This window comes from Marmota monax, unplaced genomic scaffold (assembly GCF_021218885.2).
Source record: "Marmota monax isolate L192 unplaced genomic scaffold, Marmota_monax_Labrador192_F-V1.1 WCK01_AAM20220418_F8-fsc00138, whole genome shotgun sequence".
Lineage (NCBI taxonomy): Eukaryota > Metazoa > Chordata > Mammalia > Rodentia > Sciuridae > Marmota > Marmota monax.
In genome coordinates this window covers 1,048,934-2,178,964 of record NW_026692763.1, presented here as the reverse complement: position 1 = coordinate 2,178,964, position 1,130,031 = coordinate 1,048,934, and the positions used below count along the sequence as shown (strand labels likewise).

Sequence of the window (1,130,031 nt, the reverse complement as noted above, 5' to 3'; positions counted from 1 at the left end):
GTTTCACTGCAACTTGCTCCCTCCTTAGGCAGATTGTATTTCATAGTTCACCTGCCCACCTCTCACACCTTCTCTGAGCAAATCATATGTATATTACTGTGGTCTTGGAATGACATGTTTTTAAGCAGTAGGTTTGACATTTCTGGAAACACTTGCTTGAAAAGTGTAATTCCTAGACTCCTCAATGTTTGGCTAAAGCTGGGAAATAGTGTTTCATCAAACACTAGAGAAGGGATCTTTTAAACTGGTCTTTAAAGTAGGTTTTGATCACATAAGCTTGAAGAAACACAAAACGTTTTATAAAGTGTGAAATTCTACCCCTCTAACAATATAATTGCAAAAACTGTTGTATTTCTTTCTTTCAGAGCCAGATGTTTCAAGATCCAATCCCTGAACTGTAATTGAACCCTAATATGAATAGTAGAGTTCATTCATTCATTGATTTCTCAAATATTTATTGAGCAAATACTGTATGCCAAAGCTAGATGCTGGGAAGCAATTCTTTCTTCTGCCAAATCAGAGACTCAATGCAGTTTGTGGTGAGTACCACGGAACAGGTGAGGGTGAGGGAATCCTCATTCAACCTGAGAAGGAGGAAGGGAAGAAAGAAGCTGTCAGGGAAGAAGGAGATTCTGGGCAAAACGATAAACAAGAACAGAAAGTTGCAAGGTTTGAGGGCAAGTACTGCAGATCAGGATTACTATGTGAAGGGAATCACAGTTGTAGAGATATCAACACACAAGCCGAGATCTGGGGGGTTGGGGAGGGGTACACTTGATTTGGAAAGTCACAGATGGATTTTAAACTAATTTGGAAAAACCCTTCTGACAGTAACATAGAGAAAGGAATGGGAGGCCTGAGACCCAGGCTGAGAGACCTGTGAGAAAGATATGATCCAAGGAGAAAGAGGATGATCGGCTGGCTCTCAAGCAACTTGCAGGTGCTACTTGAGATCTAGAATAGGAGAAAGCACAGGCTTAGGTGGAGATGATGAGAATATTCTGCATAAGAGCCAGCAAGTCACTCCAGTCCTGGGAACTCTTCTCCATGCCCCATTTGGTCTAGTCTACCTTATTATGCACAGCAGCTGCAACTCATAAGAAACAAAGCCCCAACTCTGTGCAGAGACCACTCCCCCTTGGGAGTGCTTAATCATTACACTGTGCACATTTACAATAATCCAAATCAAAGGAGCCCCCGGGGACATGTTAACCTCTAATCAAGCATTTCCTTTTCTACCATTTTCACTCTCCTTTGAATCCTCTTTCTGCCCCCTCAGTCCTGCAGCCTCACCTAGTAAGGCCAACTGAAATGTAAATAAACAAGCTTAAGGGCAAGAGAATAATGTGTAACTTGAGCCAGCGCCCTCCCAGGAATCCTCAGGCCTCCCACTTGCATTTGGGGCTTTTTTCCAGGGCTGGAGCATTCTTAGCAGGTACGCTGAGCCTGTGGTTGCAAGTGAAACCCAAAGCTCCAAATCGGGTCACTGCTCACTGGAGGGGAACAGCAGTGCGGGCAGAGGGCCCACATTGTATTTGCCCACAGTTGAATACCTTCATCTGTATCCCAGGAGCCTGGAATCTTGTGACAGGTGTCTCTTTCCTACTCCCCGCCCCCTGGAAAGTCTTGGCTCACACACGAGGGAACTTGGGAAAGGCTTGAAGGTAAAAAGCTTCCTGTTCACATAAGTGAAGTGACAATGACCTGGATTTTTAAAAACAAGACAGAAGCTATTGGATGGCCAGCCTGATTCAATAACCACTTTCTTCAAAAGATTCAGAGGTAATTGAGTCACAGCATAGATCATAAAATTGTAAATGTCTCATTGTCTGGCAGAAACACCCACAGATTCACAAATTTAATTTGCCAAGCATTTTTTGAGCTCCCAAGCTAGTGAAAGGTCTGCTATGCTGGGTACAGGAGGATTGGAAGATGAATGAAAGAGACCTCTCCCTCCTAGACGTCAGAACCTAATAAGGTCACCCAGAACAGAAGCATAACAGAGGGTAAAATGTGTCTGAAGACCAGGGATATGTAATATGCACCATGCTGAACTACACTGGTTGACTCATTTAATCCTCAGAGTAGTCCTATCAGATAGGTAATATCATCATTCCCATTTAGAAAATAAAGAGATTGAGGTTCAATTTCACACAGCTAGCAAGCTCCAAAAGGTCTGATTTCAGAATCCATGTGTTTCACTTTATAATAAAACTGCTTCTCCAGTCATAAATTTAAAAACAAAAACCTGCTTTTGGCACAAAAAGGAAAAAGCAATTATGGTAAGAAGTCAGAGAAAACTTCCCCAATATTGTTAGAACATGAGCTTTATTTAACATTAGGACCAAGTTCAAATCCTGGATCAATCATTTTCCAGCTGTTTTAACTTGTACAGTTTATTTCATTTTTCTGATAATGAAGTGAAATGATATATATGTAATATGTAATACTTGATATATAATAAATCATCACTATTAGTGTGTGTGTGTGTGTGTGTGTGTGTGTGTGTGTGTGTGTGTTTTGCTAAGGATGGAATCCAGGGCCTCATGCATGCTAGGCTTTCTATCATGCTAGAGCTCATGGCAAATGTTCTACCATTGAGCTACACCCCCAGCCCAATTTTTGTTTTTAAGTAGTAATAAGAAGTCTCAAACTGAAAAAAATAATGGATAAAAGAGCATTCCAGGCAGAGGGACCAGCAAGGATAGAGGCACAGAGGAAGGCAGTGAATGGTGGCAGGAATAGAAAACCTGTTGGGAGGAGCAGCAGGCGCCAAAACTATAAAGGAAAGATGGTGCCAGATGATGAAAGGACTGGAGTACCATGCCAAGAGGGGTTTGCTTTATTCTACAGCAAACTGAAAAATTTGCAGAGTCATTTGTGAGGAGGAAGGGTACAGATCACATCTTTTTTTTTTTTTTTTTTTTTTTTTTTAGCAAGAGAATTCCATAGGCTGCCTGGGGCAGGCTTAAGAATGGTTACCATGCAGAAAAGAACTGATTCTGGCAAACTTAGGATGATTGAAAGATGTTTAGAGGTATACAACACACACTGTATTTGAGAGATGTTTAGTTTTTTGGATTAATAAGATTGAGCAATTGCTTGAGTAAGAAGGAAGGAAGAAGTAAAAGATGACTTCACAGGCTTGTAAAGAGGACCAGGTAAGTGACTTTGTCATTATTCAAAACAAGGCCAGCCAGGGAAAAGAAACTAAACAGAAGGGGTTGGGGGTATGTGGAGGAAAAAAATAGTCATTTTTTCCCTAAAAGGTTTGGGACCTTTTAGGTTGGAGATGCCTGAATGAAACCCAGAGGTGGATATATCTAGCAGGCATTTGGAAGTTTATGAAGCCTGTCTCAGGTGAGTTGAACAGGCAAAGAAATATGTAACCATCACAGGTAAGGGCAAGAAGAGAAGCAGAAAGATCCAGCTGACCCCAAATAGTTTCTCTCACAGATCAGAAATTGGAGCAGTGGGGAGTCTTCCTTCAGATTTAGGCTTTGCATCTCTTAAGTCAGTTTAAATGTGATCACATTTATTCATTTATTCAGTACATATGAATTATACTATATTTAGTCAGGCAAAATTCACAGCAGTGAACAGAACAGAAGAAAATTCCTGGGGCTGGGGATAAAGTGGTATGCATGAGGCTCTGGGTTCAATTCCCAGCATCACAAAAAGAGAGAGAAAAAAAAGATCGGGGGGATTCCTTCCTACAGAGAGTTATGATAGAAGGAAAGTGAATGTTTGAAATAAATTGAGTTTTAAGCAGTGATAGGTACTATAGAGAAAAATAAAGCAGAGAAGGGGATTGGGAGAGTATGATGCAATATTCAATAGGATAATGGTGAGGGAAGGACTCACAAAGGACAGGACATTCAAGACCTAGGAGATGAGGAACTAAACCCCAAGGAGAAGAAGAAAACCAAGTGGGAAAGCCTTGAGGGAAGAGTGTGCCTGAAGTGTTGAAGGTTGGGAGGAAATGTACTCTCTGTGTCCAGGGAGGCCAGTGGGAATGGGGTACAGGGGGCAAGATGGGAAGTGGTAGAAGATAGATCACAGAGTAAAGGACTGGGGGTAAGAGTTGTTGCAGATCATTTAGGTCTGTAGACCACAGAAATGGACATTGACTTTTGCAGAGATGTGGCCTGATCTTACTAAGTTTTAAAAGTATCACTTTGGCCTCAGTGATGAATGTAGTCTGTGTTCAGAGGCCAAAGAACCACATAGGAGGTTGTGCAAAAGTTGAACCAAGAAACAAAATGGCTTGGACCAGAATGATAGTAGAGGTGAAGCTGGTGAGAAGTAATTGGATTCGAGGCACATTTTGAAAGTAGAACTGACAGAATTTACTGGTGGTTTGAAGGTGAGAGAAATGGAAAAATCAAGGCTAAATTCTGGATTTGACCTAATCAACTAATGGTAAGGAGAAAGGTGCCATCTACTAGATGAGGAAGATTTGGAGAAGAGTAGGTTGTACAACAATATCAATAGCTCAGTTTTTAGAGAGGTCTATTAGACATCCAAATAGATAGGCAGTTAGACATATAAGTTTGTAGTTCCAGGAGAGATCTGGTTTGAGGATATCAGCTCAAGGGTCCAGGGTGTAATGATTATTAGACCATGAGATGGGATGACCAACAGAGTAAGAAAGTAGGGAGAGTTTCAGAAACACATCAGGAGACCAAATCCTGAATCCTTGGGGGGCATTCAATGAATACAGATGGGGAAAAGGAGGAGGAATGAGCAAAAACAACTGAACAGTGGTCAATAAGTGAAGAAAAGAGAGTGTGAGCTTTCAGGAGCCACACCAAGAATGTGTTTCAAGGAGGGAGGGATCAATTGTGTTAAATGCCTCTCAAAGGGGAAGTAAGATGAGGACTGAATTGGAGCAACCGTTGGGTTTAATAATGCAGAGATTGCTGATGGACTTTCTGAGAGTAGTTTTGGGGAAATGGTGCAGGGAAAACCTGAATGAAATGGGTTCAGAAGAGAATAGAAGATGAAGTGGAATTGGTGAAATAATTCTTTTTAGGAGTCTATAAAGAAGAATAGAAAAAATAGAACAAAGTTGGAAAGGGATATAAGAACGAGAGAGAGGTTTTTGTTTTGGTTTGGTTTGGGTTTTGGTTTTTGGTTTTAAGATGGAAGAAATTACAGGTTGTCCATTATTTCCCGTAATTAAAATGGGAATTGGGGCTGGGGATGTGGCTCAAGCAGTAGCGCGCTCGCCTGGCATGCGTGCGGCCCGGGTTCGATCCTCAGCACCACATACAAACAAAGATGTTGTGTCCGCCGAAAACTAAAAAATAAATATTAAAATTCTCTCTCTCTCTCTCTCTCTCTCTCTCTCTCTCTCTCTCTCTCTCTCTCTCTCTCCCTCCCTCCCTCTCTCTCTCTTTAAAAAAAAATGGGAATGATTAAGTACAGAGAGAAAATTTAGACTAGGAATATAATTCAGAGCACTTGCCTAGCATTCATGAGGCCCTAGGTTCCATACCCAGCACCACAAAAGAGTAAATAACTAAAAACAAGAGAAAATTTGATGATGCATTAGAGAGAAGAGGGAATTGCTACAAAACTTGTCTTTGAGAATGATTAATTGAGAAGGGATGAGCCCTTACAGATCAGTGAAGTGATTAATTTTAGGTAGAAGCACAAACATTCAAATGTGGTCACAAATGGAAAGGTAGAACTTATGGGTACAATCAAGTGGGTATGTAATTCTGGAGCAGTAGGCCACACCTGTAATCCCAGCTATTCTGGAGTCTGATGCAGGAAGATGTCAAGTTAGAAGCCAACCTCAGCAACTTGGTGAGATCCTGTCTCAATATAAAAAATAAAAAGTGTGGGGATATAGTTCAGTGGGAGAACACCTCTGAGTTCAATCCCCAATACTGGAAAAAAAAATGGCTGGGGAAGTATTGAGAGCTGATGGATGTTCTCCACTGAGTGCTTTTATTAATGAATTGGGAAACAAGGCCATTGGCAAAGAGTAAGGATGCTGGAATAGGTGTTGGAGGTTTGAGGAAAGAGAAAGTTATGAAACAATCATCTCAAAGAGTGAGAGAAAGAATGAAGAGGAATAAACGTTTTCAGCCATTGATACTTAATAGGACCCAACAGTTTCCTAACATGTCATCTATACCTGAAAGCTAATGGGACATAGAACAGAGGTTTTGTTTTGTTTTGTTTGTTGAAGAGACTGTCCGATAGCATGAAAAATATGGTTGTGGTTACAGTCCAATGAATTGGGTTCTTCTAAAGGGATGGGAAGCCTCTGAGATGATGAACATAGAGAAGGAAAAGACTATATCATAATTAAAACCTCCATTTCAATTTTTGGTTGGATCTAACTTAGCATTAAAGCCACAAGTGGCCACTCCCTTGGATCACCTGATCAAGAGGAAATCAAATCCCCAAAAACTTGCAGTCCATGAAACTAGTGATGATGAAATCATCTCAGAACCCAAAAAGCAACCATCTGAAAGCAAATATGTCAATCACAGTCTAAGTGATACCACCCCTGTATTTATGTGTGTTTCTGTGATGTTATCTTACTCAATGCTCACAACAACTCAGAGCTGACAGGGCAGCCTGGAAAAGTTCTAGTTTTAAGCTGCCAGTAACCAGCGCATGCAAGGATCACAACAAGACACAGAGCAAAGCTGTGATCTTCAGTTCTATCTGCAAAAGCTCTCCAGAGTTCCTGCCATCATACCTTCTATTTTGTTTAAAAAAATTTTTTTTTTCTGGTGCTAGGGGTTAAACTCAGGACCTTGCATACACTAGATAGTGCTTTACCACTGAACTATACCTCCAGCCCTATTTCACATTTTTGTTAGACCTGGTTTCTAGGGCATAGATATGCTGCTGCCCAATCATGAGGCCAGGGTAGTGATTTGAATCTGTATCTCCAAAAGATTCATTATTAGCCAACACCAAATGGACAACAATTCTAGTCTCATAAGGCAAAGAGTGAGGGAAGCAGGTATCAGACACTTTCAGTATAAGAAAACCTGACTCATTCTAGATTAAATAATACATGGAATTTATTGGCTTATATAACTGAGAGTCCAAAGGAGAAATCTGGGTTCGAGTGTAGCTTTATCCTGTGACTAAATGGTCACCAAGCACATGGTTTCTTTTTGTCCTTGCCTTGCCTTCCACAATGTTCACTTTATTCTGATTCCCCTTGTGATTCCAAGGGGGCTGACAGGAGCTCCCAAAGCCATATGCTTTTTCATTCACATTCAGCAAGAAAACAGAGGATGTCCTTGTCCTAGCAAAATTGCCTAGTTTCTCACAGATTGGAGAAGCTTAGGTCATGTGCCTACTCCTGAACCAATAACTATGGCCAGGGAGACAGAATATGCTGACTGGCTAGTCTTAGGACATAAAGTACATTGCTGGGTCCAGGGATAGAGTCTAATTCCCATAAATGACCTGGATCCACAAATAGAAATCAGAACTGGGTTTGGTGGCTCACAAGCAGGTATCAGATACTTTCAGTATCAGAAAAGTATCTGTTTTTTTTTTTTTTAGCACTTTGTTCATGCTGTAATCTGTAATCCCAGATTATAGCTACCAGATTTTAGCACTTTGTTTATCTATAATCCCAGTGGCTCTGGAGGCTGAAGCAGGAGGATCGAAGGTTCAAAGCCAGCCTCAGCAACTTAGTGAGGCTAGAAGCAACCTAGTGAGAACTTGTCTCAAAATAAAAAAATAAAAAGGGCTGGGGATATGTCTCAGTGGTTAAGCACCCTTGAGTTCAATTCCTAGCATATGTGCGCGTGTGTGCACACACACACAAACACACAAAGACACGCAAATGGAAATCAGAGCCTATGGCAAGGGGGTAATAGAGAATAGAACCACCAATTGATACCAATCTGCCTATCATACAAGCAAAAACAGCAGAATGTTTAGCATGACTTGTTGTCCTGAACTAGGGTTGGTATTAATGTATATGGGACAGAAGGAAGAAGAGGAAGTCCCCTAATGCAGTGAATTGAGAACATGAACAAAGTGTTAATAGCCAACACCTGCATGACACTTTAGAGTTCACAGTATGCTTCTCATGCAGTTTAGCTGACTAAAGGAAAAATTTGTCCTTATTCAGGGTTATTCTGAACCCCCCTTGTTTGGGGAATGTTCCACCTTAGAATCTTGGCAGAAGGCAGAGCCTTCTACCCATTTTACAGGCTGACATAACCAGGGCCTTAACCTGCCAGCACAGGGGCACATGACCTAGGTTTAGCCAAATAGATGAACCCCTGACAGTTGTATTGGGAGCCAGTGATACAAAGAAGCAGAGCTATGGATAATTCGTTCTGACTGGTGGAGTAGAGATGGAAGCAACATATAGTTTCTGGAGCAACAGAGAAAACAGGACACTCAGCTCCCAGTGCCAATGCTGTTGGCAGGACAAGCTGCAGCAGCTGGTACTTTGTGACACAGAGTAGTTTCTTAAATTCTGCCACTTGCTTAAGGGCATTGTTCTTATCTGTGTATAATCTCTTATTTTCCAAACTGTCTTGCAAATCTGTGCATTAACCAATGTCCTTTTGAATTCCATTCATTTTATGCTGAATTGATTCCCATGTTATCATAGTTTGGATCTTATATGTCCCCCTAGGCGTTAAAAGCTTGACCACCAGCCTATGGCACTATTGGGAGTTGATGGAACCTTTAAGAAGTGGGACCTAATGGAAAGAAGTTATGTCATTAGGGAAGTGCCTTTAGCAGGAATATTAGGATAGTGGTCTTTTCCTCTCTGTCTGCTTCCCAGTCACCATGAGCTGAACAGACCTCCTCTGCCACCTGCCCCAGCCATGAAACACTGTGCTGTCATAGGCCCAAAGCAATGGGACCAACACACTATAGATTGAAAATTCCAAAACCATGAGCCAAAATAAATCTTTCCTCCTTTTAAGTTGATTTATCTCAGGTATTTGTCACAAAGACAAAAAACTGACTAACACACATGCCAAAGTTTTCTTTCTTCAATTTCTTCTGCACCCTTCAATTTTCTTCTGTGAACCTTCCTCTTCTAGCTCAGGTATAATTTGTTCCTCTTTGGTGAAGATCATCTCAGTATGGCAAGAGGAGCTCATGCACATGTTAATCCAACCATGAGCTCTAATTATGGCTATGCATCTTGGGTGCTTTATCCACCTGGATATGTTAAAAAACCAGAGAATCTACATCTAAATTCTGAAGTTCAGGGGCTAAGAATGTGGCTCAGCAGTAGAGCACACGCCTAGCACACGTGAGGCCCTGGATTCAATCTTCAGCACCACATAAAATAAATAAAATAAAGATATTGTGTCCAACTACAACTAAAAAATAAATATTAAAAAAATCAATTCTTAACTTCAGTCTTATTCTTTTATAAAGCTTATTCTTATTCTTTTTATGCTTTTTATAAAATATGCAGAATGAGGCTAGGCTTGTGGTTCAGTGGTAGAGCGCTCGCCTAGCATGTGCAAGGCCCTGGCTGCGATCCTTAGCACCACATAAAAATAAATAAATAAAACAAAGGTATTGTGTCCACCTACAACTAAAAATAAATTTTTAAAAAAAATATGCAGTAAAGAGCTGGGGATGTGACTCAGCAGTAGAGCGCTCACCTAGCACGTGTGAGACTCTGGGTTCCATCCTCAGCACCAATAAAAATAAATAAGTGAAATAAAGTATTGTGTCCAGCTACAACTAAAAAATAAATATTTAAAAAATGCAGTAAAAATTCAGCACTTTTTTAGGCCACCAACCTGTGTCCAACACTCACTGTTTGGCAAGGAGACACCTACTAACTCCATCATTGTAACAAAGGAATGCTACCCATTATGTCTTTAAAGTGACATCACTCAGATACTTGGTGATTTGTTGGTAGGCCTACCCTTGGTGGCTTAGATAATTCTACAGGCATTTTTTGTTTTGTGTAAGTGGTGCTGGAGATTGAACCCAGGTTTCTGTGCATGCTAGCAAGTACTCTACCCCTGAGCTACCTCCCCTGTTCTCACAAGTATTCTTACCACGAACATCAATATTTGAACTTCTTGATTTGCACAATTTTGTGGGGGTATTCTGGGTCAAGTATATACTGAGCCATTTTCACAGATCAACTAGGTCCGTTTACAAGAAAAGCCAATATCTTTTTTTTGCGGGGTGGCAGTGCTAGGGATTGACCCCCAAGGCCTGCCTGGCAAGTCTCTACTAAGAGTTGCATCCTCAAACATTAACCTTTTAGTAAATGTATTTTCAACCAGAATCAGTTTCTATGGCTGCAACTTATTGACATAAAACCCTTTGAGTTCAATATTACCATCCTTATTTTACAAGTGAGAATACAGGCTCAGGGAGATTAAGAAACTAGTGCCTAGGACCATTCTATTTTCTAACTTCAAACTGCATACTTTTCAGTATGTGCATTACTTACAGATAAAGAGCAACTGGGACAGGCTCCTTCATTTCCAAAAACAGTCCTTTCCTCTCCCTTTCTGCCTAGGGCCTAAAATGCACTATTAGAGAGGTATTCTTTGGGTCTTGAGGTTTTTTGTTTTGATTTTTTCAATTAAAAGGCAAACACTCCAGGGATCTTGAGGATGTATCTGCTGAAACCTAGGGAGTGAAAGCCTCACTTACCAGAAGACTTGTTTAGCAGGCTGCTTGGGTGCAAAGGCCCAGGAGAATGGAATGAAGCTAGAGTGGACATAGAAAAGGGAGAAATATTGAAAAGGAGGAATCAGGTTGCCAAAGTCAAAGGTACCTGTGTGAAGGGCAGAAAGCAGAACTTACCCCCTATTTCTAAAGAGGATCTTTGGCTCAGCTTTGCATTTGGAAAAAAGAGTGGAACTCTAAGTAGGGGAAACCCCAAGGAAAAATAGATAGCTGGATACTGATGGTTCTCAGCCCTGACTATCCATTTAGCATAACCCAGGGAGTTTTAAAAATACTGGTGTAGTGGGGAATGTGGAATGGCTGCTTATTTGGTACAGTAGCCCCATCCCCTTGTCCTCAAGGGATGCATTCCAAACCCCCAATATATGCCTGAGACTAGTGTCAAGCTGTATATATACTATATATTTTCCTGGGCATACATATCTATAATAAAGTTTAATATACCTATAATAGAGTTTGATTTCCAAATTAGGTCCAGCAAGAGATTACAAAAATAACATAATAAAATAGAACAATTATAATAATATGCTATAATAAAGTTATGTGAATGTGGCATCCCTCTTCCTCTCTCTCTCTCAAAATATTGGTAAGTTTCTTCATGAGCAATGACCACAGTTCCCTGCATTTTGAGGTGCAACAGCAAAACGAACACAATTTTCTTTTTCCTTCCTCACAATGTTATAGATGGAAGCTTAGGGTTTTGTTGTTGTTGTTTTTCATGGGACTAGGGATCAAACCCAAGGCCTCACACATGCTAGGTAAGTGCTCTACCCTGAGTTAGCCATGATTTCCTAGCTCCCAGAAGATTTTTTTCTATGCATCAAGCAGCATCAATTTTTGTTTTCTTTCCTTGCTAATGGGAGAGCTTATACCTTTTCATTAAAAGGAAGCACTTTAAGGCTTCTTTTTAGCTTATTCAAATTGCAAGCATTCTTACTCTTGTGCTTTGAGAGCCATTATTTTTTTTAATATTTAATTTTTAAGTTTTTTTTTTTTTTTTTAGGTGGATGCTATATCTTTATTTTTATGTGGTGCTGAGGATCAAACCTAGTACCTCGTGCATGGTAGGCGAGCACTCTACCACTGAGCCACAACCCCAGCCCCATTGGGGGCCATTATTAAATAAAATAAGGGTCATTTTATCCTAACACTGAAACTGCAACTATGGTTTTGAAATACTCAGAGAAATACTAAGTGACGAACGAGATGGTAGTATATACGGTGTGAATACACTGGACAAAGGGATGATTCAGTGTCAAAGGGATGTGAGATTCCATCACACTACTGTAAATAGTGTACCATTTAAAACCTCTGAATTATTTATTTCTAGAATTTTCCATTTAATATTTTGATATCTTGGTTGACCATGGTAACTGACACTGCAGAATGTGAAACCACAGATAAGGGGAGATTACTATACAGTTTCCTTTTAGGGTGATAAAACTGTTGTGGAACTAGATAAGCCTCCCACAGGATAAGCACAATACTCTACCACGGAACTACACCCCAATCCTTAAGATGGTTAGTATTATATCGTGTAAATTTTGCCTTGAATTGAAAAACAAAGAAACAAACAAAAATACTTGCTGCCCACAGTATGGGCAAAAGAGAGAAAGAGCAATAAAGAGCATAGATGTGGGTAGACATTTTTAGAAATAAAAGGGGATTGGAGGCAGCTCTTGAGAAGCGTGACACTTACGATCTGTAATGGGATCCGTAACTTCCTTCTAGATTGCTCAAGATAACTTCGTGAAGATCTACTGTACTTGACTTTTTAAGACTTCCAGAAATTAGATTTGAGTTTCTTTTGAATGTGTCTCTGTGCTGAGATAAGACTAAATATAGCTTACTTTTGCTTGGATTATATTAATATTTATTTTATAAGTTTGCGAAAGGTTAGACCTAGATTAGAGCAACAGATTCAAATGGGACCAAGTGCTTGCTCTATCACCCAGACAGAGTAAGTAGGTCCAGATCTGAAGACATCTTCCAGTTAAAACTGCAAGAAGTTAGGACTGTGTACTGTTGCCTAAAAGATCTGAAGCACAACTTACACCCTGTAACCAGAGAAGTATTTAGTTACCAGAGATGCAGTGGTAGCCAGTAATTTCAGCCTCCAATTTTGATGAAAATACTTGCCGAGACTGAACTGGCATAAACAAAGCACATTCACACCCAGCCAGCTGGACTCCATCTCAAGAATACAAGCTGAAGTACCAGAAGGTGAGGAGATTGATGCTATTTATGGGAACACTCTGCAGCCATCTCTCTATTACAGGTCTGGATGGAAAATGATGCAAAGGGATTTATAGCCCTAGAGAAAGAAGCTACCAAAATACTGCAAGCCCATGCAAATGCGGACGTTTCCTAGGAGAACCTGAAAGCCAGGGACACAAAATAGGGCAGTGGGTTTGCAAAATGAAAGAAGCAATTGTGAGGAGCAATCACCAACTCATAGACTCAGTAGGAAAGGAAAGCACTCAAAAAAATGAAAGAACAGACAATGAAGCCAGAGAAAATAGGATGAACTGGTGCAACCAGAGATCAGATAGAACTGGTAGAAATTATAGCAAATTTCTACAGGCATAAGAGCTGATGCTTCAGTCAAGTTCTGGATTGCTTCTTCCCAGCCCTGACCCTCACCCCTTATTTTTGTATCCTTCCCAGCACTTGGTTTTGCTCTGTGAGGTCTTCCATCCATGTATTAGTTCATCCAACAGATTTTGATTAAGCACAATCTTTATGCCTGACCCAGGACAAACCTCTGGGCATACAGAAGTGAAGAGAACACAACTAAGGCCAGACTAAGAGACTCAGAGGCTTTAAGCACTAAAAGACTAGGGTGTTGTCTTCTCCAAAGAAAATTCAAAATAATATGTTGTTTTTCCAAGTGATACAAACCCTTACCTATATGCTGAAATCGCTTCTTTCTAAAATTAGGAATTACCAAACTCAGATTTCATTGAAGATGAAATCTTTCACTATTGCTGTGACTCAGCTATGGACACTGCTTGCCTTTAAAAAGCTCACTGGCAGTGGGGGAACGGGGGATGGGGTGGAGGTGGTGGCTGGAGGTGTAGCTCAGTGGTAGAGCACTTGTCTAGTATGCATGAGGCCCTGGGTTCCATTCCCAACACAGGAAAAAAAATGACTTTGTGGACTTATTCACCATATACTTATACACTTGAATTAGAGGTTACTGAACTGAGTTCAAATACTAATGGGATCCAAAGAGTGAACTTTGAGGATAAGGTCAACTTGGGGAGAGACTTGATGGATGGAAGGTCCAGAGAAGAGCTGTATTGGAATGGGCGAAGGCCAAGTTTCTGAGATGGCTTCCAACAGCCAAGAGAATTAAATTTGAAAGCTAAGAAATTGAGAGAGTTTGAAAGCTAAAATCTGAACAATGAAAGAGTTGTTAGAATCAATGATTTACTGAGTAGAGCTGGATTCCAAGAGTGAGGGTTAAGTAGTCAAACGAGAATACAGAAAGAGGGAAGGTGAGCAGGTTAGCAAGGTAGAATTTTGGCCCCTGGGCCCAGCAACATGCTGCTTAATGATAGTACTCCCTTCCCAGCTCCTCAGTGAACCTGAGAGGTTCCTCAGCTAACTTAAATCGAATGGGTTCGTGGATGGTTTGGATAAATTTATAGCTGAGAGATGGAAAAGTTAAGTGAGGTTAGATGTGTCTAGGCTATGTCCCTGGCTTGTGGTTGTCAGTAGATTAAAGAATAAGGATTTCAAGACTTTGGGACTTTTGTACAAGTATAAAAATTTCTTCAAAATCAGGGAGACTACATAGACATTGTTTCACCCTCCTCAAAGAGTACTCTACTTCTTTGGGAACTCCCCTTCCCCATTCCAAAGATAGTTATGGTAGGGTTGCCCAATCATGGCTTCTTCATTTTTCCACTACAGGGTGAACCTAACCCAGCTGGTCTCCACCCTTAATGCTCTGATTGATTCAGAGATAACACATGTCCCAATTTATGATAATCAGAGTTCCCTAGCTGGAAATGCTGCTCAGGTGGACTGTGGATAGATGCCTTAACTTGCAGGAAAACAGGGCTCTAGTTTAGGGGGAACAACTAAGTTGTGAGGACAAAGTCCTTGTGCAGAAAGAAGCAGAGGGGAGAGCTGCAGTGCACAGGAGAGAGATCTGAAGGTGGTTCCAGTCACTCCCCAGGGCAACACCACGTCTACCCTCCATGGTTTGGTTGCAGGAGGCAACATTCTACTGCTTTCTACTTTATTTATTTTGTGTTACTTCAATTTCTGTTCAAAGAGTCCTGTCCTAGGAAAGCCATCAAGAAATATTCCCTGAAGAAAATTGACTGGGAGAATTTATAAAAAGTTGTACAGGGGACTGGGGACATAGCTCAGTGGTAGAGCCCTTGCCTTGAATGTGTAAGGCCCTAGGTTCAATCCTCAGCACCCCCCCCCCAAAAAAAAAGTTGTAAAGTTAAGATCACATACCCAATAGAATGGTTAAAATTCTAAAGACTCTCAGTACTAAATGGTGTGCTGGGCATAGTGGCATAATGGCACATTGGGATTACCCCAGATGCTCGGGAGGCTGAGGCAGGAGGATGGCAAGTTCAAAGCCAGCAGGCGCTAAGCAACTCAGTGAGACCCTGTCTCTAAATAAAATACAAAACAGGGCTGGGGATGTGGCTCAGTGGTTGAGTGTCCCTGAGTTCAATCCCTGGTAATTTGATTAAGCACAATCTTTATGCCTGAGCCAGGACAAACCTCTGGGCATACAGAAGTGAAGAGAACACAACTAAGATCAGACCAAGAGCCTCAGACTATGTCCTGGCTTTGTGGTTGTCAGTGGATTGAAGAATAAGAATTTCAAGACCTTGGGATTTTTGTACAAGTATAAAAATTTCTTCAAAATTTCTACAAGAATGTTCAGGGGGTTGGGGATGTGGCTCAGTGGTAAAGTGTATGTCTAGTATGCAAAAGGCCCTGGGTTCAATCCCCAGCATCCCCAGCTTTATTCAAGAGCCCCAAACTGAAAGGAAACCAAATGAGATTGGCCTTTTTAAAATTGTGTATATCATGCCATGACATAATACTCAGCAATAAAAAAGAAATGACACTGTGATAGATCCCCAAAACATTATGTTGAATCAAAGTAGCCAGACACAAAGGAGTATGTACACTCTGTTTAATTTCACTAATATGAAGTAGAACAGGCAAAACTAACCTGTGGTGATAAAAATTAGGAGGAGAGATGGGGTAATACAAATGTTAATTAGGGTAGCTGTTACATTGATTAACATATTTGCCAAAACTCATCAAATTACTTACTCAAAATCTGCTCATTTTAGTGAGACCCTGTCTCAAAAAAGGACTGGGGATGTAGGTCAGTGATAAAGTGTCCCTGGATTCAATCCCCAATACTGCATTTAAAAAAAGAATATTTGTATACCTATGTTTATAGCAGCATAATTCACAGTGGCCAAAATGTGGAAGCAGCATAACCAATATGATTCTGCAACATGTACACTCAGAAAAATGAGAAATTATATCCCATCTATGTATGATATATCAAAGTCATAAATGCATTCTACTGTCATGTATGACTAATTGAAACAAATAAAACATTTTAAAAAGGTGGAAGCAATAAAAGTGTCTATTGACAGATGAATGAATAAACAAAATGTAGTAGATACATATATTGGAATACTATATACCCCTAACTATTTAGTCCTAAAAAGAAAGAACATTCTAAAGTATGCTACAATAGGAATAAACCTTAAAGGACATTAGGGTAAATAAAAGAATCAAGTCACACACACACACACACACACACACAAACATTATATGTTTCCACTTATAGGAGGTCCCTGGAATAGTTAAATTCATAGACAGAGAGTAGAATAGTGGAGACCAAGGACTGTGGGGCTGGAAATAGGAAGTTATTTCAAGGGTGCTACGTTTCAAAAAGACAAGATTTCTAGAGATGGGTGGTGTGAAAGGTTGCAAAACAATGTGAATGTACTTAATATCACTGAATTATAAACAAAAGTGTTTGAAGACAATAAATTTTAAGTTATATATATTCTACCACCATTGAAGGGAAAAAAAGAGAATATTGAAAAGAAGTTGCCTATTTTCTGCTTTGCCAAGCAGGGACATGGCAAAACAGCAAACCAGCTTCCACTTACTACCACCTGCATTTCATAAATGGAGAGATAATTTTGAAACAAACAAACAAACAATGTAAGAAGGACATACTCTCAGGATAAAAGAATAGTTTTTGCCTCAAATAATGACATTTGGACATGTTCCCCCACATCATTCTTACTGTTTTTTTATTTCACCACAGTTTAATAATAATTTTTTAAATTTTTTTTCAATAATCACTAATTTGGAGATCAGAGTTTGGAACGACTACAGTACAAAGTGGGTTGATGGTACCTTCAAGGATAAAAACCCTGAGCCCACTAAAACATTGTTCTGATCCAATATGATATTTCCTGGACCCCGAAAGCATGCTTTCATACAGGTATAGAAGAAAATCATGTAAACATGTCTCACAAACAGCTATTGGGAGACAGAAGCCCAGAGAGGCCTCCCTACCAGAGCAAGAGCAATGGCTGGGAAATACAACATTCTCATCCTGATGCATTCAAATAGCACACTTGTGGCTCTTTTACCCCTATGTTCTAATGTGCATGCCTTTAATGTGGCATCAGCTTCCCCATCAAGAGCTCTTGCAACTGCGGGTTCCCAGAAGCCAGGAAGTGAAGCAACCCAAGCTAGATGCAACCCCAAAGTTGAGTCTGTGTGGTAATGGCAAGGAAACCAGAAAAGGTAACGAGGAGCATGAGGCTCAGTGCTACAAAGCTTGCTGAGCATGCACAAGAGCCTGGATTCAACTCCCAGCTGGGTAGGGGGAAGAGAGTAAAAAGTAACAAGTATGAGACCATAATGACATTCAAAGTTGATTGCAAGCTTCAATCTTTGCTATGGAGTTCCAGAAAATTCTGAGAGTCTGCACAGTGACTAAGCTTTGTGAGGAACAAGGAGAATGGGCATTGAAATTGGAAATGGTCTAGGAGTTCTCAGGGTCGCTTCATATTCTTTAAGTGGTATTAAAATGCTTTATTAAATTAGCATGGCTCAGTGGTAAAGTGCTTGCCTGACATGTGTGAGATACTGGATTCAATTCTCAGCACCACATATCAATAGATAAAATAAAGGTATATTGACAACTAAAAAAATTTTTTTTTAAAAAGAGACACATTTATAGCATTACAACGCATATATTTAAAAGATAAAAGACTGAATACAAATAAATAATACATTTTTTTTAAAAAAATTAGCATGACAATGTTCCTTAATGTATATCCAAAATGATGTATTAAAAAGAAGCTACAACTGGGGTTGTAGCTCCGTGGCAGAGCACTTGCCTATAAGGCATGAGGCACTGGGTTTGATCCTCAGCACCATATAAAAAAATTTTTTTTTAAAGTATTGTGTCCATCCACAACTAAAAAAAAAAAAAAGAGGAAAAAGAAGAAGGAGGAGGAGGAGCTGGGCACAGTAGTGCACACCTATAATCCCAGTGGCTTCGGAGTCTGAGGCAGGAGGATCACAAGTTCAAAGCCAGCCTCAGCAACTTAGTGAGGCCCTAAGCAAGTTAGGAAGACCTTGTCTCAAAATAAGAGATAAAAAGAACTGGGGTTGTGGCTCAGTGGTTAAGTGCCCCGGGTTCAATGCCCAATATCGAAAAAAAAAAATGCAGGAGGGCAGGGAATCTGATATGTTTAGACATATTTTAAAGACAGTCAACATGCTTTCAGAAAAATGGCAAATAAGTACAAAAACCTTTTTCCCCCCAATGTTGAAGATGGAACACAAGGCATTGCACATGTTAGACAATAATTTTACAATGGAGCTACAGTCTCCAACCCACACAAAACTTTTTTATGCCCCTCCATGGGGATTCCCCTTTCAATGTGCTCACGCTTTTTTTATCCTATGCCAGACTATGTTCCCACAGGGATGCTCTTTTTACTCTTCCTGGGCTCTGACACTGTCACTTGGTCATCTTCATGCACCGACACCTTCTTCATCTGGCTCAGACACTGCACTGAGCCACCACCTCACATGAACATCGTCCTTACCCTGAGCCTCCAACTCTTTGTACTGAAACAATCTTCAACACAGGTACTCTACTCCGATTTTGGTATATGCCCTCTTTGTTCTCCCTAGGTTCTGATACCCTTGCTAGGCCAGATAACCATTTGGATGTTCTTCTCAGTTTGCTTGATGACTTTTCTTCCTTGTTCATATACATGGGTCCTAATTTGTAATATCTCTAATTGTTTTGCCTTAGTTCTAGTTTTTCATGGATTCAAGATAAAATATATTTAATATTAAATAACTTAATATTAAATGATTAAATATATTTCTCCCAATTCCCAGTTTTTTATTCTGGAATAACTTAATTGACTCTTCATCATCAGACAACTTTTCAAAAAAGTTACATGTACCTGACATGAGATAAATCTTTGCATGTTTGATAGTGTTCTTTGATTGCCTTTATACATGAGTGGAAATTTAGTTGGGTATAAAATTGTTGACTCACGCTCATTTCTTCTTTGAACTCTGTAAATAATTCTCTATAATCTCTGGCATGGATCATGGCTGTGAATTAAGTTTGAACCCAGTTTTACCTCTTCCTATTACAAGTGACTTGGGTTTTTTGCCTAGAATTCTGTAAGATTATTCACTTAGTTTGTGAAGTTTAATTACTTCATGTAGCTATATCATATTTTAATGTCTCTATGTTAATTTTTCCTATAACACAGTGTTTCCCTGAAATTTGTAGATTCTACATTTTAGCAAAGAACATCTTTTTCTTTGAATGTGTTTATTCTCCATTTGTTCCGCTTTCTACCTCAGGGATACAATATACATATATTTTAATAAGTATTTTTATATAAAATTATGGTATATTCCTGTTGTGTTTTATTCAGGTGTCATTTCTGTACCTGCAAAATTCTGTAGAGATAAGGGTAATAATTATTATTATAAGTGTGATCCAACTATAAGAATTTTTATGTTCTATCTCAGTTCAGTTCTCAGATACTAAAAACTTTGTAAATGATTTTTATTTGTGTGCATGCATGCGTGTGCTTGGAAATTTGTAGACTGATATAGGAGGCTGAGTAAAACAACATAGTAGCCAATTCATTTTCAGAGTGCCCATACAATAATCAGAACTTTTTTTTTCTTACAGTGCTAGAGATTGCACCCACGGCCTTGTACATGCTAAGCCACATCTTCGGCCCTAGAACTAATTTTTAGTGTTTTTTTGTTTGCTTGCTTTGACAGTACTGGGAATCAAACCCAGAGCTCCCACATGCTAAGCAAGCAACTTATCACTGAGCTACATCCCCTAGAACTAATATTTATTTATTTATTTACTTATTATTATTATGCTGTGGATTTAACTCTGTGGTGCTTTACCACTGAGCTATACCCCCAATCCTTTTTATTTTTTATTTTGAGACAGGGTCTTTACAAGTTTCTTAAGGTTTCATAAGTTTTTTCGGGGGTAGGTGGGTACCAGGGATTGAACCCAGGGATGCTTAACCACTGAGCCACATCCCAGCTCTTTTTAATTTTTTTTATTTTGAGACAGGGTCTCCCTAAGTTGCTTAGGACCTTACTAAGTTGCTGAAGCTGGCTTTGAACTTGTGATCCTCCTGCCTCAGTCTCTCAAGTCACTGGGATTACAGGAGTGTACTATCGTGCCCAGTCCAGGCCTCGTAAATTGTTGAGACTAGCCTTGAACTTGCAATCTTCCTGCCTCAGCCTCTGGGGTCACTGGGATTACAGGTGTGTGCCACCACACCCAGCTTTAATGTTTAACTATACAAGGCAAAGATGTAAGTACTTTATAATTGCTGGCTCATTTAATTATCATGATAACTATATAATAAGTATTATTATACTATTAATAATGAGAAAGGTTAAACCTTAGAAAGGCTCTAAGTTGTATTATTACTAAATGGTAGAGTAGCTTTGGAATCTGAGTTTTTCAAGCCATGTCCACACAACACTGTACTTTCTCTTTCTCATGATAGGGAGTTCTAAGGGTGAAAAAGATGTGTATGCCTCCAAGGGATATTCAAAAGACAAATCTGTTGGTTCCCATGATAATATTATTATTATTATTATTATTATTATTATTATTATTATTATTATTATTTTGTGGTGCTGAGGATTGAACCCAGGGCCTTGTGCATGTGAGGCAAGCACTCTACCAACTGAGCTATATCCCCAGCCCACTCATATTATCTTTTTAAAATATTTTTTAGTTGTAGATGGACATAATACCTTTATTTTATTTTTTGTTTATTTATTTTGTTTTTCTTATTTTTAAGTAATATTTTTAATTTATATGTGACAGCAGAATGTATTACAATCTTATTACATATATAGAGCACAATTTTTCATATCTTTGGTAGTATACATAGTATAGTCACACCAATTTGTGTCTTCATACATGTACTTTGGATAGTAATGATCATCACATTCCACCATCATTAATTACCCCATGCCCGCTTCCTTCCCCTCCAACCCTTCTGCCCTATCTAGAGTTCAGGATGTGGGGGAAAAGGTACACGCATACACTGCTGGTGAGACTGCAAGTTGGTGCAGCCAATATGGAAAGCAGTATGGAGATTTCTTGGAAAATTGGGGATGGAACCACCATTTGACCCATCTGTCCCTCTCTCAATCTATACCCAAAGGATTTAAAAACAGCATACTACAGAAACATAGCCACATCAATGTTTATAGTAGCACAATTCACAATAGCTAAACTGTGGAACCAACCTAGATTCCCTTCAACAGATGAATGGTTAAAAAATGTGACATATATACACAATGGAATATTACTCAGAAATAAAAGAGAATAAAATCATGGCATTTGCAGGTAAATGGATGGAGTTAGAGAAGATAATGCTAAATGAAGTTAGCCAATTCCAAAAAACCAAATGCCAAATGTTTTCTTTGCTTTTATTTTTATGTGGTGCCAGGGATCGAACCCAGTGCCTCACACATGCTAGGAAAGCACTTTACCACTGAGCCACAACCCCGGCCAATATTATATTATCTTTACAGTAATATATGTTAGAATTACAAACTATATAGCCTATAAAACTTTATTATTTAAAAAAATATTCATTTTTTAGTTGTAGTTGGACACAATGACTTAATTTAATTTATTTATTTATATGTGGCGCTGAGGAACCCAGGGCCTCTCACATGCTAGGCGAGCGCTCTACCGCTGAGCCACGACCCCCAACACCTAGCCTATAAAACTTTAAAAAGTAATTTTTAGCCACTGATCACCAGTTTCTTTTTTTCAACCTTAGATCTTTTCACTGAATGTCCCAAAAGGTACTTAAGTACAATATATTTTATTAATGAATAAATTTACTTGTGGTGCTGGGGATTGAGCTCAGGAACACTCTATCACTGAGCTGCATTCCTAGCCCTGTTTCAATTTTTTAAATTTTGAGACAGGATCTTGCTAAATTGCCAAAGACTAACCTTGAACTTGCGGTCCTCTTGCCTCAGCCTCATGAGTCGATTACAGTGTGCCTGACTTCAAGACATATTTATGTACATTTTACAATGTACATGATAAATCATACGTGCCCGTAATGTAGAAATAAATCAATATACTAGGGATTCATGTTCAAGCATTTTTATTAATAAAGTGAGCTTTCAAAAGGGTTTGGAGACCAGTATTTTAGAAAGACAAATCTGAGCCCATGTATGAATTTTTAAAAAAGAGAGAGAAAAGAGAGGGTAGAAAGATGAGGACCTAGGAAGGGAAAGACTAGTCAGTTACTTCTGCAACACAACATTCCAGGCCAGTGGTCAAAAGAGGCTGAATTAGGATAGAGAAATTAATTTTGAATGGAAAGGAACAAATTCAAAAGAATGAGTCAACGAGAAGACAAAAGCAGCAAGCCTTGACAACTAATGGTGTATAGAATGCAAGGAAGTATGTGTGTGTATGTATGTTGTGTATGTATATAAACCAACACATATGTGCATATACATATATCTTAACATGAAATTTAAAAGCAATAGAAATAAATTTGTAATTTAAATTTTTATTTGATTTCACAGAGGTCAAAACATTTTTGTTCCCCATATATTTGAATAAATTCCTCTGTTTTAAAAAATACACGTATATTTTGGTTTAACAAGCTGTGATGCGGTGATTCACAAGTGAGTTTCTAATTTTGGTTTATTTTGAAAATAGGTTTTAGTTGCCATCATAGCTGACAAAGATATTCTTGAAGTTACAAGAACTGAATGTACCAAAAATGCATTACGAAATCCTAATATTCATTTCCATCTAATAATTATGCAAAGTTTTATTGAAATGCAGCCAATGAATTGACTGATATTAAAGAATTATTCTTGCAGGCTAACTGAAAAGTATTGTATATGAGCATCTGGGATATTAATAGGTTAAATTTTTTTTTTTACTTGTAGATGAACACAATATGTTTATTTTATTTATTTGTTTTTATGTGGTGCTGAGGATGAAACCCAGTGCCTCACACATGCTAGGCAAGCGCTCTACCACTGAGCTACAACCCCAGCCCAGGTTAAAATATTTTTTCCTAGTTTTTTAAGCTTTCAGATAAAAGTTCTTCATAAGTAATGATATAGTTATCTCATTTTCTGGAATAAGACAGTTATGGAAACATTTCTAGGAATCCATTTTCAAAATGCTTTCTCAGTAAATATAATTTTTTTGAAAAGCAGTTACTTTTCATTCATTATTGAACTCTGCTATTTCCATAAAGGTACTGACTATATATATTTATTATTTTAAAATCATCAATTTTGTTTTGTTTTGTTTTTGGTGTGTGTGTGTGGTGCTGGGGATTAAATCCAGTGCCTCTGGAATACTAGGTAAGCACTCTAGCACAGAGCCACATCCCTGGACCAGTAGCATAGTTTCTGAAGTCATTTGTCATAACAGAAAAGGTCAGAAATCTTTAGACACTGGTATTTTTACAAGGCAAAAAATGTGTAGTTCATCTTTTCAGTTGACAGTTCTCTTAAGTCCTTTACCCCCAAATGATCTATGAGGCTGTTTGATACAATTGATTTTTATGGTAGCTTCCCATCTCCTAGCACAATATATTCTTCTTTCTTTTTTATCTTTTTGGTGTGGGGTCTTGCATATGCTAAGGATATATACTTAACCACTGAATTACAAACTCAGCCCCTGATTCTGTTATTTAAAGGTCATTTGTGTATGTGTGTGTTTTCTTTTTGTTAGTTTGTTTTTATAAAAATATTCTTAATGACAACCTGCAGCACATTTCTGCAATTCCTCTCAGGAGACTTCTCTTACCCTTGATGACAGTGACTCATGGACAGACAAGGTGACTGCCAGTATCACTCCATTGATTAGAAATCAGTAAAGTTCAATAATTTAAGTGTGTGTGTGTGTGTGTGTGTGTGTGTGTGTGTAAGTTCTAATATATCTTTTGTAGCCCAGGGCTGCATCTTCTGCATATTCAGGGACAAGCACACATTACACCTTTAGAGATCATTGTCCTAAGCACCTCTATGAACCTCTATGATCCTTTCATTCTCCTGCCAGCAAACCCTTGTTATCTTTATTGCCCATGTCTCCATTGATAAAACCCAAACTCTTTTTATTTTTTTGGTACTAGGAATTGAACCCAAGGAGCATTTAACCACTGAGTTACATTACTTTTTTATTTTGAGACAGCATCTCTCTACATTGCCCAGGCTGGTTTTCAAACTTGTGACCCTCCTGCCTCAGCCCCTGAAATGGTTGGGATTACAGGAATGCATCACCAGGCCAAACTCTGTCTTTCTTGATAACACTCCTCTCTCAATTCTCTCCCAAGCACCTCTATGATCCTTTCACTGCCCTGCCAACAAACCTTTGTTATTGCCAGGTATGGTAGTGCATGTCTATAATCCCAGCAACTGGGGAGGCTGAGGCAGGAGGATTGCAAGTTTGAGGTCAGCCTCAGCAATTTAGCGAAGCCCTCAGCAATTTAGTGAGACTCCGTCTCAAAATAAAAAAAAAATTAAAAAGGGCTGATGATGTGGCTCAGTAGTTAAGTAGCCCTGGGTTCAATCTCTGGCACCAAATAAGTAAATAAACCTTGTTATCTATCCATTTTCCATTTATCCTTTGACAAAACCAAACTCTCTTTTTTGATAACACTCCTTCCCCAGTTCTTTCTGCCTCCTCCTTAGCACTGCCCATCCTTCAGACTTGGGGACTGGCTCTGCTCCTGAGTAGAGGGATCAATCTCAGCAATTCATTCTTTGATTTAATTAAGCCAGCCTTTCTGCTGGTTATAGGCTGATCCTAGGATCTTTGCTCCCTGGACAGATTTTCCTGCCTTGTGCCCTCAATTTCTCAGTGTTTGGGGTTGAGTCCCAGGCTAAATAACAATAAAAGCAAACACATCAACGCTTACTCCTTGCCTAATATTGTTCTGAGTGCTTTATATATATGTTCATTTCTTCGATTCCCATAACTCTGTAAGATAATACTATTAATATCCCCATTTTATAGAAACTGAAACTGAAACAGGGGTTAGGTACATAAGGTTCCCAGAGTTACTAAAGTGATGAAGGTAAATAGGTAAATGGGTTTGACTTTTGGTGCTCTAAGTGCAGAGTCTCTAACTCTGGCCTGCCTCATGCCAGCTGGCCATGCCAATTATGGTAGGGGCAGAAAAGCACTTCTAAGCCAAGCAGCTTTCAGCCAACAGCATAGCCAAGTTCAATATGACACAGTGCTGCTCTAGGGTGGATCAGATACTCAAGTTCAAAGACCCTGGCACTGACTGGGAGCTTATGGGAGCCATAGGTGGTTTGAAAGCTAGAGAGAGAAAAACAGAGATTGGTTGATTCCAAAGAAAAAAGACCTGGCAGCCAAGAAATAGGCTGACAGAAAAGATAAATAATAGCTTTTGTGTGTGTGTGGTACTAGGGATTGACCTAAGGAGCCTTTTATCACTGAGCTACATCTCCAGCCCTTTTTATTTTTTATTTTGAGACAGGGTCTTGCTGAGTTGCTTAGGGTCTTGCTATGTCGCTGAGGCTGGCTTTGAACCTGAGATCCTCCTACTTCAGCCTCTCAAGTTGCTAGGATTACAGATGTGTATCACCATACCCAGCAACATGGATGAATTTTGCATCTATTATGCTAAGTGGTGAAAGAGGTCAGATACCAAAAAAACACATATCATGTTATTTAATTTATTTATGTACCAGAGATTGAACCCAGGTGTGCTTAACCATTGAGACACATCCCTAGCCCTTTTTACTTTTTTATTTTGAGACAGGGTCTCGCTGAATTACTTAGGGCCTTGCTAAGTTGCTGAGGCTTTGAACTTTTGATCCTCCTGCCTCAGCCTCCCAAGTCAATGAGATTATATTTGAATATAATGTTTGGAATAAGCAAATCCAGAAAGGAGATTAGTGATTTCCAGAGGTGAGAAGTCTGGAAGAGAACAGGGAGTGACAGCTAAGGGTTTCTTTTGAGGTAATAAAATGTCTGAAATTAGATAACAGTTGCATAATTCTATGAATATATTTAAAAACATGGAATTGTACACTTTAACAGGGCAAATCTTATAATAACTGTATCTCAATAAACCTGTCTTTAAATTTTTTTAATCATGAATATAATAATGTAAATATCACAGACCAGAATTAAAAGGAAAGTGACCACAACACTCAGAGCAACCAAAAGATCTTTATTGCAGCAGTGCAACAGAGGTGAAAAGAGAGAAAGAGAAGAGAGAGAGAGAGAAAGCGCGTGAGACACAGAGAAAGCAAGAGAGAGAGTAAGAGAGAGAGCAAGAGAGAGAGCAAGAGAGAAAGCAAGAGAGAGAGAGAGAGCAAGAGAGAGGGGACTGGCAAGAGGGAGTTTTATAGCCCAAATTTAATGAGGTCTCTGGGTCTGTAAGCTGCCTTGTTGGCACAAGGGGGGTTAAGTGTTCGGCCTTGAAGGGGGGTGGTGGTGGGTGGTTAGTGTTCTGCCTTGAGTGGGGGCTTGGGCGTTTGGGCTTGAAGCAAATAGGTGATAAAGAACCAGACAGAGGGTATGAGTGGCCAGGTCATCCTGCAGCTAACTTTGTTTGGCATGCCCTGCAGACAGCTTACTCAGCCTGTCCTGCACCTAACAAGAATAGCATTATAAGGTGAATAGGATACTAATTAAAATAGACTCTGTATGTTGTAGGATAAGCATCTGAAAATATTTTTTAACACAAGCACCCAAGGAGTAACAGCACAAATAGTAAAAGGAATAAATGACTGTGCTACATTTGCATCTTACTGAGTGTGAGGGTTAGTTTTTTTGTGTCATCCTAACTGAGCTAACAGATGCCCAGATATATGGTAAAACATTATTTGAGAGAATGCTTATGAGGTGCATCTGGAAGACATTAGCATTTGAATCAGGAAACTAAATAAAGAGGACTAGTCCTCACCAATTCTTACTAATTGGGCATCATCCAATCCTATGAAGGATCAAGTAGAACAAAAAGGTGGAAGAAGGGCAAATTTTCTTTTCTTTTCTCTCTCTCTGCTTGAGCTGAGACATTTATCTTCTCATGTCCTGAGCACCAGCTGTCCTGGTTCTCAGGTCTTCAGACAGAATTGTACTACCAGTTTTCCTGGATCTCCAGTTTGCAAATGGCAGATGGTAGCACATCTCAGCCTTCATAACAATGAATTAGTCCCTATAATAAGTTAATAGAAAGACAGACAGATAGGGCTGAGACTGTGGCTCAGTGGTAGAGCGCTTGCCTAGAATGTGTGAGGCACTGGGTTCGATCCTCAGCACCCCATAAAAATAAACAAATAAAATAAAGGCATTGTGTCCATCTACAACTATAAAAATTTTTTTTTTAAAAAAGAAAGACAGGCAGATAGATAGATCCATCCTATTGGTTCTATGTCTCTGGAGAACCCCAGCTGATTTACTGGGCTAGCAATTTGTTCATCCCTATTCCTCAGTATATTAATTTATTACAAGCTTGTTCATATGTTAACATAAAGTCATCCAAGATTTTAAAAATATTTTTAGTTGTTGGTGAACACAATACCTTTATTTTGTTTATTTTTATTTGGTGCTGCGGATCCCACACAGTGCCTCACGTGTGCTAGGCGAGTACTCTACCACTGAGCTACAACCCCAGCCCCTCATCCAAGATTTTATAGCATTATTTTCAAACAAAACATAGGAACCTCTGTAGTGTACAAAAAATATTTTTTTCTAGAATAAGAACAAAATCATACTTTCCAAACTGATGAATTTTATTTCTAACAGTAGAGAAAATATGAATCCCATAGCAATATCATTGATATCTCTATTTCTTTAGCAAAACAAGGCTATAAATCACTCTATTGCTAAAAAGGTATAAATCTATTTGCCAAAGCTGACACAATTTACGCTTGAGGAGAAAGCAAACAAAAGTTCTTTATCTAAGTCTAGGCTCTTGCAAAAATTCAATGGCATACGATGTAAAAAAAAAAAAAAACTGGTTTCTTCTATATTCTCACTCAACAATCACAGATTTCTGTAACCAAATTTTGACCCAATTTTGTTGTAGACACCAGCTGGGTGTCTAATTCAATTCCATTCTGACACTGTCTATCTGGAAAAAATCAGATCCCACAGGTTAAGGGCTCAGCCCCCAACTGCTACCCCTCTCCCACTTCAGATGCAAATCACAAGCCCTAGATTGTTTTACCTGTGTTTCTGACCTAGAAGCCATAAATCAGGATTCTCACAGTCCTCTCCTTAGGCTGGATTAGAGTGACTCACAGAATTTAGGAAAACACTTAGGTTTACTGGTTAATTATAGAGGATATTAGAAAGGATACAAATAAGGCTGGGGGTTTAGGTTGGTGGTAGAGCACTTGACTAGTATGCACAAAGCCTTGGGCTCTATCCCCAGCACAAAACAAAATATGGTGAGCACCACATTAAGATGTGAATAGAACAAGGTACGGGGAAGGGATGAAGAGCTTCCATCCTCTCTCCAAGAACCTCCATATGTTCTTCTACCTGGAAGCTCTCCAAACCCTGTCCTTTTAGATTTTTATGTAGTTGTCTTAATCTATTTTTTTCCCCTCCTACTAAACCCAGGAGCCCTTTATCACAGAGCTACATCACCAGTCTTTTTAAAATTTTCATTATGAGGCAGGGTATCTCTAAGAAATTGCCCAGACTGGCCTTGAACTTGTGGTCCTCCTGCCTCAGCCTCCCAAGTAGCTGGGATTATAGGCATGAGTGATCATGCCTGGTTTATGCAGGATTCTTTACATAGGCATGATTGATTACATCACTGGCCATTAATGATCAACTTAACCTTCAGTCTCTCTCCCCTACCTACTTCCTGGATGTTGGGGACCTGGACTAAAAATTCCCAATGCTTTAATTCTGCCTTGGTCCTTCCTGTGACCAATCTTCATCCTCAAGTTATCTCAGGACTGCTAGTCACCAGTCATTCATTAGCATACAAAAGACACTAAAATTGCTTTGAAGATTCCAAGGATTATAGGAGTTGTGTGCCAGGAAACAGGAAGACCAAATATACATTCCATAATATCACAAAAAGGAAATACTAATAAGTATGCATCCTAGAAGATAGGTCCCTTTACGTAGGAAGGAAATGGCTGATATGCTGAACATAAATTTGCCTTTGGTACTGGGCATTGAACCCAGGGGGGCTTAACCACTGAGCCACATCCCCAGCCATATATATAAATATATATAAAATTATATACATAATTTAGAGACAGGGTCTGAGTTGCTTAGGGCCTCACTAAGTTGCTGAGGCTAGCTTAGAACTCGCAAACCTCCTGCCTCAGCCTCAGAAGCCACTGGGATTACAGGGTGCCCCACTGCACTAGGCTGAATCTGCCTTTGGAATGCGCTCACATATACAAGAGGAAAGGATGCAATGACATTTTATTGTATTCATCATTTTGCAAACCTGTGCTATAGAAAAAGAGATATTTCATTTATAACAATTATTTTGTGAGAAAAATGCACATTAGAGACAATACTGATGGAATCCTAGCCATATGTTTTTTCATTGTGATGCTGGAGATTGACCTCAGGGTCTTAGCAATGAGACAGAAAAGCAATATCCCATAAAATTAAAAACTCGGAGGGGATAATGAGGGCAGATGCACTTCAGGGACCTTAACTCATAGCTTGTTGGCTAGTAAGAGCTTGGTTTGTGTTTTTCCCTACTCACTCACTCACTTAGTCACTCTCAAATTGTCCTCTCAGCTTCAGAAACCAGGACCATCATTAAAGCCAGGAGGTTGCCATGACTCTACAAGGACAAACAACATAAAGGATAAAACTATTGAGGAGTCACCCAAAAAGCAAATTCTCCAGACCCTTAACCTGTTACTCGCACGATCTGTGTTTTCTTCCATTCCCCACCTCTGTGTTCTCTTAACAGCTGCAGCAACTCATCCTCATCCCATGGCAAAGATGATTGATTACCCTTCCTTCAAGGGTTGAGGTGCTTGCACTGGGCATGCAAAGAAAATACCTTAGAAGATGTACCCAAAGCCAATTACAATTCCCAGATCCTGGCCCACTCCTGCAATCTTTATAAAGGAATAAACACTAGCACGCGTCTTTCTTCAGAGATTCAGCCTGATACTCTCAGTTAATGCTGTGTATCCCTTCTGCTCAAGCAAGAGGTCCCAATAAAGAATGGTGTTCCCATTACATCCTGCCTTTATCCGATTCCTCTGACACAGAACATAAAGAAGCCACCAAGCCAGTAATAGCATACCCTAAGCTAGCACCCTACCATTGAGCTACACTACCAACCCAGGTCCTAGTTTAGCAAAGAAGGGGTTGCTCCAAGAATAAAAGGTTGCCCCTGAATGCCAGTCCACACACTGCTTCATTTACAGAAAGCAATTAGCAAACAACTGTGCCCTGACCTTGAATTGGGGTTGACAGTTGCAAATGTGATCCGAGTACCACCACTGAATTGTCTTTTCATCCTGCCATGAGAATAAACGGGCAATGAGAGCAAGATTGCTTTCTACAGGGACACCTGTTAGCTATCATGATACTCCCACAATTTTTTTAAATAAAGGAAGTCATTTATAGTATTTCTTCATTGACATTCATAATGCCTGTAGAGATAGTTCTCTGTTCTTAAATGGATTATCTCAGCTCTGTGTTTACATTCTGGTATTGCCTGAAACTATTACTTCAGGACTGATGGAGTAACAATTTTATAAACTGAGAATGAGAATAAACTAGTAGCATTTGTGTATTAGTTACTCATTGTTGTATAACAGGCAATGTCCAACTTATTGGCTTAAAACAACAAATCTTTATTGTTTCATGGTTTCTGTTGGGCAGGAATGTGAATGCAGGTTAGCTGGGGGACTATGGCTCAGGATGCCTGATGAGGCTATGGTCCACCCATCGGCTAGGGCTGCATTCATCTCAGGACTTGATGGGATATGGATTGAAGATGGATTGGTTTCCAAGCTCACTTGGGATGCTGTCAGAAGGCCTCAGTCATCTTAGCTGTTGGCTGGAGACGTGAGTTCCTTGCCAGAAGGGTCAGGCATCACAAAACACAGCAGCTGGCTTCTCCCAGAGCAAGTGAGTGTGGAGGAAGAGGATGAGCAAGTTGAGCAGGCCACAGTCTTTTTGTAACCTGATCTCAGAGGTGACATCCTCTGCCCTACTTAATTAGTTAGAAATGAGTCATGAGGTCCAGCCCCCATGCAAGGGAGATTACACAAGGGCATTGTGGGAAATTAAAATATTTCACCCTAAATGGATTTCTTGAGCATATTTCTAATTGGTTATTTAGAGAAACTGTATACACTAGTCCGTATCTGAAGCTGTTCTTTTGTAAAAAGAAATTTACATAAGTAAGCAGCAAATAGAGGCAAAGGTTTTTCCCTTTGATACTCCCCTCTTCTGAAGAGGAAAGGTATTTTCATAGGAAGGAGAGATTGGGGGTCTGGCACCTGACCCAGACAGAGGTGACCACAGGTGGCTGTGACCTGGGACTTCCTCTGCATCACAAGACAGCCCTTGCTGGCCTGTACTTTCTCCCACCAACCATCAGCTCCCTTCCCCCAAAAGCCTAAGGCCCTATACCTTTGTTAAGCTCTGCATCAGTTCAGCCAACTTGTCTCTCTTTGAGTTTCACATTCTATGTATGGCTCTTGTGTTTAGGCACATAATAAAATTTGTTCTGTTTTGTTGTCTATTGTCAGTTTATTTGATGGAGGAAAATTATCAAATCTTCAGAGAGAAAATAATAAATGTAAAACTTCCTTACAGCATGAATAGCAGGAAGAGGGGATCCCTTGGGGCTATTTCAGAGGCTATCTGCTACAGATTCCACAGATTTCCTTGGTTGTAACTTTGCCTGGAGCAAGATGCCCTGCAATCCACCGGGTCTTGGTCAGTGAAACTTTCTAAGGGTCCTCCATCTGACAGGGCCTGCATTCTAGATGTTCTGTGATTTAAGTGGGCAAAACTTGGCTGGGAGTGTAGCTCAGTGGGGGAGCACATGTTTAATTATGCATGAGGCCCTGGGTTCAAAATAAAAAACAAACAAAATAAAAAACAAACAATAACAACAAAAAAACCCAGTAGGTAGAACTTGGCTGGCAATGTAGGGTGTTAAAGATTGGTACAAGGTCTAAGTCAGCTGGATCCTGACTGTAAAGTCTGGTGTCCTCAGGTACACACCCATATGGAGTTGGTGGCTTTCTCTCTGCCTCCTGTTGTTTTTCCTTCCAATGGGAGGAACAAAGGTTGCCATACCAGCCCTGGGCTATCTCTGGACTTCATAAGTTTGAGACAGAAAATGAATTTCCTTTTTTTTTTTTTCAAATTTTTTCTGAATTTGCATTTTAAAAAGACATTTGAAGGGTTTTTTGTTTTGTTTTGTTTTGGTTACTCCTGAATCAAATCTGAACTAATGATGTGACTTTCTTAGTTCAACTTCAAATCCTAAATTTATGCAATTTAAATGTAGCTGTGTCATAGCCTGAGCAGCCCCACTCTTGCTACAATGTTTTTCTTGTGGAATGTATTTTTTTAAAAAATATTTTTTTGGTTATGATGTACCTTTATTTATTCACTTATTTATATGTAGTGCTGAGAATTGAACCCAGTGCCTCACACATAGGAGGCAAGCCCTCTACCACTGAGCCACAACCCCAGCCCATTGTGAAAGGTTTGACTCTAAAGTGTAGAGGGAAAGTTAAATGTTACCAGGTTCCCACTGGTATGGGTAAGGACCCAGGATATGCACATGGATAACTGTGTCCAGAATATGGGCAATCTGCAAAGAGCTAGACTCCTATTCTGAACCACAGGGATGGACCAGGGCTAGGTCAGAGCAGGAGCTAATCCTTGGGGTTTTAGCACATGGCAGGATTAACAGGAGGCGGTAGAGCCCCACTAAATTCTCCTGCCATCTCCCTGGGTGCTGCCTAAATCCAAAAGCCTGATAGGTTTAAGGCCTATAGGTCAAATGCCTAACTCAGATCCAGAGAGCAGTCAGGTACCTTTAAGAACAAAGGAGGAGTGGTCGGGGATGAGGAAGTTCAGATAAAAGACAAACAAAGCTTGTCTACTTCTGGAAGAGAAAGGACAGGAACAAAAAATCTGTATAGGGCACCAACGTGGACAGTGTTTGCGTTGTGTGTGCAATGCCAGCCGGAGGCTCTTGGAAAACAAAGGCCCTGCCTGTTTTCCTTTGGAGGCCTCTGATCCATGGTGTCAGTGACTTTCTTTAGTGTCATCCACACCCAGGCTTATGACAGGGCTGCGCTGCCCCCACTTTCCTTTTCACTGCATGCAGGAGCATTTGGGATCTTTGGAGTCAACCAACAACAGCAATGAAGAACCAGGGTATCTACCAGTTTCTTAGGCTCAAAGTATTTCTGTTGCAAAATGCAAGTCCTGGGTTGTGGAAAGGACCGGAATTCACCTTTAGGAACAGGAGTTTGTCAGAAAAAAAATGTGGACTATGGATATTGTTTCAAGAGATTCTGACCTATACCTAATGTGGTCTGAGGATTAAACCTAACTAGAGCCTCAATCATGCTAAGCAAACATTCTACCACTGAACCACATCTCCAGCCCTGACATTTAAATAAACTATTGAGGGCTCACTCCGTTATCTTTAGTCTGTTCTTCCTTAGGTACATGCTGGCTCAAGAATATCTCTAGTTCAAAACCCCATTTCACCATGCCTATTATTTTTTAAATATAGTTCCTAAAATTAGGTAAAGGGACCCTAGTCCAGAAGTGGTCAGTGTGGAGTGGAAGGTCATGGGTCCTCAAGTCAGGCAAGACCTGCCCTGAAACCAATATTTTCACACTGGAGTCTAAAGATTACCAGTAGTTATGGAATGAGGAGGGGGGGAAAATGTTGTAATATGCATTACAAAAGGCAGTTGAGAAACTAAAAATATTGAGGACATCTTAATGGAAAGCAGTTGGGGAGATAGGAAATGTGGTTAACATACTAGATTTTCCTAACAGGAGGTCGATTAATAATCAGAAATGAAGGGGTTTGAGGGCATAGCTCAGAGGCCCTAAGTTAAACCTCCAGCATAGGAAGAAAAAAAAAAGTGTTTTGTTTTGTTTTATTTCAACAAATATTTACCATGTACCAATTACTGTTCTAAGCTTTGGGGATATAGTCACAAAATAAACAAAAGGAAATTACTGCACTTATTATTCTAATAATAAACCTATTGGTTAAAGATAGAGACATCAAAGTGACTACCAGAAGAAACAGTTTAACAGTCTTGAAAGAGTTGCCTGGGGAACAGGTTTAGAAGAGGGGAGACATGGAGAGAAACAACAAGGGGTTGCATCTCCTGGTAAGTTCCACTATGTTATTTGATTTAAATTTTATTTAAGTAATTAACAAAATATTTCACTTTTACTTGCTATATGGCCTTAAAACAGAGTTCTTAAATTCCCTGAACTTCAGTTCTTTAATCTGGAAATCAAAAATAATAATTTCTGTCCTAGAGGTGTTTTTGTTTGTTTTTGCAATGCTGGGATCAAATGCAGGGCCTTGCACATGCAAGGCAAGCATTATGTCACCAACCTACCCACCCCATCTCCTCCAAGACCATTTGTTATAGGAGTACTTGGCATGAAGGAGGCACACAAATGTCAGTCCCTTCCCTTTTCTCTCTCACATAATTTTTACAGATCAGGGTTTTATTTTGTTTTGTTTTTGTACTGGTGATTGAACTCAGAGGCACTCAGTCACATCCCCACCCCTATTTTGTATTTTATTTAGAAACAGGGTCTCATTGAGTTGCATAGTGCCTCCCTTTTGCTGAGGCTGCTTTGAATTTGCGATCCTCCTGCCTCAGCCTCCAGAGCCTCTGTGTGTGCACCACCACACCCAGCCCTGCTGAGGGTCTTAAGGCTGAGACATGAATGACATCAATTATTGGGACTGACCTGAGCAAATCACATGATTTTGCCAGTTTCTATCCATTTGATAAAAAATATGCTCATTTCAAATTTCTCTGTGCAAGAATAACAGGATGTCCATTGGTAAGAACTCTGGAAAAGCTTTGATCTCTTGAAAGAACACTGGCCAGGGCTGGGGATATAGCTCAGTGGTAGAGTACTTGTCTATCATGCAAGAAGCCCTGAGCTTGGTCCCTACCACTGTGAAGAAAACAACCTACCACTGGCCAGATCTTAACATGGTTTGCATTTGGAAAATACTGTACGGTTGTTGATATGTGCTTCTCTCTTGTGGAAAAATAGGGTCATCTGCTGTCCTGATTGTCTTCTTGCGTAGAAGTTTTCACTGTCAGGTATTAATCCTGCAGCACAGGGGGCCTCGTGATGTAAGGGTGAGAACAATCGTGAATTCAAGAGAGAAATCACTGTCTGGAATCAGGTTGTAATTAGTAGAAAAACACTATAGATGTCAACGTGACAGAACAAGGGGGATCCTGAGATCCAAGTTGGCTGGAAAAAGGAAAGTGTATATATATATACACACCTGTGTGTGTTCATACAGATGCAAATACACAGGAGGAGTACCCATGGGTTCTGTAGTGTGTGGGGGGGACAGTGTGGTGCAAGTAATGATATAAATATCTTTTTTTAATATTTATTTTTTAGTTGTAGTGGGGCACAATACCTTTATTTTATTCATTTATTTTTATGTGGTGCTGAGGATTGAACCCAGAGTGCAAGGGGAACACTCTACTGCTAAGCCACTGCCCCAGCCCTTGATGTAAATATCTTAACAAACAATTCTAAAGGGGACCAACCCTGGCTGTTAGTAGTTGCCAATTTCAATGACGCAAATATTGTCACTCTGGCCAATTTCAAGCTACCAAGAGAAGTCACTGATTGTGGAGTTGGGGAAAGACACACAAAATTAGTTCTCATTTTTGGGTATCAGGCAATTCCAGCACACGGCTTGTTACAGATTTCCAGAATCACTTTCTTTCAAAATGGAAAACCTCCCACCTGCTTACTTGTTGTCTGCTTCTAAACATGTGGATATTGCTTTAGATTTTATTCTGGAAACCATCCATATCTCCCAGTTTGTCCATCGTGTTAATGAATCAATCCCCTTTTAGCCCACTGCAGTCTGCTAATCTCTGAAATGAAAGTTTTGCAAAAGAGAGAATTTTTTTTTTTCATGAGGAGGCCAAGTGGGCAGAGACAGGAGAATGGATCTCAAATCTGCCTCCCTGATTTGGGGATATTTTTTGAGCTGAGGCACAGGAAAGGGTGATTGGGGGTTCACTAAGAGTAGATGAAGCAGGTTAAATTTAGTGGGGTTATTTAGGAACTATGAGCAGGAGCTTTATTGAGGTTTGTATTCAGTTTCAATTCCACCCTGATCAGGTGGATTTATTCCTTAGTAAAGTTCATAGCTCGTCACAACTCAGAGGAACTCTGGAACTGTAATCTTGGTGGTGTGTGTTTGTGTGTTTTCCCAAAATCCACACAATGGTTGGCAAGACCATTTGTTTATTCAGAAAGAAGCCAACAGGATGCTACAGACCTGTCGGTGAACCACCCTTCCCATAAAGATTTGGCAGACTCCTGCTGGCCACAGAAAACTTGGCACTCAAGAGGAGGGAGCTCCTCATTTCTGGTGCCCCCACAATTCTGGTATTTTGAAGGTTAAGCAGGTGCCAGGTTTTTAGGCACGAATATGAATCTCTTCCTCATTTCACAGGAAACCCTCTCCTGGTCTCCAGGGGGGCTTCCCTTTGAAACTAGTCATTCACTTTTCCTCTCCCCTGAAATCCTGTATCCCAGGGTCAGTCAGGACCTATGGACCTAATGTGTGTATATTTTGTGTATGGGTTGGGGTAGGGGAGTTCTTCTAGCAAAAAAATATAAAACGACATTCAATGACTAGGGTCAGGATCTTTAGAAGGGGCCTGTGCTAATGAGGGTCCCTGATGCTTCATTAACTTCCAGTCAGTACACCCACCAAAGCCAGATTATACTTAGGAGGAAATTGGAGGTTTTCCTGGTGATGGTAAGTGATGGAATATCCTGTGTTTTTTTCCTTTCAGATGAGGAAGAAGCATTAAGAATCCTGTTTCCACTTGCAAACTCTTGTCTTCAAGACTGATGCTGAAGCCAGGCATGGTGGCACATGCCTGTAATCCCAGTAGCTCAGGAGGCTGAGGCAGGAGGATCACAAGTTCAAAGCCAGCCTCAGCAACTTAGCGAGGCCCTAAGCAACTCAGTGAGACCCTGTCTCTAAATAAAATACAAAATAGGGCTGGGGATGTGGCTCAGTGGTTGAGTGCCCCTGAGTTCAACCCTCAGTACCCTCCCCCTGTCCCCCCCCCCAAAAAAAAAAAGACTGATACTGGAGGGCATCACCCACCTTGTTCAGAGGAAGCCATTTTATTCTGTATTGCTCCTGAAATATCCCGACTCCTCCCTCACTGCTTGGTATAGAAAAGGCCAGTCCGGCCTGGAACAAGCAGAGACCTGCTTCAAGGAAGTATCTTCTCTAACCCCTAGTACCAGAAGCTCTGTGGGCGAGAAGGGACCTCTAGTGGTCAGTCCCAAAGCTCACATCACTGTCAACTTCTACCTATTCTATTCTCTTCAAGGTGTTCTGGCCCTTGGACTCTGGGCTGCAGTTCCAAGAAGTGGAGGAAACTGGGGAAATAAAAACCCAACACAGTTTGTAGCTTGCTTGCAACCTAGAGGCAGGGGGCTTTGGGGAAAAGGACACAGGTTTAATATTTGGTTTGCTGTCTTAGTTTTTTTGTCAGCGTGTGTGTGTGTGTGTGTGTGTGTGTGTTGCTGGGGATTGAACCCAGGGCCTGGCACATGATAGGCAAGTGCTGTACCAGTGAGATACATCCCCAGCCCCTGTCTTAGTTTTATCATCTTTAGCCAAAGACCTGCTAAGCCTTGGTGTCATGGGTACCTTCTAGGTGGATGTGAGGATTAGATTAGAAAGAGCATGTAATAGATACTCAGTAAAATTAATTCTCTCTTGAAGGGCATGTTCACACATCCCTGTAATCCCAGTGGCTCCAGAGGCTGAGACAGGAGGATAACAAATTCAAAGCCGACCTAGCAAGATCCTGTCTCAAAAAAAAAATTTTTTTTTTAAATTTTTAAAAAGGGCTGGGACATGGCTCAGTGGTTAAGCATCCCTGGGCTAAATGTGTGGTACCAATAAAATAAAATGAAATAAATTAGTTCTCTTACTCTTCTCTTCAAGTTAAAATTTCATGGAAGGCAATGAAGGGGGAAGAATATAGGATAGATTAGAGGAACTTTTGTTTTTGATTTAGGTAGGTCATGGAGGGAAAGATGATGTCTTAGTCTATTCAGAATAGGATGGGAGACCATCCCCTAGAAAAATACACATGTGTGTGTACACACACACACACACATTTTTCTTAAAGTTTTAGCAGTTTTCTTGATGTTCTAAGAAACCAAATTAAGAAACTCTGAAATAAGACATTTTGGGAAAAAATGCAGGAGGGTGGCCAATAATTTTGCATCGATTTTGATCCCTGCTCTGCAACTAAAAAGCTATGTCCCTTGGACAAATCCCTTTACCTCTCTACACTTCATCTCCTCAGCTGTTTTAAAAAAAATCAAGGGTTAGGCTGATGCAGAATTGACAGACACAAGACAGAATGCTAAGTTAAAATTTGAATCTCAGGAAAACAATCATTTTTAAAATATAACAATGTGCCAAATATTGGCTTTCTCATGAATTCGCACATCAGTAGTTGCACAAGACATATTTGTTCTAAAAAATTATTTATTAGTTAATAGAGTGTCCTGTGTTTTTCCTTGTTAAATCTTGCAACCATAGACAGGTGGCAACTCACATTTTATATGTGTGTTCAGGGACTCCAACACAGGGCCTTGCACATGCTAACACATACTTTATCACTGAGTCATACCGCCATCAGCAAATCATGTCTTAATTTAAGGTCTAAGATTTTTGGTGATGAAAGAATCCTAAGATGAGAACAATGGCACATGCCTGTAATCCCAGTGGCTTGGGAGACTGAGGCAGGAGGATTACAAGTTCAAAGCCAACCTCAGCAACTTAACGAGGCCCTAAGCAAAATAAAAATTAGCACATCTTAGCAAGCACCAAAAAAACAAGAACAAAACAAAACAAAAAACCCTAAAACACTTTTTAAAACAATATTTACATAAAGGAAACCAAAAAATCCAATGCTTTTGTGTACTGTGCTATGATACAGTGCTTTACTACACAAATGGGTTGCAGGATTTCTGTGCATTGTAAACATAAACAGCATGGAAAAGGTTAAATAGCTGTATTCAGATTGTAAGATCTAGTCAGACTTGCTGTGTATATCATAATGTTAAATGAAAAGAACTCCCCTTTGTATTATAGTCATGCGGTCTTATGTGTGATAAATAGTTGAATAATTTGTAAAATAATAATAATAATAATATATTTTTAAAAGGCTGGGGATGTGATTCAGTGGTTAAGCATCTCTGGGTTCAATCCCTAGTTCACCCCCTGCCCCCCAAAAAAGAATCCTGATATGTGGTGGTTAGTGGTGGGCAACGATGTGGATAGAGGATCATTGATCACTGTTTAGCTGAGCTCCTGTGACTACCTTTAAGAAGTTTAGTGGACATTATGTTGGATTCTGGGTCAAAAAAGGCAACACACTGTGGGCCCTACATTGGTCCAAAAACCATTGTATCAACCCTAGCTAAGACCTCCAAGTTTCTAGCTTTTCTGTCACTCTAAAACCTTCAATGGCATTGCCAGCAATCTGATCAGACAGCTCTGCTGGACTGCAACCCTCTCGCCATTCACTGAGTTGTTGTCTTTTTTACATCAAAGTTAGTCACAGTGATGTGAAGACCAGGCTGGAAGACCCATAGACGGCCTTGCCCAGTACTCGGCTGCACCACCTGTCAGGCCTCTCCTACATTTTGGCTGCTTGTATCTCTCTCCTACTTTTCACTCCCATGGAGTCTCTACAGGGTGGACCTGAGCATACATTCCCTTCCTGCAGAAGGGCATTCAGCTTGCACCTCTACTTTTTTTTTTTTTGCACCTCTACTTTATCCTGCCCAATTTCCTGTTCCTTTCTTCCTTCCTGCCTGCCTCTTAAGTACCTATCATGCATTAGGCACTGTGCTAGATACAATCCCCTTTTTCACCTTTATCACACCAATCAAACGCCTAGTCCCGTAGCCAGGTGGCTTGTTAAAGGTAAGATTCCCAAAACTCATCAAAATGAATGAAGGAAAGGTATCTAGAGATTTCCTCAGGTGATTCTAGTTTTGGAGCTGGGTCCCGAACCCAGAGCCTTGCAAATGCTAAGAGCGCACTCTAGCGCTAAGGTATACCCTCAGCCCCCTGTGATTCTTATACTTACCTGAGTCAGAAAATCATGGCTGCCAGTTCCTAGACTCCTTTTTCTATTACCTTTCCAGAAATGCCTGGGCCTAGAGAATATGGAGTAGATGAGTCTCTATTTCTGGAATTTTCAGATTTAATGCTGTCCTTCCTTCCCCATCCTCCAGGGCCTAAGCTACTTATGGAAGCTGCAGAGCGTTGAACTCTGTTTTGTTTATTTTTGCGGTGCTAAGGATTAAAACTAGGGCCTTGTGAATACTAGGGAAGCACTCTGCCACTGAGTTACACCCCAGCCCTGAACTTTATTAATATTCAAACCAGCCAAATTACTTGGGCTTAATGGTTAACTACTAGGCTTAGCTAATTATGGAAAAAATAATTTCTCCCTTCTGTCAGCTATAGGAAAGAGGAATGTTCCAGGAATGTATATGACCTTGGACAGTAATATCATTTCTTTGGTTCTCCAAAAGGGGCGCCATGCTACCATTTTTCTTATTGGAAATCCTTCCTCAGCACCTGAGGGTACTCTATAAGGTACTCCAGGATCATTTTAGTGAATTTCCATTCTAGAATATAAGACCATTGAAGTTCCAGAGTTTTGCTTTCCTCATCTATTTCTCATAGTATTTACTTAATGTTGTGGATAGCAGTGAACACCATTTATCATAGCTTGGTAGAGTTTTTATAATTTTCCTCAGATGGCAATAGAGTGACTTAAGAAACCATCATTTCCTAATCTAAAACAAAGCCACCATATTGGTTTTAATGAGACTGGTATCCCCAATACTTAGAATAGTTGGCACATAGTAGATACTCAATAAATATCTGCTAAATACATTTCCCCAACATTTTAATTATAAAAAATATCAAACATCCAGAAGAGTTGAAAGACTAGTACAACAAAGATCTAGATACTCCTATCTGGATTCAGTAAACGTTAGTTAACATTTGTTATACTTATTTTGTGTATGCATGTGCATTAATTAATTAATTAATTTATTTATTTATTTATGGATGCTAGAGATAGAACCCAAGGTCTACCACTGAGCTAGATCCCCACTCCCAGTTTTGCTAGGTCATTTCAAAGTCAATTGTACTCATCATGACACTTAACCCCTAAATATTTTAGCAGGCATCTCCTGAGAATTAGGACATTCTCCTAAATAACTTCAATAACATTATTACACCTACAAATACTTAACCATTATATCATCTAATATCCGGTTGTAGAAATTGTTGTTGATAACCTACCCACACCCCCTTGGCCTACACAGAGGTTACCTGCAAACAATTCTCATATAATAAGTAACTTCCTGTATCTTTTTCTAGCATTCTTGGTTCTGGCTTGAGAGAGTACACTGTCCCTCAGAGGGCAAGCTGAAGGTGCTGGGGAGTCAACACCCCAAGGCTAGAAAGAAGTTGTTGGATAAATACCCAAGCTCCCTTCCATCATGAGTTGATCGTGAGATGTGTTCTACAGAACACGTCAAAGGCTCCATATTGAGAATTGCTGACAGCACTAATTTGTTCATTAACACATCCTTTATTAGTTTTCCTCCCTTCTCTATCTTCTTACTTACTATGCTTCCTGAGATCACCTTTAAATATACTATCTGCACCCAAAGCTTTGTCTCAGGTTCTGCTTTGGAGGAACCAAGAACAAAGACATCTGTCCATGGCCAAATTCATTTTTTTTTTAATATTTTTTTAAGTTGTTGATAGTCCTTTATTTATTTATTCATACGTGGTGCAGAGAAAGGAACCCAGTGCCTCACACATGCCAGACAAGTGTGCTACCGCTGAGCCCCAGACCCCAGCCTGCCAAATTCATTTTTAAATGACAATAATAAAACACACTGCTCTTGGATCTATATAGAAGCAAACTCAATACCTGCTTTAATGGGAGCTTGGCCCCAGCCAACAGGAGTTGCTCTCAGTGATAATCCTTACTTGAGAAATGTCATAGTGAGGCTGTGCTTATTTATTATGCCCTACCCGCCTATCATAATAATATTAAGAATAATAATAAATAGTTACTACTTAATAAGAGCTTATTGTGAAGCGGTTTTACATGTTCCATTTCATTTACTCCTCACAGTGACTCTGTAGGGAGGGAACTATTATTATCACCATTGTATTGATGAAGCTGAAGCTCATAGAGAAGCTCATAACTTTTTGAAGTCTCACAGCTAGTAAGAATCAGATCTCTGGTGCGCTTATCTAATGTATTAAAATGTGTGAATAAACATAAATATTCTTCTATTTTTTAATAAATGGAAACAATAGTATTTGGCAGATTATATTTGCATTGGTAATAATATCACAAACATATGTATTTTTATCAGCAAAATAAGTTATCCCCAATTACTAATTCTTAAAAGTATAATGTAAGGATTACCCAATCAGGTGAAAGCCTCAAGGAGCTAAAACTATCCTTGGCTTGGCACAGCTTATACATTGTGCCCAGGTTACCCATGTAAGTAATACTTTTCCAACATTATTTAAGTTGTGTGGAATTTTCCAGTATGTTGTCTGTTGCAAAAGTCAAACCTCTCCTAGGACTTGTCCCATCACAACCCCCAGGCTATCAGATTGTCAAAGCATAGTCATCCCACTTGATTATGAGTTCGGCAAGATGTGCTACAAAGTTTTGCACAAGTTCAGGCTTCCTTGAAACAATACACCCGTGTTAGCAATATCCTGCCCCACCTAGAAACCTAGGTACACAGAAGAACTTAGATCTTAAGAAGATGTCTTTTCCAATTACTGTCTTCGCTAAGCATCCATAAAGAGAGACAGACTTTGAACTCCACTTATCTAATTTATTTGACCCTACTGTCATAAAATGTTTAAATTCAAGGATTATAAAGGCTAGTAACAGGGAAAGAATTCAGGGTTCCGGGGCAGAGGATCAGTCAGGCAAGAAAATCAACTTTTCAGTGCTCAGCCGGTAAGTGGTAAGCCTGTCTTGAAGAACAGATAGAGAGACAAGTGAGGGAAATTCATTTTGCAAAACTGGTGTCTTAGCGGAGTTTAAGGAAAGCTATGGTATCAATTCTCCCCTTTCGTGGGGGGGGTGGAGAAGATCTGCCAAGAAGCCCACACTTCCAGGTTTTATTGAGTACTTGTAGTGGAGAGTGAGAAAGCTCTATTAATGACCAAATTCTGAAATCATCACTATTATAACAGTGTGATAGAAATATATTTGACAAAATTTTTAAATTACAAAAGAATCAATATTAGTAATAATCATATATTATTATTAAAAGATTAATACAGACCTGCCAGTCAGAAAGGGATTGCCAGGCAGGGATAAAACTTGTTCCTGTCAGGACAAGCCTGGGACTGGGGAGGATCTATGATACCCAAAGTAGTCCTGGGTACTTTCCAGTTTTTGACAGCTAATTGTCAGGTCAAGGGGGAAAAAGTCTAAATTGCTTAAGTTAATGGAGTAGCTAGGGATTGAAAAGGATTAACAGCAGCTTTTAAAGGAAGAGAATATTCATCTAGGCATAAGGGTGCTTAAGAATATGGTCTTGGGAGTCCTGGGTTTGAATCTTGATTTTGACGTTTATTATTTGGGGGAATCTTGAACAAAAATGCATCTTTTCTCTAAACCTTTAGAAACTACCACAAGATGGTGGTGGTTGTGTACTTGATTGTGATTAAGGAATGTATGTGAAGTGTTTAGCACAGTGTCCATTGCATGGATGACCTTCCATATGTGTTTTTACTAATAGTAGTACTCTTTCTTTCTTCTTTCCTTCCTTCCTTTCTTTGCTTTCTTTCTCTCTCTTTCTTTTTGTAATGCTGGGGGTTGAACCCTGGGACTTGCATTTGCTAGTGCTTTACCATTGAGCTACATTCCTAGTACTATTAAGGCTGTAGCTCAATGGTAAAGTGTAGTAGTACTATTTTTAAAAAATATATTTATTTTTTAGTTGTAGTTGGACATAATACCTTTATTTATTTATTTTTATGTGGTGCTGAGGATCGAATCCAGGGCCTCGCATGTGCTAGGCGAGTGCTCCACCGCTGAGCCACAACCCCAGCCCTGTAGTAGTACTATTGAAGTAATGGATACATATATTTTTCCCAGATGGAAAAAGAAAACATTTTAGGGAGAAGAATGCAGGAGCAAATGCACAGAAAAAGGGAAAAAAAGGAGACCTTGATTATTTATTAATTTTAGTCCATACTGGGTTAAGAGGGAAAAGTATTTAGAGGGGAGCTGCAAAGACATTAACATCATTTAAAACTATAGGCACCATTTTTTCAATTGAATCCTTTCTGACCATGCACATTCAAGTCCTTAGGATTTGGAATGGTTTTAAGAACTCTCTAGGAAGCTGGGCATGGTGGTGCATGCCTTGAATCCCAGCAGTTCAGGAGGCTGAGGCAGAAAGATGTCAAGTTCAAAGCCAGCCTCAGCAATCTAGTGAGGCCCTGAGCAATTTAGAGAGACCTTGTCTCAAACGTTGTTTTTTTTTTAAAGAGAGAGAGAATTTTTTTTTTTAAATATTTATTTATTTTTTTTAGTTTTTGGTGGACACAACATCTTTGTTTGTATGTGGTGCTGAGGATCGAACCCGGGCCGCACGCATGCCAGGTGAGCGCGCTACCACTTGAGCCACATCCCCAGCCCCAAACAAACTTTTAAAATAAAATTTTAAAAGGACTTGGGATGTGGCTCAGTGGTTAAGCACCCCTGGATTCAATCCCCAGTACTAAATAAATAAATAAATAAAAATACAAAATACAAAGGGCTGGGGATGTGGCTCAATGGTTAAGTGCTCTGGGTTCAATTCTCAGTACCGAAGAAACAGAACAAAACTCCTTTTGTCCAGAGAACAAAATGATCAAAGATAATCAAGAAAGTCTTTCAAAACAAGTTACTTTGTTTAGTAAGGCCCATCTGAGAATGAAGGAAATTTCATTTCTCTTTCTGTTAAAATGTTGTTCTGTCAATTTCTCTAGGGAAGATTGGTTTTTATTTTCCCCCAGGGCTGCCCCATATCTTATGGCCTATTTCCTTGTGGTTTTCCTTTTGTTGCCTGAAAAAATTTTTTTCTTAGTACTAAAAGTACTTTGAACTTAATCAGAACAGAGTTGTTTAATTAAAAACTAAAAGTAGTACCGTTATAGTTGGGATGACTCATCTGGGACTCTATTTTAAATGCCTCGTAGACAGGAAGAAGGTTCATAAACTCATTGTAGACCAAAGTACAGAACCAACTGCATTCTTTTCCCATAGCAGATCCGACCTGAGTTCATTAAGGATGGCACAGAAAAGCAGCAGTCTAATGCAAGTGTACATATTACTCCTCACAACAATTTTATTTTTGCCACGAGAGATAACAAGTAAGTTAATATTCTCTTTGGCTTCTTTTTCGATAAAGAAAAATTTCAGATTAAAAACCTGATGGATGGACATTGAGTACATCCTTGAATTCCAATTTGGAATGTACACAGTTGGTATGACTCAGTACAAATGACAGACAACATAATAAAAAATTAAGTGGAAAAATATTGGTTTTGTGGTTTTGATAGTACAAGACAAGGCGAAGTACCTTATTCTCTCCAGAGTTAGGGCTGAACTGTTCCTACATTTTAATGCATTTCAGTAATCTCATTTGAACATACGGGAGAGTCTTTTCTGCAATTTTCTTCCACCCCCAACTGGAAATAGCTTCTTCCATCTCTGGATTTTAAAAGAAGTACATAATCATGGTACTAGAAATGAGGCAAGGGGCTCAGTGGTAGAGTACTTAGTATGTGTATGGCCCTGGCTTCAATTCCAAATGCCAAAAAATTAAAAATAAATTAGGTACTCTATAAAAGAATAAAGAAGGGCTTCAAATGTAACTTAGTGGGAGAGTGCTTGCCTAGCATGTCCAAAGTCATGAATTCAATCCCTAGCATTGCCAAAAAAAAAAAAAAGTAAAAATTCCCTGAAATCCCATTATCCAGAGGTAACCATTCAACATTTTGATAGTAAGCCACAATCCCATTATTTTTACCAAAGGCTTATGCTTTTTAAAAGACAAATTGGGGTGGGGGCTTTAGCTCATCGTAAGAATGCTTGCCCTGGATTCAATCCAAAATAAAAAGGACAATATTTACAGAATATATTAACATATATTATGGGGGGGCAGGATTATGGCAGTTAAAATTCTAACTTTTGTTATTTGCTTCTGAACTAGGAAAATCAAAGCTGAAATTCACAATTATTGCTACATAACGAAGGGATTTCTAAAAATTAGAGCTGGAGGGGAAAAACAAGTGCTATATATATCCTGATCACCCACCCCAGAAAAAACTTGTCTATACCACAAATCATTACTATTTAAACATCTTTTTATTTTATTCACTGCCAAAACAGTGTCAAAACATTAGAAATGCAAGACCAAATTTGTCTATAATCTCATTATGTGATCAGAAAAGCAGTTTCAAGCCGTTTTCTGCTACTATGCATATTCAATTTTGATACACTTGTGGTAATTATCAGAGATTTAATGCATATTCTGCCTTTTCACCTAATGTTATGCCTTAAATAATTTTCCACTTTGCTATAGTGCTTTTTCCTTTTTATTTCCCTATTTCCACTCCCTTACTTTCCTACTGCTAGCCCCTGAATTAAATGAATTAAGTCTGGTAAGTACGTCTCTGATTTTTTTTCTCTACTTTAAAAAATCCTAGTCAATATATGTAAGATTTCTTCCCAAGCTTTTCCCCATAAATATATAGATTACATATATGTATCTATATACACACACGATGAGTATATATTTATTTATATATACATATATATGTATACAGGATCATTTGGGGATTATTCTGTACATTCTGGTTTTTAATTCAGTGGTTCTTAAATGTCATTGCACATTAGAATTACCTGGAGTGAGGGGCTTTAAAAAAGCCCAATGCCTGGGGAATGAAATTGAACAAATTAATATTGTTATATTGTGTGCATGTTTAAATATGTAATAGTGAATCCTACTATTAGGTATAATTAATATGCACAAATTAAAACATCTGGAAAAATATTTATTTTTAAAAAAGTAAAAAATAAAATTTGAAAGTCCATTGCCCAGCCTATACTCATGTCAATCGGTCGGCTGTCTGGTGATGAAAGTCTGGCATAAGGACTTTACAAAAAATCTCCAGGTGAGCCAGGCATGGTGATGCATGCCTGTAATCGCAAGAGGATCACAAGTTCAAGGCCAGTTAGGGCAACTTAGCAAGACCCTGTCTCAAAGTAAAAAAAAACAAAAAATATTAAAGGGGGCTGGAGATATAGCTCCCAGTGGTAAGGTGCTTTGCTTAGCATGTTGAGGCCCTGGATTCCAAGTAACACACACACACACACACACACACACACAGAGCTGAAGGTGATTTCAAAGTGCAGCAAAATTTGGTGACCACCATGTTTTGTTGTTGTTTTTTGTGGTGCTGGGGATTGAACCCAGGGCCTTATGCATGCAAGGCAAGCACTCTACCAACTGAGCTCTACCCCCAGCCCAACCACCATTTTTAATCATTTTCTTTTTAATGAATAATACATTATGAATCTATTCCTTGTAAAGTCACATCGATCAATAGGACTATTTTTAATGGTTGAGAGGATATTTTGTTGCACTGATATAACTTAATTTATTTAACCAATCCCCTATTGATGAATATTCTAGGTTGTTCACTCGGCATACCTTAATATGTATCTTCCTATACTCCCAGGTAGTTCTGTTTTAACTGTGAATGGTAAAGCGGAGAACTATGTTCTGGATACTCAACGTGGCTTCCAAGCATCTCTGGAGTGTGTTGTTCAAAACCACACAAGAGACGAAGAACTTCTCTGGTACAGAGAAGATGGGAGAGTGGACTTGAAACCTGGAAACAATATCAACTCCAGTTCTGTCTGTGTCTCCTCCATCAGTGAAAATGACCATGGAGTCAATTTTACCTGCAAGCTGCAGAGGGATCAGACGGTGTCTGTCTCAGTGGTACTGAATGTTACTTGTGAGTGAAGGGAAAAGAATCAATCAATCTAAGTGACTGCACTACATTAAATGGTAGTTGAAATCTAGGTCTTGATTTTGCCAAATGGTCCAATTTATGCCCCCACAACAAAGCATTAGAGTGCCTACTTCCCCACACTCTCACCAGCACTGAGTATCTGCTGGTCTCCTTTGAAATATTCTTTTAATTTTTTCAGTTAAGAATGTATTGGCTATTCGTGTTTCTTTTCTATGAAATGCCTGCTTATATCCTTTAACCATTTTTCTATTGGAATATTTGCATTCTTTCTCTTTCATTCTTTTTTTTTAGATGTAAATGAACACAATACCTTTATTTTATTTATTTACTTAATTTTCTATGTGGTGCTGAAGATCAAACCCAGTGCCCCACACATGCTAGGCAAGTGCTCTACCACTGAGCTACAACCACAGCCCCATCATTAATTTTTTTGTTATTAATTTTTATAACATAAAACCTTTGCCAATTAGGATGGTAAGTATTGCTCCTATTTATTTATTTGATACTGGGGATTGAAGCCAAGGGTGCTCTATCAGTGATATATATCACTAGTCATTTTGTTATTTTTTAATTTTAGACAGGGTCTTACTAAGTTGCTGAGGCTGGCCTCAAACTTGAGATTCTCCTGTCCCAGCCTCCCAAGTCACTGGGATTACGGGCATGTAATACTGTGTCTGGCTGCTACATGTTTTTAATATATTTTATAACTTTTTTGTCATATTGAACATTTTCACATTTATATATTTAAAATTACCAATCCTTCTTTGTTGTTTTTTTTTTAATGTTTATTTTTTAGTTGGACACAATATCCTTATTTATGTATTTTTATGTGGTGCTAAGGATTGAACCCAGGGCCTCGCATGTGCTATGCAAGCACTCTACAGCTGAGCCACAACCCCAGCTCCCTCTTTGTTGGTTTTTAGCTTTTGTTTTGTGTTTAAAAATACCTTTACTGGGGATCATTTAATATCACTTTAAAATCCAAAAAGTGCTGGGTTGGGGATGCAGCTCAGTGGCAGTGTTCCATCCCCAGCACTGCAAAACAAAACCAGAAAATGTGAAGCTCTTCAATGGTTGAATATCCCATTGTTGGAACTAAATACAAAGTTTAGGGGAACAATCCAGTGATACTATATAGGCACTTGTACTCCTTACATCAGTGGAAAGCTGGTTCTACCAGGGGAGGTGTGGTTGGGATTGTGAAGCACCATGTAGAGTAGGACAATGGTGTGAAGTGGGTGTGGTAAGGTTTGGTAGAAGAAGCTCTCAATTTGCAACATAGTAATAAAAGTCAAGCTTACTTGATCCAATGAGCTCAACCAACTTTTCTGTGATCCCAAATACATGAGTGGAGAAAATGCTGAGTAATTTAGCTCCAGAAAATTCTGACATCCTGCAGTTTGAGTTTCCTGAGTGAATCATTTGTGGGTTCCCAAGCTTTGTTTTTTATTTTTTTATTTGCAAAGAATTGATAAGATGTGATTTTTTTTTTTTTTTTGGTGGTGGTTCAGGGGATCAAATTCATGGCCTCACTCACACTAGCAAAATGTAACTTTTAGCAAGCTATGTCTTGGTTACTTTGATAAAGAAGCCAAGGCTATCAGAGGATATTGGTGGTTTTGTAATTCAGCCTATGAAATGATAGATGAGAAAACTGAGGCCCAGATTGGGGCCCCAAATCACAGTGGGCACTGAGAACAGTAATATGAATCCCCAGGCTCCTAATTTAGTGCTTTCCACATGGTACCTTCTTAAGGGAGACATGGCAACAATGTCAATAATATGATTTGGTGGCTTCAAGAAATTGTTTTTCGTTTTCCAGCCTCAAATTTCTTTTAAAATCATCTTTATAACAACCTTTAAATATCATTGTTCCTACACATACATGTAACCAACTGGTCAATGATTCATAGTGACAATAACTGACACAGACTCATCAACCAATAAACCAAAATGAGTTTATAAATGTGACAAGAATATTATGTACTCTCTAAAGGAAGTATTATTAGTGTTGTTAATAGCCAAGCAAGAACTAAGTGGGGGCTGGAGTGTAGCACAGTGGTACAGCACGTGTTCAGCATGTGTGAAGTCCTGGGTTCAATCTCCAGCACCAAAAGTAAAACAAACAAACAAACAACAGCAACAACAACAACAACAACAAAAAAACCCAGTTGATTGGAGCCTGGATAATATGCTATTTGGAGAAGAGTATAGAAAAACATTTTCTTTAATTTGCTGTTGCACAAAGTATAAATTGATAATCTCTCTTTTGCAATATCTATCAAAATTTAAAGTATGCCTACCCTGTGATATAACATTTCTCCTTTTAGACATTAACTGTGGATAAAAGCATGTACATGTGCATACAAAGACATGTGTAAGGATACTTTTATTGTAGTATTATTTACCATTTTTAAATGAAACCATCTAATGCCCGTCAAACTAAAATAAAATAGTCATGTTTTATACTACAGCACTATAAAAGCAGTGAGCTAGGGTTTTTTTGTTTTTGTTTTTGTTTTTTGTGGATCATTGTGAGTATGTCTCAAAAACATGCAAGTTATTAAGAGAATTAAGTCTTTTATGTAAATGTTTCCCATGCTCCTAAAAATACATTTTTCTCCTATGGGGACACTATATGTGTAGAAAATTATTTTTTAAAAAATTATCTGGAAAGATTTATCCCAAATTCATAGCAGTGGATATCTCTGGGGAGTCAGAAAGGGACCAGACCAGAGTCAAAGAGGATTTTAGATTTATTTGAAATGCACTGATTTTTTTTTTAAAGGGAACATTTCTGCATAGATGACATGCTTAAACATTGGGGCTTAAATTAAAAGAAATAACTAATGGGATCTGTCCACAAATGAAACTGTCCTATTTAGTAGTTGTGTTCACTATTCCAGCAGCTTCCTACATATCTGAATGCCATATAACATTCTTGTTGGATATGGATATAGAACTCAAGCTCATTCCAAAGAGCAACAAAATGTCATTCTTCTGAGAAAGTTATTAATAGTGCAGCCTACTCAGGGTCTAATTATTCAGTGTGCAGATTATACAAGCTCCTTTTTTCTTCTCCATGTCTACCTCCTTCCTACTGCCCACTCTTTAACCATTTTATTAATCTTTTGCACCTTTGCCAGAAAATGCAAGGGACACAGAAAAGAGGGGAATGTTAGCTCAGCTGTTTCTCCCGCTGGACGTTGGAAAACTTTGGTGGAGGGTGAGGATTGGAATTATTTGTTAAAGATACAGTAAATGTGTTGGACTATCTATGGGTCTACAACTGTTCTTATGGAAGGAGTAAGGAGTAACCTACACAGAGGGATGAGAGGGACTCACTAACCTTCCATTGATGCCAGAGCTGCTGGGATCAGAATACCTTCTGGGAGGAGGGCCTTATTTCTAGAGGATCATTGAGGAAATGCAAACACACATTGGAAAATATGTGGCTATAGCCAAGTGCAGTGGTGCATGTTTATAATCCCAGCAGCTCTGGAGGCTGAGGCAGGAGGATTGTAAGTTCAAAGGCAGCCTCAGCAACTTAGTGAGGCCCTAAATAGCTTACCAAGTCCCTGTCTCAAAATAAAAAATAAAAAGGGCTGGGGATGTGGCTAAATGGTTAAGTGTCCTTGGGTTCAATCCCTGGTACAATAAATATCTAATTGGCCAGGAAAAATGTAGCTAGATAAAATGCAAAAATAAGACGGTGTGAGTAGCCTTCAGAACTACCACCACCACAATAATAATAGTAGCTAGCATTGCAGTAAATTCTTCACAGGGATTATCTCGTTCAACCTTCACAGCAACTTATGAGCTAGGTATTATCATCCCATTTTTTTTTTTAGATAAGGAAACTGAGACCTTAATAGTTGAATAACTATCTCAAAGTCACAAGTAAATGGTGTAGATGGAGTTAGGGCTAACAAACACTAATGCCTGTCTTCTTAGTATTACGTTGTTTCATCCAATACTAGCACAGCTTAGTTTATTATATTTACCCTCAGAGAGCACAGACCCAAGGCTTATAATCTTAAATTATTACAAATTGTCCAGTCAGGACAGACTCATTAGCATATACACCATGTTTATAATTGCATACTGTTTCATCATTTGTCTTCTCCACACTAAATGTTCTAGGAGGTTTAGAACTTAAGTGTGTTGTTTACCATTGTATCTTTATTTCCTAGCCCATGCTGAGCACAAAGTAGGAACTCAATACATTTCTGAATGACTACAAGAGAAAGGCTGGAGGAAGACCTTGAACATGGATAAACTACTGCTTATGTTCTAATTAAACTTAAATGCTTGAATCTTGCAGTTCCTCCTCTCCTAAGTGGAAATGACTTCCAAACAGTTGAAGAAGACAGCAATGTGAACTTGGTTTGCAATGTGAAATCCAACCCCCAGGCTCAAATGATGTGGTACAAAAACAATAACATCCTGACTTTAGAGAAAAACCATCACCAAATCCAACAGACAAGCGAGTCTCTTCAGCTGTCCATCAGCAAAGTCAAGAAATCTGACAATGGAACCTACAGCTGTATTGCAAATTCACCTCTGAAAATGGAGACCTTGGACTTTCACCTGATTGTTAAAGGTAACTCTCTTTTTAAGCAATATCCAGCATGGTGAAAAACTCATAATAGAGTCTCAGTAAATAACTTTGGCGGGGCTGGGATTGTGGCTCAGCGGTAGAGCGCTCACCTAGCACAGGAGAGGCCCTGGGTTCAATCCTCAGCACCACATAAAAATTAATTAATTAATTAATAATATTGTATCCAACTACAACTAAAAAATAAATATCTTTTAAAAAATATTTTTGATGACAACAAATGATGAATCTGGGAAATCTAGGATTTTCTTTGGAGAAATATCCCTATCCAAGGAATTGCCCATTAAGAATTCCAGTCAGTCCTTTTAGGGGAATTATGCCCTTCCATACCAGAAGGTCCTTGCTAGAACCAAATGTAGAAAGCAATTCTGATTGGCTTTTTTTTTTTTTAGGGCAGGGGGAGTACCAGGATTGGACTCAGGAGTACTTGACCACTGAGTCGCACCCCCAGCCCTATTTAGTATTTTATTTAGAGACAGGGTCTCATTGAGTTGCTTAGTGTCTTGCTTTTGCTGAGGCTGGCTTTGAATTCATGATCCTTCTGCTTCAACCTCCCAAACTGCTGGAATTACAGGCGTGTGTCACCATGCTGGCTGATGGACTTTAAGGGAAGAGAACTTCCACAAATTGTCTTGGGCAGCAAGGTGAGACACACTGATCTTTGAGTTCCCAGCCTAATGACAAACAGAAGAGAAGTCAGAAACACTCAGAAGAAAGATGCTGATTATCTAGTTATTTTTTTTTAAATGGATTTCTAAAACCACTCCTCACTCTTAAATCCAAACCTATACGTTTGTCAGCAGAGGGAATGGGAAAAAATGAAGGCAAAAAAAAAACTCTTTCTCTTGGATTTATGTTTCATCTACCAAGATTTTTGTTATTAATGTTGTTGCCAGGGATTGAACCCAGGGGTGCTTAATCAGTGAGCCACATCCCCAACTCTTTTTAATTTTTTTTTATTTAGAGACAGGGTCTCACTCAGTTGCTTAGGGCCTCAGTAAGTTTCTGAATCTGGCTTTGAACTTTCGATCCTCCTGCCTCAGCCTCCTGAGCTGCTGGGATTATAGGCATGTGCCACTGCATCCAGTTATAGCTACTCAGGTTTATCACCCCTGCAATAACAGAGAACAAATGAAGCTCCAAATATTTTTCCCTCCTCATATTTCTTGCTCAAACCAAAAGAGAAAGGCGAGATACCTAATGTAGCAGATGCAGAAAATGCTCATGCACACGTTCTCTGGTCTCAGGCCAGTATGCAAGAAGCAGCCAAACATGCTAAGGCTCCTAAATCTTGTTAGAACATTATTCACTTTGTCATTTGCTTCCTTGTACCTACTCATTGCTACTGTTGCCAGTTCCCAGGAAGCCAACTTGAACCCCTGCCAGAAATGATGGACCGATGTACCCAGTACTGATGTATTCTTATTTCCTCTTGTGGCCCAGCAGGGGTGGTCAGGACATGAAGGGAGCGGCTGATGGGAAGAGTTGCTGTTGGTTGACTGCCCATCATTGTGACTGCTCAGCAATTTGTCCTGCAGAGCAGTGACAGTATGCCTAGGGACTGCTTGCTTTAAAAACCAGACTCACAAATATTCTAGATACCCATAGGAGAGAAACCTTGGAAGGGTTTTTTATTAAGGCACATAGGGTTTGGCTTGAAACTTGTGGCTTTTTACCTCCCCAGGGCCACATAAGCAGTGTAGTATGGGTCTCATACCATGTCATCCTATCTGGCTGTAAGACCACACTTGAAAGCTAGGGAATGATATCATTCCTTTTTGTTAAAAAGAAATTGTAATTTCTCTATGCCACAGGGGGAAAAAATATATATATCCCATACAGCTTGTGTGGCAATCAGCAAATTGCCTTTCGGGTGGGCAGAAACTTGTTTTGGGTGGAGCTCTTCCAAACCAACTTGTTTTTCTTATTTCTTCTTGCTTTGTTACTTCCCTGGCTGTTGGCTGCCTTTATAACACAAGCCCTCTGCTGCTGGTGCCGAGGCTCAGTGCCAAGTTTTCCACGAGGCTCTCCCAGCTTCATTGCTCAGTGGGGTAGTTTCTAAATGAAGCCATGCAAAGCCAGAAATGACATCACAGAGCTGTGTTGTGTGTGTGTGTGTGTGTGTGTTTGTGTGGTGCTGGCAATCAAATCCAGGGCCTTGCACATGCTAGGCAGGCACTCTACTGCTAAACTACATCCTCACCCCCACCCTTTTTTTTTTCTTTAATTTTTAGTTTTTGAGTCAGGGTCTCATACATTGCTCAAATTGACCTGGAACTTGGGATCCTCCTGCCTCCAGCTCCCAAGTAGCTGGGATTACAGGCATGTGCCACCATGCTCAGCATCAGGAAGTCTTTCTTGAGCCCATGTGCTGAAATTATTTTACCACAATGGATGCGAGAGGTAGAGATACCAAGTCTGGTTACAAAGGAGAGCATAAAAGCAGAACAAGAGGAGAGATGCAGTTATGTTTGTCAAAATCATTTCCAACAGAAACTTAGAATCCACGGGCTCAGATGGTTTTCAGCTTGTTTGTGGAATGGAAGCTGTTACATGTGGCTTCATTTTATTCATCCTGGTAGAAAAATTATTCCAACCTGTGACTGAATTCTGATTTCCTAATCATATCATCTTTGCTTCCCCTTTATTTTGACATCTTTCCTTGCCACCAAAGTGGAGGGGTCCTTAAGTAAGGTAAAGCCCCTTAGTGTGTCCCAGAGCTAGCTCTTACAGAGCCAGAACTTTCTAGAAGAAGACCCACTGAACGCAGTTTCTCCAGAGGCTGATAAGACCCACACCTTCATAAGAATAATTTTTTAGGAACGAAAAATTTTAAGAACAGTTAAGAGAGGGAAGAAATGAAGGATACTTAATCCATTTGCTCCCCAAAATTATTCTGCATAGGAGCTGGGCAAATAATAGGAAGAAAATGAATTAAAAGGCAATTGATTAATGCATTATACAGGTATGGGGGAATAAACTCTATTTAATAATATTAAGGCACATAGGGTTTGGCTTTGAGATTAGATTTATCTTAAAGTTGCCTGTTCTCCTCCTCCCACCTTTCTCCCTTTGTATGCTGTCACGACCCTATTCCTTTTATAATGCTTATCTCAGTCTGTTTCCCCTCTTTAGAATATGAGCACCATGAAGGCAGGAACTTCCATCTCTGCTCCATTCTATCTTAGCACCTCACATACATTAGACACTCAGTAAATATTTGCTGATTACACCTCAATCCACAAACTCAATTGTACAATCAATGGCATAGTCTATATTTTTTAATTCCTAAAATTTTATCTAAGCCATGATCAGAGCCCATTCCCTTCCTTGGATGGCATTGGAATTTGGGGACTTAGACAGAGTCACTTAAAAACTTTTGTGGCCAGGCATGGTGGCAGGGCACATGCCTGTAATCCCAGCTGCTCAGGAGGCTGAGGCAGGATGATCACAAGTTCAAGACCAGCCTCAGCAATTTAATGAAGCTCTGAGCAACTTAGCAAAACCCTATCTCAAAATGAAAAATGAAATGGGCTAGGGATGTGGGTCAGTGTTAAGTGCTCCTAGTTCAATCTGTGACCCATGGTACCAAAAAGGCAAAAAAAAAAAAAAAAAAACCCTTTGTTTTGACCCTAAACACTTCTACTTTGAAGCACTTCATTCCCCTCTCATATCAAACATATTAAAACAAAGCACATTAAGAGTATTTTTTTGCCATAAACATTTTGAAAGGAGCTCTATAACTTGAATACATTTTGAAGTTTGTTATAAATAAGTTATTAATTTCATCCTTGAAATTGAAACATTGATATTTAACAGTTGGGTTATAGTTAGCACAGGGTTACATTTTATTTTAGTTTACTAATTTTGATATTTTCTTTTTATGCTTTGGAGACCATGCTTTATCCCCCATCTCACCTCCAGATTGTGAATATTTTCAAAGGCTTTTGGAAAGCTTTCAAACACAGGCATCATGCCTGTCTGATGAGAGAAATAACTCTGTTATTACCTGGAGCTCAGATAATAAGGGAATGGAATGAGAGGGGGGGAGGGGGAGGGAGAGAGAGAAAATCTTTGCTAAAGTTGGAAAGGCTTAGAGTTCTATTTCCCTAGAGGCACCATGCAGTCATTTTCTATAATGTCTTGACACCTCTTTAGGCTACTCTCACAGTACAGGTATAATTGTCCCTAGTACTCCCAGGGCCCATAGACTTCTCTCTCTTTCCTTCTCCAGAAAGTTCTGCACTCTTTATCTTCTTACTCACAAAGCCTTCTTCCCCTTCTTTCCTGCTCTGAGATACCACCTAAAATTTTTTTTGTTTTGTTTTTCAAAAGCCAGAAAAAATTATTAACTTCAGCCTACTTCTTTCTTTAGGGCAGAAATTGTGGATGAAGAAAGCACAAAGTGATCTGACTGCTTGCTTTGGGGGAGCTAGTCATATTATAATAAATTATTCTTTTATAAAGGAATGAATTCATAAACCTGTCTCTGCCATTTATTAGTTCTGTGACTTTGGAACTGATCTCTCAAAGCCCTTGCTTCCTTGTCTGTAAAATGGTACTTATCTACCTTTTGGCATTGTTGGGAAGATTTAATTAAGAAGATGATATATAAAAATGCAAGAGACAATGACTGGGACTTACATATCAGAAGCATACAATTGTTCATTTTTCTTCCCTGTGTTTGCATTTCTGACAGATAAAGCTGTGGTGGTACCAATAGAACCCATTATTGCTGCATGTGTTGTGATCTTTCTGACACTGTGCTTTGGACTGCTTGCTAGACGACAAAGAATAATGAAGGTATCTAAGAATTCTGAGCTATTGGGGCAACAAGTCATCTAAAGGGCTGGGGTGTGACTCAGTGGCAGAGTGGGTTCTCTGTATGCATGAGACCCTGGGTTCGATCCCCAGCACTACACACCCACACAAAGAATCACCTAAATAATGCCAGAAAACTGGCTATATAAATGACTTGAGTTATAACAAATTTTGTCTGGTCCTCTTATGGTAAGATCTAAAATGAAGTTGCTCAAAGGAATAAATATTGTAAATATATATACATATGTGTGTGTGTTTACAATGAATATTGCTTCACAAAGAATAGAAGTACATATGGACAAGGCCTGAATGAAAATAGCTGTGGTGTTAGGGGTAAGGAATTGGTAGGCGATTTTGAGTTGATTTTTCTTCCTTTTAAATTTCCCTTTATTGTTGCTATGGTGTCTGAGGTACAGTAAGTAAACACAAGGAGGAACATCTGCTCTGGGTTCAGAGATCTACGTGCTTACCTCTTAAGTACAGTCACATGCTTCAGCTGGAGTGGGCTGGGGTTGGAATTGTCAAATGGTTAACCTCATTGCTTAGCATGATTCAGAGTATGTGCATGCATAAGTTAATGCATGCATTTGATTCTGCCAGTTAATTCAGTGCCAAAGAAGGGCTGATATGGCGGAAAGTCCTCTGCTGAACTCACCAGTCAGCAAGGGGCATTCTCTTTGCAATACATAACTAAGTGTTATTCAGGGCAATAATGTCTCCCAAGAAGAAATTCACCCCACCCTTTGTACCAATCCAGAGCAATTTGATATCTATATATGAAATACCTGACTGTTTAGGGGTCCTGAAAACATCCTGATGAAAAGTTGCATCTTTTTGAAATTCAATAAAAACTATTTAAGTGACCAAAGAAATGAGACCTCAGCCAGTGCAGAGGTGGCTGTATTTCCACAGCACCTGTCCCTAGGCTTTCTTGATGTATTAAAAATACTTATCCATGGGCCTCAGAAAAGCAGGAAAACTCATTGCTCTTGTGTTTGCTTTCAGCTTTGCATAAAAGAGAAAGACCCTCACACAGAAACAGCTTTGTAAGTACTCTGGACTGGGGTTATTTCCGGAAGCAGTGGGCAGCAGCGGTACATTATTAAGCCATTCCAGGCAAAATCCTCCAGAGATGGGTGATATACGAAGGTGAAGGGGTTGGGGTGTGGGGGGAATAGAACGTGCAGGAAAATCTGCCTCCACTTTACAGTAAGACAGATTGAAAGGTTGCCTAGAACCAAGAACACCTTTGGGTCTTACACCTACTCTCTAAGCAAGTTTGGCCAATAGTTTTGCAACTGTATTGCCAAACGAAGCAAATGACTGAGAGGACCTGCCCTGCGGGGAGCCACTGACTGCTGTAGTACTGCTTCACAACCAGGTCAGGAGCTACATTCTTCACCCTAATTATTACCTTTCTTTGGAGCTCCTTTAGTCTCTTGGCTCCACGCATGTGAAGTGGGCAGTGGGGTAACAAGAATAAAAGCCTCCTTCAGAGAGGATGGATTTTGTTTTGAATTTTTTTTTTGTGTGTTGCTAAGATCATCATTATAATTAATTTCTTGGTTCATTTCAGATGAGAACACTGAGATGCCATCGAATAGAGGAAGAGTTGTGCATCAGGACCTCCTCAATTTATGTAGTCCCATCTGTATTTATTGCTATTATTAAATTCACTCCTGTCAAATTGTCAGAGGTTATGATGAAGTGTTTCATTAATCACTTAACAGTAGTTGTTATGACTAATTTGATATACTTATGGGACAATTTTATGGAGAGAGCTGTTCAGAATGAAAAGTAAGATTTCGTTAAGTTTTCTCCTTAAAGTGTATGTGAATTAATTATTTGTTCCGATTAGATTGACAACCATCTACTATTTGATTTGTATTTTTTTCAGGTACGATATTAACAGGCATTTGGAGTTCCCAAATCAGTCCAATTACCAAAAAATAAAAATAAATATGAGGGAACAGCGTAGAGTGATCTTTTTTTTTTCTAAATTACTAGGAAAGTACATAAAAAATGCAAATTATCACTTACTTTCACTGTCATTTTATAAAAGAAATGTCTTAGGACTAAAGAAAGATTATAATCTCAGAACATAAGACAGTCCTCCAAGTGGAATAAATTTAATATTATGAAAAATTCAGCATATGTTCTTATTTTTCTCTTCTCACCGTGGTTGACATGGTCACAAAATTGATGAGCTCTATGAGGAAATGAATGTGTGAAGAGCAAGGGAGGGAGCTGGCCAGTGTGTTCCAAGCATCTTTTGATTCTTTTTCCATGGTCCTTTGCATAGATCTAGGTGTATTAATTATGAATCAGCCTGTACTTTTCTCATACATATCAACTTCAAGTTGCAGCTTGCTTAAAATTTATCAGTCTCCCCCACCCCCACCCCCATCCTTTTTTCATAAGAATCTAGGCTTCTCTTTCCCATACAACTGGCTTGAACTGATGAAGAGGCAATGCTGGCCAGAATCACCTTTGGTATCTTTGTGTGCTCCACCTCTACTTTAGGGGAAAAAACTTTTTTTTTCTTTCCTTTCTTTTTTTAAGTGTTAGGGATCAAACCCAAAGCCTCACATATGCTAGGCAAGTGCCCTACCACTGAGCTACACCCCCAGCCTGAAAAAAAATAAGTTTTCATCTAATGTTGCAGTAGCTAAATGTGCCGCAATGAGAGAGAAGAGAGGGGAGCAGGGAGATCTGCTGTCAGGCAAGTGGTAGAAAGGCTCTTACTGACATAGAATCAAAAAGAAGAAATGAGCAGAATATATGAAATCTCAACAGACTTGTTTCTAAAAAGAACAGACACAAATCTTGTGAAGCTCTCTTTGCTTCCTTGGAAACATCAGCATGGATTAGACAGATTCTGTGGCTTACAGATTGCTATTTCTTTCTGGAGCCCTGAGCAGGGTTTTGTGGGGAAGCCTCAAGATCAAATCCCTCTTTGGGATTTCTTAAAATAAAATTTGGAAGCCCCATGAAAATGCTGTAAAGATAAAGTGGGAGGATTGTGAAAAATCTGAAAGCTTAAATGACGTAGTAGAAGAAGCCTGGAGACTGTAAAGAAAAAGAAGAAGAGGAAAAATAAAGAAAGATCTAAGGCAATAACAGGTTGGGATAGTTTTAAAAGAAAAGGAAATAGAAAAATTTACATATCAAAATGGACTTGGAAGCAGGAAACCAGAGTTGCAGTCTTTGTTGTCTTGTGCAAGCCCTTTTCCCAACTTTGGACCTTTAGAAAATGAGGAGGTTGAATTAGGAGAGACTTAAAGGACACATCAGGCTTGACAATTCTAAGATTCTCCAAAGATGCCTACATAGTGTAGTTAAATGCGGGCAAGAGTTGGCAAGAAAGACTGAAAATGTAATACCTTTGCCCCACCTAGCAGAATTATGAATCAGCTTTGTTCTAGATCATGTAACAATCCTTGAGAATTACAGGTCATCAGTAAAGAGTTTCTTCACCTGTATAAAATCCAATGGCCTTGTACATTGGCACTGACAGGGAACATTAACTTGTTTTAAGAGAGCAGAGCAATATCATAAATGACCATTACATTTCCTTTCACCTTTCAGTTTATTAAAAAACAGAGCTTGTATTAAAAATTATGTCTATTGTTAAAAATCAAAAGTGAACCTGCCTTAGAAGGACATGAAATTCCAGAACTCAAAAGAGGACCCCACAGCCTTTCCCCAGTGTTTTCTCTACCCTCTTTAAAGTACCTGAAATTCCAATATTTATGCCCTGGTTTTGATCATTGGACAAGTCCAGGGGAAAAGTGACAAGATCAGTGGCCCCTCTCTCAATCTTTCCACTAATAAGGACACATTATTATTTCTTCTCCTTTTTGGGCCCCAGATTTTTTCTTTTATTTTGGTACTGAGGATCAAACCCAAGGCCTCAAGCAAGTTCTCTGCCAATGAACTACCACTCTCAGGTCTTACTAAGTTGTTTAGGGCCTTACTTAGTTGCTGAATCTAGCCTCAAACTTGGGATCCTCCTGCCTCCGCCTCCAGTGTTGCTGGTGTTACAGGCATGTGCCACTGTGCCTGGCTGCACATATGATTTTTTAAGAGAAGACAGCAATCTGAATTTAATGCATAGATCTCCTAATTTAAAATTTGTTGGTGTTATTTGTTTGCTTTAGTCCTGAATATCAAGGAGTAGAGGAATCCTAGACATATGTGCCCTTTTCAGCCAGGTAGATTATAACCCAGTGTCCACTGGATTTTCATTCTCTCATGGAGATTTTTGTGAAACTGCTGTTATGATTTTCACTCATTGCCTCCTGTTCCCCACAGCTCAAGCATGATCCTGAAAAACTAAGTTACAGGACAGTTAGTATAGTGTGCCCAGGATTTTATCTACATCATTGCATCCCATAAACAACCCTATGAAGAAGTCAGGATTGTCCCAACTTCGAAGATGAGGACACTTAGGCTCAGAATGCTTAACTAACATAAAGACAGTGACTAAGCTGGGGTTCACACCCAAGCTGATTTAAAGCCTAGGGGCTGAAGCAGGGGAGGGGATATCACAGAAGGGGCAAAGGTTGTGTAATAAAGAGAAACCTCACCTCTTTCCTAATATGCCAAGAGTGAGGTCATATCAATTCTACTTCTAATGACCCGTAGAGAATTTATTTAAGTAAGTAAAGGGAATTTATAATAACCTTGGTCGGAGAGCCTTTGGGAAATGTTTCGACGTTCCTTGATATAGTTTGCTATATCTAGGGGTGTTGCAGAACTGAAGTTAAGAATTGCTGCCTTAAATAGAGGCTTCTCCTCCTGATGATGATAATCATCACGTATCACTATTTGTCACAGGGTTTGCAGAGATCATTTCTCATCCTTGCAACAACGCTGAAAGGTGGGTGTTGAAATTTCCATTTTACAGGTGAGCATATTGAGGATTAGAGAAGCAGGATGACTTATTCAAAGTCACACAATGAGCATAAGATGGAGCTGGGAGTCAAACTTGGGGCAGTCTGACCCCACAGTCCATGTTCTTCCTTCTATACGACATGATCTTGGGCAAAGGAGTGAGGACAAAGGTACTCAAGTCACAGAAAGGATATTACCCCTTTAGGGCCTGGAGATGGTGGCTGAGACATTTATATCAGTTACTGGAAATCTTTGTGCTCTTCATATATTCCGGTCCCCTTGTCATTAGGTAATGCATGGTACTCATTATCATCAAGGGGCTATGGATAGAATTAATGGTGCCACTTACAGATAAAGCAAAGCAGAACGGGTGCATGTTCTTTTAAGTTCTTTCTCCCCCTAACATGGGAATTGTGGAGGATGTCAAAGCATCTGTCAGTGTGGAGTTCTGAACAACTACGCGGAACAGAGCTTCCTGCTCACATGTAAATGAGAAACAGAACTGTAAGGAAAGAACTGAATGAAGAAAATAGAGAGGAGAGGCGGTTCAACAATAACACAGGTTTACTTAGGATAAGCCTTTGGTGGGTTTGGGGGTCCCAGCAAAGGCTGGAATTGGTCTTCTGTTATAGCCTAGGGAAGTTGGGAGGGGTTTCCTAGGGCAATGAGGGAGTGGGGGAATTTTTGCAGTTAGGCCATAGCTAGGGGCTTGTCAGGGAAGGGCCTTTGTGGTTGTTACCTTTATTCTCTGTGGTGGTCACTGTTCCATGTCAAACAAGGTGTTTCTCAAGATTCCAGTTTCAGATAACAATTTCCTTTCTTGTGAAATGATGGAGTATTGTCTGTGGTTTAGGTCAGGCTGAGTCAGAGTTATTGTGGGGTGACTTGTTCTAAGACGGAGGATAGGTTTCAAAATGGTATTGCCTGTGTCAATTTTTCACTAACAAGAACCTCATGTTAAATCACTGGATTTTTAGAGATAATTTGTTACTGTAGCATAACTTAGCTTATTTTGACTAATGCAAGTATTATTACAGTAAGAATTCAACGGGAGCTGGGGGTATAGCCTAGTGGTAGAGCACTTGCTTAGCATGCTCAGAATCCTGGGTTCAATTCCCAACACCAAATAAAAACAAAAGAAAAGTAGAATTCAGGAGAAACATTCATTTAGTTTGATAAAATAATGTTTAATTTCAGAGGCAAGTTTCTTAATAACCTCATCCCTCTCACCCTGTCATATAAAATGCTGAATAACCTGCAACCAAAGCATGTTTTTCTCTTTGAATAGATTTACATCTATTGACAACACATCTTAGAAGAGATAGGGCAGCAATATGCAAGCCTGAATAAAATTAAGTAATTTGTCTCATTTTATCCAAAAAAAAAAAAAAAAACCCAAATGATACTCAATCTCATGCCATTGACTATAGAAAACAAAATATATACATTAATCACAATGTCTTTGAGCTCAGGTATTTTTTTTCTCAAGTTTGTCTCTGCAACAACATCATGGCTCATTTTCATTTACTTAATACTGGAAAACATGGAGAACTCTATTATGAATTCACCAAAAATTGAGTTCTCAGAGAATTTATGTATGTATATATATAAAGTGTGTATATATATATAAAGTACATATTATGTAATCATATATGCATTTATTAAAATATATATATTAAATATACAACATATATATTATGCAAGATATATATTATATGTATGTATACACATATATGCATTTTTATTATATATAAACACATATAAAAAACATTGGAGATCTAGAGCTCCTGCCAACAGATTCCTGGAGTACTGCTGTGGAAAATCATGATTTATTTGTTCTTATTTCTTCTGGCACTCTTTTTTTTGTGGGGGGTGGGTAACCAGAGAGAACTCAACCACTAATCCACAACCCAGCCATATTTTATACCTTATTTAGAGACAGGTTCTCACTGAGTTGCTAAGTGCCTCCCCGTTGCTAAAATTGGCTTTGAACACGTCATCCTCCTGCCTTAGCCTCCTGAGCCACTGGGATTACAGGTGGGTGCCACTATAGTCGGCAGGAGGATGACATGTTCAAAGCCAGCTTCTGTCACTTTTGATAGCAACTGTAGTGTTAGCCCCTGTTTGAATACATTAATACTAATAACCTCTTACATCATCATGTTACCTTATAGTTTATAAAGCATTTTTATACTTATCTTTTTTATTCATAAAGCCACTCTGTGAGATACATAGTGCTGTCATTTCTTATGATTTGTGACTGAAGATACTAAAGTTCAGAAAATTTAAGTGATTAAGCTATCCCACATAACCACTACTTGTTTCTACTGGATACTGTTAGGAATCATCAAAACTGAGTTCTCTGAGTTACCAGAGGTATTGTGGCATCACATGAGAATAGTTACATTCACATAAGCACTTGCTTTAAGTTGTCCTAAGCACTTTAAATATAACTCACTAAATCCTTGTAACAGTCACAGAACAAGGGTCCTATTTTTATTACGCTCCTTTTAAAGGGAAGAAAACTGAGGCACCAGGGATTTAAGTCATGCGACCCAGGTCTTGTAGCTTATTAGTGGTTGAAGCAAGATCTGGACTCTTGGGTCCTTAATCATTAGACTGTCTCTTACGTTAAGAATGAAGCTGCAGGGCTGGGGTTGTGGCTCAGTGGTAGAGCGCTTGCCTAGTATGTGTGAAGCACTGGGTTCGATCCTCAGCACCACATATAAATAAATAAATAAATAAATGTCCATCAACAACTTAAAAATACACACACACACACACACATACACAAAGATGGGCACAGTGGCACATGCCTGTAATCCCAGAGGCTTAGGAGGCTGAGGCAGGAGGACGGTGAGTTCAAAGCCAGCCTCAGCAACGGCAAGGCATTAAGCAACTCAGTGAGACCCTGTCTCTAAATAAAATATAAAGTAGGGCTGGGGATGTGGCTCAGTGGTTGAGTGCCCCTGAGTTCAATCTCCAGTACAAAAAAAAAAATGAACATTATAAGGTACTTCCTACATACCAGAACATATGCAGAGAATAAGCGAACACCCACTGTTGACACATTTAACATTTGGATTCAAATAAAAAGCAGATATAGAAAGACAGAGAGGGAGAGGAGAATAAGGTGGAGGCAGAGAGAGATTAACCTGAAGTACCCATGGTGAGGCCTGACATTTTATTTAAAGAACGCCAGCCCTGAAGTGAACATGAAGAGGGAGGGTGCGAGATCAGCTACCCTGCCCAATTCTAATTCCCTCCAGCTTTCTAAGTATGAGCATCTTGTGAACTGAGGATGAATCTAGTGTTCAAGATTTTGCATTTCTGGGCGGAGGTGGGGATATGGCTTAGTGGTAGACTACTTGCCTAGCACGCATGAGGCCCTAGGTTTGATTGCCTAGCACTGCAGGAAGGAAAGAAAGGAGAAGGAGAGAGGAAGGAAGGAAGGATTTACAACTCCTTCATTTTTGTTCTAAGCCAAAGAAACAAGCAAGAGCCAGCTAAAGCAAGAGCCAGCTCTACTGTACTTACGAAAAGAAGGTTCTTGGGTCTCTGAAGATACCTTCTGCTATAGTTTTGCTCATAAATGTCTCCCCCTCACCAAAGTCATGTATTAAAAGGTGTGGTCCCCAGCCTGCTATGCTATTGGAAGGTGGGGGGGAAACTTTGAGAGGTGGGGCCCAGTGGAAGGTCTTCGGTCACTGGGGTTGTGCTTTCAAAGGGGACTATGGGACACCAGTTTCCTCCTCTTGCTCTTTTGCTTCTTGGCCATCATGAGGTGAGCAGTTCCTCCCCCACCCCCCCACCGCCACATGCTTCCCCATGGTCTCCTGTGCTGCCTCAGACCTATAGCAATAGGACCAAACCACCATGGACTGAAAAACTCTGAACCTGGGAGCTGAAATAAACCTTTTCCCTTATTAGGCTGATTATATCCAGTAGTTGGTCACGATGATGGAAAAGCTGATTAACACACCTTCCTGGGACATTTCCAAGGAAATTTTAACTGCAATCAATTTTTGCTTGACTTTGGAACCTAATGCTTGAGTAAGCCACAGTTCAAATTTGTCTTGGAACACAGACAGTGTTGAAGTGGGTAGTCAGATTCCTATAGTTTGTCATACTACCCTGCTGTGTATATTCAACACTGCTCCTGGAAAAATTGTAGATAACCAGACATACATGAAGCTGCCTGATATATATATATATATATATATATATATATATATATATATATATATATACCCAGTTACTTTGAAAAACTTGTTTCTCATCCTGGCTTAGTCACTAAATTAACTGCTCAGCTCTAGGAAATCATATAATCTTTTATAGACTCAAAACTCTGGTATCAGAGCAGAAGATAATCTGTAAGATCCTGGGAGCCTTCCTATTATATGATTGACATTAAAAAATAAATTTACATGCCAGGTGCAATGGTGCATGCTTATAATCCTAGCAATTCAGGAGGTTGAGGCAGGACGATCACAAGTTCAAGGCCAGCCTCAACAACTTTAGTCTCAAAATAAAAATTATAAAAAGGACTTGGGATGTAGCTCAGTGGTAGAGTGCCCCTGGGTTGAGTCCCCAGTGCTGCTGAAACAATAGCAACAACACACACACACACGTGCATACACACAGGCACATTTAGAATAATTAAATCATTCTTAGGAGATTTTACTACTTCCTTGAGTGTCATTGTACAAACAGTATGTATCTTTTGAAACAAATTCTCAGACCAAAACAGATAATTTTTTACTTCAGCTGTTCTTTGTAGATTTTACAAGCAGTTCAAGGGCATGATTAAACAATTCCACCAAAGATGATATAAACTTTGTTGCCACTAAAGAATCATAGCCTTGAATTCCTAAAATGATTTTATAGTTATGGTACTTCATAAAAGTGTTTAATAACAAACTCAGCTCACTTGGAAATCACCAGTCTAAAGGACTTTGCTCCAATTTGAGATGTGGGTCATATTTGCTTTGAAGAAAATATTTAATGATTTATTAACAGGTTAAATTTCTGCTACCAATTCATGATCTCTTTTGATCACTCTAAATGTAAGGATAAAACTTTTTTTGGGGGGGGGGGTTGGGGATGTGGCTCAAGCGGTAGCGCGCTCGCCTGGCATGCGTGCGGCCCAGGTTTGATCCTCAGCACTACATACAAACAAAGATGTTGTGTCCGCCGAAAACTAAAAAATAAATATTAAAAAATTCTCTCTCTCTCTCTCTCAAAAAAAAAAGCTTTTTAAAATTCCATTAGTGCTATTAATCATCTAATTGATGCTTCTGACATTGAGTCCTTGATGAGTGACCATCATTATTTTCTACGTTCATTCTACAAATTAAAATGGGCCAATGTGAAAACCTAACAGCTGGAAGCATACATGCCTAAGAAAAATATCATGAGAATGTTCCATTTGTCAAAGACTATAATAAAAGCCCCCAAGAAACCTAAACCATCCACAAATGGTTGCTTTTTGATAAATAAGAAAATGACATATAAAAGCATTCAGCAATTCATAAAACTGTAGGCTCATTATTAAAACCAGAATGTCTAGAGTATTCGAGTTTCAAAGTACCTTCAATCATATTATATTTTTTGGTCCTCAGGCTTAGAAAACTTAAGTGCTTAGTCTCTGAACTCAGATTACCTGGGTTTATGTCTTTCATAATATGCACTCAATATACTTTAGCTATTATAGCTAATATTATTATCCACTTCACTTTTAGAAGAAGAAACGGAGACTCAGAGATTAAATGACTGTACCCATCTACAAATAGTAGAGTTAGGACTTAAAGCCATGTCCAGTGGACTTCAAACTCTGGTCTCTTTTGCTAACTCCGTGCTGCCTTTCTCATTTAATGTAAGAAATCAGAATTTCTTCTCCACTACCACCACCCCTCTTTCTCTCTCTGTTTCTTCCTTTCATTGTGCTGGGGATTAAATCCAGGGCCTCCTATGGTAGTGAGCATTCTGCTTCTGAGATACACTCCTAGATGCAATCAGATTTTCTAAATGAGGGCTTTTAGGGAACAACAAAAAAATTTCAATCCTAAAAAAAGAGAGACCCATGTTTTCATCCACTTTCAGGGTGAGATGCATGTTATCTCTTTTTCAGTTTTCATTTGGGCTATAAATATGTTCTGTTTTACTTCTGTCCAATGAATCATTCTTGGAATAAGGAAGAAAGAAAATTAAGTGAAAGAAAAATAAGGTGAGAATCAAAAACAGAAACTGGATAAGAAAATAGAACAAAAGGTATGCACTGGAAAAGGTGGGATGCAGTCACCAACTTCTGTATACTACCTTTATTTTTGAAAAATTTTTATGCATTGTCTTAAGAAAAAGACAAAAAGAATACCATAATTGTTTTACTTAAGTATTTGATTCAGATAGTAAAAAGTGTAGTTCACAAACAAAAGAAGAATTAAAGAAAGCTCTGGTTTTAAAGCTAAGTAGAGCCAGCCTAACAGCATTCCTAAGAGAAAAGCAGGACCCATGTTCTCCGATGGCATATAATTATTATTTTCTCTCAGGTCCAATTTCTCCTTTTAAGTGTCTGTCATTTGTCCTATTTGTTTATTTTTGGAAATACTGGGGATTGGACTCAGGGGAGGGGGAGGCTTTACCCCTAAGCCTTGTTATTTTTTATTTTGAGACAGGGTCTTCCTAAGTTGCCCAGGCTGGTCTCAAATTTATGATTGTCCTGCCTCAACATCCCAAGTCACTGGGATTACAGGTGTGGGCCACCCCACCTGGCTGCCCTTCTTTTTCTTTTATCTTCAACTTTTCTGTAGGTTAACAAAATTCAGGTCTTAGTGACTGTGGGTCATGGTTTCATCAGGGTGATTAGTACAATTGGGCTACCAGAGAAGCCCAATCAGAAGCCCAATCAGAACATCCTTCTAACCAGATCCCCACAGTGTTGAGGATCAGTGCCTCGTTGTTATATTTCACAGAGCCTCCTTTCTCCCTGGCAGAAGGAAAGAAAAATAGAGGAAGTTTCCCTGTATCTTTCAGATAACATTTCAACTTCTCAGTGGACATGGTTGATCCTCCAACCATGGCCTCTGCCCTCTCTTTAGTCCATGCTATGTTCAAGTTTGCAGTTTTCAGAGACTTGCTACTTTAAGATTCTTGCATAAGCCATTATCTCTGAGTAGGATTCCTTTTTCCCAACTATATCACTTGACAAATTCCTAATCGTGCAGAACTTGGGTGATCTGTCATCTTCTAGGAACCTCTCGAGTCTGACTTAGAAAAACCATTCTCCATGTTCCACATCACACCATGCAAATCTCCACCCCAGCACAACAGTTAGGGTTGGGGTGAACTATGTCCCAAATAGATCCCATATTTATCCAGCTTTTTCCTTTACTGCTGCCTTCTCGATCCACATCACCATTCACTCTTGCCTGCTCAAATTATTGTCTCCTAAGACGACTCCTCACATTCCTTTCTCTTTTTAGTCCATCATTTACACATGCAGTCCTACTGATCTTTTAAGAAGAAATAGTAAATATACACAAAAATATAGATAATATATAGGTATAATGAATAGAACGAACACCCATGCCCCCAACACCAGCTTATGAAATAAAAAACTTCAAATACCTTTGAAATTCATAATGTCTGCTCTCCAAAGGTAAATACTAACTATGCTGACTTTTGTGTTTAACATTCTTTTGTTTTTTATTCTTCACCCCCTGGTACTAGGGATCGAACCCAGGGGCACTGTACCCTTGAGCTCCTTCCCCAGACCTTTCCATTTTTTATTTTGAGACAGGGTCTCCCTAAATTGCTGAAACTGGCCTTGAAACTTGAAATCCTCCTGCCTCAGCCTCCAGACTCTCTGGAATTATAGGTGTGCGCCACCGTGGCTGGCTTTCCTGTTTGTTTTTTGTTTTTGTTTTGTTTCAATGCTGGAGATTCCTTGTTTTACTTATTTTTTAAATTATTTTTACCATTTTTGTTCATAACTCTAAGCAATATATGATTCAAGTTTGCTTGTTTTTGAATTCTGAAAAATAGTAGCATGCTATTTGCTTTGCCATTTTCTTTTTGCACTAAAAACATTGTTTCTGTACTTACCGTGTAGATTTTCAATTTTTTGTCGTATTCTATGCAATCACCAACAATGCTAAAATAGTATTGCCCATAACGCCTAATATATGTAAGTAAGAATTTTTCTAGAGAAGCACCATCCAATAGAATTTACTATGATGATAAAAATATTCCATATCTATGCTGTTCAATGTAGTAGCCATATGTGGATATTGAGCACCTGGAATGTGACTCCTCCAACTGAAAAACTTTATTTATTTATTTTTTAAAAATATTTATGTTTTATTTATAGGAGAACACAATACCTTTATCTTATTTTTATGTGGTGCTGAGGATCAAACCAGTGCCTCACACATGCTAGGCAAGGTCTTTACCCCTGAGCCACAACGCAGCCCATTTTTTTTTATAAATTTTTTAATATATTTATTTTTTAGTTTTTAGGTGGACACAATATCTTTATTTTATTTTTATGTGGTGCTGAGAATCGAACCCATGCCTCACGCATGCAAGGCGAGTGCGCTACCATTTGAGCCATATCCCCAGCCCATTATTTTTTAAATTTTTATTTATTTTGGTACTAGGGGTTGAACCCAGAGCCTTGCACATGCTAGGCATAATACCCTACTACTGAGCTATACCCTCAACCTAAATTTTTATTTTTATTTATCATTATTATTATTATTTTAGCATTGGGGATTGAACCCAGAGGTGATTTATCACTGAGCTACATCTCTAATCCTTTTTATTTATTTATTTATTTTTTTTTAGAAAGAGAGAGAGAGAGAATTTTAATATTTATTTTTTAGTTTTCGGCGGACACAACATCTCTGTTTGTATGTGGTGCTGAGGATCGAACCCGGGCCACACGCATGCCAGGCGAGCGCGCTACCGCTTGAGCCACATCCCCAACCCTTTTTTATTTTTTATTTTGAGACAGGGTTTTGCTAAGTTGATGAGGATCTCACTAAGATACTGAGGCTGGCCTCAAACCTGTGATCTCCCTGCCTCAGCCTCAAGAGTCATTGGGATTATAGGTGTGCACTACTACACCCAGCACATATAAATTTTTAATTTTATGAATTTAAATGTAAACATTCCTGAGCAGCTAGTGGTCACCATATTGAACAGAGTAGCTCTGGAATATATATCCAAGAATAGAGTGGCTGGGTTACTTCAGCTTTACAAAATAGTCATGCATTACATAAAGATGTTTCAGTCAGTGATGGACCATGTATAAGGCAGTTGTCCTGTAAAGTTATAATGGAGTTGAAAACTTCCTATGGCCTAGTGACCTGTGCCCTGATTCATAGCACAACACCTTACACCATATGTTTGAGGTGAGGCTAGAATAAACAAACCTACTGCTCTGCAAGCCTTATGAAAGTACCCAAAATTACATACAGTACACAATGCTTGATAACAAATAACAATGTTACTCTGACATGGTGGAACAACCAGTAATCTCAACTACTTAGGAGGCTGAGGCAGGAAGATCCCAAGTTCAAGGCCAGCGTCAGCAACTTAGCAAGACCCTGTCTCAAAATTAAAAAATGAAAAGGGCTGAGGATGTAGCTCAATGGTAGAGCACCCCTGGGTTCAGTCTGCAGTACCTCCTGGCCACCTTCCCCCTCCAAAAAAAAAAACCTAGACCATGTTACTGATTTATGTATTTATTGTATTATACAGTTTATATTTTATTTTGAGTCACAGTCTCACTAAGTTTCTCAGGCTGGCCTTATACTGGTGATCCTCCTGCCTCAGCCTCCTGAGTCACTGTGATTGCAAGCTGTGTCACTGCATCAGACCTCAGAGAAGACTTTCATGCCACTTTTACCCCTGGCTAGTCACAATTACATCATCCTGTTTTACTTTTTATACCACTATTTAAAATTATCTGCATGTATTTGTTTATTGTCTGTCTTGCCCACTAGAATGTAAGCACCAGGAGGTTGGGGAACTTGTCTGATTTTCCTGTATATTTCTGTGTCTAATACAGTGCCTGACACAGCAGTTCTTTATGAAACTTTTTTTTTATTCATCAAAAACCAAAAATTAATTTCGTTTATTTCCCTCCTAACTTAAAATTCCTTGAGGTCAGCAACTAAAATCTTACACATTTTTGTATTTCCAGTGTCTAGGACAGTTCATGGCTGAACAGTAGGTGTTCAATAAGCAGTTGAATAAATGAATGGGGAGTAGGGAGAGGGAAATTTCAGAGAAATATAATGCCAACCTATTGCCTTTATGGGCAATAGTGAAATTAAGCGAAAACCTAAATAAATCCTGTAGACTTCATCCACCTCATTTGCTCTTAGTCACCCATTTTAGACCTGTAGATCACATCTCTGACATGTGGGTTATGATGGTAACAACTGATGAAGTTCAACTGCCCATTCACAGACCACAAATTACTTCCTGACTTCCAATTACCTTTCCCCACACCTCAGCCTCCAGTAGCCCCAATCGCTACCCTGAGGGAGGTGGATTTGAGAATTGCTTCATTGTCTCTGTATGTGGCCATATGAATAAATGTACTGTTTCAGTGATGGGCATACTGCATACAGGGCAAAAACAGACCTGGTCTGGTAACAGTATTATTTGAAGCTGGTTCTCTCCCATTTTTCTCTTTGGGGGATTTTGTGTATATGGTAATATCCCTAAGAATAAAGAATATGTACCCTTCAAAGTGCTTCAAGATCTGACTATAACATCTTTTCAGCCTCTTTTCTTTTTTTTAATATTTATTTTTCAGTTTTCGGTGGACACAACATCTTTATTTTATTTTATGTGGTGCTGAGGATGGAACCCAGCACCCTGCGCATGCCAGGCGAGCGCGTTACCACTTGAGCCCCCAGCCCTCAGCCTCTTTTCTCACCTCTCGTACACCTTCTCTCCCCCACCATTTACTCTACACTCCTGTCACACCAGGTTCTAGAGCATTTGGCATTTATGAAAAGGATACAGTCTTAAAACCTTTACATAAAATTTTAGACTTCCACAATGCAGCTAGACACAGTGGCATAAGCTTGTAATCATAGCAACTAGGGAGGCAAGGCAAGAGGATAGCAAATTCAAGGCTAGCGAGGCACTTAACAAGACCCTGTCTCAAAAATTTTTTTAAAAGTCTAAGGATGTAGCTTAGTGGTGAGTGCCCCTGGGTTCAACCTGGCACCAAAATCACCATCATCATCATCATCATCATCAAACACAAAAAACCCAACCCTTCCATGATTCAAGACTATTTTTCCCATAGTAATAAGAATAAATTTGTCAAAAGGAAAATACTATTTTTCTAGTTAAAATGGCTCCTCCATGTGGCAATAGCATAAATAGTTTCTAGTTCACTTCACCACCACCAGTTCTGAAAGTATTCAATTCCTGACAAATGTTAAATGTTGTGAGGGTTTCACATTGCTTCAAATTGTATAGCTATAGTAAGGTGTTATGAGTGGTTTATAATGAACTATTTTAAATTCACATAATTTAAATACACTTGGCTCTCTGTATACATGGGTTCCATTCCCACAGACACCACATCTGCAGGTTGAACCAACTACTGAATGAAAATATTTTTAAAAATGCATCTGTACTGAACATATACAGATGTTTCCCCTTGTCATTATTCCCTAAACAATACACTATGACTATTTACGTGACATTTACATAGTTAGATATCTTAAGTAATCTGGAGATGGGGTCTTGCTAAATTGCCCAGGCTAGCCTCAAGCATGTGATCCTCCTGTCTAAGTCTCCCAAGCAGTTGGAATTACAGCCACCACATATGGCTCTATGTCATTTTGTATAAGGGAATTGAGCATCCTCAGGGGGTCCTGGAACAAATCCCTTGCAGTTACCAATGGATGACTGTACTCACAAAACTGAATCAAACTTTCTCATTGTTCTCAAATCACACCCCAGCCCATTTATGCCTCTGACCGTATATATGCTATTTCCTCTCCCCAAAGTGCTCTGCTGAATTGCCAGCATCTAGAAAACAGTGACCCACAGAAATGTCATATCCAGAGGTAGAAATAATATGGCAGGGATAACAACATCATTCAAGAACAGTGGAGAATGTTTCAACAAAGCCAAAACAACAAACACCTAGATAATTTACAACTAATATCAAATATGTTGAAATATTTAAAATCTGAATCTGAAGCAACCTCTTTGGCCCATGAAGGAGGGAAATAAGGGTTGGGTTAAGGCTGGAGTTTAGGAGCAGCAGGGAAGGTAGAAGTTCTAAAGCTGCTAGTTCACCTGTATTCCGACACCATTCTGGAGAAAAACTGTAGTGAAGGGATGTAAGTTATTTGAGCCCAGGATCCTGTATTTCAAAGCCTTACCAGGTCAGTTTGGCTGTCTTCACTCACTCCAGGGATGAGGGTGAGGGAGCAAATGAGGGTGGAAGGGGAGAGGTAATTCTCCCAAACCCCACCTAAGTCACACTACATCAGAGGTTGAAGAACTCAAATATCCACAGATTAATAAATATAAATGAATGAAGCAAGCTAGATATAAAGAAAATCATGTGGACTCCCTTTGATGTGTTTCTTGTTTTTTGACTTTTGATGGAGAAATGATTAGCACAGGAAAAAGACAATATTTTTAAGAGAAGCCAGTGACCCAGACTTACATACAAAACTTCTTGATGCTAAATGTTGGTTCAAAAAATTTAAATCACCATGCAGGTCAAACAAAAAATCTAGAAGCTGAATTCAGTCCACAAGTTTACTATCAGCTCTGGTGAAATATCAGAAGACTTTCTGACCAATGTATATCTCAAAGTTAGTTGAGACAATACTTAGAAGTTAGTTGAGTTCCACGGAATTGCAAAATGTTTGAATTCTAGCCCAAACTTCCATTCAACTTAAGAAACTGATGTTTTCCACCAAAGTAGAAGCAGTGGACCAACACATGTCAAAGATGAGTGGACAGCAAAGGAGGGACCATAGAATGGAAAAATCTGCCTTAAGACCAGTGCTGTTTACTTTAACTGGGTGGAACCCCATAGAAGTAATAGGCAGAAGACCTACGTGCAATAGCAGATGGTACTGCTTTGTAGGATTTTTTTTTTTTTTTGGACCAGGGATTAAACTCAGGGGCACTTGACCTCTGAGCCACATACTCAGCCCTATTTTGTATTTTATTTAGAGACAGTGTCTCGCTGAGTTGCTTAGCACCTCACTTTTGGTGAGGCTGGCTTTGAATTTACGAACCTCCTGCCTCAGCCAGCCTCCTGAGCTGCTGGGATTATAGGCATGTGACACCACACAAGGCTGCTTTGCAGAATTTTAAAGATTTTTTTCCCTATTGTTATAGGTTTGATACTAGAATTCTGTTCCTAGTTGCTTCATCCTGTGAGGTGTCACTGGGCCCTACAATATCTCTTCCAGCTTGAATTATAGGGATGTGTCCCAAGAAGTCTATCCTTGGCGAAATGTCTTCCTGGGTCCATCTTTGGGGTGGACCCACTGGAAAACCAGTTTTATTCTGTACCTCCTCTCCATGCCCACATGGAGTGAGTGGGTGTGAGTTGCCAGGTAGAAAGCTGGTTAGGAAGGGTGCCACCCTGGCAACAAGAGCAGAGCAGGAGATCTGGCAAAGAGATGATGATATCCATCTCTGGGCATGGGGTGGGGAAATATAATCACGGCATGAAAAGGGTGGCAGTAGTTGTAAAACTGGTCCCTCCCACCTTCTCCCATGATTCCATTTCTTCCTCTTTTCCTGAACTCTGTTAGTAATTGTACCCTCTCTGACATACATTTAACTTCTTATCTGGACTGATTCCTTCCTCACATCAATAGACATAAAATTTTCCTTTCTCCCCAAAGAGCTTCCCTAATATTTATTTCCCTCTCAACTTACTGCACCCCACCTTTCCATTGTCGTTGCCCTCTCTAGAATTGTCTCCAATGCAGCTGCCATATTCAATCTTGACTTTTCCACAGCTCAGTCTCATTCACCATCTTCTCTTTGCCTTTCTAGGATTCCAGGAAAATACCCCTTGCTCTACTCCAGTTTTGTGACTACTCTTTCTTTTTCTTCAGCTATGCTTAAATGTTACTGTTTCCAGAGCTCATGCTAAGCCCTGATTGGGCAGAGCAAGCAGAGCCAGGCTTGGACTGGATTTCCACTCCTGCTCCACACACTCAGCTGGTGCTCTTGTGCCCTGAACACCCTGTGAAACTAATTGTAAGCTGCAGCCCAGAGTACTATCCTTGGTCCTTATCTCTTTCTTGCTCTGACCTCTTTTCCTCTGCAACCTTGTTGACTTTCATGTTTCCATCTCTAACCAATGTGACTTATCTAATCTCTATAGACATTTTTCATGTGTCTGCTGGACTTCTCTTCCTGGATTTCCTGTAGACACTCCAAATTTGCCCTGGCTCAAACTGAATTCAGACCTGCTATTTACATACTCTCAAATAGCCTATTTTTCTGTATTCCCTCTCTTGTTTAAGGAACCCCCCCCACCCCCGTAGTCTTATTCAACTGAAAACTTCAAGATTCTGTCTGCCTCTTCCCTTTCTGCTGTCTAAGGCTTTTGTTAATCTCCCAAGTGCAATACTGGAATAGCCTTTTAACAAGTTTCCCCATTTCTAGAATCTCTCCCGTTCAAATCACCCTCCTCATTGCCAGCAGATTTTTCTTGACACTGATCTAAGCATATTGCTCCTTTGTTTAAAAATCTATTTTGGCTTCTAATTAAACATATGATAAAGTCCAGATGTTCAGGTGTGGCATATAAAACCCTTCATATCCTGACCCAAACCTACTTTTCCAGTCCTACATCTTGCCTCTGATCTCAACATGTTCCTTGTTCTTAACCACATCAGTATGATGCACAGTGGCTTGAACATGATTTTGCCATGTGCTTTAATGTCTCTGTACCTTTGTAGGTGTCTAGAATTCCCTTCTCCAGTCTTTGCCTTGTAAAATCCTATCCACTAGGGATGGAACACAGGACTTCATGCATGTTAAGCGTGCAGTTTATCACAGATCTACACCCCTTAGCCTTGTCACCTCTTCATTCAGGCACCCTGACTCTAATTAACAGCTCACCATTTCTCCAACCATACCATTGGTATTCTAGTAGATTCTCTAAAAGTTGTTTTGCATCTTTTTCACACAACATTATTGAGTTTCTTAAGAGCAAAATTATGTTTTTTTTCATTTATGCTCATATCATCAGCGACTTGCCCAGTTCCTGGTATATGACAGATACTGAATATAATTTTATGATTTTAATTAGGCGGGAAGCTTGAACATCATTTTGTAAAAGGAGTGGTGGTTTCTTTCAGCACAATTTTTAGTGTGTTTCTTTTCTTCAGATACTGAAAGAGTCTCAAGAATGAGACGTTAATGGGCCCCCTTGGAGACAGTTGCTATGTTATATCGCCAAACTCCAGCTCTGTCCCTCTAGGGACATAAAGACTGTGATTTCTCAAATGACTGATTGGTGCCTGAATACGGATTTTTCCAGATATCAGAATTCCTTAAAACCATTGATGATTTTCAATCTACAACCAAGATTATGGTTCCACAGAAGATTCTTATTGTTTTGAATAGCAGAGTTTCCGTGTAAAGGCAAATATATGTGTACTTGTTTTATCTCCTGTGGGTCCCCAAAATCTTGGAAAGCTGCTGAATTATCTTGAAAGCCTGGCGGTGGGGACATCATTTACAGGTTTTGTAGAGAGGCTAGCAAAACAATACTGATGACTGAACCCTTGTCATTCTCTTTAGTACTTGCTGGGTTAAGTGGGAGCCCAGAATGTGTAGTTTTCTTGAAATGAGGAGATGTATATTTGTAGAACCCGTGATAGTAGCTTCTGAGTGGGTGGGAAAGGGATTGGTTCCAACTTCCCTTCAAATACAAGAACTTGGTTCTAACTAGAATCCAAGCAACAAGTTGTCATTGAAAATGCAGTGACTGGTCTGCAAAGGCTGCTTAAGGAAAAGTCTTAAGCCCCAGCCTAATTGTGGGCCCCTCGGTTCCTTCCCACCGCCTCCAGCGCCCGTTCTGGCTTCTCAAAAGGCTTAATGAGGTCATTCCTCGGTGGTAGAATATTCAGGGTGTGGGCGCAGGGTGGAAGCCCTCAGCCTCCCTCCTCCGACTGGGACCGATACCGGGAGGGAGCCCCTGTGGCCAGGAAGGGGAGACCTCAGATGGCCGTTTGTGCTGGCGCCGCCAGGCCTGACGGTGGGCAGTGCCGGCGACTGCGCGGCTGCAAGCAGGGGCCGCAGTAGCCTCTGGACCCACCCGGGTGGGGGCGCCAGCCGCACCGCACGCGTCAGCGAGGCGGCCCCGTCGGCCCTCCCCCGGGCGGGGCCAGCCCCCGAAGGCGCTGACTCAGCAACGCGAGGGGGGAGTTTTGTCCCTCCGCGGACCCCGTTTCTCTGGGCCTCAGCCGCCACCGAGCGGGTTTCCTTTTTCCGGCGCTCCGGGTACAAGAGCCAGGTTGGGCCACCTAAGCAGCTGACCGTGGTGCAGTCCCAGTGCTCACCTGAAGACCCCTCCGAAAACTAACGTTACCCTGCTGGGCAGCGTGGGCACCATGAACAACGCGGGTGAGGCGCAGCTCTTCTCCGCCGAGTGCCTGGCGGAGTCCTCCCTGGGGCTTCCGCTGGACCCGTGAGGCCCGGCGGCGCGTAGGGCCAGAGGGCTGGGACCCGGGGCGATGCAGGGGATGGAGCTTTCCGGGCGGCCCCGAGCGGCCCGGAGAGAGACAGCATCTTGGAGGAGCATTGGGTAAAAGGCTTCCAGGCTTCAGTGGTCACCTCAGGATGCGCTTACAAAGTTAGACCCGGGACGTGGGAGCCTTGGATCAGCCCGTTTGGTGCTAAAAATCCCGTTTGGTCTCCCAACAGGACTGAATTCGGAGAAGGTAGCTGCTCTGATTCAGAAACTGAATTCTGACCCTCAGTTCGTACTCGCCCAAAATGTCGGGACCACCCACGACCTGCTGGACATCTGTCTGAAGAGGGCCACCGTACAGGGGGCTCAGCATGTGTTCCAGCACGTTGTGCCTCAGGAAGGCAAGCCGGTCACCAACCAGAAGAGCTCAGGTAAGGCTTTGAACTTCTTGCATACTTGACTTGACTTTTTTGACAGTGTCCCAATTTGGTGTCTTACTTCAGAATGGTCTTAGCAGGAGAGAAGTTTGCATTGAAAGAACATGAAAGTCCCTAGAGAATAGACACAGGTAAAAGGAGGCCTAACAATTACCTGTGAGACTTGTTTTGGTGATCTGTGACTTCTTCCGTATATTTAGTTTCAGCACTAGAGTGACAAGTTTGGGGTCATCTGTTTGAGCACAGGTCACACTCTATTTTGATATTACCTGATTGCAGCTCCATGTCTTGCAGATGCCTCTGTGCCTTGGTCACAAAACAGACCATGCAAAAATGTTCATGTCCACAATTGCCTAAAAGTGTATATAAATACATGAAATAGAAAACACATAGAAATAGATTTTTAAATAAATTCCTCATAGTTAATGTGCTAATAGGGTCAGTTCTCACCAATAGGTGAGCTCGTAATACAGAAAAAAAAATTCAGTTCTTCTGCTTTGCTTGTTAAAAAAAAATCTTGTTTTACAATCCCACACCACTCAGAAATAATAGCTCCAGTGAAATATTGGTTATCAAGGGATCTACATATGAACATTCTCACAACAAATGGAGAAAATTCTTTTCTCCATCCAGAAAACACTTTTTCTATCTATATTGACGTAAAGCATATTACTGCTTATCTAGAGTCAGTCAAAACTCATAAAATGCACATTTAACTAATACGGGTGTATTTTATTGTATGTAAATTATACCTCAGTAACATTGACTTTTTAATTTTAAGGGAAAAAAATCATGACCTTACAATAATTAATGTTTTGCTGTGGTAGAAAGTGTGTTAGGGTGATGTGTGCTGTCAGGCTACAAATGATCCAGTTAAATGTCACAGTAATCTTACATAGTTTAGCAGAAAGCCTGAAAATATTAATCTGGAACAAGTCAACAGGTCAGGTTTTATACATTGTGTCACTTTTACTTACAAATAGCACATGAACTATGTACTTTGTTTTCACATTTAATAGTTCATCTAGATTCTCTCTACTGGAAACGTGTATATTTATATATATATATATATATATATATATATATATATATATATGGATATATAAGACATTCATGACTTTTGGAAATATGATTTAAATTTTTTTCTTACAAAATTATTCTTGTTCAACATAGAAAATTTGCAAAATACCAACAGGATTTTTTTTTTCTTTTTTTTTTCTCTGTAAATTTATCAGATCTTTATCCTATGTGTATTTTTAGTATGAGTTGATACCTCACACATTTTTAGATAACCTACCTGTTTTTCTCACTTATCCATATAATGTGAATATGGTTTCATATCTGTAAAAAGTTACAACCAAATAGAAGTCAAAGTTTTTTTTCCCTCCAAATTTTCCTTTAGAAAAGAGTGTTAGCTGGGTACAGTGGTGCACACCTGTAATCTCAGAAACTTAGGAGGCTAAGAAAGGAGAATCGAAAGTTCTAAGCCATCCCAGGCAACTTAGCAAGACCTTGTCCCAAAATAAAAAATGAAAGGAGCTGGGATTATAGCTTAGTGGCAGAGTACTTCTAGGTTCAATGCCCAGTATCTATCTCTCTCTCTCTCTCTCTCTCTCTCTCTCTCTCTCTCTCTCTTTTTCTCTTTCACACACACATACACACACACACACACACACACAAAGAGAATTACCCTATATTCAAGTATTCAAAGACTTTCAGGATGTGCACACTATTAATTTATCTTTAAGTGAAGATATTACTCTCATTCCATGCCAGTTTGGGATGCTTAAATAGATCATTTGATTGAATCAGGTTTGGGGTTTCTTTTGTGTGTGTGGTACTGGGGATTGAACCCAGGGGTGCTCTACCACTGATCTACATCCTCATCCCTTTTTGTTTCTTCTTTTGAGACAGGTTTCACTAAGTTGTTTAAGGTTTCACTACATTTCTAAGGCTGACCTCAAGCTTGCTGTTCTCCTGCTTCAGCCTCCCATGTCACTGAGATTACAGGCATGTGCCACTGTGCTTGGCTCTAGTGGTGTTTCTTTTAGGTGATTTGTAATAGTTTTTTTTTTCCAATTTTTTTTTTAGTTGTAGAACACAATACGTATGTATTTTTAAAAGATATTAAACCTTTACACACTTTGACATACGGTAATTGCTACCTGTCTTTTTGTTTTTAGTGTTTCTGCTCTTTGTGATTTAGTCTTAATTGTCCAAATCTTGTCATGGGTGCAGTGCAGTATTGGGAGATATATTTGAAGCAATATAATCTGTGAGCACTCATCATAATTTCTAGTTTTGCTTTCTTGTTTCAGGGCGATGCTGGATCTTTTCTTGTCTGAATGTTATGAGACTTCCATTCATGAAAAAATTTAATATTGAAGAATTTGAGTTTAGTCAATCTTACCTATTTTTCTGGGACAAGGTATGGGACTGATCTTGGAAGATTCTTTTTGTTTTGTTATCAACCTAGGTAGGGACTTCCTCTTCATTTCTTCCTTTTCCAGTTATAGTCTACCCTTTAATTATAGGTGAAACACCATTTATTCTGATTTCCAAAGAATAAAAGTTGACTCTTATTGAAGGGAGAAGTGTGTATGTGTGTGTGTATGTGTGTGTGTGTGTGTAGATATGGTTGGTGCTGTATATCAAATCCAGGACCTCACACATGCTAGGCAAGAGCTGTACTACTGAGCTATACCCCATCCCCCAGAACTGCTTTGGTTGGTAGGTGCCTTCTTATTGCCATTAAATGATAAATTCACTGGCTTATCTTACTACTTCCTATTTCTTTAAGATTTAAAATTGTGTTTTCCATCATTTCTCTTTTTGACTTCTTTAAGTTACTTGATCTTTTTAGGACCTCATTCTCCTTCTTTGGGTAGTACTGAAAAACAATCACGTTATTCCATTTAAAAATCTTTAAATTGTGTATTATATGTGTACATCAGATGTGTTTTGATTGAAGACTCTAAATTTCAGGTTTTATTTTAATATGAGAATGTATGCACAAACATACAATATGTTGGAATAATTATACAAGAAGAGACTTCAAAAAAAAAAAAAGAAGAGACTTCATATATTCTTATGAAACTAGATGCTGATATTTAATTACCAAGTTTAGTGGGGTTTTTTTTCCCCCCTTATTTTTCTATTGGTGCATTATAGTTGTACATAATAGGGACTTTGTTGTTACCTATTCATATATACACAATATAACAATAGAATTTGACAAATATCATTCCCCCAGTATTTCCCCTTCTGTCCCCATCTCCCTCCCTGGATCCCTTTCCTCTACTCTACTGATCTCCCTTCAGTTGTCAACAGACACTACCCCCTACCCTGCCCCAATCTTTTTCTTCCTTTTTCTTCTCTAGCCCAACTTTAGTTTTAAAATACCTATTATGTTGGATCTGTGATAGTTCCATGATTCTTATTGTGTTGATAATGCCAATAAAGTTATTGCTTCTCTCTTTTTAAAATTTTATTTATCTTTCCTTACTCTAGGTTGAACGTTGTTATTTCTTCTTGAATGCTTTTGTGGACACAGCCCAGAAAAAAGAGCCTGAGGATGGGAGGCTAGTGCAGTATTTGCTTATGAATCCTACAAATGATGGTGGGCAATGGGATATGCTTGTCAATATTGTTGGTAAGAGCCTTTCTGTAATGAAACTAAACTAAAACTCAGCCTGATTGAGCTGAGTTGAGCTGAGTTTTAGTGTAGTTAGGAATAGACTGTTTCTTTGATGGTTATATACAAAGAAGAATTCATCTTTAAGAAGAGTATGTAGTTAGATATAAGAATCTTTATTTCACGTTCTCATCTATAAAGTGCCTTTCTTAAATGAGTGATAAGGAGATGGGAATGGTGCGTCAGGAAGAAAAAGGAAATGTTAAATAGAACTAACTTTGCATTAAAAATCTTTTGTCCATTGACATAATAAAAAAAAAACACACACACACATTAAGCTGCAACTGTTTGACAGTGTCAAATGGATAAATCTCTTTGAGCTGGGCATTTTGCAAAGTATGATAGGCAAAAAGAATTAATTCTAAAACAGGTAGATGAATATGTACGTGGAAAATATGATTAATAATAAGCACTAGATTTTCTAGATTAGAACAGCAAAATATAGCCTGTTTTTAAAAGCAATAGAGAGTTTTGACAGAATGTCTAACACTAGAGTATACTTTTACTTTATTGAACACTAAAATTTGTTTACTTTTAGAAAAATATGGCGTTGTCCCTAAGAAATGCTTCCCTGAGTCTCATACAACAGAGGCAAGCAGACGCATGAATGATATTCTGAATCACAAGGTATGACATGTGGAGCAGGGTAGGATTGAGTTTAGTGTACTTACCTTAAAACTTTTCTACCTTACACACACATGTAATCTGAATTACTTGGAAGGCTAGGGCAGATGATGGCAAGTTGGAGACCATACCAAGCAATGGAGCACTTGTCTAGCCTGGGATCAATCCCAAAAACAAAAACAAAAATATCTGGTCATGATGGTGCACACCTGAATCCCACAATTTGGGATACTAAGGCAGGAGGATGACAAGTTCAAGGCTAGCCTGGGCAACTAAGTGAGAACCTGTCTCAAATTTTTTAAAATTACTGCCCCCAACTTTGCCCCTTTTCAGCAGGAAGCAGTTTGGAGATATTGTCATCCCTTTTTCCATGGAAATGGAATGTAGAAATTGACAGTGGGGAAATGTGACAGTGGTCCACTTTATGCTTTGAATATAACCCTTGCTGTTCTGCCACTTCAACTTATTTTTAAAGTGGACATATCTTTCTCTTCCTCTCTCCCAGCTCCTGTCTAATCTCTCCCCCTCCTTAATCTCAGGGAAAATAGGATTACCTTTCTTCCCCATTCTAGGCAAGTTATCTGTCCCTGAGTACACCCTCACCATAGGAATGAAGTAATCCAGATGTTGGGATGCTACCAGAAGATCCCAGAAATAACTATCTCCCAAATTAACAGAGAACATGTGGAATGTAGCCTTTGAGTCACCTCTTTAAAAGCCCCCTGTTCTGTTCTCCTGCCTGTAATCCCAGAGGCTCTGGAGCTTGAGGCAGGAGGATCGCAAGTTCAAAGCCAGCCTCAGTAACTTAGCAAGGTGCTAAGCAACTCAGTAAGACTGTCTCTAAATAAAATACAAAACAGGGCTGGGGATGTGGCTCAGTGGTCGAGTGCCCCTGAGTTCAATCCCCAATACCTCCCGCCCCCCAAAAAAAGTCCCTATTCCTGCTGACAGGCAAGGCAGGAGTCCCTTGTGTTTCTCCTTTGCTGACAAAGCAATACACCTTTTTCCTTTTCCCTGCCAACAAAACAAAACAAAACTTTTTTTTTTAAAGGGCTGGGGATGTGGTTCAGTGATTAAGCACTACTGGCTTCAATCCCTCATACCAAAAGAAAAAAATAAAGCCCCTAACTCATTTTTAAAAAGAGTTGTGGTTATTTCAGTGTACACAGTTTTTAAAAATAATTGAGATTTGGAAAAAAAATTTATATCTTTTATTTCTGTTGATTTTAATATTTTCTTATGGATATTCAGGGGGGAAAGTCTCATGCTCAATATGTGCCTCTTGCTTAGTTCTTATACAGATGGGTTGGGACAGCTTTATTTGCTAGTAAAACCAAAGAGAACTATTTGCAAGACTTCCTTAAAGAGTATGCTGAGTTCTTAGGCTTCCCCAGACCACATTAATATGATTTATCTGCCCACTAAAGATTTGATATAATCACAGTACTTTTTTTTTCTTTTAGTACTGGGAATTAGAGCCTCGCACATGTTAGGCAAATGCTCCACTACTGAGCTACATTCTAGTACCTTTTATCGTTTTATTTTGAGACAGGGTCTTGCGAAATTGCCCAGGCTGGCCTTAAACTTATAATCCTTCTCCCTCAGTCTCCAAAGTAGCTGAGATTAAAGATGTGTGCCACCACACCCAGCTTAAGCTGTTTTTTATTGTGTCAGTTATCTTAATGAATCATTTTTTTCTTCACATAACTCATTTTACAAAGAAAGGTTATAAATCCTATAAGGATGCTGCTCTGCTAGCCAGACATCTTTTTTGAGAATTGGGAATTAAGAGAATCTACTATCCTTGTCTCTGAGGCTAAAATTGGATCTGTCATGGGAAAAAGATGACATTTTAAAATAAATACAGATATTCCCCAATATTAGAAGTAAGCTATTTTCTACTGAGGAAACTGGAAATTCTTATCTAAAGGCTAAATGATCATTAGTAGCATAACTTTGGATTTCATTTTGAGTGTGAGGAAGATCCTCCTTAGCATGCTGTTAAATCTCAGACTCTCCTTTATTTTGGGCATCTCTCAAAATTTAAAGCAACAAAATTGAAAATTATATTGGAAGTTGACACAGCCATTTCATAGTGATTTGACAGAGAAGGTGATTTGAACAACTAATAAAATTCCAAATAAAAATATGTAAGTCTAGTGCCATAATCATTTGTTTCTTGCTTTTTCTAAGGGTGAAAGGCATTATGGAATCATGTTTTTCCCAAGTCCATACAAAGAGTACTGTCAATTATAGTGCAGAAACATCTAGCAGTCTTTGGGAATAATCCATGTCTTATGCAAAGTATTTTTTTGTTTGTTCGTTTGTTTTTGTTGTGTGTTTAAGTAGACTCATTGGGGAAAAACATTTTCTTCTGTACTTTTGCTCTGGTCTTGACCAAGTTATACTTAAAAATAGAACTAGCATTGGTCTTACATTAGGCTTATTCACAGTTTGGGTAACTATTGGAGTACTGAATAAGTTTCTATCATAGATGAGAGAATTCTGTATTCGACTACGGAACCTGGTACACAGTGGAGCAACCAAGGGAGAAATCTCAGCTACACAGGACATCATGATGGAGGAGGTAATAATAATTATCTGGATTTTTATGATTCTTCTAAAGAACTCAGAACATTTGTTAAACTGATTAGAAAGTATAGTCATTACAGTAAATATTTAATTAAATGGAAACTACTTATTTTACACTAAAAAAAATTTGAGATTTAAACTTGATTTTATTTTAGTACAGCTCTTCATTCTTCATTTTTTAAATATTGAACACCTCTGTGAGTTTGGAATTGAGGAAACAAAGATGAGAAAGCCCATTTCTGCTCTTAAGGAGCTCAGTCTCTTGGGGGAAAAAACCACATGAATTATTATAATAAATCCTGTGCTATAAATAAGTCCTATGCTGAAATATGTGAAAAAGGAATTGGTGGTCTTAGAGGAGGAGTGAATAATTCCTTGAGCTCAAGGTACCTAGGGAGATTTTGAAAGAGCAGTAAGAATTTACTAGGTAAATAATAGGGAAGACCATCTCAGGTAAAGGGAATTGTATACCCAGTGGCATGAGATGTGGGGAATCTTGGGTAGGTGCCAGAACTTTTGGGGTTTTGTAGGAATAAAGATGAGGAACTGTTGATGGTTATATCAGTTAAAATAATGTATTTGAAAACTTTTTGAAAAACTTAAAAAGCATCAAATATAAGGTAGTCAAAGTATTTATTGTCAAAGCAGTAAAGAAATTTTATTACTTAACACTGTCCATATCCAGAATGAATATACATGAAACTGAAATTGCTTTGAGAAAAGAACCTTTTTCAGCCATTGGGCCCATTAGTAGACCTCCTTTTAAGACTGTGAAGTTAAAATGGGTTAATTTTTTTTCACTGCAATGGAAAAAAAACTTATCCTTCACTAATGTTTTCCTTTAAATTTTAGAAGAGTAGTTGAAAGCATAGTCTCTGGAGTCAGACTGTGTGAATTTTAGTCTTCTCTTTACCTAAGAGCCATGTCTCCTGGGACTAGTTTCTTAAGCTCTCAGATCTCTGTTCAAGTGTAGTATGTTTAGCCCAGTACTTGACCCAATAGCTTTTTCTTCTTACATTGTCTTTCAATTGAATGAATATGAGGTTTAATTTACCACAAGCATTTAAATTATCTCATATTTGCCTTTCTTCTTAAATGTTCCTATTACAGAAAGATGTCTTCGTGTAGCAAGAAAAAAATAGGCTTTGGAGTTAGATGTACGTGGATTTTAACTCTGATTCTGTTATTTAACAGCCTATGCCCCATCAAAACACCTCTTCTGGTACCCTAGCCCCTCAGTCCCAGTTGATGACCTCTTTGTGCCCAGTGGCACGGGGCTGCCATGGTGCTTGGCAGGATCTGGGTACAGATTCACCCTCCTTCTCTATGATCTTGGGTAGCTCAGTTAATGTGAGATTGAATTTGAGATTTAAGATAGTTTCCTAATTGGGTTTTATGAGGTCGTATAAGGAATTAAATATAAGTATGCAAGGCACACAGCAGGAGTCTAGTAAATACTAGTTCTCTTCTCTTCACTGCTTGGAATGGTATCTCTTGCATAGGGCATATCTCTTACATAATCTTCCATCATTTATGCTTTAAGATAATGGGAGTACAGCAGGCATGAAAGTTCTGCAAACAGTTAGAGAAAGATCCAAGATAATACTTTTTATAGAACATAAGCTTTCTATTGGCTTGGGATATTTGTTTCAATGATCTTTGGACTAATAATGTATTTAAGATTCATGTCCTAATCGTAGGACTAGTGGAAGAGCAAGTGACTGATAAGAATTAAGGCAGATATATTTTACATTTTTTTCTCCTACTACCAAGTCCTGAGCATAGATGTTTTATAGGATTGTTTACGTAATGATTCTCCCCAAACTGTTCACTACAGAATTCTGTGTGGTCGGTTTTTAAATCTTTACAGTTCCCCAAATGACTCTTCTTTATTGAGCCTGACTCTCTGGTAATGAAGAGTCTAGCTTCATTTAAAGCCACAAATTAGTACCTTTGATTTGTTTAGCCTTGTGGGCAAGTCAAAATGATGACTAAATGAACAACCATGAAGCTCAGATTGCTTTGAATGGAATGTTTATGCTGAAGGCATTCTTTCTGAGAGAAGGGCAGATTCTCTGTAGAGGTGATAGACAAGGCAGATCTGTTTTAGAAAAGTGTAGTCACCTCTATTGCAGTATTTTCTCAGTGTGTTCCTTTCCATCTCCAGATCCCTTTAGGATTATTAATGTATACTGTACCAAAACTCCATCTGTTAAAAACAAATCATAAAACAGAGACCAAAAATAATCTTTGTCAGTGCTATGAAGGGTCATTTTGATTTGCTTAGGAAATTGTATAGCAGTGGCTCTTAGCTCTTAAAACAATATTTAGGCCTGACGGTAGTGCACACCTGTAATCCCAGCAACTTGGGAGGCTGAAGCGGGAGGAAGTTCAAGGCAAACCCTTGCAAGTTAGCAAGACTTTCTCAAAATAAAAAATTAGCTGTGTGTGGTGGCACATGCCTCAGAAGACTGAGGCAGGAGGATTACAAATTCAAATCTGCATTTTATTCTAAATTTTTATTTCTAAATGAGGTAAGCATTGTGGGTTTTAAGCTAAGGTTTAATTTTTGCTTCAAGAATATTCACTCTGGGGCTAAGGTTGTGGCTCAGTGGCAGAGAGCTTGCCTAGCATGTATGAGGTGCTGTGTTTGATTCTCAGCACCACATATCAATAAGTAAAATAAAGGTCCATTGACAACTAAAAAAATATTTTAAAAAGAGAAAAAAAATGTTCACTCTGGGGGCCGGGGCTTAAGCTCAGCAGTAGAGTGCTTGCCTTGCACATACATGTGAGGCACTGGGTTTGATCCTCAGCATCACATAAAAATAAATAAACAAAATAAAGGAATTGTGTCCAACTACAACTAAAAAAAAAGTATGTTCATTCTGAATGTTTTGAGAATAGATGGTATAACAGCAGGATAGGAAGCGGGGAGACCAGATAGGAAGTTAATTCTAGTCACATAGATAAGAGGTTATAGTAGTTTGGGTAGGGTTGGTGAGAGTGAGAATGGAGAGAAGTGAATCAATTTCAGGGTGTATTTTGGAAATGAAACTGTCAAGACTTGCTGATGTGTTGAATGTGGAGGACAAGGAAGGTGGAATATCTGGGTAATGTGGCATGGGGATGTCTTGAATATGTGAAAGAATGCTGCTAGGCAGTTAGGGCAGTAGGGAACCAGTGTGTGGAAAAAATAACAAATGTGAATGAGAGAAATAATATTGAAGAGGAAGATTTCGGAGGAGGGAAAGAACGGATATGGTCTATTAAGTAGTGCTTTCAAACTTCAAGGTGCATATGAATCACCTGGGGATCTTATTAAAATGCAGATTGATAGAATAGGTCTGGAGTAGGGGCAGGATAGTGCGCACTTCTGTATCTTTGATTCAAATACTACTCTAGAAGCACTCTCAGGATCATTATTGAACTATTAATTTTCCACATGAGCACATTGCCTTTACCATCACAGAAAGGCATATACCATCTGGGTGTACCTTTACATGTCATTCTCTGTCAAAAATATATTTAATGCCCCAGAAAGTATCTACTTCTCTGTCTTCCTTTATGGGCTTAGGTGGTTTTTGTTTCATTTGTTTTTAAACAGATCCTTGCCCTTTTTTCATTCCCCACCAGGAAGCAGTAGAGAGCAGCCATTTCTTCACCCCTTATTCTCAGTGTATCAGTCATCAAGGTCACTTACTCCTCTCCTGTAGCTGGTTCATTAACCATAGCATTTGATTGAATTGCCTTCAAAATTCTTCGCTTTTCTGTGACCACTGTAGTGTCTTTGTGACTACTCTGTGATCAGTAAGTCATTTCACCTTTAAGCCTAGTCCCTCCATCAGTTTAAAAAAAAATTGGAATAAATGATTTAAGAGCTTTGTAGCTTTGCATTTTATAATAGAAAAACCTAGTATTTTTACAGTGCATCAGACTTTATTGAACTCTCTTAATAACCCAATATTGCCAGTAAAATGAATATTCTAAGATTCTGCACTTCTGTAGTGTTTCTAGCCACTGAAATCTTTTAGTTTTTCCAGTTTTGCTCCCTTATGGGTAGTTTGGTTATTTTTTTAAAATTATTGTTGTTATTATTATTATTTTTATTATTATTATTTTGTAGGCAGATACAATACCATTATTCTAGGTATTTATTTTTATGTGGCTCTAAGGTTCAAACCCAGTGCCTCATATGTGTTAGGCAAGCACTCAACCACTGAGCCATATCCCTAGCCCCTAGTTTGTTTTTTTTGTTATTTTGTTTTTTTTTTTTTTTGGCACCAGGGATTGAACTCAGGGACACTGAACTACCAGCCACGTCTCCAGTCCTATTTTGTGTTTTATTTAGAGACAGGGTCTCACTGAGTTGCTCAGTGCCACACTTTTGCTGAGTCTGGCTTTGAATTTATAATCCTCCTGCCTCAGGCTCCTAAGCCACTTGGATTATAGGCATGTGCCACCTTGCCCAGCTAGTTTGTTTGGGCTATTTTTTTTAATATTTATTTTTTAATTATAGGTGGACACAATACATTTATATTACTTGTTTATTGTTTATTTATTTATTTTTATTTATATATGACAGTGGAATGCATTACAAATTTTTCATATCTCTGGTTGTATATTCAGTATATTCACACCAATTCATGTCTTCATACATGTACTTTGTATAATAATGATGATCACATCCTACCATCATTAATAACCCCATGCTCCCTTCCTTCCCCTCCAACCCCTCTGCTCTATCTAGAGTTTGTCTATTCCTCCCATGTTCCCGTTTCCTATCCCACTATGAATCAGCCTCCTTATATCAAAGAAAACATTCAGCATTGATTTTTTGGGATTGGCTAATTTCGCTTAGCATTATCTTCTCTAACTCCATCCATGATTTTATTCTCTTTTATTGCTGAGTAATATTCCATTGTGTATATATGCCATATTTTTTTTATCCATTCATCTATTGAGGGGCGTCTAGGTTGGTTCCACAGTTTAGGTATTATAAATTGTGCTGCTATTAACATTGATGTGGCTGTGTCCCTGTAGTATGCTGTTTTTAAGTCCTTTGGGTATAGACCAAGGAGAGGGATAGCTAGGTCAAACAGTGGTTCCATTCCCAATTTTCCAAAAAATCTCCATACTGCTTTCCATATTGGCTGCACCAATTTGCAGTCCCACCAGCAATGTATGAGTGTACCTTTTTCCCCACATCCTCGCCAACACTTATTGTTGTTTGTATGCCTAATAGCTGCCATTCTTACTGGAGTGAGATGAAATCTTAGAGTGGTTTTGATTTGCATTTCTCTAATTGCTAATGATGATGAACACTTTTTCACGTACTTGTTTATTTTTATGTGGTGCTGAGGATCAAACCCAGGGCCTCACACATGCTAGGCAAGCACTCTATTGCTGAGCCACAACCCCAGGCCCATAGTTTGGTTATTTTGAAACTAACTTTCAACCTTTCCTCCTTTCTGATCTGCCTAACAAAATAACTCTTAAAGGTTCTCACACTTCTAAGTAGTGGTGACGGACTTTCACCTATTGCATCTTTTTCTTCTCACTTGACTCTCTTGTTTGTCTCCCGGATTTAGTCATGAGTATGGGAATTGACTCAGTCCCAGATTGAAAATTTATTTGTCTTTTTAAATTGGGATCGGTATATCCCCCCAACCCCGCCCCCGTGTTCTGTGTCTTGTGCTTTGCCCTTTCCCTATCCTGATTCAATTATTTATCATCTTAGACTTCCACGAATCATTTAAAATAAATCTCTCTGCTGGAAGAAAATATTTTTAGAGACCATTTCAGTATGGCTCCTTTATAAAATTAGATTTGAGAGTTAAGACCTTTTTCTCTTATTTATATTCTGCCTTCTACAAGATGTATTTAAATAGAAACAGGAATTGCGTTTTTTTCGATACCAAGGGCAGCTTTTCTGATTGGTTTTAAGTTGGTAGAGATTGTTTTTAAATTGATTGTAATTCCTTGATAGAAAGGGATTACATATGCTTAGCCACATAGGACGATTAGTTTAAATTTCCAGTTAAATTAGCAAGAATATAAAATCTTAAAATCAGAAGCCATATGGCCCTAACAGGCAGGTATAGATGCAGTGTATCTCAGCATGGCTTTTCTTGAACCTACCTCCAGTCAAAAGTGCAAGAGAAGGATCTCAGTTAGTCAAAAAAATTAGAAGTTTTTCCAGTAATCTGTGTTTAAAGGAATAATTACAAACATTGACTTCTTCTATTTAATTTTTTTAAAAAATTCAAAATCAGTAAGACCACATTTATAAGCTATATAAATAGATTGGGGAGTTGGGGGGAAAACAGTCAGTTCCCATTTGTCACCGTGCCATATATCTCTCTGCCTTCAGTATTTCAGCATTTTGGAAAGTTCATATTCCCTTAGTTTGCCCACTTTACTCTGTTTTAATACCTTTTTATTAGGTTGGGATTGACACTTTTGATCTGAAATCACAAGTCATACATTCAGTAAATATTCCACATGTACCTGGCACCGTTCTAGGCATTAGGGATTCAATACTGAACAAAACATTAAAATCCCCACCTTTGTGTAATTTACTTCCTAGTAGAGAGAGACAAAATATATAGGAAGAATAATATGCTTATATACTTTCATAAGTGTTATGGAAAAAAACAAAGTAAAGAGCTGGACACTGAGGCACATACTTGTAATCTCAGCACTTGGGAGGCTAAAGCAGGAGGATCACAAATTCGAGGGTAGACTTGGTAATTTGGTAAGGCCCTGACTCAAAATTTAAAAAGAAAGGGGTAACTGGGGATGTACCTCAGTAGTAAAGCATCACTTCACCAAAAAATAAAATTATAAATAAAGGAGAGGAAGATCAAAAGTATTCTGAGATTATGGTCATTCTGTTATTTTATTCAGTTCTCTATATTGACTTGTGTTCAATAGCCAGTATCTTTTGTTTTGTCCTGAATGCCAAGTGCATTTTGTGAGAAGCAGATAACATTCCTGTGTTACCCACTAGAGAGCAGACTTGTATATCTAAAGTGCACTGATGGTTTGTACCATTGAGAATAAGCAATGTTATTTCAGAACAGCAGTTTCTTTTCAAGAAAATGTAGTGCCAGGACCTTGGAGATTCTACTTTAGGAGATTTTTAATCAGAGTTTAGTTAACTAACTATATTTGAGGGTTGGGGATGTCATTCAATGGGGTGGAGTGCTTGCCTAGCATAAGTGAGGCTGTGGGTTCAATCCCTAGAGGGAAAAAAAAGAGTATTGTTATTTGATTCATAGTTAAATATTCCTTCCAACGTGTTATACAAACTGATTTAAATATGAATGTTTGGATAATTTAAAGTTATGGTAAACAAATAATATAAAACAAAGCCACATATTTCAAGTTACAGAGTTTTACCAGAATCTAAGAGGAAGGAATGTCACTCTTATCTTCACGTATATCTTAAATGTATATTTGATAAAATTCAGATTTATAAAGCATATGCAGTAGGGCTAAATGTTGTTTTGCAAAAGGATTCACCATAAAATTCATTAAATAGCAGAAACAAAATGTGAATTCCTCTAATGCTTTTTTTTTCTTTTTTCTTTTTTTTTTTTATTAATGGTGCTAGAGCTAGAACCCAGGGCCTTGTGTACACTAGGCAAGCACTGTACTTCTGAGCTGCTTCCCCAGCCCCTCTGATGCTTTTTTTGAGAGAAGAAGGGGGTAACTTAATACTTTTTACCTAAAGCAGGGAGTCAAATACACAATAAGATACTATGAAAACTATAGTAGAAAACATTCATGTCTATCTTTAAAGTATATTTAAAAGTAAACAGATAGATATTCACTTAGTTCTCTTAATCGTCATTGGGCCTGGCCTTAGATTCCCCCTTCTTTTGGTCAGGTCCTTGATTTACCATCCTTGGATAACTGAGAATTTATCAAAATGGTTTCATGAACATATATACACATATGTATGTGACAATAATTAATAGTTGAAAATACTATTAGTAGTATATAGTATTAGTCTATAAAACCTTCCTACTCTAAATATATTCTAACTATACACCTTCATTGTCACTGACCATAGTTATCAGAGTCAATGTCTTTCTCATAATAGCAGATTCCTAAAGTTCCCATTTGTAGCTTTGGTGCTAAGCAAATACAAAATGACTCTCTGGCCCAAGAGTAACTCAGTCACAGATGCTTATGTGCTACCTTGCCTCTTTCTATATTAGCAACCAATCTGACAGTACAACATTAAAAGAGGTGATTTGTGGACCAGCTGTTCAGGCTTATAAAGCACATAGTAAATCCTAATAAAGGTTCTGTCTTAGAAAACAGAAGATGAAAGGCAAACATAACATCTTTTCTAAGTTAGTAAACATTTAGAATCATAGCCATAAAGAACAAATTGCTGCACTAGGGGGCTGGGGATGTGGCTCAAATGGTAGTATGCTCGTCTGGCATGCGTAAGGCACTGGGTTCTATCCTCAGCACCACATAAAAAATAAAAAAATAAAGATATTGTGTCCACCTAAAACTAAAAAATTAAAAAATTGCTGCACTGGGGTTATGGCTCAGTGGTAGAGCGCTTGCCTGGCATGTGTGAGGCCCTCGGTTCGATCCTCAGCACCACATAAAAATTAAAAAAGAAAAAAAAAGGTATTGTGTCCAACTACAACTGAAAAATAAAAAAGAACAAATTGCTAGCCAGGTACTTTAGTACACACCCGTAATCCCAGCAACTCAGAAGGCTGAGGCAGGAGGCTCTTCAAGTTCGAGGCTAGCCTCAACAACTAAGCAAGACCCTGTCTTAAAATAAAAAATAAGCAGGACTGAGCATATAGCTTAGTGTTAAAGTGTCCCTGGGATTAATCCCCAGTACCAACAAAACATATTGCTTAAACCCACAGCAACGTTGAGTGAATATCACAGATATGTCAGCCAACCAATTGAAGCCAGACACCAAAGAAACTATATGCTCTGTGATTCCATGTATACAAAGTTAAAGAATATGCAAAACTGATTCATGGTTAGCTGGGCATAGTGGTACCTGTAATCCCAGCTGCTATTTGCCCATCCTGGGGAACTTAGTGAGACCCTGTTTAAAAAAAAAAAAAAAAAAGGCTGGAGATATAGAGTATACCTATGTTCAATTTCCAGTACTGAGGGAAAACCTGATCCATGGTTATAGAAACCAAAGTGGGGTTTTTGGGAAAGTTGTAGATTATTTACTGCAAAGGAACCAAGAAGCCCTTTCCTATCTGTTCCATATATTGATTTGAATGATGGTTATAGGGTATATATGTACATTAAAGTTGAATTGAGGGCTGGGGTTGTAGCTCAGTGGTAGAGCTCTTGCCTACCATGTGTGAGGCACTGGGTTCGATTCTCAGCACCACATAAAAATAAATGAAATGTCTAACAACAACTAAAAAATTTTTTTTAAAAATCAAATTGAGCTGTACACTTAAGATTAGTGCACTTTACATAACTACTGAAGATACATTGAAGGAAAAATGTAAGAAATTAAGTCATGGAGTTTGGATTTGTGGGAGATAATGGAGAAGTATTATGGGATTTTTCAATAGGGAAGTGACTTGAAGCAAGTGATGCTTCTAAAATTATTTATCATTATATGTAGAGAATGAACCAGACCTGCTGGGTTTTTTAGTTGTAATTGGACACAATACCTTTATTTTATTTTATTTTTTTAATGTGGTGCAGAGGATCGAACCTAGGGCCTTGTACATGATAGGTGAGCACTCTACTGCTGAGCCACAACCCCAGCCCCCAGATTTGCTTATTTTATCCAGGTCATATATATAGCACTGTGCTAGATGCTAAAAGGAACACAAAATATCCATGATGGGTCCTTATTCTTAAGAAGTTTATATTCTTTTATAGGAGATAAGTTGTATGAAGCCCAGAAAACTATAGTAAGTGGTAAATTCATAGTTTTTGGGTTTTTTTTTTTTTTTTTTTTTTGAAACATCATTGAAATCCAACCTAAAGTTCAAATCCTAATTCTGCCATTTATTGGCTTTGTGACTTCAGGAAAGTTATTTATGTCCCTGAACCTTAGTTTTCTTATCTGTAAAATGGGGATATATTTATTACCTTGGTTGAAAGATGAAACAGCATCATACTACTAGACTGTTTTTTTGGTAGCAGGGATTGAACCCAGAGGTGCTTAACTACTCAGTCATATCCCCAACATTTTAGTTTTTGTTTTTTGTTTGAGACAGGGTCTTGTTAAGTTTCTTAGGGCAAAAAAGTCACAATTAGAGGAAAGCCTCAATGCATAAAGAGAAGGAAATCCGGGCTGGGGATGTGGCTCAAGCGGTAGCGCGCTCGCCTGGCATGCGTGCGGCCTGGGTTCGATCCTCAGCACCACATACAAACAAAGATGTTGTGTCCGCCGAGAACTAAATAAATAAATAAATAAATACTAAAGTTTCTCTCTCTCTCTCTCTCTCTCTCTCTCTCTCTCTCTCTCTCTCTCGACTCTCTGTTTAAAAAAAAAAAAAAAGAGAAGGAAATCCATTATAAATTATTTTGTCACTTAAATTAATCAGTAGAAGAACTACTGAGATCCTATTGGGTATCAATGGTGGGCAGTTTCTTAGCTAAGGAAGTTTAATTTACAGGGCAAGTACTAAGCTCTAAATATTAACATTTCAAAATTATATTGTTCAGAGTGTTTATTTGAGAACTTACTTGTTGGCTGATATCAAATCCAGAATATCAACTTAACAAATTTTGGAGCAGTATTAGATTTCTGGGAAATTTCTGACTTGAATTTAGCCAATTTTTCATGTTTTCCAGGCTTGAGAAAAATGAGAAGGTTAAAAAGTTCTTCCTCTTAGGTTAAAAAAACTTCCTCATAGCCATTGCTCATTCATTTTCCATCCCTCTTCCAGATATTCCGTGTGGTGTGCATCTGTTTGGGTAATCCACCAGAGACATTCACCTGGGAGTATCGAGACAAAGATAAAAATTATCACAAGATTGGCCCCATAACACCCTTGGAGTTTTACAGAGAACATGTCAAGCCGCTCTTCAATATGGAAGATAAGGTTGGATGCTGGCACTGGCAGCCACTGGCTGTTTACTTTCAAATGCCTGTTGACTATATAGAAAGCTTATAAGATTCTCGAGTAAACATGCATGGTCATCAAACTAGATACTAAATAAACTTTTTATTTCCCTTCCTCTGAAGTATTATATGTGCCTAATAAAGTCGGTCATGCTACAGTCTCTCACCTTTCCCCGGTGTTCATCTTCAGAGACTTTTTTGACTGTAGTTCAGCAGTTTAACTCTCACATGCTCCCCTGATTTGGGCTGGGAGTCTTTCTCAGAGGCAAAGACAAAAGGAAAGTGTATTGGATGTTTCTTATGGATTCAGAGCATCTCCATACTGCAAGCCCCTATGGGAACTTCCTTGTTGGAGGAACAGTTGTCCCTTCCTGTCTTCTTGATCTGCCTAGTAACATGACTTAACAGAACCTCCTTGCTTTTTTTGCCTTCTTCGCCTTCTTCCAAGCAAATAACATTGCTGGGTATTGAGCCTGCTTTATAACTGGAAAGCAGGGACCTTAGAGTGATGGACTCGAGTGCATATGGTTTTTCAAATTAGTTTTGGGGCAGTAATTGCCAATAGGAAAAACTAGGAGATGCAGCTCCCAAATGTGTCCCTCACACTAATTAGAATATGTAAGGACTTTTCTCACATGTATTTTGCCATTCTTTTGTTTCTCTTCTACAGTGTGACTGTAGTGCTTATTCTTATAAGTAGAGGTGATGAACTTGATGTACACATGAGTCAAAAGGAGAGATTTATGTTGCTTTACATTCTTGGTTTTGTGCTCTAATCAACGTGTTCTTGATCTCAAAAGATATGTTTCGTGAATGACCCACGGCCCCAGCACAAGTACAACAAACTCTACACGGTAGACTACTTAAGCAATATGGTTGGAGGGAGAAAAACTCTATATAACAACCAGCCTATTGACTTCTTGAAAAAGATGGTTGCTGCTTCCATCAAAGATGGAGAGGTTGGTATTGTTTTTTTTGTCTTCCACATTGGAGTTAAAATGCCTTCTTTTACTACTTCGGTATAATAGGAAAATAGGATCTATGTTGACTTATTTTCTTCCTCTTTTATTTCTAGGCTGTGTGGTTTGGCTGTGATGTTGGAAAACACTTCAATGGCAAGCTGGGCCTCAGTGACATGAATGTGTGAGTGCAGGAAATTTAAAATAGAAAGTTATTTGTGGGTTGTTGCTATTGGAGTCATTCTTGGTACAAAATGACTCTGCTGAGGTTATCCAAAGATTAAGGTTACTCTAAGGGTAGGTCTCTTTCTTTGCATCCTGTACATTTGAGGTCTCATAGCAGAAACTTCATACACTTAACTGGACTATCCCAGGAAATCAAGATCATATTTTAGCAGAAGCCACTGGTCTTTCTAAAAAGTTATTTCATGTAAGAAAGACTTTTGAGAAAAAGTGAACAATTGATTACTGTGTATATCTGCTCAGTGCACTTGGGAATGTAATGAAAGGTTTTTCAGAGCTCTTGGGTGCTAATTGTACCTTTTAAACTGCTTTTCTTATTTTGATGCTTTGTGTATTTTGTTTTTTGACAAGTAGGACTAATTCATGTACATACCTTAAAGCATTTCTTCTGTCCTTTATGAAATTGAAGGCTCATTTGCAGACTAACTCATACAAGATTCCTTGACTGCTAAAATATACCATTTTAGAGTTATTACTTACAAGTAATTGTTACAAGGAAGTTGAGTAAATATCTTGAGGGTTAACAAGAGAAAAGAAATTACTTAAAGAGAAAATTAATGAGTTTTTTTTTGTTTTACTTTTGAAAACGGTCTCCAATATATTTGGCATTGTTTATTTAAATTTAACAGTCAACAGTGGTTTAAATGAATTCATAAATTGGGTGGTTCTGTGAGCCCAAAAGAGAACACTTTGTTAAGACGTTTCTTCAAAAGCTTTTTTTACTTTAAAAAAAATTTTTTTTTCTTGCCAAAATGACATACAAACTGATCTTGTTAACATTTGATATAGGGAATTTATCTTTTTTTTTTTTTTTGGTAGTTTTTAGTTGCCAGTGGACCTTTATTTTATTTATTTATATGTGGTGCTGAGACTCTAACCCAGTGTCTCAAAAATGCTAGGCAAGCGTTCTACCACTCAGTCACAATCCCAGCACCGGGAATTTATCTTTAATTATTGCATATTTTTCTTCATACTCTTGTGATACATTAAGAAGAGAATCCCTTTGAGAGACTAAATTCTGCATATGCCATACTTTGTGTGAAAAACTACAACTTGATAATCCTGTATTTGTTTGGAGCTGTTGAGCCTCTTTGGTTTCTATTTCATTCCCTTTATAGTTGGAAGCCATCATTGTAGTACCTTTATTTTATACTATTATTCTTTTTACAGCTATGACCATGAGTTAGTGTTTGGCGTCTCCTTGAAGAACATGAATAAAGCCGAGAGATTGGTTTTTGGTGAGTCACTTATGACCCACGCCATGGCCTTCACTGCTTTCTCAGAGAAGGTAGGACCCTCAGCATGCCCACTGCAGTGTTTGCACAGATGGAGCCACATTCTTCTGCAGACTGCTTATCCAGCAGAGCTTCATTCATGGTGTATATGATTTCTGTTAAAAGTTAGCTTCCAAGTAAGACATTGTACCTGTGTCACTTGGGGTTTGTAATAAAAATAGGAACTTTCCATGAGAGCAGAATTTGGGTCAGTAGCGAGTAAAAAAGTAACTGCTTTTCTGTAACTTTGAAAGGTCTTGGTGTGAAGAAAGGTCATCAGAGGAACTTAGGAGAAGATAACTGATCTTTTTATAAGGATTTATTTTTATAAACTATTTATTTATATGCAGTGCTGAGACTAACCCAGTGCCTCACTGAATATCCCCTGAATGTGTTCATATCTTCCTTGCATTTGTTAGTCAGTTTTTCTTGTGGTAAGATGTTAATAATAATAATTTGTGGATTCCATGCATATTACTGGATTTATGCAGATCTTGAGGAAATTGGAGTTCAAATTTCAAATAAAGTAGTTCAAATTTGTTATGAAATACTTTGAATAGTAATATTACTATTTCTAGGATACAGTGTTGGAAAAAAACAACCAAAATTTTATCTTTCACAAGTAAGCTCCTTACTTTCAGGCTATAGAATCAATGTTTTACTCCTATACCCAGGGACTGTTTGTTTGTTTGTTTAATCTTTGAGTTATTTTAATTCTTCTAGCCTACCTAGAGTTCTGATTTATTTTGTGTAATCTGTAGGCAAAATTGTGAGTGGGATGGAGTTTTCTCTCTGTAACTTCCTCCCACCTCTTCCAGTTATTTCACTTAATGGTATCCTGCTGACTTCATAGAATGTAGATCCTTGACTCTCTCCCATTTAAAACCTGATCTTAAGGAAATCTTAATTATATTTGTACAAAATAGGGCTTTAACTATTAGAATTCTGAGATAGTCTCAGTTTTACATGAGATTTCACATAGTATGATTTATAAAGTATCCTGAACTAATTAGGCAAATCCTGTGCTGATATTTCCTAATTGTCCTGTAGTTTTCATAAATAAATATAAGGGCTGGCGTTGTGGCTCAGTGGTAGAGTGCTCACCTAGCATGCATGAGGCACTGGGTTTGATCCTCAGCACCACACAAATGTAAAATAAAAATATTGAAAATAAATAAATATGAAAGTTGAGATCTTAATAAACCATGGAGCTTTCTCTTCATCATTACATTCTTTTCAGCTCTGGTTAGTGATATTCTCATACCATGAAACAGAAAAATGTGGGGAGCATAATTGGTATTATCTTTGTAGATCATGAAAAGTTATTTCAGAAGAACAGAAGGTGATTTAAAAATCTTATTACTTCAACTTCATAAAATTCTCACATTTTAATAATAAACAAAATAAAAAGTACAAATTATTGAACCCAGGGATACTTTACCACTGAGGTATACCTTTTTATTTTACATTACTTTGGGGGAGGAGGATAGGGGGCATTGAACCCAGGGGTACTTAACCACTAAGTCACGTCCCTAGCCCTTTTTATTTTTTATTTTGAGACAGGGTCTCCCTGAGTTGCTTAGGGTCTTACTGAATTGCTGAGGCTGACTTTGAACTTGGGATCCTCCTGCCTCAGCTTCCAAAGTTACTGGAATGTGCCACCATACCCAGGCATTTTAATTAATTAATTAATTTTTTAATTTTTTAATTTACTTTTGGTACCAGGGATTGAACCCAAGGGTGCTGAACCACTGAGCCACATCTCCAACCCTTTTTTATATTCTTTTTTTTTAATGTGTTTGGTGGTCACATTTTATTATTATAGTAATTATTATTATTAGTTGTAGATGGATGCAATACCTTTGTTTATTTATTTATTTATTTTTATTTGGCGCTAAGGATCAGACCTAGTGCTTCACACATGCTAGTGCTCTACCACTGAGCTACAATCCCAACCCCCTTTTATATATTCTTATTTAGAGATAGGATCTCACTGAGTTGCTTAGGACCTCCCTAAGTTGCTGAGGCCCTAATTATGGCTTTGAACTCACAATCCTCCTGCCTCAAGCCTCCCAAGCCACTAGAATTACAGGCATGTGCTATTACATCTGTGCCTGACTTTATTTTTTAATTTGAGACAAAATCTTGCTAAGTTGCTTAGAGCCTCCCTGAGTTTCAGAGACTCCCTCCAACTTGAAGACCTTTTGCCGCATCTTTCTAAGTCGCTGGAATTACAGGGGTGCACCACTAGAAGGTCTTTTACTAGCTTTTCCCCATTTTCTTCCAACTTTTTGGGTTTTGTTTGTTATTTTTGTTTTTTGAGGTGATGTCTCACTGTGTTGCCCAGGCTGATCTCAAACCTTGGATTCAACTCGTGGGCTTAAGCAATCCTCCTGCCTTAGCCTCCCAAGTGCTTGGACTAAAGGCATGTGTCATCATGCCAAGCAAAAGGGATTTTAAATAAGGGTGCCATTTTGGCATTAGAAGCAAACAGTGGGAGGAATTTTTCATGAATTAATTATTATAGATAATTTGTTCATATTTATGTTCAGATCTGCTGTATTATAAAATTCAGTGGATTTGTAATTAAACTTTAAAAAGTCCCTTAAGTTAAAATTTTACATTATATAGGGGGCTGATTTTTAAAAAGACAAAGAGGGGCTGGGGGTGTGTCTCAGAGGTAGACCTCTCTCCTAGCATGCATGAGGCACTATGTTCAATCCTCAGCACTTTATTTTAAAAATAAAATAAAGATGTTGTGTCCACCTATAACTAAAAAATAAATATTTTTTAAAAAGGCAAAGAAACCTGTTGTAATTTCCAAGATAATTTCAATTTTCTGTATTTTCTATCCCTGATATTTATATTTTTATTCAGAAATAAAAATCATTAATACTCCACATCATTTTCTTTGAAATTTCTGTTATTTGGTATGGTTCATACTAGTAGTATAAAGTAGAATTTATATGATAACTGAAATTTTATATTGCAATATTTCTTTTCCCCCCACTAAGAGTTTTGACCACTAAAACTAATTTGAAATACATTTTAATAGCAGGCATGGTGGTGCATGCCTATAATCCCAGCAACTTTGCTGGCTGAGGCAGGAGGATCGTAAGTTTAAGGCCAGCCTCAGCAATTTAGCTGGGGGCTAAGCAACTTGGTGAGACCTTGACTCAAAATAAAAAATAAAAAGGGCTAGGGATGTAAATCAGTGGTGAAGTGCACTTGGTTTCAATCCCTGGTGCAACAACAAAAGTAATACAGTAATGCACTTATCTCTAGCTTTACTTCTGCAATATTCTTTCTTGGTTTCTAATTTCATAGAATCCCTATGTAGGAGATGCAGTTATTATCATTCTTGATTTGCAGATCCAAAGAACAACTTAATCTAGGTCATATAAAAATTCATTGGCTAAGTAAAGAAGAATAAGCATTTTCAGACTTATGATAACAAATAAATGACTTTAGGTGATATAGATTTTTTTTAAATATTTTTTTTAGTTGTAGTTGGACACAATACCTTTATTTTATTTATTTTTATGTGGTACTGAGGATTGAACCCAGCGTCTTGCATGTGCTGGCGAGCACTCTACTGCTGAGCCACAACTCCAGCCCCTAGGTGAGATAGATTTTAATGGTGATATTTAAAAGGAAAGTGAAGATGGACTACAATGAGTAAAATTAAAAGCCAAAACAGACATTTAGTATGCCAGCCTCAGAATGTATAGTTTAATGCTGTTAGTGTACTGATAAGAGTGTGTGAAACTTGTGGGTTTCTTTGTTGGCTGAATCTGAGACTGAAAATAATGAAATCTAAGAAAATTGCTAAGAGTAGAGAGTTCAGGTCAGCAAAGCCAAAGGAAACCAAATTCCAGGTAGATAAGACTCATCATGCAGTGATATGCAAGTGGGAGTTGACAGATGAAATCATTAGGAGGTAATACAAGGCTCAGCGCTCTTCTTGTGCTATGAAGATTTAAGTTGTTTTGACATTAGCAAATGTCCTGGGTAAACGTGACAGAGAAAAGTCTTTTCCCAAATGGAGCCTTCCTTTTGTCCTTTTCTCTGTCATTATAATAAAAGCTATAAATATAAGTTATCATGATAAGTATCGCTGTCCCTTTAAGAAGATGAAAACTGAGCTTATTTTATTAAGAAAGATAGAAGAGGGATAACAGTAGAACCACCTGGGTTTTGTTTATGAAAATGATCTTTTTATTTCTGCCTTGCCATTCAATCTCTGTTATATTAAATTCAATATATGTATAACTGAATCAGTAAAAGAACACACTTAAGAGAGTATCGTTACTTGGTTTCTCTAAATAGAAAATCAGGTATTATGATGAGAATATGTTTATTTTGTTTTTTTAAAAACTCTGAACAAGTCTTAGAATTTTTTCTAAAATAAATGCAATGGGATGCCTTTTCAGGGAATTCTGATTGATTAAAAGCAAGAGTCCTTGGCTTCAAATGGTGTTCATTGCTTATAGTATTTTAATAAAAGTAATTTTTATTTTCCTAGCCAAGCAGCATTTTTACATTTATTTTCCGTATAGGAATAGAATGTAAATGAGAAGATAGTATTTATTGCCTTATTAGTTTTATTGTATCTTTATCCCAAGAGATTCAAACTCTACTCTATTGGAGTATCCTTTTAGTGATAGTACAAGAAATGTGGCTCTGATCATGTACATTATAGCTGTGTAGAGCAGGCTGTTTTATTCTGAGTGGCCGCAAAAGAGCTAAAATTGCATGACACTCCCCATCCCTAGGAAGGGAAATCTAGTTTCAGATTTTATACTGTCATCCGCTTTTTTTACAGGATGATCAGGATGGTGTATTCGTGAAATGGAGAGTGGAAAATTCATGGGGTGAAGACCATGGCCACAAAGGTGAGCGTAATATTGAAATACTAACTTCCTGTGATTGAGGTCTGCTCTACTCCACCTATCTGGGTGTAAAGCTACTGTAGTATAGTGGATTTTTTGGTAATTACTCCCATTTGCTAAACTATTATACAGAAAAATAAGAGGATCTGGTTTGCCCCAGGGTTCCTATGACCAAGATGGCATGCTGAACTCCCAGGTTGACTATGAGACCAGTCTGTAATAGCATTTGTTCCAGACATGCTGACTGTGCTAGATTGCTTTGTTACAGAATCTCCTTGGCTGATGAGGAGGCTGAGTGCCCTTTGCTAGGATGCTGGCCATATGGCATTTGGTGCATTTTCATATACTGCACCAGCACTTCAGGAAGAAGCCTTCAAGTGGGAGAATGGGATTATCAGGAAACTTTCTTCAGGCATATTTTAGGACTCCTTGAAACTTGTAAAGCATAAAGAAGAGAAAACACTTCAGCTACCATATGCAACTTTTTTAAAAAATATGTATTTTTTTTTATGGGCACAATATCTTTATTTATTTATGTGATACTGAGGAGGATCGAACCCAGTGCCTCATACATGCAAGGCAGGTGTTCTACCACTGAGCTACAGCCCCAGCCCCAGTCTGCAACTTTTTGATATTGAGAAATCAAAACTGTGGTAGAAGTCATAAATAAAGTATAATAACTAAGCTAAACAAAAAAGGTAATGTATGAGTTGTAGAAAATTTTTAAATATAAATAATAAAAAGAAAAAAATCTTGCCAGGCATGGTAGTGTGCATGTGTATAATCTCAGCCACTTAGGAGACTGAGGCAGGAGGATCATAAATTTGAGGCCAACTGCTGCAACTTAATATCTGTCTCAAAAAAAATAGAAGTGGAAATGTAGCTCATTGATAAAATGGCACTGGGTTTAATCCCCAGTACCATGGGGGAAAAAAAAATTTGGTTTACAGTCTGGCCACTCAGAGATCACTATTGATTAACAGTTTAGGGCATCTACTTTTAAAGATTGTTTTTTAATAGATAAAAGCTTTTTAAAGGAAGTTTTATGCTTTAGTGTTTAGGGTTTCAAACCCGAAGTGGCGGCTACAGTAGTGTATGCACTTGAGCTATTTACTGGTGGTGTTTTATAGCCAGCTCTTTCCCAGAGTCCATATTTCTTATTCTTAGTCGATGGATTCTAGCTGGGAAAGCCACATTAACCACGGTTTACTGGACTAATTAGAAGATTGGGAGGAAATGGGTAGGGAAACCAGAGAAGTGAGATACACAGACACTTGGAAGCAAACTCCAGCATGTATCTTACCCAAGAGAAATCAGCCAGACATTTTCTTTAAAATAAAAGAAAAAGAAAAAAAAAATAGAGATCTTAACTCCGCTTTGCTGTTTTTCTCCTCTGTGTTTAGTATAATGATTTTCCAACCATGTTCTTCAGATCCCTAGGATTTCAAGGTTAAAGGTGGAAGAGGGTGCTTGGAAGTGAGCAGTTGAGGTTTCTGTTGCTCATGTTTGAAACTGCTGTCTTAGAATAGCCTGTTAGCCTGAGTTGTGAACTTGACAGGACTTTATTGTGCTGATTGAGCAGCACAGCACTGATATGATGGCCAAAATCTAAAGGTCATTTAATCTGTCATTCCAAATCTTTTCATCTCCCCATGAAAAGATCATTGGTAGATTTTAGCTAACTGTCCCTGGGAGCTGCTATGAAACTCAGCAGCTCAGTGTTTATGTAAACAAATATAAGTGCTGTTCATGCATTTCTCTTAAGCATCATCAAATAGTTGCATTTACCCCTTCGATGACTTCTGTAATTGTTCTGTGATTATAGTGGTGCTTATTAAATTCACTATTATGAATTAGAGGTGCATTTTTTAAAATATTTTTTAGTTGTAAATGGACACAGTATCATTATATGTATTATATGAATTTATTTTATGTGTTACTGAGGATTGAACACAGAGATTCACATGTGTGAGGCAAGTGCTGTACCTCTGAGCTACAACCCCAGCCCAGAATGCAGCATTCTTTTTTTAATTTAAATTTTTTTTTAGTTGTAGATAGGCACAATATCTTTATTTTTATTTATTTATTTTTATTTATTTATTTTTATATGGTGTTGAGTATAGAACAGACACTTGGAAGCAAACTCCAGCATGTATCTTACCCAAGAGAAATCAGCCAGACATTTTCTTTAAAATAAAAGAAAAAGAAAAAAAAAATAGAGATCTTAACTCCGCTTTGCTGTTTTTCTCAGGGCTCCATGCATGCAAGACAAGCACTCCACCACTGAGCTACAAATTCAGCCCCAGAATGCAGTATTTTTAAAAGTGTGATTTCATATAAGGTGAATTTCATTTTGAGACAAGTACACATTGGTGTATCAGGTAGAGAGGCATTCTAAATCTTTAGCAAAAAAAAAAATTAAAAATAACTCATAGTTAGTGATATCTGTAAATTAATGGTAGTTAAGAAATGAGAAATGAATGCTTATCTTAAATTGGAAAGATTTGATTACTTGTAGTAAACATAAGATACAAGGGAAAGTTGTTTTTCTCTTGCTCCAGATGAACCTCTGTAGCTCCTGTCTCATCTCTGGTCTGATTTGGTACCTATAATTGGGATTGTTTTTGTATAGGTAAGCATCTAGGAAAAGGACTAAAGTTATGGCTTGTTTAGATGAGCCTGGATCTGTCCAGTTGCTTTTTGGGTATTTTCCATCTCTAACAGTCATTGGGTTATAGATAGTAGTAGTACTTATTTAAGAGAAGATAAATACTTTCATAAAGTCAGGAAAGTGCTCTGTGTTTTTTGTAATAGAGATGATTCTGGGCGACTTTGTTGATTTTCTTTTTCTTTACACTTTTTTTGTTTGTTTTTTTGGTACTGAGGATTGAACCCAGGGCCACTGAGGCACATCCTGAGCTCTTTTTATTTTTTACTTTGAGACAGGGTCTTGCTTAATTGTTTAGGTCTTGCTAAGTTGCTGAGGGTGGCCTTGATCTTGCCGATCTCCTGCCTTAGCTTTTCAAGTCACTATAATTACAGACATACACCACCACACCTATCTTATCAATACTTCTTTACTCCTACTCAATGCAAGTTTTGCTTCTTCTGTTGAGAGAACTGGGGTCTTGACCATATACTTCATCTCTAATCCTTCCTAGTGAAATGTGCATTGATCTAGTAAAAATTAAATTAATTTTGTTGTTGTTCTCAAATAACTGAAATACCTGAGATTATACAGAGTAAAGCCAAAAGATAAAAATACCTGAGATTATACAGAGCAAAGCCAAAAGATAAAAAGTTGAACTGAGGTTGGGGGTAGGGATAGTTCATTCAAAGCCAAAATAAATTATCCTCATGTATTTCTTGGTAATGTTCTTTCTGATTTAACAGGAAGGAAGGAAGGAAGGAAAACATGATCTAATTTAATTGGCACACTTGGCCTGACTTTTGGAGAGTGCCTAGTGTGTTATTCTGTTGGTGATGTTTGTTTACCCCAGCAGGGCCCTCCTGTCTGTCATCCTGGTGGGCATTGCCTGGCACAGCTGAGGAGGACCTCTGTTTGTCCTCTCTTAGGAGACATGGCATAAGATTGTCATGCTGGGGTTTTTGTTTCTGTAGATAACATTGTTAACAGTTTGTTACTGTTCTCTTTGGGGTTTCTGCCTGGTAAGATTGATATTTCTGGAAAAAAGCAATGTTGATAATATAAGCTAGAGGTAAATAGAGCAGAGATACCTGAAAAAGTTGCCCTTGCTCTCTGCCTAGTTCTGTCTTGGTTATCCCCATTGGTCATGCTTATGGCCTTTCCTGCCTAGAGACTTATGTAAGTTAAATAATCTGTTTCACAAAATGATGAGAGATTTTTCTGACCAGGAGGGACATTAAAGGAGAAATTAGTTCTTGCCTTGCTATAGCATTTTGGTTAATTTGTGTTGGTAAATTAGAGTATTCATAGTCAGGTGTACCGAAAATTGAATGCTTATTAAGCATGTATGCCAGTAAGGTTTTCATTTCTCCCCTTCTTGATATTTGACTATGCTTTTTTTGTTTGTGTGTGTGTGTGGGGGGGGTGTACTGGGGATTGAACCCAGGGCCTTGTGCATGCAAGGCAAGCACTCTACCAAATGAGCTATATCCCCAGCCCTTGACTATGCACTTTGCACCTTAGTTATGGGTCTTATCAGATATGGATTTCATAGTTAGTTGAGGGAACAAACCTTGGGGTTTATTTTTTATTTGCATTATCTTTCATTTTAAAAAGTTGATACAGGCCAGGCATGGTCATGCATACCTGTATCCCAGCAACTCAGGAAGCTAAGACAGGAAGATCAAAAATTGGAAGCCAACCTTGGTAACTTAGACCCTGTCTTAAAATAAAAAGAGTTAGGAATGTGGCTTAGTGGTAAGCACCTCTGGGTTCAATCCCCAATACCACAAAAAAAGAAAAGAGAAAAAGTTGAATATTTGTAAAAATCTAAGAATTTAAATTAGAGGAAATAACTATTGATTTTTCTCATTCTTAGTCTGAAATTCATCTGAGAAGAATCTTTAGCCAAAATGACCTGCAGGTTCCCTAGCTAATCAGTGGTAGAACTAGAACTATAACTCAGATAGTCTGACACCAGAGCCAGTTTTCTTAATTACAGAACTGTGTTTTCTTTCACCTTGTCTGTTCAAGTCACCCCTAGTCCACTTGTAAGTAAGAAGTCTAATTCATGATATGGGGGGTTAGAAATTCTAAGGGGACGTAAAACTCTGTAAAGGGTGTAGAGACATCATTTGATGATCTGATGTTGGGAGAAAAGGCTCATAGTCCAGCATTCATGGCTGAGAATCTAAATTAGGAGCAGAAAGCATCTTGTGAAGGTCTGTGTCCAACATTATTTGCTCATTATGAGTTAGGCAAGTAAGAAACTGTACGGAGTCACCCAAGACCTCCCCAGTTTTGTTCATGCTCCTTTTAAACAAATTTTTGATGTTTCTGAACTTTCTGTCATGGTCAATTTCAAACATATTCAAAGTAAACAGAAGAGTATTAAGGAGCCCACCCCATGTCCCTATCACCCAGCTTCGGTATTTTTCAACATTCTAGTATATATACGTCAGACTTGTCAATAGTTAACAGATTCTTTGTTGGTCTCTCTAATGACCAGTTTTATTAGGAAATTTTTCTTTTGGGATTGGTTTATTAGTCCTGAGATTATATTCCTGTGGTAAGCCTGATAACAGCAGAATCCGAGTGTGGAATTATCATAACATAATTCATAATGCTTGTTCAGTCTAGTCTCTCTATATGGTGAGTAATAGAACTTTTAAGTGAGAGTAATGTGATAGTATTTTCTAACTCTGTAATGTTCATTAAAAGAGAAATCTTTATCTTTTTAAAATTCTATTCTTAGTTTTCATTTGGAACCAAAATGAATTAATTATTTTACAGCCTAAGAATGTATTTCAGTGGTAGAGCACTTACCTAGCATGTTCAAGGCCCTGGTTTCTATGCCCAACACATTACTTTTGTGTCTTTTAGATGCTTAAACACTTGAAATTATTTCTTTTTGGGGGGTCGGGGGTACCTGGGATTGAACTCAGGGGCACTTGACAACTGAGCCACATCCCTAGCCCTATTTTGTATTTAGAAATAGGATCTCACTGAGTTGCTCAGCACCTCGCTTTTGCTGAGGCTGGCTTTGAATTTGTGTTCCTTCTGCCTCAGCCTCCCAAACTGCTGGGATTACAGGTGTGTGTCACCACACCTGGCTTGAAAGTATTTCTAATTCATATTTTTCATCTTATAAATGTGTGTCTCTGTTCCCAATTTCATTTTAGCAAAATTTCCAGTCTTACTCCTAAAAAGGAATCTCTTGATGATTTTGTTTAGAGACTTTGGCATGTTAGATATTAATCTAGAAAGAAACTTATGTGGCAAATTCATAGTATATCTGAATAAACCAACATATGGCTTTTAATTGCCTCATCAGACAAACTACCACTTGGAAACAGTATGCCCAATGCTTAGCACAAAATTCACCATATTCTTCCTGTAATCTTACGCTGTGAAACCAGGCAAATTATGGAGAGAATTAATATTTAATTCTTGATCATAGATCCTGAATAGTAATTTAACCTTAGTTTCACATTTCTCTATTAGTAACATGGATAGTTACTGTTTCCTTATGAAATCCTACATTTTGTCTCTCTGTAGCCATCAAATGGCATCAAATGTGTAAAAGCATTTTTCAGACTGTAGACTGTCAGACAAATCTTTGGTTTTTCTTTTTCTTTTTTTTTTTTCCTTTTCTTTTTTCCATACTGGGGATTGAACCAGGGGGACTTTACCACTGAGCTACAACTCCAGTCCATTTTTTTTTTTCTTTTGGTACTGAGGATTACACCCAGGGGTACTTAACCACTGAGCCACATCCCCAGCCCTTTTTTAACATTTTATTTAGATACAGGGTCTGGCCGAGTTGCTAAGTGCCTCAATAAGTTGTTGGGGCTGGCTTTGAACTCATGATCCTCCTGTAATCTTGAGCTGCTTGGATTACAGGTATTCACCACTGTGCCCAGACCAGCCCTTTTTATTTTTAATTTTGAGACAGAGTTTCACTAAGTTGCCCAGGCTGGTCTCAGATTTGTGATCCTCCTGCCTTAGCCTCCCTGAGTCACTGGGGTTACAGGGATGCACCATCTTTTCTCACACAAATCTAAAGAGTTAAATGAATATTCTTTATTTCTATCCAAGGTACTCAAGACATACCATTATATAGCATCTTACTTTATAAGAAGATAAAGTTTGCTAATGTAATTGTATTTATTTTTCTGCATGGCATCAAGGTAATCAAGATGTGAATGCAGGTGGTTATATCCATGCTTTATGTGAGGAGACTTGAAACATATTGAGAGGTTTTGGCTTATTTAGGTTGTGCAGGGTCAGGGATCGAATTGGAATTCAGAACTTGCAGCATCCCTAATAGTGTATATGACTTGCAGGTGCAGTTTTGCAGGCCTGTGACCCAGTGACTCCAGAGCTAAGGCAGGAGGTTCATGAATTTGAGGTCAACCTGGATAACTTAGCAAGACCCTGTTTCAAAATGAAATTTTAAAGAAGGACTGGGGATGTAGCTCAATGGTAGAGCACTCCTGGGTTTAATCCCCAGTATCCCCCCACCACCACACACACACGTATATATGACTTATGAAAGATAATCATTTGCTGATCTGCTTGAGGTTCCCTTCTGGCTTCAAGGGCAAGTAATATAAATTATAGGCAATGTTGAGCTGAACTTCCTGAAACAAGTATGAACTGAAAACAGAGATTTTAATATCCTGTAAAGGAGCAATATACAAATTTGTTATGTTGCCTTAGAGAGTTTTCATGTCCCTCCAGGTTTAGGGAAAGTGCTACTACCATTAAACCTGGATAACTGAGTTCTTTGAAATGGATTTTTCATCATCTATCTTTATTAACCAAGTAGCCTACATGCCTCAGGCTAAAAAAAAAAGTACCTATGACTGGGAATGCATCCCTGCTATCCCATATTGGCTATATAATTTTGGTCATGGTCTTTAATCTGTCAGCTTTCTCATTTATAAAACAGGGATAATAATTCTGTCTACTTCAGAGGATTGTGGTGAGTACTATGCCAGGCACATAAGAAGTACTAAAAAATATTAGCTAACATTGCTATTGTTGTTACTATTAGCCATAGGCTAATGAAAGCAAGAGAACAAGAACATCAGGCTCCCTCACCTTTCCCATCTAGAGGAAGGCTTTCTAACTTGTCCTATGGTTCCAGCTTCAGATCTCTAGAAGTCAGGTGCCATTGTGACTGTTGTGCTATATCACCACTCACTGGATGCATACCCTGATACCCTGTAGTGTATACTTAGTTTCGTGAGAGAAAGTGGTAGAGGTGAATAAACCTGATGCTGAGGAAAAACCATTAGCAGTAGCATCAGCTCATATTTATTGATGGGATGCAGGGAAGCGTGCACAGGCCTTGGTGGAATGAATGTCTTTGGCCCTCAGAGGAGTTTATACTTAATCCCTTGGGACATGGGAAGGAAATTTGAAGAGGGCTGTGATGTGACAGAAGTGGCATTCATGGTGTGCTCCTCAGACTGTAAGATATAGGATAAATAGACCGAGAAAAGCAAAGAAGAAGATGATTTTTCCAAGAAGGCAAATGTCAGAGAAAGAGGAAGAACCAGGGAGGGCCCCTCAGTGGGGAGAAAAGTAGAAAGACATTGAAGCTAAGGTTTTTGGAAGGGTGAGGGATGGAGAGAGCACCTTAGAAGCTAGGAGACTTGGTGGTGTCAGGGAAAATGTGGAGAGTGCTGGGACAGAAAGAAACTGAGTCAAGGGAAAAGGGCTTTGGGATTGGATTAGAAAGTGGTTTAGGAAGCTTTGGGAGGGATGGGGGTGCAAGCCCATGTCCTGTTATGCCACATCAGCAGCATTTTAGTACTAAATTCCTTCAAATGCCAAGTAAAGCAGGATCAGGGGAAATTGAGGAGGGGACCATTGAAGCTGTAATCTTGATCCGTGTATGTGAAACATAAGCAGCAGGCATAGGTGTAGAGTAATAGGGGATGAACTGCAGGGAGAGGGTGAGTGACTGGAACCTACGAGTTCTTCAAGGGCGAATTAGCGTTAGAAAGATTAGGGCTTCCAGGTAGGGCTGTGATGTGTTTTGGAAAAGGGTGAGGGAAGGCCAGCCAGAAATATGATAGCAGAAAAGGGCAGTCTTGGCATTTGGAACATGCTTTAGATAGACCAAAGAAGTAAGGCCAAGAAATAATGTGGCATGCCTATAATCGCAGTGGCTTGGGAAGCTGAGACAGGAGGATCGCGAGTTCAAAGCCAGCCTCAGCAACTTAGCTTGGCACTTAATAACTCAGAGAGACCCTCTCTCTAAATAAAATATAAAAAAGGGATGTGGCTCAGTGGTTAAACACTCCAGGGCTCAATCCTTAGTACAAAAAAGAAAAGAAAAAGACATAATATGGCCTGCCATCCATGGAGCTTTTGAATAATGACCAAAAAGCAGGCTTTGCCTGAAACAAATAGGAGTAGTGGTAGTTTGGGGGTCAGAGAGAAGTCATTGAGTTTTGGTGGGAAAAAAGACCCTTGGATGACATCTGAATTTGTGCTTTCCTCACCCTGTCCAATGTCAGAGAGCCTGGCTGAGTCGTGTGAGCTCTCACATTTGTCTGACTCAAGTTCACTGTCCAGAGAACAAAGAAGAAACCAGCCCTGTGATGAACAGGCTTCTTCTGGGCTCCTTAGTAGGGTGCACTTCTCAGGATGGGTACACTTCTGCTGATTGAACTTTGTTGTGGATGATTTTTGTAAAAAATGCAAAACACAGACCAAACAGCCCATTTTCCCTACTGCATTTTCCACTCCATGTTTTTTCTGATGTCTTTACCAGGCAGATAGGACCTTCTCTAGCCTTTGTTTCTGAGAGGGGCCACCAGTAATATCCGGCTGTATGGATATCTCCTCTTTTTATCAGCAAAAGGTTCGAGAACATTAATGTGTCCTCACTCCCGAGCCAGACTTCTGTGTTTACTCTGGAGGAAGAAGCCTCCTCTGAGATCACTGTCCAAATGGCAGTCATAATTGGAAGTGGTTGTTTTGGTTCCCTTCCTCTGGCCATCCTGTTATCCATCCTTCTAAATGCACACACTTAAAACACATGGCATCTCTGATTTAAAGACGAATACCTATAAACAGACCCTATAGAAACTGGGTTTCTGGCTATTGTTTTGTGATTTGTGAGCAGATCCGGTTGGTTCCAAACTATTAGTGCTTATGCTAGATTAAATGCTGTCACCGCAGCCATAACTACCTGACAAGGCTAAGAGCTCTGTTGGAGGAATCTGAGCCCTGTAAAGATTCTAAATTGAAAATTAAGACCTGCGTTGATATGGGCTTTGCTTACTAGCTGTGTGATTTTTAGACAACTAAAACCCACCATGCCTGCCTTAGAGTATTAATGTGAGGATTAAAATCAAAGCAGGGGTGGTATATGTGACATTGCATTGTGAAATGAAAGCTCCCTACAGGGTTTTTTGGGTTTTTTTTTTTCTTTTTTAATGTGTGTGTTTTTTATTTTGTTTCCTGAAGTATAATTATTTTAATAGCTAATACAATTAACATTGTTCTAAAATCAAAATAACAAAGTTTATAGAGAGGAATCTTTTTTCCCTCTGTCACTCTCCTTTCCATTTCCCCACCCCTTCTTTAAGGTTACCATTTCTGTTAGTTTCTGGTGTATCTTTCCTTTTTTTTTGTAAGTGTAAATATATTTTAAAATGTATTATTGCTTTCTTTTCTTCCATGGGGGTAGGATACTTTCTACCCTGCTCTGCATTTTTTTTTTCTCACTTCATTTAACAGTATGTCTTGGAGGCATCTCCTTATCAGTATATTTCCACATTAATACGCTTCCTTGTCTTCCATTGTCTGGATATACCACAGTTTATCTAACCAGTTCCCTTACTATTGGGTTATTTCTGGTCTTTTACTATTACAAACAATATTGCAGTGAGTTATTATGTGTACAATGTTTAAACAGTGTCTGGCCCATTTAAGTGCTGAGGACGTACAGGACGTACAGCTGTCTTTGCACATGGATACATCTTGTGTGCATGCAAGAACTTTGTAACTATAGGACATTGTCCTAGAAATGGCATTGGCACATAATTTAAAAAAAAAAAAATTAGGTATTGGAGATTGAACTCAAGGGCACTCAACCACTGAGCCACATCCCCAGCCCTATATTGTGTTATTTCTTCCACAGATATAGCATACTTTCTATCCTGCTCTGCATTTTTTTTCTCACTTCTTTTAACAGTGTGTCTTGGAGGCATCTCCTTATCAGTATATTTCCACATCAATAAACTTCATTGTCTTCCATTGTCTGTATATACCACAGTTTATCTAACCAGTTCCCTTACTATTGGGTTGTTTCTGGTCTTTAACTATTACAAACAGTATTGCAGTGAGTTAATACGTGTACAGTGTTTAAATAGTGCCTTGTCCAGTTAAGTGCTGAGTATGTACAGCTGTTATTGCACATATTGTAAAGACTCACTGAGTTGCTTAGCGCCTCACTTTTTCAGAGGCTGGCTTTGAATTCATGATTCTCCTGCCTCAGCTTCCAAGCCACTGGGATTACAGGTGTGCACCACCACGCCCGGTGGCATTTAATTTTATATTGAAATTGTCTGTGTTCATAGGTGGGGACTAGACAATGCCAAGGCCTTAGTGAGCCTGTGGGGTTTTTTACTGAGACTATGTTTCACCAGTCGTGGTGGCATATGCCTGTATTTTCAATGACTTGGGAGGCTGAGACAGGAGAATCACAAATTTGAGGCCAGCCTTGGCAACTTAGTGAGACCCTATATCAAAATAAAAAGGGCTGGGGGTGTGGCTCAATGGTAGAAGATCTCTGGGTTCAGACCCAGAAGACCACTCATCCCCCTGCACCCCTGCCACCAAAAAAAAAAAAAAAAAAAAAAAGACTTTTTAATGATTTTTTTTTTACTACTTTTTTTCTTATATTTATATTTTCATAATAATAGTAGAAAAATTGTAAGCATAAAATCAAAGTTGTAAACCAAAAAAGAAGATTGATAAATATGACTTCATAAAAACAATAACCCTTAGTAGGCTAGAAAATGTAAACTAAATTAGAAGGCAGATTATACAGTAGGAAAAAGTGTTTAACCAATATAAATATATAGTGTGCTCTTACTGATCACTGAAAAAGCAAACTCTTCAATTAAAAAGGGGGAGAGATCTCAGACACTTTATAAAAGAAAATTATAGATAGCAAACAAAAAAATTTTTTTAATGTGGAGGAAGAGTTAATTACAAAAATAGTACCCATTTACTTAACCCTAAAATTTTAATTGGTGCTGCACATGGTGGGACATGCCTGTAATCCCAGCAACTGGGAAGGCTGAGACAGGAGGATTCAAAATGTTAGGCCAGCCTGAACAACTTAGTGAAACCCTGTCTCAAAATAAAAAATTAAAAGGGCCAGGGATATGGCTCCATGGTAGGATATGAAGCAGGAGGACTTGTGGTTCTTTGTCTTCATGAATTCAAATGAGATCCATGGACACAAAGGGTGAGAGCAAAAGTAACAGGATTTATTAAAGTAATAGAAAGCAGAGCTCTTGCAAAGGGAGGAGTCATCCCAAGGAGGGTTTCTGAGGGGTGGCTATTGTCTAGGGGTTTATGTTAAAGGTGAGTTAGGTGGCCTTGAAGATCATAAGCTAGAAATTTTAAAAGCAGTAGGTTTTTGAGTCCAATCACATCAGGGCACCTGGTGTCCATGGTGCTTCCTGTCCAATCTGGGTGTTGATCATGTACCACTTCACCTTAGGGATAGGCTTAGGGTTCTGGCCCACACCATCAGACTCCAGTGGAGTCTCTGGTCACAAGCTCACTAGTAAACTCCTTTTTTTTTTTTTTTTTTTTTTTGCAGGAGTTGGGTAGATGGGGGAGCTACCAGGTATTAAACCCAGAGGTGTTTAACCACTGAGCCACATCCCCAGCTGATTTCATTTTGAGACAGGGTCTTGCTAAGTTGCTCAGGGCCTTGTTAAATTGCTGAGGCTGGCTTCAAGTTTGCAGTCCTCCTGCCTCAGCCTCCTGTTTTGCTGAGATTACAGGCTTGCACCACTGCACCAAGTCTAGTAAACACCAGAGAGTGGCCCTTAATCCTGTCTGCTAACATACATGTTTCTATCTCCTGCTTTCAATATCCTTGAGTTCAACTCCCAGTACCGAAAAAAAAAAAAAAAGAATGTGAGATAATTGCCAGTGAGGTTGCCCTGTTTTCCTTTCTGAGACCCTTACTTCAGCCTTGAGTTAGGGCCATGAGGAAGGATTGGCAGTGACTTAATGAAGTAAGTCCATGCTGCTGGACAGATCCACCAGAACAGATCAGATAACTTGGTTTTGTTGCCCTTTTTTAAAATAGCAAAATAATAGTTTGTTAGTGAAGTAAAATACTTCACAAAGTCAACAGAAAATGTAAAATATTTCCAATTAATATATTCATAAATGAAATTTGTAAATTATTTGTCACCTTAATTTAGTCTGAGAGGTTTTTGTGGGGTTTTTTTGGTGGGAAACTAGGGATCAAACCCAAGGGTGCTCTACCACCAATCTACATCTCCAGGCCTTTTTACTTTTTATTTTGAGACAGGGTCTTGCTAAGTTGCCAAGACCTCAAACTTGTGATCCTCCTACTTCAGCCTCCTGAGTCACTGGGATTACTGGTGTGTTGTAGGGGACAGAGGAGGCAGGGCACCGAAGATAGCAGGAAGCAGTTTTATTTGGCTGCAGCCATGTTCAGAAGACACAGCTTTCGCTGTAATCAATAAATCCTCTGAACCGGGAGTTCAGGTAGTTTCAGAACTTTATACCCAGCATGTAAGGGAAGGGGCTCAGAAGTTCATATAAAAGTAGCTTTTTCTTTCACTCTTCTGGGCAAGTTAACCCTTCAAGGACAGCACCTGAGAAGGGAGAGCTTCTTCACTTTCTTTCTTTCCTCCCTCTGCCAGCTGTTACCATGGAGCCCAGTTGGTAACTTCTTTTATTTTAGAAAGTAGACATCTCTGTGAAGCTCCAGCTCAAGGCCAGAGGCCGTGTTAAAGGACCTGTCTTTTTTATAACATTTTGTATTTGCAAACACACTTCTACAAACTACTATACTGGATAAATGCTTGTGAAAAACTAGTAAAGGGGAATTCAGCACCTGGAGTGCTGATTTCTTCCAGGCCAGCCACCAAGTAAAACAAAGCAACAGGAAAATAGGAAGTTTACCTACATTGAACTCTTTTGTAGAGACTCTTTTGCTGATAGTCCTAAAATCAATTATGGTGAAGATTTCTGAGGAAGCTTAGTTAAGATTTTCTGTGGAGAAGGAGGTGCCATTACAGGTGTGCACCACGACAGCTGGCTAATCTCAGATCCCTGGCAGAATTTCAGATAACTTTCCTGGGTAAACTCTTCCTTGCCTTAAGTGAGTCCTTTGGATCTCTTCTTAGTGCACTCACCAGTCCACAGCTTTATCCACAGACACTGTTTTCTAACCTTTGTAGATGGATCCTCCTCTTTCTCTTACAAAATACAAAAACATTGCTAGTTTCTTTGAAAGATTGCTCACTTATTTTATTTCTTTCTTATTGCATGTAATAAGACATTGAAGTTTAAATACAATTTAATTTCACGTTAGTTTCTTTCTTTTTTATTAATTTTTTTAGTTGTAGATGGACACAATATCTTTATTTATTGATTGGTGCTGAGTATCAAACCCAGGGCCTTACACCTGCGAGGCAAGCACTTTGTCCACTAAGCTACAGCCCCAGTCCCTAATTTCACCTTAGTTTCTGAAGTTGACCTTCTTTTTTTTTTTTTTTTAATTTATTTATTTATTTGTAGTTGTAGATGGACAGAATGCCTTTATTTTATTTGCTTATTTTTATGTGGTGCTGAGGATCGAACCCAGTGCCTCACGCATGCTAGGCAATTTCTCTGCCGCTGAGCCACAACCCCAGTGCCTGAAGTTGACCTTCTTTATCCATTATTTATTTGTTTTCCTAAATGTTAACCTGGAGTCTCCCATTTTGCTTTCTTTTCCTTCTTCCTTGTGGAGTTCCTGTTTCTAATGGCTAGAGAGCTCAAGGGCTGGGGCTGCAGCCTTTCTGAAATCAGAATGACCACCAGCACCCTGCCTGATCAGCTGGTCTGCTGCTCTTCCACAGCATTCCTGGCTTTCAGACACATCGATCTTAATCTTCTCAGTCAAACTCGGAGACGCACAATGTCAACAGTTACAGCAGCCACAGTCCATTATCTACTCAGGGTGCAATTACTTGGCAGCCACCTAGACTGTGAGGGTTTTGTGGGCCCCCAAAGAACTCATATCCTGAAGAGAGACACTAATCAAGGCAGGTCCTCTTGGCAGGGACAGTAAAAGGGTGGATTACAAATGATAGGAGTTTTAATTTGTGAGGACTTAATCTGATCTGCTTTGGGACAAGATAGTGTAGATGTACTTATTGTCCATTTTCTCTGGGTATTCTTGAAGATTCATTTGATCTTATGATGATAGTATTGTTATAAAGACACAGAACTTTATTACATGAATCTGCCTGTCCCTTACCTTTCTCACTGCCCAGAGCTACTCTAAAATGTGTTTAGCCTGCAGTGCCATAAGAAGAGGGATGGCCGATGTGTCAGATGGTATAGTGTGGTATTGCACATTCTGGTCTCTTGCTCACTCACAGCCCCTTTTGAGAAGGGAGATGCTGAGTCTCTGAGGAAGCATGCACTTAGGATGCAACAAAAAGTCAGATTGGCCCTTCATCTGACAAAGTGTTGGTTGCTAGAACTGCTTGGCACTGATAGAGGTGATGTTAAGATTCTGACTGACTGATACCAGCAATGCCAGGGACTTTGGGTATATAATCAGGACAAATGACAAGCATTTCTCTCAGACTTCCTGTCTTACCTGTTGAGAGAAAGAGCACTATATAAGGAGGCTGCTCAGCAGGAATAAGGATGTATTCCCTAAGACTTGGTCAGAGCCCTTGAGCAGTTTTTCTTTTTCTTTTTCTTTGGTTCTGGGGATTGAACTCAGGGGCACTCAACTTCAGTCACATCCCCAGCCCTATTTTGTATTTCACTTAGAGACAGGATCTCACTGAGTTGCTTAGGGCCTCGCTTTTGCTGAGGCTAGCTTTGAATTCATGAGCCTCCCTCCTGCCTCAGCCTCCCAAGGCGCTGGGATTACAGGTTGCAGCACCCCACCCGGCTCTTTCTCTTTTCTTTATTGAGGTGCTTGGAATGGAAACCCAAGGCCTCACACTAGCTAGGCCAAGTGCTTTGCCACTGAGCTGTGTCTCAACCCCCTGGCCCCTTGAGTGCTTCTTCGGGGCATTTTCTCTTAAGGGTGAATACATGTGCTAGTCAGGATGAGCTGACTTTGACTTGTGTCGGAGGTTTTTAATTAAAAAAAAAAAAAAAACCTGAACTGGGAAGTGGACCTAGATGACCTTACTAGATTTAAGAGCAACAGTTCCCAAAAGTATATGTTTTTGTTCAGGGAATGTGATTTTTTTTCTAAAAATTATTTATATTAATAGTTTAAAATTATTTTTAAAAATGAATTAATTTTTTTAGTCTTCTAATTTCTGACATGATAAATATTAATAGAAACAACTCACATAAGTAAGTTTTTGGGGTTCTTAATTTTTTTTTCAATATTTATTTTTTAGGTGTAGATGGACACAACATAATACCTTTATTTTTATGTGGTGCTGAGGATTGAACCGGGTCCCGCCCTTGCTAGGCGAGCGCTCTACTGCTGAGCCACAATCCCAGCCCTGGAGTCCTTAATTTTAAGAGTATAAAGGGGTCTGAGGCCAAGAAGTTTGAGAATTGCTACACTTCTCCTGGGAGAGACATTCGTGTCTTTTCTCTTGGTCTTGTGTAGTAGGAAATGAATAGCACAGACCCAGGATTATACAAACACTTTAGAGAAATAAAAATGGTTCTAATGGCTGTAAAGTGTCTACTATAGAGAGATGCCAGATATAGGATGATCGTGGTGGTGGTGGTGGTGACAACAGCGATGATTTCTAGCTCCTGTGAGTCCTTTGATGTGTGTGTACTTGCTTCTGCCGAAGTACATATTTGGGGGGCTCTGTAATTTCCTCCCTGGCCCAGTAGCCCTGTCTTGTTTTCAATATATATACTTTATTCTCACATTAATTTTGCTCTTCACCTTAGCAACGGTGTAGGCAAAGCATTTTTCTGATGCAAGTTTGTTGGAAGTATGTTCCTGGGAGGACTTTGTGTTGTCCTAGTGGAGCCTGAGATACAGGTTAATCTTCCTAATGGGAAGAGGCAGGTTGCTAGGACAGGTACCTGATGATAGCACTTTCTCTCAGGTGAGTTCTCAACTTGGGTGGTTAGTACGGGAACCTCTGTAAAGTGCTGCCCCCACAGAGAAATTCATAAATCCTAGGCCATTACTCAGGAGGGCAGGATCAACAGCTGTCCTGAGTCTTTGAGCACTGCCTGGTTCTCACAGCAGATTTCTTCCCACAAAAGCAAGGACTGGTGATCACTTGACCCACACCCTATCATCTGCAAAAGAATGGCTGCCTGGGGGAACGTGGCCCATCAGGGTGCCAGGAGCAGCTTATTTGGCTGCTCTAGGAGTGTGTGATCAGAGCACAACCAGTGATGCTGAGAGGGCAGGCAGGAACTGAGGTGCTGCCTCCTATGTGAACAAGATGCTTTTCCACCTCCCTCCCAGCCTTCACCATCAGCAAGGCAGCTGAGCAGTGAGTGTCACAGCCCAAGGTCCAAGGCCCCTACCTCACCCGTGTGACCTGGGCACATGATTGAGTTCTCCTGAGCCTCCGTTTCTAATTAGTAAACAGCCATGGCTATTATGTGTACTTCACAAATTGCTAATGAGAAGCTTTTGAATAAAGATTGCAGATGGGAAAGCTGAAAAACATATAGTATTTTGGAAGAGGTGTCTTTGTGGTACCAAAGTGTTTCTGCTCTTTGTTCCACTCTCTGGACTCATGAGCTTCTGTTCTCTTCTCCAGGTTACCTGTGCATGACCGATGAGTGGTTCTCTGAGTATGTCTATGAGGTGGTGGTGGACAGGAAGCACGTCCCTGAAGAGGTGCTGGCTGTGCTAGAGCAGGAGCCCATCATCCTGCCTGCGTGGGACCCTATGGGGGCCTTGGCTGAGTGATACTGCTTTGGTTTTTTCCTCCTCCCTTGGGACCTGCAGTAGCTGCAAAGGACAGATCCAGGGACTGAAGCCAAAGTTACACAGGTGACTGTGTATTCCCACAGGACACAGACTCTTGGATTTCCAGTCTCCTCCAGGAACCTCTTCGGGAAGTGTGCTTTATGCTGAAACAAAATATTCATAAAGAAAAAAAAGGGAAAGATCAGGTCATATTATCTACTCCTCATCTCCAACAGCTCAGGATCTCTTAGCATTTTAATCAGATGTAATTGTCTTAACTCTGTCAAAAAGGTCTTCGGTGGGGCTGGGATGTAGCTCAATGGCAGAGCGCTTGCTCAGCATGAGGCAGGCCCTGGATTCAGTCTCTGGTGCTGGAAGAAGAAAAAAGCCTTCAGTGTCTGTTGTAATAAGACAGGAGATCAGGAGAGGATGAGCAACTGAGGTGTACGGAGAGAAAATGGACCTAATGCTCCTTGATCCTAGTGTAGATTGGGGGAGGGTCACCTAAGATTTGAGCTCTCTAAACTGCATGCTGCCTCACAGATCGCTGTCCTTCCTAGATGGCAGTCACTGAATTCAGTTTCTTCAAGGTGATTTTATGTGCCTCTGATAGCTCAAGAATGGGAGGTTGATCAGGTCCGACATGATTCCTTCCTGTTATTCTGAACTGTGGGGGCGCAGCTCTGCTTGAGTCAGGTTAACCAGAGGCCTGGAGAAAGTGGGTGAGGAACAACCAGTACCTATCATGATCTCAGCTCCCATCATTAGGGGGAGCTCCAGCCAAATGGTTTAGCCTCTGCCTCTGAGTTGGGGGTTGGGTGGGCAGGAAAAGGTGATATTCATTCTTTCTGACAACTAGATGGTGCTGAGAAGCTTTTGAATAAAACACTTTGCTAAATGAGAATAAGTTGGCTTTTTTGATCTAAGAAGTGTTTATTTAGCTACAGTGATAACAACCAGGTGGCTTATGTTCCTCAAAGTGAAAAAACAGCAGGAGTGCTCAGTGCTTTCCTACTTTAGCTCTTCTACAGGATATTTGATCCTTCCCGGCCTCACTGGCTTCTACAAAGGGCTTCCCCTTTTTCCAGATCTGGGGTCCCTACAAGGGGGTGCAGTGAGGCTCTGTTGAGCCCAGCCTTAGAGTAGGCTAGACGGCCACTAGCTTCCACTTCTCTTAAGCAAATGAGCAGAGCCCTCAGGTCAGGACTTCCATCAGTACTTGAGCCTCCTACTATTCTGGCTTCCCAAGAATCTTCCCACCCCAGCAAAGGATATTGTTTGTCATAGCACTTTCCAAGATAAAATTAGATAAAAGCTCAAGGATGGTTTTAGAAAAAAAAAAAAATCTTGAGTTTGCCCCTTCAAAAGGGAAATGATCTAATGTAGAAAGTTGGAAATGCATCAAAGAAGGGATGTGGCTCAGTGGTAGAGCCCTGGAATGCACAAGGCAGTGAGTTCAAGCCCTAGTATGGGGGTGGGAGGTGGGGGAAAAGCTACATAAGACTCAGGAGGCTGAAGCAGGAAGATTGCAAGTTTGATGCCAGCCTCAACAACTTCACAAGACCCTGTCTCAAAATATAACAGACTGGGGATGTAGCTCAGTAGAGCACCCCTGGGTTCAGTCCCCAATACCACAAAAAAATTCATCAAAGAACGTAAAACAAAGAAAGTGATAAATGTATGGATCGACAAAAAGTGACTGTTAGATAAGTCTTATAGGGTTCAATAAAAGATAAAGTAGCAGATAGGGAGTGATAGGCTTAACATTATAAGGCCCTTATGTAATTCAGGAAAATAAATGTTTATTAACTTTAGACTTCTATATGTTAATGTGCATGCTAAAAATGTCTAGATTACTAAGAAGTATGCAGAGGATAACAGCTTCCAAGCAAGAATAGGCAGAATGAAAAAATGTAATCCTTAAGAAGACAGGATAGGGGAAAGAAAAGGCAGGGCAAATAGAATATTCAAAATAAGTCAGAAATAGATTGATGCCAACTACAATATGGATAAACAGATTTTTTTAAAAGACAAATAAACTGGACTTTTAAAAGAAATGTAGCCATATGCTAATAACAAGAGACGTAGACAACCTAGGATATAAAAAAGGATGGAAAAGATCTATCATGCTGGTACTAAAATAAATCTGGTGAAGCGATACTAATAAGCCACAAAATCAGTGCTACTCTGAATAACCAAACAGACTATATGACTCCAGGATATGGCACTTACATGAACTGTAATGTGCATGGCCTCCCTGGAGTTGTACGACTCAGTGGCCCTGGAAAGGCTCTGAAACAAAAGCATTACTGGAGAGAGAATCACTACATAATGATAAGTTTACTTGACTCTCCAGGAAAATGTAAAGATTCTAAATCAGTATACCCCTAATAACAGAGTCTCAAATTATATAAAAAAGACTGACAGCTACATGTAAAAATAAGTAATCCAACATCATAATGGGAGATTTTAACTATTTTACAATTACCAATAGCTCAACCAACCAAACCATCAGATGAGTATGTAATAAAAGATTTAAGCATTTAGTAAGTTTTGACATAATGGACATGTGTAGAACACTACATCTAACAATTGCGCATTCTTTTTGAGCACTTGGGGAACTTTTTGAAAAATTGACCACACACTGGACAGTGAAATCAACTTCAACAAATGTCAAAGGGTCATCATGTGGCTCATACTCCAAACACAGTACCAGTCAGGTGAGAAACCAACATTAAAAACTAGAGTGACTTCTAGCTCCAGGCCCCTTCTCTTCAGAGAAGTCTGTTACAGGCACTTTTGCAATAAAACTGCTGCTTGCTTGCTAAGAAAGTAGAATAAAAGTTAACTAGAGCCAGGCATGATGGCACATGCCTGTAAGGCATGAGGCAGGAGCATTACAAGTTTGAGACCAGCCTCAGCAATTTAGCAAGGCCATAAGCGACTTAGTGAGACCCTGTCTCAAATTTAAAAACTAAAAAGGGCTGGGGATGTGGCTCAGTCTTTAAGTGCCTTGGGGTTCAGTCCATCCTAGTTTAAATGGACTGACTGGAAGTGAGTCTCTGGGTGTGTGCCCTGGAAGGGTGCATCTGCCCTGCGGGTCTCTCTGGGCTCTGCTTCCTGACCCCGTCAGGAGCTGAGCAGCTTTCTTCCGCTGCTGCCTCACTTTGGGCCCAGAGTAACTGAGACCTCTGAAACCATGAATCCCGAATAAACTTTTCCTCCTAAGTTGTTCTAGTCAGGTTAATGAGTCACAGCAACAGCAAAGCTAGATAAAATTCCCCTGTATGTTTAGAAATTAACTTATGGTGCTGGGCATGGTGGTGCACACCTCAGAATCCCAGCTACTCAGGAGGCTGAGATAGGAGGATCCCAAGTTTGAAGCTAGCTTTGGCATTTTAGTGAGACCCTATTCCAATATAAAAAATAAAGACTGGGAGTGTTGTTCAGTGGTAAAACACCCAATGGATTCAATCCCCAGTACAAAGAAAGGAATTAGAATAGCAAAATAAACCTAAAGAAAGATGTGCAGAAATTAAACCCAGAATCAAGAAAGCCAGAATTTGGTTCTAAAAAAAGCAAACTAACAAATCTTTGGGGGAAAGCAAACACAAGGATTGGAAATGAGGCTACCAGAGATGCTGCAGATACCAGAAAAATAGAAGACAGCTGGGGGTGTAGCTCAGTGGTGGAGCACTTGCCTGGCATTCGTGAGACCCTGGGGTTGATCCCCAGCACTGCGGGGGGGGGAAAACAGAAGAAAAGAAGACTCAAACTTTGTCAAAAGTAACAGCAAAGGGAATTTGTTTACAAGACAAATCCACAATCTCATAAAGAACAGGACAGGAGAGCACAAGATTTGAAGGTGAAAAGCACATGTGGGTGTTGAAAGATTTTACCAGAGCTGAAAAGTTGAGTCCTGAGCCAGTGGTGAAGAAAACCAGTGATAAGCTAATTTACATTGTGTAACCGCCCCCCACAAAGCTCAGATGTGACCGCATCAGATAGCTTTACCCCTGGAATTGTGAGGCGGAGGGTTACTGAAGGGCTCCATGTCAGATCCCTCCCCACTCCAGGCAGCTGGGAGACCCCCTTTTCTCCACTCATCCGAACCTTAAAGATTTCTCTGGGGAGAGAAATACTTTTTGGAGATCAGGAGCAGAGGCAAGGGTGTAAGGATCATGAGGGCATTAAGTGAGCATTTACATCCTGAATGTCTGGCCATTTAGAGCTGCTAGAACTGTAACAGGCAAGAAATTGCAAGTCTCTGAGGAATCTTGATGAGCCCAAGAGGAAAGATGTTTAAAAAAGAAAGAAAGAAAAATAACTTAGTGGCTTATAAGCCTGACATAACCTTGATAAAGATAAGTTAAAAAAAAAAAAAGACTGCATACAAATCTTTCCCATAAACATAGGTACAAAGCCCTAAACGGAATCTAGCAATATATAAAAGGTCGTTTTTATAACCAAATACTTAATAGAAGTCATCTTACAAACAAATTTGGGATCCAGTAGGGAGAAACAAAGAACAGTGGGAAAGGATTCTTCCTGAAGATAAAGGGAAAGGAGCCCGAGTTTTGCTGGAGAGCTGTCCTAGAAGTCCTTGCTGGTTTGTGGGTGACAGGTGAGGGGAAAGCCTGAACTTGTCTCCCCTACAGCATCGCCAGGGAGCAGAGTTGATGACTGACATCCAGAAGGTCGGGTCACCTCAGGTCTCCTCTTGAGATGTGGAGAGTCATGCTGACCCTGTGTATCCAGAAGCCAAGACCTGATAATGGGACATGCCTTCAGGATGTGGTTGTGGCCATCTGCTTCCACTGGCCAGTCCTCGATGACCAGCTTCATTCTAGCTTGCTGTCGCAGCACCGGGGCGGCTGCTCTGGAATCCCATTCCTCCTGCAGGGTGTGCTCCATGCTGGCCACGGCGGTGGTCAGTCATTGGTTAAGACAGATTTTTTTAAGGTAATTCCAGATGAGGCCTCGCATTTAGGACAAGTTGTTCAGTACTTCAGTTGCTTCTCATGAAGATGACTCTTCTCCTGGGAGTCTGTGGTATAGATGGATTGAAACTAGCCAGGGTGTTTTTTTTGTTGTTGTTGTTGTTGTTGTTTTTTGTATGTGTGTGTGTGTCTGTGTGTTTTGTTTTGTTTTTGCCCTCCCCACCCTGATTTCAAATTCCAAGTCCTTTACACGTTACTGAAGGAGGAAAATGGGGAAGGAAGGAATGCTCATTGCCTACCAGCTGTAGAATTTGGGACTAGGGTTGTATGAAGGTGGGCAGCCCTCTGCACTCTTCCTTGTACCCATTAATGCTCCTTGCTCTTCCTCTTGTTCGCTCCTCTAGGAAACCTGGTTCAGTAGCACAGTTTGATGGGGATGGGGTGGGCTCTGACAGTTGGTTTTTTGTTTTTGCAGGACTGGGGATTGAACCTATGGCCTCACTCATGCTAGAAAAGTGTTTCATCACTGAGCTACATCCCCAGCTTGGTTTTCACTTTTTTAAAATCAGCTGGCAAGCCTGGTGCAATGGTGCATCCCTATATTCCCCTTGACTCTGTGGGCTGAGGCAGGAGGTTCAAAAGTTCAAGGCCAGGGCTGGGGCTGGGGCTCAGTGGTACAGTGCTCGCCTAGCATGAATGAGGCACTGAGTTCGAGCCTCGGCATCACATAAAAACAAAATAATGTATCCATCTAAAACTAAATAAATAAATATTAAAAAAAAAAAAGTTCAAGACTAGGGCAGGGGCTGGGGCTTAGGGGTAGCGCACTTGCCTGGCATGTGTGAGGCACTGGGTTCGATTCTCAGCACGGCATATAAGTAAATAAAATAAATGTCTATCAACAACTAAAAAAAAAAAATTTGTAAGTTCAAGGCCAGCCTCAGCAACTTAGCGAGGCTCTAAGCAACTTAGTGAGCCTGTCTTGAAATAAAAAATAAAAAGGGCTGGGGTGTGAGCACCCCTGGGCTGAATCCCCAAGTGCCCCAAACAAACAAACAAATAAACTTTCTGGCATGTAGAAGGATAGGACAGCTGTAGCAGAGTGCAGAAAGAGTAGGAAGTGACTTGGAACGGGAGCATCCTGAGCTCAGGGATGTTGCTCAGTAGCAGATTCCTTGCCCGGCACAAAACAAACTACAAAAATCAACTGAGGTATCCCTGTGCTTCACAAGGCAGGGGCCTAATGGGTCACCTGGTCCAAACTTCAAAATTCTGCAAAACCGAAGTCCTGCAAGTTCTACTCCAATATACTCAATGAAGAGCTGCACATCCCCCCACCTGCCCACCTCTCCAGACTCAGCTTACCTCCCCCCTTATTCTCTCTGCCCTGGACAACCACTGTTCTGGCACTTTGCCCTTCACATGTACCAGCCTCACTCTGCCTCCTTGCTGTCTCCTCTATCCAGAGCTCTTTCCTCTGGCTTTTTTTGTTTTTTTCAGATGGTTCAGGTCACCCCAGGTACACTTTACCACTGAACTACTTCTCTACCTCTTTTTTTTTTTCTATTTTAGTTTTGAGACAGTATCTTACTAATTTGCCCAGGCTGGTTTCAAACGTGCAATCCTCCTGCCTCAGCCTCACAAGTAGCTGGGATTCCAAGCATGCACTACCACACCCAGTTTATCTTTTATCCTCAGGTCTTCATTAAGTTGCTGAGTGTCTCATTAAATTGCCAAGGCTAGCCTCAAACTTGTGATCCTCCTATCTCAGCCTCCCAACCAGCTGGGATTCTGGTAATGCGCCACCATGCCTGGACACACCTGTCATTCTCTATCTTGTTACTAGAGTCTGTTTTCTTCACAGCACTTACCGTTTCCTGAAGTTATTATATTTATTTATTTATATGCTTATTGTCTGTTTTCTCCAAAATCAATACTCCCTGTCAGCTTCCCAAGGGCAGGAACTCTGTCTTGCCCACCAGTGTATTCTCGGTGCCTGGCTTGTAGTAAACACGCGGAGGCTGGCTGAGTGAATGTGCCCTACATTCTGACAGCTGTAATCATTTAAAAGTTTATACATAGATCTGAAGACTGCTTCTCTGTAACTGGCTCAGTGGGGACAAGTAGAAGGAGAACAAAGCCCCCGTGGATCTTCATATTTGAATGCCTAACATAAAGGTCTAGATTCCTAGAAGGGAGCTTTGCTCAAGGGGAGTAGAAGAGATGGGGAGAAAAGCCTCCTTGATTTTCTCACTGCATGAGCCCTTCTGGCTTCAAATTGGCTCAACCTGGTGGGAAGAGCACTCCACCTCTCTGAGTCTCAGTCTCCTCTCTACCAGTATTGAAAACCTATTTTTACATCATACTAAGTGAAAACTCATGGCTTAAAAAGGAGGAAAACTAAGTCATTTTTAGTAACATATATAATAAAATACAGCACATAATTCATACAGTAGAGAAAGGACATAAGATCATGCAAATAACTAGGTGTGATGGTGCAGGCCTATAAACTGGGACTCAGGAGGCTGAGGCAGGAGGGTCACAGGTTTGAGGCTAGCCTTAGCAACTTAGTGAGACCTTGTCTCCGAACAAAAAAGACTGGGAATTCCTTTGTCTTATTCATGCAGATATATGAGTCAAATATAATGAAAAATTTTTTTAAAAATATAAAAATTCACTGTGTAATCATGTGAGCAATAAAGCAAAATTGAGGGCTGTAGCTCAGTGGTAGAGTGCCTGCCTTGCTCGCGTGAGGCACTAGGTTCGATTCTCAGCACCACGTAAAAATAAATAAAGATATTGTGTCCAACTACAACTAAAAAATATCAAATAATAATAATAATTTGGAACCCTGTGGATGTGGCTCAGGGGTAAAATGCTTGTCTAGCATGGGTAAGGCTCTGGGTCTTGAGTTTGATCTTTAACACTGGAAAAAAAAAAAAGAATGCACATAGTGTTCCCAGTAGATGCTCAAAAAATGACAACTTTTACTAAAAACCATTTCTGACAAGGTTCTCCAAGCTTCTTCAACATGTCCAGTACTTTGCTAGGCCCTTTGGGGGTTAGAACAATTCCCTGCTCTCCAGCTAAGTGTGTCATTTAGTTGAGAAAATAAGATGTTGAGCTGGGCATGCTGTTGCACACCTGTAATTCCAGCTACTTGGGCGATTGAGGCAGGAGGATTACGACGAGTTCAAGGACAACCTTGATAACTTGGTAAGACCATCTCAAAAATAAAATTTAAAGGGGAGGGAGCCGGACTGGAAATGTAGGTCAGTTGTAGAACACCCCTGGGTTCAATACCTGGCACCACAAATAAAGAAGATGTTGAGAAGGAAGGTGGCTTTAGGAGTGAGGTCTTCAGTCAGTGCCTAAGGGCTGTAAAAGGACTTCAAACTGGAAACATGTTGACTACTTTAACTTCTGACCATCAAAGATGAGGGTGACCAGTTTACCAAAAAGAACTGAGAGGAAATTCCCTAGACACAGAGGCACACGTTATCTCGAAGTCTATGGAGAGAAAGAAGAGCCCAAGAGAGTATTTTATAATCTTCAAGCAGGATACAGAAAAATGGAAATAGAGCCAGGTATGGTGGCGCACACCTGTCATCCCAGCGGCTCTAGAGGCTGACAGGAGGATCGCAAGTTCAAAGTCAGGCTCAGCAACTTAGCAAGGCCCTGTCTCAAAATAAAATGAAAAGGGCTGGGGATGCGGCTTAGTGGTTAAGCACCCTTGGGTTTAATCCGTGGTACAAAAAAAAAAGTCACTGGATGAATGACTTCCGGAGCTGGGAGCAAAGAGTTCTCAAAATAATTCTGTCCCTCTGATCTGATTCTGAGCAGAACACTGGGCTTCACTTCTCTTGGCTCACAGCATCCTTACTAAAAATAAATAAATAAATAAATTTCCTCCTTAAGTGAACAAAACAAAACAAAAGACAATGGGGGGAGCCATTTGACCCCACTGGGGAAGGCAGCGTGACTGTGTGGCATAAAGCAGAGCTGCATTCTGGAATCCTCGGGTCCTTCCCCTCTTTGTAAGAAGCATGGGGCCCTTAGAATGTCTTTTTCCTCTTTCCTTCTTCTATTCTTCCTTCCTTCCTTCCTCTCTTTTTTCTTTTCCTTCCCCCCCTACTTTTTCCCTTCTTTTTTTATGTTTTATAATTTTAAAGAATGCTTCTGGGGGGACTGGAAGTGCAGCTTGGCAGTAGAGCACGAGCTTAGCACACATGAGGCCCTGGGTTCCATCCCCAGCACCAAAAATAAATAAAAAGTGGCTTTTCTGAAAAGTTTTATGGACGTATCACCTACTCATGGCAGATATACTTTTAGTATAAAAGAGGTGACAAATGGGCTCCCTTTCACCCCCCTAGTGTCCTTTCCCACCAAGGTCCCCACTGTTCCCTGTTTCTTCTGCACACAGAGAGCTCTTGGCACAGCTAACAGCCCCCTCTTGCTGTCAACAAATGGGAGTAACCCCTGTTCTGTTCTTTGATTTCCCCCTATTTATCAATAAATCTTGAGGAACTCCCCAAGACAGCCCGTATAAAGCTGCCTATGTAACTGCTGTCTGCTGTGTGGGACTCCATTGCTGATATGGCACCATTTCCTTCCCAGCCCCTAGGAAATGTAGTACCCAGTCTGTTAGGTAGAGTAAGAGGCATCGTCCTGTTCATCATCATTCGACATACTGTGGCATCTGCTGGATGCTGACAGTTGAAGCTCTAAGACATGCTGAGAGGCAGAGCCGGGTCCCTGGGAGGTTCAGAGCCTCATGGGGGACAGGGCAGCTAGAGAGACATCAAAGTGCACTAATGGATCTGTGGACACAGGGCCAGGGGCCCTTCCTGGTACCCTGTGCTTCTGGCTTCACTTCTACACCAAGGTAGAAGATAAGCCTTGTAGAGGTGGCCCTAGCTAAGGGTGCTGACGGCCAGGGGAAGGAATCTCCTGGGAAGAAGGTAAAAATCAAAACCTCTGGTTCAAAGATATTACAGACAGAGCATGGAGTCAGCCTGGGAGGGTAGTGTCCCCCCTGACTTCTCCTTATGTATCAGTGACCTTTCCATACCTGCTGCTTCCCCCTTTTCTCCTCTTTTAGAAACAATTATCCATGAAGTCTGAGCATGGGCAGCAAGTGACTCACATCAACACTAATTTGACACGTATTTCATGATTTTGGACAGTTATTCTGTGTATCTAGATGGGGCAGTGGATAAGGCCAGGGCCACGGCGAAACCTGGCTGTTAGTTATGGGATCACTGAGATGAGGTGCCTGGCATGTGGGGGCAGCTAGAGTCCAGCTGTTAAGAGAATTAGCATTTGCCCAGCGAGTGCTCCTGGAGGGTTTAGGGTGCTGGCCAAGAGTGCTGGGGTGGGTCTTTGTCTTCTTTTATCATATTGACAAGAACAGAGGCAGAATAGACTGAAGGCACCAGGGGCTTCCAGAAGGAGAGGCTTGTTGTCTTGACCTGGCTCCACAGTGGAGCCATTGCTGGGCTTTGAGACTTCCAGGAAGTGGGTTGTCTTGGTGATATGTTGGGGGGTCATAAATATTGAAATGTGTTCCCAACCTCTTCCAGGAAAGACTGCTTATTCTGCCCCTGAGTAGTAGGCTCTAAGCCCCACTGTCCTGAGCTTGAGCTAATGAAGGAAAGAGAAAGTATTGCTACATGCTGATATCTGCCACGGCTCCACCCAGTCACTGGGGTCCGGCCACCAGCTTTGACATCTCCATCACTTTGCTCATACACCAGATCAGCACTAAGCCTTGTGGGTTCCAGTTTGTGTTTCTGGGCTGCATCTGGTCCCTGTGTGCACTGGTCCCCCAACCCTGACTCCCCTCCATACCTGCCACCCATGCTGGTCACAGCCTTAGGTCCTGTCCCAGAAACACAGTTTTCCTTGTGCCTCTTCCATTCAGGGTTCCCACTGCCTGCCATGGTCAGTACAACCCTGTCCCAGACTCCCCAGGTCTTTAAGGACAGGGACGTATGTGGCTTCTGTCATGCTCAGCTGCAGCAGCGTAGGTCAGGAAGGAGCTGCAATGGAGGAGGAGTAGATCATCCCACATGCCTAGGAGTGTAGTCTGTCCATCCAGGTGAGGAGGGGCAGCCCAGTGAAGCTCTGCGGGCCACCAAACAGGGCTCCAGAACCCAGGATGTTGGCAAGGGAGGAAGGCAGGACCCCAGAGGAAAGCAAGGAAGGGTGGCCATGGGGATCAGAAGCATGTTGGGGCAGGTGCTGCATGGGAGGTGAGAGGCAGATCTGTTCAGAGCAAGATGGGGCAGGAGGCTAAGCTGTACCTGTGGGGCAGCCCCTGTGGTACAGGAGGAGAAGACACTTGCTTGAAAGGGGATGGCCACCTGGATCAATTTTGAGCAGACCTGCCAGGGAGGTAACAAGGGACAGGGGAAAGGTGCAGGATGTGGGACTCTGATGTCCTTTTCAGCATGCCCCTCTACCCAGGAGCAAAAGGGGAGGAGACACTCTTGGGAGGTTCCACCCTGGGCCCCAGACCCTGGGAGGAAAGGGCACAGTAGGAGGGGCCACTTATCACCACAGGGAAGGCATAAGCAGGAAAGCCTGGTGTGGCTGGGTGGGAAGGGACAGAGCCTAGAAAGGTCAGGAGTGGTGAGGTCAAGTTATGTGAGAATGTGAACAGTGTTAAAAAGTCATGTCGGGAAAGAAAGAAAAAAAAAAAGGCCATGTCTAGACAGCATAAGGGACAGATGGGGTGGAGACCAGTGTCCTTAGCCAGAAGCAAAGTCATCCCCAATGCCTCCTTCAGCTTTGGTCCACTTGCTCCCCTGTCTGCCCTGCCTCCTCCTTCAAGATGCTGTTATATCCGTGCAGCGCCTGGTCTGCACAGCACTTATGCATTCATTGAAGAAGTGGAAGGATGCAGCAGGTCACTGTGTTCAAATGACTGTTGGAGCAGCCCAGTGCGGAGCCTGTCACCTGCGGACTTGATTAGGACATGAAATACCCAAGCCTGCCCAGGTCCCCAGCCTCAATTTGTTCCCCTGAGCACCAGGCAGTTAGTTCCCCAAGGCATCTTGGTGCTCTGGGAATGCTTTCAAATCTTTGCAGTCCCCTCCCTGGTGTCTAGGTGGCACCAAAACCCTGTGCTGATCCCTCTCCTTGCTGAGCTCCCCACACCTGCAGACAGTTGTCCTTGGTCCTTCCTGGTGCCTGTTCAGCTCAGCTGGGCGCTCTGGGCTTTCTGGGTTTAGTTCCCCCCATGTGCCAAGGGGCTGCAGCTTTCCTGAAACTGCAAACTTGTTATTTTTACTTTGTTTTTGGCTTTGATTTCACTGCAGTATCCCCTGGCCTCCTCCTATTGGGAGAAGTAAGCTGATTGGTTGGTCCCAACCATGACATCTCTGCACAAATCAAGTACTTCATCTGTACTTTAAAATTTTTACATAATTTTAGCAAAAAACTAATATGATAACAGTAAGTTTTTTAAATTAGCAAAACAACATATGCATGTGGTTCAAAAACAATGGGCTCAGGCTGGGGGTGTGACTCAGTGGTAGAGGACTTGCCTAGCACATGTGAGGCACTGGGTTCAATCCTTAGAGCCACATAAAAATAAATAAATAAAATAACAAAGGTGTCCAAAACATTTTAAAGGGGGGGGGGTCTCCTCTTAAAACCCTTGAGATAATTCAACTATTGAAGTAGCCTGATCCTTGTCGAAAACCACGGGCGTTTCTGCAGATCAGCCCGTGTGCTCTCTGTTTGAAAACTGCTTGGAGCTGTAGCTGGTTAACGAAAGGAAAGCGTCTTCCATTCATTCTGCAAGTATTTACTGCGTGCAGCTGCAGGGGGCTCCGAGTTGGCAGAGGAGTTAAGACGAGGAGGCCCCCCCTGGCTGAGCTCACGTCCCATCAGTGGAGCCAAGTGCCGTGAAGTCTTGGGAAAAGAAATGAGGCAGGACTCATCGGGATGGGGATGATGGGGAAGAGTTGGTGGTCAAGAAAAATCGTTCTAAGAGAAAACCTAGACGCTACTTTGGGAGGATTTAGAAGTGGAGCAGCCCCACGCCCCGCAAGATTCAAGAGTAGACACCTCGAGTCCTTCGCTCTGCTCTGCCCGCTACCAGCCCCCCTCGGGTCCCTCGCGGCTGAGGGCACTGCGAGTGAGTGTGATGGGTGGGGGGATGTCCGTCCCCTCCCACGGCTGGGGTTGCATGGGCGCCCCAGACTCTCCCTCTGTCTAAGAGGAGCGCCCAGCTGCGGCTGCGGTGAAACATAAAGTTTATTCGCTTCAAAGTGACGCAAAAAATTCTTAAACAGCTCTTTGGCAGCGGCTATCTAGAGATCAGACCATGTGAGGGGCCGAGAGTACAAATAGTGCGGCGCGGGCGCCGCTGCTCACAGGCATAGCTGCTGCCCTAGTGCCTCGAGGGCGCGAGGGTCGCACCGCCTCCCCAGCGCTGTACCAGCCTCCCCACGCCCAGCCGGCAGGTGGGTCCGCTTTTCTTTTTGCCTCTGATCTCGGTTTCTTTCCAGAACCCCTCCCTTGCCTGGAGCGGAGCCGTCGTGCAGCTGAGCTCTCTGGTCCTGCTGAGGCGCTCCGGGCGGTGCGCGCCTGCCTCCCGCACCCTCCATTCTAACCAAGACAAGTGCCACTCGCAGATACACCCGAGGAGAGGGTAGTGTGGAGCGCGTCTGTGGGCTGCAGGCGCTTTGGAGGGCTTCTTTGTCTATTGCTTGCGGAGGCTCAGCGAGCGCTTGAGCTCAAGCTGGAAGACCAGGTAAAGATGGTCTTTAAAAAGCAAAGTGCTGTCCTGCGCATAGGGAAAAGTTGTAGTTTTAACCCGTGGTTTTATATTTGATCTTTACTTTGCTGCCATCGCGTGCAGGTGGCTTTATGCAAACGCATTTGTGCAGGGAGAGTTCTGGTTGACACAAATGCCCAAATATCTAGAGAAATCTTTGAGTGATACTTAAGTGGGCCGAGTCTCCGTGCGCTTGGTTGGTTTCGCTGGCAGAGCTGGTTGCTGGCTCTGATACTCACAGGCCATTCAGAATTTATAAGAAACTCCAACGGGCTGATCTACATGGCTAAAATGCACAGCCATCAGTTGCTTGAAGAATGTGTACGTTCAAATTTGTTCTGAAAAGGCTCTCAGGAGCTGACGAATGCTAAGGAGCAGATTTCCTTTTGCACTGAGGCTTTTCTTATTGAATTGTTCCTTTTCCAGTTGGAGTTTCTAAAGAATTGGAGAGGGAGAGGATTTCTAAGAGTCAGACATTACAAAAGCTCGTGTGTATGTATTTTTATAATCAATTTTTTTGTCCAGAAAAATGAACCAGGTCAATGGATTATTTATGAGCCTGCTAGCTCTCATCATAGTAAGACGAGATCAAATATTTAATGTGTTTTGCCTTCAGTTACATAGAAAAAATGTCTAAGATGACAACGTTGGGATTTGTGTTTAGTGAAAGGGAGGAGAGCTAGGGGCAGTGATAGTGTCATGGAGTGTAGGAGTGCAAGGAAACACATGGCTTTGACTCTTTGTCCCATAGCTTGCTATTGTGTGGAGATGCTGCTGCCTGAAGACTCCGGGTTTTTGTCCCACAGGAGGGGGGGGGGGTGGAGATGACTGTTCAGTATGGAAGAGAGGCAGGTTTTTCTGTAGCATGTGAAAATGTACCTTTAAAAAAAATATTTTTGCAATGCCAGGGAAGGAATCCAGGACCTCTTGCATGTTAACCACATGCTCTACCACTGAGCTCCACTAAAAGAAGTGGGTTTGTATATCTGAGCTAGAAGTTACACCTCTGAAATGCATTAGATGAATCACCACAATGTGTGGGGATTTTGGATTATTGTGAGAGAGAAAAAAGGAAAAAAAAATGGTTTGCTGGATTGGGTGTAGGTTTTTTTTTTTTCTTTTTTCACTGAATTTACGAGCGGATTGAAACTACTCATTAAATCAAAAGTCCCAGAAATACTCTGGTGATCCACCCAGGACATTTCAGAGATGTAACTACCAGCCCAGCTATTCAAACCCATTTCTTTCCGTTTCCTTATTTACGAAATACACATAGGACATGTAGGAGTGGGGAGAACAGATAATGTTGAAGTTGTAATGGAATCTCCACGGCCTCCAAATTTCCTCTTGGGGAGATTTTCAGGGACATCTGAGCATTTTGATGAAACCTGGAGAGGCATGTGGAGGGTTTCACAAATGGGTGGGGTTACTGGAATGAGGATTGTGGCTCCAGGGGATTAGGAGCATGGGTTGGGCTCTGTCTGGCAGGCTTGCAAAACACCTTGAGTGAATCCACCAAAGAGAAACACAGGTAATTCCAAGAAATTAAACCAGTTCGTGGCAGTAGCCACTTCTTAATACTTGTCAAATAATTTGAGAGCACAGAAAGCAGGACTGCCTGAGGCAAAGTTGCATTTTATTTTGGCATTTTGAATCAACAGGATGTGGTCATGACTTGACTCCTTTCCTAAAGTTGCCTGGATGGCCAAAGGGAAAATGATGCAGTCATTTTTTGGTTGAGAAGGCAACCGGAGCCTTAGTTATTCCCAGTAATAGACCCAGCTCCTCTGGGTCTCATGATCTTCAGCTGCAAATGGCAGGGAGGAACAGGGGGTGCCTATGTAGCGTGATGATATGCTTCAACTCATTCTGCAACTGTGGTCATAATTTCTGTGCTCAGGAAAACGTGAGCTGTCTGGCTCAGAGGCACACACACCTGTAATCCCAGAAACTTAGCGAGGTTGAGGCAGGAGAATCCCAAGTTTGAGGCCAGCTTCAGCAATTTAGGGAGACCCTGCCTCAAAATAAGAAAGAAGGGTGGGTTGTAGCTCAAGGGCAAAGTGCCCCTGGAATTCAATCGCCAGTATAAAGAACAAACAAGGGCTGGGGATGTAGCTCAGTTGCTAGAGTGCTTGTCTCGTGTGCACAAAGCCCTGGGTTGGATCCCCAGCACCACACACACACACACACACACACACAAAAGAAGGAACGAACAAACAAAACAAAATATGAGCTATAATATATGAGCTGTAATAATGGTACAAGAGTGCCCAAGGGCTTGGACTCTACCCAGATGTTGCTATCTAGTTAGGGATGTCTGGAGATCTGCTCAGGTTTGATAAGAAGGCAAAGACTTGTCATACTCTGACATGTGGAAATTAAATACTGTGCCTCAACCATGCCCAGCCAATAGGGGTCCAAGTTCCCAGACTCCCCTAAAACCCTTTGCAAGATGCCTAGGGCGTAGTGCCATAGAAATGGCCTCCACGTGCACAGATTTGGATTGTGCCCATTCTCTGTCCCATTCCCTGAGCTGTCACCAACCAGTCACAGTTCTCTGAGGTCTTCGGTATTTGGTGGCACAGGCATGAGTATGGAGACCAACATTTGATAAAAGCCTCTGTCTCTTCATACTTGAAGCAAGTACTACACACAGATTACCCCTGTTCTTATGGGGAGTCACTGTCTGTGTTCCCAGTGGTAAGAGCACCTTAAGGAAATAAAATTGACATCTTTCTAGGAGAGGTCAGGTTGAAAATACATGAAACTAACCTTTTATTTTGGCATTTTGAATCAACAGGATGTGGTCATGACTTGAGTCCTTTCCTAATGTCACCTGTATGGCCAAAAAGAAAACAGTCATTTTTGGTATACTGTGTATCTAGGGTTGGCACAAGACCCGCCATGGGCCATGTTATTTTTCTACTCTGTGTGCTGCCCCCACCCCAAGTCCTGGGGATTGTACCCAGGGGTGCTCTACCGCTGAGCCATGTCCCTAGCCCTTTGTTTATTTGTTTGGAGATGGGGTCTTGCTAAATTGCCCAGACCTGCTTCAAACTTGTGATCCTCCTGCTTCAGCCCCCCCAAATAGCTGGGATTCCAGGCATATGCCACCACACCCAGCTGGGCTGCATCCCAGAGGTCATTTATGCAGAGATCTGGAGATCTTGTACTGTCTTTAGAAATGCTCTTGCGTGAGTAATGTCTCTGCAGGGTATTCCCTTAAGCCTGACACTCCCCCTCCCCATCTTTTTTTTTAGCTTCTGGTGACTGGAAAGATGAATGCTCATTTACTAAATGTCAACAACATGCTTTTAAACTGAGCAAGTGTCTTCCCAGCCCTGCGCCTAACAAGGTGACAAAATGAGTGGAGATAAAGGCTGCTGTGAGGTGTGAGGCTGTAGGCCCCCTTGTTATTTTCTTCTTTCCTTCAGCTACCCTGGAACCTGGCAGTAGCTCCCTAGCTCCCACCCACCCCTGGACCAAGGGGACTTGTTAATGGGTATTTAAGCCCTTGATTTTTAAACTCACAACAGGACAGACCTCCATTAATCCCAGAAGCCCCTGGACTGCACAACCAGAGATGCACTCCAGAGACACGGAGACATGGAGATGATGTCCCAGGGTCCCCAGGCACGACAAGAGACAGATGGCAAAAGGGAGGGTCTCCTGGGGTCCTGAGAGCCAGTTCTTCATGTAATCATTTGAGGTAGGGAGGGCAGAGGTAAAAGAAGAGTTGTGACAGGCCAGGTGGTGACCTGGAAGAGCACTTCCCAGTGGCTCAGGAAAGAGCCAGCTGGGTGCTCTGGGAGAATCCAGAGCCACAGGTTTGGTGGACACCTGCAGAAGGGCCATCAGTGGGTCTTTGCCACCTAGCATTTTTGTGTGGTCTTTTGGAGCATAGTCAAGGAAAAAAAAAAAAGAGCATTTTATTTCCTTTGTTACTGACCTGCTGAATAAAATAAACTGACTGACTTTCCTCTAAGGGAATTTTCCCTTCCAAGGAGAGGCCTATAATTAGAGAGTGGGAGAGCCAGCAAGATCTTGAAGGTGAAGGGAGGTGACTGGGCGGTGGCTCTCAGGGTACAGGCCTAGAACTTGCCTTTCCTGGCATGGACTCTTTTCTCTCTCCCCACTAGTCCTGGAGCCAGTGCCTTAAAAATGCTAATCAAATTATCTGGCTCTTTCTCTTGTTTTGGAGGAAAAGAGCTGCGTGGAGGGAAAAGGAGGCAAGAGGCTGGGAGGGGAGGGGAGGGGAAGGGAGTAGAGTGGAGAGGAGCGGAGCCATTCTGTGGGACCGCTGGGAGTTTCCAGCACTGGTCCAGGCACTAGAATTATATTTCTCCTCCCACTTATTTATTTGAAGAAATTTTGAACAAAAAAATCAGATAAATCATCCAGTTTCACCAGTTGTTCAGGCAGTTGCTCTAATTATACATATATCTATTTTCGCATATGTAACAGAAAATTTGACATGTTATTTATAATATGTAATTATATATAATTTCCATATTTGTATATATGCATTTTTGCTGAACGTTTGAGAGTTTACAGACGTCCAGTTACTTTACCGCGTGCCTCTCCTAAAAATAAGGACCTCTCTTAAATAATCGTACCCCCATTATCATACCAGGGAAACATCCATACAAAACTGTTATGGAATATACAGGTCAAATTTCCCCTGTTGTCTCAATGGTGTCCTTTTGAGTTTATGGGGTTACTATTTGAGATTGTAAACTGCTAGGCGTCAGAATTATTTCTTGCCTTCCTTTGAGTGCACAGTGGGAACCAGATCAATGCTGTGTAATAAAGAACTGATTTTTTTCCATGAATATTCCCTAACTATGCGACTCACTGTACATTCAGAATTTATTTATTTTTTTGTGGGGGGAGGCATACCAAAGATTGAACCCAGGGCACTTAACCATATTTTATTTTGAGACGGGGTCTCCCTAAATTGCAGAAGCTGGCTTTGAACTTAAGATCCTCAGCCTCCAGAGCCACTGGGATTAAAGGTGTGCATCCTCGCACCCACTACATTTCAGAATTTCTTGACCTAAGAATACAGGCACTTTCTAGCAGTCACGTACAAATCTTCACTCACCTTATAGCTAAAGAGGTGCCATATGGAGTCTCCATGTCACCCCAATTCTGAAGTTCCCCCTCCTCTAGCAGCCACTTTCCCTCCTCTGTCTCCCCACTTCCTTCTCCCTGCAGGACTAAGAAATGTGCCTGGTTTCCCTTTCCTCCTCACCACTTACCTTTTATTTTGTTTTTGGTACTGGGGATTGAAACCAAAGACACTCTACTGCTGAACCACTTCCCTAGTGCCACCCCACCCACCCACCCCCTTTATTTTTTATCATGAAATGTGGTCTAAGTTTCTCAGGCTGGCTCAGATTTGTGATCCTCCTGCCTCAACTTCCCCACCTGCTGGGATTACAGGCATGTGCCACAGTGCCCAGAAAATTAGTTGTGTAATATACTTGTATTGAAGAAACAAAGCTGTGTTTGGAAATGCTCCTATTAATTACACAAATTACACCTTCTAAACATTCTTTTATTATTTTGATAATGTAAGTCACGGCTGGGAGTGTAGCTCATGCATTTGCCTAGCATGAGCAAGGCCCTGGGTTCCATTCCCAGTATGGCAAAAGGGAAGGGGAAAAAAAGTGACATGCCTAATCTTACCATATCACTTTGCATTAAGTTTCCTGTCTCTTTCCCTGTCTTGTCCACATTTAAATATGTTACCAAGACAGAATAAAAGCAGTTTTGTTTTCTGCAACAATTTTTAAGTTAAATAGAATAAGAAAAATTCATGCCATCAATTTCTAAAGCCCTTAACTGGCCTAGATGACACCTTCGAGGAATCTGATAGTTTCTCTGCATCCTTGCCCTTAAATTTAATATTCCTCAAGACCCAGAAAGAAGAGTAATAAATAGATGCTTCTGTCCATTTCATCGCCACCCCTCCCCTGCTGTTTGGTGGGGCTTCATCCTGTGTCCTTCAGCTTTCGCTTTTGATGCCTCCGTTTCTGACAATGGTTTCTGTGGGTAGTAAGTATATTCCAAGAGCCAAAGAACCAAGTCACAAATGAACATTTGGAATCCAGACTGTTGCTGGGTGTGCCTGGCTGGTTCAAAGTCTGAAAGAACAGCCCTGGCTCATTCTTTTATCCTCCGTGCGCCAGTCTTTTCCAGTCCTGAGTCTGTGAAGTCATGGCTGTGGCAGCCCCCCTCCTCCACCATCATCTCCCCATCTCCTGATGGGGGAGGCGGGAGGCACAGGGCCCCTTGGGATGGGACCTGGCCACATTTGACATAGACCCAGGAAGAGGAAGAGTGGTGCCTGGCCCAAAGTTCAGGTCTATGGCATCAAAGAGCATCCTGCTCAGAAAACCAGGAACGGGTCCCTGTGCAGAGCCCTGCTGCACAAATGCCAGGCTTTCAGGCACAAAGATGTGTGACCCAGGCCCCTGTTTCCAGGGGAACACAAAACAAATATACATAGAAGGATAACTGGTGACAGTGCTAATCAACGTTGTGTGGCAAATGAGAAATTATACAGGATCAGGAGAGACATCTTGGGCTGAGGTGTTAAGAGAAAGCTTCATGGAGGAAGCCAAGCCTCAGAGGAAGCTGGGTGGGGGTGTAGAAGGTGTGTTCTAAGGTTCATGGAACCCTGAGTAGTCTGCTGAGGCACTTGTGAAAAGTGCAGATGCTTGCTGGGTGCAGTGGCACATGCCTATAATCCCAGCGGCTCAGGAGGCTGAGACAGGGGATTGCAAATTCAAAGCCAGCCTCAGCAACTTAGTGAAGCCCTGTCTCAAAATATAAAAAGAGCTGGGGATGTGGCTTAGTGGGGATGTGGCTTAAGCACCCCTGGGCTCAACCCCTTGTACCCAAAAAATAAATAAAGGTAAGTGCAGATGCCTGGCACCCCACAGATCTCTTGAGAACAAGACCAGTCTCTGGGAGAAAAGCCGGTGGGCCAGTGATGTGTTGTTTTCAAGTTTTCCAGGTGACCCTAAGCCCCTGATTGACAGGAGCTGCAGGGACCAGTGAGGCCCAATTGACTGGACTGTTAAGTGGAAAGTAGAATGGGTAGCATGTGTGTGGTGGTGGAAATGAAGTGACCCACTGTTGTTTATTGATGCTTTCGTGTACTAGAAGCTAAGTTAAGCATTTATCATACTTTTATAATCCCCACAACAGCCCTGACCAAGTTCAAATATTAACCATCTGCTTTCCAACAGGATGAACTGGAGGCTCAGAGAGATTAAGTGACCTACCCAAAGTCTCACAACCAGTAAGTGGTGGATCTGGGATTTCAGTGCAGATCTGTGAAACAGAAAGGAGAGTTCTGGGTTGTGGACACACAGAACTATCACTGAATGACTCAGGAAGTCAGTTAATCTAGGCTTGGCTATTCATGCTCATTGGAAAAGAATTATTCATGCCCATTTATGCCAAATTCATTTCTTTTTATGAAAGTCTGAATAATCCGTTGTACTTTTTGGCCAGCCTCTCAGTGATCTAGACCCATCATGGACGACTAGTCCTCTAGACTGGACACTCTGTGCAGACAAGCTCAGAGCTCCTATTTTCTCCTCAGCCAGGCAGAGAAAGTTCTGAAAAGATTTTTCTTTCCTCATGGTAACTGGCCCAAATAGCCCTGAGGACTTTACCCTATTTAATTCCTCTCCAAAAAATAAAAAATAAAACTGACTCTCATGAGGAATCCTCTGGAGGAGGTGATGGCTGGGATAGTAGAGTTCATGTCTTTCCTGTATGTCCAAAACACAAGCAGATTTTCTCAAACCCCTTGATCGATAGCCCAAGTCTATTTTGCTTGAAAGGCAAGCCAAGGGCCACCATGACTTGTGACCTGTGATGCCACACACCTTGGAGACAGCAGCCCTCTGACAGGTACAAATGCAGCCTCTGCTTTATCCAGTGGAGCCTGTGATGACGAATCAAGTAAACTCCAAGGTCTTGGGACAGAAACTTCAAGGTAGCACCTGGGAGATTAGTTGAACCTGAGGGCTGCTTTGGAGCTGGAAATATGGGGCATCTCAGCATGCTGCAGCAGGCATGGGGATATGTCCACAGGGCACACGCCACAGCTCTTAGAGGAAGCATGGGCCAGGGCATTGCTTTGCTTGTCCTGCAATCTGCCTGCCTTTCCAGATTTGGCCTTGTACTGTGAATTCCATGAAGGCAGGACTGTGCCTGTTCTGTGGGCGAGCAGCAGGGCTTTGTTGGGTTACTCCTTCTCCGCGGCAGGGGGCCAGGTTCAGCGTTCACTGCGCAGGAGGCATCAGAGCTCTGTAATTCCTATCATCTTTGGATGCCTCGGGAACTTTGGACTCCCTCTGCATAGAGAATGCAAATTGCCACTTGGTTTGATGACCTGTAATTAATCTTATCTCAGTGTTCAACCCATACTTCACGCTGGGGTTTTGTTTTGTTTTGGAAAATGGAAATCCAGTATCCTGAGATGTGAATTCACTTTGCTCTTGACACATGAAGTCAAAGTACAAAATTTCTATAGCGTCCAACAGAAAAACAGTCAACGGGCATTTCCAAGGGGCTAGGTGGTTTTATGACTAATCGTCATAATTACTCCTTCGGTTACTGGTTCCCCTGGCTACAGAGACAGTTGTGTGGAAACAGGAATGGAGATTTGATCACAAATTTAAATAGAATAGAAACAATTCTCCCCCCCACACACACCCCACAAACTCGTGGGAGGGAATAGAGTGAATTAGCCAAGAGGAAGCTGGAGTGTGAAGAGAAAGTTAATCATGACTGTCTTGGGGTCTACTGCACCACGGAGCTGCACACCTCAGGTGTGGAAACCTGGGAGAAGGTCAGGTTGCTGTCCCACACTGCCTTGGGTATTCATGCACCATTCACAGCCTGTCCCCTGCTTCAGCCTGGGGCTATAGTGTCCATTCAAGTTTCAAAGGAAAGCTTTGGGGGCTTTTTCTGGCCCTGGAGAAACTCAAAAGCTACCTGGAGGAGGTCACAGTTATAATTCTGACCTCCTTTGCCATCTTCCTACCCAGCAGGATAAAAATATCTTTTAAAAAAGAAAGCTTTCAAGAGCGCATTCAGAAACCTTCTTATCAACTCGTACTTCTGAATACCTGAGCCAGCCTGCTCTCAACCATTGTTATCTGCTGGTCTGCGTAGAAATGGCCCGTGAGGGTTCAGCAGAATCACAAAACTGGGAAAGGAGTCCTGGCAACACAGCTAGGAAGGAGCCTGTCAACAGGGGCCCAGGCCCGTGTCCTCTGCTCCTGGCCCACCAGATTCACAACTAGGAGTTTGTCTCCTTTAACTGGGAGAAGAAGGGAAATGAAGAAAAGGAGATGTGTGTTTCCTGTTTGGTGGTTTCAAGTGACTCACTTTTTTTTGTATCCCAAATTCTGTGATCAAGGATGGGAGCACAGTAGGAAAACCCCAGAAAGCAAAGCTGAACAGGGAGAGCCCAGTGTTTGGAGACAGGCAGCCTAAAGTCATGGGTTGTCTGAAGGATGCTCTTAACAGGCATGATTTTTCTTATTTTTACCAAGTTAAAAAGTGCTGCGGGGTATTTCAGGAAACTGGCTCAGAACAAATAGAGGAGAGAGTATTATTCTTCCAGGAGCTGCTCATCAGAGTTGTGAAGCAATCAAGATCAGATGCCTTACGGGGCTGAGGACCCTGGAAAACACACATTGCTCTCACCCCCCATCCACCAACCCACATGTGTTTTCCACCCTCCCTGCAGGATGCCCTGAGGGAGAAAATAAATGAAATCTAGAACAAATGGTTTGGCTGCTAAGGAGGGAAGGTAATGAGTCACAGCTGTGACTGAGATGGACCATGTTTCCCCCTTGGGTTTAAATGGGTGGAAAGTGGCAGTGTTGAAGTGGGAAGAAGTTCCTACAGAAAACTTCAGGGGATGGAGGAAGAAAGAGCAAGGCCTGGCAGGCTCTGTCAGCTGAGTGCCACCTGGCCACCTGTGGGGAAGCTCTTGATCCCTGCCATTGGGTCTTCAGGTTCTTCCATGTTTAGTGTGGAAAACATGTCACTGATGTAGGCCAGAGTGAGAACAGAGGCCTTCTCAACACCACCAAAGACTGCCAAGTTCAGGTTTAACTTAGCTATGTATTTAAGAAACCTTGACATCTCATCAATGCTCTCTTAAAAAAAAAAAAAAAAAATCCCTTGGCCTGGGAGAATGAGACAGTGTATGGTTAGTGATTTAGCTCAGTGATACAAAGTGTGTCTAGCATGTTCAAGGCCCTGGGTTCAATTCCAAAAGGAAAGAAAGAAAAAAGGAAGAAAACAGGTTTAGTTGAGGTCCCAAGGACGTGGAGAGAGACTCAGCAGCATGAACACAATGAGGTTTTCTTTCTTTCTTTTTTTTTTTTTTAATTTGTTGTGGTTGTTGGGGTGGAACCCAGAGCCTGCTCATGCTAGGTAAGCAATCTACCACTGAGCACCTCCCCATAATTTTTTGTTTTAAGACAGAGTCTCACTAAATTACCCAGGCTGGCCTCCAACTTGTGAACCTTCTGCCTCAGCCTCCTGAGTAGCTGAGATTACAGGTGTCCACCACCACACCTGGCTTAGAATGAGGTTTTATTTAGATTGCTCTGTCAGAAGTTTATATTCTCCTCCATGGTGTTTGCTCCCTTGAGTCTGGGGTGTGGTAGGTAGGCAAGGGCCAAACAGCTGGATAGGATAGAACGTTTACCCACTTTACACACACACACACACACACACACACACACACACACACACCCTCACTACACAGAGCTGATTTATCTCTCAGTGCTTTAGATATTTTTGGTAACAATAAATCCCTTTAAAATGTTTATTTTCCACTTTACAAATAAAAAAGAAACCAAGGAACACAAAAACCCTAATTACTTTCATCCCTTGGTGTTCATGTCTAATCTTTGCCAATATTTATGTCCATAGTCATCACTGTGAAGTTATTACTTTGTGTTCTAATTTTCAACTGTTTTTGTCTTTTTTTTTTTTTTTAACCAGGGATTGAACCCAGGAGCTTTACTACTGAGCTACATCTGCAGCTGTATCTGCAGCTGTTTTTTGTTTTGTTTTGTTTGTTTTTTTTTTAATTTTGAGACAGGGTTTTGCTAGTTGCTTAGGGCCTTGCTGAGTGGCTGAGGCTGACCTTAAACTTGCAATCCTCCTGTCTCAGCCTCCGAGTTACTGGGATTATAGTTGTGCTCATCTTATCTTCACATTTGTATGTATAGATAAGTCAGAGTCACAGAAAGCCCCAAATAGGTAGGTAGGAGACATACACTTGCCATTTTTAGCCTCTAGCCCATCTCTCACTGTTGGATTTGGAAGGTTGATGTGGGATCTCTGCAGCAGAGATGTGAATAGTGCTTACTGTCCATTTCTACAAAGGTATGATATGATCTAAGGAGAAACATGTTTCAACTTCCAATCTGTTTCAAGAGTTTGAAAGCTCAGGCCTAGAAGAAACCAAGTGAGCTGGGAGGTCTTGGCTGCTTGCAACTTTATAATAGGTCATAGGTGTAAAGTCCAAAAGGGCTCAGATTTCTTTCTACCCACGTTGGCCATCTCAGACCTCAGTCCAGAGGAGAGCAGAGCTGCATCCACTGCACCCTGGCCCCGGGAACTAAAAAAAAGGCCTAGGCCACCCTGGCCCCATGGGGGCACACCAGCCTCAGTGAACTGCATGCTTTTCTCTCTGGCTCTCCAAGTGAGAGGGAGCCTGCCTGCCCTGTCACTGTTGCAGAGTGACTAGGGGCTTGGCCACAAGAGTTGCTGGGTAGGTAGCAAGAAGATGAATGGTGAGCAGTGGAGCTAATTACAGCCTAGTGAGACCTGCAGAGGCATAATGGGAAGGCTGAAGAGCCAAGCACTGTGGACTGAACACCAGAGGCCACAAGGATCTGCTTTCCAGACCTGGGTAAAAGAAGAGTGAAAAAGCCCGCAGCCAAGGATCTCGGGGTATTTCACTAAGTGTGGCCTTTAGCCTCTGTCCTTTGCTCTTTGGCTTTTTAGATCATATCTAAACAAACTATGGGGTGAAATTCTGGCCCCTCAAAGTGAAGCAAGTGCTTTTTCATAAGTAGAGCCTGGGTGAATATTGGTGATATGCTTCTTTTTTTTTTTTTTTGTACCAGGGATTGAACCAAGGCACACTAAACCACTGACCCACATCCCCAGCCCTTTTTTATTTTTTATGTGAAATGGTCTAGCTAAGTTGCTGAGGCTGGCTTTGCACTTGAAATCTGCCTGCCTCAACCTCCAAGCTGCTGGTCTTCCAGGTGTGTGCCACCCTGCCTGGACGGTGATATGCTGTATTTGTTCTGTTGTTTCCTTTCAGGTTTCTTGATTGTGATTTGCTGCCTGTACAGGTTGGAAAATGGAGTTGATTTGATTGACTCTTGTACAGCAAATAGACAGGCTCACATTTAACTGGTGCATTATAATCCCATTTTCTAATGTGTAAGAAATACAGTGCATTAATACCAAAGACAAGCACAAGGCCTAATTTTTTTCTCTCCTTTCTCTCTGTGCCTTTCCAGCAGAGCTCTCAAACCTGCCACCATAAAGCTCTGAGGAGATCCACAAACCCAAACAGCAAGACTCCTTCCGGTCCTTGGCAGATGGGCAGCAGGATTATTTACTAACCTGCAGAATGGAGACCACGCCCTTGAATTCTCAGAAGGTGCTGTCAGCCTGTAAGGATGGAGAGGATTGTCAGAAAAATGGAGTGTTGCAGAAGGGTGTCCCCACCACAGAGGAAAGAGCTGAGTCTGGCCAAAGGTCCAATGGGTACTCTGCAGTTCCGAGCCCTAGCGCAGGAGATGATACTCCTCACTCTATGCCAGCTGCCACCACCACCCTAATGGCAGAGGTTCATCAGGGGGAACGGGAGACCTGGGGCAAGAAGATGGATTTCCTCCTCTCAGTCATTGGTTATGCTGTGGACCTGGGCAATGTCTGGCGTTTTCCCTACATATGCTACCAGAATGGAGGAGGTCAGTATCACAGCCACAAACGGGGTGGGCTGTAGATCCTCACAGGAGGCCAAAGGATAAATCATGTCTTAGCTGCTTCATGTAACTGAGAGGAGCCTGGGAACATGGCTGCTTAGACATTCATGCTAGTCTAAAAGACATATCTCTAGTAAGCCAAAAGCTTAGATCAGCATGTCTGAGGCTTTCTGGATTGAGGATTTGGGCAGGAGCTCTCCCAAACCTGACCTCACAGGTTACTAGCATCATCAGTGTTCCATGTGCCTCCTCATCCTGCATTGTCCAAGCATCGTCCCCGACCAAGCCAAAAGTGAGGGAATGGCCAGCAGCATTATGTCCCGTTTCTTTACTTCTGTGGCATGTTCTTCTTGGAAGTATCTGGAGGGGTCACATCTGCATCAGGAAAAATTGAGAGATTGCTGCAGGGCTTCAGATCCTCCTGGGTCTTTGGGACCTGTGTGAAGTCAGAGAATGACATCAACTTAGCTCCAGAGTCTTACGTTGCCAGTCTGGGTATAAGGCTGAACCCAGCCACAGTATTGCCAACTCCAAATCATGCATGGATATGCTTATGTCTCCGATAAGATTGTTAGATTTTTGAGGACTGAGACCAAATCTGCTTCCTCTTTGTAACTCTAAAGCATCCACAGATATTACCTTGTAGATGATCAAAAATTGTAGCTGAGTTAGATGTGGACATGGGAACCTGGCGGGGAGAGAACAGGAATGGGGCCTCTATGTAGGCATTGGGTTTGTTATCAGAATAGGAAAACAACATGCAAAAATGGGTGTCAAATCAATCAATATTTAGTTTGACAGGAGCTCTGGCAATAGATTTGGGAAGGCAGCTAAAACAAGACTTGGGGATAATTTATTTGTGTCACCCTCACTCCTTCCATGGCCTGACATGAAGCAGTCTAGATTTGCTAGATTTTTTAGGGACTTTTGTCCATGCAGCTGCAAAAGCAGCTGCTTAGGGGCTCGGTCTGGGAGGAGCGGAAGTCATAATCACTTTATCTCTACCTTGGAAAGACTCACCTTTAGCCTGAGCATTAGATAAGGGGCTGGGTCACTGGCGACATTTCCTTTTAAAGCTGATCAAGCAAACCCTTTGGACAAAGGCCACCATGAAAACACAACATGGTTTTTTATTCTCAAGGCAGGTTTACCCAGTGTAATTGCAAGTTATGTGGGACCCTTCTGAGTTGCACTGACCTCAAGGTTTCTAGGAGCAAAGCATTTTATAGAAGGGAAAGTTATCAGGGAAAATCGTAGCTGACTCACCCTTTGTGCTACAACTCAAGCTGCAAGGGAACAATCCCCAACATTTCCAACAGCCTTAAGATGAAGGAAACATCAGTATCAATAGTTATGCAATAGCTCTGTGCTTTCTTTTTTTTTTTTTTCTTTTCTTTTTTTTTATACATTTATTGCAGAGGGGCTGGGGATGTGGCTCAAGCGGTAGCGCGCTCTTCTGGCATGGGTGCTGCCCGGGTTCGATCCTCAGCACCATATACAAAGATGTTGTGTCTGCCGAAAACTAAAATGTAAATAAATATTTAAAAAAATAAATTTATTGCAGATATCTTAAACATTGGCAAACTTTGATAAGGAGAGCTTCTATTTTAATTGACATAATATAGCCACATATTTGTTCTTAATTTTGAAATGAGGTGAGGACCAAAAGCATTATTAAGGACATTTTTGTTTCTAGATGTCTTAATTATGCAAAAACATTATTTTTATATTGTGTTTTCTTATTCTGTGAAAAACTTACCCTTGCAGCCAGGCCCCCAAGAGATGGCTCGTGAGAAATCATTCTGGAATTAATGGATATATAGTCAAATATCAATAAGTATCTGGAAACACTTAGAAGAACAAAATTCTAGTTTTGTGACCATTGATGATGGCATCTGTATAGCTCATTACAGGTGGTCTGTACCCAGGGACCCTGTAATGGTTGCATCAGAATCATTCAAGGAGCTTAACAATCATACATTGCACCCACACCAAACATTCTGCTTCAGGAGATCTGGGTGGGCCCTGAAATCTGGAGGTGAGTTTTTAAGCTCACCGGTGATTGTGATGTGTGGCTGGGTTTAGGAACCTCAGCTCTCCTCAACCCTGTCATCTTACTGAGGAAAACATTGGGGCTCAAAGAGGGGAAGTGGCCCAGGTTTCTCTAGGCAGCCAGAAGTGGAGGTGCTCCCAGTGCCTGCCCTTTTCAACTCCCAACCCAGTGTTCTTTCCATTTACTCCTTCAGCCTCCTCTTGAAACTTCTTTTTAGCTGTGCAGCTCTGTCTATTATTACTTCAGGCAAAGCACCAAGACCAGGGCAGGACAGTGTAGGTCACTCAGCACAGGGTGGCTCTGTGGTCCTCAACATGAGCCTTCTTGTCCAGATCAATTGGATTGTTCTAGGACAGATGTAGTCAGGGAGTGAAATTGTCTTTCATCTGCTTCAGGGGCGTTCCTTCTCCCCTACACCATCATGGCCATTTTCGGGGGAATTCCACTCTTTTACATGGAGCTTGCACTGGGCCAGTACCACCGAAATGGATGCATTTCTATATGGAGGAAAATCTGCCCAATTTTCAAAGGTAACTGAAGGGTTTGCTGAATGGGTCAGTGGGGGCATTTTCATCAATGGGTGGGAGCTGGGAACTTGCTTCTAAAAACACTTAGGTCTCAGCTATATCTGGGAAACAACTTGAGTCATCAAGTTTGTGACTGCTCAAGTGTTATGAAATTGTTAAGAAGAAACAGAACAAATGGCAATTAAAAAGTAAACTGAAATTTAAAAATTTAGGACATCAACAGGGCTCACATGTGTCTTTAAAAACATGAAAGCTTGCACATATACAAGTAAATGGCCACACTGCCACTCTTTCCCAGTCGTTCCCAGCGTTCTTGGGGAATGAAATGGATGACAGTATCTATGTTAACCCCTCACTCAGGCTGTGGGACTCTTGTGCTCTAGCTCAGCCTTTTACTGTTGGGCTGCCCTTTGAACTTGGCCTCTCTTACCCACTTCCCAGGGATCGGCTATGCCATCTGCATCATTGCCTTTTACATTGCCTCCTACTACAACACCATCATGGCCTGGGCGCTCTACTACCTCATCTCCTCCTTCACGGATCAGCTGCCCTGGACCAGCTGCAAGAATTCCTGGAACACTGGCAACTGCACCAACTATTTCTCAGAGGACAATATCACCTGGACACTCCATTCCACATCCCCTGCTGAAGAATTTTACACGTAAGCGTGCGGGAGAGGATGGTCTGTTCAGGCAGGCCACACATCTGGGACTTGGCTTCTTAGAAAGCAGGCAGGAGCCAAGGGCTCTTTACCAATCTCCTGGCCAACTGTCAGGGGTGGAGGAGAGAATTAGAAAGGGGATGGCAGAACCCAAATCTGGCAGGATTTGAAGCTGGGAAACTTTGTTTTGTTGGGAGGGAGTGGGGGGAGTAACGGGGATTGAATTCAGGGGCACTAAACCACTGAGCCACATCCTCAGCCCTATTTTGTATTTTATTTAGAGACAGTGTCTTACTGAGTTGCTTAGTGCCTTGCTTTAGCTGAGGCTGGCTTTGGACTCATGATCCTCCTGTCTCAGCCTTCTGAGCTGCTGGGATTATAGGCGTGCGCCACCACACCCGAAGGAAACTCTGTTTTGAGTGTTGCACGATCCCACCTGCTGCGCCATCTCCTACCTTTCCCATTGTCAGGACAGGCTATTTAACATGTCCAAGCTGATCCCTGCCTTCACTTTCTAAAATCACTCCCCTACACCAAAACTACCCTTCTTCCTGGCTCCTCCTCCTCAGTCAATTGCCATGAAAGCAAAACAACCAGGATCTTCAGTAGTTTGAAACTATTCAAATAGTTTCTGGTTTAATGCATCGACTTCATAAACAGGATCTAACCTTTGGAAGATGATGCTTGGAAAAGATAGCATTATTTTAATGTAGGAATTTCAGGCAGCCCAAAGACAGAACTACTGCCCAGGGTAAGGGAGGGGGCCTGCTACCTACACACACAAATCCTCAGGTACCCAAAAGTCAAGCATATTGGTCAAAGAGGTTTAGGTCCCAGCCACAAAAGGAGAAATCAGGAAGTCTATCTTGGGGCTGAGAACTCTTCCCAGGGACTGTTGGCTGACTGTGTTGCTTGCTCCTTCAGGATCAGCAGGGCCCATCCCAGTCCTTTCTGAGGCTTGGTGAACACTTGGTCTTTCAGTGTAGTGTCCATTTTTCTTGGGCACCTTCTTAGAGGTATCACAACTGGGAGCTCCTGTCACTGTCTAGATACTCACACAGACTTTTTCTTTTATTCTAGGCGCCATGTCTTGCAGATCCACCGGTCTAAGGGACTCCAGGACCTGGGGGGCATCAGCTGGCAGCTTGCCCTCTGCATCATGCTCATCTTCACCATTATCTACTTCAGCATCTGGAAAGGTGTCAAAACTTCTGGCAAGGTGAGAAGGACTCTGGCTGCTTATACATGCATGCAAAGGGGCCCTACAGGGTCTTAAACTCAAAACCCAGTAGCCTGAACAGCTACTGGTCAGGGGATGATCACTGTCTCTTTCAACACCTATTACAGTCCATGGTGTTCTTTTTCTATCACATCTGTTAGAAGATTCTAGAAATGGCCTAGTCCTAAGAACAATTATATATATACCCATGGCCCAATAGTGGCAGTAATTTACTGCAAGTCCACCATGGGCCATGGTAAGTGCCTTTTATCTCCACAGGCTATTTCCTGCTAGACATTGTCGCATTTTACAGCTGTGGCTTAGAGATAGGTAGTACTGGCTAAGCTGAGTCAGATCCCCATCTGCCTGGTTCTGAAGGCAGTGATCTTTCTGCTTCCCACTTTGCCTCCTGAAAATGACAGACAAAACAGAGATAGATTTCCTTTATTGTAGATCTTTAGGAATAAAAGACACTGATACTGGTCTGGGGCTATAGCTCAGCGGTAGAGCACCTGCCTCTCAGTGTGAGGCATTGGATTCGGTCCTCAGCATCAAAATAAATAAATAAAGATATTGTGTCCATCTACAACTTAAGACACTGATACCAACCCATCCCCTTTCCTTGCTTTCTGTGAAATAGGCGATAACAGTGTTCCCACTCTCCTTCCTTCCAGGTGGTATGGGTGACAGCTACCTTCCCTTACATCATACTTTCTATCCTGCTGGTGAGGGGGGCCACCCTCCCTGGAGCCTGGAGGGGTGTCCTCTTCTACTTGAAACCCAACTGGCAGAAACTCCTGGAGACAGGGGTAAGATATTGAGGGAAATAGTGTGTACCTGTCTGTCATCCACTACACAAAACCAGTTCCCCTTCAGTTAAGACAGTAGGGACGACTGAAATTTATTTTCACTATACAAGTCTGCAATAATGCTGTAGAAATACAAGCATGAAAAGTGCAGTTGAGGGCCAGAGTTGTGGCTCAGTGGTAGAGTGCTTGCCTACCATGCATGAGGCACTGGGTTCGATCCCCAGCACCATATACAAATAAACAAATAAAATAAAGGTTAAAAAAAAGTTTTTTAAAAAGTACAGCTGATCTTCGTGGTTGTGCATGCCTGTAATTCCAGTGACTCAGGAAGCTAAGGCAGGAAGCTTGCAAATTCAAGGCTAGCCTCTACAACTTAGTGAGACCGTGTCTCAAAAAATAAGAAGGGTTGAGGATATAAATATAGCTCAGTGGTAAAGCTCCCATGGATTCAGTCACCAGTACCCCCCCAAAAAAAAAAAAAGTAGTACACACCACTGGGTGGTTTTAAACCTAAATGACAATAGGGAAGAGAAGTCACGTGTGTTTGCACTAGGTTGTGTGACCATCCTTGAAATGAGCCTTGAAAGCTGGTCTTTTTACCTTGCACATAGTCATGTGGAATCACTGCTGGTGCCCAGTGTCAGTCTGGGTCTCGCTCTTACCCCGTGCCCTTTCCTCTGCTGTGTTCCAGGTGTGGATCGATGCTGCTGCTCAGATCTTTTTCTCTCTTGGTCCAGGCTTCGGAGTCCTCCTGGCTTTTGCTAGCTACAACAAGTTCAACAACAACTGTTACCAGTGAGTATTTGGGGTGTCCAAGCAAGGCTTGGAAATAGAGTGAGTGAAAGCCAGTCTGGAGGAAGGCTACGAAACCTATGGCTTCAAATTTGGCCAGGCTCTGGCTATGATGACAGTGCCCCTCACAGGTACCATGAGCCTCTGTCCATTCACCTCTGGCCAGAGCATCTGTCCAGGCTACAACTTTACCAGAGGTTGAGAGAGTCCCCAGGCCACTTCTGTTTTGTAAAAATCCCTATATATAAAAATAATAAGAAATTCCACAGCAGGTTTACAAAAATTACAAAGTGCAATTAAATATTTGGGCTTGGTTAATACATTTACCAACAAAATTATAATGTGATAAATTTGTTATATATGTACACAAAAAGTTTACTGATTGAATTTTGTTGTTGTTGTTGTGATACTGGGAGTTGAATCCAGGAGTGTTCTCCCACTGAGCTACATCAGCAGCCCATTTTATTTTTTATTTTGAGACAGGGTCTCACTAAGTTACCCAGGATGACCTTAAACTTGTAATCTTCCCGCCTGAGCTTCCCCAATAGCTGGGATTACAGGTGTGCACCATCACAACTGGCTGATTGGATTTTTTGACCAGCCTAAAATGCTATTAATTTTCATAGAAAAATATTACTTTAGATATTTTAACAAAGCAGGGAATGTTTCACTGATTATCATTATGTGTCACTCATCACCTCTAGACTAGATTTTATTTTAATTCCCATCACCAAGGACAATGTGTAGCAATATATTTGCACAAGTCATTATTATAGAGTTGGGTTTTTTAAAAGATAGGGGCGAGGGTTCACATTTACCCAAAGCAATGTCGCCTTACACTGGGATACCAATCTGAAATTGTACATTGAGGTCTTTTAAAAGTGCCAGGGATCTGGGCACAGTGGGCATACACCTATACTACACCTAGCTACTCAGGAGGCTGAGGCAAGAAGAATGAAAGTTCAAGGTCAGTCTAGACAATTTAGCAAAACCCTTATTAAAAATTTAAAAAGGGCTAGAGGTATAGTTCAGTGTAGAGGGCCTGAACACATGCAAGACCCTGGGGGAAAAAGATATCTCTGTGGCAGCCTGTGACTTCATTTGAAGATAATGTCAAACATCTAAATCTGAGGAATTTTAAAATGTGAGGCCAAAGCCCCCCTCCTGCCCCCTTCTCCAGTCTAGCCCCTGTTCCAGAACAGATATTTCCTGTTTGAAATGGAGAGGTCTGTGCTGTTTCATAGCAGAACCACCTCTTAAAAAACACCTCTGACCTGTTAACTGACCCACCCCACATGTGATGGTCAGGGTATTTGAACTTCAAGCCTGAGAGGCTGGGCTCTGGGGGAATGAGAGGGACCCAGAAAAGTTAGGGGTCCTTTGAGCCAGAGTGGTGTGTCTTGGTGAGACTGGTATGCAGACAGATAATGCTGCACTCCCCACCCCAGAACCGTCTCATGTCCCTTGGGTTTTCCACTCCAGAGATGCCCTGGTGACCAGTTTGGTCAACTGCATGACCAGCTTTGTTTCGGGATTTGTTATCTTCACTGTGCTCGGGTACATGGCTGAGATGAGGAATGAAGATGTATCAGAGGTGGCCAAAGATGCAGGTAGGACCTTGGGTTCTGTCTAGGTTTCTGGTTTCTTTTGAATTGCTTCACTTTGAATCTTTACAAATATCTAACTTTCGAATGGCTCTTTAAAATTTCTAGGACTTGAGAGAAACTTAATGCCTTGGTGATCTTGATCCTTTCTGTGTGTTCAAGGCCACAGGCGATAGAGCAAGTCCCTTGGCACCCAGCACTGGGCCGTTAACACACAATAGGCTTGAAAATATGGCTTGGATGGTGGCTTTGAAACCAGTGGATTTGGGTCCTGTGATGGTCTTATAATGAATGCAGTCTTGTAGGCAAATCAAGTTACTAATCCTTAGAACTTCCCCTTATAGAAAAATGTAGCTGCTGTGGTCATTCTGCTGTAACAGATGTTGGAAACAAGTTGATAGGATCTAGTGGATGGAGTCCCGGGGTTTTCTTGAGAGCATATATGTGTATTTGGCCGGATGCAGTACTCTGGCCAACCCTGTTCCCCAAAAGAGGGCACCCCTAGCTAGCCCCTGAGAGATTGAGAACACGTCCCTCACTCTAATAAAAGTGGCTTTAAAAATGGCAGGAAGTCTTTATTCCATTTTCTACTGTTCTGAAGCTGAAGATATCAGAGGGGCTAAGGGGCTTTAAAAATATCAGTCCTGGCCCTGGAAATAAAACACCAAGTTATTATACAGTGGAAAACTCTTACTCTTATGTGAAGCTTTGCTAGTCTTGGGGTCTTGGTTCTGTTTCCCCACCCCCCATGTTACTTAAGGGCATCCAGTTTTCAAGGTGTGTGCTCCTTCCTCCCTACCTCCCAGGTGACCAGGTAAGATGGTGTGGAGTGTGAGGAAGCACTTGGTACATGGCAAAGCTCAACTCACGTGTCTTATGATGAGAATTGTAGTCAGTGAGTGTCACCCTGTGACATCTTTGTAGGACACATCTCAGCAACCACCTTTCTTTTCTCCTCATCACCCTCAGGACCCAGCCTCCTCTTCATCACATATGCAGAAGCCATAGCCAACATGCCTGCATCCACATTTTTTGCCATCATCTTCTTCCTCATGCTGATCACACTGGGCCTGGACAGCACAGTGAGTAAATGGGGAAGGAAAACAGGCTTTGGGAGGATGAAGAGGAGAAGAGGCCGCTGAACCCATTCCTCCCACCTTGGCCATCCCAGGCAGTGTTAGCTACTCTCACCTTGTGCCCCCCAAGCTCAGCAACAGCACTTACAGCCCCCACTACATTACAGAGTCATTAGTGGGATCATGTGAAGAAAGTGCCTGGCAAAGGAGAAGACTCCACATATGTGAATTTCTTATTGTGTGCTGACCCTGAAGGCCAGGACAAGGTCTCTTCTGTGTCTACCCTGCCCAGCATTTAGCTTAGTGCCTTGGCCTTATTACCATGGAGTGAGACTCAGTTTTGAGTTGGCCTTTCTGATGCAGACCGTCTCCCCAGGAGACCTCACATATTACGTTTCAGTCCTCATATTCTATTTTCTTTCCTGGATGTCCTCAGAAATGGGTTCTAAATACAGTGTAAATAAGGGAAATAGGCTTCCAGGTGTGTTCATGGACCAGTGAGTTGGGGGAACTGGTTATGATCAGCTTGACTGATCACTTAACAATCTTACTCCTCTTCCTGTACACTGCCCTGAAGGCACAGACTTGTCCCAAAACCTCCACAGTGACCATTTGCATGTACCTCTCAGTTTGCAGGCTTGGAGGGTGTGATCACAGCTGTGCTAGATGAGTTTCCACACATCTGGGCCAAGCGCCGGGAGTGGTTTGTGCTTGCTGTGGTGGTTACTTGCTTCATTGGATCCCTGGTCACCCTGACTTTTGTGAGTATCGTGGCCCTCAGCTCTGAGCTGGCAGCAGACAGCTACAAGAAGCTCCAAATCAGGGCACTATGTGGGGGGAGTAGAAGGGGGTATTTTGTTACCACAACTGGGGAGTGGTTCAGGGGTAGGACGTTTGCCTAGATGAGGTCCTGGGTTTGATCTCTAGCACTGAGGGGAAAAAAAAAAATTCACCCAGGAAAAGAAGGAAAGTTATCTGGCAGCATCCATTTGTAGAATCATACATGATATGTTATCCTGAAGCTCTTCACATATTATAATCGATCTAATTACATTTCTAGCTTGGCAAAATATCTGGAGAAAAATTAGGTTGGGTTTGCATTTCCAGTCTATTTCTAATACTTAGGGCTGCTTTCACAGGAATATTGCCCTGTTGTCTTTATTATTTTATTTTATTGGTTGTAGAGAAAAACAATATTTTTATTTATTTGTTTTTATGTGGTGCTGAGGATCAAACCCAGTGCCTCACATGTGTGAGGCAAGCTGGAGGCTGGTGTTTTTTGGGGTGGGGTGTGGTGGGGTGGGATGTTAAAGATTAAACCCAGGGGCACTCTACCACAAAGCTATGTCCCCACTCCTTTTTATTTTTTATTGAGATAGCCTCACTCACTAATTTGCTGAGGCTGACCTCAAACTTGTGATTTTCCTGCCTCAGCATCCCAAGTTGATGGGATTACAGGTATGTACCATCATGCCAGCTGGAAGCTGGTGCTTTACCATGTTGTAATGCCACGTGTCTCTTCTAGAACTTGCAATGGTAAAGCATTGGTAGCTGAGGCTATGGGACAGATTAAGTCCAAGGCGGAAGTTTCCCAGCATTACCCTATGTTCAGAAGCGTATGCAGTCCTGTGCAGTAGGGAGGGGTAGCCTTTAACCAGGTTTGTGGTCCTGCCCCCAGGGAGGGGCCTATGTGGTGAAGCTGCTGGAAGAATATGCCACGGGTCCCGCGGTGCTCACCGTCGTGCTTATAGAAGCAGTGGCTGTGTCTTGGTTCTATGGTAAGATCTTCCTTCAGCCCCCACTACGCTACTCACAGCACAGAGAAGGGCTGATTTCATCAAAGAAGGACAGAAAGGGACAGTTGACAAGGTGTGACCTCCTGATGGATCTGTTAAATAATCTGTTGAGTGCCTTCTCCAGAAGTCCGTCATTCCCTCTGCCCTCTGTACAGCATGTTGCCTGCACCCTTGGGGATAGACATGTTTCCCTTTCTAAGTTTGAATGTTTACCCAGTGGAAGAAGGCTGAGAAATTCATGATCCTGAACCACAACACAGAATTCATGTACAGTGAATTCATTTGCTGAATGCACAATAAATTGCTAAACAGAGTTGTCTCAAATTTAAATTTCTTAAGCGACATCTCCTCCAGAAGCCCTGAGAGTGAGTTTAGGCTGATCTTCTAAGAAAAAGGCAAAGATGCTCTTATTTGCATTATCTACCCTGCTAAGACTCCCAGATCACCCTCCTCTGGTCCTGGGATGGAATTTGATAAAGGGTGGAAGCACCAAGGGTTCAGGGAGTGAGCTGAGATGGGTCTATTGGCAGAGGTCCCAGGAGCCCTGGGATTTTAGGGCACAGTCAAATTGAAATGAAGAACACCAGTTCAGAGATGCCTCTTTAAAATCAAGAAGCTATTATCTCATTCTAAAAAATTTATTTGAATTTCTACTTTCTATGATAATAAAACTGCTTTAGCATTGTAGTGATTACACGTGTTAAGAAGAGAGAAGAGCGTGTTTTGAGTTGCACATGGGTCTGGTCTTTTAAAAAGAAATTCTCTTCCATACTGTACAACCAGAGAAATGAGAAGTTGTTCTCCATTTGTGTTCAATGACTTGAAATACATTCTGCTGTCATGTATAACTAATTAGAACAAAAAAAGAAAGAAAGGAAGGAAGGAAGAAAGAAATCCTTTCTGTAATTCAGAGGACAAAGTTCAAAGTGTATGAATTGCTGCAGACCTGCCTGCCCTAGGATATGCAGGGAGTGCTCAGGGAAGCAGCTGCAAAACACCTTCCGCTTCTCAGTTTTTCCTCTGTCAATGGGAGTTCTCTGTTCTCACTGTGCCAATAACTTTTTATAGAAGAAACTTGATCTTGATCTGGCATATGAATGGGCAATATTGTGGTTTAAAAATTCTCTTGAAAGTTTGCAGTGTATGGTGGAAAGCCTGTCTCTGTCAGGCTGGTTCACCATCCCTAAACAAAATTCAGCATTCTTTTCTACAATACCAGTAAAATCATATTTATACTGAGATCTTAGTATGGGAACCAATGCCAGCTTTCCGTCTTTCCCCAAATGCCTATCAACCTGCTCTATGTAGAAAGAGCTTTGCTTTAAAAATGCAGTTTTGTGACCCTTCATACCAGATTGGTGTCCCTGAGCACCTCTTGGAGAAATTCCAGAACTGCTACACTGTTCAGGATAGGAATTCTTGTCATTCTCAGTGCTGACCCCAGTGACCCTGATTCTCCTTGAGAACAGGAGATAGAAGGACTGTCCCTATCATCTCAATCAGTCTCTTTCTCTTTCGGATGATTTCAGGGATCACTCAGTTTTGCAGTGATGTGAAGGAAATGCTTGGCTTCAGCCCTGGATGGTTTTGGAGGATCTGCTGGGTAGCCATCAGCCCTATGTTTCTCCTGGTGAGTTGTCATTTCTTTTCTTCTTCTTGCCCTGGGGAAATTACCCCCAGACATTTTATTGAAATATAACACATACACAGAAAAGTGTCCAATCGTAAGTATACATTTATGACATATAAAGTTATTTTTTGATGTTCTGGGTTGAACCTAGGACCTCGCACATGGTAGACAAATGTTCTACCACTAAGTTTAGCTACAGTCATTTTTATTTTATTTTGAGGTAAGGTCTTGTTCAGTTGCCCATGCTAGCCTCAAACTTGGAATTCTCCTGCCTCAGCCTCTAAGTAGCTGTAATTATAGGCGAGTAGTACCATGCCTGGCGAACAAATTTATGATGCAGAAGTTTCAGTTGTTTTCAATGAGAGGGTTGCACTGAATCACCTGGCCCTCTGTTACCATAAGAAGTCCTGACATAAATGGGTTATTAATTCATATTCTTACCAGTGCTTCTTTTTTTTTTTTAAAAAAATATTTATTTATTTATTTTAGTTATTGGCGGACACAACATCTTTGTTTGTATGTGGTGCTGAGGATCGAACCCTGGCCGCATGAATGCCAGGCGAGCACGCTAATGCTTGAGCCACATCCCCAGTCCCTTACCAGTGCTTCTTGATAATCTACTTAGACCCTTTCATTTGTTTTTCAAAAGAGGAAGAAGGGGCACACTCACTGAGTTCTTTTCCCCTGCAAAACCCAAGTACCAAATTGGGTGCAGGCTCATTAGTCACAATCCCCGTGATGTTTGCTTTACTCCCCTCTTCCACAGGCAAGTGCTCTAGTGCCCAATTAAGAAGAGGCAAATCTGTCTTCCACTTCTACGTTTACTTAACAGATCCCCTGCTCTGGGCTTTTAAAGGCTGCTTTAGGTAAACAACGAGTAACTTACTAAAAATATTCCCTTTCACTAAAGCCAAGTTACAACAAAAGAAAATATAGTGTATGAGCAAAGAGAGGCTGGGCCACGTGAAGGTTTCTGGAGCTAGAGTTGAGCCCTCCTGGCTGAGTTGGAGTTCACATACCTGACATCAAGAAGAGCCGAGTTCTGGCAGGGTTGGCTCCTAACCAGACCCTCTCTTTCCTTGTTCCCAGATTACCTTCCTGAGGAGCTAGGTCTGGGAACAAAGAGTGTAGAGAATGGTTTGTGATTAACTGGACTCCTGGTTCTGAAGGTCTCCTCCTGGACTTAGGATAACACTGCTCAGAAGATGGATGTGTGTTTAACATCTTCCCATTTTATTACCTGCAGACAAAGAAAAAAAAAGATAAAAATAGATGTTTAACCACACAAATAATTTACATTACTGTCTTCTTTATGACTATGAAATAATAAAATAAAATTAAATCAATTGCAATAACGATTTCTGCACAGTGGTTACTAGGCAAAAACTGATATTTACACTCTCTCTGGAAACCAAACTGAAATAAGAAAACTCATAAACTGGAAATTAGAAGAGCTCTGTGGAATTTTTCTTGGTCAAACTTTTCATGGAATTTTCAAGTGAAAAATGTAATAAGCTGCATTTTTCCTTCTGTAATTTCTTTCACTATGAGGACCTGTGGCAGGCAGGTATCCATTGTTAAGATGCCTCACCGCAGAGGCATCCTTGTTGAAACCGCAGGCTGTGGGAGTTGTATGCAGAAAGCAAAGAGCAGAAGGAACTTAAGCAGGAGGCTGAGTCTTCCTTGGGTTTTGAGAACCTTATTATCTCTCCTGGACACAAGGCACCTGCCATCTGACCAAAAACAATCATTGCGGGGAAAATGGAACAAGGCAGAGAGCAATATGAAGCCCTATGACTGGCAGGTGCTGTGGAGAGGTCACACAGTTCACTCCTGCTGGATGCAGTTTCTTCTCCCTGGCACAGAGCTGCACTAAAGTGGGGACTGTAACTTCTCTCCCTTTAGGGGTAATTGTAGGGATGTTGTAACATCCCACTGCAGGCCCTGAGGTGAGGAGGGATGGTGAGGAAAACTAAGAGAAGCACCTGTCTATCTTATTTGTGCAACTTAGGTACAATTGATAATTCTGTGTGTCAGAGTTTAATCTAGAATATATCTCAACAGTATCTTTAGCATTTATGGTACCAGAATTTGTGTCTATCTGCATGGATATTAAGAGTTTTAATATTTCTTGGACTTTGTTTTTAGTTCATCATTTGCAGTTTTTTGATGAGCCCACCCCAGCTACGACTTTTCCAATATAATTATCCTCACTGGAGTGTCATCCTGGGTTACTGCATAGGAACTTCATCTTTCATCTGCATCCCGACGTATATAACTTATCGGCTGATCATCACTCCAGGGACTTTTAAGGAGGTATGTGTTAGTGTGTATGTGTGGTGTGTGTTCAGTCTGGTAATTGGGGAGAAAAGGATTCTCTTGTTATGCTCTATCAAGAGACAAGTCTATATATTAAAAAATATATGTATACACAACATAAAAAAAAATAAGTCTAGCCAGGTGCAGTGGCACACACCTGTAATCCCAGTGGCTCAGGAGGCAGAGGCAGGAGGATCACATGTTCAAAGCCAGACTTAGCAACTTAGTGAGGCAGTAAACAACTCAGTGAGACCCTGAAGGCTGAGGATGTGGCTCAGGGGTTAAGTGGCCCTAGGTTCAATCCCTGATACCAAAACAAAACAAAAAAGATAAGTCTATATGAAATTCACCAGAAGGCTCTCAACCTTACCTACTTAAATACCTATACTATGGTATTTAAGGCTACCACTCACTATCATCAAAGGCTGCCACTATCATCATAAGGCATCTCCAAAACCCTCAAATACAACAGCAAAAAAGTGACACCTTTGGGTAAAGCTTAGCATGTACTTTGGGTTATATATAGCTTTCTCAACTTATCAATTACTCAGCCTTCTGCTTGCCATTGGGCATGGACAACAGATCTGTGATGTCAGAAGTCACACATAAATTTTTACAATAGTTAATTATCAAGTAATGGTTGTATTTAATTACCCATTTTCTAAAATAATTACATTTTCTGTTTATAACTGCACAGCACTTAGCAAAAGATTCTTTCAATCTTTGAAAAGAAATTAGTGTTTGTATTAGACATTCAAAACTTAAGAATCTGTAGTGTGAAAGTCACATCAACTATAATAGAACATCCTCTGATGAGCTTTCTCCCACATAACTGAATGATCATGACAAGTTGTGATCAATAGCAAACATCCCTAAGGTGGTTTCTTATTCATTGTTATATTTCTTTCTTTTTTTTTTTTTTTTAGTTGTAGTTGGACACAAGACCTTTATTTCACTTGTTTATTTTTGTATGTGGTGCTGAGGATCGAACCCAGGGTCTCGCATGTGCGAGGTGAGCGCTCTACCGCCGAGCCACAACTCCAGCCCCCATTGTTATATTTCTGAAAATTGATTCATAGTACAGAATTCACTGACTTAAAAAGCATATTTGAGGATCTTGATCATAAGAGATGAACTTGCTAATTTCTCCAGAGCATTACTACCTACATAGTGTAGACATCAAAATGTATTTGATTAGCAGACACTGGATATATAATATGGATACTCTATGATTACTATTCATTGAATTAGTGGGGTTGTAGCTCAGTAGTAGAGAGCTTGCCTTGACATATGAAGCATTGATTTCAATCCTCAGCACCACATAAAAATAAATAAGTTGAATAAAGATATTATGTACATCTACAACTAAAAATATCCTTTTAAAGACTCTAAAACACACTGGCTCTGTTAACTACATATCTCTGCTTTCGTTTTAAAAAAATGGCATAAGTTTAAAATATTGTCTTTGGATGGAGGACATATCAGATGTTGAACTGATAAGAACAGATATGATACTTAATCTTAGCTAAAAGACTGCAAAGTGATCACACACAGATTTTTAAGTGGAAGTTAGAAAAAATTACTGTGGGCATTTTTTAGTATAACAGCAATGTGACAAGTACTATTTTAAAAATCATCATACAATAAGAATGTTCCAACAGTTTCATAGTTTTAACTTAAAAATTGTTAACTAACTTGGGGCTGGGGTTGTGGCTCTGTGGTAGAGCACTTGCCTAGAATGTGTGAGGCACTATGTTTGATTCTCAGCACCACATATAATAAATAAAACAAAGGTTCATCAACAACTAATAGTTAAAATTAACTATCCAACAATATCATAGTTTCAGCTACGGCTCATTGTTGATGCCCCCAAGTATTGTACTGTATATCACTAGCCTGAGAAAGATGAGAATTCAAAATATGGTTTCTATTGAATGCCTATTGTTTTTGTACCATAATAAAGTAAAAAATAGTTAAATTGAACCATTGTAAGTGGGGGGCCATCTGTATAAGGTTGGAGCTATGGAGTGAGCTACCACTTACAGGTATAATTGGAGGATATCATACACATTTGAAGCCTCGAAGTCTCAAGGTCATACAGCAACTTAGTTTGTTGTTGCATAAACCCCCAGTAACTTACACAAAGATATTAGAAAATGTTTCCCATGAGTGACACGTTTATGAAAAATGCCAGGAGTGGTCCATTCCTTAGATTAGCTAGTGACCGTCTTGTAGAAGGCCCGGGCCTGCCAAATTTTAAGAGCAACAATAGACTGACAACTAGAATGCTGCCAAAGTCCAGGAAACAAAACTGAGTCTGTGTTATGGGAGACCAGCAGCCAGAGGAAAGCAGAATGTGTGGGTAGGGGTTGGGCAACAAAAGCCAAACATTTTTTTCTTTATAATGATTTTTTCTTTGCTGCCTTTGCCTATGCATGACTTAGTGATCTCTTCTCCCTTAGTACCCCATACCTCGGCATAAGACTGGTTGCCATGATCTACGTCTAGTTGCCAATTAGCAAGGTATAATTGTTTAAGCAGTTATAGTTTATATATGCATCTACAGGAATGGATCATTTCTGGAATTTTGCTTTCAGTGACTTGTCATTCCCTGATAAAGGATATCAGTACATCCCTAGACCTTTTTATTTTATTTTTATTATTTATTTATTTATTTTGGATACTAGGGATTGAACTCAGGGGCACTTAATCACACTGAGCCATATCCTCAGCCCTTTTTGTATTTTTATTTAGAGATAGGGTCTGACTAAGAGGCTGAGGCTGGCCTCAAATTTATGATCTTCTTGCCTCCTTCTCCCAAGTGGCTGTGGTTGTAGGCATTCACCACCTCACCCAGCAACAACTCCTTTTTAAGTACTAGTGTGAGAGTTTAGTACTCAGGTTTTAAGGTCATGAGAAACACAAAATATACAATTCTTTTTTTTTTTTTTTGGTACCATGGATTAAACCCAGGGGCACTTAATCACTGAGCCACATCCCAACCCTTTTGCTGAGTTGCTTAGGGCCTCGAAAAATTGCTGAGGTTGATTTTGAATTTGCGATCCTCCTGCCTCAGTCTCCTGAGTCACTGGGATTACAGGTGTAATCCCAATTACAGTGTACCACCACACCCAGTTTATTTTTTATTTTAAGATAGGATCTCATTATATTACTTAGGACATCCCTAAATTTCTGAGGCTGATCTCAGACTTGTGATCCTCCTGCCTCAGCCTCCCGAGCCACTGGGAATACAAGCATGCATCACTTTGGCTGGCTGGGATTGGAACTCTTTGAATTCCATAGGCCTTGTACCTTAAAGAATAAATTCTCAGAAACAGAAAATCGGGGGGGGGGGGAAAGAGTATTCCTTCCCTTTTCAACCTAAAATAAAAAGGACAGCAAAGCTTTACCTAAAGATCAATAAATCAAAAGATGCTTTCAGATCCAATTTTGTCTGTTTACCAACATACAGACATTTGACCATTAAAGATTTTATGAAGTGACTTAATAAAATTTTTTCTAAGCCTCTGTGTGGTGCTGTTCTCTTTCCACTTCCTTGAGCTGTTTCATATCACTCTGATGCTAAGTTTTACAAGGCAGGTTGTATGTTTTATACCAAGCCCAAGTATATTTCAGCTCTCTCTCAAAGCTTCTGTGTACTCCTGTTGTTTCTATAGTAGAAATTCTCAGCTTCTCTGTGATGAGGACCACTCCATGTAAGACTGCTTTAGAAGTGACTATTTTAAGGCTCACCTCTTTAAATGGCTGTAATTTGTATTCATATGAACTAACCATCACTGCTGTACATTGGATTCATTGAGTCAGTAACATCCTGGCTGTTGCAGTGGTTCCTGAAGGGCTGGCCACTGTGGCTGCAGTGTGCATGCAGGGCATGAGGAAGCCGGCAGACCAAAACTCAGCCCTCACTCTGCTCCTCAAGCCCTGTGTGGCCACAGGGAACCTCCTTTGTCTAGGAAACAGGGATGCTTTGTCCCAAGTCATTCAAAGGCATGTTATAGTTCAGCAGGGGGTCTACTGAAGGTTGGTTTTCTCCCATTATGTTATGATGATGATCTTAACTAGTTTACAGATTATTATAGATCCAGACAATAGATACCATTTTTATGCATATTGAGAATAAAAGGGGATTTTTTTTTTTAAACTTGTGGGTTGAACTAGGTCGTGTGCTCTACTAAACTACATATGGCCAGCCCTTTTTATTTTGAAAGAGTCTCACTAAGTTGTCAAGGCTGGCCTAAAATTTGCCACCCTCCTGCCTCAGCCTTCTGAGTAGCTGGAATTACAGGCATGCACCTACAAGGCTGGGAATTTCCTTCTTAAAAGTCAGTGCCAGGCACAGTGGCACATGCCTGTAATCCCAGCAGCTTGGGAGGCTGAGACAGGATGATCTTGAACTCAAACTCAGCCTCAGCAACTAAGTGAGGCCCTATAGAGCAACTCAGTGAGACCCTCTCTCTAAATAAAACATAAAAAAGGGCTGGGGATGTGAATCAGTGGTTAAGCATCTTTCCAATAAAAAAGAAAAGTCATTGAGACTGTTCCAACTTACTATTAAGTGTTAGTAAAATGCTATTTAAGCTTTAATATTAATGTTGAAATATTTTTGTAATTTTGCTAAATTACAAGACTGTAACATTGTTTTTTCTTCCTAACAGCGCATTATTAAAAGTATCACTCCAGAAACACCAACAGAAATTCCCTGCGGGGACATCCGCTTGAATGCTGTGTAAACACTCCAGAGAGGAAAACACTTCCCAGTTGTTGCCACCTCTAGCTCTGATGAGTCCCACCTTGCCTCTCCCCTCCCCGTGAATTGGTTTCCAGCTGAGCCTGACAACAGAAGGGCTTTCTTCATGGAGACACAGTCCCAAGAGATTACGGTGCCCAGACTCTTATGGCCTCCAGCCATTTCTTTCCATGAATCTCTGGGACATATTACCACGTTAGACTGTGACACAGTTGAAGTAGCCTGTTTTGGACATGTGAGGGTGTGTATGGAGGTGATGAGACCACCCTATCATCAGTTAGGATTAGGTTTAGAATCAAGTCTGTGAAAGTCTACTGTATTTTTTGGGTATTATCATTGTTAGCTGACATCTGCTTCTAAGGACTCCACTGTTCATGAAGTCCTAACCATCTAGGAGAAAACAAAGATTGTCTTGCTAGCCACATATTTTCTGAGTAGTGTAGAACTCTATACCTGGAACCTTCTAGAACCCTCTAACCTATGTGCTGCTGTGGAGTCAGGAAAAGCAGCAGCAGCTAAACTGAAAAACAATGTGTACATTTGAGCATTTGTGTGTGTGTATATTTTTGTGTCTGTGTATTATCTCTATTCCAATACTTTGGGTCCACTACAAGCTATGAATTACCTCTAATTTTCTTACATTAACAAATTCTACCTACTCAATTGTGTGTGTGTTATTATTTGAAGGGTTCAAGTATTACAACATGTTCTGCTACCTTTTCCTTTTCCACTGACACTACGTTAGCCCACGCACCTTTCTTTGGTATTTGCCGCACTTCATTACTGCTCCTCTCTGCGCTCAATCTTCAGGATAATATATTTCATAGGCAAATATGGCCTATGTTGTTAGTTATGGGAACTACTGTGAAGATAGATGTCAACATGTGCACCTTCGATGTTCAACTGATCTTCTGGTTTAAGCTCTGTCTACTTCAAATGACTAAGTTTAACTATCTAGGTTATTTTGTTTTGTGCTGAGAGTGTAAATCCAATTCCCATTTAGCTCTCAGTGTAGAGATCTGACACCCTGAGCTAAATCAAGGGTATCATTAGTCCAGGAGAAACTGGAGAGTCTGGCTAGCTTTAATTGCCTTCCTTCTTTGTCTTTCCCCTTCGTGGTGGCCATTATTGTGAACTCTCCAGATAGTTTCCAACTTTGAGTTTATATAAGGCTGCTTGGGAACCCAACAAGTGAATGATCTTTTGTCCCTTGTAAAGCCCTTAACACAGATAAGTACATTTGGCTTTTGGTGACTTGTGACCAAAAGTAGAGAAGCAAATATTAGCTTGTGGTATGAAATTCCTTTAGCAAAATCTTGAATAAAACCTCGTCAATGACAAAAGAACTTAATCATCTGGCCCACATAACTTCGGTCCCCCATATAAACCAAATTTGATTTTAACAACCTTATAAAAAGCAAGTCTATGTAATAGAAGCTTGGGTTTGTTCCATTACAGATCTTTCTCCCTTGGTTTCCTTCCCTCCACAATCTCTTCTATCTTCCTGTACTCTCCTGACATAATGGTCTTTCAGGGGTCTTTTTGGCAATATATTTTCCTCATAGATGTCAGTTACTGAGAAGTTTCCTAAAATGTTAAGGGAAAAGAGGGATTTAAGAATGTCTATTTACCTACCTTCATTCTTTCATTCCTTCTTTGTGCCTTACTTCTATTCCCTTTGTTTTGTAGTATGCTGAAAAGAGAAGTCCTGTAAGTGGCAGTGTATTAAGTGGTAAACAGCTTTGTAAACGTTAAGACCCTGCTTTGTAAAAATTTTTGGATAAAGATTCTCCACACCCCATATACACTTAAGCATTCTCTCAAGATTACACTTTTTTTAATAAGCACTTTTTCAATTGGAATGAGTTTCACCAAGTCAGGTATTAGGGGAATCTTATATAGGAGCTTCAAACTTCATGAATCTGAAAAAATCCCAAAATATCTGTTTCTTCTACATATTTTACATTTATTGGACTAGTCTTTATTAATAACACTATAAATTTTTAAAGGAAAATTTAAGAGGTGGTAGATTTTAAAATTCTCTTTCAAAGATATTAACACCTAGTGTAGCATCTAAACAAAAAACTGAGGGCTGGGGTTGTGGCTCAGTGGTAGAGTGCTTGCTAGCATGTGTGAGGCACTATGTTCGATTCTCAGCACTACATATAAATAAATAAATATTCATCAACAATTAATAAATATATTTTTAAGAAGTAAAAAATTGAAAATTGAATTGTGAAAGTATTTAACAACTGAAGCTAATTTCTTGTGATTTTACTAGAAAAAATACCCAAGAAAGTGGAAATGGGAGGTGTAGTTTGGTAGTAGAGCATGTGCTTAGCATACTTGATGCCCTGGATCCAATCCCTAGAGCTACACACACACAAACCCCCAAACCCAAAAGCCAACAACCAAGAAATAGACAAGATACAAGACAAAGTCAAGGAGACAATTCAGTTATTAGAGGTTATTTCCTCTATTGATATGCAATTAAGTCTAAATAATTCATCTCTCAACTATAAACTTGGCTAGAATGTATATGAGTTGTAACCTAAATTCATCATTCTGGCTTCTCCCACCTGGAGACAGATGCAAAGACCCTCACAAATCCAAATTCAAATAAAAGGCTCCAGAATCATTAAATAATGGAATCACAAAATAAGGCAAAAATTATTCTGTGAGATTAGTCACTTTCTGAACATTTTATTTTCACAAATCTTGGTAATTTGGTGGTACCAATATACAAATTTAAGTGTACGCATAAATTTCCATTTAACTCTTCCCTCTCCCTTAGAAGGGAGACTATTCTGGTGGAATTAGAATAGCATTTGTTCTGATAAGCAGGAAAGACTGACCTGATGTTTTATTACTTGTATAATTGACTTGGAGATTGCTAACAAAACTAAATATTATGGAACACGATGGCTTAACATTGCTGTTCTCACATGTATCTTAGACAATGCTCAGCCACTCAATGGTACAATTGAAGCTTGGTTCCTTCCTTAGTATATCTGTTGACTCATAAATCAACACTGAGTGATTAAGATATCAGAACTGTCCAGGATGGTTGTCTTCTTTAAACACAGTGGGGGCATTTTTCACTCCTCTTTTCTTTTCCTTTTTTTTCCTTTGTCAGGAAGGGATGAGGAAAAGTAGTAGTAGACTCCTCAGAAAGATTATGCCACCACCTGTCATCCCCGTAAGTAATACAATAAAACCAAAATAGTCCTATGCTAAGTGGGCAGAAGTCATCATGGAGTTCACACATCATCATAGCTGGGATTACAGATGTGTTCCACCATGCCTGGCCTTAGTATATTTTCTTTTTCACCAGTGCTGTGGACTGAATCCAGGGCTTTGCACATGTGCTCTACCTCCAGTCCCTTGTAAAATTTTACGTTGAGACAGAGGCTTAGGTTGGAAATGTGGCTCAGTGGTACAGTACTTGCCTGCAATATGTACAAGGCCTTGGGTTCAATCTCTATTACTATTAAAAAAAGAAGGAGGAGGAGGAAGAGAGAAAAAGAAGGAAGGAGAAGAAGGAAAGAGGAGGGTAGGGAGGAAGAGGAAGGAGGAGAAGAGGAAGGAGGAGAGGAGGAAGAGGAGGAGGAGGAGGAGAGGAGGAGGAGGAGGAGGAGGGGAGGAGGAGGAGGAGGAGGAGGAGGAGGAGGAGGAGGAGGAGGAGGAGGGAGAAGACTTGCAAAGTTGCCCAGTCTTGAACTTGAGATCCTCTTGCCTCAGCCTCTCTAGGAGCTGGGAGTATAGGTATGTGCCATCACACCCAGCCCAAAGAGTTTTTTGTTGGAAATGATTTACAATATATTTCAATTCAAATACTAGATGTAGAGCAATCTTAGCAACACATCATAAAACACACACCATTCTACCACCAATGCCAGTTTTTTTGTTTTCGGGGCTGAGAATGGAACCCATGGCATGCTAAAGGAGTGCTCTACCACTGAAATACACCTCTTCCCTTGAGGATATTTTGATTGTGTGTTAGACATATCAGAAGTTAAGTTTTTTTTTAGTTTTTTTTGGGGGGTATCGGGGATTGAATTTGGGGACATTTAACCACTGAGCCCCAGCCTCAGCCCTATTTTGTATTTTATTTAGAAACAGGGTCTCATTGAGTTGCTCAGCACCTCGCTTTTGCTAAAGCTGGCTTTGAACTCAAGATCTCCTACCTCAGCTTCCCAAGCCACCGGGATTACAGTTGTGCACTACCATGCCTGGCTAGAAGTTAAGTTTTAAAATGCACAAAATACTACTATATTAATTTATGTAGCAGTTTAGTTACGTATGAATATTCCAAGTTGGGTTTTGAGATGTCAGTAACTAATTTCTGCTATGAACTATTACTATAATAACTCAATATCATGATAGATTTGTTCTCATTAAAAAATCCAACTTTTAAGGTTAAAATTAAAATCTTCCTTTTTTTGGAGGGGGGTACCAGGGATTGAACTCAAGGCACATCCCCAAGCCACATCCCAAGCCCTATTTTGTATTTTATCTGGAGACAGGGTTTAATTGAGTTGCTTAGCATCTCACTTTTGCTGAGGCTGGCTTTGAACTTGTGATTCTCCTGCCTCAGGCTCCTGAGCCGCTGGGATTACCAACTTGTGCCATCATGCCTGGCTAATCTTATTCTTTTCTTTTCCTTTTTCTTCCTTCCTTCCTTCCTTCCTTCCTTCCTTTCTTTTTTTTCTGAACCAGAAATTGAACCCAGGGGTGTTTAACCACTGAGCCACATCCCCAGCCCTTTTTATTTTTTATTTTGAGATAGGGTCTCGCTAAATTGCTTAGGGTCTCACTAAATTGCTAGCTTTGAATTTGCGATCCTCCTGCCCTAGCCTCCTGAGTCTCAGGAGTGCACCACTATGCTCAGCTAAAAACTTATTGTATATTGTCAAGATATTTAGACCTTCCTCAAAACAGCACTACAATCATTTGCAAATACTTAGCATCAAAATCACCTCAAATTAGAAATATTAAATTTCAGTAAAACAATAAGCAAGTAAAGAAATTATTACAGGTCTTTGCAATTATAACAATCTATAGTTTATAATGTATTTTAGAATGTGTCATTTCTTTGCTAACCAGAAATCTAGGTCATGGATGTTATACTCTCAGGTTTGCAGATGAAGAGACTGAGACTCAGAGAGGTTGGTTGATTATCCACGTTCACATAGCTGAAAAGCTCATGTTATGGTTTGAATGTGAAGTATCCCCCAAAAGCTCATGTGTGAGACAATGCAAAAAGGTTTAGAGGAGAAATGATTGGGTTACGAGAGCCTTAACCCAATCAGTGATTTAATCACCTACCTAATGGTAACTGAATGTAGGTGGAGTGTGGCTGGAAAGATGGGGCATTGGGTGTATACTTTGGAGAAAAATTTGTATCTGGTGAGTGAAGTGTCTCTCTCTCTGCTTCCTGACCACCACGTGAGCTGCTTCTGTCTGCCATACTCTTTCCCCATGATGTTCTGCCTTACCTGGAGCCTGAGCCTAGAGGAATGGAGCAGGCTTTCAATGAATTAAGACCTCTGAAACCATGAGCCCCTACATAAACCTTTTCTCCTCTACAATTGTGTTGATTGGGTCCTTTAATAATAGCAGTGAAAAAGCTGACTAAAACAGTTCCAGAACAGGACTTATGCCTATTATTTTTTTTTTAATTCCAGGCCAAAGTTGTCTGTACATCTATCTTAAAAGTCAGCACCCAAGGGCTGGGGATATAGCTCAGTTGGTAGAGTGCCTTGCATGCACAGGCCCTGGATTCAATCCCCAGCACCACATACACACACACACACACACACACACACAAACACACACACACACAAGCATCTAGATGGGTATGGTGGCACAAACTTGTAATTTCAGCAAGTCAGGAGCCTGAAGCACAAAGATCAAAAGTTCGAGGCCAGCCTTAGCAGTTTAGTGAGTCTCTGTTTCAAAATAAAAATTAAAGCTGGATGAAATGGTGGAACCTGAGGCAAGAAGATTGCAAGTTCAAAGTCAGCCTCAGCAACTTAGCAAGGCCCTCAGCAACTCAGGGAGACCCTGTCTCAAAATAAAAAGAGCTGGGGTTGCGGCTCATTGGTTAAATTCAATCAGCTACCCCCATAATAAAATTAATAAAATTAAAATTTAAAATGCTGAGGATATAGCTTATAGCTCAGTGGTAAAGCACTCCTGGTTCAATCTCCAGTACTCAAAAAAAAAAAAGCATTCATTGGGGCCATTAATATAGCTAAATGGTAAAGAATTTGCCTAACAAGTGTGAGGTGCTGGATCTGATCCTAGCACAGGGTGAGGTGGGGTTGGGGAGAAACCAGTATCCATAGAAACCTGGAAATTCTAAAATACAAGAATGTTTTTAATTTTATTTATTTATTTATTGGTATGAAGGATTGAACTCGGGGTGCTTAACCACTGAGCCACATCCTCAGCTCTTTTTTATATTTTATTTTGAGACAGGGTCTTGCTAAGTTGCTTAGGGTCTTGCTAAATTTCTGAGGCTGGCTTTGAGCTCACAATCCTCCTGCCTTGGGTTCCTGAGCTGCTGAGATTATAGGCATATGCTACTGTTCTGTCTCATTTTAGAGCATGATGGAGAGGAGGAATAGGAACAGAGGAAGAAACTGATGCTGACATATCATTCTGTGTGTATGTACACACTATAGTTAGTTTAAAAAGATTCCCCAGGTAACATCACCACAGTAAATCTAATCCTTGTACTAGAGTCAGATTAACTGGTTTACAGTGACTTGTATAAAGATGCTTAAAGAGCATGGTAGGGATTCCCAAAATAAAAGAAAAAGGTGGATTATATGAATGGGATAATAAAATGGGGCCCAGAATGAGGCTAACTATCAGACCAAAATGACATTCTCACATATAATTGATAAGCCACAAATCTGATACCAATGTTAAATGTAATATTTAATTATAGAATTCTCTTTGAGGTCTCAGCTCCAGTTTTGGAATACATCTTTAAGAAATAACCCTAGCTGGGCATGGTGGCGCATGCCTGTAATCCCAGAAACTTGGGAGGCTGAAGCAGGAGAATCCCAAGTTCAAAGCCAGTCTCAGCAAAAGTGAGGCACTAAGCAACTCAGTGAGACCCTGTCTCTAAATATAATATAAAATAGGGCTGGGGATGTGGCTCAGTGGTTAAGTGCCCCTAAATTCTATCCCCCATACAAAAAAAAAAAAAGAAGAAGAAGAAGAAAGAAACAACTCTAAGGATCTCAAAATTATTACCAACATTCATTTTCTCTCTATTACATGTTTTTTTGTTGTTGTTGTTTATAATGAGGATCTAACCTAAGGGTGCTGTATCACTGACTACATCCTGAGTCCTTTTATTTATTTATTTGAGACAAGTTGTTGTTAAATTGCTTAGGGTCTCTCTAAATTGCTGAGGCTAGCTTTGAACTTGTGATCCTCCTGCCTCAGCCTTCTGAGCATGCCTAGCTTTTCTATTACATGTTTTTTGTTTCTATGGGGCTAGAAATTGAATCCAGGGCCTTGCACATGCTGGGCAAGCACTCTATCACAGAGCTACATAAAGGGCCTCTATTACATGATTTATTTCATTTAAAAAAATTTTTAGTTGTAAATGAACACAATATCTTTTTATGTATTTATTTTTAGTTGGTGCTGAGGATTGAACCCAGTTCCTCACACATGTGAGGCAAGTGCTCTACAGAGCTACAGCCCTAGCCCTATTATATGATTTGTTATAAATTTTAAAATTCATTAAGTGAGAAGACAGAATAATGTTGAGTCCTAAATTAATAGAAATGATAGTGAATGATAGAATACTGAAATGATATAATAATGTTGAATCCTAAATTAATAGACTTGAATAAATGAAATATATCTTACAACACAAATCCTAAAATTTAAAAATCAGATGTTTCTTGCAAATAAGGACATTTTCCTGCATAACCACAATACAACTATCAAATCAGGAAAAGTAACATTCTTACCTGATTGCCATCTCATGTTCTGACCTCGTTAAATCATGTCCTGTAGGAAAAAGACCCAATCCAGAATCATGTCTGAGTTTCATATCTTTTGTTTCCTCCAGTCTAGAACAATTTCCCAGTCTTTCCTTGACTTTCATCATCTTGATGATTTTAAAGATTACAGGCCAGTTACACTGCAAAATGTCCCTCAATTTGCTTGATGATTGATTCATCAAGATTAGATTCAGGCTGTGTACCTTTGGCAGGGATATCATGGAAATTGTCCTGTGTTATTTCATTACATCCTATCAGCTGGAGCAGTATTTTGATTCGTCCTCATACTGGTGATGTTAACTTTATTTGTTTATTTGTTTGTTGTTATAGTGGTCAAAGTCCTGATATCTTTATTAAGTAAAAATGCTTGTACAAATTGATAAAATAAACATTTTAATTCCAAGGCCATAAAAGACAAGTCATAAAAAAAGAAGTCAAAACTAGCAGATAAACATGGCAAATATTTGACTGAGCTGAAAAAATCAAAGACATTTAAAAATAAAAATTTAAATTTTTCTAAATTAAAATTAGCAGAGAAAGTCTAAAAATTTATTTTTATTAAGCCTAATTGTTAGTGAGGATGTTCTAAAATGATATTCTCATTTTTTGTTGTTGTTGATGAATTTTATTAATTAGTACCTTCTTTTTGGAAAACATTTGGCATTACAATATCATGAGCCATAAAAATATTTGTAGCCTTTGATCCAGTAATTAGATTTCTGGGAATTTATCCTGAGGAAAATTAATCCAAAATATGGAAAAAATTAAATGCCTAAAACAAATTGGGAAACACGAAATGTCTCACAATAAAGGATTGATTAATACATCACGGTTCATCAATTGGATAAAAAAATTACACGGTCATTCATAATTACAGGAATCGAACCCATGCAGATGAAACGGAAAGGTGCTTGTACTTTAATATGAAATAAAAGTGAGTAAAGCTTTGTGTATAAAAAGATATGCTGAGGAGGAAACGAAAGATCAGGATAAATACTCAAATTTTAAGTGGAGCTGGAATGGCAGGATGAGAGGGACTTCTTTCTTTTTAATTAATTTATTTATTTTATAGAATGCATTTTGACATATTGTACAAAAGTGGAGCACAGCTTCTCATTCCTCTGGCTCTACATGGTTCAGAGTCACTCCAGTAGTGTAATCGTACATGTGTATAGAGAAATACTGTCTGTCTATTTCTACCGTCCTTCCCATCCCTGCAATCTCATCCCTCCCCTCACTCCCTTGTACACAAACCAAAGTTCCTTCATTCTTCCCTATTTCCCTGCCCCACTATGGATCAGCATCCACATGTGAGACAAGTGCTCTACCCCTGAGCCATGACCACAGTCCTCTACCCCCCAGCCCTTTTTTGTATTTTGTTTACAGATAGGGTCTTGCAAAGTTGTTGAGGCCCTAACTAAGTTGCTGAGGTTGGCTTTGAATTTGCAATCCTCCTGAGCTCCTGGGATTAAAGGCATGTGCCACTGTGCCCAGCCTCAACATGAGTTTTGGAGGGAACAAACCATATTCAAACCAGAGCACAGAGTCTACATTAGGTAATCTGTAAGGTCATTCCAGTTTTTTAAAAAATACCTTTATTTTTGTGTGGTGCTGAGGATTGAACCCACTGCCTCACACATACTAGGCAAGCACTGTACTACTAAATCACAACCTCAGCCCTCCTTCCAGTTTTAAAATTCTGATTTTAAGAAACACTTGAGGAATATTAAAATAAATCATGCTAAAATAACGAAGAAAACTTTTCTAAATTTTCCCTCATGCCAGTGTTATTGTAAGTGCTGGGCACACAAAATTGGATCTTTGCCCTTGAACAACTGACACACTATCATCATACTATAATGCGGTGATAGCATTAAGCACAGAATGCAAAGGAAACATGGACATGTTGCTGAAACCAAGATGGGTATTAAAAGAGGCCTTGGAGTGGGGTGGGTGAGGTCTGCTCACCAGGGACAAGATAAAAACCCCACAGGAATGACCTCAGTGATCTTCTTCCAGTCACACTCTACCTGCCTATAGCAGTCACCAAGTTAATGTATATCTCTAGATTAATCCTACGATTAGGTTAAGGCTCTCATAATCTGATCATTTCACCTCTGAAAATCTTGCATTGTGTCACACATGAGTTTTTGGGAAACATCTCATATCCAAACCCATAACAAAGTAAGAAAGCACAGTTAGCAGGAGTTAGTACTATGTATTTGGTGTGCCTGGAGTAAGGGTAAACAAGGGCATGGGGAGAAAAATTAAGGTATTTTAAGTCCTTCATATCTTATTTTTAAAACTGACTCAGAGGAACAGCTGTTTACCAATTCATTAAATTTCTTAAGTACATTATCTTGGGCCTCCAATGTTCAAAATAACATATATCTAGCAACAAATTTAATAAATCTCTTATTCAAACTGGTCCAAATAATACATTATCAAATGTATTATAGTAAGTGCATAAGCCATTAGAAATGACTAAGATTAACCAGTTCCTCCAACCCATATATTTAAAAATTTAAGATTACCAAAATGTTTACTGGGAGACATTATACATGCAAAATATATAAACATACTTACAGTCGAGAAAGCGAGCAACTGAGTCTCCACCATCCACAGCAGGAAACAAAATACTGACAATATCCAGAAGCTCAGTGGGTATCCCTTCCATAAATGAATGCTATCTTGACTTTTGTAATCATCATTTCCTTGTTTTTCTTTAGTTTTACTACCTAACCATGCATTTCTATAGAATATAATTGAACCTTTTCCCCCCATACAAACTATGTGAATTGCTTTTTGTCACAAGGCTATGGGACACATCCAAGTTGTCTGTCATATGTGGCTCTAATGAGATCATTGCAGTGTTGGAGACTGTGCATGTGGTGTGGTGAACGTATATATATTTAATTTACTACTGAGTGGATGTTGAGGTTGTGTCCAGTTTGATAAAAAACACTGCTATGAACATTCCTGGTGCATCTGTGGAATATTTGCATTATAAGAAACGTGCAGTGCCAGTTGGGCATGGTGGCACACGCCTATAGTTCCAGCAGCTCAGGAGGCTGAGGCAGGAAGATCATGAGTTCAAAGCCAGCCTCAGCAACATAGCAAGACTCTGTCTGTAAATAAATATAAAAAGGGCTGGGGATATGGTCCAGTGATTCAGCGCCCTTGGGTTCAATCCCTTAGTACCACCCCCCCCCACCAAAAAAAAAAAAAAAAAGAAAAAAAGTTCAGTGCCAATGTTAATAGGTAAAGTCAAACCATCTTCCAAAAAGCTTGTAACAGTTTACCTACCACAACAAATTGCTGCTTCACATCCTCAACATTTGGTATTGTACATTTCTGAGATTCTTGAGGATATATAATCATGTTCCTTGTGATGGGTTTTGTGTTGGTGCTGGGGATTGAAATGAGGGCTTTGTACATGCCAAGTGCACACTCTACTCATTGTAGTTTTAATTTGAACAAATTTTCATTCGCTGCTGGATCCTTTCAATATCCATATGGAAAAAAAAAGTAGGTCCTCTTTTACCACACAGGAAAATTATCTCCAGGTGCCATATGAAAAGTACACAATAGGCCTTTGAAAGAGTGATGTCCAGTATAACTTTCTAGAATAATACAAATGTCCTGTAAATCCACTGTCCTATACAGTAGCCACTAGTTCCATGTGGCTATTGGGCACTAGAAATGTATCTACCACAACCAAGAAACTGAATTATAAAAGATATTTAAATTAACTTCATAAAAGAGATTTCTGTTCATTAAAAGATACCACTGGGCTGGGGATGTGGCTCAAGCGGTAGCACGCTCGCCTGGCATGCGTGCGGCCCGGGTTCGATCCTCAGCACCACATACAAACAAAGATGTTGTGTCCGCCGATAACTAAAAATAAATATTAAAATTCTCTCTCTCTCTCTCTCTCTCTCTCTCTCTCTTAAAAAAAAAAAAAGATACCATTAAGGGCTGGGGTTATGGATCAGTGGTAGAGTACTTGCCTAGCAAGTGTGAGGCATTGGGTTTAAGTCTCAGAACCACATATAAATGAATAAAATAAAAATAAAGCTCCATCAACATCTAAAAAATATTTTTTTAAAAAGATACCAATAAGAGAGTGAAGCTGGATGCAGTGGCACACACCTGTAATGCCCGTGACTCAGGAAAGTAAGGCAGGAGGATTGCAAGTTCACGTCCAGCCTTAGCAAATTTAAGAAATTTAGTGAGACCCTTTTTCAAAATCAAAAATATAAAGGGCTGGGGATACAGCTCAGTGGTAAAGTGATCCTGGGTTTAATCCAAAAAATAAAATATAAAAGACAATGAAAGGCAAGTCAGAGGAAGAAGTTACTTGCAAAGACAAATGACTCATATTCAGAATATTTAAATGACTCATACAGAAAAAAAGAAGTCAGGGCTGTGGCTGTGGCTCAATGGTAGAGGGCACGCATGAGGCCCTGGGTTGGACTTCTAGCACTGTAAAATAAAAACAAACAAAAAACAAACGGCAGATCATCTACCTCTTACCCCTTCCCCCACCCCACCCCCCCAAAAAGGTGTGTGTAGGGCCACAGAACAGATTATTAAAAAAAAATCCAAATGCTAATAAATACATAAGATAGCTATAAGGGAACCACAAAATGAAAACCGGTGAGACCACTGCACCCACTAGGATGGCTAAAGTAAGACATAAAGAGGAACTTTCTTACACTGATGGAGAGTACACTTTAGTACTATTTTGGAAAACTTTTTTTGATAGTATCTACTCTAATAAAGCTGAACATTTGCATATCTTATGCCTCAGCAATTCCATTTCTAGGAATCACCCAAACATATATGTATCTACTGGAAGACAAATACAGAATATTCCTAGAAGCATTACTTATAATAACCTCAAGCAAGAAATAACCCAATGTTCACCAACAACAGAATGGATAAATGCTAAAAAACATGTGAACAAGCAAACTTTTAGTTAAAAGTCAAAGAGAAGCCAGGTGTGGTGGCACAGGCCTATAAGCCCAGCCACTCAGGAGGCTGAGGCAGGAAGACAGCAAGTTTGAGGCCAACCTGGGCAGCTTATTGAGACCCTATCTCAAAATAAATTGAAAGGGGCTAGGGATGCAGCTGGTGCTTATATAACATGGGTGAGGCCCTGGGTTCAATTCCAAGCATTGCAAAAACAAAAACCCAAAGCCAAAGTCAAAGAGAGGCAGATTAGGCTGGAAAAGCATTTAGTAGATCTTCTGTGGTACAAGTAATATTTCTTTCTGAAATGGGTCTGTTCTGTTAAATCCATTAAGCTATATAGTCATGCACTTTTTCTATGCACTAAAGTTTAGGAGAAATAAATAAAATTTAGGAGAAAATCTTTGCAGAATAAGAGAAATTGTTGCCAGCTATTTTTCCATCAGGGAATTAAAACACACACACACACACAAAACCAAAACCAAATAAAACCACCCACCTACACACACACACACACACACACACAAAATTACGTGGGGGAATGAACAGACATTTCTCAAAACAAATTAACAAACAAAAAAGACACACAAATGGCCAAAAAATATTCAACAGCTTTAGCAATCAGGGAAATGCAAGATAAAAACTACACTGAGATTTAAACTCACTCCAATTAGAATGACAATCAAGAAGTGGTGACAGAAGGCATCCCTGTCTTGTTCCAGTTTTAGAGGGAATGTTTCCCATTTTTCTCCATTTAGAATGATGTTGGCCCAGGGCTTAGCATAGATAGCCTTTACAATGTTGAGGTATGTTCCTGTTATCCCTAGTTTTTCTAGCATTTTGAACATGAAGGGATGCTGTATTTTATCATATACTTTATCAGCATCTATTGAGATAATCATATGATTTTTATCTTTGAATCTATTGATGTGATGAATTACATTTATTGATGAATTACATTTATCATTCATTTATGTTGACCCAACCTTGCATTCCTAGGATGAACCCTACTTGATTATGATGCACTATCTTTTTGATATGTTTCTGTATTTGATTTGCCAGAATTTTATTGAGAATTTTTGTATCTATATTCATTAGAGATATTGATCTAAAGTTTTCTTTCTTTGATGTGTCTGTCTGGTTTTGGAATCAGGGTGATACTGGCCTCAGAGAATGTGTTTGGAAGTGTTCCCTCTTTTTCTATTTCATGAAATAGTTTGAAAAGTATTGGTGTTAGTCTTCTTTAATGGTCTTGAAGAACTCAGTTGTGTATCCATCCAGTCCTGGGCTTTTCTTGGTTGATAGGCTTTTGATGGCGTCCTCTATTTCCTTGCTTGAAATTGATCTGTTTAAATTGTGTATTTTCTCCTGATTTAGTTTGGGCATATCATATACCTCTAGAAATTTGTCAATGCTTTCAATATTTTCTATTTTATTGGAGTACAAATCTTCAAAATAATTTCTAAATATCTTCTGTATTTCTATAGTGTCTGTCATAATATTTCCTTTGTCATCACAGATGTTTGAAATTTGAGTTTCTCTCTCCTTCTCTTTGTTAGCATGGCTAATGGTTTATCAATTTTATTTATTTTTTCAGAGAACCACATTTTTGTTTTGTCATTTTTTTCAGTTGTTTATTTTGTTTCAATTTCATTGATTTCAACTCTGATTTTAATTATTTCCTGTCTCCTACTGCTTTGGGGGTTGATTTGTTCTGTTTCTAGGGCTTTGAGATGTAATGTTAGGTCATTTATTTGTTGAAATGAAGGAATGAACTCCATGCAATGAACATTCCTCTTAGAACTACCTTCCTAGTGTCCCTGAGATTTTGATATGTTGTATCAGGGTTCTCATTTAACTCTAATAATTTTTAAATTTCATCCTTGATTTTGCAACCGATTGTTCATTCAATAGCATATTATTCAGTCACCAGGTGTTGGAGTAGCGCTTTTTACAAAAATTTTATCATTGATTTCTAATTTCATTCCATTGTGGTAAGATAGAATGCAGGGCAGATAGTATCTCTACTTTTTTGTATTGACTAAGATTTGCTTTGTGGCATAACATATGGTCTGTTTTAGAGAAGGATCCATGTGCTGCTGAGAAGAAAGTGTATTTGCTTATTGATGGATAATATACTCTATATATGTCAGTTAAGTCTAAGTAATTGATTGTATTATTGAGTTCTATAGTTTCTTTGTTTAGAAAACCTATCTAGTGGTGAAAGAGGTGTGTTAAAGATCCAAAATATTCCACCGGAAATCTCCTAGAACTAATAAATGAATTCAGCAAAGTAGCTGGATATAAAATCAACACCCATAAATCAAAGGCATTTCTGTACATCAGTGACAAATCCACTGAAGAGAAACTAGGAAAACCACCCCAATAGACAATACAATAGACTTTAAAAAAATACTTGGGAATAAAGTTAATGAAAGACCTCTACAATGAAAACTACAACATGCTAAAGAAAGAAATTAAAGGACACCTAAGAAGAGGAAAAGATCTCCCTTATTCTTGGATAGGCAGAATTAATATCAAAATGACCATAAAACCAAAAACACTATACAGATTCAATGCAATCCCAATGAAAATCTCAATGACATTCCTTATAGAAATAGAAGAAGCAATCATGAAATTCATCTGGAAAAATAAGAGACCCAGAATAGCCAAAGCAATCTTTAGCAAGAAGAGTGAAGCTGGTGGCATTACTATTACAGACCTTAAACTATACTACAGAGCAATATTAACAAAAGCAGCATGGTATTGGCACCAAAACAGACTGGAAGACCAATGGTACAGAACAGAGAACACAGATTCTAACCCATATAACTATAGTTGTCTTATATTAGACAAAGGCACCAAAAAACGTTCATTGGAAAAAAGATAGCCTCTTCAACAAATGGTGCTGGGAAAACTGGAAATCCTCATGTAACAAAATGAAATTAAACCTCTATCTCTTACCATGAACAAAACTCAACTTAAAGTGGCTCAAGGACCTAGGAATTAAACCAGAGATAGACCTTGCGCCTAATGGAAGAAAAAATAGGCCCAAATCTCCATCATATCGTATTAGGCCCCAACTTTCTTAACAAGACTCCTATAGCACAAGAATTAATAAATGGGATGGATTCAAACTAAAAAGCTTCTTGTCAGCAAAAGGAACAATCAGTGAGATGAATAGAGAGACTACAGAATAGGAGCAAATCTTTACCACAAGCACATCAGAGCACTAATGCAATGATTATTACAAGATTTAAGAGCCATTAATAATGAGATGGTTATTATGGGACCTGCTCAATCAGGGATTCCTCAATTGTCTGCTTTGCCAAAAACCTGGTATGTTTTAGTTATAGATATTAAAGATTGTTTTTTTTCAATTCCAATTCATCCTGAGGATAGTCCACGTTTTGCATTTACTATCCCTGCACTGAATCATGAAGGTCCTGATCAGAGATATGAATGGAAAGTACTCCCTCAAGGGATGGCTAACAGCCCAACTATGTGTCAAATTTATGTTAACAAAGTAATCCAGCCACTTAGAAATCAAAATCCTGAACTACAAATATTTCACTATATGGATGATGTATTATTAGCACACAAGCTAAAAACACATTGCTAGAATGTTATGCCACACTTACAAACTTATTAAAAAATTATAATCTAGAGATAGCAATAGATAAAGTACAATTAAATTTTCCAATTAATTATTTAGGAGTTCTATTATCCTCAACCATGGTCTGTCCACCAAAAATTCAAATACGAGTAGATCAACTCAAATCACTTAACGACTTTCAAAAGTTATTAGGAGACATAAATTGGATAAGGCCTTATCTAGGTATACCAACAGGAGAGTTGGGACCTTTATTTGATATCCTAAAAGGTCCATCAGATCCAAATTCACCCCGCATGTTAACGCCTGAAGCAAGAAAGGCATTAAAAATCATTGAAACATATATGGAAAATATGCATTTGGATAGAATTGATATAAGTTTGCCTTTATTATTTATTGTACTACCAACAAAAAATATTCCTACAGGAGTATTTTGGCAAGAAGGTCCATTATTATGGATACATTTATCTTATTCTCCTAACACTATTCTTACTAGGTATCCTGAAGCTGTAGGACAATTAATACTCAAAGGAATAAAAGCAGCAAAGGGAGTGTTTGGAATTTCTCCCAATAAAATTATTACTCCATATACTATGAATCAAATTGATGAGTTAGCTAATGAGTTAAATACTTGGGCAATAATCATGTGCAAATCTAATGTTTCATTTGATAACCACTTACCATCTAATCCTTTATTGTCTTTTTGGTCATTGCATCCTGTAATTTTTCCAAAAATGACAAGAAAAACACCAATCATGAATGTTCCAAATATATTCACTGATGGGTCAAATAATGGTACAGCAGCAATAGTTACACCTGATCAAGCTTTTACATTTTTAGTACCCAAACAATCAGCTCAAAATGTAGAGCTTAATGCAGTATTACAAGCTTTTGTGATGTTTAAAGATTCTGTATTTAATTTATTTTCTGATAGTCAGTATATAGTTAATGCTATAGTATCCCTTGAAGATGCTGGTAGGATTTCCCCTTCCTCTACTGTTTTCTCTTTGCTTTCCACTATACAAAGTCTAATCTGGGACAGAAAAGATCCATTCTTTATAGGACATATCAGGGCACATACAGGATTGCCTGGAGCCCTTAGTTTGGGCAATGATTTAGCAGATAAAACTACACATGACATACATATTTTCTCTACACTAGAAGAAGCTATAAATTTTCATAAAAAGTTCCATGTCAATGCTAATACTTTACAAAAGCGTTTTAAAATAACTAAGGAACAAGCTAGACAAATAATAAAACAATGTCAAAATTGTGTGACCTTTTTACCACAAGTTAATCTTGGAGTCAATCCTAGAGGATTGATACCTAACCATATTTGGCAGATGGACGTCACACACTTGCCAGAATTTAGAAAATTAAAATATTTGCATGTTACAGTTGATACTTCTTCTGGATTTTTGATGGGCTCCCTTCATGCCGGAGAAAAAACTAAAGATGTTATAGCTCATTGCTTACAAAATTTTGCCACTGTGGGCATTCCAAAACAGTTAAAAACAGATAATGCCCCTGGTTATACTTCTACCTCTTTTAAACAATTTTGCTCATCATTTGGCATTACTCATATAACAGGAATCCCATACAATCCACAGGGACAAGGCATAGTTGAAAGAGCTCATCAAACTATTAAAATGTACTTATTAAAGCAAAAAGACGGAATTGGGAAGGGGTATATATTCCCCAAAGATAAACTTAAAATAACCCTTTTTACTCTAAACTTTTTAAATTTGGATTCATCAGGACTTAGTGCTGCGGAAAGGCATATGTGTCCAAAAAATGTGCATAAGCCCAAGGTACTTTGGAAGGATATTCTAACAGGACAATGGAAAGGTCCTGACCCAGTAATTGTCTGGAGTCAGGGGTCTGTTTGTGTGTTTCCACAGGGAGAACAGCAGCCGATTTGGATTCCAGAGAGATTAACCAAGGTCCTGACCCAGTGATTGTCTGGAGTCGGGGGTCTGTTTGTGTGTTTCCACAGGGAGAACAGCAGCCAATTTGGATTCCAGAGAGATTAACTAAAGCGATCTCTACAGACCAAAAAGAAGATGATTTGACTCAAGTCCATAACAGCTGATATCCAAAACTCCAGTTTGGCTATCCTTACATCTGCAATAGAACCAGGATGCTTTTTTCAATATCTATTTTATTATTGCCCTTTCCCACATTCTATTTTGTTTTTTGAGCTCATACAGACCTAGGTTAATGTTTTGCTGATCAGTTCTATTTTTTGACTATAGACTTTTTAAACATTGCAATGGAGATTTCACCTGTAAAAAGTTATAAGGCCTTTACTATTAGGTTATGTGTTGTATGTATTATATTATGTGTGCACACTTGTGTTTTGTGTTATATATTTGAATGTACGTATGTCCATATGTCATATATGATGAGCGCTCATGAAAAAATGGATCCAAATATATATATATATATATATATATATATATATATATATATTTATTTATTCACGTGATTTAAATGGTTTAATTTAAATTGGGTAAACAACTGTTGAGGATTGTTTTAATATGTGAACAAAAAAGGAGTTTAACAGATCTGTTTGTTTACTTTCACCTTTCCTTTTCATTATATTTAATAATTCTCTTAAAGATAATGTAAATTGTTAAGAAAATTGTTTTCTTTTAGTGCCTTCTGGAACGTTACATAATTTTTCTTTAGCCATTATTGCCAGAATTCCTATCTTCATCCCAGTGCCAGTGAAGACAATGTAAATTGTTAAGAAAATTGTTTTCTTTTAGTGCCTTCTGGAATGTTACATAATTTTTTCTTTAGCCATTATTGCCAGAATTCCTATCTTCATCCCAGTGCTGGTGAAGACAAAGATAAAACCAATCTACAGCTTCTGCAATAGCCATCACTGAACTGCTTGCAGAACTTTCCTGGACACATTGTGAACTCACCTGTATGCATTGTGAACTATCTGTTAGTGCAGCGACTTGTGGTAGTGTTGGGGTATTTTTGCTGATGATGTCATCGGTGGTACAATTTTTCCAAAAGGAGCCGTCAATTAGCTTGGTGTATCTTCCTCCCTTCTGCTTGTCATGATCGTTCAGCTAAAATTTGGGGGCCAAGAGAGGTGAGGCAAAGAACCTCACCCCCCGCTGGTACAAAGACCTCTCCACAGGTGTGGCTGTATACTGGACAGGTAGTCAGTGATGGGTAAGATCCAATTGCAATGGTACCAACCTAATGGGTAAGGACCATATGTACTATTGGACAACCTAAGGCACGCACGGTCCCTAAGCCACATGCTTGTTGTTTAAACAGAGAGGGGGAGATGTTGAGAGCCACAGCCGAAGGGGCCCCAGCAAACTTCCAGCTGCCGGCTGATGATTGGCTCACAGTGGCCCCAGCAACATCTAGCTGATTGGGTCCTCTGCGGTGATGCTCATTGGAGATGCTCATTGAGCTGTTTTCCCACCCTTTCAGACTGCCAGCTGATGATTGGCTCACAGCGGCCCCAGCAACATCTAGCTGATTGGCTCCTCTGCGGTGATGCTCATTGGGCTGTTTCCCTGCCCTTTCAGTCCACGGAGCTGCTCATTGGGGGACTTTTTTGGCTCCGCCCACACGACCCAGCCAATCGGCCTCAAGAGCAGGAGGATGGGGGGAGGTGGTGAGGCTTGTGGTTGAGAGAGAGGCTTGTGGGAAGCCGGTGGTGGCAGTTGGGGCTCTGAGGGTTTTTCCTGAGGAGCTGTTTTGTTTGGCGTGTGTGGTTCTAAAAATAAAGTTAGTTTCTTTTGACAAGTGGCTCCTGATTGTGCCCAGCCAGACTGCGGCACACTAATCTCTAGGATATATAAAGCACTCAAAAAACTTAACACCGAAAAAAAAAAATAACCCAATCAATAAATGGGCCAAGGAACTGAACAGACACTTCTCAGAAGAGGATATACAATCAAATCAACAAACATATGAAAAAATGTTCAACATCTCTAGCAATTAGAGAAATGAACATCAAAACTACTCTAAGTTTTCATCTCATTCTACTCAGAAAGGTAGCTATCAAGAATACAAACAATAAGTGTTGGTGAGGATGTGGGGAAAAAGGCACACACACTTATACGTTGCTGGTGGGACTGCAAATTGATGCAGTCAATATGGAAAACAGTATGGAGATTCCTTGGAAACCTTGGAGTGGAACCACTATTTGACTTACTTATCCCACTCCTCGGTTTATACCCAAAGGACTTAAAAACAGCATACTACAGGGACACAGCCATATCGATGTTTATAGCAGCATAATTCACAATAGCTAAATTATGGAACCAATCTAGATGCCCTTCAGTAGATGAATGGATAGGGAAACTTTGGTATATATACACAATGGAACATTACTCGCCATTTAAAGAGAATAAAATCATGGCATTTGCAGGTAAATGGATGAAGTTGGAGAATATAATGCTAAGTGAAGCAAGCCAATCCCCCCAAAACAAAGGCCAAATGTTTTCTTTGATATGAGGATGCTGACTCATAGTGGTGATGTGGAGGGGAGCCTGGGAGGAATGGAGGAACTTTAGATAGGGCAAAGCGGAGGGAGGGGAAAGGAGAAGACAAAGGAGTAGGAACAACGGTGGAATGAGTTAGATATCTTTACCCTAAGTACATGTATGAGACATGAATGGTGTGAAAATACTTTGTGTACAACCAGTGACTTGAAAAATTGTGCTCTATATGTGTAATATGAAATGAGTTGCATTCTGCCATCATATATTACAAATTAGAATAAGTAATTTAGTAAAAAAAAGAATGACAAGAATATAAATAACAGCTAGGTGTGGTGGCATACATCTATAATCTCAGTGGCTCGGGAGGCTGAGACAGGAGGATCACGAGTTCAAAGCCAGCCTCAGCAAAAGCGAGGTGCTAAGGAGATCTAGAGAGCAGCCCATTCTGCGTTGGAGTTCCTTATTCACAAAAGCATGGCTCCATAGCCCAACATCAGGGTACATATAGGCTTGAGGCTGCCACCACCACGAGACTGGGATATCGCCACTTCCATCAAGGGTCAACAATAAGAAATTGGTAAGCCCTCATCAAGGTCCCTGTGGGCCTGGCTGCACCAGAGATATCTCTACTAGGGGTGCTAACAGTTATCCTGTTGCTGAGGTAACAGGAAGTCTTAAATGGGGTTGCCTATCTCTTGTTTCTCCTACTAACACCAACTTCTTATGATGACCCTCTCTAGTCACATAATACCTCCATATTCTAACGTCCTACCTTATAAACATCTCATCCAACCCCCTAAACCCCTCTCTACCATTAGAAACTGTAAACATTACGCAAACCTATTGACTATATGGTTGAAGATAACCAAACTCATCATTTCTGATTATAGTGACAAAACTGTAAAAGTAAAAATAGAAGCTAACTGATGGCTGCACGTTGGGTACATTGAGTGCTGTAACATTGATCTCTCCCTTAAAAGTGAGGTATTGGTAAACTGTAGGGACACTATAAGACAATAGGGAAGAAGCTAAAATACCTCAGATCTATACTGCAAGAGAGGAAGACACATAGACATCATGAAAAAACAAGGGAGGAAAGTGCCCCAAACAATACTACCAATAGAATCCACAGATAGCATAGTAGGTAAAATGTCAAGAGAAGGAGTTCAAAATATACAAAACTAAAATGATTTGGGAATTAAAGAAAGAACTAAGTGAGCAGATACAGGCAAAAATTGATCACTCCAACAAAGACATAAGAGCAAATACAGGTTGCAAGAGATTACTTCAAGAAAGAGATAGAGATACTGAAAAAAAAAATAGAAATCCTCAAAATGAAAGAAACAACAAGCCAAATAACAAACTCAATAGACAGCATCACCAACAACTAGATCACTTGGAAGACAGGACATTAGACAATGAAGACAAAATAAACAATGTTGAAAATAAAGTTGACCTCACAGTGAAGATGGTAAGAAACCCTGAAAAAATATTCAAGAATTGTGGGATACCACCAAAGACCAAATTTAAAATCTATTGGGATAGAGGAAGTTTCAGAGATACAAACCAAAGGAATGCACAATCTCTTCAATGAAATAATATCAGAAAATTTCCCAAGCATGAAGAATGAACTGGAAAATCAAATACCAGAGGCCTATAGGACACCAAATGTACAAGATTACAACAGATCGACACCAAAACACATTATAATGAAAATGCCTAGCATACAGAATAAGGATAGAATTTTAAAGGCTGCAAGAGAGAAAAATCAGATTATCTATAAGGGAAGACCAATTCGGATCTCAGCAGATTTTTCAACCCAGACTCTCAAAGCCAGGAGATCCTCAAACAACATATACCAAGCTCTAAAAGATAATGGATGCCAACCAAGAACCTTATATTCAGCAAAATTAAGCTTCAAATTTGATGATGAAATAAAAACCTCCCATGATAAACAGAAGCTAAAAGAATTTACAGCAAGAAAGCCTGCTCTACTAGAACATTCTTGGCAAAATATTCCACAAGGAGGAAATGAAAAACAACCATGAAAATCTTCAAAGGGAAGAACTACCATAAAGGAAAAACAAACCAAAGGAGAAACCAAGTCAAGCTAAATACCAAAAATAAACAAAAATGACTGGTAATACAATTAATGTCTCTTTCAACTCTTTTTGATAAATTTTTATACATAAAAATTTTAACTACAGGGGATGGGGATGTGGCTCAAGTGGTAGTGCGCTTGCCTGGCATGCGTGGGGCCCTAGGTTCGATCCTCAGCACCACATAAAAATAAAATAAAGATGTTGTGGCCACCGAAAACTAAAAAATAAATATTAAAAAAATTCTCTCTTAAAAAAAATGTTAACTACAATATTATCTAATTTTTCAGGTTTTTGTTTATTTTGTATTTTTTTGTTTTCCATTTCTCTTTACAAAGTTACACAAATATTTTCCTTAAAGGTTTTAGCATTTTATATATCTTAATATATAATTAATCTGGTATGTGTATATACATTGTCTGTGATATGAGGTATATTTCTTTCTTATAATTAAAAAAACATTATTCAAGATTAAGGGATGTGGGCTGGGGATGTGGCTCAAGCGGTGGTGTGCTCACCTGGCATGCGCAGGGCACTGGGTTTGATCCTCGGCGCCACATAAAAATAAAATAAAGATGTGTCCACTGAAAACTAAAAAAAATAAATAAATAAAAATGTTTTTAAAAAGATTCAAGGATGAAAAAGATCAATCAGGGTAATAATAAAGTATTTATAAAGGTAAGGGCAAGATCAAGGGAAACCAATAAATTTTGTGAAGCACCTTTTTTTCCCATAGACTTGTAGAGGTAGGAGGTGAAAAAAGAGAGAGCCATTATGAAAACCTTGTAGGAGAAGGCAAACTAACTGAAGTTATTCTCACCCAAAGCATGAAGAAACCAACTCACAGTCTGAGTCTTATAGGGAGGAATAAAGCAACTTGCTCTACTTGTTTATTCTAAGCTCATCCCTTTGGTGTCCCTTTCTGACAGGCCTCAACAATAAACCACATAACAAGGGGACTTATCATGCAGCATATAGCATATGTCTCACCAAAAGGTGAAAGATTATGAGAAAAAAGTCAATATGGCAGCCACTGGTTACATGAGGCTACTAAGTATTTGAAATGTGTCTAGTCTGAGTTGAGGTATGCTATGTGTTAAATAGGCATTATATTCCAAAAAATTACTAGGACAAACAAAATGAACATGAAATATCTTATTAACAATTATTTTCTTTGCAAATTATGTTGGTTATCCATTGGGTTAAATAAAAATACATTAAAATTAATTTCTCTATTTTTTAAAAAATAACAAGGTAACAATCTATATCTTGACTGTATATCCATATATATGTTGTCATTTTTTATATTTGTGTTGTCAAAATTCATATAACTATAAAACTAAATAGGGCAAATTGTACCATGTATAAATTATATCTCAACAAACATGACTTTTGAAAAGAAATCTAGTTCATGAAATATTTTAACAGTATTGGGCACATACTAACTACCTAATAAATAATGACTATTATTATGATTCATTAAAACAACCAGCATCAGGCTGTTTCATAGTAGGGTGGGGAGGGGTAGCATATAGACAAACTTTAGCTTAGGGCAAAGGGGTGGGAGGCGACGGGAGAGGGCATGGGGTTAGAAATTATGGTGGAATGAGATGGACATCATTATCCAAAGTACATGTATGAAGACATGAATGGTATGAATATACTCTGTATACAACCAAAGATATGAAAAGTTGTGCTCTATATGTAATATGAATTATAATTCATTTTGCTGTCATATATAATAATTAAAAAAAAAAAAGCAAGCAAGGTGCTAAGCAGCTCAGTGAGACCCTGTCTCTAATAAAATACATAGGATTGGGGATGAGGCTTAGTGGTCGAGTGTCCCCAAGTTCAATCCCCGGTACCAAAATAAAATAATACAAATAACAAGAGTCAGGCAGTAGCACAGGTCTGTAATCCCAGTGACTCAGGAGGCTAAGACCAAAGGATTTGAAGTTTAAGGCCATCTTAGATCCAAAATAAAAAATAAAAAGGGTTGGGGATATAGTTCAGTGGCAGAGGGCTCCTGGGTTCAATCCCCAGGACCACCAAAACAAATAAACACCTCACAAAACACAATACAAAAAGAATGCAAATAACAATAAATATTGGCAAGGATGTAGGGAAAGACACTTGGTATACTCATGAATATTTTTGGTGAGATTGCAACCATTTTGGAAAATAGTATGGAGATTCCTTAAAAGACTAGAAATGGAACCACTGTATGACCTGGCTAACCCACTCCTTAGTATTTACCCAAAATAACTAAAAGCAGTGTATTACGGTGATACATGCATACCAATGTTTATAGCAGCACAATTCACAATAGCCAAGTTATAGAAGTAACCTGGGTATCTATTAACATACAAATGGATAAAGAAAATGTGGTGTATATATATACATAATGGAGTTTTACTCAGCCATAAAGAATGAAACTGTCATTGTTGGTAAATGGAACTGGAGAACATCATACCAAGTGAAATAAGCCAGGAAAGTCAAGGGTTATGATAGAGTGCTTGCCTTGCACATGTGAGGCACTGGGTTCCATCCTCAGCACCACATAAAAATAAAAGATAGTGTCCAGCTACAAAAAAAAAAAAAAAAAAAAAAAAGCTTAAAAATTAAAAAATACTTAAAAAGTGGAGAGGAATCTTATGAAAATAGAAGGGAAACCAATAAAGAGGGGAGAGAAGGGGAAAGTACTGGGGAAACAAAATATACCAAACTATGCTATGTCCACATATGATTACAATGAATTCTACTTATATAATTATAATGCATTCATTGAAATAATAGGAGATCCATAGAATAGAGCAAGTAGATTGGGAAGGGTAGAGCAGAAAGTGAAGGTCCTGGGGAATGAGAGTGATCTATTATGCCATGTATGAAGGTGGCATAATGAATCCTGGTATTATGTATAATCATAATCACCGATGTAAAAGATACAACAGTATCTAAGTATTCCTTTTGGCAGGGTGGTGGGTACAGAGCATTGAACCCAGGGCACTTACCACTGAACTATAAACCTAGTCCTTTCTATTTTTTTCAGATGATCTCAATAAATTGCTGAGGGTCTTGTTAAATTGCCTGGGCTGGCCTTGAAACTGCAGTCCTCCTGCGTCAGCCTTTTGGGATTACAGGAGTGTGCTACCACACCTGGCATATTCTGATAATTTTGGGCATGGAGTTTCATGAGTGGGACCTTCTATCAAATAAGATTTTTGTAGTTGTTGTTGCAGTCCCAGAAATCTAATTCAAATCAGATCAAGAGAAAAAGAAAAGCATTTAATTATCTTTAAAAAAACACCACAAAATACAAAACCTATACCCACTAGAGCCAGAGATTCAAACCAGTCATCAGGTCTTGGTCCTTCTAACCATCTCTCATTTCCTTTTTAATATGTATTTTTTCAGTTATAGGTGGACACAGTACCTTTATTTGATTATTATTATTTTTATAATTGTTGATGGATCTTTATTTATATGCAGTGCTGAGAATCGAACCCAGTACCTCATGCATGCCAGGTGAGCACTCTACCACTGAGATACAACCCCGGCCTTCATTTCTGCTTTTTTTTGTATCAAGTTTATTCTGTCAGGCAGCCAGCTACTCTCACATTTAACTCCAGACTCACCTCATCTTTAAAGGTAATGCTAGTAGAAAATATGTCTGTAAATTTTAACAATTTCCAGAATTGGCAGGACTTGATTCACATATCCATTCTGGAGGCTATTCTGCCTCATTTGAACTCCATAGTGAAAGGGTGCTTTCCCAAGAGAAAACCAAGGTTTTGCTACCAGAAAAGGGAGGAATGAATGGCAGAGGCAAAAACATCAGTATATTTGGGAAAAGGAGATAGGAAAAACCTCTTTAATTTGCAGTTTCTCACTGATATCATCCAACTAGGTTAGTAAAAGTTATCTGTAGCTTATTCTATCTAAAATGTCCAAGTTGTCTGGTGAAAGTTTCTGAAGTTCTGGGAGAGGAAACCATATTGTCAATACCAAAGTTGAAGATTCTTATCATTTGTGGCTTTCCATTATCTCACCCTAACCTATTTTTTTCCCATACTTAATGCTGCTTCCCTCTTGTGTGTTTGGTGTTGCTAAGGATTGAACCAAGGGCCTTGTACATGCTAGGCAACAGCTCTACCACTTAGTATGACCTTATCATCAAAATCAGTGCTTTTTAGAGATCTGGGCATTGGCTTTCTTGTTGTTTTTCCTTCCTGAATTTTTTAAAAAATATTTTTTTTTTAGCCGTTGATGGGCCTTTATTTTGTTAATTTATTTATATGAGTTGCTGAGAATCAAACCCAGTGCCTCACATATGCTAAGCAAGCGTTCCACCACTGAGCATCAACCCCAGCTCCTCCTTCCTGGTTTTAAAGGTATAATAAAATCTAAAAAAGCAGCATCAGAGATATAAACAGACTTTTCTTAATGAGAAGACCTATTAAAAAACTATTTTCTCCAAAGCATTCATTCTTTCTCCATGAATACTTTACATGTACAATTTCCAATGCTAAGAAGTCTCAAAACTTAGGATAGAAATCCCAGTTTTACTTGTAATAAGATGCACTTAAAAAAAAAAAGAGTATTTAAGATATGTTCAAAAATAGGTCACTTGGTTTTGTTTTGTTTGGTACTGAGGACTAAACCCAGCTGTGCTTTACCACTGAGCTATACCCATAGTCCTTTTTCAATTTTAAAAAAATTTTGAGGTGCTGGGGTTGTGGCTCAGTGGTAGAGCATTCGCCTCACATATGTGAGGCACTAGGTTCGAGCCTTAGCACCACATAAAAATAAATAAAATAAAGGTATTACATCTAACTACAACTAAAAAATAAATATTAAACAAAAAACTAAAACTATTAAAAAATACATTTTTGAGATAAGGTCTTGCAAAGTTGCTGAAGCTGGCCTTGAACCTGTGATCAGTCCTGCCTTAGTCTCCCGAGATGTAGGATTATAGGCATGCACCACTGCACCTTGCCATCTAGATTTTAGGCTAAATGTCTCCATCTTTTCACTCTTAGATAGATGTAATACATATATAATTTATTAACTTCCAAGGTTTCAGAATTACAAAGTAAAGTGATTTTTACTAAACAAAAAGAGGAATTGTGACATAAATGAAATTACTTTAAACATAAAAGCATGAATTAAAAGTACAGGCATATCATTATTTTTATTTTCATTTAGTCAAGTATGTTGTAGGTCAAGAAGTTAAACAAGATGCATGATACATATTTTACACTTTTTTACAAATTTCAGAACATAAAAAGTCACAATTTTCTCTATTATACTTATCAAACTCACATATTTTTATCTAAAATATTTATAAAACAAAACATATCCTGCAACAAAAGCAACATTATTAGGAGAGTTGTTTATTTTTTTTATTTTTATTTTTTTTTAAATATTTATTTTTAGTAGTTGTAGTTGGACATGATAACTTTATTTTATTTATTTATATGTGGTGCTGAGGATCGAACCCAGGGCCTTGCACGTGTGGGGCAAGCGCGCTACCACTGAGCCACAAACCCAGCCCCAGTTGTTTATTTTTTAATAGTTGATATAGAGCCAATTTTCCTCTCTAAGAACCTGGGGGGGGGGGGTTGGTACACACTCATGGTTCTTGCATACAATCAAGAATGTGCTATTAACAAGGAAATATATATATATATATAAATTCAGCTAAACATTCAAGATAAAAAGACTGACTTCTAATTTAAACCTAAATAAAAAAAGTGAATTTTGGATTATGTTTAAAAATACCTTCCCAAGCCACTCCTAATATATTTCTTTATGCCTTTACAAAGCAAATTCCAGGAGTTAACAATGTTTTGTTCTTCCACAGATCTTCCTGTTGGGAGCAGCCATCAATCATCTTCTTTTTCAATATAGGTCTTTGCATTAACCCGTGCCATTTGCCTGGCCAAGTACCTGTCTCTAGCTGACATTACAGTTTCCTCATTGTTCCGCTTTGCAAACTTGCTCATTGCCTCAGGTGGTCTCTCTTGTTCGTTGTCCTGTTCTTGCCTTTCCTCTGTGAGTCTGTGTTTTGCTCCCAGTGGTGTTTCAGAACTAGAGGGTTTGTCTTTTCTTCTTTCTTTGTCCTTTTCCATGTTTCTTATTTTGCTGAATCTTTCATGGTCAAGAAACTCATCTTTTGCCTTAGAATTTGGGCTGCCTTCCCGTCTGTCTCGATTTCTTTCTGAAAGCTGAACACTTACCTCTTGTTTTTCCCTATTTCTGTACTTATCATTATTTTCATATCTTTCCTTCCTTATTTTCATGTGTTCCTTCTTTGTTTTGCTTTTCTCTTCCTTCTCTCCTCCTCTCTCAATGTATCGGTCATGATCATTTTGTTGTTTATCTCTTTCTTGTTCTCTAGAGGAATATTTCTCCCTCTCTCTCCCCCTTTTCCATTCTCTATCGTCTCTTTCTCTCTGATCTCTTCTCCTTGATGCATCTTTTTGTTCATGCCTCTTCCAGTGGGAATCTCTATGACTGGCCTCTCTGTGCCTATGAGAATCCTTTTGTTTTTGGTGGTCACGGTCAGTATAATAATTCTCTTGGTCTCTGGACTGCCTCTCTTGGTGTGGATCTTCCCTCTTCTCATGCCCTCTTGACTTGGAACTTTTGGTGTGGTGTCTGGAACCATGTCCTCTTTCTTCACTAGATGACGGTGAGTGGGATTGATTCCTGTGATGCTTGGAGTAATTCCTAGAGGTCTCTATGACCTTTGGCCTTCGGCAGTTCATTTTGTTTTCTTCAATTTCATCATCCTCACTGCTCTTGGTATCAAAGTCACTGTCTGCATCTGGGTTTTCCTCCTTCTTTACACCAGTCTGGATAATGCATTTCTCCTGTAGTACTCTGTTCTCTGAATTTACTTCATCAGAGTAACCTCTTGATTTCTCTTCCTTTATTCCAGTCCTTTCAAAACTATGTAAAAAAAAATAAATAAATAAAAAAATAAGGTGCACATTATAGAAAGCAAATGAAGCATTCATATTATTTTTCTCAATATTTAAAATCATATCTATTTACTTTATAAACTAGCATGTTCAAACAATTCAGAATATTTTTAATATTTGTAGAAATGAAATAAGAGAAAATCAGCCGTTCTCTCTTGGACTACTAGAATGTTCATAGACAGGGATCTATACAAGTTTTTCATTTTTTTTTTTTTTTTTTTTGCTAAGCCAAGACAAAGACTAATTGGGAAAACTGTTTTGGATCAAAGCCCTATTTTCACAGCATGAAGTTAAAAGTTGTGATTTTTGTTAGATTTTTTCATTTTCTTTCTTTCAAAAAAATAAAGAATAATCCTAGAAGTACATGAAGATAATCTTTTCAAAGCAAATTAGTGGCAAGTCCAATTTATTTTTTATCCAGGGTCTCACTATGTTGCTCAGGTTGGTCTAGAACTTATGGATTCAAGGGATCCTCCTACCTTTCAGTCTCCTATGTGATGGGACTATATACATACATACCACATCTGGTTCCTAAATAATACTAATTAATCTTCCCTGTGATTAAAAGTGCACCAGCAATCTTCATAATGATCATAATAAAATAGAAATATATGAATCTGTCTGTTAAGTCAATACTAAAATTACTTGAATCATCTACATTTTTCCAGCTGATCGTTAACTTAGTGACAGTACTCACACATTCTGTTTTGTTTTTTCTCTTCTCTCAAAGTGCTAGGCATCAAACTCAGGGACACTCTACCACTGAGCTACATCTTCAGCCCTAGAAAGTGCTCTTCTACTAAGCTATATCCCCAATCCTATTTTTAAAATGTTGAGACAGTGTCTCACTAAGTTGCCTTGCAATCCTCCTGCTTCAGTTGCTGGGATTACAAGCGTGTGCCACCTTGCCCAGCTGATTCATTCTTATCACACACACTAACAACAACTTTAGTTCTCTTGGAACTCTAATAGAACTACCTTGACTAAAGAAACTACTACTAATTAGAAATTCAATTATTAAACTCAGAAGTGTACTATGTAAATGACTCAAAACTACACCAGATGAAACTGAGAAGTCATAATGCATTATAACTTCCATTTAAAAGCTAATTCTGCATATATACTTTATTAGACTCATGAACCTCATTTTTTTTTTTTTTTTGGTACTGGGGATTGAACCCAGGGGTGCTTAACCACTGAGCCACATCCCCAGACCTTTTTTTTTTTTTATATACTTTATTAGAGATAGGGTCTCATTGAGTTGTAAGTGATGAGTTGCTGAGACTTGCTTTGAACTTGCAATCCTTCTGCCTCAGCCTCTCAAGCTGCCAGGATTTCAGGAGTGCGCCACCATAACCGGATTCTCATAAATTTTATAATCAAAACCTATCAGTTTGGGGATGACTGGGGATAAATATAATTCTAGCAACACACAGACACAGATCTTCTAAATAGAATGTTTCTTTTCAAGAAAGTCTGCTTATTTACATGTTTAGGACAAATTCTCCTTTCTACCTTCAGCTATATATTTATAGCATAATTACCTTACTATCCCATAATAATACCTTATAATTTTATTTTAAATCCTCCAATCCTTTGCTTTTTAGACCAGCACTGTTTAACAGAAATGTCTGAAGAAATAGCAGTCTATGAGCTATCCAGGATGATAATCATTAGCCAAATACGGCATCTCAATACTTGAAATATGGCCACTGTTATACTGCTACATCAATGTTCATAGCCGCACAATTCACAATTGCTAGACTGTGGAACCAACCCAGACGCCCTTCAATAGATGAATGGATAAAAAAATGTGGCATTCATACACCATGGAGTATTACGCAGCACTAAAAAATGACAAAATCATGGAATTTGCAGGGAAATGGATGGCACTAGAGCAGATTATGCTTAGTGAAGCTAGCCAATCCCTAAAAAACAAATACCAAATGTCTTTTTTGATATAATGTGAGCAACTAAGAACAGAGCAGGGAGGAAGAGCAGGAAGAAAAGATTAACATTAAACAGATACATGAGGTGGCAGAGAAAGGGAGAGAAAAGGGAAATTGCATAGTAATGGAGGGAGACCCTCATTGTTATACAAAATTACATATAAGAGGTTGTGAGGGGAATGGGAAAATAAACAAGGAGAGAAATGAATTACAGTAGATGGGGTAGAGAGAGAAGAAGGGAGGGGAGGGGAGGGGGGATAGTAGAGGATAGGAAAGGTAGCAGAATACAACAGTTACTAATAGGGCATTATGTAAAAATGTGGATGTGTAACCGATGTAATTCTGCAATCTGTATTTGGGGTAAAATTGGGAGTTCATAACCAACTTGAATCTAATGTATGAAATATGATATGTCAAGAGCTTTGTAATGTTTTGAACAACCAATAAAAAAATAAATAAAAAAAAAATAAAGTCAACAAATAAATGACCTAACATCATATCTCAAAGTCCTAGAGAAAGAGGAGTAAGTCAACATCAAAAACAGTAGAAGAAAGGAAATAAAAAAAAAAAAAAAAAGAAATATGGCCACTGTTGATTAAAAGCTTAGATTTCATTTATTTTTAGTTTAAATAGCTACATGTGACTAGTGGTTACGTAACGGACAGTGAAGTGTTAGCTGCTGGCATGTGAATCTTCTGTTTTATGAAGATTGGGTTCTAGTTAAGAAAATAAACCACTTTCCTTTTATAAACTGCTTTACATTTAAATACTATATAAACAGCACATAGAGTGTTGTATGATACCTCATTCATTCCAAATTTCTCCTTAATTCTCACATCAATCCTTGTAAGGCACCAGGGCCATGAGAGAAATCTATATTTTGAGTTTAAAACAAAGAAAACAAAACACCATAACTTGATTTTGCTTATCCTTTAAAATTATTCATAAAACCCATAAAACAGATAATTCAGAAATTTGTACATTAGAAGTTTAATATGTCTTTGGTTTTTATAGAAGCTATACCCACTGCTGCTCCAGTACTAAGATTAGAACCCAGGGGCACTCTACCTCTCAGCCCATTTTCTTTTGAGATAGGGTCTTGCTAAGTTGCTGAGGCTGGCCTCAAACTTGAGATACTCTTGCCTCAGCCTCCTGAGTAGCTAGGATTACACACATACACTATTACATCTGACATGGTTTTATGATAATATTAAATTAAATGACAGAGAATGTTCTGACATAAATTGTAATTATTTTTGTGAACTGCAGAATAAAAATGATCTTGAAGTAAATCTATAGATATTTATATCAAGAAACTGCAAATTCTTAGCTATTCAGTTAGGTCAGTTTGGTGGACAGTATAACATGCAATGCTGTGATACTCTAAGTGTTAAAATGACCCCATAACCAAGATTATTATCAGTATATTCTAATATTCCATTTGCCACCTCTCACCTAGCTTCACGAAAGCTGCATTTAGGTACTTCCTCTTCTCCAACTGCTTGATTTAATAGGTGCCTATAAAATCCACTGAGGTCTTTCTGTTTGGTTACATCCAAACGTGCTAAGGGAAAGCAAAAGACAAAATATAATATTCAACAAGGCATAATGCATTTTCATTTTACATGTGTAGAGTAAATATCACACTGAGATGTGTATGTATTCTGTTCTTCTACATTTGGAGTTGGCAAACTATAGTCTACAGGTCAGATTTGGTCTGTTGCCTATTATTGTTTTTTAGGTACTGGAAACAGAATCCATGGGTATTTAAGAACTAAGCCATGTCCGCTCAGTTCATTTTTATTTGGAAACAGGGTCTTACAATGTTGCCAAGTGTTTCATTAAGTTGCTGAGGCTGGCCTCAAACTTCTGATCCTTCCAAGGTACTGGGATTTACTGCATGTACCACTGCACTGGCTGATACCTATTTTTATAAGTATGTTTTTATTGGAACACAGCCTTCCTATTTGTTTTTGTCCACAGATACTTGGGCAGAGAGAAAGAGTTGCAATAGAGATCAGATAGACAATAAGTCTAAAATACTTACTATTTGATCCTTTATAGAAAGCGTGCTGCTTGGTGGTCTAAATGAACACATAGTACATGCCTAGACACAATTTTATAGATTTGTTTTTTTTCCACTTAAGAGTTGAAGAGCACTTACCAAATACATTATTTGTAAGTATATGTTATACTTAGTTCTTGAGAAATGACCATGAGTAAAAAGCACTAAGGTAGAATACTAAGATATTCTTTAGTCCCTGTACATATCTTCTGTCTTTGATCGCTATTCTTTTTCTAGCTGCTCAGTTGATGCTTCTTAAGTGGTGACTCTAGGTTCTAATCTCAGCAAGTATTAGAGTTCAAAGTTATATTGTTCTGACAAATGTTATGGTGTTACATATACCTTGTAATAAGTGTTTTTGGATTCATGTTCTACTGCAATGACTTATGATGATTACAGTGAGATCAAAATGAGAACTAAGTGAAAAGTCCAGTAGAAATAACAGTTACTAAAGTAGAATTCAACTGTTCTTAGTTAAAAACCTCATGTTTTTTTTTTTAATATATATATTTTTTGTAGTTGTAGATGGACAGAATGCCTTTATTTTATTTGTTTATTTTTTATGTGGTGCTGAGGATTGAACCCAATGCCTCAAGCATTCTAGGCAAGCGTTTTGCCACTGAGCTACAGCCCCAGCCCCCCCAAATCTCATGTTTTATACTACTATACAATACTATATATCTTGAACCTTGAATTCATATACATACATTATGATCACATTATTAAGTCCAAAGTTTGGTGACAGAGCAAATGGCTAACCATAAGGCAGAAATTCTGTTTCCCTCTACCTTTCCCTTTTCCCATTTTACCTTCAAGTGCAGCAGCCTTCTTTTCTCTTTCTTCCTCTTCAGCTCTCTCTTGCAATTTTTTTTTATAAGCAGATGTCACAAATGCCTCTTTATCATCAAATTCTCCCTTTTCCATTTCTCGTTCTCTTTGTATTTTCTTTTCCATTCTTTTTTCCTGTTCCTTTTTTCGGATTTCAACTGCTTTTAGTAAGTTATGAATATATTTTGGCTAATAGAAAAAAACAAGATTACTTAGGAAGGAGTAAAAAATAATTGTTATTATTCTATAACTTTTATCATGAATTCACTAACATTGAAATTGTTAGTCCAAACAGGAATGTCATGTCAAAATTCAATAAAAATCAAGTGCAGCAGAAATAGAAATTTATGTGATTGTGCTTTCAAAATAACAAAACAAACTAAATAAAACACTTTCCCAGTGGTATTTTTTCCATGATAAACTGGTATTCTCTTAATTCAACATATAAATTAATCAGGAAAATTTCTATGAGTTTTTTATATTTACTGGAAAATTATTTAAAACAGCAGCTCCAATATAATTTGATATCTCATTCTACTAATAGATATATTATAAGATGTGAAGATCAATACCCTCTACCCTCAATTTTTTCATACTAAAATTATGATCAGGATATGTGTAAGCAGATGATTCAATTACCAGCTAGGAAGCAAAATAAAATTGAGAAGACAATAAAACATGAGTAAACATGAACAAGGGAATAGCAGCATAATTTTGGTACACAGACTTTTCTCAGGAAAAAAATTCAAAAAAGTATTTGCTGAGGTCATTAAAGCAAAACACAGAATTTACAAAACTGTTAGATAATCCACTCTTAGGATCCTGTTAATAATACTATATATAAAGCTTTCAGGGTTCTAAATTCAAATCTATAATCTAAAAATAGGAGCTCTTCACATACTTCAGATATCAACCTTTGGACTCTAAAATATTATTGCACATACTTTTAATCATCCCTCAGATGATTTTAATCTTAAGATTAAGATACAAAATGCTGGTTGAGGTCAAAGAAAGTTTGATTTCGCTACCAACCTTCCGATCTTTTCCCAAAAGCAATTTGGGATTATTTTCCTCCTTTTTTTTCTGCATTTCATCATAAATACTGTCATATTCATACACAGTAGAATCTTCTGCAAGGGCCTTCTGAATTTCCAGTTTGGTCTTAAAACAAACAAACAAATAAATAAATAAAACTGAATGTTTCAAAAATACAACCCAGCTGATACTTACTGCCAAAATCCTATGGTTTTTAAAAAAATTAAAAGATTAAAAAGATTCATAAATTGAAAATAAATCATAAAAATTCCTTCAATCACAGAAAATATGAACGTAAATTCTGGAGTCAGGCTGAATTTGAATTCTGGCTCTATGCTTATCATTAGGCAAGTATTCTACTACTGAGCTGCATTCCCCATCCTTTTTAAAAAATTCTGAGACAGAGTGTTGCTAAGTTGCCCAGGCTGGCCATGAACTTTGCCCAGCTTATTTAACCTTTTCCTCAATCAAGGAGAGGATAATAATTATACTAACTTCCCAAGTTGTGATAACTTAAACAACATGACAACTAAAATAGAGTCTAACAGAATATTATCCACATCAAAAGGTACAGTAGTCTGGCATGGTGGCGCACACATATAATTGAACCTGGGGCCTTTTGCACGCTAAGCAAGTACTATACTACTGAAGTATACCCTCAGTCTTCACATCACTTTTTTTTTTTCCATACCAGGGACTAAACTCAGAGGTTTTTAAACACTGAACAATATCACAGCCCTTTTTATTTTATCTTTCATTTTGAGACAGGGCCTTGCTAAATTTCTGAAGCTAGCCTTGAACTTGTGTTACTCTTGACACAGCCTTCTGAGTTGCTGGGATTACAGGTGTGCCCCCCACACCTAATTTCATATCACTTTAAAAAAAAGTTTGAGCTGCAAAACAAAATGTTTATAGAGTTTTAAAATATATAATGATAGGAACTATTTCATTAAAAGTTCCTAACATTTAAAAAAGGTTCCAAATATAATATTAAAATGGAGGATATTTGTAATTTATTAATTAGAATATTACTTATAAATAACTTTTTAGAGTATCAGTTATATAAAATCCTCTGCCTTTGCTTATCATGGTCCCTTCTATCTTTAATGTTCTACATGTACTTTCAGGCCACTAAAATCTTACCTAGTTTCAGGGCCAGCTCAACACTACATCTTAAATAAAGGCTTCTTTGAGGACCTTAATACACAATGATATGATCTCTTTCTTTTAAAGTTTGTGGAACATTCTATCTACACTGCAATGTTCAACTCTTTTTTTTTTAATATTTATTTTTTAGTTGCAGTTGGACATAATACCTTTATTTTATTTATTTTTATGTGGTGCTGAGGATCGAACCCAGGGCCTCCCATATGCTAGGTGAGTGCTCTACTGCTGAGCCACAACTCCAGCCCCCCAACTCTTAATAATACACTTAAAAAAATATTTTTTTAGTTGTAGATGGACACATGCCTTTATTTTATTCATTTATTTTTATGTGGTGCTGAAGATCGAACTCAGTGCCTCACACATGCTAGGCAAGCACTCTAACACTGAGCTACAACTCTAACCCTTAATACTACACTTGATGTTATTATTTTCTAGTTGTTTCACAAGTCTGAGCCTTTTGCCCAGTTTATAAATTTCTGAGATAGATTTTACATATTTTAACCCACATTAAAATTTTTTGCAATATGGAACAAAAGAAAAATTCTTTAAAGTGTAAGAGTGATATGGTAGTTATTCAAAAGAATCCACCTAACATTCTTAGGTTTTTACATATCTACATTTACTTTATTACATGTGCTAACTGAAAACCTTTGTTTTCTGGAACACTATTTAAACTTCTCAATTTTAGAAAAGGAATGATTTTCCTATTCAGATGGTAAACTGGCACTGCTCCGTCCTCAAAACAGCCAGGAGAATCCAAAGAAGAAAACATGAAATCTAAAAAATAATAACCACCACCCTTAAAAAAAAAAAAAAAAAGCAGCCAGGCATGGTGGCACACGCCTGTAATCCTAGCACTCAGGAGGCTGAAACAGGAGGATTGCGAGTTCAAAGGCAGCCTCAGCATAAAGAAAGGCGCTAATAAGCAACTCAGCAAGATCCTGTCTCCAAATAAAACACAAAACAGGGCTGGGGATGTGGCTCATTGGTAAGGTACCCCTGAGTTCAATCCCCAATACCAAAAAAACAAACAAACAAAAAAAAAAAACCCCAAAACCCAAAACAACAACAACAACAACAAAAAAAAATCCAGAAAGCCAGGGAAAAGGGAGACTGTAAGTTGGTTGTTTAAACTGTCATGTCTTTGTATATGTGATGAAAAGAGCTGCTAAGGGAGTACTTGAGTAGTTATGTTATTAATTTATGTATCAAAGCAAAATATGAAGAGAAAGCAGAAAAACCCATAATTATAGTGGAAGAATTTAGCATATGCCTCTCAGTAGAAGAACAGACAAAAAAAATCAATATAAATAAATATAGATTAATATAACTAGCCCAATGTATTCATGAACATTTTTCAAACATAAAAGGAATATTTATTTAAAAAAAAAAAAAAAAAACAGGATAGGGGCTGGGGATGAAGTTTTGTAGTATCACACTTCACTAGCATGTGTGAGGCTGAGTTCAATCTCTAGCACCACCATAAAACAAACTATGAAGAAGAAAGATGGCTGAGCACAGTGGTGCACACTTATAATCCCAGAAGGTAGGGAAGCTGAGGAAGGAAGATTATGAGTTCAAACCCAGCCTCAACAACTTGGTAAGACTCTGCCTCTAAATTAAATACAAAAAAAAGGGTTGGGTTGGAGATATAGCTCAGTAGTTAAATGCCCCTGGGTTTAGTTCAATCCCCAGTACCGAGGGGAAAAAAAAAAAAAAAGAAAGAGAGAGAAAGGTTATCTTGCCACTGTTTAATTCTGTTCTACAGCAGCAAAATCTAAGATATACTGGTGGAGAAGCAGAAAAATTAGTAAACCTTCAGGTCTATTTCTATGATTAGTTGTATCATGATAAGGGAAATTTTTTCCCTTTTGAGTTTCAGATTTCTTAATCAGGAACGTGGGTAGGTTTGTGAGAATTTTAAAAGATAATTCTAATTCTTCATTGTGTTTTTCTTTTAAAAATCTACACAGGACATCTGTAATCTATATGAAGCAAACATTTTTATACATTAGAAAAAATGACTCAGCATAAAATTATTTCATTATACACACATAGTGTTTTAGTCTGAGCATCTATGTATCAAAACTGGTCCTTATAAGCTGAAACACACTTCACCAAATGCACTTATTTTACTCATCCACCTTACCTGTTTCATGGCTTGCTTCTTAGCAGCTTCTCTCTGAAGGCTTTCACTCACGGAGGTCTACAAAATAGAAAAATGCTGTCACTGTTTAAACCAATTAAACCAATTTAAAAATTCTTATCCAATATTCTTGTTGGCAACTGGTTTCTTATTTATAGTTAAAAAGGGGAAAGATAGCTGGGTACAGCATGCCTGTAATCCCAGCTATTTGGGAGGCTGAGGCTTTTGAGGCTAGCGTGGGCAACTAAGTGAGATCCTGAAAAAAGGGATATGGATATAGCTCAGTGGTATATATTTTTTTTGGTATTGTTTTTTAACCCCATCCCAAAGTAATGTGAGATAATGAATATGCTAATTTGTTTTACTATAGTTAAGTTTTTAAAAAAATTATCTATATATCCCCTAACAATTTGTTGTTACACCATTAATATACACAATAAAATTTACTTTTTAAAAAAGTATCACTGGGGAGGTGGGGCGCTGAGGTTGTGGCAGAGCGCTCGCCTAGCATATACAAGGCCCTGGGTTCCATCCTTAGCACCACATAAAAATAAATAAATAAAAATAAAGGTATTGTGTTTAACTACAACTAAAAATATATACATATTTTTTTTTTTTTTAAGTATCACTGTGACCAGGAGTGGAAGTATACAACTGTTATTCTCAGCTACCAGGAAGGCAAGGCAGGTGGACTATAAGTTTGCGGCCAGCTGGTCAAGATAAAAAGTAAAGAGGACTGGGGATGTAGTTCAATCCCTAGCAGTGCCAAAAAAGAAGTATCACGTATATAATGTGAATATATTCATTAACACCATATAATGTAAATTTATTAATGAAAACTGAACTACACACTTTCATTGTGTATGAATTGTGAATATATTAATGAACACTAAACCACGGCATGTGAATTTTATCTAAAATATAAAACTACTGATTAATTTAATCTATACCTTCCTCTCAATTTTGCTGTGAATCTAAAACTGCTATAACGCACCCCCCCACACACACACTCTCTCAGCCGTAGGATCATAGGTTTTAGCCTATTGGTTATTTTCAGTTGTAAGTATCAGTAATTGGTGCTCTCCCCGCCATGGCAACAAACAACAAAATACATGTAATTCCAGTTCCCTATAATCACAGAGATAAACTTAATACCCAAAGGTTCCCTATTAAGTGATACAATGTTTTCATTCCTTAGAATATCAATTTAAACATGAAAACTGATAATAATAAATATTTCCAATGTATTTTATAACTCAAATTAACATAAATGAAATATATTTTTCTTGATTCTCCTGCGTAAGTCAGGGAAAACAAGGAACTGAGCAAGAAAAGAAACATATTTCATATATGTGCCTGACAAATAAAACAAAACTAAGATATAAGTGTGATCATATTATTAACCTCTAACTTCAGAGTTTCTACACTGTATACACTAAGAAGTAAGTACAAAATAACGGTCACAAGGCAGACCTGGGGATCTTGGCTGACTTTTAGTCTAACTCTGTTATTCCAGGTATTTTAACTTTTTTCTAGTTCAGTTTCCTCATCTAGTCAAGAGTATTTATCTCACAAGGTCCCCCCCTCCCCCACCTCTTGGTACTGGGGAATGAACTTAGGGCCTTGCCCATGGGTTCATCCCTAGCCCAAGGTTTTTTTGAAGATGAAATGAAATAACATGTAGAAAGCACTTAGTAGCTGACTCAAAGAGTTAGCTATCATTTATATTGCTATTACTACGTTCATGTTTAAGAACATGGGGCTTGGGCTGGGATGTAGCTCTTTGGAAGAGCTCTTGGTCCCCAGCACCACAAAAATCAACAAAAGAAACAAAAACCAAGAAATTTAAAATGACACAGGGCTTCAGAAATGTTCATATTAAATTTGAAGTAAAAAAAAGAAATGCTCACATTAAATTAAGGTTTTTTTTTCCCTTGGAGTATGATTGTTAAAACAAACTGTTGACTGTGGGAAGCCATTCTCTGAAGTGATTTGAGTTACCTCCCTGGCTGGGTGAGAGGTGCTCAAGCAAGCTTTGTCAGAGCCTTCCCCACCCTGTCTCAGGTGCGAGGGCTTGTCCATGCGGTGGTGTGCCTGACCACTGACCTGAAGACCAATCATTGACCCTGACCTTGGAATGCTGCCCCCCTCCATCTTCATTGGACGGAATTTTCCCTTGAATTTTTTTGTTCCCCAATAAAAGCTCACTCCCTGGCGTGTTCCCCCCCACCCTCTCTCTCTGGCCTCTTGTGTTAACCTCACTACCGCATTAGGTGGCTGGAGGCAGGAGCTAGGAGGAGCAGACTCTGAGCTGGGCAAATAAGGTAACTGAGAGTCATGTCTCTTTAATTTAAACTCACCAGTTAATTTCTATGCTTCGAACCTCTATTATGAAGCTAGCATGCTGGACACGTGGCTGAGTTCACCAGAAAAGCATGCAACTATATTCCACTTTGAAATATATTTTTCAGTGTGCTTAATAAAACACAAGGTCCATATCTACTTGAAGTTACATGATATGATCACATTTGCACCTATGAAAATAGGAAAATCTATTTTGTTGACTATTTAAAAGGCTGCCATGTTTCAAGATTCTTTAAGGTTTTATGTTCAGTATATCAATAAATAGGAAATGAGAGATACATACATTACCATAAGAGCTGTGATTTAACTAGAAATGACTTTCTAGAATTGACAAAGAGATTTACTTGGAACTACTCATAAGTAAAAATACACCACCCCCAAAGCATGAGTAGATTATAAAGAACTCTCCTTTGAGGGAGTCTTCTACTTTGCTGCTCTAATAACTACAAGCTTGAATCTGACAGTAAGAACAGGCCAACTGAACAGATATCTATCTGCCTTTAATAGTCACCCTGGTTTGGGGTGAGAGGGGAATACTCATTAAAGCAGTTTTATTTTTTCTAACTTTATTTTAAAATAATTATAAATTTGAAAGAAGTTGCAAAGAAACATATAGGAGGTACTATACTCCCTTTGCCCAACCTCCCCCAATGTCGACAACATGCTTAAATAAAACAGAACATCAATACCAGGAAATTGTGTAGCTTCATGAATCTATGGCCCCAATCAAGATACATATAACTGAACCATTATTGACATGAACGCTTTGTGCTACCCCTTTACAACCATACCCATCCTTCTTCCACCCTCCCTAATTCCTGGCAACCACTAATCTGTTATCTTTGTAATTACATTTCATGAACATTAAACAAATGGAATCATGCAGTACACACCCATTTGAGATTGGCTTTTACAGCGTTATTTTCAAGGAATGCATTTTGATTAGTTTAGAAATCACAAAAAAGTTAATACCACCAAATACCCTAGCCTACAAAACCTAAGGCAAAATAGCCGTTAAAAAAAAAACACACCAAAAAAACCCCAAAAAACCTATGGTTGAATGTGACCACACCACACAATATGATCACTGATTCCAAAATTAGCACACAATTATTTTTATTTTGTCTGAAGACTAGTTCACGGAAAAACTTAAGATGGTAAATGTTCACTAATGGTGCTTTCTCATAAAACCACAAATTATTAGTTTTAAATTCAGAAAGACAAAAACTACTCTCTTTAAGGGCCTTTAATTTTTTGTTTTGTTTCAGTTTATAAACAGGTTCAAAAAGTTCAGTTGCTCACTGAAAGTGCAAAATCTACACAGATATTTTGAAATAGATTTCCTACCAAAAACCTCAGGAAATTACCTTTTCAAAACTCTGGAAATTGCTTGCAAATGTTTTCTGCATCTACTATGTGTATAGTAATTAGATTAAGTGCTACACAAAGCTTAAAATCTAGGGCTGAGGGTTTATGTAGCTCAGTGGTAGAGTATTTGCCTACTCTTCAGCACCCCACGCCACCCCGTTAAAAAAAAAAAAAGTTTACAATCTAGTGGAAAAGAAGGCATTTGGTCAACATTTTAACTTTTGAAAAGTTGGTAGTTTCTACTCATTTTAACTTCCAAGAAGAAATGAATACAAAAAAGAAAACACCTAGCCTATAACACACACGATTATAAGAGTAAAGATGTGGTCATGTATAGGCCCCATAAATTATAAAATTAAGAAAAAAATGTTGCAGGCTGGGGATATAGCTTAGTTGGTAGAGTGCTTGCCTCACATGCACGAGGTCCTGTGTTCAACCCCTAGCACCACAAAAAAAAAAAAAAAAAAAAACCAAACTAAACCAAAACACCCCACTGCAACTGGATTTTCTTGTCTTCCATTGTTCACTGTAGAGAATAAAATTAACCAATGTAATGTTTGTTTCATTTCATTTCGAACTATAGTTAGATTTGGCTTGACTAGATGGAAGATCTTTTTATCTAAAAGGGGGAAAATAAAACCTTTATAATTAGCTCAGACAAATGGAAGGGAAAGTACTTGATTGTGTACCTTTCTTATGTCACCCTACATGTTTAAATGGGTTGTCTTCTGGGTTGTGATGACTACTAAAGAGAAGTAGCCCTGTAATATTATTAGAACTCCTTCACCAAGAAACAGAATAAAATTACAGATACTAGCCCACTATTTATATTATTAAATTACCTTTTTAAGTACTAACTTTTTAACACTGAACAAATATTTAGAAAAAGATTCTGAATTTTTTTCCAGATATCAATCTATCATTCCAAAGCTAATAAAGCACAATAAGCAAAGATTGTTCATGGGTTTCTTTCTAAAATAAGAGGTTTACCTATCCACTTGTCCAAAATAGCTCTTAGCTAAAGAAAAATAGTTCAAGAATCAATCTTTCTGCAGATGGGTTACAGCTACAATTTTCTGTTGTGCTGAGAACTCAGAGATGAGAACTTCCTGTTCTTTTTTTAATTTAAACTTAGGAACAGATCATTTATTAAAGGTCTTATAACTCAACAATCTTTACTATTGGTTTTACTTGCTCCCATTCACAGAACTCCTGTAAATACAAAGCCTGTTTAAGAGTTGTGAAGAGAGGGCTGGGGTTGTAGCTCATTGGTAGAGCACTTGCCTAGCATGTGTGAGGAGGCACTGGATTCAATTCTCATATATAAATAAATGAATTAAAGAAAAGAGGTTCATCAACGTCTAAAAAAATAAATATTAAGGGGCTAGGGCTGTGGCTCAGCGGTAGCACACCTGCCTGGCATGTGTGAGGCACTGGGTTAGATTCTCAGCACTGCATATAAATAAATTAATAAAATAAAGGCCTACCAACAACTAAAAGAAAAAATTAAAAAAAGAGTTATAAAAAGTTATTTTTAATTACATAAGCTCAGACCTAAAACAAACTATAACAGGGGAAAATTAAAAAAAAAACATGGCTATGAACAAAATTTGGAAAAGAAAATATACATCACTATTAACGATATGAAAACTTAAATTTGATAATGATTTAAAAAATGATATTACCCAATACTGGCAAGGTATAATGGAAAGCAAGGATACACTGTGAAGATGTGATAGAATAAATGTTATGAAAATCATTTCATTCAGAAAGGTGTTTTTACTTTTTTTCTTACAGTGCTGGGAACTGAAAATGCAAGGCATGCTATCTACCACTCATCTACATCCCCAGTCTCCAAAGAGTGCTTCAGAATTATTGTAATTATGAAAATTATACTATCCAATTATATTTACACCAAAAGATTTTAATGTGAAGTTTTGAAAAGTTTTAATAGTTCTCCCACTGATAACTCAATTAAGTCCCACATATATTACTGGGTCCTCATTATAAAAGGTAACACCTGGTTTGTTCCACTTTCCTCCAATATCCAAAATTTGAGGTGTTTTGTTTTGGGGTGGTAGTAGGGATCAAACCCAAGGCCTTATGTATGCTAGGCAAACATTCTACCACTGAGCCACACCCCCAGCCCCAAACATTTAGGTTTTGAAGAATATACAAATAACCTAAAACATATTCATTTAAAATAATTCCATAGGAAAACAACAGGTTGACAATTTCTTCCCAATATAATTATATCAAAGAGTATATAATACTAATACACCATATAGTACCTTCATGGAAAAGACAACTGTACATGAGTGCTTTCCTCACATGCACAAGGCCCTGGGTTCAATCCTCAGCAACACACACACACACACACAAAGTTAAATACAAGCCAGGCACAGTGGAGCACACCTGTAATCCCAACAGCTCAGGAGGCTGAGACAGGAGGATTAAGAGTTCAAAGCCAGCCTCAGCAAGAGCAAGACACTAAGCAACTCTAAATAAAATACAAAATAGGGCTGGGGATGTGACTCAGTGGCCGAGTGCCCTCAATTCAATCCCTGGTACCCCTACCCCCACCAAAAAAGTTAAATATAAGTTTGAGTCCTGTCTCAGCAACATAAGACCCACAGTTAAGACTCGGTAAGACCTTGTCTCAAAATAAGAGATGTGGTTCAGTGGTAAAGCACAATCCATGCATATGAATTAACCCAAGAGAAATGAAAACCTATGTCCACAGAAATCCTTTAATACAAAAATGTACATAGTTGTTATTATTATTGGTTCCAGGGATTGAACTCAGGAGTACTCAACCACTGAGCTACATCTCCAGCCCTATTTTGTATTTTAATTAGAGACAGGGTCTCACTGAGTTGTTTAGCACCTTGCTTTTGCTGAGGTTGGTTTTGAACTCATGATCCTCCTGTCTCCACCTCCTGAGCGGCTGAGATTTCAGGTGTCGGCCACAATCATTATTTTTTTGAGGCGACAGAGATGGAATCCAGGGCCTTATTCACTAGGCAAATGCTCTACCTCTGACCTATGCATCTACAGTCCTTCCATTTGACTTTAAAAAGTCTAAAACACAATCCAAGTTACCACCAACATCCTATTGATATACATGATATGAATTAGTCACAAAATAATTATGCTGAAGAAGTCAAATATCACTTCCATCTCAAGTATATATTACATAAACTGAACAAAATGAATAGTATTAAAGAAAGCATACCAGTAGCTGTCTAAAGATTAGAAAAGGAATGAAAAAGGGCAGGAGGGAGGAATTATAATTAGGGGATAAAGAAATTTTGGGGTGTGATGGCCATGTTCATTATCTTTATTGTGACAATGGTTTCATGGTATAAGCTCACATCAAAACTTAGCCAACAGGGGCTGGGGTTGTGGCTCAGCGGTAGACTGCTTACCTAGCATGTGTGCGGCACTGGGTTTGATCCCTAGCACCATATAAAAAAACCAAATAAACAAAATAAAGGTATAGTGTCCATCTACAACTAAAAATATTTTTAAAAAACACAGCCAAATATAATTTTAATAGCAGTATATATATGTCAATTACATTTCAATAAAACTTATTTTTTAAAAGTAAAATAGGCGAGATCTTTCAGGTAGGACTGTGCGTGGCTCCTAGGGTCCTGTGTTCCTTAGGCTGGAATTGTAACTCTGTGGCCTCATATGCCATGCACTAGGATACTAGTGAGGCTCTTCACCCAATCTGGGATCCACTGTTGTAGGCAGTTGGGTCCACATCCTGTTAGTCCTGCCAGACAGGGAGCAGCCAGTGCTGTGTAGGGCCTGGATGGTGGGCTGTGTACCCAACTGCGGTGCCTGGTTCCTGCACTGGGGGTATGGGACCAGGTGGCCTGATGCTTTTCCAACTCCTTCCTATCTAACTTTGATGGTAATTTGTCAAAATGACAAACACAAAGGGAAAGAGGAGAGGAACCCGATGTATGTTCTCTAGGTCTTTTGGAAAACATGGAGTTGTTCTTTGGCCACATATATGCGAATCTACAAGAAGGGTGATATTGTAGACATTAAGGGAATGGGTACTGTTCAAAAAAGAATGCCCCACAAATGTTATCATAGCAAAATTGGGAAAGTCTACAATGTAACCCAGCATGCTGTTGCCACTGTTGTGAATAAGCTAAGGGCAAGGTTCTTGCCAAGAGAATTAATATGAGTATGGAGCATATTAAGCACTCCAGAGCCAAGACAGCTTCCTGAAATGTGTGAAGAAAAATTATCAGAAAAAGAAGGAAGCCAAAGAGAAAACACTGGGTTCAGCTGAAGCGCCAGCCTGTTCTACCCAAAAAAGCACATTTTGTGAGAACAAATGGAAAGGAGCCTGAGCTGCTGGAACCTTTTCCCTATGAATTCATGGCACAATAAATATTAAAAAAGAAAAAAAAAGTAAAATAGGCAAGTGCAGTGGCACACACCTATATAATTCCAGTAATTTCGGAAGAAGTGGGAGTTCAAAGCCAGCTACCTGGTCTCAAAATAAAATATAAAAAGGGTTGGGGATGTGACTCAGTGGTTAAGCACCCTGGGCTGAAATTAAAAAATGATACCAAAATTTAAAAATGATAATATTATGTCAGGTCCTACACTAAAAATAGTGGAGAAAAATGTACCAAACTACTGCTGATAGGCAATCTCAAGTAGTTATTCATATACTTGGAAGGGGAAAAGAAGATTCAACTAGTGACAGACTGACCAACACTGTGGAAAATCAGTTACAAGGGAGCCTCAATGAATTAAACTCAGGAAGACTAGAAGTATGGACACATTCAAAAATAAGCGAAGAGCAAGAATGTGTTAAGCCAAGTAAATATAGAACACAGGTTTAGAGCAAATTCAGAGGTAGGAAGATGATAGCAAATATAAATTTACAGTACAACAGATAAAGAGACTGTGACAGCTAAACAGCAGGGTGAAATTCTGTATATAGAGCAAATTATATATGGAGTGCATATACACTACAGTATAAGGATGATTTTAAGAACAAAAAGCAGGTACCCCAAAATAGGTAAAGCTAGAGTTTGTAGCCAAAAATAGGTCAAAATCAAGGAGACTAGAGAATGAACAAAAGAAGTGAAGCTGTGTACAAGAATAGGGGCCCATATACAATTCTTATCAAAGGAAAGCTGGCTGATCAATCTGTCTTTTTTCCTGGTTGCTCAATAAGAAATGGCTTTTATCCTAACAAAGCACCCTTTCTGAAAATTTTAACCTGTCTCAGTTGATAATATTTAGTGACTTGCTTTACCTATATATTCATTTTCATGTTACAGACCAAAATTCTTGAGAGCAGAGATCTGTCTTATCAGTCTTTTCTTTTTTTTTATATTTATTTTTTAGTTGTAATTGGACACAATACCTTTATCTCACTGTTTAATTTTATGTGGTGCTGAGGATTGAACCCAGGGTCTTGTACATGCGAGGCAAGCGCTCTACCACTGAGCCACAACCCCAGCCCCAGTCTTTTATTTTCTATTGGTAAAATCTAGTATATCATCTTCTAATCATCAGATGCTTGCATGATAACTAAAAGTGTGAAACAATAAAGCCATTAAAAATTATGTTCATTGAAAACCAAATTCTCCATTTTCTGATAACATTTCTGGACCAGTTTACTTCCATTGCCCAGGAACTTTTTGTGTTACCATCTTTCTTCCAAGAGAACATATAATCCCTAAATACAAAACAACTGGTAAATGTTTAAGTTAAATATAATTAGAGCCGGGGCCAGAGGCTGAGATAGGAAGATCACAAGTTCAAAAGCCAGCCTCAGCTACAGTTAGGCACCAAACAACTCAGTGAGACCCTATCTCTAAAAAAAGAAACACACAAAATATTAGGTTGATGGAGGCGGCTGAGGAACTGAGCATGCAAGAACTACCAACCAGGCCTGACAGAGCTGCCTGTCAATCAGCCGGCTCTCCTGGCCAATCCTGGATCTTAGCCAGCTCCCCGGCCCCCACCAATCCCAGTAGGAGAAGGGACTCTAAAAACCCCTTTTCCTGTCCCCAGCCCTCCCTTCCTGCCCTAACCCAATAAATTCCAGTTCCACTCAGCTCTGATACGCTTCTCCTTGGACCTACCCTGTTGGTCTGAGGGTCTCGTGGGGAGTGAAATCTCAAAGCCCCCTTCAGCAGCCTTTTAAATCTGTCTCCTTTTGTTCACCACTGCCTGACCTTACACAAAATAGGGCTGGGGATGTGTTTCAGTGGTTGAGAGTGCTCAGAGTTCAGTCTCTGGTCCTGCCACCCCCCAAAAAAGCATACATACATAAATTAGAAAAGTAAAGTATGCCTCCCAGCCAATCTCATGCATTCAAAGGTCAAATAAATAATTCTTAAAATTAGCCATGTTGAGCTTTCAATTCTTTGGGAATCTTAAGCCAGGTTCCTTCCTCCTAAGATGTTCAACAAGCCAGCACAGGTGGATATGCTAAGGAAACACAATAACTGTTTTCAAAAAAAGAAGAAAAAAACCCTGTGTAGACAGAAGCTGGCTTGTGTAGACGGAGGGAGAGCAGGATAGCAACCCAAAGCTAAAGAACATTGGGCACACTACTTGGGGGGGCAGGATGAGAGCACTTCAGAGATATCTTTCTCCAGTTTCTTCTAAGGCAAAAAAGCAATACCAACCTATCATTGGAGGCAATGTCAGAACAGCTTTCTAGCATGGGTGGGGTGACAGCCCTAATCTATTTGCTCAACAAACTTCCACAGCAAGAACAAACTCCTAATGAAGTGTCCTGAGGGACAAGGTAGATGGAACAAATGGGAAGCCCAGATTGACATTACAGGTTCTCAGCCTTGAGACATTCACCACCATGCCAACACTTAGTTTATTTTATGAGGCTAATATACTTCTAACAGGGGCTGGGGATATAGCTCCACAGTAGAATGCATGCCTAGCATGTGTGAAGTCCTAGGTTCCATCCTCAGCACCACATAAAAATAAATAAATAAGGTATTGTGAAAAAAATTTATACACACACACACACTTTTAACAGTGGTCTACTTCACCTTATTTTAAAAAGGGACTTGTTTTCCTTTTCCTCTTCACCCTCTCCCCTCAACAAAATTACATTGAGTTATCCAGTGCTCTAAGGGAAGAAGATATCTGCCAGAGGATCTAGGAAGTGACTGTCTCCCAAATTAACAAGTGAATCCTAACACATCTTCAGGGTACACCTGGAATGCAGCCTTTGAAGAGCTTCTTTACAATCCCCCTGCTCTTCTGGATAGGCAGAATCACAGCCTCCAGGACAGGAGTCCCCAGTGTCCTTTGGCAGCAAAGCAAAACTTCTTTTTCCTTTTTCTCCAAACTGTGTCCTGAATGTTACTGAATTGGCATCAGGGACAAGGACTGAGCTTTTGGTTACATTTTGACTTCAAACTGTTTTGTTTGCCTATTTGGCATCCATTCATTCATCCCAGGCCCAATAATATTAACTATATTTTCTTTAGACTGGAGGCCCTGGTCTGCACTTCGAAGACAGGGAAAGACAGGTCTCCAAGCTAGCCCAAGAGTCTGCCTTTCGTATGTAATTAACCAACCCAGAAACCATTCCCCGAATTACCACCTCCAGGATTTTAAATTCAGGAAGCAAATTCCTCTGCTCTAATTGCCCAGGGCCAGGTATCAAACAACTAGTGGCTACCTTTAACTCCCAGAGCTCATTGACATTATTCAAATTCGCCAATCCTACAGTTTCTTCTGCTCTGCCCTGACTTTCCCATGGAAAACACAATAAATTAAATAATAATCCTTTTTTCAACGGTATTGAACTCAGCATGTCACCAATCACCTCCATGTATTAAAATCCCATAGACACATTAAGACAATAAAGCTCATTTCATTTAGGAACATAGACATATTTGAAAATTCTACAGCAAGTATTACCAAACTGAATAACTTGATATGTTAAAAATAATACACCCCACTCAAAAATTACTTAAGCCAGAAACGTAGGAATAGTTTAACATTTGAAAATGCATCAATTTGGGGCTGGGGTTGTGGCTCAGTGGTAGAGTGCTTGCCTAGCACATGTGAGGCGCTGGGTTCAATCCTCAGCACCACATAAAAATAAATAAATAAAATAAAGGTATTGTGTCCAACTACAACTAAAAAATATTTTTTAAAAAAGAAAATGAATCAATTTAATAAACTGCATTAATGGACTACAGGAGAAAAAAACACAACTATCTCAACAGACTGAGTAAAGGCCTTTGATACCTTTTTATGATTTATTTTAAAATTGTGAGAAAACTACGAACAGAAGAAAATTTCCTTAACAAACCTACACACTGAAAGTTAAAAACAAACACAAAACTTAACAGAAAAACTTTAGAAGCATTCCATTTTACAAAGACAAGACAGGATACACATGAAGGTTTTGTTCAACATTACTTGAAGACTTCGCTAATAAATGGGTAAAAGAAAAGAAGAGGTATAAATATTAGAAGAGATGGAGACAGATAAACTGTTGTAGTAAATGAGATTAGAAAGACTGTCAGACACAGAATCAACTTTAAAAAATCAATAATATTGCTCTACTTGAACAGTCAATCAGTATATATGCTTGAAAATAAGGTATCACTCTCAATAGTTATAAAAACTATGAAGTATCTAGGAACTCTAAAGATAAAGCATAAGATCTTAAAGAGGTAAAAAATTATCTTATAAAAAATTCTAAATGGAAAAACGTACATTTGTGACTTCTTAAAGATTAATCTAATGTATAAATTCAAGGCAATTCCAATACAAATTTTAGTTAAAGAAAAAAAAAAAAAACTTTAGCAGTTTATTTTTGTTTATTTTATTTTAACCAAGTTTTATCTCCCCTGGAGCGAAATACTGCAATACCAGGTTGATGTGTGGAGTGGTCAGAGCAAGCTCCATTTAATGTATTGTTCTCAGATTGAGGATGTTATCAGATATTAAATGATAAGAACAGATTATTACATTTGATCTTAGCCAAAAGGCCGAGAAGTGATTAGGAGTTTTAATTTTCAAGTTGTTTCTAAACTTACTCTAAAATGTATATGTAACAAAAAAGATCTACAAACACTTCAATTAAGTTTCAAAACAAATATATAGTAAGGGACTCACACAACTAGATAAGATCTACAACTAAGCAGTAATTTTAAAAAACTGGTATTGGCACAGCAACACATAATCCAATAAAAGCTTGGCAGCAAATTCATGGATATATAGGGAAAAGATGAGCCACAAACAAGTAGGGAAAGTATGTAATAGGAAACCCGGTCTAAGAAAAATATTGAATCCCTACCTCACAAACTATATAAAAGTAAACAACACGGATGAAAGACTTCCATGTAAAAGTTATTTTAAACCTAACAGTAAAACAAAGTATGTACATACTCCATGATCCAGAAATCCCACTCTTGTATATATATGCTCAAAGAAAATCTTGCACAGGTTTATATTGGGATATGCATGAGAATGTTTTTTCATAGCATTGCTGTGGTAGAAGGAACCTGAAGGTAATTTACGTGTTTCTCTCAGGGTAAAGATAGAAAATAGAGTGGACGCATATACCATAGTTAAGAAATCAGCTAGGTATGTATATTGTAATGCAGTGTTGACTGAAAAAATGTTATCTATAATAGTATTTACATATATAAAAGCATACACTTAAAAAACATATCTTTTCTAAATGAGATTAAACCAATATTTGTCAATTTTACAAAGTTAATAAAACACAAAGAAATTTAAAAAAGAAAAATATATAAAAACCCACTTGAATCAAATGTATGTAATATGATATGTCAAGAACTATGTAATGTTTTGAACAATAATAAAAATTAAAAAATAAAATAAAAGGATACATTATATCAAGCACATATATCACACATATCATAATATGTTTAAAAGAGATGAAAGAGGGGATCACAGATGAAGAGGAAAATTATTAAAAATTAGCCTGTACAAGCTAATGATTTGTGGGGTTTTTTTTCGGGGGAGTGTGGGTACTGGAGGGTTGAACTCAGGAGTGCTTAACCACTGAACCACATCCCCAGCCCTTTTTGAGATAGGGTCTTGCCAAGTTGCTTAGGCCTTGCTAAATTGCTGAGATTACAGGCATGCACTATCTCTCCCTGGCTTACAAGATAATGATTTGAATATATCTCGAAATGAAAAGTATGACTGACATCTCTCTGCACATATTTCAGAAGTTTACTGCATGAATAGTAGCTTTTTCCTTTATTAAAGCAATACCATAACTTAAGAAAGACAGGTCTATAGACATATAGAACAGAGGGTGTATATGTGAACATTTGTATATAAATGTCATGAAGGATGCAGTTCTGAAATAATAATCTTACCTGTTTTGTGTGATAATTTCTCTGAAATGAAGACATAGCAAAAAATGGGAGAAGCATAAAGGGGAGGTACAAAAGGCAATGTGTATTGCTCTTAAGAGAATACAGTTCTTTAGCACTCAAATATAGTGTAAGACATGGACAGAAGAAAAAAAAAATCAGCACATAGTTTCAATATTCTATGTTACATCAGCCAAAAACTGGTAGAAAATGTTTTTAAAGCTTTAGCAAAAATATATGTATTAGAATTAATGTTATCATTCTAATTATTCTTTAATTCACCAATAAAAGAAAAATCATTAGTTTATTTCAGTTAAAAACAAAAACTTAATTTCAAAAGGAACAACATTAACCATGTTGGTAATAACTGGTACACTTAGAATGAAAAATCAAAGGTTTTCCTTTGATTCCTCCCTACATCAGGCAAATTTTAATGAAATACACTTGGTTAATGTCCCCCTACCTGCCCCCCCTATAAAAAAAAAAAAAAAAAGGAAAGAAAAGCACTAGTTTGGCACCTAATATATATTCACAATGACCAAGTCAGGTGTGCAGCACCCCGAGTACAGACTTTATTAGAGTTCAGTTATAAATACACAATCTCTTGACACTGAAGATGTAGTTCTTACAGATAAAAGCCCAGAGGCAGGAAATGAATCTCCTCCCAAATACTGCTTCTTATCTTTAAAGTAACCTTAAATTATTACTAAAGTAATAAAGTAATTTTCTTTCAGAAAGTGATCTGATCTATTTTATTTTGAGCTTTTGATATATCCAAGAGTAAGATGGGGGATTATTGCATTTTGTCTGGCTACCCACACTAAAGCACAACACACACACACACACAAAAAAAGACTTTTTAAAAATGATTTTTATGGTAAAACTGAAAAAGGCAATATCAAGTCTGTCAGATAAAAGTGTATATTGTTTTGAAAAAATAGAAAACTAATTTACTATTTAATAAATCTGGAAGTAAAGCTTTTACTACCTTCTAATTAGAAAGTTTCTGTTACATAGGATAAGTAAAAAGAGTACAATGAGATTGTATATAAATTGAATAAAATCATAAATAAAAATATAATTATGGATATTAGTGTTTTATTTATGTAATTTTTCTAATATAATGGTTCCTAGATAATCGCCACAACCCAAGTTGGAAACCAAGGTTCTATTAAAAGGTCACAAAAAGGCCAGGCTGGCAACATGACTATCAAATATAGAGTGGGATGAAGACAGCACAGGAAACTTTCATACAATTAACGATTAATGAGGGTAATTACTAAACACAGAGAAGATACCATTATTATTATAGCAATACAGGTGCCATTTATTGCACTTCCACTATGTACCATGCTCTATACTAGAAACTTAAGACATAGGGCTAGGGTTGTGGCTCAGAGGTAGAGTGCTTGCCTAGCATGCATGGGGCACTGAATTCAATCCTCAGCACCACATTAAAAAAACAGTAATAAATAAAGATTGTGTCCACCTATAAATAAAAAATAAATATTAAAAAAAGAAACTTAATTTTTAATTTTTAAAATAAACTATAAGTAGTTGGGTGCAGAGGCCCACACTAGTAATCTCAGCCAACTTGGGAGGATGAAGCAAGAGGATCTCAAGTTCAAAGCCAGCCTTAGTAACTCAGTGAGACCCTAAGCAACTTAGTAAGACTCTGTCTCAAAATAAAAATAAAAAGGGGTGTGGCTCACTAATTAAGTGCCCCTGGGCTCAACCCTCGGTATAAAAAACAACCAAACAAACAAAACTTTAACTAATAATATTAGAGTTGTTTGTTTTTTTTTAATGTGGGAACTGAGACTAATAAGATTTAGACAACTAAACTAGGAAAGCAATACAAAGTTCAAGCTGACAAACTAACACATGCCACAGCTTCCTTCTTCCTAATCTAAACTCTTAAAATGACAGATACATTCATAATCATTCTAGAAAACATGAAGGGATACTCTCAGTGAACTGGATACCTGAAGAAGATAGAAAGCAAGAAATCAAAGTACCCACAGAGGATGAATGATAGAAAAGTTAAGAATGGTTTCTAGGGTACATGTTCTGACTTAAAAAGATTAATTGGCCTCTCACAGTAGCATCCCTATGGGGATCATTACATATTGTCTTCTTTGGAGAAAGCAAGTAACAAATTTAGTTTCTGCCCTTTGTTCAAAGGTGTGAATAAGAAAAATGCCTCAGGGACTGGAGCTGTAGCTCAGTGGTAGAGCACTTGCCTACACTCAGGCATGTGAGGCACTAGGTTCAGATACTCAGCACTACCTAAAAATAAATAAAATAAAGGTGAGAGAGAGAGAGAGAGAAAGAGAGAGAGAGAGATAGATGCCTCAGATGATAGGCTTGGGAACACCCAAGAACTGGAACTTTGTTAAGGCTGCAGTATTACATTAACCAACAATAAATTCCAAGCCTTTCCTATAAGTAGGCAATAAATAGTAACAAATAGAGCTGGCCATAAAATCTTCATCAATGTAAGACCAACAAAATGTGGGATAAAAACTCAAAAACTGGAAGAACTCACACTGTGGAGATAAAACTGTACTGAGATAATATTTAAAGACAGAATTTTGTATCCATAAAAATATCCAATTAGAGCTTTAAAAAGATTATTAAAATAAACAAAAGTCAAAGAATTCTCCCAGAATGCACTGAACAAATAAAAAAAAAGTCAAAACACACACACATATAAACATTTGCTATTCTTTTTTAAAAAAATCTTTTAATTATAGATGGTCACAATATCTTTATTTTGTTTATTTTATTTTTTTAATGTGGTGCTGAGGATCGAACTCAGTGCCTTACAGGTGGGAAGCACTCTGCCACTGAGCCATACCCCCAGCCCACGGTTGCTATTCTTATATATCAGCAATAAATGTTTAGGAAATCTAATAATTTTAAGTGATTCCAAGCATTTGAGCTATTAAGCAGATTAGTTGTATGATTTCCATCGAATTTTAAAACTCTACATCTGCCCATTTCTTCAACTGTAAAGTAAGGTTAATGACACTCTATTTCACTGATTCAAGGGCTAGAGGTATATAGCTCAGTGGCAGAGCACTTGCCTACAATATATGAGTCCAATCCCCAGCACCACAACACCTAAAAACAACCGAACAAAAAACCTAGCATCTTTCACCATTTCTAAAACATGCATTTTTCACATTTAATCTCCAGAAATCAATGATTTCTCCAAAAAAAAAAAAAAAAAAAAATCTGTCATCCAGGAAACAATAACGATGTACTACTATAGGAAAACTTTCCACTGACATAAAGCATCAGTATGAAAACATCCTAGATTTGAAATTTTGACAAAAAATGGCAAATTAAGATGATTATATGACATAATCCATATAAAACATGTAGAGCAATGCCTAACATACAACGAGTACTCAATAAACATTAGCTTTTCTTATCTTGTCCTACCATACATCAAAACAGGTTACAATGCTAGAGCAATTGAAATAAGAATACCTCTCAATCTTATATTGCTGTATACCCCTTTTTGAAAGAGGTATTTGTTGGAGTTGGGGATGTGGTTCAGTGGTAGAGCCTAGCAATGTGTGAGGCACTGGGTTTGATTCTCAGCACCATATAAAAATAAATAAAATAAAGGTATTATGTCCATCTACAACTAAAAAACATTTTTTAAAGAGTTATTTGTTTATGTCCCTTATCTACAATGAAATAAAACCCACTCATACAGATCTTCTACATATAATTAAGAAAATTATATATATACACAAACATAATAAAAGACAGTAAGTCACCAATAGCTTCTACTTTTATGCAAAATCACTATAATCACCAACAATGCTATAAATACAAATGCTGAGTGCAGAATTGGTGACTGAAAAAAAAAAGAAGTAAGACTGATGACAATGGTAAGTTTTCTTATTGGTTATCAACTCTTGGTAAAGTTCTTATCAAAACAAGATAGAATCCTTCCTCAATCTATAAAACATCTCAAATTAGAAGGAAATTTAGCATATGTTTTATCATGAAAAAATATTACTTTTAGGGTTGGGGATATAGCTCAGTTGGTAGAGTGCTTGCCTCACATGCACAAGGCCCTGAGTTCAGTCCCCAGCACCACACACACACACAAAAAAAAAGAAAGAAAGAAAAAATATTAATTCAAAAAAGTATTTTAAAATGTATTTTTATTAAAAATTTCACTTAATAAAAATAAAACACAAAATATACTATGTTATGTGTAAAAAGAACTTGGGTATTAGGTTCATAAATTATAAACAGCTTTTCATCTATATGCACATTCGCAGAGATTTTACCTATATGAATGGAGGGGCATGAGATTCAGAATATCTACCATCTCTGGCCCACATCAAAAATTGGTGCCAATGGCATACTACCCTTAGTGTTTGTAATAAGCAAAAGCCATTCCACAAATTTCTTAATGTCCTTTGGATATAGTAACAACCCCTTTGGAAACTCTTAAGATACATTTTTAAAAAACAAAAAACAAATTCTGACCAACTGATTAAAATTAAATACAGTCCCAACTCCTCAAAATAGGAAGTGTTGTGTAATTTTGCATAATAAAAAACACCCTTCCAGAGACTTCTGGTTTCTTTTTCCAACTAATAAACAAGATTGCCTCTTTGAAGTCTGTCTGATCTTTGCCAATTGCCCAACTAGTCCTTTTTCTATTTCTTCTCAGATTCATTCTTTGAAACTCTTAAAATTCCATTATGAACAAACTGCCCCTCAAAGGAAGCATAATATACTGTTTATAAGCATGGACTTCAGAATCAGGCAGATCTGAGCTCAAAATTTAGCTCCACTAATTTAGTATTCTTTGTATAATATGTGCCAATTAACTCCTTAATACCTTAGTTTCCTTAACTAGAAAATTTCTCCTTTCCCCTTAGCTTCTTCCCTTTTAGTGTAAACATAAACAAAACACCTCTATCCTAAGATAATAACAAAAAGGAAAATTCCAGCAATTCTACCATTCTTTTATTTTTTTTTGGGGGGGGGGGTCACCAGGGATTAAATCCATGGGTGTTTAACCACTGAGGAACTTCCCCAGCCCTTTTTATTTATTTATTCTTTATTTTGAGACAAGACCTTGCTTAGTTGCTGAGGCTGGTCTCAAACTTGCAATACTCCTGCCTCAGCCTCCCAATTCACTGGGATTACAGGCATGCACCACAGTGCTGGTCATTACCATTATTTCTTAAACCATCATTTCATCTCCTCCTCTCCCTTTCATGTCCAATTTTCAAAATGTGACCATTAATAAAATCCAAAAGTTAATGACCAAATAATAAGAAACAAGAAAGGAAGATTATAGAGCTCAAGAAACATTGAGGACTAAAGTAATACCAATAGAACTATTAAATAAATTAGAAACAGCAAGAAACAGAAGACAGAACTTAAATACTAACAAAGGTTTAAGATAATAATGGTTAAAGTAGAAGAAAAATATATATATATATATTAATTTTCCAAACAGCTCTCGTTTACCTTGTTCTACTTTTCCCATGGCCCTTGTCATCTTTCACACTAACCCCTAATTTATTAATTATTTATCATCTTTCCTTTTTCTAATGGAATAAGCCCCACAAAGGCAGTGGCTTTTGTGTGTTTCACTGGCACAGAGAATCAGATCAATAAATAACTGCTGATAGCTGAGAAAGATGGCACACACCTGTAATCAAAGCTACCACACTGAGGGAGGAGGACTGCTAATTTGAGCCTAGTCTCAGCAAGTTAGAAAGACCTAGTCTCAAAGTAAACAGAAAGGGTTGGGGATACAGCTCAATGGTAGAACACCTGTATTCAATCCCTAGGCACCATTAAATAAATATCTGTTGAATGAAAGAATGAATAAATGCATAATGATACAGGAAGACAAACATGATCCTCCAAAAAGAAAACCCAGCAAACAAACCATAAAAAGTATTCTGATGTAAGTTAATTTCTATGAAGTTAAGGAAAAGCTAATAGATAAAAAATGACAATGTATTCCAGGAAAAAGTAATACAAAATTACTAAACCAAAACATCATATTTAACTTAAATGATACAAAGAAAATACATACTCTAGTTGCCTAAGTCAGTAAGTGGAATAAAAGAAACCATTATTTTCATTTCTTCAAGAGAATACTCATGCCAGACAAAATGACTAACACCTACTAAGATTTCAAAATAAATTGTTATTCTAGAAATACCATACCATTCAAGTACGTATTTAAATGATAAAAAGCAACATACAAGGGCTCAGTGGTTCAGCACTTGCCTAGCATGTGTGAGGCTCTGGTTTTGATACTAAACATCACATAAAAACAAAATAAAGGTACTATGTCCACCTACAACTAAAAAGAAAAAAGAAAAAAAGAAACAGATAAGCATTCTTTAACAAATGAGAACTGAGGAAATAATACCCCATAAGCACATGTTGTAAAACTATGAAATTAAGCCCAAGACCTCAGAAATTAAAAGAAATGGCAAAATAACTAGTATAGTGAATCAAATTAAATTAAAAAGTAAATTATCACAATAGATGCTAAAAATCATTAATACTCATTTGTGACTTAAGAAATTCTTAGCAAGCTAGAAAATGTAGCAAAAACAGCAAATATCACATTTAATTATGAAACTTTATAAGCAATTACCATTAAAAGAACATGACAAGAATGTTTGTATCACTGCTTCTATTTATTTCTGTATTATAATTTGCAGCCAACACAATATAATACACACATAAAAGAGGCAAAAGATGGGCTGGGTTGTGGCTCAGCGGTAGAGCACTCGCCTCGCACGTGAGGGACCCTGGGTTCGATCCTCAGCACCACATAAAAAAGTGAAATAAAGGTATTGTGTTCATCTACAACTAAAATAAATAAATAAATAAATAAATATTTTTTTTTAAAAAAAGAGGCAAAAGAAAGAAATAGGAGTATAAGAATTGAAAAAAAGGACAAAAATGCCTTATTTGTAGACAATGACTGTCATAAGAAATTTTTTAAAAAATCAAAGTATTAAAACTATAGATGCTACAATTACCAACACAATATTCATATTCATCAGTAATAATAAGCTAGAAAATTCCCTCATACAATAGCAACAAAAGCTATGAGTATACATAAGTAAAACTAACAAAGAGTATGTCTTATTTTTATGGAAGAAATTATAAAATTTACTAAAAGGTATTTAAAACATCTTAAAGAAATAAATCATCTTTATAAATGGAAATACTAAATTATTTCAGAAAGGTATAAATTTCTGTAATTAATGTATAAATTCAATTCAATTCCAATTGAAACACCAGAGTTTTCCACTATGAAACTGAAAGTGACCCTAAAATTCATTTACATAATAGCCAGGTGTGGCAGAGCATGCCTATAATCCCAACAACTTGGGAAGCTGAGTCAGAACAATCACAAGTTCAAAGCCAGCCTCAGAAACTTAGCAAGGCCCTAAGCCTTGCTAAAACAAAATAAAAAATAATTTACTTAAATATTCCAAGGCAATCTTTATTTGTGATACTAGGGATTGAACCCAGGGGCACTCTTCCACTGAGTTACATCTCCAGCCCTTTTTTATTTTTTGATACAGTCTTCAATTAGGTTGCTGAAGCTGGTCTTGAATTTGCAATCCTCCTGCCTCAGCCTCCAGAGTATCTGGGATTACAGTTGTGTACCACTCTTGTGTGGCTGACTCAAGGCAATTTTAAAGAATAAAGATAAGGCACTACAGTGAAGAGGTCAAGAGAAAACAAGTCAACTGATGGCTTTGTAGGCTAAAATTAATAATTCTGGCCTTGAGTTGGGTATACAGCTCAATGGTAGAGCCCTTTACCAGAAATGTGTGAAGCCCTATGTGAGACCCTGAATTCAAACCCCTGCCAAAAAAAAAAAAAAAAAGATTTTGGTTTTTATCCTAATAATACTGGGGAGTCAATAGTGATTTTTAAAACCAACAAGATTAGGGCTGGGGAATGTGGCTCAAGTGGTAGCATGCTCGCCTAACATGTGTGAGGAACTGGGTTCGATTCTCAGCACCACATAAAATAAAATAAAGACTAAAAAAAAAAAAACCAACAAGATCACTTGATGCAAAAAGGTATAATAGAGGCTTAAAGACAACCTGAAAGTTACTGAAACTTGCAGAGCATTGGACTCTGAAAATTTCCTTCCATAAAAGCAACAACAAGAACAACAAAAAGTTAGATTCAACTTTTTTAGAACTCTTGAAAATTAACCAAAGGCTTACAGTAGTCCATGGGGTACTTATTCAAGAAAAACCACCTGGGGGCTGGGGATATAGCTCAGTAGAGTGCTTGCTTCCTATGCACAAGGCCCTGGGTTCAATCCCCCGCAAAAAAAAAAACAAAACCACCCACCCAAACCAGCTGAACCTTAGTCAGAACAGTGAGTTTTCTGGTGTTTTAATTTGCTCTAGTTCCTAGTTCCATCATCCCTACACCCCACCCAGTGACATGGTAGCCTATAAAATGTCCACCATCATGAAGAAAAACCAGCAGTCTGGCAGCCAGTGCCAAACAGCCTTTTTTTTTTTTTTTAATATTTATTTTTTATTTTTAGGTGGACATAATATCTTTATTTTTTTTTTTTAATTTTTATATGGTGCTGAGGATTGAACCCAGTGCCTCATGCATGCTAGGTGAGTACTCTACCACTGAGCCACAACCTCAGCCCCAAACAGCCTTTTCTTCCTGAATGTGTCTGACAAAAACCGAAAACAACTGGCTAAAGATGTAGCTCCGTGTAGAGCACATGTGTAGCATTAACAAGGTCCTGGGTTTGATCCCTAGCACCAAAATAAACAACATAGACAAGGGCTGCTTAAGGTTGTGAATAACAGTTACAGTAGTTGGGCAAACTACAAGCTATTTAAAAGTTGGGGACTAGAGTGTATTATACAGGGGTCTTTAAAACCTCCAACATATTCCTGAGAATCTTGATGGTCACATGCATACACAGGCCAATGAATATGACCAGGAAAGACCTAAGAGATCTTAAACTCTCATGGCTGACCTTCAGGATCTGCAAGAAGTGTAGGCTAAGGCAGAATAGTAAAATGCTCAGCTGAGAACTGAAGGCATGCTACAACATGTGTATTGTCCATCTCCTGGAAAAGGCCAGGAGACTTATTAGTTCCATGTGTTTAAAGAAATCTCTGTCAACTTGTTAGACAAGCATTGATAGAGCAGAGACTTCAATGGCTGCAGGAAACAAAGAATACAGACTTTACAGATTAGTTTTTTAAAAGTTACTAAACAAAAATGGCCTAAAAATATAGGTCAGTGACAGAAGTGTTTGATTTGCATGTATGGCCTGGGTTTGATCCCCAGCATCCTGAAAATGCAACAAACCCTGAATAGAGGGGAAATTTTTCCAGAGTTGTCACATTATATAACTTTAAACTTCAAATTAAAAAATAAAAAATAAAAAGTATGAAACTTCCAATGAACAAGAACAGACTGTGTTCAAAGAGCTAAAGAAAATCATGATAGGAAGAACTAAAGAAAACAATGTTTCATCAAATAGAGAACACCAATAAAGAGACAGCAATCATAAAAAACAAAACAAAATTCTGGAGTTGAAAAGTATAAGGCTTATGCATTCTATTTCACAACAAAAAAGACTTTAAAAAAAAATCTGACCACATGTCAATATAAGTAAATTTGGCCAAAAGCATATAGATATAATCAAGACTCATAAAGCAACTTTACATATCTAAAAGGACCCAAAATTAATACCACTTCCTTCCTGGGAAATAATAAGAATTTCTACCTCATCTCATCTTCACAATCTGGGTTTTCTTAGCTACTTCTGTAATGCTGTTATCTACTGGGAGAAAAAAATAAGAGGAAAAGAATTCTCTTGCCATCTCTCCCACTCATAAAAGAATTTTATCATTTAGTGCATCCCTTTCTCTCCTTTTGCTTTTTCACTCCTAGACAGCAGGTTAAAAGAATTAATTTTTAGCAAAACTGCACAATTACTTTAAATCCTTTACTGCTTAAGCTGCAATTTAGATTTATTCAGTAGGAATAGTTTAGCAGCATGAGAAAAGTTAAAAAATTCTTAGTCATCATTATAATAACCTAAATTTCCTGACATTTTCAAAAGTAATATGCTTTGTCATGTCTATGTAAAATTATCATTTTATTTGAACTATACCAGACTATCCAGAAAAATAGGAAATTATTTGATTATAACTGATGAAAAACCACAACTAAAACACTTTATTGATTCAGATGTATTATAATGTTCAGAGAGATTAAAATTTAAACTTTTTCTTACCATTAGCAAGCCAACAAGCTTCCAGCTAAAATAAAATTAGCTTTTCATTAGGAAAAACAAACCTATGAAGACCACTTTCTCAAAGGAAAAAAAAAATTAATTTTTTTGCTTTTGGTAGTACTGGGGATTGAACCCAGGAAGACTTTACCACTGAGCTACACCTCAAGACCTTTTTATTCTTTGAGACAGGGCCTTGCTAAATTACTAAGGCTGGTCTTGAACTTGTGATCCTCCTGCCTCAGACTCCCAAGTTACTGGCATTACAGGAGTACACCACCATGTCTGGCTCAAGAAATTTTCCAAAGATTGGACTTAAAGTAGAGAAAGATTAAGAAACAGTGAAAACAATAAATGTATGTAATCCCATAACTTATTAATTCTTCTTAGGGAATATACAATTATGGTTATCTTTTTAAAAAGCAGTCACTCCCTTCTATTGTGTAATCCTATAACTTGTTATTGCTTCTTACTTAGGAAATATACAATTATGGTTACTTTTTTAAAGCAACATTCCCTGCTATTTTCAAAATTATAATCATAAAATAATAAACACAATTTTGAAAAACAAAACTCATACTGCCACTCTAAAGAGAAAATCATTTTCATTTATTATTTTCTACTTATCTAATGCATATAATTTTATACAACTATTCATATTCAATTTTGCATTCTGCTTATTCCATTTTATGTTTTTAAATAGTTACCAACATTCTCTTAGTATGTTTTATGTTAAGTAAATATATTATTCCCGCTTGTATTTTAATATGATTTGGAAACTAAATCCTCCTACTGAAAATCCTTAAAAGTCACCTGAGTTTTTCCTTAAAAAATAATTTGGATGGGTTGGGGCTCTAGCTCAGTGGTAGAGCGTCTGCCTAGCACATGTGAGGCATTGTGGGTTCAATCCTCAGCATTACATAAAAATAAATAAAGATATTGTATCCTTCTACAACTAAAAAAATATATATATTAAAAAAAATTGGAGCCAGGTGTAGTGATACAGATCTATAATCCCATGCTGAGATAGTAGGCTTCCAAGTTCAAGGCCAGCCTGGGCAACTTAATGAAATCTTGTTTCAAAATAAAAATTAAAAAGGACTTGGGGGTGGTAGAACACTTGCCTACTGTGTGCAAGGTTCTAGATTCAACTCCTAGAACAAAACAAACAAAATAAATAATAACAATAATGATAATTTGGGAAATAAAGTATAAAAAAGTAACTGCTTATAGTTTACTGTCTACTATCCTTACATTTTGTTTTTGTTTGGGGACAGGGTCTCCTAGTTGCCTAGGCTGGCCTCAAATTCCCAGGTTCAAGAGAGCCTCTCATTTCAGCTTCCCAGGTAGACTGGAATTATAGACATGTACCACTGTACCTGGCTACCTATGAAAAAAATTTTGTTATTTCATGATGAATTTAACAGCTATACATAATAGATGATATCTGTACTGCTTTACTTAGCCATGCTTTCACTGTTGAAAGTGGATTGATTTAAAATTTTGCAATCTTAAAGAACTCTGAGATACTTTTGAGCATGTATAAATTTTTATATAGATTTCAAAATCTATTTTTGAAAGTATTTTTTTATTATTATTTTATTATTATTAAAAGTATTTGCTATTGCATACAGTGCAAAAAAATGACAGTGCATGCTGTCTTGGTTTACATTTCTTAAACAGTAAGATTAAATATTTGTAATGGTCAGCTGGGCGTGGTGACACACACCTAAAGTTCCAGCTTCTCAGGAGTCTAAGACAGGAGGATTCAAATTTGAGGCCAGCCCAGGCAACTTAGACTTTGCTTCAGAAATAAAGTGAAAAGGGCTGGGGATGTTCAGTGATAGAGCACTTGCCTAGCATATGCTAGGCCCTGTGTTCAATCACCAGTACAGAAAAAGAATAGACAGGGATTTTAGTGTTATTCTTCTAGTATTTAGTGCTTTACATCTTATGAAAATGCTGAAGTTGTAAAAGGACTATACTACAGCTTCTGAGTAAATTCATACATGATTTATGTATGTGTGTGCATAAATATACACACACAAATACACATAAAACTAAGTTCATAAATTTTAGCTGTCCTGTTTAACTTAATATTAATAGTCTCTCTTAAAAAGGTCAGTTTTCTCTGAGAGCAATAATTTTCAGGTTCTAACACATCATATCTTTACAGAGAACATGAATTATTTTGCATAACTGGATCTCAAAAAGTATACTGCTGCCTAGAAATAAACATTTCAATTGGCAAGATTAAAGGGAAAATTCATTATTTTGTCTGAAAAATAAACAAGCATTTATCATAAAATTAACATCAAAAACAAAGTTTCATGTTTAATCTTTCACCCAACATCTAACTATACTTGTCACTAATTTGTAAAATATCTTTTATCACAAGTACTTTTGAGAATAATCATATTCAAGGGCTCAGCAAATTATAGGCCATTGGACACATCAAACCCACTCATTTTTTTGTTATTAGGGGTTTTTTTCTTTTTTTTTATGGTAGTGGGGACTGAACCTAGGGGCCCTCTATCTCTGAGCTACATTCCTGGCCCTTTATTTTTTGAGGGTCTAAGTCACTGAAGTTGGCCTCAAACTTGTGATTCTCCAGCCTCTGTCTCTAGGCTGTGCCCAGCTCCACCTGTTTTTGTACATAATTTTTTTTAAAAAAATGTTTGTTTAGTCTTTTTAGTTGTAGGTGGACACAAGACCTTTATTTTATTTTTATGTGGTGCTGAGGATCGAACCCAGGGCCTCACGCATGCTAGGTGAGCACTCTCTATATCCCCAGCCCTGTAAATAAAATTTTATTAGAATATATTTATTACTCATTTTCAATGTTTACATGTACCTGCCTTTTGATTGTAATCCTGTACATGACTTATGATGTGAAATTTTAACTGGCAGCATTATGTGGACACTCAGAAAGTTTCAGAATTTAGAGCATTCTGAATTTCAGATTAGGGATGCTCAACCTACTTATCTGGCTCTATACAATAAAGACAATTAAACCACCTGAGTAAATAACTTTCCCGATTCTTGGAAGCCAGTCTAGATGTCCAGATCCCAGCTCACACTCTAGTATGGTGAAAAAATGCACGCATAGACTTTTAACACAAAATTTAAAATGCTAAGAGCTGTAAGAAAAATAAAGAGTGTCAAAGAAAGGAAAAATTTTTTTCAGCGGGGAAAATGAAAGCTTACAGGAAGTAACTTTTGAATCAGGTTTTGAAGGATGGCTATAATTTGGACATACAGAGTTGTAAAAACTTATGCTGTGAAAAAAAGCAATCTGACAAAAATTACCACCAGACAGTATACTTTGCACGGAGAAGCAAAAGAAATTGCTAATAAGTATTTTAGGGCTAAAGCATTAAATACAATTAAGTTCAGGAGCTGGGGAGTAAGAGTGATTAGAAGTATTTTAGGAAGATCAATCAGACAATAATATTTAAAATGAATGAGAAATAAGTAATAAAGAAACCATTTATAAAGGTGTTAAAATAATCCGAGAAGTAATAAAGATGATAATCATGGGATTGGAAAAGAAAAGACAGTATGGAGAAACTGGAATAAATACATTAGTATGATAGCAAAACCACTCAAACATTAATGATCACACAGAAGTATCAAAATATTCTTTCTTATTCAGCAGGGGAAAAAACTTTAATTTCCCTTGCCTTTGAACAAAGTGATAATTATTTTTAATTAGTTCTGATTATTTTAAAGGGAAATACTTAAATAATTAAAAGACTACCATTTTCCATTTCAAACTAACCCTGAATATAAACATTTAACAAAAAACAATTCATGTGCTAGGGCCCCCTCTGCTGGACCACTGGAGATAAAATGTGATCTTAAATTGGATCCTTGAGGCAGCTGGGGTTGTAGCTCAGCAGTAGAGCGCTTGGCTCACAAGTGTGGGACCTGGGTTGGATCCCCAGCACCACATAAAAATAAATAAGTGAAATAAAAGGTATTGTGTCCAACTACAACTAAGAAATAAATATTTTTTAAAAATTGGGTATCTTGGGGCTGGGGATGTGGCTCAAGCGGTAGCGCGCTCGCCTGGCATGCGTGCGGCCCGGGTTCGATCCTCAGCACCACATACAAACAAAGATGTTGTGTCCGCCGAAAACTGAACAATAAATATTAAAAAATTCTCTCTCTGTTTAAAAAAAAAAAAAATTGGGTATCTTGTTTCTGCTGAATTGATGAAAATACCAGTTTTGCTTCATAGCAGTTCCTTTCCAGGGATATCAAATATTTTCCTAAAGAAAAAACATTATTTTCCCAATTCCTAGGGAAACCATAAAGAACCTTTCTCTGTATTTTCCAAAGCACTCCTAACTTTATTATTGCTTAAACTGTTGGATTAGTCATGAAAAAATTATTTTAACATACATTCAAACCACAATAATAAAACATACTCAACTAAGCAATTTACTTCTCAGCATGAGAATAAGCTTTATTGATTAAATTGATTTTTTTAAAAATTGATTTTTAAAAAATTTAGTTATCAATGGACCTTAATTTTTAAAAATTTATTTATATGCAGTGCTGAGAATTGAACCCAGTGCCTCACACATACTAGCAAGCACTCTATCACTGAGCTACAACCTCAGCCCCCAAAATGATTTTTTATAGGTAAGTAAAACTATGTAAAACAAGTTTCATAGTCAGTTCATTAAGAACTAAGCTCCCATTTTATGATACTTCTAGTTTGTTAATCTCTATTCTATAAATTGTAGTTACCTATATTTTTAGTTTAGGAAGTCTTCCAAAATACAAGCACTCCTAGTTAAGAGTTAATGATAAAAATTTTTGTGGATACTAAAAAAAAAAAAAAACAACTAAGCTCCCTCGTTGGCTGGTTTCTGACTAGGCTCCACCAGTAGGAGTCGAAGATAGTGTAGTGGAGGGTAGGAGAATGCCAGGGTACTTTTTCCTTTCTCTCTACATAAAACTCAAATTCCCCCATGAGCCTGTTATTTCTAGATAAGTCTAGTTCCCATTTGGTTATGTTCATTCTTGGCCTCTAACACCCATCACCTTCTTGCATCCCTCCATTTATCACTACTTGCTTCTTACTATTGCTAATCCCTGGATTGCCTAGTCATCTTCTATTTGGCATCTCAACTCTTCTATCACCTGTGTAATGCATTCTCTGCATTAAAGTCCCTCTAGGGGAGGGAAGAAAAAAGCTACAACAAATGGCTTAGGTCCTTTTTTGGCTATCGTACCCCACTCACTGTTCAGCTACCATCACCTTCATTTCACAATGCAAAAGAAACAGTAATAACATGAGTAAACACTTTTTAGACCATGTAATCCTGTTCTTCTCAAACTGGGGTACACTGTAATTTGTATTACACAGTATACCAGGTTGAATTAATGTGAAACTACAGGATAAACATGTTCTATCTTTCTGTCATATCCTTGGTAAGTGATTTAAAAATGAGTCAAAGACCTAACTTAAGAGCTAACATTACAAAACTATAGAAGGAAACATAGTTATAAATCTCTGTGACTTTCAATCAGGCAATGGTTTCTTAGATATAATACTAAAGCACTAGCAACCAAAGAGGGGGGAATAAATTGGACTTACTCACAATTTAAATTTTGTCCTTCAAAGTGCATTATCAAGAAATGAAGACAATTCACAGAATGGAGCATATATACTTGCAAATCTTGTGTTTAATAAGGTACTCGTATCTAGAATATATAAAGAACTCTTATAATAAAATAACACTACCCAATTTAAAAATAGGTAAATGATACAAACAGACATTTCTCTTTAAAATTTTTTTTTTATTTTTAGCTGTAGACAATACCTTTATTTATCTTTTGGTGGGGGGTAGTAGTGGGGATTGAACTCACGGGCACTCAACCACTAAGCCACATCCCCAGCCCTATTTTGTGTTTTATTTAGAGACAGGGTCTCACTGAGTTGCTAAATGCACTGCCGTTGCGGAGGCTCCTTTGGATTTGCGATCCTCCTGTCTCCGACTCCCAAGCCACTGGAATTACAGGTGTGCAGTCACCGTACTCAGCTTATTTATCTATTTTTATATAGTGCCAAAGATCAAACCCAGTGCCTCACACATGCTAGGCAAGTGCTCTACCACTGAGTCACAACCCCAGCCCCAGACATTTCTAAAGAACCAAAAATTTCATCAGGAAAAAGGAAATTGAAACCATAATGAGATACCATTTTAGAGCCACTAGAAGTCTATAAAAAAAAAAAAAAAGGGTTGGGGAGGATGTGAAAATGCTGGAACCCTCAATGCTGCTTGATGGAAAATTGAATGGTGTAGCTACTTTGGAAAACAGTCTGGCAATTCTTTAAAAGATAAAATGGTTATCATATAAATTAACAATTCCACATACATACCTGATTACATGTTATAAAGGAAAACACATGTCCACCCAAAAACCTATATACAAACTGCTATACAAATATATATAGCAAATGTTATTTATTTATAATACCCAGCTACTGGAAACAATTAACATGTCCACCAACTGCTGAATGGATTAAAAAATTGTGGTATATACATACAGTGGAGCATTATTCAGTAATTAAAAAAAAAAAAAAGTTGCCTGCATGAGGCCCTGGCTTCCACGCTCACCACTGGGGGGCGGGGGAGAGTAAAGAAGAGGAAAAGAAAAGTTGTGATATAGGGTACAACTTTGAAAACATTATCCTAAGTGGAAGAAGCTGGCCACAAAAGGTGCATAATCCTATTTATATGAAATTTCCAGAATAGGCAAATCCATGGTCATAGAAAGTTGATTAGTAGTGGCCAGGGTTTGGGGATAGGGAGAATGAGGAGTGATCTCAATGGCTCCAAGTTTATTTCTGGGTGATGAAGTATGTTCCAAAATTAGATGGTGGTGGTTGTACAACTTTTAAACACCAGTAAATTGCAGAATTAAAAGGGTGAAGTATATGGTTTGTGGATTTTATCTCAATGATTTTTTTCAGGGGTTGGGGGCAGAAATTGAACTCAGGGGAACTTAACCACTGAGCCACATCCCCAGCCCTTTTAATGTTTTGCTTTTGAAACAAGGTCAAAGCTAAGTTGCTTAAGGCCTCACTAAATTGCTGAGGCTGGCTTTGAAGTCTTTTGATCCTCCAGACTCAGCCTCCCAAGACACTGGGATTACAGGTGTGCACAACCACGCCAGGCTTGATGATATTTTAAAGGGGGAAAAAGACCAGAAAAATCTTGTATAAAGATAAAAAATACAATAAAGGATAAAATGTCTTTCTTATTTTTTAAAAAATATTTTATTTTTTTTAGTTGTACACAATACCTTTATTTTGTTTGTTTTTATGTGGTGCTGAAGATCGAACCCAGGGCCTCGCACGTGCTAGGTGAATGCTCTACTGCTGAGCCACAACCCCAGCCCCAAAATGTGTTTCTTATTAAACTACAAATTGGCTAAACACAACACTATGCAGATGTGCCACAATTTATAGTGTGGTTATCCTGATAAATATCTTAAGTCAAAAATATATTTAATACACCTAACTTGAACATCATAGCTCAGTAACACATTATACTATAGATGGGTTGTTTACTCTCATGATAGTATAGTTGACTGACACCTTTGCCCACCATCACACAAGAAAGCACTGTACAGCTGGCCCAAGGAAAAGATCACAATTCAATGTATGATTTCTACTGAATATTTGTTGCTTCTGAATTTACGATTCATAAAGTCAAAAAATTCTAAGCCAGTGTATATTAACCTCCTCCAAAAAAAAGTTATAAAGGTGTCACAAAGAATAAAGCACACAGGCTACAACTACAAAACTAATCAATTCTTAACCTATATTAAATATTTATTGAAACAAAGTATCTAGAAACAAAAAATTCAAGTTGTAATTAATAACTTTCTAAATATGCTATTTGAAAATAATCTAGCTACCTACACAGATTCAACTAGAAATCTTGACTCATTTCTTATACTCAACTATTCTTAAAGTGTATGAGGAAATAAAAACACAAAAATAGAAGAAAAACTTACATAGCTATTAAAGGGAAAAAATCCATTTTCAGTAAAATGTGATTCTATGACTGCATGGATAATCTCACTGACATACTTAGGAAAAAAGAAACCAGACATAAAAAGAGTACACACTGAATGATTTCCTTTATATGAGATTCTCCAATAGGGAAAACTAGTGATAGAACTCATATAAGCAGTTTCCTGGGGCAAAATGTGGGAAGGTAAACTGACTGAAGAGGGGGCACGGAATTATGTACAAAAAAGAAGCTCTACATCTTGATTAGGGCAAAAACATTTATCAAAATCATTTACCTATATATTTATAATCTACAGATTTTTATTACGTCTAAGTTCAACCTCAATTTTAAAAAGTACGATTCAAATATAGCCAATTTCTTCAAAAGAAGAAAATATCAAATATTTATCTATGCTACTATATAGTTAGTAAAAACTGAAAGAGAAGCTATTTTTCTGCCAGAGCAAAAGGGGTACCAGATGAACTGATGCAAAGGTCTTTTGTTTTAAGAAATATAAAAAATACAGTATTAGGAAAAACAGACATGTAGCTGTTTCTGCTAAAAACTAGGTTTCTCAAAAAAATATTGTTACAGATGCTACAACAGAAAATTTTCATATGATATTATTATTGTAGTACATCAACAATAACTGTATTCACTACTGTAATTTTAACTGTGTAATTAGCTTTAGCAGACACTGAAGAAATAACCACAAAAGTAATACCAGAAAGAACTGTTACTCAGTCATGCTAGCTAGAGCATGGTTAACAAATTAAAAATGTCTTTGCTAATAAACTTTCCAGGAAATGGTAACATGTTAACAACTCATTCCTAGGCTGCTCGACCTGCCATTACTAGGGATTGAACCTGGGGTCACCACCTGCATGCTAAGCTAAGGAAGCATTCTACCTACCAATGAGCTACAGCCCCAGTATCACCTCCTTCTTCTTTTTTTTTTTTTAATTTTGAGACAAAGTCTAAGTTGCCCAGGCTACCTTCAAACTTACAAGCCTCCTGCCTCAGCTTCCCCAGTAGCTTGGATTATAAGTAGATGCCTCTGCACCCAGCTCCTAGGGATTTTAATAGCAATAAGTTTGTTACCTCAATTTTAGTTATCAGAAAAAAAAATTTGTATTAACTCTTAGAGCAAATGAAGTTCACAGCTTTAGGTTATAAAGAAAAAAAAAAAAAAACAAACCTATTAGGTTATAAAGAAAAATGAGTGGAGCTTTTCCCTTTAAACATTCCTTCTGATAATTCCGTAAATTATATTCTAAAATACTATTCACAAATAACAAACGCAAAAACATCTATATCACAAGTTAAGATTTTATAAAATTTCTATTTCCGATATAGGAGTAAAACATAGGTTCCCTTACCTCATCATCATCATCAGAATCATTCCCAAACACTGAAGGTTTTTGCAAAACAGGGCGCAACTGCTGTGTTTTCTTTGGCAAAATAAGCCCATACCTGCATTTTTTTTTTTTTTGAAATAGAAATTACACCATTATCTTTAAATGTCAAAAAATAATACATCCACTACCTCTTCCAGATGAAGTTATCAGGTCAAAATATGTCAAATAGTCTACAAAAACAAACACACTTTTTGATTTTCAGTAACCTCAAAATTCTAATATGCATTACGATTTTACAATTTCTATTCCGATTATCTGTAGACCAGGGCCAAAGTCAAATATCATTTTTGTCAAGGAAGGGAAATAAATGAAAAGTTCAGAAATGCTTCAGATGGTGAAGTGAAAGTAACATAAAAAAAAAACAAAACCTATACACACACACACACACACACATATTAGTGGAAAGCACAGTTCATGTCTGCTAAAAATAAAAAAAAAAGCTAAATTAGCCTCGTGATCTAACAGGAGTCAAGAAAACAACCAGACTTTTTTTCTCCTGCGTACTTCAACAGCTTTTAAGAAGCTATTAAATAATGTAACGCACGAAAAAATTTAGAAATTATTTAACTGAGAAATCCAAATAGCGACGAGCCAAGTTCCCATTACACTTTATTAAGCTCAGTTGCTTTGTCTTGGAGCATCTAAGAGAACCATCCCATCAGATTCAACTCATTTAGTTTCTCACGTGTTGGCCTCTAAGATGCGGAGATCACGGAAACCGCATCGAAAGTTAAGGATTACACATCAAAGGTAAAAACTTTTAAGTACGTACAATATTTCTCTTTTGCGGCAATGTATACACCAATTCCCTAAATGCCTACCCTTTTCTGTGGCTTCTCAGCACAACATTCCTAAAACAAGAAGGGAGGGCGGGAATCAGGACTTGAGCTTCTGCCAAGGAGAACAAGGCCCTCTAAGGAAACCAGGAATTGTCTCTTCTTAGTGCTCCTGAGAGAGCATCCAACCGGGGAGAAACTCAAGCGCGGGGTAGGAAGCAAGACTGAGGGGCCTCAGACCGAGCTTTTGGAAAATAGAAAAGTCTCGCTCTCTGCCCCTCAGCCTAACTTCCTTTATTTCCTCACAAGTTTCTCCCTCAAACTTCGGGCTTCCATCCTGCAAAATGTATGGGGGTGGGGAATCTAGGTTGCAGAGGATTTCTCGCTTTTCCCCGTCTCTATCCCTGACGACACGGCCCCTTCACTTCCAGCGCACTTTGACTCCTCAGCCAAAGACAAAGTCGCCGTAGTTTTTCATTCCCCAGCCTGACCCTAACTCCCGGATCACTCACTGCCTGCCCGGAATCGCCATCTTGCTCCTGTCTCCGCTGAACGTGGCCGGCGACGACGTGACGCTGACGCCGACGCCGTCACGTAAACTCTCGCGCGGTTTTGGGCCGCCCGGAAACGGCTTTGCGGTTGAGTCTATTGAGTCACTTTCGCATTCCTGGGAACTGGACTCAAAGCTGCCTGTTTCTTTTTGGGGCCGACGGCTGCCTCGAAATCAGTGGGAAGAAAGGAAGGACAAAATTCTAGCCCAGTGATTCTCAGCGTGATCATGGAACCAGCAGTATCAGCATCACCAAAGATATTGTTAGAATTACAATTCTCGGTTCCCATCCCAAACAGTGAATCAGAAACTCTGGGGTGGAGCTAAGCATCCAGATTTTCATGAGAGCGCTGGGTAATTCTAAAACTCGAATTTGAAATCCGCTACTCTAGCCCGTGTGTGTGTGTGTGTTTGTGTGTGTTTTGGTTGGTTTTTTTTTTCCCCCTTTCTGAGTGTTAAGATTTAAATGTAACTGGCTCAGGTTAATTAGGCAGAAAATTAAAATATGTATGCTGATAACAGTATTGTTTGTGGTGCCCCTATAGGCATCAAGATCATATGATACTTTTTGTTTTGTTTGTCAAGGAAGAGAAATAAATGAAAAGTTTAGAAATGCTTCAGATGGTGAAATTAAAGTAACATAAAAAAAAAAAACTATACCCACACATATATTAGTGGAAAGCTCAGTTCATGTCTGCTAAAAAAAAAAAAAAAAGGCTAAATTAGCTTCGTGATCTAATAGGAGTCAAGAAAACAACCTTCACAGTCCATCTGTATCCACGCACTTCTGGCTTGTTCCAAACTAGTTTAGGAGGAGCCGAAGAGATAGATCTCAATTACAGAAAGATTGATTTTGAAATCTCCAATCATGGATTTGTATGCTTCCTCTTTTAATTCTGTCAGAAGTTAGGTTAATATTGTGATGTCCTCTTGTGTTAAATTTTACTAAGTGACCCTCAGAGCTAGATTGTAACTCAGTGGCAGAGTGCTTTCTTAGCATGCCTGAGGTCCTGGATTCCATCCCTGTCATTGGGGGAAAAAGTAAGTTTTTATTTATTCCTCTCTTAAGTCTGCTTTGATATATAACTAGCTTTTCTTTCTTTCCTTTTTATTTTCTTTTGACTGGTGATTGAACCCAAGGGTGCTTTACCACTGAGCTACATTCCCACCCCTTTCTATATATATAATTTTTTTTAATTTTTTAGTTGTAGTTGGACGCAATACCTTGATTTTATTTATTTTTTATATGGTGCTGAGGGTCGAATCCAGGGCCTTGCACGACCTAGGTGAGCGTTATACCACTGAGCCACAAACCCCAGCCCTCCTCTTTCTATATTTTGAGATGGGGTCTCACCACGTTTTTGGTTTTGTTTAATTTTTTTTTCCACCACGTTTTTGAGGACCTTGCTAAATTGCTGAGACTGGCCTCAAACTCTTGATTCTCCTACCTCAGCCTCCTTAGTCACTGGGATTATAGGAGTGTGGCACTGCACTTGGCTTGCTAGCTTTCTTTTTAAATTATTTTTATTTATTTATATTTTGCTGTGCTGGGGATCAAATCCAGGGCCTCATGCATTCTAGGCAAGCACTCTACCGTTGAGCCATATCCCTATGCCCACTAACTTTCTTTTGATTAAAGTTAGAATGCCATATTGTTTTCCATCCTTTTACTTTTAACCTATTTTAATCTATTTATATGGTACTTATATTAAAATTGTATTTTAATCTGTTTATATGGTATTTATATTAAAATTGGATCTCTTGTTCTTATCATATAGTTGAGCCTTCCCTTTTTTAATCCATTCTGATAGTTTCTTCCTTTTAAAAGGTGTTTCCAGGCACAGTGGTGGACACTGTAATCTCAGTGACTAGGGAGACTGAGGCAGGAGAATCACAAATTTGAGGGCAGCCTCTGCAATTTAACTAGACCTGTCTCAAAATAATACAGAGGGGTTAGAGATCTGGACAGTGTAAAGAGCTTCTGGGTTCAACCTCCATTACCCCAGCCCCCCAAAAGAGGTGTTTAAAACATTTTCATTGAAGTGATTATTAGTATGGTTGCTATTATTTGTATTTTATTTTTCCCATCTTTCTTCTTTTCTATCCTCCTCTCTCCTCTATTTTGGCCTTCTTTTTGGCTTAATAGAGAAATTTTTATGATTCAGTTTATGATCCAATTTCGTTTGTTGGTTTATTAGACATAATTCTTTGCTTGTCATTTTTATAAAGTGTTGTTTAAGGGCTTCTGAGAGACATCTCAAATTTGTCACAGTCTACCTTCAAGTAAGAACATGCTACTTTAGAGGATGTAGCTCAATGGTAGAGCACTTGCCTAGCATGTTGGGGAGCCTCTGAGTTCCATACCCAGCACCCAAAAAAAAAAAAAAAGTAAAGAAAAATCACTTTATGTACAGCGTAAGAAGCTTACAAAAATATATACTTGTAGTGGACCCAGTTGAGCATGTGACTCAGGAGGCTGAGGCAGGAGGATCGAAAGTTTGAGGCCAGCCTCAGCAACTTAGCAAGACTCTGTCTCAAAAAATAAAAAGGGTTGGGGATGTAGCTCAGTGGTAAAGCCCCTCTGGGTTCAATCCCCAGTATCCCCCCCAAAATTTTTATTTATTTATTTATTTATGGCTCCTTTGTGCTATTGTTCCACATTTTCTTCTGTTATGAATTGCAAAATAAATTATTATTATTTTTTAAAAATAGTCAATTATTTAATTAATTTTAGTACTGGGAATTGAACCCAGTACTACTGAGTTTTATCTCCAGGCCTTTTTATTTTTTTATTTTGGAACAATGTCTTGCTAAGTTGCTGAGGCTGGCCTTGAACTTAGATTCAGTCTTCCCACCTCAGCCTCCCAAGTCCCTGGGATTTTAAGTGTGAACCACCATACTGTTTAAATCTTTTTTAAAAGCAACTTTACTGAGATATAATTCACATACAGTTTACCCATTTAAAGTGTACAAATCAATGGCACATATTCAAGGACTTGTACTGACATCACCACAATCAATTTTAGAATACTTTCAATACCCCCCAAAAGCAAACATGTGCCTGCTGGTCACTTATATTTTCTCCCAAACCCTTCAACCCTAAGCAACCACTAATCTGCTTTATTTCCATAGACTTGAAGTTCTATCAGTTTTTGTATTTTGAAGTTCCATTACTAGATGTATAAATGCTTAAGATTGTCATGTCTTCTTAATTAATTGACTCTTTTCATTATGAAATAATCTTTTTATCATATTAATATTCTTTGCTCTGAAATCTACTTGTGTGATATTATTTTAGCTGCTCCAATTTTCTTTTGATCTTAACTTCAGGAAAAGTGAAAAGATGTATAGGAGTGAAAAATTATTGCAATTTACTACATGGCTAAACCCTAAATAGCTTATATAATCATGTTAATGTAAATACTGAATATTGATCTATTTTAACTTAAATGACAGTGTAATAATGGAAAAACGAAGGGAAGTTATGTGTGTGCATGTGTGTGCACGTATGCTAATAGGAAAACACTAAGAAAGGAGCTAAATCTTTATATTGCATACTGGGAGGCTAATAAATATTTCCTAATTTGGTGGGAAAACAATAGCCACACAGCATGTTATTTAGCAATATGGAGGTCAATGTCAAAACTACAGCCCAAATAGGGGTTGGCACACTTTCTGCATGTAGTCAGATAATAAATATCTAGGGCTTTATGGGTCATATGGTCCTGTAAACTGCTCAACTCTGCCCTTAAAGTAGGAAAGTAGCTATAGACAATATGGGCAAGGCTATTCCAATAGAACTTCATTTGCCATAACAGGCAGCTGGCCAGATTTGGCTATTTACTAACACCTGAGCTAAAAGAATCGAAAGTAGTTGAACTTAGAAGAAAAGAAAATAGGGATGAGGTGGGACTAGGAAATGCTCTGGTCTCAACAGATCTTTGCATAATAGGATGCCTCTTTAAACTGTGAACATGTGTTACTTTGCTTAAAATAAAAAGAATCAATAAAGAGTTAAAAAAAAAAAAAAAAGCCCCTGACAGGACTGTCTGCCTCTTACTTGAAAAGAATGGAGAACTGATTATACAAAATTACTCAGTAGGGAGCCCAATATCCTGGATAATGTGAATTTTTGAATTGCTGTATTGAGTGTATTCTCCCATTGCCTTAGGGATACTGTAATGAACAGCCACTCAGGAACCTCAGCAATTTAGTGAGGCCCTGTTTCAAAATGACTAAAGGGCTGAGGATATAGTTCTGTGGTGGAGCACTCCCTGGATTTAATTCCTAGTACTGAAAAAAAGAGTTGTTGTTCTTCCTTGGCCATGGAAAGCCATGAGTATAAAAGAAAGTGATCTGGAGAGCTCAGACTACACAGTGTCATTTTACTGATATTCTCTGGGGGAAGAGCCAGTACAAAATCCAATTAACCTGCAGCCATGGGGGGTGGGGGTTTGTTCCCCAAAATTATAAAAACAAGAAAACTCAAGACAAGGAAACCCAATAAGACCAGTGATTTCAGTGGTAGGGCAAACTGGCCAATACCAAGAGAGTTAGTGAGCAATGGATCTCAAAAGTGATGATCTACTTATGCCCTGGGTGTCATCTGATGGGAATGTTCAGTGGAACAGGTGACTCACTGAAATGCATTGTAAATACTGGAGCAAACCGTGCTGCAGAGATATAAGCCACCAGATGGCCTTCTGTGTTATTACCCCGGAGCAGCATGGCAGTGGAGATGACCACCTCTGCCACAATGGGAGACAGAGCCAGGGACGGCTGCTGGCATTCCAGGAGCTACCTGCCTTTTTCTTTGTGACTAGACTTAGGCCACATGGCTACTTTTACTTGCAGGGGAAGCTAATTATTATCACTGTGGAAATACTGCAAGGTTCTGTCTTTTGTTTCCAGATATATGTACTTGTGTCTAGGTCAATAATCATAGAAAGAGAGGACTACATAGCGTTTCCCAGCTTGCCAGGCCCTTGGCTCTTGATCTGCCCTTTGCCATGAACATTTCATAACATGTGTTAAGATGTTTTACACAAATGATAAGATTTATTAATGTGGACATTTAAGGGGTAAGAAATTGAAGAAATAAACAAGGGTATTTTTTCCATTATACATCAGTATAAGTCCTGTCCATCAGAAAAACATTAATGATGGACAGTTTCACAGAAATTTTTATCCATATTTCTTTGTGAGCCCTGTGCTTCTAATCCCAACAAGCAACTTGGGAAAGTGTTTTAAAGGTTGAAGAAATGTGAGATTGTTTGCTTGCTTGTTTTTTAAAGATATAATGGGTGATTGCAAAAGTTAGATTTATTTATTGTGTAAACTTGGGTCCAAGATGAAATTTTTAATCAGCTTATGAACAATCATTGGTAAGTTGGATAATATAGAAAATACTTTTTTCCACACAATAATTGCTGATGCCTGTCCATCCATTAACCATTTATGTATTATTAATAAAATTACAAGAATAAAATCATAAAAATCCCATTAACCTAGTCAAAATTTTGAAATATATGTAAATATAAGAAACTGATAAAGCTATGACCAGTGTAATAAATGGATTTAGATATAATCTACATTGAAATTTTTGTCAAGTATAACTAACATTCTTCTCAATTAAAAAAAAATCAGCTCTCTGGGTTGGGATTGTAGCTCAGTGGAAAAGCACTTGCCTAGCATGTGTGAAGCATTGGGTTCAAGTCTCATCACCACATATAAAAATAAATAAAAGGTCCATCAACAACTAAAAAAAAAAAATCAGCTCTTAGTGTTGAAGAATAGTACTTTACTTGAATGATAGTTAAATAAATTCAACCAGTCTGGCTGGTTGGTTACTTAATTTTTAAAAAATACTTATTTTTTATTTGTAGTTGGATGCAATACCTTTATTTTTATGTGGTGCTAAGGATCAAACCCAGAGCCTCCCACATGCTAGGCGAGCACTCTACCACTGAGCCATAAGCCTACCTTGGTTGCTTAATTTTTAAAGTATTTTCTAAAAGACTGATAGTATAATTGTCAGCCTAATAAGAAATTTGGAAAATGTTAATAAAATGTCTGGGGTGCTAGCAAAGACGATGTACTAAAAATCCTTTTTTTTTTTTTTTTTTGAGCAGGCATTGAACCCAGGGGCACTTAAACACTGAGCCACATCCCCAGCTCATTTTACTTTTTTAAATTTTTGAGACAGGAACTGGCTAAGTTGCTGAGGCTAGCCTCAGTTTCCTGAGTTGCTGGGATTTGGGGCATACACCAATGTCCTGGCTCTTTTTAGCTTCTTAACCCACTTCTAAGAATACTAGCTGTTGAGAACTCATTCTTTGTTTTCTCATTTATAAGTTGGAGATAATATCATGATACCTACTTTACAGATTGAGAGGATCAAGTGAGCTAATATGTGAAAATACTTCAAACAGGTTCATGCACCAAAATTTTTATGATATTTGTTACCATTAAGCCAGAGGTCATTTAGTTAATTACCATGATAATGGTTAAAAACAGTATTCTGCAAAATCTTCCCTTCCTCACTGCCTAAAATGCCATTTGTATTCACAGTGAACTCTTAATAAGCTTGTTCTGAAACCATTTGGATGTGTGCTATCAGTTTAATATCTTCAAGAACACTGTTCCTAGAAATGTTGCAAATCTCCTAAAATGCCCTCCTCCAAATATGAAATAGGCTGACAGGTTAAAACAGGGCATGAGATCATCCAAGAGATGAGAACTGGTAATAACACTGCCATCTTATCAGAAAAGGTTAAAAAGAGACCTCCAATCTCCAATTTTAAGATGTTTAGAACATATTACATTTTGTCAACCTAATAAAGAAAATAAAATTTAATTTCCAAAAATTTTATTAAAAATGGAATCTTTCATCAGATATCTTATTGCAAAGATGAAATCTCACAGCATAGCAGTAAAGTTTGCTTTAATAACAAGCTTTAAGCAAAAACAAATTATTTTTGTAGTTCTCAAACTTGAGAGGTTTATGTCATTTAAAAAGAAATGCTATTTTCTTTTTTGCCATGAATCATGGACAAACATTTTTCCACAAGAATTTTTGCTCATTAAAAAAGAAAAGGGGAGGGGGAAGAGGTAGCATTCAATTAAGTCTTTGAAAAATTAGAAAAACAATTTCAAGTCCAGTTCTTAAAATCTTTATTTGGTTCCCTTTTGATGTAAAAACTGCCATTTTTTCCTAAGTTGTCCCTTAAAACATATTAAAAGTAACCACCCAATCATCTGTAGTAGTTTCATGGTATACACAAAGTTCAAATGAAAAGGGAACTTTCAAATATATTCTATGATGTACTAAAATACTTTTGATTATGGCTACATTAACTGGATATTTTTTAGATAAAATTTCTCCTTAGGTAGTACTTCTGGATTTAGAAAATGCTGAGGTAAATGTCTAGGAGCAGAATATGTCTATGTGGCACTTCTTTCCCAGTTGAAAATATTTTATAGTTACACTGAACATGAATGACCAATATATTCTAAATCCAGTACCATTTCCATTAACATTATTTCTTTGGCAAAGGTTCCCCAGGCATTTTTGCATACCTACAGCTGTTAGACTTGGAGGGCAATGGAGGTATAATAGCATTATTAACTTTTTTGCTTAGTTGCATAAGAGCTAAAGAGACGTGTATCCAGTGATACAGAAGTTCAATGACGGTATTACCAAATTTCCATACTTCAATTCGGGAATGACCTGCATCAAGGAAAAAAAAAAAACCCAAGTTAGTGTGACTAGGTTTGTAATTTTATAATTAAAATGATTAAATTCCAATACTATGATTAAAGTTCATTAGATACATTTGGAGTCAAAATCATAGCAAAATCTTACTTAAATATGTAATTACAAGAATATGGATAGATACATTTTGATATATACAGACAAAGGAATACTTCACAGCAACAGTTAACAATTAAAGAAACATTAATAGACAGCTCAATCTCAAAAACATATTGAGCCCAAAAAGTCATAGAATATTATGTAATTTGTATTTAATTTAAGAAGTTTAAAAATCTGTAAAACAGTATTGTTTATAAGTTCACAAGGATGTAGAAAAAAAGAAATCATGCATGAAACTGATAAATACCAAATTCATAATAGTGTAATGAGAAAAGAACAAGATCAGGGAGAGATAGAGAGCATCAACTGTTCCTATGTTTTCTATCTTTAAAACTGACTCAAACATGGCATAAAGTTAAGGTTGGGTATAGAATATAGCTTTGTAATAATTACACAGGTATTAGTCCCTAATTAAAAATTATTTTTAAATATACAGTTACTCTTCACAGATTTTTAAAGTTGTTAAATTGAAAATTATTAAACTGCCATTCATAAAAAATATTTTTTCTAGGAGTCAATAACTAATATTCAGACAGAATGGTCCAGTGGAAAGAGTATGTACTTTAGATTTGAGCAAATCTGGATTCCAATTTTGATTCTACTCCAACTAATTCTGTGACCCTAAGCAGGTCATTTAATTGTTCTAAACCTAAGTTTCTTTTTCTGAAAAATTGGAGTAGTACCTCAGGATTTTTATGAGGATTAATAAGAAAATATATACAAAGATCTATCACAGAGGTATCTCCCACTCCCAGGTCTGTTTTATTTTCATTATTCATAACTCAGTATCTAAACCAATAAATAATTGCTTATTGAATTGAATAAACCATTAAATGTACTTCTAATTAAGAGCTTTAAATATAAGGTCTTCTATCTCATAACTTATCTATAATAATGACAATTACCCATTAGGATTTAAAAACAGAACACTTTATTTCCCTGTCTTCTACCAATACAAAGAACAAGTTTCCCTAAATTAGGTTTAGCTTTCCTATAGTTATGAAGGTACTATTACAACAAAAGTTACAATATATGAAAAGAAAGGGACATAAAATGTGGAAAACATTCACAAGTCTCCATTTTTATCTGAAGCTGACTTTAAAACGTGAGTTCAATTAATTTTCAAAGATTCCTTTTTCACACACACATGCAGGCACTGTCTTTCCTCATTGAATTGTAAGTGTTCAATAAATGTTGAGTTGAAATAACATTACAGAATAATTTAATTTGGTTTTTCAAATACTAAAAAATTTTCCAGATTAGAGCTCAATAACATTAATGACAATTATGAATAAAAACAAAACCAGATGCTAGTCATGAAAGCACATTAAAAATATCTGATACATTTCATTTGATGGGCAATATTAGACCAATCAAAATACATACTTGAAATATTTAGGGTGCATTTGTAATAACTGATCTTTCTTTGTACTAATTAGCTTCTTGGAAACTTTATAAGGTAATGCTACAGGTTTCTAAAGATTACTTTGATCACCTTAATGTTTGAATGTTATGATTAAAGTTCACCGTTTGACACTCCTAAAACCAGTCCTGATTTTTCCAGATAAAACAGCTCTGCTGCTCCCCACAGCTTTATTCTACCTTTCCTGAATCCGCATTAAGAGCTTTGTTCCACCCATGTCGGCCTCATAGTTCAACATCCAAATGAACAGATCCCTGTCTACAGCCATTATGAAGCTTTTTGCTATCTTCATGGTGATTTAAGGACATGCTGATGGGGAGAGAGGTCGCTCCCTTTCACAAGCCCCGGTTGCTTATTTCCTGTCTTATTGTTGCCAGAGACAAAGCTCTGAACCCATTGGGAGGTGGTTCTTGTTTCCTGTCTTTTCCAGAGATTGATGCCTTAACAACGGGCTCTAATGATTCTCTAAGGATGCCTCCTGCGCGCTCCCCCTTGACGGTTGAGCGCTATTGCCCTCTTGTGGTGGTTAGGTGACAGCTCTTTGCATGTTGGCAGAGACAGCTTATTCGCACAAACTTAGAAATTCTTTCACGCAGATATATTACTTTTATTTCTTTTATAATCATAAAAGATTAAGGGAGTTTTTGCTTTTCCTTGGCAAAGATTATAGTAAGTATTTAAAAAATAATTATCTTTTAATTATAGGCGGACACATATCTTTATTTTATTTTTATGTGGTACTGATGATCAAACTCAGTGCTTCATGAGTGCTAGGCAAGCGCTCTAGCCACAATCCCAGCCCCTATAGTAAATATTTTAATACATCCAAGCTGTAAAGATTTCTAGGTCAAACCTTTGAATCTGTTCAGGGATCCATTCAGAAAACTTTTATTATAGTATTTTTGCAGGTTTTAGTTTAATCAAAGTTTTAATTGCATAGGGAATTTATTATGCTGGAAACACTAGGTTATAAAAAGGATGTTTTAAGATTAAAATTCCATTTATGAATTACTGCATTAACACTGGATTAATTAATTTAAATCCTTTGGGGATTATAGACAATTAGCAAAAATGGGCAAAGCAAAAAGAATGAAGTATGTAAGCTTCAGGTTTGAAAGCTAGTTTGTAACTGCTCCTTTCAACTACCAACTAACTCATCAGCAGCAGCTTTTCTTGAATGCTCCTCTCCTTCATCATTAGTTCTTTTAGTTTTAGTTCTTTTATTTGCATTGATTTACATGCCATAAATCACTCAACATTAATGCTGCACTCAATGAGGGGAAGGTCCATACAATAATATATGTGTATGCAAATTTCAATAGTTTTTATGTAGGCAAGGAACTTATGTTTGCCATGGAAGCTGACCACTTAATCTGTTTCTGTTAATTTAATGTGGTCCCAAACCCACTGTATGGTGCTGCCTCCCAGGCTTATCAGGAAAAGAATCAAAGTTAAATGGGGGAGGTAAAAACACATTTTTCTTGAGTTTATCAAAGTTTGGGTAGAAGTTTGTTCCAAGATGAATACTGAATTCTTGCAGGGTACATTAGTTTCATTCCTATTGCAGGCATAATTTCAATAATATCACATGTACTGGCTTTTTTTCCTGAGGTAGCCATAAATCAAAAGTGTCGATTGAAATCAGTGTAATTTATCTTTACAAAAATTCATAGTTTAGCCAGGCACAGTGGTGCATACCTGTGTAATTCCAGCAACTTGGGGAGGTTGAGGCAGGAGGATCATAGCTTCAAGACCAACCTGGGCAACTTAGCAAGATCCTCTCTCAAAACAAAAAAAAATAGAAAGGACTGGGTTATCTCAGTGGTAGAATTCCCCCAGGTTCAATCCCCAGTACCACATGCACACACACAAAATTTAGTTTAATGCAGTGACTTTCAAATTTTTGATGATGTACTTTACTTCTTCAAGTAACAAATGTTGACCACATACCCCAAAATATGATTTAAAAAAATTTGTAGATGGACAGAATGCCTTTATTTTATTTATTTATTTTTATTTTTATGTGGTGCTGGGGATCAAACCCAGTACCTCACACACTCTAGGCAAGCACTCTGCCACCAAGCTACAGCCCCAGCCCCTTGCATATATATTTGTTTGTTTATTTATTTTAATTTGGAGGGAGTACTGGGAATTGAACCTAGGTGTGCTTAGCCATTGAGCCACATCCCCAGCCCTTTTTAAAAATTTGCATTTTGAGACAGTTTCTTAGTAAGTTGCTTAGGGTCTCACTAAGTTGTTGAAGCTGGCCTTGAACTTGCAATCCTCCTGCCTCAGCCCTGAGTTACTAGGATTACAGGCACCACCAATCTGGGGATTGATTCCAGGGCCTTGTAACGTGCTAGGCAGATACTCTACTGCTGAGCTACCTCTACAGCTTTATTTAAAGAATTTTAAAAATAAATATAAATTATACTCTGATGAAATAAAACTATTATGAACAAAAGTCCAATGATATTATGTTTGCATATGATATTATTTTTGCATTTCAAAGATAACATTTTTCAAAATTTTTAGACACTGCCACTTCACTTTGGAGACCACCAACTCAAAATATGAAATAGATAATCCTTTTCTAGATGATTAATGTGCATTCAGTTTTGCTCCCTTCTAAAATCCTACTAAGACTGATGTAAAAAATATCACAAGGATGAGGAGATCAGGAAAAGAGGAACACCAATATTTTGCTCCTACTCCTGTCTTCTCAGAGCCACAACCACCTCCTCTCCCATCCTCACACTATCAGATGATCCTGCTTCCAACTTCATCGTAAAAGCTGAAGCAATAGAAGACAACCTCCACAGTCTCACCAGCACATTTACCCACTTATTCCCTTCTGCACCACTTACTCTATCCTGATCCTGTAATCATAAACCAATTCCTCAATTGGTGCACCAGATGTAAGCAGTTGTACAATTCATTGTCCAAACCAGTACACATTTTTTTTTTTGCGAGGGAGGGGGGGGACCAGAGATTGAACCCAGGGTGCTTAGCCACTGAACTTCATCCCCAGCCCTTTTAAAAATATTTTACTTAGAGGCAGGGTCTTGCTGAGTTACTTAGGGCCTCACTAAGTTGCTGAGGCTGACTTTGAACTTGTAATCCTCTTGCCTCAGCCTCCTGAGCTACTGGGATTACAGGCATGTGCCACTGCACCTGGCCCAAACTGGTACACTTGAGAGAGTACTAAATGAACAGGTCACCAGGACAATGAGCAAGAATTGAAACCGTCTGAAGATAACCAGATTCCACCCTCCCTCATCTGCTTGAAGACATTACTTCAGGAGTTCTGTATCTCCAACATTGTCAACTTCTTGCTTTCCACAGGATTATTCCCAACAGAATCAAACCTGCTGTTATCTCTCTCATTTTCAAAACAAAACTTCTTTGACCCCATTTCTCTTCCCAGTTATTGCACCATTTATTTGTTTCCTTTTGTGGCAAGACATTTTAAAAAGTTGTCTCTACTTAGTCTTCTCTCCTCCTTTTGCAAACCCTCTATTTACCAATGAATCTGAATTTCAGCCTAGAACTTTCTCCAAAATCCCAGATTTATTTATCTATATATTCACATCTCTACTTGGATATCTAATAGACACCTTAAACTCCGCATGTCAAAATCTGCATACTGCCAGGCATGGTGGCACATGCCTGTAATCTTAGTGGCTTGGGAGGCTGAGGCAGGAGGATCAAAAGTTCAAAGCCAGCCTCAGCAAAAGTGAGGTGCTAAGCAACTCAGTGAGACCCTATCTCTAAATAAAATACAAAATAGGGCTGGGGATGTGGCTCAGTGGTTAAGTGACCCTGAGTTCAATGCAGTTACCCCCCATCCCCATGCAAAAAAATATTTGCATATATCATCCTCCCCCACCAAAGCCTGCCTCACCTACAGTGTTCTCCATCACGGTTGATGGCGACTCCTTTCTTCCAAACCATGGAGTCAAGCTTGGCCCCTCTGTTTCTTTCTCATTCCACATCCAAACTGTCAAGATATATTTTGGCTTGAGACTTCTCATAGACACTGTTTAAAATATGATCTTTTCATCATCTCCACTGGTACCATGTCATCTGAATTCCTACAGCAACTCCTCTAATTGTTCTCTCTGATCCCCAAAGTACCTTTTCACTATAGCAGCAGAGTGATCCTTTTGAAACATAGGTCAAGTCATGACATTCCTCTCCTTAAAACCCTACAATGATTCCACTTCTCAATTAAAGTAAAAGACAAGATATTGTGGTAGTTTTTGAGGCCCTAATTGATTTAGCTCCCAATTACCTTCTGACTTCATCTCCTATTTACCTCCTTCTTTTCATTCTGCTCCAGATGCAATGACATCCTTCCTAAGATTTGAACACACTCCTTATTCCTACCTGAGGGCCTTTGCATTGGCTGTGTTCTCTGTCTGGAATATTCTTTCCACAAGTATCTCTATCTAGCTGATTCCCTTACTTTCTTCAAATCTCTGCTTAAATCTCACCTTCCCCTTATACCCAGTCGCAGGAATAGAACACAGGGATGCTCTACCACTGAGCTACATCCTCAGCCCTTTTTATTTTTCATTTTGAGACAGGGTCTTGCTAAGTTGCTGAGGCTGGCCTCAAACTTGTGAACCTCCTGCCTCGGCCTCCAGAGTTGCTATGATTATAGATGTGCACCATGGTGCCTGGTTAAATCTTGCCTTCTTGATGAGGTCTATGTGTCTACTCAAGTTTGCACTGCCTAGCATGCACAAAGCCATGGGGTTGGTTACCAGTACCACAAAAAATTTTTTAAAAACTTTCCTGCTCATGCCTCTTCTCTGCCTTCCACCCATGCACTCCACTGCCTTGCCCTGCTTTTTTTCATCAGCACTTATTTTCTACCTTAGAATATAACTTATTTATCTAGTATGTTGATTATTTATTCTCTACCCTCCTTTTTCAGAATGTAAGTTTCTTGTGAGCAGGGAGGTTGGTCTGTTTTGTTTATTACTATACCTCAAGAGCCTAAAATAGGACTGGCACGTAGTTAGCATTAAAGACTTTTTGTTGAGTAAAGGAGGCAGCAACAAAATTTTGGAAGTGAAAAGCAGAGGAAGGGATGATATCTGATAGCATTCAGGAGAAAAACAGGATTTTATTTTATTTTTATTTAATTATTTAAGTACTGGGGATTGAACCCAGGGGTGCTCTATCACTGAGCTAGATCCCCAAGTTTCTTAGGGTCTTGATAAGTTGCTGAGGCTAACCTCCTACCTCAGCTTCCCAAGGCACTGGGATTACAGGCATGTGCCACCATGCTTGGCAAAACAGGATTTTTTTTTTAAACCTGCTCTTACTTCTTTTCTTTTTTTTAAAACTCTTTTTTCTTAATATTTATTTTTTAGGTGTAGATGGACACAACACAATGCCTTTATTTGTATGTGGTGCTGAGGATCGAACTCGGGTCCTGCCCGTGCTAGAGGAGCACTCTACCACTGAGCCACAGTCCCAGCCCCCAAAACAGGATTTTTAAATCAGCACTATAAAAAAAGCTTCCATCCAATCCTGACCCATAATTCTCAAAATGGTCAGGAGGGTTTGTTGAAGTTGTCCAGGAAAGAGTTAAATCCTTAAAAAATCCTCCCCACATCACCCCTTCCCAACTCTAGAAATTTATTTCTCAGAGGGGATAACATAGAAAGCCTATGAACTGGGGGACACCAGACACAGATAAGAGAGAGAGGACAAGGCTAAAAAACGGGGAGAGTATGAGTATGTATACTGAATACTAAGGTCCTGTAGGCTTCCACATTGTGACAGATTTCCTCTCCAGGCAGCATACTGTAAGAATCTTCTCAAGAGGCTGATCGCCCAAGATAAAGAACCCAGAGATAAAGATGCTGGAGGTTCCCCACAAGGTCCTCTGGATAATCCCAGTGAAACTTAATTAACAACCCCCCACCCTCCACCATCAGAGCGTTCAGCTTTTTCTTTAGTCTCTTCACTCTAAAATATAAACAACACCTGAAGGAAAACCTCTAGCAGGAGACACACAGACCTAAACACTAAAGCAGAAAGAAAGAGGAGGAATGACAGAGAGAAGATAATTTCGAGAAAAAATTATCATTCAGTCCTGAGAAAGATAAGATGAAGCATAAACAAGATGCTGTAGAAACCAATTATATAGAGAACAACCACCTAAGGTAGGGGTGTATCTCAGTGGTAGAGCACTTGCCTAGCACACTTTAGATACTGGAAGCACTGAAAAAAAAAAACACTGAAATTAAAACTTGCAGAAACAGTCTCTTTTCATCATCTTGGAGCCTGTGGAGGCCACTGGGAACAGGACTTCTAAAAGGCAAATATGTCTGGAAGGCTGGTTTGAGGCCATGTTTGCTGGCTATCAGCAGTGTCTCTAGAATCAAAGGAAGTATACAACTCTTCTTAAAATTGAAGGTGTTTATCCCTGAGATGAAACTGAATTCTACTTGGACATGAAATATCCTTATGTGTACAAAACAAACAGTGATTCTTGGCAGCAAACCAAACTAGAGTAATCTGGATAAAGGGAACTTGTACCATTGGAGTATGGAGTATGGTTAGTGCCCAATTCTGAAGTTACCTTCCTGCTAAAGCCATTAGACACAGAATCTGTGTGAAGCTGTACCATTCAAGGATTTAAACTAATGAAAAGTAAATAAAAGTGGATTTGTGCGCTCTCTCTCTCTCTCTCTCTCTATCTCTCTCTCTCTCTCTCTCTCTCTCTCTATATATATATATATATATATATAGTTGTAGTTGGACACAACACCTTTATTTCACTTATTTATTTTTATGTGGTGCTGAGGATCGAACCCAGGGTCTCGCACGTGCAAGGCAAGCGCTCTACTGCTGACCCACAACCCCAGCCCCTGGATTTGTGCTCCTGTAAAAAAAAAAATGCAGAAACAAACAAACAAACAAACAAAAATCAATAGAATTAGAAAACAAGAATTTCTCAGGAATTGAATAAAAAAGACAAAAAGATGGAAAGGTGTGTGTGTGTGTGTGCTGCATGCACTTATTTATTTATTTATTTATTTATTTTGCAGTGCTAGGGATAGAACTCAGGGCCTGATGCATGCTAAGTTAGTGCTCTACCATTGAACTACACCCTAGACAAGAAAGTAGAATTTTTAATACTGAATCTAGGAAATTTAATGGCCAAATAATAAGAATTGCAAAGAAGGCAGGACAGGGCCACCATCATCCCATAGGTTGCCTTTGTGTACATAAGAGAAAGGCAACTATCCTCAGTGAATGCACTCTGGGCACAGCTTGGTGAGCAGAAAAAGATGTGTGAAGGAAAGGACGCGGCTCCTTCAAGCAGACATAGCTTCAAGCAATGGCACATTGTTTATTGAGTGTGAAGATACTCATCCAGGACTTCAGGACCTGAATTTCATGATTGAAAAGACCCAGCAGCAAGATCAACAGATGAAAATAGACAAAAACCAAGTCATATCATTATGAAATTTCACAACCTTAGGGATTAAGAGGTGATCACACAGTTTGGGGGGAAAAAAAAGACCACATGCACAGAATCAGAAATCAGAAAGGCTACAGATTTCTAAACGATAATCTTGAAAGTTAGAAGATAATGGAGCTATTTCTACAAAACATTAAAAGAGTTACTATGTGACCCAACAATTCCACTCCTCACGTATATGCCCAAGAGAACGGAATACATATCCTTACATAAAATTTGTAAACAGATGTTCATAGCAGCATATTCATAGTAGCCCCGAAATGAAAACAACCCACAGATCTATCAACTGAAAAATAGATAAACAGTATATAGTATATCCATATAAGAGATAATTAAGGGCTGGGGTTGTGGGTCAGTGGTAGAGCACTTGCCTAGCATGTGTGAGGCACTGGGTTCAATTCTCAGCACTGTATAATAAAATAAATAAAATAAAGGTCCATTGACAACTAAAAACAGTTCAAAAAAGAGATAACCAAGCCATAAGAAATGAAGTACTGATATGAGCTAGAACAGAAATAGACTTTGAAAGCATACTAAGTGAAAGAAGCCAGACTCAAAAGGCCAAATGTATGATTCCATTTATACAAAATGTTCAGAAGAAGCAAATCCAGAAGACACAGAAGACAGATTAGTGGTTGCCAGGGAACAGAGGGAGAGGAGAAGGGAATGAGCACTACTGGGTATAGAGTTTCTTTTTGGAGTGATGAAAATGTCATAGAATTAGATAGTGGTGATGATTGTGCAACTTTGGGTCTATATTCAAAACCACAAAATTGCATACTTCAAAATGGTGAAATTTATGTTATGTGACTTATATCTCAATTTTTAAAAATGAAAATGGAGTAATGACTTCAAAATCATATTCCCCAGAAAAATGCAAATCATGTATAAGGATTGAATAAAAACATTTCAGACATAAAATGTCTCAAAAATTTACCATGCATGTACTCTTTCTCAGGAAACAACTGTTGGAGATGAACTACTTCAAAACAAAGGAATAAATAAAAAATGATCTACGAGAATGGCAAAGTAAATTCCTCTGATAGTTTCACAATGAATCTCAGGAAGGTAGCTAACAGCTGATCTAATGGTAGGGAAAGACTTCAGATAGAAAAAGAAGTGAGCTCTCTGGAAGAGTTGACTTTGGGGAAAAAATTAAATTGAAACTAAAAATTACCTGCTTAACTGTCGTTATAGAAAATCATACAAATAAAATAAGAAAAGTGATGGAAATTATCAAGAAGTACAGGTCAGGTTCAGTAATCACTCATGTAATTCCAATGACTTGGGAAGCTGAGGCAGGATGATCACAAGTTTGAGACTAGCCTAGGCAATTTAGCAAGATCTTGTCTCAAAAAAATAAAAAATAAAAAGGGGCTGGAGATGTAGCTAAGTGGTAGAGCACCCTTGAGTTCAGTCCCTAGTACTGTGAAAACAAAATAAGACACAGATACACAAAGAAATCTAAGACATTTAAAAATAAAATTATTGGGGCTGGAATTATGGCTCAGTGGTAGAGCAAGGCCCTGGGTTTGATCCTCAGCACCACATATAAATAAATAAATAAACAAACAAACAAATAAATAAGTAAAGGTATTGTGTACAACTACCAAAAAATAAATATTAAAAAATAATAAAAATAAAATAATTTACTTCAGGAAAAATCAACAGTAAAAAATGATCAAAATATAGTACATTGGGCTCAGTGATGCACACCTGTAATCCCAGGGGCTCAGGAGGCTGAGGCAGGAAGATTGCAAGTTCAAGATCAGTCTTAGCAATTTTGTGAGGCCCTGAGCAACTTAGTGAGACTCTGTCTCAAAAAATATAATAAAATAAAAGGTTAGGGATATAGAGCACCTCTGGGTTTAATCCTCAGTACAAAAAGACAAAACAAGATATAGTACAATGCTCAGCTGTAGATAACACTTGCACAAGGAAAATAATACAAACACTGCATTTTAATTTAATCCCAAATTAAATGGTACATTGGGAATATGGGGTAAGAGAATGATGGTATACCAGAAGGAAACCCTCATCTGGGACAACAGGAAATGAATTAGTAAGGTTTAAAATTGGTGACTCAAAAGATAACAATGTGTGAATAATATTAGAAATAGACTTGCAAATACCAGAATAAGCAATAATACCAAAAAGGATTGCCTCTTGGGAGGGGATCTAAGGAGAGTGAGAAGTGATGGACTAGTTGCTTTTAAAATGTTTTACTTTTAAAATGTTTATTTGAACTTTTGAAGTATTTTAATAAAAATATACAATTTAAAAATTGTTTTGCTATAAAAGATTGTTTTAACATCCACTAAAGTGAAAAAAAAGAGGGTTATGTTAAGTAGAAAAATGTTCTCATTAAACTAATTTTAAAAGCTTTTAATCAGATGTCCAAGCAGCAGTGATATTACCTAGACAATTAAAACCATTTTCAGTTGTTCCTCTTAACTTAAAAACTACTGTTGGAAAGCTTCGAAATTTAAAATCAAAAGGAGTGATAAGGAATAGAAAGGTATTTGCTGCTTTAATTTTCTTTCTTTTTTCCTCTGAATAACTTTGAACTAAAAATGGAAGGGCTCTGCATCCATGGGAAATGTGTCAGATAGCTGGGCCCCAGCTCTTTTCCAAACCCCCCAAACTCTTCCTGAATAGTGTATAAGTACATGTCTAATATCTTAGCTAAAAGAACTCTAGAAGAGATTTTGTCTAGGACAAAGGGAATCTTTTCTTCCTAGTAAAGAACCAAGCTACATCTCCAGACTTTTTTTTTTTTTTGAGTCAGGATCTTGCTAAGTTGCTGAGAGGCTGGTCTCAAATTTATAATCTTCCTGCCTCAGCCTCTCAAGTCACTGGGATTACAGGAGTGCACCACTATGCCCAGCAAAGGGATTCTTTTCTAAAACTGAACTGATATTTCCTCTTCCATAGCCTGCAACCGATGAGCAGCCTATAGAGGGCATACCCTGGGCTCTCTGTTAAATCCAGGTCTAGCTGTGATGGCAGCTCTATTCTAACAAGGAAGAGTCAATAATTCCCAAAAGATGCTACCACCCATGATGGTTAGGTTCAAAGAGATGATAGAGAACTGGGATTGAATGTAAGCCAGCATTAGTATATGTTCAAGTTAATAGTGAAGAACAATATTGATATCTTGTCCATTTCACTCTCACCCAGTTTAAAGTATCAGGCACATCCTCAGAGTTCCAGATTGGGGTTCAGTGCTGTATTTCTATTTGTTATTCCTCAATTATTGGTAAGCTGTTGTAAAAAGTTCCTGTCTAATCCTCAGCAGTACAGTGAAAACGAAGGAAAGAGTTGTGTCCGACTTTGAAATGGAGGGGGAGGGAACTAGAACCACCTAATTGCAGTAGCAATTACGGAAAAATCTCCTGGGGAAGGGGAATCTTGGACAAGAGTTAACTAGGACTGGGAGTCCAGCACTCCTTTCCCTAATGGCAAGGAATCCCCCTCCATTGTCCCTTTGGGAGGATCACGGTAGTGTTTTGTTGAAGAAGCCAGTGGGTTTCTTCATAGATGATGATAGCGCTGAGGCTTTGATTGCCTTGGCAGAGGAGGACCCTTGGGACTCCTGTACAAGGGGCAGAGGGCCTGGGAAGCTTCTGGCAAGACCAGTGTCGACATGAGAGTGATTCTAGGCATAATTGCAATGAGGGCTAGTTCTAGGGATAGCCTCTAGGTCTGAGAATATTTCCTGTCAGACTATAATACTCCAAACCTCCTGGAGTGGGGATAGGGGACAGATCTGGGGCACCCTACATAAAGACCAGGTGAGGCTGGCAGCAGAGGTCCAAAGTGGAATGACTTTTGAGAAGGTGGTCAGGTCTTTTACCTAGGACTCCAGGTAAAAGAGACCAACTACTAGAAGTCCCTGAGGCAGAGAGACAGAGGATAGCAGGTTATTGATGTGCTCCTAAATGCCCAGATGCCCAGAAGTGGCCACTGGAGTCACAGGGTATTCCTCAGGGAAGTCAGCAGCATTCATATCCAATGATTTAACCTTGGGAAGCCAGGACTGCTGAACAAACTGCCCACTGCTCCTTCATAGATGACTGCCTCAATCTAAAGTCAGGGCACGACTGCCTAGAGTTTCACCAGAATACCAAATATCCACTTCTCCAACTAGGGTAAAGTGGATTAGAGTTGGCAACAGAAACCCTTAGACAGTATGAGTGTACTACCAGCTTTAATTCTATGCTTTGGATAAAAATCATTAGTTTAGAAAGCTTGGTGGGTGGGTTAGGAGCTCTGCTATGTAGTCTAGCAGTCCCTTCCTTTCCAGGCAGAAATACTGTTGGTGGCATTTCATGCTGGGCGGGGTCATTGAGTAAAGACCTTACTAAAAGCTGCTAGAAGGCCATGTAAACATTGCGCAATAACAGATTGCCCTTCTAAAAGACTCCTCTCCTTCTGGCACAAACAGAAAGACACTCCAGAGCTCCTCTCTCTTCCCCCAAACAGGAAGCTTAGATTTTCCTGATATAATTGCATCTGAAGCAGAGGAACTGGAATGGGGGCGGTGCTATGAACTTTCTCATTGCTGCTGGATTGCGTGATAACACTACAGGCTGGATGGTGGTGGAGCCTATCAGCTGTTGGCTTCTGGGTGAGTGCTGTTCTGTTAACTGCAGTAATTCCTACCACCTGAGGGCACTGTTGGAACGCAGAAAATGGTGGAGAAAGTTGGTACCAAGGCTTCTCAGAATCAGCTAGGATAGTTCAAAGTGGGAGCAAACAGAGAAACAGAAATTTGCATGTGTTCTGACTCAAAGGAATAATATAAGAAAACGCAAGGTAGTTCTTGTAGGCAAATCAGCGGCAGGGCCCAAGGAGATTCTCTTGAGGCATTGGTACATTGCCATAAAAGGTGCCCTTGAGCTCTCCTATAGCTAGCTGGAGATGGGCATATTAAGAGCTGAGAGACTACTCCTGTTAACACCTCTAACGTGGAGACTGGAGAGTTATGCTCCTCTCTGACAGAGGGAATGGATTGGACATTGGTGGGTACCTGAGTCCTTGCCCAAGGAGGGGAACATTACTCTCAGAGGACACAAGGAACCTTAGCAGCAGGAGCTGGTTCTAGGTCAAGGGGTTGGCAGGTTGGTGGGAACCAAATTGGAGTATGGACTCAGGGAGAATATAAACTAGACAAGCTGGTCACACCTGGGGGGAGGTGCTGGGGCTCATGGCAGGTGCTAAATGCATTCCAAAAAGAAGAGCTCAACTAGGTGGGGCTGAGTCTGGGATTTAGACATGCCAGAATCACTGACATAGAAAACATTTCTTCTAGACTTGCCTCTGTGAATAGTAAACAAGTTCAGAATGAATATATAGAAGTATACAATGAATAAGCATTCATTTTTTTAATATTTATTTTTTAGCCGTAGTTAGACACAGCACCTTTATTATATTTATTTATTTTTATGTGGTGCTGAGGATCAAACCCAGTGCCTCACACATGCTAGGCAAGCACTGTACCACTGAGCCACAATCCCAGCCCTCCCTCAGTGTCATTTTGACAATATTCAAGTGGGAAGAGACTCCTCATAGGCATGAATAGTAGGTAATGAGAAGAGCAGTGTCCTCTTGGAGGCTGGTTATTACATTTAACTTTTTTTAAAAATATTTTTTTAGTTGTAGTTGGACACAATGTCTTTATTTTTATGTGGTGCTGAGGATCGAACCCAGGGCCTCACATGGGCTAGGTGAGTGCTCCAAACCTGAACCACAACCCCAGTCCCTAAGCCTTCATCTTTGTTGGTGTTGTTATGGATTCCCATGACTAGCACCTTAGAAGTTACATATCTAACACCTATGAAATTAGAAGCTCCCATGAATGAATTGAATTACAGTGGAAGCACCATTTCAAATAGGAATTCTAAACTTGACTCACATCACTCATGGTCACATTATTTCATGTTAATTTTTATGTGAATCTCAAGTTCTCTCCTATTCTCTAGCACTCCTGAACTGCTAGAAGCATCTCACCTTCCCATGCTAGATGATATCCCTCACATCCATCCACCTGGTTCACTACTCCACCACCCCTGTGCTGTGGATGCCCACAGGCTGAGGAGTGTGGCCATCCTTCCTGGATTGCCTTTTCCCTCCTCTTCTCCTAGGAATCTCTCTGGTTTTGAGCCTCTGAGCCTAATAAATACATTACAGAAACCTCTGATGTGGTCTGGAGTCTACACAGAGAGAAGGAGAAGGGGAAGAGGTGGAGAAGGACAGGGTTAGGGAGTGATTTCTACAGAGCCATTTTCCCAATTAATGATTAACTTTTCATAAGTAACAAAGAGGAAGAAAACTTTACATGCATTTGTGACTGGTTCACTCACATCCATGGCCTGAGTTGTCTGGTGAGGTAATACATATCAGTGGAGGAACAGCATGTATTCACACATTTACTTAGATGTGGCCAAAGAGCTTGTCATCTTCTCCAACCTGAGAGTCTTGCTGCTCTGCAGTCCTGCTGATTCTCTTCCTCAATATAGACTAATGATCTATTATTTTATTCAATTCTTTATTAAAGCTAAAGATACTAACCAGCCTTTTGGCTAAATGTTCCTGTCCTCACTGCAGCCTCTATTCATTTTCTTTTTTTAATTTTTAGTTGTATATGGACACAATATATATCTTTCCTCACATGTTTTAGGCAAGAGCTCTACCACTGAGCTACAACTCCAGCCCATCTTTTCTTTCTTTCATTTCTTTTTTTTTTAAGACAGAGTCTTATCATGTTGCCCAGGCTAGTCTTTACTTCTGGATTCAAGTGACCCTCCTGCCTCAGCCTCCTACATAGTTAGGATGCCTGGCTTTGCTTTTTTTTTTTTTTTAATGAACAATGCACATGTAGTCAATAAGTGAGAGATAGATGCACTTTTGAATTCTCATATGTGTGGAATAGACAGTCTTTGGGAGGGAATATAGTAGATTATAAACAGTATCCCTCCTTTTAGAAAACTTATAGTCATAACTTTTCTCCTAAAAATTCAATTTATGAACTACTTGCTTTACTCTAATAAAAACTGTTAATTACAATATGGTTTATTATTCTTGGCATAGATTTTAAACTGATTAAAGGAAATTTACCTTTGATATATTTATTAATGAGCTGTACGTTGACTTCCACATGGCTAGCAGTTGGATCAAAGGAACAAATACTCTCCACTAAATATTTGTTAATAAACTGTGAACAAAGAACAAAAGAAAAGGAATGGGATCAACAGCAAGTTCACCAGCCCAGTTCACCAGTTTACATAATTCTATTTACAAAAAATTTAAAATGGGTGCAACTAATCTACGGTATTAGAAGTCAAGATCATGGTTACCTTTCCTAGGGTGTATGGGTTGGTGGGTAGAGATTATGGGAAAGGATCCAAAGGAGAGTTTAGGGGATGTCAGTAATGTTCTGTTTCTTTCTCTCATTCATTTTTTTTTTTCAATCAGGGATTGAACCCAGGGTGCTTTACCACTGAGCCACATTCCCAGCCCTTTTTAGTTTTTATTTTGAGACAGGGTCTCACTGAGTTGCTTAGGGTCTCACTAAGTTTCTGAGGGCTGGCTTTGAACTCACAATCCTCCTGCCTTAGTCTCCCAAGCTGATGGGATTACAGGTGTGGGCCATGGCACCCGGCATATTCTGTTTCTTGATGCATCTATTACATGGATGTGTTCATTGTGTGAATAATCTTGCATTTGTATACTTATAAGTTGTGTTATTATGATTTGTACACCCAAATCTGTGCAGGTTATTATTCAATAAAAATAGTGATTTTAAGAAAACGTACAAGTTTATCCTTATCCCAATCTTCTGATTCAGATTCAGATTCAGATTCACTTGCAGGTTCAGATTCCAAATCTGTATGAAAGAATAAGATAACTCCCTTCAGGATGTCATGCACTAGGTTTACGTGGGCTTTCAACTCCTTGGCCTTGCTGTCTTTAGAAGACGTTGTCTCTATCTGAGTATTATGATCGTAGAGCAACAGTGTCACAAAGTCCATGGAACTAAGTAGTTTGAGGCATGCCTGCAGTTCCTGCAGCATGATTCGGAAGAAGATAATTCCTGCTCGTTGGACTTCCCCAACTTTTTCCATCTCTGAAAGAAGAGAATGACATTGATGACATCACACATTGATGTTGAGCCCCATACATTGCTTTTCCCTAGGATTATAAGCCTATTTCAGGGCTGGGGTTGTGGCTCAGCGGTAGAGCACTTGCCTAATATGTGTGAAGCCCTGGGTTCGAGCCTCAGCACCACATATAAATAAATAAAGATATTGTGTCCAACTACAACTAAAAAAAGAAAGCCTATTTCAGTAAACATCATTTTCCTCAGGAAAAAGACCATGTCCCATGTTTTATTTTATTTTATTTTTTTTTGCAGAATTGGAGATTAAACCCAAGGACTCATGCATGTTAGCATGCTAGGCAAGTCCTCTATCACTGTATATCCCCAGATCTTTTCATTTTTTATTTTGAGACAGGATCTCACTAAGTTGCCTTGAACTTGTGATCTTTCTGCCTCAGCCTCCTGAGTCTCTGGGATTAAAGGTATGCATCACCTGGCTCATGTCATATGATTTTAAACTATCTTAGTCTCTCTGTACATGAAATCAAAAGAAATATGGAATTATGCCTGGAAGGAGGCTTTGAGAAAAGGCAAAACCTTGAGTTTCAGAGTTAGACATTTAGTTTTTTAAAAAATATTTTTTAGTTGTCAATGGACCTTTATTTAATTTATTTATATGTGTTGCTGAGGATCAAACCCAGTGCTTCATACACGCTAGGCAAGTGCTCTACCACTGAGCCACAATCCCAGCCCCTAGACCCTTAGTTTTAATGCATTCTTTCTCTCTACTTGTACCATTGTCTCTTTGAGTATCCTTTTCCTCTTTTGTGAGAATGAAGCTAATCCTATTTCCCTGGTGAGCTGTGGGAATTAAATGAAATAACATACAGAAAAATGCTCAGTCTCACTCTTTACACAGAGTGAACACTCAAAGACACGAGTTTTCTTTCTTCTTCTCCTCCTCCTTTATGATGGGGTCTCACTATGTTTCTCAGTCTGGTCTTGAATCTAGGCTCAAATGATCCTTCTGCCTCAGCCTTCCAATTGGCTGGGATTACAAGTGTTTGCCACCACACTTGGCTTTCTTCTCTTTTCTTAACATACTATGTAATGGCTAACAACCTTTCCACTTAATCCCACATAGTGTTATACTAATTCATTCTTGCCGAAGGTTTCCATGCCTCTTTATTGCCCTCCTCTCTAACCTAGTATTATGCTCAGATAGTGAGTGTGAAGTCACAAGAACTGGGTCTAGTCTTGGCTCTGCCACTAGCTTGCTATTGGACCTTAGGCAATATATTTTTGTGAGCTTTAGATCCTGCATCTGTCAAATGAGATGTTCTGATTGGATAATGCTGTGTAATGTCTTGGAAAGAGAACCCAATCCAGCCTTTCCAATTTATTGTTTCCTTTCTTTGAACTTCATTTCCCTCACCTGTAAAATGGGTCCTCACCATTTACTTTATAAGGTTATGGTAAGGATTAAATGAAAAAACACATTTAAAGTGTCAACACATGACAGGGCATTTGATAAAGCTAGTTCCATCTTTCCTTTATGAGTCCTTCCAGTTCTAAAATTGTATACTTCTAACCAAAGATAATGTGATTCCATTCCTTTTGCTTTAACTTATAAACACTACGCTTCAGGCTAAGACTGCATAAGGGAATTCATTTCACCTGGAAAAACCTACATATTGAAACAATTCATTTTAGAAACTTCATCCTTCATCACATTGCCTGTGATTTCCCCCAAACTTAAGATTGCCTGTGATTTCCCCCATGAATCCAGACCTTCATAATACCTAAGACAATGTTTTTCTTTATCTCTCCGGAGAATTCTCCTAGTATTTCATAGCAGGCAGCTTGGATCACCTTCATCATTTTCTGTAGATCTTTATATTCTTGATAGAACAACATCCTGGTCTGGCCAATGTTAACATCAAGGGCTCCCAGAGCCTCTCCTGTTCTCTCACGAAGGGGAATTACTATATGGGTTTCTCCACGGGCAGAGGCCAGAACAACTTCTGAACTGTCTGTACACTTGAAGAGGAAATCTCTGAAGCTAAATCCAAAGAAGTACAAGGATATTAAAATCAGCCTATTCACATCATTCCGCTCAAATATACTGAATTACTCTCTTGTACCCACCTCACTGCCACCATACCAGTCCTGGTTGCTGTTTCATATGCATAGAATGCTGCATCCCTCAATTTCACATGGTTCTGTCCTTCAGTTCAACTCAGCTCAAACGTCCTCTCAGCATGAAAGCCTTCCTTGATTATCTGATCTAACTAAAGTAGTAGCACCGGGACACTCTGCATCATGATGCTCTGCTTCATTATCTTTTGCCTTGTACATGCGAGGCAAGCACTCTACCAACTGAGGTATATCCCCAGCCCCATCTGCTTCATTATCTTTATCATATAGGAAATTAGTCTTATCTGAGGGTATACAGTGTTTTGTTTACTTATCTTGGCCAATATGTATTAGTTGAATGCGGGAAGGAAAGATGAGTGTGTTAGGTCAGGTTCCCTAGAAGCAAAACCTGTGAAAGGATGCTAATGCAAGTAATTTACCAAGGGAGTGCTTTTGGGTAAAACCCATGAGGGACTGAGGGAAGCAGCATAGGGAAGTGGCAGAGGCTAAGTACCAATGTGATTTCAGGTGAAGTCTAGCCTCAGCCTGATCCAAAGGGGTAAGATCTGGGAGGTGAATGTAGTAAAGAACTTGTCCCACCCTGAGGCAAGGGAAGGGTCTCTTGCATCTTTGTGCTCATCAGTCATTGGTTCTAAGCTGCTCTGGGGGTGAGGTAGCGGTTTGTGGTGGAAGAGTTTTCACAAAACTTTTTTTAAAAATATTTTTAGATGGAGATGGACACAATACCTTTATTTTATTCATTTATTTTTATGTGGTGCTGAGGATTGAACCCAGTGCCTTTCGCATATGAGGCAAGTGCTCCACCATTAAGCTACAACCTCAGCCCTTCACAGAATTCATGAGAATACCTCTGGGCAGGTGCTCCAATCACTGGAGGGCACTCCTCCAGGGAAAGTTACAATGTCAAGTGTCGCTTCCTGCAGCAGTATCCACAGAAGCTGGCAAAAGGCATATTGGGCATCTGGGCAGGGTATTCTTTAGCATCTATTTCAGTGAGAGACTGAGATTTTCATGGAAATACAGTGACTGCTTCTTTCTCTAGTGAATCATAGACACATTTTTCTCCATCTGCATTTGATGTTGGGCTTCCATTCCTTTAAATCATTTGTAAAAATGTTAGTTCTTTGTCTAGCCTCAAAAATCACATTTAATAGTTCAGAATATGAATCCAATAATGACAGGTAAAATTAGTCCTTCTGCCCGGTGCTGTGGTGTACGCCTCTAATCCCAGCAGCTCGAGAGGCTGAGATAGGAGTATTTCGAGTTCAAGGCCAGCCCCAGTAATTTAGCGAGGCACTAAGCAACTCAGTGAGGCCCTGTCTCTAAATAAAAATACAAAATTGGGCTGGGGATGTGGTTCACTGGTTGAGTGCCCCTGAGTTCAATTCCCAGTACCAATAAATAGATAGATAAATAAATAAATAAATAAATAAGAAAGAAAAAAAATTAGTCCTGCTATTCCCATTCCTTGCTACTATTAAGCCATCACTTTTTATATTTGTGAAGACCACAGTAACGATGCATCTATCAAACTTTCCAGGCATATTAAGAAAGGCTGTAGGTCAATAGCATTCCTCCAAAGGCATATGCTCTGAGTTCTACACAGAATCCAGAATATGAGTCTAGGTGTTAAAAGGAATCTAGCAAAATGCTTGACTAACATAGGAATAACCATGTGGAAAAAAGCTTGAGACTAAATGAACATTCTGGCATGAGGCCAAATTAAAATTTAATTAACATGTATTTAAATATCAAATTAGCCTACTAGTCTGAGATGGGTTAATGCAGTCAGTCTCTTTTGTAATACATGTGTTCTCAGTTAAGATCTGTTTTGTATCTGTACAGATGAATAATGTTCCTTCCCTTCCATAGGTGACAGTCATTCTAAGTAATGTACAACCGGGGACCTATCTAATTTTCTAACTTTCCCTCTCTTCCCTTTCCTTCTTCCTGTTTTCTTTGAATAAAAAAATACACATTAAAAATATACATTCACAATCTAGCTAACATTAACAGATGAGCTCTAATAAGTGATATGGAGGGATTATTCATAATCATGGGGGATAATGGATACAGTTATTATTCATAATCATTTTTTGTTGAATTCTGTACTTATAAGACAATCAGAAAATAAAATACTGTCCTGCTTTAAAATACACAATTTTGCAATTTTAATCTGGAATACCAACGAAATCTGTTTTAAAAAGCAGTTGATAGAAAAGGAGTTACTATGTCCCAGGGAGTCAAATGTTCTAAAAAAGTTTTCGTTTAAAAGCCAACTGATGGAGAATAGATCAGTGGTTTCCAGGTTTAGGAATGGGTTGAAAGACTGATTTAGGAGTGTTAGAGTTGTTCTGTATCCTATTTGTGCTAATTATTATAAGAATATGTACATTATTAAAACTTGAAGAACTGTAAACAAAACAAATGAGTTTTGGTGTATGTAAATTTTAAAATAATAAATAATGAATGTAATAATAAAGAGTTATAATTTTATAATAATGAGGACTGAATATGCACTAATAAAGGGCAGAAGCTATGTCTTTCAGATCTACTATCATACCACTAGATTGTGTTCTGGCAATAAAGAAAACAGACACATTTCATACCTGAAGACACATGTTTTCCTGAAGGTAATAGGGGGATTTGTGTGGATTTCTGTTAGACCCAGCTTCCCTGTAACCATCATATTGCGTAAAACATAGTCTGAATCCTTGAAAAAAGGAAGAGATTTCATTAGAGTAGTAATTAGACCTCATATTCTCTTTAAAGCTTTTGGGGACCAATAAATGGAGAAAAATTAGGAAGCTGTAGATGACCTCTAGCATTAAGGGCAGTGACATTTTATTTATTATTCAGCCCCTTACATGCCCCCTTTAAAAAATAACTCTTGGGGGCTGGGGATGTGGCTCAAGCGGTAGTGCGCTCGCCTGGCATGCGTGCGGCCCGGGTTCGATCCTCAGCACCACATACAAACAAAGATGTTGTGTCCGCCGATAACTAAAAAATAAATATTAAAATTCTCTCTCTCTTTAAAAAAAAAATAAAATAAAAAAAATAACTCTTGGAATAAAAGAGAAACTTTAATAAGGGGATCCATAGTGGCTGTATGCTGAATTGTTCTTAGAAGATGAACAACAGCTTTGTGAAGTGAAACTTTTTCTTGATTCCACACTCCCTGACCTCAAATGTTCTACCAAACTCTAGATGAAAAATGTTTTCTACATTATACTTAGTGTCTTTGTTTGATTTGCACTGCCAAAACAGAATATCCCAGACTGGATAATTTATAAAGAAGAGAATTTTATTTTTTATAGTTTTGGAGGTTGACATCCAGTATCAAGGTGTCAGCATTTGGTTAAGCTCTTCTTCTGATGGAAGGCTTAGGGTGAGAGAGGGCTAGAGGTCAAACTTGCAGCCTCCAAGTCCTTTAATAATCAGAATTAATCCATTTATGAGGGTGGAGAATCATGACTTAAACACCTTTCATTAAGCCTCACCTCCCTGCACAACAGGAACTTGTGATCCTCCTGCTTCAGCCTCCTGAGATTACAGGTCTGCACTAATATACCAAGAATCCTCTTTTTCTTTCTTTCTTTCTTTTTTAAAAAATTTATTTCTTACATACATGACAATAGTGGAGTGCATTACATTCATAATTATCCATTCACAGCACAATTTTTTGTAACTATGTATATAAAGTATGTTCACACCAAATTATGCCATTATACATAAGCTCTCTTTTTTGCATAAAATTCTTAATACACCTTTATACCACCATTTATCATATCTCTGTTTGTATATAAGGTATGTTGACACCAAATTCACATCTTCAAACATGTTTTTTGTATAATGATGACCCTCTCCTTCCACCATCCTAGCTATTCCCCTTCTCCCTCCTTTTCCCTCCCACCCCTATTCCCTGTCTAGAGGTAATTTTCCTCCCATGCTCTCCCTCCCTACCTCACTTTGAGTCACCCCTCTTATATCAGAGAAAGCATTCGGCATTTGTTTTTTTTGGGATTGGCTAACTTCACTTAGCATAATCTTCTCTAATGCCATCCATTTCCCTGAAAATGCCATGATCTTATTCTTTTTTAGTGCTAAGTAATACAGAATCTTCTTTTAAATTAAACAAACAACTCTCATTAAAGGGGCTGGAGTGGGGGTACAACACTTACCTAGCCTATTATGGGTTTGATCCCCAGCACTGCAAAACAAACAAATAAACAAACAACCCCAAACCTCCATAGAATCACATGTAACTGTTATTTCTTTGTCAAATAGGTGGAAATTTCCCCCCAGTTCATCATTAATAGCTTAATTTTATTTACTTATTTTGCAGCTCTGGGGATTGAAGCCAGGGCTTCAAGCATACTAGGCAAGTGCTCTACCATGAGATACATCCTCAGCCCTTTTTATTTATTTACTCTTTCTTTTGAGACTGGGTTTCTCTAAATTGCCCACGTTGGTCTAAAATCTGTGATCTCTCTGCCTCAGTCTCCTGAGTAGATGGGATCGTAGGTGTATACCACCCTGCCTGGGAACACTCAGTTTTTTGGGTTTTTTTGTACTGGGGATTAAATCTATGGGCACTTTATCACTGAACCATTTTTATTTTTTATTTATCTCACTTAAGTCACTTAGAGCCTTGCTAAATTGTTGAGGTTGGCCTGGAATCTTCAATTTTCCTGCCTCAGTCTCACAAGTTTCTGGGGCTGCAGGTGTGCATGCCTCCATACCTGGCAGCTCTGAGCTATTTTTAACATCAAAATCTAACCATAGCATCTTGTATCTAGGAGAAAATCCTAACTAGAGCCTTAGATAGGCTGATCTGGTCTCTGCCCTGCTGTGACTTCACTCAAACCCTGATTGCTGGTGGACCTCCTCTCACCTCACCTTTCAACATGATCTTCTCTGTTACCATGAAATAGCCCTGGGGATATACCATGACCTTTGAGACTTTGTCCTTGTTGTCACAATTCTGAGATTATACACCACGGAAGCCAAGTTTCTTGATGATTGCTCTGGGCCATTTTGGCCTTTTCCATGGTACCTACATATTATTTTCCTTAAGGTCCTGAATAGGTAATCCTGAATCCTCCCCAGACCTCCACACACTTTGGCCTCACTGGGGAAGTAGCCCATAAGATGGGATAGACTACTCCAGACCCAAGGACACTTCAAGGCTCCCACTTCCACTCCAAATCATCCCCCTCCCAAGAGAAGTTCCAACAATGAGGTATTCTCCACCTCATGGCATGGCTACCCTACCAAGAGCTATGTGATTCTACTTTTCTATGGCCAAGGCTTCATTAGTTTGCCCTAGCCACTGAGGGAGGAAGCCCAGACCTGGTAGGAAGGAAAGGAAAAAAAGAAGCCAGGAGGGAAGGACGATGTCTGTGGTAGGCCAGGCAAAGAATTGGGAGACAATCAAGATGAGGCCACCACGTGATCAGGCACACTGCAGAATCATTTAGCTTTTTTGAAAGGAAGATACCTTTCAATTCATTTTCATCACATAAAAAAATCCTTATGTTAACTGTAAAAATGTAAAGCAAACATCAAGAATTCATCATATTATAGGTGGGGAATGTAGCTCAGTATAAAGCACCTCTGGATTCAATCCCCAGTTCCAGTATATATATATATCTCCACGATTCTAGTGGATATTGCCTATTTGGCCACCAGGACATATCTCAGGATGAGTCAAAAAGTTTTCTTTCTTGGGTTTTCCAAATTGGAGTTTTTTACTAGATGCTTTACTAGGCATCTGACTTGCCTTATGGAGAAAGCCCATCTTTTTCCAGAATGACAAAGCTTACATGCAGAGGGAAGCAAATGTGAGAAGTGGAAAGATAAAGAACATGATTGAGCCCTAATGCTATTGAATGACCTGGGTCTGGTCATGCTGAAAGCCACCTTGATGTCTACCTTTTCTTCATTGGGGTCTCAGTCAATTCTCTCTTTTGTCCAAGGCAGTTTGAGATGGATTTCTGACACTCATAACCAAGGGTCTTGAGTTGGAGTCATAAGAAACAACTTTAGTTAGTCTTAATGGCTGACTAATATGGTTTTTAGATATTAGTAAAACATCAACATCTACTCTGTTACATCAAAGGGGTCTAACACTGCCAAGGCTTGCCTACCTGGTGTGGGCTAGGCTCAACAAAGTATGTAGTGATGGAGATGATATTGGATGTGACATTGAAGAGCCAGCCAATGCCAGTGATCACAATATGAAGGATATGTTCCCGGCTGTGAACGTAGTGGTAGGCAGTGCTAAAGACATTGGCAACACCCTGAAAGATAGAAAATTCAAATGACCTTTTCTTTTTTAAAAGAGTAAAATAAATAATTATTAATGCATCAATTTGATTATCTTAAATTAATGATAATCTACTTTCTACAAATTATTCATCAGTTCTCCAAAGGTAGTGCTCCTGATTCTACTTATAAAAAAAAAAAAAGGATCACAAAGAAATCAAAGATGTATGGGCTGGAGATGTTAGTTCAGTGGTAGAGCACTTGCCTAGCATGCATGAGGCCCTTAGTCTGATTACCAACATCACACACACACACACACACACACACACACACAAACACACACACACAGTATAAAGAGAGACCTACTTAATATTTTATGCTTTGCTTTCTGATAATTACCCAGTGAAATTTATGATATGTACTGGTGGAGAACAGAGTCAGAAGACTCTAAATTAAGAAAAAAAATATTTAAAAGACAAGATTCTAGCCCTGGGCAGATGGGTAGGAACTGTCCTGACCTGATGTCAATACTAATGTTTGCACATGCCTATTGCCATCAAAGCAGCAGTGTAGGATATGCTTGGTTCCAGGGTTTGCAATATGCTACATGACGTTTTCCTATAGGTATAAAGAGACTTTGATCCACAGAGAAGGGAGGGAAATCTACCAAATCCATCTGTGGTCTTGTTGTTGTAGAAAACTCTTAAGAACCACAAATTCTTCAAAGTTATATGCATTTACAAGTTAGGACTTAAGATATCTAAAAGTAACCCAGGACCCTTAATCTCCAAGGGCTAGAGAGTCTACTTATAATTTGTAATTCATTTGTACATGTTCAGTAATAATATGGCTCACCTACTGATAACTTCACAATCCTCCATGTCATTCTCATGTCAGATGAGAATGAATCTTATTATTAAAAAAGATGTCCAGAGAAAAAAAATTCTACCACTTTCTTCAGTTATCCACCTCATAAAGTGGAAAGAGAGAATGAAAAATAATGGTAAATGAACAGAGAGCCAAGGGCTTACAGGGCAACAAATGACAAGGGCAAAGTAAGTTCCTGACTTGCTGCTACATTCTACGGTCCTTGCCTCCATAAAGGATTTGAATTTTCCTTTATTGCAATTTCTATCCCTAAAATTATATCAAAATGCTTTAGAGGGCTGCGGTTATGGCTCAGAGGCAGAGCGCTCGCCTGGCATGTGTGAGTTTCTGGGTTTGATCCTCAGCACCACAGTGGTAGAGTGTTTGCCTAGCATGCACGAGGCACTGGGTTCAATCCCCACTACCACCAGCAAAAAAAAAAAAAAAAAAAGATTTCTAGCCTCACTTGCACAAGGCCCTGGGTTCAATCCCCATGCAACCCCATATATATCTATATATCTATATCTATATCTATATCTATCTATCTATCTATCTATCTATATAAAATATACACACACATACACATATATACATATAATATATAGTGTCTACCTATAACTAAAAAAATAAATATTTTTTTAAAATGCTGTAGTATGCTCCAGTTATTCCATTGTCTTAAAAATGACTTTGTGTGTGTGTGTGAGTGTGTGTGTGTGTGTGTGTGGTCTAACTTGAAAACATGAATATTTAAGAAATATTTTCTTTATTCTTTGTCCTCAAAAATTGTAACACTGAAATCAAGAGCTATTTGGATGCATATCATATTTAGCACATTTTGTAGAAAGAACAAAGGATTAGTTAATAAAACACAAATATACTCCTTTCAAAGTTTCATTCCTATTTTATGGGGTCTTAGTCAGTGATTTAATTGTTGGATTTCTGTTCCACAGCATCAAACTCTATTCCTATGATTAATGCATATAGTCCCCAAAAGGCTGAAGCATAGATGTACAACTGAGACTGAGAGTCCTTTTATAAGTAATGGGGGACCTTTCCAAAGTCTGACAAATATAGGGAATAGGAGCAAGCATGATAATATTGTTTATTAACAAGACTTTACTCTAGTAAAGATTTTCAGGTTTCACTTTTTAAGAAGTATAAAACAAGAGGCCTTTTTAAATATAGGAGAGGCAATCCTACCACTGCTCTTGAAGACTTCTATGACTTACCTGATAGAATCTGATCTCATGAGGTAAGAAGATGTTTATTTTGTGGGGATCTCTAAGTGTGTCAACTGCCAGGACCCCAAAGATCCTCATATATGCATCATGCAGAGGCAGAGCCAGTAATGACCCATTTCGATCATTCTTATTGCGGGAATGGTTCCAGAAGATGATGTTCCCATGGTACTGTACTTGGGGGACATGGACTGGCTTCCCTTCATCCACTACTGAAAAGCTTAAGAAAAGGGACATCAAGATAGGAATAAGACAGGAGGAGGATTTAGTAAATCACTGAGGTAACTAGATCAATTCTCTATCCACAATTATGGGCATTTATATGTAAGGGCACTGGATTCAAATAAGATTACCAGTTTAGAGGGTCTGATTTGAGGGAAGGACTTAAAAGACAATCTTAGATCTTGCCAGAGAAAATATATATAAACTGAATTAAGGAGACATAATTTATTGAGCTGATACCGTGAAACAGAGTCCCTAGGTGGGGAATCATTGCCAAAGAGTAAGCTCTAGAATTAATCAACTAAAACCATTAAAAACTGGAAACATTAGGGGCTGGGGCTGGGGCTCAGCGGTAGCACACTTGTCTGGCATGTGTGAGGCACTGGGTTCGATTCTCAGCACCACATGTTAATAAATAAAATAAAGATCTATCAACAATTAAAAAAATATTAAAAAAAAACTGGAAACATCAGTTCCCACTCTAGAAGCCTGGTAACTTGAGACATTTCTCTCTGGAGCAACTCACTAGGATTTGGAGGTGCTAGTTTGTTGTTGTTGTTGTTTAGGAAGATAAAACCAATCACTTCAAGGAGTTCTCACCTGATTCCTTCCATGTCCCGGTAAAGTACTCTGTTTAGTACGAATGAAGCGTCATCTAGGGTACAAGCCACATTTCTCAGTAGAACAGACCCTCGATCAGGCAGTAGTTCATTTTCTTCTAAGAGGGAAATGTGAGCACTAATCTTCTTATTTCCATGAGTTTCAGCATCCTGTGGCACAACATTTCTGAAAATGTATTTACCAACAGCCACAGAACTCCCCTAATCCCTTCACCACCCAGTTTGTGAACATGGCACCAATAATTTCATTTTATTGAGTACATGATGCAGATACTATCATTCATGGGCAGTGGGGAAAAGGCTGACACCACAAATGACCTCCAAAACTGAGTTTTCATGCGTGGAATAGATTTTTTTTTTCTAAAGCCAACTAAACTGCTTTACTGAAAACAAAATCAAAGCAAAACCAAACCTCTCAAGTCTAATCAAATTAAAGGTTTAAAACTTAAATCCTTTCGAACTATTGTCATATTTTCTGGGCTTCAGTTAAAAGTACTGGTTTTAGAGAGCTGCAGCAAGAAGATGCCTTCATTTCATTCATATCTCTTGGCCATCTAAATATGTGAAATTGAAAAAAAATGCTTCCAAGGAATTATTAACACAATTTACATATTTGATGCCATTTCAGGAAAAGGTTTCTTGGAGCCTGAGGGTTCAGACTTTCTGCATTTACTATTTCTAATTAAAATAATTAAAAATCTCTATAAAAATTAAATTATTAACAGTATTATGTGATAACACACATTGAATATATTCATAAAGTGGGGACATAAGAGACACTTTCCTTGATATTTGTCTCTTCTATTTATTTAGGTTTGTGTTTCATACTTTCTTTTTCTTCTGCTTTTATTCCTTTTTTCCACATATAAGTTATGTGGAGTAATTAACAAATATAAAATAAGATTTTTCTTAGGGTAACACAGATCTCTAAAGCAAGTTGGAGCAATGCCTCCTTTTCTTGAGTGGATTCCTAGTCCTAATTTCACCATTGCCAACAACATGGGAAAATTCAGCCATTCAGGAGATGATTCCAATTGTGTGTGTGTGTGTGTGTGTGTGTGTGTGAAATGTATAAAATGATGATGATGACTGGCCCAGGTCTCCTGTATCACTGGAATCTGGGATATACGTAAAAAATAGCTGTGATGTTTCTGCTTAAGAAAAGTAGCAATCTGGGAGTTTCTGAAGAGGTGCAAGGCTGTGGGCAATGGTTCTACAGGGCCATGTGTTTTAAGTGACAGGATTCTAATAGTCTCAGCTTGCTGCTAGGCAGTACTATGAAATATTGTGTAATGTTGGAATCTACTTTATGATGAGTTTATGGCTTAAATAGTTCTTTTTTATGGATATATAGTTCCCTGGACATCATGTAAGGAAAATATAGCTTGAACTGTTTGCACATCTCTTTTCTGGTGTTTTTTTCCAGTATCAGTCCATTGTCTATTCTTGGCTTATTTATTAGACTTTTAGCACAAATGAAATTAGAAATCCCAAGACTTCTTTTTCATATCTTTTCTTTACACCTTTTTTTCTGCTTCTTTCTTACTCACCACCCATAATCTCAGTGGCATCTCATCTGGGCTTTGGGTCATTTGTAATGTATTAGAATCAAGTGCTCCTTCCACGCAACCATTGGATATCACCCACTGTGAGAAAATTCTTTTCCCCTCCCTTCCTTTTTTTTTTCTTTTTTGTAGTACTAGGGATGGGACACAAGGGTACTCTACCACTGAGCACATCCCCCCCCCCTTTTCTTTTTACATTTTGAGACAGGGTCTTGCTAAGTTGCCCAGGCTGGCCTTGAACTTGCAATCCTCCTGCCTCGGCCTCGCAAATCACTGGGATTACAGGTATGCACCACTGTGCCCAGCTCAGAAATTTTTTCTCTTTTAGATCATTTTAGAAAACATACCTGGAATTAGATAGAGGGGAGTGAAGGACAGGGAGTGGTACAGGGGTAGAAACGATAGTAGAATGAATAGGACGTTATTACCCTATGTTGCATATATGATTACGACCTGTGTAACTGTACATCATGTACACCCAGAAGAATGAGAGGTTATACTCCATTTATGTATGATGTGTCAGAATGCATTCTACTGTTATGAATAACTGATTAGAACAAATAAAAATAAATACATATAAAAAAAGAAAACATACCTGGGTGAGGGTCTTAAAGGTCTCAGTGTATACTGGCTCCACAGACACTCCACTTGTCTCTGCAGCATGTTGGATTTGGTGCAGCCATTTTCGTCTTGCACAATTCCTAAGACCCTCAATATGGCTCCTCTTTAAAGAATTCATCAGAAATTCCACAATACTTTCCATAACTTGATCTTCATTGCCCCTGAGTTCAGATACTACTAATTCTATGTATTTCTGAAATTGTTTTGAAGACAACTTTACTTCATGTCCATGGTATGACTTTGGAAACTGGAAGTGTAGTTTAGCTAAAAGACACAAACGCAAAACCAAGAACTAATCAACAGTGCATTCATCTACTGGGAAAATTTTCTTTCTCCTCTTCAAGCCCAAGCCCTTAACAACTACTCTCTGTGGAAAATCAAGTATATCAAAGGCATCTCTGAGATCAGAGGAATATTTCTCAGGTATTTCCTATACTAAATTTACTAAGACATCTATATCATCTTCTCTTGGTTTTGGTTTGTTTTAATTCTACTCCTTAGCTGGAAAACTCCCAGAGTCTACTTTGATTCCTCCCTACATTTACAATAAACAGCTTAATTTTATCCATTAAAATTATTAAAATTATAATAATTTTATTCTTTGGCAATGTATCTTGTGGCCACTCCTTTCATTTCTATTTTCGTACCCCCACACCAGCTTTTATCACTTTATAATTGACTGGTCAGTACTAAAATACTCAATATGCGTTTGTAAAATTAAATTAAAATGGAGTATGCATTATTCAATTCTCTGGTTCAAAGTCCTGCCATATTTCAATCTAATCTATTTCCAATCAAATCTGCTCCTAATACCATATAGTAGTTATTTGCTCTAGTACCTTCATTCTATTCATGGTCCCTAACCATGCTTTGCATACTTCTGTATCCATACTCTTTAATTTTTTTAATTGTGCAATGATGAATCTACTATCAAACTTGAATATGACCAGTTACTTACATTTTCCACTCTGTTCTGCCCTATTCCATCCTCTCCCTCCACCGTTACCAACCCGAAATTTGGTTTTATCTTTCCCTTCCCTTTTGTTTTTCCAATAGTGTTAGAGTTATACAATAATATATGTGTTACATGAATACTTCTAAACAATATGTGGTTTAGGTTTGACTTTTTAAACTTTAGAAAGAGGTTATCAAGTCATATGCAGTTTTCTGGGACTTGCTTTTTTATCCAACATTATGCAACTGTACCCATCTACATGTTCCTGTAGCTGTGATTCATTTATTTTCATCATTGTACGCCATCACATGAGTGTATTATCATTGATTATTTATTCTCCTGGAGATAGATGTTTAGGTTGTTTTCAATATTTTGTTCTTGGTACTAGCACTTTGAGCATTTTTATACATGTCTTCTGGTTTGTGTTTGCAAATTTTTTTGACATTTCTTATAAGTTAACATTATAAGGTAGCTACCCCTTCCCTTTAAGTATAGTCCTAAGTCTCTCCTTCCTTGTAAAGTCTTCTACTGTGATTTCTCCTTCCCACGAAAGACAATAGCATTTATTCTATGTCATTTATTTGACAATTATCAAATACTACTGGGAACTTATAGTCATTTTATCATATGCAGTGAGCTTCTCATTTCTGTAGTTGGACACTCATTGATTTTTGTTTTTTAGCTTCCACTCATCTTTGTCTTGGTAGTTCTCTCCAGTTTTGCCACCACTCCTCTCCCATTTCAGTTTATGTGTTTGAATTGGATTCTACTCATAGTTCTACAGATTGAGCATGCATCTTAGACTTATGCCTGGGTGGTTGATTTAGTACAAGATTTATGCAGAATCATTAGGAAGAGGACACTTTCTATTTTATTTCTACTGAGTTTGAATGAATATGTGAGGATGGACCTGGTCACCACAAATGGAGAGGTTTTATGACAATGGAGATAAAACAGAAGAGAGCAGGGGCTGGGCTGAAAACAAGAGAAAGAGAAAGAACCAGATACCTAACCTAATGTCATTATTTGAACTCCAAAACCTAGTTGTGTTCTGAAGTAGTTCTGAATATTACCATTGCATGAACAAATTTCTTTTTTTCATTGATGCATTATAATTATACTATTTTGGGATTCTTTATGCCATGTTCATACATGCAAATAACATAGTTTGATTAAATTTCTTTTTTTCTTAAGTGTTTTGGATTGTACTTTCTATTATTTGAACCCAAAGGATCCTAAGTGACAGCCTCCTATTAGGCTTAAAGTGCTTTATGGTCTCCTCCTCCTCCTCCTCCTCCTCCTCCTCCTCATTATTATTATTATTATTATATTCCTTTCTTTTCTTGAGCATTTTGGTTCTAAAGCCACTGGTGGGCCAGAGCAAGGTAAGTAACCCCTCCCGGTCAAGAAGCAGGTCAGGGTATTGGAGTCCAAATGTGTTGAGGAGGTCATCTGTGCAGAGGTGGCTTAGCATGGATTGTCAGAGTGTGAGCAGGGTGCAGAAGGCATGCATATGGAAGGGCAACTTACAACCAATGTGGGTGAAGAGGATAGTTCAACAGAGAGGTGGTTTAGGTTGGGGAACCAAAGCCCCATGTGGATGTTTAATCCTGACCAGAATGAAAAGGACATGCAAATAGAGGGAACAGTGTTAATATAAAATGACCAAGCCACTGGGTGCAAATTTCACAGATCAGCAAAGCCTTTATTCAGCAGTGGAATCATGCATTTGGTGGACCCTCTTTCCTGATGGAATATGAGCCACAGGCCCAAGGAGGAATCTGTGCTTATATATGTTACACTGAGAAATGACTTAATTATTGACAAAGTGTGTCAGTTCAGGCACTCAGGGAACAAGTTGTTTTAGAATTTGAAATTTGCTTTCACTGGGCAATATTTTTACTTGGGGAAGAATAGAAGGTCTGGGGTCAGCATTCAGTACTTATCTCTTTCCCTTCAGGGTCCCATTGTACTGTCACTAGGAAAGGATTTATTTGGGGAAGGATCAATGCTTTGGCTTCTCCCCAGAGACTGCCATTTTAGGCTTGATAGATATCTCCTTCCCAGGGATTGTCTTAACACTGGATGATATTTGCTTCCTTCCCAGGGATTGTCCTGTAACTGGGAACTCCTTGTTATCAGTGTGTTGCCTTCTTCCTCACTCCCTCTTCCCAGGCCACACTATTTTGGGGTTTATAATTTTTCCATATCTTACAGACAGCTTGGCCTGGGGAAATCATAATCTAAACAGGATGAAGCAGATGTCAGTGTGGAAGAGAAGTCCAACATGCAGAACTGGCCCAAGTCCAGCATTGGGAGCCAGAATCTGAATACACTAAATGGACTGAGGAAGGTTTGAAAACTGCCTTGTCATAGAGCATCAGAATCTAAGGAATATCCACATTCCAAGATCACCACTTGGAGAAGGGAATCTTATGTGGAATGTCAACACCCCGAGTGAAGCATGAGGGAAGGGTAGTGTAGTATAGTGTCCTTAAGTGATGTAAGAAAGAAGACATAAAGGGCTGGGGTTGTAGCTCAGTGGTAGAGTGCTTGCTAGCACCTGTGAGACACTGAATTCGATCCTCAGCACCACAAAAAAATAAACAAATAAAGATATTGTGTCCATCTACAATTTTAAAAATATTTAAAAAATGATTTCAAATATACAAGGACATAAGAGCAGGAGAGAGGACAGCAGCAGTGATTGAAGATTCGTTCCATGTAGAACTAATAGACTGATGGGTCAAATAAATAAATATACCCAGGATAACATGAGCCAAAGTAGGGAGCTTCAAAAATGGAAAGGGAGAAAACTAGAATGAATCCTGTTGTGTTAGATTAGACTTGGAGATATTGGTATGAACTCATGATTTTTAATATTAATAGATGAAATAGAAGCACAGGTATGAATGTTTTTGTACACACATGCATGTGCATGTGCAAACACACATACAAACAAATCCCCTCCCTCTGTTCACTAAGAAACGTGGGAGCAGAGACTTCTGAACAATGAGCATATGTAGAATTCAGATTTTGGCTTTTAAATACTACTTCCCATTAAAAGAAACCAGGATTTTCTGAGGAAATGGATTATCCCTCAGTATAAGAGGGATCTAGAAGATGTCAGTATAGTAGAAATCAAGGTAGTGTGTTAAGAATGATGGAAACAATATTGGCAAATGTATACTGTTACATTGTGTACATGTACAAATACATAACAACAAATCCCACAAGTATGTACAACTATAAGGCACCAATTAAAACATGGAAAAAAAAAAGAATGATGGAAACACATTAAAAGAATAGAGGAGCCAGGCATGGTGGTACACTCCTGTAATCCCTGCAACTCAGGAGCCTGAGGCAGGAGGATCCCGAGTTCAAAGCTAGCGAGGCCCTAAGTAACTCAGCAAGATCCTGTCTGTCAAGATCCTGGGGGGAGGGGGGAAGCGTTGGGGTTGTGGCTCAGCGGTAGAGTACTTGCCTATCACCTGCAAGACACTGGGTTCAATCTTCGGCACCACATAAAAATAAATAAATAAAATAAAGGTATTGTGCCCAACTATGACTTAAAAAATTATATATATATAAAGGGGGGGTTGATGTTGTGTGGCTCAGTGGTTAAGCGCCCCTGAGTTCAATCCCCAGTACAAAAAAAAAAAAAAAAAAAACAGAGGAAACTATATGACAGCTCCTTATAAAACTAAAAATATGTACCCTATGGTCCAGAAATTCTACTCCTGTATATTTATTAATAAGAAATAAACACATATATCCACATAAAGATTAGTATAAGATTGTTTGGAGCAGCTTTATTCATAATAGTCAAGAACAAGAAACAACCCAAGTGTTTAGAGACCAGATAAACAAACATGATATATTCATACAGTGGAATACTATTCAGCAATAAATAGAAGCAAAATTCTAATATATGCAACAACCTGTAACCATCTCAAGGAAAATTATGCTGAGTGAAGGAAACCTTACAAAAAAAGAGTATATATTGTATGACTTCATTTTTATGTAGTTTTAGAAGAGTTAAAACTATGGTAGAAAAAAAGAGAAGAGGGGTTGCCTTGGGGATTAGATGGTGGGATTGAATGGGAAAGTTTTTTTGTTCTTGATGCAAGCATGGAGTACTCAGGTCATGTATTTGCCAAAACTCATTGTACACTTAAAATTTATGCATCTAATTTTATGAAAATTTTACCTCAAAAGAAAAAAAGCTTTTAACAAACACTCCAATTAATGATACGCATGCTGGAGTAATTAGTGAGAAGTATATAATATACTTTGAAATGCATAAAAATAACAGAGATAGATGGAAAAATAGATGGAGGCAGATAGATAATAAGAAAGGGTAGTAAAATGGTAATGGTAGAATCCAGGTGGTCTACAGATGCCTCGCCATAAAATTCCTCAGTTTTGCTGAATGTTTGAAATTTTTCCTTATAAAATTTTGGGAGTGGGAAAGGGAAGACACAGGAGTCAGATAAAAGGACTTCCCTTTGTTTAAATTTGGGACAATAGACAAACTCTAGATAGGGCAGAGGGGTTGGAGAGGAAGGGTAGGGAGGCATGGGTTTAGAAATAATGATGGAACATGATGATCATTATTATCCAAAGTACATGTATGAAGACATAAATTTGTGTGAATATACTTTGTATACAACCAGAGATATGAAAATTGTGTTCTATATGTATAATAAGAATTGTAATGCATTTTGCTGTCATATATAAATAAAAATAAATAAATAAATGATTTTTTAAAACTGTATTATGTAAGCCTGAAAAAAAAATATGTTCACCAAGGAGATTCTGCAGAAATAAAGTAACTGTGCACATAACTGAAAAAATAAATAAATTTGGGACAATATTAGCATCAAAACAAATAATGATAGTTTTGGATTATAACCCACTGAATAAAATAGGAAGCCACTATATACTGCTATAAATGAATAAATGAAAAGTTTGACAAAAAATGGAAGGACTACTTACATAGTTTCAAAGCACATTCATAAAGTACTTATTAGTTTCAAAGGGAATAAGAGTGACTTTAGAGTGGAGGGACCTGTTTAGAAAGCATCTCAATAAACTGATCAAAGTTATCAAGGGACTTCTGATATCATTCAACAAAAACAGCATTGATTACACAATATATTTCTGCTGAAGATCAATAACCTGAATTTAAGCAAGAGGAAACATTAGACAAATGTAAATAAAGGACTTCCTAAAAACAAGTCTACAATCTTTCAAAGTGTCAAGGTCATGAAAATCAAGGAACAACGGAGGAGTTTCCTATTGATTCCTTATTCCAGAGTTCTAAAGCAAAGAAATTGTCATTTTACAACACCTACTTGCCCAGTTTTTAGTTTCTTAAAAAAAACAAAACAAAAAAACCACTTTGTGTGCTTTTCAATGAGACTTTTAAATAATGTTCAAGATTTCGGGATAGAGTAGAGGAAAGGGACTACTGGGAGGGAGAAGAGGGAAAGGGGAAATATTGGGAAAGGATACTGGCCAAATTAAATTATTACATTGTGTGTATGTAAGAATATATAACAATGAATCCCACCATTGCATACAAGTATAATGCACCCATAAAAATATGGGGAAAAAAGATTTCTGGAATTTGGTAACAGAATGTATTACCAAAATGTTTTAGTTTAACCAGTTGTTATGGCACATGTGCCTGTAGTTCCAGTTACTCAGGACATTGAGGTAAGCTGGGCACAGTGGTACACTCCTGTAATCCCAGTAACTAAGGATCAAAAGTTCAAAGCCAGCCTTGGCAATTTAGCAAGACCCTGTCTCAAAATAAAAATTAAAAAGGGATGGGATATGGCTCAGTGGTAACGTCTCTGGGTTCAATACTTAGTATCAAAAGAGAGAGAGAGAGAGAGAGAGAATAAAATTCATGTCTTTGGAGTATTGTAAACCTGATAATAAATATTTCTATATATATATATATATATATATATATATATATATATATATATATATATATATATATATATCATCTTTAATTCCTACAGTTCACCAGGGAAGTAGGAATTAGCCTCATTCTCTAAAAAGAGGAAAAGGATACTGAAAGAGACAATAGCACTAATTAGGAAGAGAATGTATTCAAACTAAAGATCTAACTAAAGTCCAAGTGTTTTTATTGTTGTTATGTTTTTGTACTTGGGATTGAGTCCAAGCATACTTTACCACTGAGCAATACCTCCAGTACTTTTTTTATTTTTTATTTTAAGACAGGGTCTCATTTCACTAAATTGCTGAGGCTGGCCATAAATTTGCTATCTCCTGACTCAGCCTCCTGAGTTGCTGCCACAGCACTTGGATAAAACCGAAGTTTTAAGTTTTAATCTTTTCTCAAAGCTTCCTTCCTCTGCGCTGTACCAGGTGTAATTCCATTTCTCTCTTTTGAGTTCATGGCTAAAGAGGCTAAGATTGATCAAATTCATAGGACATGATCATATTTTTCCTGAAAGAAAAAAAGTTTACCATAATATGCTGAGAATCCTATGAAAAATCAATGTGACTGAATATGTATCAACATATTGTCGTAGCAAGAACTTGTCTCAAAAAAGTTTTAGTTTTAAGAGTTAAATGTCTTATTTAAATAGAAATTTAAATATTAAAGCAAATCTTATAATTTAAATAGAAAACGAAAGGACATAGCCAACAGCATTAACAGCTATTCCATGGAAAATAATGGGGTAAGAGTGATCTATTTCATTAAATTCTATGGTATAGACAAGTCACATGTTCTATGGCTTTTTATTTGTGATATTTCTGCTCAAAAGATTAGGCTGTATTAGATAGAAATAAAAAGGGGAGTGCTTGCTTCAGCAGCACATTTACTAAAATTGAACCGATACACAGATTAGCATGGCCCCTGGGCAAGGATGACATGCAAATTCATGAAGCATTCCATATTTTTATTTTATTTACATCTATATTTTAATTAATAATTAATTAATTTTATTGGTTCTTTTTAGTTATACATGGCAATAGAATATACTATGACATAATTACATAAAGCATGGAATTTGTTCTAATTCAGTCCCCAGTATTGCCCCTTCCCCTTCTTTCCTCCCACTCCTTCCCTTCCCCTTTCCTTCCACCCCCTACATTAAAATCTCAATGAGAGAAAAAAAAGAGGGGGGGCAGCAGGGTGTGGTGGCCAGGCCTATAATCCCAGAGGCTCAGGAGGCCAAGGCAGGAGGATCCACTTCAAAGCCAACCTCAGCAAAAGCCAGGTGCTAAGCAACTCAGTGAGGCCCTGTCTCTAAAAATAATACAAAATAGGGCTGGGGAAGGGGCTCAGTGGTCGAGTATCCCTGAGTTCAATCCCCGGTACCCTCTGCCAAAAAAAAAAAAAAAAAAAAGAGGTGGGGAATGACAACCTAAAATTTCAAGTTTCTCTTTCTATATATCAAACTTCCATTTTGAGAGCACCAACAGAAACAATTCTACAAACTTCTAACCCTGTGACTTTATGATATTTAAATCCCAATTTTTAGAGGAGAATTTCAAGTTTAAGGCCAATCTCAGCAACTTAGTGAGGCCTTCAGCAATTTAGCAAGTCTCTTGTCTCAAAATAAAAATAAAAAAGGAGTGTGGATATAGTTTAGTGCCCTTAGGTTCAATCCTCAGTACCAAAAGTTAAAACAAACCTGTTTTTTTTTTTTTTTTGGTACTGGGGCTCTTAACCACGGACTCACATCTCTAGACTTTTTTTTTTTTTTCCCAGAGACAGGGTCTTAATAAATTGCTGATGCTGGCTTTGAATTTGCGATCCTTCTGCCTAAGTCTCCCAAGCCTCTGGGATTATAGGCATGTGTAACCGCACTCAGCAACTCAATTTTTAATCTTGGACACAGAAGAAATAAGAAGAGCGGAACAAAACAATAAACAAACAAAAGAACTGTTTGAAGATTTGCCAATAATTTGTCAGTCAATACTCAAATTTAGAATTTTCTTTCTTTTTAGAGAGTAGAAGCTAACTCTTCTATACTGCCGCCAGGTCAACAGCTATTTCTGACCAAGTGACTATCAATCCGTGTTTATTGAGAATCATTTTGTATAAGTCTGCCCTTAGAGAGAATTAATGGTTATTTATTCATACTTTCAAACATTTTCATTTGGCAGCATATTCTGCCTCCTCATTTCTTTCTCATTTGCTGGGCTTTACATTTTGTGCTTTTATCTATCCCAAGTGCTGTGTTTCAGTTATATGTAATTCCATATAATCCAATATATGGAATTCACTTATAACATTATTTTTAGATCCCTTAATTCTAAAATTCATCATTTCTCTTATGAAGTCACAAAATACATGCATTTTTTATTTTGACCTGAATTTGTACAGTCCCATTGTAAGTGTTATTTCTAATTAAGGATGGAAAATGATATTTCATTTGCAATTGGGAAAAATCCAGTAAAAGGATATTCATTTAAAAAATGGCTAAGATCTTTATTAAAAATTTGATAAGAAAAAATTTTAAAAAATTCATCATGGCTCACTCTTTCACTTTACAAACAAAGAAATTTGAGTCTATGGAGGTTAAGTTACAGGCCCAGGTTCACAGGACCCGTTAGTGAAGACCCAATATTGGAACCCAGCCACCCTAACGGATGTATAGGGTTCTCTGTAGAGTATAGTTCTATGCTATGAAATTCGCCAATCTTATAAGTAGGAACCACCTCATTGTGCTCTTTTTTAATATTTATTTTTTAGTTATAGGTGACACAATATTTTTATGTGATGCTGAGGATCAAACTCAGTGCTTCACACAGGTAGAGTGAGGCTCTATCTCTGAGCCACAACTCCAGCCCTTCATTATGTCTTCTGAAATTTCATTAAGTATGCTATGTAAATAGAAATTTAAATATTAAGGCAAATCTTGTCATTTAAATGGAAAATTAAAGTGCATAGCCAACTCTCTGGGCATAGTCTTAGACAAGCAGTGCAGTGTAATTTAAAGTTTGCAGACTGAAGAGAACATGACAATTGATAAACTTTAGGCACATTTGAAGATCAACAATGTAAGGATGTTTTGGAAAGGGTTGAAGAACTTAAACAGCCCATGCACTATACACTTTAAAGATTGGAAATATGGTATTCAAAAGTCAACAGATAGACCTTTAAAGCCAGTAAAAAGCAAAATCATTTAAACTGGGATCTAATGAAGAAAGGAATTTATCATACTGGAATAAGAATTTTAGTAGGTTTTGATTGGGAAGTAATGATTAGAAGGAGAAAATATAATAAAGGAGAAAAAAAAGTCATTAAGGAGAGGAAGTTAGTAAATTGAAGAGAAATTTGTAAACCAGTCAGACTTGAGAGAATAGTTCAGACCTTGTGAAGACAAAGAGAGAAAAATAAGAGAAATCAGGCAGAACTGTAGCATGGTTTGGATTCTCTTAACCTCAAGGGAGGGTATTCAGGTCCACAGAAGGAATCTATGTAGAATTAAGGTTTTGGACACAGCACTCTGATCCACTTCTGATCATGCTGACAAATACATGAGGGGTCCAATTTCTCTACATTCTTGCCAAGACTTATTTTTCCATTTTTCAAATGATAGCCACATTAATAAGTATGAAGCAGTATCTGATGGTTTTGATTAAATCAATGTTTGGTTTTTAACTGTATATTTGTCATAGTACTGGGAAACTTGAAGCCAAGTTGTGCCACAACTTAAACAAGAACATTCTTATATTTTACCTTTCTTCATACATTCTTTTTCCATTCCCTCCTTGTATGTGTACAAGAGTTCATCAACTTCTCTCAGATCCAGGAAGCCTGAGCCATCACTGTCCCACTTCTGAAAGAGGGCTTCTAGAAGAAGCTCCCGGCGGACTCGGAAAGCCTTTTGTCTAACCTGGGATACAAACAGGTTAACAAGGTACAGAAGACACGATGTTAACTGTGCTAGCTGGCATCCTGTGTTTATACCAAATAATTGCAGTATCTTTTATAAAAACAGCTTATTTGGGGGTTAACCATGATATTAATGGAAAATGCAGTTATTAATTTTAACCTCTTTAGTGTCTTAAGGTTTCACCTTAAGACCAAAACCACTCAGGCATTCTCTGGACTCAAGCATATTACCTTAGAAAGGATACTGTACTTCTTAAGAATCTTGTATTATTCCTTCCCACATCTTCCCTGGTCATTATAAAATACGATAAACATGGGCTGGGGTGGTGGCTCAGTGGTAGAGTGCTTGCCTGGCATATGTGAGGCACTGGGCTCGATTCTCAGCACCGCATATAAATAAATGAATAAAATAAAGGTCCATCAACATCAAAAAAAATTTTTAAATATGATAAACACATGGGATGTTCTCACTGAATTCCTAGGGATATTCTGTAGGGAAAGGGAGTGTTGAAATAACTAAAAAATGGCTGTTTTAAAAATTCTCTTTCTTCCTTTCTTTTTCTTTTGGTACTGGGGATTGAACCCAGGGTCACTTAATCACAGAGCCACATTCCCAGCTCTTTTATTTTTTTATTTTGAGACAGGGTCTTGCTAAAGTAATTAGGGCATCTCCAAGTTGCTGAGGTTGGCCTTGAACTTATGATCCTCCTGCCGCAGACTCTCAAGTTGCTGGGTTTACAGGTGTGTGCCACTGTGCTCTGCCCAAAATTCTTTTCTATATTAATTTTGATGGCATTAATTTTATTTAACTGTATGTTTTTACACTATTTTAATTATATTAATTAGATCATAAATTGAGTTCATATACAGATATATTTAATTGCAAAAAAGAGAGTGAATATATACCTTTTGTTTTAAGTGGTGGGGAATTGCAGTTGAGGAGGCAAAAAGGAAATCAACTCTGGAATCAGGCTGAGAAAACTCATAAGGCTGATGAAATTACTGAATAAGTTTGGTGAAATGAGTCACATGTTTCACATATGAGAACATAAGTTATTTATATTGGATGATGCATATGCATTTATTTACCACCCAAGAAAGTACTAAGTTCCTAGGAAATATGTGTTACTTCAGCGCCCAAGAATAAAAACACATATTCAAGCCATAATCATACCCTTAGGTATGTGCATTTGTAAACGCACTCACAGAGCAGATGGTGCACACGTACATCTTCACACATACACACATTTACTCCTCAAGTTTCAGAGAAGGAAAAAACAAAGCTATATTATAAACCATCTCCTGCCAGGAGTAATCATGTTATTTTAGGGGAATGAATTCTCTGGAGGATGATCTTAGCGCATTCACCAATAAAACAAGATATTTAATGGCTATGCTTATTGAAATAAAATGATAAATTTGGACATACTTTTTTTTTTTAAGGAGAGTGACATGGGGAGCAACTGAAATTGAGAAATTTGCTTATAATAGTGACCTCACTTGTTTCATCGATAAGTAATATTACTCACCTGTTCTAAGGCACTCATTTTCTCTTCTTTTGTTTCAAAATAGCCCCTCTTAAAAAAGGAAATCAGGCTCTCGCTGACACTCAAGGGGGCATCTTCACCAACAAATGTCTCTAGGAGCTGCACAAACTGGAGCAGATTGAAGGAAACTCCATTGAAGGCACTCCTCCCTCTTATTTCCTTGTAAGACTGAATATTTCTGATAATCGGGTGTAGGTCTATGAAGCAGTAAACAGATACCAAGCAGTTAAGTGAATGATTCTCTCAAATCTTATGGAAAATAAATGACTATCTATTGTAACAGACATCTGCTATTGTTTTGATTTGTTTTATTCTGGTGCTGGGAATTGGACCTAAAGCCTAATGCATGCTAAGTTGTGCTCTCCCACTGAACTAAATCCCCAGCTATAATATCTACTATTTTTGCCTGTCAGGAATCTATGCTCCCTTTATGAGGACAGCATCCATCTTTTTTCCTTGGGAAAACATTTCTCCTCCACTGTCAGTTCTGAGGAATCTGGTGGTATTATGCATCCACACCCTTGTTCCATGGATATGTATAAGAGGTCTGGCCAATGATTTATATTGATAGCAATGTAATCCACTACAGGCCAATGAGAATTAGCTCCAGGACTTTCAGGAGAACCATTGGGCAAGAATCATTCTTTTTGTATTCTGATTGCTGAACCAGTAGGATGTAAGTTTAGAGATGCTCTGTGGCCAATTTTCTACAATATGGAGAAAACTGCCTAAAATTGAAAGTGACAGAAAGACATTGAGACAGAGAGACATTGTCTGGTATTGTTGAATCCAGTTGTATCTGAAGACAGTTACATGCTGGACTCCCAAATTAAATAAATTAGTAAATACCACCACTAAAACTCCTCCCACTAAGAATGGTAACTAAGGTATTCATCTTGAAGCTTAATGTTACAACATGAAGTAACATTACATTAAGTAACAAAATGTCAGTCCAGAGACTTATGTTTGATTTATTCATGCATGCCTTAAACCTTCTATATGAGACTTGAAATAACTAAAAACGATCACCCATGCAAATTTTTAAAAAAATATTCTTAGTTGTAGATGAACACAATACCTTTATTTTATTTTTTATATTTATGTGGTATTGAAGATCAAACCCAGTGCCTCACATGTACTAGACAAGCACTGTACCACTGAGCCACAACCATAGCCCCATCCATGCAAGTTTTAAAAAACACTAAAGTAAAACTGACATAAAGACTAGAAAGAAAAATATTAACTTTGGACCATAAGAGCTGACCAATACTTGATTTTCTATTTAGTGAAAATATTATTTCACCAGAATTTTTTAGCATAGTTAAGTCTGTTATTTAGCCCAGGTTTAAATAAGGGAACAATTTGCAGATAGAAAGAAAATAATCTTGATCTAATTAGTTCTACTACTTGTTGATATGACAAGGAAAATATAAAATAGAACTTTAATTAAACATGACTAGAGTACTATTCAAAACAATTATAGTTAAACATGTGATTTGGTGTACACTTGTAATCCCAGCATTTTGGGAGGTTGAAGCATGTTCATAGTCAGCTGCAGCAATTTTGGGAGGCCCTAAGTAACTTAGCAAGACCTTATCTCAAGATAAAAAATTTAAAAATAAAAAAAAGGGTTGGGGATGTGGCTCAGTAGCTAAGCACCCCTGGGTCCAATCCAAAATACCAATACTACCTTTCTTTGAAAGTCTTCAAAAACAAAATAGATTCTCATTTGTCTCATATGTTTGGATGTGGACCTACTAGGAAGAGAAATAGCTGGCATAATTTCTATTGAATTCTAATATCTAACATCTGATTTCTTTTGTATGCTTGTACCATATCTTCAAAGCAGTTATAGGGCCATATAATAGCAAAAAAGTCTATTAATATCATAAGTTTGAAAGCCAAAGAATATTCATTGATAGTAGATGTCACTACCAATAGCATGTCACCATTAGAAACACCCATCTTACATATATTCATATCCATCAGTTCTCAGGAACAAAGCAATGTAAGGATTCTGTTGTGTCTTAGTTAAATCCATTCTTTCTCATGGGATACCACAGTAAATTAAAGTCACCTATGCTTCCTTACTTTCATTGTTAACACATACCTGTAAACTTGGAGTTATTATAGATTAAGTGTGCTTGATCCTCATCTTCAAATTTGACATACTTCCTCCTCCAGTTACAAGCAAAAAAATCACCTATAAAAACACATTTCATAACACAGCCAATTTAAATTCACTTTCACAAAGTTTTTGTCCTAGGTAATACATGAAAATAAGATTAAATAAAAAGTTACCTGACCATGATTTTCCTTCAATTTTGGGGGACTTGGGTTCACAGGATCTGTCTTTCTGAATGTCCTTTCTTGTGGTAGCTAGAAGGTATACAAAAGAAAATTTCTATGAATTGGACATTATGTCTTCTATTACATATCCTAAGGTTAATGAATGGGAAAAATACCTTTCATATAGAACACTAAAAACTCTTGAGTATTTCCTCATATATATTGTGTCATAATCAACCACAATTAAGTCACTTAATAACTTAAATGATTGACAGCAGCTCTGTGGCAAAATCTGTTTGTTGTATCTCAATTTGGCCATGCAATATGAAACATTTCCCAGTTTCCCTTAGAGTGACATATTTCTATATGCCTAAATTGTGACCAATGAGATATGACTAAATATTTGAAATGCAGGGTGGGTTTTTTTTTTTGTTTGAAATATATCTTTTATCTGAAAAAAAAAAAACCAAGACCCATTTTTATAGTTAAAAAAAAATATTAAAAAGTGGTTTCTAAAAAGCCCCATTTAAAATAAAGGGGCTTTTTCCACCTTTTCAAAAAACCCAGTTAAAACATTTCTACATGTAACACTGCTAGATTTCTTCCTTGTTTTTTTTAAAAAAATATTTTTTAGTTTTGGGTGGACACAATATCTTTATTTTACATTTATGTGGTGCTGAGGATCGAACCCAATGCCTCGTGCATGCTAGGCGAGCACTCTGCCACTGAGCCACAATCACAGCCCAATTTCTTCCTTGTTAATGAATTTCTAGTACAAACTAAATTCTTGGTAAGCTGACAATAGAGACATTCTGGTTTGCATTTAATTGATTATTCAAGGTCTAGACTCATGTTGAGTAGCAAAATATGTCTAAGGTTTGCATGACCTGACATGCCAAAAATGATCCTAATTTAAATGATTATTTTTCTGAAAAGACTTTAAAAACCACTTCACAAAACAAGTAGCTGATGTTGTAGGAAAACTGAATCACTACCTGAACTATCTTTTTTACTGGATGTAGGAAGGTCCTCTTGTAGTTCTTCTAATAATTCCTCTTCATACAGTTGCTCCTTTTCTTGTGAAGGGAATTCAATATATTCAGATTCTGCACTTGTTCTAGAGATTCTAACTTCCCTTGATGGTGAAGTTGAGTCTACATCCTCTTGTTTTTCTGGAATTCTCTCTCCATATAGATCGTGCTCTTCTGTGTGTGGTTCTTCTGTTGTTAACTCTGTGTGTGATCCATATTCTGAATATGATGCTTTGTGTGGTCCTTGCCCTGCTGTTGATCCTTTGTGCTGACTTTGTCCTGCTGTTGACCCTCTGCGTGATCCATGTTCTGAAGATGACATTCTACGTGGTCCTTGTCCTGTTATTGATGCTTTGCTCTTCCCTTGTTCAGAAACTGACTCTCTGTGTGACCCTTGTTCTGCAACTGACTCTCTTCTTGGTTCTTGTTCTACCATGGAGCTTCTGCGTAACCCTTGTTGTGTAACTGACTCTCTTCTTGGTTCTTGTTCTACCATGGAGCTTCTGCGTGACCCTTGTTGTGTAACTGACTCTCTTCTTGGTTCTTGTTCTACCATGGAGCTTCTGCGTGACCCTTGTGTAACTGACTCTCTTCTTGGTTCTTGTTCTACCATGGAGCTTCTGCGTGACTCTTGTTGTGTAACTGACTCTCTTCTTGGTTCTTGTTCTACCATGGAGCTTCTGCGTGACCCTTGTCCTTCAATTGACCTTCTGGGTGTTCCCTGTTCTGTCATGGAGCTTCTGCGTGACCCTTGTCCTTCAAGTGACCTTCTGGGTGTTCCCTGTTCTGTCATGGAGCTTCTGCGTGACCCTTGTTCTTCTATTGACCTTCTGGGTGCTCCCTGTTCTATCATGGAGCTTCTGCGTGACCCTTGTCCTTCAATCGAACTTCTGGGTGCTGACCCTTTGTGCTGTCCTTGTCCTTTAATTGATCCTCTGTGTAGTCTCTGTTCTGTCTCTTGTTCTGTAATTGACTCTGGGATATTTTCTTGTTCTGTGTCTGGTTCTTCATAGGATTCTTGTTCTGCAGTTGAAATTCTTTGTGGTCCTTGCTCTGCAGTTGTCTCTCTAAGCTGTTCTGGTAGGCTTGATTTCCTCTGTTCATCAAGTTCTTGTTGGTTTTCTGATAACTGATTTTGAGTTTTGCTGTCATGTTTTTCAGAAAGTAATGCATTCATCCTTAAAAGCACCTTATCAAAGTCTTCATAAATATGTTTCTGATTATCCATGTCTCCCCAGAACTCAAGCAAGTCTATCTCTTCAAATTCAACAAATGGCCCTAATGCAGAAAATAAAACATTTACCTAAAATTGATCTTATATTGTAGAACCAGAGATATTAATGTTTTAAAAGCTGAGCATAGTGATTATATATAGGCTTATTTATTATTCATTATTTTTAATTTTTTTTGGTACCAGGGATTAACCCCAGGGTGTTTAACCACTGAGCCTCAGTACTGACCCTTTTAGTTTCTATTTTGAGACAGGATCTTGCTAAGTTGCTGAAGTTGGCCTTGAACCTGCGATCCTCTTGCCTCACCCTCCAAAATCACTGGACTACAGGTGTATGCCACCATGCCTGGCTAGGCTTATTACTTTAAAATAACATCAGTTGTCTTTTGCTGAAATCCCATAAAAAGCAAAAAAAAAAAATATTCAAAGGAACATTTTAAAATGCTCACTATTATGAATTAAATATCATCCCTTCCTAAAAGGTATAGTTTGAGAAATGAACATATTTTTCTTTTGGTATTTGAAATGTTGCTTAGACTGCCAAAGCAAGTAAAATTTGTCCTCTACATTTGTGGTCCTCCCACGATAAGCATAGCTTAGAGAGCAGGAGGGGAACACATCTTTCCATCTTGATATCTTTTTAGTTTCTGTGATATAAAAATAAAAGCAAGTCTTTATTCATGGCAGTCTTTTAGTGGGGCTATGTTTTTCCAATATTCGCTTTCCTTCTCTTCTTCAATCCTCATTTCTTTTCTTCCACAACTTATGTGGACACCTGATTCAGAATTCTAGGCAAAGGGATTGGTGGGTATCTCAGTGGGAGTGTAGTGGCACCCCCTTCTCCACAGAAAATCTAAGCTTCTCCAGAAATCTTCACCATAATTTATTTTAGGACTCTCAACCAAAGAGTCTCTACAAAAGAGTTCAATGTAGTTAAACTTCCTGTTTTCCTGTTGCTGCATTTAACTTGGCCATTGGCCTGGAAGAGATCAGCACTCTAGGTGCTGAATGCCCCTTTACTAGTTTTCACAAACATTTATCCAGTATAGTAGTTTGTAGAAGTGTGTTTGCAAATGCAAAATGTGATTTAAAAAAAAAAAAGACAGATCCCTTAACAAGTGCTCTGGTCTTGAGTTGGAGCTTCACAGAGATGTCTACATTTCTAAGATAAGTTCCCAATTGGGCTCCATGGTAACAGCTGGCAGGGAGAGGAAAGAAAGGGGAGAAGAAGCTCTCCCCTTCTCAGGCGCTGTCCTTAAAGGGTTAACTTGCCCAGAACAGTGAAAGAAAAAGCTGGGGGGGTATAATGTTCTAAAACTACCTGAACTTGGGGCTCAAGGGGATTGATTGATTACAGTGAAAGCTTTGCCCTCTGAACCTGGCTATAGCTAAATAAACCTGCTTCCTGATCCTATTTGGTGTCTTGCCTGTCTGTCCCTTCCATCAGGACAGCATTTGCTCAGCAGGTACAAGGCCCTGGATTCAATCTTCAGAGCAAAAACAAAACAAAACAAAATGAGCAAAACACTCCAGGGAAAGAATGGATAACATTCACCAGAATCCTGCTGTTAAAAAATATAATAATAGTGGGGCAGGCGGGATGGTGCACACCTGTAATTCCAGCTGCTAGGGAGGCTGAGACAGGAGGATAAAGAGTTTCAAGCCAGCCTCAGCAAGAGCCAGGAGCTAAGCGACTCAGTGAGACCTTGTCCCTAAATAAAATACAAAGTAGGGTTGGGGGTGTGGCTCAGTGGTTGAGTGCCCCCGAGTTTAATTCCTGGTACTAAAAAGAAAGAAAGAAAGAAAAAAGGAGAGAAAGAAAGAAAAAGAAAACCCAACAACAAAAACTTGGTTTTCAGGGGCTGGGGCTGTAGCTCAGTGGTAGAGCGCTTGCCTTGCACATATGAGGCAATGGGTTCGATTCTCAGCACCACATAAAAAATAAATAAATAAAGATTAAAAAAATAATAATGACAAATTCTTAAAAAAAAAAAAAAATCACATACACACAAAAACTTGGTTTTCCAGACTGCAGGAAGTAGAACTCAAACCATAACCAGCTCCTTCAGGATAGTAATTAAGCTATAAAATTGTGATTCCCACAATTTTTAGAAATATTCTATGTATATCACCCATAGATTTTTTTAAGCATTCAAGTAGTAAATCTTCACCCAAATAAAAAATTGATATCATTTGGAAAACCCAGTTATGAAAAGATTTTCTCTTTAAAAATACAAGTAAAACTCAATCCATTTTTGTAGAAATATAAAAAGACTATTTTACCACATAAGTATATGAAAGGTATACAAGTAAAATGCATGGGAGAATAAACTATTTTTCTAGAAATGTTAGCATTTTAAGTTGGGCATTAAAATAGAATAACCAATATCAAATTAATTTCCAAGACATTCAAATTGTCACTAAAGCCTCTTTTTATTTAAATGAATTGAAAATTGAGTTCTAGCTGAGTTCTGACAACATTGAGTACTGTACCATGCTGAAAAATACATCTAGTTGTAATGAGGAGTAAATTTTGTGGGAGAATGAACAAATAAATATAGCCATCAGGACTTAAGGAAGATGTTATGTAAAGGCATTCCACAGGGGTAGAATGATCTTATGCTGTCCTGTCAGTGGACTACGACACTTCAGCTTGAGCGTGCTCCTCCCTCTGAGCGGCACTTACATTGTCTTGGGTTTCCAAGTAAATGCTTACGCCTTCGTTTAAGTCTATCATAGAATGTTTCCAGCAAGGCCAATGTCCTCTGCCGATCCAAAACCCCTACCTAAACAGAAAGATTGTAATTAGTAGTCACAGGAGATTTAAGATTTTTATGTAGAAAGAACAATGACTAATTTTTGGATTGAAAAAATTGAGGATTGAACTTAGGGCTCTCTACCACAGGTCTACATCCTCATCTTAAATTTTATTTTTTTTCAGGGTCTCACTGAATTAACTAGTCTCAGACTCCTGCCTCAGCCTCCTGAGTCCTCAGCCTGTGTGCCTGTAAGAACTGGCTATCAGCACCATTATCATTATCAAGTATGTAAAAGCAGCAGCAGCAAAATTAGGAAAGCTCTATCTTGTCTAGGTGAGGCTTATACTCAACTTCCCCATTCTGTGACATATCAAATACCTTGCACTTAGTAAATGTTAAACAAATATTTATTACTGACTTGTTAATTGCTTGAATTCAACATGATGTTCTGTTCTTATCTAACCTGACTTGAACATGTCATAATTAACAACTCCTCCCTAACTTATTCTTTATTGTATTGTTCTATTTTGAGAAAAAAATAATTGCAGAAAAATATAGAAGATGACAAAGCTAACATCTGTGTTTCCAACATTCAGAAATCATGACTATTTAAAGTACACACAAAAATGTATGTGTACAAAACAGAAATAGTATGTGTATCCTTCTTCTTCTTCATTCTTTTTTTTTGGTACTAAGGATTGAACTCAGAGGCACTCGACCACTGAGCCACATTTCCAGCCTTATTTGTATTTTATTTAGAGACAACTCTCACTGAGTTGCCTTGCCGTTGCTGAGGCTGGCTTTGAACTCGCAATCCTCCTGTCTCAGTCTCCTAAGGCGCTGGGATTACAGACGTGCTACACTGCACCTGGATGTACATGTATCCTTCTTCATATTGCTTTTATTTATTCAACATTGAGATCTAACTTCTGTATATAAAGAAATGTACTTTATTCCTTTTAACTGCTATAGAGTATAATATAATGTGAAAGCACTACAATTTTCTTAACATTCCTCTATTGATGAATATTTAGGTTATTTCCAGTATTTTGATATCAAAATAATGCTGCAACAAATATCCTTATACACATCTTCTTGTGCACATTTGCAAACATTTCTCTAAAGTAAATAAAGTGGAATTAGTGTATTATATAAAATATGCATTTTATTATATAAATTATATATATTATATAAAATATGCATTGCTCCATAAGTGTTCCATACCAATTTACATTCTCACTAACAATGAGAGTATCTATAATTTATCCATATCAATACTGATATTGTTAATTTATGATTTCTCCAATCTCATCAATAAAATGGTAATTTAATATTTTAATTTGTAGTTCCCTAATTATTAGTGAGGTTAAGTATGTTTTCATGTATTTACTATGTATTTATCTTTTAGACTTCTGTGAATAGCTTTTTCTTGTCCATATTCCATTCTTTAGTTGGGAAGAGTTGTCTGTTTCTTATTTATTTGTAAAATTTTGTTGATGCTGCAAATATCTTTCCCCAATCTGTTTCTTATCTTTTAATCTAACTTTTGGTGAATTTAGACATACTAATGCTTTTAACTTTGAGACAGTCAAATAAAGGAATCATCTCCTCTATGGTTTGTGCTTACTTGGTATATCTTTTAGAAAATAATCACTTATGCTGAGGTCAAAAGGTATGCTCTATATTTACTTTGAAAATTTTTAAAATTTTGTTTTCTACATCTGTTTCTGATCATATAAAATTCATTTTTTCTCATGAATAAGGTTGGAATCTTATATTTTTATATAAGATTATATTTTCCCCCAGTATAAAAGGCAATTGTCTCAATATTATTTATTAATTAGTTTTTTTCTCATTAATTTATATTGCTATACTAAATCTCTACATGCTCATGGGTTGGATGACAGGTATAATATTCTGTTTCATTGAATTGTCTATTCCAGCCCCCAAACCAAGCTATTTTAATTAATATAACTTTATTTTAAAAATCAGGGATATTCTCCCAAACTTGTTCTTCATTGTGTATTTGATCTTTTGCTATTTTTGGACCTCTGTTTTTCCCATCTGAATCTTTTTAACTAAACATTCAAAAAAATGGAACATATAAACAGACAAGCACAAAAATCATGTGTATGGTTTTATTAATTAAAAGAAGGTAAACACACCAGGTGCAGTGGTGTACACCTACAATCCCAACTTCTAAGGAGGCTGAGTCAGGAAGATCACAAGGCCAGCCAGGGCAACTCTGTGAGAACCTATCTCAAATCAAAAATAGAAAAGGTTGGGGATGTAGCTCAGTGGTCTAGCACCCCTAAGGTTCTATCCTCAGCACTGCCCCAAATAAATAAATACACACAGGAACTGTTTCTCAAAGAATAACAAACTTTAATTGAGAGCAGGGTTTTGTTCCAAAACTCAAGGGATCTATACTGTATTTCTACTATTACAGCTTGCCACAATATTTTTAAAAAGCCTACAAAGCCTTTTCTTTTTCTGAAATTCATTCTGGCAGGCAATGTCTCAATTAATGCCTAAGAGCAACACACACAAATTAATTTATAAGATAAACACATGCAAATGTGGTAAAGATTGTTTCAAAAATGTAAAAAGGTCCAATCAACATAGTGCCTCTTACTTAGTGGCATGTGGCACAAGTTACAGCAATTTACCTAATTAGTTACAGAATTTACCTAATTCTTAGAACCACTGGACTGCTAAAAATTCACCAACTCCGAATTTTTATGTCCCATACTCTGACACAGATGAGTCTTACCAAGGCATCTAAGGGTACTTCTGATTAATCAAGCCCAATTACCATGATGATCATAATCAATGTAGTGCATATGTGTGATTTCTGTTATATGTCAATACAATCAACTGCATACTAGATTATAATAGAGAAAAGGAGAGCATCTTTTGCTCTAAGGCAAGGCGGTGAAAATATACTGCTGTTCCTGATGGGTAAAGTCAAAACTTCTGTTGGTTCCTGTATACTCTTATAGAGAAAACAACACATAACAGACCAATGGCCAAGAATAAGAGGACTATGTCAATCTAGTCCCATAAGGATTCCACACCTGGAGTGGCTGCTGCAAACAGAATCAGATTAATATTACTGAGATGTATCCCTTCTATGAGGACAAAACAGGAGATTAGGTAAGTGTGACAGGATTACTTTCTCTGTATCCTTTATATATTTTCATATCTAATCTACATGGAATTTTCTATTCCATTTTTTTTAATCTGCTTGTTTCATTTTTACCATTTTGGCAAATGGAAAATTTAGAAGTTTCTATTTGGTCCTTTCTTTCATAATGGTTGTCAGTCCCCAATTTGGAGAACAAATGTGAGGATTCTGTTAGTTGTTGGATGTTGTCTATTCCAAGTAAACACTCAGGGATCAGAAATAACCATTGCTAAGTCCTATAATATAGCCTTGGACCAAAATAGCATTTATCACCTGACATCAATAAGTCCTAGCTTTAATCAACTGACACTTGGAATGTTTGGGGATCTTAGGGCTTAGTGTTAATTTGGAGTCAATTTCTGGTAATTCTTGAAGGTCTGGAGTATTTCCCTTTTCTCAATGTGTATTCATCCTGGTAAATGGATACAAGTCCTTTAAAGATGTAGTATATATACTTGTGGAAGTCTTGTAGACTTTTTTCTCAGGAAACACAGCCTCCCCATCAGACAAAGATTTCTAGATGTATGAACTGACTTCAGTTTGAAGACTAGGTAAGAGGCCAAGACTTTCTATTGTGGCATCTTTCTGGCTTCATATTAGTGAGCCAGTAATAATCACATAGACATTCTAATTCTTAAGGAAACCATGATCACCATGAAAATCCATGTGTGTCTAATCCCCATTCTTCTTTTCTGTAATTCCAGTTATATATTCAGATCTAGAGAAATAACCATAGTGTGAATCCTAGAAAAATTGGATCCCATTAGAAGATGGATTTGGGGATTAGGTCAAAATGCAACTTATCAATAGTATTTGCAAACACTAATTTGACTAGGACACTTTGTTTCTGGTATTTAAGTGTCATGAGTCTTCTGTCATTCTGGAATCCAATCATTTTCCTTGAAATCAGAAGTTCACCTCAGTGGCAGTATCTCTAACCATTAACTATCACAAAACTTTTTAGCAATGCTGTCATTCCCTTCATTAATTTCTTGATTATTTCTTAAGGGAGTGTCATCTGGGCTCTCTTGGGCAATCTGATGGAGGTGCATATGTGGCAGGCAACATATGAGAAATCAACTTTAGCAATCTTTTGATTTTTAAAATTTTTTCTTTCCCTATTGAATGACAAGAAGGTTCTAGCATCTCAATCTCATTGAACCTAGGCCACCTTTGAGTTATGGTTTCATTTAATCTACCAAACAAGCTATTCACAGATACTCAAAATATTACTGCAAAGTAAACCTTCTAAGTATAACCATATTGATTAATTTGAGACAACCCAATATTATATCCATCCTCCTTATTCTGAAAGTACTATAATCAATTCCCAAATACATTCCCCAGATTTCTGCTGTTTTGAATTAGTAAAATAGTGCTGTTCTCTTAGAATACCAGCAATCATTTCTCAAGACAAACTTTGAACTAGTACTCCTGGGGCATACTGAGATCTGACTCCAACATTATTTTTTTTAAAAAAAATATTTTTGGTATGGTAGTTATATGTTTAGATTTTTAAATTATTTGTTCTCTTTAGATATACATGACAGTAGAGTGTATTTTGACATATTATACATCAATGGAGTATAACATTCTAAATATGATCCCATTCTTCTGGCTGTTCATGATATGGAGTTTCACGGGTGGCGTATTCATATATGCACATAGGAAAGTTATGTCCAATGCATTATACTGTCTTTCCTATTCTGATCCCCACTCCCTTTCCTTCCTTCCCCTTTGTCTAATCCACTGAACTTCGATCCCCTCCACACACTTATTGTGTGTTAGTATCCACATATCAGAGAGAACATTCAACCTTTGGGTCTTTGGGGATTGGCTTATTCCACTTGGTATGATAGTCTCCAGATCCATCCATTTACTGGCAATAGTTATTATTTTTTTATGGCTGAGTAATATTCCATTGTATATTTATATCACATTTTCTTTATCCATTCATCTGTTGAAGGGCACCTAGGTTGGTTCCATAGTTCAGCAATTGTGATTGTGCTGCTATAAACATTGAAGTGGCTGTGTCACTGTAGTATGCTGTTTTTAAGTCTTTTGGGTTTAGATGGAGGAGTGGGATAGCTGGGTCAAATGGTGGTTCCATTCCAAGTTTTCTAAGGAATCTCCATACTGCCTTCCATAGTGGTTGCACTGATTTGCAGTGCCACCAACAATGTATGAGTGTGCCTTTCCCCCCCACATCCTTGCCAATACTTATTGTTGCTTGTAAATTTTGATAACTGCCATTCTGACTTACTTGTATTCTTTTTATAAAAATATATTCTAATTTGTTATATATGACAGCAGAATGCAATTCAATTCATATTACACATACAGAGCACAATTTTTCATGTCTCTGGTTGTACACAAAGTAGAGTTACACCATTCATGTCTTCCTACTTGTATTCTTGATAATTACCATTCTGACTAGAATTAGATGGAATCTCAGCACAGTTTTAATTTAAATTTCTCTAATTGCTAGAAAAGTTGAACATTTTTTCATATACTTGTTGATCATTCATATTTCTTCTTTTGTAAAGTGCCTATTCAGTTCCATTGCCCATTTATTGATTGGGGTATTTGTTGTTTTGGTGGTAAGTATTTTGAGTTCTTTATATATCCTGGAGATTAATGCTTTATCTGAGGTACAGGTGGCAAAGATTTTTTTCTCCAATTCTTTAAGGCTCTCTCTTCACATTCTTGATTGTTTTCTTTGCTGTGAAAAAGCTTTTTAATTTGATACCATTCCACTAATTTACTCTTGATTTCACTTCTTGCATTTTAGGAGTCTTGCTGAGGATAGTTTTCCTAGTTTCTCTTTCAGCTGATTCATCATTGATGTATAGAAAGAACACAATTGATTTATGGGGTGTTAATTTTATATCCTGCCACTTTGCTGAATTCCTTTATGAGATCATGTCTTATAAATATAGAATCATGTCATCTGCAAATAGGGATAATTTGAGCTCTTCTTTTCTTACTTGTATCTCTTTCTTTATTTTGCCTAATTGCTCTAAGAGTTTCAAGAACTAATTTGAATAGAAGTGGTGAAAAAGCACATCCCTGTCTTATTCTAATTTTTAGAGAGAATGCTTTCAGTTTTTTTCCATTTAGAATGATGTTGGCCTTGGGTTTAATGTATATAGCTTTTACAATGTTTTTCTAGTATTTTGAACTTCAATGGATGCTATATTTTGTCACATGCTTTTTTTTGCATCTATTAATAATCATGTGATTCTTGTCTTAAGTCTATTGATGTGGTGAATTACATTTGTCGATTTCCTGGTGTTGAACCAAACTTGCATCCCTGGGATGAAACCCACTTGATCATGGTGCACTATCTTTTTAGTGTTTATTTTACTTTATTAGTTGTTGATAAAACTTTATTTTTATTTATTTATATGTGGTGCTGAGAATCAAACCCAGTGCCTCACACATGCTAGGCAAGCACTCTACCACTGAGCCACCACCTCAGCCTCCTTAATGTTTTTTTTTTTGGCAACTCAAGTCAATCCTTATTGAAAACTTCAGTATTAATACATAACAATTCTTGTTACAATAAACATGCTTTAAGAATTTTAAATCTGAGCTCATCTACTCATCAGATTGCATAAAAAATTAAAATAGTATGAATTTACACCTAATTGAACTGATTCAGGATGGATGGTCCATTTCTTTGTATTAACACATAAGTTCAATATAGAGGCAGGGATGCCTTAAACACTGGAAGACACTGCTGACTTAAGCTTAAAAAAATACCAAGGGCTGGGAATATAGCTCAGTTGGTAGAGTGCTTGCCTCACATGCACAGGCCCTGGGTTCAGTCCCCAATATACCAAAAAAAAGAAAAAAAAAAGAAAGAAAAGAAAAGAGAATGGTGTAAAAAAAAAACAGTATTTAAAAATAATTTTTAAAAAGGGGTGCGGGGGACAGTTTCCTATTCAGGTACAGTTCATGAGCTTCCTTGGGGGCCTCTCCTTCAAGTGGCCATCACAGAAACCCTGCTAGGAGCACAGCCTCAGATCTGGCCCAGCTAGTTTATTCTAGTGCCCACTACTCTGCACGAGAACCCATAGTGCCACCCAGCCCAAGGAGCTGCCTGCTGCACCACTCTGGGACATCCCACCCTGCCTGAAGTGCATCAGGACACCCTAGATAGAGATGCCACTCCTCTCCCCGTCCCAACTGACTACACTTTATTTAATCCTGTGGACTAAAATAAGGTTATTCTATAGGTTTTATATTCTTCAGATGAATGGGGAGTGGGGAAAAGAGACAAACCCTCTGAAACATGCAAGACCAACTCTGCAGTTTCTACTAAGGCCACCCCACCCCTTCTGAGTGTCATCTGCAGTGTATTCGAAGGTCAGCCACCTTTCAGAAAGCTCAAGTGGAATAGTAAGCAGCTCAGAGAAAACATACATAAACCTGGGGGATGTGGTAGGCAGCAGAGCTGAAGTCTGCTCTCCCTGAAGCCAATCACACTCCCATACTTTAGAGATCCTCTTAGAAAGCACCAGAGAGAAGGATAGGTGGATGTCCCTCCTGCCGCTGCACCCATGGGAGGTCCTATGCTGTGTGGACAATGCCAGGTCAACAATAATTGGAGCAGCCAATTGTCAGCTGCCAGATGATAAGGTGGCCCAACTAGTCAGAAAATACTGTTTTCAAACGTTCAAAAAGGAGAGGTGATGTTTGGCTTTCCTTTGTAAAGGAGTCCCAGTATTTACACAGCTGGTGTGTGCCACCTTTTTACCACCCACAATGGCACACTCAGCCCATGGGCACACAAAGCCTATGTGGGGACAACACTTTTAATAGGTTTTTGTGGTTTGCCAGTATTTTATTAAGAATGTTTGCATCTATGTTCATCAGGGATATTGGTATGAAATTTTCTTTCCTTGATGCATCTTGGTCTGGTTTTGGTATCAGGGTGATACTAGCTTCATAGAATGAGTTTGGAAAAGTTCTCTCCTTTTCTATTTCATGGAATAATTTGAGGAGGATTGGTGTTAATTCTCTTTTGAAGGTCTGGAAGAACTAGGCTGAGAATCCATTTGATCCTGGGCTTTTCTTTGTTGGTAGGCTTTTGATGGTATCTTCAATTTTATTGCTTGAAATTGATCTGTTTCAATTTTCTATGTCCTCCTGATTCACTTTGGGTAAGTCATATGTCTCTAGAAACTTATCAATGTCTGCAACACTTTCTCTTTTATGGGAGTGTGGTTTTTAAATAGTTTTTGATTATCATCTGTATTTCAGTAGTGTCTATGGTGATATTTCCCTTTTCATTACATATTTTAGTGAATTGAGTTTTTTTCCCTCTTTCTCTTGATTAGCTTGGCTAAGAGTTTATCAATTTTATTTATTTTTCAAAGAACCAACTTTTTGTTTTATTGATTTTTTGAAAATTTGTTTCAATTTCATTGATTTTAATATTTCCTGTCTTCTGCTTTTGGTGTTGATTTGTTCTTTTTCTAGGGCTTTGAGATATACAGTTATGTTATTTATTTAATGGCTTTCTATCCTTTTAACAAATGAGCTCAATGCAATGAACTTTTCTTTTAGAACTGCCTTCATAGTGTCCCAAAGATTTTAATATATTGTGTTGCTATTCTCATTTACCTCTAAGTATTTCTTTTATTTCATCCCTGATTTCCTCTGCTATCTATTGGTAATTCAATAGCATATTGTTTAGTCTCAGGTCTGACTCCAATTTTTAATTTAAAGGCAATGAATATTGTGTAATGGGTCCTGAGGAATATAGGCATCCCCTTGCAAGTCAGTTGCCCCAAGTGAAGTTATTATAAGGCCCACAGGAAAGAAAAGCTAACATTCTCAGATAGGAGAGAAAGGATTGTTCTGCTTCTAGAAGTTGTTGGTTTAGGGAGATTTGTGATTCAGTTCCCTGAGTCCATCAAATATAGCTATTCCAAATCTTAGGGTCCTGCTATTTTCCAAGCAATTTTCCAGTTTTCATATAAGAGACTCAGCAAGTCTATGAATTCAATTACATTTTAATTGTCATGTCAAATTTTTGGGTTGATTTTTCATCTACATCTGTCCCGAAGCTACAAGAAATAGAGATTTTATTTATAATAATCCATGAAAACTTTCTGATTTTCTGACTGCAATTTGGGCTAAGTTTAAAGCCCTAAGCATGTCTACTTGCACGCTAGGAAATCAAACCAGTGCCTTGCATATGCTAAGCACATGCTCTATCACTGAGCTATGCTCCCAGATCTGAGTTTGCCTCCCCTTTCCCTACCGCCATTACTGAGTATTGAACCCAGAAGTGCTTTACCATTGAGCTACATTCCCTGCCTTTTTTATTTTTTGAGACAGAGTCTGACTAAATTGCAGAGACTGGTCTCCAACTTGTGATCTTCCTGGCTTAATCTTCTGAGTTACTGGGGTTATAGGCGTGTTATACTGCACCCAACTCCTGAGCTGAGCTTGTATTTTACTTTCTATAACTTTTCTTTTCTCCTTTAATTTTTTTTTATTTGCACTAGGGTTTGAACCCAGGGGCACTTTACCACTGAGCCACGTTCCCAGTTCTTTTATTTTATTTTGAGACAGATCTCACTTAGTTGCTGAAACTGGCCTTGAATTTATGTTCTTTCTACATCAGCCTCTCAATTAGCTGGGATTACAGTAGTGGACCACCACTTCTGGCTTCTATAACTTTTCTAATGAAATGAGAGGAAGCCCACCCATTGGCAATGCAATGGGTCATCACTATTATAATTATGGTCAAATGAAGCAGTCGCTCTATCTTTTAATCCTTTTCCTTCAATAGGTACTTCAGCTCAAACAACCATCAATGATAATTTTAAAACCTTTTCATTGAGGAGTAATGTATATGTGATGAAGTATAAAAATCCTGAGTATTTAGCTCAATGAATGTTTGCCTATCTGTGTAAATTGCACCATATTTTCATCATGCCAGAAGGCCCCTCCATGGTTTCTCCCAGTGAATAACTATAGCTACTATTTTGATATTTATCACTATAGGTTAGATTGTTCTTAAATGTCATTAAATGGAGTTATACAGTATATGCTTCTTGTATTTTTTCTTTTTTTCCTTTGATAATAAGGGGGAAAAAATCACTGATCTATATTCCCCATCTTTTTTTATTTTGAGACAGGGGCTTGCTTAAGTTGCTTAGGGCCTCATTAAATTGCTGAGGCTGGACTTGAACTTGTGATCCTTTTACCTCAGCCTCCCAAGTTGCTGAGATTACAGACATGCGCCAAAACATCTGGCTTCTTTTGTTCAATATTACATCTATGGATGCCATTCATATTTCACTTGACTGTAATTAATTTTTCATTGCTACATGACAGTTTACTATATGAACATATAACTATTTATTTATTCATCTTGTTATTGATAGACATCTGTATTGCTTTTGGCTATTATAAATAATGCTGCTATGAATATTCTTATCTTTTTTAATCAGCTGTAAATGAAGTATAATTTATGTTCAACAAAATGCACCAATTTTAAGTTCAATGAATTTTGACAATGCATACTACCTATATAGTTACCACAAAGTGAGGATCAGAATATTTTTATCATCTTAGAGCTCCCTTTTGCCTCTTTGCAAAATGTTTCCCATAAAAATGTTTTTTGCAAGAAATAGTGATAATTCTTCCAATAAACATCTGCTATTCTTATTTTAAAAATTATATATATTTGTTTTCCCCTTGGCGAGCACAATAACTGCAGCAACTCAGGAGGTTGAGGCAGGAGGATCACAAGTTCAAGGTCAGCCTCAGCAACTTAGTGAAATGAAACCCTGTCTCAAAATAAAAAATAAAAAGGGCTGAGGGTGTAGCTTAGTGGTAGAGCACCCCTGAGTACAATTCACAGTACCCTAAATTAAAAAAAATCCCTCATAATCATGGCCCCAGGAAATCACTGATCTGCTTTCTATTGCTATGGATTATTTCCCCCTTTTCTATAATTTTATATGATGAAGTTATAGTATATTCTTCTGTGTCTGCCTTCCTTCACAGAGTATAATTTCGAGATCATCAATGTCACTGACTATATCAGTAATTCGTTCCCTAATTCGTTTCCTTTTATTACCTAGTAATATTCCAGTATATGGATATATGAATATGCTACAATTTGTTTATCTTTCCACAAGTCAGTGGATATTTGTGTTGTTTCCATTTTGGAGCTATTATGAATAAAGCTGCTAAGAATATTCATGTACAAGTCTTTTAGTATAATATGTTTTAACTTCTCTCATTTCATTTTTTCTAGGTTTATCTAGGAGTGAAATTGCTGTTGCTGAGACAAATGAAAAGGATATGTTTACTTTTAAAGAAACTACCTTGGGCTGGGGATGTAGCTCAGTGGTAGAACATCTGCTTAGCATGCTTGGGGGCCTGGGTTCAATCACCAGGTAGGAAAGAATTAATGTAAAAAGTAAAGAAGGGAAAATAAAGAAAAAGAAACTGCCAAACTCTTTTCAAAACAGTTGCATCCTTCCTACCAGTAATCTAAAAGAACTATTCTACATCTTTACCAACACTGTGATTCTAGATAGTTTAATTTGTATCACATTATGGATTTAATTTACATTTCTCTGATGAATAATTTTACTGAACATATTTTCATGCAGTTATTGGTTATAAAATATCTTCTTTTCTAATATGTCCATGATATTTTAATTAGTTTACTTCATTATGTTGTAGAAGTTATTTTTATTCATTGGATTATTTTTATGTATTACATGTATTGGTATGTGACATATAAGAACATGTGTGTTCTAGGACTATGTTTAATTGTTCTCCTTCTCTCAGTAAGAGAAAAACTATTTTGGTATCATATTTTGCATTCTTTACTCCATGATTGTTTTTCTTTCTTAACAGCCCAGCATTTGCAATTTAAAGCTCAGGTTTTCCAAACTCTTGTTTCAGCCACTAGTTAAAAACATCCATTTGGGCTGGGGTTGTGCTTCAGTGGAGAGCACTTGCTTCGCATGTGGGGAGCACTGGGTTCAATCTTCAGCACCACATAAATAAATAAAATAAAGGTATTGTGTTCATCTACAACTAAAAGTTTTAAAAAATCCATTCAGAAACTCAACTAATGGCTTTATTCTGGACTCTCTCTACCTTCCCTCCAAGATCATCACAGAAGTAGTGTTTGAATGATGGACAGAAAGGCAAGGAGCACAATCAAACTTTCATTAATTCTATTTGTTTTTAATTCACTATGTTTGTTATGGCACTCGAGTTGGTGTTAAATTGGACAGCGGAGAGCGGTTGTCCTCCAGGCATTTTACCAGGAAATAAAATCTTGACATCATGTTACACAATATTTATTACAAGCTCTGTTAAAGAAGTAATGTAGCCAGGTGTGGTGGCCCATGTCTGTGATCCTAGCAGCTCTGAAGATTGAGGCAGAGGGATCATGAATTCAAAGCCAGCCTCAGCAAAAGTGAGGGGTTAAGCAACTCAGTGAGATCCTGTCTCCAAACAAAATACAAAATAGGGCTGGGGATGTGGCTCAGTGGTCAAGTGTCCTTGAGCTCAATCCCAGTACACTGTTCCCCACCAAGAAAAAAAAAGAAGCAATGTTCAAGGAAATTACCTGAAAGGCATATAAACATTTCAGATTTTATAGAATACATTCCTGACTTAAGCAGGGATCTGAGCACCTATACTGCAATATATTGGTTTCTTTAAGAATTGCTTTTTGGGGGTCTGGGGTTGTGGATCAGTGGTAAAGTGCTTGCCCAGCATGTGTGAGGCACTGGGTTTGATCCTCAGCATCACATAAAAATAAATAAAATAAAGGTATTGTGTCCATCTACAACTAAAAAAATAAAAACAAAAAAGAATTGCTTTTTCTGAATTGCGGTCACTTTCCTATACTTAAGGTGGTTATAAGAAACTACCCTAAGATGTCATTGATTCATTTATTGCAAATTGATCAGAAAAGATATTCACTTTATCATATAGGTCCCTTTAATTACTACCATGAGGAGAAACTCCCAAATTTTGATCCCCAAATTTCTTTACTACTTCTTAGCACCAGTTGGTATTCATACTACAAATGTTGTTGATAGTATGTTTAGTCATGTTTCCTTTTTCACATTTACTGTCCAGGAAGCTTAGATTCAAACTTATAGACAACCCACAACAAATTGTAGGTCTTTATGGCTAAATACAGCTTCATTTAGTATCCTCTCTCTTCCACCATCTCATGAATTTTTTTCTACTATTGTGTGCTTCCTTAAATCCTTTCAGGAATATGGGAATATGAATAATTTTAGACACATTTCAGCAAAATTTTCATCTCATTTTGCAAGTCCATTTGGTCTTCTGTCATACAGATGTCCTCCCAAACTCATTCTTAGAAACACTTTTTCATCCTAATTTGTTATCTATGACAGCAGACTGCATTATAATTCATATTACACATATACAGCACAATTTTTCATATCTATGGTTGTTTACAAAATATATTCACACCATTCATGTCTTCATATATGTACTTATTGTAATGATGTCCACCTCATTCCATGTCTTTTCTACCCCCATGCCCTTTCTCTTCCCCTCCCATCCCTTTGCTCTGTCTAGAGTCCGTCTAACCCTCCCATGCTTCCCCTCCCAACCCCACTATGAATCAGCCTCCTTATATCAGAGAAAACATTCAGCATTTGGTTTTTTGGGATTGGCTAACTTCGCTTAGCATTATATTCTCCAACTCCATCCATTTTCCTTCAAATGCTATGATTTTATTCTCTTTTATTGCTGAGTAATATTCCATTGTGTATATATACCACATTTTCTTTATCCATTCATGACTGAAGGGCATCTAGGTTGGTTCCACAGGAAAACTACCCAATTTACAATAGCCTCAAAGAAAACAACAAAACACAAAAAACAAAAACAAAAATACTTGGGAATCAACCGAACAAAAGAGGTGAAAGACCTCTACAACAAAAACTACAAAATGCTAAAAAAAAAAAAAAATTAAAGAAGACCTTAGAAGATGGAAAGAACTCCCTTGTTTTTGGATAGGCAGAATTAACATTGTCAAAATAACCATACTACCAAAAGTATTATACAGATTTAATGCAATTCCAGTCAAAATCCCAAAGACATTCCTCATAGAAATAGAAAAAGTGGTCATGAAATTAATCTGGAAAAATAAGAGACCCAGAATAGCTAAAGCAATCCTTAGCAAGAAGAGTGAAGCAGGTGGCATCACTGTACCAGAACATAAGCTATACTACACAGCAATCTAACAAAAATAGCATGGTATTGGCACCAAAACAGATGGGTAGACCAATGGTACAGAATAGAGGACACAAAGACTAATCCACATAATTACAGTTATCTTATATTAGACAAAGGCGCCAAAAACTTACATTGGAAAAAAGATAGCCTCTTCAACAAAATGGTGCTGGGAAAACTGGAAATCCATATGTGACAAAATGAAATTAAACTTCTACCTCTCACCATGCACAAAACTCAACTCAAAAGTGAACCAAGGACCTAGGAATTAAACCAGAAACCCTGCGCCTAATAGAAGAAAAAGTAGGCCCAAATCTCCATCATATCAGATTAAGCCCCAACTTTCTTTTTTTTTTAAATTTTTTTTTAGTTGTCGATGGACTTTATTGTCTTTATTTTTATGTGATTCTGAGGATGGAACCCAGTGCCTCACGCATGCTGGGCAAGCACGCTACCACTGAGCCACAACCCCAGCCCCCCAATTTTAATAAGACTCCTATAGTGCAAGAATTAAAATCAAGAATTAATAAATGGGATGGATTCAACCTACAAAGCTTCTTCTCAGCAAAAGAAACATTCAGTAAGGTGAATAGAGAGCCTAAGCTTGGGAGCAAATTTTTACCACTTGTACATCAGATAGAGCACCAATCTCTAGATATATAAAGAACTCAAAAAGCTAAACACCAAAAAAACAAATAACCCAATCGATAAATGGGCCAAGGAACTGAACAGACACTTCTCAGAAGGTGATATACAATCAATTAACAAATATATGGAAAAATGTTCAACATCTCTAGCAATTAGAGAAATACAAATCAAAACTAAAGATTTTATCTCACTCCAGTCAGAATGGCAGCTATTAAGAATGCAAACTACAATAAGTGTTGGTGAGGATGTGGGGAGAAACGCACAACCACACATTGCTGGTGGGTCTGCAAAAGGGTGCAGCCAATAAGGAAAACAGTATGGAGATTCCTTGGAAAACTGGGAATGGAACCACCTTTTGACCCAGCTATCCCACTCCTTGGTTTATACCTAAAGGACTTAAAAACAGCATACTACAGAGACACAGTCACATCAATGTTTACTGCAGCACAATTCACAATAGAAACACTTTTTGATACAAATTCTTCTGTTTTTAAGAACAGTAAAATAAAGTGGTAGGCTTTCTAGCAGCCCTTTTATATAGGAAGTTACCAACAAAGAGCAAAAGCAAAAACAATTTTAATCATCTGGTGATTTAGGAATGGGCAAGAGATACATTTAGAAACAAATGATAAATCCTGAAACTGTAGTTCCACTCTAGCTATGGTTTGCATGTTGGTGCCAGATACAAAAATTGAGAACAATATCTAGAAATTTTTACAGCAATTTGAGAAAGTAACTGATAATAAATCAGATTTGAATCAGATAATAAAAATGAGGATTGTATTTTGTGTGTCCCTCCCCCCAGTAATCCATTTTCATTGATTACATGTTGATATACAATTGAAAATTTAAAACATCATTAACTACAAAGATGTAAAAAACTGGTCCTTCATAACCAATACTGTGAGAAGCAATGGTTTAAAGGCCTTAACCTACCTTCCCAGAGTCACAATATAGAAAGAGGTCAGCAAACATCTGTCTCTGTAAGTCAGCTTTTACGACCTCCCGGAAATCATCTGCACAGTGGCAAAGGTGCTTCAGAAGTTCCTCAAAAATTTCACTTTTAAGGTCTTCAATATGTGAAGAGATGTACTGCAGGGGGGGAAAGAGAGAGAGAGAGAGAGAGAGAGAGAGAGAGAGAGAGAGAGAGAGAGGATAAATGATGACTTAAAACCATGTCCTTTATTTGGATTTTCCAAGGGGTTTGGTTCATATATATGAACTACAAAATTTGCTGCAAAAATGTTCCCATATCATTTTTTTTTGTTTTTTTTCTATATCATTTCTTATCACTTAAAGGTGTTTTTTGTTTGGTTTGGTTTGGTTTGGTTAAACTGGGGATAGAACCTGGGGTACTCTACAACCATGCTACATCTCCAGCCATTATTATTTTTTTTAAATTTTAAATTTTAAAAATTTGAGAGAGGGTCTTGCTAAGTTGCCAAGGCTGGCCTCGAGCTTGTGATCCTCCTGCCTCAGCCTCCTGAGTCACTGAGATCATTATAGATGAACACTACCATATTCAGTACTTAAAAAGTATTTTCATGTGCCACTGTACATGTTGTGCTGCAGAGGGACCAATGTGGTCCCCAACACCACACACCAGTGGGACTAGATATTTTTGGAGCAAATTCACTTTGGGTCACATTGGCATTATATAAGGCAGACTTTCTTCACAGTCAGAAATAGAAGCAATCCTAAAATGTTGCCTGTGGATGAAAAGTTCCAAAATTGAATGGAGCTTTTCTATTGGCATATGGCACGAAAGAGCATGTGAGTCCCAAAGCTGGCTATGTTTAATTATTGTAAAGTATGGGGATTCTGAGTAGTTTTTTATCTTTTGATATTATAGGGTATTCTTTGTCTATGATTTTTTTAAGTGTAGAAACTAAAAATATCTATGTTCTTAGGCCATTTCTCTTCCCTTGTTGAATAGCAATTCCCCAAGAAGTGAGATCTCTAGCTTAGATGTTAAATATATCTGTATTTTTTGTGGGTTTGACAAAAAACTTGTGCCCTTTTGCAGTCCCACATCAGCCTCACCATCTGTGTGTTGCTGCCTGCATTTTTGCCAGTTTGATAGGTCAGGAATGTTATATTCTTGATCCACTTCTCTTCATGAGAGCTAGAAAGTATGCTGGATAGAAAGAAATGATCAAGCGCTGGCAAAATCTCTGAGCAGATGCTTCTTGAAGTGTTAGCCCAGTCAGTGAGTTTCTTCACTGCCCCAAAGACAGAGGTAGACATATTTATACTGCACAACCCTACTTTGGTAGACATAAATGATTGGATCAGGAGAGGACACTTAACATAAGGAATGCCATTCAGATCTTCTTCTCTGGAAATTGAGGACTAGGATTTAGTCAGTTGATCTCTGAGTGGGGCTGGACTTACCAGAGGAAGCAAAACTTTATCTTGACCCTTTTAAGATCTTAGAAAGGCCTGAGAACTAAATTGACATAAGACAAACAGGAGACAAGTCCAAATGTGTAACACAAGTTTTACAGAGCCCTTATAAAGAAATGATGACCTAGGGCTGGGGCTGTAGCTCAGTGGCAGAGTGCTTGCCTAGCATGTGTGAGGCATTGGGTTTGATCCTTAGCACCACATAAAAATAAACAAATAAAATAAAGGCATTCTGTCCATCTACAACTACTAAATAAATAAATGAATAAGTAAAGCATGCTGTTCATCTACAACTACAAAAAATTTTTTAAAAAAGAAATGATGTCTCAAAGAAGTGGCAAAATCTTTGTTTTTATATTTGGTGGAACAAAGGGAGGCAAACATGGAAAAATAACTTATGTAGGGAACAGCATCAGCATTACCTGAGAACTTGTTAGAAATGCAAAATTTTGAGCTTCATCTCAGACTTACTGCATCAGAAACTCTAGGGTTAGAGTCCAGTAATCTGTGTTTTAACAAGCCCCATAGGTGATTCTGATGCATGCTGAAGTTTGAGAACCATTGAACGAGGTGATCTGGGTAATTGGTCCTTTATTGGTTCAATATCCTTAGTTCCTGTTGTTTGACCTTCATTACCTTTTGCTTGAATAGTAGGTATTTTTCTAAATTACTCATATGGTATAATTGTTGGAATAATGGCATTTTCTGTCAATATTGTGGCTCATTCCTTTAATGCTTAAAAAAGTAGATACTAGTTCATGAGAACAATTACCCTGTTTTATATTTAGCATTTGGGGAAAAAAAACTTCAAAGCTATTTGAGTTTCTTGGCCGTGGGAATGCTGTTGAATCAAGAATTAGCTTAAGCCTTTCTCTGGATTTATAACCTATGGGTTTTATGAGTAAACACATTCTAATTGTTCTATAAGGGTGGGCTGTATGACATAAATACTATACCAGTTGCCAACATCAACCACAAATCAAATTCCAATCAAATTCCAAATAGAACCATTACAGTGTCTTGTCAAAACAGGAAAAAAGTGGAAATATGTGGTAGCCTTTGTACTTTTATACTCTCTCAAGTAATGAATCAAAATAGATGCTTGGCTTAACTTAAGAATATAATTAACTACTGCTGTGTGTGGTGGCCTGTAATCCAGCAAATTGGGAAGCTGAGACAGAAAGATTACAAGTTCAAGGCCAACCTCACTAATTCAATGAAACCCTGTCTCAATATAAAAAAAAAAAATAGAAAGGGGTAGGAATGTATCACAGAACTCTTAAACATTTGAACTATACTTAGACAATTTATGGTTATGTACTAGCTCCCAATGTAATGATTTCTGGGTTTTTCCTTTCTGACTTAATATTGAGAACATGGTAAATGTCACATTTAATAGATTGGTAGCTACTATTAAGAGTCTATGGTCTGGGCCATTGAGATCATGTTTATTTAATTGTAGATATACTGAAGAATTGATGAAATAGGTGATATAAGAAGAGTAATAGAAAGCTATGCATGGTGGTGAATGCCTGTAATCCCAGCAACTCAGGAGGCAGAAGCAGGGAGATTCCAAGTTCAAGGCCAGCCTCAACATCTTAGAAACCTGTCTCAAAATAAAAAGTAAAAAGGACTGGGGATGTAGCTCAGTGGTAAAGTGCCCCTGTGTTCAACCGCCAGTCACCCCGCCTCCAAGGGTAATACGAAGAAAACTATGGTTGGAAACTATTTTAGATATTAATGTCCAAACTTCTTGAAATCCTTAGTAGTTTACAAGGAGTCCGCAAACAAAGAGTACAGAATATTCAAGTATACAGAATATATCTACTATCTATCACTGAAGAAATGGTGTGTTCACATAGCCTCTGGGGAGAAAATTAGCTTACTGGTTTCAGAGAAGTAACTTTTAAGAAACAATTATTGGGCTGGGGGTACCAAAAAAAATTAAGGATTAGGGTTGTGCCCTAGTGGTAGAGTGCTTGCCTCATATGTGGGAGGCCCTGGGTTTGATTCTCAGCACCGCATATAAATATGTATAAAATAAAAATCCATCAACAACTAAAAAATATTTTTAAAAAATTAAATGTGGAGCCATTTCAGTTTGAAGGCCTCAGACTGTACAATTTCTATAAAACAATTCTATTGGGAAGTGACCATTTCAGAGTAAACCACCACTCAGTAAGAGAAGAATGGGCTGTCAAGAATCAAAGGATGGCCCTCATTTACTACTGGCCAAGGGATACAATAATTCCTCAATGTGGCAGAATCAAAAGTTAATATCTGAATCTTACTAAATAGGATCTATATTTTTTGCATATGACTATTCTTGAGATGATTATTAATTCAGGAGTGGATCTCAGACTGCCTGAAGTCCAGGCCTACTAAAGGATGTTCCTGAGAAATTGAAAACTGGCCTTCACTTTCTACCATCTCATGATAACAGAAATGTATTAGATTGTTTTCATGTGCTCCTGATGGGCAGACAGATGTGTTGCCTGTATCTCCTCTATGATCAGGTGGGCAATAAGGTCAGGAAAGGATCCAAGAATAGAAAAGTACACTTCTCAGTTAGATTAGCCAACTGCCTCATTTTGCCTGATTTTTCTTGGTTATAACATTAAAAATCCTGAGAAAACTCCCTAGTCCCAGGCAAACCAGGATGGTTTGAAACTCCATAACTTGATCCACTCTGATGGTATAATTCCAATAAGGAACTTTGGGGGACCTTGTTTGGAAGCCTATTGTCTGTATTCTGTCTCACATAATAAACTCTCTCAGTAAGTATCTGTATCCTTTGCCAAAAAGGAAACTTTACAGCCTTTAGCTGTGTCCACAGCCTCAACACCCACTCTACTGGGACAACCGAATTTAATAATCTACATAGAGAGTTCTTCCCCCATGGTATGCATCTGATGGTATTTAGAATATACCACCCCCCAAACTTACCACTTTGACATAAGAATCAACTTGAGTTAATTAACTTAGAAAAATAAACAGCAGGTGCAAGAAGATCACTTTGACCTTCCTTCTGTTTCTGAAAAGCAGAAGATGAAATTCCTATAACTAGTCCAAGGGAAACAACATTCTTATATTCAAGGACAGGAAGTTGTGCCAGAGAGAATTATGTAAAGGCCTTGTTAAAATAACTCTTTATCTTCAGCCCTCCCATGTAATTTAGTTGCTTTGTCACACTTACCATTTTTTTTTCTTTTTGTGGTACTGGGAATTGAACTCAGGGGCACTTAACCACTAAGCCACATCTTCAGCCCTCTTTTTGTATTTTATTTAGCGACAGGGTCTTGCTGAATTGCTTAGGGCCTCACTATGTTGTTGAGGCTGGCTTTGAACTCGTGATCCTCCTGCCTCAGCCTCCTGAGCTGCTGGGATTATAGACATAAGCCACCATGCCCAGCACACTTTCTTTTTTTTTTTCTTTTTTTTTTTTTTTTGAGAGAGAGAGAGAGAGAGAGAGAGAGAGAGAGAGAGAGAGAGAGAGAGAGAGAGAGAGAGAGAGAATTTTTTAATATTTATTTTTTAGTTCTCGGCAGACACAACATCTTTGTATGTGGTGCTGAGGATCGAACCCGGGCCGAATGCATGCCAGGTGAGCACACTACCCAGCCCCCCAGCACACTTTCTATTCTTTGATAATTCAGTATATAAGTCTTCAACTGTCTTTAGATATTCATTTCCTTATGAAGGTTCCCATGCCACATGAAACTTATATATATTTTTCCCTACTGATGTCTTAGGTTAAATCAATTCTCAGGCCCATCAGGGGAAAAAATCCTGAAATGGTAGAGGTAAAATTTTGTCTCCTCTACACACTCATTCATTCTCAATTCTTTTGTTTTATATATATATATATATGTCTTTTGTTATATATATATATATATATATATCTTTTTATATATATATATCATCACAAGATAAAGAATGTGTGTGTGTGTTAAAGATAATTAGGAATGGTGAACACAAATTACAATTTGAGTCAAGATTCTCATAGCTAGAGTAAATACTCCACACATGTGTAGAGAATAATCCTTTATTTATTTAATAGCCCTTGTCTGAAAAAGCCCAACTTTGTAGTAACTTGGAGGCAAGTTAACAGTAGAATAAACTAACAGTGAAGTTTCTATATCAGTGCAAGAATATGCAAGAATATGACCCAGGTCACGTCCAGCTGATCTGATAATTGGCTGTAAAAATAGAAGTGTATCAATCTCTGGAATCCTCAGAGAGGGGAAGGAAGCTCTGTGTTGATAAGACATCAGCTTTCCTCAGCTCCTCATTCTGAGTATTGGAGGGTCTCCCTTACTTCTGTCCATCCACACTCCTCACTCCATGAGTCTTTGTCACAATAAAGGTCTTGTATGTAGTCAACACTGATTTAGAGATTTTTTTAAAAATCCTTTTCCTGCTAGTGCCTGGTGATGCCCTATTCTACAGTGAGCATTTTTTATTTCACCACAAATATAATAACTCTGATTAAGAACTCCATAATACACAGCACCTAGACACTAAGAACCCTGCCTACCATATTAAAAAATTACATCTGTTTGGAAAGTGGGTTCCAAGTTCCAAACAACCAACTAGCAGAAACTTTTTGGGGTGTGGGGCACACAACCATTCATGAGACTGGCATTTAAAAAACCATGTTAATATAACCTTTGTCTTGGGGCTGGGGATGTGGCTCAAGTGGTAGCGCGCTTGCCTGGCATGCGTGCGGCCCAGGTTCAATCCTCAGCACCACATACAAACAAAGATGTTGTGTCCGCTGAGAACTAAAAAATAAATATTAAAAAACTCTCTCTCTATCTCTCTCTTTAAAATATATATATATATATATATATATATATATATATATAACCTTTGTCTTAAAATGTACCAAGACAAATTTAGACATGCTATTCTTTCTTTTAGCCTCCCCCTTGCCCCCTGTACTGGGGATTTACCACTGAACTACATCTACAGTCTTTAATTTTTTTTTCCTTTGAGACAATCTCACTAAGTTGCTAAGGCTGGCCTCAAACTTGCAATCCTCCTGCCTCAGCCTCCCAAGTTGCTAGGATTAAAGGCATAAGTCACAGTGCCCAGTACCTTTTAGCCTTCTCTGAAGCAGATTACTAAGAAATTCTTCATCAAAACAGGGGAATTTGTAAAGCTTAAACAGTCTGGGCAGGAAGTGGGGGTGGAAGGAGTCCTCCTATTTAAAATGTTAACTAAATTGCCAATAATTGCATTAATAATATTTGGATAAAATAAATATATTTGAAAAGGTTTTCTTTCATTGATAAATTAACCAATCAGTCAATGAAATGAAAAGGGTACACTCTCTGTAAGATTAACAGGAATTTCAGAAGGGCTCCATCTGTTCACACCTGTTTACTCCTGAACTGAATACAAGACAATACAGAGATAAATGATCAGAAGCAATTGTATCTCACAGTATCTCCACTGGATGGCACTTGTGTGTAACATTTTGACTTTAAACCCTATTTATCAACACATTTTCTTCCAGTTTCATTAAATGACTGTTGATGAAATAGCCTTAAAGCAAATCTCTTTAAAAGAAGCACAGTGGCATGTGCTGCTAATTCCAGCTACTCAGAGACTGAGGTGAAAGGACTGTGAGTTTGAAGCTAGCCTGGGCAATTTAGCAAGGCCCCTGTCTGGTGGTGGGATGGGATGGGGGTGGAGGGAAGCAAGTGCTCCAAATACTTTTACGTCATGTCATACAGGATGGCCCAATGATTTGTTGGTTGGGTAATTAATATGTTCAATAAATAGTTCTGTGCAAGTTTTGTTTGTTTGTTTGTTTTGTTTGAAACAGGGTCTATCTATGTTGCCTAGGCTGGCCTTGAGCTCAAGCAGTCCTCCTGCCTGTAATTATAAGCATTCACCCAATTTAAGAAATACTCTCTTGTTTTATTTGTTTGTTGGTACTAGGGATTGAACTCAGGGGTGCTCTACATCCCTAGTCTTTTTTATTTTTTTATTTTGAGATAGGGTCTCACTAAGTTTCTCAGGCTAGCCTCAAATTTGTGATCCTCCTGACTCCATCTCCTGAGTAGCTGGGATTATAGTGTGCATCACCATGCCTGTCTTCTTTTAGAATTTTTTGTATCTCTTTACATGTTGTTCCTCTGACTTCCTGAAAAGCTTCCCACCTTTTTTTTTTTTTACATATGTTCATCTCCTTAATTAAGATTCAGCTATCTTATGTTATCTGAAACATCTTGGCCTACCTACTCTATTGGTGCGCCTCTTCTGACATGCTGGTATCTCCTAGTATATCCTTCATTACAATAGCTTGTAATTATTTGCTTATTTGTCTTCATGTACAACTGTAACCACAATACCTGTCATAAATATTAAAAAGTGGAGTCTAAAAAGTTTTAACTGCATTGGTTCAGAGTCAAATGATTGCAAGGTCGAGATTGAGTCTGATGTGGAAGATAAGAATCAATTGTAATCACACGAAAGATGAATTTACATTATCTTGTGATGTCTCCTCATAGGACCTCAAAATAAGATAGGACCCCAATCTTCTACTACAGACTCTTAAAAATATAGGTAAAACACAACTTTAAGCTGAAAGAATAAAAGCAATCTTAGAAATAACAATCATAATACACAAAATTTAAAACTAGGGCTGGGGTTGTGGCTCAGTGGTAGAGAGCTTACCTTGCACGTGCGAGGCCCTGGGTTCGATCCTTAGCACCATATAAAAATAATTAAATGAAATAAAGGCATTGTGTCCAACTACAACTAAAAAATAAATATTAAAAAAAAATTAAAACTAAACAGAGAAATACATACCAAAGAGAAATTTGTACTATCATGTTCATCGAAGCATTATTCACAATAGCCAAGATAGGGAATAAACCTACATATGCATCAACAGATGAATGGATAAGGAAAATATGACATATATACACAATGGAATACTATTAGTTCAGCTTTAGAAGAAGGAAAATCTAGCCAGGCACAATGACACACAACTGTAATCCCAGCAACTCAGGAGGCTGAGATAGAACCACAAGCGCAAGGCCAGTGAAAGAAATTTTGTCATTTGCAACAACAAAAAATGGAGGTGATGAATATGTTAATTAGCTTGATTTAATTATTCTACATTGTATACATATATCCAAATGTCACATTATAGTCCATAAATATATACTTATAATTTCTCAATCAAAATAATATTAATAAAAGCAAGTAAATAAACCCATAGAGGAGTTAAGCAATAGAGGCGAAACAAAAGTTAAAAATGAGAATTAAAGGACTGATTTTAGGAATTCTCCAAGAATACCCATGAGTCAGGATTATTCTAGAAACAGGTATGGCTCAATATTGGGAATTTATTAACATAATATATTACATTCTATCTGAAATTAATATTATCATGATTATCTTAATTCATAAAATAAGGCATTTGGAAATATTTGAAATTGATGTTTTGGTTTTAAAAAACAGTTAATTTAAGCATAGAGGGAAACTCTTAAACTTGGTATTTATCAGAATATTCATCATAAACAAATAGCCAAACAAATATTTGTTAAATAAAAGAATAAATAAATGGATGAAATAAAAGATTGTAGAAAGCCCAGGCATTCTTGGAAAGACTGCATTAGTTCTGGAAATACTTTCATCTTCCCTTCTCTCTTACTCTAATACCAGGAGTGGAAAGAGAAACTGGAAAAGGAAATGTCAACTCTCTAAACTGGAGATTCACAATGAAAACAAATGGTCTCAGGTGGCCAGGAAGAAAGCACCCATACCACAACAGAATAAATAAAAATTAGGGCAGAACCATCCAAACACAAGGAATAGGAAAAAAAAAAAAAGTATGGAAGGATGGCAACTGCCCAAACAACATAGGAAGAAAAGAAAAAGTCAATCTAGAAGAAAATAACTCAAGAAAAAGAAAAAAGTATCACAACTGCTTTAAGCTATAGTACAACTTAATAAGAACACAAATTCAATGTAAGTGAATTTGGATAAGAACTCAAAGACAAGCTGGTAAAACAGCATAATGAAATGAAATGATACAGTTTAAGTACAAGGAACCAAAGAAAGAACCACACAAAATGGAATTACTACTCGGCACAGTGGCATATGCCTGGAATCTCAGAGGATAGGGAGGCTGAGGCAGGAGGATTGCAAGTTCAAAGCCAGCCTCAGCAAAAGTGAGGTGCTAAGCAACTCGGTGAGACCCTGTCTCCAAATAAAATACAAAATAGGGCTGGGGATGTGGAATTACTGACAGAAAAAGTTCAGACCATCATAGTGAATGCAGGTAAAAAAAGAAAGAAATTATTAAAGAATTACTATATATTATTAAAATTACTAGAAATTATTAAAGAATTACTAGATATGAAAAACAACTCTAGTCCCAAATATATATAATTGATTCCCCTGTGTAGACAACCCCAAAAGAGAGCAAAAGATATATTCCAAGGCATAATAAAGAAAAAACATCATGAAATGAAAAAAAATAGAACACCATATTTAAGACACTTTTAATTTTTTATTATTTACTTATATATGTTATTATTGTTATTTATTTTTTGTGTGTGCAGTACTGGGGATTGAACCCAGGAACACTACACCACTGAGCAATATCCCCAACACTTTTTATTTTTTATTTTCAGACAAGATCTTACTGAATTGCTAAAGCTAGACTTGGACTTATAATCTTCCTGCCTCAGCCTCCTAAATAACTAGGATTATAGGCATGTACCACCATCTCCCACAATTGCAACTTTTACCATTTTTATATATATGGTCATTTACTTGAATTATTTTAGAATTAATTTGTGAAGATATGTTTAATTTCAATAATTCCTTTATTTTCACTTCAGTTTCTTTTTCTTTCTTTGGGATAAATTATATACATATATATTTTTTAAATATTTATTTTTTAGTTTTAGGTGGACATAATATCTTTATTTTTTACATTTATGTAGTGCTGAGGATCAAACCCAGCGCCTCATGCATGCTAGGCGAGCACTCTACCACTCAGCCACAACCCCAGCCCCAAAATTATATATATATTTTAGATTTATTTTTTTAGTTGTAGATGGACATAATACCTTTATTTTATTCATTTATTTTTATGTGGTGCTGAGGATTGAACCCAGGATCGAACACGTGCTAGGCAAGTGCTCTACCACTGAGCCACAATCACAGCCCTATATTTTAATATTTATTTTTTAGTTATAGTTGGACACAATACCTTTATTTATTTATTTATTTTATTTGGTGCTGAGGATCGAATTCAGGGCCTTGCATGTGCTAGGCGAGCGCTCTACCACTGAGCCACAACTCCAGCCCCTCACAGTCCTCTTTTTAGTTTTTAAATAAGTGAAAATTTTAATTACTTCTGGTCATCTACATTGCTATATACCTACCTATCTATAGTAATATAGTACATAAAGCAGTTTTGAATGATGGCTGACAATGGTTATTTCTGGGTAAAAAACTTACAGGATTTTCAAATTCTCATCTTTATACTTTTATGTATTGTTTGAATCTTTTTAAATATTTATTTTTTTAGTTGTAGTTGGACACAATACCTTTATTTTATTTATTTTTATGTGGTGCTGAGGATCAAACCCAGGGCCACCCATATGCTAGGTGAGCACTCTACTGCTGAGCCACAACCTGGCCCCATGTTGTTTGAATTCTTAATGGTCATATTTAATTTTTATAAAATGGAATGATTCTTTCATAGGAAAATATGCCAAGGTGGTAAGAATTAATTCTGGGTGATGAGAGTGTGCATATTTGTTGCTTATTTTTGTAATTGTCTATTTTTAAAATCTGTCACCATATCCCATGTTTAAAAGTTTTAAAAAAGCAATTTCTCATCTGAGTACACATATTTACTAGCATCCTGTAAAACTAGATGTCAGATATTCACTCAGTAGTTATTAAAGAGAGTATTTTAAAAATTTCCAACTGGTTGGACTTAATTTTTAAGTTTGTTTATTATTTTCCAGTTTTGTTACATAATGATAAGAGAATATAACTTGTAGGATTTCTACTATTTGGAACATATAATGCTTGGTGACCATTTTTGATAAATTTTGACCAATAAAACTAAAGCAGGGTCACTTCAGGTGGAAATGTAAAATGGTACATCTGCTGTTAAAAAAAAAAATGCTCTGGTAGTTTCTCAAAGATTAAGCATAGGCCTGGGGCTGTAACTCAGCACTTGCCTCACATATGTGAGGCACTGAGTTTGATCCTCAGCACCACATAAAAATAAACAAATAAAAAAGATATTGTGTCCATTTACAACTAAAAAATATTTTTAAAAGATTAAGCATAAAGTTACCATATAATACTGGAATTCTACTCAAGAATATACCTAAGAGAAATGAAAACATGTACTCATGTACAAACTTATGTACATATGTTCATAGCAATATTATTCACAATAGCCAAAAAATGAAAAGTATATAAATTCACTAACCATTGAAAGATAAATAAAAAGTGATATATCCATACAAAGGAATGTTATTATCAACATTTTATTTGGAAATAGAAAGATATGAATCTAGAAAACACTACACATGAACCTAGAAAACACTATAAGAACACATATTGTATCATTCCATTCATATGAAATGTCCAAAATAGGCAAAGCTGTAGTGACAGAAAGTACATTAGTGGTTGTTGAGGACTGGAGATTGGAGGAAAATGGGGAGTGACTATTTTTTTTAATATTTATTTCATAGTTTTCAGTGGACACAACATCTTTATTTTATTTTTATGTGGTGCTGAGGATCGAACCCAGCGCCCCGTGCATGCCAGGCGAGCACCTTACCGCTTGAGCCACATCCCCAGCCCGGGAGTGACTATTAATTGGAATGCAATTTCTTTAGGGGATGATGGGAATATTATAAAACTGATTGTTTAGATGGTTGCATGATTTCGTAAATATACTACAAACCATTTAATTGTACGTTCTCAATGTGTGTAAGGCATTTAATGGCCCTCAAAGATATTAGGTCCTAATTCATGAATTTATAAATGTTATCTTATATTGGAAAAGAGTTTTTGTAGATGTGATTAAATTAAGGGTTTTGAGATTGGAGATTATCCTGAATTATCCAGGTGGGCCCTAAATGTGATCACATATATCCTTAGAAAAAGGAGATTTCTCAGAAAGAAGAGGAGGAGGCAACCTGGCTACAGAGACAGAGATTGGTGATGCTGTCACAAATAATGGAATATCATCTGCTATCAGAAGCAGGAAGGGAGATGGAACAAATTATCAGAGGAAGAGCAGCCCTGCTAATATCTCAATTTTGACCCAAATGATCATGATCTTGGACTTCTTTCTCAGAAATGTGTTCAGAAATGTGAGAGAATATATTTTTGTTGTTTTAAGCCACTAAATTTGTGCTAATTTGTTACAACAGCCATAAAAAACACAGTATGTGACTTTTATTTCAATAAAGCTGTTCCCAAAAGTTTAATATCTCCATAATTATTATACAGTTTTTGTTTATTTAACTTTGCATTTTTAATACAATTTTCTTTTGTATTTTCTGTTACAATGTGCAATAAGTTCATAAAGTTTAAGAGAGTTCTATTTTCTCTACTATCCTGCAATTTAAAATTTTGTAACTTTTTTTAGTACTGGAGGTTGAACCCAGGGGTGCTTTACCAATGAGTTATATCCCTACCTTTTTTTAAAGAGAAAGAGTCTCACTAAATTGCTCAGGCTGGGCTCAAACTTGTGATCTTCCTGCTTTAGCCTCCTGAGTCATTGGGTATATAGACATGTGTCACTGTGCCCAGTTAAACATAACATTCTAACATTTAAAAATATAAAAAATAGTGTTGGTCCCATTAAATTATTTTAAATCTTCAAACTTACTCAATTTTCTTGGTTTGCTTATTTTGTTTATCTGCTATTCATTTAATAATTAAATGAATAGCAAATAAATTAATTTTTTGTTACTTAATATTAGTCATTTTGCTTATAAAGTATATGTAGTTTTCCACCTCCCCAGTTATCAAAAACCACTAATCATCAGATGGACCATTGATTAAAGTCAGATTTTGGGAGTTGGAGAAGAGGGGAAAAATACTATTTCATCAAACACACACACATTGAGCTATAAAATGCATCTTGATTTTAGAAATACTGAAGGAAAACACTCATCTTAGAATTGGAGAAATACTATAGCTTGGATTTCTTTTCTTTCTTTCTTTTCTTTTCTTTTTCTTTTTTCTTTCTTTCTTTTTTTTTTTTTTTTTTTTTTTTTGTTACTGGGTTTGAACCTAGGGGCCCTCTGTCACTGAGTTACATCCCTAGCCCTTTTGATTTTTTTATTTTGAGTCAGGGTCTTACTAAGTTGCCCAGGCTGGTCTGGAACTTGTGATCCTCCTGCCTCAAGTCTCTGGAATTATAGGTGAGCATCACTGAAGCTGGCTGGACTTGGTTTTAGAAGTCTCCAATCACATAGAAGAGTGGAAGAAGTTACATTTTAACATGCTATTGCTAGAAAGACCTCTCTAAATATAAATTGGGAAATAACAACCCAATTTATATTTACAACCTTATTATAATAACAATTCTCTTAAATTTCAAAAAATATTTAATATTACTTTGGCAATTTATGGTTAAAATAAAGGCTTGAGAAGTAAGAAGTCACAGTAGGATTTTTTTCATCTGAATCCAGCAGATTAAATTGCCTTTCTAAAAAATATGAAAAGACAATGTAAAGGTGACAGCTTTGTCACCAGAGGGAAAGGTAACAAGAAACATTGTAGAACTAGGGTTTCTCCCACTTCTAATTTATCCACTGCTTCTCTGCCCATTCCTTTCTCTAATAAATCTGAGAATGACTGAAAAAAATTTTACCTGAAATTGTGATGTGTTATTTGTAGTTGAGTTTATTAAAGTAAAAAGAACATTTTTTTCTGTTTCTGGTTTTGATTTATCCAATACCAAAATGAAAATAGATCATGCATTAAAATATACACATTCTTGAGGAAATTTGTGTTGGAGAGAACACTCTTCCTTCTGGACTTGGGTTTATATGGGCATTCATTTATTTCAATCATCTTGGGGCTAGAGTTGTGTTTCAATGGTAGAGAGCTTGCCTGGTAAATGTGAGGCACTGGGTTCGATCCTCAGCACCACATAAAAGTAAATGAATAAAATAAAAGTATTGTGTCCATCTACAACTAAAAAATATTTTTTAAAAATTTCAATCATCTTGAGGGGCTGGGGTTATGGCTCAGCAGTAAAGCGCTCACCTGGCACGTGCAGGGACCTAGGTTCGATCCTTAGCACCACATATAAATAAATAAAGTTATTGTGTGGACAACTACAACTACAAAAAATAAATATTTTTAAAAAAATTTCAATCATTTAAATTTTGTAAAGTGTTCTACTTTTATTTTCCATTGGAAAGAAGGAAAATAATGATGTAGAGAAAATTTCATTTGGAAAATTAGCTACTTGTAAAAAATAATTTGTTCAATAAACATATTTATTTGACTAGCCATTTTAGGGGGAAAATAAGTTAGATTCTCACTTTATTAAAATAATTTTCAAGTTAATTTTTAAAAGTAAAAAGAGCTAGAAACAAATAGGTAAACATTTAGTTGATTTTGAGAAGGAAGAAACTTTTAAGTATAGAAGCAATGGAAAAGACCTTAAAATGTTCTATGTATTTGTTTGCATAAACATTAACAAAATTTTCTGTAAATTAAAGCCAGGTGTGGTGGTGTACATCGGTAATTCCAGGTATTTGGAAGGCTGAAGCAGGAGGATAACGAGTTGAACACAGCCTGAACAACATAAAAAACAAAAAAAATCTGTAAATCAGAGAACACCATTATTATTATTTTTTTAATTTTTTGATACCAGGGATTGAACTCAGGGGCACTGTGCCCGGCCACTACTTCTTTTAAACAGTAGAAAAAACATATTATTTATTATCATAAATGGTGATGTCTTTAATATATGATGAACATTTCCATTTCCATAAGAAAAATAAGCATCAATAGGTAAGGAGGGAAAAAATATCAATGAACAATTCACAAAAAAGTTTTAACATAGAAAAATATTTAATCTCACCAGTTTAAAAAAAATTTTTTTGAAGTTAAAAGCAAAATGCCATCAAATTGCAGGGGTTTCTTACACTTAGTAATGCTACTGCGGGTAAGAATATGGGTACTTCAAGAACTCTTATATAACTGTGGGGAGAATAATTAGTATAATCAACAGCGTAATTTAACAACAGATACCAAAACCCTGATAATGTTTATTCTTGTTCCATTTCTGGTAATCTAATCCAAAGAAATTACTAAATTACTGGAGCTATGTCAGGCTACCATGTCAGATTATCATGGTCCAGATGGTTTAAACAACTGAACAATTTATTTTCTCACAGTTTTGGGGGCTAGAAAGTCCAAATAAGGTGCCAGTAGAGTTAGTGTTTGGTAAAGACTCTTTTCTTGGATTGCAGATGGCTGCCTTCTTGGTGTGTGCACACATAACCTTTCCTTGGTGCAGAGAAAGAGAGAGAAACAATAACAACAAAACCAAGAAAATTCTGCTGTAGCCAAAGTAGTTAGAAAAGAGTAATCTAGAAAGACCAAAAAAATTTAGACCTACTTTTAAGTAGAGTTTTTCTTCTGAAGACCTATTCTAAAAGAAGTTCTCTAAACAGAATTCGTTAAAAAAAGGAATCTTGTAGTTGGGCATGTAGCTCAGTGGTAGAGCACTTGCCTGGCATGCTCAAGGCCTTTGGTTCAATCCCCATTGCCAGAATTTGGGGGAGGGGGAGAGAATCTTGAAGAACAATGAAAAGAGAAAAAAAAATACAGATAAATACAATAGACTTTCCTTTTTCTCTTGAGTTTTCTAAATTATGGTTAACTATTAAAACAAAAACATTGTCTAATGTGATATACGCATAGGAAATATTTAGGACAATGATACCATAAATGGAAAAGTATAAAAGAACTGAAAAGAAGATAAGGCTTCTATTTTTCACTCGAACTGGTAAAATGTCACTACCAGTAGATCTCTGTGGAACTGAAATAGTTCTGTATCTTAATTTTGGTGGTGGTTATAGAAACACATACAAGTGATAAAATAGCACAGTACTATACATAAACATTGTATCAATATTAATTTCCTGGTTTTGATATTATACTAAAGTCATACAAGATGTAACTTTTGAAAAAACTGGTCAAAGCCCACTATGTACTACTTTTGCAACTTCTTGTAAATCTATGATTTTTTTCATAAAAAAAAGTTCAAGATCGGGCTGGGGATGTGGCTCAAGCGGTAGCGCGCTCGACTGGTATGCGTGCGGCCCGGGTTCCATCCTCAACACCACATACAAACAAAGATGTTTGTTTGTAAAAAAATTAAAAAAAAAGTTCAAGATCATGCTTTAAAGAGTATTAACATAGATAAATGATCAAGAGATGAAGTTAAGTGAAAAAGTAGAACACAGAATTGTATATCAGGCATGACTGAAACTCTATTAGAAAAAAACAAAATTAAACTAAAATCTCATATGTTTCACTATGAATATAATAGACACTATGTGGCACAAGGTCATTTGGAGTCAGTTCAGTCACTTATATCACAGGTGACCTTGAGGAAATTGTTCCATCTTCCTGCCATATTTGCAAAATGAGGATAATAATTTTCGTAAGAATTACTTAAGAAAGTACACATAATATCCTTAGTACAGTCTGTGGCACATAAAAAACATGATTTAAAAAAATCTGAACCATTGTTATTATCCAAAGAAAAATATCACAGTGTTAACAGTGACTATTAGTAGAATCATGGATTTAAATTTTTTTCTTCTTTATCCTTTCCACCTTTAATTTTCTATAATGAGTCTATATTATTTTCTTATTGGGATATAATTCATATATGATAAAATTCATATACTACTCTTATAATTAAAAAAATAGAAAAATTTTCTAAATTGTTCTCTTGTAGGAAAACTAATAAAAGATAATTAGGAAAGTAGCACCAAGAATCACTATTTTGCAAAGTAATTTAAGCTATGGGGATAAAGTGATAAAGCCTCAACTATTCCTGAATTATTTTAATATTATTGTTTGTTCTACATATTTTTGTTTTGAGTCATTTATCTCAATTTTAATTCTGGGATTTCAACTTAAAGAGGTGACTGAATGTTGATGTGGAGAGGAATAAAATCATTAAAAGAAGATTTTTATTACTTACAGCTTCCAAGAGAAGGCATCATGTCATGCCATACAATACCAGAGGGAAATCATCAGGTTTTGTTTAGGAGGCAAAAGCAGGAAGGAGCAAAGGGAAAGCCTAAATAAGAGTCTTTCTGGGGGTTTCTACAGGACATATAAGGCAAAGCAGGGAAAATAGTTTGGAAATTACTAGTTTGAATAATTCTGGCAATCTTTACAGCATAGGAGCCATTCACTAGCTCTTTGGGTTGATTTAGCCCAGGTAACAGCCAATCAGCAGATAGCTCCTGGTAGCTGACTTGGCATGTGAGAATTAGTAAAGAATTAGTGGCTCTGTGCTGGAGGTGTAGGTCAGTTAAAGTGCTTGCCTAGCATGCACAGGGCCCTGGATTCAATCTCCAGCCCCCCCCCACCTTGTCCCATGCACCAAAAAAAAGGAAAAAAGAAAAAAAAGAGAGAGAGAGAGAGAGAAGAAGTTGGTTCATAGTATGGGTTCTACATCACAGTTGAGATATAAGTAACTGGCTATTAGTTTGAACCTGTGACTAATGAATGGCAAAGAGAGAACCTAAGAAAACACAATGAGAATACAACTAAAATAAAAATTTGCCAAATTCTGATTCATACAAAAATGAAGGATTCCAGAAATCCTTCATATAGAACTCTGAAACTGTGTAAGGTGCTTAGTCTTTACCTTCAATGGAGCAAGGGTGAATGGAAAAAGAAAAAGAAAATTATCTTGACTTTGAGACTAACGTCATTAGAGGGGAAAAACAAGGGGAAATAGGAAAACATGAAAAATATATAAACACAGACTATAAAAGACTCAGGATTCTGGTATCATTAAATTGCTTCTTTCACTTATTGCATGAAAATAGAATCCTACTTTCTCAGATATAATATTAAAAGGACTTTGAAACCAAACAACCTAAATACAAATTTCTCAATTTGATTGTGAGACCATGTGCAAGTTATTTAACCTTTCTGAACTCAATGTTTTCATCAATAACAGTAGAAGATTACAAAGAGAGAGAGAGAGAGAGAGAGAGAGAGAGAGAGAGAGAGAGAGAGAGGATGTAAGAGTTGCTGAGCAGATTCCTCAAGTTCATGTATGGAAAATTTAGAACAGTGTCTGGCCCATGAAAATGCTTTGTAAGTTTTAGATCTGATTATTATTTGTATAACTAGATTTTATTGAATATAAGATGAAGGTTTTTCTTGATCTTACCAGAATATGTCAGTGAAAGTTTTTCACATTTTCATATCATGAGTGCCACTGAAATAAATTATGACTTTGCAGAGGGTTAATTTTTTTTTTTTTTTTTTTTGGTAGTACTAGGGATTGAACTTAAGGTCTTTCTACCACAGAGCTACATCCACAGACCTTTTAATTTTTTGAGATAGAGTCTCAACAAGTTGCAGAGGCTAGCCTTGAACCTGTGATCCTTTTGCTCAGCCTCCCAAGTTTCTGGGATTACAGGCATGCACCACTGTGCCTGGCTAGAGGGGTTAAAATATCTTAAAGTGCATCCCTTAAAAACTGATCAAGAGAGATGGGGTTGTGGCTCAGTGGTAGAGTGCTTTCCTAGCATGTATGAAGCACTGGGTTTGATCTTCAGCACCACATAAATGTAAAATAAAGATATTGTGTCCACCTAAAACTTAAAAAAATAAATATTAAAAAAAATGATCAAGGGCTGGGGATATATCTCAGTTGGTAGAGTGCTTGCCTCACATGCACAGGACCCTGGGTTTAATCCCCAGCACCACACACACACACACACAAAAATAAGTTTCTATGATCTTATTTCATTCTAAGTTAATGTATATGTGACAACTAAAAGATAGTTGAAACTAATAGAATGATTCAAACATTAAATAATATAACTTCTTACTTCTGAAAATTCCGTTTTGTTCAATCCTGATTCTACGGAGTCAGTAAAATCCAATTGTTTGCAATGTGATTCTAATTTGGGGATAAAAATGTTTGCTAGTTAGTTTGGTTATAGTTTGGTTATAATATAGTCATATTTTGTACTTATATTCTAGTACTTAAAAGAATGTAAAATTATTTCTTAACTAATATCTACCATAAAGTAAATGATATATAGTTGGGTAGCTTTCCAATTACTACAGGATTATTATTTTTCCTGGCTTTTATTTAACCCAGCAACCCAAACAGTAAAGAGAATAAAGCTAAATTTTTAATAACTGGGTTGAGATAAAGCAAAAACACATATGCACAATCATATAAAGACTATAAAAACATTTGTATTAATTTATGCTAGCATTTATGCTAGGAGAATCTAAATCAAAACACCTCTGTAAATTTCCATTTAAAAATCTTTTTTGGCTTTAATGTTTCTTAAATTAACTAGTAATATGGTTAGTAAAACATTCAAATAATACAAAAATATGAGCAGCAAAACGTGAATATCCTCTTTTCCCTCTAGTCCCCCATCTGCACACTCATTCCTCTCTGTCCCAGAAGTAATCACTGTCACCAACGTGTTACCATCCTTTCAGCAACCCTTCCTATGCATTTCCATATGTGTATGTGTACACGGACATGTATATTTTTTCTCTAAATGAATATGATAATTTTGATCTGCAACTTGCTTTTTCACTTACCACTCATTGTAGATCTTTTCATAAGTAGCTGGAGCTCAGGGGTAAAGTTTGAAATGGAATATGGATTGAGAGTCATCATTGCAGTTACAGATTTGAATAAGAAAACAAAGGGAGTGGGTAGTATATAAAGTGAGTCAAAAGGGAAACTCTGGAAAACAACATTTAAGGTTTAAGCAAAATAAGAACCAAGAGGAAAAATGCAAGAGGTGATCAAAGATAGAAGAAAGACATAAAGAGAAAATGATATCACAAAAGCTAAGCAAAAAGTTTTATGAGTAACAGAGTAGTCAACAATAGTGAATTTGGCAGTTAGTTCAAGTAAACGTTTTTAAACTTCCATTTGATATGTCACTTACGTAATCCTTATTGATCTTACCAAGAGAGGAAAATAATTCTATGAAAGCTCATGATGAATGAACCAACAAACTGGCTTCTTCTCCTACTTCTAACAGTAACTCTTCCTGCCTCTCCTGGACTGGCACAAGGGCACAGGAAAGATTTTTCAGTTATTCTTGGATTTTGTGACTGCTATTTGTATCAATTATTGTGGCCATGAAGACTCATGTAAGCTTATGCATTAAATGCCAATATCCCCATTTCAGACCTTTCTCTAAGCTCCAGAAAATTATGCAAACTAGACTGGCTTCTACCAGTAATAGCTGCTATGAATGTTCATACATATCCTCTGATTGGACTTTGAGTAACTTAAGGAAAGGAAGTATGTCTTTGCTTTCTTTGTCCCCTCACAATATCTGGAACTAAGGAAGGATTTGATAAATATTGAATGAATGGATGGATGATATAGAAAATAAATACTCCAAGAAAGGAGTAGGGGCTGCGATTGTGGCTCAGCGGTAGAGCGCTTGCCTAGCACATGAGAGGCCCTGGGTTCGACCCTCAGCGCCACTAAAAATAAAATAAAGTTATTGTATCCAACTACAACTAAAAAATAAATATTAAAAAAAGAAAGGAGTAAAGAGGAGAAATAATTACTATCAACTGGAGTAGCTTGGAATTTCTCTAATGTTCATCAGCATCCCAATAGTGTTGTCTTTACTCACTCCTTCTGTACCCCCATCCAAAATAAATAAACACAGGAAGTTGTTTCAAGAATTTCTGAAACAAGAGTGGAGATTGAGCTCACAGGAGAATTACAGTTTTGGGATAGGCTGAGAACAGGGAAGAGAAAAAAGGTTGTCACTGACACAAGGTCGAAATAACATTTGGGGACCAGTGATCAAGAGGAAGAGAAGCATATTTCATTTTAAAAAGTGAGAACAGACTTCAAACATTGTCACAATCTATTGTTATCATTGTAACAAGTAGTTAAAAATAAATTGAAATTGAAAAAAAATCAGCTGGATCTAAATTATGTAAATCTCAGGACTCAAAGTCTAGTTCTTTATGTAACAAAGTCATATTTGTGTGTGTATATGTGTGTGTGTGTGTGAGTGTGTGTGTGCGCCTAGTTTCACATAAAGAAATCTTTCCAAAAACAAATGCATCAAATCTATGGTTCTCCATAGGAGTTGTATTGTCCCACTCTCCAGGCACTATGCATGGTGGGAATTTGTGGGAGAGTTTTTGTAATTACAATAATGGAGAGTAGGTGTAGAGGCAGAACCCCTGCAATTTCTGCAAAATTAAGGCTTTCCCCTTCCTGTCAGACATTCAAGTAAGTGAAAAATCTGCTTATAGCAATTTTGAATCTAGAACTCAATTCTATTTTATATATAAACACAGAGTAGAATTTTGCTATCGTCTTTGTTTTTTGGTGCTGGGGATTAAACTGAGGGCCTCATTCATGCTACGCACAAGCTTTACCACTGAGCTACACCCCCAGCCCCTAATTTTGCTGTTTAATTGTCCAAGAATGTAACTACTGTGAAAATTTGAGGGAGGTTTAAATGTAAAATTCATCTTGGAACTTAACTAGGAGTTGTTCACCATTTCAGAGAATTGTGTTATAGGAGCTAACATCTAAATTATGTCTGAACTCTAATACAACACATCTATGTCAGTCTGAATTTGTAGCTCTTCTTGTCATGGGATTCTCTCTCTCTCTCTCTCTCTCTCTCTCTCTCTCTCTCTCTCTCTCTCACACACACACACACACATACACACACAGTTGGATATAATTTTACTTTCCACATATCTAAACACTCATGATAAGTAGGTCTAACTATTGTATTATGTCTTCTAGTGAAGTTGTAACCAAACATTTATATATTGAAATAACAATTATGATATTGTATGTTCCTTTTTAAACTCTCTAAGTATGGCATAGGTTAATAAGGAGATGCAATACAGGGCTGAGATTGTAACTCAGTGATAGAGCACTTGCCTAGCATGTGTTAAGGCACTAGGTTCAATTCTCAGCACCACATATAAGTAAATAAATTCAGTAAAGGTACATCAACTACTAAAAAAAAATTATAAAAGGTGCAATACAGTGGGGCACTGGACTAAAAGAATTGAGAATGATTGATAATTTTTCTATATTGTATGGATAGAACAGAAGAGCATAATTCATCTATAAAAAGTGCTTTCAATAACATCAGTTTTAATATCAATGCTTCATCTGAATTCAGTGCCCTCCCTGCAAAAAAAGAAAAATAAAAATACCATAGTAGCAGGCATACTTACCAAGCTCGAATTCTGGCTTTTGGAAAAATTCATGAAGAACATTTTGAATCTGCAAATCAGAAAAAAAAAAAAGGAAGATAGGAAGGAAGAAAGAAAAAAGGAGACAAAAAAAAAGGTAAGGAAAGGAACAAAGAATTAATCCTCAATTATCACACATATAGTATTTTAGACTAAAAGTCATCTATAGTCTTTCTGTCTTAAGTGTTCTGTAATCTTTCTAACCCAAGGACAGAAATAGCAACAATTCACATTTTGAGAATATGTCAAGGTATATGAAGTGCTTTCATATGCACATCTTCAGTGATTCCCAACTTTTTGTGAGAGAAGAACTGGGATGCTGAGAGTGATACTGTTTTGCTCCCGTACTGGATACATTTCTAGCAATGCTCTAACACTGGGCGTTGTATTCCATGACTAAACACTCAAAGTCACTCCAGATGAATTGGGCTGCACGAAATAACCACACAGAAACAGAGAAATACCTTTTTCTTTGGGTCCTGTGATGGCTCCTCCGACCTTAGGGGTCCGTGGAAAGAGAGAGGAGCATGTGCTGAACCCTTTTATTGGGAAGAAGCCATTCAAATGAGGCAAGGGATAGGATTACAAGGGAACAGGGGAGTGTAGCTCAACTTCTCTGGGTGCCGCCTACTCCTAGGGCCACTCCCAGGGCCACACCTTATTACTTGATGGAGAGAAAAGCCCGAGTCACCAGTGCACTACCGGCACTAAGGTGCCAGACTATACTGATCTTTCAGATCCCCATGATGCATCAGAACTTAAAGGTGCCTGCATTTGGACTGGCTCCCCACAGGGCATGGTGGAGCTAAGACACATTTAGCAACCAGTTTGACCATCCTAAGAATCCTCTATTCTTCCTTATTCTTTGATTATTGAAAATAATTTTTTTTTGAACTGGGGATTGAGTTTAGGGGCACTAGACCACTGAACCACAACCCCAGCCCTATTTTGTATTTTTATTTAGAGACAGGGTCTCACTGAGTTCCTGAGCACCTCACTTTTTTCTGAGGCTGGCTTTGAACTCTCGATCCTCCTGCCTCAGCCTCCCAAGCTGCTGAGATTATAGGTGTGCACTGCAGCACCTGGCTCTTGTTGATCCATTTAAAAAAATAGATTTAATTTTCTTTAGAGAAGTTTTAGGTTTACAGCAAAATTGAGAGAACAGTACAGAGAGTTCCCATATGCTCTCTACCCAACTCCCACTACAGCCTTTCCCACTGTCAACATCCTGCACTAGGATTGTACATTTGTTACAGTTGATGAACCTACATTAATGCATTATTATCGCTCAAAGACCCTAGTTTATATTAGGAGTCACTCTTGGTGTTCTACATTCTATGGGTTTTGACAAATGTATGACAAGTATCCACTATAATAGTACAGAATTGTTTCACTATCCTAAAAATCCTCTGTATTCCACCGATTTATCCTTCCTGCCCGCTCTGACTCCTGGCAACCACTAACCTTTTTACTGTCTTCACGGTTTTTTCCTTTTCTAGAATGTTATGTAGTTAGGATCATCCCATAAGTAGCCTTTTCAGATTGGCTTCTTCCACTTAATGTGATGCACTTAAGTTTCTCCATGTCATTTGTTTGTTTGTTTGTTTGTTTGTTTCAGTACTGGGTATTAAATCCAGGGCCTTGGAAACGCTAGGCAAGTGCTCTACCACTGAGCTACATTCCCAATCCTTCTGATTTTTTATTTTGAGACAGGATTTAGCTAAGTTGACCAGGCTGGCCTTAAAGTTGCAATCCTCCTGCCTCAGACTTCCAAGTCGCTGGAATTACAGACATATGCCACTATGCCTGGCTCTGATCTCCAGAACTTTTAATTTTGCAAACCTGAAACTCTATACTCACTAAATAAAAACACTCTCCTTCACCTTTTCCTAGGCTTTGGCAATTATCATTCTACTTCCTATTTTCTGAATTTAACTACTTCAGATATCTCATGTAAGTGAAATAATTTAGTGTTTGTCTTTTAAGAATATGTTTAGTTTTATAGAAGACTGACAAACTGTCTTTCAGAGTGGCTGTACCATTTTGCATTCCCACCAACAATGAATGACAGTTCTTGCTACTCTACATTCTTGCCAGCGTGGTATCAGTGTTTTGTGTTTTGAATTTTGGCCATTCTAATCTCATTGCTGTTTTATTTTTGAAATTCCTTAATGACATATGATATTTGGCACTGTCTCATAGGTTTATTTAACATATGCATTTTTTTGAAGTATCTATTCAGTGAAGTATCTGTTCAGGACTTTTGCCCATATTTTAACAGGGCTATTCGTTTTTGTATTTTTCAGTTTTAAGAATTCTTTGTATGTGTGTTGGATAATGCTCTTTTATCAGCAATGTTTTTTTTGCTAATATTTCTTGTTGGTGTGTGGCTTGTCTTCCTTGGTCCATTTTCGATCATGCACCTTAAATTGAAATATACTTGGCATTGGATTTAAACAATTTAAACATTTTCAAATCTATCCACATCTAAAAGAAAATACTTATTCTCTAAAATTAAGAGACAAAAGCAGTCACATACACAACAAACAAATAAAATCTCCATTTGTAATGATTAGTTTGTAAACCATTTGTAATGATTAGTTTGTAAACCATTGCCAGAATCATGATTTTAGGAATCTAGCTAGATTTTTTTTAAATGTTTATGAGAAAATTATAGGAATCAGTTCTCATTGACCACATAGGTCAAGATTAATTTACTTCAGCAGTACTGAAATATTGAAGGGAGGTTTCTGGCATCCCACTCAGTATTCTAGCAAGTGCCCTCTTTTCACTCACCCCCAAACCCATTATATACAACCTGCTGTCTTACCACTACGGTAGGAATCATTCCTCTAGGGTCTAGAATCCATTCATCAAATTGTTCCTGCAGAGCCTGTTTCCGCACACTGGCCACCTTGACTTTGATTGTGTTTATGTGGACTCTTTGTTCTCTTTTCTGTGTAACATTCTCCTTCACCTTAGATACTCTGAAGGATGTAGAGATAGAAAACATTAAGACTTTTGGACTTAGTTCAGATTGTTCAAATAACAGAAAACAAGAATCCAGAGTTCCATTTAAACTTTGTACCTCTCTTTTCTCCCTGAAAGTTTTCTTGATGTAAGCAGGCAAGTGAGCCCTTCTTCCTCAGCATACTTTTGCCACATTTGGCAAAAGATCTGAAATTAGTTTGTCAAAAAGACATCTGCACTTATATGTTTACTACTCACACTAGCCAAGTTATGGAATCAACCTCAGTGTCCAACAACAGATGAATGGATAAAGAAAATGTGATACATGAGCACAACAGGATATTACATAGCCTCTAAAATAAAGAAAAGTCTACCCTTTGTGACAACATAAATAAAATTGGAGAATTATGCTAAGTGAAATAAGCCAAGCAGAGAAAACAAACACATCATGTTCTCACTTATACATGGAATATAAAACAATAGAACTCAAAGAAGCAGAGGTTAAGGGCATATGGGGTGAGTGAGGAGAGATAATGGTCAAAGGATGCAAAATTTCAGATAGGAGGAATAAGTTTTCTAAAGAGCCACTGCATGCCAATACAAAGGAAAGTTCATTGAATGGAGTTCATTCCTTAAAACAAGAAAAAGTCAATAAATAAACGACTTAACACTACATCTCAAAGCCCTAGAAAAAGAAGAACAAATCAACACCAAAAGCAGCAGAAGACAGGAAGTAATTAAAATCAGAGCTAAAATCAATGAAATTGAAACAAAAGAAACAATTGAAAAAATTGACAGAACAAAAAGTTGGTTCTTTGGAAAAAAGAAATAAAATTGATAGACCTTAGCCATGCTAACAAAGAGAAGAAGAGAGAAAACTCAAATTACTAACATATGTGATGAAAAAGGAAATATCACAACAGACACTACAGAAATAAGAAGATAATCAGAAATTATTTTGAAAACCTATACTCCAATAAAATAGAAAATATTGAAGGGATCGACAAATTTCTAGAATCATATAATTTGCCCAAATTGAACCAGGATGATACACACAATGTAAACAAGTGACGAGATAGTAGACACCATCAAAAGTCTACCAACCAAGAAAATCCCAGGACCAGACAGATACACAGCCGAGTTCTACAGGACCTTCAAAGAAGAATAATACCAATACTCTCCAATTTATTTCAGGAAATAGAAAAAGAGGCAGAACTTCCAAACTCATTATATGAGGTCAATATCACTCTGATTCCAAAACCAGGCAAAGACACATCAAAGAAAGAAAACTTCAGACCAATATCTCTAATGAACATAGATGCAAAAATTCTCAATAAAATTCTGGCAAATCTAATACAAAAACATATCAAAAAGATCATGCACCATGATCAAGTGGGATTTATCCCAGGGATGCAAGGTTGGTTCAACATATGGAAATCAATAAATTACAATAAATGTAATTCATCACATCAATAGGCTTAAAGATAAGAATCCTATGATCAACTCAATAGATGCAGAAAAATCATTTGACAAAATACAGCACCCCTTTATGTTCAAAACACTAGAAAAACTAGGGATAACAGGAACATATCTCAACATTGTAAAGCCTATCTATGCTAAGCCCCAGGCCAACATCATTCTAACTGGAGAAAAATTGAATGCATTCCCTCTAAAAACTGGAACAATACAGGGATGCCCTCTTTCACCACTTCTATTTAACATAGTTCTTGAAACACTGGCCAGAGCAATTAGACGAAAGAAATTAAAGGGATACACACAGGAAAAGAAGAACTCAAATTGGCACTATTTGCTGATGATATGATTCTATACCTGGAAGACCCTACAAGTTCCAACAGAAAACATCTAGAACTAGTAAATAAATTCAGCAAAGTAGCAGGATATCAAATCAACACCCATAAGTCAAAGGCATTTCTGTATATCAGTGACAAATCTTCAGAAAGGGAAACAAGGAAAACCACCCCATTCTCAATAGCCTCAAAAACAAAAACAAAAAAAAACTTGAGAATCAATTTAACAAAAGATATGAAAGATCTATAAAATGAAACTTAGAACCCTAAAGAAAGAAATCAAAGAAGACCTTAGAAAAAGGAAAGGTATACCTTTCTCTTGGATAGGCAGAATTAATATTATCAAAATGACCATACTTCCAAAAGCATTATACAGATTTAATGAAATTCTGATCAAACTTCCAATGACAAACCTCATAGACATAGAAAAAGAAATCATGAAATTCATCTGGAAAAATAAGAGACCCAGAATAGCTAAAGCAATCCTTAGCAGGAAGAGTGAAGCAGGTGGTATCACTATACTAGAACTTAAACTATACTACAGAGCAATTGTAACAAAAACAGCATGATATTGGCATCAAAACAACTGGTAGACCAATGGTACAGAATAGAGGGCACAGAGTCTAACCCACAAAATTACAGTTATCTTATATTAGAAAAAGGGTGCCTAGAATATGCATTGGAGAAAAGATAGCCTCTTTAACAAATGGAGCTGGAAAAACTGGAAATCCATATGCAACAAAATGAGATTAAATCCCTATTTCTCATCATGCACAAAACTCAACTCAAAATGGATCAAGGACTTAGGAATACAACCAGAGAACCTGTATCTAATAGAAGAAAAAGTAGGCCCTAATCTTCATAATGTGTGATTAGGCCCCAACTTCCTTAATAAGACTCCTGTGGTGCAATAATTAAAATCAAGAATCAATAAATGGGATGGACTCAAACTAAAAAGTTTCTTCTCAGCAAAAGAAACGATCTGTGAGGTGAATAGAGAGCCTACATCTTGGGAGCAAATCTTTACCCCTCGCACATCAGATAGAGCACTAATCTCTGGAGTATATAAAGAACTCAAAAAACTAAACATCAAAAAAATAAATAACCCAATCAATAAATGGGCCAAGGACCTGAACAGACACTTCTCAGAAGATGATGCACAATCAATCAACAAATATATGAAAAAAATGTTCAATATCTCCAGCAATTAGAGAAATGCAAATCAAAACTAAGATTTCATTTCACTCTAGTCAGAATGGCAGATATTTGAAGACAAACAACAATAAGTGTTGGCGAGGATGTGGGGAAAAAGGTACACTCATACACCACTGGTGGGACTGCAAATGGATGCAGCCAATATGGAAAGCAGTATGGAGATTTCTTGGAAAATTGGGAATGAAACCACCATTTGATCCAGCTATCCCTCTCCTCTGTCTATACCCAAAGGACTTAAAAACAGCATACTACAGGAACACAGCCACATCAATGTTTATAGCAGCACAATTCACAACAGCTAAACTATGGAACCAACCAGATGCCCTTCAATAGATGAATAGATTTAAAAAATGTGGCATATATACACAATAAAATATTACTCAGCGATAAAAGAGAATAAAATCATGGCATTTGCAGGTAAATGGATGGAGTTAGAGAAGATAATGCTAAGTGAAGTTAGCCAATCCCAAATAACCAAATGCCAAATGTTTTATTTGCTATAAGGAAGCTGATTCATAGTGGGATAGGGAACGGGAGCATGGGAGGAATAGACGAACTCTAGGTAGGTCAGAGGGGTTGGAGGGAAAGGGAGGGGGTATGGGGTTATTAATGATGGTGGAATGTGATGATCATTATTAGCCAAAGAAAGGTATGAAGACACAAAGTGGTGTGAATATAATATGTATGCAACCAGAGATATGAAAAATTGTGCTCTATATGTGTAATAAGAATTGTAATGCATTCTGCTGTCATGTATAAATAAAAAAAAGATCCACTGCATGCCAATCCATTCAATAATAATAATAATAAATTGTACATTTCAAACTTTCTAAGACTATAGGTTTCAAATGTTCTCATCCCCCCCCCAAAACACCCCAAAACTAGTTAAGCCGGGCATGGTGGCACATGCCTATAATCCATCCCAGCAGCTCAGGAAACTGAGGCAGGAAGATTGTGAGTTCAAAGCCAGCCTCAGCAGCAGTGAGGTGGTAAGCAACTCAGTGAGACACTGTCTCTAAATAAAATACAAAAAAAAGCTGGAGATGTGGCTCAGTTGTCGAGTGCCCCGAGTTCAATTCCTGGTACCTCGGCCCACCCTCCCCCCCAAAAAAGGTAATAGATGTTAATTATCTTGGTTTAATTATTCTACGTGTATTTATAAGTCATAACATCACATTGTGCTCCATAAATATATACAATATAATCATAAATCATCAATTTACAATGTAAAAAAAAAACAGTCCTAGGAGTTGCCCTATATACTATTAGGGCAAGGCTGAAGGTACTCAGGCATTATGGTCACAAGTCTCTTTCTTTCCTGGACATAGAAATCACCCAGGGGATTTTGATCCCAGGGCTTGGGTAGAAACCTGGAAGATGCATTTATAGAAAGCATCCCAGGTCATTCTTATGTCTTGGACTAAAATTTTGAGAAGTCTCTCTCAAAGTATCTTGGCCTATTGCCTGTAACCCGAGGCAAATCTTTGATAGCTTCTGCTCATGCTCTCAGCATGATAGTTACCCTTGTACTCAGCCAGAGATGCATCACCCAGGTTGAGAACAGGGGAATAAATGTGATTTTAATTGTTCCTATGTTAATCATACCTATTAGGACTTAAAAGAAAACCAAACTGTTTTGATTGAAATAAAATCAAATGACTAAGAGTAATAAAAACAGCTGCTAGGTTTAAGTGTGACTTTTTGTCCAACAATGTTTGAGGCAGGTCTTTATCTTTCAAAGAAGAAAGACTAAGACAATCTGACAGATTTTAAAATACAAAAGAATTTTCAGGGACTGGGGTTGTGGCTCAGTGGTAGAGTGCTCATCTAGCATGTGCAAGATGCTGGGTTCAATCCTCAGCACTACATAAAATAGATAAATAAATAAATAAATGAAGGTATTGTGTCCAACTGCAACTAAAAAAATATTTGAAATTTTTTTTTCAGTAAGAACTGGTAAATTGAATGCCTCTAATAATCCAAAAGAAATTATTGAAATTAAAATTATTACTTTAAGCCCATAGAAGGACTTCAGAATTCTCTAGGAAAATAAGCATTCAAAAATAAACTTTGAAGTTTGAAAATAAAAGCATACAAGCAGCTTAATAGTACAGAAGATCCTGTGTCTGTGCTACTGAAAGATTAATTGGTGTTTTAAAGGAAGTGCTAAGTTCCTCTGATGCCACTTCTAAACAGCCAAACTTCCCAGTTCCTTCTGCTTGTCTCTCATTCTGCTCTTCCCCTAATCCTTCTCCCTCTGCTATTTTCTCTTTCTTCCTCTCTCTGCACAGCATTGTCTTCAATTTCCATCTTCATTCCTACATGGCTTTCTATTCTGTACCTCTTACACCCAGATTTTGCTCATTATGCATTCATTAAATTCCTGGCTCATTACACAAACATTTATTAGGTAATATGGACTGTACCATTTTTTAATATTTATTTTTTAGTTGCAGTTTGACACAATACCTTTATTTGTTTATTTTTAGGTGGCGCTGAGGATCGAACCCAGGTCCTCGCACATGCTAGGCAAACACTCTACCGCTGAGCCACAACTCCAGCCCAAACTGTACCATTTTTAACTATGAATTCTGCCATTATTAAGCTTATGGTCCAAGGGCAGAACAGATTAGTAAATAGTACAGTGTAATAAATACTGAGTATTTCTGGATTCTCATGTGATGCAAAAACAATTTCACAAATTGGTTTTCTATCATATTTTCATCTGTCTGAAATATTTTTCTCCTTTTCTTTGCCTGACTAGATCTTCCACATGCTGTAGGTTTCAGCTCAGATATCATTTCTTCCTATTTACTGATGCCCCAATTTAGACACAAAATCTTGTTTTGTGCCTCAGAGCCATTGTACATAAGCTTCCAAATATAATCTTAATGGATTTCAAATTGATTGTGTTACTCATTCAGGAAATGAATAACATTTCTCTTTTGTAGCCTGTATTATTTCATGAGATGTTTATATCAATCAGCAGAATTCTACAGCACCCAAAACTCTGGGCAGTATAGAATAGATATAACTTATAAGCAAATCCTAAATATAACTCTCCACTTAAAGAAACTGGAAGAGAGGAAAATCTACAGTGTGGTAGTTACAAAAATGGTCACAGATTCTTCACATTCCCATATGTATAACTCTGTGTGCAATGCAACTTTGCAGCTCCTCCTATTTCTGCATTCCTTATATCTGTGTTCATGTGACTTATAATAAGCCATTGGCAAACAGGATGCAAGCAGAAAGTTGAAAAGTACTTAACCATTGGGGCTTGTCTTCCTTTATTGAATTTGGGAGGCCTCCCACCATACCTTGGAAATAAGCCTAGCTTAGCCTTCTAGATGATGATCTAGTTACCGCCTTTATTCCTGCAAATAGCCAACCACTAGAAAAATGATCAACGCTATCAACTGCCATCTTACTACAATGTATAAGGGAGTCTAATCAATAACATGTGAAGCAGAGATGAGTCAGGAACTTAGTCCAAAGTTACCTACCCACAAAATCATGGGAAAATAATTGGTATTGCTTTAAGCTACTGTTTGGGGTAATTTTTTTAATGCATGAAAGCTAACTAATAAAACAGTTTACTAAAAAAAAAATGTGTTTTTAAAGAAAGGCACAGTGTAAATATACCTGATTAAAGAGTAGAAGCAAAAATGCTTCCCTACCCTGGTTGTGACAATCCAAATTCTGTCTATACATTTAAGCTGTGCAAGGAAAATCTTTCACTTACAGCAATATTTTCCTAGATTATATCAAAATTGAATGTTGAATTTCCTCAAAACTGGTTCTAACCAGGTTAAGTGGATAACTTGCCATGAACTTTGAGTGACCCCAGTGTACCAGAACATTTTTGGACCTATCTGAAAACTCCTCTTTGAACTGCTAAAAAATGGTACTTGTTTTAATCAATCATGTACAGATCTATGAACAGACTTACTATGACCCACAGTGTGGTAGTTTTAAATTCTTATAACTATCATACAACTCCCTTCCTAACAATTAAAACCCCCTGAATATCTCCTTTCCACAAACTATTCAGTGAATGATCTACTGGTATGTATTCCCTTGCTTGGCAAGTTAATAAACTCATGCCTGCATTTTTTTAAAAGCTCTGGTAGTCTTAGTTTCACAAAGTTAAATTAGATTTCTTGTCATTCTGGGAGCATGCCTATGTTGTTACACACTAAGTATCCCATAGAAAAATCCATATATTACATGTGTCTACTTTGTCATTATACTTAGTTAATTCTCAGTTTCTTTTTGTTTATTCAACATATATCTTACTATAAAATGAGGATCCTGAGAAAACATGCAATGACTTAGGAAAAATCTAAATAACTGGTTAGTCAATGACATTTGAAAAGATAAATACTTAGGCCTATTTGGATTGTTTTTTTAAATGACGAAGAACATTTAGCACAATATCCTCCTTAAAAACTGCTGATTTGGGGCTGGGGATGTGGCTCAAGTGGTAGCGCGCTCGCCTGGTATGCGTGCGGCCCGGGTTCCATCCTCAGCACCACATACAAAGAAAGTCTGCCGAAAACTGAAAAATAAATATTAAAATTCTCTCTCTCTTAAAAAAATACTGATGATTAAATCCCAAGACATAAAAATTAAGTCTTGCTTCAAATTAAGGGAAGTGTGAAAATAAGGTGACTCTCCTATAGTCATCCATCACTCATTAAAACATATCTCATAATAATCTTATATATCTAACTATACCCCCAACTCCAAAATTTAAAAAAGAAAACAACTTGCATTCTGAAAGTAGAAACCAGATTGGAATGGGTTAAATTAATTAATTTAACATATATTTGTTGAGCATCTTCATAAGACATGACATTAGATACTGGGGTAATGAAAATATGATAGACATAGTTCCTGCTTATATGTAGTGGGGGAAAACCATTATAACTGCAATTAGTCCAATAAAAGAGGAACACAGGATTCTCTGAGGAGCATGAAAGGAAGGTACAAACCCAGTTTCACAATAAAGTGCTATCTGTGCTGAACTTTAAATGATTGGTAAGATAAAGAGGAGAGAGGTGAAACAGACAGGAAATGCCATATGTAAAGATGCTGAGGTAGGAAGAAGCATAGGAAGAACTGTTTGAAGAACTGAAATAAATCCCTCATACCTGGAGTGTAGAGGGTGAGGAGAGAGTTAAGATCCAGGCCAGACAAGGAAGTTCTTATGGGCCTCCTTAAGGATTTTGATCTTTATTCTAAAAGTAAAATGGATGTATTAAAAGGTTTTGCATTGGGGAACATGATAAGATTAACCTTTTTAAAAAATCACTCCAGTTACAGACAAAGAATAGACTAAAAGAGGGCAAAAGAAGCTGTAAACATACCAATTCAAAGGCTATTGCATGAGAGGTTAGAGTTGTATCAGTGGTAGAGCACTTGCCTAGAAACTGTGAGGCACTGGGTTCAATTCTCAGCACCACATAAAAGATAAATAAATAAACAAAATAAAGTTATATTTAAAAAAGAAGAAGACTATTGTATGAGTACAGGCGAGAGACAGTAGCCTAGACTAGGATGAAAGCAGTGGGGGAATGTTGGAAAAGAAAAAAAAAGAGAGAGAGAGAAAGGAGCCAAAATTACTGGGACCTAATAATTAAGTAGAAATGAGCAGTGAGGAGGCAGAAGGTATCTAAGGTTGATACCTTGGGTTTTGGCTTAAGGGTCTGGATGGATGACCATATAGACAATGACTTGTTGAATTTAGGTGCTTGTGAAATATCAAGAGCAGATTTTGAATAGATAATTGGACGCACTAGCAGAGAGCTCAAAGAAGATGTTTGTATAAGAGATATAAATCTCTGAGAGGTATCTGATTTGATGGCATAGGACTGAAGTAGGACAGAAGATGTAAAAATCAAGGCAGTTGGATGAAAGGTCTTCAGCCATTAGAAGACAATCTTTAATGAACAAGCAAATTATAACTTCTTTTTGAAGATATCAGTAACTGGACAGTTTAAAAATGAATTAATAGAATTAAATGATAAATCCTAAGAATTTATTGGTATCTTAGAAGGTCTTAGGTGTTTCTACTTTGGATCAACCCCACCTTATCAGGCATTATACCAGGTATCCAGGTTTAGCTAGAGGGAACTTGACTCTGAACTTTACCTCAGTCTCTTGGACATTAGGAATGTTCTATACCACAATTCAACAGTAAGTTGCATGATAGAGTATAGAATATTAGGATATCATCTAAGGAGACCATGGTTTCTCAGTTCATAAGAAGAATAATTTCTAAGTACTTAATAATGGGATAAATACACATATAAGTATCATTTAGAGCCAGAAATGAAACTAGTTGGTGTATATAAATTATTATTGGAGGTTGAACAAAATTAGAAGCTACTTGAATAAAGTCCTACTACATGCTATTATATGTAAGAGTCACTTAAATACTTCAAAAAGTATGTCTCTAATCTATTGACTCACTTTTGGCATAATCTGCTTTACTGGATTAACACAATCTTGATAATTCAATGCAGACTGACAACGTAATTAATATTACCAATATCACCTTTGGAGAAGCACTTGCAGGATTTCCTAGCATAATTTAAGCACAAGGGTTTGGCTTGGTAAAGGGGTGGCAGGTGGTATGAAGAGTGAGCAGACAGCTGTCTAGGAAGCCACTGTCTCCCAGCAACTGAGGAAAACCCTATCAAGGATGAAACATACTTTCTGGCTTGCCAAGTCCTAGTGCTGGCAACTTGTAAGGATGAGTTAGACATTTTTAGCTGTTTTTTTTTTCTATAAATACAAAGTACTTTGAAGTAAATCTTAGAATGTTTTGCAGATAACACATTCCAATAGAAGCCTACACAGTGGATTTTGGCACAGTTTGTATGAGTTTCTGGAACACCATACATGCATTAATCTGCAGAGAATTATAATAAAATTAAGACATGGGTCTCTTCCCCTTTTAATTTTACTTGGTTTTGTGCATCCTTAATATCTAAGCATTTTTACTGACATTCTTCTCTTCTATGTAACTGTGTTAGAGAAAGTAATTCTTTGGAATATCTCTTTATGATTCTTTCTCTTTGTGGATCAAATGTTCCAGTATTAATATGTAAGGCTAATGAAGAGAAGTAACTGGAAATAATGTCCAAAACATATCTTCAGATGCAACATAGATCCTTTAGTGACTACAAAATAGGCAACAGATTCAAGGATCATAGATCACTTCTAAATCATAACTGGGTAGGCATCACATACAAGTTTTTGTTTGGGATCTTTTTAGATCCATTTCCTGGCTCATTTGAATTCTTATTCTAGGATCTTCTGTGTCACAACTGGTGGAGAAAAGAGAGGACATCTATAGTGTAATAGGCCTTATTTCCCCTGGAATAGTTCAAAAGTCTAACATTAATAATCTTCCCTGTTTATTATTTAAATTTTTTTATTTTAAAAAATATTATATAGTAAAATTAAACCTTTTAATGCCTAGTTTTATAATTTTCAACACATATATCAATATATGTAGCCATTATCATAAATAAGCTATACAAGTTTATAATTTTTTTTTTTTGGTACTCAGGATCTAACCTAGGGGCATTTTACTGCTGGGCCATATCCCCAGCCCTCTTTATTTTTTATTTTGAGACACAATCTCACTAAGTTGCTGAAGGCCTCGATAAATTGCTAAGGCTGGCCTCAAACTTGCAATCCTCCTGTCTTGCCTCCTGAGTTGCTGGGATTACAGATGTGCACCACCATGCCCAGTTTGTAATCTTATTTTTAAGAGTAAATATTTCATTATCAATTCACAATCAGGTAGTAAGAATGTTTCAAATACTTATGCCCAAGTACCAGAAGTATCTGTCAGATGGAAAAGATACTAAGAGGAAAGAAAACATGTAGAAAAGCAAATTCTGCAAACTTAATCTACTTTAGAGTTGTGCAAAATTTCATATATAAAGAAATCAACTTTGATTCCATACCTATCTTTTAGGAACCCCAGTGAAAAGTAGTAAATTATATATGGAAACCCTACAAACAGCAGTGATGTTGTATTTTTTAGTTAAGAATCTACCAATATCCAAATAAATAAGAAATGTCTTCTCTATCTATTGTTATAAGACACCAAACAGAGATGAATAAATCCCCTTTTGTCCTGGGAAGCAGACAGACAAAAACTTTGTGATAAAGTAGAGGCAACTTTTAACATTATTAACAGAAGATAAAGTCTTGACAAACCAATACAAATTTTTTATTTTTAAAATTGAATATAAATAAGAAAAATGCTCATTTCTAAAGTGAACTGACCTCTCCAAGGTTCTGTAATGAATTGAGGACAACACAATGATACAGGTCAAAGAATTTTTAAGCAGGACAATTTTACTAAAATTGCTGGATATACAAGCTTTAAGTCTGTAGACATTAGGAGCAGCACATGCTCTTGTAAAGCATCCTAAGAATTTCTGAAAATTCTGCAAGTTCCTGAAACAGTCATCTTGATGACCTATAAATCTTGGATTTTTGTCAGAGAGAGATGAAGCTTAAATCCTAGCAAGCCAGATAAACAAAGCATCTTTGATGAACTCTTCTGTGAAATTCCTACAGGTGTTTCGCCAATAGAAACTAAAGTTCTGAGTCTCAACTGACCCTAAATATTCAAACTCCCAATTCAGGAAACATCAGTGAAATAACATGTCATAAGCCTATAATCCCAGAGGTTCCTGAGGCTGAGGAAGGAGGATCATGAGTTCAAGCCAGTCTCAGCAACTTACTGAGACCCTGTCTGAATATAAAATTAAAAAAAGGGATGAGGATGTGGCTCAATGGATAAGGACCCCAGGTTCAATCCCTGGTACAGAAAAGGAAAACAAACAAACAAACAAACAAAAACACCTAATTCCCTTGTATTATGTCATTGGTTGGCAAGGGATCCTCGCTCATTTGTGTTGTATTCTCATTATAGATACTGATAAATTCCTAGAGTTTTATACGCTGTTGAGATTTACCTATCTAACAAAGAAGGATTTGTCAATATATTGGTTTAGAGGCTTGATACCAGTTTCCAAATTGTATTTCCTTTTATAGAAATAGATCTAAATGCAACCTAATGTATTGCTCTATAAGATCAGATAGTGAGCAGAAATGTTCCTTAAGCTAGTTATTAAATTCAGTGATATTGCTTCCTGCATGCTGCTGGAACTTTTCATTAGTACTAAAACTCCCTTAATTTGGTTTCTCTTGAATTCGGTCTTAAAATTTTAGTATGCATAATAAACTCCTGTAGAATTTGTTTTAAATGCATTCCTATAGGTTCTGATTCAGGAGGTCTGAGTAATAATCCAGAAATATGTACTTTTCTTTTTTTAGTGCTGGGGATGGAACCCAGAGCCCTGTAGGCAGAATCTGAACATTTAACCAAGTACCTAGGTGATTCTGATGTCCTTGGTAGGCAATCACACTCTAAAGAAACTATTGCGCTTGAAAATAAAATTTCATGGGCTGGTGTTGTAGCTCAGTGGTAGAACGCTTGCCTAGCATGTGTGAGTCCCCTCATAAAAATAATAAATAAATGAAATAAAGGCATTGTGTCCATTTACAACTAAAATAAAAAAAAATTCATGCCCACACCCACACATAAAACAAAATAAGAATTTTGTGCATGTATCTCTATGTTCCAGAGTGATATATATATATATACCTAATTACAAAAGAATTATTAGGGGCTAGGGCAATAGTTCAGTGGTAGAACAATTGTCTAGTATATGCAAGACCCCAGGCTCTATTCCTACCCACCCCACCCCCCCCCGAAAAATTATTAAGCTAAAGCTTCTAATTAGTTGTTTATCCTATAGGATGGTCACTAAAACAAGTCACAAAGAATTCTAGGTTCCTTCATAAACGTATAGGGTTCATGACAGAAGGCATTCAAAAGAAAATATGGAGATTTGGGAAGAGGTTCAGAAATTCAAAGTGTACTGCTATCTAGGTCTAGAAGAGATGGGGTAGATATCATATTGACCAGGGGTCAGCAAACCAAATCTGGCCCATTGCCTGTTTTTTATGGCTCAAAAGCTAAGAGTGGTTGTTGTATTTTAAAATAGTTTTTAAAAAATCAAATGAAGAATAATATTTTATGGCATGGAAAGATGATATGAAATTCAAATTTCAGTATCCATAAATAAAGTTTCATTGGAACACAGTCATGCTCGTTTATTTACAGATTGTCTTTCAGTGTTTTTGCACTACAGCAGCAGCATTAAGTAGTTGTGACTCAATTTGCCAAGCAAAAAGCTTTTAACTTTTATGTAATCAAATTTATCATCATTTTTATGGCTTTGAGTCATGGTTTAAAAAAAGAGTTTCTCTGGTATAAAACAATTTAAATCCTGTTTTTTTGTATGGCATCATTTTTCATACACAGATCCTTAGTAGGATATAGTCTAAGGATCAAGAAAAGCTTCTGGTAAATCTTAAATCTCTTTTAGTATTTTCGTTCTCAGTAGGCTTATTGCCATTATTATTTTGGAGTTATTTTATAGAAATCATAGGATAAGGCAAACCAGATAATTATGTCAATGTTGTTAGGAACCAAGATTTCAGTATTAAAAAAAAAAGAAATACAAATGTAAAATCAAGGAAATTATATTAAAATCCTGAAACATTGTATTGTTTTTTTTTTTTGTTGTTGTTGTTGTTGTTTTCTTTGGTGTTGGGGAATTGAACCCAGGGCCTTGTGCTTGCGAGGAAGCACTCTATCAAGAAATGTTGCATTTGATACAATGAAGTTATCAATAGAACTCATTATTTTAAAAGTTATATTTCTTTTTTTTTAATTTTTTAGTTGTAGGTGGACATAATATCTTTATTTTATTTATATGTGGTGCTGAGGAACAAACGCAGTTCCTCACACATGCTAGGCAAGTGCTCTACCACTGTGCTACAACCGCAGTCCCATATTTCTTATCCAGTATTTCAATGAAGGAAGTAGAAAAAATTTAATTGATTTCTTCTGGGATCGATGTAATTGTGTTTAAAAGAGGTAGATTCCTGGGGCTGGGGGTGTGGCTCAAGCGGTAGTGCGCTCGCCTGGTATGTATGCGTCCTGGGTTCGAGCCTCAGCACCACATACAAACAAAGATGTTGTGTCCGCCGAAAGAGTTAGATTCCCATTGTGTTAGCCTTTGGCCTACTGTTGCACTAAAACTGAGTTTTTTTATTCTTACATTATCCAGTCTGCTTCTTTCACATTATCAATGCCCAAACTAGACGTGCTTGCCATTTTCCTTTTACGTGTGTTTGGCAGTTGGGTTCGTGGCCATAGCATTTTTTTTTCCATGTAAGATTAAAAAACAAAAAAATGTAAAAAAATTCACATAGAATAACTATTCCTATTCATTATAGTTGTTCAAAGGAGACTGAAAAAAATATTTCACTTGAAGATTTTTGTCACACTAAAGGAGTTTCTATCCTATTATTATTCTGATTTGGAGTATGTATATACACATATTTTTTTAAAAATAAACTTTATTAAGGTGAAATTTAAATATTATATTTCTTAATCCTGAAGGGCCTTGAAACAATGACAATACAAAATGTATGAGCACTCCCATTCATTTCCTTGGGCTGGGGTTATAGCTCAGTGGTAGAGCGCTTGTGTAGCACATATGAGGTACTTGTTCGACCCTCAGCACCACATATAAATAAATAAAATAAAGGTATTGTGTCCCTCTACAAATAAGTAAAAATTTAAAAATACATTCATTTCCTAAGTTAATTAATAAGTATAATCAGATTGCAATAAAGGTTTTCTCTGGTTTTCTCTCCTCAGGATCCTCAACCCCCCAAGTACACAAGTTGTTCATATAAAAAGTAAACACACGATAACTAGAAGACATTAGAAAAAAGAAGAGCAAATAATGGTCACCGGCACTCAGATTAATAGAAATGTTTTTAAAAGCCTCAATGATTAATACAGTGTGGTACTAGCACATAAAAGGGAAACAGACAAACAGAACAAGAATTGGAAAAATCTAGAAATATACTGTAAAATATGCAGAGGTTTAGACTAAAGGTTCTTCTCAAATTGGTGGGGCAAAGATAAACTATTCCACAATTTTTATTGGGACTGCTAAGTAGTCATTTGAAAAAGGATAAAGTTGGATTCCTACCTTCATATTACACTAGGATATATTCCAAATGGATAATATATAAAATGAAAGTTAAAAGCCTAATAATTCCAGAAAAAACATGGGAGAATTCTTTTAATATTTTGGAATATAACACTGATTCAAAATCTGGATGCCAGAAAAATAAAAATTAAACTCAACTCCACAGGAATAAAAAAAATCATGCATGACAAAAGATAAATGGTAAGTAAAAATTGGGGAAATATTTGTAACTCACATTATACGCTTTTATGTAAAAGGAAGAAAATTAAGAATTCATATTTTATGTGCTAATCTGTGCATAAAGAACTCTATAGAGTTTTAGAAAACTAAAAATAGTAGTTATCTATGGCAGAGGTGGAGTACTAGGTGGATGGAAGATAAGAATGGAAGGAGAATTTTCCACTTTTTATATAATTTGCCTTTTGAACCAGAAGACTATATCACCTATCTGGAAAGTTCAACTTTTAGGTAGTCCCAGATGTCATATAGCTTACTTTTCAGTGCAAGGAGAATAAATAGAGAAATAAACACATACTTAGAGTCCTAGTGAGACAAATCTATGAATACAAAGAACTTTTTATGGACTTTGTTAGTCTTCACAGTGCCTTAAAAAAGTGAGACACTCTTTGAATAACCATAAAATCATTTTTTGAAAGTTCTGTTTATATTAATATTATTGTTCTACTAGATTTTCAATGTAAGGAAATAGAAAATCAATTGAAAATAGTAGAAATTTTACCTGTAGCAAATACTGTCAGGAACATACACCTTCAGTTCTTCTGTGACATCTCTCATCACCCTCTGGTAACCAGACATTTTTGGAGCTTTGATATAAGAAGGATTGTTTCTCATTAAATATTCTCCCAAATAATTAATTGGATCAAACTTGGTTGGAGTATCAGCTTCTGTCAAAATCTTTTTCTTTTCTAATTGCATTAACATTTTTTCCACTCCAGGAACTAAGGTGGGTAGAAGTTTGTCCAGCAAATATGCACGAGTTTTCAGTGTTGTAGTTTCAGTATCAAACCACTGTTGGGCTAAATTATCCTTAGGGAGTTTTTTTTCAGACTTTTTTTCTAGTTCCTTCTTTAGATTATCTTTATCTATTATTTTCTGCTGTATTTTCCGGGCACTCGCCTCCACTCTTTCCAAAATATTTTTCCTCCATGGTTGTTCTAGCTTTGATTTTGGTTTAGTTTCATCTAAAGAAAAAATCACTTTTTCAGGTTTTCTAATCACAACATTCCCTGAGATTTCAGGAATAGCATCCTTTGTTGAACTAGTTGGAATTTCTGGCTGTCTCACCAGCTTTGATTCTAAGAGGGAAAAAAAAAGTGAAATGTAAGAAATATTAGAAATAGTTTTTAAGGGGCTGGGGACATAGCTCAGTTGGTAGAGTGCCTGCCTCACATGCACAAGGCTCTGGGCCCGATCCCCAACACCACAGGAAAAAAAAAAGAAGTAGATTTTAATCAACAAAATTTTAGCATACTATTACAAAAACGTTTTGTACATCCATTTGCCCACATATTGGAACACCATCAGCTGAAAGTGTCAGAAAGTTTGGCAACGGTCATTCAAACCATGAAAACATTTACTATTACTGTTGACTTATTCAGGAGTTAACATCAGCTCTGTAATCTCATTCAGTACTCAACCTGTTTCTATCACTCTTAGTCCATTTTTTTGCACTTGTAATTTATATCATACAATGGCTCTTACAGCTCCAGGCATCACTTCCTCAGAAGAAAAAAATAATTGGGTCTGTGCACGGTGGCGCACACCTGTATTTCCAGCAGCTTGAGCGGCTGAGGCAGGAGGATCTCGAGTTTAAGCCAGCCTCAGCAATATAGGGAGACCCTAGGCAAGTCAGTGAGACCCTGTCTCTAAACAAAATACAATAAAAGGGCTGGGAATGTGGCTCAGTGGTAAGTGTCCCCTGGGTTCAATCTCTGGTACCAATAAATAAATAAATAAATAAATAAATAAATAAATAAATAAATAAAAGAAAAAGAAAAAAATAATTGGGGACAAGAGGGTCTTTCTCCTCTTGAGGATCTGTCTTATTGTTCAAGAGGAGAAGAGCCCAGACTCCCCATTTATTGACAGACTTTATGGTCTGAACATCTAACCCTTCCTCCATAATCGCTGGCAGCAGACTACAGAAAACAGAAACATCCACACAAAAGCAGATAATCTCAAATGCAAATATAATTACACATACAGAAGACTAGAGGAATATTTAAGTAAAACCATCTCCATGGCTAAATTCAACAAATGAAATAACTAATACAAACCTAAGGAATATCATTAATAGAACAAGTGTCAATCTGTTCACTACCATTATAATTCATGTATCTCAGAGCAAAGAAATTAGAAAATATTATGAACATTGTTTTTTTAAAATTAAGAAAACTTGGATGCCTGATGTTCAGATCTTGGTTTCTACTATCATTCTTGAATTAAAAAAGAAAAAACCCAGAGCTTCTTAGAGAAATGGATGATGATTAAGGGATTTAACTGTTTTCAGACACAGCTGAGGTAGCTCTAGCTTTGCTCTTTTAAATTAATGTTTTTGTTGATGTTTATATATATAATGTTTATATATAAAAAACATTAGGATTCATTTTGGCAAGCCTTTTTTATAACTTTATTTTACTTATTTATTTTTTATGTGGTGCTAAGATTTACATGATCCATGTCATTACTGATTTTCAAAAGATATTTGCCATTAAATTTCAGTTTAAAAAACCTGAGAAAGGTTTTACTTGCCTAGGCATAAATTATATGCCTATTTCTGAACCATCCATGAGCATTCTGATTGGACAGATTTGCATCACCATCTATTCCTAGATCTAAAAAGCCAGCATAACCCTCAACTAAACCAAATGGATCAAGGAGGGGAAGGGCTGTTCCCTAAACAAACTGAGTAGACAAAAAAGATATATCACTTAAAGGAAGGAGTCAACAGCGCCAAATGCTGCAGAAAAGTCAAATGATGCAAGAAGTGGAAAGAATACATTTGATTTAGCACTCAGTTGTTTTTCACTAAACAATTTCTGTGTTTAAGAATGGATCCTAAGGACAGCAATATCTGTGGTGAGAATGGAGCCTAGACTACCGTGGGTTGAGGAGGAACTTCAAGGTAAAGTGCACAGTGAATGACTGGACAAATTATTACAAAGAATGTGACTGTGGGGACTGGGGTTGTGGCTCAGTGATAGAGTGATTGCCTAGCATGCATGAAGCACTGAGTTCGATCCCTGGCACCACATAAAAATAAACAAATAAAATAAAGGTATTTTGTCCATCTACAGAAAAGAATGCGACTATGAAAGAAAAGATTAATTTCTTTCTCTTTTTTCTTCTGGTGAGGAAAGATTTCTCTAAAGATGGGGTTGGTTCGACTATATTTAGAGATTTAGAAGCAGGAGGCAAAGTAGAGAGAAAAACAGAAGACACAGGAGAAAAATTAGATGATGATCCTCAGGGTCGAGGAGATATGCAGGAGGTCAAAAATATACAATAGCCTTGGATGAGATGTCTCTTACACTAAACTAAGATGGCATGTAAGTTGAGAGAATTCCATCTCACAGCCTCTATTTTTTTGTGAAATAAAATAAATATCGCTAAAACCAGGAATGGTAGGATCATGAGCTTGATGGGAAAGATACAATTTTGAAATAACTGTTGTGGGTGTGGAAAGGAGCAGACTACAAATATATAAGCATATTTCTAAGCAATGTTCAAAGTATATCAGAGATTAAAGACCATATATTTTCATAGCATCAGCACACAAATTATATGGCATTTTTTCCTAGTATAACTGGGTAGATTGCTCTGAGTTCCTAGGACATTGCCAGCTCAGGCTCTGAACAATATGCTATTGGATAATTTTTTTTCTACATATGATTGCTGAGGTGATTGGAATGGAAGAATTAATGGGAATTTTAAGGTGTTTTTTTTTTTCTGACATGGATAGAGAGATAAAGTAGTTTAAGTTCTTTTTTTTTTCTCTCTTCTTTTTTGAAACTGGGGATCAAACCCAGGGCTTTGCACATTCAAGGCAAGTGCTTTACCACTGAGCTACAACCTAGCCTAGTTTCAGTTCTTTTGAAATATTATCCACTGAAAATATCAGTGCTCAGCCAAATCCCAATAGAATCAGGACAATGTATTGTTGAAGCATTTTGCTTCTGTTACTTGGAAGATACAGAGAAAAACCAGAAATATATCTGAAAATTATTTCTATACTCATTATTTTTAATGTAACCAGAAAGTAGTTATTGAGACATACTTCAATCATTAATAACCCCCCATATATACTGCTACTACAATTAAAGGGTAAGAGACTAGGGACTCCATAACTTTTGAGCAATGGGATTTTTAACATTATTTATTATATTTATTTTTTAGTTGGACACAATATCTTTATTTTATTTATTTATTTTTATGTGGTGTTGAGGATTGAACCCAGGGCCTCACTCGTGTGAGGCGAGCGCTCTACCACTGAGCCACAATCCCAGCCCCAACATTATTTATTATGAAATATTTAAGACACAAAAATATAAGTAGCCATTTATCTAATCCTAGCTTACAAAAAAATTACCTAGATATTAAAGCCTCTCATATATTCCAACTTTGAAAGATGCTATTCTGAGTTTCATGTTTATCGTTTCCATGCATTTGTTTATGTTATTATATCTAAGCAATATAATATTGTTGGTTTTTTTTTGTTGTTTTTTTATTTTGTGGTGCTGGGGATTGAACCCAGGGCCTTGTGCATGCAAGGCAAGCACTCTACTAAGTTATATCCCCAGCCCTGTTCTTATTTTTTAATTTTATAAAAATAATTTTATATCATGTGTATTCTTTAGCCTTTTTTAAAATTAAAATTATGTATGGAAAATTCACCTAATTGATAGATGCATTTTTCACTGTTTCATAATTGTAATTAAATCACTGTACCATAATGTGTTTATTCATTCTCATTTTGATAGTTATTGAGTTGTTTCTAGTTTTGTTTTCACGTTTTACTACAACAGACAATCCTAGTACGAAAATTATTGCATGTATCCTCTTGTGTACATATATGAGTTTCTCTAAAGTGTATTATTAAGATTTTATTTGCAGGGGTGCTATGGTTTGAATGTTTGTTTCTCTTCAAAGTTCATACATTGGGCTGGGGTTGTAGCTCAATGGTAGAGCGCTTGCCTAGCACATATGGGGCACTGCATTTGATTCTCAGCACCACATAAAAATAAATAAACAAAATAAAGATATTGTGTCCATCTACAGCTAAAATTTTTTTTAATTCATACATTGGAACCTAAGACTCAATATGACAGTATTAAGAGGTGAGGGTCTTTGGGGAAGTGATTAAGTCATGAGGGCTCTTCCTTCACCAATGAATTAGTACTCTTATAAAAGCACTGATGGGAAGAATCTAGCCCCTTTTTATTGCCTTCTATCTTTTCTGCCATGTGAGGACATAGCATTCAAGCACCATCTTGGAAGCAGAGACTAAGCCCTCACCAGATACAGAGCCTGCCAGTGCCTTGATCTTAAGACTTCCTAGCTTCAATAACTATGAGCAATCAATTTATTATGTTTATAAATTATTCTGTCTATAGTATTTTATTATAGCAACAGAAATGGACTAAAACATAGGGTCATAGGTATAAGCATTTTCATTAGTTCAATGAGATATTATTAAATTATTTTCTAGAGTGACTGGTACCAATTTAGAAGATCACCAATAAGAGTAAGAATTCCTGTTGTGAAGCAGTAGTTTTTGAAATATGCTTCTTAGGATCTTGAGAAGGAGCTTCAAAGACCATAGGACTGTAAGCAACTTATACCCTTTGTGACCAGAGCACCTGTGCTCCAATTATTGTTCATAATTGGAGAGCATAATAATATTTAATTTGGAAAAAAGATTTTGCTGCCTTAAAATTATCTAAAAACCAAGGCTGGAGTTATGGCTCAGTGGTAGAACAGTAGCCTAGCATGTGTGAGGCCCTGGGTTGGATCCTCAGCACCACATAAAAATAGAAAAATAAAATAAAAGTATTGTGTCTATCTATAATTAAAAAATAAAATATTAAAAAAGTTATCTAAAAACTAAATTAAAAAAATCTAAATTAAAAAAAAATTATTTATTTATTTATTTTTGTGGTGCTGGGGATTGAACCCAGGATCTCGTGCATGTGAGGCAAGAATTCTACCAACTGAGCTATATATCTCAAGCCCCCCTTATTTTTAAGTGTGAAAGAGAACAATTCTTTTAAGTCTACAGGTTCTAATGTACTTGCATTTCTTTTAATCTGTCCAGTACAAACCCAAGGCAGATATTCTTCTGCTGGCTTTAAGTGTTATACTATAGATGTATAGCAACTTAACATCTAAGCATCTGCTATGGTTCATTAGTAAACTCACACATGAACTAGGGCATTTTCTATCTTCATTGCAGCCTGCTCATGCTTCTATAGTGTGCTTGGCCATTATAGGTTGCTAAGCAATAATCCTCGTGCTTGCATTGTTTTCACTAATACAGAGAATGGAAGTAGAAATGTGTTTGGTTACAATTCTAGTCAAACACTTCTCTCCTGGAACCAGCAAACCAAGAAAAGTAAAAGAAGAACAGCAGTCAATAGATCAGGATTCTGAACAAGACTATCTGAAGCTGTCTTTTGACAGGTTGACCTCTAAATGCAAGGATTGCAAATTATGGTACTGACCCAAGGGCAAATTAACTTAGAGGTTTAATTGAATATAGATTCAAACAGGTACAGGGTTTTTCAGTAGGTCTGAGTTTGGACATTCTTAAATTTTTTTACAGATTGACTGATTATTTATTCGTACACTCAATAAATAATTATTGATTTCTTACTACATGCCTGGTGCTATGCTAAGCACTGGAATTCTTTTTCAGGATCAATTTCCTAAATTCTTCCTAGAATTAAAAGCCTATCAAGCTTTCGCCTAACACTAATACCTTCATCTCTCTACCAGTTCACCTTCTACCATACAAAGACCTATTCAGGCCCTAAGGGCATAAGAGCTTTCAACTAAATAAGTAGGTACACAAAAGATTTCCTTGTTCATAATTTGAAAGGTCTAGCCTCAGAAGGAACATTTATCATTTTCTGTACTTAGGGCATGGCCCACTGCTGGGTATAGCCTCAGTGCAAAATCTATTTAAGGACATAAATGGGAATGAATTACAATCCACATTATAATAATCCTTAGCAGGCTCTTTCAAATGTTATATAATGTTAGTGGAACTGACTGCTGATTAAACTAGTGAAAACTGAATCAGAAGAGTCACCCAGCAAGCTGTATGATGTTCCTATTTAAACATGGGCCCTGTCTGAAACTTAGGTACCTTGTCTTTATTATCAGAATTTCTCAACATTTGTACATAATGTAAATGACTGCTATAAAAGAAGGAGGAAAAAAGCACTAATAAATATTATTAGAATTGAAATTCTGGGGCTGGGGATGTGGCTCAAGCGGTAGCGCGCTCGCCTGGCATGCATGCGGCCCGGGTTCGATCCTCAGCACCACATACAAACAAAGATGTTGTGTCTGCCGAAAACTAAAAATAAATATTAAAAATTAAAAAAAAAAAAAGAATTGAAATTCTATTGGTATAGGAAAAGGTAGTTTCTACAAAACTCTGTTAATCTTTTTTTTAAGAGGGAGAGAGAGAGAGAGAGAGAGAGAGAGAAAGAGAATTTTTTAAATATTTATTTTCTTAGTTTTCGGTGGACACAACATCTTTATTTTATTTTTATGTGGTGCTGAGGATCGAACCTAGCGCCCCGCACATGCCAGACAAGCGCACTACCGCTTGAGCCATATCCCCAGCCCTGTTAATCTTTTTTAAAAAAATATTTTTAGTTGCAGATGGACATAATATCTTTATTTATTTATTTTTATATGGTGCTGAGAGTTGAACCCAGTGCCTCACATGTGCTAGGCAAGTGCTCTATCAATGAGCCACAACCCCAGCCCCAAAACTTTGGTAATCTTAGGCTTGTGTAATGAGGATAGAGTTGGGTAAACTGATAATTAAAAAAAAAAAGATTTCTCAAAATGCAACATAAGCTTATAACCTAAAAAGACAAATAACTAGAATAAAAAAAAATGATACACATTTTTCATAACTTTATTTTATTTATTTATTTTTATGGGGTGCTGAGGATTAAATCCAGTGCCTCACTTGTGCTAGGCAAGCACTTTACCAAGAGCCATGGCTGGAGTTTAACCACAGTATTTTTTATGCAAAGAAAAGTATTTGAGTGCAATTTGAGAACTGCTTGGCAAGATAACATCACTTGAATTTTGACAAGTATGTAACAAGGATTATGACACTTTCTTTGACATGTTGAAACTGTCAGTTCAATAGCAGTTCCTCTTCCTACTTCTTTTACATATTTATATATATGTAAATTCATATATTTGTACATAAAGGAAGGATTCAGAATATAAGGTTTAATAGTGGCTGATCACTAAAAAAATAAGTACCTTGCATTACATTTAATATCACAGCACACTGTGATGTTTTTAGTATATATCACATACAAAAACAGTTGATGTGAATAAATCAACAAGCAAAATATACTTCTCTATATACTTTGAAAAGCAATAAGAGAAATTAAAAATATAAGAATAGCAAAGTCTACAAACTCTTGATATTCTCTAAGGAGGCAATAAATTACATGATATAATACATGTATGAAGTTTTGCAGGTGCAAATTTGACCACAGACCACTGAATACCCAATTAAATTTATAACAAATTAATTTGATCACATTTTGTTTGGCATGTTTAGAATGAGTTAATCATTATCCTGGCCTAATAATTAAGATCAAGCCAGAGTATATGTAAGGTGTGTTGGTGGTAAAATGGTGGGATGAGGAGGAAGTAAAATCAGGAGACTAAGAAGTGGAGTCAGGTGGAGGAGAACAGTTAAAGACTTGACAGGAAGAAAACTTTTTAAAGTTTGTGAAGCTGTGAAAATAATACTCAGTTTATAAGAAAGGCAAACTAAGTGTCAGGAAGTTTAGTTCTTAATGCACATGTATTACAATAAGTATTTATAAGAACAAGTAGTAAATAATTGCTCTTAATTGGCTTAAAAGACAGAAAAACACCTCAGAAAAAGCACCTACAAGTTATAACTAGGATCTACACAACAATTAATAGTTTAGAAAATACTTTAATAATTATTATTGTAATTTAGCCTGGTCAAGCCTAACACATACTAAACTCTCATTAACGGTAAGTTGAATTGATGTGAATTTAAATATTGTAAATATTTTCTCTTTGTACAGGGTTTCACTAAATGTCTGGAATTAGATGTTGCTGTAGTGAAAGAGATAAATGTCTTGTCCACTTATTTATTGTCTATTTGATCCTGTAAATTTTCAGTTTGCATGATTATGTGGAATTTAGGTAAAGAATGGAGATAGGAGTCAAACTTTGGATCACACAGAATAAATGTGTGGTCAAGTACAGTACTAAAAAGAATAAACAGGACCAAGAACAGTAATCAGCCCAAATGACTATAATTCATTTTATTTTATTTTTTTTTTAGAGAGAGAGAGAGAGAGAAAATCTTTTTTTGTAGATGGACACAACACAATGCCTTTATTTTTATGTGGTGCTGAGAATTGAACCCAGGTCCCGCCCATACTAGGTGAGTGCTCTACCACTGAGCCACAATCCCAGCTCAATTTTATTTTTATATTAATGGATTATCTACTAGGCATCAGTCAGCTCTCTAGTCTATGTTTTTCTCTTTAATTAAGTAGCATAAGATGCAAAGTCATAAAGTTTCCTCAAAAAATGTTAATAGAGTGTGAAGGGACTATACTTTATTTCCCAAACGCATTTGAACATATCACTGGAATATATTTTTGAAACACAAAATCTTACAGAATGAATCCCCCAATGAAAATTAAATGTTAGTTTTAGATCCTATTGTGTGTGACTAGTTCTCTACCTTGGGATTTTATTTCATCTGTTGCTTCTTCTGCCACATGGTTGCTGGTCTCTGTTGCAGAAACATCTGGTAAACTCTGTGAGCCCTTTGAAAGGAGAATACAAATACCAATTTCAAAATGAGTTGCTTTTCATCAAAGTTGCCTCAACTCTCCTACTTACTTTTTCTAGGATTTAATGTTACATATTAGAAGCAAAGCAGTAATCACAGTCTATTTACTACATTCACAAGATGAAATGTGTTGACTCAACAGGTCATCTTCCTATTGCTAACAGTCATATGCTAGCAACATCATTCCTGTTGTACATTAATCCTTGAATTATACAATATTTTCAACAAACATAATTTGAGAGCATATCATAATGAAATCAGAACTCTGAGAATGCTACTTTAAAAAAACCATATCTTCCATGGTTTGTGGTATAAAGAAAAACATTTCATCTTCACTGAGGAAACTGAAGATCAAGTTTATGAATAATAGTAGCAGAACAGCTTTTTGTGCTCCTGGTGTACTTCAATAATAGGATATTTAAAAACTCATATTAGTCATCTTGATGTAAATTCATATAACTATTTTTTTTCTTTACAGTACTAGGGGTTGAATCCATGCTTGCATATGGCAGGCAAGCATTCCACTCTAGCACTGAGCTACCTTCCCTGATTTTATCTATTTATTATTTATTTATTCGAGACCAGGTCTTTCTAAGTTATTCCAGCCTCAGCCTTCTTAGAATCTGGAATTACAGCAGTGCACCAACCTGCCAGGCCTATAACATTTTAATTGCCTCCTTTTAAATTAAGTGTTCGTCCTCACTATAGTTTTGTGTTTATTTAAACACAAGGTTACTTAAATGATTAACATGGAAATTTCTTCTTCAGCAGGACAGGGAAGTTACCCTAAAAACTGGTATTTCCTGTACTTAGGGTAATAGTTCTGATTTTAGAAAGCAGCCTTTATTTATGTGTAATTTATAATAGCTCTTCACAAATAATTTACCTATCTATGGAAATTTCCTATAACTGAGTAAGTCTGATTAATAGTTAACATGAATTCGCCCTTTTCCATTTGCTATTTTGTTCATCTTTTTGAACACCCACATTTTTTTTCCTTCTTCATAAGAAAATTTTATCCTACTGCACTAAAATCTAATTGTCCATGACAACTCTACCTTAATAGGCTCTGTCTCTTCAGTTGAATCCTCTTTCTTTTCTTTGTTGTCTTTTCCATTTTCCTGAAAAAGGAATAGTGTTAGTAAGTGGTATTCAAAAGCAGCTGGGGATTAAGCTAGCATTTTATACTGTAATATAAAATTTTATTTTAGCTGGGTGTGATGGTGCATGCTTATAATCCCAGCAGCTCAGAAGGCTGAGGCAGGGGGATTGCAAGTTCAAAGTCAGCCTCTTCAACTTAATGAGACCCTAAGCAATTTAGTAAGACCATGCCTCAAAGAGAGAGAGAGAGAGAGAGAGAGAGAGAGAGAGAGAGAGACAGACACTGGGGAGTGTAACTCAGTGGTAAAGTGCCCTAGGTTCCATCTTTAGTATAACAACAACAATAATAATAATAATAACAACAACAAAAATCACATAATGAGCAGATATCATTCAGAATAAAATTAGTTGTGTCAACAAATTCAAACAATTAAGGCACACTATATTATAATTAAGAAAGGCCAACCCACTAAAAACAGGTTACTGTGCTTCAACATTATTTTGAGCCAAGTTTTTTAGCATTTCTGTCAAAACCTGATGCAGAATATTTCGACTAAAAAGAGAAATAATTAAGTGATAGAAATGATATTCTATTTCAATTTTCCCAGGAATGTGGAATTTCAAATCCTCTCATAAATAGTTAGAAACCTAAATAAGGCCAGGAACCTGAGCAGATTTGGCTTCCTCTTGAAATGGTGACTCACTCATCTGGACCACGTAAAAATATCACCAAATTGCATGGAAAAGATCAATATTACCAGATCAATATTAATAACATAACGAGAGAAAGAAAATGTTGATAAACAACAAAAAGTATCCTGGAAGATCAAAATTTTCCTCACCCCTCCCCCACCATTCTATTGACCCGTTGTAAAGTCTCAACTGCTGAATTTTTCAAACTGTACTAGTGTTATTACTTTTCTTACTGACTCAAGCTGTCAGTGCTAGACCAGAGGAAACTCACAGTAACTGACACCATTATCACTTTTTTTTTCAAAACATACTAAGGCAATTTAATTTTTAATGTTATTATCACTTTATTAATTTTTGAAATAATAATCAAGGTAAGGTAAAGTGCACTCTGATGGCTATCTAATCCCTGTGAGAAAGGTAAACGGAATAATGACCTCCTTAAAAAGTTTTTTTTTTTTTTTGTGAGAGAGCGTTCTGGGAGTAATATGATTTCTCTGGTTTACTTATATTTAGGAATTAAAATGTATAATTACCACATCCTCATTTCACTGCAAGTGATCTATAATTTCAATCACAAAAAAAATCACTGCTGTGCCAAAATTCATTGAGTTTGTGTATAAATGGGCTAGGTGCTGTGTAAAGAATAAATTACATTCATGTGGTCTCTGCCTCCAGGGCAGTTACAGTCTAGACTCTCTTTAATTAGAAATAGCATATATATATTCTGGAATATTCATTTTCTATCAATATAACACTTGTTCTAGTTGAATAAATCCAAAGTATTGCCTTTGGAGACAAAAGCTTCCAACACAAAACAGCTCCCTCAAAGTCTATTTTAAGTAGTTCATAAATAATTAACATAGATTTTTGTGGTAGGTTTCAACTATACATTCTTTGCTTATGGTGTCTATCTCTTGGATTTGCTAATAAGCTTCCTTCCTCTTTTTTTTTTTTTTGTTCCTGGAGATTGAACTCAGAAGTACACTACCCCTGAGCTACATCCCCCATCCTTCTTGTTTTGTTTTGAGATAGGCTCTCACTAAATTGCCCAGGCTGGCCTTGAACTTACAATTCTCCTGCCTTAGCCTTGAGTTGCTGGGATTATAGCCATGTACCACCACACCTGGCTTCCATTTCTTCTGTTTTGTTTGTATATGTCTAGATATATTCAACTAAATAACCTTCATTGAATGCCTTCTATTTGCAAGCAGATTAATAAAGGATGATTAAGTAAAGGATGATTAATAAAGGGGTTAATAAAGGATGATTAAAACCTGCCTTTGAAGAGTTCTAAGTTTAGTGATGGAAAACATTTCAATGAACCTGCGAAGTACAAGAATAGAGGTACATACAAAATGTTAAGAAACAAAAAGGAATAAGCAATCATTTTTCTCAGGGCAGTCTGGTAAGTTTTCATGTAGTAGATTTCCAAGATGAATTTTAAAGGACTAATAAGAATTTTGTGTAAGGGAAGGGGGAAGGCTATTTAAAACAGAAGAAACAATACACTCAAGGGTATGAAAGTTCAAAAAAGTATTCATGTTAAAGAGCATAGTTATGTAAAAACAGTGGCAGAAGATGAGGCTAAATAGGTGATTATAGTCAATATGTAAAGAATTACTAGTGAAAAAGGAAAGTGACCATAACACTTGAAGCAACCAACAGATCTTTATTGCAGCAATGCAAACGAGGAGAAAAGGGGGAGTAGAAGGGGGGGAGAGCAAAGAGAGAGAGAGAGAGAGAGAGAGAGAGAGAGAGAGAGAGAAAGAGAAGAGGAGAGGAGAGGAGAGAGGGAGAGAGAGAGCAAAAGTGAGAGAAGAAAGAGAGAGCAAGAGAGAGCAAAAGCAAGAGCAAGAGAGAGGGGCCTGGCAGGAAGGAGTTTTTATAGCCAAAATCTAATGGGGTCTTTGGGTCTGCAAGCTGCCTTGTTGGCATTCAGTGATTGGATCATACAGTAGTTGCTAAGGATGTCATCTTCTGCCTTCAGGCAGATGGGGCAGGAGTCAGATGTGGGTTTTTGTTGCACCAGACCGGTGGGGGTCGGGTGTTCAGCCTTGAGTGGGGTTGAGTGTTCAGACTTGATGCAAACAGGTGATAAAGGACCAGACAGAGGAGGGTTTGATGGCCTGGGTTATCCTGCAGCTAACATTCGTTCAGCCCACCCTGCAGATAACTTAGTTCAGCCTGCCCTGCACCTAACAACTAGTGCTAAATTGAGACGTTTGTACTTTTTTCTGTGCTCTTAAGTGGAGGACAAATGTTACCAAATATTGGTGTTTAGAAAAAGTTAATTCCTGCCAGGCACGATGGCACACGCTGGTAATCCCTGTGGCTCGGGAGGCTGAGACAGGAGGATTGTTAGTTCAAGCCAGCCTCAGCAACGAGGCACTTAGCAACTCAGTGAGACCTAGCAACTCAGTGAGACCCTGTCTCTAAATAAAATACAAAACAGGGCTGGGGATGTTTCTCTGAGTTCCATCCCTGGCATTAAAAAAAAAAAAGTAAACTCCCCCAGCAACATAGAAGATGGGTTGGAAATGTGAAAGACTGAGGAAAACGAGAAGATAAATTTTGCTTCTTAAATGTTGCATTCAAGGTAAATCCAGCCCTTGCTGTAGTATAGAGTTTGCTGGACATTGTCAGTATAACCCAACCATATCCCCTCAGGTTCACCTTTTCAGTACATGCAGATAGACTGCAAGCTCCTGCAATCCTGCTTCAGGATTTTCTCTAAATCCACATGGACAGACAGAAGTGCTTGGAAGCTAATACCTATGAGAAAAGCCCTTAGCCAATGATGGATAAGGAGTTGACCCATGGGTGGGAGATTTCTGAGGTAGATTTTATACTGTTTTCCAGAGTTTCTCAGTGATTAAGCCTCAGCTGCCCACAGTGTAACCTGCCCTATAAAGAATGTTGGGCTTCCTTCACATCTCTATATTACTTTCCTACTCCCTTTACCATTGTTTCTTGAAACCATCTTCCAAATGAACTTGTGTTCAAATCCTTAGGTCAGGATCCTTTCCTAAAACAGATATAATCATTAGGATTGGGGGGCATAATTAAATCTAAGGACTGAAAGAGAAGGAGAAATTAGGGACTTACTGACTGTTTCTTTTCTTTCTTATTCAAAAAGCTGGCTAGATGTGATGCCATTGAATGAAATAAAGAAAAGAGAGAGAAATGGGTTTAAAGAATGATTCAATGAGTTTGTGTTTAGACATTCAAGATACCTACAGGATTGCCTGATGTAGTTTCCAGCAGGAGTCAGAAGGTCACTGAAATGTATTATGATGTATTGGAAGAAAATTATATAGAATTAAGTCCGCTGGAATATGATGGGGGAACTGTCCATTTAGAACACATTACCTTGCACTTTCATTACTCCAAGTAGATAATACTCTGTGTGCTTCACACTCTTACTCATGAGAACCCAGAGTCATTCATTTAGGTTGTTGGCTATGAGACAGAGCTTCTATGGATCTAGTTAAGAACCCTCCATAGTTACTTTCTTCAGATTTGTAACTTGGCAAATTGTAGCATTTGGCATCTTAGTATGCAGGACTGTTAATCATATATGATAGTCAATTGTCCTTGAAGAAGAGGTTTCCCAGTATAAGAGAAAAATAAAAAATCATTCTGATTACTCATTCTAATAGAAGAACTGTGTTTTATTTAACTTTCTTGAGATTCTTGAACACTTGAGCTACAGCTGAATTTGCAGGATGATGCTACTTGGTAGCATTTTGTGGGACTGAGCCCTTCATCCTGTGGGATCTGTATGTAGATAATGCCAGAACCAAACTGAATTGTAGGATACCCAGTTGGTGGCTGCTGGAAAATTGTTTGGAGTGTAGGGAAATAAAAACCCCACTCATCTGTTCATAAAAGTGTTCTGGGTTACATGTGAGAATAGGAAAAACACTTTGGTTTGAAGTCTATGGTGCATCTAAGGTAACTACAGCAACACAAAAACCAAACTCAATTACTGTCAGATTAACACAACTCCACTTACTACTGGCCTGAAAGAAGAGATGTACCTATTTCTCAAAATAAATTATATTTACCTCAGTTCTACTATTTATTTACATATAATGTCCAGCATTTTAACACATTATGAGACTCATTAAAAAGCAAGAGAAAAAATGACCTATTGTCAGAAGATAAAGGCACTGAGTAGAACTAGAGAAATGTTGGAACTATTCAATAGAGACTTTAAAATAACAATGATTAATAATTATATTGATAATTGATTAAAATGTATAAAATGTATAACTAAGGTCTATATTTTTATATATGTATATATATGTGTGTGTGTGTGTATATATATATATATATATATATATATATATATATATATATACACACACACACACATTTTTTTTTTTGGTACTGGGGAGTGAACTCAGAAGTGCTTTACCACTGAGCCATATCCCCATCCCTTTCTATTTCTTTTTTGCTGCAGTCTGGCTGGGCACAATCAGGAGCCACTTGTCAAAAGAAACTAACTTTATTTTTAGAACCACACACGCCAAACAAAACAGCCTCTCAGGAAAAACCCTCAGAGCCTCAACTGCCACCACCGGCTTTCCACAAGCCTCTCTCTCCCACCCCAGCTTCTCTCCACCTCCCACAATCCTCCTGCTCTTGAGGCCGATTGGCTGGGTCACGTGGGCGGAGCCAAAAAAGTCCCCCAATGAGCAGCTCCGTGGTCTGAAAGGGCAGGGAAACAGCCCAATGAGCATCACCGCAGAGGAGCCAATCAGCTAGATGTTGCTGGGGCCGAGGAGCCAATCAGCTAGATGTTGCTGGGGCCGCTGTGAGCCAATCATCAGCCAGCAGCTGGAAGTTTGCTGGCAGCTGGAAGTTTGCTGGGGCCCCTTTGGCTGTGGCTCTCAACACTTTTTATTTTAAGACAGGGTCTCCTTAAGTTGCTGAGAGCCTCACTAAATTGCTGAGGCTGGCTTTGAACTTGCAATCCTCCTGCCTCAGCTTCCTGAGCTGCTGAGATTACAGGCATGCACCAATACGCCTGATATTATTTTTATATAGATATAATTGCAATTATAATATATAATAATATAACTTTTAATCCTGTTAATATAAATATGTAAATATTACAATAGCTATTAAAATAATTACGACTAAATAACTTAGTGGAAAAAAATATAACATCCATAGTTATGTGTTTTCAGCACAGAGATAGAAACCATAAAGAAAAGCCAACTAGAATTATGGATATAAAAATCATGATACTAGCGATGAGGAATTCCTTTGATAGGTTTATTAGTAAACTGGACCCAGCAGAAGAATCAATCGGTGGCTTTGAAATTAGGTCAATTGAAATTATCCATGCCTGAAATCAAATTTGGGGAAAGAATAACAGCACTTAAGAGCTATGGGGCAATCTTAAATAGTTTAACTTACATGTAATTAGAATCCCAGAAGAGAAAAGAGGGTGAGATGAAAGAAGTTTGAAAATAAAATTACTGATAACTTTCCAAATTTATGAAAGATAACAAATCAGCTTCAAAAAGCTTTGAAAATTCCAAGCAGGATAAATACCAAAAAAGCACACGGAGGCATATATACAAAAAAACTGCAGAAATCCGAAGATAAAATATTGAAAATAGCCAGAGAAGTAAGAAACATTACACACAGAAGAACAAAGATAGTAAGGCCAACTAATTTCCCACCAAAAACTACACAGGCCAGAAAACAATAATGACATTGCTAAAATATTAGGGGAAAAAAAGAAGAAAATTCTATACCTAGTAAAAATCTTTCATGAATAAAAGTAAAAAAAAAAAAAGTAAGACAAAGATTTTTTTTTCCAAAAGAACAAAAGAGAGGATTATTACCAGCAAAATTGCACAAGTAAAGTTGAAGGAATTTTTTTAAGACAATATGTGATTAACAGGTGGAAATGTAGATTTACATAAAGAAATGAAGAGTGCTGAAAATGGTATAAATATGGGAAATATATTTTTAATCTTATCAAAAGATAACTGGCTGCCTAAAGCAAAAAATAGTATGCATACATTGTAGAAGATATAATATATGCAGATGTATGTTATTATTTGGCAATTATAGCATAAAGAATGGGAATTAGGTATAATGTTGTAAGTATGTTGTTAAGTGATATAATACGTTAAGTACACTAAGGTAAGTTAAAGATTTACATTGTAGGGCTGGCTCAGCAGTTGAGCGCTCGCCTAGTATGTGCGAGGCCCTGAGTTTGATCCTCAGCACCACATAAAAATAAATTTAAAAAGTTTTTGTATGCAACTACAACTAAAAAATAAATTAAATCTCAAAGCATCTACTAAAATATAGTATGTTTTTGCTTATATCATTATTATATCATAATGATACAAAGAATTTTATCATTATATTAATTTTATAATTTATCATTTTAAGTTTTTTTTACTATATTTTAGTAGAAACAAAGAAATAAAAAACAATCCGTAAGAAGGCAGGGAAAGAAAAAAAGATTATCAAAAACAAATTCATGCATATCAAAAATTACATTAAATGCCACTGGTCTAAACTTTTCAATTATAAATCAGAGATTAGATTTTTTTAAAGATCCAGCTCAGGGGCTGGGATTGTGGCTCAGCGGTAGAACACTCATCTCACACGGGCAGGACCCTGGGTTCCATGCTCAGCACCATGTGAAAAATAAATGAGTGAAATAAAGGTATTGTGAATAAATATTAAAAAAAACAACAACAATAAAAGATCCAGCTCAGTGACATAAGCCTGTAACCCCAGATATTCAGGAAAGTGAGACTGAGGCAAGAAGATCTCTTGAGCCCAGTTGTTTAAGGTCAGCCTGAATAACACAGTGAGAACAGAGAGAGAGAGAGAGAGAGAGACGGAGGGAGGGAGAGAAATACAATAATAATTTTTGTATAAAAATGTATTTTAGGGCTGGAGTTGTGGTTCAGTGGTAGAGCACCTGCTTAGCATGTGTGAGGCACTGGGTTCCATCCTCAGCACCACATAAAAATAAATAAATAAAATAAAGGTATCATGTGCATCTCCAACTTAAAAAATTTCAAAAAAATATACTTTAATTATAAAGAAAAAATATATCATGAACACTTAAAGGAAAGCTGGAGTGGCTATATTAATATCAAAATCAATTTCAGAAAACAGAATATTAACAGAGAGCTTCCATGGCAGTCATAAAATAATCTTTTTTCCTTATGGTCACAAAACAAATATTGGAAAAATAATAACAATAATACTAGTAGTAGTAAAATTTAATACAAAACTTAACTATGTGCGCTGTACAACTATATTGTTAATTGAATTGAGAGCCCTTTTTATTCATGTGAAATAGGGACACTGACTGAGGAAAAGGAAAATAACTGAAATTTGGAATGGAGACATCCATAGCTGATCTAGGAGACACAATCATGAACTCCTTAGTCACTGTGAGCCCCTCTAGACAATAAAAAGTCTGTCTTCTGGTATTTAAGGAGACTAGCTTTCTTTTCATTGAAAACACTGTAATAATCTCCACCAGGGAAGTTGCCTTGCAAGGGGAAGCCCATTTTCCTCAAGACATATCTCAACCATCTCCTACTACTAGAAAATCCATAACTAAAAGTCAGACCTTAAAATGCTCCAGTGAATAAATGCAAAGCCTCACCAGGAAGAAATAGCCTTTATCAAAATAATTTCCCTATTTGCTTATATATTGGCAGAAACCCAGAGAATATGTGTGGGAGTATATTATAAGGAAGTTAAAGCAATAAGGACAGAATACTGGATCGGGCAGAATTTATTGATATGGGTATATTTATCAGCAATTACAATAGATAATGGATTTAATGTGTTAGCCTATACCGCTAGAAGTGTTGCTAACCATTTACTTGATAGGTTCATTGAAACTTGGATTCTATAGTTGCCTGTTGCATGAAATTGAAACACCAGAACTTCCCTGGCATAATGTAGAGAAAAATCCAAAGTCTTGGGGAGATAAACATGCTAGAATGAAATTATCACATATGACCTGCATATCTTCTTCTTTAAGAAGACTTAGATTTACTAAGGCACTGAGAAATACGTTTGCAAGTGGGAGTGCCTGTATCCTGTGTCTGTCTGTGTCTCTCTTTCTTTACTTCTTTCTCTGGGGATTGAACCTGGGCCTCGTGTATGCCAGGGCACCCAAACTGAAGGGAAGGACAAGTGTCTCTGAGGAACACTCAGTTGCTACGGCTGTAACCCTAGCAGTCTTGCCTCACAGCCACATTAGTTCTCTTTCTCTCTGCTATAAATATAGTCCACAAAGATACTGAACATCTTGACCTTTTAAGCAGCATCACTTTGATCCAGTGATAACATTGATGACAGAATGCTAATTGTATCTGAGGAGCAGGAAGTAGTAAGATATTTAATTGTCTTCATGAGTTATATGCAAACAAGAGAGTGGGAGATAAATTCCATTCCTGGTATCAATTTCCTTTTCAGTCAAGTATCAGTTATTGAATTATTGTTTCAGCTCCAAAACCACTCATTTTTATTCTTCTTTGATGCTGGAGCTGAGACTCTGAAAACCATGTTTTTTTTTTTTTTGCCTTGCCAGCTACGTTCTTCTCTACCTCCTGACTGCTTCTTGTAGACTTATAGTTCCTACATGCTTCACCATAGTAATGTTTCTGCATTTTGATAGCAGCATTTCTTTCTGTAGCAATGCCTGAATCCAGCTTGTAGTTTTTCTATCGTTCTTTAGTTTCAATTGACTCAAAGACACCAACATCAGTCAGCCAAGTGCTCTTGTCACAGAAGACTGGGTTCTAGACTCTGGGTTCATGAAGCCCCTCCTCTAAGCTCAAAAGCACCAATACCAGCTGAGGAGTGCCTTCTCCCTAGAGACCTGAGTTTCAGCTATGTGGGAGCACCCTCTAAGTCTTTCCCTTTGCCTTTTTCCCACATCCCTAAAAATAGAGGCAATTGCTACCTCTGTGATATGGGTTTATTTTTGTTGTTGTTGTTTGTTTTGTTTTACCTTTTAGTTGCTTAAGAAATTTATAACTTGATAATAATTGTTTGTTAAATTCTCCTTGAAAATAACTTTATCTTTTGTTTCTTTCTTTCTTTCTTTTTCTTTTTTTTTCTTTTTTTTTTTTTTTTTTTTTTGGTGGGGCTGGGCATCAATACCCAGGGCCTTTGCATATATTAGGTAAGCAATGTACCACTGAGCTACATCCCCAGCCCACTGGTGTATTTTCTATCTCCTGTCTGAACACTGACAGTTATATGGAGTAGGTAAAATTATTAAAATTTAAGAAACATTACAGAAAGGTAGAGGCAACACTTGATAATCACAATCCAGTTACTTTTGGATCTTATATATTCCATCTGTGATATACTAATTTATACTCATAACAAAGCTCAAGTCATTTCAAATGTAAGGGATTAGATTTTCAAGGATAGGACCATAATTTTTATTATTTTTCTTCTTCTTCTCCCACTGCTTTCTCCCTTATATCCCCCACCCTCTTTGAATAAACTTAGCTATGTAAACTGTAGTCATACTTCATTCTGCTTGTGATGAATGAGTTACATATATACTGCTAGATAGTTATCCATACTAGGAATAGCTTTGAAAAATTGGAGTGCTTGGTACTTCTAAGTAAGTCACTCCTGGCCAGAAGCAATATGATCTTCCCAGAGAGCACCCTCAGGTGAGATGTCTGCTCTAGTATGGCCCAGGATTCCACTGGTGGCAAGCACAATAGATCTATGGAACTGTGGCTCAGTGGTAGAGTGCTTGCCTAGCATGTGTGAGGCACTGGGTTCGATTCTCAACACCACATATAAATAAATAAAATAAAGGTCCATTGACAACTAAACAATATAAAAAAAAGAAGTGAGTTGCAGTGCATATTGATGCTCATCATAAACACTGAGCTTTATAGGTACTGGAGGAGTATAAGTTCCAGGTAACCAAGGAGCAGGACTTAGCCTCGGTTGTGGCCAAGAAAGTGGGAAGACCTGACAAATACTTATAGATGGATTCAACTCCCTATTTCTCTTCATATATATTGAATTTCCCCTGTTTATGTCTCATGTCCCCTTTTAGGTATGTCCAAGTTAGCTGCAGAATTATTGCTCTAGTAACAAGGTTATATTCTGTAAATTAGAGATTTCTCACTATTTTGCAACGTATACTTGATATATAAAGTTTGAGTGGATTCTAAATCCAGTCACATTATAAGAGATTATGTTTGCCGATGGGAAAATTTACTTGCAAATATAGAATTGTGGCAAAAACTGTTTAATTTTTTTTATCAACTACGTGTATGAACTGTTTTCATCAACAATGATTACCAAGAATTTGAAGAGACTTGTTCAGGAACTGTATGCAGTGATTTTAGTCATAAAATCCTATATAAAAATGTTGAATTAACAGAAGGAATTTCAGGTTTTTCATCAAAATTTTTAGAAGATTTAATTTGGAGCTTATACAAATTCAATATTTAATATCCTTAATACACTAATTTTATTTTCTCATTAAAAGTATATGATTGGGGCTGGGATTGGGGCTCAGTGGTAGAGTGCTTGCCTAGCATGTGTGGGGCCCTGGGTTCAATCCTCAGCACCAATAAAAATAAAATAAAGATATTGTGTCCAACTACAACTAAAAAAATATATTTAGAAAAAAAAGATGTATTAAAAAAAAAGTATGATATAAGTCGGGTGTGGTGGTGCATGCCTGTAATCCCCGCAGCTCAGGAGGCTGAGGAAAGAGAATCATGAGTTCAAAGCCAGTCTCAGCAAAAGCTGTCTCTAAATAAAATACAAAATAGGGCTGGAGATGTGGCTCAGCGGTTGAGTGCCCCTGAGTTCAATCGCCAGTACCCCAAACACACACCCAAAAAAATATATTATATGGGGCTGGGGCTGTAGCTCAGTGGCAGTGTGCTTGTCTAGCATGTGTGAGGCACTGGGTTCAATCCTTCGTACCACATAAAAATTAACAAAATGAAGGCATGCTGTCCATAAACATCTACCAAAAAATGTTTTTTAAAGTATATGATATAGATGAGCAGTGCTCCTCCAAGCCCGCCAACCACGGTCTCCGGCGCCAGCTATGCCGCGGCCGCTGTCACTATGGCCCATTACAAAGCCGCCGACTCGAAGCGCGAGCAGTTCCGGAGGTACTTGGAGAAGTCGGCGGTGCTGCACACGCTGACCAAAGTGTTGGTAGCCTTATATGAAGAACCAGAGAAACCTAATAGTGCTTTGGATTTTTTAAAGCATCACTTAGGAGCTGCTACCCCAGAAAATCCAGAAATAGAGTTGCTCCGCTTAGAACTGGCAGAAATGAAAGAAAAATATGAAGCTACTGTAGAAGAAAATAAAAAACTGAAAGCAAAGCTTGCTCAGTATGAACCACCTCAGGAGGAGAAGCGTGCTGAATAGGATTCTTCTCAGTTGAAAAGACACTGAAAAAATGGTTTTGTATGACTTGAATAGTTTGTATAGTATATAATCTTTTCTGAACAGATGCTATAAAACTCTTTTAATATGTTAAATTCACACTTCAACTGTTATAAACACATATACTTAGAATCACCAATAAAAACTCAATATAACTTGCTTTGGGTCTTAAAGCAGAAGAATCCAAAGTGAATCCTGAAAAAAAAAAAATTAAACAGCCATCTAATTCATTAAAAGATTTCTATTTATTAGTCTGATTAGGAATAATGGTACTAGTTGTATTTTAGCCAAGGAAGATTAGCATGGAGGTATTCCTTGGTTTAGTTCAGGATATAAGAATAGATAGAATCATTCTCGACAATGAAGATGACAGAGTTTATATTCTCTTTAGGCAACTGGAGAGATCTGTGTGACAAGATGCTTTTGCATGGGTTCCCACGAATCATCTTCTCTTATTTATATAATGCAGAACAAATAACTCTTCTTTGCCACCACTTTGCCTTAGATAACTGTGTGTGTGTCAGTTTAACTCTGACACCACGTTTTCCTTCTATGCAATCATGCCCTATCTGATAATGTTGCCTTGTTTTGCTGTATGCTTTATTGGGTCCTAGTTGCACATTAGCCTGTCTTTCAATTTGATTAATAATGCAGTTACCCTGATTGTAATTTATATAATTTTAAACAGGATCACACTATTACCCTGCCTTACTTAGTTGCTTAGTTGAGCACAGAAGTAATATAAAATTCTGGTTCATGCACAAACTGGAATGAGAAGAGGAATGAGCCATATATCATGGGCAATGTTGGGTATAATTATATAGTGGTTTTTCCCTCAAAGTATTTTTCTAATTTTCAGTTCATTTTATCTTCATTATTCCTGTGAAGTAGGTAGGGCAAGTATGAGGGGAGGTTGGGCACTGAATTTTTAGGCCAAAGACTGATATTACAAAACTATTTGCTAACTACAGAACCTTGGGCACATCAGTTAACTGCTCTTAGATTCACTTTCCTTATCTGTTAATTGAGAAGAATGTCTGTGCTGCCTACCTCACAGGGTTGTTGTGAGGGTCAAATGAGAATGTATGTGAAAGATTTGTAAATGGTAAACCACTATATTCTTGTTTGTTAGTCTTTTTCCTTTTCTTTTGGAAGACTTACAGTCTTTTTGTTTTGTTGTATTAATCACTTATTTTCCTCACTGATAGACTGGCATTTTGAAGAAGTGTTCCTATTTCATGTATTCCATCCCTATTGTTAGAGAACCTGTCTTTATTCAAAACACATCCAAAGCAAGCTGGTTTAACTAGCAAAGACACTGACACCTGCTGAAAACTGACCAGGCCAATTATATGGGCATTTAAATCAGTTGTGTTGACAGCAATGTGGCTGATTTGTCTCTTCTAGTCACAAGTTTGTTTTTGGAGAATGCCAGATACTACTGGAAGAATATTTACTTGGATAGATTTCTCTTCTTCTTTTTGGAGTGCCTTCTACGTGGACAGCAGCAGCTAAGGGCTGGGTGTAATAAAAATGAATGACTTGAAGTAGTTTATAAAACAGGTACATAAACAAGCAGTTGATATGGCAGCAGTCCCTTTGTGGATACAGACAAGAACATTTTTTTTTTTCTGGCAGCAAACCCTCTTGTTTTTTTAGTATTACTATTTATGTCAACAAATTAGTGATACTTTCTTGTACCATCCCTTTGGACAGAATGGCAACATATGGGTTGGATAATCACACCTTAAGTGGAAATGACCTGCTTTTAACTGCTGTACCATCCAGTGATGTTTCAGAATTTGGGGTCAGCCTGGCTTCTGGAGAGCCTCTTCAACATTTCTATCAAGGATTTGGATGAAGACTGTGTATATACTCAATGGATTAGAAAATGGATCTCTTCAGTCCTGCTATACTTCAGCTGACTTATCTATAAAATATAGATTTCACATCTTGCCTACCTCACAAGGTTATTGTTAGGATCAAATTAAATATCATGAATGTAACAAGTGCCTTCAAAACTGCAAAAGAATTACACACAGATCAGGAGGTAATAATGCCAAATGTGTGAGTGCCGCAAAATTGGAAGGGCTGGTTGGTAGACAATATTGGAACAAATTTTAAAATGGTTATCTATCTAGAGTACCCAAATGCTGGGCCCAAACCACAAGTTGAATATCAAATCTTAGAAATGTAGTTATACTAGTTTAGGAAATAAGATTGCCAACAAAATAGTTCCAGTGATGGCCAGTGTGAACTACTTATATTCTGTAGATACTTAAAAAAAAAATCCATTCTGGAAAGGATTAGGGGTAAGAATACTGTGTGGGTCAGTACTGCTCTGTAAGTGCCAGACATTGGAAACTTGAATGCATATAAAGGAAGAACAGCCAATAGGGAAAGGGGATTTGAAAATATAAGGCTGTGCTGTTCAATATGGTTGCTATTAGCTGCATGTGGCAGTTAAAATTAAATAAAAATAATTCAGTTCCTTAGTCACACTGGCAATGGGTCTAGTGCTCAATCCACATGTGGCCAGTGGCTACCATATTGAACAGCAGAAATTCAGAACATTTCTATCATTACAGAAAGTTCTATGGAACAGTTCCATAGAAGGAATAGTTGAGAGAACTTAAGATGTTTAGTGTGGAACAGAGAAGACTGTCTTGGTGGGTTAATGAAGACTGCAGTTTAATATTTGAAGGGCCGTTATGAAAACATTATATTGTGTTCCATTTTAGGCTTCAGAGTATGATTATTGACTTGAATAAGAAAGTTTTAAGCAAAACTCTACCCCAATGGAATGGCTGCCTTTTGAGAAAGTGAGCTCTCCTCCTTTGGAATATAGTCCTAGATGTGCATGAAGTGTACTCTGCCTTCATAATCTGCCTTGGAAAACCACCCCAACCTTTTAAAAACGTGTATGGCTGTACTTTGTTGTCAAATTTCCTTCTAGAGACTGAAAAGCAACAATTCTTGTATTTTTTCTCAAACATTCTTGGTAACCAACAAAAAAAAATAAAGTATATGATATAAAGAAAACATTTTCCTTTTTTTCTTTTTTATCAAGCCCCATATAGTTGTCTCCAAATCCCCTTTAATTTATCCCAGTGTGCTGTACAAATATTATTTCTGTGGATGTCATGATATGAATAAAAGGTTGACAACCATTGTTTTAACCTGTAAATTGATTCTTACCCTGAGCTTCCTCAATGTATTTTGTGAGTATATGAAATATGCAAGAACATTTTTCTGGAAAAAAAGGTCAATAGTTTTCATTAGATTCTCAAAGCTTAAGAATCAGATGATCTGAGGCTTTTCAAGTAATCCTCAAAGAAGTAATGATACAAGGGTTAAATGGACTCCAGAGATACAACCAGCCCTCCAGTACCATGGGTGTAAAGAGTAAAGTTGCTATAAATAGAAAAAGACTTTGGTTTCTTTGGCTCCATCTTTGGAGAATTCTGTTTTGGTCTCTCTTTTCTTAAATTTAACTAGCATTTACTAGTAAGAGGATCCTAGGATCTTTACTCTAATAGTAGCTACCACCTCTTAGATTACCAGGATACCAAGCAAGAATCAGGGTGAAGCCCAGGGAAAAGTAAGTCTAAATGGCACAGCGAGAATAGATTTCAAGTGTTCAGATGTGATATAGCATAGTTCAGAAAGTGGCTATATCGGAATCTATAGCCAAAATCTGAAAGCCAATATCATAAAGAGTGCATTTGCCCATACTGTCTCCTCTGTGTTTCTATAGAAGTTTGTATACATCTAGACTTCTATATGTGTATATATTTCTCCGGGGGTCTAGCAGAGTGACTGAAGCCACAGTACCAGTAAATTATACTGCAATTATTTTTTACTTGTTTTCTCCTGCTCACAGGTTATCAGACTCTGACAGGTAGATAAACATGTATTTTTATCTTAAAGCAGTATCTAGTATATAACACACACTTAAATTTTCTTAATAATAAATTAATAAACATGCACCAATAATTTTTAAATCTTAGTTTCCTTTGATGGTAATATACTAGGAAGAGATATATCCCTTGCAAATTATTAAGCTAACTTCCTGATATAAACTTAATGTGAATTTGGGTATCTTATAATCTAATTTTGACCAGAATCTCATCGTCTTAGATATGTTGAACAAAAATGTTCTATAGTTACCTACAGATGAGACATGTCTTGACCACTAATCTGTTAAAAAAGGTATGAATCATGTCTTTTTGTTCTTTTTATTCCTTTTTTGCTTGAAGCTATTTTCTGCACATAGGGTACATTCAACAAAAGCTGACTGAATTTGGAACAAACTATAGCAAACAGAAAGTTAATTGCATGTAGGGCTTTGCAGTTTATACTTTACTATACATTATCTTACTTGATCATAAGAATCTTATGAGTTATGGTTCCATCTTAGAGATGAAGAAGCTAAAGCTCAAAAAGTTCAAGTCATTTACCTAAGGTTATACAAAGCTGGAACTGGAAATTAGGTCTCCTGACTTCTATGGTAGTGCTCTTTCTCACTCTAAGGTTAATGGAATGAAGCTTCTCACCTTCCAGATGGATTCATCACCCCTCTCTCTCACCCCTACCCTGTGTTGAGGATCAAATTCAGGCCTTGCTAGGCAAGTGCTTCACCATTGAGCTAAATCCCCAGTCCCAGATGAATTTCTCTTTCTTTTTTTTTTTTTTTCAGTACTGGAGATTGAACCCAGGGCACTAAATCACTGAGGATATTCCCAGCCCTTTTTATTTTTTATTTCCAGACAGAATCTCACTAAATTGCCCAATGTGGCCTTGAACTTGTGATTTTCCTGCCTCAGCCTTCTGAATTGCTGGGATTCCAGGTGTGTACCACCACACCCAGTCCCAGTTGAATTTAAAAAAAATTTTTAATTGTAGTTGGACACAATACCTTTTTTTTTTTTTTATGTGGTTCTGAGGGTCAAACCTAGGGCCTCCAACATGCTAGGCAAGCCCTCCACTGCTGAGCCACAACCCCAGCCCCAGTTGAATTTCTTAAGAAAGTGTTAGTACACATAAGTAGATAGTCAGTATTGCCATTCCTAAATCAGTAAAAGAATCAAGATACATTACTAAGACCTATTGCTTTGAGTAATCCTTTTTCTAGAATAATACTTTAGTTTTTAACCACATATCTCATTTATATGAGATCATTTAGCTTTCAACTATATTTCTTGGCTCTGTACAATAGCTTCCTGTTTGGTCTCAAAAGCAGTAGTTCAAAGTTCTTACTTCTGAACCTTGCCTTTTCTTTTCCTGTTTACTACCTCGCTCCAGGAAAAACAGATTGTTTAATCTGTGAACCATACATCTTTGTTTAATTTTGTCTCGCAGGCACTCTTGATCACCACCAGGGGGCAAAAGCCTACCAGCTGGCTTCCCTGCAATACAGCCCATATAGGACTGTGCAGTACAGGGACCCTCAGTGTCTGATTCGTGATGGAACCTCCCTGCTAATTATTTCAACCACAGGGCCCCAGGGAGAGAACAAAGGCTCAGCACAGAGGGCTCTTGTGGCACTTAACTGTACAGCAACCAGAAAGAGCTCATGACAGCCCTGTAAGTTTAAAAGGAGCAGAGATCCAAGAGTGTTTGAGGGACAAACAGGAGGAGGTGGGCTTTAATAACTGCAAACTCCTGAGTGTGTGTGTTTTCAACAGCTTTGATATGTATGGGGGTGTTTACCAGCTCATCCACTCAAATGGAGAAAAAGCTTTGTCAACTCTGTTCAGTGTAAATAACCAGTGGTATTTGCCTTGTGTGATTTCTTTTTAATCTTAATTTTCCATTACATTCTTTGCTTAGGTTCCGTCAACGGTTTATCTTTTAGAAAATTGTTCCTTTAATGCATGTTCAAATATGTAACAACAAATTCTAGTGTTACGTATAATTATAATGTATCAATAAAATCTGGAAAAAATGTTTAAAATTATTCCTTTGAGATTTTTTTTATTCGACATTGTCACTCATTTGACCATAAAACAATGAAATACTGAGACGTAGATGAAAGTTCAACGAGCAAATCCTGTTTAATTGGCAGAATTTCTTCACAGCAGGATGTAAATGGGAAGTAAATAGCAGGTTGGACCTTTACAACTCTGTGAGCCCAGCTTTCTCGGCCTCCAGGCTCACTCACAGCTTCTTCCACCTTAGGAATAATGAATGACTTAATAGAAAACCAAAGAAGCATGAGGGTACCATGAAGTTTTCCTGGGTTTACAAAAGAAAATCTGTCTTACAAAAAATCTCATCATTAAAAAAAAAAAAATGGACAGAAGGGTAAGAAAGCTCAGATTCCCCCGCCCCCCAAAATCCGGGTGAAAGAGGGTAAACTGGTCTCATGGGCTCGCCCAGCCTTATCCACACCCAGTGAAAGCATCTGAAATCCCAAGGAATCCTTTCCCACCGGAAAACGCGCTGGCTTCTGGATTTTCGCCTCGGTTTCTTTTCTCGCAGGTTGGTTAGGCTGTGCGCCCCACCTCATAAAATGGTCGTCTCTTAGGAGTGAGGACTCCGGCGGCCCCCGCCCGGAGACCCCTCAATGGGCTGGTTTCCGTCGACCCCTTCCGCCTACCCCACCCTATTGCACCCCACTCCCCCTCCACTCTGCAGCACCCCGCGCGGTCCCGGCGCTACGAAGGAAACACGCGAGGGGGCGGCGGCCCGGGGCGCACGCACCCGGCCTGCTTCCGGCAACTCAAGGGTTACGACAAGGCGGCGGCGCGCGCCGAGGGGAGAGGCGGTTGCTGACAGGTGGCGCCTGCGCACTGGGAGTGCTCATTGTGCCCCGCAGCTGCCGAACCGCCCGCCAGCCGCCCGTTCGGCGCGTCAGTCTGCGAGAGTACGGTGGTGGGTACGGAGCGTGCGGCCGTTCCCGCGGCCTCCTCTTCCTCTCCGTTCTCCTCACTCCTACCCCGCACCCCTTTCCCTCACCCCGGCTCCGTCACCTTCCCGCCCCCCACACTCAGGACAAGAATGCCCTGTCCGGAACAACCCAGCAGCGCCTAGATGGCTTTGGTCACGGTCCAGCGGTCGCCTACCCCCAGCACCACCTCCAGCCCTTGCGCCTCGGTGAGTCCCTCCCGGCGGTCACTCCGCTTGCTTCTGTCACTGCGGCTCCGCTTTGCCTCAGCGGGTCCCGCCGAACGCCACTGCGCACGCGCCGCGCCTCTTCCCAGGCCTTGGCACTCCGCTGCCGCGAACCCCCAACGCCATCGTCTTAAAGACGAGCAGCTGGAACTATAAGACGTTGATTTTTTTTTTTTTTTGCCCGCATCAACCTGAGCGCCCTGCCCCTCACAGTCCTCTCCCTGAAATCCCCCTTGGCATGCCTTCCTATAGCTTGAGCACTTCCTTTCGGGAATGAGTCATTCTTGCTTTTCACCCTCCCCCTTCTTTACCTCTGTTGCTCTGCTGCAGGGAGGGGACCTGGGGAACTCCTGCGTTGCCCCTTACCCACATCCATATGCTCTTACCCATACCATTTCAGGGACCCGTTCAGTATTTGCACACTGCACACCCTTTTTGGGACTCTCTGGGATGTGTGCATTCCCTCTAGTCACTTGCCTTTTTTCTTGTACTCTGTACTATTCAGCCTTCATTGGACTGCTGAACGGTAGTTACTCGTTGGTTTTTTTCCTTCCGCTAAAAGGTGGCAGTACTTTCCTCTGCTTGGACTTCTTACCTTTATTCAGTGAGGTCTTGAAGCATCTGACGTTGCTTGATGGCCAATGCCAATTCATTTCCATCTTACAGACATTTATGCCTTACACTCATTGCTGATGATCGTTCTTGTTCTTGGTCGTGTTTGAAAGGCTTATTACTTAAGATGCCTATGCCAATAAAGCATTCTTCCAGAAGGAAGATACTCAGTAACCAGCCTTTTCGTGCTGGGCCCGTCTTTGCCTTCGCTCCTTGCCCCACCCCCACTCCTTTACAACTATACTCTTAGGCTTAATTTTTTGAAAATATTTATTAAAAAATAAATATTGCACTGGTGGGCAAAATGGACTTTAAACAAACCAACATCTACATGCTTTAGGGAGAAATAGACTGAATGAAAATATGAACAGGAAAACTATCTTGAACTTCCTATAGAATTGTAATGGTGGATTTAGTAGTATCAAGTTGCAAAGGTATTCAGTAAACAATGTGTAAAAAAAGTTGGGTTAATGTGTGAGGTTTGATAGCTTGAAAATATGTTGGCTTGTGATTTCAATATAGTTTCCTGAATTTCAAAATTCTGTTGTGTATAGTGGTGGTTTCTTGTTTTCTGAGTTTTCTTCTGCATTTTGTAGGATCAAATTGACAATTCTGTCTTAATTCCCAAAGTTATTGTATTTCAGAGGTTAACTTATCTTGTGTTGCTCCAGAGACTAGAACTAGGATCCTTGGGTAGAAGTTCAGGGAGGCAGATTTTCAGTGATTATAAGAAATAATTTTTGCAACAATTTCAAATACTGCCTTGCAAAATAGTGAGTGCTCATTTCTGGAAGTAGTCAAGCAAAGACAAGAGGACCTTTTGCCTGGCAAATTTCTGCAGTGGGAGGCTTTTAAGTCTCTTCCAAGCCTTTAAGATTATGTGATTTGAGAATAATTGTATTTCGCAGCTGGTAAAACATTTTAGGGTCCTCTAAAGACATAACATAAAGATAAAAATTTGGTGTAATTTTTTAAATTTTATTTTAAAAAATATTTTTTAGTTGTAGATGGACACAATACCTTTATTTATTTATTTATTTTTATGTGATGCTGAGGATTGAACCCAGTGCCTCACATGTGCTAGGCAAGTGCTGTACCCCTGAGCTACAAACCCATCCCTGGTGTAAATTATTTTTATGTGTAGTACCTAAGTGTACATTTTGGAAATCCATTCACATACCATCAGACCATCTTAATTCACTCAACTAGTAAATTTTTTTTTTTTGTACCAGGTGTTTAACCAATGAGTCATATCCCCAGGCCTTTTTATTTTATTTTGAGACAAGGTCTCCCTAAATTGTTGAGGTCCTCACTAAGTTGCTGAGGCTGGCCTTGAACTTGCAATTCTCTTGCCTCAGGCTCTTGAGTTTCGTTGGCATTATAGGCCCAATCCACTATGTTCAGCTATTCGTAAACTCTTTATTTAGTTTGTGGTTACCAAACCTAATTTTTGGCAGGGGAAGCAATTGAGGGTTAATAGATGTATACAAATAAACTCACAAATATTATAGTAACTTTATTTGGGGGGGTATTGTTGAAAACAGTTTCTGCTGGACTAATATATTCATTAAGTTATTATCAGATAATATCAGTTTTCTTGAGGTGAATGATGAATATGAAATAAGGGCATATATACTTGATATGACTTTATTAGTCAAACTGGGTTACTTTAGAATCTTGAGGTATGCTAATAGTCACTTTTGACACAGGTAATTATATTGATCATGTGGTAAACTCAGTTGTTAAAACTAAATGACTGATACTTCTATATCTAGTAGCCTGGTTTTTCAGTTTTTTATACAATGTGCAAAGGAATCCTGGCACTGGTGTGGATGACTAACAATCAGCATTGTTAGCATGACTGATAAGCCAGTTATCTTTCCCTTTAAATTGTCTTCCTATTTGACTTCATCCAGAGCTGTGTTCAGCTGAGTTGTCTCGTGGTGCTTGTGCTCCAGTATTTAACTGCTCTCTGACCTGTATATATTTTGCTGTTGTATCTGTTGTTGCATGAATAGGTTGGGTTGTTTTAAAGGAGAGAGAGTACAAAAGAAATCCAGAGAAGCATAATAGGAGATTTAATTTTGTAAGGCTGGAAATTTAATTTTTTAAATTAATTTACTTTAAGCATTCTTTGATACTTTTTTACTGTAGATTATGGGGCATTTTAATATTGTCATCTCATCAGTATTATTTCACTAGGCACTAAACATACTATTGATCACCTAGGTGAGAATGACCATTATACATATTAAGATATAACGTTTAGGGCTGGGGCTATAGCTCAGGGGCAGAGCGCTTGCCTAGCATGCATGAGGCACTGGGTTTGATCTTTAGCACCACATAAAAATAAACAAATAAAATAAAGGCATTCTGTCCATCTACAACTTTTTTAAAAAATTAAAAAAGGATGTAACATTTACCTGTCCATCAAGATCTTAAAAGTCAAGAAAGAAAGAACAAGGTGTAGAAAAGGAGAGTGAGGAGCATGATACCAAATATGCATGAAGAACCAGTTCATACTTCTCAAAAGTATCATCTGAATTCAGATTAAGATAAGTTCACTGAAGTCAGTAGTAGTAAGTGTAATGATATTTAACATTTCTCAGGTTCTCATCTATGCCAGACATCGTGCTAAATGCTTTATGTATGTGGATTAATTCATTTATTCCTCACAATATGCCTAAGGAAAGTTGCTCTTATCCCCATCTTATAGATGAAGAAATTGAGACAACAAGATAATAAGGGATGTGTCTTGAATCATTCAGTCAATGATTGAAGTTGTAATTCAAACCTAAGTTGTAATTCTAACTTTAGAATCTTCCATCTTTTCCTCTTTAGTGATCAGGGAGTATATCATAGTACCTGGCTCTCAAACTGGTTCTTGAAGGATAGGTTGAATTTCTATAGGTCAAGATAGAAGCTGGGAAAAGAGTATTACAGATATATCTCAAGACTTTTAGAGACAGAATAGTACAAAGCATATCTAAAGGAATTAGATCAATTTCAGGAAGGATTTCTTTGGAAAAATAGTAACAGATAAAGGTGAAGAGCTAAGGCTGGGAAGCTTAGGTGTTTGAACTTGAACTTAGAAATTTTGAGCATATATGATTACAGTTGTATTTTAAGAGAATTGATCTAGGAGCTATGAACCAGAGGGATATTAGGAAGAGAGCTCATGAGTGAAATTAGTTTAGTTAGAGGCTGTTATAGCCCAGGTGGGCAATAATATAGGCCTGAACTGGAATTTTGAAGTAGTATAATGGAAAGAAAGGGACAGATACCATGATTATGGGAAAGACTCAAAGGAGTTATGGACTGATTGAATATAGGGGTGGGGGAATCAGAGATGCCAACTGTTGGGATTTATTGTTCTTCCTAGAAACTAGATGTTTCCTAATTAATAGAAGCAATTTAAGAATTCTCTGGGTGGGGGTAGTGGTGGTGTGTAGCTTATGGTAAGAGTGTGTGCATAGCATATGAGTAGCCCTGGGTTCAGTCCCCAAGAACACCACCAACAAATTCTCTCCCTCTATTCTTTTTTTTAAATATCATTGTTTATTAATTTTTTTTATGTGGTGCTGAGGATCTAATCAGTACCTCACACATGCGAGGCAAGCGCTCTGCCACTGAGCTACAGCCCCAGCCCTCTCCCTCTGTTCTTGTATGAATTTCATTTTGGTAATTTGTTTTTGACTTTTACAAATTTTTTATTTTTTATATTTTTATTTTTAATTGACATATAATTTTGCATATTTATGGGTATAGTGTGATTATTTGGAACACATATACAATGAGTAATGATCAAATTAGGATAATTAGCATATATATTACCTCAGAAATTTATTATTTCTTTGTGTTGGGAACATTCAGAATCCTCTCTGCTAGCTATTTTGAAATATACAATGAATTATTGTCAGCCATAATTATCCTACTGTGTTATAGAATATTAAAAGGTATTCCTCATATCCATCTGCACCCCTGTTCCTATTAACCATCATATCCCAATTCCCCTTTCCCAGATTCTGGTAATCACTCTTCTTTCAACTTGCAGGAGATCCACTTTTTAAGTTTCCTTTATATAAGTGAGAACATGACATCTTTGTCTTTCTGTGCTTAACTTATTTTATTTAACATAATGTCTTCAGTTTCATCCTGTTGCTGCAAATGACAGAATTTTATTCTTTTTTTTAGCTGAATAATGTTCTGTTGTGTATATATAACATATTCTTTATTCCTTCATTTATTAACGAACACCTAGGTGGATTCTATATCTTGGCTATTGTGAATAGTGTTGCAATAAATGTTTGTGCAGATATTTCTTCAATATACTGATTTCATTTTCTTTAGATATACACCTAGTAGTGGGATTGCTGGATCATATGACAGATCAGTTGCTAGTTTTTTGAAGAACCTCCTTGCTGGTTTTCCATCATGGCTTCACTACTTTACATTCCCACCAACCGTATATGAGAATTCCCCTTTCTTCACATCCTTGCCAGTAAAAAAAATTATTTTTTTAATGACAAAAATTGTGATTGCGTGTATGATGTACCATATGTCTCAAGTATGTGTACATTTTAGAATAATTAAGTGAAGCTAATGAACATATCCATCACATATATTTATCTTTTTTTGGTGATGAGAACATTTAAATTCTATTTTAGTAATTTTCAAGTGTACAAAACATTATTAATACCTATAGACACCATGCAATGTAATTCATCTCTAGAACTTATTTCTCATAACTTAAACTTCAACTTTTTGGCCAACATTTCCCCCAGTCCTCCAATCTGATATGAATTTTATAAATTGATTCTTGTATTAATCCAAAATCACATCAACAATATAATACTATAATAATCTTTTACTTTTGAGTAGTGCCTTATACTTCACAGAATGTTGTGTGTGGGTGGGTGGGTGGGTGTGTGTGTGATTTAATTCTAGAGCAGCCTTACAATGGACAGGTACCAAGTTTAAAAATACTGAAGATTATAAAACTGTTTGGGTAAGAACCTGCACTAGAATAAGTTTTTTGGTTCCTGGGCACTCTCTTTCCATGTTGTGATAAGACAAACAGCATATGCAATTTCTGATCCTGAGTCTAGTCTGCCAATTGAGTAAAGGAACAAGACGAGATAACAATCAAGAACTCACACTGATTGTAGTTCATTTATATTGCGACATTAACAGCCTAGAGCAGAATCATCTAAGTCTTTACAAATAATTTTTAGGCAATACCCTTATTTGGAACCTACTAGCTGTGAGTTTATATAGAATTCTTGTAAACTTGGATATTTAGTTTCATTACTCTTATAAGATCAACAGCAAATTAGGAATGAAAGATTATATGTACTGCAAAAGGCAGGCTCCTATAATGTTGGGAAATAATAATTGATGGTTTGACAGCAAGGGAGGAAGGAAAAACCATGGCTGGTATAAGGAAAAAAATTGTAATTCTTTGCTACTTAATGTAGGGACAGATGTCTCTCTAGGACCTGGTAGTTCTGAATATCATAAGAAGGCTTATATATTTTTTGATTTAAGCAATCAGGATTGAGTGTAGAATATTTTTAAATAGATGCCCATCTAAGTTTCAGCAGTTTTGGTATTTGGGGGTACATGCTTCACCTGGTTCCAATGGTGGATGCCTGTATTCCCAGCTATTGGAGAAGTTGAAGCAGGAGGATAGAGAGTTTGAGGCTAGCCTGGGCAACCTAGGCAAGTAAGTCTGTGTCTCAAAAAAAAAAAAAAAAAAAAAAAAAAGCATACTTCAATTAGTTGGTAAATTCATTTGCACATATCTTATTTCCTGATGACAAGATATTATCGAGTTATATATGATCAGATTGGCCACATTTCTCTCCCTAACTAGAGAAAATAAAACTAAGGGAAACATGAAATTGATTTCCATGAAGTGTAAAATACTCCAAAGTGATGCTTTTGGTTTTTTTTTTTCAACATTGCTTAAGAAACTTGCATAAACTCAAGGAATAATACAAGACCATTGTAGGAAATTTGGGAATACAGAAAAGAGATATTAAAAAAAAGTTTCATTATATTTTATAAAGATGAAATGCTGCTGTATATATAATTTCATATTTTTTTGAAATTAAACATTGGTATATATCATAGATACTTGGCCCTATCATTTAAATGGCTGCATTGAGTAGTTATTTTATGACTTATTCTAACCACTGTGTTATTGGTGGGAATCTAGCTATTTTCCCGTTCTTTTTTCTATTACAAATTATGTTGCAGTGAACATCATTGGGCATAAATATATATGTATTAGGGGTAATAATGAGTGTAATGCATTCCACTATTGTGTATTTAAAAAAAACTATAATTTAAAATAAATATATATATTGGTGCCCAGGGCCTTATGCATACAAGGCAAGCACTTGAACAATTGAGCTATATCCCCAGTCCTAGGCATAAATATTTGACTGCAGTTTGGAACATTTATTAAGATTTCAAGAAATGCAATTACTGGATCACTTAGAATAAACAGTTTTAAGACTTCTGTTATGTATTTATGCTTTCTGAAAAGATTATTCCAATTAACATTTATTCAAACCAACATAGTGTAAAAATGCTCATTTATCCTGACCTTATTATTGCTGAATATTCTCATTTCACTTTTAATCATTATTAATTTTTGAGAATAGTTTTGTGTTTTATTATTAGGTAGATTGATATTTTTCAGATATTTGTGGGCATTTATGTTAACTTTTAAAAATGGTAAATTTATTGAGGTAAAATTTACAAATTTAAAATGTATCTGTTTAATAAATGTACAATTCAGTGATTTTTAGTAAACTTAGTTATGCAGCTTTTATTTCAACCCTGTATTTCCTTTTTGTGAGCTATTTGTTCATTTTAAAAAATTTTTATAACCTCTTGATATGTTATGAATATTAATTTTTACATTTATTACAATTTTCTTTTTAATTCAATTTTTGTTACTCTTAGGATAAAGTTTCCAATAAAAGTTTTGGTAGTGAGACCTTGAATGAGCTAACCTTGCTTACTTACCTCTTCAGCCTTGTCTTTTCCCAAGTCCCTGCATTGCACACTGCTCACAGTTAAGCTGACATGCCATGCTCCCTTTGGTTTCTAGGCTTTTGCACATGCTGTTCCCTTTACCTGGAACACTTGTCCTTCATCTCTTTACCTAACTAATTCCTACTCATCCTTCAGGTCTCAGCTTAAATGTCACTTCTTCTGGGAAGCTTCCCTGACTCCACCCCCAGACCATGGTAGGTGCTCCTTCTATGTGCACCATAGCACCCTATACTACCCATGGTGGCTCTTATCTCTTTGTTGTACTTGATGGTTGATTGCTTATCTCCTCAGCTAAACTTTAAGTCAAGGATTGGGTCTGTCTGCATATGTTTGTATCCTGAAGGCTCAAAAGTAGTCAAAGGATGGTCCAATGAATATTGTCATATTTAGCAATGTTTTCTTTCTTTTTTTTTACTATTTATTTTTTTAGTTGTAATTGGACACAATACCTTTATATAATTTATTTATTTTTATGTGGTACTGGGGAATGAACCCAGGGCCTTGCACATACTAGGGGAGCGCTCTACCACTGAGCCACAACCCTAGCCCATTTAGCAACGTTTTTTATTTTCACTGTTTTTAAGCATAGAGAAACATCCCAGATGCCCAAAGGATGTGACCACTTTTAAGACTTTTGATACATGCTGCTGTCCTCTAGAAAGGTTGAATCATTTTTCTTTACAACCAGTATATAAAAATAGTTCACTGTACCCTTTTAAGCCCTAAATATCCTCCTCCTCATCTATTTTCTTTATCATAATAATAGTTATTATTTATTAGACACATATTGTATATTAGAAATTGTGCTGAGAGTTTTTTCATATGCTAGGCAAGTACTCTACTACCAAGTAACCTCCTAATCCCCTTAACCAACTATAGTACATTCATTGTTATTAATTTCTACATCACTCCTGTGGGGTATGTATTGTTATTATCTATCTCTCTCTCACTCTCTGATTCTCTTCTGACTCTCTCTCTCTCTTTGTGCTAGAGATTGAACCCAGGGCCTTACACATTTTAAGCACATGCTGTACTAGTGAGTTACATCTCCAGCCCTATTATTTCTATTTTATAAGGAGAATCAAGGCTCAGAGAAGTAAATGAATTGACTAAGGTTATAGGTGTGGAATCTGACTTAAGAATTCCTTCTTTTAACTACTAGTATTTTATTGTTGTTTTAACATATATATATATTTTTAAATTAGAGGTTAACCATTTGTTTTTTTCAAACATTTCCTATTAGCCATGCAAGGAGGCACATGCCTGTAGTCCCAGCTACTGAGACAAGAGGATTACTTGAGTCTACAAGTTCAAGACAAGGCTGGGAAACAAAGAAAAAAGACCCTGTGTCAAAACAAAAGTTTATTATTGTATATTTTATATTCCTTGCTTTGATAATTGTCCTTATGTTTTGCCCAGGGTTCTCTATAGGTGCATATTTTTTTCCATATTGATTTCCTTGTATACTAAAAATATTAACTTTTTGCTGTTATGTTGGAAATTATTTTTCTCTTACTTTAATCATCTGAAATTAATTTGATTGCATTACATTTATTTTAACAACATAGTTCATTTTATGAAGTGATCACTCATTTTTTTTCTAATGATGTGTAACTCTACCTCTGAAATAGTAAATTTGGTAACAAGCTGTGGTATGTTCCATTGAAGTTCTATTGCTATTTGTACAGGGATTTAGTTAATTTAGCATGTATTTCTTACTACTTATTAAATTGCATGGATGGAAATTAAACTTAAACTAGCTTAAATTTTAAAATTTGAATGACTGCCTGGAATGTCCAAAGGAAGAATGCGCCTTTGGCATTCAAAAGGTATCTTTAGGTCTCTGATCTTTTCTTTCTGGCTTTATGTGGGTAGGAGAGTCTAGATTATGATGAGTCTGAAATGACACTGTGCAGCACTGCCTTTTTATGTAGCACCATTAAATATTACCCCTGGTTCCAGAAGCTTATAACTTTACTTTTTTTTTTTTTTTCATTAAGTACCTGCTGTCATGTTGGCTACAACACTGTCTGGCATCTTATAGACTTTCTTGTATTCCTATATTTTATTCATTCATTCAAAAAACCTAGTTGTTGGGCTGGGGATGTGGCTCAAGTGGTAGTGCATTCGCCTGGCATGCGCAGGACATTGGGTTCGATCCTCAGCACCACATAAAAATAAAAAAAAGATGTTGTGTCCACCGAAAACTAAAAAATAAATATTAAAAAAATTAAAAAAACCTAGCTGTTACAGGAAAATTATTTCCGACAGAAAAAAAAAAGATTGTTGATAAGACCCTTTATCTACCTGAAATATTGTAGAGACAAGGTGCACCTGGAAAAGACAGTAAGAATCTTATTCATCAGCAAATATTTAATGAGTGTTATTAGATGCAGGTAATTTCATCAGTTTTCTTTTAGTTCTCAGCTCTAAATTCTTTTCAAATATTTTCACAAACTGCCCTGCATTTTCTTGTTCATCTGAGTAACATAGCTGCTGATCACAGTGCCCCTCATTTTCTTGTTTGTCAAGGGAAGTTCTAGTGAAATGCTCTTGGCTCTGAAATGTAGTGAAAGATCCCCTGGTTCCCTAGATTTCCTAAAGGACAGGGAGAAATATTTAATTTATTGAATGGGAAAGAATATGCTTAGAAATATGCTAGGGAGAGGTAGGACTATGTTCTAGCCCATGTTTTTATGGAGTTTGTTGGATTCAGTTTTTTAAAAAAGTTACTTGATGCTTTTTTGCATTCTTCATCATAGTTTAGTTTGAGGCTATTTATTTATTTATGCTACTACTGGGGCTCCAGCAGCCAGTTAGTCCCTGGCCTCAAGAAATTTAGAGTGGAAGTGAAAAGATTGACATTAAACAAGTATTAAATTTCAGTGTAGTTACCACAGATAGATAAGCCTTGAAGAAGAAAGAGAAGACCAGTAAGAACTTCTGATTGGGCCTTCAAGAGTAAAGGGCCTTATCAGCAGAGGATTAGGGGTGAGTAGCAGGAGGGAGGGAAGCATTCTTAAATATAAACTGAAGGCCCAGGACTAAAAAATGACATCATATAGACTGAAAATCACAAGCAGTATAGTGCTAATGTCACGTAAAATATAGAAAATGGGGCGGAGAAGTAAAAATAATTTCATCTGACTTTTAATATTGTAGCTTTACTTTCACCTTGAATACAGAGTATATATGTTCTTTTGGCTTATCTTTAAAGAGGCTTTGTTAAAATTTGTGAAACCTTAAAGTATAACTTTTAGTAATAGTTATCACATTTTAAGTGTTTGCTGTACAGTATACACTGGATTTAAATAGGCATCACATCTATTTGAAAGAGTACTACATTATTATTGTTCCCGTTTTACAGATGAAGAAAAACTGGTTCTCAGGGAGATGTCTAGATGAATGACAGTGTAATTCAGGTAAGAGTGGCAGAGCTGGGGTTTAAACTTTGGTTGCCACAGTCAGAGAGCAACTATTAGACTAAACTAACTTCTCTGTTTTAGAATTAGAGTCTGAGTTTATGTGTGGTTTGATTCCATTTTTTTTAATAATTTAGCTCATGTTTGCCCTGTTACAGTTTGAATCACTGCAAGTTTGTTGTTTTGCTGCTGGTTCTTTGCTGCTTGAGAAATTCAGTTCAGCATTATATCTTCTCAGATATTGTGGGATGTGATAGGCCATCATTATCGTTGCTTAGAACTTAAAAGTCAGTGGAGAAAACAGCTATAAACTAAGCTTGTGTAATCAAAAACCTAGTATGCTGAGTACAGTAGGAGAGGCACAAACCAAATGTGTAAATGGGAAGACTTTAGTTCTGAGAGGATAACAGAGAAGGAGTATGGAACAGACTAACTAGAAAAGATGGAATTGCAAAATATCTTCATAACTAGGAAAATTAAAGATTATTTAAAAAATTTTTAGATATTAATCCCTTTCATTTCCATTCACAATTGGAAGCCATTTTTTTTCCCCACAGGATGATTTTGTTGTCTAAGACATGGTAGGTACCAAAGCTTCTGTCTTTGGAAATTCTGTTAGTATTTATTACCTTGCTCCTCACCTGTATTTTCTCTCATTTGTAAAGCTTCTCCCACTTAAAGAAAATGAAACAACCACCACCACTACCACCACTACTTCTTTTTTACTGCTGCAGCCAGATAAGGGAATATAAGAAACTACATTTAAGATAAAGGAAGCCATCTCCCTTGCAACTTGATGATTGGAACAATGATTATCCTACTATTCTCAGACACTTATAGAAACTTCAATAATTTAGGAGAGTCCTTTCTTCATGATTAATATATTGCATTATCTCAGGCAAGAATTAAACTACATATCAGCATCTTATAACTATTATCTTAATCTATAAGGAAGTCCATTGATTCTTTTTTTCATTCTAATTTGTTATATATGACAGCAGAATGCATTTCAATTCATATTACACATATAGAGCCCAATTTTTCATATCTCTGGTTGTACACAAAGTAGAGTCACACCATTTGTGCCTTCATACATGTACTGAGAGTAATAATGTTCATCTCATTCCACTGTCTTTTCTACCCCAATACTCCTTTTCCCCTTTGCCCTATCTAGAGTTCATCTAATCCTTCCACACCCCCACCACCATATTATGAATAAGCATCCTTAAATCAGAGAAAACATTCGGCATATGGTTTTTTGGGATTGGCTAACTTCACTTAGCATTATATTCACCAAATCCATCCATTTACTTGCGCATGTCATGATTTTATTATCTCTTAATACTGAATAATATTCCATTTTGTGTGTGTGTGTGTGTGTGTGTGTGTGTGTGTGTGAGTGTATACATATATGGCACATTTTCTTTATTCATCTTCCAAAGGGCATCTAGGCTGGGGTTTCAGAAGGTGATCATGACTTAGAATAAAAATAATAACTACCAATTATTCTAATATAGGCCATGTGAGAATTGGGAAGCCTTAAAAGTATTTTCATTTTTCTCTTCTTTGGCCTTCAAAAATACCTGTGGTCATGTGAAGCAGTCTAGTATAGTATTCAAAAGGGTAGGATCTGGAAAATGCCTGCATCTGAATCCTGGCTTTATAATTTTCTAGTCTTAGACCACTTAACTGCTCTGTGCTTTTTTTTTTTTTTTTTTTTTGGTTCATCTGCAAAATAGGGTTAATAGCAGTACTTCTTTCATGGAAATGTTCTATGCATTAAATAAAAGGATGCATTAAATAAAAGGATGCCCCATGCCTGGGGCACCAAATAAGCCTGCATTCACAAAGTATTAGATATTTTTATAACAATGGTGATTTAGAGTTCCTATTTAGTTATTAAGCAATCTTAAAAATTATAACCCAGATTTGATGGAGAAGATATTTCCTTTATGACAATGTAATTCAAATGGATAACCTATTTGAGAATTTAGTTTGTCTTTAACTTTATTCTTTCTTTAAAAAAATTTTTACTTGATAATGACTTCATTTTTTAAAAAAAATTTTGTAGTTGTATATGGAGAGAATGCCCCTATTTTATTTGTTTATTTTTAAATAACTTTATTTTATTTATTTATTTTTATGTGGTGTTGAGGATCGAACCCAGGGCCTTGATGTTCGAGGCGAGCGCTCTACCGCTCAGCCATAACCCAACCCCATGATTTCATTTTTTTAAGTTAGAAAATATCTGTTCCAGTTCCCAGTCTCCATGGCAAAATATTTTATAATTTTATAATGACTCTGGAATTCCACACAGAACGATTAATGCAACTGTGATCTTTAAAAATTTCCTTCCCAGGGATGGGGTTGTGGCTCATTGATAGAGTGCTTGCTTAGCATGCATGAGGCACTGGGTTCCATCTTTAGCACCACATAAATGTAAAATAAAGATATGTGTCCACCTGAAACTAAAAAATAAATATTTAAAATATTCCTTTCCCTCTGAGTTTATCATTTTAATAGTCCATGCTTAGCAGCATATTAATTTATTGAATATTTGATATATAATAGGACAGATCATTACAAGTGGTCACCTTAATTTGTATAATCAGAGCATAGACTAAATGCATTGGTGTTTTTAATGATTGAGGCCATGAAACATGTGACAAAATAGAACAGAAATTGCCAGATATTTTTTTTAAATATGGAGAATCCAAAGACACTGAATGTATTCATGGGTTTAAATATATCTTTGTACAAGGAAACAATAGGTGAGAAGAATGATCTGTCTAATCCAGCTATTCCAAGCAGTTGGCAGTTGAAATTGAATGCAGCTCTTAGAAGATGCATTTCCAAAGCAACTGAATGAACTCATATGTGATATAACAAGAGGTCTTTGGTTCAGACTTTGGTTGCATTTTGATTACAGTTTTTATTACTGAATCCTATCAGAAAATAGAGACACCATATTTCTTACTATAAAGAGTACTGAAAAAAATTACACTAAGTTTTTTTTGAACACACTATAGTGATTCATCTTCTTTATCTGTTTATACAAACTGTAGCTTTCTCAATTCAGTATTTTTATTACTGATTCTGTGGGTTTCTGTTAAACTTAAAACTGTATTGACTGAAAAGGAAGTCTTAACTAGGCAAAGTGCAGCTAAAACAAAATCCAGGAACTCTAATACTTTCCTATTTCTTTCATGATATACAATCTCGAAAATTAAATCTAGGGCTTTTAGGAGAAAGAAAATAATCTCAGGATATTTCCATTCAAACCCCATTTTTTTGGCATTTTAATCTATAGGATATAGATTATAAAAAATAAAGAGAATTTTTATTAAAAATCTTGAGAAGTCTTTTTGTGTTCTTGAAATTGTCTTACAGAAAATTATAGTTGTGGTTCCAAAATGAAAACTTAAAGACACTAGGATGATTTGGACTTCTTCATTGATGAGCTTGTTCAGAATACAAGTTGGCTGAAGGTTAGAATGTTGGTCTCCAAATTGATCTTTGGTTTCTTTTCAGTTGTCTTTTTTCAGATGACTGAGACACTGAAAGGAAGACTTTGTTTTAACAACTCCTAGGCTTCTACTTTTTTTTTTTTTTTTCACTCATAGTTTTTCTCCCCTCTTAATAGAGTTAAGGAACTCTAATACTTTCATTTGCAAATTTGTTATTCAGTTTCTAGTATGTACATGACTTTATTATTTAAACTGTTAGTATAGTCTACTGTTTTAAAAATAAATTGCCTTATTTTGAATATGTGATTTATAAAATTGGATGGTTGAGGTTCTGTTCTTTATTTATACTGCAGATATGTTGAAGTTTCTCTCCTGATTTTTCTTTCTTTCTTTTTTGTTTGTTTGTTTCTTTTTTTGTTCTTGTGGTGCTGGGGGATAAAACCCAGGGCCTCATACATACTAGGCATATATTATACTACTGTATCCCCAGCCCCCCTGGTTTTTAATCTTTTTATTCTGTACTTTGTGGCTCATATTTCTAAAGTAATCATGGTAATGAGTCTCTAGTTAGAATGGTTATGTGGACTCCAAAGTGAAACTTGTTTTTTAAAAAGATCATCTTGCCTCAGCCTTCCAAAGTGATAATTTATTGTGTATGTTTAGGGTTTACAACCTTAAAGTGGTATCTATCACCAAAGCAAAATATTATAGAATTAGGTCATATATAGATTTAAAGTGAAAGACAAAGGAAAAAATTGAATGGCAGTTGCCTTTGGAAATTATTCAAATAGACAAAAAATGTTATTTGAAAACTTATAGGTCAGTAGTTGAGAAAATGTCCTGTAACATAGTTTTTTTTTTTTCACAGCTATTTCTTAACCCCTAAAATTAAGAAAGTTCTCTTTCTTATTTTTGTTTATTGCCTACTTGATTTATTACCGACTTTGTGAAATAACATTTTGGAAATTAAGAGCAGAATTTCAAGATCGGTAGGCTATGTGACAATGATAATGAAATAATCAAGTTTTTTAATGCTTCTAAATCTTTTTTTTGAGATCATATAAGTTTACTTTTATTCATTTATCAAGATGTTTTGAGTGCACAGTTTGACCCTAAGACTTTTTTTAAAAAAAGTTTTAAAATCTTTCTTATTACTGAAGAATAAAGTGTTTTGTATAGAGACCATCGCTATATACATTTCTGTCTTGCCAAATTCAGACCCAAAAGGAGAGTTTCCCACTCTAGCCAATTTAATAATGATTGTATATCTTTAGTACTCATTCTTTAGGAAGTAGGCTGTACTATAAAATCATGGTTAATTGCTTTTAGGCCTTGGAGCCAGATTCTGGAGTTAAAATCCCAGTTAAAATCTCAGTTCTACCACTTACTAGGTATATGACTTTGAACAAACTAATCTTACTAAGCCTCAGTTTCCTTATCTGTAAAGTGGGGTCAATTTTTTTGTATCAGGGATCAATTTTTTGTATCAGGGACTGAACCCAGGGGCACTTAACCACTGAGCCATATCCCCGCAACCTGCCCCCCCCCCTGTGTGTGTGTGTGTGTGTGTATTTTTTTTTTTTTTTTTTGAGACAACTTGCTAAGTTGCTTAGGGCCTCGCTAAGTTGATGAGGCTGGCTTTGAACTTGAGATTATCCTGCCTCAGCCTTCCAAAGTGATAATTTTATTTTATTTTTTTAATTTTTTATTGTTGGTTGTTCAAAACATTACAAATTTCTTGATATATCATATTTCACACTTTGATTCAAGTGGGTTATGAACTCCCATTTTTACCCCATATACAGATTGCAGAATTACATCAGTTACACATCCATTGATTTACATATTGCCATACTAGTGTCTGTTGTATTCTGCTGCCTTTCCTATCCTCTACTATCCCTCCTCCCCTCCCCTCCCCTCCCCTCTTCTCTCTCTACCCCCTCTACTGTCATTCATTTCTCCCCCTTGTATTATTTTTCCCTTTCCCCTCACTTCCTCTTGTATGTACTTTTGTATAACCCTGAGGGTCTCCTTCCATTTCCATGCAATTTCCCCTTCTCTCTCCCTTTCCCTCCCACCTCTCATCCCTGTTTAATGTTAATCTTCTTCTCCTGCTCTTCGTCCCTACTCTGTTCTTAGTTACTCTCCTTATATCAAAGAAGACATTTGGCATTTGTTTTTTAGGGATTGGCTAGCTTCACTTAGCATAATCTGCTCTAATGCCATCCATTTCCCTGCAAATTCTATGATTTTGTCATTTTTTAATGCAGAGTAATACTCCATTGTGTATAAATGCCACATTTTTTTTATCCATTCATCTATTGAAGGGCATCTAGGTTGGTTCCACAGTCTTGCTATTGTGAATTGAGCTGCTATGACCATCGATGTAGCAGTGTCCCTGTAGCATGCTCTTTTTAGGTCTTTAGGGAATAGACCGAGAAGGGGAATAGCTGGGTCAAATGGTGGCTCCATTCCCAGCTTTCCAAGAAATCTCCATACTGCTTTCCAAATTGGCTGCACCAATCTGCAGTCCCACCAGCAATGTACAAGTGTACCCTTTTCCCCACATCCTCGCCAGCACTTGTTATTGTTTGACTTCATAATGGCTGCCAATCTTACTGGAGATGGTATCTTAGGGTGGTTTTGATTTGCATTTCTCTGACAGCTAGAGATGGTGAGCATTTTTTCATGTACTTGTTGATTGACTGTATGTCCTCTTCTGAGAAGTGTCTGTTCAGGTCCTTGGCCCATTTGTTGATTGGGTTGTTTGTTTTCTTATCGTCTAATTTTTTGAGTTCTTTGTATACTCTGGATATTAGGGCTCTATCTGAAGTGTGAGGAGTAAAGATTTGTTCCCAGGGTGTAGGCTCCCTATTTACCTCTCTTATTGTTTTTTTTGCTGAGAAAAAACTTTTTAGTTTGAGTAAGTCCCATTTGTTGATTCTAGTTATTAACTTTTGTGCTATGGGTGTCCTATTGAGGAATTTGGAGCCCGACCCCACCGTATGTAGATCGTAGCCAACTTTTTCTTCTATCAGACGGCGTGTCTCTGATTTGATAGCAAGCTCCTTGATCCATTTTGAATTCACTTTTGTGCATGGTGAGAGAAAGGGATTCAGTTTCATTTTGTTGCATATGGATTTCCAGTTTTCCCAGCACCATTTGTTGAAGATGCTATCCTTCCTCCATTGCATGCTTTTAGCCCCTTTATCAAATATAAGATAGTTGTAGTTTTGTGGATTGGTTTCTGTGTCCTCTATTCTGTACCATTGGTCCACCCGCCTGTTTTGGTACCAGTACCATGCTGTTTTTGTTACTATTGCTCTGTAGTATAGTTTGAAGTCTGGTATCGCTATACTGCCTGATTCACACTTCCTGCTTAGCATTGTTTTTGCTATTCTGGGTCATTTATTTTTCCATATGAATTTCATGATTGCTTTCTGTATTTCTACAAGAAATGCCGTTGGGATTTTGATTGGCATTGCATTAAACCTATAGAGAACTTTTGGTAATATCGCCATTTTGATGATGTTAGTTCTGCCTATCCATGAACAGGGTATATTTTTCCATCTTCTAAGATCTTCTTCTATTTCTCTCTTTAGGGTTCTGTAGTTTTCATTGTATAAGTCTTTCACCTCTTTTGTTAGGTTGATTCCCAAGTATTTTATTTTTTTTGAAGATATTGTGAATGGAGTGGTTGTCCTCATTTCCATTTCAGAGGATTTGTCGCTGATATACAGGAATGCCTTTGATTTATGCATGTTGATTTTATATCCTGCCACTTTGCTGAATTCATTTACTAGCTCTAGATTGCTCATTCCTTTGGTTTGGAGTTCTGTACCTTCCTGTATCCCAATGACTCTTAAGTTTGGTCTCTTAATGTTATCCCATATTTCTTGGATGTTCTGCTCATGGTTTCTTAACAGTCTTGCTGAGCTGTCTATGTTCTTTTCCAGTTGAAATACTTTGTCTTCATTGTCTGATGTTCTATCTTCTAAGTGTTCTACTCTGCTGGTAGTATTCTCCATTGAGTTTTTAAGTTGGTTTATTGCTTCCTGCATTTCTAGGATTTCTGTTTGTTTGTTTTTTATAACCTCTATTTCCCTGTATAGTTGATCCTTTGCTTCCTGGATTTGTTTGTGTAATTCATTGTCGAAGTGATCTTTCATTGTCTGATTTTGCTGTCTAATGTCTTCCTTGATACTCCAGATCATCTGAAGCATGTATATCCTGAATTCTTTATCTGACATTCCATCTGCTGCAGCTGTTACCTCTTCTAAAGTTGAGTTGACCTGCATTGCTTGTGTTCCTTTCTTTCCTTGTCTTTTCATACTGCTTGCGTTTCTTTCTGCTTGGTGAAACTGTTGTGTTTTTGAAATGTTTTTTTCCCCTATATATTTATATTGCTCTTGTATAGTTGAAAAGTCTCCCTTGCAGGGTCGGGCGGCGGTCTGCCCACCTTGCATGCGCAGGCGGCGGCTCTGCTCTCTCCTTACTCCAATTGGAGTGTCGTGACTACCACGCCGGCAGGTCACTGGGCCTGTTCCGGGCGCGGGCGGCGGCTCTGTTCTGCCCCTACTCTAATTGGGGTGAATTTTAATAACCTATTTTTACAGGATTATTGTTGGGTTTCATGAACGAACTAAGTGAATGCTTAGTACAGTGTCTGACACTGTTGCATAAGGAGTGATTCAGTGATTACTACTGTTATATAGACTTATTTCTGTGCTTTCTACACAGTATTACATGCACTACTTAATTAAAATAAATATATATAATAGCTTGGCTTTAGTGTGTATTTATTATAGGTGATATATTTTGCTCTTTACTAAATTGTGTCAGTATATATTTGAAATATAAGACTTTTCTCAGGTCTGAGAATATAGCTCAATAATAGAGTATGTGTTTAGTATGCACCCAGCCCCCATGTTTAATCCCCAGCACCAAAACAAACAAACAAAAACAACAAAAAAGAAATGTTACTTATAAGAAATGGTACACAGTATACCCTGGATTGAAATTGGTGAAACCATCTTTATAATGATGTGCAATGATGTACATTTGAAGATAGGACTTTTCTTTGTGATTACCTGTAGCTACCATTAAAGTGATCAAAATACATTTTAGATAGAGAGAGATGCATATGAATTCCCATTTTAATACTCAGTGGGTACAACTGAACGATTTTCAAATAATTTGACTCTATTTTTCTATAGAACTGACAAGAAATAGTCTGGCAGTTGAGACAGGTACATCATTTTTTGCTTGCAGTAAGTCTGGTTTTTAGCTGTCCTATACAACAACCACCTTGAAATGCCCCAAAACATCGTTCCTCACCTGTGACATTCTTTTTTGTGTGTGTAAAAAAAGTTTTTGTGAAATTCTGGCTCAGTGACATTGAGTACCAGAATCCTAAACTTTTACCAGGAAAGTACAGTGGTGGTACAAACTTTCTTTGCTAAGATTACAAAATCACAACCCCATTATCTTGTTTGGAGGATTTAGGAGGCTATAGTTTTATGTCTCCTTGTTATTTCTTTATTTTATTTTTGTGGTGCTGGATCTTGCCCAAGCAAACACTCTACCACTGAATAACATCCCGCGCCCCACCTTTCCTTGACACTTCTATGTAAGAATTCTAGGAAATTACTTGGACTTTTGATTACTATTGGAATTCTATAGTTTATTTTATAATATTGCTTTGTAGGGGTTTATAGAATTTCAATTAGAAAATTGACTACTATAACTTCTTTTACTGTTAAAATAATTTTCAGAGTTTGGCTCAAAGGATAAAGCTCAGAATTGCTCTTGGGCAGCTTCTAGAGACCTTTGTTACAGTAAAAACCTTGTTCTACGTCCTTTTTGTTGTAATTGGTGAGTTTCTGGAACACTATGCACTTAAATTGAAACCAGAGTTTCTTTGCTTCTCCTGGCAGGTGGGATCTGCATAAGCTGTAGGCCTCTGCAGCCTAGAACTGTTGCAGCTCTTAATGGCTCACTATGCCCTCAAGTGTTGTAGCAGACCCCAGCAACTTACCCTCAATTTCTTCTCTCTTGGTTCTTGAGAGTTCAAAGAATGAAATCTACAGACAGGATGAATGAGTATAAGAGTAGGATTTATTGAAAAATAGAAACAGGAACAGAACAGTGCCTGGATTTCTGTCTCAGTGTCTAAGGGTTTACATAACACTTGGGTCAATTGCTGTTGGTCCAAACTAATGCTAATCAGGGTCTGAAAAAAGTACCAATGCTATTAGTCCAAAATCATGCAATTAGAATTTATAAAAGTACTAACTAACCCTATTGTCTGAACTTCCATTCAGGTCTCTCCCACTTCCATCTTCTCACCAACTTATCTGCAATGGCAGTTTCCCAACAGGTTGGGATCAGTGGATTCCAGGGCTCCAGCACTGCATGGAGCAGGCTTCTGCAGCAGGTCTCTGCACCATACCCAGGCCACACCTCTTGGGGCGACAGGTTGGCTTGCCCTCCCCTTGCTCACCATTGTGGGGCCTGTAGTGCATTAGCCCGCCATTGTCAACATGGTGGGCTCAGTGCTGTGGTGCAGGGCTTCCTGCTCCTACTCTAACCCACGCAGGCCTCCACTCTGCTCTAAGGACCAGTGGGTCAGCTGCATGTCTTGGTGGCCTGGGAGCTGTGTCTAAATAGACCCATGGGTTCTAGACCAGACTTAAATTGAGGCATAATTCAGAAAGTCACACATTTATGGGCTTAGGCAGTTGATCTAATTAGTAAAGTTGGCCAGAGAACACCTGTGGTAAATTGAAGGCTATGAGTCCTATCTTTAAGGGCTGTCATTTGTGACTCAGTGTAGACACAGTGTTGCCAGAAACTCTTATTATTTTAAGATACACTAGTATTCAGATGATATAAAATCTCCTTATTTTTTTTTAAATGTTGGCAGCTGAATTGGCTGGGAATAATTTTGGCAAAAAGTGACAAAAGACCAAGTTTAAACCACAAGAATCCATGTTCTTTTCTTTCAGTGTGGGGATTAAACATGGGTCTTTACCCATGCTAGGGAAGCTCTCTACCCTCAGCTCTTGCAAGATACAAGTTCATTACCTTTCTGCCATTAATTTGGATTCCCATCTTTATGCTTATTTCCACATAAAAGAAGGGTATTGTATGGGGCTGGAGGTTGTAGCTCAGTGGTAGAGTGCTTGCCTAGCATGTGTGCAGCATTGGCTTCGATCTTTAGCACCACATAAAAATAAACAAATAAAATAAAAGTATTGCATTCATCTACAACTAAAAAAAATTATTAAAGAAGGGTGTTAGAGGTGCAGTGTCAGCAGTGGCTATTTCACCATTCCTAGGAACTAGGTTTCATGGTTCCCTCTAGTTGTAAGAGAGCCTGGGGAAAGCAACTATATGGCTTTCTGTCTTAATCACTGTGTGGTAGCAAGAGTATGTTTGGAAAAGCTATTGTCAAACTCTGTCAATCTTAACAACTAATGCAGTTTTAAAGAACTTGAGAGCCAAATAGAGTATGTCTGTGACCCAGAGTTATCTAATGGGTAGCCTGTTTGTGGACACTGTATTTTTTTTCACATTTCAATTCTCTTGTTACCATTTCTTACTTCATTCAATTTGTTGTTGCCAAGGAACTTGAAAACAGAGTTTAAATACTAGAATAGAAACTTGCTAGCAGTTTAATATTTGACAAGTTTGCTTAATCTTTCTAAGCTTCCCATTCCTCTCTGGAAAATGGGTATATAATATTGCAATACAGCATAGTAGTTAAGTGTTGGTGCTCTGGAATCCGAACTGAACTAAGTTGGAAACCTGTCTCTGCCAAGCAAGTTGCATAATCTGTGTTTCTTCCTCTCTGAAAGGGGGCTACCAGTTGTACTCTAATTCAAAGAGTTTTTATGAAGACCAAATGAGATACAGCAAAGTCGTACCTTAGCAGAGCTCTAAAGTGAGCATATTAGGCAAAAATCAAATCTAGTAAAAATTCCCCTTTAAAAAAATCCCACAAATCACCCATGAGGAATAACGTATGTGATTTTAAGCACATACAGCTCTGTAAATGAGACTGCCTGAACTAGGCTGTCTAGAACTCAGTTTCTCATTATTACTTTGTTACATGCACTTGTTAAGTGGAATGACAGGTAAAATTATATGCACTATAACATTTTTATTCATGTTTATTCTCTACCCATCACATAAAGTCCAGTTAGCATAAATGAAAATTTGATGGAACTCCAGAGTTATGATGAGATGCTTGGCATATAACCTGGCCCTTTTAAATTTTTTAAGTTGTTATTTTTACATAGTACAGCATATGATTTTTGAGGATGAAGAAGTTGAGGTTGTCCAGCCAAATGTTGTGGTCTATACCTGTAATGCTTCTGACTTGTGAGGCTGAGGCAGGAGGATCACAAGTTTGAGTAGCCTTATTAACTTAGTGAGGCCCTAAGCAACTTAGTGAGATCCTGTCTCAAAATAAAAAATGAAAAGGACTAAGGATGTGGCTCAGTGGTAGAACACCTCTGGATTTAATCTATTCAGTCCCCAGAATCAAAAAAAGAAAAAAAGAAAGAAATGGAGGTTATCTAGGGCTCAGATTGGCTTCTAACTATGCAACATGGACCAATGATGTTTTTTTTTCCTTGCCACATCAGTCAAGATTTAAAACTGTGGCCATGTGAATAATGTCACTATTTTAGAGATAAGGATACAGGATAATCAATTGTATTTCAAGTAAAAACTCTGTCTCCAAATTTATTGGCCAAAATTAAAATTATCCCCCAAATATGCTAATTTTATATTTTTCATTATTTGTGAAGTATATCATTCACAAAGAATATTTTGGTTTTTAAATGCAAAAATTCTACTTCCTCTCAAATTTGTGATATAAAGGTTTTTAGAGGACAAAGTGATATTAAGTGGAATGCAAGATGTCAGGAAGCCCTAATGATAAAATTCATCTGGGAGTCATTCATCAAGGATGTTAAACATTACAACTGAAGTTATACCAACCATGAATAGTTTTAGATGGTCTGTTTTACAGTGTTGACAATTGTATCTAATAAGATCTTAAACCACTGATAAAAAGCATTTATTATGTGTTTAATGGTATGATAACCTTAGTATCTCACTCTCTGAATAATATGCATATTCAGTTGCTTGGGTCAGAGGCAAAAATAGAGCTTAAAAATCCCCAGCATCCCCCCATTGGAAAACAAATATGGCCTTCCTTTTCTTAGTACAAATGTTTATTATTAACAACAGGCAGGGGTATACCCTCTGAAAGTTTTTGTGGAGGATCCAGAAATTTTAAGGTGAGAATGACACTGAAACTCTAGAACAATAATATACATTTAATATACTTTTTTTTTTTTTGATAGTACAGGGGATTGTACTTAGGGCACTCTACCATTGAGCTACCGTGACCCCAGTCTTTTTTATTTTTTATTATTTTTTATACTAAGTATTTTATTGTATGTTGTTGCCAGTGTATATAAAATAATTACTCTTGTGAAATAGAAATTCATGAAAATTCAGAGAGGTAGATGTTAAAGACTGAAAAGTAGAAGATTATATTATGGCACATGTGTTATAAGGAAGCTTTTTGTATAGTCTTCAAATTTATCTCTCGAATATTCACTGGTTCTTGAACAGTGGTTTGGGAAACCTCAGTAAGATTCATTTGACTACAAAAAGGAACAGACTTTCTGAGATCTAAAGGGATTTGTACTTGAAGATATTTAGTCAGCAGGGGATCATGTTGAGCATTCTGTGGACAGAATTGTTTCATGTCTGTAGCTGCCTGGGAACCTTCACGCAGTAGAGCTCAGTCTCTAGCTGGAGCTGCTGAAGCAATTTCTTTATAACAGGGACGGGATGGGTCAGAGGGTCGGCAGGTCACTGGTCAGCTGGGCCAGACAACTCTTTTTATTTTTTAGTTTGAGACAGGGTCTCACTAAGTTGCCTAGGCTGGTCTTGAACTTGAGATCTTCCTGCCTCAGCCTCCTGTAGTCACTGGTATTTTAGGTGTGAACCACCACTCCCAGCAATAACATGCTTTGTTCAAGTGCTGTCAAGTGTTTTCTACTGAAAGTGAAGTTGTCTAAACTTGTACCTTACCATGTGTTGCTTGGTATAGGGTTGTCTTGTTTTTAAACAAAGGAGGAAAATCTTGTTTTAAAGTGACTCATGTAGTGACATAGTAGGTTAGTAACGGGGTGGTGTTTCTTTGCTCGATATGAGCACCACAAACAACAGATACTGGTATTTTCCCATAGAATTAACTCTTATATTTGGGATTTGTTGTTGTTGTTTTGTTCTGGGGTCTTAAGGATTGAATCCAGGGCCTTGCCCATATAAATGGGAATTCTTAGGAATTTCTGTGTTACAGGTATTTGGTTCCTTGAGAGTCTTAATAGTAAGAATGATTTTTACTGTTACGTGATATGGAAACTTAAGGCATGGCTTTTATAATATGAGTTATAATCAGCTTATACTTTTAAGTCTTTAAATATCCAGTATCTCTATTACCTGTGATTATTTTTTTCTCCTACTGTCCGTTAAGACCCATTCATCTGTGATTGGATGATTTGTCTTTTTACAGTTAATTAAATTCAACTACTAAGGCTTATTTTATGATTTTAAAAAAATCTTAATACAGCTATGAAACTAGGTCTAATGAAAACTTAATTTTGTCATTTTTGTAGCTATATAGATATTGCCATGATACCTATAAATGGTGTTTGTTAGTTAAAACAAGAACAGGTGTAGTTAATGGGAAGATACCTAGAAATTTATTCTCCTAGTTATAGAAATTAAGAGGTTTTTATAATTTCCTGTAAGAATTTGTATTAAAAATTAAACTCAAGGAGCTGGGGTTGTGGCTCAGAGGTAGAGTGCTCACCTAGCATGCATGAGGCACTGGGTTCAATCCTCAGCACCACACAAAAATAAAATAAAGGTATAGTGTCAACCTATAACTAAAATAAATATTTTTAAAAAATTAAACTTAAGCCAATTTTATAGCAGGGTGTAGAGTATAGTTTTTAGTCAATCATCTAAATCTAAAGTTTGGATAAACTTTTAATGAAAAACTTAGAAATAAGATTGGAAAGCAGTTAAGGTTTTTCAGGGTTGATGCATTATGAAGTTCATTGGTAGTTTTATCTGGGAGAGAAGAATTAGAATTTTTTTTAAAAAAAACTTTTATTACTTTTTATTATATTTATTTTTATGTGGTACTGAGGATCGAAGCCAGTGCCTCACATGTGGTAGGCAAGCAGTGTACCACTGAACTACAACCCCAGCCCAGAATTCGAGTTTTTAAAGGTAAGAAATTTTTTCAAGGCCAGATACTGATGAACAGAATAGCCAATTTGGCTCTGAAACTTAGTTTTTTCTTTTTGTTTATTTGGAAATTTTCAGTTAATTAAGGAGTTATGGATTCTAGGGTAGTACAACTAGGGTAGTTCTTTCAACAGACATAACATATATATTCAAAAGAATATTATCTCATCCCTAAGGAAAACAGATAATGTATTTATGTAAATGATGCAATATTTGCTCACCATCTTTGGAGTTCCTTTTTTTTTCCCCACCTTGCATTCAGTTCTTTTAAATATCTCCAAGGCTAGCAAATCTTCCTTTGAAGATGAATTTGCTTTTTGGAAATGGTAAAAAAAATAATTATATCTATATTACATGAATATTAATTAACCAATCCAAAACATTTTAAATGAGTATTTTTTACATTTCAGGCTCTAGGGATAAAAGAATGTCTAAAAATAATCAATTTCTGCTCTGAGGGCTGTGGGAGAATGATTGATGCATAATCCTGGGGCAGATGGCACATCAAAGGACTGTCCAAGGAATTTGTCAGTAGCCTTATTCACAAAATTAATAATTTTAGTAAAATAAAGAAAGTGAAAATAGGCTTGTTTATAAGTTAGATAATTTTTTAAAAATTATGAACTACTTTAAACAGTTTCCAAGCAGATATTCTAAAAATTTTTCTGGTGGTAGATTATCATGAACTTCCCAAGATGACTATTTGAAGAACATTAATTTTAAAATATGCATTCAATTGTGTTGCACTTTCATTTGTGTATTATTTTATTCAATTTCATTTAATTATTATCTATTTTCTCCTTCAGTTATTCTCAAAACATAGAAAAATAATATAGATTTTGTCTATTTTCCTACCTCTCCTAGATGCCTCTACAACCTCCATTTAAGAAAAAAAAAATTCTGGGCTAAAGAAGATAAGAGTCCCCTTTCATAGCAAATATGAGATAGAGAAAAAGAGATAGTAAAATCTGGGGGGGGGGGCAGGAGATGATAGGGTAACCTTGTAATTTATTATTTAAACCAGAATAATAATATCAAAGAAGTACTAGTAATTATTTTACTGTGCAGCAAGTATTAACTATGATGGGCAGATGAAGTTATCTGACCATCCTTGTAATGGGGATTCTAGAAAACATTATATATGTATATATATTTGAAACAATCTTAAAGTCAACACTAACAGGGGTTGCTTTTTTACAGTGGTTGTGACATACTCATAACAGAGGATGTTCTTATGTAACTATATGAATTTGTAATACTTTGTAACTGAGCAGAGAGCTTATAGCATATTAAATGTGAATTTTTAAAATTTCATACCTCTTAGAAAGTAGTATGCATTAATTGCTATTTTTACCTATGTTAGTTAAGGAATAGATCAGGTTGCTATAAAAAAGAGACTTCAATATACTAAGACATGTTAATTTCTCATGTGGCATTTGCAGAACCATTTCTTTTTAATAAGAGGTCAAAGAACTGCTTAAAAATGGAATGTTTAGACTCTTCAAAACTATATTTTGTTGATTTTCCTGAAAACTTTTATGTTTGCCTTTTTGGCTACTTAAAATCTTTACTTAAAAGTCTGTCCACATCCTATTATCCTTGACACTTTGTATCACAGAAATTGTCACTTAAAGAGTGAAAAGTTTAGAAACTAAATTTATGTTGACGTTTATTGGGTAAATTTTAATATATGACTCTAAAAAATTTCATTTTACTGGTAGCGAAAAATATTTAGAGTTTGTTACATATATATATCTGTATATGCATATTTAGATACACACACACACACACACACACACACTGGATTCAATCCCCAGTACCAAAAAATATATAAATATAAATAAATACACACACACACACATTTTGGTACTGGGGATTGAATCAAGGGACACCTTGCCACTGAGTTACATCCCCGGTCCTTTTTATTTATTTTTTAAATTTTAAGAAAGGATCTCACTAACTTAGGAATCTTGCTAAATTCCTGGGGCTGGCCTCAAACTTTTGATCCTCTTGTCTCAGCCTCCAAAGTTGCTGGAATTACAGGCATATACCATCACATCTGACTCAGTTATATATTTTCATAACCATTTAGCATATATTAGTTATTTATTCCTCTATATTCTCATGGAAATATTATATATATATATATATATATTCACATTCTTTATAGTATTATATTAGGGTTTTGTTTTTGTATAAGACAGTCTTCCACATTAGTCTGAGATCAGGAACCTTTCTTGTTCTTAGTGTCTGAAATATTTGATAAATTGCTATATTTCATAGTATTAAATAGCTTGAGAATGAATATTTAAATGGATAAGCTGAAATTTACATTTGATAAAGAGAAAATTTAAAAGATAAGAATGGGATAACATACAATTAAACTCATGAAAAAATTTGGAATTAGCTAGCAATAAAGTGGATGCATGGCCAGGCACTATAGTGCTTGTCTGAGGCAGGAGGATTGCAAGTTCAGAAGCCAGCCTCAGCAATGATAATGTGCTAAGCAACTCAGTGAGACCCTGTCTTTAAATAAAATACAAAAATAAAAAAAAAAATAGGGCTGGAGATGTGGCTCAGTGGGCAAGTGCCCCTGAGTTCAATCTCCAGTACCTAAAATAAAAAAAAAAAAAAAAAGTGAATGGATGGGGATTGAATGGATTACATATAGAAGAACAGAATGTGTAAGGTATGACAGTTACATCAATTTGTAAAAATACACATGATTTTATTTAGTTGGAGTGAAGAGTGTTTTTTAGGGTAGGAACATCAATGAGAGATGTGACAGAAGAGATATGATTATGCAGAGCCTTATGTGATATGTTAGGAGGTTGAATTATATACAGAAAACCATGAGAAAACATTGAAGAATCTAAGTGGAAGAGTAATATAATCAAATTTTCACTCTAAGAAGATAGCTATCTGAAAATGTATTGGAGGAGAGCCAGATATACTTGCTGCTGTATTGGGACAGGGAGCAGGATGGAGGTTGAGAAGAAAGGTCTAGAATATGGCTTCAGTGTTCTAAGTTTGGCCAGCTTTGTGGAGAGTGCCATTCAGTGAGGCAGAGAATACAAAGGCCAGTTCAGATGGGAGGTGAGCATCTTGAGTTGAGATATATATATATGAAATAGCCAAGAGAAAGCCTCAAGGTAGATAAATAAATCTGTTGCTCAGCAAGGAGATCTTGATTGGAGACAGAGAAAATGATAGAGATTGTTTATTGGGCCTTTTGCTTAAATGTGTCAGGCACAGTGGTAAACACTTTATATATCTATCATTTACTTCTCATGAATTATTATTATTCCCAGTGTATAGATTAGGAAATCAAGATCCAAGATTTCATAGTTAGTGGCAGAGTCACTTGTTCATTCTAAGGACTGGCAGAAGCTATGAGGATATGAATACAGTCACACAGATTGTATAGGGTGAGGCAAGTGGAGAATCAAAGGGAGACTGAGGTGTGAGAGAAGAGTGGACTAAAGATGGATTTTTGGGAAGGGGCCATTTGGGAATCTAATGGAGGAAGAAGATCCTATAATAAGGATGAAAAAGAACATCAAGGGCAGTATTAACAAAATGTGTCCCCAATTCATTTCTCATATAAGATAATGCTTTAAAAGGAAGGGTAAAAGTGTTTATATTCAGTAACTTTGTAACAATGCAGAACCCCATCTTGTAGAGCTACACTTCACATTAATATATTAAATATCTGTGGAATTCTATTGTAAATAAACTTGTTTAATTTTTTTTTTTTTTTTGGTACCAGGGATTGAACCCAAGAGCACTTAATCACTGAGCCACATTCCTAGCCCTTTTTATTTTTTATTTTGTCTCGCTAAGTTACATAGGGCCTTGGCAAGTTGTTGAGGCTGGCTTTGAACTTGTGATCCTGCTGTCTCAGCCTTCCAAGCCACTGGAATTACAGGTGTGTGCCACTGCCCCTATTTAATTTTAATATCAAATTTCCTAAATCTTTTTAATCATGAATGCTTTCTTAGTTCATTCCTGATACTACAGCAAACTACCACAGATTAGATCACTTATAAATAAACCAAATTTATTTCTCACAGTTCTGGAGGCTGGAAAGTTCAAAACAAGGTAACATCAAACAAATTCATTGGTGAGGGCCTTCTTGCTGTGTCCTCAGCAGAGTAACAAAATCTGTATCCTTACACACTGGAAGGGCAGAAGGGATGAAGAGCTCTTTTATTTTATCTTTATTAGAATAAAGTCATTAGGAAAGAAAAGGAAGAGAGGATGATTCATGCAACAACATTTAAGACACATGGAAAGATTAGCTTTGGAGAGGTGGGAAATATTACACTGAGCTCTTAATAGAGTAGTGCCTTAGGAACTTCTTTTCCAAGTAGGATTGTTTTTGATTCTAGTGTTTGTGTTTGGGTCTTTTTATAGTTTTACTGAATCTTCTTATTGTCACATTATCAGCTATCATTTCCTATTGTCATTGTGACCTCCTCTAATAGCTCTTTAGTTTTACTAATCATATCTGCTTCCAGATATGGAAACCAGAAAAAACAATCTTTTCAGGAATTAAGAGTAAATAAACTGGGGCTGGGCTTGTAGCTCAGTGGTAGATCACTTGCCTAGCCTTTGTGAGGCACTGGGTTTGATCCTCAGCACCACATAAAAATAAATAAATAAAATAAAGGTATTATGTCCATCTACAACTAAAAAAGAGTGAATAAACCGAAGATTTCAAAAGCACTCCTCCTGCCTTCCAATGAAAGGAGTTTGTAAGCTTTGGGGCATCTATTTTCTGTACATAGAATGCCCCCTCCCCTGCTTTTTTTCCCTGGTGAGGTGGTAGGGTGAGATTTGCTTTGGAAACTTAAGTTTTTAATTTTATATATTTACTACTGAAAATATTCACTATTTCTACTTTTAATTCTGAAAACTGTTTTCCTCATTTTAAAAAGCTAATTGGAGGGCCTGTGGTTGTAGATCAGTGGTAGAGCACTTGCCTAGCACTTGTGAGGAACTGGGTTCCATCCTTAGCACCACATAAAAGTAAATAAATAAATAAAGATATCGTGTCCATCTACAACTAAAAAAAAAAAGCTAGTTGGAGCAAGGTGCGGTGGCACATGCCTATAATCCCAGTGACTCTGGAGGTTGAGGCAGGAAAATCGCAAATTGGAGGCCAGCCTCAGCAATTTAGCGAGACTCTGTCTCAAAACAAACAAACAACAAAATTGAGGATGTAGTTCAGTGTCAAGGTATCCTTGGATTTAATCCCCAGTACCAAAAAAGTAAAGCTTTTTGGTCGTGGATGTCATTAAGCTTTTATGTTGTTCATACAAAATCTTTTCAGATTTTGAAGATAGGTTTTGATTAGAAGCTAGGAAATGAGCAGGACGTAAAATTCTGAAGTATAGTCATTTTGTGGGGTTTAATTTTTTAATTTTTAAAATTTTTTTGTTGATGGGATCTAGTGCAATCTCTATGTATAGTTTATCTCATTATCTTCACATTGGCTAGTCTGAAAAAACATTCTATGTTGTAAGATTATCTTAGTTTTTATCAAATTACAGTTGAAAACACTTTTTTAAAATTAATACAGTATTTAGTTATAGTGCCCGTAACCTCCCTTGCAGAAGATCATTTAAAGGTTCCTATTCCTTTTGTTATGATGACCAAAAAGTTGCTTCAAAGAGAAAGAAATAAGAACCAACATTTCCTGAGCACTTTCTCTGTGTCAGGCACTATTTCTGAGCTCTTTGTAGGTATGGTTCAGGCCTCACAACATCCCTTTAATGATATGTACTATTATTATCTCTCTTTTGCAGATGAGGAAATTGAGGCACAGATAAGAGGTAGAATAGGATTCAAATCTAGTCGGTCTGATTTCAGAGCCTATTGCCTTAACAGCACATGCCAGAAGTTGGCCTGCTTTTTAATATTTATGTTTTAGTTGTAGTTGAGCACAATACCTTTATTTCACTTATTTATTTTTATGTGGTGCTGAAGATTGAACCCAATGCCTCACGCATGCCAAGCGAGCGTGCTACCACTTGAGCCACATCCCCAGTCCCTGCTTTATCCTTCTTAAAATTGAATCTTGAATTCCATGTTATTTTTGGTGGGTATAAAAAAGAAGAGCTAGGAAATAACAGTTTGTGTGCCCTAACCACCGCCCCCACCGCCCCAGTAGTGGGGATCGAACCATGGACTTGTGCCTGTTAGACAAGTGCTCTACCATTGAGCTACATCCCCAAACACTTTTTTAGAAATTTTCTTTTGAGATAGGATCTTGCTAAATTGTGCTAGCTGACCTTGAATTTGCAATCCTTCTGCCTCAGCTTCCCAGGTAGCTAGGATTATAGACATACACCTGGCCCCTGTTTTGTTTTTTTCCTACCAAAGTTGATGCTTATCCTCTTTTAATCCTTATTAAACAATTCAATAATGACAATATGTAAAATGTACAAAAACTTAAATGCATGCTTCAAGACTTTTATGTTATTAAGTATATTCTATGCTAATAGCTTACTTTTTTTTTTTTTTTTTGGTACCAGGGATTGAACTCAGGGGTGCTTTACCGCTTTACCACGGAGCCACATCCTCAGCTTGTTTTATTTTTTGAGACAGAGTCAGTACTAAGTTTCTTAGGGTCTCACTAAGTTGCTGAGACTGGCCTTGAGCTTGCAATTCTCCCACTCAGCCTCCCAAGCCAGTGGGATTATAGGCATATGTCACAGTGCCTGGCTGCTGATAACTTATTTTATAGCATTAAGTAATTACTGGTCCCAGGTACTATATTGTTATAAAATATCCACAGGACTATTACCGAGTAAAATAGCCCAGAGTAGTACAAGCTGCATAATGTTGAAGAAATAACATTGACCTCATCTAGATTTGCTGTCATTTAACTTTTACCCTGGCCATTCTCTTCATCTTTGTAGTCCTAGCTTTCTCATCTGAGAGATAAGACTTGAATCTCTAAGGTCTTGTTGAGCTATGTACTCTTAGTAAAATGTCTTCAGAACCATGGAATAGAAGTTGATGGAATGCTATAATTGTTTTGTTCTGTGGATTGATGGTAAGTATTGGCAGGCATACAGAACCAGCTGGGAGATAATTCTGTTAATTGACCTCTGCATTTATGGAGTAGAACCTCTGTCCCCACACAGGAAATGTCTTGGAAATGTATTTTTAGATGTTGTTAGTGTTTTATTAAGGATCTGCCCAGAAGCTGTTCAAAGCTTAAATATCTTCTCTAATGAGTTAATATATTACTGACTAAAATTAGATTTTTAGAAACTTGGCTTTAAAATAATTCTTTAAAATGAAACTTTTGGGGGTTGGGGTTGTGGCTCAGTGCTGGAGTGCTTGCCTAGCACATGGGAAGCACTGCATTCGATACCCAGCACCACATAAAAATAAACAAACAAATAAATAAAAGGTATTGTGTCCATCTACAACTAAAATAATTTTTAAAATGGTACAAAGGTGGAACTAAAAAGTGGGAGGTGAGACCCACTTTTTAGTTGAATTTTTTCATTTGAAGGACAAATTAAGATCCAGATTGAGTTTTGGCCTAGGAAACTGACCATGGTTTCTTTTTGGGGGGGGTACTGGGGATTGAACTCAGGGGCACTCGACCACTGAGCCACATCTCCAGCCCTGTTTTGTATTTTCGTAGAGACAGGGTCTTCCTGAGTTGGTTAGTGCCTTGCTGAGTTGCTGAGGCTAGCTTTGAACTTGTGATACTCCTGCTTCTCCCTCCCAAGCTACTGGGATTACAGGCATGCACCACTGCATCGGGTCTGACAGTGATTTCCAATACATGTTCTCTTGTTTGTTTTTCAATTTTATGTAACCAATTATTGTACCTAACAGAACTTTGACAAAAAAAAAATCCTCAGAACCTACTTGAAGCCTATTGAAGGGTATAAAACACAAATACAAAAAACTTAGTAAATATCAAACTTTGCATGTTCTTAGGGGAAGACTTAATATTACAAAAATGCTACCCAAATGAATTTATACCTGCAATGCAATTTCAGTCAGAATCCCACCAGGCTGTCTCTTGGAACTTGAAAAGCTGATTAATTCTAAAATTCATGAGAAAGAGAAAAGATAATAAAATCAGAGAGAAGGGATATTAAAATATATTAAAAATTATAACTAAAGCAGTATATATTAATGAAACAGTTATAGATCTGTAGTTATACAGGGGTTTACTATATGCTGGAGATGGTGTTTTAAATCAGTAGCAATGGGAAAAACTATAATTTCTATGTGGAAAAAAAATAAAGACTGATATGATTTGGATAAGTGTCCACCAGAGGTCTTTGTATTAAAGAATTGGTCTTCAGAGTGGCACTATTGAGAGATAGTCGGACCTTTAAAAGGTGGAACCTATTGGGAGGTATTTATGTCACTGGGACTTGCCATTGAAGGGGATTGTGGGACTCTGGCCAGCTCCATTGCTCTCTTTTTCTTCCTGGCCCTGAGGTGAGCAGTTCTGCTCTACCACATGCTCCCATCACTAGATGCTACCTCACCACGATCCTCCTGCCTCAACTTATTGAGCAGCTGGGAATACAGCATATACCATTGTACATAGGAGGAAAGACCTCAAGTAAGTCTCAGAATACAAAAGCCCTGAAAGAAGGATTGCTAAATTTTTGCTATATTAACACATATTTCTGTCAAAATATGTGTTAATATAGCAAAAAATAACCATAATTACATAAGAAACCAAGCAATAATGAGAAATACTGGCAATAAAGCAAATGTTTAATACTCAGAAAACTCCTATAAATAGTAAGACTATAAAAAACTCATAAAAAGAAACATACTTATAGGAAAAATAAACAAATTCATAGGAGAGGGAATAAAAATGGCCCATAAGAAAACATATTTATCCTCATTAGTAATTAGGGAAATTAAAACAATAAGGTAATATTTTTCATCTATTGATTTAGGAAAAAATACCTCGTGATAATATCTGGTATGATAAAGAGATGGTGTGTGGAAGTATAATAAATTATTTGTGAATATATAAATTAGTTTGGCTACTTTGGAGGGAAATTTGGCATTATTTGTTAAATTTTAAATGTTTTATGATTCATCATTTCCTTTTCTTATCTACTCTTGAAAAAAAAATTTTTAGTCTGTCTCTGAACTTGCAAGCCTCCTACCTCAGTGTTCTGAATAGCGGTGATTATAGGATTGTGTCACTGCACCTGGCTGAAAAACGTTTTTACCTGTGGCACATGCATGTGTTATAAGGACAATAGTTGTAGCATTGTTCATGAGAGCAAAACAAGACAAAAACAAAGAATGACCTAAGTAATGGGAAATATTTAAATAAATTGTGGAGCACTATGCAGTACTTAAGAAGAATGGGGCGGGGTGTGGCTCAGTGGTAGAGTGCTTGCCTAGCCCTGAGTTCGATTCTCAGCACTGCATATAAATAAATAAAAGTCTATTGACAACTAAAAAAATTTTAAAAAAAGAATGGGATAAATTTGTATATACTAACAGAGAAAGATATTCCAACTATACTGAGGAAGAGAACAAATTACAGAACAGTATATACCATACAATACTATGTTTATAAAATATTATTTCCACAGCTGCATAAACATACACAAATCTAAAACTCTGGCTTATAGGTGAAGTTACCTCTGGGGAGGAGGTTGAGCCTGGAGTTAGTGATTAAAGGGAACTTTAGCTTTATTAGTATAGTTAAAATTTTATATAACAAAGTATTATACTGTTTGTTTAAAATCTTTAGTGGGGCAAGGTGTTGTATACCTGTAGTCCCAGCTACTGGGGAGGCTGAGGCAGGAGTATTGCTTGAGCCCAGGAGTTTGAGGCCAGACTGGGCAACAATAGCTAGACTGCTCCCTTCTCTAAAAAATAAAAATAATTAATTAAAAATTGAATAATATGCTGATAGTAAATTTTGGTTGGGAAAAATGATAAAACACTGTGCAATATGAACTCGTTTGTGAACACAGTGGAAACACAGTACAGTGTGAACCCATTTTGCTTAATGTATATTTTTTATATGTACATCTAGAATTATGAGTGGTTTTTCGAACTTGATGAGTTTTTAAATTTTTTTTTAGTTGTAGATGGACAGCATGCCTTTATTTTATTTGTTTATTTTTATGTGGTGCTAAGGGTCAGACCCAGTGCTTCACACATGCTAGTGTGAAGTTCTCTGCCACTGAGCTATAGACCCAGATCACTTAATGTGCTCTTAAAAAAAAAAAAAAAAGTTTTGGTTTTTTTTTTAGTTGTAGATGAATATGATACATTTATTTATTTTTTTGTGATGCTGAAGATTAAACCCAGTGCCTCACATGTGCTAGGCAAGTGCTCTAACATTGAGCTACAACCCCAACCCCCTTGATGTGCTCTTTATATTTTTTAATGTTTCTCTGTAACTAACAGTGAACATATTTATTTAACAGAGGCAAATTGTATTTGCAGTACTGGGGATGGAACCCGGGGATGCTCTACCCCAGAGAGACATCCCAACACTTTTTATTTATTTATTTGAGACAGGGCTCAAAATAAAAATATACTATCATGTATAACCAAAAGAACAAATAAAATTTAAAAATTTTAAAAAACCAAAAGAAATAATATGCAAAATGTATTTGCATACAATTCTTGGGATCAAATATGCATAGTGGAAAATATGGAAAAGTTGAATAGATTGGAAATTGAATGTAGTATGTTAAGATGTAGTAAAAGCACTATAATTAAAATAAAAACAAAAAAGAAGCATCAAGAAGGTAAAACCACCTTTCTGTATGTGATATAAAATACATACTACCTTCAGGAAGTTAAAGAATAAACTATTGCTTTTTTACGTAAGAAGAAATAAGTTGCCAAGACTATGTTCAACTTATGATTCTCCTGCCTGAACTCCCAAGTTGCTAGGATTATAGGTGTGTACCACCACACCAGGCATGGACGCAAATGTTTTGTTTTTTTGTACCAGGGATTAAACCCAAGGACGCTTAACCATTAAGCCACATCCCCAGCCCTTTTTCATATTTCATATTTCATTTTGAGACAGGATCTTGCTGCCTTGGGCCTTGCTAAGTTGCTGAGGCTGGCTTTGAACTCACAATCTGGAAGCAAGTTTTTAAAAGAGAAAACCAAGGGGCATATGATAAATGTTGAACCTCCTTAAGAAGTTCACTTGAATCTTTAAAAAAAAATTTTTTTAAATGTGTCTATGGAACTTTATTTTTATTTATTTATGTGTGGTGCTGAGACTCAAACTTGGTGCCTCAAATATGCTGGGCAAGCACTTTATCACTGAGCTACAACTCTAGCCCCTTCACTTGAAATTTTTTTTAAAGGTGGGGGGGAGAGAAAGAGAGAGAATTTTTTAATATTTATTTTTTTTAGTTTTTTTTCGGCAGACACAACATCTTTGTTTGTATGTGGTGCTGAGGATCGAACCCAGCCCGCATGCATGCCAGGCGAGCGCGCTACTGCTTGAGTCACATCCCCAGCCCCCTTCACTTGAATTTTAATGTTTAAGTTTCTGTTAAAGTTACTCTTAGTCAAGTCTGATATCTATTGATATGTTTTTGGAGAGTGGTGGTAACCCACATGTTGACATAGGCTTTCCTTTTAGGAAATTATCTAATTATAACTGTAATTCACTTTAATATGTTCTATGAAAGCATTGTTGCATTTCTTTTTTATGCATTCCAGTTTCCTATTGGCAATTTTAACAAGTCAAATGGGGTAGTTCATGGATTGATTATGAAAATTTTATCAATCGAAATTACCAGTGTTGTTCTTTTGTACTACGTGGATGTATTAGAGTATAAAATACCTTTAGTTTTTGCAGATTATTAATAAGCGAACAAAAGTAATTTTACTTCTATTCTTAATCACAAATTCATATACTTCAGAGAATGCATGTGTTTCTAAAGACAAGTGAGAGATGGTTTTTCCTCTTAATAACAGTCAATTTTCTGATTCTGTGTGAACACCAACTGAATGTGCTACAATAACTCAATTCTTAAACTAACTACCCAGAGTTAGCATCAAATTCCACATCATTAAAAGCTTGGTTCCACAGGCTGTTTTCAATTCAGTCACCTGTGGTAGGTAGTTTTACCTACTGTGCTAGTTAGTTTTTTGTCACTATTACAAAATATGTGATCTCCAAAGACCTTCAGACCTCTCACCAAGCCCCACCTTTTAAAGCTTCTACTACTTCCCAATAGCACCAGCTAGGGATCAACTCTTTAACAGCTGAGGCTTTGAGGGATACTCAGTATTCAAACCATAGCACCCACCTTTCTCTCTGAATTGACTGTAAAGCAAGGAGTTCTCACAGTCCCCCCCCCCCCATAGGGTTTGATAATTTGCCAGAATCACTCACAGAATTTAGGAAAGCACTTACTTAAATGTTACCAGTTTATTATAAAGATGACAATAACCATATGGAAGAAATGTATATGTATAAGGCAAGGTTTGGGCAGAAGGGCATGGTGTTTCCAATGCCCTCTCTAAGTATGCTGCCCTTCAGCACCTCAGTGTGTTCACCAACCCAGATGCTCTTTGAACCCCTTTTTTAAAGATTTTTGTTAAAATAATTTTTATATTATTTTTTAATTTAGAAGTTTCTTTATATAGGGATGTCTGATTAAATTATTGGCCATTGGTGACTAGCTCTTTCTCTTCCCACAGGTTAGGTGGTGGGGTCGAAAGTTCTAAGCTTCTAATCAAGATGTGATCTTTCTGTTGAACAGCTCCCATCCTGAAGCTATCTAGGGGCCAGCCAAGAGTCACCTCATTAGAACAAAAAATGCTCCTATCATCCTTATCATTCAGGAAATTCCAAGGTTTTTAGGAGCTCTGTGCCAGGAACTGGGGAAAAAAAAAGCCAAATTTCTTTTTATGATTCCACAGCAAGAAAGTTCACTTTTTGGATGAATAGGGTTTGGAAGTGAGTGCCTTTGGTAGAAAAAAGCCAGGTAATAGTGGACCTTCTTTCATAAGTCTCTAAAGATTAAGACTTGGTGAAGTGAAGAAAGGGGAAGAACAGTAAAGGCATGAAAGCCAAAGATACTGGGATAAATGCAGTCATATCTAATATTCTAGATAATAAACCACTTGATAGGAGGAAGAGGGATGTGCTAGATAAGAGAGCTAAGTAGAAAAGGGCCAAGTCCTACAAAACCTTTTATGCATTGGTTAGAAATTGAACTTTAGCCCATATTCTCAAGCTTTAAATTGCATCAAAGCCACTTGGAAAATGTATTTATTGAAGATTAACCCATGAATATGCATTCTTGCAAGCATTTTCAAGTAACTCAGACATAGGAAACACTCCTTTTGGTAATGAAGAGCAATAACAGTTTTATGCACAGAATTATGGTTAACGGCAGGCACCATAGCAGACACCTATAATCCCAGCCTATTGAGTAAGTAGGCTGAAGCAGGAGGATAGAAAGTTCAAGGCCAACCTGAGCAACTTAGTAAGATCCTGTCTCAAACTAAAACAAAATGGGATAGGGTTGTAGCTCAGTGGTAGAGTGCTTGCCTAAGCATATACAAGACCCTGGGTTCAATCACAGCACTACCAAAACCAAACAAACAAAAAAGGAATTATGATTTAGAGTGACTCATTGCAGTTGCCAAGTTCTAGAAATAACAAAGTCTAAGGCACTTGGAGTTGGGATAGAGAGGAAGAAATATATAAAGTGGTAAGAGGATTGATGTGTGATTATGGGAAGTAAGGAAGAGGGAAAATTAGTTAACTCTTGAAGATTGAGCTTGGTTGAGCTAAGTGGATGCCATTAACAAAGTTACAGGAAGTGAAGATGAGTTCAATTGTGCACATGTTATGAATGTAATTCTGTGGACCATACAATCAAATATGTTCCCATTAGACAGTAGGGTATCAGGAGGCCTAGGGATGAATCTTGAAGTATTAAATGAATAAGCTCAAGTTGAAATTCTGAGAGAGATGATCACTGAATGCCAGAACCCTAAGAATCCCATGTTTAAAGGATAAAAGTACAGGAGGAATATGTGACAAGGTGGCTGAATAGGAGCAACCAGAAAGCAATTTGTAGAAGACCAGTAGAGAATAATATGCCAGAAATTTTAGGAAGGATCGAATGGTTCATTTCTGCATTTCTGTCAAATGTAGCTGAAAAGTCCAATAAGATAATGAAAACTGTTTTGAATTGATAATGTGGAAGCCATCAATGACTTTGGCTGGAGTAGTTTTAGTGGAGATGTGCAGCAGAGAGCCTGATTTTAGTAAGTTGAAGAAATTGATTTAATAGTAACTAAATATAGAATATACCTTTCCAGAAATGTTTCTGTGAACAGAAAATGAATTGGCTAATGGAGAAATGCAGGATGAAATGATTGTCTTATATTTGAAGTGTTCAATACTTTTGAAAATGTGTGTACACCAAGGGGAATGAGCCAAGGAGATGGGGTGGAAGAGATAGAAGATAAAAATGAGGGGATAATTGATGAGATCAGTTCCCAGGAACTGAATAAGAAGTTAGTCTGAAATCAATGGATGTGTAACTGAGGTGATTCTGCAATCTGTATACGGGGTAAAAATGGGAGTTCATAACCCACTTGAATCAAAGTGTGAAATATGATATATCAAGAACTATGTAATGTTTTGAACAACCAACAATAAAAATTTAAAAAAAAAAAAAGACGTTAGTCTGAAACTGAAGAAGTTATGCTGGGACAGGAAGAATGTTAATTCATCCTTTGTGATTTAAATTTTCTATTTCCTGTTATGGTTGAATCTTTCTATACAGGGTAACTTTCTCCTTTACTCCTAGAAGAATTTAAAATATATGCTATGTGTTGTTTGTGGGGGGTTTTTGGTTTTGTTTTGCGGTTCTAGGGATAGAATCCAGAAGACCTCAAGCATGCTAGGCAATCATTCTATCAATAAGCTGCATCTGCAGCCCTTTTTTTAAATTTTATTTTGAAACGAGATCTCACTAAATTGCTCAGGCTGGCCTCAATCAGTGATTCTCCTGCCTCAGCCTCTGAGTAGTTGGGATTATAAGCTTGTACCATTGCTTCTGGCCAACCTGTTTTATCAGTGGGTCTGTATAAAGATAAAAGTTCCTATGTATAACTACTATTTATATATTATAGTTTGTCATGTATAATTAAGTTAATATTAATCTATTGCCTTGACTGCTGTAGACATTTGCATACTTCATTCTGAAACATGACAGGAAAATATATCTCTAGTATTTTTTTACAGTTGTTCAGCACATAATAGACTTCCAGTAAAATGAAAACTAAGAGATGATTTGGAAAATATTTTAATTACAAAAATATAAAGGGTGCTGGGTGCAGTGGCACATGCCTATAATTCCAGTGGCTTGGGAAGCTGAGGCAGGAGGATTGCAAGTTCAAAGCCAGCCTCGGCAATTTAGCGAGGCTCTAAGCAACTTGGCAGGATCCTCTCTCAAAATAAAAAAAAGCTGGGGATGTGGTTCAGTGCTTAAGCGTCCCTGGGTTCAGACACTGGTACAAATGTATGTACACACCTACACCCCTATGAGGTACCCATAATTGAGAATTTATATTCCTTGAACTTATTAACTCTACAAATTAATACCAAATTTAATTTTTAATAGGTATCTTTTATAATACCAGAATCCAACTTGTCTTCTCTATGCATAAGAATATATTTAACCATTAAGGAAAAAAAAATCTTTGATTTTAAACTTATAGGTTGGAACATATTTATTAAAAAGCGTGGGGCTGGGGATGTAGCTCAATTATAAGAGTGCATGCATAGCATGCACGAGGCCTTGTGTTTGATTATGATAAATACACACACACAATAAATGAATCAATGAGTGAACGAGTCAAGGAAATAAAAAGCATGTATTATAAAGTTCACTGTGAGAATAGAATGCTACCCTGACTATATAATGGTGGGGGGAGGTCTGATTACCATCTTAAGACCAGTTAAGTATCTTTGATGATTTTGACTTTATTGGATTCATTAAGTAGTGATGACAGTGGGTGAAAGAAACATAGATATCAAAATAGAAATTTGCTAGAAAAAAAGGCATGAACTTCTGGGCACAGTGGTGCATGCCTGTAATCCCAGGGGCTCAGGAGGCTGAGACAGGAGGAGTATGAGATCAAAGCCAGCCTCAGCAAAAGTGGGGTGCTAAGCAATTCAATGAGACCATCTCTAAATAAAATACAAAATAGGGATGGAGATGTAGCTCAGTGATTGAGCACCCCTGAGTTTAATCCCTAGCAACAAAATAAAATAGAATAGGCTATGAACTTTTTAATACTTTATTTTATTTATTTATTCTTATGTGGGGCTAAAGATTGAACCCAGTGCCTCACACACATGCTAGTCAAGTGTGGTACCACTGAGCCACAAACCCAGCCCGGGCTATGGACTTCTTAAAGGCTTTTGGCAAGTGCATCCAATTGCTTTCTAGAAAAGTTGTATTAATTTATACTTCCATCAGTTATAACCATGAGTATGCTCCAAATGTGATTTTCCAGATATTTATAGTTATATTCTATTTTAAGAAAAGCTAACAAGATTGGCATTGTATAGCTATTCAGTTGACAGGCAATGTTGATGGCTGTGTAACACATTCTGTATCTCATGAAGCCTCTAGCTGTTGAGTTCAGTAACCAAACTACTTCCTGTACTTTTTCTTTTTTCTTTTGCAGTTTGAACCCAGGGCCTTGTGTGTGCTAGGCAAATATTCGACCACTGAGTTACACCCCAAGCCTCTATTTCCTGTTCATTTTAAGAAGCCAATTATATAGTTTGATCCTTGATATAGATGTTTAGTTTATTTTTCTTCATGAAGCCTTTAAAAGTTTTAGTTTGTTTTACAATTTTTAGGGGATTTTCAGGTTCTAATTTTGACTCCCAGGTGCACTTTTCATAATTACTGTTGTTAATTAAGTACTGGGGAAAATAGGTGCTGTAGGTAGTTCATAATTCCCTAATTACATTTGGTATAAGAATTTTATATCTCTTTTTCATTAAAAATTATCCTAATTCTTTGGTGGCTGTAAATAATGAAGATTTTCCAAACCTTCTGTAACTGAGGTTTGGAAATCTTCATTATTTCACATGTGTAGATATTGGCAGGGTATCAAGTTCTAGTTTCTAGTCTTTATTTATTTAAAAGGTCTTTAGTCATTTAACATTTTGTTCTTACATTCTTGTGATGATTGGTTTCACACATTTGTATTTGAAGATTTTAATCACAACTTGAAATATATAATAGGCATATAAATACTATTGTGTATCTTTTTTACTACCTTATACATAGTGAAATATATTATTCAGAATTTAATAAGTTATCTTTAGTTTTTAGTATAAAGATTTTTCTGAAAAGAAGGAATTGAGCTGCAGATGAATTGTTAGGATCTTTTGAGTTCAAGGCTTAGTAAAGATACCTGTGGGGCTGGGGCTGTAGCTCACTGGTAGAGAGCTTGCCTAGCCTATGTGAAGCACTGGGTTTGATCTTCAGCACCACATATACATACATACATACATAAATAAATAAATAAATAAATAAATTAAAGGTATTTTGTCTATCTACAGCTAAAAAGAAAATTAAAACAAAACAAAGGGGCTAGGGTTGTAGCTCAGTGGTAGAACACTTGCCTAGCAAGCATGAGGCACTGGGTTCAATCCTCTGGACCACGTAAAAATAAATAAATAAAGTAAAGGTATTGTGTCCATCTACAAATAAAAATATTTAACAAAACAAAACAACAAAACCCCAAACCTTCTGAACTGAGCCATGAACCCCGAGGTATAGCTCTATAACACTGTCACTAATGAGCTTTATAATCCTAAGCAGATCACTCATCTCTGTTTTTATAAAATATCCTACAGGAAAAATTGAATTTATATGAAAGTTTACTCAAATATGAGTTAATGTTATTAGGGAGAAGGAAAAACCTTAGCATTTGGAATTTGAGATGGTAGAGAAATAATTTCCTTGATTGAAATCTAGCACCTAGGATGTTGTAGCACATACCTGTAATCTCAGCAACTCAGGAGGTTGAGGTAGGAGGATCAAAAGTTTGAGGCCAGCCTCAAAGTTGTTCTTACATTCTTGTGATGATTGGTTTCACATCAATGGACATGTAGCTCAGTGGTAATTTGCCCCTGGGTTCAATACTCATTATACACCCACACACAAATTAAAAAATAAATAAATCCAGCACCTATTATTAGAAAGCAGCATGGTATGAAACAAGAATCAGAACTCATTTGCCTACCAGAGCCAGGCAGGAAGCATGAATATGTGAATTGGACATATTAAGATTTAGGGAAATTAATATCACCATTATGTATAGTATTATGTATAATTACAGTGCACCAATAAGGAAGATTTTTTAAATTAAGGGACTGGATTGAATTTGTTACAAATCAGTCTCTCTTGCCTAAAATTTTTAGATTAATTTAAAAAAAAACTGAGCTACAGAGAGAAATTCTGTAGGCAGGATTCTTTTCATGAGCTTTTGGTTTTCACCCTCTGGTTTAAAGAAAAGAATATTGGACTAGAAATGGAAATCCCAGGTCTGCCATTAACTAGCTGAGCACTCTCGGGCAGATTATTCTCTCTTCCAGCGTGCATTCCCTGATCTCTGTGATTTGAATTAAATTTATTGTAATATCCCTTCCATTTTTTTGAGAATTATTTTCCTTTACGTTTAGAATTGACATATATCTTGATGTGGTGCATATCTATAAACCCAGTGACTCAGGTAGGCTGAGGCAGGAAGATCACAAGTTTGAGGCCAACCTGGGCAATTTTGAGAGACCCCATCTCAAAATAAAAAGTAGAAAGGGCTGGGGACGTAACACAGTAGTAGAGTGCGCCTGGGTTCAATCCCTAGGAGTGGGGTGGGGGCCTGACATTCTGGTGGTAACAAACTAATTCACCTGAGTATTTTTTGCCTTACTATTTCACTTCTCAGGCAATTGCTATGTCTTAACCTCTGCTGTTAGCTCAGTAAGGTTAGGACGCAGATGAGGAGACCAAAGAATTCTATGACACTCTGAGGAATTATTATCTTAGTTTTATTTTCAGATTGGCTAGAGAAAGTAACTATGGCTTATGCAAATTTTATTAAGGAGAAACTACAAAAGAGAAAGTAAGGTGTAAAACTATTTTCCACCTTTTAAAATCTAGGAAAAGAAACTTATTCACTGTATAATCCTCTTTTGTTTTAATTATTTCTCACAAAATCCCAGTCAGGGAGGAAGGTAATCTTATCTTCATTTTATAGTTTTGAAGTGGGATGTATCTCAGTGTTTATGAGTTAAATGGACTAAGTTAATAGCAGAATTCTGGATGAAGCCTGGAATTCATGCAGCCTCTTTACAGTATCCAGCCCACTTCTTCCCCCCAGACAGAATGCACTAGTGTACTCTCTCCTCACAGATCACATCTTTTGTGTTTGTCAAGGGATCATTCAAATACCTCTCCTCCACAAAAGCCCTCCCTAATCCTTGAGCAGTAAATAATTTCTTTCTATTGTGTAATTTGTTTTCCTTCCAGTGATAAATTGAAGGCTACTTACAAGTAGAATACATACGATTCATTTTTGTGTACTCTTCAACAGTATTCTACATGTAGCAGGCACCCAACCATGTTAATTAATGGCCTGCTTACCAGATGGATAATAGGCAGATGGGTGAATGAATGAACGAACGAATGATTGAATGACTATGCGGCTCTTTATCCTAGCAGCATGTGCATATGGTATATTAAGTATGTCTTTGATATTAATTTTGCTGTCATTTTTTTCTTTGATTATCAGGAACAAACTTTTGTAACAGTAAACTTTTGAAAATATCCTTGGTCTTTCTAGAACTCTTCCATCTTTAGGTGTTAAAATTTAGTATACCCAAATTTATGTCTTTTTTTTTTTTTTCATTATTGGAGATTGAACTCAGGAACACTTCACTACTGAGTTACATCCTGGCCTTTTTAATTTTTAATTTTATTTTATTTTGTGGTGCTGGGGATTGAACCCAGGGCTTGTGCATTTGAGGCAGGCACTCCACCAACTGAGCTATATCTCTAGCCCAATTTTTTTGAGACAAGTCTTGCTGAATTTCTGAGGTCACCCTTAAACTTCTGCCTCCTAAATTACTGGGATTACAGGCATGTGCCATCATATTTGGCATCCAGCTTAATTTTCATGAGACATGTTTGGAACTTGGAAATACTACATCTTGTTTTGATGATATGATCCAGAAGCCCCAAATGGATAGATGTCATATGCTGTTGGAGCAAATCTAACAAAGAAAAAAGAGTTTATTCTCTTTTTTTTTCAAGTAGTATGTTCTTTCCCTTCCTGTCCCTTTCTCCTTTCTTCCCTCCTTCCTTCCTTATTCCCTCTCTCTTCCCTTCTTTCCTCTCTTCCTCTTTGTTTTCTTCCCTCCCTCAATTTAGTTTGGTTCTGAAAGTATTTGTGAACTTTAAGGATGAGATGTAATTTCTTTTCTACTACCCATTTATTAACAATAGCACCTAGTATGTACTCAATATTGGAGTGGATGAAAAATAAACAGCATATCAGTTGTAACAAGTGGTAGGGAATGTTGATGGTGGGAGGTGGGGGCGTATGTGAGAAATCTTTGTACTTTTTCATAGTTTTGCTGTGAACCTAAAGCTGCTCTAAAAAATAAAAGCTCATTAAAAAAAAAAATAAAAACAGCAGAAAGCACTGTGGCAAAGTAGAAACGCCATGAGCCTCTGCATAAGAAAAACCTGTTTAATACAAATTCTACCTATTATATATATGTTGGATAAATTAGATGACTGAATCCATGTATCCTTATGTGTAATGTGGAAATGATAAAACTTAACCTGTGTAATGGATTTTCAATATTTTTAGTTTAAAATATTTGTCAATATACATTCAGTTTTGTTTGGAGAATGTGGTCATATTTTATTTTTTTTACATTTTTCACCATAGAATTTTAAAATTATGTTCTTCTGGACACATTATTAAAACTAAAATGTACAGCCCAGTACGGTGGTGGTGCACGCCTGTAATCCTAGTGGCCCAGAGGCTGAGACAGGAGGATCATGACGAGTTCAAAGCTAGCCTCAGTAAAAGCAAGGCACCAAGCAACTCATTGAGACCCTGTCTCTAAACAAAATACAAAATAGGGCTGGGATGTGGCTCAGTGGACAAGTGCCCCTCAGTTGTTCAATCCCTGGTATAAAGACAAACACAAAAAAACTAAAATGTACAGACAGATTTAGCTACCAACTTATATATTATTATATATAATATATACTTATAAATTAAATTTATATATTAATATATATTATATATGTATATATGTATAGGCATATATATATATATATATATATATATATGTATAAATATATTTTGGTCCTATAAGTTGAACCCAGAGATGCTTTACCACTGAGCTACATTCCCAGCCCTTTCTTTTTTTTTTTTCTCACTAAGTTGCTCAGAGCCTCACTAAATTGCTGAGGCTGTCTTTGAAATTGAGGTCCTACTGCCTTAGCTTCCCAAATTGCTGGAATTACAGATATGTGCCACCATGCCTGGCTTATAACTTGTGTAATTATGAAAAATAAGAACATCAGATGCTGTTTTTATTAATATATCCTAGGATTGACACCAGAAAATCAATCTTAATCCAGACTTTTTCAATTGTTCACGTTGCTTTGAGGTTGTTTTTCTACCCATCATGATTGATACAGTTCAGAAAATTAAAAATTTGAGATATTGAGTTTCATATTACACTACTGATTTATTATAATTATACCACAGTATTTAGTAGGATACAGGTAAATCTTATTTTATATTCTTTTGTGTATGCTTTACTAATATTTATGACTAATAACTTGTTATAATAGAAGTGTGGAAGAAATAGAAATGCTGAGAAAGGTAGTATGAAAGATTTACCATCCAAAGTTTTTTTTTTATCTTCTATTTATTTCCATTATTTTTTCTTTCAAAAATCTTATTGATTTATTCATTCTAAAAATATATATTGAGCATTTACTATGTGTCACACACTGTGCAAGGCAATAAGTATGCAATGATAAATAAAGCAGACTATTCCTATCTTCATGAAGCATACTCTACCTATATAATGTTAAAGATAGAATTAAACATATTTGCAAATATATAATTTCAAATCATGATAATTCTGGGACTGAAACAAATAGGTAGCAGTACTTAAATTGGATGTTAGGAAAGGCTTCCTTGAAGGAAGTTCTGAAGTATGAATAGAAGCATAATATAGAAAATAGGAAAGCAGTATTCTAAACAAAAGACATGTTCATAGGTCCTAAGGTGGGAGAGAGTGAGTTGCTGAAGGGAAGCCAATGTGGCTGGATCATAATGTACTTGGGCTGAATGAGGAAACTAGAGAAATAGGTAAAGGGCCAGATCGTGTGAGATAGGTCACTGTAGGAAGTTTGGACACCCCACCACCATACCCCATAACACCAAGAGCTATGGAAAAACTTTGAAAGATTTTTAACATGGGAGATGGCTTTGGCTGCTATGTGGAGAACAGACTATAGAAGGTGAGGGTGGAGACAAGTAGGGAAGCTATTCTAGGTGGGAGAAGATACACGGAGATGATAAGAATTGGATAGATTTATGACATATTTTGGAGATAGAATTTGTAACACACACTGATACATTGAATAGGAGGCTCAAGGCAAGAAATAAGTCAAGGACATGTCCAGATGTTTTTGGAGTAAGGATCCCACTGAGTGCAGATACATACCTGAGGTATGTATTTGCATTGTTTCCTGAGATAGAGGATACTAGGTCAGGGCAGGTTGAGGGAGGGAGTGGAAGTTGGAATCAGGAATATGATTTTAACAATAGCTTCAGATAACAAATTTCCAGTGGATATGACAAATAGACAATCTAATATATAAATTTGGAGCTAAGAGAGAAGATTTAGCTAGGGATGTACATTTAGGAGTCATCAGTGAATAGTTAATATTTAGCATTCTAGGACTAGTGAGATCACTTAGAGGGAGTGTATACGTGTGTGAGAGAGAATGCAAAAAGAATTGTGTTTTTGAGTTGTATACATTATAATTAAATTAATTTTATGACCAAGTTAAATGTTATCTGACAATCAGAGATCTCTGCATTTCTGTGTTCTCTTTTCATAGCTCATAAAGACAATAAATAAACCCAACTAATAAAAATTTTTAGTTAACTGTATTAATTTGAAAATCCCATTTAATAAAATATCTTTCTTTAGTATATTTATTAACTTTTCTGGAAACCAGTATTATTTTGAACTCTTCTCTTTAGGACAATATAGATGTTGAAAGTGGAGAAAACCGAACCAAACATAAAAATTCCAAGAACTTTTTTATTATATCAGTTAATCAGTCTGTTACTGATAAAAATTTCTGTTCTTGTCCATAAGCTCTTTTAAAAACAGAATAGAGGGCTGGAGTTGTAGCTCAGTGATAGAGCACTTGCCTAGCGTGTGTGAGGCATTGGGTTCTATCCTTAGTACCAAATAAAAATACATGAATAAAATAAAGGGGGACTGGGGTTGTGGCTCAGCGGTAGAACACTCGCCTAGCACACAGGAGTGCTAGGTTCAATCTTCAGCATCGCATAAAAATAAATAAATAAAATAAAGGTGTTGTGTTCAACTACAGCTAAAGAAATTTTTTAAAAAAGATATCGTGTCCATTTACAACTAAAAAAATGTTAAAAAATAAAAGAATGGAAAGGGGACGGGAACTTTCCTTTGGATTGGGGTTTACAATTAATTTAAATTTGCTTGCTGCAGCTCAGATGTCATACTCATAGTAGAAGTTGATTGATGTTTGCTTTGGTAGGTAAAAGTTCAACTTTTCTTTTGGATATATGGCTTTTTAAAAATATTTCTGCATGCATTCATTTGACCTGTTTCTTTGTAGGCTTTTGTGCTAGTTATATATTTTAAAGCTTTTTTTTTAATTTTAAAAAGCTATATTAAAATTTATTCAACCCAATTTCATTTATCTAGGGTGTTTTTTAGGTAGCCCATAACTAATTATGAACATTTTGTTTTTGTTTGTATGTTGCCTTGCTTTTCTTGTTTCATTAACCTAGTGACTCTAATCTTATCAAAAGTAATTTTTGTATGAAATATGATATGTCAAGAGCTTTGTAATGTTTTGAACAACCAATAAAAAAATGGTTATTGTTGAAAAAAAAAAGTAATTTTTTAAATTTTTATATCTTTCAAGGCTCCAAGTTCAGTCCCCAGCACAACAAAAACAACAACAAAAACCCAGAACTTCTGTCTAACCTGGAACATTTCAGAGTCCTATCACTTTCACCTTATTGTCTAAAAAATACTTTTTAGGCTATGAAGAATATTCACCTGCCACTAGACATCCTCCTTCTTTAGTCTGTGCTACCATGTTAAGAAGAGCACTTACTCCCTTTCCTTCTCCTTTTTTAGCAGGGATATTTGGCTTTTCTTTTTAAATGTAAACTCTTGGCATAGAAACACATACTAATTTTTATTATTACTACTTTGTAGTTTCTTGGATGTGAACCAAGAGTTCATGCTAGTGTTATACTGTATGCCATGGCCAGTGAGGACTAATTGTCATCAATCCTATTATAAGATACTAAAACTTACCTCTATAAACTCTCAAATTTTCAAGGATTAAAGCTGGAATGAATCTAAAATCAACATGTGCAAAATTCAAAAGAAATCATTTTATCCTTCTATAACTTGAAAGCCAGAATAAGCCTGATGTCAGTGTTTTTCTGTTTAAAAAAATCAGTCATATTTATTAAAGTAACTGGTTGAAATAAGTGTCTTGCCTGTGTTTTACTAAGTAATTCATTTCAATACACTATAAAATTTAACTATATTCTCCTGTTGGACATTTGGGTTTCTTTGTCTCTCTTTTTGTCTTTCTCTACACACACACACACACACACACACACACACACACACACACACAGTTCTGTAGGGAATATTTTGTACATAAATCTTTAGGCACTTTTCTGATTATTTCTTTAAAGTTGTGAAATCTGAGAAAAAGGTAATGAGCAAAATAAATAAATAAATGTGTGTGTGTGTATTTTTATTTTCTTTTATTATTATTTTTTTAATGTGGTGCCAAGGATTGAACCCAGTGCCTCACCCTTGCAAGGCAAGCCCTCAACCACTGAGCTACAACCCCAGCCCCAGTGATGAGCATTTTTAAAACTTGATATGATGTTATATTACCTTTCAGGAAAATTTTACTATTTTATGTTCTCAGCCATTAGATATTTGAGTTCTCTCTCTTTTCCTAGCTTTGGAAACATTTAGTCTCTTAAACATTTAGTCTGAAAGATGAAAATTATATCTTGCCTTTTTTTTTTTTGTATTTTGAGTAGGACATGTTTATTTTCTGATTTCTTTTGAATCAAAAAGCACCAGTGTAGAGAGAACAATATATCTTCATTCTACCTTGACATGAGAAGGAATTGCGTGCAAATGGCTATAAGAGAATATATTTTCAAATCTTGCTATTCTAAAAGTTTAGATATAAATTTCAGTTCTGCTATGAATATCTCAAGCCCGACCAGTGTTCAGTAAAATATTAACATTGAGTCTAATGTTTGAGAACATACATTTGCCAGTTCTCTGAAAATACTTGAATACAAATAGAAAATTTAACAATCCTGCTTCGGTGATTTGCTTACAGTCCACCAGTGGACAAAAATGCAAGCAGGATTGCCAGCTGTTCTGCATCTGCAAACATTTGTGCAGAACTAATTTTAATAGCAGATGTTGGAAATATTTAAAACAAAAACAAAAAAATTGTGGCCTCTGCTCTGAGAAAATTGGAGATATCATGTGACTTCTCATATGCCCCATAACCCTGTTAGTCAGAATTTCATTCTTAAAATACCATCTTTTTCTTTCTTTCCTTCTCATGTGAGTTTAGAAATGCTTAAGGAAATCTTAACTTGAAAAGTCTTAGTACTTCTTCAGTTGGCCCCATATGATGTTGTCATGAATAGAGGATTCTTTATCTACAATTAGAGTTCACCCCGAAAGATTCCATTTTGATCTTAGAGGTGTCCAGACCTCATTTGTATTAGCCATCTGAAATAAAGCCTGTTTCTACATTTCATAAAGAAATAAAAGCAATAAGTAATAAAGAGAAATTTTAAGAGAAGATTATTTTTGTTTACCAAGTGGAAAATGAAAACATAATAATACAATAATTTGCTGAATCAATGTTTGATGCCACATTTGGACTTTGGGTTATAATATCTGTATTCCATCTAGGTGTCCAAAGGAGCTTACTCAGGCCTGGATAGATGCCTTTGAGACACTAGTTAGGATCCTTGCTTACATGTCAGAGTTTAATTACATCCGATTCTCTCTGGGACTTGCTTACTATTGAAAGGCTAAATAAATTTTGTTGTTGCTTGATTTTTAAAATTTAAATTTACTTATTTTTTAACTAGGTAATACATTTACAAGGTTCAAAAGTAAAAAAGTTATAAAAGGGTATCTCTGCCCTTTGGTCATCCAGTTTTCTTCATACTAAATGTTGGTTTTCTGTGTCTTTCTAGAAGTGTTGTATGCATAGCCATACATGTGCGTGTGTGTGTGTGTACATGCGTACTCTTTTTTTTACACTAGTGGTAGCATGCTGTATGGAATATTCTGTACCTTATTTTTTCATTTCATTTAGTCTGATTTAGAAATATTTGCATTATTAGGACACAAAAAGCTTTCTTATTTTCATTTATTCCTAGATAGGATTCCATTGTACCAGAATATATTCATCTAATCTCCAGGCTGTTGTTATTACAATAAATGCTATCATGAATAACACTGGGAAAATGTCATTTCACATTATTATGATAAATTCTCAGAAATAGAGTTGCTGGACCGCAGGGATGGTATAGTTCCCCCCCCCATTTATTTATTTATTTATTTTTGGTACTGAGGATTGAACATAGGGGGTGCTTTACCACTGAGCTACACCCCAACCCTTTGAGATAGGGTCTCACTAAGTTGCTCATGGCCTCGCTAAATAGCTGAGGTTGACTTTGAATTTGCCTCTTGAGCTGCTGGGATTATAAGCATGTGCCACCAGCCTGGCTAGTTTTATTTTTAATAGACATAAAGCTAGTGTGGGACCCAAGGGTTCAATCTTAAAAATGAAACCTGAAAAGAGATAAAGGTCATAGTTAGCTGACCAGAGATTCTGATCTGTTTCATTAAATGAGGTGACTTTAAAATAATTTTCTTCAAGGGGCTGGGATTGTAGCTCAGCGGTAGAGTGCTCTTCTAGCATGGGCAAGGTCCTGGGTTCAATCCTCAGCACCACATAAAAATAAATAAAGATATTGTATCCAACTACAACTAAAAAAATAAATATTTAAAAAATAAAATAAAATAATTTTCTTCAAGTAAGTAAAAATAGCAACAAAAATGATAAATGATTACTTTGAATTTGATGGCACTTTAAATTATTTCCTTGTTGCTGTGGATAGTGGAAGGATATTATAATTCTAAAGAAGTTCATTTATTTAATTTCTTATCATTGAAGGATATTATAACTCTTAAGAAAGTTCATTTGTTTAATTTCTTACTATCCTAAATACTGCTGTGTGGATTTTGATTAATGATTGGCATAATGATAATTTAAATTCATTTACAATACACTGGGTATAAACATTTATTGAGTTCTTATTACATAAAGGCATTATCCTTGCCTTTAAGGAACAAATTAAAACTTATAATCTGTGCAAACAATTCAGAAAGGATTCTTTTTATCCTTTAATGTTACATCATAATCTACATTATTTATCTATTTTCCCTTCAATAAGTGGGATGCTTGGCTGGTATCTTTTCCTGTATTTATTTACTCTTTGTCTATTTTCTTAGTGAACAGTCTATCCAAATCTTTTGTCCTTTTTAAAAGTTGATATGCTAATTTCAATATTTGTAAAGATTATATATTCTATATTTCCATATATCTTGTGTTTTGTGAGATATATTTTACAAAATTTCCCCTAGCCTGTAACTTACCTTTTGCTTTCTTTTTTGTTTTTGCAGTATTAGGGATTGACTCAAAGATCGTTCTACCACTGAGCTACATCCCCTGACCTTTTTATTTTCATTTTTTTTTTAAATTTTGAGACAGGATCTCCCTAAATTGCCAAGGCCTACTTTAGCTTGTGATCCTCCTACCTCAGTCTCCCAAGTCACTGAGATCATAGGTGTGCACCAACACATGTGGCTACTTTTTGCATTTTTTTGTTTTTTTCTTAAATATTTTTAGATGTAGATGGAAACAATATCTTTATTTTATTTATTTAGTTTTATGTGGCGCTGAGAATCAAACCCAGTGCCTCACACATGCTAGGTAAGCACCCTACCAATGCGCTACAACCCCAGCCTACTTTTTGCATTCTTAAATATCTTTCAAAGAGCAAGAGTTAAATTAAAAAATATATTTTTTTTAGTTGTTGATGAAATTTTATTTTATTTATTTATTTACATATGGTACTGAGAATCAAACCCAGTGCCTCACACATGCTATGCAAGTGCTCTACCACTGAGCCACAACCCCAGCTCAAAAGTCTTAAAATTTTTGAAATCTGGGCTGGAGTTGTGGCTCAGTGGTAGAGCACTTGCCTAGTATGTGTGAGGCACTGGGTTCTATCCTCAGCACCACATACAAATAAGTTAAATAAAGGTATTTTGTCCATCTACAACTAGAAAAATTTAAAAAATATATTTTTTGAAATTAGTTTTATAATTTTTTCTTTCATAATTTGTTATTGTTTTAGTTAGCTTTTTCACTGCTGAGACTAAAGGACCCAACTAGAATAATTGTGGAGGAGAAAAAGTTTACTTTGAGCTCTTACCGTTTCAGAGGTCTTAATCCATAGAAGGCTGGCTCCATTCCTTAGCGCTGAGGTGAGGCAGAATATCATGGAGAAGTGTGGCAGAGGGAAGCAGCTCACATGGTGATCAGGAAGCAGAGAGAGACTCCACTCAACAGATACAAAATATATATTCCATAGCCCTACCCCCAGTTACCCATTTTCTCCAGCCATACCCCCGTCTCCAGTTATCACTCAGTTAATCTCATCATAAGGAGGGGTTAATTCACTGATTAAGTTAAGGCTCTAACCCAATCATTTCTCCTCCAAACCTTGCATTGTCTCACAGGTGAGCTTTTGGGGGACACCACATCAAAATCATAACAGTTCTTTTTGTGTTTTGTTTTAAAAATCTTTGTATAACCCAATGTCACAAAGATTTTCCCTTATATTTTCTTCTGGAATTTGCATTTATTGTTTTATTAACCCTTTTATAGTTATCACACTAGGTCCTCCCAGTTGAGAAAGCTAGGCTCAGAGAGTTAAAAAGATTGTCCAAGGTCATTTAGCTATAAATTGCCCTCATATCTTCTGATTTTAAATTTTGTGCTTTTTCCACTGTACAAGTCTGTGCATAACAGATTATGTACAGTAGTAAGATCACTATAGTAATAAGCCCCATGATGGCCTAATATATTTTGGGAGTGATTATTTGGTTTCAATTCTAAAGGCCTTTATTTCTCATTTCCTATTAGGATCTATCATTTGTTTAGTACATCAATCAAAGGACTAGTAAGAAAAATGTTAAACTTACTAATCAAAATTTTTTAGTGCCCTCATAAAGAATATTTCCTAATTACTTGGACTTAATAGCAATATGATTTATAAGCTGTAAATATAAGAATGCATGTTGAATGCTTAGCCAACATATATTTATTGAGTGCTTATTTTAAATGCCTGGCATTGCACACAGTTAGTGGATCAACAGTAATGAGTGAATTAGGTAGACTTGATCTTTTTCCTCATGAAACTTGTAGTCTAGAGGAATAGCCTTCAAACTCTTGTGTTTGAAATTCATATTAAAAAATGCATTTTACATTATGATCTGGTATGTGTGTATGGTAGGTGCTCATTCATGTACACATACACACCTATAGCACAATTTTATAAAGCAATTCTCCCTCTTTTATGCATGCAGTGAACTCTGATATTTTCTATTCTATTACGTTAAGAAAGGGAGATACTGAGGGTATAATTCAGTGGTAGAGCACATGTGTGAAGCCCTGGGTTCAACTCCTTGCACAAAACAAAACCCTACATTGCTGCAAACCATTTAATTGATTCTACAAACCGTTAATGGATCATAGCTTGCAGTTTGGAAAAAGCACTCATTTGAGTAGACTTGTTGCTTTCTACAATGTGAGGGAACTTTCCAAGGGGGTGGAATGTTGCCAGAGGTCTTGGTGGGTTAACACAAATGTGGTGTTTACCTCCTTAGGTTCTGGCTACCTAGTGGTAAAGTGGACAGAGAGTATAACCGCATGTTCTTCCCAAGCAACCAAAATGATCAAAGTCTCAAAGGAGGTACTAACTTCCTTAATAATTTGTAACTCTGGAAGCAATACTTCTTTGCTTCTTCTCAAAACTACGTGATCTATTAGAGATTTAGAAGTGGGAAGTAACTAGCTCAGAGAATTCATCATTCATTTTCTCTCCTGCTAAAACATATTTACATACACAGAAAATCTGAAAAACTATTTCAACAAGAAGATTAAAAGGTAACTTTCTTTGCCAGGCATGGTGGTACATGCCTGTAATCCCAGTGAGCCAGGAGACTGAGACAGGAGGATTGCAAGGTCAAGGCCAACTTCAGCAACTTAGCAAGGCCCTAAGCAACTCAGCAAAACCTTGATTCAAAAATAAAAAAATGGGCTGGGGATGTGACTCATAAGTTTAGCACTTTGGGGTTCAATCCCTGGTACAAAATAATAATAGAAACTTTTTAGCTGAAGTGAACTTATATTCTGTTTAGTCTAATTTCTGCTTAAATTGAACCTACAGTTTGGTTTTTTAAAAGTGGACATTTTTGTTTTCTTAATTCCTGTTGGAAGTTTAACTATAATAGTAGGGCAATTTTTACTTTGAATCTTTCTAACCACCTTCCTTTTGATAAATGAACATGAGGTAATAACATTGATCTGAGGTCTTAGTAGAAAATATGATCCCTTCAACAAAGTCCTTGAAACCCTAGCCAGAGCAATTGGGTAAAAGAAAGAAATTAAAGAGATATGAATAGGAAAAGAAGAGCTCTAACTATCCGTATTTGCTGACAACATGATTCTATATTTGGGAGCCCCCCCCAAAAAAAAACTCCTCCAGAAAACTTATAGAATTCATAAACAAATTCAGAAAATAGCAGGATTAACATCCATAAATTCAATTGTATTCCTATATAATAAATATTTGAATCAGCTGAAAGAGAAATTAGGAAAACTATCCCATTCACAATAGCCTAAAAAAAAAGTAAAACAAACAAACAAACAAAAACAAAACTTGGGAATCAATCATACAAAAGAGGTGAAATACCTCTACAATGAAAACCACAGAACACTAAAGAAAGAAATTGAAGAAGACCTTAGAAAATGAAAAGATCTCCCATGTTCTTGGATAGGCAGAATTAATATTGTCAAAATGGCCATGTTACTAAAAGTACTACATAGATTTAATGCAATTCCTATTAAATTGCAATGATATTCTTCATAGAAATAGGAAAAGCAATCATATAAAATTCATTTAGAAAAACAAGAGGCCCAGAATAGCCAAAGCATTCCTTATTGAGAAAAGTAATTCGGGAGGCATCACAATACCAGACCTTAAATTACACTACAGAGCCAAAATAACAAAAATCGCATGTTATTGACACACAAAAAAAGGTTTATGGTGCAAAAACAGGCAAGAAACAGGCAAGAAGACCAATGGAACAGAATGGAAGACCCAGAGACAAACCCACATAAATACAGTTATCTCATTCTAGACAAAGGCACCATAAACTTACATTGGAGAAATGATAGCCTCTTCAACAAATCGTGTTGAGAAACCTGGAAATCCATATATAATACAATGGAATTTAACCCCTCTGTCTCACCCTGCACAAAACTCAACTCAAGTTGGATCAAGGACCTAGGCATTAGACTACAGACTCTGTGCCTGCTAGAAGAAAATGTAGGCCTGACTCTCCATCAAGTCAACATAGAAACTGACTTCCTCAACAAAACTTTTAAAGCATGAGAAGTAAAATCTAGAATCAATAAAAGGGCCAGGTGCAGTGGTGCATGCAGGTAATCCTAGTGGCTTAGGAGGCTGAGGCAGGAGGATTGCAAGTTCAAAGTCAGCCTCGGCAAGGGCAAGGCACTAAGCAACTCAGTGAGACCCTGTCTCTAAAATACAAAATAGAGCTTGGGATGTGGCTCAGTGGTTGAGTAGTGCCCATGAATTCAGTTCCCAGTGCCCGTCCCCCCCAAAAAGAACCAGTAAATGAGATGGTATCAAACTAAAAAGATTCTCCACAGCAGAAGAAATAATCAAGAAAGTGAAGAGAGAGCCTATAATATGGGAGAAAATCTTTGCCATCTGCACTTCAGACAGAGCATTAATCTCTAGGATATACAAAGAACTCAAAAAACTTAGCACCAAACAAACAAAAACAAACAATAACAACAAAAAACAAAATAATCCAATCAATAAATGGGCAAAGGAACTGAAAAGGCACTTTGGGAAAGAAGAAATACAACTGGTCAGCAAATATATGAAAAAATGTTCAACTTTTTAAAAAGTATTTATTTTTTTTAGTTGAGGTGGACACAGTATCTTTATTTCACTTTTATGTGGTGCTGAGGATGGAACCCAGTGCCTTACATGCGCTAGGTGAACATGGTACCACAGAGCCATGACCCCAGCCCCTATTCAACTTTTTTAGCAATTAGAGAAATGCAGATTAAAACTACACTAAGTTTCCATCTCACTTCAGTCAAAATGGCAATTATCAAGATTACAAGTAACAATAAATGTTGGTGAGACTGTGGGGAAAAGATTCACTAATACATTGCTGGTAGGACTGCAAATTGGTGCAAAGCAGTATGGAGATTCCTCAGAAAACTTGGAATGAAACTACCATTTGACCCAGTTATCCCATTCCTCAGTATATATCCAAAGGACTTAAAATCAGCATACTACAGTAACGCAGCCACATCAATGTTTATAGAAGTTCAATTCACAATAGCTAAGCTATGGAACCAATATAGGTGCCCTTTAACAGATGAATGAATAAAGAAAATGTGTTTATATATATATATATATATATATATATATATATATATATATATACACACACACACACACACACACACACACACACACACACACAGTGGAATATTACTCAGCCATAAATAAGAATGAAATTACGGGGTTTGCTGATAAATGGATAGTATTGGAGACTATCATGTGAAATAAGCCAATCCCAAAAAACCAAAGGCCTAATGTTCTCTTCTAATATGTGGATAATGACACACAATAAGTGGGGGAGAGGGACGAATAGAAGTTCATTGGATTAGCCAGAGGGGAATGAAGGAAAGGGAGGGGAGATTGGAATAGGAAAGACAGTAGAATGAATCAGACATAACTTTCCTATGTTCATATATGAATACATGGCCAGTGAAAATCCATATCATGTACAACCACAAGAATGTGTTTCTAGTTAGAATTATGTTATACTCCATATATGTATAATATGTCAAGATACACTCTACTGGGGCTAGGGTTGTGGCTCAGGAGTAGAGTGCTCGCCTGGAGCATTGTTTGGTGCTAAGTTTTGGGGAGTTTTTCACCACAATGACTTTCATGATCATCTTCCAATTGTACTTTAGAAGATAAGACCCCTTGCTATTTTTATTTTTCATCCCCCTCTGGAATTTTTGGCCCTTGAAGCAATTTCTGAATTCATCTTCAAAATACTTTTCCTAAAGCAGAAACTAAACATAAAGAAATGCCCTTTCTTTTATGGACTATTCCTCTCTCTACCCTGTTGCTTCTCTGTTCTCTAGCCCTGGGGCACTGCTATTTTATGGCTAGAATCTTTGAAGACACCTCTACTCTCATCCCTTTGCTCATTTCCTGACATTGTTCCATGTGTAGTCAGCTCTGGGCTCTATGTCTTCATAAAGTCCCATTTTTTCCAAGTCATTTTCTAAGATTCTGGATGAGAAGAGCTGAAAACTGCTTTCCTTCCCATTAAGAGAAGGTAGGAGGATTCCACTGACCCAAGACCACCATTTGATAGAGACTCTTCTCAGAATTCTCTGATGGGGAATAAATTTTATGTGATTATCTTATCTCCCACCTGCATGAGGACATCTTCCAAGGAGTTTGGTAACCTTGCTATGATGCCAGCCTTTGAAATGTGGGTAACTGAGGAGAAAATGGCAAACTAGGGCAGAATCAGAATCTGTGCTTCTGGCACCTTAAACAGTTTTATGTACTCAAGAATCACATGATACTCCCAAAATATAACTTTTTAGTATAAGTAAAGGATTTGGATCAGGGAAGGAGAGCTTCAGAGGGGTGTTCAGGTGATTTGATGGTTGGTGTTACTATTTCTCCAAAGACTAGAGACTGAATCCTCTTGAAAAAGTATACCTGAGGTTTTTATAACTTTATACTAGCTCCTTCTAGGCAACTTCTCTTACTGTAGTCTGATTAATCAACTAGAATTTAGAAATGACCTTACTACCGTGTGAGGAGATCTTGTGGTCAGAAAGCTACATAGGAAATTAATTACAAATGCAAACTAATCATTCACTTCCAGTTCTGCCTATTTCGCCTTAATTTTAGGTAGATCTACCTTCCTTGCTAATCAAAATAGATTCCTCCTTTAGTATTAAAACTAAATCTTTCAATTCTCTTATTTATTCAAAAAAGAGCAAGTTTTTTACTTGCAGAGAAATAGGTCTAATACTAGGTCCTAAGTAAAAACTATTCTTTTCACAGTTGTCTGAAACCTGACTTGATAGTGTCTCAGGATTCTATCTCAGTAACAATGCTCTTTCTGCGCTTATCTTTCTTTCTTGGCACATAGCCCCAGACAAATGTCCAAGGGAGACTTTTCTCTGCTTTCTTACTCAGTATCTCCTTGTCTAAAAATTCCTTTTGCTTTCTTAAGTCCCCTGGTTTCTCTAAAACGGCTTTCTCTTTGCTGTTAAACTACCATTCCCCAAAGAAATAATAGAACTTCACCTCTTTGCACACACTACAGAAGTGTACAGTGATCATATTACATAGTATACACATTAACATCTCTAAAACCTGATTCACTTCCATAGCCCAGGTTCTAAGTCAAACTACACAAAAATTTTTTTCAAGGCATTTATGTGGTAGGAGTTGGGGAAAGTTGATGGTTATTTTTAAACTTAGGTGGTTCTCATATATTGGTCTGGAAAATAAAGAACTGGAGTTCTAAGGTTATAAAGACCATAAAGATAGTACATAGGATGGTTTAACAAATGGAGCCAACAAGAGTTATATGCTTTTAGCACACTTGGAGTCAAGTTTGTAGTACTTCCTTTTGTTAGTCTGCTTTCATCTCATGAAGTTGACAGAACAAATTAAAAAAAAAAAACTTCTACATAGAACAGGAGAAAAATAAGCAGCTAACTTGTTAATAACAGAGGTCTAATAAAAACGGAATAGAAAAGAACATTTGGTTTGCCTAAATAGAGACAAATCAGCCTCTGAATGGATAATATTTTATTTGTGAGCCTCAACTAAAGACATAAGCCTGAAGTTTTTCTTTCATATCTTGAGATTCTGTGACTAGAAGTTCTGAGATGTTGCTGCCATAGTTTTCTCTTTGTGGACTTTCAGTCAGGATTAAACACCTACCACTGGGTTATTTGCTTTTCCCTGTCTTTACAAATACATTATTTTGCTTTTGTGGATGATTATTCTTCACAATTTGCCATAATACTTAGTGTGAGTCACACTGTAGAGGTGTTCAAAAATGTAGGCAGTGCTCGCCTACATAAATTAAATAACCTGTTTACATGAATGGCTGCTTTTGCATCTCACTGGAGACATACACTTTCCTTTTGGTGGTTTTGCTATGAATTGCACATTTAGAAACCTAAGTGTAATTTAAGAATGTTTCTGTGAGAATACACATAAATTTCTGAATAATTTTGTATAAATTGGAAACTGCTTGTTTCTATTTTTCTGTACTGGTCTCAACATTTTTCAGCAGTTTCCTTTACTCCCTTATTTTATTTTATTATTATTATTTTTTTTAGAGAGAGAGAGAATTTTTTTAATATTTATTTTTTAGTTTTCGGCGGATACATCTTTATTTGTATGTGGTGCTGAGGATCGGACCCAGCGCAGTGGGCATGCCAGACGAGCACGCTACCACTTGAGCCACATCCCCAGCCCAGCTCCCTTATTTTTGATCTTTGTAAATTTGTTGTCCTTTACTCTTTGTTGTTGTTATGAGAGTACTAATTTTTAATCAATCACAAATAGACTTTGTTCCAGACCTCTTTACTGTTTTATCTCCATGTTCAACTGTTTCTGTTTACCCTAAGTTAAAAAATATATATTGAATTTAGTGAAATATCTAGTAGAAATTAAGGCCCACAAAGTCCTATTCCTCTTCCAAGAATAATTTTTTAGAGTTATCCTTATTTCTACTTGGTATCTATGGTTCTTCCTTACTTAAATTTGAGGAAAAAGTATAAAAACCAAAACAACCTCAACAAGATAACAAGGTTTGGTGGGATTTAAAAAAAAAAAGTTCAGATCTTTGTATGAGGGTATGAATTTGCTACTGAAAGTATTATGGCATTTGTTGGAATCCTTACTTAGATGTCTGACAAATGATGCTGTGTATTTTAATTTTGATAGTAAGTTATCCACAGGGAGAGTTTGAATCTCAAGTGTTCCCTATTCCTGATCTTTCATTGCTTTATAGATTAAATTGAAATTGGAGTGTAAAGCTTTCCAACTGGGGCTCCCTAATTTTCCAGGTTAAGTTTAAAGAGTGTTTCTTTTTCTTCCCTCTAAGCTTGGATGTTAAAATAATAAATATGGTTATCTCTCAGGACAGCAGCAGTGATCTTTGTGGTGCTGTATCAATCTTTAGTTGCAGGAATTACTTCACACTTTTTAAATTATAGACTTATTTTTTTTTAATTTTTTAATATTTATTTTTTAGTTTTTTTCCGGCGGACACAACATCTTTGTTTGTATGTGGTGCTGAGGATCGAACCCGGGCCGCACGCATGCCAGGCGAGCGCGCTACCGCTTGAGCCACATCCCCAGCCCAAATTATAGACTTATGATTTTAGAATTTTAACTCTGTTTCTCTATCTGAGTGAAGTATGTACCATAGAGAATACATTTATCTCTTACTTCAAATTTGGTTGTAGAAAAACTATTTCTTCTGTGCCTGGAGAAATCACTAGAATTTAGAGTCCTACTGCTTAATTGTTTTCATAGGAATGATCTGATTGTATCGTTCTGGTTTTAATGCAGTGATTAAAATGTTACCTGCAGGCATACTTTATGCCAGTGGTTCTGAAACTTTAATGCATATCTCAATCACGTAGAAGTCTTGTTAAAAACACATTTCTGGGCCCTACCTCCAGATTTTTTTATTTTATAGTATTGGGGGCAAGATTTTGCATTTCTAATGAATTCTCAGATGCTGCTGGTGGTAGTCTGGGAATCACACTTTAAGAAAAACTGCTTAGAAGACTTTAATTTTGGGCAGATAGTAATAGCAGAAAAAGTTGAGGGAAAAAGTATAAAAACCAAAACAACCTCAACAAGATAACAAGGTTTGGTGGGATTTAAAAAAAATGTTCAGATCTTTGTATGAGGTTATGAATTTGCTACTAAAAGTATTATGGCATTTGTTGGAATCTGAGCTACTATCATATGTGAACATTCAAAAAATAAGAAGTAAAATGTTTTATTACCACTGTTAATTGCATGCAATAAGACTTAGAAGTGGAAGGGAAGGATAGTGGAAGAGTATGAATGTTTTACATAAGATAAAAAAAATCTTTGCTCTGCCTCTTAGAGTGTATAAGCTCACTGGATTGTTTTAGGATTAAAGGAGATAATAAGTGGACTGCTTGTGGTAGTTATCCAACAAAATTATTTTCAGAGAAATTGGCCTCCAATTGCTTTTGTATACTTGGGAATCTTTTCAAACTCTATGGGTGATAAGTTTTTCAAAGTCATTACTCACAAAATGATTGGATTCCAGCAGGCACAGCAGTGTATAAGCTACAGAAATCAGGCAGAGAATATGGGTGCCCTATTCTCCAAGTGTGCAAGATCTGCTTACGGAGTTAGGATTCTTTCTGTTGAAAGATTTAGAATACCCTATTTAATTTAATTTAATTTAAAAAGTGGGGGTAAACTGACATTTTTAACATCAGAAGCCTGGAGGCAAAGTAGCTTCTGAGTTGATGCAGTGGTTATGCTGTTTTCAGGGTTCTAGGTTCTTTCCATCTTTTCTACTCTACCATCTTTTGCATTTTGCCTTTTGTCCTTGGGCCTCTCCTTTTGAGGTCACAAAATGGTTACCATAGCTCTAGACATCATTATCTGTGCACAGCTACTTCCAAAGGCATGGAAATATCAATTTCTTCCCTCAGGTCTCCTTAATCAATGTGGAAAGCATTTCCCACAAGCCCATGGCAAACTTACTCTCAAGTTTTGTGTCCTTAATTAGGATATATGATTAGGCATTGGGTTCCACAGAGGCTGAAAAGGCAGGTATCTGGCATTGTCTGTCAGAGTGGTGGAACTGGTAGATGAGAAAAGTAAGAGATGTTGTTATGGTTTGGATGTGAGGTGTCCCCCAAAAGTTCACGAGCGAGACAATGTAAGAAGGTTCAGAGGAGAAGTGATTGGATTGTGAGTTTCTTAACCCAATCAGTGAATGGATCACTGATGGGATCAACTGAGTGGAAACTAAAGGCAGGTGAGATGTGGCTGGAGGAAGTGGTTAATTGGGGGTGTGGCTGTGGGGTATATTTTGTATCTGGAGCTGGAGTCTCTCTGCTTCTTGATGACTATGATGTGAGCTGCTTCCTTCTGCCATACACTCCACCATGATGTTCTGCCCCACCTCAAGCCCCAGGAATGGAGCTGGCCTTCTCTGGACTAAGATCTCTGACACCTCCCTTACACTTGTGCTGGTCAGGTCCTTTAGTCACAGCAGTGAAAAAGCTGACTAAAACAGATGACTACTTGGTAAACAACAAAGAGGATCTGCCACAGGGAAACAAGTTCATGCATAGATTACAGAACAGTTCTAGGCAATTTATCATTAGGCTAAATTATGTGCTACAAGCCAGGGTCAACAAACTTTTTCTGTTAAAAGCCAGATGGTGCAATATTTTAGGCTTTGTGACCACATACAGTCTCTGTTGAATATTCATTCTTCTTTGCCCTTCTTAAAAAATATTTATTTTTTAGCTTTTTTTTTTAGGTGGACACAATATCTTTATTTTATTTTATTTTTTATGTGGCGCTGAGGATCGAATCCAGTGCCTCACGCATGCCAGGTGAACGCACTACCACTTGAGCCACACCCCAAGCCCCCTTATTTGCCCTTTTTAAAAAATAATAGTCCTTTATAAATTTGAAAACCATTCTTAGCTTGCTGGCTATATTAAAAACACCCTAAAGATAATTGCTAGATGATTTTGGCCTATAGGTTATAGTTTGCTAGCCTCTTCCTTGCAGTCAAGGCTCAGAGGGAAGCTCCCACTTCAGTCAGGCTAAAATCATCATTTTGAAGCTTCATGAAATTCTGGGATTTGAGAGATGGTTTGAAGAATGGATAAGATTCTAATTGAAAGATGTGTTCCTTCTGAAGGGAACAACAAGTGCAGTTACCATGATACAGCTCTGTTACATGTAAAGTGGTAGATAGCATTACCTTTGCAAATGAAATGGACATACTGCAGGCGAAAGGCAGAGAGTACTCTGGCATGGGTACCCTGACTGCCTCAACCACTAACAGTCCAACCTGCTAAGTAGCTCTGAGAAATGAAGATGCTCTTTTGGCTTAAAGCCTCCATGTTGATTTGGAGTCCAAGGAAGGCAGTATTTCATGTAACAAACTGGCTCTTCTAGTAGGAGCAGTTGCTACTATAACTAATAAAAAGACGAAAATCATGTGTTTAGGAGAATGAGAATTGTTAGTCTTTTTTTTTTTTTGGCATGGGGATTTGAACCCAGGACTTCATGCATGTCAGGCAAGTACTTTACTGCTGAGCCACATCCCCAGCCCAGATTGTTAGTCTCTTAATCATACCTATATACAAAAATTATAACTCATCTTCAATTAATGTTATTGGCAACAAGGAAGAATTGCAATGACTAAGACTAAGTCACTTATTGATTGAACATCTGTGGAATGCCTACTATGTGCCAGGCCCTAGAGATATAGCAACTAGGGCTGGGGCTGTAGCTCAGTGGTAGAACACTCGCCTCACATGTGGAAGGCAGGCACTGGGTTCGATCCTCAGCACCACATAAAAATTAAATAAAGGTATTGTGTCCATCTATACCTGAGAGAGAGAGAGAGAGAGAGGGAGAAAGATACAACTGTGGGTATCTAGAAGAGGTACCACCCAGTTTTTTCCTGGTTTAAATTTTTTAATTGATTCAGCCTAATTATTTCTGTTCTTCAATAAACACATTTTATTTTTCATACTAGACAATTATCTGGTAGGTCTGTACCATTAATCATAAAGAGGCCTATGTAAATATACTATAATTGGTTCAAATCCAAATCACCATCACTCTTCACAAACAGCAATTTCAAACATGCTGCTGCTCCTTCTAAACTTTTAGCCTTCTCTTCATATATAAAATATATAGCTATAATGTTTCCCATTACATTGCACTTAATTAATTTGTGCTTCCTAATGTAATGGTATGAAAATTGGTTCTAAAAACCAATTGTTTAAAAAATTGTTTTCCTCAGAAAAACCTTCAGAGAAGATTACCCTAGTAGGCGGAATGGCCCCCCCCCCAAAAGAGAGTCTCATCCTAATTGTCTGTGAACCTGTGAATGTTTTATATTACATGATATAGGAGAAATTAAAGCTGCAGATGGAATTAAGGTTGTTAATCATATAGCTTTAAAAATAGGGAGATGATCCTCCTGGATTATAAGGGTAGGAAGTAATATAACCTATCACAAGGGTTGTTAGAAGTAAAGGAGGATAACAGAAGAGGAGGTTAGATTGATGTAATATTAGAAGTTACTCTACCTTTGCTGAGTATGAAGATGGGGCAAAGGAGCCACAAGTCAAAGAATGTGGACAGCCTCTAGTTGCTGGAAAAGGCAAGAAAATAGATTCTCCCTATATTAATTGTTAGGACTGCCATAACAAGTTACATAGACTGGTATCTTAAACAGCAGAAATTTATTTCCTCATGGTTTTGGAGGCTAAAGAATGCCATCAAAGTGGTGGTAGGGTTGATTTCCCCCAACCCCCAGGCCACTCTCCTTGGCTTATAGATGGCTGTTTTCTCCCTATCTTCTCCCTATCCAGTGCTTTCCTATGTGTTTGTCTTAATCTCTTCTTCACATTTTTTTTTTTGGTTGGGGATACTGGGATAGAACCCATAGGTAGGTGCTTTCCCACTGAGCTGTATCCCTAACCCTTTTTGAGATAGGGTCTTGGTAAATTGCTGAGGCTGGCCTCAAATTTGTAATCCTTCTACCTCAGCCTCCCGAGTCACTGGGATTACAGGTGTGCATCACTGCACCCTATAGTTCTAATCTCTTTTAAGAACCCAGTCATACTGGATTAGGCCTACCCATTAGGTTATTAAACTTCATTTTAATTTAAGTGCCCCTTTAAAGACCTTGGTTCCAAATACAGACATTCTGAGATGTAGGGAATTGGGACTTCAACATAAGAAATTTGGGATACACAGTTTAGCTCATAACTTTTTCCTAGATCCTTCAGAAGGAACACAGGTCTTCTAACACTGATTTGAGAACTCCTGATCCCTAGATTACAAAATAATAAATTAATGTTAAGCCACCAAATTTGTAGTAATTTGTTTCAGCAAACTAGAAAACAATATAATTACAAATAACCTGAATATATTAATAGGAGACGAGACCAATTAATTGAAGAGTGGACTATCTGTATAATGGAATATTATGTGGCAATAAAAACAGTGAAACACATGTCCATATGGATGAATGGATAAATAAAATATAGCATATCTATACCATGGAATATAATTCTGCCTTTAAAAATAAGGGAATTCGGGCAGGGGTTGTGGCACAATGGTAGAACGCTTGCCTAGTATGTGTGAGGCACTGGGTTTGATCTTTAACACCACGTAAAAATAAATAAAATAAAGGTCCATCAAAATTTATAAATAAATAAATAAGAGAATTCTGCTAGGCAGTGTTGCATGCCTGTAATCCTGGTGATTTGGGTAGCTGAGGCAGAAGGATCCCAAGTTTGAGGCCAGCCTGCCCAACTGTGTGAGACTCAGCAACTTATGAGACCCTGTATCAAAATTTTTAAAAAGGATTGGGAATGTAGCTCAGTGGCAAAGTCCCCCTGGGTGATCAATTCCAGTGAATGAATAATAAATAAATAAATGGAATTCTGACATGTACTACATCATGGATGAACCTTGAAGACATTATAGTAAGTGAAATAAGCCAGTTTCAAGAAGACAAATACTGTATAATCATTTATATGAGTTATCTTGAGTAGACAAATCTATAAAAACAAAAGTGAATGGTTATTGCCAGGTTTAAGAGAAGGGGATAGAATTTCAGTTTTATGAGATGAAAAAGTTATAGAGATTGGCTCTAATAATGTGAGTATGCTTAACCTACTGTATACTTAAAATGGTTAAGATTGTACATTTTCTGATATTTTTCTACAATTAAAAAAATTTTTAATAATAAAATGATGGCAGAAGTGGTAACACATACCTGTAATCTTAGTGACCTGGATGAGGCAGAAGGATCACAAGTTCAAAGCCAGTCTTGACAACTTAATCCACACACACACAAAAAAATTAAATAAATAAAATATAGTCAAATGAAGATAAATTAAGGCAAGGACAGAAAAATAGACACACTTCTTTCCATTTGTATATTTTATAGAAAGGACATATAGACATGTAATGCTTGTATACACATAGATTATTTCTGGATAGTACCTAAGAAACTGACAAAGTAATTATTTCTGGTAATAGGGTTATAGAGAACTAGGAGGTGGAAAGACAGGGGTGGGAGGAAGACTTAAATACTCTAACACCTTCTGAATTTTGTATAAAACAAAAGGAGGAAAGGGAAAGATTAATGGAAAAGAGAAAAGAAATAGTCAATAAATTTTCTGTTTCTTAAAATCATATAATTTGTGACAGGAATACAATGAAAGAAACTTAACAGTAGTAACAGGTTTTGAGTCTTGTGGGATTGTTTTAAAGATTTCTGCTTGCAAATTGTTAGGTAACCACCAAGTTAAATTTTCAAAACACCCTTCTTAGTACATGAGTTCTTGCACCATACATTCTATATAAAGATTGTTTATTATGATAATTATTATTTAGGAGCTGTTCTGGATTGAAACTTCTTACTGTGGTTGGATGTTTTTCTTTCTAGCAATTCCTTTAATATTTATTTTTTAGTTATAGGTGGACACAATATTTTTTTTTCGTGTGGTGCTGAGGATCGAACCCAGTGCCTCACGCAGGCTAAGCCAGCACTCTACCTCTGAGCCCCAGCCCCAGCCCTCAAGAGCACATTCATAGTAAGTAGCAGAGCCAGGATATAAACTCAGTTTACTTTAGGATTTAGGCTTGGTGCTTCCCAAGCAACAATATGAACCTGATTTGGTCCTTTACAAAGTTAAATGGAATTTGAGAAGTGGCCAAGGGGGCATTTTTTAAAAAAGAAGGAAAGAAAGAAAAGAGAATCGATAGCTACAATGTAAACCAGGGAATATTACCATCCTCATGCTAGAAAAAACATTAGGGGAATTTCCTACAATATAAATTTAAGGCAAGACCAGGTTGAGGTTAAGGCCCTACCAACCTGAGAGGTACTATATCTGAAAGTCTACAAGGGAGAGAATTGAGGAAGTATCTTTTATTCCTAGCTTACTAAAAAATTTTAAAATCAGAATTAGCTATTTTTAATTTTTAAAAAATATTTACTTTTTAATTATAGGTAGACACAGTATCTTTGTTTTATTTTTATGTGGTGCTAAGGATTGAAGCCAGTACCTCACATATGGTAGGCAAGCGCTCTACCTCTGAGACATAACCCCAGCCCCCAGAAATAACTATTAACTGTTAAATAGATTCCTTTTAGCACCTATTTAATCTTATGTTTTTTCTTATTTGACTTAATAACATGCTAAATTTTAGTAATTGAGTTCTTAAATATTCATTTATCCCTGTATTCTTGCAAATAAGTCTATACAGTCATGACCAAGACAGTTCACTCAGGAAAAACTTAGAAATTGGAATTATGAGATAGTTCAGAAAGCAAGGAAAAGATCTTGAAATGTCCTTTGCTTTCCTTTAGGATCCTTATAATTCACTTTAGCAATAAATATGTTGGTTGCAGGTAAATTCTTTTTCCATGAACCAGTTATATTGTAATTCTATCAGTATCCTTAAATGTATCTTTTTATATATTTTTTTATTTTTATTTTTTAGGTGTAGTTGGATACAATGCCTTTATTCTTTATTTTATTTACTTATTTTTATGTGGTGCTGAGGATCGAACCCAGGGCCTTGCATGTGCTAGGGGAGCGCTCTACCACTGAGCCCCAGCCCCTTAAATGTATCTTAATGAATTGTTTTAATAAGTATATGGTAAAGTCTTAAAATAACTTTAGAAATGCAGGCATGGTTACAGGACCTTTTCCTTGAAGGTCATTTTGAAAGAGCATAAATATGCAGAAATATTTACATGAATGAAAACTGTAAGATCTTGACAAAGGTAATCTGGATTAATTAATTTATAAGTTTCTCTTTTCAGTTTGTATGTACTGTGATCACTTTTGATATGCTTAATATCTATATTATCATGGTATGAGAGTTTGGGAGAATTGAAAACAACTCTAATGTCTACCTTATTTTTATTATTTAAAAAAAATTTTGTAAAAAAAATTTCTGGTGCTGGGGATCAAATCCAGAGATTTCAACCTTATTGATTCCATCAAATATTTTATTAACCTTAGCTCACTTCCTTTCTTTTTTTACTTACTTTTTTAAAAATTAAAATTAATTTTTTTGGCACGTGAATTTAACCCGGGAGTGCTTTACCACTGAGCTACATCGCCATCCCTTTTTTAATTTTCAATTTTGAGACAGGACCTTGCTAAATTGCTCAGGGCTCACTAAGTTGCTAAGGCTGGCTTTGAACTTGCAATCCTCCTGCCTTAGCCTCCTGTGTCCCTGGGGTTATAGGTGTATGCTACCACACCTACAAATCCTTGGCTTTTCTTAATGTGACTTTTAGAAGTCTTTGTGTATTTTATAGACTGATTTATTAAAAAAAAAAAAGCCAGGGGGATTATTTTCTAAAAGATGAAGAGAAAGGTATAAAGTGAGACTTGTCTGTGAGGAGGAAAATCAAAAATAGGCAAAGGATCGGAGTACAGAAAAAAGTAAGAAGGAATTAAACCAGGAACAAGGCAGTTAATGAAATAGTAACTTTCTTTCATTGAAGTTCATTTGCACTCTCAATCTTCTCAGGTATTCTGCAGGTTAAAACACAGCCTTGTTTCGAAAAGTCAAAGTAGGTGTCAACTAGGCTAGCCATCAGGTAATTACATATGACTAAGTTTTAGCCAACAGTAGTGAGATGTTTTGGTGACATAAGTATATGTATCAATGCTTTATCTAAGGATAATTCCGTTTCCAGCAGCTGTTGCCCAGACAGCAAACATTTGAATGAAATCTAATGTTCAGGGTTGGAGCTTTTTCTGTTTTGTGTTATTAGTCAAAGGGAAAATACTCTTATGTTACACCAGCTAATTGTTTCACTCCCTTGTCTCATTGTTCTTATCTATCTCCTAGACAGATTTTGAAAAAGAGATTGGAGAATGGAAGAAAAGGTTTTAAGTTGTTTTCTGGCATCTGGCAGGATACTTGAGTAGGGTACATCTTTTGGCTCTTCTTATAAAGAGGCAAGTAAGTAGAGGTCTAAAGAGGCAAGACTAGTGGTCCAATCCCCTAATCAGGCCCTATGTTATATTAAAGATAACTGGATACAAATCTGTCCCTAGTCTGGGAAGAATTTAGAATGTGAAGGGTTAGTAGCACCATGCTTACAGGAGTGTGTGTTTGTGTGTGGGGGACAGACATTGCCCAAATTGGGAAACCACAGAAAATGCTTCAGCTAATCAAACGTTCCTTAATCAATTTTCCAACCACCTAATTAGTCACCTTGATGGCTTTATTCTCTTTAAAATAGCCATCTCTAATCAGAGTTGCAGCTTTTCACCTCTGAGCTAACACTCACTAAGTGATTTCAACTTGCTTTTCCCCTCATGCTATGAGCCCATTCATCTGGATCTCTCAAATGATCTTGTTTGCATTACAGAACTCTCATTTGGAAGATATTGAATCAGCAGCATTACTTTGCTGTGAATGTGAAGGATCAGAAATTTTTAGTGGTTCCAATGTACGTAGGTATATGTTTTTATACAGCCTTTGGTTATTCAAGTTAAAACATTTCTGGGTAATTGTGTTCTTAAATAATTTAACTGATGTAGTTTCTGTTATTTCACCTATTTAACATACCCAGCCAAATAGTCTGGGAGGGAAATATGACTGGGAATGAGTTTATATATAAATAATACAGTATATTTATATGCATAGTAATCTCCACTTAAAGCATATCTAAGAAAGTAGGAAAAAATATTGCATCCTGGAACCTTGATGAGACTCTTATCCTGGAACCTTGATGAGACTCTTTTATTAAGGAATATGATTATCTTTGTGGGTTTTCCCCCTTATGCATACATTTTAAAAAAAATTCAGTAGTGTCCCTGTGGCAACTGCTTGGTATTGGTGCTGCCGGTGGGCATTTATTCCCCATGACAGAGGCCAAACATGTCCTGATTGTTGATAATGTAAAGCCAAATAGGATTGTAATCACTGGAATTGAGAGTCAACCTGATCGTCTCAAAAGGAGAACATTAAACTACCTAATCATATTTCATTGGATGTTATACATTTTATTTATCCTATCCAGCCCTCAGCATAATTACCCAAGGAGTCAGGGTGATATTAGAGAATGACTTTAAGTGGCTTTTTTTGTGTATTGTCATGGGCGATGAGATTAATCTGGAGATTTTCAGTATATCCTGAGATATGAGTAAATTTCCCATGTATCAAATGGCCCAGTCGTTATACACATTGTTCTTCCTTAAAGGGATGCTAGAAATACCCTGGAGAAAGGGAAAGGAAAAGCAATGGGTAGGGAAAATGAATAAGCTATATAATTGTCAATTAAAGATATGCATCTCTAGACAAAAGACAGGGAAAGACAAGTTTCTGGACAAAAAAAGGAAGGAAGAGAAAAAAGAAAAGGGAAGTGAGGGAAGAAAGGAAGGAAAAAAAGGGGGGCAAAAGGAAGGAAAAAAAGAAAGAAGCAGGGAGTGTGAGGATGACAAAGAAAGAAAATCTGTGAGGGTTTGGGCCAGAAGAATGCAGATCCAGTCACAGTTATGTTAATGAGGATTAGAAATAGAGACGACTAATTTTATGAAAGGCCCTGGTCTCTGCCCTCAGCTTCTCCTTTCAACCTAGATACCTGGCTTAACGTTTTTATCCCTTTGCTTCCCAATTTTTCTAAGTAAAAGTCTCAGTTGGAGATGTGCTGCTTTTTTGCCATGAAGCTTAATGCAGATTTGTAATGGCAAGTTTATTTTGTACTGTCACACCCCATAGGAAACTGGACTACTCTGAATTTTCCCCCCTTATTTTATGGGTGGTTTAAGTTGGCTGTATATCAGATTGAAGCTTACAAACATGGCATACCTTTTTCTCATCTGAAGATTTGTTCTGTGTCTTGCTATATAATAAATCCTGCTTAATAAGCTAAAAAGTATAGTTAATACAACATGCTGTTGTATTAACATATATAGGCTGAATTGGTTTTGACTGATTCGACTTTTTTCCCATGATTTTACTGAACCCTATCTCTGCCAACACATAGTTGTGACAGAGTTCTAGACACTTTGACCATAAAAGCTAAATGCTGTCTGTTTTGGGTTGTTTACTATGCATAGTAGCACTCATAAACACTCTCTCTCCAAGTAAGCTGTGCTTTTCATGTATGTCACCATAGTTCTGCCTGCTCTTCATCTGTCTTCATCTTCCTGGCACAATTTTAGGACTTTCTTCACTAATTATTTCGACTTACCCAGTTGTACTTCATTTCATGGTGATGAAAAGTCTGAAATGGCATAAATTCACTTATTGTGACTCACCAATAGCTGAAGTGGTATTCATGTCCCTAAATCTTGCAAACATTAACTGATGAATTCACATGAACACTCTTCTATTACTAACATTTTGCAGATGCCAAGCCAAATGTGGAAAGGTTCTGTTCTTTGCCCAGGGTTGTGTGATAAGCAGGGACAGTGCTGACATCACATCTCAGCTGACAACTCTTAATGAACTCATTACCAGAGGGCAGCATCATTGATGAAATATGTGCCAGGCTCCTTATGTAGTATCCTACAAAATTCATTTTGTTTGATGGGCATTAGAGTCCTAGACTTGAAATGACTTACTGTTTTTGCTGATTTTGTCTTGAAGGGACCCATGCATGAGAATCTACATAGAAAATATTTTTATGAAGTTGGACATGCAGGGAAAGGGTGACTCTAGTTTTAATATGTTTTCTTCCTTAGAAACAGTTAAGTATATGTATTAACAGATTATTCTTTGCTTTATTTCATTGTCAGAACTTTCATTCATTTAAGTCAGGTTTATTAGGTTTTCCTCTTTTTAAATTTTTTTTTTTTTGAGAGAGAGAGAGAGAATTTTTTAAAAAAACATTTATTTCTTAGTTGTTTTCGGCGGACACAACATCTTTGTTTGTATATGGTGCTGAGGATCGAACCCGGGTTGCACGCATGCCAGGCGAGCGCGCTACTGCTTGAGCCACATCCCCAGCCCAGGTTTTCCTCTTCAAGAGGCAAGAGTGGTTACATGAATTGACTAGTTCTTTGAAGGTATTGGATCCTCCTGTTTTGCTTAATCAGAGAGTAGTTCCCATGTCCCTTTTCTCTTATTATTCCACTCCCATATCAAACAGGATTGAAGCATTTCTTCCCAATTTGAAGGCTTAACTCACTTTGGGGGAAAGGGGTGATTTGTAGAACAATTGCTTGAAATCCCCATTATTTAATTTTCTTTAAGGAAGTGATGTGAGATCAAATTTTTAAAAAATTTGTTCTAATTAGTTTTACATGACAGTAGAATGCATTTTGACCCATTGTACACAAATGGAGCATAACTTCTCATTCCTCTGGCTGTACATGGTGCAGAGTCACACCAGTAGTGTAATCATACATGTATATAGGGTAATAATGTCTGTTTCATTTTATCTTCCCATCCCCACAGTCCCACCCCTCCCCTCACTCCTCTCTGTACATCCAAAGTTCCTTCATTCTCTACCCCCCTTCCACTGTGGATCAGCATCTGCTTATCAGAGAAAACATGTGGCCTTTGGTTTTTTTGGGGATTGGCTTATTTCACTTAGCATGATATTCTCCATTTACCTGCAAATGCCATAATTTCATTCTTCTTTAAGGCTGAGTAATATTCCATTGTGTATATGTACCACAATTTCTTTATGCATTCAAGATGTGGGATCTTGATAACTATTTAAAATAGAAATACTGATGAAAAGAGGAAGAGTAGAAGATTAAGTTAGTAACTAAAGAACTTTCTCTTCAATCCTGGCAAGTTTATTTTATACTGCCACACTCTGTAGGAAACTGGACTACTCTGAATTTTTCCCCCTTATTTTATGGGTGGTTCAAGTTGGCTATATATCAGATTGAAGCTTACAAATATAGCATACCTTTTTCTCATTTGAAGATTTGTTCTGTGTCCTGGGGTAATTAAAGTGTGAAAATTGATTAGTTGTATTCATTCACCAAACGTACAAATCACTGGGCAAAGATCTGTGGAGGTTTGGCCTAAAAAATTTTTTAAAAATCTATGTTTGAGAATATATAGTCTATATGTCAACAAGTTAGTTTCATGGAAAGCCATGAAAAATAGAGGGGAAGATCATTACATGCAAAACATGGAAAGAAAAGAAGAAATCTGGATAAGTGGAAGGAAATTTGGCTGGAGGGATGCCTGCCTTAGATCTCCTGAGACTTTCCTGGAAGAGAAGGAGGAGTATCAAGGGGCCCCTACCCCTTCTCTGATTCCACTCAGCTTCCATGGTGCCAGAAAATGGCTAGACGCTATTGTGCACAAGGTTGTTGGAGAGAAGGACAGGGTGACAGTGGACTGGTAGAGGTCACAAGGAGATAATGGCCCTCATTGCAGGTATTTTACGTTGGCTCCAGATAAGAAATGTAGGTAGTGACTAGAGCAGGTTGGTGTTCTGGTGTAGCCACTGGGTCTCCTAAGGCATGGGGGAACAAATAGGAACCTCAAGAACCTTATCTACTGCTATCCAGCCTAAAAGAAGAAAAGAGTAGAAGAAAAAAATACTGTGGAGAAGCTAGTATTCCAATTATTGTGCTTATGGAGGTTCAGCTAGGAACAACCAGATTCATTATTATTGCATTATCATCTCTTCCTCAGAAATAGCCTATATATTATTATATGTTGTATTAGTTTATTTCCTATTCTTTATTTCTCTAATATACCTGTTCTTTTTTTTTTTTTTTTTTTTTTTGGTACCGGAGATTGAACTCGGGGGCACTGGACCACTGAGCGACATCCCTAGCCCTATTTTTATTTTATTTAGAGATGCTTAGTGCCTCGCCATTGCTGAGGCTGGCTTTGAACTTGCAATCCTTCTGTTTTAGCCTCCCAAGCCGCTGGGATTACAGGTGTGCACCACCGTGCCCAGCTTCCCTATTCTTTTGACCCCCAACACTACCTGACTAGAAGGAAGAGGGACACATAAGTGTCATACTATTTTTATGTTCTGTTTTATACCTTTGCTTGGTTTATTATAACTTTGTAGGGAATGCATTTTCCTTCTATTCAATCAAAAAACCTTTTATGATTGAATAGTCCAGTGAAAGGAAGAGATATATTAGCCTTTTGTGTTATTACAAAAAAATAGGAAAAAAAAGAAAAGAAAGTCCACTTTCTAGAATCAAATGGGAAAAGACAAAAAGAAAGGAAAAAAATGTAAGAATTATTTGGTTTAAGGCCGGGGTTGTAGCTTTTTGGTAGAGCGGTTGCCTAGCATGCTTGGGTTCATTCCCTGGCAGCACATAAAAAAAATAAATAAACAAATAAAATAAAGGTATTGTGTCCATCTACAAGTAAAAAAAAAAAAAAAGAATTATTTGATTTAGGCTGGAGATGCAGCTCAATGGTAGAGTGCTTACCTACCTAGCCTATATGAGGCCAGGGTGTGTGTGTGTGTGTGTGTGTGTGTGTGTGTGTGTATATATATATATATATATATATATATATATATATATATATATATATGTTTGTTTAGAATACTTTTACATTTGTTTTGTTTTGGGGGATAGAACTTAGGGCCTTACATGTTCCACCAGTGAGCTACACCCCAGACCCCTTTTACATTTTTCAACTACAGATTTGCATTCTCTTCAAGGTTAGGACATTGTCTCAGAAGACAACAATATGCTTTTAGAAATTGCCTTCTATGGGATTTTTCACATTGGAGTCAATTTTGTGAAATGGAAGAATGGCTTTGGGGAGAGATAATGTTTAACTTAATAATAAGTTCAAGATGAAAGATTTAATGGATGGCGTTAGAGAAAATAATGCTTAGTGAAGTTAGGGATCCCAAAAAAACAAATGCCGAATGTTTTCTCTGATATAAGGTGATTGACCCATAATAGGGTAGGGAGGGTTAGCATGGGAGGAATAGACAAACTCTAGATAGAGCAGAGGGGTGGGAGGGGAAGAGAGGGGCAGGGGATTAGCAATGATGGTGGAAAGTGATAGACATCATTATCCAAAGTACATGTATGAAGACATGAATTGGTGTGAACATACTTTATATACAGAGATATGAAAAATTGTGCTCTATATGTGTAATAAGAATTGTAATGCATTCCACTGTCATGTATTTAAAAAATAAAATCAATTAAATATTTTTTAAAAAGAATTTAAGAATTTTTAAAAATTATCACCATTAGGGCAAGTTCTAATTCAAAGACTGTTGTGGACTAGCCAATCCATATGGATTAGAGATTAAAGGGATTGGGAAAAGTAGCATGTAATCCTAGTGATTTAGGAGGCAGAGGCAGAAGAATTGCAAGAAGGTCGGTCTCAGCAACTTAATGAGATCCTGTCTCAAAATGAAAAGAAAATAAAAAGGACTGGGAGTAGCTCAGTGGTAGAATGCCCCTGGGTTTAGTTCTTAGTATCCCAATAAAGAAGCAAATAAAGAAAAGGACTTTAACTTTCAGGAGTCTTTTAAGAAAGCTTGTTTTTCTTATGTGTTTAAGTTTTTGGAATAGTGTTTGGAATGATCAGAACATTAAGTGAAAGAAAAACTTCATTTAGGAAGGGAAAACTGTGTTGTCATTGTGTTAGTCAGCTTTTAGTCATTATGACCAAAATATCTGACAAGAACAACTTAAAGAAGTTTATTTTGGGTTCATGATTTCAGAGATTCAGTCCATGGTTAGTCAACTCCATTGCTCTGGGCCTGAGGTAAGGCAGAACATCATGGTGGAGGATAGCTACTGAGCTCATGACAACAAGAAAGAGCAAAGAAAGAGAGGGGAAGGGACAGGGATAGAGATAGGCGAAGGCCATGCCCTGCAGTGACCTACTTTTTCTAGCCATGCTCCACCTGCCTACAGTTTCCACCAAGTACAGTAGTCTATTCAAATTATTAGACTGGGGATGTGTAGAGGTCTTGCTTGAAATGTGTGAGGCCCTAGGTATGATCCCCAGCACCACAAAAAAAAACAAAACAAAAATACAAGAAACAAAAACAAACCACTGCTTAGATCATAACTCTCAGAATTAACCATTTTACTTCTAAATGTTCTCATATTGCCTAACATGAACTTTTTTGGGGGACCCCTCACATTCAACCCATAATAGTCATTAAATCTGTCTCTCGAGATTATAAACACAAACAAGATAAACCTACATAAAAAAAATGACAACAAATTGGTTGACTGGTATGTAGGCCAAAGAGCAAACATGTCCTACCAGTTCTGATAATTTGCATTTACCCTCTTCCTTTCTGCTCTGTCATGTGTATTTTATATTTCTTTTTTTTCATAATCACTTGCAGAAACAACTTTTTCTAACCAACATACACAAATATAAAAAGGGAAAAAGGAATATTTGTTCCTAGGGTGATGAATTTTATTATAGGTTTCAAATGGGCAGTTGTCAACAGCAAATAACTGTTCCACAGGAGTTCAGCATTGTTTAAATTGTTTCTGCATCATTTCTGATGCATAGTAGAGAGATTGCTCATTAGAACATGTGGTTAGAAAAGGCAGGAAAAAGTGTTGTTAGTGGCAGACATAGTTTCACCATGAAAAATATTTATATTTTTTTCCTTTGAAGGGGGATCTGACTCTACTGGTAGGAAGCCTCTTGTGCTATTAAACTTATTTTCCTTTGTTCCAGGAAAAGATGTAAGAAACCACAGCTCAACTATTTTATCCTTAAATAATTATTATGAGAAATAATTTTGTTTTTCTTTTTTAAAGATCTTACTTATGGGTGCAGTGGCACATGCCTGTAACCAATCCCAGCTACTCAGGAGGCTGAGGCAGAGGATGCAAGTTCAAGCAGCCTCATCAACTTAGTCAGACTCTGTCTCAAAAAACAACAACAACAAAAAGACAGGGATGTGGCTCAGGGTAAAGCACTCTTGGGTTCAATCCCCAGTACCAATAAAATAAATCTTACTGTCTTGAATGATATTTTGAGGAGAAATTAAATTTGTATTAATCTTGGGTGTAAATGCTATTTTCAACATTGGCCTTCATTCAGTGGTTCTTATTGTGGCTGCATGTTAGAATCACCTAGTCACCTTTTAAAATAATTTCATAATAAGCTTATAATAAGCTTTTACCCCAGTCTGTTAAATCAGGGTCTCTGTGAGTGGGGTCCAGGTATTGGTATTTTAAAAATGCTCCCAGAATTTTTTTAATGTGAATCAAGTTTCAGAAACACTGTTTTAATTCTAGCTATGCTATTTTTTTTAAAAAAATTGTTTTAGTTGTTGATGGACCTTTATTTTATTTATACGTGGTGCTGAGGATCAAACCCAGTGCCTCGCACATGCCAGGCAAGTGTTCCACCACTCAGCCACAGCCACAGCCACAGCTAACTATGCTAATTTTTGCACCTCCAAATCAGAGGTCCAATCAGCAAAATGTTTGTAACATCTATTTTCTTGAAGAGCAGATGAAATGTGAAGTAACTAGAACCTTAAGAGTAGACTTACGCATTTAACTACTAGGGTACAAGACATTTAACTTCTATTAAGTGAAATTCTTTGGTGAGGCTTCCGTTAAAAGAGGAAATTAATTGACCCAAATCTACCTAAATGAAGGGTAAAGATTTCTGAATCTCATGAAAGCATATAAAGACTTACACTGCCTGTGTGAACACTACTAGGGAGCTAAAGAAAAAAGAAGCAATGAGCACTTTGTACCTTGTATAATATATTTTATTGAAATTAAATATAAATACAGAATAGCACACTTATTTTACACTTTTCACTTTTATTTACTTGATAAATTTTTATAAATTGATGTTTTCACAAATACAGATCAATAAATTGTATATCCTATATCAACATTAAGAAATGGAATGTTACTGTTTATCCCAACCAGTTCCTCCTTCCACCGATTTTATTCCTCCTTTCCAGTCACCACACACCCTCCCTACCACCATGCCCAAGAATAACTACTGACATTTTGACTGTGTGCTTTTGATGTGGGCATCAGGCTATGCTCTTAAGAGGACTCTCTGTGACTTCCTCAATCAGGGCTCAGAACCATGCAGATAGTTAAAGAGCTCTGGCTTAATGTTCAGACAACCTGAGTCAGAAACCCAGCTCCACTACTTACTGGCTATGTAACTCCACTTCTCTAAGTCTCACTTTCCAAATGTGTAAAATGGGGATACTAATACTGGTCTATGGATTCGTTGTTAGACGTCATAAATGAGATAATTTATGTTAAGCACTAGGGAGCCTCCCATATTATCTGAATTGAGTAGAGAGCTGGGACAGTTTTAAGATGCCCTTGTGTCAACTGAGGCAGTGTTGCTATTGTCTGGGGGTGCATTTAAATTCATACTTCAGGTCTGGAGGGAAAGAGAAAAGTGAGCATCCTGACCAGCTTTCCTTTTTATCAACATCCCAATTTTGGCTTATGTCATGACTAACACATGGTAACTTCTAAAATATATTTTTTTAAATTCATAAAATGGCAATCTATTGAAAGGCCAATTAGTTCTCATTCACTTTTATATTCCCCATAGCTCCTAGCACAATGATTTGCAAATTGGAATCAAATAATGATGTTTCAGGCATGTCATGCTTTCCTGTGCTGGATTTGTATCTAATTTCTCACAAACCAGAGTCATATTTTTGAGACTTCTGGCATTAGATAATTCAGAATGTGCAGTGAAACAATTGTAGGCAAAAACCAGGTGTTTGGTCTAATTTGCACTGTTGCCCAAATCAAAGCTCCAACTAAGTTATTTTGCTTCCATAATCTGAGGCAAGACCAGCTGAGGCATACTTACTGCTTCTTTTAGCTTGAGAAAGCAAAGGAAACAGGATTTGGTCGGACTTGTAGGTTTTTATCATTAATAAAATTTACAGAATTTTAAAGATAATATCTTGGAGGAAAATTTAGCCTTTAGAAGGGGTGGAGCAAGCAAGACAACTTATTGAGTACTTACTATGTGACAGAAATTGTGCTCAATAGTTTTTATACAATTTTGTGTTGAATCTTTAGGGTAAATACTTTTGGTAGTCCCTGTTTAAATGTGAGGAAGCAGGCTTGCCTAAGGTATGTGACCCTGCTGATATTGAGAGCTGATTTTGCAGGACACTTCCACTTTGAGCTCTTAACCTTAAGGTGGATTGCTTTTCCTTGAATGGAATATTATTATTCTGGTGCTTATAGGTCAGGGACAAATTTAATAGTGGTTTTCAACTCTGGCTTAAAGCTTTTTTAAAAAATGCATAAACTGAAGTATTACTTTAGGAGGTCTCTCATTTAGTAGGTCTTGGATGAGGCTCAGCATTTTTGTTCTTTAAAGGTCTATAGGTGGTTGTGCAGCCAGAGTTGAGAATCGTGATTCTTAGAAATTTACTAGGGAGGAATTATAAGATTATAGGATTGGAAGCATCTGAAAACTGAATTTAGAATATTGTAAAGACTGTTGGTAAAGTGTAGAGAGGAAGAGATAGGTTAATAAATCAAATTTCATGTTTTGGGATGTAAGATGGTGTATGTGACTGGAAATTGGATATATCAGTGAGGTGTTTCACAGATTAATTCTCCATTCTTCCTCTGGATTATAAGCCCAGTTCTCTACATCCACATCCCCAGCTCTTTTTCCTATGAATTTCTAGGGTGCTGCCACTGTCACTGTCAAGCATAATCTTTCTTACCCCTGCTTTGCTCTCTCAGATCTCTCTCATCAAAGACCTACCTACCATTTTCTCAGTGCTTCCATTGGAGCTGTTATTTCAGGGCTATTAAGCAGGAATTGCTGATTGTGGAGAGAACAGGGGATGACTCTTATTAAGACAAGTGCTGTAATAGAGTTTAAGTTTAATAAATTCTTTTTTTTTTTTTTGTACTAGTGATTGAACAAGGGCACTTAACCACTGAACCACATCCCCAGCCCTTTTATTTTGAGACAGGATCTCTCCAAGTTGCTTAGAGCTTCATTGAATTGCTGAACTTGCTATCCTCTTGCCTCAGCCTCCCAACTTGCTGGGATTATAGGCATGCACCACCATGCCCAGTGAGTTTAATAAATTCTTAATCTCAGTAGATCCTATCTTCCAAGTCATTCCCAATGCCTTTGTATATTTTCTCAAAGTTTGCTTTGGTGGTATGGAAATAGTAGTAATTCTTAAGTTGAATTAAAAAGGCCACTACTTGCTGAGAACTATATATAACTAAAATAATGGCTAACATATGTTGAGTACCAACCATACACCAGGCCCTGAACCAAGTGTTTTTAACATGTATCATCTCACATTGCATTTCTGATGTCAGTAGTATTATTTATCCCTATAATTCCATAATTATTTGAGTCTCCTCTGTGGTAGGCACTAGTGTAGGCATATCTAGTGGTGAATAAAGCAAACCTTCCCTTTGTGGAATTTGTAGTCCATTGGGAAAGACAGATAATAAATAAATATTCAATTATAAAATTTTATAGTGTTAGGAAAAATATAAGTAAGGAAACAGTTATAAAGAATAACAAGACAGAGTAGCCATTTAGATAGGGCTGGGGATGTGGCTCAAGCAGTAGCACGCTCGCCTGGCATGCGTGTGGCCCGGGTTCGATCCTCAGCACCACATACAAACAAAGATGTTGTGTCTGCCGAAAACTAAAAAAAAAAAAATATTAAAAAATTCTCTCTCTCTTAAAAAAAAGTTTAAAAAAAAAGGATTGGCCATTTAGATAAAGTATGGTCAGGAGGACCTCTCTAACAAGATAATGCTTTAGTTCAGAATATTAAGGGATTTGCTTAGGGTCACACTTCTAGTAAGTGATGAAGTTCAAGTGTGATTCTCAAGGCTATGCTCACTATGCTCAGACACATGATTGGAATGCACCCCAGACTGTGATTCTTCTTTCTGAGCCTATCAGTATTCATACCATGAAACTACCAGATTTTCAAAAGGGCATCATAAAGTTTATAAATAATAATTATAATAATAAGATAATTCGTTCAAAAGAACCTGTCTCTTGAAATGTTCTTTTAAAGAGAATCTTTGGAGGCAGCAAAAAAGACTACAAACAGGATATGAATTTCAGCAAATGATAGACTTAGCAGAAAATCTGCTAGATACTGGGCTAGGTACATTTGCATGGGAAAGTGCCCTCCTGGCATACATGGGCTAGGAACTGGAGTTCCACTTTGGATCAACATCTCATTTCCTGGCCTTACTTGAACTTAACATGCAGGGCCTGAACCAGGAACCCAGCAGAAGACTGTTCATGGAAGAAACTAACCACAAGGTGTTATGTTAGGTGATGGATAGAACATCCAGGTGCTTGGAAAGAATGTGGGGACAAAGGGAAATTCTACCCTTGGGAAAGAAACAGTGAAATACAGTCTTGAATTTAATTGCTATGTTCTTCTTCCGACTCCATTGCAAGACTTTGTTAGGCTATTACTTTTTTAGGGTTTTCCAGAAGAGTACCTCTGAACTACCCTTTGTTCCATAAAAAAATCTATTCACATATTCTTTTTCCTCCAGGAAATAACAGCAATTCTTAGGCTGGTCAGATTCTGTGGACATGTAATACAGGTTTTCTGACTCTGGATTATGAGCCCAGTTCTCTAGACTTGAATAATGCCTAGAATAAACTAGAGAGGATTCATGTATCATATTTATATAAGCATATTACTTAATAATTTTATTGGTGAAGATTGTAAATTAGTTTGATCCTGGAAATCTTACAGTTTAGTGAAAAGTTATAATAATGTTCAAATCCTTTAATCCAGAAATCTAATTTAAAAAAAAAATTTTTTTTTCTTAATTGTAATTGGACAGAATACCTTTATTTTATTTATTTATTTTTATGTGGTGCTGAGGATCGAACCCAGTGCCTTGCATGTGCAAGGCGAGGGCTTTACCACTGAGCCACAACCCCAGCCTCCAGAAATCTAATTTTTAAATTTTTTTTTGTTTTTTTATTATTAAATTATTTATTCTAATTTGTTATACATGATGGCAGAATGTAATTCATGTCATATTACACACATAAGCACAATTTTTCAAGTCACTGATTGTACACAAAGTATTTTCATACCATTCATGTCTTTATACATGTACTTAGGGTAATGATGTCTCAGTCATTCCACCATCATTCCTACCCCGTTACCCCTCCTTTCCCCTCCATCCCCTTTGCCCTATCTAAAGTTCCTCCATTTCTCCCATGCTCCCCGACTGTTGCCATTATGAGTCAGCATCCTCATATCAAAGAAAACATTCAGCCTTTGATTTTTTGGGATTGGCTTGCTTCACTTAGCATTATATTCTCCAACATCATCCATTTACCAGCAAATGCCATGATTTTATTCTCTTTTAATGCTGAATAATGTTCCATTGTGTATATATGCCAAAGTTTCCCTGAATATGTTTAGTAACAGGGGGAGGAAATGGTCAAATAAATATGGTAATATTAACTCAATGAAGCCATTAAAATTATAACTTTAAAACTATAAAAAGCTATAGTTTCATGAGAAATTGTATATGAAACATTAAGTGAAAAATGCAAATAAATGGGAAAAGTAAAGTTGCATCTCTACTTCACAAAATAAATTACAGATGAATCAGTTTAATGTAAAAAAAAAAATTGACACTGTAAGGAGGAACACAGAGGAGAAAAATTGTAAATTGTCTTAGAATAGATAACTTTTAAAAATGTGACACAAAACCCAGAAAACACCAAAGAAAATATTGATAAATTGAAATATCTGAAGTCAAAAAATTCTACATTAATAAAAGATTGTAGCAAGGCACAGTGGTACATGCCTATAATCCCAGTGGCTTGGGAGGCTGAGGCAGGAGGATCCCAACTTCAAAGCCAGCCTCAGCAAGTTAGTGAGGCTCAAAGCAACTCAGTGAGACCCTGTTTCTGAATGAAATATTTTTTTTTAAAAAAGGCACTGGTTATATGATTCAGTTGGTAAAGTGCCCCTGGGTTCAATCCCTGGTACCCACCCCCGCAAAAAAAAAATTGTATAGACAAAGTAAAAAAAAAAAAAAAAAAACAAATTGGGAAAAGATTTTCAACACATGGTAAAAGGTAGTTTTTATAATAAACAAGAGGCCTTAAATAAAAACAGTTTCAGGTAGTGAGAATATGAAGGGCCTTTGGATAGTTTGATATTTATATTTTAGAGTCAATTTTTTAAAAATTCACTGTAGATTTTTAATAATAAAGTAATCTAGGATTCTCTGGGGCCTTAGGTATAACTTAGAATCTCTTACTCACAGTTTTAAGGATGGGAGAACAGAAAATGCTGTATTTGCCCTAAGTTAATTCTGGAGAGAAGAGGCTTTTGTCACACATATTTCTCTACCTTTTTCTCCACCACATGAGCTTGAATCTATAGGTTACTGTGAAGTCTGGGAACTGGTTATCATAGTTTGTCTGTGGAAATGTTTAGTAATCCCCAGAGGCAATTTCTTTCCATTTTTTTTTATACATATACACCTGCTTTTTTTTCCTTCTCAAGAAATTTATTTAACAATAGCAGACTCACACCTGGGCCATTTTTAGATGCCTTAAGGGTAAGCTTCAGAACAGCCAGGACTATTTTAAGCAACTCTGGCATTCAGAATTTATGGTCCTTCCTGTTGTGAACTCCATAGAAGAAGAAAATATAGATTAAAATCCACTGTAACATTAATCAAGTGTGATATTGCTTTGTAGTAATATTTTAAATTCTATCATGCAAAGTTATATTCAGGACAAATGATTAGTCTCCCATCTCTCATCTCTCTGTTTCATTTCCTTTCTTTTTTGTGTTTTCCACTGGTCTGGTTCTATAGCTGTACCTTGAACTAATTAAACTGGAGCATTTGCATCAGGCATAATACCAAAAGCAGAGCAGAACTGGCCTGGGCACTTCCTTCATTGACTGTATTCACATTTTCTTACCAGATGCCTATGTCTTAGGGAATGACCATAGTTTAGTTTCTACATCTTGTGTATATGGTTACCTTTAACTCATTTTTTCTTTTAACAAATGTGTACAGGGTACTTCCTATGTGCTAGACACTGTACTAGTTGCTAGGGATATAATGTTGCATGACAAACATGGTTCTGCCCTTTGAAACTTAAGAACTAATGGAGAAAGATGGCATTAAACAGCTAATTTTGCAGTAAATTTAAAAATTATGATAAATTCTGCAAAGTCAAAAGCACACAATACTATGAGAATACTGCTAGCAGGGACCTAACTCACTTTGGAGGAGGAGAAATGTAAGGGTTAGTGGTCAAGAGAAAGCTTCCTTGGGGAACTAATATTTTGAGTTGTACGCTGAATAATGAGTCAGAATCAATCAGGGAAAAGTCAGGTGAGGAGAGTGGGGAAGGTAAAACTTAAAGGTCAATAAACTGCATTCAAGGAACAGAAGGAAAGCCAATGAGACTAGAACACAGAAAGTAAGGGGCAAAATAACTCAAAATGGTGCTGGTAAAGTCAACAAAGGCCATATAAGTGCAGACTCCAAAGAGCTAAATTAAGTATTTTGATCTTTATTCCTTTGACAATAAGAAGCCACTTGGTTGGGGATTGACCAGGTTGACTTTTTTTTTTTTTTTTTTTTAAAAAAAAGGTCTCACTGGCTTTACTATGGAGAATGGGCTGGCTGGCTAGCTTCCTCCCTCTCTCTCTCTCTCTCTCTGCCATTAATATTTGGGACTTCATATTCCTGTGATTTGATTTAGTTTGCTTAATAAAAGGGAAGTTGACAGAAAGGGAGTATGGTGTGCTGGTCAAGAATGTGTGACCCTGGATAAATTACTTTCTTTCTCTTAGTCCAAATTTCTTTGTCCAAAGAATGGAAATAATAAGTAGTATACCTGCCTTTTAGGGTAATTGTGACAATTCATTAAATAATGCCTGTTGACACATTGTATAAACCTTTAAAAATGTTAATCACTGTTACAGTCCAACAATCTTATGAAGGGTTCAGATAGTCCTCTGGAACTCTTTGAGGCTGGATGGAATAGCATTCCATCCATTGGTCACATATGGACTTGTCTAGCCACCACTATTGGACTTTAGGAATTGCGCCTCATAGTTTAATTCTACAAATGTCATTTGGAGATGGAAATGGAAGCTAAGGAAGAGTTGCTTTCTTTAACCCTAGCTGTGGTTTTGCTTTGAAGCTGGGTTTTTTTTTTTTTTTTTAATAAATACCAATGAAACTGTTGCTGTTGCTTGCAGGAAATTTGTTAGAATGTAGTTAGTTGCTTGGAAACGTCTATCTCTTTGTTTCCCACAATACTAGGTATCTAATGTGTGTAATTATACTGCTGAGCAAAGCTTCAGGTTGATCAAGGTTAATTGTTGACAGTATTTGAAATGTTAATAATGTCTAACCAAAACTGCTTTTCCAAAATAGATTGTTCTAGCTTCATAAGAGATTTAAATACTATTGATTTCCTCATTCAGCAAGATGTAATTCTAGGCCTGGAAACTGGGATCTTCTGATTTAATATCTTCTAAGGAATTAGTACGCAGAAGATGTGTTTTCTCTTCCTCTTTTGAATTTACATCACTTGCTTACAAGGATTTTAACTACCTGACTTTTGTTATCTTTAACCTGTCCTCTAAATTATACATTTTTGCCATAAGTTCATTTTGTGAAACTAGGAAGAGGGACAAAAGCATATCCTTTTTCTGTAAGAGTCCTGGGGAGGGGATCTTATAACAATAGAAGAGAGGTCAATAGAGTAGAGAAAGGAGAGGAGGGGATGAAGAAGTACTAGGGAATGCATTCTACCAAACTGAGTTATTTGCATGTATGAATACATGACAATGAATCCTGCTTATATGTATAATTTTAATGTATTAATTAAAATAATAATGATAATAGAAGGAAGGAAAATCAGTAGGGTATTAGGGGATCAGAGAAGGTCTAGGAGGAGAGGGAAAGGAAAGGTATTGGCGAATGTACAAATGTGTCATTATGAATCCCACTATTATAAAAACTTTTATTTAATTTTTTTCTTATTTGGTACTGGGGATTGAACCCAGGGTACTTTACTACTGAGCTATATCCCTGGCCTTTTTTTTTTATTTTTTAATTTGAGACAGGGTTTCACTAAGTTGCTGAGGCTGGTCTTGAACTTGTGATCCTCCTGCCTCAGCCTCCCAAGTCGCTGGGATTACAGGTGTGCGCGGTAGCAGAACATGACAGTCACAAGTATGGCAATATGTAAATCAATGGATGTGTAATTGATGTGATTCTGCAATCTGTATATGGGCTAAAAATGGGAGTTCATAACCCACTTGAAGCAAAGTGTGAAAGATGATATATCAAGAACTATGTAATGTTTTGAACAACCAACAATTAAAAAAAATAAAATAAAATAAATAAATAAATAAATAAATATTAAAAAAAAAAAAAATCCCACTATTATGTATAATTATAATGCACACTCAAGAAAAAGTCCTGGGGAGTTTTGAGTGGGTGACAGTCTATTCTAAAAGTTCACAGATTCTGCCCAGAGAGTCTGTTTTGTGTTTAACTTTGCACTGTAGCTTAAGAACATAAGAGGGCTGAATTTTAAAGAAAATGATACTGCCAAGTGCTATGAAAAGGAAAAATTTAGTGTCTTATGGAGTCAGAGTTCATTGTAGTCAAGTTCATTTACTGAATTTACTAAAGACTTCTTGTGGTGATATAGTTCGCAGATGATGAGTATTCCATTTTTAAAAATACAAGTGAGCTTTAATCTTTTTCTTTCTCTTGTCCAGAATGATGGCTCTACCTACATCATTGCCTTTTCCGTTACTTAGCACTCAAGACCCCAAAGCATTGGCTAAATTGTTTGGGCTGTGAGGAGAGTGTTAGGTGAGAAAGAAATTGACTAAGTTGCTTAAATTGTTGAGGCTGGCCTCAAACTTGGGATCCTAATGCCTCTGCCACCCAAGTCACCAGAATTGCAGGTGTATGCCACTATGCCTGACTGGATTCAAATTTTAAGGACATATTGGGAGATATTGGCTGAATTCATAATTTTAATGAATTATTGGGAGATAATAGAAATTATAGGAGATAGGACCTAGTTTGTAGGGTGGGTCCTTGTGGGGTTTGTCCTTGGAAATTATATCTTGTCTACACCCTGTTCTTTTTCTTTCTACTTCCCTGCTGTCATGAAGGTGAGCAGCTTTCTTCTGCCATGCCCTTCTGCTATGTTTCTACCTTGGAGCCAGCTGACAATGGATGGAAACCTGTGGGCCAAAATAAATCTTTCCTCCTTTAAGTTGATTTTCTCAGGTTATTTGTCACAGCAACAAAAAACTGACCAATATACATACCATGTACATATTAGTATGTTGTAGCTATGTTGGGTTTTTATTTTCTGTAGTCATTCATTCTTTGTTTTTTAATCTATATTATTTCTTTCATTTGTTTCAGTGTTTGTCCTGCCCAGCTCTAAAAAGCTGTGCTGTTGATTGTGTTAGGTCACAATGTGTGTCACTTGGAACTTTCTAGAAAATGAACATTTTATTCCTGTATAAATTTCCAAATTTTAGAAGAAATGACAATGGGAAAACCAAGTTCATTTTGTTTCTGTTGACTATACCTATAATTGAAAAAGGAATTATTTTTTTAAAAAATATACATATTTTTAGTTGTCGATGGATCTTTCTTTCTTTATGTGTGGTGCTTAGAATCAAACCCAGCATCTCACACATGCTAGGCAAGCGCTCTACCACTGAACTGCAACCCCAGCCCAAGAAAAAGGAATTCTTCATGAGCCACTTAATATGTGCCACGTACTTTTCTAGTTGCTTAAGATGCATCTGTTAACAAAACCAAAAATCACTATCCTTGTAAGCTAATAGTTTGATGCCTGTTATCATTTATTTCCTCTGCAAGGAAAGAATTAGACCCAAATTCAAATGCTAGCACTACTACATATTGTCTGTGACTTTGGAAAGTCACTTCTCTTACTGTGAGAAGCCTAGTAATCATGTTGTCTTGTTATCATTCATATAGAATCTCAAAAATCATGCATTGCATTAATTCTATAAAGGGGAATTTCCTTTAAATTGCTTGAATTTGTACTCAGAAGTGATGTATGTAGAAAAACTTAGGAAAATTTGCCCAGGATTTACCCATATGTGTTCCCTAGTATGTGTTTTTACAACTGTTCTGGCTTAATATCAACAATAATTAAATTTTTATCATGAAAGCCAATACCACGTGATTTTATATTTATAGAATTTAGTCTCACACATGTCATCAGTGTTGAGAGAAATGATGTAGAAAATGAAAAAAATGGAGTTCTTTGGATGGATAGTTTTTTGTTGGTATCTTTTCCTTTTGGGATCTCTGTCTGCATTACTCCATATGGTTCTGGTGGGGCAAAAAATCATTAGGCTTTGCTTTTCTATCATTAAATGATCATATCCCCATAAATTCATGTCAAATTGGTCAATCAAAGTACTACTTTTCCCCAGATACCATGGTGGTGCATGATCCAAACAGAATCAATCTGTTGTATTGATATAGATGTTAGAAGTAGAAAGGATTGATTTTTTTTTTTTTTTTTTTTTTTTTTTTGTACCACAGATTGAACTCAGGGGCACTCAACCACTGAGCCACATCCCCAGTCTGATTTTGAATTTTATTTAGAGACAGGGTCTCACTGAGTTGCTTAGCACCAGGCTTTTGCTGAGGCCGGCTTTGAACTCACAGTCCTGCCTCAGCCTCTCCAGCCTCTGGGATTACAGGCATGCGCCCCTGCACCCGGCAAAAGGATTGATTTAAAAAATATATATATTTTAGTTGTCAATGGATCTTTTATTTTATTTATTTGTGGTGCTAAGGAACAAACCCAGGGCCTCACACCTGCCAGGCAAGCACTCTACCACTGAGCCTGTACTCCAGCCCCTTGATCCCCCCCACACCCCGCCCCACCCCGGGCTTTGATTATGTATACTTAGAATGGTTGGTGGAGACAGTCTGCCTGAGAATAAGAAAAAAAGCAAGGGGTGGGCATAGGGGGGAGGAGTCTTAATAATATCATTGCATTTTTTAATTCTCCCTGAATTTAACTGTGTGAAACTTAAACCTTTTTTGTTCTTCATAAGTCAGATTGTTTCTAACTGAAAGTATATTAAATAACAGTATTTTTGTGATTGTGGTAGCCATTTGTGTTTGCCAATATTTCTGGTTCTCTTTCTCTTACATACTGGTAGTATTATACTTCCTTGGAAATTGGAAATAGTCATGTAATGGCAAATGATATATAAATGATATTTGTCATTGCTAATTGGAAGGCTTTAAGTCTTAAGAACTGAAGCATGATTCATTAGATTCAATTCTCCCTGCCATAGAAACCAGTCTAAAGAGAGGACAACATGGAGGTGATTCTCCACCACCCTAGGATGGATATGTAACATAAATGAGAAACTACTGTTATTTTAAGCTACTGAGATTTTGATGCTGTATGTTATTATAGTCCATCTGACCAATTATGTGTAGAATAGATTTTTCTATATTAAAATTTTCTAAATATTTTAGGTGAAAAATATTTTAGTAAAACATCTAAACACAGGATGAGACAATATTTTAGTATATATATATTTTAGTATACATAGTTGTTCTGCTTCAGTAATAAGCTATAGGCAAGCAGTAATGTTTCTGACTTAACATACAGGAACTAAACCTACTTTTTGAACTGTCACCTCTGACCAAATTATAATTGTCTTATTCCATATCATTTGGCAGGACAAAGTCTATAATGGTAGGTATGTAAGCACTTTAGACTTGACCATTACAGTTCCTCTTATGTGGGCAGGATAATGATGGCACCTCCTAAAGCAGGTCTTACTAGTCAAAATTAGAGAAACTAGACAAGTAGGAGGAAAGGGTTCAAGGACAAGTTGAACAAAAACCTGATTTGTAGCCACATAATGTATCAGTATTGAAGCCTTAAAGTGGACAAAGCCCTTGATTGATAACTTACATCAAGGAATATGCTTAGAGTCTGCAAAGTTGATATTTAATATAAGTAGTAGTAAGCTCTGCGAACATGAACATCCTGTTTGAGATGAATTAGAGTATTAGTGCCATTGCCATTTATTCATGTCATATAAAACAACATCTCTTCTATCCCTGCCTCCATCCATCCTAATCCTCGACTTATAGGCAATATATAAATTTTTTTCATGGAATTTCAGGGAATAGTTTGCCAAATATTTGTATAATTATTATAATAATTATAGTTTATAATGAGGGACAACATATTCTTATGGGCAGAGCACACTCTAGTTATTTGTCATTTAATCTTTGGAGTTTACCTTTCTATACCTGTTATATGGAAATAAACATTTTTCTTCTTACCTCTCTCTCCTTGGGAGAATGGGGAGTTGTGGTACATAATGTGTTTATCAGAACTCTTGGTTAATAGAAACTGACCAAATAGAAAAATAAAGGTTATTTTGGAAGTTAAATTTAAGATATAATTGGATTTAGGGCATCAGATTATTTCATAAGGAGAATCTCTCTTCACCACATACCTTTTCTTTTTATCTGTATTGGTTTTATTTTTGTGGGGACCCTCCCTATGAAGCAAAGAAAACAGCCATTTACAGTCCTTTCTGTATTTATTTTTACCAGCTTACTCACCCTAATATAATGATACCGTGTGTGTGTGTGTGTGTGTGTGTGTGGTGTTTGGGTTACTGGGGAGAGAACCACAGGGATGTTTTACTCCTGAGCTACATCGTACCCAGGTCTGGCTTTTTTTTTTTTTTTAATGTTGTGATCGTGTCTAAGTTGCTAAATCTGTCCTTGAACTTTTGATCTTCCTGCTCCAGTCTCCCCAGTAGCTGAGATTGTCACCATGCCTGGCAAGATACCTTTGCTTCAGTAGTTCCAGTAGGAGAACAGAAAAGTATGGTTCCCTGAAAGAAAATAAGAGTATAATTGTCATCATCAGAAAAGGAATTGATGGGGCAGGCAAAACCAACAAATTTTCATTATATATAAATTGAACTTGTAGAGTATACAACTATACTACAGATACAATTGTCTGTAGCAGACACAGCTGATTGAGTCATGTTCTTCCACCATTCCTAATAGGAACTTCTGTTTTGTTCAGATAGGTCTCCATTTCTTCCCTGTAGCTACATAACTCAAGGAAGATTAGACCAGTCCCAGCCCATGAGTCCTGATTAGACCCAGTCAGCCAGGGAGTATAGTCCCATTGTCATAGCTTGATTTGGGTATGAAACATGATCCAGTTAAGGACAGTGAGATGAAAAAGTGTGCTTGGAGGTGGGGGCAGACTTCTCAGATAATTTTCCTTGTACTTAAAAAAAAAAAAAGTGAAGATCTGTTTTTCTCAGCTGTTGTTGGGTATATATGTAATCAATCTTGACTCTGGCCATCATCTTGGAGCCATATTAACCTGGCAAAGCAGAAAGATGAGAAAAACTGTATCCTTGATAGGTTCAGACACTGAATTTCCTTTTATTATGTAACATTATGCTTTTCCTTATTGTTTAAACTATTTAAGGTAGTTTTTTTTTTTTTTTTTTAACTACTTGAGACTGAAAAACATGAGTCATAGTACAGGTAATTGTGCATTCCTCAGTGAGGAAAAAAGCTCTTAAAGGGCAATATAGTTCCCCTGGACCTGTTATAGAGCTTTACACATCGTTGAAGCTCAGTAAAATATTTGTTATATAATCGTGGTTGTTTTTACTTGTATTTGAAATTAAAGCAATTAAAAAAAAAAGACACCCTTCTTTCTCCTTCTCTAACAATTTAATTCAAAAGCCACTAGATAGAACTAAGAAGGATAGGTGTCTGTGGCCCAGACTGGGATACTGGAATTCAACTGGGGTGAGAAGGGCATTCACATGGGGAAGTACCCTGAAGCTGGATGTGAAAGCCTGAGCAGGGTGAGGATGGGACCCCTGTGGGAGAGGAGGTGTTAGAGCATAAAAAATGTAAGAAAGGCATCCACACAGAGGGGCACTGGCTTAGTGCAAAGTATCAGAGCCTGAGTGGGGTGTGCTTACTTTTCTGTTGCTCTGGAAATTCTGTTACTTTGTAATAGAAAATAGGTGCTCAAAATGCACCTGTATTTTATTTTTTTAAACTGTGATAAGGTTAATATTCCTAATGCCTCTTTTTAATATGAAACTATTGTTTGTTTGATTATATTATGTGAAATTCCTCAAACATGTCTGAATAAAGCAACGCTACCTTCACAGAAAGCATTATTTTCTATAATGCATAAATTTAATAATTATACCTAATCTACTTTTCATCTCTATAGAAAATGTTTTTCATTTTAGTCTTCATTGGAGTAGAACTGAAGTATTTCATTTTCTCAAAATTGTACTACGTACTTTAAGTTTCAAAGGCAACCTGGAGGAAATTGTCTTTTGAGGAAAAAAATATCAGGCTCTCTGGTTTCTCTCCAAATTCTTAGATTTTTGTGAGCAAAAGTTTCTGCTCATCATTAATACCAACACAACAGCAAGTGTAGTTGCAGTCACTTTGCAATTGTATTAAATAGTCAAGATTAAATAGTTAAGATTACTCTATTTTATTAATGATAAATGTGGTCAATCTTAGGTTCCACTGTGATCTTCAGGCAGAGGTAGAGTAAGGTTGATTTTTTTCCAAAGCCAAGAGCTGTATACTGTCCAATCAAGGTGCTTTTGTGAAAATAAAGGTTATAGAAAATGAGGATCCAAAAAAAAAATACAGTTTTTTTCAATAATTATGTGGTTTTTTAACAAAAGCTTTCTATATCTAGTAATATATACCACTTAAGATATGTTTAATGAAGCCAAGGAACTGTAATACTTTTTAAACTAAATGCCAGTCTTGGGTGACTAGTAGGCCACATGTCACTGGGAATATTAAAGGGAGTGAGGTACTGCATAAGGAGTTTCCAGCATTTTTTAATTCACAGAACAAAATGCATTGAATGTCAGAGCATTGGTGATTTTTGTTTTTACAAAATTAACCCTGGTTATTGTTAACTTGTTTCTAGTTTTGTTTTTTTACATGCTGGGGATTGGATCAGGGCCTTGGGCATGCTAGGCAAACATTCTACCATTGGGCTGCATACCCACTCCTTCCTTTTTTTAAAAAAAAAATTCATTATATTTTTATTTATTTATGTATTTATTCATTCATTCATATGTAGTGCTGAGGATCAAACCCAGTGCCCCATATATGCTAGGTGAGCGCGCCACCACTGAGCCACAACCCCAGTCTCCCAGTCCTTCCTTTTTATATTGGGCTGACCAAATTTCCCAGCTAACCTGGAGTTTGTAATCCTCCTGCCTCAGCCTCCCAAGTAGTATGGGATTATAGGCATGTGCCAGCATGCCCAGCCTTCAGTTTTATATGGCCATGAATTCCAAAGTTTATTAGGTTATAATACATTTAAATATCCTTTTATTTCTTAATAGTGCCTCCAGTGGTTGTGGTGTTTTTTTGTTTTTGTCTTTAAAAACGCCAATGTATAAGAAATTTCCTTCCTCCATGGTTTTTCATTATTTAAAACCCAAACTCATTTTTCCTTTTCTTACTTAAAAACTTTTTTTCTGTAATTTTTTGCTCCAGTAATTCACCCATTCAGTAGATATTTGTAGACTACCTATTAGGATAAGATGTGAGTGTACATGATTATAATACAAGAAGTAAGATATCTGTGAGAACAACAAGAAAAGGGAAGCTTGTACCCAGTTGAGGGAGATCAGAGACTGAGTTTTGCAAGATTTTCTTCCTGAAAACCAGGAATCAAGTCCTTGAAAGAGTTTCAAAATAAAGGCATTTTTTGGGGATATGGTTCTAAGAATAACTTGAAATGATTTGGAATTCTGAGTGAACTTTTTTAGATGCCTTGTAGACAATATATAGAAAAAGACAAATAGAAGTTCTGAAGTTCTTATGGTTGATTATTCCCCTAAGTAGCAAAGGCAGAAACTGGTGCAAAGTCCAAGGACCTAAGGGAAGAGAAAGACAGCAAGAAAGCTGAGTTCAATCTAATCTGTGTTTCTTACGTATTGAATTCCTTTATTTGTGTGTGTGTGTGTGTGTGTGTGTGTATGTATGTATGTATGTATACACATCTAATTTCCCAATAGATTTCTTTTTTAAAAAATTTATTTTTTAGTTTTAGGTGGACAGAATATTTTATTTTTTATGTGGTGCTGATGATCGAACCCAGTGCCTCATGCATGCTAGGTGAGCACTCTACCACTGAGCCACAACCCCAGCCCCTCCAATAGGTTTCTTTATAAATTAAAACCCAAAATCTACAATAATGGCTTCTATTTTAGGTAGTCTCCAGGACAAACCTTTTTATATCATAAATTCAGTGGAAATGTTTTGTTTAAATTTTTTTTTTTTTAATTCAGTAAGCCAGTAATGAGGAATGAAAGGAAGCCTGGAGGAATATTTTCAGGGATTTAACCACAGATGGTACATACCACCAGGGTCCCAGTTCTTATGCTGTCTGTGTGTATGTATAGTAAGTACCAGTTAATTGTATTTCAGCTATTTGTAGTTGCAGTTTTACTTTTGCTATGTAATTATTTGCTTATCTCCTTCATCACACTTAAGCAGGGCCTGCATCTGTTTTATCCCCAACACCTAGCATAGTGCCTAGAAACATACATGTCTTTTGATGGTAGGGTGCTTGTCTAGCATGTGAGAAGCCCTGGGTTCAAACCCTTGTACCCCCCGACACATACACACACACATACAGATATCTTGAATGAATGGACAGGTGGGTCTAAAGGATCATATCCCGTCTTTCTGTCATGGATTCATTTGAAGTAATCAAAGTGTTAAAAGAGTTATATAGAAACAGATCTTACTTTTCTCACAGTAATTTTTTAAAGAAAGAAGCATAAAAAGTGGATGTTTACAACCTGTGATCTACCCTTTAGTTTACATTCAGTTTATATTTGTTTTGTCTCTTAACTATTCATATAACTGTTATTGTCATCTGGTCTTGATTTTAATCAATATGAGGGCAAGAACTGTGTCTTTTAAATTACTTGCCCAAGCTCCCTGGTATTGAAATGTCATAGGATTAGTGCATGTAAAATACAGTAGTTTAAAAAGGATTTTGACTTTACTGGAGAAATATTTAAAAATAGTTTTTATGTTTTACTCATGTGAAACTATTTTAAACTCTTCACTTATATAGGTCAAGAATGAAGTATTTATGAACATTTCATTGATTAATTATTTAAAGTTATCTATGCAGTGGAGTTATTCTAAAGGCCAAAGATCAGATTTGAATGTTTTCATAGCCTTCATAATTGTTAACTGTCTATTAATGATTGCTTACTTTCCAGTGAATTGTGCATCCCAAGTATTCAATTCTGTGACTCCTCAAATGTATTAAAATTGATAATTATCACTGTAAAAATGAAATCCAGTTCATTGCAGCGTCTGGAAGCACTTCACACTAATATTGAATGTGCCCATGTGTTTACATCATGTACATAGACACACCTGAAAGCCACTCTTGATTTTCTTCTGCAAGGTTTAGTTTATCTTGTTGTAGATTTCTTGGATCTTGCAGAAAATATAGCATGAAAGCATTTTGTGCGTCATCTCTAATGGTTTGAGAGGGTTTTTGTTTTAATCTGCAGCATACCTATTTTATCCCATATTTTCAGTTGAGTCTAATTATGTAATGTTTCATTTTACCATCTCTTTTTAAAATATTTTTTTAGTTGTAGATGGACACAATACCTTTATTTTGTTTATTTGTTTTTCTGTGGTGCTGATGATCAAACCTAGTGCCTCACACATGCTAGGCAAGCACTCTACCGCTGACCTACATCCCCAGCTCCATCATTTTACAATTTCTTGGTAGCCTTCATTTCATGGAAGTATTCAAGGCATTGATCAGGAGATTTTTTTTTAGGAAATTAAGCAAGTTGTAGCTATTTCATGGTAGGTACTCAGAGAGGGTATTTACTGACCAGGATATTGTCTGGGTATGCCTTTTTATATTTACCTTTGCTTCCCAGAATCATATTTTTGAGGATTTGCTAGTATCTTTCACAGGTCTTTTTAATTTACACATATAACTGCAAGGACTATGCTAGTTTCTTAAGAAAAAATATTTAATGACAATGAGGATGGATATTTTCAAAATTATTCTTTATAAAGTTGATTATAGCACTTTCTTTTCTCTTAAAACTTTTAATCAGTGTGTTTAGGGAGGGGGTACATCAGTAATTTTTTTCTTAGGATTTAGAGCATAAGTAATAAATATTTTCTGAAATTACCTTAGGATATAAATTTCAAAGATCAAGGAGAGATCTTCATAAGATTTGTGCACAATGGGAGGGAAAGACTTGTGGGAACCTTCGGGAAAAGCAAGAATGCTGCCAGAGAATAAGACAGTGGAGAAACAGTCAATTAAAAACAATAAGTGCTTAAAAGACTGCATAGCTGGGAAGCTTCTGTCTGTAAATTGACAATGTGTGATGCTGATTTTCAGCAAATTGCAGGGGAAATTCAGATGACTGAGTGCTTCTCTCATGAAATCCTACCTTCCTCTTACACAACATATCCTATTTATGCAGTTCTAGTTAGACCTATATTACTAAGGAGGTGATTTTTTTTGTTCAGTTGGTGAGTTGTCAAGGTTAATGAGGACTATAAGTATAATTAAAGACTTACTGCATTAAGTTGTCAATTAATTTTTTTCTTAGTCACCATTTCCATGAATAAAACCAGGAGTGTATTAACTGTAAAAGGATATTAATAATTGGTTTCCTGATATTCAGTGTATTAGTAAGGATCACTAGCAGGCCTCATTTATATTAAGAGTTAGTTCACATTCTGATTTCTGACCCCTTTATTTCAGTACCTATGTTCCCATTTCAAACAGGAGTTTTTCCTTTTCCTCTTTCCTGCTGCCTGCCTTCTTTTGTGTGTGTGTGTGTGGGGGGGGGCGCAGGGGGGATGGGGGGAATGTGTGCACTACTTTTCCAGCCTTTTGTTTATGGAAGTCTTAACAGTGACATGCCTGCTGTCTTAGTGGTATAAAGGAATTACACCTAGGCATTTTAAGCATCTGATCTTCTCCATATTTATTAACCTATCCTGCCCCCAGCTTTTAACTTGTATATTAACTGCTCATAATCAGGCACAGGCTTAATTTTAAAGTTACAAAAAGCAGTGTTCCACAGGGCTCCTCCATTCTTTTCACCAGAAATTTCTTTTAACAGAGAAAAGTGAATGAGAAACTCCTGACAGTCTGGGGATAAGACAGTTTAAAGGATCCTATTACATGACTTGAATTCTTATGGTTTACCTTATGTTTCATGCAAATGTTAACATGTTTATCTCTTTTACTGTAAAACTATTACTTCCCACCAAGTAAAGTTGGTGATCTGAAAATAAGCTCTACGTTCATTCATTCTTTGACTTCAGTAATCCCCCCATGCTGTGTCATGACCCTGGGACACATGTATCCCAGTTTAAAAACCAGGGTCTCATGGGGCTGGGGTTGTGACTCAGTGGTAAGCACTCTCCTAGCACATGTGGGGCACTGGGTTTGATCCTCAGCACCACATAAAAATAAAATAAATGCATTGGGTCCAACTATAACTCAAAACAAAATATTGAAAAAACAAACAAACAACAACAAAAACAAACAAACAAACCCCAGAATCTCAGCCAGGTACAGTGGCACAGGCTGTATTCCCAGGGGTTTGGGAGGCTGAGGCAGGAGGATCATGAGTTCAGAGCCAGCCTCAGCAAAAGCAAGGAGCTAAGCAACTCAGTGAGACCCTGTCTCTAAATAAAATACAAAATAGGGCTGGAGATGTGGCTCAGTGGTTGAGTGCCACTGAATTCAATCCCTGGTTACCCCTGCCCGCCCGCCCCCCGCAAAAAAAAAAAACAACCCCAGGATCTCTCAAAAGAAAAAGGACATTGAAAAAGATGTATTGCTGACATGGCTGTAACATGAGATTAGAAGCTGCTGTACAAAGAAGGAAATGGAGAGGTGTCACTCAGGTAGCCATCTGCCAGTGAAAGTTTCATTTGCTGATTTTTCAACTTATTTATCTCTCTCTTAAAATTTGGTTAGATGATATGTATATTCTACCTAATATATCAAAAGACATCTAATTAAGAGAAGAAAAGGAATAGGAATTTGTGCATTTTCCCCATGTCCCTACATCTTTTTTTTTTGTACCAGGGATTTAATTCAGAGGTGCTTAACCACTGAGCTACACCAACAGCCCTTTTTATTTTTATTTTTTAAATTTTAATATAGGGTCTCAATAAGTTGCTTAGGGCCTCACTAAATTGCTGAGGCTGGCTTTGAACTTGCCATCCTCCTGTTTTAGTCTCCCAAGCTGCTAAAATTACCATGACTTATATTCAAGGTTTTTTTCTAGTTGTAATACATAAATTATAAATGAATTAGTAAGCTAAGTTTTTAGGAAACTTTTTTAGACAGGCACGTAAAAACCCAAAGCTATGAAGGAAAAGATTGCTAGATAGGACTTTTTAAAACAAATAAATAGCTGGGTGTGGTGGCATATGCCTGTATACAATCCCAACCGCTCAAGAGGTGAGGTGGGAAAATAGCAAGTTCAAAGCCAGCCCCAGCAAAAAGAAAGATGCTAAGCAACTCAGTGAGACCCTGTCTCTAAATAAAATACAAAATAGGACTGGGGATGTGGCTCAGTGGTTGAGTGTCCCTGAGTTCAATCCTTGGTACCAAAAAAAAAAAAAAAAAAGATAGCACCTACTACTTTAAAAACAGGGTGATTTAGTTCAGTAATTTATGACTATTATTGACAACATGACCCCATTGTTCTGTTTCTATTAGAAGTCAGTTGTACAAGTCTAAAATGATTGTCCATATGACAATGTGGGTTGGTTACGGCTATGAATAATCTTAAGTGAGGAATTATTGTTATTTGTATTTTAAACAATCATATAATAAATAATGTTTGAAAAGATTCTTCCTCTGTTGAAGAATCTATCCCACAATACTTGGCCTTTCTTTTATTTTAACCATTCATTCCACAAATATTAAGCATTTTTGGGAGTTGAGTATACAACAATGATCAAGACATAGTTCCTGCCTTCAGGCTTTTAATGTAATGCCCAACAAGTAAACAGGTACAGGTAGTGTGAGCATTGTTGTACTAGAGTGCTAAAGAAGGAGCCATGCTTACACTTGGAAAAGCACGGAATCCCAGTCTTAGAGGCAAGAAAGGTCTCTAGAGAGAGAGGAACACCTAAGCTACAAATCTGAAGGATGAATAGAAGTAGGGAAGCAAAGGGTTCAATTTCCATGAAGATTGTTCTATAGAAAAATCTAAGAGACAAGATGGTGTGGCTCATTGGAGACACCACAAGAATTTCAGTATAGGAAAATTCACTTGCAGTTGAAATACTTAATATCTGAAACTAAATAGTATCATTTTCTAAGATGTAAGAAACAGAAAATGCTTGTGATACTAGCATTGGTTGGAAAAAAGGAAAACTACTTCTAGCTAATGGCAAAAAGTCAACTTACTAAATTGTCCTTGCATCTTTAATGACAGATACGTGGCAAAAATTCAAAGCAGAAAAAGTTCATGATAGCTTGCAAAATCTAGCTTTGGCTTCTAAAAGGTTTGTTAAGGGGCTGGGGATGTGGCTCAAGAGGTAGCACGCTCGCCTGGCATGTGTGCGGCCCGAGTTCGATCCTCAGCACCACATACAAAGATGTTGTGTCCGCCAAAAAATAAATATTAAAAAATTTTCTCTCTCTCTCTTCTCTCTCTCTCTTAAAAAAAATAAATAAAAGGTTTGTTAAAATTCTCAACCCTTTTAATTAGTTGTAAATGATGATGATTGATTGTCATAGTTAGAACTGAAGACTCCCACCATCACCCCCCTGCCCTCAATTATGACAGCTCCTCAGCCTGCTGAGGCAAATGCACATATCAGAACATCTCTTTAGCAGCCTCCCCTCATCTCACCTCTGATGAAGGGGTATGAGTCCTTAAGACCAAACATTTTTCTAAATGACCAAAAGGAAATGGAAGAACTTAAATTGAAATTTAGGCTGTGTTTAAGATATGCATGAGATGGGTGATTGAGTTGAGTTTGAGGTAAGGTAGCCAGTAATGAGTGCTGCTGTTGGATATCCAGGTATGCTTGCCCTATATAAGCACCTGTATCTATCAGCTCAATTAATTCCCAAAGCTTCCTGGTCCATTTGGCAATTAAGAAATGTTTTATACCACAAAAAGATTTTTGTGGAAGATTGGTCTCATAGCTTAGGCTCTGTCCAAGGTTAAAGGCACTGAAACTGGTCTTCAAACAACAGCAGCATATGAAGTGTTCTATCAGTATTTTCTGTGAAAGCAGTGCTTTCTCCATTTTTACAACAGTGTAAACTTGGGTTTGTCTGCCCTCTAGTGGACATCTGTGGTGACACTAACCAGTGTTTTCTAGCTTTAGGGGGGAAAAAACGATTGGCCTTATAAATTTTAGCCTGTTTCCATAAAAAAGTTTTTGTTATTGCCATATTTGTAATTCTACCCAGGTTTTTAGATGCTCATAAATACCTTCCCTGGTTTCTCCATCAATGGATCAAATTTAAAGCCCTGCCCCCTCCAGTTTTATCTTTGGTGCCTACCCAAAGGCAAGCCCTGGGTTTCAACTAAGCTAACAAGCTCACTGCCACCCACAAGGTGTCACAGATATTTTTGTTCTTTCATTTTCTCATGTCTCAAATTGCCTATCAGTCCTTCAAGACATTCAAGACTGGACTCAAAATCCAGTTACCCTGTGAGTACTATATCCTCAGTGAGGGCTGTCTTCTGAATTCCTGTGGCATGGTCTTCTTGTGCCATGCATTTATACTGTATTTTTATCAACTTTTCAAATATGTCTACCTTCCTCTTGAGTATGATATTGGGTCATACCTTTTTGTTTCTCTTATGGACTCTAGCAGCTCTCAATGAATGTGTTAGTCATTTGCCCATCAAAAAATTTACCCAGTGTCTTTTCCCCTATTGAAGGCTAAAACATTACTTGTATTAAATATGAATATTATCATGGTAGCAACTCATTTCCTTCTAATAAAAAATATCTTACCAACATACCTACTTGTTAAATATTTGAATTTCTTTTTGGTCAGAGTCATTAACTGCATTTGTTTACTCATTAGTTTAAAAATGATTTTAGGAAACTTGAGAACATGCCTGCTGTGGTGGCAAACTCCTGTAATTCCAGTGGCTTCAGAGACTGAGGAAAGAGAATTGCAAATTCAAAGCCAGTCTCTGCAACTTATCAAGGCCCAAACAACTTAGCAAGACCCTGTCTCAAAATAAAAAAGGGCTGGGGATGTGGCTCAGTAGTTAAGGGCCCTGGAATCAATCCCTGGTACCAAAAAGAAAAAGAAAATTTTAGAACATCGTGCCATCATTTTAATGTCTCTTCATTACCTGTGTCTGTGTGTGTTGGTCTAATGTTTTCATTTGTAACCTTGGTTATTTCTAATTTAATTTTTTGTATCCATAAGTAATTAGAATGTTTAATATTGAAAGAAAACAAAGTAGATGTATTTTATTTCACTTCCCCTAGATGTTATTATTGCCTCTTATAATTTTTAAATTTATTTATTTATTTTAATTAGGTATATATGACAGCAGAATGCATTGATTCATTGTACACAAATGGAGCACAACTTTTTATTTCTTTGACTGTACACCACATAGTCGTACCACATGTGCAGTCATGCATGTACCTAGGGTAATGACATTTATCTCATTTTACCATTTTTCCTACCCCCATACCCCATTCCCATCTCTCCTTCCCCTTTGCCCAAAGTTCCTCCATTCTCCTCATGTGCGCCCCCCGCCCCCCCCATTTTGGGTCAGCATCCACTTATCAGAGAGAACATTTGGCCTTTGTTTTGGGGGGGATTGGCTTACTTTACTTAGCATAATATTCTCCAACTTAATTCATTTACCTGCAAATGCCATAATTTTATACTCTCTTAATGCTGAGTAATATTCCATTGTATGTATGTATCACAGTTTCTTTATCCATTCATCTATTGAAGGGCATCTAGGTTGCTTCCACAGTTTAGGTATTGTGAATTGAGCTGCTATAAACATTGATGTGTCTGCATTACTATAGTATGCTGATTTTAAGTCCTTGGGTATAGACCAAGGAGTGGAATAGCTGGGTCAAATAATGGTTCCATTCCAAGTTTTCTAATCAAGATGGAGTGGTAGTAGCATAAGGATTGACAAATAGATCAGTGGAACAGAATAGAGGCCAAAAGTAGACTTTCATTTATTACTGTCATTTGATATTTTACAAACAGACCAAATATTACAATGGAAAAAGGAAAGTATTTTCAACGAATAGTGTTTGAAAACTGGATATCCATATTTAAAAAAAAGGGAACATCTATCTCTATCTCACACTACAAACAGATATTAAATTTAAGATGACCTTGTATATAAACCCATAAAGCTTTTGTAAGAAACTACAGTAAAATATCTTTGTGACTAGCGGGTAGGCAATTTTTAAAAAATATTTTGTTTTTTAGTTGTACATGGACACAATACCTTTATTTTGTTTATTTATTTTTATATGGTGCTGAGGACCTAACCCAATGCCTCACGTGTGCCAATTAAGCACTCTACCACTGAACTACAACACTTGCCAGGCAGATGTTTTTGAGAATGCAGAAAACAATAACCATGGAAGAAAAAATTACTAATCAAACCTCAATTGTAACTCTTCTACGTTTTTGATAAGAGTGTAAAGTGGTACACTTTGGGAAAAGCCTCATAGGTTCCTATAAAATTACAAATACATTTACCCCAGGATCTAAGAGAAAGAAAAGCATATGTCTACCAAAAGAAAAAAAAACATAAAATATGTTCATATTGTAACTTTATTCAAAATATTCAAAATTCAAACAATCCAGATGTATCTAACAACAAGAGAATGAATAAACAAACTATAGTATATTCATATGATAGAATCCTCCGCAATGAAAAGAATGGAAATAATGTTGATTGCAACATCATGGAGGAATCCCCAAAATATTGTATTGAGTAAAAAATACTTCCCATTAAAGAGTACAAACTATGTGACCCCATTTTTTTGGAATCATGTAAATAGAATCATATGTCAGACACTAATCTTATTTTCTTTTATCTTTTTATATACTAATTTTTCATGGGAAAAATGTAGAGGAAAAATAATCAGAACAATGTTTTCCTCTAGATATGAGTGGTGCCGTATATTATCTGGGAAGGAAACATAAGAAGATTTTCTGAGGTGACAGAAATGTCCCATTTCTTGATACCAAAAATCTGAGTTACATAAGTGTACACATTTGTAAAAAATCATTGGATGGTGCACTTAAGATTTGTGCATATTTAGCCAGGCTGGCACATGCCTATAATCTCAGACTTGGTCAACTGAGGCAGGATACTCATAAGTTCAAGGCCAGCCTGGGCAGATTAATGAGACCCTATCTCTCTTTTTTTCTTCATATATTTAATCTCTTTTCAAAAATGTTTTGGTCTCCTGCCATATCTCAGAAATGTACTAATAGCTGCTTTTAAGTTACAAAATACAAAATAACGATTTATTTCTTGGAGAAAATCTTGGTGATTACCATTAAAAAATGAAATTTTGAGTTCCCATATACTTTCTTTTTGTTAACAGTCTTTGAACTTTCTCATGGCACACATGTAAGACTGCCTGTGGTACTCTAGCCTCCAAATAGACATAATTGCATTTATAGTTTATAGAGAAAATACAAAGACAAGTTCTGAAAAATAGCCTTAAAAGAAAGTGACCTTTGCTTTGACATAGAAACATCAAAAGCAAATTGGACTGTGCAATCAGAGCCATGAGTTTTAGGAAAACTACTTTCCTTTCACATCTTTTGTGAAGATTCTTTCAAGAATGCCACACCCATGATCATGTAACATTTTATAATTGTGAAATAACATTATTACATTCGTAAATTAACATTATCCAATAAAAGGCACATCTTTAAATATTAAGAAAATCTAAAAATCAAAATAGTAGAGAATACATTAAAATCAATCACTTAATTTGTAAACCTTGAGAAAATAACAGCCTATTCCAGTTTCTTCAGAGGCTTGTAAGCTTTTTGTAAGAGTGGTCAGGAAGTATAGAACAACAAAATGGAAGACAGGACTTGGAAACAAGGCCAACATTAATTTAAGAATTTACAACTTTCTTTCTTTCTTTTTTTAATAAGCCAGAAGTATTCTTTTATAATGTTGATTCAGGTCAGCATCTTATTATGAAAGAATACTTCTGGCTCAAAAGTAATAGATGTTACAACCTGACTCTTCCTACTAATCTAGCATAATGGTTTTTTTTCAGTAATAAGTGTATCTTCATTAAGTGCTAGTAAATTTTAAGCCACCAGAAATCTTTCAGCTATGATAAGTACTTGGTTGTAATTACAAATTTCAAAGTCTGAATATTGGGAAAAAAAATCCAAGAAAAAAACTTTTTTGAGGGAGGGCCTATAATAGAGAAAATAATGTTCTAAACCTGGTTTATTAAATGGAATATCCCACTACCCTTAAATCAATTTCACTGAAAGTATTTGAGATGGGTGAGAGGAAGTCAATAGGATTTTCTTGCTACTAGTGTAACATCTATGTGAAGAGTTATGATGTTACTCCTAATGAAGAAAACACATTTCATGGGATTCCAACTTTAAAATTGAATCCTTGCACTTTCAAAAGTTTGAAACTCAATTCAAAATAAGTTTTAAAGGACTTGGTCATATGGTCCCATTAATGAAAGCTAACAATGGTACTGTATAGTACTATAATACCCAAACTCGAAGAATAAAGACTTCATGGGTAAAAAGGAATATATGGAACAGACCCTATCTCAAAATGAAAAATAAAAAGGGCTGGGGATGTAGCTGAGTGGCAGAATGCCCCTGGCTTTGATCCCACTGCAAAAAAAAAAAAGTGTGCATTTCATTGTAAGTTTTACCTTAAAGAAAAAAAAAAGAACTATAACGAAATACTGAATTTTAATTAGTGACATGTATTTAAGTATAAGAATACTTATATAAATATGGGTTTATGGATTGATAGATGAACAGATATGTGAAAAAGCAAGTATAGACAGTATTCATGCTAGAATCCTGATGGTGGACATACAGACTCCTGTATGTTTGAAATTTTTTATAATAAAATGGGGTGAAAGCAAGATATTTATAAACTTCAGGATACTAGTACATGGGATAGGAAATAGGAAATAAGTACACAGGTGGATGCAAAGGTCGATATTATTCCAGCCCTAAGGTGGAATGACATTCACAGATATTCATTTTACTATTGTATCTCATAACTTAAATATGTGTTAAATACATTCTTCCTTATATAATATTTCATGCAATAAAAATAATTTGAGAGGAGTACATCAGAATTTGAGGTCTGTTAATCAATAATAATAATGAAGTACTATTTGTTAAATTATTTCCTATTTATTACAGTTCCCTTGGACACAAAAATAGTACATCTACATTTGCTTTTTTGAATCTTTTCATTTTATTTTTCCAGGTTTTGACCTTTGATTCCAGAGACAGTTCTTTCTCATTTTAATGCCTTTCTTTTTGAGTTGCTAAATATCTTCTGAACCTAAAACTTCTCCTACAGGCAAAAAGTATAATGCTCTATATAATGCATATTGTACCTGACCTCCCTCTGGGAGTAGAATGTCTGTTCTTCCTTTGGGGAATATTGTAAGCATCCTTAAAATTAAAATTGTTTTTATACAATTTGTAAATAATTATTAATCCCCATTTCCTATGGCTCACACAAATGATGTAGGAACAAAAGCGATTGATAGATGGCAATGGAGAGACTGGGAAGGGACTTGAAATGGATTGCACAAAGGGCTTTAGGTGTTCAGATTTCAGCAATGACTATCAGCTCAGCTCTCCTCCCTTGGGCAACTTTATTTATGTGAAAATAATGGAGGAATAAAAGTCTGACTGTGACTTGGAATGGAGACAGAATAGTTCAGAGGTAAATGGGGATGGCTACATAAACTAGAAAATATAAATGGGTCATTGGCAGACAGTCCATATATTGTTTGAGATTATTTTTCTCTTCCTATTTCTGTGTATGCCAGATAGGGCAAAAGCAATGGGAGAACACGTATAAAATATCAGCACAGTGCAGTGATGTATGTCTGTAAATCCCAGCAACTCAGGAAGCTGAGGCAGGGTTTCAAGTTCATAGCCAGCCTCTGCAATTTAGGGCCTAAGCAACTTAGGGAGACCTTGTCTCAAAATAAAAAAGAAAGGGCTGAGGATGTAGCTCAGTGATAAAGCACTCCTGGGTTCAATCCCTAGTACCATGAATGAATGAATGAAATGTCAAGGAGCAAATTTAAAGGAAAAAATTCAGTATCATTAATTTTATCATCATTTAGCACTTTTTCTTCATGTTGATATTCTTTTCTCTGTGACGATTAGTAATATATATAATATGGTAATATATACTAATTCCTAACTATGGCTAGGGAGAGGTAAATTGGTTTTTAACCAATTGGGAGGCATTATATTGTTTGTTTTAATTCTGGCTTCATCGTGTGCGTTTACCTGGACAATTTATTTCCTTTTTATGAATTTTGGTTTGTTCTATTTGAAAGTATCCATTAACTCTAAATTGTCATAGACTATGGGGCTGGGGATATAGCTCAGTGGTAGAGTGCTTGCCTAGCACACGCAATCCAGTATAGCACACACATTAAAAAGTTCTAAGACTATTTATGTGCTACTAAAAAAAAAAAAAAAAAAAACCACAAATACTGCAGTTAAACTATTAAGTGCTTTTTTATATCAATTTATTCTTTGTTATATGTGTATGAGAATCAGTGAAAATATAGTTCCATTATTATAGTTTATAAATAAGTAGGTACTTAAAGTGTTGTGCACAGTGCCTGGCATGGTGGAAGTTCTCAATAAGCAGTAGCCACTATGTTGATGGTGATAGTGATTTGATCAGGAGCACTTGGAAGTGGTACATTTTTTAGGTTGTTCTTTGGAGATCAGAATCATAGGTCATCTTGAAATTTTTGCTGTTAGTCACTTATTTTGGAGTTAAAGTAGCACAAAAATAACATAATATGTTCAATTGTTTTTCAGAGCTAGTTGTTTTAATGAGTAGCACTTTGTTATCAATGAAATTTATTTGTAAACTGATGTTATTTCCTCCAGGAGTAAATTTCAATGGCATCAACCCACTGGGTTGGAAGAAGTCACCTTTTATGAAGAGAATTTAGTTTAAGTGCGGAACAATATAAATACGCTATTCCCACATAGAAAACTTAGTAAAATTTTCATTGGTGATACCATGATATGAAACTTTAGGTTTTAATTTTTTTTTCATGTTCTATTTATACAGGAGGCAGATAGTGGGGAGGAAGAATGCCGATCACAGCCCAGGAGGTATGTGTATTCATTATATCATATAATATTTTGGTAGTTGTTTTTTTCTAGAAATTGTATTTGGTCTTGTCAAATTAGTTTATCCTGGATTCCTAAGATGCTTCATTGATCTTTCAAAAATGGGACTGCTTTAAGAATCCAATTACTGACTCAGAAGTATTTAAAATGATTGATTGTTTTAAAAGATGCAGACTCAGTGGGAGAGAGTTCTTCTGTAGCATGCACAAGGCCCTAGGTTGTATCTCCACACCATTGCTGCAAAAAAAAAAAAAAAAAAAAAAAATCATTTCTGTTATTTCATTTAAATTGTCTTTAAAACCAAGTATTCGCACAAGACTGAGTTCTGGTAAATTCTAGATAGTCATTTAAATATTAACAAAACTTGTATCCTCTAAATTCAATCAGTGAGCCATTTCACATGATACAAAAAATGAATACAATATGCATGCTCATTGTAAAACCCTGGCTAAAGGGAATGTGTCTTTAATGATTAATTATCGGAAATTTCTTGATATATACTTTCTTCTTTTACACTACAACTTTAAATAAAAATAGTTCCTTTTCATCAGTAACTGAGGCTACTGTCAATATTTTTCCTGTCTTGGTCTTCATATAAATTTTTGCTTAAAGCTTAATTTCTTACTCTGTGTTAAGGAAGATCTGACAGTAAAATGCCCTTCTTTTGCATAGGGTTAAGAGGTAGAAACCCAATGGAAGTTTTATCAGAGGAATCATAACTTTATTCCCATTAGAATGAAAAAAGATTCCAAAGGATCTTGAAATTTCTAGTATGTCAAATTTAAAGATGTTTGGGTTAACTTCAAGCTTTATGTATTGACTTAGAATCCACTGGAATAATTTCTGTCCAAAAAATTACATAATGAAGAAACAATGAAAATCTATTCTATTATTCATGGTACTGAGTTGTCCTGTCATAAAGAACCAAAAGACTGGGGCTGGGGTTGTAGCTCAGTGATAAAGTGCTCACCTAGTACATATGAGGCACTGAGTTCAATTCTCAGCACTACATAAAAATAAATAAAATAAAGGTATTGTGTACATCTACAACTAAAAATATATTTTTTTAAAAAAAGAACCAAAGACCTGTTTTAAAGTTGTTGGCAATAATTCATTAATCTGTGCAGCAGAGAATTTTTGCAAACTTCTATTCACAAGAAAAGGATCACTTATAGAAATAAGAAATAAAGAAAAACCTAGTAGCACCCGTTTTTGAAAATCATATTTTTCTCGTCTTATAATACAGTCAATCTGTCGGGCTGTTTCTCAGTATAATGGCTTTAGCCTAACTCAAAGTAATTTTCTTACTTGCAGTTGAATGTCCTTCGATGGTGTGGAAGAGGTTGACTTTTGTCTGTTTGCTACTAAAAATTTTTTGCTACTAAAAATCATTCTGGCATTCTCCATCATTTACTGTCACCATCTAATCAAGCTGGCAACCTATGCTGGGTTCACAAAATCTGACTACATCAGTAACTGAGAAAATTGGTGAAGAAAGCATACAAGCACACAAAAATACCTTTTCAAAATCCAGGAGGGCTCTAGACCTTAGGGGTCTGTTAGAAGAGAGAGAGCCACCTGAATTTTTTATTTTTATATGGGGAGACACACAAAGGGAGGTTGGATGGAATGTTCTTTCCCAATAAGGCAAAGGGTCAGGTTTCAGGGGATTGAGTCTAGTTTCGTGATATCTTGTGGTCAGTAGATTGATTGACATCTGGGCAAGTCACACCCATCTCAGGTGCTGTGTGGGATCAAAAGGCAGAGCAAGAGAAAAGGACACATACGTGCACAGCCCAGACAGAGCAGCAACATCAGTCCAGTCCACTCATGCACTCAGAATGCTCACAGCTCACACACACAGCCCAGGCTGGCCCACGACAACTTACCACAGAATAAACTATCATTGAGTCTTTTCATCGAACCTGCCTAAATTCATCTTGCCACTTTGTGAGTTCAAATGTGATTTGTAGTAGGGCCTTGAATAGTAAACAGCATATCATTACAATTAAAGGAAGTTTCAGGTGATTAAAAAAAAATTTTTTTAAACAAATATTGCTTATTGAAAATCATAAGTTAAAAGTAATCTTTTAATATAATCAGAAAATTATGATGACTTTAAAGACCAATGTTTACAGGCAACAATAAGAACAAAAATAAATTAGATTACATCTAAATTTAAAACTGGGGTTGAGGTGTAACTCAATGATAAAGTACTTGCTCAACATGCCTAGGTTCCTGGGTTTAATCCCTAGTATTAAAGGAAAAAGAAAAGATTTAATAAAACTTTTATAAAAGGACAGAGTCAACAGAAAGAAAAAGTAACCCACAGAATGCAAGAAAATATTTGCAAATCATACAGCTGATAAGGGGTTAATATCCAAAAATATATAAAGATCTCTTAAAATTCAACAATAACTAATCAATGTTGATTCAGGTTGCTATAGCAAAATGTCTAGACTGGGTGGCTTTAAACAACAGATATTTATTTCTCATAGTTCTGGAACCTGGGAAGTTCAAGATCAAAATGCTGGCAGATTCACCAGTTCTCTTGTGAGAGCTCTCTTCCTGGCTTGCAACAGCCACCTTCTTTCAGTGTCCTCAATGGCAGAAAGAGAGAACTCTGGTCTCTTCCTCAAATAAGGACACTAATCCCATTATGGGTGGCCTGCCCTCATGACCTCTTCTAATCCTAATTACTTCCCCAAAGGCCCCATCTCTGAATTCTATCACATTGAAGGTTAAGACCTCAACATATGAATTTGGGGGAGTGGGAATACAAACATTCAGGCTGTAACTTTTTACCATGAAACCATAACATAAGTTCTACTTTCCATCCCTGGGCCCATAAATTCATTTCCTTCTCACATGCAAGATATATCCATTCTGCTGGGTGTGGAGGCACCTGCCTGTAATCCCCACATTTGGGTGGCTGAGGCAGGAGGATCAAGAGTTTGAAGCCAGTCTAAGCAACTTAGTGAGGCCCTGCCTTAAAATAAAGAATAAAGAGGGCTGTGATGTGACTCAGTAGTTAAGCATCCCTGGGGTCAAGCCATGGAACCAAAAAAAAAAAAATTATTCTTCCTACATCCCCAAAATCTTAACATGTTCTAGCATTAATTCTAAAGTCTAAAGTCCAAAATTTTATCTAAATATGAATAAGACCAGGTATGATTCATCTTGAACCAAACTCCATCTCTATCAATTAATCTGGCTTTGAGTAAGAATTTTCCTATACTGAAGAAATGTTCCAAAATACGTTGGTGGCACAGGCATAGGATACATGTTTTCATTCTGAAAGGGGGAAATCAAAAGGAAGGTAGGAGTGTTGTGTCCTAAGTAAGTCCAACACTTAGCAAGGCAAATTCCATTAGGTCTTAAAACTTGAGAATAATCCTATTTCATTTGAGGCTCTGTTCTCCATATCCATGGAATGGCCCAGTTTCTCAACTCTGCTGGGTGTGGTCCCATACTTTCAAATTGAGGTAGAGGCAGCTTTACTCCCCAAGCCCCAACAAACTTACTCCCTAAGTCCCACTCTGGGCCTGGGGTGGGAGTAGCAGCCCTGATTACCTCTGAATTGCTTTAGGGGTTCTTCCCTTTTTTGGAAGGGAGAGGAATATTCACAGCTTTCCTTCATTACGTCTCATTTTCTGTTTCCTTTAGTTCCAGCTGATAGTGTTTCCGCTTGCATAATATCATATGTCTCCTGTCTTTTATTAAGAGGGATGACGAGTCACTCATATTCACCTCCTTATCAAATGGTATATCAGCCACATCTTTGGTGTTCTCCAAATAGTTTCTCATTTTTTGAAATATAGTCAAACTGATAGAATCTAAGTTTTGGTTCCTCTTTGTTTAACAATTTCTTCTTCATTTCTCTCGAATTTTACTATAAACATTCAAAAAGAAGTACTCCTTTAGCACTTTACTTAGAAATCCTTTAAGCTAAATATCTAATTCTGTTGCTCCTAAGTTCTACTTTCCATGAAACACTAGAAAACAAACACAATTCAGCCAAGTTATTTGCCAGTTTATAACAAGGATCACCTTTTCTCCAGTGTCCTCTAATGTTCCTTAGTCCATCCAAGACCTCAACAGAATGGGCTTTTCCATCCATGTGTCTGCCAATATTCTGTTCATGATTTATTTATGTCATTAAGAAGTTAGAAATATTCTCTCTAGCTCTCCTTTGTTCTTTCTGAGCCCTTATGAGAATTCCCTTTAGCAGATCCTTCATAGTATCTTGTTTTGTTTTTCTAGCTTGCATCTTAGAACTCTTCCAGCCTCTATCCATTACCCAGTTACAAAGGCACTTCCACTTTTTTTAGGTATTTGTTATAGCACTACTCCACTTCTCAGTACCAAAATCTTTTTTTTTTTTAAGACAGAGGGAGGGAGAGAGAATTTTTTTTTTTAATATTTATTTTTTAGTTTTCGGCGGACACAACATCTTTGTTTGTATGTGGTTCTGAGGATCGAACCCGGGCGGCACGCATGCCAGGCGAGCGCGCTACCACTTGAGCCACATCCCCAGCCCCCCAAAATCTTTATTAGTCAGAATTCTCCAAGGAAATCAGACCAATAGCAGATGTGTTTGTGTGAGGTGGGGGAGGGAGAGGAGGTGGGGGGAGGCAGGCAGGGTATGTGTGTGTGGGGAGGGTAGAGGGTGAGATTTATTAAAAGAAGGTGGCTTTACATGGTCATGGAAAATGAAAAGTACCAAGATCTGCACATTGGAGATGCAGGAAAACTAATTGTATAATTTCAGTCCAAGTCCAAAGGCCTAAGAATCAGGACAGCCAATAATGTGAGTTCCAGTCTTAGTCTGAGTCCAAAAGCAGAAAACCAGTGTTTTTGCTCAAATCCTGTCAGGCAAAGAGAATTATTTGTTACTCAGCCTTTTGTTCTATTCACATCTTCAGTGACTTGAGTGAGGCCTACCCACGTTGGGAAGAGAAATCTACTTCATTGGGTCTAAGTCAAATGTTTAATATCATCTAGAAACACCTTCACAGTCAGAATAATGTTTAACCAGGTATCTGGGGACCCTGTAGCTCAGTCAAATTGATAAGTAAAATTAACCGTCACACTGTTGTGGATACCAAGATAAAGCAATTTCTATCCTAGTGCTTCTCTCAGATGGAGTCTAGCCTTTTGCCTAAATTACTGCAACAGTCTCCTAAGTAGTTTTCCTACCTACACTCATGCCCTATATGACATTGCCAGACTCTCTTTCTGGCAGTTATACAATTCTAATGGCATATTAAAAAAAACAGAAATTATTTTTAATTAAAATTACTTTAAAAAGGAAAAGAATTTGAATGAACATTTCACCAAAAGAAGACATGCAAATGGCTAATAAGCTCAACATCACTAGTCATTAGGGAAATGCAAATCAAAAGTATAAGAGCCAGGTGTGGTGGCACACACCTATAATACAAGTGGCTCGTGAGGCTGAGGCAGGAGGATCTCAGAGTTCAAAGCCAGTCTCAGCAATGGTGAGGCACTAAGCAACTCAGGGAGATCCTGTCTCTAAATAAACTACAAAGTAGGGCTGGGGATGTGACTCAATGGTTGAATGCCCCTGAGTTCAATCTCTGGTAGCAAAAAAACATAAAAAGATTAAGATGGTTTCATATTATATACATTTTTAATTCTGGCTATATTTTCTTTCTCAGAGGTTAGTCATAAAAATATAACATAATTACAGAAAATCAGATTGTATACTATTAACTTTTTGGTAAAAGATAATTGGTTAAGTTTGAATGCCAGTTTTCCTTTGCATATTTATCAACTCACAGCTTTCCTTCTTGAATGATGACCTACTTTACTAACTGGAGAACAACCAGGAATGTAACTATAAAACAAAAACATAAAATATCAATATTTAGCCATTCTGATCTATAAAGAGCTCTCATATGAGCCAACCTAATAAAATTATAAGTAAAAATGAACAAAGGGAATATACCACTGAAAAAGATTTTTGAAATCTCAAGACACTTCTATAAAGATGAATAACAATGATAAGAAACAAAGTACTTTGGGCTCCTAGAAAATAAATATTTTAATTGTAGTAAAGTTCTTCCATTCCTCTGTATACTATCTCCAAGCTAAAAATTTTATAAAATAAGGAATGACTTTTAGGAAATTGTCTTGGAACCAGCAGTTTATAGAATTGTACAATAATATATCAAAAATCAAGGGAAATTGTCCTTTTCAAACAGACAAACAAAAACCCAAATTTTCAAACAAACCCAAACAAACAAAACCCAAATGGATGCTTAAGCCATTCAATACCATTTTTACCTTTTCCATCTCAACACATAGTAGGTTACAAAATCTTTTAATTATTCCAAGAGTGAAGAAATTATTTTTTACTCTTTTTAAGATTAATTTATTCCTCAAGTCTCTCATGGATAAAAAAGATCTATTCACCATCTACTTTAAAAAATCTACACCTTTGAAAACTTGATCTTCTCCCCAGATTTTAAAAACATGGCAATGAAAATAAAATTTGCAGTAGAGGGGAGGGAACAATGTATAAGAGGTATTTTGGAAGAGTTGGGTCTTGATGAAAGAATGGGATTTAGATAGGAGAACAGAAGAGCACTTCAAACACAAGTGGATGAAGAGTGAAAGGAAGTCTGGAAATAGGTGCTAATGTGTTTTAGGGACAGTAATAAAATAATTGCCTATTATCTTAAAAGCATAGGAGTTTTGATTTGATAGATCTGTATGAAAAAGAATTGCATAACTTCCAGAAAGAGAGTCTGGCAATGTCATATGGGGCATGAGGGTAGGTAGGAAAACTACTTAGGAGACTTGCAGTAATTTAGGCAAAAGGCTAAACTGCATCTGAGAGCATCATCAGGACAGAAACTGCTTTATCTTGGTATCCCCAGTAGTTAGCATATATTTGGCACTTAGTAAATGCTTACTAAATGAATGAATTAAAATACAAGAATGTTGGGCTGGGCATTTAGCTCAGATAAATGATAGAGTGCTTGCCTCGCATGCACAAGGCCCTGGGTTCAATCCCCAGCACCACACACACACACAAAAGAATACAAGAATATTTATCTTTTGTAGAAATAATATAGTTGAAAAAAAGAACTCTTGTGAGAAGATATATGAAAAGTTAGACTTTGAACATATGAAACACAGGACAATATTTCAAATAGAAACAATTTGAATACAGTTTAAACAGGGGTTTGCTCAGGATATAGCTCAGTTTAGAATGGCATGGGCAAGGCTCTGTGTTCAATTTCCCAGCACCAGTGTCTTCCCCCTTCAAGAATAAGGACATGTCCTTGGATATGAGATAGTTTTGCATTGGCACTGTGTTGTTAATTTGTGACCAAATTTTTCCTCCAGATATTTATTTCTGGCACATCATCATGTTTGTTTGTTTTTTTAATCTTCCATTTGCCATTTTGTTCTTACCTTTGAGGTATGACTACATCTTCCTTTAATTTTAGTCTATTTGTATATATAATATTTTCTATGAATTTAAATATGATGACAGACAGGCATGGTGATGTATGCCTGTAATCCTAGCTACTCAGGAGGATGAGGCAGGAGGATCTCAAGTTTGAGGCCAGCCTGGGTAACTTAACGAGACTCTGTCTCAAAATAAAATCTTAAAGGCTGGGTACGATACAGCTCAGTGGTAGAGCACTTGCCTAGCATGTTCAAGGCCCTGTGTTTGATCCCCAGCTGTGGATTAAAAAAGTGAATTTTATGTTATGTGAGTTATATAAATAAAGCTGTTATAAAATGTTTTAAAATACATTATGATAACATATTATACTACTCATCTTGCATCTGTGAAAGGAGGGCTAATATACTTCTTGTCAATATATGTTCCAAGGGTTGGGGTTGTGGCTCAATGGTAGAGGCGCTTGCCTAGCATGTGTGAAGCACTGGGTTCGATTCTCAGCACCACATAAAAATAAATGAATAAAATAAAGGTCCATAAACATTTAAAAATATTTTAAAATATATACTTATTCCAGTTAAAGGATATATTAAAATATAGTAACCTAAAGATTATGAGTGTTGTACTTAAAAAAGTAGGGAAAAGGAAGGCCCCTTGTAAATATGAGCTGATAATTTAATCCTAACCTTTTTATTATTTTTTAAAGTTTTGAACCACTCTACTTACAGAAAAGTTACAATACAAAGAACTTCTTTTCCTGACCCATTTGATAGTAAAATGCCCCCTTGCCTATTTTTTGTTTTAAGAAATAGAGTGATGATATAAACATTTCATAAAGGAGCCAAATATTTATTGTTTTCTAATAGGAGATATGTATATATACATGGGGGATGGGGAGCAGAGAGAGAGTTTTTCCCGGCAAAGTAGAAACTGGCTGTATTAGAAACTAGCTGTAACTGATAATATTGAAGTTGTTTGTCTTTTGCTATTAACTTTTCTATAGCTTTACTGTGCTTCCTACCATGCAGGATTATTCTTTCTGTCCAGAGTGTGGCCACCAGGGGGTGTAGTGAGCTGTCCCCCATTCTTGAGTTTCTGCTGTAAATAAAAATCCCTTCTTAGATAAGTGTATATTTTTTTAAATAACACACAATTTTCCAATTTATTTTGTGTTGTTTTTTTTTTTTGGATCAAGTAAAGGAATCGGTCAAGAAAGAGGCAGATTATCTCTGGTTGGTCCTTTGCAGCTATATCTTTGGATGCTCCAGCCCTCTTGACCTATGTACTGTCTCTCTTCTTCAGTTTGCTTCTTTCTTTTGCTTTGGCTATTATGACACTTGCTGAAATCTTGAATATTCCTGTTCTGTTTCTTTTTTATGTAATTTTTAAAATTTATATATGACAGCAGAATGCATTACAATTCTTATTAAATATATGGAGCACAGTTTTTCATATCTCCGGTTGTATACATAGCATATTCACACCAATTCATGTCTTCATACATGCACTTTGGATAGTAATTATCATCACATTCCACCATCATTAATTACCCCATTCCCTCTCCCTTCCCCACCAACCCCTCTGCCCCATCTAGAGTTCATCTATTCCTCCCATGCCTCCCCTCCCTATCCCACTATGAATCACCCTTCTTATATCAAAGAAAACATTTGGCTTTTGGTTATTTGGGATTGGCTAACTTCACTTAGCATTATCTTCTCCAACTCCATCCATTTACCTGCAAATGCCATGATTTTACTCTCTTTTACTGCTGAGTAATATTCTATTGTGTGTATATGTATGCCACATTTTTTATCCATTCATCTATTGAAGGGCATCTGGGTTGGTTCCACAGTTTAGCTATTGTGAATTATGCTACTGTAAACATTGACGTGGCTGTGTCCCTGTAGTATGCTGTTTTTGAGTCCTTTGGGTATTGACCGAAGAGAGGGACAGCTGGGTCAAATAGTAGTTCCATTCCCAATTTTGCAAGAAATCTTCATACTGCTTTCCATATTGTCTGCACCAATTTGCAGTCCTACCAGCAGGGTATGAGTGTACCCTTTTCCCCACATCTCGCCAACATTTATTGTTGTTTGTATGCATAATAGCTGCCATTCTGACTGAAATGAGATTAAATCTTAGAGTGGTTTTGATTTGCATTTCTCTTAATTGCTAGTGATGATGAACATTTTTCATGTATTTGTTGATTGATTGTACATCATCCTCTGAGAAGTGTCTCTTCAGGTCCTTGGCCCATTTATTGATTGGGTTATTTGTTGGTTTTTTTTTTTTTTTTTTTTTTGGTGTTTAGCTTTTTGAGTTCTTTATATACCCTGGAGATTAGTGCTCTATCTGATGTATGAGGGGTAAAGATTTGCTCCCAAGATGTAGGCTCTCTATTTACTTCACAGATTGCTTCTTTTGCTGAGAAGAAGCTTTTTAGTTTGAATCCATCCCATTTATTGATTCCTGATTTTAATTCTTGTGCCACAGGAGTCTTATTAAGGAAGTTGGGGCCTAATCCCACATGTTGGAGATTAGGGCCTACTTTTTCTTCTATTAGACACAGGGTCTCTGGTTGTATTCTTAAGTCCTTGATCCATTATGAGCTGAGTTTTGTGTATGGTGAGAGACAGGGGTTTAATCTCATTTTGTTGTATGTGGATTTCTAGTTTTCCCAGCACCATTTGTTGAAGAGGCTATCTTTTCTTCAATGCATGTTCTTGGCACCTTTGTCTAATATAAAATAATTGTAGTTTTGTGGGTTGCTCTTTGTGTCCTCTATTCTGTACCATTGGTCTACCAGTCTGTTTTAGTGCCAATACCATGTTGTTTTTGTTACTATTGCTCTGTAGTATAGTTTAAGGTCTGGTATAGTGATGCCACCTGCTTTACTCTTCCTGCTAAGGATTGCTTTAGCTATTCTGGGTCTCTTATTTTTCCAGATGAATTTCATGATTGCTTTTTCTATTTCTATGAGGAATGTCATTGGGATTTTGATTGGAATTGTATTAAATTTGTATAGTGCTTTTGGAAGTATGGTCATTTTGATAATATTAATTCTGACTATCCAAGAGCAAGGCTCTTTTCCTAGCTGTTCAACTGCAGTGATAATTTTCATTATCACTACAAACCAAAGTGCTTTTGGTTTCTGAAGAATGTATTCTTAGACCTTATTTATTTTACATTTCTCTGACCTTGCCTGCATGCTTCTAAAATCTGATTTGAAAAGTAAACCTAATTATCATAGACATAATGAAATTCGATATATCTCTTAAAGCTAGGTAAAAAATTTTACTTTTTTTCCCTTCTAGATGTTGTTATTTATGTATAAGCAAAAAGAAAAAAAAAGTAAGGTAAATTTCCCCTCAACTCATGACTTTGTAAAACCAATTTTTAGAAAAATTATTTTCCTATATTATAAAAATCCAAGTACTAATAAAGTGTCAAATACCTATCAATACTGATAATAGTTAATAGTTAAGTAACAGTTAAGTAAGAGTTAAGTAACAGTTCCTTTTAGTGATATGACATATGCCCTTTAGATTATTGTGGACTGCATACTAGAGGGGAAAGTGAGACTTTCTTTTCAGCTATACTTTCTCTCCCATTACCAGGGCCAACGTTTAGCAGAAGTTACATATTGCAGAGTGAAAAGATCTGAGGCAGAATTCCTCAACTAGCAGAGAAGTGAGACATGGACAGCTGTGGAATTGTGCCCTTTATTCTTTTCCCACAAGACAAAGCATTAACACATCCTTAATTCAGTTCTCATTGACCAACTGAAAGGTGTTAGAAAAAATAATCTCACACTTAATGTAGTATTTATTTTTTTCTGGCTGAGGACAGAGGAATGGAAATGGGGCAATAGTGTAACTATAATAGAGGAAGAAAGTTCCAGGAGAGTGAAAAGGCTGAAAGTAAAGAACTCTTGGAGAGCTGGGTATGGCTGACTAAACTGTGGCACATTCAAGAAGAATCCTTAGCAAATTATTTATGTACACAGACCACATGAAGGGGGACAACCCTGGGAAGTCTCTAGGCTTTGGGCTATCACTTTTTGCTAAGTTCACCACTGAACTGATTTTCAGACTTCCAGACCAGGGAGCATAAGTGCTCCGAGGACCTTGGTAGGAAATGTGTCATGCTAAAAGGTCCAAAAGTCTTTTCCTTAACAGACTTTTTGAGGCATTTGAAGAGCTTTTTTCAGATTATGTTTCAAATTAAAATTCAAGGGCCAGGATAAAATACTGATGATTTGTGGTGGCATGGCTTTACCAAATCAGCAAGACCATTGTCTTGAGCTAAGACCTGTCCTATAGATAAAACAGTATAGCCAAGGAAATCTAGGAAATGAGTTTGATTGCATACATAAAGGAGAGGAAAGAATTTTCTATCAATTAAAAAAAAATTGGAATGTACAAATAAAGGACAAGTGTACATCCCCAACAAAGATATATTCCCAGGATAGTTTCCTCACTGATGAAAATGTTTTAGTGAATTTGCTGTTAATTTTACTTTAAAAAACTGTGTTGATTTTTGCAGATCTATTGAGTAATACTCAGTGACTCAAAAAATTATTATTTTTTCCTTATTAAAACTAAGGAAACTTGTTTAGCAGTAGGCACCTTACACGCTTAAAGGTAATTTATGATTAGAGATTGTTTGTTTGTTTGTTTGTTTTTTGAGATGGGGTTTCACTGTGTTACCTAAGGATCTCAAACTCCTGCTCTCAAGAGATTTCATCTTAGTCTCCCACTACTGGGACTGGAGGCACATGCATGGCACCATACCCAGCTAGATGATTAGCTTTTTATAGTTCTAGTACCTTTTCCCAAAATAATTTTCCCAGTTAAGTAAAAGGTAATTAACTTTGTGTTAAGTAGAATACAAATAAGAACCAAGGATTTGTCCCACTTCTCTACCCTCTAACCCCAGAGCCCAAAATTAGAATCTTACTTTCCTTCAGGAAGTATTCAGGGATCATAAAAAATAAAGTTTGGTCTGGGGATGTGGTCCAGTGGTAAGGCACTTGCCTAGTATGCATGAGGTCCTAGGTTTGATTACTAGCACAATAATAATAATAATAAATTAATATATTTTTCTTGTTCACTACAAGTTATTTGTTTGGATGAAAGATTAAGTCTGGGGTTGGGGCTTGGCAGTAGAGCACTCACTTAGCATGTTCGAGGCTCTGGGTTCCATCCTCAGCACCACATAAAAATAAATAAATAAAGATATTAAAAAACAAGAAAGATTAAGATTTTAAGATTTAGAAAAGATTCCTATTGAGAATGGTGTATTATGAACAGTTAATTTAACACTGCCTAATTCAATGTAGGTCAAGTTTTTATTTTTCTTCTGGTCTTCTTATATTTGTGGGAATAGAAACACCTGATAGACATGATCTTTTTCACCTTAGTACATATGCATGCACGCGCGCGCGCGCGCGCGCGCGCACACACACACACACACACATTTCAAGGTAAGAAAAATTGTGTATGCTTGTTTTAAATTATTTTAAAGGAAATAGTCATTCTAGAAAGGTTTCCTAGTATAACATGAATTAACTCTCAAATTTATAGTGTTTTCATATCATGTCATTTAACATTCATATTTCATTAACTTTCATGATCTTAAAAGTTGATAAATATCTGATGGAGAATTTTTACAAAGTTAAATTAAAGAGCATTTAATAAACTTAGATGTTGAATGTTAGTATTATTTTTAGAATATCGGTGTTAAGAAAGATAGCCAAAATATTTGCCACATTTTCTTCAGGTCTTTAGAAAATAAGACTTCTGAAAAACAAAAGATTTTCCTGATAAAAGTGAAAATTTATCCCAGAACAGTTTCTATACTATAAATTGTGACTAAACAGCAGGTGTCATGGTACAGACTTGTAATCCCAGCAACTTTTAGAAGCTGAGGTAGGAGGATAGCAAGTTCAAGGCCAGCCTCAGCAGTTTAGTGAAAAAATGAATCAAAATTTTAAAGGGGCTGTCAGTGGAGCTCACTGATAGAACACTGGAGGGTTCAATCCCTGATACTGGGGGGTTGGGGAAGACTAAATAGGAAATGAGTATAGGTATATAACTATTTCCTATCACACTATGTAATGACAAGGAATAGGACCAGTTTTTAAAAAATATTTATTGTTTTTTGTTTTGTTGTTTTGTACCAGTGCCAGGGGTACTTTAACACTGAGCCACATCCCCAGCCCTTTTAATTTTTTATTTTAAGACAGAGTCTTGCTAAGTTGCTTAGGGCCTCATCAAGTTTCTGAGGCTGGCCTCAAACTTGTGATCCTCCTGCCTCAGCCTCCAAAGCTGCTGAGATTACAGGCATGTGTCACCAAGCCCTGCATTGTTATATTATTTCTATGGATAAAAACTCACTATGTTTTAGCCTCTCTAGTTAGAAAGGACTCCCAGTATACAGTGTGAATTTTCTTTTTATACCCAAAGAGGTCAGAAAGGGAAATCTGGATGTCTAGCAATGTATTCATTACGCAGATATAAGCAGGGTAGGGGGAAAAATTTAGAGTAAGAAGATCTGATTTTAGTTTTCTTGCACTTTATAGCATGCTAAACCTCATTTGTAAAATAAGGATGACATCTGTCTCTCTATCCTAGAGTATATTTGTGAAGTAAAATAACTATAGGATAAACCTAACAAATATTAAGCACCAAATATCAAGACAATAATGTAAAGTGATGGTACTTTCATTATTACTTATCTAAATTCTTTTTCACTTTGATTTTGCAAACTCAGTTCAATTTCTGTAACTTTATACTATGACTGACACCCCTAACATCATATAGTATTAAGATCATTTACTGAGGAGCTGGGGTTGTGGCTCAGTGGTAGAGCGCTTGCCTAGCATGTGTGAGGCACTGGGTTCAATTCTCGGCACCACATATAAATAAATGAACAAAATAAAGGCCCATCAATGTCTAAAAATATATATATATATATACATATATCTTTTTTAGGAAAAAAGATCATTTGCTGAGGGCTTCAGATACTAATTTAAAACATTGTGCCAGGTGTGGTGGTATAGTCCTATAATCTCAGAAGGTTGAGGCAGGAAGATTCAAAGTCCAAAGCTAGCCTTAGCAATTTTGGAAGACCCTGTCTCAAAATAAAATGTAAAAGGGGATGGGAATATAACTCAGTGGTAGAGCCCTCCTGGGTTCAATCCCTAGTGTTGCAAATTTATTAATTAAAATTAAATTATTGTATTTAGTACAAATCTAATCTTGAACTAGAAACAGAAACTTCTTGCCAGTCAGTAGGTCAAAGCTGATTTAACCTGGGTAATTACTTAATGTCATAGCTATTGGATGTTATTTGGAAAAACTTGTTTTAAGTATTGATCATCTTGATTAATTCATTCAAGGAATATTTATTAATCTTCTGTGACTCACTGAGGCAGAAGGAGTATATGAATAAACATAAGTGGCACACTGTTCCAATGTTAATTTTTCACTGAGAATTTCCCCAAACCAAGCAGCCTTTTGAAGAGAAGAAAAAGACCTGTTATCAATTACCTAATCTAATTCTAAAACATCTGTTGTGGGGGGCTGGGGATGTGGCTCAAGTGGTAGCACGCTCGCCTGGCACGCGTGTAGCCTGGGTTTGATCCTCAGCACCACGTACAAACAAAGATGTTGTGTCCGCCGAAAACTAAAAAAATAAAATATTTAAAAAAAAAAAACAGCTGTTGTGGTGAAGCACCAAACAAAAAGGTCAGAAAGTTTCAAAGTTCTTTAAAACACACAATTGGTTGTGAGCCATTTTTTGTTTATAGAAATCCTTACTATTCAGTGGAAAAATCCTCACCTCAGTGCTCTAACAGAACTTATGCTTTCCTTTCATAGTACTTTCAACACTGTTGTTACACATTGCTTGTTTATTCTTGCCACTCATGAAAAGTGTGAGGGCAGAGACAGTCTTTTGTCACGTTCATAATCGTGTCCTTGAATCCTTGCAGTTAGAAGACACTCAGAAACTTTCTGTAGAAGAAATGCATTAAAGAACTGTACTTCCCAACCTGGCACTGTTGCCCATGCCTCTAATCCCAGTGACTCGGAAGCCAAGGCAGAAGGATTGCAAGTTTTAGGCCAGCCTTGGCAAGACCCTGTCTGAAATTAAAAAATAGAAGGGACTGGGGATATAGCTCAGTGGTAAAGTGCCCATGGGTTCAACCCCAGTACAAAGATTTTAAAACAAACAAAAACCTATTCATCTGTTTACAGGTATTAGGAAACTGTATTTGTAGCCTCCTGGAGACCATTTTCTTCACTGTCTTGTAGGAACAAGAATATTTTAGTTTTTCATGAGGAGGGAAATAAAAGTGAAGTGTCTGTTGTAATACAACAACCAATAGCTATTGTTACTCCTTATTTTGTGATTATACTGAGTTCTTCCACAGTTAGGATTATAACTTTGTAACAACTTCATGGTACATATTTCAGAAACCTTAAAAATCACTATATCTTAGTACTTCGTTTTTTAAAAATTTTGAAAAGAGGCAGGGTTTTTTGGTGATTGTTTTGTTTTATTTTGTTTTTGTGGTACTGGGGATTGAACCCAGGGTTTCTTTACCACTGAGCTACATTCTCAGCCCTTTTTAAATTTATTTTTTATTAAGTTAGTCAGGCTAGACTCCAGTTTGCAATCCTTCTGCCTCATCTTCCTAAGTTGTTATGATAATAGGCCTGCCCACCACTCCTGGCCAAAAAAAAGGGGGGGCGGCATTGTTAATATAAAGGTTAAAGCTGTTTTCCAGTAAGTTAAAATATACCTGGCAGGCTAGCCTTTTGCTATTCTAACTGTCCCCACTCCTTTTTTTTTTTTTTTTTTTTTTCATAGCTAGAGATCAATCCCAGGATTTCACATGTGCTAGGCAGTTGCTCTACTATTGAGCTATAGCCCTGTCCCTAACTCCCTAACTGTCCCTCTTCTTAAGGACTAAAACATGTAATCATTGAAATTACTTTTTTAGTTTGGTTCAGTTCAGTTTGGTTTCCAGTCCTTTTGTTGTAGTTGTTCTTTTGAAACAAGGATCACCAAGTTTTAAGGGTTTCATTAAGTTGCCCAGGCTGGCCTAGAACTTAGAATCCTCCTGCCTTAGCCTCCCAAGTTGCTGGGATTACAAGCAAGTGCCACCATGCCCAACTTTAAAATATAATTTAAAAACATGATTCCATGACATTGTTTTCACCTCAATCTATAATTTTATTTTGATTTCTTGAAAGGACATCCTGTTTTTCTTAAATATTTATTTTTTACTTGTAGTTGGACACAATACATTTATTTTATTTATTCATGTGTGGTCCTGAGGATCAAACCCAGGGTCTCACGCATGCTAGGTGAGCGCTCTACTGCTGAGCCACAACCCCAGCCCATGGACAGCCTGTTTTTATTGCCTCGTTTTAAAATTTCACGCCTCAACCAACTTCTCAAACTACTGTCCTGTTAAGATCTCCAGTGAATATTTTTTAGTCTCCTTCTTAAATGACACTATTGACTTTTCTTCTCTGTATACTGGCTTCCTTTGCTGATTTTCCTTATATCATCTGCTCATCACCTCAATTGTTTTCACCAGCAATTCTTCCCGTGTCCATCTTCTTAAAGTTACTTTTTTCCAGGGAGCCATGATTGTCTTTCTTTTACTTTAAAATATAAAGGGAAATTTTCAACCTTTTGGGGAACTTGGAATTATGTGAAAATGTGATGAATATTCAACATTTTCCTCAGTGTACATATAGCTTAACTTTGCATTCAAGTTTAAGGGTGCTCATTTTCCCCTCCCCTGTTCTATATATTGTACCTGGGTGACTTCATCCTCTTCATTCTTTATGCCCATGTGCCAAGAACTCTCAAACTGAATAATATACCTCACATTTCTTTTTTAGCTTCAAACCCTTATTTCTAACTGCCTACAATCTCTATAAGATCTCTATTATATTCAGCAAGTTTCTCTTCCAAAGTTTTTTCCTCTTCCTATTAGTGACTCCACCATCTGTTGCATTCAAAAAACATTGTATTCAGGGCTGGGGATGTGGCCCAAGCAGTAGCGCTCACCTGGCATGCGTGTGGCCCGGGTTCGATCCTCAGCACCACATACAAAGAAAGATGTTGTGTCCGCCGAAAACTAAAAAATAAATATTAAAAAATTCTCTCTCTCTCTCTCTCTCTCTCTCAAAAACAAAAACAAAAACATTGTATTCATCCCTGACTCTCCCCACCCCCATGTTCAACCATTATACTTCTGCCTCTGAATCCTTTACTGATAAAAAAGAAAAATTTAAAGAAATGAAAATGATTATAGATGTTTAGGAATTAGTGCAGATAAACTATTTTAAATTAATGAAAATAACTTCTTGAACAAACATTTAAGTAGGAACAGTAGACGTCAGGTTTAAGGTGGGTTTGGACTGACTGATCCTTTTATTCTGTGGTAATACTGCAGGCTTTATTATCTGAGCTTTCTTTACCATTTGTCAAAACATATCTTAATCAAATTTGAGAAACTATAATATGGTTTAGAGTTTATTTTAGTGGCAATACTTATGTCAGAAGCTTCATAAAGGACTTTAATTCTCTAATTATAGAATCATTAAGGGCAGAAGGGGTTACTTAAAATATATGTATGGTTTTTTAAAATTGCAAAACTTTCCTCTTTCTCTTCAAAATCTCAAAGTTAATGTAACCATATGCCTTTAAGCATCAAATTAATATATTAAGTTCATGATCTCAGTTCTTACAGTAGTCCTAGGAAATTATTATGGCTCATTTTATAAATGTGGAGGATGAGACTCAAAAGAGATTAGTGATACCCAAATCATATAGCACAAAACCCAGATTCAAATTTTGGTGCACTCAACTCTAAAGCCTTTCCTACTTTCTCTCTCTCTTTCTCTCTTCCTTTCTTTCTTTCTTCCTCCCTCCCTCCCTCCCTCCCTCCCCCCCCCTCTCTCTCTCTCTTTCTCTTCTTCCTTCCTTCCTTCCTTCCTTCCTTCCTTCTTTCTGTTTGTTTATAGTTGTAGATGAACAGCATGCCTTTATTTTATTTGTTTATTTTTATTTGGTACTGAGAATTGAACCCAGTGCCTCATACATGCTAGGAAAGAACTGCCACTGAGCTACAGCCCCAGCCCCTTTCCTACAGTCTTTAAAAATGTCTGTTTCCCTTTCCATTCACCCTTTAAAACCTCTTTTGTCACCTCCATTGGAGAGTTTTTGCTTCATTCATTTCACCATATAAACCTTCATTGAGTACTTTTGAGTATTGCGGAAGAACCTAGATTTTAGAATTAAAATTTTCGAGGAGTCAGTGGGATTGTCCTGATTTACATATCATCTGATTCCTTAACTTCCTTGCATAATCCACACCCATAATAAGTACGTTGTCTTTAATTTCCAAATTTGATTTCTTAAGAGTGAGAATGTATAGTTGTTTGTAAAAAGCATTGACTCCAGAATCCTTTGAGAAATGTAGGATTTTCCTACAGTCTGTAATCCTCTTAGCCACATGTAAATTCAGTAGCAATTTTTAAAGTAAGTGTCCTTCTCAAAAGCGTTCATATTAATTTTTGTAGAAATGACTTATTTTTATACTCATGTAATGGTCTTACATAATAGTTAAATTTTACAAATAGTTAATTAAAGTATGCAGTTATAGTAAGAAGTGCAATGGGCATCAACAGTTTTGAAACAATCAAATTTTTTAAGCATACAGTTTAATTAGCAGAAGTAGCAGTGTATGGTCATACTAGAGAGGAGTAACCTGTTAGGGAAGAACATCTCTGCTACTATGGCAGTATGCTTATTTACATAGTTTGGGATAGTGCTTAATACATGATAAATGCTCAATAAATGTTATTGAATAATAACTAAGAACCACCATCAGCTTGACATTCCTTATAGAAGGGGTTTTGAATAATGCATTAGCCAAGCACTTTTGGGTAGTAGAAGGAACGTCTGTAAATGTAGACTTGTAAAGTTCATGCCATTCACAGAGAACATAAGGTATTTGGTGGGCCATTTTTTCATGTATCTCATCTATCTTCCCTACTTAGTATGAGCTGTTTAATATATATAAAATATTATATATTCTCATACTTCTTTGAATGCCTCACACTAACCCAAAGCCTGGCAGAGTTGGCACTCACTATTTTGGAATACCTATGTTAACCAATCTGGTATAACTAATAAATATAGTATATGTCAAAATATTAACTTATCTTTGGAAAGGATTTTGAAAGCCCTATTTTCAAGGTTCAATGTAAGAACTTCAATATTCTGTTTCCTAGTCTTCTTTTTTATTATTACAGTTTTCTTTAGCTTCTTGTATTTATTCTAGTATGTTTGCCTGTGTAAAAATATCAGCAGCACTTCTTTCATAGTTAATGTTTTATTTTGACTGACAAAAGCTGCCCTTCCTCTAGATTAAAAACAAGGGTCCTTGGGGGAAAACATTGTTTTGTTTTTTGATGCAGAGTAAAATTTTAATTCCTTCAGAGGTGAGAGTTTAAAATGTTTTATTTTACACATCTATCAAGCATTATCACCCACTATTGTCCAATACCAGTATGGCCCTTAGGAGATAATAGGGCTGTGAAATTAAAATGCTTTTTAAAGAGACTGCATTTGTACAAAAAAAGGTTATCTTCTAGCTCAAATATAGATATTTGTGTGTTTGTTGCTTTTTTATTTATTTTTTTAGCAGTAGAACTTCTTTTTAAGAGAATTAAATTTTAATGTGTACTTGGGTGTCACTTTAGATTACATACAACTATAAAAAGCTTCAGAATACATTGTTGTGGGGAGAGCTGTGTTTTTATTAGAATTTCATTGACTGTTTAGCCATCCACATGTTTTAATAATATCTAGAATAAATTACCTCCTGAGAATAACATAAGAAGAAATAAGTTTATGTAATTGTAATTTCTTTAGTGTTAGCTAAATCTAACACTAGGTTCTCACTCAAAGCCCAAAATTTATTTTCTATTATGTGAAAAAGTCTATAATTAAAAGTGGGTTTAAAATCAATAAAATTTCACTAAGGACTTTATTTTTGACAATTATTTCAATAAGTCTCCCTGATTGTTCTGTTTTTAGAATAATTGATGTCCAAGTTGAATTTTAATTTAATAGGTAATTGTTCTTTAAATTTTTTTTTCCTTGAGGGGATACTATCTCTCCTTTCTCAAAGTGGAGCTGGTTTTGTTTTGTTTTGGTACTGGGGATTAAACCCAGGGGCGCTTTACCATTGAGCTACATTTCCACATATTTTTTTATATTTTTAAATTTTTTTTTACTTTGAGATAGGGTATTGCTAAGTTGCTTAGGGCCTCACTAAGTTGCTGAGGCTGGCCTCAAACTTGGAAACCTCCTTCCTCAGCCCAATCACTGGGATTACAGGTATACATCACCAAACCCAGCTGGGGCTACTATTCTTAACCTAAAACAATCCTTTTCCTTGGAGAACTTCTTTTGGGAGTTTGTGTGCTATAATTGAAACAGCATTCCAGCTTGGGTTTATCTGAATCTGTTACTTTACTTATAAAAACTATGAAAATACCCCTAAATTAGACTGCTTAAGGGTAAAATACTTCACAAACAGTTAATAATATAATATCTGTAATGTGGTAATTTTAAAATGCCACTAAGAGAAAAATACTATTTAAGATTTAATTAGTATACAAATATGAAAATACCTCAAGTAGTAGGCAAAGTAGGATTGTCTAACTAATTTGCTTATAATACCCATATCACCATGATTTAAGCCCCAAACCAGAAAACTACTTTTGGTTGATGAGCATTCCTAATAAAATGAGTATATTAAATAATTACTAGAGATGCTTTTAAAAGTTTTTAAAGGCTTTTTATTATATTCTCACAAACTTAACTCATCTTAGTACTCTTCTACAAACTGACCTGAGAATAAGACCAAAGACATTCAATTAATAAAAAGCCTTGTAATATAACTTTATTTGGTACTGGGGATTGAACCCAGGGGCACTTTAGCACTAACCTTTTTAAAAAACTTTTTCGAGACAGCTGACTACAAACTTGCCATCCTCTGTTAACTCACAATAAGGAAGTTGGAGGGAGAATAGAAATTCACTGGATTAGACAAAGGGGAATGAAGGGAAGGGAGGGGGATGGAAATAGGAAAGACAGTAGAATGAATCGGACATAACTTTCCAATGTTCATATATGAATCCACAACAAGTGAAACTCCATACCACATACTACCACAAGAATGGGAAGTTAGGGCCGGGATTGTGGCTTAGTGGTAGAGTCCTTCCCCAGCATTCGTGAGGCACTAGGTTCCATCCCAGGTGCCACATAAAAATAAACAAATAAAATAGAGGTATTGTTTCATCTACAACTGAAAAAAAAATTTAAAGAATGGGAAGTTATACTCCATGGATGCTTTTTCTAAATTTTTTTTTTAGTTGTAGATTGACTCAATACCTTTATTTTATTTATTTATTTATTTTATGTGATGCTGAGAATCGAACCCAGCGCCTCACACGTGCTGGGCAAGCACTCTACCCCTGAGCTCCAGCCCCAGACCCTCCATGTATGTTTGATATGTCAAAATACATTCTACTGTCATGTACAACTAAAAAGAACAAATAAAAAATTTAAAAACAACAAGAAAAACTTATCATATCCTGCCTTAGCCACCAGGCCCAGCTCTGTTGTGATATAACACTTATGTAATTATTTTTAAATAATTTAAATGACTAAAATTATTTAACATACTAATTTTATTAGGGATGCTCATCAGCCATAAACAATTTTCTAGCTATGGACTTAGTCATTTCATGAATTTTACAGAAAAGGATAGAAAAGTAAAATCTGAAATAATAGCTTTCCAGAAGTGACTATGGAACTAAAGGAACTAGGCTTTTCTCTTTTTGTTTGACAATATAATGCAAGAGCTTAAGCTGAAATTACACCATCAAGCCTAATTATTGTTTTCTGTTCATATACTAGATCCTTAACCATTGGAAGCCAGTTAACACCCTTCCCCACTCAGTTTTTTTTAGGCAGAATATGAAATTGAGATTTTTGTTGTTTTTCCAGCATTTATTATAAAAAATTTAAAACATGCAGATGAGTTTGAAGAATTGTGTAATAAACACCCAAATACACCCCCCCCTTCTATGATTAACATTTACTATATTGGGTTTGTCACTATCTACCCATCTATTTCTTCCTGTACTATTAAGCTTTTATTTAAGAAAAATTTGCCTGCCCATCTATATGTATTTTACATATAATCCTTAAGAAACTTTAAAAAGTCAATTTTAGTGCTTTATCAGCTATAATTTTTTAAATGAATTTTACATTAAAGAAAGATTGCTGGGCATATGCCTATAATCCCAGCTATAATGGAGGCTGAGGCAGGAATGATGCAAGCTCATCATTCATGTTGTTTTATTTATAAATAAATAAAAAGGACTGGGAATGTAGCTTAGTGGTAGACCATCATGTTGTTTTATTTATAAAGTAAATAAAAAGGACTGGGAATGTAGCTTAGTGGTAGACCATTTTCCTAGCATGCATAAGGCCCTGGGTTCAATCCCAAATACAGGGGGGAGCTGGAGGAGATCCATTGTTTACCTAGCTTTTCCAGCTGAGGTGGATGAATAGAATCTGACAAAACCATATCTTTAAAAAAATTTCTTTTAACTTTTTAAATTCACTTATTTTTAATTAATATTTATTTTTTAATTATAGGTGGACACAATATCTTTATTTTTATGTGGTGCTGAGGATCAAACCCAGTCCCTCACACATGGTAGGCGAGTGCTGTGCCACTGAGCCACAATCCCTCATTTACTTTTTTTTAAATGTGGTGCTAAGGACCGAACCCAGTGCCTTACACATGCTAGGCAAACACTCTACCACTGAGCCACAACCTCAACCCCAAAACCATTCTTTTCTCAGCTGATGTAAGAGCTGAAAAATTATACAAAGTACCCTCTTTCTAGTAAGGATTAAGAATCATAACTTTCAGCTGAGTATAGTAGTGGTACACACCTGTAATCCCAGCTACTTGGGAGGCTCAGGCAGGAGGATTGCAAGTTCAGGGCCTGTGTAGGCTGCTTAGCAAGACCTTTTCCCAAAATAAAAAATAAGAAGGGCAGGGATGTAACTCAATAATAAAATGCCCCTGAGTTCAATCCTTATTACTGAAGAGGGGGGTGCGGGGAGCATAACTTGCATACTTCTAGGTTTTGCCTAATTCAGAAAACACACTATCAATATTGTGCTTCAATTCTTTCAACATTTGACATGGTTGTTGAAGTGTGTAATTATCTAAGTATGCAACTTTGCATATTCACCTGATTTCAGAGAAGAAAGATACGGCAAGTGAGATATAGCCCGGAAAGCTGATACATGAAGGTTTTAGAGAGATAATGATGCTGCTCATCCAAGGCCTGTAAACTTAACCATTCTAAACAAACTGCATAGTACTAAACATCTTGTGAAAGGGCTGAATCAATCCTACTGTAAGTTGGATAGATCCCTTAACTTTTGAGCCTCAGTTTCCTCATCTTTAAAGTGAAGCTGATAATCAGAGCTAGCTCTCATAGGATTTTAATAAGAATCAAGTGAGGTTGGATGTGAAAACACTGTAGAGCTGAGAATGAAACTTACACCTTAAAATACAGATAAGAATTTGAAAGGCTGGATAAAAGTGGTCACAGAGAGGGAATAGTCTGAACACAGAGAATGAGACTTGGATGTGGAAGACTGGATAGAAACTATGTAAGTGTAGCAAAAATTAGTTTCAGGAGAATGGGTAAAAAGTGTTTAGAGGGGATGAAGTTAAGGGTTATACACCATAATGACTGGAGTATGGCAGGATTCGAATTTTAGAGGATCTGAAAACTTGAGGGAAGAGATTGAAGTTAATCTGAAAGGGAATAAGAAATTATTTGGGAGTTTGAGTGAGGAATAAAATAAACATGTTTAGCTCATATTCATTTGTAATGAGCATTTGGCAAATTGTCTAGCATACAGGTATTTAGGATTTGATTTGTCAGAATTCAGTTAATCTGTCAATGATGAATTGAACTCATCTGAATTTACAGTCTGGGCTTCTTATCAACTAGATGTTAGTTTTTTTCATCTTTAATTGTATCAAGGAATGATAATACCTGACCAATAGTAGGTTTATTTTAAACATCAAATAGGATGGTGATATATCATCATTATCCACAAATAGATTAAATGCCTTCTTTATGTAGGATGTTGTGGAGGAGAAAATATCAGGTACATTAAAGTAGGTGTTCAAGGTCCCCAAAAGTTCTTCCTGTTGCAAATAGGTTTAACCTATTCTGTAATGAACCTCCATCATCATGAAGACAATGTAGAATACTGGTTCAGAAAGCGGTTTCTACCTGGCACAGTGGCACACACATCTCAGCTACTTGGGAAGCTGAGGCAGGAGAATCATAAGTTCAAGGCCAGCCTCAGCAGCAACTTGGCAAGACCCTGTCTCAAAAAAAAAAAAAAAAGTGTGGGGATATACCTCATTGGTAAACCACCCCTGAGTTCAATCCCAGTACCAAAAGAAAAAGGAAATCAGGTTTTGGAGCAAGAATAAGTAACTCAGCTTGAAATACTGCTATATAAGCTTGGGCAAATTATTTAACCTCTCTGAGTCTCACAGAGATAATAATACAATCTAGGGTTGTTTATGAGAATTAAGTGAGATAGTATATGTAAAGTCTTAATAGAGCACTTGGCACACAGTGAATGCTGGCTCATTAATTATTAGTTTATCAGTTATTGTGTTGTTTTTTGAGATCTTATCCACCTTTCCAACCTCCATTTTTTTGTTATTGTTGTTACTCCCAAATTCACTTCCAATTTTTCTGTCTCACCCGATTCTAAGATATTATTGACATTAGGCCATTATTTGACTCGTTTACCTGTATAGTACAATACTAGCATTAAAGAGATCTTAAAATAGCTTATGAATTCAAAATTATAATATCTTCATGGGCCAGGGTTGTGTCTCAGTGATAGAACACTTGCCTAGCACATGTGAGACACTAGGTTTGATTCTCAGCACATCATAAACAAACAAATAAATATACTATGTCCATCTACAACTAAAAATATTTTTTTAATTATATTATCTTCAAATTAGTTTAAATATTACATATATTTAGTTATGTCTAAGTGATTCTTTGGAATCAGTAATTTGTGATATAGTTCTTCTTAATATTTTTCTTTATAAGTTAGTTTATTTTTCTAATTTCTATAGCATATTTATTATATATAGATGTGCATATCTATCTATATAGTTTTTAATGTAATATGTAAAACATGTGATATAAAGGAGGATCTTGGGCCCTGAGTTAATTCAGTAAATCATGGGGCAGGAAGAAACAATTTGATTTCATAGGAAAATAAAAAACTAAACTCTTTAGGAGAACAATTTGACAATATCTACCAAATCTTATGATCATGTTTTGAAAAAGTGGTTTTATTTTGTTTGTTTTTGGTTTTTGTTGTTGTTTTGTTAGTGGGGATGGAACCCAGGGATACTGTACCACTAAGCCACATCTCTCCTTTTAATAGGGGGTGGGGGGGACTTTTAAAATATTTACTCATTCATTTTTCAGCCCTGTGGATTAAACCAGGAGTGCTCTATCACTGAGCTATATCCCTAGTCTTTTTTATTCTTTGAGAATAAAATATTTTATTCTTTATTTGAGAATAAAACATTTTATTCTTTATTTGAGAATAAAATATTTTTATTCTTTATTCTTTTTTATTCTTTGACTGAGTTACTTAGGATGTTGCTAAGTTGCTGGGCTGGTTTTGAACTTGTGATCCTCTCCTTCCTCAGCCTCCTGAGTCATAGGGATTACAGGTGTTCACCAGCACACCCAGCCTGTGTCTGAAATATTTTAAACTAACTGCCAACTCCACTTCTAGATATCCATCCAAAAACTATATTCACATGTATACATAAAAAATGTGTAAAAAGGACTGGAGTATGGCTCAGTGGTAGAGTGCCTCACTAGATATTTTATGTACTAGCAAAGACTGAACACAACTTAAATGGTCTATCAGTAGAGGAATGTTTGAATAAATTATATATGATCTTACAATAGAATAGAGCGCTTGCCTAGCATGCGTGAGGCACTGAGTTCTATTTTCAGCACCACATATAAATTAATAAAGTCCATTGACCATACCATATATATATATATATCATGGTAGATTCATATAACCATGGAAAAAATATTTACAATATAGTGATAGGTGGTGGGGTAGGGGGAGAAGTAGAATAATATGTGTAACATAATTCTATGTGTGTTTCTTACAATACAGTTACAATATATTAATGTTTGCATATGTGAGGAAATTTTCTGAAAATATTAATCACCCAGTAAGAAGGATGGGAAGAGTGGCTTTCATCTTACCTTTGTGATAGGGGGTGTGGGGGGGGACTTAATCATTCAGCATATATTACTTTTATTTATTTTTAAAAACCAGTTTAATAAAATAAAACATTAGGTTGGGAATGTGGCTCAGTGGTAGAATGTTTGCCTAGCATGTGCAAGGCCCTGGGTTCAATCCCCAGTACCACAAAAAACAAACAAAAGGAACAAAATGAAAAGAGAGTGGGAACTAAATAGTTAAATGTTTTGTAAAGTGTGTTGGATGTGAAAAGTGATCTATAAATGCCTATTATTTTAACTAAACAATAGAATGTGGGGCTTTTGTAATCTGAAGAAAGCAGCATTTCAACATCTTTTCCTACAGGAACATATGGTGGTTAAGACCATGGGGGATGAATGCCTTAGAGTTCTGCTCTCTTGGAGTTGATACACAGATCTTTTCAGTGTTCCCCATTGCTCTTATGGTGGAAACATCTATGGAAATGATTGTAAAGGCTCAGTGACATTGTTCAACTCGTGTTTAAAACTCTTGTCAGATACTCTAAAAAAAAGAAAAGAAAAAAACAGCCACATGGTGATTGCAAAAACATGATTGCCTTCAAGTTTTAAGAGCCTTAGTTTAGAGTTTGGTTTGTTGTATTGTATGAAGAGTGCCTTTGACTAAGAGTAGTAAGATACCTCTTACCTCTGGTGTTGTCTGGGCAACAAATTTGAAAATATGGGTATTATCTTGAGAGTTTTATCCTAGCATTTTACAGATTAACAGGAGACAGAATGTTGTGTTACTCTAGGTAACAGGCTTTTTGTTTTGTAACTTTTTAAGTGTTCGTTTTCTCCCTTTTGACACTTGGGATTAATTAGATTTATATTGTAATTAGATCAAGCCCTTAGAGAAAACAAAAAAACACAAATAGGTCCTCTGAATGGTATAATCATTTTTTCTTATGCCCATGTATTTTTAAAATAAAGTTATATAAATTAAAGCTATTATTTAAGCGCTTAAAAATGCAAGTAGAATAAGCACTGAAGATTTCACATTATTTAGGTTGCAATAGTTAATGCATTAACCACCTGGGAAAGAGAATAGTAAAGACTTCCTAGATGAAAACAATGGTACATAGGGGAAGTTTGTATGTATTTCAGTTTTCCCTCATTCTTCAATTCTTGGGTAATAAAAAGATTAAAAAACAAAACAAATGCAACTATTACTTAAAGCTGATGGGGCAATTTATGGATGATGATATTTCATAGTGAAACCTTGGTGTTGTCTTGTTCACAGAGAACTTTCGTCTGTATATCTTAAGCCTGTAAAGTAAACATTACCATCCCTAGTTTTAGAGTAAAGAATCTAGGGCTGGGACAGATTAAGGTTTGCCTGTGAACAAAGTAGTTAGTATCTAGATTTTCTGATACCACAGTCACTGCCATTTTTTCATGCCACTTACTTTAGCTATTTTTCAGATTTGTGGAAAAGAACATAGAGGATCATCTCTAATCCAATATTTTCATTTTCTCAGTGAACAAACTAAGGCACATAGTGGGTGTTAATTTAGATTGTCAGATATTAAGACCAGAGGGTAGATTTTTGTGCCAGCCTCTCTTTTAGGATAGAAAGAAATACACACACACACACACACACACACGTATATGTATATACACACAAACATACATCTGTGTGTATATGCATATATGCATATATACATACATGCATACACACATACACATATATATCAACTCTTTAGAATAACTTTATAAATTAGGTATAATGTCACAAATTGAATAATTTCAAAATTCACACCTAATGGTGGCACCAGGATTCAAACCTAGCCTATTAATTTCAAGTCCAGGGTTTTAAACTGCCCGTTCTATTGCTTTAAATTAAGTGACTGTTATCTTAAAGTGGACTAAATGAATTTATCAGGATATTTAGATTAGATGAGAATACTTTCTCTAATGTTCCTGAATCTCAGAAGCACAGCTCTTGGGTTATTTCCTAGGGTTTTATTAACCCTTTTACAGATAAAGTTAAGTGACTTGGCCAAAGTCTCAGTTTATTAAGTGACCATGTTAGAATTAGAATTTATGTACTCTGGTTTCTAGCCCACTGCTTTTGGCATCAGTTCAAATGATTTACCTATGATGAAATTTTGTCAGCAGCAAAAGCATGTCTACATCCTTCATCACATTGCAGTATTATGTCAGGTCTCTTCTGGAATACAGTTACATCAGCATGTTGAGTTTCCAGTGTTCTGTATATACCTTATGAATGTATACATAGTAATGGAAGTAACTAATGGATACAAGAGTCATCTGTTACTTTTTCATTTTAAATCTTCCATCTCAGTGAAAGTGTAAAGAAATGCAACAAATTTTCCTCAGGGCCTTTGTGCAAACATTTTTTTTCTTTCTTTTTTTAATAGAAAAGTCCCTTCTGACTCCATATGGAGTAGAAAACTAGCTTAGTTTATTGAATGCTGCTCAATCTAATTTAGAATAATTTTTAAATTCCTAAATGCTTGGGTATAGAGAGCTTGCTCCCTAGAGTCTTGTTTTTTTAACAGTGGAGCCTAGAGGATTAAATTGAGCTGAACTGAATTGATTGGCATTTTGACACTGCGGACCATGAAAAGAAATGGAATTTGTCCAACTTTTAAAAACAGTCACAGAAAGAACCATTTCCTTAAATGTGTCCCATTTTGCAAAGATTTTTTTCTTAAAAAACCAAGAGGCATTTTCTAGCACTTTATCAATTTCCTATATTACAGTTCAAAGTGAGAGTTTAACTTTGAAAGGCTTTTGTAAAGGCCTGGATGGAGGCATTAACATGGTATCCTTACCTGAATAGGCACTAATAGAGGTCTTTTGAGGACTGTGCACTTTGGGGAAATCACTATAGGAGCCTTTTTATAAAAGACAAGCATATTTAAGAAATTGATATCTATGAAATGTATTGCTAGCATGTTAAAATGCAAGAGACAAGTTAGAGTTGAATAAGATATATTTCCTGCTGAATTCTTTTCCAGAGATGATTACCATGTCATCATTTTTCTTAAAGGGCATTATTTAGTGTTGACTTCAATAAAATCCCACCTCTGAGTGTCATGAAAAGAACTGGTCTTACCTTAACATTGCTGTTCTAAAGTGCTGCTGCCTTTTTTTTTTTTTTTAAATCATAGGAGGAGACTGTCATAAGTTATAGTCTGGAAGAAGTTTCAAACTGGCAAGTTTGCCAGATATTTTAAGCAGTTTATTTTGGGGTGTATCAGCAGATTTTTTTTCTTACATTGCTATTTGGGTGCCTGCTGACACAGCCTGAATAAATCTTTCAGATATTTTCCTTCCTAGAGATGGATGAAGATGATGAAACTCCAAGATCTGGACCTTCCATTAACTCTTCACTTACCATCTGGTTATATTCTATTACCTGATCTCTAGGAAACATATTTCTTTACAGCATGAGTTTGCAATGTTTGGGTCTTTCAGTGTCTTAGCAACTAAGTTTAAGTTTTATGGAAAGATTGATTAACAAAAGAGTGATTCTGATTTCTGTCATACAAACACACCCATATATACATGTACACATTTGCACACATGTAGTTTTTTTAAAAGATTATTGTTTTGTTTTATTTAATTTATTTATTTTTATTTTTTTGTAGTGCCAGGGATTGAACCAAGGGCCTTGTACATGTGAGGCAAGCACTCTACCATCTGAGCTATATCCCCAGCTAATTTAGATTATTTCTCAACTAATATTTTGAAAATTGCCAAATTTTCCCACAGAAAAAGAGACTGAACGTTTATATAAAACAAAGATGTTTTTTTCTTGATTGCAGAATTTTTAGTCTTAAAGTGACTCATTTCTAATTGGTTAATGAAGACTTTTTTTAAAAAATGTTAATTTCTGAACAGGCATAATGGTGCACACCTGTGATTCTATTTCCTGGGGAGACTGAGGCAGGAGAATTCCAAGTTCAAGGGTAGCCGGAGTAACTTAGACCCTTTCTCAAAAAAATAAAAAGGGCTGGGGATGTGTCTTCGTGGTAAAGTGCTCCTGGGTTCAATCCCTAGTACACACACACACACACACACACACACACTTTTGGCTTTTGGGTTCCTAAAGCAGCTTCATTGATATTTATTTTAGTCAAGTATTCAGAAATGCTAAAATTACTGATGCCTGAAAATATTTGCTCTAGCATCATGAGACTGGAAGTGCAAGAGATAAGAGAGCTAATTATTGAGTACCTACACTGTGCCCACCCTTTTTGTATGCCACTACATTGCATGCAGGAGAGAGAGAAGAGTCTCATTTTACAAAGAGCTGGTTGCTGGTCAGATGAAAGGCACTGCTCAGTGAGTTTGAAGAAACATAGTAAAGACTTAAGCCTGTAAAGGCATCAGAGAATACCTTTTGGTGGTAACAGTTCTAAATCAGGAGTCATAAAACCTGGGTTCTTGTCCAAGTGACCTCATTTATTAAACTGCCTGGACCCTGAATGTTTCCATGTCTGAAAAGTGAGGATATAATCTCTAGCCTGCCTTCTCAGCTATGGTTACAGGATGGAATCACCAGCCCAGGAGAGAGGGAGCTTTGAAAATATTGATATTTAAATCCCATCCTCAAATAGAAAGTTTGGTTTGGTTCAATTGGACCCTATTAGGCCTTCTAAAAATAAAATTATGTGAATGATCCAGAAATACATGTCTGTTGTGAAAAATTCAAATATACATAAGTATATGGGGCCACAGAGGCTCCCTACATTACCCTCTCAGAGATAAAATAAAATCCCGTCCTCAAAAAATTCTGATTTGTTCTAAGGTTCAGTCTGGGCATAGCTATTTTTTAAAATGTCCACAAGTAATTCATTTGTGCAGCTACAATCTCTATGAGGGATGACAAGAAAAGTCCTCTTTATCCATTAAGCCTCAAGTTTACAATTATATACAAGACAATGGTACCTAATGGGTTAAATTTATTTCCAAGGGTTATCTACAGAGTAAGATAGCATTTTCTTTTTTCCCCACCATAATTTCAACGTTTAGTTAAAAATTTATCTCTGAATTTCTCCCTGCTCATAGAAAGCCATTGATAAGTATTTGTTTCATTTATGAATGTATAGCTTTTAAAATTTTTAAGATTATTCCAAAAAATGGATTTGTTTGAGCTACAATGAATGCATGGAGCTGGCGAAGAAGCAGGACTTTTCTGTAGAAACACTGCCCCTTAGAGAAAAGTGAGCCTTTCTCACACATCCCCGGCTTGCTACAATCCTGCACCCAAGCAGCAGTGTGTTGGGGCGGCTACTTGTAGGGCAGGCCCTGAGGCGCACGCTGCGGGATCCATGTGGGTGCAGCGACCTCCGGGGAGGGGCGCCGGCCAGGCCGACCCTCCTGGCTCTCTCAGGGCCCTCCCACCATCCGCCCCGCCTTCTCCCAGAGGCCCCGCCCCGGACGCGGGTGGGGGCAGGTTGCTGGCGGAGCCCAGCAGCCTAAACTCCACAGCCGAGCCCCAGGGTTTCGGCGGCGGCCTCCAAGCAACCTGGTGGGCCCAGCTCAGCCGCTTGGAGCCAGCTTTTCTGGCTCGGCGGAGTCCAACTCAAGCCCAGTTGAGGGGACACCATGCAGAGCTGTGCGCCTTGAGTCGGTCCCATGACCCTGAGCACTTTGGTCCAGGAGAGTAAGGCGCCCCCAGCCTGCACCTGCAGCCTCTGTGGCCCCGACATGATCCCTTATTTCTCCGCCAACGCGGTCATCTCGCAAAACGACATCAACCAGCTGTGAGTCCGACACGAGCCCTTGTGCCGCCGCGAACGCTCGGAAAGTTTGCTTTTCAGCCGCTGCTTTCCCCAGCATTCTGGGGAGCGAACTAGCTAGGGAGGGCGAAAGCACAGCCTGAGTGCTCGGAGGTCTTGCGCATCCGGGAGTTGAGCGACGGGTGGAAGTGCTGGGTTACTCTTGGAGACAATAGTGTCCCGGAATGGGGTTGGGTGAAAGAATCCTTTGGGAGAATTTTGTAGAACTTTGAGGGAAGCTGAAAGTGGGGTAGTCCCAAAGAAGTCTGTGGTGACCGAGTGACAGCCTAGCCGTAAGGCACCTGGTAGTTGGGGATAAGGAGGTGGTAGAGTCGGAATAACCGGCCGGAAACTCAGGGACTTGCTCAGTCCAGTTGGTGACAAACCTCCCGTGGTGGCCGGTTTTGTTTGTTTAAAGTAAATTTGTGCGAGACTAAGTTTCTGCAACAGATGGTCCACACACAAAAAAAGGCAGTTCATTCTTTGACCCCAGTGGTTGTACATTAGAATTCTTTTAGAAAACTAGTTTTCAGTAGTTTGGCTGTTTTTCTTTTATTGCCCTTTTTACTAGTACGTGCTAATAACTGGGGTAGAGGATTACTCAAGCCTGGATGCGTTCTTTGACTCACTGAAGTTCAGGATTCATGTGCATCTTTAAACCGTCACTGGTTGGTTCCTCTGAGAGGTGTGTGTGTGTGTGTGTGTACACGTACGTGCTCACGCACGGTACTTGGGATTGAACCCAGCCGTGCACCCCCACTGACCTGCCCTTCTTTATTTTTATTTTGAGACTGGGTCCTAAAACTTGCCCAGGTTGGCCTTGAACTTTCGATGCTCCTGCCTCAGCCTCCCCAGTCACTGGGATTCTTTACAGGTGTGCGCTGCCACCCTGGCTGTTTTTGAAGTCTCTAGAGTTGTCATTCCCTTCCGTTGTGGTTTAGCTATTTGTGGGAACTGACAGTGTGTGCTAATGCTTGCGGTTAATTTCAGCTCACTGTTATAAAGCTCATAGTAGAGGAACACCACCTATTCAAGTTACATCCTTAAACCAGTAGAGTGGTTTAAGGTTACTTTAGATAGCAGCACTTTGGTCAGCGTTAGTGTATTGGCACTCCAGAGTGTCTTCAGAGGAGTCACCTGCTGAGATTTTTCTATGCTCCCAGCACTTAAGTGAGGCTACTGTCCCCCTCCTTCCTGAAGGACTCTTTTTTTTCTTCTTATTGTCCCAACAGAAACTTTCCATTATCCTTCACTCACTAAAAGTCTGTATAATAGCATGTAAAGTGATATTTAGATATCTTACACCTAATTTATTATTTTAATTGTCTGTCTTGTCCTCCCAAATAAATTCATTTGAATTTCAGCTTTTTTCCTGATGCCCCCCCAAAATTAGCATATGCAAAAGGAAAAAAGTGATTTTTTACTGCCTTCTGTACAATAAAATAAACTCTCATTTTTCCTTTAAAAGGGGTGGGAGTGGGGTGAAAGAGAAGGAAAGGAGTGAATAACCAATCTCAAAGAAATCTGTTAACAATACTTTTTTTTAAATTTTTTTTAATATTTATTTTTTAGTTTTCGGTGGACACAACATCTTTGTTTGTATGTGGTGCTGAGGATCGAACCCGGGCTGCACGCATGCCAGGCGAGCGCGCTACCACTTGAGCCACATCCCCAGCCCCTGTTAACAATACTTTTTAAAGTTTTTTTTTTTTTTTTTTAAGTTCCAGGCATGGTGGTGCTGGCCTGTAATCCCATCTACAGCTACTCAGGAGGCTAAGGCAGGAGGATCGAAAAGTTCAAGGCCAGCATAGGCAATTTAGCAAGACCTTGTCTTGAAATGAAATAAAAAGAGCTGGGATGTAGCTCAGTGGAAGAGCATTCTCCTGTGTTCGGTCCCTAATATGGCAAATAAGTAAATAAATTTTAAAAAGTAGTGGAAACATCCCAGGTGTCCAAGGATGGCCGAATGGGTGAATAAAATATGATATATACATATAATGGAATATTATTCAGCTTTATAAAAAAGGAAATTCTGATACATGTTACAACAGGAATGAACTTTGAAGGCATTATTCTAAGTGAAATAAACCAGACACAAAAGGACAGATAGTGTATAATTCCATTCATATATGTTACCTAGAATAGTCAAATTAAGAGACAAGAAAATAGAATGGTGGTTTTGGAGCTAATGGAGAGGGTATAAGTACAAAGTTTCATTTGGGGAGGTTGAAAAAATTGGGGGGTAAATAGTGGCAGTGGTAGCACATTGTGAAAGTACTTAATGCCATAGACTATGTGATTAAAGTAATAAATCTCATGAATATTTATTGACAGTTAAAAAAGTGTGTGTGTGTGTGTGTTTGGTTCGGTTCTAGGGATTGAACCCAGGGCCTCATGCATGCTAGTGTTTCAGAATATTTTTGTCTTTTTGGGGGGTGCTTCTTGCTATGAAATTCATTTTGAAACTATTTATTAGTATAACTTTAGATGTCATGTTTATATGACATTTATAGTGTTGCCCAGGTCATCATCATTAAAAAAAATTATTAGGGCCAAGCAATGTGATTCATACCCCAAATCCCAGGTACTTAGGAGGCTAAAGCAGGAGGATTACAAATTCAAGGCCAGCCTTAGCAATTCAGGGGATGTGGCTCAATGTAAAACACCCCAGGTTTCAATTCTTAGTACAAAAAAAAAGAAAAAGAAAAAAAAATCTTGGAACTTGCCAGTCACAGTGGCTTACACCTATAATCACCTGGAAGTTGGGGAGGATCACAAGTTCATCAGCCAGAGCAACAGAGTAAGACCCAGTGTCAAAAAGAAAAAAAATCTCAGAAGTTAGGCACTTGAGACACTGATTTGTTACCTTGTGTTTTTCATCCTTGACCTAAAGTAATTGTATTTATTTATTTGTTTTCGTAAGTGAATTTGACTTCCTGCCTGTACGTTTGTGCTTTCTAAGTAAGCTCAATAATAGAGAAGCATATTGAGATGGTTTTGCAAAATATTCCCTTTCATGTTGTTTTGTTTTAGTAATAATACTAGTGCTCTTTCAGTTTAATTTTGTAGTTGTCCAAATAAATTCACAAGTGCTCTTCTCCAAATTTAAGCTTGCACAGAATTACCTGGAGGGCTTGTTAAAACACAAATTGCTGCCTGCAGCCCCCAGAGTTTCTGATTCTGCAATTTGGGTATGGATAGAGACTTGTTCCTAGATATTGTTCATGATGCTGGTCTGGGGACCACTACCCTTTTAAAGTATTCCTCTGAGGTAGATTGGGCAAGTCATCATCCACATTTTATAGGGCAATTAACTAGAGAAATCATAATGATGAAGTAATTTGCACAGAGCTACATGGCTTACTATTGGTAGAACTGAAACTAGAACCAGCATTTTCCCTTCTCAGTATCCTGAACTCTTACATGCTGTGCTTAAAGTCCTAATATGTGTATCTTTGTATATGTGTATCTCTGTGTCTTTATGTATGAATGTGTGTGTGTGTGTGTTTCTTTGTGTGTTACTCGGGAGGGAACCCATGGCTTCGTTTGTGCTAGGCAAATGCTTTACCACTGAGGTATAATCTCAGCCCCTTGAACATTTTTTTTTTATATAAATTTCTAGCAGTGGAATTTCTTCATTCAATATTATGTATATGTTAAAATTTTGAGAAATACTGCCATATTGCTCTTTAAAAAGTCTTTGCCAATTTGTTTTACTATCTATATATAAGAGTGTACCTTAGCCTGGTGCAGTAGCACACACCTCTGGTCCCAACAATTTAGGAGCCTGGGGCAGGAGGATCACAAGTTCAAGGCCAGCCTCAGCAATTGAGCAAGGTCCTAGGTAACTTAGCCAGACCCTGCTTGAAATAAAAAAGGCTGCAACAACTCCTGAGGCTGAAGCAGGAGGATCAGGAGTTCAAAGCCAGCCTCATCAGATTAGCGAGGTACTTAGCAACTCAGCGAGAGTCTCTAAATAAAATATAAAAAAGGGCTGGGGATGTAGCTCAGTAGTTAAGCGCCCCCTGGATATTCAGTCTTTCCCTATATCTTTATCAACCCTAGTAATAGTAATAACAATATTAACTAGCATCTAATTTTTTACTGAGCTCTTATTCTCTGAGAGATACTGTTTTGAGCACTATGCATATTATCTCATTCTCCTGTCTTAGTAATCTTATGAGTTTAATATCCTCAATTACAGGTGAGAGACACAGAGATGTTAAGTAACCTATAAATTTAAAATTATATAGCCAGTATGCAAACATAGTCTAACTCTAGAGCCCCTATTCTTTTTTTAATATTTATTTTTTTAGTTATAGGTGGACATAATATCTTTATTTTTATGTGGTGCTGAGGATCGAACCCAGTACTTCACGCATGGTAGGCGAGAGCCACAACCTGAGCCACAATTCCAGCCCAGAATCCCTATTCTTAAATACTTCATTTATAATTCCCTTATTACTATTGAGGTTTAGCATTTCTTTATATTATTATTGGTCTTTTTTCATTTTTAATCTGTGATTTGCATGTTTTTTGTACTTCTGATCACTTTTTTATTGGTATTTTTCTTCTTCCTTCCTTTGGATTAAATTCAGGGCCTCATGTATGCTAGGCAAGTGCTCTACCACTGAGATAGATGCACTCCCTTGTTATCTTTTTTATATTCTTTGTATATTGTGAATACAAGACAAAAATACTTTTCCTGTCTTATTGCTTGCCTTTTTTAATATTTATTTTTTAGTTGTAGTTGGACACAATACCTTTATTTATTTTATGTGGTACTAAGGATCAAACCAAGGGCCTCGCACATGCTAGGCGAGCCCTCTACTGCTGAGCCACAACCACAGCCCCTATTGCTTGCCTTTTAAAAAAATTTTTTTTTAGTTGTAGATACAATACCTTTTTTTTAATGTATTTATTTTTACATGATGCTGAGGATCAACCCCAGTGCCTCACTCATGCTAGGCAAGCTCTCTACCATTGAATTACAACCCTAGCCGCTTATTGCTTGCATTTTAACCTAGCATTTCATATAAAAGTTTTAAATTTTTGTATAGTCAAATCTGTTAGTATTTTAGCTTATGGTTTCAGAGTTTTGTATCTTGCTTTAAAAAACTCCTTATCCACTCCCAGGATTATGAATGTAGTATTATATATTTTTTCAATTACATTTAAATTTTTAAATATTTGCTCTTTAAAACATCTGTAAATTATTTTTGTTTATACTGTTAGGTACGAATTGAACTTAACATTTTTTTCCAAAATAGTTTGTAAGTTATTCAAATACCATGTATTTTAATCTATTTTTACTTCACTAATTTTAAATACCACATACATTATATATTAAATTCTTATAAATGTTGCTATGGCACATGACCATAATCAGAGGGATTCCAAAGGTAGGAGAAGGATCACAAGTTTGAGGCTAGCCTGAGCACTTTAGCAAGACCCTATCTCATAAAAGGGCTGGAGATGTAGCTCAGTGGTAGAGCACCCCTCGGTTAAATTTCCAATATCCTTTTCCCTGTTAAAAAAAAAGGAAAAAAATTCTTTTAGATATTTGGTATCTGCTTTTGTATCCTCAAATTATGTTGCTGATTTTTTCTGTTTATATACCAATACCACACTGGGCTTAGTGGTGCATATCCGTAATACCAGTGACTCAGGAGGGTGCTAATTCCAGGCCAACCTCAGTAACTTAACAAGCAACTTAGGGAGACCCTCACTCAAAAAATAAAAAGGACTGGGGATATAGCTCTGTGGTAGAGTGCCAGTTGTTCAGTCCCACTACTAAACAGACAAACAGCAATATCATGCCATTTTTACTTACAGATTTAGTAGATATTTTGATACCTTTTAATGGCAAGAGCTACATCATTGTTGTTGTTGTTGTTTTAATGTCTTAGCTATTTTTATTTTCTAGGTAAGTCTTAGAATCAGCTTGACTTTTAAAAATCCTATTGAAATTTTGATTGATATTTTACTGAATGCATTTTGGAAAGAATTAACAGCTTTATGAAATGAGCCTTCCCACTGAGAAACATGGTGTGTATTTTATTCATTGCTTTTTCAATGTCCTTCGTTTAACTTTTTCTAGTTTTCCTCACATGGTAGGAAATACATTCTGTATTCGGTATATTCATGGACATTTTCATTTTATAAAGTTTTTGTGGTTAGGGTTAGGGAATGATTCATACCATTTTCTAATTAAGCCATTGCCAATGTGGCTTTTCACATTTGCTTTTTTATCAGACCACCTTGCTGAGCTCTTACTTGACTATAAATCATATATATATTTTTTTTTCTTTCTTTCTTTCTTTTCTTTTCTTTCTTTTTTTTTTTTTTTTTTTTTTTTTTTGGTGGTGCTGGGATTGAACCCAAGGCCTTGATGCATACCAGGCAAGCGCTCTATCAAATGAGCTTTGTCTTGTTCTCCATTGTAAAAGGAATGTTTTTATGTTTTGTAAATAAGTATACTTCATGCTAGAGATCATTTGTCAAGTTGAGGGCATTTTATACCGTTGCTAATCTACAAAGATTTTAAATTCTATATAGTTTTTGGATTTCATTAAATACTCCTGACATTTATTAAAATAAAATTTTTCCCTTTTCTAGTAATGTTCTGACATATTGAGTTGCTAAAGTTGAATCATGAGCTACACTCTCTTTGTATTTATTTAATATCCTGCTAGATTTGGTTTACTAATATTTAATGTTTTGCATTTGTCTCAAATATTTGTTGACTCTTTAGTGCTATCTTTGTCTACCTTATGTCTAATTTATAGAATGAGTAGTTTTTCCTTTTTTCTGTACTCTAAAACAGTTGTTTAGGAGGATTACCTGTATTTTAAAGCCTAGAACCAATTTGTTTTTCAAGTGTGAAAATATAATGAAAAATTTTCCTCTCTATTTTAAAAATTTCTTTGTTCTCATTGAATAAATGTAACTATTATCCATGATGATATTAAAATTTAGGTCTTTTACTGAAATGGGCAAATATAATTAGAGTAATAGGTAATTCAGGAATTTAAACCAGGCATTTATTTATGGTTTACGGGCTCTCCCCACCCCTAGATGGAGAGAGACTAATATTTAAAAGAGGCATTAGGGGCTGGGGTGTAGCTCTGTGGTAAAGTGAGTGCTTAGCATGTACAAGGCCCTCGATTCAATCAAAATAAAAGAGGCATGCGATATTTCTCTGATTTTAAATTAATACTGTTTTTGTGATTATTTCTGATCCTTAGAGAATATAGCCTTAAAAAGTAGTGTGAATCTTCTGGATGTTATGGCCTCAAAGGTTAAATGTACCTTTATACCTACTTTCAGGGTATAAAGGTACATTTGTGTTTTCATTATTAATGATAAGTTTCTATGGTTTTATCCATACTTGTGCTCCTTTCAAGTCAATAGAGCAGAAATGGAAACAAGTGGGGAGAGCTGTCACCTTTGGCCTTCTTGAAATTATGCTTAACTAGGTTAACTGAAGAGTAAATCTGCACAATGAAGATGAACAGGAATGGTGAGGTAGTGATGTGCTCCAGTCAAGATTTCTTTTCGATAAATCTATAGTGGCTTTCCCCCTCCTAAACTATTGCTATTCAGCGTATTTTTAAATTTTTTTAGTTGTAGATGGACACAATACCCTTTATTTTATTTATTAATTTTTATGTGGTGCTGAGGATTGAACCCAGTGCCTCACACATGCTAGGCAAATGCTTTACCACTGAGCCACAACCCCCGCCTCTGCTATTCAGCTTTTTCACTTGTGCTTACTTCTGAAATTGGACAATTTTTCTAAACTTACACTGAGAAACCACTGCCCAAAGCCACATGATTAAAGTTGTTGGTCTGTTTCAAAAGAGCTATTGGACCTTGGAAGTAATTGAGGGACTCAAACTTTTACAGATCATTTTGCGCACACCTTTTTTTGGGTCTTTCCTGTAAAATTGCATTATTTAGTTACCATGTGTTAAACTGCCTTAGGGCTAAAGAAGATTGATATAATTTCTGAACTTATCACATAGTTTCTGAATTTCTAAAGTGAAAACAGAAAATTCATATCCTAACTAGTTTCAAATAGGATTAGAGATAGCTTTGTATTGTTGAATGAAGCAGGATGTTGCTCTCACTAATTTAGTTATGTTTAACTTGAAGAAATATGCTAAGAATCAAGGCCTTTTTAGGTGTTCCAATGATATGAAAAGGACATAGCCAATGATTTTGTAAATAAATTTCGAGCCTTATACACAAAGGGCAAATTTAGGACCATCTCCCTTTTGCATGTTGTGTGAATTTAACAAATTTTGTTTTTTGTATTAATCTGTTTTTAGAAGGGCTATAACCCTTCTTTTGTATTCATTATATCTGATAAAGCAACAAAATCTAGAGACTTGATCACTCTCAAAGAGAAACGTTAGTATTAACCAATTCTAGAGTTTTAAATTTTTATTTTTTTAGTTTTTTGGGCAGTACTAGCGATTTAAAGGAGGGATGCTCTACCACTGAGATACAACCCCAGACCTTTTTATTTTTATTTTGAAATAGAGTGTCACTAAATTGCCCAGATTGGCCTTGAACTTTGATCTTCCTGCCTCATCCTCTGGCATTACTGGAATTATGGGCATGCACCAGCACATTCAATTTGTAAGCTATTTTAAATATTCTAACAGTTTAGGTATCTAGGCAGAGAAGAAATACAGTTGTATTATTTTTTAAATAAGAGCTAAATGGTCCAGATTGTTGCTTATGTTGCAGATAACATCTGCCTCATTTCAAGGGACTGTGGAGATCAAATAAGATGTTTCATAAGAAAGATTAATAAAATTTTTAATGTGATTGTTACTTTTATCATCTGCACTTAATATTTATTATTCAAGATTCACATCGTTATTCATGATCCATAATAGGGTATTTCAAGCCTGAGTGCCCTAATTGTGGAATTTATATTGCTTATCTTCTGTAATAACTGTGTAAGAGTTTATACCACAGACAACTTTATCCTTTTGCAATGTTAAGCATTCTTCATCATCCCAGCAAAAGGTTGGTCAAATTTATGAGCTCAGCATCTTGTCTGTGCATCTCTGTGTTGTTCTCCGAATTTTGTATAGTAAAAGCCAGTTGATCTCTATGAAAGCTAAATCAATGAGAGCTAAATCACTTTTCTTAACTGATTTTAAGTAATTATACTTAGAGAGCTCTTAAGAGAAATGTTATTTTTTCAGGACCCTCTTCTGTCCTGTGTGTCCCCTTAAACTAATGTGTTTCTCTGAATGGTGATTTTTATCCAGTTTTCATAAACATTGAAATTTTTAATTTCCTATAATTATATAATCTTAATTTTTGTGGAGACCTTTAGTTTGAGAACTTTTTGATGGGGGGATGTGAATTCTCAATGTAAACTTTCTAAGAGATGAGTGAAATAATAGCTTTAAACAATGAGTGAAACTGAACCTCTTTGAAATCCTTTTGATCAGGTGATTTAGGTATATTTCATTTGATCAGCTTCACCCCAGTAAAAAAATATCACACTTAATTCCTAAAATATCCCATTCCTTAAACATCCTCATTTTCTGTCCCCCACCTCCTTCCCTAGTACTGGGGATTATACCGGTGTTTCTCTACTATTGAGCTATATTTCCAGGCCTTTATTTGTAATTTTGAGATAGAATCTCACTAAATTACAGAAGGTAGCCTCAAACTTGTGATCACCCTGTCTCAACTGCTCTAGTCACTGGGATTATAGGCAAGCACTACCACACCCCACAAAACATTTTCTTTAAAAACTTTTAAAAGGTCTCTTGGGTCACATGTTCAGAATAATTATTTGTTGTTTGTCCTTGTTCCTAATAGTAGTAATGTGGTATTTGGAATGAAACAGATCTGAGTTACAGAGTTTCACCCCTTCTTAGCTGTGTGGCTTTGAACATATTTGACAACCACTCTAGGACTTAATTTCCTCATCAGTAAAATGGAATTTATAATACTTGTAAGAATTAAATGTAGCCAGGTACAGTGGCTCACACCTGTAATCCCAGCGGCTTGGGAGGCTGAGACAGGAGGATCTCGAGTTCAAAGCCAGCTTCAGTAAAAGCGAGTCGCTAAGCAACTCATTGAGACCCTATCTCTAAATAAAATATAAAAACATCTGGGGAGGGGCCTAGGGTAAAAATAAAGGTGTCCAACTACAACTGAAAAAAAAATTTAAAAAAAAATCTGAGGATGTGGCTCAGTGGTTGAGCATTGAGTTCAATCCCCAGTATCCAAAAAAAAAAAAAAAAAAATGTAATGTAATATTTGTGAAATACTGGCAATAGTGAGCAGTCAATAAATAGTTTTTTTTTTACTTTTTTTCTTTATCAACATTAGCCAAATTATAGAATTAGAATACAAAATGGAAATGGTATCTCACCTGATGATAAAAATTGTATAATTTTCATTATTATCATAATTCTACCTGTTTTGTATAAGGGATTGGAGATAAAAAGAAATAATGTACAAGATGTGGTTCCTGCAGTCCAGATGCTTAGTCTATTGAAGAGGTAAGACTTGTCAGTAAAGGATAAATAAGAGTACAATTTCATGCACACTAAGTGCCAGTGAATGGTGCAGTTGATGCTTTCAGAAATCAGAGCACCATAGGGAAGGGGTGGAAAAGTGGAAGTACTGGGATTTGAAATGGGGCAAATTATATTCCATGTATGTATGATTAAGATGTCAAAATGAACCCCACTATTATGTAGAACTGTAATGCACTAATAAAAACATTTAAACAGGGGCTGGGGATGTGGCTCAAGCGGTAGCACGCTTGCCTGGCATGCGTGCAGCCCGGGTTCGATCCTCAGCACCACATACAAAACAAAGATGTTGTATCCGCCGATAACTAAAAAATAAATATTAAAATTCTCTCTCTCTCTCTCTCTCTCCCCTCTCTCACTCTCTCTTTAAAAAAAAAAAAATTAAACAGAAAATCGTAAATAAGCCAGTTAAGAAAGGATTTGGAGACTGGGGTTGTGGCTCAGATAGAACGCTTGTCTCGCATGCATGGGACACTGGATTGGATCTTCAGCACCACATAAATAGATAAAATAAAGGTATTGTGCCCATGTACAACCATAAAGAAAAAAGAAAAGGATTTAGGGCTAGGGCTGTAGCTCAGTGATCGAGCAGTTGCCTTATATATGGGAGGCACTGGGTTCTATCCTCAGCACCACATGAAAATGAATAGAATAAAGGTATTGTGACCATCTGCAACTAAATAAAATGTATTTTAAAAAAAGAAGAAAATGGAAGGATTTATAGCCAGACCAGGGCACAAACCTGTAATTCCAGTAACGGAGGAGGCCGAGGCAGGAGGATTGTGAGTTCAAGGGCAGCCTGGACAATTAATGAGAACCCATCTTTCTTTCTGAAGGGAGGGGTGGATGAGGAACAGTGCTAGGGAATGCAGCTCAGAGAATGCTCCTGGGTTCTCTTCCTAATACCTCAAAAAAGAAATAGAAAAGGATTTATGGAAGTAGGATTTTCTCTAGGACACTGAGCTTTATTTCTGGCCCTCTTCAATGTCTTGATTTATCTAAATAGTGGTATAGGATCCTTGTATGGTTTTTAAAAGGGGCTGGGGAGACTATTGTTGCAGATGTTATAGCCATATTATAAAGAGAAAGTTTTCAAGTAATAACTGTTATTAATCATTTATGGCAAGGCAAATCCAAGTTTTTTTTTCCTTAGAAAATTGTCATGAGCATGTTTTGGGAATGGGCATAGTTTTTAATCTAATATCCACTGGGTACATAGTATAGTAAGCAGAGTTTGCAGACTTTACATAGCTTTTTTAGGCAGGCTGCCAATTTTGCAAATCTGTTGTTATTGAATCAGTACTGGTGGCTGGGAGAACAATGCAAAATCCCCACAGGCAACATAAGAACCGAAATCATTAAACTATCTGTTAGTAGCTTTATGGTTAAAACACACACACACACACACACACACACACACACACACATATTCAAGTAATCCAAAGCAAAATCTCATTCTCTGCTTCCTCCAGGTGCTTAGCTCTAGATATTATTACATCAGCATCATCTGGTAGGCAAAGTGTTTCCCATGGCACAGAAGGCTTGTATTATTTTTAGTAGAATGAGCTATAAGGGGAAGGGTGTGCTGATTGCTGTTTTTCCTTGTTCTTACTGGTTTGGTTACCAGTTTAATGGCCTGGTTTGGCATTCTATGTAGGCAATCTGCAGCTCCTCAGTTTCTAAATCAAATATATATTAAAACCATTCTAGTGGATATGGCAGTCCTTTACATTAATAGTGTGCCTGTGATTGTATCAGTTAATAAAATTTAAGAACTATATGTACATGCCATGTTACACTAAGCCCAGATGATACTTTAATATGATATTAAGTTAAAATAAAGTTATTGCAACTACTAAAAATTTTATGTTTATGCCTTAATAACTCTCCTATGATGAAAGAAATGGCAAAGTGAGACTAGATAAGATAAAATACTTAAAAATACTTATTTATTTCCATTTAGTGGTTCTAACCAAATGAATTTAAACCCATTGTAATTGTTTTTCAAAGTTAAAGAAAAACTGAGGACTATTAACTCTCACTGGCTATCTCTAAAGAGGAAAGACCATTGTTTTAAACATACTTTTGTATTGCTTACTTCTTTGAAAGTACTTGCTTTTATATGCTGGAACCCACTTTAGTTCTGGCCACTAGTGTGTTGAGAGCACCTGTGGCTCTCAGTCTCAGTTATGATAATCCACACTCCCAGAATTTTCTTTCTTTCTTTTATTGCCATCTTAAATGCTTGGTGAAATTCCCACAAGCTTATATGCCTTGTTTATCAGAAAATCGTTATGTGAAAGTTATGCTTTAAAAAACATATTATCTCAATGGTAATGGCCAAATTATATTATTATATTATGTCCATTTATTAATATGTAACAAGGAATCCCACCATTACGTATAAGTATAATGCACCAATAAAAAGTATGGAAAAAACAAATAGAAAAAAATAAAATAAAGATTAGTCTCTTTGTCAGTTAAAATTGAAAAATATTGAGTGTCAATGCTTTTCTTTATGGCAGTCTTATAAATTATTTTGGGAGAAATTTCCAAATGGAAAATCCTTTGACTTTGGGGAGGGTGGTACTGGCAATTGAAGACAGGGGTACTTTACCACTGAGCCACATCCCCAGCCCTTTTAATTTTATTTATTTTTTTTTTAATTTTGAGACAGGGTCTTGCTAAATTGCTGAAGTCCTGATAAATTGCTGAAGCTGGCCTCTAACTTGCCATCCTCCTGTCTCAGCCTCCCACGTCACTGGAATTACAGGTGTACACCACTGTGCCTGTCAAGAATCTTCTTGACTCTTTAAAAACCTGTTTTCCCCCATACATAGTAAAGTTGTTAGTATCTTCAATTCTCTACCACACATACTCATCTTGTCCTGCCCAGAGTGGTGACACAGTCCTGTAATCCCAGCAGTTTGGGAGACTGAGGCAGGAGGATTGCAAATTCAAAGCCAGCCTCAGCGAATTAACGAGGCCCTAAGCAAACTAGTGAGACCCTGTCTCAAAAAATAAAAAGGTTTGGGATGTTGCTCAATAGTTAAGCACCACTGGATTCAATCCCAGGTATGGGGGTTGGGGGTGGGGGGTGGAAGGTCCTGGGTGAGGAACTTGGTTTTTTGTTTTGTTTTTGTTTCTTAAAATCAAAATGGTGTAATCAACAAAGCAAAATGCACTGGGGTTTTTTTGGTTTGGGGTTTTTTGCTGTTACTGTTTGTTTTGGGTACTGGGAATTTAACCTAGGAATGGTTTGCCACTGAGTTACATCCCCAGCCCTTTTTTAATGTTTTATTTGGGGACAGGGTCTTACCAAGTTGCTTAGGGACTTTCTTAAGTTACTGAGGCTGGCTTCAAACTTGAAATCCTCCTGCCTCAGCTTCCCAAATCACTGGGATTACAGGCGAGCACCACCATACCTGGCAGTTACTTTTAAATAATTGCTGATAAGCATGTTTAATATAGAAAATACTGAGTTGTTTCTTCTCCCCTTGGAGAGCATTACTCTTATTCTTATCTTGCAAAATATTTACTGTTAACACTATCAAAGGTTTTTTTCTATGTATGTGTATGCTTTTTAAAATGGAATTGTCCTGTGTCTAATGCTTTGTAACCTCATTTTTTTTTTCACTTTAGCATATTGTAAACATCCTGCCATTGTCCTAAAATGCATTTCTTTCATATCCTTTTTACTGGTCATTTGTTTTCTTTCCATCTTTCTTTCTTTTTTTGGTTTGTTTTTTATTTTTTAATATACTTAGTTGTCAACGAACCTTATTTTATTTATTTATTTATATGTAGTACTGAGAATCAAAGCAAGGCAAGCACTCTACCACAGAGCCCCAGCCCATGGTCATTTGTTTTCCATTGAACTGTTTCACATTCTGTCCTACTGAACATTTTGATTGTGTCCAGTTTTTTGCAGTTATAAACAAAGACTCAGTGAATGTCGTTGTGCCTAACTCATTACATGTGTCCTTAAAAAAATATATATATCTTGAAGCTCAATACTGGGATTACTAGACCAAAAGATTTATATATTTTTAGGGCTTTTGATACAGATTATTAGCTTGCTTATCAGTTGTATACTGTACTGCCACCAGCAATTTTAGTAATTAATTTATATAATATTACTGAAATTATAAAAAATAAAATCAAGGTAAATACAATTTATCTTCAGTTGATCCTCACTGTTATTATTGTCATTGCTATTTGAGACCCTGTTTAATATTAAGCACTGGTGAAAAATGCTTGATTTATAATCTGTTTGACTAGAACTAAAGGAAAGATGAAATAATAGTATGAAATAATAGATAGTTAAGATGAAGAAGCTAATTATCCCAAGGTGCTTTGAGTATATATGTACTGTTTATGCATTTAGGCTTGCTACTCACATTTTCATGTTATTCTAAAATCATCACCATTTTAGGCTTAGAGAACTCCAGAGCCAAAAAACATAAGCAAACAAACTTACTTTAGTTAAGGTCCTACAGCAAATTAACTCAGACCTTAAACATTTCTTTATTTTCTTCTTAGGACATATTAAGCATTATTGAGATTTTCCATAGTGCTCTGTGGCTAATGAAATTTTAAAAGATTGATCAAAGCTGGGCTGGGGGTGGTACGTGCCTACAATCCCAGCAACTCCTGAGGCAGAGGCAGGAGGATTGCAAGGCCTGCCTCAGCAATTTATCAGAGCTCTAAGCAACTTAGTGAGACCCTGTCTGAAAATAAAAAACAAAAAATGACTGGGGGTGTGACTCAGTGATAAAGCACCCCTTGATTCAATCCCTAGTGCCACAAAAAAAATAAATAAATATATAAATAAAAGATGATCAAATATATTAGTTTGCTAATGCTAGAGACTAATAAAGTTAGAATTGTCTTATCCTATTTAAAATGAACATGTTTTACAAAAATTGAGATGAACTTTTTAGGGAATATGCCATTTAAATTCTAAAATTTTCCATCTTTGGTCCTATGAGAGTTATAGAATAAAAGAAAAGAGTGTGTGTTTTTAAGAGACTCTTAACTTGAATCACCAGCTGATCTAGTCAGTATCCCTAGAGGTCTGTAGCATATTTACCGGAAAGCGGGGGGAAAAAGAAAACAACAGAAATAGCAAGGCAGGATGGAGAAAGGAGGCCATAGTATACTGGCTTCACTATGGTTGATTGCCTGCCTTTCTCTGAAACCAACCAGCTCGCGCTCTCTCTCTCTCTCTCTTTTTTTTTTTTTTTTTTGTGTGTGTGTGTGTGTGTGTGATGCTGGGGATTGAACCCAGGGCCTTGTGCATACAAGGCAAGTATTCTACCAGCTGAGCTATATCCCCAGCCCCCAGCCAGCTTTCTTAATGAAGGTATGTGTTTAAATCACAAGCAGAGAGAGTGCTTTAGATGACATTTCACTTTTTATAGTGGCAGCAGTCCTGGACATGCTGCTGAAACAGAGGATGAGTTTACCACCTTCTCTTCAGACCTTATCTGTGCCCACAGTTCATCTCTTTTACTTAGCAAGCCTTTGTTCATTGGAGAGTGGACCTCTGCCTTCTGCCTTTCCAACTGCTGTCAGAAACCAAAGGTGACAGATAAGGCGACCAAAGGTCAAAGTGGATAATGTGGGGTCAATCTGGCTTTAAGGGTGGGGAAACATCTCTGGCCTGCAGAAATACAAACCTGAATTGCAGCCTGGGAAAAACTTAGTTCATCAACTTCAGCCTTTCAGCTCCCAAGAAAAGACACTAGCTGTTTCTGTAGTCAGCAGGAACAGAAATGAAAGGATCTAGAAAGGGTGTGATTTAATTAAATCAGGTCATTGGTGATTTCAAATTTCAGAGAGATGGTTTTTGTGGGAATGTTGCTTTGCTTACTGTGAGAGCTCATGTATCAAATCAAAAAACCAAAGGTAAACCACAATCTCAAGGGTTTTAGAATGGAAAGTCAATTAGATGAGATTCAGGTATTTTATTTACTAATATTCCCTTTTGGTCTGTTATTAGAATGTGATGGAGAAAAAAATAGGAAAAGGAAATAACATTTTGTATTTCTTATTAGGGCTTTCACTTTTTAATTAAATCAGCTTTTACTAAGCATTTGGCTAACTTCAGAATTAAAGTACTGCAAATATGTTATCCTCAGCTTGATTAAAAGTCGTCTTTTTTAGTGCCAGTCCTTTAAGTTAGCAGTTGTCCATGCACATTGTCCCTGAAACCATAAACCACTGTCCTGGTCCTCTAGTCTAGTGAAAAGATAGTGAGTAGGACAGGTACATGATATTCATGGCCTTTTTTATTTTTTATTATTTTATTTTATTTAGTTGTAGATGGAAAAATACCTTTATTTTATTTTACTTATTTTTATGTGGTGCTGAGGATCAAACCCAGTGCCTCACACATGCCAGACAAGTGCGCTACCACTGAGCCATAACCCCAGCCCCTTCATGGTCTTTTTAAAACATTAAGAATTTCAAGCATTAAACCACATTCGGTACCCTTCTAAGCACCAGACCCTGTGTGACTGACTATACAGATCACAAGCCCATGAAACTGGTTCTGACTTTGAAGTGTGCAGTTAAATAGAGGCAGACATGATCAGAGTTCTGCTACTTACTCAACTGTCTTTTTTTTTTGGTACTGGGATTTAACCCAGGGGTGGTTTACCACTGAAACACATTCCCAACCCCCTTTTATTTTTTATTTTCAGACAGGGTCTCATTAAGTTGTTAAGGGCCTTGCTAAATTGCTGAGGCTGACCTTGAACTTTTGATCCTCCTCCTAAATTGGCTGGGATTACAGGTGTACACCACTTTGCCTAACTCACCTTTGTCTTTCTAAACCTCTGTTTTTTCTATTCTTTTTCTTCCTGTAAAACTTTTCCTGTTCCATTCCATCCTTCTGCAATGTTTGGAGAACCTGCTGCCATATTTGGGAATATGTATAATTCTCTTAGTCCACATGAAAATCTCTGAAATAATGTTTCCTTGTATTTGGCTGGTGGAACAATTAAGATTGGGATTTTGTTTTTAGAAAAAAATAATTAATTGATTTAAATAGAAATACATATACCTCATTAAGTTTTAAAAATTCACAACATAGCATTTGATTCAAACAATTATACATTTGAGGCAGGATTTCAGTATAATTTTAAGTGAATGAGATTGAAATTCAAAGAGATTAATTTACTTGTTCAGGGTTATTTAATTAATGAAAGGGCAATGACCAAAACCCAGATCTTCTAACTTTATATCACATTTTTTTCCTCTGCTTTCTTTGCCTCTAATTAATATCATATCTCTACTTAGTAAGTGATCATTCTTTATTGATCACATACAATGTCCTGGGCACTAGCAATGCATCAATGAACAGAGAAAACCAAGTCACTAGCTCTTAGAACATACATTACAGAGTGCAAATAAATTGTTATAAAATAATCATCTGATGATATAGCTCTAAAAAAATAAAGCAGGAGGAAATGATGGAAAGTAAGCTGAGAAAGAGAGTGCGTGCTACCTTAGAGAAAATGGAAACTGATAAATGTTATTTGAGTTACAAACTGAAGTCTGCGTATTTGGTGTGAATGTACAGATCAATTTTTAGGTATAACAAATAATCTAATATGAGGCTACTGCTTTGTGGACATAATAGCAGTAGGTGAGGATTGTTATCTGTTAGTAAATATCAGTCACTTTGGTAACTTTATACTTTTAATTTAAGCTACTTTCCCAGGTAGCATAGATTACAAAATCCTAAAATAAGTAAAGCTGTAAATCTAATCATTACCTTTCATGCGGAATCACTTATTACATAAAGCAGTGCTTAATATATTGGTGATGTTATATTTCTCTTACTGTTAGAAAATAAGTACTATAATTAAACAGCAAGCATTAGGTAGCTTTTTTTTCTTTTTTGTTTTTGACAGGGGTGGGGCTACTGGGGATAGAACCTGTGCCTCCCACATACTAGGCAAGTGCTGTACTACTGGGTAGATATTAACATTTCTAGAGCATCCAAGGGGTTCAGAAAATGTAAAACTTCATTTGTTGGTCAGATTTAATCTTAATGAATTTCAAAATCTTATCATTTTTTTATTGAACTAAACTCCTGCTGTCTAGTACTGTAGAGCTTCAATAAGTGAACTTTCACTTAATGCTTAGAAATCTTTATATAAAAATGTTTATTGGGGGCTGGGGCTGTAGCTCAGTGGTAGAGCGCTTTCCTTGTAGGTGTGAGGCCTTGGGTTTGATCCTCAGCACCACATAAAAAAAGAGAGAGAGAGAGAGAGAGAGAGAGAGATTTTGTCCTTCTAAAAAAAAAATGTTTATTGTAGATGGGGAGAGAAGGTGGCAGCATGAGGGATAGATAAACTTCATAGAATTGTCTGTTGTATGCTTTAAAATAACAGAGTCCAAAGTATTAATAGAAAAACTTTAGAAACTTCCAAATCTTATCTATTTGTGTTTCCTCTGGTTTCAAAATTAAATCCAAGCATAAATCATTCAGTGTTTGCCTCTTGTTAAAGCTAAGCTTTTATCTGCTAAAAAGTGAGAAGCAGTAGTGGAAGGCTGTTAATTCCCAGCTGTCTATGGTTTCTTTGAGCAATTACCAGGTACCTTTAGTTCTTGGTTTTAGGAAATTAATGAGTACACTAAAATGATATGCATAAGTGGTCTATATATAATTAGTACATTAATTTTTCTGGAGAAAAAGGCCATAGCTTTCTTCCAATTCTCAAGACACTATTGACATCCCTTACCACAACCATCTACCATCTCAGCAAAGAGCCTGAATCAGGACTATTTCAGACATTTGAATTAGAGATCAGGAGAATTTTTTTAAGTTTTTTTGAACTTACCAGTGAGATTCATTTATCTTCCCCGCCCCGCTTTCAGTCCTGGGGATTGAACCCAGGGCCTAGCATATGCTAGGCAATTGCTCTACTGGAGAACTACATTTCCAATCCTTCATTTATCCATTTTTTTAAGCAATCTTTCATGATTTCCCTATGCTGAAAGAATTTGAACTAATATATTCTCTATTACAAAGAACTGTGCAGATTTTTGAATGTTTTTCCCTCTCAATATTCTCAGAGTGGCTGTTCCTAGAACAGTATTTGTTTAAAGGAAACTCAGAATATTGCAGTAAAGCCTGAAAGTTCATGTTTCTCAGCAGATACTCACAACTTGACTAGAATGCTGCTTGCTTGCTTGCTTGCTTGCTTTTTCTTTCTTTCTTTTTTTCTTTCGTTCTTTCTTTCTTTCTTTCTTTTGCATGAACTTTTGGTCAGAGAAAAATGCACAACATATTCATAAGCCACTTCATGACACTAGTAAAAACTTTGGGAAAACATCCAACATCTGCTTATCTTTCCTGCAATGGAAATGTTCATAATTGCAATGTGCAGTTTCCTTTGAATGAAGATAAGCAGATTTCTGTTTGCTATACTATGTTTCAGAAGTGTGTCTACTGCATTCTTTAAATGTACTTTTTTTTTTTTCTCCTGACGATCAGGAGGTTCTAAAAACATCTGGTTATTACTAGGGTTTTCTTAACTTTCTGTTAAGTACATCTGTATTTTTCAAGATACTTTCCTCAGTCTCAACTCAGATTCCAGATTTAGGGGCCACATAGGAAATATGTTCATCCATACAGGTTTTCCCCCCATTACCTACATCACTACCATGGCCTTGATTCACTTCAAAACAATCTTTTTTATAAAATTCAAGTTCCACAAAGGACTTTTTTTTTCTTTTTTTTTTTAATGGGTGGAATAAATATACAAGTCAGCTTTTTCCTTATTCTGTTTTTCTTTGGCTGGATACTGGATCCAGAAAGCTCTTAGCTGGAAGACTGCTGAGGACTCTCCCCCAGTCAGTCCTTGGTGTTTCTGATAGAGGGGTGATTCCCAGGTTGAAAACCTGTTTGTTCCAGTTCCCAGAAAACTAAACTGCTGAACATTTTATCCTGTCAACCTGGGCAGCTCTTTTGTCTCTAGCTAAGGTGTAGTAGCAGGCTATCCTGGCAAGTGAGTTACTCTAAAGGTATTTCACTGCTTTGCTTCAGGCACACACCACTATGCCCATATTAGAGATTATACATCTATTCAAGATGAAATAGGGGTTAGGGTTGTAGTTTAGTGGTAGAGTACTTGCCTACCACATGTGAGGCACTGGGTTCAATCCTCAGCACCACATAAAAATAGGTAAATAAAATGAAAATACTGTGTCCATCTTTAATTAAAATTTGAAGAAGAAGAAAAAATAAAGACGAAATAAAATTGAGCATTGGTGGTTCTCCTGGTTTCCAAGAAATGCATCACTACAATTTTTTGTGTCTTTCCCCTCATTCGATATAGTAGTAACCACTATTATGAGCCTAAGAATAGAACAAGTCTTCTATCTTTAATAGGATGTGTGTACCTTATCTAAGTATAGCAAGGTATGTACCTGGCTAATAGGAGAGACAGTAGAATGACCTCCCTGGTCTTTGTTACTAGTGTTATAATTATATTTGAGTAAATGGGAACACTGCTTTAGTTCTACTCCTAAGCTGAAATTTCTTTCCACTATTCAGTTTCCTTACATAGGCTGGGGTTGTAGCTAAGTGGTAGAGAGCGCTTGCCCCGCATGCGTGAGGCCCTGGGTTTGGTCCCCAGCACCACATAAAAAAATAAACAAAAATAACGATTGTGTCCATTTACAACTAAAAAAAATATATTTAAAAAAAAAAAGTTTTCTGCACTAGACAAAAAAAAAAAATTGTAAAAGTCTACTTAAAAAAGAAGCTAGGAATGGGGTCTGGGGTTGTGGCTCACTGGTAGAGTGCTTACCTCACACATACGAGGCCCTGCATCCAATCCTCAGCACCACATAAAAATAAATAAAAGTATTGTGTCCATCTACAATTAAAATTTTTTTAAGACTTTGGGCACAATACCTTTATTTTGTTTATTTATATGGTACGTGTGAGGCACTGGGTTTGATCCTCAGCACTACATAAAAAAATAAAGGTATTGTGTCCATCCATAACTTAAAAAAAATTTTTAAGTGAATTTCTTTTCATTTCTGTGTAAGAAATTCTCCCTTCCTGTTGTCCCTTTCCTTTTTTAACTGATCAACTTTGGTGTAGAGAGGGGACAGATTCATTTTTTCCCCCTAATGGTACTGGGGATCAAACTCACACCTTGCACATGCTAGTGAGTGCTCTACCACTGAGTCCAGCCCTGCAGAATTTCTTTTGCAGAAAAATTTTCTGTGGAAACATAGATCCAGTGGATGAATTAACCACTTGGTTAATAGCACTTAATATACCCTACTCACTTTGAATAGACATTTGCGTAGTATCCCAGCCCACCATGTTATACTCTTTAGAGGCATTCTTTAAGAGTTGCCTCCAGGTGGGAGCAGTGGCGAGTGCCTACAATTCCAGTGGCTCAGGAGGTTGAAACAGGAGGATCGAGAGTTCAAAGCCAGGTTCAGTAAAGGCAAGGTGCTAAGAAACTCAGCTTTTTTTTTTTTTCCTTTTTTAAATTTTTTTGTTGTTGTAGATAGAAAGAATGCCTTTATTTGTTTATTTTTATGTGGTGCCAAGGATCGAACCCAGTACCTCACATATGCTAGGCCACTAAGCTATAGCCCCAGCCCGAGACTCTGTCTTTATTTAAAAAAAAAAAAAAAATAGGACTGGGGATGTGGCTCAGTAGTTGAGTGCCCCTGAGCTAAATCTCCAGTACCCCACCCCGCAAAAAAGAGTTGCCTCTGTTATAGAAAACCTACTTGGTACTTTTGCTTGTTTTATACTATATAATATGGTGATCTCATCTTGAACTAGTAGAGCATTTTTAAGGTTCAAACTTCTAAGAGTTTTTATAATGTTATATGAAGAAATTCAGATCTGGATTATCTCTGTATTATATAATTTGTTAGTGACAGAGCAAGAACTCCAGGTCACCTTTCAGTCCCATGCTTTTCCTCTCTACATTTACATGTTGCCCTAAAACAAGTAAAATTCTAAACTTCTCTTAGAAAAACTGTCTAAAGTGGTAAAACCAATTTAAAGGTACTCAGCCATAGGTGAAGTGATTAGAAAACCCTGGTTAGTTGACTTCTGCCCAAGTATGTACCTAATGTTTGCTGTCTTCCCCAAGTCAATGACAATGTGATCTAAGAACTAGAAGTGAAAATAATTTGATTTAGGGATATTTTGAACTTCAATGTTAATAATCCCCTTTTCAAATGGCTGGTTTCTGAATGTAACAGCCACTTTGTCTAATTTTTTAATCATATTTTACTCAGCATCAGTTCCATTTATAGAAGTAGGAAGCAAAGTTAGTCACCCATTATAACATGGCAACTTTTCTGTTGGTTAGGTATAATGTGGATCAAATCTCATTTCCTAGATTACTCTACCAACCCTTTCTGCAGATAGTCTGTGGATCATCTTTAATTCAGGTTCTCTTTTAATTCTCCAGCAGCCAGTTTTTACACAACTCCTGATTTTAGAGATGAGGAAGTCAAGTTCCTGAAAACTCTCTTCTTATAGATGTTCTTTAATAATGGATTATTTAATTTAGTTGAGAGTTAAAGAAATTTAGTGTTACTTGCTTACCAATTCTTCACTAACGTCCTATTCCAATGCAATACAGATGAATTTCTAAAATTCATTTGCCTTCTTTTGATTAAAGTTGTCTTCAGGTTTCCGATTCATCTTTTGCTTGTTACTATGTTCAAAAAACTAAGCTTGCTTTCTTATGGTTTAAAATGGTGGTTTCAGAACTTAGCTACATTATTATTCATTTAACCAGAGTTCATTGGTATACTGTCATATCCTTTGAATCTGGGATAGGAAGGAGGGAAGTCCTTTGTGTAAAAGCATTCTCCTCAGCTGGTCTTCCTTAATGCTGAAAGTTTGCTGCCTGGCAGGAAATGATATAGACATATGTGATAACACAGTGACATGAGAAAGAATTGCTTATAAGGCCCTGGGTTGTCCAAATTAATTGGCTGGCAGCTGGCAGATAGGTTCAGGCAGATTTGATATTCAAATCCAAGGGTTAGCAAACTGAAGAGAAATTTTAGATAATTAAGAAAACTATTTTGAGAAAAGTTTGAGCAAAAGCAGGTGGTATGAAAGTTAAGCTTCCTGGTGCAATGGCTCATGCCTGTAATCCCAGCTACTTGGGAGGCTAAGCCAGGAGGATCATAAATTTGAGGACAGCCTCAGCAACTTAGTGAGTCTCTGTCTCAAAAAAGGCAGGGTGTATATGGCTCAGCAGTAGAGTGCCCCAGGTTCAATTGGGGTAGGGAGCAAAAAGAGAGGGCATGGGAGGAGAAAAAAGAAAAGAGGAAGGGAGAGAAAGGAATGAAAGGAAATAAGTTCATAGCCATGTAAATTCTTTTTTGACCCTCCTGGGAAAAAACCTTAAAGCATTGGTATTTGTTTGAAAGCAAGGACCTGTCAGAATAGTCAGGAGGAACAAAGAAAAAAACATTCTTTGTGATTGGAAGGAATTTGTATATATCAAAGCATTTCTTTCTCTGGTTTTTCTTACAATAGCTCTGTGAAATAAAATTTCCATCATATCAGAAAGACTATTAGACAGCCCCAGATATCTGTCATCTTTCTATTTCCACTAGCTCAGATCAAATCACCCTTCTCTTTTGCCTACAATACCAAAGTAATATCGATCTCCCTATTTCTAAGTCTTACTCTACTTTCCAATCCATTGTTGGAGGAATCTTTCTGGAAATGCAAACTTTTGCTGAGGATAAAGTCCACATTGCTTGGTTGGTGGTGTCAGACCCTTCAAGATCTGTGCAATGCTTACCTCCTCTCATCTTTATTGCAACCTTCCTTCACTTTTTCACCGTACAGTGGGACTGAAGTTGTTTCTGTTTCTCCCTCCAACCAACTGGGCCTTTGTGGGATTTTTTTGTTTTGTTTTGTTTCGGGGAATTAGGGTTAGGGTTAAACTACTTTTCAAGAATACATCTTAGAAAGGTTTCAGCTGAGCTTTTGTACATGCTGCTCCCTCTGCCTGAAAGCATCTTGGTTTTCCTCTCCCAGCCTCCTTTCAGGGAGCTGCCCAGGCTCCAAGACAGATTGCATAGGCAGCCTTCTCTGTAGGAAAAAGAACTCTGAATTTCCTATGTTCTGAAGATGGCAGTGAATTTGTTCGGGTTATTGTTTATTTAACCCTCTGGTATAATATTGCTTTTATCAGAAAGTCCATCCATGATCACCATACAGCAATGCACCCCCTTTTTTTTTTAAGCCTCTTAACTGTTTTCTTCAGAACATTTGTCACTTAACAGTTTACTTATTGTCTCCTTCTACTTCCACCCCACAAAAGTATTAGTCCCTTGACTTTTTCATAAAAGTGAATTGCTATATTCCCAATGCCTAGAATGGCACCTGTTACTTAATACATGGTTGTTGGGTTTTTTTTAACCTTTATTTTTTATTTTTATGTGGTGCTGAGGATCGAACCCAGCACCCCGATGTGCTAGGGGAGCACTCTAATACATTCTTTTTTATTTTTATTTTTTAGTTTTTGGTGGACATAACATCTTTATTTTTTATTTGTATGTGGTGCTGAGGATCGAACCCAGCGTCCCGCACATGCCAGGGGAGCGCGATACTGCTTGAGCCACATCCCCAACTCACTCTAATAAACTTAATAAACACTTGTTGAATGAAATCTATGATGTATTCTTGAAAAGTAGTTTACAAACAAACCTGAGTGAGTTTCAGAATCAACTAGAGCATTTAAGAAAAATATTACCAAATTAGGTTTCATGGAGTAGGTTCTGACATCCACATTTCAAAACCACTGTTAGATTATATAAGTACAGAAAGATTTAATATCTTCTATTTTGCATGAATTACCTGTGAATTGGAACTTTCATGTACTTAACTATAGTTTGATTTCTCTATTTGTAACTTTCTGCTCTGGTTGGTAGTTTTACCAGTGGGAAAATGTGGGTCCTATGAGCTATATGGAATTAACCAAGAAATTAGATTATCAGGTAGTTTTTAGCCTAATGTATTTATATAAACCTACAGATGACAGGCTCCACTGTCATGAAGGAAGAAGAATTATTACATAGGACCTAGCAGAAACTACTGTGTCTGAGTGAGAAGTTTCTAAATTTTTTTTGTAGTCAACTCACACTGAAGGCAGATGTAGAGCAATAACCCATAAGACAGCCAACTTCTCAGAAAAAGGAAGTTCAAGACAATACCAGATATAAGTTTGCAAGTCAGTTCAAAGTTCTTTTGCAAGGGGAAGAAGTCCCCACTAGCATCAGGCATGATTAAAGGCTACAAACAAGAACAAGTAAGGCACCCTCTCTTCTGGTTTTTGTCACACACATGTGGGCTTTCATACCTGCCAGGAGATACCAGAGAACATTTTCATACTTTATTATCTCCTGGAGTATATTTTAACTTTTTTTTTAAGTTATAGATGGAAGCAATACCTTTATTTATTTATTTATTTATTTATTTATTTATTTATTTTTATGTGGTGCTGAGGATCAAACCCAGTGTCTCACACGTGCTAGGCAGACACTCTACCACTGAGCTACAAACACAGCCCCTGTTCTTGAATCTTAAGCAGCCCTGTTATCATTTTCAAATCACATTTATTAAGGACTCTGTATATGGCATTAAAAAACTGGATGCTATATAAAGCAATATGAATGATGATCTCCCTGTACTACCTTACATTCAGAAGCAAACAATTTAGCTGGGTGTGGTGGTGCATTCCTACATCCCAGTGGCGCAGGAAGCTGAGGCAGGAGGATCACAAGTTCAGGGACAGCTCTGGCAACTTAGAGACGTCCTAAGCAATTTAGCAAGACTCTGTCTCAAAATAAAAGATTTTTAAAAGGGCCAATATAAAAATAAACAAAAGGGCTAGGAATGGGCTGGGGATGTGGCTCAAGTGATAGCGCACTCGCCTGGCATGCGCAAGGCACTGGGTTCAATCCTCAACACACATAAAGATAAAATAAAGATATTGTGTCCACCTAAAACTAAAAAATAAATATTTGGGCCAAGGACCTGAACAGACACTTCTCAGAGGGGGACATACAATCAATCAACAAGTACATGAAAAAATGCTCACCATCTCTAGCAGTCAGAGAAATGCAAATCAAAACCACCCTAAGATACCATCTCACTCCAGTAAGATTGGCAGCCATTATGAAGTCAAACAACAAGTGCTGGCGAGGATGTGGGGAAAAGGGTACACTTGTACATTGCTGCTGGGACTGCAAATTGGTGCAGCCAATTTGGAAAGCAGTATGGAGATTTCTTGGAAAGCTGGGAGTGGAACCACCATTTGACCCAGCTATTCCCCTTCTCGGTCTATTCCCTAAAGACCTAAAAAGAGCATGCTACAGGGACACTGCTACATCGATGTTCATAGCAGCACAATTCACAATAGCAAAACTGTGGAACCAACCTAGATGCCCTTCAATAGATGAATGGATTAAAAAAATGTGGCATTTATACACAATGGAGTATTACTCTGCATTAAAAAATGACAAAATCATAGAATTTGCAGGGAAATGGATGGCATTAGAGCAGATTATGCTAAGTGAAGCTAGCCAATCCCTAAAAAACAAATGCCAAATGTCTTCTTTGATATAAGGAGTGTAACTAAGAACAGAGTAGGGACGAAGAGCATGAGAAGAAGATTAACATTAAACTGGGATGAGAGGTGGGAGGGAAAGGGAGAGAGAAGGGAAATTGCATGGAAATGGAAGGAGACCCTCAGGGTTATACAAAATTTCATACAAGAGGAAGTGAGGGGAAAGGGGAAAATAATACAAGGGGGAGAAATGAGTGACAGTAGAGGGGGTAGAGAGAGAAGAGGGGAGGGGAGGGGAGGGGGGATAGTAGAGGATAGGAAAGGCAGCAGAATACAACAGACACTAGCATGGCAATATGTCAATGGATGTGTAACTGATGTGATTCTGCAATTTGTATACAGGGTAAAAATGGGAGTTCATAACCCACTTGAATCAAAGTGTGAAATATGATATATCAAGAACTATGTAATGTTTTGAACAACCAACAATAAAAAATTAAAAAATATATAAAAAATAAATATTAAAAAAAAAGGCTAGAAATGTATCTCCCTGGTAAAGTGCCACTTGGATCAGTCCCCATTACCAAAAACAAACAACAACAAAATTATTTGTGTACACCTAGGAGAATTCACCTAACTAAACAGAAATAAAGTTTAACATACTCCAAAGTAAAGCAGTAGAGCATATGAACAATTGTGTCATCTTTGCTTTTACATGAGTTTTTCTGCACATGATAAGCTTTCTGTTTGGAGTTGGATTGAGAGGACAAGGAAGGCAGCTTGAATCCCCCCAGATTTTTATACAACAGCTTGTACCCTATCTCTTCTCCCACAGGGATGGACTATCTGCTAAGGGGTAAGTAGTGCTGCCAGCAAAGAACCTCAGTAACTTGAGTGGAATCATGGGCAGCCTTAGTTCCTCCTTATTTAAGTAGTAGACATAGTTGATGGCAAAGTATTTTGGGCAGAGGTAGCTCATAAATGAGGAACTTAATCTATGAAACATTGTTTTTCAGCCCTGTGGGTTCTAATTATTGGTTTCTTCACAGCTTACTTTCTCTCAGGCCCCACCCCTCACTGCAGAGAACTTGTTGACAACAGCTCCACTTTTTCAAGTCTTGCAAAGGCAGATGTCTCTGAAAATGTAGCTTACGCAAAACATCTGTGTGCTTGACTCTGTTCCCACGATCGTGTATTTTCCTGTACTGCCTTCTCTCTTTTTAATAATTGAAAACACAGATTAACATCGTTTAAGAAAATTTGCAAAAATAAAAAAATCACCCCCAATAACACCATCTATTATTAATAGCCATTTCCATACTAGCCATAATAGCTTCATAAGTACAGTTTTTTGCCTAGTTATATCCTTTTTCTTAAGCAGAAGTTCAGATATTTTGTCATACAGCCACTTCCCTGTTTTTTTCCTGATTCTAGCATCATCATTTGGTTTTGGTGGTGAGTTAACAAAAGGGCATTGCAGCTTATCAACATACCATCAGCAAGTTCTTGTTTTTATTTTCTGACTTTTGGGACCCAAGTATTCTAGTTTTTGGACTAGATGATGATATGGATGATATCCAGTTTTTATTTTTAAAAGTAAGACATTAATATGTATAGAATTTTTAAAAATAAAAAAATTGAAAAAAATTTTAAAAACCCCTGTCTTCTAGAGACTCAAGAATAGACAAAAACAAAGAGTAATCCTTACATGTATACAATCTCTGTTCTAATTTTAAAAAAAAACTGTGTCTTAATATGTATAGAATTTTAATTCTCTCAACACTTAAAAATTGCCATGGTGGTGAACATCTGTAATCCCAGTGGCTGGGGAGACTGAGACAGGAAGATCTTGAATTTAAAGCCAGCCTCAGCAACAGTGAGGCGCTAAGCAACTCAGTGAGACCCTGTCTCTAAATAAAATACAAAATAGGGGGCTGGGGATGTGGCTCAAGCGGTAGCGCACTCGCCTGGCATGTGTGCAGCCCGGGTTCGATCCTCAGCACCACATACAAAGATGTGTGTCCGCCGAAAACTAAAATAAATAAATATTAAAAAAAAAAGTAGGGCTGGGATGTGGCTCAGTGGTTGAGTGCCCCTGAGTTCAATCTCCAGTACCCCACTCCCCAAAAAATTGTTATTAAATGACATTGACTATTCAAGACAAGTTACAAGTTATGATGCCCATCTCAGAGCAGTCTTTCTTTCTTCCTTTTTTTAAGTTCATTTTTTTGCCCTTTGTTGTGTTGCAAACCTCAACTCTCCCAATATCTGACTAATCTTGTCGGTGGCAGTGCCTTATTTCTGTTTGTCTGCCTCAGAGCTGTTTAGGTCTCATCCTTCATCCTCTTCTTAATAGTGAATAAGACCATTATTATTCTCACTTTCTTATTTGACAAAAGAAAAAATAAAATGGACTGTCTCCTTGTTTGGTTAACATGATTAAATACTGAGTATCTTTAACCACCTTCCTTTTAGTAAGCATGGTTCCCTGTGCTTGAATGTTTTAAAATTAGATCTGTGAGGTGGCCTTCCCTGATAGCTTAGGAAGTCTGTAGGACTTAACATACAGTTTTGCTAGTTGTTTATTTCTGTGTAAGAAGACAAATGACCCTCTTTAGGATTGTGGCTTTCCTTCTAATAAGATAAATTCTGCCTTTGGTAATAAAACTGGTGTTTAAAATAAATTCTTTTGATCCTTATGTTTTTCTGCACCCTGAAGAATTGCTATTGAGGTAGGTTATTGAACCTAGCTCAACCAGGAGCTAAAAGCAATATAAGCAGCAGGTGTGGGATTGTACTCCAATATCTGTTCCTACGTAGGAGCAAATATATTATATGAATTTTAACTCCACAACACATTTCAGACACATGAAAATTAAATTTACTCTTGGATCATTTTGATTTGGACATTTTCCTCTTACTCCAAATCTTAGTTAAAGTATCTGAAATTCTTATAGTTTCACGTTGCCCCATTTTTGTACTACAAAATACTACCTTGGCAATCTCTTGTCTCCTCCTCTCTGATTTCTTCCAATCATTCTCTGGAAAATAGAGAAAAATGTGCTGTAGATCATTGTTTCTTTGAAAATTTGCTTTACAATGTACACTTCATAAATTTGTAAAATAACTGTTACACAATGGATTGGCATCAAGAAAGCCCCAAAAATTAAATTTTCAAGGAACAAGAAAGAGTAAAGTTTTCATCTGAAATGGTGGGACAATCTATAATAATTCTGGGAGGGGGAAAAGTATAGGAAGCAAGGGACATCAGGTTGATTAAAAATTGTGAACTAATTAAGAACAGCAATTGCTACTTTATTTCTTTTTCCTTTGACAAATCATTAAATCATCATTTGGACTTTACTCTTTTGCTCTTTTTTTCCTTCCTCGTGCCCCTCCTCCTTAATCATCATTATCTTTTGTATTGCAAAAGTTAATTGTTCTTAATTGGAGTAATTAGGTAAAAGAAAAACATAAATGGCATCCAAATTGGAAAAGAGGAAGTCAGATTATCCTTGTTTGCAAATGATGTGATCTTTTATATTTAAAAAAAAAAAAAAACCTAAAGATGCCACCAGAAAACTGTTAGAACTGATAAATTCATAAAAGTTGCAGGATATAATATCAACTTACAAAAATCAATGATGTTTCAATACATTAATAACCAGCTAGCTGAAATAGAATCAAGAAAGCAATCCCATTTACAATAGCTACCCCAAAACTAAAATACATAGGAAGAAGTTTAAGAAGGTAAAGTAACTCTACAATAAAAACGTATCAAAGAAATTGGAGAGAACGCACAAAAGAAAAATGGTATCTGATGTTCATGGATTAGAAAAATTAATATTGTTAAAATGTCCACCTTGGGGACTGAGGTTGTGGCTCAGTGGAAGACTACTTGCCTCAAACATGTGAGGCACTGGGCTCCATTCTCAGCACTGTATATAAATAAAAAATAAAGGTCCATCAACAAGTAAAATAAGTAAATAAAATGTAAAAACAAATACAAATGTCTGTGTTTGCTCTGGGGCTGGAGCTCAGTGATAGTGTACTTGTCTGGCATGTGTGAGGCTCTGGGTTCAATTCTCAGCACTACATATCAATAAATAAAATAAAGGTCTATCAACAACTAAAAAATAAAAATAAAAAGTCCATGTTACCCAAAACCACCTATTGATTGAATTCAATTTCTTATAAAAATACCAAGGACATTCTTCATAGAAAATTTTTTTTAAAAATCCTAAAATTCATATGGCCCCAAATAGCCAAAACAATCCTAAGCAAAAAGAACAAAGCTGGTAGTATCACAATACCTGAATTTAAAACATACTACAATGCTATAGTAACCAAAACAGCATGGTATTGGCAAAAAAGAGTTAACTGTTTTTACAAGTGTCAGAACCTAACCACTGGCCCCTTTTGAATTTCACTGTACATTGGTATATGGCCAGGGAGCTCTGTAATATGCATTACAACCATAAAAAAAAAAAAAAGGAATTTTCCAAGGGACTTTAAAATTCAGGCAGTTTAGGGCTAGTTAAGAAAATCAAGCAATAGATTTTAAAGAGATTTAACATTTTGCCATGCCTTTTTCTGTCTCATTGGTTTAATATTTTTGAATTAGTATTTTTGAGGGAGTTTTAAGACGGCCTGTTGGAAAATCATTTCATTTCCTTAGGCAAGGTAGAGAATAACTATGGAAGAAATTGTTTGGCAAAGAGTGCTGATAAGACAGGTGTTTTGCAGACTGGATTAAATTTTTATAGCCAGTGAATTTTGAGAAGTTAGTTGTAAGACTGCAGTAAAGTAGCACTGAACTGACTCCATTAAAAAAAAAAAACAAAATCCTTGGGTTTCTTATGTTTGAGAGCTCACTTTTAGAACCCTTTTGGTACCTGGAAGGGTAAGCTACAATGGGACTATAATGTCCAAGAACTCAGAAGCCAGGGAATGGGGTTTAAAAATGACAAAAAACTTAAAAGTAACTCTAAATTTTGATCCTTCACTGTCATTCACTGATTGTATCATCGGTAAGCTTAAACAGGTTATTCTCAAAACCTTTGTATTCTCATATATTTAATTGAAGAGCAGAGATGATTTAATTAAGTTAAAACCTTACAGTCAATTCTTTGGCTCTGTTACTTGAAAATCATTGACAAACTTATGGTGAAGAGGAGCTTCAGAGGAGTGGAAAGACAATAAGATGGCAGCTGGTAGGAAAATTGACTGGCCAGAAAAGAAAATGGGGACACCAAGTATAGAACTTCCTCTTTTTTTTTTGGGACATGAAATCTTTATTTTATTTTTTAATGTGGGGCTGAGAATCAAACCCAATGCCTCACACATGCTAGGCAAGTGCTCGACGACCACTGAGCCACAAACCCAGCTCCTAGACTTCTTTTAAAGTAATCAAGAAAATTTAGAAGAGAAAATAGGATCAAGTTAAGATTTTTTGTTTGTTTGTTTTCTTTTGTTTTAAGGATGTGAGAGACCAGACTTATTCATTTGGGGAGAAGTAGTCATTAGAGAGATAAAAGTGACTTTGGAAGGAATGGAGTCTAGGACACAAATGAAAGGATTAACTTTTGACAGCTGGACACATTACTCTCAGATGGAGAAGCACAGTAATATTAGCTAGCCACCATTTCCTTGGTATTATACAAGGTCAGGTTAACTATGGAGAGTTGAAGGAAGTAGGAGTCCAGAGTGGGGAGTTTGGGGAATAACATGGGAAGGGAGCTTTCCAGAGATGTCAATGTACCGCTGGGTTAACTCAGTGTTTTTGCTGTTGTGTCTGGTATCTTTGTTATTGAGACCATGAGTGTGCTGTGACTTCCAGAGGTGTTATTTCATAATCCCCTTCAATTACTTTCATGTACTCAATATATATTTATTGACTGTCAGGCAGTATGCTAGACATTAGAGAACACTAGACAAGATGGTTAAAGTTTTTCTGCCAAGAAGCCCACTCCTCAGACAGATAATAAATAATTCACTAGCCACGCATGATGACACACATCTGTAATCCCAGCTACTCAGGAGGCTATGCCAGGAGGATCAGAAGTCTGAGGCCAGCCTGGGCTACTTAATGAAACCCTTTCTCAAATAAAAAGGGCTGGGGGTATAGCTCAGTGGTAGAGCACACCTGGGTTCAACCTCCAGTAACACAGGGAAAAAACAAAACAACCTCATTGAATCCTACAGTTTTAAGCTGTAGTATTATGAAGGGAATTCAGGAGCAAGGAGAATAAATTATAGGGAAACCAACTAGGAAATAGGACATGAGATAGTTAATTAGGAAAGAAAGAAAAGTCCAAAAAACAGTTGGCCGCCTGGAAAAAATTGAGGAACTAAAGGGACTAGGAGTCTCCTTCAGGTTGAAAGGGGATTGAACACATCGGAGTCACAAAGAGAAACAGGTTGGTTGTTGCCACAAAATATGAGTTGTTTTTGTTTTTTTTTTTTTCCCTGAAATCAAATCCATTACCATTGCCTGTTACCGGGGTACACATCTGTAATCCCAGAGACTCTGGAGGCTGAGGTAGGGAAATCACAAGTTCAAAGCCAGTCTCAGCAACTTAACAAGGCCCTAACCAAATTAGTGAGACCCTATCTCAAAATAAAAAATCAAAAAGGGCTTGGGATGTACCTGAGTGGTACAATGCCACTGGGTTAAATCCTCAGTACCCCCCACCCAGAGTTCATCAACATCTCATGGTCTCCAGAGAGACCCTGGGAATTAGAAGTCTCAGAGTCTAGGTAAAGGTCTTTGAGGATCAGAAAGATGAGACGCTTGGTGGCAAAGCTCTTAGAGATTCTATTGTTCATATAAATGAACATCTAAGATTGTAGTAAGGGGCTGGGGTTGTGACTCAATGGTAGAGCGCTCGCCTACCATGTGCAAGGCCCTGGGTTCGATTCTCAGCACCACATAAAAATAAAATAAATAAAATAAAGATATTGTGTCCAACTACTACTAAAAAAATAAAAACATAAAAAAAATAAAAAGATTGAAGTAAGAACCAGAGTGAAGAGAGAGTGAGCCAGGATAAGGGATAAGTAAGCAATAGCAACAAGAATGTCAAAAAGTGACAACAACAAAATGAAGATGACCTGAACCTCAGAAGAGGCTTTTCCAAGGGTAAAAGAGAAAGGGTCTGAAAGCAGTGTTTGACATTTCAGGTTAAATAAAGACTAACTTGCATTCCTTCTGCAGGTGTGTTTTAAATACCTAAGAAGGCATTTGTTTAATCATGTAAATGAAATGATTTTTCAAATGCTGAACAGTGTTAATCTTTTGTTTTATTCCCACATCTACTTGAAATTTAGTGCCAAGTAATGTTGGGTCATGTCTCTTAGTAACCAATAAGTAACCAGTATATGTAACATTTTAAATACTGGGGGGAAACTGTGCAGGTCATTTACTTTTGGGTCAGAGAGCTTTAAATTTTTTTTCTTCCAAAAGAAAAGTGTCCAAATCTAGAATTTAGAACCAAGAAGCTTTGTTAATTCAGCCTGTCATGGAAATGTACTTTTTTGATCTGAGACAGTTTCTCCTCTTCTTGAAGGAGGATCTTCTAAACAAAATTCCCTACCAGTCATTGAGGAAGTTCCTTGAGACTAACTCATTCATGGGCATCTAAGTGTGTTGTTGTTGGTGTTTGTGGTGGTGATGGTGGTATTTGGGAGGGTTAGTTTTTGGACAACTATTGAAGACAAGACTGAGGCTGAGTCTCACCAGGGCAGCTGCAGAGAGGGAAACTAGAAAGGCAGCAGTGCTGTCATGGGAGGTCTAGACTTAGCTCAAACTCAGAAGTTTGGGAGTCAGGCAGTTGTGGAAGTTCAGGATTGGTGGCAACCTAGAAAAAAACAGAGAATATATGTTCTTCTCGAAGGTATTTTGTCATCAAAGTTATTTTAAATCTGTGCTGGCCTAACAAAATGTGCTGAACTAGGTCTACCGGTGACCATTTGATGCCCTGTCCTAGACCCTTTTCAGAACCATCCACCTCTGACATTTGATTATTTGGTAGTATTTTATTTTATTTTTTAATATTTATTTTTTAGTTTTCGGCAGACACAACATCTTTGTATGTGGTGCTGAGGATCGAACCCGGGCTGCACGCATGCCAGGCGAGCGTGCTACCACTAGAGCCACATCCCCAGCCCTTTGGTAGTATTTTAAAAACCTAAACCAAAAGCTAAATGCTTTGTATCTCTGAAAGGAGATCAAGTGTATATGTAGCCATTTAGCTTCTAGAAGAAAATGCTTTTAGCCTCAGAGAAGACTGAAAAGGAACCAAGGACTGGGCAGGCAGCCACTTTTTGCCCATGTAGGCTTTCCTGTATTTCTTTGTAGATTCTGTGATCCTCCTCACATTTTATTTTTGAGACCTAGATTTTAATATGGGGAGGTGCGGGACTGGGGATATAGCTTAGTAGTAGAGTGCTTGCCTAGCATTTGCAAGGCCATGAGTTCAATCCCCCAATGTTTAGTTTTATTTGATTTTTTGATACCAGGAATTTTACCCAGGGTGCTTAATCAATGAGCCACATCTCAAGCTCTTTCTTATATTTTATTTAAGAGTCTCACTGAGTTGCTTAGGGCCTCATTAAGTTGCTGAGGCTGACTTTGAACTCATGATCCTCCTGTCTCAGCCTCTCAAGCTGCTGAGATTACAGACGTGTGCCACCATACTTGGCCAGCCCCACAATATTTAATATCTAAGAAACTTACTAAAGGAAAAAGAAGCAACTTTAAGAGACAGGATGAAAGTATGTGCCTCATGAGAATATGTCTCAATCTTTTCCCACTCAGATCTGAACTTTTGTCTTCAGGAAATGGTGAAAAAATAGAACAAACACCATACCAGGCTTTGCAGTGAAATCCTGCCTTTGTTCTCTTGGGGTGAATTGACTTGATGTGTTTTTAACTGCTATTTGCTTCAGCCTATTAAGTCAGCAACATATCATATTATAATAACATCTAACATAGGATAAAGGGTTAAAGTGCCAGCCTGAGTGTCAGATAACATGGGGGATTAATTCTGGCTCTCCTGATGACTAGCTGTGTGATTTGGGGCAAGGAATTAAATTAATTAATTAATTAATTAATTTAATTAATTTAATTAAATTCTCAACAGTTAATATGACTGTACCCCACTATGCCTATTCCTTTTGGTTATTTGCCTAAGATTTAGAGTTCCAGGGAAAAATGTGAGACAGGCTAGACCTAAACTACATTCCAGCTTCTTGCAAAGCCCCAGTTCAAAATCTGGAGGCCACCAAGTCCACATATATCCAGAAGAGGACTGGGGTGATATTAGAAAAGAGAGATCTGTTGTTGGACCCAAAATACAAAATAGCAAATGTCAAACCAAATGTGCCCCATCTATGAAAATTGAATGATTGAATTGTATGACTGACCAATGTTAAAATCATTGTTTCTATCAAACCTTTTTAAGATGCAAATAGTTGAGGCAAAAATTTTAACAAGTCTAATCAGTTTATAAACATTCAAAATCAACAGAATAAAAGGAATTTTCTAGGGTTTTTTGCTTGTTTGTTTATTTTGTCTCCCATTTATGATCTGTAGGAAAAGACCAGGAATGTTAGTTGTGGCTGGAATTTGTCTCTTGTCCTTGAACAAACAGACCTTTTTCTTTTCCCCCACTTCAACCATAGAAAATTAGGAAAGAGGAAAGCAAATAACTGCACCTTTGGAGTACAGTTGTGTGGAGCATTGTGCAACAGAGTTAAGGGGAAGATTAGCTGGAACTAAAATGGCCTGATGGTTGTAGTTAATGAATAAGAACTAGAATCCTAAGCCTTTCTCTGCTTTGCCAGTAATTGGTCTACTGATGTACCTTTGTTTGAGTGCTGATAAAGAGAGAAATAATCCTGCTGCCTGTATTCATAGGCATGTGTCTGGAAGTTAATACTCTAGGGAAGATGATTCCAGGTATGACTTGATGCTCTGATATTGTCAAATGAATGTTTGGCAATGTGTGGTAGGAGTGGAATGTTTAATTATGGAAAACAGTATAAGATATATGTGGTGGTACACGCCTGTAATCCCAGCCACTCTGGATGCTAAGGCAGGAGATTGCAAGTTCAAAGCCAGATTCAGCAATTTAATGAGGCCCTAAGCAACTTAGCAAAACACAGTCTCAACATAAAAAGTAAAAAGGGTAGGAGATATGGCTCAGTAGTGGCTAAGTGCCCCTAGGTCAATCCCTGGTACCAAAAAGAGAAAAAGCAGTATTATATTTGGGTTGGATTGTCTCCCATTGTGATCTAAATTCCTTTAGGAATTAAAAAGTCAAGTTTTCCTCATTACCTGAAAAAATGCTTTTTGACATTGTGCAGCCATATTTCATACATCAAGGCACAATGATGTACCTTCTTTTCTCTCCTGTTTTGAATAGCTGAACTTCAGTAGGCATCTATATTGACAGTTCTGTAGTCCCTTGACCTCTGGTCTGTTATTTAAAATTTCTTGTTATAAAATTCCCTTTCATAATAAGAGACCCAGAATAGCTAAAGAAATCCTTAGCAAGAAGAGTGAAGCAGGTGGCATCACTATACCAGACCATAACCTATACTACAGGGCAATAGTAACAAAAATAGCATGGTATTGGCACCAAAATAGATCAGTAGACCAGTGGTACAGAATAGAGGACACAGAGACTACCCTCACAATTACAGTTGTCTTGTATTAGAAAGAGGTGCCAAAAACATACATTGGAGAAAAGATAGCCTCTTCAACAAATGGTGCTGGGAAAACTGGAAATCCATATGCAACAAAAATGAAATTAAGCCTGTATCTCTCACCATGCACAAAACTCAACTCAAAGTGGATCAAGGACCTAGAAATTAAACCAGAGACCCTGCACCTATTAGAAAAAAAAGTAGGTCTAAATCTCCATTATGTCAGATTAGGCCCCAACTTCCTTAATAAGACTCCTATAACACAAGAATTAAAATCAAGAATCAATAAGTAGGATGGATTTGAACTAAAAAGCTTCTTCTCAGCAAAAGAAACAATCAGGTGAATAGAGGGCCTACATCTTGGGAGCAAATTTTTACCACTTGCACATTGGATAGAGCACTAATCTCTAGGGTATATAAAGAACTCAAAAAAACTAAACACCAAAAAAATGAATAAAATGAATAACCCAATCAGTAAATGGGCCAAGGACCTGAACAGAAACTTCTCAGAAGACAATTATAATCAATCAACGAATATATGAAAAAAAAAATGTTCAGCATCTCTAGCAATTAGAGAAATGCAAATCAAAACTGATTTCATCTCACTCCAGTCAGAATGGCAGCTATCAAGAACACAAATAATAAGTATTGGCGAGGATGTGGGGGAAAAGGCACAACCATACTTTTCTGGAGGGACTGCAAATTGGTGCAGCCAATCTGGAAAGCAATATGAAGATTCCTTGGAAAGCTGGGAATGGAACCACCAGTTGACCCAGCTATCCCTCTCCTTGGTCTATACCCAAAGGATTAAAAAACAGCATACCACAGAGACACAGCCACATCAATGTTTATATTTATAGCAGCACAGTTCACAATAGCTAAATTGTGGAACCAACCTAGATGCCTTTCAGTAGATGAATGGATAAAGAGAATGTGGTATATATACATAATGGAATGTTACTCAGCAATACGAGAGAATAAAATCATGGCATTTGCAGGTAAATGGATGGAGTTGGAGAATATAATGCTAAGTGAAGTTAGCCAATCCCAAAAGACCAAATGCTGAATGTTTTCTGTGATATAAGGAGGCTGATTCATAGTTGGGTTGGGAGGGGGAGCATGGTAGAAATAGATGAACTCTAGACAGGGAAAGGGGGTGGGAGGGGAAAGGAGGGAACATGGGGTTAGAAATGATGGTGGAATGAGATGGACATCATTATCTAAACTATATGTATGAAAATAGGAATGGTGTGAAGACACTTTTTATACAACCAGAGATATGAAATATTGTGCTCTATATGTGTAATATGAATTGTAATGCATCCCACTGTCTTATATAAAAAATTAGAATAAAAATTTTTACAAAAGAACATTCTGCTTGAAGAGTAAACTATTCAGCATACTACAATGATGCAGCCACATCAATGTTTATAGCAGCTCAATTCACAATAGCTAAACTATAGAACCAACCTAGGTGCTCTTCAACAGAAGTAACTGGATGGAACTGGAGAATATTATGCTAAGTGAAATAAGTCAATCCCAAAGAACCAATGGCTGAATGTTTTCTCTGATATGCGGATGCTAATTCACTGTAAGGGTAGAGGGGAGAATAGAGGTATTTTGGACTAGACCAAGGGGAGTGAAGGGAGGTGAGGGGATATGGGGGAAGGAATGATAGTAGAATAAATTGGACATTATTACCCTATGTGCATGTATGAGTACATGACCTGTGTAACTCTACATCATGTACAACCAGACGAATGAGCAGATATACTCCATTTGTGTATGATGTGTCTGTCATGTATAACTAATTAGAACAAATAAAAAATATATTTTAAAAATTCCATTTCATTATGATATGGTCACACTAAGTGAGGGCATGAATACTTTTTCCGTTTAGTGGGATTGGCAGAGGCTTCCCTAGCACTTCAAGTCTGAAAGTTAAATAATAAGCAGGGAAAGTTTATGAGGAGAGGGAAAGTAAAATGTTGGCTAGGTGGAATGTATTTGAAAGTTTCCTCTAGGTCAATATTCTTTAAGGCAAAAATAGATTATGTGTCTTTTAATTTAACATAAATGCCAACCAACCAACTCTGTGTGATAATATTATGTATAGTCAGTATTACAAAATAATTTACCTATAAATTTTGGCTTCAGGCAGGAATACCAAACAAACTAGGGAATTCAGCATTACAAACATTATAAACATGAGATCTACTTTCTTAATTTTAACTTTGAGATAAAAGTATTACATTCCCTTTCTGAAACTTGCCTTCTCATAGTAAACTATCACATGTATTGCATGCATTTAAAACAGTAGATTTTCTATTCTGATTTTCAGCAGTTTGGTCAGGTGTGTTGTTGCTTTGTTTTGCTTCTTTAACCTTCCTGCTGGTCATGGATGATCACCCTGATTACATTCCTCAAAGATCATTCCAATGTTATAATAATTAAGTTTTTCTTCTCTGAGTTGACCTTTTCCTTTACACTTTGCCTGAGAAGCAACTACCAGTTAATGATAGTAAGACTTGAGGAAGTGATTTGATCATAAGGGAATGATACAGAAAGCTTCTCAGATATATTAAAAGCACAGTGCTCTTTCCTTCATTTTTGAGACTAAAATGCTACTATCATTCCTAGCAGAGATTACAGTTCCTAACTGCCCATCTCAACTGGATTCATTTCTCATTCCAGATGTTCTTCATTTCCCTCAGTATAATCTATTTATGACCTTTGGCGGGTGGGAGGAATGAGAAGAGTTGAGGTCTGAATTGATTTCAGTCCTTTTCTCTCACTCTGTACTCTCTTTTAAATTTTTTTTTTCAAAAAGCCATGTAAGGAGGACACTGTATCTCATCTACAGTAAACTGTTTCCTAAAGCTAGAGCAACATAGAAAGAAGCAAGTGATTTCAAGGCAGGTCTTGGTTTGAATCCTTGCTGTGAGGCTTCCTAGCCACTTAGACTCTCGCATGTAAATTAGGAATAAAAATAGTACCTACTTCATAGGTTTATCGTGAAGGGTAAATGAAGTACTCAATGCCTAGCATACAGTAGGCATCTAGTCAAGTTAACTATTATTAGCTCTTTTCACTTATCTAACCAGAGATGCCTTTTCCGTTGTTGAGCAAGTGATTTTATGGCAAAGAGAGGAATAGACATTCTTCAGTTATGTGCTAATAAAGACTCCAGAGGACCTCAATATCATTCTGTTAGAAAGGTGATCCTCTAAGTGTTGTTTTCCTATAAGCAATTATTCATTTTTCATCTTTATATCATAAGAGTAGCATTCTCTTTATCTTGTTTCTTCTTTAATATAAGGGTTCTTTAGTCTTTGGGGTTTATCTTTGACTTAGGCATCTATGCTCACATCACTCTGTAGAGTTAATTGAAGTCTTGTTTCTGGGCCAGACTATAAAGAACTTGCCAATTCAGAAAATGTGAATAAGTTTTCACTTTCCCTTGTAAAGAACAGATTTTTAATTAGAGAACAATTCTATCAGTTGTTCTCTTCAGGCAGCTCTTTCAGAAAATCTGATATTTACTTCAATAAATCTTTGAATATTCTGGCAGGATATGCTAAGCTTTTACCTTAAACTGAAGTATCTGAGATGAAATTTATTGCAAACAAAGCATTTCATTTTCAAGTTGAATTTGATCTACCTAAATTTGAGAGTTGTGAACTTTGATTTTTACTTCCATGCCACTGTGCTTCCATCCTATCTTTGATAGTATGTATAGAGCTTCCAACTTTTTTCAATGATGATAAAGGATTTTTTTTAATATTTGTTTTTTAGTTTTCAGTGGACACAACATCTTTATTTTATTTTTATGTGGTGCTGAGGATCGAACCCAGTGCCCCGCTCATGCCAGGCAAGCACGTTACCGCCTGAGCCACATCCCCAGCCCCGAAAAAGGATTTTTTAAAAATATTTTTTTAATTAAAGATGGACACAATGCCTTTTATTCATTCATTCATTCATTCATTCATTATGTGGTGCTGAGGATCGAACCCAGGGCCTCGCACATGCTAGATGAGCACTGTACTGCTGAGCCGCAACCCCAGCCCCATGATAAAGGAATTTAATAATCAGCCACACTCTCATTCCTGGTCTCCTTTTGACCAGCATTCTGTCACCTTTATGATAACGGAGGGGCCATAATTTGAGGCCATGGAATAAAGATGACTGATTATAGCATCCAGAGGTATATGCCATGGTTCTCTGGGAGCCTGTATCAAAACCTAGTAACTGCCTCGTATCTCAGCTGTGTCTGCTGGGCATTTTGTTATGTCAGAAAAGTGTGCTGAGATTTGTGAAATAATTCAAATAGGAGAGTTCTTTTTCTTTATTTCTTATGTGAGTGTGATTGTTGGTGTTATCTTTATAATTTTTGGAGTCTAGTCAGCTTTGAATTAACCAAGGGCCCTTGTCTACCACCCCAGCTCTCATCTTGTTTTGAAAGTACTACATATATTTTAAAGAACACATTTAAATACAGTTTACATAAATATGCTTAAAAGCATAAGCATCAGAAGTATGTAAGGACAATATTACAGAACTCTCAAAACCAGGAAGTTAATTCTTAAACTTTCTTTGCCAAAGAGAAACTACCTCTATCCCACAAAAGGAATGACTGAGTATGCTCATCTGTTTTAAGCTCTCAACAAATATACTTCATTTTTAGATGTAGAGAACGGTTTTATTTACTGAAAACCAAAGTGCTAAAAGCTGTTATTTTTTCCTGGTGAATAGGTAGATTATTTAGCCTTTATTTTTAAAAGTATTTTCATTTAGTAAAGCGGAAGGCTGCTGTGTTGGCAGAAATGTGAATTTCATTTCCTGTCTGTGGTATACCCCACTCATCCTGTCACTCAGACATTTTGTTTTAGGTTGTTCCTGTAATGTGAGTGGAATGGTGGCCCACAGCAGGGTAGCATGTGCACACCACCATATAACAAGAGACAAGGCTTGTGCAATAAACCACAAGAGAGCAATGCTTTATTTAAAGATGAAAACAAAAAAAAAAAAAATCAAGGCAGCCCCTCCAAGTCAACATGCAGATTATTTTAAAGTGGCATCTATAGATTGCTGTTTTGTAAGATATGTTTCAATCTAGTTGGCAGGTTACCTGAAAAGTTTTATCAGCTTCATGCCACTTTATTAAAGGATAAAATTGAGTCAACAACTGACAGCATTGAACAGGTGATTTACATTTGCCGATTAATTTATCATCATACATTTATTTTATAGCTCACTAATCTGTCCTATGCATTGAATTCTATATTGCTTTTTATTTACTTGTCAGGCTCATCCTAAATTATAATCCTGCTGTAGTGACAAAATAGATATAACTGTGGGGAAAGCCCCAAGATGAATTCATTCATTCATCACATCTTTTTTTTTTTTTTTTGAGAGAGAGAGAGAGAAAATTTTTTTTAATATTTATTTTTTAGTTCTTGGCGTACACAACATCTTTGTTGGTATGTGGTGCTGAGGATCAAACCCGGGCCGCACGCATGCCAGGCGAGCGCGCTACCGCTTGAGCCACATCCCCAGCCCTCATCACATTTTTTGAACATCTAATGTGTGTCCAGTATTATTTCTAGTGTGGAGCAAAGTCAAGTCCTTGCTCTCATAGAGCTTATATTCTCTTATATGGAGATAAAGCAATCAAGGATACCAGTGGATAAATATAATTTTAGTTTTTGAGAAATATCCTGAAGGAAACAGCAACAGGATAGAGTATTATTGGGATGAGAGAGAAGAGAGATGGTGATATTGGATCTAAGACCAACCAGGAGAAAAAATCTTCCAAAAAATACAAAGGTCTTAAGAAAGGGGCCTGGAATACTAAAGAATCAGAAAAGGCAGTTCAACTAGCTCATAGTAAACAGAAGGGGAGATGGTATAAGATCAAAGAACTTGCCATAGGGTGTGACAAGGGCTTCAAAGAACAAGCCAAAGATTGGCTTTTCATTTTTAAGTATGAAAATGATTTTTTTAAGCAGGGAAGTGATATTGTATGATTTTATATTTTTAAAATCACTGATTGGTGAGTGAATAATGGAGAGGGGAACATAAATAGTTGCAGACAGACCTATTAAGAGGCTTTTGCTGAAATAATGTCTGTGATTTGTTTCACCTTTTAGGGGCAAGGTGAGGAGGATGAGTACATAGAAGAAACAAAATTAGCCATAAATTAAAACCGAATAGGAATGTGGGGGTTTATTTTATTATTCTTTCTGTTTTATGTATGTTTGAATTTTTCTGTAATAAAAGGCTTGGGGAGGAGGGTTTACAGCAGTACTAGTGAGAAATGATGGTGCAGTGGACCAGAGTCAGCGATAATAGGGATAAGTGGGAAGATTCGAGATATTTGAAAATAAAGTTCATAGACTTACTTATGGATTAGATGTATACATAGGAGGGAAAAAGAGAAACCAAGGATGACTACTATGTATTTGCCCCACACAACTGGTGGATGAATCTAGAATTCAGTTGGGGCAGGGGCCCAACAAAACCCTCTTAAGAGAGTTTTGTTTTGTTTTGTTTTGTTTTTTTGCAGTGCTGGGGGTGGAACCCAGGGTCTCCTGCATGCTAGTCAATTACCTTATCGCCAAGCTACATCCCCAGCCCAAGAGTTTAGTTTTGGCAATTTAAGATTCCAGTTAGATTTCCAGGTGGAACTGTTGAATAGGCAGTGTCATTTACAATACAATAGCTAACCCTGAGTAGCAGTACCATACTCAAAAGCAAACTTGGAGCCCTACATTATGTGTTTCTAAATTTTGCCATTGGCAAATTAAAAGTTCTACCCTTTGCAGATTCTGTGGGTAACACTGAAAGAGTTGTTTATTCTATTAATGTGAAATAAGAGAGAATAATCCTAAAGTGTGTCTGCATCCTCTTTAATTTTGTTCCTTAAGTAATTTATTTTCTTTTGACTTTTTTTCTTTACAGCATCAGCGAGAGCTTTTTAACTGTCAAAGGTGCTGCCCTTTTTCTACCACGGGGAAATGGCTCATCCACACCAAGAATCAGCCACAGACGGAACAAACATGCAGGTAAAGCTACACACATACCAATCCTTTTTGTTACCTTGCCTTTTGTTTTATTTTAAAAGGCTCACTTCCTTATCCCCTTTTTTCCAACAGTTCCTTAATAATGAAAAAAAATTTTTTATTCTGTTCTTTAATCACTTTTTCACTCTCACAGCCCATTTTTGTAACACTTAACCAAAGTGCCTTACACATATAGTAGATGTTCAGTAAATGTTTGTTGGAACAATAATGAGAAGGTACAAAAATACTGTAATGAAAAGGTTTTTTGTTTGTTTGTTTGTTTTTGTGGTGCTGGGAATTGAACTCAGGGCCTTGTGCTTGCAAGGCAAGCACTCTACCAACTGAACTTTATCCCCAGCCCCTAGAGTTTTTATATCACAAATTAAAATAGCCATCCTTAAATTCTAGAGTCTGCTTCTTGAATAAATATATAATAAAAGGCTAGAAATTTAGTTCACAGGGCTTTGGTAAAACAAGGAGGCATCAGATAATTGTGTTTCTAGGAATAAGTGTAGAACTCTGATTTTTAAATATCTGCCAACAATAGTATATACATTATATTTCCTTTTGTTGGATTTCTCTAAAGTCAAATGCACCTATGGTGTTAAAAAGAATCAGATAAACTGTGTCCTAGGGAGAGAGGGTTCTCGTAGGCTATTCAAAGTTTAGGAAAATAACCAGCTTGATTATTCTCTTCTTCCAAACAAACTCTGTGTCATTTTCAGGAGAAAATAAAAGACAACCTGAGGACAGTAATCTTGCAGCTTTGGTGACTTGTGACCTGCAGGATTAGAAGAAATTGCAATTACTAGGAAGGAAACAAAGAAGACTGTAAACTTTGAGTGTGTAGGTCAGAGAGAAGAGCCAGAAATATGAGATCCCATTGAGCCAGTAGTTGAATTTAGCTCTAGTCAGGATATGCTCAGCTATTTAAGTGACTGTCCTACTTCTTGTTTGGGTTTTCATAGTTATAAATGTAGCAGCTCAGAATTTTAATCCATTTTGTTAGATGGTATTTTGTTCCTACCAGGACTCTCCACCAGTGGAAATATTTTTTTAAGTAAGAGGAAATATTTTTGAAAATTATTTGGCATTTATACTTTATAAAACCTTCATCCCCAGTGCCCACTGCTGAAGGTAAAGGGATGGGGAAAGGAAACACTTCCCAAAAGCTTGAATGTACAGAGGAAGTAGGCCCAGCTGAGTTTTATATTTCTGTTTGGCAATTTATCACTTATAGTAAAAAAGAAGACAAATGATTGGTTTTAATCCAGTTTGTCTGACTAAGATGTTGGGCAAATTGCTCTGTGCCTTATAATTTTTCCCCCTTTGGATACCAGGGATTGAACTTATGGGCACTCAACCACTAAGCCACATCCCAAGCCCTATTTTGTAATTTATTTAGAGACAGGGTCTCACTGAGTTGCTTATTAGCACCTTGCTTTTGCTGAGGCTGGCTCTGTGCCTTATAATTTTAAGCAGGCTCAGTAGCTTTTAAAGTTCCTGCCCTTTTTGGCTTTTTCTTTGGTCAAACTTCCACACTCAACTCAACTGCCACCTCTATGTCTACTTGACATTGTTCACTTAGCTTTCCTCGTACGAAAAATGAAAGTAGAGCCAGGCGCGGTGGCTCACACCTATAATCACAGCAACTCGGCAGGCTAAGGCAGGAAGATCCAGAGTTCAAAGCCAGCCTTAGCAAAAGCGAGGCCCTAAGCAACTCAGTGAGACCCTGTCTCTAAATAAAATGCAAAATAAGACTGGGAATGTAGCTCAGTGGTCAAGTGCCCCTGAGTTCAATCCCCGGTACCCAAAAACAAAAAATGAAAGTAGACTTAAAACAAGCTGAATGGGCTTGATTTGTGATCCAGATCACAACAGATGAGGCAGTGTAAGTATAAAGGCAGTTCAGAAAGCCACAACTTCACATAAATTGAAGCTACCTTTGCTAAGCTCATAGAAACTGGAAGAGGGTGACAGAACAGAGAACTGATCAATAGTCTAATTGTATTTTTTATTCATGTTTCATCAACTGGTTAGAATTTTTTTTTTATCTGAGAGTTGCATTTAAAATATCCAAATACAGACAGGTGTGGTGGTGCATCCCTGTAATTCCAGTGGGTAGGGAGGCTGAGGCAGGAGAATTGTAAATTCTAGACTAGCCTGGGTAACTTAGGAAGACCCTGTCTCAAAATAAAAAATAAAAAGAGCCAGGTATGTATGTAGATTGGTGGCAAAGTGCTCCTAGGTTTGATACCCAGTACCACAAAAAAAATAAATAAATACTGTTTTGCAATTTTAAAACTATGGAACAGGCATGGTGGCACATGCCTGTGATCCCACTTATTCAGGAGGCTGAAGCAGGAGGATCATACATTCAAGTCTAGCCTGAGCAACTTGGCAAGACTGTTGGAATAAAAATAAAAGAAAGATCTAGGGATTTAGCTCAGTAGAAAAATATCTCTGGTTAAAATCCCCAGTACCACACACCAAAAAAAAAAAAAAAAAAAAAAAAGTTGATAAGTGCTCGCATTGGCAGCACATATACTAAAATTGTAATGATACAGAGAAGATTAGCATGGCCCCTGCACAAGGATGGCATGCAAATTCATGAAGTGTTCCATTTTTTTTTCTGTATATCAGTGACAAATCCTCTGAAAGGAAAACTACCCCATTTACAATAGCCTCAAAAAATAAAATACTTGGGAATCAACCTAAAGAGGTGAAAGACCTCTACAATGAAAACTACAGAACACTAAAGAAAGTAATTAAAGAAGACCTTAGTTGATGAAGAGATCTCCCTTGTCCTTGGATAGGTAGATTTAATATTGTCAAAATGACCATAATGCCAAAAGCATTGTGCAGATTTAATGTAATTCCAATCAAAATCTCAATGACATTCCTCATAATGATAGAAAAGCAGTCATGAAGTTCATCTGGAAAATAAGAGACCCAGAATAGCTAAAGAAATCCTTAGCAAGAAGAGTGAAGCAGGTGGCATCACTATACCAGACCATAACCTATACTACAGGGCAATAGTAACAAAAATAGCATGGTATTGGCACCAAAATAGATCAGTAGACCAGTGGTACAGAATAGAGGACATAGAGACTACCCTCACAATTACAGTTGTCTTGTATTAGAAAGAGGTGCCAAAAACATACATTGGAGAAAAGATAGCCTCTTCAACAAATGGTGCTGGGAAAACTGGAAATCCATATGCAACAAAAATGAAATTAAGCCTCTATCTCTCACCATGCACAAAACTCAACTCAAAGTGGATCAAGGACCTAGAAATTAAACCAGAGACCCTGCACCTATTAGAAGAAAAAGTAGGTCTAAATCTCCATTATGTCAGATTAGGCCCCAACTTCCTTAATAAGACTCCTATAACACAAGAATTAAAATCAAGAATCAATAAGTAGGATGGATTTGAACTAAAAAGCTTCTCAGCAAAAGAAACAATCAATGAGGTGATTAGAGAACCTACATCTTGGGAGCAAATTTTTACCACTTGCACATCAGATAGAGCACTAATCTCTAGAGTATATAAAGAACTCAAAAAAACTAAATACCAAAAAAATGAATAACCCAATCAGTAAATGGGCCAAGGACCTGAACAGAAACTTCTCAGAAGACAATTATAATCAATCAACGAATATATGAAAAAAATATTCAGCATCTCTAGCAATTAGAGAAATGCAAATCAAAACTACTCAAAGATTTCATCTCACTCCAGTCAGAATGGCAGCTATTAAGAACACAAACAACAATAAGTGTTGTCGAGGATATGGGGGAAAAGGCACAACCTTACGTTGCTGGTGGGACTGCAAATTGGTGCAGCCAATCTGGAAAGCAGTATGAAGATTCCTTGGAAAGTTGGGAATGGAACCACCAGTTGACCCAGCTATCCCTCTCCTTGGTCTATACCCAAAGGACTAAAAAACAGCATACCACAGAGACACAGCCACATCAATGTTTATATCTATAGCAGCACAGTTCACAATAGCTAAATTGTGGAACCAACCTAGATGCCTTTCAGTAGATGAATGGATAAAGAGAATGTGATATATATACACAATGGAATATTATCAGCAATACGAGAGAATAAAATCATGGCATTTGCAGGTAAATGGATGGAGTTGGAGAATATAATGCTAAGTGAAGTCAGCCAATCCCAAAAGACCAAATGCTGAATGTTTTCTGTGATATAAGGAGGCTGATTCATAGTTGGGTTGGGAGGGGGAGCATGGTAGAAATAGATGAACTCAAGATAGGGAAAAGAGGTTGGAGGGGAAAGGAGGGGGCATGGGATTAGAGATGATGGTGGAATGAGATGGACATCATTATCCAAACTATATGTATGAAGACAGGAATGGTGTGAAGATACTTTGTATACAAACAGAGATATGAAAAATTATGCTCTGTAATATGAATTGTAATATGTAATACATTCTGCTGTCATAATAACAAATTAGAATAAAAATTTTTTAAAAATATTGATAGAAGGCTGGGGTTATGGCTCAGCAGTAGAGCACTCGCCTTGCCTGTACAAGGCCCTGGGTTCGAGCCTCAACACCATATAAAAATAAATAAATAAATAAAACAAAGATATTGTGTCTATCTACAACTAAACAATAAATATTTTTTTAAAATGTTGATAGATTCTGCAATAATGGAATTGGTCAGAAGTCATCCATGAAATTGAGGAGGGAGGCAAGAAAACTATTCTTTGAGGGAAGGAGTAGGCAGGAAAGACTTTTAGACTTAGTGACCATCTAGATCAACACGTCTGTTTCTAGTCTACTTTTTTCCTTCCTTTCTCTACTTTTTGCACATATCATCCCATAATTAACAGCTATGAAATTAACATGATGGAAATTGTATACGTATTCTCCCAAGACTAATGTGAGAACAGGTTATATTAGCATCCCTGTCAGTCACATTAGATTCTTAGAAAAAGCTGGGCCTGGGTGGACAGGTATGAAGTTTTTGTTTCTTAGATTGTCATATATATAACAGCGCATTGTCTAATTGTCTTCTGTTAGCCAATGCCTCAGATTTCCTAGTACATAATAGGGAATATGAGGAAATCTGATATAGTACAAAAAAAATTTTGACTTAGTTTTATAAAATGCATAAGAACAAATAAGGGGGGCTGGGGATGTGGCTCAAGCGGTAGCGCACTCGCCTGGCATGCGTACGGCCCGGGTTCGATCCTCAGCACCACATACAAACAAAGATGTTGTGTCTGCCGAAAACTAAAATAAATATTAAAAAATTCTTTAAAAAAAAGAACAAATAAGGATTGGAATAATGGCAATTTTAAAGCATGTGATATGTTTAAGAAAATAGAAATTCCTAATATACTATATTTAATATATACTCTCAGCCACTTATTCTAGGGAAAATCTAATAGTCTTCTTAGGTTAAGTGCAGCTGAAGATTACTTTACAAAAATAGAAATGACACAAGGATTGGCTGTTTAAAAGTTAGGGGTGATTCTTTGAACATTAGATCACACATCATATTTTCAAAATGCCCTCAGTGCCACCTTCAATGGGCCTGAAAGCATAGCCAGCTGCCTCTGCCCAGCAGGTCTCTCATTCATAGACATTATACAAAACTGTGATTGGTCCAAGTGCACTTGCCATAGGTCAAATGCAGATTTTAATGTAATATAGACTAAAAATGAATGTATAAAGATGCAGACTACCATTCTTTCTGCATTTAAAAAAAATCAATAATCATACTTAATTTTTGTGTCTAATTAATCCTTCAGTGAACCAGAACTTTCCTTTACAATTTGATAGGATAGAAGGAATCTTTTGTCTTGATACTAGAATGGAGAATAATTATCCTTTATTTTGTAAATTTCACCAGGTGATCTCCAGCAGCATCTCCAAGCAATGTTCATATTACTCCGCCCAGAAGACAATATCAGGCTGGTAAGTTAGTAGTATCATCATAATTCTTTTCCTCAAAATATTGTCTAAAATATCCAACATTTAATACATTTTTGTGTTCTGACACAGCACTGAGAACTATGTAGAAAAGAAAAGAAGAATAGTACCAGGAACTTAGGATTTCATTGTAGTTATAGACTAATGGAGAGTTATGAAAAATAATTTGATGGTTCAAGGCCATTGATAAGTATTCATTTGTAAGTTATTGCCCACAATATCTTAGTTTTGGAAAAAGCAGAGAAAACTTGGTACTTTTACCTAATATAAGAAGATTTTATGTAGATAATGGAGGTTGAATGGGTCTTGAAAGATAATGAGATTTGGATTAGTAGAAAGAAATTGTTTCAGGTGAGGACAAAACTTAAGCAAAAGCATACATAGGGAGTGACAAAGAGGGAGTGAAATCATCAAGGATTGATGCTGAACTCAGCATCAGGAGACCTGGGCTTAAGTTTATGCTAATCATGTGATGTTGGGCAAGTTACCTTCAGCTATCTGTGCCTTTTTCCTCATCTCCTGATTGCCTTTCATAGTGGAGAGGATCAAATGTACATGAAAATGTATTGAAGAGTGTGAAAAGGGCACTTTTGTTACAATAGGTAAAATAGAGACTAAAAGATAGAGCAGGCAAATTGATTTAATGCTATAAATTAGTGGTCTCAAACTGGCAGCTCATAGGCAAGAGATATGTTTTGTTTGGACCACACAGTATTTTTTTTTTTTATGTTTGTAAGCATTCTGCCTCTGAAATACACCCACAACCCTTTTAAAATTTTTTCTTTTAAGATAGGGTCTAAGTTGAAGGTTGGCTCTTGAACTTGCTATCTTCCTCCTACCTCAGTCTCCCGAGTTACTGGGATTACAGGTGTGCACCACTACATCTAGCTTTAGCCAGAATTTTGAAGCTGAATGGATTCATATAAAAATCCAGATTGGGGATGGGTTGGGGCTCTCACTTAGCAGTAAGTAGCACACTTGCCTGGCATGTGTGAGGCATTGGGTTCGATTCTCAGAAACATATAAATAAATAAGATAGAGGTCTATCAACAACTAAAAAAAAAATTTTTTTTAAATCCAAATTGGGGACTGGGAATGTGACTCAATGGTATTACACTTGCGTGTCATGCACAAGGTCCTGGTTTTGATCCCCAGCACTGCAAAGGGGGGAAAAAATCCAGATTTTGGTCTTCAAAAGTCAAAAATTTCTGGCAACACTGAAATTTTATTCTCACAAGGGGAAATGTGTCTAGACTGGGGTCGGGAGAGGTTTGGTGCAGGCTCTTTTATTCTTATTGGTATCAGGGATTGTATCCAGGGACACTTAACCATTGAGCCACATCCCCAGCCTATTTTTTTTATCTGCCAAACTATTTTAATATGAATAATATTCCAACACTGAATCATAACATTATTTTTTCATGTGTCTAGAACACTGTTTCTCACTTATATTAAAATCCCTTGGGGTTGTAAGTTAAAGATTTAGATTCATGAATTTTACTGAGAAATACTGAATCAACATCAAGGGGAAGAGCATAATGATCATATGTCTCTCATGTGATTTTAATATCTGAGAATTAATTTTTTTCTTTTTTTATTTCTTACATACATGACAATAGTGGAGTGCATTACATTCATAATTATCCATTCACAGCACAATTTTTGTAACTCTGTATATTTTGTTCACACCAAATTATGCCATTATACATGAGCTCTCTTATTTTTTTTGCATACAATTCTTAATACGTCTTTATACCACCATTTATCATATCTCTGTTTGTATATAAGGTATGTTGACACCAAATTCACATCTTCATACATGTATATTGTATAATGATGACCATCACCTTCCACCATCCTTGCTATTCCCCTTCTCCCTCCCTTTCCCTCCCACCCCTATTCCCTTTCTAGAGGTAATCTTCCTCCCATGCTCTCCCTCCCTCCCCCATTTTGAGTCACCCCCCTTATATCAGAGAAGACATTCGGCATTTGTTTTTTTGGGTTTGGCTAACTTCACTTAGCATAATCTTCTCTAATGCCATCCATTTCCCTACATATGCCATGATCTTATTATTTTTTAGTGCTGAGTAGTATTCCATTGTGTATAAATGTCACATTTTTTTTTTATCCATTCATCCACTGAAGGACATCTAGGTTGGCTCCACAGTTTAGCTCTTGTGAATTGTACTGCTATAAACATTGATATGGCTGTGTCCCTATAGTATGCTGTTTTTAGGTATTTTGGGTATAGTCCAAGAAGAGAAATAGCTGGGTCAAATGGTGGTTCCATTCCCAGCTTTCCAAGGAATCTTCATACTGCTTTCCAAATTAGCTGCACTAATTTGCAGTCCCACCAGCAGTGTATGAATGTACCTTTTCCCCTGCATCCTTGCCAACACTTGTTGTTTGTCTTCATAATGGCTGCCATTCTTACTGGGGTGAGATGGTATCTTAGAGTAGTTTTGATTTGCATTTCTCTGGTTGCTAGAGATGATGAGCATTTTTTTGTATATTGTTGATTGATTGTATATCCTCTTCTGAGAAGTGTCTGTTCAGGTCCTTGGCCCATTTATTGATTGGATTATTATTATTATTATTTTTTGGTGCTTATCTTGTTGAGCTCCTTATTTACCCTAGAGATTAGAGCTCTATCTGATGTGTGAGGGGTAAAAATTTGTTCCCAGGATATAGGCTTCCTGTTCACCTCACAGATTATTTCTTTTGCTGAGAAAAAAACTTTTTAATTTGAATCCATCCCATTTGTTGATTCTTGGTTTTAATTCTTGTATTATAGGAGTCTTATTAAGGAAGTTGGGGCCTAGCCCCACAGATGAAGATTGGAGCCTACTTTTTCTTCTGTTAGACACAGAGTTTCTGGTTTAATTCCTAGATCCTTGATCCATTGTGAGTTAATTTTTGTGCATTGTGAGAGATGGAGTTTTAATTTCATTTTGTTGCATATGGATTTCCAGTTTTCCTAGCACCATTTATTGAAGATGCTATCCTTTCTCCAGTGCATGCTTTTGGCACCTTTGTCTAATATAAGATAGTTGTATATTTGTGAGTTAGTCTCTGTGTCCTCTATTCTGTACCATTGGTCTACCAGCCTGTTTCGGTGCCAGAACCATGCTGTTTTTGTTACTATTGCTTTGTAGTATAGTTTAAGGTCTGGTATAGCGATACCACCTGTTTCACTCTTCCTGCTTAGAATTGCTTTAGCTATTCTGGGTCTCTTATTTTTTCCAGATGAATTTATGATTGCTTTTTCTATGAGGAATGCCATTGGGATTTTGATTGGAATTGCATTCAATCTGTATAGTGCTTTTGGTAGTACGGTCATTTTAATAATATTAATTCTGCCTATCCATGAGCAAGGTAGATCTTTCCATCTTCTAAGGTCTTTTTCTATTTCTCTCTTTAGGGTTCTGTAGTTTTGATTGTATAGATCTTTCACCTCTTTTGTTAAGTTGATTCCCAAGTATTTTTTTTTTTTTTTATTTTTTTGAGTATATTGTGAATGGGTTAGTTTTCCTCGATTCCTTTTTAGAGAATTTGTCACTGATATACAGAAATGCCTTTGATTTATGGGTGTTGATTTTATATCCTGCCACTTTGCTGAATTCACTTACTAGTTCTAGAAGTTTCCTGGTGGAGTTTTTTGGTCTTCTAGAGCCAGCCTATTTTATTTATTTATTTGAGACACCTAAATTGCTTAGAACCTCACTAAGTTGCTGAGGCTAGCTTTAACTTGTGATCCTACTGCCTTAGCCTCCCAAGTTGCTGGGATTGTAGTCATGCACCACCACACCCAGCTAGTGTGGATTCTTAGTTTACCATAATCTCCACATGCCCTGTTGTCTCCTGGACACTCAAAGTCAACTGTTAACGCTTGTCATCATTTTTGAAGTTAGTTTTCTTATAGTACTGCCTTTAATAAAAGTAGAAAAACAAAAATGGATTGAGTATGTTTCTTTGTGGAAATTAAAAAGTATTTCTACCCATTTAATGCTGACATGGCTTACTTTACTCATTTACATACTTAACCCCTAGATTACTAACTAGAGGTAATACCCTTTTCTTTTCAGTAAGTGGTTGTGAAATGTTACTGGTTTTTCAGCCAAGGAATGACATGAGGCAGCTACAGTGTTTAAGAAGCTAATACAGCATAAAGAGGAAGCCAGGCATGTGTTGCATGCCTGAATCACAGCGACTCAAGAGACTGAGGCAGGAGGATCTCAAGTTTAAGGCCAGCCTCAGCAATTTAGTAAAAAAAGTAATTTAGTGAGACCCTGTTGTAAAATAAAAGATAAAAAAGGGCTGGAATGTGGCTCAGTGATAGGATGCTTGCCTAGCATGTACAAAGCCATGGGTTCCATTCCCAGAACTACCTCCTGCAAAAAAAAAAAAAAAAGAAAGAAAGAAAAGAAATTGACTAAGGGCCATAGACAGGTTAAGTTCAAATAGTTGATCTCTGCTTTCTGTTTAGGAAGAGAGATAATGAATAGAATATAAGCTTGGTTGTGTAAAGTTGATCATCAGGCCTCTGAACTCTGTGGTAATCATTGATTTCTTTATTTACTTAATAATTCTGTGTTTAAATTTTGTCATCCTATCATGTTTTCTCTTGTATGCTGCTTCTACTTGCCTTTGTTATTTTTTAGAATCCAGGGCCTCCTGTATGTTAAATGTGCACTTTTTCTTTCACATCTGCTGAATCTAGGGATCCACAACAGACTTTTGCTTTTTTTGTTTTCTTTTGTTTTGTTTGGTCCTGGGGATTGAACACAGGGCCTTGCACATATGAGGTAAGCACTGTAACACTAAGCTACATCCCTAGCCCTCTTTATTTTGTATTTTAAGACAAGGTCTCACTAAGTTGCCCAGGCTGGCCTCAAAATTGCCTTCCTCCTGCCTTAACCTCCTTAATAACTGGGATTACAAGCGTGCACCACCATGACCAGCTACTGCCTTCTTTTTTACATGGCTAGAAATTCCTTTTAAGAAATTTAATTTGAAATTTCAAGGAATCCTTTCATAATTATTTTATATACTAAGTTTAATTATTTTATTTTGTGAAAATTTTATATCCTAATCCAAAAGTAGCATTATACATAAATATAAATCTCATCTGCATTTCTTTCATCTGTGTGTGTGTTGATGGGTATCAAACCCAGGACCTCATATGTGTCAAGCAAGCACTATACCACTGTGCTACACCTCAACCTTTGTCTGTGCTTCTTAATATACTTTCTCAAACAATTCTTTAAAAGTAAACAAGAAGGACTGGGTATACTGATATATGCTTGTAATCTCAGTGACTCAGAAGCCAAGGCAGGAGGATCTCAAGTTCAAGGTCTTGGCAACTTAGCAAGACCCCATCTCAAAATTTAAAAAAGCAAGAAGGATTAGGATTATAGCTCAGTGGTAAAGTGTCCATATTTGATGCCCAGTACTTCAAAAACAACAAAAAATAAATAACTGAATGAGATTGGGGGAAAGCGGGTACAGCACCTTTTCTTTTCTTTCTTTTTCTTTTTCTTTTTTGTCCTGGGGATTGAATTCAGGGACACTTAACCACTGAACTACATTCCAAGCCCTTTTTATTTTTTACTTTGAGACAGGGCCTTGCTAAATTGCTGAGGCTGGCCTCAAACTTGCAATTATGCTGCCTCAGCCTCTCAAGTCATTGGGATTACAGGCATATATGCCACCATGCCCAGAGAGGGTGCAGCTCTTACAACATTAATATTCTAAAGCAGTGATTCTCAAACTTTAAAACAGATTAGAATCACCTAGAAAGCTTTCTTAAAACACAAATCGCTGGTTCTACTCCCAGCATTTGGTTAGAAGAAGATAGTAATAATCCATATTTTTAGCAAGTTTCCAAATGGTGCTGATGCTGCTGGTCCAGAAATCACACTTTAGTACAACTCAACTAAAACCAATAGCAGTAGTCCCTTGCATACACAGGATACTCAGTAGATACTTGCTGATAGCCTCCAAATATTGGATGGTTTGATAAAGCTAAAGCTGAGGTCTTATCATCATTCATTTTATCTTTTTCTTATTGAGAACTTTTTGAACTTTGGTTTACACCTCAAATAGTAAAATAATTTAACCACAGAGACTTGGGAGAGCATGAAGGATGCGGTCAGTAAGGCATAGTTGACAATTAAATCTTCTCTTTTCCTACTAAAATATACAGCTGCAACTGCCTTACATTTATAAAATATAAACTCAGAAAATATAACTGCCTCTAAATTAATTCAGAATTCAAATGACAAGCCATTTTACAGTTGTTTTGAATTGTTACAAACACATAGTCATTATGTTTCAGATTATTGAGTGAGTCATCTTCAAGAAAATGAGAGAGTGCATTGTATTATTTTGAACAAATTAGCACTTTTCTAACTGAAAGGAGCATTTGTAGACTTAAAGCAAAGGCTTTTGTTTTGAGTTAAATTTAGAATGTTGAAACTCTTATCTCAGGGCTTGTGCATAAGGTTAAAAGTTTGATAGTCAACTGAAAGTCCTGCCTTTACTATTATTTTGTAAATAACCCTACCAAACCCCACATTTTTCTTAAGCACTGAAATAAGATAAAACCAATATTTTCTTCCTGGGAAGCTTTGTGTTCCAAATACAGGTATTGAGCACTAACTTTAGTACTTAGGAAAACTGTAGCTGGTAAAATAAGGAAGTCTCTTTATAGTACACTTACACATTATCAAAGATGCCAGGCAAGTGCTCTACCACTGAGCCAGCCTTATCCAGCCCCTGAATTGATTTTTTGCTAAGAATATAATGTGGTTTTTTGTTGTTGTTGTTATTGATTTTCCCCTAAATCAAATCATTCAGAAAGATGTAAACATGAAATCACCATGTCCTGAAAAAACATATACTCTGGGAAAATCATTCTTAGCAATTTGGATAAGTATCCTTCAAGATTTTTTTGTTTGTTTTTGATAATACTGGGGATTAACCCCACTGAGCTACATCCCCAGCCCTTTTTAATTTTTATTTTGATACGAGGTCTCACTAAGTTGCTGAGGATGACCTCAAACTTAAGATCCTCATGCTTCTGCCTCCCTAGTAGCTGGAATTATAGGTGTGGGCCAACATGCCCAGCTTCCTTTCAGTCTTTTTTTGATCTTTTTTAATGAAAGGGGCAGAGAGAGAGCACAATAAGTGAACATGCAAGGGAGCACATTGCTGTTTTTTGTTTGTGATACTGAGGACCAAACCCAGGGCCACTCTACCACTGAGCTACATCCTCAACCCTTTTTATTTTAGTATGAAGTCTTGCTAAATTGCCCGGGCTGACCTTGAATTTTTGATCCTGCTGCCTCAGCCTCCCAAGTCTCTGGGATTACAGGCATGTGCCACCTCACCCAGTGCTGTTTGGTTTTGGTTTTAGTTTTAAATACAAAAATAAGATAAATACTATTTTCTAACCTGCTTTTTTCTTTAGTCACAGTTTGTCATGAATATCTTTCCATATCAGTGAATAAATTATGGAAGTGGTGGTTTGGTGGTGCTCAACATTGAACATAGGACCTTGTGCATACTAGGCAAATGCATTACCACTGAGCCATACCCCTAGCTCTTAAATCATGGCTTTTAATGACTACAGTAAATATTATTTATGGATTATTTTTTAATTTAAGAAACCTAGAGACTTCCTCAAATTCTAACCTATTTCTTTTTAAGACAGTATTGTTTAATTTATTTGGGTCACATCTGAAGTCTATTTTAATCTTAGCTATTGACTTTGTTTTGCTCTTTTGGCTAGAACTTAATATTTACATACTTTTGAAACCTTTCTTTCTGATGAATTGGGTGAGTTGCCTGTCTAGACATTGGGTCTTCATAATGTGGCTTCATTAAAGATAAACATTGCATGCAGGGGCATGATGTAAGACTCTTGGTGAAAAGAAATTAAAGGCAAAGGTGCAGTGTAAGCCCAAGAAAGACTATTTATGGGTATTAGATAATACTAATGAGATAAACTCTTGGACCAGGTGGACTCTAAACTGCTTATACTTAGCTTAAGCCTTTAATAAAAATTAAATACTAGGGGAAGTTTTAACATTATTTGAAAGATGAGCTTTAAAAATAGATTGGGTGCTCATCTTTAGGAATAAGTAGGGGCAGGAGATAACTTCTCAGACTTACTTCAGTCCTAATATTGCTGGATCAGTTCACTGAAACTTGGAATTGGAATTTCAAAGTTAGGCAATAAATGAACTTTCTTGAAATCATTACCTCAATTGTGCTATTGCTGTCATATTTTAAAATCAGGGATAATTGTTTGGTTTGGAAAATTAGAAAGGATTTTAGTATTCTTTTCAATGAGAATTTTATTTTGTTAATTAAATGCATCTCATTTGTCCTATCCCAGTCATTTTATTTCTAAGTACTAGGGACTGACGAAACATTGTAAATGCTCCAATTTTCAGTAGAAGGATATTATATACAAACTGCCACTTTAAAGTTCATTTCTCTGATTGACTTGATAAATTAGATTTTTTTTCACTAATCTCCCCAACAAAGGGGAGGTTTAAAGTTTCTTTCAGAAACCTTAAACAGTGTGGAGAGGGGCATATTAAATGTTTCTTTATGCTTATGGCCCATAGAATTTTATTTAATTCTTCAACCTAGGATCTTGAAGCTTAAAAGAAAATTTTAAAGTGTCATTCTAACCTGTGACATTTTAGAGTTTGTTGTTTTTGTTTGTTTTTTGAATATTTCATCTTATTCTTTGACTTAGGATTAATGTCATGACTTCTGACCTCCTAACTAAAGTTTCACTTCTTTTTAGTAAAAATTTATTAACTATACATTACAGCATTTATAATGTTTCTTTAGATATTATTAGAGGCCTGTGATCAAATTCCAAGAATGCTCAGGTGCTGTTCTTCCACATAAGATATTTAAAATTGAATGGATCTAAGATGTGCCTGTAATTCAAGCATAAGTCAGTGTGAAATGGCTAGGTCCTTTCCTGTGATGTTTTAGGTTTTCTGTTATAATTAGATTAAGCAACAGAGAGTCAAACATTTGAAATGGCACTTAATTGGGCACAGTGATACACACCTATAATCTCAGTGGCTCGGGAGGCTGAGACAGGAGGGTCGTGAGTTCAAAGCCAGCCTCAGCAAAAAGCGAGGTGCTAAGCAACTCAGTGAGACCCTGTCCCTAAATAAAATACAAAAATAGAGCTGAGAGTGTGTCTTTGTGGTTGAGTACCCCTGAGTTCAATCCCCAGTAACCCCCAGCCCCTCAAAAAGCATTTGAAATGGCACTTGATATTAGAAATAAAAAAATAAATAACTGAGCATAGTGGTGCATGCCTGTAATCCCAGAGACTCAGGAGGCTGAGGCAGGAGGATCACAAGTTTGAGGCCCTCAGTAGTAAAGCACCCCTGGGTTTAGTCCCCCCATACTGTAAGACAGATAGATAGACAGATATAAATACTTTTAACAAGAGACAGCTAATGTTTGTACTGTATATCTCTTACCAAAAAACTCTTCCCGACTTAACCTGATAACTTACTTTATATGTAATATTTATGAAGATTATTTTTTTCCTTTTATCAGCTTTGACTTGGCCAATCAATTGCCACTGATTGATATAGTAACTGTAGATAATTTGTCAGAAACACAGTTCATTTGTTCCCATGCCATTTGTATTTGAGTCTTGCCGGAAATTCTTAGAGCCTTGACAGAGAATAAAAGAGCCTCTAACACATGCAAGAAACTGAACAGTTAGCTCAGAGCTTGCCAAGGCATGCCCAAGGTTAAATATATAACAATATCTGAAGTCTTGTTTATAAGAAATTCTAGTTTACCTGTACCAAGTTTTCTGGTTAATTTAACATGTTTTAGAGTATTTCTACAGTCAGTCAGTGCTGAGTGCCACTGCTATTATAGCTCTGTGTGTTTACTGCTCCTCCTATTATTTCAACCAACTGGATCTAGATCTTAGTCCATTTAAATTTTAGTTTCTCTTAGCTTCTCATGAGTTAATTTGGTTTTGAATGCTCTGTTCATCATGCAGCATAAAGTCAGCAGTACAGTTGTCTTCTACATTTGGCATCAGAGTAATGAGCCTTATATTCTTATTATATCAGCTTTTATTAGAAATAGGCCTTAATGTGGCCACTTATGCTGCTTGTACTTCCCTAACTTTTCCTAGGAATATCAGAATAGAGACACAAAGATAGCCAGGGGAGTCTCACCTCTGCCTTGCTAAATAGATCACTTGAGCTGTGTAGTTATGGGTTTTTCTCTTTGCCTGACCTTAGAATGGTGACCTAGTTAAGGAGAAAGACTCTAAGAAGAGCAGTACTAAAAGAATTCCAATAGAAATTTCTGTCGAATTTTTAACAACTATCTTGAGCCAACTAATGGATCAGAACTTACTGTTTCTCTTCTGAAAAGAGGTATAGGGGCTTATACAGGTGAAATTGCCTTCAGAGTACATATTCCTTGCTTCAAATGATCTGTATTACTACTACTACTATTACTACTATTAACAACAAATAACAAAAAGAGTAGAATGACTATTCATTACGTGAGGGAAGAGAATACATCTCTCTTTTCCATCATTGATTCTTCAGCCCTTGAACTGTTGTATACACAATGTGTGTATTGTAAATATTTCAAATGAGTGTTGCCTAGAAGACATTTTCTTTTCTTTTTTTTTTTTTTGGAGAGGAAGAACTGGGGATTAAACCCCAGGGTACTTTACTACTGACCTACATCCCCAGTCCTTTTTATTTTTTATTTTTTTAATTTTAAGACAGGGTCTCACTAATTTGCTGAAGCTGGCTTCGAACTTGAAATCATCCTGCCTCAGCCTCCTGAGTCTCTGGGATTACAAGCATGTGCTACCATGTCTGGCTTTTACCTTATTTTTTAAGGTTATTCAGTATCTTTTTGAACATCTTATTAAGAAAATTTCCAAACATATCAAAGTAGAAAACATATCTTTATGTACTCAGTACTCAGCTTTAAAAACTCTGCCAACATTTTGCCTGAATTCTTTCATCTATCTCCTCACCTTTTTTCTTTCTTTTCTCATCAGAACATTTTAAAGTAAAGCTCAGACACTGTCATTTCATTGCAGATACTCAAGTATAAAGGTATAGTAACCACAGTACCATCATTACACCAACAGTAAATCCTAATTTCATCTAAGATCCTGTCTATTCACATTTCTTGGAAGCCCCTTTAAAAAATAAGCAAAGAGCTAAGCCGGGCACGGTGGCTCACACCTGTAATCCCAACAATTGGGGAGACTGAGGCAGGGGGATCTCGAGTTCAAAATCAGCCTCAGCAACTTAGTGAGGCCCTACTAAGCGAGACCCTGTCTCTAAATAAAATACAAAAAAGGGCTGGGGATCAGGGATCAGGCTCAGTGATTAAGTGCCCTTGGGTTCAATCCCTGATGCCAAAAAATTAAAAATTAAAAAGCGATGAAAACTTTTGATGAAAAATAATTTGAGAAGCTTCTGAAAAAGGAATCTCCTTTAATTACTATTGAAACTAAAGAAGAATATCTTGTACTTTATAAATGTGCAAAACTTTAATAAAGCATAGTAAGTAACCCCTTGGATAATGCTAGTAGTTTGCTTCATATTATAATTATTTGTAGAAATTACATCTATGAGACCAGTATTCACATTCATATTCCTCATTCTCCCCTCTTCCATCTTTTGAACATTTCTCTGGCAACTATTATTATATATTATACTAATAGCAGAAATTTATTGATCTCTTGCTATATGCCAGGCACTATGCTTTACATGCATTATTTTGTAAGATTCTTGAAACCTAATAGGTAAGTATTATTATATCTCCCTCCAATTAATTTAGCAACTTACCAAAGGTTTTATGACTATCATGAGTTGAGATTTGAATTAGGTCTCCTAACTAGTTGTTCTGCTGCCTCCATTGGTATGCTTTAAGATGCTGATGCAGAAGAGTTAAATGATCTAAAATTTCCTCTTCTAAATCTCATATTTTTTTTTGTCATCTATTAACCACCAGGCTGTAAGACTGGAAAGTACTTACCAGAATCGAACACGCTATATGGTAGTAGTTTCAACTAATGGTAGACAAGATACTGAAGAAAGCATCGTCCTAGGAATGGATTTTTCTTCTAATGACAGGTATGGTACCACAAAAAAAGGGGATGTGAAAAACTCCTTTTTAAATAACCTGTTCCTGTACTCCCCCCACTGCCGCCCCTTTTGGAATAGGGATTGAACCCAGAGATGCTTAACCACTGAACTACATCTCCAATCCTTTTTATTTTTTATTTTGAGAAATGGTCTCACTAAGTTATTGAGACTGACTTTGAACTTTCAATCCTCCTGCCTCACCCTCCCAAATCGCTGGGATTACAGGTGTATACCACCCGCCACCAGCTCTCTAGTTACCTTTTGAGCTATCACAAAAATATCTTAAAGTTCAAGGCATAAAATAAAAGAATACGAAAGCATCTTAGCAAGTCTTGAGAGACAGGCATGTTTAGTGAATGTGTTTGGTTGTACATTTCTAATTTATCACTTATTCCTTACCTTTCTCTTATCTTTAAGTAGTAATGTTATAAAGCAAATGATTAAATTTATCTCTTCAAAAGAAAAGCTGCTTTTTCATGGCCATCTACTTTATTGACGGAGAAACTGAAATTTTAACTTTATTTAATTATGTATCATCGTTGTATTTTATTTTTTGTTTATTTAAATAGCCACATGTAGTTAGTGGCAACTGTATTAGAAAGGACAAATCTAGAGAATAAAAACCAAAACTGAGATTCTAAAATCCTAATGAATGTAGACAAGGTAGGCTTTCTCACAGAACAATAGTTACTGAAAGATCTGTTTTTTAGGTAACACCAAAAGTCAAAACTGCAGAACAAAGCTTCCTAAATGTGTTTGGTGATTGTAGGACACATGTCCTTTGTGGTAATGTACCAGAGATCATGGGTTTAAAGAGATCCAGTCTCATGAATTTATCCATGGTCTTAAATATTACATTTAGCAAATTGTATGCCTACCTTTTTCTTCTTCAAAGTTAAAGGAGAGAGAATGGTTTCTTAAACTCAAAGCAGAACCTTTTATAATAATCCAATAAGGCTGGGAATGGTGGTGCACACCTGTAATCCCAGTGGCTCAGGAGTGGTCGAGTTCCCCTGAGTTCAATCCCCGGTATTCCCCCCCAAAAATAAATAATGCAACTTTGGAGTTAGCTGTACTTCACATTCTGTGATTAACACAGAGCTTGGCTTTTTTGTGTCCATAAGGTTTGAGGCTTTTTTATTTTCACACTTTTTTTCTGGAGGAACCTTGGGAAGATTGTGGAATGCAGCTGCTAAGCAGATCTCTATACACTCTGAGATAATAAGCTTCAGGAAATCCTGCCAGATGTCTCAAAGCATTGACTTCCTGGTTCAGGACTAGAATGGAACTGTAGAATAGCTAGGGGTGTGACCCAGGCTGGGGAAATTTAGCCACAAAGTGAGAAGAATAGAAGTGATTCCTATTGTCCTTATATTGGGGAGGGTTGGAGGGAAATCACTAATTTCACAAACCAATGTTGAGCTTGTACATAGAAATCATCCTGAAAATGACTTGTTGATTCATAGGGATCACAAGTCTAGAATTGTTAGCATATACCACTTAACAGCATTTAATTGTATGCTTTGAATTTACATAGGCTTGTAAACATATTTAGGCTTTCTCCTGCAGTTTCAATTTCTGGTGTTACCTTAAATTTTTTTTCTTTATTTTTTGGTATAGGGAATTGAACCCAGGGGCACTAAACCACTGAACCACATCCCCAGCCTCCTTTTTGTTTTTTAATTTGAGACAGGGTCTCACTAATTTTCTTTGAGCCTTGCTAAATTTCTCAGACTGGCCTTGAACTCCAATCCTCTTGTCTTAGCCTCTCAAGCTGCTGGGATTACAGGCATGCCCCACTGTACCCAGCCCTAATAGATTTTTAAGTAACTACTTTTCTGTAAGAGCGTTCACATTGTCTACATTCATTAGGGTTTTAGGACTTCTGGTTTTGTTTTTTGTCTCTATAGATCTGTACTGTGAGCACTAACCATCTGTGGCTATTTAAATAAATAAAAAATAAAATAAGCATTGGGTTTGTAGCTCAGTGGTGCAGAGCTTGCCTCTCACGTGTGAGACACTGGGTTCAATCCTCAGCACCATATAGAAATAAATAAAATAAAGATATCTGTCCATCTGTAACTCAAAACTGAAATGATGTTACATAAATAAATAAAATTTCAGTTTCTGTGTCATAACTAGCCATATTTCAAGTACTCAATAGTCTTATGTAGCTAGCGGTTCCCATATGGGACAGTGCATGTATAGAATGTTTGAATTATTTCAGAAAGTGCAGTTGGACAGTGCTGCACTATCTCATATTCCCTTTTGTTCAGGTGTCCCTGACCTTTCTCTTAGAAACCCCATGCAACAGGAGCTAGAGCTGCATGGATACTTCAATTGAGTCTTCCCCTAGAGAGAGAAGGCAGTAATTGCAGATTTTCCTGACCCCAAGTGTGAGCAATCAGATGTTTAGCAATCTCTTTCATTTTGTCCTAAACTTTTCAGAAAGAATGCTAAAGGAGGCCCAATAACTATTACTCAGTGAACCACATCTATCTGCTGTAATAGTCTTGCCTGAATTACATCTAACAATTGCCATTAACAAAAGGAAATTTTAGTTTGTAGAAGACAAAATGGGACATGAAAAGTTAGAAACTGATTTTCATTCTGTTTGATAAACTTGACATTATGAAATTCCCATACATCTTCTGCTCAAGTGAACCTCTTATACAGTAAGAGAAATGCTGCCTACTTCAGAATTCTTGTGATCAGGTAATCAAATGTCATTTCTATCTTAATTGCTATTAAAGGAATTTGTATCATTTCATATCTTAGAACATCATAGGTTAATGTTTCAAAATTATATTAAACCAAAATAGAACCCAGATTGTTTATAACAAGTATAAATAGTTCTTAAAATGTTTGTCACCGTTTCTTTAGCCCATCTTAAGTATTATCCTGTATTTTTTAAGTAATAAATTTTTAAAATATACATCATAACTTTGGTTTCTAAAGTATACCATGTGTATTTCAAGTTATAAACTAATAAAGCTTCTGTTGTCTAATTTCAGTTTTAAATCTCTGTATCCATAATATCTTGAAATGTTTGTTGAATGGAATGAGTATCTACTAAAATAAATAACTGTACTTTAGTGGAGAAAAATCTCATGAGACTCAGGTAAACTATGTAAATATACCAGGTGTGAGGCAGCTGTAGTGGTGCATGCCTGTAATATCAAGCAATTTGGAAGGCTAAGGCAGGATGAATGCAAGTTTGAGTCCAGTCTCAGCAACTTAGCTGTCTCAAAAAGGAGATTTTTAAAAAGGGCTGAAGTTGTCTTCTAGCAGTAGTGTGCTTACCTGGCATGTGTGAGGCCCTGGGTCAGTCCCCAGCATTGCAAAATACATACACACACACACACACACACACTCACACACACACACAATCAGTTGTGCCTAATTCAGGCTTCTCCTTTCAGTTGTGTGGAAAAACTGCTACTTAATATTTTAAAAACAAAACACTCAAACCTGAATACCAGCTGAAAATGTGATGTTGATTCCTACATATCATTGTTACTTGTCAAAAGGTTGACTGCTATTTGATCACCAGTTCATAGGTCATACTCCTGGAGCTCCTGTAGTCACTTAATTTCTAGATTTGTCACTGGCTTTATATTTATCCTCCAAATTTGTTTTGTTGCTAGGAACCTAGCTAAGCACTCACTAAATAAAAAACAAAAAACTATTTAAAAAGTAACCCCATTCTACCTTAGGAAACTATTTCAAAACAAATTTTCATGTGCTCACTCATCTACTCAACAAAAAGATATCTATTTCCTTCATGATAGCTGCACCTCTGGTGTTCAGACCAAGGGTTCCAATGCAGACAAGCTATTTCAGTCTTGATTTGACTGTCTTAAGCTCTAGAATCACTAATAGGATTTTGAGTAACAGGGCCAGCGAGTATAGCAAACAGCCCAGCTAGAGGCAAGCCTTCTTTAGCCATATAGTAATTCCAAAAATTTGACCTCAGTATTCTTCTGTTGTTTTTAAATCATTTACACAATGCTGTTCAATACCCCCCTGTATCACTTTCAGATATAGTAGAGCATCTACCATAGATTCATATTCAACATTTGTCTTATAGGACAGTACGTTCACATGTATCGTATTACTTTACATGTTTTAAATCTTTAACTGTATAAAAGTTTAGTTTGTTACCTGCATTTAAAGATGAATAAATTGAAGGCTGAAAGAGGTGAAACAACTTGTCAGAGGGAGTTATAATTTTGAAGGAGATCAAATCGAGGTATTTTGTCACAGTAGATACTTAGTAAGTAGAAATTATTGTGTTTTAGGTATTCTTGCTTGCATTTTTTGTTTATCTAATTTAATCTTAAAACAGTCAATTATGAAAGTATTTTTATCTCAGATTTACAGGTGAAGAGACTTGGACACAAAACAATAAAATCATTAGCCTGAGGTTATACAGTTAGTACCAGAGCCCATGCTCTTAACTACACTGCGTTGTTCACCTCCCACATTCAGTGTTCTTTCTACTACATCATGCTGCCTCTCTAGATATATTGGGAGGGATCAGGTACAGGAGCCTTTAAAAGAATAGAAAACTGTTGGGACAGTCTTGAGATAAAGTGACAAAAGTCTGGCATAGGTAACAGTTGTCCAGAGAAGGGATGGGATAGAACACATAGTCAGTTGGGAATCCATGGCTTCCTATACCATTCACTTAAAGCCTGGTTTCCTTCTTGGACTAGGATGTAATTGAAATTGTGTTTTATTTGGGTTTTTATTATTTGTTTTTCAGTGTTCTGGATCAAACTCAGGACCTCAACCTTGCTAGCTAGGCAAGCACTCTACCACTGAGCAACATCCCCAGGGCCCAAAATTCTAGGGCTATCCTTTTACGATTGTTGGCGTTTGTCCATGGTAGTTCAGTACACAGATACCAAGTACTATTTTATTAAGTTGTGTTGTTTATTTTTTTCTAATTTGAACACAAATCTTTATTAATTACATTTTGATATGTAGAAATTTTAATAATAATACAATAGAAATTTTAACACTCGTGCCAAAATTTAGAGCTTAGGAGTTTATGTTTTGTGTTAAGAGAGTTAATAAACAAAGATAGCTTCCCAAATAGCAGGAAATAATTTATGGACTGCTTCTTGTCTTGCAGTAGCACTTGTACCATGGGCTTAGTCCTGCCTCTCTGGAGTGACACCCTAATTCATTTGGATGGTGATGGGTAAGTGCTTTCCCTTTTAATTTTCCTTCAGAAAGCCAAGTGAACTAGTCAACTGAGTGGGAGGCCCAGTATGCCCGACTGAACAAACATGTCAGTAGCTCAGTAGGTGCTTTTAAATTCCTGTTTTGTAAAGTAAAGTAAAAATACAACTTTCCAGTTTCTTACTTATTCCTACCGTAGTCAGCCAGATAAAGAAGGAGTAGTTTATTGCTCACTCTTTAATCTGAGCTTGTAGGCTATTGCAATGCCCTCCCAGAGGATATGTTCTGTTTCAAATAACCTCTTGCAGCCTCTGCCAGCTGTCAGCCTACAGTATAACTCTTTCCTGTGCCAGTTCCTTCCACTGACCCTTCCAACCCCCACCTTCTGGTGTTTTTAGAATGTGTCCCCAAGAGCCTAAGATGTTTGCTCCAGTTTATAAAACCAGGGTCAGGTTTGCTAACAACCCAGAAGACTTCCAAATGGAAATATACAGAAGAAGAGTTTGACCATATCTACAACTGGGAAACTTTTAATTGCCTACCAGTTTATTGAAGCTTTTCAGTCAAGCCTTAGTTAACTTCTAAGTGATGTACTTGGTAATTCCTTCTATTGAACCAGCTATTGCTAGCCCAGAAAACAGGCTTGAAAACTCAAAACTGAACTAATTTACCCTTATTTGTGAATTTTTGTTTTATTCTCTTTTGTCCTTAGTGGGTTCAGCGTGTCAACAGATAATAGAGTTCACATATTCAAACCTGTATCTGTGCAGGCAATGTGGTAAGATGACTTTTAATACCTCTACAAAAAGTGTTTTTTTTTTTGTTTTTTTTTTTTTTTGCTATTCTATAAGTGTTTTAAAATATGTTATTAGAGTAATGCTTTGTGAGAAGTAATATTTGAAAGGTCCAATTTACTGTTAAAATGCTGTGTGCTTTATTTAGGATTTTTGTCATCGGTTTGGCCATCACAGTTAAAGATGACCTAAAAGTGCAATTTTTAAATTGTCACAGTGGAAGGCCTTGAGCATTGGTCTACAAGTGAAATCTAGAGGTATTCTTAGGCTCTGGTGGAGACAGTGGATCAAATACAGCAGATTAAAACTGAGTTTTATAGGAACACATTGACTAAGTTACTTAGCAGTCTTAAGAGCCAAGTCTAGAACACCTTACTGCTATGTATTAGCTCCCTAGTACCAAAAATAAATAAATAGAGAGATAGGGACCATAAATGAGGTATTTTTAGGTATATTTTGGGAAGGACTACAAAGCAGTCTTAATTCAAGTAATAACCTTACATCAAGCTTTGATGTTCTGAAGTAGACTGACTATTCCTCACTGTGTTAGCTTGTATTTCCTAGAGGAAGAAAACATTAATTATCCTGTATATCACACTAAACTGGCCCCTACCTTTGAATCTATATAATAAAACAAATTCTCTAAGAATTTGGCTTACTTTGAGTAATAGAACACATTTTTAAAGATTCTGCAACTTTATTTTTAAACAACAATCTTTAATAAAAATGGACTATTAAAAATTTTTAATTTATATAATATGGAATTGACAAGGATTTAAGGAATAGACAATCATATGCTATTGATAGAAGAATAAACTGGGAAAACCTTTCTGAAGAGTGATTTGCCAATGTGCCTTATCATTTTGCATGCCCTTTGACCTAGGAATTCTACTAAGAATTTACTCTGCAGTAATAACTATGGGTGTGTGCAAAGATATATATAAGAATGATTGTTGATGTTCTAATAATAGCAAAAAATAGAAAACAATTTAAATGAAAAATAAAGATCAGTTAATTTATGATACATATGTTATTGAATATTATGCAGCCATAGAAAATGATCTAACTTAAGAATATTGAGGGGTTGGAGTTGTGGCTCAGTGGTAGGGCACTTGCCTAGCATGCATGAGGCACTGGGTTTGATTCTTGGCACCACATAAAAATAAACAAATAAAATTAAGATATTGTGTCCACCTACAACTAAAAAAAATATTTTTAAAAAAAGAATATTGATATGGAAAGATGTTGATAAAGGCTATAAATTAAAGGATAAATGGTATGAAAAATAAATTAAAAGACATTTTTAAGAAAAAGATGTAAACAGACTGACCACAGAGTTTTATATAACTGTCCTTTAGGAGAGAGACATTAATTTATAGCATTAAGACATTTTATTTGGGCTGGGGATGTGGCTCAAGCAGTAGCGCACTCGCCTGGCATGCGTGCGGCCCGGGTTCGATCCTCAGCACCACATACAAACAAAGATGTTGTGTCCGCCGAAAACTAAAAAATAAATATTAAAAAAAAAAATTAAAAAAAAAAAAGACATTTTATTTGACAGATACTAATTGAGCTCCAGCAATGAGCTGAGCCTTCTTTTAGGTACTTCAAATACATCAATAAACAAAACATTGAAAGGTCTTTGTTCCTGTGTAACTTACTTTCTGCCAATTCTGACTTAAGTTCTTCCCAAGCATATAACCAAAAAATACTTTTCAGTTTTGTTTACCCTTCATGGGAGTTCAGAATCAGAAGTCTCAGACTAACCAAAGTTCAAATCTGAGCCAGGCCCAGTGGCATATGCCTATAATCCTAGCAGTTTTAGTGACTAAGGCAGGAGGATCAAAAGTTCCAGCCCAGCCTCAGCAATTTAGTGAGGCCCTAAGCAATTAGCAAGACCTGTCTCAAAAATAAAAAAGGTTAGGGATGTGACTCAGTGGTTAAGTGTCCCTGGGTTCAATCCCCAGTACCAAAAAAAGAATAACCAAAGCTGTTCTTAGAAGGTATTTCATGTGTATGAATAAATGGTTTTTAAAAACTAGGAGACCAAATCACCATAAATGATAAAACATCATTAAATAAGTACTTTCTGGATATTGAAGGGATGTCCTCATGGCTTAGGGACATCTATGTATGTGATCTCTGTGAAGCCTCCAGGAATCATGGGGAAATGTATGCTGTTTCATAATCTCTATGTCAGGAGGAAGAAATCTTTATGTAGTATTGTTGAGATCTTTAGTTTTCTAGTGATACAGCCCCAGTGTGGTTCCAACTATATGATCATGAGCTCTATAGGTACCTAGATCTTTTTCACTAATGGATTGTTAGTCTCTTCCCCATCCCCAATGTTAAGGATACATCATATCTTTTAGTAAATGTCTAAATAATATGGGCAATACCCATGTCATCAGGATTAGAGGATCTTGAATTCCAGGGAGTAGATTCTCTAGAGGTCAAATGCTATAGAATTTAAAAATCAGAAGACTTTGAGATACACATGGGTTATTGGCCTTTTAGTACCCCACCATTCTACGGTGCTCATTTCCCAGTGTATCTTTCAGGTCTGCTCTACAGAGTTTACACAAGGCTTGTGAAGTAGCCAGAATGCATAACTACTACCCAGGCAGCCTTTTTCTCACCTGGGTAAGTTATTACGAGAGCCATATCAACTCGGATCAATCCTCAGTCAATGAATGGAATGCTATGCAGGATGTGCAGTCCCATCGGCCTGACTCTCCAGCTCTCTTCACAGACATGTAAGTAGCTTGCTGAGAGTTGGGGAGGTCCTCTCTGTTCTGTGCTAGGCAGCATGTTCCTCCCTGATTTCTTATCTTTAGGAATCAATCTTATCCACTTTTATTAGACACTATCTACATCATATCTCTGCCACACTCATCAACCCTGTTAATTCTGCTGCCTGCAAAGGCATGAAGAATTTCACACCTGAGTACAGTGGAGGCTCCACAATCAAGAATTGCAATACCATCAAATCAGTTATTCAGATTCTACTAATTTGAAATCTGAGTTTAAAGGAGTTAGGCTGAAGTTTGTGTTTGCTTTGTCTGTGAAAGGAATACTAGGTAAGCAAATTAATGGCAAGAAACTTAGATGTCTGTCATACTTAACAAGATGTTTCCAATCAATTTGAAAGAATACATAGGTTCTAAGCTGATTTTGAACTTATTACTGTTTAAAAAAAATTTTAGAACATCCTATCAGTCAAGTGTCTTACTCCACCATTACCTTAAAAGTCCTTGTCAGTGAGATTTTATTAAATCTCCCTGGTGCACTGTGAGTTGGATGAAGGCCTAAGGTGGAGCTGATGTTTATTTCCTTTTTAGGTTTATGCGTTGAAACTTCTGTGACTATTTTGGAAATTTTTTTACACTTAGTTCCTGCTTTGGAAATTAAGTAGGGTGTTTATTTTTCTCTGAATTGGTCTTTCTGCACTTACAAGGTATTCTACAGCTTAAAAGAAAAGTAGTTATATACTATCTGATCTTACAGTCAGGATTTGTCTTAAGATTTCTAAAGTCTTGCCAAAACAGTTCGTGATTTTTAAGAAAAAAAAATGAGGTCAATGCAGATAATAGTCTAATAAATAACTTTTATTAGAAAAGGTGAAATATCCAAGAATTGTATGCAAGAAACAGTCAAAAAAGCACTAGAGGGGCTAGAGTTGTGGCTCAGTGGTAGAGCGCTTGCTTAGCATGTGTGAGGCACTGGGTTCGAGTCTCAGCACCTCATACAAATAAATAAATAAAATAAAGGTCCATCAACATCTAAAAAAATATATATTATAATGGCTGGGGATGTGGCTCAAGTGGTAACGCGCTCACCTAGCATGCATGAGGCACTGGGTTCAATTCTCAGCGCCACATAAAAACAAAGTAAAGATATTGTGTCCACCTAAAACTAAAAAATAAATATTAAAAAATATATATAAAAAAAGTCGTTGTTTTTTAAAATATATATATATATTTTTTTTTTTTTAAAGAAAGCACTAGAATCTTTTTTGCACAGGGTGTTGTTGGCACTAGACTCTACTTTTCAATGACCTTAACCCTTTTAGTATCTCATAATAATATTATTCATAAAAATATTATTCATGATTTCAGGCTTACAGCTGGTTAATGTGTTTCAGAGGAATGTTTCATCTAGCTCAGGGAAGTGCATTCTAAACCATACTTACATGAGAAAAAGAAAACTGTTCACAATTTTTTCTGATTTTGAAAAAGAAGATTTTGAGACTGTAGCATAAAAATAAGCGTGAAAAGGAAAGAAAAGAAAATTACTCATAACCTCTTATAACCATTAAATATTAGTTCTCAGTATGTAGAGTATAATCCCAATTTTAAGGTGTATTTCACCAATAAATGACTACATATTCACAGAAAAAAATACATGGAAACTATAGGTCAAAGTATTATTACTGATAGAGGAATTTTTAGGTTTTTTTACTTTCTTTGTATTTTTAAATATTTCCCCAATTTTTTCCAATGAAATCAATGAAGAGAAATATGTGTTGTAATGCTTTTTTCATCCCACCCTCCTTCCTAAAGTGATGAGAAAAGCCTATAAAATGCTGAGAACCAGGTGCAGGAGCACACACCTATAATCCCCATGACCCTCCAGAGGCTGAGGCAGGAGGATTACAAATTCAAGACCTGCTGCAGTTGAGTAAGACACTGCCTCAAAAATAAATGAACAAATAAAAAGGGCTGGGATGTAGCCCAGTAGAGTGCCCCTGGGTTCAATCCCTAGTACTGGAGGGCAGAGGGGGGACAAAGCTGAGAATATAAGAATATGTGCTAAAATTGACTAAAGTGCTGTACTGTGAATAGCTTTATATTTAAAATCCAAGGAAGTGGAAGAAGAAGAAAATATACATGCATGGTATTCCCATTGTACATCTAATTTTATGCCAAGCCCTTCATATATGGTATCTCATTTAATTCTCATAAAACTCTATCAGGAGACAGATATTATTAGTGTCCTTATTTTATAGAGAAGGTAACAGGCTCAGGGAAAAGAGGGAACTTGTTCAGTTTTACATCAGCAATTAAGTAGAAGGGCTGCAATTAAAACCTAGGTCTGACTTATTCCAAACCATTGTCTCAAGGAAGTCTGAAGTATTGAGAGAAGTATCGCTAAACTAGGAAGTCTAACTCATGCTTGAAGCCAGGGGTACTTAACCACTAACTCACATCCTCAGCCTTTTTTTAAAATTATTATTTTTATTTTATTTATTTATTTATTTTTGAGGTAGGGTTTCATTAATTAGGGTCTCACTAAATTGCTGAGACTGGCTTTGAACTTGTGATCCTCCTGCCTCAGCCTCCCAAGACACTGGGATTACAGGCATGCACCACTGTGCTCAGCGAAATTTGTTTTTACCAATATGCTTTTTAAAAAAAAAAAAATATTTTTTTTAGTTGTTGATAGACCTTTTTTTTAAATTTATATGTGGTGCTGAGAATTGAACCCAGTGCCTCACACATGCTAGGCAGGTGTGCTATCACTGAGCCCCAGCCCCAGCCCCCAATATGCTTTTAAACAAAAGACTGAAATTATACATTTATTTTGTACTTTGAATTATCTAGGAAAATTAAGCATGAATGAGAATTTTACTCCAGTGAAGACTGTGATGCCTTCGCTTGTGGACAGGGAAATGACACAGTTATTAGCTGTATCATGCAGTGTATGTGAAAAGCTAGGAGCCCAAGTGGTGTGGAGCTCCAAGTTTGTGGGGTTAGAGCATCCATCTTTGGAGATTATTGAAGCTATTTTTGCCACCAGTGATAAAGGATGTAGGCCCCAAGGGCAGGCAAGATGCCTGAAGGCTTAGTCCATTACCCATCTCCAAATAAGGAGGTGTAGAGTAGATACCTTTCTTGAGTTAGGGAGAAAGATGAAGTAGACAGTGCTCTCTGACAGCCTCACTCTCATTCTACATGATATGAAATAGTGCCTTTAAAGAGAAACATCCAGTTACATTGAACCAATACTTTTCTGGTAATTGGAGAGTCAACTCTTTAGTCTGATTTCATATTAAACTCCAAGAGTAATTTTATGTTTATGAAAAATGAAGGAAAGCAACACAATCCTGCAAGTAGAGTGTTAGACTAGGTTAAACACTGATTTTCCTGCCAGTGTATGTGATCATCAGTATGTCTTGTGCCATGTTTGGTTTTTTTAATCTGTAAAATGAGAATAACAACTTCACAGAGGTAGTGTGAGAGTTGTCATGAAAAGGAAAATATTTTGGACAAAAGTACTCTAGGTAGTACTCTAGTACAAAAGTACTCTAGATAGAGAAGTTTCCTTACTGAATTCAGAAGGCAGGATCCTTTTCCTTCTTTCATGTTTTCACTTCACAATGAGTGATCAGCATAGTGTGGAATTTTAAGCTACAGAAGACCTACTACCATAGTGGGTCACACTGCTGGTCTACCCAGTTTGGTATTCTAGCTCAATTATCGATACCCAGGGGTACTTCACAGGGAAGCATGAATATGGTTCTCCATTAAAAACTACACTCCCTATAGCAAATTTGTCTTTGTTTCTTCATGGATCTATATGTATTTAAGAGGCAAAGCTTGCCAATCTGGAAACATAATCAAATGGTAATACTGAAATTCCTGATTAAGAAATATCACTTCCCTATTTTCAGACCAACTGAACGCGAACGAACAGAGAGGCTAATTAAAACCAAATTAAGGGAGATTATGATGCAGAAGGATTTGGAGAACATTACATCCAAAGAGGTAAGAGACCTCAAGTCTTCATTGTTCCAAGGCTCCGAGTGGGATAACAGTAGGTGTGGGGCTAGAAATGGTACATGTTTGAAAGAGATTAGTAAAATATGTCATCTTTGTTTCAGATACGAACGGAATTGGAAATGCAGATGGTCTGTAACTTGCGAGAATTCAAGGAATTTATAGATAATGAAATGATAGTGATCCTTGGTCAGATGGATAGTCCTACACAAATATTTGAGCATGTGTTCCTGGTAAGTTTTAAGGACCACTTTAAGTGGTATGTTGAAGTACTATATGGACTGATGGATGGAGGGAGTAATTGTTTAATTTTATTATATTTAAATAAAATGTAACTTACATTCAAAAAGAAGATTGTAAGTACTCAAACCTCATCACTTCCTAGTCGTTTCACTGCATTTTAATATAATCTCTGCTTTTAAGGTTATATACATACATCTATCATAAAGTGGAAGTGATATAATGGTGTGCTAATGCTCATCTCCTTCCACTTTCTCACTCAGTAACATCAAACTGGTAGATTAAAATTGACCATAAGTTGGGCATGGTGATGCATGCTTGTAATCCCAGCAGACTCAGTAGACTGAAGCATGAGGATTGCAAGTTCAAGCCAGACTCACCAAGTTAACAAGACCCTGTATGTAAATTTTTTAAAAAGTGTGTGGGGGGGGGCACTCAACCACTGAGACACAGCCCCAGCCCTATTTTGTATTTTTATTTAGAGACAGGGTCTCACTGAATTGCTTAGCACCTTGCTTTTGCTGATGCTGGCTTTGAACTCATGATCCTCCTGCCTCAGCCTCCTGAGCCACTAGGTTTACAGGTGTGTGCCACTGTGCCTGGTTAAATAAAATATTTTTTTAAAGGGCTGGGGGTGTGGCTCCATAGTTAAGCACCCCTGGGTTCAACCCCTGGTACAAAAAAACAAACAAACAACAAAAAAATTCACTATAGTAGAAATATTTACACCAAAGAAATTGGCAAATGCTATAAATTAGCCTTTTCTTCCCCTGGATTGTTAAATATTTAATCAGCTTTTCATAGTACTTATATCAAAAACACCAGTGGGCTATAGTTTTATACAGTGCTAAATAGGATGATCTTTAAAATATTTCTTGGAAGTCTGTCAAATGTATATTTGAGCAGAACAAGTGGGAATTATTTATAACAGAGAGACCACTGGACCTTATTTATTCATTTTTTGTGATTCTGGGGATTGAAACCAGGGACTCACACATGCCAGGCAAGCAGGCAAGCACCTACCTCTGAATTATAACCCCAGCCCTGGATTTTTAAACATATGCAATTTTGTAGCTACATTTTGAGCAAACCTCCCCCCATGCTTTTCCTGATTACCAAAACATCAGTGACTAAACATTGTTCTTCATAGTTCCTGAACACTAAGTGACCTATAATTAGCCCAAGGAGATCTCTCTGACAGATGAATTAAGAAAGCTTCTAATATCCTAAGACCCATTTTCCTTTCAAAGGTTAAAAACTTCTAGCTTTCATCTGTACCCAGTAGAGTGAACAAGGTTAACAAGAATAATTAAAAATCAATGAGGAATGCTATAGGAACCTCATTTTTTTTTTTTTTTACTTCCCATACATTTTGGCCAAAAGTGTTAACAAGAAACTATATCAACTGGTTTGTGTTTCATTTCCTTTCTCTGATGAGGACATTTGTGAACTGTGAAAAGATTATAAGGTGGGAAACAGGAGAGAAGAGGAATAAATGCATAGCAACTGACTAAACTGGATCATCTTACTGAGTATTTAAGAGTTTATTTCACCGGGCAATTAAACTTTGTGCTGTAAAAGGGTTCTGCTGAGTTAATCTGTTGACATTCTAGGGTATGTGTGTCTCTAGAATGATTCATACTGAATTATAACTATGAAATTACTCAGAGTTGGGAGGGAAACTTCTTTTCCAGGTCTTTAACTTGACTAATATGTGTTGCCATTTCCGCATGTAGATCATACTGACCTATTTGTAAAGTCAGTATGATCTACGTACTGGTTTATGTAGATCATAGTGTCTACAGTTTTACTGTCCTTTATGTATACTTCCATGAGGGCTCAAAGATATCATGCTTATATATTGCTGGGAATAATCTTAAGTGTTAACTGTATAAAACTTACAAGTCATTCATTCATATGGGCCCTGCTCCCCCCGAACTGTAGCCATGAAACCTGACTCTTGTTTTGTTTTTTTATGAAGGGCAAATGCCTGTAACCAAAAAGAGCTCATATTAGAAAGTGACCATAGTTACACTTGAGTCACTTTCAGTGTCCTTTTTTTTTTTAATTAAAATTCTTTTTATTTTTTTATTTTTATTTTTTTTTTGCCATGCTACAGATTGAACCCAGGGTCTTATGCATGCTAGGCAGGAGCCATGCTTCTGTATTATATATCCCCTTCCCTGAGCTTGGATTTTTAGTACCTTCAAAGAATATGGACATGATAAATATCAAATACAGCCAATTTCTGATTGGTCATCCTATTTTATTCTAGTCATACTTCCTTATAGTTCTGTTGCCACCCTCTCTAATATTTCTTCCTTTTTAACATTTTCTCATATGGTATATCTGAGGGCAATTGGTAAATTTTAATAGTACTTTTAAAAAATTTAATTCCCCTCAAAATTGTATTTCCCTAATCAACTACAAAAGCATTCAAGTGGGCTGGGGATATGGCTTAGTAGTAGAGCAGTTGCCTAGGATGTGTGAAGCACTGGGTCCTATCTCCAGCACCAAAAGAAGCATTTATACTCGTAGATATATCTTATGATTTCACAATTCTTCCTTTTTGAGTTTTTTTTCTTATTACAAAAATAATTTGTTTATTGTAGAAATTTTAAATGACAATAAATCTTATTTGATTACCACCAAAACAGATTGTCTTTGTCACATTTTGTGCCTCCACTAGCTCCCCCGCGTTTTTGTTTTTGTACTGAGGATTGAACTCAGGAGTACTTTACCATTGAATTACATTTCCCTTACATTTTTGTTTGTTTGTTTGAGACAGGATCTCACTAAGTTGTTGAGGCAGGCCTCAAGCTTGTGATCCTCCTGCTTCAGCCTCCTGAATTGCTGGGATTACAGGCAAGTGCCATTGTGCCCAGCTTAATTTTTACTTTTATTTTTACACACACACACACACACACACACACATCATATATGGACTTTATATTTTAGAGCAGTTTTAGATTTGCAGTGAAATTAAGCAGAAAAAAATTTTTCCATATACCAATTTTCATGCCATAATAAACATTCAACAGAGTGGTAACGTTTATTACAGTTGATGAACCTACATTGGCACATTCTTAACAACCAAAGTTCATCGTTTTCATTAGGGTTCATTCTTGGTGTTATATGTTGTGTGAGTTTGGATATGTATCCACCATTTATATATCATTACAATTTTTACTTATTTTTTGGTACTAGGAATTGAACCCAAGGGCACTTAACAACTGAGCCACATCCCCAGTCTTTTTTTATTATTTTGAAACAGGGTCTTGTTAAGTTGCTTAGGACCTTGCTAAGTTGCTGGTGCTGACTTTGAACTTGGCCATCCTCCTGCCTCAGCCTCCCCAGCCACTGTGATTATAGGTGCGTACCACCACTCTTAGCTCAGTTTTTATTTTTAAAATCCATATCTTTCTCTTTTTTTAAGAGAGAAAGAGAGAGAGAGAATTTTTTTTTTTAATATCTATTTTTTAGTTTTCGGCGGGCACAACATCTTTGTTTGTATGTGGTGCTGAGGATCGAACCCTGGCCGCACGCATGCCAGGCCAGCGCGCTACCGCTTGAGCCACATCCCCGGCCCAAAAATCTGTATCTTTCCACATATTTTTGAGCAAAGGAAAATCTTTTCAACTATTCTGTTTTCTAAAGAATGGACCTCTTATCCAACAAAATTAAATGTATAAACAGGTTACCTAAACATCTTATACCTGTTTCTTGGTGGTTTCCGCACTTTGTTTGCACTATCATATCCGGCATCTTCTCCAGTGAGTCTGTACACTGCTGTCTTTCCTAGCAGTTGACATGGAAAAAGAGATCTTATCTTCCACTGCAAGTGGTGTGGTGTTAATTTTCTGCAAAGTCATCTCATCTTGTGCATAGCTGCCATGCTGGGAACTCAACCAGATTGTGTGAAGACAGGCAGCAGGATTTCCCCCTCCCTCTGGAAGAATGCTCAGCTCTGCAGTATACTACCCAGAGATTTATTTATTTGGAAAGATAATAGCTGGTATGGAGAGGGAACATGTAGAACATAGTTTAGAGAAAACTTGGTCCCTGGTTCACTCCCAGGTTGCAGCAAACAAAAAGGATCTGCAATACAAAAATAAGATTGATTGATGGGAAGCAAGAAAAAAGTACTTTCTTACTCTACAAGTATATGTGTACAACTTCTCTGAGCTGGAAGCCTTTTCCCAACCAAATTTCAAAGTCAGCAGTACTCCTGGAAGATCTCTGATATGGATGTGGCTGGGTGCAGTGGCACACACCTATAATCCAAGTGACTCTGGAGACTGAGGCAGGAGGATCAAAAGTTTGAGGCCAGTCTTGGCAACTTAGCAAGACCCTGTCTCAAAAAAATAAAAAAAACCAGGTGTGTGGCACATACATGTAATCCCAGCTGTTTAGGCTGAGGCAGGAGGATTGTAAGTTTGAGGCCAGCCTTAGCAATTTAGTGAGACCTTAAGCAACTTAGCAAGACCCTGTCTCAAAATAAAAATTAAAAGGGCTGGGAATGTAGCTAAGTGGTAAAGTGCCCTGGGTTCAATCCCTAGTATGGAAAAATTCAGCCTCAAACTAGTTACTTTTACTTTAGGTGCAGAGAAATGGAGAGTGTATGAATAGATGAGACAGTAATCAAGTGAGTTATTTTTATCATATTCCTGATTTTTATCTCTGTACTGAAGATATGTAACAGAAAATTCTCTTAGAATGAAAAGTTAATAGTATATGCTTGGTATCATAGTAATATGACTCTTACATCATGGAAGTTGTAGGTATAATATGATAAATAAGATATGGACAAGGATACCTGTCCTTGGAGATTATGTCAAGTTGTATTTATCCTAACAGAACCCCCAGTATACTCCTTATCTGCTGTAACTGTGTTCTCTTATTTTTCTTGGAACTGTTAGAGTATTTCCTAAACACCAGGGCTATTTCCTAAGGATATCATTTGAAAAGAAATCAGTTACTTGGGTCTTTGTGTTGGTGCACAGTGTGGGAGAAATCAGAGTGAAAGATGGAAATGAACTTAGTTAAAAATATATTATAGCCCTAATCATTTTACATTTCTGTAAGATTCTGTTTTGAATAATTATATAGAACAAAGTAAAAATCCCTAAGGAATTATGTCATTATAAGCCTGAAAAGCCCAAGGTTAAAGAATAAAAATTTTTAAAAAAGATTTGTTCTTTGGAGATCCCAGGCATCTGAAATTCCTGTATAGAGGACAGAAAAGTAATTACAAGTTGATTCCAGTTCTTTCAGACTAAGCCTGAAGCAACACCCTACCCACAGCCCAAGTCACTTTATGTGGGCTTCACTGAGTCAGCAGCCAGTGTTTTCAATTTATTTTGCCTCTGGATAGGGGTCACTGTAGATTGTAGATTGAATTCTCCCTGGACAGGTAGGTAATACTGTGGACTATTCCCATCACACCATGGTTATTTCCATCTAACTGGACAGAGTTCTAAATTTAGAAGTGAAGTGGTCACATTTCCCTGGCTCCAGTTTAGCTGCTTGACCCTTATTGTTTGGTGTCTGCCTCCTTGAAGTCCTTTGTAGTTCTCTAGTATGGGGGCTAGGTTTCTAAGGTTGAGCACAGAACCTTCAAAACCTTCCTTTTTTTTTTTTTTCACCTAATAAGTCAAATGATGTTTTCTTAAATGGAACTTCAGCACAGTGTCCTTGAGATCTCACTGTTCAACAGTTTGATTGTAATATGATAGTGTTTATATAACAGTTGGCAGTTTTCTAAATGCTTCATTTACTTATTTGATCATTCGTTCAACAAACATTTGTTGATCCTTTTTATTGTTCCAGGAATGAGACTAGGTATTTGGACTGTCTGAACCACATCAGAGAGATACTTAGAGAAAGCCAGTAGAATGAGGATACAGAGGTGACCCTTTATTAGACAATTAGGAGAGATCACCAGTTAACATTAGCACAAGTGATAAGGGCTGAAGCCAGATTGTCAGGGGTTGAGACATGTAGGAAATAAGGAAGTAGAGAAAGCATTAGACTATCTTTCTATGCATCTTGGCTATAAAGGAAAGATAGAAATAACAGTATCTAGAGAAGGATTCTGGGTAGAGAGGAAGTTTCCAATTTACTTACTACTTACTTACGTATTTATTACTTACTTACGTACTTACTTAATTATACCGAGGATGGAACCCAGGGGCATTTTACCACTGAGCTACATCCCTGGGCCTTTTTATTTTTTATTTTGAGACAGAGTCTTGCTAAGTTGCTGAGGCTATCCTCAAACTTGCAAACCTCCTACCTCAACATCCCAAGTTGCTAGGATTATAGGCTTGTGCCACCACACCCAGCTTCATATTAATAGGGGATAAACTTTTACATAATTTGAGGGAAAGGTACCCATTAAGTAAAAGGACTGGAGTGGAAAGGATATTCATTTTATAGATAAGAAAAGGGAGAAAGTTCAAACATTTGAACTTTGTCCCACAGTAAGAGGAGAGTCAGAACTTGAACTCAGGTCTTCTTTTTTAAAAATTTTTATACCTTTATTGAGGCAAAATTGAAATATAATAAATGCACATTATTGACGTATAAAATTTTATCAGTTTTGACGTTTTGACACATGTAGCCAATATAATCAATATAAAAAGCATTTGCCTTTTTTTAAATTTGAAATCATGCAGACTGTGTTTCCTGCATGATTTATTATATTAGAAATCAACCACCTTAAGATATGTAGGGGCTGAGATTGTAGTTTAGTGGTTGAGTGCTTGCCTCAACATGCGTGAGGCACTGGGTTCAGTCCTTAGCACCACATAAAATAAACAAAACGAAGATATTGTGTCCATCTACAATTAAAAAGAAAGTTTTTTTTTTAAAAAAAAAAGATATATATATATATATAGAACTTCACTCCCACATGTCAACTACTTCAAAATTAAATGGCACACTTATAAATATCTCACAGATCAAGGAAGAAAACACAAGAAAAGTAAATAAAAAGTGTATTAAATTAAGTAATAATAAAAGCTTAAAATATCAGAATCTCTGGGATAAAACAATACTCAGATGAACATTAATAACTTAAAGTACTAGTATCAGAAAAAAGCTAGATTAACAAACAAATTATTTTTAAATTAGGTAGTAGGAAGGAAAAAATAAGTAGGAGCAGAAATATGTGAAATAGAGAAGAAATAATATAGCTAAAGGTTGATAAAAGTGAAACAAGTCTAATCAAGAAAAAGTAAGAACACATGAATTAATATCAATGGAAAGGGAGCTATCAAAATAATCCTACAGATGCTAAAATTATGTTAAGGTAATATTACAGTTGCCTGCTAACATATGGTAGCTTACATTACATGGTCTGTATTAAAGAAGGATCCATGTGCTGCTGAGAAGAAAGTGTATTCAGTCATTGACAGACGAAATATTCCATATAGGTCTGTCAAGGTCTGTCAAGTGTAAATTATCAATTGTATTTTTTAGTTCTCTAGCTTCTTTTTTTTTTTTTTTTTTTTTTTTTTTTGGTATCAAAGATTGAACCCAGGGGCATATCCCCAGCCCTTTTAAATTTTATTTAGGGACAGGGTCTCCTTGAGTTGCTTAGGACCTCACTGAGTTGCTGAGACTGGCTTTGAACTTACGATCCTCCTGCCTCAGCCTCCTGAGCCACTGAGATTACAGGCATGCGCCAATGTGCCCAGTTATAACTTATTTATTTAGTTTTTGTTTGGAGGAAACAAAACTAGTGGTGACAGAGGCATGTGAAAGTTACCCAGTATTATTGTGTTGGTCTGTTTGATTCTTGAAACTGAAAAGGGTTTGTTTGATACACATAGATACTCCATGGTTTGGGCACAAGTATTTATGATTGTTGTGTCTCATTGATGTATCATTCCCTTAAACAGTATGAAATGTCCTTCTTTTCCCTTCTGATTAACGTTGGCTTTTGAAGTCCACTTTATCTGATATGAAGGTAGAAACCCCCAGCTTGTTTACGAGATCCATGTGAATGATATGGTTTTTTCCCATCCTTTTACCTTCAGTTTGTGAATGTCTTTGCCTATAAGGTGAGTCTCTTGAAGACAGCATATTGTTAGGTCTTGTTTTTCAATCCAGTCTGCCACTCTGTGTCTTTTGATTGATGGGCTTAGGCCATTTACGTTCAATGTTTGCCACCCTAGACCAGCGCAGCCAACTAAACTAGGGGTCACTAGAGTGAATTTCCGAAGGTATCAAATAAAACACAGACACAATTTACCTTTAATTTAAGCCCAGGATGGCTCCTCCACCCTCGGCCTCAAGCTCCCCAAATGGGAGAGCAAGGAATGTCACAAGAGGCTGGAGAGAGAGAGAGAGAGAGAACGAACTTTTGGGAGACTCTCATTCTTTAGAAAGTTTCATCCAATAAAGATCAAGAGGGTCGGGGTTACAAGGTCAAGTAAGGTAACTTAACCCCTGGGGCACTTAACCCCTGGGGCTATAGGAACGCATGCCCATGCATGAAGGCACTTTTGGCGACATTTTATGACTTTCAAGATCAGGACCACGGTTTATGGCCATTTTGATGAGGCCAGGTCACGGGGAAGTGACCAACAGAGCCTCACCAATCAGGAAAGGAAAGTGCTGGTCACATGACATGGCAGCCTCCCACAAATGTTATTATTGAGCAATGATTTTTATTCCCTTCCATTTTGATTTATTTCTAGTTTTTACTTTGAATTAGTTTCTTCTTTAATCAATTAACTCTTTTTCTAGTTAGTTCCTCCCTTTGCTGGTTTTCACTTTTACTTCCTCTTTATGAAATATTTTGTTTGAGAATGTTTTGTAGTATAGGCTTTCAAATTGTGAATTCTTTTAACTTTTGTTTATCATGGAAGGTTTTTATTTCATTGTCAATTCTGAAGCTTAATTTTGCTAAGTAGAGTATTCTCAGCTGGCATCCATTTTCTTTCGGAGCTTGGTATATATTATTCCAAAACCTTGCTCTGAGGGTCTGAGTTGAGAGATCAGCTGATATCTGAATTGGTTTCCCTCTAAACATTACCTGCTGTTTTTCTCTGGCTGCCTTTAAAATTCTATCCTTATTCTATATGTTAGGCATTTTCATAATAATGTGCCTTCGTGTGGGTCTGTTGTAATTTTGTATATCTGGGGTCCTGTAAGCTTTTGTATTTAATTTTCTGTTTCATTCTTTAGGTTTGGGAAATTTTCTGATATTATTTAATTGAAAAGATTGTACATTTCTTTGGTTTGTACTCTGAGCCTTCATCTGTCCTGATAAATCTTAAATTTAGTCTTTTCAGGTTATCCCAAGTTTTCTTCATGGTCTCTTAACATCTTTCTCCATGGTTAACTTTGTTTTCAAGATTATATATTTTGTCTTCATTCCTGAAACACTGTCTTCCAAGTGGTGTAGTCTGATGGTGATACTTTCCAATGAATTCTTTGATTTTTCTTCATTTTGAGGATTTCTTCTTGATTTTTTTTTTTTTTTAGAATCTCTCTTTATTGAAGTGATCTTTCACTTCCTGTGTTTTGTCTCTGACATCAGTCCTCACATCGTCCTTTACCTCACAGATTAGTTTAATTACATACATTCTAAATTTCTTCCCTGACATTTCTTCCACCATGGTATCATTAGATTCTGTATTGAAGTACCTTGGTTTGTTTGGGGCAATTTGTTCCCTTGCTCTGTCATGTTGTTTGTGTGTCTACCCATCCAGCAGAGTGGATCTGAGGTAGTAGAATTTCTGCCCTTTGGATTTGTAGTGTCCCTGAAGGTTTTCAGTACCTTACTATTTAGGGGAAGACAAATAATAACAACCAATGCAAACAGTATACAGCATTAAACCAAATAGTTCCTACTATGATGGCTACAGTGTTAATTATCACAGTGAACAGAATTGATGTGATCAATTATTGCCTGCAATAAAAACAGCAAGTTTGGAAAAGGGTTTACAATTTCAAATGGTGAACAGGGGAGAACAGAAGTGATAGAGGATATGATGATTATGAGGGAAGAGGAGACAAGATAGAGTGAAAAATTAAAGGAAGAGTGAAAGAACAATAGAGATTGACTGTTAGCAGAAGAAAAGAGAAAGCGTCAAGGGAAACAGAAAAGTGAAAACGTGTAATTAAAGTAGAATTAAAGGGGCTGGGATTGTGGCTCAGCAGGGTAGAGCGCTCGCCTAGCACATGCAAGGCCCTGGGTTCAATCCTTAGCACCGCATAAAAACAAAGATATTGTGTACAGTTACAACTAAAAAATAAATATTAAAAAAATAAAGTAGAATTAAAACTAAAATATACTAATCAAACATCTTAGTCCTTAAAAAAACTGATCCATGAAAAATGACTGGCTTTAGAAATGGTAGAAATGAAAAAAAAAAAAAAAATGTCCATGTACCATTAAGGTCACAATTAAACAGGGAAAGGAAAAGAGAAAAAAATTTCTATGAAAAGTTAAAGATTTCTTTTCATTGGAGTTCAAAGGATTCTCAGCTTCTCAGCAGTTTTAGGTGGGGGTCCTCTGTAATGTGATACTATACCCTCGGAATTGCTGGAGTGAGAGCAGTAATCCTGTAGGCAGAATTCCTAGAGGCAGGGTGTAGGCTTAGGTGGGCTCCAGGCTCTTCAATGAATGCCAGTTGGTCTGGAGATTTTAAATCAGCACACCTCCAGGGCCTAGTAATTGCCAGTTTATACTGGAAGACTATACCTCAGGGATCTTCCCTGGGTTCCACTTATGTGGTGGGGGAGCCAATTCTTAGTCCCCTATGTCACCTGCAGCCCCTTCGTTTCCTAGTCTTGGGTTCAGTCTCCAAACTCAATCTGTCCCGCCCTATCCTTCTGAATTCCTGGCCAGATGCAGCAGGTCCTGCAAGCAAGCAGCAGGTCCTGCAAGCAAGCAGCAGGTCCTGCAAGCAAGCAGCAGGTTGGAGAGGGAGGAGGGGTAGAGCAAGGTGGGTTTCCACAATCATGAACTCAGGCATTCTGATGCCAAGTTCTATTTGGTGCATATAATTCTGAAATAGGTAAAGTCATATTTTAAAATATTTGCCTTTTCAAAGGGTATGAAAAATGGTCCAAAGATTGAAAATTGACCCAAACATTGAAAAATTGTTCATTTTTTTTTCTTGTAGAGAAATATAAATGAAGCTACCCTGAGATATCAATTCATATGTATCATATTGGCAAAAATTCAGAAGCCTAACCACACATTTTGTTGGCAATGCCATGAGCAAAGTGGAATGCTTATACATTGCCGGTGAGAATGTAGAATTGTTTCAGTTTCTGAGGAGGGGAATTTAGCAGTATCCAACAAAACTGATTTAGCCAGCAGTCCCACCTCCACAAAAATTAAACACCACTCATAGGAGACTATTTGAATAAAATATTATATCATTACCTAATGAAGTATTGTGCAGAAGTAAGAAAGAATAAGAGAGATCTCTTTAAACTACTATATAAGGAATAGTTTCAAAGATACATTGGAAAGTGAAGAACAAAGAATCATATATAGTGTATTAATTTGGTGATATGAGTAAGAAGTGGTAATAAGTATGTATTTGCTTTTTTTCAAAATAGAATGTAAGTAGAATAAATCAAAATCAATAAAAATGATCACTCATGAGAATTGAAGATATATAGATATGGGAGCAAGACTTCCAAGCTTTTAAGTAATTTTTTTTTTACTTTAAACCATGTAAAAGTTTTAGATTTATTTTTTTAATAAATAGAAAAGAATGGGGAAAGCCTGCCCTAAAATTCAATGCAAATATGAAACAAATTACCACAAACGTATATCATTTTGAAGACTTCACAGAAAGAAATTAATTAAAATAACTTGTAAGCATGATACCTACAAAGAAATTTCTACTTAATATTTGTTGTTGTGATGGTATTGGTGTACAATATTAAATCTATTTTGTAAGGAGAGCAAATAAGTTATTAACTAAGGGTTCTCACTGTGGTTAGGGAGATACAAATGATGGGTAAAGGGCAAGAGGGAAAGAAAGAAACCTACGGTGTTGAATATGAATTTTTCCTAGCTTTGTCTACTGGAAAGTTTTAGAAGCAATGTTAAGTTGCCCAGATCTTGATTTCAAAATATGATTCTTTGCTAAAAGAAACCAGGTTCTTTGGGGGAAATGGTGATTCCATTGACAAAGTGAATCTGGAACAACTCTTTGAACCAAAAAGCAAGGAAGTTCTCAAAGACTAATGAGGTCATACCAGAAAGAACCAGTTTGATGAGATTCCTACTGACCAAATTCAGGACAATTTGAGTGTCAAAAAATAATAATGTTGTGGATTATGACATACTAAATAAAAAATAAACCCAGTGTCCAGATCATAATCACACTCTAAAAGAGAGGGTGAAAGTTGAATGTGGTGGCACATGCCTATAATCCCACATAGGAGGATCATAATTTCAATGCCATCCTCAAAAAAACTTAGCGAAGTCCTTTCTCAAAAAATATATAAATAAAAAGGTGTGGGCATATAATCAGTGGTTAAGCACTCCTCAGTTCAATCCCTAGTATCTCTTTTTGAAAGGAAAAAAAAAAAAGGATGGGAGGAATGGTTAGATGAAGTTCTCTTGATTATAGAAGAATACTAGCTCTGTCATACAGAAGGTTTACCATTTTGTAACTTCCAGTAATTGATTTGGGCAAGATTATTTTCATACTATATCCAAGTTATTATAAAAGTAAAAGTTATTATAAAGCAGTATGTACACAGAACTTCAAAGATGACTAATACCCATGTATTACTAATTGTAAAAAAAAAAAAAAAATCTTTACAGTAGAGCAATATGGTTCAAACTCCACATGACCAAGAGTGGGACAAACTGACTTTATGTGCCTCTTGATTTGATGCAGTAGGAAGTATACAACATCACCCTTGTAACAGTCTTGTCAAAAATGTTTGACCTGAATCTAATCACCAAATCCAGATTGTAGGGAGTTCTCCAAGACAACATATCTGGAGTCTACAAAGATATCAAATACATAAAAGATGTTTTTAAAAGTGGGGGACACAAACTTTTAAAAAAGAAGCAAAGATGCACTGTTCTAGATTAGAGAATAGAGACATGGCAACCACATGTGAAGTATGATTCTTGATTGAGCAATTAAAAAAGACATTCCAGGAACAGTTGTAGAAATTAAAATATGGATCATGTGTTAGGTTGTTATTGCATTAGGGTTATGTTTCTTGGATGTGATAATAGTGTTACATAAAAATGTTCTTAGGTGATACATTTTCAAGTGTTAAATATCATATACTCAGGTTGCTTTCATATGTTCAGGGGAAATGTGTGATATGTATTGAAAAAAAAGAGGAAGAGAAAGTAAATGTGGCAAAATATCAGCAATTGATTGCTTTCCAGATAATTTACAGGACCCCCTCTTCTTTGAGTTTGCTGTTCATCCATCTTAAAATTTTTTTAAAAATATTTTTTTAGTTGTAGATGGACAGACTACCTTTATTCATTTATTTATTTTTTGTGGTGCTGAGGATTAAACCCAGTGTCTCACACATGCAAGGCAAGTGCTCTTACACTGAACTACGACCCCAGCCCTCTGTCTTAAGTTTTTGAGCATCATGTCTCCCTTCTTTAACAGAGATTCTATTTTATTCTCTTCTGCCACACTCTCATAATCCTGCCCCCCAACTTATTAGAGGGAATATACTACACTAGAAATTGTGGTCTTTGGAATCAAATCTAGATTTAATTCATAATAATGCTGCTTTGGTCATAACATTCATATCTAGCTTAGATCGGATTAGTCAAAGGTATCTCTCCTCCTTTATGATCTTGAGGAAAAATTATTTGAATTTTATAAGTACTTCTTATCTATAAAAATGAAGATAACTATTATTTGTGAAAACGACATATAATAATTAAATTGCCTGCACCGTATAGATATTATTGGCTGTCTTTTTAGAAGCTCTACTTCTTCCTCCACAGTACTCCTTTTCAAGTATTGTATTTAGTTGAGTTGCTAATACTCCCTAACCTTGTCTTCTTTGCTCCACAGGGCTCAGAATGGAACGCCTCCAACTTAGAGGACTTACAAAACCGAGGGTAAGCACACAAAGCAGTTGCTTTCTCTCCTGTGTGACAGAAGCCCCTATTTAGTCTTTATGTTATCATAGTATCAGTGGTTGATTTTAATCTTAAGAGTTATTTCCTACTGATTCTAATCAAGTGTAATCTAATAAAAGTTAAAAGTGGCAATTTTCCACCTGCTCCTATTTCATTCCAAGACAGATCAGCCATTTTAATGGAAGACTTTTAAGAATAAATATGTAAGTCTTTGGTGCTCTTTAAAATCAAATGTAGGGCTGGGGATATAGCTCGTTGGTAGGGTGCTTGCCTTGCATGCACAGGGCCCTGGGTTTGATCCCTAGCACTCCCCGCCCCCCCAAAAAAATCAAATGTACTTTTTAGTTCCTGGGGGTTTTGTTTGTTTTGTTTTATTTTTTGTTTAGGGGGGTGGTAGTTGGTTGGTTTTGGGGGACAGGTGATACCAGAGATTGAACCCAGGGGCACTTAACCACTGAACTACATGTCCAGCCCTTAGGGAGACCCTCCAGCTCAGGGTCTCCCTAAGTTGCTAAGGCTGGCTTTGAACTTGGAGATCCTCCTGCTTCAGCCTTCCTAGCTGCTGGGATTCCTGATGTGTGATACTACACTCAGCTTGGTTTCTGTTTTTATGTAAGAGGACATAGAATTGCATATTTGGGGTTCATAGAGCTGTTCATTCACATTTATTGGGTATTTTTTGTGGGTCAAGCACTGTACTTGGTGTTAGGAATCCACAGACTCAAATAAGACTCAGCCCCTTTTATCCTTTCCTAACTGTTTGAAAAATAAGTAGGTTATGAATGTAAAGTAGGCAAGCTTCTGAAATTGAATAAGAAAACTTGTATTAATAAAAGTGTCCCTGAGCAGCATGGTTATTAAGTTTGATTGTAGTAATTGAGACTACAGTAACAATTCAACAAGCAAAAGCTGCCATTCTTCCCTTTTTACTTCTTAGCTAATGCCTACTAAATTTCTTATTGAACCTCACTTTAAAAGAACAGATTATCCCATTAAGAGAAGAGAAAATTGAGCTGGGGATGGAGCGTTTGCACAGGACATGGGTTCAATCTCTAGCAAAACTGTTTAGGTTGCGGGGGCCTTCACTGTGGACAGAGATAAGACCAACAGAGACTCAAAGGTAGTGATGACTTGCTGGCTGCTTGTTTTCTCGACTACCAGGCAGCCTTCTGATTATATTTTAACATTATTATGTACATACTCCCTATTTTTCCCCCTCCAGAATAAAGGTATTTTATAATTGTTAAAATGAACTTGGAATGGGACTTGCGTGAGATGGTTATACAAAAAATTTCAGAGAGGAAAATCTGGTTGCTTAGTTTAAGATTTGAAAATAAATAGAACTTGGAACTCTTAATTTGGTAAAGACTGGGTCTGAAGTTTTATATATATATATATTTTTTTTTTTTTTTTTTGGTAATAAGGATTGAACTCAGGCATCTGATCACTGAGCCACATCCCCTGCCCTATTTTGTATTTTATTTAGAGACAGTGTCTCACTGAGTTGCTTAGCAACTCACCATTGCTGAGGCTGACTTTGAACTAGTGATCTTTTTGCCTCAGCCTCCCGAACCGCTGGGATTAAAGGCGAGAGCCACTATGCCCAGTGAGCCTGAAGTTTTTAAAGACAGAGGTTATATCCTGGTCTTATGAATTGATGTTTGTCTAACTCAGATCTTTATACCAAGGGTATACTCGGTAAATATGAATGAATAATAGAGAAATTCACACATATATATAAGAACTGTGACTTGTCTAATGATAAATAAGGAGAGGAAATCAATTAGTACACTGGCTGGGAATTCCAAAATCTAGCTTCTAATCCTATGTCTGCTGTTTGCCCTCTTTGAGCCTGGAAAGCATAAGCCTACATAATTTTTTACTGCTTAGGATTCTTGAAGTTTCCCCCAAGTGTGGGGGCCACTTATAGAATAATAACATTAAATCTGCTTTATGCACAGGGTCTGTACACTTTGATTTTACAACAACCCTAGCAGGCATTAAGACCCATCCTTCTCATATTTTTTGAATTTTTAATTTTTTAAAACTGATACGTATAAATGGTACAGATTAATGGGGTACCACGTGATGTTTCAATACATGAATCCATTGTATAATGTTTTAATTAGGTTAAATGTATTTATCTCCTCATACATTTATCTTTTCTTTATGGTAGAAACATTCAAAATCCTTTTCTTTTTTTAGCCTTTTGAAATGTACAGTATGGTATTGTTATCTGTAGTCACCACCCTAGTATGTAATAGTACACCATCATTTACTTCTTTTAAGGCTTAATTATAAAATGCAACATCTCATTGTGTAAAAGACAGAATGGTTAGATGTTCAGACACCTGTTTAGATATCATTTCTTAAATTCAGTGTTTTGGTTTTTTATTTTGTTTTTGTTTTGTGGTACTGGGTATTGAACCCAGGAGTGGCTTTACCACTAACCTACATCCCTAGCTGCCCCCCACCCTTTTTTTTAGGCAGGGTCTCACTAGTTACTAAGGCTCTTGCAGTTATCCTCAAATTTGCGATTCTCAGGAGAAATTACCACCATGTGCCATGGCACCCAGGAGACTCAGTGTTTCTTAAATTTTAGTATATGAAGAATTATAGTTCGTGGGTCTATACACAATCATGTGTTCTGCCCCCTGTGGATGATTTGTGGGATTTTCAAGTGTAATTTTGGCAATAAAGCCATTTCCACACAACCTATTGACTTTAGAATCTAACCCCAAGTAAAGTGCTGCTCCATATGGAGTCACTTACTGCTGAGATGGCAAAAAAATTTCAGAGTGCTAGTACAAATTGTCAGGGGCTGTTTGAACCTAGGTAATGAAAAGAATTGAAAATCCCTTTCTGGGGCTGGAGATGTGGCTCAAGCGGTAGCGCGCTCCCCTGGCATGCGTGCGGCCCAGGTTCGATCCTCAGCACCACGTACAAACAAAGATGTTGTGTCAGCCCAGAACTAAAAAATAAATATTAAAAAAAAAAAAAAATTCTCTCTCTCTCTCTCTCTCTCTCTCTCTCTCTCTCTCTCTCTCTCTCTCTCTCCCCCACTCTCTCTTTAAAAAAAAAAAAAAAAAGGAAATCCCTTTCTGGCCAGCCAGGTAGGTAATGTCATGATCCATTACTGAGGTATGGGATCGGATGTGGGAGATTGTTTGTTTTTATTTTAAGAAAATAAGAGAAGTACACTTGCCTTTTTTTTTTTTTTTTAGTTGTATTGAAGTATAACTCATATACCATACAATTCACCCATTCACCAATTTAGAGACAAGAGTTTCACTGAGTTGCAACTTTCTCGCTAATAAGTTGCTGAGGCTGGCTTTGAATTCTTAACTCAGCCTCCCAAGTTGCTGGAATTACAAGTGTGCACCACCATGCCTGGCAATTTAGAACATTTTTTTTTCAACCCAGAAGACAGCTATAGCCTTTATTGGTCACTTCCATTTTCCTTCTTCCCCCATCCCTGGAAACTGCTAATGTCTGTCACAGACAGATAGTTACTTTTTATCTATCACAAATGAAGCTGCTATGATCATAGTGTCTAACTTTTGGGGTGGACATGTTTCCCATTTCTCTTGGGTTGCACCTAGGAGAGGAATTCCTGGGTCATGTGGTAACTGTGTTCAGCTTTTTGAGGAACTGCTAGACTATTTTCCACAGTAGTCATACAATTTTATACTCCTACCATGTGCTTGACTTTCAAATTTTAAAAAATCCCTTCTAGTAAGAGGTTTTGATACTAAGTTAAAACAGATTGAATTCATGTCTCAGAAAAATTTTAGCTACTTGGCCTTAACCATAGAGTTGGTTAGCTGTGGCTTTCTTTCTGTAGTCATTTCTTTGACTTCAGACAATGGGTTTGTAGAACCCCACATATGGTTCTCAGAAGAAAGCAGCTTCTACGTAGAGAAGTGAGTTAATCTGTGTTCTGTTGTTGGAGTAAACTAGTGATGTTCAAGTCCACACAGCACTGAGGAAAAACAACCTCTGGTAAACTCAACCCTAATATCTGTTGAGATGGTACAGTCAGAGAAGAAATAGAAGAAATTTTTTTATAGAGAAACCCTTTTCTGCAAGCGTTGTCTGTATGGGAGAATCCTCAGACACATCTGCTGCCATAGCAGCCAGGAATGCTGCCAGATAAAGTTAAAGGAGTTTCAAGTCCAACTTTCCTCTGTCCCTCCCAGGCCTGACCTCATTTGCCTTTCATGTAGTTTAAGAGAGTAATAGTGCAAACCTAACAATTTGGCATTTAGAAAAATAGGACAATGGTGTTATTAACAATTAAACTTGTCAATTATAATAACTTAAAAATATTATCTATGCTATTAAAAATAGCAAAAAAAATGCTGTTATATCTGGAATAAACATACTTGATATTCAGGTAAAAAAATCCTTTTCTCTTTTTTTTATTCAGATACATGTTAATAGCCTGATATTATACAGATAACTTCTAACAAAAATTGATATTGTTAATGTTACTAACAGAGAAGCTGTTAGGTTATGGATCTCACATTGATTCTTTGGAGTAAGATACAGGCCTGTTTTTTTTTTTTTTTTTTTAAAGAGATTATCAAAGATGAGGTTGTGTGATTACACATAAACTGAAAATGGAATTTAGATGTTGACATGGAAGATAGCTTTTTACTCAGTGACACCCTCATGCCCAGGTGTGCCCTGTGAAACAGCTTCTCTACTTTTAGTTTTTTTTAGCTTGTTATCATTATTTTTGTATTTAATTTCTATCAATTGCGTAAACAAGTTTTGAATAAGAAAAACAGTGCTGAGAGTTAGGGATGTAACTCAGTGATAAGAGTGCTTGCCACCTTCAGCAAGGCCCTGGGTTCAATCCCAAGCACTGTGGAAAAAGAAAAATAGTGTTGAGAATTGGATTTAACCTGAATAATAGAATATATACTCTTCCTTGGTTTCCTGACAGGGTACGTTATATCTTGAATGTCACTCGAGAGATAGATAACTTCTTCCCAGGAGTCTTTGAGTATCATAACATCCGGGTATATGATGAAGAAGCAACAGATCTCCTGGCTTACTGGAATGACACTTATAAATTCATCTCTAAAGCAAAGTAAGTAAATAGCCCTGCATGGTCTGACCCCGGTTCCTCATGATACACCACACAAGGCTGGGGCCAAAGGCTATAGATAATTTACTGATGATATTCAGGAAAAAGGTTGTAAAAAAAGATTTTGTAATCCTAGGCAAAAGACTGATGACTTAATACTTTTCCTTTAAGTAAATGAATCCCCCCAGAAGTGACCTCATATTGACCTCATGTTTTCCATTGAGCACAAAATTAAAGAAAGTAGCGTAATGCTTCAACTAAAGAAATAGAAATTAGATGTAGAAGAAATCTGAATGAAATTCTTAAAGTTTCCACATGGATGAATTTGTAACTTAGAGAACAGAAATTATTCTGAATAGCTGGAATACCAGTTCCTCTCCTCTGAAGGCAAGGAAAGAACAGTGAACTTAGGAAATCTTTTCCTGATCTTTTTTTTTTTTCAACACTTTTTTAATTGTTGATGAACATTTATTATTCATTTATTCATATGCAGCGCTGAGAATCGAACCCAGTGCCTCACACATGCTAGGCAAGTGCTCTACCACTAGGCCACAACCCTAGCCCTGCCAATCGTTTACCTTATTTTTATCATATTTTTAATGGTAGAATTTTTCTCTGACCCTTCGTGGATATCTTCCTTAAATTAAGTAGCTCTTTTCGTGAAATTATTTAGTATTTACTTAGTGTTTAGTATTAGTTAGTCTTAACATTAACATGACATTTTTTGAAGTCCCTGAGGATTTCCTTGCTATTTGTATTCATTCCTTCACTAGAAAAAACTATAAATGAGCTTGTTGGCACGTCCTCCTGCAGTTAGGACTACATTCACACCATCCCTTTCAAATGAAAAATGCTTCTGTTCTTAAAGTCCTCCAAGAATGATTATACCCTTCTCTTAAGGAACCTCATAGTCAGTACATTCCTCCTCGTGGTTACCCTGAATTCTCATATTCTAGCTTTGAGCCTGTTCCTTTGGCCTCCAGCCATTTATTACCTGAAAGTGTTTTATATTCTTGAAGACTACTATTAAATTATTCCCAGTAAAAATACCATTTATGGTATACCTACTTTGTGCCAGTTACTTTATGTGCATTCTCTCATTTGATATTTTCTAAAATCCAGAGAGGCAGATACTGTCATCACCCTATATGAATGAGAACAGACCACACACAGGAGATTCATAGAGTGAATCTCTTTTCATAACAAGTGATGGAGATGGGACTTGAACCAAGGTTGTGTCTATTTTGAAATCCATAAGTATACAGAAATAGTCTAGTTCCATAAGGAAAGCAAACTAGAAAGACTAGGCAAGTTGTCAGGGTCACAGCTAAAGAGGCTAGAGTTCAAGGCATGGCCCCAATTGCAATGAAAATAGAGGCTGATGCCAGTTAGGATGGGGGGGACACATGAGGCACCCATGGCACAAATGGAGGCACCCCCACTCAGGCTTCTACAAGTGTGGGTCAGCATGTGAGAGGGGGTAATTAAGCCTCCTTAAATGCTGTGCCCTGGATGCCTCCTATATCTAATGTATCAGGACCCTGATTCCCAATATGAGGCCAGGCTTAACTGAACGATTGATTCTTAATGCCAGGAGAAGGTAGCTCAAACTGAAGTATGGAATAGAGTTAGGTGAGAACTGACTTATATCTTTCATTACATGAGTTAGAAGCTATCCTCTGAAATATCCTGTTGCAAATACGCTAAAAAGATATTTTCATAGAACTAGATTTCATAATTTGATTTTTTTTAAAAATATTTATTTTTTAGTTTTAAGTAGACACAGTCTTTTTAAGTGGTGCTGAGGATTGAACTCAGTGCCTTATGCATGCTAGGCGAGCACTCTACCACTGAACCACAACCCCAGCCCCTCATAAATTGACTTGGTTATCCAAGTTTGAGCTCCTTCCATGCCTACAGGCATAAACCTGAAAATTGATATTTCAACGTTGTCAGAACTCAGTGGGAAAATAAAGAGCACATGTCTAAACTTTCATCTGAGTCACTGTGCATTGGCTTTCTAACTGTAGTTTAAAGGAAAGTGCTAGTGTGTAGTAAGTAAAACAAATAATTCTTAGTCATTGGGATAATACGTAAGCACACAGAGTGACATTCATGCCATCCTTAAGACACCAAAATTTTGTACCTGATTGACAAAAGGCTAATCTTCCTTCCTTCTGCAACTGTTTCTGTTATTCCAAGACTATTCTCTACATTCTTGTAGATTATCTGGCTCACTTATTTCAGCACATCACCTCATGCTTCATTATACTGATGACTTAATAATACGTCATGAGTCTCTTGTCTCCAGAAGCAGTGTTGTAAGCTTCTGGGAGGAAGCTAGTCTACCATCATCACACAGTGAATGAGTTAAGGATTTTCCCTAATCCTAATATGTACATACTTTTGATATTTTTTTTTTTTTGAATAGACACTTGGGAAGGATTCTAGAACCCATGTGCACTAGCAATAAATGGTTCCTCACATGCTTCCACTCAACTCCCTGGGTTGTATACCTGCCAGTCTCTAATCATAACACATGTTGTGAAAAGTAATATTCAGAACTATGTCTGAATAGGGAAGAAGGTTGGGTTCATTAGGTTTGTGCTTTCCTCGAGGGACAGAACCCTTAGTGAAACTTAAACTGAAAATAACTCAAAATATTTAAATAAATTAGATGAATCATATCTGTAAATCAGAAGAGTGTCAGTCATGAAATATGTTCCTGGGGCTGTGAGGGAACTAGCCTCCACCAAACACAGACTAGGATATAGTCTCTAAATTCAAAGTGCTTCCTCTATATTCTGTGACCATCATTGCACTGACCATATTAAATTTTAATTGTTTATTCCTTCTGCTGAATCCTATTCTTTGGGATAACAGCTTTGTATTACTTATGTCTACATCTTAGCACCTTGAACATTGTCTTACATATGGTAAATGTCTGGTAAATATTTGTTGAATGAATTAAAGAGACTTAACATTAGTAAACATTATTTATGATCACACTTAAGACCTGCTTACCTTAAACCCATATTTGATCACAGCATACATAAGTGTACCAAGCATGGGGATTACATAGTAAGAAAATAGAAGGACAGATCAGAAGACTTGGGGAAAAAAATTTAGAATCCAGCTTTTAAAATGAACTACTGTTTTCCTCTATTCTTTACCTCAATTCCTAAACTAGGAAACATGGATCTAAATGCCTTGTGCACTGCAAGATGGGTGTGAGTCGCTCAGCCTCCACCGTGATTGCCTATGCAATGAAGGAATATGGCTGGAATCTGGACCGAGCCTATGACTACGTGAAAGAAAGACGAACAGTGACCAAGCCCAACCCCAGCTTCATGCGACAACTGGAAGAATACCAGGGGATCTTGCTGGCAAGGTGAGTCCTTCAGTGATTTTCTTAAATTTTCCCTTCTTTATAATAAGGCAAGGTAAATGTCCTTCTCAACAGGTAATAATTCTCAGCCTAATTTGGATGTGATCTTTTTCTTAACTTGGTCTTCTTTCTCTGTCAAAGTTTCAGATAATAAGGACTGGGAATGTGGCTCAGTGGTAGAGTATTTTTTCTTAGTATGCACAAGGCCCTGAATTTGATCCCAGCACTGAAAAAAGAATTTAAATAAGTATAAGCATTTAAGGTTAGTGTGGAAGATTAGGCATTTAGTCTTTCAGAGTCATATTAGGTTGATATAAACTAAAAGATGAAAATACTATTAGTTCTCAACAAGGTACAGATTTTAATAAGTACTTCTCAATATCTATTTTTGTTCTTTATAAATATACATGACAATAGAGTGTATTTGGTGGTGATACTGGGTATTAAACTCAGGGACACTTGGCCACTGAGCCACATCCCCAGCCCTATTTTGTATTTTATAGAGACAGGGTCTCACTGAGTCACTTAGTGCGTCACTTTTGCTGAGGCTGCTTTGACCTCGAGTTCCTCCTGCCTCAGCCTCCTGAGCCACTGGGATTACAGGCATGTGCCACCACTCCCTGCCCAGTAGAGTATATTTTGACACATTATACATACATGGAGTATAACTTATTCTAATTAGGATCCATTCTTTTTGTTTATTTGAGGAGTTTTTTTATTCTAATTATACATGATAACAGGATGCATTTCAATTCATTGTACACAAATGGAGCACCACTTTTCATTTCTCTGGTTGTACATGATGAAGCGTCACACCATATGTGCAATCATACATGTACGTAGGGTAATGATGTCCATGTCATTCCACCATCTTTCCTGCCCCCATGTCCCCTCCCTTCCCAGGATCCCATTCTTGTGGTTGTACGTGATGTGGAGTTTCACTGGTCACGTATTCATACTTGAACATGGGAAAGTTATGTTCAATTCATTGTATTGTCTTTGCTATTCCCATCCCCCCCTTCCCTTCATTCCCCTTTGGCTAATTCAATGAACTTCTATTCTTCCCTCCCCCGCCCTTATTGTATGTTAGCTTCTACATTATCAGAGAAAACATTTGGCCTTTGGTTTTTTGGGATTGGCTTATTTCAGTTAACATGATAGTCTCCAGTTCCATCCATTTACCAGCAAATGCCATAATTTCATTATGGCTAAGTAATATTCCATTGTGTATATATACCACATTTTCTTTATCCGTTCATCTGTTGAAGGGTGCCTAGGTTGGCTCCATAGCTTAACTATTGTGAATTGAGCTGCTGTAAAAATTGATGTGGCTGCATCACTGTAGTATGCTGATTTTAAGTCCTTTGGGTATATACTAAGGAGTGGGATAACTGGGTCAATGGTGGTTCCATTCCAAGTTTTCTAAGGAATCTCCATACTGCTTTCCATAGTGGTTGTACCAATTTGCAGTCCCACCAGCAATGTGTTAGAGACTTCTCAGTATCTTAAAAGGTTGAATATAGCTGCTTCATCAAAATGATACCATTTACTCCTAAGGTAATACTAAATTAGGCTTAGCAGAAATTCTTGGAAATTTTTTGGCCCATTGTATTAAAAAAAAAAAAACCTGCTATTACTTTGGGTATTTTTTTTTCTTCAGTGCCTGACTTCACTGAGCCCTTTCTAATAATTTTGGTCATATGGAAGATGTGTATAATTTGTGTATAATTTCATGTGTATGTGATACTTCCCAGAAACAGCTCTTTCTTATTTTCTTTTCCTTAAAAAAAAAAAAAAAAAAAAAAAACTTTTAATCTAATTATACACGTATGTGTGTTGCAAAAATGCAGAAAATTATAACGGGATAAATAACATATAAGCTCAATACTCGGTCAGCAGCTGACATTACATGACATTACATTACCTGGTTTCTAGGTTTTATCACATATTTTTAAAGCATTTTTTTACACAATACCTTTATTTTGTTTGTTTATTTATTTTTATGTGGTGTTGAGGATCAAACCCAGGGCCTCACGCATGCTAGGCGAGCGCTCTACCGCTGAGCCACAACCCCAGCCCCTTTATCACATATTTTGATGGATATTTTTTTCCACAAAAACTGTTTTACAACCTGCCTCTCCACCCAGTACAGGTCTTGAATATATTCCTGTATCAATAAGAGCCAGCTATTTTAAAGTACAACTTGGTAAATGGTTACTAAAATGAGTAATTAATTTCACTACATTATTACCCTTTTACAGGTGAAAAGCACCTTCAGCTGTTCTTGGGAACAAGTGCCAGATTTTAGATGACTTGAGGTTCAGTTTCTTCAGATACCACATACTGAAATTTTATGGGCTGCTAGATTTTGCTTTGTTATTTTCCATGTGGGCATGTTCTAGGTGGTTTTGTTAGGGCGAAGGCACAGCTGTCTAGAAGCAGCTGGGGTTGGTGCCAGGGTTTTACTCCAGCAAGTCCCATGACTTGGTCTTAACTCTTGAATCTGGGCTGTATTTCCCCTGAACAAAATGTTAAATAGCCTTCCAGCCTATCCAGGCAGAGGGACCACCCTCCCACCCGCAAAGTATTGTGAAAATGTGGCCACAGCATAGCATTATGGTTTCCACTAAAAAACCCCTCCCATTTACTCAGCACTTGGCATGATTTCATCTGAGCCATTCTTCTAGCAGGCTGGAGAATACTGAAACCTCTTCTGTTTTTGAAAAAAAATTTATAGGTCTTCAGGGCCAGATTTTGATGATGCTTTTCAATTAAATCAGAAGATAGGACACAGAAATTCTTTTTGGCATAAGAAAGAGGCATCTAAGGGTTTGATGAGACATGAATATATATTCACAGACATACCCATGACAGATATTAGGCAATGTCCTCACGTGACCCATGAGAGGAAAGATACTATGTGTCCTGCCAATTTCAGTATTTATTCTGGAATCCCAAGCTACTGCAAGCTGTTGGGCTAAGTTTTTTAGCATATGTGGTTTTTCTTAGATGTTAAAGGAATTTCAGAAAAATCTTAAATGAGGATAAGAAGAGCAGCATAAACCCCCAAATCACCCTTCCTCTTCCCTTTCCCTTTCTTTTTCTGTTCCATCCTAATTTCCTGGGCTTGATTCACGGAGGGAGGGCAAGCCCGTGGGAGAGAAAACCACAGAAGTTGAGTCAGTAGATCTGGTTTCCGTTCCTGGTTCACCCTGTTGCTGCAGCCCTGAGAAGTTACTTCACATTTCTGATCCTCACTTGACCCCATCTATAAAACGTGAATCAAGAGATCTACCTCACAAGATTATTGTGAGTTAAAATGTGTATAAATGTTTACTATGTATTGTTGAAGATTATTTCTCATCAACTCCTTTCTCCAGGGTTACCCAGAAAACATGCACGTGCCATTTATTTCCTCCCCCATGACATCAACAACTGCCTCCCACCACCCATAAGCACACTAACTCTACAGAAACTAGAAGGGGAAATGTTCCTGGAATTTCCTGTATTGTGATGTTTCCTGGATTTTAAGTACTAGAGTCCAGTGTAGAAGTGTCATTTAGGCTGCTTGGCTCCAAGTAGTAGAATACCTCCATCAATCAGGATCTCAGCAAGAAAATAACACATTCAAGCTTGGCACATTGGCACATGCCTGTAATCCCAGCTGCTTGGGAGGCTGAAACAGGAGGCTTCCAAGTTCAAAGCCAGCCTCAGCAATTTAGCAAGACCCTGTCTCAAAATATAAAATAAAAAAGGCTGAGGATGTGGCTTGGTGGTTGAGCACCCCTGGGTTTAGTCCCTGTTACCAAAAACAAAAGAAATGAAGGAAAGAAAAAAAAAGAAATAGTACACTCAGATTAGGGTTATTGAAGGAAAGTTTTATAAAGGAACTATTTACAAAGATGGGGCATTTTAGCAGAATCAAGGGAGTTGTATCTGCAGAGCTGTTTGGTAATAATGCATGTTCCAAAGAGAGAGACCCCCATTTACTAGAAACTGGAAGGATACTCCTGTAGAAAAAGTACCTTCAGAAACAAGCAATAACCTTCAATCAAAGGGATATAGCTAGTCTGATGTGCCCAACCCTCAGGGTCTTTCTTCCAATGCCCTTCTGAGGCTTCCCATTAGGCAAACCCTGTGAAAGAAGAGGACCTCCTGTGGTCCATTGATTAGCCTCCAATGCAGAGAGAAGAGATAAGAATCTGAAGAGCATACTCATAGAGACAAATAGAAGATATCCTGCCCAATACCCCACTACATGTTTGTAGACATTTGCATGTAAATTGCCAGCATATGGCTGAAGGAAAAGGACATTTAAATGAGGGAGAATGACTTTTCCCAGAAGCTCCCATAGACTTCCTCTGGGAACTGGGGTTGGGGAGAGTGGGTCTTATGCCCATGCGAGGCCCTGGGTTCATCCTCAGCACCACATAAAAATAAAATAAAGGTATTGTATCCAACTACAACTAAAAAAATAAATAAAATATTTTAAAAAATAAAGAAATTCTACTTCCTGTCCATATTTTCTCCTGGGTTGTATGTGGTGATTTTCTCAAGGAGATTGTTCCTGATCCGAGCATTCACTAGCTCTGTGGTTATCCAGGGTAACACTGGATGCTTAATTGGAGGTAGAAACCCTCTGTTTGAGGGCATTAGTTTAATGCTTTGAGGTCTTAGTAGAGAAGGTTACCAAACTAATACCAAGTTCTTGTAGAGATTGTAGTTGATTACAATCTTAATTAGTGTGAAAGGGTGTGAGCCAAGAAAATGACAGCCCTCTGAAATACAAAGGACTCTGCACTTTACAAAATATTATTAAGAGCTTGGAGAAGACTTATTTAATATCCCCCTTTAGACCTAAGAAGGAGGGTTTCATAAAGCTGCAATACTGTTCATATCTGATTTTTTTTTTATAGTTGGGGAGTGGGAGCAAGACAGAAGAACAAAAGAAAAGTTTGTGTGTGTGTGTGTGTGTGTGTGTGATAATTCTCCATTAAACTACCATGATCATGCAGGTATCTGGCAGATTTATGTTCCATTAGACAGGTTCAGATTTCAGGCAGACCATTTGCAAGCTGGACCATGTGTCTGTGGTATTAGATTACAGAAAAATTGGATGGTAGCCAGGGAAATTTGTGCCACATGTCTTCAGAAATGGCAGTTTTGATTCTTTGAAGGCCCTGTCTCAAGGTTAGAGGAGGCAGGGTTGCCTTTTACGCTGACTTTGCTAGTGGAGATTTTGAGGTTGTTCTAGTGCTTGGTGATCAGCCAGCAGCAGGGGACCTAAGAATAAAAGAATATGGATTTCTGCTCAGGTGACAGCCAAGCCCAATTGACATTTCAAAGGATTTTCTTTCCTTGTTTTATTTTATTTTATTTTATTTTATTTTATTTTATTTTTGTAGTTATAGATGGACAGCATGCCTTTATTTTATTTATTTTTATGCAGTGCTAAGGATTGAACACCAGTGCCTCATGTGTACTAACCAAGCACTGTGCCACTAAGCTATAGCTCTAGCCCTCAAAGGATTTTCTTAATAGCTTTTCAGTTAAATAATCCTAAAGTATCTAGGGCCGTGCCCAGCACACCAAAACTTCTCAATCAATGCCTTTTGCCTTTCTACCTACTGATTGCCTAATTCCCTAAAAAGTAACCCTAAGCAGTCAGATCTTCCTGTAAACTGGTCCTCCTTTTTAATAGTATTTTCTTCTGTATAATTTTCTTGATGCTTTACCAAACATAGTAAGAATTAAAGAGAGATGGAAAGAAAGGGGAAATGGGAAAATAAGGTGTCTTACATATCTTGTCATTTAAATTTCCTTCTTATTCATTACTGTCAAAAGCCAAATTTTTATCCAGAGTAGCCCAGTCATCTTGTATGTGTCTGTGTGTTTACATGAATCCAAATTCAGGTCAGAGGCCACTCAAAGGGGGAAATGATCTGAGGCTTGGTTGCATCATTCAGGCCACAGACCAACTCTGAAGTTCTTTTTTGGCAGCTTGTTTACTTGCTGCCTGCCTGGAATAGGCAGAGGAGAGTCTGCTGGATTTAAAAATTAACAGTTTAAAATAATAGAAATGATCTAATGTCTTACATCTATCCCTACCGGTGATAGAACATTAGAATACACTGGCTCTGGGCAAAGCTTCTTTGGAAAACAATCTAATGTTGCCATATAAAACCGATGATGCATACATACCCTATGACCCATGTTTTCCACTTCTATATATAACAGTCTGAGAAACTTAGGTATGTACCAGGCACTAGAATGTCCATGGAAGTGTTGTTTGTAATAGCCGAAACTGGTAACAAGATGGATAAATTGTGATATATTCCTTACACTCTATGAATCACACAGTATAGTTGTATTTATAAAAAGTTTAAAGCATGCAAAGCTAAGCAATATCTAAGAACAAAATATGTGATAACACTTTTAAAAAAAGGGGGGGGGGGCAGGCGTGGTTATACAAGCCTGTAATCCCAGCAGCTAGGGAGATTGAGGCAGGAGGAGCACAAGTTCAAAGCCAGCCTCAGCAATTTAGGAAGGCGGTAAGCAACTCAGTGAGACCCTGTCTCTAAATAAAGCACAAAATAGGTCTGGGGATGTGGCTCAGTGGTCAAGTGCTCCTGAGTTCAATCCCTAGTATCCCCCCCCACCCCAGAAAAAGAAAGGGAATGAATGATAAGCACAAAATTCATGGGGGGAAGTTACCCCTGAGTAGGGGGTGGAGGAAAGGGGGTCAGGAAAAGACTCATGAAGTAGCAGTGCTTCAGAGGTAATGGTAATGACTGGATTGTATCAAAGAGCTCCCTGCTGCTCTCCCTGCAGGTCCTATTGCAAAGGCAACAGCAATAGACCAATCTTAGGATTAGGATGTGTCTTTTTGCTTTATAAGTGTCAATTTAATTCCAGAGCCTCAACCCAATATTTTCTGATGATTATCTACCCCAGAAGAGAAGGAAATCCCACTGGGCAGCAGACTATGATGTTAGTGCTTCCTCTGAAACATGTACTATTGTGCCCATAGCATAGCTTCCATCTCTCATTCCCTTCTAATGATCCAGGTATTTTTAAAAACTATACTTTGGAGGATTCTTGGAATCATGAAAACTGCTAATTAGTCTGTTGACCAATAAAATCAGCTTTTTTCTTTCTTTTTTTTTTTTAACTATTAGAACAGCTGTGAGAACAGCTACCCTCTGGGCTGTCTTCCCAGTCATGTCCATCACAGGTATTGTTCTACCACACGAGCAAGAGGAGTTGGTACAGGTTTGAACATCCTCATGATAGGTGACAGAAATTAGAAAGTACAGTCATATTTAGTTCAGGGAAATAGGGGTATCTGAATATAAGAGAAGAAGTTTTAAAAGGAAATAAACTGAACTTGAATGATCATAATATATGACTTTAGGCCCCACTTATCCAAGCACTCAGCTTGCGTCCTTGCTCAGCCACTCATTTGAGAAGTGTGATATGTTGTCTCCTCCTAGGGGTGGCTGGAGTTTATGCAGCTTAGAAAGAGTGAAAACCCCACCTTGCATTCAGCTAATTGATTACAGCTAGTCTTCATAAGAGCCTGACCTGCTTCCTACATGGGAAAGCACCCCTCTGCTATGTAGGCCTGAGTCAGAGCCCCACCCAAGTAGCAGACAGACAGGGGGAGCTGAGAGCAGGTGCAGAGTTGAGAACAAACAGGGGGTCACATTAGTGCAGGCGCATGACTCGGCAGAGCTCGGGTGTGGCCCCAAGCCCGGGGCAAGTTGTTTTGGGCCAAGTTTTACATTCCACCCAGTAGTTAGGTAACTCTTAATAGGCTTGTAAGTAGTGGAGACCGGACTTAGTGGCCTGCTCACTGTGTAGGTGATCCTGGCCCACTACACAGCCAGCTTTCCCCTTTGGGACAGGACTTAGGGATTTTTGCTTCCTGTGAGTGTGTAGATTGAAATGAATCCCATCCCCACCTCAGAGCTTCTCTCCATGAAATAACCAAAGAGTAATTATGGAAAAGTGGTCCTTTAGTTCACCTGCCTTTCTTTTCTTCCTTTTTTTCAGTACTGGGGATTGAATCCGTGGCCCAGGGGCATTTAACCACTGAGCAACATCCCCAGCCCTTTTATTTATTTAGAGACAGGGTCTTGCTAAGTTGCTGAGGCTGGCCTTGAACTCATGGTCTACCTCAGCCTGTGCGCCACTGCACCTGGCCCATGTGCTTTTCCAAGTATCACCGTAGCTTGATTTTCTTATCCTAAGGTTCTTCTGAAAATGGCCTGTTCTTCATGTTTACCCTCTTCATTCTGTTGCAGAGCATTCTCTCCAGATTTATAAGCCCCACCTTTGTTTTCTATTAAAGATCACCATCCTCCCCGTACCTCCATGTCAGCCATTAACCCTGTATAAACTCCTTATCCCAGTTATGAGGAGTTGGTAATGGACTCCATTAGACTATTTCTCTTTGTATGATATGTATGTTTTTTGGTTTTAGGGTGTTTTTCTTCATTTATTTTTTGATACCAGGGATTGAACCCAGAGGCATTCAACCACTAAGCCACATCCCCAGCCCTTTTTTTATATTGTATTTAGAGACAGGGTCTCACTGAGTTACTTAGGGCCTCAGCCTCCCAAGCAGCCAAGATTACAGGCCTGCGCCACCATGCCTGGTGGGTTGTTCCCCCACTGCCTGCTGTAGTTGTTAAACATGCTTATATTTTTAAATTCAAAGTTACAAGAATATAAAATAGAGAAACTAATAGCCTTCCCCAGAAGTATGTTTGCCTTCCTCGAAAGAATCACTATTACCAGTTGATGATCTTCCTCCAGATTTTTTCCTATACAAACATATACAACATGCTTTTTACTTAATAGTGTGCATTGAACATTTTAACACAATTTTTAACAGCCTCATAGCATATAGATATATAAAGTATAATTTAAATAAATTATTTTTGGTGTCTAATTTTTAGTATCACAGTGTTATATTGAAGATCCTTATATGAATATATTTGTGCACTTGTAGTATTTCTCCAAGATAAATTCTTAAAGGAAAATTGCTGGTTAAAAGATTAAATTTGGAGCTGGGCATGGTGGCACATGCCTGTAGTTCCAGCAGCTCGGGAGACTGAGGTAGGAGGATAGCAAGTTCAAAGCCAACCTCAGCAACTTAGTGAGGCCCTAAGCAACCTGGTGAAACCCTGTCTCTAAATAAAATACAGAAAAGGGCTGGGGATGTGGCTCAGTGGTTAAGTGGCCTGGTTTCAATCCCTGGTACCAAAAAAAGGTTAAATTTGCCATCTTTGACTCAGTATGTTCTATAATTCACACTTACCATCAGTGTATAAGAGGGATTGTTTGGCCATACGATTATCAACAATGGTTGTTATCAATGATTTTATTTCCTGTCAAACTGGTAGATTAAAAAAAAAACCTCATATTGACTTATTGCTATTTTGCTTTATTTTGGTTTTTGCTATTAGTAAAATTGAGTATCTTTTGAAATGTTTATTGCCTAGTTCTGTTGAGCAATGTAAGAACATTTTACAGGTTAAGCTTTATCTGGGAGTGATTTCCTGGGAGGGTGTTGATTATTTTCACAAACCAGAGTAAGTTATTTCCTGTGTATATCCACAGCAAACAGCGGCATAACAAACTCTGGAGATCTCATTCAGATAGCGACCTCTCAGACCACCATGAACCCATCTGCAAACCTGGGCTAGAACTCAATAAGAAGGAGATCACCACCTCAGCAGACCAGATTGCTGAAGTGAAGACCATGGAGAGTCACCCACCCATGCCTCCTGTCTTTGTAGAACATGTGATCCCACAAGATACAAATCAAAAAGGCCTGTGTACCAAAGAAAGAATGATCTGCCTGGAGTTTACTTCTAGGGAATTTCATGCTGGACAGATTGAAGATGAATTAAACTTAAATGACATCAATGGATGCTCATCAGGGTGTTGTCTCAATGAATCAAAATTTCCTCTTGACAACTGCCATGCATCCAAAGTCTTAATCCAACCTGGACAGGCCACTGAAATGGCCAACAAGTTCCCAGACTTAACAGTGGAAGATCTGGAGACAGATGCACTGAAAGCAGACATGAATGTCCACTTACTGCCTATGGAAGAATTGACATCCCGACTGAAAGACCTCCCTATGTCCCCTGATCCTGAGTCACCAAGCTCCCAGCCCAGTAGCCAGGCTGAAATCTCAGATTTCAGTACAGATCGCATTGATTTTTTTAGTGCCCTAGAGAAGTTTGTAGAACTCTCTCAAGAAACCCGGTCTCGATCTTTTTCCCACTCAAGGATGGAGGAACTAGGTGGAGGAAGGAGTGAGAGCTGTCGACTATCAGTGATAGAGGTAGCCCCATCCGAAGTGACTGTTGATGACCAGAGAAGCAGCTCTTTGAGTAATACTCCCCATGCATCTGAAGAATCTTCAGTGGATGAGGAACAGTCAAAGGTAAAAACTATTCTTATAGTTTACCATTTAATGAAGTTCTTTCCAAAGACAAAATATTTGAGGTTCTGTTATGGTCACTTTATTTTTATGTTTGTAAAGGTTTAGGAAGCAGTAAGGAGGAGATGGTCTACTAATATTTTTCTTCAAAACTTAGGATTTAAATATTTTTTAAATCCTCAATTGCCTTTTGAGTATTTTATCTTTTTTCAGGCCTTTGGTATCATTAGAAGTATTTCTGAGGGGATGACAGAGGAAAGGATTAGCCAAAACAAATGTCCAATGTCCTGGCTGAACAAGGAGAGATCCCCTTTGTGGACCTCTACAGTTTATATCAAAACTTACCAGTAATGAAGTGCCAGGGACTCAGATGCTGCCTGAATGGGACTTGTGCCTCCCTGAGAAGATAAATTTGTCTGGAAAATTCTCTTTGTCTCAGAAAATTCAAAAACTAGACATGAATAAATAGTTGTTGGAGTAGCAACTGATTGCCATGCTGACAGCTCCCTGTTAATAAAGTTTCTGAATTTTTCAGATCCACTTCTACGATACTCAAGAATTAGAGACCTGGCCCAGTGGTGCACACCTGTAATCCCAGTGACTGGGGAGGCTGAGACAGGAGGATCACAAGTTTGAGGCCAGCCTCAACAACTTAGCAAGACCCTATCTCAAAAATTTTTTTAAAAAGGACTGAGGAGGGCTAGGATTGTAACTCAGTGGTAGAGTGCTTGCCTAGCATGTGTGAAGCACTGGTTTCAATTCTAAGCACCACATACAAATAAATGAATTTAAAAAAAAAAAAAAGGTCCATCAACAACTAAAAAAAAATATTAAAAAAAAGAACTGTGGACGTAGCTCAGTGTACGCCACCCTTGTGTTCAAACCTCAGAAACAAAAAAAGAAGAAGAAGTGGGGTAGGGGTGGAGGTATAGCTCAGTTGTAAAGTGCCACTGGGTTCCATCCCCAGTGCCCCCCCAAAAAAAGGAGTTGGTTTGGGAAAATGAATTTGAGGAACAGACAGAATCCTAAGATTCTTTTTAGTCACATATAGTTCTTATAATAAGCCATCTTATTATAAGACCAGGGGAGAAAAATACTATATATTGTCACTTCTAAGACTCATTTTCACTTTGACAACTCCTAAAATTAGGATGCATCTAACAAATAATGGTTTCTTAAATCAATACCATGCAGTAGTTGGAGAATAAATGGTGACAAATTTACTGTAACAAATTTTCACCTAATGATTTTAACAGAGCTGACTAGATTCTTGACATCTCCTGATTTACACTTCATAGTTACCCCACCTTGTCCGTGACTCATCTGTTCTCTCTTCTTAACTACCCCAGAGCAGCTCTTGCCTCTGCTTTTCTTCCCTCATTCCCAAAGACTGTGCCTCTGTTTTGTTTCTACTGGGAAGTCAGAATACTTGAGCTCTCCTTTAGACTAGCGGGTGCAGCAGCGCTGACAGAAATAGCTTTCCTTCAGCATTCCTGGTCATATGAGTCCTCCCTTCATACTGGTGCACACACTAGGCTGGCTGTGGCATCTCTCTAGTGTTGGCAAGTTCACTTCTGCCTGATGTCCTGGCAGATTTCCCCAAAAGGCATGACTGACCTTGTTTGTTTGTGCTAGCTCTGATTCTCTTTTGAAGGAAAAAAACGAGAACAATTCCTATGCAAATACTATACTTTGAAGTCTTACATAAAATGTTAACAAAGTAGATTGATAGAGTAATCCTTTAAGAGTATCCAAGGACCATTTTCAGATTTTGAAATTCTAATTTTTTTTTACAGTAGGATCTGATTTTGCATTGGCCAATTTTCTTTAGTCTTTTTCTAAACCCATTTGGGAATTTGTAACTGGTAAAAGAGTAAAATGTCCAAGAGTGGTTGTTTCTAAGTTTGCTGAGGCACATGGCTGCATGAACAAAGGAGCCTTTTCCAGAAAGAGCCCTGTGAAATTAAGGGATTGTGCAATCGGATACAAGGTGCATTCTCCCTGCCCTTCTGTGCTGGGATGCTGCCACTAGAAAGAGTAGGGGAAAGATATGGATGAAAGTTAGCAAGACAGGAGATCACAGCCACATCCATCTTTCCCTGTCTCATGCTGGGCACTGAGTCTTTGAATGGAACTCTTTTCTTGAACAAGTTAGGATCAAGCTGGAAGTTGATTAGAGAGGGAAGATTTCATTTACCCCGGTATAGCCTGAATCCTGGTGGCTTGTGGTCCTAGGAAAATATAGATTATGGAAACTCCAAGCTAATTACTATTAAAGTAAGGTACTAGATTTGAATCCTGCTTGAGTAAACAGAACAGAAAGATTAGTAGACAGCAATACAACCTATAATGAGTATTCTTTCACTGGCCTTGATGAATCCCAGTTTTTTTCTTATAGTCTGACAAAACAGATAGGCAAAGTATGGTACCAGCCATTCCAGGACACATGTTCTCACAATCAGATAAATTCTCCTGGATCAGAAGATTAATAAGCAGTACAGTAGCATTTTCAATTAGACTATTATATGCCATAATCGTCTCACTACTTCCTCTTCTTAGGCAATCTCAGAACTGGTCAGCCCAGACATCTTCATGCAGTCTCATCCAGAAAATGCAATTTCAGTCAAAGAAATCGTCACTGAAATTGAGTCCATCAGTCAAGGAGTTGGGCAAATTCAGATAAAGGGGGACATCCTGTCCAACCCATGCCATACACCAAAGAAGAACACTATCTATGAACTGCCCCTTGAGAGGACCCAGGCCCCAGAGAACAAACCTGAACCTTTAGAACAAGATGAGGGTTTCTACACAACCCAGCCTGAACTAGCCAAAGACTCAGGGAAGTACAACCCAGAAAGCTGTCTCCCCACACACTCGTCCACAGCAGACTCGGAAGACGAGGAACCAGCTGAGGGGGAACACGAGCTGTGGGGCCCAGGGATGCAGTCAGGTGCCAAGTGGTGCTCTGGGTCTGTGAGGCGAGCCACCCTGGAGTTTGAAGAGCGCTTACGGCAGGAGCAGGAGCACCATGGTACCACCCCTGCATGTACCTCATTGTCTACTCGCAAGAATTCTAAAAATGATTCTTCCATGGCAGACCTGGCACCAAAAGGAAAAAATGATGAAACCACCCCAGAACATTCATTTGTCCCCGAGGAACCAGAGACGAACAAGGGCAAAGGAAAAGGCAGTGGGTCTGAGGCTGGCTTACTTTGCCATTGTGAGCAGAGTGTCGTCGTTCCAGCACTTGAGCTGTCAGACTATCACCCCTTGCCAGTTCCCAGGGAGTGCCCAGGGTCAGATACTAGGACAAAGCAGGAAGGAGTCCCAAAGGAGCAGAGGACTGTAGTTTCATACCAAGAATCTGAGACACAGGCCATCCCTCTTCCTTTTCCTAAGAGGATAGAAATCATTGAGTACACCCACACAGTTACATCACTTGATCACACTGGGTCAGGTGGTGAAATAGCCACCAGTGAAGGGAGTGGGGAACAAGGATTGAGGAATGTAAAAGTGGAGAAGTCTGTCACTGTGCTCTGTGCACTTGATGAAAATCTGAACAGGACTCTGGACCCCAACCAGGTTTCTTTGCACCCTCAAGTGCTACCTCTGCCTTATTCTTCTTCTCCTGAACATTATAGACCCACCAACCCAACCTCTATGAAGAGCACCCCTGAAGACAGGAACAGCATCCCATCAACAGCCCTGGAGACAGTAGCACCTTTTGTCAGTTGCACAACCCACATACCATCTGCCACCTTGGATTACCTGCATCCCCATACCATGGTTCACCTGGAAGGCTTCACAGAGCAAAGCAGCACCACAGACAGTGAGCCCTCTACAGAGCAGGTTAGCTGGGAAGAAAGGCAGGAGGATCCCCTCTCCAGGGGATATCAAGTGACCCACATGGGTTCTCAGTTAAGTAGTGAAGACCTAAGTGTAATTGGCAAACTCAGTGATAGCACTGGGGAGTCACAGAAAAAAACAGACCCATCACCCATAGCTTGTCGATTCCCACATAGCTCCAGTAGTGAAGATATAAAGAATCTCAGTCACAGCCCTAATGTGGTAAAGGAGCGTGCTAAAGAAATTGAGTTGCGAGTGATTTCCCAGGCAGGGTTCACCAAACCATCCCAAATGAGGCGCTCAGCGTCTCTCGCCAAGTTAAGTTACCTGGACCTCTGTAAAGACTATTTACCAGAGTCCCCTCATCTCAAATTGCTTCAGCCCTTCATCAGAACAGACTCAGGCATGCATGCCATGGAGGCCCAGGAGCTCCAAAAAAAACCAGGTGCCCCCCAGAACCCAGAGCCCACCAAGTATTTTGTAGAACAACTCAAAACAACAGAGTGTATTGCACAGAGCAAGCCAGTGGAAAGGCCTCTTGTGCAGTATGCCAAAGAATTTGGTTATAGTCAGCAGTGTTTGCTCCCCAGGGCAGGACTGGAATTGACTAGTTCTGAAGGAGGCCTTCCTTTGCTACAGACCCAGGGACTGCAGCGTGCAGGCCCAGCTCCAGGGGTGGCTGTGGCAACTCGTCAGCAACATGGCAGAACTCACCCCCTTAGGAGACTGAAAAGGGCAAATGATAAAAAACGGACAACCAACCCCTTCTATAACACCATGTGATTCTGAGCCTACACATGTGATTTTCTTAGAGAAATGTTTGTAAAGGGGCAGGTGTAATATGTAAGGAACATGCACTTTATTGGTTAATTTTATAATATTTTGGTCATATTACTGTTCCTGGCGCATGCAGGGTTTGGGTTTTTCTTGGTGTGTATGTGTATATGTGTGTGTGTAGAGAGAGGTTGATTTGGACGGCAAGACCATTTCATCATTTTTTATTTTTAAAAAATTCTCAAACCTCAAAAAAAAAAAAGAGCTCATTTTCAAAGAACACCTTTATCAAAGGCAAATTGCTGTTTTTCAATGAACTGCTACCTGCTTCTCATTTTGCTGTCATGCTTGCTTGATTGAGGGAAGGAAGCAGATGGGGAGGGTGGCACTGAAGCTGGGAATTGGAAGTGCTGGCCCAGGCCTTTGCAGTGATGGTTTCTAGACCTGAGGCATCAAATGGGCTGAAGGGCAGCCAGGACATTACAGTGCCCTCGACCTTCATCTCCACTGTAACCCTGTGGAGTTCCTGAAGTAGGAACATTCCACTCTGCTTTAAAAGGAGTCTTCTAGAACCCATTTCTTCTGGTATTCCAGAGCATATCAGTACAGAAAAGCATGTTGGCTTTGTAAATTTACCAAGCAAATAGTTTTTTTTCCCCCAGATAGTAATTTTTGAAATTAGATTAAAAAGGAACCTGGAGTGAAATCCAAAAAGTCTTCTGTGGAGGAGAGCATGATAAGAGGGAGGAGCATGATAAAAGCTAAGGTTGGAGAGGTTGCTGCTGAGTAACTTCTGGCTTAGTACAGTCCATGCAGCTGATCACTCTGGCTCCACCTGCCAGGAAGTGTGCTCTGCAGCACCCTCTCACTGAAACAAAGTAGAGAGACAAGTTTGAAAAACAGCAATCAAGTCCATGTGTTCTTGTAAAATGAATAAATATGTAGGGTTTTAACCCTTCCATTACTTGAATAATCTATGGGCCTTTTGAGTTTAATGGCCATATTTTTTTTCCAATTTCTTTTCCTCCTCCATTCTGTTTCCCCCATCCTGTTTTTTTAATTTCTTAGATTATATTTGAATTGTTACATATGTATAACTTCCATTGAATGCAGAGTTTTCTATATTATCACTGTTAACACTTGACATAAGATTCCCCCCCCCTTTCTGGAAAGTTTATCATTTCTCTAAAGTTTATACACAGTATTTATGTACATAATGTCACTTTCTTACAATGTTTTGTTGTTAATATTGTGGGGTCTTTTGATTCTTTTTAAAGAAGGAGTAGAGTTGCAACTGGAAAACAACACAAAGACACCAGAAATAAACTGATAGTTGTTGATAGGAATCTGCGCAGTACATTGATGGTGGTTTTAATTGTTTAAATGGAGACTTTTAATCACCAGCTCCTGCCAAATGATGCATTAGTAACTTCCAGTTAGAGAAAACCCTAAAGGCTCCCATTAGATCACAGTGTGACCGAAGGCTGATTTCTGTTCGAGACTAAAATCCCACAATGTTGTTTGCCAGTAGCAGAATCACAGCCAGGGAGTATGTGTTACCCAGAGTGGAAGCTCCTAATAGAGGCTTGGGCTACGGGCAAGCACCCATAATGACTCCATTTAGGATATTGTTGCTTTGCTGCTGTGTGGAGAGCCTTAACACAGGAGCACCTGCCATAAACAAGCCTCTTTGAGCTTCTTACAGAAAACATATTTAGCCTGGAATAAAAGACCCACCACAGCTCATCAAAACTGAAAAGGCTTGCAAGTTTCCTTCCTGTTTGCTTTGGTTGATGTCCACATTGCTGAGAATTGGCTGAGTACAAACTTGAGACTTAGTTTTTTGGCTCACGAGAGCCCTGAGAGGAAGAGACAGATGTACAGACTTCAAGGTGATGTCAGAGGTCAGAGTTCAGAGGGGGCAGGTGGTAGAATGACCCAAAAGTCCAGATAAACTGGACCAAGGCCATTTGTAGGTGCTCCAGAGGAGCCATGGACCCAGTTGCCATATGGAAGCCATGGTTGTGTCTGACATCACTGCCAGGAAGCAGGTTGGACAGCCAGCCCCGTGTGGAAAGTATCTTGTGATATAATAATTTTGTATACCTGTGCTATCCTTCAGTAGTTCCCTTATGTGTTAAAATGTGTCATCCATGGAGCTTTGTGATTCCTGGATATTTATGTGTTATAAAATATTTTGTTAGGTGGTATGTACCAGTGTGAAGAGGCTCGCAAGACAGGGTGATGAATTCCAGGACTCATCTGTCTAAATCACCCAGTTTTGTTGAGGCTATTCCACCACCAATAAGATGGGCAAAGGACAAGAAATTGTGGTGGGGCTGGGAAGGGGGATGTGCATGGAGGGTGAGAGTAACATCCACATCCCATACATTAAGAAGTAAAGCAGCGTGAACAACATGGCACTGTGCGCCTTTCTCACCTGCCACTGTGTTTAATGCTCACTCAGTGCATTAAATACTAACAAAGTTGGGCAGGAAACCCTCTAATGCTGTGAAAAAATAAAACAAAACTTTATTTTCATAAAGAGCAGAAAAATAGTCTTGCTCTGCTTTCCTTTTTTAATTATATTTTTTAATAATTTAACATACCTACCTAAATAAACGCCTTCTGCACAACCATGCCAAGGGGTCTTGCCAGCCCTCTCAAATCCCCACACTTGGGTGTTCTTGAGTTATGTACATGGTTGAGCAGTGTCAGGGGCAGGGGGCAGTTGAGAACTTTCCAGACTTTCTTTTCTTCAAACTTTTTGATAATACTGGGTGGCCTATCTCCCTTTTCTGTTCATGGAAAACCCAGACCTGGAACAACAGGTTTGGTAGATTAATAGAGATGAATAGGAAAACCTTGATCTCTTGTCCAGTGCCTCTTCTTTATCTCTTTCTTTCTTTCTTTTTTTGAAGATCACCATAGTCTTTCAATAACTGGAGGAGTATGTGTGCGTGTGCATGCATAAAAAGAGTTGACATTTTGGTACATGGGGTAAAACTCCCCAGGAGGACACAGCTATAATCTAGGTGGTTACCTGTGGTCAACAGGAAAGAAATAATAACCCTTTCTTTTGGAAACATTTAATAGTGTACACCACAGTTCTGTAATATGGTAGTATTCCTCCTCCTCCATTTTATTTGCCTTTCAGATTCTATTTAGAACATCTGTTTGGGATCATTCCTAGAATCTCAGTCTTGAAGCCTCTTTAGTGTTTTCCTGGTTCTGTACCTTTGTCCCAACTTGTATTTCCTTTTTTCTCATTTTGGGAACTACCAGAATCTCTGAGGACAACCTGAGGATGATACCTCAGGTTTTAAAGTCCTTCTTGCTCACGGGCCCCAGACAGATGCTGTCAGGTAGACATAGGAGTTCACAGAAGTTCTTGCCTGCTTCATCTGAGGATATCACTTCTGAAGTGATCTAGGCATGTTTGGTAAAGATGTTTTGTGGGAGTTGTTTCTTTTTCCTAAGAAAGCATTATGCAAAAAGTCACTTTAAAGGGCATTTTAAAATAAAGCCGTCTTTGGCTTTTACAGACAACTTTGTGGGTACTTAGTTTACATTGTATTAAAATATGCATCATCATGTTGACTATTCAGTCCTGTAGGCACCCAGGCCCCAGCTGTCCTATGGGTCCTCACATAAAGCAATGCCATGTCAGCCCTTGTGGATAGGTGGGTAAAACCTGGAGCTGACTTTCATCTGTGTCCTGCACTCCCGTCCAGCGCTATTAAATAGTCGTCATTTCTTCAGTGGCAGTGTGTCTAAATAGTGATGGTCGTAATGGTGAATGACTAGTATGGTTTTTGTTTAATATTGCTTTGCTTTTTGATAGTAGACAACATGAAATTTTATTTGTTTTAGCACCATTGCAACTTATAGCATCGTGGACTTTGTTTTCCATTCCAAACTAAAAGATCAAGGCATGTATTAGACATAAGTGTATTTGTTGCCTCAACTCACCCAACATCCATATTAGAAAAAGACCTGCCACCAAAGCAGGAAGCTGCACACTCCTAACCTTTCTCCCAGGGATTGGGGTCCCTTGACGCCATGGAGAGCTATTGCAAGGTGCTTCTGTACTTTTCTAGCCTGGAAATGGAAGATGACTGAGCCTGGTTTTTGCTATGAAAAGAAAACCAGCCTCATCTTCTCAATGCCCCAGAGATCTAGGACAGGATTTCTAAACTGGAATCATCCTTATTATCTTGAATATCCCCCAAGAGGTGTATGGCTGGTACTGCCATCTGTGTCCTCACAGTAACACTGGTGGCAGCATACTGCATACACATGGAGAACTAATACCCAGCCCTTAACTCAAGCTGGTAACCCAAACTGAAAACTGGGGAACTGGTCCTTAAATGTTTTCTAATTAATAAGGCCACGGAATTGTTTGATGTTTATGTTTTGTTGGATTTTGGTTTCCTGGCATAGCTAAAGGTGCCTTTTTTGTTTGTTACCTACTTTATTTTGTAGAACTTGTTCTAAACATGGAAAACAAGTCCAGAAGGCTCACCCACTGACTGTTACCTTTGCCCCAGGCTACCCCAAAATTTATGCTCACATTTTATTAAATAAAGCAGGTGCTCCCTGGAATCTCTGGGACCTTTTTGAGGCATTTGAAGCAGAATATAAAGAGTGGTCTCATCTCCTTCCTTAATCTTCCTGGTGGTTGGGATGTTCCACTTGTATCATAGATTTTTTTTTATTACTGATGTGCTCCGCTGTTTTTAAATGTGAACTTGTGCGCAAATGTGCAGATTCAATGTTCTTGTTACAGATTGAATAAATTTTTATTTTGAAGATGAAATGTGTATTCAATTAAGTGTTATAAAGGAGGGGGGATGCTGAGAAAGGTGGAAGGGTTGGAAGAAGAGGACACCAAGAACAGGTGCTCTTGATCTCAGTCAGGCACACCCTAAAGAGATCTAAAGTAAAGAACGTAACCTTCTACCTTTCACAAAATAGAAGACTGGATAGGAAATAGAATCACTAAAAATTGTTAAGACAAGCCAGACACAGGGGTTCACTTATGTAATCCCAGTAACTTGGTAGGCTGAGAAAGGAGGATCACAAGCATGAGGCCAGTGTCAGCAACTTGGTAAGACTCTTGTCTCAAAAAAAAAAAAAAAAAAGTGGTGGGGTGGGGCTGGGAATGTAGCTCAGTGGTAAAGCACCCCTAGGTTCAATCCCCAGAACAGAGGGAAAAAAAAAAAATGGTTTCAGACAGTATGACTCCAGTCAAGTGACCAAACTGGGAACTTGCCTGGTCAAAGACATTTGCCAAAGCTACCACCTGAATGTTAGCAGAATGAATAAGCAAAGGGACCAAAATTCTTCCACCCTCTGTGGTGCAGAGTGACTGGTTAGGGACAGCTGCAGTGACCTGCCCTAGCAGAGGCAGAATTTGGGTGAGTGACCTCTCTATAGACATTAATGAGAGAGCTAACATGCTTTTAGCACAAGCTCACTGAAAGCAAGGAGACATGAGTTTCCAAAGAAGTAAAAACTTTAACTCTCCCACCATAGAAGAGAAATATTTGATGTCAGTGACGTAGGGAGAAGACAGAGCCTAAGAGCAATTCTAACAAATGAGCTGGGGGTTGGGTGTCTCCTTTCCCACCTCTCCACAGACCCATCACAGAGATATTTAGTGATGCTATTCATCACTACAAGAGAGTACAACCATCTAGAGAGAGCTCAGTTCTCAGGCCCCAGCCAAATTGGCTGAAGCTTCCAGAGAAAACACTGCTGAACTAAACTTCATTCTGAATAGTGTATGTCAAGTGGGAGGGGCACACCACTGGTTTCTAAGAGAGTACAGATCTGAAACCTCAAATCTTGCAAAATATCCCCCGTAGAAGATCAGAGAACTCACAACTTGGAACATAGTAAAAGATAAGTTCACTTCACTAAATGTTCTAAGAACACTTGGGGTCCCTAACCAGTCTAATAAGCTAATCTTGGCGTTCTAGCTGAAGCAAGTGGACGAAATCAGAGCTAAATTTCCAGGCCACTTCTTCCAGAAAATGACTTCATGAGATGAAATCCCAGCCTGTCTCTGTGGACTGCAGTTCAGAACCCATCTGGGAGGGGAGGTACCAAGCCCAAACGGCTTCTTCCACTGATTAGTTCTTCAGGCCTTGGCTCCACTCACCCACAGCTCGACCAGACCTTGGCAACCTTCAGAAGGCTGGAGGGCTGGATTGAGCCAGCCAGGATCAAGCAAATACCTGTGAATCCTTGCTGCTGTTATCAGAGCACCCCCTCTTCCCAGGTAATGAAACTGAAGGCAAGATGGACTAAGATCCCTGCTTCCTAGTCCCATACCCTTCCCTCTAGAAGGGAGTCCCCCCAGCTGTCTTTTTTTTTTTTTTAATTTCAAGAAGCACATATCCTAAAGAAGCATTAGGATAAGTATAGTATGACTCCCATAGGTTTTTTTTTTTTTTTAAGAGAGAGTGAGAGAGGAGAGAGAGAGAGAATTTTAATATTTATTTTTTAGTTATCGGCGGACACAACATCTTTGTTTGTATGTGGTGCTGAGGATCGAACCCGGGCCGCACGCATGCCAGGCGAGCGCGCTACCGCTTGAGCCACATCCCCAGCCCCCCCCCCCCAGCTGTCTTGAAAGTAGAAAGAGGGGGTAGGGTGCCATTTCAGAATAGGAGACAGACGTCAAATCTCTTCTCTGCCAACAAATGGTGCAGAGCTAGAACTCCACCCAGTCTGCTTCATTTTATAGCCCAGAGAGCTGCAAAAATATGGCTGAGCCAGGATTGCCACCTCAGTTTTCTAATTAGTCCAGGCAATCCTTCCTCTGCATTGTGCAGCATCAGATCCTTAAAGATTCTTGAGATAAAGTGGCACTGCCCTTTAAGGTGAGGCAGAAATGCATACTGTTGAAAAGCATGGGCCCATATGTCAGACCCTGGGGCAAGAACCTCAGCTTCACTAACCACCATTAAGTGATGGGTAAGCTTCTTAACTTCTTTGTGCCTCAGTTTCCTCATCTGTAAAATAGGGATAATCACAGTGCCATCTCAGAAGCTTGTTACCAGAATGTTATTAAAATGTGTAAAGCCCCTAGAACAGTGCCTAGCTCATGGTGTGTATTATTGATATCACAATATCAATAATTGAGTCACTCTGGTCTTTTCCTCCTATACATGTACCTGGAATCATTTTAGGTAAAAGAGAGACTCCTCATCCATCCTCATAGTCCCCTATGCCATGAATTATTTCTGGAGCATCTGTGACAGTTTCTGATTCTGTTCCCCTATGAGCTACTGAACACCTGGACTCATCCTGAAAAACAAAGGAGCCTTGTGGTGACCCTCATGGTTTCCATCACCTTCATTCCTCCTCTGCCCAGTCCTCTGCCTTCCAGAAGGTTGAATGCTGCTGATTCCAGGTGTCCAGGCCCCAACCAAATTTGCTGAAGCTTCCAGAGAAATCACTGCTGAACTAAACTCCGCGTGCTAAAGTGGGAAATAATGTTTATCTCCTCCTTGACCTTGGTAAATAGATCTGTGGGTCCTGGGGGAGTGGGAGGAGGCTTCCCTGGAACACAGTTGGCGCCAGCTCATGCGAGGTCCATAGGACATTAAGAGGCTAAGCACCAGCCTCTGAGGTGGCTACTCTGACCTTTGAATGTGGTGTTGGAGGGATGGACACCGGTCTCTAAGCTGCTTCCTGCCCTGCTCCATGGAATTGTCTCTAATGGGCGAAATGTCTAACGCTATGCCATTGTCTTAGGTTTTCAAATGATCACTATCGCTATCATTAACAGCAACATTCACAGTCCCTGATAAGGTACCCTCTCTGTTGCCCCGGGCCAGTCTAGGCTTTTATCCAAAAACTGAGATTCCCACAGAGCATCTTCTGGGGACTCTTCCCTGCGGGACCTGGACGTGCAGTCCCGCAATTTCGGCCCGCAGGACAGGTTAAATTACGAGAGTGACTGTGGCAGGAATGCGGCACGAAGGCACCTGGCCTCGTGCGCTACCTACTCTCGGGGCGCGCGCCCACTCGCGAGTTCCCTCCCTGGGTCTGAGGACCAGCCTACCTGGGAAGCGCGGAGGGTAGGGTAGGAGCTCGCGCAACCCGCACACCCACGAACACTTACTTTCGACGTTCTTCCGAGGCCCACAGACCCTCGGCTGGAAGTCGGAGGCGCTCCCCTTTCCCGCCGCTAAAGAGGGCGGGGCAGTTTGGGCCCTAGCCCCGCCCCCGCCCCGCCCAAGGCCCCGCCCACTCAGGTTGATGGCAGCGGCAGCTGGGACTGCAGCGGACCGCGGCCCTGGAGAGCCTCGGGCAGCGGCCCGAGCGCGCAGCCTGACACCCGGGCCCCAGACACCCAGAGAGGCAGTTCCGGCGCCCTGACGCCTTCCTCAGCCCCCGGCGAACCACGGCCCGTTTGGCGGAGGAGTCGCAGCGTGGGCACCCCGCAGCCCGGCTCGGGACCAGGTACACCCCCACCACCGGCAACCGCAGCCAGCGGAGCGGGCGGGGTCTCTGGAGAGACAAAGGTCTGCGCCCCCTCCCCCAGCCGCCAAATTCGGTCCCAGGCTGGGCGGACTTCGTGTCTATATTTGGCCGGACCGAGGCTCGCGCGCAGACACCTTTCACAAGAACGCAGTGCTGGGGCCGGAGGCAGGAGGAGGGTGCGGGGAGGCCGGGCCATAGGCCTGGGCCGCAGAAGTGTTTTGAAGGGCACAGGGATGCTCCGGGCTGTGAAAGGGCAGGAGTCAATGCCCCTTCGGGAGAGCTTGGTGTGCCCTTCAGGAAGAGTAGCATAGCATAGGCACTGGCTCATCACTCTCCCCACCCCTACAAATCTGGTCCTGCCACCTAGGGACCCCACCCCGATGCGAGTTTACTAGGAGGAAGGCCCAAGATAGGACAGAGAACCCCAAAAAGAAACTGGACCAAAGTGTGGTAGGCAAAAGCCAGAAGACATGTTTCCGGCCTCTTGAAGAAGCAAGTGCAGACAGGAATGGAAGGGGGAGAGGTCCACCTTACACTATGCCCACCCTCCCAATAGCATGAGAGGAAACTGATGAAAAAATGGTAGCAGGAAGGACTCAAGTTGGCTGATAGGAGGAACTTCTTGGCAAATTTAAGAATAAAGCAAAACCCCATTTTCCTGAGATGCAAGCTTGGATCTGGGGTGGGGTGGGGGAGCCTGCAATCCTAGTCCCATACTAGCCTTGACACAAGATCCAGTGGCCACCAGGCGCAGGGGTTCACCTTGTAATCCTAATGACTCAGGAGGCTGAGGCAGGAATATGACAAGTTTGAGGTCAGTCTCAGCAACTTAATGAGGCGTTGTCTCAAAATAAAAAATACAAAGACTGGGGATGTAATTGAGTGGTCATGTGTCCCTGAGTTGGATCCCAGGTAACAAAACAAAAAATCCAATGGCCAAGCTCTGTGATTCCAGACAGGATGCCTCTAGGAGATACAGTGACTTCCGTGAAGAGATGTTCATTCAAGGAGGATCACCTGGCTCTTCACAACACCATTCTCCCTTACAAAGAGTATCTGGCTTGGGTCTCTAGTCAGGTCCCAAATCCTAGCTCTTTAGATTAAATAGCACTTGACAGGTGGCAAAGAACCGTCCTATACTTTGATCACTTTGAAGAAAGTTGCTTCCAGAAGCCAACTCCTGGCCAACTACCCCTTCTCACTTACTGTTCTCTCCACTCCTCCTCCCTTCCACAGCTCACAGGACTAAGGACCAAAAGCACTCTGGGCACTGAGATCCTCCATCTCGGCCCCAGCCATGAGCCGGCGTGTGGTTCGGCAGAGCAAGTTCCGCCATGTGTTTGGGCAGGCAGCAAAGGCTGACCAGGCCTACGAGGACATCCGTGTGTCCAAGGTTACATGGGACAGCTCCTTCTGTGCTGTCAACCCCAAATTCTTGGCCATTATCGTGGAGGCTGGAGGCGGAGGTGCCTTTATTGTCCTGCCTCTGGCCAAGGTGAGGGATGAGGGGAAGGAAGCAAGTGGGACAATACTAGTTGGGGCCCCTGGGGATTCCTGACAGCAGCCTGCATTCTCACCTTAGTTCCATTCCTTAGTCAGGAGGACAGTTTGTGTGGACTGACTGCTTGCTCTTCTGTAAGCCTTCAGGAACCAGTGGGGAGACTCCCTCACCCACTCTGAGCAACAGTGTCACAGGGACCTACATCCGCTCCTTAGCCCATTCACCTCTGCATGCAGCATCCTGTTCCAGCAGGAACCAGGACAGGGAGTCTGGTGATAGAAATGATTGGGATGCACTGGAGCCAAGGCATGGCCAGATTTTGTCCTTGGGTCTCCTAATGTCATGCCACTCCCCCATATTTTGGACTGGAGACCCTAGTCCCTAGTTCAGGGTGACTGATTAAATCTCAGAGTAGCACACTGAGGACAGGGTCAGGCTCTGTCCAAATAGTCCCTGGGTACCTACCCCACCACTATGGTTCTTACACTGAGGTAGAATGACAGCAAAGCATAGGGGGACATAAAACATAAGGTCAGAGCCCACCCGATCCTAGGGAAGGGAGCTAGGTAATGACTGACCTTTGCTGACCCTTCACCATCTCTAGCCCCAGAATGGGCACCCCAACACATGACCTTGACCTGGGTTCTGGCCCCTATACCTTGTTGGGGAGGCCCCTTAAGTGGCAGGGTGGGGCCTGACAATAGCTGGTGACTCACCCCTGACAATGCAGACACCATCCAGAGACACCATCCCCAGGGATCAAATTTCAGCTAGAGCTGCCTCCTCCCCCAGTCTCACTGCCATTTCAGTGCCACATAGCCACCTCTCTCCCCTACTGCCTAGTCTGGGCCAATGCTGGCCCCAGCAGAGGTCTCAGAGCTGCTACAAGTAGTCTATGAAGACCCAAAACAGGTGGGCCCCCAGCCCCAGTTTGGGAATAGTAAGCATCAGGATTGTCTACTTCTTGTGGACCCAAGGTAAAGCCAGTGACAGGAAGAGATCTGCCAAGGCTGGCTTGGGACACTGCACTAAATACTACCTCACCTTAATCTCTTCTACCCAGGGCTTCCCACAGATATTCCAACTGGGGAACAAGCTCAAGAATAGTCTCTTCCAACTAGATATCCTTTGAACAGCACTGGACTGAGAATGCTGGGCTCTACCAGTACCTTGCTATGGGTCCTTGGTTAAGACATCTTACCTCAGTGTTAGATTCCCTAATATTAAATAATTTCAACTCTACCTGCCTTCAGCATTCCAGGAAGTAGACTGGACAGGGTGGAGATACAGAGAGCAGTCTACAAAGAGAAAGCAGATGATGGAAAATTGAGATGTAAACAGATTCTCTACTCCAAAAAAATACACAGGACAGGCTGGGTGGGGATGTAGTCCAATGGTAGAGCGATTGCCTGGAATGTGTAAGGTCCTGGGTTTGATCCCCAGTACCACACACACCAAAAAAAAAATTGACAAAAAAACACAGGTGAGTGGCCCCCACATCTCCTTTCTCTAACCACTCCAGACAGGAAGAGTGGATAAGAACTACCCGCTGGTCACTGGACACACTGCTCCTGTGTTGGATATAGACTGGTGCCCACACAATGACAACGTCATCGCCAGTGCCTCAGATGACACCACCATCATGGTAGGAGCCAGATGGATGCAGCTGGGCAGTTGGGCAGGGGAACAGGGAGAGCTGCTTCACCTGTGCTAGGGAAGGTGATAAGGAGGTGCAGAGTCCCAGATCCCTGCCCAGCTCCCAGGCTATTTTTAGCTACCTGCCCACTCCCTCCCAGGATGCACTGCTCAAGACTAATTATAGCCATGAACAACTTGGGGCCCAAAGAGCAGGGGGCAATGCTCTGAAGTCTCTCTGCTAGAGTGAATGAAGTCTCTGGAGAGCTGACAGTGCCCCCTCCTGGTTTCCAGATGCTTCTGCCCCAGACAGACACCACCACATCTTGCCCTGTATTTGACCCTTCCCACTAAAGAGAGCCAGTTAAGTGGAGGCAGGGGAGGAGAGAAGGATCAGAGTTGGCTACCTTTATTTTTTTCTCCTACCCAGGTGTGGCAGATTCCAGACTATACCCCTGTGCGCAACATTACAGAACCTATCATCACACTTGAGGGTCACTCCAAGCGTGTGGGCATTCTCTCCTGGCACCCTACAGCCAGGAACGTCCTGCTCAGTGCAGGTCTGAGGGCCTAAGGAGGGTTCTTACTGTAGATGAGAGTCAGGGGGACAAAGGCAGGTACCAGGTGACCATGCCTGTCTACTCTGGACAGGTGGTGACAATGTGATCATCATCTGGAATGTGGGCACTGGGGAGGTGCTGCTGAGCCTGGACGAAGTGCACCCAGATGTCATACACAGTGTGTGCTGGAATAGCAATGGTAGCCTGTTAGCCACCACCTGCAAAGACAAGACCCTGCGCATCATTGATCCCCGAAAGGGCCAAGTGGTGGCGGTGAGTGCTTGGCCTGGCCACTCTCTAGCAGCCTATCCCAGTAACCAGCTGTTAGCACCCTATGCCCACAATCATCAGAGCTGCTAGTCCCAGCTTTCACCTGCCCCATCCCTACCCCACTAGCCTAAAGACTAGTCGTCCCCACCCCCACCTCCCCACCCATTCCCCCGCCCCTGCAACCAGAGCTCCCTTCCTAAGAAAGCCCCCAGCCTGCAATTCTCTGCCCTGGTTCCTGTTCCCTCCCCTCCCCTGCATCTCAGAAGCTCAGAGAAGGGCTCCTTGCTTTGAGATTGAGGGGAGAAGCTGGAAACTACATCCTCCCACCAGAACCTGCATGAAACCTGAGCTCCGGGACCCTCTCCTCTCTGCCGAGGACCCTCTCTCCACCATCTTCCAGGGTCTGGGGCCTGCCCATTGAATGGAGGACTGGCCCCTTGCCGCCTTTGTTGACCTGCTGGGCGGGGAATGGGGGCAACCCTCGCGCGTTGCTTGTCGCAGCTGGGTGCCCTGGGAGGTCAGCGGTCTTCGCCCATCCTCAATATAATCTGGAGTGTGGGGTGCATGGGGCGCGTGCAGGTCTGGGTAAAGCACGCTAGTCTAACGCGGCGGGGACAGTGAGTGGGCGGGCGCTCTAACCCACTAACCCCGCAAGCAGGAGCGAGCCCGACCTCACGAGGGCGCCCGCCCACTGCGGGCCGTCTTCATCGCTGACGGAAAGCTGCTCAGCACCGGCTTCAGCAGGATGAGTGAGCGGCAACTCGCGCTCTGGGACCCGGTAGGCCAGGCCGCGCCGGGCGCGCTCGCTCACTCGCTCGCTCTTCTATTGGGTCAGCCAGGAGTGCTCTCCAGGCGGTGGCCCACACCCAAGAGGCCCGAACGGAGCAGGGAGCTCCCATTTAGGAAAATTCTCGCTGCGACCCCGGGAGCCAGCAGACATCGCCTGCTCTAGGGATCAAGCTTTGAGGGAGCTTGCGGGCTCAGGATCTGCTGAGAGCCGCGCTCCACCTGCTCTCTCCGGGCCCAGACGTTCTCCATGCCAGGAGCCAGCCTTTGGCCCCGGGAAGCTGAGTTCTTAGGACCCTTTTTGTCTCTCCCCCGCCTTCAAGCCCCACACCCAAGTCAAGCAGGCTGGTTGCTCGGCCCTCCATGCTCTCCAGGGCAAGCAGCTGGGTGATGTCCCTCCCTTCTCCCCCTCCCCCAGGAGAGGTTTGCAGCCCACGAGGGGATGAGGCCCATGCGGGCTGTCTTCACGCGCCAGGGTCATATCTTCACTACGGGATTCACCCGCATGAGCCAGCGAGAGCTGGGCCTGTGGGACCCGGTAACGCAGCTGGAGGCTTGGGGTGTGTGCCCCAGGGACTGGCATCACGGGAGAGGGGCCAGGCGCCCCCGACCCGCAGGGCATGCCCAACTTGGCAGGGCTGGAGGCTGCTGCCACCTCTGCAGCGCCTGCCATCCCCACACCCACCCCTCTGCCCAGTTTTGCTGCGTCGCCTGAAGGAGCTCGTGCTGGTGCCCCCACCTGGTGATGCCGAGTCCCTGGGGGTGGTTTGCGGTGACTGCATGTGTTGGCGCTGAGGGTAAATGTGCCTGGGAGGGCGAGTGATGTGTCCAGGGAAGGCGCCTATGAGCTCTCTGCCTTGGGAACGCATGGAATCGGGTGGACAGGAAGCCCCAAGGGGGTTCCGAAGTAGCACGGAACAATGGGCAGGGCTAGTCACTCCTCCTGTGCTCGGGCAGAACAACTTCCAAGAGCCAGTGGCACTGCAGGAGATGGACACCAGCAACGGAGTCCTACTGCCGTTCTACGATCCAGACTCCAGCATTGTCTACCTGTGTGGCAAGGTGCTCGCAGCCGGGCGGGGAGAATTTAGAGGGCAGGCTGGAGATATGAGGCCTGACCCTGAACCGACTGGTTTTGCAGGGAGACAGCAGCATTCGGTACTTTGAAATTACTGATGAACCACCTTTCGTGCACTACCTGAACACGTTCAGCAGCAAAGAGCCGCAGCGGGGCATGGGTTTCATGCCCAAACGGGGGCTGGATGTCAGCAAGTGCGAGATCGCTAGGTCAGCAGTCTTGGCCCCTCTGTCCCCCTACTCGTGTCAGATCTTAAAAAACCGGGGCTTCCCTAATAGTGCAGTGTTTTGGAAAAGAGAAGGTGGGCGGTAGGATCAAACAGGTCTTTTTCAGCTGGGTGACATCCCAGCACTCACTGGCCTGTCATTTTCTGAATTTATTTCCTCATCTGAAAAAAAGATTACGAACACGCCATCAGAGGTGTTTTACCCCAGAATTGATAATGTGTGTAAAGTGCAATGGGCATGGTAGGCGTTCACAAGTATTGACCTCCAACCCCTTGTTCCCAGATAAGAGAAGTTAAGGGGGTGGGAGTCTGCAAGGGTGTTGAACACATTTCCCTTACAGGTTTTACAAATTGCATGAAAGAAAATGTGAACCCATCATCATGACTGTGCCCCGCAAGGTGAGGAACGGGAAAATAGGTAGGGCAGGGTTCCCCGAGGTGTTAAGGGAGCGCAGCAGGCCCGGTGCATAGACTCATACGGGACCTGTCCACCCACCCCCCGCAGTCAGACCTGTTCCAGGACGATCTGTACCCGGATACACCGGGCCCAGAGCCGGCCCTAGAAGCGGATGAATGGCTTTCTGGCCAGGATGCCGAACCCGTGCTCATTTCGCTGAGGGACGGCTACGTGCCTCCCAAGCACCGAGAGCTCCGAGTCACCAAGCGCAATATCCTGGACGTGCGCCCGCCCACCGGCCCCCGACGCAGCCAATCGGCCAGCGACGCATCCCTCTCGGTAAGATTAGGCCTAGCTCCGCGTTGTCCCAGTCTACACACCCCCTACCACCCTTCTCCGATAAAGGCTTCTGTCCTCTGCGCCTCATCAGCAACACACCCTGGAGACGCTGCTGGAGGAGATCAAGGCTCTTCGCGAGCGGGTGCAGGCCCAGGAACAGCGAATCACGGCTTTGGAGAACATGCTATGCGAGCTGGTGGACGGAACGGACTAGACCCGCTTGCTGGGCGGAGCTTTGCGCTCAACCGACTGGATGGGGCGGGGTGAATGGACTGGCCTTGCCAATGCTTTAGGTCTGGGACTCCGGACCCCACCTCCCTAAGCTGGGACCAGGGATTCAACTGGGAAGGAAGCCCCGTCCCTCACGGGAGACCTGAACCAAAGGAGTGTCTTGCAGGGGCAGGGCTGTATGCTTGGTCCAGGACTCAGCAGGAGCTGGTCTAGGGAGGCTCAGGGTAAAGGGGGCCTCAGCAATGGTGCTGCATGGCGGGGTGGTGTCCCCCTCTGTCCCTCGCTCAAGGCAAGGGAAGTGCTTAGCACGATGCTTGGGGATATTAGGGGGCTTGGGCTTGATCTCAAATGGGTGGTCTCCCCACACTGGCCCTTCTCCTAATCGGCTCACTTGATTCTACCACCCCACCAGACGGACAGCACTCCAGTTCTGCATACAGACACAGACACAAACCCGTTCCCCCACAGAGACCTACCCACTGGCAACTTTGTCAATGGCGGAGAGTTTTATTTCCACCACCAGGGGCGAGGCGAGCTTCCTCAAGACAGGCCCCTCTGGAAGAAATCTCATAACTAACATGAGGAAACAGGTTCAAAACACACACACACACACACACCCATACCCACACACACGCACTGCTCCCAGCCCTTTGGAGACATAATGAAATCTTTTACCGAGTGCAAGTTTGGGCCTCCTGCTTCGGTGGGGGTGAGGAGATGCCCAGCCTCTGCGAATGTGATTCCCCAGGCTCCTGGGGAACCTAACAAATGCAACCCTGGGCTCAGGACTCACTCACCAGGCAACCTCTTACCCAGAGCCTTCCTCAAGACAGGTTTGGCAGTACCTGAACCCCTACCCACTGTGGGTACTCCTCCCCAGTAAAGTCAGGTAGGAAAAGCCTCCAGTTTGAAGCCTCTTTTATTTGTGCCTCAGAATCAGTCTGGTGCCCCTGGCATCAGGGAAGGGAGTGGGAGAAAGTTTCTCTTTGTTGCTCTATTCTTCTGTCCTTCTGAATCTCACTGGCTGAGTCAGGGAAGGTCAGTCCAAGAGAGACCAGAGACAAGGGTGTACTGTGGGTCCCTTCCCCTGATGGGGTCTGTGCTTCTCTGGGTGGGTGAGGAGGGGCAGGGGAGAGCCGGGGGTTAGCACCATTGGATGAAGGGTTTTACAGTCAGCCCCTGAATTGGGGCAATAGGGATGCACAACCACAGAGGGCTAGCAGCAGCTGGTGGGAAGGGGTGGGTGGTGGTGCTAGGGCCCTGGGCGACCCCTTTATATCCAGTTTTGTGTCGGGTCTAGTGCTTGCCCCCAGCCCAATGTGCCCTCCCCCGCCCCTACTGCTCTCCAAGGCACCATGAGGGAGTCCGGCCTCACCCAGGCTAAGGGGCCACCTTGGACACACTCCCTGATCACAAAAAAACGTGCCTTGGGGATAGGGACTTAAACTTCATGCTGCCCAAGGCGAAGCTGGGACCACCCTGAGACCCTGGACGGGTGTGGGGGGCTGGGGGAGCCGGACACCCCGCTAAGTGCACTTGACGCTGAAATGCCGGGGTGGGGGAGGGGCTAGGCTCTTGACGTGCTGGTTTGTGTCTGGGACAAAGCAGCGACACAGCACGCAGAGAGCTCCGCTGCCTCCCAAGGGTGAAGAGCAGAGATGCAAAGGCTTCAGGGGCAGTGACCCAAAGAGGAGTCAGTGAGCAGAAAGGAGGACCCGCCAGGAGCAAGGGACAGGGAGGGACACTGCTCCTCTAAGGATTCATCTCCCCTTCAGGACCGCTTAGCTCCACCCTTGAACAGATTGGAGCCCAGAGGAACGGATTAGGAGCCAGGATATAGCAAAGCAGGGGGACCTGGCCGTGCCCGTTGCCTCCCTGGCTGGAAAGCTACCCTGCACCCATGTCAAGCCCCTCCGTGTCTAGTTCCTGGTGCACTGCTTCACCGCCCCCCCCCCGCCCCTGGGAGGTGGCTCCAGACTTCAGACTCCAGCCTCAGTTAGGCAAGGGGGGCCTGGGCATTTTCTCTCCCAGATCGGGGAGCGTGTGGGGTGGGCAAGGGGCCCAGCAAGGGGCGCTACTGCTCAGTCAGCGAGAGCCTCAGGATGCGCTCCAGCTCCTCCTCCTCCTGGCGCGCACGCCTCCGCCTCTCCTCCTGCTCCTGCGCTGACAGTTCCATTGCCAGCCGCAGCTGCTCGTCGTAACTCCGGAACACGTGGCCGCTGGAACCCCGGCCAGGACTGGGCCGAGGGCTGGGCACAGGCGCTGGGGGCGTGGGCTGGCGCTGAGGCGTGGGCGGGGCGCTCCTGGGGACCGGAAGGATTTCTCCAGCGCTTCTGGCGTACCTGCCCATAAACCGGGCAGGAGACCCTAGGACATGTGGCTATGGGCTGCCCTGGCTCCATCCAGTGACGGCAGATCCTAGCCCGACATCCTGTCTGGTGAGGTTCTGAATGCCCAGAGACCTGGATTTCACCTGCCACCGGAGCACTGCCCACCCGCCAAATGCGGGGAAAGGGTGGTAGTAGACGCCATCTTAATTATCAGGTAGGGGCCCTGCTGAGGGGACCTTGGTTCTCTGGGCCCAGTATCAGGGGTAATGGTGTACCCTTTGCGTCGGTGTTGGGGGGTGGGGAGAGGACAGGTGTCCCCAAGCCCTCTTTGATCTAGCTGGTACTGACCTGTCCTGACGGCGACCCTCATAGGACATGGGGTGGGTGCCTGGCTTGCTGTTGGTTAGTGCCTCCCAGATGGTGACCTGGAGGGAAAAGCCTCTTAGCTGGGCAACCCTGCACACGCATGGCCTGGCAAGGCAGCAGGACGCACCTGGTCATACTCACTACCCGCCTCAAGCAGGCTCTGCTGGATTGCAAACTGGAGCAGGTCATCATCATCATCGCGGGTTGCTGCCTCCCGCTGGCCACCCAGCACGCTATAGCCTCTTGGGGCCTCGAATAATGCTGGGGAGATCTCACAGCCGCGGCAGGAGGCTGGGAGCATGGAGCTTGGAGTCAGACATGGGTCTGGGCCCTTCCAGCACAACTCAGTGTAGTGGGAAGGAAAGCAAGCCAAGGTCAGAAGGGAAGACCCAGGGTAGGGGCAGGGCTCACTTGTGGAACTGGAGCTGCTGACACTGGAGGAGTCGCTGCCTGGGGAAGGGGTCTCGCTGCTGGGGCTGCCTCGCACCGATGGCACAGGCTCATCACAGCCATTGAGGTTCCCAAAGGTGATGCGGGCATTGAGAATGTGGAAGATCGGGATTTCTGAGGATAAGGAAATCATCAGGTGCCACCACCTAAACCCTCACACCTCAGGCCAGCTCCTCTAACCTCATCTAAACTCATCACACCCCTCCAAAAGGGCTAAGGGGAAATGGCACGGGTCTCACCAATCTTCACTGGGAAACCAGGAGGCAGGCGTAGGGTGATGAAGTCCCGCAGCTTGGCGAAAAGTGCATTGCTAACAGCCATGAGGTCAATGATGGGGGCCACCTGCTCACACAGGGACAGGGGATGCTCCTCACACAGCCACAGCTTGGCCTTGAACCTGCCCCCCCAGATCCCAAGGGGTGAGGGATGCTTCAGGAAGCCATGGCCTCCCAGCACCTCCTGGAGCCCTAGCCCTGCCCACCCCTCCCCAGCAGGAGCGGGGTCCTCACTTCTGTGTCTTTGTAGTCAGTTCCATGGGCCGGCCCATGTCCCGGTTGCCAAGCTCAAAGTTGGGGTTGAAGTATTCTTCTGCAGTGATGGCAGTAGGGTTGGCTTGGCTCAGAGTTTGAGTGATCAGGGTCTGTTCCACATGAGGAAGAGCCATGAGCCCTTCTCAGTCCCTGATTCCAGACCAGCCAGTTGGTACCATAAGGACCCCAGGTCTCCCTGCTGCCAATGTGGAACTGACATAGGCTTGGGCATTATGGAAGGAAGGTCCACATAGGCAATGATAGGCAGGACACCTCCCAAGCCTCCTCCTGAACCACATCCACACCCCTCCACACAATGACACCCCTGGCACACACTCACCCCATTTTGGGGACCCCCATGCTGCTCAGCAATTCCCAGGAAGGACTGCAGAGGTGTCTTACAGCCTACAAGAAATGCGGTATCTCAGGGGACACTGTAGCCCTGCACACGTGGACATCTCATTAGAAGTGATAATATCGAAGACCTAGGAAAAAGGCTGGTTCCTGGGATGGGAGAACTGCTCACCCATACTTAGGTACCTTTATCTAAAGGTGGTTGAGGACTCCATGGGCAGAGGCCAAGAGCATAGCTATAATAAAAGTAGGCATAGGGCCCAGGAGAAACTTCCAAAAGTGCCACTCTCCATGTTGGTGATACTGGGACAGTAATATACCTCCCTTTGTTAAGCAGTTTTGGTGTATGTACATGTGTTTCTCTTCAGGTACTTCATATTAATGATTTCATTAATGATTTTGTTCTTCTATGTGGCAAGTATTATGTGTTTCTACCTGCAACAGATTAGCTGATGCTCAAAGAATCAGATGTGATACCAATGGGCACACAGAATCATGGCAGAGCCCCTGACTTTTTACCTATATAAATATATAAATTGTGCATGTGCAACATTTCCCTTCCCTCTGAAATGCAGCGCAGATATTAGTAATCAATTATAGGATGTCTTTCACTGAGCCCAAATGAGCCCTTAGAATCTTCCTAACAGTACCTAGGCAGCTGTACCAATCATTAGGGCTTGGGACTGAAACTGAAATCTATTTGCCTGAGTAAAACGGCCTGGTTCTTGCTGGACTGCCAGAGGAAATACCAGTGGAGGTGCTGAAATGGGAACTGATTCCTCTAGTGCCACAGCACCTCCCCCCATCTGCCATGGCCCTATTACCTTTGACCTTGCCCTTGTGCTGTTCTGAAAGGTGCTCTGTCCGAGTCCGAGTGATGAGCTCTACATTGGATGCCCCATATACCTGAGGAAAGAAAGGAAAGGGCTCAGAGGCAGTTCTAGAACCACCACCCAAGGAAATTCTAAACAAATATATGATACTGTTCATTCGCTTATTCATTCAACAAACATTTTTTGAGGAGCTATTATGTCAGTCATGAAAGTGGGCATCAGGGATACAGTGGTGATCAAGACAGATACAATTCCTGCCCCCATGAAGGTCACATTCTAGTTAGAGAGACAATAAAAGGCAGTTATAACTTACAGCTTTGCAATTTGTTAGTTATACAATGACTGTACATGGTCACTGAACTACTCTAAGCCTCCATTTCCTCATTATAAAATGGCTAATAATTCCTACTTCATGGAATTGCAAAGATTAAATGGGATACTATGGAAAGGGCTCAGGAAACATTTGTAAGATGGGGATAATAACAATACCTGCCTGAAAGGGTTGTGATCAGGATTAAATGCGTGTATATGTGTGTGCACTTGTGCATGTGTGTGTGTATCCATACAGCCATATAAAATGTCAGACCAGTGCCTCAAAGTGGCTCAGTAAATGCCAATAAATCAGACGACTGTTAGTCTAGTGTCACTTCTTCCTTGCAGCATTGCCTCTGCAACCTCCAAGGCTGGGGAAGCATGCTGAGGAAAACCCCTCCGGAGTCTGCTACAGCCTTACCTTGGCTTCATACCCGTTAACCATCTCTGTCTTCTCACTGCGCCAGCCCAGGATGCCGGTCTTATTCCTGGGGAAGTAAAGTGGTCCAGGTGAAGTGAGCACTGCACCAGTCTGGCTCTAGGCTGGCCAAGGCCATGCCCACTCACCTCTCAAAGGAGATGTTCTTGGTGTCAAGCTGTGTAGTGACCACAGGTGCGGTGAGCCGGCTCAGCACCTGCTCCTCTGTGGGCTGGGCGGCAGCCAGCAGCAGCTCTCTGTCCTGCCCAGCCAGTGCCAGAGTCTCTGTGTACACCACCCGGCGGTCATGATCAATCTCCATGACCACAGCACTCGTGTCTGCCAGCCATGGAATAGCACAGAGGGGTCAGGGTGGCATGGGGCTGTCTCCCGTCCTCTCCACCCTTCCCCACCTCCTGCCTGCCTGACCTTGGCCCCTGAAGACGAAGCTGCGGTTCCCTCGCTGCCATGTCATGTGGTCAAAGCCCAGGAGCGTGGTGTCTACCCTCAAGTTCTGCCCGCTCTTCCACACTTTGTAGGTATCACTAGGGCAGATCTTGGACACCAGGGGCACTGGGTGGAAGTGGAGGTCAGAGGTAGCTTCAATTTGTCTGACCCATGCAGCCTGGGCCAGCTCAGGGCACAGGAGTTGGGGGTCATTGCTATGGCCAGGAAAGGGTGAGGGAACTGGTGGGAGGGCAGCCCTTCCTCCAATCCCCACCCCCAGCCACCACAACAAATGTAGACCACACTTCTTCATATGTGAGCAACCTAAGGCTGGGGACAGGCACGTCTCAGTCACCACTAAGTCTCTAGTATCTACTGTGTGTTAATTCATTCGCTCAACCTCTCATTCATTCTTTCAACAAATATTTATTGAATACCTACTACATGCCAGGCATTATTCCAGTCACTGGCGATACAACATTGAATAAGATAGGACTCCTGCCCTCTTGGAGCTTACCTTCTAGCAAGGGATGACAGGTAATAAACAAATGAGCAAATCAGTACAGAATGAAAGAAACAGTAGTGGAAGCAAGCCTATGTGAAGCAGTCTGGAAAGACCTAGCTGAGGAGGCAGCATTGAGCTGAGAGCTGAAGGACCAGAAGGAGTCCCATGAAAAGCCCTGGGACAACGCTCCAGGCACGCAGACAGCAAGTGCAAAAGCCCCAAAGTCAGAGAGGGCCCCGCTCAGCCCCTCTTACCCCAGCTAGTGAACTCCCATTTCATCTCCACGTAGAAGTCCTGGGCCTAGAGGATGAAAAAGAGAGTGGATAAGCTGGCACTAGAAACAGGGCACAAGGGCTCTGGTCGGGAGCCGGGAGGCTAGGCCTTACTTTGCGCAGCTTCTCCAGGAGCACAGGGATGCCCGCCAACCTCTTTACCACCCGCTGGTAGTCCCGGTACCGCAGCACCAGCTGCACCAGCTCCAGGTCCCGGGTACTTACAGCCTCCTGAAGCACTGGAAGGAGAGGCAGTGTCACAGAGCAGGACCTGTTAGCCAACCTGAGGTGAGTACCTGATGCTGGGGAGACCCTGGCCGTGCAGTGGGGTGAGCAGGGGTACCCACCTGTCCAGCCGCTGCGATTCTCCCTGCCCACGTCTGCGCCGTGTGCCAGGAGCACACGGGCACACTCCAGGTGCCCCAGTGTAGTGGCCAGGTGCAGGGGAGTCCGACCACGGGGATCCAGCTGCTCAATGTCCACCTGGAGAAGATGTTGAAGTGTAGCCCTGGTCACTTCTAAAGCAGCTAACCTGAGCCCAGCAGCTACTAAGCAGGAGTGACCCTCTGGCTCTGCCACTTTGGCCACCTCACAAGGCCATGGGAAAGACTGATATGATGAGCTGGTACCAGGTGAATGGAGGGGGACTTAGGAGACAGGACTGAAATTAACTCAAGGAAAGGGAGAGGGAGGGCCTTCCTCCTTTCCTCTGCACCTTGGCCCCTGGCTGGGTTTCCTCCTCTAAGCTGTGTGTGAGCTGTCTGCAAAGAGTAAGCCAGACAATGAAGGGTGGTCCAGAATGGCTTTGGCCATGAGGGCTCCTAAGGCTGGACCCATCCTAGGGGTCCCAGACCACACCTTCTGTTTACATTACTAATATTACTGAGTGGAAGTTTATAAACAAGTACAGTAATACACTGAGTCATAAAAACATATTCATAGTATAATTTCAAAGCCATGTTCTGTGCCTGTGGGACACGATGTATTAACATTTTGCATAAATCATATTATTTTGTGAACAGCATGGTTACACTGCATGAGATTTTTGTTGTATGAGAAAAGCATATGTTTGTTAAACATAGATTTAAATATATCTTAAGGAACCTAGGACTTGTAGTTAAATACAGTGAACTGATCATATGCATGTAACCCCTTTCCTTCCCAAAACCTGATTAAAATGCCAGTAAAAGTTTCTATTCCAATCATGATAAATAATGTGGGGGCACAGAGGAGCTTGTCTATAATCCCAGCTATTCAGTAGGCTGAAAGCAGGAGGATCACAGGTTCAGTACCAGCCAGGGTGACTTAGTAAGACCCTGTCTCAAAAAAGGCTGGGGATGTAACTCAGTGGTAGAGCACTTGTCTAGCATGCACAAAGTCCTGGGTTCAATTCTGGGGCAGGGTGGGGGAAGAAGTGTGTTTATGAAATTATTGTTTTCCAGACAGGCAACAGGTAGTCTAGGACTAGAATCCCTGAGATAAGAGAAACTAAGTGAGCCCTGTGATTTCCTTGGATTTCTGCCTAGAGGAACAATCCAGACTACAGTTCAGAGAGGGGAATCCCCAGCAGAGCTTGGTGGTCTCACTGAGTTGAGGAGACAGGAGTTCAGGGAGGCCGAGGTAGCTAGAAGCTTCAAGGCACAGTTGTAAAAAGGAATGGACCTTGAGAAAACAAAAAATCCTCCTTTGTACAGGAGTCCTTTTGACTCTTTGCTGAATACTAAAGTTCACATGTGTCCAGTAAAACTAAAATGAGTTTGTGCAAAAAAAAAAAGCAATGGACTGAGTTCTCAGACCTCACCACCGGCAGAGAGACATTCAAGCTCCAACCTGCTAGAGTTGAGATTCTTTGTTGAACACCCAGCATTTTCAATAAAAAATGAACACTTCTGGGGTAGATGTATTATGCCTTAGTAGTAGGGCTAAACTATACCTAGAGAAAAGGCTCACGAGACGCCCATAACAGATTAAAACAGTCTCAGCCAAGCACAGGAGACACGGCTATAATGCCAATGACTCAGGAAGCTGAGGCAGGAGGATGGAAAGTTTGAGGTCAGCCTCGGCAACTTAAGTGAGACCTTGTCTCAAAATAAAAAATAGACATCATAATGATATAGAGAAGATCAGTGGAGAGAGAGAAATAAAAGACAAGAAGGAAGGGATAGGGAAAGAAATAGAGAATAAATCTAACAGAATTATGTTATATACATATATAAGTGAGCTAAAGGGAATATCTCCTTTATATATCTATAAAAAATGCCAATAAAAAAAAATAAAGGTGTGAAAGGAAGATAAGTAGAATACAGGAGAAAGAAAAGTGGGGTGGGGATTGAAATCAAATTCTTGAATGTATAATTATTTCAAAAGGAACCCAGGTATCATGTATAAATACAATGCTCTAAATAAAAAAAAAATTTAAAAAAACCAATTACAAAACAAATATAGAAAAGCCTGGGGATGTGGCTTAGAGGTAAAGTGTTCCTGGGTTAAATCCGCAATGTCCCAAAAATAAATAAATAAATGAAACAGCCTCAAAAGATCAAAACTCATTTGCAAATAATTTACATGGTCTACAGAGCAAAGCCTAACACTCTTTAAGAGAAGACAACAAAATCCAGATGCTTAACATCATGATATTTATCACATCAAGTTAAAAATAATTAGCTATACCAAAAAGTAGGAAAACATGACCCATAATCAGGAGAAAAATCATTCAATAGAAATGATAAAGATAATGACTTAATATGCTCAAGAATTTAAGAAAAAATTTGAACAAGATGTTCATGAGGAGAGAAATAGGAGATAGCAAAATGAACTCAATAATCCATCTAGAGAGAACAAATATAGTATCTGAAATGAAAACGTCCCTGGCTTTAATTAATAGCGGATTAGGCATTTAAGATTAAAAAAAATCAGTGAATTTGAAAACAGCAATAGAACCATCCAAACTGAAGCACACTTGGACTTAAAAAAAAAAAGTGAAAAAACATTGAAAAGGCTCAGTCATCTATGAGACACTATCGAGAATTCTAATGTGTGAGCTAGGTGTGGTGGTACACACCTGTAATCCCAGCAGCTTGGGAGGCTGAGGCAGGAGGATCACAAATTCAAATACAGCCTCAGCAATTTAGGGAGGCCCTAAGCAGCTCAGTGAGAACTGTCTCTAAATTAAAAAAAAAAAAGAAGAATTCTAATGTGTGATTGGGTCCCAAGGGACAGGATAAGAGTATAATTTAAAGAAACAGTGGCCTAATTTTTTCCAGATAAAGCTATTATCGGAGTTGAATGATAGTGCCCCCTACAAAGATATGTCCACATCATATCCTGACCCTCAAGACCCTTGAATGTGACCTTATTTGAGAACAGGGTCTTTGCAGATGTAATTATATTAAGGATTTCAAGATGAATTCACCCTGGATTGTCCTGGTGGTTCCAAAATTCAGTGATAAATTGAAGACAGAGAAGAGAATGTTATGTGCAGTCAGAGGCAAAGACCAGAGTCAGGCAGGGACACGCCAAGGAACACCTGGAGCCACCAGAAGGTTGATGAGACAAAGAAGCAGTCAGCCCTAGAGACTCTGGACGGAGGGCTGCCTTGCCAACACCTTGATTTGGACTCTGACCTCCAGAATTGTGAGAGAATAAAATTTTGTTGTTTTATCCCACCCAATTCCTGGTAATTTGTTGTGGAGACAAATAACAAATGTGCAGAGCCATGAATCTCAATGAACCCCAAGCAAGATAAACACAAAGAAAAATACATCACAATCAAATGCAAAAAACTAGTGACAAAAAGGAATTCAAAGAAATGAAATCCTTTCTGTATAGAAGAACAAATATAGAGCCAGGTGTGGTGGCATGTGCCTGTAATCCCAGTGGCTCAGGAGGATAAGGCAGGATGATCTCTAGTTCAAAGCCAGCCTCAGCAAAAAAGTGAGCCCTAAGCAACTCAGTGAGACCCTTTCTCTAAATAAAATACAAAATAGGGATAGGGGGCGCTGGGGTTGGGGCTCAGCGGTAGAGCACTCGCCTAGCATCTTCAAGGCGCTGGGTTTGATCCTCAGTATCACATACAAATACATAAATTAAAATAAAGGTATTGTGTCCAACTATAAAAACTAAAAAATATATTTTTAAAAAAAATAGGGCTGGGTGAGGAGCTGGGGTTGTGGCTCAGCAGTAGAGCACTCGCCTAGCATATACAAGGAGCTGGATTTGATCCTCATCACCACATACAAATAAATAAATAAAATAAAGGTATTGTGTCCAACTACAACTAAAAAAATTAACATATATATGTTTATATATATATGTATATATGTGTGTGTGTGTGTGTGTATATATATATATATATATATATATATATATATATACACACACACACACACATTAAAAAACAGTAGGGCTGGGGATGTGGCTCAGTGGTCAAGTGTCCCTGAGTTCAATCCCCAGTACCCACCCGCCAAAAAAAGAACAAATATAGGAAATAATACATATTTCCCCACCAGAAACTGCAAACCAGAAGATGATGCAATGAAATCTTTAAAATGCTGGGCAGGGAGCAACAAGTCATCCCAGAATTCCATATCCAGTGAAAATATTCTTCAAAAGTACAGAAGAAATAAAGACTTTTGCAGACAAACAAAAGCTAAGAGAATTTATTGCCAAGCCAGGTGCAGTAATGCATGCCTGTAATCCCAGCAGCTTGAGAGGCTGAGGCAGGAGGATCACAAGTTCAAAGCCAGCCTCAGCAACTTGGCGAGGCCCTGAGCTGTGAGACCCTGTCTCAAGTATATAAATAAAAGGCTGGAACTGGGGCTCAGTGGTTAAGCACTCCTGGGTTTAATCTCTGGTACTAAAAGAAAAAAGAAAAGAATTTATCACCAGATGTGCAGGAAATGTTAAAGGGAGTTCTTCAGGTAGAAAGAAAATGATTCCAGATGGAAACTTGGATCTATACAAAGGAATGAAAAGTGCCAAGAATGTTAAATTTGTAAGTATAATAATGTCAGTAAAATATTTAAAACTCCACAAGAATAAAGAGAAGAGATGTCAGGGGATGAACAATTTCAGCACATCTTTAGAACATGGAATGAGGCTGAGGCGTCACAACTGACTTAGGGGAGCAGAGGAAGCCAAATCCCAGGCAGTCACAGAGGGGAGCCCTGGGAATAGCAAACTAGGCCTCCCCCACACACACATCCCTGAGAGTTATCAAACCTGCCAGTAGTAGGGGTGAGGCTCAGAGCTGAATACAGGAAACTGGTTAAAACTGGTTAGAAGCTCTTGGCCCCCTCTCCAACCTCATGAAGCTGCAAGGTACCCCCTACTCACCACAAAATCCAAGGGGTTTATTCTCTGTAGAAACTAAATGTGAGATATACTGGCTTCAGGGACACTGGCTACAGCAGAGGATGCGGTCATGCAGCTAGCTGAAAACCAGTGACAGTGACACCCCAACCCCTTCCTTCCTTGCCTTGGATCCTATGAGCTACTGGCTGCAGCCACCCCCAACCCTGCCAATTCCAAGAGTGGGGAAACTGGAAAATTCTTCTTTGGAGAAACTAAACTCCCTAAGGATCTCTGAAGAGGTGGCTGGTCCCACAATGAGTGAGTCAGCTTGCCACCCAATCACCTTACAGTAGCACCCATGCATCAGTAAACTGCACACCCTTGTTTTTAAATATGCCCCAGCAGCCAAAGGCAACTGACACTGGAGGAAAGCCTCCATCATGAAATCAACCACACACACAAATAGATGCTGAAAACCAAGAGGGAACACTGTCAATGCTGAAAGTGAAAGAAACTATTGTGGAGGAAAACTGTTATTTATTTTTGTGTGTGTGGAACTGGGACATGAACCCAGGGGTGGTCTACCACTTGAGCTATGTCCTCAGCTCTTTTTATTTATTTTTTCTTTTGAGACAGAGTATCACTGTGTTGCTCAGGCTGACCTCGAACTTTGGCTCCTCCTGCTTCAGCCTCCCTAGTCCCTGGGATAGCATGTGCCACCATGCCCAGCTGGAAAACAGTAATTTACACCTCAGAAAAATAAGATCCTTGAATTCACAAAATGAAATGAAATGAAACATCCAGGCCTCCCACAACTTCTGCTCTTTCCCTCGCTGCCTTCACTCCGGAAGTGCCTTTCTTCACCTTCCCTAGTCTTTTTCATTTCTGGACAGCTGCGTGTGCCCCTCCAACATGGTAAACAGTACCTCAACTCTATCACCTTCAGCTTAAAGAACACTAAGCACACGTTCTGACACCAACTACATCCTCAGCTCCTCCAGAACACTGTGGCAACTGTCTTCATGTCTTCTGTCTCCTTCACCTTCCACATCGAATCCATCAGCAGAACCTGTGGGCGGGCTCTACTTTCAAACCCATCTAGAGACCTCTCAGTTTCATCACTGTCAAGCTACCGTGATGCTAGCAGCCACCACGGCTCTCCTGGGGCAGCCTCGTAGCACCCTCATCGGTCTCTTTGCCCATCCTTGTCTCTACATCCCCATGGCAGCCAAAGTGAAATGTCACTCGGGTCCTGAGGCACTTCAGCTCAAATCCTTCCAGTGGCTTCCCATTGTGTTTAGCACAGAATCCAACAGCCCTGGATTTCTCTTGAAACCCACTTGCTCTCCTGCTGCCACTCCACTCCTGCCCCCAGCCTTCCGTGGAACAGCCTCCTGCACACCTTAGTGCTGTCTCCCCAGGGTTCACAGCTGGAAGCTTGAAGCTTGGTCCCAGTGTGGCCAATGTTCAGTGGTGGATCTTTAAGGGGCCTAGTGGGCAGTTATCTGGTCATGGGGACTCCATCCTGGGGAAGTTTTAATACCCTCTCATAAGGACAGATCAGATCTGGAGGGGCTGAATTAGTTCCCACAAGAACGGGTTGTTTAGAAAGTGAGTTTAGCTTTCTGCCTTTTTAAAATTTTAGTTCTGGGGATTGAACCCGGATGTAGATCTACCACTGATCTACACGCCCAGCCCTTTTTATTTTTTTTATTTTGAGACACAATCTGGCTAAATTGAAGATTCTGCCATTGAACTTGCCATGCTTCTTCCTCAGTCTTCAGATTAGCTAGGATTACATTGGCTGGGATTCTAGGCCTGGGCAACTGGGCCCGACACCTTTCTCGCCTTCTTGGCTCCCTTGTTTCTACTTTCTCCCACATGTTCCTTCTGTGCATGCATGCTCACCCATGACACTGTGACACAGCTGGGGGCCTGGAGCAGATGCTGGCACCATGCTGTTGGAAATTTTCAGCCACCAGCATCATGAGCCAAATAAACCTCTTTTCCTTGTAATATACTAGCTCTCAACTATGTGGGAGAGTTGTTTTGTTTTGTTGGTGCTGGGGATGGAACACAGGGCCTAATGCATGCTGGGCAATGAAGTCCTTGAGTTATAGCCCCAGCTCATCAGGTATTCTGCTGCAGCAACACAAACAGAATGAGCCACCTAGAGAATCACAAAGCTCTCTCCCTCACTCCAGGTTGCTGCCCAAATGTCACCTCCTTAGATTAGTTTGCCCTGAAAATCTATCTGAGATGACAGTTGCTACTTATCTATCGACTGTCCCTTATTCTGCTCTAGTTTTCTGCCAACATCCCATGCTTATTTACTTTTTCATTGTCTCCCTCACCTAGAATGGAAGGCAGAGGTGCTTTCTGTTTTGTTCACTGTTAGCTTCCCAGCCCGGAGACAGCACCCGACAAGCAACTGGTGTTTATGTTTTTGTACCAGGGATCGAACCCAGGGGAGCTTAACCACTGAGCCACATCCCCAGCCCTTTTTATTTTTTATTTTGAGACAGGGTCTCTCTAAGTTGCTTAGGGATTTGCTAAATTGCAGAGGCTGGCTTGGAACTTATGATCCTCCTGCCTCAGCCTCCCAAGCCGCTGGGATTACAGGCATGCAATACCATATCTGGTGAAACTGGTGTTTAATAAATGTGTTATATTCATAGTTGACTATACTGGAGGGGCACAAGCAATGGAAGGTAATAAAGTGTAAAGGTGATAAATCAAGAGAGAGTTGTGCACATATATTGCTTATAAATATGGAGACAAATAACAGAAGAACCCAGAGTTCAAAGTGGTTGCCTCTGGGGAATGAGATTGGGAGATGGGGAGCTATGGAGTAAGGAAGGCTGCTTCTCATTAGAAGCCTTCTAGCAACAGCTAAATATTTTAGAATATGAATATGAAACTGGTGTTTAATAATAATAGTAAGACTCCTTTGTCAAAAATAAGACATTTTAAATAATTTAAATTATATCATTTTTTTTGCAACCTGTGTTGGCATTTCTTCACTTTGAAAAACACTGGGAAATTGAAAAATAGGTGTCTCAACTTCTGAGCTAGGGCTTGGAGATGTGAGAAGCCCCCTGCAGCTCCTCTGTAACAGCTCCTCACAAAGAAGTGAGCTCTTTGCCTGTCCTGGAGTGAGCTGGACCCCCCCACACCCCAAGTCCCAACCTTGGTGGGGTCTGGAGCCCTCAGATGAGATTGGTGGAGGATCCACAAACCCTTATCTGGCTGAGGAAATCAGGAGGTGGCATCCCCATGGTACTAGAACTGAGCCACAAGGACCTCCCCCAGCCCTTCCCTGCCCCAGATGCTACTGATGCTGCTAACAAGGCCCCAAGGAGCTGGCAGGGCACCCTGCCCAACCCCAGGGCCCCAGATGCTGCATATCCTCCCTGTCAGGTGCCTCAGCTCCAGGTCATAGGGAGAGGTTGGCGTAGCCTGCCAGGTTGGTCTCAGCATGTCCCTACTTTTCAGGGGTGTTTCCAGCAGCCTTCTCCCGGGCATCATTGATTACAGAGTCAATGTGGACCCCATACACCCAGCCAGGCTCCAAAGCAGCTCCCCCACCTGCCCAGAGCAGGGCCTGCAGCCCAAGTGGGAGAATTTATTAATCTCCTCAGCAAAGGCCTACAGCAGTTTAATTTCTGGAATGAAAAGGGTTCCCATGAAACCCAACACCCAGCCCTCCCCACCAAGAAAATAGAAACTCCTCTCCCTGACAGACCTCAGTTGGAGTCAAAGCTGGTAACTTTGGAGCTTGGGGCTGTGGCTCTCTGGGAAGAAAGCCTCCCTGCCTCCACTCAGGAAGGAGCACACATGCGCACACACACACTAGTGTGCATAGGTACCATACAGAAACTTACAAGCCTCCCTGCCTCCACTCAGGAAGGAGCACACATGCGCACACACACATACTCCTACATACTTCTGTTTCCACACGTGGTACCTGTGTACCCCTAAATGTACAAGCACATGAGTGCGCAGTTGCCCTCTGGCTCTGCAGGCATCAACTCATGTATAATACAACACACATGTTCATTGCCAGAATATCTGTACTAAACACCTCTCACACCCACATGCACTAGCAGGATATTTTTCAAACTCTTTTAGCATTGGCAAAATCCTTTTGTCAAGTGAAACCTTAAAAGCACAAACCAAATGTATAGACTAAGCCTGGTTGCTGGAGAAAACGGGCCCAGAGTGTGTGTGAAGCCTTGCCTGCCCAGCCTCTGTCCCCTTCTCAGCCCGAGGGAAGACAGCTGGAGTTTGATCTGGCTATTGCTTCTAAGCTCTACCACCAGACACACGGTTAGGGACAGGCATGTCTGAGCTCTCTCAAAGGGCAGCATGCGAAGGGAGCATGCTCAGGTTGTGTAGGAGGCTCTGGGCAGCTGGGGACAGTGCTGACTCTCCAGCTCTTCCCTCCCTGGGCAGCTGCTCCCCTCATCCCAGAACACATTGATTTTTGGTTTCTGGGGTTTATGGCTCCCTCTCCTAAACATCATAGCTCACCAGCTGTGGTGATACCCCACACCCAGGATTGCCCACTTTAGGGCAAAGAGGGGTTGTAGGTGCTCCCTAAGGTCCTGGAAACAACTAGTACTTTTAGTAAGGCAGCATCTGAGCATCCTGGTGCCACCCCCCCCTCCATCTCCACCACAACCTCACCTAGCCTGCCCCTAGGTGAGAAGGATTAACAGGGAAAGCAGGAAGGACTGTGGCAGAGGCAGCCCCAGGAAGAAGAAAATGTTTCACTGGGGCCACAATCTGTCCCTGTTGCCAGGAGAAGAATCCTGCTCTCCAGGCCTTCCCTGCACGTCGCCTCCCACAGGGAAATGTGCAGTCTAACCCCTACTCCCTCACCCCCAGGGAACACTGCGGACTCGTGACTCCAGAACCAGGGCTGTGCCCAGCTGGCTGTGCCAACCTCAGGGCTGTGTCAGGCAAGGGGGAACTGGCACATTCTCTGACTACAACCAGCTACCCCTCCTAACCTGGCAGGGTACCCAGCAACTACTGTAGGGTGCCAACTAGGCCCTTTCCCTTTACCCCAGCATCTCTTACCTGCCTACCACTCCCAGAAGAGCTACCATGGGAGCAAAGCCCATGAACCTACTCTGAAGGCTGCCATGCTCTCCCCTCCTCAGCCAGCCAGCATTGCCAAGCTTGCCCATAGGAGGGCCTCTGCAGGGCTTTCTTGGAGTGAGACAGAGGCAGCTGTGCCAAGTGAAGATCAGGGAAACCCAGCAACCAAGTGCTTTAGGGAAGCCTGGCTGTTTCCTGTGTTGGCTGGCCCCAGGGGGACCAGAGGTCAGGGACCCCCCAGCTGGGATGCCAAGAGTCTACATGATTTTCATCATGGTGTTAGGTGGCTCACTCCCAGGTCTGTCCCCTGCAGAAAATAGAGCCTGTTGCCCTGAAGACAAGACAGTGCACATTTGCATACAAGCATCACTCTGGGCCAGTCTTAGAATTGCAGTGTAGCCAGGAGCTCTCCCACCCAGGCTGACTGATGCCCCTCTGGCTTCTCTACTATTGAACAAGGGTTAATCTCAACTATGCCCCATATTTCCCTGGCCTGGATTGAGGGCAGGGCAGGTGATGTCTGTTTCAAGGAGATGTTAACTCATCTGGGAGGGGATAGGGGTGAACCTGGTACCAGTTTTCTATGACAGCCTGAGAGAGTGGAAGTAGATACACTCAGCAGCCCCAAGCCTTGTGCTCCCCGCCCAGCCTCTCTAGCAAGATGGCTGCTGACTTCAGAACTGTCAACAGTGAAAAAGTCCTTTCTTCCAGGGCATTCAGCCTCTCTCCAGTCTACAGGAATTCTTCCTTGTCCCTGGGGCAAGGAAGTAGTATTGAGAAATTCTAGAGATCCAGTCTCTAGCCTGCAGCCTAATAATCCTTGGACCTCCAGAAAATTCCTCTCAGATCACGTTTAAATCCCTCCAGTTATAACTTCTGTGGTGGGGGGGGGGGCGGGGGGGCTTCTTTTGCCCTCAGGAGAAAAGCAAAGAAGAGCCAGCGGACTAGAGAGTCTGTGTTTGAGCATCTTGCACCTTCAACTGTAATCGCCTGTCCACACATGCCTCCCCAGAACCCAGGCTCCTTGAAGGCAGGCACATCATTATTTGCCCAGGGTACTCTACCAGGCCTCTTATGGCTGAAAACCACAAAATAAGTAAAGCACCCAGGCTGAGGGACAACTTGGAGACTTCTAGTGTAAACAGAGGTAGAAAGGAAGTAGCCCGGTGCCTGTAATCCCAGCGGCTTGGAAGACTGAGGCAGGAGAATTCCAAGTTCAAAGCCAGAGACTTGGTGAGAACCTAAATAACTTAGTAAGACTCTGTCTTAAAATAAAGGGTTTGGGGATGTGGCTCAGTGGTTAAGTACCCCTGGGTTCAATCCCCACCAAGATAAATAAATGAAGGAAGATGGAAGTAAACACTTGGCCTAGCCCAGAAGTTTTCAAACCCAGGTCACCCTACTATTGATTGGGACTACCATGCACAGCTGGATGCCTGGGGGTTCAGGGAGGAACTTCCAGGAGAGTCTGAACCTCCCCTGGCTCAGTCTGATGTCCAATCTTCAACTCTTTCCTTGGGAATTGGACAGCTCCTCATACTGAACTTCCATGGCTCAAGAAGTGGCCTTCAGAAGATAGACCTGCACTGTGGGCAACTCCTAAACTAACTACTCCCAGCCAACCACCCCAGAGTCTCAGACCCAACCAAGTCTAGAGGTCTTAACCTGAGACACCCAGGGCAAGCTGTACCCAGCTCTGGTCACTGCTTCCCACCTTAGGGTAGATCTTCTGTACCATAAGTCCCTACCTGTGGCCTAAGTGCTAAAGAAAGAATTACAGACTGTGACCTATTCCTACCTTTGACCTAAAGTATGGCCGGGAAGCCAGGGCCGGTGCCAGTGGCTCAGGAAGCTAGAGCAGGAGGATCTCAAGTTCAAAGCCAGCCTCTGCAACTTAGCAAGGCCCTAAGCAACTTAGACCCTGTCTTTAAATAAAATATTTTTTAAAAGGTCTGGGGATGTGGCTCAGTGGTTATGTGCCCCTAGCTCAATTCCCGGTACACCCTCAAAATAACCAGGAGACCCCACCCTTTCACCTGTCTTCTTGGAGGCCACTGCACACCTCCAAGCTGGCTGATCCATTGGTCCTCACTGACAGTAAGAACCAAGGAGTCTATTCTCTGGGCAGAACTTCAAGTTCTTCCTGAGGCCACTGTCCCCTAGCTTAAAAAACAAGCCCCTGCACCAGAGGGCAGGAGAGCGCCTTTCAGCACCTGGACAAGGTCCTTGGAGGCCTCCCAGGAGGGTCCTTCTCCACTCCCATTCCTGAGCCTTGGCTAAGGTCGAAGGCTCTGCCCTGTCTGAGCGAACAGAGAAAGCACACAGGAAAGAAGAGGGCCCTGGGTGGGCCTGGGATGCCCGGAGTGTCACACAACCTATTCCCTGACCTGTGGCCCCCACCCCACACAGGCGTTTCCCCCCTCCACCCACTCACGCGGAGGTGTCGCGGTTCACGCGAACCTGGATGGCTCTTTCACCACATGGAACCCAGAGCCGTCAGTCCCTCCCCGCAGCCCTCACTGCCCCGACGAAGAAGGGGTACAGTGCCCCCTACCCCAATCTGGGAGGGCCCGGAACTCGTGTGGGCCGCCTGTCCCAGCACGAGGGGAGCGGGCGGGGGCCGCTACCATCACCCTCTCCTGGACAACAAGCACAAAAGCCGCGGCTGCAAACAAAGAAGCGCTGCAAACTCGCCGGGGAGGCGGGACAGCTGGCGCCGCGCCCCCTCCCCACGTCGGACGGGCGTGTCGGGCAGTGGGGTCCCCGCGACGCCCCGACGGCGCTCCTACCTGGCCCGCGCGGACCTCTTTCTCCAGCTCACGGTGGCGGTTGTGCCACACAAGGTAGTGCAGCGGGTACTTGCCCTCGGGCCCCTTCCTGGTGGAGGCGTTGGCAGGGATCATCGCCCGCTCCTCATGCCGGGGCCGCGGCGCCCAGCCGGGGAGGAGGGACGGCGCCGGAGTGCGGGCCCGGGGCCGCGGGGCGGGCGGCCGGCGCTGCCTGCTCGCAGGGCTGAGGCTCGGGCATGTGCGAGCGGCGGCGGCGGCGGCGGCAGCGGGCGGGGGCGACGCGCCCGGCGCGGTGCGGGCGGCGCGGGCGGCCGGCGTCCTCGCGGGGCGGCGGCGGCGACTGGCGGCGCGGAGAGGCCCCCACCCGCCCTGGGAGGGAGCGGGCACTCGGCGGCGCGGCGCGGACTTGCGCGTCGCCTCCCACACCCCCGCACACAAAGACTCCGCTCCGCGGAGGGAGCAGGCGCCTGCAGCGGGGGCGCACGGGGCGCGGGCCCCGAAGACGCCGCCGCCGCCGCAGGGACGCGCGCCCGCAGCCTCCGGCTCCCCGCAGCCGCATAGCCCGGCGCTCAGCCCGAGCGGCCGGCAAGGGATGCAGGGACTAGCGGGAGAGAGGAGGGGACCCGGGTGCCCGGGGCAGAGCTTGTTACAGCTCGGCCCCGCGGCATCATGGGGCTTGTAGTCCGTCTCGTGGAACCGAGCGTGGCGGGTGACCAGAGAGGGTCTCGCACTGTACCGATTCCCTAAGAGAGTAGGCAGGGAGTCGGGCCTGGCGAAACAGAGGCACTGCCCTGACGCCGGGTGGGCTGGGGCACCCCTCTTCCCGCTGGCATTTTGCCTTTTACTAGAGAGGGAGGGGGCTACAGGCCACATGACCATTTGGGGGCCGGAGGGAGGTGTGGCCTTCAGAATCCTGCACGGGTCCCAGGGCCTTGAGAATTCCAGATTCCCAGAAGAGAGTGGCTTATGCAGGACACTTGAGAAAGATGCAGGGAATCAGTACCAGAGACACCGGAGAAGCCAAGGGTCTAGCACCTGAAATATTTCCTCAAGATATTCCCTGCCCTCTTAGAAATAAACTCACATTCCACACATGACACTGGAAAGATGATTGCTCAGCAAGAACCAGAGTGAGGTTGGGCGGAGAAAGCAGCAGGTGGCAATTCCCCACCTCTACCCCCATGTGGGCCCCTCAATAAGGGAAGTTTACTGATTCCAGACTGCTTCCTCCCTAGATGACCCAGGGCAGAGGTCCTTCCAGAACGGTCCCTGCAGAGGGTGTGGTAAAAGTGGAATTGGCCTCTGGAGCCGCCAGTTGCAAGAGCTGGAAGAATCGAGAGGCTTGGCCCAGCCCCTGAAGGAAAGAGGAACTATGATGTCAAGAGACCTGAGTTTGAATACCTCCTTCCTAATTGCTGGATCTTAAGCAAATGCTCACATCTTCTGTTTCCACTCACCTCTAAAAACAGACTGGATACTACCTCCTGGGGTGAGCTAAGGATAATAATTGCCCTGGAAACGGGCACCTCCCTCCCACAAACAGGCAGACTGAGACAGGTGGTACAACCAGACACTGACTGAGACAGGTGGTACAACCAGTGCCTTCTTGAGCCCACCTTAAAACAAGGCAGGAAAAAGGGATTCCACATCAGCCCTACTTAGAACAACAATCCAAGAAGTGTTTGTGTGGGAGGTGCCAGAAAAAGCTTGCAAATTCCCACGCCTCTCTCAGGTTTCTTTGTGTGGTCTTCTCTTCTTCCTCCTCCACACCCTCTGGTGCCAGGCCCCGGCGGGAAAGGATGAGGGAGGAGCAGACTGCCTCGCCCCTTTCTCCAGCCTGGGAGGAGTTGGCTGGCGTCTCGGGATCTCGGAACCGCTGCCCACCTTCACCACTAGGGGTCAGCAGAGTGTCGTGGCTGCAGCCCGAGATGGGTAGGGCTAAAGCGAGGGAGGGGCGTCGAGGAGCGGCCTGGAGAATGCCTGTACATCTCATTAACTTGTTTTTAGACTCTTGTGTGTGGTTCCACTTTAGCTGTCCCGCTTCCTGGGGTGGTGACATCTCCATCGAGAAATCCAAAATCTTTTTATCCCCAGCTTCAAGCGTAGAAGCTTCGCTATGACGAGGCTAGGGGTTCAGGAACGAAGTTTAGACAGTGTGTCCATGCCAAGACCAATCCAGGGGCCAACCAGGAGATGGGTGGGGACAGGGGGTGAATCGTTCTTCTTTCTCTGCACAACCCCGAACCCGAAGGAAAGGAAGGTTCATGCTGGATTCGAAGGCAACTGTTCCCTGGGCAGCCCGGTTCTCTTTTTGCCAGGCGGCCATTGACACTAAACCCAAGTCGCTTTCTCCTTGGTCTGAGCGCTCTGGCTGCCACGTGCTCCAGACGCGCCCACACAGCGAAGAAACAAAGACAACCAAGCGGCTGGACTGCCAGCAGCCGCCTCGACATTTAATAAATGAAATTCCATAGCTGGGGGTCGATCGGGGGTGAACAGGCGGCCACCGTACGTGGGCTGAGCGCCCAGTACTGGCTTCCAGGCCACTCCTCCAGTGCACCCCTCCTCCCATTGGAGCTCGAAGCCCCTGGACTCCTTGGAGCGAGTGCACCACAGGGACTGCAGGTGGTGCTTCTCCCGCCCCTCAAACACACACCCGCGACTTATCTGCTTGCATAAACCCCACCAGCTGAGCTGCTGGGGGGAGGAGAAGTCTAATTTTTTTTAAGGTGCGATTATAAATATATCCCGTGGATCGCAATTTCAAACAAACTTGTCAATCTGGGCTGCAGTGAAAGGCGATGGAGGCAGCTTTGCATGTATTTCGGGTGGTGTGACTCATAAGCATTACTTGTCTTCCCTAGGGAAGGAGTCTGCCCACCTACAAGTCACTGCTGCTCTGGCACCGCTGGGATAAATCGACCCACTCGGGAACCATGCCCAAAGACTCCCCCCAACCCCTGCCCTGTTATCGAGCAGGAGTCCCTTGGCTCGGGGGCGGGGAGGGGGCGGGGGAAGCTCTTCCTTAGTTGTGTCACCACTGAGCTGGCCCCCAGGCCTCGTCTTGGGCACCTCTGCCTTCTCCCCACAAGCAGAAAGCACTGGCCTTTTGCTGCTGCAGGGATGGGGGCTAGGGCCACAAGAGGCACACGTGTATGAGGGAGCATGCTCAGTGCCAGGGTGCACCCACGTGCGGCCGGCACTTGGGCTCTCTGCCGGCCCCCCACAATGTCCCCTCCTTCCTCTCCGTGTGAAGTCTAGGAAGAAAGGCCTCACAAGAAACGGCCTGTGTATTATATGCACAGTCTCTGTACACACACACCTCTGGTGGCCTAGAAACACCATGTATACATACAAAGCAGATTTTAAAAGGGGGGGGGATATTAATGCATACAGGCACACTGGTCACTCCTCAGGAGGGCTTTAAAAACATCCAAATGGAAGCAAGAATGAAGGGATAAATGTATTTTTAGTCTGGATGCAGGGGGACACACTGCATGACCTCTCTGGTACCTGGGCATCCATATTGTTGGCAGTGTGCATACAGAGCAAGGGTGTGACCAGATACCCACCTAGTCACAGATGTGGACACACGGGGAACCTGGAGGCGAACATCGCCCCAACCAAAAATAGATGGGTACCCCAAGGCACAGCCCCTTTGATGGGGAGGGGACCCAGGCCTCCAGCTCATTCCTCCCTTCTCTGATCTCCACACGACTTGGCTCACAGTCGCGGGGCCAAGCGTCTCAGGACCACCCCCGCCCTCAACACGTACGCCGAAAGTGAAAGGGAGCAGACCATAAGAATGACTCACACAGCCTCCGGGCCTGGGGAGCGCCGGAGCAGAGGCCACCGTTGCAGGCAACGCAGCCTGCGTCGGCCGCGGTCCCTTTAAGGACCCCCGCCCCCTCCCGCCCGCGCTCCCGGCTTCCTTTCTCCGGGAGGCGCGGCCGGCAGCGCCGGGCGGCGGGGCGGGGGTGTGGGCCGCCCCTCCCCCGGTGGGCAGGGCCTGCGCCGCTTCCTGCAGGAGCGGCCGGGAGCCGCGCAGGGGGCGGGGAGAGCGAGCGGCGAGCGGCGGTGGGGTGGCGCGGGGCGGAGGGCGCCGAGGGCGAGCGGGCAGGCGGGCACGGCGGGTTCCGGGCCAGCCCCAGGAGCGGACGGTTGGCTGGACGCGCGGAGCCTACCCGGGGCCTTGCGGGAGCGGGGCCGGGCAGCAGGGCCGCCGCCGCCGCCCGGGCCCGCTGCCCGCGCCCCCCACGCTGGCCCAGAGGGCTGCGGCCGCGTCGCCGCTGAGGATGTCCCGGAAGGGGCCGCGAGCGGAGGTGTGTGCGGACTGCAGCGCTCCGGGTAAGCTGGCTGGGCCGGGGGCGGGACCGCACACCCAGGCCGCCGCCGGGCGGGCGCCGGGGCCTGGAGGGTGCGCTGTGCCGGGCCGGAGGGCGGGGCGGGGGGCTGCGGCCTCAGGCCTCGGCCCCAGCCCCAGCCGTGGCCATTGCGGAGCCGCGTCCTTGGCGGAGGGTCGGCCTGAGGGGCTCCTAATCGGTAGAGTCCGTGGACGAGTGAGGTAGGACATTCCCGGCGCCGCCTCCCATCTCCCCTCAGTTTGAGGGAGGCGGGCAGCTAGCTGCCTCTCCACCTCCATCTCGGTATCCAAACGGAAGCGCCAGCTTAGGGCGGTTGGAGGGCTCTGGCAGAGGCCGGCAGGATTTAGGAGGTGGGCGCGAGTCCGTTTTTTGTGTCGTCTCAGTGCCACCCCCACGTCTTGCACCTGCTGCTTGCATGGTCCGCATGCTCGCTGGGGTGGCAGAGGGCAAGGGGCAGATGAGCCAGGGGGCTTAGATACAGTTGCCTCAGGAGCGCCAGAGGGGATGGCTATTCCTAAGACTCCCTGCCTCTGGTTTCCAAAGCTGGGACTCCTTGTAGGGCCTGGTATTCAGGGCTAGTCCGAGCCAGGGCATCTTCTTCCAGAAGCATCCCCTGGCATGCTGGTTAACTGGGAACAGCTGGATTTGGCTTTTCCTGTTCCTAGTGAGGCCTGCCTGGGAAAGTGGTCTTGGCATTGACCAATCGTGTCATTGGTCTGGACACGAGCCTTTTCTGGTTTTCTAGCCCAGTTTGGCCAGAATTAGGTAGAGGGTAGAGAGTAGTGGCAAGGGGTGACCAGATCTCTCCTCATCCAGCTGGTTTCCTGGCTCGCCTTCTGGCTGTACTTATGCAGTGTTTTCCTTCTCCTTTCCAGCTTAAAACTCCTTGACTTGCTGAGGAAGTGAGGGGCAGTGACCCAAGAGGCTGCTCCCTTATGATATGGGAAGACACAAGCAATGATAGGGACTAGCAGCTGGTCTGGGGAAGGAAGCTCTGGACCTTGACCATCCTTTCTTTAGAAAAGGAATTATCTTCCTGGGCAGGCTCAGAGGGTCTGTGAACTCCAAGGAGACTGTGAAAGTATAGGGTGCTATTGTGTGGGCCCTTAACTTCAAGCCACTCACTTCTTGGAAAGCCTCAGATCCCAACAATTTGGGCCCCACAGATGGCCTATTAGTTCTTGTGCTCCAAGCTAGAGCATTTGGGAGCTATGGATACCTTGCAGAAGCACTGGCACAAGATATCTCATTGTATCCTCTCTTGGTTTGGATAGCCCTAAAGTGTCCTTACCCCAAATTAGCTAGAAATTGTGATTCCCTTTCCCCAACCATGGTCAGGTCTGGGAATGGAAAGGGTAAGAGGAGACCTTGTCTTCCTTCTCTCTGTCCCAAGCTGTTATATACCACTGTTAGGGGAGGGAGAGGTTTAGCAGGCAGGCACCTCATCAGGTAGCCTGAATTTTGGTGTTGCCTCTCTCCAGTTTACTCTGTGATTCACTGAAAGACTTTCCTCACTCTGGGCCTCAGTTTCCTCAACTGTGAGGCAAAGGAATTAGAGTAGAAATGGATTCCAAGCCCCCACCCCACCCCCAATCTCTGAATCTGTGCTCCTGATTCTGGGGCAGAGGCTATAGAGCAATATCAGCAAAACAGTTGTCCTTTCTGCGTTCCCTGTGAGTGTGTCACTGGAGTCTCTGGATGCCCGGTGGCCTTGGGGAGAGGAATAGTATTCATCAGATGTGTTTGGCAGCTCTGCTCTCAGAGGCATTTGTGCCCAGGGTACCTCCTTTTCCCCTGATCCAGGATGGCCCTCACCTCACCAAGAAGATAATGAGGTGAGCAGGATATTGACAAAGTCTTACTCATCATCCCACCTCAGCACATAGCATGGTGTCTGCCACATGGCAGGCACTCCCCAAGTCCCAGTGTTTCAGAGCTTCTCAGGACTATACCATACCCCTACCCTACCATGCTGGCCCTGGCAGCAGTGGCATTCTCAATCTGGGCCTGTAGCATCTTGGGCAAAAGAGACATGAGGATACTCAGCAGTTTAGAGTCCAGACCCAGTGCCAACCTTCTTGGTGCATGACTCCAACTCAGTCACTAGCTTCTCTCACAGTGATAGAAACCCTACAGTCTGAGCCCCAGGGGTGGCATCATGGCCTTTTCATAATTGGTTCATTTGGGGGAAAGGGGCTGATGGACCTGAGAGGTAATGCAGCCTATGCCCAAAGGGCCCCATCACCCAGGGATTAATGTACGGTGCAAGACAGCTGCTATGGCAGTTTGTGCTACCTAAACAGTGATATCTGCATCCCTGCCTGCCTTGGGAGTCCAGGAGAGGAGCAGGCATTGAAGCATCCTGAAGAATGTTGGTTCCCCATTCCTTTGTCTTCACCCACCCTGACACATGGCCTCTGTCCCAAGCTTCCTGGCCCGTCACTCAAGAACCTACTTACCCCATGGGAACCCTGGGCACAGGCATGAAGACCTCAAGATCCCCATCCTGTAGGTGGGCAGGCCACTGACAGGAGACATGTTGCAAGTTAACCTGCAGGCTCATTTCTCTTAATGTAGCTTTTGGGATGGGGTAAATGTTGGGCTTTTCTTCTTCTTACTGAGGTATAACTCACAGACATACCTCCACCTTAGTGTTCCTCTTGTGGATTTTCACACCTGTGTAAACCTATGAAAATACCACTGTGCTCAAGGTGCAGAACATTTCCATTACTCTTAGGGGCTTCCTTCTACCCCTCCCCAGTCCATATCACCAAAGGTAACCACCAGTCTCACCTCTGTCCCCACTCTTTTTTTTTTTTTTAATATTTATTTATTTATTTATTTATTTTAGTTTTCGGCGGACACAACATCTTTGTTTGTATGTGGTGCTGAGGATCGAACCCGGGCCGCACGCACGCCAGGGGAGCACTCTACCACTTGAGCCACATCCCCAGCCCCAAATGCTTGGGTTTTTTTTTTGGTGGTACTAGGGATTGAACCCAGGATCTTGTGCATGCTAGGCAAGCACTCTACCAATTGAGCTATATCCCCAGCCCCTCTGTCCCCACTCTTGACTGCTTTCCCTCTTGCCTACTGAGGATCTGGCCTTTAGCTCAGGAGAGGAAAGCCTGAAGCTGGTATTTCTATACAGACCTACTGGCCCTAGAAGCCACTGATGGCTTTGGGTAGTGGCATGAATTCACCTTAGTAGAGGCTCCCTTGGGGTTGACACTAGTTTAACATTTTATCATGATCCCTCCTGCAGCCTATTCACACATACCAGACCCACACCCTGACTATGGAGCCAGAAGGAAGCTACCACCTCCCCTTTAACACTTACATTCCCTGTTCCTTCTCCCCCAAGTTTGGTCCAAGGAGCTTCTTAGGAGCAAGGATTCCTTAAACTCAATAGCTGTTTGACTTTCAGAAACTCTTGCTAGGTCCTAGCACATGCTTGTAAACCCAGTGGCTCAGGAGGATCATAAGTTCAAAGCCAGCCTCAGCAACTTACTGAGTCCCTAAGCAACTTAAAAAAAAAAAAAAAAAAGAGCAGTAGGGTCTCTGGGGATGTGGCTCAATGGTTAAGTGCTCCTGGGTTTAATCCCTGGTACAAAAAAAAAAGAAAGAAAGAAACTCTACCTGACCCTTCTGCTTAGGAACCGGCCCAGGTGGGGTTTAAGGATTCTGTTTAGTAGACCCAAAGCCACTTGGGCAGATGGTGTAGGTAGAATGGTTAGGGTAGGCTCCCCTTCTATGTCATCCAGAACTCAGAATTGAGCTGGCAGCAGTGTGGCCCAGACCAGGACAGTGTCTCCTGCCCACCCTTCCTGTTTCAGATCATCACAGAGGAGAGAGGAGCATTCTCAAGCTGGGCTGTCTCTATTGCCAAACAAAGCCTTGGACCATATTCCTCTGGTCCTGGTCTTTTAGAGATTGTCATGTCAAGAGCCTTACCATGTCTGGTCTGCCCACAGTTTAGAGCTCTGGGGCCACTGGCGCTGGATATCTAGCTGGCCTTTCCAGTCTTAGCTTGTCTGGTAGAGCAACAAGCCTGGGGTGGAGGCCTCGGGGCAGCCCATTTATGATCCTGGCCTGGGCGGCTCCCCACTTACAGGAAACCCCACCATTTCAACAAGAGGAATTTAGGCTGCATCATTTCCCGCTTCCTGCCTGGGCTGCCGGAGGTGACTGTCAAGCAGACCCCCTGACCCAGTGGTATTTGAGAGTCGGGAGGGTGGTTTCCATGCTTGGGATACATTACTGTTTTGGTAAAGCCAATACAAAAGTGTGCCCTATGGCTCCCCCTCTTGTCATAGATGGCTGGTTCCTTCCTCATGAATCCCTGCTGTCAGCCTTCTAGGAAGGTATATGACAGCTGCCTTGTACATCCCTCATTGCCCTGTTTTGTGGGGTCCCTAAAGAACCCTAAGCCCAAACAAAGACTGAGCTCTCTTCCACTTAGTGTTCCCATTCTTTATTGGGGGACACTGGCCATGGGCAAAGTTCAGACCCTTAGTCTGCTCACAATTGTGGAAATTTTGATGGGTGTCCTTCTGGGGAAGGGCCTTAGAATCTCCTAGTTGGGAGAGAATCTCATCATCTCAAGCCTGTTTCCCTCTTTGGGGGACCACTACTGGGCACCCTGAGCACTACAGTGCAAGGCCAAGAGTCATCTCCTTCATCTCATCGCAGCTGCTGCCACCACCCCAGGAAAGGACTTCCTGAGCTGGGGCGGGGGCCTGGGCAGAGCTGAGTATCTGGGAGACAAGCTCCCTGCCCCCTCTTGGGCTACACACAATGACTGCTTTCTCCCCAGTGACCTTTCCACAGCCTGAGTTGTATGCAGCTGTCTCCTCCCCCTCTCCTGAGGGGCCCAAGATGGGTGGCATCTTACTTGCCCTTCAGAAGGACCCCAGGGGCTCCCACCCCATCCTAGCACTTCTTGTTTCTAAAATGTACTTCTCCCTAAGGAGTAGATAGTGGCTCCCAAGCTTGTGCCCATCCAGGGCTGTAGGGGCAGAGGGCATCAGCAAGTATGTAGACCTGAACTGGTTTGGGGAGTCAAAATGCTTGGGTTCACATCTTACCAATTCTACTCATTAGCTCTGTGACCTTGAGCAAGACCTCTGACCTCTCTGAGCCACTATATCCTCATCTGTAAAGCAGGACAGCATTTCCTCCTATGCCTGGCAGTTGTAAGAGGCCTCAACTACAAAGCACCTGACTTGTTCCTTTGCTCTATTCATCCTTCTTGGAAGTGGGTCCAGCCCACAATAATGGTGGTAAGGAGGCTCAGGTCTGAAAGGGCCTCTCACCTGCTAGTGCAAGGGCAGGAGCAGGAGCCTGTGGAGCAATGTGATCTGTCAAGCAGGTTCTAACAGTGTTGAGAGCCACAGCCGAGTTGGGTTGGTGCCTGGCATTTTGCCAGAAGGAGTGGCTGAGAGGTGACACCAGCAAGCCATTAAGATGATGATAATTAAGTTAAGCTGTGTATAATTGCTATGACTGGATGATGCTGGATTGAAACAGGCTGTGTATTCAGTTGTATATAGACCCCTGCTCTCCGGCAATAGGGCGGCTCCAGCTGCCTCGGGCGCCCGCTACTTTTGAGTTCTCCGTGGAGTTCCCCGTTGAGTTCTTGCGGAGCCTGGTAGAAGGCTGAGAGAGTTCCCGGGGAGTGCGCGGTAGAGTGCCGGTGAAAGTTCTGGCAATAAAGTAGTTCCTGTTTGAACCTACAAGTGCCTTGTGGCAGCTCGGTTATTTTGTGCTCAGCCAGACTGCGGCACAACAGAACCATGCATGTAGGAGAAATATGGTACTGCCCCAGAAGAGGAGGGGTACCCTGGGCTCTCTGGCACATGATGTCAAGGCCACATCCCACAGGGGATTCTTGCCTTCCTGGGAGGAGACTAGGGCAGCAACCTTGCTCCCTGAGGAAAGGCTGTGGGATCTGTAGTGGTGGCTACAGGACAGGAAGCTTTACCCACTGAACGAGCCCTGGGGATCCTAGGTCCCCAGAGGAGCAGGTATAAGAAAGGGTGTGGCTCTGTCAGTCCCCGGCTGTGAGCCTGAATGAGGGAGTCCCTCATTGTTAACCCAGCTCCTAGACTACTAGGGACTGAGTGACTGTGTATACACAAAGCACTAAGCATAGTATGGGCTCAGTGCAGGTACTCAGGAGGTCTCACCTATTGTTCATCTCCAGCTGACCCTTGCCTTCTTTCCCCAGACCCTGGCTGGGCATCCATCAGCAGGGGCGTGCTGGTGTGTGACGAGTGCTGCAGTGTGCACCGCAGCCTGGGACGCCACATCTCCATCGTCAAGCACCTTCGCCATAGCGCCTGGCCTCCCACTCTGCTGCAGGTACAGGGCTGGGCTGGGTGTTTCTTCCCACAGACAGTGTGCTGAGCCTGGGCATATTTCCTTCATACCTACTATATACCTATCTGGGATCAGCAGCTTTTAGAGGCATTGCCCACCTGGGTAGAGCCTGATTCCTAACCCTTACTTTTTTTCTTTTTTTTTTTTTTGGTACCAGGGATTGAACTCGGGGTCATTTAACTACTGAACTACATCCCCAGCCTTTTTTTGTTTTATTTTGAAACAGGGTATCACTAAGTCCTTAAGGACTTGCTAAATTGCTAAGATTGGTCTTGCAATCCTCCTGCCTCAGCCTTCTGAGCCCCTGGGATTACAGATGTGTACGACTGTGCCTGTTTGATACTAACCCTTTCTACCCATCTGCTTACCCCACATAGAAAGGAACCTTTTAAACCACATTTGCCACTTATTAGATTGGACAGGTGGCATTGAGCAAGTTGCTTAATGTTTCTGAATGTTGGCACACTCACCGTGTAACCTAAAGTGTTAAACAGGATCCTCATCTTTGGGTGGCCTGACTGGATGGAGGCATGCAGTGCCAGGCACACAGTAGGCCCCTTAGTACTGTTTCTAGCCATGGCAGGCACTCAAGGCGTGTTTCCCCCAGTGCCCGGCACGCAGTGGGCACTCTTTCACTTGGCATCTCTTCCCTGCAGATGGTACACACGCTCGCCAGCAATGGGGCCAACTCCATCTGGGAGCACTCCCTGCTGGACCCCGCACAAGTACAGAGCGGCCGCCGCAAAGCCAACCCCCAAGACAAAGTCCAGTGAGTGGGGCTGCAAGGGTGGTGGGCAGTGCTGTGTACTCTGGTACAGAGGCCTGGGAGGTGGCCAGATGACCAGCCTCTCTGGCCCTGCTCCCCATTGCCTCCTGTGTGCCCCATGCAGCCCCATCAAGTCAGAGTTCATCAGGGCCAAGTACCAGATGCTGGCGTTTGTGCACAAGCTTCCCTGCCGGGATGATGATGGGGTCACCGCCAAAGACCTCAGCAAGGTTCGAGGGGCCCCACAATGGATGGATAGACCTTTTCTCTTTTTCCCAGACCCATGACACCCTGAGGCCTCTCCTTCATTACCACTGAGCTTTATACCCCCAAAGCAGCCAGGTAGGGGAAAACAGGGCACAGTGAGGGGGTAAGACTGTTCTGTCAAGCTGGAAATGTCAAAGACTCTTCAGATTCCAAGTGGTCATGTAAAGCTAGACTCCCCCAGCTGTTCCTTGAAAGCTGGGAAATCTTGGGACAATTTCTTAGGCAGTCAGTTTCCTCATCTATAAAATATAGTAACAGTATCTCCCTCATAGGTAATGTCTGTCGCAAGCAGAGCACACAGCATGTGGTATGTGATGATTGTCAATAACTATTAATTGGCATTAATTCTGAATAGGGAAACCCTCTGTCCTCCCTGACATGACCCAATTTTGGCTGGGCCCCTTGGAGCTGGTACGAGTCCCAGGAGCAGCCTGGGCCAGGTACAGCCTGGGTGTTGGCAATGTACCTTGCACACTCACATATTTACTGCACGCTTTGCTCCTTACAGCAACTGCACTCAAGTGTGCGGACAGGCAACTTGGAGACATGTCTACGCCTGCTGTCCCTGGGTGCTCAGGCCAACTTCTTCCACCCAGAGAAGGGCACCACACCTCTGCATGTGGCTGCCAAGGCAGGGCAGACACTGCAGGCCGAGTTGCTGGTGGTGTATGGGGCTGATCCTGGTTCCCCTGATGTCAATGGCCGTACACCCATCGACTATGCCAGGTGAGGGTCAGCTGAAGGGTGAGGCTTGGGTGGTGGAGAGTGGGCTGCTGCTGCAGGGCTGAGCCATGCCCCCTCCCCACAGGCAGGCGGGACACCATGAGCTGGCGGAAAGGCTAGTCGAGTGCCAGTATGAGCTCACTGACAGGTTGGCCTTCTACCTCTGTGGACGCAAGCCCGGTGAGCAGAGCACAGAGTGGGCATGACTGGGCCAGGCAGGTAGGACCCAGACACACCCCAGCGGCAGGTGCCATAGTGACAAAGCCAGCTGGGGAACAGTGTTGCTAGGCAACTAGCTCCTGTGAAATTGCTGCAGGCTCTGGGCTGCAGCATGTTGGGGCCAGGGAGTGGGGGTGGGCCTAACTTCCAGCCAGTTCCCAGTTCTCTTGGGTTGGGTTGCCCTCCTCCCTTTCCCCTGACACTTTCTGGGTGCTAAGCCTTGCTCTCAGAAGTGAGGTGGGCTCTGAGCTGCCTAAGCCACCCAACATCAGTGACTTGGCATTTTTATTTTTGTTCAGATCACAAGAATGGGCATTACATCATCCCACAGATGGCTGACAGGTGAGTGCCCACCTTATGCCCCTTCTTAGAGACTGCTGGATGCCATGTGGGTGCCTGACCCCAGAGCCCCACCTTGCCCCTCCCCAGGTCTCAGCCTGGGACCCCACCCTCCATCCCCAGGTGCTAGAGGCACAGGTACTCAACAGCCCAGTCTTCACTCCCCAGGGTAGGTACATGTCAGCTCAGTATGTGCAACACAGCTAAGCCATATTACTGTCCAAGTATGTGAAGGGCTTGGGTGTAAAGAAAGGCCCCAGGCTGGGAGGGTGGACTACTAAGTTCTGACCTGCCTTACAGTCATTAGGAAAAACCTCCACTCTATGGGGAGAAGTTAGGCTCCAGGGAGCTGGCTTACTGTGTGACTGCTGACAAGGCCCCTGTGTCCTCTCAAATTGGGCAGAGTATGAATGGGACATTTCTGCCTCTGATCTCAGAGGCCCCAAGAGCCTCAACTGTGAGGGACACCCCTAGCCACTCAACCAGCTCAGAAGATAGATGCTGGCGCCACCTGGTGGCCCTCAGATAACCATATCTTCATGTCTCCATCTGGGGAGAGGATCTTTCCTCCCTAAGGGCGGTAGGCAGATGGGATGGTCAGGCTTGGACAGGTCAGATCCCTAAACCCAGACAGACCTCCTCTGTTTTAAGACCCCAGGATTCTGCCCTACTTCTCTGATCTGATTCTGCCTGATATGTGTGCATGCATGTTTGTGTAATAAACATATCCACATATGGATGTACACTCAGTGAAGAGCCCGCTCCTCGTCAGAGCCCGCTTCTGTCTGGAGACACAAAGGTAACTCAGACACGATCCTTGCCCTTGAGGACTGAGACTAGACAGAGAAGCAGCCTGGCCAGGCCTTAGTTCACTGAGAGGAGTACAGCAAGAGCAGCATAACAGAGGCACAGAGGTCCAGGAATTGAAGGCAGCTTGTGTGGCCAGAGCATACTGTGAGAGACAGGGAACAAGACGGGAGAGAGTCAGGTGTGAGAATGACCAGCTCTGTGAGCTTTAGCTGCCATTCCCAGAGCAGAGTTCCAAGCATGGATGTGTAGAGTCATCTCTGCTATTTATTGATTCTGTGACTTGAGGTAGGCTACTTAACCTCTCTGAGCCTTAGTTATCTCACCTAGAGATGGGGTAACCTAGCTCAGGACTGTTGCAAAGATTAACTAAGAAATGCATGCGAAGTATTTAGCAAATAAAGTGAACTTTTTGATAAACTGGATGAAGTATGCTGTTATTATTGAAATGTTTTAAGGCAGGGTGTGAGTAGTACAACCAGAGAGCTGCAAGGCTAGGCCTTACTTTGTGCAGCTTCTCCAGGAGCACAGGATGCCCACCAACCGCTTTCTAATCAGATCACCCTGATGGGATGCAATGGTGTACATCTGTAATCCAGGCTATTCAGGAGGCTGAGGCTGAAGGATGGCAAATCAAGGCCAGCCTCAGCATCTTAGCCAAATCCTGTCCAAAATAAAAAGAGGGCAGTACTTATCGGGGTCCCCTACTCTTTAAAAAAAGAAAATAAATAATAAAAAAAATAATAAAATAAGGTAAAGAGAGTTGGGGATTGAGCTCAGTGATAGAGTGCTTGGTTAGCATGCATGAGACTAGGTTCAATCCCCAGCAACACACCCAAAAATAACAATAATAGTAATAGTAATAATAAGATTGTGCTCTGTATGTGTAATATGAATTGTAATGCATTCTGTTGTCATATGTAACAAATCTTAAAAAAAAACTTTAAAAAAAATAATAGTAAAAATGGCTGGGAGTATAGCTCAGTGATAAAGTGCCCCAGGTTCAATCTCTAGTACTGCCAAAAAAAAAAAAAAAATCACCCTGGCTGCTGGCTGGAAAAAGTTCTAAGGGCAAGACTCAAAGCAGGATATGGGTTAAGAGAGTGTTGCAAAGGCCTAGGCAAGAGGAAATTATGGCAGAACTGGGAAACTTGGCTAGGACTTTAGGGTTAGGAAGGCTGTAGGTAACTCCCAGGTAGCAGACAGTGGATGGTCATGGAGAAAGAGCAAAGCAGAGGATAAGAGGTCAGGGGGAGGTGAGTTCCCTTTTGTACACTCTGGGTTGGGTATGTGTGGAGACCAGTCTGAGCTTGACACAAGAAGGTGTGTGCTGCCCGCTCCTGGGTAATTGCTGCCTCTGTCCTGTTCTCCCCTCTGCTGCCTTCCTCTGGACTTAGATCTCGGCAAAAGTGCATGTCTCAGAGGTATACCGTGCCTGCCGGGCAGCAGGCTTTGGAGGTTGGGTAGGGCGGGGAGGCGCTTGGTGTGTGACATCAGGGTCTTATCTCCCTGGGAACCCTGCATGTTTGGGAGGTCACTGGCAGGGGCCTGGCCACTGCTTATATCTGGTCTCTCCCCTTCTCCCTTCTTCATCTGCAGCCTGGATCTGTCAGAATTGGCCAAAGCTGCCAAAAAGAAACTGCAAGCGGTAAGTCTGCTCACACAGGCCTGTGACACTTAGAACTGCCTTTCTTGACCTCTGCATCCCATGCTATTACTCCTCCTTCCTCTCTCCTGCCCCCTCACTAACCTTACTGGGCTCCCCTGTAACCTCTCCTTGCTCTTGTCTTTGACCCTGACTCTGCCCTCCAACATATTAGGAATCCCAGAGCGTTAACTGGCCTGACCTCTTGTCCTCTTCCTCTCTGGAGCTTGGCACATAGACCCCTACCCATTTTCCAGTTCTGAGACTGTTGGGGCTGGGCAGCACAGAGGACATGATCCATTCCCCACGTCTCACAACATCCTGACCTTGTTGGCACTCTGGGGTGGTTGGTCGGTTGAGCCTGGATCCCCCTCTGCCTCCAGCTCAGTAACCGGCTTTTTGAGGAGCTCGCCATGGACGTGTACGACGAAGTGGATAGAAGAGAAAATGATGCTGGTGAGTGATGGGTGGACACCAGAGGTCTTGGGAGAGGGACCTGCAGTAACAGGCTGGGGCTTGATGTGGGTCTCTCTGATCCTTTAGTGGGACTAAGAAGGGGTAGCTGGGGTTTGAGCTACTCAGGGTTCTGGCAGGGAGCCTCTGCCAGTGGTGAGCCCGCCTGGCAGCTTCCCCCACTGGGCAGGGTGTGCCGAGCTAGAGGCAGCCAGCCTGTTCCTTCCGCCCCCAACCCTGGAATGGAGCTCATCTATACTCTGGCTGTCTCCCCAGTCCTGCTCCGCCCCCCTGCATCACTCCTTCCTGGCCACAGCCAGATTCCAGCCCAAATTCTGAATGTGGCCTGGCGTGACAGGCCTTGTTCTGTGCCTCAGTCACTAATGGGCCTCACCCAATTTTGCTTTGTGTGCATGGAGACCACCTCTGTTGGACACCCACTTGGTGGGTATAGGGAGGAGCTAGGAAGGCTTGACCCCACCTCCGCCCTGGAGGCCTGGCCCCTATGGATGATCTGCTCCCTTCCCGCCCCGACAGTGTGGCTGGCTACCCAAAACCACAGCACCCTGGTGACAGAGCGCAGTGCTGTGCCCTTCCTGCCAGTTAACCCTGAATACTCAGCCACACGGAATCAGGTAAGAAGGCTGGGGAGGGAGCTGAGGAGGTCTCTTCCTTTCCTAGGAGTCTAGTCTTCTCAACCTGGGGAGGGGAAGGCGGGGTGGTGGTGTTGACACTGGGATCTTACAGCAGGAAAGAAGCCCTTCTTTCAGCACTTAGAGTTCCAGTCTCTTCCCAAGGGCTTCTGTGGGCACCTGAAACTATGCTGGCCCAGCTCCAGGTACAGCTACCAGGTGAAGTTGGGCTGGTGTTTTCTAGCTATGGTTGGATCAGATGGCAAGGTGCTATTTTGCTACTTTGTTCCCATCCACGTGGATCATCCATATATACTCCCCTTATCCCTATGCTGACCTGGCCCTTTCTGCCTTACAGGGACGACAGAAGTTGGCCCGCTTTAACGCCCGAGAGTTTGCCACCTTGATCATCGACATTCTCAGTGAGGCCAAGCGGAGGCAGCAGGGCAAGAGCCTGAGCAGCCCCACAGGTGGATGGGCATGAGTGGGGATGTGGGCAGTGGACACTGTCCCAGGATATTCCCCTCAGTGGCTCCCTTCTCATGGGAACATGATAAGTGGGTTGTGTGACTGAGCAAGCAGAGTGACAGGTCTTTTGTCCTCAGACAACCTGGAGCTGACTGCGCGGAATCAGAGTGACCTCGACGACCAGCATGACTATGATAGTGTGGCTTCTGATGAGGACACAGACCAGGAGCCCCTGCGCAGCGCTGGTGCCACTCGGAATAACCGTGCCCGGGTCTGAGCACTATCCCCACTTCTGTGCCCCCATCAAGGCCCAGCCCTGTCTTGTATCCCAAGTCCTTGGGAACACATGGGCTGGTTGCAGCTTGGAGGGCCCTTGACCTTATGGCTGACTAGCTTCTGTCTCTACAGAGCATGGACTCCTCAGACCTGTCTGATGGGGCAGTGACACTACAGGAGTACCTAGAGCTGAAGAAGGCCCTGGCTACCTCTGAGGCAAAAGTGCAACAGCTCATGAAGGTCAACAGCAGCTTGAGCGATGAGCTCAGGAGGCTGCAAAGGGAGGTGAGGGCTGCAGCTTCTCTGGGAGTAGGGGGAAGGCTTCTAGGCCTCCTGGAGGGGGGGGAATCACCCTCTCCCAAAGGTGGGGGTGCCTACCTGTATCCAGCATTGGACACTGTGTGCACTCTCAGATCCACAAGCTACAGGCAGAGAACCTACAGCTCCGGCAGCCACCTGGGCCCATGCCCACACCCCCACTCCCCAGTGATCGTGCAGAACACACAACCATGGGGCCTGGCGGGAGCACCCACCGCAGGGACCGCCAGGCCTTCTCCATGTATGAGCCAGGCTCCGCCCTAAAGCCCTTTGGGGGCACAGCTGGGGACGAACTCAGCACACGGCTACAGCCTTTCCACAGCACTGTGAGTTGCCCATGGGTCTTAGGTGGGGTAACAGGGATGGGGCTACCACAAGGCCCATCGTGACACCCACTGTGCTACCACCCCAGGAGCTGGAGGATGATGCCATCTATTCAGTGCACGTCCCTGCTGGCCTTTACAGGGTAAGCTGGGCCTGGGGAAGGTGGGTTCATTGCAGCCAGAAGGTTTTGAGCCCCAGTGGGTGTCGGGCTGTGCTAGATGCTGGGACAGACATGGTCTCAGCCTTCACTGTGGGTGAGCTGGGGCTGGGAGGAGATACTGACTTGAGCCCTGCCCTGGATTTCAGATCCGGAAGGGGGTATCTGCCTCTGCAGTGCCCTTTACTCCCTCCTCCCCGCTGCTGTCATGCTCCCAGGAAGGAAGCCGCCATGCGGTAATATTTCTGCTCCAGTGGGGACCGTGTGGGAGACATGGGCTTTGTGGGCCCAGGGACACACACACTCACCTGCCACCCTTCCCCTCACCCTCTAGAGCAAGCTTTCCCGCCATGGCAGCGGTGCAGACAGTGACTATGAGAACACGCAGAGTGGAGACGCTATGCTTGGGTGAGGCACCCTCAGGTCTCTTCCCAGGCCTGCCAGCACCCAGAGGGAGGAGGTGGAGAGGGCACAAGCATCTATGGGCACAGGCAAGCTGCCTGTGGCTGGAACATCCTTCTCCTTTCCAAACCTGGGCTCAGGCTGGAAGGGAAGCGGTTCCTAGAGCTGGGCAAGGACGATGATCTTCACCCCGAGCTGGACAGCCTGGATGGAGACCTCGACCCTGGGCTTCCCAGCACTGAGGATGTCATCCTAAAGACAGAGCAGGTCACCAAGAACATTCAGGAGCTATTGCGAGCTGCGCAGGAGTTCAAGCATGACAGGTATGGAAGTGGGCTCAGGCTTCTTTTGGCTTCCAGTTCAGGGTTGAGGGAGAGATTGGTTCTGTCCCTGGGACCCTTACTTGAGCATTCCCTCACCCAAACCTTCTCCATTCTCCTCTACAGTTTTGTGCCCTGCTCAGAAAAGATCCATTTGGCTGTGACCGAAATGGCCTCTCTCTTCCCAAAGGTACCAGGGCCAGAGGGAAACAAAAGTGGGAGGAGGGCCTTGGGGTGGGGCAGGCATAGGGAATCTGACTGCTGCCTGGTGGAGACACGGAGGCTGGGCCGTAATTGAGAAGCATGGCTTAAAAGTCCAAGGCCTGACCTACCTCATTTCTCCCTTCAGAGGCCAGCCCTGGAGCCCGTGCGCAGTTCCCTGCGGCTGCTCAATGCCAGCGCCTACCGGCTGCAGAGTGAGTGCCGGAAGACCATTCCCCCAGAGCCCGGCGCCCCTGTGGACTTCCAATTGCTAACTCAGCAGGTCATCCAGTGCGCCTATGACATCGCCAAGGCCGCCAAGCAGCTGGTCACCATTACCACCCGAGAGAAGAAGCAATGACCACTCTCCCTGCCCTCACCCACACCCTGGGACCTCACGGGAGCTGGGCCACTCTAGACACTAACCCACCCCAACAGAGCCACTGGCACAAGTGCCCTTAGTGCTGCCACTCTCCCCTGGCAGCCAGGTGCCCTGGTGCCCATCCCCTTGAGCCCCAAGTATGGGGAGGTGGGGTGGCAGGAGCTTCTGTTCCCCACATTCCATGCACCTCCCCCCTGTACATAGCATCCCTCCCTTTTGTGCAGGGGCCTGCAAGGCATCACTCCCAGCCCATCACCCTCTGGGGCACCCTCACCCAAGGGTTGGATGGGGACACTCCAAATGGGGCAGCTCCCCCTACATGCACCCCACCCCCATGAGCCACTTCAGCCCTATTGGGGGCTGAGCGGGGGCATCCCCCTCCTTTGTACATAATCTCCAAGGATGTCCCTGCCCTGTAGCCACCAGCCCCCTTGCTGCTCTCCTTTAATGCCAAACGGCCCCTGCCTAGGGCATAGGCCCAACCTGTGTGCCGGGGTCCCCAGCAGCAAACACTGGAAAAATCTTTTTTTCTCTCCTTTCCCCCACTTCTTAATTTTAACTTTGTGGTAACTTGAGTGTCCCTGCGTGTGAGTGTGCGGGCGGCAGTGCCGTCCTGTATGCCTGGCCCATCTGGAGCTTTGAGGGGCAAAGGGAGCAGAACAGTGGGAACAGCATTGGGGGTCAGCCTCCCTCTTCCACATCTGGGACCAGGGATTGCTGGGGTCACCAGCTGTGGTCCTACCACTGCCTCCACTTGGATTCCTACTCTACAAAACTTAAAAGCAACACCACTTCCCTCCATCTCTCCTCCCTTGAGGAGAAAGTACTGGCGTGTGGAAAACTGAGCACCTGGGGCTGGCTCCCCGGGGTCCCGCACTCAGCTGGTGGCTGTGGAGCTGAGAGCCACCTCCCTGTAACTTCAGTGGGCCAGCACCCATCCTCACTTCTACACCCATGGTGGTCCTACCATCTGAAGGTGGGGACCTGGCAGCAGTCTGAGAAGGCTGGAGAGGCAGACAGCAGCACCCACCAGCTCTTCTCTATAGCCTCCCCTAGGAGGCCAGGCCCTACCTGTGTGGTGGTGGGTAGGCTGACTGTCAAGATGTGTGTCATGTACATTTGTATCAAAAATAAATAAGTGACCATGTGCCAGCTTCTGATGCTTAGAGAATTGGGGATGGGAGTAAAGGCAGACCTGAAGTGGAGAGAGAAACCTGGAAAGGCAGGGAGCAAGGGAAATCCTTAAGGGTCAGAAGCATCTTTGGAAGAGGAGCTTGGAAATAATGTTTGCATAACTGATACTGACACCCCTAAACCCTTAAAAGCCTGTGCCCAGGAGCAGCTGGGCACCGTTGGCGCATGCCTATAATTCTAGTAACTCAGGAGGCAGAGGCAGGAGAATCATGAGTTCAAAGCCAGCCTCAGCAATTTAGCGAGGCGCTAAGCAAGTCGGTGAGACCCTGTCTAATAAAATACTAAATAGGGCTGTGGATGTGGCTCAGGGGTCAAGTGCCCCGAGTTAATCCCTGATACAAAAAAAGGCTGGGGTTGTGGCTCAGTGATACTGCACTTGCCTAGCATGTGTGAGGGGATGCCAGTTGCTTGGGGAGGGATTACTGGGGATTAAACCAAGGGCACTTGACCACTGAACCATACCCCTAGCCTTTTTTTATGAGACAGGGTCTTGCTAAATTGCGGGGTGCCTTGCTAAGTCGCGGAGGCTGGCAATTTAGCAACTCCCTCTTCAACTTGTGATCCACCTCAGCCTCCGGGAGTCTTCTGGGATTACAAATGTGCCCCCCCACGCCCAACCCAACCCTATTTTAATGAAGCCCCTTCTCAAACACTGTTGAGATGGGCCAGTGTCCTAGAGGTAGCTGTGTCTGGTGGATGCACAGGCTCAACTCCGGGTTCTAACAAAATAATTTAATTAGAAACGGAGTTTAGGCCATGGAGCAGAAATGGCTCTTCCCTTGGCCACCCTGCTCCCCACAACCCCTCAAGGAAGCGAAGCCTCTGCAATGAATAGGCAGGGTCGCTCTGTTTGCCGCCAGGGGGCGGCCCTGCACTTGGCCCACGTGGCAGAGGTAGGAGCCGCCCAGCAGGAGGAGGAGCCCACAGGCCACAGCCAAAGCACTGGGACAAGTTAGTCAGAGCTGTCCCCATCTGGGCCGCTGTCCGGCGTGGGCGGGAGCAGGGGTCTTCGACGAGAGCGCTTAACCCTGCGCGCGGGCATCAGCAGTCTCCGCTTCAGCACAGCTATGGGCAGCGGAGCGCAGTCAAAGGCAGGGAACCTTTGGGGGTGAGGCCTGCTGGGAGGTGGGTGGGGAGATAACTTACCAGCCACAGTGTCCTGGCTGTCCGATGTGGGCCCCCAGTAGATGCTCTCGCCCCGGCGGAAGTTTCGGTGCAGCCGTGTGCAGAGTGTGGCTAGGGTGAGCAGCACTAGCAGGAAAGTCAGGGCCATGGCAGCCCAGGCAGCCTCCTCGGTGCGTGGGGTGGGGCCCCGGGCTGCCCGGGGAGGCCCTGCTGCCCGAGGGGCTGGGGAAGCCTGATTCGGGCAGGCACAGCCTCCTGAGCTGCCTTGCCTATTGGGTATCTGAGCATCCGTCCTGGAGCTGGCATTGCTTCCAGGCTGTCCAGGCTGTCCAGGCAGCAAGGAGACAGGGGACACAGAAAGAGCATTACTCCCCTCACCTGTGTTTCCTAAAATGGGCTGCTGGGCCTTTAAGCTCCATGTAGAAGCAAAGGGAATCCTCAGGCCAGAAGGAGTGGGCTGAAGACCAAGGACAGCACGCAGCCCCCGCCTCTTGGCACTACTCAAAGAAGGCCATCTTGGGCCTCTAGATGTCACCTCTGTACCAGGAGGCCGCCAACTCCGCAGAGCAAAGGCCAAAGCTGGGGCCTAAGGGGAGAAGAGATAGTAGTCACCCCTGCCCTGTTCAGACTGACCCCACCTCCAACCAAGCCTGGGCCCAACACCCCTCACCTGCACACACCCTCTCCTGCATAGCCTTGCTGTGCTGGGGGTTGTCACCAAAGGAGAAGGCCCAGGAAGGTTGTCAGAGTGGAAACATACATTTTTCCTCTGCTTCCTCCGCCGTCGCCTCTTTAGCCAGTGGGCAACCCAGGCTGGTTCTACCCATGCCATCTCCAGTGCCATCCCCCATACTGTCAGCACCAGGGGCTATGAAAGAGGTATCTGTTAGATCTGAGATGAAGGTGAGGAGAAAAAGGATGCCCCTGAATTTTCTTTTCCCTGCACATGAGACTGCACCTTCTGCCAGAATCAGGCAACCATCTTTCATCAACCACTTACCCGATCCCGAGTGAGGCTGGAGTCAGGAGCAAGTGAGGGCTTAGCCACACAAATGTGGGCAAGGAGGACAAGCTGGAGCTTCAGCCAAGGGTGGGCACAGGGGTGGTAGAGGAAGGTGACATCCTCAGCCTGGAGGAAAGGCACAGAGACATCAAGCCAGGCCCAGGTCCTTCCCAGAGAATCACAAGTTCTCCCATCCTTGGGACCATTATAAAGCGACTCCCAGGATAGTCCAATGGTCCTTTCACTTTCAGAGTCCAGGAAAGGGCAAAAAGCCTTGGGCCAGACTCTAAGTGTTCCCTTCATCCCTCCTCTCCACCAAGTACCACCAGTCAAAGCTGAGCCTCTAAGCTTCCAAGACTGGGCTACCCTGTTACACTCAGACCGTACTCTTTAGCTATATTTCTCTGTAGCTGTACTGATACCTCTACTGATTCCCAGTCTTGATTGTAAACATCCCCCCAAATGAAGACCAAGTCTTCTATTTATTAATCCAATCTATACATTCTCCCAAGAGCAACCAAATACAAGACATGGAGACAGCAGGTGCACAATCTCAGGATGAAAATATTTCATCAATCATTATTCTTTGAATGAGTTGAGCTGGTGCTCAGCACTGTGCTAGATGCTGTAGAGGATGCCAAAAGAGAACTAGATTCTGCCTGCGGGGAATTTATGAGAAACTCAGGGAAACAACTAATGCCAATGAAAGAGCAAACTAACAAAACTCGAAGTAGTTTGTTGTTAAATTAAGAGACAGGTTATGAGCGCTACAGGGATTCAGAGGGAATGAAGGAAAAAAGGTAGACATGATCAGGCAAGGTCTCAGGGAGAGGTGACACCAGCACTGGCATGTGAAGATAGATTGCAATGGATAGCAGGAAGGTAGGGAGCTGCATACTTCAGGTCAGGAAAGTCCAGGTGTGGAGAATAAACAAGAGCAAAGGTACCACCAGTGGTGGGTAACATGACTGACCAACATGACTAAAAGGAACTAAAGACATGTAACTTAGATGAAGCTAATTTAATTAAGGCCCGAGAAGACAGGCAGGGGAGCATAGCCTTGATAAAACAGGAAATAAGGAGCCACTGATAGGTTCAGAACAATGAATGACTTAATGAAAGGGTGACCAGTGACAGCGAAGACAGGGACAACCATGCAAGCTGAACCCACAGTCTGGAAGTCTAATCTGAGGCACATTCCTAAGTGACACAACTTTGAACCTTCCAAAGTGCTATCACACAGTATTCATTCACTCCTTACAGGTAGGGACAAAATTAATACCCTCTCTTCTAGAAAACTGGAGCTCAGAAAGTCAGAAGACCTCCCAGTCACACAGGGGAGTTGGGGTGGATTTTCTCCTGCTACCCTCAGAGTTCCACTTGCCACAAAGCCAGCTATTTGGCAACATTCGTGACAGCATTGCAGAGGACTCCAGGCCTATAGTTCACTGTCTGCCCTCTGTCCTGGGATGGGGAACTGGAAACCTTGCCTCTTTCTGCAGGAAGTGGTAAGAAATGGAGCTCATGAGTAGAAAAAGCGGGGATATCTGCAGGAGTCTCAGCTGTCCCCAGGTGCAGAGATCAAGGATGGGCCGGCCCTTGCTTGTACTTACCTGCCCTGGTCTCACCTGTGTGTAGGTCACTCTTGGTAACACCTACACATGGGGAAAGAAGAGAGCTTAGAACAGCTGCCAGACTCCGTGTGCGGGATGGAGAGGGGACAGTAGGCTCCAGGCCCCGTGCTGGGGTGGAGAAATTGGTAACTGAAGACAGGGGGAACTGGCAGAGGTCCCCAAGAGTGTAACCGTGGAAAGTTCAGAGAGGCCAGCGCAGCTACCTCTTCACATCCCTTTCTCCTTCGGCCCTCCAGGGCTCCTACCTGTGGGGGCAGAGGCCACAAGCCCTCGGGACAATGGGCTCCCGCCTCCTCCACCGTCTCAGCCACCACCTGTGGATCCAAGGCGCAGAGCTGGGGCGTCGGCCTCAGCGAAGGTCCAGTTCTCTCCCTTCCCTGGCCCGGAGTTGGGGTGAGGAGGACTCCTAGTCCCCTCTCCGCGCGCCACCCTTCCAGGACGAACTTTTTTGCAAAGCGCTTTGAGAACCCGAGCCGAAGCCTGCCCAGGAGCGGGTCGCCTTACCTCGCTGGGACCCAGGAATCCCGCTAGGGCTGCCAGGAGAAGCAACTTGGGCAAAGACTGAGGAGGCGCCATCCCAGCCCGGCCAGTGGCTGGGCCAGCGAGGAAACGCGTAGCCCTCTCGGCCCCAGAGCCCTGGCGCCCAGGCGCCGCCCGCGCGCCCACGTAGATCCCGGGCTCGCGCGCTGTCCTGCCCCCTCCACCCCCGACCGCGCGCCCGTGCCTCGCCCCGCCCCCGCTCCGCCCCCAGCAACCAGGAGTGCGCGCACGCGTCCTACACCCGAAGCCGGAAAAGTTGGGTGTGCGAGCGCTGCTGGAGAGCGTCGAGTCGCTGGGCGGGCGGAGACCACCTCCCCCTTGCTGGAGGATTCGTCCTGACGCGTCTTTGCAGCCTGCGGAGCGCAGCAGTAGTGCCTGGGTGGGATCCTGGAGCGGAGCAAAGGGCGGGAAGTGGGAAAACCCGCTTAACACTCATCAAGTGTGACCTGCAGCTAGAAGAGTCAGGATCACGAAGTCCGAGCTGCCGAAGTGAGAGGATCCCGGCTCTAGAACTTCGTCTTCAACCCATTCCACTCCCGCCCTCGAAAATAAGGCCTGAATCCGGAGGAGCCTCGAAGGGTCTCAGCCCCTATTCTCCAGGAGCCCTGGAAGGCCGCAGCTAGCCCGCAAGCTGCTTTGTTCTCCACCTTCGCCCCATCCCTCTCTGATCTCCCCCAACGGCGGTCTGAGACACACTGGGGTGATGTGAAACAGCTGCAGACCTCTCCAGCAGCAGGGCGCTAGCTCTTCAGGATTTTGAGGAATGACAGGGACGAGTGTAGAGTGTGGGGCTTGAGGTGTCCTGCCCAAAACTTTGAAATAAAGCAAAAAAAAAAAAAAAAAGTATTATTTCAGCTGTTCCACATATCCCTGACTTACAAGGGCCTTCTTCCCCTCCACCTCCCGCCATTAATTGTCAAATGTTGGGCTGATGAAGGAACTCCAGTCTGTCCTCGCCGTGTCCCTTCGCCCGCCTCTTCCTCAACTTATTGGGGGAGGCTTGGGCCTGTTTCTTCTTCCTGGGGAACGTTATTGAGGATTTCCTCTATGTGAGGCCAAGCTCTCAAGGAGCCTCGCTCCGGGTGGGCCGCGGTCGTCAATCGGACAGCGCCCTGTAAGGGAAGAAGCAACCTCCCGCCGCAAACTCTCGTCCGGGACTCGACGGCCGCTCTGGCCCTCGCCCTGGCCCTGGCCCTCTCCAGTCGGGTGCGGTATCCCCCGCCCTGCCGCGTGATTGCGCAGTTGCTGGGCCTGCGGGGCCGAGACAAGCACCGAGGTCAGAGAGCGCAGCCAAGGAAGGGAGAGAGGGTGTTCGGTGGCTCTGGGCGCCGCTGCAGCAGGCGGGCAGGAACTCTAGAGCCCTTGTCCCGAACCGCGAGTTATTCACTTCTCGCTTTTGCAGCTCCTCAACGGCAGCCCACGAAGGCACAGAGACCAGTCTCCCGTGCTAGCCACTGACTTCATAGGATGGAAGGACCGGAGCAGGAGGCTCCGATGCTCGCCCCCGGCCCCCAAGTCTCAGCCTCCGGGTCTTCCCTGGTCTTTGCTACTAACACCCCAGTCCCTCCTGCTTCGCCGGCGCGCCCTCACTCCCTCCCTCTAACCCCAACTCCTTTCACCCTCTGCTTCTGCTTGTCGCAATCCCTGTACAAAGGGCTGGGGGCGGGAGTGGGGGGCGGGAGAGGGGAGCTCGACCCGAACTGGCTGCCTTTGCGGGGCTGCGACCAATCCGAAGCGCGCCCGCCCGCTGGCGCGGGAGGGCCCTGGGCAGCCGCTGGAGGCCGGGCGGAGCCGCGGGCAGAGCGGGGAGATCGCAGAGGGGACTGACTGCCCGGCTGCCTGCCGCCCGCCGCCCGCCAGAGACTCTACAGCCTCGCCATGCCGCCGTGGGGCGCCGCCCTCGCGCTGTTCCTGGCTGCGCTCGCCTTGCTCCTCCTGCTAGTCCCTCGGCTCCAGAGCCCCTGGAGGCGCGCCGTCGGAGCGAGGACCCTGCCCGGGGCCCTATTTCAGGACGACCACAGGGAGGTGAAGAGCGGAGGCCCCGCAGACCAGTTCAGCGACGGACGTGAGCCACTGCCCGGCGGGTGCAGTCTCATCTGTAAGCCGTCTGCCCTGGCTCAGTGCCTACTGCGCACCCTGAGGCGCTCGGCTGCGCTGGAGACCGGCCCGCGCTCCTGGCTCTCTGGTCCACACCTGCAGACCCTCTGCCACTTCGTCCTGCCCGTAGGGCCCGGGCCTGAGCTGGCCCGGGAGTACCTGCAGTTGGCGGACGACGGGCTGGTGGCTCTTGACTGGGTCATAGGACCTTGCCCCCGGGGCCGCCGGATCACCAACGCTGGGGGTCTTCCCGCTGTGCTGCTGGTGATCCCCAATGCGTGGGGGCGCCTAACCCGTAATGTACTCGGCCTCTGTCTGCTTGCCCTGGAGCGTGGCTACTACCCGGTCATCTTCCACCGCCGCGGCCATCACGGCTGCCCTCTGGTCAGTCCCCGGCTACAGCCTTTCGGGGACCCGTCGGACCTCAAGGAAGCGGTCACTTACATCCGCTTCCGACACCCGGCGGCCCCCTTGTTCGCGGTGAGCGAAGGCTCAGGTTCGGCGCTGCTGCTGTCTTACCTGGGTGAGTGCGGCTCCTCTAGCTACGTGACAGGCGCCGCCTGCATCTCGCCAGTGCTGCGCTGTCGAGAATGGTTCGAGGCCGGCCTGCCCTGGCCCTACGAACGCGGGTTCCTGCTGCACCAGAAGATCGCCCTCAGCAGGTGGGTAATGAAGGCCCTAGACGGGCAGGGCAGGGGGAAAATAGAGGTCTTGAACAGGCCGGGTGGAGGGGTGTTCTGCCTGGTATGGAAATAGGTGTGGGGCAGTTTGGGCAAAGTTCTTACACATATTCCAAAGCTGTTCAAACCCCATGTCTAGTCAGAACCAGGGAAGCAAGTTTCAAAGCCACAGGTGGCCTCATGGCGTCAGTGAGCATCACTGCTAGATCAGGGACTTCTGGCGGGGCCCCATGCTACATCTCCTCCTCAGGTGTCCTAGCAACTTGAGCACCTCGCCTGTGGGTAAGCAGAGGTGATAGCCGACATTTACCACTTAGCCCATAGCGCCACAGATCAGCAAAGAGGGCTCTGAAAGCAATTCAATCCATTATCTTCCAGAATGTTTACTTACAGTCTCTGAGCCAGGAGGTGACAGAAATCAGAAACATGGCAGCATTTGATTTATTCAAATTTGTTAGACTTGACAAATGTCCTAGGCATGTACTCAACATTTAATTTTACATTTTTAAAAAATATTTATTTTTTAATTTTCAAAAGGAGAACAACATAACCATGAACCAACAAGAGTGATTCATGTAGATCAGCAGCTGCAAAGTTAAATGCTGGCTCTAGGGCTGGACAGGTGACAGATGAAACTTTCCACTGATAAAGCCTGAGTGATATTCCCTGTCTTTTCTAGGAGATGGCAAAATGAGATCAAAGGCATTATGGCCACAGGATGTCGTTGCAGAAATACCTGGAATATGGTCTCAGACATGCTTAGGTTCAAATTCTGAATTTCCATGTCAGTTAACCCCTTTAAGACTCACTTTCCCCTTCAGTCAAATGGGGTTAATGATCACCTCCCAATCATTAAATGGAAAAAAGAAAAGTGAAAGGCTGGAATTGGGTAGGTGATCTCTTTCCTTTTCCCCATTTTGCCTTCTATTTGGTGAAGGTCAAACCCTGAGCTGAAAAACAGCCAGAAGTGCTGCCATGGCAACTCAGAGGGCTGGTGCAGTCCAGGGGTAATGTGCTCTGATCTGGCTTAATTGCCATAGTTTCCATTCCAAAATGACCATCACCAATGCCAACCCTGGGCACCAGCTGGAGGGCAGAGGGAAGGAAGTGTAGAGGAAAACTGTGCCTTTAGGAACTGCTCTTCCATGGAAATTTGGGACTGAAATCTCAGTGCAAACATCTTTGAATGTTTGCAGGAGATACATGTCTAAATTCAAGTAGCTAAGGCTAGATGAATCACCCAAAGGACTGAACTGTCAATCCTGGCCTCCTTAGTAGGACCTAAGGCCCCCTGCAAGGAGCTAGAAATAACATTGTCTCTTTCCCCAAAACAGTTGGTCTCAGGCCCCTATTTGGGAATACACTCAGTAAATTAATCACACTCCAAGTTGTTTTTTCTGCCACTTAGTACTTTCTGGGAATACCTGTCCCACGTGTTCCTGACCAAGGTCACATTGATTTGTTATCAGAAAATCATATTAGTATAAAAATATAAAAACAACTAGTGCAATAAAAATGCGATTGGTTGGGGAGAAGGGTGTCACCTACTGATTTTGGATAGTCTGAGCCAGTGAGTTCTTCTAGGAGAGGTCCAAGAGATAACAGTTCATAACAAGTTCCCTGGAGATGGCTGAAGCTGATGTTAGGACGAGAGTGGTTCATGTAGATCAGCAGCTGCAAAGTTAAATGCTGGCTCTAGGGCTGGACAGGGACTGGATAGGTAATGCCGGGAATGACAGGCCTGGCAGGCACTATGACACAGGAAGGAATAGTCAGCCCATGTAACCATATCTTTCTATTTGCCCTGAGAGGCCAGAAATCAGCATGTTATACAATATATCCTAATTTAATTTTATTTATTGTACCAGGGACTGAACTCAGAGGTACTTTACCACTGAACTACATCCCAAGCCCTTTTTATTCTGTATTTTGAGACAGAGTCTAAGTTGTGTAGTGCCTTGGTAAGTTGCTAAGGCTGGCTCTGAACTTGTGATCTCCTACCTCAGTCTCCCAAGTCACTGAGATTAAAGGCATCCACCACTGTGCCTGGCTGCAATATAGCCTAATTTTAAATGGTGGCCATTAAGTGGAAATTTTTAAAAGCACTATATAGTCAAAACGTCTCTGTGGCCAAAATCTGTCCTGTAAGCTGCTCTTCTGCAACTTCTGCTATTGCCTGGTGTTGTTCTTCTTCTTTTTAATATTTTTAGTTGTAAATGGACACAATACCTTTATTTATTTATCTGTATGCAGTGCTGAGGATCAAACCCATTGCCTCATGCGTGCTAGGTGAGTGTTCTACCACTGAGCCACAACCCCAGCCCCTGATTCTTCTTCTTTTCCTCCTTCCCCATTTAACTTCTGCTGCCAGGTATGCCACAGCCCTGGAAGACACAGTGGACACCAGCAAGCTGTTCAGGAGCCGCTCCCTGCGAGAGTTTGAGGAGACCCTCTTCTGCCACACCAAGAGTTTCCCCATTAGCTGGGATACCTATTGGGACCGCAATGAACCTCTCCGGGATGTGGACGAGGCAGCCGTGCCTGTACTGTGCATCTGCAGTGCTGATGACCCTGTGTGTGGGCCCCCAGACCACACTCTGCCCACCGAACTCTTCCACAGCAACCCTTACTTCTTCTTGCTGCTTAGTCGCCATGGAGGCCACTGTGGCTTCCTGCGGCAGGAGCCCTTACCAGCCTGGAGCCACGATGTCATCCTGGAGTCCTTTAGGGCCTTGACTGAGTTCTTCCGAATGGAAGAAAAAATGAAAGGGCTGAACAGGCGCCGAACATCATTCCTAGGGGGCCGGCGTCGCTGGGGAGCCCTGCAAAAGAGGGAGGTCTCTCCCTCTTACAATCTGGAGGAGACCTTTAGCTGGAAAAGATCATATACAAGGTAAGGCCAGGGCAGGAAAGCCTCTGGTCCTGAAAGGAAGAACAGAGTGGGGCATGGTGGAGTCGAGAAAAGATGGTAAGGATTGAACAGGGCAGCTCTTTGCTCCTAATTCTGTCCTTTGTCTTTTTAACTGGTCTGTGGAAAGAAATGGAACTTCCAGCAAGCCTGCGCTCACTACCATGAGCAGAACTGCTGCCCAGGCTCTGAGAAACATATTTTTGCTCCTCCTGGCCAGTGCTAGTCAACTTCATAAGCACCTTTGAAGTCCATGGACTCTGCCTCCTTCCTAGCCATGACTACACAGAGGATGAGTTGTTGCATGTCATTGGGCCACTCTGTCCCACATAAATAATCAGCTTAGTGACTGATTTTTGAGTTGGAGCCACTTGATGTAGAAAGGACAGGATGTTTGTGTCTCGGTCCCACTTCCCTCATGTGCTCTGTGGTTGTGGCTCTGCTCTGACTTCATGCATCAGCAGCTGGAAAGAGGCTCCCAGAGTTGCTTGGCTGCTTCAGGCTGGCCTGAGTCTGAGGAGTCTGCAGAGGCAGGAAGTGCTGTGCTAACATTGGCGTTGGCCAGGGTAGGCAAGGGTGAGAATGTGAAGTCCTGTTCCTGTGTGCTGATGTCCAGTCTTTGAGAGGAGTTCCACAAATTTCTTCTGGGAATGGGGCTGATCTGGGGATCCAGCCTAGGCCTTCAAGTCTCACTAGAGTGATCCCACAGGCATTTTAGGAATAGAAAGTGCTCTCACCCCCTGGTCTCAAGGCTCCACTAGACCGTGGGTTAAGTAGCCAGACACTTAGGCACCTCAGATGCTCCCTCCAATTCTATTTCAGGGGATTCCTCCAGAGAGTCCCAGCCTAAGCTGTTTTTCTCCTGAGATGTGGGCTTTCTCTAAGTCAGTGGATAGTATAAACCTTATAACTTCGGATTTCTGGTTAGTTACTCCCTTTTCTGACTCTAGTAGCCTCTCCTTTTCTAGAACCAGGAGAGACATCTGGAACCAGAGGAAACAAAGCACCAAGAGGTTGACTAGAGCTGACTCTGCAGTGATTTATGAGTGTTTCCCATTACCAGGTTTTGTCTGCTCAATTATTCAAAAGGCCATCCATGTAAAGGCAGAAGAGCTTCTTTCTGAACCTGACTACTCTAAGTGGGTGTTTGATTTTATGAGAACAATGCCGAAGACCAGAGTAAAATAAGATATGGCATATAGACCGATCTACATATCTTGGTTTTGATTAGGCCATTAAAATTTTGTTGACTACGGGGAGATTTGGTTCCATGAGTTGTTAAGATTCATAAGCATTTCCCAAAGTTTTATTGATTGATTGACTGATTTTGCAGGGCTGGGGATTGAACCTAGGACTTCACACATGGCAAGTACTCTATCACTGAGCCATGCCTCTAGCCCAATTTTATTTTATAAATGGAAAGAGGGCATCTGTTTGACCTCACAAACAGCAAAACAATTTTAAAGAGATGTTTATGCCAAAAGCCATAACCCAAAGCTTGGTATGAGTTATTCCTAGGGCCCTGATACCATGTATGGATAATCTTGTTCAAGTCTTATTCTTTTAGACCAAATAAGAAAAGACTCTGAATTCCAAGAATCTAAACTGAAATACAACTCAATTGTCCAAGGCACAATATTCTGTTGTGAAAAAATGATCACCCTCCTTCCTACTCCTTGCTCCTCCTCCTTCACACTCCTTTTTTTTTTTTTTCACATTCATTCACCATATCTGAGCAAGAGATATAAGAAACTGAATATAAAGAGTCAGTCTGTCGTTGGTGAACCGAAGCCTTGGTAAAGGGTTTCTAAGGGAGAATTACTGACAGCTGGTACAGTGGGGATTTCAGTTAATTAGGGTCCTGGAGTCCCATATGCCTTTGGACCAACCATTAAGGCTGCAAAATGGGAAGCAGCCAAATGGTTTTTAAACCTTAAGGCTTAATGATTCCCTGGTGGCAAAAATCTGGGTAGTTTCTCTAGACTAAAAAGCACAGGATTCTGATTCTGATTCTGATTCATCAAGAGAATTGATTTTCCTTTCTCTTTAATTTTTTAAAAATTTATCTAGGTTTTTTTTTCTTTCTTTTCCTTTTATATAGGCAAGAAAGCTTACAGAGGAGAGGAATGTACATACTTTGCATTTACAATTATTATAATTTTTGGTGGTACTAGGGATTGAACCCAGGAGCACACCCCCTCTGAGATACACCCCCAGCCTTTTAAGTAAGTAATTTATTTATAGAGACAGAGTCTTGCTAAGTTGCTGAAGCTGGCCTCAAAATTGTGATCCTGGGCTGGACTTGTAGCTCAGTGGTAGAGCGCTTGCCCACCATGTGTGAGGCACTAGGTTTGATCCTCAGCACCACATAAAAATAAATAAATAAATAAAGGTATTGTGTCCATCTACAACTAAAAAAAATATTAAAACAAAACCCTTGTGATCCTTCTGCTTTAGCCTTCAAGTTGCTAGAATAACAGGTGTGTATCACCTATGCCCACTCCTACAGTTTTTTAGTTTTGTTTTTAGATTCTGTCCCCTGCCCCCAGTGTTGGGGATTGAAACCAGAACCTCACATATGCTAGACAAGTGCTCTACCACTGTACAGTTACAGTCTTTAAGCTCTCAGAGGAATGTCAGAATAGCTCTAGTTCAGGTTCCATTAGTTCCCCAGGACCCTAGGCCCCAGTTACCTAAATCCTAAAACATATTTCCTCTATGTCCCTCAGGCCAGATGTGCTCACTGCATATCCCAGGAAGCTATTTCTCTCATCTCTGCCCATCACTGCTTGAAGACTTAAGCTGAAAAGTTCATTATTGCCAAGAAAGTATAGTTCCTGTTCAAGCAGGAAAGGTTTGGGTGACCCTGTCATTTAGCCAGATTGGCTCTGTTTTGGTAAATAACTAATCAAGTGAATTTGGAGGAGACCCAGGCACACTATTCTGAGGAGGTGTAGTCCCTTGAACAAAATGGCAGGTTCTGAGTTTAAGGAAGCAAAACAATAAAACAAATCTCTAAGAATTACCATTGAAGGGACTGGGGTTATAGCTCAGTGGTAGAGAACTTGCCTATCATGTGTGAGCCCAATCCCCAGCATCACCAAAAAAAAAAAAAAAAAGTACCACTGAATTGGTGTTTTCATGTGTTGAGTCTTTAGAGATCCTCTCAGGTCTTCTTGCTTGCCTCCCTTTTGGCCTCTTTATTAACATCTTCAAATGATAAAGGAAAAAGCAGCTGATGACTTAAGAGAGACATTATCTCAGAAGTAGAAACCAAGTCCTGTTTCCACTCGGGAATCAAAATGTAGGAAGCAGACAACTGCCCCTGAAGGTTACTTTCAGTTCTGCTAAGTTCTCACCTCTGATATCAAGACTGTGCTAAGGTATAATTTCTCCTGAAGATTTAGTTTATGTACTTATATATAGGCTTCCAGAATGGTTTGGCTGGCGACAATAGTATGAAAAACAAAGCACCAAATTCTCTCTTTCAGAAGACATCATCTGTTTTGAATGAAGATATCCTTTCTAAGACTTGAATACTGTAAGAAAAGTAGTCTTGATACAGGAAGTGTCATCTTGTCTTTATGTATAACCTCAAAACCACCCAAGTCAGAAACTCTTTGGTACTCATCTTCCATCCAAACCACAAGATCCTTTGTCAGTCAGAAACCTTTAGTAATGCCAAGTTATCATCTCTTAGAAATGAACTTTAGCATGAATTTCTCTTCCTGCTTCAACAAGCAAATACATCTGGCCACTTCAGTAGAACTTCCTACCACCACCAGTAGAGATCTATAATTCTACAGTCAAGCATAAAAGCAACATCAGAAGTTGTTTGCACTTGTTATCACAATGTATAAAGATTATTTTTAGGAAGGCTTGAGTTCTACTACACTCAGTGGGAGGATCTGAGTGCCCAGAAATGCAATCAATGTCTCAGAAAGCAAATCTACATGTTGGGATATTCCAGTTAGACCACCCTTGGCATTCACCATGGAGAAAATGTGTGCCAAGAAGTGAGGGTGGCCTGGATCAGATACAAGATCTTTGCTCAGGGCTGGGGTGTAGCTCAGTGGTAAAGTGCTTGCCTAGCATGCTTGAGGCCTTGGGTTCAATCCCCAGGACCATGGGGGACAAAGGGACAAGGTGTTTTCTCATCTGAGTCTGTGAATTGAAAGCTCGGTGAGTTGTGAAGACTTCTGGTTGTTTTTTGGCTTTTAGAATCAAGAGATCACAGACCTGACCTGGATACTGGAAGCTGGGAAAACAATAAAGATTTTAATTAAAAACAACCCTACCGGGCTGGGGATGTGGCTCAAGCGGTAACACGCTCGCCTGGCATGCGTGGGACGCTGGGTTTGATCCTCAGCACCACATAAAAAAATAAAGATGTTGTGTCCACCGAAAACTAAAAAATAAAGACTAAAAAAAAAAAAAAAAATTCTCTCTTAAAAAAAAAAAAAAAAAAAACCCTACCAAAGTGACCAGAGTATTTTTTAATGATACCAGTAGCTGGGGATAGTGGTACAGGCCTATAATCCTAGTGACATGGGAGGCTGAGGCAAGAGGCTCACAAGTTTAAAGCCAGGCAACTTAGTGAGACCTTGTCTCAGACAAACAAAATAACCCCAAAACACTAAAAAAGGACTGGGGATGTCTCTCAGAAGTAGAGTGCCTCTGGGTTCAATCCCCAGTACAAAAAATGATATCCATTTTTTTGAGTAATTTTGCTCTAGTCACAACTATCCTGGAAGAGCTAAAGTTCTTAAGGTAAAATGAAATTTCATCAAAACAATGAAAGACATTAATGAATCAAAAGCAAGTCTCCAGGCTGGGGTTGTAGCTTAGTTGGTAGTGCATTTGCCTTGCATGTGTGAGGCCCTGGGTTCGATCCTCAGCAACATAAAAAAAACAAATAAATAAAATAAAGGTATTGTGTCGATAACTTAAAAAAACCAGCAAGTCTCTCTGACCCTTTTTTTTTTTTTTTTTAGTTTTTGGTGGACACAACATCTTTGTTTGTATGTGGTGCTGAGGATCAAACCCAGGCCGCACGCATGCCAGGCGAGTGCGCTACCGCTTGAGCCACATTCCCAGCCCTCTCTACCCTATTGCCTTCTCTGATAATAAGGCAAGCTTGCCCTGTGTATATCACTAGTGCGATTTAACAAACTTGTTTGCCTCTGAATAGTAAATAAACTGCAGTCTCCCTGCAACACCAGAATGTTATTTCTTAAATCTTCATAGACAAATACGTGTTGTTTGTCTTCCGAAGTCCTCTGTGTACAGAGCCATGCTTACCTGCTGTGGAGTTTAACAGAGCCTCTCCCACATTGTGCACTCCCTGATTGTTGCCTCACTTCTGTGGATCTAGCCTGGTCTATGAGCACTAACTAGCAGCAGCTCTGTTTATTCAACAACCAGGCCTCCTGCTCTGGCTAATAATTTCTCAGCAAGTTTTAAACTCCCTGAACATCAAGGATACCTACATAGATTTTCAGTGGGTGATTGGTTTGTGTGTAAGACAGAATACTAAGGTAGTAACCTGGGAGATGTGGATTCTAGTTTCTACTTCATCAAGGGCTTAAATGACCCTAGGACAGTCATTTTATTAATTGTTCCATATGAAAAGACAGGGCAAATATAAGCCTTAATTTATAAGGTTTGCCAAGATATAGTGAAAGCATTGTAAATACCATTCTCCAATGCTATTTAAATCCTCAACCAGAGCTTGAAGACCTCTATGATGAAGAGGAATCTGCCTCCAGATCAGATTCTTATTCTCTAATCAATACCTTCCAAGTCCAGGAAGGTCAGTAACTCATTCCACTGCAAAGTTGGGAAGGCCCTGGAAGGGCAGCACTTTTGAGCCTCATGAGCTGGATTCTGTGTTGCCCAAATGAGGACAAATTTTTCCTCTTCCATCCAGAACACAATAGCCTACTTCATTATCTGGGTAAAAAGAAGTTGAGACAATTAGACGAGAACATTCCTGTCTATATCAAGTACTTCACTCTTACGCATATTTTACTCACTTTTGTAATCCCAACATTGTGCCCAATAGTCACTAACTTGAAATACAACTTTTAAAAAATTTGAGACAGGGTCTCACTAAATTGCTTAGGGTCTTGTTAAACTGCTGAGGCTAGCCACAAACTTGCTACCCTCCTGCCTCAGCCTCCTAAGTTGTTAGGATTACAGGGTGTATCACTGCACCTGACCCTGAAATATATCTTTATAGGAATAAAATTACTTTAAAAAACCAAGCAGACACTCTGTGTACTAAAATTACTTTATTACAGTTGATTTTTAAACATTTCCTTTGCTATGATACAAAGGATACTTACAAACAAAATATTACATATGACCTTGTTTTCGCTCTTATGTTCTGACAACTTGGTAACAGCTTTAAATGCACAATCTATACAATTAATACAGGTTATATATGAACTATAAGGTATGCTGAACCAGAAGAATACTGACAATGTACTGTACAATAAGCCTTACCAGTTAGTGCTGTGGACCATTTCTATCAAAAGGAAAATGCACATCTGTACAGTCACCTTTACCAGCTGGTGCTGACAGTGAGGGAGAGGCTTCTTCTCCATTGCAACCCTTGATAAGCCTCCACTGTGGGCATCTGTTTGGTCCAAAAATTGAGAGGACTGTGAATATTCAAAATTAGTCATCGGTAAAGTGGTAGAACATCACCACAGTTTCAACATAATAAACTCTCACCAAAAAATCAGTCCCAGTTTTAAAAAACCACAAGTCCTTTGTCCACTATGAAAACCCTACAGGCTCAAGGGCTTTGGGAGATGAGAAGATGAAGGCTGCCAAAAAAGGAGGCAAGAAACCAAGCCAAAATCTAGGTCTTGCAAAATCATCATTTTTCCCTTCACCAAAGGGAACTAGAAATGTACAAATTCATTGATGAACCTCAATGATAACATATCAGTTAGCTGATAACCCTCATTTTATCTGGACCCCTGACTTGTGGGAATAACTGAAATAGAATGGATAATAGATACCACTTTTAGAAAAGAACATCTTGCTTAGTTAAAACATTCCCTTTTAGCCACCAAAGCTGGTCCTGGGCTATGACAGGTGTGCATTCATCTCTCAATGGTCTACTCAGAAATGATAAGGTTACAGCTTTTTTTCTTTTTCTTTCTTTTCTTTTTTTTTTTTTTTAAATAAAAAGGCAATTGACTGAAGCATTTTCTTTTTTTTTTTAGGTAAATAGCAAAAATAAAAATAAAAACCAACCCTGGCATTTGCACAAATAATGCAAATAGGGTGATATGGCCTTTAAGGAAGGGGTTAGTAGAAAGTAAGAGAGATGTGAAGAAAATCCAGATAAAATGATGTATTAATTTCTTTCTCTTTAAAAATTTCTACATGTGCAAAAAAAAAAAATCATGCTGTTTAAGGAATCCTTAAACAAGGGGAAATGAGAACATAAAACTAAAAATATAAATAATGTTTGAATGACTGATAAAAGCAGAAACCAACCTGGGTTACAAAAAGGATTATACATTCAAGATGCTCTTAAACCCAGTGGGATAACTTATGTTAAAACTGTGTTAATAGTTATGTTAAAAATCTCAAGTTTGTTTTTAAATCTTCACAATACAAGCAAAGCTGTTTTAAAATATACACTATACATATTTCTCATAGTCTCTCCAACCTCATGAATGTGCATTAGGCTTTTTCATATACTAAAACAAGGGGGTTCTGAAAGCTAAATTGCTTATAGTAACCCATCCATTATTTAAATGTTGAAGGTTTTAAGTGGGTTAAAAACTTTAGCAGACTTACATAAATAGGATTTAGCAACACAAGTGTTAATTTAAAAAACTCTAAAGCATTTACAAATAATCTGGTTGAATAGTCCGGGGAAGTTATGTGCACTATACTTTAAAATGTTATTTACATCAGACCATCACTTTTGTAAAAATTTCCCTATAAAGTTAAAAAAAAATAGGAGAATTAACCTGTTCTAACCTAGCAAAGAAGGATCATAAAAGGAAAGGTAAAGTAAAAACAAAATAACTATCTCTTAATAGAAACCCCACACATCCCTCTTCAGTTGGATTTCACTCTATGAAACCACTTGTAACTCCTAATAGGCTCATATATCAAGTATCAAGATAATGTGGTAAAAGACCTTGTTAGACAAATTACTGGCCTCAAGTGGACTTCTTGTTTTTTTGTTTTTTGAAATGTTTTCCCACCTTGTGTCTCCGGCTTGGATTGTTTTGGGACTCGTGCAATTAATTGGAGGGGCACTCTTTGTAGGCACAATTCCCATTTTATGTGGAATAAAAGGCAGAAAATGTGCTAGGAAGAAAGGGTGGTGGTTTCTCTGGTAGTGTGAAATGCAAAGGAAGGACAACAGCACATTTGGAATGGGCACCAAATAACAGCTGTCTGGCAATATACTAGGGGCAGCCAACATTTTGATAAACTAAACATACCTGTTTAACATTCCCCAAAAGGGTTAGAAATGTTCCAATACCCCCTAGGTATTTTGATATGTGCCAAACTGTCACAATAGCTAGGAACTGCAAACAGTTGGCAGCTGCATCCTTTTTAATTACATAATTCACTCCATGACCATGTGCAATTTATTCTAACAATAATGTTCATGCCTAGGCAATGTATTTGAGGGCTAAGAAAAAGCAAAAATGTGCCACTGATAGAAACCTATTCCCATATAACTGGTCTTCATGCTTTCAAGTGGCTCTAATATACCTTGGATACTAAGCCAAGCCATGCAAAAGCAAAGAGTACACACTTTTCATTAACACTGGTATCTCATTTCTAAACCACTGACTTCAAAGTTGCCATAGAAACATAACACAAGTACTGAAAGCATACAATCAAGGGTTCATGGATTTTTTAAAAAATGCATTTCCCTCATCTATATTCACCAGTCTTTAATACCTTGGCTACAAGGCATATCAGAAAAAGGGAAGTTAAGTGGGGGTAATGTCTAAGGAACATATGTAATTCTGGAAATAGGAAAAGTGTTCCAGAAATGGGATGAATGTGCCAGCAATAAGTATAGTTTGTTTCATTTGAAAATTCAGTTAAGGAGCCCGTAAACAGTCCCAAACCATAATGTTATCACCTGTGTAATTTACATAAACATTAACACACTTGCACTTTATAGACAAGACACACTGTAAACATGGCCACTGCGGGAGGGAGGCTCCCTACCTTACTCATGATTGAGAACATGTAATCATTATATTAAATAAAATTACTTAAATTTCAAAAGATTTCAAACCTGACCAATAATTAAGCTTCATTTCCCCCATGTTTAACAACATTTAAGCATTTATTCTAAAAATGTCACCTAGGATGGTTTCAGGGTTAGATGCTAGAACCACAACTGGCAATGACAGCAACTCCTTTCTAGCTGGCACAGACCTATAACTTTAGTACAAAACCAAAAAAATAAAAAAAAAAAAAATACAGAAACTAGGTCAATTTGTTAGCTACATATTTACAGCTACTTACATGATTTTCCACTCACAATTGCTAAAAACTATGAAAGGAAACTGTGCAGGTTGAATTACCCGTACTTTGAGGGGAATTCTTGGGCATCAAGATACCCTTTTTCATTCATTCGGAAGTCTCACCCTTACTTCACTTTTTCATGACAACTACCTACAGATGTTCAGATTAGTACTATCCAGTGGGCATTCTTCAGTTTGAGAAGATTAACCTTTTTCTCTACTTAAAGAAGAACCCTTTGCATAATTAAAAACAAAGAGTACAAATAGACACACACACGCAAATCTCTGAAATTTCAAAAAGTCTGGATCACTGGGAAACAATTAACAGTGATGGTGACAAAGCACATGGCTCCCTAGTTTTAATTCTCTGCCTCTTTTTTAAAAAATATATCTATCTTCGGGTGGGTGGGAAGTGCAAGTTTAAGAAACTCACAACAGGCAAATAAGGTGCATAATTTATATATTTGTTATGATCTGAAGAGTACCATTAGGCCAAATAGGTTCTATTCCTTGTAAAAGTGAAATTTTGGAAATCTGAATATAAACAAAGAAGGGGAAAAAAAATCAATACAACTTTAAAGAGGGCTACCAAAACTCAGTAGAAAATACAAATGCACAAAAGAGGAAGAGTTCTCAGCTTCACTTTTTTCTAGACAGTGTTTAATAAAACTTACTTCTTTACAAATTAATAGTCATTTCCAATGCAGATCTACTGTAGTGATTGCATAAAAGTGCAGCTAACATAACCAGACACAGCAAAACAGACTTCAATCAGTAGTCCTTGCATTTAAAAGGCAAGTATGCTAAATGAACAGCACACTCTTCATCCTTTACAGAGGATGGGAAATTTCCAGTTCTTAACAATTAAGAATGAGCACGTGCCTTTTAAAGGCAATGCTATACCTAGGTGGGAATAGTATCATGTCTGATGGGGGAGAACAAAATGGAGAATTTCTCTTCAATAATGATCTATATTTTGGTAAGCAGCTCAAAGATGACAGCCCAAATACTGGCTTTATTCCTTAAAGAAGGCTCTAAAAAATGAGAATCTCTTCTTCCATCGTTATAGGAGATTCACACTTACACACCTTAAATAAATTATTTTCCGACTGAATACACACTAGGACACTTCACATTTTGAGCATACGACAAAATGCAGAACTGTATAAACCTCCAAGGGTGCTGTGTTGGGCCAAATCTCTGCTTGAATAGTCGTGGCTCAGAAGGGGTGGAAGGTGCACAAAGAACTTACTATTAGCAAGCAAGAAGAGGCAGCTAAAAGGAGAAAGTCCCTCACACCATATCCTTCTCTCCCAGTGGCCATTTCCTGTTGATTTTATGCTTTAGGAGTACCTTAGATGCTTTTGTAGTAATTCCTTTTTTGGCTGTTTTGATCCTCAACAAAATATATAACTGTTACTATTAATGGGGTTAAAAAAAAGGAAGAGAATCAATGGTATCACAACTAAGAAATATATGCAAAAAAGTACATAAAGACTCTGTGACTTATTGGTTCTTTTTATCATCTTTGCAGAGGAATCACCACCAGTGTTCTTCCTTTTCACAGTTCATTTCTCTCTGCATCATTTACCTTTTTATTGTATCATAACATAAACTCAAAGAAACACTAGCTGGCCCTTTCCCCAGAACAATTTTACTGCATTGCAATTTATGGGTCCATATTTTACTTAAGTTTCTCTCCACTCACACAAGTGCTAAGAGGGGATTAAAAAGGAGAAGACTGCACAAATTGTCATCTTCTCATAAATATCAACCCACAGTACACATTCTTTAAAACACATGCATTCTGGCCATAACTGAGGACTGAAATAACGAAAGCAAACAAACAACAGCAACAACAACAACAACAAACAGAACCTTAAGTGCCCTGATGGAAATGTACATGTATGAGTTACATCCATCCATTTATACACACATATAGACACTCATATGTATATACAATATATACATACAAATGATAATAGCTATACCAAAAATGTGCATATTTAACACAGTTTTTAAAAGCCAGTAGATCATGGTATAATACAATTTATTTCCACTAGTGAATGGCACAAATGGAGAAATGCAAAGGAGGTGTTTCAAGTACAATAAAGTCATTTTTCACAGGTGAAAATAAACAGTATTATTCCAGTGTCTAACACAATGAATTCTATAAAAGTTTAAAATGCCAGACATTTAGTACTTACAGAAGCAGAAAGTCTGCCTTATGGTTTGAAAAAGACACAGAGTTTTCAATTTTTGAAAAGGCAGTGAGGAAAAAAGTGGTGGAAGTGGGAGGGGAGTGTCCAGGACAGTTTTTTAGTGTTTTGAATGATGTTTACATGATGTCCAGTCAAAAATCATAATGACTATGCCAAGAAGTTCAATTTAATAATTCCTTGACTTAGGGTACTTAGCATATTACACCTGTGGGTATGATTTCAAATGTAGGACTATGTGCCTCAAAAGAATGGCAGCTCTTAATAAAAATATAAACATTTTTTAGCTAACATTATCTACATAATGAAAATGCTTTCAGATACTCTAATTTGGGGTTAGAGTTGAGTTTAAAAGGGGAGAAAAAAAATATGTGCAAAGGGGAGGGAACCTAATTAGGAATAAAATGTTTCAAGGTACATGAGGCTTTGCATTTTTAAAATGCTAGCCCAAAAAATGGAGAAGGTGAACACAAGAAGACTTTCACTGCCAGGCTCTGGATACCAGATATAGCATTTACAACCTCTGATATGCTACATAAATTTCCCATATTTAAAATTTTCTTAAACACACACACACACACACACGCACACGCACACACATGTATATATAAGTGAACACCAACACCAGGGAGGAGGTAGTGTTAATTTGATCAAATGTTGACATTTGCACACTGATTCAGAAAGTGCTTGCTCTTTCCTTAGGATAGCTCATCAAACCGTTCAAATTTTCCTGTTACCAGTTTCACTATGTGATGATTCCTATCGTGTATGAGATTCCTCACAAGTTAGATCTCATAAACATAAATGAACCAATTTGAATCATTTTTGCAGACTACATATTTTAATTAAGATTAGTTTAATGGCATAATCCAGGTATAGTCATAACCTACATATAAACTGGTTGCCATACAATTAAATTACATACAAAGCCCTTCAGGATAGACACTTGGGAGTCAATATTCAATCACACTTTTATAAAAGTACATATGATTTCAATGAACTTAAGTGACTCAATTTGACTATTTGAAGTTCACAACTGGACTTTAAAATGTATTACTGGTAGTATTTTAGGTTTAAAAGAATTTTGTATGCAAATCTGATCTGCTTTCCTATTCTATCTCTGCAGTAGTAGAGAAGGGCCATATCTAAGAAGGGTGCATTTAAAGGTATTCTATATTTTGGGGCATTTTGTTAAATTCTGAAGCTCTTATTATTTTCCTCCAAACAGGAAGATTTCTCTGCTTGCTTGAAAGACCTTATAATATCTGAATGGAAAAAAGAACATCAAGACTAAAAGTCCTTTTTAGTAGATGGAGCAAGTACACATATTTATCTAAAAATTGGTGATCTGGAGCATAGCGAAGAGGACAATGTATCAGTGCGCTACTTAAAGCACTGTCTAGAAGTGTGTGTGAACTCCACTGTGATTTGATTTTTAAAGGATTTATATAAAAATATTAATTTTTCTTCTTGTTCACCTTCAAATCAGTGTCAGAAATTCCTAAAGGGGGGATTATTGGAGACTGGACTGACATACCCAGGGAAGATTTAAAATTTGAGAAAATCAAGACTTTAGTGACATATTACAATTTGGTCACTAGTTTGGTCTAGGTGAAGAGTTTTATTTTGAGGGACGTGTAGAGTTCTACCTTGGAGCCCTCTGACTACATGAAAAGCAGGATGCAGAGTTAGCAGCAAGTCTTTCAAGATAACTGGGGAGCGGGCAGGACATCAACTTGTAAGAAACTCTGATCTGTCACAGAAAGGACATTTTTTTTTTCTTCAAGTCATATTCACAGCTCCCCACCCACTTCCAACTCAACTTCCATACAAGCAGTGGAATACCAAGTAACATCTGACTTTCAACATTGGGTTGATCCTTCATTGTAAAATAAAACAAAACACTAAACAAAAGAAAAAACATGACCCCCAACTCCCCGAAAATAAAAAAAAGTTAGCTTTTGTCAAGAGATTCCCTGACCACTATAACTTACTTTTATTTATTTATTTGTTGTTTTTTTTTTTTTTTTTTTTTTCATTTAGCAAACCTCCTAGTTCCTTTTCAGTAGTATTTCAGCTCTGAGGCTTGAGACTTCTGGAAGTGGTGTTTCCTACTGTGTGATGTTAACATGATCCAAAATGATTACTAAGTCTCAATGAACTAGAAGTTTGTAAAGTACTGCAGCAACAAAAACAGCAATTAAAAAATAAGAGGACCTGCATATGCAGCAAAATCTACAGTGGTGATGAGGATTAGTCAGCAGCTGGTAGTCATTGGCTCAGTGACTCCTGGTTCACTATGGCAACTAAACATTTAAATAATCGACTATTCTACTTGTAAACAGGAAATCCCATAAGCCAAAAGGGAATAATCAAATTCTGTCTATGTAGTGTGATGAGTATTCCAATAGATGGCAGTTCGAAAATATGGCATCATTCAAATACCTCTGGCATTTGATTTGTATTGGCTATGTCTTTGTTTTTGCACAAAGTAAAAGTACTGTTTGGGGTCTTAAAACTTACAGAGCTTAGCTAGGATGAGATATCACAGTATAAGCAACAAAATGTCAGGATATACAGGCTTCTTCTCCTTACTAGGCTGCTGGACATACCTATCAGATGAACTTTCTAGGAACTGTCTCACCCCTTTGAAGGCTCACAGGTTTATTAATGCATTCCTCACACAACTTGTAATTTCTTTAAGCAACCCCATCTTACTGTGACACAAAGAAGGCACAACTGAATGAACAAAAATCATTGACAAATTTATGAAGCTTTCAGAAAAAGAAGTAAGTTATTTTCTACCATCTGAAATGACCAATATAATCCCTTAGTGTTTGTGGATTTCTGCTTTTTCACTCCAAATCAGGCTGAGAAGTCAAACCAATTTAACAAAAAAAATTCCTTGGTGGGGGTTGCAGGTGTGTTCCAATAATACCTTGTTTCAGCATAGGCTGCCTGCTGTCAGTGGCTCATAAGAACTCGAAGAACACTTTAGATCTTCTCAAAACTCTTAGGAAATGGATACCCTCAAGTGATGACTCAAGCCACTTTGCTGCATTTTATTTCTGCAGTGTTCAGAAAATACCCCCTCTATCCATCCAATTTCTTTTTACCACATGCATGAGATATTTAATATCAATTACCCTTTTCAAAATTTGCCCAAAAGTTAAAAAAAAAAAACAAAAAAAAAACACACACACAGTAACACAAAAAACCCGGCAGCCAAATACTATGATGTCCCAATTAGTAAACACAAAACAAAATGCTTTACAAAAATGAATAAAATATACCATATGCACTCAGCTCCCACACTGTAGTACCCAAGTGAGGACACTGCTGTGACGATGTCTGTAGGCAGTTTCTTTTGGCAGACAGCTCCAGAGGAATTGCCACTCTCAATTATTAAGTTATGTATAAGACATGTGTGACCCATTGGATATTTGTGAAGTGACACTCGTGCTTCTGCTCATGCCCTGCTCCGTCCGTCCCCCAGAAGCTGTCCGCCTCAGAGCCTGGGGGCTATTGCGGACTCCCATACTGCTACCTCGGGGTACCCCTTGCATTGGACCCGAGGGGTGACCCCATGGCTGGGGTCCACCTTGCATTGGATGGCCCCAAGCTTGTGGTGGGCCACCCATGGGATGACCCCAGTGAGGTCCTGGACCCCCAGTAGGATTGTGAGACCAACCAGAAGCTCCCGGGTAGCTGTGGCTGAATGCCTCAGGGGAGAGGTTAGAAAGGACCATGTTACTAAAACCTAGTCTCATGCTTTCAGAGTCAAAAGCTTCAATTTCTCTCGCTTGACGCTCTAGCAGGCTCCGTATTCGTTCTGTTCGTTCATTCTGCAAAGCCAACATTTCTTCTTCAATCTGTTGGGGTGTTAGGAGAGGGAAGCAAAAATAAAGCAATTTATTTTTTAAAAATCTAAGAAAGCAATTAAGTATTCAGCTTAAAAGTAGCTATTTTATTGATACATATTTATAATTTCAAGATGTACTATAAAATGATTCATAATTGTTATTTCTAAACATGTAAAATCAAGTTCTTAAAAACAAAAGCAATAACCTCTATTGAAATAATAAATTAAGACAATTATCATGGATGGTTGCTAAATCCATCAGGTAAGAAGTTGTTGGAAAATGCAAATGAGTGAGAGGAAATCAGCTTTATCAGATACCAAAATGTCACTCTAATAAATAAAATAAATATTGGTGTAGGAATAGATTGGTGAAACAGAATCAGAATGAATTCAGATCCTACTTAGGTTTTTAAGCCAGAAAAGGGCTATAACTCAGTGGTAGAGAACTCAGCTAACACTCATGAGGCCCTGAGTAGTTCAATCCCCAGCAAGACAGAGAAAGAGGGGGGGGGAGGGGGGAGGGGAGGGAGAGAGACAAAAACAGACACAGACACAGACACACACACACACACACACACACACACACACACACACACACCCATATGCAGAACAAAGCATTAGTTAATTCAATGGAGATAAGACAAAAATAAATAATACAGGAAAACTGGCCAACCATCTAGAGGGCAATAAAAATGGAACCCCATTTTATGCCATATACAAAGGTACATTCCAGATGGAACCAACCCTTAAATGAAAAACAAAAAACTATGATAATCTCATAAAAAGTTAAGAGACTATGTACGATAAATCAATAGTGGCTGGGTGACCATCATAATTCATTATGGAAAATTGGAAAGTATTATAAATAAGTAAATAATTTATATAGAAAAATATATAATAAAGTCCAGTTTTTAAAAGTTGAAGGAAGATGAGTGTGGTGCTACATGCCTGTAATTTCAGTGGCTTAGGAGGTTGAGGCCCTAAGCAACTTAGCAAGACCCTATCTCAAAATATAAATAAATAAATAAATAAATAGGGCTGGGGGTGTGGCTCAGTGGTGAAGTGTCCTTGGGTTCAATACCTGGTACCAAAAAAAAAAAAAAAAAAGGTTGAAGGAGAACTTTTATTGGATGACTGGATTGACAACACTTGAATCTACCAACTAATATTAATATTACCTTAAAGTGGGATAACACATTATAAATGTCTTAATGTAATGCAAAAGGAAGTATACAGTAACCCTTATGAAAAATCCTTGAAAAAAAACTGAACCTAAATACAATCATGCTTCTGGATCTAACTATCAGTTTGTAGAAAATATATTATAGAAAATAGCAAGTAGAAGAGAGGAAAATATAAATGACACCATGATGATATAATCAGCCAAACCCAGAATTTAGACATTTCTATAGCGAATGATTCAACTCATAATTAAAATAAGGTAAAGGGTACTGATAGAAAAGAAAGCTTAAAAGGCAATTAGCCAAATGTATGGACCTTGTTTGGGCTTCAATCCAAATAAACCAACTGTAAAGAGTATTGTTTTGCCCTGCACAGTGTAACCTCAGCAACTCGGGAGGCTAAGGCAGGAGGATCACAGTATCAAGGCCAGTCTCAGCAAGGCCCTCAGCAACTTAGACCCTGTCTCAAAATTTAAAAAAGGGTTGGGGATGTGGCTCAGTGGTAAAGCACCTCAGGGTCCAATCCCCAATACAGAGGGGGTGGGAGACTTTTTTGAGATAATAGGGGAAATTTAGATATGAACTACAAAGTTATTATTAATTTTGTTAGATATAACAATGGAATTTTGGTTATTAACTGTAATTAATGTGATTTCAAAGTCCTATCCATATTTTCAATAGTCATTGTTCTCTACAGAAATCTAGCTGAACAAATGTTTATTTTTTATACATCAAGTTTATAAAAGTGCCCTTTAAAAAATACACATCTTTTACATAGAAAGCACATACAAGGTTGCAATAGAATATAATAACACACAAGAGATTTATAGATATAGGATGAAATCATTTATATTATATGGAAGTGTTAAGGGGCAAAGAAATCTTCTCAAAAAAAGATGGTTTATATACTGGATTTTAAAGGAACAATAGAAGTTGACCAGATGCACAAGGCAGGAAAACATATTTTTTAACACAGGAAAGGTGGAAAGGCATGGAGAAATAATAAGTGGTATCTGGGAATGTATAAACACGCCAGAATGCACTGGAGTAAGAAGAGTTTAAGAATTAAGCTGGGCACAGTAGCAAGCACATCTGCAATCCCAGCAACTCAGGAGGCTAAAGCAAGAAGACTATATATTTGAGGCAAGCTTGGGCAAATTAGGGAGACCCTGTTTCAAAAAGGGGAAACAAAAGAATTCCAGTACCCCCAAAAAATAAATAGGTAAAAATAAGAGTTTTAAGAATTTAAAACTGGGATTTAAATTTAAATTTGGGATTGTGGCTCAGTGGTAGAGTACTCGCCTAGCACACATGAGGTACTGGGTTCGATCCTCAGAACCACATAAAAATAAAATAAAGATATTGTATTAATCTAAAAAACTAATAAATAAATAAACAAACAAATAAATAAATAAGAATTTGTATTCTAGGGCTGGGGTTGTGACTCAGTGGTAGAGTGCTTGTGTAGCACGTGTGAGGCACTGGGTTTGATACTCAGCACCACATATAAAACAAACAAACAAACAAAGGTATTGTGTCCATATATAACAATTTTTTTTTTTTAAATAAAAAAGGGGTTGGGGCCATAGTTCAGTGGCAGAGACCTTGCCTAGCATGTGTGAGGCACTGGGTTTGATCCTCAGAACCACATAAAAATAAACAAATAAAGGCATTCTGTCTATTTTACAACTACAAAAAATAAAAAAAGTAAATTTAAAAAAATTTGTATTCTAAGTGTAAAAATGTTAATAAAATAGGTTTAGAAAGGCATTTTATATGAAAGTTGAAGGAGGATACAGATTAAACATGATTTCTTCTGAGAGAGATTAAATTGTTAAATGTGGTAATTTCTCAGTGGTAGAATGAAGGACAAATTTTAAGTTCTTTTTATGCTTCTCAATATTTTCCAAGTTTAACAAAACATGTAGAACTGGGGATGTAGCTCAGAGACTATTTTTCCCAGTTCAACCTTGGTACCCCCCACTTCTATACAAGTATCTGTAAAATAATTTTCCCATTATTTTAATATTTCTATAAAATACCCAATTCATACAGAATTAAATTTACACATCTTTAAGGATTCAGTTTTTCTTTTAAATAAAAATGTAAAAAATTCATTCACTAAAATATTTATCTTAATTCAAGATATAATAAATGATGAGAATGTGGTAGGCATATAAATGATCTGAATTTCTACATATATCTGAAGGGAACTCATGATAAAATAATAAAACCAATGAAACAGAATAGAAGAACACAGAGACAAATCCACATATCTACAATCATCTGATCCTTAACAAATATACCAAAAACATTCACTCGAGAAAAGACAGGCTTTTGAACCAGTGGTGCTGGGAAAACTGGTTATCCATACATAGAAGAATGAAAGTAGACTCTTATCTCTCACCCTGCACAAAAATCAACGCAAAATGGATCAAAGACATAGGAATTAGACCAGAAACTATGCAAGTCCTAAAAGAAAACGTAGGGCCAACACTCCAGCATAAAGGCACAGGCAACAACTTTCAGTAGGACTCCTAACACTCAGGAAGCAATGCCAAGTGTTAATAAATGAGATGACATCAAATTAAAAAGCTTCTGCACAGCAAAGGAATGGAATGTGAAGAGAGAACTTACAGAATGGGAGAAAATCTTTGCTACTATTCTTCTGCCAAATTAATATCCAGAATATATAAAGAATGCAAAACAACAATAACCCCCTCCCCAAATAACCCAACTAATAAATGGGTAAATGAATTAAATGACATTTCTCAAAAGAAAAAATACAAATGGCCAATAAATATATGAAAAAATGTTCCAATCATTAGCAATTAGGGAAATGCAAATCAAAACCATACTGAGATTTCATCTTACACCAGTCAGAATACCAGCCATCAAAAACAAACAATAATAAATTCTGAAGAGGATGTGGAGAAAAGGGAACACTTTTACACTGTTGAAATGATTGTAAATTAGTATAAGCACTATGGAAATCAGTATAGAGGTTCCTCAAAAGACTAGATATGAATTAAATAGAACACTAATCTTTAGAGTATATAAAGAACTCAAAAAGATAAACACCAAAAAAAACCAAATAACCCAATCAATAAATGGGCCAAGGAACTGAATACACTTCTCAGAAGATGATACACAATCAACAAATATATGAAAAAATGTTCAACATCTCTAGCAACTAGAGAAATGCAAACCAAAACTAATCTAAGATTTCATCTCACTCCAGTTAGAATGGCAGCTATTAAGAATACAAACAAGGGACTGGGGATGTGGCTCAAGCGGTAGCGCGCTCTCCTGGCATGCGTGCAGCCCGGGTTCGATCCTCAGCACCACATACAAACAAAGATGTTGTGTCCGCCAATAACTAAAAAATAAATATTAAAATTCTCTCTCTCTCTCTCTCTCTCTCTCTCTCTCTCTCTTTAAAAAAAAAAAAAAGAAAGAAATACAAACAATAAGTGTTGGTGAGGATGTGGGGAAAAAGGCACACTCATATATTGCTGGTGGGACTGCAAACTGGTGCAACCATTATGGAAAGCAGTATGGAAATTCCTTGGAAAACTGGGAATGGAACACCATTTGACCCAGCTATCCCACTCCTCAGTCTATTCCCAAAGGACTTAAAAACAGCATACTACAGGGATACAGCCACATCAAAGTTTATAGCAGCACAATTCACAACAGCTAAACCGTGGAACCAACCTATATGTCCTTCAGTAGATGAATGGATAAAGAGAATGTGGTATATATACACAACGGAATATTACTCGGCAACAAAAGAGAATAAAATCATGGCATTTGCAGGTTGATGAATGGACGTGGAGGATATAATGCTAAGAAGTTGTCTAGTCCCAAAAAACCAAATGCTGAATGTTTTCTCTGATATAAGAGGCTGATTCATAGTGGAGTTGGGAGAGGGAACATGGGAGGATTAGACGAACTCTAGATAGGGCAAAGTCATGGAAGGGGAAAAGAGGGGGGCATGGGGGTAAAAAAAAGACAGTGGAATGAGATCGACATCATTACCCTAAGTACATGTATGAATACATGAAAAATGTGAATATACTTTATGTACAACCAGAGATATGAAAAATTGTGCTCTATATGTGTAATATGAATTGTAATGTATTCTGCTGTCATATATAACAAAGCAGAATAAAAATAAATTAAAAAAAAAAAGACTAGGTATGGAACCACCATATGACCCAGCTATATCACTCCTCAGTATTTATCCTCAAGAATTAAAATCATTATACTATAGTGATACAGGCATATTCATGTTTATAGCAGCACAATTCAAAATAGCCAAACTATGTGAAACCAGCCTAAGTGTAAATCAATAGATGAATGGATAGAGAAAATGTGATATACATACACAATAGAGTTTTACTGAGCCATAAAGAAAAATGAAATTGAGACCATTATGTTAAGGGAAATAACCCAAATTCAGAAGGTCAAGGGAGGGGTGGAGAGGGCAGGGATCTCATGAAATTCAAAGGTAGATCAGTAGAAGAAAGGCATGGGAATAGAGGAGAGGGAAGAAGTGCTGGGGAGTGATACTGGCCCAGTTATATTGTGTACATGCACAAATATGTAACAACAAATCCCATCATTATGTATAACTATAATTCACTAATACAAAATGTAAAAGGAGGAAAAAATAAACAAATTAATACTTATCAATATTTCCCAGTAAGCATTGCTTCAATTTTTTATGCTGCTAAGTTTTGTCATACCTTTTTTTCTTTTTTCTTTTTGTTGGCAATGCTGAGTGGGGATCAACCTAGGGTCTTGAATATTCTAGAATTTTTTTCAACTAAACAAAATTCAAATCTAAGATTTGTGACAGGTTACTCATTATTCCTTTTAAAACATGTTATTTTATTACTACAAACTAGATAAGTGGTTTTCCTAAGCAGGTAGTTACCATAATTAAACTTCTGAGAGGCTTTCCCAACCTATCTTCTTAGAAACCAATTATGATCTTTTTGTTTGAATATTTTCATTTTCAAAAAGAAAGGTCTTGTAAGATATTCCAATTATTAATTCTTACTTAAACATTATCAACTAAGATGTTGATACTAAATAAAATATTGGGAGAAAATTAAATGAGATAATAATAATAATAAAAGGCCATCTAGCAGGGCATGGTTGTACGTGTCTATAATTCCCAGCAACTCAGGAGGCTGAGTCAAGAGGACTGCAAGTTCAAGGCCAGGCTCAGCAATTTAGCAAGACCCTATCTCAAAATGAAAAAATTAAAGGAGGGGCAATTTAGCAAAACCCTATCTCAAAATGAAAAATTAAAGGAAGGGTGGGGCAGGGGACATGGCTCAGTGGTTAAATGCCCCTGGGTTAAATACCTGGTACCAAAAAAACTATACTTTGGAAATACTACTACTTTTTATTCATGTGTAAAATTCACATGGAATTTAACATTTATAATTATGTTGTTAATTAAGCCAAAAACAATGTAAATGAAGGATGAGAAAAATTGAAAATAGATTTCATATATACTGGCTGGGTGCAGTGACGCATGCCCGTAATCCTAGCAGCTCAGGGGGCTGAGGCAGGAGGTTCTCAGGTTCAAAGTCAGCCTCAGCAACTTCGAGGCACTAAGCAATTCAGTGAGACCCTGTCTCTAAATAAAATACAAAACAGGGCTGGGGATGTGGCTCAGGGGTCAAGTGCCCCTAAATTCAATCCCTGGTACCCCCCCCCAAAAAAAAAGATTTCACATATAACCAAGTCTCTGTTTTTAGTATCTCAACCTAAAGAAACAATTTTTTGTTCACTTGAAGCTTAAAGTAGTCTTCAAACACAGAATTAGTACATCTCAAAGCACTATAGATTTATCATCCTTTTGTTCTTTTCTTCTTTTAAATACTAAAGCATCTTATGTATTTTAAACCACATTAAAAAAAAAAAACAAACAATCAGCTGGGCAAGGTGGCACAGGCCTTGTAATCCTAATGGAAAGCTGAGACAGGAGGATCACAGTTCAAAGTCAGCTGCAGGCAAGGCGTGACACTTAGCAACTCAGTGAGACCCTGTCTCTAAATAAAATACAAAATAGGGCTGGGAATGTGGCTCAGAGGTCAAGTGCTCCTGAGTTCAATCCCCAGTACCGCCCCCCCCAATAAGTCTAACATTAATATAGCCACTACCAACACTACTTCAATTTAAGTACAATTTGCCTTTTTCTACTTTATTCAAATACCACAAGCATTTTCCCATGTTAACTCTTTTTTCTTTTGGTACCAGGGATTGGACTCAGGAGTGCTTAATCACTGTACTACACCCCCAACCCTTTTTATATTTTATTTAAAGACAGGGTCTTGGGCTGGGGATGTGGCTCAAGGGGTAGTGCGCTCGCCTGGCATGCGTGCGGCCCGGGTTCGATCCTCAGCACCACATACAAACAAAGATGTTGTGTGCGCCGAAAACTAAAAAATAAATATTAAAAAAAAAAAAAAGAAAATAAGTGTACACCAAAATCAAACAACTAGGGTATCTACACTTTAAAAAACAAAACAAAAAAAAAAAAAACAAAAAAACAAACAAACAAACAAAAAAAAAAGACAGGGTCTTGCTAAGGTGCTCAGGGCCTCACTAAGTTGCTGAGGTTGGCTTTGAACTTGTGATTCTTCTGCCTCAGCGTCATGAGCTGCTGGGATTACAGGCATATGCCACTGGGCCCAGTTCTATGTTAATACTTTCCTGAAGGCCTTATTTAAATGACTGAGTAAGATTTTATTTGTGGTACTAGGGATATAGCTCAGTGACAAAGCAAGTGCTTATTAGCCTGTGCAAGATGTGCAAGGACCTAGGTTTAATCCCCAGGACTGGGGTGGGTGGGTGGGATTTTATTAGTAGCTTAGTCATATTTATTTAATTAGTTAAATTATACTCTACCTTAGATGGCTAGATTATTTTAAGTTATTACAAAATGTTACAAGTAACATATTTGCCTATTGTTTTCCTTATACTATTATTTCTTCCTTAGAATGCTCAAAGTTTTAAATTCTTAACATTTTGTGGGCTCAATATACACCTCTAAATTGCTACCCAATGTGCACTGATAATGTACAATAGTGCCACTGCACATTCATCAATGGATATTGGTATTATACTCACACTTTATTAGACTTTTCTAACATAAGAATTTTTTCATGTATTAAAATAAGACCTTTCTGAAAAAATGCAAGTTGACCTTTAACTCTACACCACTAGGTGGAGCTAAAATTACAACCATACTTACAATAGTACCAATATTTTTCCCATACCACCATTCCTAAAATACCATAGGGAGTTTTCCTTCAAGTGATAATTATTTTAAATATGAAAGTAGAAACCTGACAGTTTTTTTTTTTTTAGAAATATGCATCTCTCAAAAAAGCTGGTAATAAAGACAGTTGTGCCAGAGAAACAGTAACATCCTTGTACAGTTTTTATAATGTTTCCTATCAGTTGAAAAATAAATTTAAGAGAAAGAAAGGGGCTGGGCTAGTGGTACAAGCCTGTAATCCCAGCTATTTGGGAGGCTGAGGCAGGGAAATCTAGAGTTCAAGGCCAAGCTGGAAGCAGTGGCACAAACCTATAATCCCACACACAGCCTGGGGAGGCTGAGGCAGGAGGATCACAAATTTGAGACCAGCCTCAGCAAATTTAGCAAGGTCCTAAGCAACTTAGTGAACACTGTCTCAAAATAAAAAATTAAAAAACTGGGGATAATATAGCTCAGTGGTAAAGCGCCCCTGGGTTCAATCCCCAGTACCAAAAAACCCCCCAGAGTTTCCAAGGCCAGTCTCAGCAACATGGCGAGACTGTCTCAAAACCAAAATCAACCAAAAACCAACAAAAAGAGAAATAGTAACATCTTTTTTTGTGTGTTTTTAAAAAGAGTTACATTTAAGGGGACTGTGAGAGTGTGGCTCAGTGATATTGCACATGTCTCACATTAAGTGAGGCCTAAGATTCAATCCCTAGTACCATCACCATTAACAAAAAAGATATATATTTTTTTAATTTAATAAAGTATTCTATTTTTATCACAAGAGCTGCAGGAAATAGAGGACAATCTACAGGCCTATGATCTACAAACAGTGACAACTTTAAGAGGACTGATAGGTAGGTATTAACAGTGCCCAAAAGACTTGAGACTATACCAGCTGTTGGGAACTTAGAATTCTGGAATATAGCTCTGAATCCTGGGTACAACTGATATTCTACCATTTCTTATAATTTCCCAACACACACACACACACACACACACACACACACTCCTTAGTATCCTAAAGGATGAAAATGAATTTGGAGATTCTAGTTCTATTCTCTATATATCTGACAAAGAAAAAGTCAGAAAAAAGTAAAGGTGTACCAGAAAGTGACATTTTTCAGCCTAACTTTTCACCTGTGTGGAACTGGTTTTACCTTCTGTCCCTCAGTAATCTTCCACCAATCTGTATAGTTCCAGGCCAAGGATGTATGAGTAAAGTACATATTCCTGATCCTTTGTCCCTGCCTCTCCCAGGCAATTACTGAAGTTCTTTTTCTTCACTATTCAAGTCTCTCTCCAACCTCCTTAGGTAGAGCTAGGTATACAAAAGAAGTGAGGAACATGGAGCCAGAGCTGCTACTCTCACAATTCAACTAACTGCACACAACCTCAAATTCTTTCTCTAACAACTACTACTAAACTATATCCTTTGATTTTTAGAACTCATTATTTATAAGGTTCATTACTGAATTAGTAATTTTAAATAAAAGTAAAAACAAAAACCGAACCAGGGGCTCAGGGTTGTAGCTCAGTGGTAGAACACTTGCCTAGCATGTGTGAGGCACTGGGTTCGATCCCCAGCACCACATAAAAATAAACAAATAAAATAAAGGTATTGTGTCCATCTAGAACTAAAAACAAACAAACAAACCAAGAGCAACCAAAAAAAAAAAAAAAATTGTACCAAACTAGAATTAAGGACATAAGGTATTAGGAAAGAAATGTAATGTAACCTGTCAATATAAAGCACATATTTATAAAATGTTTTTGATAAAAGCACATACTAGGATAATTATCTTCCCTCTATTATTTATACCTTTTGTTCTAAGAGTGCCCTGCGGAGGGAGACCCTCTGTTCAAGCTCCCGAAGCTCTCGATCATGTTGTGCCTCAGCCTGCATCTTGATTTTGCTCTGATATGCATTCAACAGCTCCAGTTCCTGCTGCAGCTGCATCTTCAAAACCTGGCACTCTGCTTCCTGTGCTTCATCCAAACGCAGCTGAAAGCAAAAGAAAACAGATATATCCCACTGTGAGTTATCTATTCATGACTTATGGAAAGGAGAAGGAGTGATAGAAAACAGACTACTCTTTTGTATGCTATGTAATTGTTTTCTCATGTGTCCAGGAGTAAACATATCTGATAAAGAAAGGCACAATAACCAATGATGGCATTATGAAGATAAAGCTATCATAAGCTATTTGAAGGGTGGTTGAATAACTACATTTTTCTTATGAAAAACCTAGAATCTGATTTGGTAATATAAAATTCAATTTCTTCCTCCCTAGTGGAAATAACTATACAACAAAGGACAATCAACTATATAGGTGGCTGCTTTACAGCCCTCAAGTTATGAATGATGTTTGGGGGATACCATGGATTGAAGCCAAGGGCCACTTAGCCATTAAGCCACATCCCTAGCCCTTTTTATTTTTTGAGACAGGGTCTTGCTAAGTTGTTGATGCTGGCTTTGAATTTGCAATGCTCCTGCCTCAGCCCCCTGAGCCACCGGGATTATAGGAATGCATCATCATGCCCAGCTATGTATGATTTTTATATTCGGAAATGATTATACTTTAAATGGTTATGTAAGTACTCACATATATCCTCAACTATGCTTCCTGGTCTGCAAAGCTTAAAATATTTATCATCTGTCCCTTTACAAAAAAATTTTCAATATATTTTATTTGCACTCAAATGTGACCATTTGGATTTCCAATATAATACTACTTTTTGCATACCAAAGCTCCTGTTGCAATCTTCTAAAGCTACTGGGCTCTGTTCCTGAATGGAGCTGATATAGAACCTCTTAAATGTTTCAGTGAGAATTCTATACAGATCACAACATTTCCAAGTAATGCTGAGAAAAGGAAGAATATGGATCACTACTACTGTTTCCCTAGCTTCAGAAGAGCTATCATTTTCAACAAATATTTTAATTGTTGGGATTTTCTTCAGTGGTAGAAGGAAAGAGGCACTAAATTTGTTTTGCCTAAATAAAGCAAACTCACAGCCTGTGTGGAGAGCATTTCATTAATGCTGTGATCATACTGTTCAGCCAAGATGGCTAACTTGCGGGTCTGCTCCTCCTTGAGCCTTTTCAGAACAGCTTTATGCTCACTCTTTGGTGTAGTCTCCAGTAGGTGATTTCTTAATGCTTTGTACTGTCTGGTTTGGATTTTGCAGGTATCCTGAAACTGCTTTTTTATTTGGAGTTCTTTAGACTGGGAAGAAAAAAGATGGATGTATGTAAGTTTTAACATACTGCATTTGGTATATCTTGTGCATACTCAAATAAAGTCTAGTAAGAGGAAAACCAAAAAGGTCAGATGCTAAGGTTGCAGGTACTTTTTGCATTTGGCTGTTTGGCCAAACTACTGGATTCTATGCATTTTCACAACAACAACAAATATTTTATCACAGGACTTCAAGCAATACTCATTATTTCACTAGTAAATTTAGTGATAGGAGTAAATATAAAATTACTTAAAAACTATGTATAATCATAATAAAACATAATCAAAACATAAAACATAATCAAAAACTAAATTTCTTAAGAATTAAGAGTAATAAAAGCACTTTATTAGCAAGTCAAATTTTCATCAGATATCTGAGACAGAAAATAAAGCATATTTATTCTGTTGGGGTTTTTTTTAATTTTTTTTTTTTTGGTAGTTGTAGACAGACAAAATGCTTTTATTTTATGTGTTTATTTTTATGTGGTGCTAAGGATCAGATCTAGTGCCTCATACATTCTAGGCAAGTACTCTGCCACTGAACTACAGCCCCAGCCCTTTATTTTGTTTTTTATCTAAAATACCTTTCCTCCAATTTCTTTTAATGTCAATCTCAACTCTAACTACACAGTCTATAATAGACCATACTTCCTTTGTCCATTCTATGTACCAAACCTGAGGATGACTAGAAGTTTGTATTAATAGCTGGTTAATATTAATAATGTTATTATAATTATCTTTTAGGGATATCTTAAGAGAATAAATTAAGTAGAAAGATACTTAGTAATGGTCTACTCTTGTTTTTGGAGGTGCGTATTGGGGATTTAACCCAGGCATGCTTAACCACTGAGCCACAATCCTAGCTTGTTTTTATTTACCTTTTTATTTTTATTTTGGCATACCAGGGGTTGAATTCAGGGGCATTCGACTACTGAGCCATATCCCCAACCCTGTTTTTGTATTTTATTTAGAGAGAGGGTCTCACTGACTTGCTTAGCACTTTACCATTGCTGAGGCTGGCTTTGAACTTGAGGTCCTCCTGCCTCCGCCTCCTTAGCAGGTGTGTTCCACTACACCAGGGCTTTTATTTTGAGACACGGTCTCTAGAGTTACTTAGGACCTCACTAAATTGTTGAGGCTGGCCTCCAACTTGCAACCCTCCTGCCTCAGACTCCCGAGTTGCTGGAAACACAGGAATGCGCCACCACATCCAACTAAAAAAATTTGTTTACTGGCTGGGGCTATAGCTCAGTGGCAGAGACTTGCCTAGCATATGTGAGGCACTGGGTTCGATCCTCAGGACCACATTAAAAAAAACAAATAAAATAAAGGCATGCTGTCCACCTACAACTATATTTAAAAAACTAATAAACTACATCCCTCAATGTTTGATTCAAGTGAAAACAAGAAAAACATTACATTATCTCTACTCTCATAACACTGACAAAAAAGGATCATCTGGATGGCAACTGAAGAAACAGCAGAGTAGGCAGTAGGTATTTACCCCACCCATTCCGTAGAAACACCCTCACAACATACAAATCTTAGTCAACATATATACGAGCTAGATATGAAGTCTCCCCTTCTCCAGTTTAAAAGTTTTACAGAAGGTTGGAAGAGGCAATCATTGAACTTAAATAAACACAAACAGGACTTGGTGTTAGAAACTATAATGTATTGTTCAAATTGACCTTTGAAGAGATAAACTTTAATAAAGAGGAAAATGGAGATCCCCCCGCCCCCACCTAGAGTAAGACCCTGGGCTCATTTGTCATCAAATAGAAGTATCCTATTTAAAAGTCTGATTATAACTGTGAAACATTTTCTCTTCATTTGTTATGTAGCATATAAGAAAAAAATATATTAGGTTTTAATAAATTCTGAAATTAAAAAGGCTCTAACAACAGGACACAGAAAGAGTCAAACAATTATTCTTTACTCAAGCCCCAGAGAAATTAGTCATATCAGATTTATTGTATAATTAGAAAAAACAAACAAACTTTGAATTTGGTTTAGTTCTGGGTGCTACTGGCTTTAAAACCATAATTAATTTAATAGACATGTTAAATCACAGGCTATTCTATGAACTCAATTAATAAGAATGTTTTAAAGTAATCCCAGCAGTTTGGGGAAGCTGAGCAAAGAGGATTGTGAGTTCAAAGCCAGCCTCAGCAACTTAGTGAGGCCCTAAGCAACTTAGTGAGACCCTGTCTCAAAAAATACAAAGGTCTGGGGATGTGGTTTAGTGATTAAGTGCCCCTGGGTACAATCCCCAGTATCTCTCTCTCTCTCTCTCTCTCTCTCTCCCTCTCTCTCTCACACACACACACACACACACACACAAAAGATTCATTTGATTCAGTTTTCTATGCTCATTACAAGTTACAAAATTTGAAAATTTCTTAGAATTGTGAACTGTTAAGTCACAAATTTGGTAAAAGGGAATAGACAAGGTAGCTGAACAGACAAGGGAAGAAAGAAAAATACTTTATTTTTATATTTCATATAAATCACCTTTAGAGCAAATAAATATTCTAAAACTATATTACTTGAGACAAAAGAGAGAAGCGAACAGACTGTTGACATGGGAAATATAATCCGAGCATAGGACACTGGGTACATGTATTTACTTTCGTACTAGTGACTGAACCCAGGGGCACTTTACCACTAAGCTATATCCCCAGTCTTTTCTACTTATATTATTTTTATGAGGCAGGGTCTCACCACATTGCTAAGGCTGGTCTTAGTCTGTGATTCTCCTGTCTCAGCCTCCTTAGTTGATGAAATTACAGGCATGCATCAAGGCACCCAGTGGATACTGGATATATTTAAAATGACAATCTTGGTTTTTATTTCCTGGTACTTCCCACAGTAGAAAGTTTTAGCCATTTGTTTGTACTTTGAAGAGAAATACATAAGCTAATATCTGCAGTTGACAAGCACTGAAGCCCACTGAAGATGCTAAAAAGCGAAAAGGCTGCTCAATTTCGTAGTGACCAGACATGTGTCTTAGTTTTTTTCTGCTTCTATGGATGCCTTTTATCTTTTTTCCCCTTTGTCAAGAAGCTTACACTAAAGATACCTTCAAACTCTTAGGCTGTTGTCGAACTTCCATGACATGCTTTCGCCTTAGTTCTCGTTCCCTTCGCTTATTATATTCCAGCTGATTAGTGAGCTCAGTTTGATGCTGCAATCTGATCAACTCACAGCGCATCTTCTGAATTGTGTTGAGGTGGCGAAACTCCAGTTCTTGCATGGATTCATGCTGTCGTAGTAACATGGCATGCTCTAAGTCCTTTTGAGTCTGTCTTTTGTTTAACTCCTATTCCATAACACAAAAGACAAAGGTATAATTTACAGCTGTACAATGACAGAAAAAAACAAAATCCTAAGGGGGGAAAAAAACGATGCAATTAAACCTCTGCTTCAATTATAGCTACATAGTAAATATTAGGGTTTTGTGATTTCTTTTATTTCTGGAGGTACTGGGGGTAAAATTTAGGGCCTGTGCATGCTAAGAACATAGTAAAACACAAAACCCTCACGCCCCCAGTCTTGTTTCACAAATTTAATGTGAGGAAGAAATAAGTTCATAAATAAAAAGTTCTCAGAATACTACCCAGCAAAGGTGTTCAATAAATGTTAATTCTAAAAACAAAATTTTTTTTTAAGATCAAAAAGAACCAGTGCACACATACACATTATGTAAAAGTCATACTCACCCTCCCTTAGTTCCTGCAAACCCTCTCCCCAGAAGCCAAGAGTTTGGTGCATATACTTCTCATCTTTTCTCTTTTTATTTGTGACATATTCATTATTTAAAAAATATATTTTCAATAATATACATTTCAGGCATGTTTAACTTGCTCTTTTCACTTACCAGTGTAATATATATCTACCTCCAGATAAGATCAGTAGTTAAAAACTTTTCAAAAGTTTCACTGAAAGCTACTGGCCTCCCCCCGCCCCCACCTTTTTAGGTACTGGATATTGAACCCAGAGGCATTTTAACACTGAACTGTAACTCCAGCCATTTTAGTTTTTTATTCTGAGACAGGATATCACTAAGTTGTCCAGGCTGCCCTGGAACTCCTGCCTTGGCCTCCTGAGTAGCTGGAATTGCAGGTATGTGCTGCCATTACTGGCTCAAATACTGCTTTGTTGATACCATTTTATTTTTTAGTACTGGGGATTTGTGGGAGACCAACCTTACACGTGACTGAGTCACACTCCCTGGCTGGGTGCTGAGGTGCTCAGTCACAGAAATGTGGGTGGTGTCTCGTGCATGGGTGTGTCTTGCTACAGCCCCATGGGTGAAGCTACACTCACCTGTTCCTTTGTAATATAACCCCTTGCCCTTGCGCTGTGACTGAGCACCTCAGCACCCAGCCAGGGATGTGTGACTCAGTCACGTGTAAGGTTGGTCTCCCACAGGGATTGAACTCAGGGGCACTCAACCATTGAGCCACATCCCCAGCCCTATTTTATATTTTAATTTAGATACAGGGTCTCACTAAATTGTTTAGTGCCTCAAAGTTACTGAAGGTGGATTTGAACTTGTGATTCTCCTGCCTTTAGCCTCCGGAGCCGCTGGGATTGCAGGCATGAGCTAACCACACCCGGCTTTTGTGATAGCATTTCCCCCCCCCCACACAACTATTCCTATATGACTGGATAACTACATTGTTTAAATTTTTGGATTTTTAACTGTTTCAATAAACATCTATATATAACATATCATATAATCATGTTTTTGTTTTGGAGGACAAGAACTCAAGAAGTAGATAAAAGCATACATACATGTATTTTAAAAGCCAGGGCTAGTGGCTAGGGATGTGGTTCAGTTGTAGAATGCTTGCTGGTCATGCATGAGGTCCTGGGTTCAATTCCCAGCATCACAAAAACAAATAAACAAAACCTCCTAAAAACAAAAACTGAAATACTACTGCTAAACTATGCTCCAAAAGGGCAGTAGTAACTGATACTCTTACTAAGAGTGTCCAATAATCCATGCTACTACCAAGACGAGATATTATCTCTTTTTAAGTTTTTCTTTTATCTCATGGATACGTTTTATTAACATTGCTTTGATTATTAGAGTATCTGCAAAATTATGCTACATTTGAAGCTTTTAATCCACCCCCAGAAATAAATTTATTTATGTTAACAGGTCCTGATCATGAGGACAACTGTTTTCACTGGCATAAGTTTCTACATTATTTGCCCAATTAATAGCTAAAATGATTATAAAAAACTTAAATGGCAACACTAATAGTATCCATTTCAAATCAGAGGCAAAGATTGACCAATTAATCCCCATATTTAAAAATAATATTTCTCTTATTCATATATTATTTAAGTTGTTTACTGAATGCCTACTATGGGCCAGACTGATAATAATATAAAGAACTGAACAGAGTCTGCAAATTTTTTACAACTTCAATTCTAGTGAGGGGAAACAGATTCCATTTCCCCCAAAGTATGTGTGTGTGTGCATAAGAGGGGAAAGTACAAGAACTGTTCAAAGGAAAAAAGATTTGGTAATCAGGGAAGGCAAGTCTGGGCAGGTGACATTTGAGTAAAACAAAGAAAAGAGAAAATAAGTCCAGTGATTATCTGGGGAAGAATGACTCAAGCACAGAAAAAAATAAGTACAAAGGCTCTGAAAGTGGGATGTGACTGGCATATATTCAGGAAAGAGTCTGGTGATAAAGGATTATTATTTTCACATCATTCACACACACACCTCCCTGACAAGGTCCTGCTCCAAGTTATGCCGTCCGAGTAACATTCTTCTCTTGAAGCGACGGCATTCCAGCTCTAGGTATTGTCTCTGACGTCGAAGAAGGTTAGCTTCTTCTTCTGCTTGGAAATGTTGTATATTCTCCTTCTGCTTTGAAAGCCACTCTTGTTTTTCTTTTTTAGGGGTGCTCTGGTTTTCATTCAGCTCCTGGCAACATAAAAACAAAACAAAACAAAAAACTCAGTTCATGATACATAATTAGCTGTATGAATGCGTCACTTAGTATATGGTAAACTTAAACAGAAGTATTTAATAGCTTTCTCTCTAATGATCAGACAGGGTAATGATCTGGAGAAAGCAGGTAATATTTTCCTCTTTCTTGAGTTACTTATGAAACAGGACAAGAAAAAGATATATGTGGGGCTGGGGTTGTGGCTCAGCAGTAGAGCGCTCGCCTAGCATGTGCAAGGCCCTGGGTTCGATCCTCAGCACCAAGTAAGAATAAATAAATAAATAAAATAAAGGTATTCTGTACAACTAAAAAATAAATATTTAACAACAACAACAAAAAGATATATGTATTCTAGAAAACCCGCATACTTTCTAGCTTCACGCAGTTACATCTTGATGGTTCCTAGCTTTAAAGGACACAATGATTGGTTAATAAAGTAAAACACATCCTTCCTTAAAGCTTTCCCTAGAAGACAGAGGCAGTGTTTTCCGGTAAAAAAAATTACATAGGAATTAAAATTAGGGCTAAAACAAAGTAAAATATCATCTCAATTTATATTATTTTTTTAAAAAATATTTTTTAGTTGTCAATGACTTTTATTTTATTTATTGATATGTGGTACTGAGAATCGAACTCAGCGCCTCACACATGCTAGGCAAGTGTTCTGCCACTGAGCCATAACCCTAGTCCTCAATTTACATTCTTGATACTATGTTTTCAACAAAATTATAGATAAACTTAGTATAACAGAAAGTAAATGGAAAATCAGCAAAACCGTGATTAGAACAGAAATTTACTTTACTTCATTTTCAGCATTAGTAGCCACTGAACAAATCAAAACAAATGCTTTCTATATCATCTTAAATATCATCTCAAAAACTACCACGAAAATGCATTTACAATGGGCAAAATGAAAAAAAGCCCTAATGATATATTCAAAGAGGAAAACCCTAGGATGCTAATTAATAATATTTTCATCCTAAAGAGTATCAACATTATATAAAATATAAATCAACTATCTTTCCTAGGTATGATTCTTCAGAGACAACTAATCTGTATTTTCTTTTCAGAAATCACTACTTTCTGGGGGGTGTTGGGGGTACTGTAGATTGAACCCAGGGGAGTTTTTACCACTGAGTTACATCCCCAGCCATTTTCTCATTCTTTTATTTTTAAAATTTATTTATTTTTTTAATTTTTTTTTTTTTTTAGTTATAGATGGACATAATACTTTTATTTTATTCACTTATTCTATGTGGTACTGAGAATTGAACCCAGTGCCTCACACATGCTAGGCAAGTGCTCTACCACTGAGCCACATCCCAAGCTCCTCATTCATTTATTTTGAGACAGGATCTCACTAAGTTGCTTAGGGCCTCAAATTTTAGATCCTCCTGACTCCGGCTCCCAACTTGCTGGGATTACAGGCATGTGCTACCCAAGCCTGGCTATAAAGATCTCTATAAAGAGATCAATTCTTTACAAGTTTAGTTCATAAGATATTTGAATAAATACAAATAAAAAGCATATAAATGAGTAGTTTGTAAGAGTGATGCCATATATGGTGGTGGTATATGCCTGTAATCATAGGTGACCTGGGAGGGTGAGGCAGGAGGATCCAAGTTCAAGGTCAGCCTCAGCAATTTAGCAAGGCCCTTAGAAACTTAACAATACTCGTTGCAAAATAAAAATTTAAAAGGGCTGGGGATGTAGTTAAAATGTCCAATTTTAAGATGTGATCTTTTTAAAATTTTTTCCTAATTTTTATTTTTTTATGTGCTGAGGATCAAACCCAGCGCCTCACACATGTGAGGCAAGCACTTAACCACTGAGCTACACCCCAGTCCCCTTAAGATATGATCTTGCAGTGTTTATTTTTCTCAGGTATTTTTATTTCTAATGAGTCAGTTAATTAATAGGCACTTAGAAAAGCTATTATAAGTGAAATAATTTACATTTTTCAGGAAAGGTTCTTTTTAAGATCCTCTTGAACCAGAAAACTCAAGCAGTTAAGGGTAATGAATTATAATCAATATCTTTGTATAAGCTGATACACATTTAATGGTCACAGCCAACAGAAGAAAATTTTACCCTACACGCTTTATGAGTGAGAACCATTGAATATAATTAATAAGCAGGAACTGACACAAAATTTGTACAAAATAAGTACCTCTTTAAGCTGTTCTTTTCGAAGTTTATATTCTCTTTTCTGGGACTCCAAAAAGCTATTCAGTTCTTTCTTCTGTTGGGCCTGAATATGTTGCTGAAATTTTTTCTCCTCATTGGCCATCACTTTAGCCTACATGAAAGTTTTAAAATGAATCAAATTAGTTAAGTAGATAGATTTAAAGCAGATAGGTTAAAAGCAGCAGTTTAACATACATCACTAAAGATACTTATTTCTTAAGGACAAAAATCAGTAGAAACAACACCAAAATAAAATACCCAACCAAGTGGGCCTGGTGGTCCACCCTGTAATCAACAGGAGCTTGGGAGGCTGAGGCACAAGGATCACAAGTTTGAACCCAATCTCAGCAATTTAATGAGGCCTTAAGCAACTTAGTGAGACACTGTCTCAAAAATTTAAAAAATTTAAAAAGGGCTGGGGATGTGGCTGAGTGGTTAAACACCCGGGGTCCAATCCTTGGTACAAAACAAAAACAAAAACAAAAAACCATGACCAAATTATAAAGTGTTTTTCAGCATCCTTATCATTTAAACTTCAAAGAATCACTAATTTGGAATTCATTTTAAAATACTGGGATAGACCAGTGATGTAACTCATTGGTAGAGTACTTGCCTAGCACGCTTGGCAAGGCCCCAAGTTAGATCACCAGCACTGCAATAAATAAATGAAATATCAATCTCTTATTGGGCTAAAATGGTTTCATTTAACAGGAATACATCCTCCCTTCAATAAAACAAAACAAACAAATGTTTTCCTCAATCCCGAGTCTCTAGGATTACAGGAATGTGCCACTGTGCCTAGCTAAATATTGATCTTTATTTTGTATATTAAATACTATAAAAATGTTAAATACTAGATATCATACTATTTTATTTTTGCAACTCTTTTTTGTGGGGGTGGGGCACCAGGGATTGAACCCAGGGGCACTTAACTACTGAGCCACATCCCCAGCCCTTTTTAAATTTTGTGATAGGGTCTAAGTTGATGAGGCGGGCTTTAAACTTGTGATCCCACTGCCTCAGCCTTAGCTGCTGAGATTACAGGTGAGCACCACTATATCTGGCCTATAAACTATTTCATTTTTTAGTATATATGTAATACATATTAATTATAGAACATTTTAGAAATACAGAAGAAAAAAGAAAAAAAACCTCATGTTTTAGCACCCAAATATAAACCAATGTAAGCATTTTGATACATACATGTTTTAATTTTTTCCTAGAACAACAAAAAAAATTTAATACTTTTTAGTTGCAGATGAACAGAACACCTTTATTTTATTTATTTACTGTTATGTGATCCTAAAGATTGAACCCAGTGACCCACATGTGTTAGGCAAGCACTCTACCACTGAGCCATAACCCCAGCCCTAGGACAAAAAATTTAAAACAAATTTTAATCACATTATACATCCTGTTTCATGAATTGCTTTTCTAATATGTCAGCATCTACCTCTTCACAAGCTATTAAAAGTACTGCCCATCACCTATCAGTATTCAAAATATCTATAATTTTTTTATTAAAAATTTCAAGGGCTGGGGTTGTGGCTCAGTGGCAGAGCACTTGCCTAGCATGCGTGATTCTCAGCACCAGATATCAATAAACAAAATAATGGTTCATTGACAACTAAAAAAATAGTAAAAAAAAAAATGTCAAGCTGGGTGCGGTGGCACACGCCTGTAATCCCATATGCTTGGGAGTCTGAGACAGAAGGATTGCAAGTTCAAAGCCAGACTCAGCAAAAGCAAGGCACTAAGGAACTCAGTGAGACCCTGTCTCTAAATAAAATACAAAATAGGGCTGGGATGTGGCTCAGTGGCCGAATGCCCCCGAGTTTAATCCCTAGTACCGCCCCCCAAAAAATTCAAAATCAAATATTTATTTATACCATAATTTATTTTGCCAATTTCCCTACACTGTCAGAGTTTTTTTTCTTTTCTTTCTTTCTTTTTTTTTTTTGGTGGGGAAGAACAGGGCAGCTATGATAAAAATGCTTCAATGCATTATGTTCAACTTGGACATATTTTGATGAAATTATGTGATTTTACTAAGAAGTTTACATGTTACTTGATAAATGTGACTAGCAAAATAAAATGAAACTGATTGGACACCAAAAACACTACAGGAAAAAGCAACTAGAATACGGAAAATATACCCGTACCATATAGTAATGAAAATTCATTCGTAAACGAATCTGAATCAATATATAATCTCAAACATTCTTTGTATTCTGACATAGAATGCAACAAAAATTTTAAAAATGTTTCTTAAAAATACACAGAAGTAGAGACTCATGAATAATTTTTTGAGAGCTAAATCAACTATTGATAAGATTTACCAAAGTCCTCAGATAAGCAGGGTATCAAAAGACTAAAATGGTTGAATGACTTATCCAATGGGATACTATAAAGCTATCAAGTATCAGGAAATGATCCCATGCCTATTATTTCCCAGATCTAGTACTTGTATTAAAATATATCATAATATTTTTCATACTCAAAATGCATATATTAAGTCACAAAATTAGAAAAACACACATGAACCATCTTTTTTGGTGACTGATCTATCATCAATTCACAAAACAGTTTATACCCCAATATTAAAATGCTATATCGGTTAATTATGAGATAGACAAAAGCTAAAATTAAAATAAACTAATAATACTTCAATAGCCACCTACCTCTTTTTCCATAGCAGCTTGATGTTTCTTGATAAGTTTCTCCATTTCTGCAGCAAAATTATTACGCTGAGTTTCAAGATCTTTGTCTAATCTTAGGCGGTGTTCATCCATCTCAGCCTTTAGCTTATTTTCCAGAGTCATCAGTTGCTTTTGGTGCTGCCGTCTCATTCGCTTATAGCCAGACATCTGTTCTCTAAGCTCAGAGTCCTGCTCATGTTCTTGCATTTGCCTTGTAACCTAGACATACAAACAATGGAGAAAAAAGAAAAGAAAGCAAAACATTTTCTTTCAAAAGCATTTAGACCATCCTACTATTAATTAACTAGGTAATTAATTTAAGAGATCCCAATGTTGCAGTTTCCAATTAAATTTCCAGCAGGTCTTTTAAAGAAACAGACAAACAGGTTCTAAAATTTATGTGGGAATGTAAAGGACCTAGAATGCCAAAATAATCTTTAGAAAAAACAAAGCAGAAGGATGAGAGCACCATGATCAAGACACTGGTACTGGCAACATACAATACTCCCTTTCAACAAGGACAACAACAAAAAATCTAGAAACAGACCACACATTTTTCTACCAAAAGCTCAAGTTAATTCAGAGGGAAAAAAAAAGCACTTTTAACAAATCCTGCTAAAAGAAGTGCTGCTGCTGCTGCTGCTGCTTCTTCTTTTTTTTTTTGTCTTTTTTAAACTTTTTTTATTTTTTGGAAATGGTTGGAAACAATACCTTTATTTATTTATTTTTATGTGGTGCTGAGCATTGAACCCAGGGCCTCCTATGTGCTAGACAAGCGCTTCACCACTGAGCCACAATCTCAGCCCCTAAAAGAAGTGCTTCTTTGCACAGAAAAAAAAAAACCCCGTGAACTCTCACATCTCTCACTTAATGTATAAAAACTAATGTGAAGAGGATGACATCTTTCTTTCTTATTTTTGAGATGATTTCTTATCTAACTATAAAATCTATAATAATAAAGCAGAAGAAATCATAAAATATCTTCATGACCCTGAAAGTAAGCACGTTTCTTGGGCAGGATGTAAACACCAATGATCACAAAGAAAAAATATATAAATACGATTTTTAAATTAAGATAAAGTTAATAGAACCTAAAATTAATCATTTTACATTGAAAGATTCAGTGACACTTAATCCATTCACTGTGTTTTTTTTAAATACATGCGCTTTATCTATTTAGAAAACATGTATCGGGCTGGGGATGTGGCTCAAGCAGTAGAGTGCTCGCCTGACATGCGTGCGGCCCGGGTTCGCTCCTCAGCACCACATACAAACAAAGATGTTGTGTCCACTAAAAAATAAATATTAATTTAAAAAAAAAAAAGAAAACATGTATCACCTGAGAAGAAAATTCTACTCTCAGTTCCTTCACTTTTTTTTTCTTTTTTCTTTTGGTACCAGGGATTGAACCCAGGGCATTTAACCACTGAGCCACATCCCCAGACCTTTTTTATTAATTCTTTTAAGACAGGGTCTCTGCCAAGTTGCTGAGACTGGCTTTGAACTTGCAATCTTCCTGCCTCAGCCTCTTGAGCTGCTGGGATTAGAGGTGTGCACCACCACACCTGGCATGCACTTCTCATTCTTCTGCTTAGCAACCTAACCAACAATTTGCTTTCTGTTTCAACAATGTTACCTATTCTCAATATTTCACTAAAGAATGTGATGTGGGCTGGGGATGTGGCTCAAGCGGTAGCACGCTCGCATGGCATGCGTGCGGCCTGGGTTCGATCCTCAACACCGCATACAAGCAAAGATGTTGTGTCTACCGAAAACTAAAAAATAAATATTAAAATTCTCTCTCTAAAAAAAAAAAATATATATATATATATATATATGTATAAAAGAATGTGATGTAAGGCTTGGTTGTGGCTCAGTGGTACAGCATTTGCCTCACATGTGTGAGGCACTGGGTTTGATCCTCAGCACCACATTAAAAAAAAAAAAATAAAGAAAGTGATACATGTCTAAATATATTTCATTGTGTTTTTGAGGTTCATTTATGTTGTTGAATGTATCATTACCTCATTTCTTCTTATAGCAGAAAAATATTTCATTGTAAATATATCATAGTTTTTCACCCACTGACACACATTTGACCCTTTCCTTTTGGCTATTGTGAACAGTGCCTCTATGAATATGTATGTACATGAATTTGTCTGTTTTCAGTTTTTTATAAAGGTTAGTATTATTTTTTGGCAGCGCTGGGAATCAACCCCATGGCTTTATTACAATCTAAGGGTTTGTTTTACCACCAAACTATACTCCTAGCCTATAAAATTATGTTTGACTGACCTTATAATTGTACACATTTATGGAGTACAATGTGATGTTTTGACATAGATATACAATATAGAATGATTAAATCAAGCTAATTAACATATTCATCACTTCATTTACCAATCATTTTTCATAGTGAGACATTTGAAATTTAGTCTTAGATATTTCAAAATATACAATATATCATTATTGACTATAGTCACCCTGTTGTGCAACAGATCTCAAAACTTAGTCTTCCTGTCTATCTGAATCTGTGTGTGCTTTCACAAACAACTCTACATATTCCCTCCCTCTCACCCCTACCTAGCCCCTTTTATGACTTCAACCTTTTTGGATTCTACATGTAAGTGGGACTGTTTCACTTAGCATAGCATATTCTAGATTTATCTATGTTGTTGTAAATGATGATCCGTCCTCCCCAGCCCCCAGAACACATTCTTTATTCATTGATAGACATTGATAGATACTTAGGGTGATTCCACATCTTGGTTTTTGTGAATACTACAATATACTCAAGGGTATAGATATTCCTTTGGCATACTAATTTCAGTTCCTCTGGTTATGTGCTCAGGAATGGGAGTACTGGATCATATGGTAGTTCTTATTGTTAGTTTTTTATATATTTAATTTTGGTGGTATTGGGTATTGAACCCAAAGTGCTCTATCACTAAGCTAAATCCCTAGCACTTTTTACTACTTTATTTTTTGACACAGGGTCTCACCAAGTTGCCCAGGCTGGACCTGAATTTGGTATCCTTCTGCCTCAGCCTCCAAAAAGCTCTGATTGCAGGTGTGTGCCACCATGCCTTGGCTCTATTGTTAGTTTTCTTTCTTTCTGCTTCTTTTTTTTTTTTAACTGGGGATTGAACCCAGGGGCACTGAAATACTGAATCACATACCTACACGTTTTAGTTTGAGATAGGGTCTCACTAAGTTGCTGAAGCTAGCCTTGAAGTTGTGATCCTCCTGCCGCAGCCTCCAGAGTCTCTGGAAGTACAGGCACAAGCTATCATTCCTGCCACTCACTTACTGTTAAATTTTTTTGAGGCACTCCTAAACTGTTTTACATTCCCATCAATAATGTACAAGAGTTCCCTTTTCTCTGCATCTTCACCAACACTTGTATTTAATTTACCAGATGTTTTCAGTGATTTGGTTTTTGTTTTGTTTATTTTTTGGTGGTACTGGGGATTGAACATAGGACCTTAAGCATGCTAAGGAAGCACTCTACTACTGAATTATATTTCCAGCCCATTTTATCTTATTTTGAGACAACTCACTAAGTTGCCCAGGCTGGCTTCAAATGTGATCTTCCTGCCTCAGACTCCAACTAGAACGCTTATACATTGCTAATTGGCATGTGAAATGCTACAGTCACTTTTGAAAACTGACAAAGTTTCTTATAAAATTAAAGAAACATATACCCTAGAACTTGACAATTCTACCCTTAGGTATTTACTCAAACGAAATTAAAAGACCAGCTGGGCATGGTGGCACACACCTGTATTTCTGAAGCAGAAAACCACATTCGAGGCCAGCTTGGACAATTTGTGAGGTCTCAAAATAAAAAATTAAAAAGGATTCAATCCCTGGTACCACCAAAACTTATAATTTAAAAAAAGAGATCACATTCACATCATGGCTTGGTCACAAATGTTTACAGCAATCTTATGTATAACAGTTCCAAAACAGAAACAAACCAAAAGTTTATCAAGAAAAGAATAGATAAACAAATGGTGGTAGGGGGCTGGGTTTGTGGCTCAGTGGTAGAGCAATTGACTAGCATGTATGAGTCTCAGCACCACATATAGGCAAATAAATAAATAAGGATCCATCAATAACTAATAAAAATATTTTTTAAATGGTGGTATATTCACACAATTAAAAGGTTTTCTAGAGAAAAAAATTAACATTGTTGAACACAATAACATGTTATTCAATAACATGCATTCATTATTCTATGTTATTCTACTCATATAAAATCCCAAACATTCAAAACATATTATGAAACAAAAGGTGATACTCACGGAAATGAGAAATTAACTAAAAAGGAGTATAAAAATAACTTTGTAAGATGAAGGAAATTTGACATCTCTTGTTTTATGTAATGGTTAACTTAGGTGTATATCAATTTAAATATTCCTCAAATTGACTACGTAAGATCTGTACATTTTATTATATGAAGAAAAATTCAAAACAAAAGAAGGCAAAGTACTCATAAAATATAACACAGCAATGTTTATTTGTGCAAAAAGCTACATACTCTCTGAATATTTTATTTACAATATGTGGAAATACTAGGTTCAAGAATATAACTCTTGCCAGGCATAGTGGCACACGCCTATAATCCCAGCTGCTCAGGAGACTGAGGCAGGAGGATCAGGAGTTCAAAGCCATTCTCAGCAACTTATAGAGGTCCTAAGCAACCTGGTGAGACTCTGTCTCTAAATAAAATACAAAAAGGGCTGGGGGTGGGGCTGTAGCTCAGTGGTAGCGCACTTGCCTAGCATGTGTGAGGCACTGGGTTCAATTCTCAGCACCACATATAAAAATAAATAAAGAAATAAAGAAAGGAAGGAAGGAAGGAAGGAAGGAAGGAAGGAAGGAAGGCTATCAACAACTAAAAAATTAAAATAAAAATTAAAAGGAGGGGACCCTGAAGGTGTGGTTCAGTGGTTAAGTGATCCCTGGTACTCCCCTCTGCCAAATATATAAAACTCTTTTTCAGGTTTTTGATTTGTTAAATCTATAAATGTTATTTATTAATTTGAGGAAGCCAACATTTGAGATACAGACTTGCCTGAGAACATTTAATACATGCCATGTCACAAAGAGATTTTCCCCAGATCTCAACCTGCTTTATACATCTACCAAGAGACATCAATAAATAAACAAACAAACAAATAAATAAATAAATAATCCCTGCCATTTGCTCTGTTTAAAGCATTATTTTCACGTTGCAGAATAACAGTGCATGTATGTGGAGGGGGTACTGCATTTCTGACTCCACATGCCATACAGATTCATGGGCATAGGATTTATAAAATCTGATTATACAGTAATTCTGCTTATTATGTAGCAATTTAGATGACTCAAATAACTTTTTTTCCCTGTCTTATTCTCTAATAACCTACTTTTCACATGATATATTAATGTAATTTCTTTCAATTCCTAGCATCCTTTATTATGTTCTTGGTCCCACGTGTCTAACTGAACAGAGTTTTAAATGCCCCACTATAACATGTTTGTAATGAACAAATAAATCTATATTTATTGTTATTTGGGAAATTAGGATTACAGCATACCAAATAGGATTATTTGCAATTTCCAAACATTACCTTTTTAGTGGTTACCCTCATGTTACCTTATTGTCAATTCTACATGGAAATACCATTTCTCCTCTCCCTGTATGTAAAACCTAATCCTTCTTTTTTTTAAAATATTTATTTTTTAGTTGTACACAATACCTTTATTTTGTTTATTTATTTTTATGTGGTGTAGAGGATTGAACTCAGAGCCTCACGCATGCCAGGCAAGCGCTCTCATTGAGCCACCACCCCAGCCCTAAAAACCTAATAATTCTAAATGCTCCAACAATTTGTTTGATAAATGCTTCTTTTATGTTCCTAATAAAAAGTTATCTGAATAACTATTTAGTACTTTGTAATTATGTTAAGTATTTGATATATTCAAAAGATTACTTATTTGTGGGCATGTCTTGAAGACACTGTTAGTTTACCATGTTTCAGTGTGCTTTACACATTCTTCTCATAACAGGCATTTGAATGATGAATGAAAGTTTTGAAAAACAAACTCCAGTACAAAAAATGAGACATATTTATATTTGGGTCCAAAGTTCAACATGAAAAACTATATTTCCATCTGGGCCTGGGGAAGTACATACCAGTGATGCCGTCCTTATGGTTGCAAAGTGTTCTCGATTACGATAATGTGATTTGTGGCGAGATACTTGGGGAGGAGATTGTGGATCTGATACTCTTGTTCTAGGATCTCCTTCTTCTCTGTAATTTTCTTCTTCCTAAGCAAAGAAAGAGACAATATCATGTAAGCTACACAAACTGTTTGAAACTTCAAGAAAATTAAAGTTCAAAGTCAACTAGATCAATAAATCTAATAATAATTTTAGAAATCAAAAACAAAAAAATAAGGGCTGGAGTTGTGGCTCAGTGGCGATCATATGTGAGGTACTACATATAAATAAATTAATTAAATAAAGGCCCATCAACAACTAAAAAATCTATTTTAAGAAAATGATGGGTTGTGGTTGTGGCTCAGTGGTAAAGTACTCGCCTAGAATGTGCAAGGCGCTGGGTTCATTCCTCAGCACCACATAAAATGAATAAATAAAATAAAGGTTAAAAAAAATTAAATGAGAATGCTGTCATTTTATCTTCAACACAACTAGAATTAGGAGAAATTGTTTCCACAGTGTATGAAGTAATATACAGATTCAGGATAATGAACAGAGCGTGGTGGCGCCCACCTGTAATCCCAGTAGCTCAAGAGGCTGAAACAAAATGATTGCAAGTTCAAAGCCAGCCTCAGCAATGGTGAGGGGCTAAGCAATTCAGTGAGACCCTGTCTCTAAATAAAATACAAAACAGGGGTGGGGATGTGGCTCAGTGGCTGAGTGATCCTGAGTTAAATCCCTCGTACCAAAAAAAAAAAAAAAAACCAGATTAGGATAAGGAAATGTACATGGTTGGCTTATAACCTACATATTACAAGTAAAACTGAAAAGTTTTAATGTCACTTACAAACAAACATAATGAAACATGTAGCTAATACTTTAATAGTAATAAAAATTAATGACATAAAGGCTTTTGGATTTTAGAAGCAATACAGCTTAAAACTACCTTTGCCTTCTGTACAAATATTTTTGCCTTCTGTACAAAACAAGCAATTAAAAAATGGTTTTAAATATTAAAGAACTGATACTGTTCCTTATAAACTTCCATTCATTAACTGAAGAAGTCAGTTAAGTAACAACCATCTACTTACAGAAATAATCTTATGATTGATTCCATTGCCTACGAATATGAAAATTAAATGGAAGTTTCCCTGAATACTACTACTGCATAACCATCATTCTTAGTAGCTTTCATGTATGTGTTAAAAAATGTCTAACAAAAAACTTGCCATTTTAACCCAGATTAACTACATTTTCATGTTGTGTACCCATCACCACTATTTCCAAAACTTTTTCACCACCCCAAACAGAGACTCCATCCATTAGCAACAGCTTGCATTTCACCTTCCATTCATCCCATGGTAACCTCTAAATATCCCCATGAATTTGCCTATTATAGACATGTATTTCATTCGAGTTTAATTATGTAGTATTTGTCCTTTTCTGTCTGGCTTATGTCCCTTAGCATATTTTTTTTTTCTCTTTTTTCAGGGGGCAGGATGGGATGGGTATTGAGGATTGAATCCCACACTTAACCACTGAAGAAATCAGTTAAGAGCTATATTCAGGTGCTTTTATTTTTTTGATTTTGAGAGAGGGTCTCAGTAAGTTGCTTGGGGCTTCAATAAGTTGCTGAGGATGAGTTTGAACTTGCAATCCTCCTGCTTTGGCCTCCTGAGCCAGGCAGGACTACGGACATGCGCCACCATGCCCAGCCTTTGGCATGATGTTGACATTTATCCACAGAGTAGCATGTTTCAGAATTTCAGTTTTTTCTAAACGAATAATATTCTGTACAGCACAATTTGTTTATTCATTCATCTGTTGATGGACATTTGGTTTTTTCCTTTTGGCACTGTACCTAATAACTTTTATTTTTATTGTAAATATTTATTTTTTAGTTATAGTTGGACACAATATCCTTATTTTATTTTTATGTGGTGCTGAGGATAAAACCCAGGGCCTCGCATGTGCTAGGCGAGCACTCTACCACTGAGCCACAATCCCAGTCCCATAACTTTTAAAATACTGTAAGACATGAAGTAAAAAAGAAAACAGTCCCACAAGTTGCTAAGAAGAATAATCTGACTTTTCCAAAATTTTTGAGAAAATTTAAAAACTTACACTCAAAATTGCAAAGAATTGCAATGCCTGTAATCCCAACTGCTTGGGAGGCGGAGGCAGGAGGATCACAAGTTCAAAGCCAGCCTCAGCAAAAGCAAGGTGCTAAGTAACTCAGTGAGACCCTGTCTCTAAATAAAATACAAAATAGGGCTAGAAATGTGGCTCAGTGGTCAAGTGTCCCCGAGTTCCATCCTTAGTATCCACCCCCACAAAAAAAAAGAATTACAAAGAATAAGGCAATAAGGCTGCACCTACATTTCCTAAACCCTAAATTTATAATTTTCTACAATTAGTCTTATTTTAAAGATACAATTATGAAAAATGTAAAAGTCACTTTTGATTTTCACTCATTCCAACTCTCCTTCATTCTTCAACAGCAATCATTATCATAAATTTCATGCACATCTTTCCTATTCTTTAATTTTTATTTTCTATGTAAGAACTTCAAATAATATAGTACATAATATTTTATATTTTTTTCTTCTAAGATTTTTTTTGGTTCTGTGAAAAATTCTTCTTATATTCTCAAAACATTTAGTTTTCTAAATGCAGTTAACAGATTAGGAATTAACAAGACTACTGCTATTTTAAAATATGTTTCATTCTTTTGAAACTTAAAAGAAAACTTCCTTTGCTTAAACTAATCAGATAAAAATTATTCAATAATGTTGAAATTTTTCACTGAAATCCAAATACTCACAGGTTTTAAATGGATGACAGAACTGTTGGACATCACCGTATGGTCTCCCTCCATCATGTCTAGTTCACTTTTATCATCTGAGGCATCTGGAAGACTATTAACACTACTGCTTTGGCTGCTGGCACTGATAGACATACTGGGAATAGACTGATTACTTCCAACACTATTGACTGTTCCAGTCCGGCCAACACCATGATCTTGTTCCTAAGGAAAAAGAGCATTAGATTAAAATATCTGCATCTCTTCTGAATTCTTAATTAAAGCATCCAGCACAGATTCCACTTGGCACACAGTTATTAGAAATAAAATTAGAAATCAGGTATAGTGGTACATGCCTGTAGCAGCAGTGATTTGGGCGGCTGAGGCAGGAGGATCACAGTAATTTGAGGCTATCCTCAGCAATTTAGGGAGACTCTGAGCAACTTGGTGAGCCCCTTGGCTCAAAATAAAAAATAAAAAGAACTGGGCGTATAGCTCAGTGGTAAAGCATCCTGGATTCGAGCCCCAGTACAATAAAAAGAAAGTTAGGTCTACTGTAAAAAATTCCCTATATCTGCCAAGACCAGGAAGGCTTATCAACTGTTAATAGAAAAGTAAAACTGACCTACAAATAAATAACAAAAACCCTGAACTGTTGAGGGGGGAAAAAGCCAGTTGACCAGTTCTGAATTATTTCCTTTCTTCTTCTTCTTTTTTTTTTTTTCCCCAGTTCTGGGGATCAGACTTAGTGCTATGTGCATGCAGTCCAGTTTTAGGTGATTTCAGATGTACAAAATTTTCTCTTAATTGTCTGGCATTTTTTGAAAAACATTTCTATAACAAATGTCATGAGGATAGATATTTCGCTCACTTCTCAATAACTCTTGTGGTCAATGTAAATATTTCCTTTAAAAAAAAAAAAGTTCTGGGGAGCTTGAGTATGAGATTCAATGTATAATTTGCCTGGCACGTGTGAGTCCCTGAGTTCAATTCCCAGCCCGCCAAAATGAATGAATAAATGAATGAATGAATAAAATCCTGTAAATGCTTTTTAAAAATATTTAGTTGTAACAATACCTTTATTTTATTTATTTATATGCAGTGCTGAGAATCGAACCCAGTGCCTCACACATGCTAGGCAAGTGCTCTCCACTGAGCCACAACCCCAGCCCTTTTCTTATTTTTTACTGAGGACTTTTATAAAGGATGCTGTTCTTTCTTCCTGAAAGATTATCTATCACCAAATAATATTAATTCCTACATATTCCCATATAAACTAAGAATTTCAAGTTAAATGTATAAATATATTTGATATTTATAAATATATAATTTATAATTCGGTCACAATCACAAAGTAATCAAATAGCCATGGGGTTAGGACACTAATATTACTATAGTCTGTAGTACCAAACTTTTATAAGATATGCTAGAATTTAATGAATACAGACAACATATGCACACACAATTGTATGTATGCATGTACATATATGTATATATTTATAGAATTTTCTTAGATCCCTAGTGGAATAGATGCTTTTAAAGATTTGACCACATAGCTGGTCACGGTAGCATATGCCTATAATCCTAGCAATTCAGGAGGCTGAGGCAGGAGGACTCCAAATTCAAAGCCAGTCCCAGCAACTTAGCAAGACCCTAATAAGCAACTTAGTGAGATCTTGTCTCAAAATTAAAAAGGGCTAGGATGTGGCTCAGTGATTAAGCACCCCTGGGTTTCATTCTGGTAAAAAAAAAAAAAAAAAAAATTTAACTACATAGAATTTTATTAATTTCACAACTTTAATATTAAAGTATTTCATATTTCTAAAACAGTAAAAATGATTTTCTGATTATGGTAAGAACTAAAACATAAACAAAAAGCCCCCACAAAAAATTACTGTTATTTTGCCACACAATTGCCACTACTGAATTAATGTATATTCCTGAGTATTTCATGCATCTTAATCTTGAACCAGTTTAGTAATAAATTATTTATAAGTAATACTGGCATGATATGTGTATGTGTGTGTGTGCGTATGTGTGTTTTAAAAGGCTTCAATAATGACCACATTCCACATTTTTTGGTTAAAAAAATTGGCATAAAATCTGTATTGATTTTGTAGTAAAATATAAGAGATCTAATATTTTATAGCTTATTAGTTATTTAGTGCTACTAAAATGGAAAAGAAAAAAAAAAGCATTGCTCATGGTTTCAGAATACAAAGTGATCTCTCTCATTAAAAAGCAACAGAAAATAACCAGAGTCAGAACTGGGATGGGGTAAATTTGAAAACTATAAATATAAATCCACATGCCCCCCACCTATAGTAAGTTAAATACTCTAAGCCTTACTTTCCTCATCTGTAAAATGAATATTTTAGAGCCATAGAAATGGAATAAAATTATGCAGAACTAAAAGGAATCAGGTTTCCTTTGTCACAGTCAAAGGCCTGTTAACTTTTTAATAACTTCTGAGGGAGAACAGTCAACTCTAAGACACTATAATTTCAAGTACTTCTAAAAGCATGTCCCACGGAACTGAATAAGTCAAACAAGGGTTCAGTGGCCAAGAAATATGAGAGGAACTAGACTAAATAAAGTTGAACAGTTTTTTTCTAATAAAAGACTTTCAAAAGCCTTTACCATACCAATGTGCACTTAACATTAAAGGGGTTGGGCTTTGAGCATGCAATCTAAAACCCTTTTTCCTAAATGGAATATTATATAATTAATGCTAAGAAAATGACTTGGGAACCATTAGAAAAGGTAAATTCTTGGCAAGGCAAAGTGCATAAAGAAAAAAACCAATAAAGAGAATTCAAGATTTAGTCAATGTAAGTATTACCTCTTCTTCTTCCTGTGCTTCCACTGTTGGTCCATTATGTGCCTCCTGGAAAAGAAGTTTCTTCATTTTTCGATACTGCAGATTGTCCAGCTCTCTTACTGCATCCTTTGTCCTCTGAATAAGATCTATTAACACTGTTTCAGGGCGCTCTCGAAGAACAAACATGTGCTAAATAGGGTAGAAGGTAAAAGTCAGGTTGCAAATTTACCCCTTCTCATACTTTAGAGTTACCATTCTATGATACATGATACATAATCTATACTATTACAATCTGATATTTACAAAATAATCACTTCCATACATATACTCTGTACCTACATTACCAATCTTGTATGTTTCGATTTATTTATTTATTTATTTTACAGTAGAATACATTTTGACATTTAGTACACAAACGGAGCACAACTTTTCATTCCTCTGGCTGTACATGGTTCAGAGTCACTCCACTAGAGTAATCATATAATAGGGTAATAATGTCTGACTCTTTCTATTGTCCTTCCCATCCCCACAATGCCATCCCTCCCTGACTCCCTTCTACACAAACCAAAGTTCCTTCATTCTTCTGTATCCCTCTACTCCATAATCTTGTATGTTTTATAAAACCCTAGAACATAATTTTTTGTTGGTCAATTGAAAAATAGAGTTGAAATTATCAAAGGGTACAAACAATAAGAACTGTCAAATCAAAGCCCTCGACTCAGCCTCCTGAGTCATTGGGATTATGGGCATGCACCACAGACCTGAACAAAAATATCAAGTGTTAAATTTTATATTTTTAAGTTTGACCTTTTTGCAATTGCAAGCAGCATTCTACCACTGAGCCACAACTCCAGCCCTGATTTTTTTTTAAAGTACATAGATTGTACTTTTCTTTTTTTTTTAAATAACTTTATTTTATTTTACTTATTTATTCATTCATGTGTTGGTGAGGATCGAACCCAGTGCCTCACACATCAACGTGTAGGCAAGCGCTCTACCACTGAGCCACAACCTCTGCCCACTCTTTCTTTTCTTTGGTGGTACTGGGGATTAAATCTAGGGCCTTGCATATGCTATGATGTACTCCATCACTGAGTTATATTCTCAACCTTGTCTTACGTTTTACTAACATTATTGCTAGATATTTTAGTTTTTGTTGATATTCTTGAGTACCTATTTATTCAGGATTTCATTTCCAAGACCATGAGTAAGCTCATGGCATGGAATTCCTCAAGTACTGCTGAAATTTTTATACTGTTCTTTTATATACTGTGGCTGCAAATATTACCAAACATATAATCAATCAATCAATCAATCTATCTATCTATCTATCTATTTATTTATTTGCATTGCTAGCGACTGAACCCAGGACTTAATGCATGCCAGGCAAGTGCCTTACCATTGAGCCAGCTATATATGATCTTTCAAGTTTCTTTGTAGCTTTAAATTAGGTGATGTATATCAGTGAGAATAAATTGAATTCTTAGAATTTCTGAAACACTGATATAAAATTAGCTTATTTAAATCTTGTGAAAAATCAAATAGATTCCTTAGGTCACAAAGAGTGATCTAATATATTGCCTAATATAGATGTTTTAAGAATCATATTAGGGCTGGGGATGTGGCTCAAGCGGTAGCGCGCTCGCCTGGCATGCGTGCGGCCCGGGTTCGATCCTCAGCACCACATACAAACAAAAATGTTGTGTCTGCCAAAAACTAAAAATAAATAAATAAATATTAAGAAAAAAATTATCTCTTTCTCTTAAAAAAATATTCTTTTTTTAAAAAAAAGAATCATATTAAATTCAACATTACCATTATTGGTATTAATAATGCAGTAATTTTTGAGACCAAAAAGCATATGAATGACATATTTAAATTAGGCAACCAAGCCTGTTAAAAACTCATAAGTCTTAATTTTAAAAATATATTCATTGCTGGGCTGGGATTGTAGCTCCATGGTAGAGCACTTACCTAGTATATGTAAGGCATTGGGTTTGATCCTAAGCACCACATAAAAATAAATAAATAAAATAAAGGTATTGTGTCAATCTACAACTAAAAAATATTTTTAAAAATATATTCATTGCTAAGTGAGAACAACAAAATTCCATAAAAAAAAAAAAAAAAATTTTTGGCTTTTCTTTCTTTGAGACCAAAAATATCAAGTGTTAAATTTTATATTTTTAAGATTGACCTTTCTGCAATTGCTAGCATTCTACCGCTGGGCCACAGGGTCTCACTATATGTTGTCCAGTCTGACTTGAACTGAGGCTCAAATGGTCAACTGGCCTCAGAATCTGGAATAGCTGAACTACAGGTATGCACAAACATCTCAGCAGGAACAAAAATATTGCATCCATTTTTAACAGTTTCTTTTTTCTTGTAGTATTTACCTAAATATATCATAGCATACTTATTTTTATATATTAATATGGGACAGATCAACATATAAAGTATGATAGATAAAAAATTAGATCTAAAATTATTCTGTTTTACCAATTTGAAACAAGACTTTGCTCCACATTCATTAAAATTTACATGGGTTAGAGCTAGGTATGATAGTACATGCCTATAATCCCGGTTACCTAGGAGGCTGAGGCAAAAAGATTCTGAGTTGGAGACTGGCCTGAGCAACTTAGCAAGACCCTATCTCAAACTAAAAACTAAAAAGAGCTGGGGATGCTGCTGCTCAGCGGTAGGGTGCTTGCCTACCATGTGCAAGGCCCCTAGGTTCCATCCCCAGTACCAGAGGGAGGCTCTGGGTTTCTGGGTTTCATTCCCCAGACTATTTAAAAAAAAAAAAAAATCCAGAGAAAACAATATAAAAATTTAGTATATTATGGGTTGGGGTTCATCTCCAGTGGTACAGTGCTTGCCTAGCATGCATGAGGCCTTGGATTTAATCCCAAACACTGTCAAAAAAAAATTTTTTTTCAATACAAACTAATATAATATACTTAATCCAGCTTCAAAATAAAAAAAATAAATAAAACACATTCTTTATTATCATTTCTCAAGGGTAAATACAGATTTATAGCATTACAGAACTGACCTTTAAAAGTTCCTCTGATGTTGGACGATCTTGAGGGATTTTCTGGAGGCAAGAATCTACAAAGTTGCGAAAATAATCAGACCTATTGTAAAGGAAAGTATCAAGTGAACATATTGCTATTTTCTTAAAAAACGCATCAAATATTAAGGTGTATAAGGTGGGATAAGGAATGGAAAAGGAATAGTAATAATTAAAAAAAGCAGGGATTATACACTTTCATACCTCTATGAAAAGCTACCTAAAGCAACCAATAAGTCTTAACCATTTTCCAAAGATAAACTTGCACAATTTTTTTTTAGTTATAGATGGACACAATACCTTTATTTATTTATTTTTTATGTGGTGCTGAGGATTGAACCCAGTACCTCACATGTGCTAGGCAAGGGATCTACCACCGAGTCACAACCCCCAGCCCTTACTTGCACAGATTTTTTTTTTTTAGATATTTTGGGACTCGGGGTGTAATTTAATTCAGTGGTAGAGTGTGCTTAGCACTGATGAGGCCTGGGTTCAACTTCCAGCACTAAAAAACAAATTCCTCCTGCTTTCACATTTTCAGCTATCTCAACTCAATTCTATATTGAGGCCAGATAAGAAAGCCTTAGTCCTTCTGCTTTTTTTTTTTTTTTTCCCATTGAAATACAACATTGTATTCCTTCCCACTTTCTTTTCCTTTTTCCTTTTCTCTAAGGCACTTTTTAAAATTAGTCCCTTAGATCTTTCTTTATATAGTATGTTTTAGAACATCACTCGACCTATTCTAGAGAAAGAACTTTTTATACCTGAGTTATTTGATGACCCTGAACAAATGGCTAAGAAAAAAATCTGTATCATATTATTATATGGTGTTATTCATTAGAGTTCAGTGATTACATATTTTATATTACGTACATGCCTATAATCCTAGTAAATAATAATTATTCCATCAATGTTTGCCTCCAAAATTCAAATAAGATTTTTAAGTTCATTGTAGGCAAGAATGCTTTCTTTTATAAATCCCCAAAGTCTCAAACACAGTACAAGCACAGTTTGTGTTCAATATATTTATAACTTACATATGTCATGCTATGGTTTGAATATTTTTTTCCTCAGCAAAACTCAAGATGAAATTTAATTCCCAATGCAATGGTTTTGGTAGACAGGGCCTAATAAGAGGTGTTTAGGTAATGAGGACTTTGCCCACATGAACAGATTAATGGCAAAATAAAAAGGGATGCAAGGACAGCTTTACTCTCTCCTGTTCTTTGGCCTAAGAGTACTCAACAGTCCTTCCCTCCTGAGGATGCAGGGTTCCAGGCACCTTCTTGGAAGCAGAGATTGAGCACTAACCTGCTAGTAGTCTTTGTTCTGAACTTCAGAATGGTGAGAAAAAAATTCCGTTTTATTGTTGTTGTTGTTTCATACCAGGGATTGAACTCAGAGACAGTTGACCACTGAGCCACATCTCCACCCCTATTTATTTTTTTATTTTGAGGTAAGGTCTGATTAAGATGCTCAGACCTCGCTAAATTGCTGAGGCTGGGTTTGAACTTGTGATCCTCCTGCCGCAGAATCCCAAGTCGCTGACATTATAGGTCTGAGCCACCATGCATGGCTCTTCTGGTATAATTTTTTACCATGGATTAAAAAAAAACCTTCTTTATGTGAATGAACTTAATTTTATCAAATAAAGGAGGCAGTAGAAGGAACATTAGAGAAATCTGAATAATATCACAATTATAACTAAAATGATCCCAAAGTTTTCAATTATCTGGCAATTTTGATGAAGTCAAATCATTTTACCTACAGTTTTATAATATATAAATTATAACCCATTCCTTGATCAAATATCACTATAGGTTGCAATCATCTATACATATGTTCAGTTTAAAATATTAATGTTTAAAAACTTTTATATAATTAGGGTTATATATATTCTTGAAGTTCTAAAAATATAAATTATTATAAAAACCAATATTTTTTTACATCCATGTAACAATCTATCCTTTCCTTCTGACCAGAATTTCATATATATATATATATATATATATACATATATATACATGCTATGAAATGCAGATAGGACTACATATAAACATAAGAGTAAAATAAACGTATTTTAATATCTCTTAAGTAACATGATTTACCTAAAAAAATTGCCATTGTGATAACAAATTATGTAAAAAGCATTTCATTTATACAATATCACACAGTATCTCTTAGTAATACTCACCATTCATTAGACTGTAGTGTAGGGGATTCATTTTGGGCTATGTGATATAAGGCACTCATTGCATTCATATTAAATAAAGGAGGCTTCCTTTCCGCTGTAAAATAAAGGAAACTTTCCTATTAAAATATATGTGTTAAAGGGGAACTCAAGTATTGTTCAATTTTTTTTTCCTTTTCTTTAAGTTTCTTCTTTTGAAACAATCTTAAATCTATTAAAAAAATTGCAAGGAAAGTACAAATAACTTTTTCAAGTGAATCAAGTGAAAATAAATTTCTGATATGATGCTCCACCATTTTGAAATATTTAAGTATATATTTCCTGTCAACAAGAACATTTTCCTGAAGAACCATACTATATCCATTCAAATAGGCTTATATAATAATACTGATGATTCTTATCTATCCTTCAAACCCCCTGCAAGTTTCATTCTATGTCCTAGGTAGCAAAAGTGAACTCTGATAGCTTGTGTCCTTTAAGTAATTTCCTTCCATTATCAAGTTGTCAAACTTATAGACAGAAAATTGTTCATATTTCCTTATTACCCTTTAATATTCATAAAATCCATAATATTTATAAAATCTTCACTGTAACTGGAAATTTTTGGTTTTCTCTTTTGTTCCTAATCAGTATCCAATATGTTTACCAATTTTATTGATCCTCAAAGAACCAGTGTTTTATTTTGCTGGTTTTCTCTACATTTTGTTTTCTATAAACTGATTTCTGGTTTGATCTTTATTCTTCCCTTTCTTCTGCTTGTTTCACACTCAATTTGCTTTTTCCAGTTTCTTTCTTTTATATATATATATATATATATATATATATATATATATATATATATATATATTTAGGTGTAGATGGACACAACACAATGCCTTTATTTTTATGTGGTGCTGAGGATCGAACTCGGGCCCCGCCTGTGCTAGGCGAGCACTTTACCACTGAGCCACAATCCCAGCCCTCCAGTTTCTTAAGATCAAAGTTGAAGTCACCACTTTTACAATTTGGAAGTAAAAGGACTCTTGAATGGCCCTCAGTTTGGATTTGTCTTTTCCCATTATTAGATTTGGATCACACATCTTGGAAGGAATATTTTAAAGTAATGGTATATTTTGCTTATGGTACCCTATGAGAAACACATGATTTCAAGTGGTATCCTTAATGATGGTGTTCATTTTGATGACTTGGTGAAGACCATATCTGCCAGGCTTCAAGTTAGCTTCTCTTTTCTCCTGTGTACTTAGTAAGCATTTTATAAGAAGGTATTTTAAATTTATTTAATAAATATCCTGTTTCCTATAAATCTCCCATTTATTTATTTAAAGATTCATACATTTCTATTTTATTTAATAAATTACTCAAATCAGGAAGACGAGAAACGAACACCAAATTTGAGGCAAACTTGGCAACTTTGTGATGCCCTAAGCAATGCAGTGACACCTTGTTTCAAAATAAAAAAGTAAAAAGTACAGGGGACATAGCTCAGTGGTAAAGTGAGTCTGGATTCAATCCTCAGTACCAAAAAACAGCTGGGGACCAACAACATGTGCCTGTGATCCCAATGACTCGGGGATGAGGCAGGAGGATCACAAATTCAAGGAGAACCTGAGCAATTTAGTGAGACACTAAGCAGTTCAGTGAAACCCTGTCTCAAAATAAAAAATGAAAGGGCTGGGATGTGACTCAGTGGTAGAATACCTCTGGTTTCAATCCTCAGGACCAAAACAAAAAGTAAAATTATATTCTCTCATTTATGATGAGATGATGATGATGATGTCCATACTGTCTCATATTTGAGTAGTAGGAACCTTTTTTTAAGGTGGTTTCTTTTGTCTTTTGGATAGGATCTATTTATTGTTTGATCTTTTTTGTTGTTGTTGTTGTTATTCTGGTATACTAAGATATCCCAGAATCAGCTTGTACTTTTGTACCCCAAATTCTAGATCAGCTGTTTTCCCCAAAATGGATATTATTAGGTATGCTCACTGCTACTGTCTGTCATTGCTCTCAAGCTCTCAATAGTCATAGTTAAGAAATAAAAGCCAGGCACAGTGGTACATGCCTATAATACCAGAGGCTTGTGAGGCTAAGGCAAAAGGTTCACAAGTTGAAAGGCAGTCTCAGCAATTTAGTGAGCCCTAAGCAACTCAGTGAAACCCTATATCTAAATAAAATATAAAAATGGGCTGGGATGTAGCTCAGTGGTTAAGTGCCCTTGGGTTCAATCCCTAGTACAAAAAAAAGAAAAAGAAAAAAAGAAAGAAAGAAACACATATATACAATACACACTAAACATCTCTATAAACCAGGTTATGGGATCTCTTTATTCTACTCATTTGACTCTGAAACCCACCCCTGACTTACCACAGCCTATCATCTGGCATGGACACCTACCTACCCTGACCAGTGGCTTTACGATTGAGTAGTCCAGGAAAAGAAAAGGTTACTGAAGAAATTATGAATAAATTAAAGAAAGATATAATCTATATCTATGACAACTATTAAGGTCTTTGACTTGGCAGATTAGACTGACATTTTCTATCTCAAATTCTTATAAACTACTACTAAACCTAAATTTGACTTAAACCACATCTATTTTTTAAAAAGTTAAAGATCCTATTCTATATTATTTTGTGAGCCTATTTATAAAATCTCTCTCTCTCCATATATGTGGATTACAAAATATCACCCAAAGTAAGAATAATGAAACTGAGGTAGAAAAAGAAGGTCTAGAAAGTAAATCTCAGAAAATACAATCCAATTTAAAAAGGGGGGGGGGTTATTCCAGAGAAAAGGTTCATATTATTTATTCTTACATAGGAGAATAATTATAAAGGTGAAGATAAATGGGTTCAAATTTTGACATTTTCCCCTTATGATTAATACCTCTCAATGGAAAAAGTAGCTCTGTATTTGCATGGAAACTATCGCTGACAATAAACTCAATAACAATTCAGACACCTATTTGGCTTACTTCCAGTGGGAATGTTAGTAATTATGCTGGTCCATTGCTTTAAGCATAGTTCTACTTAAAAATAACAGAACAAATGTGTGTATAAAATCAAACTGTTATAGGGAGTTGATTCTAATCTCTTTCCCCAATTGCAAAACACCATCACAATGGTTTCTATACCTATTTCCATAGTCCCCCGTGAATACAGTCTGTCTCAACATCTTTAGAAAACAAAACAAAAAAAACTGCTACAATATAGTACACAGCCTGACAGCTAATTTTCATACCTAATGCAAAGTAATAACTACACTAGGAAAGGGTAAGTCATCTGTAAATGCTTCAGAAACCTTCTTTGGATGATAAAACTAGTAATGAATGGGCACATTCTAGATGTTTAAGAAATATTCATACTGTTAGGAATAGAGGGAAAATTATTTTAGACCTAATTTAATAGCAAATATTTCTAACCTACATACATAAAAATTACCAGATAACCAAATATTTAATATTTAGTAAAAACTTAAATAGATTTAGCACCTGATAAAAACCTAAAACTTGGTATAGTAATTGAAGTAAACATTAATCAAAATTTAATCCACAGTAATGAAGAACAATGCTTACCAAGTTCAATACATGTTATTCCAAGAGACCATACATCAACTTTGCCATCGTATTGTCCTTCATCCATGGCTAAAATTACCTCTGGGGCCATCCTAAAAACAAAATGTTCATATACAGTTTTAACAGAAACATATATTATTGTTTGAGAATATAAGGAAGATTTACATAGAGTACATTGGTTTAAATTCCAACCAATATGTGGACATAAGAATTTTTATAATGGGAAACAGTCACCCTAGAGGTTGTGAGGTAAATATTTAGCAATGAATATAAAGTGAGATTCATTCCCACTGTCTGTCGTGACCATATAACAGCATCCCAAAAGGACAATTTTGCAGAGCAGGGCTGTCTCTGCATCTGTACAAGTCTGCAGATTCCAATATTGCATATCTTTTAGGTCAGTGGTTCTCAAACACTTAGTCTCAAGATTTCATTTAAAAAGTCTAATTCTTGCTTTAAAGATTAAATTTTATCACTAGCAACAAATCTTGTAGGTTGTTTTTCTTAAAATCAACCTCATTTCATTTATTTGAGAAGTATCTGCCATAATTACCAAGACTGAATAACCATAGTTTGTGACTCTTTCAAATACTGTTTCATGATAAAAAGTGGCTCCAACAACCTCAAAATTAATTTTATGTGTATCTTTTTTTTATTGTCTTTTTTCCCCTATAGTTTTATTGAGGTAAAATTGAAGTACAATAAAATGCACATATTTGAAGTATGCAATTTGATCAGTTTTGACACGTATGTAACCAATACAGTCAATATAAAAAGTACTTCCATTACTCTTTTTAAAATTTGAAATCATGCATACTGTTTCCTGTATGATTTATTACATTAGAAATCAATTATCTTAAGATATATAGAATCCCACCCAGGTGTCAATTATTTCAAAATTAAATGGCACACTTATAAATATCTCAGGGGTCAAGGAAGAAAGCACATGAAAGTAAATAAAAAGGTGCTTTGAACTATGTGATAATAAAAGCTTAAAATATCAGGATCTCTGGGATGGAACAATACGCAGATGATCCTTTAAAGTACTTGTTTCAGAAAGAAGCTAGAATAACAATCAAATTATTTTCAAATGATGAAGTAGGAAGAAAGAAATAAGAGTAGAAGCAGAAATATGTAAAATAGAGAATAAATCATAGAGCCAAAATTTGATTAAAAATAAACTTAAATTTAATTGAGAAAAAAGCAAGAACACAAAAATTAATATCAATGGAAAGGGAGCAATCAAAATAACTCTACAGATGATGAAAATATAATAAGGCAATATTACAATTGTATGCCAATATGTGATAGCTTACATCACATGGGTCTATATTAGAGAAGGATCCATATGCTGCTGAGAAGAAAGTATATTCAGTCATTGATGGATGAATATTATATATACGTCTGTCAAGTCTTAATTATCAATTGTATTTTTTGCTTCATTATTTACTTTTTGTTTGGAGGATCTACCCCGTGGTGACAGAGGCAGGTGACATTGTCCCAGTATTATCTTGTTGTGGTCTATTTGTTGAAGTTGAGAAGGGTTTGATGTCTGTAGATGTTCCATTGTTTGGGGCACACATATCTCCAATTGTTGCCTTGTTGATGTATGGTTGCCTTAAACAGTATAAAATGGTCTTCTTTATCCATTATAACTTTGGCTTAGAGTCCATTTTATCTGATATAAATGGACTGCTTGTTTATGTGATCCATGTGAGTTATACGTTTTTTTCCCCATCCTTTCACCTTCAGTCTGTGAATGTCTTTGCCAATGAGCTGAGTCTCCTGGAGACAGCATATTGGAGGGTCTTGTTTCTTAATCCCATTTGCCAGTCTGAGTCTTTCGATTGATGAGTTTAAGCCATTAATGTTCATACTGAGATATGATTTGTATTCCTAGTCATTTGGGTTTATTTCTAGTTTTTACTTTGAATTAGTTCATCCTATCATTAAGTATTCCTTTAGTGTAATTCCTCCTTTTGCTGGTTTTCACTTTTTTTTTTTCATTTCATCTTCATGGAATATTTTGTTGAGAATGTTCTGTAGTACAGAATTTCTATTTGCAAATTATTTAACTTCTGTTTATCATGAAAGGTTTTTATTTCATCTTCAAATCTGAAACTTAATTTTACTAGATATAGGATTCTTGGTTGGCAGCCATTGTCTTTCAGAGCTGGGTATATGTTATTCCAGGATCTCCTAGCTTTGATGGTCTGGGCTGAGAAATTAGCTGAGATCCAAATTGGTTTCTCCCTATATATAATCTCCTATATATAATCTCCCTATATATAATCTCCCTATATAATTAAAAATTCTATCCTTATCCTGTATGTTAGGCATATTCATTATAATGTGTCTTGGTGAGGGTCTGTTGTAATCATACATTGAGGGTCCTGTAAGTCTTCTGTATCTGACTTTCCATTTCATTCTTTAGGCTTGGGGATTTTCTTATATTATTTCATTGAAAAGGCTGTGCATTCCTTGGGTTTGTCATTTTCTCTCCACGGTCAACTCTATTTTCAAGATTATATACTTTGTCTTCATTACCTGAGGTTCTGTCTTACAAGTGGTCTAGACTATTGGTGATGCTTTCTATGGAATTTTTCCTTTGGTTTATTGTTTCCTTCATTTTTGAGAATTTCTACGTTTTCTATTTTTCCAGAATCTCTGACTCTTCATTGAAGTGATCTTCTACTTCATGCATTTTTCTATCGGATTTCATTTCCTTTTTTATTTTTTTTAGATGTTGATGGACCTTTATTTTATTAATTTATTTATATGTGGTGATAAGAATCGAACCCAGTGCCTCACACATGCTAGGAAAGCGCTTTACCACCAAGCTCCAGCCCCTTGGTTTTATTTCTTATATTGTCCTTTACTTTGCAGATCAGTTTAACCATGTACATTCTAAACTCCTTCTCTGACATTTCTTACACTGTGGTGTTGATGGATTCTGTTATTGGAGTACCTTGATTTGTTTGGGGCAATTTGTTCTCTTGTTTTTCATGTTGTTTGTGTATTTTCTCATTTAACAGTATGGATCTGAGGCAGTGGACCCTAGTGTCCCTGAAGGTTTCCAGTATTTCACTATTTAAGGGGAAACAAATAACAACAACCACCCCAAAAATATATGCAGCATTAAATCAAATAGTTCCTACAATGATGTCTACAATGTCAATTATCACAACAAACAGAAATGATATGATCAGTTACTGCCTACAAAAACAGCAAGTTTGCAAAAGGGTTTAAAATTCCAAATGGTGGATAGAGAGAGAACAGAAGTAATACAGGATATAATAATTATGAGGAAGGAGGAGAGAAGTAGTAAAGAGTAAAAAAAGAGAGCAATACAGATTGGCTGTTAGCAGAAGAAAAGAGAATCAAGGGAAATAGGTAGGAGAAAAAAATATATATACATAAAGTAAAAATTAAAAATAAAATATAAAACTAAAATATGCTAATCATAATCAAACACCCATTCATTTCTGGCTTCAAAAATGCCAAAAATGAGAGGAAAAAACAAATATGAATGTATGAATGTCCATGTACCATTAAGGTCACAATTAACAGAGATAAATAAAAGAAAAAAAAAGATCTTGATGAAAAAAGAATTCTTTCCTTTGGAGTTCAAAAAATTCTCAGTTTCTCTTCTCATCAGTTTTAGGTGGGGTTGTCTGGAGCATGATTCTTCACCCTCTAGCTTGCTGGAGTGAAAAAGATAATCTCATAGGTGGAATTCCTGGAGGCAGGGTTTACGCTTAGATTGGCTTCAGGCTCTTCCCCAAATACCAATTGGTCTGGAGATTTTAATCAGTGCACCTCCAGTGCCCAGTACTTGCTGGTACACACTGGGAGACTATACCTCAGGGCTCTCAGGGTTCCACTTGTGTCGTGGGGGAGCCAATTCTTAATCCCCTATGTCATCTGTGGACTCCACATTTAAGGTTCAGTCTCTAAACAATCTCTCCTGTCCCTGCCTTTCTGAGTTCCCAGTCAGATGCATCTCTCCTAGCTGGTCCTGCAAGCAGTAAGACTGGAAGAGGACAGGTTGAGCCAAGTGGGTTTCCGTGACCAATTGTCCCGTGTAAACCTCTCTCCATGTTTGATTTTCTCCTGGTCACTTAAGGATACTCTATGTCTTGCAGTGTGTATTTACTGGGCCTGTATTTCATGACAAATTCAGGTTTGCCAGGAATTGGTCCCCTCAGCTGCAAAATGGTTCCTTCCTTAGTCCTCCGTATACCTCCTGGAGAGATGGCAGCTTCTATCCCCACATACAGATATTGTGCAGTGCATCTTTCAGGTTTGCTAGGCAATGTCCTTGATCTTTAAACACTCCATACCCAGCTTCAGACAGCTTCAGGCCTCCCAAAAATGCAGGTTTCTTTAATTCCCTTATCTTTCTGCTATGCTCACCGAAGAACCGATCTGGCTGGTACTTCCAGCCCTGCTGAGGCTGTGCTGCTGGAGATTTCTTCCTTATTTTATTATATCCAACCTCCTGAGTCCCCGATCTGCTTTGAATATCCAGTTTAAATATCAGTAAAGTCCCCCTCTTCTTTCTGTTAACCCACCTGGCTGAGAGTCTATCTGCATGCTTTCTTGGTTTTACTCCATGGATCAGCCACGAAAAAACTTCCTCCATTCCGCCATTTTGAGAACCTCTCCCTTATGTGTTTTTAAGTTTTAAAATGAAAACCAATTCAAGTCTACAACTAGAATCTAATATTCTTTTGTGTGTCTACATATGCGGTACTATGGATTGAACCCAGGTACACTCTAACTCCCCAGCCTTTTTGTTTTTTAGATAGGGTCTTGTAAAGTTGCTTAGGGTCTCACTAAGTTGTAGCTGGCCTTGAATTTGTGATCCTCCTGCCTCAGCCTCCTGAGTCACTGGGATTATAGACATCTACTACCACACATGGCTAAGTCTAATATACTTAACACTTCATTTGTATTTGGTGTTAAGCACAGATGAACACCTAAAAGAGTTACTAACTACTTCAGTAAGATGGACTGCCATCCCCAGTATGTGTGTATGTGTGTCTAACAGTATAAACACCACGTTCTTATATTCCAAATACACTATATAAAAATTAACAAGTATGTTAATAAAGTAAACTTTCCATTATCAATAACTGGGTGTTTAATGAGTTTTCTTTAAAATATTTAATTAAGTTTAGGAAATTTCTAAATCAATCAAATTTCAAGAGTAATTTTTATATTTTTTTATTGAAGGACATTTCAGACCCTCTTTATCATCAAATATTCATCACCAATTTATAAAATGGGGAATTGTTAAGAAGTATTATTGGCTCAGAAAACTCAATAACAGAGGATGAGGATTCTATATAGTATAGACTAACATCCTATACAAGCAGTGGTTTTCAAAATTTTTAATGTATTTGCCTCCTAGAATTTAAAAAAAAATTTTTTCATCCCATTGTACATTTTGGGGTTGATATTTACATTTTATGAATTTCATTGTATACAAATATTGTATATTATAGGTGAGCTTTAAAGATACTTAAAACTTGGAGTTGCAGAATTGGTTTAGTTAATTCATTAAAAACACTGTCATATACAGCTGGGAGTGGTGGCACGTGCCTGTAATCCACGCTGTTCAGCAGTCTGAGGAAAGAAGATTGCAAATTCAAGGCCAGCCTGGGCAACTTAGCAAGACCCTAACTCAAAATAAAGAACAAAAAAGAGTTGGGACTCAGAATACCCCTGGGTTCTAATCCCAGAACACACACACAAAATTGCCATAAAACCTAATTAGCAAAGCTAACCTGAAGATCATATCAATTAGACAAATCAGAATCACTTTCTGTCATAAAGAGGTCCAACTTCATTTTTTGATGCAATTTAAACATTTTAATGTGAACTGGGGCTGTAGCTCAGTGGCAGAGCACTTGCCTAGTACGTATAAGGCATATATTAATTTTTAAAAAAATTTTTATGTATTCTCATAATCATCATCTCAGGTCCCAAATTCCATACTAGAAAGGAAGGAAGGAAAGGAGGGACAGAGGGGAAATAAGTTATTGGAAAGAAAGAAAATGTCAAGTAAAAGAAAAGAAAAAAGACAACTAGAAAGAGTGAGGGCTTTGCCATTAGTGTATGTCCTGACTCTTCATTATTTCTCATAGACGCCCAACATTCTCAAAATGTCTTTCCAGTATGCCTCTGAGGCTTTTACATCCCAGAGCAATGCATCATTATAATATTCAAAATAGGTAAGAAGTTTTTCCATTATAAAGTAGGAAACGGATGATTTAAAAGGCAGGCAAGAAAGAAGATGCAATGAATATAAAAAGGATACATATGGAAGTTAAAGATCTGAAAATTATTCCCTTCAAACTTTTTTTTAACTATTTTTTTAGTTGTAGATGGACACAATATTTTTATTTATTTATTTTTTAAATGTGGTACTGAAGATGGAACACAGTGCCTCACACATGGGAGGCAAGCGCTCAACCACTGTGCTATAACCACAGTTCCTCCCTTCAAACTTTTGCTGACAGATACATTCTGCATTATTTACAGAAGAAATTAGGTGATGTCTAGGATTTCCTGAAAAATAACTGGGATGGGAAGAAATGGGAGTACACAAAGCAGAATTGGTAATGTTTGTTTGGTAATTGTTATATTAAAAAAGAAAATCAGGGTCTGGGATTGTGGCTCAGTGGTAGAGCACTTGTCTAATAAGTGTGAGGCACTGGGTTCAATCCTCAGTATCACATAAAAATAAATAAACAAAATAAAAGTTTGTGTACATCTACAACTAAAAAAAAATAAAAAGAACATCATCATACTTTTGTCCACTTTTACATATATATCTGAAATCCTCCATGCTAATGAGTAAAAACAAAACAAATCTGAGTCAAAATTCCAAATCAGCTGCCAGTCTTTGATGTTGTTGTTATTGTTGTTACCGGGGAATAAACCCTGGATTGTTTAAACACTTAGCCACATCCCCAGGCCTTTTTTGTATTTTATTTTTGAGACAAAGTCTTATTAAGTTGCTGAAGCCGGCTTTGAACTTGTGATCCTCCTGCCTCAGCCTCCCAAGGGGCTGGAATTACAGATGTGAGTCATTGCACCCAGCAGTTACCAGACTTTAAATACTATGTCTTAAATTTAAAGAAAGCATACAATTTACCATTTAGCATATCCACCTCCTACTCCACTTGAATTTTATTCACTTTTTTCACTCCCACACCCAATATTTGATAAAGATAGTAATAGGAAAGCAAATGTGGCATAGATGAAAAAACAAACAAAAACATAAAAAGGGCAGCACTCTAAAATTAAGTATAATACTCAAAGTAAAAATGTCCAAAATGATATCTATGAGAATCAATACAGATAGAAACATTCTTACCAATATGGTGTTCCAACAAAAGAATTGGCAGGGGATGCCATGGAAGCAGATCCAAAATCAGCAAGCTTCACCTGGCCTGGTTCTGTCAGAAGGATATTTCCTGCTTTGATATCTCTGAGATTAAGGAACACAGAAAATTAATTCGTCTTTTTTTCATTACATTGTGTTTAAAATGAAATCAATTAAGAATTTTTAAAATGGAGAAAATGAAATAAAAATAAGTGCTGGGATAACTCACAATTGTGATAACAAGATTAGATAACAAAAAACATAAAATTCAAAATATAGTAACTTTTCTAAAAGAGAAGATAAAAAGCAGTTTAAAAATGACAGACAGGTAACTGCAACATAGAGTCTATTTATTAAAAACAAACAATGGTTTTCAAAACAGAATTTAATTGGCTAATAACCCCTTCACAATGTGTAAGATTTCTGAGTATCCTGCTTATGCTTAAAAAAAGGAAAAAAGGGAAAAAAGAACAAAAAAACTTTATTCTCCAAACTTGTTCCTCTTTTTTTAAGAAGGTTTATTCATATCTTTTTCAAATTTCAATATAGTTCTCCTAACTCAAAGTGAAATAAATATTGAAACATATGGATAATGTATTATTAATGATCCCAAATTTACTTTCAAATTTATCCTTCTGAAACAGCAAACATACTATCCATCCAAATTAAGAAAATTATGGATAATTAAATGATGGGACTGCATTCCAATGGGCATGGGAACATACACTTAACCTTTCAACAATTGAAAAAGAGAAACTAAATTTCCAAGCACTTATTCATTCCTGAAGTATTATAATACATATAATACTAAGTGGATTTATTCTCCTTCCTCTTGTCACAGTGCATATAATAGCAAAAAAATCTATTTTCACTTTTTTTTTTTTTTTAAGTGAGGAGTGTACTTTTTTCCTTTGTGCTAAGGAACTGAAACTGAGATCTTGTACACAGAGAACTACTTTTAAGTCGATAAAAAATCTTAGGTTCTAATTCTAACTCTTGTTAATCATGTTCTAATAAGTGCATTTCCTTTGAACTTTACTATTCTCTACTAAAAACATAATAATCTTTTAATTCACAGTGACCCTATTACCTAGTCTAATATGTACTACCTGATTCAAACAAATAATTAAAAATACTATTTTTTACCTAATACAGTCAAAACCAATAACAGTGCCAAAAATGCATTATAAAGTGGTTTAATTTCAAAATTACTATCTATTATCACGGACTAATGCTCAAAAGCAGTCTTTGTCCATGTCATGAAATCAACAGGAAAAATATAGCAGTATCAGTTACTAAGAAGACAAAAGATTTGCCAAGTTCTATCTCTAATATATTTGGCTTTTGCAAACTTTGGGAAATTATAGTCAAAAACTGGGGCATTGGCTTTTTTCATCTGTAAAAAGAAAAAGACTATCTGATCCCTAATATCTTTTCCATTTGCAAATTAAATGATTCTATAATTAAATTTCTACTATAAGTCTACTAAGTGCATATACTTTAGAAGTCCCAGTAGTACAGGAGACAGAGATAAAAATTATCCTCAACAGAGAGATCAAATGTAGTACTGTTATTTTTAATTCATGGACAATCAACAAATGAGTTTATACAATTCTATTTGGCTATAACCAACAAACATGTCAGGGTTACCAAACTATATGGCTGATAAATCCAATAAGACAATTGCTTGTCACTGTGATAATTTTCAAAGCACTTACCTATGGATCATTGTATGAGAATGTAAGTAGGCTAATCCCTGGAGAGCACCATGTGTAATTGCTGCTATTTCCATTTCTTGTAATGGCTTTTTGTGAACTTAAAATTAAGAATGCATTTGAAAATAATTACTACACAGAAGTTTTTGTTTAAAAAAATAAACTTATATATCTGATATATGGGTAGTCTGACATTTAATAAGAGAAGTCTTATGATGCTAAAACAGTCTATTAACTTTATAACTGGTATACAGTTGTGCTAGCTATTGAAGTATAATTCTCAGCCAATATCCCTCATAGTCAAAAATATTAAAAAATTATTTGTTATTATAAAAAACAAAAGTAAAAAAGAAGTTTTCCATTTATTCTCACTTATCTTTGTTTTGAATGGAAGCTGAATGACAAAGAATCCAGAAAAATGCTTGCAAAGTCACAAGTGAAAACTTGTTTATTTTATACACTATGTAGTATTTATATGGATAATATAACATACTGAGAACCTGGAGAGAATTAAGAATTTTACTCTTTCTAGAAATTATTGTTTATTTTGTATTAACATTATTTAAATAATCTCTAACTGAACTATCATTTTAACTGTTAATGCTTTTTAAAAAAATAATCAAAGGAAACCTACCTTCTAATAAATCTGAAGCAGATCCTAAACAATATTCCATCACAAGCTACACAGGAAGAAAAATTACAAAAACATTAAAATATATAGAATTATTCCAGTGGAGATAAAATTAATTTGCCCAGAGGTCCAAAAGATACTTTGAAGTAGAACAAACTAGGTATTGTTTACCTTAAAAAAGTACATGTAAGAAGACATGAATTGGTGTGAACATACTTTATATACAAACAGAGATATGAAAAATTGTGTTCTATATGTGTAATAAGAATTGTGATGGGGACTGGGGTTGTAGCTCAGTGGTAGAGCGCTCACCTAGCACATGTGAGGCACTGGGTTCAATCCTCAGCACCACATAAAAATAAAATAGAGACATTGTGTCCACCTACAACTAAAAAATCAATATTAATAAAAAAAGAATTGTGATGCATTCGCTGTTATGTATTTAAAAAATAAAAGAATTTAAAAAAATAAGGGCTGGGATTGTGGCTTAGCGGTAGATTGCTCGTCTAGCATGTGCGAGGGCCTGGGTTCAATCCTCTGCACCACATAAAAATAAATAAACAAAATAAAGGTAAAAATAAAATAAAATAGTCTATGTAGACTTAAATAAATAAAAGTGGATAGAAATTAAAAAATTGTTACACATTTATCAGTTAGTTAAATGCATATTAAATTAAGCTAATGAGGAGATAGTTGTCTTTTAATAATGTCAACGTGTAATCCCTTCTATAAGCTGTGTATTTCATATGCAATTACTAATTAAAATTAAAAAGTAATATAGATCTTCTGTTACTATTAGACTACAAAAACAAAACTGATTATTGGTAGGAGGTAGAAAACTCTGTTGGGGATGTGGGTCAGTGATAGAGCACTCGCCTAGCACGTGTAAGGCACTGGGTTCGATACTCAGCACCACATAAAAATAAGTAAATAAAATAAAGGTATTGTGTCCAACTTAAAAAAAAAAAGAAGAAAGGAAACTCTGTTCTCTGGAAATATATGTACAAAGCTTAGGTGACAACTTAGTTTGTCTCTTTGTTTTTTTGAGTTGGGTCTTACTATGTTGCCCAGATTGGTCTTGGAACTCCTGGGCTCAGCAATCCTCCCACCTCAGTCTCCAGAGCAGCTGGGACTACATGCATGCACCACCAAGCCCAATTCTAAATTATTTTATTTTTTAAAACCAAACACAGGGGCTGGGGATGTGGCTCAAGCAGTAGCGCGCTCGCCTGGCATGAGTGCGGCCCGGGTTCGATCCTCAGCACTACGAACAAAGATGTTGTGTCCGCCGAGAACTAAAAAATTCTCTCTCTCTCTTAAAAAAAAAAAAAAAACACAGAGAACCACTCTGTGCCAAGTATTTTAAATATATTAACCATTTTAATCCTCACAAAATCCTTTTAGTTAGGTCCTACTACCTCCTTGTTTTATAGATGGAGAAATTTGAAAGACATAGAGTCAGTCTGCCCAATGTTACTGCTTTTTCTTTAACCATGGACTCAGTTTTAGGAGTCACCACCACCAAAATCAAATTGAATAAAAATGTAAGTTGGGCGTGATGGTGCACATCTATAATCCCAATGACATGGGAAGCTGAGGCAGAAGGATCACAAGTTCGAGGCCAACCTCAGCAACTCAGCAAGGCCCTAAGCAACTTAGTTGACGCCCTATCTCAAAAAATAAAAAGAAGTGGGGATGTGGCTCAGTGGTTAAGTGCCTCTAGGTTCAATCCTCACTTCCTGTACCAACAAATAAGTACAAAACATTACAAATCTAAGTATATTAAAATGATATTCAGTTGTAGCTTATTACTTATTCAAAATGAGGGGTAATTCTTATTTAAAATAAATTTAATCTCTCTTTAAAAATTCAGTTATTAGGGGCTAGGGCTGTAGCTCAGTGTAGAACGCTTGCCTCGCATGTGTGAGGCACTGGGTTTGAGCCTCAGCACCACATTTAAAAAAAAAAATCAATAAACAAAGATATTTGTATGTTCATCTACAGCTAAAAAAAAAAAAGGATTCACTTATTATACCTATACCACTATAGAATTATTATCATCCCACCTCAATGGTAACAGGGCAAAATTAAACTCCTTGTAACAAAATGTTTCAATTCTATACTTTTAGTATTATTCAGCCAAAGAATCATGATCAGTTCAAATTTCACCATAACACACAGAACTTCACCAAAATTATAATACATTTATGTTAAAAAGGATACATTAACTTTTTTGGGGGGCACCAGGGATTGAACTCAGAGGCACTAAACCACTGAGTCACATCCCCAGCCCTATTTTTTATTTTATTTAGAGACAGGGTCTCACTGAGTTGCTAAGCACCTTGCTTTTGCTGAGGCTGGCTTTGAACTTGCAATTCTCCTACCTCAGCCTCTGGAGCTATTAGGATTACAGGCATGCGCCACCACGCCATGCTAGGATACATTACTTTTATTTTTAAATTAACAGGACTGTTTTCACAATGTTTACATGGTATCATTGAAAGTATCAGAGGAAACTTTACCATATATATAGAAGTCATCTGAATTCTGGAGAAAATCTGCAGTAAACTTGCAAAAGTTCTATTATCTCTTATTGTCTATGAGTTCTAGAAAATGCTGCTTTTGCTAACACTTCAAGTGTTTGTTCATACCTTTTCACAGTCAGTTCAAGACATTCAGAATTAATTCATTCTAAACCAAAACCAATGAAAATTACAACAAGGAGGACAGATACCAACCCATGCTGTGTGTTCACGTAAATAGCAACCTTTGTATTCTATACTGTTGGGATGTTTTATTCTTTGTAGAAATTTGACTTCTTTAATAATATCTTGCCATTTCTGTGGGGAGAAAAAAGAAATAAGGGAAAAGATATGAACAGTTTGTTTTCCTAAGAAAGCTATAGGAAAAAAAGCTTGATTTATGCTGTTTAGATGAAATGTCAAAATAAAAATTTAAAATAAATTATATGATAGTTTACAATGTAATTGCATAATTTACAAAATTATTTCATTTGTGGTAGTTCACACACTATCAAGCATGTGATGATAATTATGTAACACATTTAGTAATTTTTTTTCCCAAAAGAAAAATCAGTATTATGCACATACCACTGTAGAATTACTACCACATCAATTACCCAATGACCGCTTTTTAATTTTATTTTTCAGTTGTAGTTGGACACAATACCTTTATTTTATTTATTTTTATGTGCTGCTGAGGTTAGAACCCAGGGCCTTGCACATGCTAGGAAAGCACTCTACCACTAAGCCACATCCCCAGCATCCCCCACTTTTTAAAAATATTTTTTATGAATATTTTTTAGTTGTAGATGAATACAGTATCTTTATTTATTTATTTATTTATTTTTAAATATTTATTTATTTATTTATTTTTAGTTTTCGGCAGGCACAACATCTTTGTTTGTATGTGGTGCTGAGGATCGAACCCGGGCCGCACGCATGGCAGGCGAGCGCATGGCAGGCGAGCGCGCTACCGCTTGAGCCACATCCCCAGCCCTCTTTATTTATTTTTATGGGGTGCTGAGGATCGAACTCAGTGCCTCACGCATGTGAGGCAAGTGCTTTACCACTGAGCTACAGCCTCAGACCCTCCCCAGCACCCACTTTTTAAATTTACATACCATAAAGTTCATCTATTGTGTTTTCTGACTTATTTCTTCTAAATGTTAGGGTTAATCTTCTTTTCGTTCTTAATTCAAATGAAATAATTTCTCTGAAATTTAAGTTCCTAAACGCATATTCTAAAATGCTAATGGAATTAGTTATTGTATAGGCAAGTTCACAGAAAAGCAACGGTATGAAAACCTTTTCCTACACATTTTGCGAAGAGCCTTCCTCACTAATATCTACCAGGAAATACAGGTAAACTCTTGACTTTATATGTGCCAGGCAAGTACACTACCACTGAGCCCCAGGGCCCTAGCCCCAGCCCCATGTGACACATACTTTTAATCAAAACAATTCAAGATGGGGCTGGGGATATGGCTCAAGCAGTAACGTGCTCGCCTGGCATGCACAGGGTGCTGGGTTCGATCCTCAGCACCACATAAAAATAAAATAAAGATGTTGTGTCCACAGAAAACTGAAAAAAAATAAAATAAAAAAATAACAATTCAGGAGGCTAATTCGGGAGAATCACAAATTGGAGACCAGCCCCGGCAACTTAGTGAAACTGTCTTAAATAGCTAGGAATACACCTCAGTGGTAGAATGCTTGCCTAAAATACATAAGGTTCCTAGGTTCAACTCCCAGAATTGCAAAAAACAAACAAAAGAAATAAGGCCTTGGATCCATATGCAGAAATTCTAGAGGTCTAGTAGGTAAGAAATGGGAACTAGGAATCTGTTTTTTGTTCTTGTTTTGGTTTTTTTGAAGCTTTACTGCTGATTAGGACTATATAATTAAGGGCAGGGAATAGTATAATAGGAAACTTTAAGAAATGTTTTATACTAGATTTAATATCATATCTCTGATGTTATTTCACAAGCACACAACCAAATACACAAAATATTTTCAATGTTTTATACAATAAAACATTGAAACATGATTTATGCTGTTTAGATGAAATGTCAAAATAAAAATTTAAAATAAATTATATGATTGATATAGTTTACAGCGTACTACAATATATTATAAAATACTAAATTCAGAAAACCTATTTTATGAACTTTAAATTTTAAATTTGAATACTCTGGGAGACAGAGTCTTATAAATAAATTATATTCCTCTAATGAAAAAACTTTCATAAAAGAAACTAATATTATATGTTATAGATGATGCTATAAATGAACTTTTTTGTTCTAGGTATGACTAATCAATTATTAGACTTAAGTATAATCAACAGCCCATGATAGCTAGTCCTAAAGTTATTTTATACAATAATGAATAAAATTAAACCTGCAAGAAATATTAGGAGTTTTTAAGAGATCAAAATGATGAACCATGATATACTCCTAACAATATTATCATACCCACAAATTATGATCATCACAAAAACATGATTCACCATAAATTAGATTCCAAAAAGTATAAAACCAAAATCTTTAGAACAGATCCAGCAATTCTACTTCTGGGCATATACCCGAAATAACTAAAAGTAAGGATGCAAAAGAAATATTTTACATTCATAGCAACATTATTCATAATAGCCAAGGGCTGGAAGCAACCCAAGTATCCATTTATAGATGATACGAATATAAATGTGAGGTGTGAGTGTGTGTACAGATAGAAAGGCTAACATATTGATATGAGATACACATACAATGGAGTATTTTTCAGTCTTAAAAAGGGCATGATGCATGCTACATGACATAAGTTAGTCACAAAAGAACAAATACTAAATGATTCCATGTACAGAATTAAAGAACAAACAAGGCTCATCGTCGGAGAAAATGCCCGTTTATTGAGGAACAGCTCTGCATATTTATAGAGCCAGGGGTGGTTTGACAGTTATAACAGAATGGTTTTAACAGTTGGCATGGGGTGCTTTCTGACTGGTAGGTAAGGATCATGTGAGCCAGCAGGGCTAATCTGATTGGTGGGTAAGGATCATGTGAACCAGCAGGGTTCACCATTGTACGGCTCTTCTGGGGGATGGGGAGAATAGTCTTTGGAGCTGGGGCGACTCCCAATACAGAATACCTACAGTACTCAAATTCATAAGAGAAAGGAAAAATAGAATGGTAGTTGGTAGGGGCTGGGGAATGGAGAATTATTCTTTAATAAATACAGAGTTTCAGTTTGGGAAAATGAAAAAGTTTTGGAGAAGTATAGTAATAATGGTGGCAAAATAATATGAATATATTTAATGCTACTGAACTGTACATTTATAAATGTTTAAGATGGCAAGTTTTGTTATGCGTATTTCATCATAATTAAAATCTTTAAAATTTTTTTAAATTAAACACTCTCAGAATTTTAGATTTAAAAAGTAGATTATGAGGAGCTGGGGTTATAGCTCAGTGGTATAGCACTTGCCTCACATGTGCAAGTCAATAGGTTCAATACTCAGCACCACATATAAATAAATGAACAGAAATAAGGTCCAACAACAACTAAAAAAATAAATTCATGAAAAAGTAGATTATGAGCTGGTGATACAGTTCTGAGGTATAGAATTTGCCTAGCATGTATGAAGCCCAGGGTTGAATTCCCAGAACCGAGAGAGAGAGAGAGAGAGAGAGAGAGAGAGAGATTATATTTTGTAAACAAATTTAGAATAAAAAAGAATCAGAATAGTAGTAACCTAAAAACAGAGGACACAAGTTGGGAGGGCTTTGGGGCTGCCATTAAAATTTTGTTCTGGCCAGACATTAATACTTAAATAAGAAAAATTCATTCAGGTAAAATGTAAGATTTGCACATATTTATTTTATTGTTGTTATTGTTTTTTTTTGGGGGGGGGCAGTACTGGGGCACTTGACCACTGAGCCCATTCCCAGCCCTATTTTATATTTTAATTAGAGACAGGGTCTCATTGAGTTGTTTAGGCGCCTTGCTTTTTTTTGCTGAGGCTATCATTGAACTCTCGAACCTCCTGCCTCAGCCTCCAGAGCTGTTGGGATTACAGGTATGCACTACCACGCCCAGCTTGTACACTTTTGTATATATTATACATTAAAATTCCTAAAAGAGTTCCAACCTTTTGTCTCCAATTAAAAATAGTATTTCATTCCCTAACATATAAATAAAAATGTACATATTTAACCTACCTCTGTAGACTGCTTTCCACTATAAGACATTTTCTTGATGGCCACCACTTCATTGGTACGCACATCCCGTGCCTTCAAAAAAAGAATTTTAAAAGGATCATTGTAAAAAAATCAATAAATTTAATCTGAGCAAACATTTCTTTGAGAATAAAAGCATTTATAACCAACTATGTCAAAAAGGACATCAAAACTCCTTTAAGTGGGAGAAGAAATAAGGAGATGTTAAGTCAAAGAATGGAAAATAGAAAATATTTAAGATATGCAACAAGTCTAAAAACCTAATTGTAATATGAAAATTAATATTAATAAAATTGTATTATATTGTGGACTTCTGTTAAATAAGTAGGTTATAGCTGCTTTGTCACACACAAAAAGTAAGTGAAATGGGGCTGGGATTGTGGCTCAGTGGTAGAGCACTTGCTTAGCATGTGTGAGGCCTTGGGTTCAAGTCTTAGCACCACATAAAAATAAAATAAAAATCCATTTACAACTAAAATAAATATATATATTTTTAAAAAAGGTAAGATGACAGACATGTTAACCTACTTCATTTCAGTCCACTTCACTGTTTCCAAGTATCTGATAAGTTTATAAACCTCAAATATACACAATAAAATGAACTAAAACCCTTCCTTTTAAACAACATTTGAAAAATAACAACAAATAATAACATCAAAACTCATAAAATTATCCAGGTGCTAGTATTTTGGAAAGAAAAATAAACAACCTATAACCTAGTTGAGAGGAAAAGGTAAACAGAGTAATATTATAAATAAAGAGACAAAACAAGACTAGTATTTCTAGGTATGAAATGGACAACTTTCTAGGCAAGAATACATTATTAATACTGGTCCAAAGAATAAAACACAAGTAAAACAATGGTGAAAGATTAAAAAGACGACAAAATGAATCAATTACCTTTAAAACAGTCTTTAATGGAAAAAAGTGTTACCAGGGGAACTTTTCAGGTGAAGGGGAAGAAAAGAAAAGCTATCCCATTAATTTTACAAAGGTAGTATACCCTATAATGCCTATAAGGCACTAAAACCTTATGAACAGCACGAAATGGAAAGTTAAGTAGCAATTTCATTTGTAAATTTTACAAAACCAATTTTACGGGGCATGAAAAGAACTTCTTTTTTTTCCCTGGCATGGTGGGGAGGAGGGTGTGGGGGTAGAACTCAGGGAAACTCAACCACTGAACCACATCCCCAGCCCTATTTTGTATTTCATTAGAGACAAGGTCTCACTGAGTTGCTTAGCACTTCACTGTTGCTGAGGCTGGCTTTGCACTCTCAATCCTCCTGCCTCAGTCTCCTGAGCCTGGTGAAAAGAACTTTTCATTTGGATAACATATACAATCACAGAAATGCAAAAGATATGATGCTACAAAAATATTTAATAATTTTCCACAATTTTTTAAAAAATCAAAGAGGAAAACACATGTAAACTTTTAATAAATGCTGGAAGCACAGGAAAAGCCTAATTCTAAATGTAGTAAATTCCTCAAACATAATAAATCATATCTATTGAAACCAATTGCTAATCAGGATCAAGAGTCCTAAAATGCTATCATAATGATGATTTAACAATGTTGCAGAAATTCTGAACAAATAAAAAAGCATAACAGAAGCATTATAATTGACTCTTTAGCAAAAGGGCAAACTCATTATGTATGAATGAAATAATATATAACATTAAGAAGACACAAAAGAATAACTGCTAAATATTTCATTTTATTTAATATCTTTATTTTTATTCATTTATTTTTATGTGGTGCTGAGGATTGAACTCAGGGCCTCACACCTGCGAGCAAGTGCTCTACCACTGAGCTACAGCCTCAGCTCACTGCTAAATATTTTAAATGAGTTTAGTAAAATACTCAAAACCACCTCAAATTACATGTGGAGAAACACATTTTCAATTCAGGCTTTAATAAATTCCCAGACATAAGTGTTTTAAAATTCGATTATGGCGATGGTTGCAAAACTGAAATTTATTTTTAAAAAAAAAATCACTGAAATATACACTTAAAACTGGTAGATTTGTGTCCTGTAAATTATACCTCAAGAGCAGGGTGTGGTGCCATGCCATAATCCCAGCAACTCACAAATTCACAGCCAGCCTCAGCATTTTAAGAAGGCCCTAACCAACTTAGTGAGACCCATCTCAAAAAAAATAAATAAATAAAATAAAAAATAATTTTTTTTTAAAACAAAGAACTGGGGATGTGTCTCACTGGTTAAGCATCCCTGGGTTCAATCCTACAAATATATGTATGTGTGTGTATATGTTATGTATGTGTATATATATCCTTCCTACACATATATGTATGTGTGTGTGTGTATAAATATATATATATATATATATATATATATATATCCTTTTTTGTTTGTTTTTGAGACAGGTCTTGCTACGTTACTCTGGGTGACCTCAAACTCCTAGAATCAATGGATCTTCCTGCATCAGTCTCCTGAGCAGCTGAGCCTACAGGCATGTACCACTATACCCAGTTAAAAAGTTCTTTTTAAAAAAGGAGAGCATCTATAAATTATGCCTTCAAAGTTGCTTACAAAAAATGTATAGCAGCCAAGCCTAGTGGTACATGATTGCAATTCCAGTGACTCAGGATGCTGAGGCAGGAGGATAATAAGTTAGAGACCATCTGGGCAACTTAGCAAGACTCTGTCTCAAAATAAAAAATAAAAGAACTGTTGCGGGGCGAGGTGGCACATGTCTACAATCCCAGCGGCTTGAGAGGCTAAGGCAGAAGGATCGCCAGTTCAGAGCCAGCCTCAGCAACAGCAAGGCACTAAGCAACTCAGTGAGACCCTGTCTCTAAAACAAATACAAAAAGGGCTGGAGATGTGGCTCAGTGGTTGAGGACCTCTGAGTTCAATCCCCGGTTCCAAAAAAAAAAAAAAAAGGACTGGGGATGTAACAAACAAAAAACAATAAAAAAAAATTGTTTAAACCAAAAAGTATAACATTGTATCATGAATTTATTAATATATTTATATGTAATACATGACAAGAATAGCATCATGAATACAGAAAGAGGTAAATGATTTCCACATTTATTTGCAGTAAGATAATATTAATTAACTGAAAAGACATGGAGTCTTCTAATAGAGAATAAGTAATAGAAAAGTTTATAAAAGTATTTGTTTACATAATAAAATACTATGTAGCTCAGAACCAAATGAACTATGGGTAATTAAAGAGAAATACAATACTACATGTCACTTACTCTCATTGCAAGAGAAAATGAGTAAAGATAAAATTAGCTGAAGATCTAAAGACAAACTATAGGTAGTAGAGAGCAAAAGAATAACAAAAGTAGAGTAGGAAAAAAGAAAATACATATAATCATTTGTTTTGTCTCAAACTAGAAAATTCCCTGTGAAGATCCATTTGGGAAATTATAATGAATTTATTTATATATTTATACAAGAATGATCCGAAATCACTATCAATAATCATTCTCATAACACAAATGTGAATAACACTAAACAATGTATGTAAATGTTGGAAAACATATAATTTGCAATAAATAAGTACAGATTAGTATAATCTTATACTAGGAGATACTATATCCCATTTTTAAAAATGAATAAACAAAAAACTTTTACAAAGTAAATAAATGACCTTATTAGGATCACATATGTGGTCTGTCACATTTCTTTCTTTTTTTTTTTTTAATATTTATTTTTTAGTTTTTGGCGGACACAACATCTTTGTTTGTATGTGGTGCTGAGGATCGAACCTCGGCCGCACTCGTGCCAGGCAAGCGCGCTACCGCTTGAGCCACATCCCCAGCCCTCTGCCACATTTCTTAACAAACTACTTACTTCCTAAGTAGGTGTTCTCTTTGGCTCTTTAATTTCCACATCCTATGGCCTATCTACTGACATCATGTTGGTTCTATTTAAAGTATTGGAGACTGAAAGAGAACGTTTATCTTCCTTGCAATCTACAGATAATAATCCTCTTGGATATCTGATCCTCTGGTTTGGTTTCAAATACTATGATGCCAGTCTGTGATTAGATTTCTTGATGAGACAGCAATATTGGCTGCCTCAATTACAGTATTTTTTAATTTAATGTGATCCCTACTGCCAATTAATGAAAATTCAAGGACATGCTATAAGGACTACTTTTAGTTATCTAAAGAGAAGGTCTTCCCTCTATGAACAAGACACTGCATTTAATACTGTCATGGGTTGGAGGTAGGCAGAAAGGAAAAAACAGAAGAATACACATTCACACATGGCTTTATCTGATACCACAGAATACCCAGAATACCTAGAAATGGAATTTCAGCAAACAGATTCAGTTCTAGGCTATATTCAAACTTTCCTTTTCTATGTGTTGTGTATTTCCCAGACAACAAGACAATAAGAGAAAAATATGTGCTCTTGGTCAGTTGCCCCTGGGTTTCTGGAATTGTCTTAACCTTAACTTCAGATTTTGGCTTCTTAAGTCAGCATATATTTTATGATATAAGTGTTAAAACAGAGTGAAGTCAGTATAGCACAATAACCCCTTGTCATGTCTTCCTCTATATTGGTAATTGGAAAACTTAGGACTGGGAATATAGCTTAATAAAAGAACATTTGCCTAGCATGTGCAATCCCCATCACCACACACACAAAAAATTTCAATCCAAGAAATTGGAAAACTTTTTCAATAAAAGGAAAGACAGCAATAGGCTCTGTGGGCCATAAACAATCTCTCTTGCATATTCTTTTTTCAGTCCCTGAGATCAAACCCCATTGCTTTGTGCATGACTACCAAAGCTACACCCTCAGTCCCCCTCTTTTTTTTTAATGTATAAATCATTCTTAGTTTGAGAGCTGAGCAAAAGCAGGTCACAGGTTGGATCTTGCCTGTGAGCTATTGTCAGCCCCTTATATAAATAAATACATAGCAAACATTTTGCCACATTTGCTCTAGAACTTTCTATCTAAACATACATATTACTATTTTATTATTGAAGAGTCATGTGATATTAGACAAAAACACTTCTTCATATATATCCTGAGAACAAGAACATTCTCTTGTATAACCACAGTACAATGATCAAATTAAGAAATGTGGCACTGGCCAGGGATTGTAGCTTAGTGGTACAGTGCCTGCCTAGCATGTGTGAAGCACTGGGTTCGATCCTCAGCACCACATAAAAATAAATAAATATAGGTATTGCGTCCATCTACAAGAGAGTATGTGTGTGTGTAAAGAAATTCAGCACTGATATAATCCTATCATCCATACATATAGTTGAACGTACATAGTTCATATTAAAATTTCAACAAATTGGGCTGGGATTGTAGCTCAGTGGTGGAGTTGTTGCCTGGCATGCGGGAGGCCCTGGGTTCAACCCTCAACACCACATAAAAATAAATACTGTAAAAAAAATCTTGAAAACTAAAAAATATTTTTTAAAAAATTTAACAACTGTCTTAGTAATATCCTTTAAAGCAATTTTGTTTCTAATTCAGGATCTCCTATTATGCTTAAATGCCAATCTCTCCTAAACCATCTTCTGATACACGGTTTAAAAATATATCACCTTTGGGGGGCTTTGGTTGTGGCTCAGTGGTAGAGTGCTTGCCTAGTTCATGTGAGGCCCAGGGTTCGATCCTCAGCACCACATAAAAATAAATAAAATAAAGGTATTGACAACTACAATTAAAAAATAAATATTAAAAAAAAAGAAACATACTACCTTTGGGTTACTGACAGAACAGACAAACCAGAACAAAAAGAACAAAAGCCCAACATATTATGGAAGGATTCCCAAGTTCTGAAGAAGTTAATCAACCATATTTGTCCTCCTAGTATATACTAAGCATAACTCCTAACTGAATATAGTAAACATTTGAAAAACATATAGTATCCTGACATGAAGATACATGCCTGTAATCCCAGCTACCTAAGAGGCTGATGCGCCAGAATCACTTGAGCCCACAAGATCAAGACCAGTCTGGGACACACAGTGGGACCCTAACCAACAGAAAACAAGAGTACTGACAAATGCTAGGACATAAAAAGAACTCCTCCTACAAATCAAAAAAGAAAAATAGGGCCTTTTTTTTTTAAAAGGACAAAATATTTTAACAGACACTGCCAAAGATATGTAAATAGCCATTAAACCCATGAAAAGGCACTCAACAGAACCAATCAAGAAGGAAAGATATTAAAACCATACTGAGCTGGGCACAGTGTTGTATGTCTGTCATCCCAGTTATTTGAGAGGCTGAGTGGGGAAGATGGCTTGAGCCCATGAGTTCAAGACCAGCCTGGGCAACAAAGTGAGACACCCTCTCATAACAAAATAAAAACCATATAAAAGAGTACTACACATCCTGGACTGGGGTCCTGGCTCAGTGGTAGAGTGCTCGCCTAGCACGTGCGAAGCCCTGAGTTTGATCCTCATCACCACAGATAGATAAGATAGACAGACAGACAGATAGATAAACAAATAAATAAATAAAGGTGTTGTGTCCAACTACAGCTAAAAAATAAATTTTAAAAATGCTTAAAAAAAGAGTACTACACATCCATCATAATGGCTGAAATTCAAATGTCTGTCAACATCAAAGGTTGGAGAGGACATAAAGCAAACAGAATTCTTGTGCACTGCTGCCAGGAGTATAAAATTTCTGTCTTGATGAAAAAGTATGGAAATTTGTTACAAAACTAAACTTATATCTGCCCTATGACCCAACAATTCCATTCTCAGTATTTATGCAGAAAAATGGAATTGTAAGTCTACAAAGAGACCGGGATAAGAATGTTCACAGCAATTTTATTCATAAAAGCCAAAAAAGGATTATATGAGAACACCATTGCCCATGAATCACATAAAAATAAATTCCTAGAAACCCCAAAATTACCTAACTCAAGAAAATTTTTAAATATCTCAATAGATCTAATAACAGTGTGAGGCACTGGGTTTGATCCTCAGCACCATTAAAAAAAAATAAAAAATAAAGGTATTGTGTCTATTAAAAGGGGGGGGGGGAGAGGGAGAAGGAGGGGGGGAGAGAGGGAGAGGGAGGGAGGGAGGGAGAGATTGAATCTGTAATCAAAAACCTCCCAAGAGACTGGGCATGATGACATACACCTGTAATTCCAGTGGCTCCAGAGGCTGAGGCAGGAGAATTGCCAAGTTCAAAGTTACTCTCAGTCATTTAGTAAGGCCTACCTTATCAAGTCCTGTTAATGAGTTCCTGTCTCAAAATAAAAAATAAGAAATAAAAAGACAGGCTAGAGATGTAGCTTAGTGGTCAAACACCCCTGGGTTTAATCCCCAGTACAAAAACAAAAACCTCCCTAGAAAGAAAAGTCAAGAATCAAATGACTTCCCTGATGAAAGAATCACTCTACATCCTACATACATATATATATATTAATATTTTTTTAGTTGTAGATGGACATAATACCTATATTTCATTTATTTTTGTGGGGTGCTGACGATCAAACTCAGTGTCTCAGATGTGCCAGGGAAGCACTCTGCGACTGAGCCACCCTCAGCCCCTACATATCTTTTACACATAAGTTTATATATATATGCTGTCATTCACCATTTGTTTTCTAAAACAAACACATTGTTTGTTTTATTTTGTGGAATTTCTTATTTTTTATATTAATTTATGTATAATATTTAGTTGCTCTCTAGATTTCATTATATATTTGATTTATCATAATTTGCTTTATCATTTCATATGATTAGATATTTAGGTTCTTTCTCTCTTTTTCTTGCTATTAAATATAATGCTGTGATGAACATCATTATATTCCTTTTTTTTTTTGGTCAATTTGAGGGTAAAAGAAGTAAAGGAAAATAAGGCAATTGTACAGCTGTTAAAATCTGAGCAACTAAGACAGGAAAAATAAATCAAAGCCATCCAAGTTTCAAAGGAATAAGTAAAACAGCTCCATTTGCAGACAATGTGCTCCTAAATATAGAAATTCCAAAGAATTCAAAAGAAAGCTATCAAAGCAAATAAATTCAGCTAACTTGTCAGATACAAGATTAATATATAAATCAGCTATGTTTATATACAGCAGCAATAAAAAATTCAAAGAGAAAATTTAGAAAGTAATTCCATTTAGAAATAAATTTAACGGAAGTGAAACATTTGCACATTTAAAACTCAAAAATAGGGAGTGGAGAGATAGTTCATTGGTAGAGTACTTGTCTAGCATGTATAAAGTCCTGGTTTGAATTCCTAGCACCACAAAACAAAAACAAACCCTTTGAAATACAGCTGTAAAAAATTAAAGATCTAAACAGATATTTAGAAAATCATCCTGTGTTCATGGACTTAGAAGACTTAATATTTGAATTTTAATGGGCCCTAAAATAATCCTTATAAAGAATAAAAAAATTGGGAGAGAAAAACTTCTTGAAATCAAACTTACTACGAAGGCACAATAATCAAAATAGTGTGGTGCATCTATTTTGCATATTCTAGGCTATCAAAATAGTGTAGGCATACAAAAAAATGTAACAGAATCAAGAGTTCAGAAATAAACCTAGATAATATGGTGAACTCATTTGAAAAGGAGACGAAGACATGTAAACTTCTGTGTAACAAAATATTTTATCAGGGTTGGGGTTGTGGCTCAGAGGTAAAGCTCTTGCCTAGCATGTGTGAGGCACCAGGTTCGATTCTGAGCACCACATATCAGTAAATAAAGGTCCAACAACAATTAAAAACAATATTTAAAAAAATTTATCAAGAAAAGGAAAAGATAAACTACAGAATGGGAGAAAATGTTTGCAAATCATGATAAAGATTTAATATCCTGAGTGGGAGTATAACTCAGTGGTACAACACTTGCCCAGCAGGCTAGAAACCTTGGGTTAAGCACTGCACCAAAAAAAAAAAAAAAGATTTAATACCCTGAATATGTATAAAGAACTTCTACACCTTAATGAAAAAAGGAAAAAACAACAATTTCACAAATGGGCAAAGAAGAAATACAAATGGCACATGAAAAGACCTTCAACATCACTAGTCATTAAAGAAATGCAAATTAAAACCTCAATGAGATCTTCACATCTAGCATGATGGCTATAATCAAAATAACATAAATGAAACTATAACATTGTCACAGATGTAGAGATACTGGAACACTTTTAATCTGCTGGTGGTACAGCTACTATGGTGCAGTTTGACAGTTCCTCTAAGATAAACACAGAACCTAAGATTCCATTCCTCAGTATACATTCAAAATTGAAAACAGGAACTTGTTGAGAAAACAGTATCACAAAATATGGCCATTTGACATAATCAGTACTCTGAACTAAAATGCAGACTGAAAACCAAGATCTCTCTGATCTTCTTTTGTGATCCTCTCTCTTCTTCAAAGCCAAAAGAGAGACTTTCTCTGAAAGTTTTAAATTGTGTGCTGTTCTGAGTAATTTCTCCATCCTGCCCAGGACATGAATGAATCATCTCTTTGTCCAGAGTATCCATGGTGCATATGCTACCCACCCATTAATGACTTAACAAACTTCTTTTGTTACCTGATATAACTGCTACAGTATCCAATGCTTGGGTCAATTAATGATTTAATAGCCCTTAAGCACAAGAGTAGTACTGTTGGCAATTTGGATGTGTCAAAAGAGAAATCATAAAGTATTTCCTATAAGTAAAACAGCAACTTAAGATAAGTTCTTGATTTAATAAGGAGGGAAAAAAAACTGTATGCTTTTGTTGATAAAATCTACAGTAAGAATGAAATTATGAAGAAAAAAATCTGTGCTAGTTTTGCTATCACACTTAAACTGTAAAAATTATGGCTACTGTGCATGATAAATGTTCAGTTAAAATGGAAAAGACATGGGGCTGAAATGTGATTCAGTGCTAGAGTACTTGTGTAGCATTCACACAGGTCTAGGTTCCATCCCCATGGAGAGGAAGCGAGAAAGAGAGGAGAGAGGAAAAGATGGAGGGAGGGAGGGAGGGAAGTAAGGAAAGTGTAAGTCACTCTATAAATTAGACATTGGAACAATATAGTATCTTTTACATATATATAAGCCATCCTATAAATAGTAGGAAATTGAGCACATATAATATTTGGAATGCTGGAGCAAAATGAGTAAAAGAGATGGTTTGTGGAAAGTCTCTAGATAGCCACAGGATGGTGGGCTAGTTGCCAAGGAAACAAACTACACACTCAGGTTTAGAACTCACAACCTCACCCCCAACCTTCAGGAGAAGGAAAAGACTCTGAAGGTTGAGTTAAATATGAGTGACCAATAATTTAATCAATCACAATAATAAAAAGCCCAAAAGGACTGAGTTCAGAGGCTTCCAAGAAAGTAAAGAAGAACTTATCTAGCATTCTAGACTTCATTCTACATCTCTTTATCTGGCTGTGTGAAGAGAAGTATTTGTATCTTTAAAACATCCTATATAATCATGATAAACTGATTCCCCTAATACTGTAAACTACTCCAGCAAAATAATAAAACTCCAAAAAGGGGTTGTTAAACCGAGATTTCTAGCTCGTCAGTCAGAAACACAACCTGGAAATTTCAACTGGCATCTGAAGTGGGGATGGGGCAGTCTAATGGGACTGAACCCTCACCCTGTGGGATCTGACACAATCTGTGGATACTATTGGTACAAAAATTGAATTAGAGGACATTGAGTTGATGTTTGCTGCAGAACTAATTGACTGCTTGATGTTTGTAGATACATCTGGTATAAGAAGCATGTTGTGAGAGCATATTAAGAATCCTTCTACTGAGCAAACTCTAGATCTCTTTATATCTTTGTTTTTTACTCTGACATAACCCTTGAACACTTACAAAATAGACTGCTCCAAAGCTTCCATGGCCAATTTCTCTGAGATCTGTGAAGAGCTTTTCTGGATCTTCTTTGAAGAAGAGCTCTGCAATTTCGGGGTCCTTTAGACTGCCTGCTCTGTTAGTTGATGGCATCCTGCTGGGCAGTCAACTGTCTTATTCTAATTTTATACTGCTATCCCAATCCTTGGTTCATCTGTATGAATGAAGCCACGTTGGCATAAAGTACTGTAAAGAAATAAGAAAAAAAAAAGTAGGAATGTTAAAAGCTGCTAAAAATAATTAAGATCATTTACTGACAGCACCCACAAAATTATGTCAGGCCTAGAATTTCACTGAAATGATAGTGTGGGCTACTATTGCAGTAGTTCCTAAGCCTAGCTCATTATCATAATCACCTGAGGCACTTAAAAAAAATTTCTGCAGTAAAGAACTTTTAAAATTTAGATACATCTTTATATTTCGGGAGAATTTCTATATCAATATTTATTACTATTTATTTTCTATTTCAATATTTATTTCTATATCAAAATTTATCTAATTCTAAACTGGGCATGATAGTGTGGTGGTACATGCTTGTAATGCCAGTGACTGGGGAGGCTAAGGCAGGAGGATCTCAGGTTCTAAGCCAGCCTAGACAACTTAGTGAGACGCTGTCTCAAAATAAAAAATAAAAATGACTGGATATGTAACTCAGTGGTAAAGCACCCCTGGGTTCAACTCCCAGTACCAAGAAAAAAAAAAAAAAAGAAAGAAAGAAAATAAAGAAAAAAAGGCTCAGGGCTGGGGTTATGGCTCTGCGGTAGAGCACTTGCCTAGCACGTGTGAGACCCTGGGTTTGATCCTCAGCACCACATATAAATAAATAAAATAAAGGTATTATGTGCATACAACTAAAAAATAAATATTAAAAAAAAGGAAAAAAGGTTCATCTAATTTGAAATAGTCTGCGAGCAGAAGAGATAGTACAATACAAAGATTATTAAAAGCAAACAAAATAGCCAGGCATGGTGGTTCACACCTATAATCCCAGCATCTTGGAGGCTGAGGCTGGAGAAGCATAAGTTCAAAGCCAGCCTCTGCAACTTAGTGAGCCCCTGTCTCAAAATAAAACAGATGGACTGAGGATATAGCTTAGTTGGTAGAGTACTTCCCTCACATGCACAGGACCCTGATACAATCCCCAGCACCACCACACAAAAATAAAACAGAAAAAAGATAAAACAGAACAAGGGTTGGGTTTGTGGCTCAGTGGTTAAGTGCCCCTGGGTTCAATCCCCTGGTGTACACACACACACACACACACACACACCAAAAAAAAACCCACATACATAATAACCCAAGATTTACTCACAGTGTGTTTTTTTGTTTGTTTGTTTGTTTAAGTATTTTTTTAGTTGTGGACACAATGCCTTTACTCTTATTTATCTATTTTTATGTGGTGCTGAGGATCAAACCCAATGCCTCACCCGCGCTAGGTGAGTGCTCTACTATTGAGCCACAACCCCAGTCCCACAGTGTTTTTAACAACAAGAAGACTCTATTAATGATCTTTATATATATAATACACAAAAGATGTAACGTGGCACACCTTTTATTCCTTTCAGATGCCACATGACTGTATTAACCAAATCATACTCAGAAGAAAGATGAATTCAACACAGATAAACTGATTTATCAGATGTACATTAATATATGGCCTTTATCAACTAACTCTTTAGCTAAGAAGACCTAGAGATAACCAGTCAATTCCTTGGTGGTTCTGCTACCAATTCCTGTGTATCAGATTCTCCAATTTTTAAAATAGCTGTCCTAATTGAGACACTTCAGAATCTGGGTTCTGGAATGACGTTGCCTGAATATGAATCTCAGCAACACTATTTATAAGCTGTGAATTTGGGTAGTCTCATTTTCCTAATCTGTAAAAATGAAAATAATAACCTATTCTATAGAATAGTTGTGAGGATTAAATGAGTTAATAAGTGTAAGCACAGACTAGTATTATGGCATAATAAATGTTAGCTATTCTCTTAATTTCAGTAATTTAAAAAAACTTCAGAATTGCCAGGCATGGTCAAATGCACTTGTAATTCAACAGTTCAAGAGGCTGAGGCAGAAGAATCTCAAGATCCAGGCCAGATTCATCAATTCAGTGAGACCCTGCCTCAAAATAAAAAATAAAAGGGGCTGAAAATGTAGCTCAGTAGTAAAGTACCCAGGGTTCAATCCCTAGTGCCCAAACGAAACAAAATAAAACCCCTTTAGAACTGATTTCATTAGACTTCTAAGGGGAAAAAAGCTCCAATTCTTCCTATGCTCTTTATGTGACTTCTAAGCAGGTTTCATTCTTAGTGAAATAACTGAAGCAATTTTAATTCCTGTTAGAAGATGTCTTTGCAGCTATATAAAACATATTCATCTGTCCTTTCTAACTCCCTAACATAATACTACACTGCAGTCAAAAGGTATAAACTGTCAAATTTGTATTTCATTTCTAACATATACCCAAGGTTGCCCCATATACTTTAACCAATTTCCATACTTTGGAAATTACCTAGAACAACAAGTACCAATTATATTTTTCCTAAGACATGTGAACATAGAAAGGTTACTTGACTTCTCAACCCTAAAATGAGACAGTTGAACTAAATTCCATTTAAATTGTTAATATTTACAGGGCTGGGAATGTAGCTCATTGGTAGAGCACCTGTGTAGCATATGTGAGGCCCTGGGTTAGACTCCCAGCATAGCCAGAAGGAAAAAAAAAAAAAAAGTGTTAATGTTTAATTAATTGAGCTGGGGTTGTAGCTCAGTGGTATATAGAGCACCTGCCTAGCACATGTGAGGCACTGGGTTTGAGCCTCAGCACCACATAAAAATAAAAATAACAGTACTGTGTCTACAACTTAAAAACAAAATTTTAGGGGTTGGGGCTGTAGCTCAGTGGTCAAGCGCTTGCCTCACATGTGTGAAGCACTGGGTTTGATCCTCAGCACCACATAAAAATAAATAAAGATACTGTGTGTTCATCTACAACTAAATAAATATTTTCAAAAAATTTTTAAAGAGAATTAAAAATATATAATTAATTGATCTCTAAAAGGCTTTAAATAAAAACAGTGTTAAGATCTTATTTAAATTTTTTGAATGATGAAGTTTTAATATTCTAAGAATTATTTTATGCCAGGCATGGTGGTGCATGCCTATAATCCTAGCAATTTAGGACTCTGAAGCAAAAGGATCTCTCAAGTTTGAGGCCAGCCTCAGCAATTAAGCAAGACTGTCTCAAAATAAAAATGGATTGGAATGTTGTCCAGTGATAAGAGTATCACTGGGTTCAATCCCCAGTAATATCACCATCCCCTACACAAAGAATTACTTCATGTAAAAATTTTCTAATCAGATCCATGACATATCTTCTCTTTTATCTGCCTAACAAATTCCTACTCAAATCTTTCAAGATTAGATTAAATGTCATAATGTATACAAATTTTAACCCTATTAGCAAGAGTTGGTCACTCTTTATACCTCAAGACATTCTGCAATATTTACAATATTATATTGCAATTCTCTCTCTTCTGTACAAACAAAATGTGTCTTATTAATCTTTGTATCATCTCTCCATCTCCACCTCCTACCCCCTACTTCCTACAGTTAATATTAAACTAAAGAATAGGGGGCTGGGGATGTGGCTCAAGTGGTAGCGTGCTCGTCTGGCATGCATGCGGCCCAGGTTCGATCCTCAGCACCACATACCAACAAAGATGTTGTGTCTGCCAATAACTAAATATTAAAAAAAAAAAAAGAATATACTTAATTTGGGCTGGGATTATGGCTCAGTGGCAGAGCGCTCGCCTAGCACGTGCAAGGCCCCGGGTTCAATCCTCAGCACCACATAAAAATAAATAAATAAAATGAGGGATTTAAAAAATGACTATACTTAATTATATTCTATACAACATCTTAAAATTATTGTCCTTATGTATTTGCTGAACAAACAGCATGTACAAGATTATGATATACAAAACATTAAAGTTGATATAAATAGAGTAAATTCATAGCACCCTCTAGAAAATCAGATAGATAAAAAATACTAAGGGAATTAGAACACTTGCTCTACCAACCACCAAAAGATAACACATATCTACTGATCTACTTAACAATATAAAAAAAGAAAACTTAGGGGTGGGGTATAGCTCAGTGGTAGAGTGCCCGCCTTCTGAGAGAATCAAAGTTCAATCCTAGCATTGCAAAATATAAAGAAAACTTGGGAGGATGGACCATGGAAAAAGACACCAAAAGCAAAAAGATAAACGATAAACTTGGGGGGAAGGGATGTCTGAAATTTATGTAGAAAAGGGTTAATATCCCTAGTATATAAAATAGAGATTTGAAAAACAGATTTTAGACATCCTAAAATCTCAAATGTGTAGTTTCTAGAAAAGACAAGAAAAAGACAGTAAAAGAGTAAACTTATGAAGATGACAAACAGACATGAAAATATGCTCAACACCACTGAAGGTAAGGGAAATACAAATTAAAACCATCCTAAAATTTCATTTACTATCTATCAGAAAGGCAAAACCCCACTATACACTGACAGTAAGATAGAAGGAACACATACACTTTCATTAACAGTAATAATGCAAAAGAGTACAAGCATTACTAAACAAATCTAGTAAATTCATAGTCATTTACCACTTCACCCAAAATCCTCCTTTAAGAAATCTGTAGCAAGAAAGAATATTTACACTAAATATAAGAAATGATAAATGCACAATGTAGTTCATGAAGGGCCATTTGTGTTAACAGAAGATTACAAATAAGTTAAATGTCTATCATATGGGCACTGATCAAATAAATCGTGAATCTACACTAAGTACCAGCAAACTCTCTCTGTAAAAGGTGAGATAGTACATATTTTAGGCTTTGTGCGGCAAAAGACAAAATCAAGGATATTATGTAGGTATTTATAAGATTCTTTTTTATAAAAATGTATTGACAATATTCAAAATATAATTAATTTTTTTGTAATGCCAGTTTAGTAATGGAAACAATGAAATTCTCTTTTAGGGGGATTTCATTTTGCTAAATAGGTACAAAGTAATCTGTTCATCAAAATTTCTTCCATTCATCTATTAAAGCTGATCTATAATGACATTTACTTATTTCATTTTTGAAAATTTCACACATCCAGGTACTGCCAAATATTGATTCAAATCCACAAACATATGGTTCTAATTGAGTATATTTATCTCTCAAAAGACACTTATAAAATTCCATTGGCTTCTTCTCTTGATATTTGACTTTACCATGTCAGCACTTTGCAGATCAATTGAAAGTTAAATGGAAGCTCCTCAACTTCAATTAAATAAACATTAAAATATGAAATTTCCTCTGCATCTTCATCAAGGTCTAAAAAATAGTGCTGAAATTTAGTTTAAACTCAGAAAACACATCTGGGGCAAATCTGTGTCAGAATCGATATCTTACTTTTTGTTTTAGCATCTGACAGCATGCAAAGCACATTAAAAAAACTTGATATTATGATTCAAAAAAACATTGTCAAATGACTTTACAATAGAATATTTCAAATAAGCATAATTTTGCCTTGTAATTTTAATTTAAATGCATTCAGAAACATTATCAAGTCTGCACCAAAGTAAATATTCAAAGTCATTCAGTGTTCAATAATAATGGTTAAATTTCTTACTCAAAATAATTTTATTTGAGTCATAGATTCAAAAAAGCCACAACTTTAGCCCAGATATACCATCAACCTGCTGGGTGGTAGGTAGGCAGTATGGAAAGTCAAGATAGCTTCCGTAGTGCCAAAATTTCAGTGCAGAAGATGGCAAAGTCCAAAAGAGTTAAGTTCACCATTGAGGTTACTGGTTGAATAACACAAAACAGATTCAATTATTTTCCACAAAATATCTGCTAATAATAAAAGGTAATAAACAGGTTTTAAAATATAAATGAATCCAACTAAGTCTTTTTCTGCTTGATACATATTTTCCCCACCATCAATTCTTGTTTTGTTGTGGTTATTGTTAACCGTTTTGGTACTGGGGATTGAATCCAGGGGTGTTTAACCAGTGAGCATCACATCCCAGCCCTTTTTTACATTTTGAGACAGGGTCTGCTAAGTCCTTAGGGCCTCACTAAATTGCTGAGGTTGGCCTCAAATTTGCAATTTGCCTGCCTCAACCTTCTGAGTTGCTAGGATTAAAGGCATGGGCCCCCACGCCCAGCCCTTTTCATTTATTTTATTTACTTATTTTTTAAATTTTGAGACAGTGTCTTGCTAAATTGCTGAGGCTGGCTTTGAACTTGCAATCCTCCACCTCTAGAGTTGGTGAGATTACAGGCTTGTTCCACCACATCCAGCTTTACCACCATCAATTCTAACACATGAAATTCCACTTCAAGTGATGCTGAATTAATCTTTGTTCACCTCTGAAAATATTCTCACCTGGCTAACTATTTAGGCTCTTCAAATGTGGCATGTACTCCTCAAATAAGCAAGCAAGCAGTATAAAGTAAGTTTTGTTGACTCATCAAGAACCAAGGATAATCACGCAAAATCATTAATGTTTGTTTTTTGTTTTTGAATATGTATTCTCTAGTTATTGATGGACCTTTATTTTATTCATTTATTTATATGTGGTGCTGAGAATCGAACCCAGTGCCTCACAAGTGCCAGGCAAGGGCGCTATCGCTGAGCCACAATCCCAGCCCTAATGTTGTTTTTTAATGGACTATTTGCTATTGCTCCTAATGTACACAACTCTTGGAACAGTTCTTCTCAAAGTAAAGTTAATTGTCCTAAGTGATTTTCTAAGTACACATTTTTTCCACTGCTGCAATCAAATATGTCTAAATCACTCATCATCAGTAAAGGACTCTCCATGCCTGGCTAATATGTAAGTTATTTAATTTTAGTCACAGTCTCATTTTCATGTTTTATTTTTGTGAAGAAATCCTGCCATAACAACATAGTCTATTTTAATTTTTTTTAAATTTTTCAGTTGCTTTGCAATCAGTTGATACTATTGTGATAGGACTTAGTCTGGAAATACCTATGCATATCACATTATTTTAGCTAAGCTAGTGTCATTGCTTCTTTGCTACCTAATTTGATAACAAAACAACATGCACTCTCATCAACTTTACTTGTTGTGACATGATGGATATGCACTGGCAATAAAAATAAATACATTAAATGTTGCAGTTCAGTGATAGGTCTTGAGTTATAATTGCATTAGTGCAATATGTATTGTGTTAAGCTATAGTGTCAAAGGATGAAAATATCACACTGCTGTAACTACTCAATTTTGCCACTGAAGCACAAAAGCCTGCAAATATATAATTGAATAAGTTGAATGTATCTTACAATAAAACTATATTTACTGATACTCAAAATTTGAATTTCATACTATTTTCACTTGCCATAAAACATCATTCTTCTTTTGACTTTTTCCCAACATTTAACATGTGAAAAACATACTTAGCTAGGAAAACTACAAAAGTCAAGCAGCAGCAGGACAGATTTGGTCCTTGTGCCAATTTGGCAACCCCTCGTTTATACAATGGAGATTTACAAAGTTATAAAAAGAAAAGAGGAATATGGCTAACTTCTTTTTATAACTGTATAAATATCCACTGAATAAATAAGGGGGTGCCAAATTGGCACAAGGACCAAATCTGTCCTGCTGCTTGACTTTTGTATGGATCCTAGCTAAGTATGTTTTTCACATGGCTAATGTATGCTAACTAATCTGTAGGTTATAATTCTGTAAGAAATAAAGCAAAGTGCAGAACAGTGTACATAATATGCTACCTTTTATTTAAGGGTGAAGAAGATGAAGAAAAGATACAAAAACCAATGAAATAATAAATAAAAACCTAAGTTGCCCGGGATGACCTCGAACTTTCGATCTTTCTGCCTCAGACCCTCCAGTTGCTGGAATTACAGGCATGTGTCATCGCACCTGGCCTAATCTTAAAATATTTTAATCTTCATATTATCAATAAATACCATTACCAAAGTATTTAAGATATAGCAAATGAGTAAGTATGGTAATGTCATGAGGAATCAAATAAAACATATTCAAAATCGAAGAAGTAAAAACCTTGCAATCATGCAGAAGTCTGAAATCTATGAGAGAAATCTATCTTTCTGGTGAAAGGAACTGGGAAAAGGGGACCCAGAAAACTGAAAAAGTACAGAGGCAATCCTGGAGTAAAGTGGAAAGGAGATTCATTAACTCTGTGTATCAACCCAACACAAAAATTGATGTATACAAGCAAAGAACAAATTCAAAGAAGTAGAGCAAGGACTGAGAACTGTGATATAAACCACTACTCAATTCTCAGACTGCACCTAAGAGACAAGGGCATACACAAAGAGCATAGTCAGGGTTTTCAAAACAGAACTTATATCTCTAGCCATAGAAAATAAGACAGATCTCATCATGTAAGTCATCTAAACTGGGTTAATAGATAAAATCCAAATTATTCTACTTGCAAAAACAAATAAACCATACATACACACATACACGCAAAAGAAAAATATGACAAAATATCAAGGGACAAAAGACCAACAAATGATTACTTTGAGATGACTCATGTTAGAATTATCAAAGACTTTTAATAGCTATTTATAACAATAATAAATGAAACAATGGCTAACACTCTTAAAACAAAGACAAAGATTCTCAACAGAGAAACTACAAAAAAGAATCATAGGGCTGGGGTTGTGACTCAGTGGTAGAGTGTTTGCCTAGCATGTGTGAGGCACTGGGTTTGATTCTTAGCACCACATATAAATAAATAAAATATAAAGGTGCATCAACTACTAAAAGCCATATTTTTAAAAAATATGGAAAAATTAGAACTGAAAACACAGTATCCAAAAAAAATTTTAAACTAACTGCCATGGACTCAATAGCAGAGAACACAATAGAGGAAAGAGTCAATGAACTTGAAGACAAAACAGAGACATAAGTATAGAGAAAAAAAAATGAGTAGAGCCTGAATGATGGATGGGTCAATATTAAATGGTTTAAGTTTCAATTACTGAACACAGAGAAGAAAAATAGATTAATAGAAAAAAATGGTAATGGTAAATAACTTCCCAAATTTGGCAAAAGACATAAGCTGACAAATTCAAGAACTCAGCAAACCCCAAACAGGACAAATTCAAAGAAAATCAAGACTACACATATCAAAATCAAAATGCTAAAAAAAACAAAATATAAAATAAAATTAGAATTATTACAGATTTCTCATTGGAAAAATGGAGTCCAGATAAAGCAAAACAGTTTATTTAAGGATATAAAAGGAAAGAATTGCCAACTCAGAACCCTTTATCTAGTGAAAATTTTTTTCAGTAATGAAGGTGGACGCGGGGGAAAGGAAGGGTACAGATACTCCTAAATGAAGGAAACTAAGATCACCTATCATCAACAAATTTGCACTAACAGAAATGTAAAATACACTAAAAAAAAAAAAGAAAGAAAGAAAGAAAGAAAGCTGGAATAAGCTATTTTGGTATCAGACAAAAAACACTTCAGAACTATGAAAATTACAAGTAATAAAGAGAGACATTACATAATAATATGTCCTTTTATCAAATTCCAAATTTACATGCACCTAACAACAAACCTTTAACAAACATAAAGCAAAAACTGGTACAACAAAAAAGACAAACTGACAAATTAACAATTACCATTTTGGAGACTCTAACAATTCTCAGAAACTTAAAAAAATAAAAAAGTAGTGTCAGAAAATCAGTATGACTACAGAGCAACATTATCAATCAACTTGACCTAATTGACATTCCTGGAATAATCTAATAACAACAGAATACACACTCTTTTCAAGTATACATATAACATAAATATAAAATAGATCATATACTGAACCTTAAACAAACCTTAACAACTGAAAAAGAACACAATTTGTACAAAATTATGTAATCTGACTATAGTACAATTAAAATTAAAACTTAAAATCTGTTAGAAAGGGATAATTTTTTTAAGTGCAGTATTGGGGATTGAACCCAGAGGTGCTTTAGCACTGTTATATCCCCAATCTTTATTATTTTTTATTTTGAAACCAGGTTTTGCTAAGTTACTGAAGTTCTCACTAAGACTGTGAGGCTGGCCTCCAACCTGCAATCCTTCTGCCCAAACCTCCCAAATTGTTGGGATTATAAGCATGTGCCACGATGCCCGGCAAGAAAAATAACATTTTTAAAAATATAAAATATTTAGGGGTGTGATTATAGCTCAGATGTAGCGCGCTTGCCTAGCATGTGTGAGGCACTGGGTTCAATCTTCAGTGCCAAATAAAAGTAAATGAATAAAATAAAGGTACAAAAAAAATACATAACATTATTTAAACACCTCATTTCTACAAAAAAAAATTTGCAAATTAAACAATATAGTCTAAATAACTCAAAGGTCAATGAAGAATTTTTAGGAAAACTAAAAAAGATTATGAACTGTGTGAAAATTATAATACAACATAAAATTTATAGGATACAGCTGTAAGCTATACTTAGAGGAAAATTTCTAGCATTAAATGCTATGTTAAGAAAAATAAATTCTCAGATGGTTATGGTGGTACATACCAAGAACAGGGCAGAAAGTGACAAACTGCAAAACAAAAGCCAACAGAAAAATCTATAAATTAAAAAACTGTTCCTTCCAGTCTAAGGCATAATAAAACTTAAAGCCTCTAGCTAAACTAACCAAGGAAAATAAGAGCAGACACAAATTACTAATAATAGAAAAGAAAGATGATATATCATTACATACCCTATGGACAATAAAATGTTCAGGAATTACAATGAACAGCTCTCAACTCAAAATTTGAAAATATAGATGACATGAACAAATTATCTGACAGATATAAGTCACTAAAATTCACTCAAGAAGAAATAAACACTCTGAATAATGAATTCAGCTGTGTGTGATGGTGCATGCCTGTAATCCTGGTGATACGGGAGGCTAAGGCAGGAGGATTGTAAGTTTCAGGACAAGCACAAAAATTATGAAGACCCTGCCTCAAAATAAAAAATAAAAAGCGCTGGGGGTGTAGCTCAGAGGTAGAGAACCTGCCTATCTGAGTTCAATCTCTAGTGTGGGGGGGGATTGGGGTTGGGGGGTAGACAACAAAGAACATCACAAAAAATGAAGATTTCTGACCAATATACCTCATGATATCAAAGCAAAATTCCTAGTGTGTGGGAGGCCAACCTTACAGGTGACTGAGTTACACTCCCCGGCTGGGTGCTGAGGCTCTCAGTCGCAGAAATGTGGCACCCTTCTTGGGTGCGAGGGTTGGTGTCTCCTCGTGCATGGGTGTGTCTTGCTACAGCCCCATGGGTGAAGCCACGCTCACCTGTTCCTTTGTAATATAACCCCTTGCCCTGTTTAGGATAGAATCCTCCATGGAAGTGCCTTGTGTGTGTCCCCTTCTCTTACTGTGCCCTTGGGTGTGGCCTACCCAGGTGTCAGTCAACCTGCTGACAGTGGACATCATGAAGACAGACTCAGCCCCCTGACACCTGACCCCTTGCACATTTAAATAACTTCTCCTCAATAACAGGGGTCAGCGTGTGCTCTCGCTCTCTCTTTCTGCAGACCCTTAAGGTCAGAGGAGCCGTCACAGCGACCCCAAAGAAAAAGGTATTTGTGTCTCTTGTGCGGTTATTTCGTGCAGTCCAGTTAGCCCAGTTTAAGTAGAGTGACCACTGAGCCTTTTAGTCGCCAGAACAGAAACCTGGCACTACTGGTTATCAGAAACTGAGAAGGATAGCAAGTAAGAGGTGATGGAGGGAGAACAGTCTATGAGTAAAGAAGTACAGTTGGATAGGAGGAATAACTTCTAATGTTCTAATAGAATGTCCTGAGGACTGGGATTGTAGCTTAGCGGTAGAGCACTTGCCTAGCACATGCAAAGCACTGGGTTCCATCTTTGGCACCACATAAAAATAAATAAATAAATGAAATTAAAGTATTGTGTCTGACTAAAATTTTTAAAAATTTAAAAGAAAATGGAATGTCCTGAGTTTTTCTGATAAGTGGATGCTGATCTATAATGGCAGGGGGGCATGAGAAGAATGGAGGAACTTTGGGCAAACAGGAGAGAGGGGAGGGAAGGAGGCATGGGGGCAGGAAGGATGGTGGAGTGAGATGGACGGACATCATTACCCTAGGTATATGTATGACTGCACATATGGTGCGATGTACATTGTATACAACCAGAGAAATAAAAAGTTGTGCTGAAACTGTGTACAATGAATCAAAATGCATTCTGCTGTCATATATACATAATTAAAATAAATAAAAAAGAAAGAAGAAATGCTTCTTTGTGAAACCCCCCCCCCCCCAAAAAAAAAGAATGTCCTGAGTTTGAGCCCCACTACCATGTGGCACCAGGGCAGGGCTAGTAGAATATTTTGACTCTTCTCAACACAAAGAAACAAGTGATAGTTTCAAGTGACATTTAAGACAATTACCCTGATCTAATCATCACAAACTAGATACATGTATTGAAATATCAGTCTACCCCCATAAATATGCATAATTGAGTCAATTTTTTATTTTTTAGGTACTGGGGATTTAATCCAGGAAAGCTTTACCACTGAGCTACACCCCCAGTCCTTTTTACTTTTTGTTTTGAGATGGATCTCACCAAATTGCTTAGGACCTTGCTAAATTGCTGAGGCTGCCCTTGGACTTGCAATTGTCTTGCCTCAGCCTCCAGAGTAGTTGGGATTACAGGCATGTATGTCACCACACCCAACTGTGTCATTTTTCAAAAAGGAAAGAAATAAAATCGGGCGGTGGCACACGCCTGTAAACCCAGCAAACCAAGCGAACCCAGCGACTCGGGAGGCTGAAACAGAAGGGTCACAAGTTCAAAGCCAGTCTCAGCAATGGTGAGGTGCTAAGCAACTCAGTGAGACCCTGTATCTAAATGAAATACAAAATAAGGCTGGAGATGTGGGTCAGTGGTCAAGTGCCCCTTAGTTCAATCCCCAGAACACCCCCCCCAAAAAAATTGAATATACAATATAGAATCTACATGTAATAAAGAGGGCAATATAACAAAACATTAAGGATTACTTTTAGGTAGTTATTATGGCTAATATTATGCACAATATTTACAAGTCAATATATTTTGCTTACATTCCAAATTTTAAAATATAATCATACATTCAACTTTGCCAACCAAAAAAAAGATGCATAACATTTATGCATACGTTACAAAATTAAAAAGTGAAAAATAAGACAAAATAATATAAGAACTATAAAAAAGTTAGAAAGCTCTGAAATATATCATTACACTATTAGGCTAGAATTTTGCATAACTGCTTCTGTTCTATACATATTCAAATTCTTAAAAGTAAAGTACTTTATTATAAAAATTAGCATCATCCTAGTTGCTCTGCGCTCATTCCAAATATTGCTACGATAAGATTATCGATGTAAAATAAATAAACAGTCCATCTACAACTAATTGTCCATTTTAAATTGCTATCATGAAAAAATACATGAAAACAAATTAGCAGAGAAGCTTTTACAACAATGCTAATCATAAACTAAACTACTTAATTCTTCTAGTACAGGATTAATAGAGATTGATAAACTATAGTTTATTTCAGAAGATATAAATGTTAGTAACAAGTTCTTAAAGGTTCTAAGACTGCATATACAATCTTCTTTTAAAAGACTATTAAAGGGCTGGGACTGTGGCTCAGCGGCAGAATGCTTGCTTCACGTGTGTGAGGTACTAGGTTTAATCCTCAGCACCACAAAATAAATACATAAATGAATGAATACATAAACAAGCAAATAAATAGAAAGTACTGTGTTCATCTACAACTAAAAAAAATACTTTTTAAAAAAAGACTTAGAGGATCAGGGGTTATAGCTCAGCAGTAGAGTGCTTGCCTTGCATATGTGAGACACTAGGTTCAATCCTCAGCACCACATAAACAAAATAATATAAAAAATAAAGGTATTGTGTCCATCTTAAAAAAAAAAAAACTTTAAAAAAAGGAAAGACTGGGGCTGGGGTGGCTCAGTGTTAGCGTGCTCACCTAGCATGCATGAGGTAGTGGGTTCAATCTTCAGCACCACACAAAAATAAAGTATTAAAAAAAAAAAGAAAGACTATTAGATTACTGTGGGAGGCAATATGTGTGCTGATGATTGAACCTGGGGGCACCATATCATTGAGCTAAATGCTATATATGCCAGCCAAGATCTTTATCTTTTGAGACAGGGTCTCACTAAATTGTTGAAGCTGGCCTCAAATTTGTTATTCCCAGGTCCCAGCTTCCATAGTTGCTGGGATTATTTGTGTACATGACTGTGCTTAGCCAATTACACTTTTTAATGCCAGGTGCAGGGCTGAAACCCCAGCTACTTAAGAGACTGAAGCGACAGGATTGCCAATTTGAAGCCAGTCTCAAATTAGCAAGAGCCTCTTTCAAAATTGGGTTGGGGGGCTGGAGTTGTAGGCCAGTGGTCCAGTGCTTGCCTAGAATGCGTGAGGCCCTGGGTTCGATTCTCATCATCGCATTAAATAAATAAGATAAAGATCCATTGACAACTAAAAAATATTTTAAACACAATTGGGTTGGGATGTAGTTCAGTGATATAGCACCCCTGGGTACAATCTCCAGTACCACAAAAAAAAATCTTAAATACTACATTTTTTAAAAAAATCTAATCTGTACTTAGGAGGAACTATCACTGAAGTATTTTGCCATATCCTTTCTGACAAAGAGCATAAAAAGAAATTAACAACCATATAAATGGTCAATGCCATTTTGTTTGAATCTACAAAAAAAAAAAAAAAAAAAAGACCAGAAAAGACTGTCATTTATTAGGTTATTTGTGTTTGAAAATATAAAAATCACGTGATTTTTGTGGGTGGTGTCATTTTGTTCAATCCAAAACAATGTATCCTCAAGAAAGCTGATAAAACTAGAATAAAAATCCAGTATATTTTATTTTAAAATTTCAAATAGGAGATTTCAGAATTAAGAAACTGTTCTACATTTGCAAAACACATAATTGACAATATTATCAGTCAAAAGCAATAGAATTAGAAGATGGGGAAAGGATACTGATAATCACAGCACATCAGTATTTCCTGAGGAATGCTCCTTGGATCAACAGTGATGACGTCATGGTATTCCACCTTTTAAGAACCTTAAATTTTTCACAAAAAGAACACTGTTGATCCTAAGCAAATAATTTAATATCATAAAGCTCTTTTCCCTTCATCTGTTTATCAAAAGTTTCAGGCTTAGAAAACAGCGAATTTAGTCATATGTTTGGTCCCTTTAGAAAAAGAAAAATGTCTATTTACACAGAAGCAGCAGAGATTATACTATCTACTATATCCTCCCTCAACAGATAGATGGACAAGCAAGCAGATACACATGCATATCATAATAACAATAACTAGAAGCTGAGACAATGGTGCTCACCTGTAATCCCAGTAACTCAGGGGGCTGAAACAGGAGGATTGCAAGTTTAAAGCCAGCCCCAGCAATTTAGCAATACCGTCTCAAAACAAAACACAAAAAGGACTGAGGGGGCTGGGATTGCGGCTCAGCAGTAGAGCACAAGATGTCACTAAGTAGCTCTGGGCCTCGCTAAATCGTTGAGAATGAACTCAAACTATCCTCCTGTCTCAGCCTCCCTAGTCACAGGGATTACAGGTGTGTACCACTGCACTCAGCATACTTTAATTTAAAAATGGGAGATACAGGCAATTTTTCAAAAAATGGCCTTAAGCACACCACCTTGTTAATTATAATTCTATGCATTCTTCTTGCTCCAATCATTCTAGCCATGTGAAACTTTCATGCACCTTTCGCAGTCTTATGTGTAATAAGTACTTAATAAAAATCTATATGACTGAGATTACAATTGAAATGTTGGAATTATTTAACATTTAGTACAAAAAGCCAATCTGTACCTTAGTGTTTATTAAATATTTGCATGAAATCATTCCATTTATAGCATTTTGGCAAGTGAGAATTAATGAAAAAAATGAATTTCATTGTTAATTCAACTTAACTATGGATTAGAAAACCTTATCGAAGTGGCAACAGTATATTTTCATTAAAACAAAAAAAACCTTGAGAAAAATGATCATTTTTTTGAAAGCTATTGATCTTTGTTATGGGCTTTTTTTTTTTAATATTTATTTATTTATTTATTTTAGTTCTCGGCGGACACAACATCTTTGTTTGTATGTGGTGCTGAGGATAAAACCCCGTGACCGCACGCATGCCAGGCGAGCCCGCTACCACTTGAGCCACATCCCCAGCCCCTGGGCTTTCTTTTTATTCACTCATTTTCTTTCTTTTGTTGGGGTGGGAGTTGTTTAGCTGTTGTTAAATTTGAAAATGACAAATAAGATTATATAATGGGAAATTGCTTGCTAAATTTTGATGTAATAACACAACTGAAATCAACTTTACTTTTTCACATTTAACAGCACAAATATTTACTTTTAAAATACAAGATTGTCTCATACTAATCTTTATGAATTATTTCATGAAAATATATAAAATAAGGATATGAAAACAAAAAAATAAAGAAATAAATTGTATTGATAAACCTGAAGAAATTCCCTTACCCCCCAGAAGTAAAATCATTAGCAGAACAAAAACAGGGAAAAGAACTATTACATGTAAGTCTTTTACATAACAACAAACTTGAATATATTATTCTGCTTAAAATCTTGATTTGGAGTTAAAAAAAAAAAAAAGGCCAAGTCTATCATTAAAAACACCCGTCTAAAATAAATGAAATAAAGATTGAGTACAATATGACAAGCCGTGTTCAGTGAAAAAATAAGAACAGAAATGTATGAACTATACTATGCTGGCTGTGTGGAAGCAGGGAGAAATACATGGGGGGTTTGGGTATTGATATGTATTTGATACATATAGACTGTCTCTGGAGTAATGTTCCAGTAAATGTTTTATATTATTTGCCTCCAGAGAAAGATACTGAGCCTTTGAGGAACAAGGGTTGATGTTATATTCTAAGTTAAGTGCATAGCCTCAGAAGCCAAACTGCCTGAGACAGAATTTCAGCCCCTCTACTCACTAGCTATGTGAAGTCACTCAACTTCTCTATGGCTTAGTTTTCTTACCTGTAAAATGGTTTAGAACTACACTTAGGGTTGCTGTGAGCATTATTACTATTAAGCAGTATGTATTCTATTGTATAGATATAACAACACTGTTTATTCTAGAAAACTTATACATCATTTCCTACTCCTGGTAAATGGGAACAATAAAGAAACTTTCTTAACCATACTATTCTATTTAATGGTGAAATACATTTCTATCGGTCAAGAAAGAAGCCTATCTTCTATTATTCAACATTGTTCCAGAGGTACTAGCTTTGTTAACAAGTATCATAATACATAAAGCATTACTACAAGCCAATAATAAGAACAAAAAAATAAGTTCCATGAATAAGGAAGCTCACAAAATAAGAATTACAAATAGCCGATTAAAAAGTACTCAGTCAGGCAGAGATGAGCAAATAGTGAATAAAGAGAATAAATAGTGTAAAAAGAGAAAGTCAACCATAAAAAAGGAAAACTCAAAAACAAAAGTTATTTTTAAAAAAAGAAAGAAAACTCAAGTAACTCAAATCAGGAATTAAAGCAGAGACATTACCACCAAATATACTGTAAATTTCTTACTATAAAGATATCAATCATATGCTTCTCTGGAATATATTAATCAATATTAGTCTGATGCCGTGGTGCATGCCTATAATTCCAGCTACTTAAGAGACCGAGTAGAAGGATCACAACTTTAAGGCCAGTCTGAGCAACTTAGTGATATCCTGACTCAAAATAAAAAAGGGCTGGGAATGTTGCTCTGTGGTAGAGCACTTGCTAGCAGCCATGGGTTCTATTCTCAGCATTGCAAAATAATAATAATAATAATAATAATTTGCTACTTAATCTAAATAACTCTTCTACATTCTTTTGTTTTACTTTGGTGCTGGGGACTGAATATATTCTTTTTAATCAGGTTCACTGAATTAATTTGTACTCAATAAAATTCACCCATTTTAAACATAGTTTGATCACCTTTTGGGGGGGAGAGGGGCAGGGGGGAGTACCAGAGATTGAACCCAAGGGCACTTAACCACGAAGCTACATCCCTGGCCCTTTTTTTATTCTCCAGTTCACAGTCATTTGAGTAGTATCTAATTTTGGGCTAAAATGCATAAACTTGCTATATTATTGATTTGTATTTAAGTCTTTTGTGAGCCCATGTACTTTCATTTATCTAGGTTAAATTCCTAGGAGTGGAATTGCTGGTAAATGTATATTTAACTTTTTAAGATACAACCAGACTGTTTTCTAAATTGATCAGAACATTTTGCTTTCCTACCAACAATTTATTTGCTCCATTCACTTCTTCACCAACACTTGGTGTTTATGGTCAGTCTTTTTTTCATTTTAAGATGAACTACATAAGACACTCTCTACTTCTCCCTATAATTAATCTCATAAACCACTAGAGTCAATTAGATGTTAAAGACTGCCAAAATGTCATAAAAAATACAAAAATTAATCTATAATAATTTAAAACTTCACTCTGCTCCAAGGTCACAGAAATAGAATTTAGATCTGAAAGGAACCCTGGAAAAAGTCTTATATGTTCAGCTAACAAAATGACAGGCAAGAATCAGGTTCAGGATGTAGGCTCAGAAGTAGAAAGATGCTTAGCATGCACAAAGCTATGGAGTCAATCCTTGTTACCAAAAAAAGAAACAGAAAAAAGTGAAATTACTTTCTCAGAGTCTATCATTATTATTATCAGGTGCTCTTCTAAACACTTCACATATAATAAATAACTCAGATGATTCTCATAGCAACTCTATGAGACCTATACTTTTATCTATTTATTTGGGAGTGCTGAGAATTAAACCCAAGTCTTCACACCTTAGGCAAGCACTCTACCATTGAGGCACATCCCCAGTCCAAAACCTGTATTTTTAACGTGCCCACTTTACAGACAGGGATACAAAGATTAGTTTACCAGGGGCTGTGGTTATAGCCCAGTGGTAGAGTGCATGCCTCCTAGCATGTGCGAGGCACTGGGTTCAATTCTCAGACCACACAAAAATAAAGGTCTAAAAAATACAATAACATTAAAAAAAAAAAAAAAAAAAAGATTAGTTTACCAAGACATGCAGCCAGTAAGTGATATGGCCACAAATAAGCCCTAGGTTCCATGGTCTTGTTTTTCCTTCTCTCCTGTTTTTTTGTTTTGTTTTGTTTTGTTTTTAAATTGTTGTTTGTTTTGTTCTTGTTTTTTTCTGTGCTGGGGATTCTAGGCAAGCAGTCTACCACTGAGCCCAATCCCAAGGTCCTTATTTTATTTATTTATTTATTTATTTTGTAGTGGGGAATGAACTCAGGGGTGCTTAACCACTGACCTGAATCCCCAAATTGTCCAGGCTGTCCACAAACTTTGAATACCTCTACCTCAGCCTTCTGAGTTGCTGGGATTACGAGTTTCTGGGATTAGGAGTATGTGCCATCACACAGGGCTCACAGTCCTTAATCTTAGCCATTACCTCTTACATAGAAAACTAGGGCTCTAGGTCTCTAACCTGTTTTTTTTAGATGGGCATCTCTATAAGATCCTGCCTTGACTTCAGTACCCCTTTAGTATGTAAAATATAGCATAAATAATCACATTCCAGGAATAGCAGATCAGTGTAAGAAACCCTTTTATTTCAGTTTCTAAAAATCTCATTTAGTTACATGTTACATATTAAATCATAAAATTAAAATAAATCCTTGTTTTTTCTTCTTTTTCATTCAAGTAGACTACGGGAAAGAAGCCCTACATTTGCAAAGGTACATAAGTACAGAATTTAATGTACAACAGTTAATATCTCTAAATGAATTCAACAAGCAATTTGAAAAAGTAAATATATAATACATAAGACATCATTTTAAAACTACAGAGAGCATGCCCAAGGTCCTGGATTCAATCCCCAGCATCACAAAAATAAATAAATAAATAAACAAACCTACTAAGACATTTGGGTATCAACACAAGCAAAGTATACTGGAGGTAGGCGTACAAAGACAACTAAGAGGGGCTGGGGATGTGGCTCAAGCGGTAGCGCGCTCGCCTGGCATGTGTGCGGCCCGGGTTCGATCCTCAGCACCACGTACAAACAAAGAAGATGTTGTGTCCACCGAGAACTAAAAAAATAAATATTAAAAATTCTCTCTCTCTCTTAAAAAAAAAAAAAAAAAAAAAAAACAAAGACAACTAAGATTCAGAGTTCGTTACTCTTATAAACCTTAATATTCTCTTAAAGTTTTTTTTTGTTTTGTTTTGTTTCGTTTTTCAAGAGGGTGATAGTGTTGGGAATTGAATCCAGGGCCTCATCCATGCTAGGCAAGCACTCTACCACTCAGCCACAACCCCAGCCACAACCTTAAATTTTTTTTTTTTTTTTTTACAACCTTAAATTTTTTAAATGAGAAATAGGTCAAGAGTACAAGAATCATGGATGTTTTGTGAGGATTAAATGAGATATGTGTAAAGAAACAGTGCTCACGACCAATAAGCACTTCATTCAAAATTATTCTGCTTTCTTCAATTTCTGGTTATCATCTCCATTTGGGAAACTTCCCCTATTCCAACAATTTACTCCAGGCACATGTAATTGGTTTTGTGTGTGTGCTACTACCATAAGATTTGGTTATACTCAATTAGCACTTACATCATCTCTCTATACTAATTTATATATCTCATTCTATCACTAGGTGAATTCCTCAAAGGCACAGGCTATTTTATTTCTGAATCTGATGTAATGATGTCTCTCATAGATAGTAGGTGTTCAAGAAATATCAGGGTGAATATAAAAATTACATAGATGAACAATGAAAAATGTTTTTTACTAAGCAGAATTGGGGAAAGTCTACATAAATTTTTTGCACTCATTCATATTTTGTCAGATTTAGAACCATGTTTCTATTTATAGTCCACAGAACACCTGCACAAGAATCCCCTAGGGTGTCTATATAAAATATATACATTTAAACCTAAATCTGAGTTTCTGAAAGTACAATTTTTATATAAACAGCATTTTTTGCTAAACTAATGACTAACAGTAAGAAGATTAGAATAATAAAAACTAACACAATTATTAAATGTACATTTAAGTAGGAAAATGCATAATGGTCAGACGTTTAATATTACACTTCAAAGTCTTTTAAAATTCAGGAAGTTTTCATTAAACCTACATTGGATCAAAGCCAATTATACACCAAGACTAGTGGTAAATTGTGTTCAGTATTTCTAAGTGGGAGAACATGAGGGATAAGATAAAACTATCTTCAAAATTATTTCCAATATGACATTCTACCTAATACAGGATTTAGAAGTGAAAAGGGGCAACAGTTAAAAATGTGAATAGTTTATCCTATACCAAATCAGGCCCAAGACTGAGAATATGTAGCAAAATAAAAACTACTTCAAATTATTCAAGATATATCTGCTCTTACTTACCTCCATGATAAACTCTATGTGAAGATCTACTTTAAAAATGAACTTCTAAGCCATTCTATCTTGCTTAGGGCTCCAAAAAGGAAAACACAGGCACTTTAAACAATGTACATGCTACACATCTTTCCTTCTGAGCCCCACACTACTAACACAACATCTTGTGATTAATATTTGAAGGAAATTTTTTTAAATTTTCATTTGTTTATTTATTGCAGTAATAGGGACTGAAGCCAGGGATCATACATGCTTGGCAAGCCCACTCTCCCACTGGGCTATTTCCCAAAACCTTTTTTATTTTTCTAAGACAGGGTCTAACCAAATTGCCTAGGCTGGCGCTGAACTTGGGATTCTTCTACCTCAGTCTTCTTATAGCTGGGATTAGATGTGAGCCATCTCACTAACAATTTTCCTTTGGAGACAAGTTCTGGCCATGTTGCCCTGGCTGGCTTAAAACTTCTGGGCTCAAGCAATGCTACTGCCTCACCTTCCAGGTAGCTGGAATTTTAGGCATCACTTAACTCTTCAAATTATGTGTCCATTTAAAGAAAAGAAACACAGCCGAACTTGGTGGCGCATGCCTATAATCCTAGCTACTCAGGAGGTTGAAGCAGGAGGATCACAAGTTTAAGAGTCGACATCTCTCTTTCTTTTACTCATAACCCAACTACCACCATGGAGGGGAGATTTGTCCTCCTAAATTTTTCTAAACTTGTCCCACTTTCTTCCATCTCTGCAATCACCTCTCAACTACTACTTTATCTCACTTAGGGTACTTACTGTAACAACCTCCTAAATGGTGCCACTACACACTCTTGTTGACTCTCCAATCCATTTGGTCTATTACAATGAGAATGACCTTTCAAAATGCAAATTTGATAATGTCATTTCATTCAATGCCTTTATACTGCACTTTGGTTGAAATAAAAATCCTGTGAAGTTCAAGAATTTATACGTTCTTACCCTATCTAACTCTAGCTGTATCTCAGGCTTCTGTTTTTCACCATGTTCTTCCTTCCACAAAGCCTTAAACACAAAGTAATTAAGAACACCAATTAAGAATCACATTACCTAAGTCCCAAAACTCTATCTACCAACAAACCAATTATATATCCTTGGGCAAATAACCTCTCTCTTAATTTTTTCATCTCTACATATTTTGCTTCAATGTATAATATTCTAGGAAAACATATATTTAGGTGCTTCCTTCATCTCATCAGGATGCCATACCAGAATAACTGACTTAACAAGATAAATTTAAAGCACACAATGTTCCAGGAGCTAGTCTTTCCTATCAGGGGTCTCTTAAGCTACCAAACCTTTGAAGTAATTTTTTAAAAGGGACTTCCTCCAAGGATATGCAGTCCCATAACAAGACTTGAATAACAGCACAAGCTGAATTTCAGCCCTCACTCATCCACTTGCCAGATGACCTTGGCTTATAATTACATTCCCACCATATCATATCATGTCTTCCCTGAAGTCTTTAACTGTAGCTTGAGATGCCTTTATCTCACCTTTGACCCAGAGTACTACCTATACCTACTCTGTTTTTCAATTCCCAACTTGGATTTGGAGCCTAGCCTCTGTGCTTCTGTGATATAATATCTGTGCCAGACACAGTGGCATATGCTTTAATTCCAGCTACTTGGAAGTCTGAAGCAGGAGGAGAAGTTGGAAGGCAGCCTCAGGAACTTAGCAAGACCCTATTTCAAAATTAAAAAAAAAAAAAGGAAGATGGGCTGGGGATGTGGCTCAAGCAGTATTGCGTTTGCCTGGCATGCGCGGGGCGCTGGGTTCGATCCTCAGCACCACATAAAAATAAAATAAAGATGTTCCACCGAAAACTAAAAAATAAATATTAAAAAAAAAAAATTCTCTCTCTCTCTCTCTTAAAAAAAAGGATGGAGATACAGCTCAGCGGTAAAGTACTCCTGGGTTCAATCACCAGAATGACAAAAAAAGAAAAAAAAATAGAAGAAAAAATAAAAAAGAATATCTGTGGTACCTACCACATTTATACTGGTTTATAATTATATATTTTCTCCTTTGTATCCCTGCCCAGTACAAAAATACTTCTTACAGATAAGTAATTTTTAATCTTCCTATTTTCACCTACTAGATACTACCTAAACATAGTAAATTCCAAATTAATGTCACCATGATGGAAACTAATTCTTATGTAAAACATTAAAAGATGAATCAAAAATATATTTAAATTGGGTTAGGGATAGGTAGTACATTTGCCTAGCATGCACAAGGCCCTGAAAGAAAAAAAACAAAAACATCATTTGAGTCAATATAATCTAGTTTCACTTGATTGTAGATTGGAAGAATGATATTTATCTCCCCTAAAGTAAAAAGTTTTAAAGTGAATAGCATAAACAAATTCTATATGAACCAAAATCATAAGTATTTACTAAAAATTTTTAATGGTCAATTGCACTGCTAACTACTACCTGGTTTTCATGATAGAGGTAAGGCATTATATCTCAAACAACACACTAACATTTATTATAGGTACAGTAATCAATTGTGAAGAAAAATTACAAGAAGAAAAAAAACGGTAAAACATTCAGAACTATTTATCTATGCAAGTTGTTTCACACAATTTTCTGAATAGCAAAAACAGAAACTAAAGGTCATCAGTCAACAAAGAAAACTTGTGACAGCTAATTTTACACATGACATAAAAAGAAGCACTTGCTACTATTGCTCTTATTCTATCAGGGAAGCACAACTTCCAAAGAAAGATATGTAGGCCACCCAACTTCTACACTTTGGCAGCCAAAGAGAATTAGATGAGTCTTCCTAGTTCATTGCTTGCTACCTTTCCCTTCCTTAGCAAATGTTACTGTGTCTTTACTTACACAGATGGAGATTAAATAACATAGTACATGCTTAATAAATTGTTATTCAGAGGCAACTGTGAAAGTCAATGCTTCTCCATCTGGTTAATAAACTATGTTTTATATCTTCTAATATTTTCTACAATATACAAATTTTACAACAAGGTAAATAGGAAAAAAAAGTGTAAGTCTTTTTTAACATGACACAGGAATATCAGCAAGCCTCCTAAACCTTCAAACTACAATTTCAATTCAATGAATCGATTATGTTTATTATACTAATAGTAACTATGCTTATAAAACAATAGCTCATTTTCCATGAAAAAATAATGGGCAATTATTCTAAATGATGCTATTTTGCTAAGATTAAAGCAATGGCTCTTCACTATTATAACTATTGAGTTTTTAATATTTAATTTTACAGAACTGGGTGTTATCAACTATCCTAATGAGCTCATTTATAAAAACTCATATATTAGGATAAACTATTCTGCTAAATAATCAAACAGGCATTTCAGAGATATATGACTTTATTTAGCTGGGCACAGTGGTGCACATCTATAACAGCAGCAATCTGGGGAGGATGAAGCAGGAGGATCCCAATTTTGAGGCCAATCTGAACTACTTAGCAAGACCCTGTCTCAAAATTAAATTAAATTGATAAAGGCTGAGTAAGTAGCTAAGCGGTAGAGCACCTGTGAGTTCAATCCTCGGTGACAACAACAATAACAACAAAAAATAAAGTCATATTCATAAATAAATGTTATTGGTGTAAGCCGTCACAATGCAACCACTAATCATGTTACAACACTAGCCATTACAATAAAACAAGATTTTAACCAAGCAAATTGTTTTTGAAACTTGTTGTATACACATTTGGGATCAACTTCGGCTCCTTAGAAAGGATTTACCTTTCTCCTATAAACATGTAAAAAGCTGGAAAAATATAGAACTACTTTTCAGACAATGGACAAGAGGCAATATAGGATTATAATCTTAAAAGAAGCTAAATAAGCAAGGTTAATTTCTATGGCTACTGGCTTTCTATCAGAAAACATTTTCTGGAAATGATATGAGAAAGAAGTTCTGAGTAAAGTCTCACCAAGTCAGGAGGACAGAAATCAGAGTTTAGGAAGGCTGAATAAAGGAAGAGAGCTCTCTAGGGAAAATATTACATACCGTTTAGAGGACTTCTTTAGTATTTGACTAAATATTAAGTTGCACATGCATAGGACACAACTCCACAGGGACAGAAAAAGATCAATGGCAATAGTTAGTTGATCCAATAGTTCACATAGGACTAGAAGGTGTCTGAATTCTAACTCAAACACTTATATAGAGTTCCTCCATGAAGATCTAGAACTTTTTTTTTTTTTTTTTGGGGGGGGTGGTGGGGATTGAACCCATGGCCTTATTGCATGCCCGTAAGCACTCTACTAACTGAACTTATATCCCCAGCCCCCTCCTAGAACACTTAGTAGAGATCCTAAAAAGGTACATATCTTTGTTTTTGGGGTACTGGAATTGAACTCGGGGCCTCACACATGCTAGGCAAGTACTCTACCACTGATCTATACCCCACCCCAAAGGTGAACATCTTAAGAGTAGGGCTATATTAGTTCTAGAATAAAGACTACTCTAAACACAACTTAATAAAGCGTAAGAACAGTAAAACCTGGGATGTTGCTTAGTGGCAGAGCATTTGCCTAGCATGTGTCTAGCAAGGCTCTAGGTTCAACCCTCAAAACTGCCAAAAACAAAGGAAAAAGGCAGGGGTGGTAATGGGGGCAGCCTAAAAAGGATCAAGCTGACCCACAACAAAATACAACACTCTTTAAAGGTAGTCAAAAATTCAGCATTCAAAAATGTAAAGCTGATAACATACTCTACCCATTCAAAAATTGAGATGCAAAAACCAATCAACCAACCAAAGAAAATGTTAGCCCAAACCAGCAGAAAACATTGCTCAACAAAAACAAATCTCATAATGAAACAGAAATCAGCAGTCAAGGGCATTATGTTAATTATTATAAAAATGTTGGAGTAGCCCTGCACAACTTGGCAAGGCCCTGAGCAACTTTATAAGATCCTATCTCAAAATAAAATATTAAAAAAAAAATGGGCTGGGGATGTGACTCACTGGCTAAGCACCCCTGGGTTCAATCCCTTATACCAAAATAAATAAGTTCTAAGTACCTACATAGGAAAAAATAAATACATAGAAATATGAGAGATATGTTCCACTGTGCATGCACAGTGGTACATATCTATAATCCCAGCAACCCAGGAGGCGGGGTCAGGAAAATTTTAAGTTTAAGGCTAGCCAGAGCAACTTAGAAGACACTGTCTCAAAACAAAAACTATTTTAAAAGATCTGGGGATGTAGCTCAGTGGTAAAGTTCCCCTAGGTTCAATCTTCAGTACTACAATTAAATAAACAGAGACTTTAAGAGATGAAAAATACAATTATCAGAAATAAAAATGTGGGCTGGGGAGTGGCTCAAGCGGTAGCGCGCTCGCCTGCCATGCGTGCGGCCGAGATTCGATCCTCAGCACCACATACAAACAAAGATGTTGTGTCCGCCGAAAACTAAATAAATAAAATAAAATAAAGAAATAAAAATGTGGGGCTGGGATTGTGGCTCAGTAGTAAATGTGTAAGGCATTGGGTTCTACTCTCGGCACCACATATAAATAAATTCATGAAATAAAGGTCCATTGACAACTAAAAAAACATTTTTAAAAGAACAAATAAAAATGTATTAGACGGGCCTAACAGCATTTATGACACTGCAAAAAAAAAAAAAAACTATAAGTCTGAAAATGATACATTAATACAAGATACAGTAATATAAACTAACCAAATAAAAGCACAGATAAAAAACAATGAAATAAAAACGTACAGCCAGGCTTGATGGCACATGCCTATAATCCCAGTAGCTCGGAAGGATGAGGTAGGAGGATCACAAGTTCAAAGCCAGCTTCAGCAAAATCGAGGCACTAAGCACTAAATAAGACCCTGTCTCTAAATAAAATACAAAATAGGTCTGGGGATGTTGCTCAGTGGCCAAGTGCCCTTGAGTTCAATCTCCAGTACCAAGGGGAAAAAAAAAAAAAGAAATGTTCAGAATCCCAGTGACTATGGGACAATATTACGTGTGGTCTAACACATGTGTCATTTGAATACCATGTGGGAGTACACAAACATTATCAGAAGAAATAACTAAAAACTTCTCAATTTTGATGGAAATTATAAGCCTACTGATTCAAGAGGTGATAAACATCTACCAGGATAACCTCAGATCAAGACCATGGCACGTGATAATCAGTTTCCTGAAAAACCAATGATAAAGTCTAGAGCTGGGACTGTAGCTCAGAGGTAGAGCACTCCCCTACTGTGTGCAAGACCTGAGTTAGATCTCCAGCACTGTGAGAGAGAGAGTGATCAAGAGTGACAGAGAGAAAGAAAGGGAAATGTGAATGTAAACTTAAAAATGGTTAGAGTGAGGGGTATAGCTCAGTGACAGAGCACTTACCTAGCTTGTACTGCCCTTAGTTGATTCCCAGAAACAAGGGAGGGAGGGATTAAAATGCTCAATTTTTGTTATGTTTATTTTCCACAATTAAAAAGAATGGGAGTAAGGATGTACCCCTTCCAAAAAAAGCATCTGACAATTGAATGTCTTCGTTCATGATAAAAACTCTTAGAAAGTTACAAACAGAAGAGAACTTCCTTAGCTGGGCATAGTGGCACACGCCTGTGAGGTTGAGTCAGAAGAATCTGAAGTGCAAGGATAGCCTCAGAAATTTAGTGAGAACCTGTCTCAAAATAAAATTAAAAAAAGGGCTGGGGAGTTCAGTGGTAAAGTGTTCCTGGGTTCAATTACCAGTACTCCCTCCAAAAAAGAGAGACAGAGAGAGAACGAATTTCCTTTACTGGATAAAGAGTATCTATAAAAACCCTATACTTAGCCAGGAACAACGGCATACCTGAAATCCCAGCAACTAGGAAGGCCAAGGCAGGACTGCAAATTCAAGCAACATAGCATGACCCTGTCTCAAAACAAAAAGGACTGGGGGCTTTGCTCAGTGGTAAAGCATCCCTGCATTCAATTCCTAGAACCCCTGCCAAAAATAAATTTCTTTAATTAGTAAGTTAGTATCATATATAATGAAAACAGACTATTATGTTAAGATGAGGAACAAGGCAAGAGTCATTCTCATCACACCTACATAACACAGTACAGTGCAGTAAAGCAAGAAAAAGAAGTTAAAAGCATTCAGATTAATAAGGAAGAAATAAAACTTGTCTAGAAGTAAATTTACCAACTTGGCAGAATACAAAATCAGTACACAAAAATCAAATGTATTTTTATGTATTAGTAATGAAACTGAAATTTGGAGGGAAAAAGTAATGTTTACAATAACACCAAAACTATGAAATTGAGGCTACAAATGTATCTCAGTGGTAGAGCACTTATCTAGCATGCACAAGGCCTAGGTTAGAACCCCAGCACCACCAAACAAACAAACAAACAAAAAAACCTCATGATATATTTATGCATATTTTCCCCCTGTGCTAGATATCACACTCAGAGTCCTATTCATGCTAGACAACCTCTCTACCACTGAACACTACCCAACTGACTACTATAATATATTGATGAGAGAAATCAAACACCACTAAAATAAATGGAAAGACATAATATTCATAGAGGGGGGAGGTTGATGATTGTCGATGTCAATGTCCCCCATAATAACCAAAAAATTTGACAAAATCCACAAAAACCAGCAGCACCTTTTTGTGTAGAAAAAGACAAACTAGTTCCAAATACACATAAAAAAAGCAAACCAACTAGAATAGCCAAAGTAATTTTTTTTATTTCTTTTTTTAATTGTAGATGGACAGAATTCCTTTATTTTATTTATTTATTTTTATGTGGTGCTGAGGATCAAACCCACAACCCCAGCCCCAGCCAAAGTAATTTTGAAGAAAAGAATTGAGAACTCAATCTAACTGATTTCAAAACTTACTATAAAACAACAGTAATCAAGATAGTACGATACTATAAGAAGAGAAACAGATTAACAGAAGACAACAGAGTCTTTAGAAAAAGACTCATATACATATGGTCAATTAATTTTTGAAAAAGATACTAACAGTAGGGCACAGTGGCACACACTTGTAATCCCAGCAACTCAGGAGGCTGAGGCAGGAAGATTGAAAGTTTGAGGCCAGTCTCCACAACTTAGTGAGACCCTTAGCCACTTAGCAAGACCTTGTCTCAAAAAGTAAAAAGGGCTAGTAATGTAGCTCAATGGTAAAGTACCTCCAGGTTCAAACCCCAGTACCAAAAAAATGAAAATGTAAGAAAAATAAACTAAAGGTCTGCAGATGCCCAAAGGGTAACTAAAAGCAGGATAAAGTTTAGCATCTGTGACTTTATTTTGTATCTACCTTCTTTATTACCTTAAACTGTATAACCTGCTCCACACAAAGGTATGTTAATAATTCACAAGTGTTCATCTAAAAACAAGTAGTCCAAGGTTTGATTAGTCTTAAATTGACCTAACTTATCTTGTCCCCCTTTAAGACTGAGAAAAGATTTACAGCACGCTATTTCCAAACCCTGGAGTATCACCTAGAAGTATCCAGTTATTGCCAAAGAGCAGAGCCTTATAAGCACAATGAGACAGTCCCCCTAAGCAGAAGCAATCATAGGAACCACACTGCCTCCCTTCCAGAGTCACATGTCTGACAGAAAAACATTTTAAGTATCAAGTGGAAAATGCCTCCCCATGTGGTAAGAACTTCTCCAGAGCCACCTTGTGAAACAGAACTGAAATAGTTATCAACCAGACCACGGTCTGACCAAGACTGCTTACATATATATATCTTGCCTCCTTACCCTATTCTTACTCTATTTAAACCTAAAGCTTGTGGGAGAACCTTGAAGACAGGGTTGAGATGCTGGATCTCAATTTGCCTTCCAAATATGGCCAAATTGATTCAAGTTCCTTTCCTGTTTTTCACCATTAACTTTCCTGTTTGATTTTTGGAGCAAATGGATGGACCTGCTTTGTTGGAGTCCTAGAGTCAGGCCTTTCACCTAGGACTCTAGTAATGCAAAGATAAATTCAATGGAGAAAAGGCAGTTTTTTCAACATATGTTAAGAAATATGTTTGGGATTTTTTTTTTTTTTTTGCTATGCGAGAGATAGAATCCAGTGCCTTGTGCACACAAGCCAAGCACTCTACCACTAAGCTACATCCCCATCCCTGAAATATGTTCTTGTTTTTTTTTTTTTCTTTCTTCAAAAAACCCTTATCTCATCCTTAAACAAAAACTCACTCAAGTCAGGCGTGATGGCACACACCTGTAATCCCAGCAGCTCAGGAGGCTGACAGGACAATCAAGAGGTAAAAGCCAGTCTCAGAAAAAGCAAGGAGCTAAGCAACTCAGTGAGACCTTGTCTCTAAATTAAATACAAAATATGGCTGGAGATGTGGCTCAGGGGTCAAGTGCTCCTGAGTTCAATCCCCAGTACCAAAAAACAAAACAAAACAAAACAAAATCACTCAAAACAAACATAGACCCTAAATGTAAAATTTAAAGCTAAAATATCCATAAGAATATTTAGGATAAAAATTCATGACTTTGACATAGAAAAACAATTCTTAGGTAAAAATCAAAAGCAGGGCTCAGATGCTGGTAGCTCAGTGGTAGAGGGTTTGTCTAGCACATGTGAGGCACTGGATTCAATCCTCAGTACCACATAAAAAATAATAAAGGTATTGTGTCCAACTACAACTGATAAACCCAGCCTAATTCCCTCTTAAGACTGGGAGCCATCTTGTCACAAAAGCATGAAAACTTAATTTATGAATTACGCCTTATTATGAATTACTGCGATTTCTAAACTTGCTTGGAATGCCTGCCCATGCCTTGAACTCACCCATGCCTGGCTTTCCCTGACCAGATAATAACCCTCTCTGAAACTCTAGTGGCGCCTCATAAATTCTGATGTTGGGATCTAAATTTACTCCCTAAGTGCTGAACCATTTAGACCATTAACCTACTACCTGCCTTTGTATTATGCTTGTCAAAATCCTGTTATCTGTAAGTTCTCAACTTTTTGGTGCTATAAAAACTACGCTCCCAGAAAGCTGGAGTGCTGTCTTCTATTCCCACTGGTTTTGGGAGAGACAGCCCCGGCTGGTCGGAATTACAAGCTTGCTTTAATTTGATTTAAATTGGAGTCGGTGGTCTTGTCTTTGCATCATGGTTTAACATACATACATACATACATACATACATAAATGTGTTGTGCCATCTACTACTACAAAAAAATTTTTTTTAAAGCAAGGCTGAAGTTATATTATAGCTCAGTGATAGAATGATTGCCCTGATTTGATCCTCAGCCAAAAACAAAAACAAAAAACCCTCATAGAATACTGATAAACTAGATCTCATCAAAATTGAAAATGCCTGCCCTTTGAAAGATAGTCAAAAAAAATTTGGGGAGGCGGGGTGGAAGTTACAGGGGATTGAATCCTGAAGCACTTCACCACTGAATCACATCCCCAGCCTTTTTGTATTTTGTATTTAGAGACAGGGTCTCACTGAGTTGGTTAGGGCCTTGCTAAGTTGCTGAGACTGGCTTTAAACTCGAGATCCTCTTGCCACTGCCTCCCAAGTCGCTGGAATTACAGGTGTGTGCCACCATTCCCAGCTAAGAAAACTTTTGAAAACCATAAAAAGTCATATAATGAGACAGTATTTGTAAAATACATTTCAGCCAGGCACAGTGGTGGCAAATGCCTGTAATCCCAGCTGCTTGGGAGGCTGAGAAAGGAGGATTTCGAGTTCAAAGCCAGCCTCAGCAAAAGCAAGGTGCTAAGTAACTCAATGAGACCCTGTCTCTAAATAAAATACAAAATTAAGGATGGGGATGTGGCTCAGTGGTTGAGTGCCCCTGAGTTCAATCCCCAGTACAAAAAAAAAAAAAAAATTTTTTTTTTTTCAATAAACGGGCTTATACCCTGAATGAAGAATTCATAATTACATAATAAGAAAACAAATACGATCAATTTAAAAATGAAGCAGGGTGTCTTCCACAGTGGAACATGCCTGTATTCCTAACTACTCTAGAGCCTGAGACAGGAGAATCACAAAATCAAGACCCTTCTTTGCAATTTACGAAGACTGTCTCAAAAAAATTTTTTTAAAGGGCTGACAATATAATTCAGTGGTAGAACCTCCAACTATATATCCCCAATCTAATCATGAGAAAATGATAAATAAACCCAAATTGAAGTTATTTTTCGCCCAGTTCTGAGTATCAAACCCAGGGCTTAATGGATATTACTCAAGCAATCTACTACAACTATATCCTTAGTCAAACTAAAAAACATTTTTAAAATAACTAATCAGTTGTCATCAAAAGTAAAGTTTTCTCTCTCTCTCTCTCTCTTTTTAAATGAGGAGTGTCATAAGGGCTGGGGATGTAGCTTAGTAGTAGAGTGCTAGCCTAGCATGCACAAGGCCCTGATGCAATCTCCAGTATTGTTTAAAAAAAAAAAAAAAGTCATTAGAAAAACTGGTAAACGTCAAAGGCTGAAGGTTAAATTCATAATACCCAACTAATATTGACTTTCTTGTCTTTATAACTATTCTATGATTATATAAAATTAGGGGGAGTTGGGTAAAATGGATGTATGAACACTCTACTAATTTTGCAATGTTTTCTAAGCCTAAAATTATTGCAAAATTTAAAATATAAAAAAAGAATGGCTGGCTCTTTAGTGAAATCTCCAAAATTATAAGTTCTTAACTAAGAAGTATGTATTAAAATAATATTCCAGCATTAACTTTGATTTTTACAACTAAACCCAGGAAATAACTATTGAATTTTCCAAAACCAATCCCTTTGGACTTTTGAATATTTATGGTACACCAGAATATTAGTGAATGGAGAGATGCATTTTATTCTAAACAATTCTTTTTTTTTTTCTTTTCTTCTAAGTAATTCTTGTAACAGCTTTTTAAATAAAAAGGCAATCACATACAGAACAAAGAGTAGCAAATCACCCTTTAAAAAAATGTAAAAATGGCTGGATATGTAGCTCAGTGATAATACTGTGTACTTGGCATGCAAGGTCTTGGGTTCATCCCCAGCATCAAAACAAGCAAAAGTGGAATTTCCCTTATCTTTTTATTTATTTATTTATTTTTCCTTTTTGTGGTGCTGGGGATCAACTCAAGGCATACCAGAGATATACCCCCAGATCCAGAAATACCAGTTTTGAACATGTTAGAAAATATAGTAGCAGGAAATAATTAACACTAAGATTTAGCTAGGTGCAGTGGTGCACACCTGTAATTCCAGTGGCTCAGGAGGCTGAGACAGGAGGATGGCAAGTTCAAAGCCAGCCTCAGCAAAAGTGAGGGGCTAAGCAATTCAGTGAGACCCTATCTCTAAATAAAATACAAAACAGAGCTGCTTTTTTTTTTTTTTTTTTTGGTACTAGGGATTGAACCCAGGTGCACTTTACCACTGAGCTATATATGGATCCAGCCCTTTTATTCTGAGACAGCACCTAAGTTGCTTAGGGCCTCGCTAAATTGCTGACCTCCAATTGTGATCCTCCTGCCTAAGCCTCCTGAGTCACTAGGATTACAGGTGTGTGCCCATCACAACAAACTTCAATGTGCTTTCACTGGATCTAATTAAACAATTATCAAAATCAACTAATAAATAAAATAATAACAATTAATTTAACATTTACAAGGCCTTTACAATGTGCCAGGTACTATTCTAGATGCTGGAGATTATGAAAATATAAAGTTGGAAAGGCAAATATAGGAACGAGTGCAATTTCATTTAACAAATATTTATTAAATAATAAAAAGTGAATAAAATATTCTGCCGTGAAGATTATCCCTTTTAGAAAACTGAGTTCAAAATTTACCTTTGTACATCCAGATGCATACCAGAGATATACCCCCAGATCCAGAAATACCAGTTTTGAACATGTTATAATGTTCAAAACTTATATAATAAGTTTTGAACACCTATAATCCCAGAAACTCAGGAGGCTGAGGCAGGAGAATCACAAGTTTGCAGTCAGCCTTAGCAACTTAGCAAAGCCCTAAGCAACTCAGTGAGATCCTGTCTCAAAAAATTCAATTAGCTGGGTGCAGTGGCACAAGCCTATAATCCCAGTGGCTCAGGAGGCTGAGGCAGGAGGATCTCGAGTTCAAAGTTAGCCTCAACAAAAGCAAGGCACTAAAAAACTCATTGAGACTCTGCCCTAAATAAAAATACAAAATAGGGCTGGGGTATGTGGCTCAGTGGTAGAGTGCCCCTGAGTTCAATCCCCAGTAACCCCCCCTCAAAAAAATTCAATTAAAAAAAGGGCTGGAGATGTGGCTCAGTGGTAAAACACCTTTGGGTTCAATCCACACTACCAAAAAAAAAATATTTACCTTTGTACAGTACTAACATGATGAATATAATTTCAGGTGGAAAAAATAAAATATCGTCAGTTCAAAAAATTTTACTCAATGTAGTTTAAAATTAAACAAGGCTAAAAGATGACAAGTATATACCTTCAGGTTGCATTAAAGGAAGAAGCCACATCTGTTATACTAGTTTCCAATATATAATTACCCCTATTCTGGTGATTCAATTAATTTCTCTAGAACTTTTCTCTAATTAAAATGGGTTGAATTTTTTTTGCATTAAATCTAACAAGTATTTGAATATTACAAGTAACTACTTCCTTCCATGCTTTGAAAAAAGGAAGTTACAAACTATCCACTTCTTTCAATACTGAATAGCATATATATATATATATATATATATATATATATATTCAAGAGTATTTTACTAGAGGATTCATTCATATCAGAGCTTTATTTTCACCTATTTGTTTATACATTATGTATTTTATGTTAAGCCAACTAAAATCAAACAACTTAATATCTATGACTTCAAAAATTGTGTTTTTTCTAATGCAGAAAATTGAATGGGCATCTTTGGATGCCAAGTCAAAGGAGAATACAAATATCTGAAGTGAAAAAAGCCCCAAATTGGTTTATCTGTATTAAAGTTTGTAATTGTTCATAATGTCAGAAGGATCTTAGCGCTGAGGTTGTGGCTCAGTCGTAGAGCGCTTGCCTCGCACGTGTGAAGCACTGGTTCGAATCTCAATGCCACATAATAAAAACAAAATAAAGTTATGGTACTGGGACTGTGGCTCATCGGTAGCACACTGGGTTCAATTCTCAGCACCACATATAAATAAATAAATAAAATAAAGGACTATCCAAACTTAAAAAATAAAAAATTTAAAAGAAGGATCTTAAACATTCTTTCACACAAAGGTCGAATCAGTTTCACCATATTTTGTCTTTTTAATTACTCACAGTGCTTTGTAATTGGTACTTAATTTTACAGTAATATCAAATACTTAACATTTTTAAAGGTTTTTTCTGGGAACTAAAGAACACCAATTTGACAATCAACAATTTATATTTTTTCATAGAGGATATACACACAATTAACCAGAATATGAAAAGATGGTCATAATTTTAATCACTAAAGACACGCAAATCAAAGCCGCAAAGAAGCACCATTTTACATGCATTAGGATGGCTATAAAAAATATAGAGGACATAGAAAATTTGGAACCTTCATGCCTTCTGGCAATCATGTAAAATGTTCCAGTTCCTGTGAAAAACAGTTGGCAGTTCCTCCAAAGGTTAAATACAGAATTATTATATATCCCCGCAATTTCACTTCCAAATATAAAAAGATTAAAAACAGGTACTCTGGGCTGGGATTGTAGCTCAGTGGTAGAGCACTTGGGTTCAATTCTCAGCACCACATACAAATAAATAAATAAATAAAATAAAGGTCCATCAACAACTAAAAATATGTTACAAAAAAAAGTACTCAAACAAGTACATGTAGAGGCATGCTCACAAGAACACTAAAGGTGAAAAACAATCTAAATGTCCACCCAATAGATGAATAGAAAAACAAATTGTGGTATGCACTTGCAAAGGATTATTATTCAGTTATAAAAAGGAATGAAGTACTAGTATATGCTATAATGTGAATGAAGGTCCAAAACATTAAAGAAGTCAAATACAGTTGCATATTATATTATTTCATTTATATGAAATATCCAGAAGCAAATCCAAAGACAAAAAAATGAAGATTCATAATTATCAGGGGCAAGGAAGAAAGGAGATAAATGAACACCTGCCAAATAAGCATAGGGTTGCAACCGGGCTGGGGTTGGCGCTCAGCGGTAGAGCACTCGACTCACACATGCGGGACCCTGGGTTTGATCCTCAGCACCACATAAAAATAAGTAAGTGAAATAAAAGTATTGTGTCCAACTACAACTAAAAAATAAATACTTAAAAAAAATAGGCATAGGGTTTACCTTCAGAGTAAGGAAGTGCTTTGGATGAATAAATGTGGTAGCTGGACAACACTATAAATTAAATACCAATGAATTGTTCATTTTAAAATGGTTAATTTTATGTTATGTGAATTTCACCTCACATTTTAAAGAATTCGGAATAGAAACATGTCCTAACTCAATTAAAACACTTCCATGAATTATTAGCTCTCATTTATAAAGCAGAAATCTCTGGACCTAATTAATATTTTTCTGATTCCGGATTGTGATTATGAATAAAAGACTATATGAGTAAGCCATCCCCCATGTCTTAATTATCTCAGCCTCAGCTGTATCATCCGTAAAATGATGGATTGCATGTGCACATACATAACAAGTTACATACAACATCAAGAAATTCATATACCTATTGTAACCCGTTCAAGCAATTCCTCTAGACTCAACTGTGGGGGTCATAAGGAGAGCACATATTTTATCTCTACGACCCTTTTCAGTTCTAAATTTCTAATACTGTTGCAGTCTAATACAGTCAGCCTCAGATTTATATTGGCTCGTGGAGCTGTACTACGCTTTTTCCTTCTTATATAAATAGTTATTCAAGTTCACTATCAAATACACTATGATTATTAATTGCTATCCAACACTTAAATTTAAGTTTTTAAACTTTAAAAATTCAATAAGACTGGCCAGGCACCGGAGACATGCCTAATATTCCAACAGTTCAGGAGTCTAAGGCAGGAGGATTGCAAGTCTGAGTCCAGCCTCAGCAACTCAGCAAGAACCTCAGACCTGCTAGTAGCAAGACCCTGTCTCAAAAATAAAATAAAAGGCTGGGGATATAGCTAGGTGGTAGAACATCTCTGTTCAATCCCCAATATCACACACACAAATTTTTCTTCAATTAGATTCTATTCAACAATTAGTACTACACATCCTATTCTAGTCATTTAAAAGGAGGAATACAAAATAATGATAGTCCAGGTAAAAGCTAAAACAATTAGCACAGCGTGGTGGCAAACACTATAATCTCAGCTACTCAGGAGGCTAAAGCAGGAGGATCCCATGATCCAGGCCAGCCTGAGCAACTTAGCAAGATCCTGTTTCAAAATTGAAAAAATAATAAAAAGGGCTATAATGTCCCTCAGTGGTAGAGCACACCTCAATTCAATCCTCAGCACCACAAATACACACACACACACTCTCTCAGCACAAACCCTGAGACAATTAAGTAATTACAAAACAAGAAAAACACCTCATTAAGTACTAAACTAGGACATTGATAATGAGCCAAAAAGAACTTAGAGAAGAACAAGGACAATGTAAGCTGGAGGGCTAGGGACTGGCAGAAGACTTAAATGGACAGGGAAGGCAAGACAGATGAGATCAAAAGGGCATTAAAGGGACATTGTGGGGCTGGAGTTGTAGCTCAGTGCTAGAGCACTTGCCTAGCATGTGTGAAGCACTGGGTTCAACTCTCAACACAACATATAAATAAATAAAATAAAGACCCATCAACAACTAAAAAATATTTTTTAAAAAGGGACATGATAGAAATAGGCACAGAAGGAATATACAAAAAGGGTTGGGCTGGGCAATAATGTGAAATAAGGTCACAATATATATCAAAGGGTTAATCACAGATAACCTTAAAAGTTAAACAAAACAATTACCTACAAAAATAATCTATGGAAGAGAACAGGAACAAGAGAGATGATTATTGAGGGGGTGGAGGGAGGGAGCCTATAGGAATACTAGAAACTGTAAATTTTGCCTGTAATTTCAGTTTAGTATTTGTTACCCTATTTAATGCAAGAATAAAGAAACCTTCTATAGCTTTAATCTGAGTAGCAGAAATATTTGTAAAACTTCATTGATGTATTTTACTATTTGTATAACATACCACAATTGCAAAATAAGACACAAATAACTGCAGATGATATAGTAAGAACCTCTGTAGTTTTGCACAAGTGAAAAAAGAGTGCTAGGGACAGGAATACATCTTGTCCAGCATGCATGAGGTCCTGAGTTCAATTCCTAGCACCCCAAGGGGGAAATAAAAGAGTGCTGTATTAGGAGATAAGTCTTCTGGTAATATATGAAAGGATCTGAACTGGCAGAGGACAAAAGTCTTTTAAGTAATATTCAATTAAGATAATAATACTAGCGCTGACACCTAACATAATATATCAGGTATTATTCTAAGGTGTATATATAAAAAAATTGCTTCCAATCCTCTTAACAACCCAACGTGAAAAATATTATTATTATTTATTCCCATTGTACAGATAATCAAACTTATGCTCAGAGAGATTAGTGATTTGCTCAAATTCACACAGCAATAAGAACATCCGTGACAATAAACTTTTCACCACACATACCAAGGGCACTTTATCACTAAGCTACATTCCCAGACCTTTCTACATGCCCATAAATATACAACAAATCAAAAACAAACTAAAAGTAGCAAGAAAAACAAAATTATCAACAGATGCCCAGTGCAGTGACACATGCCTATAATCCCAGCAACTCAGGTAGACTGAAAGAGGAGGATGGCAAGTCTGAGGCCTGCCTTAGCAATTCAGTGAGACTGTCTCAAAATAAAAAACTGAAGAGCTTTTAGAGTGCCCCTGGGTTCAATCCCCAGCAATGGGGGTTGGAGGGAGGGGTTACCAGTACTAAAATGCTACTTATAGGCACTGAGTGAATCCAACAGCAACAGCCCTTATCCACATCTTATAACCTCAATATCAGCATCACCCTATCACCAGTCAACATCCCCACCTGACCATAAGCCTCACTCAGAATTACACCATCTACACACAGAATTACACCATCTACATCCCTGACTCCTAAAATAAACTTCACAAAAATAAAAAGTAATTTCTTACAAGAAAGTTACAGATCCCTAAAAAAGAGAAAACTGAAACATTTCAAAAGAAGAAATATCATGATTTCATAACCTACTTATGAATTTACATAGGAAAGAAAAAAAAACAATCCTAAAATTTCTAACTTGGAAGACTTCAGGATATTAACAAAAACAAAAATATAGCCAGGTTTATGGTGGTACACACCTATAATCCCAGTGGCTCAGGAGGCTGAGACAGGATCACAAGTTCCAAGCCAGCCTCAGCAAAAGCAAGGCGCTAAGCAACTCAGTGAGTCCCTGACTCTAAATAAAATACAAAATAGGGCTGGGGATGTGGCTCTGTGGTTAAGCACCCCTGGGTTGAATCCCTGGTGAAATGAAGGGAGGGAGGGAGGGGGAAGCATGTCCATTAAAAACAGCTACACAAAAATGTTCATAGCAGCTTTAGTCATAATAGACAAAACCCAGAAACCAGAAATGATTCAAATATCAACCAACAGCTGAAAAAGTAGCTCACTGGTAGACAGCTTACCTAGCATGTTCAAGGCCCTGGGTTCAATCCCCAGCACTGCCTAAAAGAAAAAAGGCCAAGGAACAGACACAGTGCATACACTTGTAATCCCCAAAATTTTGGGCCTGCTGAGGCAGGCTGACTTTAAGCTTGAGGCCAGCCTTAGCAATTTAGCAAGACCCTTCTCAAACACTCTCTCTCTCTCTCTCTCTCTCTCTCACACACACACACACACACACACACATATAAAGGTTGGGGTTGTAGTTCGGTGATAAAGTAATTGCCTCTCATGGACAAGGTCCTAGGTTTGATCCCCATAGGTACAAAAACAAAAACAAACAAAAACCAAAAACAAAACATGCAAGGGTATATTAGCTCAGTGGCAGAACATCTGCCTAACATGTGAGACCCTAGCTTCAATCCCCAGTACTGGGGAGAAAAAAATGCTTGAATTGCTCATATCACAATATGCAATCTGAATAAATGAAGCTAAATAATAAACACTAAATTCTGGGACACCGTTTTATTTAACTTTTTTTTTTCTAACAGAATTTATGTTAAAAAATAGAATGAGGGCTATGGCTTTAGATCAGTGGCAGAGCACTTGCCAGCGTATGTGAGGCACTGGGTTCAATCCTTAGCACCACATAAAAATAAACAAATAAAATAATGTCATTTGTCATCTACAACTACCAAAAAAAAAGGACTGATAGTACACTTTCACCTATTAACTGTCAAGGAAATTAGATTTTATATCAATTATTTTGCTTACTTAACAAACATTTCATTTTTCAATAACAGAACTATCTTATTGGTTTTTTTAAATATTTTTTTTTTAGTTGTAGGTGGACATAATATCTTTATTTCATTTTTATGTGGTGCTGAGGTTTGAATCCAGTGCCTCACGTGTGCTAGGCGAGCACTCTCCCACTGAGCCACACCCCAGCCCCTACCTTATTGTTAATGAATGGATTTACCACCTCAACAAAAGTCATAGAACACATTTCAAATGTTTGCTTACTGTATTGATTTCACCATTCCTATCCTAATATAGTCCATGCCATCACCTGAAAGACTAAATGAAAATCTGTATTTACAAGGCTCTTAAATGTTAACCAGATACCTTATTAAATCTAATTGTTTAGAGTTATTATATATACACACACACATATATTTTTTTTTTCCGGTGAGGGAGGAACTAGGAATTGAATCCAGGGGTACTTTACCATCCCCAGCCCTTTTTATTTTGAGACAGGGTCTCTCTAAGTTGCTGAGACTGGCCTCACACTTTGGATCTTCCTGCCTCAGCCTCTTGAGTCACTGAGATTACAGGTATGCACCACCATGCCTGGCTTCCTTTTACTTTGACTTCTACATACAGCACCAGCTCCTTCCTTTTACTTTTGATTAAACTTCCTGGCATTACATTATAGAACTGAACATTCAAAGATAAAACACAAAAATACATGTAACTACCTAAACTGAAATTTTAAAAATATTTTAATTCATTTTCAAATTTTTTTATTTTTCATTTTTGGTAGAGAATGAAAAACCATTATTATTAACAACTACATATCAAACTAAAGAATCTGAAAGTAACACATTATATTGTCCCTCCTGGCACTCAAAACCCTTCAATTGGGCTGGGGTTGTGGCTCAGCAGTAGAGCACTTGCCTAGCATGTGTGAGGCACTGGGTTTGATCCTCAGCACCGCATAGAAAAAATAAAGGTCCATTAATAACAACCAAAAAAAAAAATTTAAAAAGCTCAAATTCTAGGAAACAAAATCAACTAAAATACCATATTCCTGTTGTGTGATGATTGCTATAAATTTCACAATCATCATCATCCATTTACACAACATGAGATTAAATACTATACCATGTACTATATAGAATTCCTATGCAACAATGAGGAACAAAGTTTCTTTATCAAGAACAATTACATGGGACTGGGACTACAGCTCAGTAGCAGAGTGCTAACCCAGCACCTGTGAGGCACCTATATTGTTTATTTTGTTTAGCACCACATAAACAAAATAAACAAAATATAGGCATGATGTTCATCTACAACTACAAAAAAAATTTTTTAAAGAACAATTACATGCTAAAAAGTAATTTTAGTTTTCAAAGGTCGATATGGTTGCTTTTGGCAGAGACAAAACTTTTCAAATTTTCAGTGACACTAAACTCCTGAGTCTAAAAGAAAAAAAACCTTGAACTTTAGTAATTCTAGTCATCAACTTTTACTGAAACCTCTTTTTCAGTGTCCCTGAGAATAAATTGGTAAAAATCAATCCAATATACAAACAGAGATTCATAATTGCTAGCATAGGTGGATTAGAAACATCAACCATACTGGGTGTGGTGGCACATGCCTGTAATCTCAGCCACTTGGGAAATTGAGACAGAATGATCCCAAATTTGAGGCCAGCCTAAATGGCAACTTAATGAGACCCTGTTTCAAAATGAGGGGAAAAAAGTGGGGGGCCAGGGGGCGAGTCCAGAAGCTGTGACCAAGAAAGAATTTAAGAGTAAATGGACTGGTTCTTACGTTCACTGCTACTCAACCTGAGGTTCCAAACTGGTCTGAAAGCATGCAGGATCTCATTAGGTTGCCCAGGTTGGCCTCAAACTGTGCCTATCCTGCAGTTTCCTACTGAAGACTGGAAAGCCCGTCTTCAGCAACTGAAGACTGGTCTGCAGTTTCCACTGCTCAGGTCACTGAGCAGATAGGAACAAGCACCAAGCAAAATGGAAATATAATTATGGAAAATAAACAGTAGCTTCTAAAACAAAAAAAAGGGGGGGGGGGACGGGCTGAGGATGTAGTTCAGTGTAGAGCACTCCTGGATTCAATCCATAGTACCGCAAAAAAATTAAAAAATAAAATCAACCAAAACATAAGGACTCTGGTTAGATACAATACATTGAAGCACACTGAAATCTTTTAATATAGTTATTTAGACTATTAAGAAATCATATAGGGGCTGGGGTTGTGACTTAGCGGTACAGTGCTCGCCTAGCACGTGCAAGGCCTGGGTTCGATCCTCAGCACCGCACCACATATAAATAAATAAATAAATAAAATAAAGGTATTGTGTCAACTACAACTAAAAAATATAAAGTCATATAATAAATTTTATTAAACTACACATTACTACATATTACAATTCCTATTTTAAAATTAAATCTATGTCACCAAATTTAAAAAAAAAATTAATATGTCCCAAGTTTTTTAAAAAGTTCTCATGCAGGATGTGATGGCATATGCCTGTGATTCCAGCAACTTGGAAGGCTGAGGCAGGAGGATTACAGGTTTAAGGCCAGCCTTAGCAACTTGGTGAGGCCCTAAACAATTTACCAAGACCCTGTCTCAAAACAAAAAATAAAAATGACTGGAGATACAGCTCAGTAGTAGGGCATCCCTGGGTTCAATCTTCAGTAACCGCCCACCCCCCCAAAAAAAATTTATCTTGCTGGGCACAGTGGTATGAGCCTATGGAGATCTCGTCCCCGCCCCCCAAATACTACAGGTGTTTGAACCCAAGGGCACTTTAGTACTGAGCTATTCCCCTGCTCTTTTTACTGTTTAAGAAAGGATCTCATTAAATTGCCCAGCTTGGCCTCAAACTTGCAATTCTTCTGCCTGTTTCCCAAGTAGCTGAGATTACAGGCATGAGCCAGTGTGCCAAGCCAGGATGTTCTCTGGAGCCCAGGGAGTCAAGGCCAGCCTGCACAACATAGTAAGACCCTGTCTCAATTTAAAAAAAAAAAAATTAATATATATTCTTTTAGTTGTCAATGGACCCTTATTTTATTTATTTATATGTGGTGCTAAGAATTGAACCCAGTGCCTCACACACTACCCCTGAACTACAACCCCAACCCTCTTTTTCTTTTAATAAATTCTGCAATTCATGAGAAACTGCATTCATACAGAGCATATGACACACATTTCCCAGTATCAAAATTTGCCAGGCCAGTGGTGCCTGCCTGCAAATCCCAGCTACTCAGGGGGCTGAGACAGGAGGATCATGAGTTCAAAGCCAGCCTCAACAACTCAGCAAGGCCCTAAGCAATTCAGTGAGACTCTGTTTCTAAATCAAATATAAAAAGGGTTGAGGACATGGCTCAGTTGTTAATCACTCCCGAGTTCAATCCCCAGTTTAAAAAAAGAAAAAAATCAAAATTTAACCATCATTCCCAAAACTGCTAGTACCCTGCCTCAAATCTTTTAGACCAAGTGCTCTATACCCTCTAACTCTGAGATCTAGGAAAGATAAATATGCTCAACATGACTACCGAATAAACTGGTGATTGCAATCAGTATAGATTAAGAGTAAAGTTACTGGCATAAAAAGGTAAAAAATAAATATAAGCATAATTTGGGAAACACAAGATTATAAGTTAAAACAGGTCTGGAGCATTTGTCTAGCATACACTGGAACCTGGGTTCAATACCCAGCAATGGCAGAAAAGGAAAAAAAAAAAAAAAAAGTAGAAGGGATGAGGTGAAAAAGAAATTTCAAAATAAAGTTAACTGGATGCCAGAATACAAAAAAATATGGCAAGCAAAAGTGCCCCATAATAATGCTTACCCTATCTTGGGCACCAAACTCTGACACTGCCAATTATTTTTTCATTATCGTAGTTCTCTAAATGGAATTCACAAGCCATTAAGGGGTCACAACCAAAGAAGCAAGTCTTTGCTTTCTTATGAATATTTAGCTTGAGAAAACTATTCAGGACACAAAAAAAAAAAAAATGAGAAGACAAAACTCATACAGAGCATGGACAGTGTCTTAATGGCACATAATTTTCACTTACAGTTTGTTGAATTTTGAAATATAAAGCATTTGCAAGGTGAAGATACACCTACAAATACCATCTAAGTAAAAAAGCTTAGAAAAAAATGAGTACTCCAATGGCCTTCAAAATCAAGGATGGTGAAAAGAGCTTCAGGAGGCAGAAATGGGATATCAAATTTTTCTTAAATAAACAAATGAAATGCCAAAGGAGAACAGAAATTTCATTCCAGGCAAGGAAAAAAGAAACCTTCTCAAAGATTAAAATTCACATTAGGGCCAGGCATAGTGGCACATGCCTGTTATTCTAGCTACTTGGGAAGTTGAGGCAGAATAGCATTTGGAAGACAGCCTGGGTAACTTTGCAAGACTATAAAATAAAAAGTAAAAATAAAAAGAACTGGGGGGGCCAGGCTTGGTGGGCGAATGAATGCCTGTAATCCCAGCTGATCAGGAGGCTGAGGCAGGAGGACTGCGAGTTCAAAGCCAGCCTCAGCAAAAGCAAGGCCTAAGCAACTCAGTGAGACCCTGTCTCTAAATAAAATACAAAATAGGGCTGGGGATGTGGCTCAAGCGGTAATGCACTCGCCTGGCATGCGTGCAGCCCGGGTTCGATTCTCAGCACCACATACAAACAAAGATGTTGTGTCCACCGAAAAACTAAAAAAATAAATAAATAAATATTAAAAATTCTCTCTCTTTAAAAAAAAATAAAATACAAAATAAGGCTGGGGATATGGCTCAGTGATTGAGTGACCCGGAGTTCAATCCCTTGATTACAAACCCCCCCCCAAAAAAGTTACAGAAGTTACACAGCTAATAGATAGTAATGTTAAGTGCTAGTTTTATTATTATTGGTGTATGAAAATCAGAAAGCTCGGGCTGGGGATGTGGCTCAAGCGGTAGCACGCTCACCTGGCATACGTGCGGCCCGGGTTCGATCCTCAGCACCACATACAAAGATGTTGTGTCTGCCGAAAACTGGAAAATAAATATTAAAAAAAAAATTCTCTCTCTCTAAAAAAAAAAAAAAAAAGAAAAGAAAAGAAAATCAGAAAGCTCTGTTCCACTCTATTATCTCATAATTCTTTCTCAGAAACTAAATTTTGAATGTCTTTCTAAACATTGTAGTAATTCACCTTCATCTAAACCTCATAAAATTATTTGATCAAATAATTTATCAAAAGGAAAAATGGGCCCCTTTCTCAGCTGAAAGATAAGCTAGAGGGCAATTAAATATAGTTATATTTAAATAATGTAAGGGGCAGTTACAGTTATATTTAAATAATAACTTACAGATCAGTAGTAGAGTGCTTGTTTAACATGCATAAGGCCCTGGAGTTCAATCCCCAGCACTGCAAAAATAAATAAATAGCAACTTAGGACAGAGGCCGGGTTGTGGCTCAGTGGTAGAGTGCTTGCCTAGCATGTGTGAGGCACTGGGTTTGATCACCAGCACCACATAAAGATAAACAAAATAAGTTGTGACCATCTACAACTAAAAAAATATTTTTAAAAAACTCTAGGACACAACTGACATTGGCTTTTTTTTTTTTTTTTTGAGATGGGGTCTTGATGCGTTGCCCAGGCTGGCATGTCAAACTCTTGGCATCAAGTGATTCTCCAACTTAGCTCAAGAGCATTTTTACTAGGCTGTGGTATTATGCAAAGTACTCAGTAACCTGTACCTTTATTTACTTTATAGGCCAAATTCTTCTCCCACAACCTGTCACTCCCACCCCATTCCCATCCCACCCACACCCCTTACTGGGGGTTAAACCTAGGGGCACTCTATCACAAAGCTACATCTCAAGCCCATTTTATCTTATTTTGAGACATTGCCTAGGCTAGCCTCACACTTGCTCTCCTGCCTCAGCCTCCAGAATAGCTGGAATTATAGACATATGCCACTGTGCCCTGCAAGGTACTTTGAGAAACTTTTAAACCCCTATCTTTTATGAACCACATGTGTCACCATGTAAGAAGACACAGCCTTAGACTATATTTCAGAACAAAAAATCTGCTTCTAGCACAAATTGAAGGAATATAGAAATAGAAATAACTGTTATCAAATGATGACAAAAACACCTCAATTGAAAATAGCCGTTTCTAGCCCTTCCGAAGGTTTTAATTCATGTGATATTTTAGAAGATATAAAACATTTTTAATGAAATTAAAAATCAAATTTTAGCTAGGTGTGGTGATGCAGGCCTGTAATCCCAGTGACTTAGGAGGCTGAGACAGGAGGATCACAAGTTCAAAGCCAGCCTCAGCAACAGCGAGGTGCTAAGCAACTCAGTGAGACCCTGTCTCTAAATAAAATACAAAATAGGGCTGGGGATGTGGCTCAATGGCCAAGTGCCCCTGATTCAACCCCTGGTACCCTCCTACCCCTGAAAAAGTCAAATTTTAATCACTAAAAATTCAACTACTTTAACCCAACAATGGAATATAAAGGAACAAAATACTGGTTATATCTTCTCACTTTCATTTTATAACAGGAAACCTTAAAGAATATTAAAAAAAAAAAAAAAAAAGAGTCCAGCCATGAAGAAGTTCAGAAACCTAAAAAGCAGATGATCATATTTTGGCACACTGTTTAATGAAATAGTCCAATTGTATACAAGACTTGACTATAGAAATAGTAGTCAATAGTCAAAATTTTAAAGAAGAGATTCATTCACATATGATCCTAAACTGAATCCTTAACTCTTACCAAAAAAGGCTCTTAATTTCTTGAAAGTTAAATCTGTATGAATGCAATTAGCTGTTATAATAAAAACTACTTATAATCAAAAGGAGATAGATACAAATGAGAAATTAACTGATTTTAATAAACAAATCAGCCAAATGCAAAACAACTTATTTCCAGGTACTATGAAGAACCAATTAATCTCAATTCTACATGAAATGCCAACAGTTGGCAAAGGTAACTTCTGGATTTACTAAGTATTCATGTCCACTAAGAATCATCAAATTATTAAAATCAATTACACTTCTTTGGGAGTATCCTGTCATTATGGTATCCTAATAACTAATCAATTTCATTCTTATTGATGGAATGGCATCAAAGAATGGGACCAAATACAATGCATATTTTTATTTAGTTGTAGATGGACACAATGCCTTTATTTTATTCGTTTATTTTTATGTGGTACTGAGGATCAAACTCAGTGCCTCACACATGCTAGGCAAGTGCTCTACCACTGAGTTACAACGGCTGCCCCCATGCATGTCTTGATAAACAAATCTTATTTTTTAATAACATATATTCAATTAATTGCCATATACACAGTTCTCCAGAAGTTTATATTATAGAAAAAACAATAATTATTTTCTATTCAGCAACCCCTTGTACATTTTGGTCTTACACACTACTGTATCTCTTTAAAACCTCTCAAGAGCAGGGTGAGGTAGCATGCACTGTAATCCCAGCTGACAAAGGAGGATCACAAATTTGAGGCCAGTTTCAGCAATTTAGCAAGACCCTGTCTCAAAACAAAAAATAAAAAGAACTGGGGATGTAGCTCAGTGGTAATGTGCCCCTGGGTTCAATCACCAGTACCAAAAAAAACCCTCTCAGAGGGTTGAGGATATAGCTCAATGGTACAGCGCTTATTTAGCATGCACAAGGCTTTGGGTTCAATCCCTGCAGTTGGGTGGGTGTGTGTGTGAGCCACACACAGACAAAAAAACCTTTCAGAGTTTCAATTTATTTTTGATAATATTCTTCAGTTTAGAAGCAATGTTTTGTTATTGTAAAAGTCTCTAAACCAGTGGATTCTAAGATATTCCTCCATGTATAAGACATGAGATTATAACCAAATTAACGAATCAGAGATCAGAATGCCAAAAATTAAGTCATTAAAAGGGAATCCACAGAAAGAGCCAGTTGTGAAAGAACAGGAAGTGATGTACACTGCCATTTTGTACATGAACTATTTAGAAACATAAGAAGTGCCATACTAATCTGGAATCAACCCAGACTAACAGCTCTCAGTATTCTCTTTGTGACAGTGACATCAGAGGTCATCTTCTGAAAAAACCCTCAGGCAGTTTTTCCTTAATAACAAATTTAGCTAATTGATCCTGAAGACACTTTTACCACTTTTAGGCAGAGTTCCTATCAGCTATGGAAAACAGTGTTTCTTTTTGTTACCCCCAAGAGTACCACTTAGTCCCTGTATGCTGAAATATAGCAAATACACACCCTGTGTATATTCTTAAATTTTATAGCTTTTATTGATAAAGCCTCTCTTCCTGCAATCTTTCTAAGATAAAGGATGTCTCTAGTAAGCAGTATGGTTGGATATACACATGCTAGTATACATGAATTCATTATCAACAAACCATAATCTACAGAAATAGAAATTTGCCATATAGGAGAAAACTCCACACATCACAATTTTGTATCATGAAATACAGATTCAAATGAATAGTGCTGCTTAAATTAAATCAATTGAAATGAACATCAAAAGGGAAGAAAGAAGGCAAAGAGCATTCTATTTTGTGAGGGGAAAAAAATGATAAAATTATATCAAAATCATGAAATAAGATAATAGAAACTATTAGTGCCCAGCACTATTGCTAACATCTTTATATCCCTGTATTCAAACAGATTTCAAAATAGCAACACACCAAGAAAGTTCTGGGTACATTTAATGATAACATAAACACAAAAGTATTTTTTAAATAAATAATTCACTAAGTAAAACTTAAACACCAACTATAACTTGTTTGTAAAATATCAAGACAGATCATATCTGTGATATTACATTTTAGTCATCTTCATCACTTTGGGAAAATTATTTAATTCTACTAATATTCACATATGGAACATTTTTAAATCACTTCCCCAGTAAACCTAAACACTTAAAGGAAAAAATATTGACAGTACATCAAGATTCCTTCAAGACTTGAAGGCTACTTTTTGGTCACAAAAAGCACGTGGCAATGTTAAAATTGTTTTTATTTATGTTTACCCAGACAAAACCAACAAGTACCAAACCAACTGAGATGACCTTTTAAAAAAAAAATGATACAAAGCAAAAGTTAATCATAAATGGGCATATTAATATCAATTATCTTCATTTCTTTAAGAAACAGAGCATTTGCTACAGAAAGATTTCTAACCTAATGATTTTCAGAAAAATTCCAATTTCAATATTACACAAAACAGTATTAACCTTTAAAATCCACAGCCCAGGGACAAACGTCTATCAGAAAGCCTGTCTGTATGTAATAATTGGTTTTTTAAAAATATTTTTTAGTTGTTGATGGACCTTTATTTTATTTATTTGTATATGTTGCTGGGAATCCAACCCAGCGCCTCACGCATGCCAAGCAAGCGCGCTACCGCTGAGCCACAGCCCCAACCCCTGTATAATTTTTAATAACTCTTCAAAACTTGCAAAAGCTATAGGAAGAAAAATAAGAGAATACAAAATTATTTTATTTGAATTCTAAAGAAAACTCAACCTGCTCCAAAAAAAAGAAAAAAAGCCCATCCAGAGACACATCAACTGTTCTAACTTGAGGGGTCCTCTTGAAAGGCCATACCCCCTAACAATAACAACAGGAGCAGCTATACTTTCCATGGACAGATCTCAGGAGAAGAGTATTAACGGTACTGTTATCGATTTAAAAATCAAAGGAAGAAGAGTAACCTTTCCAAGGGAAGCGCCATTACTTCTCTCTCCTGCTCCCCCCTCCCTTCAGTGTATACATGGGTCTGTGTATGAAGAAATTGCCTCGGACTTCTGCAGCATTGCAGTACACTAGACGATGAGGAAGGGGGAAGGGTAGGGGGAGAGAAACGCTTCCATTACCCCTAAAGAGAAGTATAGATTTCTTGAGGGTTGAATCCACCCAGCAGGCTACCCAGAGCAGTCTCCCTTCCCAAGAATACATAGACACTACAAAGGAGGAGGAGGAACGGGAGGAGCAGAGAGACCTGAGGGAAAGGGACTTCGCGCCTTTAAATCGGGGTGCACATCAATCCTGTCTCCCTACGAGGGCCACACCTTCCTCGAAACCTTCCACCACCCCTTCCGGTGACCCTCAGGAAAAAGGAATGTAATTGCTCCTGCCCCTCATAACAGGAGGGCGCCCAGCTAACCAGCTTCTTCACCCCACCCACAGAATCACAGACCCTCCTTGTCTCCCTCCCCCACCCCACTCCCACATCCCTTCTTCCGTAGAGGCCTGAGTGGGCCGAATTTCCCCGCCCCCCGCCAGGTCTCCTTTCCCTAGCAGAGGTGCCCTTACCCTTTAGCCGTCAGGTCTGGAGCGGAGTAGGCAAACGCAGCCCTCCGCAGCGCTCAGGTAGCTGCTAGCTGGAGGGCGAGGAGGGAGGAGGGGGCCTGGCGACCGACCGCCGCCCCCCACCCCGCGGAGCCCCAGCGAGCTGCCCAGCCCAAGCTCTGCGACAAGGGGCGGGGAGGGGGGCGGCGAGGGGACGACCAGAGTCGAGGAGGCGCCCTCAGCGCTGGGGCTCAGCTAAGATGGCGCGGGGAAGTGCCCGGAGTCGCCGCCGCCGCCTCGGGGGAACCGGCCCGGGCCTCGGCCGCCTCCCGTCCTCACACAGCCGAGGCCCTCTCGGTCCCCCGCCGCGGCCCCTCGGCGGGCGGGCCCACGCGTGGCCCTCTGCCTCCACCACCACCACCCCTGGGAAGGGGGCGCTCACAAAGAGAAGCGAGGCCGCGGGCCGGCCGGCGGGCGGCGGGGCGGGGTCCCCAGGGGCCGGGAGGCCTGAGAGGCTCGCGGGTGCTTAGCACTCTTGGCCCGCGAAGGGCGCAGGGCGAGCGGGACCCCTCCTCTTTCCTCAAGCAGGCAGTGGTACCGACTCACTCTCTTTGCCACCCTCCCTCTCTCCTTCCGAGCCCTGAAGCCACAGAGCCCGGCCGCTGCCCAGGTTCCCCCCCTTCCCCAACACCACTCCCCTCCTCCCGACAGTCATCCCAGTCTCCGATCTCGCGAGATTTCCCGCCTGACAGGCCCGACCCTGCGCAAGACACGACTTCGTACGTGCGCGCGCCCGTGAGGGCGCATATAAACCTTTTAATTGAGCCAAGTTCCTCCGGTGGCCTATCCTCTGTCCAGCGCAACCCCACTCAGCTTTCTGAGCTTCTGTGCCAAGCGGGTGACAGGTGTATTCACCCCCGGAAGTCTAAGAAGACTAACTTGTCTGCACTCCCCTTCTTCTCACCTCCAAATCATCAGCTCCTCCCACCAACCAATAGTGCTGGTGTGAAAGTTTGTCCTAAAGTGTAAAATATCCCATTCCTTAGATATCTTACCTCGACTCCTCCTTGGAATTCAGAGGTAACCTGAGCATCGTAATCAATATATAACTGAGTTTTCAGATTCTAATAGTTTATAGTAATTTTTGGAAAGGCAGTAAGACTTGGAAATATAATTTAAGCCACCCTATATATTGGTGATGGTAGGAAAGCTACTTAAAAAGAATTTGCAGGTTTGGTAGTTTGAGTGATGAGTAGTTTTTTGGAACAAGTGCAGCAAACCAAAGGATATGCAGGGAGAGGTAGAACTCCTTTGGGAAGGGCCATGCACAGTAGCGCATGCCTGTGATTCCAGCAGTTTGATAGGCTTAGGCAGTAGGATCACAAGTTTGAGGCCAACTTCTCAATAACTCAGCGAGACCCTGTCTCAAAATAAAAATAAAAACGGCTGGGGATGTGACTCAGTGGTTAAGCTCCCCAGGGTTCAGTCCCAAGTACATAAAAAAATAAAATAAAATAAAATAAAAAAGGACAGGGGTGTGACTCAGTAGTAAAGCGCCCCTGGGATCAGTCCCCGGTACAAAAAAAAAAACTTTTGTGTGTGTGTGTGTGTGGTGAATAATTTTTCTTCTTTTTTTAGGGACAAAAAGTGGTTTGTTTGGGGTTTTTTAATATTTTTTTAATGGTAGATAGACACAATACCTTTATTTTATTTATTTTTATATGGTGCTAAGAATCAAAACCAATGCCTCACACATGCCAGGCGAGTGTGCTACCACTGATCCCCAACCCCAGCCCTCTTTCAGTGGTTTTTAACTCAAGAACAACTGAAGGGTTGGGGTTGTAGCTCAGTGGTAGAGCACTTGCCTAGCTCATGTGAGGCACCACATAAAAAAAAAATAAAGGTACTGTATCCATCTACAACTAAAAAAATAATATATATATATATATATATATATATATATAGAACACTTTTAGTGTGTCTGAAGTGCAGTCACGAAAAATCGTGGCTTTTCAACCCTCTTAACTGAGACAAATATATATATCGGTTTCGTTTACTGTGGAAAAAATTTCTTTGGAGCAGTGATTGGAAATTTCAGTAAACATCAGAAAAACAGTGCATATGTTTTTTTCTCAATACTTTCTCCTGTAATAGGGTACTCTGTGAGTCATTCCACTTTTTGCCTATATTGTCAACCACTGTCAAATGGCATGTCCCCCTCAGCATATAAAAACTTGCCCTTTCTCCTTTTGGGGTGGGAGGTGTGGGAAGATTACCATCTTCATCTCTTCACAGCCAGGCTGCTTGGGAAACGTGGATCTTCCCACCTCCACTGAAACTGATCTTGCTGAAGTCAAGAGTGACCTTGGTTGCTATATCTAGTGAAGTCATTTAATCCTGCCCTTCCTGTCATCTGCAATATTTGACATAGTTGACACTCCTTCCATCTTGAAACTGTGCTCCTCCTTGGCTTTTCAACACCACTCAAAACCAGTTTTCCTTCTACCTTCTTTTCCTGACAGGGGCCCTCTTCCTCCACATTATCCTTAAAAGATGCCCCTCCAATCCTCATCTGTTCCAGCAAGAAATTATTACAGCAAGAATGTTCTCTTCTAAGAGCTAGGATTATAGCCCAGGGATAGAGCACATACTTCGCATGTGGTGAAGCCCTGGGTTCAATCCCTAACACTCCCCCTCCAAAAAAGAATGTTTTCTTCTTCCATCTAATTATTTCACACATTGAGGACTAGAAAGAGATTCAGTTTCCCATAATATATTTTTATGGAAAATTCCAAACAAATATAAAAGGATTAGAATAGAATAATAAACTTCTTGGGCTGGGGATATAGCTCAGTGATGGAGTGCTTACCTAGAATAAATGAAGTACTGGGTTAAATCCCCAGCACTGCAAAAGAAAAAAAAGAAGAAGAAAGAGGAGAAGGAGGAGGAGGAGGAGGAGGAGGAGGAATAAGAAGCTGCCTTGTGTCCATCACCTAACTTCAACTATTTGAAACACTACCATTTCCCCCTCCACACAGCCCAAATTTTATTTTTTATTTGGTGTGTGATACTGCAGATTTAACCCAAAGACTGTTGATCAGTGAGCTACATTTCCAGTTCTTTATTATTTTGAGACAGTCTTGCTGAATTACCTGGGTGGGCCTCAAACTTTCGATTTTCCTGCCTCAGCCTCCCTAGCATCTGGGATTACAGGCATGTGCCACCTAGCCCAGCACAAAGGAAAAAAAAATTAGTTCTACCTCTTCCCTGCATAAAAACCTTAGGACTGGCCTGGGGCTATAGCTCAGTGATAGAGCGCTTGCCTAGCATGCATGAGGCACTGGGTTCCACTCTCAGCACCACATAAAAATAAATAAAATAAAGGCATGCTGTCCATCTACAACTGCAAAAAAAAAAAAAAAAAAAGGACTTTCAGTTTGCTGCTTTTGTTCCTAAAACTGCTCATCACCATGTCCAGCTCCCCTGGAGTATTTTTAAGTAAACTTCTTGTAAACCATAACATTTCACCAGTACATACTTTAATATGTATTGCTAACAAAGACTTTTTATTGTAAATTAACCACAATATCATTATCAAACTTTTATAAAAAGTTTTTAATCCTTTAATATCATTTAATACTTAATCCATGTTCAGTTTTTCCCCATAATTTCCAGAATGCCTTTTACAGTTCATTTATCTGAATCAAAATCTGAACAAGTTCCATATTTTGCATTATTGATAAGTACATCCATAAATATTCTTTTCATGTGTAAAACTTTCATTTCATTTTTGCTTTCTTCTTCTTTTTTTTTTTTTAATTTTGAGACAGTCTCACTAAATTGCCGAGGGTCTCACTAATTTGCTGAAGTATCCAACTTGGAATCCTCCTGCCTCAGCCTCTAGAGTCGTTGGGATTACAGGTGTGCACCACCAAACATGACTTCTCTCTCTCTCTCTCTCTCTCTTTCCTTTTGGTATTGGGATTAAACCCAGAGGTGCTTTAACCACTAAGCCACATCCCCAGTTATTTGTTTGTTTGATTGTTTTGAGACAAGAGTCTTGCTACATTGCTGTCTTTTTTTATTTTTATTTTTTAGTTGCAGATGGACACAATACCTTTATTTTATTTATTATTTTCATGTGGTGCGGAGGATGGAACCCAGTGCCGCATACTTGCAAGGGAAGCGCTCTGCCACTGAGCCACAATCCCAGCCTGCTGAGAGTTTTATTTAACTTCTGAGACTGACCTTGAATTTGGGATCCTCCTGCCTCAACCAGCAAAATCGTTGGGATTACAGGCATGTGCCAGGATGCCTAGAACAAATGCTTTCTTTTTGGTGGGGGGACGGTACCAAGGATTGAATTTAGGGCCACTCCACAAGTGAGCCACACCCCCAGCCCTATTTTGTATTTTATTTAGAGACAGAGTCTCACTAAGTTGCTTAGTCCCTCGCTTTTGCTGAGACTGACTTTGAACTCGCAATCCTCCTGCCTCAGCCTTCTGAGCCGCTGGGATTACAGGCGTGAGCAAGCATGCCCAAGTCTAAATGCTTTCTTAAAATTTTCTTTCTTTTCTTCTTTCCCTTCTTTTTTCTTTTCTTTGAAGTTTGTTTATTTACAGGTGGCTGTTAGGTCGGTGGTGGCAACTTGGTGGGACTCAGAACAAAACAGCCTGCGGCGGAAAGGGACATCAATCAGGCGCCAGGAGATCGCCTGTCAATCAGCGAGATCACCTGACTAACGCCTGTCAATCAGCAGGACCCCCTGGCCAATCCTGGAGTTCAGCCAACTCCCCTGACCAACCCCAATGCAACAAGGGACCCTAAAAACACCTTTTCCTGTCCCAAGCCCTTCCCTTCCTGCTGGAAGCCCCATAAAAGTCCAGCCCAGCAAGCTTCCACAAGGTTTCTCCTCATACCCTTCTCTTGCCACTCTGGCGGTCTGATCGAGTTCCATCCGGGAGTGATGTCCCAATAAAGCCTGTTCCGTGGCCCTTTTTAAATCTGCCTCCTTTGGTCGCTGCCCACCTTCGCCTGATCTGACAGTGGCACATATCTGCAATCCCAGCAACTCAAAGAAACTGAGGCAGGGGAACTACAAGTTAGAGTCTAGCCTCAGCAACTAAGCAAGGGCCTAAGCAATTTAGTGAGCTCCTGTCTCAAAAATAAAAAAATACGCCAGGCAAGATGGTGCACGCCTGTAATGCCCGAGACTCCGGAGGCTGATGCAGGAGGATCTGGAGTTCAAAGCCAGCTTCACCTGCATAGCAAGGTGCTAAGCAATTCAGTGAGACCCGGTCTCTAAATAAAATACAAAATAGGGCTGAGGATGTGGCTCAGTGGTTGAGTGCCCCTGAGTTCAATCCTCGGTACCAAAAATTAACAAATTATATATATATAGAGAGAGAGAGAGAGAAAGAGAGAGAGAGAGAGAGAAGAGGTTTTTTTGTTGAAGAGGTCAGGTCAATTTTTTGCATTCTGGACTTGGCCCATTTCATTCTCATCATGTCATTTCACGTGTTGTTTCACATTTTCTTTAATGCTCATACTTCTTGTAAACTGTAGTTAAATCTAAAGTTGATTATACTTATGGCATAATTGTTTTTTTAAGAATGTTGCATGGGTGATATTTTTATAATATTTTACTATCTGCTATCACCTCATTCTTACCTCCTCCTCTACCATAAATTATAGTTCCATTCTTTCCAATTTCCCCAGCACTAAGAGATTTTTTTTTTTTTTGGTGTGGTGGAGGGAGGATCCAACCTGGGGTCTCCCATATGCTATGGCAAGTACTCTACCACTGAGAAACACTCCCAGCCCCAAAGAGAATTTTCTTTCTTTTTTTTTTTTTTTAGAGAGAGAGAGAATTTTAATATGTATTTTTTAGTTTTCTGCGGACACAACATCTTTGTTTGTATCTGGTGCTGAGGATGGAACCCGGGGCGCACGCATGCCAGGCGAGTGCGCTACCGCTTGAGCCACATCCCCAGCCCCCCCAAAGAGAATCTTAAGAGACCCTGGATGTCTTTCATTTATTCTACTTCTGTGCCTGTGATTTGGTGTTAATAGGTTTCTATCCTCAAAATTCTTCAAGTTTCATACACACACACACACACCCCCCCCACACACACACAGCACACGCAAGCTTTCTTAACATTAAGTTTATTTAAGAATAAAACACCATTAATAAATACTACAAACCATAGCAGTTATTTCATGTAAAAATTAATTTTAAAAAGATAATAACAGGGGCTGGGGTTGTGGCTCAGCGGTAGAGCACTCACCTAGCACGTGTGAGGCCCTGGGTTCCATCCTCAGCACCACCTAAAAATAAATAAATAAAATAAAGGTATTGTGTCCAACTATAAAAAATAAAATATTTTTTAAAAAGATAACATTTGGGGTGGGGTTGTGGCTCAGTGGTAGAGTGCTTGTGTGAGGCACTGGGTTTGATTCTCAGCACCACATATAAATAAATAAAGATCCATTGACAACTAAAAATTTTTTTAAAAAATAATAACATTTATCAAAACAGTTGCATATATTGCAGTTCCTGGGTATTTAACTCCTGAACATTTCTCTTTGATCCGTACTGTCCCATCTGAGATAGTTCATACCTCTCAGTTTCTCAACTGTGTGCTATAATTGCCTTCCAACTATTCCCCACATCCCCTACACCAGTATGCCTCATTCTCTATACTAAGGTGAATAGTTTTATTGTTCCTAAAATGTAATTTATTTTTCTTTCTTGTTTTTGGTACTGGGGATTAAATCAGGGGCACTCAACCACTGAGCCACATCCCCAGCCCTATTTTGTATTTTATTTAGAGACAGGGTCTCATTGAGTTGCTAAGCACCTTTGAACTTGCCTCCTCCTGCCTCAGCCTCCTGAGTCACTGGGATTACAGGAGTAAGCCACCAAGCCCCGCTGCAATTTCTTTTTTTTTTTTTAATGTATTTTTTTAAGTTGTCAATGGATCTTTATTTTATGTATTTATTTTTAGGTGGTGCTGAGAATCAAACAGAGTGCCTCACACATGCTAGCAAGCACTCTATCACTGAACCACAACACCAACCCATAAGACTTTTTTTTTTTTTTTTTTGTGGTCGTGGGGATTGAACCTAGAGCTTTGAGGCAAGCACTCTACCAATTGAGCTATACTCCCAGCGCCTTAATTAAGTTTTTTTTTTCTTTTTTGGTGCTGGGGATTGAACCCACGGCCTTGTGCTTGCAAGACAAGCACTTACCAACTGAGCTATACCCCCAGCCCTATCAATTAAGTATTTCTTAAGTCTGTAAATTAGAATCAGAAAGCTGTGGAGAGAACTGTGGATACCAACTACATTTTGACCTTGATAGAAAAGTTACTTGAGACTCTTGGGCATCGTGGCCCATGCCAATAATTCCAGAGACTTAGAAGACTAAAGTATGAGGATCATAAGTCCAAAGCTAGCTTCTGCAACTTAGTGAGATCTTGCCTCAAAAGAAAAAAATAAAAACAAGCAACTCAGTGGTAAAGCACCCCTGGGTTCTATTTCCAGGCCAAAAAAAGAAAAGAAAGAAAGAGAAAGAAAAGTTACCCAAGCAATGACAAAACCAAGAACAAGCTCTTTCCATGTTTTCTTATTTCCTCATAACAAACCTGTGAGCAGGTAATATTAACCAGCTTGTAACATTTGCCTCAATCACATAACTGATAAGTAAGTGGAGAGCTAGAATTTGAACCCAAAGGTGTGAATGAGATCAAACATCTTTCCATCATATTGAATTATTAGTACTTTGATAACCAAGAATACTTTGATGGTACATACACATTTCTGGTGTGTATAAGAGATACCTGAACAGGTGCAATGCCAGTATATTTATTGTCACAAATGTATCAGTATCTGAAAAGATAACTTGTCAATGTGTCACTGGATGCACAGACTGATAAGAGTAGAGGTTCTGTCCAATGAAATTATTTTCAGTATTGTAACTCAAGTAAAGGATCAAGTCAATTTAACAAATACTTGTTAAAATCTCAATGTGTGTTAGTCTTAAAATACAGAAGGAGCAAACAAAACTAGCATTTATGGAGTTACTCTGTGCCAAGCAGTACATGAAGCAAGGGCTTATATTCATTATTCCCTTGGTCTTCCCTACATCCTTGTTCGAGGTATGACTGATGATGATGATGATGATGATAATGATGATGATTTCTGTTACAAAAAAAAAAAAGAAAGCTCAGAGAAGTTAAGTAACTCTGTGCAACATCACATCTCCACTAAAAGAAAAGCTAAAATTAGAATACAGACTCTTTGATTATTAAGCCCCTATTTTTTTCACTGCCTCCCAGTCCACTTCTCTAAACCTTCTCTCCTGCCCTACCCCCAGGAACTCAAAATCTTCTTATAGAAATAAGATTTAAAAAAAAAAGAAAGAAGATTTGCATGTACAAAACATTTAAATAATCATGTAAAATGACCTGTGAGCAAAGGATGCATAGAACAATATCTTACTTTTAATAGAAACCAGTTATGGGCCTCAGCTTCCAATCTAATGAAAATAAACTAAAATGATCTCTAGAGTCCCTTTTAGTTCAAAAATATATAGAGGAGGGCTGGGGCTGTAGCTCAGTGGCTGAGTGCTTTCCTAGCATGCGCTGGGTTTGATCCTCAGTACCACATTAAAAAAAATAAAAATAAAAAAATAAAGGCATTCTGTCCATTTACAACTACAAAAAAAATTTTAAAATGTTTAGAGGAATGATGCAAATAACACAGGCAGATAATTTGAATTCTGAAGAGTGTGTGTGTGTGTATCTTACTAGGTTGCCCAAGGTGGCCCCAAACTCTTGGTCTCAAGAGATCCTCCTGCTTCAGTTTCCTAAGTATCTAGGACTACAGGCATGCATCACTGTGCCCAGCTAGTGTGTGAATATTTAGAAACAGAAATAGAAAAGTCTTCTTTTGGTATTCTGCTAGAATACTCTACTTGAATATTAAAATTTAGGATGAATTCATTGCTTGTGGTGATATCCCAATCCAGGGTTAGATAATGTATAAATTTTTTGCAATCACATCATTATTACTCATGGAAATCTCTATTTTCTTACAATAGAATGTAAAAAAAAAAATAAAACTGAATGAAAGGGTATTTTAGGGCCAGTTTAGGGCCAGGCACAGTGGTATATGCCTGTAATCTCAGCTACTCCAGAATCAGAGGCAGGAGGATAGAAAATTTAATGCTAGCTTCAACAATTTATCAAGAATCTGTCTCAAAATAAAAAGGGCTGGGGGTATATCTCGGTGATGAGCATCTCTGGATTTAATCCTTAGCATCACAAAAAAAGAAGGAAAAAAAGAATTACCAAATTTAGAAACTAGAGGTAAGGTATTCCATAGAACTAATGATAATCAAATAAATAGATAGATAGATAGATAGATAGATAGATAGATAGGTTATTGGAAGCCCATTCAGTGTATCCTGGGATGATATCAGTGCATCCTTAGACTTTATTTTTCTACAAAGAAAGATATTTTTGTTTTTTAAAAAATTTGTTCTAATCAGTTATACATGATAGAATACATTTTGACACACCATACATAGGGTATAACTTCTCATTCTTCTGTTTGTACATAATGTAGAATTACACTAGTCATGTAATCATATACGCACATAAGATGATAATGTCCGATTCATTCTACTATCCTTCCTACCCACATATCACATCCATAGCCTTTTTTATATATGTAAATAAATAAATTTATACAGGACACAATATCTTTATTTTGTTTACTTTTATGTGGTGCTGAGGATCGAGCCCAGTGTCTCACACATGCAAAGCAAGTGCTCTACCGCTGAGCCCCAGCCCCAGCCCCCATATTCATAGACTTTTATCTTTAGATGTCAGGACCAATTAACTATAAATAGGTTGCAATGTAATGTGGCTATCATATGTCACTTAGATATGCCTAGTATAAGCAAAGTTTCACAGGCTAGAAAATAAAGTTGATTATGGACAGAGTTCTTTTTTGTGTGGGTGGGGATACTGGGAATTAAACACAGATACACTTTACCACTGAGTAAGTCTCTAGCCCTTTTTTTATCTGTATTTTAAGACAGGGTCTTGCTAAGTTGTTTAGGGCCTCTCTAAGTTGCTGAGGCTGACCTTGAACTTGTGATCCTCTTGCCGCAGCCTCATGAGTTGCTGAGATTACAAGCATGCTCCATTGTGCCTGGCCAGAGCTGTTCCTTGACCTCTATATTCTCATATAATGAAACTTGTTTTGTGAACATCTTTTTAAAATGCCAGTCTTCTGCCCAAGACCCTGGGTTCTATCCCTCATACTTGAAGAAGAAAACAAAACAGTCTTTTTAAAATGCCCCATGTGGGGGCTGGGGATGTGCCTCAAGCGGTAGCGCGCTGGCCTGGTATGCGAGCGGCCCGGGTTCGATCCTCAGCACCACATACACACAAAGATGTTGTGTCCGCCCAAAATTAAAAAATAAAAATTATAACTAAAAAAATAAAAAATAAATAAATAAATAAATAAAATGCCCCATGTGGGGAAGGACCAAATCCTTCCATTTTACCCCTCAAGAATAAATAAATGCTGGGCCAAAGTACTAAAGGATGATAGGATGCAATTCAATATGATACAATCCTGACCTAGAAACCTTCCAGTCTCAAGTATCAGATAAGTTTCTACTATAAGCCATGAATAAATTAGAACAGCCACTAAAAGAAATCCAGCCCTGATGAAATTAAGTAGTAAAAGAGGTACAATGATAGTTTAAAATATTGACTTTGGGGTTCCACTCCCATCATTTACTAATGTCAATGACCACCTTATTTTTTTCATTTTTATAACTATGCTGAACGTGGGTTTCTTCATCTATAAAATAGGGTTGACATTACCCTTCTCAGGGGGTTCTTTAAGAATTAGATAAAATAACATGTAAAGTGCTTAGCTTAGTTCCAAGCTTAGTCCATGGAAAATGTTTTACGCAGTTATTGTGTATGTGTAAGGAGGTAAATATTCATCCCACTGCTCTGACACTACCCTCTGGCAGGCATCCCATGATCAGTGCATCACAACTGTGATTGTCTGGGACATCTGTGACAGTGGAAAGGTTGGATAGCATGTTTGTGGACTGAGAGGTTTTTTGGAATGTATCCTCAGGACCAATTGGCGATTTTGTCATGCCCTTTTCTTTGGCTGACATCTGCCAAGATTTACAAAAAAAAAAAAAAAAATCTATGTGAGTTCCTACCAGATTTGTGCCACAGAGAATATAAAACAGAAACAGCTGGCCATCAAACATAAAATAAGTTGACATTTATTGCCCCAGGATTGTCTTTGAGCCTCCTCTTTGGACTTCTCTTTACTAGGTAGTAATACTATGCTATAAGATGTCTTTTGGTTTTGGTTGAAAATGACAATTCAAATCAGTTTAAGCTGGGGGTAGGGTGGAGGGGAGGATACTGTGTGTGTGTGTGTGTGTGTGTGTGTGTGATGCTGGGGATTGAACCCATGGCCTCACACATGCTAAACAAGTAGGCTACATACCCAGGTTTAAAAAAAAAAAAATTATTAAACCTTATATCTAAAAAATCAGTGTCTTAAAATTTTTTTTTCCTCAGCTGTTTCTTTCTGTCTCTTCTTTTTCAGTCTCTCTACATACTACAGCCAGCTCCAAATTCCTGGGTTTCTCTATAGGCTGAATTTTGTTATAAAATTGTATGTGGCTGTTGGGCATGGTGGCACACCCCTGTAATCCCAGTGAGTCAGAAGCCTACGGCAGAAAGATCACAAGTTTGAGGCCAGCCTGAATGATTTAACAAGACCCTGTCAAAATGAAAAATGAAACGGGTTGGAGATATAGCTCAGTGATAGAGTCTGGCTGGGTTCCCTAGTACTGAAAAAAGAAAAAAAAATTTGTTGGATGTGTCCATCCCAGGGACAGGAGTTTCAGATGCTTCCCACTGTTGCAAACTAGTTTAACATACTCCACTGAATGCTGCCATTGTTAGCGTCTACACACAGGAAACAAATCAGAAAAACTTCTAACATGGGTTTTAATCAAGTGCTTCCTTTACTGATATGTTATACTCACTAGTGATGGGAGCCAAAGTTCGGGTTTTATACAACATTTAAGTTTGCCTGATATATGACCTTTCCTACATAAAATGCTCTCTCTTACCCATTACCCCAAAATTCCTGAAAAAAGAGGTCTCATCTAATTATCAAATGGTATCATGTAAATAGATATCATGAAATTTATTCTTCTCTTCATAAATCTTCTCCATATAGAATATTGTGGATGTAGAATTTGAAGGCATTTGAGACTTTGTGAGTGTAAGTAGATATCAACTGAGGATTTGCCTGGCACCATGGCCCACACCAGTAATCCCATTAGTTTGGGAGGCTGAGGCAGGAGGATCTTGAGTTCAAAGCCAGCCTCAGTAACTTAGCAAGGCCCTAAGTAACTTAGTGGGTCTCTGTCTCAAAATAAAATATAAAAAGGGCTGGAGATGTGGCTCTGTGGTTAAGAGCCTCTGAGTTCAATCTCTAATACCAAAAACAAACAAAACAAAACTGGGGGCTTATGAACCATAGTCATAGTTTTATAGAGGTCTCACATAGATCATAACTGAAGAAAAATTGCATCTTAATAGTTTCTTTTGGGCTGGGATTGTGGCTCAGCGGTAGAACGCTCGCCTAGCACGTGTGAGGCCCTGGGTTCGATCCTAAGCGCCACATAAAAATAAATAAATAAAGGTATTATGCAAACAATAGTTTAAAAATACATAAAAAATAGTTTCTTTCATGTAGCAAAGGGATGCTGGACTAGGGATGCAGGGGAAGGGGGGGTGAAAGGAACAGCCTCAGAAGGTCCAGGATTACATAATTGCAATTCAGTGACACCACCCCCCAAAGAAAAGGGAAGCTTCTCACCCTGGAAAAACAGTTCATGTAATCCAGATGAACAGCTCTGAGTAGTCCAATTTCGGCCCTGTGTCATATGCCCTTCCCTAAAGCCAGCTGCTTTGCCAAGGAGTAAGATATTTTGATTACTCAAGCTATGCTTGTATGCTCACCTTGTGTCAAGAGGCTCAGAGTAACACCCTCACAATAAGTACATAGAAAGATGGAGAGGTAATTCCCAGAAGGAATGTAGGGTACTTTTTGCCAAAATAGAGAAAAATTCTGGACAGACAAAAACAACAGATGTTCACTACAAGTACAACAGAACTGCTGGTGAGACCAAATGATGTGGCGTTGCGGGGATCCTAGCTAGAGTAGACTATGTTAACACTTATTGTGGTCAGATAAAAGAAAACAACTATCACCTAGATACAGTAGAAACTTTCGTATCTATGACTTCTTTTGATCTTCACCATAACTCTCAGAAATGAGCAGGGAGCACTCATTTTACTGAATATGCTTTTGAGACTCAAGTGATACAAAGAAGCCTTGCCGAAAACACATGGTTCATATGACAGGTATGACTCTGGTACGTACATCAGATGGAGAAGTAGATGCTTTCCAACATTTTTGGAACCTTAGACAACCCTGAAAACATTTGGCCATGTTCTGGAACCCAGAAATGCTCATCAGTCAGACACAGAATACCAAGGTAACAACAACTTTCAGCGGACTCTGCAATGTGTGTGCATCTTTTCCTAGCATTCTCTATCATACTAACCTTTAGAGTGATTATTCTCCCATATACTGCAGACAAACAATGTTAAGTCACTCATTTTTATTCCCATTCCCTGTATCTAACCCAATTTCTGGCTCACAGCAGAAAATGTTTGTGGAATGACTGAATTGATAAGTAGCAAACGTTTATTGAATGATAATTATGTGCATGATGCTAGACTCTGTGGATGTGGAAATGAATAAGAACATTCCTATCTCAAGGAGATCACAGCTTCCTGGGAAGGCCACAAATAAATAATTCTATGTCACTTAGGACTCTGATTTTAAAAGACAGAGAACCAGACAGAAAGTAGCTTCAGAGAAATAGAAATGTTTTGGCTTACACATACCAAAAGGAAAAAAAAAATGTCTAGAGTAAGGGCTGGCTTAGGAAGTTAGTTCTGGGGCTTAAATGATCTGGTTTCATCTCTAGAACATGCCTTTCACTGCATTGCCTTGGGTTTGGGGCTTCCCAGAAAAAGAAGCAGCAATTCCATTCCTTACATTTTCTCAAGGTTGTGAAAGTGGGTTTGCGGCTTGACCGTAAATTGGCTGTGAGCCCTTGACAAGTTGGGCAGACTTTCTTTTTTTGTGGTGCTGAGGATTGAACCCAGGCCTTGTGCATGTGAGATGTGAGGCAAACACTCTACCAACTGAGCTATGAGCTATATCCCCACCCTCAATTTAATTTAATGTTTTTTTTGTTTTGTTTTGTTTTTTTGTGGTGGTGGTGCTGGGGATTGAACCCAGGGCCTTGTGCATGTGAGGCAAACACTGGGCAAACTCTCTGTGCCAGGCTGAGGACGTGGCTCAGAAGTAGATTATGTGTTTAGTGTGTGTAAGGCCCTGGGCTCAATCCCAGCACTATAAAAAGACAAAACAAAACTGTGCCTCAGTTACACCACTTGTAAGAGGAAATAATAATCATAGCTACACAATATGGTTATTGTGATGTGTAAATAAATTTAGTATTTAGAATTCTCTCTGTCAGCTAGGCACGGTGGCACACCTATGATCCCAGCAGCTCTGGAGGCTGAAGCAGAAGGATCACAAGTTCAAAGCTAGCCTCAGAAACAGGTGAAGAGCTAAGCAATTCAGTGAGACCCTGTCTCTAAATAAAAATACAAAATAGGGCTGGGGATGTGGCTCAGTGGTCAAGTGCCCCTGAGTTCAAGCCCCAGTCCCAAAACCAAACCAAAAAAAAAAAAAAAATCTCCCTGTATAAAATAAGCCCTCAATAAATGTTAACTATTTCATTATTATTGTCATCATCATCAAATGTCAGGAAAAAGAGTGAAAGAGAAATTATTTCTCCTAAATGCCAGAGAAAATCTTATTGCTTTCATTGACTCTAATTGGATCATGTGCCCATCTGTAACCCAGACTTGAGGAAAAGTCATACACTATACACTGTACATGCAGATTGGTTTAGGCTGATAAACAAGTTCCATCCTTGGGGGGCTGGGGATATAGCTCAGTTGGTAGAGTGCTTGCCTTGCATGCACAAGGCCCTGGGTTCTAATCCCAAGCACCATAAAAAAAAAAAAAATCCTTGGAACACAATAGGGTCAACTTCACAAGAACAGACTGTGAATAGAGGAAGGGCTAGTTTCCAGCAAGAAATTAAGGTACAGTTACCAGAAAGAAAGGCAATGGATGCTAGCCTGGGAAAATAAAAGATTGGCAACACAATTTTTGGCTTTATAATACAGTCTGAGCAGTGCTGTGATCAAATAAGCATTAAAACCCATCTGTAGGGCTGGGGTTGTGGTTCAGTGGTAGAGCACTTACCTAGCATGTGTGAGGCACATGCTAGTCCGCATATAAATAAATAAAATAAATTCCATTGACAGCTAAGAAAATTTTAAAAATTAAAAAGAAACATCTGAAGCCGGGAGTGGCAGTTCAGGAGGCTGAGGCAGGAGAATAGAGAGTTCAAAGCCAGCCTCAGCAAAAGCAAGGTGCTAAGCAACTCAGTGAGACCCTGTCTCTAAATAAAATACAAAATAGGGCTGGGGAAGTAGCTCAGTGTGGAGTGCCCCTGAATTCAATCCCTGGTACCAAAAAACAAACAATAACAACAACAACAACAACAAAAAAACACAAAAAAATTCATCTGAGGAGCTTCTGACCCAGACTGGGAAGAATTTCTTTTTTTTCCTTCCTTATTTTGTTTTCTCAGAAGTGGGTCTCACCTGATCCTTCTGCCTCAGCCTCCTGAGTAGAATTGATTTATTTTCATCAATGGCTTAGGTACCCTAGTCAAAAAGGGAAGAACTTTTTTAAATGAATTGCAATAAAATATACATAGCATAAAATCTATCATTTAAACCCTCCCTTCTTATTGTAGTTCCAGAAGTCCATCCCAGGACTTTGTGCATGCTGGGGGAAGTGGTGTACCACTGAACTATGCCCCCAGCCCTTCATTTCACCCATTTTTAAGTGGCATCACATTGCTGGGCTGAGGATATAGCTTAGGGGTAGAGCTCTTGCCTAGCATGTGCAAAAACCTGGATTTAATCCCCAGTCCATAAAACAAAAACACCCATATTGTTGTAAAACTATCACCACCATCCATCTCCAGAAATTTTTCATCCTCCAAAACAGAATAATAAACAATAAAGCATTAAACAATAACCCTTCATTCCTCCTGTCCCCCAACTCTGGTTACCACCATTCTACTTTCTCTCTATATAAGTTTCGCCATTTGAGGTACCTATATAAGTGGAATCACAGTATATGTCTTGTGATTTGTTTATTTCACTTAGCATATTGTCTTCAAGGTTCATCAATGTTGTAGAATGTGTCAGAATTCCTTTCCTTTTTAAGGCTAATATTCCATTGCGTTACATATCTCATTCAGCTGTTGGTGGACACTTGGGTGGCTTCCACCTTTTAGCTATCATAAATGTTTCTGGAATATGGGTGTATAAATAATCTATCAATTCCCTACTTTCCATTTTTTGGTTATATAGGAGTTGAACTTTTGAAAAGAAAATAAAAAGCAACTTTCTTAGCTATTTTTTTTCTCTTTCTTAAAGGCTATGTAAAATTCCCACACTCTCATGCCACTTCTAGCCTTGATGATGATGACTCCTGCATTGCCAAACCAGAAAGTCAGCCCTTATCACTCAGGACATACATGAATACAGATATTTCCTCCATCATCACCATGAGACCAAGCAGTCTGTTTTGAAATTAGATAATGCATGGAGAAAGCTAGCTTTCGTCTCAGATCAGACTCTTTGAATGATAGAAGGAACATTGGCATTAGAAACTTAGGTTTCCTGGGAGGGAACATGCCAGCTGTGAAAAGCCCGAAGTTGTAAATTGTCAGATGGTGACTGCCTGTGAAACCTGTCAAGATGCCTGACAGCTCAGCTGAGAACCTAATTACCAGTTACAAAGAGAGACAGGAAAAACGTGTTGTTAGAGGTTGCCTGGTCAGAGAGAATGAGGTACAGTGTCCCGGCCTCCTTCTTGTTTCAACTAGAGCAAAACACATTAGTATAATTGACATTACACATGTTTATTATCTGGAACAAAGAAGCCATGTCAAACCACAACCCTGTGTCAGCTGAGGCTTTGGTAATCACATAAATTGAACAATGGCCCTTGACTGGACTGTACTTCTGATATTCTCAGTGCCAAGGATAATACCATCTGTACTTAACTTTTCTCCTGGAGTTTATAGACTTCCTTGTTTCCTAGAGTGAAGAAGAGCAATGATCCTTTCTCTGTTCTAGTGAAATCCAAAGAGGGACAACGAGTTACCTAAAGTCACACAGTCCCAGTCTGCAACTAAGCATCTTTTCTTCCAAGGAAAATACTGTAAAAATAGTATGAGAAAATCAGCAGTCTTCACCAAGAATCCCTAAATTGGTGAAAAGCGACATTAGTGTATTCACATACTGCTTTCTTGGGAAATTTATTTTTCAGGCTTTTGAAAACAGGAACCTGGCACTTACAGCCTCAAGAAACAAAGAGAGATAATTAATATTTATTAGGCACCTATTATTTTCTAGATTCTATGTCTTGTCTCTATCTAATTTAATCGGTAAACCAATTGGCAAAGTAGATGCTAGTATATACATGATCAATGCCATATCTAGAACTCAGATTAAGTAAATTGCCCAAGCTCACCCAGTAAATGGCAAAGCAGCTTGATGCGGTGGTTCATGCCTATAGTACCAGCTACTCAGGAGGCTGAGGCAAAGGATCACTTAAGTCCAGAAGTACAAGGCCCTAGGTTGGATTCCCAGAACCAGGGCGGGGAATGCCTGGCTCAAATAGAAGGCATTCAGACAAAACACTCTACCAGGTTCAAAGATACTACAGAGAATTGGGAACTGGGATGGAAAATGGGAGGAATGAAGGGAAAAGAAGTGGATGAGGAACAAGAAGGACCAGGAAGGGAATATGCCTGGGAAACTTAATGATAGTGAGGGTCCTTCTCAGAGACCTTCCACCTATACCCACAGAACATGCAGAAGCTGATACTTTCTTTCTATTCTTTTCTTCTTCTCCTTTTTTCCCCTTGCTTCATTCACCATTTATTTTCTCTTCTGTGAAAGGATTAGCAGGATGGGCTCAGTGGGAAAGGAGGCCCCTGTGGGATCCTGTTACCAGCCATCTGTGTTCTGTTCTTTACTTTCGAACAAGACGGCTCCAAAACTCTGAACTGGAGAGGGAGTTGGAGCTGCATACAGATCAGCAGAGCTGTTGCTAACAGTTCTGACGCCTGCAGGATGACTCAACCCTCTGTGCCTGGCAGAGTCAGCTGTGGTCCCCTGGAGCCTCCCACTCTAGGGAGAAAATGAGAGATGTGAGAAAGTGGCTCTGGGAAAGGGAAGGAGAACCCTTGATCTTGGGTAGGAATTCAGGCTGGAAGGATAGGACGGGGTGCCCTGAGACAGTTAAGATGACGGGGGAGGGATTAAAGGTGACTGAGGAAAGCACAATCCTCTGCACACTTAGCTTCTTCCAAAAGAGAAGTATATGGTCATCATATACTGGAGCCAGATAGCTTGAGCCAGGAATGCAGCCCAAATACAAATCTCACCTCTCTGGTGAGTTTTACCCAGGTACAGGCAGCTGCCACTATTATCTCACTTTCTGAGGAAACCCCAGGCTGTTCCTATAACATACAGAGAATGTTTTTGTGGGAGACAGTTGCTAGTTTCAGACCACTCCCCTAGTCATTCACTCAGGTTTCTGAGACACTGGCAATTAGGTTGAAGAAACCATGCCAGGAAGCTCTTAGGTAGCCTTCCTGTTTGCTAAGGTTTTTGCTACTTGTGCATCCATAGTGCAAGTGGCATCTGGATTTACCCCATGCTAATACATAAACACTTTGCTTCACCTCCTCCCATGCCTGAACAACCTCAGGCTTCCCTCAAAGAGCTGTCCTTTCATTTGGCTCCTTATCATTCACCAATAAATAGCCCCCTCCCGGGTTTGGCTTCCGGTTGCCATGGCAACTCAAAGGAACCGGTTGAAGCTGCCAATAAAAGCATCTGCAAGAGCTCCCTACAGCCAGACTCCTTTAAAAACAATAGTACAAAGTGGAATCACCACTTTATCTACCCTCCCCCCACACACCCGACATACACACTCTATTGTTGGTTTTATGGAAAGACTGTCAGTTCTTGGAATAACTGAGAAAGTGGTTGGGTTAGCTCTGCATGAAAGGTTTTCATACTCTGATACGATTCTTTCTTTAGATGCTGGCCTAGAAATCTGACCAATCTACCAGGTGTTCATGCCTCTAAGGGGCCAAGGAATTTACAAAATAATTCTGTATGTGCCTTTTACTTATATTTCATTTTTCTGTGCCTAAAAGAAGAATCTGGGTATTTGGTATTTCAGGGCTAGAACTTCTGGCTAGTCTCACACAAAGGATGAGAAGAATCCTGATGACCTCATATAATATATGTAAAAGAGCTCTGTACATGAGTGTTCAAATGTTCAGATTAACTACTGCTCCCTGTCCTCATTCCCCTTTAGTTCAGGCTATATGGCACAGTAGTTAAGCAATTTGACTCTGGAGCCAAACTTCTGATTTGAATCCTTTTCTCCCCCGCCGCTATGCTTTGTAAATGTTGGCAAGGATTTCTGTGTTTTACTTTCCACATCTGCAAAATGAGGGAAATAATAGTATCTACTTCAGAAGGCTTTATATAGAGGAAGTAAATTAAAATCTATAAAGTGCTTAGGACAATATCTGGTTTTATATTCCAAACATCTTTAGTATATCAAGTATACTGCTGGACACAGTGTGCTGCTGGGAAATAGACAAAGTACTCTGTCCTCAAAGAGTTCATAGTCTTCTCATGCTAGAAATAGACAAACCAATAATTTTGTAGGTAATGTGATAAATGTTTCTCTAAATGAAGAGAGCAAACAGATGAGGGAGTCAGAAATTTTAACCTGAAGAATACTTGGGCTTCCTCAAAACAGAGAAATGATATATTCTTGAGTTACAAAGAACAACTCACGACGAGTGTGGTGGCACACACCTGTAATTCCAGTGGCTCCAGAGGCTGAGACAGGAGGATCATGAGTTCAAAGCCAGCCTCAGCAATTTATCAAGGCCCTAAGCAACTCAGTGAGACCCTGTCTCTAAATAAAATAAAATACAAAAAAAAGAATAAATAGATAAGGTCTATCAACAACTTAAAAAATATTAAAAAAAAAAGAATAAGACTCAGTGGTTGAGTGCCCCTGATTCACTGCCCAGTATATTTTAAAAAAAAAAACAAAACAAAAAAAACCAAAACACCTCACTCCAGTTAGCACAACAATTTTAAAAATATACGTCATAGAAGCTCAGGAAACTAAAAGCCCAGAAAAGCAAGACACAGCATTTTTGGCATTTTACTCTGATGCTTTATCATTAGCATGACTTAGCTATTTTTCTCCTGGAAGAGCCTCTTTTCCCACTAACAACTGTTTCCTTTTTCTTCACTTTGTATTTCTTCTATAGCTTGCTTTGATCTGTCATGAATCAGAGTTTATTTTAGTTTTTTTTTTTAAGGTATCATTTTAGCTCTTGTTCTTACCCTTAATAAAGTAGCAGTGTGTGTGTGTGCACATGCGCGCGCGCACGTGTGTGTGTGTGTGTGTGTGTGTGTGTGTGTGTTTGTGGAGATTGAACTTAGGGCCTCAAGCCTGCTGAGCAGTTGCTCTACTACTGAGCTATACTTATAGCCCTCTCCTTTTTTCTAACTCAAATTTTAGAGAGTGGCCTGGAGTTGTGGCTCAGAGGTAGAGTGCTTGCCTAGCATGCATGAGGCATTGGGTTGGATCCTCAACACCACATAAAGTAAAATAAAGACACTGTGTTCACCTATAACTAAAAAATAAATATAAAAAAAAAGATTTTAGAGAGTAAGAGAATCTGATCAATCTACTCCTTTCTTGGTTGGTGCCAGGTATGTTAAAAATTGCAGACTATGTTCTTGACTGTTCACCATTGCATCAGATGCCAATTCTGGTCCAGTCAGCTAAAGCAAAATAACTCTGTGGGTGATGACTACAGCTAAAAGGCTGTCTCTTCAACAGAGGTTATGGGTGGGAAAGTTTTCTTGGAAAGGAAAGATGGACTTAGCAGTTATTTTTCCCTGTCTAAAACAGAAAGAAGAAACAATATGTACAAAAAGCATGGTAAAAAAGGGTTCCACAGATTGGGGTATTGCTTCATACAGTCACTATTCCAGGAGTGGGTAACAAATGTTATAGGGAATGCTGGACAGGATGTTATGGAAGCCCACAGCAGGATTACCTGAACCAGACATGGGAAGTCAAGAAAGACTTTTTAGAGAAAGGAAACTTCACATTGGGAGTTATTGGGATAAATAGGAGGATGGCACATTCCAGGATCTGAGAGAAGCTTAAGAAGGATGTCAGAAAATGAGGGGAAATAATAAGAATTAGGTACCGAACACACAACTGAGTACTATGCTCAGTAAATATGCAATATATTGTAAAATATGTAATATTTTAAATTAAAATCGGTGTTATATGTGATGTAATTTTTACATATATTAGCTTATTTAATCCTCCCAACAACTCTATGGGGTAGGAAAATTCATTCTTCACATTTTGTAGGTGAGGAAACCAAAATTCACTGAGATTTGGTAAATTTCTTATGATCATATAACTGGCAAGTGCCTAAACTGCTAATAATGAAATTATTCTTGACTTGTAGGTCACATAAAGAATATGGCAGTATTTATTTTGAGAACAATGGGAAGCCATTGAAGGTTTTTTTTATATTTATTTTTTAGTTATAGGTGGAAATTGAAAGGTTTTTAAGAAATTTGCATTTTGCATGGCTTTAGTTGTAGCTCAATGGCAGAGCACTTGCCTAGCATGTGTAAAGCACTGGGTTCAATCCTCAGCATCACATAAAAATAAACAAACAAAAAATAAATGTATGCTGTCCATCTACAACTACAAAAGTAAATATTTTTTTAAAAAGTTACCAGATGTTAAAAAAAAAGAAATTTGCATTTTGGAAAGATCAATCTTGCTCTAGAGTATAATACAGATTTAAGGAAGCCAAAGGGTAAATAGGGACACCATTGGGATCCTACTGCAGACCAGGTGAGAGAGGGTAGTGACTTGAACTGTTATAATAAATGTAATGTGGATGTAATCATTCATGTATTATTATTGTTATTATTACTATTTTGGGGCGGGGTAGTGAGGATTGAACCCAGAAAGGCTTACTACAAAACTAAATTCCCAGCCCTTATTTATTTATTTATTTATAAACAGGGTCTTACCACATTGCTTAGGGCCTCCCTAAATTGCTGAGGGTGACCTTGAACTTTTGATTCTCCTGCCTCTGTTTCCCAAGTTGCTAGGATTACAGATGTGTGCCACTGTGCTCAGCATTATAACTGTTTTTTGAGACAGAGTTTTTCTATGTTGCCTACATCCCCAGGCTGCCCTCAAACTTATGATTATCAAGTAGCTGGGACTACAGGTGTGTGCCACAGTGCCTAGCTTCATGTTTCTTTGTTTTGTCTGTGGTATTGGAGATTGAACTCAAGTCCTCACACATACTAGACAAGCACTCTTACCGCTGAGCTACATCCCCAGTCTTTTTTTTTTAAATATTTTTTAGTTGTCAATGGACCTTTATTTTATTCATTTATATGCGGTGCTGAGAATGGAACCCAGTGCCTCACACATGCTAGGCAAGCACTTTACCCACTGAGCCACCACCCCAGCCCTGACCCCCCACCCCTAGCCTTTTTTTTTTACTTTATTTTGAGACAGGGTCTTTTTTGTTTGTTTGTTTGTTTGTTTTTAGCAAGGCATTGGAAATGTATAAATAGAAAAATAGCCTGGACACTAAATTGAGAAGGCTTGCCTTGAACTTACCTCTGACGTCTGAATTACCGGGATTACAGGTGAACACCAAGCCCAGTCTTCATGTATCACTGTGATCAATAAATATTTAACGAGCTTCCAGAAAGAGTGCTATGCACAAAGGATACGAAGATGAGCAATTTAGATAAAGTCCCTGTCCTCAAAGAGCTTAGTGTAGAAAGAGAATATATAAGACCTAATGATAAAAAAAAAAAAAAAATTAAAACTAAACTAATGATGAATTGAATGTGCTAGTGATGGAAAATAAGTAGTTTGGTATGATTCGCTGACTTCTAATTAGCTCCAACACCCGTGCTCTTCACCATGCTATTTCCCCAAGAATTTGTATGTTAGTTGGGAACAAAGGATGAAAGAGTGAAGGGAGGAAGGAGGAAGATCAGAGAGGAAAATGGGGAAAGCCTTGTATGCCATTCATATCAGTTCAGACTTTATTCTGAAGATTGCTTAGCAAGGCATTGGAAATGTGTAAACAGAAAAATAGCTTAGACAGATACACTTGTTAACAAGATTAAGATTTATTCCCCTCTAACACTTACAATTCCTCTAGGGCTAATTAACCAGTCTGAGAGGATGAGAACGCTCTAATCTTCTTTTCGTTTTCTGCCCTCTAGTGGTAATAGGAAAAACAGCAAGTTCCAACACCACCAATTTTTAAGGTTTTTAAATTAACTTTGATTTGCCCTGAATGTCACGACTCTTGTACCTCTCAGAAAGTTTTATTATTCAGACGGTCTTTAGCAGACACCATCCGTTCATTTTGAGATTCCCACAGCTCATGGACTCAGCTCTACAACTGACTGCAAACATCTTTCTGGAAACTCTCGCGAGCCTCGTCCCCAAACTTCCCGCCTGATCTCCACATTCTTGGGCTCTTTTCAGGGCCTTGCGGTGCATCTTACAGAAGGAAGTCATGAGCAGTCTGCAAAATCTAACACTGCTGCCCTCATGTGGTAACGTGGTGAAGTGCACATTACATTTCTCCTGGAACCACGCCCTCCTTTTCAGAAAGGCAATTTTTAAAACCTGGTATTACATCTAAGTTATAAAAAGATAGTGCCCCTTTCTACTCAGACCTAAGGAAGAAATGTGGAGAAAGTAAAAGTAGGTGCCCTCACCACGTATTCATCATTGTTAGCATCACCATTTCACCATTATGGGCAACAGACTCTTAAAACAAATAGAAGATAGGGGAGGTGAAGGGCAGCCTTTTCAAGGACATCTCCTGTTTCCTTTGGAAAATGATTTTTTTTAAAACCAGGGATTGCACCAGGGGTGCTTAATCACTGAGGCACATTCTCAGCCCTTTTTAAATATTTTATTTAGAGGGCTAGGGATATAGCACAGTTGATAGAGTGCTTGCCCCGAATGCACAGGCCCTGGATTCAATCTCCAGCATATATATATAATATATATAATTTATAAATATATCAAATATATATAATTTATATATCATATATAATATATTATATATAAAATTTATATATATAATATGTATAAAATTTAGAGACAGAGTCTCACTGAGTTGCTTAGGGCCTTGCTAAATTGCTGAGGTTGACTTCCTGCCTCAGCCTCCCAAGCCGCTGGGATTATAGACATGCGCCAACACAACTGGCTGGAAAATGATGTTTTCTTTCTTTCTTTTTTTTATTGGTTGTTCAAAACATTACAAAGCTTTTGACATATCATATTTCATACATTGGATTCAAGTGGGTTATGAAAATGATGTTTTCTTTTAAATCTTGACCTTTAGACCCTTTGCCCCAGAGTCCCTATGCTTCATAGAGCTCTGACAATGCCCACCATAAAAAGAGAGATATTAATTTATGTAACTTGGAAATAAACACTGGAATTGCTTCTCAAAAAGCTAGTTAATTTAAACACCCTCTATCAAAGTTCTTTTGGCATCCTCTCCAATTTTAAAGAACTTGGGTCACAATCTCCTCCACTCATTTAATCAGCATTTAGTGGCAGAGTGACCCTTTAAATCTTATCTCAGCTGAGATTGCTCCTCTACTTCCTAAAAGGGTAATTTTATGAATTAAACACTGATGCTCTTTTCCTGATTTGGCACATAAACACCACCCACAGATAATTTATTTCTGAATTTCTTTCTTAAAGCTAGGGGCTCTAAGATCTCTGACCAGACAGATCCCTCCCCCATCTAAGCCCTCTACTCACTCAGGAATTTGCGATGGAAATAGTGCTGCTTGCTGGAGTCAAGCTGCATACCAGTGCTGCCCAGAGAGCAGAGTGGCCGTTGCCATGGGGGCGACAGTGTTTGTATAGGACTGTCTGTACAAGTTGGTAGGCTTGAGGATTGTTTCACTTCAGAGATGATCGAATTGGAAATGAACCAGTCCCTTTATTTTATAGATGAGGAAACTGAGGCCCAAGACTTAAACAACTAAGAACTCAGGGAAAGTTAGAATCAGAGTTGTGTCTTTTGCAATGCATCATCCTTTGCAGTAAAACACCTCTTCTGGGGCTGAGGATATAGTTCAGTGGTACAGTACTTGCCTAGTATGCTCTAGAGGCCCTGGATTTGATCCCAGCACCACACACACACACACACACACACGAAAATACACAAAACAACACCCTTGAGTGGCTTGCTTCTCCTGTCAGTTCCACTAATGCCACTGTGTCATTCTAGCACCATCAATTTCAGGTAGAAATGCCAGAAAATGTGGGACTGGAAACAATGTGAATGTAAATATCCTTGCATTTGCATACCTGTCTAGCTTGCATCATTGACTTGTGCACACCTGAGTGTGAATGCGCTAACTGTGTATTTGTATAGTTCTCTGATAACTGAAATCCCTTAAACCTCAGTTTCCTTAAGAGTAAAATTTTTTTTATTTATTCTTAAGTTTTAGGTGGACACAATATCTTTATTTTACATTTATGTGGTGCTGAGGATCGAACCCAGTGCCTCGTGCATGCTAGGCAAGTGCTCTACCACTGAGCCACAACCCCAGCCCCAAGAGTAAAATTTGAATAAGAAATAGTACCTATCTCAAAGGATTAAATGAGATAATGTGGTACTTAAAGTACTTAGTATAGTTTCTGACATATAATAAATGTTTGATAATTGTATTATTTCTATTATGTCTTGCTGCAATGGAATGTGTCTGGAACTGCCTTCAAGATACTGGGCTAAATGTTTTAATTTTTTAATATTTATTTTTTTAGGTGTAGATGAACACAACACAATACCTTTATTTATTTATTTATTTTAAAAAGAGAGAGAGAGAGAGAGAGAGAGAGAGAGAGAGAGAATTTCAATATTTATTTTTTAGTTTTCGGCGGACACAACATCCTTGTTTGTATGTGGTGCTGAGGATCGAACCCGGGCCACATGCATGCCAGGTGAGCGCGCCACCGCTTGAGCCACATCCCCAGCCCCCAAAACCTTTATTTTTATGTGGTGCTGAGGATTGAACCCGGGTCCCGCCCATGCTAGGGGAGCGCTCTACCGCTGAGCCACAATCCCAGCCCTAATTTTTAAATTTAATTTTCACAACAAACTTTTGAAGTAGATTCTTTCATTTTCTGTACAGCATTGATGAGAAAACAACCCCTAGAGAGGTTAATAAGGTTGGTCCCCAAAGCTAGGAAGTAGCTGAGCAAGAATCAAAACCAGGTCTAATGTTAATGCCCTCAATCATAATAGTAATATGCTTTGCTTACAGAAAAGAGAAAGGATAACTGGTCTATTATAGTGTATTTAGACTTATTTGCTAGAATTCTAAGCCCAAATACATGAGAAATATATTGCATATGGAATGGGATGGCTCATCCGTATAAATATATTTTCATTAAACCCACTGAGGACTGAGACTCTAATTTAGTGGTAGAGTGTTTGCCTAGTATGTGCTGAGGCCCTAGGTTCTATCCCCAGTACTAAAAAAAGAAAAAAACAAAAATACTGTTCAGGGTTTGTTTTCACTTCATTTTAGAAAGACCCTACTTAGCCATTTGATACAAGACACAACCTCCCAATGAATGACTGCCATTTTTTAAAATAACTTTATTTTATTTATTTATATGTGGTGCTGAGGATCGAACCCAGGGCCTTGCATGTGCGAGGCAGGTGCTCTACTGCTGAGCCATAACCCCAGGCCCTGACTGTCATTTTTTTTTAATCCTATTGTTTCAAAACTTGTAGCTGATCTTGTTAAAATTTTTGTAAAAAATTCCAATCAAGGGGCTGGGATTATGGCTCAGCAGTAGAGCGCTTGCCTCTCAGGTGGGAGACCCTGGGTTCAATCCTCAGTACCACATAAAAAAATAAATAAGTGAAACAAAGGTATTGTTTCCAACTACAACTAAAAAATAAATATTTTAAAAAAATACCAATCAAATTGAAATCATATCACCAAATGCTTGGAAATCCTACTTATCTAGTAAGCTCTTTATTATTAGCCTCTTCAGACATGATAGACATTAAACATATTTCTTTAATGATACTCTCCCATTCCCGTTAAAAGTGCCAATTTTAGGATCTTCCATAGTCTAACACAGATTTCACTTACAGTCATAACTATTTAGTTTCTGTCAGATCAGTTTTATTCAGACTTTAGTTGTTGTTGACTGTTCCCTTTTTCTTCTCTCTTCTTTTGTGATTGTCATCCACTCCTACACCTTCAACTATCCCTGCAACATGTATAAAATTACCACATCAACCCTATTAATTGGACAAACATTAATTAATTTCTTGCAACAATCTGGATCTCATTTGTGCAAACATCTGTCCTAAGTTCAGATGTTTGTGGAACATTTTTAAAAGAATTTGGTGAGCTAAAAATAACTTTAGGGACAAATTGTCAGGGCTGGGGTTGTGGCTCAGTGGTAGAGCACTTGCCTAGCATGTGTGAGGCACTGTGTTTAATCCTAAGTACCACATAAAAATAAATAAATAAAATAAAGGTATTGTGTCTATCTACAATTAAAAATATTAAAAAGGAAAGAAAGAAAAGAAAAGAAAGTAGGTTGTCATCTCTGTACTCCCGTCTTGGCATTACCTCTAAGACCCCATTCATAGTCTCTGGAATCCTCTACGCTGATTCTGCAGATCTCCTTGTCTCAGTACAACTTGGGAGTGATGCTAGAAATAACCAGTGTTAGAAACCCAATGTCAAGAAGACCCAGAACAAAGTCATCATCTTCCTCCCCAAACCACACTGCTTTTAATTTCCTCTAGGATTCATTTAGTAAAAGTAATATTTCCCTAAAAATCCACGAAAGCCCCCTGATTTCCTCCCAACCCACATGCCATTTAGTAACTACAATAATGTTAAAACACAAATCCAGTCATGTTATTTTCCTGATTAGAACCAATCCACACCTTTTCCCAATGTTCTGAACATGTAATTCAAATTCCTTCCTGGGGCCTAGAAGACACCCTAAACAATCTAGCCTCTACTGAAATATCCATTTGTGTGTGTGTGTGTGTGTGTGATACTGGGGATTGAATCCTGGGGTGTTTCACCACTGAGCTATATTGCAGCTATGTTTACTTATTTATTAATTTTTTTTAATTTTAAGGCAGGGTCTTGCTAAATTGCCCAGGCTGGCCTCAAACTTGCAATCCTTCTGCCTCAACTTGCCGAATAGCTGGGATTACACATGTGTGCCATTGCGCCTAGCTCCTGCCATGTTCCAACCACATGTGTTGCCAAAAGCTTGGTCCTTGTCTCTGATGCCAATTCAATAATGAGAACACGGTTTTGAGAACAAATAAAAAGGTTTATTGCTTTGCTAGCAAAGGAGAAACACAGGGGACTCCTGTCCCAAAGATTGTGATTCTGCCCATTAGCAGAAACGGGGATTTTAAAAGAGGTATTCAAAGAAAATGAGACTAGGGAGGAGAGATCAGGAAGGAGAAGATCAGGGAAAAGAAGATCAGGTGGGCTGAGGTTGTGGCTTAGTGGTAGAAAGTTCGCCTAGCACGTGTGAGGCCACGGGTTTGATCCTCAGAACTACATAAAAATAAATAAATAAAATAAAGGTATTGTGTCCAACTACAACTAAAAAAATTAAAAAAAAAAAGATCAGGAAGAAGGTTGGGGAAAAGATCAGGGAGGAGAAGTTCAGGGAGCAGAAGGTTGGGAGAAAGAAAAAAAAACATGTAAGTTTCAAAGCAACAAAGGATATAGTCAAAGCATCAAGTGAACCTCTGTTACATATGGAACATGCAAAATTCTATCCAGCTTTAAGGCTTGAACAAAAGCACTTCCCTATGATCTTACCATGGTTTACTTCTTCATCACACCTCTCCAACCTGGCCATCACCCCTATTATTCCATTATTTTTTCTCACAGTACCATGTTTCTTTTTTGTTTTCTTTTTTAAAAATATTTTTTAGTTGTCAATGGTTCTTTTATTTATTTATATGCGGTGCTGAGGATCAAACCCAGCACCTCACACAAGCCAGGCAAGTGCTCTGCCTGTGAGCCATGATTCCAGTCCCTCTTTCTTTTTTTTTTTTAATATTTATTTTTTAGGTGTAGATGGACACAACACAATGCCTTTATTTTTATGTGGTGCTGAGGATCGAACCTGGATCCCACCCATGCTAGGCGAGCGCTCTACCACTGAGCCACAATCCCAGCCCCCTCTCTTTCTTTTTTTAGTACCAGGGATTGAACCCAGGGTCACTTAACCACTGAACCACATTTTTTTTTTTTAAACTTTGAGATAGGCTTTGACTAAATTACTAGGGCCTCAGTAAGTTGTTGAGGCTGGCTTGGAACTTGCTATCCTCCTGCCTCAGCCTCCTAAGCCACTGGGATTACAGGCAGGTATGTGCCACCAACCAATTGTTTCTTCATAGCATTTATCCTAATGAAAATATTCAAAATTTTAGGACATACTTATTTGTAGTGTGCCTCCCCTATTAGATGGTAGGCTTCCTGAGGGCAGGGGCCATGGCTGCTGAGTTCAGTTACTGTATATCATGCATCTGGCAGAATGCCTAGCTCATAGTAAGGGCACATAAATAGTGATTCATACCATTGTTCCTCATGAACTCCATTCTCATTCTGCAAAATGTCTGTTCAAAGCTTTACCACTTTCTAAGTATCTCCTCTAATCTCTTGATCCTAAAATCTGATTAGAAATTACTACTTTATTTTCATTTTTTTTTTCTTTTCAGTAATGGGGACTGAATGCAGGGGCATTCTATTATTGAGCTAGATTAACAGCCCTTTTATTTTTTATTTCAAGATAGGGTCTTGCTAAATTGTTGAGGCTGGACTTAAATTTATGGTCCTTTTGCCTCAGCCTACCAAGTAGCTGGGATTACAGGTATGTACCACCAAGCCTTGTTCTTATTTCATTTATTATAATTTCCTTAAATGTCCTCCATTTGAGTGACACTGGACCACTCAACATTCTATTACACTAAGGTAGGATAAAAGAAATAAAAAAATAGTTAGAAAGGAGCCAAGCATGCTGTTGCATAATTCCAGCAATCTGGGAGGCTGAGGCAGGAGGATTGCAAGTTCAAGTCTACCTAAGCCATTTAGTGAGAGCCTTCGGCAACTTAGTGAGATACTATTTCAAAAGAAAAATGAAAAGGGTTGGGGATGTAGAATCAGTAGTAGAGTATCCCTGAGTTCAATCCCCAGTACCAAAACAAACAAAAAACAAACAAAACACACATACACACACACACACCAAACAAAAAACAAAAAACAAAAAAACAGAAAAGATAAAAAGGAGACAAAAAGAAAGACAATGAAATATGATTTTCATTCAAAAGTTCTGCATACTTTACCATGCTTGTCACTCCCAGATTACTAGGAAATCTATAATCTACCTGTATACTGTTAATTAATCCCCAATAAATTATAAGTAAGAGCTGGGAACAGTGGCACATGCCTGTAATCTCAGCAGCTCAGGAGGCTCACAAGTTCAAAGCCAGCCTCAGCAACTTAGGGAGGCACTTAGCAACTCAGTGAGACCCTGTCTGTAAATAAAATACAAAATAGGGCTGGGGATGTGGCTCAGTGGTCAAGTGTCCCTGAGTTCAATCCCTGGCAACCCCCAAAAAAAATTGTAAGTAAGGAGAGATATGATATTTTGAGAAAACATAACTTAGGGAGACTTTCCAGCATTATCTATTAATCAGATAATGAAGACCACATCAGCCTAAGGATCCTAAGATTGACCAAACCACCGTAAACTAGGCTTGAGATCATCAGAATGATTTCATTCCTACATACTTTTCCACACCCACTCCCAGAAAACCCCAAACTATGTTTTTCTTGAGATGGTCTGCATTCCCCCCTTGAATTCATATCCCTTGCTTTACCCCCAAAGGCATCTCTCTTGAGATTGTCTTCATTGCCCTTTGAATGTGTACCTACTTTCTTAAATAAAACTCTGTCTATGCCTTTGTCTGGAGTGTCCTGAAGTTCTTTTCTGTCACATATATGCCAAGAACCCTGTTGGTCTTGAGTCTTGGAGTTTCTCCTTCTTTTGGGGAACTCCTTGGACCCTTCTTTGGAGCCACCTCCTCTCCCGTGAGAACACTTCCAGCCTATTGTTCGTGCTATTTCTCTGCCAGGAATGCCTTCTGCCCAATTCCCATCCTTTGCTTTCATCCTGTCAGTTAATGCCCAGTTCAAAGGGCAGGCACAGTCTCTCTTTGGTTTTTTCTAATAGCCCACAATTAACTGCTCCTTTATATGCATCCTCAGGGCCTTTCCTAATACTTTTACGTAAATGTCACACAGTTTATCTGTGTTATCTGTGTGTGTGTGTGTGTGTTTTTTTTCTCCCCCAGGTACTAGGGATTGAGCCCAGGGTCTCATGCATGCTTGCAAATGCTCTCCATTGAGCTATATCCCTAGCCCTAGAAGATAAATTTATTTATTTATTTTTATGGTGCTAGGGATCCAACCCAAGGTCTTGTGCATGCCAGGAAAACATTCTACTATGGACCTGTAACCGTGGTCCACTTTATGCTTTGAATGTAGCCCTTGCTGCTCTGCCACTGCAACTTATTTTTAAAATGGATATGTTTCTTTCTTTTCTTCTCTCCCTGCTCCTCTTTAATGTCTCCCCCTTGCTAATCTCAGGGGAAACAGGATTATTACCTTTCTTCCCCATTTTAGGTAGATTTATTTGTCCTTGAGTATACACTCACCATAGGATGAAGTAATCCAGACTTTGAGGATGGTACCAGAAAAATCTCAGAAATGACTATATCCCAAATTTTCAAGTGAATTACAACTCCAACTCACAACACGTGGAATATAGTCTTTGAATCACCTCTTTAAAAGCCTCCTCTTCCTGCTGATGGGCAGAATCACAACCTTTGGGACAGGAGTCCCCTGTGTTTCTCCTTTACTAGCAAAGCAATAAATCTTCTTTTTCCTTTTTCTCCAAACCGTGTCATTATTGGATTGGCATCGGAGACAAGGACTGAGCTGTCGGCAACAGAGCTACACTACCAGACTAAAGGAGAATTCTTTAAATAAAATAATTTTATTTTCTTTTTTAAGTCTCCACTACCCAACACAGCTCTTTTCTTTTGTTCTTTCTTTTATGATACTGGGAATTGAACCAGAGGCACTCTACCACTGAGCTATATCCCCAACCCTTTTTTTTTTTTAAAATTGTGTTTTAGTTGTAGTTGGATACAATACCTTTATTTATCTATTTATTTATTTTTATGTGGTGCTGAGGATCAAACCCAGCACCTTGCATGTGCTAGGCAAGTGCTCTACTGCTGAGCCATAACCCCAGCCCCCCCAACCCTTCTTATTTCTGATTTTGAAATGGTCTCATTAAGTTGCTTGGGCTTTGCCAACTTGTTGAGGCTGACCTCAAACTTTCCATCCTCCTGCCTCAGCCTCCAGACTCACTGGGATTACAGGCATGCCCGCAGTTCAGTCAGAACAGAACAACTTTAGAAGATATCCAGGGATTGTCCCAGAAACTAGTAATGAGAAACCTGATAGGACCCTGAGAAAAAGAAATGTGCTAATTATTCCTCAGATATCCCTTTTCTTCAAAAGCTACAGAAATAGCTCAAAGAAACCTCTTTGGGGACTTTTTTCCCTCAGAGAAAAACCAGGAATGAACTGAAGACTGAGTGAAGCCAGGGATCCTTGCAGTGAGGGGCTTATTACTCCTGAAAAATGTGAAGGCTACTCTTTTATAACTTTCCTTCATTCTACAATAAAGAGCTGGGCTCTATCTACAGGTATTTTGATTTAATTGGTCTAGTATATAGGCATTGATTTTTTTTTTTAAAGTTCCCTAAATGATTAATTTCAGCCAGGTTAGAGAACCAATTCTTAAAATGATGTTATAGACTGAATATTTCTGTCCACCCAAAACTCACATGTTGAAGTTCTGAATCCTTGTGTGGTATGTGAAGATGGAGCCTTTGGGAGATAATTAGGTTTAGATGAAATTATGATAATTATGTTGGTATTAATATACTTATAAAAAGGAGGAGAAAAACCAGACTTTTTTCTTTTTCTCCCTGTCCTGTTGAGGACACAGTGAGAAGACAGCCATCTGCAAGCCAGGATGAGGGCTGTCTTCAAGAAACTGGTCGTATTGACACCTGGTATTATTGGACTTCCCAGCCTTCAGAACTGTGAGCAATAAATATCTGTTGTTTAAATCACCCAGTCTATGGTATTTGAGGATAGGGGCTAAAGCTGATTAAGCCAAACAGCAATTGAATGGTCCTTCAATGAATGAGAATAAACAGAAATAATATAATTAAATAAGATAAGTAATAAGACACTGAGAATTAGAGATTCAACAAACAATCATTATTATTCAGAACACTTCGAAACATTACCTGGTACATTAAAAAATGTTCAATAAACATATTTAGTACTAGTGGGATTAGCATTATCATAGCCACCATCAGCCAAATAACTAGGCTGTGATGGTGACATGTAATTCCAGTTACTGTGAAGATTGAAGCAAGAGGATCACAAGTTTGAGGACAGCCTAAACAACTTAGTGAGACCCTGTCCCAAAACAAAATTAAAAAAAAGGCTAAGGGGCTGGAGATGAAACTTGGATGAAGAGGGCTTGCCTAGCATGCTTAATGCCCTGAGTGAAATCCCCAGCACCACAATCAAAAACAAACCAGGCACAGCAGCACATGCCTATAATTTCAGAGGTTTAGGAGCTGAGGTAGGAGGTTCATGAGTTCAAAACCAGTCTCAGCAATTTAGCCAGACCCCAAGCAACTTAGTAAGACCCTGTCTCAAAATAAGAAACAAAGGGCTAGGGATTTGGCTCAGTGGTTAAATGCCCTTGGGTTCAATCCCTGGTATGAAAGAAAGAGAGAAAGAGAGAAATAGAGAGAGAGAGAGAGAGAGAGAGAGAGAGAGAGAGAGAGAGAAGAAACTATCTTCCTGATAAAGAGATTTAGACTTAAGAGAGTTGAGTGGTTTGACCATGGATTCAGGGTCAATTAAAATTTATGACTGAAATCCTTCTTTCACTTTTTTCCCATGGTTCTGGGGATTAAATCCAGGCCTTGCACAAGTTAGACAAGTGCTAAACCATTGAGCTACATTCCCCATCCCAAATTATGATTGAAATCTTAATGTCTTTCATTATAATAAGTTAGTCCAGGTCATTGTTTGCATCCTATTTTAGAAACCAAAACTGAATGAGATTTTTGACAGTCTGAGGTAGGGGAAAAAAAATCCAGAGTTGTATCAAATTTTCACAGGAAACACTGTATTTCTCTTAGCTAATATTCTTTGTTAAAGAACCATCTTATTCCAGGGATGTAACTCAATGGTAGAGCACTTGCCTAGTGTGAATGAGGCCCTGGGTTTGATCCAAGCACCATGAAAAAACAAAAAGTAAAAAATCTCTTTTTTTGGCTGGGGATGTAGCTCAGTGGTAGAACACCCCTGCATTCAATCCCCAGTACCAGAAAAAGCAAGCAAACAAACAAAAACACCTCTTTTTTGACACGGAAAATATTTTCTTCTGTGGTCCCACATTGGAGCAGCCTTTATTAAAATAACACTTATCGTTGTATCAGAATTATTTGATTACTTTTCATTTCTCTTCGTCTTATTATGAACAAGTAGAAGAATCATATCCTAGTTACCTCCATTCTCCTAACAATAACAATTGCATCCTGGCTGATTCATTAGAGATGCTCAATAAATGATTGTTAAACAAATTAATGGATGAATGGATAGTAGGCCTTTGGGTCTCATTTAGGCTTGAAGTGATGATAAAATTGTAGAGGTAATGATAAAAATATATATTTGCATTATTTGGGCCCATATCTGTGCATCACACTAGGTGATAAATGTTTTGATACTTTACTTTGCATTATTCATAATTGTAGCTTTCAAAGGATCAATTTTCCAGACCCTGTTGGGGGCCAGGTACAGTGGCTCACGCCTGTAATCCCAGTGGCTCAGGAGGCTGAGGTAGGAGGATAGAGAGTTCAAGCTAGCCTCAGAAAAGGTGAGGTGCTGAACAACTCAGTGAGACCCTGTCTCTAAATAAAATACAAAATAAAGGGCTGGGGATACAGCTCAGTTGGTAGAGTGCTTGCCTTGCATGCACAAGGCCCTGGCACCAAAAAAAAAAAAAGATCCTGTTGAGGGTTGAGTGTCTGTTCTGCTCAGAAACACAATAGGATTCATGTTTTTTTATTTTTTATTTTTGTGGTGCTGGAGATTACACCCAGGGCCTTGTGCATGTTAGCCAAGCTCTATACCAACTGAGCTATATCCCCAGCCCCCATTTTTTTAATGTTTATTTTTTAGGTGGACACAATAGTTTTTTTATTTTTAGTTTTATTATTTTTTCAATGTGGTGCTGAGGATTGAACCCAGATCCTCAAACGTGCTAGGTGAGTGCTCTACCACCGAGCCACAATCCCAGCCCCCTCCCCCATTTTTTTTTAATATTTGTTTTTTAGTTGTAGTTGGACACAATACCTTTATTTTATTTATTTATTTTTATGTGGTGCTGAGGATAGAATCCAGGGCCTTGCACGTGCTAGGCAAGTGTTCTGCCACTGAGCCACAACCCCAGCCCTGGATTCATATGTTTTAACTGGGGCAAAGACCATCCATAAATTTAACAGACATTTATTGGGTTCTTGCTATATACAGAAAACTGTGAGAGATAGGAAGTGTAAAATGTTGGTCCAGGATTAGCTTTATAGGTGATGCAAATCTGGAGCTGGATTTTACAAATCGTAAAAATGGGATCATAAAATTACAGGGCTTTTTAGGTTATAGAAAGGGTATAATCAAAAGGAGAGAAGCAAGAATGATTATGGTATGTGTGGGAGGCATTGATTATATAGCATGAAGTGTCTGTAGTCATTTATTTTCACCAAATATAAAGAGAGGACTAAGAAAACAGGATAAGAAGACTGGCAGGGTGGAGGGAGTAGTGAGTGGTAGGGCAACTTGCCTACCATTCATGAGACCCTGTACTGAAATCCCCAGCACTGAAAAACAAGGGGGGACAGGAAAAAGATTATCAACATTATTAGTGATTAAGGAACTTCACCTTCACTAGCATGGTTATAAGAAAAAAGTCTGACAATGCCAAGTGTTGATAAGAATGTGGAGACATTGGAATTTTCATATATTGTTGGTGGGATAATAAAATGAAATAGTGACTTTGGAAAACAACTTGGTGGGAGTTTCTAAAATGTTCAACATCAACTTACCACACGATTCAGCAATTTTCCTAAGAATTGCCCAAGAGAAATATATATTCACACAAAAACTTGTACGCAAATATTCATAATGTATTATTCACAATAGCCCCAAAGAGGAAATAACCCAAATGTACATCAGCTTGGTGAACAGATAAACAAGACACGGTATACAATGGAATACTGTTCAACAAAAAGAAGGAATGAAGTACGGACACAGAGTACAACACAAATGTCAAGAACATCATACTATCTGAAAAAAGTCAGACACAAAACATTCCATTTATATGCAATGTAGGATTCCATTTATGTAAGTTAGAAAAGCCAACTCAATATAAACAGAAAGCTGATTAGTAGTTGACTACAAATGAGCACAAGAAAACTTTTGGGGGGTGAGTGAAACTTTCAAAAGTACAACTCTAAATTTACTTAAAATTATTGAATTGTATACTTACCAAAAGTGAATTTATGATTTGTAAATTTTGTCTAAATAAAGCTTGGAGGATGGAGGAGAAGATACAGGCCAGCTTAAATCAAACCCTGACTTTACCACTACCCAGCTGTGAAACTTGGACAAGTTATTTTGGCTTTGTTATCTTCCATTTTCCCATCCTTGTAAAACAGGGATGATAAAAATAGTACTGTAGCTAATCCACCAGTGAAGACTAAGTAAGGTCATGCAGTCAAGTGGGTAACAGTAATTTCTCAGTGAAACTTAGTTTTTGTTTTTTTTTGTACTGGGGATTGAATTCAGGGGCACTCAACCACTGAGTCACATCCCCAACCCTATTTTGTATTTTATTTAAAGACAGTGTCTCACTGAGTTGCTTAGTGTCTCACTTTTGCTGAGGTTGGCTTTGAACTCGGCCATCATCCTGCTTCAGTCTCCCGGGCCACTGGGACTACAGGCATGTACCACTGCACCCAGCTGAAGGTTAGTTCTTATTACTAGCATTATTGGGAAATAGTAAGGAGATCTGCCTGATAGGATGAGTATGTGGCTCACTTGGGTGCATTAAGTGAGGTGGAACTAGTTGATAGAAACTAGTTTGTGGTTATTTTAAAAAGGTGTATGAAGAAGGAAAGAAATTAACTGCAAGAATTTTTGTTTTTGTTTTGGGTACTAGGATTGAACTGAGCCACATCCGCAGCCCTTTTTTATATTTTATTTACCGACAAGGTCTCACTGAATTGCTTAGGGCCTCACTAAGTTGCTGAGACTGGCTTTGAACTCTGATCCTCCTGCCTCAGCCTCCCGAGCCACTGGGATTACAGGCCTGCCTCCACCCTGCTTGGCTCCCTTTTATATTTTATTTTGATACAGTGTCTCTCCACGTTGTTTATGGCCTCACCAAGTTGCTGAAGCTGGCTCTGAACTTGTAATCCAACTGTGAGACTTTTGAGAAGATGCAGGTAGCAAATAAAAACACAGATGAAAACTGTAGATAAGTAAATAACAAAGGAAAAGAAGGAAGTGATTACTAATTGGATGAGTAGAGCTGTATTGAGAACGTATCTCTTTCTAAAATGGATTTGTATATAGGTAAAAAATTTTTACTTAATTTTATTTACACATGTATTCATTCATTCAGTCAACAAAATGTGCAAATAATAGATAATAGGAGTACTTACTAAACCAGGCACCATGGTACATGCCATAACCCCAGCTACTCAGGAGACTGAGGCAGGAGTATTTCAAGTTTGAGGACAACCTGGGAAAATAAAAAAGGCTGAGGATGTAACTCAGTGGTAGAGTTTGCCTAGCATGCCTATGGCCATGGATTCAATCCCCAGTGGAGGGGGGATTGAAGGGGGAGATTACCTACCATATAGAGTTGTCACAAATTAAATTAGGTTAATTCTTGTACAGTTTATACAGGATGTGTTATATATCATATTAAGGAACTGGATGTGAGCTTCCAAGAATTGTTTTTGAACCCATTAATATTAAGGCTTAGTAGTTCATTGGCAGCTCTAACTGTTATACCACAAATTCTTGTTAGAAATAGAATCTAGAACTCATTGTCATTCTATACTTTTTAAAAACTTAACTGAGAAAAGTAATCTTTATGAAAAATGCAATTAGTTCATCATCCATGCCTTTTTAAAGATCTGTGATTTTTTTGTGTTGAAGTCTTAGATGTCTTTGAAACTTAATGAAAATTCTAGAGCAGTAGTTTTCAAACCAGAAAATCTTTGGGGTTTTTTTTTTTTAGATACTGGGGATCAAACTAGGGCATGTGCACACTAGGCAAGTTCTGTATCATTCAACTACACCTCAAATCAAAAAATGTTAAAAAAACAATGAACTTTTGTTTATGTGGGTTATATGCATCAATAATTATTATATTAGAAATTAAAGCAAAATAACAATAAACCTATTACAATAAATAACATTTTTGTGCAAAACAGCTGTATTTTCCAGAACCATAAATAACATAAAGAGTGTTGATATATTACATTCTCACAAATTTCTTCAATGTCTTCTTTCACTAGATTTTCATGTATGTATATACAATCTGTTGTAATATGTTGTTTTACCTGATATATATGAACATTTAGCCTATTTTTTAAAATTTATTCATTTCTGGGGATCAAACCCAGGGCCTTGTGCTAAGCATGCACTCTACTATTGAGCTAAACCCATAGTCCCTCAACAAGTGGTCATTTCTTAATGGTTAGTTGCAATATGGTATCCAAAAACCACATTAATGAACTTTTTGTTCTGTGTTTCATTAAAATCCATTGGTACTTCTTGCTCTTTTTTTAATATTTTTTTTTAGTTGTTGATGAATCTTTATTTTATTTACTTGTATGTCACACATGCTAGGCAAGCGCGCCACCACTCAGCCACAAACCCAGCCCCTCTTGCTCTTAAAATGAATCTTTTACCCAGGCATAACTTAATTATACACTGGTGTTTTGAAAAATATTGGTCTGCTCAGTTATACAGATTTTCCAAATATCAATATCTTTTTTTAAAAAGTTTTTAGTTGTAGATGGACACAAACCTTTTATTTTATGAATTTTTTTTTTTTAGTTGTAGTTGGACACAACACCTTTATTTCACTTATTTATTCTTATGTGGTGCTGAGGATTGAACCCAGGGTCTTGCACATGCTAGGTGAGTGCTCCACCACTGAGCTACAACCCCAGCCCTATCAATATCTTTATTTATACAATATCAAGCAAATGTGGTTTTATGCAGGGGTGTGCTAGGGATCAAGCCCAGGGACTCATGCTATGCAAGTGCTCAATCATTGAACTACATCCTAGCCTTCCTTACATGTTATCAAAACATCTTATTTATTATATTAGGAAGGTCTTTTAAGTGTTAAGCTATTCAGTTCATTATAGTGGATATAAGTTTGCTAAATTTCTAATTTTTATTCAAAAACTCAAATTTTATCATTGGCAAGAAACACTTATCAGATATTTTCCTTAAAATGCAAGCTCACTTTGTTCATTTGGGGTGAAAATTTCAGCACACACACAAATCTGAATAGACATGATTTGCCTGTTAATCATGCTTTCAAATAAAAATGGTGGTCAGTGAGAAAAGTAGCTAGTTTAGCTCATAGTTTGATGAACACACAAGTGTGGTTTATTTGTTTGTTTTTTAAAAAATATTTTCTAGTTGTAGATGAACAGAATACCTTTATTTATTTATGTTTATGTGGTGCTGAGGATCGAACCTCACACTTGCTAGGTGAGCCCTCTACCACTGAGCCACAAGTCCAGCCTGGTTTATTTGTGTTTTGTTTTGTTGCTGGGATTTGAATTGAGGGCCTTGAACATGCTAAGTGCACACTAAACTGCTAGGCCACCTCTGTTGCCCCACACCAATGTTTTTCAAGACAACCATCCATCATTCTTTGATATGCAGCTGAAGCTTCATGCATATTTCCCATTTTGTCATACAAAACAAGTAATTAAAAACATGTAACAAGGGGGATCAATTTAATATTTCTTCCTACTTCATCAAGGACATTCTTATATAAAACTGCAAACTTTTGTTTATTATTTAATTGCAAGTGGGTGGTGATAAGTGCAATGATAGTATGGTTTGGTGTCACCACCTTGTTTCCTGCTAACAAACCAGCACTCTTACCTATCATTGCTTTTGCAACATTAATGCAAATGTCAGCACAGTGAAAAAAGCAAATAACATCTTAGTATCATGAATATCAGCCACTTTCCTTTTTTTTTTTTTTCCTTTTCTTTCTTTTGGTACTGAGAATTGAATTCAGGGGCACTTTACCAGCTACATCCCCAATCCTTTTTTTTAAATTTTGAGACAGGGTCTCACTAAGTTGCTGAGGCTGACCTTGAACCTACAATCGTCTTGTCTCAACTTCCACCAAGTCACTGGGATTTCAGGTGTGTGCCTTAGTACTCAGCAGCCACTCTCACTTTAAATACCACTGTTTTATACACCTATTCCCAAATTATGATCTGAAGATCAGCAGCAGTGGCATTAACTGGAAGCTTGTCAGAAATGCAAAATCTCAGGCCTAACCCCAGATATCAATATTTACATTTTCACAAAATCCTTAGGTGTTTTGTATTCATGTTTATTTTGTACATTAGAAATACTTGTGTAACAACAAATTTCATCATTATGTACAATTATAGATAACACACCAATAAAAATGTGGAAAGAAAAAAAAAAGAGAGAGAGAGAGGAAAAGAAACTCTTGGTGAGCTTATCATCCATGTCCAGTTTTCTCCAGGCCAATTAAATCAGGATATCTAGGGTCACTAAGTGATTCTAATGTACAAACTTGAAAACTAGTGCTCTGAATTTTTTCCCATGAAAATGTATCTAATCATGCACAAAATGTTTTTGCATATGATTTCAGAGAATTTTTTTTAAGTTGCCACTGAGCTAAACCCTCAGGCCACTTTCAGAGAATTTAGAATATCCTAAATGTTGTCCATGAACCTCAGATTAACAATTTTTATGCTATATTTTCTTTTTAAGGCAGCCTTTTTTTTTTGGTCCCCAGGATTGAACTTGGGGCACTCAACCATTGAGCCATATACCCAGCCCTATTTTTTGAGTTGCTTAGTGCCTCACCATTGCTGAGGCTGACTTTGAACTTTAGATACTACTACAAGAGCCTCCCAAGCAGCTGGGATTACAGGCATGCATCATTGAACCCAGCTCAGCCCAATTTTTTTATATATGTATATATATTTTTAGTTGTAGATGGGCACACTATCTTTATTTTATTTATTTATTTTTGTGTGGTGCTGAGGATCGAACCCAGCACATCACACGCGTTAGGTGAGTGCTCTACCACAGAGCTACAACCCCAGCCCCATACTAGATTTTTAAATGAAAACTTCTGAAGGATAGATAATATCAGGAGAGAGTTGTTTATCTTCACAGTAGTGTAATAATCATAATCATAATCATAATCATAAATTGTCTTTATTGTACTATATTTAGCTATAATGTGTTCCAGCTTTTATTATGGGCACTATAAGAAATAGCCCCTTGGGCTGTGGTTGTGACTCAGTGGTAGAGCACTTGCCTAACACCAGTGAGACATTGGGTTTGATCTTCAGCACCACATAAAAGTAAAATAAAGATACTGTGTCCACCTACAACTAAAAAATAATTTAAAAAAAAGAAAAAAGAAATAGCCCCTCAAAATTTCTCTTCATGTGTACTGTAAGGAATGTGTTGTTGAAGGTGACATTGTTCACTGGATTTGCTTTATGAGAGAAACTGGGTGTGGTGGCAACACACTTGTAATCCCTGTTGTCTTTAAAAAAAACCCAAAAAACAAGTTTTGTTTTGTTTTTTCTCCCTGAGAGAAAGCATCGGAAAAAGTCTTATCTTCAGTAACAGAGGTGATTTTCCTTAAGTAACCAGACTGTTCTTGCCTATGAACACTGCAAATGTTGCAACTGATTGCTTTCTTGTGTTTTTATTGGTTGCCAGGGAGCTTAAAGTGGAGATTTTTGTTTTGCCCTTCTTAGTATATTAGAACTTCTTAAAGTGGTGTTCTTGCGAGAAGAAACTATAGACAAATGCATGAAGTATCAATTAAAATAAAATAGGGCTGGAGGTATCACTTAGTGGTTGAGTGGGCTAACTGCATGCATGAGGCTCTAGGTTAAATTTCCAGGACCAGGGGCTGGGATTGTGGCTCATCGGTAGAGCACTCGCCTCGCATGCGCAGGGCCCTGGGATTGATCCTCAGCACTACATAAAAATAAATAAATGGAATAAAGTTATTATGTCCAACTACAACTAAAAAAATAAACATTAAAAAAAATTTTCAAGAACAACAACAAGAACACAACAAAAGACAATTCTATAAAGCTCCACCTTTGGAATCTCTATCAAAGTCAGAATTCATCATTTTTCTTAAGTGGTCACTCTTTTTGCAGGGGGTTAGGGCGGGTACCTGGGATTTAACTCGGGGCACTTGACCACCGAGTCACATCCTCAGCTCTGTTTTGCATTTTATTTAGAGACAGGGTCTCACTGAGTTGCTTAGTGCCTTGCTTTTGCTGAGTCTGGCTTTTAACTCGTGATCCTCCTGCCTCAGCCTCCTGAGTAGCTGGGATTACAGGTGTGCACCAGCACGCTTGACTGGTCAAATACTCTTTAACTAAACATCTGTTATCTGTCTGTTTCTAGGCTGCATAGGTTATCAGGAAATACAAACCCCCACAGAAAAGTTAAATACTAATAAACAAACACGTTTTCCAAGTAAGAAAAGTAAAAAAGTTGAGGAAGGTGCAGTGACATGTGCCTGTAATCCCAGCAGCTCAGGAGGCTGAGGCAGGAGGATCCTGAGTTCAAAGCCAGCCTCAGCAAAAGCAAGGTACTAAGCAACTCAGTGAGACCTTGTCTCTAAATAAAATACAAAATAGGGCTGTGGATGTGGCTCAGTGGTTAAGTGCCCCTGAGTTCAATCCTGGTACTCCCCGTGCCCCCCCAAAAAAAAAATATAAAAGAAGTTTTTAGTTGCTTTAAAATCTTTATATTCCTTCAGCAAATGATTCCACTTCTGAAAATTTAACAGAAGAGCGGGGGGGAGGGGAAGCACATCTGTTAAGAATCATTATCTTGGGGCTGGGGCTCAGTGGTAGAGTGCTTGTCTAGCATGTGTGAGGCATTGGGTTCAATTCTGAGCATCGCATATAAATAAATGAATAAAATAAAAGGTCCATCAACATCTAAAATACTGAGAATAAGTTTTTAGCAAGTATATTAGACACAACTACTTCTCAGAAAAGTGGGAGGATTTAATGAGAAAATGCATGCAACTTCCTTAGTCACAAAGTATATGCTTAATAAAAGGTGACTGACTGGTCTTAAAGCTAACAAACAATCCTCATCTCTGAAATGCTGATTTCTATCCCTTCAACACCCACATTTATATATATATTTTTAAAATATTTATTTATTTTTTTTAGTTCTCGGCGGACACAACATCTTTGTTTGTATGTGGTGCTGAGGATCGAACCCGGGCCGCACACATGCCAGGCGAGCGCGCTACCACTTGAGCCACATCCCCAGCCCACATTTATATTTAACAGAGACTTGTACACTTGATTTGTTTTGGCTTTTGGGTACTTGGGATCGAACCCAGAAGCACTTTACCAGTGCTACATCCCCAGCCCTTACTATTCTTTTTAAAAAAATTTTTAGTTGAAGATGGGCACAATATCTTTATTTTATTTATTTATTTTCATGTTGTGCTGAAGATGGGACCCAGTATCTCACATGTGCTAGGCAGCACTCTATTGCTAAGCCAACAACCCCAACCCCTCTATTATTATTTTTATTTTTTATTTTTTGCAAATATTTATTGACCAACCCCTCTATTCTTGATTTTGAGACAGGGTCTTGCTAAGCTGTTTAGGGCCTCACTCATTTGCTGAGGCTGGCTTTGAACTTGCAATCCCAATTGCTGGGTTTAATAGGCATGTACTACTATGCCCAGCTGAGACCTGTATAGTTGAAAAATTGCCTTAGGAAGGTCAACTGTGCTTCTAGAGTTCAAGTAAGCTCCTATACCCTTAATTCCATAAAATTTCTAATTTCTCATTTGGAGACTATAATTCTAACTCACAACAGAATATCTTCTAAAAGTACCAATAAGAACTACTATAATCACTTTGAAGTCTTCAGCTGAACAATCTTCTAGGAGAGAGAACTACTGCTGTGCTACCTATATCCTCATAATTACCCCCTCTCAGATCCCCATGTGGAAGTTTCTAGGATTCCTGCCAAAAGTAGAGCAAGAGTTTTAAGAGCTACTGCTTCTAGAATTTCCTCCCAAGTTCCCACTATCCTCCCTTTCCCATCTTTAGGCCCTGTGGTAGAGCCAAAAACCTAGTTAGTGAGCAAGTCTAATTCCTGTTGCCCAACCAGAACTCTGTGTGTGTGTGTGTGTGTGTGTGGAAATGGAGATTGAACCCAGGGCCTTGCACTTGCTAGGCAAGTGCTCCACCACTGAGCTACACCCCAGCCCATGCCTAATCAGAAATTGAGCTCAATAGTACTTTTTTCTGTGGAGCTAGAGTTTCAAAGGAAGACAAGGGTTAAATAAAATTTTGTATGCTGATCTATGACAGGCCAATTCTACTCAATTAAATTAACATTTACCAAGTACTTGCTACTTGCCAAAGACTGTTTTGAGTATTGGGGTTACAAAGCAAAGCAGAATAAGGTCCTGCATTTCTATTGGCCAAAAAGAATTTGGCAGGTAACAGAAACAGGATATATAAATCAGGGTCCTTTCCAACAAAAACCAAGGTAACTAGGTCACTAAGAATCATTGGTAAGGTTAGGGAACTAGGTTCACAGTTATATGCCCCAGGACAATGCCCAAAATCTAACAACAAAACCATCCTTGGGGTCACCACTGCCATTGCTATGGAGTATCAATAAGAACAACTTAAACTGCCAATATCATTGGATCAGGGGATCAGACAACATGGTTTTCACTACTGCCACTGTCCGCCAGGAATCTTTTCTTACTGTAGGAGTCTATCCCACCAAATTTCCCTTCCTTGCATCACTAGCTCCTGATAAAAACCTAGGCAACTATGTCTGCTTGGCAAAGTGTAGATTCTGTGTCCACACCCTTCCTTAAAGGAGGTTGAAAAAGTAACTGACACATTTATGGGTGGGTGTGCGTGCGTCTCTAAGTGTGTGTGTTGCTAGGTATTGAACCCAGGCATGCTCTACCACTGAGCTATATTCCCAGCCCTTTTGATTTTTCATTTTGGGACAAGGTCTCTCTAAGTTGCCCAGACTGGTCTTGAACTTGCAATCATCTCCCCTTAGCCTTCCGAGTAAGTGAGATTATAGTTGTGCACCACCATGCCCAGCCAGCACTTGCAGTTCCTATCAAGGATGCAACTCTATGGGCTGGGGATGTGGCTCAAGCGGTAGCGCGCTTGCCTGGCATGCGTGCGGCCCGAGTTCGATCCTCAGCACCACGTACAAACAAAGATGTTGTGTCCGAAGAAAACTAAAAAATAAATATAAAAAAAAAAAAGGATGCAACTCTACCTCTCATCAAGGTTCAAATCTCAGAATTCTTGGAACATAGGAAGAGGCTTCTCTTGCTGCACTTTGAAAACAATAACAAATGTCTACTACAGAGGAAGAGAGTGGGATGATATGAGGTTGGAGAAGTAAGTAGGGACCAGATAATTCAGGGTTTACAGGAGATAATAAGGAATCTGGATTGCATTATAAATACAATGGGAAACCCTTGAATGAGCTGGAGAATGTAGTGACTGGATCTGTGTTTTTAAAAAAGATGATTGTAGCTACTGTGTATAGATGGACAGTAAGGAGGCAAAAGTAGAAGGGGCCAAGCATGGTGGCACACTCCTGTAATCCCAGCAATTTGGGAGGCTGAGACAGGAGGAGTGCAAGTTCAAAGCCATCCTCAACAATTTGGTGAGACCCTGTCTCAGAGAGAGAGAGAGAGAGAGAGAAGAAATGAAAAGGGACTGGGGATGTGGCTCAGTGGTAGAGCCCCTCCTGGGTTTTTTGGCACTGTGGAGTACCAAAAAACAAACAAACAAACAACAACAACAAAGTAGAAGGGAGACAAGTTATGAGGCCACTGAGGGAGTAGCATGAATGAATGTGGCAAGAAGAGAAATTGTTTATTGTTATTAATTTATTGTATAACAATGACTAATACACATGATACTTTTCCTACATTTCCTCCATTTTTACAGTATTCCATGTAAATGTTTTCATTTCTTTATACCTATTTTACTAAAGAGGGTGACATGCCCAAGGACTCATAGCTAATAACTTTTGGAACAGATGGTAATTGATAGAACTAGAATTAGAACCCAAACTGGTAGCAAGCCTTCATGCCTATTTTCCAACAAAAATCTCATCCCATCCCCCTACCCTCCTGCTCCTGCACACTTATAGAGAGAGTGTTTGTGTGTATGTGTGTGTGATCCTTGCCTTCTTTCTCTTACCCTCTTTTTCTCTTGACACTCTGTTCTTTCTATAATTTCAGCTCTCTCTCTGTGGATGACTCCAACTCTACAATATTTCATTTAAGTCTATCCTGATTTTTTTTTTCCTTTTGTGGCCCTTGGGAATGAACCCAGGGTCTTGGCATGATAGGCAAGCACTCATACCATTGAGCCACAGCTCGCTCGCTCTATCTATCTATCTATCTATCTATCTATCTATCTATCTATCTATCTATCTACAGTACTGGGGATTGAACCCAGGCCCTTGCATATGCTAGACAAGTGTTCTACCACTGAGCTACACCCAGTCCTTTTTAATTTTATTTTTGAGACAGGATCTGCCCAAATTGCCCAGGCTTGCCACAAGTTTGCAATTCTTCCTTTGTCTCCTGAGTAGCAGGGATTATAGGTATGGGCCACCATACCTGGCCCCAGCTCTGAATCTTAATCTCATGCTTTAAATTTCTTTAACATACCACATTTAACCAGTTCTGAATCAAAGTCAATGGTCCTCATTTGGCCCTTTAGGACTGTCCCAAGTATAACTTTCATCCTTCTGACTTCCCTTTTTTTGATAACTGACACCACTAATATTTTAGTTACCCTTACCCAGACTCTAACATCATTTTTTAAATTTTACTTTTAAAGAATTAATGTTATACCCAACTACTATGTATAACTATAAAGCTCTAATTAAAAAACAAATAAAAGAATTAATGGTGTAGAGTCTAGGAATGTAATGTGATGGCAAAATGCTTGCTTACATGTGGTAGGCCCTGGGTTAATCCCTTGTAACAACAACAAAAAAAAAATAAGAAAAAGAAAGAAAAATTAATGGTATAGACATATTGCAGAAAATGTAAACAAGCAACAGAATTTTTTAAATTTAAAATCATCCGTAGTTGATGTTGGTGGTGCACACCTGTAATCCCAGCAACTTGAGAGGCTAAGTAGGAGGATTGCAAGTTGGAGATCAGCCTAGGCAACTGAGAGAGCTCCTGTCTCAAGATAATATATAAAGAAATGGGGATGTAGCTCCATGGTAGAGAGCACCCCTGGGTTCAATCTCCAGTACCAGAGGAGGAAAAAAATCTATAACCAACAGTATGAATAACAATAAATAAAAAATTTGAGAAAGAAATTATGGGGGGCTAGAGTTGTAGCCCAATGGTGGAGCGCTTGCCTGGCCTGTGTGAGTCCCTGGGTTCTATCCTCAACATCGCACATAAATAAATAAAAGATCCATTGACAACTAAAAAGAAAATATTAAAAAAATTATGGAACAGCCATACAATAGAAGACCATGCAACAATTAAAATTTTTAAAAAGAGGAGGCAAAATTAAAATTTATATTGCAAGGGTGGGGGTGTGGCTCAGTAGTAGAGTGCTTGCCTCACATGTGTGAGGCACTGGGTTCAATTCTCAGCACCAAATATAAATAAATGAGTAAAATAAAGGTCCATCAACAACTAAAATAAATTTAAACAAAAAATTATAGTGCAGATAAAAATCAACTTTCCAAGTTGGGCGTGGTGGCCCATGCCTATAATCTCAGCAGCTTGGGAGGCTGAGGCAGGAGGATTGCAAGTTCAAAGCCAGCCTCAGCAATGGCGCTAAGCAACTCAGTGAGACCCTGTCTCTAAATAAACTACAAAAAAACGGCTGGGGATGTGGCTCAGTGGTTAAGTGCCCCTGAGTTCAATCTCTGGTACCCCTCCTCCCCCAAAATGTCAACTTTCCAAGCTATAGGTATACTTGTAGGGAAATCCTCTTTTTCATAGACGTAGACTAAAATAAATGTTTATATTCTCTTCACTGTTCACAGACGTGGTTCTGTTTTGTTCTTTCACTTGTAAATTGGTAGTAACATCCACCTAAGTGAAGAAACAAGAAAATTCAAAGTTGTCTTCAACCTCTCCCCATTTCTCACTGCTGCTGCTAACAGGCAATTGCTTTCATAGATCTTTGTTCCCCAATGCATGTCCTACTACATTCAAAGAGATTCTTTATACTTCTAGACAATCACAGTATCATCAGATGCTCAGGGTTTTACAATCTACCTCCTCTGACCCATCTTTATATTTGCCTCAGTTATTAAGCCTAGATCCAAATAGCAATAGGTTATTTTTCAGCTATTGCTTTCTAAGACTTACAGGAAAAAGTTTAACTCTGAAAATGCCATCTCTGTACTTATGCTCTTCCTTCTGCATACTATGACTGTTTTCTTTGCTGTCTGGCAAATTTCTTCTCGTCTTTTAGTACAATTCAAATGTCACTTCCTTTCTGGTTCTGCCAGCATTACTGTACCCTTCTCTGTGCTTCCAAAAGCACTCTGCATATGCTTCTTTCCTTCTTACTTCCTTCCTTTCTTTTTTCTTTTTTTCTTTCTTTTTGAGATGAATTTCATTATGTTGCCCAGGCTAGTCTTGAACTTTTGGGTTCAAGTGATCCTTCTGCCTCAGCCTCCTGAGTACCTGAGACTACATGCCTAGCTCCCCCCCCATACACTTTTTTTAAATTCACTTCCTCCCACTGCTACTGGGAATTGAACCCAGGGTGCTTTAGTACTGAGCTACATCCTGACACCTTTTAATTTTTTTTTTTTAAGTTTTGAAACAGGCTGGCTTAGTTGCGAGGCTGGTCTAGAACTGCCCCAGCTTCCCACATAGCTTGTATTGCAGGTGTGTACAACTGGACTCAGTTTATTTTTATTTATTTATTTTAATATTTATTTTTTAGTTTTAGGTGGATACAATATCTTTATTTTTATATGGTTCTGAGAATCGAACTCAGTGCCTCACGCATACCAGGCAAGCGCGCTACCACTTGAGCCACATTCCCAGCCCCTGCACTCAGTTTAAATCACTTTTTACTTCTTCATTTCCAAGTTTTGGTATAAAGGGGAAAATACTATGTGGGAAGTCAGAAATCCATTTTATATCTATCTTAGCAAATATCAATCAAATATTTTGTTGAACCACTTAAAATATCTGTTTATATTTAAATCTATGTTTGGGTGAAAGCAAAGTACAGAAAATGGAAAGAAGTGCTTTATACTTTGCAACCTCTTAACTGACTTGAGATATATCATTCAGTTTTATTATTTTTGAATATATTTTCGAAATCTGTATTTAAGACATAGGAAAATTTTTGGATAGTTTTCCAAAGTGTAAAGTGAAATGATGGTATATCTAAGGAGAATTAAGCATTCTAAAAGTCACAGTTGAAAATTGTATCTTTTTTTTGTACACAATACCTCTATTTTATTTATTTATTTATTTTTATGTGGTGCTGAGGATCGAACCCAAAGCCTTGAACATGCTAGGCGAGTGCTCTACCGCTGAGCCACAACCCCAGCCACAAAAATTGTATCTTTGTATACCTAGATACAGGTAGAATCATGGGGACTGTAGTTTTGTATGCTAGAACATATCTGTATTAATTAGAGCTCTTTATGTTGTAAATGGTGGAAAATCCCACCACAGCTGGTTTAACAAAAACAAAATAAGTAAAGGTTTGTTTATTGGCTCACATACCAGGCAAGTAGTTTCTTGCTACTTCTGATGGAATTTGTTCCAGGATTCAAATGATGTCCACTTCCTTAGTGATGATTCCATTTTTAGGTGGGCCCTCCAATCAAGGTGCCAGGCTGGTTGCTGATAGGTCCTAGAGATACATACTTTCAACTGGTAGAAAAGAGATTCAATTTCCCTGACAGCTGGAAGAAAGGTCCCCAAACTTGGTATTATTAGTTTCAAATATCCTGAGTTGGGTATATGTTCACATACCCATTCCTGAACTTGTGGTGTTGGGGGTACAAGGAATTAAGGGGATATGAGATACAGTGATTGACTTGAATTGATATCTAACAGTTGAACATGTAGAGAAGGAGGAAAGGGAAAGGGAGAAATATTTGATCAGTCAATACTTTAAAATATACTTTCTATAGGACAAATGCCAAAACCATCAACTATGATATTTATGGAGCTCCTAATTTTGGAAATAGTTGGAAAAACATTATATTAATAGTGACTGCCTCTCCTTGCTACAAGGAAATTTTCTATTATTATTATGGTACTAGGGATTGAACCTAAGGGTCCTCTTCCACCAAGTTATACCCTGAAACCCCACCTCCTGTTTTGTTATATGAGTTTTTGCTTTGTCTTTTTAGACTGGGTCTTGCTAAATTGCAGAGGATAGCCTTGAACTTGCAATCCTCCTGCCTCAGCCTCCCCAGTCACTGGAATTGCAGGCATGTGCCATCATGCTCAGTGTTACAATGAAATTTATAAAGAAAAATAAAAAATATAATCAATCTTTACAAATCTGGGTCATCCTTCTACTCAAATGTCATCCTTCTACTCAAATCCTTCTACATTCTTTTTTTTTAAATATTTTTTAGTTGTAGATGGACACAATATTTTATATATTTATTTTTTAAATGTGGTGCTGAGGATCGAACCCAGTGACTCACACTTGCAAGGCAAGTCTATCACTGAGCTAAAACCCTCTTTTTTAAAAAATATTTTTTTCTTTCTTTGGTACCAGGGATTGAACCCAAGGGTGCTTAACCACTGAGCTACACCCTCAGCCCTTTTTTATATTTTATTTAGAAACAGGGTTTCACTGAGTTACTTACGGCCTCCCTAAATTGCTGAGACTGGCTTTGAACTCATGATCCTCTTGCCTTAGCCTCCCGAACAGCTGGGATTACAGGCATGTGCTACCACGTCCAGGAGAGTTTTTTTTTTCTTAGTTGTAGATGGACCTTTATTTTATTTATTTACATGTGGTGCTGAGAATCGAACCCAGTGCCTCACAGATGCTAGGAAAGCAGTCTACCACTGAGCTACTGAGCTTTATGTAAATTCTTTATCTTTCAAAATTCAAAAATCATATTAGTAAGATAATCATTAATTTTAAAATTTAATGTTTGTTTTACACATGTAGTAATTTCAGACAAAAATTGGGAAATAAAAGAACGACACTTTCTCTGGTCTTTTTTAGGGGGAGGGATGCTAAAGATTGAACCCAGGGGCCTCTTCCATGTAGATTACATACACTTCACCGTTGAGCTCTATTAGCAATCCATTTCTGGGTTTTTTTGTTTTTTGTTTTTTGCTATACTAGGGATTGAACCCAGCATCATCTACCACGGAACTATATCCTCTTCCTTCCATTTTTTTTTTTTAAATTTTGAGATAGGATCTCGCTAAATTACCCAGGCTTGCCTCAAACTTTGATCCTCCTGCCTCAGCCTCCCTAGTAACTGGGATTACAGGCCTGTGCCACTGCACTGCACTGGGTTCCTTTCTGTGTCTAGTATATAGACTTTGTGTACTGCACTTTTTAAAAATATATTTATTTTATAGTTGGACACAATACCTTTATTTCACTCATTTATTTTTTATGTGGGGCTGAGGACCTAACCCAGGGTCCTTCATGAGCGAAACGAGCGCTCTACCACTGAGCCACAACCCCAGCCCCCTGTACTGCACTTTTAAAAAAAAAAAATTTTAGTTGTAGTTGGACACATTATCTTTTTTAAAAAATATTTTTTATAGTTATAGATGGATACAATACCTTTATTTTATTTATTTATGTGGTGCTGAGGATCAAACCCAGGGCCTCAGGAACACTTTACTGCTTAGCCACAGCCACAGCTCACAGCCCTTTATTTAAAACATTTTTTTTTTTTGTAGTTGTAGATGGACAGAATGACTTTATTTTATTTTTATGTGGTGCTGAGGATTGAACCCAGTGCCTAACATGTGCTGGGCAGGTTCTCTATCACTGAGCTACAGCACCAATCCTGTATAGAACTTCTTAATATATAATATGCATTTACTATATGTCATATATAACATATAATATATGCTCTCCTATGCATTCTCTCATGTCCCCTGGATCTTAAGGGTGAGGGGAAATGTCATCATCCTTCAGATGCTTTTCCAACCAGCACTCTACCCTTCCTTTGAAGCCCATGGTTTCCTGTCATCTTAACCTTTTACCTCTCCCTATCACTGCTTTGGATTGACCCTCCAGGCATGCCTCTACATTTGTTTCAAACATTGGCAATCTGGTTATTTTCAACCCAATGCCTGTCATATTTTGGCTTGTGAAACTTCAACATTCATGTGGATGAGTCATCTAAGATTCCATCTTCAAAGTTTTTTTGATATACCATTTCAATAGCTCTCCTTTCCTTTGTAAACATCTAATTTTCTACTATGCTCACATTTAAACTTTTTTTTTTCTACTGAAAACCTCCACCCTCTTAACAAGCTGAAACTCGCCATACTGTTCTCTGACCCCAACATGTCTTTCCTTCTCACACTTACATTCTGCTATTCTTAACTTTCTATTTCTTCAATATTATTGAACTTTATTTTTTTTATTTTTATTTTTTTGTGGTGCTGGGGATCAAAACCCAGGGCCTCACATAATGCTAGGCAAATGCTCTCCCACTGAGCTACATCCCCAGCCCTTGAACTCACTTCATTTTTCCAAAAGCCAATGATTCTCTCCTGCCTTTATTTCCTTCCCTGTTATTCAGTTCTAGATGGACCATGAAACTCTACAATTTCCTCCTGAGAAAAGTAGCCTGGGGTGACCATGCTTTATGTCATATAATCCTGTTAACCCTGGTCATGACTGATTAAATCGTAAGTCTATAGTAATAGCAAAAGACAAACGTACCACTTAAAATATCTATTTTTCCAATTGCCTGGCAAATGATTATAGGTTAAACATGAAGGAGACAAGCAGTCTTTTAATGTGATCCATATTGGACAGGCCTGACTGACGCAATCAAATCCTCTTTCTGGTGAGTTGGATCCAGACACATAGAAAAATCAGTGCAATCGCTGGGGGGGGGGGGGGCGAGTAGTAAGTATATGCAGAAGAGAGGCACTAGACAGTAAGAAGCTAAGTTAGTTATAAATATGGTAGAGTCCTTTGAGCAAATGGGCGACCAGTTCTGAGAGAGAGTTAGAAGACACTTGATCAGAGGTGACATTAGGATGTTAAAACTTTTTTGTACCCTAGTCATTTTTTTATTTCTCTGTGATGTCTGTCTGCAGAGCCAATTTCCTAGGCTTCCTCCCTTCTGCTGGAGTGCCATCACCTTATACCTGAACTGAGGGTGTCTCTGTTCTTTGCCTCTCTCAAAGAGCCTAATGTTCTATCCAATAGTTTATCACCTCAATTCTCTTGCCACTGCCTCATAAACCTCCAATCTTAGATGAATCTACCATTTTGTCCTCTGTCCAACTTTGGGCTATTTACTGAACTATGGTGGGAAAAAGAATCACATAACTTTTTTGTAGATTCATACTACCATAAACTTATCTGTTCTCAATGGATCCTTGGCAGGAAGCAAGAATCCTTGTAATATTTCCTATTCAGTTTTGCTTTCCCATTCTCTGAAAAAGCTTTCTAAATATCCACCATTATTCTTGAATCCTTTACTCCTTCTCCCCCGTACCTCCTTAAGCACCCTTGAATCCCTAGCATTAGGCATAGGGCTTGGCACACAAAATTTGTCCCCCAAAATATTTTTGGATGAATACCATATTCATCCAACTTCTACTTCTACTTCTTGCCCTTCTGAATGAATATCTCTGTGTTACCAACAATCCTCATCTTTTACCCCCAATCTCCAAGAAAAATGAACTCCAGTCTGCTCTCTGAGGCTATCTTTGAGTGCTCTAGAGCACATCCTGTTCTGGTATTCCCTGACACCTTCCTTCCATCAGTTTTCTATCTCATCCCTCTTCTTCCATCTCTCCTTCTCTTCTACTTTCCTGTCAGCCTTCTTTATTTGTTTATTTAAAAAAAATTAATATTTATTTTTTAGTTATAGGAAAACATGATGTCTTTATTTTACTTTATGTGGTGCTGAGGATCGAACCCAGTGCCTCATGCATGCTAGGTGAGCACTCTACCTCTGAGCCATAATCCCAGCCCATATATGTTTATTTTTTTGTGGTGCTGGGGTTTCAACCTTGGGCCTCACACATGCCCAGCAAGCACTCTAGCACCAAGCTACTCTCCCTGTCCTCTTTATTCTTTTCCATTGATCTATTTGCCTATTCTCTTGGCAATACTATACTGTCTTGATTACTGTAGCTTACAGTAAATCTTTAATGGTTTTGATGCTGGGGATTGAACCCAGGGTCTCACCCATGCAAAGTACACATTCTACCACATTCTATCACTGAACTACACTCCCAACCCTGGTGTCCTTGCTTTTAGTTCTGTCCAACCCATTTGCCACACTGCAGTCAATGTATCTTCCAAAGCATAAAGATCATGTTACTTCTCTGCCTAAAAAATTCAATGGCCTCTGTTGCCTTAAAATGAAATCTAAGCTTCCTTATATAACTTCAAGCAACTATAAGATTGAGCCCTTGTCTTATTCTCCAGTTACATCATATGTCACTCTCGCTCCCTTCCTCACTTATTATCTTTAGTCATTGTAGCATATTCATTTTTTGCTATAGTCTACTTTTTTGACTGGAACACACTACATTAGCTTGTTGTTTTTTGTTGTTGTTGTTGTTGTTGTTTTTTTGAGACAGGGTTTCTCTATATTGCTCAAGCTGTTCTTGAACTCCTGGGCTTAAGCTATCCTCTTAGTTCAGCCTCCCAGAGTGCTGGGACTTACAGGCATGCACTAGTTTCCCTTGAGGTGCTGGGGATCAAACCAGGGCATCACATATGCTGAACAAGCAGACTTTATCATGGAGTCACATCTCTAGCCCCTACTTTTATTTTATTTTTACCTTGTCCTTTAGGTCTCAGCTCATGTCACTCAAAGAGGCATTCCTTGGGCTGGGGTTGTGGCTCAGAGGTAGAGCTCGATCCTCAGCACCACATAAAAATAAATAAAGGTATTGTGTCCAACTACAACTAAAAAATAAATACATTTTAAAAAAGCATTCCTTTAACACAGTGGTCAGTTAAAGAAGATTTCATCACCCAGAGATTTGGCAATATCTAGAAACATTTTTTTTTCTTTTTCTCCCCCTACTCTGTGGTGCCGGGGATTGAACCCAGGGCTTTGCATGTGGTTGGGCAGTGCTCTAGAAACATTTTTTTAATGTTATTTTATTTAAAAATATTTTTAGTTGTAGGTGACACAATACCTTTATTTGATCTATTTATTTTTATGTGGTGCTGAGGATCAAACCCAGTGTTTTGCATATGCTAGGCAAGTGCTCTACCACTGAGCTACAACCCCAGCTCTAGAAACATTTTTTATTTTCATCAACTAGAGGGGTTGTATTTTACTGGCATCTAGTGGGTAAAGGTCACAGATGTTATTAGACATCCTAAAATTCACAGGATTACCCCCTTGCAAAAAAGAATTATCCAGATCAAAATGTCAATAGTGCAGATGTTGAGAAACTCTTCAAATAATACTTTAAACAACACCCTACTTAAAGTGGCTCTATTTTGTTGCCTTATTTCCTTCACATTACTTATCACAATCTGAATTTACCTTATTTATTTATTTTCATTTGTTAGTTCTGTGCTTGTCCCACTAAATTATAATCTCCATAAAACCAGGATTCTTATTTGCCTCCATCACGATTGAATCAATAAATGAAACACTGCATACACCTGGAGCTACTCAATAGACTTTTCCCACTGAAGCTTAGTTTTACAAACTAATTGAATTCATTTCCCATCAAAGCATCTATTTTTATTGATTAATGCAACCAATATTTTTGGAATATCAACTACATGCCGAGCAATGAGCTAGGTGCTATGTATTTAAGAGGGAACAAGAAATAGCCCTTGGTCTCAAAGAGCTTATAAATCAAGGGTTGATTGGGGAGGGATACCTACATGGAAAAAGACCACTTATTCTTTGGAATTTGCTGGGGAATTAAGGAGAATACAGGGTCTCTCCTCTCAAGGGGCTTAATTTGTTCTGGGAGGGAGGATGAAAGATGTACATAGACAACTACAAATCCAGAAGAGAACACAAATAAGAAAAGCAAGCTCTTTACCAGTTATGGAAATCTAGAAGGCTAAGGGGAAGAGATGCTATTCAGTTTGAGGTATATAGAGAGACCAATGAGAGTTTGATAAATAGGCGGAAGTAAGAGAAGGGGAGAGGGCATTCCAGGCAGAGAGAATAGCAAGAGCCAGGGCACAGAAGAATGTGTGCCAGGAACAAGTAGACGTGTTTGGCTAAAGCACAGGAGACCAGTGAGAGCTTACGCTGGAAAGAGACTGGTCCCAAACTGGGTCAATTGGGTAAGAATACAAATGACCCAAATCTTGCCCATATTTCCTATAATTTAAGCAGTATCTCTCCCGTGAACTCAGAGAGACGGACACTTAAAGAAATCTGGTGACTCAGCAAGGCACTGGTAGAGCAGTATTGTTTTAACTGTCAGGATTTTGGGGAGGTTCCTGGCTTACCTCCCCAGCAGCAGGATAAGGCAACACCCAGGAAGGGATAGCGTTCCTGATACATAATAGGGACGCTTCCCGTTTTAGCGTGTAAACAAATAATTGCCAGATTTTACATTTTGAGGGGCGAGGAGATTCAGGAGGGAGTTCTTTTCCTTTTGTTCCAAGGTATGGAAGAAATGAGTGTGTACTAATGAAAGGAGGAGGAGGAAACAAGAGGGGAACCAAAGAATGGAAAGAATAGGTCAGTTTGTTTGAGAAATGCTATGCTGAAGTATTTATTTGCAAAATTCCAGTTGCCATAGCAATTGGATGCTGCTCTTTCCACTGTTTTTCCTTTTATCCTGTGCGAAGCCTTTAAAGAAGTTATTTCCTAGGTAGATGCCGTCCTTTCCATTGATCTTAAAGAAGATACCTGCTTTTCCTTTTCCCTTTTTGCCATCCAAATCCAGCCACACATCTGGGAAGAACTGGATGATGCTGGCTATTTCAGGAGCTGGACCTTTGGATCAAAGGAGTATTATCAAATAGCCAGGTCTGAGTTGAAATAATCAGTTACTGTCTTTTGTGGCATCCTGGCATATAAATAAATGATAAGCTTGGGGATTAAGTAGGTATAGAATGGCTTAAAAATAAAACCAAAACCTGCATGCAAGTTACAAACAATATAGTCAAAATTCTCTGAAACTCAAGGAGAGAATTAACCACATTAGGAGGGAGCAATAATAATCATGAGTATCATGCTATCTAATCCCACCAAATCCTCACAACAACCCTATGAGACAATCAAAGCTAATATTTACTGAGCACTTACTTTGTGCCAAGCACTCTAGAGACTATTATCTCATCCGAGCCCTCCTCACAACCACTTTTTTTTTAAATAAAATGTGGCCTTTAAAAAAATATATATATTTATTTATTTATTTTTATGTGGTGCTGAGAATCGAACCCAGTACCTCACATGTGCAAGGCAAGCGCTCTACCACTGAGCTACAGCCCCAGACCACTCATAACCACTTTTGCTGTAGATATTTATACTCCTTATTTTAAGATTGAAAAAGGTGGGCTGGGGATGCAATTCAGTGGTGAGCACACATTCAGCATGCCCAAGACCCTGGGTTCAATCCCCAGTACCCCCCCAAAATTAAAAGAAGAACATAAATTTACAATTAATTGGATATATGTGCCAAGACACTGTCCTAAAACATGACATGCATTTTCCCATGACAAACTTCTGAGCTAGGTCTGTATTTTCCTGAGGGTCAGAGAGATTAAATAGCTTGCTCAAGTCTACATGGGTAAGAAGCAGCTGAAGCAAGATTCATAACTAGATTTTCTTATTCCAAAGCTCATAAGCTTAAGTACTCCAAAGATAGAAAAGAAAGTTCAGAGAGTTTAAGAGACGTGTTCAAAGTTTCACAGCCAGTATGTCACAGACTAATATCTGAGTCCAGAACTGAGCTTAGAACTGTCTGAGCCTAGAACTGAAGTGGTGTGTGTGTGTGTGTATGTGTGTGTGTGTGTGTGTGTGTGTGTTGGGGGGGTACTCAGGATTGAACCTGGGTCTCCCACATGCTAGACACACATTAAGGACATTATCAGTTCCCATTTAAAAAATTCATTTTGAGGGCTGGGGTTGTGGCTCAGTGGTAGAGAGATTGCCTCGCATGTGTGAGACCCTGGGTTCGATCCTCAGCACCACATAAAAATAAATAAACAAAATTAAGATATTGTGCCCATGTACAACTAAACAAATATTTTTTTTTTTTTTTTTTTTTTTTTTTTTAATATTTATTTATTTATTTTAGTTTTTGGCGGACACAACATCTCTGTCTGTATGTGGTGCTGAGGATCGAACCCGGGCCGCAGGCACACCAGGCGAGCACGCTACCGCTTGAGCCACATCCCCAGCCCCTAAACAAATATTTTTAAAAAATTTATTTTGAGGGTCAGGGTTGTGGCTCAGTGGTAGAGTGCTTGCCTAGCATGCGCGAGGCACTGGGTTTGATCCCTGGCACCATATAAAAAGAAACAAATAAAAAAAAAGGTATTGTGGCCATCTACAACTAAAAAAATATATATAAATTTTTTATTTAGAGAAAAAATATGTAAAGTTTTTTTTTGTTTTTTTTTTTTTTTTTTTTTTAGAGATAGACTCTAGTTATTTGCCTAGCCTGCCTTGAACTTGTTGTGGTCCTTCTGCCTTAGCCTCCCAAGTAGTCAGGATTACAGGAGTGCACCACTATACCCAGTAAAATATTGACATTTTGTAATATGAAAAATTTTAAAAATTAGTCTTCTCATTTAAAGTTAATTCTGAAAGCAAAGCAATCTAATGGGGCTTTATTTTATTGTGGTCTTTAGATAAAGTTACTTCGGATGTTAGTCTGTAAATCACTAGCCAGATAAAGATGCCCTTATTTTTTTTTTTGAGATGCAGCCAGGCACTTTGTTGCATGCCTGTAATCCCAGCTGCTTGGGAGGCTGAGGCAGGAGGATCGTAACTTCAAAGCCACCAATGGAGAGGCACTGAGCAACTCAGTGAAACCCTGTCTCTAAAAAAATACAAAATAGGGCGGGGGATGTGCCTTAGTGGTCAAGTGCCCCAAGTTCAATCCCTGGTACCAAAAAAAAAAAAAAAAAAGATTGGGTCTTGTTATGTTGACCAGGTTGGCCTTAAACTTCTGGGCTCAAGTGATCCTCCTGCCTCAGCCTCCCAAATAGCCATGACTACAGACCCACAGCTCAGTGGTAGAGCACTTGCCTCATATGCACAATACCCTGGGTTTGATCCCCAGTACCACACATCAAACCAAACAAACAATGTTCACAGGCAATGAACACAAAATAGATATAGCAAACTACATCAAAATTAGGGGATTCAAGGACATAATTAAGTGAAAAGGCAATCCATAGAATGTGGGGAAATATTTGCAAATCATATAGCTGGTTAGGGATTAACACCTGGAATATATAAAGAATACCTACAACTCAATAACAACAATAACAACCACAAAACCTAGGTCAGGGCTGCAGGAGTAGCTCAGTGGTAGAGTGCTTTCCTAATATTCATGAGGCCTTGGGTTTAGTCCCTGGCATCCTCACCTCCAGATTGAAAAAAAAAAGAAAAGAACTTAGACAGTTTTGGGCTACTGTAACAAAATACCTTAGACTGGGTAATTTATAAACAAGATTAATTTATTGCTTATAGTTTTGAAATCTGAGAAGTTCAAGATCAAAGTGTCAACAGATTTGGTACCTGGCAAGGGCCCTATTCCCCATAGATGGTGCCTTCCATGTGCTCATATGGCATGAGGGTAAAAAGCTCCATTAGCCCTATTTCATAAACATACTAATCCTATTCACAAGGGCTCCACTCTCATGACCTAGAAATCTCCCTAAGATACCACTTTTTTTTTTTTTGTACCAGGAATTGAACTCAGGGGCACTAAACCACTGAGCCACTTCCCCAGCCCTATTTTGTATTTTATTTAGAGACAGGGTCTCACTGAGGTGCTTAGCGCCTGGCTTTTGCTGAGGCTGGCTTTGAACTTGAGATCCACTTTTTTTTTTTAATATCTACTTTTAAGTTTTAGTTAGACACAATATCTTCACCTTACATTTATGTGGTGCTGAGGATCGAACCCAGCGCCTCGTGCATGCCAGGCGAGCACTCCACCACTGAGCCACAACCCCAGCCCAAGATCCACTTCTTAATACCATCACTTGGGGATTAGTTTTCAACATATTAATTTTCTGGCGGTGGGGAGACACATGCATTCTAACCATTACAGACATATATTCCTCCCCTCTAGAGGGCCTGGTAGTAGCAATAATCCAATAGCAATGAGATCAGTAAGTACCCATATCTCCATTTCTACTTATTTATTTATTTGGTATTAGGGATTGAACAAAGAGGTGCTTAATCACTAAGCTATATCCTCAGTCCTTTTTATTTGGAGAGAGGGTCTTGCTAAGTTACTTAGGGCCTTGCTAAATTGCTGATGTTGGCCTCAATTTGTGATCCTCCTGACTCAGCCTCCTAAATTGTTAGGCTTATAGGCATGTGCCACCACACTTAACCATATCTTCAATTCTAAATACAGTACTCTCTGTTAACCAAGATATCAGGGATACTGTGAGTAACAGCTTATTCCAGAGATGGGATATGGGAAGCACTACTACTCAAAAAATTGTGGGGACATGTCAAAAGGACACAGAAGCCAACTGTAAGGTGCTAAATCTGGGACAATTAGGGCATCAAAATACATATATTGGGGCTGGGATTGTGGCTCAGTGGCAGAGTGCTTGCCTCGCATGTATGAAGTACTGGGTTCAATCCACAGCACCACATAAAAAAATAAATAAAATAAAGGTATTGTGTCCATCTACAATTAAAATAAATAAATAAATAAATATATCTCTGGGTTTGGTGGTACATGCCTGTATACCCAGCGGCTCAGGAGGCTGAGACAGGAGATCGTGAGTTCAAAGCCAGCCTCAGCAGAAGCGAGACGCAACTCAGTGACACCCTGTCTCTAAATAAAATACAATGGGGCTGGGGTTGTGGCTCAGTGGTAGAGTGCTCACCTAGCACCTGCTAGACCCTGGGTTTGATCCTCAGCACACATAAAAATAAATAAATAAAATAAAGGTATTGTGTCCAACTATAACTAAAATAAATAAATAAATAAAAATTAAACAAAACAAATAGAGCTGGGGATGTGGCTCAGTGGTTTAGTGCTCCTGAGTTCAATTCCTAGTAACCACCCCCCAACTTAAATAAATAAATATATCAATGGGTTATATAAAATAAGAATCCATGAGTCCCTACTGATATAAGTAAATAACTGAATAGTAAATGGTAAGACTAGAAAGATTTCTTTACAATCAAATACTAATGAATAAACGCAGAAAGAATTCTGAAATTAGAAAGCCACCATTTGGAAATCATCATATTAAATCAGTCAAGAAACATTGTAGATGCTAAAACTAGTGGGTGAAAATTTGATGAGGAACAGGATATCTACATAGTCTCAAAATATCTCCTCACAAAATAGTTAATAATTATAAAGTGAAATGGAGGAACTTTATAGTGGAGACACCTGGCAGATGCACCTTAATCAAGCCATCAGTTAACATCGGCACTTAGTGGGACCAATTGAAATTGTACCACCCAATAAGATGCAATAAGAAAAGGAGAGCATCACTTCTGTCATAATCTTTCCAGAATGTCTAATCATGAGATCATCAGAAAAAAACAAATTAAGCAATATTCTATAAAACAACTGGCCTGTAACCTTCAAAAGTATAAGGAATTGAAAGTCATGGAAAGATTGAGGAAATAGTATTCTAGATTAAAAGACATAATTAATGTAACATGATTTTTTTTTTGGTACCAAGGATTGAACCCCAGGGATCCTTAACTACTGAGCCCCCCTTTTTAAAATATATTTTTAGTTGTCAATGAACCTTTATTTTATTTATCTATTTTTATATGGTTCTGAGAATTGAATCTAGTATTTCACACATGCCAGGCAAGCACTCTACCACTGAGCCACAACCCCAGCATCCCCAGCCCTTTTTTGAATTTAATTTAGAGACAGGGTCTCACTGAGTTGCCTAGAGCCTGGCTAAATTGCTGAGGCTGGCTTTGAATTTGCAATCCTACTGCCTGCCTCAGCCTTCTGAGGAGCTGGTATTACAGGCATGTGCCACTGCATCCAGCTATAACATATGATCTTGAATAGAATCCTGTAGCTACAAAGGACATTATTGGATCAGTGGGAAAACAGGAATAAAGTGATAATAATGTATCAGCATTAATTTCCTAAAAAAATTTTTTTTCAATACTAGGGATTAAACCCAGGAGTGCTTGCCATTGAGTTTCAGACCCAGCCTTTTTTATTTTTTGAGACAGGGTCTCATGAAATTGCCCAGACTGGCATTGAATTTGTGGTCCTCCTGCCTCAGTCTCTGGAATCGCAGGGATTCTGGTGTGCACCACTGCATCCGGCTAATTTCCTGACTTTGATGGTTGTAATTGTGGTTATGTGTGAGAATATTCATGTTTGTAGGAATTACATTCTAAAGTATTTGTGAGTAATAGCGTATAATGCTATCAACTCTCACATGGATTGAGGTGTGGGGTAGATTTATTTGTATTATTCTTTTTTTGGCACCAGGGATTAAACCCAGGGACACTTAACCACCAAGCCACATTCCTAGCCATTTTAATATTGTGTTTAGAGACAGGGTCTTGCTGAGTTACTTAGGGCCTTGCTAAATTGCTGAAGCTGGCTTTGAACCCCTGATCCTCCTGCCTCAGCCTCCTGAGCTGCTGGGATTATAGGTGTGTTCCACCATGCCCAGCAATTTATTTGTATTATTCTTGCAAAAAAAAGAAAAATAGAATGAACCCATGATGTTAAATACGTGACTCATTAGAATACTGTTATTAATCAATAACATCTTTGTATGTATGAGATATTAATACCCAGTATATTTTCTGATCCTAGTCTATGGGCATGACATCAAATAATCTCTATTTAGCAGTGTGACAGAAACCCTATTAGTTGCCAACCCAACTGTCGTTCCCTCTTCCCGTTTTTTAAAAAATATTTTTTAGTTGTCAATGAACCTTTATTTTATTTATTTATATGAGGTGCTGAGAATCAAACCCAGTACCTCATACATACTAGGCAAGTGCTCTACCACTGAGCCACAATCTCAGTCCCCTTTCCATTGTTTTTTGCTAACAGAATTCCAGTTTTCTTGAGATATGGATATCTGGACCTTCCTACCTCCAGGAGGTGAATTTTTCCTAGTCATGGTTTAAGCATGAATATGTGCTATAATTCTGGATAATGATACATGAAAGCAGGTGTGCTGGGGTTGGGGCAATATTCAGCAATACTCTATAAAATAACTGGCCTGTAACCTTCAAAAGTATAAAGAATTGAAAGTCAATTGAAAGTTTTGGGAAAGATTTTCCTTGCTAATATTAAGACACCCACAACATTGGAATGGTTCCTCTTCTATTTGATGTGGTCATGTCTACAAATGATTCCTGGAACTTCAGCAGTCATCTTGAAACCATTAGGAGACAAGCCTGAGGATAAGAGCCAATACATCGAAGAGGATAGAGTAGAAAAATAATCTACATCTGTGAAAATGTAATTTCTGGCTACCATCCCATCTCCTGCCCCTTTGGGAGATAATGTATTTTCCTTATCATTTAAATAATTTGAACTTGAGCTTTCTGCTAGTTGCACCCAAAAACAACCTGGGAAAGACAGTCAAGGGAAAGTTTTAGTTCACAGATTTTTCTGAGATAGATCTAGTTTTTCTTAGAAAAACAGCCCTCTTCCTAGATAGTCAATATGTACCCGATTTCCATGGATCTGGACGGAGTTTGAACTTAAGGAAGAAGATAGTGAGTCAAAAACTTAGTTAGCTCACATATGAAGCTTGACACAATTTTTCTAAAAACCTAATGGTATTGCACTGGGTGGGAGAAAAGCCTTTGACCACCATCTGGACTGTTCTGCTTGATGTATTACAAAAATTTCCTAAAGATTTATATGGATAGCCATGGGCAGTGGTGCACACCTATAATCCCAGGGGCTTGTGAGGCTGAGACAGGAGGATCGGCAAGTTCAAAGCCAGCCTCAATAACGGCAAGGTGCCAAGCAACTCAGTGAGATCTTGTTGCTAAATAAAATACAAAATAAGGCTGGGGATATGGCTCAGTGGTCGAGTGCCCCTGGGTTCAATCCCTGGTACCAAAACAAGAGAAGATTTATATGGAACATTCCATTCTTTGGCATAATACAAATGATATATACTGTTCTTTACTCTTTCTGATTCCTGTACCCAGTGACTAACTTTAACATAAGGATCAAGCAATAAAAATTGTGTGAACATCTCTGTTAACTGCATACTAAATAGGTTAACATTGACTAGACAAATCCCTATCTTACCCTCCTTCTTTGTTGTACACTAAAAATATTTTTAAAGACTTAGTGTTTTTGCCTTACTTATTTTATTTTTTTATAGCACTGGGAATAGAACCCACAGCTTCATGCATGCCAGCTAATGTAACTCTGAGCTTATTTCTGCTGGGAATAAAAATTGTCATTTAAAATAATTATTATTTGTTTTTAATAATTATCATTCGGTTTATCAGATTTTCTATTTTACAATTTCTGACCTTTTAGTGTTCTTTAGGTCACATGACCATTCTTGGAATAAGAAAAATGAGGCGGTTGGGGGATGGGAGTGTAGGTCAGTGGGAGAGTGTTTGTCTAGCACATGTGAGACCCTAGGTTTGATTTGCAGCAATGCAAAAAAAAAAAAAAGTTAAAGGACTAGACTTCTTATTTGCTATATAGCCTTAAACAAATTACATTGAAGACCTAATTTGGTAGCTTTTATTAAGTAAGGGAGATATAATACTAAAATATTACCTCTTTATCATCTTATATAACTTCATGTAGAATTTGAATATCATAATTTTTAAAACTAGTTCCTTATTACAAGACTTGAAGAGGTAATAATGATGAAGTGCATTTGGCTTTGGAGTTGAGTAGATTTGTGTTTAAATCCCATGTCTACTACTTTGATAGATCAGAGAGGTAACATCACTTGCCTAAAATCAGAAGGATTTTAGGCAAGTGATGTTACCTCTCTGATCTTCAATTTCTTTATCAAACGAGATTCCCCAGCCTATAGCTGATTCTCATTATTTCCAGGTTCTGTATTTGCGAATTTGCCTACTTACTATAATTTATCTGTAACCCTAAAATCAACACTTGTGGCACTTTTGTGTAATTCCCTGGACATATGTCAAGCAGTGAAGAATATGAGTTACCCAAAGTACATGTTCCCAGCTGAGATTGTACAAGGCAATCTCTGCCTATCTTTGTTTCAGTTCTCATACTGTAACAAACATTTTTTGAGGTCTATTTAGCAGCATATTTTATTTTTGTTTTTTGCATTTTGTGCTGTTTTGGATTTTTTTTTTTATGTACCAGGGATTGAACACAGAGGCACTTTACCCCTTATTCATAGCCCCAGCCCTTTTTATATTTTATTTTGAGACAGAGTCTTGCTAAGTTGCCTAGGGCCTCGCTAAGTTGCCAAGGCTGACTTTGAACTTGTGATCCTCTGTCTCCATCTCTGGAGCCGCTGTGATTACAGGTGTATGCCACCGTGTCCAGCTGGATATGGTTTTGCTATTTAAAATAGCACCCAAGGGTATTCTTGAAGTTATGACTATTGTTCCTAAGAGCAAAAAAGGTGATAAAGAAAATACATGTTAGATAAGTTTTATTCAGATATGAGTTATATTGCTGTTGGCTATGAGTTCAACGTTAAGGAATCAACAATATATTTTAAATACAGTGTCTCTGTTCAGTGGATGTAAATATTGTGACGAGAGGCTCTCAATAAAGTAACCTTGTGTTTACTGAGGATTGAACTCAGGGGCACTAGGCCACTGGGCCCCATCCCCAACCCTATTTTGTATTTTATTAGAGATTGGATCTCACTGACTTGCTTAGCACCTCTCTGTTTGCTGAAGCTGGTTTTAAACTCCCGATCCTCCTGCCTCAGCCTCTGGCGCTGCTGGAATTCAGGCATGTGCCACCACGCCAGGCTTATATTTTCCATAGGAACAATAGTTTGGTATTCACTAATTCAGTGGTTGCAGTCACTTTTATTAAACATAACTACCATAAATAAAAAGAATTAATTGAATCCTGTAGGTTTGTAACTGAACCATTGAATGCAGATGTTCAGCACTGCAACTGGTACATGGAGGGTAAGAGCTATGTTGAGTGGAGTTAAGAGTAAGACTCATTCTGGATATATTCTTGTTAGTTTGATTTTAATAGTTATCTAGGTGCTCATACATGGTTCAGAGTTGGAGTATATTTAAATGAAAGTCATGAAGATCTAAAAACTTCACAACAAAACTCTCAGGCTAAGCCACTGGCTGGATTTCCCTTGAGAAAGCTTCAAATAGACCATTTCCTTGCAAATAACAGTTTACTTTCACAAAAATAGATGACCTAGCTCATGATCATAATTAGCTTTCTGGAATTGAATGACAATTGCAAATGAGTGACTATCATTCTCTCCTTTCACTCTCCTAAACTGATTTGGTGTTCCTACTCCTCTTCCTCAGGACAAGCATTGTAATAGTAAAAATGTCACATTTTGTTGATTATTGCATATATGTTTATGTAATATCATAATAGGGCAAGTATCTTAAAAATGAAATAAAATGAATTTTTGCAAGCGGTTCAGGAAAGAAATCCCTTTTTTCTCATATTGAAGATCCTGAAAAAAAAGACCAAACAATAAAGTTAAATAAAGTGACAGACCAGAGAAAGACCTGTGTGGCTGGGAATAAACTGGAGTAGGAACAGTGGTGCTTAAACATGCCTTTCCATAAGAGATTGCACTGTACTTTCAATTACCCAAGGCTCTGAGCTTTTTTCTACTTTATGGTTTTTTACATATGCCATTTTCTTTTCCTGGAATACGCCTCTCCATCCTCCTCCTAACTCTCCCTGCCCTTTGCTTTTCCCACCCCCAACAGAGAGATCATGTTTGACTAACCTCTTCCTACCCTAATCTCCCCCACCCCATTCTCTTTCATAGCATTCTTACTTTCCTCCATAGCACTCATCACAATCTGCAATTATAGGTCTATTTGTTTATGTATTTGTCTTTCCCACTAGGCTGTCAGCCCTATGCAAGCAGGGACCAGATCTGTTTTGTTCTCCACTGTAAACCCAGCGCCTAATTCAGTGCTGCATGTATAGCAGGTTCTTACATAAATATTAACTGAAGGAATAAATGGATGAATAAAATGTTGTTTGGCACATAGTACTCTAGTAAAGGATAGCTTGGACTGGAAATGGATGTTATGAACAATACTTTAATAGTTGGTGTTTGGTATATTTCTTTAGTTATTTTTTTGTTGTTAGAGATTAAATCCAGGGCCTTGTTCAGGCTAAGCATGTGCTCTACCATTGAATGACACCTCCATCCCTTGATGCTGGGTTTAAACATCCTTTATTCCTCCCTGTCTCTACTCTCACCATCAAGTAGCCTTTGTCTAGCACATCTAATTTTATAGAGCTAAATCCTAATCTCTATAAATTTGAAGACTACTTTTGGGAATAGATAGATGAACCAAGACTGATTCAATTTACAGGATTTTAGGCTTAAAAGTTCTTATTGAAATAGAGTTTGATTTCATATTATTTTGGAGTAACTCCAGGCATTCACTATTCAATGTGAATAATTCAATATTATTCTGGAGTAACTCCAAGGCATTCACCATTCAAAGGAAAAGACATTTGTTTTGTTTTGCTAGAACTAAAACTATATGAAAGACACTGCTGCTTTTAAATACAATTTTGTGAATTTTAGGCATCCAACAATGGGTATTGCTTTTGGTATTGATACATTCTTTTTATTCTTATTGATATCCTATAAACTTTGTGTTATCTATTTTAATTAATGGTTTACTTTTTCTAATTGTAGAAACAAGCATGTTATTTGTACACATTCTGGATAATGCAGTTAAGATGAAAGAGAAAAAAAAGAAAGAAACAAAAGAAGGACTGAGAGTGTAGCTCAGTGGTATACCCTTGGTCAGCCTTGGTAAGTAATCAACCTTGTTTGTATGCATTATAATAGTTATCATATGCACACATATGTAATATCTATTATTTATTGAGTATACCAGGAACCTTGATTTCCTTTTTATACATATTATCTCTTGCAATCATCTCAATATAGTTCTATGAGAAGACATCATTCTCACTTTACAAATGAGCAAAGAGGCTGACAGTATAATTTATTTGCCTAAGATCGCTTAGTTAGTAAATGGTAGATCTGAGATGCAAATCTAGATCTGATTCTACTCCACAGTCTCATATGCCATATGCTTATACTGCATTTCTATGTTTTAAATCAAGTTAGAATTTTCATCAAAATGGTTTTATCCTGCTTTTTAAAAATTTTTGATAATATTTTCTTGGGGCTGGGGCTGTGGCTCAGTGGTAGAGTGCTTGCCTGGCATGTGTGAGGCACTGGGTTTGATCCTCAGCACCACATACAAAAATAAGCAAATAAAATAAAATCATGCTGTCCATCTACAACTACAAATAATAATAATAGTAATAATAATAACTTCTTATAACAATTCACATCTTTTACTAATCTTATTTTTTTTTTAAAGAGAGAGAGAGAATTTTAATATTTATTTATTTTTTAGTTTTCGGCGGACACAACATCCTTGTTTTGTATGTGGTGCTGAGGATCGAACTCGGGCCGCACGCATGCCAGGCGAGCACGCTACCACTTGAGCCACATCCCCAGCCCTTACTAATGTTATTTTAATGTTTTATGATGTTCCATGAAATTACTAAAATAATAAGTGAACAAATGAAATGTTTATTACACATTATTCTGGCAAAGGATAGATTGGATAGACATTCTGATGCTTCAGATTATTTTTGTTCTTTTTGGTATGTGGTTCTGGGTAGGGATTGAACCCAGAGTTGCTCTACCACTGAGCTATATCTCTAGCTCTTTTTTTTTTTCTTTTTTAATTTTGGTTGTTGATAGACATTTAATTAATTAATTTTTTATGTGGTCCTTAGGATTGAACCCAGTGCTTTACACACGCTAGGCAAGCATTCTACTATTGAGCCCCAGCACCAGCCCCTCTTTTTATTTATTTAATTTTTTAATACCTTTATTTTATTTTTATGTGGCTCTGAGGATTGAACCCAAGGCCTCTCACATGCTAGATGAGCATTCTATCTCTGAGCCACAACTCCAGCCCCCTCTTTGTATTTTTTGGTACTCTGGATTTAACTCAAGAATGCTTAACCACTTAGGTACATTCCCAGCCCTTTTTATTCTTTATTTTGAGACAGGGCCTCTCTAAACTGCTTAGGGCCTCACTACATTGCTGAGGCTGGCCTTGAACTTGCAATTCTCCTGCATCAGCCTCCTGTGTTGCTGGGATTATAGGTATGCACCACTACACCCAGTTTATCATCTTATTTTCTTAATCATTTTTTTTGTATTCTATGTGATTTTATCTTTTTCTTATCTTCTTACTATATAAACTATGTTTTCTTGCTTTTTTAAAGAATGCATCTCTCTTTTTAAAATGCTTTTATTTATTTATTTATTATTATTTTTTAATGTGGTGCTGAGGATCAAACCCAGTGCCAAGTATCGTGCAAGGCAAGCGATCTACCACTGAGCTACAACCTCAACCATGTGTTCTTGGTTTTTAAAGCTTTGGAAATTATACATCCTGTTTTTATTCTAAAAGTATTTACCTTTAAATAAATTTTTTTAAAAGCCTCACCTTATTTTCAATATCACAACGAAATAATAGCTCTTTATTTCTTCTGATTTTGATAGGGTATTTACCAGACTTTTATTTATCCATATTCTTTACCTCCCACTCCCCCATCCTCTCAGTTTGATTTCGTTTATGCTATTTGTCCTTGATTATTCTTCTTCGGAAAAAGACATTTCTTTTCTTTTTTCTTTTTTTTAACATTATTTTTTCTTACAAAAGTTATTAGACACTTAAATAAAGTCTTTTTTTTTTTAAAGAAAGAGTGGGAGAGAGAGAGAGAGAGAATTTTTTTAATATTTATTTTTTAGTTCTCGGCGGACACAACATCTTTGTATGTGGTGCTGAGGATGCCAGGCGAGCGCGCTACCGCTTGAGCCACATCCCCAGCCCCCTAAATAGAGTCTTATTATGCATGAATCCTTTAGGCCATGACTTCTCTCTTTTTTTCTTGAATTCTCAGTCAGCAGAAGTATATATTTGCGTAATCTTTTCTTTCAGAATAGATAGCCTGTGTGGTATCATTTGTACCATTCTTATTTTTGAGGTTTTTATAACAATACGGCTGCATGTTGAATTCTTAAATGATAAACATTTACCCTCCGAATTCGGTAGGGTATGCTCTATTGATGGGTTTTATAAAACTTCAGAATCCTGAGGTTAGTTTGATTTTTGTTCCTTGGAGATTTATTTTTCCTTTCCTTTTCCTGCCTGGATTCTTAAAGGTTTTTTTTTTTTCCCATTATTTTTGAAATGCTTTAAAAAAAATTTCCTGACTAGTCTAGGTTAATGTTGATTTATTTCCATTCATTTGGCCAGCAAGCTTAAGTTTTAAGAAATTTGTTTAATTAGTGATTCTATTCCTACTCTGTTCCCACTTCTGAGATTCCTAATGCTTCATTCAATTCACTCAACACATACTTTTTTGAGCAACTACTCTATGCTAGGCATTTTTTTGGATACTGGGGACCCATCATTAGGAACAAAAATGCATTTTTTATTGGATCTTCTGAATCTGTTCTCCATATCACATGTTTGTTCTGATTTTTAAAAAGGACCTCATTCTTTGAATAATTGCATCCTTTCATAATCCTGTGATTTTTCTCCATTTGCTTACTTAACATAGAGAAGTCTTCTATACTTGTATAGCTTTGGTTAACAAGTAAGAATTACTTAACCTGGCGTGGTGGTGCGTGCCTGTAATCCCAGCTGCTCGGGAGGCTGAGGCAGGAGGATGGCAAGTTCAAAGCCAGCCTCTGCAAAAGTGAGGCGCTAAGCAACTCACTGAGATCCTGTCTCTAAATAAAATACAAAAAAAAAAAAAAGGCTGGGATGTGACTCCGTAGTTGAGTGCCCCTGAATTCAATCCCCAGTACCAAAAAAAAAAAAAAAAAAAAAGAATTGCTTAAGAATTACTTAAGTATTAGAATTTCAGTTCTGTTAGAGACTCTAATTGCTCTAAGTGCATCCCTCATCTGCCCTCACTTAAGTCTTCAATTCTAGAGAAAGGGGATTTTCATGGAATTCTATTGGAACGATAAAATATTTTACAGAAGTGGAATCTTGACCTGTCCTCACCTTCTAATTGGCCCTTTCTATATTCCAACTGCAGAAATTCCTCAAAGTTTCTGGCATATGAAAGGTTTTTCCTTTATTTTGTTTCTTTGATGATTTCAATGTGAATTTAGAATGAGACAATTTAGAAGCTTGTCCTCAAAAAGACTTCTTATTTTAAAAACCCCAAACTAACCTTCCCCCCCACACACCCCTATGTTAAGAAGGTTAGGGAAAAAATGCTCAAGACTCATAATTACATGTAGTTTAAAATTTTTTCACAAAAGGTCTCAAATTCCTTGGGAAGCTACATGGTCTAGTGGGAGTTGGGAGAATGAAGTTTGATTGTGACATGTAATTTTACTGTGGCTTTGAATGAACTATTTGAACTTCAGGTTCTCTAATCTCAGCTCTTCTTACGTCATAGTGTGACAAGGAAAGCACCAGTAAAAAAAAAAAATATAGAAGCCTTTGAACTGTTCAAAGATAGACACTAAGGAAATCTGAGGCCTTTTTGTTATTGTTTGAATGCTATTATAGCTTTGAGCACTTTCAGTCTAGCCCAGAGAGTGTCTGCTTGAGGGATAGAAATGAGGCCTGGTTGCTGGGAAGCTGGATATGCAAACCAGTTCTGAAGTGTAGTCGGGGGACACTATAGCTTTGGACACTGTCATGTTGTATGCAATTCAAGAGAGTAGCAAACACAGTCCTACTTTTCTGTTAGTTCAAATTACTATGCCAGGTTTATCTGAAATTAGTTTGCCTCCCCTCTTTTCATGGAAATGAAGGCCTCTGGGTGGGTTAATTATGCCTTCGTAAACAACTTTTGTACTTCTGGCCAGTAAAGGCAGCAGATGTTGTCTATTTTTGTAGGATGATTTTAAAGTGTGCAAAAGGAAACATCCCTATGGTTATCTTAGAAGTTTAAAGAAAGTATTTTATGGCCTTAGGCAAAACTTTTCAGGTTCTACCCCCTTTTATACTATTAATCCTTCCTATAGTTCATAATTCAATTTCTTTTTGAAATTTCTGGAAGATTCGGTATGAAATTTTCTTAACCATGGGAAAAAAATATTGTTTTCACTAAGATCCATGACACTGAAGCTGTTTCTGTGCTACAGAGATAAATGGCACTCTATGTCATTAGATGAGGGACTTATTTTTTTTTTTAAGTAATGGAAATAAAATTAAGAATTTCTTTTTTCTGTACCACGTTGTTGCAAATGCATCACTCTTGTAACCCACAGGCCAAAACAGAATAGGGAACCTATTCAATCCTTTTCAATACACTCAACAATGTACCAGACACTGCAACAGAAGCTAGATATACATCAGTAAACAGGACATAGTTTCTGTCCTTTTGGAACTTCAAATCAAGTGGGGAGAACTAATACATTAATTGGGATAAGATGCTATGAAGGAAAGGTATAGGATAAAATAACTGCATATAATAAATAGTAAGAGAAGAGAGATCTACTTATATAGGTCAGGGAAGAAAAGACTCAACCTAACCTAGAAGCAAGGCATGGTAGTGTGTGCCTGTAATCTCAACACCATGTGAACTGAGGCAGGAGATTCATTTGAGCCAACGAGTTCACAACTATCGTGTGCAACATAGAGAGTTCCCATTTCAAAAAAGACAAAATCAAAGGTTGTGGTTGTGGCTCAGTGGTAGAGTGCTCACCTACCATGTACGAGGCCCTGGGTTCAATCCTCAGCACCACATATAAATAAATAAATTAAATAAAGCTATTGTGTCCAACTACAACAACAACAAAAAAAATTAAAAAAAAACCTAAATAAACAAAATAAAGGTATTGTGTCCATCTACAATTTAAGATATTAAACAAAATTCAAGCCTTAGGATGAGAAAGAACCTACTATGGGAAGAGCAAGGGAGAAATATAAATATTACAAACAGGTTTTTTTTTTTTGTTGTTGTTTTTGTTTTATGGTGATAGAGATTGAACACAGTGCCTCACATATGCTAGGCAAGTAAGTGTTCTACCACTGAACTATATTCCCAGCTCTTTTGGTACTAGGGATTGAACCCAGGAGTGCTTTACTACTGAGCCACAGCCCCAGTTCTTTTTATTTTTTATTTTGAGACTAGATCTTGCTAAATTGCCCAGGCTGGCCTGGAACTTGTGATCCTCCTGCCTCAACCTTCCAAGTAGTTAGTGTGTGCTTTTTTTTTTTTTTTTTTCCCATGGTACTGGGGATTGAACACAAGGGCATTTTACCACTGAACTACATTCCTAGACCCTTTTATTTTTATTTTTTTGCAGTGGGGTGGGTACTAGGGATTGAATTCAGGGGCATTCAACCACTGAAATCACATCCCCTGCCCTATTTTATTTAGAGACAAAGTCTCACTGAGTTGCTTAGCACCTTGCCATTGCTGAGGCAGGCTTTGAACTCGAAATTCTCCTGTCTCAACCTCCCAAACTGTTGGGATTACAGGCATGTACCACCATACCTGGCTCCCAGCCTTTTTATTTTATTTATTTATTTTTAAAACTTTTTTATTATTAGTTGTTCAAAACATTACAAAGCTCTTGACATATCATATTTCATACATTTGATTCAAGTGGATTATGAACTCCCATTTTTACCCCATATACAGATTGCAGAATCACATCAGTTACACATCCATACCAGCCCTTTTTATTTTGAGACAGGTTCTCACTAAATTGCTGAGGCTGGCCTCCAACTTGCGATCCTCCTGCCTCAACCTCCTGAACTACTGGGATTATAGGCATGTGACCCTGTGCCAGTCACAATGTTCACTCTTCTTTAAAAAATCTTTATTTTCTTCTTATTATTCTTTTTTATGTGGTGCAGAGGATCAAACCCAGTGCCTCACACGTGCTAGGCAAGTGCTCTACCACTGAGCTACAACTCCAGCCCCCAGTATTCACTCTTGAGGTATGTCCTCAGTCTTCTCTTGAGATCCAGACACAATTGTCTACTTGTTATTTCTTTTTAAATATATCACAGGAATCTCAAATTTATCATGTCCAAAACCAAACCTTTTTTTTTTCCTCCAAAGTCTTTCTCCCTGACCATCCCCATCTATACTAAATGACTTATTTCAGAAACCTGGAAGCGTACTTGAGTTCCCTCCCACTCACCATTATTAGTTCATTCACAGGTCCTAACTGCTCTATTCACAAATATATAAATTCTAATGGATTTACTTTCTCCCATCCCTTCTATTTCCTAGTCTAAGCTACTGGTATCTGTATTTCCTTTAGTAACTTCCTACCCATTCCTCCACGAAATAGGTAGGGCAATCTAAAATATAAAATATAAAATAAAAAAGAATCGGGATGTAGCTTAGTGGTAGAGAGCCCCTGAGTTCAATCCCCAGTTTAAAAAAAAAAAGAGTGGACATTATAGTAACGATATTTCAGCCTTGGAAGCCAGGCGTGGTGATCACTGGGGCACATGGCAACACCCTTGAAGATGGGAGGACAATGTAAAGAGAGTAGGGAAAAAAAAAAAAGCCTCAGGATTGATCTTGGAGAATTAGCCAGGTGAACAACTGTGTCACTGAAGGAAATACTGAAGGAAATTAACAGAAACATGTGGTTTGGCAAGGATATTGATGACTTATGTATGGAAACTGGTAAGTTTGGGGGTATCAACCAGTCATTTCTATGGTGCCTGGGCAAAATGCATATAGGCCTTCCTTCATAATTTTATGTCATATTTAAATTTTTGAAAAAAATCAATCGTAGGATTTCTCTGTGAATTTTCAGAATAAAATGTTCTTAATCATTGGCTGATTTGGAATTGGAAAGAGAGAAAACAATTTACTAAGATCCATGATGCTGCGGCTATTTCTGAGTTATGTGGCTAAATGGCTCTTAATGTCACCAATCTTAGACAAATGACTATTTATTTATGTATTTATTTCATTACTTAAGATTGAACCCAGAGGTGCTTCACCACTGAGCTACATTCTCAGCCCTTTTTATTTTTTATTTTGAGACAGAGTCTTGCTAAATTGCTCAGGATGTCCTTGAACTTATGATTCTCCTGCCTCAGGCTCCTGAGTAGCTGGGATTACAGTTGTGTAGCACTGCACCTGGCTTTCTTTTTAGTAGTGGACATGAAATGAAGAATCTGTCCAATATTAAGCAAATATACTTTGTTGGTAGTACATAGGCTGAGGAGAACTCAATGGTGATATACATTTATTGAGTACCTACTATGTTCCAGGTACTCTGGGGACAGCTCAGAGAACTGGATAGACAAGCCTTGAAGCTTACAAATTAGGAAGGGGAATGGAAAGAAATTAACCTACAAATAAATACCTTCAAATTGTGGCATGAGCTACGAAAAAAAAAATCAAACAAATACAGGAAATAAGTGGGAGACAGTATTCATTGTCTAGACAGGATCTTTAGGGAAAACTTCTTGAGGAGGCGACATTTACCAATTTTTTTTCCCTTGGTACTGGGAACTGAACCCAGAAGCACTTTACCACTGAGCTATATCCACAGTCCTTTCTATTTTTCATTTTGAGACTTTTGATCCTTCTGCCTCAGCCTCCTAAGCCACTGGGATTACAGGTGTTCACTGACATGCTTGGTTCACTTACTGATTGTTTTTTTTTTTAATATTTTTAGTTGTCGATAGACACAAAACCTTTATTGTATTTGTTTATTTTTTCTATGTGGTGCAGAGGATCAAACCCACATCACACGTGCTAGGAAATGCTCTACTACTGGGCCACACCACAGCTCCTCATTTACTGATTCTTGGAGATCGGGAATTCAGTCATACTAAGACTAGGGAGTATATTTGGTCATTGATGAACCACCAAATTGTTTTTTGCAATATTTGGCCCTCAATAGTTAAGGAAGGCCGACTAGCCATATTGGAAGTAGGGGAGGTGTTGGGAGTGGTCCACCTCCACAGGAGTATTTATTTATCACTGATATTAAAAATTGCTTATTCAAAGCCTGGGGATGTACCTCAGTGGTAAAAGTCTTGTTTAGTATATGCAAACAAGTATTGTAGTAGTTTAATCAATACTATAAAAATAAATGAACAAATTGATAGGATAAAATTACCTATCCAGGCAGCCAGGGATTGTGGCAGGTGCCTGTATTCCCAGCTCCTCATGAGGCCGAGGCAGGAGGATTCCTTGAGCCCAGGAGTTCAAGGTCACCCTGGGCAGCATGGTGAGACTCATCTCAAAAATAAATAAATAAATAAATAAATAGATAGATAGATAGATAAATAAATAGATAGATAGGGGAGGGGTTGTGGCTCAATGGTAGAACTCTTACCTAGTGCACATGAGGCACCAGGTTCGATCCCCAGTACCACATAAAAAACTAAATAAACAAAATAAAGGTATTATGCCTGTCTACAATTGAAAATATAAAAAAGAAAAGAGCTGGGTGCAGTGATGCACACCTGTAATTCCAGTGGTTTGGGAGGTTGAGGCCTCGAGAGGAATATGAGTTCAAAGCCAGCCTCAGCAACTTAGCAAGATTGTGTCTCCATTTAAAATATAAAAAAAGAGCTGGGTGCAGCGGTGCACGTCTGTAATCCCAGCATTCAGTAGGCTGAGGCAGGAGAATTGCAAGTTCAAAGCCAGCCTAAGCAATGGTTAGGTTCTTAGCAAGTCAATGAGACCCTGTCTCTAAATAAAATACAAAATAGGTCTGGGGATGTGGCTCAATGGTTGAGTGCCCCTGAGTTCAAGCCCTGGTACCCAAAATAAATACATAAATAAAGGGTTGAGGATGTGGCTCAGTGGTTGAGAGCCCCTGGGTTCAATCCCCAGCATCAATAAACAAACAAACAAAAAATAAATAAATAAACAAAATTGCCTAATCGGGATTGGGGGAGTAGCTTAGTGGTAGAGTGCATGTTTATCACGTGTGAGCTCTGGGTTCAATCTCCAGCCCCCTAAAATTAAAAAAAAAGTGAGACAGAGGGAGGTATGCTGGACAGAAGAGAAGGTGGAAATATGGCCATAGACACAGAGCTTGAAGTGATGTGATCATAAGCCAAGGAATGTTGACAAACACCAGAAACCGGAAAAGGGAAAGAATAGGTTCTCCTCTAGAGCGCTCAGAGGGAGTGTAGTTCTGACAACTTGACTTTGGACTTCTGGCCTCTAGAACTGTGAAAGAATAATTTTTTATTTTATGCTGTCAAGTTTGTGGCAGCTTGTGACAGCAGCCACTGGAATTGAATTTAGCCCTTATTCCCTGAATTTAGGGTGTATAGCAAGTCCCACCTCTTTTCTATACGCTAAACATGTTGATTTTCAGATCATATATGTTCACTGATCAGACAGTTTTACATTTGTCTTAGGTAACTCTAGTAGGGGACAGGTCTAAAGCAGCATGTGAGGACACATTATTCCTGTGTTTAAATCTCTAATGCACTTACACAGTACTGAGCCTTAGGTTTAGGAAATTGTGCAGATTAAGACATTCAAATACAGCTTGTAAACCCAATTAAAGGGTGAGATTCTTTTATTTAATATGATTATCTTACAGAGAAAAAAAGGCAAACATATATATTTATATAAGTATAAAATGTATAAAAGAAGAGTTTAATATACATATTAAAGACTCCTATGACTAAAGTAGATGAAGACTTGCAAATAGAAGATAGAAAACGGGATCCAGGCACAATGGCAAATGCCTGTAATCCCAGCAGCTCAGAGGCTGAAGCAGGAGGATCACAGGTTTGAAGCCAGCCTCAGCAACTTAGCAAGGCCCTAAGAAACTTAGTGAGACCCGGTTTCAAAATAAAAAATAAAAGAGGGTGAGGATCTAGCTGAATGGTAGAGTGCTCCTGGGTTCAATCTCTAGTACACACACACAAAAAAAATAGAATAAATGACTACATGATTGGCTGGCTGGATGAATGGATATAGGGATAAAGGAACATTTACTAAATAATTGACAAATGGTAAATTTGTTTTCACCAAAAGACTGTTGAAATATCCATAGTGTACTGCTAGGTTACTCATGATTTTCCTTTTGATGCATAACAGTGACTTTGATCTAAACAGTTCAATTTTACCTTATATTGGTATATGAACTTAACTTTCATTGTTGACAAAATGCCACATAAGTCCCCATATCTCTTTATTATTGTCTTAAATGAAACTTCTTATGGATAGGGATCTTATCTTTTCTTGTTAAGACTTTGTGTTTCAAAACCAGGCATGCTAGTACACTCCCATACTCCCGGAGGCTCAGGAGGTTAAGGCAAGAGGATTACAAGGTCAAAGCCAGCCTCAACAATTCAACAATTTATCGAGGCCCTAAGCAACTTAGCGAGACCCTGTCTCAAAATATTTTTAAAAAAGGGGGGGGGGGCGGCCTGGGGGTGTAGTTCAGTGGTTAAGTACCGGTGCAGTGAGTTTAATCCCCAAGTATCAAAAAAAAAAACAAAAAAAAAACAGACTTCATGGTTTTAAGTCAATATTATGAAGGTAAGACTTTATATTATAGTTATATTTAAAGATAGTCAGGTTTTGGGGCACTATGCTATGTTCCTGTAGTCCTAACTACTCGAGAGGTTGAGACAAGAGAGTCCCTTGACTCAGGAGTTTGAGATTAGTCCGAGCAGCAAAGAAAGACCCCCTGTCTCAAAAAAAAAAAAAAAAAAAAAAAGATAGTAGGGAAATTATAGAAGAGATTGAGGGCTAAATTTATTGTAGTAAAGGATTTTTTAAAATCTTTTAATTTTGAAATAGTTAGATTCACAGGATGTTACAAGAAATACATAGGGAATTCTTCCTCCAGTCTCCTCCAACATAAACATATATATATATTTTTGTGGTACTGTGGATGCAACCCAGGGACCCTCTGCCACTGAGAAAAGGCCCTTTTCATTTTTATTTTGAGACAGGGTCTCACTATATTGCCCAGACTGGACTTGAACTTGTAACCCTCTTGCCTCAGCCTCCCAAGTAGCTGCAATGATAGGCATGCATCAATGTGCCCACCACGTCTCCCTGATACTGATATCTTACATACGTATAGCACAAAACTCAAACCAGGTAGTTAACACTAATATAATTCAGAGCTTATTCAGATTTTACCAGATTTTTTTCTTAACAATACACACACACACATTCATTTTTGTGTCTCTGTGTGTATATCAGATTCTTTTTTTTTCCTTTGGTATTGGGGATTGAACTCAGGGGCACTTAACCACTGAACCACATCCCCAGCTCAGATTTTTTTGGTAAGATAAATGTGGGGCTGGGGATGTGGCTCAAGCGGTAGCGTGATCGCCTGGCATGCGTGCGGCCCGGGTTCGATCCTCAGCACCACATACAAACAAAGATGCTGTGTCCACCGAAAACTGAGAAATAAATATTAAAAAAAAAATTTAAAAAAAAAGATAAATGTGGATATTAGACTGAGAAATTAAGTTATTTAGTTCTTAAGGTAAATAGATATATATTTGATGAGAAGCTGCCATTGTAGAACTTGATATTGTGTTGGAAGAAATATTTCTTACATTCAACTTTGCTTATATCCAAGAAACTTACCTCAAGTTAAGTTACCTTCTTGACCCATGTAGGAATTTTATATCGCATTCCTATTACAGAGGGAAATCTCCTGGCTGCTCTCTAGGCCATCTCAAGATAGCAATATAATCCTGGACCTGGTAACAAGTTCAGGTTTAGCTGCTCACCAGCAACCAGCATTAAGGCATGGGCTCACACTAACTAAAATCACAAGTCTGGAAAATGACAAAATTCTAGTGTTTAAAAATATTTATAGCATTCGATCCCCAGCACTGTGAAACAAACACACATTTGTTAATTTAGGACTGGGGTTGTCTCTCAGCGGTAGTGCATGTGCTTAGCATGCATGAGGCCCTGTGTTGAATCCTCAGCACATAAAAATTTATTTATTTAATAAATAATGAGGAACTTCTGTGTGCTGCTTAGTATACTCTCTTTTCTTACAAAAACGTCACATGTGAAATGAGATTATATTGAGAAAACAGAGATGATGACATCAGACCAAGCAGAGTAATTTTAATTAATATACTTTTTTATACCTTTATTTTTTTAATATTTATTTTTTAGTTGGAGTTGGACACAATACCTTTATTTACCTATTTTTATGTGGTGCTGAGGATCAAACCCAGGGCCTCACACATGCTAGGCGAGCACTCTACTGCTGAGCCACAACCCCAGCCTTTTATACCTTTATTTTATTTATTTATATGTGGTGCTGAGGATCAAATCCAGTATCTCACACATGCCAAGCAAGTGCTCTGCTACTGAGTTATAACCCTAGCCCTTGATGAATGTTTTTGTGCTGGCAGTTGCTAGCCTCTGAAATGACCCCCCAGCAATCTCTGTCTCCTAGTATTTATAGCTCTCAGTGATCTCCCCTTGTGTGTAGCTTGGACTAGGATTCACTTTTTTTTTTCCCCCTGAAATTAAATGATTTTATTAGAAAGTTTGACTAAGTTAGGCAGAGATAAATGGACAGCCTTCTTGAGTAGTAAACATAGGATACACATTATTTCCAAATACCGACTAAAGTGTTTAAAATGGAAAGATTTTAGGTCTAAAAGGTGTCATTGTGTTTATAACAGCAGAAATACAAGAGGTCAGTCAGGCATGGTGGCACATGTCTACAATCCCAGCTGCTCAGGAGGTTGAAGCAGGAGGACCTCAGGTTCAAGAGGTGAGACCTGCAACTTAGCAAGACTTTGTCTGAAAATAAAAAAAAATTAAAAGGGCAGGGAAAGTAGCTCAATGGTACCTCAAAGAAAAAAGAGAGAGAGAGAGAAAAAGAAATCAATCCAACACATTTCCAAACACTGTCAAATGATAATAGTAACTGTCAGTTAAAGTGAACCAGAGTTCAAAGTACTTTTATACCAAGAATTATTAAAAGACACAGAAATCACAAATCAACATATAAAAGTAATTTGCATTTCTGAACACTAACAACAAAATACACAAAAAAGAAATCAAGAAAATGATCTCATTTACAATAGCATCAAAAGAATAAAATACTTAGGAATAAATTTAACCAAGAAAGTGAAGGCTGTGAATATTGAAAACTACAAAGTATTGATGAAAGAAATTGAGGAAGTCACAAATACATGTAGCTATATCCTGTGTTCATGGAATCAGAGAATTAATATTAAAATGCCCATATTCCACAAAGCAATCTACAGATTCAGTGCAATCCCAGTTAGAATTCCAATGGCATTTTTTCACAGAAATAGAAAAAATCCCCAAATTAGTATGGAACCACAAAGACCCCAAGTAGCCAATGCAATATTGAGAAGGACAAGCTGGAAGCATCACACATCCTGATGTCAAACTATATTACAAAGATATAGTTATCAAACCAGTATAGTACTGGTATAAAAAAAGACATAAATACTAATGAAACAGAATTGAAAAGCCATAAATAAACCTGTGCATATACAGTCAACTAATTTTCAACAAAGGCACAGGGATACACAATGCAGAAAGCATACATTTATTAATTAAATGGTATTGAAAAACCTGGATATGCACATGTAAAAAAATTTTTGAAATTAGACCCTTCTATTCTTATCATCATAAAAATAAATTTAAAATGGATAAGGACTTAAACATAAGGTCTGAAAAAATGGATAAAACTTAAACATAAGGTCTGAAACCACAAGCCTTCTAAAAGAAAACAGGGGAAAACTCTTTGAAGTAAGTATTAGAAATTTTTTGGATTTGATACAAAAAGCACACAAAAGTGAAAATGAACAAGTAGAACTACATTGAAGTAAAAAGATTCTGCATAGCAAAGAAAGCAACCAAGGGCTGGGGTTGTAGCTCAGTGGTAGAATGCTTGCCTCACATGCATGAGGGTCCTGGGTTTGATCCTCAGAACCACATAAAAATAAATAAATAAATAAAAATAAAGATATTGTGTCCATCTACAACTAAAAATATATTTTAAAAAAAGAAAGCAATCAACAAAAAGGAAAGGCAAGGAAGAATATATTTGTAAATATAAATATATGGTCAATAAGGAGATAATTTCCAAAATATTATGACTCATTTCTAACCATAGGCTATAGAGGAATTAATAGGATGTCACTTCAGAAATTAGGTTTCAAAAAGCCTGGGTTTTCATCTTAAGAGAGTTTTTTTTCGTTCTCTTGCTCACTCTGAAGGGAGACAATTACTATGAGCCACCCCTATGGACAAACCCTTAGCCAAAGCCAGTGAGCAACTGAGAGACTCAGACCAACATGTCATGAGAACTGAATCCTACCAGCAACCACATGAATTTGGAAGTGGATTTTTCCAGAAGTTTTGTGAGAGACTTTGAGCTGGAGGCTACCAGTTATTCAGCACTTAGATTCCTGACTCAAGGAAAACTGTGAGACAATAAATGTTGGTTAAGTTTTGAAGTAAATTGTTACGCAGCAATCAATAACTACTGATAACAACAGTTTGACTTTTGAAATACTAGTTTAGAAACATTAGAGAAAGAAATAAAATCAACTATGTAATGTTTTGAACAACCAACAATAAAAAAAAATAAAAATAAAATTAAAAAAAAGAAATAAAATCAATAGGTTGTAGTTTCCATGGTTACACTATTTTCATATATATATATATATATATATATATATATATATTTTAGCTGTAGATGGACACAATATCTTTATTTTATTTATTTTTATGTGGTGCTGAGGATCAAACCCAGTGCCTCACGTATGCAAGGCAAGTGCTCTACCACTGAGCTACAACCCCAGCCCAAACTATTTTCTTATAACTTCTTAGACACTCTAATCACACCGACAAGATTCCCTCTTACCGACTAACTTAATCCAGTTTATGCTGAGTTTTACTAGTTTTACTCTGATGGAGTCACCTTTAGTCCAACTTCTAGGTACTCTAATGTGTTCTGACTATATATACTGACAACTAAATATTGATTCTTCAAACATAAATTCATTTTGTCTCTTGGAGACTCAAAATGCAGCCAAAATATCACCTTAATTCCCTTGTTCTCTATTCTGAATTTATGTTCACAATTGTATGTTGACTTTGTTTTCTTTATAAGATTTATTTATTTTATTGAGGTGCTGTTGATTGAACCCAGAACCTCATGCATGGTAGGCAAGTGCTCTTCCACTAAGATAATCCCTAGTCCCTTTTTATTTTGAGATAGGTCTGGCTGTCTTTGGGCTTGTGATAGTCCTACCTCAGCCTCCTGATTACTTGGGATTACAGGCATGTGCAACCATTAATTTTTTTATTTTTTATTTTTTTGTAATTCTGGGCTCTAACCAGAGCTTCATAAGTGCTTAGCAAGTGCTCTACCTCCAGGTCTTATTACAAAAAAATACTTTTTTCTTTCTTTCTTTTTTTTTTTTTAACAAAAGAAATAAATGTTTAACACACAATCGAGGGAAAATAGAGAAGCAAAAAAAAAAGAAAGTGAAAGTCAACTTTGAATTTGCTACTTAGGGTACACTTTAGACTAAAGGTATTCTTGAATTTCACTTCACAGCATTTGCCTGTCTTTTTAAAACTTGAGGGGGGAAAACACCTCTATTTTTGGTTAACTTGCTAATTAATTTTTCAAAACTCAGTTCCTCAATTAACTATCTAAAGGTTTAGCTTTATATATTGTGGTAAATTCCATCACTGAGACAAAATATCTGAGATAAACAATTTAAAAGCAGGAAAAAGGGCTGGGGTTGTAGCTCAGTAGTACAGTGCTTGCCAGACATGTGTGAGGCACTGGGTTTGATTCTTAGCTCCACATTAAAAATAAAATAAATAAAATAAAGGCCCATCAACAACTAAAATATATATTTTAAAAAAAAAGGAGGAAAGATTTATTGTGGCTGATGGTTTCAGAGGTTTCAGTCCATGGTCGGTTGGCCCTATCACTTTGGGCCTATGGCAAAACAGAACATCAAAGCTGCTCCCCTCATGGTAATCAGAAAGCAGAGAGAGGAGGGGGCCAGGGTATCAGAATCCCTTAATGACCCAACTTCCTTTCACTAGACCCCACTTCTTCAAGGTTCCACTACCTTCCAACAGCGCCACATGCTCATTACCAATCCTTTTAAACACATGAGCCTTTGGGGAGTTGTTTGAGATCCAAACCATAACACATATAATATTTAATAATTTAGTGTCTATATTCAAATTTTAATACCACTTGCTGATGTGATAAGCACTAACTAAACAATTTTATTTAAACCTCACCAAACCTTGTGAATTAGGTTTTAATATTATCCCATTTTTTGGATGAATAAACTAAAGCTTAGAGAGTTTAAATAATCTGACCAAACAAGGTACAAAGCTAAACAGAATAGGGATTACATCTCAGTTCTCACTACAAAATTTATGTTCACACTACTTTGATACAGCGTCTTCCTCAAATATTTCCCATAATACTTTTTTCATAAAAGCAATGTCATATTTAAAAATTTTCATATTCAGAAAAGTCGTCGTATTCTGGTTGTTGAAAGACTAACCTAATTTATCCATACCTCTATACAATTCCTTTGAAAGTTTTTGAAGTTAGTGTCTCCAGGCAAAAATTTTAAGATCTAAAAGAAATATACATGAATAAAATTCTTTTCCTGCTGAAATAAAACAGTGGATGTTACCAGTGATTTGCCTCATCTGGAATCTGGAATATCATCAGAGAGTCAATTTCCATTTATATAAAACTACATAAAACCATTTCTGATTAAAATTTCTGTTAAGTTATAGTCACTGTTATAGTTGAAAAACTAGAATTTTTCAGCTAAATTTCCTGCTGGTCATAGTTTTATTATAATGGAAAAAAGGAGTTGTTTAGGGAGAAAGAGCAGAGAATATGATCATGGAATGTTAAAGTGAGGAGAAATTTAGAGGCTTCCAGCCTCATGCTTTTTTTATTTGATTTCTTCCCATTACTGGTGATTGAATACAGATAAGCTCTACTACTGAGCTATACCTCCCAGTTCCCACCCCACACCCTCACCCCACTTTTTATTTTTATTTTTTTAGTTTTTGTTTTGAGACAGTATCTCCCTAAATTGCCTAGACTGGGCTCGAATTTGGGATTCTCCTGCCTTAGGCTCTAGAATACCTGGGTAAGACCTCCTGAGTAGCTGGGATTGCAGGCATATGCCATAACGTTCACTCAGTTCCATTCTTCATATTTTAGAGATGAGAAAAACGAGAGTTAAAACCCAGAGAGTTAAAGGTTTCTGTATTTCTTTCTTTTTTAAAAATGTTATTTTAGTTGTAGGTGGACACAATACTTTTATTTTATTTATTTATTTTTATGTGGTGCTGAGGATTGAACCCAAGGCCTCACAAGTACTGGGCGAGTACTCTACCACTGAGCCACAACCCCAGCTCTCTGTATTTCTTAAATTGCCATAGAATCCAAAGTATAAGACAAAAGGTATGTGAAATGTGATTTTCATTTGATAATTGAGATGGTCTTGGAAATATATTTAACCAGTTTCCAAAAGTGTTTAAATAAGAAAAAAGAACCCTTCCCTACTCACTCAAGAATCCAAATAGCAAGGAGCTGTAGCACACCTGCAATCCTAGCAATTTGGGAGGCTGAAACAGGAGGATCAAAAGTTTCAGGCCAGCCTCGGCTATTTAGCAAGACACGGTCTCAAAATAAAAGATAAAAAAAGGACTGGGGATGTATTTCAGTGATAGAGCCCTCCTGGGTACAAAATCCCCAGTACCATGTGAAAATATCCAAATTTATATATATATATACACACACACACACACACACACACACACACACACACACACTATCTGGTACACTAATATTGCTCAATAAATATTTATAAATGAACAAATGAATAAAAATATAATATTTTTCAAGTTCTTTCATAGTCTTTGGATTCATTTTTTATATTTCATCATATTTCATAGATATAATTTGTGGCTTTGCTTTTTGCACTTCAGTTATAGTGTCAGTATTTTTTATGTTGTTATAATAAAATATGACATCAAGTATTTTTTTGTTGTTATAAAATATAACCTTTTAAAATACCTTTTGAAGTTATGACATTTTTAAGTCAAATTTTAAATCTTAACATTTTAACAAGGTAGATCCAAGTTTCAGATGGTACTCATTTACAAAAAAAAATTTCAAAAATGTTACTTTCTAAAATTTTACAATATTTTTTTCTTTTTGGTGGTGCTGGGGCTTTGTGCATGCTAGGCAAGCACTCTACCAACTGAGCTATTTCCTTAGCCCCCTTACAAAATAATATTAATAATTAAAAACCCGGTTAAAAAAACCCAAACATTTCTAGGGCCCCTCCAGGGTGTATTAGGGATCCTATAGGATACTGAATCTTCATTAGTTTCACAGTATATCTGTCTTGGTTAATAATTAGACACTATCTTCTAATTATTAACCACCACTTCATGGTGGTTCTGATATAGCTTGAATGGTATGTATGTATGTATTTATTTATTTATTTATGGTTCTGGGGATTTAACCAAGAGGCATTTTACTACTGAGCAACATCCCCAGTCCTTTTTTTTTTTGCTTGTGATCCTCCTGCCTCAGCCTCTCAAGTCACTGGGATTATAGGCAAGTGCTACGGTGCCCAGCTTGAATAGTTTTTAGAAGTTTGCTAAAATTTTAGAAATACATATCACTTTTTTTTTTCTTGGTACCAGGGATTGAACTCAGGGACACTTGACCACTGAGCCCTATTTTGTATTTTATTTAGAGACAGGGTCTCACTGAATTGCTTAGTGCCTCGCTTTTGCTGAGGCTGACTTTGAATTTGTGATCCTACTCACTCAGCCTCCTGAGCCGCTGGGATTACAGGCCTGCGCCACCACACCCGGATATATATCACATTTAAAAAAATATTTTTTTAGTTGTTGATGGACCTTTATTTAATTAATTAATTTATTTATATGCAATGCTAAGAAATGAACTCAGTGCCTCATACATGTTAGGCAAGAGTCTACCACTGAGCTACTACCCAAGCCCCACATCACATTTGGATAGCATTAGAAATACTTTTTGGTTGTATTTTTGTGCTGGAGAATTGAACCCAGGGCCTTGGCACATGCTAAGTACCACTAAGCTACATCCCTAGCAGTTTAGTAAGAAAATTCTTTTTCTTCCCCACCCCCCTCCCTTCCTTTTTTTTCTAATTCAACCTCCACTACGAATTTGCTGGCTTTTAAATTATAGGTAAGTTTTTTAACTTCTTCAGTTTTCAAATTCCTCATCTGTAGAATGGGCTTAATATTTATTTCAAATTAGAAATGAAAATAAATAAATACTTGTTACATTTCCTGACATAAATACCCAGTAAATATGGAGTATTATGATTTTATTGATAGTTAAAATATTAAGCTAACACATATGGGAAACTTCTGTTTCTCCATTATAATTTCCCTCATTGACTATAAGTAAAATACTGTGTAAAGTGAATTTCAAGGAATATACAGATTAAAATTATTAAAATTAGCCAGGCACAGTGACTTGTGCTTATAGTCTCAACTACTTAGGAGGATCACTTGAGTCCAGGAGTTCAAGACCAACCTGAACACATAGTAAGACCCTGTTTCAATAAATAAATGAATAAATAAAACAAAAATTAAAAATAAAATTAATTTCAGTTTAAAAAATAATGTTTTTAGGACTTGAGATATAGTTCAGTGGCAGAGTGCTTGCTTAGCATACACAGCCATAGGTTTGATCCCCAGCACTGAAAAATGGAAAAAAAAATTATTATGAAAAGTAATAACTCTATTATAGAATATATGGAAAATAGTGAAAACAGAATAAAAGCACCTATAGTTTCACTAGACTTATGCTGTATTTCCTTCTTGTACTTTTTCCCTAATGCAGGTTCTGTTTTATAAAAATATGCTTGAAATAAGAAGACCCATTTTTTTTTTCAGGGAGGGAGGTTTGCAAATATAGCATTTTATAATGGAGTATTTCTAATGCATGGCAAATCTCAAATATATTTTACACAAAACTTTCAGAAAATCAAGTACAAAAAAAGGGGCACATGTTTTATTGCTGTATATCTATTCTTATTTCAAAAATTTGTGCTTTTCAAAATTATGACTCCAGAATATATAATTTAATATTCTGCAATTTTTCTTAGATTATATCACAAGAGCTTCTGCACACTATTACATATTATTAAGACAGCATTCATAGAGACTAGAGCAGGAAACAGGAAGGCAAGGGTGTGATAAATCAGAAACTCTAAGTGTTTTTGGTTTGCCTACAACTATAATGTAGGAAATGTAGACAAAGAAGTTAGAACTCAGGAATTCTAGCCATCTAACTAAATGTCTGTCAGTAAAAAATAAATAAATAAATAAATAAGATACATATATCAGCATAATCCTAAATTCTATATATATTTAAATTTCTTCTTTAATGGGAAAGTGTTGAAATACTATTATATAGCAAAGACTTATTTATCATGATAACATTGGAGTTTTAGCTCTCAAAATTGGGTAGAGGGATATGTCTTTAAAATCTAGCAATGCAATGTAAATCTTCACTGTAAGGAACAAATCAAGGTCTGGTTTTGTTTAAATACTGGGGATTCAATTCAGGAGCACTCTACCACTGAGCTACATCCCCAGCCTTTTTATTTTTTATTTTGAGACAAGGTCTCACTAAATTGCTAAGGCTAGCTTCAAATTTTCCATTCACCTGCCTCAGCCTCCCAAATTACTGGGATTACAGATGTGTGCTACCAAGCCCGGTTTAAATACTCTTTTATGTTGACATTCATTAATTTCAGAGCACAAGTTTTTGCTTTTAAGCTTCTTTGTAGGAACTTAAGTCATTGAGTTTAAAATTTTAAAAAACTATGAAATATAACATACATTATGGAATAATTCATTGCCAAATAAGGAAAAGATGGTCCAGGCACAGCAGTGCATGCCTGTAATCCCAGCTGCTCTGGAGACTGAGGCAGGAGGATCTGGAGTTCAAAGCCAGCCTCAGCAAAAGAGAGGCCCTAAGCAATTCAGTGAGGCCCTGTCTCTAAATAAAATACCAAAGGGGCTGGGGATGTTGCTCAGTGGTTAAGTGCCCCTGGATTCAATACCTGGTACCAAAAAAAAAAAAAAAGAAAGAAAGAAAGAAATTCTTATATATGTTACATGAATGAACCTTGAAGACATTATAATAAATGAAATAGACCAGTCATAAAAAGACATACTGTAATTCCACTTATGTGAGGTACCTAGAGAAGTTGAATTCATACAGGCTGAAAACAGAGGATGGGGGAGGAAGGCAAGGGAAATTATTGGTTTAATTAATTCATTATTATTGGGCTGGGGTTGTGGCTCAGCAGTAGAGTGCTTGCCTAGCACGTGCAAGGCCCTGGGTTTGATCCTTATCATCACATAAAAAAAAATAAATAAAATAAAGGTATTGTGTCCTAAACTACAATTAAAAAATAAATATTTAAGAACAAAATAATTAATTATTATTTTTTTGCAGTACTGGGGATTGAACCCAGGGTCTAGTATATGCTAGGCAAGTACCATTTTTTTTTTTTTTTAATTTTATTTTTGGAGGTGCTGGGGATTAAACCCAGGGCCTTAGGCAGCTAGGCAAGTTCTACCATTGAGTTATACCCAGCCTCATTTTTACCTTGTTTTGAGACAGGGTCTCACTAAATTGCCTAGAATTTTCGTTGTTGTTGTCATTGTTGTTGTTACCAGAATTGAACCAGGGGCACTAAACCATTGAGCCATATCCCTAGCCCCCACCCCACCCCACCCCTTTTTTTTTTTTTTTTAAATCTCTGAATCGCTTAGGGCCTGGCTAAATTGAACTTGCAATCCTCCTGCCTCAGCCTCCCCAGCAGCTGGAATTATAGGTTTGGGCCACTGCCCTGGGCTCATCTTGAATTTGCAATTCTCCAGCCTCAACCTCCAGAGTAGCTGGGATTACAGGAGTGTGTCACCATGCCATGCAGACTTATTGTTTAAAGGGTATGGCATTAATGGATATTTCTGTTTTATAAGATGAAAAAGTTCTGGAAATGGACGTAATGGTTGTACAACAATGTGAATGTATTTAATGTCCCTGAACTGCATACTTAAAAATGGTTAAGATGGTAAATTTTGTTATGTATATTTTTACCATAATTTTAAAAAGTTCCCAATATTACATACACTGAGAAAAGTGAATTATATATGTATGCTCACTTTAAAAAAATAATTACAAAGCAAATATATGTGTAATCCCACCTAGCTCAAGAAATAATATATTATCCGAGAATACCAGTGTCCCTCATCAAACCTCTTTCTTCCTGAATAAACACTACCATGACTCTTAACATTGACTTTTAAAAATCAAGACTGTTATGTGATAATGCAGCTTAAGTTAGATCAAGGGTACAAAACGGAACAAAAGTATTTCTTTAATTTAAAATATTTAAATTAATTTAAATATTTTCTATAAATGCAAAAACAAAAACAAAAAGAACCTTAAAAACTTTAAAGCACTCTTTCTCTCCTTTACTCTTGAAACTCTTCTAAGACCTATTTTGGTTCCACAGTTGACCTCACCTGCAGAGTTTAATTAAAAAAAAAAATCTTTAGTGTAGATTTTCATTCTTCTCTTTCTCCCTTGCCTCCAACTACAAAGAAACAATGATTTAAACCCTTTGTGCCCTTTTAGAAAATTACACAGATACCCCATTGTGGAACCCTATAATCCCTTCGTGGAAAGGAAGAGATTAGCATATGAATACAAAGCAAAATGAATCCAGAATACAAAATGATCTACTGAATTGTGAAGCTCTTGTATTCTTAAAAATGTATTTATTTCCTTTTTTTGTATTGCCCCTTTAGTGGTCTCAGGGTTAAGGGAACTAAGCTTCCCCTCTGGTTACCCGGAAAAGGATTTAAAAAAAAAGAAAGCCAACAGATTCTAGGAGGTGCAAAACCAACAGATGGCTCCCAGCGCCAGTGGAATCTGCTACACTCGACAGGAGCTTGCTTGCCGGCGAGAGTGTAGAAAGTGCTGTTCGCAGACTGCGTGGTGAAGGAGAGAAAGCGACAGAAGAGAGAGCCATAGTGCTGACGTTGAAGGCCCGGCCCTGTGAGGTTGCACAGGGTAAGTGGCGTTGGCCAGGAGGCAGTGGCTAAGGGGAAGGAAAGAGGATTTGGGCTAGGGGCGGGGCCTGCGGCACAGCGTGGCTCCTGATTGCTGGAGCGCGGCTGCCAATCTCGCAGAATCGCTCGGTTAACCAGTGCGCTGGCGAGACGCGCTCAGATATACTGAGCGAGCTCTGAGAAGCAGCCTCAGATCCTGACGGTGCAGCAGCCCGCAGCCTCAGCCAGGGAGTCCCAGCCGCTTTCAATGGAGGAGAAGCCCGGCCAGCCACAGCCTCAGCACCATCACAGCCACCACCATCCGCACCATCATCCTCAGCAGCAGCAGCAGCAGCAGCCGCACCACCACCACCATTATTATTTCTACAACCACAGCCACAACCATCACCACCACCACCATCACCAGCAGCCTCACCAATACCTGCAGCATGGAGCCGAGGGCAGCCCCAAGGCCCAGCCAAAGCCGCTGAAACATGAGCAGAAACACACCCTCCAGCAGCACCAGGAAACGCCGAAGAAGAAAACAGGTCTGGGAGGGAGGACGAGTGGGGGAAGGGGGTTGGGGGTGGGGGACGGGGAGTTGGGGGTGGGGCTAGATCTGAAAAGCGCGGACGGGGTCGGGGTGTGTGTGTGTTTCCTCGGGGTCTGGGGATGCCCCGTTTCATTCTCCCGAAGCTCGGGCAGGGCGGAGGGGCTTGCAGCGCCCTCTCATTCTCTTAGGCATGGGAGAGGCCCAACCAGGCCAGCGTGACCTTCCCGGCCCCCGCCCCGGCTGAAGGGAGACCCGCAGGGTCGGCCTTGGTGATCCAGCCTTATTCCTTTCCCGTTTACCTTTCTGTGGCCCTGAGTTACCTTAATTTGGGAGTCCTGAAGTGGGGTGAACCTACCCCCCTAAAAATCCCCTGGAGGTGTAACTCAGGAAGGCCTAGCGAATCCCGACCCGGGTGGTGTCGCGAGGCCCTGTTGCTGGCGGCGAGGAGTGGGTAGGTGGACTGAGTTAAGGAAGCGTCCTCACCCGCCACCCCAAGCCCACCTGTGGCCTTGGGGTTCCCCCCGTCGTGGGGGGTGACTGGGACCCCTGGTCTCTGGGGTCACTTCCACTCCTAAATGCCCTTTTTGGGTGCCGGACCCCGCAGTCCGGCCCCGCGGCTCCTCCCGAGGCCGGCGCCCCGGGCCCGCTCCCCCCAGAGCCGGCGCGGCTGGAATGTTCTCTCCTCCTCGCGGGGCCGCTTCCTGTCCGCCATGTTGGAAGCCGATTCCTGTCACCGACTCCGGCCCACTGAGGAGCGGAGGGGAAAGGGTGTAGAGGGGCACGCGGCGTGGCGGAGCCAGCGACCCGGGAACCCCACGGGCCATCGCCTATCCCCCAGCACTTCGGGGGCGCCGTCGCCCCCGGCCCCTAGGCCGCCCCTCCCCCCGGCGCCGGCCGGGTTGTGTAACCTGGTGGCGGCCGCGCGGCCCCGGGCGGGTCCCTGGGGTGAGGGGCGGGGGCGGTTGGGGTGGGGGAGGGAAGCGGCCACGAGGGGAGCGGCCTGTGCCGAGCCCCGCGCGCCGGCGGCCGCGTTTCCCGCTCCCGGGTTCGGCGGGAGGCGCGGGCGGTCTGGGCGGGGAGCCGGACTAGGAGCCTAGTGAGGGGAAGGAGGCCCCGGGCGGCGGCCGCGGAGATCCTTCGGGCAGGAGGGCCGGGGGATTCATTTTGGGTTGAGGCGGTGCCTCTGGCCGGGTGGGGTACCCAGCGGGAACCAAGCTCCCCGGTCACGAGTTTCTCTGCCACAGGAACCTCGTCTCCTGCCAGGTTCGCTCACGACTCCGCCTCTGAGGCTTTCACTTGGGCCTTTTCTTTCGAGCGGCTCATTTTCTACCAAAAGGGGGGTTAAAACCCCCAAACCGTATTCCATCCATCTCCCCCACCCAATATTTAACCTTCTGGGCTGGGGCAGTGTCTTTAAGGGGAGGGATTAAACAAATGTTTGATTGGATACGGAAGACGGGCAGTTTTTTTGACCCCTTTCTTGTCCTTAAGGGTGAACTGAAGTGGCTCCTCCATGAGGTTGGATCCACTACCATTTTGCCTCAGATGAGTCTTTTTCCATGATAACATGAAAGATGTTTTTCGCATTTTAGAACCGATATTGATTCCCAAACTATCAAACGTTGAGGGAAAAAGTCATTTGGTGAGATGAAATAAGCTTTAAAGTTTATAATCAAGCATATTTTTTTTAATATGGGGTTCTTCATAAATTGAGATATGAAGGCTAGAGAGCAGAGCGCATGTTAAATCCAGCATGTCAAATTTAATACCATCAATTATTGAGAGCTGGAGAAAAACTAACAGCTTTTCTGTTGCAGATGTGCTGTAACTTGAAGATTGAAATTGGCATATCAGATTTTCCATTTTTAGGGGGTGGTGAACCTAAGGTGTTCAGTAGAGAACACATAGGTCTATAAGAGTTACGTTTAAGAATGTGGAGCAGTTTAAATTGTTAGGAACTATATAATACTGGATCTTTTTAACATTAGATTTTTCAAAAGATGAAAAAGTATTACCTCATTACCTCATTGCTTGGAATATGTAAGGCAGTATTACTGTGTGGGTTTTAAATTGGGTTTTACCAGTCAGGTTATTAACGCAGAGCTCCTCTCTATCAGTAGAAGCAGCCCCTGATCTGTTCAAGGTGGCATTCTTCAATGTCGTATCCTGGAATAAAGAATAAGAAGGGAAACAGCTTAGCAATTTTGAGAGAATGTGAACAATTTTGGGTGAGCATTAATGTGCTGCCTAGTCACACAGTACTGTTGATTCAGAGTGTGCAATGCTAATAACTAAGAAAACATTAGGTTATTTTTCAAACATTATCAGTAATATCTTGAGGTGGGATTTTATGACCCATTACCCGCTAACCTATAAAAAGGAATCATTTTTATTTATCCAGAAGAGGGCGCAAGAGAAGACCAAATGTGTTGAGTAATTTCAGTTTCTAATCCAAACACTAGATGTATCAGAATTTAGTTTTGCTGAGTTTATTTGAAGTAGGGGTCACATGGCATCCCTAAACCAGGAGTCTTTTAATTTCTTTCAGTAATTTAATGTTTACATTTTTCTTAAAGATCTAAGCTTTAAAAATAAAATGCCTCTCTGGCATACTATTATACAATACCCACAAAGTTGCCATGGGAAAATTTTTTATGTAGTTAAATGAGTTTTTTGTCTTTCTTTTGGTTCTTAAAACTTCTGGGAATGTAGCTCTTCAGTACAGCTCTTGACATATGGGGCCCTGGGTTGTATCCCAAGCACAGAAAAAGTAAAGAAGTTTGGGGTTCAGTACAGTGACTAAGCTATTTTTTATTGGCGATTTCTGGTATTTTTCTGATATTTAAGTCCCTAGATAGTAAACTTAGTTCACTAGAATCTTTGCTTTCATTCAGTGCAGTTTGGACATTGGATTTTATTTTATTTTAATTTTTTATTTTTGTATTTAAGACTGCTTATTATAAATTGGAATTTGAAAAGTTATCACTAATGGGCCATTTGTTTAACCTGTTTGCATGGTAAGTGATGTGGGTCATTCTTTTCTTTGGTCCAGAGTTGTACAGGAGTATAGTTCTATCTGTTAAAAACATCCTTTTAGAACTTTGTGATTTCCTAAAGAAAACCTTTTAGAAAACATCCTAAACAATGATCTCTTCCTTTTTGTTATATAGTTTAGAAGTTTTCCACCAAAATTTTTTGATTGGCTGTAGGATAGCCAAATAATGGAAATGTAATACTGCAGAAGTTAAGAACTTTTATGAAATGTATTCTTATGGTACAAATTTTATACCACTATTTTAAAAATGATGATACCTTGAATCATTTTCTGGCAGTTTATATAGTAGAAGACAATGTTTATTCATTTTCAGTATTTCCACCTTTTTCTCTGAAGTTTCAGTGGACTCTTTGTGAATCTTTCCCAACTGTTCTGTTCTATATCATGTTTTAAACATAATGGTTCTCAGGCTCAAAAGATTTTCATTTCCCCTTATTATTATTTCTCTTAAAGCTGAGGGCCTCAAAGAGTTTTTGATGTGGTTTATATTGATCGGTATTTACCATGTAGGAAATTAAAACAAATTTTGAAGGAAAAAAAATATTATACAAATTCACATACTTTTCAGCTTTCATAGGTAGGCCAGGGGTTTTAACACCATGAATGAAAGTAATTAAAAACAAATAATTTATATTCATACTGGATCTCCACCCTGAAAAACTTCCATAAACGGATGTGTGTGTATTCTACTGCATATCTGTTTCTAATGGCTTACTTGACCCCAGGATATGTTTTGTAAACTTTTCAAAGAAAGGTAGATAACTAATATCACTATTATACTGGTAAGGGAGTAGAAAAAGTTGTTAACCCAATTGAATCACCTATAGTCATAGAGTTAACTTTTGGGTGGTTGAAGGCTTTCGTTATATCTAATTATTATATCTAATATCTAATTAACGTAACACTTGAAAATTAGATTTCTTTGGTTGTAGTTTTGTTAGTAAATATTTCATTTCTTGAGTAGGCAGTGTTGCATAGTGGTAGGAAACTGTGGATTCCAGACTGGAGTTCAGATTTCCAGTTCTGCCACTTTGTGACCTGGTAAGTTACTTCATCTCTGTGAGAATTTGTTTGTCCAAATGAAACATAAAGAAAACATGGGTTAGAAGAGTTAGAAACATTGGTATACAGGTTTTTGGTTTTTTTTTTAATGTATTGTATGATCTAATGTCAAAATGAATTTGACTATTAGAAAAAGTTTATAAGTGTTACAGCTTCTCTGATAGATGCAATGGATACTACTTGGTGACCACTGACCACTCAGGATTTCATAGAAATGAAATCTTGTTTCCTATTCCCCCACCCCGTTGTTTTGCTGGGCTCAAGTATGGTACTCCTAGCCCTAATTTCCTTTTAATGTTATTAAATCAATAAAACTTGGTTTTTGCCCAGAGGGTAGATCTACTCTTAATTGTAAGGAAAATTTACAGTGGTTTGTGAGGATGATGGGCAAGTTATTTCTTAGATTGAGGGGTGTTGTGGCATACTTAAGAGGTGGTCATGTTCTCTCAGATACTGTGGATTTTGGTTTGAAGCATGGCTTACTTCTGCCTCTGCTTAACAGTAGATTACATTTTTTAATTTGTAAAGTGGAGCTTACAAGTGTCTTTTCGGGGAGATATGAAGTAATAACAAACTTACAACTAAGCATAGTATCTAGTGCACAATAAATAGTCCTTATGTGTTAGATACCACTGTAATTTAAATGTTGTGATTTTTTTTAAGTCTTTTTTTTCTCTCCCTTAGGCTATGGTGAAATAAATGGTAATGCTGGAGAAAGAGAAATATCTTTAAAGAGCCTGGGTTCTGATGAAGCTACCAACCCTATTTCCAGGGTCCTCAATGGCAACCAGCAAGTTGTAGACACTAGCCTGAAGCAGACTGTAAAGGCCAGCACCTTTGGGAAAGCAGGAATTAAAACCAAGAATTTCATTCAGAAAAACAGTATGGACAAAAAGAATGGGAAGTCTTACGAAAACAAATCTGGAGAAAACCAGTGTGTAGATAAGACCGATACTGTAGCAATTCCAAATGGTGTCGTAACAAATAATTCAGGCTACATTACTAATGGTTATATGGGCAAAGGAGCAGATAATGATGGTAGTGGATCTGAGAGTGGATATACCACTCCTAAAAAAAGGAAAGCTAGGCGCAATAGTGCCAAGGGTTGTGAAAACCTTAATTTAGTGCAGGACAAAATAATGCAACAAGAGACTAGCGTCCCAACTTTAAAGCAGGGACTTGAAACTTTCAAGCCTGACTATAGTGAACAAAAGGGAAATCGAGTAGATGGTTCAAAGCCCATTTGGAAATATGAGACTGGGCCTGGAGGAACAACTCGAGGAAAACCTGCCATGGGTGATATGCTTCGTAAAAGTTCAGATATTAAACCTGGTGTGAGCAGCAAAAAGTTTGATGATCGGCCCAAAGGAAAGCATGCCTCAGCTGTTGCCTCCAAAGAGGACTCATGGACCCTATTTAAACCACCCCCAGTTTTTCCAGTGGACAATAGCAGTGCTAAAATAGTTCCTAAAATAAGTTATGCAAGCAAAGTTAAGGAAAACCTCAACAAAACTATACAGAATTCTTCTGTTTCACCATCTTCATCTTCATCTTCTTCGTCATCTGCTGGGGAAACTCAGACCCAGTCTTCAAGTCGGTTATCCCAGGTCCCTATGTCAGCACTGAAATCTGTTACTTCTGCCAACTTTTCCAATGGGCCTGTTTTAGCAGGGACTGATGGAAGTGTGTATCCTTCAGGGGGCCAGCCACTGCTAACTACTGCTGCTAATACTCTAACACCCGTCTCTTCTGGAACTGATTCAGTACTCCAAGACATGAGTTTAACTTCAGCAGCTGTTGAACAAATTAAGTCTAGCCTTTTTATCTATCCTTCAAATATGCAAACTGTGCTGTTGAGCACAGCACAAGTGGATCTGCCCTCTCAGACAGATCAGCAAAACCTGGGGGATATCTTCCAGAATCAGTGGGGTTTATCATTTATAAATGAGCCCAGTGCTGGCCCTGAGACTGTTATTGGGAAGTCATCAGATCATAAAGTGATGGAGGTGACATTTCAAGGAGAATATCCTGCCACTTTGGTTTCACAGGGTGCTGAAATAATCCCCTCAGGAACGGAGCATCCTGTGTTTCCCAAGGCTTATGAGCTGGAAAAACGGACTAGTCCTCAAGTTCTGGGTAGCATTCTAAAACCTGGGACTGTTAGTGAGAGTGGAGCCTTATCCTTGGAACCCAGTCATATAGGTGACCTGCAGAAAGCAGACACCAGTAGTCAAGGTGCTTTAGTGTTTCTCTCAAAGGACTACGAGATAGAAAATCAAAATCCTCTGGCCTCTCCTACGAACACTTTGTTAGGCTCCGCCAAAGAACAGAGATACCAGAGAGGCCTAGAAAGGAATGATAGCTGGGGTTCTTTTGACCTGAGGGCTGCTATTGTATATCACACTAAAGGTAATTCATTTGTTTCTTATACAGAGATTCTTATTGGCCAATTTAGCATATTGTTTGTGGTAAATTTTGAATATTCTGTGATTCTTTAAGACACTGGAGAGCTTAGTTGAGAATGACAGTGGAGAAGCAACTAGCAAAGACAAGAATGTCTTAATTTAGGATCTTTGGAAGTAGTATGGTTAAAGTTTAGAAAAAATGTTCAGTTTTTCAACTTAAGCATTTTTTTTTATATAAATAGGTATAATTGACCCTATCTAGTTCAGAGACTACAGAGGTGTATGTGTATTGGTGGTGAGGAGGGCAGATTACCTCAAGGAATGGATTACCTTATGTTTTCATAAGGGTTTTAAAAAATTATTTCCTTTGCACAGATATTTCCTTTTTTTTTTTCTTTTTACTAGCTATATATTACAGTAGAGTATATTTTGCAGATACTCCCTTTTTTTGCTTTTGTATCATGTGCTGCTTTATTAGTGAGCATTTAGTAGTTCTAATTTGCTTAAAATGAATAAGAACAGTGTTTTTTCAAGGAGTCCAAAGAAGATGGAATGTCAGACTATTTTTTCTTATAACAAGGAATAATGGGTGCTGAATGGTAACTGAAAGAATTTAGAGAAGTTACTATGTCAAGCATATTTGTTTATGAGCATCGTAGAGACCAGGTGCTTGGGAATCTGTACTTGTCATAGCTCCAAAGCCTGTTAAAAGGGAACCAGTTGTGGATGCAGTGGTTTGCATCTGCAGTGCCAGCTACTTGAGAGGCTGAGACAAGAGGATTGCTTGAGCCCAGGAGTTGGAGGCCAGTCTAGGCAACATATTAAGACCCTGTCCCTAATTTTTTAATAAAACCCAGATATTTTTCAAATTCCATGCTAATACTTTCTTATAATATGACTTTAATTTTGTTGTTACCAGGATTAAACCCAGGGGCGCTTAACTACAGGGCAACATCCCCCCTCTCCTTTTTTTTTTTTTTTTCTTTTAGAGTCTAAGTTGCTGAGGCTGGCTTTGAACCTGTGATCCTCCTGCCTCAGCCTCCTGAGGATTACAGGTGTGGGTACCCAACACTGATTTTGATCTTAAAAATAGGCTGAATGGGCTGGCGTTATGGCTCAGTGGTAGAACACTTGCCTAGTGTGTATGAGGCACTGGGTTCAATTCTCAGCACCCCATATAAATAAAGTCTTGACAACTAAAAAAAATTTGGCTGAATGATATAATTACTTTAAAGTAATGAGATAATGGTGATATATACAACAATGGATTTTAGTCTTACCCCTTCTGCCTCATTTCTCCCCCTCCCTAATAAAGTCACACCCCATTTGTGTATGCATACCTAATATGAACTGCACATTCCCATCTTTAACATGGGCTTATTCAAACAGTGACTTGGAACTCCCAAGAAAAGGGTTAGCCTATCAGATTGTAGGGACGAGGTAATTGCCAATTCTTTCAGGGAGCTGAAAGAAATCATTGCCTCAGAGATGAATAACAAAGTTGTTTATATGACCTTTTAATCAAATTACCTAGTCTGCATATCTTTCCTTATTTTCAAATTGGAGGACAATAAAATGAATGGAAGTCCTCTTCATATTTTTTTCCTTTAAGAAATGGGAATAAGGATTGATTTATGGAAGTCTTAGGGTAGGAATCCTAACAGATAGTTTACCTGTCTTCACTTGCTCTTCAGCTCTTCTCTTTGGAAATAAATATGAGTTACCAGAAGCTGGAGGTTTTTAGGAAAATAGGGTACCTCCAAAAAGTATGTTGACATGTTCCTTTAAGTAGTAGGTTAGTTGGTGGTCTTATGGGTGATTTTTTTTTTTTTTTTTAAGAGGTGGTGGTCTTAATATGTTGTCCAGGCTAGACCTTGCATTTTTTTTTTAATGTAAAATTGCAGGCCTTTCTAAATTGAAGTATTGACTTGCTTATTTCTGTATGCATTTTCTTTCTTTTTTTTAAATATATTTTTAGTTGTACTTGGACACAATATATTTTATGTGATGTTGAGGATTGAACCCAGTGCCTCACACGTGCGAGGCAGGCACTCTACCCCTGAGCTATAGCCCCAGCCCATGCATTTTCTTTATACATGGACTAATTACATGTGATATCAATGGTTTAGATAAACTAAATGCCTCATAAGGGTAGTTTTGTTTTGTTGATGTTATTGAGAATATTTGTTCTAGTGAAGTACATCAACTTGAGTTTTGGACATTTTTTTAAATGAAAACTTAAAAGTTTTTGAAGAGGTAATAATCAGTTGGGCTTATTGGGATATTAAGAGCTCCTGTATTATTTTCTTCTGTAGTGTAGTCCTAACTTCAGAAATAAGCCATTCATTAAGATAGGAAGGTGTGTCACTTAATTTTGTGGTTTTGGGCCTCACACTTGTTAGGCAAGCATTCTGGTACGCAGTTAGGTCACCAGCCCCCCCCCCCCCCCTTTTTGAGATTTAGGGGTTCTCTGGATATTCTGTTTTCAGATATGTGATGGGCAACTATTTTCTCCCAGTCTGTGGACTTACTTTTTTTTTTTTTTTTTATGTACAGTGTTTACAAATTTTCTTTTTGTTTTTTGTATCAGGAATTGAACCCAGGGGCACTTAACCATTAAGCCACATCCCTAGCCCTTTTTAATATTCAGGTCTCACTAAGTTGCTAAGGCTGGCTTTGAATTCACCATCCTGCCTCAGCCTCTAGATCTCCTGGGATTATAGGCATGTACCACTATATCTGGCTGGTAATAGATCTTAATGCATATACCCAGGATGTGTAACTGTTACCTCCTTTGAAGTAGCTTACTCAGAATTCTTAGTTTAATGAAACTCTGATTTGTCTTCAAAGGCTTCTAACTCTAGATCCTAACTTTTTTTTTTTTTTTTTTTTTTAATGGCCTGGCCATTTAAAGCCTCAATAAGAGATTGATAAGAGTGTGTATTTGGTTGACTTTTTGGTCTTGACTTTTTTGGTGCTGGGATCAAACCCAGGGCATTGTACATCTGAAACAAGTACTTTACTACTGCGCTACATAACAGCCCTGTGTTTAAAAAGCTAATTTAAGCTGAGTTGTTATTTTTCTTACCTGGCTAATACTTAACTGAAGAATATAGAGCACTTGAAATGCTGACATTTTATTGAAGCTAATAAGATATGGGGGCTGGAGATATAGCTCAGTTGGTACAGAATGTTTGCTTTAGATGTACAAGGCCGCCCTGGGTTTAATCCCCAGCACCGCCTTAAAAAAAAAAAAGATATGGTAAATTTGACTTAAGACACAGAGAGCCTAGAGAGATGATCAAGATTTATATTTGAGGAAGCTGGGGTTGTAGCTCAGTGGTAGAGTGCTTATAGCACATGTGAGGCCCTGGGTTCAATCCTTAGCACCACATAAAAATAAATAATAAAGGCATTGTGTCCATCTATAACTAAATCTTAAAAAAAATTTTTTTTAAATGTACTTGATGATTTGGTTGAGAACATGAAAGCTATTCTTGACTGTAAAATTAATTTTTTAATGTGAAATACAGTAAAAATATAAGGTTAAGGTGATTGTCCTAAAAATAGGGTGTATGAAACCTAAATCAACTACTTTGGAGGAATAGTAACTCTACTTAAGTTCTGATGCTCTTTTTCTTTAATCTTTGGGAGGTGTCTTTTCTATAGATGGACAAGCTACTGGTATAAAATATTCCTTAAGTAACTGTAGACTGTTGCATAAAATTTTTAAAATTTCCCTACTATCTCCACAGATGGTAGGTTATTGGTATAGATAGTTTGGTTCACTAGATTTGAGGTAGGATCTAGAGTAAAAAATTAGCTCTCTAGGTGGTTCTAATTGACAGTTGCAATTGGGAATGATAGGTATAAGAGTTTTACTCGGTGTAAGTAATCTTTTCTCAGATACTTTGTAGTTTTTTTGTTCTTTGTTTTTTAACTAAGGAGTTGAACAATATTTTCTGTGTTTTTTCCTTTCCTTTTTGAAGTACCTATGTAGGCACAGTACTTTGCTTACTTATGGAAAAATTATTTCAACAGGGTGAATCTTTTCCTTTACAGAATTTGATCAGGTAGAGGATAAAACAATACACAGTGTATAATGCAATATTTTAAATGTCATAGTGAAGGAAGAGAATTTCTAATGGAGTGAAAGTAGGAAAAGAACAGAATCTTGTTTTTATTTTTTTTAAAAAATATTTATTTATTTAGTTTTCGGCGGACACAACACCTTTGTTTGTATGTGGTGTTGAGGATTGAACCCGGGCCACACGCATGCTAGGCAAGCGCGCTACTGCTTGAGCCACATCCCCAACCCCAGAGAATCTTGTTTTTAAGGAGCATTTAAAATGAGTTTTGATGGATGGGGAAGATATTTAATTTGAGAAAACAGAATAGTGGATTGGGGGTGGCAGTTGTAGAGTCTCAGTTTAAATTCCTAGTACAGAGGGAGGGGATGGGGAGAGGAGGGAGGGAGGGAAGGAAAGAAAGATAGATGGATGAGGAGCATAGTTGGCAGAAAATTCCCAACTGGACAATGTTGTTTTCCCCCAACTTTCCTTTTCATTTTGCCCCTCCTCTTTGTGTGTGTGTGTGTGGGGGGGGTAGCAGGCGGGGCTGGAGATCGAACCCAGTGCCCTCCCCATGCTAGGCAAGTGCTCTGCCACTGAGCTACAGCCCTAACTCTGCTTCCCCATTTTTCTGGTAACCATGTGAAGTGGAAGATCAGTTAGATTCTTGGATATTCCAGGTAGAGAAATAACAAAGGTCTTCTTTGAACTTGTAACAAATATTTACTCATAAAAAGTTTTTAGATTGGGAAAGGGCACAAGAGAACTGAAGTATTTCTACAGGATTTGGGAAATGGAATATGAAGAGATAAATTGTAGATAATTGTTGTATAAAACTGACAAAGGGATTATATGCAATTGCAGGGGTCCACTTACATATAGCAGATTATATTTTGGAGATTTGTAACAATTTGAAGAAACTCAAACCACACAGCCGAGAAATTTTTAAAAAGTGTCATGAATGTCATAATCTGTTTTGTCATTTACTAATATAAAATTCAAACAAATCTGTTATAAAAAGTTAATGTTTGGGGGCTTAGGTTGTGGCTCAGCAGTAGAGAGCTTGCCTGGTAGTAATGAGGCTCTGGGTTTAATCCCTGGCACCACATAAAAACAAATGAAATAAAGGTATTGTGTCCATCTAAAACTAAAAATATTGGGAAAAAATTAATGTTTGGAGCTGGGGCTCAGCGGTGGAGCACTTGCTCAGCATGTGTGAGGTGCTGGGTTTGATCCTTAGCACCACAAAAAATAAATAAGTAAAATATATTGTGTTCAGCTACAACTGAAAAAATACTTTTAAAAAAAAAGTTAATGATATCAGCATGGATACATGCACCGACATGGTACCATTTGCAAAGGAAATGTAAAGATACAATATTTAATCATAAATATGAAAATCATGTGCATACTATAGTACTGTAATTTTAAGTTTTAGCTCTGGTTGAATTTCTTAGATTGGGAAAGGGTCCCTGTTTTTCTCTCATAGGACATAATAATCCCTAAGATGGTTTAAGAACCTTAGTGACTTGCCAGTTTTGTAACTATACTGCTTGGTTGATTTCTTATTATGTCTGCTTTCTGAATACAATAATAATGAGTTTATTTTGGTATTAATCCAAAAGATCACTTGTAAGAATTTTATTTTATTTTATTTTTTTTAAATTTTAATATTTATTTTTTAGTTATTGGCGGACACAACATCTTTGTTTGTATGTGGTGCTGAGGATCGAACCCGGGCCGCATGCATGCCAGGCAAGCGCGCTACCGCTTGAGCCACATCCCCAGCCCACTTGTAAGAATTTTAAAGAAGCTGAAATTTAAGCCCAGTTTTTACTAGTTTAAGTAAGGAGGAAATAAAAAAATCACCCATGCTATTAAAGTAGAATTGTCAAGTACTGTTGTCAAGTACTGATCTTCCTGCCTCATCTTTCCAAGTTTCATTCCAAGCAGCTTGAATTTGATATTTCACCCTTACAGTATGAACCAGATTAGAATAAGTATTGTAGAAAAGAGAAAAGTAACAAAACCAACTTGTTAAGTTTCTGTTGTGGATTTAGAGGTGGTCCAGACTATCGTGCTTATTCTGATTGGTTGGTGCTTCAAATTGGGGATGAAGGATTTATTGTTTACTGAAACGGTGGTGACTTCTAACTGCCATAAATCAAAGTTATCTGAAAATATGTACCTCTTTCTAGTTACAGTCAAATTGAAAAAGTAATGAATAGGTGAGATTTCTGAAAGGACCCCCCCCACACACACACCCCCAAGTCCTGGGGATCAAACCTGTGGCCTTGCATTTACCAAGCAAGTGCTCACTGAGCCACATCCCCACCCCCTGAAAGATTTCTTTGTAAATGAATAGGCAGGTGTACAGTTGACTAGTTGAGAAAGGAAATCAGAATAGGAAAACATAGTATTGGGATAGTTTGTATTATCAAAAGATAGGTAAATCTAGGTTAAGAAAAAGAATTGAAATTGAAGATCTTACCATGATTGCTGAATCTTAAGGAATTTGGTATAAAATGGCTTCTAAGTGATTGAAAAGTGTGATTAATTGTAGATTGGCTTAGGGCTCACAATTATGGAAGTTGGCCTTATGTTTTATTTATTTATTTAGTTAGTTAGGTGCCAGGGATTGAACTTGGGCACATACTAGCCCTGTCTTATATTTATTTAGAGACAGGGTCTTACGGAGTTGCTTAGCCTCTCGCTTTTTCTGAGGCTGTCTTTGAACTCCTGATCTTCCTGCCTCATCTTCTTGAGCCGCTAGGATTACAGGCATGCAACGTTGCATCTGGCTTGACTTTTTATTTTGAGAGTTCTATTATGTATTGATCAACATCAATTTAGATGTTAATTTTTAACATTTTGTTAACCAGAGAATAGGATCATTGTTCAAATTTAAAGACAAAAAATAAGTTTCAGGTTGACTTTGATTCATAACTTCATTCTTTTTCTTTGAGAAATTTTAGAATTGAATACTAAATTGGTTTTGATCATATGAAATTGCTGTTTTGGGAGGTCAAAAGTTGAATGTTAGTGGTATCAAGGGAATCTTACTTAGTTACTACTTTATGTTGTGTTATTTCCTGGCTTATTTGAATGTTTCATTCAAATCAGTATTTATAGTACCAAGCACTAAGGGAAGAATTTGCAATACTCCTGCCTCAACCTTCTGAGTCACTAGGATTACAGGTGTGTGACACCATGTCTGGTTAGATTTAAGTAAAAGTTGCTCTTTTCTAAATTGTTTTATATGGTGTTGAGGATTGAACCCAGTGCTTCAACACAAGCTGGGCAAGCGCTCTACCACTGAGCTACAACCCCAACCTTCAGAATTCTTTTTAAAGGAAGAGTGGTAAACATTGAAAGTGAAGCTGGACTGACTAATGGCAAAGAGGCAAGTTAAAAGGTAATTGTAGGGCTGGGGATATAGCTCAGTTGGTAGAGTGCCTGCTTTATAGAAAGTAGAAATGTAGGTATGTAAATTGTAGATATCACTATACTTGAGCCAGGGCCCTGGCATTGGGCTGAATAAAAAGGAATAGATGGCTAGAAAGTTGCAAGTGTCTTAATACTGGTTAAGAATCATCATAGTTGAATACTCCTTCCCTAAATTATCTACTTTGAATTTCTTTGCTCTCTATCATTCTGTTCCTTAAATTTTGACATTACTTGAGTTCCTTTTTCATACTACACAAAGTTATGATAATCTCATCCAATTCTCTTGTATGTTAAACTTTAAGTCTTCTTAAACTGCTGTTACTTTGTTGTATCACCTTAATGAATTCAATTTTATATACACAGAATTAAGGTGTGTATACATTTGAATTAGTTTGCCAAGTATAAATAGGGACTGGGCATGTGGCTCAACAGTTATATACCCCAGGGTTCAATCCCCAGTATCCCCACCCCCACTTTTTTTCCCCCACCTTTTCTCTCAGTGAGTTAACATTTTAGTCCAATTTGTCATTAGATTATATAGATCCAGTCTCTTAATGTCTCCATTTTTCTTTTCTGTCTCTGACAAAAAACTGTCATAACTTATTTTGCAGTAGCATTTATTGGACTTGATGTTATCTCATTCTTTTCAGTTGCCTGGAAGAACCATTTCTAATATTTAGTATAGTAATGATTCCTTCAGTGACTTCCCTTCACCTGTATAATTAATAATAAACTTCCCTCTTTTTTTTTTTTTTTTTTTAATATTTATTTATTTATTTTAGTTTTCGGCGGACACAACATCTTTGTTTGTATGTGGTGCTAAGGATCGAACCCGGGCCGCACGCATGCCAGGCGAGCACGCTACCGCTTGAGCCACATCCCCAGCCCAATAAACTTCCCTTACATAGACCTTTTTGGTCTGTCCTCTGAAAAGTGTTCTTCCTCTAAATCTTTAAATCTTAGCGACTTTCAACCTTATAAAATATGGGTCATTTAACTTTTTGTATAAAGGGCAAAACAGTAAATATTTTAGGATTTGTGACCTGTAGGATCTCTGTTGCAAATAACGCATTACTTGATTTTGCCTTGTATCTCCAAAGCAGCCATAGATGGCATATAAACAGTGAGTGTAGCTATGATCCAATAAAATGAGTAAAAACAGGCAGCCAAAAATATAATATCAAATCTATTGTTACTTCTTGTTAGCCTTAGTTAGGGTTAAGTATGGCATCAGACTATTTATATTTTCTTTCTGGTTGCAACCTTGAGTTTCATGGAAACTTAAATTTTAAGGTCTGGAAGATGTAGCTGAGTGATAGAACACTTGCCTAGCATGCCTTGAATTTTATCCCCATTGAGGAAATAAAGTTGCTAGTAGTCACAGAAGGAATATTAATGCAGGAAAGGAATTTGCATTCACTTTTATTTTAGCTTATTTTTTGGCTGTACTATGCTGGCTCCTGGCTTGCTTATTTGTTTTTAATATTTATTTTTTAGTTGGACACAATATCTTTATTTATTTTTATGTGGTGCTGAGGGTCGAACCCAGGGCCTTGCACATTCTAGGCGAGTACTCTACCACTGAGCCACAACCCCCACGCCCAACCCCGCTGGCTAGCTTTTAAGCTCTGAATTATATCTTCTTTTTCCCTCATCAGACATAATCAAATTGACTATTCCAGATCCTTCATTTGAGGATAATGTAATTTTCTTAGCAGAAATCTGTAGCATTTGAGTAAAAGCTTCAGTTGAGATTACAGGTGTGTACCACCATGCTGGTTAGATATGGTTTTGATCTTGGCTCATTGCAGGGAGAGAGTATACTATTTCCTTTCCCCATCCATATGCATATGACAGTTACAATTTTAGGTCCATACATTTAATTTCATTTAAACCTGGAGAGGGGTTAGATTGTGACTTAGCTGTAACTGGTGTCCAGATACATCCCTTCTTCATGAGCTCCAGTTTATTTTTCTTTATATTGATTGCTAATAAATTAGATTACACTTTTTTTTTAATATTTATTTTTTAGTTTTCGGCGGACACAACATCTTTGTTTGTATGTGGTGCTGAGGATCGAACCCGGGCCGCACGGCATGCCAGGCGAGCGCGCTACCGCTTGAGCCACATCCCCAGCCCTAGATTACACTTAACACAGAATCCAAATAGAGTAAAATAATCTTCAGCTTTTCCAAATAACTGTTGTATGACCATAAGAGAAATATTTATTCTTGATTTTTATTATAGTTTGTTCCTTTTACTAAGTAGTTTTTAAATTTACTTTATGTCCTAGGTACAGTGTTTCCTTTGATTCTTATAGAATAATAGTCATCTACTGTCTTACTCATCAGGGCTTCAGGTATCTCTTGTGAAGCTTCCTTGTATGCCTGGTAGAATTTGTCTTGCATTTTCTCTGTTGCTATCATTTGGGTGTGTTCATATTTTCTTAATGAAAATGCCAAATAAGCTCCTTGTCGATGTTTTGAATGAAATTGGAGCAAATGAGGATCTTGTCATTAGTCACTGGATATGGATTGGCATATTGACCTTATGGGTTAAAATGACAAGTAGGTATAGTTTAGAGGTAGAACCACATGCCTGGATGCTTATATTAAGCATCGGATTTAATCAACTTTGATAAATGCTGTGTCCAAAAGACTTCTTCAGAAGTGATTAGTTGCCATGAAGTATTTGGTTGTGTGGGTGGGTGGGTTTTTTTTTTTTTTCTGTATTAAACATGGCAATTAAGAATTATAGGTTCATCTCTTAGAAGGGTGCAGTGCTGCAAGCCTTTAATTCCAGCACCTAGGGAAGTTAAGGTAGGAAGATTGCAAGTTCAAGGCCAGCATCTGCAATTTAGGGGAGACCCTGTCTTTAAATAAAAAGGGGCTGTGGCTCAGCAGTAGCACACTTGCTTGGCATGTGTGAGGCACTCTGGGTTCCATTATCAGCACTACATATAAATAAATAAAATAAAGGTTTTATCAACAACTAAAAAAAAATGTTTAAAAAAGGATTGGGGATGTAGCCCAGTGATAGAGTACCTCTGGTTTCAAATCCCTAGTTCAAAAAAAAAAAAAAAAAGAATTACAGAAAGACATCAGTGCTTTGTAGAATTGTTATTTTTAGCCCTAGCCCAGCTGTAATCAATCTAGGTTATATATATGTATTTTTTTTTTTTTAAGGGAAAAAGCATTTGTTCCTTGAAAGTTGTCATAAAATGATCCTTTTTCTTTTTTTCCCTGCAGAAATGGAATCTATTTGGAATTTGCAGAAGCAAGGTAAGAATGTTTAGATTACCTGAAATGTTAGTATTAATGAGCAGTTGTTACATATTCTTTTTGGCTGGGAATAACAGATGAAGTGACCTACCAAATACATTTTGTATTTTTTGCTATTTAATTATTGCAGTCACAAGGCACTAGCTGCCATATAAGGATCAGGTACTATAAATATGCCATATAAGGATCAGGTAATACTATAAGTATGAAAATACTCCAGCAGCTGGACAAAGCAGTGAATTATTTTTTTAACTCTGATAGAAAGGAAGATCAGTGGGGTAAGGATATAGTGTTTTTAGCATGCAAGGGATCCTGGATTCAGTCTCTGGAACTCTCGTGGGCGGGCGCACGCAATTATTTTCACCCTCCCATAACCAAGGTATGACTAGCAGGAGGGAATAAAAAAATCAACATGTGGATTATTTGGAATCTTCAAAAAGTTAAAATTGGTTATACTAATTATTGTTTGCCTTTTCCCTAAATATATTAAAATATAATAGGTATAGAAACTAGAGGGTGGCAGGATTAGAATGTAGGTTCCCCTAATGTCCTAACACTACTCCACCTTTTTTTTTTTTTTTTTTAAACTATAGCTTTGACCTCACCTTGTTTCTTAGGGTCAAGTCTTTTTCTTAAATTATTTAGATTTTTTTTTGGGGGGGGGGGTACTTTCTTAATCAAATATACAACTTAAAAAACAGATTAGAAAATATACCCTTCAAAAGTAGACCTACCTTGTACTGTAAAGTGACTACTATTAGAAATGAGCATTATTTTCATAATAGATTGCCAGAAGGTGGGCCTTGGAGTCCCAGAAAGGATATTACATAATTTCTGGACTAGATTGATTTTTTTTTTTTTTTTTTTTAGTTGTAGGTGGACACAATTCCTTTATTTTGTTTATTTTTATATGGTGCTGAGGATCAAACCCAGTATCACATGTTCTAGGCAAGTGCTCTACCACTGAGCTACAATCCCAGCCTTAGATTGATTCTTAAGCTGATATGAGCTTAAGTTATATGTTACTATTTTCAGGCCATTATTATTTTCCACTAGGTGACAAGTTTTATTGGTTTGTCTATTTTGCATTGAAGTATGTGTACTTTAAAAAATTCTTAGTATAGGTAGAAGTAGTATGTAATAAAAATATTGTCCCTTCAGAAAATGGGAGCATTTAGCTAAATAATAGAAATTTAATACTTTAGAATACCCCTGCAGGCTTTGCCTGGGCATATTCTGACAGTTTTATATTTTGAACCCAGAAGACCCCTAGGCTTTTAATTTTTTTTTCCTTTTCTTTTCATATGTGTGCATGCACTGGTGCTAGAGATTGAAGGAGGACCTTGCACACACACTACCACTGAGCTACAGCATCTGCTTTTGCTGAGAATGAAGGCTGGTGGTCCTGTGGAAAATAAGAAGGAATCAATGAGTCATGATTAGAACTAACATCAAAAACTTCACAGTGAAGTTTTTGGTTGCTAAGTTTTTAATTAAACTGGTCCTTGTTGGACAGTCTGTACCAGTTAAAATAAATTTTAACTTCAGTTGCTGAAAAGAAAAAGAGGAAAGTGGTTTTTGTTGTTGTTTTTTGTATGAAGATTTGATGGTTTAAGTTTTTGTTTTTTGCAAGGAAGGGACTCCACTTTTTTCAGATTTCCTTTTCTTGGTACTGGGGATTGAACTCAGGGTCACTCAAGGACTGAACCACATCCCCAGCCCATTTTGTATTTTATTTAGAGACACTGAGTTGCTCGCTGATGCTGAGGATGGTTTTGAACTTGTAATCCTCCTGTTACAGGTGTGCACTACCATGCCTGGCTAAGTTTACGTTTTGTGTTATTGTGTACGTAGACAGAATACCTTTATTTCATTTATTTTTATGTGGTTCTGAGGATTGAACCCAGTGCCTTACACTTACTAGGCAAGTTCTCTACCACTGATTTTTTTGAGTTAAGAAACTGAATTGGATGTGTATTTATAAAGAGTAGCCTTTAAATTGTGTTTTTAATAAGAGGGGGCAGCCTAAACTATGATTACTTAGGCTTTATTTTGGGATTCCATTTCTTATCTTTACTTTTTTTTTTTAACCTTCCCTCTAGATCCCAAAAGGATAATCACTTACAATGAAGCCATGGATAGTCCAGATCAATGAAGGACCAGACTGCCTGTTTGTAACCTTTCTGCAGCATTAGAGCCACCATTCATGGGGGACACAAGGCTTTTATGCTCCTAGATCTTCAACGCAGCAGAGGAACCATAAGTAGAATCACAGGATAATATATACAAATATATATATATACATTTATATATATATATATAGTTATTTAAAAAAAGGCAACTGAAAGTAATTAGACTTCTTAAGGAATCAAGTTTATTTCAAGAGACTACACATGGTTATTTAATCTCCGGTACTGAATAGTTTGTTGTGTTTTTTTTTTTTTTTTTTTTTTTCCTCTCTCTTTTTTTCTTTTCATTTGTAAGTTTTTGTTTAAGTGTGAATGCAAGTGATTAATGAATACAGACTTACAAGCGTGGTTCTAAAGTTCCTGCTGTCATCAACTTGGGCAACAAATGACCCACTGGAAAGGCAAATCCACTTAAAAGATCTCTGAATCTTGTTCTGTGACTAAAGTGATACACTAATCATGGGGAACCCAGATGATTCAACATTATCCCCTACTCCTCCCTTGATCTTTTGGTTTTACTTTAAGCCCTGCGAGAATGCTGGATAAATGCCTTGAAGTTTGCAGGGGTGTATTTTTTTTTTTTTTTTAGCAAATATGATTTGCATGTCTTGCCAGGAGTTTAAGCAGCCTCTGTGGGGTATTGGGGAAATCTTTTTGTTCTTTCCTTTTGTTTTTTGTGGGGTGGGGATAGGGGAGGGCATTGAAGTTCTACAATTCTGGAGTAGTTGGTGGGCCATAGTTAACTTGTTTTGGTTATATGTTGAACTTTTAACAACTGAAGAATCCATGAGTGTCATTTAAAGAAAAGTTGCAGAACAAGCAATTGGCTTAGTTATGGGGGGAATCCTTTGCCCATATTTTAATGTAATTGTATAACTGGGAGCAAAAATATATTCTGCTTTTCAACTGTAGGTGCTCCAGACTTGCTCTCTGTCACTAACACTAAATGTGCAGTTTTCCTTGTTTTTCATCAAACATCTAAGAGAAACTTGTACTTTTCTGTAAATTCTCTTGATTTCTCAGCAAAATCTAAAAGGGGAAGAAAAAAAGGCAATGAAAACTAAACTTTTCATGTTTTTAGCCAGTGAGGAGGTAATAAACCCTGCTTATAGAAGGTGTGCTTTCATGCAAATTATACTTCTGAGCTTATTAGCTTCTAATTATATCTTAGTAAATATATTTTATTACTAGAGCAAAATGGGTTTTTAAGGAAAATAATGTGAAATTCTGAAATTTTCTTTTGGGCAGAAAAGAGCATTAGCCCTGTCTTATCATCACATTGCCATCCTGTTGCACTGCAGCTTGTGTATAGCATGCTGAAATAAATTTTTTGTGTGTGTGTGTGCAGAAACTAAGGGTCCAATTTAAGATTGGGTGATGTTAGTGATATAATAACAAGTTCTCTGGCCTGACACAGCATAACATCACACACACATATACACACAGAGAGAAATTAGTATATCCATGTATGTCAAATACAGGTTAAAATAGCAGGGCATTTATATAGAGTTGTAGTCTTCTAATAAAGTAAGCTGGATCCCCTAGGAATATCTGGGGAGAAAGGAACTGCTTTTTTTGCTCTACCCCTTTGCTTAAGAAATGTCCAGTTTTGAGTGACTGTAGTATGGATGGTTTTCTTGTTTTGTTGATTATTTGAGGCTTTTAATAAGTAGTTCATGAAAGAAGCTGTTGGACTCAATGTAGAGTAGAGAAAATATCTTTTTAGTCTGGATTTCTGCCCTGCTTAGATTTTTAAAAAAGTTATAAGCATGGATTGCCAATTCCACTTGATGTAAACAAAACTTTTTATACATAATATATATATATACATATATATATATATAAAATAACTTATTGTATCAGTCCAGGTTCAGAAACTTGTGGTAGGCCAGTTCCAGATAGTTTCATTTCACCTGTAAACTGTATCACTTTTACTGATATTGTAATTTTCAAATGTATAATATGTTTACAGATGTGCCCTGCATTTAGTCTGCCTTGTTCCTATTTTGATTTTTGTTGAGTCTCCTGCCTGCTTGCCAAAAGCTAGGATGCTTCAGGCCCATGTACAATTGAAAGCAGAGGCATCCTTGAGCTTTAAAGCATTGAACAAACTGGAAAATGCAACATACCACATACTGAAGTGAAAAAAAGTCTTGTGTTTTGTGTTTTTTTTTTTTTTTTTAATAAAAATTTTCAAAAAGTTTAAAAAAAAGATAAAAGGTTGATTAAAGAAAAAAAAAAGGCTCCAGTTTGTTTTACAGGTTTTAAAGTTCTGCTGTGTGTTCAATTGCCTTGTGTAACCACTTGTCTTAGGGCCAGATCCCCACCCTCACCCCACACCTCTTATTTTTAAATGTCCATTTTGCTTGCCTGGAATTTTAAAGTTTTTTTGTTTCGCAACTCACAAACTTTCTTGGTTTGTGACATACAGAGTTGAATGAACATATATTTAAGAAAAAAAACACCCCAACCCCCATCTGAATTTACCTTGGAAGCAACAATTAAATACTTTTTAAAAAGTCTTTGCTTTCTTAATTCCCTCCTATATCCCTCAGGCTTCTGGGTTCAGAGAAGCTGAAGAGAATGTAACCCTTCTCTGTTTGTCCAAAGGTTTTTTTGAGTCTCAATTCTAAATGAAACAATGCAACATTTCACTTTTATTTCTGAACTGAAATTTATATGATTAGAGGTATATATAGTGGTTAGGAATGTCTTAATTTTCTGGGAACCCTAGTGCCCCATCATATTAACCGTCAGTATTTTTGGGCATTGGGTTAATGGACTTAATTGCCTAGGTACAAGCAGGACTTTGGGACAAATTCTCCTTTGTGCTGTTTGGTTACACTTAACTCTACTTGTTGCAATCTTTCTCCTTAGGTCCTCACACAATTCCTTACAGAGCACTTATTAAAAAAATCTGAAGAGTTGATCTGTTTTCTGATTATTTTTGTGTAAGCTTCTAAACAAACTTCAGCTGTGATTAATTTAGCACATTTAAATAACAATGTGTTTCAGTTCATTATAAAATTTTCCTTCGACTCAGAGTATTAGTACTGTAGCATAAACCAAATACAGTCTAGAGGGGATTTTTAACATCCCTCCATTGAAAAGACTGAAAAAGCTGTGTGTGTCTATGGGTGTGTGTGTGGTTGTGTGTATGTGTGTATGCATGCATGTTTGTGTGTTGGGTGCTTGTATGTGAGGGAAGGATAAAAGATTAGTGAATGTGTATAAGACATTAGTATTCAGAATGAAACTTGTATTTATTTTGTGCCATTTGTTTTCATTACACAGAATAAAGTCAGGTGGTTTAAATCCTTAAAAAGGGGTAGTATTTGAAAAATGGCACTAAGAATGAAATCATGACCTATTTTTTTAATAGCTATGAAGATACTAATTATGGGTGAAGATTTCTTTTTTTAAATTTGTCTTGATTGTAGGCTTTTGTGTCACATGCCACTCTTGTGTAGATGTCCCCACAAAAGACAGGGTGTATTCATCTTTCTCTTTATTCACCCCCACTTTGCTGGACTGAAGTTAATTGCATAGCCTTTCCTCTAACCTCCTTAGTAATGAACCATTAACATAAAATATATTTACACCATCTGTAGTAGCTCATCTTCCTCCCCTGCTTTTTAGGAGGAGATTGCCAATAACTAGGGATTTGTTAATGGCAGCTTGTTTTACTTATTTATTTTTTTCCTTGAAATAAATGGCTAGTTTGTCTCCATTTTAGAATTTTGCTGTCCTTAATCATTTGCATACTTAGTCACCACTCAGAATCTGCAAAAACTTTAAAAAAAAGAAAAAGTGCTGCATTTGTTTTTTCAAGTAACAGTTCTTAGGCAAAATGACAAACCTCAGCTATCAGAGTTGTCCACAATACAAAATGTGTTTCTTCATAAAATGACATAGCAGCAGTAGTTTCATATTTGGCTATTAAGTTTGTTGCTAACTCATATTAGAGGCATCTAATGGGTTTTTTTTTTTTTTCTGTAATTGCCAATAAGTTTAAAAAAAGAAAAAGCCACTTAGTGTGATTTTGTCATGGAACAAATGGCCACAGGCAAGGAAATTATAATAGGGCTTTGCTTAATTTTAAATTCCACCAAATAAGGAGGGGAGTCATTTTTTTGTAAGGCTTTCTTAGGAGAAATAAGTTAATTAAAAAGTGCAATTTCCAAGGGATATGGGTATAGGAGTGCCTCTGGGCCATGTCCTCAAATAACACATGATCCCTCATGTGCTAACGGCAGAATTGATATTGTAGTAGGACAAATATATACAAGTATGACAATTTTTATGGTAAGACCTGTTGGTGCTGCACCAGCAGGTGGATTCTAATAAGACGGTGTTTTCTGATAGCCCTGCTTCTAGATTTTAAGGAAAAGGAAAGGGCAGAGGACAAGGCTAGACTTTGCTGCTCTGAATGTGCCAGAGGCATGGTAGTTCTTAAAGTCAATATTGCTTTTATTAATTGACTGGGCACCAGGATTCTTTTATGGTGAAAAAAGATGGGCTTCTGCTATGAGTGTCTTTAAAGGTTTCTTTTTAAACATCAGTCTGGTCAGATGTGTGAGAACCAGAACCACCAGGAGCTGGTTTAAAGAATGGGGAGCTGGTTTAAAGAATGATGAAACATCGACTCTGCTCACTGCTTTACTGAGTTTTAAGTTCCACACCGTTTTGCTGCTCAAGAAAGATCTTAAAGTAGTTAAAGGATCCCAGCAATGTTATGAATGCTTTTTTAAGTTGTCTCCATAATAATAAACACTCAGTGAAGCAAGAATGGTATATTGCTTTTATATTACTGGGAATGTCAAATATGGGCTAGAAACTATGGAACACCCATCCTCATGTGATAGTTGCTGATTCAAACTTCCCTCTTTATACATAAAGTTTTGTGTTCAGGGTTCTGAAGCCATTTTCTGATAGTGCAGTATCCCTTTTCTACAGCCTTATTAAAAACACCTACAAATGTTTATTTTCCAGTTCAGTTTTAACTTTCACTGTATATCTTAAGTTGTAGTCTATATAGACCAACAAATTAACTTGAGGTAAATTACATAGCTTTCTATATACCCTTTTTTCTCCTCAGGTGCTAACAAACAAAGGCTCCAAAAATGGATACTGCTTTAGTAACATCTGCTTTATTAAAATGCATTATTTGTTTTACTAGATCTAGTGTAAAGATTTGGTGTTAACAAAAAAGTTTTAATATGTAAATATGAATGATTGCCTTTAGTTTGCCCTTGTTTGTCTAATGTCTTCTCATTTATAGAGGTGAATCCTTTTATGATCTTGAGTACATTTCGATAGGTGTTGTGGTTTTTTTTTTTTTCTTTTTTTTTGAATGAAAATACAACTGTTTTCTGTCTTAGATTAATCCTGCTGCTGCTATGAAAACTGAAAATCAAGAATGTGATGCACTTTTTACATTACTATATACCATACATATACCATAGGTTGCTTTGGTACCTTTTCTGTAGCACAGCCACTAACAAAAGTGAGTGAAAAAAAAGTTATCTTTGGGAGGGAATCTGTACAAGTAGCTAATCCATAGTTGGTATTGGCCTATGAATGACAATAACTTAGGAAAGTAAAAGATTTGCTTAATATTACACTTTTTGGCCTTAAGACGTCTTCTACTACTGAAAAATATTTTAAATCTTAGTTTTGTTTCTATTATTCCCTTTGCCTCAAAAAGAGGAAGAATGACTTAAAGAAGTTGCTGTTCTTTTAGAAAACAATTATCTGCTGTCTGAGCTGGGGAACTTACTTTTTGCTTATATACAAAAGAGAATGCTGTTCTAAACCAGTCAGTTTTAGTTAAATCAGTCAAAATTCCCAACTCTTCTGTTTCTCTAGTATATTTTTACTTAGCAAAGGTAAACTTTAAATATAGTAGGAATGCTACTTGAAAAAAGGAAAAGAATTTCTCAAGCACATCCCCAAACTTGAAGGAGATGGAACCCAAAACAGTGCAGGGGAAACACCAAACGAGGTGGAGGAATATGAGAATGATGTGTGGTCCAAAGCTATCTGGTTATATTTTGATGTTGCCAATATCGCAGAGCCAAAATTTTAATTTGCTTATTTAATATATTTGTTGGCCAGAGATCTATTTTTATATCAATGTGCCTTGCATGTATATTAAAAAATTTTTGGAAAGACCATGTAGTAATGCCTGAGATAGTTGATGGTTCTTAACCACCTCACTAATTTTTATGCAGTATGAAATGCTCATTCTATTGCCCAACTGGTGCTCTCTGTTAAAAGTTATAGATCTTGTCAAACTGGAACTATTTTATAAACTGGGGAAGTGATTTTCTTTTTTCTTTTTTTTTTTTTTTTAAGTCTGTTAGTGGCTATTCTGTAGCGGGAAATAGTAAAAGGATTCTTCACTTCCTTTCCTGCCCCTTTAGCACCTTCTTTAAGTAATGTGATGACACCATTTCTTGTGTGCTTTGAAAAAAGTTTGAGCTTGCTGTCTCCTTTAGTGTTATAAAAAGTGTTGTTAAGCATTGTTTGCAAAGTATAGGGAGATAATGGAGTCCAGGTTAATTGGGAATTCTGTGTGAGCTTTAATCCAAGTTATTGGCTCTTTCCAACTTAAATTTTTTTTATTGTTAAAGCACCTTGCTTAGAAAATTTTAAATACTTATGTCTGCAACAATTGTCTCAAAATGATAAACTGTGCAATTCTTGTCATTAAAAACAAAAAGATCTGAACTGAACTCTCCCTAATGTGACTTGTTAGTTTCTCTGTATTTCCTGCCAGTGTAAATGTGAAAAGCTTTGCTTGCATTACGTTTTAGAAATGCATTTTGCACACTTGAATTTTGCTGAAGCTCCGTGAAAAGGTTAGATCTAAGTAGATGAATAAAGCTATGCACATGTTTTGAAAGTTTAATTTGTGTGTCATTACCAAAAGTGACCTGTCCTTATTATGTTGCTGTTCTTAGTTTTACCACCTTTGGAAACATGGCTCAAAGTTACTACACTTCTGAGCTAGCTTATGAGTGGGACTAGAAGAGAGGAAAATTAATTGGCACCTGTATTAATAAAGTTAAGTTTAAACAAGAGCTTGACTTGTATTATTAAAGGGCTTTTCTTGAAACAGGGCAGTTTTATCCCCTTATAAATCATTGGATGCTCTTTCTCAGTGAATATTGGTTTGTTTCATGGAAAAGAAATGGGAAGTAATTCAAACTGAAATGAAGTAAGAACCTTTGCCACATGGAGCTCTGACAATTTATGGTTTAAAGCTGGCTTAAAGGTAGGATAGCCTAAATAGCTTTATTGCTTTAGCATTAATTTGTTTACTAAATGATTGGTTTGAAATTAGTTTCATTCAGTTACTTAAAGCACAGATTGTTTTAAAGTTAATGTGTATCTTTATAAAAAATATTCATGCTGATTAGAATAAGTCTAGAAGTCAGGCACATTTGATTCAGTCGCTGCAGTTTGCATGTACTAAATAAATAGCTTTACTTCACATGTATGTGTATAAATAAGGTTGTATAGATGTACTGGCCAGGTCTTGTCAAATCATCTTTTAAAATTGTCTTTAATTTCTTCAGGACCTTTGTAGGAGAGGTTAATAAATAAATTTAAATAGAAGGTGTTACTAATGGTATTTTCCTTATGCTTCTAGACAAAGAAATATTTCCATTTTATAGCTTTTCCCGTGTATAGAAGAGGGTTAATTCTGTATCTTCAAGTATGTATGTTGAGTTTGAAAACACAAACCTTCTTGTATCTTCATTGATAGTAGCAGTTAATTAACTACTAACTACTAGTCAAAACTTGAAAGGTGGCCCATAATGCATGGCCTCAAAGGCAAAAAATGCAGGAGGTGTAGCAGGCATCCTTGTAAATGCCTTTGGCTACTCTTCAGCATTTGTCAGTTCACTTGTATTCAGTCTTAGAACATTGGAGGAGCAAAGTAATTTCTGTCTTATGTGCATAGGTACTTAGGAGCTGAATTCTTGATTTGGGGGAGAAGATAACTAGTAGATTACAGTTGTTAGAAGACATCCCCCCCCCCTTCCAAAAACATTTTTCAAAGTTTTGCCCAGAAAAAAAGATACTTTCTAGATTTAAGAACAGTGACCAGAAATTTACCCTTTGCTGAATGCTTTAGGTATTTGCTATAGCAGTTTCTGATGTCATGGATTCTGAGGAAGTGTCAGTAACATGATAATCTTCCTTTATTGATGTCTTACTTAATGTTCAGTGTTTTAAAAATATACATTACAAACACTTTACAACCATACTCAGATTTACTTATTTTATCAGAAAAAAAACTTGAGATTTGTAGATCAAATTAAGAGATAATAAGTGTACATTGTTGAATAAAAAATTTAAAGTTTCTGGGGTGTTTGTGTTATCTTTTGTGTGCTCTAACTTTAAAAAAAAAAAAAAGCCTATTGAAAACTTAAAAGATACTGACATTGATAATGTCCCCTCACTCCGTATCAAATGTGCAAAGAATTTAAATCTTGTACTATGCTCATGTCTTTTAAAAAAAAAATTTTTAGATGTTGATGGACCTTTATTTTGTTCATTTATTTATGTGCGGTGCTGAGAATTGAATCCAGTGCCTCACACATGCTATGCAAGCGCGCTACCACTGAGCCACAACCCCAACTCCATTTTTTTTAATCATACAGGTTATTATAGTGCTTAGAATTAGCATGTTTATTGAAAAATCAGCTGAGAGCGCAGCTGTCTTCACATTTTTGAGGACATTGAGCCTTATGCTCTACAACTAAAATAAGAAATTAAATTGAACTAAGCAATTAAGCAACTAGAATGTTAAGCTGCCAAGATTCTGAATTTATTCATAACTTTCTGTAGAAATATATGGCAATACACATTTTGAGACATTACCATTTTTAGTACCAATTTGTCACAAATTGGGGAAAAATCAATGCTAAAGTCAACAATATTAGAAAATAATGGAGAGAAAAATGCATGAACTAGTCACTATAGATGCTTAGCATTTTGATCAAATGCTTTATTCTTTGGGATCTAAAAATAATTGTCTTTAGCCTTTTTAAGTGATTTGCAAGGACCCAAAGAGGAACTTGGGTTTTATTGAGGCTGTTAAAATTTTCAGCCACGGGCTGGGGATGTGGCTCAAGCGGTAGCGTGCTCGCCTGGCATGTGTGCGGCCCGGGTTCGATCCTCAGCACCACATACAGAGATGTTGTGTCCACCGAAAACTAAAAAATAAATATTAAAAAATTCTCTCTCTTAAAAAAAAAAATTTTTTTTCAGCCACTTAAGGTGTGGTTTGTGCAAAGCATGGTAGTTAAATTCAGTACAATTTTTTTGTTTCTTGTTTATAAATGTCATTTATTGTGGATTTCAGCATCTAACATTTGGAAGCAATGTTTGAGCAGAACATAAAACTCATTCTAGAGTGCTTAGCAAGGTCTTAATGCTTGAGGAATTCTTGGAGCTCTTAATCCACTACTGTTGGATACGTCGAATCGATTGGATTTGGGATGTCTGGGCATGAGAACCCCACTCTCTCCAGTGTTTATAGTCTCCTCCGTGGTGGTCACATTCCAAGATATACTGATAACCACGATATCCAGGATACTGGTAGCAAACCCAGCTACAAAATTCAAAAGTATATGGCATTAAAACTAGTTAGGAACCTGACAAACACCCCCAAACCTCACAGACTTCTCAGCAGAATGGTACAGAATGCTTTTAGGCTTGGAGAAAACAGTAGTCATAGAGGAATGCCCAGGGGAGAAAAATCTAAAGGTGGTTGATACAAAGAACTTGAGATTCAAATTAATAACTAGAACATGACCCCTGTGCCAATATTATGCCAATGCATGAAACCTAATAAAACATTACCATTGATGTATTAATATTTGCAAGGCTTTCACCTGCAGGATTTACTTGGAACATACTCCAACCCTGTTTTTGCACTTACGCCCCACTTTGTATCTTCATGGAACCAACTTCGTTGTTGAACCAACCCATGGCTTGCAAGGAGGGGTAGTCATCACAGATTTCCCACTGTCGTCCAATAAAGTTCTCTTTCTCAAAAATGGTAATCTTAGACTCCTTGTGATTCTGTTGCCCAGAAATTAAAAACTTTTAGTACCTAGTGTTAATGGCTGTCATCTTGATTCTTTAATTGCCATATTTTTTTTTTCAAATTGAAACACTTTGTGGTTTACAAAGAAGTACATGATATCTGACCCAAAAGAGGTTTGTAAGAAATCACCCATAATCCTGTTTAATCCAATTTAAATATAACATTTACAATGTACAAATAACCAATACTTGGCTACAATGAAAAACCAGTGAAGAGGATTCAATACAGCAGAGGGGGAAAAACCCCAGCCAACCAAGGGATTAATACCAGTGATGTGGAAATTCCCCAATATGTATGTGCAGGTATGTGTGTTTGAAACAGCATGTTCAATAGGGGACAAATACAATGCAAACATTTAAAAGGTAGAGAAGAAGCTCGGTGCAGTGGTGCACGCCTGTAATCCCAGTGGCTCTCGTGGCTGAGGCAGGAGAATCGCAAGTTCAAAGCCAGCCTCTGCAAAAAGCAAGGCACTAAGCAACTCAGTGAGACCCTCGTCTCTAAATAAAATACAAAATAGGGCTGGGAATGTGGCTCAGTGGTCAAGTGCCCCTGAGTTCAATCCCTGGCACCCTCTTCACAACCCACCCCCCAAAAAGGGCAGAGAAGAACCTGTATGAATTTTAAAACAAAGTAACCCAGGTAGCCAGGTGTAGTGACACATGCCTATAATCCCAGTGGCTAGGAAAGCTGAGGCAGGAGGATTGCAAGTTCAAAGCCAGCCCCAACAACTTAGTGACCCTGTCTCAAAAAATTTTTAAAAAGGCTGTGAATGTGGCTCAGTAGTTAAGTGGCCTGGGTTCAATCCTTGGTACCAAAAAAAAAAAAAAAAAAAAAAACAATAACAACCCTGGTGGCAGTGGCCTGGGAGTAGTTGACTAGAAAGGGGTGCCAGGGAATTTTACAGGGTGATGGCTACATGGGGGTATACATTGTTTCAAAATTCATGAGAGTGTACGCTTGGAATCTGTGCATTTAATATATGAACTAAAAAAATAATAAAATCAGTTCCAGATAAGTATTTTTTAGGTTTAGAGTCATTTATGTTACTGTCTGTAGGAGTTGTATTTTAGTCTGACTTTGAACTAAGGAGACCATTAATAATTAAAATCAGAAAAATCACATGAGTATTTAGAAAATGTTTTAGCCAAGCCTTACTCCCAATACAGGGATCCTTTTTAACACATGTCCAAAGGTTGTCCTGCTTCCGTTTGAAATCTTCCAAAGACTTTAAATGCAGCCAGATGCATTATTGATTGATGCTTAGTGTTAGAAATAAGATTATTGTGAATCAATGCAGATAAGAGGTACTGGAAGGGCTAGGGATATAGCTCAGTTGGTAGAGTGCTTGCCTTGCATTCAAGACCCTGGGTTCAATCCCCAGCACCAAAAAAAAAAAAAAAAAAAAAAAGATACTAAAAGACTTTGTCTATTCATTTGTTTCCACTTTTTCAAAGGTTGTTTAAGCATTTCCCTGTTTCTGCAGTAAAATATTTAGATTGAAATTTAAATGGCTAAGAATTTACTTTCTACTACAAGGTAGGTGCTTTCTTTGCACTGGTCCTATAGGCACTTTGACTGGTCTTGAGTGTCACTTCTGCCACCCTTACATACATACGTACATACATACATACATACATTTATTGTGATACTGAGGATTGAATCAGAGGCACTCTACCACTGAACTACATCCCCAGCCCTTTTTATTTCTTATTTCGAGATAGTGTCTTACTAAATTGCCCAGGCTGGCCTCAAACTTGAAATCCTCCTGACAGTCTCTGGAGTTGTTGGTATTACAGGCAGGTGCCACTGCATTGGATCTGTGACTCTTACTTTTTAGCTTTAGAAAAAATACCACCAGTGAAGAAAAATGGCCGACTTAAAGGGAGTGGTGGTATTCTTTTCTCTTTTAAACTTTTTCTCTTCCTACCACATTCAGCATAAACAAGAGAAGTAACTGTCAGTCTGTTCATGCCCTCTCTGTCCCCATCCCAAGCACAGAAGTGGAAATTTCAGAGACTCACAGCTGAACAGATGGGGCGGAAGGACATGAGACGCTCAATGTGGTAGGCATTGCTCCCACTCCAGGCATCCCATCGAGGGTATTCTCCTCTCTCCAGGATAAACTGTTGCCCACAGAAGCTGGTATGCTCATAACCAATCCAGCTGCCAAAGACAGGTAGTGGTTTCATTCATGATATTCAAAGTCTATATGGCCTCAGGGATAAGGCATCTTTCATTTAAATAAGTTTATAATGGATAAAATATCAAAGCAATCCCAATAGAACCATACAAAGTAATAAATTTATCATAAGGGGGGAAATGAGCTGGGAGCTACACTAAGCAGGTTTGTAAATGCATTTGTTTTGAGATTATCCAACTGAAAGGATCTACTTCACTGGCTCAGTAATGTGTGTTAGCAAAGTGATCTTTCTTCCCCCACCCCAAGTCACCTATTCTCTATCTTGAGCTCCAGGTTCATGATCTAGTGACTGACTATTGCTTTGGCTCCAGTCAAACCTGCAAGGAGGCAAAGAGATGAATAGTCAGCTGATGAACAACTAAACTTGTTTTCTTGTCACTTTGTGGGTTCTTTCTCCTGCTACCTCATACTGAAAATACCCTCATACCCTGAAAACACCCTTGCTCAGTTTTTCACAATTGGGTCTTGGTTACTGATGACATCTTAAGGTGTTGTCCATTTTAGGGTTGCTGTTTTGGTGGCAAACAGCTTGTGGAATGTTGGCCATATGCAAATTTAGTTCTGCCTTGATTATTATTGTTGTGTGTGGTGGGTTTTTTTTTGTTGTTGTTGTTTGTTTGTTTTTTTGGTGCTGGGGATTGAACCCAGGGCCTAGTACATGCAAGGCAAGCACTCTACCAACTGAGCTATATCCCCAGCCCTGTCAGTTCTGCCTTGAACTTGTGCTCTCTTAGGCCAAAGGAGAGTCCTCTCTTTGTGTGTTTTCACATTAATGATAAAGGCCTGGATCAGTCTGCTGAGAGTCAGAAAACAAAAGCAAGAGAATCTTCCTCACCAAGATTGACCATCAACAAGGGACTTGTGGGAGGCTAGAAACTGATAGGTCTCTGGAGTCTTGTGTTGAATTCCTTTTTATATGGAGAAATTACATAATAGTGTCTTTTCTAGGACATTCATGAAGTGAGTTTGCCATAAAAAGGCTGCCACTTGGCCGTTTCTTCTCCTTACCTATATTTTGTAGACATGACAAATATGAGGGCCTGTAATTATTTTGAGGTAATCCTAGGTAGCATCCTGTTTGCTACAAAAGCATGGACCTGATTACTGTTACTGCTCCCACCCGATTGTGTATATTTATTTAATTTCGCTCCTCCACCAAATCTGGTACCAAGCCACTAAAAACCTTATGTTCCTTCTAGCTTTTGATTACTAAATTATGCATGGAGGTCAAGAAGTGACTAGTGGATTAGTGTCTAGGGAACATTATACCCCTATCCCTATCTATATCTAAAGGGACCTGAAACAGGGGCCTGTCATTCTACTGAGATCCATACTCACGCGCCACATTCCACCTTGAGGGACCTGACATTATCAAAACTGCGCTCAGAGACATTTGGGCAGGAGCTGGTGAACTCCATCCGCTTGCCCTGGAAGTTCTCCTGATCGTAGATGGTTATCTGAAATGGGATAGAATGGGGCAAGAAAGCTAGAACCTGGTACAGCATGAAAAAGAGAAGCTTAACTAGGGTCTATCCTGTGTTTTCCATCACCAGCATTAGCCCATCAGGCCTAATGAAGTCTCTTCCAGTGTAGACAGGATAGAAAAGGGTTTGAATTAACACTACTGGTTGGTGATATGCAGTGCTCAGGATAGGAATAAGATCTGTGGGGGGACTGGTTTATAACAGGAGATTCTTGTCAGGGGTGAAGATTAGCCCAATGGCAGACCAAAGGGCTTGTGTACTCTTCAAAGCTTCCTAAATAAGTGTGGCCCAGAGGCCAGAGTTCAGAGAGTCCCAGGAGCTCCTTGTAGATTACTACTTAGCTTCTTCAGCCACACTCACTATAAAAACCTGAAGTGTATAGGGAGGGTTTGATAAAGCTCCTTGATCCCTTCATCTAGAATTTGGCTCTTGAACCTGGCCAGAGGACAACTCCTGAAGCTGTAAACTGGCCTCAGAGTTGACAAGTGATGGGGGCAGGGTAGGATGTGCTGGGAAAGGACTGAGGATCAGCACTTCAACCCATGGTTAACCTCAAACTCAGGTTGATAGAATACCTGGGTCCTATGGCTTATTTAGGATCTGATGCCAAATCTCTCTTCACTTATGCCTTCTTTCTCACTGGGCATAATCCCCTCTGGGCTACTCTATTTTGAGATGATTTTAGCAGTGCAGAGGAGAGTTGACCAGAAACTAAATATCATCTCTCACCCATCATGAGTTTCCAGGGTAATTCTTCCTCTGTCTTAACAAGTGGCACCCTGAGAGATCTTTCGACAGTGTCCAGATGTTGGGTGGACTCTCCCCTTATGGACTGGTGTTTTATTGATTGGCCACTGTCTCATGATCAAGTATAGCCCTGTTGGCTTCTCTGTAGCAGCACTCAACCCTGCTCTGTGGGATCCCTTGATTTTCCACATGATAGGGGTGGGCTTACCTTCCATGGCCCCAAGGACCCAGGCATAGGGTTGGTCTGAGCCATCTTGGTGGTTGGAACGGTTTCTGGAAGACAGAGCACACACCAGTGATGTGACTTCTGGGCAGGGAGAGTGAGGTGAGAGAGCATAGGGAAAAGGAAAAGCAGCCAGCAGTTCAATAGACAGACTTTGGTTGGGGTCCTGACTCTGCCACTTACTACCTGAGCCTCAGGTTTCCCATTGGGATAGTTCTACATGCAGAGTTATTATAAGGATTAGAAGCAATGTAGCAGGTAAAGCACAAGCATTGTGACCTTGTGATAAATGTGGCTTCTGTCCTTTTGATTGCCTCTAGGTGATAGCATCGCCCAGTCTCACATACTCCAATATCGACTTTTTGGCAAGGGTCTAGTCCAGACCCTTCATGCCACTGGCCACACAGCATGCCATGATCCCCTCCATCCTCCCCACACCGACTCAAGGGCAGCCTGAGCTCTGACCCTTCACTCTTAACTGGCTTCTCATAGCATTTACACTGACTGGCTCTACTGCCTGGGCATGGTACCATTCTCTCCCTGCTTCTCTATCTTCTAGACTTACCTCGTCTTGATCTTGCTGCCTCACAGAGATTTTCTTGCTTCCTCCATCCTGCAGCTACTAGCTTTCTCCCTGTATTTTTTTAAAACTTTTTTAAAAGTTGTAGATGGACACAATATCTTTGTTTTATTTATTTATTTTTGTGTATGATGCTGAGGATCGAACCCAATGCCTCACTCATGTGAGGTGAGCACTCAGCCACTGAACTACAACCCCAGCCCTCTCCCTGTATTTTTAACACTTATAGTAGCACTGATTTTTTTTTTTTTTGTGTGTGTGTGGGGGGGCATACCAGGGATTGAACTCAGGGGCACTTGACAACTGAGCCACATCCCAAGTCCTATTTTGTATTTTATTTGGAGATTAGGGTCTCACTGAGTTGCTTAGTGCCTCACTTTTTGCTGAAGTTGGCTTTGAACTCGCAATCATCCTGTTTCAGCCTCCCAAGCCGCTGGGAATATAGGCATGCATCACCATGCCTGGCCTTAGCACTGATCTTGTTCCCATTGAATATATCTTGGCTGAGCATTTCAGTCCCAGGATGATTGATATAGCACCATGCCCAACCAGTTTGGATGGGTCTGAGGATTAAAAAAAAGACTTGGGCTGGGGATATAGCTCAGTTGGTAGAGTGCTTGCCTCACATGCACAAGGCCCTGGGTTCAATCCCCAGCACAACAACAACAACAACAAAAAAGACTTATTGAAACTGACATGATGGCACAGGTCTCTAATCCCAGGCTTAGGGGACTGAGGCAGGAGGATTGCAAGTTTGAGGCTAGCTTCAGCAATTTAGCAAGATGAAATGAAAAATAAAAAGTGTTAGGGACATAGCTGAATGGTAGAGTTGCAGTACTAGAGCCAGCAACGGAAGAGGAAGGACTTACTGAAGGAAAATGAAAAAAGAAAAGGAAGTGATAATAATAGTTAACACTTAACAATGGCTCACTCTATGTCAGTGAATATTCTAAATGCTTTGTATGCATTAATGCGTTTAATCCCCTCAAAAAGCCTAGAAGGTAGTTACTATCATTATCCCCATTTTATAGATGAGAATCATGAGAATCATAGAGGTCTGGGAGACAGAAAAAATGGTAGGATAAGTAAAGGAAAGAAGGATAGGAGGAAGAGAGGGGAAGGGAGGGAAAAAAGAAGACAGGCAGGTGTGCAGCAGATTTCTTGACTCAGGACAATCATTTGTGACCCTTCCCTCTGGCAGCATGGGGTCCAGGAAATAATGCATGTAAACTCTGTTATTCCTTTAATATTCTGAACCACTGAATGAGCAACATCTCCCAGCTCCTGCCTGATAGACCTTCTCCCTGTGCCCAGGAGCCTGCTCATTTCTTGCTGTCCCTTGTGCCCATCATGGTTTCTAGGGTAGTGGTTATTGCCATATCAGTGACTGCTGTTGGGTGGCAGAAGAAGAAGGCCCTCACCCAGAATCCCCCACTCCTCTCCAGCTAACCTCAAAGACTCTGACCTCTGGGCAGGAAAACTGGGCTCTCTCCGGTATGTCTGTTCAGGGGAGGGAGAGAAGGGCAAAGGCAAGGGCACCCTCAGGGCCTTACTCACCCAGCTCCCGCTGCACAGTCTGGGTCTCCATCTGGTGCCACTTCCTCTGCAGTGCCCCTCTTTATAGCCCTGTGACTGATGGCCGAAGTCCCTGTCAGCATTCTGCTTTCCCTCTCCTTTTGTTTCCCCTGATCCCCAGAGCTTTGGTGGTTCAGCCTATTGGGCAGGCGTCCCTCAGGCCTTTGTTAAAACTAGGGTTACTGAAGTCCAGGGAGGCCCCACTGCCTGGGCAAGGCTGGCAATTGCAGGCCTTGGCTGCTGTGGTCTCAGAACCGCTGGGAGCTGAGGACAGGTCTCTCCTGTCCTTCTCCTGGTTTATCATGTCATCCCAATATCTTTCTAAGATGTTGGGAGGTCTTGTCAGATGCATAAAAATGCACCTTATTTCTACACGGGTATTCATTTCCTGTTGCTTAAAAAAAATCAAAGGATTATTACAATTTTAAATGTTGTTGAGGAAAAAATATGGCTGTGTTTTTGAAAATCTTTATTCTACTCTAGCTACCTATAACTAGTAAGAACTAAATTTAATTACAGTCGGATTAGTAGATATGAGTCTCACTATAGCTAGTTTATTAAATATTCAGTTTAATGTTGCAGTTTGCTTTTAAAAATTTGGAGCCAATAAATCTTCTGGGAGTTTTAATATATGGTTTTAGGACAGAAGAAATCTCTCAGGCCCAAGGTATTATGCCTATAGTACCCTAAAGAGGAAAATGAGTTTCCCTGGGAACTCAGGCACTGGGTGAAGGTAGGATACAGGAATCGTGGAACCTTGTCAAGGTCCCTGAGGGGAAGATATGCTGTCCAAGGTAAGAGCTGCTGTGAAAAGCAACAGGGTGAAAGGGTAAGGAGGACCCAAGTAGATATGGGTTCAAATCCCAGCTCCCCTGGCTGGATGACCTCAGGCAAGTCACTCAATCTCTCTTTCTCAACCTCAGAAAAGGAGATTATATCTAATAGTACTCTTGTCCTGGTTGTGGACACTATAGAGAATCTCACAGCAACTTGGAGAGAGGAGGAAAGTTTTCCCAGTCCCTCTGTAATCATTCTTGACTGTAACTCAAGTTTCACTGGAGCATCTTTTTTTTTTTTCTTTCTCAGAGCCAAAAATTAGGGGGTGAGGTCTGGTATGTATGCAAGTATTTGCAGTCTTGGGCGGAACATTCTAGGCATAGAAATCCAATGCTAAGAACAGCGTACAACCTCAAGGGTGTTTCTGCTGTCTTGATTAGTGGTGATGTTGAACAACTGGCTGGCAAGGGCCCGAATTGCCTGAGGATGACAACAGGCCCCAGCTGCCTCGTCACTGTGCAAAGGGCACAAGGAACTAGCTGTCTGACTAGTGGCTCTCTCTCTCTTTTCCTTGTCCTCCTCCTCCTCCTCCTCCTCCTCCTCCTTCTCCTCCTCCTCCTCCTCCTCCTCCTCCTCCTCCTTCTTCTTTTCTTAATCCTCTCAGAACTGGGGAAACATTTCTTTGAGCATGTGTTCATTCGTTTTCTAACTACTGAGATGGCTTAGGTACCACCAAAATGTGCCCTTTGGGCATCCTAGACTCCTCCAGTTTCCACATTGATCATGCTATAGAAATTTCTTTAGGAATTAGAAATATTTGGCTCCAAAGAGGGATTTGGAGCTGAGGCACTTGGAGCTCAGGTATACGACAAACCTTTTATATACACATGCACATGAAATATATATGACTTATTTATCTATATGTCTATATACAGATATATGTATTTTTCCCCAATACTAGGCACTGATCCCAGGGGCATTTTACCTTTGAGCTAATTCCCAGTCTCTTTTATTTTTTATTTTGAGACAGAGTCTCATTAAGTTGCAGAGGCTGACCTTGAACTTGTGATTCTCCTGTCTCAGCCTCTTGGGTAGCTAGAATTACAATCACATGCCACCATGCCTGGTTTTCAGTATATATATATATATATTTAATATTTAAATCTTGAACATCAAGAACATATTTTCTTTCTTATTTTTTATAGGGGGTGGTACTAGGGGTTGAACTTGGGACACTTTACCACTGATCTATGTCTGCAGCCCTTTTTATTTATTTTTTTTGGGGGGTATTGGGGATTAAACTCAGGAGTGCTCAAACACTGATCCACATCCCCAGCCCTATTTAGTATTTTATTTGGAGACAGGGTCTCACTGAGTTGCTAAGTACTTCACCAAGACTGAGGCTGGCTTTGAACTTGTGATCCTCCTATCTCAACCTCCCATGCGGCTGGGATTACAGGTGTGTGCCACTGCATCCAGCTTCTTTTTATTTTTTTTATTTGAGACAGTGTCTCAATGAATTGCTGTGATGCTCCTGTCTCAGTCTCCTGTGTCACTGGGATTACAGGTATGTGCCACTCTACCTGGATGAGAATCTATTTTTCTTCCTCCTCCTCCTCCTCTTCTTCTTCTTCTTCTTCTTCTTCTTCTTGTATTGGGGATTGAACCCAGGGGTGCTTAACCACTGAGCCACATCCCCAGCCCTTTTTATGTTTTATTTAGAGGGAGGGTCTCGCTGGATTGCTTAGGTCCTTGCTAAATTGCTGAGGCTGGCTTTGAACTTGTGATCCTCCTCCTCAGCCTCCCATGCCACTGGGATTACAAGCTACCTCACCCAGCCTATATTTTCTATTTAAATTATTTTTTATAATAAGAAAACCCAATTGCTTTATGGTCTACTTCTTCCATTAGACCGCATGCTGTATGAGGGCAGGGGCCTCATCTGTCTTGTTCATTGTTATATCATCATCTCTGAGCAAAACTCCTGGCTTGATATATATATTCTGAATGCAGGAATAAACAAATGAGTGGGTTTTGTGACTCTGGGGAAATTTTTTGTGACTCTGAGGTATGTTCCTGACTGCTAGGAGCACCTGCTGAGTATGGCCCACTCATCCCGGCCACCACTGGCCTGCGTGTGCTGTGTGGGGGCTTCATATACTCTCAGCGTCTTATCTGGGAGATTCACACCTTACTGCATTGTTGGTGCAATGAAAACTGATTTTGCGTTTTTTACAGAAAAGTAGGGCTTTTACAATTGATTGAAAAAGACCAACCCATGCACAAAACTATTGTGGGGGATCAGTTATTAGGCAAACAATCTACAAAAACCCATCAAACATTCCTGGAGTTATAAATAGCTGTAGCTTGTTCTCCCGCTGCTTTCTAAATCACTTTATGTCCCAGAAGCTTGAGGATTGTCACATCTCCTGCAGTAACCACCAAGCCTCCCAAATGTGGTGCTGGGGATTGAACCCAGGCACCTGCACATGCTAGGCAAGTGCTCTATGATTGAGCTACATCCACAGCCCCTTGATGTTTTTAAACTAAGTCCTAGAGAACCTCCTCTCTGATATTGTCACCATTGTCTTTACCTGCCCCGTGTTCATCATGGCCTTAGAGCACCAGCCACTGGTCCCATCTCTTTTCAGGAAATTTAGGGGAAAAGCTACCGAAGGAACAGAATTAAAGGAATGACAGTTTGTGATCCCGTTTCCCATGCTGGACTTGGATCTTTCCTGTTCATCTTCAATCACAATAGCTACAGCTCACTGGGCATTGACTATGAACCAGACAGTGACTTTCTAATCCTCCCCACGACCCATGGAATAGATAGTTGTAATAACCATTTTAGAGATGAGCAGACTAAGGTTCTGGGAAGCTAAGTTCCACATCAGGTAACCTAGCAAAGACTCCAACTCATGGCTGACTCCAAAGCCCATATTCTTTCCTCTCTAGCATAAAGTAGGACAAATAATTCCTACTTTACCCACTGCTGTCAGATGAAAGAAAATAAAGGTATTTAGGACAGTGGTGGGAACTCAAAACTCAACAAACAGTAGCTGTTTTATTGGTTGTGCCAAATCAGATACCATCTTGTGCTAGGTTCTCATAGAGACAAGTAGGAGGAGCAAGATGCCAAGATTTTAGAAAATTTATCAGATTAAAAAAACTCTTCCTTCCTCTCTCCCTTCCTTCCTCCTTCCCTCCGTCCCTCCTTTCCATGCTAGGGATTGAACCCCAAGGCCTTCTGCATGGTAGGAACATGCTCCACCACTGAGCCACAGGCCCCGCCATCATCAATCCAGTTTTCTGAAATTCTGCTAGGGACATGGACTGTGAATCATGTTCTCAGGCCACATATTCATGGCACAAGCCCGTGGGGCAACTGTCTGTCCACTAGAATGAGCTATTAGGTTTAGGGGTGATGATTGACATTAAGGGGAATGTGACAACCCTCCAAGTTTAACCTGGACAGTTTGAACAGTGGGCTCCTTGACACTAAGGCCACATGTCAAGAATGGTTGGTGCCACTCAATAGAAGTTTATGGCTGGCTCGGACCCCCTGGCATTGCCTCTGGGTGGGGGGCAGGAGGTGGGGGAGTGAGGTCATGGGGCCAGGGAAGCCCTTGGACTCAGCACTTTATGGTGATAACACAATGGGACCAGCCAGGCGGCTGAGCAGCACTTTCGTTGTTTGAGAATAAGCAGGACAGGCACAAAGCAAAGGGCTCAGTCAGCGTTCAGGCAGCGCCTACCTCCCCCACAAGTGGCTGCCTCTGGGGGATCTTTTTAGCCCTGTCTTTTTTCTACCTCTTTCACCAAGCAAGAGAGCTGGGGTCTGGCTGGGCCTGAAAAGGCAGCAGGCCAGGTGCTGGGGGAGAACTTGGGAGGCATCTTGAGCCTCCAGTTTTTTCTGGCCCTTTCTGAGGTCATCCAGTCCTCTTCTTCCAGACCTGGGGGCCCAACCGCCTGCTCCCTCTGTATGTAAGCAGCTGGAGAGCATTTCAGTTCATTCAGTCTCACTGAATTTCCCAATTCTCCAGCTTGAAAGCCCTTGAAACTCTTAGAAAAAATAGGTACGAGGATGGAAATTGTCCTAGTGGACGATGCTTAGCCTATTCTTTCTACTTCAGCCTGCAGTCCAACTCGGTCTCATTCGGGATCACCAGATTGAGCAAATGAAAACGCTGGGCACCTAGTTAAATTTGAATTACAGATAAACAATGGATTTTTTTTTTAGAATAAGTAAGTCTCAAACTTTTTTTTTTTTTTGGTACCAGGGATTGAACCCAGGGACACTTAACCACCAAGCCACATCCCCACCTCTTTTTTATATTTTATTAGAAACAGGGTCTCAATGAGCTGCTTAGGGTCTCAATGAGTTGCTTAGGGCCTTGCTAAGTTGTTGAGGCTGGCTTTGAACTCGAGATCCTCCTGCCTCAGCCTTCTGAGCCACTGAGATTGCACCTCTGTACCTGGCAGTCTCAAACTTTTTTTAAAAAAATAATTTGTAGTATAAAAGAGTCTTTTGACTCTTTGTTATCTGAAATTCACATTTTATTGGGCACCTTGCATTTTATCTGACACTCAAGTCTCTTAATGCTTTGGTCTACATCCTCCTGTGATGCTTCTCTGCCAATCAGCTTCTTATTCGTCCTTTGGAGAAGTGTAAAAAGGCACTACCTACCAGGTATATATGATATCTTATATCCCTCCCCAGTCGCTGGGATTGCAGGCATGCACGGCTGTACCTGGCCCTCTTATCTAGTATTTTAAAAAATGATTTCTGCAGGCATGGTGGCACACACCTGTAATCCCAGCTACTTGGGAGGTGACGCAGGAGGATTTCAAGTTTGAGGCCAATCTGGACTAATTAGAGAGACCCTGTCTCAAAATAAGATAAAAAGGGATGGGGATGTGGCTTATTGGAAGAGACTTGCCTAGCATGTGAAGGCACTGGGTTCAATCCCCTCCCCCACAAGGAATCCTTATACTTATTATAAAATTATATGTAACTTAAGAAGTTATCTATTTTTTTGGCGGGGGGGGGGGTGTCCAGGGATTGAACTCAGGGGCACTCCACCACTGAGCCACATCTCCAGCCCTATTTTGCATTTTATTTAGAGATAGGGTCTCACTGAGTTGCTTAGCACCTTGCTTTTTGCTAAGGCTGGCTTTGTACTTGCAGTCCTCCTGTCTCAGCTTCCCAAGCCACTGGGATTACAGTTATCTATTCTTATATAATAATTTTTTTTGGATTACAGCTATCTATTCTTATATAATAATTTTTTTTTTTGGTGTATAAAAGGTGGAGGACACAATTTAAAAAAAAAACAAACCCAGCAGCCTAGTCCCCAGAGGTTACTATTTTCAACTCTTTCAGCTTTTCTTCTGATATTTATCAATTTTAGACATTGTGTATTGATTTCCTGTCTTGGTGGATAGAATTTTATCTCTCTTACTGCCTATTTCCCCTCCCCTCCATTCTATAGGCACATCACAAATTTTGCTGAAATCCATATTCAGTGATTACATTTCTATGACTTTGTTAGTATCGCTCATGCTGAACCATAATATGTGATGACATTTCCTTTCTTGAACCACGTTTTGCTTTTCCTGTAGTTTAAAATTTGCACAGAAACTAACCCACAAAATTACAACTATCTTATATTAGACAAAGGTGCCAAAAGCATGCACTGGAGAAAGGATAGCATCTTCAACAAATGGTGCTAGGAAAACTGGAAATCCATATGCAACAAAATGAAATTAAATCTCCATCTCTCACAATGCACAAAAGTTAACTCACAATGGATCAAGGATCTAGGAATTAAACCAGAAACTCTGCGTCTAATAGAAGAAAAATTAGGCCCTAATCTTCATCATGTGGGGCTAGGCCCCAACTTCCTTAATAAGACTTCTATAGCACAAGAATTAAAACCAAGAATCAACAAATGGGATGGATTCAAACTAAAAAGTTTCTTCTCAGTAAAAGAAATAATCTGTGAGGTGAATAGAGAGCCTACATCCTGGGAACAAATTTTTACCCCTCACACATCAGATAGAGCTCTAATCTCTAGATTAGATTAGGGTATATAAAGAGCTCAACAAGATAAGCACCAAAAAAACAAATAATCCAATCAATAAATGGGCCAAGGACCTGAACAGACACTTCTCAAAAGAGGACATACAATCAATCAAAAAGTATACGAAAAAATGCTCATCATCTCTAGCAATCAGAGAAATGCAAATTAAAACCACTCTAAGATACCATCTCACCTCAGTAAGAATGGTAGCTATTATGAAGACAAACAACAACAAGTGCTGGCGAGGATGCGGGGGAAAAACATACACTCATACACTGCTGGTGGGACTGCAAATTAGTGCAGCCAATTTGGAAAGCAGTATGGAGATTCCTTGGAAAGCTGGGAATGGAACCACCATTTGACCCAGCTAGTCCTCTTCTCGGACTATACCCAAAGGATCTAAAAACAGCATACTACAGGGACACAGCCACATCAATGTTTATAGCAGCACAATTCACAATAGCTAAACTGTGGAGCCAACCTAGATGTCCTTCAGTGGATGAATGGATAAAAAAAAAAATGTGGCATTTATACACAATGGAAAATTACTCAGCACTAAAAAATAATAAGATCATGGCATTTGCAGGGAAATGGATGGCATTAGAGAAGATTATGCTAAGTGAAGTTAGCCAGTCCCAAAAAAACAAATGCCGAATGTCTTCTCTGATATAAGGGGGGTGACTCAAAATGGGGTTGGGAGGGAGAGTAAGGGAGGAAGATTACCTCTAGATAGAGAATAGGGGTGGGAGGGAAAGTGAGGGAGAATGGGAATAGCAAGGATAGTGGAAGGAGACGGTTACCATTATACAAAATTCATGTATGAAGATGTGAATTTGGTGTCAACCTACCTTACATACAAACATAGATTTGGTAAATTGTGGTATAAAGGTGTATTAAGAATTGCAATGCAAAAAAAAATTATGAATGTAATGCACTCCTCTATTGTAATGTATGTAAGAAATAATAAAATAAATAAATTTTAAAAATGTGTTATAAATGGGTAATAATTAGTGCAATGCATTCCACTATCATCATGTATGTAATAATAGATAAATAAATAAGTAAACAAACAAATAAATAAAAAGGAAATTTTAATTAATTATTTAATTTTTTTGTATGTGGTGCTGAGGATCAAACCCAATGCCTCACCCATGCTAAGCAAGGGCTCTACCACTGAGCCACAATCCCAACCTAGTATGATGATGTTTTGATTCCTTGTTATTTTTGTGATTTATTTATTTATTTTCTAGAAGCTTCTGAGGCTATGCCTTAGTGAGCTTTTTCTCCCTTTATTTTTCTGGGCATTTGATAGATTCTTTAAACTCTCAGAAAATGTATGTTCTTCAATTATTAGCAAAGTTTCTGTATTCTTTTTCTGCAACTTGCATTGGTTGGATGTTGGACTCCCAAATCGATGCTCTAATTTTCTTGTATTTCTCTTCTATTTTATGTGTTCCTCCCCCCCCCCCCAACTCCTAAGAAATTCCCTTGATTTTGGCTTTTAATCCTATTAACTTCCTATTGCTGCTAACAAAACACCACAGACTTGGTAGTTTAAAACAACACAAGTTTATTATCTTATGGTTCTGGAGACAGAACTGCCTCCTTGCCATGGTGTATTTCTGTAATCCCAGCAACTTGGGAGGCTGAGACAGGCAGATCGTGAGTTTTAGGCTAGCCTCAGCAATTTAGCAAGGCTCTAAGCAACTCAGCAAGATCCTGTCTCGAAATAAAATATAAAAAAGGATTGGAGATGTGGCTCAGTGGTTAAGTGCCCCTGAACTCAATCCCTAGAACCAAAAAAACAAAGCAAAATGAAACTGCCTTTCCTGCCTTCCCTCTGGAAGTTTCAAGGGAAAGTCAGTCTGTTCCTTTGTATTTTCCAGCTTCTAGAGGCTGCCTGCGTGTCTTGGCTCATGGTCTTCCTTCCATGTTTAAAGTCAGCAGCATAGTATCTTCAAATTTCAAGCTGTCTGTCTCTGTCTCTCTTTGACCCTTCCATTTGCCTCCCTCATAAGGACTCTTGTGAGTACCCAAATAATACAGCATCGTTCTCCCATCTCAAGTTTATTAATCTCATCTGCAAAGATGCTACATTGCCCAGCTAGTCCTGGGCTCAAGGGATCCTCCTGCTTCATCTTCCACGCAGTGGGATTAGAGGTATGCACCCCTATGTCGGGTTCCATTTTTCTTGTGTGTGACAGCTCTATGCTATTTGGATAATTGAACATTTATTTCCTTCTTTATAAACACTCTCTGCTGCTGCTCCTCCTAAATCTTCTTTGTCCATTCCTTTTCTTCCTGCTCCTTTTGTGTCAGTCTTCCTCTTGGCCTTTTTTTCATTCTACCCTCCTTAGGGTCCCTTCATCTACTTCCAAGAGTTCAACAACCACTTTGCACTGATGATTTCCAAATCATCCAAATTCAAGCATCTCTTCTATTAGTTTCCTAGGGCTGCTGTAACAAATTGTTACAAACTTGGCATAGAGCAACAGAAATCTATTCTCCTACAGTGCTGGAGATTGAACTCAGGGTCTCCCTCATGTTTGGCTAGCACTCTGACACTAAGCTTACATCCCCAGCCATCTCATGCAATTCTGAAGGCTGGAAGTCTTAAATTCAGGATTGGTTCCTCCTGGAGTCTCTGAGGCAGTGACTATGTCAGGCTTCTCTCCTTGCTTCTAGTGATTGCCAGCAATGCTTAGCATTCCTTGGCTTGCAGATGCACCCTTCCAAACTGCCTCTGTTGCACTGAGCATTCTTCTGTGTCACTGTCTTCACCTGGGTGGTAGGGATTAAATCCAGGGTCTCGTACACCCTAGACAAGTACACTGCCACTGATCTCTAACCACTGCCCACACAGTCTTCTTATAATGACATTGGTTATTGTATTTAATACTTACCATAATCCATCTGGTCTTATTTTAATTTACCTTATTTTATCTGCAAAAATCCTATTTTCAATTAAGGTCTGACTGAGGTTCCAGGTGGGCAAGTTTTAGACAGATACTATACCCACTATAATCAACTTCAGATTTGAGTAGTTAACTACCTCTGGAATGTTCCCAGTTATATGATGTTCAACAGATACCTCAAACTTAATGTAGCTAAACTATTCAGATGATCTCCACTGTTGTCCCTAACCCCAACCTGATCTTCCTTTGATGTTTCCCAGCTCAGAGACGATCCCACTCAAGCTAGAAATCTGAGAATCCAATCTTGACATCTCTCTCTCTCTCTTCTCACCATCTCCAACATTTGACTGAATCCTGCTGATTCTACCTCCCTAATAGTTCTTTATGTGTCCACTTCTCAGCTCAGTTATATCGACCATTGTTAAGTTTGGCTCTTTGTAATAGAAGACCTAATGCAACTTGGCTTAGACAATAAGAAAACTACATAGTTCACTTAACAAAAAATAATGCAAAAAAGTTAGCTTCAGACTGGGTTGATCCAGTGATGTTTCAATGACCTGGGTTTTTTCCATCCCTGTTCTCCTGACTTCAGTGTTGACTTCATTCTAAGGCTGGTTGCTTTCATCATTGTTGGATATTTTCCAGTAGCACTTGGGGCTGTGTGCTTCATTGTTCACATCCATGGGGAGGATGAGAATGGTAGGGAGACAGGGAGAGAGGAACTTTCTCAGTACTTTAGCTCATGCCTTCCTCATCCAAATTAACAAAAGTTAGCATTTTGTCATATTTGCTTCAGATTTTTTTTTAAGAAAACCTACATTTAAAATTGAAGATTTCTTGGGCTGGGGTTGTGGCTCAATGGTAGAGCACTTGCCTCGCACATGTGAGGCACTAGGTTCAATCCTCAGCACCATATAAAAATGAATAAACAAAATAAAGATATTGTGTCTATGTATAACTAAAAATATTTTAAAAAATAAAATTAAATTAAACATTTCTTTGTACTTCAGTCTAGTCATATATATATACACACATATATATAAAATTTAGTATTTATTTATAAGTAAAATAATATTTATAAGTAAATATTTACAAATGAAATAAAAGTGTTGTGTCCAACTACAACTAAAATTATATATTATTTATTATTTTATGTGGTATTGAGGATTGAACCTGGTGTCTCACGTGTGCAAGGCAAGTGCTCTACCACTGAGCCACAACCCCACCCCTTCAACCCAGTCTTATTTTCCTTCTTCCTGCCTCAGAGGGAACTACTATCTTAAAATTGGTATGTATTCTTTAAATCTGTGTGTGTGTGTGTGTGTATTTGTGCATATAAATATATATGTATTTAGTTGTAGATGGACACAATACTTTTATTTTATTTATTTATTTTTATGTGTGCTGAGGATCAAACCCAGTGCTTCATACATGCTAGGCAACTGAGCTACAACTCCAGCCCTATTTAATTTTTTTGAGGTAGGGTTTTGCTAAGTTATCAAGAATGGCCTCAAACTTCCAATCCTCCCAAGTCAACAGGATTACAGGCGTGCACTTCCACATCTGGCTTAGACGATAAATGTATTCAGTTTCTCTGTCCTTTTGAACAAGATAGAGAGAGGAATTTTCCATTCCTTTCCTCCATGTTAGTATTTGGTTTTTTATTTTCTTTAAGTTACATACTTATTTATTTATGTTACATACTTATTTCTTTATGTTACATATTTATTTATTCATACATGTATTTAAATGTCACAAGGTATCCATAAATACATACAATTACTATGTATCAATTGAAAATAATTTTTTTTTAAAGAGAGAGGAGAGGGAGAGAGAGAGAGAGAGAGAGAGAGAGAGAGAGCGAGAGAGAGAATTTATTTATTTATTTTTAGTTTTTCGGCGGACACAACATCTTTGTTTGTACATGGTGCTGAGGATGGAACCCGGGCCCGCACGCATGCCAGGCGAGCGCACTACCGCTTGAGCCACATCCCCAGCCCCGAAAATAAATTTTTTTAATTTGCCATTTCTTCATGCATTTTGCCTCTCCTTTCTGAATTTGTCTTCCTTGTTGTTGATGTAATTCTTAAATAGTTCTTTTAGCAAATCAACTTTCTTAATTTTTGTATGTTTAAAAACAACTCACTCTCAATTTTTTAAAAAATATTTTTTTAGTTGTCAATGGACTTAATTTTGTTTATTTATATGCAATGCTGAGAACTGAACACAGTGCCTCACACATGCTAGGCAAGCGCTCTACCACTGAGCCACAATCCCAGCCCTCACTCTCAGTTTTGAATAAAAGGTAAGAACAAAATTCTCGGTTGATAGTTATTTCCTCAACATTTTGATAACATTATGTCATCATCTTCTGGAAACTTCTTTGGTGGTAAGAAATCCACTGTCATTCTGAATATTGTTCCAATGTTTATAGTCTATTCATTTTTGCAGCCTCTAGGAGTTCCTATTAATCTTGATGTTCTGAAGTCCTGTAGGATGAGTTAGACACAGACTTGGTTTTATGTATTCTGTTCAGAATTTGTGGTTCTTCAGTGGACAAACTCATGCCTCTGTTCAGATCAGGAAGCTTCTTCATCATTACCTCTCAGGGACTGCCTCTCCTCCACTCTTGCCATTGTTTCTGCTCTGAACTCCTGTTTGGAGCTTCTCATTCTATACACCATGACTTTTATTTTTCGTTTCTTATTTTCTATTTCCTTATCTCTTTGTACCACATTCAGATTTCCTCATATTTGTTCTAATTCATTACTTCAGTCTATAGCAGGATCTAGTTAACTGTTTAATCTCTCTATTAACATTGAGACTTGTCTCCAGGTTAATAGAACAAATGTCTTTTTTCAAACCCATGTTTTCCTCCATAATATCTCATCATTACCACATGGATTTAATCTCTTCCTTCATGTACTTGACCATTTTAAACATTTATTTTAAATTAGCTTTCATGTTTCATGAATTGAAACTTTTTTTTCAGATTGTCCTTTTTTTTAATTCATAGATTATAAATTTTCTCATTCATCACATCTACCATTTTTCTGTCATGGTGTTTGCATCTTTATTGATTTGTTTCTGCACAGGGCAAGATCTTGATCATTCTCTAGGTTTTGGACAAATTCCTTTGGTGGGGGGTCCACTTTGTGTTTCTTTCTTTCTTTCTTTTTGGTACTGGGGATTGAACTCAGGGTGCTTAAGCACTGAGTCACATCCCCAGCCCTATTTTGAATTTAATTTAGAGACAGGGTCTTACTGAGTTGCTTAGGGCCTTACTTTTGCTGAGGCTGACTTTGAACTCACAATCCTCCTGCCAGCCTCCAGAGCCACTGGGATTACAGGTGTGCACCATCACGGCCAGCTTGCTTTGTGTTTCTTCATGCGAGCCCTTTATGTGTTTTGCCACATTTCTGAACAGTGTTTAGTAATTTCATGAGTGGGGTTCTGAGCAAGTCTAGTGTGTACTCAGATGCTATATCCGATATTTGCACAGTGTACAGGCCTGATTTTTCCTTCCCACAGACTCCAGGTGGATACCTAGCTCTCTTAGTGTGTTTCACAGCCCAATGGCTGTAGTTTTTCTAGAACCTGTTTTATCTACAAGACAACCCTTTTGTTGTTGGCTTTGAGCAGGAAACCTCATTCCAGCTTGTGGGCCTGAGGCCACATCTCCCATTCCCAGAAGGGCATTAAATTCCTGATTCTGATACCCTGTGGGACTCTGGGCTTCAACTTGTGATATGTGAGACCTGAGCATGTTCTGTGACTGGTCATGAGGAATCCACCAAGAGTTGTTTTTTTTTTAGGTAAGATTTTTTTTCCTTTCTTTTGAAATCTAACATACTTACAAAAAGTACACAAATTATGAGTGAAATTTTTGACAAATGTTTATCAAGTTCACACATTTATGCAATGGCCACTTAGACCAAGAAATTGACCATTACTGGCAGCCCTTCCCCAGAACCACTTCAGGCCCCCCGCCACTACTTTCCACTTAAAGTAACCACTATTGCAATTTCTAACAGCATGGATTCATTTTAACCATTTTGTGTTTTATAAACATGAAATTATATCATATGTGCTTTTCAGTGTCTGGCTTATCTCTCTCTCATCATTATATTTGTGAGCTTTACCCTTGTTGTTGCATGTTGTTGTGGTTTGTTTATTCTCATTTCTGTATAGTATTTTACTCCATGAAAATATCAATTTTTAAATCCTTTTTTTTTTTTTTTGGTACCACAGACCGAACCTAGGGGTGCTTAATCACTGAGCCACATCTCCAGCCCATTTTATTTTTTATTTTGAAACAGGACCTCACTAAGTTGCTGAGGCTGGCTTTGAACTCGTGATCCTCCTGCCTCAGCCTTCCGAGCCACTGGGGATTACAGGTGTGTACCACCACACCAGGCTTAAATCCATTCAAATGCTGATCACTTAGGCATTTTTCAATTTGGAGGCTATTTTAAATAGCATTGTTATGACAATTCTTGTATGTTATCAATCACCATATATATATATATATATATATATATATATATATATATATATGCATTTCTCTGGGGGAATACACCTAAGAATAGAATTCCTGGATCTTGGACATGCTCTGTCTTAGCAGATACTGTTCAAACAATTTTTCAACATTTACTAATTTATACTTCACCCATGGTGTGCAACAGTTTTGATGTCCATGAGTTGCATAGAAGATTCAGAACCAGAGCAGATCTTGTCCCTCAACTATACTGGATTGAGAATTATTACTGTTCTTTTCAAGGCAAATGAATCAAGACTGATGTGAGATCCTCTGGTACATCTTTTATACTTCACAACATATAACCACAAAGTGCATCAAAAGCATTACAAGTCTTTTGAGCTCTTACCATGTACCAGGCTCTGTCCTGAGAGACCAGCTCACTCTCATCACACTCCAATGAGGTAGGTACGATGATTAGTCACATGGCTCAGATGAGGTAGCCGCAGCTCAGAAAGATGAAATAATTGTCCTAGGAGTCACAGAGCTTGAAGCAACGGAGTGGCAGCAGCCTGACACCAGAGCCTGGGTTCTTCCATCTCATTCCAGAGCTTGAGCTCAGCCTTTTTCACAAAACTCTTTAGTGGGCTTCCTAAAGACCTAGAGTTCGGAGCCATATATTGTCAGATATGAATAATTGGATCAGATAAAATTGCCCAATTGCAGCTTCAAATAGGTGTCTTTGTATCAGTAGATGAAAACAGCTGAGCAGTCACTTTGAAGAATTCTGTTCCCAAACGTCTCCCCTCTGTCAGGTATGTGATGTGTTTTATTGGCTCAGTGCTGGCACATAGTGGCATCTCAGTAATAGGGACTGAATGGGATTCTAGAAAAAATCACATTTGTGCTGTAGACCTGGACACAGTTGGCTGCTCTTTTGGTCTCTCATATCTGACCACCAGGGGGCATCTGTCTGTTCCCAGAGCACCCTCATTCCAAGCCTACTCCTGATGGTGAGTTACAGGGGACCAGGGAAGGGAGGGACTCCACTAGAAAACTCTGAATTTAGAGTTCATTTTTTTTTTCAGAGTGTGGACCACATTCCACGAAGTCACAATCACCTAGAGGGCATGGTTTTTTTTTTATTTTTTATTTTTTAAAGAGAGAGAGAGAGAGGGAGAGAGAGAGAATTTTAATATTTATTTTTTTTTAGTTTTTGGTGGACACAACATCTTTGTTTGTATGTGGTGCTGAGGATCGAACCTGGGCTGCACGCATGCCAGGAGAGAGCACTACTGCTTGAGCCACATCCCCAGCCCCTAGAGGGCATGGTTTAAATGAGGACTCTGACTTTCTCACCCCAGGCCTAGAGAGTCACTTTCTAAGGGCAGGGCCTGGGAATTGCATATTAAAATCAATAGGTGATCCTAGCCCCCCCCACCCCGCATGCGGAACTGTATTAAAACTATATCTGTTCAATATTGATTTTTGTACATATTAACTATATGACCTCCAGTAATTCAATTAACTTACAACTCAATATTATCCTACTAGGGGACAATAAAAACACACCTTGCTTTTGCAGTTGCTATAATTAATCAATCTATGTAAAGAGTTCCTTGCAGCTCCTATATACCTCTTAAGATAGCATTATCATTGAATAATATTAGGAGGAAGAGTGGTGAGAGGGCAAGAACAGGTTGGATGGGAACTGAAAGAAGTTTGAGAAGTAAGATTGACTACATAGATGTATTTATCCTGATTTGAACATTATACAATATATCTATGTATCAAAACATCATACGCTACCCCATAAATGTGTAGAATTAAAATGTATTTATTAATATTAAAAATAAAGAAATATATAAACAAAGAAAAAAATGTGAGATATATGGTTCCAGTCTGGGCATGCACCGTGCACCAGCTGAACACTGCCAAGTGCCCAAAGTCAATGGCACAAGGAGAAAAAAAAAAAGTCCAGCTGAGCCCTGCCTGGAAGTCATATAAACCACCACCATGTATATCAGCACTGACCAGAGTATAGTCACATGGCCACAACAAGCTGAAAAGAAGGCTTGGAAGTAAGGTGAACATAGTCCAGCTATAAATAAAGGGTTGTATTCTTACTGGGAAAATGGAATCTCCTATCAGGGAAAGGTTAACGGTCTCTGTTACAGAGCACACGTGTGCGAGTGCACGCACGTGCATGTGAGAGAGCTTGCACACAGTGAGGGAGCATCCAGGCAGTAGCTAGACTTGAACTTGCAATTTCTGATCCTTCTTGCCCGCCAGGACCATAGTGCTATCACCTGCTGTATCTGGCATCTACTTCCTGTTACCCACAGTTGCTCCAGTATTGGGGAGATAGGCAGGAGGCTCCAGCCTAGACTCCTGCACAATAGTCCTGAGCCTAACCTGGGGAGCCCCTGGCCAGGTGTGTCAACCTGGCTGAAGGATCCAAGGTTGGTCCTTGGGTGTAACCTTCCTCCTAAGCAACTCCTGCTTCTGCATGGGGAAACTGGCTCATGTCAAGATTTCATCACACCTTCGTGTAGGGAGGCACCCATCTGCTCCGCTCATGTATGGTGTTTCTTGATGCTGGTGAACAGGCAGCCTAAGTGACTCTGGTGAGTGTTCGTGGTACATGTAGATAGTGTGTCTCAATGGTGGAACGATCTTGCACCAGGTGTTTTTCTCTCTGAGGATCAGTTTCTCCATATATAAAATGGGGACAATAAAACGTGCTTCTTAGGATTTTTATGAGCATCAAATGAAATAATATAGGTAAGGCAATTATCCTAGCACCTGGTCCATAATAAACACTCAACAGATATTATAAAGATGATGGTGATTACTAAGGCCAGTAGGACTAGAACATCTCCACCCACAAGAAAAGGGAAACAGGGAGAAGTAATAATCATAATTTTATATATGGTTATTATGGTTTTTGGAGATCTTATGTATTTTTCCTCCTTACTGGCGCACTTAAAGTTTTTTTTTTTTTTAGTTGTAGATGGATGCAATACCTTTATCTTATTTATTTTTATGTGGTGCTGAGAATTGAACCCAGTGCCTCACATATACTAGGCAAGCACTCTACCACTGAGCCACATTTCCCAGCCTTACTGGCATTTTAACACCTCATCCCTACACTGTCTACTTTTTAAGGGCTACATTCTCCTATGCTTATTGCTGGAGGGATGAGGCCTCAGAAATAAAGTTGCTTTCTGATCTCACTCTCCAGAAATTTCACTTTTAGGGCAATGGAGAGTTCTCCTAGCATAGATTGAAAGCCAAGGGAATTATTGTTAAGTGAAAACTGGGTAGAGTAGGTGTGTGGGCTGGATGGAAGGGAGTAGAAAACTAGAGAAACTAGAATGAGAGAAAAAACTAGAAACTAGAGACACTTTCTCCAGGTTGAGGGTGGAAGAGACAGAGGGGAAGGGATGCTGTGTTGTCCCAGCAATTGTATCATATACTGCCGGATAAAGCAGGTGATAGCAGTATATGGCTCTGGAAGGATCCTACCGTGTTTCTGGGGCCAGATCCTTGGGGAGCAGAAGGAGAACAGCAGCATGAAAAGCTGGTCAAGTGACAACTTGGCCCCCAGGAGCCCTGGGATCACATGCCTGGCATAGATGGAGCAAAGAAAGCCACTAGATCAGACACAAAGGATACCTCAGCAGTAACTTATGTGTGGGTCAATAACTACTTGGCAGTAGGTGGCCCAGTGATACCAGTCAGGGACAGATGACAGAGAGGGGCAGAGTGCCTACATTCCTGCCTCAGTTACATCTTGACAAAATCCCGCTGAGGAAGGGGGAGCCTGAAACTGAGGTTAAATTGAGTTATACAAAAGTTCTGTTTCCTATACCCCTCAGTTGAGGACACAGACATTCCTGCTACACTTGGGCCAAGTACTGGATGATTGATAACATGGAGCTATGGAGTTTGAATCAGTGAACCTGAGCTAGGTAACCTATTAACCTCTCTGCCTCTCGGGGCTCCTCCGTTACTTTCCTCTGCTACTACGTAGGGAATTTTTTTTTTTTTTTTCCCAGTCCTGGGATGGAACCCAGGGCCTCCTGCATGCTAGACAAGTGCTCTACCACTGAGCTACACCTCCAGCCCCAATGCTGGCATTCTAATATCTAATATCTAATAGGGTGAGAAGGAGGATTTGAATGAATGTAAAGCTTCTATGTGTTTGGCACTGAAAAGCCATCTCATATTTGTTGGTTCTGTTATACACATAAGGCCCAGTGAGGGTGAGTTACCCAGAGTCACACAGGAAATGATGGAGCCCTGGACCCCAGATTTCAGGCTCACATGCTGAGAGAAGAAGACCAGAAGAGCTGGGAATTTTCTTGCTAGACCTTATCTTTTCTGGGCCTCCTCTTTTCTTGCTGGTTTCTATTTCCTGTGTAGTTCAAAGGGAGACTCAGAGAAGGCTGGCCCTGCCACTTCCTCCAGCCCCCAAAGATCTGAATTCAGAGGCAAAGGAGGATCCACCCAGGTCAAGATGATTTGCATGATGGGGATTGTCAGTTGCTGAAACTCAGGGATTTGACCCTCCTGACATTGCAATTTCCTTCCTGTGTAACTTTGGGTGGCTGGCTGGAGTGTCATCATTTTCTATGACACAGACTTCTGCTCTTCTCTCTTACCTCTCTGCCAGTCTCAGCCTCTTGTTCACCCAGTTCTGTAGGTTTACCTTTTGGATCCTGGGATGGAAAGTCAGCTTTTTCCTTCCTTCCTTCAAAACACTTTGCTTAGCCTAGATCAGTTGTTCTCAAGTGGGGGGGTGGCAGGGGACAGTTTTGTCCTTCAGGGAACATTTGTCAATAGATAATTTTATTGTCATGACTGGTGGTTGGAAGTGCTACCATCATCTAGTAAGTAGAGGCCAGAGATGCTGCTGACCTCCTACAAGGCACGGTATAGTCCCCACCACTGTAGAATTCTCTGGTCCCAAATGCCAGTGTGCTGAGCTTAAAACCGAAGTTGAGAAACCCTGACCTAAAAAGATAAATCTCTGCCCCATATTCAAAGTTCTTCTGGGAGACTATGTTCTCTTCCATTGCCTTAAAGCTCCAGCAACGAGAAACATCTAACCTCATTCACTCATATTGTATTTTTTTTTTTCCTAAAACCTTTCCCCCCCACCCCAGCTAAAGTTCTTCAATCCCACCCTCCTCTGGGCTAATTGGCATTTTCCTTTCACTACTGCTAAGCCTCCTTGATTTCTTTTTTCTTTCCTTTTTAAATTAATTAAATTAATTGGTACCAGGAATTGAACCCAGGGGTGCTTAACCACTGAACCACATCCCACGTCATTATTATTATTATTATTATTATTATTATTATTATTATTATATTTTAATTTTGAGACACTAGGTTGCTTACACTAGGTTGCTTATAGCCTGACCAAATTGCTATAAGCAGGTCTGGCTTCAGACATGCAATCCTCCTGCCTCAGCCTCTAGAGCAGCTGGGATTACAGGCATGTGCCCACCACACCCAGAGGCCTCCTTGATTTCTTTCCTCTCCACCCTTCTCCTTCCAGAACAAAAATCCAGGGAACCATAGGCTCAGTTCTGGTTTCTTGGATTTGGGAAGGAGCCAGAGCCTTTGTTCTGTGGAGAGGTAGACAGGGGGAGCTACCAAATGAGTTTCAATCTGTCACGGGAGGAGGACTGACCAGGATGAGTAGGAAGCCCACCAGAGGAGGATTAATACTTTTGGGTTTTTTGGTGCTGGGGATTGAACACAGGGCCTCCTATGTTCTAAGCATGGGCTCTACCACTGATTAATGTGTGTGTGTGTGTGTGTGTGTGTTTGTTTTACTGGGGATTGAACCCAGGATTGAACTCTACCACTGAGCCCTTTTGATTTTTTGAGACAAGGTTGTTGCTCAGGCTAACCTCAAACTTGCAATCCTCCTCCCTCAGTCTCATGAGTAGCTGAGATTACAAGCATGTGCCACTATACCTGGCTGGTTAATACACATTTGATCAATGATGGATAGGTAGTTTCCTCTTGACACCAACACCTGGCTGGTTTTTCTTGTCAAGAAAAGAAAAAAGTTCTAGAGGCCCCCATCTCCTGGGTGTCCCCTCTCTGACTGAGGAGGCCAACACAGAATGCTAGCCCTATGGTAGCTCCTACTTCCTTGCAGGAAGATAGCTTGAATAATCAATCTGGAAGTTTCTAGTATCTTCTTCCTGAAGAAGCATGATGGTTATAAAATCAGACTTGGATTTAGATGTCCAAAGCTGTGTGACCTTGGGCAAGTTGACCTCTCTATGTTTCCATTTCTTCATCTGTGTAATGGAGATAATAATGGCTTTTAGCTCATGGGTCACTTGAGTTAGTATGCCTAAAGGATATAGAAAAGTTCCTGGCAGCCAGGTGCAGTGGCACATGTCCATAATCTCAGCAACTCATGAAGATAAGGTAGGAGGATCACAAGTTTGAGGCTAGGCTAGGTAACTGAGTGAGACCCCTGTCTCAAAATAAAAAATAGAAAGGACTGGGCATGTAGCTCAGTGGTAGAATGCCCCAGTTTAAAAAAAAAAGTGCTTGGCATATAGTAAGTGCTTCATTAATCATAGATATTATTATCTGTCCTTCGAACTTACCCTTCTTCCTGTCTTGGTGAACAAAACCAGCATCCAAGCCAAAATCCTGATCACTACCCACAATTCCACCTTTTTGCTTCTTCTTTACATTTAATTGGTAACCAAGTCCCCTCGATGCTCCCTCCTTAATATCTCCACCAACCACTGCCTTCTCATCATAGCCACTACACCTTTCCTTCCTGAGAGAGTAAGTTGCTGTTCACCAAGACAGGAAGAAGGGTAAGTTTGGGGGACAGATACTAATACTTATGATTAATGAAGCACTTACTATATGCCAAGCACTTTTTTTTTTTTGTACTGGGCACTTTACCACTGAGCCACATGAACATGCTGGATTGAAGATGCTCATGACCATCCTAACAGACTGAATTTGCCAGAACCAACCTGCAAGAGGTTTGAGGTAACTTGAGGACACAAAGAATATTTTAATCAAGGAGAGGAGAAGAACAGCACCCTGACTCAGTGGAGCAAGGGCTTCCTGAAAGCTAGGGGAGAAGAGGGAGGGTACCAGCAGCAGCTCCATGATACCACGTAGGAGGGGAATAGGGGAGACCATCAGTTGCAATGCAGGCTTATCTCATCCTGGTTCTGGGTGTGTGCGCTGCTGCTGCTACATCCAGGTTGTGTGTATATTTGGGAGGCTGAAGTGAGGGTGTTGGTGGGTGTAAATGCTCCCCTCAACTATCCCTTGCAAATGTTTTCAGTAATTTCCAGGGCCAGAAGCTGCAGAAATGTAAAAAAAGATGAGATGTTCTGCCAGTGTGAGCCCTTAAAGAGCATTCACTGGTCAGGGTCAGGGGAACATGAGACTTGTCTTTACCAACCTCTGACATAGTGACAAAAATCATATGTTTCTCTGGAATCTGGAGGGAAAACAATCTAATGCATTGTCATGCCTTGCCTACTCTGGCATCTTAGGAAAAATATGCCCGGTATGATGGAGGTCTCAAGAAAATGTCCAGGATGCTTGAAAGGCCCAAATGTCTATTAAGGAATATTTCTATAGAAGCCTAATTGCAAGATAAGGGTGTTGCCTGTTGGTTAATTTTGGGTTGCATTGGGGCTCCTTCTGGGATCTGCTGCTTCCTGAGTGTCCTTTTCTAGCTTGTTCCTCCCGTCCTTGTCAGGCAGTGAGTGGCATGCCTGGGCGTCAGGCACAGATGGGAACTGGAGCTCTTGCTGTGGTCCAGAAATAGCTTTGCAAATATCTGACTGCAGGAGCTTTATGTTTCCATCCCCACCTCTCCCTGTCCCTACCCCCTCAATTTCTCCTTCAAGGCTTGTGAGTTTTGTGTCCTCCAGATCAGTGACTTGGTCATTGGCCCCTTATTCAAGTGTGGAATCCTTCCACTGTGGTTGGCAGGTGAGGCTCTCCATCCTCCTGGTCTTCCACATGATGCTGGTTACCTGGGCGGGAGATATGTCTATGGGCGCCATCCAAGTTCCTGTCTGGCTGCACCAACCACTCCGTCTGCTTCTTGCCCTTTCCCTCTTCCATTTCTGGGCTTTCTGGAATATGCTAGTGACATGCCCTGTACCTTCTGTGATGTCTGGGTGAGAGAGGAGAGAATGGATATAGAGAGGAGGTGCCTGCTGGAGACCTCTTTGCAAAAATCAGCAGGCAGGGACTCCTCAGTTCCTCTTCTTTCCTAGAGGGACAGCTTAGTAGAAAAGGAGGACTTTCCTAGATGCCTCAGGGCTATAGTCTGGTATCCCAGCCTGCAAGTCACATGGGATCTTGCCATTCACACTGCCCACATGGTGCTTCCTGGTGGAGCATTTCTCTCTGTTTAGATTTGGTGCTTCATAGGTTTTACTGCTGGTCCTCTCTCTCTGTCCCACCAGTGCCCACTACTTTGTGTCCAGGACCATGGAGGAGTTGGTCTTTCTGAACTTCCTGTTCAGGTGAGATATGCTGCTTCCTCCTGAACCAGATTGGGATGTACTACCTGGGCTGGGTCTTGGCTTGCCAGGAACTTTTTGTGGCTTGTACCTACTACTCCAGCTTCTGAGGCTGCCTGCCTATCCTCTCCTGTTCCACTGTGCTGAAGAAGGACTCAGCTCCAGGTACACTCCTGCTGGTCAGTGCCTGGGCAGGGCAGGCCCCAGTGCCACCTGCTCACATCTTGGTGGTGAGAAGCAGCCAGCTGAAACTTAAGTTCTGACGAGGCAATGCCACCCAGTGAAAAATCCTACCATCTTGCTTGATCCTAGAGAGTGGGGGATGTGGGAAGCCCTTCTTCCTCTTGAAGCTGTTGCCTCTACAGATATAGTGTAGTAAAGTGTTTAAGAGCAAGGCCTTTGGAAACAGACTGTCTGGGTTCAAATCCCAGCTCTGCCACTTGCCATCTGTGTAACCTCAGAGAAGTTGCTTAACCTCTTTGCACCCAGGTTTCTTTACCTGAAAAATGGGAATAGTAATAGATCCTATCCATAAGAATGTCATGAGAACCCATTAATTCATAAACATAAATATTTTTAAGAGTTAGAAAAAAGGATGTCATGAGGATGAAGGTTTATGCTTGTAAAGTGATTACCAATTGTAGCAGATAACAGTAACATCAGTCCTTGTATTAAACGTAGCCATTTGGAGCATAGCTTTGACCTTGCTGCCTGGTTTGCTCAGAATGGTGGAATCCATTGTCAGCTCCTCCCTCGGTGACTCTGATAGCTATTAGTAGATAAGTCTCCATAGAAATCTTCCTTCTTCATCTCTCCTACACCTGTCCCCTGCATCATGCCCTGCTTCAGGCTGCCATTCTACTTTCGCTGGACTGCTATTTCTGAACCTGCCAAGCGCCTCTCTGCATTGCCTACTTCTTCCATTCCAACCTGCACTGCCTCCCCTTGAGCTCTCCTGGAATAATTCTCTTGAAGCTCTTCAACATCTCACATCTTCTGTGAGACAACCCAGACCTCTCCTGAACCAGATTGGGATGTACTACCTGGGCTGGATGTACTACCTGGGCTGGTCACCCACTTTTTTCCATAGAAGCTCTCAATTTTGGCTGCCCTATGAGCTAGTCGGGAACCTCCATGGGCTTCCTCATCTCCCATCCTTTGCTGATGCATCTCCCAGGGAGCTTTGACTTTTGAGGTGTCAGAGCCAAACTGCTGTGCCATGGCTGAGCATGGTGGTGTTTGCCTGTAATCCCAGAAGCTCTGGAGTCTGAAGCAGGGCGATCGGAAATTCAAAGCCAGTCTCAGCAATTTAGTGAGGCCCTGTCTCAAAATAAAAAGTGCTGGGGCTGTGGCTCAGTGGTTAAACACCCCTGGGTTCAATCCCTGGTACCATATAAATATCTAAATCCTGCCCTTCTATTTGCTGGCCTTGGGCAGGCTATCTAGTGCTTTGGGGACAGTTTGCTTATGTATAAAAAGTGACTAATAATACCTGTGGTGAGGACTAAGTAAGAAAATGCAAGTAAGTGCCAGGCACATACACTCCTCAATAAGTAGAATTTTAATTCTGGGATGTTTCAGTGGTAGAGTGCTTGCCTAACAGCATGTTGATCCCAGGTACCAAAGGAAAAATTTTAAAAAGGAAAGAAAGAAAGAAAGAAAGAAGGAAAACCCATCAGATGCTCACACACTACCTTTTTTTTTTTTAAGCCTTTCTTGACCATTCCTCTGCTCCTTTTCTCCTCTGAGACTTCACTTGATAATTAGTCATGCATAGTTTTGTGACTTCCTCTTTGTTGCAGTCTTGAGCAGTTATTTAAATCCATCCTGTGTGTGTAATTCTGCACGTGTCTCTGACTGGCCTTTTCATCTCAGGGTCCCAGAGGACTGGTAGTAATGGGCTTTGCAGAAGGACACACAGTTCTTCTTCCACTTAGTGTTTTGCATGGAATAGGGGTTGCACTCACATATGTCAGTTTCATTCCTCTGAAGCAATTCTTGAGCCTAAAAATGACAAGGAGCAATATCTTTTTTTTTTTAAATTTTAATATTTATTTATTTTTTTTAAAGTTTTCGGCGAACACAACATCTTTGTTTGTATGTGGTGCTGAGGATTGAACCTGGGCCGCACGCATGCCAGGCGAGCGCGCTACCACTTGAGCCACATCCCTAGCCACAAGGAGCAATATCAAATATAACTAGAGATGTGAAACTCCTGGTACCCAGCCGTTTGTGTCTTTAGATACAGAAAATCTCTTGCACTGTTAGCACCTGGAAGGTATGCTTAAAAATGCTAGGCACCTGTGGATGTAACTTAGTGGTACAACCCTAACCGAGCATGCATGAGGCCCTGTGTTCAATCCCCAGCACTCTGGATTCTCAGAAGGCTGAGGCAGAAGGATTGCAATTTGAGGTCAGCCTGGACAACTTAGTAAGACCCTGCTTCAAAATAAAAATAGAAAAGGGCTGGGGGTGTAACTCAGTAATAGAGCACTTGCCTGGCATATATGAAGCCTTGGGTTTGATCTCAGCATGGAAAAAAAAGATTTTTTTATATGGAGCCATTTTCCAAGGAAAAAAATGAGGGTGATATAACATTTTAATTCACTCTGTTTGCAAGAAAAATTATTCCTTTTCCTTTATAGCTGGGAAGTCTGAGATGGAGAGGGTTTAAATGACATGCTAGAAGCTACATGAGAAATCAGGAGACCTATAATGGTGCCTCTTCTTTGTATTTGTGGAAATTGTGTTTTTTGGGCTAATGAGACCTGAATTCTGTTCTGTTCTGTGTTCTCTCTGTCTCTCTCTCTGTCTCTCTCTCTGTCTCTCTCTCTGTCTCTCTCTCTCTCTCTCTCTCTCTCTCTCTCTGTCTCTCTCTCCCCCCTTCCTTCCTTCCTTCCTTTCTTTTTTTCCCTCTCATTCTCTTCTTCTCCTTCTCCTCCTCCTCCTCCTCCTCCTCCTCCTCCTCCTCCTTCTTCTTCTTCCTCTTCTTCTTCTTGCTGCTAGGGATTAAACCCTAACCCTTATGTGTGCTAAGCACAAGCTCTAGCACTGAGCCAAACCCCGACTCCCTGGACCTGGGTTTTAGTCCTGCCTCTGACACTACCTAGCTATTGGACTTGGCCAATCCTTTTAATGCATTAGCCTCAATTCCCCATTTATCTACCATAATGAGATCCAGCATGCAGAATTATTGGAGGATCCAAATGGAGATAGTTCATAAGGCATCTTGCTCTGTGTTCTGCATGTGGCAGGGATGTAACACAAGTCCCCCTTTCCTCAACTCATTGTTGGCTAATCAATGACCTTCTTCTCCTGGGCCCCTATTGTTGTCAGGGACCTTAACCAATTGCTTCTCCCAAACTGGAATTGGGGATCTCTTCTGAAAGGACAGCTACTTTTCATATGACTTTAATATCCTGGCACCATAAAAACAATTAATACATTTATTCTCTTGGGAAATATATTAATTCTCACCAGACACAGTGACGTATGCCTGTAATTCCAACAATCTGGGAGGCTGAGGCAGGAGGATTACAAGTTCAAAGTCAGCCTTAGCAACTAAGAAAGACCCTATGCAGCTTAGCAAGGCCCTAAGCAACTTAGCAAGATCCTGTCTCAAAAATAAATAAATAAACAAACAAACAAATAAATAAGTGAAATTTTTTTAAAAAGGACTGGATAGGATGGTGGTAAAGCACACCTAGGTTAAATTCCTCATACCACAAAAATAAATAAATTCATAAAGTTTCTCAATAGCTGTTACTAACCCATCATGATCCAGGCAATGAACTTGGCATGAGAAGGGAGGGAGGAAGAACTATGAGCAAAACTGGTCTTAAGTATCATGGTTGAATGATGGTTACAAAGAAATGCACTCAGAATGATAGGTGTGGCAACAGAAACAGGTAGAAAGTGCTGGAATAGGTGAGGGAGAACCAATCCTTCCCAAAGGAGTTGTGGAAGTGATGTTTGAAATAGACCTTGAAGAATCATTAGACACCCTAGATTTAGGACGTGGGGAAGAGTGTGGTGTATTCAGGGAAGAATAAGGCATTTCCATTTCTGCTGTAAAGGGCCTTTGGTTATGTGATGAAGCCTGGATTCTATTCCCGAGGCTAGAAGTTGGCAAACTATAGTTCTTAGGCCCAATCTGTCCCAACACCTGTTGTTTTCCCCCTTTCTTTCTATCATTGTTATTGCAGTGCTGGGCATCAAACCCAAGGCCTTCCACATTCTAGCCAAATGCTCTGCCACTGAGCTATACTCCCAGCCCCTACCACCTGTTTTTGTAAATACTGTTTTATTGGAGCACAGCCATGCCCATTCATTTATGTATTGTCTGTGGCTGCCTTTGATGCTATTTTTGAATAGTTGAGACAGAGACCATCTGGTCTACAAAACCTAAAAATTTTACTGACCCCTACACTAGACCATTGGGAAGCTCTCAAGAAATCCAAACCAGGAGGCAACATGATCAGATTTGTATCTTAGAAAAACAACTCTGCCAGCCACATGGAGAACGGGTTGGAGAGGATGAAGTAGAAGCAGATAACTGTGGTTGCTGCAGTTATCTAGACAACAACTAATGAGTCCTGTAAAGAGGCAATGACAGTGGGGATGAGCAGATGATGCAGATTGGAGTGTTATTATGGAGTTGAGTCAATAGGCCTTGGTGCCTGAGTGGATGGGGGCTGAAGGAGATGGAGGTGGTAGGGAGAATGAACTTGTGCATCACTGACGGAGTGTTAGGGTCATTATTAAAGAAAGAAGTTGGAGAGCGGCTATACATTTGGCTTTGGGCACAACTGATTTGGGGACTTGCAAATGATGCTGGCAGTTTGACCTGTCACTAGAGTGGTGTCTGCTAATAGAGATTTTTATCCATTGTGTGGAAAGTAACTGGGAGGCCTGGGAATGATCAAGATCTCCTACAAAGGTATAGGATCATAAGAGCAGAAGACAAAGAAAGAAATTCTGAGAACTGCCAAGATTGAAGTTTGAATAGAAGATGTATATCCAGCATGGAAATTCAGAGTGGGTTTGGAGGCCAATTTTAGATAGGAGATAGATCAAATATGCAAAGGTCAGTGGGACTGAGAGTTCATTCCTAGAATTAGCAATTGAGAGATCACTGTTGTTTTGGTTTTTATTTTGGTACTGAGCCCACGAATGGTTTATTACTGAGCTGTATCCCCAACAATATTTATTTATTTAGTTATTTAGTTTTGGTATGGAGGATTGAACCCAGGGGTGCTGAATCCCTGAGCAACATCACTATCACTTTTTATATTTTATTGAGAGACAGGGTCTCACTGAGATACTTAGGGCCTTGCTAAGTTGCTAAGACTGACTTTGAACTCAAAATCTTCCTACCTCAGTTGCCCTAGCCACTGGGATTATAGGCATGCACCACCATTCCCAGCTTCCCTAACCGTTTTTATTTTTTTACTTTAATACAGGGTCTCACTAAGTCACTTAGAGCTTCACTAAGTTGCTGAGGCTGGCCTCGAACTTGTGATCATCCTGCCTCAGCCTATCAAATCACTAGATTATAGAACTGTTACCACACCCAGCAGGTGTTCACTGTTTGAAGTACTAACTCACACCTGGGACTTTCCCATTTTAGCACTGAAAATCCCATGTCCTCAGTCTCAGGCAAACCAGAACTGTTAGTCACTGAATTATTAGCCTTACTAAGAGTGATATCACAGGAAAATTTAGCTTGCAAAGTAGATGACAATTTTCCAATGAGTTTATAACCTAAATCCTAGGTTGATCCCCTTTGAAGCATTCCAAGCATAATAGTGAAAAGCTCTCTCTTTGTACAGTACTTGGCCATTATATGACCTAATTCAGTCTTTATAAAAACTCTGCAAGGTAAGAGTTTGTAGTCCAAGTTCATAGGAGTGGCAACTGAGTCATTTGATGAAGCTCTCATGGAAAGCAAGTGACAAAGTTAGGGCCCAGTTCCACCCTTTGGATTCCAGAAACACTTGCCCTGGCGACCTCCACAGTCCACCTTGTAGATGTCTGTGGTCTGGGATGTTGGGTTTATGGCTGGTGGGAATATGGATTGCTGTAGAGTCAGGCAGATGTCAGGAAGTTCTTGGAAGATAGAAGGAGTCCCATAGTTATGTGTAGGTAAGTACAGGAGTAAGGCTGCAGATTCAGAGAAAGGCCAGAACATAAATGGAGGCCTTCATGGGTTGTAAAAGGGGCCATATTTTATGCAATGACTGGGCTCTTAAAAAATGTATGTATGTGTTAAGGGGCTGGGGATGTAGTTCAGTTGGTAGAGTGCTTGCCTAACATGCACAAGGCCCTGGGTTCAATCCCAGCACCACAAAAAATGTATGTGTGTGTTAAAATATTAATAACATAAATCTTACCATTTTAACCTTTTTCTTTTCAGTGCTGGGGATCGAACCCAAGGTCTCACACATGCTAGTCCAGTGCTTTCATCCCTGGTTCCTTTTTAACCATTATTAGATGTACAAGTCAGTAGAATTCACCATGACTTATGTTAAGTACGTTCACAATGTCATATAACCATCACTGCTGTTTCCAGAACTTTTTCATCATCCCTAACAGAAACTCTGTACCCATTAAATAATGACTCCCCATTGCTCCCTCCCACCAGCCCCCAGTGACCTCTATTCTATTTTTTCTTCACATGAATTTGCGTAGTCTAGGTATCTCAGATAAGTAGAATCACGCCATATTTGTCCTCAATGTCTGGCACCATTCACTTAGCATGCGGTTTTCAAGGTTCATCCATGTTGTAGCATCTATCAGAATTTTATTCCTTTTTATGGCCAAATCATATCAATTGTGTTATATGCCACACTTGTTTACCCATTCATCTGTTGATGGAAGGGCTCTTTTTATATTCTTATATTTCAACCAAAGACAAGCATAAATTTCTGATGTCTTAACACATAATTTCAGAGACAACCAGACACCACGTGCTTCCCGATGAAGATGGTCTCACTTCTGAAGTGTTCTTGTCCCAAATATCAAGCTCAGATCTGATCAGGCCTCTAGATCTATGTACCAGTTTATAGGATATTAAATAACAATGTAGGGGCTGGGGATGTGGCTCAAGCGGTAGCGCGCTCGCCTGGCATGTGTGCGGCCCGGGTTCGATCCTCAGCACCACATACAAACAAAGATGTTGTGTCCGCCGAAAACTAAAAAATAAATATTAAAATTCTCTCTCTCTCTCTATCTCCCTCCCTCTCTCTTTAAAAAATAAATAAATAAATAAATAACAATGTACTTGACCATTATATGGGGAGGCAATCAGCAATATTCAGACTGTGGAAAAATATATAGCATAAATTGATTATTTTTTTTTCCACAAATAAATTGCAGGAGGAAAAAGAAAGACTAGAAGGGAAACCTATAGATTAGAATATATTTAAAAGTCATATGAATTAATTCTAATGTGTGCATCTTTTTAAAAAAAATCATTTAGCTGTAGATGGACACAATACCTTTATTTTATTTATTTATTTTTATGTGGTACTGAGGTTTGAATTCAGTGCTTCACATGTGCTAGGGAAACACTCTGCCACTGAGCTACAACCTCAGCCCCCAACATGTGGATCTTGATTCAAACAAATTATTTCAGAAACATGTTTATGTTCAAATTATTAGAATCTGAACTTTGAAGCCGGGTGTGGTGGCACATGCCTGTAATCCCAGCGGCTCAGGAGGCTGAGATAGGAAGATCTCAAGTTCAAAGCTAGCCTCAGCAACAGCAAGGTGCTAAGCAACTCAGTGAGACCCTGTCTAAACAAAATACAAAATAGGGCTGGGTATGTGGCTCAGTGGCTGAGTGCCCCTGAGTTCAATACCCTGTACCACCCCACAAAAAGAATTTGAGGGCTGGGGATATAGCTCAGTTGGCAAAGTGCTTGCCTCACATGCACAAGTCCCTGGGTTCAATCCCCAGCACCAAAAAAAAAAAAAAAAAAAAGAATTTGAACATTTAAGTATTTTTACATAATTAATAAATTATTGTTAATTTTTTGAGGAGTGACAGTGGTATTGTGGTTTTATATGAAAATAGTTTTTATGTTTTAGAGATACACAGTGAAATATTTTCAGATGAAAGAGCATGATCTCTGGGATTTACTCCACAGTTATACTGGGAGAGAGAAGTGGAGAGTTAGCTGAGAGAAGATTTCATGAGCTGATAACTATTGAACTGGTGTAATGCATACTCAAGGACTTATTATGTTTTGTTGTTTATTTTTATATGTGTTTTAACTTCCCCAAATAAAAAAAATTTAAATGTCATTTCAGGGATTTGCAACTTACTTTTGAATTAATCTTCTCTTAATACTCTAAGAATTTAGCTTTCAGTTTTCTAGAAAGCATTCTTCACCCACACTCCATGCTTCTATGAAAAGGAGTAAAAGATGATAAATTAATACATGCATTTTGAGGAACAATATTCAAAGATATGCTTTTGTCATCTGAAGAACATCAGATATGAGGGAGTTTTATAATTCTGTGTACCTTTAAAAAAACAGTCTTACTTCTTTTTTTTTTTTTTTTTTTTGATGCTGGGGATAAAACCCAGGACCTTGTGCATACTTCCAGCCCAGCCTTATTATTTTTTTTTACAATCTTTTATTATTGTTGTTGTTCTGGAACTCCTAGACTCAAGTGATCCTTCTGCCTCAGCCTCCCAAGTAGCTGAGACTATAGCCCTTGCCTCCATTTTTTTTTTTGAGGGTTATGGTATGGTAATTTACCATGCAAGAGGTATCATTTTGTGTGATTTATATTTGCTGTTCTTTATTAGCCTAATAGTAACTCTTTTCCATACATAGTATCAGCCCCCATTTCACAAATGAAGAAATGGAGAGTCAAGAGAGATTAGTAATAGCCAACATTTATTTGTTAACCACTTACCATGTTTCAAGTTCTAGGACAATTGCTTTAAGTGAATTTGCTTATTTAATCCTCTCTCAACCTTCTTAGGTAAGCACTATTATTATTCCCATTTTATAGATGAGGAAATTGAGGTTTAGAGAGGCTAAGGAGCTTGCTGGCAGCTGCTAGGGCCAAGCATCCTCTCTGTGTGGTCCCAAATCCCAGGCACTCTCCATTCATCACTACCAAGATGCAGCCTAGCAAATGATTCTGAGCAAGGATTGGAGCTCTGCTATTTATTAGCCACACTGCCTTGGGCAAATTACTTGGCTTTCCTAAACCTGATTTCTAATCTGTGAAATGGGGATAATAATAGCAGCTCCCTAATAGGGTAATTGCAGAGATTAAATGAGACAGTGTGTTAAAGAGGTTAGCATAGTGTTTGACCCATACTCAAGGGTCAGTTGATGTAATTTTTTGTGGTGCTTAGAAATTGAACCTAGGGCCTAGCCCAGGCTAGATATCACTTTACCACTGCACTGCATCACTGGTCCTTTTCATTTTCTAATTTTGAGACAAGGTCTCCCTAAATTGCCCGGTTTGACCTTGAATTTGTGATCCTCTTGCCTCAGCCTCCCACCTAGCTGGGACTACAGATCTGTGCCACAGTGCTTAGTGATGTTTCTGGGGAGGCTTCTCAAAGTCAGATTGCCTTACACCTTTAGGAATCTTCTGGAAGAACTGGCCTTTCCATGGCCATCTGGACTATTTCATGTGGACACTACTCTGGATTTTTTCTGTGAGGGGGAGAGAGGTTCTCTCTCTCTCTCTCTCTCTCTCTCTCTCTCTCTCTCTCTTTCTCTCTTTCTCTCTCTCTCCTTCCTTCCTTCCTTCCTTCCTTCCTTCCTTCCTTCCTTCCTTCCTTCCTTCCTTCCTTCCTTTCTTTCTTTCTCCTCAGGATTGAACCCAGGACCTTCAGAATGGTGGACACTGTACCACTTTTACTTTAATTTAGATCCAGGACTGGTATTATTCTGACCTTCCAGAAATAAAAGACTAAAACCAAGTGACCAAGAACCAGAACCACTGTGTCAGTATGGGTATTGCCCTGGTGTTTCAGTCTTGTCTGGTTCTCAATTCCAGCAATAGGAGCCCTTAGGGACACTGTGTGCTACCCCCAAGAGTCCTATGTGTTGACACATACAAATAAAAGAGTTGTTCTCATGCCTGTTCACTTCACTGCCATGGTATAAGGAAAAGAACATGGGCTTTGGAGGCTTGAGGGGACCTAGGTTTGAATCCCAACTCTGCTACTCACAGGCTGTGTGAAAGTCACAAACTTCTCTGTGCTTCATTTTTACAGCTGTGAGTTGGCAAAGATAATAAAGCCAATAGCCATAGACTGCTATCTGCCAGATACTGTTCGTTTATGTATTAACTAATTTTTTTAATGAATGTAAGAATGTATAAAATTTTTATACTTTTATTTTATTTATTTATTTTTATGTGGTGCTGAGGATTAAACCCAGGGTCTCACACATGCGAGGCGAGCCCTCTGCCACTGAGCCACAACCCCAGCCCCTGTACTAATTAATTTAATTTAAAAAATTAATAAACTTTATTTATTTATTTTTTTAGTTGTAGTTGGACACAATACCTTTATTTCCCTTATTTATTTTTTAATATGGTGCTGAGGATAGAACCCAGGGTCTCCCATGTGCAAGGCCAGCACTCTACTACTGAGCCACAACCCCAGCCCTAAACTTTATTTTAAAAGCAATATTAGGTTCACAGCAAAATTGAGTGGCAAGCACAGGGTTCCTCTGCACTCCTTGCCCCCAACCTCTCCCACTGTTATCATCCTATACCAGCAACTCATGGAACATTTATTACATTCAATGTCTACACTGATACATCATAATCACCCAAAGTCCAGAGTATATATGAGGGTTCACTCTTAGTGTACATTATGGGTTTTGGCAAATATATAATGACATGTATTCACTGTTGTAGTATCATACAGAACAGTTTCACTATCCAAAAAAAATCTGTGCTCTGCCTGTAATCATCCCTTCCTCAACTCTAAACCCTGGTATCATTGATCTTTTTACTATTTCCATAGTAATATCATCAATTTTGTCTTTTCCAGAAGGCCATATAATTGAAATCACGTAGTTTATAGTCTTTTCAAACAGGTTTCTTTTACCCAGTAATTTTAAAGTTTCTTCTGTGTCTTTTCATGGCTTGGTAGCTCATTTCTTTTTAGTGCTGAGTAATATTCTGTTATCTGGATATACCAGAGTTTATTTATCTATTCACCTAATGAAGATCAACTTTGTTGGGCTGGGGTTGTGGCTCAGAGGAAGAGTGCTCGCCTAGCATGTGTGAGGTATTGGATTCAATCTTCAGCACTACATAAAAATAAAATAAAAGTATTATGTCCACATAAAAATATTAAAAAAGAAAGAAAGCTTTGTTGCTTCCAAGTTTTGGCAATCATGAATAAAGTTGTTATAAACATCATGCACAGGTTTTTGTGTGGACATAAATTTTTCAATTAATTTGGGTAAGTACCAAGGAGTGATATTGCTGGATTGTATAGTATTAAGATCTTAGGTTTTGTGAGGAACTCTATTTCAAAGTAACTGTACTATTTTGCTTGCCCACTAGCAATGAATGAGAAATCCTGCTGCTCTGCAACCTCACCAGCATTTGGAATTGTAGGTGTTGAAGATTTTGACTTTTTTTTCTTTTCTCCTCCGTGCTTGGATGGAATCCAGGACCTTGTTAAAGCCACAGGGGTATTTCAGACCAAGCCATTGCGATCCTGTTCCCACCTTGCCCTGTGAATTCCTGCAGTGCCACCTTGGAATTGGAAGACAGTACCTGATCTAGACTGAGTCATTTGGGACCACCCAGCGGGTACCTGTGTATGCCTCTGCAGAGCCACTCTGGGAAGAAGTGGCCAGAAAGACTCGTTGCTTCTGGAAAGCACTAGCCTGAACACAGGGAAGTCCAGAGCTGCCTTGGACAGAACTTCTATACTTTCTGTAGGACCCTGGTGTTTGCTCTGGGCAAGGCCACTCCATATTTCGGACTTGTCCAGCAGCTTCCCTTGGCCAGTAGTGACAGGATCTACAGGCAGAGTCTCTCGGATACGGCGACAAGGACCTCAGAGCCCACTGCGGATAGTCTCCCTGGGCAGCCCCGGGTGCCCGCATGGCCAGCATCTGGCGGCGCGCCTGAGCGCTGACGGGCAGGCCGGGTGTTTATCCTCGGAGTCGCCAGCAGGGAGCTCCCTTTCGGTTCTGCTCGCGCGGTCGCGGGGGGCGGCGCTGCGCTGCGCCGCGCTGCGCTCCAGCCCCGACCGGGCCGGGGCCGTGGATGCCTGGTCTCCGCTCCTGCTGCCTGCCGGGCGGGCTCCGGCGGCCGGTGAGTGTGGAGCTGCGGGGGGCGGCGGCTCGGTGGCGAGCTGGGCCCAGTGGGGAGGTGGGGCGGGCTCTGGCCGACCGACTGGCCGTGCGGCGGGCCCCGCCGCCTCCTCCTCTCCAGTCCCCTGGAAGCGGCGGGCCCGGACTCCCGGCTCCTGTCCCCTGTCCCTGGCGGCGCTGCGGGGCTCGACAGCCGGGGGTGGGGGCCGACCCGGAGAGGCGGGGAGGGAAAGCACCGGCCCCTTTTGGCCAGTCTGGGGGGCGCTGGAGGCAGGACAGAGTGGCCTTACGTTTGGGGGGATTTGGGGCTTTGGAGGAGTCCAGGTGGCCCAGAGCTGCGGGATGGGGGCTGCAGCCTCGGGGCTGGGGGGCTTCTCGGGGACAGGCCCAGGCCCCCCAGATGGAGCAATCAATCGAGGGAGGCGCTGAGGAAGACAGCGGGGAAGGGGAGCACCTCCACCGAGCCCTTTATCCCTCCCAGCGGCCTTCACCCTTTCACTGCCAGGCCGACAGCGGGCTCTTCTCAAAGGAGCAGCTGCTAGACAGCTGGCAAAACAATGGAGACCCCGCTTCCCGGCCCCCTCTTCTTGGGACAGAAGATGGGGGGGAGGATGGTAGGCTTGGGGGATTAGATGGTGCAGGCGGTCCCCTGTGACTGGCTGCTCACCTCACCTTTCCCTGCAAGGGGTGGGGTGTGTGTGGGAAGGTCGGACAGCCTGCCCCAGGCCTCCGGGAGAGACCGCCCCGACGCCCCGCCCTGCTAACCTGTCATGCCAGTTGTTTCTCGCCAATGGAAGGGGAGGTGGTAGAGTCAGCTGCTCCCCCCGCCTCGTGATAGGGGGCACAGGCAACTTGGTAGCAAGCCTAGTGAGGAGTGGGTCATGCTCCTGGCTGAGATAAGGCCTGCAGGGACACACCACACATTGGGGCTTTGTTGTGGGGGTGGAGGTGGGGTGTCACTTGGTTGCAAGGCACATGTATCCTGCTGATTAGTTGGTAAAAGTGCTACCAGAATGAGCCAGAGATGGGGAGGAAGATAGTCTGTTTTTTAAGTGGTACTCATTTTGCCTGATCACTTGGCCAACTGCGAGAATGTATTTGGTGGAGGCCTCATAGTTGGTGTGTATGTGGAGAGGGCTGAAGGCTGCTTCCTGGAGGGACTCTCTTGACTAGGGCCTTCCAGTCCTCAGATGGTTCCCCAAAATGAGAATTGGGATTCTTCCCTCTTCACCTTGCCAATGACTTGGGCTCCTTTGCATGTTTTCTCATGGTGTCCCTGGCATGTCTGTGGCAAAGGAGATCATGTAAATGCCCTTATGGGAGAGGGAACTGTGGCAAGCATATATGTATGTATTATGACTGTATTGAAAGGTAAGGTAAGGTCATCCAGGCAAATAAGAACAAGATCACCTTAGCAGGATACTGAATCTAGAGGATATTGAATCAGGCTGGCTTTCCTTGTGCTTACGGGAATGTGGAGCCCTTTCTTGAGCAGGTTGGTGTCCTGTTGCCATAACAACAGGCATGGCCTAACATTCTCCACCCTTTCTGGTTCAGGGGCTACTTTCTATTTGGGGATTCTGAAAGTTACTCTCCTGAGGTCTCTGGCTTCCTGACAAGCCTTGCTGGCTCTTTGTCAAAGGCCTGCCACCTCTCAGCTTCCCTTCTGTCCTTTTGTGATGAGGCTTTCCAGGAAACATCCTCCTGGTTGCTGGACATGACTTGGCTGGTTATATATAGCCTTGGGTGGAGGTATGCTTGTCCATTTGGGATTGAGGATATTTAAATGGGGACTCAATTCCAGGGAGACAATGGCTTTGGGGTAAGCTGTTATGTTAAGGGGATTAAGGGAATGAGAAGGATTGTGGCTAGGGGTAAATAAATGGTGGGAGTGGGAGGGTCATAGGCTAGAGGTCACTTCCTTTAGGATCTTTGAACTTTGGACAGTTGATGACCAGGTGCCCAGCAGTTCTGAGTGTCTAGTTTGTTTACTCTCTCCAGACCTGGCTCAGGTGCCAGGGTGTATGCCTGAGGGTTTCCTCCCCTGCTCCAGACTCTTGTTAGAAATCATTACATGTATTATGACCTTCCTGACTCCTACCTGCTCTCCGTGCATTCATGGGTAGTCTGGGCAACTAAGCTGTTTCCCAGAACCCCTTTCATTGGCCTTGCTTGAGGCTGCTCATTGAGGTGGGCATGTCTTTAGAAGTTGGGCTTGAAAACTCTGGGGTCCCTCAGAGGCAGGTACCTGAAGGTGGACTGGGAAGGGCAGAACTTGGGCTTAGGTGAAAGGGAGAATCCACCCTGCTGGGGTGGAACAGGGAGTTGTTGGGATTCTGGAAGCCTTGATCCTGACTTGGTGTGTCACATGTCTCCAATGCAGCCGTGGGGTGTTCTTCCTCCTTCAAACCAGAGAGGTCTGCTCCCAGTCAGTCACCCTAGCCTTGAGTGAATGCCACGGACAGAAATCAAAGCATTCATGTGAGCTGGGTCCTGTTGGTGGCCCTGGGCTGCAGACTTGTCTCAGACCTATCCTAGTTGTGGGGGTGAAACCAAGGGGTTGGGGCCAGGTTTAAAGATTTGAAGGGACTCACTGTGGGCTATGATTGACAGATTCCCATAGGACTCAGGAGGGTTTTTCAGGTCTGCTTTGGGCCAGGCCCTGCGTGCTCTAAGATCTCTATGTAGTACCCCACTTTGATCACCATCCCCCCTACCCCAGCTTTACTGAGGTACCATTATCATTTTTTGAGGTAGTCTGAATTTGAGGGTAGGGTGGTGCCCAGGTAGGACTTAGTTGGTGGAGTGGGACTTAGACCTGGTTAGTTTTCACTTCTCCCATTCACCTTTAATTTCCCTGCCCTTTGAGGAGGTAGGAATTGTGTGGTTTGTAAATTATTCACATTTCCTTGACATTTCAAACTTGAGAGTCAGGCAGCAGTTCAAGTCTGATGATTTTAATAGGGCCAAGTCCCATTTTCTCTGCCAGATACTTCATCATCACTTGCAAGGGATTATTTTTATTTTTCTCTGGTATTCAAAAATGTTGGATGATGGGTTCAAGGTCACACAGCACATGGAAGGCACAGCAGGATGAGAACCTGCAGTTTGTAGTAGAGTGCAATACCTATGCAGCAAAGGCTTGGAGATTGTATGGTTGGAATAGCGGAGTCTAGAGAGGAGATGCCACTTGCTCAAGGTCACACAGAAGGGGGCGTGTGGCAAGGGGAGCATAGCGGAACTGGTCTGCGGGCAGGCCCCGTTTTGGACCCGGGTTAGTACTTTCTCTCCCCTCACAGGTTCTGTCGGGGCTGGCACGTTGCTGCGTCCCAAGTGAGACCCTATCGCGGCAAAAGGCGCCACGGGGCTGCGGCTGTGGCTGCGCCGGCCAGGCCGAGGGAAAATGCTAAGGGCTGCCGGACTCCCGGGCTCCCGGCGCTGCGGCGGGCGGGCCAGCTGATGTCATGCGAGAAGCGTGCATTCGGAGCAGGGTGCACACCTGGAGCCAGATAAGCTCCGTGTGACCTGGAGGCGAGTCACGCGGCGCTGCGGAGCTCAGCAGAACCGGCGGGATCAGCGCGGCGGCGGCGACTGGCCGCTCTCGCTGGGGCCGCGCGGCGGGCCGGGCCAGGTGTTGCGCGACACCTCTGAGCCGGGGCTGCGATCTCCGGTGCGGGCTTGGGACAAGTTAGGGGCCTCGGGCTGTAGGGAGCCGCCGCTCTAGGAGGTCAGAGGCCAAGGGAGAGAGGTCGGCTCTCCTGGGAAAGTATTTCCTTTGTATGTATTTATGAGTGTGGTCAGCCGGTGGGAGGTGGGGAACTGACCTAAGTATTCACCCACAGCAGCCAAGTCTGGGTGCCCCTGTCTGTCCCTGTCCTGGGAAGCTAATGTTATAGTTTCCATTTCCTGGGGTTTCTGCTTTGCCAGCTGCAGGGTGACCCATTTAAATCTGTCCCTACTTAAAGCCATAAGATACCAGTAAAGTCTCTTTTAACCAGGTCCCCAAAGTCACTGAATTCAACTTTTAAGACAGGAAGGCAACTTTAAATTGATCCTTGCAAACCCTGTTTACAACTTTAATGTGAATGGATTGCTTGCCACTCTATCAGAACTACACTTTTTGTTTTGTTTTTTAAATCTTTAAAGTTAGGAAAGTAACATGGGGGGTGTGTAGTTGAATCATTAGGAAATGTATTCAGTGGAAAACTTAAGTGTGACTTTTCCCGTTGCCACCTACTCCCCAGGGACAACCAGATACATTTTTTTCTGGGGTGGAGGGGGATGAGGGTGGATACTGGGGATTGAATCTAGGGGCTCTTTACCATTGAGATACATCCCCAGTCATTATTATTATTATTATTATTATTATTATTATTATTACCATCATCATCATCATTATTATTTTAAGACAAGTTCTCATTAAGTTGCTTAGGATCTTACTAAGTTGCTGAGGCTGGCCTTGAACTTGCCATCCTCCTGCCTCAGCCTCCTGAGCCACTGAGACTATTAGTGTGCATCACACTTGGCCCCAGACTAATTTTTAAAAGCTTGTTTTGTGTGTGTGTGTGTGATATTTACCTATTTATAACTAAATATATTATTTAAAAATATTTAATGTAAATATTCAACATCTTTTTTGTAAGAAATAAAGAGCATACAGAAAGAAGAAAAATCACACATATTCCCACTACTCAGAGCCTCTAGGCTTAAATTTACACACACACACACACACACACACCTATCAGCTTAATATTCTCGTTTTAAAAGCTTAAAACCATATAGATGAAACACAAATCTGCTTTGACTATTCTAAAATCCCAATCTCCTTCCCAGAGCATATATTTTTCTATGACTATGTAAATATTGTATGTAATATACCTGTTTATTATTCATATACATATATATAGTTTTAAAAATTTTAGCATGCATTCTGTCCATCTTGCTTTCCTCACTTAACAAGATAGTATAGAATTTTTCTAGGTCAGTATATACAAATCTACCTCACTCTTTTTAATAACTGCCTAGTTTTTTTATAATTTAATTATTTCCATGGTGATTCATATTTATATGTATAGATTTGTAATTATAAACAATCCTGCAAAGATTAGCCTAGTTTATTGTGTGACTATATCTATAGATGACCTATAGAGTTGTGGAATTGTCCAAAAGTTATGAATGAACATAAATGTTTCCATAGACATCACCAACTTACCCTCCTAAAAATTTATTCAAATGCTTACTTTGGTAGCACGTACACTAACATTGGAAGAATATAGGTAAGATTAGCCTGGCCCCTGTGCAAGGATTACACACAAATTCATGAAGTATTCCATATTTTTATAGTTTAGACCAACTGGCCTTTCTGCTGCAGATATGTATATGTCATACCAGTTTGTACTCCTACCAACACTTATGAGTGTTCCTGCTTCCCATCCCATAATGTTATCCATCTTTATAGTTTTTATTGAACTGCTAGATGAAAAGCAGTATATAACTGTGGTTGTTACTGAGGCTGAATACCTGTTCATATGTGTTGGCTATTTGTATTTCTGCATCTCTGAATTGGCTGTCTGTATCCTCCACAGTAGCTATAGGGAGCTGTGGACTCAAACATGTGATCCAGTTTGCCCGAGTGCTCACTAGGTTGCCTTTACTTCTTTGGGCTTTATTTTCCACATAAAAGGGGCTGAACTTATTTTAGTCATATTTGTGCTGATAGTCACTGTACACTCTCTTATCCTCTTCATCATCCCATTTAGGTTGGAAGAATGTACCACTCTTTAAAGCTTACCATGGGCTAGGCATTGTACATGTCATGCTTAAATATGCCATACATATGTGTGTGTTTAAAATTTAATTCCTGCTCCTTATGTGATAGAGGCTATTATCTCCGTTTTATTTTATAGATAGTGAAACCAGGCATACAGTGGCCTGAAGTGACTTGCCCAGGGCTTCATAGGTATTAACTCAGATTTGTTCTCAGTTTTGTGAACTGACATCCAAAGCCTCTGAGCTCTTTCACTAGGCTTACTTACCTTTACATCCCTTGTATTTAGTAGCTTCTTGATAGATACATTTTTTAAAATTTCTTACATACATGACAATAGTGGAATGCATTACATTCATAATTATCCATTCATAGCACAATTTTTTCAAAACTCTGTATATAAAAAAAGAGGTAGATATATTTAAAAACATATTTATTTTTTAGGTGTAGTTGGACACAATGCCTTTATTTATCTAACCCAGGGCCTTGCATGTGCTAGGAGAGTGCTCTACCACTGAGCTACAATCTCAGCCCCTAGACACATATTTTTTCTAATATTTTATCACAAAGATCTGCAAACATTTAGAAAAGTTAAAAGAATTTTACAGTCAACACCTCCCTACCTCATAAATTCAACAATTGGCATTTTCCCATCCTTGCTTACCATATTTTTATCCCTTGATTGATCTACCAAGCTGTCTTAAATTTTTGACATATCTCAAAGTAAATTGCAGCCATTGGTATACCCTACTCCACATCTTTTAGCCTATGTATCATTAACTGGAGTTCAATATTTGTTTACATTTTTTTCTTTTGAGTAAATACTTATGTTCAATAAAATGCACAAATCTAACATACACTATTTGATGACAGTTGACAAATATATAGATCTGTCATCTCAAGTCCCTACGCACATTCAGGACATGAACATCACTCTAGGAGTTCCCTCATGCCCTTTTTCATACATTCTCCCATTCCCCCAACCCCAGGATAATCATTGCTTTGATTTTTTTTAACTATAAGTTAATTTTGCCTGTATTAGAGCTTTATATAAATAGAATCATACCAATATGCATTGTCAACAGCTTCTTCCCCACTTGCTTCAGATAATGTTTTTGAGATTTGTCCCTGTTATTGTGCTTATCAGCAGTTGTTTCCTTTTTGTTGCTAAGTAGCATTCCATTTTGCGTCAACATGTAAATTATTTATCCATTTTTGTGGATAGACAGGTAGATGCATGTTTGAATTGAACAGTCCTTGCCTTCAAGATGCTCACAGTTTCAAAGTGATAAAGCAGCTGAGTTGACAGATTGTATTTTGTTTTGGAAATAGAAGGGTCAAGATAATTTTGGCAGATACCTGAATTTACATACTTACCTTTCCTCCACTTAAAGTTAGGAAAGGCTGGGGCTGGGGTAGTGGCTCAGTGGTAGAGTGCTTGCCTAGCATGCATGAGGCACTGGGTTCCATCCTCAACAACGCATAAATAAATAAAATAAAGGTATTGTGCCCATCTACAACTTAAAAAAAAAAGTTAGGAAAAGCTTTCTGGAGTGAACTATTAAGTTTCCTTCACCTGCGTGAAGTGAGAAGGTGGGAGAGGAAGAAGAGGTGGATAGAAAATGTAGTCTGGAATGGGGATCGGGTAGATGTTGGTTTCAGAGCTGCTGAAGGCCTTGGGCCCATGGACAGATGATGTTGACAAATTCAAGATCTACAAGAAGATGGTGGAGCCCAGCTCTCTAGTGAAATGAGGGCTGAGGAGCATGGGTACAGCAAATCTGATCTTGGAAGAGAAACCTGCAGGCAGTCAGATAGCTCCAGATGTGTGGCTCAGGAAAAAACAGTCCATACCCAAGCCTGGCAAAAAGGGGAATGGCACTGGGGAAGAGGTGCCTTTGTGAGCTGTGCAGGTAACAATGGCTGGATAGGGATGGTGAGTAAGGTCTGACATGTTTCAATCTCTGAAGCCCTGAGGGTTAGGATGACAGGGGTGACTTTGACAGAAAGTTAATAACTAACCTATGTCCACAAGGGACTTGGATAGTTGGAATTTTAGAGCTGGAAGAGGCCTAGATCATCTAGTTCAACCTTGAGCAAAGTGACAAGCCCAAGGTCCCCCCAACTGTGATTTCTTGGCAGATTCAGGCCTAGATATCAGATCTCCTCAAATTTCCAGCCAGCACCATTCCCTATCCTGCTGCTATGACTGACGCTCTGTTTTTCCTGCCTGCTGCAATGACATGAGGGGCAAGTTTTTGCTGAGACAGGAATTTACATGAACTTTCTTCTAAGGGACTTTTCTAGCTCAAAGACTCTAGAATTCTGGGGGCTGTTTTCCATTGAGAGTGCCCAGCTACCTAACCTCCAGCCAAGAGCCAGAATTAGGTAAGGTTTGTAGAGTATCAGTGGATTGTTGGGATAGAGTACTATAGGCAGGTAGGTTCTTTGTGATTGGGCTAAGGCTAAAATACTCTTGTTAGTCCCCAAGGATTTTTTTTTTCTTCCTTCATATCCCCCACAGGTACCCCTGGAGCCATCTTCTAGACCAGTCAAGATGGTGTGGGTAGAGACCTGCCAAAGATCCCTTGTCTTGGTATATGATAGGTCTATGCTACATTTCTATCAACATTCAGAAGAGAGACTCCTCCGTCAAAAGTAGAGCCCTGAAGGGGTTAGTGTTTGGGCTCAGCAGTAGTGCACTTGCCTGCCGTATATGAGGCACTGGGTTTGATTCTCAGCATATAAATTTGATTCTTAGTATATAAATAAATAAAATAAAGGTCTATCAACAACTTTAAAAATATTAAAAAAAAAAAAAGTAAATCCCTGAAGAAAGGATGCTGGTTGTCAGGCACTCCCTGGCTCCCACCAAGTCCAGACCCAGCTGGTCAATACTGCTCCTGGCTATATGCCTTTTGGACTTTAGATTTCCTGTCTTCCAAATCCCAGTGTTCACCAAACATTTAGAACTAACAAGTCCAGAGGGAACTTTGTTTTACTAAGTTGAAACTGAGGTCAGAGAGAGAGAGAAGAGGCTCTTGCTATGCCCACAAGGAGCTAGTGACCTGGTCAGATTTCCTACCTCTTTTGACATGCTCTACAGCTAAAGATTTCTCCAGAATTGCACTGTCAAATCTAAGAGCTGCAAGCCCAAGGAAGTTGTTGAATACTTGAAATGTGGTTCGTCTGAATTGAAATATGCTTTAAGTATAAAATACACAGTGAGTTTCAAAGACTTAATATGGAAAATAGAATTTAAAAAGCTGTCAATATTTTATATAACTTACATGTTGAGATGTCACTATTTTGGATATATTGTATTAAACAGAATATATTATTAAAGTTAATTTAACTTTTTTTTTAGTATACATAACTGGCCTATGTTACCCAGACTGGCCTTGAACTCACAATCTTCCTGCTTCAGCCTCCCAAGTAGCTAGAATTATAGTCATGTACCACCATGTCTGGATTTACCTGTTTATTTTTATCTTTTTAATGTGGCTACTAGGAGATTTTAAAATTATATATATTACTTGAATTGTCTTGTGGACAGCGTTGCTCTAGACTGAAGATGTGTTGGTCTGCTAGGAACCACAGGGGTCAGGGTGTTGTGCAGAGAGGTAACAATTAGCCAGTGCTAACTGGGGGCCTTAGGAGTTTCTGGAGGGAAGACCCTCTTAGTGGAATGGGTATCCTGGAGGCCCAGCTTGGTTGTGGGGATGGCTACGCAGAGAGAAAATACCTGTCCAGGGCCCGGTAAGAGGCCATTGCTGGAAGGGTAAGTTCATAGATCCTCTGTCTGGAACTCAGAGGGGGAAGCTTTCATGGAGAGAGAAAAAATTACAGTTAATTTCTACTTAGATGACATGGCCTATTTCTACTTCTTGTTCCTTGCTGAACAAGAAAGGCTCTCTCAATTCTACCCCCACCAGGTTTTTCTCAGTTCTGCCCCCAAAGAGGTGCACGTGAGAGTGAGGGTAGGTTGATGCCTTCAGTATACACATCCTGGAGCTGGGGTTTTCTCTCAGGCGGCCACAACTTTCTTCCTGAAGCTATATTTAGGTGTTGGTCTAGGGAAAAGGATGTAAGTTTTTCAGGATCCTGTTTATCCAGCAGACCCCACACCACCCCCACCCCGCAGCTGTCTGTCCTCTGTTTGGTCTGGAACTTCCCCTTCCTTCCCTCCCTGCTTCACTTTGGGCATCCAGGTCATAGAAAGGATGTATTGGCCCCTGAAACTCAGCATTGCCACTTATTAACTGGGTGGCATCTAACATATCCTTAACTTTCTAAGCTCCATTTTTCTCATTCGTAAAGTGGAGATAATCGCACATAACTTGCAGAAATGTTATGAGAGTCAAGAGAAAGTCATTACATAAAGGTTGGATCCCAAGATCTTCTGGGTGTCAGTGGCTAAGTCTGCTGCTGTAGGGGACATAGGAAGGAGCCTGGTAGCATGTGATGTCTGTTGCTCTGGTAGACATGGCTGAAGGAGGTGATGGCAAAGAGCCCCTTTCCTTTGCCTTTTTTGCTTGAATCTTCAATCAGATTAAAGATGGCTTGACGTTTACTCTTGCTCGCAGGTCAGGTCTTTCCAGGTATACCTAAGCCTTGGTCTAAATAATTAAATCACATGTTAAAATATTGTATAAAGCAAAGTACCTGATACATCATTAGCACTCAGTGAGGGGTAGTTGGTCATATCTGGACCGGAGATGCAGGAAGAGACTGCTGGAATAATCTTTTTTCCCTTTGTGTTTCTGTTTACAGCAGCAAGGTGGGGGTCCAAAGGTCCTGTGCTAAGCACCCATAATCCTCTAGGGGTGCCACCCAAAAAAACAAAACCCCACCATGTTTAACTTAATGAAAAAAGATAAGGACAAAGATGGCGGGCGGAAGGAGAAGAAGGAGAAAAAGGAGAAGAAAGAGCGGATGTCAGCAGCAGAGCTGCGGAGCCTGGAGGAGATGAGTCTCCGTCGTGGATTCTTCAACCTGAACCGCTCCTCCAAGCGTGAATCCAAGACACGCCTGGAAATCTCCAACCCCATCCCCATCAAGGTAGCCAGTGGGTCTGACCTGCACCTGACTGACATTGACTCTGACAGCAACCGGGGCAGCATTATCCTAGACTCAGGCCACTTAAGCACAGCCAGCTCCAGCGATGACCTCAAGGGTGAGGAAGGCAGCTTCAGGGGCTCTGTGCTGCAGCGGGCAGCCAAGTTCGGCTCACTAGCCAAGCAGAACTCACAGATGATTGTCAAGCGCTTCTCTTTCTCCCAGCGAAGTCGGGATGAAAGCGCCTCAGAAACCTCAACCCCCTCAGAGCACTCTGCAGCCCCATCACCACAGGTGGAGATAAGGACACTAGAGGGACAACTGTTGCAGCATTCTGGCCCAGGCATCCCTCGAGCAGGACACCGTTCTCGAGTCCCTGAGCTGGTGACTAAAAGGTTCCCAGCTGACCTGAGACTCCCCCCAGTGGTGCCTCCACCACCCCCTGCCCCCAGGGAACTGGAACTGCAACGAAGGCCCACCGGAGACTTTGGTTTCTCCCTGAGGCGTACAACCATGCTGGATCGTGGCCCTGAGGGCCAGGCCTATCGCCGGGTGGTTCACTTTGCTGAACCTGGTGCTGGTACCAAGGACCTGGCTCTTGGGTTGGTGCCAGGAGACCGACTGGTGGAGATTAATGGGCACAATGTGGAGAACAAGTCCAGAGATGAGATTGTGGAGATGATCCGACAGTCTGGGGACAGTGTGCGGCTTAAGGTTCAGCCCATCCCAGAGCTCAGCGAGTTGAGCCGGAGCTGGTTGCGGAGTGGCGACGGACACCGCAGGGAGCCAGCCGATGTGAGTTCTTCCCTGAGTACCAGGGGTGAGCAGGGATCTGGGATGTGGGCATTTCATGCAGTTGTACTTAGGCGGATAACTGAGAATGCCCAAGAGCTGTGGTCAGACCCTAGACAGCATAGAAGTTGGAGGATTGTATCATTCCTTAGGCCTGTAGGGAGAAGTAACATCAGGAGAGGGTGTCCCATGCCAGATGCTTACTACAGGATTCATACCTTTGTCTTCGTCAAGCAGCTAAGTACAACTCCTCAAAGGTTCATTGTGATAGAGTTTTCAATAGTTTCTCCAGGCCTCATGGTTTGATGTTTTCCTCTAGCGTTCTGTTGGATTGACTTGATTGAATTCAGCATAATGCCTTTCTCAAGGGTGTCAGGCAAGAACAGGTTCTGCCTAAACTTTAGCTGTATCCCTGGAGCCCTCAGGAGAGGTTTTTATTGGTTGGTAAAATTGCCATGTCAGTGTTCAGTTTCGTGATATGAAGACAGGTTACAGTTTTGGTCACCTTATGTTCTGAGCCCTAAATTGGGACATGTAGGCTAACATGTGCTACTTTCAGATAGGAGGGACAATATGGACACTAAAAGATAGGAATTCCATGTTTATTTAGATTTTGAAGATAACAGAAAAATGACAAATGATTTCAAATTAGGGCTGAACATTTGGGGTGAAGAGCTGTGTGTACAGAGGAAGTCAGCTGGGAACCTTTTAGTGACCAGCCCTGGGGAAGATGACCTTCTCCAGGGCCTCTTCGTGCTCCTGAGTAGGCAAGGCATTAAATACCAAGTGAGATCTCAGAGTAGCAGGACAAGATCATGGAGGCCCTTGTAAACCATGGTTGGAGTTAGATTTTATCCCACTGAAGTGGGACCATCGAAGAATTTGAAATAGAGGAGTGATTGGGTGTGATTTATAAAGGCTGCAAGAATTTTAGGGGCTGGGGATGTGGCTCAAGCAGTAGTGCGCTCTCCTGGCATGCAAGGCGCTGGGTTTGATCCTCAGCACCACATAAAAAAAAGTAAAATAAAGATGTTGTGTCCACCGAAAACTGAAAAATAAATATTAAAAAAAGAAGAAGAATTTTTATTACTCTCCCAGAAGAATAAAAAGGATGACTCTGGAAAATCAACAGAAATCAAACCTCCAGAGATAATGTATCCTGACTATCCCTGAGATCCCTAACTCTGATCCTGCCCACGCAAAACTACAGAGGAAGGCATGAGAGCAGAGATTTAGATCAGATGAATGGGCAGGTCTCGATGGGGAACTAAAACCTTTAACCCCAGTGGTCTTTTGATGGGCCTGGGGGAGGGGTGACATAGTTTGGAATATCCTGCCTAGAGATAGGCATATCCTTCCCTCCCTGTTGTGGGTTTTAGGACTGTCCAGATCTGGGCCTTGCAGCCTGACCAGTGCACAGCTGGCTGGGACCTTTCAGCACTAAGTGGCCAGCCAGATGTGTCAAAGTCAAAAAGAAGAGGAAGTGCTAAGGAAGCAGGCAGAGTCCAGCTCCAAGCTTTCTCCCAGGGAGAGGAAATGGACATTCAGAATGGCTGTTCAACCTGACAGTATATTGGGCCCAGAGTGGCAGGGTCATACTCTGGCAGGACACACTGAACTTGGGTTCAAGGTCTTCCTTTACCCTGGGGCTAGTTGGTTTTGGGTAGCTTTGTGGTCAGGGTGAGTAGTGAGTGAGAAGGAGCTTGTGTAGAATCCAGGGGAAGGCCTGACTCATTCATTCTGAAAGCACACATTGAGCACTTGCTGCATGTTAGCTGGCAAGTTAGACTGAACTCAGGGAACTAAGATTTCGAGGAGGAAGACAAGGGCCTTCCCTTGTCTTCCCCTTGGAAGTCTTAGTTCCCTGAGTTCTTTATTTTTAAAACCAAAGGTTGTAATGCATTGCTATGTCTCTACTTTCTCCCAGGCTAAGATTGCTTTTAACAGATGGAATTTTCTTCTTAAAGCATAAATCCCCCTGGGTGTTGTTTCTAGCTCCCTGCTGAACCACAGCAAGGCCTCTGTGGGGCTCCAGGTTTGACATCCCAGATGCCATTTAGTTCTCTCTCTGTAGCCCATGGATCATCCTGGCATCTCACATTTCCTAGCCACTCTTCCTTTCCGACTAGCTGCTGCTGTCCCATCCCTGGGGAGGTGGATGGTTTAGCTTTGGAGGCGCCGGTGGAATCCATGTTACAGCTGGTATCCCTGAAACACTGGCTTGCTCTCACCCCAAGGGGCAAGCCCAGCTGTTACCCAGAGGACTTCTTCCCTAGGCCTCAGCTTGGCAGATCTGGCAGCAGACACAGTAGAAAACTCCATCCCATGTGTCTTCCTGGAGCTATCTGGCAGTACAAGGCACACAGGACTGAAAAAAGCCCTTTCCCCACCTGGGTGTTGGTGAGGACTTGAGCCACAAGCAGACAGAAGCAGAGCCTCAGCATTTCTAGCTTTCTGCGATAGACTTCATGAGCTGGAACGGAATAGGGGTAGGGATGGCAGCTCTCCTATGGCCCTCAGCCTCTATCTCTTTCTCTTCCTCCCACTCCGATTCCTGCTACTTTTCTTGGCATCAGTTCTAATTTCAGTTCTGCACCAAGAAAAGAATTTTCTCAGGGCTGGAGCTGTAGCTCAGTGGTAGAATACTTGCCTAGCATGTGTGAGGCACTGGGTTTGATCCTCAGCACCACATAAAAATTAAATAAATAAAAGTGTTGTGTCCATCTAAAATCTAAAAAAAGAAAAATTAAAAAAGAAAGAAAGAAAGAAAGAAAAGAGCCTTCTCACTTCCAGGCTCCTGGTCAGGGTACCCTGATGATGGGAGCCCCACAGGGATAACTTCTGGTGGCCACCCTGCCCATCAGGCAGTTCATCAACTGTGTCCACATGTCGTCTATCTCCAGAGAGCTCCAAGGGAGCTGACCAACTATCTGTTCTCTCTGACACACAGAGCGCGGCCAGGGCTCCACGGCTCCTCTCTGTAGCCTATTCCAAAGGCCCCAGGGAGACACACCCCTTCAGGTTTCCCTCTCACCCTGGAGTGTGCAGAATGCTTGGTTCACACTTTCTTCATGTGTTCCTGTAGCCACTCGATGAGGTTCCGTGGGGAGTAGGGGTAAGCCACAGTGATAGGATAGATTCGGGGCCTGACAAATTCTGAGAGAAGCAGTTCTTTCTTCTGCCATCTCTCCTTCCATCTACCTACCCACAAGAGGCTTCACGTACAGTGTTGGGAATGGTCAGCAAAAGCTGCCATCTGCATAGGAGTTGAGTGATAGGAGTCAGGAGGAAGTGGAAGACTGTGATAGACCCATGCCAAGGCCTCAAAGTTGGAGAAAGAAGGACATGTTTGGGGAGCAAGGCATATTTTGGGAAGGACAGTGAATGCTGACAGAAGCAGCAGGAGAGAGAAGCAGAGGCTACCTAGGTCCCTGTGAATTTTGCTGAGGAGTGTGAACTTTAACCCAGGGGCCTCAAAACCATTCCAATCAGTAGGGAGTGACAGGAAAAGAGTTTAGAAAATCTCTCTGCCAGCTTCTGGAGAATGCTTGAGGACATAGCAGGGGTCACCATGGGGAGGGCTAGTTGGGAGGCCTTTGAAATAATCCTTGGAGAGCAGATGGAGGCCTCGACATGGGAAGAAGTGGCAGGAATGAACAGAAGTATTTGACTCTGTGAACCAAGGCAGGCACTTAGTCTTGGTGAGTGACTGAGTGATAAGGGGTCAAGTCTACTGCTAGCTTGGTGCAGACATGCTCCTTCTTTCCTTGATTCCTCAGAGAAAGTTTCTGTGGGGGCATCTATGTTTGCTAATTGCCAAGTGTTCCCTGAGTCTGGTGAGGTCAGGGGAGGTGTTGGTAAAGATAAGGATCATAAAACCCAATCAGATCAAAAGTACTTCCTCCAGTTAGTTCCATGAGTCTGGATGGGAAAGTTAAGTCCTACAGTCTGGGCTGGGGACTAGGGACTGGGAGAGAAGGAGGCTGGCCCCTTTGGTTTATAAAGTGGGCCTTTACAATGTCCTATGCTTATTCTCATTGGACCCATCCTAGGGGACAAGCAAATTGTCAGGGAGTGTAGGATGTTTTTTCTGGAAACATCAGAAAAGACTGTCTACCTAAACCCTGGTCCATGTGGTTGTCCCTTCCATAAAGAGCCAGAGGAGCCAGCCTGCATGGGCATCCTCCCCAGAAAGCAGTGTCTTTCTGGTTTTGAGAATGGGAGGAGTCAGGGGGTTTTAAAGAAGACCATGACTTCCTCCCAGACAAGCTAAGTTTCTGAAATCTCTGATGTGATTGCTTCTTCTCATGGAGCATGGGGTTTGTAGTCAAGGACTCAGGTTCTTTAAAGCTCTTGTCCACCTAAACTACCTCCACCCTCAGGAGAGGTTGGGAGTAAGCAGACTTCAGTGGAAAGAACATGGGCTTTGGGGCCCAGAAGACCTGCTTTGTGTTTTACCCAAGTTAACTTTTCTGAGCCTCCACATACTCATTTCCTCAATAAACAGTTAATGAAGTCTGCTTATGGACCAGGCACTGTGCTGGGCACTGGGGGATTAAATGAACAGAATGTGATCTTATCCTTGAGGAAGCACAGGACTAAGTAAGACCTGCAACCAGGCACATAGATGCTATTAGAGAAATCTGTGCAAGTGCACAGTGGGACAGGAAGTTGGAAGTAGCAGTTCTGCCCTGGGGGAAATGGTGGCAATTAGGGGAGGCCTCCTAGAGGAGGTGACTCGTGATCCTTATAAAATGGACATATTTTTTTTCTCCTAGAGTTTGAGAAGGTTAAATTGGAGAAGGATGCACACTCATGTCCTATTTCTGAGGATAGAATTGAGGCTAACAGGAAAGACTTCTGTGTATCATATTTTGTGTGCTTTACTTAAGATAAGTATGTTTATGTAGTAGGTGAGATCACTATGTGAGACTGTGGCAGGTGGTATCTTAGAAAGAGCAGGACTCTTTCCCCTGCCCAGCCATCCAAGGAAGTTAATTTTGGGCTTCCTGATACTCTCCTGTCATTGTCCAAAGAGGACCTGTTGCTTTTGTCTTAACTTTCTCTTTTAGCTCTATCCTTTAAGATAGTCAACTGAAGGAAGAGAGGGAATGCTGGGTGTTCCCTTTCCTTTTCTAGCTTTCTGGAGCCCAGCAGGCTTGGTCATGGGTGGCCCTGTAGGAAGGAGATTGGCCCTGTAGGGTTGCCTGAATCTGAGAGAAGTTTAGGAAAGCCTCCCTGCTGGCTGTTGTGGAAGCCTGCGCCCCTGGGTGAAAATGGTATGAACCACATCTGCCTTGTCCCCAGGGTTCCTGGGTGCTGTCAGTGGGAATTGCAGGATTCAAAGGACAGGCTGGAAAATGTACTGCTTCCAGTTCTGCCAAGCTGACTTCTGCGCACCAAGCTTTCCTAGAGGCTTCTGGTGGTGGCAGAGCTGCTGGGTACTGCCCAGGCTGTGTTCTAGAATGCTTCTGTTCCTAATTTTACTTCAAATGATCTTTAGAGGGCTTTTTTTGTTTTGTTTTGTTTTTGTTTTAAACAGGAAATTTTTATTTCATTTTGTGCCAAAGCTTCAGGCACCTCTGGCATCAGAGAGTCTTGCAATGTGAGAGTTATGGCTTGGGGGCTCAGTGTGGAACCCAAACTAAGTCCTCATGGTAATGTGGAGCCGGTGGGAAGGTGTCAAGGGGGCAAGAAGTGGTGGGTGGAAGGTCTCTGGGACCATTTTGGGGGTTATCTATCCAGGATTAGTGGAACACGTGGGACCAGCAGGGTAAAGCAGTGGGCTAGGTCATTTCTGTTCTTCCAGGTCACCTTTTTCTGTCCTTGAAGGCACTATTCTGCCTTCTTTCCATTGAGATGGTAGACAAATAGCAGTCCCAGAGTGTCCTGGCCACATAGCCTGTGGGTGGTGGGCACAGTGCCCAGGCCACATTGAACTGGGTGTGGGTACATGTCCTGGTCAGTGGATATTTTTGCAGGCTCAGCTAGGAGCCCTGGCAAGGGGTCAGGGTCTTAAAGGTAGCTTTCTTTGGCTCCCTCCAGCCCTGGCCAGAATCCCCTCCAGCCTGCCCGATATCTCCCAGCTACCCTGCCCTCTGCCCTCTGCTTCCTTCTAATCTCTCTTATTTACATTGAAATGGTTCTGGAAAATACCAGATAGGCAAACACCCTGACTGGGGGTGGCTGAGGAGTGGGGTGAAGGGGAGTGTGTGGCGGGTGGGAACACAAGTATTTTAAAAATGCTGCAAATCTCTACAGCGTTTCCCAGAAACCACAAGCACGCGTTCTGCCTGCCAGCAGGGTTCCCGCCACCCGACTGCACTGAGCTGCTAGACTGTCCTCACTTTGGCCCAGGGTGGAAGGCAGCATCTGGGGTGGCAATGGGGTCCCATAACCCAGATGGGGTGGGGGCTCTCCTGCTGCCCAGGCAGGCTGCTTGGTGCCTGCGTTGTCAGTCTGGGCAGCGGTATGGATGTGCCCCAGGCATCCGGCTGCACTGTAGACACTGAGTATGCCAGTCAGGCACTGTGAAGGAATGGTGTTTTAACAGCCTCCTGCCCCCTGCTGTGCAGATTTGGGGGGGCAGCCAACTCTAGAGTCCTGCATGGTGTTTGGCAACAGCTTCTGTTCTGTTAAATACAGGGGACAGTGTCAGCAAAGCTTATTTTTTCAGTTGTTGGCTCTGGTTTGGTTGGGAAACTATTTCCTTAGACCTAGGTCACCACTCTGGCTCCCTTAATCTCCTGCCATATGTCCCTCAGAATCAGGGCATGGTGTTCTTCCCTGGCACAGCTCAGCCCCTGCACTTTCCATAGACTCTGGCCAGGGAAGATTGTAGAGGGTTCTCCATGTGGTGCCCAGCACAGCGGGTGCTCCTGGGTGGCATTCAATGGCCTGGTTAAGATTCTACTGAGAAGTACCTTGAGGGAAGAAGGCATGGAAAGTAATGGGAGGTGAGACTCATGGCATGCATTCACTGGGTGTCAGGCACTGTTCTAGATGTTTCACATGTTAACTCATTTAATTTTCCCAATAACCCTTTGCATTAGGTATTATAATAATCTGTTTCACAGTTGAGAAAACTGGACTACCACCAATGATTGTATAATGGGTTAAGGTTAAGCAAGTTGTATAAGGTTGCATAGCTATAAAGTGACTTATTAGGATTTGAACTCAGGCCATTGACTCTTAATTAGTGTGCTAGAGCATACAGGAAAGCATTATGTGGCTAGCCTTACAAATCTCCTATCCAGCACAGACCTGGGCCCTTCTGATACCTGCTGCCTGTGATACTAGAAGCCTCTTCATCTAGTCTTCCTTCTAGAAGGAAGGGGAATCCAGGGATGACTGGCCTCTCTTGCTCTGTGGACAGTGTTCAGAAGAAGACTGTGACTGGTGTTTTCAGTGTCTCTTGAGGGTCAGTCAGAGGAAGTGAACCCAAGTGGAAGCAGGCAGAGTTTAATCTGGTGGGGGCTGAGAAATGAAGGAAAGAATGGCTGAGGGAAACTTCAAGAAGGGATGAGACAGCTGCTTCGACAGGTTTGCTGTTGTCCCCCAGGGGTGAAGGGACACACAGTTGGTTCTCATGCAGCTTCTTTGCTAGATCCTAGATCCAGCAGGCAGGGGGACACTGGCTCCCTCACCTTTTGTTGCCCATACTGGCATGCTAGTACTGATCTCCATAGCATTTGGGGTGGCTGGATCCCCATAGTGTCACTTCTGAACAGGAGCACTGCCTAAGACTGTGCACTGTTGTTCTGTGTGCATTGTGGGAAAAAGGTGGAGGAGCAAGGTTGGCCGAGGGTCTAACAGGTGGTGGGTGTGTAACCCAGAGTTCTCATCAGCTTCCATGGTGGATACCTGACACTCCTCTTGTTGATAGTGCCTTTCCCTGCCTACATGCTTACGCATGCACATTGGCCCCAATTTGAATGTCACTTCCTCAAGGAAGCCTTCCCGGATCCTCTCAGACCTTATGAGTTCCTCATCCTGGCAGCACCCATCCTTCTCCTTCATAGCACCTATCAAGTTCTGATTGATTAGTTATCTAATGTTAGAACACTTCATGAGAGCAGCAGATATTTGTTGAAGGAAAGATGATTCTCAAACTGTGAACTGGTTGCCCATTCTCTCTGTCTAGTCTTCCTTGTTTACTTCAGTTTTGGTTATTAGAACCCTCTCCTCTGACGGGCCCTGGTGACGGTCTGCAGTACATTACTATGTCCTGCCTCCACCCACTAGCTCTGTCTCTTCTGTGCTTGGGGACTTGGCACAAAGGAGTGCAGGAGAGTGGGTTCCATAAGCATCCAGGAGCAGAGGCCTGGGGAAGGCACCAGCTTGGGTGAGAAGGAGCTTCAGGGTTACATGGGGACCGTAAAGTGTCCCATCCAGGGGACCTGAAGGAATGTGCCTGTCTGGCCACAGGTCTCTGAGGGTTGGAATGTGGCCCTGTAGGGCTCAAGGCTTCCTCTTCCCTCCTGCTGCTTTCCCTGGACTGCCTTCCTGCCGGAATGTCTGCAGACTGGGAATTTTCACGACAAAGATCTTTCCCAGTCAGAGCACAACAAATTCCAGCTGGAGCCTGGGGACAGCTCCCACATGGGTAGGGGCCACCAGAGAGGGTAGGACTGGTGCTAGGGCAGCTGGAACTGCTCTGCTCTGGGGGCCCAGCATAGATTCCATTTCCTACTGGGAGACACAAACATCTCTCTCCCTCTTGGGCTTCTGGCACTAAAGGGCTCAAGAGAAGAAGTGGGAGGACTTGGAGATGAGAGACTTCACCTCTCGGAGCAGAGAAGTGGCTGGCCATTTCCCACAAGGCCTCACTTCCTCCAATCCATTGGTGATTCAGGAAGGGGAGTTGCCTCAGATTCCATCCTCAGGTAGGGCCTGCCTGCCAGACCCAGGTTCTCTGGCCTACAGCATCGACCCAGCCCCTGTAGGAGATGGCACTACTGAATTTGTCACACATGTCTGTCCTCTACTCTGTGGGCCCCACAACATCTCCAGGACCTGGTGCCTCTGTTAGGGACCTTTCTGGCCCCTGTACCCTTTGCCCTCTGATCTCATTTTTGCTGGCTCCTCCCTCTCATTCCCATTTCTTTAAGGAGCTGACTCACTTCCTCCTTCCCTCCCTGTGGCAAGCAGGGCAGGGCACTTCTAGTATGACTAGGAGGTTGCCTCTGGCTTTGGAGCAGGAGGGGGCTGAAGGTGAGGTGGGGAGCCTTGGCTCTGGGCCATAGGGAGATCAATGACCCTGGAGCCTTTGTGCAGTCAGGGCATGTCAGGAAGTCTTGAGGAGCACCTGTTCCATATCACACTGTGGGCTTGGTCTGTGGAGGAGAAAGTCTAAGGTGGTCCCTGTGATTAGGGAGTCTGTACTTTCTCCAGAACTAGACAGCTGTGAAAAGCTAGATCTTGGTGCTGGGTGGCATAGGCTAGAGTCCAAGCAGTGACAGCACTATCAGGCAGCATGAGACCATCATGATTTTCTTGCCACCCAGTTTCATGCCCAGCCCCTTCACATGGAGGGGAGAATATCTGGAGATCTCAGTGGAACCTTTCAGGGCACAATGAAGTAGAAGGATCTGATCTATCTCCTTAATGAGTTCTTCCTGCTGGGGCCCTGTCTCCTGCTCCTCTTCACACTGCCTCCCTCACTTGTGGATTGGTTTGATTATGGAGCTGATTACAGAAGCCCTGGCTTCAGAGTGGTAAAAGGCCTCCTCCATCACTGGGCTGGCATCTTCCACCTCGCCCTCCCCGGAGCTGTCCAGGCTGCAGCAGCCTGTGTGCCTGGCACCAGGCGCTAGGGAATCCAGCCTATGCTGAGCCTGGCACAGCCTTGCCTTCTTCTCAGTAGGCGCCTAGGTTACCTAAAGGACACAGATATGGGGTAAGGTCCCATTCCCACTTATTTGGACATGCACTGAGATCAGTAGAGGCAAGAGGGAAACTGGGCCCATGGCCTGAAAAGCCTTGGGGGAAACGGCTGTGGTTTGACTTCCTGGAATTCAGTGACTAGCAAACATCCCTGTTCTCCTTAGTACTTGGCTTTGCCTGGCAGAACGGTATTGCACAGCAGCTTGAGATTCTGGCCTCAGGATTTCTGGAGAGTGACAGGAGTTTCTTGTTTAGCTGGGTGGATGGGAACAGGCAGGAATGAGGCCTAGGCTTGGAGAAGGTGAAGGGTGTCAACCTGACCACCTCACCCAAAATGCCCTCACCTTCCCTTGTGGGAGGTGAACCACCCTGTACAGGCACATAGATGCCTGCCTGCATTCCTCTTTATTATTTCTTTATGGTTCCTTGCCTCCACCCATCATTTCTTGGCTTTGACCTGAGGAAGAGAATCATAGAACTGGGATCTGTGACAGGACATCCAGCTCAGGAATGGCCTGAGTGCCATGCACATACCCCCTACAGAATCTAGAACTGTTTTTTTCTTCTCTCTTTCCCCTCCTTCTGCCACCAGTCTTTAGTCCTTCTAAGCTGTCTTCACCTTCTCTGTCCAGGGGAAGGCTGGCTTCAAACCTGAGGAAATTATGGCCTTGGCTTCCCCACCCAGCCCCTTTGTCTTTCAACTAGTTTTCAGGCATCTTTTCTGTGCCTCTAAAAGAGCGACCCATCCTATAAAGGCCCCTGTACCCTCATTCCCACCCATTCTCTTCAAAATGCCCAGTCTGCAGCTCTTATTGTTGCTGTAGGAACAGATGCTTGGTAAACAGGAATTGAACGAAAGGGTTTGGTTTTGCTTATAGGAACTGCTTTCAGCTCATTTAGGAAGGAGAAGGAGATAGAAGGCAGCACAGGCAGAAAGGCCCAGAAATCAGAAGCTATGTTTAACTGTGTGTATTGTCAATATATTGTTATGAGTTGGGTGGTGCATGTATTCCAGCTGGACTGCCTGGTCCAAATTCTAACTCTGCTATTTACTAGGTCAGTGACCTTGGGCAAGTTATTTAATTTCTTTGGGCCTCATTTTCCTCGTCTATAAAATGAGAACTATGGTAATTCTTTCCTTCTAAGATTTTTCTAAGGATTAAAGGAATCAATACATACAAAATCACTTATAACAGCCTCATAATAATGCCTCCTGAGTATGTTAGTACCCCTATCCACAGGGGATACATCCCAAGACCCTCGATGGCTGCCTAAAACTGTAGATATTACTGAACTGTGTATCATGTTTTACCTATACATGCATATATATGAAAAAATTTAATTTATGTTAGATAAAGTAAGAGATTAACAGTAATACTGAGTAATTACAACAGTATACTGTAGTAAAAGTTATTTAAAACTGATGAATTATTTATTTTTGGAAACTTCCATTAAATATTTTTGGATTGAAACTGTAGCAAGTGAAACCATAAATAAAGTGGGGGACTATCATGGTCATCATTAATCCATCTCTGATACCTTGGAAAGCATTTGGTGCCTGGTAGCATAGACCATCTGCCCATAGGAATGCCACAGGCCCTGTTCCTATTAATGACTCAGCTGTGAGTCCTTTACTCTTGTCCTCAGGCTGGTGCTTTTGCTCAATGTGTCCTTAGGGTAGAGATAGGGAAACAGGCCCAAGTTTAACTCAGGGTGGCAAATCATCCCAGAGTGGCTTTGCCCTGAGTTTCCAATCTGGTGTTTCGTTTGATGCCAGTTTTTCAAATTATGCTGCTTTTTCTGTGACTTCCCTCAGTCAAATTATTGGCTGATGCCAATACCTTTAGAGTGCCAGGCTTCTTCCTACCTATTTGTTTTCCAGTTGGACCACCCCTCCCTCCCTCCCCCCACCTCTATATTTTTTTGTCATTTCATAGTTTATTCTGTTTCTTCACACCCATCTTGCTCCTGGAAACCTACCAAGGGTTAGGGTTAAGCAAGAACTGAGGTATAGAACAGAAAGACAACCTTGACCTGCCAGTTCCTGGGTCTGTCCTCTGCTCCTTCATCACATATGAATTAATCTGGACTCTCCTGTTGGATTTTCTAGCCACTATGGCAGAATCTCTCAGACTGAGTCCCTGGGATAGAATGTGAGAGTGGTTAGGTCTATTTCTCTTGACTTCTTCTCCCATGCATCCAGGCCTAGTGGAGCTTGCCTGAGCCTCTCTAGCTTGTCACAGGGTTTGGTTTATCCAGCTGGCCAAACAGGGAGGTGTCCAGTTATGGCCTTCATTGCCCATGAAGGAACTCCTAGCATCTTGACCTTGACAAGGTTTCAGAAATCTTATTTGCCCTTGAAAGTTCAGGGTTCTATGGGGACTTCTCTCTTTGGAGCACTAATAGCTGATGAGTCCTGCAGTGGGTGCCAGGGAAACCCTCAGGCCACTACATTCCAGATGTCTTAGCCATGCAAGGTCCAGAGACTGGAAACAAGGAACGATTGTGCAGCACTGAGGGGCTTTCTCCTGAGCCTGGGACACCAGTGGGGTGGGGGCAGGCTTCCATTCAGCCTTGCCTTTTCAGGCCTGTGGCATCTGGCTTCTGCTTTCCAGCTGGGTGTTAATTGTGACTTCAGTCCCCTCCCCCACTTCTTTTTGAAGCCTAAGAAATAAGACATGTGGGACAAGGGTCTAAGCAAATTCTGGGCAGAGATAGTAGAGAACAGCAGGTAGTCAGGGCCACCACCTAAAGGAGGCTTTGTCAAGAATGACCAGGACAAACTAGAAGGGGGAACCTCCAGACCAGACTTGTCCTACTGAACATACCGCAAAGATAGAAATGTTCTGAGGTCTGTGCTGTCCAACTCAGTAGCCATGAGTCACAAGTGGCTATTATGCACTTGAAATATGGCTAATGGGAACAGTCTTTTAAATTTGTTTTTTATTTACTGAGAAGTACCTCATTGTTTTGATTTAACTTCAATTAAACAACCACCCCTGGCTAGTGGCTACCATATTGAACAGTGTGGCTAAAACAGGAAGGTTCATCTCTTTCAGTGTTCCCCTGGAGATGCTGGGCTGGTGGCATTTCCCCTTTCTCTCAGGAAGGAAGGTTTGTCCTCTGGCTATTTCTCCACTTCACCAGCTTTGGAATCCTAATGCCCCAGGGCAAACAGGTCCCTGGCGGTGTGCCACCACAACTGGGGCTTCCTCACCTTGCCAAGCACATCTTCTGCCCAGCCCGGTAACACACAGGTGCTCACATGCCCATGGGTTTGGCAGACTATTTTCATGTGGGGGAGGAGGGCTGGTAGGCAAGGCAGGGGCTTTTGTTTCTTCCTACTTCCTTGGGACTGAGTGGGTACTTTTATTTCAAAGATTTCTAGAAATAGGCCCAAAAAGGGGTTCCAGAAGTGAATGCCCAGATCCTCAAATACTTACTGAATGTTTGGGGGAACTGAGAGACCTCTAAAGGAGCCTGACTTTGAGAATAAGCAGCATAGGTCGCCAGCTCTCACACCCAGGAAGGCCTTTGGGTACCTAATTTAAATCAGTATTGCTGACCCTTGAACTGGTTTTCCTCTATTCTTCTGTGGAAATTGAGAAGAGTTGTCATTTATACAAAAAAGAGAACAATGCTTCATTATGCTCATTCACAAATGTCTGCCAGAGGGGGTGGGATGGAAATATAGTGTATGTGGAGCATTTAGTAGAATAACAAGTGACCCAAGTCTTGATGAGATTTGGGGCAGAGGTGTGAAGGGTTCTGGGAAACCATCCCCAAGGCTGGCCCTTGGCTTTGGGCCTTTAGGGAGCTTGGCAAGACAAAGACAGTTTGGAAATCCCCATTGGCCATGAGGAAATTCCTAGCAGTTGAGTCCCCAGAGAGCAGCATGCCTACTGGAGCTGCCATTCAGGTGGTCCCTACAGAAGCTGGGACCTGACTGCCTGGTCTTGGCAGAGAACAAGCTTAGGGGTCTTCGCATGGGTTCCTTGCCCAAGAGCAAACCTCGGGTGTGCCAAGTCAGGGGCCTGTGGAATGCAGGGTCTGGAGGAGTGCCTGAGGCCTAAGTCTTTGACCACCTCTGGGGCAGCGATCTGCCCATGCCCACTGACCCTCCCAATTCTTTGTCCCGGACCCCTGCCCACAACAGAGATTCAAGGCGTCCCCAGAATTTTCTTACCTGGATTCAGTTATTCATTCATTCATTTTATCCCATAAATAAGCACTTACTGAATGTAGACTACATTTAAGGATTGTTTTAGGCACTGTGGATAGGGTGATGATGAAAATGAATTGGGCGCCGAGCTCATCTCTGCCTTTTCTTGCCGCATCCCTCCGGGGTAAGAGGAGAGGCCATCTTGTCGCAGCATCCCCCACCCCCACCCTGTTTTGAGCTCCCCGGGGACGCCTCCTGTGGGCGGGGCCCGGAGGCCCGCCCGGCGGAGGTGAATTCCCGCGGCCTCGCCGGTGCCAGCAGGGGAACAAGAAGGGAGCTGCCGCCCTCTGCCGGGTTCCAGCAGCGCTGCAGGGCGGTGCAGCCTAGGCTCTCGGCGCATGCGCTGAGCTTGGCTCCGCCTATGCGCCGACGGACGGGCGCGGGGGGCGGGGGGAAGCGCGGGCTGGGGCTGGGGCTGGGGCTGGGGCTGGGGCTGGGGCTGGGGCTGGGGCTGGGGCTGGGGCTGGGGCTGGGGCTGGGGCTGGGGCTGGGGCTGGGGCTGGGGCTGGGGCTGGGGCTGGGGCTTAGGTCTTGGGTTGACTCGGAGAGTACCCCTCCTGGCCCCGCCGCTCCGTTGAAGGAGCCGACTGGGCCAGTAGGCACTCCAGGTTTCTTCTCAACACCTCCCCTCCATCCCCTTTAAGTCTTCCTTAGTCTTCTTCAAGGGGATTTGCTTTCTTCCACTTCGTGATTAACTGGTCATGTTGCCTAGCTGATTTTCTTTTTCTTTTTTTAATTTCGGCCCTTCAGAGGGATGCCAATCTCTGTCTACATCCTCATCCCCGCCCGTCCCACCCCCACAGAGGAATTAGGATAATTTCTCCCGAGAAAGGGAAGTCTCTCCTGAACTGGCATTTAAGGAACTGCCCTCTAGTACTATGCTGAGGAACTTCTGAAGTGGCCATCTGAGGGGGTGCACCTGTCACCATGGCAGCTGGTACCCTCCTACCCAGGAAGCATAAGTGCTGTAGGCGACCCTTCTCAGGCCTGAGGGCTGAGTGCTTGAAAAGACTGCCTGCAGCTTCTGTAAATAAAGAGTTCCATTAGTGACTTTTTTTTTTTTAATGTTTTGTTAGTTGTCGATGGACTTTGTTTTATTTTTTATATAAGGTGCTGAGAATTGAACCCAGTGTCTCACACATGCTAGGCAAGTGCTCTATCACTGAGCCACAACCCCAACCCCCCATTAGTGACATTTTATACATGACACATTAGTAATACAAGTATTTGCAATTGGTATCCATTATGGGGACAGTGTTGGTAGAATTTTTTTTAAGGAGTTTTGATTTATAGGGGAATTAGAGAATAAATGGAAAATTTTTTTTTGTTGTTGTTAAGATATTAAATAGAACTTTGGTCTCAGTGTTTTCCAAACTCTTTCCTGCTAAGCCAGCCTCCATCTAACATCCCTATTTTGCATAGTGGTGCCACATTGTCCTATCAGACTCCCAACTTTGAAATCTTGGTGTCTTTGAATATATATATATATATATATATATATATATATATATACACACACACACACACACACACACACACACACTTGTAGAGGAACACAATACCTTTATTTTATTTATTTATTTTTTATGGTGCTGAGGATCAAACCCAGTGCCTCATATGTGCTAGGCAAGTGCTCTACTGCTGAGCTACAACTCCAGCCCCCTCTTCCCATCCTCTTGTGCCCATTTCCCCTCCTCCCCCAGTGGCCACCTCATCTAGAAGATCGTTTCTCTTGCATGAACCCCTCTTTGCCATCGCCTGCCAGAACCCTAGACAGACCCTCTTATCCTTCATCTGGCTATTACCTTGCTTTTCTCATGGTCCTTCAGCTTCTAGCCTCCTTTCTTTCCCTCCACCCTTCTGTTAGATCAGCATTCCTAAAGCACAGGTTCAGTCATGCCCCCTCAGTCTCCAGAAATCTACCATGACTCCATTGTTTACAGGCAGGGAATAGCATGGAAGGGGCAGGTTTTCAGTGTCTGAATGACTTGAATCCAAATCCTGGCCCTACCAATCACTATCTGTGTGATCATAAGCAATTATGTAACCTCTGTAAACTGCAATTTCTTTGTCCACAATTTTCCTTTTAATAATTATCTCTCTAGGTTTTGTCAGGAAAAATAAGCAACACTGTGTCTATCTTCTGGCCAGTGTGCTCAGCATGTGCCTTTTTTTTTTTTTTATTTCCCCCCCTTAGACTGCTTACCTTGCTTTTGTCTTGGATACACCTGTTTCAGTTGCAGGTTTGACAGCCCAGCTCAACTGGCTTAAAAAGATATGGGCTCAAGTGTCTGAAAAGTCCAGAGGTAGAACTGGCTACAGGCTCAGCCTTATCGGGAAACTTAAACATCATGACCAGGACCCAGGTCTATTTTCTCTCTTTTAGCTCATCTAGGCTGAATTAGTCTTCAGACAAGTAATGGCAAGATAACTCGGCCCTAGGTTCAAGTCTTGTAGGAAAAGAAGTGTGATTCAGTAGTCCAAAAGTTTTATTATAGGTCATTGATACTGATCGGTTCACTCATGAACCAACCCTGTAGTCTGGGAATATGATTCTCTTACTGGCCAGGCCCAAATCATATGTTGGGGTAAGTCCTCAGAGGAAAACTGGGGTGCTGTTATCAGAGGATGGACAAATGTATAGCAGGCTGCAGAAAGAACTGCAGGAACAACAGCACTTGGCTCCTTGATGGGCCCTGCCTACCTTCCCAGCTTTGTCTCGTGTGTTTTCCTTTATGTGTCCTACACATTATCCAGGCCCCCATTGGAGCATTAAGCATGTTCTCTGTATTCTAACTATTGAAGTACATATGCTATCTCCTCTGGAACCAAGTCTGTTTCATCTCATTTTACTCACTTTTGTATCCAGAGTCATCTCTGAGCAGGGCCCAGAACTAGGTGGGTGCAGGGGTTATAATGACACATACAACCTCTGTCTCAGGAAGCTCACAGTGTAGTTGTGGGGAGACTAAAGAGCAAGCATTGTGCTTCCCCACAGTGTTCACCTCAGGGTACTACAGCCATTGCTAGTTGAGTTAGTGAATGCTTCCTCTACCCTCACAGTCTCCTGTCTGGCCTGCCCTCGCTCTGCTTAGCCTTTCTGCATGCCAATGACTTTTCACTCAACCATACTGCAAGTGGGGGAGAGCAGAGTAATTGAAGTTGTTACAGTAATTGTAGTTGTCACCCTGTAAAGGTATCCCCTTCTCCCCATTCTGTTCCACCTGCCTCATTATGTGTGCACCTTTCAGATCAGCTGGGTGAATCCAGAGGATTTTTGTTAAATACCTACTGTGTGCTTAGTGCTGGGGAATGGGATAGCATAGAAAGAAAATAGAAAATGGTTCTTGTAGGGAGGAATTGATTACAACTCAGAGCATTGGTTTATGCTCTGTAGTCCTGGCATATGCATAATAAACTTCAATAGATTCAACTATATATTTGCTTAAGAAGCTATATTATTGTAGCCAAAAATTGTAAAAATAGTTATTTTGTATATTTTCATTATAAATGTTATACATGACTATACATTATGCTTTCATGCAGATACGTATTATATAAAAAGCATAGAGGGCTGGCACTGTGGCTCAGTGGTAGAGCGCTTGCCTAGCATGTATGAGGCACTGGGTTCAATTCTCAGCACCACATTTAAATAAATGAATAAAATAAAGGTCTATCAACATCTTAAAAAAAAAAAAAGCATAGGAGTCCTCCCCATTTATCCACAGGGGATACATTCTAGTGCCCACAGTGGATGCCTGAAAGAATGGCTGGTACAAAATCCTAGATGTACTGTTTTTTTTTTTCCTGTATACATGCCTATAGTAAAGTTTAATTTATAAATTAGGCACAGTAAGAAATTAGCAATAATAGATAATAAAACATAACAATTACAACAATATATTGTAGTAAAATTTATATAAATGTCTTCTCTCTTAAAATTTCACTATTTTTCTTTTTCTTTCTTTCTTTTTTTTTTTTTTTTTTTTTTTGTGGTGCTAGGGATTGAACCCAGGGCTTTGTGCATGTGAGGCAAGCACTCCACCAACTGAGCTATATCCCCAGCCCTCACTGTTTTTCTTAAAGGAAGCACTGTGTAGCTTCTCTTTGGCATACCTGAGTTGCTACCATCCCTACTGCTGTTCCTTGGGACCATTATTAAGTAGAATAAGAGTTCCTTGAACATAAGCACTGTGATACTGTAATAGTCATCTGATAACCAAGACAGCTACAAAACAACTAATGGTGTGTAGCATATGCAGCATGGATATACGGACGAAAGGATGATTCACATCCTAGGTGGGACAGAGTAGGATGGTGCAGATTTCATCATGTTGCTCAGAACTGTGTTCTATTTAAAACTTATGAATTGTTTATTTCCAGAATTTTCTATTGAATATTCCTAGAGTATTACTGACCCCAGGTAACTGAAACCACAAAAAGTGAAACTGTGGATAAAGGGAGACCATGCATGTACAAAGCCATGTGTACTATACTCTCTGAGCAATTTAGTGGATTTTCAGGAGTTTTTGACTATACTCTATTTTTGCCTTACATGCTGACCTAAGACTCTATTCCGTATAGCAATACTCCACTGTATATAATAGTACCACACTTTATGTAATTAAGAACTACCATGTGTGTGATGTGTTTAAGTATAAACAGTGAGTGTTGTGGTTTTTAATGACAATTTAATGGTATTAATCATTTAGTCACTCTCCACAATTTGCCAAGCCTAAGATTACATAATATTCTTTCTCTTCTTACAACAACCCCATAAAGCAGCAATATTATTATTGTTGTTGTTGTTGTTATGTTTTCTAGTGCTGGGGACTGAACGCAAAGATGCTTTGCCACTGGGCTATACTCCTTATCCTTTTTACTCTTCATTTAGAGATAAGGTCTCCTTAAGTTGCCAAGGCTGTCCTCAAACTCCTGCCTTAGCCTCCTGAGTTGCTGGGATTACAGGTGCACATCACTGTGCCTGGCTATAGTATTGTATTATTTTAAAGTTTTGTTTTGTTTTTTTTTAATGGAGACTCTTAAGAAGTAGAGCAACCTTTCCTTAGGTCAAACAGCAAGAAAGAAGCCAAGCTGGGATTCAGTCCCTGTTGAACACAACTGCCGGTTCCCTGCTCTTTGTACTACACTTCTTGGTGGGTCTTGAGTTTCAGGTGGGCTTCATAAGAAGATGGACCTTTAGGAATGGGGAAGGTTGAGCATGGTGGAGGCAATGGTAGAGGACAGGCTCTGGGGAAGGTGCAGGCAGGGAATGCATGGAGATCTGCCTGAGAGAGGGCAAAAGAGTGAGAGTCAGGAGAGTAAAGAAGGTGAAGTGCTGAGGGGGATTCAGATTATGATGTCTGTCCTTGGAGACAGGTGAAGAGGCCTGAGAGCCTGAATGTCCCCAGAGCCATTCTTAAGTTTATTGAAGTCATGGGCCACACTGAGACAGTGCCCTCTTGGGGCATCAGAGGGACTGGTTGTGGCTGGGTGGGAAGGAGAGTGGGCTGCCAGGACTTACGCCTTCTGACAGAAGACCCTGCCTTTTTCACTAGGGGGAAATGAAGCTGATTTGAGATGATCCCCCTACATACACACTAACCAAATGTTTCAGAAACCAAATTGACAGGAGTTAGTCATCCGAATAGAAAAAGAGGCATGATAGTAACTCAGAAGAGACTGCAGATCAAGTGTCACCTCAGTCATTTCGAGAGCACTGCTGAATGGCAGTGGGCGTAGAAGGCCCTCAAGCAAACACAGTGGAGGGTACTAAGTCCTTGTGTGAAAGGCCCTTCACTTGCAGGAGAACCTGCAGTTTCTCTGGCATCCATTTTTTTCTGTTTTGGACACTCTTTTATCAGGCCTGGTTATTTGCCTTTTTAGCCTTTGGCAGAAATAGCACATTAGAAGGAACTGAGACTGCTGGACACAGGCACACTATCAGGTGAGTGACAGAGGATGGCTTGATGTCATAGAGTGTAGGGAAGAAAAGCTCTAAAAAGCAAATATACAGCTACAAAGGGTGCCTGGATTTCCACATATAAGCATATCAGAGGCTTCAATTTGGCCACCAAGCCTTGGAAACAGCTGGTGCCCTCCAGGAGAGCCTGCAGCATTAGAGGGGCACAAGCCATGGGTTGTAGCCAGGCTGGGAAGTCAGGAGTCGTCACAGTGAGGGCAGAGTTTGAGACCTTTGAGTTAAGTTTAGCGTTTTGTTTTTTTTTTAATATTTATTTTTCTTTTTTTAGTGTTTTTTTTTTTAGGTGGACACAATATCTTTATTTTCTTTTTATGTGGTGCTGAGGATCAAACCCAGTGCCTCATGCATGCTAGGCCAACACTCTACCACTGATCCACAACCCCAGCCCACGTTCAGTGTGTTTTAATGAAGAAAGTAAGGAGTATTAATGAGTGTTTCCTAAATTGGGCATGGTGGTGCATGCCTGTAATGCCAGCTCCTTGTAGCTAAGAGACAGAGTGCTTACATAGCCTGTGAACATGTGTGAGGCCCTGGATTCAATTCCCAGTACCAAACTCAAGCACACACCAAAGTTTATTATTTTTATGATTGTAAATAATGGTAGATTTAGAAAGACACTTAAAATAGAAAATATTTGGTCCTTTAAAAGGAGTAGGCTTCAGTTACCTGGAAATTTTTCTTTGATGCCTTTTTTTACTCCCCTTAATGATCTAGACAGAAAATAATAGTTAAAATTTAATGAAAGCTAATGTGCTGGGCAATGTTTTTAGAACGTTGTATGCACTAATTCTTTTACCCCCTAAAATAGCCCTATGTGGTAGGTACCATTATTTCCCCCATTTTACAGGCAAAGAAATTGATCCACAGAGAAGTTAAGTTGTATAGTTTACTACATGGAAGAGCCAAGATTGAACCAGGAAGTCTGGCTTTGAAGGTTTTACCTTCAAAATAACTTCTGTCAAATCAGTGATTCTCAGAATTTAACGTGCATTAGAATCAACTGGAAGCTTGGTTAAGGATGCTGGGTCCTATATTGAGTTCTTGATTCACTAGGTCTGGGGTGAGGCCCCAGAATTTGCATTTTTCTTTTATCTATCTATCTATCTATCTATCTATTTATTTATTTATTGGTACTGGGGATTGAATCCATGGGTACTCTGCCATTGAGCTACAACCCCAGCCATTTTTTTTCATTTTGTGACAAGGTCCTGCTTAAGTTGACAAGTGGAGCCTTGAACTTGCATCCTCCTGCCTCATTCTCCCCAGTTGCTGAGATTACAGGCACACACCACTGCCATCACAGGGGCAGAATTTGTATTTCTAACAAGTCCCCAAGTAGTGCTCATGCTGCTGTTATGGGGACCACACTTTGAGAAGTAAAGCTCTTTTACATCCATTCCATACCTGTCTCATATTAACTGGGTAAGTGTCAATATAGGCAAGGTCCTTATTTTATAGATGAGGGAGATTTAAATCATCTGCCTATGGTCAAATGGCTAACTCATTCATTCATTCATTTAACAAAGGGGAACATCTTTGTTAGGAAACAGTTTTCAGCCTTGGCTGCAAATAAGAGTCACCCGGGAAGTTTTAAAAAATCATAGTGCCAGCGGGCACGGTGGTACACACCTGTAATTCCAGCGGCTCGGGAGGCTGAGACAAGAGGATCACAAGTTCAAAGCCAACCTCAGCAACTTAGTGAGGCCCTAAGCAACTCAATGAGACCCTGTCTCTAAATAAAATACAAAGTAGGGCTAGGGATGTGGCACAGTGGTTGAGTGCCCCTGAGTTCAATCCCTGGTACAAAAACAAACAAACAAATTACAGTGTCTAGGCCTTCCTCCCAGATCAATTAAATCAGAAAATGGGAGGGTAAGGATGGGATCCAGGTATCAGTATTTCAGGCTCCTCAGGGTCTTTCAGTGAGCAGTTGTGATTTGCAACATTGTGCTATGTGGGCTATGGGGGTGCAGAAACCTATGACACGACACATGCCCTCAAAGGACCAGAGAACCTCCCTGGAAAGCAGAGGAACAAGCAGGTGTGCACGATAGTGTGACTAGGAAACTTGTACAGTGTCTGGTAGGTAGGTAGGAGGAGAGCTGAGTTTTGGTCCTCCAGAGTAGTGCTTACCAATAAGTTTTCCTGAAGAAAGTAATACTAGTTACAGGACCCACTGGCTCTTTGGATTGGCCAGAGGTGACAAGCCTGAGTTCCTGCCAGTCTGGTTAGGCAACAGCTCTGTCCCAGTGCTTCCTAGCACCACCTGCCCCTCTCCCTCTCCCCCCTCTTTCCCTCTTTCTTTTTCTTCTGGAGAGGAAGAGGGAGGCAATCACTTTTACTTTTTTTTCTGCAAAGCTGACAGCTTCTGAGACACACAGGCCCTGTCTTTTGGCTCCTTCCCATCCTACTCCCTATAACCATTTCAGCCTCTTGGGGATCCCCATCCCTGATCTGGGCATCCTGTGGTGCTAACTAGAGTCAGGCCAGGATTTCTCCTGGGGAACACTTGCTCTTCACTGGCAGCCGCTGCTCATTGGCCAGATAACCACAGTTTCCTCTGTCTGCAAGGCTTAGGCCCACCCACTCGCCCCACCCACACCACCTTCCGCACAGCCCCTGGCTGTGCGTGCAGAGGTATATAGACAGAGGGAGAGTGATTGATTCCTTGCATGTCCCTGCATGTTTATTACAGTGAGACAGTGACAGTGGGCTTCAGACTGGTCTTGTGGATCCTGCTGGACTTCATAGGACTGCTGTTGGCTGCTGTTTGGGCACAGTATATACTGGGCCCTGTGTGTTGTGGTGGATGGGATGTTAGTGGCTGTCTTGGCCTGTGCCGCAGTAATTAGATAGCAGGGGTAGGCCTATGATTTGTGCATTCTCAAAAACACTGCACCGGGAGTGTGTATTCATGCATGCTGGGGTGTGTGTGCGTATGTGAATGCGCATGTGCTTATCTTAATCTCTGCCTGTGGGGCCGGGGGCTGCAGGTCTCAAATTCCTCTGCTATTTTTAGGGATCATATCAGCTCAGCTGTCCGAGAGTCTGAGTGTGTTTCAGAAGGAAAGTGCCACCTTCCCTGTCTCTTGCCCCTCCAACACTGCCTGCCCTCCACCACTTAACCTTACTTTAAGAGCCTCCTCCTCCACCTAGGCTGCATCGTCCTCTTGCTCCGCTACCCGCATACCTGGTACCCGCAGTCCTCTGGGCTCTGCTTTCTCCACTGGCTGGGCCTGGGTTGGGCAGCTGCGGCGGGAGGGGCCTGGGAGAGGGAGGAGAACAGGGGCGGGGCTGCAGCCCGTGCTATTTTGAGCCACTAACTGAGCAGCAGCGAGAGGAGACTCCTTGCTCTGGGCTGCTCCAGGCCAGGCCATGCGGGTGAGTGTCCCTCTGACCCCCCCACCCAGAAATGTCCCAGGCTCCTCATGCTGTTTTCTCAGTTAGGAAAGGAGGGGCCTTTTCTTATTTCTCCAGATGTGGCTGAAGTAGGTGGGGAGGAAGGGGTGGGGCTGCTTTGGGGCTCTTCTCTTAACCTCTTGGTAGGAAGGGTATTACCCATTTCTGGCAGCGTCAAAACCTCTCATAGTTTAGGGATATCCTGGGCCAGAATCATGACTTTGGGAGCTTTGGGGGGGTACTGTCTTCTAAACCTCAGTTTCCTGGGACTGCATCTGCTATCCCATAAGCTATGACATGCCTTCCCCACAAACCATTACAGCTTTGCATGCCTCATTCCTCGGGACCCCAGCAACCCCAGGCCTTTGGAGGTCTTGTCCCTGCTTTGGGTTGTCCATGTGTCCCACTGACCCCTCTTTGTCCTGGCTAGACAGAGGAGAGGGGATTGAGGCAGGATTGAAGTTGTCAGGGATCCTCCTTCTTACCCAGCATGGCCTCCTCCATTGCCCATGCCTAGGACACTTAGAAGGGGCACAGATGGCATATTGGGGATGCCCTGACTGTTTATAAGTCTCCTTTTTAGCACAGATTACTTCAGAGAAGTAAGTTCCTTTAAAAAGCAAGTGAGAAGAGACATAGATGCCTCCCAGTCTGTCTTGTCCCCCTCCCAGCCACAGAGGGTAAGGTTTCCAGTTGAGTCAGCAGTGGGCAGTGTGTGGGCTGGCCCAAGGCGGAGGAGCCTGAGATGTGCCCATGAGCATTTGTATCTTTTTATGCCCAGGTACTGCTCCACTCTAGCCCCCAAATTGGCACTAGTGTTGAGGTGTGTATGGGCAGGGTAGGAGTGAGGCCTGGGAGAGCTCTTTGCCCTGAAAGATTGATGCTTCCTGGTCTAGCTTACTACCCATCCCACCCTGCACCCCCAGGGTTACCAACACCAGGTTCATCACAGATTCAGGGCCACACACAATGATGGCCAGATAGATGGCAAAGTGCCCTACAGAGGGGCAGTGAACATCCCCAAGGAAGGAGGCCTCTAGTAGGCCCAGCCAGCCGTTGGAGGAGGAAACCCCGGCCCTTCTGCAACTGCAGTGGCAGCAGGAAGCCATTCCAGTGCACCTGCTTCCTCCAAGCTGGGCTGGCCGGTAGTGACCGAGGGCACTGGGTTGCTTTCTGTTCTGCCGTGGGGAGGGGAAGGGCTCTGGCTACAGGCTGGACCAAAAGGGCCAGGGTGTCACTGCCAAGCTCTTTTTCTCCTTCTCCTGTAGCTAGAAGCATGGTCTTTAATTCACTCTCTGCAGAGCTTCCTCTCCTTTCAAGCAACTCTGTGTAAAGCATGTTCAGGTTATGGGTGGAGGGAGGGGCAGGCCATATATGGAAACTCTTGCTTTCTATCCAAGCTGCTGCTCTGGCAACTGATGTGTGGAAGGAGCACAGTGCAGATGAACAAGGGAGGTGGGAACAGGGCTGGCCTCCTTCCTTTAGAGTGAGCCTTAGAGACTCTTGCCAGAGGACAGACCTGGGCTTGAGTCCTGGATCTGCCACTTGCTGCCATGAGGCCTTAGGCTAGTCACTTGACTTTCTGAGCCAGCCTTCTTTTGCTCAATTGTAAAGTGGAACTTCTACTGGTGTGCTAAAATTGGAGTAGCTCAATATTTCAGAGGGATGTCATGAGCATCAAATGGGATAATGCATGCAGAGAGCTTGGTACATCATAAAATCCTCAAAAAAGGGAAATTGTCAGGGCTCGGGGTGTAGCTTAGTGGTAGAGCACTTGCCTACCATGCCTTGGGCTGCTGGAAGCTGCCAGCATTGGGCCCCAAGGGAAGGGCTGGGGTTGTGGCTCAGTAGTAAAGTACTTGCCTAGCGTGTGTGAGGCACTGGATTCAATCCTTAGCACCACATAAAAACAAATAAATAAAATAAAGGTATTGTGTCAATCTGCAACTAAAAAATGTTTTTAAAAGATGAACTGAGCTGTTATTGCTATGTATTGCTATTATTTCTTCACTTCTCTTTCATTTGTCCCCACCTGCCCACCTCCCATTCCTTAGATAAGTCAGGGCTAGGTCAAGACTGGCAGGGAGAGAACGCCTGAGAGCTGCCCTCTGTGTCTTAGAATGGGAGTGGAAAGAGGGAACGGGAGAATGCTGTGTTTCTTTCCTCCTCAGGGTGAGAGGTCCAGAGTGTTGCCAGTTGGCAGAAGGGGAGAGGCTAAATAGTGACCCTGGCAATAGGCTCTTTCTTGGCTCCCCCTAGATTATCTCTCAGGGTTACCTGACACTCTTTTTGTTTTGTTTTGTTTTTTAGTTGTTGATGGCCCTTTATTTTATCTATTTATATGTGTTGCTGAGAATCGAACCCAGTGCCTCACATGTGTGAGGCAAGTGCTCTACCACTGAGCCACGACCCCAGCCCCTGACACTCTTTTTTTTTTTCCCCCCCAGTACTGGGGATTGAACCAGTGTCTGGTGCCTGCTAGGCAAGCATTCTACCACTGAGCTACATCCCCAGCCCTTTTTATTTTTTATTTTGATACAAGATCTGCTAAATTGCCCAGGCTGGCCTTGAATTTATGATCCTCCTGCCTCAGTCTCCTGAGTTGCTGGGATTATAGGTGGGTGCCACTGTGCCTGGCTTTTCCTGCCACTCTTGAGGGTTCACAGTATGAAGATGTTGGACTTGGACCCTTAGGCCTTGATGCATCTGTCCTGCTGTGCATTCCAGACCTATGGGGCTACCCAGTGGGTGGAATTATTCTCTGGGGTCATTTGTGCCCCCATTTCCTCCCGGAGAGGCTCAGAGTATGGCAAGTTAAGGGAAAGTTTCTGTGGTGGAGTGTAAGAGAGTAGCCTGGCCCTGCTTTCTGAGTGACAGACCCCTTCTGGGGCGAAGAGTAGATGGTCTCTCAGCACATTTCTTGGAGTTCTCCTCTTTGAGAACAAATGCATCTAGCTATTATCTCCTTTGCTTCTTCTTTCTTTCTTTCTTTTTTTCTTTTTGCTGACTATTTAGCCATTTTTATAGTAAAAAATAATAAATACCAAGTCACTATTGTGTCCAATTCACACAATTTACAAGCTTATTATGATCACCATTTGCATACTATTTAGGTTCTAGTTTTTTTCAAAATTTTTTAGTTGTAGATGGACACAATATCTTTCTTTCTTTCTTTATTTTTATGTTGTGCTGAGGATTGAACCCAGTGCCTCACACATGCGAGGAAAGTGCTCTACCACTGAGCTACAGCCCCAGCCCTAGTTTTTTTGATTGATGTTATTCTATATGGAGTTTTCCATATGGTGCATTGTCCACATATCTGTCCGTGGAAATGGCAATATAGCAATATGTTGGACTGAAGCTCTATAGTTTACCTAACCATTCCCTGATTTTAGGCACTTGGGTTGTTTCCAATTTGGAGTTGTCTATATAGAGAGAATGCATCTACAGAAATATTTGTGTGGGTTTGTGGGTTTTCTCGTTCTCTTTAGGTCGGTTCATTGGACATACATACATTCCTGAAGAAGGGATGACTAGGCCAGAGGATGACAAATTTTGTTGCTATTGTTGTTTCACAAAGAGCTGTCACCTCCCCCTAATCCCATGGCATTGAGTTTACTATCTATTTGTTGTTGCTAAATTTAGAGATTACAACTCCCTTGTTTATACCACATCACTGAAATATTCTCTGAGGGAAGAGACTAGGTGGGAATAAGAAGTTTGGGCAGAGTGCCTGTTCCAGCTCTAGCGTGCTGCAAACATTTGACAAGTGCTTGCAGAGTCCTATCTATGAGGAAATCAGTTCAGGAATGACGTCACCCAAACAGCTCATCAAGACCCATCTGTGTTGTGCATTGATACTTATTAGTTGTGGGGCTCTTGGCAACTTACTCTGTTTCCTTATCTAAAAAGTAGGTGGTTGTGAGGATTTAATGAGAGGAAAGTATAAAGTGCCTACCCCTGTGCCTGGCTCATAATAAGTATTCAGTGAGTGTTGGTTTCTCTTCCCTTGTCTCAACGGAAGAGACGAGAATTGCCACAGAGGGAGGAGGTGGCCAGAGCCTCTTACAGTGACAGGGTCATGGGTCATGATGGGATTTCTCTTTGCAAATCCAGAAACAACATTTGAAAAAGTTGAGCATCAGTGAGCATTGCTCTATTGATCTATGCTTTGGTTTGACCTGGATCTCCAGGACCTCAGCACTGATGGAGTGTATCCACCAGATTTGGCTACTAACAGTGATTTAGTCCCTCTGGTGCCTGCCTAATATACCAGAAAAAGTGGGCCACCAAGGAAGCAGCACAGGTTCTTGGAATCAGGCCAATTTGGGTTCAAATCCAAGTTCTACCACTTGCTTTGCCACAGATTCTCTTCTGGAATTCTTTTCCTCATCAGTAAAATGGGAATAATAATAATTCCCATGTCATGAGATTGTTGTAAGATTCCTACTAGAAAATCTATGTTAACTATCTTTTGCAGGGCTCACATCGTTGTAGGTGTTCCATATTCAGAAAATAATGTTGTTGTAGGAAGTGGCTGAAATCTCTAGAGAGGGAACAGGTCAGGGAAGAGAGACTTCGGCTGTGGGCACACTTGCTCCAAGGAGCCATTAGTTCCCAGCTCTGGGGGCCACTATAACAGAGACATTGCCACCACCTTTGGGGCCTGAGTTCTTTACCTGTTCCTTAGTGTATGAAGAGATTCTAAGCAAGGCTTAGTTAAAAGCCAGTGATAAGGAAGAGAGGGAAAATGTCCAGACAGTTCTGCACAAGAGCCCGAGAGCATTTCCTTTGGGGAGATCCCCACACTTGGATTCAGAGTGATGTTTATGAGGAACAGCTGATGTAGATAGAGGAACAGACCAGATGTCAATGGTCTGTGTCTTTCTGAGCTGGATGGGACCTCCTAGACAAATAGGAAGACTTGAACAAGAGATCAAGGAACAAATGAGCCAATTAAATTAGCTTAAAGTCTCCAGCATATTAACTGAATAGTAAGACAGTAGTCGGTGAAGCCATTTCAAAATAATTCAGGGTTGGGGGTATAGCTCACTGCTAGAGCACTTGCCTAGCATGTGTGAGGTCCTGGGTTCAATTCCAGCATGAAAAAAATTAAAAACAAAAAATTCTCCAATTTTTAACGACTTGTTCATTATAAATAGTTGTAAAGATGAAACAAGTTAAACTCCATTGAATTGAACCGATTCAGACTCTGACTGCTGATTTTCTAAGGGCTAGATGTGGTTCTTAAGCCTTAGATGAGGCAGGTTTACGGTTCCCCAGGCCTCTTGGCCTTGGCAGGCAATTGTGGGGTGTAGGTGAAAGGCAGAGTTGTTGGGGTTTTGGACAGCTTCTTTACTCCCCTCCCCATAACACACACACAAGTATAAGGGCTTGAGTGACTCTCTGCATCCATACTGCTAGGGTGCCAGACCTAGAAAAGACTTTAGCCGTTATTTAGACTAGTCCAGCCCCTAATTCTCCAGAGAGGCCCAGAGAAGTGAAGTGGCTTTACTCGAGGGCACACAGCTTCCAACAGTGGGAGGTTCTTTGTTCTGAACCCACCTTGCCCTCACTTTCCTCTAACAGTTTATTTCTTACTCCTTCTATGATCTTTTGAATTTTGTAATTCCTCCTCCTCTCCATCCTTCCTTACCTCTTGTTGCCCACAGTGCTTGTCCCAGCAGGTCCTGGCCTTTAGGAAGACTCCAAGTCCCTGAGAGACCCTGCCCCCATTTCTTCTCTGACCATGGCCTTTTCATCAAGGTTCGCCTTCTGGGAGCAAAAGGAAAGTCTCGTTTCAAAATCTTTGTTTACGCTTATGTGTTCAGCATGGTGTGTCTGCAGGCAGGAGACTGGCTTGTGGAAGAGGGAGCTTTGGAAGCTAGGGATGGATTGTGCATTTGGGGGTGTGGGGAGTAAGGCTGGGGCTGGGGGCTGATGAACTTTCTCCTGTCTTGACGGGGCTCCTGCGCTGAGTCATGCTCCTCCCCTGGGTAAGCTGAGCTGCCTTTTGTTCCACTGGTACCCCTCCAAATTAACCCTTCCATGTCCCTCCACCAGCTTGCTGCTCTCATGGCCCACACGCCTTAAGCTGCTGTGGAAAGGCTTGGCACCAAGGCCTCTGGAACTGGGTCTCTCTGAGTCTGGGGCTGAGGTGGGTAGGAGAAGAAAGGGGCTGAGAGGGAGGCAGGCTCGTTGGCGCCTGGTCCAGAGAGTGATTCAGGCTGCGGCTGCTGCAGACCTGGGCGTGCCTTTGTGTGTGTGCACAGTCCCCAGCTGGGCAATGACCTACAGTAGCAGCCAGAGCCTTTTGGGAGGGGGAGGGGGCAGTGAGTCAGCCAGAGGCTAAATACAGAACTGAGCTCAGATCTGAGCCCAGTGTCCCAGACACTTTGGGGGGCAACCAGTGTTCTCTCCAGTGCCTCACCTTGGGCAGGATGTTTGGGGTCCTAAACTCAACCCGCAAGAGGGAGGACATATTTGGAGCTGGTGAAGGACGTGGAGTGAACTTGGAATCTGGGCCATGCCTGAACCTGAGCTAACAGCACTGTGTGCAGTAACGAGTGTGTCTGTGTTTTGAGAACACTTGCTGTCCTCTAACCTGTGTGTGTGTGTGTGTGTGTGTGTGTGTATGGGGGTGGTTAATGCACGGTGTGATCCCTGGGTTGGGGTGGGGTGGGGGGCAGTGGCCCTTGGTGCGGAGCCGGAGGTGCAGACCTAGTTACTCTTCTTTATTCCCTCACCACCCTTCCTTCCCTTTAACTGCATCAACCCCAGTTTCTAAAGCAATGTGGTCTCTCTGATGAATATTTGCCTTTTCCCTCTGTCCATGGTAATGTGAACTAACTTTGAAGCTTGAGCCCATTGAACATAGCTCTGTGGACAAGATGCAGCTTTGAAGCTGAAGCAGCCATCAGGCTTGCTAGTGCCCCAGGCACTGCTAATTGGAGCTCAAAATTTACCATGGACCCTAGTTAAAAACAGAATCCCCCCCAAGTAGATAATTGATTCTGGATGTTTCTAAGTATCTTTTCCATTAGGAATCAAGGATTTCTTCCCAGGCTCCTACCCTCAAGAAAGGCATGCTGAGGGTGGGGTGGGGCTGGTAACAGGCCTAGGTGACCTGAGAAGGGAGGGAGATGTTGTGAGGTAGGAGAGGAGAAGGCGCTCCCAAACTTAGGGCCTGTCCCCTTGGAGTCCATTTTGAGTTGGTGAATTGAAAGAATTTTCAGAGCTTCCACATTGCCTGTCCCTTTCCCCCAGAGTTATGGTGTCTGCTGTTGCCCCTGACACTGTGTCTCCCATCTGACTGGAGCCAGCCAGCTCTCTGGTTCTAGCATAGATGGATGGCCAGAGAGTCCAGAGCTCAGGCATCTTCCTTCCTCTATACCCTGCCCCTAACCTTGGGATTCCTTCCCTTAGTTGCATGGCTGGCAGTTTTGTGACCATGAGATTGGAAAATATCTGTCCTTCTGAAAAATATCTGCCCTACTTCCTGCTATGGTCTCGGGGGCTGGTGATATAGCTCAGTTGGTAGAGTGCTTGCCTTGTATGCACAAGGCCCTGGGTTTGATTCCCCAGCACCACACACAAAAATGAAAGCCTGCTTGCAGTCTGATCTCAGCGGTCCGGCTGGGAGGGCACTAGGTTATGAGCAAGGGGAAAATGACACAAGACCTAGAAGCAAGCCAGAGCCTCCCTGGTGGGGACCACCCATTCACTTACACTGAATTCTGTGAGCCAACAGGCACCCCACACTAGGGTTATTTCCTCCTCCTCAGTCACTAGATCAGGGGCCTTTTGTTCAAACCACTTCTTGTCTGAACTGGGAATGACCTGTAGTTTAGCATGAGTTGAATTAGCTGGATCTTTCTATGTACCAAGTGTAGCCAAGGCCATAATGTCACATGTAGATGGACCTCTTTAGACAGCCCCTTTAGGCACAGTGGCTTAGTCACTAAGCATCAGGATACTGGACTTTTGCCTCCACAAAGACTCTTCATTCTTGAAGTTGTCCCTGAGCAATTTTTTTTTTAAAAACTTTATTTTATTCATTTATTTTTATGTGGTGCTGAGGATCGAACCCAGTGTCTCGCATGTGCGAGGCAAGCGCTCTACCACTGAGCCACAGCCCCAGCCCCAGCCCCCTGGGCAATTTTGATTAGAGGAAAGGAAATCTTTTGCCTCCCTGGCCCCAGTACTGCTATAAACACAGGAGCTCTGCCTCTTAGGAAGAGAGAGGCCTGGCCATTTAGTACTGCATCTTTTGGTCCTGACCTGCCAATGACTTCTTTGTCTAATCCCTCAGGTTAAAGAGGAGGACAAAACTCTGCCCAAACCTGGCCCTCCTGGCAAGGAGGAAGGGGCTGTAAGTGCTTCTTTGAGGTCCCCGAAAAATGTGTGTGTGTGTGTGTGTGCTTCCGTTCAGGTGGGTTGGCCTTACCTCTGTCCCCCATCAGTCTGAGATTAGCCTGTGAAGCAATTTCCAAGGAGTAAGGAGGTACACAGGGTCCTCTTCCATGTGACATGACTAGAGGGAATGCTGGTAAAGAGGAAGAAAAGGCAGTGTGTGCCATGCTAGCCTGGGGTGTGAGAAAGGTGGGAAAGCCAAGATACTTTGGGGGCTATCCTCTAACTTCCCCTAGACCTCTTTAGTTGACTGCCGTTTAGTTCTGGTTTCCTGAACCCTTTGGGAATGGAGGGGCTTAGGTGGGCACACTCTCAGGTTGGGGAACACTGAGTTCAAGCTCAGCTGTTCAGACTCCTCAGCCTGCTCTGGGCAGCACAACACAAGGGCACAGAGGGATTTCACTGCAGCTGCTGCTGTCCCTTCCAGGACCCTGTCAGCTGCCCAGTGCAGGCAACCTGGAGGCTGGTTATAGCTGCCCCCTGCCCCCACCACCCTGGGATAGAGACCCTAAATAAAGCAGTCCTCTTCTTAGAAGGAGAAAGGCCAGGCCCAAGGATGTGTAGTTAGGAGAGAGCTGTAGGTAGTTGGGACAGAGGTGTTCAGGGCTCTGGGGCAGGCTAGATCACAGATCAGATCCATGGTTCATTACCCCAGATGGTGGCTGTCCCAGTTATCCCTACTTCCTTGGATGATTTGATTATCCAGGCATGGTGGCTTCCTCCGGATCTGTAAACAGTCATGCAAGGCCAGCCTTTGATTTCAAAGGGGTGTGTTTGAGATACATAAAGGAGGAGGCTCATAGTAGCTCAGATTTCTTTTTTGCAAAAATTACATATAAAGTGCTGAGAAGAGTGCCTGGCATACAGAAGTACTGTGTGTTAGCAATTCTATCATGTTATTGTCATCATCTTTGGTTAGGGGGTTTGGAAGGAAAACCAGAAGAGGGAGGGAGAGGGAATAGGACTCAGCAGTTAGGGCCACTGCCAGCTCCGCAGTGCCCTGGCAAGCCATTGAACATTCTTGGACTGAGAGGTTGAAGAAGAGCCACCTTTAAACACTCCTCCAGTCCTGCAGCAGAGCCTCCCTATAACTAAAGCCTGGACTAAGTCCCTTGCCTCAGCTCTGCTCAGGAGCTGGGGCAACCACTCCAGGTGGCAGGCAGAGGCAGCACCTCCCAGGTCTGTCACTCTGTGAGCATCTTCCTACATGCAAACAGGCATGACAGCTAGACCTTCATAAAGCCCAGTGCTAAGGTCCTGGTGTGCTGGGAATGCAGACTTGATCACAGCTTAGTTACTGGCAAGGCACTGCCTGACCAGAGAGGAGACCCCTAGTTGACCTTGCTTCCCCCAGGCAATGTGTCTGACTTTGCAGGAAACCCTGCCCTACCATTAGCCAGCATGGCCCTCCCAGTGGCAGTCTCTTGTAATTTCAGACAGTTCCCAGAAGAGTGTGGGGGAAGGGTGGGTGCCCCACGTGGAGCTCTTGGGTTCCCAGAGGCTGGGAGGCTGGCTGAGCCAGGGCCCATTCCATGGTAGAGTGGAGCTGTGACCACTTAAGTGCTTAACTGTGGGCTTCAGCTGCTACCTCTTCCTCCCATCATTCCATACATGTTCTCTGGGAACTAGAAGGTTTCCAAACCCTTGAGAGATGTGCAAGAGAGAAACTGAAAAGAGACTGGCAGAAAGCAGGATGAAGCGGAAGCTTCCAGGACCAGCACTGGAACTCTGCAGCCCTTGAGAATGTAGGTGAAGGGTAGACAGTGGCTGCAGGCCTGAGGAGCTGGGGGGAGAAGGCTTGGCATGCCTTGGAGCCATGAAGAACACCTGTCTCTTGCTTTCTTCAGAATGAGCACGCTCTGGGTTTGACTGCCTAGAAAACTGGGTGACAAAAGGAGTAGGGACTATAAATGTAGGAAGCTCTGGAGTTAGATGGAGAATTAGTGGTTGGACGTGGCTATTTGACCTCTCCACACCCCATCTCTACTGTGCATGAGCTGTGAGGGAGTAGGATTTAGTTGACTTGGGGCTTGATTGCCATCCTAACATAAAGCCAGTAACTCTGGGGTATCCATGGGTCTCTAGGCCCTCTATACTGGCATCTTCCAGTTCCTTGCTCAGTCTGGGTATAGATACCAAGTGATCACAATATCTGCTTGAGCTTTGTGGGAAAGAGAAGCCAAACTCTTAGATGCAGTTTTCCTATCTAGAAGATACAGAGAGGACTCCCCAGATAGCCTCTTGGAGCTTTGTGTTGTCTGGTGGGTGAGATGACACCCTCTTACTTCCTTTTCATGGGGTGGGCGGGAATGCAGGGTTGATGCTGATATGTACCTATATTTATGTGACTATAGCTAGAGGGCAGTTCCAAGGACAGTGGTGGTCCACCTAGGAGTCCTCAGCCTGCTACCAGCCCAGTACCTTCAGAGACTTCCCACAGAACCAAGAGCCCTGCACCCTCACTCGCCATGAATGGTCTGGGGGCTGCCTCAACAGAGGGCCCTAACGAGGAGACTCAGGGCCTGTCCCGGAAACGAGTGGCGAATGCGGTGAGGAAGGTGGTGAGCAAGGTGCTGCCTGGTGAGGAGCCTGTGAGTTCCAAGGAGCCTCCAGGCCGAGGGACCAAGTCCCCTGAGCACCCAGCTAGAGGCAAGAAGGGAGAAAAGGCAGCCTCTAGTCCCAAGCCACCACCGCCTCCTCCACCTCCTCCTCCCCCTACTCCACCAAAGCCTGAAGCAAAGAAGGAGGCAGCTAAGGATGAGCTCTCAGCAGGCCTGCGGGGCCTGATGTCTCGGGGCCGAGGCAAGGACCACAAGCCCCGTAGCAAGCAGTCTCCCGGGAAGGGGGAGAAGCCCTCCAGCCAGGAGCCAGGCTCCTTGGGGAAACCAGGCTCCCCATACCTCATGGACTCCCCAGAGAAGGCAGCCAAGCCTGAAACCCCAGAGAAGCAGTGTTCCCCGGCCCCGCCAAGAGAGGTGGCGGACCCAGGCTCTGTTGGCCCGAAGTCAAACCTCACAGGAGAGCAGCAGTCCAAGTCACCAGGCTCTGGTGTGCAGCAGGAGGTACTTGAGTGTGACACTAACCTCCTATGCCCCTTGCCACTCTCGCCTGAGGGTCAGCTACCCTCACATCCAGCTTCCGCAAGCCTCACGACATCCCACATGACAGATGCTGGCCCAGGGTCATGCGTCCATGGCAGGGGCTGCATGGCTGTGTGGCTTTCCTTAACTGAATGCCAGAACCCTGGGTTGGGTCTGGGCTCTGTCCCTGTGGCTGGAATGGGATCTGCTAACCAGCATGCATGCTGTGGCCTTGCCATGGGAGTTGGGCCTGGTCCCCAGCTACATGGTGCCAGCTTGAGGCCCCAGATCTCAAACTGAGGGTCAGATTCTTAGCAGATCAGTGCCTCATAAAAACACAGTATTTTCTCAAGTCAGCTTACACTCCCAGCCATTTGTCCTCATTGGACCATCTCTTAGCCTCTGTCAAGTGGGGTAATTCAGGTCCACAATCCCTTCTCCAAAGCCCTGGGAGCCAGAAGTATTTTGGCTATTAGTAAATTTTATATTTTACCGTGTCATACAGTATACATAATAAGCAGCAAACATTTAGCTGTTCCCAGAGCAAATCCATGAATATCTATACTGAGGGAGAATAGAAGATCAACAGGTTTTACCATCAAAATAGTTGAGGAAAATCTTCAGTTTTGTGGATTTTGGAATTACAAATAAAGGGTAATGCTTTGAAGGACTGCTGTGAAGATTAGAAATGATGCAGGTAATGTGCCAAGCCAGGTCCTTAGCATGGAGGATCCATAAATGGTAGTGTAGACAGTGATGCTAATGATAGTTGTTATTAATGTCATCTCTGCCTTCTTCAGACCTTGCCTCACATCCCCACTGGCATCAGGACCCTGAAGGAGCCCTATGCCTGGGCGGCAAATGGGCAGAGTAAGCTCTTTGGGTCTGGGGCTACTCCATCTTCCCAGAAAGTGTCCTCTGGGTGGGAGACTGAGAGGCAGGGGGAAGACTAAGGATGACCACTCCAGCCCTTCCCTGAGGAAGGTGGTGGCTGCTTGGCTGGTCCTTGAGTTGGAGACCATTCTTTTTAAGGTTCTTCATTTTCTAGACCCTGCTGAGGTTTCTGGGGTATGTAAGGAGTGGGGAGACATCAGGTTTTTCCTTCACTTCCTGTGCTTTCATAGGCTCTATGTAGCTAGAAAGAGAGGGGCCAGGAGGATGCTAGGGACAGAGCCTGAGGGTCCTGGAGGCCCTTGCTCTCTGTTTACTTCTGGGAGCCAGGGTTCTGGAAGGTGCCTCGCTCTCCATTCTCCCTGGGCACTGCAGTACTTAGAAAAAAGGCCAGTTACAGCTCTCCCCACCCTCCTGGCCTGCTCTATGGTGATTCCTGGCATACAGGGAGGGGTTGGCAGGAGCATTCTGGCTTAATGGGCAGGGCAGGAGCTCAACTTCAGTCCTTTGGGAGCACCTATAAGTAGCCAGGAATATCACGTGCCTGTCCTGAGCTACTGCCCTCCCCTCTTACTAGGGTGGAGTTGGGGCTTAAGACATGTCCTGACCAGGACAGTGGACACCTGTTACCTTGGTCTGGGACATAGGCCAGAAGGACAAATGGCATAATAGGGCCATTTGGTGCTTGTAATGGTTAGGATGGTAGGGAAAAAAACCCAGCTCTCCCAGGCACTTGTTCTTTTATTCTCATCTGCTGGTTTAAAAACTCAAATTGGCACCTAGCTTGTTTCCCTGGCCCTCCTCTACTTTCCCATCGGGTCCCAGTGGCTTTCTGGGCTGGGAGCTTGGCATGTGTTGACTCCGCTGTTCCCTGGGCCAGGACTAATAGTGGTTTAACCTTTAGACAGGAACCGCCCCTGAGGTCCAGCTGAGCCCTGCGGAGGAAGCCCACCAGCGGCTTGAGAGGATCTTCACTGCTTCTGTAATGCCACCTCTCTTGTGTGTGGGCCCCCAGTCCCTGGCCCTCCTCTTTCTGAGGCTGGCAGCCAGATTGTTTGTGTGTAGGAGTGCCTGACTACGGAAAGGAGACTCCATGGTGGTCCATAGACCCTCACACTGGCTCTCTGCTTAAAGAAATGAGACAAGGGCTCTATGGAGAATTGTCCCTCTAGGGACAATTGTACATATGGGAAGGGGCCCTTTTTGGCTGAGAGTACAGTTCCCTTCTCTGGCCCTGTTCTCCTGTCTTGGCGAAATGCCTTGGTGCCAGGGCCTGGTGGGTAGCAAAGGTGGAGAGTCTGGCATGTTCTCCATTTTTGATTCCCTAGTTCGACATACCCGGTGGGGGGGGGGTCTCTTTAACTCTTACCCATTTCTAACAGGCTACATCCCAGGCTGGCTGTCTTCCTTTCATGTCAGAAAGGCCTTTGAGGGCTTTAAGTAACAAGACAGAGACAGAAAGGACAAGGCTGTCCCTAGAGTCTGCCCACAGTGTTCTGGCTCTTAGGCAGGTGGCTGATGGCCTCTAGATTAGACCTGTATAGAGTGATCCTCCACTTGTCATGGGGTCAGTTTGCCTGCCTGGGAGTAGCAGGAGTGGTACAGAGGGCTTGAGGAAGGGGCCCTAGAATTGAGCTAGTGGTGGCCTGGTTCTGGATATAGTAGTGACAGCCCTCACATGGGGAGTAGCACCCCCTTAGGTGTGTGTTTCCAGGTGAGGGGACAACTCTGTGCTGATTGGTGGCCATAGAGGAGCTGGGCTGAGGAATGCCCTAAAGATAAGGTGGGAGGCTTCCAAGGGGCCCAGAATCTGGGTTGGGTGAGATGGCCTGACCTGGCAGATACACAGAAAAGGGAGCCTAATTCAGGCTGGTTGGATGGCCAACCCAGGAGAAATTGGCCAAAGGCAGAGTGGCAGACTCCTGCCCAGCCATGGGGACTGTCTCACATGAATCTCTCCTCTGAGGGGTCTGATGATAACAACTGTCTCTTTACTTTCCTGGTCTGGCCTCTCCTGGACTGTGCAGTTCTTCTGCCCAGGCCACCTTCTGAGTCCTGGTGACATGCTCCCCTGACAGTCACTGTATCTTGGCAGCTGGAGACTGCTAGTCTATTGGCCCACAGGTCTTGCTAAGGGGACATGCCAGTGGTCTGCTTGTCTTCACCCTTCTTTTCTCTCTCTTTTATGCTTGCTGCCGCTAGCTGGACCCTGAAGCTGCCTCTCCTGCCCACAGCCAGGTAGGGTGCTCCTATCCCCCTCAGAAGTTCTCCGCGTCCTCCAGTGATCACCTACCACCTCTGGCCTGTGCCTGGGCTGGCGTCTGTGCTCGGGCCTCATGCTGGAGCGTAAGGCCTCTTTCCCCTCCAGGCTCCCACCCTGTGTTGGGGTCAGGGGTTGCCCCTGGGGAGGCAGTGCCAGGAGCAGAGATGGCATAGCTCTGCACTAGACCCTTGGGGTGCATCACTGAATGTTTGGCCTCTGTGGCACACAATCTTTAACCATTGGAGCCCAAGGCCAGTTGAATTTTATGTATTTTAACCCACTCCCTGGTTAGAGTCAAAAAATCTGATTCTCTCTCTCCCTGGCTGGCACCTGAAGATGAGACAGCCTTTGTCTCCACCTCCTGGCCAATATGAGATCAGCTCTGAAAGAGTGAGTGACAGGTGGTGGCCTTTGGATGTCCTCCTCTACACCTGGCCTATAGAACATGCCTATTCAAGACAAAGGTTTCACCTGTCTCACGTGATATGGAAAAAAAACAAACATTGTAGTGATTTTTAAAATAAATTTGTTTATCTTAAAATATTAAAAATAGCCTTTTAAAATGCCCTCACTTTAACAAATCAAAACACTGGCAACCTCATAGCGATTATCCTATTAAAGGATAATTCCCCTGGTCCAGTCCTCTTCATAGCTGGGGAAAGGGCCATCTGCACCAGAGGGGTTTATCAGTAGGACCCAGATCTCCTTTTCTTTCAACTCTAAGAAATGTGACAAAGAACATAAGTCCCTCTTGTTATGTATTCTTATCTTTTCCTGATCCCCCACCCAGGAAATCATTATCACAAAGTACTGTCTATGCCTCATTCTTGGGTCTCATAAGGAATATGAGACTTCTAGAGTGAGAGTCTTTTTGGTGACTAATTGTTCTTCCTAGCCAGTGCTCCCCAAAGGGCTGACCCTAAGGGTGGCTAGCCCTGTTGTAGGGGCCACTTAGTGACTTGGCTGCCATTTTGTCTACACATGACAAAAGAACCTGACAGGCTGTGGCCCCTGCACTCCTTTCCTGTTATCCCTGCTCCCCCAGGCACCATTGCTTCCAAACTCAGATGTACTTCTTAGGAGACACCAGGTTTGATTGCCTATATCCTAACAGTGCCTATGAATGCCTGTTTCTTGTTGGTGACCATTTTGGGCCACCTTGGGCACCCAGCCCCTTCGCACCCATTCCTGTGTCCACCTGTGTGGCATGGGAGTGCCTTCCTGAGTTAGATGAAGAAGTGCCATGCCGCCTACCCCTATTTCTGGTCAAGCTGCCTTATGCCCTTGTGGCGCATTAATGTGTTGACTAGATCTGTCAACTGCTGCCTTCCGAGCAGGGGACTTTGCTGACCATAACAAGGAGGAGGAACAGAGAGACTGGCATGTACCCCCCGGGGCACTGTCCCCTTGCCCAGATAGTAGCATCCTCAGGTCTGAGGCCAGAGCTCAGGACCCACCTACATTCTGTACTATAAAGTCCTAGGAGGACACTTTTTTTTTTTTCCCCCAGGCCTGGAGAAATGGCCTTTCTTAGCATGGTGAAAGAGGCCTCTCACTTGGCTTGGCTTGGATGTGGCCCAAAGTTTAGGTCTTGGACTCAGGATACTGATTTCACAGGCTTGGCAGGGAGGAGGGGCAGAGGGCGGCTGCTTTCCTGGGCATTCCCTTTGTGCCCTGTACTTCCACATCCTCAGTGCTGGTATGGTCCCTAGCTTTGACGTCCTTATCCTTAAGGTTCCTCAGATCCACCACAAACTGGCTTCCCCATCCTCCTTCTCTGACACCTTTGATGTCCCTTTATTCTGCATCTGCCACCTAACTTTTCTCCTTGCCCAGTGGCTCATCTCGAAGCCCTTTCCCTTACTTGCCTCCCCTCTCCTGTTGTCCTTGCCTGTCTTCCAGAGCAGGGTCTGACTATTTGTTCTTCCCCTCCCTCTGATAGGCCAAAACAGAAGAGCAGATTGCAGCTGAGGAAGCCTGGTATGAGACAGAGAAGGTGTGGCTGGTCCATAAGGATGGCTTCTCTCTGGGTGAGTCTCAAGAGGTTGGGTACAGATCTGGGACTCTTTGGGCTTAGGGCTGGAAGCAGGTATATCTCTGGGTCTGGTAAGGGCTGGGGGGCAGGGGTGAGCAAGGAGAGGCTAATGACCCAAGGGGAGGAGGGGAGGACCTAGAAGAAGCCAAATAGGGTAGCAGAAGCTTCCCAGGCCCATGATCAACTGTCTGTGCCTTTTCTGCAGCCAGTCAGCTCAAGTCGGAGGAGCTCAGTTTACCTGAGGGGAAGGTGCGTGTGAAGCTAGACCATGATGGAGCCATCCTGGATGTGGATGAGGATGACGTAGAGAAGGTTTGAAGGAGGGAACAGGAGGGAAGGCAATGGGCAGGACAGGACAGGCCTGTCCTTTATGGTGGAGCCAGGATTTGCTTCTTCATTGCCCACCTGTCTATCCTGTTCCATGCAGGCTAATGCTCCCTCCTGCGACCGTCTGGAAGATCTGGCCTCGCTGGTGTACCTCAACGAGTCTAGCGTCCTACACACGCTGCGCCAGCGCTATGGCGCTAGCCTGCTGCACACCTATGCTGGCCCCAGCCTGCTGGTTCTCAGCCCCCGTGGGGCTCCTGCCGTATACTCAGAGAAGGTGCCACTCCTTCCAGGCTACTGTGCTGACTTGTGGACCTACTCACCCATCATCCACTCCACTTCCCCTTGCTCTCTGCCCTATCCCTTTAGTGTCCACTGGGCTCCTGTCCACTCATGGTTGACCTTGGGAAGAGGAGTTATTTCAAAGGGTGGGGCAGAAGGATCTCCTGCAGACTTTAATGCAGTCTAGGACTTGACTAGTATCTACATTTCCATGCATACCCTTGGCCTCACAGTCCCTGGGTACCCCTGGAGTGAAAATTCAGAAAAAATGTAGACCTGGGGGTGAGGGGTGTCCAGGTGGAACCAGCTAAGAGCCTACCCCTTCCCTCCATATTTCTCCTTATCAAGGTGATGCACATGTTCAAGGGGTGCCGGCGGGAGGACATGGCACCCCACATCTATGCTGTGGCCCAGACAGCATACAGGGCAATGCTGATGAGCCGTCAGGACCAGTCTATCATCCTCCTGGGCAGCAGTGGCAGTGGCAAGACCACCAGCTGCCAGCACCTGGTGCAGTACCTAGCCACCATCACAGGCACCAGCGGGAACAGGGTGTTTTCCGGTGAGGCAGGAACAGCTGGGAAAGCAGAATGGATGAGGAGGGGGGTCAGGAGGGAGGATACTCCTAAGTTGCAGCTCTTTTTCTCCCTGGCTTCTCTATCCCCTTGAAACCCTTCTGTCCCTGGGCAGTTCTGGTCTGAGTAGCCCCAAGCCTTCATGCCTCTGGAGCCCACAGCTGGGGGAAAGCTGTCCCTGGCTTTCCTGATGTCCCCTGGGCCTGTGTTCTGCAGTTGAGAAGTGGCAGGCCCTATACACCCTCCTGGAAGCCTTTGGGAACAGCCCCACCATCATGAATGGCAATGCCACCCGCTTCTCCCAGATCCTCTCCCTGGACTTTGACCAAGCTGGCCAGGTGGCCTCAGCCTCCATTCAGGTGAGGGGGTGCTGCCCAGGCCTTAGGGTAGTGGGAAATGGGCTGCTAGTTTCATGTCCTAGAAATCATTCTCTCTCCAGTGCCTCACTTTCCTGGGATTTAGTCCCAATTAAATGGACCTGGCACAAGAAGGGCTGGTCTGTGCTGCCCTCTAGGCCTCCTGCCCAATTTCCTTATCCCTCTTGATCCTGGGGCTGTGCCCACTATGTGAGATCCATGCTCAGGGCCTTCTCTCAGGCTGATGTCACCAGGCCCAGAAGAGCTTGTCAGTCAAGTAAGGCTCAGCCAAGGTTGACCTCCTCCCATGCTAATTGAACTTTCTCCCTACAAACAATCATTTCTCCAGAAAGGCTGGCCCCTAGGCTCTGGGCAGGGTGACAGACCTACAGGAACTGGGCCCATATTCTTCTACCTACCCCTGGTTTCTGCCTCCTGTTTGACCCTGGCGTGACCTGGCTGCTGGTTGAGCACCTTGGGAATAAGCTGCAGCTGCTTATTCCTAGGGCTAGAGGATCAGAGTCCTGGTTCCTTATGCTCTGGGATAGGAGGAGGTTGATCCACCACCACCCTCCTTCCTCATCTTGTGCTATGCTACAGACGATGCTTCTGGAGAAGCTCCGTGTGGCTCGACGCCCTGCCAGTGAGGCCACATTCAATGTCTTCTACTACCTGCTGGCCTGTGGAGATGGCACCCTCAGGTGAGGTTGGACAAGGGTGCAGGAGGGGCTCTGGACTTCAGCCCATGACTGGGCTCTTGGACCTCACTGACTGGTTACCCACAGTGCTGTATGTTCCTTCTCTACTGAGTGCCAGCCAGGCTCTCAGCTGGGCCTGGGGATGGTGAGATGAGGGAGACACAGGCCCTGCCCATCAGAGTTCCCCGGCCTGGGTACTGAGTCCTTGCTGTATGGGAGGGCTACAATAGACCCTTCAGTGTTCCCAGGGCCTTCCTGAAATCTGTTACCCAGTAAGACAGATCTGTAGCGGAAAGCTCACCAGGATGCAGGTGGTGGGTGACTTGCTCTCAGTCACACACTAGTTTAGGGCTAAGCTGGTATGAGTCCACCCTGGTTCCAAAAGCCCAACTCTTCTCCAGTGCCCCCAGGTGGCCCCCTCTGTCCTGCTGGCTACCCTTGCCATGATTTTCCCTTTAGACCTTCAGACGTGCTGTCTGTTCATTAGACAAGGATAAATGATGGGGCCAAGCCTTGCCCCAGACATTATCTTCTTTAACTCTTCTCATAACTGAGGCACAGTCTGTCCTGTTGGGACTTGTCCTTCAGGCACGTTCCCTGCTTCTTTCCAAGGGTCTGGCTGGACCCTCTCTCCAGGGCCTCTCAAGTTACCTGTCCTAGAGAGGCTGGTGCTCTTCCCAGGCATCTAAGCCAAATAGGAAAGGTAGAGCTGGAGTCTGGAAACTGCATCTGTTTGTCTCCGTCCTGGGAGGGAGATGGTTGTGGCCCAGGGAACAAGCCCCTTGCTGATGCCTCATTTGTACCCCTAGGACAGAGCTCCACTTGAACCACTTGGCAGAGAATAATGTGTTTGGGATCATGCCATTGGCCAAGGTGAGGGGGCAGTAGGGACTGGATGGCAGCCATGGACCTTGGGTATAGGAGGAGTCTCAATAGTACCCCATGGGTGGCTGTACCCAAGGTCTGCCCTCCCTGAGGGTCCAGCAGCATGGGGACATGCTGGGAGCCTCTCTGAAGTCTGACACCAGTACGCCCATCTATCCCTGCAGCCTGAGGAGAAGCAGAAGGCAGCTCAGCAATTCAGTAAGCTGCAGACAGCCATGAAGGTGTTGGGCATTTCCCCTGATGAGCAGAAGGCCTGCTGGCTCATCCTGGCTGCTATCTACCACCTGGGGGCTGCAGGAGCCACCAAAGGTAACCTGCAGTGGAGTCCCAACAACCTGCCTCATTTCCTGGAGGATGTTGTGGAGGCCCTGGCCACTCCCAATTTGTTTTTGCCCTGCATAGATTCAGCTGTTACGAGACACCCCTCTGTTGCTTGTGCCCCTTCTTGGTCCCTGAAGTTACGGCAGAAGACCAGAGAAGCATTTCTGTCAATAATGGCCTGAGGCGTGGTCATAGTGGCAGGCTGGGTGCAATGTGAGGAATGGGTGGTTGGGCTGGGGCTGAGAAAAAGAGAAGATGCTCTCTTGGAACAGTCCCTGGAATAACTTTCCTTCTTATTCCCTTCCTAACAGAGGCTCCCGAGGAGCAAGCGGGTAACTGAACTTGGCCCGCCTTGGGGCATAAGGGCTGCCTTGCCCAGTCTTGGTGCTACCCTGGGCTCTTTTTGGGGGCTGGGCTCATTTTCTCATAGCATAGGGGACTGGTCTTGGGAAAAGCCCCAGGGTTGAGGGTAGAAGGGGAGCCTGCTGGATGTGGGGCTTCTTGGAGTCCCTGGAATAGCTGCTTCTCCAACATGTTTTGAATCTGGATCCTAGAATATCTCAGGATGCTAATGCCCCCGGTGGGGCTTCGATGGGGTAGGACAGATTTGCTTCCTGGGGCTTCCTGAGGCCAGTTCTCTACAGTCTTCTTCCCTTTGGATTTGGTAGCCCTGGCTCTTGGTCTTGCATGTCAGGGTGGAGGCCACTAGGGGGCAGCAGGCACCATAGTGACGATGGTTTCTGCCAGCTTGTGAATGGCTATGGCTGGGTCTTGCTTGGGAGAGCTGTTGCCTCTCTGGGAGATAGCATCGGAGGGCCTCTTTACTCGCTTTCTCCTGCTGTTTAGAGAAAGGGGATGCTGGCTCTGAACAGCACCTTGCGCTTTGGCTTTGTCTTTTCTCTGGGGTACAGAGGGCCCCAGTGTGCACAGCAAGAGTGGGAAAGTGGTGGTGGTGTATGCATGAAGGAACAGGTTGTCTGGGTGTCCAGCCCCTTATGATCCCAGCAGGTGGCACACATGCCAAGAGGAAGCAGGCTCTTGGTTAAAGAAGTTGTCTTCAGACATTATGGGCAGGAGGGTGGACAGGCATATGACTGTGTCTTAAGAGTTCTTTACTATAAGGGGTTCAAGCCTAATTTCCTCTGATCCTCCTCTGTGGTGACTGTATGTGGAGTGCTTTGAGTGATGAGCCCTGTTGTTATCAACTCAGAGCTTACAGTACTTTCCAGAGTTGTGTGTGTGTGTGTGTGTGTGTGCACGCGTATACACACACACACACACACACAGAACATCATTGCAGGTCTCTTTCTGCAAAAAGAGTCAGTGTGAAGACATCCACAAGCATACTCCTTTGAGACTGTGAATGTGTGTGTTTGTCTCCAAAGCTGGATGTGGTTGTGTTTTCTTGCCTGCTCATCCTTATAAACCCCTACCCCCCACAGTCCCTTCCTGTGGGCCTGGCGGCTCAGTTGATGACTGTTTGCTAATACACTGTTTTTCTTTGCATGCTGCATGCTGGTCCTTTGCCTTACAGAAGCTGCTGAAGGTAAAACCTTGTTTCTTGTTAGCTTTCCCTAATTGCTGTGATTAGACACATGTTGGCTGAGGCACATATATCTGTGTGGGCTGTTCCGTTTCCCCTGTGGCTGTGTTGCCTCCCTACTGTTTAGCCTTTGAGATGTCTGGTCTCCCCTGGGGCAAGATAAGGAAGAGAGGGGGATGCTAATGCATCCAGGAAGGTGTACGAGCTAGTACTCTCTCATGCTATGTTTACCACAGGCACAAGTGTTCTTCTGACTTTGTCCTTCTCCAACCCAAGTTGGGCATCCTTGGAAATAAAGGGATTTTTGCAGCCGACTGGGTACCCTCTGGTGGCAGCCTATGGAGTTGCCTCCTTTTTTAGGACCTTCCTATTATTTCCACCCCCAAGGGACACATGAAGTACTGGCAGTGGCTGGCACTCCATATTCCCATGAAGGCCATTGGGTGTCATTAGGGCTGGCTTTTGCCTCCAGGAGATGCCTGCTCCCCAGTCCTATGGGAGCAAGGGAGTCAAAAGGCACAGTGGTCATCAGTCAGCCTAAAGAGAAAGACCCAAGATGCCAGATCCTTATTTCTACCCCACAGCTGGGCGCAAGCAATTTGCCCGCCATGAATGGGCCCAGAAGGCTGCATACCTGCTGGGCTGCAGCCTGGAGGAGCTGTCCTCGGCCATCTTCAAGCACCAGCACAAGGGTGGCACCCTGCAGCGCTCCACTTCCTTTCGTCAGGGCCCTGAGGAGAGCAGCCTGGGGGACGGCACAGGTACCCTAGCCCCTTGCCTGGTAGATGTGATTGGGAAGCCTTACCTGGGGCTTGTTGCCATTCTGGAGGTGGGAGGGACTGCTGGAATGAATAGATGTTCCCATCACTGGGAGAGGTCCAGCCCCAGGACCTCATGCTGGGCAGATGGAGTAGCCCAGGAGACAAGAGATAGAGCCAATCCTACTGTCCCATAGGTCCCAAAATGAGTGCATTGGAGTGTTTAGAGGGCATGGCATCTGGCCTCTACAGCGAGCTCTTTACCCTTCTCATCTCCCTAGTGAACAGGTGAGTACCAGGCAGACCCCATGGGGTTCCCTGCTTCCTGCTCTGGCCAAGGTGGTTTGATGGCTTTGTGCCTGTATTGGCTGAGGTAGGGCCATCATCCACCAGCAGAGGGCTCACTGTCCCTCTGGACCCTGAGGAGAGGCAAGTCCTCTCTGCTAGGGCCGGGGGTATCTGGGCAGGGATGGGGATTTGCTGCATGCCAGGGGCAGACCACTGGGGTCTGCTCTGTGATGTGGCATTGGCTAGCTCTGATTCAGGCTTTCCCGGTGAAGGGCTCTCAAGTCCAGCCAGCATTCGCTCTGCTCCATGATGATTGTGGATACTCCAGGCTTCCAGAACCCTGAGCAGGGTGGCTCGGCCCGTGGAGCCTCATTTGAGGAGCTGTGCCACAACTATGCCCAGGACCGGCTGCAGAGGCTCTTCCATGAGCGCACCTTTGTGCAGGAGTTGGAAAGATACAAGGAGGTAGTTCTCTACCCCACCCTGGTTGGCCCCACCTCAGCCTCACCTTCTCCCCAGGACACCCCCAGAGAGGTCCTCTGTGAATACAGGAAGTCACCACCTTCCCTGCTGCCTGCTTCTTCCCAGCTCTCTACTCCCTCTTTATTTCTGCCTCCTTCTGTGCTGTGGAGTGGGAATCTATTCCTGCCCAGTGGCCCCAGCCCTTGACCTTGGCTGAATGAAGCCTTACTTCATGGAAAGTGTGCTTTCCACAAAATTGAAGGCACACTCTGGGTCCCTGAGAGCCACTCCATGCCCTTCTTTAAGGCACCCTCCTGGGCCCTGTGAACTGCTACAGGGCAGTACCTGCCTCCAGATGTGTCTGGCCCAGTCACCACCCCCACCCCGGCTTTCCCCTAATCTGATAGGATGGTGGTTGATGACTTAGAGTCTCTCCCTAAAAGGGTGTCCTAGATGGGATCTGGAAATCCTTCCTCATGTGCAGGTGAATTGAACAAGCTGAGGAGGATATTTATCTTGGATGAGAGAAGACTTATGAAAATCACAACAGACAGTTATATTCATATGTCAAGGGTGATTATGAAATGGAGAGTAGGCATATACTGCATTGTCTAATCAACTGATTCAAATAACAGGAGAATGTAATTTTGGCCTAGTATAAAAAGAGGTTATGAGAATTTTAGCTGTCTAGAAATAGCATGTTACCTTGGGAGGTAGTGAGCAGTTTGTCATTTGGGACTCTGGAGGGAGCCCCTGCAAGAAATGGGAGGTTGGACTTGCTGTTCCCAGAGGCCCCACCCAACCTACTCATATGTTGTGCCCTGACATGGGGCCCCCATGATTAGTACTGCCCTGCCTTCTTTTCTTAGGAGAACATTGAGCTGGCGTTTGATGACATAGAGCCCGCCGCAGATGACTCGGTGGCTGCAGTGGACCAGGCCTCCCACCAGTCTCTGGTACGAATGCTGGTGAGACCTCAGTAGCCTCGCCTCTCATCTCCCACTCCTCTGCCTGGAGTAGAGCCCTCTCTGGCCACGCTGCCACTGAGGCTGCCACTGTGGGCCAAGGGAGGACCCCAGTCAAGCCCAGACATCAAGCACTATACGGTTATAGGGCTCTGCCCCTCAGCACTCACAGCCTGGCCTGGAAGATGGCACTTTCTTCTGCCTGGTGCAATGGGAGCTGGAGTGCCAGGCAGGCAGGAAGATGTAGCTCCTCTCTTACCAGCTGAGGCTCTGGTCTGCTTGGGGGTGAGGACTGAAACCCAGAGGATGTAGTCATTGCTTTCCATTGTCCTCAAGAAGAGGACTGATGCTGCCTAGCAGAGTGGAGCAAGGAGATGGCGCCTGCTCAGTCAGGGAAACACCAAGCTATAAATGCCCTCTGGGGGGCTGCCATGGATGTAAGCCCTCACTCCTCAAGTGAGCCCTTGCTCCTCAACCTCAGAGGCAGGCTCTGTCACCCTTTGTACTAGCATCTCTGGTACCTTAGGTGCCTGGGGCACTGGCTGGCCTGATGAGCACTTGGCATTTGGTGATTACCTTCAATTAGGGGAAGTGCATAAGGTGCTTTATTGGAGAATGACATTTTTGCTAGGCTGCTCAACTCCCTCTTCTGCTTTGATTCCTGCTCTGCTCTCCCCTTCCCTGCAGTAAGGCCCTGCTGGGCTAGCAAAGGGGGTGGGACTTGGGGACAATGAATCTCCCTCAGGGACAAGTGCTTAAAGTGCTCAAGTGCTGTATCTCCCCAGGAAAGTGGATTTCCTTTTTCTGACACCTGTATTCCCATGTGGCCTCCTGAGAGAGCCTTTGCCATTCCCTGAACACAAGAAGTATTTGTACATGTGACTCATGAACAGCAAGGAGTCAGATGTGTATGGGCCAATCTTTCCCTTCCTTGGTGTCCCTATCCGATGGGCCTAGGGAAGGGAAGGGGCCCACAGTGCCACTCACTATCCAATGGCTTCATTGCTTCTTCCTGCCATTCACCTCTAGCTACTGGAGTCCTGTTGTCACCCACAAGTCCTTGGCTACGTTATGCTTCTTTCCGGTTATCATACTGACTCCCTTAGGCAAGCTGCAGCGAGGACATGTGGGTACCTGGGGTCAAAGAGAGGGAAAATATCACTTTCCCCATTTTTCTTGTCCTCAGTCCCTAAAGGCCAGGCGAGAATGTGGTGTGGGTCTGTTCAGTTCTTTCTAAGGAAGGCAGGGGAATTCCATAGAAAAGGCACCTTCAGGCCATATGTAGCTATAGGCCTAGTTTGCATGATCTTCAGGGGGTATTAGAAATCAGAATGCAGTATTTTTACCTTCTGTTGAAAACTAGATGATTTATTAACACTAGGTTAGTGCTACTCTAGGACAGCAGCTGAGTGGCAGTTGTTAAATGAGGACACTTTCTTTCTAGCTTGTTCCAGTCTCCACTTGTTTTGGCTACCACATCCACGAAGTCACCTGTCACACACTTTTGGCCCTTCAGTTTATACCCTGCGGGGATCCTGCAGCAATATGAGTCCTCCCTAGGTTTTCTCCTTTCAGGCACCAGTGTTAACCCCACAGTTGTCATTTATGGAGAGCTTCCTTTGGGTCATGCACTGTCAGAAGCTTGCTGACTTTATCCCACTTAATGTGCCAGGGAGTGAGGGCAACATGGGCCTCATAAAAGCCCCTGTACCCTCGGACAGGAGGAGAATGGAAGGGAGCCTCTGCATAGGAGCTCAAGTAATAAGTCTTTGGGGCCTTTGGATCCAAGTGCCAGGAATCATCTCTTTCTCTCTCCTGGCCCTTCTTTCCTCTCATTACTGGCCTCCTCCACAAGGTGTCAGCATTGAGTGGCCAGAGCTGCATTGTGCTGGCGGGCTGTGTGTAGTTGTTTCTGGTATGTGGTTGGGGCCAAGACTTTGCCTCCTCTCCCACAGCTCCATGTGGCAAGCTGGGATTTCTTCCCTTCTCCATAGGTCCGTTCGCTGGCCCGCACAGACGAGGCAAGGGGCCTACTATGGCTGCTGGAAGAGGAGGCGCTGGTGCCAGGGGCCACTGAGGATACCCTCCTGGAACGCCTTTTCTCCTATTATGGCCCCCAGGAAGGTGATAAAAAAGGTAGGTGGGCATTCCTAGAGGATAGCTCCTCTGCTTCCTCTCTAGAAGACCTACCTGTGTGGGTCCAGATGGTACTCCCTGGGGTGGCTCACTAAGTCCCTGGGCTGTATGCCTGTCCCCTGACAATATGAACCTTGCTTTGCTCACTCTTAGGCCAAAGTCCCCTTCTGCGCAGCAGCAAACCACATCATTTTCTCCTGGGTCACAGCCATGGCACCAACTGGGTAGAGTACAACGTGACTGGCTGGCTGAGCTACACCAAGCAGAACCCAGCCACCCAGAATGCCCCCCGGCTCCTACAGGACTCCCAGAAGTAAGGACACTATTCTGTCTGTCCATGTCCTGTCCCCACAACTATTCTCTGGGCCCCCTTCCCATGGAGGTGTCCCAGAGGCCTCTCACCAGCAAGGTAGATAGTCTTCAGTTCCTGAGAGGCAACAACCAAGACCAGTTGGCCTTGAGAACATGGGCATGGCCTTCTGGAATAGAGGCAGGAGGCAGACATGGTTGGAAATACCCATAGTTTTCAATTTGAATAACACCCTCACGTTCTTCAGACAAGGCAGAAGGAGCTTTAGAAACCACTCAGTCGTACAACCCGTGTCATCCATTCATTGCATACATTATTGTGGGACATCTTCTCTGTGACAGGGACTTCAAGGTACTTGGCAGAAAGCAGTGAAGACTATATAAATCCTTGCCCTTGTGGAGTTTGCGTTCTAGCAGTGGGGGAGAGAGATAATGAACAGGAAATGTAATAAGTGAATTATGCAGTGTGTTAGCAGATGTCGAACTCTGACCTCTCCTGCTGAGCTGGAAACCCACTGCCTGGTCCTCCCTGGCTGGGAGAAGAGTGCATCACCCCCCTCTGCCCCATCTTTGCCTGTTCCTTGACTTCTGCCCACCTCAGATTTTTCCCTTCTTGTTGTTTGAAAATATCTCTCTTGTTTCTCTGTAGGGTGTGGGACATGTGACTCCAGCCCAAATAGCTCAGGCCCCTGGCCATAGCTGTCTGGGGGTGGTTTGGTATCCTGGCAGGAGGAATGGCCACTGCTGCCCCATGAATGTGACTCCTTTTTCTCCCTTACCCTCCTGCCTCTGGCAGAAAGATCATCAGCAACCTGTTTCTGGGCCGGGCAGGCAGCGCCACGGTGCTCTCGGGCTCCATCGCTGGCCTGGAAGGTGGCTCACAGCTTGCACTGCGCCGGGCCACCAGCATGCGGAAGACCTTTACAACAGGCATGGCAGCTGTCAAGAAGAAGTCGCTGTGCATCCAGATTAAGCTGCAGGTGGTGAGTATTCAGCCAGATCCTGGGTCCCTTCCTTACCACTGGCAGGTAGGCTTGGGCACTCTGGACACACCCAGGCTGTCAAGTGCCCACCCAGCATCCCACCCTACCTGGTCACTGCTGGTGGGGTTCACCTTTCAGCCCTGCTGCCTCTGAGTGGTCAGCCAGACCTGGGGAGGACAGAGTTGTCCAGGCTTGGCGTGTCCCAGCTGGTAGTGGGTCACCTGCTATCCTGTGAGCAGTGCAGGAGCTGGCATCAGTCCCTGCTCTCCTGAGCATGGGCCATCAGAGCCCACTGAAGGTGGTCCCTTCCCTTTTGGCAGGATGCCCTCATTGACACCATCAAGAGGTCCAAGATGCATTTTGTTCACTGCTTCCTGCCTGTAGCTGAGGGTTGGGCTGGGGAACCCCGATCCGCCTCCTCCCGCCGCGTCAGCAGCAGCAGCGAGCTGGACCTGCCTCCAGGAGACCCCTGTGAAGCTGGGCTCCTGCAGCTTGATGTGCCTCTACTCCGTGCCCAGCTTCGGGGCTCCCGAATGCTTGATGCCATGCGCATGTACCGCCAAGGTAAGGCACCTTCTCGTTTCATCCTGGGGCTCCCTTTCCTGGAGATTGCTGTATCCTGCCCTGCCTTCCAGATGGGACCCAGGAGCTGCTCCCCTCCCTCTCAAAATGGCTCAAGGTCTCCTTTCTTGTGCTCCTTCCTACCCTTGTGCCTTCTTCTTGAGTCTCTGTTCTCACCTCTCTCAGCCCAAAAGTGTTCCTTTCTCTATTTCTTTCCACCTGCCTTCCAGATTTAAGTATTTATTAATCCTCTTTCTTCCCCCCCCCATGCTCCATTGTTTTTTCCCACATCTCCCTCCTTTGACTAGTCTCTAGTGTGGAAGAGTCAGCTCTTCCTATAGCAGTAGACCCAGTGCCCTTTCAAAGCCATCTGTCCAGGGAGACGCCAGGTGCTAAATCTCTCTGAAGTACTTAAAATTCCCAAGAAATGTCAGGCATACCCTTTTTATGGACCCAGCAAGAGAAGGGAGAAGGGGAGGGCAGTAGTAGTAGTATACCATCCTTAGCGCATTTATAGCACACCAGGTTCTATTCACGACTCTTCCACACTTTAATTCACAACAACCTCTTGAGGTAGGAACTATCATCATCTCCAAATGAAACTGAAGCTTAGAGAAGCCAACTAGGTTGCCTGAGGTCACACAGCTCATGGATGGCTGAACCAGATTGCATCCAAGCAGGCTGACTCCACAGTCAGGCCTCTCAAGTAGGGTTTTGTTTGCTCAAGAAGTTAGGAGTAGCCAGCTTTCTGCTTTTTCCCTAGCTAGAAGAGCAGACAGGATCTTGTCCACCCACAGCCAGGTCCCCTTGAGATATCCCTATGGGCACCATCACTTTTCCTTAGCAGCCAAAGCAAGGAAACCGGCTCCCTGCCCTGCTCTAAATAAATCATTGATCTGTCCCCACGTCTTGATATGGAGTTGGTGTTTATTATTTCAAAACCAGATTGTTACCGCTCTGAACCAAAATCAATGTGCTTTACTCAAACAAGCAGATCGATGAGGCCAGCAGCGGCAAGCCCCCCCCCCCCATTCCCCATTCCCCGGCCCCCAGCCACCATCGATAGCACTGATGATTAATTAAGATGCCAAGCGTCCAGACCTGCTATCCCGGCCCATCAATTTAATTGCAATTCAGATACAATCAATAGCTCACTTTGTCTTGGCCTCTCAGCGGCCCCCGCCTCCTGTTTCAATTATCAGGCACATGCATCAGCCTCATCTCCCAGTTGGAGGGTTTCCCAGAGCTAGCTGGCCGGCCTGGTGCAGCAAGCCCCAGCTGGCCGACAGGAACCCAGGTGTGAAGTCCAGCTCAGCTTCAGCTAGAGCCTCCATGACCTTGGGCAAGCTATTGCTCCATCTTTCAGGCCAGTTTCCTTGCCTGAAAGATAAGGTGGATTTGGTCTAGGACCCTTTTCTGGTTTGAAATACGATGATTCTGTAGGAGTAGCTCTCCTGATCCTCTACTATGGGCTCTGGAGAGACCAGGTGACAGGGGGTCATTCCTGCTGGCCTCTGTTCTGACCTTGCTTTAAGCCAGAAGCCTCTCACCCTTCCCTTGACTCTAAGCCCAGACATTCTTTAAGGAAAGAATATCTACTAGTGTTTTTGGCCACCTGGCCTAGGGCTGAAGGTCAGGGTGGGGACAGGGAGCAGAGCCCTATTTGACATCCTGCTTCAGCAGAACAAAGGAAAGGAAAGGAATATTTTACTGAGTATCCCATCAAGCTGTGTTTTCTACATATTTTCTCATTTTAGTCTCCATGACTACCGTGCAGTATAAGTGCTAGGGCCCCTTTTAAAGGTAAAGAAAGTAAGACTCAGAGAGGTGGAATGATTGGCCCAAGGTCACATTTTGGTAAGAGGCAGGGCCAGGATTCCAAGCCCTTGTGTCAGTTACAATCTGGTGTCCTGTTGTTTTTCTTATTGAGTGAGTCCTCAAGGCGTTGGTCTCTGCATCATCATGGAGTTTTACACTTGGAGGGCTGCAAAGCATCCTAGAAGTTACCCAGGTCCCCTCACCCATCCTTCCAGGTGGTTAGTGCCACCCGATCCCCCTTACTTTAACCCTTTTTAATCTTTCTGTCCTGGTGTGGAGCAACCCTGATGGTCCTCTGGGCCTCCTCTCCTTCAACTGTCCTTTCTGGGCCTGTCTCAGCTGCAGGTTCCCCACCCCTGCAGTTTCTCCCCTTTAGGTGACTCCCCACCTGGCACCAGTGACTGTTGGGCCATGCTGGGAGGAGGCAAGTTGTTAAAGACCTTACTGTGGGCCATGTCCTCTCTCTCTCTCTCTCTCTCTCTCCAGGTTATCCTGACCACATGGTGTTTTCTGAGTTCCGCCGTCGCTTTGATGTCCTGGCCCCACACCTGACAAAGAAACACGGGCGTAACTACATTGTGGTGGATGAGAAGAGGGTAGGCCTAGGTTCCCAGACCACCTGCAGACCCCTCTCACTCGCTCAGACCCCTCTAAGCAGCTGCCCTTCCCAGACCCATCTGCCCTTCCTCCTCTGGAGACAGTGGGTCTGCCTTTGCTCAGGCTCCTGGTTTTGGTCAGCAAGGGTTAAGACAGGGACACTGTGTAGTGGAGAAGGCAGTGTGGGATATGTCTGTAGTAACTGGAGAGGAGTTATCCTCCCTGGAGGCTGAACCTGGGGATGTGTGCTCTCTGGTGAGCCAGGCAATTATCCAAGAGTGAGCAGGGCCAGGGTCTCCCAGTTGGCTGATTAGGTGCTTTGGGTGCCCTAATGATAACACGTAGATCCCTCAGCTTTATTGTTCATGGATCTGGTCCCTGCATCAAGAAGCTGTCTGAGACTGGGGCCAGCTCTTCCTAAGAGCAAGGTTGATATGGCAAGACCTCCTTGGTGCTTGGGTTAGTGTGAGGCTGCTGGGCCTCTTACCAGCCAAGATTGATAAATTCATAACTACAGAAGGGGGGTGGTCTCTGTCATTCAAGGCTATAACCTTGACCCCCAGGGGCAGCTCCTCAGGCAGCCAGAGGGCTCCTTGAGCAGAGGAACCCTCCTTCCCTCTGTATTGGCCTCAATTACCCAGCACTATTCTGAGGGCACCCCAACCTTAGGAGGCTTCCCTAAAAAGGAGGGTACCCTGCAGAATGGGAAGGATGCCCCACAGTGATGCCCAGATGTTCCCCAAGTGCCCCCTCCCCTTGACCTCTGAGTCACAGACCCACAATCATAGAGCCCTCAAAAACCTTTGCTCCATTCTTAGAGCTGCCAGTGTCCTAGGAGACCTTGGTGTGACCTGTCTCATACCCTCTTCTTACTGTCCCTTTAAAAAAATTTTTTTATTTGCTCTTTTTAGATATACATAACAGTAAAGTGCATTTTGACATATTATACATACATGGAGTATACTTATTCTAATTAGGATCCCATCTTGTGGTTGTACATGATGTGGAGTTTCACTGGTCATGTATTCATGTATGAACATAGGGAAGTTATGTTGGATTCATTCTACTGTCTTTCCTCTGCCCATCTCCCTCTCTTCCCTTCATTTCCCCCTCACTGGCCCTTGACTCCCATTCCAGTCTCCCACTCATGGCTACACCCTGCACCTTGCCATCCCTGGAAATGCTTCACCTCCAAAATCTTAAATTCCAGCGTGGCCTTCTCTGAATACAACCTCCTACCTATGGTTCTCATTCTTCTCTTCCTCTTAGGACAACTGGTCTTTGATGTCATCAAGACCTCTAATTTCTGGACCCCACTCCATTCTCTCTATTCTCTCAATTCTTTTCTGATTTTTTTCCCTTTCCCTTTCAGCCTTGAAGCCATGGTCCATCTTGCCATTCACTCAGCCTTTATCACCCCCAGCTCTCCTGAGCCTTCCATGGTACCTGCTCTGCCAAACCCCCACCCCAGAGGCCAGCCTTTGTGCACTACACTCTTCATTTTAAACTCCCAAAGGTTGTGGGAGAAAATGATACAACCATGTAGACTTGAATTCCTACAGATTTATGGTCTTCAGCCTTAGGTGGGCCTTCAGGGTGGCCCGGCAAGTCTTCCATCTGTCCCATCTTTATCTGGCCCTAACCCCCAAATCCTTACCTGCTATTCTATTCTTCGTCTTTCTCCTAAAAATCTTCCCCAACCCTCCTGTAATCTTGCCTTCAAACTCCAATAGAATCAAGCTCTTCCTCCTATCATCTTCAAACTTCTCTTCTGCTTCCTTCCCCGCACCCACCCCTCCTGTGTTGGTGGGAGAATACCCCTTCTCTTTTGTAGTTCCTTCCTCTGTGCTTTGGAATCCATCTCTCCCCCAGGGACCATTCCATCAATGTTAACTCCTCTCATGCTTCAGCCTCTCTCAGTTCTTCTTGCCCTATGAAGAAACATTCTGTAGACTTGTTCTCTGAAAGGAATCTCTGTCAAGCCTCTCAGGCTGGCCTACATTCTGTCTCTCCCTTGTCCTGTACCATCAATGCTTACTTCTGCCAGGAGTGGTAGCACATGTCTGTAATCCCAGAGATGGGGGTCGCTCAGGCAGGAGGATCACAAGTTCAAAGCCAGCCTTAGCAACTTAGCAAAGCCTTAAACAACTTAGTGAGACCCTGTCTCAAAATTTAAAAAAATAAAATAAAAAGGGATGGGGATGTTGTTCAATGGTTAAGTACCCCTGAGTTCAATCCCTGTTCCAAAAAATTAAAAAAACAACAACAATAAACTCCTCTCCTGAGCCCTCACCCCAGCCACCATCCATTTCTTTACCACAGCTGCCTGGTCTCCTCTCCTTGGTACCCTGGGACTGATTTTCTCATCTTCTCATTCCCTCCATGTTGCCAGAATCAATCCTTCAGTCACTTGAATTCTTGGCAACAAGTGACTTTGCTAATGGCTCTCTTCTTTTTGAAACCATCTCTGCTCGCTTCTTTGTAGCCACTCCTAGTTTCCCCATCTCTGTTCTCATCCCCGTGGAGCTGCTCCACTTCTACTCACCCCCTCAGTGAGGTCTCTCTCTCTCTCTCCAATACTCTCTTCTTGGCTGTATCTGTTTTCAATTCTACTCCCTCTTCTTGGACAGCCTCATTCACACCCATCACTTCAATTACCGCATATATATTGATGACTCCCAGATCGATACCTCAGCCCAGGCTTCTCTCCCGAGCTCCAGACAAGCCATTCATAGCCGCCTTTTGAACCTCTCTATCTGTGTTCCTCTTACACCTCAAACCCAGCATGTTCAAACCAAACTCATTCTCTCTCCTCCCAAACCCACTTCTTCCCTGTGTTCCCTGCCTTGGGAGTGACCCCATTATCTGTTTCATTACATAAGTCAGAAACCCCAGCGGTAGCCCTAGATTCCTCCTCCTTCTGTGCCCTCCTCCCCTGTCTTCTTATGTTAGGGAGCTCCCTCTCCTTAGCATCTCCTGCATTTCCCTCTTCTCTTGCCTTTGAGGCAAACTCTAGCCTCCTTTCCTCCTTACACACCTTACACACCTCCTTGGTTACCCCTTCATTCCAGGTGTTGTGAGGTGTGTGGAGCTTCCCCAGAGCATTCTGCCACCTTTGCTCCAGGCCTTTGCTCCTGCTAGTAGCACTACCTAAACTGCCCTCTCCCCTCCTTTCTCTAGCTAATTCTACATGTATCTAAATTCTCAGCCCAAACAATGCCTCTTCCATGGTGCCTTTCAGGACTTCGATGCTTCCTTCTCTATATATTTCCCTTGTCTCACTCCCCAGAAAGACAGTTTGTTCCTCTTGTAGTCACCTCTGCATCCCCACAGTCAAACACAGTCTCCGACACTGCAGAAGCCCACCAGAAGGGCTTGTAGGAATAAATAATAGACTGCCGGGGGGAGGAAAGGGAGGACTGAATCTGGAGCTGGGGAGGCACGAACTGGCCTCCTGACCCAGGCCTCTCTTCTCAGGCGGTGGAGGAGCTCCTGGAGTCCTTGGACCTGGAGAAGAGCAGCTGCTGCATGGGCCTGAGCCGGGTGAGTTGCTCTACAGGAAGGTAGTCAGGTCCTCTCTCCTTGGTGGCCTTGGTCAGGTGGCTGCTCCTCTCCTCCTGTTCTCTCTCCTCCTCAGTCAGGCTTCAGAAATCTCCCCGGCACCCTTCTGAGTCCTGCCTCACAAACTGCACAGACGCTCAGAGGCTGCTGCTTCTTGCAAGGTGCCCACTTCAGGGCCAGGAGCCAGGGGTATAGGTATTCTAGGGGCAGCAACCTTGACTCTCTGCCCTCTGGACAACGGGGCTCGCTCTGGTGTCAGGAGGGAGTGGGTTGGAAGGTAGCCTGAGTCCTGTGTGGGGAGTGGAGGGACAGAAGGACTGGACTCAGAGGAAGTGGGCCAGGAGACTGAAAGGCTGTAGGGAGAGTGCCCCAGAGGGCAGAGCCCCCATTAGAGAGTCTTCTAGGGCTGCCAGGGTTGAGAAGAGCAAGCAGGACACGGAGAAGCAGTGCTGCTACCACCTGCCCACAGGCCAGATTCCTCATCTGAATGGAATGTGATGATAAAAGGCAGTCACACCCAGCCCTGGGTGCAGTGTGCTATCTTCCACACCAGAGGGTCAGCCAAGCGCTCCTTCCACAGGCAGAGAGCCCTGCACGTCCCTCTCCCCAGACAGGGACACTTGGACAGGCAGCATTGGTGTATGTGCTCTGAGGGTTGAGGTGGAAGGGAGGGCAGTGGGGAGCCAGTTCTGGGCCCATCCTTCTGTCAGCAGAGAGGGAAGGAACTCTGGGCCCCAGAGCCTCTTGGGGAGTGGAAGGTGGAAGGAGGAGGTACTGTGTGTGACTTGTCCCCTCTGTTCTCGGTCCTTCCTTTCTGCATTTTGAGTCAGGGTCTTGGTTTTCCTACCCTTCCTCACTGTGAATCCCTTTCCCTCCATCCTTGTGTCTTTGTGGCTTCCCGTCTGCCATCTTTGGCTTTCTGTCTTCCTTTGGGCCTCAGCAATCCTTGCTGCTCTCTGTTTCTTACTTTCTGATCCTGTTTGTTCCTGTCTCTCTCTTTGTCCGGTGTCTGTTGGTGGTCCCACCCTCTTTTGCTGTCATTTCTGGTTTTGGTCTCTGTCTTTCACCTCCTTTGGTCTCTGTTCTGTCACCTCCTTCTCTCTGGTCACCCCCCTTCCCAGGCTTTTCTTAGGCCCAGGGACTTTCAGCTGGGCTTCCTCTCTGGGGCTGGCTGCAGTTGAGGACATGCCCTAGGCTGCTTGGTGTCTCAGAGGTAAGCTCACACTCAGGATTTTCCACAGTCTACAGCCATTTCAGCCAGCCGCACAGCTGCTGGGTGACACTGGGACTGGTGGTACCCCTCCAAACAGGTTTCCAGGTTCCTAGGCATATCCCAGGCAGGAGTGGGCCTGTACAGACTGATCCTCTTCTGGTTGGTGTCTCAGACCTTCCATCCTGAGTCCTCCCTAAAGCCCAGCTAAGGCAGGGGAGCCCCAGGGCCCAGTCTTGGGGGCACAGCTTGGGGGCAAGGTTGAGTGTTTGCTCACACCTGGTTGGGTGAGAAGGCTCCAGTCTTATAGGCTGTGGGTTGTATCAACTGATGGGGGACAACTCCCTGTGTGGTCGTCAGTCTTCAGAGGAGGGGTCTTCACATGAACCCAGAGGGTCCTGAGGTTTCAGGCAAGGACTTGGGGAGCCTGAAAGCCTCCTGACATTGTAAGATTTGTGTGAATGGCCGTGAGCTTTCACCTAATACTCAGAGGTACTCTTGGCCCCAGGAATGTCCAAAAGAGATTTGAAGCTCACTGCTCTAGCTCAGGACCATTCTTTCTCTGCTCATTATGTTTCTGGGTCATTCTCTGTCCCCTGTGCTGGCATCTCCCTCTTGCCCTGGCATAGAGATGGCTGTGTGTGCTAACCAAACATGTTTGCCCACCTCCGGGGGGAACTGGATATTCCCTCCCCACCCTCTCACTGGAATTTCAGGCTCACACATTATGGGAAATTTAGGATCATGTTAAGCTCGAGACCCATGGGAGACTTCACTTAGCCCTCCCTTGTGAGATTTGGGGAAGTGTCACAAAGGCCTGAGCTAGCTTTTTCCAAGACCAGACTCTGGGATGAGGCTTCTGTGAAGTTGCCAGAGGCAAAGCTTCCTCAGCAGAAAGTTTAGGCCCTCTTCCCATTTCCCAAAGAGGGTCTTGGGATTCATCCCTATGGTTCCGAGTACATTTTCATAAATTGGGTTTCCTGTGGAATTCCTATCTTCTCTGCCCCTTCAAAAGGGAGTCTTCCGTGTTCTGAGCCAGGTGTAGGTCCACACATACCAGGTGTATCTCTTTGCCCTCTCAAGGGCACCGGAGTCTCTCTTCACCTGACCAATCCCCGTCCCCATTTCTCTTTGTAGGGAAATTTTACCTAGCCCCAGCTCAGAGCAGCAAGGAGTGAGCCGAAAGGCTGGGTGTGGGGGTGTCCAGCTGGTTCCTTACTCTCTGTCCTCCAGCCCCCAAACCTGTATGACGAGTCCCTTGACAGAGCCAACTCCCGCCCACCTCACTGGCTTCTTCATGAGAAGATGAAACCTGGGTGTGTGGGGGGTGGAGCATTGGTACATGAGAGGACACCTCTGGAATGAAACTGAGCAGCAGGGCGAGAAGGACAGGAGCTTCCCACCGCCCCATCCCCCTTCTTCCTCACACGCTGCTTCCTGGACCATCCCACACCCAGACTTCACCATCCTCTTCACCTGGTCCCAGGCACCTGGAGCCAGTGGTTAAGATCAATAGTAAAGCCTGGCATAGGGGGCATTGACAGCCACCGATGTGGCTGAAAGGTGTCTCTTCCCTGTCTGACCCGTGATGGCTTCATTTCCCTCCTTGCCCCAGGTGTCTTCCCTTTGGCTTCCCTGCCTTTCATCTGTCTTTGATTTCCTACCTGGCTCCTCCTCCGGGTTCAAATCCTCCCCATCCCAGCCTGGCCCTTCCCCACTCACCCTCCCCGAGCTGCTTCCTGCTCCTTCTTGCTCCTCCCCTCCTCTCTTGGACAAAGTGGATTTTCAGGCTCTTCCCAAACCAGGGGCCACACTTCCTGACCTGCCGGCTCCCTGTGCCAGCTACTTATCCCTCCAGCTCCTCACCTTGCCTCCCTTTCCTTCCCTGGGCTGTCCTGACCAGTCTCAGGTGTTTACCTGGCTGCTTTTCCCCCACAGGTGTTCTTCCGGGCAGGCACGTTGGCGCGACTGGAGGAGCAGCGGGATGAGCAGACCAGTAGACACCTAACCCTGTTCCAGGCGGCCTGCAGGGGCTACCTTGCCCGCCAGCACTTCAAGAAGAGAAAGGTGCTTCTCTGTGGACACCCCACCCTACATGGGCACAGCTGAGTTCTGGGGGAGGTGGGAATGCAGGAAACATGTAGGACAGGAAATCTTGAGCTTATGGGTTTTCACCTGAGGAAGAGGCACCATGGCTACGTGGGATCTCCCATGGGTCTCAAGCTCAACATGACCCCCTCTCCCAAGGGCACCATGCCCTGGGCCAGGGTGGGGAGCACACTGGTATGCCCAGCAGCAGGACCATGCATCCTGGTTGGAGGGCTCAGTAGAGGGGGGGTGGGAAGTAGGGCCCAGGCAAAGGTGGGCTCTGGATCACGGGCTGCTCCATGAAGATTAAGGAGCTGTGTCAGCGACTCCTTTTCTTATTAGCAAGTCCATAAAACAGCCAGCACTGCCGCCTCTTGTGTTTCAGCAAGATTAGGTTTTATAGCACAGCTAGGCCAGGGTGCTAGTAATAATCAGGCAGCAAATAAAGCAGATGAAATTATTCCTAATAACAGTGGAGTGGTTAGTGCCCAGTATGGTGCTCCCAGGCTGCCCACTCTCTGAGAGATGGAGGGAGGCAGGGGGCAAGGTGGGGATGGATAAGGTCTGACTCTGGGTCAGGGGGCCAGAGGAGTAGGCCCAGGGGCTGTGTTGGTGGTGGGTAAATTCCCTGACCAGGCTTGGCCAGGGGACTGAGAGCCATCTTCACCTCAACTGCAGATCCAGGACCTGGCCATTCGCTGTGTACAAAAGAACATCAAGAAGAACAAAGGGGTGAAGGACTGGCCCTGGTGGAAGCTCTTTACCACTGTTCGACCCCTCATCGAAGTACAGCTGTCAGAGGAGCAGATTCGCAACAAAGACGTAAGCAACCACTTGGGCACGGCTAGGTCACTGCAAAGAACCCACTTGTGAAAGGGTTTATCTTGGGCTCCAAGATGTTTCTATGTCCCATGAGCTGGTGTCCAGTGTTCTTAAACTATGCCCATCAAGCAGGTTCCCTCTGGGATTGTGCTAGGGCCCCTGGGTAGCCATTATTTTTTAATATTTATTTTTTAGTTGGACATAATACCTTTATTTTATTGTTTTATATATGGTGCTGAGGATCGAACCCAGGACCCCGCACGTGCCAGGCAAGCGCTCTATTGCTGAGCCACAACCCCAGCCCCCATTGGGTAGCCTTTTAGGATGGAATCTTGACATCCTCAGGTTATAGGGAAGGGCCTAGGAACAGGAGCCACAACTCTTCCTTTGAGAATGTGCCTTCCCCATGTCCTGGTCAGACCTGAGCTTCATCAGCTTTATTTGACACAGGTATACAGACCCTGGGCCCCAACTCCTCAGAGTGCCCCACTTTGTCCTCCTTGCTTCACCCTAGGAGGAGATCCAACAGCTGCGGAGCAAGCTTGAGAAGGTGGAAAAGGAGCGAAACGAGCTGCGGCTCAACAGTGACCGGCTGGAGACCCGGGTGAGTGACTGCTGGCACCAGAGAAATGGCCCACCATCTAGGGCGCCCCGGCCTTCAGAAGTTCCCCTGCAATTCTGGCTGAGTGAGGCAGGTTTTTCACCTGGGTAGTGACCCCCCTCCCCCAACCCCAGATCTCAGAGCTGACATCGGAGCTGACAGATGAACGTAACACGGGAGAGTCCGCCTCCCAGCTGCTGGACGCGGAGACAGCGGAGAGGCTCCGAGCTGAGAAGGAAATGAAGGAGCTGCAGGTAAGGGCAGGGCCAGGGTGAGCCCTGAAGGCTAGTGACTGCAACAGTCTGCTCCCTCAAGGCCAGTTGGCATCTTCTCCACTGGCTCAGATCCCCGTCTGCCCTGGGTAAGCGTGTGGTCTGTTGGGGGTCAGGGTGTGAGTGGGTCTAGGGGAGGGTCAGGATGTACACCTCATAATCCCCTCTCCTGCAGACCCAGTATGATGCACTGAAGAAGCAAATGGAAGTGATGGAGATGGAGGTGATGGAGGCCCGGCTCATCCGGGCAGCTGAGATCAACGGGGAAGTGGATGATGATGATGCAGGTGGGTCTGACACAGAGGAGCTGAGCAGTGGCCTGAGAGATACCCACCCAGATACCCACCCCCGGGCAGTTGTGCCCCTTGTCCAGGCCTGTCTCCCCTCTGAGGGCTATTATAGGACTGAAATAAGTAGATGAGAAAACAGAGGTGCTGATAAGTACAGGGATTAACAACCATGAGAATGACAGTGTCTGAGGGCCATCATCTTGACAGTCCTTAGGAAGGGGTCAGCACATGTCACCACAGCACCCTCCTCTAGTCTTCTCCCTTTTAGTGCCCATGGCTCCTTCCTGCCCCTCCTTCCCCTCTGCCCCTTCTTGGGGATTCTCAGCACTTCTGTCCTCCCTTATCTGCCCCCCACCCCACAGGGGGCGAGTGGCGGCTAAAGTATGAGCGAGCCGTGCGGGAAGTGGACTTCACCAAGAAGCGGCTCCAGCAGGAGTTAGAAGACAAACTGGAGGTGGAGCAGCAGAGCAAGAGGCAGCTGGAGAGGCGGGTGAGGCTGGCCAGGGAGCAGGAGTCTGTGCTTGAGAGGGCTGGGGCCTCAGCACCAGTGAGTGTCAGCCCAGTGAGTGGCTCGAGGCAGGCAGGCCTCAGGAAGAATAGGGTGGGCATGTTGGCCTGTCCTGCAGGGACAACCAAGAGCATCTTAGTTTCCCGCACCTCATCCCTCATCCTGGGATCTTCCTCTTTTCCATCTATCTCCCTCACCTCTTTCCACCAATACTTATGAGTTTTTCAATGGCTGCTGACCTTGTACCTCATCTCGTCCTCTAGCTTGGGGACCTACAGGCAGATAGTGATGAAAGCCAGCGGGCTCTGCAGCAACTTAAGAAGAAGTGCCAGCGACTAACAGCTGAGCTGCAGGACACCAAGCTGCACCTGGAGGGCCAGCAAGTCCGCAACCATGAGCTGGAGAAGAAGCAGAGGAGGTGGGTGGCCCCCTGCCCTGGGCTCAGAGAGTCTTCTAGAGTGACTACAGATAGGGTTCCCTCATCCTTTCAGGGAGGAAAGGACCTGAATTTGACCAGGAACCTTGCCTGCATGGTCATTGGTCCTGGCATGTGAATGGGGACTTACTCCTGCCTCCAGCGATATCTTGGATCAGATCCCCACACTGAAGGCCTGCACAGGCCTCTGCTCAGATATGCTCCTCCCAGTGTGCTCCTGTCACCCTGTCCCATGCCTAGTGAGGACTGGCATTAGCCAGGCCCCATGCAGAACCACCTCATCCCTGTCCCTGCCCCTTGCCCCTACCCGGCTCTGTCTGCGTTGCTCTCACTTGCCTCAGCTACACAAACACACTCTCCTGACGAATGTTGAATGTCGTTAAACTACCGTGCCACTTCCATCTCATTATGGTAATGACACAAAGGAGGGGGGCAGCCCTCACAGGAGAAAATCCAATCTAAATTAATTTCCCTGGCTGGGGATGGGAATGGGACGCCTTTATTAGCAGCACCGAGAAGCCCACACACCCTGGGAACAGCAGGGTGCCCTAGGGAGCGGGAACAGTGCCCATTTCCCCTCTGCTGAAGGGCTTCTGGCAGAGGCATCAGTTGCCTTTGTGAAGGGCAGACACACCCCCTGCCCTGGGAGTGAGGGGGCAGTGTGGAGCCCTCCCAGCTCCCAACTACCAGGGTCACCCTGAGCCTCCTGAACTCCCTGCTGCCTTCTCTACTGGCTGTCACTCTGAGGAGAGTGAGGGGAAGTAGGAAGATTTTCTGTCCCTCCCAGCACATGATCCATGTCCCCCATTCTTATCTTTACCCCTACTCTGCCCTTTTATCCAAAGACTGGCACCCTTGCTGGACCCCCCTCCTGAGCACCCTAATGACAGTGCCAGCTTGGCCTAGTTACCATGTCACCACACTCCCTGCTGGGCAACTTATTAGGTTTCAGCTGCCCGGAGTTTTCTTTTCTTTTTTTATTGGGGGGAGGTGTTCAATTTCCACAGGAACCTGATTAGCTATTCAGAGAAGGTGTTAAGAGGGATTTCAGCAATTTGCTCCTTATTTAGAGTCACTGGGCGGGAAATGGAAGGCTGAGAAGTGAGGAGTGGAGAAGGAGGCCTGTGGCTGTGGAAGCACGCTGCCAGCTGGGCCTGGCGGGAATGCTGGCCTCCAACCCAGTGTGGGGTGTCCTGGTGGTGACCTAGGTTCTGCTGGGGCAAGTGGCCCTGGCCAAAGGCAGATGCCCAGTGTCAGGGTCAGGAGCCAGCAGCCAAGTGCACAGAGGCTGAGTTGAATTGTGAGATGTGAGCAGGATGAGGCAGGACGTCCATTCCTACCCATTCCCATGCCCACTCTGCCCTCACCCTGGCTCCTCATTCTTTGATCTTTTGAAATGGCAAAGGTAGAGACTTAACTCCAAAGAAGAGAGTCTGTCTGCCTTTTTCCCAGGAGCAGACCCCACAGAAAGGGCCTCTTTAATGAAATGCCCCAGACCAAGGCATGGCTACTCAGCAGGGCTTCAGTAGCTTGACCTATTACCTCTGAATATCACTCCCACCTCACTGCTGTCCCAAAGTTAGGGCTATATGCCCCCCAACCCTGCTTATGCCTCATCCAAATACGGGGTACCACTTCCCAGCAGTCTCTGTGTGGGGGACCCCAACTCCACCTGTACCTGAGGAGGTCACGATGCTCCCTCACAGGTTTGACAGTGAGCTCTCACAAGCACATGAGGAGGCCCAGCGGGAGAAGCTGCAGCGGGAGAAGCTGCAGCGGGAGAAGGACATGCTTCTTGCTGAAGCTTTTAGCCTGAAGCAGCAACTGGAGGTATGTGGTGCCACCTTCCATGTCCCATCCCCCCAAGAGGCTGGGACCCGCCCTGCGCCATCCTCGTCTTCTCTTTTGCTCCAGGAAAAAGACATGGACATTGCGGGATTCACACAGAAAGTCGTCTCATTGGAGGCTGAGCTCCAGGACATTTCTTCCCAAGAGTCTAAGGACGAGGCCTCTCTGGCCAAGGTCAAGAAGCAGCTCCGGGACCTGGAGGCCAAAGTCAAGGATCAGGAAGAGGAGCTAGATGAGCAGGCGGGGACCATCCAGATGCTGGAGCAGGTGCCTGAGGCTTGGCCAAGGGAGGGAGGAGGCATGGCAGGAACCACTGTCATCCCACCACTAACCCAGGGTATGGGCCAAAGGAGTGCAAGATCCACATTCATTTATTCATTCACCTCTTCACTTACAAAATGTTGAGTGAGCCCAGGATCTGTGCCAGCCACAGTGTGAAGACAGTTAAGCTTTTTCAAAAACAAATCTTGATTGAGCTCTAGTAGTGAGGGGCTCAGGAGGCACTGCAGCCAGCAGGCCATGAGCTCACCCAGCCTGCCACTGAGCTGCCAAGTCCATTCAGGGAGCTAGAGCCTGCAGACCAAGTAGAAAAGCTGCAGGATTGTCCCCACCCCCAGCAGTCTCTCCCTGGGCCTGTGCCAGACATCTAGTCAGGGAATCCAGCTTCTCTGGAGAATCCTGCTGCCATTAGAGCAAAAATGTGTGCAAGCAAAGGGAACTGCTGGCAGAGATGTTCCCTGCTCCTAAGGTAAAACCCAGGCCCAACTCCCAATCACCTCCAGGCCAAGCTGCGTCTAGAGATGGAGATGGAGCGGGTGAGACAGACCCATTCCAAGGAGATGGAGAGCCGGGATGAGGAGGTCGAGGAGGCCCGGCAGTCATGTCAGAAGAAGGTATGGTGTCTGGGCCCTTATTTACCAGTATAAACACCTGTTGCTCCGTAACCACTTTAGAGTGAGGGGCTTTGTTTCCCTGCCTTAGCCACCCTATCTTCCACTGAGATTCTGGACCTAGAATCTCTTCTCAGAATACCTGCATGGGCTGGGATGTGTCCCTTAGAGCCTGCAGACTCTGTCTACCTGTCCTGATCTGGGGGTGTCCATCACCAGCTAGCCTGGCCCAACAGGTCCTCACTCTGCAATGAGTTTTACTGTGGCCCAGGTAGCTGTGTGATCTGCCATCCCGTCCTCTTAAGCTTCTGTGAGATTCTAGGAATTTGGAGTTTGGGTTCTGACCTCTCTGGGGTCACCCATGCTCTGCCCTGCCCTACTGTTTTCTTGCGGTGGGAGACCCATCAGGGAACGGGACTGCCTGACCCTGGTCTCCATTCCCCATGGCACTCCAGTTAAAGCAGATGGAAGTGCAGCTTGAGGAAGAGTATGAAGACAAGCAGAAGGCGCTGCGGGAGAAGAGGGAGCTAGAGAGCAAGCTTGCCGCACTGAGCGACCAGGTATAGGGGCCCGCCATCTGCCTGTCCCACCAGCCTGGGGATGAGAGAGCAGGGGCCAAGAAGCTGGGATGGGTGAGGTTGGGGAGAGCTCTAGAGTACCCACCTGTGCTGCTCTGGGGCTATCACCTATGGGATGGGGACATCCCCGTACATTGGCACACCCAGGCCAATGTATGTTGGTTGGTGTGATCCTGGCATATTCAGTATTCTTGCTCATTTGGGTGACCCTGAGAATGAGGGCAGGGATGAAGAGTGGACTTGGGAAAGACAGGAGGAGGCCCTGTGGTAAAGCCCAGAGTCCCAACTGCTGGTGTCTACCAGGTGAGCCAGCGGGACTTTGAGTCAGAGAAGCGGCTGCGGAAAGATCTGAAGCGCACCAAGGCCCTGCTGGCAGATGCCCAGATCATGCTGGACCACCTGAAGAACAACGCCCCCAGCAAGAGGGAGATCGCCCAGCTAAAGAACCAGGTATCTTTACTGAAAGGAAGTTATTGGTTCCAGGAACAAGGGAGCTTGTTTTCAGTTTTTTTTTGCTTTTTTTTTTTTAATATCTCTCTCGCTTCCCATGGGTTCTTGAGTTCTTGGGAAGGAGAGTGACAGGAATGTGGGGAGAAGTCCTCTGTAGCAACCAAAGCCCCCAGGGTCTTTGTATGTTGTGCAACCTGACTGCCAAACCCTGGGGTGGTGTGGGCATGGCCTGGTGCCCACACCCCTGTTGTGGGAGGAATGCCTGTGTGTGCACCACAGCATGGCTGTGGCCTTGGGTCTGAAGTGAGTAGAGGAGGAAGAGAGCATCTGGGCCCCCTCTGCCCTTTGAGCACCCTGCACATCCCTCCTGCCTCCTGGGAGTGGCTGATGTTTCTCCCTGGGGTGGGGTGGCTCTGTGTCCAGCTGGAGGAGTCAGAGTTCACTTGTGCAGCAGCCGTTAAAGCACGGAAAGCAATGGAGGTAGAGATCGAAGACCTTCACCTACAGATTGATGACATCGTCAAGGCCAAAACAGCGGTAAGGGTCCGGGTGTCCATGGCAGAGATTGGGGGAGGGAAAACAGAATCATGACAGTGGCTGCCTTCACCCCAGATGGGTTTCTTCATGACAGGGCTTTCTGCAAAGACAGTGGTCTCCTATCCTCTGCCTCTCTCCACTCAGAGCACAGGCCCTGGAGGAGGGAGCCATCCAAGGCCCATCTCCCTGTTTAACCACCCGCTTTCGGGAGCTTGGCCACTTGGCCACAGGCCCCAGCACCATAAATAAAGGCAGCTAATGTGGCTGAGGGATGTAAACAGGTACCTGGAGATTAGCAGAAGCACTGATAAGAGGATGGGATGGCTCAGCTTCCCTCCCCTCCCCTTGCCCAGCCCACTGACAAGCCCAAGCGGCAGCTAATTAGAGCTCTTATTTAATGCCTCTCTTTTAATTCCCCACTCTCCCACGGCCCATCCATCGGCAGAGAATTCACTACCGGGATGCGGCCACTGGTACCTCCTTGGGCTGGAAATGGGGCAAGGGAGGAGGCTGGGTTTGGCCGTTGGCTTCATGGCCCCCTAGCTAGTCACCCTGCTGCCCAGAGATGCCAATCTCATGGGCTTGATTTATCCTCCTGACATTTGTGCTCTTCAGCAGTTTTCAGGTGAGTAATTCAAATTCCTTAATTGTGTTAAAAAAGGCTGTTATAAAATTACCATTTTATTTAAATCTGAGTTAATAAATTTCTTGGCGGAGGCTTCCCCAGCTCCCCACAGCCCAGTAACAAGATGGATGGGGCAGAGAAGGAGCCAATGCAGTCATTTTGGTTTGGAATTACAGGCTAATAGATTCATTCATTTCCTGAAGCTGCTGTTGGCTGCCTCTTCCCCTCCCCCAAGAGTGGACTGGCTGTGGGGGCTGGATGACCCAGGGGAAATGAGAATCCAAGCCAGGGGTCATCATCACCTTGAAGGGTCCTTCTCTGGGGCCTGAAGCAGGCAGAGTACACATAGGTCAGGGGCTAGGTTGATAGTGCCAGGATGTCGGGTCATTTGTTCTGGGAAGAATTTTTCTGTCTTCTCATTAGCCTCAAAAGAGCTGCCAGAAAGCAGCTGTCATTTAGCACAGAAGCCAAGGGCCTGCCTATCCTGCCCAGACAGCACTTTCCCTCCTCTCCCTACCCAGAGCATGTCAGGCAGCTCCCTGGTATCACTGGTCCTGGAACTCACTCCAGCCAGTGACCCAGCCCATCATCATCTCCCCACCTGACTGCCACCCCTACCTAGAGGAGGTGGCATGGGGGCAGGTTTGGACTTGCCACCTGGGGCCTTCAGGCATGCCAGGCCTGCTGCCCTCTGAGCTGTCTCTGCCTTCATCCAGCTGGAGGAGCAGCTGAGCCGCCTTCAGCGTGAGAAGAATGAGATCCAGAACCGACTAGAAGAGGATCAGGAGGACATGAATGAGCTGATGAAGAAGCACAAGGCTGCAGTGGCTCAGGTACCCCTTCCTCAGGAGTGTCCCACCATGCAACCCACCAGTCACTGCTCTTCTGGGTCCCCCTTTTAGCCACTTTTTTTTAGGATGGCTACAGTGTGGGAGTCAGGGTGCCCAGGCCCTCAGTGGAAGCGGGGGCCCTGGACTTGTGTTTAGGGGGATCCTGTACACCATGTTCTCACCGTTTTCTCAGGCTTCCAGGGACCTGGCACAGATGAGTGATCTACAAGCTCAGCTAGAGGAAGCCAACAAGGAGAAACAGGAGCTGCAGGAGAAGGTGGGCACTGGGGACTCCCTTGATAGAGATGGTGCAGGGTCACTCTGTGAGGATGGTCCCCTAAGCTCAGAGTATGGAAAGTGTGTCCCTCTACCATCTGTGTTCCAAGTAGTAATATAAACTAGCAAGAAGAACTAGGCTTGCAGCCATATCACCGTAGCAGACATTTTGGCTTTGGCTGCCTCATTTCACATTTCTATTCCCTCTCTGGTCCTTAGCATTCTCCATTCTCTCCAAAGGGCAAGATCTGTGCCAAGCACTGGGGCAGTGAGGGATGCCTGTGGCCCCCTCCTCCCACCTTCCCCTCAGCATGCCTCCCTGCCTCAGCCTTCCGGTCACCATGGTGATGTCGCCTGCCCCAGACTCTGCCCCAGACTTTGCCCCCCCCGCCCATTTCTGGGCTCAGTTTTTTCTTCCTTTGCTCCCCACACTCCACTCCAGCTACAAGCCCTCCAGAGCCAAGTGGAGTTTCTAGAGCAGTCTATGGTGGACAAGTCCCTGGTGAGCAGGCAGGAAGCAAAGATCCGGGAGCTGGAGACACGTCTGGAGTTTGAAAGGACCCAAGTGAAGCGGCTGGAGGTAGGTTCAGCTACGGGTCCGGTCCGCAGCAAGCAGGGGAGAGCTGCCCCAGTAGTTGGAGGCACGCATGCTCCACAGGGCTGGGCAGGCCAGGAACACTCCTCAGAGGCCTCTGCCAAGCTGCCAGGCCAGCTGACGGAGCGGGGACCCTTCTCCCACCCGCCCGGCCTGCTCTCTGGGCACCATAGAGCCTGCCTGCTTTACATTCTGTTTCCGTGCTTGCTTTCTGCCAAGGGACCAGAGCAGCTTAGCTTTTCGTCTTCATATTTTCCTCCACGGCGAGCTCCGGGCCCCCCCCCCCGCCCCCCCCCGTCCCCCTCACTTGGCTCTCTGGCAGGGTCATAAATATGCAGCGGATGGCGCCACTGCTCCAAGGGTTGAAGTCTGTTCTCATCTCACCGCTCTCTCCTCCTCTCCCCTTCCCTTTGCATTCCCTTTTTCCCTTCCTTCCACCCTTCCCAGCTCTGCTTTTTCTCCGCCTCTATTCATTTTTCTCTGTTATTGACCTATTATTTTTTTTCCCTTTATATTTTTCCTCTCGTTGATCTTGTCTCTCTTTCTTACCCTCTTCCCCTTTCTTCTTTTCTCCTCTTCCCATTCCTCTTCTCTCTTTTTCATTTTTTTAACCCTCCCCCCCCAACACTCTTGTTGTGCTTGACCTCTTTTCTTCTCTGTTTATCCCTCCTTTCTCCCAGTGGAATCTCTGTTCTCCACGTCAGTCCTTTCTCTCCAATCTCCCTAAGCCAACATGCTCCAGCCCTAACAGATAGAGAGAGGCAGGCAGAATTCTTTCTCTGTGTTTATGCCCCTCTTGCCTCATTTGGAAGTTCTCCTCCTTCCCAAGCTTATCAACATTTGTTTAAGCCGTCCTGCCTCAGAACTGTGTTCATGGGCATGGTCACCAAAAAGCATCCCTGCTACCTTGTCCTTCAGCTGCTCAGTCATCAGAGCAGGCACAAGAGGAGGAATGGAAACAGGTGGACACCTGAGGGCATTGATAAACTTGATGTAAGAGGGAGTCTGGCTGAACTTCTTCAGACAGGATCCCAGTCCTCATGAGAGCTAGCAAGAGTTATAGAAACTTAGTAGTTCATTTTCTGCCTTCCACTGCTCCAAGACAGTTGGCAATATTTCAGTCACCATTTCACATACAGGAAAGTGTTATATGGGTTGCCTGAGGTCACAAACCTGTCAGGGGGCAGGCGGAAGAGGCCATTGGACTGGTGGCAACAGGGCCGACCTGCTAGGTTTGTCTCCTTTTCTCTTGGGCCCCAGACCTTCCCTCAGGTTACCTTTTGCTCAGAAAGGTAATGTTGTGGTTTACACCCATCAGTGATAATCACAAACGGCCCTTAGTCGTCCTATAACCTGGGTCTGTTACTTTAGAGACATAGGGATTAAGAGGTCCCCGTCAGCGGTAGAGCAGGATTAGATCCAGATGCAGGGTCCTTCCCTCACACGCTGTACTCCCAGCTCATTTTCTTGCTCAGTGTCCTTCTTCCTGTCCAGGAAAAACATGTTCAGATTTCTGGGAGTAGAGAGATCCATGGGTTTAGAGAGATGGCTGTCTGCTTGGAAACTGATGACTGCTTAGTTTCCTCTTAATCTGGGAACTCTAAATAAAGCCAAGTATCTCTGAGCATAGGATCTAGCTTTTTGGGGCTTCTGGGTTCAGTGTCTCTGAATTGGTTCAGTGTCTCCTCCGTGGTCCTACTGACCACGGAGGAGACTTTTACATGATAGGCCCTGGCTCTGCCCAGAACTTCCCTCAATCTTGTTAGTGATAATAATGACCTCAGCACTTTCTCTTCTGAAGTGCCTTGACATTCACTGCCTTATTAGATCCTCAAAAGACCATCAGGACAGTTGTCATCCTCCACATTTTTCAGAAAAGCAAAGGAACCCCCCACCCCTGGTTTCACTTGCTTGCCCACAGAGCCAGTGAGTGGCAGAACCAGAGCTTAGCCAAAGGTTCAGAACCCTGCTGCTCCTACCCTGCCTGGCCCATGGGCCTACCTGCTGGTCTTTCTTTCTACCTGACCACCCAGAGCTTGGCCAGCCGGCTCAAGGAAAACATGGAGAAGCTGACTGAGGAACGGGATCAGCGCGCTGCAGCAGAGAACCGGGAGAAAGAACAGAACAAGAGGATACAGCGGCAGCTCCGGGACACCAAGGAGGAGATGGGTGAGCTCGCCAGGAAGGAGGCTGAGGCGAGCCGCAAGAAGCATGAACTGGTAGGCCTCCTGCTCCCCAGACCCCACAGTGGAGGCCCCCTGAGTAGCACTGGCTACACACCTCATTCTGGTCTAGGAGGTGGGATTGCAAAGACACCATGGTTCAGAGAATGGGAGTGGGGAGGAGCATGTCAGGAGGACAGTCCTGAGGGCAGGCTGGAGAGCCAAGGGTAGCACCCAAGTCTCCATCAGGTAAGGCCAGGCCCTACCAGCCCAGTGGCCCTGGAACTCACAGCCACACCCAGGTAGCTCCTGCCGGCTAAGAGAAACTTGCTGTAGACATCTATATCCACTGCCCAGCTCCCACTGGGCAGAGAAAGGGAAAAGAAGGGAAGGCTGGATTTCCTAGGCTTCTAACACCTGACTGTACAATACCCAGAGTCCCCACCTGAGGTGCCCACAAAGTAAATATCTGGGGCTGCTGGAGGAGAGAATGGCCCTCTGCACACTGGACTTCCCACCTTCCCTCCTAGGAGATGGACCTGGAGAGTCTGGAAGCTGCTAACCAGAGCCTGCAGGCTGACCTGAAGCTGGCATTCAAGCGCATTGGGGACCTGCAGGCTGCCATTGAGGACGAGATGGAGAGTGATGAGAATGAGGACCTTATCAACAGGTGAGGAGTGGCCTCTGTGGCATTACGGCCAGCAAGGAGGCCTTCTTGACCACCTCTGGAATGAGGCCCCAGGTGACAGTTGCAACCTCTGTGTCCCCCACCAAGCCACCAACACACCCTCCCCTTGCTATCAGATTCCAGCCTGGACCCTGGCCTGAGGGGCAAAGGGTAGGCTAGACGCTAGGTAAGGGGTCTCCTCTCCTTCTCTCCCCAGGCCTCTGAAGGACCTGGCTCTCTAGCTCTGCCTGTTCAAGATGAGTTATTCCCCCGTTTAGCTGTGTTTCCGATGGCGCCTGCCCCACTCTGGGGAGAGCAGAGATTTAAAGGCTGTGATGCCTTGTTACTGTGCCAGAGATTTTCTCCCATAAAACCCACCCAGGGAATGGCTTAGGAGAGAGAGATTTGTAGTCCCAGGCTGAGGAGAGAGTCACAAAGTGAGAAGACCAGCAGGGATGAGGCCAGGCCCTGAAGAAGCCCCCGAGGGACCTCAGACCTGCTCCTCCCACCTCCGGGCCAGGCCCCATCCTGCAGGCAGATCTAGGTGGCCCAGAGATCCAGCTCCTTGGGGTGGGGGATGGCTTCTAGGGTGGTCCAAGCCAGGTTCTAAGGACAACATTATCGCTCATGCCCTGGCCTGGTCTCAGCTAACCAGAGCCCTCTCTTGATGAGGAAAGAGAGGGCCTTGGCTGAGGGGCCCACCTCCATTTGCCCATTGATTTTTTTTCTGTCTTCCTTTGGCTTCCCTGCCCACTATTATTTTCTGTTTCCAGTTTGCAGGACATGGTGACAAAGTATCAGAAAAGAAAGAATAAACTGTGAGGACTGGAGCGCATGCGCTCTCTGCCTCTCCTGGCGGGTGTCTAACCACCCCTAACACGGGGTTCCCTCCAGGGGTCCCTGCTGCATGCCGCATGTGGACACACGGGTCTCCCCACACTCTCCTCCTTAGCTGGTCTCTAATGCTAACACTGCTGACTGTCCTCAGGGGAGGCGGGAACTGTCCAGAGGCAGAAGGCGGGCAGTGAAGCGTGCTCCTCGGAAGGATGGGGCACAGGATGGAGGGAGGATACGGGCAGGATGGAGGCCCCATCAGAAAGCAATGCTTCGCTTCTTGGGGCAGCACTCCAGCCTACCTTCCTCAGTTCCAGCCCTCCCTCCCTTATAGCCAAGTGTGCCCACCTCCCTTGCCTGTCTCCCTGGAGCGATGCCTGTTCTGGCTCAGTTTGTCTACATCCTTAGGCTCCTTTGGAGCCTGAGCTGCCTGAAAAGAGCAGTATGCTTCGTGTTTAAGGTCTGCCACCTTCCTTTGGCAGAGAAGGGTAAAGGTGAGGGGTATCCGAAACTGCTTGTTTGGAGAAAGCACTCAGGCAGCTAATCACTGGCCACTCTGCCATGGCAGGGGAAGGAGACAAGGCCAGTTGTATTTACTTTGCTTGCTGTGGGCACCTGTGACAGAGGCCCTGGGTGTCTGTTGGTGCTGTCTATCAGACAGTAGAAGCCAGGAAATCCACCCCTCTCTTCTTTTCTCTCTTTCTGGGTGGGAGCTGGACAGCAGATGCTGATGTGTAGGCCTTCAGGCAGATCCGGCTGATCCTCTGTCAAGTTCGACAGGGTTGTTTTTGGAGGTTGTTTTTTCAGCATGGCACTGGGTTTCCTCCCCCACTCTCTTGCCTGGCAGGCCTCCTCCCCTGGCCAGGATGGGCTGGCGGCCGTGCAAAGGACTCAGTGAGAGCTAATGATAAATGTAATAGTGTGTAACAGTGATAGAGGGCCGCTGGAGCCCAGTTGTCACACACAATTAATATCCCCCACCGTTCTGTCTCCGTTTGTTTGTTCCCCCGCGATTCGGCTCCCAGTTAACTAATAGCACATGAGCCTGGACATAAATTGTATTTGACACAAGGTTTAATTCCAACCATTTAAAATTTCAACTGCCCCCTGAGCCTGCCTGCCCCTGGAGTTTGTTTACGGGCCTGATTATTTAAGGAAAAGAACCCGAACATCATTTGGATGCTTGCAACTAAAGGGGAGGTGAGGGCAAGCAGGCCAGCCTCTCAACCCATTTGCTGTTCTGAATGTAAGGAGGAAAATTCGTATTCTGGGCCCACATCTATGTGTCCCATGTGTGTTCCAGCCTTGCCATCCTTGGGCAGTCGGAGCTTCAAGGGCTGATAAAATGCGCATTTAATATCATATTCCCAACCAGTGCCAGGCACACACACATTCACGCTTGTATGCATACACACACACACACACACACACACACGCCAGCATGCACTCAACGCAGGCGCACGGGAATGTGTGGTTCTGACTGGGTCCCGCTGATGGCAGAGAGGTGGTATGGTTCCTTTCTTAGCATCTCTGGGCCCCAGCTCCAAGTTATCGAGCGAGCATGCTAAGGCGGGCAGAAAAATAATGTTTCGATTTACTTAGAGATACAGTTGTTATTGCCATAACCTTAATGAAAGCAGTAAACAGCGCAGTATTAAGGGAGATTTATACAGAAACGCTTTTAACATGTAGACATAGATTTCGCGATGCATACAGCACCTCCTTTCTAAGGGCAATCAATACGGTTATGAACGGTGGTGATAAATTACCAGCTCTGAAGCTACAGAGGGAGGTTTTTTGCACGGGTGTATAAATCAGGTGGTATTGGCGTTCCATGGGGCCCATGCACCACAGTAAATCTGCCAGGCTCGGATGGGCACAGGGCTTGCATTAGCGGTTTTGGGGCTGTCTGCTAAACTCCTGTTTACCCGGGGCATCAGCCAGACTCGTCTTTGTTATAATTCTGTATTTGACGGAAGCCCATAAAATATGCCTCTTTATTCCCCTCCCCATGAGTCAGGCTCTCTCACGGTCCCCAGAACTGAGTCTGGTGGTTTCCTCTGGTGGCAGTGGTAGTGGTGTGTGTGTGTGTGTATGTGTGTGTGTGTGCGTGCGCACGCATGGGCTATGTGGCTATTTATTCAAGAACATAATTCAGGAACAGGGCCGCTTCTGTTGACACAGATGAAAGGAAATTTTTATCAAGGAGAAATCCCAGCCTATCTATAGCAGGGGAACTTGGTGGGCAGACATTTTGCAGAATTTGAAAGCATTCTCACTTAGAAGCTGTCTCTAAGACCCAACAGCTTCATGAGGGGGTCACCTGTGACTCCAGCTTCAGAATCTGCCTTGTTGGGGCTTTCCTGTAAGTCCTGAGGTCAGCCTGGCTAGAAGCTAGGGAGCAAGGGCCAGAGGCCGCCTGAGGGAGGGAGGAGGAGGCTTGGAGAATCAGATGGATGGCCTCCTTGTCATTTTCATTGGGTTGATCAGCTGAATAGCCTGGGACTTCCTGAGCCCAGTTGGGCTTCTTGGGGTAATCTGGATCCCGAAGCCTCTGCCGTCCCTAACCTGGAAGATGCAAATGTCTCCCTGTTCTCCCTTTTCTTTCTCTATTTATAAGGGCCAGGGAAGCCACAAGGTGGGTCTGGGATATGGCCAATACCTCCTTACCCTAGTGCCCAGGTTGGTATTACCAACAGCTAAGGAGACCTCCAGGTTCAAGCTAACTTGAAGTCATGTGAAACCCTTTTTTCCTACCCTGGGGCCTGCAGCTCATCTATAGTATGCATGCAGAGCCAGGTGTGGTGCCACATGTCTGTAATTTCAGTGACTTGAGATCACAAGTTTGAGGTCAGCCTTAGCAACTTGCCAGCCCTACGCAACTTAGCAAGACCCTGTCTCAAAATAAAAAAGGCTGGGAATGTAGCTCAGTGGTAAAGCAACTCCAGGTTCGATCCCCAGTTCCAAAAATAAACAAACAAATAAATAAAAACACACAGAACGACTGCAGCAGTAACCACCATCTAGGGCGGGGCAGACAAATAGCAGCACAGGACTCAAAAAACAGCTGAAGGGTCTTGATTTTAACCAAAAAGAGCCATTTGGATGTAATTGCTGATGGATGACCTCCTTGTCATTTTCATTGGGTTGTTCAGCTGAATAGCCTGTCACTGATACCAGGGATAGGGTTGTCTCCATGCTCTCAGGATCTTCTTGGTGTCTCTCATGCAGTGTGGCCTGCCAAGTGGGGACAGGCTGCTTGTGAGTGGTGTGCTGTCTAACCTTTCTGTTCTCCTCCCTAACTCACCAACATGCATGCTTCTCTTCTCCCACCCCTGCCCAAGACATACCCTCTCCCCCTTCGGCTCCCTCTCGTGGGCAGCAGGTGGTCACCACCTGCCTAGCCTTGCCTACCTTTCTGCTCCTCACACCTACAGTGAAGGGGACTCGGATGTGGACTCAGAGCTGGAGGACCGGGTCGACGGGGTCAAGTCCTGGTTGTCAAAAAACAAGGGACCTTCCAAGGCAGCTTCTGATGATGGCAGCTTGAAGAGTTCCAGGTGAGCACGTGGCCTTGAGCTGGGAGGAAAGCCATCCTGGGGCATCAGGAGTGACTGAGCAGTGCGTTGGTGTGGAGAGGGCAGGCCTCACACTATCTGTGTGGCTCTCCTGCTGTCCATATGAGAGGCTCGGTGTCTGCTGGCCCACAGAATAAGCACAAGAGGAGGCTGGCTTTTTAGCCAGGCGTGTCTCCCTTATTTTTCCCAGGTAATGTTTTCCTGCTAGATTCAGGGCTCGATAAACTTCACCCCCCACTTATTCATTCAACAAGTTGGATAGGGCTACATGATTGTTTGAGCCCTTGGAATCAAGACTGGGATGTGACACAAGGGATTCTGGACCCCACAAGCCTGCACAGGGGCACTCTGGATCTCTGCTATTCTGATAGGAATGGTATGAATAGGCACCAGTTCCTGAGTCCTGTCATTGCATGGGTACACTTCTATCTGCCCATTCTCTCCTTCCTCTAATCTCTGGCCCCCACAGGCTTCCTACTAACACCCATCCATAGGGACACTTGCACCCTATTTTCTAGCCAGTCATAGTCTTCTGATGGTATAGACAGCTACCGTAGGAAGCCAGGTCTCACCTTTCTCATTTCCTACTCACCAGCGTAGCTGCAGGCAGGAAGAGCCGTCCTCCTCTGCTCCCTCCTCTTTCCCTCCCATAGCCACTTCCCTGCTTGCTTTCTCTCTTTCTCACACACACACACCTCCCCCCCCCCCCATCCTTAACCTTCGGGGCACATCCTTCCCTAGCCTCCAACCCCAACTGGGTAGAAAAAGTAGTATTCCTCCCCCTTCTGCAACTCCCTGAGGCCCCGTCCCCAAGTCCAGGCCCTCACCACCAGTACCCAGTGGCCCCCTCTAATTGGTTTAATTTATTCGGCCAAACAGCATTGTGTTATTGCAGATAATGTCGCCTTCCCCCGCCCCACTGCCGTTCACCACAGTGTGGCACGAGGCTCCAGGTAGTTGACAATGAAATAAATTGAACTAAACGTTTTAGAGGGGGGAAAAGTGATGAAATAGAACAATAGTCTAATTTACATGACATTCTCCATGAAGCTATTTTCACTGACGCAAATTATTTTGCTTCATTTCCTCCAACGCTCTCACCACCACTTTGCCAGGGCTGCTGCGTTTTCTCCTCCTTTTGCCTCCCACCCCCTGTGTCTTTATTCTTGAGGTTTAATGCCTGTTCCTCTCTCTCTCTCTCTCTCTCTCTCTCTCTCTCTCTCTCTCTCTCTCTCTCTCTCTCTCTCTCTCTCTCCCTCCCTCCCTCCTTCCTTCTCTGCATCCACTCCTGGTTATCTCCTACCCTCCCCACTCAGAACGGCCCTCAACAGCCTCCCCAGGGATGCCAAGGGGGTGGAGGAGAGGCCAGCCTCGGTGCTGAGCTCACTCAGCTATCGAAAACGGCTGACCCTGAAGGACTCCATCGGGGGCACGGGGGACGAGGACTCACTCTTCACCACCCTGAGTGAGCGCGCCACCTCCCCAGAGAGGCCCCCCCGCAAAGCCCGCCAGGGTCCCAGGGAAGAGCCCGTCCAGGGCCGGAGGTCCAAGGAGCCTGATGAATGTGGCTCCATCTTTTCAGAGGTTGGAAGCCGTGCAGGCCGGGGGCTAGAAAAGCGGTGGGGTTCAGATTTTGACCGGTCCTCCACGGTCTCTGCTCCCGTCAGCCGGGCCTCCTCGGCCACACGGCGTGGCTCTGGGGAGGATGGGGCCCGTTCCGCCCTGAGCTTCTCGCTGTCAGGCTCACCCAGCTCCCGCCGCAGCACCTCCCGGCTTGAAGGCCTGGCCAGGACTCTCAGCCCATCCTGGAGCCGAGCCTCAGGCCTGGGCCTGGAGAGCCCTGACTCCCGAATGTCCCTGGGCCGGAGCTGCCTGGATGAGTGGGATGATGGAGCCAGTGTGGCCCTGAGCGAGGCACACTCAGAGTTCAGCCATCCATCGCTGGCCCGAAGTCTGTCCGTGCCACCCCAGCCACGGGGCTTGGCCTCAGCCACTGATGAGCCGCTCAGTTCTAGCGTCCGTCCTGTCAGCCGTCGCTCCTACCTGGACCCAGACCTGGAGGCTGCCATCAATGAGGTCTTGAGCTACAAACCTGTCCCATTCCAGAGAAGCAGCCTAGAGCCTGACTCTGAGGAGGACGATCGCAAGAGTATCCAAAGTGCCCGAAGCGCCCGACTGGGTTCCCCAGAACGTGGCACCAGCATCCGCCGCTCTGCCTCAGCTGCTGATGTCTCTAGGACGCGCAGTGGACACAAGAGCCGGAGCAAGCACAGGAGGAGAAGGAGCAGCTCCAGCTCCAGCTGCAGCTCCGAAGGCTCCTCAGAGCACAAGCGGAGGAGGAAGGGGCGCTCTCGGAAGAACAAGAAGAAGTCCAAATCGAGAAGAAAGAGAACCGAGACAGAGTCTGATTCCTCCTCATCCTCATCCAGTGGCTCAACGGTCTCAGGTCACAGTGGGTCAAGCGTGAAGAAGGGTCCTGCCACCGAAAGTGAGGAGGCGGGGCAGACGCTCCGGCAGTCGAGGAAGGAGGAGAAGAAGCGCAAGAAGGAGGTGGACAGTCTGATGATGCGGTACCTGTACCGACCTGAGAGCGACTAGTGTAGTAGGTGGCATCTGGCGTGGAGTGCAGCATGGTGTGTCCCGCTCAGCACAAACTAACTTGCTCCCTTCCCTACCTGCCACCTTCTCAGGTCCTATGTGCATTCCTCTTGGTCTGGCCTGGCCTTGGAGAGCCTACATGTGGCTACCTCAGAGAGCAGGGACCAGCTAAGCCGGTTAGTCACTCCAAACCCTGAGCCAGTCTCTCAACTCACTGGTGATGTGGATTATAGCTCCTACATACCAAGTCCTTACCCTGGACCAGGGACTGTGATATTCTTTTTTATCTTTTTTAGTTGTAGATGGACACAATACCTTTATTTTATTTATTTATTTTTGTGTGGTGCTAAGGGTCAAACCCAGTGCCTCAAACATGCTAGGCAAACGCTCTACTACTGAGCTACAACCACAGCCTCCCATGCTTTATTCTTGATCCTCATGATAACCTCATGACAAAGATGTGAAAAGCCCTGTTTCAGAGAAGAGAAAGCCGAGGCTCAGAGAAGTTAAGTCACTTACCAAGGTCACACAGGTGGGAACTGATATTGTCAGGAGCCGAATGGCATGTGTTTAACTCCAACACTCTTGCCCTTAACTACTTCTCCATTCAGTTCAGTGCAGAGCACGTGGGCAACGTGTGAGTGCCAGACAGCACCTGTTTGAGAGCTATTGTTCATGTCCCCATAGGGCTGGGCCCAGAAAAGGGCCCTCCCTGACTGATACCCTGGCTGTGGGTTGGTGCATCAGTGGCCACTAGCTCTTATGTGGCCTTTTGGTCTGCTCTCCCCCCAGCTCCCAGAGCCACCTTCCTCCCTGGCATGAATCTCAAGTCTGGGAGGACAAGGGTCAGAAGGCTGCAGCCCACACTGCACCACACCCTACAGCAGACCCAGGAGGTGCCCGATGCCCTCCCCAACCCTCCCACCTGCAGGCAGCCCACACATGGGCGTCACTTCTGTTCTGCTCATCTTGTAAAGTTCTAATGAATAGAAATTAGCAGCTGCTGAGTGACAGCCCCCTCCTGGTTCTCCTGCCTCCCCTACCTCCCCCAGCTCTTCTCCCTGTGGGGAGGGAGATCTAGCAGTTAGGCCCATTATGCCCACACCCCCACTATGGAAGAGAGGCAGAGCCTGACTCACTGGGATCCCATTGTTGCCAGTTACCCTGGTGGGCGGTGACATTTTAGATCATCCTGGTAATATGAAGCTGTTTTTGACATGGTACCCTCCCAGGATAAGCTTACTGCTTCCCAGGAGGTATAACCCCAAAGTGTACCCCCCTGAGGCTCAGGCAGTTGTTCCCCAGATGCATGAACTAACACACACCTGTTGCATGCGTTTACTGTGAAGCAGCTGGGCAAATACTGACTTTAGCTTAGTTATACCAAAGGGGTTCAATGGAAGGTCCCTTTAAGGAATGGAACAAATAGAAGTGCAAGTTACCTTAGGCAATGGAATGGAATTGGGGGAGTGGATGGAGTGATGGAACTTGAACCCAGATCAGGCTCAATTCGTTCCTTGGGCATGAGCTGCTCTGAAACCCTTGGGCTCAGCTCTGCTCTGTCACTTTCCCCATGTGGCAGATGGTTGCAGGGTGCTTTGTAAAGCATCTCAATTGCGTTAGGGTCTCCTTGTCAGCTCCATTGTGGGAAAAAACAGGAGTCAAAATATTTGGCCTACTATTTCAGCCTTCCCCTTAGCAGCCCTGCTAAGTGCCCCAAACCCCCATGGCAGGAAGTCAGTGGGTGGATGGAGGAGGAAGTCTAGAAAGCATGGAAGGCCAGGCCCTTCTGTGTATTGCACCCGTTCCCAGAGGAAGACACAGGCCATCTCACCAACTGGTGGGCAACTAGCATATTTCAGACCCTAGTGCCCTCAGCCCACCGTCACCCTTGACCTGAAAATCATTAAGAACAAAGACACAGAAAGCTTCTTTCCTCCTCCACCCATCAGCTCAGTTCCTCTTGTCCAACTAGAAGCCGGAATAGTCCTGAAACCCTCTCCTCAGGCTCTGAGGAGGATTGCATTCACTGTTGGTAGAGTGGCCCCCAGCCAGAACCTAGCCAACCAGCACGGAGCTAGAGAGAAAAAGCAGCAGAGGGAGGATCTCCCTGGCACTCAGCATTAAGTGGCTTTGGGGTGAATACTCTGCCAGGGGTGAGGGTGGGAGTGGGACAGGACAGAGACAAAGCCAAAGCCAAAGCCAAAGCTTAGCTTCCCATCTGGTGATGAGGAACGAGAATTCGGAACACGGATTCAGCATCCATAGCAAAGTCAAGGGGAGGGGAGCTGACACCCTGGGCTCTCCCAGCGGGAATTAGGTTATGTACCAAATTGTTTGTGACATTGCTGAGCAGGAGACACTGGCTTGTGGAGAGGAAAGCTTTTTAAACAATTTGGTTAAAATGTTCCAATTGCCAGCCGTGACTCTTGCCCTGGGGAGGAAGGGAGCTGCCTGCTGTTGGCCCGTTGATGGCTGTGGCCGTATAAGCTACTAAGGAGACTGGCTAAAGAGAACCCAAGGAAGAACCAAACAGAGATCTAGTGCATCATCCACAGCCCAGGCAAGACAGAGACGTGGGATTTACCACCTCTCCAGCTGCTACCGCCTCTGCCTATCACCTCGACAGAACAGCGTAGAAACCTGGCTGTCATTTACCCAGGTGTCTGAATGTGGGAGTGGTGAGGGAATGAAGAGGAGCACAGGGCTGCAATTGATTCAGAGGGCTGGGCTCTCCAGCAGTGCCTCATTTGCATCTGGATCCCAGCCCTGGCATCTATCTCACCCCCTCTGCCCACAGAATAACTCCACTGTTTTTCCTCAAAGCCAGGCCTTCCTTTTCCTAACAGCAGATCTTTAGCACTGGGTGCCCAGAAATTCTGTATAAAAAATGAAAACAAAACCCGGCTCCCGATAATGTAGAATTCAAACAACCCCAAAGCTACAATAATCCCCACCCCCGTTTTTTTTTTTTTTTCCTGTGTTGTACAGCCATCATTGAGTTTCACAATTTTGTCCTAGAGTCACCTCAGAGTCCTTTAGTACCTCTGCTCCATCAAAATAAGACTCATTTATGTTCAATGTAGTTTGTACTAAGTGTGTTTTGTGCTATTCTGATTCCTTTAAAAATGTTAATTCATTCATGAGAACTAGAATAACTATTAGCCAGACCTCCCCATTCCTGAGCCATTTTGCATAATTGAACATATATTCTCTCAGGCTCTTCGGGGAGGGGAAGAGAGCGAGATACATGTCTTTTACACCCCTTGGACACTCACTCAGGCCAGCAGGAGAATGCAGGTTTGATCTTGTTTTCTTCTCAGGTATCTAATCTAGCGGCAGAGTGGAGTTTTCTCAAGGCTTTGAAGTTCAGGTTCAGGTTTACATCCTGACTGTGTGACCTTGGGCAGGATGCTTCATCTCTTTGAACCAGCTTCTCCATACCAACCTATAGGGTTGCTGTGCAGAATAAGACAGCATATCCAGGGGGCCTAGGCCTGTGTCTCATACAGAAGAAGATCCAGTGATGGAATTCTTTCTTCTGGATCGCTCACTGACACCTTGGGGGAAGCTAACAAAGTGACTTTTTCTCACAGAACCTTGTTTCCTCCGATAGAACTTTAAAAGGACCAGTAAATCAAGGGCCTTCCCCAGATTCTTAAATCAGAATTGCAGGCAATAGAGATCATGGAATTCCTGTTTGCCCAAGTAGACTATATCTAGGATCTGTAGGCAGATCTGTGTGCCTCTGTCACTTGGAGCAGTGGGCAGGGCAGCAGTTCTAAGGACCCAGCCGAGAGCAGGGACCCAGTAGGAGTGGTGTCACACTGGGCTATATTTTCTAAAATGGTGTTGAAATTACAGTGCACTTTAATAGTCAGGAGGGGAAGGTAGCTCCTGGGCCTTGGGAAATAAACAAAAAAGAAGGTGAATGGAACTGGGTAGAACATGATCCCATCTTTCCTTGTGAGAGGTCATGATCCTGCTTCATCCAGTGGATAATGCTTCTTTATATCTTCAGAGAGACAGCTGGAGGCTTCCAGAGCCAGGGACCTGATGAAGACTCAATGGGATTATGAGATTTTTTTCCATTGAGCCACCCTGAAACAAAGGTCTTGGCAGCCTGATTCCTGAGGCTTCATTCCTTATTGTTAACAGAGGATGCCATGATCAACAGTAGAAGTTCCCATAGGCCTTAGGAAACCCTGATTAGGAGAAAAAAATTCAGATCTGGGAATATTCAATGGGGAAAGCTCCTCTTTCTTAGAAGCCATCTTTTTTTAGAATAACTTGCTTAAGAGAGCCCCTACCTTAGCCAGGCTGTAAGCATCCAGTCTCCATCACTGTGGCTCATGGATGGCCTGCATCAGAATCTTCTGGGGAATAAGCTGAAGATGGGAACCCCTGGGTTCCACCCAAGAGCTATCAAGTCAAAAATTTTAAGAGGAAGGACCCAGGACTTTGTAGGCGATTCTTATACCCACTCACGTCCCAGACCTCTGCTGTCCAGTACCCGTGTCCTATGGGTTTTTAAAGGTCTCAGAGTTGAACTGGTGTGCTCCTTTCTCTAACTATATTGAATGTCTTCTAGGTGAGCCAAGAAGTCTTTACCTAGCAACGTCTGGTGTTTGGAGTGCTCTAACGGGGATTTGGTACTCCAGGGTAGAAGTGTCCTTTGTCCTTGACCTTGTCCTTACTCCTCTCTCCCTGCAGCCCCACCAGCCACTGGAAGCCCCTTCCCCCTGACCGATCCGATGATGAGCACGACCCTGTGGACGGCACCTCCAGACCCCGATACTCCCACAACTGTCTGAGTGACAGCGATACAGAGGCAAAGCTGGCGGAGACCAATGCATAGCCCAGGGGAGTGGCTCTCAGCCCTCACACCCCACAGCCTCTGCCTGCCTGGGCATCTCTCCCAGGAACCAGTGGGGCACTGGTCCCCCCCGCTGACTGCTGATCTGCATGGGAAACACCCTGACCCTCCGCTATCAGGGGGACTTTCCAGGCTGTGGGTGTCTGACATCCCCACGTGGAAGAGGTGGGAGAAAGAGGAGTTTCTGAAAAGAGAACTTTTTGCTCCTCCCTGCCTCAAAGATGCCACACTCTTGGCTTCTACCCAGGGCCACCATGGTCAGTGGCAGGTGGCCTGGCACTGCATGGAGCCAGCAAATTGACCTCCATCTCAGCCCCCTGCTCAGGGATGATGGACAGATTGCCTACTGGGCCACTCAAGGTTGCTGGGTCCATGGGGAGGAGTCGGGGAGGGAACAGCAATTCCTTCCCACTGGTTTGGGACGAGGGCTTTCTCTTCTCAGTGCCTGCTGTCTTTTTACTTCTTAATTTAAATATCCAACTTCTCCATCACGGCCACATCCCTGAGAGTGGGAGCCGGCTGCAGTGGCAGCTGGGGCCCCTAGGAACAACTTGGAAATCTCTTCATCTCCACTTTTCTGGGTGCAGTCCTTTCTCTGTGCAGCCAGGGAGACTGGTGAGCAGAGCTGGGGCCAGGTTCTTAAGAGTCAGTGTGTGGAGGGGCTGCCAGGTGCTTCTGGTTGGGCTGAGCAAGCCTCCACAGATGGGGTACATAAATGCCATCGAATTTCCAGCCCCCACCCACCCTCTCCATCTCATCAGTGCGTTAAGTGCAATGACCTATTTAATAGTAAACCCATTCCACCTGCACCAGCTTGGGGACTTGTCCAAGCCCTGCCTCCCTCTACTCTGTACCAGTTGCCTGGGTCATAAGCTCAACTTGAGAAGAAAGGCCTGGGGTTGAGGGCTTGTGGTCAGAACCACTGAAGATGGGAGTGTCCGTTGATACTAGTGTGTGTCAGACACAAGTCCTCACCCAGTGTCCTGAGCTGGTATCATCTCCCTGCCCCCCCACACTTATCCCAGACCTGGAAACAAGCGGTCCCAGCCCCCTCCAAAAGTTATCCCCTCAACTCCGCCAGACTTGGGGGCCAAGGGCAGTGCCTGGAGCTGCTCCCATCTGCTGTCCCCATTCTCTCCTGCAATTGGTTTGTACTCACTGGGCTGTGCTCTCCCCATTTACCTGATGTATGGAAATAAAGCCCCTTTTCCTCCTGGCTATGCCAGTTTTCCTGCCTCTTCCTTCAGGCCCAGGGAAAGTCCCTTGTGATCACAGGGGTGAAGGCAGAAGCAGGACTATTGGGGACACCAGAGAGTCACCTTGTTCTCACCTTCTCCCATGTCAGATTGTGCCACCCAGAGAACCCTGGCAGGTCATCTGGGGCAGGCAGGATGAGGAAATTAGGAGATTAGTCGAGGATTACACAACCCCAACTTTTGCACTGAGAGCCTGTGGATTGTAATTCAGGTTGGCAGAGTTGTCCAAGCCTCATCTCCTCTGGCCTCCATGAGGAAATATTATTGTCCACCAGCTGCAGGGATTTTATCTTCTCTTACCTTTTTTCTTTTTTTTTATTCAAGCCCTTTTTAAAAATTTGTTCTAATTAGTTACACATGACAGCAGAAAGCATTTCGACTCACTGTTTGCAAATGGAGCACAACTTTTCATTTCTCTGGTTGTACAGGACACACAGTCACACCATTCGTGCAATCATACATGTACATAGGGTAATAATGTCCATCTCATTCCACCATCTTTCCCACCCCCGTACCTCCTCCCCTCCCCTTACTCTGCCCAATCCAAAGTGCCTCCATTCTTCCCTTGCCCCTCCCCCATTATGGATCAGCATCCACTTATCAGGGAAATCAAGCCCTTCTTAAAGCTTAATTTTAGCCATTCCAAAGGTGACTTTTTGATCAGAACTCTGGCCCTCAATCCCCCTTGGCCACAAGGCAACTTGAATGGGCTGAAAATGCTGTCTTCTTCCCTGCCCACATGCCCTAGTCCATGCCTTGTCCCCAGACTGATAGCTAAGAGTCTCCTCATGCACAAGGGGGAGAAACGACACCCACTTGTTCCTCTTCTACCTTCTGTAATGTGGCCAGTTATAATCACTGCAGGAATCAAGTGCTTTGGCGTGGAAGCAGGAAGGGTATCAGCCCTCATGCTGAGGCTCCAATGATGTCAGTCACCCAGAAAGTCAAAAAAGGGAAGGAGGAAGAAAATTCAGAAAATGAGCAGGAGAGAAGTATGAAATGGATCCATTTTGAACAATAGAGACTTTCCCCTCTGCTGCCTCACAATAGAGAGGAGAAGGTAGTAAAAACAAAGTTGTGGTTTTTTTTTCCCCCTTTAACTGCTGGTTCATGTTCAGTTCTGTCATTCACATCTTTTACTCCTGCTGTAAAACAGGTGCATTTTCTGTTTCTCCCAGGAGATAGTATGACCAACTCCCTACCACCTGCCCAAAAGTTCACCAACACCAACTCCAGATTCTGGTTCACTGGAAAGTCCAACCTCAACCTCCATTGCCTGGTTTGGAGTAAAGGACTTTGCTAAAGTTAGAAAACTTGGATTATTCATTTATTCATTTGCTCACCAGTTGAGAAATATTTCATAACTGCCTACTGTGCTCTAGGCATGGCCCTAGATGCTCAGGATGGATAAATCCCTCCCTTTTAGTAGAGGAGTCAGAAACACAAAATATGCACTACACTTGCTAGTATGTGCAAGTCTTAAGTGGGCAAAGGCTTGTACAAGGAAGACCAATGTGGAATAGACTATAAGTTCAAATAAGTTGCTTTGGGCATGTTATATACAGAGATATTCTCTTTGGGAAAGGGGGACTGGAAAAGATTCTAAAAGGAGCTGGTATTTTGGACTGGGACTTGAAGACAGGATAACACTTACACAGGTGGATATTGCTGGGACAGGCCATGTTGGGATGAAAGAAGATTTAAGACAAAATTTTTTTTTTTTAGTTATAGATGGACAGAATGCCTTTATTTTATTTTTATGTGGTGTTGAGTATTGAACCCAATGCCTCAAGCATGCTAGGCAAGAACTCTGCTGCTGAGCTATAGCCCCAGCCCTGGAAGAAAGAGGATTCTATGCAAAGGTCTTGAGTTTGAGAAAGATAGGCAGTGGTAGAGCATGCTTCAGGCTATCTGGGGAAGCCAAAGGACATCACCTCATATGACCAATCTTTCTCAAAGCTTCAGTAAAACTCCTTAGCCAGGGTGCTAGCCTTTAGGCTGGGAAGAAAACAATTCCCTTGGCATCAGCAACTCCCCAGAGGAGTCCTGGGACCTACAGGGCTACTGAAACCCATCTTCATTTGGGGTGCAACTTGAGAGCTCTATTAAATTCCTGCCCTCACCTGTACAGTCACGGTAGCTGTGGTCCCTAAGATGTGTGTGATTCCTGTGAAACAAAGCAAATCTTTCCCTGCTCCAGGCTCAAAGCTGCCCTACTAGATCCTCCTTTCTAATTGCAGATCCTCAGGATTGCTTTCGCTCCTAAATAGGAGGCAAGGATGGGAACTAAAGCCTGTAGGACTCCCCGTAGTGTCTAGAGAATACAGAAGCAGGCAGTGACCCCAAAATTGCCTCCTTTTGTCCTTGCATCCCCTTGGCAGATTATCCCAGTTGTCCTTCTCCCATCCCCCTCCCCTGTGCCTGGTGGCACAGACACTTAGCGATTTGCTCCTTAATTGTCCCCCAGCTAGGCTGCGCAGATGCCGCTCTTTAATCTCTCCTGATAAATGAATCGCGCCGCTCCTTTAATCATATGTTCATATCCAAGCCAATTTGAATCAATTTGGCAGGGAGCGTGTTGCAAGAGATGCCATGACTGCTGTTTCTCCCCCAGGGCTCTGGAGCCAGAACGACTGCTGTCCACACCCTCAGTAAAGAGCCCAGGAGACCTGTCTGGAGGAAAGATCTCCCACCTGAAAGGTGGAGACTTTTTAAAGTCATTTCATTCATTCCTGTTCTAAAAGCAGGCTGTAGGGACTAGAAGATGGATTCCCAAAGGCCTCAAAAGTGGAAGGGAGGGGGATGAGTCCACAGCCTTCCTTGGTCACTGAATAAGGGGTCCCATTATCATCCCTGGGAGAAACTGCTGCCTTAAATCTAATGTTAATCCTTCCTGTTCCCCTTTCATTTCCTCTAAGCTGGTTCTCAGGGAAGATGGAGCAGTTCATCACAGCAACACATTCCAGACCAGTCTAGGATAATTTGTTCTTGCCTACAACTGGTGGCCAACCCAACTCCTTTTATCTTCCCCTAGGACATGTTCTTTCCTGACACCTCCAGGCAGATGGGCAGTTGGGGACATGCTTGGAGTGTACCAAGTGCTACTAGGTTTGGGACTGCTGCTTTTGCATGTCTCACATGGGGTTCACATGTAGTAGTGAAAACAAAGCAAAAATACAAAACCTGCTCAACTGAGGGTTTCTGTCACTAGCACTGTAACCTTGGGCTAAACCTCTCTGTGGAAAACAAGGTGATATTGCTGACAAGAACCTTTGCCTCCTAAGTCCAGAGCTCCTTACTGCAGCCAATAGAATCTCCTTCATCGCCATCGATTACTCCAACCCTTCATCGCCTGGTAAGAGCTAGAGGGACCCACGGTTGGCACCAGTGGAGCTGAGAGTTCTGAGATCCCAGTTCTAGGAGAGGAACACCTTCTCCCAGAATATGGTCTGTCTGGGGTCGGTTTCATCCAGCTGCCTTTTTGTACTTTAGCATCCTCTTGCATTTCCTAGTCTCATTCCCTGCAGTGGCAGGTGGGCCCAGCCATTATCAGTGAAATCAAGAGATCTCTAGCATCTTCATGTGCAAGTCCACCACCTTTGGAACTTTGGAATCCAGCAGCCTCAGGATCTGTGGGCTTGGAAGTTCTTCCCGCCCTTCCCAGAAGCCATGCCCCTTAAAAGGGCAACAGAACAGTAGTTCTGTCCTGAACTGATGTTAGGGCCAAACCCATAGTGTTGCCCTTTGAATTATTACAGCAGGATTGAGGTCCAGCCTACTCTCAGCAACTGGAAATATTTTTTCCCCTGCCCTTGTAAGGGCTTTTGGAAGCCCTTGGTCTGAGCCAAGATTGAAGGAGGTGGCTGAAGCTAAGGGAACCCTTCACAGTCTGTCAATAGTGACGGATGGAAGATGAAGAAGGTAATAAAACCAATTCCTATTTGTGGAGCAGTTACTATGTCTCCAGCGTTTGTGCACTTTGCCTACATTGTCTCCTTTAGCATTTGTCACAATTCTGTCAAGTGTCATTGCCCAAGGAGGACACTGAGGCTAAGAGAGTTGATGTCAGCCAGGTGCAGTGGGTACATGCCTATAATCCCAACCTCTTGGGAGGCTGAGGCACGAGGATCATAAATTCAAGGCTAGCCTGGGCAACTTAGCAAGACCCTGTCTTGAAAGAAAGAAAAATTAAATAAATAAATAAGTAGGAGAGGGAAGTGACTGGGGATGTAATTCAGTGGTAGAGTACCCCTGGATTCAATTCCCAGTAAGTGTGGGTGGGGGGGGGCAGAAATAGAAGGAAAGACAGACACACACACACACACAGACACACACACAATGTCATCTTTACAAGCAAGGTCTTCAGCTTGATTCCAGAAGAGGTGGCCTGGATTCCCAAACTATTCTGGCCTTGTGGAAGAGTAGAGAGGCAAGAAAACAAGAAATCACTATCATGGCCAGTGCTTGGTATTCACCAAAGCCTGGCTTCCCCCAAGGAAACACTTCTTGGCAATTTGGGGAAAAAAATACCTACCTCACATTTGTGTTGCTCTTTACAATTTCAGAGCATCCCCCGTACATTATCACATTTCACTTTACTCCCACTGTGCCAACAATATGAATAACAGTTCCACATGGCCGGGAATGCATATTTTAAGCTATATTCACTTCAGTCTAATTTCATGACAGTACAACAGAACAATCCAGACCGTTCCCTGCTATTTGATCGGGGAGAAAAGATATCCAGAGCAATAGCCATTTTGGAGTTACAAGGATGCTGGATTTGTTTAGAAGGAATTTTACAGAGAAATTGAGTTTTCTGCAGTGTATGCCCCCGTGGTGGGTCATATAAATATGGGAGATTCTAAAAAGGCTGTGTGCTTTGTGATTGAAGTCAGTGACATAAATCTCCCAGTGGAATACTTATATGTGCAGATAGAATTTGCTTTCCATATCAAAAGTCAGCAATGAGTTTTATAAAAAAAAAAATTTTAAGGATATTAAGTTTTGACACCATTCAGGAAAATTATATTTGAGGTGGCTTAAGAGTCAAAGAGTTTCCACATTTTAATAAATTTTTATATGTTTTGTGTCACATTTATGATCTGACTAGATTAGGAAAAGAAGCAAATGGATTTGGGGAAGAGAGGACACTAGGGAATTTGAAAGTAGAATATATATATATATATGGAGAGAGAGAGAGAGATCCTGCTATGGGGACAATGCAGTCAATAGCTTCAGAAACATTAGATTTTAAAAGACAGGTCAACGACTGACAGTCAGGCAAATGTAAAATTGTATGTAATGAAATAGGTCTCATTCATGGCTCATCTTCTTTTTTTTTTTTTTTTTTTTTTTGGTGGTGGTGGTGGATGGTACCAGGCTTGAACTCAAGGGCACTCAATCACTGAGCCCCATCTCCAGCCCTATTTTGTATTTTATTTAAAGACAAGGTCTCACTGAGTTGCTTAACATTTTACTTTTGCAGAGGCTGGCTTTGAACTCAAGATCCTCCTGCCTCAGCCTCCTGAGCCACTGGGATTACAGGCGTGTGCCACTGTGTCTGGCAGCATGGCTCATCTTAACCCTAAAGCCTACTATCAATTACAGGTTGGCACCATTGCTGGAGGACAGCTTCTGGTCCCCAAGGGAAGAACAAGGGAGAGTGACAGTGCGGAGTGACACTCCCTGGAAGGTTCTGCCCTGGAAGTAGAAGCCTCATGGCCCGCCTTTTGAGGGCCTTTGAGCTCTTCTGTGGGGGCTGTTCTTTCTGGCAAGAGGATATAATGGTAGGAAAGGAGGTTCTACTCTGAGAAACTGGTGAAATAAGCCTAAAGAACCAACTAGAAAGTGAGGCAGTCTTATGGTTCTGCTAATGAGCTCTTAAGATCACCTAGACACATGACAAAAGTACATGTGCTGTTAGGATATTAGGGGGCTGGGGATGTAGCTCAGTGGTAGAGCACTTGCCTGTTGTGTGTGAGGCCCCAGGTTTGATCCTTGGCACTGAAATACATACATAAATAAATATTAGAAGGAGTGAGGCACTGTAGCTGTGCTTACAGTCCCAGTTACTTGGGAAGTTGAGGAGGATCACTTGAACTCAGTAGTTGGGGCCAGCCTGGGCAACATTGCAGACTCCCTCAAAAAAAAAAAAAGGTTCTTTGGAAACTGTAGTCTTATTTTGGGATGAGGGATTATAGATACTGTATCTCTTAATATCAAATTTTCATGCAATTTTTAGATCAGTACAAATGTATCTACCAACAACAAAGAAGGTCCCCCAAATTGTGATGTGAGGGTGACTGTCAGAGTAGCTTCTTTTCCATATAGAAATCTTAGCAGTGGGGGGTACACCATGTGGCAAAGCTGCTTAGAAACTGCTTAGATCCCTTTCTCGGGAAAGTGGTTCTTAAAGCAGCAGGCAGCTCCTGGCATGGCTGAGAGTGGAAGCTGGAAGAGGAACAGATTGGAGGGTGGAACTTGAACAGTTTTTTAGGGTCTTTAGGGGAAAGGAGCAGGGATTAGGGAGAGATGACTGTCTAGACCTTGCTCTTTCAAGCAGCCTGGAGCCCTCCGTGCAAGTGACCGGTTTGAGGACATTTGTGTTGATAAAAGGGTTGGTGGTGGAGTTGAGAAGGTCATTTAGGATATTTGTGTCATGGTTATGTTGAGAGAGAGAGAGAGAGAGAAAGAGAGAGAGAGAGAGAGAGAGCTGTAAGGGAACATAGATCATAGATCACTGGCCAGACTTCATACTTGGCTAATAGATTTGTGCTTCTAATACCTGGTTCCATCTGAGGTTTAGCCCCTTAAGGAAAAGTGTTGTTGCTGAGCTTAGTGACCAGGGAGCTTCTCTGAGAAAATGAGGCTTCCTTGTGTGAAGGGCTCACAAAAGGTCTGGAAGGAGTAAGTTCCTGGGTAAGTTCCCCAAAGGTCTGGAAGGAGTAAGTTTCCTGGGGTGTGTGATCTCCATGTCCCTCCCCACCCCCATCCTTTGCTCCCCAGTAGAAATCAGCTACAAATCTCAGCTTGTTGGGAACAGATGGCCTTGGCTGACGAATAAGCCACCGCAGGCTGCTCCACCTGTTCTCGGGCTGGAATAATCAGCTCGAGACAAACATCGGCGCTGAAATAACTCATGGCAACGGGTGATGCGCAGGCACAGATTCCAAAAGCCTCTTAAGCAGACCCCCTCCAACTCTCCCTCCTCCCCAGCCCCTAGAGGCCATCGGGAGAAGGTAATGGAGCGGAGAAGACTGATTGAGCCCCAAACCGAGCAAGAGGCCAGAGCTGGTGGTGCCATGGGCCAGGCTCAGTGACGGGCAGGGCTGGGTGGCGGGCAAGGCTGAGTTCTGTGGCAGGTCGGAGGCATTCACCTTGAAAGGGCAAGAATTAATTTTTCTGGAGCGTGTGAACATGGGAATGGCGGGTCCACCGGCAGGCCAAGGCTAGGGAGACCTATACAATCCAGGATGGAAAAGACCTGGGAATTTGGGATTCATTTGGATTTGCTCATTTAAGGAGTGATATGCAAATAGGATCTGCTACTGGGTGATGGCTCCGCAGCTCAGCTCTGGTAGCAGCCACTGGGACTTTCATCCCTGAGTCTGTCTGGGTGTCTGGGTGGCCATGCTTCTGTGGACTCATGTTCAGTCTCTCTTCACTTCCCTGATGAAATCAGCTGGGCTACTGTTCCCTGGCAGATGCAGATGAGCCCATGCAGGGAGTGACAACCCAGGGAGCAGCGGTGAAGGGCAATGGAGGTCTGACTTCCTGAGGAGCCAAGGAGAAGGCAAGGAGAAGAGTGAGATGGCGTACATGAAGTGCCTCAGAGGCTTCCCTAGGTGCACCCACCAGGCGCTGTTCACAGAGCACCAGTGGGGGTTCTCAGTCCCCAGAGACTGGGTGGGCACCTGAAGAAGAAATCTGCAGAGTCCAGAGTACCAGGGAAGTTACATCTCTAACAGCCAGTTATTTTTGTTCCCAAGTGCCCCACTCTGTGCTGCCTGGGGGGAGAGGGAGGGCAAGAAATAGGAGGACCTGTTATGTAGGGTCCTGCAAATATTTTTCTCCTAGGTGCCGTGGTGGCCACATCCTCCTAAGTGCCTGGCTCTGCTGCATGACAGAAACATGCAAGGAGTGTTGCTATTTTGGTTTGTATATAAAAAGTAAAATTCAAGCAGCTTCAACAGTTATCCACAGTGAATCTCGCCCCGCCCACTTCTCCTTTCCCTTTACTGGCTTGTTTTGAGACTGACTGAAGATCTGGTGATGTTTCATCAGGGAATCCTTTAGTATTGATCCTTCAAAGAAAAGAAAATGACTCCTTAAAAAAACATAATCACAATACTCTTATCACACTTAAAAATGATCAATAATTCCTTAATATCAAATATCCAACCAATTTTTTTTTTCATTTTTATTTTATTTCTTGTTTGTTTGTTTGTTTCTTTGGTACTGAGGATTGAACCCAGGGGTGCTTTACCCACTGAGCCACATCCCCAGCCCTTTTCTGCATTTTTTATTGAGAGACAGGGTCTTGCTGAGTTGCTTAGGGCCTCCCTAAATTGTTGAAGCTGGTTTATGAACTCATGATCCTCCTGCTTCCGCCTCCCAAACCACTGGGATTGCAGGCATGCACCACAGCTACTGCCTGGCCCCACTCCTTTTTTGTTATGAGATGAAAGTCTGGCTAAGTCGCTGAGGATGGCCTCAAACTTGTGATCTTTCTGTTTCAGCCTCTGGAGTTGCTGGGATTACAGGTAACCACCACTGGGCCCAGCTCCAATCAATGTTGAAATTTCCCTGATTTTATTATAATTTTTAATATATATTTATATATGTGTTTTATTTACATATTTAGTATACATATGTATGTGTGTTTATACGTAAGAGTGTGTGTGTATGTGTGTGTGTGTGTGTGTGTTCGTTTGTTTAAACCAAGATTGAGACGAGATTGAGCAGCTTTAGAGAAAAAAAAAATACTGTGCTCAGGGCTTTTTCTCCCAGGAATTCTGATTTAATTGGCCTTGGGTGGGACCCAAGCATCATATTTTTTAAAGCTCCCCAGGTGGCTTTAATGTGCAGCCAGGGTTGAGAAATGCTCTACCTTTCCCCCCATCAGGAGTCTACTGCCAACTCCTCCACGTTGAGGCTGTTAAATACTTCTCCCTGGCTTGAGCCAGGAGGTTCGGCAACTCCCAGGGCAGTTGGCACTAAGATGCCTCTTCGGACAAGCTGAGAGCTCTGCATCTTCGGGTCCTTTTTTGAGTCCTTTCCCCTATGCATTCACATACCTTGTGCCTGTTCTTTCCCTTTCTCCCCTAATATGCCTAGTGCTTGTTCTTGCCTTGCAAGCATAGCAGATTTTTTTTTTCCATGAAAATAGCAAAATTCCTGCCTCAGGAAAAAGTGAGAACTTCCCCGGGGGCTCTACTCCATGGCTGCTCAAGTGGCTGTGTGAGGAGCTGAAGCTGAGCGAGGGGCCTGCCGGGGACTTGGCAGGAGATATAAGGGAAATCGGGGATTTGTGTGGGATTTGAATTCAGCACATTTGGGGGAATCTAAGAAACCGGTCTCTCCTTAAAATGTTGGCCCCAGGAACATGTTGGGGAATGACGCCTGCACCCTTAGTGCTCCCAGCAGAGAGCCTACTTCCCACAGCAGCCATGCCTGTCCTCCATTCTTCTACCCCCCATCCCCACTCGCCTTCTGGATATGTTCCTCCCTCCTGTGTCCCCCACTCCATGCCTCACTGAATGTTGGTGAAACAAATCTAGTCTAAAATAATGAGCAATCAACTACCCTGATGCTTGGGGCAGGCTGGGCAGGGCTGGGGGTGTGGGGGGGGGCGGTGCAGGGAGCTGAATCATTTATAAAGCTTAATAAAGATGCAGATGAGCAGTGCGGACCATGAACCCCAGAGCTGCGCTTATTCATTATTCAAAGTTATGTAAATGCCACTGGGTCCTGCATGTTAGAATCCTGCCCCCTGTCCCTGCTGCCTCCAGGACAGACAGATCTGGGCCACTTTGTGCTTCCCTCTCCCCACAACCTGAGCCCAAATACCCATTTCTTACCCTACCACCAGGGTAATAAGATTCCTAGACACCCCCCACCCCTGTAGTTCACAGTCTTCCAAAGGTTTTGTGGGGAGCCGTGGCCTTCAGATGAACCTCTGTATACTCAAGCAGATGGGCTTCTTCTCATTGTTTAGAAGGAAAGAATACCCTACGAGCACTTGCGGACCTGTTTTAATATCTCACATATCTGCCCAATGGGATGGATTTCCTGAAGTCTAACCTAAATCCCTCTTACTGCACTGAAATAACCAAATTCCCTTTAAATTCACTTCTCCCTGAGAAGTGAAAAGCAGGCCTCCAGTTTCTTTCCAGCCTACTGGGTCCAGGCTGACACTTCCTGGTTTGCCTCCTTAAACCTTTCTAGATCACTGAACTTCTTCCAAGTAAGACTCACATCCTTTAAGCTCTGAAACCTGTTCCAGGATACCACCCTCCGGGGAGGGTTGAGCTACTATTAACCACACCAAGTATCTCCTCTCTTCCACACCATGGCTACTGATTTGTATCCCACAATCGCCTAGCTTCGGGACCCAGATTACTCCCCCCCCCCCCCCCCCCCCCCCGCCGACTCTCCTCCCTCTCTGCCAATCTTTCCCTAGTTCCCCATCAAGCCCTCATTTGTCAGTTTGGTGAGGCTGAGAGATGAAGAATTGGGTCAGAGTAGCGATGGCATCGATTGCCTCGGCTCTCCCTCCTTTTGGGGACTGGCTCTCCTCCCTCCCCACCCCAGTCTATTTTTAGGCTGCCTCTGTTTTCCCTGGTCTGGTTGGCAACCACACCAGCCTCTTTCTCTTCATTGCCCTTATCTCTCCCCTGCAGCCTTGTGCGGACCCCAGTTGCCCTTCCAGAGGTCTCTTCTTGCCTGCCTGATTGATTCTGATTTCCTTCCATCTTGAAGATATGCAGGGCCTGTCTGAAAGGAAATGCCTGGCCACCCTCCGGCAGCAGAAGGAAAGCAGCGAGCCTATACTGAGTGGCCTGTTTGGGCCAATCCTTCAGCAAGTCGTCCTCCGACCCCTTTCGAATTGCCCTTGGCCTTCCTCTATGCCCATCAACCATTCCCTACAGTGCCTCTCCCCTTTGCCATCCCATCCTACCCCCACTAAGAAATTCCCACCTCCTCCCACTTGGGCCTTCCTGCCCCTTGCCTTTGACTTGGGGGCTGCGCAGCACCCCTGAAGATCTGCACGTTTCCAGTCTCCTCTTCTCCAGGTCCTTGCCTTACTCCGTTCTTTGCTGACCCCAACCTACCCCACTCGCCCACCCTCTCTCTGCTGTCTCCAATACACACACAGGACTCTCTAGCAGAAGATTTCACCAGCTCCGACAGGGCTTGGTAGCCTCCCCCATTTGTCCTTTCTCAGCCTCCACAAGACATTGGTCCCCTCCTTTAGCTGTCACCGACAAGCTGAATAAGGCTGGATATTTTGGAAGGAGAGCTGCAGCTGGCTGGGGGAGGAGGATGGCACCAACAGAAGAGGCAGAGAGAGCCACAGGCAGCAGGAGCAAGAGGGGACAATCCTAACACCTTCTCTCTGGCTTGGTCAGCTTGACAGCTGCTAGGAGCACATCTGGGTCTCTCTCCATATCTCCTTTCTCTCTTCCCCTCAATACAACTCTTGACATTCTTTTACCTGCCTCCAGGCTCACACCTTCTCCTCTTCCAAATCTCCTCAGAGCCCTCCCTTAGGCTCTGGGTGTAGCTCAGTGTTAAAGAACTTGCCTATCACACGCAAGGCAATGGGTTCCAGCCCCAGCACTGCAAACCCCTACGCCACACCAGTGGGACTCACCCTAACCACCCACTGAAAAGGTCAGAATCCCCCTATCACTCCCTGTCCTCACTCTGCTCTGTTTTACCCCAAAGCAATGATCACTTTTTAATATATGACATAATTTATAATATGTATTGCTTCCATGTCTTCTTACTGAACTGCAAGCTCTATTAAAATAGGAATTTTTATAATTATGGTCAAATACACATAACATAAAATGTACCATCTTGGCCATTTTTAGGTATCTATAGTTCAGTGGCATTAAGTCTATTCACATTATTGTGCAACTGCTCTCCAGAATGCTTTCCACCTTGCAAAACTGAAACTCTGCACCCATAAACAAAACCCCGTTTCCTCCTCCTCTCAGCCCCTGCAACCACCATGATACCCTCTGTCTCTATGAATGTGACCACTGTACTGGTATAAAGTAGAATAGTACAGTGTCCATCCTTTTCTTTTTTTAATATTTTTTAGTTGTTTTTTTTTTTTAAAGAGAGAGAGAGAATTTTTTTAAATATTTATTTTGTAGTTTTTGGCAGACACAACATCTTTGTTTGTATGTGGTGCTGAGGATTGAACCCGGGCCGCACGCGTACCAGGTGAGCGCGCTACCACTTGAGCCACATCCCCAGCCCCAATATTTTTTTAGTTGTTGATGGACCTTTATTTTAATCATTTATTTATATGCGGTGCTGAGAATAGAAACCAGTGCCTCACTCATGCAAGGAAGTGCTCTTCTACTGAGCCACAACCCCAGCCCTGACTGTCCTTTGGTGTCTGGCTTATTTCACTTAGCACAATGTCTTTGAGTTTCATTCATATTGTAGCATCTATCACAATTGTCTTCCTTTTTGATGCTGAATAGTATCCTGTTGTATGTACATACTACATGTTTTTCATTCATCTATCAATGGACATCTAGGTTGTTTCCACCTCTTGGCCATTGTGAATAATACTGTTCTACACATGGGTGTATAAAATAATCTTTTGAGCAGGAAATCATGGCGCGTGCCTGAAATCCCAGCTACTTTGGAAGCTGAGGCAGGAGAATTGCAAGTTAGAGGCCAGCCTGGGCAACTTAGTGAGGCCCTGTCTCAAAATGAAAAAGAGCTAGGGGGCTGGGTTTGTGGCTTAGTGGTAGAGCGCTTGCCTGGCATTGGGTTCAATCCTCAGCACCACATAAAAATAAATAAACAAAAGTAAAGGTATTGTGTCCATCTACACTTAAAAAAGAAAGAAAAAAAAAGTGGTGGGGATGTAGCTCAGTGGTAGAGTGCCCCTGAGTTCAATCCTTAGTACCTAAAAAAATAATAATAATAATAATTTTTGGAGACCTTGTTTTCGATTCTTTTGAGTATACTCCCAGAAGTAGAATTACTGGATCATATGGTAGTTCTATTTTTTGAGGAACAAACATATTGTTTCAGAACAGCAATTTGTCTCTGTTTCGTTTAGTGATACATCCACATTGCCTAATACACTGCCTGTTACACAGTAGAAGATAAATAACTATCTGTGTAACTGAATGAATGAATGATCTTATTTGACACTCACACACCCCTATAGTAATGTCAGTATTATTATACCCACTTGACAGAGGCTGAGGTTCAGAGAACCACTTGAGATCACCCAAAAAGCAGATTTGGCATGGAGGTGACAGGGTCACTGGCTTTTATATCTCACTGGAGAAATTCTAGTACATGTGCCTAGACCTTTAAGGACTGAGGCAGTTAAGAGCAATTGCCTGCGTTGTATTTTCCTTGGGAATATTTTGCCTCCTGTTCCTATTGCCCATTCTTTCACACACAGTGACTCCTCCTAACATATCTACCCCACCCAGCTCCAGCTTTCCTCTCTCCAAAGCATTTAAAATCCTGTTCTCCAGGATGAAACTGGACCGATCGGGGTGGGGGGGTGGAGTCCCCTTGCTTGGGTTTCACCTGAGTGCATCCAAGCCTTGCCTGAGTCCCTGTTTATACCCTTTAACCCTCCAGCCACCCTGGGGTCATTATGAGCCCGTTCCCTTCCGAAGCAATTAGTGCAAGGAGGCCAGCCGCCTCAGTGCTGATGCTGTTTCATTAAGTGGGAGCAATGCTAATGATAATAAAATGGCACATTTAACATTCAAACATTGAACAGGGTTTCTAAGCGAGTGTGTCTCGCTCCTTCTTTCTGGTATAACAGTTCCATCTTCATAAGGACCTGACAATACACCTTAATGAGAGACTGGGGAACTGAACATCTTTACAGATCTAGAGAGAGGATGAGGACGAGACAAAGAATTCAAAGAAAGGGGGTGCTGAGAGAGCGTGGAGAGGGATAGAGATTCTGTGGATGCCTAGGGTAATGGATTCTATGGTGCTAATTTAGACAATTAGAGCCTATGGGAAATAAGGTCATACGGAAAAGAAAGCCCACCGCAGACTTTTACGCAATGCAATTATTTGTTTGTTCAACAAATCTTTTTCAGGAAGCATTTATTGTGCAGCTAGGGTGAGATAGTATGGGAATTTTTTGATGGAGGATGACTCTAGTTTTAGGAAAAGGAACCCCAAGGGCATTAGTGATCTAGGTCTTTTGTTTACCCTCCCCTGGGCAAATTTAGCCAAATCCACCCCATGTTCATTGAATGTCCCCAATAAAGAGAATTTTTTTAACAACCGTTTTGGTCTCCTGAGCCAGTCCCTATGTCACTTCCCTATTGAAAGATCCATCTCAAAGGTCCTTGCTACTCTGAGATGATGGAACATCTAATTGGCTTTCCAGGAGGGAGAGAGAAGGTCATTGAAATTGGGGAGCTGTCTAGAGAAAGAGACAGACTCAATTACTTGGTGTTTGCAGGGATTTCAAGAGAAGCAGGAGTTTAAAATGATATCCCGGGGCCTTTCTTCCATCTGAGAAGTCCTCCCCAGCAGAGGGCTCCTGAGCACAGAAGGGGGTGGTGGTCGAGGGTCAAAGATGGGCTTTGTCCAGGCCAGAGAAGCGGCTGATTCGAAAAGGTGTCAGATCATAGGATGGTGTTAATTTCATGCTTAATTCATACAGAATCTTCCCCACAACAGGGGACAGCTTGAATCCATGCCCTAGAAGGAGGAGAGCAGATTGTCAAGCATCCTCAGGGACCCAGAGTTTGGGCTCTGGAGATGTTCTCCACTTACCCAGAGAGGGCTATTTTTCCTCTTGGTCTCACCCCAAAGCCAGAAATCACCTCCCGCCCTGGGTACCCCTTTTCTGCCTACCCAGCCTCCTTATACATTCAATGTCCAGGATTTTAGCCCTGTGTGGACAGCTAGGAGGGTAGAAAATACCATTTTTCCTGGCACTGAGGTAGGTCAGCTTGTGGGCACCCCTTCCCCTGATCCTCATGCTCACCAGAGAATCCAGCACCAATGACAATGTTGTCATACTTCGGGTGGCGATCGAGAATAAAATTCTTATCAGGGGTGTTCTAGAAAGAAACAACACACTTGTCTCTTTTGAGGATGGGGAGGAGGAACTACAGGCTCTGACGGGAAGGAACTAGGCTGGATTTCTTTCCAGAAAGAACGAGCTGGGGCACATGCATGCTTCCTGGGGACCCGTCTCCACTCTGGGTGTGCCAGTCTTCCTCATTCATCCATCTGTCTCTCTCCTCCTATTGAGCTATGAACACAGTAGGTGCTCAGATCATCTTTGTAAACTAACTTTAGTCAAGATGCCTCCGGCTCTGGTGACATCTGTCTCTTTTTTTGTGTCCCCAAAGTCCTGCTCAACTGAAGCATCTTGCCACAAAAATCTTTTAGCACTCTTCTGGGAAATATAATGAAGGACTACCAGGCATAAACTAGTTGCCTAATGAAAAAAAAATACAAATAAACCCTACCTTTCTCGTGGAGGTGAACCAACCCACAGAAATTAGCTCGCTTGTTTGAAGCACTGTGTCAAGTGTCAAATGGAGTCAGGCCTGGCCAGCACAAGGTCTGTCGGTCTCCTTCCTCTGTTCTCCAGAGCCAGAACAGGCCTGGCGAGACCACCAGTCCCCTTACCGTGTACATGCAACGCTCCATGATGTCGGGCTCCGGCCTCAGGTCAGGTAAGTGGTCTCTGACAAAGCGGCACAGGATCTGGACATCTTGGATATCTGAGAAGGCTGTGGGGCAGTCCCGCTCCTCAGGGTCCACACTGTTGCCATGGTGATAGCAGACCTGGCCCCCATCAGAGCAGTGTGGGCGGTGATGCTGGCCTTCCACGTGCACCAACCAGCAAGGGGAAGGCGTGGACACAGGATGTCCCCATCCATCATGACATATACAATGTGGCCACATGAGGTTGCCTGGTGTCCATCCCTGCACCCACCCTATGATTGCAAGGAAAAAGCTCCCTTGGCTTGGGTCTCTAGCCAGCTGAGGATCTCATGCTGCAAACAGTAATGCTGCAAATAGTAATGAAGTAGATTCCTGCTGCTGTCCACTGGGACCTGGGGGAGACTGTGAAGGGGCAAGTTAGAGCAGCTGCCCCAGATCTATATGGGTACCGAGCTGTCCTCTCCTGACCTCTCTGCTCACCTTCATCAGCCCTGGGTACTCTCCTGCAGGCAGCCCATAGATGTGGTGGGGAGCCAGGTCCAGGCTCAGGAAGCATGGAAAGGCTTTGGACACGCTATAGCTCCCAGGAACCTTCTCTCGCCAGTAACACACATTGATCAGC

At 39.5% G+C, this 1,130,031-nt stretch overlaps 17 protein-coding genes, 2 long non-coding RNA genes, 4 other non-coding genes and 3 pseudogenes across 68 annotated transcripts in view; 15 read left to right on the top strand and 11 right to left on the bottom strand.

Moving 5' to 3' along the window:
* Nucleotides 1-15,607: 15,607 nt before the first annotated feature.
* Nucleotides 15,608-15,679, top strand: Trnat-agu (transfer RNA threonine (anticodon AGU)). Its single transcript has one exon. It is a non-coding gene; the product is annotated as a tRNA-Thr (tRNA).
* A 30,216-nt stretch (nucleotides 15,680-45,895) lies between these two features.
* Nucleotides 45,896-60,129, top strand: Tmigd1 (transmembrane and immunoglobulin domain containing 1). The gene is made up of 6 exons (XM_046447011.2): nucleotides 45,896-46,040; nucleotides 48,414-48,695; nucleotides 53,038-53,316; nucleotides 58,031-58,134; nucleotides 59,158-59,198; nucleotides 59,729-60,129. Exons 1-6 carry the CDS (start codon nucleotides 45,959-45,961, stop codon nucleotides 59,730-59,732), a joined length of 792 nt encoding a protein of 263 aa, XP_046302967.1. The 5' UTR covers nucleotides 45,896-45,958; the 3' UTR covers nucleotides 59,733-60,129.
* A 19,363-nt stretch (nucleotides 60,130-79,492) lies between these two features.
* Blmh (bleomycin hydrolase) lies at nucleotides 79,493-124,289 on the top strand. Its single transcript, XM_046447024.2, has 12 exons — nucleotides 79,493-79,701; nucleotides 80,002-80,199; nucleotides 82,524-82,633; nucleotides 83,716-83,857; nucleotides 84,438-84,526; nucleotides 87,018-87,110; nucleotides 98,032-98,187; nucleotides 99,008-99,166; nucleotides 99,283-99,350; nucleotides 100,580-100,697; nucleotides 105,509-105,578; nucleotides 123,231-124,289. Exons 1-12 carry the CDS (start codon nucleotides 79,689-79,691, stop codon nucleotides 123,380-123,382), a joined length of 1,368 nt encoding a protein of 455 aa, XP_046302980.1. The 5' UTR covers nucleotides 79,493-79,688; the 3' UTR covers nucleotides 123,383-124,289.
* Nucleotides 124,290-136,539: 12,250 nt separating this feature from the next.
* Slc6a4 (solute carrier family 6 member 4) lies at nucleotides 136,540-170,088 on the top strand. 6 transcript variants are annotated; one of them, XM_058580069.1, is made up of 15 exons: nucleotides 136,540-136,796; nucleotides 144,370-144,422; nucleotides 149,704-150,156; nucleotides 152,620-152,754; nucleotides 153,193-153,412; nucleotides 154,493-154,631; nucleotides 155,306-155,440; nucleotides 156,132-156,235; nucleotides 157,715-157,842; nucleotides 158,806-158,918; nucleotides 159,542-159,673; nucleotides 160,591-160,690; nucleotides 162,238-162,338; nucleotides 164,487-164,654; nucleotides 169,334-170,088. In XM_058580069.1, exons 3-15 carry the CDS (start codon nucleotides 149,814-149,816, stop codon nucleotides 169,406-169,408), a joined length of 1,893 nt encoding a protein of 630 aa, XP_058436052.1. In that variant the 5' UTR covers nucleotides 136,540-136,796; nucleotides 144,370-144,422; nucleotides 149,704-149,813; the 3' UTR covers nucleotides 169,409-170,088. The 6 variants fall into 6 exon arrangements, with proteins under 6 accessions (XP_058436052.1, XP_046302946.1, XP_046302947.1 ...); XM_046446990.2 differs by having other exon boundaries at nucleotides 149,701-150,156; XM_058580068.1 differs by lacking the exon at nucleotides 136,540-136,796 and adding an exon at nucleotides 136,804-137,086 and having other exon boundaries at nucleotides 149,701-150,156.
* Nucleotides 166,093-166,202, bottom strand: LOC124094345 (U2 spliceosomal RNA; annotated as a pseudogene).
* A 27,702-nt stretch (nucleotides 170,089-197,790) lies between the features above and the next one.
* Nucleotides 197,791-244,025, bottom strand: Nsrp1 (nuclear speckle splicing regulatory protein 1). 3 transcript variants are annotated; one of them, XM_046447013.2, is made up of 7 exons: nucleotides 243,982-244,025; nucleotides 242,655-242,748; nucleotides 208,805-208,861; nucleotides 205,486-205,614; nucleotides 204,435-204,642; nucleotides 203,016-203,124; nucleotides 197,791-199,579 (listed from the first exon to the last, which is right to left on the bottom strand). In XM_046447013.2, exons 1-7 carry the CDS (start codon nucleotides 243,999-244,001, stop codon nucleotides 198,511-198,513), a joined length of 1,686 nt encoding a protein of 561 aa, XP_046302969.1. In that variant the 5' UTR covers nucleotides 244,002-244,025; the 3' UTR covers nucleotides 197,791-198,510. The 3 variants fall into 3 exon arrangements, with proteins under 3 accessions (XP_046302969.1, XP_046302970.1, XP_058436050.1); XM_046447014.2 differs by lacking the exon at nucleotides 243,982-244,025 and adding an exon at nucleotides 243,515-243,694; XM_058580067.1 differs by lacking the exons at nucleotides 242,655-242,748; nucleotides 243,982-244,025 and adding an exon at nucleotides 238,852-239,473.
* LOC124094334 (U2 spliceosomal RNA) lies at nucleotides 221,400-221,568 on the bottom strand (annotated as a pseudogene).
* A 7,532-nt stretch (nucleotides 244,026-251,557) lies between the features above and the next one.
* On the bottom strand, nucleotides 251,558-371,587 carry Efcab5 (EF-hand calcium binding domain 5). The gene is made up of 24 exons (XM_046446789.1): nucleotides 371,573-371,587; nucleotides 370,566-370,628; nucleotides 369,397-369,481; nucleotides 360,124-360,700; nucleotides 344,052-344,208; nucleotides 341,204-341,252; nucleotides 337,822-337,892; nucleotides 318,227-318,382; nucleotides 302,112-302,211; nucleotides 299,169-299,472; nucleotides 298,156-298,754; nucleotides 297,176-297,253; nucleotides 296,985-297,077; nucleotides 294,857-295,071; nucleotides 293,172-293,328; nucleotides 282,455-282,744; nucleotides 280,275-280,444; nucleotides 279,444-279,672; nucleotides 277,230-277,382; nucleotides 273,690-273,793; nucleotides 270,726-270,979; nucleotides 268,640-268,950; nucleotides 267,942-268,038; nucleotides 251,558-251,748 (listed from the first exon to the last, which is right to left on the bottom strand). Exons 1-24 carry the CDS (start codon nucleotides 371,585-371,587, stop codon nucleotides 251,558-251,560), a joined length of 4,518 nt encoding a protein of 1,505 aa, XP_046302745.1.
* On the top strand, nucleotides 253,622-259,976 carry LOC124094333 (large ribosomal subunit protein eL33-like; annotated as a pseudogene).
* On the top strand, nucleotides 290,278-290,381 carry LOC124094335 (U6 spliceosomal RNA). Its single transcript, XR_006852192.1, has one exon. It is a non-coding gene; the product is annotated as a U6 spliceosomal RNA (small nuclear RNA).
* A 10,779-nt stretch (nucleotides 371,588-382,366) lies between the features above and the next one.
* LOC124094291 (c-Myc-binding protein-like) lies at nucleotides 382,367-383,874 on the top strand. Its single transcript, XM_058580066.1, has one exon. The coding sequence runs from the start codon at nucleotides 382,429-382,431 to the stop codon at nucleotides 382,738-382,740; it is 312 nt and encodes a 103-aa protein (XP_058436049.1). The 5' UTR covers nucleotides 382,367-382,428; the 3' UTR covers nucleotides 382,741-383,874.
* A 5,686-nt stretch (nucleotides 383,875-389,560) lies between these two features.
* Nucleotides 389,561-651,757, top strand: Ssh2 (slingshot protein phosphatase 2). Of its 6 annotated transcripts, none has more exons than XM_046446876.2 (16): nucleotides 389,561-389,856; nucleotides 462,366-462,446; nucleotides 500,412-500,455; nucleotides 578,009-578,112; nucleotides 583,993-584,057; nucleotides 596,127-596,248; nucleotides 601,404-601,469; nucleotides 602,163-602,228; nucleotides 604,806-605,000; nucleotides 608,918-609,011; nucleotides 609,128-609,256; nucleotides 623,309-623,355; nucleotides 628,328-628,474; nucleotides 631,662-631,862; nucleotides 641,487-642,321; nucleotides 644,878-651,757. In XM_046446876.2, exons 1-16 carry the CDS (start codon nucleotides 389,794-389,796, stop codon nucleotides 646,945-646,947), a joined length of 4,329 nt encoding a protein of 1,442 aa, XP_046302832.1. In that variant the 5' UTR covers nucleotides 389,561-389,793; the 3' UTR covers nucleotides 646,948-651,757. The 6 variants fall into 6 exon arrangements, with proteins under 6 accessions (XP_046302832.1, XP_046302831.1, XP_046302835.1 ...); XM_046446875.2 differs by having other exon boundaries at nucleotides 601,401-601,469; XM_046446879.2 differs by lacking the exon at nucleotides 462,366-462,446 and having other exon boundaries at nucleotides 601,401-601,469.
* On the bottom strand, nucleotides 562,861-655,140 carry LOC124094241 (uncharacterized). The gene is made up of 3 exons (XR_006852167.2): nucleotides 655,076-655,140; nucleotides 568,077-568,197; nucleotides 562,861-563,379 (listed from the first exon to the last, which is right to left on the bottom strand). It is a non-coding gene; the product is annotated as an uncharacterized LOC124094241 (long non-coding RNA).
* On the top strand, nucleotides 580,633-580,739 carry LOC124094351 (U6 spliceosomal RNA). Its single transcript, XR_006852205.1, has one exon. It is a non-coding gene; the product is annotated as a U6 spliceosomal RNA (small nuclear RNA).
* A 46-nt stretch (nucleotides 655,141-655,186) lies between the features above and the next one.
* Coro6 (coronin 6) lies at nucleotides 655,187-663,365 on the top strand. Of its 4 annotated transcripts, XM_046446886.2 has the most exons (11): nucleotides 655,188-655,416; nucleotides 656,674-656,932; nucleotides 658,461-658,583; nucleotides 659,004-659,133; nucleotides 659,225-659,406; nucleotides 660,608-660,727; nucleotides 661,147-661,251; nucleotides 661,331-661,476; nucleotides 661,835-661,892; nucleotides 661,999-662,229; nucleotides 662,321-663,365. In XM_046446886.2, the coding sequence occupies exons 2-11, from the start codon at nucleotides 656,735-656,737 to the stop codon at nucleotides 662,441-662,443; spliced, it is 1,416 nt and encodes a 471-aa protein (XP_046302842.1). In that variant the 5' UTR covers nucleotides 655,188-655,416; nucleotides 656,674-656,734; the 3' UTR covers nucleotides 662,444-663,365. The 4 variants fall into 4 exon arrangements, with proteins under 4 accessions (XP_046302844.1, XP_046302843.1, XP_046302842.1 ...); XM_046446888.2 differs by lacking the exons at nucleotides 656,674-656,932; nucleotides 659,004-659,133 and adding an exon at nucleotides 659,734-659,920 and having other exon boundaries at nucleotides 655,187-655,416; XM_046446887.2 differs by lacking the exon at nucleotides 656,674-656,932 and having other exon boundaries at nucleotides 655,187-655,416.
* Ankrd13b (ankyrin repeat domain 13B) lies at nucleotides 663,362-682,669 on the bottom strand. Of its 5 annotated transcripts, none has more exons than XM_058580065.1 (15): nucleotides 682,465-682,669; nucleotides 669,625-669,760; nucleotides 669,392-669,516; nucleotides 669,260-669,305; nucleotides 668,483-668,626; nucleotides 668,203-668,392; nucleotides 668,057-668,123; nucleotides 667,315-667,396; nucleotides 666,477-666,541; nucleotides 666,116-666,246; nucleotides 665,846-666,003; nucleotides 665,568-665,720; nucleotides 665,284-665,447; nucleotides 665,139-665,215; nucleotides 663,362-664,827 (listed from the first exon to the last, which is right to left on the bottom strand). In XM_058580065.1, exons 1-15 carry the CDS (start codon nucleotides 682,576-682,578, stop codon nucleotides 664,542-664,544), a joined length of 1,938 nt encoding a protein of 645 aa, XP_058436048.1. In that variant the 5' UTR covers nucleotides 682,579-682,669; the 3' UTR covers nucleotides 663,362-664,541. The 5 variants fall into 5 exon arrangements, with proteins under 5 accessions (XP_058436048.1, XP_046302836.1, XP_046302837.1 ...); XM_046446880.2 differs by having other exon boundaries at nucleotides 663,362-664,802; nucleotides 682,465-682,668; XM_046446881.2 differs by having other exon boundaries at nucleotides 663,362-664,763; nucleotides 682,465-682,667.
* A 3,966-nt stretch (nucleotides 682,670-686,635) lies between these two features.
* On the top strand, nucleotides 686,636-703,055 carry Git1 (GIT ArfGAP 1). Of its 3 annotated transcripts, none has more exons than XM_046447008.2 (21): nucleotides 686,636-686,811; nucleotides 693,058-693,191; nucleotides 693,866-693,978; nucleotides 694,100-694,205; nucleotides 694,751-694,968; nucleotides 695,051-695,145; nucleotides 695,484-695,526; nucleotides 697,728-697,754; nucleotides 697,930-697,978; nucleotides 698,359-698,431; nucleotides 698,966-699,063; nucleotides 699,419-699,530; nucleotides 699,666-699,799; nucleotides 699,937-700,089; nucleotides 700,218-700,448; nucleotides 700,535-700,588; nucleotides 700,753-700,839; nucleotides 700,938-701,011; nucleotides 701,146-701,328; nucleotides 701,452-701,515; nucleotides 701,675-703,055. In XM_046447008.2, exons 1-21 carry the CDS (start codon nucleotides 686,760-686,762, stop codon nucleotides 701,885-701,887), a joined length of 2,313 nt encoding a protein of 770 aa, XP_046302964.1. In that variant the 5' UTR covers nucleotides 686,636-686,759; the 3' UTR covers nucleotides 701,888-703,055. The 3 variants fall into 3 exon arrangements, with proteins under 3 accessions (XP_046302964.1, XP_046302963.1, XP_058436046.1); XM_058580063.1 differs by lacking the exon at nucleotides 686,636-686,811 and adding an exon at nucleotides 687,010-687,028; XM_046447007.2 differs by lacking the exon at nucleotides 697,728-697,754 and having other exon boundaries at nucleotides 686,674-686,811.
* Nucleotides 703,056-703,819: 764 nt separating this feature from the next.
* Tp53i13 (tumor protein p53 inducible protein 13) lies at nucleotides 703,820-707,555 on the bottom strand. 2 transcript variants are annotated; one of them, XM_046446873.2, is made up of 7 exons: nucleotides 707,369-707,555; nucleotides 707,110-707,178; nucleotides 706,844-706,885; nucleotides 705,228-705,356; nucleotides 704,898-705,095; nucleotides 704,249-704,813; nucleotides 703,820-704,167 (listed from the first exon to the last, which is right to left on the bottom strand). In XM_046446873.2, the coding sequence occupies exons 1-7, from the start codon at nucleotides 707,438-707,440 to the stop codon at nucleotides 704,055-704,057; spliced, it is 1,188 nt and encodes a 395-aa protein (XP_046302829.1). In that variant the 5' UTR covers nucleotides 707,441-707,555; the 3' UTR covers nucleotides 703,820-704,054. The 2 variants fall into 2 exon arrangements, with proteins under 2 accessions (XP_046302829.1, XP_046302830.1); XM_046446874.2 differs by lacking the exon at nucleotides 707,110-707,178.
* A 107-nt stretch (nucleotides 707,556-707,662) lies between these two features.
* Nucleotides 707,663-709,223, bottom strand: LOC124094236 (uncharacterized). Of its 2 annotated transcripts, none has more exons than XR_006852166.2 (3): nucleotides 708,391-709,223; nucleotides 708,127-708,216; nucleotides 707,663-707,791 (listed from the first exon to the last, which is right to left on the bottom strand). It is a non-coding gene; the product is annotated as an uncharacterized LOC124094236 (long non-coding RNA). The 2 variants fall into 2 exon arrangements; XR_006852165.2 differs by having other exon boundaries at nucleotides 708,677-709,223.
* On the top strand, nucleotides 709,127-728,065 carry Abhd15 (abhydrolase domain containing 15). 3 transcript variants are annotated; one of them, XM_046446871.2, is made up of 3 exons: nucleotides 709,127-710,163; nucleotides 712,553-713,074; nucleotides 718,084-728,065. In XM_046446871.2, the coding sequence occupies exons 1-3, from the start codon at nucleotides 709,283-709,285 to the stop codon at nucleotides 718,211-718,213; spliced, it is 1,533 nt and encodes a 510-aa protein (XP_046302827.1). In that variant the 5' UTR covers nucleotides 709,127-709,282; the 3' UTR covers nucleotides 718,214-728,065. The 3 variants fall into 3 exon arrangements, 2 of the variants coding, with proteins under 2 accessions (XP_046302827.1, XP_046302828.1); XR_009226974.1 differs by having other exon boundaries at nucleotides 709,132-710,163; nucleotides 712,553-713,149; nucleotides 718,084-718,194; XM_046446872.2 differs by lacking the exon at nucleotides 718,084-728,065 and having other exon boundaries at nucleotides 709,132-710,163; nucleotides 712,553-714,802.
* Taok1 (TAO kinase 1) lies at nucleotides 719,368-851,232 on the bottom strand. Of its 4 annotated transcripts, XM_058580060.1 has the most exons (22): nucleotides 850,596-851,232; nucleotides 845,625-845,683; nucleotides 845,244-845,345; nucleotides 799,249-799,473; nucleotides 788,418-788,489; nucleotides 784,423-784,524; nucleotides 781,688-781,733; nucleotides 781,057-781,153; nucleotides 779,330-779,443; nucleotides 771,943-772,034; nucleotides 768,372-768,465; nucleotides 766,160-766,241; nucleotides 763,126-763,293; nucleotides 760,305-760,508; nucleotides 757,454-757,588; nucleotides 751,252-751,488; nucleotides 748,554-748,682; nucleotides 746,155-746,358; nucleotides 743,491-743,730; nucleotides 740,184-740,396; nucleotides 738,989-739,171; nucleotides 719,368-728,707 (listed from the first exon to the last, which is right to left on the bottom strand). In XM_058580060.1, exons 4-22 carry the CDS (start codon nucleotides 799,378-799,380, stop codon nucleotides 728,246-728,248), a joined length of 3,006 nt encoding a protein of 1,001 aa, XP_058436043.1. In that variant the 5' UTR covers nucleotides 799,381-799,473; nucleotides 845,244-845,345; nucleotides 845,625-845,683; nucleotides 850,596-851,232; the 3' UTR covers nucleotides 719,368-728,245. The 4 variants fall into 4 exon arrangements, with proteins under 4 accessions (XP_058436043.1, XP_058436044.1, XP_058436045.1 ...); XM_058580061.1 differs by lacking the exon at nucleotides 845,625-845,683; XM_058580062.1 differs by lacking the exon at nucleotides 845,625-845,683 and having other exon boundaries at nucleotides 845,244-845,309.
* A 92,273-nt stretch (nucleotides 851,233-943,505) lies between these two features.
* Nucleotides 943,506-970,306, top strand: Nufip2 (nuclear FMR1 interacting protein 2). Its single transcript, XM_046446867.2, has 4 exons — nucleotides 943,506-943,879; nucleotides 948,686-950,410; nucleotides 961,172-961,204; nucleotides 963,307-970,306. Exons 1-4 carry the CDS (start codon nucleotides 943,600-943,602, stop codon nucleotides 963,357-963,359), a joined length of 2,091 nt encoding a protein of 696 aa, XP_046302823.1. The 5' UTR covers nucleotides 943,506-943,599; the 3' UTR covers nucleotides 963,360-970,306.
* A 2,438-nt stretch (nucleotides 970,307-972,744) lies between these two features.
* Nucleotides 972,745-980,341, bottom strand: Cryba1 (crystallin beta A1). Its single transcript, XM_046446868.2, has 6 exons — nucleotides 980,311-980,341; nucleotides 978,159-978,223; nucleotides 977,058-977,176; nucleotides 975,541-975,682; nucleotides 973,352-973,494; nucleotides 972,745-973,021 (listed from the first exon to the last, which is right to left on the bottom strand). The coding sequence occupies exons 1-6, from the start codon at nucleotides 980,339-980,341 to the stop codon at nucleotides 972,874-972,876; spliced, it is 648 nt and encodes a 215-aa protein (XP_046302824.1). The 3' UTR covers nucleotides 972,745-972,873.
* A 34,979-nt stretch (nucleotides 980,342-1,015,320) lies between these two features.
* Myo18a (myosin XVIIIA) lies at nucleotides 1,015,321-1,113,449 on the top strand. 17 transcript variants are annotated; one of them, XM_058580050.1, is made up of 46 exons: nucleotides 1,050,411-1,050,534; nucleotides 1,056,225-1,056,341; nucleotides 1,058,865-1,058,923; nucleotides 1,061,319-1,062,026; nucleotides 1,063,840-1,063,917; nucleotides 1,065,138-1,065,173; nucleotides 1,067,141-1,067,228; nucleotides 1,067,439-1,067,545; nucleotides 1,067,661-1,067,837; nucleotides 1,068,191-1,068,404; nucleotides 1,068,634-1,068,776; nucleotides 1,069,374-1,069,474; nucleotides 1,070,281-1,070,344; nucleotides 1,070,521-1,070,665; nucleotides 1,072,805-1,072,981; nucleotides 1,073,176-1,073,266; nucleotides 1,073,539-1,073,731; nucleotides 1,074,598-1,074,696; nucleotides 1,076,688-1,076,829; nucleotides 1,076,983-1,077,142; nucleotides 1,077,935-1,078,121; nucleotides 1,078,442-1,078,685; nucleotides 1,080,987-1,081,096; nucleotides 1,084,575-1,084,640; nucleotides 1,087,807-1,087,935; nucleotides 1,088,635-1,088,778; nucleotides 1,089,293-1,089,382; nucleotides 1,089,514-1,089,633; nucleotides 1,089,827-1,089,938; nucleotides 1,090,304-1,090,431; nucleotides 1,090,713-1,090,867; nucleotides 1,092,592-1,092,715; nucleotides 1,092,800-1,093,000; nucleotides 1,093,516-1,093,626; nucleotides 1,094,079-1,094,183; nucleotides 1,094,505-1,094,651; nucleotides 1,095,075-1,095,188; nucleotides 1,096,530-1,096,646; nucleotides 1,096,837-1,096,920; nucleotides 1,097,362-1,097,499; nucleotides 1,099,548-1,099,733; nucleotides 1,100,207-1,100,346; nucleotides 1,101,117-1,101,161; nucleotides 1,104,615-1,104,737; nucleotides 1,106,072-1,107,357; nucleotides 1,112,067-1,112,205. In XM_058580050.1, the coding sequence occupies exons 2-45, from the start codon at nucleotides 1,056,302-1,056,304 to the stop codon at nucleotides 1,107,351-1,107,353; spliced, it is 7,224 nt and encodes a 2,407-aa protein (XP_058436033.1). In that variant the 5' UTR covers nucleotides 1,050,411-1,050,534; nucleotides 1,056,225-1,056,301; the 3' UTR covers nucleotides 1,107,354-1,107,357; nucleotides 1,112,067-1,112,205. The 17 variants fall into 17 exon arrangements, with proteins under 17 accessions (XP_058436031.1, XP_058436029.1, XP_058436027.1 ...); XM_058580045.1 differs by lacking the exons at nucleotides 1,050,411-1,050,534; nucleotides 1,056,225-1,056,341; nucleotides 1,058,865-1,058,923; nucleotides 1,061,319-1,062,026; nucleotides 1,063,840-1,063,917 and adding exons at nucleotides 1,015,341-1,015,447; nucleotides 1,018,746-1,018,977; nucleotides 1,025,987-1,027,066 and having other exon boundaries at nucleotides 1,065,138-1,065,281; XM_058580048.1 differs by lacking the exons at nucleotides 1,050,411-1,050,534; nucleotides 1,056,225-1,056,341; nucleotides 1,058,865-1,058,923; nucleotides 1,061,319-1,062,026; nucleotides 1,063,840-1,063,917 and adding exons at nucleotides 1,015,321-1,015,447; nucleotides 1,025,987-1,027,066.
* Nucleotides 1,020,679-1,020,785, top strand: LOC124094337 (U6 spliceosomal RNA). Its single transcript, XR_006852194.1, has one exon. It is a non-coding gene; the product is annotated as a U6 spliceosomal RNA (small nuclear RNA).
* Nucleotides 1,113,450-1,127,805: 14,356 nt separating the features above from the next.
* Pipox (pipecolic acid and sarcosine oxidase) overlaps nucleotides 1,127,806-1,130,031 on the bottom strand; it is a 14,146-nt gene continuing 11,920 nt past the window's right edge. For both annotated transcript variants that reach the window (XM_046447009.2, XM_046447010.2), the window contains exons 5-8: nucleotides 1,129,890-1,130,031; nucleotides 1,129,371-1,129,529; nucleotides 1,128,718-1,128,793; nucleotides 1,127,806-1,128,428 (exon numbers count right to left, since the gene is read on the bottom strand). The exon at nucleotides 1,129,890-1,130,031 is cut by the window's right edge and continues 5 nt beyond it. In XM_046447009.2, the coding sequence (XP_046302965.1) occupies nucleotides 1,128,298-1,128,428; nucleotides 1,128,718-1,128,793; nucleotides 1,129,371-1,129,529; nucleotides 1,129,890-1,130,031 (508 nt within the window). In that variant the 3' untranslated portion in view covers nucleotides 1,127,806-1,128,297. The remainder of the gene's footprint in view (nucleotides 1,128,429-1,128,717; nucleotides 1,128,794-1,129,370; nucleotides 1,129,530-1,129,889) is intronic.

What these genes read in the sequence shown, in the direction of transcription:
- Tmigd1 (XM_046447011.2), top strand. Translation starts at nt 45,959, where the DNA reads ATGGCACAGAAAAGCAGCAGTCTAATGCAAGTGTACATATTACTCCTC. An exon ending in AGTGGTACTGAATGTTACTT is followed by an intron (nt 48,696 to 53,037) that starts GTGAGTGAAGGG and finishes TGAATCTTGCAG; the next exon opens with TTCCTCCTCTCCTAAGTGGA. An exon ending in CTTTCACCTGATTGTTAAAG is followed by an intron (nt 53,317 to 58,030) that starts GTAACTCTCTTT and finishes CATTTCTGACAG; the next exon opens with ATAAAGCTGTGGTGGTACCA.
- Blmh (XM_046447024.2), top strand. An exon ending in TATGCTTGTCAATATTGTTG is followed by an intron (nt 83,858 to 84,437) that starts GTAAGAGCCTTT and finishes GTTTACTTTTAG; the next exon opens with AAAAATATGGCGTTGTCCCT. An exon ending in TCTTCAATATGGAAGATAAG is followed by an intron (nt 98,188 to 99,007) that starts GTTGGATGCTGG and finishes TGATCTCAAAAG; the next exon opens with ATATGTTTCGTGAATGACCC.
- Slc6a4 (XM_046446991.2), top strand. Translation starts at nt 149,814, where the DNA reads ATGGAGACCACGCCCTTGAATTCTCAGAAGGTGCTGTCAGCCTGTAAG. An exon ending in AATCTGCCCAATTTTCAAAG is followed by an intron (nt 152,755 to 153,192) that starts GTAACTGAAGGG and finishes CCCACTTCCCAG; the next exon opens with GGATCGGCTATGCCATCTGC. An exon ending in AGAAACTCCTGGAGACAGGG is followed by an intron (nt 155,441 to 156,131) that starts GTAAGATATTGA and finishes GCTGTGTTCCAG; the next exon opens with GTGTGGATCGATGCTGCTGC.
- Nsrp1 (XM_046447013.2), bottom strand. Translation starts at nt 244,001, where the DNA reads ATGGCGATTCCGGGCAGGCA. An exon ending in ATGGCGATTCCGGGCAGGCA is followed by an intron (nt 242,749 to 243,981) that starts GTGAGTGATCCG and finishes AAAAAAATGCAG; the next exon opens with GTATGGGCTTATTTTGCCAA. An exon ending in ATTCTGATGATGATGATGAG is followed by an intron (nt 208,862 to 242,654) that starts GTAAGGGAACCT and finishes TCTATTTTGTAG; the next exon opens with ACCTCCGTGAGTGAAAGCCT.
- Efcab5 (XM_046446789.1), bottom strand. An exon ending in GAATGATTCCTACCGTAGTG is followed by an intron (nt 341,253 to 344,051) that starts GTAAGACAGCAG and finishes TCTGATTTGCAG; the next exon opens with ATTCAAAATGTTCTTCATGA. An exon ending in ATTGGGATAAGGATAAACTT is followed by an intron (nt 268,039 to 268,639) that starts GTACGTTTTCTT and finishes CTTTGTTCACAG; the next exon opens with TTTATTAACAAATATTTAGT.
- LOC124094291 (XM_058580066.1), top strand. Translation starts at nt 382,429, where the DNA reads ATGGCCCATTACAAAGCCGCCGACTCGAAGCGCGAGCAGTTCCGGAGG.
- Ssh2 (XM_046446875.2), top strand. Translation starts at nt 389,794, where the DNA reads ATGGCTTTGGTCACGGTCCAGCGGTCGCCTACCCCCAGCACCACCTCC. An exon ending in AAATTTTTAGTGGTTCCAAT is followed by an intron (nt 462,447 to 500,411) that starts GTACGTAGGTAT and finishes CTATTTATACAG; the next exon opens with GAGGCAGATAGTGGGGAGGA. An exon ending in CAGAAGACAATATCAGGCTG is followed by an intron (nt 584,058 to 596,126) that starts GTAAGTTAGTAG and finishes ATTAACCACCAG; the next exon opens with GCTGTAAGACTGGAAAGTAC.
- Coro6 (XM_046446886.2), top strand. Translation starts at nt 656,735, where the DNA reads ATGAGCCGGCGTGTGGTTCGGCAGAGCAAGTTCCGCCATGTGTTTGGG. An exon ending in GAACGTCCTGCTCAGTGCAG is followed by an intron (nt 659,134 to 659,224) that starts GTCTGAGGGCCT and finishes TACTCTGGACAG; the next exon opens with GTGGTGACAATGTGATCATC. An exon ending in AGCAAGTGCGAGATCGCTAG is followed by an intron (nt 661,477 to 661,834) that starts GTCAGCAGTCTT and finishes TTTCCCTTACAG; the next exon opens with GTTTTACAAATTGCATGAAA.
- Ankrd13b (XM_058580065.1), bottom strand. Translation starts at nt 682,578, where the DNA reads ATGATCCCTGCCAACGCCTCCACCAGGAAGGGGCCCGAGGGCAAGTAC. An exon ending in CTGACTACAAAGACACAGAA is followed by an intron (nt 666,004 to 666,115) that starts GTGAGGACCCCG and finishes CTGGGGGGGCAG; the next exon opens with GTTCAAGGCCAAGCTGTGGC. An exon ending in TGGTTTCCCAGTGAAGATTG is followed by an intron (nt 665,721 to 665,845) that starts GTGAGACCCGTG and finishes CCTTATCCTCAG; the next exon opens with AAATCCCGATCTTCCACATT.
- Git1 (XM_046447008.2), top strand. Translation starts at nt 686,760, where the DNA reads ATGTCCCGGAAGGGGCCGCGAGCGGAGGTGTGTGCGGACTGCAGCGCT. An exon ending in GGCCTCCCACTCTGCTGCAG is followed by an intron (nt 693,192 to 693,865) that starts GTACAGGGCTGG and finishes TCTTCCCTGCAG; the next exon opens with ATGGTACACACGCTCGCCAG. An exon ending in GAGCCTGAGCAGCCCCACAG is followed by an intron (nt 699,531 to 699,665) that starts GTGGATGGGCAT and finishes TTTTGTCCTCAG; the next exon opens with ACAACCTGGAGCTGACTGCG.
- Tp53i13 (XM_046446873.2), bottom strand. Translation starts at nt 707,440, where the DNA reads ATGGCGCCTCCTCAGTCTTTGCCCAAGTTGCTTCTCCTGGCAGCCCTA. An exon ending in CCAGCCTCACTCGGGATCGG is followed by an intron (nt 705,096 to 705,227) that starts GTAAGTGGTTGA and finishes CCTCTTTCATAG; the next exon opens with CCCCTGGTGCTGACAGTATG. An exon ending in GCAGGAGAGGGTGTGTGCAG is followed by an intron (nt 704,814 to 704,897) that starts GTGAGGGGTGTT and finishes TTCTCCCCTTAG; the next exon opens with GCCCCAGCTTTGGCCTTTGC.
- Abhd15 (XM_046446871.2), top strand. Translation starts at nt 709,283, where the DNA reads ATGCCGCCGTGGGGCGCCGCCCTCGCGCTGTTCCTGGCTGCGCTCGCC. An exon ending in CAGAAGATCGCCCTCAGCAG is followed by an intron (nt 710,164 to 712,552) that starts GTGGGTAATGAA and finishes TTCTGCTGCCAG; the next exon opens with GTATGCCACAGCCCTGGAAG. An exon ending in TGGAAAAGATCATATACAAG is followed by an intron (nt 713,075 to 718,083) that starts GTAAGGCCAGGG and finishes TTTTTTTTTTAG; the next exon opens with TTTTTGGTGGACACAACATC.
- Taok1 (XM_058580060.1), bottom strand. Translation starts at nt 799,380, where the DNA reads ATGCCATCAACTAACAGAGCAGGCAGTCTAAAGGACCCCGAAATTGCA. An exon ending in TCTCATACAATGATCCATAG is followed by an intron (nt 779,444 to 781,056) that starts GTAAGTGCTTTG and finishes CCTTAATCTCAG; the next exon opens with AGATATCAAAGCAGGAAATA. An exon ending in AAGCTGCTATGGAAAAAGAG is followed by an intron (nt 748,683 to 751,251) that starts GTAGGTGGCTAT and finishes ACTTTCATGTAG; the next exon opens with GCTAAAGTGATGGCCAATGA.
- Nufip2 (XM_046446867.2), top strand. Translation starts at nt 943,600, where the DNA reads ATGGAGGAGAAGCCCGGCCAGCCACAGCCTCAGCACCATCACAGCCAC. An exon ending in AACGCCGAAGAAGAAAACAG is followed by an intron (nt 943,880 to 948,685) that starts GTCTGGGAGGGA and finishes TCTCTCCCTTAG; the next exon opens with GCTATGGTGAAATAAATGGT. An exon ending in TTGGAATTTGCAGAAGCAAG is followed by an intron (nt 961,205 to 963,306) that starts GTAAGAATGTTT and finishes CCTTCCCTCTAG; the next exon opens with ATCCCAAAAGGATAATCACT.
- Cryba1 (XM_046446868.2), bottom strand. Translation starts at nt 980,341, where the DNA reads ATGGAGACCCAGACTGTGCAGCGGGAGCTGG. An exon ending in CTCAAGGTGGAATGTGGCGC is followed by an intron (nt 975,683 to 977,057) that starts GTGAGTATGGAT and finishes TGTCTTTGGCAG; the next exon opens with CTGGATTGGTTATGAGCATA. An exon ending in ATGAAGATACAAAGTGGGGC is followed by an intron (nt 973,022 to 973,351) that starts GTAAGTGCAAAA and finishes TGAATTTTGTAG; the next exon opens with CTGGGTTTGCTACCAGTATC.
- Myo18a (XM_058580044.1), top strand. Translation starts at nt 1,026,068, where the DNA reads ATGTTTAACTTAATGAAAAAAGATAAGGACAAAGATGGCGGGCGGAAG. An exon ending in CTCATCTCCCTAGTGAACAG is followed by an intron (nt 1,073,267 to 1,073,538) that starts GTGAGTACCAGG and finishes TTCCCGGTGAAG; the next exon opens with GGCTCTCAAGTCCAGCCAGC. An exon ending in CATGCGCATGTACCGCCAAG is followed by an intron (nt 1,078,686 to 1,080,986) that starts GTAAGGCACCTT and finishes CTCTCTCTCCAG; the next exon opens with GTTATCCTGACCACATGGTG.